At 48.1% G+C, this 1,053,924-nt stretch overlaps 20 protein-coding genes and 1 long non-coding RNA gene across 33 annotated transcripts; 8 read left to right on the forward strand and 13 right to left on the reverse strand.

Annotated features, from left to right (window-relative positions):
- Positions 1 to 8,385: 8,385 nt before the first annotated feature.
- FZD2 (frizzled class receptor 2) lies at positions 8,386 to 10,733 on the reverse strand. The gene has a single exon (XM_084301286.1). It carries the CDS (start codon positions 10,724 to 10,726, stop codon positions 9,053 to 9,055), a length of 1,674 nt encoding a protein of 557 aa, XP_084157412.1. The 5' UTR covers positions 10,727 to 10,733; the 3' UTR covers positions 8,386 to 9,052.
- Positions 10,734 to 19,741: 9,008 nt separating this feature from the next.
- On the forward strand, positions 19,742 to 75,236 carry GPATCH8 (G-patch domain containing 8). 4 transcript variants are annotated; one of them, XM_084301228.1, is made up of 9 exons: positions 34,462 to 34,535; positions 40,481 to 40,498; positions 42,614 to 42,686; positions 43,575 to 43,674; positions 54,667 to 54,734; positions 55,198 to 55,284; positions 59,233 to 59,376; positions 68,486 to 68,616; positions 68,971 to 75,236. In XM_084301228.1, exons 5-9 carry the CDS (start codon positions 54,708 to 54,710, stop codon positions 72,818 to 72,820), a joined length of 4,239 nt encoding a protein of 1,412 aa, XP_084157354.1. In that variant the 5' UTR covers positions 34,462 to 34,535; positions 40,481 to 40,498; positions 42,614 to 42,686; positions 43,575 to 43,674; positions 54,667 to 54,707; the 3' UTR covers positions 72,821 to 75,236. The 4 variants fall into 4 exon arrangements, with proteins under 4 accessions (XP_084157352.1, XP_084157354.1, XP_084157353.1 ...); XM_084301226.1 differs by lacking the exons at positions 40,481 to 40,498; positions 43,575 to 43,674 and adding an exon at positions 19,742 to 19,850 and having other exon boundaries at positions 34,461 to 34,535; XM_084301227.1 differs by lacking the exon at positions 43,575 to 43,674 and having other exon boundaries at positions 34,463 to 34,535.
- Positions 75,237 to 76,517: 1,281 nt separating this feature from the next.
- On the forward strand, positions 76,518 to 83,568 carry ITGA2B (integrin subunit alpha 2b). 2 transcript variants are annotated; one of them, XM_084301027.1, is made up of 30 exons: positions 76,518 to 76,695; positions 76,773 to 76,900; positions 76,976 to 77,073; positions 77,143 to 77,308; positions 77,373 to 77,422; positions 77,650 to 77,695; positions 77,835 to 77,963; positions 78,047 to 78,094; positions 78,251 to 78,294; positions 78,413 to 78,472; positions 78,738 to 78,790; positions 78,901 to 79,109; positions 79,345 to 79,527; positions 79,607 to 79,652; positions 79,730 to 79,834; positions 79,921 to 79,976; positions 80,055 to 80,206; positions 80,328 to 80,453; positions 80,939 to 81,009; positions 81,097 to 81,244; positions 81,354 to 81,446; positions 81,521 to 81,600; positions 81,707 to 81,781; positions 81,855 to 81,957; positions 82,030 to 82,182; positions 82,258 to 82,368; positions 82,456 to 82,569; positions 82,784 to 82,891; positions 82,974 to 83,096; positions 83,320 to 83,568. In XM_084301027.1, the coding sequence occupies exons 1-30, from the start codon at positions 76,529 to 76,531 to the stop codon at positions 83,413 to 83,415; spliced, it is 3,141 nt and encodes a 1,046-aa protein (XP_084157153.1). In that variant the 5' UTR covers positions 76,518 to 76,528; the 3' UTR covers positions 83,416 to 83,568. The 2 variants fall into 2 exon arrangements, with proteins under 2 accessions (XP_084157153.1, XP_084157154.1); XM_084301028.1 differs by having other exon boundaries at positions 82,258 to 82,335; positions 82,519 to 82,569.
- A 578-nt stretch (positions 83,569 to 84,146) lies between these two features.
- On the forward strand, positions 84,147 to 91,996 carry FAM171A2 (family with sequence similarity 171 member A2). The gene is made up of 9 exons (XM_084300992.1): positions 84,147 to 84,281; positions 86,127 to 86,354; positions 87,918 to 88,010; positions 88,479 to 88,637; positions 88,715 to 88,891; positions 89,458 to 89,574; positions 89,688 to 89,814; positions 90,086 to 91,255; positions 91,788 to 91,996. The coding sequence occupies exons 1-9, from the start codon at positions 84,197 to 84,199 to the stop codon at positions 91,840 to 91,842; spliced, it is 2,211 nt and encodes a 736-aa protein (XP_084157118.1). The 5' UTR covers positions 84,147 to 84,196; the 3' UTR covers positions 91,843 to 91,996.
- A 127-nt stretch (positions 91,997 to 92,123) lies between these two features.
- On the reverse strand, positions 92,124 to 96,877 carry GRN (granulin precursor). Its single transcript, XM_084301243.1, has 10 exons — positions 96,826 to 96,877; positions 95,505 to 95,680; positions 95,293 to 95,434; positions 94,834 to 94,943; positions 94,633 to 94,741; positions 94,450 to 94,547; positions 93,928 to 94,152; positions 93,182 to 93,406; positions 92,383 to 92,625; positions 92,124 to 92,293 (listed from the first exon to the last, which is right to left on the reverse strand). The coding sequence occupies exons 2-10, from the start codon at positions 95,664 to 95,666 to the stop codon at positions 92,168 to 92,170; spliced, it is 1,440 nt and encodes a 479-aa protein (XP_084157369.1). The 5' UTR covers positions 95,667 to 95,680; positions 96,826 to 96,877; the 3' UTR covers positions 92,124 to 92,167.
- Positions 96,878 to 97,470: 593 nt separating this feature from the next.
- TMEM98 (transmembrane protein 98) lies at positions 97,471 to 100,481 on the reverse strand. 2 transcript variants are annotated; one of them, XM_084301302.1, is made up of 8 exons: positions 100,387 to 100,426; positions 99,880 to 100,029; positions 98,764 to 98,947; positions 98,417 to 98,548; positions 98,157 to 98,190; positions 97,950 to 98,065; positions 97,809 to 97,868; positions 97,471 to 97,696 (listed from the first exon to the last, which is right to left on the reverse strand). In XM_084301302.1, exons 3-8 carry the CDS (start codon positions 98,892 to 98,894, stop codon positions 97,492 to 97,494), a joined length of 678 nt encoding a protein of 225 aa, XP_084157428.1. In that variant the 5' UTR covers positions 98,895 to 98,947; positions 99,880 to 100,029; positions 100,387 to 100,426; the 3' UTR covers positions 97,471 to 97,491. The 2 variants fall into 2 exon arrangements, with proteins under 2 accessions (XP_084157428.1, XP_084157427.1); XM_084301301.1 differs by lacking the exon at positions 99,880 to 100,029 and having other exon boundaries at positions 100,387 to 100,481.
- Positions 100,482 to 101,698: 1,217 nt separating this feature from the next.
- On the reverse strand, positions 101,699 to 111,944 carry ARHGAP27 (Rho GTPase activating protein 27; the record flags this gene model as incomplete). Its single annotated transcript, XM_084300974.1, has 15 exons — positions 101,699 to 102,039; positions 102,207 to 102,312; positions 102,401 to 102,535; positions 102,653 to 102,730; positions 102,992 to 103,090; positions 103,173 to 103,292; positions 103,418 to 103,511; positions 104,154 to 104,252; positions 104,667 to 104,771; positions 105,826 to 105,913; positions 106,021 to 106,088; positions 106,200 to 106,310; positions 106,682 to 106,897; positions 107,008 to 107,439; positions 111,372 to 111,944. The coding sequence occupies 15 exons, from the start codon at positions 111,942 to 111,944 to the stop codon at positions 101,862 to 101,864; spliced, it is 2,502 nt and encodes an 833-aa protein (XP_084157100.1). The 3' UTR covers positions 101,699 to 101,861.
- Positions 111,945 to 112,938: 994 nt separating this feature from the next.
- PLEKHM1 (pleckstrin homology and RUN domain containing M1) lies at positions 112,939 to 133,028 on the reverse strand. Of its 2 annotated transcripts, XM_084301259.1 has the most exons (13): positions 132,976 to 132,995; positions 131,815 to 131,955; positions 129,618 to 129,699; positions 127,764 to 128,011; positions 125,733 to 126,368; positions 123,791 to 124,124; positions 120,863 to 121,103; positions 119,490 to 120,386; positions 117,486 to 117,631; positions 117,162 to 117,355; positions 116,641 to 116,704; positions 115,923 to 116,080; positions 112,939 to 113,765 (listed from the first exon to the last, which is right to left on the reverse strand). In XM_084301259.1, exons 3-13 carry the CDS (start codon positions 129,657 to 129,659, stop codon positions 113,639 to 113,641), a joined length of 3,087 nt encoding a protein of 1,028 aa, XP_084157385.1. In that variant the 5' UTR covers positions 129,660 to 129,699; positions 131,815 to 131,955; positions 132,976 to 132,995; the 3' UTR covers positions 112,939 to 113,638. The 2 variants fall into 2 exon arrangements, with proteins under 2 accessions (XP_084157385.1, XP_084157386.1); XM_084301260.1 differs by lacking the exon at positions 131,815 to 131,955 and having other exon boundaries at positions 132,976 to 133,028.
- A 15,160-nt stretch (positions 133,029 to 148,188) lies between these two features.
- RDM1 (RAD52 motif containing 1) lies at positions 148,189 to 155,422 on the reverse strand. Of its 2 annotated transcripts, XM_084300893.1 has the most exons (8): positions 155,326 to 155,422; positions 154,273 to 154,452; positions 153,765 to 153,887; positions 153,093 to 153,255; positions 152,415 to 152,513; positions 150,799 to 150,887; positions 149,200 to 149,332; positions 148,189 to 148,326 (listed from the first exon to the last, which is right to left on the reverse strand). In XM_084300893.1, exons 1-7 carry the CDS (start codon positions 155,410 to 155,412, stop codon positions 149,231 to 149,233), a joined length of 843 nt encoding a protein of 280 aa, XP_084157019.1. In that variant the 5' UTR covers positions 155,413 to 155,422; the 3' UTR covers positions 148,189 to 148,326; positions 149,200 to 149,230. The 2 variants fall into 2 exon arrangements, with proteins under 2 accessions (XP_084157019.1, XP_084157018.1); XM_084300892.1 differs by lacking the exon at positions 148,189 to 148,326 and having other exon boundaries at positions 148,638 to 149,332.
- A 284-nt stretch (positions 155,423 to 155,706) lies between these two features.
- LOC311218596 (somatotropin) lies at positions 155,707 to 159,086 on the reverse strand (the record flags this gene model as incomplete). Its single annotated transcript, XM_084301329.1, has 5 exons — positions 159,037 to 159,086; positions 158,388 to 158,586; positions 157,573 to 157,686; positions 157,047 to 157,208; positions 155,707 to 155,907 (listed from the first exon to the last, which is right to left on the reverse strand). Exons 2-5 carry the CDS (start codon positions 158,469 to 158,471, stop codon positions 155,707 to 155,709), a joined length of 561 nt encoding a protein of 186 aa, XP_084157455.1. The 5' UTR covers positions 158,472 to 158,586; positions 159,037 to 159,086.
- Positions 158,489 to 162,747, forward strand: LOC311218597. The gene is made up of 3 exons (XR_014619108.1): positions 158,489 to 158,889; positions 158,981 to 159,239; positions 160,806 to 162,747. It is a non-coding gene; the product is annotated as an uncharacterized lncRNA (long non-coding RNA).
- Positions 162,748 to 164,853: 2,106 nt separating this feature from the next.
- On the reverse strand, positions 164,854 to 168,851 carry CD79B (CD79b molecule; the record flags this gene model as incomplete). The annotated part of the gene is made up of 6 exons (XM_084300906.1): positions 164,854 to 164,952; positions 165,261 to 165,302; positions 165,587 to 165,705; positions 166,198 to 166,509; positions 167,137 to 167,178; positions 168,785 to 168,851. 6 exons carry the CDS (start codon positions 168,849 to 168,851, stop codon positions 164,854 to 164,856), a joined length of 681 nt encoding a protein of 226 aa, XP_084157032.1.
- A 2,300-nt stretch (positions 168,852 to 171,151) lies between these two features.
- On the reverse strand, positions 171,152 to 217,715 carry SCN4A (sodium voltage-gated channel alpha subunit 4). 5 transcript variants are annotated; one of them, XM_084300982.1, is made up of 26 exons: positions 217,626 to 217,715; positions 205,853 to 206,295; positions 205,415 to 205,535; positions 204,507 to 204,594; positions 203,758 to 203,886; positions 203,547 to 203,638; positions 198,825 to 199,121; positions 196,630 to 196,693; positions 196,108 to 196,249; positions 194,992 to 195,204; positions 192,875 to 193,030; positions 192,449 to 192,572; positions 191,651 to 191,889; positions 189,852 to 190,025; positions 189,198 to 189,554; positions 185,944 to 186,384; positions 181,643 to 181,772; positions 181,219 to 181,373; positions 180,120 to 180,293; positions 179,470 to 179,592; positions 178,951 to 179,229; positions 177,555 to 177,608; positions 176,210 to 176,347; positions 175,571 to 175,675; positions 174,600 to 174,870; positions 171,152 to 174,164 (listed from the first exon to the last, which is right to left on the reverse strand). In XM_084300982.1, exons 2-26 carry the CDS (start codon positions 206,114 to 206,116, stop codon positions 172,972 to 172,974), a joined length of 5,523 nt encoding a protein of 1,840 aa, XP_084157108.1. In that variant the 5' UTR covers positions 206,117 to 206,295; positions 217,626 to 217,715; the 3' UTR covers positions 171,152 to 172,971. The 5 variants fall into 5 exon arrangements, with proteins under 5 accessions (XP_084157108.1, XP_084157111.1, XP_084157109.1 ...); XM_084300985.1 differs by having other exon boundaries at positions 205,853 to 206,151; positions 217,626 to 217,642; XM_084300983.1 differs by lacking the exon at positions 217,626 to 217,715 and adding an exon at positions 215,450 to 215,591 and having other exon boundaries at positions 205,853 to 206,151.
- A 2,050-nt stretch (positions 217,716 to 219,765) lies between these two features.
- Positions 219,766 to 229,018, reverse strand: LOC311218494 (vasoactive intestinal polypeptide receptor 1-like; the record flags this gene model as incomplete). Its single annotated transcript, XM_084301174.1, has 13 exons — positions 228,935 to 229,018; positions 227,010 to 227,133; positions 224,056 to 224,163; positions 223,067 to 223,176; positions 222,796 to 222,893; positions 222,464 to 222,596; positions 221,746 to 221,899; positions 221,207 to 221,267; positions 220,905 to 220,971; positions 220,714 to 220,805; positions 220,436 to 220,565; positions 220,126 to 220,167; positions 219,766 to 219,858 (listed from the first exon to the last, which is right to left on the reverse strand). Exons 1-13 carry the CDS (start codon positions 229,004 to 229,006, stop codon positions 219,766 to 219,768), a joined length of 1,284 nt encoding a protein of 427 aa, XP_084157300.1. The 5' UTR covers positions 229,007 to 229,018.
- Positions 229,019 to 234,540: 5,522 nt separating this feature from the next.
- Positions 234,541 to 238,298, forward strand: PRR29 (proline rich 29; the record flags this gene model as incomplete). Its single annotated transcript, XM_084301150.1, has 6 exons — positions 234,541 to 234,618; positions 235,015 to 235,132; positions 236,348 to 236,463; positions 237,754 to 237,917; positions 238,041 to 238,108; positions 238,267 to 238,298. The coding sequence occupies 6 exons, from the start codon at positions 234,541 to 234,543 to the stop codon at positions 238,296 to 238,298; spliced, it is 576 nt and encodes a 191-aa protein (XP_084157276.1).
- Positions 238,299 to 240,784: 2,486 nt separating this feature from the next.
- Positions 240,785 to 244,829, forward strand: LOC311218354 (1-acyl-sn-glycerol-3-phosphate acyltransferase alpha-like; the record flags this gene model as incomplete). Its single annotated transcript, XM_084301016.1, has 6 exons — positions 240,785 to 240,969; positions 243,326 to 243,459; positions 243,713 to 243,888; positions 244,047 to 244,142; positions 244,336 to 244,408; positions 244,594 to 244,829. The coding sequence occupies 6 exons, from the start codon at positions 240,785 to 240,787 to the stop codon at positions 244,827 to 244,829; spliced, it is 900 nt and encodes a 299-aa protein (XP_084157142.1).
- An 11,815-nt stretch (positions 244,830 to 256,644) lies between these two features.
- LOC311218468 (alpha-2-macroglobulin-like protein 1) lies at positions 256,645 to 267,774 on the forward strand (the record flags this gene model as incomplete). The annotated part of the gene is made up of 36 exons (XM_084301151.1): positions 256,645 to 256,718; positions 257,096 to 257,285; positions 257,437 to 257,599; positions 257,868 to 257,920; positions 258,565 to 258,585; positions 258,738 to 258,891; positions 259,036 to 259,120; positions 259,234 to 259,363; positions 259,451 to 259,565; positions 260,274 to 260,383; positions 260,474 to 260,638; positions 260,796 to 261,026; positions 261,335 to 261,392; positions 261,469 to 261,614; positions 261,841 to 261,990; positions 262,209 to 262,406; positions 262,622 to 262,727; positions 262,972 to 263,131; positions 263,276 to 263,501; positions 263,581 to 263,707; positions 263,965 to 264,086; positions 264,260 to 264,311; positions 264,529 to 264,603; positions 264,748 to 264,924; positions 265,112 to 265,193; positions 265,328 to 265,484; positions 265,588 to 265,662; positions 265,867 to 266,023; positions 266,110 to 266,324; positions 266,410 to 266,625; positions 266,699 to 266,823; positions 266,907 to 266,997; positions 267,097 to 267,165; positions 267,258 to 267,360; positions 267,509 to 267,550; positions 267,743 to 267,774. The coding sequence occupies 36 exons, from the start codon at positions 256,645 to 256,647 to the stop codon at positions 267,772 to 267,774; spliced, it is 4,452 nt and encodes a 1,483-aa protein (XP_084157277.1).
- Positions 267,775 to 268,513: 739 nt separating this feature from the next.
- FTSJ3 (FtsJ RNA 2'-O-methyltransferase 3) lies at positions 268,514 to 275,341 on the reverse strand. Its single transcript, XM_084301382.1, has 22 exons — positions 275,272 to 275,341; positions 275,041 to 275,152; positions 274,855 to 274,960; positions 274,617 to 274,663; positions 274,452 to 274,531; positions 274,121 to 274,220; positions 273,797 to 273,991; positions 273,585 to 273,700; positions 272,656 to 272,760; positions 272,379 to 272,479; positions 272,217 to 272,297; positions 271,969 to 272,127; positions 271,517 to 271,652; positions 271,204 to 271,409; positions 270,990 to 271,098; positions 270,814 to 270,907; positions 270,416 to 270,566; positions 270,239 to 270,315; positions 269,978 to 270,080; positions 269,653 to 269,836; positions 269,478 to 269,572; positions 268,514 to 269,183 (listed from the first exon to the last, which is right to left on the reverse strand). Exons 2-22 carry the CDS (start codon positions 275,105 to 275,107, stop codon positions 268,994 to 268,996), a joined length of 2,502 nt encoding a protein of 833 aa, XP_084157508.1. The 5' UTR covers positions 275,108 to 275,152; positions 275,272 to 275,341; the 3' UTR covers positions 268,514 to 268,993.
- Positions 275,342 to 275,780: 439 nt separating this feature from the next.
- On the forward strand, positions 275,781 to 279,185 carry PSMC5 (proteasome 26S subunit, ATPase 5). Of its 2 annotated transcripts, XM_084301030.1 has the most exons (12): positions 275,782 to 275,931; positions 276,101 to 276,172; positions 276,488 to 276,557; positions 276,657 to 276,754; positions 277,100 to 277,156; positions 277,286 to 277,516; positions 277,729 to 277,855; positions 278,018 to 278,208; positions 278,313 to 278,411; positions 278,549 to 278,659; positions 278,768 to 278,854; positions 279,084 to 279,185. In XM_084301030.1, exons 1-12 carry the CDS (start codon positions 275,893 to 275,895, stop codon positions 279,135 to 279,137), a joined length of 1,236 nt encoding a protein of 411 aa, XP_084157156.1. In that variant the 5' UTR covers positions 275,782 to 275,892; the 3' UTR covers positions 279,138 to 279,185. The 2 variants fall into 2 exon arrangements, with proteins under 2 accessions (XP_084157155.1, XP_084157156.1); XM_084301029.1 differs by having other exon boundaries at positions 275,781 to 275,931; positions 277,100 to 277,516.
- A 137-nt stretch (positions 279,186 to 279,322) lies between these two features.
- Positions 279,323 to 294,056, reverse strand: SMARCD2 (SWI/SNF related BAF chromatin remodeling complex subunit D2; the record flags this gene model as incomplete). The annotated part of the gene is made up of 13 exons (XM_084301308.1): positions 279,323 to 280,358; positions 280,472 to 280,573; positions 280,663 to 280,785; positions 280,949 to 281,084; positions 281,358 to 281,455; positions 281,715 to 281,876; positions 282,160 to 282,261; positions 283,244 to 283,339; positions 283,519 to 283,638; positions 283,753 to 283,875; positions 284,416 to 284,458; positions 285,996 to 286,180; positions 293,877 to 294,056. 13 exons carry the CDS (start codon positions 294,054 to 294,056, stop codon positions 280,305 to 280,307), a joined length of 1,524 nt encoding a protein of 507 aa, XP_084157434.1. The 3' UTR covers positions 279,323 to 280,304.
- Positions 294,057 to 369,579: 75,523 nt separating this feature from the next.
- Positions 369,580 to 942,183, reverse strand: ASIC2 (acid sensing ion channel subunit 2; the record flags this gene model as incomplete). The annotated part of the gene is made up of 10 exons (XM_084300938.1): positions 941,605 to 942,183; positions 412,399 to 412,549; positions 387,733 to 387,860; positions 376,463 to 376,613; positions 375,951 to 376,007; positions 375,144 to 375,297; positions 374,299 to 374,390; positions 372,686 to 372,765; positions 369,867 to 369,935; positions 369,580 to 369,681 (listed from the first exon to the last, which is right to left on the reverse strand). The coding sequence occupies exons 1-10, from the start codon at positions 942,166 to 942,168 to the stop codon at positions 369,580 to 369,582; spliced, it is 1,548 nt and encodes a 515-aa protein (XP_084157064.1). The 5' UTR covers positions 942,169 to 942,183.
- Positions 942,184 to 1,053,924: the final 111,741 nt, after the last annotated feature.

The following is a 1,053,924-nucleotide window of genomic DNA, read 5'->3' on the forward strand; positions in this document are numbered from 1 at the left end:
GGAAGGGTTTGCTGCTTCACTGCTGACATGGGAGCTCTTCGTCTGGGATCACCCTGGATTTAATTAGCGGGCGTAGCTCCCAGAAAACCCCAAACGTGGGTTTTGGGACTACAGCCGTTGCAATGAGCACCCTGCAGCCAGCCCGAGGCTGCCGGCACCAGAGGGTGGTGCAGGCAAAGGCACGGAGCTGTGAGCGCTGCGAGAGGCGACCGCAGCCCCGTGCTTCAACCTCTGTAATAACAGTAATGATATTTCTTTTTAAAAGTGCTGTTTCGGGTTCACGGCACAGTTTGTTCAACCTGAAGCACAAGGCAGCTTTAGTTTGGGTGCTTTTTGAGCAAAAGCAGTGGAAATAGAGAGGGAGAGCCATGCAGCACCCAGGGGTGAGCCCCATGGGGGTGACACCAGCCTCCAGGGTGGCTCGGGTGACATGGCTGAGGGGGGGGGACACAGAGCCATGGGGGGAATGGGGGGGGGGGCAGCACCCAGGCACCCACCCAGGTACCCACTTCCTTAGGGTGCTGCAAACGAGTGATTCGGGGTGCTGGAATCCAGGCAGGGGCCCTGCTCGTTCGCCACCCCTAACACCTTTCACCCTTAACTCCACTGTTCTTTTTACCTTTTTTTCCCCAATTTTTGTTTTTGGAAGTGCCTGCCTGAGCTCCCAGCCAGCTGCTGGCTCAAATAAATATTTAACTGCAGGGTAAACACTCGCATTTTCCTTCTCTGCTGCTCACATTCTCCCTCCTCCCTCACCAGCCCCCAGTGTGAATGCACTCTGAGAGCGTCCCATGGGTCAGTAGGGACCAGAGTGAACACAGGCCCGAGGGGGCAGTGCTGTGGGGACATCCCTGGGGACACCATCAGCATGTCCTCGTGTGTGTCCCCGCTGCTCCCTTTGTCCCCCCGCCCCTGCACCCTGGCCCCCTTGGGGTGCACCCAGGGTGAGGGTGTGTGTGAGTGCACGTGGAACACTGTGTGCACACGTGGGTGGTGTGTGCATGGTGTGTGCATGGTGTGTGCATGGTGTGTGCAGTGTGTGCATGCACACAGGTGGGCTTTGCATGTAGAGCTGGCAGTGTGCACGTGGGGGCTGTACACGTGCATGCCATGTGCAGCCCCCCACACCCATGTGTGCGTGCATGTATGCATGCACACGTGTGTGATCTGCACATGCGTGCACAGGCACACGTGCAGTGACTGTGCTGAAACATGCGGCGCACTCGCATGGATTGGTGAACAAGTGTGCACGGCGTGGTGTGCGCCTGGAGTGTCCTGACCCCAACAGACCCCTGTGGGGCTGCGGACTGGGGGCTGTGCTGGGGGGCAAAGGGAGAGGGAGGAAGGGCAGAGAGGGGAGGGAGGAGGAAAAGGAAGGAAGAAGAAAAATGAGATGGAGGAAGAGCAAAAAAAGAGGGAAGGAAGGGAAGGGAAGGGAAGGGAAGGGAAGGGAAGGGAAGGGAAGGGAAGGGAAGGGAAGGGAAGGGAAGGGAAGGGAAGGGAAGGGAAGGGAAGGGAAGGGAAGGGAAGGGAAGGGAAGGGAAGGGAAGGGAAGGGAAGGGAAGGGAAGGGAAGGGAAGGGAAGGGAAGGGAAGGGAAGGGAAGGGAAGGGAAGGGAAGGGAAGGGAAGGGAAGGGAAGGGAAGGGAGGGAAAAGGGAAAAAATGAAAAAAGAAAAAATAGAAAAAAATAGAAAAAATAGAAAAGAAAGAATAAAAAAAAAGAAAAAATAAAATTAAAAAAAAAAAGAAAAAATGGAGAAGGAAATAGAGAAAGAAACAGACAAAGACAAAGACAAGGAAAAAGAAATAAAAAGAGGAAAAAAGGGAAAGGAAAATTAAAAGGAAAAGGAATAGAAAAAGAGGAAAAGAGGAAAAAAGAAAAGCAAAAGGAAAATAAAAAAATAAAAGAAAAAAGAAAAGAAAAGAAAAAAATAGAAAAATAAAAGGAAAATGAAAGAAAAAAAAAGAAAGAAAAAGGAAAAGGAAAAGGAAAAGAAAAAGAAAAAGAAAAAGAAGAAGAGGAAAAAAGAAAAGCAAAAGGAAAAGAAAAAAAATAAAAGAAAAGGAATAAAGGAAAGGGAAAAGAAAAAAAGAAGAAAAAAAAAAGAGAAAAAGACAAAGAAAAAGAAGAAGAGGCAAAAGAGGGAAAAAAATAAAAGAAAAAAAATAAGAGGAAAAGAAAAAGAAAAAGAAAAAGAAAAAGAAAAAGAAAAAGAAAAAGAAAAAGAAAAAGAAAAAGAAAAAGAAAAAGAAAAAGAAAAAGAAAAAGAAAAAGAAAAAGAAAAAGAAAAAGAAAAAGGAAGGAGCAGGGAGCAGCCCCACAGGCCAGCACAGGCTGGGTGCAGGAGCAGCCCCAGCCTTCTTTCCCCACCCCCCCCGTCACCCCCCCCAATTTTCCTTTTGCCCAAATCCCAGCTTTCTGCCCCAAGCCTCCCAGAGCCCGCAGCTCCCCCCCTGGCCGAGCAGCTCCTGCCCCGAGGCCGGCCCGGCCCGCACAGCGCCCGGCTGCGTCTCCACGCGTCCTCTCCATCCACCTCCAGGGCCCCGGGAGGCCGCGGAGACCGCGGTGGCCTCCAGCCCAGAGCCTCCTCCCGCCGCCATCCCACCGCACCCCCCTTCTCCACCAGCCAGCCCCTTCCCAAGCCCCTCCTGGAGCAGCCCCACATCCCCATCCCCATGTCCCCACGTCCCCACGTCCCCACCCTTCACGGCCGTCCCCCAGCCCTAGGGGTGTCGGGGCGAGGGGACACCCGCGGGGCCGGGGCCGAGGCCGAGGCAGCAGGGCTCCACGGGGCCACGCCGCTGTCATTAGCTTGGCTTGGCTCGGTCCCGGCACGGCGGCTCCCCGGGTATTTTTAGCCTTGCGTCCTCCTGCTGCAGCTGGATGGGGCCGGGTGAGATCACGGCCGGCCACCGCTGCGCCAGGGCTTGACGGGCCCCGATCCCTGCCCCAAAAAGTGCTGGGGAAGCGCTGGTGTCGGGGCACCTTCACACCGGGGGGAGCTTCATCTGGGAGAAGCTCTGTCCTCAGGGAAGCCTCCATGGTGAGGAGCTTCTGCTGTGGGGAAATCTCCATCATGGGGATAAAGTGCACGGGTGGGTGAACATCCACCATGGGGGAAATTGCTACGGAGAAGCTCCGTCATCGGGGAAACCCTCATGGGGGAAACCTCCATCGTGGGGAAACCTCCACAGAGAGGGAACTTCCACCACGAGGTAAGCCTCCATCAGGGGGAAAAACTCCATCATAGGGTGAGCCTTCTTTGTGGGGGAAGCTTCATGTGGAGAGACTCTATCGTCAGAGAAACCTCCGTCATGGTGGAACCTCCATCATCAGGGAAACCTCCACCAAGGGGAGAAGCACCATTGTAGGGTGAGCCTCTGCTGTGGGGTTTTCCCCCTTCATTGCGGAGAGCCTCCCTCATCAGGGAAACCTCCATTTTAGTTAAACCTCTTCTGTGGGAAAAACCTCTGCCATAGGGGCACCTCCCGTACGGGGAACCCTCCAAAACGGGGGAGGCCTCCCTCATGGGGTGCCTCAACTGTAGGCAGACCTCTGCTGTGGGGAACCTCTGCTGTGGGGCAACCTCCGTGGTGGGGAAATCCTCCGTGATGGAGGAATGGCCACGGTCAGAGACCTCCCTCGCGGGGGGAGCCTCCCTCGTGGGGAGCCTCTGCCATGGGGGGAGCCTCCACGGTGGGGAAACCTCCATGGGGGGAGCCTCCCTCCCAGGCACAACCCCCACATGTGTACGTGTGCTTACACATGCATACGTGTGCATGCGTGCGTGTGTGCCTGTTCACATGTGTGCGGATGTGTTCGGGCATGCATGCAAGCTTGCACGCAGACATGCCTGCAGCATTGCACCATACGTGCATGTGCGTGTGCACATCTGAGCACGTGTGGGCATAAACGTGTCTGTGTGCACTCAGGGGGTGCATGTGCACAGTGTGTGCTTGTGCCTAAGTGTGCGTGTACATAATGTGCACATGTATGGGCCCTACTGGTCTGCTCACACCCCCCATGCCAGGCGCCTGCTTGGTGGTGTGCACCTCCATCTGCTCTGGTGAGCACACGTCTGCACACCCACTCACAAGCACATGCCTGTGGTGTGTGTCCCCTCCTTGCACATGTGTGTGCACGTGCTCCCCCACACACATCTGTGTGCTCACACACCCCATTTGAATGCACACAGCGCTCTGCACGCATGCAGGACGTGTTCTCCTTCAGGCACACACTCCTTGTGCCCCCTTGCACACACATGTGCTCTTCATTGCACACACACCCTTTAATGTGCATGATCCCCTTGCACACACATTCTCTTCATTGCACACACGCCCTGCTCACACATACATGCTCTTCATTGCACACACACTCTTTAACCCACATCATCCCCTTGCACACACGTGTTCTTCATTGCACACATGCCCTTTAACACACATGACCCCCTTGCACACACACATGCTCCCCTTTGCACAGACCCCATCTTGCAGCCCCAAGTGCCTTCCCATTGCGTGCACACTCCCCTTGCACATGCGCTCCCCTTTGCACACTCATCTGCACACACATGCCCGCTTTTGCACCCACCCGCGCCCCCTCACACCCCATCCTTGCACATGCTCTCCCCCTTGCACGCGCCCCCTTGCACACCCCCTCGCACACCCAAGCGCCTCCCCCCCTCGCACACCCGCCCTCCCGCGCCTCTTGAGCAATAACGCTGGGATTAATAAAGCCGCGGAGCCCTCCCCTAATCGACTCCAGCTGCAAAAACATTCCCCGCATTCAGAGGCGGCTCTGTCTCCGGAGCCGCCGCTCGCTGCCCAGGCCAGGCCGAATTCCTGCCCCGGCCCCCGCGCCCTCCTCCCCGCGGGACAGCTGCGCCGGAACAGCCCGCGCGGCCACGGCCACCCTGGGGAGCGGGAGGGGGACAGGGCAGGGACGAGGGTCCTGGAGCAGGGGGGGCAGCACGGTCCCAGTGGGCGCGGGGAGGGAGGTGGGGTGCCGTGCCACCGTCCAGCTGTCCCACGTCCGTGCACCCTATGACCTCCTGTCCCATGGACACTCATCCCATGTTCACCCACCCCTGTGCATCCATCCCACGTTCTCTAGATGGGGTTCTGGATGGAGGTGGGGTGTCATATCCACCCACCCATGTCCACCCATCCCGTGTCGTGTCTGCCCATCCCATGTCCACTCATCTGTGTCCCTCCATCCCATGTCCCTCCGTCCCACTTCCATCCATCTCCATGCCCACCCACCCCATGTCCCTCCATCCCAGTTCCATCCATCCCATGTCCACCCTTCCCTTTTCCATCCATCCCACCTTCTCCAGGAGGGCTGTTGGGATGAAGAAGGGGCACCACATCTGCTTGTCCTAAGTCCTCAAGGCAAGGCACAGAGAAGGAGACCGAGCATCACACCACCTCATCCCGGGGGCTCCAGGAGGGTGTTGGGGTGGAGGCAGCCCTGTGCCCTCCTGCCCTACACCCTCCAGGAGCCAGGGTCCTACTCCCACCGGTCCCACTTTGTTCAGGCAGGGCAGTGGGATGGGGACGGTGTCCCCTGTAGGATAGTGTCTCAACCCTCATTAGGGAGGTCCCTAATTACTAGGGGTGCATGACAGATGGACCCCCATGCCTCAACCGGACTGTCAGCTGGGGCTGAGCTGCTGGGACTGGTCGCCATGGGGCAGGGACAAGGGGTGAGGACTTCCATGGGGCAGGGGAGACATGGGCCATGACGATAGGGTTGCTAATGGGGCTGGGCATGGGACAGCCCATGGGACAGGGACAGGAGACTTCATGGCTGCGAGGCAGAGGAATCCATGGGCCAGGGGACCTCACAGGTCAGGGGGCAGCGGCCTCGAGGACATCCCTGACCTACACTTCTCCCAGTCCAACCAGTTCTTTTCCCAGTTCCTCCTTGCTGGGGCTGGGAGGATGCTGTGGGGGTCACCCCCATGTCACCAAAGACCAAAAACCTGAGCGAGGCTTTGGGGAGGTCACCAAAGCTCCGGTGTCACCTACAGACCGATGTCACCAGTGGGACGAGCGGTGGGTGCCCGGTGGGGGTGGGGGAGAGGTTAATTGACTTCTGCTGTGCTGGGACAGCTGTGAAAACAGAGCGGGGCTCATTAGCGGACATCAAAGCCCCCCCCCGGCCCAGCCTCTTTACTTTGCTTGGAAGAGGGAGAGGAGGATGGCGTCAGCACAGCTGAGCACCCCGAAATCCCAGTGGGGACCCCCAGGGTTGGCCCCCGTGGGCGCTGGCAGGGGTTGCACCCAGTGTCCCATGTCCCAACTTTGCCACCAGCTGGGGGGGCGTCTCCTGGCCCTGTGGGTGACCTATCCCAAAGGGTGACCTGGGGCAAGCTCGTCCTGTGGTGACCCAGGGTTAGGAGGGCCTGGGGTGACCCATCCCTAGGGTGACCCATCACTGGGGTCCTGAGCCCGGGGTGTCCTGGACCCGGGGTGACCCATCCGTAGGGACATCCTTTGGGTGACCTGTCCCCAAGGCTGGACCTGGGGTGACGCACCAGGGGTCAGCGAGGGGATACAGGGGGCTTTGCTCACACCCTCCAGCTCCCTCCCTGCTCCACTCACACCCCCCAAAAAACTCCCCCAAAAAGCTATCTGAAAGATCCCAGGCTCAGCCCGCAGGCAGGGCAGGATATGAACAAACTCCCCCTTTTGGTTCAAACCCCAGTGCCCACAAGAGGCTGGGAGACCCCGGGGAGAGAGGGGGGCAGGGAGCAGACCCCCCAGGGGCACCCCCGGCGTGAGCTGCGAGGTGCTGGCTGTGTTTTGCTGAGCGGGGGCACGGGAGGCTTTAAGAAAGGCCAGATCCTGCATTCCTGGCCGCAGAGTTTACATTCCCCCCGCTCTGTCCCCCTGGCGATTCGCGCACTGCAGTTTCGCCTCTGGAAAAAAAAAAAAAAAAAAAAAAAAAATCCCAAAAAGCACAAAGGGATGCGGAGCTGGGTGTGATCCGTCTTGGTCGGAGCAGGGCTCGGATGCCTTCCTCAGAGCAAGTAACAAGAACCAGCTGCTGCACCCGGGCTGGATGCGGCCCCGGGGGGGCTGGGGGGGCCCCGCTCCCATCTGGTTCCCTTTAGGAGCCCTCGCCCCGTGTTTTCCCCCCGCCTCGAGGACGCACGCGCGGGGTGTTAAAAGCCCCAAGCCCACGGGGTGTGGAGGTTCGGGGTGGCGGGATGCCCAGCCCTGCGGGGTTTTGTCCCCGGGAGCAGCCGCAGAAATAAGAACTCAGCCCCGCTTAAATTCTTATTTCCAGAAGGCCCTGGCCAGCCCAGCTTGATGCTCCAAACTGTAGAGGGGGAAAAAATAATAATAATTAAAAAAAAAAAAAAAAAAAAAGACCTGGAGACGTTTCCCCCCTGCTCTCCCCCCCAGCTCATCGCTGGAAAATTAAACCGGATCCAAAGAGTTTTTCCTTTCCAAAATGTGCACTGGAGACGCGCAAGGCGCTGCCTTAACCCTTTCAGCTCTCACCCGCAGCTGCCCCAAATCAATTTTTTAAATTCTTTTTTTTTTTAATTTTTGGGGCATGCAGGATTTGGCGTGTACAGGATTTGTGGTGTTCGGAGAGCACCTGGGCTGATGCTTTTCCGAGGAAGGGGCGAGAGAAACTTGGCTCACAAAGCTTTTCTTGGCAGACCCAGAAGTGTCCCTGAAGGCGCAGGGGGGCGAAGCTGCCTCAAGGTGCTGGGGCTGGTTTGGGGGAGACCGCAGAATGCCCCCAAACACCAAACTTTCTCCATTTGGGAAAGGTTGGGTTTGTTTTTTAATGTAAATCTGAGCTCTGTGTACCCTGCCGCCGCCAGCGATGCTGCGGGACAAGACTCCAAGTACCTCATTTTCTCTTTTTCAGCCCAAATTGCAGGGAACTGACCTGGGGCCAGCCGCAGTGCCGGGACGTGGACTTTTCCACGTGTTTTCAAGCTCCCCGTGGCACAGCCTAAAACCTAATCCTGCAGAAAATGTGAGCTATTTCCTTTAGGGGTTAGGCACCCAACCACGCTCCCAGACACCGCGCTCCCAGCCCATTGCTGCAAGCGTGCCCTGCAGCGGGGAAATCCTCTGGTTTTTGTGAAATAGTTTTTTTTTTTTTTTTTTTTTTTTTTCCTTCTGCAAGAGCTCTTTGTTTGCAGCTGGAGGGAGATGCTGCTTCACACACAGGGCACAAAAATCAACCCGGGGGGTCCCCGATCCCTTACACCCTCCTGCCACCCCTGCCAGCAGCACTCATGGGCGACCCCCCAACTGTTGATTTGGGGAATAAAAAAATAGCCTTTAGGAATAAGTCAGCAGATTGTTTTACTCGTTTGTATTTGCAAAGGACGCGGCTTTAAAAAGGAGTTGGGAAGGAAAGCGAAGCGGGGGTTGGCCGAGGGGGGGGGGGGTTGTGACAGCAAGGGGAGGTGGGGGATTAAAAAAATAACCAAAAAAAAAAAAAATCCCCAAAACTTTCTTGGTAAGTTTCCAAACAGCGATTGAAAAAAAAAAAAAAACGAGATTTTTTTTTTTTTTGTCCCCACTCCATTTTCCACGTATCCGCGACGCCCCAGCTTGCCCCGCCGGGGGAGAGCCGCCACAGATCGGGCTTTTATGGAAGTTCAACGGCAAGCGGCCGCCCCCGGCCAAGACAAACAGCAGATCCGCCGCTGCGGCTCCGCCGCCCGGCCGCTGCCAAGGCACAGAGAGGGGAGGGAAGGCAGGAAAAAAACCCAAACCCTCGGTAGCAAAAAGAAGGGGGAGATAGGGAGGACGAGGCGCCGCTCCCAGCCCAGCCTCTTCACGCTCTCGGCAGTTCAGTTGTTTGTTTTTTCCTGTTTTGTTTTTCCTCCTTTTTTCCTCTTTTTTATGTGTTTTAAATAGAAATATATAATTAAATTTACAAATGCTATTTACAGGTTTAATTACAAAAAAAAAAAAAAATCAAAGAGAGAGAGAGACACCCCTTAGACGTTAATAAATCTAAAAAATAAAAATACCCCCAAAAACACAGAGCCCCGGGTGAGCGGCGGGCCACGGTCACACCGTCGTCTCGCCCTGCTTGCTGTTGGTGAGCCGCGTGTAGAACTTCCTCCACGAGTGCAGGGTTTTGCCTGACCATATCCAAAAGCCCGAGGTGATGCCAACGATGAGAGTCATGAGGTACTTGATCATGTAGACGGTGAAGTCCGGGCTCATGCGGGGCGTGAAGTGGAGCGGGCAGGGGATGGCCAGGCTCTTGCAGTTCTGGCTGATCCAGCTGCGCTCCCAGTGCTCGCGGAACGCCTGCTCGTAGAAGTAGCAGGCAATGACGATGGTGGCCGGCACGGTGTAGAGGACGCTGAAGACGCCGATGCGCACCATCAGCCGCTCGAGCTTCTCGGTTTTGGTGCCGCCGTGCTTCATGATGGTGCGGATGCGGAAGAGGGAGACGAAGCCAGCCAGCAGGAAGGAGGTGCCGATGAAGAGGTAGACAAAGAGCGGGGCCAGCACGAAGCCCCGCAGCGGGTCGATGTTGTTGAGCCCCACGAAGCAGACGCCGCTCAGCAGGTCCCCGTCGATCTGCCCCATGGCCAGGATGGTGATGGTCTTGACGGCCGGCACGGCCCAGGCGGCCAGGTGGAAGTACTGTGAGTTGGCCTCGATGGCCTCGTGGCCCCACTTCATGCCGGCGGCCAGGAACCAGGTGAGGGAGAGGATGACCCACCAGATGGAGCTGGCCATGCTGAAGAAGTAGAGCATCATGAAGAGGATGGTGCAGCCCTCCTTCTTGGTGCCCTGCACCACTGTGCGGTAGCCGTCCTCCTGGAAGCGCTCGTTGCAAACCACCCGCTCCTCCAGCACGAAGCCAGCGATGTAGGCCACCGACACCATGGTGTAGCAGCCCGAGAGGAAGATGATGGGCCGCTCAGGGTAGCGGAAGCGCTGCATGTCCACCAGGTAGGTGGTGACGGTGAAGAAGGTGGAGGCGCAGCACAGCACGGACCAGATGAGGATCCAGATGCGGGCGAAGCGGATCTCGTCCTCGTTGAAGAACATGTGGCCGTCGGGGCGGGCGGGCTCGCAGGGCGCGGCGCAGTCCTTCTCGCCCAGGAACTTGTAGTTGAGGTAGCTGGGCACCTTCAGCGCCCGCGGGCAGTGGAAGGGGTGGTCGAGGGTGGCGTAGCGAGGGGCGCCCGGCGTGCCCTGGCCGGCCGGCGGCGTGGCGCTGGTGAGCAGCGCCGGCGAGCCGCCGTCCTCCGAGTGGTTCTGCCCCACGCAGATCTGCTCGGCCCCGTGCCGGGGGAAGTTCTCGCAGCGCAGCCGCTCCGGCCACTGGAATCCGAATTTGTTCATCAGGGCCTCGCAGCCCTGGCGGGCGCGCTCGCAGATGGAGCGGCAGGGCGGGATGGCCTGCTCCAGCACCGTGCAGACGGGCGCGTACATGGAGCAGAGGAAGAACTTGAGCTCCAGCGAGCACTGCACCTTGACCAGCGGGTAGAACTGGTGCACCTCCAGCCCCGCGTCCTCCTGGTTGGTGTGGCCCAGCAGGTTGGGCATGATGGTCTGGTTGTAGGCGATGTCGGTGCAGAGCGGGATGGAGATGGGCTGGCAGAAGCCGTGGTCGGGGATGGAGATGCCCTTCTCGCCGTGCAGCTGGCCCCGGCCGGGCGCGCTCAGCCCCAGCAGCAGCCACACCAGGGCGGGCAGCACGGGGCCGGGGGGGCCCCGCATGGTGCCGGGGAACGGAGGGCTTGGGGAGGGGGGGGGGGGGGGGTCCCGGTACTGGGGAAGGGAAGGGTAAAAGGGGAAAGGGAGGGGGGTCCGGGGCGGGGAGGGGAAAGGGGGGGCCCGCCCGGTGTGTGCTGGTCCCGGAGGGCCGGTCCCGGGACGGGGCGGGGGGGGGGGGGGGGGGCTGCCGCTGCCGGGGTCCCGGAGCCGCTCGGGGGGGGGCAGCGCAGCGCAGCGGCCGCTCCCCGCTCCCCTCCCGCCGCCTTTGTGCGGGGCAGCGCTGCGGGCCCGCCGGGAGGAGCGGCCCCCCCCCCGCCCCGCCCCCCGCCCCGCCAATCACATTCAAACGCCGCCGAAGCCCCGCCCCCCGCCCCGCCCCCTCTGACCCCCCCCCTCCACCCCCCCCCCCGGCCGGCACCGGGGGGCACCGGGCCCCTCCCCTCCCCCCCCTCCCCACCCCCCCCCGCCCAAAACTTTTCCGTGCTCCGAAACTTCCCCGCCCCCCCCCCGAGCCCTGACCCCCCTCCCGCGGGGTGTGTGGGGGGGCTGCTTTTTGGGGGGAGCACAGAGGATTTTGGGGGGCGGAATTTCCCTTCCCTGGGGGTGTCCCCTCCCTCCCCAGCCCCCCCCCAACCCGCTCGGGGCCCCCGGGGGGGGCAGCGGGGCAGGATCGGGCCCCCCGCGGAGCCCCGGGGCGGGGGGTGGGGGGGTGGAAAGGGGGGGACACCCCCAAAACGGGGCGGCGGGAGGGGGCCGGGGGCAGGCGGGGGGGGGCCCCCCCGGGTCCGGCAGGGGCCAGCGGGCGGCCTCCCAGCGCCGGCCCCGGCCCCGTCCTCCGGCGCGGGGCTCTCTCCCCCGGCTGCTCCCTCCTCCCTCCTCCCTCGCTCTCCCTTTCCTGTAACTTAAGCTTTTGTTGTGAGCAGGAGCAGCCCGGCTGCCTTGAAAAGAGGGCCCCACTGCTTTTCAGAGCGTAATTGAAACCATTGCGCGGCTCCCGGCCGAGGGGGAAGGGCGGCGGGGGGGGGGGGGGGGGGGCTCCAGAAAAAAAAGTAAAATCAAATTTAAAATAAAATGTAAAAAATCAAAGCCGTGGGGGACGCGCGCCCCAGCAGCCCTCCCGGCCCCCTGCCAATGGCTCGTCCCCGCGGGGTGTCAGGGACACCCCCCCCCGCCCTGTCCTGCCGGGGGTCCCACGTCCCCTCGGCCCCAGCCGTGGCGGTGGCACCGCGGGGACAAATGTCTCAGGGGCCTACGGCACCCGAGGGTGGCTCGGGGACCCCCGGGGAACCTCGGCACCAGGCCCCATCCCGCGGAGGCTGGCAAGGCGCCGGCTGCGGGGGCTGGAGCGGGGCCGGATCTGGGCCTCCCGCCGGGTCACTCGGTCCTGTCCCGCTGTGCGGGGTGGCCCCGGCTCCCCTCAGAGGGACGGGAATGGGGCTGGGTGGTGGCACCCCCGGCGTACCCCACTGCCACGCTTCATCCCCGCTGGGGGACGGTGGCGGCGCGGAGGTGCCTGCACAGCCACGTGGAGCCTGGCTTCCTAAAAGTTCGGGATTTTGGCTTCCTAACAGTTCGAGATTTTGGCTTCCTAAAAGTTTGGGATTTTGGCTTCCTAAAAGTTAGGGATTTTGGCTTCTGACGGGGTGTGTGGGGGAATGCTGTGCCCGGCTGGGGGCTGTCCCATGGCATCCCCCCTTCTCCCAGGTGCTGGTGGCTCAGGACAGGGGGGTCCCCAGCACCTCTGGGCCCTGGGGACACTTGGGGACACGGTGAGGGTGCTGAGCCCTCCTGGGGACACGGAGCTGGGGGGCCCAGGGAACACCGCGGGAGGTCCCTCCTGCTCGCTGCTTCCCCTTGTCCCCTCCCAGGGACTCACACTGCCCCGCTCCCCGCTCTGGCCTCGTCCCAGTGCAGTACTGGGGGTGCTGGGGGCACCCAGAGCTGCCTGCCCCTGCCCCCAGCACCCTGAGGTCCCCATGGGGAGGCCCGTGGGTGCCACCAGCTCCAGAGGGGCTGCACCCGGTGGCCCTGGTGGCCCTGCCAGAGCCTGGTACAGTCCCTGCCCCCTCCCCATCCCCAGGACTCTCCCAGCCATCGGGGTGCCGGCAGGCCCATGGATGGGGGACACAGCAGGAAGCCACCAGGGAGCTCTGGCAGCCCTACAAACAGCACCCAGCCCACGAGGGAGACCCAGTTTAGCTGTGTTCTTTTTTTGTTTTGTTTTGGATCATTTTGGTTTGGTTTGGTTTGGTTTTGGTTTGGAATCAGACCCGGCCATGCCCAGGTTCCCCCTCAAGCCCTGGGGAAAGGCATGGAGGAGGGCGATGCAGAAAGCGGGGCGCGGAGCAGCCGTGCTGGGGGACAGCGGGATGGAGACCTGCTGCGGGTGGCCCCAGGGGTCCTCGGCAGCTCAGAGGAAGCCCCCCTTACCCCCCCCCCCACCCCTCTGGCCCCTGCCCTCGGCTTTGTTTCACACTTAAGAGCCGCTAATTAAAACCAGCCACAAAAGGCCTGGCTGGCTGTGGGCTCAAGGTGCCAGCGGAGGCCGGGGGCTGTCACCAAGGGAACTGAGGGGGCCCCAGCATGGGCACCAGGGGCCGGCTGCACCCCCTGCAGGGGTGGCACGCACACACACACACACACACACACACACGTGTAGAAGCATGCACACGTGCTCACACACGCATGTACAAGCGTGCACACGTGTGATGCCCCGGTGGGAGGGGAGAGCATGTGGGAATGTGGAGGCATGACCGGGGGCTCCAGGGGAGCTGGGGGTGGGAGCGTTGGGGATGCGTGTGTGAAACAGCTGCAGGCGTGTTTGCACACATGTCTGCGTGCACATGTGTGTCTGCATGCAGAGGTGCGAACCTGTGTGTGTGTGCTTCTGTCTGTGTGTGTATGTTGGCACACACACGTCTATGTGTGCACACCCGTGTGAAGCTTTGTTGCTCCATGCTTCTGCTCTATCTTGCATGTTAGGGAGGGCAGTGGTTCTCAGGGGCTGGTTTGCACTGGTCCGTACTGGTTTGCACTGGTCTAATGCTCCGCGGTGTCTCTGTGTGCTGGTGGGGTCTGTGAGCAGCACTGGCAGAGAGCTGTGGGGTGCCCCCCTGCGAGGTGCCCCATGGCACCCCGGTGGGCGCTGGGCACCCCGTGGCCTCGGTGGGGTCCCTGGGCTGGGCTGAGGAGGCTGCCGGCTGCCCCTGGCCGTGGCTGTGCAGAGTGGGGAGGGCTGGGGCTTGGCTTCCCCCAGCCCCGCCACAGCCCCCGGCCCCGCCGTGCCCCGTCCACGGGCCGTGCTGCGCGGGGAAGCTGGCTTACACACACCTTGACCTTGCTGGCAGGGGAGGGATCCCTCGAGCTTGTCCGACACATCTCCTGCCAGCGCCCGGTATTGAAAGCGCGGCAAGCTCGCGCGCGGAGGAGCCGGCATGAAAAGGCAGCTTAGGCATCTCCTGCTGCGAGAGATGGATTAGGGGCTTCGGGGAGGGCCGGGGGGGCAGCGCGAGGCACAGCCACCGCGGCGTGCTGGGGCCGGCTCCGTGCCGGAGGACGGGCGCGTGGGGCAGAGCGGGCACGGTGCCGCGGGCCAGTGGGGAGAAGGGGGCAGCGGGCTGGGCCTGGCGGGGCAGGGTGCTCGGGGCCCCCCAAAATGGGCGCTGGGAGCATCACAAGGAGGAAGGGGGCACGTGGGCCAAGATGGGGACGTGCGGGCAGCGGCCGCCCCCAGCGGGTCCCCAAGGCATCCGCCGCCTGGTCCCGCAGCTGTCGCTGTCAGGACAGGGTATTTTTAGAGCGGCAGGTTGAGCAGTGACAATTTTTGCTCGTGAGAGTGGGCGGCACAAGGTGGGGGCTGCCGGGAGGCTTTGCAGCCCTGCCAACTCCAACGTTTCCCCTTTTTAATTTGGTTTGGGGTCAGAAATGTCCTGCTGGTCCCCAAGGAGGGAAGCCCCTGGTGCTGGCAGGGAGATGTGCTCATGGGGTGCCCATGGAGAGCCCGGGGCTGGGTCAGGATGTGTCCCCTGCGTTCCCGAGGCAGCGAGCGATGTCCCGGCTGCGTGCCCCCATGCCGTGGCCCCTTCCTGTGGGTGGCCCCAGTGGCACGTGGGGTGGGGTGCCCACTGCGGGGGTGCATGGAGGGGACGGGGCGCCCCAATGGCGTGGCCGTCCCTCCTTGTCCCGGGAACAGCTGTGCCCCTGACAGATGCCGGGGGGACCCTGCCAGCAGTGGGCATGTGACAGGAGGTGACAGCACTGGCTGCTATTTATACTCGTTCCTTGACAGAGCTACACGCTCTGTGACCCCGCGGCAGGGGCCAGGGGTGCCAGGGGCTGTAAACCCCTCCCTGGGGACAGTGGGGGAACAGGGGGCAAGCAGCCACAAGGTGCTCATGCCATGGGCGAAGGCTGTCCCGCAGGGTCCCCTGCACTGCCTGTCCCCAGCTGTGCCAGCACCACCCCAAGTCACCCCTGTAGGCTGGCCCCATGGTGTCTCGCAGCCACCCCAACTGTCTCCACCGGGTCGGGGGCGTCCCAAGGGGGGACACTGAGCTGTCCCCATGCCCAATGAAGATATTGAGCCACCCCACAGATTTGTCACCGGGGACACACACACATCCCCATGGGGCACACATCCCTGTGGGGCACACATCCCTGCTGGACACATCCCCGCTGGGCACGGGGTGTGGGGGACAGCCGGGGGGTGTGGGGCTGTTCTTCTCCAGCCCCCCCAGGCTCCGTTCCCTGCCCGGCCGGCAGCTTGGGGCCCAGCCCCGCACAAAGCTGCTTTACAAGAGCAGAGGGGGCCCAGGCGGCCTCTGCCGGGCCTCCTCCTCCAGCCCCTCGCGCCTGGCCCGGCCCTGCAGGAAGGGGCCTCCCGCGCTCCCAGGCAGCAGCTCCGGCCTCCCCCTGCTCGCACACACGCACACGGGCACTCACACGTGTAGGTGTGTGCTGCACGCACACGCTGCCACCTCCCAGGCATGCAGGCGAAGGCGCCGCTGGTGTCTTGCGTGTCCCCATGCGCTCGCACATGTGTGTGCACGGAGCACATGGGCAGGGAGCTCACCCCTGGGGACGTGAGTGCTCCCGGGGCTGGCACCCCAAGGAGGGCTTGGTCCCTGCTGCAGTTCCCTGTTGCCGCAGCTGGGCCCTGACCAAGCCTTCAGTGCTGAGGGAAACTGAGGCACGGGGCAAGGCCAGGCTGGGGAAGGACAGGAGCTACCGGTGTCCCCTGACGACCCATGTGGTGGGGGACCAGGGCCAGGCTGTGCCTGTGCATCACAGAGGGCACCCAGCTGCTTGGTGGGGGCACCCTGGGGTGCCAGATCCCCCCTCACACCAAAGTCCAAGCTGGCAGGGCCAAGTCTCTCCCCCCCCCCGACAACCTTACAAAAGCAAACATGAACCCAGCAAGACGGGGGTGCCACGTTGACAAGGGACATAAGCCACCAGCAGGGACTCAGCCCCACAGCCGTGTCCCCCGGTCCTTGGAGCCACCCTGGATTGTGGGACCCCATCTCCCCGGTGCTGCACCCTGAACTGAGGGGCTGCCGCCCATCCCTGACCCCAAAAGCGTGCGTGGGAGCTCCATCTCCCCAGCCCTCTCCTGTCCCCGACCCCAAGTGCCTGTGGGGCTGTTCCGCGTGGCCCCATCCCGCCGGGGAGCAGCCCGGGGGGCCCACGGCGAGGGTCCCACTGCCCCCGGCGCAGCCCTGCCTGGAGCAGGAGCTCCCTCTCGTGGGGGCCGAGCAGGGCGCAGGGCGCAGCCCCCGGCCCCACGGGTGGGGAGGCCGCGGGACACGCGTGTCCGAGCACAGGGCCGCTCGCTGTGGGTGCGCCAGGTCCCGAAGGGCAGGGGGAGGCAGAACCCCCCGCCCCCGAAACGCAGCCATCACGCCTGGAGGCGGGGAGGCCGGGGGAGCAGAGAGCATCTGGGAGGAATGACCCCAAAACCTAGGGAGGAATGACCCCAAAACCTAGGGAGGAATGACCCCAAGCACCAGCACGGGCTGGGGGGTGACCTGCTGGAGAGCAGCTCTGCAGAGAGGGACCTGGTGGTGCTGGCAGACAGCAGGCTGACCGGGAGGCAGCAACGTGCCCTTGTGGCCAAGAAGGCCAATGGGATGCGGGGCTGCATTCGGAAGGGTTGCCAGCAGCTCCAGGGAGGTGATGCTCCCCAGCTGCTCGGCCCTGCTGAGGCCACACCTGGAGTCCTGTGCCCAGTTCTGGGCTCCCCAGTACCAGAGGGACATGGAACTACTGGAGCGAGCCCAGAGGAGGGCTACAGAGGTGATGAGAGGACTGGAGCACCTGTTGTACAGGGACAGGCTGAGAGAACTGGGCCTGTTTAGCCTGAAAAAGAGGAGACTGAGGGGAGACCTCATCAATGTGTATAAATATCTGAGGGGAGGGTGTCGGGAGGATGGAGCCGGTCTCTTCTCAGTTGTGCCCAGCGACAGGACAAGAGGCAACGGGCACAAACTGAAGCACAGGAGGTTCTGGCTCAATATGAGGAGCACTTCTTTACTGGGAAGGTGACAGAGCACTGGGACAGGATGCCGAGGGAGGCTGTGCAGTCTCCTTCTCCAGAGATATTCAAAAGATATTATCTTTGAGATATTCAAAACGTGCCTGGATGCCATCCTGCGCAAGGTGCTCCAGGTGATCCTGCTCGGCAGGGGGTTGGACCAGGTGATCCCCAGAGGTTCCTTCCAGCCCCAGCTGTTCTGTGATGCTGTCCCCACTCAGCAGGGATGATGCTGGTGCAGGGCGCAGCTCCCCGCCCAGAAGGAGATGAGGAAGAGCCGCCTGGAGGCTCCTCTCCAAAAATCCCTGCCTGCAGGGATGGCACACAGCAGCTTCCCCAGCTCCATCTGCCCACGCTGCCACGTGCCACGGCTGCAGCAGGGATTTGCCCAGGAGGCTTCCCCGGGAAGGGGCCTGGACACAGGCAGGAGGAGAGGGGTGAGCCCTGGCACTGCGGCGTTTTGGGGAGCGGAGCGTGGAGAGGCACAGCTTCAGCTGGATTTCCACACAGCGACAAGAAGTGCCTGAGGGCAGTGCTGAGGGTCAGGCCCAGCTTTGTCAGCAGGGGTAGCAGAAAAATGGGTGTTAGAAGTCCACTCCCTGCCTTGTTAGTCTGGCCCCATTTCCGTGGCATCATTGCTGTCACTTCACACCCCAGTCCCCTCTGCCCCCCCGCAGCAGGCCGTGCAGTCACTCTGCAAGGTGCCAGCTCCGATGGGCTGTGTCCCTGCCTCTGTTTGGGGGTGATGCTTGCAGAGCACGGGTTTACTGAGGGCCACTGCTGGTCCTGACAGTGGGAAACTCACCCGAAGGTTCCCAAAGGGGTTTTGGGAGGAGGATGAGGGGGGCAAAGCTGTGCAGCAGGGCCCTGTCCTGCTTAGCACCCAGGCAGAACAAACTGGGATGGCTGGGGACAGGGTCCAAAGTTTTCTCCTGATTGGCAAAAGCCCTCACAGACACCAGGTGATGAGGAGGGCCCAGCTCTTGATGACAAGGCCTACAGACAGGGCAGCAGACTGCTTCAGCACTGCTGCCAGCAGCACAAACACGGGGCTGACCGGTCCCAGCCTCTGGCAGAAGTGGAGAGAGTCAGGAATCAGAGAATTTCCTTGGGGGGATTTCTGTAGGGTGGCTGCAGGGGGATGAGAATGGCATCCCTCCTGGCAAGGGTCTGAGGGAGCTCCAGACAGGAGTCCTGGCAGCACAGCCCACACTGAGGGGTGCTGACAGATGGAGCCAGCTCTCTCACAAGCACGGTGCAGAGCGCGTTGGAGCTTCCCATGCAGCCACCACTTCATAACCCCCTGCACCCGAGTCATCGCCAGTAGGTGAGGCCCTGCAGGACGCAGTGCATGGCGTGTCGCCATGGGCTCTTGCCTCATGGACAGGTAACGTGGCGTGGTACAGGCTGGCCAGGCCCCTTTCTGAACGGCCTTCCTCGACAACAGGAGGCTCAGGGGCGACCTTATCGCTCTCTACAGGTACCTTAAGGAGGCTGTAGCGAGGTGGGGGTTGGTCTGTTCTCCCATGTGCCTGGTGACAGGACGAGGGGGAATGGGCTGAAGTTGTGCCAGGGGAGTTTTAGGTTAGATGTTAGGAAGAACTTCTTTACCGAAAGGGTTGTTAGACATTGGAACAGGCTGCCCAGGGAAGTGGTGGAGTCACCATCCCTGGAAGTCTTCAAAAGACGTTTAGATGTAGAGCTTAGGGATATGGTTTAGTGGGGACTGTTAGCGTTAGGTCAGAGGTTGGACTCGGTGATCTTGGAGGTCTCCTCCAATCCAGAAATTCCGTGATTCTGTGACAGGGCAGCAGAGGGCAGCACGCAAGCAGGATCTGGGCAGCCGGACCCGTGGCGAGAGACGGGAACGGCACGAACGGAGACAGACGGGAGCCGCTGTGCCCGCGGCCGGGGCTGCAGAGCCGGCGGCACACGCACCGTGCCCGCAGGCAGCCGCTCGCAGCTGTGGCACGGGACAGGAAAGCTGCGAGCTGGCCGCCCCCGGCACCGCGAGACAGCCTCAGGGGTGCCCCTCGGGGCCGGCTCCCAGCAGCGTGGCGCACCGCACGCTTCGCTCTGGCTGCCCTGAGCCGCCTCGGGCCGGGCACCGCGAGCCCCCCTCAGGGCACGAAAGCAGCCCGGGAGCCACCCCCGGCCGCCCGCCGCCCCCCTGCCGCCCATCTGAGGGAACACGCGCACCCCCTCCCCAGACAACGACGCCCTCAGCAAGCGGTTAAACGAGCCCGCGCTCCTATTGGCTCTCACTGCTATCACTCAAGAGGTTGCCGCAGTCCCATTGGTCCGCGTCGCGAGGGCGGGAAGGCCCGCACGCGCGGGGCGGGAGGCTCCCTGCGGGCTTCGTCGGAGCGCCGGCGGCGCATGCGCGGCGCTGCGGGGCGGCTCCGCGAGGGGCCGCGCCGTGACGTCCTCGCCCGCCCGCAGCGGGGCGCGTGCGCGGGGCGCGGAGGGGGCGGGGCGAGGCGGGCGCCGCGGCGCTGAGGGGAGGCGGCGGCCGGGCCGGGCCGGGGCGGGCGGCGGCGGCGGCGCAAAATGGCCGACAGGTTCTCCCGCTTCAACGAGGACCGGGACTTCCAGGTAACGGCCGGGGGCGGCCCCGGGAACGGCGCCGGCGGGAGGCCCCTCGGGGCCCTGCGGCCGCCCCCCCGCCGGGGCTTTGTGCTCGCCGGGGGCCGCCCCAAGGTGACCCGGGGCCGGCGGCGGGCACAGCGCGGACCCCCGGGGCCGCCCCCGGCCCTGGCCAGGCCGCGAGGGCCCCGCTCGGGCCGGGCGGCGGCGGCCGTTGGCGATCGGGGGCGGGACGGGAACAAAAGGCAGCGGCCGGGCTGCGGCCGGGGCGGCTGCGGGCTGCCCGTGGGGCTTCCCGGCGCTGCGCTCCCCCCGGGACGGTTCCCGGGTCTCGCCGTGTAATGGCCGGTGCCTTCGCCGAACAAAGAAACGCCTCGGCGTTAATGCCGGAACGGGCCGGTTGGGCCGTGGAGCTCCCGTTTCGGGCGGTGGAGCGGGCCCGATCTGCAGTTTCCGAGTGTTTCTGGTGGCAGTTTGCTTTTGCAGGAGGGTGCCGGGGCGCCTAGCACGGGCAGGGCTCTGTAGGATGCAGCCAGGAAATGGGCAGGCTCCGGAACCCGCTGCCGCACGGCCCCTGCGCGGGGACGTTCTGCGTGTTGGTGTGTCCGTACCTCTGCGGCCAGCCTGCCTTCACCAGGAGTAATTGTAGCAGCGAAACCTGTTACTGTGTCATTGCGCTGCTCTGGTCATGCAGGGAGAACGTGCGGTGATGTCAGGGAGGAAGCAGGGCTCCATTAGTTGATGCCAAAATCTTCAAAGCTGCTGAGCATGCTCGCAAACAATAACCCGGTCCCAACCGTGTTTTCCTCTAACTTTAGGAAGGGGCACTAGTTTTAATTAGGGCTCTATCCATGCCAAATGTCAGGCTTTCAGTGCTTTTCCCGTAGGCTAAAATAAAAGGTAGGGTTTGTTTTTGTAGTGGGGTAACTTCTCTGTTCTCTCTGAAAATCTGAAAGTGAGAAGACATTTTGTGTGTTAAGGCTCCTTCCAAGGGAAAAGGGGAATCGGTCCCCTGGGAAGAAACCAAGTACAGAACAATTTGGAGTCGGTTAAGGCTTGCAGAGGACAGAATGTCAAAGTGATGAGTTATAAAAGAGCTGCTCGGATGGGAGGCTGGGGGCCCAAATACCTTGGCCAAGGTTGCGCTGGATTTGTGGGAGCTCGGGTGTCTGTGCAAGGAACTCTGATGCACGGTCAGGCTAATCATTTTTCAGAAATATGCTGGCGGAAGAAGGATTTTTGGATCTTATTTTTTTCCTCTTTGTTCTTCAAAATTGCCTTTGGAGATTACTTCTGGCTTTTTTTCTCTGTTTTTAGACCGAGGTGACTTGAGATAACATTGGTGTGGAGTAAAGGAAATAACCTGCTATGCTGCCTTTGTAGGTGATCAAAACCAGCATCCCCAATTACTGCTCCCGCAAATAAGATTCTCTGCCTGTTAGTGTGAAGTCAAGAACTTGTATGCAGCCTCCCTTTGGAGGTCGTTTTGTCGGGGTTAAGAAAGCTTTTTGTCACCCCATTTAGAGCAGTTTTAATTCTAAGCTTCAGCTGCTGAACTCTCTGTGCTGTGACAGAGCATGGCTACGAATGTGACCTCGTGTTATTGCTGGTCTGCTGGGACCGAAGCAGGCATGACAAAAGGGAGATGGTGCTCTAAAATTACCCGGCTTGGAGCTGGCATTGCTGCAGCATGGCGAGGGGGGTGGCAGCGTGGGAGGCTGCAGAGGAGTCCCTCAGATCTCGTTCTTGGGCGATCTGCTTGTGATCTTGTGATCTGGATGAAGTAAAATGCTGTGTACAGCCTCGAGAGACGAAGAGAAACAAAAGGTCGGGAGTAAAGCGTATGGGTCAAAGGAACCTTTTAACTGTTTGGAAGAAAGACAAGCGCCTTGGGATTAGCGATGTGACTGAAGGAAAAGCGCTGCTGGCTGGAACAAACAATTCTTCAGACTTCTCTTTATATGTTGTCTGCCTTCTTGCTGCAGAGAAACTAGGAAGAGTCCGGGTTTGGGAGGGTTGGCTTGGCAAGACTGTGAGTTGAGCATTGATGTGGGCAGGGGAGAGATGAGGTTAGCACTGCAGAGCTTACAGAGGTGATATTCAGGTTTCTGCACTTGTGAGATGCCCAGAGAAGTGGATTAAAGGTGAGCGAGCTGCTGATTGCTGTTCTGTCCTCCCGCGCGCCTGGCTAAAGGAAGCTCAGTGCGATTAGGGGGAAGGCAGGAATGGAAATGCACAGCACTGGGGGAAATCCCTTCAGGAGGGAAAGGGCCTGAACCAGCAGAGAAGCAGAAGGTATTAACAGGCTGAAATACACCAAGAGGGGGTGAGGGGAGCTGGGCTGCAGAGCAGAGGGCTCAGCTGAGGATTGGAGAAACAGGGAGAAGAGGGGGATTGTTCAGGAGGGGCGGCTGAAGCGATGTGGCTGTAAAGAAAGCAGCAGAGGGAATGGCTGCTCTGTCAGAAGGTTGTTAGGGACACTAGAAAAGAGTAGTGAGTACAAGGATAAGGTCAGGCAGCCTTAAGGAGGAAGGTGGTGGTACGGGGTGGGAGGAGTGTGTGCTCACAAGTTACTGAGGCCTCTCTGTGGCAGGGTGGGAGGAACGTCAGCGCTGAGAGTGGTTTGAAAGTTGAAATTGCCAAAGGAGCAGGAAAAGGCATCAGAAAATCTTGCTGCAGTGGGGTGGTTAGGAGCTTTGCTTTTTGGTATGTTTTTTTTCTTTTTTGTGGGGTTGCCTGGCAGCCAAGTCCTGCTTTTGCTGTGTTGTGTAGGTTTAGAAGCTGCATGGAGGGCACAGATCCTCTTCCCTTTTTTGCTGTGTGATCCTAGACCCTACACAAACGGAAGGGGAAGCCCCGGTGCTTTGACTGTTTTGCAGGTGCTGAACTTGAGGGCAGCTGCAGTGAAATGTGCTGAGCTTTGCTCTGTGCAGAAATACTTGATCTTTCCCTGACCAGGGCAGCACAGCAACTTGTTTGGGAGACTTCAGGCAATGAAATGATTTACTGAAGGAGGAAGGATGTTACCCATCTTCCTCCTTTCTTAACTTACCATTTCCAAGCCTAAAGAGAAGTCTGAAGGCTTACCTGAATAGATGCTGACCTTCCTCCCCGCCCTGTAACACAAAGGGTTATTTTGGGGTGGGCCACTGCGGGGCTCGGTCCCTTGGTTAGAAGGGGTGGCTGTCACTTGTCAGCTTCTGCAGGCCCCGTGATTGACTGGCTTCCCCCCGGCAGAGCCGAGCTTGTGAACCTCGGTGACTCCAGTCACTGTGAGCGATAGCTGTCGACGGTGCTAACAGGGTGTTTTAAAAAGTGTTACTGGAAGCGCTGTAAATACATGAGACAGCTGCAATAAGTAAACATATTTTTAGTGTTATTTGTGTGTAATTGCGTTTTTTTTCTTTAGATTAACTAGACTGAGCTCCAAGGCTGAATACCACGGATATCTGTGCGGCACTGAAATCCAGCGGAGCTCCCAGTTAGTCACAGATGTTGAGAAAATGTTTTGTTGCTCTCTCCTTCTCCTTTGCATTGTTGAAGCAGAAATATTACGAGCCATATGTGTATATGTGTACGATAATTTCCTCTTCCTACGTACACTGCACTTACTTGCATCATTAGCCAGACGGAACGCAGGCTGTTCTGTCTCTGGGTTTTTTCTTTTCCTTGTGCAGTCTGTGGCATGGCAGAACGCTTCCGTGAAGCAGAAAAGGCAAGTTCTCCAACCTGGCTTGAATTGTGGCCAGTCTGGACTTCGGTTCCCCTCCTCTTGCTTACGCCACGGAGATAGACAAGTTTTTTTTCCTCAAACACTCCAAGAGCTACCTGAGCCCGTGGCTGTTGGTAGCTGCTCTGTGCTTCCAGCATCCCAAGTTGGACGTGGGCTTCACGCCTTGGCGTTGGCAGCCCGGCAGGCACATGAGAAGCGGGGCTGAGCAGGCCGTGGGCTCCCCAGCATCTGGGCGGGCAGCGCAGAGTCCTGCGATCCTCCGGGCTGTCGGCAGCTTCACCTTGTACACGTTGCCTAAGGCAAACCTGCTTGGTTTTTATAGCCTGCAGCAGGCCGGGGCTGCTCGCAGGTTGTAGGACAGAGTCGGTCAGTGGGTTTTCTCTGTGCGGCAGGGAGATGAATAGGGCTGTTTTCTTTTGCCTTCTTGTGCTATCTGGGAAGAGAAAAAATGTAACGTGGGGGAACGGCGGAAAGAATAGGAGCGGAGTCACTGCAAAACATGATATCCCGAGCTGGGGCGACACAAGATTCCTGTGCCTGAATTTGCCTTAGATAAATGTAGCTGGGAGCAGGCCAAGAGGTAGCTCTCTTCCATGGCGTGCTTTCTGTCCTAAGAATTAATCTTAGTTTTTTGAAATCTGTTAGTGTTGTTTGGAGATGCTCGTCTATCGTGAGGCCGTGGTTGAATGTCTGGCGTTACAGCACAGGACGAGCTCTGTCCTTACCTCCTTGGCAGGACGCACCGACCCCTTGGGTGGGCAAAGGGGGAGCATTGGGACCACAACTGGTTTTTGTCTGTTTACGTGAACCTGGAAGGGAGGAGAAAATTGGGGTAAACGGGTTAAAAAGTAGATCAAACAGTATTGCTTTCAGTTCTAGATGACAGGAAAAGCTGAACTTGGACATGAAGGTCTGGAACTTGCAGGGTTGATGAAATCTCTGTAGACCTGCTGCTTCCTGGGTTGCACCTTTCCTTATTACATTTTTTGCCACTTCCTTTTTCTTCTCTCATGCAGTGATGTTCTGTTGCGGCCAAGGCTAACTAGGTGGGAAAGGAAACTTTTGTCCTCTGGCTGACAAACTGTGTCGAAGCCATCGCAGTTTCTTGTGAGCCCCCCTCTTCCCCTGCCCCATCCTGACTGGCCTCCAGGCTCCTGCTGCATGGGGTTGTCAGGCTTTAGGACATGACCTGATCAGGTGCACTTCTTGGCCAAGGTTTCTGTGGTTGATATGCCTCTTTCTGTTGTGCTCTTTTAAACTCAGTAGTTCTTAGTACTTTCCATCTTCAGGCAGCTCCAGGAGTAATTAATTCTTCGGAGATTTTAACCATTCAGAGTTGTAAAGCCAGAAATCAATATTAGGATGTCAGCTCTAAATATCTGGGTATTGCTTACCTTTTGATTTCCATCATATGACCCCATTTTGAGTCCAGGAATGAGTGCTTGGCTACAGTATCTCTTGAAGACAGCTGTTAGCAGCGAATGTTTTCCATTAGAGGTTCTTCCAGGAGTTTGTCCAAAGAAAGGTGTGCCTGCCTTTGTTTTTTCTTCAGATTTTTCTGTTTTCAGCTTTTATCTGCTTTTCCGTGTTAAGTCTTTCTCTACTGTGCCGAAATTTGTTCGTGCCATGCCTCTTACAAGGGCATATACAACATTGCTGTCTTAGCTCCAGGCTCTTCTGAGAGCTGTCCCAGCCAGCTCTGACTCCTGTTACTGCAGGACATCTTACTGTTCCCTCCGTGGTGTTATGGCTTCCGGCATCTTAACGCTTTCCAAAGCCTTTACTGTGTGACTGGAAGACTTGCATGGCAGAACCTAGAACACTTCCCAGCTGTATAACGCGCGGAGATAACCATATTTTTACTACTTTATTTGCCGTTCCTTTATACCTGCCCTTGGGTTGTGTTTCTTTCCTTTTGATGCTGTGCTGCGTGGAGCAGGTGCCAGCAGCGTGGGTTCCCTTTGGTCCCGGCCCTCTCACTGCAGCCCCGTGCTGGGTTTGTGCAGGCTTTGCCGCGCTGCGCACAGGTCACTGGCACACAGCTCGGGTTGCTCTGTGCAAACATGTCCGTGGTGTTGCTCGCTGCTCGGCAGGCTTCACGAGCTGTGAGTTCTGTTGATGGTTACTGTGCTTTCCCTGCTGGCTGTTGGTAGGAATGTTGAATGGCAGCAAGTCTCATGGAGGGACCTGGGAGCTTGAGTCCATCCTGCATGCTCCTGAGCGAGCTGTCCTGTGATGTTCTGGTGCAGAAACGATCCTTTAGCAAGTCAAACACCATTTATTATGTTTTAAAAGATGCCACTAGAAATACTTGCAAGCACATGGTGGTGAACAAGTTAGACCCTAGACAGTAACTGACTAGCACCCAGCGGGGTATTTTCCCTTTGTCTTGCTTGAAAGTCCTTGATGGTGATGAGGATGCGGGTGCTGGAAGCTGCAGCACCTTCTGCATCACTGTGTTGAGAAGAGGCTAAGAGAAAATTGGGTGAGTTAGACCAGTGCTGATGCTCCCCAGTACGGGTGCTGGAAGTGCTGAAGAGCTGAACAGCATTCTTCACGTGCGGGAGCAGATTTAGTGCTGGCATTCGTGGTGGCAGAAGGAATCTGAAAGACATTAAATTGTTCTTGGTTGGTGCCAAAGACTGCAAAGCACTACGAAGCAGGGACCTGCCTGTGGCTTCCACTCCTTGTACAAGCTGTTTATCTGTGAGCCGTAGGACATGAAATGGGACAGCTCTAGCGAGGTGTTTATCTGCACGTTTTCATGGTTTAAAGCTGTGACCTACCAGTAGTCCTGAATGTGCTCTGGTTGAGTGTTGTTTCAACGTTTTTAGACTTAACAGAATTTTACCATCAAAATTAATTTTTAGGTAGCTAAACAAAAGGTGCCTTCAGCATCTCAACATGTAATTACAAGGTGCTTTCAAAAGTTGCCAATTTAAATTCATATCCAAATCATAAGTGATTGCTTTTGTTGTATTGACTTGAGAGGATTTTCTTTTGAAGTACTCTCAAAATAATTGTGTGTTTGCCTAAAATATGGTTTTGCTGCTGCTTTCACAAGATGTTGACTGCAAATATTAAGCTATTTCTGAGGGTGTGAAGGTGTACGTTGTCTGTACCTACTCTTACGTTGCTTATGTACAGGAAGGGGACTAGGGAAATGCCTTACGGTGTGCCGAAGGCAGTGAAAACACGAGCTGTTGTTTGTGACTGCTTTACGTCTGTGTTGCCGGAAAAGGATCACTTCAATTTTTTTTTTCTTTTTTTTAAGTCTTTGCAGTCATTTCAGGAAACAATGGGGGAAAAGAAAATGGTTTTGTTCTGAGAAACATTAACAAAAGCTTTCCAGGTACCACGTTGGTTTTGTATCACCACTCCTTGTAATTTTATGGAACTGCTTGACTTTTAAAAGTGTCCAAGAGAGCTTCTTTATGTGAGCGAAGGTTTGGATGGAGTTGTCTTCGTAAGCATATATTGGCCTTCAGAATGCATCTTCACGGTGCATAATGAATATTCAAGAAACATTTCTAAGCTACGCTTTGCAGGAGTTGTTTTTGAGTTCTCTGGATGGATTTCTGAACATCACCACGGTTGTCTGCATCAATTACATTTTGGAGATTTTCCATCGTGTGGAGTCATTGGGTCCCGCTTAGCTTATAAGGGCAGCATAAATTACCGCCTGAGATTCGCAGTCAGCATACATGCGGCAGTATGGATCTTGCAGAGAAATTAGAAACCCATTAAGTCTTGATTGCGTGCCGTAAACAGTTGATTAGCTGTGGTGTGCCTGATTTGGCTTTCACAGCTCCCACCTCGTGTCTGCGATGGCTGGGCTCAGCGGTGGGGCTGGCCATGCTGGAGCCCTGCACAAGGGCTGAAGGGCCGTGCAGGCGGCCCTGGGCACGCGTGGCTTTTCTCCTTCCGTCTGTACCCGCAGTCAGTTTCTCCCATCCCACCGAGCTCGGGCTGTGCGAAGCCGGTGGCTCTGCACCAGGCGACCCGGCCAGGAAGGCTTTTATGAGAAAAGAGCTGGAGGCAAAGCAGAACGCCATGTGAGACCTCTGTAGGTTGTGCTTTCCTGAATACAGAGGCTGGCGGAGCCTTTGGTTTAGGTGAGAGTGCCTGGTGCTGCTCCCTCAGCTCCTCTCACGCGGCTCCACCATCCCCAGCCTTGCCGCAGTGCTGCTGGAGCAGCAGAACTTGGGCAGGCTGCTGGGCTGCAGCTGATGCTGGAAGTTGGGCTGCCCCGTCTTCTCTCAACTATTCTAACTCCTTATAAAAATTAATTAATTAATTAAATGTAATGGGATGGCTGTTCCTGGGGTCATCGAGGCTTTTTCTTTACCCAGGAAGGTACCAGCTGCGTGCAGGCAGGCAGCGAGGGCAGCGGAGAGCTGGCATTTGCCCAGACGTGTTCGGGTGCTGCTCCAGCTTGGCTGCTGAAACCTCCTGTCTGTGCTGACCTGATCCAGGATGGCTGCAGGAGGCATCAGCTGTGCTTACAGGCGGACACTGGAGAGTGGAGCAAAAACTGCTGTGACTCGTAGCTAACTAACGTGGTCTGCCCCGGCTCTAGCTGCACCACGCCATGGCCTTGTCTGTGGGTACAAGCAGCTCTTCCCAGCCATTCCTAGTGTCTCCTCTGCTATTTTAAAACAATGCCTTGAGAGCTTTCAGAAAGTGGGAGTGTGTTTGGTTAAGTACTTTAAAGTGGCATTTTTGGGTAACAACGCCCACTCTGGTGGTTTGACTTAGTATTTTGAGAATTTAAGGTTTACTGAGAAAATTCTTAGATAACTAGAATGTGCACAGGTGGTGCTAATTTGCTTTAGTGTTTTAAAATTCCATTTTCTAAAGTAAATGGACTATAAATATTGTTTTCTGAGTCTTTCTGATGTTTCACCAGTGTGAAAACTTAATTTTTGAACAGGCTGTGCTCTTTTTGAATGCAGTTAAAAATTGTGATCACGCTGTGCTCTTTTCCGGTGCATTTAAGAAATAACGAAGATGAGTATAGTGAGGCTTTTCTGCCAAGTTCTTTTCTTTAGATTATATGCACGGTCACGGGAACGTGTTGCTGTACACCCTCCTGAGTTGGAGGAAGGTAAGCGTGGAAATAGAGATCGCTTCAGCTCTGACATCTCAGTGACTGTGTCCTGTGCGTTCCCTCCTTGGTCAATGCTGATGTTAGTGCCCTTAGCACGGATCTGTGGTTGTGAGCTGGAGTCTTCACTGACGTAGCTCTGCTTGCAGTTGTCTGTGTGAGTCTGGAGCAGGCAGGATTTCCCCCAGGTGTTCACATTGTAGGCTCTTTGTCTCTGATTTCTGTTGGGTTTTGTGGCTTGCATTGTTTGCTTTTACATTAGCAATAGTGTTCTTGTAACTGAGCTCTCTTGTTGAGCAGTAACTGGAAGGGCAGCTGAACGAAAGCGTTCTGAAAGAAAGCCATCACTTTCACATCTCCATTATGCTCCTTTTTTGTTGTCGTTTGCTCTCTCCACTGGAGTGCCGCGTTGAAATGCTCAGCCTAGCTGCCGAGCTGTGGACTGCCACACTTACTAGATGGGTAACGTACAGCTGTTTGTAGAAGAAACCACTAATTCCCATCAGGAATGTGCACTGCATGGGATGCGCTCTGCAAGCTGACATCTTAATATCCTCTGTGTTTGGACAGATCGTAAAGAGCAGTCCGATAATTAATATCCAGGGAGGTTTAATAGCCTTGAAGCAGTCGAGTGACTCATCGTCCTTTCCTCATGGTGGTGATGCTGTAGGTGACTTAGAAAATGCAGTGCTTGGATGTCTGGCCTGGTTTTGGATCCACCCTTCAGGTGAGAAGGAAGGGGAGAGCATGTTTTTCTTCTGCCTTGTAGCTGTGAAGATGCTTTTAAAAGGAATTTCTTTCCTAGGAAGATCTGTGGGTCCTTAGATGTTTTGTCTTTGCCAGCCTTTGTGAGAGCCTGCCTCGTGGAGATGACCGGCTGCTGTCTTACAGGGGCCAAAGTAAATTCCGGGATCCTCAGCTTACTCTGACAAGTGGGTGTAAAACACCAAATTAATTTCACTTGTATCGAGCCGTTTAGTGGCAACAGTTCTTCACACTAAATACTTTGGGTTAGAAGTGTGATTAAATTGTTAAAATTTGAAATTATGCATGCCAGGTCTCACTGCTACAATGTTTGGGAGCTTGGAAGAAAGAAACAAGCAGCAGTGCTCTTCCCCTCAGGCTATTTCACTTGAATTGTTTCAGAAAACCCAGTGTCCATTTAGTCTTGGACAAAAAGGGACTTCCTGGGCTGGAAGGTCCACGTATTTGCTGCCCAAGTAAGGGAGTATAACAGTCCAAAATCCCACATGGAGGCAGCTTTTGCTAGTTGACTTCCAAAAGCTGTGCTCCAGACTTGCTCGTTTAGCATGCGAGGGCTCCGAGACACAGGGCTTGGCTGAGAGCTTCGTGCACGGATCCAACAGGGAGAGGAGGGGAAAGGAAAGGGCACGGGGCTGCGAGTGACCGGGCGGTGGCTGCAGAGCTGAGATGATGCAGCCAGATGAACCACAGGCTGTGGGCATCTTGGCTCCTGGAGGGGAATGCAGCGAGCCCAACAGCTGGTGTGCAGTGTGGAGCAAGTGTGTGGGCATTAAAGGCTTGCCCTTGCTCCTCATCCCAGCAGTAAGGTGTGTTGGATTTCATCAGGACTGCAGTGACGCACCCGGCTGGAGCCCTCGCTGCAGCATGGAGTGCTACAGATAGCAGTGAAGGGTGCTGGAGTGGAAGCCCATCGTCTTACGTGCCCTGCTCTTTCAGGATGGGGCTCGCAGCTGCAAGGAGGCAATGAAAGCAGTGCAGCACGTCTTGTTTGACAGCGCCCGAGCTGGGAGGCCCCGGTACAGCCCTGGGGCTGGGGGCAGAGGGTGCGAGGGATGAGGGCGCTGTGCTCAGCCCTGGGGAGTGTGCTGCTGGAGCAGGCAGGGGCCTCTTTAGCTGGCAGGGCCAGGATTTAGCATCTCTCTGGGGCAGTCACGCAGGGAAGATGATCTGGGACTAGGTTTTGAACAAGCACTGTTTTTTTTTTTTTTTTTTTTTTTTTTTTTTAATGTGGCTGTTATTTGATGATCTGGTGTCCGTTTGGTAGGGATTGAATTACCAGCTACACTTAAAGGTTTCTTCTGAAGAGAGAAGCATTGCTCAAGTCTGCAGAAGATGCAGATTAAATTCGTATTAAAACATGGTCTGTGCTTATAGTTCTCATCTGCCAGAAATGTAGTTTATTCTCAACAGATTCAACATTTAGGTTTTAATTAATTGTTAGACTTAAATGTTAAAGTATTTTGTCTTCCTCTGATTCATTGTCTTAAGACACAGCGGCACAGAAATGTGAAATGGATCCCTTCGATGTGCCAGGTTGAGGAACTGGAAAACAAAGACAACAGATTGAATTCCCCCCAGCTTGTTTCGGAGCCAGCTCCAGGGCTGAGGAAGCGAAGGGACAAACTGTGCTGCCTCAGCCCCATGGAGTCCCGGCTCCAAAAGGCCTCTGATCACGCGATGGCAGGCAGCACCGCTTTAGTGAGGCTTTATTGTGACAGCAGAAGCGAGAGCCCCTTCTCTGCTTGCTCCTTAGGCACTGCTATGATGAACACGCTCATAGATGTGACCTCGGTGTGACTGCTGGGTTACCTCCTGGCTTTTTATCCAGGGTGAGCTACTTGATGGCAGAAAGAGAAATTTTCCTTTAATTGTCTGCGTTAAGGATTGAAAAAGAACGCTCCCTGTGATGCGTGTTGCTTTTGGTTTGGTTTGGACGCTTTGTTACCCTGGTGGCTTCAATTGCCAGGCCTGGGACAGACAACTTCCTAATATAGTGAGTGCGGTGTCGGCATCCCCCGGGGCTTGGCGCAGTGTGTGCCGAGGGAATTTGTGTTACCCAGGAGTTCGGGGTGATGGCAAGCGCCCTGCCTGCTTCCACACACGAGGCGTTTGTAGTGCTGCTACTTGTAAAAGCAGGCAGCCCGGCTCCACTGCCATGACCGGCAACAAAACCCCGGAAGTATACAACTATACAAAATGAATCCTGAGGGACATAAAGGAGATAACAGTGAGATCCTGGGACTTGGAACAGCTTTGGTTGCTTTTTGGCTTCTTTGCATTTGTCTCTGGTCTGTTCAGTCCCCTGCATAGCTTCTGGGAGGAGACTTTTTTTTTTTTTTTTTAAAGCGAAGGCAAATAGAGTTGTAAAGCCTCAAATCAGCAAGGTGTGCTTTCAGAGTGGAATTGACCCTTGTCTTTTTAAAAAATAATTTCAATATGTTGGCAGGCAGTGCACAGAAGGAGACAGTGAGTAGGCAGAAATATTTTGCCAGCTCCAGGTAATTTAGTTGGCATAGTCTGAGCTATCTGCAGGCAGAGAAATCACATCGTGAAATGAGCGGGGGGAAAGCAGCCTATGACTTGGCTTTTGCTGGGAGTGTTTCAGGTGCTCGTTATCTAAATGTTTTGTGGATTTTAATGTTGTACATGAAGTTTTACTAACGTGCAGCAGCCGACAGTACGAATTCATCAGCAGTGTACATGCTCTTGACTGCTTTTGTTCTCTTGGGCACTGTTATGGGGAGGCTGGGCTTGATGACGTCACAACACAGCCGTGTACGCTGTGTACATCTGTGCTGTGCCCGGCTCCAAAAGCTACTGATTTTTGTCGTACGCAGCTCAAGGATTGCACGTGCACAGTACGTTTGCCTTTAGCTTGCTTCTTGAAGGCTGTCCGAAAAAGATTGCTGCCTGCAGATGAAATCCCGAATCTGCTCTGGGCACATGGGGAAGAAGTGCTGGGTGTAGAGCGTGGCCTGTGTGAGCGGTCTGTGCCCCGCGGGTGATGGATAGGGCAGAATTTTGGGTATTGAGGCACATTTTCTTGGCAGCAGGTTTCTGTCAGGATGCTCTCTTGCAAATTTGCATCACTGGCAGGAACTCCAGTTTCAGAAGATTTTTGGAGGCTGTTGTCTGGCTTGTAAGCTTCCAAGAGGCAGTCCATTACAGCTGTAATTTGCTCTTTCTCATGCTGGCTTTCATTAAAATTTTTGTAGAAGGAAAAATTGGTGTTGGTAGAAAGGAGGAGAGCAACAACATGTTTCTTTTGGCAGCAGTGCAAGGTGTTCCTGCTCAAAGAAATTGTGGAGCTGGAATACAAATAAAAATCCCCACGTGTTTGGTACTGGCTGAGGGTTCTGGTCTCACTGGGAAAGGGACAGTGACAGCCTCTGGTGGCTGCATGGGGCCGTGACACTGCACAGTGCCCGGGGGAGGTTGGGAAGCTGCAGAAGCAGCCCCTTCCGGGACCTGCTCCCTCCAGCAGCCACCTCTCGGCTTTGTTTTCAAGCTTGCAGTGAGCAAGTGGGACCCCGCTCCCCCTTCCCCCCCCCAGGATGTGTATTAACTGTGGTGGTTGTTAGTGATGCGTCGTAAACATAGCGAATGGCCAAAAATGGTTCACAGCGTTCGCAATTTCAGGAATTTGAGGCTTCTGAGAAGCTCCAACAGAGACATGGATTTCCTGAAATGGCCACTCGTGCTGAGGGTGTTCCAGCACCGGTGGCTGCTCTCCAGGCCGTCGGCGTCTGCTTCCCCAGCTTGGGAGCCCCCCTGCTCAGCGCCTCGGAAGGGCAGGGAGGTTCGGTTCTGCCCTGCAGTGGGTGCGTGGCGCTGGTCTCCGGCTGCCATCGTTGCTGTGCTGCGCTTCCGTGGGGCCCTGGGTGGCCCTGCTCAGACGTCAGCGATTCTGAAGCACATGTGGGGTGTGTGTGGGGGAGCTAGGTGTGGCACACAATAACAATAATCCTGCTTCCTTTTCCTATCCACGTGGCCACTCTGTAGGACTGCAGATACCTTGTGGGCTGCAGCTATCCTACGGAGTTGATCCAGGAGTGTAGAGAAGCAAGGGGATTGGATTTATGGCTATCTGTAGCCTTTTCTTTGCCCTGTCAGCATCTGCACGCTTTATTAGTGTGCTGTGCGTCTCTTGGTCCTCTTTGCTCAGACGTGTTCATCTGTTTGGCCGTTACCGCTTCTGCGTAGTGGCTTTAGGTACTGCGCCCAAAATGCTCCCTCCTGGTGCGTCCACATGTCTGCAGGCTGATCGTGGCACAGAAACTGCTGAGTTCAGGTGTTGGTGGTCACTTGGGCTCACCTGGCGTTGTGCGGCTGGGGGTGCAGGGAGGGGGCTGCTTCAGACCATGGCCGTGTGCTGAGGCACAGCGAGGGCTTCCTGCGGTACCGCTGTGGGTTTTGGTTGACTTGAGGTGCGTGAAATTACACGCATGCTGCAAGCAGTTTGGATTCCTGATGCAAGGAAAGCCTTTAAAAAACAAACAAATAAAAAACCCAAACAAGAAATAAACCAAAGAAACCAACAACACAAATAAACAAAACACAAAAAACAGCAACAACAAAATGAACCAAATAATAAACACACAAACTAAAACCAGCACCACAAAAAGCCTTCCTGGAGCTGGGGGGGGTGTCAGTTCCTTCTGATTCTTGTTCTGTGTGGTTTTGGCCAGCACTGGTGCTTGTAGTTAATGTTTCACAGACTTTAAAACAAAACAAAATGAAAATATACACACACACCCCAAGTGTTGTCATCTTAATTTTTTGATATTTTACCAACTTCTATAACTTGTGAACCTCATTGAATTGGTACAGTTGGGTTTCAGAATGACTTTTTTTTTTCCTATAGCCTACATACTGAATAGAGGCTGTATTTAATTAGTTTATATTTAGCCAGTAAAACAAATATAAAATCTAACACATGCACAAGCCTGTATCTTGAAATGACACCACGGGCAGTGTGTCCTGCTGTAGAGCTAACAGTTTCCTTTTCTTCCAGGGCAATCACTTTGATCAATATGAAGAAGGGCACCTGGAGATAGAGCAAGCATCTCTAGACAAGCCTATAGAATCGGTAAGATACATACTTATCATCATCAAGCCACCAAAAATTAGGCCGTGATCGGATGGTACTTGATGTGAATGCAGTCAAATTGGTTAGGAGTGGGCTCCTTTTTGAAAATGACAGGACGGGGTTAATTGTGGTGAAGTGCATGCCAAGATTAAGTGAGCCAGGGATTTAATCTTGAAGTAGCTCTCCTGAAATTATAGGTAACTTAAACTTTAGTTCATTGTGATATTTCAGAACTTATTTACAGTAATACATTCAGTTGTAGACACTTATTTTGTTCTTTATGTATTTTGTTGAAAAATCAGTATAATTCTTATGTGAACCTAATGGAAGACCATAGTAAAATGTATTTTGATCCTTGATAGCTTTTAATTTCGGTTTAGTACTGGTGTGTTAAAGAACAGTGTTAGGATGACATCCGGCAGTATGGAAACATGGATGTATTAGTATAGCAGCCCTTCCCCATGAATCTGAAACTGTGATGTGAGTTTCTTTAAAGTATTTTTCATTTAACAAACAAAAAACCTCTGAATTAGGTATGGAGAGTACAGCCAATAGATGGGGAAAGTTAAGTTTTGTTTAGTTTTACTTTTTTAAGCTTTTTGGAGCTTTTTAATTTTTCTCTCTGCAAAACATCTTCTGCTAGTCTTAGGCATGATATCTTGTTCAGCCTAAACTTCACCCGTGAGTTTGGCACTTAGCTTTTGCCTTTCAATTTAAATATTCATTTGCGGTTTCAGTACAAGAGGAAGAAAAGTGGTAAAGAACAAAGGAGGGTTGCCCAGCAGTGTTCTGATTAAGACTAGTTTTTTGTTAAAGTTAGAACTTCTCAAATATTTATTTTCCCAGATAATAATTTTAAAGTTTCTTCATGTTAGCGTGCACTTAGAAGAAACTTAGTGTTAGTAAAAGATGAATATATATTTTCATTCATGTGTAGGTTGGTGTTGTGTGTGTTTGTGTGCGTGTTTAGATGTTTACAAAAATTTACACAACTTGGGGTGTTCGACATTTTTCTTCCGCAGCAGTTGGCCCATATTAGCTAAGCAGCCATGATCTGGTTTGTATTGCACGGTCTGCCTTTTTTAATTTCTTCTCTAGGGTTTCCTTTCCCCCTTCTTATTTCTGTTCTTCTGGTCCAGTGAACACTGCATATAGTACCTACTGTCTTAATGTGCTGGCATGATGCTAGATTTAGGCATGGCAGTAATTGATGACGCATGAGATAATGCTGCAGAGATGGGAATTTGTATTCAATGTTTTCCTGAATACTTTAATCTTATGCTGTGACATGGGGATTTTAATTAAAATGCCAAGCTTGTTTTCTTGTGTAGATATAATGAGAAATACTCATGGGTACCCTACCTACTCTGTGCCACATTGGAAATTAGCATTTACAAAATAATTAAAATACTACCTACAGACTAGCCTGGTTATCTGCTTTCTAAATGTTTTCCAAACAGGGGAATAGAAATGGTCATAGATTGAATCTTTGTGGTATCCTGAAGGAAGTGATGCCTGCCGAGGCATGTAAAGTCTGAACGAGCACATAGACAGACAGTGCATCTTGGATCACCTGCAAATGTAATCTTTTGTTGCAGTTTGATTAATGTTGAACTGTGGCAGAAAACTGAAATTAAATTACAGCTTTAGTATCTCATTCATGCATATATCACCATCCAAATATTGTGGCATTATTACTGTTACTCCAACTTCATTGTAGGCTTTAATATAGGCAGTGTAGCCTTATGGTTAAATCTGAAAAGCATTTGATGGAGAGGAGAATGGTTTAATCCTTAAGAGAAGAAAAAGGTAAAACCTCAAGTTCTTATTTTACCCCCCCCCACACACACACCTTCTTTAATATCTATTAAGAGAAACAAGCATTTGAGGAGAAAAACCCTTAGCCTGGGACACTGAGCTCTTGCAAAAAGTCACAGAACTCATGAAATGTGTGTTCTGCACTGTCACATCCACCGTGCTCTGTGTTGGAGTGTGCTGGAGCTGGCTTCGTGTGCTAGTTCCAGAATTCAAAAGCTGCAACTGCTGCACAGTGGCTGGGTTTTTCCCTGACTTGTAGACAAGCCTGGTTTTTAAAAAGTGCCATCAGAAACAAACCAGTCGCTTTAAAAATCTTCACATTATCTTCATTAGGTACACTGTTGATTCTTGGAAAAAAAAAAAAAAAAGTGTAGCTGGGAAGCACAAATAATTCTGTCAGGTTTCCTGCCACCAATGACGATTTTGCTCCCACCCTATTAATGACCCATGCGCTTTTGAAATTGGCAAATTGCACACATTAAAAGGAGTGGTTTCCTTGTCAGAGTCTGGTGTACCTGTCCTGCGAGATTTTTCACTAGGAGCGTGGTGCTCACGCTGCTTTTTCTGGCTTCAGATATTTCATGCTGTTGGCCCACCCAAAAGTGCATAACAGGCTTGAACTGAAATTGAGAGGGAAGGAGTAAGTACAAATATATAACTTGCAAATGCCACACATCTAAATACTTGCAATATTAACATTTATTCACAAATTGTTTTGTAATCCTTACCCAGCTCACTGTTAGTAATTCAGCTGACCTTTACAAAGGAATCTGCTCTTAGCAATGAGTAAGAGCCTGTTCCACATTGTGGAACTAGTTTCGATGACAAATATCTTTGTGCAAAGGAGGGTGTTTAAAACAATAGCAGATCAAAGCACTTCCCAGGTAAAGTTTAAAGTTCAGTTACTCCACAGATCACAGTGGATCAAGTATATTCTCTTAAATGTGCTTCTTGCAGCTTCTCACGTCTCTTCAGTAATAAGAAAGCTCTCTAAAGGCAGCTTGCATTTGGAAATCCCACAGGGCAGAGGGTTTCACTGGAAGCACTTGTTTGACTATCACCGCTGAAGTGAGATCCATCTCTGCAGCATTATCTGTTGAGAGGTGCTGACTGTACTGCTACAGCATGCAACTCAAAGGTGGCTGGAAAATAGGTTTGGGAGTCTACAGATCATTACAATGTTGAAATGTGTCCTCAATTAGCGCACTAGGATTTTGTTCCTGTGGAAATCCTGCTTTGTACAGCTTGTTTAGGCCAAAGATGTCTGGACTGAAACATGCGACTATAATCAAAGTATATTTATGGAAAACAGAGCTGACACGAGCTAGTGGATGTACGTAGCCTAAGTGAGAAGCCAGCTATTTTCCATTACTAAATTGAAGAAAGTATTTCCTATCAATGAACTCTTCATAGCTGCAAAGACCAATATTTATTTTTCCCCTGCAAGTAACAATTTTTGTTGTTCTTCTGGCTTGAAAAATGCTGCATTTACACTGGCTGGTCATGTCAGTGGAACCACTGGTGTTTGGTGTCCTTGAAAATCAGAGCACTTTGCCTTTCCTTGATTCAAGAAGCTGCATGCATTTGTTTAAAAATATTTTAACTGCACTGAGTTCAGGTTTTTCAAACGGGAAGTCATAAAGTATTGCAGCTTTCATAGAATCCAGATTTTCTTCACGTTAATTTAATTCTACTTGTGTACTGAATCTTGCTGTGAATTCATGGTTTTCTTTGTCCCAGCAGTACAGATCAAGTAGGAGATAGCAATACACCCTTAGAGCCCCCCCCGGACAGCAGCTCTTTCCCCCGCAGACCACATACAGAGTGTCAGGGAGTCGAACCAAGCCGTCATCGTTGCAGGTTGGAGGCGAGGCTGCGTATCGTCCACTGATCCTGGAGCTTGGTAGCTTGTCCTTGTCATCACTAACAAACGTCCTTTCCCTCTCTCTAATTCTGCTCAGTCACACGAGGAGGTCCTTGCCCTGCACAGGGTTTCAGACTTGAGGTGCTAGGTGCTGGAAGATCCCAGGCCGTTGTAGACGTCTGCACGAGCTGAAGTTGGGTTTTGTCGCACTGTATATCTGTACGGATCTGTGGACTCCACTAGTTCCAAAGTGTAATTTGATGAGGCTGCTGATTTGACATTTAGCAGTAGCCATATGTGGACAGCGCTATAAATAATGTGCTTCTTGAAGCTGAATGGTGTAGCATTACTATTTGGCTTTTCTCTCTAGTCTTCATTGTGTCATCTGTAGTGAGCTATAGGTTTTGTTTTGGGAATCTTTTCAATCTCTTGTTTGCATGGGTTCACCCAGTAGCATCCAATCCTTGCTTATAGATTCCTCAATACACAGTCAGCACAGCTTACAACCCACTCAAGAGATGTATGGTTCCTGCCGATGCTGAGCCGATCAATGAGAATGCAGCACTCGGGGTGGCGTGGGCATCATACAGCAAATCTGTACTGGGCACAACTGGTGTTGGTTTATTCGTAACGCAGCTCGATCCACCTGTTGCAGATTCTCTCCACGTACAACATCATCAAACCCTTTCAGTTTTCGTACACATCTTTTCATCATATGCATTTTTTTTCTATTGGCCACGACCTTTTTCAGAAACCTATGCTGGGGGTATCGTGCTCAGGAATCGCTGATACCTGCGAAAAGTGAGCAAGGGCACGTGGTCAGTCAGGGCGCAGGATGGGGAACTGGGGAAGCCAGTTTGAGCTGTTTGAGAAGGTCACTTTGCAGATTTTCCAGAGCAGCTTAGCCAACTCTCCTGAGTGTCTGGTGAAGTGCAGACCTTCATGTTTCTGACATGCCTTTGAAAAAGTTGCACTAAATCTGCAATGCAAAGTTCCCCATCTGTAAATAGAAGCGATCACCTCTGCTCAAGAGCTTCAGTGTGCTGAGAGTAGTGCAGAATGGTGTAAACAGTTGCATCAGGAGCCTGCCGAGGCACTCAGCCTTACGCTGAGCATCCTGCCATCCGGGGCTAGCGGTGTGCAGTGCTGCTGCTGGAGAGCCGGGAGTAAGTCTGGAGTAAGCTTGGAGTAAGTAAGAGCTCCTTTGTTCACCCGGCTGCCACACATGAGCTCCAAAGTGAGAGTGCGGGCCCTGGGGCTGTCAGCTCTGCTCTGATTTCCTGCTGGGGCTGGGGGTGTTTTTGTAAACCACGGCAGCTTTCTGTAGGAAAACTGCTGCAGCACGAGGATAGGCTAGTCACAAGGAACAGCAGTTCTTGACAACAGCGGGAAGCTTGGTGTAAAAGATGTTTGTTTTTTTTTCCTATGGGAAAGAGTCCACACTTTTACAGAGTTTTCACTTAAAAGTGTAATTGGGGGGAAAAAAAGGCAACCAGCGGTTGCAACACTTGCTGCCCCATGTCAGAGTTTGGTCCTGGTATCCCCGGTTACTTGCCAGGCTGTCACGCTTTGCAGAACAGGTCTCACATGTGAGCCTAGCAATCCTGGCCTTCCAGAACTGAATTTTTTAGGGTAGCATTTACACTGAAGAGCGTTCCTGCCAGCCTCCCGCTGTGAGAGATCTGTGATAGTGCTTTGAAATGCAGGAAAAAGGTAGGACGTGGTTAGAAATCGTCATGAGCAGACAAGTGGCTAGGTCCCAACTTGAATGTTAATATGAAACTCTTGGGGTTGTTCTTCTGATTCAGTGAAACAAAGGCGCTCCATTTAAATTTGGTGATTTTTTTTTTTAAATTAGCAAGTTTTCACTGCTTAAGCAAACAAATGGAAGCGACTGGGGAGAAATGCCCCCTTCCTGGGAACCGAGGCACGATAATGTTCAGGCCTAATTCCAATTTTTGTCAAACAACTTGCGACCATCCTCTTGAGTGGTTTTGTAAAAGTGGTGCTAATGTGTATAACCCTTCTAAATTTTTCTTTTTTCCCTTTAACATTTGTTTACCCCTTCACTGTGTCAGTCACAACACACCGCTCTTGAATCTCCCAGCTGGTCTTGACTTGTTGAATTTATTTTATGCTTTCACTCTTCTTTAATAAATACATTACTTGCAAGCAGTGAATTGAAAACAAAGCAAAAGAAAAACTACCATTAGTGATTGGACAGTTTCTTACTTTGTGTTACATTTAACTGTTCTTTTGACAGCCCAGTTTTTAAAGCCAGGTTCGTATGGAAATGCTTTCACTCCACTTGCACTGCTTTTGGAAATAGCATACTGCTTCATCTGTCTGTTTATTTTAGTGCATTCATAACACAACACAGTCAGCACAATGTCTCATCTCCACTTAGCAAAAGATCGCAAAGTACTCCTTGTCCTTTTTTGAAAACGCAGCCATTTTTGTCAGCATCAGCTTTTAAAATCCGATTCAATAATCCTTTGTCAGATACAGTTGACGTGCTAATGGTAGAACAATTAGTGCGTTATCTGCAAGCCCCATGAACCCGGGGCCGCTTTGCATGACGGACCGCGCGGTCCTTGGGGCTGTTCGATAGCGGTCTGCAGCAGATATGGCCCAAGGTAAGTTTTCCTACACTTCCACCCCAGTAACCTCCATGGTCTTTGTGATTGGAATACGTATTTGCTCATTTTTCCTTTTATTGCATACACTGATTTAAGCTTTTACAAGCAGACGTTCTCTTACTTCTTGTTTGATTTTTTTTTTTTTCACGTAGCCCTAATTATGTCCTGGGGGAGAGCCAGGCGTGTGGGAAAGACGTACGCTGGTACCTTGGAAAACACGGCGAGACAAAATGTCTCACTTGGCTGGTGTATTGGAAAAAAAATAAATTCATACCTGATAAGATGTTTTTTGAGGAAAAATGTCTCCATGCAGCCAATATCTTTGGGAAGATCGTGTCTTTCAAGCTGACTCACCAAAGTTCTGCAAACTGTGTGGTCATTTTCTGCAGTGGGGAATGAGTGGAAGGAAACTGCTGTTCTGATTTCTGTTGATGACTTGATTATTTAATTACAGAAACATGCAGCATTTTTTGTACGGTTCCATGTACCACTCAATGTTATGGATTCACAGCCCGTTGTGATTCAGGGTATTTTTGTGATATCCTGAGTTGTGGTTTGTGTAATGGCAATTAACCAATAACCAACAAATATATCTGATTTCTTTCTTGCCTTTTTTTTTTTTTTTTTTTTTAAGATTAGAGGGTGGGCACGTTCCTACCCAAGAACCCATCTGAGGAGTTGACAGTTGGTCACTGCTAGCGAACAGCGGATTCTTCAGCTTGAGGGTCACAAGGGTGCCGTTGGCACTCTTGGATTTTGTTGTTGGGAGGAAGAAAACTTGCAAAAACAAACAAACAAACAAAAAAAACCAACAACAACAACCAAACAAAAAAGCCCTGTAATGAATGCCACTCCAAGCCCTGTCCGACCTTATTTAAAAGCTGACACTTAATTGCTGCCTCAGTACTTTTCCACTTAACTCATTCTGAAACAGCCTTTTTTTAGGAAGATGAGACATTATGCTTATTGTTTCCCCTACATGCACTAATGGTTCCTTGCTGTTAACTTATTGCTAGGCCTGTTTCATTCTAACATCTTAGTATTTTTGTTAGTTTACATGTGAAATGCATCACCCAGTCTGTGCTTGAGCTCATTTTATTTAATTGATTTAATTATTATTTTTTTTACTAACCTCACTGTTTTTTCAGTTTAATATTGGCTGCATGCTAGTTTATATATATATATATACATATATAAAAAAAACCAATCAAGTCTAGCCTGGATTTTGCTATGATTGTGTTTTGGTTTCTAGTGGTGGGGCAGTCTTGCACTTACAACTTACTCAGTATTATAAAAGCCTGACACACAAACAAAATGACTAAACACCTTGTAGATTTTCCTTACAAAAAAAAAAAAATCTTAAGTGGTGCTGTCTAGGTGATGGATATGATTGTATAAATAGCTTGATTTTATGCTTTTTACTGTCAATTTTTATTGGTACACTTTATTTTCTCCCACATTGCTTTTTTATTTATTTATTTTTTATTTTATTTTAAATGTGATGCACAAAAGTTGCCCAGCACACCATCAGAAAGTGACCGTCCCTGATACCCCGTCCCCCTGGAAAAATTCTAGCCAGCAATTTTTGACATTTGTCTTTCCCTTTTATTGGGCATATATTGCCTTTTCAGTAGCATTTTTTTGCATGCATATATATGTAGAAAATCTCTTGCTCATCACATGTTTAAATGTCAGCGGGAAGGGAAGAATATATTATTGGAATATTTTTGGTTTGTTTTCTCTGTTCTGTCTGTCAGGATAATATTGGACACCGCTTACTCCAGAAACATGGGTGGAAGCTGGGCCAGGGATTGGGAAAGTCACTGCAGGGTAAGTCCAGCAGCTTCTGTCTGAAACATTCAACACTGGCTTCAGTCTTTAACAAAATTATTTCTGCTTTTTGTTTCTAGATTAGATTTTCTTTCCATTATTAATATGTCCAAACAAATGCACTGTTGAGTTTCATGTTTAGCAGTTTGCGAGTGGAAGCTGCTGCCTCCCTGGCGGGTACAGGTTAGACGTGGCGTGTGCGTGTTGTGGCCCCGTAAGGTCGCCGCATGTGGCCCTTCTGGAGGGAGGTGACTTAACTGCCTGCTCACTAACAGGTAGTTGTGCAGCTTCTGAAACTTCGTGATACTCTGCTGGCTGGATGCTGTGATATTAAAGAGAATTAAAAGCACAAACCAGTTACAGTGATGTCAGAAGCCATTAGAAGGCAAGGCGTAGGGCCCACTGGCGGCTGAAAGTGGTGGCAGAGGCTCATGTGGATGGGAGAGGCTCATTTCTGGTCCCTCTGGAGGGCTTCCAAGGGTCTCCTTACTTCTCTTATCCTGCAGGCTCCTTGCTAGGGACTCCGCAAACCTCCCAAAGACAGCTTAGTGCTAGAGGAACCAACACACCCAGCCCTCTCTCTGCCCCGCGTCAGAACTCTTCCTGGGGAGCCAGAGATGCCCGATTTGAACTGAGCAAATAAGTCTGGTTCGTGGGGTGGGTGGGCTGCCCGCAGCTGGGTTGCCTTGAGGAAAGCCCCAGGTAGCTTCTTACCCCTGAGTAGCTGCCTGTGTGCTTGATGTCTGCCTGTGACCCCTGCAGGAAGGCGCTCGGCAATACTGCAGGTGTGGGACCGTGCACCCAGGCTGCTCCTGCCGAGACCTTGTGAAGTGTTTGAACCTCAGTGTGCCCCGAGTTCCTCAGAGTAATTTGCTCCTGTTCCCATAGCCTTAGTCTGAAGACCTGGGAGCTTGTAATTGGACTTCCCTGCCCCTACAGTGACCCCATTAGAGACATAATGTCTGTGCTGTGGAGGACTGTTGGAGAGGTAACGAGTTCTGAGCTCTGGAAATGCATATTAATCTCTTGAGCTAAGGCGCTCTAACTTCTCAGACAGGACTGCACTGGTGGTTAATGCTGCTCGCTTCCTCTAACCTGGTTTCATGTGTATTCTCCGGTTACTGCATGGCATTCTTATGGTCCTCTCTGCCCTGTGCTGGTGCCAAAGCTCAGGATGTGGTTGCAGTCATCACCTCTTAGGCTTCTGCTTTGGCATGGCATTCACTGGATGTGTAATTTGGTCTGTTTTCTCTTTTGGGTGCCCCGTATTGCTCTGTGTGTCACCAATGTGGAAACATGGAGGCTTGAAAGAACCTAAAGCCCTCTCGCAGCCCCAGCACGGCCCTGAGGACACTGTGTGAGCCCTGTCGCAGGCACTGACCTAGCGAGGGACGTAGCAGATGACTGTGCACAGGGTGAGAGGTGGTGGCACTGTGTCCTGAGGCTGAGACTCAAGACTGCCCATGGCAGGGTTCAGGCATTTGCATTTCGATATTTGTCCAGATCAAGACTTTTTCCCACTGCACGTTTCGGAGCGTTGAATCTGTGCCCTGTCTCGAGTATTATCAAAGCTTGCGCGATTTGAACTGACTGGAAGCTGCAGACAAGCTGTTGGTACAGCCCGTGAGGGGCTTTCTGCATTTCCTGCATTTTGAGAGAAACATGGGAGCAAAACCAGCCTGTCTCGCCTGACCCGAGCGTGTGCTGAGGCTTTCCTGATGGAGGCTTTGCGGAGGGCTCAGGGATTGTGCGGTGCCTTCGCCCCTGGCCAGGGCCAGGGGCGCTGGGTGGCACAGCGCTGCCAAGGGCACTCCCCTTGGCTGCCAGCAGCCAGAGCCTCTGGTGTTGCTGATGGTTGCTCTGGGAGCGCTTAATTCATTATCCAATTACCTTAATTACGTCATTGTCCCCAACCTGCTTGTTTCGAGCTGTGCTTGAGCCTCAAACTATAAACAGCCCATGGGCAATTTAATGCAGCGGAAGTAGAACCACTTCAAGTAGAGTTTTGCTGCAGATGTTATCTGGCCTCCTGTATCTAGCTGCGGAAAACCTTGAGGGCAGCAAGCCCTCAAAACTGCATTTGGTTCGCACGTATTGAATTGAGAGTACCTGCACCTTTTTTCCCCGCGCAGCTGATGTCAGTTAAGCAGGAAGTTGAGTTCAGTGTGCTTATTTTCATCATTGTGCAGATTTAAATCTAGCTGTTTGTCTGTGCTGGGGCTCCCTCCTTAGTTTCAGTGAATCTGAAAGTTAGAGGACGTTGTCCTGGGCAGCCATCCATACCTGCGAATTCTGTAAGGCCCTCAAGTTGTTCAACAAGGGCCTGGTGCCGCCAGACTGTGCCATGGCGATGGCTTCCCTTGTGCTAACTAGCCGCTGTGGATGTAATCCAGCAGTGAGGGTGCTGCTTCTCTGGGCCAGAATACCCTAAAATTCACGCTTACCAGTTGCTAGCGGTACCTCTTGCTGTTCTAGTAGCACGGTGATGCCTGGCTGATTGGCTTGTGCCCTGTGCAATGTCAGAAGCAAGCAGGGTAGTTTTGCACCTCCAGGAGAAGCACCTCAAGGCAGTGGCCCTTGCTAGCTGTGCTAGTGGTGCCTTTGTGGTGCTGGTAGAGGAGCTGAGCCTCTCGGACCAGAGTAAGAAACCCATGTCCTCGCTGGCGTAGCTGGTGTAAAAGGGGGGACTGCGATCCAGCTGGAATGTGCCAGCATGCTGCTTGGTCTTAGATTTGTATCGGGTGGAATACTGGGCAAGGGTAGTGCTGTCATCTCTGACCGCTCTAGGGGGAGAACAATGGTTTGGAGAGGCTCATCATGAATTCAGCAGTCATCCATCGGCTTATCCATTCTCCTGATGTATTTTGCATTTTTCTCCCCGCTGCAAGCAGCTGGTATTTGGAAATGGTGCTTTGACTTGCTGACGGCCAGTGAATATGAGAAAGCAGAATGGGGGCTGCCAGTTGGTAGGGATCAGTTTAAATCTGGAATGTATGGCCTGGGGAGCCGTTATTTGCCTGTGAAAAGATGTATGATGATCTTGTTCTGACATGAGAAGATGGTAATTGTAGAGTGTTTCCCATTCTTGGATGATAATCAAGAAATCTGTGGCCTGGTGAAGAAATGGTGTTAGCAGTAGGCTAAAAACAGGGCCCGACTGTCGTGTGCAGCCCCCTGCTAAATGGGCCTGCTAAATGAATCAGAAGTGACCTAAGAGTCAGAAGGACTGAGTAAGATCTTGAATTCAGGTGTTCTGATGCTTTCTCTTGGAGAAAGTACTTCATATGAGGTTGGAGCATTATGAAAAGCATTGGAGGATTGACATGCAGTAGTAGCAGAACTTTCATCGTGCCTTTGAAAATGTCTTTATAAGGTTCTCTTCACCTCTTCCCCTTGTTTCCAAGTTTTTGCTATAGTATTTAAAAAAAAGTTTTTTTGTGCTTGAAAACATCTGTGTTCTCTTGGTCATTGTGTGTTTGATAGGTGGTGACTCCTCCAGGAGGAATAGCTGCAAGAGAAGTAGTTGTTGCCTCGTTTCACTAAGGAAAATGGAGCAGATGAAAGCTCTCCTTGGGAAAGACAAAGGCCATTGTCACTTTGCTTTGCCAGGAGGGACACAAATATGCAACTATATCTGACGTGTTCAGAAAGAGGATGACGCTTCGAGTGCCCACCAAAGTGACCCAGCATTTCAGGCTGGCAGGTGTTTTAATTTGGCTCTCCTGAATCCTTCAATTAACTCCTTGGAGGAGTCACGTCTGAGGAAGTAGGTGGTCGTCTGGGATGGGGTTAGGGCTGGCAGGGTGCATGGGGGAATATCTGATAAATGCTGCCAGGATGGCTAAGAGCAAGTGGGCTGACTGTAACGGAAAGCTAATGTCCAGGTCTGGCTTCAGCGAGTTAATTCAGAGCCTCCTCCCCTTCCCATGGTTGTCCTGCAGCTGCCCCTGTCGCTGTTGGTTGTGGTGCTGTGTAAAGGGCTCGTTAACTGGGAAGGTTCATCTGGTTGGTGCTGGCTGTACAGGGGGACTCCGGCTTTGGCTGGGCACGACTGGCTCATACCCAGCTGGGTGCCTGTGAGCAGCTTCTGGGCAGCCCTCATAGTCAGGTTGTTTGTTTGTTTTTTTTTTGCCTTCTCTTAAGGGCCTTGCTCAGCCTTGCTCCAGCACCTGTACAGGACGCAGTTAAGCTAAGCATCCAGTTACCCAAACCATTTTCCTCTGCATGCAGCGTATGGTGTGCAATTAGTTTGCTTGTAATCCACGTGAGTGTTGATTTAATTCACGCTCTTACAGAGACTGGGGTTACCCTGGTCTTTTGTGGTGTCTCCGAGAGGTGAGTCAGAATTGAATATTTTGCTATGGCAACAAATAACATGTTTTTGTCGCAGCATAGCTACTCTTAAGTACTTACGTTGCTGAATCAAATCATTTGGGTGATACGGAGTTGTTCCCGTAGAACTAGAATCGAGCTGTGAAGCCTTGTTTCAGTTTGCTTCTTGGTAGTCTTTGGGGGACCAGGACAGCCCTTCCGTCACTTGCTTGTGATGAAAACACTACTCGCTGTGAACTCCGTTAAGGTGATGGTGTATGGCACAGCGTCTGGCACGCTGCCTTGCACTGGTGCCTGTCAGCTCTGTAGTCCAGAGAACAGGAGCAGCGGGTGTGTTGGGAAAAGGGAGGTCTCCCTGGGGCAGGTCTGTAGAAGGAGCAGTGACTTTACCTGTAGCCTTTGGGTGGAAAGAAATGCCTCCTGACCCCCGATTCCTATTTAGCAGTGTTTTCTTTTAAATTTGGTTATGTTTTTAGCAAAGTTTTGGCATTCTTTTGACACGACTGTTCTGAAGGGCTGCCAAAGTCCTGCTGGAGAGCAGTGATCCCCGGTGATCTCTGAAACCAAGCCTCTGTGGGGTGTCAGGGCGGTGCTGTTCCTGTCGGGCACGGTGTGCTGCAAGCTTGTGGTGTATTGTACTGGTGACGTGCAGGCAGCAGCAGTTACAAGTGTGCATAACAGAACTTTCGAGTTTGTTTTATCCTTTCGTGAGCCCATTTTCTAACAAGATCCATTAAAATACATAGCAAAGTCAGGCACAGCGGATCTGTTAGAAAATGCTAGAATTCAGTTCCCCACCTGACTGTCTTTACTGTTGCATGGCTTTCATTAAAAACAAACCACCAAGTGGATTTGTGTTCTATGACTTGCAAATTCTGTGATGATAAGTACAATCATCACCACTCCCATCAGTTATACCATAATGCAGTTCTGATTTGGCACGTTCTCCCTAAATGTGTTCAGACAAGCTCTCGTTTTCCTTCCTTTTTGTATCAAGGGTGAAAGAACAGATCTGCCTGAAAAATACTAAAAGATGTGCAGAGAGCAGGAGGAGCTTGCAGGTGAACTTGCTGTTAAGGCAGGAGTTATCCCTTTTCTGGCAGCCTCTGTGATAATGTCATGCGTGAGACCAAGCTCAATAAGAGTCACTTTTCCAACAGCGTGTTAGGTGGCTGCTGGTGAGCTGTGCTTTGGTTCTGGGTGCTGCTTTCTATAGGCATGTGGGGAGTGATAAGTGGAGCTCTGACCGCTCACGCAGCTGAGATCAGTCACAAGTGTGATGGCTTGGCAGCTGTGGCTTGAGGAAATAAGCTCAGGGCTTGAATTCCAGTGGTCTTGAATCCTGGCTCTGTTAGCAGTTCACCAAATGGCTAATATATTAATGTATTTTTCCATTTGTTAAATCCTCTGATCTCACAAAGGCAGACAGAGTAGATGTTTGTGAGGCTTTGGGAACACAGAACAATGAGCATCCGAGAAAAACAGCATGAGGAAATGAGGAATTTTGTATTTATTTCTGGGTATGGAAGCTTTGTAATGAATACAAGAGAATATGGAAGAAAAAGACAAGAACGTTTAACAGTGCCATTATTCATTTGGTATTGAATGATTTGGCAGTCTTACGCAAGAAAGATGTAAACATGGTCTTATCTTATATCTTAATGTGTCCTCACAAGGAACCTGAGTTCTGGCATAGACTAACGTTTCTGTGCTCATGTTTGCAACATAAATCATTGCAATGGTTTTAAGAGAGGAGTACTTTCATGTAAAGCTAGCTTTAAAAAAAAATAAAAAATAGTATGGGTAATGTGGCTTTGAAAGCCTGCTATCATCATACCAGTCTTCATCACCATGTGAAAATGCCCGAGACCGCAGACCTAAAGGAAGGGCTTGCAGGGCTCCCTCTCCTCCGTGCGAAGCGGTTGCCCCCATACTTGCTCTCCAACATGCAAGGTCCTTCCTTCAGTCATAGGCTGTAAGTTTTGGGTAATTTGAGCACGTGCAGTCCATGAAATCGTTATTCTGTCAATGACACAAGGTCACTGTGATGCTGAGATGTCCTTCTCTTGGCATGGTGTCAGGCTTTATTGCCCTTTGTGCAGTGTTAAAACAGTTTTAATAAAACCACGAAAGATGTGTGGGTGGGAGGCAGGTAGCCAAGGCTGTGTGCGACCTGTCCCCGCTCCTGCGGTGTGCCCTTGGGCCAGACGGGCTCCTCAGCCCTCCCCACGTACCAAGATGAGGTAAGACAGTGTCTCATACCTTGGATTTATATTCTGGGTCAATCGAGATTGATGTTCATGCTGTAACATCGTCCATCTTGTTCCTTAATACCAGTCATCAACTGGGTTAGGAAACTGGGGGTGCTTTTTGACCCGGACTCTGTCTGTCTGCCCTTACAGAAGTTCAGTGATCTCTGAAATCACTAACCCTTGGTTTTCTGCAAGGGTCACCCTTGGCTTGTGTGTCTAAGAAGTTTAGGGCTCACTTGAAGTTTATGATGTGATTGGGGTGTTTGCAACTTGGCTTTCATTTGTTTTTCTCCTGCTTAGTAAGGATGAAGTTCACAGCACAATTTTTGCATACTTGAAAACCAGTTTCTCCTCCTTGGGACTTGACCCTTGTTGCTGAGGGTGGTAGATGACTTTGCTTGAATGTCTTGGTTGTCTGTGACCCCTTCCAGAAATCTGAGACAAACAAGATGAGCTCACAGATCACATTCCCAAAGGAGACCAGTATAAAAGGTTGCTCTTGTTTGTTTGCTTCTTGCAGCAGTCGGCATAAGGCTGAGAATGTAGCTTTGTTTTTAGCCAGCAAGGAGCACCACAGAGCTTGCCAGGACTTGTTGACCAGTAAAAAATAGTGGATTTCCTCATCCCTTCCCTTTTGTTGTACTGAATGAGGAGTTTGAGCGTTTTACGTGACAGCTCTTTGATTACCTAAATGTGCAGTAGACACAGGAAAGTTTATAGTGTTTGCAAAATCTTTGTTTTAGAGAACGAACCTAATCCACAAGCAGGATGACTCCTCACTGTTTCAGATGTTCCTAGAGGCAATGTAGCTGAATGGTGATCATGTCCTGTGTCTGTGGGTGCTCTGCTGTGGGTGTTGGTGCCTGAGAACCTTAGTGGGGTTGGGCTGGATGATCTTTAGGGTCCCTTCCAACCCCAGCTGTTCTGTGATTCTACGGGCCCAGGCACCTCATCACCTTTCACAGCTCACAGTGGGGTCCGTACTGCTGGTGACCAACCAAACTAACCCATGTCCATGAGAACCAGTTGGTGTCATCCTGAAACTTCCCATGCAGTCTTCAGGCAGCCGCGCTTCTCATCGCTGCAGTAGCAGCTCTCCAAAAGGAACTAAAACCTCCTGGAAAGCTGCCTCCTACCATGGTGTGGTATGGAATTGTAACATAAAGATAGCGAATAAGTAAAAATCGTCTGTGCTCAACATGACCCCATCTCAGTGTGTCCTTCCGAGATGCTCAGTTCATGAAATTCTCCTCTGATGAAGTGTGTGATAGCAGTCAGTCTTCTAGGATTATTTCCCACAAAGCATGTACCTGGGATGAATTCCTTAATAGATGTCAAGGTAGGGAGAGGGATTAAGGCTGTTCTGTTACTTGTGGTACCTGTATGCTATGCGTAAATGATAATATGAAATATACCGGGGTAAATTACACGGATGCATAACTTTTGGGGTCCTTGTTCCTCACAGCGTTACATCGTTTATATCTGGCTTTAAACAGACCTTCAGAAAGGCCTTATATCCACTGTAGGTGCACGGGATTGCTGGAGGGAAGAATCCTTCTGCATCTAAATCATCGCTGACAACTGTTTTCTGTTTTGACTGTTTAAAAAAAGATAAACTGCACTAGCACTGAAAATGCCAATGTTTCGAGACGGGCTCAGATGGCAGGTCCATCTGGCGCAGCGTCCTGTTCGGAGGCGCGGAGCAGCATCTGCTCGCCGTGTCCAGAGAAAGGAGCAAGCAGCCTGCAGCTGGCAACTGTGAAATGCTGATCTTCAGAGCAGAGCGTGACTCGGTGGCTCGTACTCTTGCTGAAATCCTGCAGCATTAGGATTAACTCCTTCTCCGAGGCTTGTTGGTTTGTAGCTGCTGGCAAAATATTTGCTCATACCCAGTAACTTTGTGCAATCCAAGAGGAGTGGATTCGGAGGAGCCTGTCCCTGCTGCAGCTCGGCAGGGTGCTCCTGCAGTCTGCTTCCTTCACTCTGAGGTTGTTTTCTAAGGTGCAGCTCTCATGTAAGCCGCTGCTTTTTCTCAGCCTCTTGAGGTTTGTGCTTTGTCGTGTCCTGCTTTCTCCCCCCCCACCCCCCCAAGTGTTTCCCCTTTGTGGAAGCATTTACTCAGCGACCCCCTCTTTGGTGGGGTGTTGTGGCACTGTGTAATGTGACTAGTCTGTGAAGGAAAGAGCCTGTGACATAGTTCTGAAAGAAAGTAACTTTTTTGAGGCTTTTTGCGGGGTTTTAGGGGAAGGGGTGCGGACATAGCTGCATGATTTGCCACGTGGAGGGGTTCGTTGTCAGGGTAGCAGTGCTCACAGCCCTGGTTTGGTGTGAAGTGCTGCAGTTCTTGGCCTTTCCTGAAAACTCAGCTTTCCCCTTCGCAGTGCTGGTGTACCCGAAAATGGTCAGCGAGAACCCTAAAGCTGGGAGCCCTGCAACCTCCGAGAACCACGGTTATGTGCTGGTAAAGCTCACATTGTAATGTGGAGAACCTTTGGATCCTTTTCCTTGAGGGAATTCTTTAAAAGAGGAACTTAGAGTTTAACTTAAAAGCCCCATTTTCCCCTTTGGCTGTTCTCCATCTTCTGCCCAAGCCTGCTTGGCATTCAGCGGGGTTAGGGGTGGCTCTCTGGCAACCGACAGCGTTTCTTCCTGCCCGCCGCAGTGGCTGTCCTAGGGCATGACAGGAGGCTCCCCAGGCCCCCGTGACCCAGCGCCGTGCCTGGCAGCGTGTCCTGCTTCCCCGGCCTGCTGTGTGGAGCCCTTGTTTCGGTGCTGGAGACGTGCTCAGAGTGCTCGAGCTTGGCACTTGTCAGCTGGATGTCACGCTGGGCTCCGGCTGGCTGCTGTCTTATTTCATCTGCAAGGAAATAATGGTTAAGACTAAAATGGAGGCATCGCCTTTTGTGTTAAATATTCCCCTCTTAAAACAGAGCTTATTTCCCCCCCACCCCCCAAAAAAAATAATATATTGGTAATTGCCTGAAGGTCCTGATTTGGTTCTTTTTAAATTGCCTGCTTTAATGTGCCAAAGTGCATCCTTGAAATTGGGCCATCGCCAAGAGCTCAACCTCTGCCAACACCTGCAAATGTCAGGTTGCAAACGCAGCCATGAAATCGAGCAGCAACTGTTCAGATGTACCCACTCCCTGATTCCACAGGGCAAAGCATGGTGCTGGGGTGGAGGGGTGAGGAAGAAGCCTCGTATTATATTAACCCATCCTACCTGCCTACTACAAACGGCCTATTTTCTGCCCCTAATGGTTTCTGCCTAACAAATGGTGTTTCTTTTTTACAGCGTTATGATCCTGGACTTGTTGTGGTGATGGTAAACTTAGCAGTGGTAATTTTTTATTTTCAGACTGAATTACTCCTTTTGTCATCAGTGCACCAATATGTTAGGCTTACTTTCTCTGTTGTAGCCATCATCCTTCTGCTTGGTCTTTCATTTTCCTTTCCTTTCCTTTCTTTATGCACACTTGTCTGATCCTTGTTCATTAAAGGGTATTGCTAAAAAGGGATGTTTCTGTTTGTGTTAGAACTGCCAAAATCAGTTTAAACGTAAATTTCTAATACTGTCCAAACTTGATTTTCCCCAACACGATGGGCACTAGCACTTGCTACTGCAATTTACAAATAGATTTTGAAAAACTTTGACTGCCTTAGAAGGCAAAAGTACTGATGCATTGTTTGTACGCAGGGGTTTACCAAAGCAATGAGGCTGCATCGAAAGATCTCTATTGCTGGAGAAACCAAACCAAACTAAAACAAACAAAAAAAGCTTGAAAAAAAATTTCTTGGCACTTGCTGCCAGTCATTCCATTTGGGTTTACCACTTACCAGTAAATCCCTGGCTGAGACGTTATGAAAGTGATATTGCACTTAGGAAGTCATTTTTATAACCTGTCTTTAATTTGGTCCTTTTGCTAAAAATTGCAGTCACTGCTTACTTTATTATACCATTGGGCATAAGAGAAACGCTTTCATGTGGAAAACGATGTTAAAATACCCAAATGAAAGTTAAAATCAAAGTACAATTTTGGATCAACTCAACAAATGCTTTTGGAGTTGGTGAATATATGCCTGCCGTCAAGTGTATGGGCATGTAAATGAAAATAAAACTATTAAATGGACTTCTTTCTGAAAGAAAAATACATACTTCTGTGCCTCTAAGAGTTTAAAAAAAAAAAAAGTAGTCTGGACGAGGCAGGTTGCTGAGGACTCTGGAGTCCAAAATCCACGGATTGCTGCTTTGGCAGAAGTTAGAGAAAGCTAATGCTGAGAAGAGAGCAGTTGATGCGCGTACACATTTTCCGAGGCAGTTTTAAAGGCTTCAGCCTTTTGTGCATGTGGATTGCAATGTAACTTTTTTGGCATGATTAAAATCCATAGATCTTTTAGCCCAAAGGTATAATATATGTTGTATGTGTGTATAACAAAACAGTTGTTTACACCAAACCAAGAGCAATATTAAGGGAAGTAAACATTCTGTTTTTTTACTCAAGGTATGCACCAGAGAAGGTAAGTACTTTTTCAGTGGGCTTACATCACAACAAACAGCGCGAGTTGTGATGTAAAATTTCAATAAACAAATACAAATTAAAAAAGCTGTGGTAGTAAAGTGCTTGTCTGCCCCATTTTGCTTTGTTTGGCTGGTTATGAGTGGATTAAAGATATGTTTAAACAAAAAAAAAAACAACCAACAATAAATCTCCAGCATAGTTTGATTAGTTCAAAGTCAATTTTCTTCGCAACTAGTCCTTTTCACAGCTTACAGATGACACAGCGGGTGCTGGAGCATCTCTCCACAGGAGCTGGGAAGCAGGGCACTGACCACCTGGCCTGTGCTGGCAGCGCTCCTTTTGAGGGGAAGGAGTTTGGCTTACACGCCGCTCCGCCAGATGAGCATCCTTTCCTCTTGGGAAGTGCCAAAAGCTGGTGGGAGGGAGGCTTCCACGCTTTTCACAGGGAAGTTATGATCAATTCTCGATGTGGCAGTGCAACAAAACACATTTAATAGCTTTTTTGCTTGTATCAAAAGATCAGGAGCACGTATTGCCTGGTGTGGAAGCACTGAGAAAGTTCATTGCTCAAGTCCTGTTAGCATCCACGTGCTAGGACTTGCCATAGTTGAACATTAACCACGAGTACATTTTACCCAACCAGTTAATGTTCAGAGCATAGCTTTTGTCAGTACCAGAGGTGTGTTAGACTTGAGCCGGTTTGGAGCCAAGAAGCAGGTTTGGCTGTAAGCTGTGAGAATGGCTTGTGTTTGGTTCACTGTAGCTTTCTGGTCTCTGCACTCCAAGGCAAGATCTCTAACCACCCAAACCCAATGTGTCAAAGTGAGCTGTGGACACGGACCGACCGCTGACCACCTGCCTGTGTTCCTGTTACAGGGAGGACGGATCCCATCCCGATTGTTGTCAAGTACGATGTCATGGGCATGGGGCGGATGGAGATGGAGGTAAGCTTGCCTGGCTCCAGCATGACCCCTCTCACTGACTGCCTGGATCTCGGAGAGTCTGTAGGGAAGAAATTAAAAAGAATTTGTGCATCAGAGGTGAAGAAAAACTTGCTCTTAAATCAACACAATAAGAAAAGATTTCTGCTCAAAATGCACACTCTGTTTACCATGGGTTACCTGAGGTCTGGATGGCACCCTAAACTCCTCAGCTTTCTGAGTTTCACTTCTGCAAAGCTATGGCTGCTGCTGGCAGTGGATGGGCCTGCTGGGAGCCACCAGCTCGGAAGGATTAGTGAGCTGTTTTGCATGTGGGTTGCACTGTGGGATGACAAAACAAGGAAAAAGAAGTACAATATGCAAAGATTCTGTTTCGAACCTCAATTTTTAAATTACACATTCTGTCAGTCTCAGTAGTGCAAAGTATTTATGGGACAAATTACTTTTTTTTTTTTTTTTTTTAAAGCTTGACTACGCCGAAGATGCCACTGAGCGGAGGCGTGTACTGGAGGTGGAGAAAGAAGACACCGAGGAGCTGAGGCAGAAATACAAGGTACTGAAATGGGGGCACTAACATCAAAGTTCCCAGGGGCTCAACGGGAGGGGACTTGTTCTAGTAGGATATGGCTCTTACTGTTAGGCTGCAGTAATAGTGGTAGGAATTACCTATTCTTGTTTTGAGATTCTTTATATTTTAACAAATGGGTTATTCACTTCCTAGAATCAATCTTGGTCTTTGTTTCATTGGTAAAGAGCTGCAGGTTAGTAGCGAGGCTTTCTGTCAGCGTGTTGTGCTCCTGTTCTGGAAAGAACAGTTCTAGGGTAAGCAGAACATGTCCTTCCCTAGACCCAGGGCTGCCAAGCTCCCTGGTGAACATGCCACTTTGTCAGTGCAGAATCAAATTTCAGATGGACGGTTATCAACTGGAAATGATGTATCATAGAATATGAGAGTTGGGAGGGATCCACAAGGGTCTACCCAAGGTGTAGATCTGTTGTTACTGTGTAAGCAGCAAATAACATGTTATGATGTGGTTGTGGCCCCAGTTCCAAGAAACTGATAGGCTATATCTCTTTGGAAGAATTTCTCAGGCTGCATTAAAAAAAAATACACGTATATTCCATGTTTCCGCAGGATTTATGAAACCTGTAAGACTTAAGGAAACCCAAGACATCTTTTTAATGATAAAAAAAAAAAAAAAGGGGCTGTCATGTTGGCATGGAGCATGGCATGTTGGAGCATACTTGAACTAGCAGTAACTGAGTTCCCACTTGGTGCCCTGTGGAGATGTGGTCTTTGCTAGTCCTTTAATCCACTCTTCTGCTTAGCAGCCTGGAAAGTACATGAAGCCTTGAGAAAGGCTGCTCCTTTGGTTGCCCTGAGACTTTGGAAGTAGCAGGACTGAAGAAGAGCCACAGACATTACAATGAAGTGTCATTTTTGCATAAATTTTAATTCTTTGAGGAATAGTGGAAAAGTAGTTTCAGTGCCATTAAAATTATACATAACCATGGCAAATCTAAAATTTAATTTCTCTGGTTGAACAGTTAATACTGCAGGTGGTTTATTCAGCTATGAAAACTTGTATCTTCCCTTCTTGATTCTCCCCCTCCCCTTAAGTTGAGACCTTAATGTGCTTTTTACAAAGCAGAACTCCTTTACAAAGAGAGAATTGCTGGCATATTTGTTCATTTAAAAATAAAAGTCATTGTAATTACTTATAAAACTAATTATTAGTTTGGAGCTGAATGAAGTTAATGATATCTTCTGGCATGTTTTAAAAGTGCAGGCATGCTCTTAAATGGGCTTAAATAGCCTGCGCTGAACAGTTCCTCCATGGCCAGGTGCACTTTCTCCCTGAAGCTGTTCTATCTTTTGTTGTTTTCAATGCTGTCCATGCCGGGTGGCATACTGCTCGCCCACTGCAACATGAGGTTTAGTTCTGATGGAGCCGTTCCCCGGCAGCATTGGACCCAAAGCCTGCTCCCGTCCCACAGTGAGCCTCTGGCTGTGGTGCTGGGGATCTTAAGATGGCAACAGCTGCAGGGTGCAAAGTATTGCTTCATTTCGGAGGGTTATTAGGAGCTCTTGTGTGAATTGCGTGTAATGATGTTTGTCTCAAGTCTGCAATGCAATTTATGGTAAAGTTCTTTAGTTTTTGCAATTGTCTTTCCAAATGCTGTTGGATGTGCATTGCTCTCTGAGAGCATTTTCCCTTCCTGCCAGTATTCAGCACAGATCTTTTCCAGGAGCTTTATGGAGCAGCAGCAATCTCTCCCAACTTGGATGTATTTTTATTAGTGCGCTTCATCGTTAGGCTGTTGCATTTCCATATTAATCTGTGAAAATCTCTGTAAGTGTAAATTTTTCATTGCGCCACAGGAGTCCGTTATGCAATTGCCAACTGTGGCCGCATCATGATTAGCCATTCAGTGAGTCTCAAAGGAATTTCAGATAACTCTGCAACCAAGAAGCAAGAAATGTTCTTTAATTCCCTTCTCTTGTATAGGTGCTGATAATTCAAATGGCTGTTTTCATTGTTTAGCCACAGGATGCTCTCTGAAAAAAAATACACGTGGTGCAGGAAGCTTGTTTGGACATCAGAAGAACTTTAAATGGCATTGTTCTGTGAACCTCATGCTGTTCTGTTTTCCTTTCCTGTCTTCGTGGGGACCTGCCTCAGGCTCAAATCTCTAGGTGCCTTTTTCCCTTCTAAGTAAGGGCCTCCCATAATGGATGGAAGCAGGAGCTTGAAACAGATTTATATTTAAAGATTGGATAGAGCTTTAAAATGGAGATAGAAAAAAAACTTAGTAGAATTTCTCAGATTTTTTTCCCCTGGGGTGCTGATTTTTTTTTTTCTTTTTGCATGAATCTAGTATTATAGAAAACATGATTGGCAATATTGAAGTAATTTTGATGTGAGAACTGGGAGACTAACTGCATTATCTTGAACAAAATCTTATCAAATAAAAAGAGGAATGCTTTTGAAGTGTTTTCTTTTTAACGCTTACTACCTCCTTTTTCTTATGCAAGAAAGTTTTCCATAAAAAGTTGGTTTTGAAGACAAACTCTTAAACTGTTATATGCCTTTTCTCAAGTGTTAGGCTATTTTTTTTCTTGAATCGCTTCTCTTTATTCCAGTTGAAATGGGTAAGGTAACTAGCTGTGCTGGGTGTGCTGCTGTTAGCACAGTCTTTTGTAGCTTTGTGGCTACGAAAGGTTGTACACAACCTTTGGAGCTTTTTTCAGTACAGTTGGTGGTAAGTGCTTCTGACTTGTAAACCTTCCCCAGCTGCCCTGCGCGGGGTGCAGATGCTTTGTTAGCTCTGCTGGCAGGGCTGTAATGAAGCCTCAGCTGGAGGCAGCAGCCGCTCGCCCCGTGGTTTGTCTCGCCTGGCTTTGGGTGTGCTCGAGCCCCCGGCTGCTGGCCCCGGTCTGCGTCGGTGCAGCTGCCCTGTGGGGACGGGGTTGTGGAGCAGCCAGGGCTGGGTTTCAGGCAGCAGGATTGGAGCCACGGCAGCGGTGTGAGGGTTTGCCTGGGGTTTGCACCGACCGAGCAGGCGGCTGCGTGGGCGAGTCCCAGAGCTTTTTGACCCTGCCAAGCTGAAAGCTGCTACTTCTCGTTATAGCAAAAGAGGAGGATGTGACTGTTGCCAATCGAGACGCGGCACCTTTTACTCAGAGGTTTAGTTTTGTGCCTAGAAACATGTTGAATTATATAAGGAGTAAGTAGCGTGTACAGCCCTTAACAAAAGTGGGGGGGGAGAAGACCTCCCAAAATGGCAACTACCTGTGCCTGTTCCTGGTGTAATCGCTGTTTGAACTCAGCTTAATGGACAGTGTTGCTCCTGGGAAGATTTCGCTGACAGAAAAATGCCCGTAAAATTACACTGAAGCGAGTTAAGCTCAGTGGTTTCTGAGTGGTGCTTTCCCAACTGCCTATCTGTGCGCATCCTTATTGAATTACAGACGAATTGAGGTTGAGCAGACATCTGTTAGCACTCAAAATGGAGGAAGTATCGGTGGTTAAAGTTCTAAGAGTCTGTTCCAAAAGCAGCGATCTTCCATGGGTTCGATGTGTATTTTTTCATTGCCTTTTGTGAGCAGGCAGCTGCCAGTTTGTTTGTGTTAGCTTGAGGCTTTGAACCTCTTTTTTTTTCTTTTACATCTCAGACAGTCCAGCAGGCTCACTTCTTGCAGGTGGAAGAGGACTGTCTTAGTGCCGTCAGCGGTAACTCTTTTTGAGCAGTCTCTGTTTACAGATACCTGTGCTAATGATAAGATTATGTTCTGTCAGGAGACTGAATGAAGACTGGTTTGATAGCACAGCCAAGTTATTCTTCATACTTTTTAATGTGTAAAGACTGATTGGTTTAAAAAAAAGTACCTTAATCATCAGTGTATGTTAAGGTTTTCTTAAGGAATATTTTTCCTTAAAGGAATCTCCTGATTATTTTACAGGAATTTTAACAGAATTGTTTTTTCTTAATTTTGCAGGATTATGTTGATAAAGAAAAGGCAATTGCCAAGGCTTTGGAAGACCTCAGAGCAAACTTCTACTGTGAACTCTGTGACAAGCAGTATCAAAAGCATCAAGAGTTTGACAATCACATAAACTCTTACGATCATGCTCACAAGCAGGTAAATAGTTGTTGATAGTATGGCTCATTAATTTTCTGTTCATTGCAGCGGTCTTGTTTGTGGTTAATACTTTGAATTTCCCCAGTGTGCTTATTATGCTCATAGCCCCAGGAATAGGTGTTTTGTGTCATTGATTAAGATTCGTATGCCCACCATTCATAACAAAAAAACAAAAACAACACAACACTGTACAGAAAAACCATTGTTTACATCGAGAAGCCCCAGTTTTATTGACCCACAAGCAAGAATGGGCTGCTGTTAAACTGGGAAGAATACACATGGATATGGATGGCTCCCAGTTTGTATCAGCTTTTATGGTAATACAACTTCAGAGTCTGATGATATGCCATGTGGACATTTTAAAAACTTTATTCTGTGTTCTGTCAAGTTACTGAGAAGAGACTAGGAAATAATGGGCCTTGTCAAAAGAATTGTAAAAGAGGGGTGGTTTTCAAATTCTGTAATGTTCATGAGAAGATCAATTCAGAATCTGTGGAATTGGCTTTTGTCCCAAGGTAGGATGTACTGCAATAGCTATGTGATATTTTGTGTGGCATAATAAATAATAAAAGTTCATGTGTTAGCCTAATCTATTTTACCATTTAAAGCTGTTAAATGAGATGTAAATTTAAAACAGATAGCAATGTTGTGCTCATCTAGGGATAAAATTGCTCAAATGAGACTTTTTGGTATTGTTAATTATAAATTCTAACAATATGATCATTAAAACATCGATAACTTCTGGAGGATGTGCTGCGGAGTACCAGGTCTTGCAAAATGGAAGTGAAGCAAGAGCTTTTAAGATGAGAATATAACATTACAGAGTATGAATTTTTTATGTGTTGAGTACAGGATGTAATAGTTCAAAGTAAATTTGCTGAGGGAGGCTTAATAGGAAATCTCATGGTAGGGCAATTTCTGTCTGAGTCCTGTGATGAATTGTGGTTTAGCAGATTAAGAGCATGTGCTTTGTATTGGGAAAACAGGCTGTCTTGCCTGAGCTGATGGCACAGTTGTGATACCTGATAGCAGTGTACTTTGTCTAAATTTTTCCATCAACCTCTTTGTTGAAACTTGACTGCTATTACACGCATCTATTTAGGAGGTGGAAGGACCTGTTTGTGGCACATTCTTACAGTGTGGTGATAAAGTGTGATAATGGCTACTCCTGCTCAAAACAATTCGGTGGTTAATTAGGGGACTGACTCGAGGTTAGTAAGGTTCTAGCCTCTAGAGATGCTGAAGAAAGAGAAACAAACCACACCCCAAGTGGACTGTTTAAACGGTCACCAGAAGGGGTGCAAGAAGGCTGGCTGGAAAGAAAAAGTCTTGGTACAGCAGAGGGTAGCATAATGTTCTCATACATAGAAAGGACTTTGGGGGTTGGTTGTTACAGGTGGTGATTTGTAAAGCAATTGATGCTCCTGGACAATTTTTGTGTCTGCAGCAACGTCTGGCAGGCTTTGGAGAGAACAAGCCTTTAAAATCTTTAAGTCACCCAGCATTAATTTGTAGTTACACAGGGGTTTAAACAAAGAAGCAATCATGTTTATTTAGGGGGGGAAAATGCATGCTCAGCGTTATGTAGTGCTGAAATGTGTGTCACCCTGTTGGATCAGTGTTCAGTAAGTGAACTTGAAGCTACCTAGAAACAACGAAGGTAAATTTGCATAAGTAACACTATCTCACTGGTGTTGTTCGTTATCACTCAAGATAAGGCTCATTTCTAACAGTCTGTTCTGAATTGTGAGGTGGTCTCCAAAGTAACAGTTATCTTTTTACGTTGCACATTGATGTTTCATGTTTTGCCTCTTTGGACACGAGGGCAAGGTTACATAAAGGCTAACACAGTTTTCTGAGGAAAAACTGTTTTCTTAAAAGTAGGCTAATCAGTAGGTTTTCCTGGAAAGATGAGACATTACAGCATCCTAGACAATTAAGCAAACCAGTTTGGTGTGTGTTGCTTCTGCAACATTTTGTCTTCTCAGCAGTAATTCTCAAGGTGTCAGAGCTTCAGGTTTGCCTTCTCTTGTTGAAGAGATTTCCACAGGATCGTTGTTGCTTTTAAGTATTTTTAGTTGCACATACCCACGGCATTCAAGTGTCTCCTTGTTCCTTCTGTGGCTCAGTGAACATTAGATCGTCTCTGTAAATAGACATTCCATCCTCAGATCCCTTTCTTCTCCCAAGTTATAAAGACGCTGTCTTGTATTCCAGGAAGGAACTCAGGATTATTGCGAAACAGGGATGATAGGTAAGTGTATTGATCCCTACCGGATAAATTTTGGACCAACCACCAACTTATTCCCACCAAACAATTAAAGGGGAGGCTTTATTATTTTTACTTCCTGACTGCACTATTTTCATGGCATTTGGTTATGTCTGAGTTGACATCAACACCAAATTTCTATCCAAAAGGCAGTATTTCTAGATTACCTTAATTGGAAAAATTATCTTAAATTTATTATCACAAATCACTGACTTGTATTTTAAACATCATGTTGGAGGTATGTAATGTTCTTCTCTAGACTTCTTTTAATAGGTTAATTCTTGAATAGTACAAATGTTTTTAAAGAACCGTATTCACCAGTTGGCCAGCCCCTCTGAGGGGGAAGCCAGAAGACTAAAAGCAACTCAAGTTCATACAGATGGCACTGTAAGAAGAAAAAACTCAGTCCCTCTAAAGCTCATTCAGTGAGCATTTGGAAAGTGCTGTTACCATAGATGTAATAACTTCTTGTGCCCTGGAAAGCTACTGATATCTTTAATTGGTATTTTTTTTTTTTAGCTATAAGCTCTTGAACCCTGGCAGCTAGAGCTAAGTGGTAGCTTACGAAGGACCCCCGCCTCTGATGCTGCACAGTCGTGACTGCCTTTAATTAACAGATAAATGTGGGAAGAAAGCAGGTGTAGAAGGAAAACTGCAGTTAGTGAGGAACTTGGATAGTGAGGATGGAGCCGTTGTAGGTTTTGTGCTTCTTTCCTGTGGATCTGAATATGTGATGTCCAGGGGCTTGAGAGCTTCCAAAGTCCTTGAATACTCTGGACTTGGTGGGAATGCGTCTTTATGGCATTACAGGACTTGGCCCTTAATTTGGTTTTAACATCAAGAGAGAATACTTCATACCAGAGTTTGGTGGAGGAAAAAAAAGTCTCCTTATCTAGGCTTGTACCCAGGTAGTGCACGGCATTAATGAATATCAAATAAACCTCATCTGTATCACACATTGCAGAGAGCAGTTTGTTAAAGTGCTGTGCTTGGAACTGTCTGAGCACTAACTAATGTAGCATTTGCAGTCTCCTTTTACTTTTTTTAACTTCATCTGAGAACTTACATCCAGAATCTCACGTATGGTTTATACTGTAGCTATCTATTACTGCTAGAGTACCTGATGAAGGGCTGAGCTGTTCACTGAGTCACTGACCCTACAGAATAAAGACATTCACCTTTTGAATTCAGTGCAAAATACATGTTCCTGTGAACTTTTGCCAGGTTAACTGTGAGAACTCTAACCAGTATTGAAATACAGTCTTTTATGTAGCTTTAATTTTATTTTTTCTAAATGTGTGGCATTTTGGAGGTATAGATGATTAACTCTTCCTTTCATAGATTTTCTTTATAAAGGGACAAAGGGAATATATTTCCCTAAAGAGGTTCTTTGAGAAAGGGGGTGGAACTAAGAAGTGAAACTATAGATCTGTGGTTTTCTTCCTGCCCTAATTAACTGGATCCTTGTTTCTAATGCCAAGGGGGAGAGCCATGTTAAAGCACAATAAAATTACCAACACAGTCACCGCTGTGGTTGATGAGTACTCTAAAACCAAACCCTGAACTTTCTGGTTTGGGAAGAATTGTAGTTGTGCTTTCCAAAATTGTGTGTCTTTGAGCACAACATGAATGTAGAAGAGTTGAGAACGTCTCCAAGATAGTTGGTGTTATATGAGAGACTCCTCTGCTGTATACTGTAGAAATGCTTTGCTCTCAAGAAATGGGGTTGTGTACTCTAGACATAAGTGGAGAGTGTTCAATAAAATAAGTTTTCAGTGTGCAAGGCCTGAGCTTCATGGTTACAAGCACTGCTCCCCTCCTGAGGGGTGAGCAGATCTGTGTCATTGGGTTATCTGTGTTCCATTAACTTGTGGTATATTTTCATAAATGGAAAAGGAGTTGTCAGGGAAGAAATTAAAATGAAATAAAACTGCAGATGCCTGCAATTTCCCCTCTGCTCTCTTCACTTCGTTTATTATCGTGCAAAGAATGTTGATTACCAAAAGCAAGCATTGTATTATCACTTGTATGAAATGATAAAACAAAGGTTGCCATCCTTTGAGCTCATGTGGTAATGGCGTAGTTCACTCCCAGAAGCTTTTGTGGCAAAGAATCAAGCATACATCAAGAGTTCAGAAAGCCAAGAATCTGCTGGCATACAATGAAAAGTACGTTATTATTTTATCTAATAGGGATTGGCAGAGACTTGAGAACAATAGCTGGGGAGGAGTAGGCTCTGTAATGGGATTGCGCTGTCACGTGGGCTGCCTCCTGTTTCAAGCCAGTGCAGGAATCTCACTGCATGTGAATCTGGTGTGCCCCCCTCTTGCATGTAGTGTTTGTCCTGGAAGTCCCAGATCTCCAGGTCTAGTAAAGCAGTGGAGTGCTGTATTTTTCTGAGAATAACTTCATCTCTTTCTGCTCTGCAATTTTAGGCACAGAACGCCTGTTAAATAGGCCTCTGTTCAGTGAAATTGCCTGGCTTTGTCATGCAAAGAAATTAAACTGAGAAAATCCATTTGCTGTTGGCTGTGAACCTGAAAAGCAAGGCGCTTTAATTCTGTAGTGAGGAAGTCCTGCCTCAATATGATCTCACGCAAGCAAATTCTCAGGCAGGATTACCGTAGTGAATGCTAAGTTTTTACTGTCTTCCTATTTTTGCAGCAGTTTCTGAATCCTGATTTTCCCCTCTTATTTAACCACCTTCACATGTCTGTGATGCTGTCTCTCTAGAGCTTTAAATTGATGCAGGAGTGCAGCCTCTTTAAGCTCATATGAAGAGAACTGTAAGGTAATGGTGTTGTATGCCAATTTTACCCCTCCTGAGCTATGCAGTGATCAGGAGATAATCCATTACTGTAGCTGTCTGTGCTAGATTACTAAAGTAGCTGCAGATTTTATAGAAAGCCTGTTCTTTAAGAGTTTGATTGCACTCCCATTGAGACTTAGACTTCTTAGTGATTTTTGTTGGAAATGAGGCTCAAAATACCGTCCTTTGTTAGAAAGCTGGGGTGGGTGGTATCTATTAATAAAGAGCAATACCAGCCTGAAGGAGGGCTTGAGGTAGTGAAGTTCTGCTCTTCTGGCTGTGCCTGGAGTGCAGAAATTCAGATCGACTTCATTTCAGCTCCTAGTGATTTGTGTCCCTGTGTGCTGGTCGCGGGGCTTCCTGCTGGGGCCATTCTTCCAGCGGAGGCAATAAAGTCACAGAATAATACCTCCTGGCTCCGTGGTCACCATCATTTGCACTTTGGAAACGTGTTGCTGCTTAGAAAAGCATTCTGCTTCCTCGGAGAGCACACTGCCTACCAAGATAAAAATGCTTGCTAGTTTTTAAATCCTGTAGTAGTACAAAGGGATCCTTTTGGCTTGAGAGAGGCTGTGGCAGGTTGGTGGCCCTGACCCTGCTGAAGAAACCAGAATTTTGCTGAGCATGGTGGGAAGGCTTAAAAGGGCTGGTTTCACCCCAAGAAAATAGGTTCCTAGGTTCTTCCTCTTGAGTTCGTGGAGAGAAGCTCCCTGAGGGCTGGCTGAGCAGCAGTGCCATGCTCCTGTTGCTTCTCCTCCAAAAGAGCCCACGTGTTCAGGGCAGCCGAGGCTCGTGGCCCCACAGCCTTTGAGCTGCCTTTGAGGCAGCGCAAACACAACGCAGCGGTTTGGGGGGACTGATGAATGCTTGCCTAAGGATTAGGTGGGAATTTCATTAGTGTAAGTCTGGCTTAAACCTCAATTTCATTCAGATAGCTTTCTGAAAAGGCTGAGAGCTGGAGTGCGCTGAAAAGCACTGCATGGCTTCGACGTTCCCCTTGGTGCCGTGAAACTGCTCGTGAGGCTTCTCCCTGTTTCGCCCTGCCATGCCTGGGGAGGGATGGCCAGCACAGCTGTCACTTCACAGCTGGTCCTTGCACAGATACGTTGCTGCTTTCAGACCCGCATTGGGAACAATTAGTGAAGTAAGGGTTGCTGTGTGAGGTTATTTGGAACGGTTCTGGCCATTTTAATCACTGAGTGCTCGTCCGCTGCCTGTGAGCATAGACTTCTGCACGGATGCTGTCATGACCTGGTTTTGCAGGTCAGCCCTCTGGTTTTCTGTCCTCCCTTATTCCCCCGCCCCAGGTCGCTTTTCTGTAACATGTGGTCCAGCCAGAATTTGCCAGAATTTGGCTACTTGCAAACTTTGTTTCTGCTTTAGAAATGATTTCTAGTGAAAGATCCACCACTCGAGGTCAGCCAAAGATATGGAGCCTGGCGGAGCTCAGCATCTTACACGTTGCAGTCCCAGGGAGGTGGTGTGGTGCAGTCGTGGAGATCTCGTATCCTGAACTTCCCCAGCAAGATCTTTCTTCCTCATGGCCACTATGCTACACAAAGAAACTCAGCCCTGAGATCCCGTGGAAAGTCAGCTTGCTAAAACCAGACCAACTTTTTGTTCAAGCTGGGAGTAATAAATTCTCGGTGCTCTGGAAAACGTGGCTAGTTGTTGTTATCCACAGTGCATGTGTCAGTTAGCACAGCTAGTTGTTGCCACATGTTGCATATTTTGGAGCTGCAGTGCATCTGGAGTTCACTTGCTTCGTCACTTCTGATTTACAAGTGTTGCACAGTAAGAGGGTGGGAGGCTTGAGCCAGCAGAGGCACCCAGAGGTCAGCAAGTAAGGAAATGGGCATTTAATTCTGCTTTCATTTCAGTTGTCTGTTGGAATGAAGGCAGGACTGTGCTGTGGGCAGCTGCATCATTATCAATGGACTTGGAGCCTGTTTTGGTTTGCGGGGAGATGCTTAAGGCTGTGTCTGGGGGATGGAAGTGTGTTTGAGTGCTCTGTTGCACCTTCCTCTTTAAAGCAAAAGGTCACAGTTCATTTCTGTTGGAAATAGCTGGGTCATGTTTTTTCCAAATGGAAGAGTGATCCAGAGACTTGGCATCAGACCCCAGTTAAATAGTTTTGTCAGCTGTCGGTGACTCTAATTTCCTGGAGCATTTTAGATATGCTTTTTAAATTGGCATGAAAAAGCTGATAGCGTTGCTTAGTATGTTTTTTTTTTTCTTCTTCTTCTGGAAAGAAATTTCCTATTCAACGCTTAACATACACCACAAATTCCTTGAGCCCTTTACTTGTCCTGGTGAAAGTAGCTGCATTGCTCCAGGTGGGATCATTGCTGTGTGTGTGCGTGCATTCCCCCCTCTTGCTCCAGACTCCCCAAAATCAGTCCTGTAGCTTCGCTAGCTCAGCTCCTGCTCCATAGAGTAGTGGCAGACGCACTGAGAGCTGTGTAGTAATGCTTGCTTCGTATTTTTTTCTCTTCCACTCTCGTTATATTTTTACTTTCTTTTCTTCTTTGTGATGTGACATTTTCAGCTGATGTATTGCAAGCAAACCCTTCTAATTTTGGAGTCCAGATCACAAGAGTGAGTTTCTTTCTACTAGTGTCTATAGCTGTATTTTTTGTGTGTCCTCCCCTCTGATTTTGGTAAAGGCCAACCATATTTAGTAAATATGACTAGGTAAGAGAATCCTCTGTCTTGTAAAATCTTTCCCTTTTTCACAAAGCAATGTTCTCTTTACATTGGGCCAATGAAATTTCTTCAGTTTGCTCTTTGGGTTAGTTTTCAGATCTGCTCTTTTGTGTGTACCGTTATGTGACTTTGCTCCATTAAAGGGGCAGAGTCAGCAAGCCAGAAGGTGTATTCAGAATTCACCAGTGATTTGCTTACCTTACACGATGATTTTTCTGAAGCGACTACTGCTTTGAGTGCCATTAGTCTTTCAGGCCCTTCACAAAATGCCTGAAAATCATGGATCTTCTTCAAAAGCTGGATATGTGATGGTTTCTGAAATTGGGCCTCTTGAAAGAGTTTCAAATTGTGCATCAAAACAAAAAGATAAAGGTATCTGAATCCCTTAGGATGGTATAGGTCTTTCATTGCAGCTTTATTTAATTTCTGTATAGCACTCTAAAAAACGGCTTTTATGAATTTTCACATGTATTCAAAATTAAAAGAGCAGCCCCTTTTCCTAGAGCTTTTAAGACAAGGACTTTCAAAATTTTTCCAAAGACTACGATGTTGAATTGCTATTAGAATTGTATATCTAGAAATCCTCAGTGACATGATGATGTTTGAAATTCCTTGGGTTTAGGTTTGCTTCCTGATATGATAAGGTTTCTGGGGAACTTAGTGTTTCTGCCCTCAAAAGTATTAAACCCAAAAAGACCTCACTGCATTCTAGAGTGTTTTGTTTCTTGCGAGGATGTCTCAGAACTGCTGTCAGGAAAGCAAGTAACTGTTTGTGGTGTATGTTATATTATTTATTTGCTTACTGGAATCATTTGCATGGAATTTTTGGCACCTTCTCCAATGTAATTTGTACATTGCTTTTGTAAGATATAATACCCAGGTAACTCTTGCACTAGCTAATCCCTTTCTGTTCTCTCGCCTATGCTATTAAGACTTCTGTCATGCACTGTTTGTGATGTACATTTGCACCCTGCAAGAGCAGCAGAGTGAACAGTTTTTTTTCCCTTCCAGAATTTGCTTGTTGCTTTGAACTCAGCTTTACTATACATGCTAAAGAAAACCAGTAGCACTGACTGGAATTGCATACACAGACTCGAAGTCATAGCCCAAAGTGTTCAACAGTTGTCTCAATTTAGCTGCTGGGAGGATGGCAGCGTGCTCCATTTGTTTTGTTGAGCTAAAATGCTGCTACTCCATCCTAGCTCAATAAATGTTACTGGGGAGGGGCTTCACAGCATACTGCTCAGGGCTACAGCAAAGAGACTCTTTGGGACACTTACCACAACCACGTTTATCTAATCCGTCCCCACTTTCTTTTGCCTCAGAGGTTGAAAGATCTCAAGCAAAGGGAATTTGCTCGCAACGTCTCCTCAAGGTCACGTAAAGATGAAAGGAAGCAGGAGAAAGCACTCCGACGTCTTCATGAACTGGCTGAACAGAGAAGGCAGCCTGAATGGTGAGTATGGGGGATCCCTGAGCACCCCTGGAGCATGTGAGCAGGAGTGCTGCTTGGGACTGTGTGAATTTTGAGGGAAAAGCTTCATGCTTAAGTTTGGCCTCATGCTGTGTTTTGTAGGACAGGATTCACTGAACGGGTATTCCAGAGCATTCCCAAATTGCTTTATCCAGCAATAATTTTCATTCTTTGATAATGCTAAAAACTTCAAACAGGTGTAGAATACTATTTTAACGCATACCTGTGGATACAAGATAATTGAAATGGGTAAGAGATTTTAGATGAGGCATGAAACTGACTGCAGAGGTATACAAATGGCCATCAGCTGTTTTCTGTCTTACCTTGTTCATACAGCGCTCCTGGAAGCGGACCCATGTTCAGAACCACCACTGTGGCTGTGGATGAGGAAGGTGGAGATGATGACGATTCTGCAGCCAACAGCAGTTCTTTTGTGCAGACAATGTCTGGCCAAGCTTCAGAGATGACAATGGACAGAGGTTTCCTTAACACTGGACAAGTTGGTGGCACCCTTATGCCAGGCCAAATGCCCCTCCAGTCAGCACAAGCAATCAGTTTTGGCATTAAGAGCACTTTGGGAACTCCACTGCAAAAGATAGGTGTGTCATTTTCATTTGCCAAGAAGACTCCGGTGAAGCTTGAGACCATAGCTTCTGTTTTCAAGGACCACGTGGAAGAATCAAGTTCTGCAGATGGAGGAAAAGCTGATGAGAGAGGGTCCTCAGATGCAGGAAGCCTGCAGAAATCTGGTGATGGTGAAAGCACAAATAATTCTGATGGCAAGACGGAGGAAGACGACCAGCATGACAAAGATAGCGGCTCTCTGGCCACTACGTTATCTAAACTGAAAAAGATGAGACGAGAAGATGGACCAATGGCAGTTGAACCAGAATACTATCATTATATTCCCCCAGCCCACTGTAAAGTAAAGCCTAATTTTCAATTCCTGCTTTTCATGAAGTCTACAGAACAAATGGAAGCTGAAAATGTGAATAAAAAAAACACACATGAAGTCAAAAAGGGTAATTCTCCAAAACCCAAACCCAGCAAGCATGCAGAGAAGGCTGCTGAGAGCACAGTGCAGCAGAAGGAACAGAGTACTACTGAAACTACTGCTCAGCAGAGCAAAACAGAGCTAAAAGAAGTCCCAGAAAATGCAAGTATGCAGGAGGGCAAGCATCTTACAGAGAGCCATCTCCCAGAGCCAGACACTACTAAGGAAGTCAGTCAGCCTGTCCCAAGCAGTAAAGATGTCACCGAAGGACCAAAACATCCAACAGGACCTTTTTTTCCAGTTCTGAGCAAAGATGAGAGCACTACTCTCCAGTGGCCTTCAGAGCTGCTCATATTTACCAAAGCAGAACCTTCTGTTTCATACAGTTGTAATCCCCTGTATTTTGATTTCAAGCTGTCTCGCAACAAAGATGCTAAAGGCAAAGGGGCAGAGAAATCCAAGGATCCAGGAGGCCTTTGTAAAGAAAACATTCAGACTCCAGAATCTGGAGAGATGAGCAAACCCAAGGAGGCAGAAAGCATAGCTAACAGTTCTGCTGGGAAAATGGAAAGTAAATCTCTGTCTGCCTGTGGCTCCCAGAACAAGCAGGAGTCTAAATTGGCAAATGTTAGTAAGGTAGAGGGAGATGACAGTAGTAAAAATGTAACTGGTAAGAATAAATCTGGAAAATCCCATAAACATAAAAAGAAAAAAAAGCACAAAAAGTCTAGCAAACACAAACATAAACACAAGGAAGAACCTGACGAGAAGAGCCGAAAAACTGACCTGGGGGAAGAGAAACCCAAGAAACGGAAAAAACGCAGACACAAAAAACTCAAATCTTCTCTTTCTACTGAATCAGAACGGGCACTGAAAACTGAACTGTCTGAAGAGTGTAGCCATTTCCAGAAGAAAAAGCGATGCTCTCAGGAGTCGCAGAGGAAGTCTCTGTCTGCTGAAGAGGGAAGTAGCAGTAAGAAAGAGGACAGTGGTAACTCCTGCCAAGAACATGGCAGCAAGAAACACAAGGCTGACCTGCAGCAGCTGCCAGCTGCCAGGAGGCGGTGTGCTGGCCCCTCTCTGGGCAGGTCCGGCCGCAGGAGCCGGCAGAGCAGCGGGGATTATGACAGTGACGAGGGCTCCCACAGGAAGCACTCCCGGCAGAAATCTCCCTCGCAGTACAGCGATGACGACGACTCCGGCAGCGACCACTCCAGGAGCCGCTCCAGGTCAGGGCGGAGGCACTCGTCTCGACGGTCCTACTCCACCAGTTCTGATGCTTCTTCAGACCAGAGCAGGTACAGCCGCCGGAGGAGTTACTCGGATGACAGCTACAGCGACTACAGTGACCGGTCGAGGTGCCACTCAAAGAGGTCCCACGACTCGGAGGATGACTCTGACTACAACAGCTCAAATCACAGATCAAAGCGGCGCAAGTACTCCTCTTCCGAAGACGACTACAGCTCGAGTCGGAGCAGGTCAAGGAGTCGAAGCAGGAGCCGAACCCACCCTCGAGGAAGGTCAAGAAGTCGGAGTCGGGGCAGGACACGAAGCAGCAGCTGTAGCCGCAGTCGAAGCAAGAGGAGGAGCCGAAGCATGACGGGTCGCAGCTGGAAACGAAGTCGCAGCTACAGCCGGGATCGCAGCCGCAGTACGAGAAGCCACTCGCAGAGGTCGCTCTCGCGAAAGGGCTCTCGAGGCCATGAGAGCCCTGAGGAGAGGCGGTCAGGGAGAAGAGACTTCATCAGGTCCAAAATCTATCGCTCGCAGTCTCCTCACTACTTCCGAACAAGCAGAAATGAAGGAGCTTTGAAGAAGGAGGACGGCAAAGGTGAGGATCTCAAAGGGTCTGGCTCTCTCTCCCAGAACAGCAGCAGTAGCTCTGGCACCGGGAGGGCCTCGGAAGGTGACTGCAGTCCAGAAGAGAGAAACTCCGTGACTGCAAAACTTCTCCTGGAAAAGATCCAGTCCAGAAAGGTTGAGAAGAAGCCGTGTGTTACTGATGAAATGCTAGCAGGGGCAAACAAGGTGGGCATAAAGCTCAAAGACCCTCCACAAGGCTACTTTGGCCCCAAGCTTCCTCCTTCATTAGGCAACAAACCAGTTCTCCCTTTAATTGGGAAATTGCCAACCATCCGAAAACCAAACGCAAAAAGATACGAGGAGTCTGGCTTAGAGAGGGGCGAAGAACAAGAGCTATCGGACTCTGAGGACGCTTCCCAAGGCGTGGAGGAGACTCAGTTGGCCGGCCAGTCTCTCCTGGAAGAAGTGGTGATGGTTATGCAGGACAAACCTCTGGATGAGCAGAAACGCGATGAACCTGCTGTGGAGATGCCGTCCATTCCCCTCGAAGCACCGGCACTGCCCGAGTGCTTTAGTTCTGGGGACCTGGTCATGCAGCACAACTTCCTCTCGGACCCGAGCGATGGTGATGCGTTGGAACCCATGGATGGGGGCAGCCAGCCTGTCCCTGTGGAAGCCGGTATGATGCCCTTGGTCCCTGATGTGGAGCATTTTCCCGGCTATGTGCCTCAGGGCGGGGAGCCGAGCATCGAAGGAGACCGAGAAGGAGGAGAAGACTCCTCTCTGGCACCGCTCGAGAGCCAGCCCATCACTTTTACACCTGAAGAGATGGAGAAGTACAGCAAACTGCAGCAGGCTGCTCAGCAGCACATCCAGCAACAGCTCCTCGCAAAGCAGGTCAAGGCTTTTCCTGCCTCCACCGCGCTGGCGCCAGCAGCGCCTGCCCTGCAGCCCATCCACATCCAGCAGCCGGCCGCGGCATCCGCGACCTCCATCACCACTGTGCAGCACGCCATCCTGCAGCACCACGCTGCCGCGGCTGCCGCCGCCATCGGCATCCACCCCCACCCCCATCCCCAGCCTCTTGCTCAGGTTCATCATATACCCCAGCCCCACTTGACGCCCATCTCGTTATCCCACCTGACCCACTCGATTATTCCGGGGCACCCTGCCACATTTCTAGCCAGCCACCCCATCCACATCATTCCGGCATCAGCCATCCACCCGGGCCCCTTTACTTTTCACCCAGTTCCTCATGCTCTTTACCCGACCCTTCTTGCCCCGAGACCCGCTGCTGCTGCGGCCGCTACAGCGTTACATCTTCACCCCTTGCTGCACCCCATTTTCTCAGGTCAGGACTTGCAGCACCCCCCGAGTCACGGCACATGAAGGACGAGCGAAGTAACCTTGGAGGAAGGAGAATATTTTGCATTTTGGGAAGGGGTTGAAGCTGATCTAGCTGGCAGGTGAGGCCTGAGAATTTCCTTTCACTATTTAGCAGCCAAAGAAGCCAGGCGTGGCCGGAGGGCTGGGTAACAGCGTGCAGCAGGTCAGTTTGCAAGCGTTGTGTGCAGCCACTGCCAGGGGCTGTTGCAGCCCCGCTGCCACCATGTTCATAGCAGCGCTGTGCCGGAGGAGTCATCTCGAACAAAGACAGGCGAGGCACTTGGAAAGGCTTTTTTCCCTGGATTCTTACACTTAGTCATCCTCCTGCTGCTGTGTATATGACAAGTGATATTTCATGCACACTAATAGGTCTCTAAAATCCTTTTATTGAGGTCATCTAATTAAAATAGTCAGCATGATTGAATCCTGCTTGTAATCAGTGATGAAACACTCAGTAACTGACAGCTGTGGGTCCTGGCAAGGAGACTGATGGGAGGGCAGCACCCCTCTTGTTTTGTCTGGGCCAGTACCAGTTTTCAGGCATTGCAGATCTCCTGGCATCCTACTGCTGCGTACTTAGGTTTCTTTTCTCTTAATGTAAGCAGCAAAGGTGGGAATAAGATCTGATTTTGAAGCAAAGTGAACGGAGGAGCTGCATGTGTGCTCCGAGCTCTGACCCTTCTCCATCCTGCATTAACATTCTCCTGTGTGAGGACTGCACCTTGACACCTTCTGTATATTGTGAACTGGAGAGAGGTTCTCAGATTGGTAGTTTGTGATTTCAATCTAGGCTTTGACCACTCTTCTCCTAAGAAAGAAAGGAAAAAAAAAAATCTGCTCTGGCTTCCATCTTTAGAGGTGTTGCAAAAGAGGCTCTCAGCTGAGAGAGAAGAAAAATCCCTTTAGGAATTGAAGCAATACAGAGGACTGGGGAGAGTGATGGGAGTATGTAAAGTGTATTCTTTCCTCTGTAGTACTGATGGTTTCCTTATTAATTTATAGGATTTTTTTTAATGTAAAGAATTGCACTGAACTCTGTAAAGGAAGATGCTGCTTTTTGTAGCTCATATAAAAAGGTTACATTTGTAGTATACCGCAATAATATTTTTTACAGCCAGTTCTTTTAGTGGTACTTGTTCTGGTGGCTTTTGTGTAAATATGTTTGCCGTAGGTGAAATAAGACACTTGTAAAGGTTCAACTTTATAGTTTCAGCTAGATGCAAAACGAACTAAGCATGTATATTTTATCAAGCTCATGTATTTTTGAAGCTTTTATGTACTATAAGATGTAAAAAAAAAAAAAAAAAAAAAAATCCACCTTCATTTAGCGTTTTGCAGAAGAAAAACGTGCAACTCGAATACCTGAGGTGCGTGGATGACACCGGTGACTCTAACAGCTAATGAACGGCACCGCCTGGAAGGTGTTGGCTTTGGGAACGGTGTACTACGGGGTGCCGCGGGGGCTTGCTGCATGCTCCTGGTCTTTACTAAGCAGCTACTTATAGGAATTGACACTGGAGGCTGTCTCAGGAGTGTCAAGAATTTGGGTTGTCTCCCACCGAGTGCAGAATTCCTTCCCCTCCCCCCTTCCTGTCCTACCCCCTCGGTTTGTACCAGGTGTGCAATCCATTCTGCCTTCTGCTGTCAGCAGAACCTTTCAGCCACCACTGTATGCACAGGGCCAGGTGCTTTGGTTTGTAACTAATCCCTTGTGCCCACACCTCTCTGTGGTGGGGTGTGAGGGATTTCTGTTCCTTCCCACGTTGTTCCCTGGCCCTGGGTACCACCAACCACAGGGGCTTTGAGGCCAGCACCAAGAGCTGCTGGCCCCAGGACCTGGGTTGGGTATTTCGGGTTCGGGTTCTCCTGGTGTTAGTGCAGGTTTGGGGCATGCCTGTGAACCACTTCCAGGCTGCACCCCCACGCTTGGTTTTGGCGGCCCGGTTTCGGAGCAGGCGGCAGTGGCTGCCGCTCGGTGCCGTTCCTCCCTTCCCTCCTTCCTCTCCAGAAGCACAGAACTGAGACCCAGGGGCAGACTGAAAGGATCAAAAACTCTGAGCTTCCTCATTATTTAAACAAGAGCCTTTACATTTGGACAGGTCGGACTGAATCACAACGGTCACAAAAGGGACTCAATTTCTCTGTAAATAATTAACAGAATACAGTATTAATGTTTCAGTGCTGAGCTCATTAGCTTCTAGATTCAATATGCGTGTTCTGGCACCCTTCACACTGCAGTCAGGGTTGTTTTTTTGTTTTGTTTTGTTTTGTTTTTGACTTCCGGAATAGTGCTAAAAATAATTAACCTATCATTACTTAACGAGCATAAACAGACTGTATTTAACTTTGTCACATAAGATATATATAAATATATATATATGCTGTAAAATGAGGGGAAAAAACCTTTCTAATAAACCAATGATTTGTGGAAAAATGTGTGAAATGTCCTGAAGCTGCTGCTCGCAGTGTAGCACACATAAGGCTGTTGTTTTTGTGAAATGCCAGCATTAGGTGCTCGCTTCATCTTCCCCGGGAGCAAAGCTCATGCTGCTGGGACACCTTGGGCAGAATATGTTGAGCCTGGCTGCAAGCGTGTGCTCCTCCTGTGCTTGGGTTCTGTCTGCCTAGCCCTGTTCCAAGGACGTTATTTTGGATTGGAGCCCCCAAGCGCTGCACGCTCCCCTCCTCCTGTGATCCACCCTCCTGTGATCCACCCGCCTGCTCCCCACAGGGCAGGGATGGGATTGGGGTTGTGCTTTTGGGGACGGAGTGGCAGTGTGCCTTGGTGATGAGTGCCTTTGGACCCTGTCTTTGTGCTGGGGGCTCCGTGCCCTACCCACCACTCAGTGCGCTGGTGGCAGAGCGCAAAGACCAGGCCTGGGGCTTGATGCTTTAGCGGCTTTGCAAGCCCAGGTGTCAGAAACTTGCCAGGTCCTGATCTGGCTGAAGAGAAGAGAGGGGTGCTCCCCTTTGCCCTGCCCCAAGACCCCAGTGTTGCTGGTGGTTGCACCAGGGCGGCGAACTGCCCTTGCCTTGTCCCTCCTTGTTTGCCCCTGGAGCTGGGAGCCTGGGTGAATGACAGCACCCAAATGTTGCAAGAAAGGGGAAATTAAGCACTTTGGGGGAGAGAACTGCAGTTGCCTTGGAGCAATCCTGCGTGGCTTTCTCCTGGATCTGGGTGCTGACTGTGGCTGGCCTGGGCAGCAGCCCCCGTTTGGGGGCCAGGGGAGACAAGGTGGGTTAAATGGTGAAAATCCCACAGCTGCTGGCTGGAGCTGCACAGAGCCCCTGTCACGGCTCACTCTGACACCATCCCCCAGAGCCCTTACCCTGGAAAAGTCTGGGCTGCACTTCCCTGGGGGGGTGGCACAGGGACAATTTGGGTGCTGGGGAAGGGGAGACGCCTTGCTGGCATCCGTGTGCCCCGCGCCATCTCTGCTCCATCTGGCTGTGGAGGCGTTAAGTGTGGGGCTGAGGGGGCTCGGGGCCGAAGGATGTGGGCGCTGTGCTTCCTCCACAGCCACCCGAGCCCCAAGATAGCAGGGGCAGGCGGATGCTGCTGTCCTGAAGCAGGGCCGGCCCTGTCCCAACCGCCCAGCTGTGGGTTGGCCCTTCCTGCTGGGTCCCCCCAGATAAGAATAGGGATGGGGAATTCCAGATAGGGAAGCTCTGGGCTGCCCTGGGCACATTTTGGGGCGAGCCAAGGAGGTGATGGGTGCTGTGTGCTGTGCTCCTGCCCCGCTGGTGGCCCTGCTGCTGCTCTGGGGACTGTGCTGGGCCTCCGGCCCGGAGCTGCTCCACCCCCAGCCCGCGGTGTATGAGGGGCCCCCTGGCAGCTACTTCGGCTTCTCCCTGGATTTCTACGTGACCAAGAACAGGTAGGGAGGGCGTTTGGAGCTGGGCATGGACCCCGCTCATCCCCAAGCCCTGACACCCGCTCCTCTGTGTGCCCCAGGACGAGAGTGGCGGTGGGGGCTCCCCGTGCCAACACCTCGCAGCCTGGAGTGGTCGAGCCTGGCGCCGTCTTCCTTTGCTCCTGGCCTGGAAACTCCTTGTGTGACCTTGTCCCCTTTGACACTGTGGGTGCGTGCACGTTGCGGGACGATGCCAGGTGCTGCCACCAACGTGGGGCCCATCCTGGCACGCCTGTTCTTCCAGGGGATGAGATGGAGACCAGTAGCTCCATGAAGCTTCACGTCTACAAGTCCAGACAGTGGCTGGGGGCCTCCGTGACCAGCTGGCACGGCACACTGGTGGTGGGTGCACGTGTGGGCGGGCACCCGTGGGTGCTGGCGGGGCGGGCGCTCACCTGTTCCCGTCCCCAGGCCTGCGCCCCGCTGCAGCACTGGAACGCCATCCAGGACAACCTCGAGGCTTTCCGCACCCCAGTGGGTGCCTGCTTCATGGGAGCCGAGGGGCTGCACAGCTTCATCTGGTACTCGCCCTGCCGCAACACCCAAATGGCCACCGTCTACAAGGAGAACAAATACAGTGAGTGCGGGCAGGGGGCGGCGGGGGCCCCCCCGGCCGGCCTGACGCTGCCCTGTGCCCGCAGTCCTTGACCAGCGCTACTGTGAGTTGGGCTTCAGCGCGGCTGTCACCTCGGTGAGATGGGGAGCCCGGGGTGCCACGGGGATGGTACTGGGGATGCTCGTGGGGATGTCCCCAGGGATGCCCCCAGAGCTGCCCCCGAGGATGGTTCTGGGGATGGTCCTGGGGGTGCTCCTGGGGGATGATCCTGGGACACAGGGAGGTGCCCCTCTGCAGGGGGGGTGTAGAGATGCTGGGCTGGAGAGGTCCCAGGGGGATGCTGATGCTGGCTCTTCCTGCAGGAAGGCACGCTGGCACTGGGTGCCCCTGGCGGGTACTACTTCAAGGGTGAGTGCTGCCTGTCCGGGGGTGCGCCTGCCCCAGCACCCCTGGGTGGGCATGGCAGGATGGGGACTCCCCTGTAGGTGCCACCCGCTGTGCTAGGGGGGTGGGGAGCAGTGTGGCACCCCAGCACTGGTGTCCCCAGGGCTCCTCTATTTGGGCAAATTGAATACCATCTTCGCCCGTTTCCACGGCAAGTCCCTGGTTTGGATAGAGGGCCCCGGGCGCCCCACAGTAGAGCAGACATCCATGAACTATGAGGACGGGTACCGAGGTGAGCAGTGGGTGGGGACAGCCCTGCCCCGCGCCCGACTCATCCTGGAGACGGTGGGGTCACCAGTGCCCATCTCCCTGCAGGGTACTCAGTGGCCGTGGGCGAGTTTGATGACAATTCCAAAACCAAAGGTAAGGCAGGGCCATCGGAACTGGGGTTCTGTGCTCAGGGTGCCCTCTGCTGCCCTGGGACACGGGTCCAGCTCCAGAGCCCTGTCCGTCCCCATGTCCCTGCCTGTGCCAGGGGTTTCTCCATGGCGGGGGCACTCAGCGTCCTTCCCCCTGCAGAGTACGTGGTGGGGGTCCCCAACAAGAGCAACACGGCAGGCGAGGTGAGCGGTGCTGGTGCCCGGCTGCATGGGGACAGGGATGTCCTGCGGTGCGGCACTGGGCACCCAGGGGAACACTGGGGATGGGGACAGCGATGGGGCCTGACGCTGCTCTGAGCAGGTGGAGATCTTCAGCGAGGGGACGAGCCTGCGCCGGATGCAGGGCATCGCCAGCGAGCAGGTACCCCCACTGCACCACCACCCTACAGCACCCTCTGCACCCTGCTGCATGGCACCACCACCCTATAGCTGCACCCTGCTCCATCGCACCATCACCCCATCACCTGCCCTACTTGCTCCCCCCACCCCAAGGCCTCCATCTGCCCCCTGTAACACCCCTGCACCTCCCACCCCATAGCACCCCATGCTCCCCTCTCTGCCCCGCTGGTCAGGGGGCCACCTGCACCTCACAATCCAGGTACCATCCCCTCCCACCCCTTTCCCAGGTGGCTTCGTACTTCGGGCACACGGTGGCTGTGGCCGACATCAACGGGGATGGGTGAGGCCCCTATTGGCACAACACCCCCGGTGTCATCCAACCATCAGGGGTGAGATGGGGGGGGCGGACGGGACATAGGGGGCTTCATCCTGACCTGGTGCTGGGTGCAGGCGGGACGACATTCTGGTGGGTGCCCCCCTGTACATGGAGCGGCGTCCCGAGGGGAAGCTCTCCGAGGTTGGCCGCCTCTACCTGTACCTGCAGCGGGGGCAGTGGTCCTTCGCCAAGCCCCCCCAGACCCTGACGGGCACCCACCCCTATGGCCGCTTCGCCTCTGCCATCGCCAGCCTGGGGGACCTGGACAAGGACGGCTACGGCGGTAAGCACGGGGTGGTGGCAGGGGACAGGTGTGGTGAGGGGGGGACACACACGTGTGCTACCCACGGTGCCCACCTTGATGCTGAGGGCACTGAGGCAGGAGCACTGTCCCAGTGCTCCCAGTGCCTCCCCACACCCCCCTTCCAGTGCAGCCCCCTGGCCCCCACCCCACAACACCCCAGCTCTCCCTGCACCCGATGGCACCTGGTGGCCGCTCATGTCCCCTGCGTCCACAGATGTGGCGGTGGGTGCCCCGTTCGGGGGTGACAGCAGCAGCGGGCAGGTCCTCATCTTCCGTGGGCAGAGGGAAGGTCTCGAGCCAGTGCCCACCCAGCGTCTCGACAGCCCCTTCCCTGGCCCCGCTGCCTTTGGCTTCGCCCTGCGCGGTGCCACCGACTTGGATGGCAACGGCTACATGGGTACGATGTCACCGCGTGTCCTCTGCGTGCCACCATGGTGTCACCCACCCTGCCACCAACACCCCGCTTGTGCCCGCAGATCTGCTGGTTGGGGCTTTTGGGGCCGCCAAGGTGGCCGTGTACTGGTGAGTCCCCAGTGCGGGGCCAGGTGCTGCTGGCTCTGTCCCTTGACACCTGAGCTCTGCTGTCACCCGTGCCGCAGGGGACAGCCTGTGGTGGTGGCCCGGGCACAGCTGAGCATCCCCAGTGGGCTGAACCCTGAGACGATGGAGTGTGTCCTGCCCGACTCCGACACCCGCATCAGCTGGTGAGCAGCACGGTGGGGACACCGCCAGTGGGAGCACCGCCATGGGGACAAGTTTCTGAGCACCCATGGGTGCTGTCCCCTTGCAGCTTCCCCGTGGTGCTGTGTGTCAGCGTGACGGGCCAGAATATCTCCCAGAGCATCCGTAAGTGCCTGGCACAGGGCTGGCATCCCCCCAGGGGTGGCACCGGGCACCTCCGTCACCCGCTGTCACCTCTGCCAGACCTTGATGCCGAGCTGCAGCTGGACCGTCTGAAGCCGAAGCTGTCCAGGAGGGTGCTCCTGCTGCAGGGCCACCAAACATCCTGGCACCAGACGCTGGTGCTGGCCATAGGGATGTCCCCGCTCTGCCACAACCTCACTGCCTACCTGCGGGTATGGGGATGGTGCCACTGGGCTGGCACACATGGGGCAGGGGACAGCGGCGCCCTGGGCCAAGGGGGTTGGGGACCGCCTGCCCCGTGCCTGTGGTGCCATCACACGGTGGTGTCCCCAGGACAAGGCTGACTTCAAGGACAAGCTGAGCCCCATCGTCAGCAGCCTCAGCCTGGCACTGGCCTCGTCATCGGATGCCCGGGGACTGGGGCTGGTGCTGTATGGGGACACCCTGGTGCAGGCACAGGTAGGACCCAGTGGTGACACTGCTGGGGACAGCCCCCACCAGGCCCTGGGGCACCCACAGCCCCAGCATCAGGCTGTGCAATGCTCCAGTCCCACAGCCCCCACAGCCCCCTGTGTCTGTCCCTGGGACACGGCCCTGTCCTCAGCACCTCCCTGGGATGTCCCTGCTGTCACTCCTGCTGTCCCCAGTGCCTCCCCGAGGTGTCCTCCCTGTCCCCCTTGTCCGCAGTCCCTGCCCAGGATGTGCTCGCTGTCCCTCCCACTGTCCCTGCTCCACCCTCAGGTTGTCCCCCCCCCGTCCCCACCCTGTCCCCACTCCCTCCCTGGGATGCCCCCTCCTTGTCCCCCACTGTCCCCAGTCCCTTCCTAGGACATGCACTGTGCCCACCCCACCGTCCCCTCTCCCCCCCGGGCTGTCCCGCTCTGTCCCCACTCCCTCCCCACATCCCCCCGCTGCCGCCCCCACCTCCCCCTGCCCCGGCCCAGACCCACATCGTGCTGGAGGACTGCGGGGAGGACAACGTCTGCGTCCCCGACCTCCGCCTCACCGCCCACACGTGAGCACATGCGGGGGCCACGCTGGGGGGGTTCAGTCCCTGCCCCTGTTCCCCTCACCCCGGTGCTGAGCCCTGCCGGGTCCCCAGGCCAGGCACCCACCTGCTGATCGGGGCTGACAACGTGGTGTCCCTGCGCGCCCTTGCCACCAACGCGGGCGAAGGGGCCTTCGAGGCCGAGCTGCGGGTGCAGCTCCCCGAGGACACCTACTACCAGAAAGCCCTCAGTAACATCCAGGTGGGTGCGATGGGGGGGGCACAAGCCCTGCCCTTGGTGCAGGGGTGGCACCTGCAGCAGGGTCTGTGCCACGTCCCCACCGTGTTGCTCCCCCCCCGTGCCACCGCAGGGGCAGGAGAAGCTGAGCTGCATCCCCAGGAAGGAGAATGGGAGCCACGTGGTGCTCTGCGAGTTGGGCAACCCCATGAAGGCCGGCGCCCAGGTGTGGGCTGTGGGTCACCCGCTGCCACCCACTGCCACCCGCTGTCACTCACTGTCACCCTCCCTGCCCCTCAGATCACTGTGGACATGGAGTTGAGCGTGACCGGGCTGGAGGACGTGGGTGATGCCATCACCTTCCAGCTCCAGCTCAGGAGGTGACGCTGTGGCCAGGCTGCTTGTGCCCATGCTCAGTGTGTGGGTTGGTGAAGGTGGGGGGGGCAGTGTCACCCTGCCCGCTCTCACCCCCCCATGTCCCTGCAGCGAGAACAGCCCCACCAGCGCGGTGGTGACGGTGGTGGTACCCGTGGAGGCGCAGGCAGCGATGGAGCTGCGAGGGTGAGGGTCTGTGGGACATGGCAGGGGGACACCGGGGTGCCAGGGGTGACACTGACCGCACTGTTGCCACCAGGAAATCCCTGCCCACCACCATGGTGCTGCCCACGAGCTGGCACGGGGCAGAGGGCAGCCGCCGGCTGGAGGACCACGGCATCCGCGTGGAGCATGTCTACCAGGTAGGGTACAGCACCCAAGGGTGCCAGCTGAGGCCATGTGTCACCCACTGCCAACTCACTGTCCTCCCCCAGCTCCACAATAAGGGCCCGGCCACTGTCACCAATGTCACCCTGCGCCTCGATGTCCCCACTGAGATAGATGGCCGCATCCTGTTCTACCTGCTGGAGCTGGGCACCGAGGGTGGCATCAGCTGCACCCAGCCGCCTGGCCTCAATCCCAAGCAGGTGGGACACGAGGGGGGACAGCACCCATCCGGTGGGTGACGGGGGGGGGCTGAGGGTGTCCCTTTCTCCTTCCAGCTGGAAATGCCCCAACCCACAGGCGTGGGACCCCACAACAAAACCCACAGGCGGGAGCGCAGGGAGGTGGACGAGCCGGTGGCCGCAGCACTGGAGAAGCCCATCCCCGTGGTGAGTGGGTGCTCCCCGTGGGACTGCAGCCCCACAGGGGCCCTGGGGACAGGGTAGGGACCGGGGTGACACCCGCTGTGCCTGCAGGACTGTGGCAATGCCACCTGTGTGGAGGTGACGTGCTGGGTGCCCAGCTTGGCCAAGGACCAGCGGGTGCTGGTGAGCGTCCGCGCCCTGCTCTGGATGGACACCTTGCAGCAGGTAGTGGCACCCGTGGGGGACGAGGACGTGCTGGGGTGGCATCGTGTCCCCCTGGTGTCCCCATGGAGCCGTGCCACGTCCCCATACATCCCAGGGACCTGTGGAAAGCACCCACGGGGACATCAGGCGGGGGGACGCGGGTGCCCCTTTGGCTACTGACACCACTCTCCCTGTGTCCCCATGTGTCTCCGTGTGTCCCCATGCCTGTCCCCAGCGGGAGCACCTCCTGAAGCAATTCCTTGTCCAGTCACGGGGCTTCTTCAACACCTCGGCCATGCCCTACCGTGTCCAGCCCCGCGTCCTGCCCACCGGTGAGGCCGAGGTACAGCTCTCACGGTCAGGGGGGGAGTGACGGCCAGTGCCAGCGGTGGCCCCAGTGGTGGCACCCCCCTGTCCCTCTGCAGGCTGCCACCGAGGTGATGCGCGCCAGCCCCGACGGCAAGCGGGACGTGCCGGTGTGGTGGGTGGTGCTGGGCATCCTTGCAGGGATCCTGCTCCTCACGCTCCTCATCCTCCTCATGTGGAAGGTGAGGGGGGGGGGGGGACACATGACACGGCGCTGCCGGGCACCCCTGGGGACACCTGGGGAGGGCGGTAGCCCGGTGACACCCTGAGATTGCGGTGGGACCCTGATGGCAACAGAAGGGACTGGAGAAATTGGGACCCCTGGGGAGGGGGCTGTGGGCATGGGGTGGGGGCGATGCTGGGAGGGGGTCTCCGAGGGGGGTGTCACCATGTCCCCTCTTCCAGATTGGCTTCTTCAAGAGGACCCGGCCACCCGTGGAGGAGGACACGCAGGAGCTGGCACCAGGACAGGCCCAGGAGATGGGGGGCACCCAGAGCTAGGGGGGACCCCGGGGTCCCCTGCACCCTCTGCACCCCCCACCCCACAGCCCTGGCCCCGCCCCAATGCCCACCATCACCGCCCCCGCCCTGATGTCCCCAGCACCCAGGGGTGCCCGCGGTGCTTGTCACCCCCTCGCTGCCCCCGGACAATAAATCCTGGCACCCGCGGGGTGATGTGGGGGTGCCACAGCGGCGTGGGGGGGGCGCGGGACACGGGGGGTGCGCACGGGGACTGGGGGCGTGCGGCGGGTGCCGGGGTGCCCAAGGGTGGGTGGGTGGGTGTCGGAGGGTGTCGGGGTTGGGTGGGGGTGCTGGGACTGGGGGTGGCGCCGGTCCCGGGGGTCGGGGCTGGGACCCGGGGACCGGGAGTAGGGGTCGGGAACGGGACTCGGCGCCAGGACCGGGGGTCGGTGCCGGTACGGGGGGGGGGCAGTGCCGGGACCGGGGCTCGCTGCCGGTCCTGGGGGGGGTCGGTGCCAGGACGGGTGGGCCTGGGCCCCGAGGGGGGTCGGCGGCGGTCCCGGGGTGCGGGACCGGGGCTCGGGGCCGCGCCGGGGGTCGCCGCCCGCCCCTCTCCGCCCAGCCCCTCCCCACCGCCGCCCGCCGGGGCCCGGCTCCCCCTCCCCGGCTCCTCCCGGTGCGGGCGGCGCTGCCCGGCGGGGCCGGCAGGTGGAGCCCGGCCCCCGCGGCTGAGCCGAGCCGAGCCGAGCCGGGCGGGGCGGGGCGGGCCGGGCCGGGCCGTGCCGGGCCGGGCATGGCGGGGTGAGGGCGCGGAGGCACCATGCGGCCCCCCCGCCTCCTGCCGCTGCTGCTGCTGCTGCTGCTCGGCCGCGGGGCGCGGGGCGCGGCGGAGCCGGGGGCGCTCGGTGAGTGCGGCCTTTGTGTGCGCGGCGGGGCCGGGGCCAACCCCCCCCCCCGTTATCCTCCCCCCACGCCCCCCGGCATCCTCCCCCCAGCCCCGGCATCCCCCTCCTGGTCCGTCTGTCCGTCCCCCGCCGTCCGTCTGTTCTCCCCCCCTCCCCTCCATCTGTCCGCCCATCCCACCTGCGGGGGTGTCGCGGGGTGGGTTTTTTTTTTTTTGGGGGGGGGGGGCACCCCCCTCGGTGCATGGGGGGGGATGAGGGGGGGGTCGCAGTGTTGGGGTGAGGGGGCTGGTGGTCGCCGTGGGGGTGGTGGGGGTGGGGGTGGCTCTGGGCAGGGCTGGGGTGTGTGATGGTGGGGGGGGGTCCCAGGGAGAGGGTGGGGGGTCCTTTTGGTAGGGGATGGGGTGAGCCCCATAGCGGGCACCTCCGGTAGGCAGGGTGGGGCTGGGGGCGCTGGGTGCCACCCTGGGGTCCCTGCGGCTCCCCACGACCCCTCCCCGCACCCCAAACGCACCCACCGGGGTGAGGGGTGCCCGTGGGGCTGAGACGGTTGGCAAGGGTTGGGGGGGGGCAAAATGTGGTGTCCCTGACCCCCACCCAGACAGTGTCACCCGTGCCCATCCCCATGCCACCCCGGGGCATGGGGCCTGGCACCAGTGTGGGGAGAGCACTGGGGGCTGTGGGGCCGTACTGGGAGGAATGGGGGGGGGAAGGAGGGGGGCACCAGTGTGGCCGTGCCACCCAGTGGGGCCCCTTCATGGGTGGGCAATGCTGCCGTGCTGGGGGGTTCAGGCGGGCCCCCCGTTCCCGAGGACACCGTTGGTGCCAGCTGTCCCCCGGCAGCTGCGGGTGGCTGGCACGTGGCCATGGGGACATTCCTGCTGCCCCGCGGGTGCCGGCTGTCCCTGCTATTTGTGCCCCCCCCCAGGACCCCCATGCTTATTCTCCCCCCCCCCTCAGGCGCATCGCCAGAGCAGCTGCTGCGAATTCCTCCCCTCGCCCACATCTGGGCAACATCTGGGCGGGGGGCGGCTGCCCCCTGCTGCGGGGGCTTTTTGGGGGGCAGGATGCTGCCGGGGGGGGCCGTGGGGTCCCGAAAGCGCCCGGGGCGGGCGGGATGAACGAGGTCGTTGCCTGGGCGACAGCGCCCGAGCCGGGCGGGCTGCCAAGGGCTGCAGGCTCATGCGCAGGCGGCCGGCAGCATGGGGGGGGCGTGGGGAGCGGGTCCCCCCCCGGCTGTGCCCACCCTAAACGCACCCGTGCCACCTGCGGCCCCTGGAGCACGGTGGCAGGGGCGATGGGCCCCCCGCTGTCTGCATCGGGTGGGCACGGAAAGGGGCAGGGGGTGGTGGCCGTCACCCTGCGGTGGCTGGGACCTGCGGGGTGGCTGGGACCTGCCCCCTGCATGGGTGGGCCTGGGGACCTGCCGGGATGGTGGCCAGCATCTTGCTGGGCTGGTAGCCGCGGTCGCTGTGACCTTACTGGGATGGTGGCCGCCACCCTGCTGGGGAGCTGCCCGTGAACCCCCTTGGGCTGGGTCTAGCACCTGGCTGAGATGGGGCTCACCACCCTGCCAGGAGGGTTCCCATGACCTGCTGGGATGGGTCCACCAGCACCTTGCTGGGCTGAGTCCTCGCACCCTGTGGGGTGGTGTCTCGGACCCCGTGGGGTGGTGCCCATGACCCCCTGGGTGGTACCTGCGACCTTACTGGGGTGGCTTCCACCACCCCAAGCAGGATGCCGCCCACCACCCACCCGATGCCACCCCACCCCGTGCCACGCCAGCAGGGTCGTGCCCGCACCCACCACGTCCTGTCCCCGTCCCCCCCACCCCACGTGTCCCCGCAGAGGTGCTGCTGAAGGTGCAGGTGTATGAGAGCGGGGCGCTGGCCCCGCTGGCCCAGGCCACCCTGGAGGTTTTTGGCAACCGCAGCTCGCTGGCCACCGGCACCACCGACCACGAGGGCGCCGGCGTCCTGCCCCTCGCCTACCGCCTGGGCTCCTGGGTCCTCGTCACCGCCACCCGTCGCGGCTACGTCACCGCCTCCGTGCCCTGGCGCGTCACCAAGCTGCCGCGTGAGTGATGGGGACCCCAGGCCCTTGGGGAGGGGGGGCTCTGGGATCTTATGGGGGGACCCGATCGCTTAATAGGGGGCTCTGAGCATTTATAGGGGACCCCAGCCCCTTACTGAGGGGAGTCTGTCACATATAGGAGACCCTAGTCCCTTACCATGGGTCTCTGAGCCCTTTTAGGGGACCCCAATCCCTTAGTGGGGGGCTCTGGCATCTTGTGGATGGAACCTGGACCCTTACTGGGGGGTTCTGAGCCCTTGTGATGGGCCCCCAGTCCCTTAATGGGGGATCCTAATCCCTTACTGGGAGTCTCTGGGCCTTTATGGGATCCCTTACACGGGGACCCTGATGCTTTATAGGATGCCCCAGTCTCTTATAGGAGACTCAGATTCCTAGGTTGGGGGCTCAGATACCTTATAGGGGACCCCAGCCCCTTACTGGAAAACCCTGATTCCTTACTGGGGGCCTCAGAGCCCTTATGGGGGACCTTGAGTCTTCACTGTGGGAGCTGATCCCTTACTGGGAGACCTGGTTATATACTGGGGACCTCTATCGCTTATGGGGGGGAGAGGGGGGCGTAATGCCTTAATGGGGACCCTCGCTTCTCCAGTACTGGAGGGCTCCAATTCCTTACTAGGTTCCTTGCTGGGGGCCCTTGATCCTTTATTGGGACACCAGTTCCTTACTGGGACCCCAGTCCCTTACCAGGGCACCCGAAGTGTTTTAGGGGGGTGTTCTCTTAGGGAGAGGAATTTTGGGGGTCTGGCCCTTGGGGCTCAGCAGGGGTGGCTCTGATGGGTGATGTGGCACAGCGGGGGTGCGGCCGTGTCCTGGTGGCCCTGATGTCCCCCGGGGGGGGCACCCTGGGCTCAGTGCCAGCCCCTGGCCCTGGGGCTGCTGCGTTGCGGAGAGGGGACAGCGCCGGGCAGTGCCGGGCGGCGTCGATGCAGTGACCTTGCCGGGGGGCCAGGACGAGTGGGAGCGCTCAGCTGGGGGGTGTGGGGACGGGGGGGGAGGACTGGGATGAGGGGAGGGGCAAAGGGTGGGGTGTTGGGGGTGTAAAAGTTGGGGAGCACTGAGGGCTTGAGGTGTGCAAGGATCGGTGTGCCTGCAGTAGTGCCAGGACTGAGGTGTGCGAGGATCGGGGGGGGTGTGGGATGTGCAAGAATTAGGGTGCTTGGGGCGTGCGGGGCTTACGGACGTGCATGGGGTGTGCAAGGACTGGGGTGTGCCAGGATGGGGGTGTGCCAGGACTGGTGTGTGCCATGCACGTGGGGGTATCCCACGTGCATAGGGTGCCCCCCAGCCTGCCGCGTGCCACTGCCCGTCCCCGCTGTCCCTGTCCCCATGTCGCGGCAGTTGCTGCTCTATTTTTACCCCTCCCCAACTGCAGCCTATTTTGGGCTCTGCTGGAGGCCTCCAAGGGGGGGGGTGTCACCCCCCCCCGCCTGTCAGGACCGATTCTGCCCCCTCCTCCTCTTCTTCCCCAGCCCTGGCACAGGCAGGGTTCTGGGGGGAGGTGTCTGGGGGGGCTCCCCCACCCCTCACCACATCCCTCCTCCGCAGTGTACGCCTCCGTCAGCCTCTACCTGCTCCCGGAGCGCCCCGCCACCCTCATCCTCTATGAGGACCTGGTGCAAATCCTGCTGGGCTCCCCAGGTGAGTGGGCGAACTGCCTTTGGGGGGGGCACGAGCCCCAGACATCCTACAGCTGGATATGTGGGAGTTCCCAGAGATCCTATAGCTGGCTATGGGGGGGACACCAGCCCCAGACATCCTATAGCTGGATATCAGGGGCACACCAAGCCTCTCCCCAGCACCCCCAGGTGTCCTATAGCTGGTTATTGAGGGAGCCATCAACCCCCAGACATCCTAAAGCTGGCTGGGGGTGCGGGGCACCAACCACCTCTAGCACACCCAGACATGACCAGATGTCCTATAGCTGGCTATGGGGTGCCACCAACCCCCAGCACCCCTGGGTGTCCTATAGTTGGCTACGGGGGGGGCACCAACCCCCAGAACCTACAGCTGGCTATGGGGCCACCAACGCCCTGACATCCTACAGCTGGCTATGCTGTGTTTGTGGGGGGGACATCACTTTCCCGTCCCCACTTCTTAACCCCGCAGGTGCCCGGGGCCAGCCGTGGGTGCAGTTCCAGAGGCGGGCAGCGCGCCTGCCCCGCAGCTCCACGTACAGCCAGCTCTGGGCATCGCTGACGGCCGCCACCGCCCCGCGGGACCTGCGGGGCTTCCCTGCCTTCCTGGGGGCTGAGCACAACGGCAGCGGTACGGGGGGCACAGGGGGGAGCGGGGAGCCTCGGTGCCCTGTCTGCTCACCTGCCCCATCCCCTGTATCCCTGCAGCCAATGCCACCTGGCTGGAGCTGGCACCCGTGGCGGCCCTCAGCGTCCACCTCTTCACGGGGAATGGCACCGAGGTGCAGCTCTCTGGCCCCGTCCATCTGTCTGTCCCGCTGCCCCCTGACGCCGGCACCCTGGTGGCCACCAGCGTGCCCGCCTGGAGGTTTGACCCCAAGAGTGGTGAGCGCTGGGTGGGGATGCTGAGATGCAGAGGGGGGTGTCTGTGGGGGGACTGTGGTATCGATGGCCGTGAGTGGGATGGGTTTGGGTGGTGACAGCCATGGGTGAGATGAGTTTGGGTGGTATTGACCATGGCTGAGATGAGTTTGGGTGGTATCGGCCATGGGTGAGATGAATTTGGGTGATTACACCCCTTCGTGAGATGAATTTAGATGGATGAGCCATGACAAAACATGAGTTTAGGTGATGATGGCCATGGGTGTGATGAGTTTGTTTGGTAATGACCATGGGTGACACCAACCTGCTCTAGTGGGAGGTGTCCCTGTGCGTGGGTGGCATTAGGTGACCTTCAAGGTCCCTTCCAACCCTAACGATTCTGTGATTCAGCGAGTTTGGGTGGTGATGGCCATGGGTGCGATGAGTTTGGGTGGTGATCGCCATGGGTAAGATGGGTTTGGGTGGTGATGGCCATGGGTGAGATGAGTTTGTGGGTCTCAGCCTGCTGGGGGAGTCACCTGGGAATGTGGACGGAGCCGTGTGGTGATGCTGGGTGCTCATCCCTGCAGGGCTGTGGGTCCGCAATGGGACGGGGCTGATCCGCAAGGAGGGCCGGCAGCTGTACTGGACCTTTGTCTCCCCCCAGCTGGGGTACTGGGCAGCGGCTCTGCCCTCTCCTAGCACAGGTAGGAAGGAGTCCCTGCACCCCTGAGGCTGAGCACCCCATGGGGGGGGGGGAGCACCCATGGGAGACGTGGGCTGGGCCATGTCCAACCCCGGTGTCCCCCACCACCCCCAGGGCTGGTAGCGATGGCTGCGGGCATGAAGGACATCACCGCCTACCACACCATCTTCCTGCTCACCATCCTGGGTGCGCTGGCCCTGCTCGTCCTCACCCTGCTCTGCCTCCTCATCTACTACTGCAGGTCAGCACACACCGCCCCCCTGGCACCTCCACCTGCCTGGCACCCCCAGGTGCCCTACATCTGCCTATGGGGGCCACCAACCCCCAGGAGTTCCCAAATGTCCTACACCTGACTATAGGGGGCCACCAGTCCCCAGGAGTCCCACAGCTGGTGGACCCCCACCTAGCAGCCTCCAGCTGGTCAGGGAGGCTGGTGGGGTCGGGCCACAGGACCCCGGTGCCACCGTGCCATCGGGCTGCTCATCACCCTGGTGCCACTGCTGTCCCCACAGGCGGCGCTGCCTGAAGCCGCGGCAGCAGCACCGCAAGCTGCCGCTCTCGGGGACCTTGGACGCCTCCAAGCGGGACCAGGCCACCTCCATGTCGCAGCTCAACCTCATCTGCAGCAGCCACCTGGAGACGGCGTCCTCGGGGGGGGACACCGAGGCGCACACCCCCGTCCTCAAGTCCTCCTTCGCCGCCTCCCGCGACTTCGACAGCTCCCGCGAGGACTTCTTCAAGCAGGTCCCGGCTCCCCCGGCCCCCCCGGCGCCCGCCAGCACCCTGGGGCGCCGCCGCATCCCCCGGGAGGACTTCGGCCGCCCGGGCGAAGCCTTCGGGCTCGCGGCCGCCCGCTCCACGGAGGGGCTGGCGCCGCCCCCGCCGGACGAGTACCCGCGGGGCCACCCCCCGGCCCCCCGCCCCGAGCCCTTCGAGCGGCCGCCGGGGGGGGACCCGCCGCCCCCCGAGCCGCTGCCGCCGCCGCCGCCGCCGCCGCGGCCGCCGTCGCTGGGCCAGCCCGGCCAGCTCATCCTCTGCGGGCCCCTCGACGGCGGCCAGGAGGACGTGTACCGCGGCGTGGTGCCCACCCTGCTCATCCCCGCCCGCTACATGCGCCTGGACGGGGCGCCCGAGGGCCCCCCGCAGCCGGACGGGGGCGGCCCGGCGGCGGCGGCGACGGCGGCGGCGGCGGCGGCGGCCGGGCCCCCTCCCGTGGCGGCGGCGGCCCCCGGGGGGGCCTCGGTGGCCATCCCGGTGCTGCTGAACGAGTCGGCGGTGGCGCAGCTCAACGGGGAGCTGCAGGCGCTGGCCGAGCAGAAGCTGCTGGCGCCGCGCGCCTGGTTCGTGTCGCTGGACGGGCGCGCGTCCCATGTCCGCCACTCCTACATCGACCTGCAGGGAGGCGACCGGGGGGCCCTGCCCCGCGCCCGGCCCCCCCGCGCCCCCCCCTCGCCCGAGGACAGCGCCCTGGCCCCGCTGCTGGGCGGCCCCCAGGGCCGGCGGGGGGCCGGGGGCGGCGGCGGCGGCAGCACCCGCAGCAGCGCCAGCGAGCCCCCCCGGGACTCCCCCAGCAGCCCCGAGGACGAGGCGGGCGAAGGGGGCGAGGGGGGGGACGAGGCGGGCGACCGCAAGAGCCCCTGGCAGAAGAGGGAGGAGCGGCCGCTGATGGTCTTCAATGTCAAGTAAGCGCGGCCCCGGCCCCATCTCCTCCGCCACCCGTCCCATCCCTGTCCCATCCCTGTCCCATCCCCGTCCCCCATCCCCGTCCCACCTCCGGTCTTGCCCCGGGGGGGTGGGGACGCCGCAGGACCCTGCAGTGGCAGCAGGGACGTGGTGATATTGGCACGACCCAGCACTGCTTCCACTCCCACCCTGATCCCAAACTGGCCCCATCCCAGGTCCCTGACCCTGTCCCCGAGCCGCCCCCCCCGTGAGGCCACCTGTCCCCGTGGGAGCCCATCCAGACACTGTGTGCCCATGCGTGGGGCCCTGCTGCCCTGCCCCCCCCCCCCCCCCCCCCCAGGTGCCTTCCCCAGAGGGGTGCCAGGTGCCCCCCCCACGCCCACTGCCCCCCCTCTTTGCCATGACACTGCTGTGTGTACGTGGGGGTGGACGGCTGGTTAGCACCCCCCGCAGTGCATGGGGGGGACCTTGTGATGCCACCTGCATGTGCCCCCCCAGCACTGAAATGCGTCCCTCCTTGTGTCCCCACAGGGCGGGGGGGGCCGGCAGTGCCCCCCGGGCCAGCGGCACCTCAAAGCTGGCATAGGAGCGGGGGGGGGGGCGATGGTGCCCCCCCCGTTTGCCCTCCCCAGCCCTCTGCTTTGGATTTTAATCGTCTTTCTAAATGTTTTATACGGGGCAAGGCAGAAGAAGGGTGAGCGGGGCCGTGCCTGCAGCGGGGGGCGCGGGCCCCCCCCGCGTGTTCATTAGATGCCATTAATATATAAAAATAATCCCGTTGAAACACCGCAGCCTCTGCCTCTGCTTCTCCCCCCTCCCCCCCAAAAAAAAGAAAAAAAAGACAGGGGCTTTTCCTAGAAACCCTTTATTCTGCGGGGCACATCCAGCCGGTATCCCCTGCCCTGGGGAGGTCACAGCAGCGTCCTGCTGGAGATGCCCCCCCCGACGTCCCAGCGCTGGGGCCAGCACTCGCGTCCCCCCCGGGCACAGCGGTACCCAGCGGGGCAGCAGCGACGCCCGTCCTCACAGCAGGAGCCCTACGGAGAGGTGCAATTGGGGACATGGGTGGGGACACAGCCCCCCCCTCCCCGCCGTGTCCCCTACCCCCAAAATGCCACCCGCTGACCTGGGCGAAGGGGCAGCGTGCCCAGGAGCCGTCCTTGGTGCGGCAGCAGCGCTGGCCAGGGAGGCAGGCACGGGCGGTGTCAGCAGGGGTGGTGGCCACGGGGCGCGGCGGGGACAGTGGTGGCCCCGCGGGGACCGGGAAGCGCAGCGGGGTGGCCGCCAGCAGCTTCTCGCAGCTCTGGGTGGCTGCGTTGCAGGTGTAGCCTCTGGGGCAGCAGTGCTGGTGGTCCTTGCAGCAGACGGCCTTGGGGGGGGAACGGATGGACACACAACGGCTTGGTGACATCCTGCACACTCCCCCCCCCAGCACCCCGTGTCCCCCCCCAGCCCAGTGCCACACTGCTGAAGTGGTTGGTTATGGGGGGTGGGGAGGGGGAATGTGTATGGGAAGCCCCCCCCACCAAATTGGCACATCCCCATAGCAGGGTGCAGATGGAGCTGGGGGGGGGGGACAGGACACAGGGCACCCCCGCGACGTCCCCTCCACCTTGCGTGGGTGTCACATCCTGGACGTGGGGTGCTGCTGGGGGGGTTACTCAGGGCATACAGCCTCCTCCCCCCCAGAGACCCACACCCCATCCCCATTGTGCCCAAAGAGGGGGGACAGGGGCCACCTGCCATGGCCCTCCAGCATGGGAGGGGACATACGGGGAGGGGGTGGCAGCGATGGAGGCTGCGCCATGTCCCCTAACTGTCCCCAAAGAGCCACATCGCACAGTGCCACTCTGCCCCAAAGCCCCCCCAGATGCCACCCTGACCACCCCCCTGCCCCTTTACTCGCCACTCCCCGTGCCCCCCACCTGCTCCAAGGGGCAGCACCCCCAGGCACCCAAGCTCAGCTGGCAGCACGTGTTCCCGTCGGGACAGCTCGTCTTGTCATCGCATTTCACGTCCCCCCCCCGGCCCCGTGCCGGGGTCTTGCTCAGCCAGGGCAGGCGGACCCCCCCCTTCAGGCAGGTGCCCCCCTGGGGGTCGCAGGTGTAGCCCTGGGGGCAGCAGTGCACGTGGTCGGGGCAGCACACGGCCTGGGGGGACACGGGTAGCACTCAGCGTGACCCCACAGGGGCACCTGGCTGTCACCTGTGTGGGGTGGGGGTGACGTGGGGTGTCCCAGAGCATCCCGGTGGCCTCGCAGCTCTTTGTGCCCTCCTGCCACTGGAGCCCCCAGCTTGTCCCAGTGAGCAGCAGGGGACAGGGGACACGGCCCCATCACACTGGGCACAGGGGACACCCACCCTCATCCCACCCAGGACACGGGGACACCTGCCCTTATCCCATCAGGGGACAGGGAACTTCTGCCCCCATCCCTCCCCAGGCCCAGGGGACACCATCCCCACCCCTCGCCCCCACGCACACCCCCACGTCCCCAAGCCCCCCGCCCACCCATGGGATCGCTCCTGCCCACAGGGACACCCCTGGGTGCTTCCCCAAGCTCCCCCCAGGGCTGAGCCCAAGGGGGTCACCCCCCACTCCCACCCCACTGGGGACCGCAGCCTGGCCCCATCCCCCTGCAGCCCCCCGTTACCCCCTGCCCCATGCCCCCCACCTGCTCCAAGGGGCAGCACCCCCAGGCACCCGAGCTCAGCCGGCAGCACGTGTTCCCGTCGGGACAGCTCGTCTCATCATCGCATTTCACGTCCCCCGCCCGGCCCCGTGCCGGGGTCTTGCTCAGCCAGGGCAGGCGGACCCCCCCCTGCAGGCAGGTGCCCCCCTGGGGGTCGCAGGTGTAGCCCTGGGGGCAGCAGTGCACGTGGTCGGGGCAGCACACGGCCTGGGGGGACACGGGTAGCACTCAGTGTGACCCCACAGGGGCACCTGGGCACACATGGGGTGTCCCCTCCTGTCACTGGAGCCCCCAGCTTGTCCCAGTGAGCAGCGGGGGACAGGGGACACTGGGGGACAGGGGACACCCACGCTCTCCCCACCCAGGGCACGGGGACACCCCCACCCCTCCTGGGGCATGGGGAACACCTGGGAGGGGACACGGTTCCCTGGGAACATCCCTGGGGGATGCGTCCTGCCCGTTACTCCCCTGGGGACCTTTGCGTGTCCCCCCCGTGCCCCCCACCTGCTCCAAGGGGCAGCACCCCCAGGCGCCCGAGCTCAGCCGGCAGCACGTGTTCCCGTCGGGACAGCTCATCTCGTCGTCGCACTTCACGTCACCAACTGGGGACAAACGGATGGTGACAGCCAGAGTCCCCTGCGCCCCCAGGATGGCACCGGGGGGGTCCCAGCCCCACCCCAACCTTACCGCGTGCCGGCGCCCACGCCGGGTCCTGCACCGAGGTGCACATGGAGCGCTCTAGGTCGCAGGTGGTGCCTTGGGGACAGCAGTGCTGCCTGTCGCTGCAGCACACGGCCTACGGGGGGGGACAGCTGCGGGTGACAACACCGCGGGTGACAGCCTGCCGCCACCCCAGGGTGCTGTGTGGGGACATGGGGACGCACTCACGTTCTGCAGGGGACAGCAGCCGTACTGCGCCGAGGGCAGCTGGCAGCAGGTGGCACCGTCCGGGCACGCTGAGCGGCCATCAGGGCACGTCACCTGGCGCAGCGGGGCTGCTGGGGGACACGGTGTCACCGTGAGCCACCCCCCACCTCCGTGTCCCCACAGGTCACGGGGGACAGAAGGTGAGGGGTCCCCACCCTCTGGGATGATGGTGCACCTGGGGCCATGGTGCGCCGCGATGGCTTGGGGACAGCTCTGGGGCACTGAGAACAGAAATGTGCCATACCCAGGGCTGGGACATATGGGGACAGGGACATGCCATACCCAGTGCTGGGACATTGGGCATATGGGGACAGGGATGTGCCATAACCAGTGTTGGAACATATGGAGATACACGGGGACAGAGATGTGCCATACCCGGTGCTGGGACATCGGGTGTACAGGGACAGGGATGTGCCATACCCGGTGCCCGCCACTGGCTCTTCCAGGCAGGGAACTTTGTGCTCAAGGGGATGTCACCGTGGGGCGAGAGGCAGCGCCCGTGGGCCAGGTCACAGGTGGTGGCATGGGGACAGCAGTGCACCTTGTCCTCGCAGCATGATGCCTGTGGGCACCAGACCCGGTCACCACGGCGGCTGCTGCTGGCCGGTGTCCCCCCGTGCCTGTCTCCGTACCTGCGGCATGGGGCAGCACCCCCAGGCACCGTCGGGCGTCACGCAGCAGGTGGCATTGCTGGGACACTCGGACGTCCCGTCGGGACACCGCAGCGCGGACACAGCGGCGACCCCAGCCAGGGCCAGGGCCAGGGCCAGGCGCAGCGTCACCGTTGTCCTCATGGCGCAGGGGACACCTGCGGGCGGCAGCGCCCCCACCGCGCACCCGTGCCTCAGTTTCCCCCCTCACAGCGCAGGGCTGGGCTCTGCCCCTCTCCCCCGCCCCCACCTCTCGCTTCCCCTTTCTTTTTTGTGGGGGTGGTGGAAAACCCCTGGCCCCCTCCCCCCCTTACAGCAGCCTCCCCAGCACCCCACCCCATGGGTGCTGCCGCTCCTGATAAACCACAGCACAAAGTCCACAGCAGAGGTCAGGGGGCTGCGTGCCAAGGGGGACCCTAAGGGTCCGGGAGGGACCCTAAGGGCTCGGGGGGGGACCCTAAGGGCCAACACCCTCCCCCCGTGCCATCTGGGGGTGACAGGAACCAGGGGGGGCCCTGCGGTGTCCCACACAGCGCCCGCCGGCCGCAGCGTCCCGATAGCATCTCACTGCGGCGGGGGAAAGTGCACGTGGGGTGTGTGTGGGGGCAGCACCTCGTGGTGGCACCCATGGGTGCGCTGGTCCCCCCCCCCCCCCAGGTCCCAACCCCCCCTTCCTCCTCCCCCCCCCTCCACTTTCACTTCCCCTCCCTGTCGGGAACCGAGGTGCGGGTGGTAGGAGGGCAGTAGGGAGGTCACGGCGCTGCCCCCTCCCTTTGGGGTGTGTGTGGAGACCCCTGGGTCACAGCACGGCCCCCCCCCCGTGTCAGGACTGGGACAACCCTCCCAGAGCCCTCCAGGTCCCCCGGGGTCCCCCAGTGCCTCCCAGTACCCTTCAGTTCCCCCAGGTCCTTGTAGCGCCTCCCAGTTCTCCCCATTGCATCTCAGTTCCCACCAGTACTTCCCAGTTCCCTCATTCTTCCAGTTTCCCCAGTGCCCCCCAGCACCTCCCAGTTGTCCCAGTGCCCCCCAGTGCCTCCCAGTTGTCCCAGTCCCCCCCAGCTCTCCCAGTCCCATCACCTCCCAGTGCTCTCCAGTCCCTCCAGTTCTCCCCAGCGCCTCCCACTTCCTCCCAATGCTCCCAGTTCCCGCAGTGCCTCCCAGTTCCCTCAAATCCCCTCAAATCCCCTCAAATCCCCTCAGACCCCCCCAGTCCCTCCCAGTCCCCCCCAGTCTCTCCCAGTGCCTCCCAGTTCCCCGATCCCCCCCAGTCCCCCCCGACCCCTCCGCGCCCCCCGCCCCGTACCGTGCTCGTGCCCGTGCCCGTGCTCGCTCCCGACGCTCACCGCCCCCCTGCCCGGCCGGCCGCCAGCCCCGCCCCCTCCTCCCCCATTGGCCCACCGCACTGCCCTCCCTCCTCCCATTGGCTGCCGCCGCTAAGGGGGCGGGGAGAACGGCCCCCGGGCCTCAACCCCGCCCCTCCCCGTCACGTGGCGCCGGGCCACGTGACCACCCCCTGCCCCCCGGGGCAGTGCGAGGAGGCCGGGGGGAGGCAGGGAGCCCCCGAACCCCCCCCCCCGGGACCCGGCCTGGGGGGCGCAGAGACCCCCGCAGAGACCCCCGGGGCTGGGGGGGGGCCGCCCTCGGAATTGGCTGGGGGGGGTCCCTGCAGGGTCCCCCCATGGAGCTGTCCGGGGGGGGGTCCAGCAGAGCCCCCCCAGGTCCTGGTTGGGGTCGGGAGCATTCCTGCAGCCCCCCCCCGCCCCCCCCAGGCCCTGTGTGTGTGAGGAAGCAGCAGCAGCCCCTCACCCCCCCCCCCCCCCACAGCCACCCGAAAGCAGAAGTGGGAGCAGTGGGGGGCGGGGGGGGGAGCACGGACACAGGACACAGCAACCGGGGCCCCCCCACGGGGACAGGCGGCCCAGGCACAGGCAGCAGCTGCGGTGTCACGGGGTTTATTGGCGCCGCGGGCTCAGATGGCCGACTGCTCCTGCCGGAAGGGGTCGGGGGCCGGCGGGCGCTCGGGCTCGGTGGCCATGGCGGCCTGGCGCAGCGCGGCCATGTGCTCCTCCGCGGCCGCCAGCGAGCGGTCCACCCAGTCGCGGGCACCGGGCTGGTGGCAGGCGCTGCGCGTCACCAGCACCAGGTGGCTGACGGACAGCAGCAGCGCCGCGGCCCTGCGGGCGGCATGGCCGTGTCAGGGCGGCCCCGGGGGGATGCCCGCGGGGTGGCTTCGTCCCCACCCTCGTGCGTCCCCCCACGTGTCCCTCTCCCACCCGCCCGTGTCACCTGGCGTCCAGCAGCTTGGGGTCCAGCGGCGGGTACATGGATCTCACCACGTCGTCCACCCTGCCGGCACCGCGGGGACGGGGTCAGCACCGCGGGGACGCCGGGGGGGCCCTGCCTCCACACCCCCCTGGCTCCCCTCACCTGGGGCTGATGCGTTTGGCCACCACGATGATGTCACCCAGGCTGGAGGGTGACTTGACGCGGGCACCCGAGCCCATGGTCATGGCCACCAGCTTCTCCGTCAGCGTGTGGCAGATCTGCGGGGTCAGGGAGGTGGCAGGGTGGCTGCCCAGCACCCTGAGGACCGCGGGCACATCAGGGACACCAGGCGCCACCGCCCAAACTCACCTTCAGGATGGCGATGCAGTGCGAGACCAGGCCCCTGTGGACAGGAGGAGACGTGACTCTGGGCAGACCCTGTCCTCAGCCCCGTGTCCCCATCACCCACCCAGCACACGAGCCACCAACCCCACCATGGCCGCATCCGGACCCATGGGGATGTCCCCACACAGGGACATGCCTGGGGACCACCCCCTCCTGTGGGGTCTGGGGACACCCAGAGCTCTGCTCGGCAGTGGTGATTTGGGGACCAGTGGCGTGGGGCTTACGAGGCGTCCTCGATCCAGTCCTCGTTCTCCAGGATGGCCTCGATGTGTGGGTTGGTGATGACCACGTCGTCCAGCTCCAGCTCCGAGGGCTCCGACTGCGTCTCCATCGCCCCGATGAGGTCCACGATGGGCCTGGTGGAGATGCGGGTGACTCGGGATAGTGCCACCTCTCTGCCCCTCCTGGGGTTCCCCCAAGGCTTTTCCCACCCCACTGTCGCAGTGCACCACGTGTCCCCAGAGTTGTCCCCAACCCCACAGGATGTGTCCCTCCCACACCCACAGCACCCGGAGGAGACAGACCAGGGGACAGGGACAGAGCCACGCGTCGCGACAGCGGGTGCACTCACTTGGTGTCGTAGGGGTGCAGGAGGTCTTTGGGGTGGCAGTAGCGCTGCCGGCACACCACCACCAGCGCCACGAAGGACGCCAGGAAGATGGTGGCCAGCACCCCGATGGCCACGATGACGACCGTCTCCATGGCTTGTCCCCGCCTGGCTCAGGCGTGTGGCTCCATCTCGGTCCCGGCGGTGCCTGCAATGGGGGAAGCCGTGCCGCGGGGACGCAGGGGACAGTCCCCACCCCATCACCACGCCCACAGGGACATGGGGAGGTGATGGGATGGGGGTATGGGGATTGGTGAGGGCTGGTCTGCTGGGGGTAAGGGGACCCCAGAGCCTGGTCCCTATAGGGACCCCCAAATCCAGTCCCTATGAGGCTGCAGGGACCCCCGAGCCCAGTCCCTATGGGTCCCCCAGAGCTGGGTCCCTATGAGGCTGCAGGGACCCTCAAACCTTGTCTTTATGGGGACCCTCACACCCAGTCCCTATGGGACTCTGGGGACCCTGCAGATGATTCCTATGGAGATGCCCAGAGCCTGGTCCCTGTGGGGCTGCAGGGCCCCCCAAAGTCTGGTCTATATGGGGCTACAGGGAACCCCTGAGCCAAGTCCCTAAGGGGCTCTGGGGATCCCGAGACAGGTTCCTATGGGACCCCCAGAGCCTGATCCCAGTGGGGCTGCAGGGATCCCAAAGCCCAGGCACTATGGGGAACCTCAGACTCAGTCCCTCTGGGGCTGTGGGGACCACGAGGCTGGTTCCTATGAGGGCCACCCACAGCCTGGTCCTATGCAGCTGCAGAGACATCCAAAATCCCTACAGGATTATGGAGACCCCAGAGCCCGGGGCTACACAGACCCCCAAACCCATTCCCTTATAGGGCTGTGGGGATGCCCTGAGCCTGATCCCTATGGGGCTGCAGGGCCCCTCAAAGCGGGTCCCTATGGAGACCCCCAGAACCAGTCCCTATGGGGCAGCAGTGCCCCCAACACCCCATCCTGAAACCCCACGGCCGGTCCCTGTGGAGCTGCGGGGCCACCCAGCCCCTAGGGGGCTCCCCCAAACCCGCTCCCTACAGGGAACCCCCAGCGGCTCCCCCAGGCCCGGCCCAGGCCCCCCCCCCCCTACCTGTTGCCAGTCGGAGCCGCCGGGGACGGGACCGGGACCGCGATCGGGATCGGGATCGGATCCGGGATCGGGATTGGGATTGGGATTGGGACCGGGATTGGGTTCGGGCCCGGGGCCACTTCCGCAGGGCCGTGCAAACACCGCCGCGACCTTTACACCGTGACCAACACCCTGCCGCGGGGGGGCCACGCGTGTCCGGCCCCCCACGCTCCCTGCATCCCCGCCGCATCCCACAACCTTTTTTCCCTTTTTTTTCCCCAATCCCACGGAATTTTAGGCGCTTTGTCTGGGGGGCGCTGCACTTGTGCCCCCCCCGGTGACAGCGCGGGGAGGGGGCCCCACACCGGCGCCGGCCCCCCCCGGCCCCCTTTCCCACCGCGATTAGCGCCTCAAGGCGGATTTGAGGCTGGAAAGCCGCTTCTGAGCCTTTAACCCCTTGGTGTCCGGGGGGGTGCATTCCGGGGTCCCCCCCCAGGCCCCTTTCCAGCCCCCCCCCCCCCCCCGCACCTGGAGCCGCGCACAAGATGGAGCCGGGGGGCGCCGAGCGGGGCCGGCAGCGGGACGGGAGCGGGGCCGGGGCCGGGGCTGTGCGGGGCCGCCCCCACCCCCCCCGGTACCGCCCCCGGCCCCGCCCGCGGCCCTGCCAAGGGGCCCCCCGGGCGAGCCAGGGGGTCCCAAAGGGTCCCGAGGTACCCGCGCTGCACGCCCGGCCTGCCCCCTCGGGGCTCCAAACTGCCCCGAAGTTCCCCTTTGTTCCCCCCAAGTGTCCCCTCCGCAGTCCAAAGTGCCCCCGTGTGTCCCCAGACGTCCCCGCTGCAGCCCGAAGTTTCCCTGTTGCATCCCAAGCTGTCCACACTGAATCCCAAAGCACTGCCTGTGTCCCAAAGTGTCCCCCCTACACCCCCCAGGATCCTCACTGCAGCACAAAGCGACCTCTTCGTGTCCCAGAGTATCCCCACTGCACCCCAGAGCCCCTCCATTGCGCCCCAAACTGTCTCAAAGTACTGCCCTGTGTCCCCAGATGTCCTCTCTGCATCCTGGTGTCCCTTTGTGTCCCACAGCATCCCCTCCTGTCCCAAAGATGCATCGCCCTGTGCCCCAAGGTATCCCCGTTACATCCCAGTGTCCCTACTGCATCCCCAAATGCCCCTGTTGTGTCCCAGTGTGTCCCTGTCATGTCCCAGTGTCCCCTCCACATCCCAGCCATCCCCTCCATGTCCCAAACCACCCCTGCCATACGCTGACCCGTCTCTATTGCAACCCAAAGCATTGTCACCGTGTCCCAGAACATCTTCTCCATGCCATACAGTGTCCCCATTACGTCCCAAAGCATTTATGTTGTGTCCCTGCTGTGTCCCAAAACATCTCCAGCACGACCCAAAGCATCCCCAAATGTCGTACTCCAAAGCACGGGGAACATGGTCACCAGGGTGGCCTGCACTCTGACCCTTTTGGGGACACCAATTCTCCCCCCTCCTCAAGCATTTCCTTCTTCCTTATGGGGTACCAAGGGCACATGCTGTCCCCAAGGGCCACCAGCAGCAGAGCCAAGAGGCACCGAGCCCTCCTGGCCCCACTTGGGGGGACAAGAGCTTGGGACACCCCTGTGTCCCTGTGGCGGTGGCCACCTGGCCTGGGGTCCCCATGGGTGCCCAAATGTCCTCGTGGCTGAACAGGCTCTTTATTTGGGAGCACCGATGCCGGCCATCGGTCCCAGCCACGGCTCCTCCCTGCCCTCCCCATCCCAAGGGGTCCCATCCCCGGAGGGTCCGTGCCACCATCCCCAGTGGTGTCCCCATCCTTCCAACCACGTCCGGGAGGCTCGAGCCGGGCCACCGCGCACCAGCGCTGCCCATCGCCAAGGCGCCAGCCACTGTCACCCGCGCACTGTGGTGCCGGGCAGCCGAGTCCTGCCCCAAGTCCCCGCCACTTTGTGTCCCCACCGCTGGGCTTGTCCCCGTGCATGTCCCCGTGGCCAGGCATTAGCCGTCGGGGAAGATGTAGCTGTACTGGTTGAGGATGTGCTCCACCACCTGGTTCTGGAAGACCATGTGCATGGCCATGTTGCCCTCCTCGCTCGCCGGCCGCAGCAACGTGGGGCCGAAGACGATGGCGACGCTCTGCACTGACATGCGGTTCTCCTCCTTGTACTCGATCACCCTGTGGGGACAAGGGACGGTGTCACCACCAGGCCCCTGAATGTGGCCCCCCACCCATGAGGTGGCTCCCTCTGCCCTTCTGCCACCACGGTTTTGGGGAGAGCTTGTGGTGGCTGCATGGGTTTTGGACGCTGGTGGCTGGGCAGGAGCGGGGACATGCGGTGTCACCTGCAGAGGTGCCGGAAGAGGAACATCATGGTGTCGTGGTTGGCAGGCGGGAGGGAGTACACCAGGTCACGGATGCAGCGTCCCCGCCGCGCCGGCTCCTGCATCTCTGGAAGGGGACAGAACAAAAAAGGGTGATGGCTCCACCGGCTGGAGCCATCCCTTTCCCTTTCCCTGTCCCTGTCTCCGTCCCTTACTGATGGCAGCGATGAACTTGTCAAAGTGGCTGAAGGGGACAAGTGGCTCAGGCAGCTCGCGGAAGAAGAGCTTCAAGGCACCGGTGATGACGTGGATGTCCTCCCAGCGCCCATCGTCCAGGTCCAGGTGCTCATCTGTGGGGACAGGGTGGCACCTCAGGCTGGTCCTGGGGCACAGCTGGGGTGGGGACACTCGTGTGTTCCCAGCTGTGGCTTTCAGCCCAGAGGGGACACCCAGCATGGGGACCCTACCGTGGTCCACTTTGTAGCGCAGCTTCTGGATGGTGGCCAGGTTGCCACTGACCCTGTACAGCCCATCTATGTCCAGCCCTGGGGGATGCAGACAAGATCCTGGTCAGCCACAGCCACCCAGGTGGCACTGCCACCAGCTGTGGAGACAAAGTGGCACTGGTTGCCATGACTGTGCCAGCTCGCAGCCCTAATCCAGTGGTTTTCATTGAAAACCCAACTGGATTCCCCATCAAACGTGGTCTTCCCCAGCGAGGGGAGTGACGCCAGAGCTGGCACCACCCCGCCACCCTGTCCCTTTGTCCCCTGGGCTGTCCCCGTCCCCAAGCCCCATGGCGGTACCTCTCCTCTCCACGGTCTGGATGCACTGCTGGACGAAGCGGGGCACGGTGCCGCGCTCCCGCTCACACAGCACTTGCAGGGAGCAGCCGAAGACCTGGTCTGGAGAGGACACGGAGAGGTGAGCATGGGGGGGAGAGCAGGGGGACGCTCAGCGGCGGCTGTGCCTGCGGCGGGCCCCTACCCTTGATGTAGCCCCGCTCACGCAGGGACTGCAGCGTCGGCCGCCTCTGCAGGAACTTGCGGAGTTTGTTGCGCACTTTGCCCGAGTCGCTCTCGGCCGTGCCCGCAGCCTGCCCAGACGCTGGTGGGGATGGGGCAGGGGGTGAGCATCGCCCGTGGGGAGGTGACAGAGGTGATGTGGGGTGGCTCCCCACACCCCACGGATGGCTCCGACCGTGCTGTGAGACAGCAGAGCCACCAGCTCACCTGCAGCCCTCCTCTCCTCGCTGCCCCCCAGCTTCTCCCGGGACCCAAATTCCGTCCCGCTCTCGGCGTCCTCCTCGGCAGGCAGGTCAGTGCCCTAGGGAAGGGGCAGCATGGGACAGAGTCCTGGGGCCACAGCACGGCTGTGGGCAGAGGCAGCCCCGGGTCCCCCTGCTCCAGGCCCTGCTCTAGTGGTCAGGTCCCAGCGGCTTCTGGAGGTCTCCCCGGAGGAGCCCCCGCAGCCTCTCCTGTGCCAGCTCCGCCACTGCCAGGGAACAGAAGCTCTTCCCGGCGGTCAGAGGGCACCTCCCGGGCCCCGCTTCGTGCCCGGTGCCCCTGGGCCTGGCTCTGTGCTCCCCGCGGGGATTTACGGGCATGGCCGGGATCCCCGCAGCATCCAGGCTGAGCAGCCCCAGCTCCCGCAGCCTCTCCTCCAGGTGGAACTGCTCTGGTCCCCCCACCTTCGTGGCCCTCCCCTGGGCTCTCTGCAGCCTGCCTGGCCTCTCTGGTGCCGGGGGACCAATTTACTGAGGGTGGCCCCTGCCCCATCACCCAGACCACTGGTGAGGGTGCTGAGCAGGACTGGACATAGCACCGACCCCTGGGGAGCTCCCCGTTACCAGCCTCCAACCAGGCTTCGTGCCACCGACCTCCCCCCCCAGGTCCAGCCGCTCAGCCCCGTTCGGACCCATCCTGCTGCCCACCCATCCCGCCCACACGGCGCCCGCTTAGTGCTCACCAGCCGGGCGATGCTGTCTGCAATGGCCTTCTGCCAGGTGACGATGATCTGCTCCGAGTCGTGCTGGATGAGGAACTCGGAGCCCTCCCGCGTCCTCAGCTACAAGAGCAGTGGTCAGGTGAGGGCCACTGGGCTGTGGCTGAGAATGGGGCGCAACTCATTGCACCGATGGCCCCAGTTTTGGCCTTTTGCCCGTGAGCTGGGTGCTCCCCAGGCAGGAAATTTCCTCCCCATGCCAAGCTCGAGAAGAGAACCCTCCCCAACCCCTCCGAGATCATGGCAGTGTCAGCCCCCAGGGGGCAGCAGGGGTGGCCCTTGGTGACATGTGGCTCAGGAAAGGCACTGCAGCACGTCCCCAGCGTCCCCACGGTGATAAGTCACAGCAAGTGCCACTCCAGGGGAGGTTGTGGTGTTGGCAGACAGGCAGGTGGGTGCTGGCTTTGCCATACAGCCTGCAGTCCCCACTTGGTCCCCGCTGGGTGACCAAGGTCCCCACGCCACCACCGAGCTCACCTCCAGGACGTGCTTCTTGCTGGACTTGTCCTTGCTGGCCCAGGTGACAGTGGCCCCACGCAGCTCCACCGTGTGCTCCGGCATGGTCAGGTTGCCCGGGTGCCTCTGCGGGAGCAAGGGGACAGGGTGGCACAGCGGCCAGTGTCCCCATGGGGGACCGCGAGCTGGTGCTGGCCCTGCACTCTGGAGCTGCTTTTGGCTTTTCTCCACCCAAAATGCAGCCATTCCCCCCTTATGGGACTGCCATGGGACATGCCTGACCCCAAGGGCTCCCTGCTGAGTGGGGTCAGGCATTGCCCTGTGTTGAGAGCACTGCAGCCGCTGGCTGGGGGGGGTGTAAAGTCACTGTCACCCGGTGGGGACAGCCCCTGCCCTGCACCGAGTCCCAGAGGTGAGGGTCTGTTGGTGACAGCCTTGCACTGGCACGGTGTTTGCATGGGGACGGCTGAGCCCTGTCCCTTGCAGGCTGCTGGGTGCATGTCCTGTGCCCCCTGGGGACACCGCGGGGTTTTAAGGGGCACTGGCCATCTTACCTGTGTCCTGCCCTTGTGGCTGCTCTGGGCACGCGCCCCTCCAGCAGCCCCCATCCACCCACATCGCAGGGTACCGGAGCCCCCCCCGCACCACGTGTCTGCGGTGGGGACAGTGGCGTTCCCCCCGCTGTGGGGTTGGCCTGGCCCCGTCCCTTCCCTGCAGCACCGCAGGGTGTTGCAAGCCTGCGGCACCGCGGCAGCTTCTGCATTCGGTGTGGGCTGGGGGCTGGGCTGGGCCCCGCTTCCCCCAGCAGCGGGCTCGGTGTGATGGCAAAACACCGGGCACAGCCCCTGCACGGCTCGGACACACCATGGAAGTGTCCCGCTGCCACCACTGCTGTGTCCCGCAGTGTCACCGCACCCTGCCCCTGCGGACTCTGTTAGTGAAATGTGGGTGCTTGCTCTGCCCTGCTGGTGCTGGCCCTGTCCTATGAGCACTGGTCCTCTCCCATATTACAGCCCTGCGCTGCAGCTGCTGTCCCCATCACATGGGTGCTGTCCCTGTCCTGCAGGTTCTGTCCCTGTCCCATGGGTACTGGCCCCATCCTGTTGGTGCTGCCCCAATCCTGCAGGTGCTGGCCCTGTCCCACGGGTTCTGGCTCTGTGCGGGGCCCCGTGGCGCTCACCAGGGCACCAGCAGACGAGTGCTTGGAGTCCTTGAAAAAGGTCAGGATCCCACCCTCCAGCACAGTCCAGGACGAACTCCAGTTTTTCCTGGGGACGAGATGGGGGGGTCACGTTTGGGGACAGCACAGGCACAGGTGTCACCCCGGCCACCCCGGGCTCGTGTTGTGGCTGGAGGGGCGTGGGGACACGCTTACCGCAACCGCTTCCCTCTGTCCGCTGTCTTGGTCCTGTTGAGCACGCCGGCCTTGTCGAGGCTTCTGAACTGGAAATTCAGGCATGGGGTGGGGGGGGGGGGGTCAGCTTTGCTCCTCGCAGGCTGGCGCAGACCCCCCGCCCTCTGCATTCCCCAGGGTGGTGGCTCCCTGGTGCTCACCTTCTCCTCCTTCAGCCCCAGTGCCGCTGGCGTGCAGCTGGGCCAGGCGAGGAGCCCGCTGTCCTGGCTGGAGCTGCTGCTGGCGCGGTGTTGCCGGCTGCCTGCCGGGACCTGGGGGACAGCGACCAGGTGATGCTTGGCTCTGTGCCCACTGCTCCCCAGGGCTGCTCCCCCTGCTCATACTCCCCTGAGGATCTTGTGCTTTGCCAGCCGTCCCCGTCCCCGTCCCCATCCCCATCCCCATCCCCATCCCCATCCCCATCCCCATCCCCATCCCCATCCCCATCCCCATCCCCATCCCCATCCCCATCCATTCCTGTCCCCATTCTCAGCTCCATCCCAATCCTCATGCCCATCCCTGTCCCCATCATTTTTCTTGTCTCCCATTCCCATTCCCAACATCCTCCTCCTCATCATCATCTCTGTCCTGGTCTTTGTCCCCATCCCATCCCAACCCATCCCGTCCCGTCCCGTCCCCATACCGTCTCTGTGCCGAAGTGCTCGGGGTAGCCAGGTGCTCCCTCAGGGTGGCTGTGCCCATACCAGCCTGGGGATGAGCCCAGCTCCTCAGGGTACCTCGGGGGCAGATAGTGAGCAGCCCCCTGCTCATAGGAGCCCAGGGGCGAGTAGTCCTCCTCGGGGTAGCCCTCCAGCTCATCTGGAGACAGGTCAGGATAATCCGTTTCCGGAGTGGGCGGCTGGGGAATGGAGCAGGGTGAAGGTGGCGCTGGCACCAAGCGCGTCCCCACTGTGTCCCCGCCGTGTCCCCACTGCGTCCCCGTCCCCACGCGCCCCGCAGGGTGCTCACCCGCTGCTCCATGGGGCTGCACGGCGTCAGCCCAGGGTACATATCCTGGGAGCTGTCGCCCGTGTGTGGGGGGTCCCACGACGTCTCACCTGTTACCGAATTATAGAAAAAAGCCTGTCCGCTGGCTTCGTCCACGTACTGGCCCCACTCGGCAAACTGCGGGCTGTGGGCGAGCGAGGAGGCGGGTGAGGCGGCGGGACTCACTCCATCTTCTGCCTGCTCAAAGGGGCAATCCCATGTGGTCTCGCCGGTGACTGGGTTGTAATAAAACAAGTGTCCAGAGTCTGTGTCCATGTGGGTTTCCCAGTCTGTCCTGGAGCCGCAGGGCTCCTCGGGCGCTGGCGGGGCCGAGCTGCCCGTGGCAGCTTCCTCCTGCAGCTCCTGGATGTTGAGGTAGACGTGGGCAGGCGGCTCCTCCGGCTCCTTGCGCACCTGGGGGGGATGGGGACGTGTCACTTGGGTGTCCTGGCTGGTGCTGGGGTGGCGAGCGGCTTGTCCAAGCCTTGGGGACACGGCACGGACTGTCCTGTCCTGTGGGGCCGGGTCCTGCCCTGCTCTGGTAGCGGGGATGTCCTTCATGCGTGGGCACCAAGCAGTGGGACCCTCGTGTGGGGGTGAGTGACGGGAAGTGCTGGCAGCTGGGGGGGTGTCGTGGCCCCTGGAGTCATCACCTGCACCCACAGCGCCTGCACCCCGAGGTCTGAGCTAGCATTTCCTGCAGCCCCAGCACCAACACATGTATCTTCTGCATCCCCTGCCTCTTCCTCCTCACTCCTCACCAGTGTTGCAGTCACTGCCACCAGCACTCCACCCGCCTCACCAGCCCCCACTTTACTGTCATCTTTGGTGCCCCCAAAATCTGCACCCCAATAGCAGCACCTGCGTCACCAACATCCACATCACCTGCACCCCTGGCCTCTGTCCCTGCACCCACCTCATCTGCGCCCCAACCTCTGCACGCCAACTGCACCCACATCACCCGCACACATCTGCGCCCACCTCGCCACCACCCCACTCATCCCCGCCCACGCCTCCAGCACCCACAGCTGCTGAGCTGGGGCCGCCAGCCCCAAAGAGACGCCTGCTTCCAGCTGAGATGGGGCTGCTCAGAGAGGTCAGGCTCCCCTCCCTCCCCGGGTAGGACCCCTCCTCCAGTCCTACCCAAGCTCTCTGTGCCCCAGCCCTCGCCTCTTCCCCATTTTGACTTCATTGCTTGAGGTCTTACTGCATCTTCCAGCCTTCGAAACCAGCCTGCAGCTTCCTGAGCCTGCGGCGCGGAGCCAGCCCAGGCCCCACGTCCCTCTGGGTGACAGTGCCCGGTGGTGGGAACCAAGAGGGAGCCCTGTCCCCACTCCCAGTGACACCCAAGCAGGGCTCAGTCCGGATGGGGACATGTCGCCGCGGGCTTGGTGGCCAGGAGCAGGAAGAGGTTGCAAACCCGCACTCTCACCCTTTGCTCTCCCCAGTTTTACAGCCCCTGAGCCTTCCTGCAATGGCAGCAAGGACAAAGTTTCCCCACCACAGCCCTGCCTTTCACCGGGGGTGGGGGAGACAGCATTCAGCATCCCTGTGACACCCCATCACCCCCTGCAGCAGCACGCTGGGTGACCCATCACCCCCACACCAGCACCCTGGGGTGCAGGGGAAGAAACACAGAGTGAGAGGCCACCCTCATCCTGGGGACAAGAGACACAGGGCAGGGACAGGGCACCTGGTGATCCTGCTCTCCCTCCCCCCAGCCCAGAGCTCCCTGCTTGCTCACACCGTTTGTACCTTTGGTTGTTTTGCTTCCCCAGGGGGTAGGAAACCACAAGCTGGTTCCTGTCCCTGCTTGGGGACAGATATTTCTGCACCCACTGCACCCACCCGCTGCCTCCTCCGGCACCCGCAGAAAATTCAGGGAGAACCTGGGGTCACCGCACAGTGTGCCAGGGCTCCCCAGGTGCTGGAGCTCTCCCTGCACCCCACTACAGCTGGGTCCCCCTCGAACCCCTCTCTGGGTCCCTACCTTGCCCAGGTGGAGCAGCCGCGACACCCTGCTGCGGGAGCGCTGCAGCACGCTGCCGGCCCGCTCACCCATCGCGGTGGGCGCAGTGGGGCCGGGGCACTCCGACGGGCGCAGTAGGGCCGAGATGCTCTGGCACAGCAGCGCCGCCGGCCAGCCCCGCTATGGGCCCGAGCGCATCGCCCGCTTCCTGTTGGCTCGGTGGGGCGGAAGAGCGGTGGCGGCGAGCGGAGCTCCCCCAGATGCGGAATTAGCTCCTGGGGACATTTTTAGGCATTCGGCGGTGGTGGCTGCTGGGACCGTGCAGGGGGGAGCAGCTGAGATGCTGCAGCAGGGATGTGACAGGCACCATCCTGGGAAAACTTCCCCCAGCATAAAGTTTTCTCGGCTGGGATGGGTTGGGAGTGGGCACACCAAAAGCACAAGCATTCAGGAAGGTGACAAATGCACGTGAACACCCGTGTCGAGGCAGCAGCTGCGGGTTGAGGTATGGCAGCTCGTGGGCTGCAAAAGCCAGCTGCTTTGAGCAGCCGTGAGGTTTAGCAGTGCCGGTGCACGCAGGGCGGATGCAATCCACTTTGGGACCCTGCTCACCATGGGTGAGGACAGTAGGGAGACACGGTTTAACTGTCCCCAGAGCCGAGCCCACCCAGCTTTGGGGCCATGGGAGCTCAGGGCAAACAAAAGTGCCTGGTCCTTATCTCCTGCTAGCTTCGCCCTGTGGCCCAGGCCGGTATCGATGGCTTTAGATGAGCAAAGAGCACCGGGAAGCAGCTGGTGCCTGCTGGGAACACTGGGGAATGTCTCCTCTGGAGGCTGCAGAAATCCAAGCAGCCCAGGGGTGACCTGCCCCCCCCAAAAAAAACAACACACGGAGCTCTCTTCCTCGGCATGGCACAGCTGGGGTTTCAGCTCTGCTCCAACAGTGATAGATGGGGTGCAAAGCCCGGTCCCCAAAAGGAACCCCCTTTTCCCCCACCCAAACACCCCCAATATCAGCCCAAGGGAGTGGGGGACACCCCGAATGCCTGGGCTGCGGGTGCTAAGCCCATGGGTGCTGCGGGTGTGTTCGTGGGGTGACGCCCCAGGGGTGGTCCTGAGGGTGAGGGTGACACCTTGGTCCTTCCCTCCCAGTTGTCACCCACAAGCACCCTGCACCGGGAGTGACCCAGGGAGAGGTGCCGGGGCTAGGGGTGAGGGGACGTGGGACCCCTCCACCACCACCGTGCCCCAGCCGCTGTCACCACTGAGCAAGGGGCTGCGAGGCACCCCCCCCACCCTCGGGTGCCCCTTTTGCAAAATGTGTGCAGGTGGGAGCAGCACCTGTATCCAGGAGTCCCCAGGAGGGCCCCTCGCTACTTACTGGAGTGGGGTGAGAGTCGGTTTTGGGGTGCCAGGGCGCCCACCTGCCTGGCCCCAGGGTGCACCCAGCACCTCCCTCCTTGCTGGGTGCTGCCTGCAGGTGAGACACCCGCCCCATGAGGGAGGAGTTGCTGCACTTCCCTGTTAACCCCTTTCTGCCTCTTCTTGCCCCAGAACAATGCCAGGAGGATTCACAGGGATTCTGACACCCCCCCATTCTGTGCTGCCACTCTGGCTTGGCATGCTGGCTCTGCGCCCTGCTGGGACTTGTGCCCCTTCTACCTTCTAGGAGTGATAATTCAGCCCTCGGGACCCCGGCTGTGCCCCAAATCTGCTCCCACTGCCCAGCCAGGTGGGGTTGGCCCCCCACGAGCCCCTCCAGTGCCAGCGTGAATCCTCCTGTGGGTGGGTTAGGATGAGAAGCAGGAGGGGACGGTGGCAGCTGGGGGCAGCATCGCTCCCCACAGACCCGTGGCCAATACTGGGGTGAGTGGGTGGCTGCTGTGCTCTGGACCCCGTACTGCCCAGGACCCTCACAGCCGCTCTTGGCACATCCACACCACCAAAACCTCAGGGCGCACCCTGCTCCTGGCCCCATCCCCCTGCCCGTCCTGCTGGACTGTGACCCCAGGGATGGGGAAACTGAGACACTGCGCAGCAGAGGCTGGTTTTGGAAGGGACCTGGGGGGGGATTTCTCACCTCCGGTCACAGTTGTGGCCCAGAGCCGCCCTGGCGGGGCTGGGGGCTTGGCCCTGAGACACCCGGCACTTCCTGCAGATCAGGTTTGCCCCGTGGGGCCAGCTCTGCGGGGAGCCGCGCGGGGCCCCAGCAGTGGCAGCGGTGCCGGGGGGCCCCTGGGTGCCGAGCCCCATGGGGTGCAGGGAGAGGACAGCGAGGGGGAGCGCTGTGCTTAGGGGAGGGGCCCCAAGTGTCCTGCTGTCCCCCCGCCCCCTCTACACCCTACATTTGGGGACAGCACCAGAGACCTCACCGTACCTGAGCTATGTGGCCAGACCTCGGCTGCCTCGCCGTGTCCGTGTCCTTGCTGGGCACGCAGAGGGTTTCCGAGCGGCTCTTGCTGAGCGGCCGAGGGCGTGTGGGGGGGTCCCCATGGGGTCCCATGGAGGTGGCACCGTGTGGCACCGGCGTCGCCCTGGGCAGGTCATCCAGGGACTGCGTGGGCCTCATGGGCTCGGCGGGGTGGGGGCTCTGTGCTGGGGCTGCCCGGAAAGAGCTGAGAGTGTGTGGCAAATCCCCTCTGGCCGTGGGCGCCGCGCTGATGAAGCGGTACTCGTAGGCTGCCGGTGGCTCCGGCTCCGGCTCTGGCTCCTCATGGTAGAGTGGTGCCGGGGAGGCGATGGGGGGCAGCTCCTTGACGTACTGGGCCGGGATGTAGAAAGGCCGCGCGTCCCGGCTCTTCCTCACGTGCCACCAGTGGTCGTTGGTGCGCTTCAGCAGGACATAGCGCTCGTTGGGCTTGATGGAGACCAGCGTCCCGTCCTTGGCCCGGTACTCGAAGCCGTACTCCACCAGCACGTAGACCTCCTCTGGCGCCCCCGCTGACTCCATGGCGGGCCCAGCTCCTCCGCCTGCGGGAGAGGGCGCAGGGATGGGGCTGACGGCTCCTCCCCACCCGCCCCGGGGCATTTTGGCAGCCCCGAGCCCCTCTGAGGGACCCCCAGCCATGGGTCCCCACCACCCTGGACGCCCCGCGCTATCTGCGAGCGCCCAAACCCGCCCAGAACGTTCCCGGGCCCATCCCCAGCGTCCCCCAAAGCTCACCTGGGGCGGCAGCGGGGCCCGTCCCGGCTCGCCCTGCGCTGCTGCTGCACGGCCCTGAAGCGAGGGGGCGGCGGGCCTGGCAGCCCGGCCTATTTCCTCCCCGGGAGGGAGGGAAGGGGTGATGGCGGAGGGGACGCGAGGAAGCGGCTGCTCGCGGTGGTTCCTGCTGCAGGAAGGGCCCTGCCCGGAGGCTGAGCTGGATCCGGCCTCGCCGGGGCCTCGGCCTCCACGGCAGGCAATGCCGTCACCGGGCCCGGGGGTCCCCGCCGAGGGGCTTGTCTGCAACCCAGGTGTGGGGAGGATGCTGTGGGGTGGGGGTGGGTGCGCCCTGGGGAACCCCCGGTGTCAGGGAAGGGAGAGGGGCAGGGGAACGGAGGTGGCACCTCTCATGGGAGATGCTGAAGGACGGGGGAAGCAGGTGGGGAGGGATATGGGGCTGGGAATGGCAGCACAGGGACAGTGCCGCAGCCCCGAGGGTGCTGAGGGCGAGTAGAGGGATTGGATGGGGACTATCCCCCGATGGGGAAGCCGGCAGTGTGTCCCACACCGAGGGACAGGGAGGCACCCTGGGGTGCCAGGAAGAGCACCCCAACAGCCCGCACTTCAGCTGGGCACCCCGCACCCACAGCAGCCCCCAAAATTGCAGGTGGATGCGAACATGGAGGACATCAAATATGGAGGCGAGGTCACATCACTGACAGCAAACCCCTCCTGCCGAGGTACTGGCTTAGCACCCCCTGTGGAGAAGCAAACCCAGAAGATGCAAACATGGCAGATTCACTTGTTGTTAAATAAACTTTAATAATTTTTGCACCAGAGTGAGAAGAAAATAAAATGTTCTTTGTGGCCTCACAACTGGCCAAGGATTAAAATCAGCAGGCAGGGGGAGCAGCTCAGCTCTCCTCTCGGGGAAGGCCACACAGTGCCGTGGGCTCTCCCCGCAGGCGATGCTCTGCCTGCCCCACGCACTCAGATTGCTGAAGGCACAAGTGTCACTTCATCCCCCTGACCCCGTGCTGCGGCTGCCATTAGTGCCCCCACAAGCAGGCAAGCGAGTTCTGTGCAAAACCCCTACATATAAAAATAGCGGTTTTCTGTACCGAACATCCTAAAAAACTAGAGCTTTAATCAATGTCAGTTTATCCACACCCTTGATTTGAAATCCTGACGTGCACCCGGGAAAGCCGCTGCATCTCCATCGCCGGGGGAAGCGCTGCTGGGGGATTCGGCAGCAGGTGGCTGCTGGCCCCAGCCCCACACAGCACCAGCTCGCTCCCGGCCAGCTCTGGCTCCCCTGGCTCAGCCCCTGAAGGCTGCAGGGTTCCTGGGTGCAGGAGCAGCCCCCAGCCGTGGCTCATTGCTCAGCACTGGCAGCTCCTGGGGTCCATGCTTGACACCTCCAAGCATGCCAGCCCCCAACTCTCGGCTGTCTTGGAGCTCTCGGAGAGGCCAAGTGCTGTCTTCGGGCCAATCCACAGGTGCTAGAGGCTTGGCCCTGCACCATCCGCCTCCTGTTCCTGCTGGTATCGCCGGCGGCGCTCACAGCGCGGGCAGGACTGGGCACTGGCCTGGCACTCCCGGTGGAAGACGGTTTTGCAGTTACTGCACCTAGAACAAAGCAAGGAAAACCCCATCCTGTTGGCAACATCGGGCAACGACTGTGCTTCTCCCACCAAACTGGACCTGGGGATGCTTCCTTGTTTCCCTTTCCTCCAAGTAAGTGCCCAGAGAGAGACAAGCCCTGATGACTCGACACATCGGCTGGCCCTGGCAGGATCCAGCCACCTGCTGGACACAAAACGGCAAGCTTTGCTAGCAAGAGCAGTAATTCATCCACCAAAAGCCCTGCCTCCAGCAAACACAGGAGAAAAGCAGCAGCTCTGCCCGAAAGAGCAACCCCTGCACTGAGCATCAGCTGCCAGCACCTTGCTGGCTTTTTGCAGATGAAAGAGCAAGATATCAAGTGAGCTGTGAGCTTTGCACTCTGCTTTCGGAGCAGGGCAGGAGGGGGAAGAGGCTTCCAAGCAGCACAAGATCAAGTAAAACGTTGCAGGCTGAGCCCCTAAACCCTGCGAAGTCACAGGGCAGCCTGAGCCCAGCTGTACTGGCGAGGACAAGATGCGGCTCTCTGCAAGGTTTTCCCCTCTGCTCGCCACATTGGGGGCACAGCCTGGAGACCCCCACCCTGCACAAGTCAGTGTCACAGCCTGCAGAACAGCCAGGGACATTGTTTGGGGACATGAGAGCCACCCTGGGGTTGGGCAGCCTCTGAGTGCAGCGTTTGGAGCTGGCCTGCACCAGGGCGGCCGCGATGCAGCAGGAATGTAAACAGCTGTAAATTACACCTTGTGTGGGGCTGGCTTGCGGGAGACACCCATTTTGTGAGGGGCGTTCACGAGTTATCTCGAGTAAACAGCAGTCAGTGCTAAGAGGCTGGGCTCACTTTCCTCTTCTCCCTGTCATGGATCCCCACCTTTCTCACCTTGCAAGCAGCAGCAAAATGCAGCTGATCCGCATGCCGGTGGGTCAGCTAGCTGAAATGCCCTGAGTGCTGCAAATGCCTGGTGCTCAGCTGACTGCAGACGTGCCTTGTTTAATGCCGTCAACCTGGAGCTGAGCTTCCAGCGCCATGTGAGACCTGAGCTGCATTTCCCAAAGGAAGCAGGGGCTGCCAGACAGAGCAACGGCAGAGGGAGTGCAGGATGCAGAGCAATGCGCCAGGAGACCGCCAAAATACCACGGGATGAAAATTCTGGGCTCAAACCTTGCTCCCAGCAGGCGGGTGCAAACCCAGAGTTGCTTGAGATATGGAAACCGCCTGTGCACAGACAGACGGGACAGCAGGGTGCTGCCTGGTGCCCTGTGCTTTCCCAGGGGAATATTTTTCAGGTGGCTCCTCCTCCTCCTGCTGCTGCAGGGGGCGGGTTGCGAAGCGGAGGTTTTGCCCTGCGAGTTTCTGAGTGAGCCCCTCCCCAAAAGCAGCAGCTTCTGCCTCCACCTGCAGCACGGTGGCCTCAGGAAGCGGCTGCTGCAAACACAAACGTCACTCGCCCGGCTGGGTTATTGTTCGGAGGCGTTTCGGTCGCATCCTGCAGCGAGTCGCGGTGTGACCCGTGCGGCTGGCTGTCACACGCGTGGCGGAGGGGCAGGAAGCTGGGTTCAGCTCAGCGAGGATGTTATTGAGCTGCCTTCCTGCTGCAAAACCCCACTCGGCCTCCCCTGACACAAAGGAGGTCGACAACTTCAGAGCCCAGCTCCCAGCACACGCGACCTCTGTCCTGCTGCCGGCGCAGCTCAGCCCCATGTGCCAGTTCTTCCCAGTGCCCACGGGCTCTTAACAGGGAAAATCAGTTCCCTGGGGACACTGTCCTCTTAACAAGCACCGTGCTGTCCCTGCAGCAAGGAGGGATAATGAGCGATCCTGCTCAGCCACCCTGGGAATATTTGCAGAGAAAACGCACCAGGGGACCCTAGTCTTGGTGATATTTTCTGCAGCTTCTGGATGTTTTAGGAGCTGCTTTTAGGCAAAGCAAGCTCATGCAGACCACCAGCCTGTTAAGTGTCTCTTCCAGGAAAAGGTTTATAATCAGTTCTGAGCTGATCCAGTGAGACAAGAATCACCCTCCAGCTACAGCACCTACACCTTGCAACAGGCTCTATGCGGGAAGGATTTGGTCTCTTTAGAGGAGGATTTCAACAGAAAACACAAAGCCCAGCAGTAAACACACCCATCCTCAGGCACAAAGCGAGGGAGACGTCACTCACCTGGTGGTGGTGTCAAACTCGAAGGGAAAGATGATGTCGCTGCGGTTGCAGATCTGGCAGATGAAGCCTCGCTGGGTGCACAGGTCGCAGTTGTAGACGTGATGGGACGCGAACTGGATCAGAGACTGCAGGAACGTCTCGAAGATGCCATCAGCTATCTGTGGAGCACAGACATCAGGCACACGGAGCCTGCAGCTGGAGGGGTGTGCGCTGTGCAAAACGCACATTGCACTCACGCTTCGTGCTGCCTATGGAGACAAGGCTGTCCTCCCAAACCAACCCAAGATCCCACGTGCCTGCCTTGGGGTTTAGCATCTCAATGGGATGCCAAAATAAACCCACAGCAGCACCCAAAAGCTGCCAGGATGGTTCCTAGCTTTGGGGTTAATGCAAAATTCTACTGCTGTAAAGCCTACTGACCGTCTCCAGAAGTTGTGACAGATGGCAGCTGGTACGGTGATGAGCAATACTGACTTAATGGGAGGTGAAACAAGTTACCGTGTAATCTCCACAGTTCTTGGAGGATACAGGTCACTTATTTTAGCCTCCAAGCTAATGTGCAAGACTTGCAGAAGGCACGTGATAACAGAAAGCAAGGCAAAAAGGAACTGAGCAGCCTGAAATCTTCTGCTGAAGAAGTGCTGTGTTCCACGCAGTGTCTCCACAGGCAGAAATGCGGATGTTCTGTATCAGCAAAACTACAATGCAAAGCTCTCACCTGCCGCAGATCAGTGACACTGTACTTGTGGGGACACTCCAAGAGGTAGTTCCTGTGATCAAGCCTTCAAACAAGCACAGAGGGGAATGTGTTAGACACACATCTCAGACAGCCTCACAGTAAAAAGAGCCCAGGCGATGCAGACTCAATGTTACTGCAAACCTGATTTCACACCAAACAACACATCCCAAATCCTGCCATTGAAAATTGTTTGAGAGCATTTCAAAGGGGGGAAAAAACATCTATTTTCCCAGGTGTTTCCTGTCCAGCCTTGGTCAGGAAAACGATTCCTCAGTCCCATCTCCACGTGCTGCCCCACAAACAGACGGGTAACTTCTTCCAGCACATGACACAGAGGTGAAAACCAGTCCTCACCCTGATGAGACAATAAGGAGCAGGGCACAGACCCAAGGGCCAGGAGATGATCCTGTCCAGTACCCTGGGCACTCCCAGCCTATGGCAGCAACGATGACAGAGCAAGGTGAAACCCTGGAGCACGAGAGGGGACTCAGGGTGCTCACCGCTTGCTCAGCTCCTTCAGGGCCCCGCTGCGGCACATGATGAGGTAATCTCCAAGCAGCTTCAGCTGCTCCCTGCTCCGGAGGATTCGCCTCATCCTCTCCACATGGTCATAGAGGCTCTCGTTGACAAGCTTGAGGTTGATCAGTGGCTGGTTACGGATCTGGGTGAGGAACTTCAGCGCCTGCCGGCAGACCTGCAGCAGGAAGAGACTGGGTGTGAGGGGCTTGCGGGAAAGCCTGGGGAGATGTTTCCACCCCTGCTGATGGTGGGAGCGTTCAGAGGGACATCTCCTTGCGCTCAGCATGGACTCAGCCTGGGCTTACCCCTCGCTTGGTCAGGTCCCAGTTGTGGATGAGGCGTGAGGGGATCACCGTCTCGTCGTCCCGGTGGCAGCTGTCGCAGTAGTAGAGCCCAGAGAAGGCGCAGAGCTTGGGCTTCACGAAGGAGAAGCCGATCTGCCTGGAGCAGCCTTCGGGGGGCAGACAGAAGATGGTGAGAGGGGACCCGCGCTGCCCCAGGGCCCAACATGCTGCTGCTGGAGCAGGGGAGAAGCTTTTGTGGGGAGAATGGGGCAGGGAAATCTTTGAGAGGGTCAGAGACTGGCTAAAGCACGTGACAGGACGCTGGCCGGGAGCTCCCATCACCTTCCTGCACAAGGGGTTGGAATTCAGATCAGAATGGCCCAGCAGGAACATTCCTAAACAAGGCACCTCAACCCACCACATTTTTTGATCCATAAACTGGTTCAATTCAAACTGTTTTTCTCCTTCTTTTAGGAAAATTGACCTGTAAGAACATCACAGTGGGCCAGGGAAGAACCAAAATCCCACCTGCCCGTTCCACCACCGGCCCCAGCAGCTCTACCCGGTTCTGCTTTCCGCATGGCACCGCTGCAGGGAGCAGCATCAAAGCCCGGGCTCCGCACCCATGAGTGGCAATGTGGGGCTGGGAGAAGCAAAAGACCAGACCCCTCTATCACAGCAGTGTGCAACCCTGCAAGAACCTGGCTTAGGTCTCAGGGGAGGTGTGCATGGCTTTTACAGCTGCTGGAGAAGCGAGCACATCTGAGCTGGAGTCGTAAAGACAGGAAAACTCTGTGCTATTTTTACTGGGTTCACTTCTCTAAAATAACCAACAGAATCAGTGGGTCTCTGAGCTCCAGTGGGTGCAGCTGGAGGCTGTGTCTGCCCTGGGAAGAGCTGGGGCTGCTCCACCACCCTCTGCCAAGGCTTTAACGTCCAACACTTTGCACTCTGGAGTAGCTGGAGTGCAGTAAAAAGAAACAATGGAGCTCAGATGTTGCTCTCTGCATTAAACAAAAATGCTTCTATTTCTTCTGGCTTGTCCCACTCTGACATACAAAGAACCCACTCCTGTGCCAAAAGGGTGGCACAGCAGGAGAAGGGCGAGCACGGGCATCCTGAGCCACAGGTCGGCACTGGGTGGAAGGAGGCAGAGCTGCGGAGAAGGGCAGGCAGATGCCCAAGGAAACCTACACAAAGAAACTGGGAAGTGAGATCGGCCTTTTTGGCTTGCTGCTTCCATCTATTGGTAGGTGGAAGGTGCAGGACAGAGCCTGGAGGGGAAGGTAGAGACCAAATAAAAAAAAACTGAAAAATACCTTATAAAAAAAAAAAAAAGGAGATCTAGAAAAAAAACTGCTGGGGGGTACAAGAAATATAATTGAAGCAGGAAAGAAATCTGAAGTTTAATTGACTTACTGAGGTAAAGAACAAATTACACCTCCCATAGAGGTCAGAGAGCGTTATCCTACTAAGCCAGCGTCACCCAGCGTGCTGGGAGGCGTTGTGCTGAAGGTCAAACGAACATTGCACAAAATTGGCTTGTCACACCCATCGCAACGTTTGCCCCTGTGCTGCATTACTGGAAAAACAGCTCTACCCCCATGGCTCGGGTTTGCCCTTGACTACACCTTCCCCACAGGTTGGGGCCACCCAATGCCCAGAAAGGGGGTCCTGGGCCCCTCAGCTCCACCAGGTCCACCTGAGTTTGACTGAAGCCAATGTCCCTGCTGTCTACACCATAAATCTCTTAAGCAGGACCCCAGCAGCAGCCCAGTTTGACCTTGGAGGCAGTGCAGGGGTGTGATGGGGATCTGGTATTTGGGGACTCACCCCGTGCCCAGGGACTGCCAAAGACGCCACTGCTTTGGGATGTGAAGCCCAACCTAGGGGCTTTGGTGCCACCTGCTACAGGGGTTGGCAGCAGGGCTCAGAGCATTTGGTCACCTCGTTAACCTTAATGAACTTGACATTATCCTCCAAGACAGAGCTGGGATCCTTGTTTTCAAACCAGCCCCCGTATACCTGCGCAGATGAAGCTCTGAGAGTCCAGGCCCTTCTCCACGGGGATGGCCACCAGGTATTGCAGCAAGAAGCCGTTCTCCTTCACGATGCTCTTGAGGAGGACCTGGGAGTTGCCATCCAAGCTGCCACCCAGCGTCAGGGCCTCCTCCGCCGCCTCTAGGTAGGAGGCGAGCACCCCTCGGACCAGCTCCCTCCACGATGCTGCTTCTTCTGCGCTCTCAGCCTGCAGCTTCAGGACAGCTTTGGAGGTGATCACCTTGAAGAACGATGGTCCCCCGAGGCTGGTGTCTGGAAGAATGTCCTGGATCGTCTCTATGCCATAACTGTTGCTTAAGATTTTGTCGTTGTTCCTCACCTTAAAGCACTTCAAGGTTTCCAGTGACAAGGAAAAAATAAAAGGGACCCATGTTTTGTCTACGTCCACGTACAGAACAGACTCTTTGATTGCATCCAGTTCTGGTTCATGAGCTGAAGTCCAATCGAAGCTGGTCCCAGGTGCTTCGCTGTACTGGAGGACAGCAGCGGGATCGCTGCCTTCGCCACCATCTTCGGGGTACTCCAGCGTCTCCCACTCCTCCTCCTCCAGCTGAGGCCGGCACTTCTGCAGCGCCTCCCGGATCCTGTCCAGCCAGTCCTCGGCCTCGTCTCGAGAAGGAGCTCGTAGGTAGAGCTTTTTCCCCAGGAAAACCAGCTCGAAGCGTCCGTCCGAGTGCGTCAGCGCCAGCGACTCGCACCGCAGCAGCGAGTAGCTCTCGACGCAGATGCGGTCCTCGTGGTCCAGGAAGAGCCGGAGCTCCAGTGGTGACAGCTCGCAGGAAAACTCCTTCCAGATGCCCATGGCTCCTCTCCGCTCCAGGGTGCCAAGCTTCAGGAGTCCTCGGAAGGGGTTGGAAAGACCTTGGGCAAAAGCAAATGTCTCAGTATAACCAAAAGGGAAATGAGGTGGGCAGAGAAGAGCCAACAGGCAGCTCGTGGACAGCAGCCAGAGGCATTGCAGCTTTGAGTCAGTCCTGCTGGGAGGTGCAACGGGGCAGGAGTTTGCAGGACCTGCTTGCTGGGCCCCTGTAATCGTCCCCATGCATTTGGTTTTGAGGTTAAGAATGAGAGGGATGGCGTAAAAGAAATCTGTCCTGCAAGGTGGGCAGAGCCATGGGGGCAGAGGCACCCAGCGCACGTCCTCTGTCCCTAAAGGGCTTCCCACCAGAGCTACGGGGGGCTCAGCCACACTGAGGATCTCTGCCTTTTCTGGAGCTTCCAGCACCACCACCAGCTGATGGCAAGGGCTGCTCCCAGACAGGCGACCACCCAAATTCCCTGCCCAGCCCTTGAGCGCTGCCCGCAGCAGACGCGTGCTTAAAGTGGGGGTCACGCACCCATCTGCCGGCGATGCACGACGCTGAAGCCCTTTTGCTCCCGCTCGGGCGAGAGTTTGGGCTTCCCGCCCCGTGAGGAAGGCACCGACAGCCTTTCCAAGTCGAGAGCACTGATCAGCCCCGGGGCCGGGCCCTCCCCAGCACCGTCTGGCACGAAGCCGTTGATGTCAGCTGGGCTTTTGCCACTCTCTCCTGCAGAAGGCCTGTAGAAATCATCTTCCGAGATCCAACTCTTTCTTTTCTGTTAAAAAAAATATATGAAAAAAGACACCTCACCAGCAAACTCAAACCCATGCATCCACGGTGGCCCCATGCACACCCAGCACAGTGACTTTGGCCCCCCCAGCACACTCTGGCTGCACGCTGCCAGTGAGCGGCCCTATTTCGGGAAGCGTGGACGGGCTGCCAGCTGCCCCAACTGCCTGGCTAACACAACTGGGGAGCTGACGGCAGGGATGTCCACGGGTGGGTGACAGAGCAAACACCACCCTGCAGGGAGGTTGTCATTGCTCACACCGAGGAAGAAGTGCTCAATGAGCCTGAGGGTGCAGCTGGCACCACTGCGCATCACCTCGCCACGTTGGGCTGCTGCCTGGTTGTCCTCACATGTCCTGGTTTTGGCTAGGATAGAGTTAATTTTCCTCCTAGTAGCGGGTAGGGTGCTGTGTTTGGGATTTAGGGTGAGAATAATGTTGATACCACGCTGATGTTTTAATTGTAGCAGAGCAGTGCTTACACTAAGCCAAGGACTTTTCAGCTTCTCGCTCTGTCCTGCCAGTGGGCAGGCTGGGGGTGCAGCAGGAGCTGGGAGGGGACAGACCCAGGATGACTGCCCTGAACTGGCCAAAGGGGTATTCCATACCATAGGACGTGATGTGAACAATTAATGGGGGGGGCTGGCCAGGGTGGGGGGACCGGCTGCTTGGGGGTAGGCTGGGCATCGGTCAGCGGGTGGTGAGCAATTGCACAGTGCATCATTTGTTTGTACACATTATTAGTAGTAGTACTATTATCATCATTATTATTATTTTCCTTTCTTTTCTGTCCTAATAAACTGTCTTTATCTCAACCCACAGGCTTTCATTTCTTTCTAATTCTCTCCCCCATCCCACAGAGGGAGAGGGGAGGGTGAGCGAACAGCTGTGTGGTGCTGAGCTGCTGGTTGGGTTAACCCACAACATCACCAAACCGCTTTCTGACCGTAGGTTTAGTTGGGGCACAGCAAAGTGCAATGTACAGTGCCCCTTAAGCGCTGCTGCAGGGCTGAGAGCACCCCTCTGCTGAGCCACAAAGAAGCGCTGCGATTTGGAAGCCCAGAAACACAAACTGACTGATTCTCCTGCCCTGAAGTCACAGAGGGCTGGGGAAGGAGCACACTCCCTGCAACATCCACATGCAAGGCCTTTGGTTCAGCAAGCATTTCTGAGGTGAGGTGAGACACCAGCTCAGTGCAGGAGCAGGGGCCAGGAACATTATTTATTACCAGGGAGAAGCAGAGAAGACATCTAGGTCCTAGCCCTGTCTTGCAAGCGGATGCTACAAGCAACGTTCTGCTGTCTATTTGAGAAGAAAAGCAAAGCGGGGAAGGCAGAGAAAACATTTGTCTCGCTATGTCATGAGGGGCTGAGACCTGAAAGCTGAAGGACGTCTGTTAAGCTGAAAGAACACAAAGCTGTAACTTCTCCAGGAGTTTGTCTGGCTGCAAGCAGGGAGCGAGGTTGTGGGACAGGCCTCCGAACAAACACCAGGAGCAAAACACGACCCAGATCAGGCCTCCTGCAAAAGGGAGCAGCCTTGCCAGACCCAGAGCATCCCTTCCAGGGCTGTGTCCCACCAGGGCTGTGTCCCACCAGGAAGGACCCTACCTTGCTATCAAAGAGCCTTTTATTCCGACCACAAACCAAGTCACAGCGGGAGAGTCTGCGCCACCCTACAGGAGGAACACAAGGCACTATAGGAAGCCTCTGTTTACTCTGGGGCGAGGAATGCAGGTTGCTCCATGAGTCATGGGAAAGCAGGAGGGGATTTCCTGTTGACACCGTATGTTATACGCAGATTAGTCAGCCTGGCCCAGTGCCAGGAGGAAGCAGCGGAAATGGGATAACCGGGAAGGAGCCGAAAGGAGCCGGGACCCAAAAGAGAAACCGCTCGTTGGTGTGCAAAGAAGATCCTAACCTCCCTGGGGTGGAAGGATGAGTCAGGCGCGAGACAGAGTTAGGCAGGGGATGGGACTGTTCGAAGGGTTTCTTAAAAGCAAAAGCAAGTGGATCGCAGAGGACTGCAAGAGGGATGTGCACTGCTCCTGAGGCGAGCCTGAGCACCAGGGAACACCATCCTGCTTCGGGAACAGATGTGTTGGGTGAATGTTCTTCCACTGCACAACTGCAATTTGTTTCCTGCCTAGGTAGTGCTTCTCCCTCCTCTTACAAGGGTGAAGGAAAGTCCCCTGGCCCCAGCCCAGGAGAAAATCCATTCTTGAGCTGTTCTGTCAGCTCAGAGAGCTGAGGGCTAGATTTGTGCAAGAGCTCATCACCCTTCAGATATCATTAATAAAACAGAAAACTTCTCTTGTTGGGGACTGGGTGAGGGACAACCAGCTTGCCACGAGGGGTTTCAAATGCTTTGGAATCCTTTTTGCCAGGAAATATTTACTTAGGTCCAACATGCCCAGGATGGCTGCACAGCCACACCTCTGTGGGGCCCAGGAAGGTGTGCACGGAGCAGGGAGCACTCCCACCACCTCTTCCTGCTGATTCCCGCGTTATGTGTTATTTATACCAAATGTGCCACCGGTGGCCCTGAAGATGAGAGTTCAGAGAAACTGGAGCCTACCAAAGTTGTCACCACCTTCACCTTCCTTTCCCATTAGATCAGGAAGCATAAAAACAAGGATACTGGGGAGCGCAACACACGAGCTGGGACACCTACTGGGCAACCCGGCAGCGGAGAAAGGAGGTACTCGGCCGCGGGGCTGCGCACCGCGTGGCCGCCCTCGCTGCTGCCGACCACACCGTGGCCGCCTTCCTCCGCTCCATCGGTGCCGCCGGGACGCGGGGCTGGGACGCCGGCATCATCCTGGGGGACAGCACGGACACTGCCCCTCTGTCTGGTGGGAGCTGGCGGTGGGCGAGCATCCTCAGAGGGTGCCGGGGGTGCTGGGGGGCAGGCGGGCTGCGGCGGGGAGCACCCCAGCACGGCGGGGACGAGCTGGTCTGGTGGGGCATCGTGGCTCGGCTTGGCTTTGCTGAATTCAGACAGAACCCTAAGAAAGAAACAGCAGTGAGCTCGGTGCAGCTGCGCTGACCTGGACCTAGCATGCAGCTGTGCCTGGTTCTTCAGTGCCAGCCCCCAGAGCAGGGCTCAGCCCCGGCGGGCTGACAGCTCCAAGCTGCCAGGCACCAGCCCTGCCCCCAGGAAACACAAATTGTCCAGCCGCCAGCCCATCACCAGCCAAAGACCCCACAAAGGATGCTCTTCCTACTGACCTGCGTTACTGGATTTTCATTTACTTCTGACACTAAGGGGTTAATGGGCCCCCGGCCCATGGTATGACTCCTGAACACACCCCCGAATTTCAGATGTTTTTGTAACCATTAACAAGCAACTTTAAGTGGAGCTTGGCCATGCCAGATGCTGGTCCCATGCCTCTGCTGCACCAAGTCAAACTAAACCAGCCCAGCTGAAAATTCAAAACAAAGTCTTTCCATCGCGAGTTTAGTCAAATCAAGGGTGGTTCTTCCAGAATTATGATAAAATGCAAAATCCTAGAAGTAGGTAACAACGCTGTTATTGATGGGGAAGCGCAGGCAAGAGCTCTAAACCTTGGGAAATAACTGAGCAATTAACCAGCTTGCCAAAAATGTCAGCTTTAAGCACTTCAAAGCTCCTCATGAGCTTGGGCTGATGTGCACAACTCTTCTGGCCAAAAAAACATTTACAACAAAGGTAATGTTTCATTTACAAGTCTCCCGTTTCAGTTTGACCATTCCATTCAAAATTCTACTTTTGTTTTAAAATTTGCCTCCGTGTGTTTTTTTTTGCTTGTTACATGGGCATAAAGTGACCTGAAACAAGAAGGTTTTAAAGGCATTCATCCTGCTGGTCAACTGAAAGCAAAGTGTTTCTGCTTTTGTGGGAATTTCAGCACACTTGCTGTTTCAGACCAATGTGAAATGGCTGTTTGGTCGCAATCTGAGAGAGCCCTTGCCCAGCTCTGGCTCTGCCACTAAAGGTGGCCTCTTCCAAGCAAGCAGGGTGAGATGCAGCAGTTATAGCTGTGCTCACAGCCTTGCAGCCCTCTCTAAAGCCAACACCGGGCAGCGTGCAGTTGCCAAACGCCACCCCAAGGCCAGGCTCAGTCAGACAACACATCCTTCGTTTTTCAGGGCAGCGGGGAAAATATTTGCTGATTACTCAGAGCTTATACAGCCTGCTGGAGATCCTTGTGCTTGCCGTCTGAGTGTTTTGCAGAAATAAATCACGAGGATGACAAACTAACAACCTTCCTCCTTTGAAGTATCTGCAGAAGGTGCAAATTAGAACCCCTTCCTATGACCAAATTCATTTCTTCCCTGCCAAAAAGCCCCAAGCGTATGCCATGGAGATGTCACATTCCTGAAAGCAGGGAGCAGCATTTTTCTGACGTGCCTGCCCTGGCAGAGAGGACAGGCACACACTTCAGTCCTCAGGTACTCATTTGCCTTGGCAGCAGGGTCCTGGCAAGCTGTGCCAAGCATTTCATCTTTTAACCTTTCAGGCTATTTCCAGGAGGAAAAAGCAGCCTGTTAAAAAGGGGAGAAAGCCTTCCTACCTATAGAGAGAAAATAAAGGGGTTAGAAATCCCACTGAAGAGGTCTGGGGAAAGACTCACTCTTGTAGTGACTTGTCCAGGTCCTCGGCAGTGGCTGTGCCCAGGTCAGAGTCGCAGGAGAGCGGCTCCTCGCTCCGCTCGGGGCTCTGGGCGCAGTGAGGCTGGAGGGCGCTGTCGGAGCCGAGGCTGGAGGACAGCTGGGACGAGCCTGTTGTGTTGAGGCTCAGCGAGGACGATGTCAGCTTGGTTTTGACACCGGTTTTGCTGATGGGCAGGATGGAGGGCTGAATTTCAATCTCATCCGATCCCGAAGACTGGGAGATGGAACCCAGCGACGCTTTTCTCCGGGGCTCTGATGTCGAGGACGTCAGGGGCTCCAGCAGCTCCGAAACAGGACACAGCCCGGACAGGGAGAGAGGGGTGACAGTCCACTCGTTCAACACTGCCGATTTATAAGACAGCTGAAAGGTTAAGGATGTTAAGCCCTGCAGGTAGCTAAGGAGGAACTCGCACTCCTCAGCGTCCAAAAGCAGAGCCGTGGACTGGTAGTACTCAGGCAGCCGCGGCCTCTCCCGCAGCAGCAGCTTCAAGTAGCACTCCACGAGGCCATCGTTCAAAGCCAGCCTCAGCCAGGCCCGGCAGCGGCCGACGTCCGTGTTGATAAAAATGAGTTGTTCCAGCTCTGAGACAATGTTCCTGGGGCAAGAGAGAAAAAGAATCGAAGAGGAGGTGAGGGGCTGCATTTCTAGTCCATCCCGGGCTGCCAGACTGTTCTGCTATGGGAGATTAGGAGTTGGGTCAGAACAGGCAGTGGAAAATCTTTGTTCCGTGGAAAATGTGGTTTCCCACAGAGAGAAAAAAAACAACTCCTGAGTTCCTCTAAACCAAATATATTGGTGATGAGCCCAGCCATCCCTGGGGGGTGCCCCTGGGCACTGCTGCTCTGGCTGGAGACATCTCCAGTGTCTCTGTGCTTGCCCTGGACCATGGGAAGGAGACGAGGGGAAAACTCATTTGTGTCACTCATTGGTGACAACCATATGTCCAAGTTCTAGTTCCACATTTCCCACCAGCCAAAACACAGTGGAAACCGCCATGGCAAGCCAAAAAGCAAAGCACAAGGCTTGAGTGAAATTCCTCAACCAGTCTCAGCCTCCTGACTTCAGCTGTTTTTTCCCCAAATCCAACAGCGACACCATCCTTCCTAATCCCCCCTGGCCCTAGCTCATACCTCTGTAGTCGACACTTCAGATGCTACAAAAATTAGAGCAGAACTTTCTGAAGTTTTTAATCTGTCTCTCAAAGATGAAAATCTTCAAAGGGCACAAAAATATCCCCCATGCCGTGTGAATCTGCTATTTTCATCCACTCTTTCATAATTCAAGAGTCGCTGATGGCGTTGGATGAGGCTTTCAAAAATACTTCTTTGTGGGTTGTTACTTTGTGTGGAAAGACTCTGCCTAGGGAGTGGCTCAAAAACCCCAGCAAGTAATGATAGCTACACACACGAGAACTCCACAAGATTCACAGATAAGGTCAGGCCCGATTCTCCTCTTTTTGGGCATGGAGAAGAGAAGCACGATTGTCCCCAAAAGGTAAATGCCAGGAGGGAGACCAGGACCTGCGCTGTGCAGTCACGGTCCTCCGGTCCCACTGGGGACACCAAGCCCCCCTACACAGCCTGGCTCCCCAGAATTAAACAGGAGCATGCCACAAGCTGGCACAGCAGTTTAACGCCTGGTGCAGGCGAAGCTTTAAGTGGTGACATTGCCTAAGTCCCAAATGTCACCAAACCCCCAGCACATGCTTAGAGGCCGTGCTGGTACCAGCAGGTGCCCTGTGCCTAGCCCCACAGCATCACTCGGCTCCAGAAGGGTTTTGCCCTCCTCCTCCGGAGCCTGCCGTGGTCCTGGGCAGCCCCTGCCCAGCAGGACACCCTTTGAGACTATCCAACATTTTGGCTGTAGGGATGAAGGGTACAGGGAGCGGGAGCAAAGCAAACCCCTGTCCAGCCAGCTCCCCTTAAAATTTTGTGGTGTTTGCCCCTCTTGGTGCCAAAGGGAGGGCAGAAACCTGGGTGTGCAAACTCACCGGTGCGTGATGCTCTTCAGCAGGCCCCAAAAGACAGGCTGGGGAAGCGGCAGGCGGCCGCCTGCTTTCTTCCCTTTCCCCCCCGCCTCTGTCTTTATGTGCTTCGCCTTCAGCCCATGCACAAAGACGGCCTCCAGGGCGCTGCAGAGGGTGTTGGCGTTCCCATCGTCGCTGGTCACAACGGCATCTGAAGAGACGTACTGCTTCTGCAGCGCCTTGATCGCGCTCACCAGCTGCTTCTTGATCAGCTGCAACACAGGAGGTGCAGGCTTAGGTAGTAAGGATACGTGTCAGGAAAAAAGGGCAATAAAAGGGCTCCAAAACTGCAAGGCTCATCCAGAGAGGCACCATGCAATTCCTGCTTTATCCACGTGCCCCGCAGAGACCATCAGCAAGCATTACAGCTGAACCAGTCCAGCTGGGGACTCACGCTCTTGGCATCAGCGTCGATTGCCTTTTTTAAACAAGTAATTTATGCAAATAGTTCTTCCTTTAGCTCACGTTTTGGGGCCCACTGGGTTTCTGGGGTTGCCTTTAGAGCGTGCAGCACTTCCAAAGACATCACATTGCTTAAGAGGGTGGAGAAAAGAAGAAATTGGTTCTTTCTTTCCAGGCATTTGCTCAGGGAAAACACATGGATTAAATAAGCACGGGTGATAAACAAGGAACGCTAAGGAGGTAACCCCTCACAGAAATCAAAGCCATTGTGGCAAATGCTTTTGAGAGGACAGCTTGTGTTGTTTGCTGTACTCTTCTGGGAGCCGGGGTGAGCTCAGAAGCCGTAACACGGGGATTTCACATTCCAACAGTTCTGCTTTCCTCCTCCTTCCACCAGAGTCAAAAAGAAGCAAATTCAATGAATTTAACAATTTTATGCTGGTGGAAACGATTTTTTAAATGCAGCTGAGCCCAGATGTCTCAGTCAGCCTTATTTAAAATGAAAGCTGCACTTCCCAGCAGACATTTGGCAAACTCTGCCAACTTGGCTGTGAACCTAGCAAGCACTTGGCACTTGGGTGTCAATCACGCAGCCCTCCGAATTCATACCCAAAGGCACCAGCCGCTGCCACTGAGCAATGGAGGGGGCAGAGCTGGGGTTCAGATGGGCTGCTCAAGTCCCAGCTCCAGAGAGACTGTTCTCCTTGCAAGGGAGATGTTCGGTAACATTTTTTCAAATGACTTCTCCTCTCCAACCTTTCTCAGCCACAAATTTTCTCCTAACAAACTTCCAGCCCCAAATACTTTTTCAGGAGGGGAAATGCACCTAAGTAAGGTTTGTGGCAGCTGTAGTTCAGGGATATACATGCCGTATCCTTGATTATATCACCCCTTCCCAGCTGCCCCCGTATCTGCCAGCACAAGCAACCTGCCTGCGAGCAGCAACCATGGGCTAACAGGATTAAAGAGTGCAAGCGATGTTATCTGTCATGCATGAATAATTCTGCTGCAGGATGAACTAAAGACACAGACTTCACTGCCGCGTTTGAACCTTGCTCGTGAAATGTGTTCAGACTCCAAAGGCTGAGTGAAGAAAGTCCAGACACCCCAAACAGCCTCGGCAGCAATGCTCCTTCCCCGGGTAAGGGGCCAAGAACCCTCCCCAGCTCCTCAGTGCACATCCCAAGGTGGAGCCTGGTGGGGTTTAACTTGCAGCCACCCACCTCTGCTCCAACTCAGACAGCCACGCGGACCACCCGAGGATGCTCCGCCAGCACCAGCCACCCTTCTCCTGCCTGCAGTGTCCCAGCCCCGGCTGGCAGCGCAGCCGTGTCCGACCACGTCCAGCCAGGAACTGGGGCTGCACTGGGAGCAACCGGAGCAGGCTGGGGTTCAGGGCACATGTGATGTACTCACCTGTATGACTTCCTTGGGGTCATCGGCGTGGCTCGAATGCATCTCAGCTGCTGCTGCTCCCGGCACCGTGTTCACATGTCACCTTTGGGACAACGAGGAGAAGCGTGTCTGAGTGCTGGTCACCTACTGGGCTCACGGGGGACCCGCCTGCCGTGCAGAGGGCACCCGGAGTCACGCAGCAGCGAGCGCTCCCAGCCAGACTGCTGCCACATTCCAGCCGGGACCAACCCAAGACCACACGGGAACAGACAGAACAGAGCGTGGCCAACAGCGAGAGATCAAGAGTAGTAATTAGCCTCTGCAGGTTAATTACTAAACCCGGTGAGACGCCAGGCTGCACGCTGGCCAAGCCACCAGTGCCGTGCGCAGGGCCAGGGACTGCTTCTGTTCTGCTCCCCCACTACCTGCAGTGCCAACCACCAGGCACGCAGCGAGGACAGCAAAACACCTGCATTTGGCCGGGCAGCCCGAATGATGGGACACAGAAAAACAAAGATGACATCGCCACTGTGGTGGCACAGGGGGGATGTGGAGGTGACAGCAATTCTGCCTGTCACAGAGCGGTCTGAGCAGCCACTTCAGGGCTCTCCATGCGGTTCTCAGTTGCTCCATTCAGAGGCAGATGCTCCAGTGTCGCCCCTTTCCCAGCAGAACGCAGAGCAGAAGGAAAAAATCCACTGCCCTCCACTATGGGAAACCCTGGCAAAGCCAGACCGAGAACTGTCCGCTGTGCCAGAGCTGTGTGTAACAGGAAGGTGGTAGCAGAGAACAAAGAGACTTTAATTCTGGTGTCTGGCCTCCTACCCAGCTCTTAGGAGCCATCTGTCGACACCGGCGTGTACCTGGAGGCTCTGGGAGCAAAGGCGCGTGGCTGCTGGCACGTGGCCGCATCCCAGCTCCAACACAACGTGCTCTGGTGCTTAAATGAGCTTGAGAGAAGCTCCAGCAGCAGCTGCTACGAAGCTTCCCAAAGACTAGGGGTTGGAAATGTATTCCCTCGAGTTGACGCACTCGCTGTGGCTTTGCCATTGAAGCAGAGGACAGAGCCAGCAGTGGACAGCAGGGTCTGGGTATGACCACGCACTTCCACTGCAAAGGCCAGTTGTGGAGGCAAAGGTGGCCCAAATCCTGTGAATCCCAAAGCCCGAGCATCCCAAAGCCCAAGCAGCGCAGGTGGTTGGTCCGTCTTGGCACAGCCCCAGGTCAGGAGCTCTTTGGTGAGCAACTCCAGCTCCATCCCCAGCGTGGCCGGAGTTCACCAGAGTTTAATAGAAAAGGAAACTGTTTTTGCCACTGCTTGTCATAAGATTTCCTCTCCCTGGATTGCGACACAGGCCGGCGGGAGCACAGCGATTACGGGAACGTTCACCTCTGGCTCCGAGCTGCTGCCCAGCATTTTGGCAGGGGGTAGCGGGTGCGGAGAGGGTGCCAAGGTGACGGCAGCAGTGGTTGAAGACCACGGGGAGCCGTCCCCATCCCTGCCCTGTGCCGTGGAGGCTCAGCCAGTGTCAGACTCTGCCCCTTTACCTGCTGCCTTCCTGCTGATGGGTCCCACAGCTTGCCTGATGCCACCCTGAGGTTCAGCACTGCTGGAGGGACAGACACAGCAGTGGGCACGGGGTGGCACGTCTGCTGCTGCACCTGAGTGGCTCCTGCCAGAGCCAGTGCTGCCTCTGGGGCTGCCCCAGCCACCCGTGTTCCCAGCTGTCACAGCGAGGGATGATTTTGCAAACTCTTCCAGACTTGCTAAGCACAGGATGGACCCCAGCAGAGGTGTCCCCAAAACCTCTGCTCCCTTGCTGGCCTCAGCTCCTCCAGCCTCCCCGGGAGGCAGGAGGTTGAGGACGCACGCTATGACCAGTCCAACCAGTTCATCCCAGTGCCATGAATTCACCCAGCGATCTGCTGGGGCAGCACCTCCCCGAGCAGTGAGCACAACAAACATGCCGTGTTGGCGGATCTTGCCCGACATGCTCACGGAGCCCTCGGAAAGCCACCGCCAGGTTTGGTCTCCAGGCGCACCTGGCGCAGGATGGACACGCGGGCATGGACAGGAGCACGTCCACGGCACAAACCCCACGTGGCCTCCCAGCACCCGCCACCTCAAGGGCTCTGTGGGCTGAGCAAAACAGCCAAAGTAGAACAAAATAAACCAGAAAACAAGAAGGCAGAAGGCCAGCTCGTGTGGTTTACCTACCAAGGAAGGGAGCCCGCGGTGCGTGAGCAGAGCCGTCCGATTCCCAGAACGCAACAAAGCGGCCTCAAGCCCCGGAGCTGCTTGTTGAGATCGAGCCTAGGCGGTGACCCTCCGCTCCGTCCCAAAGCCCGGCGCTTCGCTCTCCCGACAAGTTATAAATAAACACCGAGTCACCACCGGCACTTTGTGCATGGAAAACAACCGCCGATGGGACGGCGTCAGCCGCTGACTCAAGGCCTGGAGACGGAGCCACTCATTTTCCAAGCACGAGCACAGGGCCGGGCCCCATCCACCCAGGGAGAACGGGAGCTGTGACGGGACGGGCAGCCCGAGCCCTGCGTCAGGACAGCTCTGTCCTGCCCTGGCTGCAGCACGAGGGAAACTTTCGGCCTTCCACGAAGGCCCCACGGACGCCCAGCCCTGCTTCAGCCACGGGGGGGCCCCGAAAGCCCCAGGTGTGGCCCTGCAGGCCCTGGAGGCCCGGTGCTCTCCAGCCGTAAGGGGACCGCAGCCTGGCAGAGGGGTGCCCGCGGCGAGCAGCGGCCGGGGGCCCACAGGGCAGCGAGGAGCCACCGCTCGCTACCGAACCCGGCCCCTCCTGCCCCGGCCCCGTGCCCCAGCCCCCGCGGGCAGCTCCGGGTGGCGGCGAAGCAGAGGCCGCGTTACCCCAGCAGCGGGGCAGAGCCGCCTCCAGCCCGCCCCGTGCCCCCCCCAGCCCGGTGCCCCCGGGCTCGTCCGCCCGAGCCGGTGCCGCCCCCGTGCGCCAGCCCCGGCCGGGTCACGGCCACCGGGCCCGCGGGGAGGGCACGGCCCGGGCGGGACACGGCGGGGGCGGCCGAGGGGAGGGCGGCGGGGGGGCCGCGAGGACCGGCGGGGGGCAGGGCAGGGCCGCGGCCCCCGGCCCCCGGCCCCGTCCGGCCTCGGGCACGGCCAGCACGGGGCAGCCGCCGGCGGCTCGCGGGAACCTCGCTACCGGAGCTCCCGAGGCACGGGCAGCCGGCGGGGGCTGCTGGCACGGAACGGGGAGGACCGGGGACAGGGCCCGGCAGCGCCCGGCCCCAGCCCCCGGCCCCTGTCCCCCCTCAGCCCCTGTCCCCCCTCAGCCCCCTCCCTCCCCAGTCCCCTCCCCGCCCCCCCCGGCCCGGCCCCGCCCCCGCTCACCGGCTGCGCGCTCCCGGCCGGCAACCCGGAAGCGGAGGCCGCTCGTCCCGCCCCGCCCCGCCCCTCCTCGCCCCCCGTGACGGCGGCGCGCAGCGGGGCGGGGCCCGAGGGCGGTGGGGCCACGCCCCCAGGGGCGGGGCTAAGGGGCGGGCGCGCGGGCGCGCGGCAGCAGCGCGGGAGCGGGCACGGGGAGGTGCGTGTGCAAGGACGGGCACACGGACACACGGACACACGCACATGTGCACACAAGTACATGCACACACGTGTACACACATCTACATGTGCACATACACGTGTACACGCACACACACGTACATGCAAAAACCACACACACGTACACACAAGCACACGTGCAAACATGCACACACGTACATGCAAACACAACACACATATACATGGACACAAGCACACGCACACGTGTACCACACACGTACATGTATATGCACACACGTACATGCATGTGCACACACACATGTACACACATAAGTACACACGTACACACATAAACACACAACACACACACACACATGTACACACGTACATGTGTACACACGTACACAGGCATACACACATGTACACACACACACACACGCACAGACACAGGCACACACACACACACGGAGCTGCGCTGTCCCCCCACGTTCCCACAAGCCCCACAGCCCCCCCTGCACACACACATGCGCAGAGGCCCAGGCACAGCTGTGGAGGCGCACGCTGCAGGGGCGGCAGGAGGTTTGTGCCTCCCCGTGGCACGTTCGTGGCCCTCCTGTCACCACTACCCACGCGTGTGCACGCAGCCCAGCCACGCGCACACAGCCACCCCCCGTCCGCTCACGCTGGGCCCAAACCCCACACGTTTCCATAACAAATCCTTTTAATTCCACCCCCCCACCCCGAGTCCTTCCTGGAACGAAGCGCCCGGCCTCTGCTGGCTGCCACAGAAGAGGCCTCGGTGGCCTCGCACCGCCTGGCAGCGGGGCCGGCTGCGTGCCCGCAGGCGGAGGGTGGCTCTCAGTGCCTGGTGCCGCAGTGCTGCCGCCACCGGAGCCCTAGGGGGGCTCCCCGTCCCTCGCAGCCCCTCTGCTCCTGTCCTGCTGGGCCAGGCTCGAGGGCACCCCTGGCACGTGTCCTCCCAGCGCGTCCTTCTGGGCGGAGAGGGGGTTTTGGGGTGCAGCAGGGTTGCGAGGTGGAGGCGTCAGGTCTCCAGGCAGCTGCATTTCCACGAGATCATGGCCCTTCTCAGGTGCTGTGGACATCCTGCTGAAATAACGGCAAGGCAGCGAAGGGAAGCGTTGCAGCTCTGCGCCAGAACAAGAAACAAACGCAGGCACCGTCCCCACTTACTCTAGCTCAGGCTTGCCAAAAATCTCCTCCTCGGAGGACTCTTCATCATACAGCTCAATTAAGGACTTCTTCAGTTGGTCATCAAGAGGTTTGTAGAGGTCTATAAGCCACTGTGGTTTGGTTTTATTCCGATCCGATCCGTGAGAGCCCTGGAAAGCACCAGGGAAGGCATCGTTTCTGTACGGTGGGCAGCCAGCAGGCAGAGGGGCACACCTCAACCAGTCTCGGCCCTTACCTGCCCTCTAATGTCATACTTGTTCTTGCGCCATCTAAGCGGCAGGAGTTTCTGAAAGAACCTGAAAAAAAAAAAAAAAAACAAAAAACAAACAAAAAAAACACAACAGGATAAAAACTGAAGGAAGCTGGTAATGGCAGCATGTAGAGTCAGGCAACTGGCATTTACAGTGCTCAAAACGTCCGGATCCAGTGCATGGAAGGAAGCGGGAGGAGAAAGGCTTGTGTGCATCATCTCTCACCTCAAGAAGTCACCTTGCCCTGCAGCCTTGCCAGGGCAGGAGCCTCTCTCCACACAGGGTGAAGTTTTGGCTGACCTTAACAGCCCCAGAAAGCACCCAGGGCTGTTCCAGTTTCGGATCTGACGGCATCTAGAGAGCACAGGAACAACTCTGCAGGGAGAGGGGCGGGGGGCAATACGGCAGCGCTGCCATCACTCAGAGCAGCGAGGTGTGATCGTGACCGGGGGGCTCAGTCGGGCTGGGGCTGGGTGAGCCACGGGGACACAGGGCCTGGCAGGAGCCCTGGGCCAAGAAACCCACACCCAGGGTGAAGCATCAGCCTGCTGCCTTGTGCTGCCTGGGTGTCTGCGGAGGTGCTGGCCCAGAGTGTACAGCTGTGCTGATTACTCACGCTTTGGGGTCCCTTTTCTGGGTCTCCTAAAAAACGGTATGTTTTAAACACCTCCACTCAGCTGGTGAGTCTTCCGTAACCAGTGCCTGCATGCTGGGGGCCCTGGGGTTAGGTGCTGTTCAGAGAAAGGACTGTTTGTGGCACAGCAGTGGCATGGAGGAGGGAGTAATTACCATCTTAGTCGTGATTTACTGGTGGTTTGCGGTTGGGAAGCAGCTGCAGGTTTTTGGGAGCAAACCTGGTCAAGGAGAGAGAGAGAGAGACTCGTAACATCAGGATTTTCTCGTCACGCTCTGCAAAACAAGGGAGGCCAAAAGGTTGTTCCTTAAACCAAGAGTGTTATATACATGTGCAAGCCTGTGCCAGCAGCCACATTTTTTAGAAAGAGCCCATCCTCCCTTCCTGCCTCCCCACTCTCTGCCTTAGGAATGACCTGAACTCCCAGAGCTCTCCTAATCTCAGAAATGTTTATGTCTGCCTTTCTTATCTGTGCAGTGCTTTACAGGGTACTCCCCTTCTGTTCAAAGCCGATCTTAAACATGTAGGTAGGCTTTTAAAGAAATAAAAGCTTTTTCCAGGGAGAAGCACCTGTGAAGGAGTCTGATACCTGTGGTCATGCTGGGCCTTCACCCCTGTCTGTCCCTGGCACTGCTCTGACCCATGCAGAGCAATTGAACCTTGCACAAGTACTTGGCTTTGGCAAGAGTGAAGGAAGCATGGGAATCATTGCGTGGATGAAAGCAATCAGCACCAGCAGGAGAGCAGGGCAGGGTCAGAAGAGCCTGGTAGGAGATTCTATAGGGCCAGGGTGGCGCAGGGCAGGGGCTGTGGCATAAAACTCAAGGAGGGACTGATGGGAGAGGCCGCGATGACAGGGAGCCCCCTCAAAGAAGCTGAGAAAGCAAAGCTCAGAGCTGAGATCTGGACAGGTCGTGAAGGATGCCAGGATGCCCCCAGAGCTGTACGGTGCGGGTAAACACCTCCTGCACCATCCAGGATGTCCACAGACACCCACATTGGCACCCTGGCTCTCACAGACTGTGCAGGGAGGCACCACCCCAGCCCACATGCTCTGACCGCAAGGCTTGACTGCCAGTTGCCCACCTCATGAGTTATCTGCTCACCTCGATGAGACAAATCACTGTGAGATTAATCGTGATGATGAGGGACACCGATATCGCCAACAGAAGCTTCTTGCCAGAGCTGTGCTCTGCTTTCCACTTGGACAAAAAGAGAGAAAATCGGGGAGGGAGAGACTGTTACTCCTTCCATTCCCACTGCCCAGAAGGATCACATCCAGCAATACCCCACATCTGCCCTACCTTCCCTGCGAGTTTCCTGCCTGCTGCACCAGCCTGGGCCACGCCGGTGGAGATGTTCCCTTGCAGGAGACACCAGCCCGTGCGAGAGGAGGCTCCCTGCCCAGCTGGCCTCTTGCTGAGCAGCTTTACGAGCAGCCCTGTCTTTGACATCATCTTCGCACAGGACAGCTGGACATCAGGCAGGCTGCAGTCCATCCTCAGGGCTCGCGCCACCTGGGCGATGAACGTCCGCAGGGCTTTGTCTGGGACCAGCAAGTGTAGGTGATGCTTGACCTTGATTTCAAAGAGGTCTCCTTGAACCAGTGTGTTGTCCGGGCTGTCTGAGCTTCTTCGTTTAATGAGGGAATCGAATCCTTCCTTTGGAAGCTTCCACTGTGTTTCTGTGGTCTGATGGGTGCCCAGGAAATTCTCACCCACAGAGGAGCCCTTGTTTTCAGCCATGTTCTTCAGCATGCTGCTTGCAGCGGGGCGACTCTTGTTAACTGACAGATTAGAGGAAAAAGGTTGTTTCGTGTTTTCTCTCTGTTCTTCTTTACTTTTTGTTGGTGTGGGCTCTTCTTCTGGATTCACATCATGAAACACATTGTAGAAAAGCTGATTATTTTTATTCAGACATGGGCTATCCTGCTGCTTGTGCTTTTTGTAAGCCCAGACATAGCCCTGCCTTGGAGATGATGTTTCCTTTACATCTTCTGCATCCTCCACATAATGAGTTTTCTTGGTCTGTTCCACAGCATAGGGGTAATTTTGTATCTCAGAAGACCCAGACAAATGAGAAGCCTCTGCTGGGGAGAGTGGAAGGGAATGTTTTGAAGGAAGTATGGATCTTTTGTGATGTCTGAGGACAGAGATGTTGTTGGTGGGGTTTAACCTCCCAGCTACTTCCTGGGGGTTTAATGGTGCATGGTTCAAATCTAAGTCATGCAGCTTTTGCACCCAGCCTGAGGCTGTCTCTTGCTCTGAGATCTCGTACATGGCAGGTGTTGGCAGGTGTGAGATGGTGTTTTCCACAGTCACGACACTTTTAACCATGTGCAACTTCTTCTTGAGCTCAGCCACTAGTGCTTTTGCTAGGAAATAGAGTTTTCTCTTATCACTTTCACTGGTCCAGTCCATGTGCTGAATGCTGTGCAGCATCAGCTCCTTACTGTTTTTGCCTTCCTGCCTGGAGAGGTGCTGAGGGGAATATGAGTTTGTTCTGGAAATGTGATCATTTGGGTTACTGAGATCACTGTCAGTGCCAGCTGGGTGCAGGACAACTGCAAGTGTTGCAGTTTCTTGGTCTTCAAATGAAGGCTCCTTGGGCTTGAGGCTTAACACCGTGCTGGTGGTTGGTTTTCTGGATTGGACTGCTTTCATTACTTCTGCTTGTGCCTCTGCCAGAGAATCTGTGTGAGCTGCTGAACACCAAGAGAGCAGATCAGTGACTCCTGAGCCACGAGAAACTTTCTGCCAAAATGCAGGGTCAAAGGTTTACCCTGAACAGCAGGAGCTTGTCTTTAAGACAAAGGAGTGTGTGAACTGAATGGTGGAAGTGTTACAGATGGGAAAAGTCTTGTTAAATCAATCAGATTATCTCATCGGGGCAGAAGAGATAGATGTTTTTTCTGGTGTCTCCCAGGGCTCTGTTTGGATCAATGTGAAACATCCTGGGGGAATGGGTTTTCTGTGGGAGAGTTTTCCATAGCTTGATACGAGTCAGCGTTGAGTTGCTAAAGTCACTGTAAATTTTTTTAACTAGGAGTGAGCCTGGAAAGCAGAATACCCAAAGACACGGTGTTTGCCCCTGCTCGGTTATCCCAACTAGCCCTTCTCCCTGCAGACAGGAAAGCCCGGGATATTTCCCGTTAAAGTGCCACCGGGTTATTGTCTAGTTCCCCAAAGCAGTGATGGGGCTGCAGTCAGAGCAAGTCCCTGACAATGGAGAGCTGATTCTCTGCAGATGGATGCAGTTCCCTTCAACCAGCCCTAGAAGAAGTGGAAGATGTGGACATTTGACCCAGAGTGATGCAAAAAGTCCAGGAGAGTGCCTGCCCTGGCATGCAAAGGGAACATGCTGAGTCTGCAGCTAGTATAAGTCTTTCCAAGAGTCCTACACTGAGGCTGCAAACACAACCTTATCTCTAAACCTGCTTTGCAGGTAGCTTAATGCTAGAGGCAGGGTGACATGGTCAAGAATATTTACAGATCACAAAGGTATTTCACCCTTTTTTCCTGTTAAACTGATAGGAAATTAAAGCATCTTTGGGTGTCAAGCCCTAAATGGATTAAGTGGCCTGTTTTCCCTAGATGTGCAATGAGGTTAGGCTCACTTGTCTACATCCAGTTAGAAAATGAGTTACCTGGGGACCTTGGAAATATTGCTGTATCTATTTGCAGAAGTCTAGCTTGTCTCTGCTTTGAATAGGATGATATTTACCCTGAGCAAAGATTGAGCAGGGCAGTGCTCACTCTGCACAGACTAGCAAGACAATGCCTGGTGTTCACATAGTGCCCTGCAAAGGAGATCAGAGTTACTGCTCCCTCTTCTACAGAGGGCAGACGTATCTAGCAATATTCTCAGGTTCTCCAAGCAGTTTTTGGAGCCTGAGTGTCCTGGCCCCCCTCTAGCACACCATGAATTACCTGAGGTTTCAGCAGAGCCTGCCTAGGGGCACCCATGCTCGGTTATGGTTCCTGGGGCTCCCAGCATGGGGGCAGGTTTGAGGTCCAGCTCAGCATGTCCCACCCAGCCAGCGTGATCTGAACTCTACAGGACCCTCTGGCCATGCCAATGCCGTGTCTGGCACTGCCGTCACTGCTGAGCTGTGACTAGCCAAGGTATGGTGCCACTGGAAAGGCTCAGGAGGTTTTCAGGGAAAACTTGGGGGGTTTATGTGTCTTCCAGTGCTTGGGAATAGTACTGGGCACACATGATTTACTTGGCTAGATGCGCTGTGTGGATTGGAAGCTCATGTGTTTGTTTAGCCTTGCAAGCTATTTCTTCTCAAGATATTATTTGACACAAAAGATATGTGTAATCGCTAGTAACTTTTCAACCCTTGTTTTTTTTCCAAGTATTGTTCTGAAAAGGGAAATTTTTGTGCCTGTGGCTGAGGAAGCACAGTCTGAGGTCTCCCAGGTCTCACCTGAGCTGCCTGCACTGGCCTGTGGGCTGATTAAAGGCCTTGCTTAGATGAAATTCCTTGAGCTGTGCTCAGTGAGCCACACAGCATCCACCCAGTTTTAGTGTCCCTGGGACTGGCCAGGAATCACCAAGCTAGGCTGCTGCCATCGGGGTGGCCAGCACAGGCTGGGAACCCACAAAATGGGGCCTTGCTACAGCATCTTCTAAAGCTAGAGCAGATTTGACAAGCCTACCTCAACAGTGGCATAAATCATGAGCAAACCTACCGCACTGGGGAGTGCTGGTGGTGCACAGATCCTCACAGTGGAACTGGACGGTCCTGCATGGGGTTTCAGTGGTGTGTTTCTCCTGGCAGAGGCAGCAGGCTGTATCACTGGGCAGTTTGCTAAAGATAAGAGGTTACTGGAGAAAACCCCAGCTTCTCAATCCATATCTATGAGTCTAGCTCAGGTAACACACAGATAGTGCTCAGTTTTGCTTGGATTTCTTCTACAGCTCTGGAAAACTTCCCCCCAAACCCCAAATCCCACTGGACAAATAAGTGCTCCAGATTTCTAAATGAGGTTTTGATAGGTTTCTCTGATCAGAATGTTCATTTTACCTTTGAAAATGGAACCATTCCCAAAATGCAATTTGAAACAGAAACACACCCCACCGTGACTTAAAATTTCCCTTTGAAAAACATGGAACATGTCACCTAAATAGTGAAATTCTGACACTTAGCAGGTGAGTTTAGGAGTTCTCAAAAGTAAACGCCAAACCTTAGGCTTGTGTGTGTATGTGTAGAAGGTGGGGGTGTTCTGATTTAGCAGTAAGCTGATTTGTCTCCCATTCAGACCCCTTATTTCAGCAATTGCAATCTGCTGGCAGCTGGGACCAAGTCTCTGCATACTCACAGCTTTTCCAAGTGGACTGTTGTCAGGAGGAGTGTGAGTAATGTCAGCTGAGTCACTTGTGTTGCACTCAGGTCTCTGAAAGGATTTGAAAAAACACATTACATTTATAAGCCACTTTATGGAAACTCTGTTCCGAGAACAAGCCCAGGTCCCTGATGACTCTGGTGTTCTCAGAGGGATCCACTTCTGCTAATCGGACAGAAGTAATTCAAAACCCCATTGCTTTTCTGCTTTGACATGCTCCTTTGACATAGGGCCTGAAGCAGGAGTGGGTCCTGCAGACTTCAGGGGAGCCTGATGTAAACAGGAAAGATTCCCCATCTCAAAGCCCTCCTACTGCTGTCCTGGGTGCAAATCCAGTCCTTCTCCCTTGCTTAAGAAATTCTTCTTGCCCAAGATGATGTTTGATCTTGCAAAGAGAGATTATACCAGTGAAAGGGGAAAATGTGCTGAGCAGATAGCTAAGGGTATCTGTGGGATACCGGGGCTGTGAACAGGAAGGACCTCTGCAAAAAGCACAGGCACTTTCCTCCCTGAAGTCATGGAAATATGAGTAAGAGCCATAGGATGGTGTGAATCATGATCAACACAGAGCATCACCTGCCCTGAGCTGTGTCAAGGCAGCAGGCTCAGGACATGGGGTGGGCAGGAGCTCAGGACTGCTGGCACGACTGTCCTGGTTACTGGGAGCCGCTCAGCACACAGGCAGGTGTGGGGGCATTCACAGAATCACAGAATCACAGAATTTCTAGGTTGGAAGAGACCTCAAGATCATCGAGTCCAACCTCTGACCTAACGCTAACAGTCCCCACTAAACCATATCCCTAAGCTCTACATCGCAGACCCTTCAGGCCACTCCACAGCCCCAGGCCTGGCTGGTGTTTTGTCTTTTCCAGTTTGTGTCCCAGCAACTTGGTTACTTTGCATCTAGGTCTGTGCTGGGGGCGGAGCAGAACTGCTTGGCCTTTGCCAGGCTCTGCTGGTGCCAGTTATTTGTGCCTCTAGCAGAGTCAGGCTGGGAGAATAGATTTTCTACCAGATCTCCACTTTCCTGACAGCAGGGCACTCCAGAGAGAAAAAGATCTATATTAATCTGATAAAAATGAGTCAATACTTACAGATATTTGACTGAAGGCAGCTGAAAGAATGACGTGTCATTGATAACAGACAGGGGGTTATGGCTTAGGATCCTGCAAAAAACAAGCCACTGTGACTGGGTGATGGGAAGGACGTGAGCTGCATGTGCAAGGGCACATGGGGAAAGCATGTCCATACGTCCACATGTCCTCTAACATACAGAGACACAGAAGTCTGTAAAACCAAGCTTGACTGTGCAGTAGGCACTGGAGAATTGGGAAATGGTTAAAACATTTACTATAGAGAAAAAATCCCAGTGGTTCCTGAACTGTATAAACACAGCTAAATCAAAGTGAGTTTCCACTAGATCATTGCAAAGCATTTCTGTGATCAGGGTATTTTTCCTTTTTGCCAGACTTCAAATTTCTGCCTTTTAAATATCAGAGAGGCCCAAAGAGAGTTGTGTGTGTTGGATCTGATGCTGAATTATACTGAAATCCCCTTTCCAGGCTCTTCTACACTGTGTGACTGGTGTAAAGAGGTTTATGGTTGATAAGGATCCAGCCCACTTTTATGGATGGCAGATGTGGATTTGGCTGAACAACTTTTACTCAAACCTCCCCAAAGAATTTCCTTTCAAGTGGAGAACAAACATAGGAAATTTCAGCCTGAAGATAAAAAATTGGCTCAGTACTACATGTGTGAGGAAGGGCCTGGGATGAAGGCAACAGACAGGAACAGATGCTGATGGTCTGATTCACACAATACAGCAGGTCCTGATTATCTCCAGCTAAAAGAGCAAAAAGGCCCAGAAGTGTTTCTTCTGGAAAATACAACATCTCTTTCTTTCCTCTTCAGCTCACGCCTTCTCTTTGCTTCCCTTAACCAGGACTTTGATGTTATTTTGGACTTTTACTTTCCATATTTTCTTACATTTCCAGTGTCCATAAACTTTTACTCTGTTACTCCACCCAGCCAGACAAAGCTGCGGCCTAGCCCTATGGGAATTGCTATTCATCATTTATTCTCCTGCCTTATTTGGTATATCACGTGAGAAGTATTGCAGTTTTCAGGAGAGCAGGGAGACTGTGGCCTTTTCTTTATGTATATGAACCCTCAGTGGTCAAAATGCCCCACCTTTCTTTGGGTCCGTATGGAAACAGTGATCATATCCTTGGAAGGGCTTCTTGATAGAACTATGGGTTAAGCCATAGTTCTTAGACACCAAAAGAACAAAAACCCCACCCCTTTTGTGGATGTTTATGATCACCTTTATTTTTAAATGCAAATACTCAAAGTGAAATTTCTGACTTGAAATCCAGGTCACATCCCAGACCCCTCATTTCCCTGCCTCTTCTCCCTTCCCACCAGCATTTCTTACTTATCCATCTCCCTGGGCTCCCTCCACAGCTGTTTGAACCCAGTGTTGGTTTGAGGAAGCCCCAGAGAAGAGGAGCAGGCCAGAAAAAGTGGCTTTCGGAATGCAGACTCCTGGTGGACCCTGGATAACATCTAAAGCAGGATTCAGCTCTTTACAGACAGCAAATCTGTTCTTTCCACTGTCACTGCAGAGACCCACTCCATCTACCTTCAGTCCTCATTATACTTACAGATTCTGTAAAAACTGCATCCCATGCCATGCCTGGAAAGTGCCATTCTGGATCTGCATGATGAGATTTCCACGGAGGTTTCTGGAGGAAAAGGAGATTGCAGAAATGAATCTGTTCTGTCCTACAGGAAGCTGGAGTGGAGTGGTATTGATTTGTAGGAAATATGCAAATCCAAGGTAGAATAGGGAGGAAACTGCCACTTTCTCATTCTTTTAACCTGTGAAGGAGAGGAAATGAACTGCACATGTGCTTAATCTATTTGTGTTCCAGGATACAGTAAACCTTCAAGAAATGGCTCCTATTATGGCTGCATTTGGACAACCACACTGATCTCTCATCCTGTTGTGGGTCATCCAGCCATCTGCATTGATCTCTCTACCTCTAGCTCATCTATTCTTTACGCAGAAGAAGTTTAGACATTATTTTAAAAATAATAGGAACATTTTCTAGCACATAAAGGGTTATAAATGCCAACAGACTTCAGCAAATACACTAGAAAGAAATTTTTACAACTCACATAAGCTGCAAGAAAGGAAGTGGCTCAAAAGCATGTTCTTCAATCGACAGGATTTTATTGCAGGATAAATCCCTGTTAAAATTAGAACATGAAATGTTGGTTACATTTTCACTGTTGTATTTACTTTCCCTTGCTATGACACTGGCAGCATATATGTCACATGGCTCTGATTTCACAGTGTTTATATCTGACACTAGCTTGCGGTGGTGTGTAACCTGTGATAACCCTCATGACTGGAGGTGGCTTTCGTCTCAGCAATTTTTTTCTAACATTGATCCCACAAGAATTATTTCAGGACTTGATTGTTCTCCAATGATAGCAGAAAATAATCTGTAGACAGGCACAATTTAGCAACTGAGGAAGCATTTGCATGGACCACAGCAACATGTGACCCTCTGGATGTGCCACAGAGATTCAGCCTGCCATCCTGGGGTGCCATCAGGGCTTTGCTTGCTGGTGACAGACAAAAGAGTGTCTGAACACTCTTCTGGGGCTCCGAGATGGCTTGGTTAAATACATGTGTGACAACAAATGGTTGCTTTTCTCTTAATCTCCTACAAGCCCTGCCCAGGCTTGTTCTGCAGTAAACAGCGAGAGAGAAATGCTTCTGGGGAGTGATTCATCCCTGCCTCAGACAGGTTCCTCAGATCATTTGGGAGAATGGGAAGTGCTTGTTCCTCTCCATGGAGAATGAGAGCCTGAACAATTAGCTTAATCCTAGGCAATTATTAAGCGTCTAAAATTAGAGGAGATGAATGCACAAGGTTTCTTCTGTAGGACATGGCCTCACTCCTGGAGAGTGTTGAGGAAGAGCATCAGCAAGCAACTGCAGCTCTCATCCATGGGACCTGGACCTCTGAGGAGGCAGCTCCAGCAAGAGCCCAGCAGTGGGGAAGGCAGAGCAGGTGGGAAGAAGGTCTTGGCACATGTGATCTCAGAAGTGTTTCAGAGAGTTCAGTTTACAGCCTTGTGGAAAGGGAATGTGGCTGGAAGCCTGTTTGTTCCCAACCTGACCGATTTAGCCTGTAAACCACATCCTGCAGAACATGCTTTCTGCTTTTAAGTTTTTGGATCCTTCTTTTCTAAGATGTGGGGCACCAGTACCTGCTAAGAACACACACGGAGGGACACTACCTAGTTTTCCACTCATTCCACAGAACTGAGACAAGGCCTACATGCAGCCCTGGGGCTGCCTCACTGCAGGAGCTGCTCCAGAAAGGCCAAGACCACCCAGTATATGCCTCTTTCCAAGCCAATGTAAGTATTAGAAAATACGAAACCTCTCTTTTTGTGGGAAAAAATGCTAGCATGTAAGGGCCACACTCTATAAATGACACTAGAAATGCAGATGACAGTGGAGCTGAGATAGTTGCAATGATCTACAGATGTGAGCAACACAGATTTTTTTTGGGACACATCCCTCATTTCAGCTATTCTAGTAATAGTCAGACAAGCAGGGTCCAAAACATGACCCTCATGAGCCAACTCCAAGCCAGGGCTTCCCTTGCTGTCAACTTTTTTACACCAGTAGTAATTTTTAATTCAAGATGAGATTTGTATTGAGAACTGAGTGAATCCACATGTCCTGTAAGGCTCAGGAAATGTGGGCTCTGGGCACTAATGCTCTGAGCCTCCATAGGTGGATTTATTTCTGGCTTTTAGCCTTTTCCAAGTAGTCTGAGAAAAGAGAGGATGACAGTGACCAAGTAAAAAGCAGAGAACAGGACAAGATTTTGCTGCTCTTATCTCACTCTTCCTTTGCATGTACCCTACAGGCAAACCCAAAATACATGTATGTAAAAATCTGAACTTTAAGAAGAACAAAACTTAGTACTCCACTGCTCCCTTCCAGACAGCGTGAGAGTACTTGTTGCAAATTCATGTGACATTGTGTGGTCTTAGATTCACATTTGTTTCTCCTCCAAGAAAAGAGGGGACTCAGCTGGATACAGCCTTGAGCAACCTTGGAGGTCAGCCCTACTGTGAGCAGGAGGCTGTAGCAGAGACCTCCCAACCTCAGTCTGTCTGGAATTTCAGCACAGGAAGGGACATAGGCAGCCAGGGGAATTTCATGAATACAGTAAGCAAACAGAGAGACCATCCCAAGAGTGACCAACAATATGGGGTTCTGTCTTCACTGCAGCAAATATCTTTCCATCCAAAGCTTAGCAGAAACAAGGCATATATGGGTTTTGCCTTGTTCTACGTGACTGTCACCCCTCAAAAAATTGGTCCTCAGATAAAAAAAGTCAGAGGCAATCTTCCAGGCTGTGGGAGGCCATGGTTACACTGAGGTTGTCTACAAGTCAACCAAAGTCCTGTGGGAAAGGGGAGCAGCCTCCTCATCTTTGTTGGGCTTGGGGAAATTAAAGCTGCACCACATCTCTATGTGCATCATCCCACTGGCCACTATTGCAGCACTGAGACACCCTGTGAATTTTGCTGTGAATGTTGCCTGAAACAGGGGAGGAGCAAAGCACACTTTTGTGGGGTGGGAAGAGCAACAGGGGCCCAATGAGAGGGTGAGCCACTGTCTCCTCCAGCAGTGTGCTGGTCAGGGCCTTTCTGCCTGCCAGGAAGAGGACAGAACTGGTACATACAGGTGCTTCAGCAGGAGCAAACCCTCCAGCGAATGCCTCTTCACTGCCCTCAGATCATTGTCCTGGAGAACTCTGGAATGAGATAAACAGACATTTACTGCTACCTCAGGAGGAAATAATATTTTCAAAGGAAAATATCCTGCAACAGCTATACTAAAAGACCTCTTTGAGTCACTATGGGGGTCATTGCCACACATCTGAGGAACACGTGCTTTTTCCTGAGCTGCTGAAGCTAACTGTAATGTGATCATTGATTAAATAGGCACAGGGATGGTCCCATAGGATGAAGGCCATTAGACTTTCCCACAAGGATCACAGCTCACAGCATTTCTTGCCATTCCAGGAAGCACAGGGGCTTCTATGCCCCTCCTTGGTGAGCAGCTCAGCTTTGAATTCACATGGAAATTGTTTGTGTGGGTGCTTGTGCTCTTCATACTCTTGGCTCAAAAAACAGACTGGCTGGCTTGAAAATATCTGAACCCCTGACATTTAAAATGCTAGAGAATACTTACAAGTACTCAGCCCATGGGTATTCTCTCCATACTTGCTTTTCAATGGAAGAAATAGAGTTGCCAGTGAAATCTCTGCAAAGAAATGGTTGGCACATCACTACCATTACTAGTGTGCTGTATATAAAAGGTCTTCAAAATGACAACTTGCAAACACACACCCTGTGCCCTGTGTCAGAGCTGCTCCTTCCCTGTAGCACAATTCTCAGGGATTTCAGTCAAGACTTTTATAACACTATCTATAAAGTCCTCTTTTTCCATTCCATAAATCTCACTGCTTCTTTGGAAGACAGAGGGGTCCTGGAAGGTTAGGTATGCAACTGGAAAACCCGCTCCCCTGCAAATTTGGCTGCTAAGGTAGGGCAGAGTTGGCCTGGAGACTCAAAACCACATAGCCCAGCTTCACCCCTTCAAATTTCCACACAAACTCTTGGAAACCACCACCACCTGCGGCTGGCCCTCTGTTGGGTGTCCCCTGTGGCGAGGCCAGTACAGGGTCTGGGTGGGTGGATTTCAGCTGGCACCCTGCCTTAGCTCACTACCAGGCAGGGGTCAGCGGGGATAAAACACCGAGGAAGGTCCAATTGAGGGGTCTGACCTGGACGTGGGGGAGCGGCGCTTCCAGCCCTGCCCCGTGGTACTCACAGGATGGAGAAGGCCCAGCGGCGGGTGGCCCAGGGCACCCCAGCCAGGGAGGCCCAGCTGCAGTTCAGCAGCCGCCGGTGGCAGTGGCAGGAGGCCGGGCAGAAGCCCCTGGGCTGCCCCTGGCCCGGGGCTGCCGCCAGCAGCAGTGCCAGGAGGAGGAGCGGGCAGTGGGGCTGGGGCAGGCCCATGGCGCTGGCGCAGGCCCAGCCGGGGTCGCCGGGCAACCAGGCCACGGGCCTGGGGCCTGTGCAGGCCTTGCCTCACCTCACTTCATGGCTCACAGTGGAGGTTTTGGTTATTTCTTTTTTTTCTTTTTTTTTTTTTTTTCTTTCTCCCTGCTGTGGGATGTCCTGCCCCTAAAAAGGAGCATGTTGAGAGATTTTACTGTGTATCTGGCATTCCCGTGAGGAAGGCTGACCCCACCACCACAGGACGCCTGCACTGGGAGGGGGCCCTTCCACCAGGCTCTCACTACTTCCACTCAAAAGATGAGTTATAAAACTTGCTGATAGGAAACAGAGCAATGGGGCTTTAATTTCACATCATCAACAAGTATTTCCAATGTGAATAAGAAAGAGGAAGCTGGGTAATTTGCAGCCAGTGTTTCATTTTATAAATATGATCTCCTGAGAACTTGCCATGATGGAGGTTTTACCACATCCCTCCGAGGTCTGCTCTCATGCTTAATTATTTCCACTTGTAAAACGTTGCATCTTACTTCCCATTTCAATTTTTCTAAATTCAGCTCCCAGCCACTGGATCTTGTTTCACCTTTGCCTTCCAGGTTAAAAAACTCAACCAGTATCGGGTGTCTTCTCCTTGCAGAGCCATGTAGTCCTGGATTAAATCACTTTTATTTATTTATTTATTTATTTATTTATTTTTGTTAAATAAATATGCCACACTCTTCTCATTTCAAGATTTGTACTCCAGACCTGCAGTCATTTTCATGGGTCTTCCCTGAGCTTTCCCATTCTTCAGTTGTCTTTTTACCAAAGACAGAAGGCAAAAAATCTGAGCAGGGGTTTGTTATCAAATACGCATTCCCTCTCCCACCACATGCCCTTGTGAGCTTGGGAGCTCAATGTACCTTCCCACTGAATATGCTGCCTCAAAAATTCATGTATCACACGAACAGAAATACAAAATAAGATTTTTCTCAATTTAATAAAAAACATGTGTTCTAAGTTAAAAAGAATCTGCTTTAAATTGTAGTAAGGTCCCAACTGCTTGGTTCAATACATCAACACAGGAGTTAGGCTTATCTCTTTAAGTGAAATTTCACCTAGAGAAGTATTTTTTTTCTGTGCCTGTGCACAGATGTGTAAGTACCAGATCTACTCCTGCTGGTAAGACATCTCTCCCTGCCTCTGACTTTCTCCTGCAGATCAGAGCTAACCTGAGCTGCAGGCTCTTGCAGCGAGGTCTTGTTCATTTTATTTTTCTGTAAGTGCTATGCACATCTGTTTTGCTGTCTAAATAATAACTGTGCAGGTAAGCTGGCTTCCAGATATAGTTGACCTGGATAAGCTGACAGGAAATCACTTCCTCTCCAGAAACAGCATACATTTTTGGGCTTAATTTTAGTAACAGTAAGTTTATTGCCCATTTCTTTTGCTGTTCTGTATTTGGAGAAAAATAAAACATTGGAGATGAGGCATACATCATTGCACAGCTTTAGACTTTCATTGCTAATCAAACGCTACAGACCTTTTGGAAATGATCTGAAGAGAGACCTGCACTAATTAGATGGCATCCCCCAGCTAGGGAACTCATCATCAAAACTCAGATCGGAAAAAACTTCTTCTTCGAGGTCAAACTGTTCCAAGGGCAATTCATTGACCTGGGGAGAGAAATCCAAGAGTAAATTTCTTTCTCTACAAATTTTTGCTTCTTATGTCTGCACCTAGAAACACAATGTATTTTTACCATGTATAAAAGATGGCCTCCATAAAATTTACAAATTCAGGAACATTTCTGTTTTGGAAATACTGAGCAGCATCACAATAAAATGAACCAAAAATGACACCCAGAAGCTCTCCTCCCTAGCAAGTCCCTCCAAATTCCTGTCTGTAAGCTAGCCTCATCAGCCTGGTAGGTGCCTTGCAGAGAGAGAGATGAATTAACTCCCCCACACCACCACCAGGAAAGTGAGGTGGCTGCAGAAGTGAGGCATGACTCTTATTCAAACAGGGGTTAGGGAAGCAGCGGGTTTTCTCTGCACACTTCTTTTATGGTCACTGCATGTTAGGACATTTCTCTGTGGGTTTAAAAGAAGTCAGATAGAAGAGGCAATACAGAGGAAAATGCAGAGAGAGAACAAAATTACAGAAATTGAATAATCTCAACTGAAAAAAACAGATGGGGTAGACATTAGTTACTTCACACACAAAAATACCTCATATTTTAGTTACTTTTCAGTAAGAAAGGAAGACAGTTCTGCCCGTGGACACTAGGTGACTCAGTGTCATCAAATGTGTCACAAGGCTAATTAGACACTTCCTTCATGCAAACTGCAGGAGGAGTTTGACACTGTGCTGTATGTGTCGCTGATGCACCACGTGAGACTGATGCTTGCTTTCAAAAGAGCACCAACTGGTAAATAGCATTTTTCAAATGAAGGGAGATAAAAATCTGCTCAGGACTGGTTGTATGAAAAAGCTAGCATTCAGAACTCATCTCACTGTGCATGATTATTAAAGTTTTACTGTTATACCTGGGTATTTTTGTTTGGTGCATGCTAACAGATCCCACAATTACCTGCAAGGATTTCACCAAAGCTTTTAGCTATCTTTCCCTGGGGTAAATATAAGTTCACAAAGGAGATTTCTAGATAGGTAGTTGTATTTATTAAAGAACTTATTAAAAAATCATTTGATCTAACCTACTGTAACTTTACTGGGATTTTCACTTTCACAGATTCTATGAAGAGCAGGCTTTGGCACTGTCATGTGTCAGACTTATTAACCTGCCCTTTAACAGTCCTGTAGCCTAACTGCTTACTTTCCCGCTCCAAGAGGGGGACTGGACTAAATGATCTTTCAAGGTCCCTCCAATCGTAAACATTCTGTGACTATATGATTCCTGTGCTAAAATATACATGCATTTCTACACAGAGTTGCCTGGGAGAGTAGGAGTTTTATAACCTTAGTGTGCTGTTATACAATTCCCAGATGTGATTACTTTCTGAAATTTGAAAGAGGTAATTGCATAAAAAGAGGATGTGAATGGTTGTAACAGTTGATAGCTGTATCTCTCTGATCTCTAGATACAGATACTATGCAAAAGCTAAACATCTGCTGGTCTTACCTGAACAAGCCCCTTCAGTTCCTCTTCTGTTAAGGAGTCTGTGGGCTCCTCTTGAGTGTGGTTGTACTCCACAGCCACTTTACCATTCTCTGAAACAAGCACACAAAATAAACAGCCAGAGATATGGTTAGTGTGCATAATGACAATAAACCTACCCTCAGCTCCAAATGGGACAATTCTACCTCATAATGCTTTCAGAGTGGTTGGCTGCTCTGAATGAGTGTGCAAGGAACAGGTCATTTTATTGTCCCTTAGCATAATGTGGGGCTCTACTTTATTTTCTTAAGTAATATAACTGTTTCACTGTAAAAAATTAATCTCTTGGTAATGGTTTAAGAAGTGCTTATGGGCTGCAGCATTACTACAGATGTGGACAGAGCTTCTGATTCCTGCTGCCATGCCTGGACTCAGAAATAAAGGGTTTGATCTTTCTACTGTCAAGCAAGCTTCTGTGTAAGCAGGATTGGGCGGTGCCACTTCCAGGAGTGCTGGAGTTCTGAGAGTTGAGGAAGGAAAGAGCTGAAGGTTTTGTCATGGTAATTATGAGGTACAGAGGAAAAGAGTGCTAGTTACTGCATTGTGTAATGCGTTGTGGATCTGCAGAACTGCTTCCTTCTCTGACTTGCCTGCCTGTCTACTCTGCAAAAAACTGAAAGGCTCTGACTAAATGGATTGGAAACTGAAAGTAAGGAAGCAGAAATCTGTGGAGAAGATGGAGCATATTAATTACCGGTCTTTGTGTATGTGATGGACCGAAAGGCAGGAAGCACTGCAAAACACCTAAATACTCACCTTTCTAAGGAATACCTTAAAGAATCCAGGGAAGGATGCTGGCAGATTATATAAATCCTGCTGAATTCAACAGAATTTAAGTTCCTGCTCAAATGGTTTGCTGTATCAGTACCACAGCATGAGATGGTGTTTACTGACAAAGTCCCTGCTCTGTGAAGTGAGGATAGTGGCACTGACCTGATTACATGAGAGTTTGTCCTGAAGTTAAATGCATTACAGACTAAAGTACTCAGATCCCACATAAACAGGTGTCATCTAAAAGCTCAGAAAGCACAAGACCTGGAACCCAGAAGAAGCAGATCTAGCAGTTTCTGTCTATACATAGAGCCAGCTTCTATGATTTAAAAAACACAAAGGAGAGAGCAGGCCCAAATATGCAGCACTGAACACAACAGTGGGGCAGGGACCATTGATAGCACCTGACTGGTTTGGAACCAGGTCACAAGTGTGCAAAGCTCTGCAATTCAGTTCACATTACCCCTGGAACTAGAAATTCTTCACATCCCCATTCAGCATGCACACATACTGTGCTAATAAGCTCTACCTTAGACCCTGGCTTAAGCATAAAGCCAGGGTTTATACTTCAAGCATTTGCATTTTTTGAAACAGTTTCAGTGTCTTTATCATAAAAAAAAATCCATCTCCTTTCACTCACATAGCTTATATGGTGAAACTACTCTTCAGCGTTACATCAGTGAAGACCACAACACAAGTTTAATTCTGAGACCCTACATACAGTGAATCCTGAGAATTCACATCAATTATCATGGAAGTCATATCATTAGTTTAAACACCCCAGTGTTTAATACAAAAATAGGCCTTACCTAAAACTACAAGGAGTATCTTCTGAAAGGCGCTAGACAAAGCTTTCCCAACTGCGAGTTTCTGAACTCTTCTTGTGGCTGTGACAAACTCAAGAGGATCTATACCAAACAAACAGCATGTTATTAAGATGAAAATCTGCATATGAAGCACACCAGCTGCATTGCACTAGCAAATGAAAGCAAACACAGCTTTATGGATCTGGTAAGAAAGCTGCTTTTATTTTGTTAGTTGTTGGCTGTGTGGCAGTACCTTCACAAAGCCTTCATGGGTCAACCCTAAGCAGCACACAGTCCTCAGCCCTGGGTCAGGATCCTGCCCAGGGCAGCTGGCAATGGGGAGCCCAGCTGACATCAGAGCTGCGTCACAGACACAAAATTTCTTTAGAATCATATAGTATGGCTACATCAGGAGTGATCATGGTGGGGAATGAATAGCCTTACAGGTGAGAGGATGAGAACCTACAGGGGAGGTAAGTGTTCCTGACATGACACTGGGAGGGAAGAGGCATCCTTGGAATCCCTTTCTGTACAGCAACACAGCAGTGCACAAGTCCCTGCACATATCCTTGTCTCCAGCTAAATTCATATACTACATCAGATCCACAAACTGTGGAAACAAGATTGAACAGTGTTTGTGAAAGGTGCTAGAAGAAACTTTTATCTGCATGCAAAATATACCTTCACTGTTTTCAATGTCTGCCTCGCCGAGGCCAACTCCCCTGGTGCATACCCCATGGTTGGGCAGTGTCACTTCCACAGCACCCAGGTATTTCACAGATCGCTTCTGTAATATCTTTCCCAGGTCCCCATTCTCATCATCAAAGCCTGATACATTCTGCAGCTGTTGGGAAGACCACAAATAATTAATTAAGATGGAATAGGAAGGGGTATTGTGACCACGTAGGCCTTTGCTTGCATAGTACAGACCTTCTCTGCAAAGTGTGTGACTCCAAGGTGGTAGGTAGCACATGGTGGAGGCAGAACAGGGATGCTTACTGTTTTGATCCTATTTTAGAAATGGCTCATAGTCCCCATCTTCTGGAGTCTCAGACAACTCACACACTTTCAGCATGCGAAGACAAGCCCTGGCACTACTTTAATTACACTCGCATGAAAACCTGATGCCCCCATTTGTATAAACAGAAGCTCAGCCAATGCCCTCACCCACAGCAATCTTTTGTCCCTAAGCTTTCATAAAAACCGCAAAACCCAAGCTGCAGCTCCTGTAGCTGTCTTCACTATTTGCTGATTTGAGGACAATTCTGTTTATTCCACCAACAGCTCTAATTCAGAATAGGGGATGGAAAGAGAAAGGGGAAAGATGGTGAATGAATATAAAGGGCCCCTTACTGTGATAATGCGACTGGACCAGCCATTAAAGCCAAGGTAGTGGTTGGCCAATTCCTGGCACTTGTTGCTGTTGAGAGCAAGGACTTGTTGCTGAAGTCCCTTCTGCTTGGTGCAAACACAAACCTGTTCAGGAAAGAAGAAATATGGTTAGCAAGGCTCTGCTTGCAAGGTTTCCACTGTGGACACACCATTGATGGCTCTGGGAGAGATATACGTACATTACCTATTTCCTAACAGCACAAGTATATCTGATATGCATGAAATATTGTTTACCCAGGAACAGGGTGCACAAACAGAGAGATGCTGGCATTTTTCTCCTTAAGTGCTACCTGGGAGCCAGTGGCAGGTGATGTCATGACTACAAGGCATGCAGCAAAAAGTCAGCCAACCTTTGATGAAAGGCACAGGGAACATCACTGAGAACAAAAAATATTTTCTGTGATTCTACCCTACTGTTGGAAGTTGCAGTACTGAGTGCTGTAAGTGGCTCACCCGTGGCCTTGCTTACCTTCAAGGGAGATTTCTGGAACAGCCTCTGCCCATTGCATGCACGCTGGGCTCTGCTGGCATCTCTGTCTGAGTAAAACTTGATGATGGCGTAATACCCAGGCCCTGCCACAGCAGCGTTTCTGTGTGCTCGCACGGAGTACAGCAGCCCAAATTTTGAAAACACTGAAAACAGGGAATGCTGAGGAAAAATGAGAAAAAAAGGGTCTTTTGAAGAACATCCACTGGTACTCCAGGGAACAAGCAACCCTGACAGAGACAGGACCTAGTTACCTAGAAAACAAGGAATATTTCATTACTGTTCCCTCTGTATAATGGCAATGAACCCTGGAATAAGCAGCAAGACTGGAGATGAGGCTTTCCCCATAAAAACAAGCTCAGCCTGATGGGACCCTGACCCCGGTGTCTCATGAACAGTATCTTCCAGCCTCTGACCCAGGAGGAGAGCAGACAGACGTGGTGTTTCCAGTCCCGTGGGTTATCCTCATCCCTGACTGCTTCTTACTCTCTTCCATCCTGCTTTATGTGGCCACGCTGTTTTGTTGAGACTTCCAGTTAAACACTAGCACAGTATTTTGCAGGCTAAAGGGATTTTGTTTCAGCTCTTGGACATTTTAGTCTCCTAGTTTTGCTTTGCAGACTACAGGGGCAGAAATCGCCCTGCGGCAGCCTGCCACCCTCCTTGCAGTTGCCCTAAGTGCCTCAAGGGAATTAAAACATGATTTAAAAAAAAAAAAAAAAGAAGGGGTGGTGGTGTTAAAAAGTGTATTAGCACACAGGGAAGATAATGGGAGAAGTGGCCAAGTGCTGATGGGGGACTGGGGCCTTAGGTCTGTGTAGGGAGAGCCCTCTACGGAGTCCGACCCCGCTCCCAAACCTCGGGGGAACCCAGGGGGTCCCGACCCCGCTCCCCAGCCCCGGGGGGAGGCCCGGGGGGTCCCGATCCTGCTCCCCAGCGCCGGGGGGACCCGTGGGGGGTCCCGGCCTCGCTCCCCAGCCCCGGGGGGACCCGCGGGGGTCCCGGTCCCGGCCCCAGCCCCAGGCCCAGCCTCACCTCCAGGCCCGGCGCCGGCTCCAGCCCCCAGACCAGCAGCGTGTGGGCGCTCCCCGCGGGCACCCTGAACGCCAGCACCTCGGCCATGGCCGGAGCCCTCCCCGCCGCCCAGGGCCCGGCCCCCGGCCCCGGCCCGCCCCGCTCCCCGCCGCCTCCTCGGCCCTGCCCGCCCAGGCCGGGTGCGCAGGCCCGGCGGGGCTGTGTATGTGTGTATGGTACGGGGGAAAAGCGCCCCAAATCCGCCCCCCGTCACCCCAGGCAGGCAGGCGGGCACAGCTCAGCGGTAGCGGGTTTATTCTCCTCGGGGCAGAGCGATTTTCGTGAGAGGGGACGGGGCAGGCCCGCGGCGAGGGGCCGGGATGGAGGGCGGCCGTCCCGGCCTCAGATGGTGCAGTTGCTCTCTCCGAAGCGGCGGCACTTCATCACCTTCAGGTAGGTCTCCACCTTGTGCAGGTCCTTCTTGAAGCAGGAGAGCAGGCCGTAGTTCTTCAGCAGGGCGTCCTCGTTGCGCAGGTGGATGTCGAACTTGTCGTAGGTGGGCTTGAGGAGCTGCGGGCCCCGCGGGCTCCGGTCCTCCAGCTCCTGCAGGAGGGAAAGGGCCGGGGCTGAGCTCGCACCAGAGGCTCTTAAAAGTGGGGCAGGGAAGCAGGGTCCGGCCGTAGCCACTGGAGAGGAGGAGGTCATGAGAGGGGTCAGTAACGCTCTCTTTCCTCACACTTTTCCAGTGACCAGAGCTTGAAGCCAGACCCGAGCCATGTGCATCTGGAGCTGCAGTCCGCCTCTCCTCCTGCCCTGCTTTGCTTGCCAGATGATTCGGACAACAAACCGTTTTTGTTCAGTAAACAGGGTGTTAAAAGGCTAAAGTGTGATCATTATCTGGTTACTGGGTACTGCTTCCCATTGCCCAAACTTACATCAAACGGAGAGCAAAACCTGGAAATGCTACAGACTACAGTCAGGACAGAAGATCTCTGTTTACTCTCTGTGCCTGACTTTTGTAGTTATTTAGGTGCTAGATGATGAAAATCATCGTCCAGACTGACATCACATGGAGACAGGTCTTGGGGCTCTAGCTGTGGTGATGCTGAGCAAATCTAAGATGGGATCCTGACAGACAATAAGTAATGTCATTTAAAATAACAAAGCCAAAAGTAATCTTTCTGAAGAACATTCTCCAGCTGTCAGTTGTCTGTGTGCTAGGTTAATTTAAATGTAATATAAGAGAGAAACATCAGAGTATAAGCTTCCATCAGTACACAGACTTATATGAGTTGTTTTTATAAAATGTCTTGAGTCTTGGAAGTCAGGATGCAGAACTCTGCAAAATTTGCTTCACTTTAAAGTGTTTTCTGGGGAGATAGGGCAAACATCAGGTTTAACAGCAAGTTTAACCAATGGAGTATTCTTTGGTGCTGGGTTTGTAAAGACTGAGTCTAGACTGTTGTGATCTTCCTGGCCTGTGCTGCTATGCAGGTTATAGCAGTGCTGTTAACATCTGGTACAAGTTTTCTCATGCTCCCAGTGATGAATTGTGTGCAGTGGAGTGTTGTGATGTGACTATGTTAAAGTAAGCAAAGTTCAAAGGATGCCAATGTTTTTTGGAGTGGAAGGTGGGGAGACTTCTCATGGTCTTTGGATCCTGTAGAAGACCCTGAGAGCTCAGTGCCCTGTGTTTAGGAGATCTCTGTTACTCCGTAATCATGCTACCTACTGCAACTTACCCTCATCAGAGCTTGGATCCCTTCTTCTAGGTCCTTTAGTTTTTCAAACACTCTGTCTGAGGTGCCAAAAACCAGATTGTTTGTAAACACCTTGCTTAGGTATTGCACTGGGGTCAACCAGGACTGGATGAGAACCAGTGAAAACCGAAGAAGCTCCATATCCTGAAATTAAAAAAGGGGGTCAAAGGTGTGCAGGTGAGGTGTTCTGTAATGTTACCTGTGTGTCTTGCTCCTTCTGAAACAGCCCAGAGGTGACCCGTTGGTGTGCCCCTGCTTCTGCACCTTTAGCAAATGTTAGAGACTGAGGAGCATCAGACAGACATACATCCTGTTCTGACAACAGTTCCTCTCTTTGGGGTGGGGGTATGATTTATAGGCTAACCCAAAGGTGTCTTTTTTTTTTGCATGCAGGTGTAAATAGTAAAAGGAGAGAGGAGTGATACCTCAGCAAGCACTGAAGTGCTCACAGATGGAAACCCTCTGTTCCTTGAAAGAATTCTGTGCTTGCCCAGGGGAGACAACTTACTGATTTCTGCTGGGCATCATCCTTCCCTGTGGGAGCTGGGATGGTTTCTGAGTAACAGAATGCCTGGGAATTCTTGTTGGTGTGTCTCTGGTCCTCCGGAATATAGCTGCGTTCCTGTGGAGACATCCCAAATACACCCAGATCTGTTGGCCATGTACTGGGAGAAGAGCGCTGACTCTTTCCTCAGGCTGTCCTGACAGGTTGCTCTTTTCAAGAAAGAAATGTGAGACATGAAGTGTATCTCTGTACAGGACTGGCAGGTAGGAAGCTGGAAATCACGTGTTGGTTGGCACAGTAGCTGCTAGACCTATAGGTCTTGCTTTCACTAAGCCAAAGTGCTGAGGTGAACACAGACCACACGGACTGCATTCTCCTGAGGGGCAGATGACTCCCTTGAACAGCTCTGGCCAAAGCAGACACCTTGTTCGAGCTCCTGGCCAAAGCAGAAGCTGGATAGTTTTAAGTCAGTGCCATAGGTTACTGTCACAGAAAGGTTGCAAAATGCCTGCTGCTCCCCACAGCTCTCAGGACTGGGTTTCTCTTTGAGGCAGCTGGCTGTGAGTGGTGGGTTTGGGTGTGGGCAGCTGTGGCCCTGAGGAGGATCAGGGGTGGAGGCAGAGAGCTGTGAGGAGGAGACAGGCTGGTAGAGGCCGGTTCTATCCCATTAAGACTCCTTTTTCCTCCTCAGGATCTGACAGGAGACACCAGTAGTTGAAATGCATCTGTTTCTAGAAAATTGGACTGGGTGGGAAGCCATGATATGGTCCTGAAAACATCAGGTTAATGAGGAGATGCCCGGAGGCTGTGACACTTACGAACTCTTTGTACGTCTCTGCGGCCAGGAGGTGGAGGTGCTGAGCCCTCAGCACAGCGTTGGCAAACAGGTTGGAAAGGGGCATGGCTGGGAAGGTGGCAGCTTCTTGTGGCCACTGCAATCCCAGGGTGATCACAGTGATGAGGAGAGGAGAAAACCACGACCCTGCAGCAAAGTGGAGAGGAGTGCTGTTAACTGTCCTTCAGTGAGGGTGGCACCTGCATATTACTTCCTGGCCTCTTCTGCCTGTGCTAACCCTAAAGAATGTCTTGTTTGTGTTCATGCACGATCTTAGCCCTCCAGTGACACCCCATCCCCTTTTACTGGATGTGCCCTCGAGGCTTGTGCTGCTCCCAGTGTTACAAACAATGCTTTTCTGCCTTAAGAATGATTGTTGCTCCATGAAAACTGCAGTGCATCTCTGTGTTGTTCCTTAACACGCTCATGTTTTTCAGTCAGTCTTGCCTTCATGAATGGAGTACGATGCATGAGCAAATGGGATGGTGAGTACCAGGGGAGGGACTGGGAATAGTTCACTGTAGCCTTGTTTTACACCATGCTGCTGACATGAAACTGTCTGTCTGCCTTCACTAGGGTGAAAAGTGATTGCATTACCTGTGTTGTAACTGAAAACTTCTGCTCTCTGGCACACACCTGTAGAATCCAGCGATCCCTGACAAGTCTAAAGGTTATTAACGCCTAGCATCTAACTCGCACAAGTGGTCTCTGTAAGTACAGATGGACACAAAGTTAATCTCAAACAAGCACCCTTCAGTGGAGGAATGCCCTGGAGCCTGTAGGACTTGGACATAGGCATTAGACATCATCCTGATCCCTGTCTTAAGCCTTGAATGTGAGTTTTAATATCCCTGCCACTATTTATGTTAGTAATAACTATTCCTGCTCTGGCTTGCATGTCTTTTCTTCTTGTTCTCCAGCCTCTCCTTGCCCCTTGCCTGTAGCATTAAATGCCCCTTGCATGTGCATTAGCATAATGAATACCTGAGTCAATCCATGGTTAAAAGTCACGCTGTTGGGAAAGCCATTCTTTTTCATTGATTTTTAAGTTGCCACGTCTTAATTTAGGGCAGGCACTGAGCATATATAGGCAACAGTACCATCCTATCATAATATCCTATCACCCAAAGCACGTAATCAGAATCATAGAATCATTCAGGTTGGAAGAGACCACTAAGACCATCTAGTCCAACCTTTAACCTGATACTGGCAAGTCCACCATGAAAACATACTACTAACTTCTACATCTACATGTTTCTTGAAGACCTCCAGGGACAGTGACTCAACCACTTCCCTGGGCAGCCTATTCCAATGCCACACAACCCCTTCAGTAAAGAAATTTCTTCTAATATCCAACCTAAACCTCCCCTGGCACAACTTGAGGCCATTTTCCCTCATCTTACCACTTAGTACTTGGGAGTAGAGCCCAATCCCCACCTTGCTACAGCCTCCTTTAAGGTAATTGTAGGGTGTGGTAAGGTCTCTCCTGAGCCACCTTTTCTCCAAGCTAAACAACCCCAGTGCCCACAGCTGCTCCTAATAAGACTTGTTCTCTAGACCCGTCACCAGCTTTATTGCCCTTCTTTGGACACAATGCTGCCTGTAGCCGCATTGGCAATCCTCGTAAACTGAAATAAAGAAGAGTACCTGGAGCCATTTCTGCCTGGAGAGTTGCTCAGATGTTGCTTGAAAGTGAATGTTTCTTCCTTTCATCTAGGCTGGTAATGGCAACTGTTGAGACACCCCTTATATAGTAGGGGGTCTGTTTAAAATGTATATATGTATTCATGATCACAACAACCTCTCTATATCTTCTCCATGCATAAATGCACACGTGTTCGCAATGGTGCTACCTAATTGTAGTCATTTATACATAGATGGAAAGGTTGGGGAGGATGTTTGCCTAGGGATGAAATTAGCACTGAATGGTTTCTCCATATTCTGCTGTTTATTGCAAATAACGGTTTTATCATCATGGAAGAGCCACCCCAAATCAGATCAGTGCTTTTACATGGTGGAATTTCCCCACATAGGTAGAAAGTGCTCCTAATTTTCCTGCCTGCTCCTGGCAGGGTCTGGCCCACAGTTAACAGGGCTGACAAGCCAGATTGGGACACCTCTGACATAAAGCAAAAGAGGTAGTTTCCCATTTATCATTAGTGGGGATAGAGCTGGGTGGATGTTGCCAGGTGAACCATATTTCTGCCACATAACTTCTGTCATGCTACCAAAATTTCAAAAATTCAAAAGGGATATTTTGAACAAGTTGATTTTTTTTAAATAACAATTTCTATTCCTTGAGGTAACGGTTTGATTCAAATTTTCAGCCAATGCATTATTTTACTTACATTTGTTCTCAGGTGCTTTTATTGTCTAATGTATTTTTTTCCTCATGCAACAGCTCAAGCATTGAACTGCAGAAGTAATTTGCAAAGCCCTGCTTTGAGAGAGGAGATACCAACCCCTTGTCGAAAAACAGTGTGGAAGTTCCCAGGCAGAGACAGAATAAGGTCGCTGGAGTTGGCTGGTTTGTCTGGCACAGGTTTGGTGAAGAGCTGTCACATGTAGGTGTGTTACAGGGTACCAACCTGCCTGCTGCAAATCCAAGTTCCAGAGCCCTGGGAGGTTTCTCACATCCTCAGCTGGGCAAAGCTGTGAGAAGATCTGGTCATCAGCCGCTTTCTGCTCTTGCCTGAGACAGGAATGAGAAATATCTCTGCATTGAGCAGAGGGCTGGTGTGGAAAGGAGGGAGAAGAAATGGGGGAGAGCAGAGGTCACAGCACACCTATCCCTGCTTTTGAGCAAGACAAGACAGAACCTGGGATGGAGAGCTGTGTGTTGTGGTGCTTAAAGGACTTTTCTTTCCCCCCAGGGCACTGGGTGCCTCAAGCCACCCTGTTTGTTCAGGGCCCTGTTTGGTCCCCAGTCAGGGGCAGTGCTCTGGCTCCCCGAGCCCCTGGGTTGGTCTGCCCCCCTGCTTTGGCTCCAGTTTCCACCAGGCAGCATCATCAGTGGAGCAAAGGGTGCGAGAGCTCTTTAATAAACACGCTGGGGAGAGCGTGATCTGTTCCGAGAAGCCCCTGGGTGTTCACTCGCATGGTGGTGTCACAGAGTAAATGTCAGTCCCTAGAGAAAAGGGAACAGTGGGTCCTGCAGCTATCAGGTATCCGGTCACCCAATAGCCAGCAACATCTGGGTGTGTTTTTCTACTACAGATTGTGTTTAAATATGTCAATATTCGTCAGAGGTGAGCAGAGCAGCAGCCCCACCAGCCAGCACAGGCTCTGCTGCCTGCTCACGATGATGCTCTACCACTGCAGCTAGATTAATACGGCACCTTGCACCAGACTGCTGCCCATCACTTGCTACCCTGCTGCCCCTCCAGCCCTGTTAGCAAAAGCACGGTGCTAAACCAGCAATTTTCATCTTAGAGCCAAGCACAGAGATGCCAGCATGTTCCAGGCTGTGCCCCCGAGGTCTGTTTTCTCCCCACTCACATAATTTCTGTGCATTAAATGAGGCAGAAGCTTTGTGGAGATGGCAGTGTATGGCTCGGATCCTGGGCTGGACGAACACACACCACTGGCACGATTACATTTGCATAAGCAGCTTGCAAATATCAGCTTGGCATTTTCCTAGCTTCCAAGTGCCCACATGCGCGACCCAAAGTAGAACATCATAAAGCAGCATGAGGCTCAGTAATTTCCAAGTTCCTTTTCTTATTTGAAAGAGAAAAAAAACTCCATTCTTTTCAGGGTGGTCCCACGTCCACCCGCCTTGCCCTGTGGACAAATGAAGCAACTTTCCTTGGAGGTATGTGTATGCCCTGGTTCCTCCTGGCCCCCCAGGAGGGGTTTTGTGCAGAGGTTCCCAGCCGGGGACCTACAAATGGTGAATCCTGACTGAGGAGCCAGATGCTGGCCCACGGCCCAGGCTCTGTAGCTCCGTCGGTAACGAGATGGATGGTAGAGGCTTTAAGTGATGGTTGACTGCCTTTGCTAGCTCACTACCCTGAAAGTAAATAGTCCTTTTCAGTTTGAATTGTGTGTTTGTGTGTGTATTTTCTGGAGCCAGGACTGCTCAATTTCACCCAGCCTATTTCTAAATGGCAGATATCATGAGGCTGAAGGAGGTCCAGGACTGCAGCCCAGTGGGACTTAAAAACAACTGTCTGCCCAGTCATACTTCAATGGTGGGGATAAGAATCAGGATACAGAGCCTGGACTGTATATATTGAAATGTATTTAATTACACTGAGTGCATTTTAAATACAAGCCTATTTCAATATAAAATTAAAACCCATCTCTGTACTCCCCAGAAACTAATCTAAGCAATTAAAGTAAAACCCTAGCAATACAGAAATACTTATTTGCTTCTGGCATTTTAAAGGAAGCTAAGGCCCTGGGCTAAGAGAGTAGCCAAGCGGCAGAGCGGAACTGGGGTCACCGAAACTGCTTTTGACATTGCTTCCTCTACAGACGGAAACAGCAAATTCTCCATGCTTCGTGTGATTCGGTTAAGTCAGTGGAGTGAGTTGTTTACACAGAGCTGAGAAACCAGTTGGGAATTGGGAAGGCCGGAAAATTTGCCTTCCTCTCCCATTTTGTAACTGAAAACAAGGCATGGAGGGATGAGCCCTGCTAGTTCTAAAATCTTGGCAAACATGGAAACCAGGAATTCACTTCCCTCACTGTGAGTACTCCTTCAGTTAATCAAATTTACAAGTAAGACGTGTTTAAATAACATTTAAATACATGTATATGTAGCCAGTTTAGGACAGCTCATTTAACTAATAAAAAACAACCTTAAAATGCTGTTTTTGTGCTATTTAGATTGAATCCCAGTTTTCCATTAAGCTGATTTACCAGTAAACAAGAACCAGCCTGTTCCCTATTTGCTCGTAATTTTACCCTAGTTTTTTTTTTCTGCTGGCTATCCATGACTTGGGGAGGTCTCATCTTTCAGCCTCACAGTTGTTGTCACCCCCCCCCCCCCCCCCCACTGCCCGTCACCCTGGTGTCCTGCCTTGTCCAGCTTCATCCTGTCAAACCCACCGTGATGGGCTCCCCACGCCTCTGGGGACCCCCCCGGCAGTGAAAGCCCCGGTGCTGTGCCCAGCCAGCCCTGAGCCCCATCACCCGCACGCCTGCTGCTGCCGCGCCAAAACAGTTTTTATTAACAGAACCAATTAGTGCCGTTCTGCTCCTCTCCAGATGTTTTCTAGCTTTTCTTGCAAGAGCACATGTATCTGGAGCAGAGCTCAGCTCTTTGTTCCTGGCATGGGGCCCTGTTCCTCCTGCTTTGGTTCCTGGCGGTGGTTTTTGTCTCGTCCCAAGCTCATCACTGACGTCTTGGGGCCGCGGTGGTCCCCCTGTGAGTGCTCAGCTGGGGCTTCCAGCAGAGCCCACAGCTGCTCTCAACTTCACATCCCTGCCTGCACTTGGGGCCCTGAAGGGGTGAAATTTGGTTTCCAGCTGCCTGAGCAGAACCCACAGAAATCTGCTCCTTGTTCCCAGACATCCCACAGACCCTGGCACCAGGGTTATAGTGGGGTGGCACCAGGATGCGGCACGAGGACACCCCTGGATCAGGCACGGCAGGACGCAGCTTGGATGTCTGGAACAGGAGGTGCAGGATGTGAATTTACCCATTACCTTTATTACGGCTTGAAAAAGCAGTCGTACATCTGTGTCCCACACTTTAAATCTTTCCCATAGGTTCTGAGGTTGCACTTGTCCCTCTCCAAGGGAACATCCTTCTGACACAGGCCAACTCTTGCCTGGTGAGGAGCAAGCCCTGTGCAAGACCCTCCAGGACTGGGCTGCCTCCCCAGCTTTTCTGTAGTCTTTGGAGAGAACGAGGCACTTTCAGAGGATCTTCCAGCTTCTACAACTTCCAGCTTGGCCTGCTGGGCACGTCTATGGCTTGAGAGCTAAACAGTGGCCCCAAATCTACTTAAAACACCCCGATAGTTCTGCTCACCTTGGCTCCACTGCCAGGATTACAGGGCCCACAGCCGGGTCTCACAGCCCACAAGGGTCCTTGCAGCACGGGGAGTGATCAAGCATGGTCCTCTCCTTCCAGGAGGTGGTGGGGACAGAGGAGCCCCAGCACCCAGCACCGTACTGCCATTGTGTTGGCCACGCAGGAGCTCAGAGCAAGATGTGGGGCTGCCTGGGGATCGGGGCTGCTGGCGACCAGGGGGCTGGGGTTGGCTCCTAATATCTACATGGGCTTTAGGGGTTCAGCAGCTGGGGCAGGACAGTCTTGGGGAGCGCAGCGAGCACCGAAGGGCAGCAAGGCTCGAGCTCTGTGCAGGGCTGCTGGAGGCAGCTGAAGGTCCGTGGTGGCAGATCGGGACCTGGGTGCCTGTCCCCACAGGGCACTGGCATGGTGCTGGCAGGGAGCGATGCCACCGGTGCTGGCCTGGTGGTGGGTGTGAGACCCCTCACTCCTCCCCTGGGTGTTCCCCGACTGTCCATTTGGCCTTCACGTCACGGAAAGGAGTGATGTCCTCGTAGGTGGCCATCTGCTCCACCTCCAGACCCTGTGCCGAGAAGAAGGAGTTTGAGACATGGGAGGGGGACCCCTAAGCGGGGACCCATCTCCAGAGTGCTCCCCCAGGGATCAGGGCAGCTTCTGGAAGGGGAGATGGAGACAGATGGGTGAATGTGCTTAGAGCTTGGCTTGGGGTCTACAAGCTGCTCTATGGCCAAGGAGCAATAAGCACTTGGGAGGAACGCAGGCCTCTGCGAGGGCTGCTGTACCTAGCGGGCACCCAGCAAGGGCATAACTGGCTGTTTCAAGGCTCAGACTGATATTACAGAGGTATTTCTATAATTAATTGAGCATTACCTCATAGGTGTGGTCCTCCTCAGGGCTCTCTTTGCCTTCACCCTATAGAGAGGAGAGTCACAGGTTGGGTGTCACCAGCACTCTCACAATAGCTGGCGCAGCCTGCGCCAGGATCCTCCACCCCACAGCCTCCACAGGCAAATCTGGACAGTTCCCCCATTCCATTTTAAATGCTTTTTTCAGGTAGCCATGTCCCCAAACCCGGTCCTTGCCCATTCCGGCCCCAGCAGTGCCCTCACTGCCCTGCCCAGGACATGGGGCACTGCTGTGAGCACTGCGGCGGTGGAGCCAGGGACGTCCCCGCTGCTGGCGATGCTGCCACTCACTTTGTCTAGGAAGAGGAGCATGGGGACGCTGATGAAGACGACCAGCAGGACGGACTGGATGATAATGATGGCATCTTTCAGGGTGTTCCTGCTCTGGATCTGCTGGATGTTGCTGTGACCTGGGAGCAGCAGCACAGAGAGAGCCCTGAGCCCTGTCTCCGTGCCAGGCTCCCAGGGAACGGGGACAAGCTCGGCACGACCACAGGTTTGTGCCAGAGCAGAGAAGGGGACTGGGGTGATGTCTCTTGGAAGGGACCAGGGCACTGCAATCCCCTGAGGCTGGCATCAGGGACCAATTCTGGAATGGGGCACCCTGGGTAAGACCCACCACTGACCAGAACTGGGAAAAATGTGATTTTTTAGGGCAATGCACTCCCTGGTATGCATTTATATGGGATGGACATGCCAAGGCAAACCTGGGGGGTTGTCCGGCATGCAAAGAAACATCTGCCATGTGGTGGAGCACCTACAGCTGTGTCTGAAGGGGTCCCACCAGCACAGGAAAGGTTGGTGCCAGGAGTGTGATGTGGGCTTCACGTGGAGGGGGGAAGGAGGAAAAGTGTGTGTAGGGCACACACCAGCGGCGGAGGTGACGGGGGGCTCCCACTCACCCATGACTCTGAGCTCCGTCCCGCACATGTGCGGCCGCTTGTTCTCCGATGTGAGGTTCTTCCTGTCGCACGCGTAGATGCCATTGTCCTCGTATCTGATCCCGAAGATAGTGAAGTTGATGAAGTTTTCTTTCCTCTCGACACTGAAGCGGGAGGTGCTCTGGTCCCTCACATAGATCTGATCGCTGCCCTCCACCGTCTTGTACCACTGCATGCTTTGGGGCTCTGGGGTGTAGCAGATGAAGCTGATGGGTGTGTTCCTCTTGGCCGCCACGTAGCGTGGGTGCTGGTGCAGCTTTCGGCACCCATTGCCTGCCAGGGGACAAGGGTGGGCACGTCAAGCTATGGTGCTTGTAGTGGAAACTCATTTTTTTTGTGGAAGTGACTTCACTGGGTCACTTTTTTGCTGCTCCCACCCATCTCTATGTACATATGCCTTCTTAGCCCCAGCTTGGCTCCCAGATTACAGTCTGCACTGGCATGCATCATGGAGCCTTTGCCAAGACCCCCAGTTGGATTCTCTCCCCATCACTTCTACTTTTTTTTTTTTTTTGTTCATTTTGCTGTATTTTGTGTTTTGCCTGTGTTCATGTCCCAGAGCTGGGACTTGTTTGGGTGGCAGAGCTCATGCTCAGCATCCTGGAGGTGGGGATGGCACAAGCCCATCACCTCTGTCACCTGGTCCCGAGCCATGGCCCGATCACCCAATGCACTCTGCAAATGCTGAGTTAAAATGCTCATGTCCTTAGGAAAGACAAAACGGATCTGGATTTGCAGAGGCAGAGCAGGGGAGGGAGATGCCCCAGAGGAGGTTGCAGCCTGGGAAGGGCTCTGGGGACATTTGTGGCTCTGCTGGGGTTGGCAGCCTCATGGTACAGCCAGAGAGTTGGGAGGGACCCTGGGGACACATGAAAGAGCCCAGCAGGTCTGAGATGTTACCTGTGCTGTTACTGGTGCTGTTCCCAACTGCTGAGATCCCACCTGCAAGACAGGAGAAGGGGTCTGAGACACTGGCCAAGGACTCCTGTAGGAGGAGCCCACTGAGGACATTCCAGATGGGACAGCATGCCCTGTGGGTCCTTCATACCCTCCCCATATGGGGCAGTGAGCTCAGGAGCATCAACCAGACCCCACTCAGAGGCCATTTGAGCACAAGCCCTCTTATTTCCACCCCACCTCCTGAATTAAGTAAGCTGCTTTCTGGTTGACAACCCAGTGAAACCTGCCTTTGCTATTAAAATGGACTGGGCCGGGGCGAGGAGCCCGGTGCCCCGCGGGTGCCCGGTTCCTCTTGCTGCAGCTGGGCAGGAAGCACCAGCCCTGTTTGCCGCGCCGCTTCAGCGCCCAGCTCCGTCTGCTCAGTGAGCATTCGCCAAGCCCTGCTGCAGGGCAGCTGGCACGGAGGTGGGGGCTGCACCACCTCCAGCGTGCTGGGGCTGCTGCAGAGCCCCCCAGAAGAAGAGAATAATAATAAGAAGAACAAGAAGCCATTTCCCCAGCCTGAGCTTTGCCCCACACTTTGCTGCCCCGCTGCAGACCTTCCCGCCCCGATGAGCAGCATGGTGAGGACTTAGCTCCAGAGACTTTCCTTGGACCAGGCTGCCCAGTTTGTCTCTAATGCCTGCCCCCCTGCAGACAAACTCTCCCTTCTGGCCTCATCTCATTTTACAATGCAGAGATGCCCCTTCTCCAGCCTGTGCGCTGGGTTTGTGTCCCTGACACCTGCAGCCGGGGCTTCGCTCTCTGAGCTCTGCTGCTGTTTCTGAATGATGACCAAGCTGGCTCCTCACCTTGCAGCCCCCAGACCCTCCAAAGGCAAGATTTCCATTGCCTCCACAAGCAGCTTGAGCTTTCCCCACCTTCTCTGAAGCCACCCTGAGAGTAAGGATGAACCCTTGCAACGTCAAATCTGCGCTGGGCTCAGGTGCCCAACAGCAACCCTTTACATGATTTTCTCCCACAGGCTGAGGTTCCTCAGCCTGAAGATGAGGGTGGGGGCTGCTTCAGGGTTTGTGGGTACCCTTGCATCAAGGAGAGGGAGGAAAGGGACAGGAGCCTTGTGCTGGGTTGAAAGGCTGCTTCTCCGTGGGGATTCAAAGGGAACATCATAGGGATGTTCACACTGACCCCCCCAGGTCAACCACAAAAGCCTTTTTCCTCCCATTTCTCCTCCTCTCTTGAACACGCAGCCCTGTGCAGCAAAGGAAGGTGGCTTGGCCCTGGCCTCAGCGATGTGCTGTCCCCAGCTTGCTCCCATCCTCCAGCCTCCATGAACAATAAATGGTGAAGAAAACTCTTCTTTCCCTCCACCACAGCCATGAAGGCTCTGCACCCGCTCGGCACCCGGCTCCCCAGCTCCCTTGGCCCCAGCTGCCCACCAGCTCCTGCGCGCCATCCCAGCCCTGCACTTTACCCATCACCCCACAGTCTGGCTTCGTGCGAAAACTCATAACTTGTAAAGTTTAATTTATTTAAAGCCAGACATGGATGGAGTCCCATAATGCACAAAGCAAGGGACGCATGCCAATGTGCATGCTTTCTTGCTCCTTCAACCCTCTACAGCACAAAGCCGGTGTTGGATGCCTACCTGCAGCCAGGGCCATCAGCCAGAGGTTTGCCTGGAGCACCCAGAGCCTCCTGCAGAAATCAGCCATTTTTTCACTGCAAACAACAGGGAAGCATCCAGTCGCTGACCCTTGCTTCTGCAAAAACACCACGGCTGCTCCAACCAGCTTGGCCTTTGCACCTAAAAATGGCAAAGCTGCTGCTATGCAAGACGGCGTCTTTCCTGCTCATGTAAATTGGCCGTGGTGGGGACTTTCCCTGGGGCTGGTTTTGAATGCAGCGCAGACGCTGGGGCCCCTGTTGTTGTGCCCGCCCTTGCCTTGTCCAGCCTCATGTCCTTGGGCCGTGCTCACCATGACAGAGTTATTTGAGGGAGAGGACTGAGGCTGGGGGCTCTGCACGCCCAGTGGAGGTGAGCCTGTCTGTGGAGCACTCGGCGACTCCACGCCTCAGCTGGCAGAGGTGCAGTGCAGGGAGGGGGTGCTGGCACCAACACGGCTCCGTGCCACAGGGCAGGGGATGGGGTTACCCCAGGCGAAGCAGGATCACACCCCAGCTCCCTAACGGCACCGACTCTGCCCTGCGGGAGATGTGGAACGCAGCCACAGGCAGTGGTGGAGGCTGGGCCAGTGGCTGCGAGGTCAGAGCAGCACATGAAGTGCGGGAAGGAGGTGGGTTTTGGGTTTCTCCTGCTTGCTGCAGGGTTCAGTGGCATTGGTGCGCAGCTCCTGTCCCCAGCACCCCAAAGAGTCCCCAGGACTGCCAATCTGGGGAAGGGCGAAGCCTAGACAGGCTGTCCAAGAAACAGAGCCCCCTGTTTGGGTGCTCACCATGCCTGGTCCTTCTCTGCAGCATGATTGCCATGACCGAGACCCTTCCTCCTGCATCCTTTGGGCACAGCCACCACAAGTGGCACCCAAGCTGTGCCCTGGCCCCATCTCTCTGGCACAGAGATGCAGTTCCCTGTCACATTGTGCCACAGCACCTCTCCAACCACTGTGCTCTGTGAACTACGGGTGAGCACTGAACTGTAACTCCATCTGAAAAACACCTTGGGGTACTTTTGCCAGCCGGGTTGGTCCCCAGAGCCCGGCTCTGTCTTCTTGGGGCCTCCCCAAACCTCCACTTTCTGCAGGTCGTTTCTTTTTTGCTGTTTCTGAGCATCCGGCAGCTGCTGGGAGCCGGCCCAAGTCTCACCTTGTGTGCAAGGGGGTGTGAGCCGAGCAAGAGCAGAAACAAGGGTTTCCAGAGAAATTGTGGCCCCAGGGAAAGAGATGCTGGGAGAGGCCTTCTTGCAGCAGAGCGGCCAGGCTGTGCAATGCATGGAGCTGTATGCTGGGGCTAAACTGTCAGCACCCTTGGTATTGCTGCTAAAACTCAGCCTGGCTGTGATGTCCTGGCAAGCCAGCAGTGACGGAGATGCTTAGGAGCTGGGACAGCACAGGAAACACAGGAGAGATTTGGTAATCAGCCCCTGGGGCTGGATATAGGAGCTGCGATGAGCATGCAAGGAAGGCCAGCAGCTGCTCCCCAGGCTGGAGGTGCCTGGGAAAGACATGATGGTCCCATGAGGAAGGTCTCGTGTCCCCACAGCGGGTGGCGGGACGAGCACAGGGCACGGCTGAGCCAGGGCCAGGCAGCTGCACCCTTCACCAGCCCATTCTTATTCATGGTGGCTTGTGTTTCACTGTTGTCCTTCCTGCCACCGCAGGGGGACAGGGACATGGGGGCTGTGCCACCTCCTCCCTCCATCCTGCTGCCTGCGTGGGTGCTGTGATGCGTCCCACTTGAATTACACCAGCCCTGGCACGAGCTGTTCTAGGGAGAGAGAAAACAACAGTGAGGCTGTGCTGTGGCCACAGGGGACATCAGCAGGTCCCGGAGGTCTCTCCCAGCTCAGCCTCTGGCCACACATCAGCACAGAAATGTTCTTCACCTGCTGCTGCCTCTTCTGCGTGATGCTCACCTGCTCCCATGCAGCCAGTGGGACAGGTTTGGCTCCACAGAGCCCAGTATTGGACACCTCCTCCAAGTCCTCCCTTCTCCTTGGCTGAAGTGACAGCAGCATCTCCCATAGCTGGGGCTTGTTGCTGGGGGAGGCAGGAGGCAGCAAGGATGCATGGGACGTATCCATGAGCAGAACAGAAGCTCTAGAGACTGGGCTGGAGGTGCTGGGGGGAGCTTTCATCTCAGGAGGTCTCTTGAGCAGAATGGGACCCCACTACTGGGGGTCCTGCAGAGGATGGTGTGGCCAGAGGCTCCCTGGAGGGAGCAGGTATTTATGACTGGGGCAGGTGATTTCCCCCTCCCAGTGGTATGGAAAACACTTTCTCCCCTAACGCACACCAACACATTTGGTATTGTAATAATCGACCATTTACGTTTTTTTTTTTTTTTTATTTTAAGAAATGTACAAAGAAAAAGGGCTTTAGCTCACACAAACTCTGCTCTTTGGCATTTTTCCATCACTGACGACACGTACGTACAAGCAGCATTGATCGTGAACCACAACCTGGGCTGGAAAGAGCTGTGCCATGGATGCTTCCCATGCAAAGGCACTTTAAAGCAGCATGCCACACCCTATGGCTCCTGTTCCAGGGAGCGTCACTCTATGCACATGGAAATGGAAGCACAACGTGGTGTGATGCAGTGGGCAGAGCGGCCCCGGCTCTGCCGCCTGGCCAAAAGCACATGGATGCAAGCGAGCTCCGCGGGGTGCCATATGGCATCTGCAACGGCTCTGAGCCAAAACCAGCCGAAGGGAGAAGAAATAATATTAATAATTAAAAACAAAACAAAACAGAAGAGAAGAAGAAAAAAAGACAGACCCCCTGGCTTCAAGCAGCAGCCCTTGTTTCAAGTGGAAGTTTTGGTTTGTGGTTGTTTCAATCTTAAGAGTGTTTTCCCTTTTGTAGAAAGAAGGCAGTCCAGATATTAACCGGGGTACTTTTGCTCATTTTACTCCATTTTCTTTCCTTTTGGCCACCTATGGGAGCAATGACAGGACTTTCCCCTGGGAGAACCCCTCTCTGTGGGATGTTTCCTGGCGAGGATCCTCCTGGCCCCAGGACTCTGCAGGCACCATGGCACCAACAGGTGCAGGGGCAGCTCCAGAGCCCTGGCAGAGGGAAGGACGCCCTGCCCGAGTATTGGGTAATTTGGAGAATTTACACCCACCTGCCACCCCTCCTGAGTGTTCCTGGGTAGGAGCATTCATTATGTTAAAGCCCTGGCGCTCGGTAGCTGATGGGGTTTATGGGATGTCATTGAGCAATCAATGATGCCATCAATGCAAAGACCACTCCTTACTCCCTGGGGATGTGTCTCATTAGCTAAGGCTAGTTTCTGCTTGCTGTGGGTCTTGAAGAAAAATGTGCAAGGTATTTTTTTGTTACAAGGAGCTCCTGGAGGAGGTTCTCCAAATGCTACCTCTGTCCATTGCTTTCCTGCCACAAAATCTGGATGGAACGGGAAAACAGAAGAGAAGCATGAATATAAACACAGCTTATATTCGTACCATGGAGACCTGAATGATTTATGGCTTCAGTGTATATTCAGAGACCTTTAAAATCTGATATTTAACCCTGAGAACATATCTGCAGATGCTTGTTTTGGCTATGCAAACAAATCCTTAAGACATAATTGCACTTTCTCTGTATATAACAAAAATCCATAAAGCTTATTAAAATATCCAAAAAAAAGGTGCTACTTTAAGACTTTGGAGATTTTTTTGTTCACAAAACCCTTCTGTAATTATTCTTAATATTATTTCACTTGGCTCATCTTTCACTGGTTACTTGGCTGCATTCTGGAAGAATAATAGGAAGAAAATATCTTCATTGTGAAATAACATTAAGAAACAATTACTTTAAGTAAAAGGACAGCCATCCTCATTTGTTAATGTCTGAAAAACATCATTACCATGATTAGATCATTTCAAAACTAAAATGTTTCTCTTTCACCAACAATAGAGAGATTTCACATTTCAATCTCATAAGAAAAATATTAAGCCCTTTGCAAGTACAGTGAGCTACAAAAACCAGGATCAGTAAGAGATCCTGCTCAGAAAATTAAGGTGTCTGCTTGAAATATCTGAAATTAGCTCAACATCTGAGATCTATTGATCTGAACATGGAAGATTTCTGAAGAGGAGATACAAATGGAGTCTTTTCAGGATGGGCGATGCCACGAGATGGAAATCGCTCCCTGTTATACAAGCGACTCCTTCACAATGCGTTTCCCATCCCACACTTTCACTTCACCAGGAGCATCTTGAGTCTCTGAGCTCGGCACAGGTGCAAGGCTAAAGGCCGGGGCTGTCTCCACGTCTGTCCCACTGTTCCCATACATCTCATGCATTTTGGTTGCGATCAGACCTTCCTTCTCAGGCGCGTCCCCTCTCAGGGCGTCTTCATCCTTACTGTGCCTGTACATGTAGGAGGCCTGCTTCACCGAGCGCCTCAGGAGGTACCTCCGGAAAGCCCTCTGGATTTTTGTAGCACACACTTCCTCGTGCTTCCTTTTCAGAGTGGTGGTGATGGGTTCATAGGAAACCTTCGAGGGGTTCGCGGCCATGAACTTCTCCTCCATGGTGGCCTTCAGGGCATCCATCTCTCCCGAGTCTCCCAGCACTTCCTTTGTCAGGGCAAAGAGAATATCCAGACAGTGGATTTTGTCCCCAGCAACCATCGGTAGATCCATGGTGATCAGCTTGATCTTGTTTGGCTTAGGAATTTTGAGTGGCTCCTGCAAGGTGTCCACAAAGTCAGACAAGGTGCTGTACGCGATGAACTGGGTGGCATCTGGGTCAAACTTCTCCCACGTTTCATAAAACATTTCAAAATCATCTTCACAGAGCGGCTCGCTGCTCTCCTCCGTGGCCACGTTGAAATTCTCCAGGATGATGGCGATGTACATGTTCACCACAATAAGAAAGGAAATGATGATGTAGCTGCAGAAGAAGAAGATGCCGATGGATGGATTGCCGCAGTTCCCTTTTACTGAACTGCCAGGGTTCTCCAGTTCAGGGTCACAGTCGGGAGGGCCACTGTTGAGGATGGGGCTGAGCAGACCATCCCATCCTGCCGATGTGGTGATCTGGAAGAGGCAGATGATGCTGTTCCCAAAAGTTTCAAAGTTGAAGATGTCATCGATCCCTGCCTCTTTCTTTACGTAGGCGAAGTTGGACATCCCAAAGATGGAGTAGATGAACATGACGAGGAACAGCAGGAGGCCGATGTTGAAGAGGGCAGGCAGGGACATCATCAGAGCAAACAGGAGAGTCCGGATACCTTTTGCTCCTCGGATCAGTCGGAGGACACGACCAATCCTTGCCAGCCTGATGACCCTGAAGAGCGTGGGTGATACGAAGTACTTCTCTATGATGTCCGAGAGGACAATACCTGCAAAGGGATGAAAAAGAAGTGAGTTTTCTGTGCTCTTCAGCTGACACAGGAGGGCAAGGTGGAGCTTCTCCATCATCTACCAGGGCTGGGATGAGGCCATCCCCAAGAGCATGCAGTTATCTCGGCTCCTCCGACGGGAAAGGGAACATATTCAAATCTCTGAGTGCAGAGCCAAAGATTAAATGCTGCTGCTCTGTTTCTGCAGTGCAGCCATGAAACATTGAGATGGAGGGTGCAGGACACATCTCCTGCTCCTCACCCTGTCTTGGTAGCACAGGGTGGCCTCACATCCTTCTTGTCCCAGGTCCCTTCACCCTGGTCAAAGGGTGGGCACAGGGGGTTGGCTGGTGATAGCTGTGATTGGACAGACAATTTCTACTCTCTGTTACCTGGTGGGAGACCTGAGGAACTGGTAGAGCCTCCAGGGCTTACCTGCAATGGAGAGGATGACCACCACAAAGTCAAATATGTTCCAGCCGATAGTGAAGTAGTAGTAGCGCAAGGCAAACATTTTTAGCACACATTCTCCAGTGAAGATGACAATGAAGACCAGGTTGATTTTGTAGAGGATGTCTGTTTTGAGCTCGCTTTGATCATCTGTTTCGACCATCATGGTCACCATGTTAAGACAAATCAGGATCATGATGGTTATGTCAAACACTTGCTTGGTAACAAAGTCAAACACCATCCCTTGAAACTTGTTCTGCCGTGGGGGCCATGTGGGTAACGATGAAGGACCAGAGGTGAGGTGGGAACACAGAACAGACCCACAGAAAACAAAGACACAACAGAAAGAGAAGAAGGAACCATATTTAACAGTGTGCAGGAAATCTCAGGGTCACAGCCCCTATGTGGGCCTCAGCCCAAGCTGCGGGAGGAAAACACCCAGCACCTTGTGGGATGAGGCCAGGCTGGTGACACTGTGGGTGAGATGTGGGCACAGGGCTGTTGTTTTCCAAGTATACCCATTGCTCATGCATCAGGGCAAAAAGGAACACACGGGAAAAAACCTCACTTGAGCTGGGCCATCAAGAAGAATCCCTAGTCACAACTGTGTATGTATTGGCTGGACCAGTTTCCCTTCTATGAGCATTGAGGTTTCCCCTACTCTAAACTATCTGTGAGAGAGGAACTAGGAGAAAAACCTGATGCCTATGAAAGGGATCCCTTTCTTGCCCTTGCCAGCATACCTAGGGCTGAAGAACAGACCCAGGCAGGAGGTGAACCTCTCCTGAAGCCCCAGCCCTTACAAAGATCCCATCTGAGGAGATAAAGGGGGAACCAGGATTTGGCTTTTTGTGCTGGCAAATACTCTTTCCCAGACCTTTCTTGTTCACTTGGGACAGTCAGTGGCTTGAGGCACTCCCTCCCCACTGTGCTCCAAGGAGCTTAACTCAACGTACCGAGGGCCTGGGGATGGGCTTCTGGGGTTTCTTGGAGCCGAGCTTCTTCATGGCATTATAGTATTTCTTCTGCTCTTCCGTCATGAAGATGTCTTTGCCTCCAAAGTATAAAGAGAATCGCCACCATTAGCCTTGGGGACTCACATCTTCCCACCAAACACCCTTGACCATGCCCTGTTCCTTCCCACCATGCATCCCCAGCTGGGCTTTGCTCACTGTGCTGAGTCAGTGAACTCTCCCCTTGCTGACAGCACCTATGGGTGCTAAACCCAGCGCTGTGGTTTCCTCCTGCTGCGGCAAGATGACAGCACTGGGGAAGCACCTGATGCAGCAAGCAGGGCACCCCGTGCCCTATTAGAGCTCACCCTAGATCCGTGTTCCCAGATCCTGTGATCTCAGAACTTGCTTGGTGCGAGCAGCACGTGCTGCATTACGCACTCTCTGCCCCCGCATTTGTCCCATGTTATTCACTTCAAAACAGCTCAGAAGTTTTCATTTTCAGAAGTTCAGTCTTTCCCCAACACATGGAAAAACGATGAGTAAAAAGTCATGGTGGGAAAAGGAAAGATGTTGCACCCCTCTGTCCTGGACCAGGGCTCCAGGAGGCAGAGATGGCTGCAGGACCCAGAAAATACTTATCTTTTTCTTCTGCTGGTTGAAATTGTCAATGATGACACCGATGAAGAGGTTCAGGGTAAAAAAGGCACCAAAGATGATGAAGATGACGAAGTAGATGTACATGTAGAGGTTGATCTCGTACGATGGCTGTTCTTCAATCTGGCCAGCAGAGATGGGAAATAAGAGATGAATACATGACACTAACTCTCGCCCAAAAGCATGTCCCCAAGCCCCTGGTCCAGGGGCCACCATATCTTGACAGAGAATGGTGTGGCTGCTGCAAAGCCTTTGGCAGATGTTGGCTGGGTTGTGTGGTCCCCAAGGGAGCAGGCGCCAGCTGGGCTGAGGACAAGGACATCCTGAACCCTGTGCTGGGGAATAGGAAGGCTGCATGGGGGCAGGGCTGATATCAATGAGCAAATTGGGCTTCTTCCCAACAGTCAGCTTTCCAAGGGCCGAAATACAGCTGAAAGGGGAAAGGAAAGGTGGTTTAATTCACACCACACCAGCACCCAGGGGAGGGTTTTCCTGAGGAGGGTTTTCCAACACTCCTCATCTCAATAGGTGTCATTTAATTCTTCTAATATTTGAGCCGAGATGTCCCTAGGTGTCACAGCTGACTTCCTCCATTTCAAGGCAAGCTCCTGGCAGAGGAGAGCACATTTTCTCCCATATCAGCTTTATGGCTGGGTGCTTGGCAGCTGCAGCCGGGACGAGCAGAGAGGCTGTTTCTGAAGCTAAAAAAAGGCAGTGAAAACAATGTGCTTGGGGTGTGGGTGTGCAGGGCTGGCCCTCAATGGGGCATGGGTGAATGCTGTGCTCCCTTAGAGAAAGGCAGGAAATCCCTCCCACCGTATCAGCCCATGGCCATGCTCCGGGGTGGTGCAGGGACACATCTGGGGATGGATCACAGCACAAACATGAAACTCTTTGAAACATCTTTTTTTTTTGGATACATGTATATGTATCACTGTCTCCAGGATGGGATAAGTTCTTTGAGCTGGAGGAGCACATGGAGGACGTCACACAGAGCTGTAGGTGCAGTGTGGAAATTTCGGACCACAAAGCTGAAGCTGGGCTCAGCCCCAGCTGCAGGGTGGGCTGGGAGCCCAGTGCAGGGACCGGGGTGCAGCTGGGATGGCGGCTGGGATGCAGGTGACAATGACACGGGTGGCAGAAGGCTCTGGAGGTACACAACTGACCGCCCTCTCTGAAGCTGCAGACCTTGGCAGGGGGACTTTTTGGGGGGGTTCTCCACTCTTTGGCCCATGACCCAGCTGAAGCCCTGGCCAGCTGGGTGGAATCAGCCCTATGGGATGGGTGACACTTGGTGCTGGCAGCGAGAAGTCCTTGTTTATCCCCTCACCTCACGTGAGTCCACAGCAGCATACATGATGTCCATCCAGCCTTTGAAGGTTGCCTGCAGGGACAGAGAGAGGAGCGGGCTCATCAGGAGGCAGCTGGGGCTATGAGGAGTGCAGAAGGCACTGAGCACACACTTGGGGCTTAGGCTGGGGTATGGCTCCATGCATGGAGCTGCCGCTGCACCACAGGATGCTCCTCAGGGAGAATGGCAGAAGGATCACGTGCTGTGTCCACAAGAAACACGCACCCATACAGAAGTACTGAGGTTGACACAGGTGTGTGCACACCTATGGGCATATAAGCTCCATTCTGTGGCTGAGGTTACCAATGACTTCCTAAAGCACCACTTCAAAAGAGGCTGGGAAAAAGCAGCTGTGGACTCTTTTCTCCCTAAAACAATGAATTGCCCCAATTTTCCTGGCTGCTTCTTTCCTTCTCCCCGGACTGGCGCCACCTCCATAACTCCTGCCTTCTGTCTTGCTGCTGCTGATGGCTGGTGGACCCCCATCCTGGTGAGGTGAAGGTACACTGTGTATTTACAGGCTTTTTCTGCTGATTTGCTAAGCAAACAGCTTGAACATCTTGTTTCCTGAATCTGATGGAACAACAAACCTTGAAGAGGAAGCTAAATTTATAGGTGGTTAATCAGTTTGGGTTATGCTTTGGTTCTGCAACCACCAGTTCCCCTGGATCCAGTGGGAGTAACCCTAGTCCACCCAATAACAGAGCCCACACCTATATTTTTATTAAAATTGTGGTGAGCAGTTCCTCTTCTGCTTGCCTTGCTCAGCTGCAGTGGGTTCAGTGGAAGCACGGCTACATTCGTCCACTGCCCTGCAGCCAACACACACATGCTCTTTTTCCAATTGTCATCTTCCTCATGCAAAACTCTTGCAGCCTGTGACTGTAACAGACCTAACTGTAGCAAGGGGAACATATCCCTGCCAGGAATCTGTAAGGCTGCAAAATTGGATTGGAGTCTGGAGTTTAGGGAGCCTGAGAGATTGGGCAGATGGGAGGCTTTGTTGGCTCCAACTCCCCTGCATTATGGCATATTCCTTTTCCAAATAATGATGCTTTAAAACTCTCTTGCTTCCTTGCTCCTGCATCCCCTGCTGTGGACGACTTTCTGCAACTCCAGGCTTGGTGCTATACTCATTCATCCACAACAGTTCCCCGGTGACAATTACCTTTTCCCCTCCTGTCTTCTATCTTCTCCCTTTCCTCCTTGACTCTGCAGGTTTTTGGGGTTAAATACCAACTCTGGAACTAAGCAGCAGCTGAGAAACCCATCCTGGGCATCAGGGGAGCACCTCATTTTAACCCTGATGCTACACACGCCGCCCTGCTAAGCCAACATGCTGCTTGGAGGGAAAGCAGTTGCTTTCTGTACGTACCACCTGCAGCAAGGACAGGTATCCCAAGCCCACGTTGTCGAAGTTGACCTTGACATTGACCCATCTGACCTCGTTGGTGTGGAGGAGAGCCATGCAGTCACTCTTATTGTTCACCACACTGATTTCAAAGAGCTCCCCCGAGGTGGTGTTTACGCATCGGTAGTACTTCCCCGCAAAGAGGTTCACCCCCATGATGCTGAATATCAGCCAGAAGATGAGGCAGACCAGCAGAACGTTCATGATGGAGGGGATGGCACCCAGCAAGGCATTCACCACCACCTGCATGGAGAGAAACAACCATGGAGGCCCTGGCCAGGGAACCTCTGTGTCCCAGCCTTATCCTCCCCAGCACTGAGCAGGCTCAGGCTCGGCCAAGGGTATTTAGCATTGACCCCACCAATCTGGAGACCTTTGGAAATCGTCTGGGATGGGTTCCCAATGTTGGTGACCAGCCAGGGCCCAGCTCTGCTGACTGGTGCTGCATCATGCAGCCGTGTTGGAGCTTGAAGAGGCACCTACCCGCATCCCTTCAAATCTGGACAGGGCGCGCAGTGGTCTCAGGGCCCTCAGTGTCCGCAGGGACTTGATGGCTCCCAGCTCGGAGTATCCCAGCCAGTTTGCTGTCAGGCTGACAATAGAAACCTGGAAGGAGCAGCCCAGGGAGTTAGCAGTGCCTCAGATGGAAACAGCGGGGAGGAACTGAATCCCATCTGTGTACCCCTGCCCTTCTCTGCCTCCCCAGCACATCCCTCAGGCCAGTGTCATCATGTTGTCTCGGGACACAGGGACTGGCACTGAGTCCCCAGGTCTCTGGTGACCAGGCCACCCCAAGGAGGTCCCTGCCTCTTGGGTGGAGGTGGTCGGGGACACAGAAATGGCCTGCTGTGTCACAGAGCTTTCAGGGGACCCTACGCCCCTTCACATCTCTGCTGGGTTCTAGTAGAGCTCTGTGAGCTTGTGCTTGGTGCGTGCATAAAAGGTTTGAAAGGGTTTCTGTAACCGGGAAAAGGAGTGGCAATTAAAAACAATGATCTAAGTCCTCATTCCACAGCCACCTCTTTGTCCTTTAAAATGCAACCACGGCTTGGTTTGACACAGCTGGCCACAAGCCCGTAGCGCTCCCAAACCACCTGGCTGAGTGCGATCCTGCAGGTGCTCGTTGCACTTACATCGACGATGAGGAAATCCAGCCAGCACCATGCGTTGGTGAAGTAAACCTTGAAGCCGTAGGCCACCCACTTGAGCAACATCTCGATGACAAAGACGTAGGAGAAGACCTTGTCGGCGTACTCCAGGATGGTGCGTATCACCCGTCGCTGTTCAATGTAGATGTCCTCAAAAGCCTGGAAGAGGTGCGGAGCTATGTGACAGTTGTTCTTCCACTAGACCCGCTGCCCAGCTCGGTGCAGCCATGGCCACAGCGCATCATCCCTACTTTCCTGGGGCAGCCCAAAGAGTTGAGAGCCTCACCACAGGTGGCATTTACAGACCAACACGGGGTCTAACTCTTGTTTGCAGGTTCTTGGTGGCTAAGTGGAGCAGGGTTTGTCCTGGAGCAAAGCTGTGCTGAAGCAAATGTCCAGCTGTACCTAATTCCCGTCAGTCTCCATGTGAATCAAAAGCCAGGACACCTACACACGCCTTTGGGAACCCAGGTAGTTTTGGAAATTCTCTTAGGAGTTTGGGTTTCTCATGTGTCCACGTGGCATGTAAAGTGTGAGCAGAGGGGCATGGTGACCAGGTGCTGCACAGCTGCTTCAGCACAACTTTCGATTCCCACACAGCTACAGCCTCAGCCGGCCCCAGACTGCACTTCAAAGTGTGGTGCGGACACGTGAAGTGTGCCTGAAGGCACGTCCAGTCCCTCTGCTCGCCTTCCCTCTCCTTACCCCCAGCCCTGCAGAGGGATTGGTCTCCCCATCAGCTCCGTGCATTTACAGGGGCAGCTGAGCTATGCCTAGCCCAAACACTCAGGGAGGACCTAAAGGCCGATGTACAGCTTTTTAGTGAGGTCGATGCAAATGGAGACCCAGGTGCTGGGAAAGCACACCCGTCAGCAGCTGAAAGTGCTGAACAGTGAAAAATTATCATCAATTATCCATAAAGCATCTCCTGGCAGCCAGAAATGGAGGCAGCAAAGTGACGAGCCATCTACATCAAGCTAAGCTGAAGGTGCAGATGGTTCGCAGCCGAGATTAAGGGTGGGAGGAGAAGCAGCGGGGAGTTGCTGCAGAGCAAAGATGGGGTGAACAGTGGGGTGGGACCTACCAGTGCCCCACTGCTGAGGAGGATCATGAAGACAATGAAGGTCTCGAACCAGTCGTGCTCAACGATGCGGAAGCAGGTTTTCCGGATGTTCCACCAGACCTTCCCTCTCTCGCTGGTGATGTCCACGTAGAGGCAGGGAAACCTCTTCACACAGGCTGGGAATGGGGACAGAGAGCCTGGGTTGCCTCTCCACCAGCGAGAAGTTTTTTGTGCTTTTACTGATGCTTTAACCCTTCCCAGGTGGAGGCTGGGGAAGGATCCTGCTGGGCATGGGGACGCCCACCCACAAGGACAGGAGAATTTGAAGCTTGGTCTGAGCTAGGCGAGCCCTAGGGCTGTAACACTGCAAGCACTGGTTTGCAACAGCCTCTCCACATCCACCACCCCCTCTCCACGGGGTGCCTGGCTCTGCTTGATCCCTCACCTTCGGTGAAGCACTCCTCAGGCTCATTGCTGTCCTCAGCCTCTTCTGCCACTGCCTCCTCCTCCGGCGGCGGTGGCTTGTAATCCACAGTGCTGCACAGGGACGAGGCATTGTCGCTGGAGAGGGGGTTCTGTAAAAAGGAGGATTTGGGCTGGGCAGTGGCACCCACGGGCTGCCTCCAGCCCCTCCAGAAGCCCGGCAGGAGCAGGGGCTGCTCCACAGGAGGTGTGTTGGGAACAGACTTGGTAGGCATGGGGGATGCCCCAGTAGGGTGCCCTCCTCCCATGGGGACAGACCCCATGTGGGACCACAAAAACACTTTCCCAATGGGACAAGCAGATGTGCTGAATCCTCTGGCATGGAAACAACCACACAGACACCGCGTGGCATTTTGTTGGCCATTGGATTTTTTTGGGGAGGGGGCACCACACTGTCAGTGCAGACCTCAGCCCTTTTCCTGCTGGGGGCAAAACATGCTGCGGCTCCCGGTGTGATGAGCAGCAACCAGAGCTCCCTGCCCCCAGAAGCAGGTGACGGCTCCTCCAAGCGTGTCCCCGGCCGCAGGGACAGGCACTGTCACAGCCGCCGCCTGCACTGGCCATGTGGAGAGAGCTAGTTCTTGCTACCACAAGTGATTAATCCCCTTTGACTCATTTTCTACAACTTTCGTCTTCATCACAGAGATGTTTCTAAAGCTTTCCAAGTTCCTGGAGCAGACTCTGCACCCCCAGCACAGTTTTGGCTGATTCCCCAAAGTGTGAGCCCCCAGCTTTTGTGAGCCCTTTGCAGTAGATTTAAACCCAACACAAAGAGAAAGGAACTATCTGACATCGGGCTTTTATGGGAATAGGATAGATTTATCCTCCTGAGTGCTGGTGTGGTGCCAGGAATCAGTGAGGGAGCCTGCCCAAGGGCTTGGGAGCCTTTTGTGGGGGCCTTTGCTCGGCGGCTGCTCCAAAGTCCCTTTCCTACGAAAACAGCCCAGAGCGGGGCTGTGGAATCAGCCAGAGCTGAGAGCCTTGGAGCATCTGTGATGTGTGAGCTTGCACGAGCTTCACTTTCATCTAGGTTCAGAGGAGTCAGAAGCCCCCTGTGCCCAGCCACCCTCGCATCACAGCCACGTCCCATCCCCTTGTGCCACCGTCTCAGGCAGCTTTCACCGCCTGCTCCCTGCGCCCCGACCCAGGGGCTCTGCCAGGCGCCCTGGTCCCAGCGGGTCCGTGGAAGCCCGGCTGGCCATCACGGCACGTCTCTCGCGTCCTGCTGGTGTGGCTCATGCCGGAGGGCTCGTAGGCTGAGGTTCACCCAAGTTCAAAGCCTGCATACCAAATAGCTCCCGCCCGCTCCATCCCGCCACACCACTCGGCTTGGCTGCCTTCCCAGACACCACTCAGCACGGCCCGGAGGGGCTGATAATGAGAGAAAACCTTGGCAAACCCCTGGAAATTTTTTACTTTTTGTTTTTCAGAGGAAACTTTGTGCAGCACGTGCAGGAGGAGCAGATTTCCAGACCTGTCCTGCCTGGGAGCAACCAGAACACAGAAGACCTTGGATGGGAATGGCACAGGGAGGAATGCAAGATGGTATTGGCTTGTGTGGAAGGAGATGATCCTTCCCTGAGGTTGCTCGTGCTTTCACTAGCACATAAAGGAGCTGCTCCCTTCTCCACCAAGCCAGGGCACACACCCAGATGATACTGGGGTAATCTGAAGCACTGTCGTTGCCAGCAGACCCAGGGGCAATGGTCACAGCTCTAGGAGCAGGCATTGCTTCGGGGAACCCTTGCAGTTGGGGCACTGCGTGCTGGGGACATGCATGGCACTGCCTCGAGGAGCAGCACAGAGCAGCAGCAGTGGCACCAGGTGGCATCTGGTGGCTCTGCGGGAGCAGAGGGCAGCTCCCTGCTGGGGCTGGGGGAGCAGAGGAGTGGCAGGGGGATTAGGAGGCCTCGGCAGGGAGCCAGGCAAGTTGTGACCCCAGGGAAGGACAGATGGAAACCATCTGCCTCCAGGGCAGACCTTGCAAGGGCATGAGGTGGGGCGGCACCAGCCCAGCAGCTCCGGAGGCTGGGGAAAGGTGCCCAAGAGGTGCCCCGCAGGCTCCTGTAACCCAGCAGCTCCGGGACCTCTGGTGCCTGGGGCAGGTCCTGTGGCAGGGACTGGGATGCCCGTGCTGCTCCCACTGCGTGGTCCCCAAACCCATCCCTTCTGACAGCCCCACTACGTGCCTGGATCAGGGCTATTTCTGTCCCACGCCCTGTACAACACCTCCAGCCCAGCATGGTGTTTCACCAGTATCCATAGCTTTCCCCATCCTTTTCCTGCACACAAGTGCTGCACACCCTGCAACCCCGCTAATTTGCGGTATTTGAGGATCCTCCTGCTCTGGCACCACAGCCCAGACCATCCCACCAGACGTCCCCCTGCCCAGAAGCATGGTGCTCCGAGGCAAAAAGCACCCAGGGAGAGCCCTGAGGTGCAGCATGGACTCTGCACAGCCCTAGCACATCGTCACTGCTGTCCCTGTCCCCTCACTGCAGACAATAAATCAGCTCAAAGAGGCGGGAGCACCCGAGGAGAGCAGCTGCCACCGCCTTGCTGCAGCTACTTCACTCTGAAAAATATCTTTGTCTCGTAGAGGAGCTGCTGTTGAAGGGAGAGCACATTTATCAGTATTTTCTGAGCACTCCCAGCTTGTCATAGTCACCAGCAGCCATGTCCCCAGCACGAGGTGGTGTGTCGGGCTTTGGCTCCATCTGGAGCTGATCAATGGCATGTGAACACAGTGAGCTTGCAGCCTTTTCCCCGAGGCCCAGAGCTCCTATCCCAGAGCTAATTAGCGCCTGATTTCTAATTACTAGGCAGTCATTTCTGGTGCTGCCTGCTAGCCTGCGTCCCCTCCTGCCTGTTGGGGCAGAGGCTGCAATGTTCGTGCATCCCCCTGGCTTGCACCCTGGTCACTGTTTGACTGAATTTCACCAAAACCAGCACAGCTGATGGGATGAGCTGGTATTTGGTGGCTGCAGGTGGTGGTTTGTCCCCTGCACACAGTGAGCAGCCCGGGGTGGCTCTCAGAACATCAGCCCTGGGATGCTGGAGCTGTGCTGGGACCCCTCTGGTAACCACACACAGGGGCTTTTCTACAGCTTCTGGGTCACACATCATGGTGATGAGGAACTGAGGTCCCTGGGGACCCCATGGGCCAGACTGGAAGCATCTCCCTGCTATTGTCAGGCTGGTGTTAACAGCATCACCTCTGTACAATGTGGCCTCATTTCTAGTGTGCTATAGCATGGCCTGTGTGTACTGCGGGGGGGGAGGGAGGGCACTTGTGCTACTAGATTGGACTTATAATAGGAAAAATGCGGGGAGAAACACCAGTTTTCAGGCCTCCTGCTACCAACATTAATGGGAATGACAAGAATGACAACAGCAGCTCCCTTGCCCAAGGAGCTCTGGCAGGTTTGTCCCTTCTGAGCGCATCAGAGCAGAACAAATTCAACAGCTCACAGCCAGCCACGGCCCTTCCTGCCGCCTTTCCCCTGCAGCCCCCCCCCAGCTGAAAACACCACCTTCTTCCCAGCTGACAACAAATTGCCAGGATTTGCCTCTTCATACAAAGCCCCCTCCCTTCCTGGGTCGATAAGGTTGCTCCTCTCCACCATGGCATCTTCACTGCCCTGAATTTCCCCATGTTTTTGGCGCAACCTCATGGCAAGCAGCGATTTCCCCTAAGAACACCATTAGTGTGCCTGCTGTTGTTTTCCTAAATTTCTTGTCTCTACTCCCTCTCACCCCCCCAGAGCAGCAAGGTGACTGGCATCCCGCAAGCCCTGACAGCCCTCGCTGTGCCTCGATGTCAGCTTTCAATGCAAAATGCATTGCTTCATGTTCACTTGTGCTAAGCTTTGTCTGGTTTTGTACCCTCCCTGATGATGTTTTCAGAAGCATTAGCAGTGGATCCAATGTTAGTGCCATCAGCAGATTTCCTGGCATCAAATTCCTCTTGGACATCTTTAACCCCAAACCGAGTGCTTTGACGTTTGCACCCATCCCATGGGGTGCAGGAGGTCCCCCTGGTGTTTGCAACAACCCCATATCCTGACTCAAACCAGCCCAAACCTCTGCTTGGACCCCCCCATCTCATGCTGGGAATTGGAGAGCTCGTTTTTGCTGAAACACTCCAGGTTTGGTCTATGCCATACCAGATGTCATGTTATGGAAAAGTGAAAAGTAACCCAAAATGGCACCACTCTGTGGACAGCACAAGGTCAGTTTTGGTGCTGGAGCCCTGCCACCCACCTTTCTCACTGTGGCATCCTCGGTATCTGACTGGGTACTTGTCTCCTCCTCGTAGAGGTCGGACTCCTCCGAGGCAATGGGAACCTGCACTGTCAGGTTGGGGTTGTTAATGAAATTCATGTGGTCCAGTTCGTCCATGAACAAATACTCTTTCCCAGTGACTCCGTCCATGTACTCCGACTTGGGCTCCTGGCCAGTGTCCACGTGGTTCAGCGCAGAATTGTCCCCCTTGCTGGGCTCCTGCTCTTCCTCTGGGGCCACCTTCTTCCCCTTCCACAGCCTGCGGAGCAGCATGAGGACAGAGCTCTTTACAAAGTCGATCCCCCTGGTGATTCTGCCAATAGCAATCTGCAAGTTGTTCATCTCGCCATCATCATCCGATGCTGCCAGGCTATCGGCACTGAAGGAACTCAGCAGCAAAGCTAAGAACAGGTTCAGGACCTGGAGGGGACAAAAGCAAACACCAGTGATGACATCCGTCCCTGCAGACTGGAGCAGCAGAGACCAGCGATGGCCACGGAGAAGCCGCCTCCACTGAGCTTCTTGCTGGGATGCTCTCCCTCTGTTGCCCACCTCTGGGGACTGTGGAGATGCTGACCCCATCTCCTGGAGAACACAGGCATGGCCCAGCTCCTGCTCGCTCCTCCCTGGGCTGCAGTGACCCCTCTGATCCATTTGCAAGCACGTCCTGTGCCTGTCACTGCTTTCGCTCTTCCCAAACGACCTCCATGCGGGTCTCCCAGGGTGTCCCTCCATCCACTCGTCTCTTCTCTGGTCACCACATGGGACCCAAGCCCATGGTGCCCACCACCAGCTGGGAAGCAGCTCAGCTCTACTCCTCTCTCCAGGGAGAAACCTCCTGCTTGTTGCCCTCCAACTGCAATTTTTTCTCTGCTTTTTGCTAGTCCAGTAGCTTGGATGCCCAGTAAGCTGCTGAGGGCCTCCAGCACCCTGAAGCCACATCCATCACCTCATCCCTTTCTATCAGCTCCCCACGGGGAGCAGCATTTCATCACCTCCCAGAAGCAATAGCAACACATGATCTCTCACCAAACCTGGGCTCCCTCCTGCTTTCCCCAGCTCTCTCCCACCACACCATGCCTGAAACGTGCTTGGACCCCAGGGCACCTCTGCGCTGATGGCATGGGCTGGCTCGCAGTGTGCCAGGCACCCAGAGCAGCACATGAGGATGGAGCAGGATGGGCTCTCTGCAGGGCCTGGGCGCATCGGCAGGACCCAGAAACACGCTTGCTGTGCAGAGCAGCCGCAGGGCCAAGCCCACAGCTGTCAGTGTTTGTGCCTTTTTGTGCCAGCAGCGTATCTGAGAAGGGAATTAGCTGCTATTCAAGGTCACTGCTGTTTTCACATGGCTCATACCATATGACTTAAACCGCATCTTTAAATAAATCCCCAGTATCCCATCAGTTTAATACTCATGTTAGGTACCAATTACAGCTAATAGTTTCTGTTGGCTCTGCCTTTTTGGACAGGAGTCTGTTACCTTGTCACCTGACGGACTTCCTCCCTTTTCCCTTAATAACTCGAAAGGAAATGCTCTAAGTGTCATTAACAGCAAAGGACGAGTGGCTGCTGCCTTATTGCTCCAGAGGGGAAAGGGGGGAAGAAACATCCCCCCCCTGCAGCCGGGATGCTGGAGAGGCTTCATGGGACAGGCTCCAGCACTTGGAAATACCTGAGACATGGCCAGGAGAGCCTGGCAGAGAGGGGGGAGCTCTGTGGGTGGCTGTGGGTTGTGCTTCTCCAGCTCGCTTTAAATGAAACCCGTGCTGCAGCCCAGAGCGGAGCTGCAAAGCTTGCCCTAAAGCTGAGGTGCGAGCTCAGGGATGACTACACCTCCCCAGTCCCATGTCTCCTCCAGGAGAGCCTCCTGGAAGGGTGCATGGGCTGCCCTGCTCCCAAATCTGCCTCCAGAATGGGAAAGGTCTCCAGGACATCCTTGGGGAGGGTCTTCAGGGAGCCTGGCTGGGATTCCCATTTTCTGCACCCCTTGTAAACTGCCCTGGAGATGCTCCTGCTGATCATGGGTGATTTTCAGCCTTGTTCAGCATTGCAACACAAATAAATGGGGTCCCCTGAGGAAGGCATGGCCATTCCCTGCTGCGGGGCCACGTGCTGCATCTACCTGGCATCACCCAGCCTAGACCCCAGCACAACCCATGCTGTTGCAGGGGCCAGCTCCAAGCCCCAAACACACTGCATGAGCCAGGGAAGCAACACAACACCCAAATCCTTTCTGTCCTCAAAAGTGGGACGCTCCATGCTGCCCTACCCTGATCCAAGCCACGGAGGAGGAAGGGGGTGGTCTGGATTTTCCCTGGAGTTGCTTTCACCCATCCAGGGCCAGAGCAGCCATGCACCGTGTGCAGGGAGGCGTCAGCAGCTCCCTGGGCAGATAGTTTTTCAAAGCAAATTCCAAAGGGCTTACACAATCCCGGCAAGTAATAGGAGCGATTCGGCAAGCCGCCGCGCTTCCCTCCCCTGCCTTGCTCCTTAAGAAGGGAGCACGGGGCCCACACAGCCTGCAAAACAAGCTTCAAAGCCGCCAGCAAGTGGGTTACCAAGTTTAGAAAGGATTTGATGCTCGCCTGGAACTTGCAGGCAGTGAGCAGCGGTGAGCAGCTCAGGTTAGCGGGGGGCACATGGGGCCCACTGGGATCTGGGAGAAGGAGTTGTGTGCTGCAGGGGGGTCGTGCGCCCCTGGGATACCACCTGGAGCACAGCAATACTGACGACCTGCTCCCAAAAGTGGCATGGAGCAAAGGGTCAGCCCTGGGGTGAGCTGGTAGCATGTGTTTATTGTTCTGCCTCTGTCCCTTGTCACCAGAGCATGGGAAGTGGGGGTGGAAACCCAAAAGACGTGTGTGGAAAAGAAAATGCAGCTTGAAGATGAGCCCTCTCAGGTCCCTGAGTTGTTCTCATATCTGCCTAAAGCCTGTCATAAAGTTTTCTGTGCCTCGGTTTCCCCTTCTGCTCCTGATCTGGTTTCAGCAGAAGGCCCTTATGGTAGAGATTGTGTCCTACTCTGCTTTGGTAAGACCTGAGCACACAGCACAGCCCCACCAGCTATACGGGAGGGAGGTCAGGCCCTTGGCCTCTGCTCCTGTACAGCTCCAACAAGACCAGACCTTCCTGGGCAGCCCTATAGAAGAGCTGAGCTGGATGGCATCATCCAGAGCACGAGGGATGGAGGTGGGGACCTGTGGCCGAGGGCCTCCCCCACCTCTGGTACTCACCACAAGGTTCCCGATGACCATGACCATCATGAAGACAATGAGGCACATGGTCTGGCCGGCCACCTCCATGCAGTCCCACATGGTCTCGATCCACTCCCCGCAGAGGATGCGGAAGACGATGAGGAAGGAGTGGAAGAAGTCATGCATGTGCCAGCGGGGCAGTGTGCAGTCCAGGGAGATCTTGCACACGCACTCCATGTAGCTCTTCCCAAAGAGCTGCATCCCCACCACGGCGAAGATGAAGACGATGATGGCCAACACCAGGGTGAGATTCCCCAGAGCACCCACTGAGTTGCCAATGATCTTGATCAGCATGTTGAGGGTGGGCCAGGACTTGGCGAGTTTGAAAACCCTCAGCTGTGAGGAGCAAGGAGACAGGGTGGTGAGTTGCCTGGGGCTTTCATTGCCACAAGGTGTCAGCAAGGCCGAGAGGCTGGGACCAGACCTCCACATAGAAGTTTTGTTAAGGCAGGAGGGATTAAACAGCCAACAGCTTTGCAAAGAGCACAGGCTACTGTGTTCCTTGATATTTGTATTGCCTTTAACCTGGGATGGGTTGGTGGCCACCACAAAGGACCTTGAACAAACCATTCTCCACCCTGGTGCTGCCTGCATCCCAAACCCCCTGGCACCGCTCAGCCCCATGGCACGTACCAAGCGGAAGGAGCGGAGCACGGAGAGCCCCTGCACGTTGGCCAGACCCAGCTCCACCAAGCTCAGGGTGACGATGATGCTGTCAAATATATTCCAGCCCTGCTGGAAATACTCATAGGGGTCCAACGCAATGAGCTTCAGGACCATTTCTGCTGTGAAGATTCCTGTAAAGACCTGTGGGGAACATCACACTGTCAGTTTGCTCAAAAGCCAGAGCGCCAAGCTTCTGTATGGAGTGGGTAGCACTTCATTTTGGAGCTATTTTTCATCCCTTTGAGTCCAGCCTCCATTGGGAACCATCTCCCAGCTGCTGCCCAGTGTGACTTGTGAGGAGCATGGGGAACGCTGGTGGCTGGGTCTGGAAAGACTTGGCCAAGGCATGTGCTGGCGGGTCGAAATTAAAAATAAGACGTTCCATTGGTAAAGGGACCCAGTACAAACACTGGCTGAATCACAGGAATTCCCAGCACCAGGAGCCGTGATGATACTGGGATGTCTTGGTGCTCCCCTGGGCCCCATGAAAGCTGACACAACTTTTACACATTGCTTTTCCTGGGGCTACAACAGCCCTGTGCATTATCACATTACTCCAGAGCAGGATCAGCAATGTGACAATTAACATCCTCGATGTAATTGCATGACATAGAATGCATAGAGGGTACCCAGTGACAAATTTTGCCCTGGATGTGCATTGTGGATTGGAAGGGGAGGCTGCAGGAAGGCTTCTGCATCAGCACCCCAGAGGTTGCTCCCTGACACATTGAAGGAGAGCTGCTCCTCCTGCTGCAGGCGACACCTGGATTCCCCAGCAAAGCCCCACGGTTGCGCTGGCTCTCCTACTGGCTCTACACACAGACAGAAACCAGTGATGGCCCCAAGGAGAAGCTGGAGCTGTTTTTTGCAGCGTGACCATGCTGCTTCAAGCAACAGCCAATTAATCCCCTTGTATTTCCTGAATGAAACCAGAGACAAAGCAGCTATGTGCTGAGCGTCATCCTGCCTGCTTGGGGCTCGGGCCCCGGCATGTGTCACCCGCGTGCTTGTGCACGGAGAGGTCCCGGCAGGTGCTGGAGCAGGGCAAGGTGGCAGGAGAGAAGATGAAGTCCTCCCTCCCCTCTCTCCCAGCCCTTGGCTGAACTTCCCAGAGCAACCAGGGGCCTCCCGGGCCTGTCCCCCCAGCAGCTTGCATCCAGCTGAAAACCCTTTACCCTGAGCTCCAGGGAGGAGCAGCCACAGCTTGGTTTTAAATGTGCCCATGAAATCAGAACAGCCCAGATTTGCAGTGATTTCACTGGGAAGTCTTAATCATTATTATTATATATTTTTAATGCTGGTAGCACCACTACCTTCTGCTCAGCAGGGACCTTTCCCTCCCAGCACGAGTGAGCCACCCAGCACCATGAGGCCACTGCAGCTCAGGCCAGGGCTGGCGGCAGCTCCTGCCTGACCTGGGCTGAGATATAGGAGCTGGCCCTACAGAACAGCCTTGGAAAGCCACATCCACATTGGGATCAACCAGGTGAGATGGGCACCTGCCCAGAAGCTGCAGCAGGAGAGCAGGGGATGATGGAGCCCCACTACCACATCACCTCCGCTGCTGCCCCTTGATCTGAAAAGTCCTGGAGCCCATCCCATCCCAGGGATGCTGTGACCAGACCTCCCGAGTACCTTCTCAGCAGCTGGGAAGGGCTTCCAGCACGCTGTTCTGGTAAGATGAGGGGAGTGGTGAGGATCATCCCACCAGGCTTTGGCTGCTATGGCTCTAAACAGGGAAGGATGGGGCACCAGGAGCTGCCTACCAGGTTCCCCACAGTCAGCACGTTCTCAAACTCCTCCGTCATGGGGTAGTGCTCCATGGCCATGAAGAGCGTGTTGAGCACGATGCAGATGGTGATGCCCAGGTCCACAAAGGGGTCCATCACCACCAGCTTGACAAACTCCTTTAGCTTCAGCCATGGAAGGCAGCAGTCCCAGATCAGGAACGTGTGAGCAAATTTGTACCACCAAGGTGGGCACTTCTGGTGAGCCTCCTCCAGCTCTGAGGGCAGGAAGGAAAAACTGAAATCAGCCTGGGCTTCTCCTGCCCTCCCCATGGTGGGCCAAGTGTGAACCCACCAGAAGAGACCTCTGCTGAGGTCCTGGATCCAGCCCTAGGCAACCTACAGGATGCATTTGTGGGCTGAGTGAAGGTTCCTGGGCACACTGGCTCTCCGGGACGGCAGGGCTCAGGAGCCTGGTACTGCTGAGCCTGTGGCACTTTTTGCTAAAATTAAGATAGGAGCTCTTGGGAAACTGCTCAACAGTTCTTGATTTACTCCAAAGACTGCTGTAATCAACTGCAATCCCATTCTTTTGCATGAGAAATTGTATGATTTCCTCTGGGCAGCACCCTTGTGAAATGGGATGAAGTACCTTGCTTGAACACCACTGCTGTATATCAACCCCACATGGAGACCCTGGGCCCAGAGCTGCCCCTTGCATGGGGCTGGAGATGTGTGACAGCCCCTGGCACATGCTGAGCACTCCCTGCCCGCCCACCCACCCTGGTCGGGCTCAAACGGCTGGTGCACGGAGTCTGCACCCGGGTGAGGACGTACCTTCCACGGCGTTGGAGAGGACGCTGATGGCACTCCCCACTCTCTTCTCAAGGCCTGGACCATCTTGGTTGCCCACAGTGAGGTGGTTGTAGTCTGATTTCTCCGTCTCATTGCCTGGGTTGAACTAGAAGAGGAGGCCACAGGGGATGACTGTGTTTTTAATGCACTTAAAGATTGAGAAGACGAAAAAAAAAAAAAAAAAGGGTGTGGGGGCATGGTCTAGACAGACCTTGGGGTGCAATGTGGGAGCTGCAGTTTGGCTGCAGAACGGCTGCTAGGACCCACTATAAAGGGGGCACTTGTAAGAGAGCTTTGGGGTTGCGTTGGGGCATGACACCCAGCACTGCAGCAGCAGTGCTGCACTCTGTGGCACAGGTTGGTTTGCACTCTGTGGTACGTCCCAGAAGGCTGGGACGGAGCACGTACTTCAATCACCGTGGCGGACCGCTCCAGCACCACCTTGGGGACCACTCGCCCATTGCAGTCCTTCGCCTTGTCCTGGTCACTGTTCAGGTCCGAGTCGCTCTTCTTCTCGGCCGTGCTGCTGCGCAGGGAGCCGCTGCTGGATCGCCTGTCCTGCAACTGCAGCCACCCACATCTCCATCACCCACACATCCACCAGCTTCCCAAAACCTCTGCGGGGCATGACGCTACGGAGGGGGATGAATTGAGTCCTAAAACTGTCCTGAGCAAGGACTTTGTGACCCCAAAGTCTGCTGCTGCAAGATCTGGGCAAAGATGAACTCACTGACAAGCTCACATCCTAACAAGCAGTGATGAGGAATGGCAACAGTTCAGCAGCACGTGCCTGATGTTGCCAGCCTTTCCTTCTCAATGCATACCCCACCATGCTAAGCCAGGGTGAATAATTCATAAGGATGAAACTATGCAAAACCTCTAATTTCTGTCTTGCGGGAAATTTTAATCTTTGAAATGTGCTGTCATCTCAAATGGAAAGAGAAGCAAACTCTTCTGGGGTCTTGGTGAAATGGGGTGTCCAAGACTTTTGGACTTGCACTGAAATTGTGAATGATTGGGTCAGAATTTCAAAACTGTTTTTCCAGAAATTGGTTTACAATTTTTTCATTTGCACATTCTGTTGTTTCATTCTGTTTTCTCTGACAGTGATATTAATATTTGAAGTTTGCAATGCCCACTGGTAGCACTAAGCATGTCATGGCAGAGCAGGAACCTCTCTCGCTCCCTGTGGCTGCAATACATTGCAATTTCCATGCTTGGTCACTGGATGTTAATGGATCCAAGTACCCATTTCTCATAGGTACTTTGTCCTCCCTCTCAGTCAGTTTCCTCCATCTTCTCCTTTATTCTAGGTGACAATCAATGAGAATCATCCCTTAATAAAGCCTTCAGGCAACTCGCTGCTTGATGTGTCCAGGGAACTAGCCAGGGCACCAGCTTCACACCCGGCCCTGGAGTCCCCATCCCTGGGGCAGGGCTTGCTCAGCCCCATCCTGTGAACAGCAGCAGCCTGATAAGAGCAAGCCACTTCCTTGGAGGATGCTGTGGCTCAGCACAGATAAGCAAAGAGAGAGAGAGAGGCTCTAGAGGAAAACACTGCTTTGTATCTCTCTCTACATGTGAGGAAGCTGTCTTTTGCCCAGACTGATTATTAGATTTACAGACATGTCTCCTGCTGATGTATGCCAAAATGATGACTAGAGATAAAAGATGTCTGGGCAGCAGTATCAAACATCAGAGAAACTCTTGCTCACATTTTTGTAGGTGTATTGTGCTGAAAAGAGAAACCCATGGACCAGAAAGGGGCTAAGATAACACCCAGAACTGCAATGGAGCAAACGGATGGACACCAGGCACCTCTAGAGACCACCTGATAATACCACCTGAAATGAATACCAGTGCATACCCTGCTGTAGATGTGCACATGTTGGGGCACAGCTGCAAGGCTGGACCCCCAAAACTGTCTCTCTGCTCCTGTAAGGACACCAGAACCTCTGTGAGCAAGATTCAGGGTCTCTTGGGTCTTCTCTTCTGTTTTCAGTGTTGGTCAAAATTATCAAACTTTGCTGCAACTGCCCTACCTCTCTTGAGTGGTTCTTTCATGCCCTGATTGTAACCTACCCCTGCAGGCTCTCTGCTAGGTTTCCTGCTCTTGATGTGCTGCAGAAGTACCTATTATTAGCTCTGGTGTCCTTCCTGCCTCGTTTCTCACCTCTTCCTTTCAAGCTGTGCTGGACCTGTGCTGCACCTCTCTGCTGCCTCCCAGTGCTCCTTTTGTTGGTCTGTGGATATGGGAATTTAATATTTTCAGCCTTTTATTCCCACCACCTTCTCTCCCCGCACCCCTCCCCCTCTCCCCCCCCCCCCCGAGAATATGTCAACTTTTGGATTCAGCTGGTGACCCCAGAATAGGTACTCAGTTCTCACCTTTGCTTGGTAGGGAGCAAGAGGGGCTTATTCTTAGATTTTACGGAAATAGGAATATGACCACACTTGTCACTGCCTCTCCTTTTCTCCCTTTATTCCTAAGGTCCCTCATCGTGGCCTCAATGCTTTCCACCAACCTGCTTCTCTTGCTCCTCCTGGTGCTTCTTCAGCTGCTCCATGAGCTGCTGAAATTCCTCCTCCTTCTGCTGCGCCTCCAGCATTGTGGCGTCGTTTTGTTCCGCATAGGCCATGGCCACCACCGCCAGGATGAGGTTGATTAGGTAGAAGGAACCCAGGAATATAACCACCACGAAGAAGATCATGTATGTTTTCCCTGCTGCACGCAGGGTCTGTGGGAAGGGGAGGAACAGGCTGCTACACCTCCTCAGCATGGTTTCCGTTTGGTAGTAATGAATGAGAATCCTTGCTCTGGGCACCCTCCCAATCACGGTAGTGATGTAAGATTTTGCTCCCATTTTCCCTGAGGGCTGCTCACTGCCCAGCTGACCTTCCTACAGTCTACAGCACTGGGTTAGGATTGGTGTGGAAAGGCTGGAGGTCTCGCCAAAGCCATCCTCACTGCCCTGTGCCCATCGGTAGCCCGGGGCAGGTGTGCATAGAGATGGGGATGACATTCACAGACCTGCACCCTGGGACAGGGGCTGATGTCCCAGAGCCCGACTGCTCAGGTCTCATTCCTGGGACAAGTTCTTCTCTAATTCTGCATCCGGGTGCCATCGCCTCCAGAGGACACAGGCACTGGCTTGCCCTTCTTATCTAATCAGTCCTGGAGCTGGGGCTGCATCCATTTGGCCAGGAGAATTTCATGGTGTCTGCAGCTTCTACCTATAGGATACCTCAGTCCAGGGGACAACCAACCTAAGAGAGAGGGTAAGATAACTATCTCAAGCTGGAGATGTACCAGATACTCCTGTAAATCCCTGATTTCCCTGATATGCTGACAGCACCCCTGAAGCACGGCTGGGCTTTGAGAGCATCCTGCACCACTGAGGGTGGGGAGCTGGACAAGACTCCTCATTAGTGCTGATCCTCATTAGTTCCCTGAACTAACGATCCCATAAATAGCCAACCAAGTGACTTTTTACCTGTCCTAGGCCAGGGGCAGCACTGAAGTGATAATATTTGCATGGAAGGTATAAATATACAAAATAAATAAATGAAATAAAAGTTGAGACCAGTGCCCAGAGGGATGGGTGACTGAAGCCATGTGCCGGGGTCCCACAAGCACCTACCAGCTGGAAGAGGTTCTCCCAGAAGTCCTGCGTCATGAGGCGGAACAGCGCCAGGAAAGCCCAGCTGAAGGTGTCGTAGCTGGTGTAGCCATAGTTGGGGTTCCTCCCTGCCTTCATGCACTCGTATCCCTCAGGGCACTTCCTGCCAAAGGTCAGCCGGCATCAGGCCCTGCCACAGCCCCATGTGCACCCTCAGCCTGCAGAGCGTTTTGGGTTCCAAGGGACCCTTAAAGACCGTCTAGATGTCTGCCACGGGCCATTTTTCCCTGGATCATGTTGATCAAAGCCCCACTGACCCAACATTGAACACTTGCAGTGACAGGGCATACACTGCTTTTCTGGGCAGCCTGTTCCAACAAGCTGATTGTTCCAGCCTGCAGGTGGGAACATGCTATGTTTTCTGCATCAGAAACATGCCCACAAGGGTGCTGTTGACATGCCCAGACTGTTCAGTGGTCCTGCAGGCTGCCTTGAACCCCTCCCCAGGGAGCCAGAGGGGCCAGCAGCATGAGCTGCACTCACCCAGCATCGCTGCTGTTCCCGCAGAGCAGGGCATCGAGCGCTCCCTCCAGAAAGTAGAAATTTGCTTCGCAGATAGGGAAAGAGCAGGACACAGGAAAACAAACAAACAAACAAAAAACAACAACAACAAGAAACACAAACATTGACTTTCAAGTTCTTGGCAGCTCCTCACTGTCAGGGAAACCATCCCAGCTCCCAGCACTGGGCTCTGGGCTGTCTCCTGCCTGCTGACTTTGCTATCTGTGCTGCACTACTTGGCGCCAGCTCAGACCTCGCAGCATTGTTTCACCTGCCCAGCTGGATGGCTCCAAGCCCACAAAGAGCTCTGGAAAACAGCCAAGTGGCAGGGCCAGGCCTCGCGGGAAGGTGGACTAGCAGATGGTCAAAGGGACGATACCAGCACAGGTGTTCACAGGGATGGATGAAAGCACTGGGAGGTGACAGGGCTCAGATGAGTGAACACTGGTACCTCTGCAGACCGTTTGCCTGGGATCCAAAAAGCCTGGGGAAATGGCCCATTGCCATTTCCACATCCTGCTGCTCCCATCCCAACAAGCCCCTCCCTGGTGGAAAACCCCACCTGTTCACAGCCATGAGACCAGAACTCCCTAAAGCTCATCCCTCAAGTTCAGGCACAGACCCACAACCACAGCAGCTGCCAAGACGTGCTACCACCAGTCACCTGCCCCCAGGGACACAGAGATGAGCCCCTCGAGACACCCACCCATGGCCGCAAGCACCACCTAGCACAGCAACAGGGACCTATAATGGGATTTCTGGAGCTTCCTAGGAGCACCCGTGGCCGTGCGTGCCTTCTTGCAACCCGGCTTTTATTTAACTTCTGTGGAAAGTGTTGTCCCATTCATGAAGCTCCAGGCAACGTGTTTTTGGCTTGGCCCCAGGAGCTGCTAACCTGAAGGCAGAGCTGCAGGGTGCTGTTGCTATTTGCACTGCGCTCATTAGATTCTATATATTGAATTTGCACCCCTGCATAGAAGCCTTCCTGTAATTAATGCCAGAGCTACTTCCACAGCTGGTCAAAACAGCTCAGCTGTGTCGTAACCCAACCTTCTGCTGAGCTTTGAGTGCCCAAAATGGGATGTGAAACCTCTCTGTTAGAGACCATCCCCAAGGCACAGATTGCTCTAGGCAAGTCTGCTTTCACTCTGTAACCCACGTGAATTTTTCCAAGTGTTTTCCAACACAGTATTGCTTTTGGATGCTGCTTCCTGATTTTTTTTTATTTTTATTTTTTTTTGTTGGGGGGGGCGGTACTGGGTCTGGCAAGTGCTCAATTTGGTTGTACAATGTGAGGTTTGGTCAGAAGTTCAAAGTCAGAGCCTTTGTTTGGGACTGGGCTTTCCCCAGGGTCTGGGAGCCAGAAGGAGTTGGGAGGAAAAAAAAAAGAAATAAAGCCACGATTAGTCAAAAGTCCATTCCATAGGAAAACAACAACTAAAGGCAAATGAAAACCTTTCTGATAGGTTTTCCAAGATCTTTACATTTTCATGGAGTGTTTTATAAAAAACAAGAGAAACTCATAACACTTTTTGGGCCAAACTCATCTCTAAGAAGTGGTAGTAATGTAGCAAACATGAAGACCTGTCCAAGGACCTGTGCTTGATCCCACCTCTCCTCCTTTCTCTCCTGTTGGCTGTCACGGTGTTGCACATCGTGCTAGCCAGAGGCAGAGTACTTGGGGAAGGACCCTGCTCTGAAGCAATAGTGAAAATGGGAAATGTCATTCCTGCATCCCTCTGGTTGTCCACCCCAAGTCCCATCTCCTCCTAGAGGGTTGCATCCCCTTGCTGCGATCAGACGGAGCAGTCATCCCTCAGAGCTCACCCTGATGAGGAAGAGTGAGACCTTGCTATCACAGGGCAGAGATGGAGATGCCGTTTTGTCCAGTTGCCTCCCTAGCCTGCAACATTTCTGGAAGAGTCTGGCATGCCAAGGGGACTGCATTTTCCCTGACAAGGAGGATTTAAGCCCATCTGTCCATTCTCTGAGTATGCACATCCATCATCTCAACCACCATCCATATCTCCTTGTAAAACCCAAACCCTGTTGAAGCACCTCAGCAGGAAGACCCATCAGAACAAACTGTCTTGGTCGGACATGGAGGAAGAGAGGGGTAAACCAAGGAGCAAGGAGTGTGATGTGCTCGATGGAGAAGGAGAGCAGCAAGCATTTACCTTCATCGTTGATGTAGGCCTCAAAATCAAATGTGCTGTTGCTGGTGAAGTTGCTGTCAATACTGTCAGTGAAGTTGCTGTAGAGCGTTGCATTGGCCAATGTGTCGTTGTCCAGCCCGAAGTCCCCCAGCAAGGTGTCATTGAGGGGGGGCCACCGCACACACTTGTGCCGGAGGTTTCCCATGAAGAGCTGGAGGCCAATGAGGGCAAAGACACTCAGGCAGAAGACAGTGAGGATCATGACATCCGAGAGTTTCTTCACTGACTGGATGAGCGCCCCAACGATCGTCTTCAGCCCTAGGAGGGAGGCGTTGCTGCTGAGCTAATTGCTGGTTTGCGGCTGGTGGAGATCACGCTATGGTGCTCCCCAGAGGGGCTGGATCTGGTGGGGATACGCAGTATCACCAGTTTCACCCCATGGACCCAGACCCACTGCCCTGCCCCACACTGCATCCTGGCTACCCCTCTGTCCCCACACATGGCTGGGCAGCATCGACCCTTCCCCAGATTTGTCCCTGTGGGAGGGGGGCGGCCAGGCCTCCCTGCACTAGCTTTGATCTCAGCATCACAACTCAAAGCCCATCCCATTTGGCTGTACACTTTTCCCAAATGCCTCAATCCTGCCATTTTTGCCCCAAACCACCAGGACAGATCACTTTGCTGTGGCACACGGGGAAGCAGTTCGCCAGCCCAGCTGGAAGATGCTCAGCACCGCTCTTGGTTCTGGCTGTACAAAAGACTCCATGGTCCAAAACCCCTGTGTATGCTGTGGCCAGGAGCCCAGCTGGTCCATTCCAGGCAGAAAAACCCTCAGACATTCGAGCAGAGGTGATGGAAATGACAGTTTGCATTAAGCACTAGGATTAACTTGCTTCCTTTGCAGATGGCAGCAGGGAGGAGGCTTGCCCGTGGATCCTCACTGGGCTTTTTATGAAGAATTGTTGTTCCTATCTGTGTGCATGATGGGTGACGCCAGGACATCCTGACATTAATCTTAAAGCAGCTCGGAGCAATGTGTATGGAGGCAGTTCTCCAAAGATGCAGGGTTCTTAGCCCTGTCATCATGCCAGTTCCCCCCTGCCCAAACTATTTAGGTAAAACCCTGATCTCCAAGGGCTTGTCTATGTTGGGAAAATGCTTAGGACAGCCGTTCAAAAACAGCTTATTTTTGAAACTGCTATTTCTGTAGAGCCTCTTGGGGGGATGTCATTCCAGAAATAAGAGCCTTGGGACCAAGAAAGAAGCTTACATTTTCCTAAAGGCAGATTTTAGCCTGTTTGATGGAGGCAAAATAAAACCTTTCAAATAGAACCCAAAAGATGTGGAAGCTACAGGAACAAAAGATGAAGCAGGATTTTTCCACGACAACAAATTATCACTCACAGCTCAATCTCACACTTCTTCTGGGGGTCTGACCTATGGTTTCTGTATGCTTCCACTGGCTGGTACTGACATGGGGCATTGAAATTGTATCAGATGCGGGAAACAGATACCAGAGTTATTTGATAACAAGCTCCTGATACCCTGGGCTGGATATTTGGGTTGATATAAAGTGCTCACTGTTTAGCACTTGCACCACAATCCACTAAATACCCCAACCCTGGCACAAGAGCAGCCAGCTGTGGGGACAAAACTAGGCTTTACGAACTAGGTAAGAAGGGGGATGGGGATGAAATAAGGCTTGTTAGAGGTGTGCCAGGGGAAACAATGTCAGGGCCAGGGAGAAGGCAATGGTCCAACTGAAGTACATCTACAGTAATGCATGCAGCATGGGCAACAAACAAGAGGTACTGGAAGCCATCGTGTAGCATGCAAGCTATGACTTGGTTGCCATCACTGAAACGTGGTGGGACCACTCCCATAACTGGAGTGCTGCAATGTCTGGCTATAAGCTCTTCAGAAGGGATAGGCAGCATGGAAGGGGTGGTGGTGTGGCTCTCTATATTAGAGAGAGTTTTGATGCTGTGAAACTCGAGACTGGGAATGATAAGGTTGAGTCCCTATGCGTTAGGATCAGTGGGAAGGCCAACAAGGCAAGCATCCTGGTGGGGGTCTGCTACAGACTGCCAAACCAGGATGAGGAGATGGATGAGAAGTTCTACAGGCAGCTAGCAGAAGTTGTGAAATCATCAGCACTTGTTCTCTTGGGCGACTTCAACTTCCCAGATATATCCTGGAAATGCACTACAGCTCAGAGGAAGCAGTCTAGAAGGTTTCTGGATAGAGTGGAAGATCAGTAAAACTGCTGTCTTGGAATTCTGGAGGGCAGACTTTGAACTGTTCAGGACACTGGTTGGCAGAGTCCCTTGGGAAGCAGTTCTGAAGGGCAGAGGAGTCCAGGAAGGCTGGGCACTCCTCAAGAAGGAAATCTTAATGGCTCAGGAGCAATCTGACTTGACATACCCAAAGACAAGCTGGCGTGGAAGAAGACTGGCCTGGCTGAACAGACAATTGTGGATAGAGCTTAGGAAAAAAAAAGAGGGTTTATGATCTTTGGAAAAGAGGGTAGGCCATTCAGATGGATTATAAGGATGTAGTAAGGATGTGTAGGGCCAAAATTAGAAAGGCCAAAGCTCATCTGGAGCTCAATCTGGCTACTGCTGTTAAAGACAACAAAAAATCTTTTTACAAATACATCAATGCAAAATGAAGGACTAAGGAGAATCTCCATCCTTTAATGGATGCAGGGGGAAACCTTGTTACAAGAGATGAGGAAAAGGTGGAGGTGCTTAATGCCTTCTTTGCCTCAGTCTTTAGCGGCAATACCGGTTGTTCTCTGGATATCCAGTACCCTGAGCTGGTGGAAGGGGATGGGGAGCAGAATGTGGCCCTCACTATCCATGAGGAAATGGTTGGCGACCTGCTACAGCCCTTAGATGTACGCAAGTTGATAGGGCTGGATGGGATCCACCCAAGGGTACTGAGAGAATTGGCAGTAGAGCTGCCCATGCCGCTTTCCATCATTTATCAGCAGTCCTGGCTATCAGGGGAGGTCCCAGTCGAGTGGTGGCTAGCAAACTTGATGCCCATTTACAAGAAGGGCCAGAGGATAGAGCCGGGAAACTATAGGCCTGTTAGTTTGACTTCAGTGCCAGGGAAGCTCATGGAGCAGATTGTCTTGAGTGTCATCACATGGCACTTGCAGGGCAAGCAGGCAATCAGGCCCAGTCAGCATGGGTTTATGAAAGGCAGGTCCTGCTTGACGAACCTGATCTCCTTCTATGACAAAGTGACACGCTTAGTGGATGAGGGAAAGGCTGTGGATGTGGTCTACCTTGACTTCAGCAAGGCTTTTGATACTGTTTCCACAGCATTCTACTCAAGAAACTGGCTACTCATGGCTTGGACTGGTTTCTGTGGGTTAAAAACTGGCTGGATAGCCAGGCCCAAAGGGTTGTGGTGAATCGAGTTAAATCCAGTTGGAGGCTGATCACTAGTGGAGTTCCTCAGGGCTCAGTACTAGAGCCAGTTCTCTTTAATATCTTTATTGATGATCTGGATGAGAGGATCTAGTGCACCCTCAGTAAGTTTGCAGATGACACCAAGTTAGGTGCGTGTGTCGATCTGCTTGAGGGTAGGATAATCTGGATAGGCTGGACTGATGGGCTGAGGCCAACTGTATGAAGTTCAACAAGGCCAAGTGCTGGGTCCTGCACTTGGGGCACAACAACCCCAAGCAGAGCTATAGGCTGGGAGATGAGTGGTTGGAAAGCTGCCTGGAAGAGAAGGACCTGGGAGTATAGTCTGCTGAAGTCTGACAGTCGGCTGAATATGAGCCAGCAGTGTGCTCAGGTGGCCAAGAAGGCCAAGAGCATCCTGGCTTGTATAGGAAACTGTGGCCAGCAGGGCTAGGGAAGTGATTGTCCCCCTGTACTTGGCTCTGGTGAGTCTGCACCTCGAGTCCTGTGTTCAGTTTTGGGCCCCTCACTCCAAGAAGGACATCAAGGTGCTCGAGTGAGTCCAGAGAAGGGCAAGGGGTCTGGTGAGGGAGTCTTATAAAGAGCAGCTGAGGAAGCTGGGTTTATTTAGCCTGGAGAAGAGGAGGCTCAGAGGCAACCTTATCACTCTCTATAGGTACCTTAAAGGATGCTGTAGCGAGGTGGGGATTCGTCTATTCTCCCACATGCCTGCTGACAGGATGAGAGGGAATGGGCTAAAGTTTTGCCAAGGGAGGTTTATGTTGGATGTTAGGAAGAACTTTACTGAAAGGGTTGTTAGGCATTGGAATGGGCTGCCCAGGGAAGTGGTGGAGTCACCATCCCTGGAGGTCTTTAAAAGACGTTTAGATGTAGAGCTTAGTGATATGGTTTAGTGGAGGAGACTTGTTAGTGTTAGGTCAGAGGTTGGACTAGGTGATCTTGGAGGTCTCTTCCAACCTAGATGATTCTGTGAAAACTGTATCAGGATCATTAATCAGGCCCATAAACCCAATGTTAGCACTTGGAACATCTCTGAGAAGCCCTAAAAACATCATGTCTGGCTTGACAGAATATTTAGTCAAACAGTGAGTGAGTGCAGCTAAATTAAAGGTGTCAAATCAGCTGGGCCTGGCCCAGATGCTTAATTACTGGGTTGAAAAAGATTTAAAAGTTTTGAATATCATGTTTTCCCCTCTTTTTTTTTTTTTTTTTTCTTTTTTTTTTTTTAGAGCTTTGAACATTGAAAACCCTGACCTCAAGGAAGGAGAAAGCATGGTGAGAAGACCCATTCTTTAAGTCCCACCTGGTATCACTGTGATGGTTTTCAAGGCACGGAGGACGCGGAAGGTCCTGAGAGCAGATATGTTCCCCAGGTCCACAAACTCAGTGATGTAGCTGCAAGATGCGAGAGGAGAAGGCATCAGGGGCTGGTCCAGGTGACCACCCCCCAAGTTCCCAGCCCTTCTCCACAGGGCCCCCCCTAAGGTCTCCTGCCCCCATCCCACCGCACTCACGCCATGGAGATGACCATGAAGTCCAGCCAATTCCATGGGTCACGCAGGAATGTAAAGTCATCAATGCAGAAGCCTCTCGACAGTATCTTGATGAGGGACTCAAAGGTGTAAATTCCAGTGAAGGTGTATCTGAAATGGGAATGGTGACCCAGGGGATGCTTATCCAGGTCCAAGGGCCAGCTCTGGAGGAAGTTTGGGCCCCAGGAGGTTTTGCTGGGCCCTGCCTCTGCCCAGTGCCGTGGGACAGTTTTTGGAAGCAAGTTCTGGAGTGTGTAGCAAGGGGCTGTTGTGTTCCTGACATGCTTCAGCACTGAGGGAGGTTCTCCCACAACCTCAGTTCACAGGGCAAACTAGGACTCCTTTGGGCATCACCCCCATGGGTGACTACCCTGCATCACCTCTGGTCCCTGTGCACGTCCCACCACCACTGCACTCTCTGCAAAACCCTGCCACAACGTGTCCATGCAGAAAAATGCTGCATTTCCCCCTTCCCACCTGGCATTCCATGCTCCTTGGCCTGGTGGATCTGCTCAGCCTCCCCACATCACCATGGTCAGCCCAACCCAACTGACAGCGGTTTCCTGTCAGGGGGCCCCCACCAGATTTTGGGCAGCTCTGAAACTCTCCTGCCCTTTGCAAGGTGCAGAGCACAGACATCCCTTTGGAGATCGAGAGGGCCACCACCATCTCCCAAGGACACCGCTTCTCTGAAGGCTGCCTGGATCCCCCTCTGACCCGCAGAGACTTACTCCACATTCTTGGACCACGCCGGTGGGTTGCTCAATGTCATAAACACGCAGTTGGTTAAAATTGTGATCATGATGAACATGCTGAATAATTTAAAACCTGGTCAAGGAGAAATGCTGGGGCTGCTGCCTAATTCCCCCTTTGCATGGGTACTAATGGGGGTAGGAAGGCAAGCACTCCTGCTCCTCTTGTTCTGGCTCCCACCTTGTCCCCGAGCTCTGACTCACTCTTCCTGCAGCTCTGTCCCATGCTCACACTTTTCCACAGTCCCCTGCTCCCATGCATGGCCCTGGCCTCGCTTTCTGCTCCCCTTCCCATCTCCTTGGTGTTCCCTCCTCTCCATCACCCCAGGATACAACTTCTCAGATCCTTCTGCCACAGTCACTGCTCCTAGTGGGGCTGCTTCCCACCTGCCCTAGGACCCCTCCTGCTCCTGAGATCCTTCCTGTTTGTCCCACTCCAGAAGTCCAATTGCTGTTCATATTGCCTCCTTTCCCATATCCCAGTGTCCTGGTTCCTCTGCCTCCCCTCTCCCAAAGAATGCCTTGAGCTCCCAAATTCAACTGCCACCCACATGGGACACGATCCTCTGCCCTGTAAACATGTTCCTTCCTTTTCAAGTCTCTCCAGACCTGGAAGACTTGGACTCCTTCCTAGGAAGCCCACCATGTAGACATCTTCCCTGCTCCAATCAAATTGATGCTTTGAGCTCTTGGTGTCGGAGTGCTGACTGACATGAGGGCATCCCAAACCCACTCCTTGGGAAGGGGCAAAAGCACTGGGATGGCTCTTGGCCATGGTGGGAACCTGCCCATGAGAACTGCATCACAAAACACCTCTCTCAGCCCTCTTGCAGAACTGTTGGCCCTTCCTGCATCAGGATTTGCCCTGGCAACAGTGAAGCAAGGATATGAATGGATGAGCACTTTGATGGCTCCTCTCCGGATGGGGTGGAAAGGACCCAGCAGGTAGAGGGCAGGAGTCGCTGAGAAGCGGAAGATGGACTTCCCTTTGTTGAGGACTATGAAAGTCTGCAGAGAAAAAAGAGGTGATGCATTAATCCTGCTGCACATCCCTAAACCCCCATGGAGGATGCAGTGCCATTAGAGGCGAGGGTTCTGTGCATATTTTCAATCTCCAAAAGCTTGAGAATTTGTAATGGAAAGGATGCTCTGCTTCAGAGGAGAAGCAACCAGAGCAATTTGGGGCTGTGGCTCTCCAAGGTGGGCTCAGAAGATATGCAGAAGCACAGGTGAAAGAAGGGGAGGTCCATTTATTTTTTTTTTTTGGGGGGGAGGGGGGGGGCAGGGTGTCTTGCTTAGCTCATGGGCTAAGCTCTGTCCCTCACCTTCTTATCCTTGTAGAAAGGGTCCAGGTCCTCCAGGGGTGTCCCGATGAGCTCCACGGGGGGGTCACCATAGATGAGGGGCAGGTTCTTGCCAGCTTCCAGGTCACTGCTGGGCTTGAGCTCCTCTTCCTCGGGCAGCTCCACCTGCTGCCGCTTTATCTTGAGCGCCTCTGCCTCGGCGATGCGCTGCTCGATGGCAGCCAGCGACTCGGGGGTGAAGGGGCGGAGGTTCTCGGGGCCCGGGATGTGCGGCAGGCCGGCCATGCTCTCATTCTGCTCGCAGGTCACCTGCGCTCTGCCTGCTGGGGAGAGGGTGGGCTGAGGGGTCGATGCTGGGTGGTGCTATGTGGAGGGCATTTAGAGACTTGGCTACTGAAGCTGGATGGTGGCAAGACCTCAGTGGGCTTCTGCAGGTGGTTTTATTTCAGCCAGCAGCTCCAGAACTGTTGTAATCATAAAAAAAGATGCATGGATTGCACGTAGATGGACACACACAGCCTGCAGGCACCCTTTCCGTTTCTTCCACACAGACCCAACCATGAGGCACCATCTCATGGGACTTTTCTCAGGGCACTGCACCAGCTGAGCAGCTGCATCGCTGGCACCAGCCAGCTCATTCGATGTGCAGCTTAAGACAAGACAGGGTTGTTCAATGAGACCAGACACCTCCAGAACCAGTAGCACCACCCCTGCTCTTTCCCCTTTGTTTTTGCTTTTATATGCAAGCAGCTTGCATGGCTCAGAGCAAGAGGGTCCCATGAGCCAGTGGCCATTCCACAGCTCCCATCCCCATGAGGACACACAAGTGATCTGTGGCTCTGTGCCCAACAGCAAGGAGTTAAGGGTTATCTCGAGCCAGAAAGCAATAGTGGCACTAGCACAGGGCCACCCTCCAAACCAGAATAGGATGAGCCATTTGGAAGTGATAAGGTGGCTCCACAGAGAAGCAGAGCAACTAAAAGCATTGCAGAGAAGGTGCAGAGCAGATGGGTGACAGCACCCAGAGGCTGTAGCACCCAGCAAGGGCTTTCTGGGCACCAGGGATGTTCTTGCTTGGTGGCATCTTGCCTCAGCTCCACCCACAAAAACCAACTTGCATCAGAGGTGAATTTTCAGGAAATTTTGCTGGTTTCATGGGGTTTCACCCAGAATCTTGAAGTTGACTAAAATTAGCTTTCTGAAAAATATCAGTGTCAGAGTCGGAGGTGGAGGGAAATGTTTTTTGTTCTGGTTTCACCATTGTTAAAAAAAGTGAAGTGCAGTGATGAAAAAAAAAATGATCTGAAAACTAAAGATTAAGATGTTTTGCTTAAAGAAAAACAAACAAACAAACAAACAAAAAAAACCATACTGAAATAGGGAAATTCAAGACTAGTGTTGCCTGTAGCAGCGCCCCAATATTTTGGGGAAGGTGAGGTGTGGAGATGCACACCCTCCCCTACACAAGCATCCCACCAACAAGCAGAGCCCTGAGCATCAACTCCTCCATGCACCAATGCTTTGCACAATACTGCTGGACAGCTGCCCCTGAAAGAGCATTAGTGTCAGTACTCCTACTCCCAACCTCAAACCATGCTTAAAGCTGGGAGACCAAAACCTCTAGCCCTTTGTAATTAATGAGAAGTGGACATTTATAGCTCTGGTGGGAAAAGCTATGCTAGGTGCCCAGCCAGTATCGACACATTCTTTTACTGATTATAAATCCCAGCAATAAATGCAAAGGCAAAGGGAGGTATTGATTTCAAGCTGTGGTGGATAACTGAATTTTAGGGACTGCCACGCTCCCTTACTAGTGCTGCTGAATTGAATCTTAGCATGCAAAATGGATTTCCTGCTGTCAAGGGCTGGTGATCCCTGCAGCGGCACAGTGCCCACCCCGAGATGCAACCAAAGGGCAGGGACCCACACCATCACTGTGCCCAAGCAGCCCCTACCCCCCACAGGGTTGCACTCCAGGGCTGCAATCAGCTTCAAAACGCAGCTGGTATAGGGATGGGATCAACTTTCTGCCTGTCAGGCAGCCTTGGGCTGCTGAAAAGGGGCAGCCTTTAGAAATCAAGAGCTCCAATTTTCAGTTTTGAACCCATTTCAATATGGGGAGAATTGTTGTCCTTGCAAAGGACAAAGGATATCCTGAGTCACACCTCTGCCAACACAGACTGGTGCTGACCACAGCCCAGTTCAGGTACCAAAGGCTTGCCACTCCAGGCCCAAAGCTAGGACCTGATGGAAGCAAGCAAAACGGAAATTTCTGCCACCAGGTCTGCCTACAGCAGCAGGACACCGCTGTTGCTTTTCACATTGATCTGTTAGAGGAAACTCACTGCTGGATTCTCCTCTCTATGACACTGGCATTTTTCCCAACTTAGACCCGTTTCAGGCTCTGTTGAGCAGCTCTGGAAACCTGCTCTCTCCATTCCCTTCAACCAGCCCAGCAGGTGCAGGGCTGCATCTGGCTCCAATCAGCCCAGGTCCCACCAGGGACACACTGGTGGGTGCTGCAGCAGGACCAACCCTTCCCTTGTCCTGGAGGCTCTGAGGACACAGCAGCTTGCTGGTGTACCCAGCCTCATTTTCCCTGGAAACTGGGTTTTGTGGAGCACTTTGAACAAGCCTACGTTACAGATCATGCCTGTGCTCTGGCTCTTTCAGCCACACACTGCCCCACAAGGCAGCAACACACCGGGTGCTGCTCCCCACCAACCCCCAGGCCCCCAGCTGGGTGCTGCCCCCCAAAACCCGCAGCAAGGCCCCAGCCCTGCTTGCTACACCCAGCCTGTGGTGTGGCGGAGGTGGCTGGGCCTCCAGCTGCCGCCAGCCATCAGGGCCGGAGTCAGGTTTCAGCAGCCCCATGACTCTGCTCATTCCTCCCTGGCAGGAGCCAGCGCAGGAGTGGAGCATGGCTGAGTGGCACAGGCTTCGCTTTTCGGCCCTGAGGACTAGGCCCGCAGCAGTGGGGACGCGCAGCTGTAGGGTGCAGGGCAAAGGGAGACACTGGGGCCACCGGCACGGCCTGGGGCTGAGCAGAAGGGGCTCTGAGGGGATACTGCTCTGGCCATGAAGATGCTGTGTGTTTGTGAGCTGCTTTTCTGTGGTGCCTGGTCCCATGCACCCACGCTGTTCCCTTTGTGGATGTCCAGAGACGCTGGGGTGACAGCAGGTGCAGGACTAGGTCTGCAGCTCCCACACAGAGCCACATCTAGTCACGGCTTTCCAAAAGAGAAGGGGCTGAACACAGGCCTGCCCCAGTGGTCCCCAACCCCACAGCAGTGTGGGGCTGACAGCAGAATCCCACCACACCAGGGACACAGCCACCCCCAGGTGCTGAAGTAACATTGGGGCTGGACTCTGCTCCCAGCCTGGTGCATCCCAGCCTGAAATGAACTGCTAGAAGAAACCAAGATCCAGCTCTTTGCATCTCCAATAGGTGGAGGTGGTTTGGGAGCAGCAACAGTCGCTGCCCAGGCATGAACTGGCCTGGGTGCTCAGCCCCAGCCCTGCCCAGGACACGGGGTCCCCAGAGAATGGAGGTGCTGGGAACAAGAGACTGCTCACCAAAACTTCCTTTCCATCTGGACAAGTTTTTTTTAAACTATATTTAAAAACCAAGCTATCAAAAAGTGCAAGTCTCTCAAACTATTTTCTATCTCTACAGCAACTAAAGCTGAGATTTAAGGAGCATGCTTTCTTTCTTTCTTTTTTTTTTTTTTCTTTTTTTTTTTTTTTAAACCAGCATGCTTTCCTTTTTTGGCACCAGCTTAGCAGGGCTGGTGGGACCCCAAAGCCTCTGTGAGCATCTACAGTGCTCCTGCAGGGATAAAAACAACCTCCTTCCACCCCCCACCCCTCCTCCCCAAGCAGCCACCATGTACACAGCTCATTGGGTGTTGTTTTTGGACACGTTGCCCATGTCCAACACCATGGGTCACCACTGAGAAGCATCTCACCTCCAGTTCAGCATCACCAAGTACCAGCAGGCAACTGGGAACAGCTTCATGCAGTCTTTGCCTTGATGGAAACTCAGTTTCTTCTGATATTTTCTGCTGTTCTGAGGCCACAAAAATAAGTCAGCCCCCAAAATAACAGGGGCGGTTTGGAAGCTACCAGAGATGCTGTGTAATTGGTCCTGGATAATCAAGGCAGACAGAAGGGTAACAGGGTGAGCAGTCAGAGTGCTTGGACAGCCACTCTGTCCAAAGCTGGCACTTCACCCCTGCACAGAAAATAGCCTTCTGGGGGCTGAGGAAGAGGGGAAGGAGTTTCTTGACCGCTATGTGGGCCTGTGCATGGACAGGTGGCTGCAGGTGACACAGAACTGCTCAGCCCATCTCCTAGGGCATTGTTTTGGGAGAGCACCTGCAATGCCAGAGCTCCCTGTACCTTAGAACCAGCCTGCTAAGCCCAGAGGGATGCACTGGTTCTCCCTCGTGCTCAGGACCGGGCACCCAAGTTAAGGCACAGAGGTAGGAGTGGGGCATCTCAAGTGGAGGCACCATTGCCATGAGGGTCCATCTCTAGGGATGTCCACAACACAGGAACCCTATGATGATCTGCTGTGCCACAGCAAAGTCATTGATTGGGGTCTGGAGAACCTGTCCTCACCTGTCCACAGGTCTGCTGTCAGTTGTCATCCTCTTTAATAAGAAGCATTCTGGAAAGACCTCAAAAGAGGCTGATAGAGCCATAAGTCCAAGATGGGAAACAACCACTCACCAACAAGTGTAAATCAGCTTCACTCACCAAGGCAATGCTCTGCCAAGTGCTCGCCGTGCATAACACTGGGAGCACACCCTGCAGCAGGGATTAACAGGAGAACAATTAGCACATGCACCAAAGCCAGGTCCAGGAGAGCTCTAACAGCCCCCCTGCTGCTACAGTAGCTGTGAGAAGTTAACACATGGGGAGATACACCAGCACCCAGCAACTCAAGGGCTGGGTGAGATTGAAAGCAGACCCCAGACCCTGCCATGCACACAACCCAAGCCCCCCATGTGCCCAACCCTGCAGCACCACCCTCCTCATTGCCTGCAACTCAGAACCTCACAGGAGACCTCACTTCCACCAGCTGAGCACCCAGCAGCTGCCTGCAAGCAGGATAAGCCAGCCCTACCCACCCCTTACTCATTTATCCCTGTGAGGAAGTTGGGGTGAGGCGGCTGATGCAGCTGGGCCCAGTTGGGAGCAATGGGCTCGGGGATGAGTCATGGCTTGGGGACAGGTTCTCAGCCACAAAATCTGCTGCAAATGGAGCTTGTAAGGCAAGGATGTGCATTGCCCACGGGCTGGAGATGGAAGGCTCCGAATCAGCAGGTGGGCATCCCGTGTGCTCAGACCCACATAGCCGCTCCCCTCTCCAACCCTGTGTGCGTTAATCCAGGGTTTAACTTTAAAAAATAAAATCCCATGGGCTGGGATACCCACTGCTGTCCCACAAAAACCTATTTGACTCAGATCAAGCCCAAGGACATGGATGCTCCATGCTGTCACAACAGCATTTATATGGCCACAGACTTTACGAGGATTAAATACCCGAGGTTTCTATGTCCTTGTCCCCTGCTGCCTTTCACACCTCATTACACCACTGTGCTCAGTGGAGGGACCATGGGGTATGGCAGAAGGGCCACATTTAAGCATTCCTAAACCCTGCTTGGTTCAGGCTGGGACGCAGGGGGAATCAGGAGCTGTGTGCAAGGGTGGCGAAGCCATCGGCTGCCGTGGGTTTTGTTTCAGCTTGGGGACATTTAAGCCTTTTTTGGGGATGTCTGAGTGCAAAGGGTGGCATGGCTCCTTGTTGCAAAGCTTGATGGTTGGAGACAAAAAAAAAAACACCTTCAGGAATGGTTTTAGGGATGTCACAGCTTGAGAAAGTCCTGCAGGGTGTTTACTTCCCACTGTATTTTCCCTGAGATTTGGAAAAAACAGTGGGTAAAATTGAGAAAAATCTGAAGTGAAATGGTTTTTCTTTGCCCAGGGATAGCACTAGGGGTGGAGAGCTTTGCTTTAAGTCACGCGCATGGATGATTTAACGCCATGCAGAGCACGGCCTGGAGCTGCATTAGTGTGTTTGAGATTATATGAGTTTCTAGCAGCAACTAGGATAAACACTGCTCAGTTGTGCCAGACGAAATTAGCCATTTTATAAACAAGTTTATGTTCCTTTCTGTAAGACGATAACATGCTATTTAAGAGTCTGATGTTTACTATCCCCAGATATATGGTCATGCCTTAATGCTTGGCTGTAACTACTTTGCAAAGCCTATCTGGAAGATATGCGAAGTCTCCAAGTTTTTCTTCTGCAAGCAAACGATTTGTCCGACCCTGCTGTGGGTCACCATGTCTCCTCTGCTGCTGTGTTTCTCAGCCCACTGTGAGCTCACAGTTCTTAGGCTGCCCTGCTTTAAAGGGAGCTGATGTTAAGGCTTAATTACAAGCAAGTAACACCAGTAAAACAAATTAAAAGAATAACACAAATCCTTTCCCCTGCTCTGCTTTCAAATGGTGGCAGGCTCGGCAGGTTTGGAGAGCAAGAAAGAAAATAATCCCTCTTTTGCCAGCATTAAACTATGCATTACTGAGGTTTTTGATGGTCCCCATGAACATCACCCTCCCAGTGCTGCTTGTTGTCCCCACCATATTTTTTTACCCTCCACTCAGTATATTTGGCAATGCAGGAATGCAGGATGCTTCCAAGCAGCATCCATCATGCTGGGGAGCTGGGTGAAGTGCTGCAGGCTGTGATTTGCCCGAAGTTGAGCAAAAGGGCTTGGTCTGTGGAAAGCTGCCCTTGGAAAACAAGCGAGGCTGGTGCTGACAAATGCCTTTGCCAAGTCAGGACAGACAGACAGCGATGCTGCAGCCAGTTTCTGCTCCTCGGCGTCACTGCGGTCCCCCAGCCTGGCGTGGACCAGCTGAGGTCTCTCACCGCCTGTTAAAGCAGTGCCGGCATTGCTGGTACAGCTGCATGCACCAAAGGCTGGATTTCCAGGTGAGATCTTTTCTTTGCTGCCTCGGGGTGCACTGCGGGACAAGAACTCCCCAGCTTTGCTTGGAGGACATGATACATTGCCCTGCATGCCACCTGCCACCTGCACATGCAGCCAGGGTGCTGCTCGCCAGCTGCTCACGAAGGGGTCCCTGTCCTCCCCAGCTGGCTTTGGGGAGCCAAAGTCGTGGTGCTCGGCATGCCACCACCAGCCCCTGGGACCACGGCTGAGCCCCTGCTCTGCCCTTCCCCACATGGGATTCACGTAGACCAACCCTATCCAGCCATTTCTCCTAACCCACCCAAAAATGGAAGAAAGCGTGGCAGATTTTTGCTTTCCTGTCTTGCTCAGGGTCTCATGCAACCCTTGCGATAGCACAGGGCACCTGCACCACTTCTCCCCTTCCATCTGCCCCCACAGAGCTGCCTCTGCTCCCACACCTGGCATCATGAGCCGCGTGGAAATTAATTTTATTATATTCACCAGTCGCTATTGACCTGGATTTACTTGAACACGGGCACTTTAATGCCTTTTTACCCCCAAGGGTACCTCGGTGTACTTGGAGGTGGGGGTGGCACACGCATAGGCTGGAAGCTGTGAAGTCCTCGGATATTCTCCTGGCCGCAGATGGAAATAGGAGGTTGCAACATCCTGCAGCAACTCGCGCTAACCCTGTCCTGCCCGGAGAGGGGAGCAGGGCTGTCACCTCATCCCAAGGGGGTCGGTGACAGGGGAGACCAGGGATGGGTGGCCGCTGGGGTTTATTTGGGGTATTTGGCCGTGGTGCAGGCTTGGGAAGGGTTAAAGCGGGGACCCTGCGCTTGCCCCCTGCCCACTGCTGGCACTCGGGTGACATCCAAGCCCTGCTCCTCCCTCCCGGCCCTGCCAGCAGCTCCCATGTCAGCCTCAGAAAAGATCTGAGCATGGCGGCAATGAAGGCAGAGAGGGGACGGTGGGGGGGAAGGGAGGGTGGAGGTGGGCTCGGGGACCCCCATCTTCACCAGGGGACCTCAGCGCCGCGCTGCTGCCTGCGGGTGTGCAGGCAGCCAAAATGCCGGGGTCACCGGTGAGTGGTGCTGGGAGCAGGTTCCCAGGCTGGTGCTCATGTGGGGTTTGCAATATTGGGGTGTCTGCAGCATCCCACAGGATGCCCATTTTCCCCCATTTTCCCCCATCAGACCCCCATACCTCCTATATATATATGTATATGTATATGTATATGTATATATATATATATATATATATATATTCCTCTTTCCTCATCTACACCAAAGGATCTCCTTCCTGTCCCCAAACAAAACAACCTCATTAGCCCAACCTGCTGAACACAGAGGCAGTGCTGCTCAGGGCATCATTCCCTGCTGCCTGTTTCTCTCCTACCCCAAATCCAGCAAAGTTTCCCCACGGGAGATGAACCCACTCCACGGGGTCCCTTTGCCCTGGGTGATGCTCACCAGACCCTTACGTACACACTGCAGCACGGAAAACAGCAAGTACTGTGCAAATATTAGCATGGCCGAGTCAAAGCAGGACACTGTGTGCTCTACCCAGTTCCCATAAACGTGCCCTGTCCCCGTGAACTGTTGCTACATCAGGCATTGTCCTAGCATGGACTGGAGAAGCTCACAGCCTTGGTCGTTCAACCTCAGGTGCAGGACCTTTCCTGTAAAGCTGAGGACTGACTGGTCATATCCTGTTGTCCCTAGGGTTTTATGCAAGTGATGCTCATCTGCCATGTCTACTATTAAATGTTTTGCAGCATGTTTTGCTCGCTGCAGCCCCTTGTGACGGGGTGGGCGGGGAGGAAATGCTTGCCTTTTCCTGCAGACCTTGCTCTGCAGATCAGCCCCAGATCCAGACAAGTGGGATGGGTGTGGGGGGACTGGGGTGACTATATGCCTCTGGATTGAACCCAAAATGAGACTGGGGTTTCAAAGTGGTCCCATGAGCAATGGGAGCCCCGTACAGTAGGGCTGCAGGGGTGCACCCCAAAACTGAGCAGAGTCGCACCTTGGTGCTGCCGGTTTGTGTGCTGATGGGGGCCATGGCCTTGCACCGTGGCGGCCCCGGTATCACAGCAGAGGAGTCCCTTTGCGTCCCGCCTCCCTGTGGGGACAGGAGCCTTCCCGAAAGGGGACACTGCGAGGCACTGCACAGACCTTTCCTGCAACCTTGGCTTGGCCAGGCCGAGGTTTATATTTAGATCTCCAGGAGAAGCCAGGAGAAAGGCGACTTGTGACTTTTCAGCCGTGCCCACTGCTTTCTTCCTCCGGCCGGCGACTCGCAAATGGGTGGCCTGTCACCTCCCCCCACCGCCCCTCTCATCCCATAAAGCTGCCAAAGCTCCGGTGGCTGCTGACACCCATGTCCCCACACCCTGCTGGCCCTTTTCTAGGGACTCTACCCCCTGCTTCTGACTGTTTTTGGCACAGGGGGATCAAAACCCCAAACCCCCAGAATACCGAGTTTCTGAAATGGTGACGACTGCGGGGGCTTCGCTGTCCCCACAGTGAAACCCCGTCACTAGCTTGCACTGCCAGAAAGAGAAACCTGGGGACATCCAAGCCCCTGCCCGGTGGCCTGGCATTGTCCCAGGGCTGGATCCGGCACTTACCGTTGGGTGAAAAGAGCAAAATCCCAAGGAGAGACCTTTCGGGGCCAGATTTTCCTTCTCCTTCGACTCCTGGAGGCTTTGGCTCCGAGAGTGCCTGTTGGCAGAGCAGCTGCTGCTGCTGTCAGATGGTCATGAGTGAAACCTGAGGACATGCAGGGTCCTTCAGGTAGCCTCCAACGTCTCAGCTGTGGCATTCGTTCCTGGCAGCGCCAATCAAGGGGGTGGCGGCGTCTGCATCGCCCGGCGGACCCCCCCTCCGTGCTCCACAGCCAGCCGGCCATGCCCTGAGCTGGGGACGTGGCCACCCAGCATGTCCCCAGCAGCGCAGCAGGATGTGCCAGATGTTGAGGTGGCCTCGGGCTTGCTCTAGCCCCAAATTGGGCATGGGGAGGTGGCGAGGGACCCCGGCCAGCACCTCCTCACCTCTCCCAAAAGTGACACGCAATTGGAAAGTGCAGCGGGACAACTGCAAGGCGAGGGGGAGGACGGGACGGGGGGACGGGACACGGTGCCAACCCCACTGCCAACATCATCTGCAGCCCTTTGGCAGCATTACTGCAGCCACACAGCACCCAGCACTGGCCTCAGCTCCTCCTCTCTGCTCTGGGGGCTCCAGCTCCTGCCCCACACGAGCCCCACAGAACCACAGCACCAGCAGCACCCCACAAACCACAGTGCCAAGTGCTCGAGGCTGGCAGGGACCTCTGGGTCCCTCTGCTCCAACCCCTGCTGCCACCCAGAGCAGGGTGCCCAGGACCATGCCCTGGACTGTGCCCAGGACCACGTCCACCCCACGATGGCTGCAGTGCTGGGCTTGCCCTGCTTCAGCACCATCACGTCTTGTGTCTCCGTGTCCCCTGCTGCATGCTGTGCCAGACCTGCAGGTCATACCCAAATCACGGACAGTGTTAAAGGGAATCTTGCTCTGCCTTGCATGATAGGGCTTTTGGGTGCTCTTTGCGTGTTTTGGGGGGATGAATGGGGGACACAGCGGGCACCCAGGGCAGGGAGGAAGGTGCAGGGGTGTCTGTGCTCATCTCACAAGGTTCATCCCTTTTGGGGTGCATCGACCACCCAGCCTGTTCCAGAGGGGACTCACCATTACCTCTCAGTTCTGTGCCACCCTTCTGATGCTCGCCTTGTCCTAAATCACCCAGCAGTGAGTTTCCCAAAATCAGTGAGCAGCCAAAGCCAGAGGAAGGAGGTGGTGAAGAGCCCTGGCTTTGCTCTGAGGAGTTTGCTACAACCAGTGCATCTGGTGGTGGAGGGCAGGGACAGGGCCATCCCCCCTCTGTGGCTCTGGGGACTTTCCGCTTGCCCTCTTGGCTGTAGCAGGGTATTTGGGGGATGCCTGGTGGTTCCGTCAGCTTCCCAGCCCTCAGCTGCCTTGAGCCCAACCTTGTCAGCACCGGGAAGCCCCTACAAGCTGCATGGGGTGTTTTGCTTTGCATACAGCCTAGAGCAAACTTGGTGGGGGGCATACAAAGGTGGAAGCTCCAGGATATGTTCTAGGAAGCTGGGGGCACCCTGGGGTGCCCAGCAGGGCACTGGGCATGCAGGAGAGCACAGCTCTGCCTGCATAGATTGGCTGCATCTCTGCAACCAGAACGGGAGCTTGAGGTGCCTGGGGTGCCTGTGACACTAATGTGGGTGCAAAACCAGCAGCAGAAGTGCCTTTGGGGTGACAGGGTGGGATAAGGGCAGTGCCTGGGTGTTTGAGGTGCTTTCGCTTGCAGCTCCCCCCAAGCAGCTGGCGCTGGGTGCATCCTGACCCTCCTGTACCACCAGATCCTTGCTGCCTCTGTGGGAATCTGCGGGGCTGAGCTTTGGCAGGATCCAACCCATGGGGAAGGGGCACTTGCAGCAGCAGAGCAAAGTCCCCACACCACAGAACTGGGCACATCCCAGAGCAGGGATGAAGAAGCGGGTGAAGCACTGGGGGCACCCTCAGCATGGGCACCTTGTGGGGCACCCTGGCATGCCCAAGCAGTGCAGCCTGGCATCCCATGGCAGATCCAGGGATGCGAGCAGGGGAAGAAGCTACAGGCAAAGGCACAGCTTCCCCCAGCCCCGTCGCTGCGAAGAGGGGTGCGCAGAAGGGTCCCAAATCTTGCTGAAGCCTTGGGACATGTGTGGGCTTGGCTGCCTGCTCCCCCGAAGCGGCGAGGCCCCTTACCTTCCTGCCTGTAGGGTCCCTTGGTGCTGGAGCCCGGGGTCCCCAGCCGAGCTTGCCAGAGGGCGGCTGCGGGGCCGCTGCTGCCTTCGGGGCTGTCCCGGGGATCCGGTGTCAGTGCCCGCGGAACGGGGCCGTAGTGCCACCCACCGGCTCCAGACAAAACACCCCCCCCCCACCCAGCACCCCCCCGGCCGCACCCCCAGGGCACGGTGGGCTACGGGTGGGCGATGGGTGGCCGCTTCCTGCGACACCCCACTCCGTGGCCCCACTGAGCCGGAGGACAGCCGCCCCAAATCCGAAGTTATAGGGCACGATGCAGGTAGAGACACAAAACCTTTGCAAACTTTTTGCAAACCTATCACAAAGTCTCTGCGGCAGGGTCACATCAGCCCCCCCTCCCCCCCCCCCCGTGCTAAGGTGGAGCCCTGCCTTTGTGGGCACCACTGTGCTCTGGGATGCCATAGATTCGATGCCCAGCAAGCCCCAGAGGGACATTTGGGGTGCAGGTTTAGCACCAAAAAGGGCCCATCCACAGCTGCAAATGCATGCAAAAGCCAGTGCTTTTCAAAGCTTTATGGCAATGGTGACATTCCCTCCGAGCATCCCCAGCCCTGGTGCAATCTGTCTCCCTCCTCTCCCTGTCCTCATCTTCCTTGCTAATGATGGAGAGGGATGTTTATTCACCTGCGGTCTCTTGGCAGCTGCAGGCAGGCATTTATTTGGCAGCTGCTGTACCCCTCAGGAGGTTTCCTGGCCGGCGAGGCAGGATGCTGCTGGCCCGTGGGGCTGGTTAACAGAGCATCCTCCATCTCACCTTAAATCAGGTCTGGGGCTCTGCTTCCTTCTCAATGCCTCTTCGTGAGAGCAGGCAGGATCTCCGCAGGCAGGATCTCTGGAGATCCGGTAGTCTGGAAAGGGGCCAGTACGTGGGTTTTATTTAAGGAAGGACATGTGGCTACGTGGAGAAATTACAACCCGGGAAGCTTGAGAGGCTCTGACGAGATCGGATGGCTCGGGTCTCAGGAAAGCAGCATGGCTGGGGGAGGTTTGGGAAAGGGCATCCGAGGCCTTTCTTGCTACTGGAGATGCCGTTTGCTAAGGCAGGAGCTTAGCGTGGGGCAAGCGAGGGTTGCTTGTGGGGCAAATGGGACAGGCTGTGGCATGGGGGTGACTCTGACTGGAGGGGACGCCGGGCAGAGCTGATGCCTGCAGGACATGGCACACTGGCACCCCCAGCCCAGCCCAGCTGCATCCCTCCTGCGGTCCTGCTGTGTCCTCTCCATCCCTTGTCCCTCGCCCAGAGCCTGGACACTTTACCAGACATACAGAAAACAGATGTTCTTTCTCCAGAGGTATTTCCAGGTGTTACCATTGATGGCAGGGTTTCCATCAGCTAGAAAGCTTGGCACTGAGTTTGTGGTCTGGGTTTGTGCAGCAAACAAGCCTCTGAAAAGCAGTGCTGGATTACAGAATAAGATTTTATCGGCAAATGCCCACCAGTTCCTGGCAAACCATCCCATCCCTCTGGTGCTGGGCACTGAGTGGCCGAAGTGACAGGCATGGGAGTAGGGGAAACATCTCAGAATTATGGGGAGAACGTGAGTAATGGGAGCATTGGGGGATTGTAGAGCTGTTGGGTTTGGTTTGTCTTTGTGTTTGCTTCTCCCACCCCCAGGATGGCTGCCAGGGGCTATGTTTAGGCATCTTCCCCTAAGGGAAATAATTTTGTAAATAAAAGAGGGAGGGGGAAAAACATTGGTAAATCCCTTCAGCACTGGGGCCACTTCAGTTTCCATTCTGGTGACAAACGAAAAATGCCAGGTGTCCTTTTTAAAATATGTGTGTTTCCTAGCCAGCCCCAGGGCAGAAAAGGAGGAGAAGCATGCTTTGCCTTGCTGAGTGAATTGCAAGTGGAGCTCTGGGTAGGTGAGACCCCAGCACGTATCAGTAAGAAGCCTCCACAGACACCAGCACCCAAGTGGGCAGAGCCTTTCCCCATGGGCTGCTCACATCAGCCTCTGAAGGCGCAAGACCCAGAACCTACAAATCCCCTTTTACTGTGGTTCTTGGGGCTGTACTCATGGAGCCGCACCACCACCACCATCCACAGGGAGAAATTTTCCCCCAGACGCCATCCTTGTCATGCTGTGAAGTCTTGGGTGGCCAGGTTGAAGACGTTGCTCTCCATGGACGACTGCCACTTGCCCCAGTTCCTCTTGATCTCAGCCTGGACCTGAAGTGACAGCGTGGACTGGTGCTGGCTCCAGGGGCACCACCATCACTCTGCAGAGGGGTGGGAGCTGCACCCCAACCAAGGGTGGAGTCGGAGTGCAAGAAAGAGGGGACCCTGTGCCTGTCTGTGTGCCCATGTGCGCACACAGGCACGGCTGCACACATGTGATGCACATTGGAGTGAGCCCCTGGGGGTGTCTGTGTGCCCACGTGCAAGTCAGTGGTGCTCAGGGGTGGGTGCTGTGCATGCCATGGGGGTGACACTCACCTCCCCGTTCAGGAAGCAGTAGAGCAGAGCGACCAGGAACCCCTGAAAAGCACAGAAAGAACATGTTCCACCCAAGAGAAGGGGCCAGACCCCTCTATGCTCATCTGCTGCCTACATTTAGCACCCACTGTGCCTCTTACTGAGGGCAGCACAGGTATGGGATTGAATGCAAGCCCCAGCAGCACATCCTGTGGGCTCCTGGTGTGATGGGATGGGATGGGATGGGATGGGATGGGATGGGATGGGATGGGATGGGATGGGATGGAATGGGTACCTTGGGATTTCACCTGCCCATCTCCCCCATCTGCACCTGGTAGGAGCCGAGGACCAGCTCAAAGTACAACCGGGCATCCACGCCAATGTGTTCGGGGAAGAGCGCGAACACCACGTAGTGCACCCCAAAGAGGGGGATCAGGAGCAGCGTGGACTTGGTCAGCCTCCTGCAGAGAGGGATGGCGTGAGTGGGGCTGAGTGTGGGTGGTCACAGCGGCCCGGGGGCCCCGGGGATGGTCCTTCCTTCGGGGAGCCCCGGGGCCTCCTGAATAGCAGGGTGAGAGGAGCTGCCCTTTGCTTGAGCTATGTACCCACATGTACTGCTGCTTATAGTTTTTGCTGATGTCTGGGGACCTTATCTTCTGTGCTAACATCCTGGTAACGTTGAGGAAGATGAGGAAGTTCACCTGCCATGGAAGCCTTGGCTCAGGATCTGCACAGAGCCCCAGCTGGGTCCCCGCATCCATCTAGGCCCCCTGGGATGCTTGCAGTGGGGACATACTCACAAATATGGCCAGGAGGATGGGAGCCTTGATCACCCACCAGAACCGGCTGGTGTAGTCATCCCAGCAGCTGTGGGAGAGGAGAACAAACCCACCCGCTCCCTTTTAGCCCAGGTCCCAGCCCCTCACCCCATTGGCATGGGTGTCTTTGTGCCCCACCAGAAAATAGAACAAGCATTAAAATAAATTGCTGCCCCAGTTCTCCCCTCCTGAGCCTCCCACACAAGAGGTTTGTCCCCTTGGACTTGCACAGGGGACACATGGTCAAGCTGGCCCAGAGGAAGAAGAGGGGTGTCTGCACTTACCCATGGTTGTCGTACTGCAGCCTGGTGGCCACCCACACGCACACCGTCAGCATGGGGACACCTGCAAGGACAGGACCCGGGCAGGGTTGTGGCATCACCCCAGGGCTCTGGGCACCTTCCTTCCATCCCTTGTCCCTCCAAACCTATGTCAGAGCCAGGCCTGAGGCCCTGGAGGTGGCAGGAGGGTTCCTTCAAGTTTTAGAATGGGATGGTGGCCACTGATGGTGCTGCACCTGTATGTGTGTGTGTCACCTCCTGGCCACCCTCCTGCCAGCTCCTACACCCAACCTGGCTCTTGGGACGGCTGTTTGCAGCCCCCAGATACAGGAGGGGAGTGGGAAGGATTTGCCTGTGCCCCATCCCGATCACATACAGGATGGGTGGGCAGCAGATGCTGTGAAGTCTCTACGTCTGGTACCAGTGGAGCCATCTGGGTGATGGCTGGGGATCAGTGATGATCTTGGGATCAGTGATTGCCTGGTTCTGCACTGCTGGGACCTCACTGGAAGGGGCAGATGTACTGGGGGGGGCACACTCACCCCAGCCGATGAGGATGTACCACCAGATGTAACTCTTGTCGGAGGTGAAGGTGAGCAGCAGGAGGGTCTGCAGGTACATGCCCTCCACCAGCAGCCAGTAGAAGTTAGCCAGGACCGAGTACTGGAAGAAGGCGATGGCTGCTTTGCAGTTCACCTGCGAGGATTGGGAGGAGAAAAGCTCAGTGGTGCTGGCTGGGAGGCAGACCCCATCCCGAGGATACAGGGGACAGCTGGCCTCCCGTCTGCCTGCTTAAGGAGACCCGTGGTGCCCTTCTAGTGCAGCCCCAGGGATGCTGCAATGCTCCAGCCTGGCACCTCGCACAGGTTGGCCCATGGACTATGCAGTTATCGTAGGACCTTTAGAAACCTGTATTTGTGGGTGTCCTTGATGTCGTATCTGTGTCCTTTCTGTTCTTATTGGCAACCCCAAACCTACACATCTGGAGCTGCAAGGTTTGTGTGCACATGAGCTCTGTTGGGGTTGTGCAGAGCTACAGCTCTGCTGGAGACCAGAGATGGCTTTGAGGGCAAGAACATGTTCTCTCACAGACAGGACCCATCCAGCTAAGCTGTTGTGAACCTCCCAGGGTCCACTGAGTCTTTTCCAGAGATCCTCACAGCCTCTGTGTCCCTCTTTGCAGTGCTAAATCTGCTGCAAATGCAGCCAGACCCTTCCAGACCAGCACACGCAGTGCCTGTGCAAGGCTCAGCACCTCACCGTTGACATTGTGCAGTGGTCAACGGACTCGTCTGAGAAGAGGACAGCATCCTTGATGAACACGGCAGCCCCACGCAGGATGAAGGAGGTGAAGAAGTGGATGTGGATGGAGTTCCTGGTGCAGTGCAGCTTCCTATGGGTGGAAGAGATGCACCGTGTCCAGGCAGGAGAAGAAAGGGCAGCCTGAGGGTTTTATGTCTGTCTGTCCCTGGTCATCCGTGGTGCAGGGATGGTGCTGGCAGCACCGGGAGGGGAGAGGTGGAGAGCAGCCATCCTCTGCTCACGGTTTGCCTCCAGGTCCAGCTCACAGAGCAGCCAGCGTCGAGCCCTACCTGAAGCAGGAGAATATGCCAATGGCCAGGAACAGGGCTGCCAGGGATGTGGAGTAGCCGCAGGTGTAAAGCACCTTCATGGTGACGAAGTAGCCTTTCTGGAAGGGAAAACACCAAACGAATGAGGTGGCACAGGCTGGGGGTCTCATCTGCCATGGGCAGGGAGATGGTGAATCCTTTGCCTTTTGCAACCATGCAGACAAGCTCTGATCCCCACAGGTGACAAGGATGAGGCCACCAAAATAACCCCAACAGCATGGGACCCACTTGCCTTGGCCTCAGTGTCGTTGCCACTCCTGATGTCCTCCAGCTCGCAGGCGTTGTAGTAGGGTGGGCTGGGGAGGCTCCATCCTGCCTCGGTGCAGTTCCTCTGGATTAGCACTGCAGTGGCAGGACAGGACCTCACAAGAGCACCATCGCCCCTCATGCCAGCCCTGGCTTCTGCACGAGCACCCCCAAAATGTCCACCCACACTTTGAACTCCGGGATGGTGCCTAAATCACTTCCCATGAGGACGTCCACCAGCATGGTGGCACTGGCAGCAGGGGGTGGTGGGCACTACAGGAGCACGAGCACATCCCATCAGTGCTGTGCTGGCAGGGCAGGGCACAAAAAACAGCGTCACTACCCACAGTGGGAGGGAAGGAAGGGCGGATGGGGACTTCTCCATTCATCAAGCTTCCCCTAAGCTTTTTTTTTCTTCATTTTTCCCCTAATGCAAGCATTCACCAACCCTCCATCACCTTTTCAATTACACCCAGCCAAGGGAGCACCTGGTTGCCATTCAGGTGCTTTCCTTTGCACTTCATTGCCTCCGAGATGGATGGAGGCAGCTGCTCCCATGGCAGCAGCGCCTGCTCTGGCCCTGAAATAATCATGATTCTGTGCTATATTTTTCACCAGTGCGGCTCGGGGCAGTACTGAGCATGTCAGGTGCATTAGTCCAGTCTGCAGATGTGGAAAGGAGTGCACCAAGCAGCTGGGGGACTGGCCCAGTGCCACACAGGCTGGAGGATAATGCCCCCCAAATGCTCTGCCCAAAAGGGAAAGTATCCATTGGGTGATGAGAGGGCTTGGGGATATCCCTGGTGTGGCAGCACCCTGTGTCTCTGCTTTCACCCACCCCCCCTCCTTGGGTTGTGTTTTGCATCGAGTTTTAGGAAGGGACAGGAGCTGTGGGACTGGAGGAAAGGGCTAGGGAGGCATCAGGATCCGTGCGAGTGGGGATGAGCATCTGGGGCTGGGTTCAGAGCCCCGCACCTTTGGACTTCTTGAAGACGTGGAGGATGTCAGGACAGGCGACGGCTTGGGATTGACCAACGGGCACAGCTGGCCAGCAGCTTACTCCATCCCACGCCGTCTGGCAGCCTGGAAAGGGACGGGACGATCAGGGGACGTGCTGGGAGGTGACAGCCCCCAGCCCCACAAAAACATGGCGTGGCTGTAATGGGAGAGCGGGGACCGGCTGGCCATCACCATGTCTTGCTGTACCTGGCAGGAACCGGGAGCATCCCAGTTCTGGGAACAACCCAAGGGGTGCAGGGAAGGGCTGGGAACTCCCTGGTGGCACCTGAAATAATGCAGGTTTCCTGAGCTGAATTTCTACTGCAAGGAGGGCGCAAAGTGCCACCCCTGTAAGTCCTGTCTGGTGAAGGGGATGTGACAGAGGAGGATTTGGAGGGTCCTGGAGGAGTCAGAAGCCTCATTTCTATATGGGATGCCCTTGGGGAGGCTCTCATCACACCAGGAGCAGCAGGGCCACCAGAAGTGCTCCTTCCTCTAAGAACTTGCAAAAAAGTTGCCAGGACAGAGGAGGGGATGAGGCAGAGAGAGGGGAGGAAGGAGAAAGAAAGGAGAAAGCACCACTAGACTTGCTGGAGGATAATTAGCTAAGCCACATTGTGCTCCCCTCTTTAGCACTAATCCAGCGTTTAAATGACTCTCAGATCACTTTGGAAAGGAGCACAGTGGAGCAGATGCAGGGCCTTGAAGAATTAGTGCTGCAGCGCTAACAGACACACAGACACACACGTCCAGGACAGCTCCCCTCCTTGCACACGTACGTGATTAACCTTGGAGATACACATTATTAACCCGGAGCCACAGCTATTCCCAGCCAGGGAACGGGGACTCAGACACATCTAATTAGTTTTCTCTGATTTCAGCGAGGTGGGCTGGGAGTATCTGGCCAGGCTTGGAGGGCTTTGCAGGGCTGGCATTACAGCACTGAGGTATGTCTTCATTTGTCATCTGCTGGGACTGTTGCTGAGAGGGGTTGCTTTGTTTTTAGGAGTTGGTGCAGAGCATCTGGATGTGTCTGCCCCACTGTATAAAGGCATCTTTTGCTGTATGCAGTGGTGAGAGCTGTGAGATGCCTGGTCAGGAACCAGAGGAGCTCTGCAGGGAATAAAGGTGCTGGGATCACGGGGAAAGGTTTAAATCCCTCTTCCCACTCTGTTTGCCTGGGCTGTTGCAGAATCCAAAACAAAACAAAACAAAACAAACAAACAAACAAAACAAAACAAGCAAGCAAACAAACAAACAAACAAAAAAAACCCACAAAATCAAAACACCGCATTTCTAAGCGCTGTGGAGAATGGGCAAAATGTTCCCATGGAGAAGAGGTGATGGAGGCAACTTCTGCAGGGACAGAGCAAAAAACTGAGCAGAAAAACCAGCAGCGAATCTCTGCAAACCTGCCTATGCCTGCAGGAGGTTGCTGTGGCTTTGGTGTCTCCACACTGTCCCCAGGAGCCACCACTTCCGCATGCTGTCCCCAGGCTGCCACCAGCCAAAGCGCACGGCTGTGGTTTGGCTTGCCCCAAAGCACCATAGTTCATCAGATTTTGAAACTTCCCTGAGCAAAACACTATCCTCATGGTGTTCTTCTTGATTTGGCAGAAAGGAGCTTTTTCCATCAAAATGCCGTTTGATGGGAAGTTGCAGCTCAGCATTTCCACTGGTTAATTGTATGCGGCTGTGCCAGGGTCGGTGCCCTATTTTGTGCTGCTCCGACTGGCATCTGGAGATCTGCAGAAGCCTTGCTGGGTGGTGGTTTCTTTCCAAATACCTCACTGCAGTGAACACCACAAGTACCACGTACGTGGAAGAAAAAGCACTGCAAAAGTGATCTCTAAGCAGGTTTCAAGCTGGGTTCCCCAGCATGATGCTGAAGCTTCAGGTCCCTGTCCTGGTCCTCGCTATATTGCTACCATGCCCAGGATAGCATCCCCCCAGCACTTTATGCCAGCTCTCAGCAGGACACTCCCCATGGTGGCACCAACAAGCAAAGGGAAGGGATAAATTCAGTTCAGGTGGGCAGTGGAGGCTGCAGCCAAGCAGGAAACTTGGTATTAAACACTGAATTTAATTAATCGTGCCTCTTGGTTATTTTCCTAGAGTGCGATTCTTTCTCCTTGGCTGGCACGATCTGGGCTGCACAATGGACCTTTTCCAATCAACTTGGCTTTTCCCTGCTAAGCAGGAGGATACGTTATATCTCTGCACAGTTACTTAAGCAATTATGCACCTTAACATGCATTTATTGAGATGCTTCATTTTTACATTTGTATTAGATGAGATCCATTGAATGACGCATTTCTTATTCACTAGGTGATAATTTTTATCCAGAATTTGAGCCAAGCTGCTCTTGGATGGAAATTGAAATGCAGTTAAAAAAAAAGTAATGTACAAAAGCAGCACTTTATTTTTTTTCCTTTTTTTCTTTCTTTTTTTTTTTCTTTCTTCAATTAGTTAATCAGTTTAAAAGTCCCGGATATGTAAAAATTAAGTTGCTCAAAACATGTTTTGCACTGAAACTAACTGAATTAGCAAGGCAAGAAGGGGCGCCGTGCTGTGCGATGCTTGTGGCAGGGACCAGGACTCTGCGGTGCCCATGCCCAATGCCTGTACTTCGGTCTGGGGCAGATCCAGGGCAGGACGATCTGTTTGGGGCAGAACTATGCCATCCTTTTATTGCATGTGCCATATGCAATGTGGGTGGCCTCAGCCCCTGTGGCTGTTTGCAGCTCCCTGCCCACCCATACCCCCCCAGGTGCCATCTCAGCCCCCATTTCCCTGCAGCAGCACATTTTGGGGTTCTCCAAGGATGCTGCAACCCCTCTACCATAGACTCTCATCCAAAGCCCCCCATAGCACATCCTCCCCTTTGTCCCTAGGAAAATGTGCTTGCGTGTGGGGAGGGCTGCGCTCACCTTGCTGCCCGTGGGCGGTGGGGGCGGCTGGATTTCGGCTTTCACTCTTGATAATCTCCAAGCACTCAGACTCTTGCTCTTGGAAATAGAGGACGACAGAGCAGTCGGGATGCGTTGCTCGCACCTTGGGGAGGGAATGCACAGACGGCAGGACGCCGGGCATTAAAAAGCCTGACTAGGAAGGAAACCAGCTGATATTCACTATTTCTACTGCAGCCAGCCCCAGGAGAGCCTATCTACGTAGCTGTGCTTTCAGACCCTGACATTTCCTTAGCTTTCTACTGTTTGACTTGTAAACATCATAAAGAACCGCCGCAATTATTTCTAATTCTCTCCAAAAGCAAGTGATGCTTAAGGGCACCGCTCTGCCCAGATGCACACGCCATGCAGAGGCTTTAAAAAGAGAGGGGCTGACCCCATCAGCAGGACAGATGCAAGAGAACCATGTAATTAAAGATTTAAAAAACCACCTATTCAGGCATGGCTAATCCTTCCCCCGCCCTCCTCCTTCAAGGTTTTGGTTTTGTTAGCAGAAGTGATGAGACAGTGAAAAGCACACCCTGTGGCTCCCAAAAATGCAGGGGATGCATGAGGATGGGCAAATGGACCAAATGGGAATTAAAGCCCTGTCCTCCCTGCCCTGTCCAGGCTGCTTCTTGCAGCCCCTTCACCTCCTCCAGGAAGTTTCGTTTCCTTTTGCTGCTGAATGCAAAATATGCAAGGAAATTCCTGGCCTGCAAAATGCATTTTGGCGGTGGCCATTGTGCAAAACACTGAGAAAGCTCACAGGACTTTGGAGCACCACAGCAGGTACGGGACTGTGCTCCCTTCAGAGCCAACCCTGCGCCGTGCCCCAGTTTCCCCATGTGAGAAATGAGCTGATGCCATCACTCTCCTAATAAAGCCCCAAAGCACCCTCTGACACCTTTCTCTTTCTTTTTCTTTTCTTTTCTTTTCTTTTCTTTTCTTTTCTTTTCTTTTCTTTTCTTTTCTTTTCTTTTCTTTTCTTTTCTTTTCTTTTCTTTTCTTTTCTTTTCTTTTCTTTTCTTTTTTCTTTTCTTTTCTTTTCTTTTCTTTCCTCCTTTCCTTTCCTTTCCTTTCCTTTCCTTTCCTTTCCTTTCCTTTCCTTTCCTTTCCTTTCCTTTCCTTTCCTTTCCTTTCCTTTCCTTTCCTTTCCTTTCCTTTCCTTTCCTTTCCTTTCCTTTCCTTTCCTTTCCTTTCCTTTCCTCTCCTTTCCTTTCCTCTCCTCTCCTTTCCTCTCCTTTCCTCTCCTTTCCTCTCCTTTCCTCTCCTTTCCTCTCCTTTCCTCTTCCACCCCTTTCGTTTCCCCTTCCTTTCCCTTTCTTTTCTCTTTCCTTTCCCTTTCTTTTCTCTTTCTTTTCCCTTTCTTTTCGCTTTCTGTTCCCTTCCTTTTTGCTTTCTTTTCCCCTCCACTGGCCCCCAAGTCACCCAAAGTCCTTGGGGAGCATGGTGTTACTGGGAGCCACCCTGCAGGACACACGGGGTTTTCCTCCTTGGGGGTGCCCTGGACCATCTCATTCCATCCTGAGCTTTGCTGGTGGACCTGGTGTCACAGCCTCAGGGTGCTGCCATTGTCACCTCCCTCCCTGCCTGTCCCTGCCCCTCCCTGCCTGTCCCTGCTGCCTTTCAGCAAATCCTCCCCCCGAAGCTCCTGTGAAAGCAGGTGCAGCTTGGTGTCCCCACTGCCAGCTGGCTGGGATGGGAACAGGTAGTGGGAGGGATGTGGATGGGGACAGGAACACGCTGGGGACACCTGACCCCGTGGAGTCACCCACCCCACCAGGACTGCGGGTGCTCCGCTCCCCCGGGCTGGTGGGCCCCGAGGTGGTCATCACAGGCAGGGGCCCGCCACTCTCACTGCCCCCCCTGACCTCCCCATCCCCGTCCTCCCTGGGGACACTTACCCAAAGCATCGGGAGTGCGAGCAGCAGGAGCAGCAGTGTGCAGGAGCCGGGGAGCTGCCACGGGCACCCCATGGCTGGAGACAGCCCCGTGCTGCCCGGTCTGTGGGTGTCCCAGCTCAGTCCCCAAGGGGCTGGGGCCAGCCCAGATCCTTCTGCATGGCCCTGAGCACTGGGGGGGACCCCAGCTCCCAGGGGTGCCCCTGCTCTTCCTGCTCCTTCCCAGCCCTGTCCTGTACCCAGGTCTCTTCAAGCCACTTTCCCTCAGGGGGTGCTTGGTCCCCGAAGGTGGCCCTGACCTGCTCCCAGTGTCCCCCCAGCTCTGCCCAGCGCCCACGGCTCCTTCTCTCTGCCGGACTGAATGTCACAGCTCCCGGGTCTGGCCGTGTGCAGGCTCCACCCTCTGCTCCCCCTCCCCACGCACAGGGCTGGCTGCCAGGAGCAGCATGGGGGGGACACCCAGCCTGGCACTGCCATGGCCCGGTCCCCTGCACCCTCTTATCTGCACCCCTTGGAGCCCTGGGACCCCCTCCAGCTGTGCCCAGGGGCATGCACTGGGGGGGCCGCGGAGTCCTCTTGCCTGCGCTTTGGATGCAGCTGAGCTGGAAACCCGATGTCCAAAGGCTTTGGGAAGTGGGGGTGCAGACAGGACTGATCCAGGGTGGGGAGCAGCGTGCTGAGGGGCACGCTGCTCCCCAGCCAGCTCTGTCTGGTGCTAGAGTAGCCCTGCGGGGATGTCGTGGTGCTGGGTTGGTGCACACTCTCATGTGCAAACACATGCCCTGACACGCTTTTGCATACCTGGATGGGTGCATGCACAGGGTGCAGGGATGCTCCTTCAAGCCCTGCGTGCATGGGAGGCTCTGTGGGCAGCTGCCCATCCTGCCTGCTCACCTGCATGGGCTGGGACACCTCCGATCCCCTTTCTAGAATGGGGAAAAGGCCGGAAAGGACTAGAAGATGGGTGTGTGGCTGGCTCTGTAGGATAAACTTAACTCTGCCCCATCCAAGCATGCTCAAAGTCCTCGGATTCCAGAAATCTGCGTGAAACCCCAGCAAAGTGCAAAACGGAGGGTTTTAATCTGCGCTGAGCTCATGATCTTGGTGCTTGGGTGCAACCAGGATGCTGGGTACAGAGCAGAGCGGGTGGCACAAAATGCCCAGCGCAGCATCCCTGCCAGCCATGCCCTGGGCACTTCTCCATGGCTGTACATGTATATCTACATCTCAGCCCCATGCTGCAAAGCACCAACCCCTTTAGCACACGGAATTTTGACCCAAACTTCACAATTCTTAGTGCTCTTAGAGCAAGGCAGGGGGCTAGGGGAGCTGTGCTGTCCTTTGTGCCGGGGAAGGACTGGGGGGAATGGCAAGCGGGTTCAGGAAAAGCTTTAGTGGAATAATTCACCTTGTCTTTCAAATAACTGCTATGTAATTTGAATACCCCTAAAATGCAAATAAAGGAAATGGGCTCTTAATATTTAAAACCACTTGTACAACATTATTAGGAGTGACCGACACTCCTCTCACAGGCACAGAGCAGCAAAGTCTGAGCCTGCAGTTATATTGACACAAAAAGCCTCCGGGACGCGGCCAGACTCATTACCTTCTAATAGTTTCCAGCAAAATGCAAACACCCAATTTTAATCATTTAATTTTCCATCAGCACGTAAACAAGCAGTGGGAGTTTGCCTTGTCAGACACTGCTTTAATCAAATAAAATTATAACTGGTGCAAATAATCCCAGGCTGTGCTGGTGGAGATGGGGGCGAGGGAGCAGGGTGAAGGCAGGCTGTGCCTGCTGGTCGTGGTGGCCCCAAGCCACGCGTGTCCCCACAAGGCTGGCTTATTTGGTGCCATCTGGTGGCAATGTCACCAGGGCTTGTCACTGGACGGGAGCAGACAAGTTTTGGAGGTGGCTGCTTTGGTCTGCAGGGCGGGAAGGAGCAGCTGAGGTTTGGGGGGGGCTGCAGAGCACCCTTGCTGCATGCTGAGGGCTGTGCATTGCCCTTCCCCTCCCCAAGCAGCCCCCTCCCCTGCCATTGCCAACAGCCTCGTGCTCATTTTGGGCTCTGGAAGGAACCAACCAGTGATGGTGCTGCGTGAGACCAGAGTGGCTGGATGGTGGCTTGGAAGAGACCTCAGAACAAGACCTCCTGGAAAGGAAAACGTTATTTTTTCGTAACTGGGATTCAAAGTGAGATCTTTCCACCCAGTCATGCTCCCGGACCTGCAGAGCAGCCCCAAGAGGTGCATGTGAGGATGTGGCACGGAGCACAGGGGACAGCCCCTGCTGAGCCCTCACTGCATGTCCTTGATTTGTCCTGATGTGCAGTGACAAACCGAGTTTTGGTCGGGTGGTTTAGATGCCCAGTGCACAGGGGAGGATGCATTGCCTCCGTCTGGCTTCCTTTGTCTTCCATGAGTCCTAGGGAAGGCTGCTGCCTGCTGTTTCCTCATGTTGGGGGATTGCCCCAGCTGCGATTTGGGCACGGAATGACGGACGAGCTGCATGCTGGCCGCCCTCCCCAGTCACCCCAGTTATTGCTGCTGGGCTGTAGGGGAGTGCAGCCCATCCAGGCACGGCACAGCACCGCTCCCAGCGTGGTGCCATCCGTCATGGCCTGGCTCTCCATGTTCCTCTGCTCAGCTGGTTCACCAAAGCTTGTTGAAGCTGTGGTGCTTTCATTGCTTGCTTTGTGAGCAAAGATTCATGCCGAGAGCATTGGGCATCCCAGAGGGGCCGGATTGCATTGCTTTTGCTCCAGATGCCTGGTGCAGCATCTTCCTCTGCTTGCATCCAGCAGCAGTGTGAGAAACAAAGTTGTGTTTTTGCAGTAGAGAATTACTTTTCTGTATACCAAGGTAGTTGTGTAGTCATAATAAGGAGAAATGCTAAGTAGATAAGTGGACAGTAGAAAGCCTCACTGTTCTAAAATAAGGTAGAAGTTTGAGAAAAACAGGATGAGCAGTGTGAGAACAGTAAAACAAAGAACACAAGTTCTCAAAACATAAGAAAGGAGAAACTAAAGGGTTGAAAAAAAATATTGTACGTATATGGTATAGAGGAGTGTCGAGTAGCTTGTGAACCTGTAGTACTCAGCCAATGAGGAAACAGGGGAGGTGATCAGGCATCGGGTAATATGGAATAAAAAGTTCGGCTTTGTTTACTAAAATGCTCTCCTGATTGACAGGACGCCCATCATTGCAATCGTGAATAAAATAGCTTCACAGAAGATCCTGTCTGAAGAAAATTATTTGAGACGTTTCTCACAGCAGGGGCACTGCTAGTGGAACCCCCCCCCCTCCGCAAGCAGGGTATGGGGTTGAAGTCCTGTCCTCGGGCTTTAATTAGGGTAAAGATTTTGGTTTGGCTTTCCAGAACAAGAAATTCAGATTCACAGTACAAGAAGGGCTTGGGAGCTGCCAGAAAGAGAGCTGCTAATAAAAACATCCACTGAGCATCCTCAAGTGTGTCTTGTGGCACACGTCTCAGCCTAGGGGTAGGCTTCATCCGGGTGGCTCTTACTGGGGACAGAGGTGTCCACCACCAGAACTTTAGAATCACGCACATGGCCATGAGCGCTCCTGCCCCAGCGCCGATCCCTGCAGCCCTAATTCTATGGTGCTGCGCTTTAAAGACACAGAGCCGGGCTGGCAGGCGTGGGTGCCTGCATCTCCTGCTGCCACCGATGCTCAGACCTCCTCTCTTCATGACAGATGTGCTGGGGGACTTAAAAAGGGACATGCTGCATGGACTGGCTGCAGACGAGCATTGGCCTACCCAGAGCCGAGCCCCAGCCTCTGCCCTGCCCTGCGGTGCTGCACGGGATGCGTCAGGGCTGGGGGTTGCACCAGACCCACACTTGTGGACAAAGAGCAGTCAATAAGACCCCCAAAGGGACTCAACCTGCCCCAGGGAGGTCTGAGAACATTCACACCACGTCCGACCACGGCAGAAATTCTTGTGCTGCAAATGGCTCAGCTCTTTGCTCCAATGCTCGAGTCCTTCCTACAGATGAGAACAATATTAGCACTGACAAGGCGGATACCCAGGCTCTGCTCAGAAAACACCAGGCTCTGCCAGAAGCAAGGGGCAATCAGCACGGTAATTAAATGTGCAAATAATGTGAATTTGGGAGCTATAGCAAAAGGCAGTGAAATAATCCAGAGGGGCCTAGAGAAATTAGCAGCATGGAGCAAAATGTAATGAAGCAGAAAATAGCCTGGCTAGAGCCAAGGGCTTGGGCTAAGGCAGTCGACCTCAGAGTGGGTGCTCCTGCCCATCTGGAGGTGTCTTGGTGCTCTTTTGGGGCAGGACAGGAGGTTTTGTTGAGATCTGTTCCTTCTTCATGAGCAGGGCTTGCTCCAGGCTGGATTCCTGGGAAATGTTCACAGACCTATATGCTAGGGACAGAGGGAACCTTGGGTTTTATATTGATGAAATAATCACCCAGAAGAGCAGTCCCAGAGCTTTTGGAGGTAGAGGAAAGATATCTGAGGACAGTTGGAGGTTGGGCCATTTGGGGAGAAAATTTCCTTGCAATGGGTTTGCATGCCAAGTCAGCATGGGGCAGGGGTATGGGGGTGTGCTGTGGCTGGTCACTGCAGAAGAGGGAAGTGGTCCATGGGGACCAGATCTGCGGTGGCACCTGACTGATGTCCCCAGCAGCACTGTGCCTTGGTCATGCATGGGGGCACACTGCGTCTGAGGACCAAGGGACATCCCATGGAGTGGAAGGACCTCCATCCACAGAGACCACACAGCTGCGGCATGCTGGCAGGGCGCTGCATCCGATGGCAGGCACTGCCGAGCCCTGCAGAGCTGAGCCTTTCCCAGGCACTGGCCAGACCCATCTCCCAGTGTTCCCATGTAGAAACCTGGCTGTGTTTGCTCCTCCAGCCTGAGTCCCTGATGCAGGCGACAACTCAGCCCTGCAGGGACACGCTGCTGCTTTGCAGCTGCCTCCAGCCCCTCCAGCTGCTTTCTGCCAGCGTTTGACAGGACCTTTCAATACGTCCCAAACAATGGGGTGGCATGCTGAGAGCAAGCCAGGCAGTCAGAGCTGCTCTGACAGGTGACTGCATCCCACCAGACTCCCCGTCTGTGTTCTCCTGTTGGCTTTTTCCTGCCTCCCACCCAGGGAGCAGACAGGAGCAGAGCCATCTCCCACCTCCCACGATGGCCGGCACTGATGGAGACCACGGGGCTGTGGGACCTGGGTTTTTAGGAAAGCTTCCAAAAGCATATGCCCGAAGCTGTGAGATGCTGCTGGTGAGAATGCAATGGGGCTGAGCAGCCCTGCCACTGGGACCAGTGCTCCCCAGCCACTAGGACCAGTATACAGAGCTTGAATGAACCCACAACCCTAGTTTGCTGCGGGGACAATTGTCCTGCAGGCCCAGAAACACCATGGGGTGTGGGGTGGGGAGCACAAAACACCTCTGTCCCACCCCTTTGGTGGTGGGGGGTGTCCAGGGGATGCACAGTGGGGAAAAGCAGTGTGGGGACGCTGCTGTGGCTGCCAAACCTGCTTGAGGCTTTGTTTGGCCCCAGCAGCTATAGCAACAAGCTGGAGCTGCTGGCTGCAGTGCTGCTTGGTTGAGCCATGGAGGTCGGCGCAGCAGGGGACCCTAAGGGGGTCTGGGGGGACCTGGCGGCCAGGACCTACATCATCCCACATGGGGTAAGCCCTGCAGAGCAGCTCTGCCTCTGGGCAAAGGGGGTAGTCAGGGTTTGCAAGGGTGTGGTGGGGAAAATGGGCTGGGGTGGGAGGAGAGGGAATGGGGTGGTGGTTTTAGGTAGGCAGTGGGGTCTGGAGCAGCAATGCTGGTTTTGTTATTTTATTTGTTTATTTATATATATATATGTGTATATATATATATATTTTTATTTATTTGTGAGATACAAATGTCCCCTCCAAAAAGCAAAGTGCTCACTGCACCACGGGGACATTTCCCCAGGGCTGGGGATGTGCCATGCTTGCAGGACTGCACCCCTGGAAAAAGGGGGGTCAGTGCAAGCCGCCCCCTCCTCCAAGACCCTCCATGCCCAGGGCTTTCTTTCCCCTTCTGCCTTTCAGCTGCCGCCTGTGCCATGTCCCCACGGTGCTGTGCCGGCGTCCCAGCAGCCGGTGGTGATCCTCCAGCAGCTTCCTGGAACTCTAGCCCTGCCCACCAGAGCCCCGCACCTGCGGGAAGGTGTGTGACCACAGGCCCATGTGACCATAGTCCCATGTTAAAACCATCTTAATTTCATCCTTTTATTTTTTTTCAGCCTCTTTAGGATGAGTGACACCTGGGGGGGCAGGGGGTAGGGCTGCAACCTCATAGGGCTGGCCACACCTTTACTTGATGGTGTCTTTGCCCTACAGGATGCAATTTTTGGTGGTTTTACCAAACTTGAAGTCAGGGCTGGCTTTGAAAACACTGGGATGTTCCTGGGGGATTTATTATTATTATTATTATTATTATTATTATTATTATTATTATTATTATTATTATTATTATTATTATTATTATTATTATTATTTTATATCAGCTCCAGAGGGATTTTTAGCTGCTGGGACAAATTATGACCAAAGACATGCTGTGGGGAGGGGAAAGGCTGAGCTGTCTAAAAATACATGGAGGAAAGGGCATGCTCCAAATTGGTGTGGGAAGCTCATGCACAAAGCAGGGTCTTGGAGATCATCCTCCAGCAGGTTTGCAGGCACCTTGCAGGGGAACTTCATGCCTGCAGCAAACGGTGATGTTTCATTGGGGATGTGTCAATGTTTTAATGGGGATGTTTTAAAGCCTCAGGCATCCAGCCAAGGGGACTCAGATGCTGACATGTATGTGCATGGCCACCTGGGTCTGAGCCCTGCTCAATAGGTACTTGCTCTGGGACTGGAGGTGGCATCAGTCCCTATGGGGACTATGAGTCCCTGGGGGTCTCTGAGCTCCAAGCCCCCACGCACTGCACCATGCCCACTGCCTGGCTCCCTGGCACTGTTGCCCCGGTGCCAAGGAAGGATTTGCCAAGTCCTGAGCACTGCCAGGACCGCAGCAATTCTCCTCCGAATGGGCGGAAAGTCTGCCGCCTCCAGCACCGCTAATCACCTTTTGTGAACAGCCTTCGTCAAGCCAGACCAGATGTTTAATCACATTTGCAAATAAGGAAAGGCTTAACTATGTCTATTTTAAAGCTTTATCCAAGCAAAATAATTTTTAAATGCCATGTAGGCCTTCCAAATTGGGGCGTGGGGCAGTCTGGCTTGGTTCCTGATACTTGGCATAGGGACAAGCTGTGGTGCCACCCCATCCCAGCAGGGACCCGTTGGGGGCTGCATCCACACCGCTCAGCCGGCGGCTGTGTTTCCCATGCCTTCGCTCTAATCCCTCTCTGACGCAGAGCCCCTTCCTCTCTGGCAGATTTAATCGAGTTGATGATGATTCAAAACTCCCAAATGCACCAGGTGCTGATGAACAGTCTGGCCGTGTCGGCATTGACGTCCTTCGGGTTCGGGCCGTCTCCAGCTGCTGCCCAGGTATGGGGCAAGGAGGATGGATAGCACCTGGGTCCCATTTCATAGCAGCATGGGACCCCTGAAGTGCAGCTGCTGGATATTCACAGCCCTCTGCAGCTCCTGGAGGGTCTGGGGCTCTTTGGGCTGGTTTGACCCCCAGCATGGATCATATCAGGCTGCTTGGAAGGGATTTAGTGCAGCTGGGAAGAACTGAGGTCTGCCAGACGTGGGCAGGGTGCAGGGCTGGGCTGAGCAGAAAGGCTGAGCACTGCTCATTAGGCAGAACAGCTCTGCAAGGGCATTCATTTAAAAGTCCATCTCGAACCAAAATTATATGAAACATTTAATCTCCGTGCGGGGAAACAAATGCTGCTTTCTTGGTGGGATGCAGGCAGCTGCCTTGCTCACTGCTAGCTGGCATCTTTCATGCACATCCTCCCAGTCCCCACCAATTCACTATACTGTGGGAGACTGGACCCTGCATGTGGCTGCTCAATGCTCAGATGCCATGGGCAGCATTTTGGGGTCCTATCTCAGGTTGCAATGCCCCTGTATTGTTTCTTCATGTGGAACCTCATGGAGATCAGGCAGGAGAATTGCTGTGGTGGCACCCCTTGGGAAACAGCTCTGCAGGAAAGGCCCTGAGAGGCCTGGGGGGCCCCAAGCTGAGCAGGATCTAGCAGTGGGCCCTACAGTGAGGAAGGCTGGTGGTGGCCCGAGCTGAACCAGGCGAGGGATTGCCTGCAGGCAGAAGGAGGGGATCCTGCCCCTCTGCTCCTCGCTGCTGGGGCTGCCCGCACAGTGCTGGGACTGCTGCTAGGCCCCTGGCACCAGAGAGGCCAGGCAGGCTGCAGAGAGCCCAGGAGAGGGCCACGAAGGTGGGGGGACCGGAGCAGCTCCTCTGGGAGGAGAGGCTGCGGGAGCTGGGGCTGCTCGGCCTGGAGGGGAGGCTGCGGGGATCCTGGCTGTGCCCGTAAATCCCTGCGGGGAGGACGGAGCCGGGCCCAGGGGCACTGGGCACGAAGCGGGGCCCGGGAGGTGCCCTCTGACCGCCGGGAAGCGCTTCTGTGCCCTGGCGGTGGTGGAGCTGGCACAGGAGAGGCTGCGGGGGCTCCTCCTGGGAGACCTCCAGAAGCCGCCGGGACCTCGCCCTGGGAACCCCAGCTGGAGCAGGGGCTGGAGAGATTGGCCTCCTGAGATCCCAATCTCAATTGCTCTGTGACTCTGATCCTGTCTTGGGGAGCCCAAGGAAGACAGCTGCTGAGATCAGCCCAGCATCTCTTTGCCTTTCGTTCCTCCCCACAGCCACTCATGGTGCCTTTGCAGACTGGAGAGGAAGAGGAGGCCGTGGTTTTCCACCACCACTATGTCCCCTACGCCGGTCCCACTTCCATCCTCACATGGCCGGTCCTGGCTGGGGCTGGGGGACCACCGGTCGTGCGCTACCAGGACACAGCAGCAGAGGATGGGGAGCCGTGAGTAGTAAGGGTGCTGCTTTGTGCGTATGTGTCCTGCAGCCCCTGGTGTGACAGCATTTCCGGCACCAGATGGGACACGGAGGGCTGGCATTTACTCCTGTTCTTTGTCCTTTTCACCAGTGCAGTGCCACCTCCTCCTCCCCCCAGCGCCACAGGGACTGTAGGAGCCAATGTCCCACCATCATCAGGTGAGGACAACTTCTCCCCATAGCACCTACCTTCAACGGGAGATGTCCCCAGGCATACATCAACCTTCCCACATGTCCCGACGAGGGCTGAGCCCTTCCTGCTCCCTCCCTCTGTGCAAGCCCTCACACGCCCTCCAGGCCCTGCTTTCTCTTTGCAGAGTACTACGACATGCTGGAGCAGCGGCAGTGAGCTCCCTGCACCCTGAGGTGGCTTCTCCTGCACGTCCCTGGCCAGAAGACCGTGTGTGTGCTGAGAGTGGGTGCCCTATGGTACTGACAGTTTTGGGGTGGCCCACGGGGAGGAGGACAACGTGCGCAGCAAAATGCATCAAAATAGTGCATTTTGCCAGGCATGTTGTCCTCCTCCCCGTGAGCCACCTCAAGGCACTGGGTGTCACGAAGCCCATCACCAAACCCAGGTGACTGCTTAAGAGGGACAAGCTCCAGTTCATCAGTGAAATCCCAATCCCAGATGGACAATGTGACCTTGCCAAGCCACGAGGGCCCTGCGGTGCTCAGCACCATGCTCTGTCCCTGTGGGACATGCTGGCATCGGTGGGGTGGGGTTGTGCCAGCCCAGGTGTCCCTTCAGCTCCCAATGCAGCACATTGCCTGTAATTAATTTGCTTTGTTAAGAAAGCTCCCTGCTGTCACTAATTAAGCATCTGTAATTACCCAGGCTGCTGGCTCTGTGCCTGAGCATAGGGCTTCCTCCAAGCAGCAGGGGTGAGGGGGGGCTGAGAGCCTCTGGCACCCAAAGGAGGGGGAATACCAGTGCCTGATGCTCCTGGCCGAGCACAGCACGGGCAGGGCTGGATATGGCCAAGTGCTGTTCCTGCAATGGGAACACACAGTTCCACAGCTCCACGCTGTTCCACACAGTGCTGGCCCAGTGCTGATCGCAGTAAGGGATCCATCCTGTAGAGGGCTCCTGTTTGAGTGACTGTGGGGTTCCCCAGGGCTCGATTCCCCCCCCCCCGTTTGGGTAAAAAGGTGAGGGGAGTGTGTTCAGGCATTTTATGGGTGCTAGGAGCTGGTCCCTGCCTCTGCCACCTCCCCAGCCCTGCTGCAGGGTTCACAGCTCTGCTCTGATGCCACCAGGGTGGGTGGGCTGGTGGGACTATGGGGTTCTGATGAGGGCTGTGGAGTTCCACGCAGCCAGAAGCATTACAGCCCGGTTATCAGGAGGCTCTGCCTTAGCTCCTATTAGGAGACGCTAGGGCTGGGAGTTACGTGGAGCTGAGAGCATGCAGAAAAATGGTGTCCAGGCAGTTGACCCTGAAATCCCCTCCTTCTGCCCCTACTGGGCAATAAGGACTGCCCTGTCTCTATTTTGGGGTCCCTATGGAAGGGAGAGCTCATGTTCCCCCTGCCCAGGACTGAGCTATGCTCTGCCACAGGTGGATCTTCCTCTGCAGCAAGGCTCGGCCTGGCTCCTGCTGAAGCTGTGGGAGATGCTAGCAAGGTTGGCCCCAGCGTGGAGTGGAGGAGCTGTGTTGGGTTGGGCATGAAGGCACATCTCCCTCGGGTGGCAGTACCCCAAGATACTACAAGACTGACTGCGTAGATCAGGAGAGAAGGAGACCGTCTTGGGGCACTTCTAGCTGACGGCACAGGGGGCATGGCACGGCCAGGAGCAGGAAGGCATCTGCTTGTTCCGATGCCACCGGAGGTGGAGAGAAGGTGTGGGTGGAAGCAGCTGCTGTGGGAGTGGAGCAGGATGGTTTTGTAGAAGGTACGTCATGTCAGAAAAGAGTTGGAGCCACTGGGTGTGACCCAGGAGATGCGGTGCTGGGGTTGTTATGGGAAGGCACGAGCAGAGCCCTCTGACCCAAGGGCTGGAGGAACCAAGGGGTGTGGGCAGCAGTGCACGGATGGAGCAGTGGGGCTGTGAGGCCCCACATAAGAGATGCTGGTGGCTGAGCTGGCTGACACCAAGCCAGTCAGTTTTGCTATGTCAGAACGCTGCTTTTGAAAAGCAAGACCAGTTTCCAGACTTCCGCAGCCCAGGAATGGGCTTGAATCTTACATGCCTGGTGTGACAGCAAGTGAGCAGGAGGAGAGGCTAATTACACTCCTGTGCACGCTGACTGCACTGCCATAAACACCTAACGCAATGCGGCCCCTGGCTGCCAGCTGGGGCGGGGGCTGGCCAGCCTGCGCGGGGAGCAGCCAGGTATGCTCCAGCGGCCTCATAATCTGCAGTGTGGGTCCTGATGGTGCTGGGGAACTGCGGCCAGCCTCGCTGGGGTGATGGGTATGGACCAGAGCTCCTCCTGCTATCAGGAGGATATCAGGGGTTCCCGTGACCCCAGGAGGTGCCCCCAGCGTAAGCACTGTAATAAGCAGCAGTGCTGATTGCATCAAGTCGGAAGCATTGCAATAGGCACATCCCAGCTGTGACTCCGTGGGTGACCCAGGGTCTATGGTGTTGACTCACCTCCGCTCTCCACCCTCGGCTGGTGAGCCTGCCTCCCACCTCTGCCAGTCCATACTCAAGCCTCTGCACAGGGCGAGCAGCACACAACTCCTTTCCCGGGACCAGCCCCACACACCCACATGCGGCTCTGTTGATACCCTAGTGTCTCCTGCTGTGCTCCTGGCAGCCCTGTCCTCCTCCCCAGCTCCTGGGGACACAGGCTAAGCTCTCCAGCACCCTTGTGCCCAGGCAGCATGATGGAGGCTGTCTTGCTCCAGGGGCTGCTGCTCCTCCTCCTGTTCGCTGCCCTGCTGCTTTACCAGCACAATGCCGCCTTCAACTACTTCTGCAAGGTGGCCTTCTTTAACTGCTGGGTTGTGGCCATGGCCACTCTCCTCTCCCCCTTGGCAGCTCTTCGGGGACGCTCCGTGGAGAATATGAAGTGAGTATGGCTTGGGGTTGTTCTTTCACCGCTGTGACATCTGGGGCTTGGCAGTGATAGAGGAGTTTGGAGGTCTTGTGGACCTGCTTTTTCCTTCCCAGGCTGTACCCAGAGCCGGGACTATGCGGCGTGTCTGTGCAGTGAGGCTGAGTCAAGCCCTGGAGCCACGGTGAGAGCTGTGGCCACATCCCTGCGGCAAGGAAGGGTGCATCTGCATCTTGTGGTGTGGTGGAGGGGTGCTGGCCAAGGCAAGGGATGGTTACACTGCAATGGGGTGGCCACCTGGCTTTGGACTAGCTGGTCCCCAGAGGATGAAATCGTTTACAAGGGATCCTTCTTGGCCGTTGCAGCATTGGGCCATCAGATGGGGAGGCTGGCAAGGGTTCGAAGTGCTGTCATTAGCAGGATACAAGCACATAGCCATGCCTGCCTCTTTGGCAGTGCAGCCACGTCGTGTTCAGGGGACTGCGCTTTGGCAGAGGGACTGTGGGATTCCTCGGTGCCATCAGCTCTGGCACAGCGCTGCCACGTGCCGGTGAGCTGTGCCGGTGCTGCCCCACAGCAGAGGGGAGGCTCGGCTGAGCTGGGGGTGGTGGCAGCTGCGATAGCATCTCTGAGCACGAGAGGAAGGTTTGTCTGCTTCCAAGGGTGTTGCAATCCTGGTGCTGGATTCCTGGGAATGATAGCATACCAGAAGGGATGTAATTGTGTCAGAGTGCAAGATGTCTGAGGCTGTGCAATCTGGCAAGCTTGAGTGTGGGTGCTGAGAGATTTGGGGCCCTTGGCAGCAGTGTGGTCAGACGTTTGATGTTATCAGTCCCCTTGTGCAGCCTCTCTCTCTCATCCTGTCTGTGCGGAAATGCTGTGCACACACGCACATGTCCTGAGGTGCTTCGAGCGCTGGGGCAAAAGCTTCTGGCTTAGAGGAACTCCCTGGTGTGATGCAGCCATGAGTCACCAGTGCCTTACCTTGTCCCACCGACACCTCACAGCCGTCCTCCACCAGAGCAGCACGCCCTGCTCTGCCTCCTCTTCAGCCTCCAAATCACAAAGCCTCCAGCTTGGAGCAGTATCCTGTCATTAATCCTGGCTTTGGGGCATTGCCACAAGTGTTTTGCTTCTCCACAGGCACAGGGATTGCCGTGCCCAGGTCTCCCAAAAGCTCAGTCCTCTGGCACAACAGCTCTACCAGGCACTGTGAATTTCCCCATGAATTTCCCCTGCCTCCTCACTCCTCCCAGATCTCTTCTCCTGCCTGCCTGGTCCCCAGCTCCTCCTGACTGCCCTGTCCCCTGTGGGTTCTCTGAGAACAGTCACTGATAGATGTGAGGTCCCTGGCATGGATGCTCTCCATGCTATGGGTTAGAAAGTGCCCCATTTCAACACTGTTGGAATGAGAGTGTACTGGGCTTTATCTTCTCCTTGGGTGTTGCAATCCCCATTGCCCCATTGTCCCTTCACTCTTCTTGTTGTTCTCATACTGACTGTCACCCTTCATCAGCATTGCCATCCTGGTGCCTTCCTGTCCAACCCTTTCTGGTGACGCTGCTCTTCCTTGTTTCCTGTCCATCCATGTGGATGAGAAACTTCCATCCCTTCCTGATGCTGCAGGACCCCTGAAGCTATTCTGAGTTGCTCTAATGAACGAAGCTGAGTTGTTTCCTGCCTTTTTTTCTCTGCTCTTGGCAAAGCCTCCTCCACCTCCACGTGTGGTGCTAGCAGTGCTGCCCAGTGGCTGTTCCCCAGCAGCAGCCCTGCCGACCTCTCTGTCCCCAGGCTGTTCCCTGCAGTGCTCCCCCAGCCATTGCTTGGCATATCTCGCTGTGACCCACCACCCACAGGAGGCAGTGGCCATGCAAGCTGTGAGCGTGGGGCTGGGGTTCCTGCCCACGGTGCACGTGCTGGAGCCTCACGGTAAGGCTCACCCAGCCAGAGGCCGTTGTCCTCACTGGGATGCGATGATTCACACTGTGGCTGCAGGCATTCCCATCCCATCCTACCCCTTCCCATCTCACTTTTTCACCTTCCCTGGACATCAGCCCTCCAAGAACCTTGTTATTTCTCCCACCTGCTCATGGTGGCAACTCTTCGTGGCTCAAAGCCACACTTCCTACCACTGAGGCAGCGACTGCTCTCACCTTGGGGATGGCTACAGATGTGTTTACAAGAGAAAACCACCACATGGGATTGCTGAGACTGGGCACAGACCCACCTTGGGACACGCTATTTGCTCGTATGGACCAGCTCTAGCTGATCCGTCTTGCACCTTGCTCTTGAGTGACTGTGAAGGGCTGGAAGAAATCCAGCAGCCCCTGTCTGTGTTGATCTGCTCCCCACATGTGTTCCTCTGCCCTAGGCTCCTGCGTGCTGCGATCCGGCCCCTCAAGCACTTGTACGGCATCAAGATGCAGGTGTGGGGCTCCGAGCATCTGAATACTGAGGAGCCCTATGTGATAGTTTGCAACCACCAAGCTTCCCTTGACCTCATGGGTAAGTGCAGGGGAGAGGAGGGACTCATCGCTGCCTGGGCAGCCTTTGGGGTTCTGCAGGGCTGGACCAGGCTTGTGCCGGGGTGTTCCAGTGAGGCCAGTACCAGAATTTGTACAGGAGGTGTGGGGTAGAGAAGCTGGTGGGGCTGGAGCTCAGGGCTGCAAGAAGGGAGGATGATGTTGGGTCACTGCTTGGTTGGACATGGGAGCTACCAGGCAGGGACTGATCGTTTCTTCTCCCATCTCTCCTCCAGGCATGGTGGAAGTGATCCCCGACCGCTGCGTGCCCATCGCCAAGAAGGAGCTCATGTACATGGGCACCGTGGGGTGGGCCTGCTGGCTCAGTGGCATCATCTTCATTGACCGCCACAAGAGGGGAGATGCCATCGGTGTCATCTCACAGACGGCCAAGACCATACGGCGTGAAAATGTGAGGGGACAGGCAGCAGGGGCAGTTGAGGAGGAGAAACACAGGGGGGTGCAGTGGGAGGCATGGGTGGGCACCAACATAGTGGGGATTGGGGTGCACCAGTCCTGGGCCAGAGGACCTCTGGGATCCATGTTCACATCCCTTCCTGTCCTGTGCAGCTCCGAGTGCTGATTTTCCCTGAAGGCACCAGGAACCAGGACAAATCCATGCTGCCCTTCAAGCGTGGGGCTTTTCACTTGGCTGTGCAGGCTCAGGTAAGGCAATCGTTCACCTCCACCCACCCGTGGCAGAGAGGGATAGGCACACACCCTGGGGCAGAAGGATGGGGGACATTAGGGTCTTCTGGGGTCTGCAGGGCCCAGGGAGGTGGCAGGGACCTGCTGAAGCCCAGGGCACAGCAGGAGCTGGAGTCTGTATGGAGGACACCCCTGACCCCGTCTCCTGCAGGTTCCCATTTTCCCCATTGTGATCTCCCCGTACTGGGACTTCTTCAGCTCCAAGGATAAGAAATTCACCTCTGGTAAGTGGAAAAGAAGAAGCCCTGCTGCTGGAGGGAAAATTTGGTGGTGGGGATGGGCCCACAGGGGATGAAGGTCTCTGGGAGACATGTGGGCAGGCAGCCAGTGGTGGAGGATGCTGGTGGGAAGACCTCGCTCCTGGGGGGTTTATCCAGCAGCCTCCTTGGCCTTTCCCCTCTCTCTCCAGGGACATGTACCATCCAAGTCCTTCCCAAGATAGAAACCCAGGGCCTGAGCCTGAAGGATGTCCCCAAGCTAACAGAGACTGTCCGCAAAGCCATGGTTGATGTCTTCTCTGAGATGGCTGCAAATCAGCGGGGGGACCAGCGCGCTGAGCACCCTCCGCTCCCATGCTGTGCTGGGGCCACCAAGGGGACTGGCAGTCCATGGCACACGGGGGACACAGCTGGGTCCAGTGATTAGGCAAAGGAACAGAACCTCTTGGGGCATCAGGAAGGTGGTGCAGTCACAGGCTGGGCCACACTGTCCCCTGTCCCCTGTAGATGTGTCTTCTGGGCTTGCAGCAGGATGGTGCCCTGGTAAAAGGGGAAGCAGAGCAGGGTGGGAGGCAGCGCTGAAAACAGAGCAAGGTGCCCCAGAACCCCCTTGCAATGACGTGTGTCTCCCCCAGACCTGGTGCTGTGCAGCTGGCCCAGCCTGTGGGCTCCATCTGGTGGGATAGATCCTGCCCATGCAAGGGGTGAAGGGCTGGGTGTGCCAGGTAGAGCTCACTGCACTGTTCTCTGTCTCTCGTGGTGTGGTTCACCTGTGGGCTTGTTCAGTTGTTTCCTGCCAGGGGAAGCTGCAAGCCATGGTCCTACTGGCAGCGCTGTCCTCGTGCAGCCACCCGTGGGGAGGGTGCAGAGCACACGGTAAGGCTGGGAGGGACGGGAGGAACGTGGGGAGGGGGATATTGCCACATGGGAAGAGCAACCTCAGTGTAGAGGATGGTGCAAGATTAAAGAATCCACAGCTGGTGTCTGTGCATGGTGCCTGAGCCTGAGGGGAGAGGGCACAGTGGGGGGGCATCCGTCTCCTTACGGCCATGCTGCACACACAGCACCCCTACAGACACCACAGCTTCTCCTGGGGATATTGCTCCGGACGGGACGAGGAGCACGTGGCAGGGTGGGAGTTACACGGGGCCTGTCCCCTGTGCCGTGGGGGTGAGCAGTACGCTCACAGGAGGGGCACCAATGAAGTTTACAAAGGAGGAAGGCCTGGACCATGCCCACCTGGAGCAGGAGGGACCTGGCACAACCACGTTCATCTGCCAGCCCTGTGGGGCTCCTGTGAGCTCCTCCTCTATCTGCTCCCTGCAGCCAGGCAGGGCTTTGGGCACCCTGTGGTCACTTCCCACCCGGGGTGACAGCAGGACAGTGTGTGGCTGCCCCCAGTGCTGGAAGTGGGGCGGGCAAGGCTCACATGACAGCAGTCCTAAAGTTCTCTAAATATGATGTGCAAACGATGGCCAAGAAAGGGAACAGTGCTTTGATTCATCATTGTTCCTGCTCTTGGGAATGGCTGGAAGAAATTCTGCAAGATCATGGAAATCTGTCCATTAGCTTCTGCTGGGCAACAATACTAGCAACTGCAAAGAAGCGTCCTGCGAACAAGAGCTCTCCGGGTCAGGAACCATCATATGGAGATGGCCAAGAGCAGCATGCCTGGGGAGGTGCTCCATTCCCAGGGAGCCCCTTCTCTCTTTTCCCTCCTGCCAGGTTTCTCCACTCGCTGTTTGCTTTGCAGCTCTGCGCTGGCTCAGTGGTGCTGCCACATGCCCACATCTGCAGGTGGGGTTTGGCTGCCTGGAGCCTTGAACCCACTGAGCCCTGGGTCGGGTGGTTAAACATTGTCCTAGCTGAATGGCCAGGCCCCCACCAGGAACCTCACTGGCTTTCGTTGTGGCCAGCGGGGAGGTGAATGTGAAAGGGAGAAGGGGAAGGTGCAGTGTGAGGGCTCAGTCCGCCTAGCTGCCGCGTTCTCCCCAAGCATGGGTTCCACAGCAGCCCTGCCCTGCCCGATGCTGCTTTGCCTCCTGCACCTCGTAGCTGGAGCATCTGCACAGCCGTAAGCCCTCTCTGTGTCCATCTGTCCATGCTTGGTAGGATGATGGTTGGTCTTAGCTTGCTGGTGATGCTCAGGGACAATCCTGGCCTTGACTGTGGTTGCTGGTTGGGGGAGAAGTGCTCGGGGTGGTGTGTTGTGTTATCCCTGTGAGTGCAGAGGACTTTGTACCTGGGGCTGGAGCCTCTGGGCTGCTTTGGTGTAGGTGCAACCTCACACACAAGCTGGGGCATGAGCAGAATCATTCCTCTCCCCCCAGACCCAACCAACAGCTGCTTCCAGAGGTGTTTATGGGCAAAGGGTGCTCTGGTCTATGGACCGGGCAGATGGGGGAAGGCTGGGTGGCACAGCCCCACGGAGAACATCCAGGGGTAGAACAAATCAGGTATCCCCTGCCTTGGGAGTCTGAATGGGAAGGGAGTGCTGGTCTTCGGTGGGGGTCCCTGCCCACTGTTGAGGAGTCCTCTCCCCAGGAGATACCTGGTGCTCTTCCCCTACGTGATCTACTACCCACACGGGGGCAAGGTGCACATCCACCTCATGGACCTGGATGGGCCCGTGCGGGTCACCCTCCACCTGGCGAGCAGCCATGGCGTCCCTAATGTCACCCTGGAGGAGACGGGCAACAAGATCCTCCAGCTGGACTGGCCCCTCTTCCCCAACGTGAGTGACTGAGGGCCCCAGGAGGGAATGTCCATCTCTTAGCCACTGCTGGAGCCAGGGGAGGGGACATGGGGGCAGTCCGAGGTGGGCAATGGAGGGCAGAGGGACACAGGGCAGACACGAAGACCTGGTGAGCTGCATCTACATTGTCTTCCCATGATACACCCAAGCCCACCGTAAAGGGTTTGCACCCATTTCTGTTGTTTCCCTGGGGGCAGATTTCTACCCCCACAGAGGAGGTGGCGTACCTGCATGTCTCCATCCAAGGAGGTTCCCTGAGGGTCTCCCAGCAGAGGGAGGTCCTGCTGAAAGCCCCAGGTCTGTGGACTGTGATACAGACAGACAAAACTACCTACAAGCCTGGGCAAACTGGTGAGGGGCAGGAGATGCTGGAAGAGCTCATGGGCTCTTGGGATGGGATGCCCAGGTTGGGTCCCAGGCTCTAGCACTCACTCCTGCTCTGGGGTTTGCTCTTTCCAGTGAAGTTTCGAATTCTCCATTTGGAGGAGGACTTCATTCCCAGTGACAGAAAGGTGAGATGGGGTCAGAGTGCAGGAGGTGTGGTGGTGACAGGGTCCTCACGTGGTGAATCTGCTGGGTCTTGGCAGCAGGGACCGCAGTGTCACAGTGAGCACAGGCAGCTGGGCAGAGGCGTGGCTGGGCAGCTCCACGCTGAGTGCTAACCCCTTCTCTCTGTTTTTGCAGCTTCCCTTGGTGACTGTGAATGTGAGTCTTCACCGTGTGCCATCCTGCCAGCTCCCTCGGGAGGCACAAAGGGGCCCAGAACACATGTGCTGCTGGGCACCAGGAGCGGGGACAGAGAGGACATCCCTGATGCAGAGACATCACAAGGAGTAGGGAGAAGGGCTTGGGTTCCTCATCCTCATTTCCAACCCCATTTGGGTCAGCTTGCCTGCATGGGGGACCTCAAGGCAATGCCACTGAGGGCCAGCTTATGTGCATGAAGACAGTGGTGACTATTGCCACAGAGATTTCAATCTGTGTAGAAAACCAGGAGCTCCCAGTGCAGACTGGAGCATCCCCCAGTGTCCTGCTGCTGGAACTCAGCCTGCAGGCTGGAGATCAGCTAACGCAGCTTCTGGGGCAAGTGTTCCACCTGGAGAGGTGATGCCCTCAGGGTCTGAGCATGGCAGCAGGGCAATCCATGGCAATCTCTGCTTCTTGCGAGGTTGAACAGAGCAATGAGTCCAAGCGGTCAACCCCACTGCTGCCACAACTCCCCAGGTGAGGGCTGACACTGTGTGCCCCCATGTGCAGGATTACACAGGGAGAACCATCGCGTCATGGCAGGATGTGAGCCTGCAGCAGGGCATTGCGGACCTGTCCCTCCCGCTGGCCCACTCATCCCTTGGCAGTTACACCATCAGGGTGGAACAGAATATTCACATCTTCTATGTGGAGATAAACAGTGAGTGGGCATGAAGGCTTTTGGGAGCCATCGTGCTGGATGGCAAGAAACGGGCAAGGAAGAAGTGGGCAGGCTCCTGATTCCCATTGTTCTCCTGCAGGGCCACCCCACTTCCAAGTGCTTCTTCAGCTGCCGTCCTTTGTGACGGTGACGGACGAGATGATCCCACTGCACATCTGCGGGTGGTGAGTTGGCGAGTGGCCACGGGGCCGATGTTCCCTGCAGCCTCCCCATCCCCTTCCTGCTCCATCCCCACAGGTACCCATCTGGGAAACCTTTTCAGGGCAGGGCTGAGGCCAGCCTGTGCCAGTGGCACAATTATTATCTGAAAGAACCTGGCAGATGTGCTACATTTGAGGCTGAGGTGAGGGCAGAAGATGGGGAATGTGGGTGGTGATCCTGGAGGTGTTTCCCCATCTCGGGGTACTGTGCCTTGGGGAAGACGGCTGGGTGCAGTGACTGGGCATCACCGGGAGATCCAGCTTTCATATCAATGTTCTGTAAAGCCAGTCATCCCAAAGAGTGTGGGGGAGTTGGGTGGGGACTCTTGGGGTGCTCCTCGGGACAGGATGGGCAGGAATGGGACAGCCACATGGCAGAGCAGCATACCAGCCCTGGGGTGGATGTTGCAGGGTTCCAGTGCTGGAGAATGGGCTGGTGGGAGGCAGCAGCACCTGAGAGCCCCAGTCCACCACTTCCCTGCAGATGACACCCAAGGGCCTGGCCATGGGCTGCTGCTAATGTGGGCAACTCTTTCCTTCAGACAGGGGGGAACGGCTGCTTCTCCACCCAGATATCCACGGCTTCTTTCAACCTGACCAGCCCCGACTATGAGAGGCGGCTCTATGCCAATGCAATTCTGACAGAGTGGAGGACCGGTAAGCGCAGTCAGGGTGCACCTGGGGTGTCCATTCTTCCCATACACACGCATCAGCTGCTCTGGCCCTTCCTTGCTTTGGTGTTTCCTCTACTCCCATCTGTGGAGCAATCCCTCAGGCCCTGAAGGCTCTTCAGGAACTTCTTCCTATTCCAGGATCCTTCCCCAGCTATTCCCCCACCATCCACCTCCCATTCTGCACTCTCTGCCTCTCTGACACAAGCTGGGATGCTTTGTCAGTGACTGGAAAGCTGTTAGGGTTATTATCTTTTTCTTGTCAGGTCTTTCTGACTTTGGTCAAGATTATAAATAGCTGTTATCTGCCTGAGTAGGGTTGTTATAAACTTCCTTAGGATCAGGTAAAGAGCCCAGTTTCAGCACAGCACAGATAGGAATGGCAGATCCTATCTGTCTGTATCAGCTAAGGGAGTAAAGATAGTTTTGATCATTTTGGAGTAAAGATGGGAACTTCGATAGCACCCAGATCCTGCCTAGTGCTGCTCATAGTTCAGCTCCTGTCACCCTGAGGACAATTTCTTGTGTTGTTGCCCATCAAATGGGCTTTTGCACTGTGCAAACTCACCCCTAAACATAGCTTGCATTGAAGACAGCTTTGTTTCTTATGGCAACATGCAAAGAAAGCAGTGGGGAGCAAACATGCAGCTCTGCATGCTCGTGACTCTGACCCATTTTCCTGCCATGCATGAGTTGAAGAGAGGGAGATAGCTTTGCATCATAAGCTCTGCCTCGTGAGCTTTGCATTGCTGCTTCTCCTGTCCTTCCTTTCGCTTTGGACTGGGCCAGAGTGGTGTCTGCATCAGCACCGGCTGGTAACACTGCTTGGGGTGGGGACTGGAGAGCAGGCACTGGGCCCAGCTCTCCTGGGGGGTTTGCCAGGACAAATTGCTGAGCGCCATCTCCAGCCTCATGCACCACCCAGCACAGCTCTGCAGCTGTGATGCTGAACGTGGGACATCAGGGGGTCAAACTTCACACCCCTATCCTGAGGACACAGAGGCATGGGTGGAGGTGACATGTGGGAGAAAGCAGGGATGGAGCCATTAACGCTGTGCCACCCAGTGCCTCTCTCGTCTCTGCCTCCTCTCTGCAGGGAATTTGCATAGACTGACTAAAAGCTGTAACATTCTGCCTGAAATGCCCACAGCTGCATTCAAGAACACCAATGGTTTCTACAAGCATGGGATGCCCCCCACTGGCACGGTAATGGAGGTTTCCTGTGCCCCACAGCCCCGCTCTCCCACCCTTACCCTTTGGCTCCAACCCAGCCTGTGCATCTCCTCTTCCTCCTGGTGCAGATGCTGCTGAAGGGAGCCGTTGGTATCCCTTCTGCCTTCACCAACCCAACAAGACCACTTGTGGGATGCTTATTCACTCTTTTTGGGGGACTGAGCATGGCTGGCTCATGTCTCCCGGTGTACTCCTCCAGGGATGTCACAGCACAGTGTGCGGTGGTCGCGGCTGCTGCAAGCCTTTCCATCCTGCTAGGCTGTCTTCACTTTTGAGACTCCTGATTTCCACCCCTCAGGGTGATCTCAAGGAGGTGTCTCTGCCCTCGAAGCATGAAAGCCGAAATGACAGTACCGTCCTGAATTCCTCCTCTTCGGACAGCCAAAGTTTCTTGAAGATCCACAGGATGAAAAGGACGCCACCCTGCAGAAAGCCCCTGCGACTCTGGGTAGATTACGTCCTCAACAAGGAGGCCCTGGGAACCGAGCTACAGAGTGTGGATGTGGTCTTCCTGGTGGGTCTTTGCCTAGGGAGGAATGGGGGACAGTGCACAAAGGACAGAACTCAAAGGAGAAGGATAAAGCTGCTGGACTGGCCAGGATGGAGCCATTTCCAGTCAGCCCTGCATGGGCACTGTTGGCTTAGGGTCTTGGGGTTGGACCCTGGAGCTGTTGGGTGTTGGGGAACCATTTCACTTCCTCCTGAAGCACCAATTTAGCCCTTCCCATCTCCTCCCTCCTCCTTTGCAGGTCATGGCCAGAGATACCATTGTCAGCGTCCTCAGGAAGGAGCTGACCTTGGAGGCAGGTAGGTCCTGCAGCAGAGACGGGTCATGCAGGGCTCTGCTGCCCATGCCTGGACCTCACCTCCCTCCCTGTCCCAGGGCTGAGAGGCTCCTTCTCCCTGGAGCTGCCTGTTGGCCCCAGGCTGGTGCCCACGGCCATGGTGCTGGGCTATGTGATGCTGCCCGGTGGCAATGTGGTGGGAGACTGGGCTGAGCTGCGCATCGCCATGTGCTTCCCCAGCCAGGTGAATGGAGGCTGCGAGCCATCTCCTGGCTTCCAGCACACCACTTGCTCTCCACCCTTTGCCATTTTTTGGGGGGATGGAGAGGAATTCCTTCCTGGGACCCTCTCCCCAGGTGAAGCTGTCCTTCCCAGAGCAGAAGGCTCTGGCAGGCTCGCAGGTCCGCCTGAAGGTGCAGGCTGCCCCAGGGTCCCTGTGTGCCATCCACATCATGGATCAGCCCACATCGTACTATGGTCTCAAGGCTGCCTACGGCTCCAAAGTGGTGAGTATGGAGCGGCCTCGGTGCTGGACTGGTGCCTTTCCATGGGGAATTTGCAGGGGACTTGCTGATGGGGCACAGGGACAGTGGGTTCTCACTGCCAGGCACATTTCAGGGGACGGCAGTGAGGACCTGGTCCCAAGAGCCCTGCCATCCACAGAGGCTGGGGCTTTGCATAGGGTCCAGGGCTCTACTGGCCAGGGCCTGAGCCACAGAATTGCCCTGCGGTGCTTCCTTGGGTGGCAATATTGAAGATAGGGTGCGAGTGGTGGGAAGCAATGCCTGCTCCTCTGGGAGAGGAGGAGATGGAGCAGCAAGGGGCCCCATCAGAGGGGTTGGGGCTGGCAGCATCACTGCCCTGCCTGGAGAAGTGCCAGGGCTATGGGATGATGCCAGGAGCAATGAGGGCTGGAGCTGGGCCAGGAGTATTTCAGGTCTTTCTCAACTAAAGCTCACGTGTTTGGCTTAGGTCTATAACTTACGCCCATCTTCTGAAGACAGCTCTTATTCTGAATATGGAGCATCCTGTGCTGCCCCTAGCGGGGCTATGCCACCAGCAGGCGCTATACCACTCAACCCATATGATATGACTTTCTTCGCATACAAACATCGGCGCGTTAGGCAGGCAGCAGAATTTCGCAGATTTCAGGACCCGTGTGACCCAGGAGTGGTAGGAGCCATCCCCCACCCCCCCACCTCCCCATCCCTGCCTTATGCTCCTCTTCCTCACAGGGAGGGCTTCTTGGGATGCAGGGGCACCCGGTCCCCCCCCGTCCCACATCCGTGCTCACAAACCGTCCTCCTACATCCCCCACGCACTGCACCCCGCTCCCAGCCTGCGGCAGGCGTGCGGATCATGCCTGTCTGTCTGGGCATGGTGGCTTACCGTGGGGACAGGGCTAAGCTCTGATCTTCCATTGTGAACCTGGACTTGAAGTGAGCAGCCAAGGAGAGGCCTCCCATCGGCAGCACTGGGCTGGGGCTGGCTGGGGACGGGGTGAGCAGAGCAGACCCAGCAGGTCACGGCCACCTGCCCCAGTGCAGCCGTGCGCCCTGGCATTCCTTTTCCCCTCCTGCACTCCTGCTGCAGTGTGAGAGGGGTCCTGATTTCTGGGAGCTCCTTTTTGGCTTGAAGCACGAGATGATTCCTCATTTCAGAAAGGGTCAGAAAGGCGTTTTGGCAATGATGGTCTTCAGCGCACTGTGGTTCCCTCTTGTGTGTCACATTTCAGCGTGCAGCTTTGAGAACTGTCACCAACACTGTCCTGAAAAGCTCTATGGCATTCCGAACAGTGGGTGAGCAGGGACGGTCTGCAAGAGCCCCCACACCAGCTGCTGAAGGGCGGAGAGGGACGTCCAGCCCGTCCTTCCTGGCAGCACATTCAAGTTGTGCCCATCAGCAGGGCTGGAGAAGTACGAACAGGAAGATGAGAGAGAGCCCCGACCCAGGCAGCGCCAAGCACTGCAGAAGGATTTTCCTGGGACGTGGCTGTGGGAGCTGGTCCCTGTGGGGTAAGTAAGGAGCCCTGGAAGACCTCAAGCCAGGGGGCAGCTTCCCCTCTGGGTGCAGCACCCAGACCACTGGGTCGGCGTCCCTGTGTCCAGGAGTGGCACTGGGACGCATCCAGATGCAAACTTAGTACCAGCCCCAGGACAGACCGTGGCAAACCAAGTCCTGCAGGCAGGGGATGCTGTAAGAGAGAACCAGGAGCACTGGTGGCACCTCTGCCCACCCCAAACATGCGATGACCACCAGTGCTTGGACCACGGGTGGTTGGCATGCTCCTTCTGCTGGCTCTGCCCGTCAGGCCTGGCCAGCAAGAGCTGTCCATCTCCCACCACCCTGCAGGGAGGAGGGCTCCGCAGAGGTGCCAGTGTCAGTACCTGACGCCATCACGGAGTGGACAGCCGGGATGTTCTGCACGGCACCCACGGGCTTGGGGCTAGCCCCTACTGTCACCCTCTTGACCTTCAAGCCCTTCTTCGTGGAGCTGGTGCTGCCCTACACTGTGACCCGGGGTGAAGCCTTCACCCTGGCCGCCACTGTCTTCAACTACCTGTGGCAGTCCCTGCGGGTGAGTGGGGGCGGGGGGCAGGGGCCAGGGGCTGTGGCCTGGTGGGGGCTGAGGGGGTCGTGGTCCTGCAGGTTCGGGTGACGCTGGCAGAGTCGGCAGAGCTGGAGGTGTCAGCAAGTGCAGATGGTGTGGAGAGCAGCTGCATCTCGGGGTTCAAGGCCAGGACCTTCCGGTGGGACGTGAAAGCCACCAGCCTGGGTATGGGTGCGGAGGAGCTGGTGAAGGGCTGGGGAAACCAGGGCTGTGTCACAGCTGCGTTCCCCATCTGCATCCCCAGGGAAGGTGAACGTCACCGTCACCGCCCAGGCGCTGCACTCTGAGGAGCTCTGCAACACGGAGGTACCCGTGGTGCCAGCGCAGGGGCATGTGGACACCGTGACGAAGCTGCTGGTGGTGGAGGTAAACGCAGAGGTTGGTGGCTGTGGCTGCTTTGGACAGGCTGCTTTGTACCGTCATGGGTACCAGCGCTGCACCCAAAGCAGCTGTCCCAAGAGCAGAACAGAACTGCTCCTGTCCCCTGGCCAGGCTGTACGGTGCCTACAGACTCCTAGATCAAGGCTCCTGCCTCCCTGCCATCCATACCATCAGTGGAGTGCCTTCCTTTTCCTTCTGGGGGTTAGATTTGTAGGTTTGAGGCTGCTGGCTGGGCAATGTTCTGTTCAATCCCCTTGTTGTGCCATGCAAGGGGCTGCTCCAGCTCGTTCCATGTGGTCCTGAACTCCCTGGCCCATTAGAATGGCCAGAGAGCATTGGGGATGGGATCCAGGTGAGGTGTGAAGGGCTCTGGCTCGGGAAGACAGTGTGTCAGAGGGAGGAGAGGAATTTCTGAGATAGAGAAGTGTAGGCTGACTGATTGTGGTCTCACACCTGTTGTATTTCAGGCTTTAAAGCACAGAAGACCGATGTGAATGGAAATTACAGCTGCCTGGCTCTTGTTCTGCTCCTGACCCCATTGTACCCACCAGGCAGCTGAGGGCTTGAGCGTCTTCCCACCCCTGCTTCATCCCCTTCACCTGAGTGCATCCTGCAGCACTGTGCTTCAGATGAGGACTCCACGACCCACCTGTGCCCCCCTCCCTCCCCAGCAGCCCTGCTGTCCCCCATGCTTCGGGGGCTGGTGAGGACCCTCTGCTGGGCTGTCCACTGGGGAGGCATGGTTTTCCATGAGCTGATTCTGGTACAATTCCTTGGAGAAGGGATCTGACAGCATGGGCAGGGGAAGGGGCTGGGCAGGGAGAGGAGGTGCCCCGGGCACAGCTCTGCCCCTGCTCCACCAGGCTGGAAAACAAAAAAACAACCAACCAAACAACAACAACAACAACAAAAAGGAAAACAGAAGCAGCAAAGTGTTTTTCTTGCAAGAAAGCTCATTTTCTTCAGGCTCTTTCCCAGCATCTCTAGCCAGAGCCAGCTTCATGTCTTAAGTGCTGGCCCTTTGCATACAGGTCTCAATGACCCTGTCTTCCTTAATGATGTGTAAAAGGGGCTGTAGCTTTATTTGCATCCAATCTTCACTTTGTTTTAACAAATAAAAAGCTGAAATGAAAACTGAAAGAATGTTTGTTGCATGGGTGGCAAGGCAGGAGGACAAGGAAGAGCAGCAGCAGAGCTGCCTGGCCAGGAGGGGCCACCTGCCTGGGCTGGGGGCAGCCCCTGCACTTGCTCCAGCTTCTGCTCCAGAGCCACCAGCAGCCCCAGGCGATGAATCCTCCCCTCAGTGTTCCCTCAGCAGGTGCAGATTGGAGAGATGGAGGTCCCTGTATTGATCTCCCCTTGGCCTCGCTGCCAATGGTCCCCTCTTCATCCCACCCCCATGTCCCAGAGGGCTTGGTGTGATGGCCCTGAGCTCTCTGTCACATTGTGCCACCCTGGGGACACCTGGTGGGACCCTGACCTGAGCCAACACCCGGGGATGGCAGGACAGGCTGGAGCCAGCATGCAGCCACATTCCCCCATCACGTCCATGAGGGCAGTGGGGACCAGGGCCAGTATGGGGACAGGTATGGGGACAGCACCCAGGGTCAGCCCAGAGTCCACGGGAAAGGGCTTGGCCCCATCTCTGGCTTCCTTTGCTCATGCCTGTTTTAGTGATATTGGAGGAAACATGGCAAAAATGCAGCTTGAGACCTGTGATCAGCCCAAGTATCTATTGTTTGGAAAAATAGGAAAGGTCTGGGAACAAACCCTACTGAGAAATCACCACCAGCTCACAGGGTGTTCTAGTAGCTTGCTGCTCGCTTTCGTTTTGGAAACATGGCCCTGCTCCCTCCTGCCAGCATTTCCCAGCAGCTGGGGGATTACAGCGAAGTGAAGAGGTGCGTAGGAGGTTCCTGCCCCCTGGTTCAGAACCTCTCCAGCCTATGGGAACATCTCAAATTGCAAAAGTCCATCACAGCCTTGAACCCAGGATGGCAAACATTGCCCTGGCTATATCTGCAGATCCACACTGGCTGATCGTCCCACACCTTGTTTGCTTACTGTGGGCAAAGCGAAGCTCTCACTGGGGAGCCTGCAGCAGTACAGACAGAGGTCTTCAGCCACCCAACACAAGGAGATTGTAGCCACCCCAAAGTCTGTTCGCAGCTGGAGGCATGGGGTCTCCAGCAGCCCTGCCCTGCCTGCTCCTTCTCGTCCTGCACCTCACAGCTGGAGGATCTGCAGCACTGTAAGCACTCTTTGCGTCCACATGTCTGTCCATACCTGGTGGGAGGGTGGTTAGTCTTGGCTCAGTGCTCAGTGGGATGTAATGGTCCCTGTGCCTGCAGTGGCTGGTGAGGGTGGCAGTGTTTGGGGTGAGCTGTCCATGAGCATCAAGGACACGGCACCTGGAAGCTTCTGGGGCTGGTGGCTTTGGTTTATTGTCGGTGCCACCCCACGCAGTGTTGGTGGGCAAGCAGAGCCTTAGCTTTACTGAACCAAGAAGCCAGGGAGAGGCCAGAAGCAGGGAGAGGAGGTGCAGTGGGGTGGCCCTGTGGTGGCTGCCCCAGGCTGTGCTCCTGGCTGCTGTCCCCATGCCCCGATGGTGGTGCTTCTCCTTGCCAGGCATTACGTGGTCACGTCCCCAGCTGTGATCTACCACCCCCATGCAGCGACGCTGTGGGTCCATCTCAGCGACCTCCCCCAGCCTGCCCAGGTGACTGTCCAGCTGCAGAGAGCAGGTGGGGCTGGCAACATCACCCTGCTGGAGAGGAAGGTGCAGGAGCCTCACGTGCATCTGAACGTCACCTTCACCGTGAGTGTCACCCCAGGATGCCTTGACTCCCCACTGCCTCCAGCTCGCCTGGGAGCTGGGCTGGTTTCCTCATCATTTTGTAGGATTTCCCTGTGCAGGCAGAAGATCTCTGCACCATGACAGCCTGTCTCCTGGCATTTCCCCCCTTTAGGCCCCAGCGCCCTCCAAGGGGAAGGAGGAAATCGTGGATCTGCACGTCTCAATCCAGGGAGATTCCCTGGATGTCTCCCAAAAGAAGAAGGTGATGCTGAGAGCCCTGGAGCCTGGGATCTTCATACAGACAGACAAGGCTGTCTACAAGCCTGGGCAGCAAGGTGAGGGGCGAGATGGGGTCTGTCTGGATGAAGGACCAGGGGACAGCAGGTTCAGCCTTGCTCCCACCCAATGTGAGCTGATAGAGAGGGGGGGCTCACCCCAGGGTGCTCTGGAACCTCCAGCCCTGACCCAGAGCAATGCCAGGACATGCTGGCTGCATTGGCTGGGGACAGTGCCCCACTACAGGGCTCAGGGTGGGCTTCTATCCACCTTCCCCATGCAGATGTGCCCACCACTCATTCCTGTGTCCCCCTTTGCTCTTTCCAGTGAAGTTTCGAATTGTCTCTTTGGATAAAGACTTCGTTGCCAGTGACAAGAAGGTGAGGACAGCGTGAGGGACAAAGGAGAGGTGACAGGGCTCATTGCGCTGCTCTCCTTCCATCTCAGCATCCGTGGCAGAGGTTGGGGGTCAGACATCACCTTTCCCCTTGGGAATGCTGCCCCAGGCAACTCTGCCTGGGCTGCCAAGCTCAGGGTGTGGTATGTCCTTCATACAGCTTTGGCAGGAAAGAACCACAGAGTTAGTTGCACATGAGACATGGGAATGCTCCCACTTAAACTTTCATTTAGGGACATAGGAACAGTGAGTGGGAAGCAGGGAAAGTGCTGCTGTTATCCATCAAATCACAAGTCACCAGAATTATAGGTTAGTTCAATCTCTGGTGCTCCCAAGCAGTCACTTGTGTGTCTGGAAGTGCAAGAGGTTCCCAGATGAAATGGATGATGACTTCTTGCAAAGGCGCTGGGAGATGCTGTCTCTCCTTGCCATGCTGGCTCACCTCAGCTTGAGTCATCCACAGGCTCAAAATCAGTCCCAAAGCAAACCAGTGGGGTGGAAGGTCACAGCATCCCATGAGCAGCCCTCGCTGTCCTTTGCCTGTGGTTCTAGAGACGTCCCCACCCTGGAGATAACCTAAGGAAAACTTTGAATTTCCCCTGTAACCATCTCCTTCTTGCCTTCCAGCTGCCCCTCGTGTTCCTGAAGGTCAGTCTGGGAGGTGCAGGGAGGCTCCTGGGTGGTGGAGGCATGGGAATGTGGCATGGCTGGGAGAGGGGGAACCTGACACGGGGGTGCTGGTTGGGCTCCCCGGGGTGCCCTGGGAAGCGAGGGCCGACACCGTGTGTCCTCGTGAGCAGGACCCGAGAGGGAACCGCATCGCGCAGTGGCGAGACGTGAGCCCACGGCAGGGCATTGTGGACCTGTCCCTCCCGCTGGCTGCGGAGCCAGCCCTGGGCACGTACACCATTGAGGTGGAGGGAAGGACTCGCTCCTTCAGCGTAGAGGAATATGGTGTGTGGGGACCAGGGCCGTGAGGAGTAGGGTGGGAGGGAGCCGTGCCTTGGCACATCCCCTGGGCAGTGTGTTGTGGCCACCCGGCCACCCATGCCCTTGTGCTGGGAGGGACAACTCCTCCTCCCTTCACTTCTCCATCAGTGCTGCCCAAGTTCGAGGTGACCATTGTCATCCCCTCCACTGTGCTGGAGAAAGACGAGAAGTTTCTGGTGGAGATTTGTGGGAGGTGAGCCCGAAACAGGCTATGCTGGGAGCACGGAGGGGATGGGGGGCACGACACGATGTGACCCACCAGGTGCTGTTGCTCCCCGCACCCCCTGCCTGCCCTCCACCCAACAGGTACACCTACGGGAAGCCCGTCCAGGGGAAGGTCCAGGCCACTGTGTGCAGGCCCTTCATGTTCAGCTGGGTGATATACGTTCCTGAGCAATCCTCACCGAGTACAAACTGTATCGAGGTTGGCGGGCAGGTGAGCAAAGCTGGAAGCATGGGGGACAGTGGGACAGCCCACCCCCAGGACTGCTCCCAGCGTGGCTGACTCCCTCCCTCCCTCCAGACGGAGAAGAACGGCTGCTTTTCGACAGAAGTTTTGATGACTTCCTTTAATCAGACCAATGGAAGGCTTCAGAAGCGTGTGCAAGTCAAGGCATCACTGGTGGAGGAGGGGACAGGTAGGGGTGGTGGTGTCCTCCTGCTCGGGAGTGGGATCCGTTGTTGCATTCACCCCTGCGTGCACCCACATGCACACAGCATGGAGGTGTCAGGCTTCCTCGGGGAAGCCCACAGGCAATGCTGTGTTTTAGAGGTGTGCGTGTATAGGAATCAGGCCCAGGTGGGGATGTGAGACAGGTCAGCAAGGCAATACTTCACATAGTGACCAGAGAAATGGTCAGGAAGATAAAATGTTTTGCAAGGATCCAACTCAGCCCTACAGCCAGCAGCCAGTATAGTCCTTGTGACGCAAAGCAGTCCCTTCACTCGGCTCCGTGACACTGCTTCCTTCCCCGGGTGGTGAGCGGGACTGTCCTCCCCACCCACCAACCCGGTCATGCCAGAAATGATCACTGATGGCTTTACTTTGGAAAAAATGTGAAGACTGGGGGTTGTTCGCAGGCCCATGGGCCCTGAGGCAGGCCCACATCATGGTGCTTCAATGCCTCTTACAAAGTCTTTGCAGTAAACAATGTCTTTGCTTCAGGTCTAGACCAAGCCACAGAAGTTTTGATCTACTTGTAGGAGGTGCAAACAGTGCTCAAAGATGCTGGCTGCAGAGGGAGAGCCTAAAATGTCCCAGGACCCTTTGTGCAGTGAGCTGGCAGCAGCTAACCTGTGCCTGGTGTCCCCAAGACACACTCAGCTCCCCTCTCCTCTCTCCACAGGGCTGGAGATGAACAACACCAAGAGCTTTGACATTTTGCCTGAAATATACAAGGTTACCTTTGAGAACACCAAAGACTTCTACAAGCGTGGGATTCCCTACACGGGGACGGTAACAGGGATTCCCCCACAGCCCTGCTCTCCCACCCCTGCCCCACAGCTCCAGCCCAACCCTCACATCTCCCCTTCCCTCCCTGTGCAGATGCGGCTGGAAGGACCTGGTGGCTCTGCCCCCAAGGAGAAGCAGCTTGTGCTCTTAGTTAACCATCAAGGACAAGCTACAAAACACAGCTTCCTGACTGACACATTGGGGAGAGCCTCCTTCAAGCTGGACACCTCTGGTTGGACTAGCACCGTCACCCTGCGTGTAAGCAAACTGTCAGCCCCTGGGGCTTCTTGCGTTGCTTTTTCCATTGGTATGGGGCTGGGCACCTTCTCCAAGCCAAGACAACAGCCCGAGTCAGTGGTGCCTGGTGCCAGGTCCTTGAGGCTGCTGAACCCTGATTTCCACCCTCATTGCTCAGGGTCAAGTCAATGAGTTGGCCAACACCCAGGAGAGCAGTGGCTCGTCACCCCACTACGAATCAGCTTTTGCGACCCTGCGCCCCTTCGTTTCGAAGAGCCAGAGCTTCCTGCAAATCCACCAACTGGAGAGCAAGCTGCCCTGCAGCCAGCCCCAGCAGCTCCAGGTGGATTACATCTTCAACAAGGAAGCCTTGGGGACTGAGCTGAAGAGCCTGGATGTGGTCTTCCTGGTGAGCATTCACCTGGGGAGGGAAGGCAGCAGGTGTAAGGGTATGAGAGTCCCTGTGTACACACACATGCACAGTTGTGTCCCCACGGACCAGACAATTAGCATTCTCTCCTGGCTGGACTGAAAGACCAAAGCCTGTTAGCAGAGGTATCTGCTCGCTCTGCTTGCCAGTGGGAGATATTGTGGGGGCTGGAGACTGGACAAGTTCAAAACCTTCCCAGCACTCGAGCCCTGGGGTCCATCCTCTGTCAGGGTATTTTAGGTATCCACAAAGCATCGGGTTTGCCATTCCCATCTCCTCCTCTGCAGGTCATGGCCAAGGGGACCATTGCCACCATCCTCAGGAAGGAGCTGCCCATGGAGGCAGGTAGGTCCCACAGCACAGATGGGCTGTGCAGGGCTCTGCTGCCCGTGCCTGGACCTCACCTCCCTCCCTGTCCCAGGGCTGAGAGGCTCCTTCTCCCTGGAGCTGCCTGTTGGCCCTGAGCTGGCGCCCACGGCCACGGTGCTGTGCTACGCGGTGCTGCCCAGTGGCGAGATGGTGGCTGACAGCACCAAGATCAGCTTGGCCAAGTGCCTCCCCAACAAGGTGAGTGGAGGCTGTTGGAGGCCAGAAAATCTTTCCCTGGCTTGTCATGGTGCTCTGTCCTGCTCCAGACACCTCACAGCATCGCAGCCACTCTAACCCATGCCCTGAACCCTTGAGCTTGATTTTATCCATCGCTGTGCTTCTCCAGAAGACCTCCACATCCGCAGCTTTGTTCTGCAACTCCGCCATCCTGCTCTCATCCCCTGACACCCCTGTCCCTCCCCAGGTGAAGCTGGCCTTTTCGGAGGAACGGGCACTGCCCGGCTCGGCGCTGAGGCTGGAGCTGGAGGCAGCCCCAAGATCCCTGTGTGCCATCCGCGCTGTGGACCGGAGCGTGCTGCTCTTGAAACCTGAGGCCGAGCTCAGCATGGAGGAGGTAGGTGGGCCAACAGGGGTTTCGCCCCCTCTTGCAGCACCATGGACCAGCCAGGATGGAGGTGGAGATGATATCAGCCTGGTGGAGACTCTGGCCTGTCCCCAGCTGGATGTTCAGCCCCTGGGACCAGGTGGTGGCCTGGTGGCTCTGGGGGCTGGAGGCAGGCTGGCAGCAGACCCCAGCTGGTTTTGTGCCTTATATGTTGTGTTTATTCCCAGATCTACAAAGTGCTACCCAATTTTGACTTCCCTGGAAGCATTCGAGACCCAGAGCCCTGTTCATCTTTCTGGAGACATCCCCCCTCATCCCGCACCCTACCCATGAGAAACAGAGATGTTTTTCTCCATGAAAGGAGATATATTTTACCTCCACCTTTCTGGGAAAATTTCCAGGTGGACGCCTACAAGTTATTTCAGGTAAAGTCTTGTGCCTCTTTGCTCCTCTTCAGGCAGGAGTCAGCAGTGGTTTGTGCCAGGTTCCCGGGCAGCACAATGCCCCCTGAAAACCATGCTTGTGGGGAAAACCTTTCCCAGACTGCTCCCCTCTGCAGCCCTGCGACCATTCACAGCTCTGATGGGAATTTTTGCCCTGCTGAGTTTTGGGGACAGCCAACCTCTTTTCATTTTTGCAGGACGCAGCACTGAAACTTCTCACCAATGCCGAGATCAGGACTGCTTGTGAAGAGTGGTTCAGCATGCCTCGTGGCATGCCTACCGTGGACTCTATGGGTCCCACAGGTCGGCGCCCTCATGAAGCACTCAGTAGAGAGGGGCTGGGCAGGGGTGTTCCCTCTCCTGGTGGGGTGGTGGGGGGGGCTGTGTCACAGCGTTTTACCTTACAGAGTCACCGGAGGTCTTCCCTGGTGGCTCAGTTCTTGGTTGAAGGGGATTTTGGCCGCTCTTGGCTGCCTTCAGCAGAGATCCAGCCCTGGGCTGATACACAGAAACCCACGGACCCTAATTTCTGCTCTGCCTCTTCTAGGTGAAGTAGTATTACTCTCTTCTGCATATCCGACGAGAAACAGGATGAGTATGCCTGCTGTCGCCACCCGTATGTTAGATGTACCTCCCAGCCAGGAGGAGCCGCCGGCTCCGCGGTCGTACTTCCCAGAGACGTGGCTGTGGGACCTGGTCCCTGTGGGGTGAGTGGGAGCAGTCCCTGCAGGGCCAGTCCCAACCCCACCTCCTCTCCTGCGTGGAAGGACCTGGGACGACCCCAAAAGGTGCCCAGATGCCAGCAGAAGACTCTTGGTGGCCTCTTGATGCTCTGTCCCACCACCCCGCAGGGAGGAGGGCTCCGCAGAGGTGCCGGTGACAGTGCCCGACACCATCACGGAGTGGACAGCTGGGATGTTCTGCACGGCACCCACGGGCTTGGGGCTGTCCCGTACCGTCACCCTCACGGCCTTCAAGCCTTTCTTCGTGGAGCTGGCGCTGCCCTACGCCGTGACCCGGGGTGAAGCCTTCACCCTGGCCGCCACCGTCTTCAACTACCTGCGGCAGTGCCTGCGGGTGAGCGGGGGGCAGGGGCCGGGGGCCAGGGGCTGGGGGCTGTGGCCTGGTGGGGGCTGAGGGGGTTGTGGTCCCGCAGGTTCGGGTGACGCTGGCAGAGTCGGCGGAGCTGGAGGTGTCAGAGACTGTGGGTGGGATGTACAGCGGCTGCGTCTGTGCGGATGAAGCCAGGACCTTCCGGTGGGACGTGAAAGCCACCGGCCTGGGTATGGGACACTGGGACCCCCCGCCCTGCTGCTTGGGGACTTCCCCTTATACAATGGCATGGGCAGGGAGGGTGGAAGCAAACATGATGCTGTCTGGGAAGCTCTTCTCTGCTCCACTTTCCGCTTCCCCTTCCAGTACTCTTCCCCTCCCTGGTGACCCCATCCCAACCCAGCCAGCCCCACACAAAACCTGATGCAAGCCCATGGGGGCTGCAGTGTGGGCTCAGTTCCCATGGAGCCCCCATTTGCATCTGCAGGGGAGGTGAACATCACCATCAGCACCGAGGCCATAAAGTCAGAGGAGCTCTGTGGTAACGAGGAGCCTGTGGTGCCAGCCCAGGGACGTGTGGACACTGTGATAAAGCCCTTGCTGGTGCAGGTCAGATGGGTTATGGAGGAGGAAGGAGGGATGGGGGCTGAGCAGCCCCAGGGGGGCAGCAGGAGGACCCCACTGCAGGATCCTGGGAGCATGGGATGCTGGCATGGCTTTGGGGACGTGGGGAGGGGGTTGGTCCCTTCTCCTGACCGACCCTATGATGCTGCTTCCCACAGCCCGGGGGCATCCTGGTGGAGAAGGCACACAGCTCCCTGCTCTGCCAGGAAGGTAGGATGTGGGGATGTGGGGCAAGGATGCTTGGCTGCTGGTCATGCAGCCATGGAGGAGCCAAGGACCTTGGAGTCTTTGAGTCTCCTGCCTGAGGTGTCCAAACCCAGCCTTGAGCCTGTGGAGGGATTGAGCACCGAGGGGTGGGCGAGGACACTGTGGGGCCAGGCCTGGAGGAGCTGGGCATCTCCACTGCCATGGCCCTCCATCCCTGCAGCTGCTGAAGAAGTCTCCCTGAAGCTTCCTGAAAACATCTTGGAGGGCTCACAGCGAGCCCACGTCACTGTGATGGGTAAGGGATGTGCCGAGGGCGCAGAGCTCTGTGACCCAAGCTCAGCTGGAGGTCGGACCCCCACTGAGCTGAGGTGGGACAGGATGCGGGGTGCCTGCTGGGGGACACAGCCGGTGATGATTCTCCTCGCCTCCCCTGGTGCAGGCGACATCATGGGCAATGCACTGCAGAACGTGGACCGCCTCCTGGCCATGCCCTATGGCTGCGGGGAGCAGAACATGGTCCGCTTCGCCCCCAACATCTACATCCAGCAGTACCTGGAGAAGAGCGGGCAGCTGACCCCCGACACCCGTGCCAAGGCGCAGAGCTTCCTGCAGAGCGGTCAGTGTCCTCGGCCCCTTCTCCCCATCCTACCCTGCCTTGCTGCCCAGGGGAACCCCGGGCCCCCCACTTCTGTCCCGTCTTCTTCCCTGAGCCCTGGGGTGGGTCTGGCACCCAGGCTGCCTCTGGGGTCTTCCAGGGTGGGCTGCAGAGCGCCGTGTGAATCGCTGTCCCCATCTCTCTGCAGGGTACCAGCGAGAGCTGCTCTACAAGCATGCTGACGGCTCTTACAGCGCTTTTGGGGAGAGCGATGACAGCGGCAACACCTGGTAAGGGACCGCATGGCACGGGGCAGTGCAGTGACATCCCTCCAGGGACCAGCCATCTCCTCCTGCCACCAAACAGACCCCCTCCCCGCTCAATCCCTGGGTCCCCACCCCTCTGACGGCTCTCTGGCTCTCAGGTTGACGGCGTTTGTCCTCAAGTCCTTCGGGCAAGCCAGAGCCTACGTGGCCATTGAGGAACAGCACATCACAGATGCCCTGCGCTGGCTGCAGACGCAGCAGCTGAAGACGGGATGCTTCCGCAGCGTGGGCAAGCTTTTCAACAATGCCCTGCAGGTGGGCACGGGGTGGTGTGGGGGGAGGTGGGGGCGGGTTGTCCCTGGCACATCCCTGTGCTGGTGGCACAGGCAAAGCCACCTCCTGCTGCCCCCTTTTGCAGGGCGGCGTATCGGATGAGCTCTCGCTGTCGGCTTATGTCACGGCTGCGCTGCTGGAGCTGGGGGTGTCCCCAACGGTGAGGACAACCCCTGGAGGGGAGCAGGCGCTGGGACAAGGGACCAGCCCAGCACCAAGGTCTGGATGTGTCAGGCCACACTGCTCTGGGCCGGACCTGGGTGTAACTGGTCTCACTGGGCAGGGGTCCTAACCTGAGTGCGGCGATGTCTGTGCCCCTGGGCTGGCTCCTGACTCTGCTCCGTGTCCCCCCTTCCCACACCAGGAACCCACGGTGAGCTTGGCCCTGCAGTGCCTGGAGGCTTCGAGCACCGATGACCTCTACACGCAGGCGCTGCTGGCCTATGTCTGCGGGCTGGCGGGGCGCGAGGAGCAGCACGAAGCCCGGCTGCAGAGCCTTGTCCAGCGCGGTGTCAGCACTGGTACCTCCTGCACCACCCCACGCCACGCGGCACCCCCCTGCCCATCTCCGGGGGCCTCCCTGCACTACCACCCTTCTCTCCCCCAGAGGGGCTGCTCTTCTGGCAGAGGAAGGGGAAGGCTCTGCCCACAGAGTCCCTCTGGGCTGCGGCCGCGCCGGCAGAGGTGGAGATGACCGCCTACGTCCTCTTGGCACACCTGACCCAGCCTCAGGTGTCCTCCGCTGACCTGTCCAGAGCCTCCCAAATTGTCCGCTGGCTCAGCAGGCAGCAAAACCCCTACGGAGGCTTTGCCTCCACACAGGTATGGGCGTCGGGATCCCAACAGGGGGCTGGGGCTGCTGCAGGCTGCAATTGGGGGTGACCATGGCTGGGTGCTTCTCCCCCAGGACACCGTGGTGGCCCTGCAAGCTTTGGCCAAGTACGCCACTCTGACATACGGCAGCAATGGGAACTCTGTGGTGACGGTGACAGCCCCGATGGGCTCCACGCAGGACTTCGTGCTGGACACGAGCAATCGGCTGGTGCTGCAGCGGGCAGCCCTGCACGAGCTGCCGGGGCTGTACACAGTGCAAGCCCGCGGGCAGGGCTGCGCCCTGGTGCAGGTGGGCACATCCTGGGGTCCCTGTCCCCATGTGTCACCCATGGGGTGTCCCTCACCTCCCCACCCCACCCCAGGTGACCCTGCGTTACAACGTGCCACCACCGCCCAATACGGGGACTTTCGAGCTCCGCGTGGAGACCGATCCCAAGACGTGTAGGGCAGAGGTCAGCGCCCGCTTCCGCCTCCTCCTCCGGGCACGGTAAGGGCAGGGGACGCCCCCTGGGTTTTGGGGGGGGCGACAGGGGCAACCCCCAGCCTCAGCACAGGGCTCTGGCCTTGCAGGTACACCGGGGAGCGCCCCACCACCAACATGGCTGTCATCGAGGCCAAGCTGCCATCTGGCTACATCCCAGACAAGGGCTCGGTGGCCGAGGTGAGGTCCCTGCTGCCCCTCCACTCTGCCTGGTGCTGGGCCCTTGGCCCACACGGGGACAGAGGGACAACGACACTCCTGCTCTCCCTCTGTCCCCAGCTGAAGAGGCAGAAGCTGGTGAAGAAGGTGGAGGTGCAGACCGACCAGGTGACAATTTACCTGGACCAGGTGAGATGGGGCAGGGCCATCACCTCCAGCTGCAAGGAAGGGGCCGAGGTGGCCGGAGGTGGCCGTACCTCACCCTTGTGCCGTCTCCCCAGCTGACAAAGGGGGAGGAGACCTTTGTCTTCACAGCCACGCAGGACTTCCCAGTGAGGAACCTCCAGCCGGCCACCGTGACACTGTATGACTACTACGAGACGGGTGAGCCCCCCTTGCAACCCCAAAGCAGACTCGCTGGGGCTCAGCTGAGCCATCCATTAGCACTGAGGAGCTTAGGCTCATTAATGGGAGCAGCCCAGGGCCACCTTGCCCTGAGACCACGTGCCAGCGATCACTGCTCTCCTCACAGGTGACCGCACGGATGCTGCCTACAGCGCTCCTTGCAGCTCAGGTAGGGGCTGAGTCCAGCAAGGCAGTGGCATCACCCTTCGGGACCCCAGCAGCCCTGGCCTCCCTCCTTTGCCCCCTGTGCAGCTCCTCTCCAGGGGTCTGGGGTCACACGGGGATGGGGTCAGGACCATGGACTGGCCGGGGGTGGCAGAGGGGCTCTTCTCTCACAGCATGCCCTTGTTCAATTTTGAAGAGGATGACAACCAGGCAAAGGAGAATTTCTAGAGGAGCCTGAGGTGTGGCAGCTGGTCCCTCTTTGCTCACCCCAATGCCCTCAGCCAAGAACCAGGACAGCCAAAGATTTCTGCTCCCCCTGGCCAAGGCCCCAAGCCCTCCACAGCGGAAGAACACGGCCCAGGCCCTCACAGCACCACCAGCAGCCAGCACAGCACAGACTCAACAGCTTCTCCCCACAGAGCAACTCCTGCCCTGCCAGACCCAGGGCAGGGATGTCTTGGGGCTCTGCACCACCCTGCCACAGACGTTTTTATGGGAACACCCTGGTGCAGCTCCCTCCACAAACAGTGCTGCCACTAAAAGGGATCTGGGGATAACTCTGCAATCTCATCACAACAGATTTAGGCACTTGTTACCTGCCCTGGGTCTACATAAATATATTTTCTTAAGTGCATCTTTTCTCTTTGTATTTCTTCTCCTAAACTTGCTGTGTCCCCCCACTTAGAGAGGGCGGTGGGGCTGACCAGAGGCTGGAGGGGGGGGTGGCTACTGTGGATGATGCTGGGCAGGGAGGGACTTCTGGGGCTGGCTGGCTGTTTGGCCCAAGCTTTTGGGCCAGAGACAAATTGAGGCGTACTGAGGTGAACAGGCTAACCCCAGTGTTAGCAAAGGGACACAGACCCTGTACAACCTAGGGTTGTTTCTGTGTCTGTCAAGCAGTGCAGGAAAGGAAGCAGCAGCTCAAATCACAGGCCCAGCACCTTGCCAAGACGCAGGACAAGTCCCAGAGACCTCAGGCTGGGGTTTATTTTTGTTGTAAATGAGGAACAGTTCTGTACAGACCACAGGCACTGTCCTGCCTCAGGGCTCAACACCCACAGCCCCATGCAGCCCTGGGACTTCAGTGACAAACGTGGCCACAACCCCTGTGGGGACAGCGAGGACTGGAAGGGTGCTCATTGCCATCTCTGCAGCACAAGGGTCCGAGCAGCATCCCAGCAGAACCAGCAAGGGTGACAGCCCTGGAGCTGCAGCCACACAGCCAGCCTGGGCAGGGGGGTCGATGCTACAGCCCTGAGCCCAAATCAACCCTCCCTGCCCCACTGCGGGACAAGAGGCAATGACATGAAGGCACTGAGTTACGGGAGCGCGTGGCTGTCCCAGCCCTGTCCCCACGATGGGGGAGCAGCAGGGCAAGGCAGAAGCTCCTGAGGCTGTGCTGGGGGGACAGGAGCCAGCCCTGTCCAGCGCCGAGCCACGTCCCATATCACTTGCGGCGTTTCTTCTTCTGGTCTTTGCGCATCTGAGCCCTTACATCCTTCTTCAGGCGGCTGTCAACGACCTTGAACTGTCCCTTGACACCAGGGGGGCGACGCACCCGGGGTCCTACACCCTTCTTAGCCACCAGGTACGTGACCTGCCGCTTCTCCTTGCCCAGCCCGGCCTTCTTGTAGATGCTGTGGGAGAAAGGGAAAGGTGAAACAGACATCCTCAGATGGAGCCTGCTCCAGAAATTTGACTTTGGCACATATCCAAAGACAAGTATCAGGCCCAATCACTCTGCTGTGCCCCAAGACAGGGCTTCCCTTGCTTACTCTGCCAACCTTCAGCCCCAGCCAGATCCTGCCCAGCCCCTCCCAGCCCTGCTGAGTTATACACAGGAACTGACCCATGCTGCGGCTGCAGGAATGGGACCTTGTAACCCAGCCCAGTGCAACATGAAGGAGCTGGGACCCAGCTTCACCACTCACCGCCGCAGCTGGGCCACCTTCTCCCGCTCTGAGATATCCACCGTGCTCACCACGGCCTCTGCTTTCTTCTTCATCTGCTCCATCTTCTTCAGCATCTGGGGGACAGCAAAGGGTCAGGGACAAGGGGATCGGCGATGGGGACAGAGCACCCATCCAGGACCACAGCCCCACTCACCCGACGCTTCTTTCGGGCCTTGGCCTCCGCCACCTTCTTGATGGGGCGGGCATTGATTTGGCGCCAGCGCTGCCGATACTCCTCAACCGTCTGCCGGTCCAGGGGTATCTGCTTGCGCCGGTGCTGCTTCTCCTCCTCCGTGAACCACTCTGGCAGTTCTCCCTCCTCCTCATTGAAGGAGTACCTGGGGGGGAAACAGGCGAGTTGTGAGTGGGACACAGGGTCCCTGCCAGGTCCTAGTCTCACACTAATACATCTGCCACCCCGTGGCCTGTCCCCTAAGAGAACGAGTAGTGCTCGCCCTGCAGCACCCGCAGCGGATCACCTGTTGAACGAGTCGTCGATCAGGTCCCGCCTGGCCTTTTTGGAGGTGGCAATGACGGAGCCAAGTGCCAGACCCTCTGCATCCAGGACACGTGCTTTCTTCACTGAAGCACAGACAGGTTAAAGCTTGGCCCACCTGCAAACAGCCTGAGACCCAGACAGCAGCGAGCAGCCCTCCCGGACCAGTACCACCTGACCCTGCCTCCTGGACTTGTGTGGCATCACCCGGCACACACAGGTGCAGACAGCAGCCCACACTCACCTGGGTCCTCAATGGGCACCACCTCAAAGCCACACGGCTCAACCCGGCCCCGCTTCCTCTCCACGGGTGTTGGTGGCCTGTGGGGAGAAGAAGGGAGCATCAGAGCTTAGGGTCTTCACCTCCCCGCTCTCCAGAGCTGCAGGAGAATATCCAGACTGCCCCTCTCTCGCCCCTCACCTCTCCTCATCACTGCTGCTGTCATCGTCATCGCTGCTCTGCTCAGCCTGTGATTCATCAGCATCAGCTGCTGTGTCTGCTGCAGGCTGAGGCTCGGCCATGGTGTCCTCCTGGGGAACCTTCTTCTTCTGCCCTTTCCTCTTTGCTTTGTCTGGGGAGAGGGAACCAGTGGGCGAGAGAAGGTTGAGGCAGATCCCATTGCAGACCCTTCCCCTAGAGGTACGGCTCATTACCACTAGACCTGTCTCATTAACTGTAATGATATAGGCTGGAAGCAACCTCTGGAGGTCTCTGCTTCTGCTCAGTACAGCACCCAAACTGCCATTTGATCCAGTGCCCCATGTGAGGCCATGGAGATGTCCCTCTGTGCTCCCCACAGCCACGCAGCCCCCACTAACCTGTCTGGGACTTGCGCTGTCTCTCAGCCAACATCTGCGACTGCCCCAGCTCCAGGTCCTCATCTGCATCATCCTCGATGCCAGCAAAGGCATCCTGCAGACATGGAGCCAGGGGTCAGGGGACGTAGGGCAGAGCTGGGGAAAAGCCCTGCCTTTTCTGACCCACTGGGACTCACTTTCCCAAACCACAGGCTGGTCTGCCGCTCCTCCAGCACTGACTTCTCCTCCAGAGGCATGAGGAGAGGATTCTCCTCTGCATCTTCTTCCTCCTGCTCAGGCTTCACCCTGTGACAGACAGTAGCAGGATCAGTGTCCCCAACCAGCACAGCCACTCTCTAGATTTGCTCTCAAGGGAGCCCCTGCCTCAGGACGGCCTCCCCCAGCTCTTACCTCTTTGCACCCTGCCCTCGTTTCTCCCGCTCCAGCTGGCGCTGCCGAGCCTCTATCTCCACCAACTCCTCTGGGTCCAGGTCACTGGCCAGGGACACATCATCAGCCTCGTCCGGATCAGAGACACAGATGTCATCATCCTCAGGTCGCATCTCCAGAAGGGCATCTGCTGATGCCATGTCTCCCCGGGCCACCTCATTCAGCAGCTGCAATGCAAGTGAGACTGGAGTCAGGAGCTTGAGTCTCAGTCACGTGCCTGCGTACGTCCCAGCCTTGGCGGCTCTGGGAGCCTGCTCGCTTCCAGCCCACACACCTGGGTCCTGTGGATAGTCTGGAGGGAGAACATGCTGGTGTCGCCATCATCAGCGATGGAGACACCAGGAAGATCCATCTTCAGCTCCACACGTTCACGCTGCTTCCGCTGTTCCTTCAAGATCTTCTTCTTTTTTCTGGAGAAGACAAAGGATTGAGGCGACGCTGCTCCCCCTCCCCATGCACACACCTCCCAGTGGCTCGTCTACTGCCACATTGACGCCTGATCTCTCACAAGATTTGGGATCCTGCAACAGTCAACCCACTGTGAGGAGTCCCCTTATTGGGCAGAGAGAGCCCATTGAAGCTTGGAACAGCTGCGTCACCAACCTGAAAAGTGGACAATCCTGAGAACCCCAGACCCCACCCCCATTTGCAGGGAGACAGACCCTGATCCCTCATGCTATGCTAGCACAATGATACCCCACCTCTCCTTTTCTGAGCTGTCTTTACCTTTTCAGCTCTGCCAGCTCCTTGGCCTTCATCTCTGCTAATGCCAGCTCTACCTCCTCCTCTTCTTCTTCTTCTTTCCCTGCCTCATCAGCTGTGGCTTTTGGTGATGTGTTCTTCTCCTTCTCCTCCCGGCCTTCCTCCTCTTCACCAGAGCTCAGGCTGCCAAAAGGAAGGAGGTCAACAAACTTCTGCTGGTGGCAGCCCCATCCCACCATGTTGGTGCCTTGAGGCAGCGCTGTTACTCCTACTTGATGTCCAGCTCCTTTGCCTGCTCTTTCAGCTTTTTAGTCAAGAAACGCCGCAATTTCGTTCTCCAGTTCAGCAGGGCTCTGTGCGGGGAGGCAGCCTGTTAGAAACATCCAGCCAGGCCCAGCACGATGCCCCGTCCCTGTCCCGGTCCCCCCCAGTACCTGAGCTCCTTGCGTCCCAGCACACGGATGTCCTTGCAGCACTGACGCAGCTCCTCTGTGGTGGAACTGTGGTTCTCCAGCTCTCCGTCCCCCAGTGTGATCTGGATGGAGCATAGGGATAGGGCTGTCAGTCCCGAGTCCCAGCTTTTGTTCTGCTTCCCTCCTGAAGGAACAGGGCCAGGGCCACTGCTGGGGCACCTGGCTGCCCTCTTTCTCCGCTCTGTGCTTGTGGGGACCTGTCTCTGGTGCTGCCAAAGTCCCCCTTGCGGGCGCTCACCTCATTGGCCTTGGAGAGGAAGTCCACAGGGTTGGGAGCCTTGAGGAAGTCCATCAGGGTGAAGCGGTGGTAAAGTGTCGTGTCACCATCTGCATAGCCTTCTGCCTGCAGGAGGACAGTGCCGTTTGAGCTACAGCACGGTAGGAAACTGCTTCGCCATCCCCAGAGCAGTAACGGTTCAGCATAGTTCGTGCCTTACTGCAGTGTCCCCCTGAAGATGCCCATAGGATTTGGGCACGGAGGCAGCCCCCACCTGCCTCCCAAGTAATGGGGCCAGCTCTAGAACGCCTCTCACAGCCCCACCCCAGACAGGAAGGTGACAGTGACAGGTTTGAGAAGCTCCATGCCTACCCAAGGCTACCTGACACAGGCTTTAACCTGTAACCTGAAGTCACCTCACAGACACACACACCCAGTGCCTAACTACTGCAGGGTGAGTTGTACTGAACCATCATCAATCTCACAATTTGTTCACTGCTTCTCCATCACTGTGACGCCTTCTCAGGCTTTATACTTCACTAACAGCAGTTATCCCAGTGCCTTGCACCCCGCATTTTACACTTCCCTAAGCATCTTTACTTACTACAATCTTTTTGGCCCCAAACCCCAGCTCGTTTCAGTCATGTTTGGCCATGCTGCCCAGCAAGGCAAACTGTCTGGCTGCTCAGCACCCTCCTCCCTCACTCCTGCAGCTTTTTGCCTGCTAATGAGCTCTCCGTAGACATCTGTCTCTGATTTCCACAGACTTACCTGCTGCCCCATGAATTTCCCCGTCCATCTGTCCCACAAGGAGTGGGTCACTTGCCAGGAGGAAAACAAGGAAAAAGCCTCCCCAGAGCCAGACCCTCTGTCAGGCTGTGCCTTTTCCCCTGGGCCAGCTCTCTGACAAGTGACACCTAGCCCACCCCAGCAGCCCTCCCTTCTCATACCTTTGGCTTCTTCTTGCTGACCAACTCACTAACAGACTTGGCCTGAACCTCGACCTCCTTGAAGGCATATTTTGGGTCAAAGAACTTGCTGTCAATTTTGTCTGGAGCCTGATAACCTAGGATGGGAGAAATCAAAGATACCAACAGTTTTTCCCCAGTCCCAACCCAGTGCCTCAGGTTGTCAGCGACTGCAGGTCCCTGCAGCTGCTCACCCTGGCACACCACGAAGATCTCAGCAGATTCATTGCGGGAGGCTTGGGGCTTGGTGGCCTGGACCTTGCGGAAGAACTGCTGGAAGATCCAGAGGAGTGGCTGGTAGTCCCGGGAGCGAAAAACCTTGGTGATGAACCAGCCACCTTTGCAGAGGAACTCGCAGGCCAGTTTCAGAGCCATGAGAGTCAGGTTGGCTGCAGAGGTGGAGAAGAACACTCAGCAGAGCTGCCGGTGTGCACATCAGGCGACTCCCCGTCCCCCAGTGCGCGCCGCTGCCACCGCAGCGTGCCAGCCTCCCCTCAGCTGCACCAGGAGGGCCCCACCTTGGGAGTAGGCATCATGCACCCAGCTGGCTCCCACATTGGGCGATCCGTCGTTCAGCACCACATCCACCTTCCACGTCTGTAGCTCCTTGCGCAGAGCCTGAGGAACAGAGACTTGTGTTAGCCTCACCTAACTCCTCTTCTTCTGCAAAAGCTGGCAGGCAGCAGCTCTGATCTACACTCAAGTCTCCCTATCCCGTTGCTCCGCTCAATCCCTTGCCCTCGTTGTACTGTTTGGCGAGCCCCAGACAGGCAGGTGGTGCCCCTCCACCCAACAGACCTGCTGAGACCCAGAGCAGTGACACTCGAGGCAGGGGATGTGGGTTCTCACCTGGCGACATTTCTCGGTTGTGATGTCCTCCTGCAGCGTCACCACATTGGGAATAGGTTTGATTGGAACCAAATCCACTCCTAGCATAAGGCAGAGATGTCAATGTTGCACCTCGACACCGTGCTCCAGCCCATCCCCGATGACTTCCTAAACCACCCTTCTCACCGATGATCAAGCTGGAAACCGGCATGAATTTGGAAGCCACCTGTAGCCTGTGAGAACAGAGAGGACCAAAGCTACAGCACGATGCCAAGAGAACCCTCAGCCTTGCACAGTGCCGTCAGAGGCTTGGGATCAGCCTTGACCTCGGTGTCGCCAACCGGGACGAGCCACCGCGGGGCAGCCGCGCGGGAGCTGCTTCACGAGGGCGTCCCGGGCCGGCGCCGGCCCCGACGCCACTCACCACCCGCCGGGGGCCGCGCACAGGTCCAGCAGAGCCCGGGCCTTCTGCAGGAACTGGAACCGCCGGTTGAGCTGCAGCAGCTTGAAGGAGGAGCGGGAGCGAAAGCCTGCGGGGCGCAGAGCCGGGCTCAGGGGCTGCGGGGAGCTGCGGGGCGCCGCCGGGAGCCCGCGGCCCGCGGCCCCTCACCCGTCTCCTTGGCCAGGTGGTAGAACTTGTCCCGCCGGCTCCTGCCCGCTTTGCTCTTCTTGCCCATGGCGGCGCGGGGAGCTCGGGCCCTGCGGCCGCCCCCGACACGGACCTGCGGGGAGGGGGCGCCGTCAGCGGGGGGCGGCGCGGCCCGGAGCGCCCCGCACGGCGCCCCCCGGCCCGGTGCCCGCCCCCCCCCCCGGCCCCTCAGGGCCCCCCCGGCCCCGTCACCCCGACACGATCTGCGGCCCCGCTCCCGGCTCCGGCCCTGCCGCGTGCCACCGCCGCCGTCCCGGCGTTCCCCGCGCTCCTCCCCCGACTTCCGCTTCCTCTCGCCCTCGCCGCCATCTTAGGAGTGGCGCCACCGCGCTGCCTTGTGGCCGTCGCCACCCGGCGGGGTAACCGGTAGAGGCTCGGGGGAGGCGGGTTCCTCTCGGGAGGGGTCGTTCTGGGCCTTTCCGTCACCCTCCGGGGGCTCGTAGCGCGGAGAAGCCGCCTCCGACCTTACCAAGATGGCGGACAAACGCCGACCCAGCCGAAAAACTACCGCGCACGCGCACTCCCCCCTCCCCCGCCTCCGCCGTACTGCGCATGCGCATGCAGATCGCTCCGCAGCGTGCCGATGGGGCGCAGAATACGCATGCGCAGCACGGCGCCGCTCTCCCCGGAACGCGCATGAGCACTCTCCTCCCCCCCCCCCTCCACTCCTCCTCTCAAGGCCGGGAGGGCGCCGGCCGTTCGAGGCGGGCGGGGAGGAAGTGACGTCAGCACGTCGTGCGCGCGGCGGGGGCAGCCGACGGAAGCGGCTCGGCGGCCATCTTTGGTGCCGGCAGGGAGCGGCGGCGGGGCCCGATGCCGGCGGAGAAGATGGCGCTGGACGGCCCCGAGCAGGTCGGGGCGGCGCCGGGGGGCGGCCGGGGGCGGCCGGGTCCCCGCGAGCGGCTTGCGGGGCGGCGCCGGGTCCCGCTCGGGTCGGGGCCCGCCGGGCGCCGTGACTCGGCGGGGAGCAGGGGGGCCGCGGGGGGCGGTGCGGCTGAGCGGCGCTGTGTCTGTCCCGCAGATGGAGATGGAGGACGGGAAGGGCGGCGCGGGGCTGCGGCAGTACTACCTGTCCAAGATCGAGGAGCTGCAGGTGAGCCGGCCCGGGGGGGGAGGAGCGCCCCGTTGGGAGCGCCCCGCGGCCCAGCCCTGGGTGCGAGGAGGGAGCGCTGCTGCGGGAGGGGTGGCTCCGAGCACGGCCCCTGGACCGCGTTTTAGGGCAGCGAGATGAGCCTCAGCCCGCAGGGGTGGCGGCGGTGCTGCCCAGCTCTCGGTGACGAGGTTCTGGCAGCCACGTCCTGCCGGGCAGGGCTGTGCTGTGCTCCCGCCCGTGCTGGAGCCTGCTTGTGGCTGGTGTGCGTGGTTGGGTGAGGATGCAGAGAGCGCAGCAAAGCTTCTTTCCCTACAGCTCATTGTGAACGAGAAGAGCCAGAACCTGCGGCGCCTGCAAGCACAGAGGAATGAGTTGAACGCTAAAGGTTTGGCTCCGCTCCCTTCATCTTTGTGTGGTGCTCCGTGACCAGCCCTGCAGGGGGCTGCCCCCAAAATCTGTGCTGATGTCCCCCCTCTCTCCATAGTGCGTCTGTTGCGGGAAGAGCTGCAACTGCTGCAGGAGCAGGGCTCCTACGTGGGGGAGGTGGTGAGAGCCATGGACAAGAAGAAAGTGCTCGTCAAGGTATGGGGCTGAGGTGCCACAGGGGCGAGCAGGGCTGGCTCCTGCCTGGGACCTGGATGGGATGGGGCAGGACAGACCCTTGCTTTGTCCCCATGAGTGCACAAGCTTTGCAGGGGGTGTAAGAGCTTAAAAAACAAGGGGTGAGAGCGCTTTTCTCCAGAGGAGCATATTGCAGCAGCTCTCCAGGGCCCAAACTGTGCACATGCAGGCAGGAGCCACCTGGGGTGCAGGGTGTTTGGTGGGGCTGGGTTCTCTGGCACCTCCCCGCTGTGGTGGGTGGGTTTGGGGCGTGTGGCTGGGAACTTTTAAGGGAAGTGACCCTCGTGGTGGCAACTGCTGTTCCAGGTGCACCCAGAAGGGAAATTCGTGGTGGACGTGGACAAGAACATCGACATTAACGACGTGAGTGTCGGGGGCTACAGGAGGGGACGCGATGGGGCTCTGCGCTGCCTGTCCCCTTCCCTGCTGTGGGGTCACGTGGAAGGGCTGTGCGATACCCACCCATTGAGCTCCCCTCCGCTCTTGCCGCAGGTGACCCCGAACTGCCGCGTGGCCCTGCGCAACGACAGCTACACGCTGCACAAGATCCTGCCCAACAAAGTGGACCCTCTGGTGTCCCTGATGATGGTGGAGAAGGTCCCAGACTCCACTTACGAGATGATTGGCGGCTTGGACAAGCAGATAAAGGAGATCAAAGAAGTAATCGAGCTGCCGGTCAAGCACCCAGAACTCTTCGAGGCTCTGGGGATTGCCCAACCCAAGGTGAGTCCCGACCACTGGGGGCCGGGGGGGTGGCACCGGCTGTGTCGCCCCTGCAGGGGTCCCCACGTGTCCTGGCGGCACTGGGGGGCTGCCTGGGCCTGGGGCTCTGTGGGAGCAGAAGCTGCCAGCAGGGCCTATGCTTCCCCGGGAGTGCCGCTGGGGGTGCTGAGCCCCCTGGCAGTGTCACTGAGATCCCCACGTGGCACTTTCAGGGTGTGCTGCTCTACGGCCCCCCTGGCACGGGCAAGACCTTGCTGGCCAGGGCTGTGGCCCACCACACTGACTGCACCTTCATCCGTGTCTCGGGCTCCGAGCTGGTGCAGAAGTTCATCGGTGAAGGTAAAATGGTGCAGGGCGAGGCCGCCCCCAGTGCCAATGTGAGCTGGAGCCCCGCTGAGGGCTCCTGCGCCTTGGTGTGGCCCGCGGTGGGACGAGCCCCTCCGGCAGGGTGACCTATGGGTGCACAATGTCAGGGCTCAGCTCCCTGTGGTCCCCCTGCAGGCGCCCGCATGGTCCGGGAGCTGTTTGTGATGGCCCGGGAGCACGCTCCCTCCATCATCTTCATGGATGAGATCGACTCCATTGGCTCCTCCCGCCTGGAGGGTGGCTCTGGTGGGGACAGCGAGGTGCAGCGCACGATGCTGGAGCTTCTCAACCAGCTCGATGGCTTTGAGGCCACCAAGAACATCAAGGTAAGAGGGCGCTGAGCTGCCTGGGGACGGGGCAGCGTCCTGCTGGCCCCGTGGCGGCAGCAGGGTGCCCGGTTGTGGTGACAGGGGCTGCACTCCTGCTGCAGGTGATCATGGCCACAAACCGGATTGACATCCTGGACTCGGCTCTGCTGCGCCCCGGCCGCATCGACAGGAAGATCGAGTTCCCCCCTCCCAACGAGGAGGTGGGTGGGGGGCCCGGGGCTTCTGTCAGTCCCCTGCAGTCCAGATCCTCTCCTTGGGGTGGAGCGTGTTGTCCTCAGCCCTGGCTGGGCATAACTCCTTTGCCTTAAGCCCTCGCCTCGCTGCTGCTGTCCTGCAGGCCCGTCTGGACATTCTCAAGATCCACTCTCGGAAAATGAACCTGACGCGGGGCATCAACCTGCGGAAGATCGCTGAGCTGATGCCGGGGGCATCGGGCGCAGAAGTGAAGGTGAGCCCGGCCTTGACACAGCCCCAGGCTGGCTGGGGGCTCTGGGCAGCCCTGCCCCTTCTCCCTCCTTACCCAGCGGGGTTGCTGGAGCGTTTCTGTCCCTTACAGGGGGTGTGCACAGAAGCTGGCATGTACGCGCTGAGGGAGAGGCGGGTGCACGTCACGCAGGAGGACTTTGAGATGGCTGTTGCCAAGGTAGGCGGTGCAGGCACAGACTGTCCCCGGCAGCATCAGCACAGCCCTGGGGCTCAACGCCAGCACTGAGGGGCAAAGGAGAGGCTGCGGGTGGGGTGGAAGGGTACGGGAGCCCCTTCCCTGTGCAGGGCTGGAGCCTGGTTTTAAGGGCGGTTTGGTGGGTGATTAGGTAGCCTTACAGGGAAAAGGGGGCTGTGTCCTGGGAACCAAGCATCTCCTTCTTGCCCAGGTGATGCAGAAGGACAGTGAGAAGAACATGTCCATCAAGAAGCTCTGGAAGTAAGGGTGAGCTTTGGGCTGTGTTATCTCTAATAAAATGCTGCTGTGGCCACATCTGTGCACTGACTTGGGGAAATGGGCTGCAGGACTCTGCTCCTCGTGAAAGAACCCCAGCACACACACACAGACTGCTGCTAACTGGTTTTATTAGAAAATACCCAAAATAGACAAAATGGTTACACAAAAGACAGAGCAGGCACCCCTGAGCCATACACCCTGGGAATATGTAAACGCCCCCCCTCTGCCTGCGACTGCCTGGAGAAGGCAGGGATGTGCCGTGAGGAGCGTGCAGGCATGGGGCCAGCGGGGTAAAGGCACTTCAGCAGGGCCAGCGGGCAGTGGCACTGTCCCCTTAGCCCCTCACCCCAGCATCTCCAGTTCTCAGAGCCCCGGGTCCCCGCTGCCCACAGGCTCTTGGGGACAGAGCTACCCCTTCTGCCCCCCTCCCCCCATACCTGTATCAGGCACAGGACAAGTCTCTAAGTCAAACAGCAGGGGGTGGAACAATCAACTGATTGTCAAAAACAACACTAAAAACTCACGTATAAAAAGAACAGCTTGGGCCAAGCCAGCCCTTTGAGAACAAGGAATCACTGCATAGTTTGAGGCAATGAGTGCAGTAAGAGGAACTCAATATATTAATCAAATACAAACCCACTGTACAAAACGCTTTTTTTTTTTTTTTTATAAAACCTGTTCACAAAAATAGTGCAAAACGTCGGGCACCAGCAGGGCTGGCGTTTGGAATGACAAACTTTGGTTGAAGAGGGGCAGGACCAGGCCTGCCCTCATGGTGCTGGGGAGGGCTGGCGGGGCAGGCAGCAAACTCCAGGAGGGCTTTGGCCAGAGGCAGGGCAAGGAGGGGAGCGAGCTGGACAAGGCGCTCACAGAGGGCTGCATTCAATGCTACAGGGAGAGGTGAACGGCAAAAGCAAGGACATGTTAATGCACCAGAGAGGCTGCAGCAGGACTCGGGGGAAGCAGGGGACCCTCTGCTGCTCTGCCTGCGGCTAGAGCTTCCTGGCTGAGGGGAGCCCAGGGGCATGAGGGGCTCCGAGCCCCTCCAGGCACGTAGGGTTTGTGCAAGTGCTGTATTCGATTCCAGTAAGAAGTACCGTCAGGCTCAGGCAGCAGGGAGAGGAGGAAGAGCTCCCGAGCCCCCACTGGCCCCTTAAGTGAGGCGGATCCCAAGCACTTGTTCCAGTTCCTGCCGACGCTGCTGGACCTAGAGGAGGCGAGGGTGGGCGGTCAGGGAAAGAGGCTTGGGACAGCCCCCCCCTCCCCTTCTGCCCCCTCATTTCAGCCCACAGGAGCACCCCAACCCGGCGCAGAGCCCACCTTGGCGAAGATGTGTCTGCCCACAGCCTCCTGAGCCCAGGGTTGCTGGTAAAACTCAGCTCGCCGCTCCTCTTCAGGGTTCCCAATCACATCCGTTATGATCTGCGCAAAGCAAAGCACGGGGGAGAGAGGGTGAGCACCGCAGGTGGCTCCCTCCTGGACTCTCAGCTGGCCCATCCCTGAAATTTTACTTTGAGGTCCCTCCTCTGGGATTTGATCCATTCCTGGATGAAGTCCTGCGGGTTGTTGCTGAAGCTCAGCATGAAATCACGCTGTGTCTTCAGCTGGTTGATGGATTCAATGGTCTCGTGGATCTAGAAAGGGCAGGAGATGAGAGACAGCTGTGGGTGACCGGGTGGGAGCTGGGGTCATGCAAAGTCCCCCTAAACATGACACAGCTCAGGGGGCAGCCCCAGGAGACCCGAGCTGCTCCCTGCCTGCAGCTGTGGGGGCTCCAGGAGAGGTGGGACCCCGCACCTTGGCATCCAGGGAGGCGATCTCCTGCTGGTTGGTGGTGGAAGCCAGGAAGTTGCTCATCTGAGCTTTCAGAGGGTCATCCACCTCCACGTCGATGTCATAGCAGGCCGTCTTCTTCTGGTCATTGGGATCCACGCTGGGAGGAGGCAGTGTGTTGGGGCGGGGGGAGGCTTCCTCAGCCTCCACCCTGCCACGGGGGGGATCCACCCCTCCATAAGGAACGCAAGTACCCCGCTGACTGTCCCAAGGAGCCCCCAGTGTTTGGCTGATCCTTCCCAAGTGCTCACTGCTGCTTGGAGCTGGAGGCTGCGTGGCACCCAGGGATGCTGTGCCCCATCAGGGAGGTACCCCCCTTCCTCCTGGCAGCCCACCCCCAGGAGTAGTGCTCGGCACCTCCCCACACCCCTACCTGATGGTGTGGTTGATGATGATGGGATCCGGGTGCTGCAGGAGCCCTGCCAGCTTCATGGGGATCTCAGAGAAGCGCATGCGGACACAGTTAAAGATCTGGAGGGGCAGAGCAGAGTGTTTAGCTTCCGATGTCAGGGGCTTCTTCTACCCAGCATGAAAAGGGCCAGGCAGGAGCAGGGACTCCCCCAGCCCCAGTTGGTGCGTGGCAAGCTGACAGATGCACACCAGAGCATGCTTTTTCCGACGTTTACAGGTGGGAAGGGTGCTCTCCTCCCAGCAACGCCCCAGGTGAGTCGTGCTGCTACAGCAGGGCAGGGGCACCCACGAGGCATGCCAAGGAGGGGTACGGACCGACCTGACGGAAGTAGCGGTTGCAGTTGATGTATTCCTTCTCGTGACTGTCCTGCAGCTTGTTGTGCTTGATGTAGAGCCAGAGTGCCTGCATGATGCTGGCACGGGTCTGGGTGTGCACCCCCAGCAGGCGAGCCAGGCGAGGGTCCAGTTTGTACTGTGGTGGCTGCAGGGACAGCACACATGGGATTAAAGAGAGGAGGGGGTGGCATGTGGAAGGGCCCTCCTTCAGGCACAGTGCCCCACACAGCCCTTGGGTCATTGCAGGCTGTGAGGGCCATGCCTGGAGCTCTCTCTGCTCCTTTTTATCTCCACTGTGCCCCACACCAAATAACCCCAGAGCATCGCAATAGCCTCATGAGGCTCTTGCCCCAGCCCAAGCTCCTCTAACTGCTCCAGATGAGCCATGCCGGGGGGGGGGCAGCTCCCACACGACCCCCAGCACCTACCTGGTGATCCAGCATGAGCAGCAGGGTGCACTTCACATTGACATCACCAGGACGCTTCACTTGGAAGCCATCAGTCTCCTGGGTCGTGGGCAGTCGGTGCCACTGTGAGAGAGCAAGGGGTGACTCTTCAAGCAAGCCAAGCACTAACAGGACCCAGGAGATGACGGAGCCAGTGCCTGGGCTCTGTGCAGGCAGGCAGACAGCCTGGACCCTCCGTGCCCCCCCCAGGCAGTCCCTGGGAGTCCAATCCATCCACCCAGGGAGCCAACTCGGTCCTGTGGACACCGGTATGCTTCAGCCCCGAGATGGCTGTAGGCAGTTCGGGTGGACTGCTTGCATAACAGCCCAAGCACTTGATACCAAAGGCTCAAACAGCTCCTGGGGTGCTGCTTCACCCACCGCAGGGGCTTGATGTCTCAGCTGCTCTCACAAGCCATCCCGCATGTGATGGGGATTTACCTTCACCAAGGGGGCACCACTGCAAAAATGGGTGCTTCCCACAGGAACAGCATGAGCTGCGTGCAGGGCAAGCCTGCATCAGGCAGAAGCACCCACAGAAGACCCGATCCCACCTACGGGGTATCATCACCTGTGTCTGGCCCCAGATTCACAAATCTCTTGGGGGCCTGGGACTGCCTGCAAGTCATACATCAGAGCCACATCCTTGCTGCAGCCTGACACCTCTCGGCTCCAGCTGTGGACTTGCAGGTGTGAGGGGGTTAAGAGCCAACCCTGGGGCAGCCAGGAGCTGCAGCCTGCTGCTGGGAGCTGTCCAGGTGAGAGGGGGAGGGCTGGCCACGCCGGGCTGCCAGCCAGCCCCGCAGAACTGAAAGCTGCAGCCTGGAAAGCGCAGCGGTGTGGTCCCCGGGGAGGGCTCAGCACTGCTCCCCTGCATACACAGCAGCACCAGAGCTGCCTCTCCACCCCAAAGAATCCAGTGAACCTTGCTGATGCTGGGCTGGGGAGCTGAGCACCTGCAAGGGAAGTGGCAGGACCATCTCCCCTCTCCCATTGCATCAACCAGTTCTCCCCATCCTGCCTAGGGCACAGAGGCAGCCCTGCAACACAGCCAGGCACAGCTCACCTCCACCAGATGGTTGTCTGGCCCGTACAGCTCTTTGTCCAGCTCGATGACGAGGCTCTTGAAAAAGGAGGAGAACTTCCTCTTCTGCTTGCTTGGCTGCAAAACAGAGCGTGAGGCTTGGCCTGACACTGCCAATCATGGAGGGCCCCAGCCCAAATCACCGCCTCCAGCACCCAGGGAGCCAAATGCATCGCAGCTTGGCTCTCAGCACAGAGCACTGTGAAACCAGCACAGCCTTCCTACCGCTCCTGGTTCATCCCTGCCCATATCCTTACGTCCTCCAGCAGTTTGCCCTCCACACGTAGCTCCCAGGAGGCCACACGCTCACCACCCTCCCCTTCTTCTTTGGCTGGGGTGAAAGTGTTGGAGATGTAAATCCTCAGCTTCCGCTTTTGCTGTGGAATAGGAAAACAAAGAGGGGGACACTTGGAGCAAGAGGGTGGCTAGCAGCACCCGTCTCCTACCTCCACCCCCCCCCAAGCTGCTCGCTGCTCTGCTCCACCACGCACCGTCAGCGGTTTCTTAATGGCCTCCTGAATCTCCATCCTCTTCCGAGCGATGGTTTGGTCCAGCTTGCGCTCAAAGGCAAGGAGGTCCATGTAGGCCTGGGATTCTGGGACCAGCTCCCGGATCTGTCAAGTGGAAGCAGTCAGTCAGGATGGTGCTGCAGCCCCCACATCCAACCCCAGCAACTCCATCAGCACCAGGTTGACATACCAAGGAGTAACCAAGTGGTAGGCCTGGCACAATTTGTCACTTCAAACAATTTGTCACTTCAAACAAAGAATACAGCCTTGCAAAGCCCTCCCCAGATCACAGAGCTGTACTGTTTGGAACTTATCCCCATGCCAGACGGCCTGCCCTGGATCACAGGCAGGTAACTAAACTCTGTGCTGTCAAAAGAGACCCCCAGGAGAGAAGCTCAGGAGTAACTTGGAGTCTCCACCCTAAGCCACTTCTGCTTCTTGCTTGCCCAAAGTCCTGCTTGTCCAACCTGTGCACACCCTGCTACACACTCCTGCTTCCGCACAGGATGAGACAGAAATCTTCCAGGCCAGTTTGGGACTGAGCAGAAGCAGTGAGCAAGCAGAACATGGCCCGGTGAGAACACGATCATCCTCCCATGGGGAACTCCTCACTCCAACATCACCTTGCACCGAGGTGACACTCACCCTCTGTGGCAGGACCTTGTCAGCCATCTTCCTCCTTTTCACCCTGCAAGACGCATGGACAGAAAAAAAAAAATAAATAACCCTATAGCAATTGCAGGACACCGTGGGTCTTGCTGCCTCGTCTTGGGGGCCACTGCCCAGAGCCCGGTGGCTCTTTTGGCCACTTCCAGGCATGATGCATGGGGATAGACTCTGGGGAGGTGTCACCATGGCAATGCCAGCTGCATGCCATGCGCACTGTTCAGTCTGAGGCAGGTTCCAGGCTCCTGATGCAGCAAACAGCACGATCTGAGGGAGTAAGTCGCCTGTCAAGGCTGCTCTAGGGGACTGTCACTTGGAGTTGCAGAAAGGGGATGAAGGAAGTCTGTAAGAGCATCTAGAGTACATGCCCTTGGAGCAAGTGGATAAGAGATTAGATCCCTGTGGGCAAGCCAAGGCAACTGCAGAGGGGGAGGTGTGGGAGCTCTATACCATCAGCAGGGAAAGAAACCCAGTCCCTGGGCCCATTTTGCTGTGCAGCTCCCAGAAACAAGGAGAAATACACAGGAAAATGCTGTCGTCTTCTGCCCCATTTCTTGCTCAGATGTGTAGAGTCCAGTATGGGGAGAGTTTCATTTCCCTTGGCAGTGTCTAAACCAACAGGGCAGGAAATGCGGCATCAATGCTGCCATCTGGAGGTGTCCCAGGATTTGGCCACTAAGGGCTGGCAGGTCCTGGCCCACCACCCCACAGCCAGCTGGGAACAAGGAAGCTTGGCTGGGCTCTGCGTACAACCCAGAGCTCCCCGGCCATGCATGGCTGATCCCACACAGCTGTGGCCTTATCCGGCTGCTGCTGTCCTCGCTCAGCAGGTGAGGATGCCTCTGCCCCTCGTCCTTAGTCCCCAAATTGCTCTGGAGCACTAAATGGATGTGCAGCCCTGTCACAGAGACTGTGACTCCCTGTGAAAGAATCAAGAAGCCCTGCTGTGCAGCAAGGGCAGGGAGCAGGACCTGCACATCTGTTAGGACAGAGGGGCCCTGAGAAACAGCCTCCAGTAACCAAGAAACCCTTGCGGAAACAGGACCAGGCAAAGCAGCCTCATAAACAAGCAAGGAGCTGCTGGCAGAGCCCCATGGCACAGAGACCAGCCCAAGCAGTCACACTGAGACCGCAGTCCCGTGGAGCATCCCTGCAACTTGCTGCCCCCATCAACTCTGCTTGGGAGCAGCCTGCCTTGTGCCAGGACTGGGAATGAGCATCCAGCTGCATCTGTGCCTGCCAGGAACAGCACGCCCTCCCTTGAGAAGGGGGAAAGACTCTGAGGAGCCGGTGCTGAAGGCAACAAGTGCAGCGAGGCTTTTTGGCTACTGGTGCTCATAGCGAGGGGAAGCCGCAGACCAAGCGATCTGTCCCCCACGCTCACCCGCCGCTACCGCTCTGCATCCCAGCACCAAGCTCTGGCAGCTCTCCTGCTGCTGGGGGTTGAGCCGTGCTGTGGGTTTTGGTGGAGCAAAGCAAGCAGGAGGCAGCGGCCGGACCCAGCAGGTCAACCCCCCTGACTCCAGCCTGGCTGCGGGTGCTCCCGCACCACCCCTTACCCTCTCCGCTGGCTGGCCATCGGCGGCTGTGACTGGGGGGCCAGCAGACGCTTCCTGAACGGGTCCATCATCGACTGCGGCAGGCCAGGTCTCAGCGGGGAGGCTGCTCCATATGGGGGTGCTCCCGGTGGGCCCACCTGCAGCCCCGCCATGGGCATCCGGCCACCTGGAGGCATCCCAGGGCGCTGGTGCGGGAGAGAGGAGAAGGGGCGTTAAACATGGGCCCTTAACCAGGGAAAGGGCATCAGGAACAGCAGCCGTAATTCCTCCAGGAAGAGGAAGAGGAAAGCAGGAGGAGGAGCTGACCACAGGGGCCTCACCCCGAGGATGGATGCAGGGCTGGGGACACCCAGTGTGCTGGCAGGTGTGGAGCCAAGCCGCTGCCGTGCTCCTCCCCACGCAGAGAGGGACATCGGACCTGTGGTGGCACAGACCTGACACCCCAGAGACTGCTGATGGCAGCATGGGTTGAGTGGTGGGTTTGTCTCTGGGGCTGGTGGATGTTCCTCCTGGTAGCACCCCTTCCTAACAGCCTGGGCATGAGGCCGATGTGCAGGGCGGAGGCTGAGCTCTGGGGATGGGGACGTCCCCTGCACACAGGGGAGGGAGGTGAGGGTTCATCCCCACCAGCACTCCAGCTCCTGCCGCATCCTTTCCCCTCCAGGCACCCAGGAGGGGCATTTACAAGCCCCAGTGTAATGCTGAACAACTTCTGCAAGGAGTCCTGACCTGGGGCAGCACCCACAGCCCCTTGGCCAGCACCAGCACTGCCAGCTTGCGGGTGCCACTGGCTCTGCACCACGCGCAGCCCCTGGGCACTTGACAAATGGTCACAGCATCCCCCTGCTGCCTGCCTCTACCTGCTCCAGCGTGCTTTGCTGGCACCCTGAGCCAAAACCCTCATGGGATCCTTTGATCCTCCAGCTCCCCATTGGTGAGGAGCTGGCGAGCCTGGGAAAGCCACGGAGCCAGCAGAACAGCATTTCTCCCCTGCCACAGGCTCCTCGACATGCCAAGACAATCCCCGTGGCTCCTCTCCCGCCTTTGCTTCTGACCTGCATCCTGAGGACAGAATTGAGGCTTCGGTGAAAAAGAGCTAACGAAGCTGCCTCGTTATCCTGAAGGGGCCAGGAGCCCGGCAAGGAGAGCTCAGCTGCAGGCAATGCTGCAGGCTGACGAGTTTATCTACGTGCAGGTATTAATTGCAGTGCAAACCCAGTGTGAGACCACCACTGGCAGCCTGCTTGGCCTCAGCAGCTTTTTCAGGCAGGCTCAGAGCCATGGCGGACGGTCAGAGCCCAAACCCACTCACCTCCTTGCTGGTGTGGCTGAACAAACAGTACATGGAAGAGCTCAAGGAGCAAGAACGGCTCTTCCTCCAGAACCACGAGCATCTCTGCAAATGCCAAACCCAGCTGGAAATCCCCAAAATACCAGCCTTAGCATCGAGAAGTGCCTCACAGCTGGAAATCCAAGCAGCAGCAGGCCAGGAAGTGGCAGGATCAGGACTCCACGCTGGGTTTCAAAAATACACACACAAAGCCTGTTGCACAACCATATACTGCTTTCACCTTTGCTCAGCTTGCCTTTGAAGCTGCACCTACAGCTCCACAGCTCACCAACCTGCCTGCGCTACAAGGCAAAAGCTTTTTCCTAACAGCCCAGATGTTTTTCTCCCTTTGATCAGCCACATTTGGGCAATGACTCGCAACGAGCAGGACTGCACAGGCGTTGTCTGTGCAGTCCTGCTCACTGCAGCTCATTGCCCGGGGCTGTTCAGCAGTGCAGCACAGCTACTGGAGGACCGTGCTCTGGGAACTGTGCTGACTTGCCTGCGAGGGCTTCTGAAGAACAAGCAAGCCAGGAAAAGGGGCTGTGAAACTTGTAATTAGATTTAAAAAAAAAAATAGGGAAACCCCCAGAAAAGGGGGCCAAGGCTATATGCAGACACTCTGCGGTCACCCGTGACACTGTGTCTAAGAGCCCCTGAGCCACCAGCAGCACGGAGAAGACAAATGGCCACCAAGGAAACACCTGGGTGTTGCTCCAGCACCAGCAGCCCATGCAGAAAACCATCTGCAGTGCCACAGTGAAACCAGGGTTTCGCAGGTTCCCTGCACGTAGCTTGACACAGCTGCAGGACAAGGACCCCTTGCGCAAGCCCATGGCTGGGGCAAACACTGCTGGCAGCCTTCTTGAGCAGCTATGAGACGACACGGCCACAAGCAGCTCCTGTTCCCTTGGCACTGACACCAGGCCCTGAGGTTCCTGTGCCACTCCCTGGGTCACGTTGCTGAATCCATCCCTGAAATGAGTGATACGGGGACTGTCTGAAATGAACTGAGGTCTTCAACAGCTCCACACAAGGGTAACATCTACTGCACGGCTCCCACGCGTCTGTCTGCTTGTGGGGAGGCCACAGACTGCTCAGAGCCAGGGAAGCTTCTGTCGGCCAGGAGAGAGGCGGCACAAGGACGAGCGGACCTGTCCTACTGCAGACATGAACATCCCTTCCACAGACGACCCAGGACCATCAGCCTCAGTGAAGCTGCCTGTGGAGTGAGCCCCTTGTGGACCTGCATTTGATCATTTTGACAAGCACCACAGGGAAGGCAGAATCCTCCGCGTATGTTTTCTTCTCTGTTTACCCGTAAGATTTGCAAGGAGCAGATGGAGAAGTCTCTCAGCAAAGCAGCGCAGCCCCTGCTGTGTCCAGCCAGCACCGTCTGGGGCCACCAGCCCCCTGGCCTAAAGGCTGCAGGCTCCTGGCACGCAAACACAGCGCAGCCTTAAAAAGCTCTGGTTAAGCTGTTAAGCAGCATTACAGCCCCAGCAGGGTGAAGCCTCCAGCACCCTTCAGAAGCCCTGGAAATTAGCAGGATGCAGGAGGGTTTAAATTCAGGAACTTTTATTAGAGCAGCTCAATTTGAGACCTTCTTCACATCCTTCCTGGCTAACGGAGCTCCGTGGAGCAGGCTCGGGGGCTCCATCCACCCCTCTTCATCTGAGCAGCGCTCTGGTCCTGCCCCTTCCAGACACCTCCTCGTCCTCCCCTCTCTGTCCCACCACCGCCTCCTCCTCCTGCCAGCAGGGCGGACAAAGGGCAAAATCTCGCAAGCTCCGCTCCAAGGAACGAGCTGGATGGCATCCAGCCCTCCCCGTGGAGAATGAGTAGAGCCATTTGGAAATGGGACAGAAAACAGCTTGTTTCTGCTCCCTGCCAAAGCTGAAAGAACGAATGGGGCTGGCTGCAGTGCCGTGGTTCATCCCAGGTCAGCGTGCAGGCCTCTTGCATTCGGGGAGCTCTGTTTAGAATCAGCTTCAATTGGATCTAGCGGGGGCTGGAATGCCTCTCGATGGACATTTGGTTGCATGGTAGGAGCCTCCCAGCTTGCCAAAAACCTCTTCTTGAGGAAGGGCAGGCCAGAAATCAGATGCTGGTAGCAGAAAGGGAAAAACAAGGGGAACAATAAATTGAAGGATGGATCTGCGAGAAGGCAGGCTTGGGAGCAAGTTGGAAGAAAAGCTGCAATTCAGAGAACAGCTCCAGAGTCTCTCTCTGTCCTCCCTCTGAGAGCACAGATCTTCCCTGCAGCCCCCCGAGGAGGGGGAAGCTCTTCCCAGGCACAGCACAAACAAAAAGGACCATCTGCATCAAAAACAAGAGCTCGCCCGTCCCACCGCGCCTCTCGTCAGGAATGTGAGTGGAGCACGCGCTCCCGAGGGCCACCACGTGAAGGACACGTGCATGCGAGAGGGCTGAGACACCCCGAGCCCCCACGGCTTCCTGCTAATTCCCCAAAACACAGTCTCGAGAAGCGCTCATAAACACGCCAGCTGACCGGCCTTTCCTGACACACATCCCGTTTTGGCTCTGCGCAGAAAGGAGCGTTCACTCTTTGCACACACTGAGGCTCAGGGAGGGAAAGCCCACGTGCATCCTCACCCGGGGCTCTGGAAGCCGAGTCTGGAGTGGCGCCAGGGGACGGCTCTTCCTGCGAGCTCCTCCAGCTTCCCATTGTGCCACAGGCAAAAAGCAAATCCTGCTCGGACAGGATCCCAGCTCTGCATCGGGCTGGGCTCACAGACAGCTCAATCGCCCCAAACCATTTCTCGGGGTGAACCATGGCCCCGCAGCATGCCTCCAAAGGCTGCTATGTCTCTGTTCATTCTTATCCATGAGCAAATCCCTCCCGGGAGGGTGCCAGGAAGAGCCTGGGTTAGCATCGGCAGCGACCTTCAGCAGCAAGGCGTTACTGCCACCGAGGTGCCGCTGCTCACTGCGAGCTCTCGCACAGCACCTTGCTCCCAGCCAGCTCCGAGCCACGGGCAGGCTGCTGCACCGAGGCAGCTCGCAATGCTTGGAAGATCGGCCGCGTTTCAGGAGTCGGAGTCTCCGCTAAAATCTGTAGGCGAGGCAGTAGTAAATGAAAGTAGGAATGGCAAAGCAACAGGCAACAAAACCGAGCAGACTGAGGACATGTGCTGGCAATGCGTCAAGCACCAGCCGAGATATTCGGGTCCTGACAAACCTGCCTGTCTGGGGCCTCATATCTGCAGCCACACATGTTCCAGGTCAGAGGCTCTGGCTGCCACGAGCCGTGCAGGCTGCGTGGCTCATGTCAGGACCCAGGCAGCAGCTCCGCTGCCCTTGGCACGAGCACACCGGGCTTGTACACTGTGACACGCGGGCTCGGGGGAAAGGCCAAGCTAGTGAAGTTTTCTCCACAGCTTCCATGCTACAGGGACTTGGCGAGCACACAGACGTGATGCGCGTGTTATGGCCTGGGACTTTCACCTCGTGCCAACATACTGCATTTGCCCTCCCTGAAGGGTAGGGCGATGAGGGCAGGACAGGGGGAGAAGGAGACCAGAAACAAAGAGCGACCTGAAGAAAAGAGACCGCAGCAGGCAGAGAAAGGGAGAAGGCAAGGGATTTAAATGATAACAGAGGTGTTAACGCAAGCAGGAACAAGGAAGAAAGGTGTTTGGTTCCCACTTGAAAGAGAAACTGCGGTAGCCTCGGTAAGGCAGCACGGAGGCACCCATGGGAAGAGCAGTGCCTGGCACAAAACACGGCTCAGATGTCCAGGGAGCGGTGCTGAGAGCCCCCGAACAGAGGAAGACAGAGCAAGGGCCTTCAGCACCGAATTCTGGAGATGCTTTCCACCCAGCAGAACCTCACCGCCATGTCTCCACAGGAGAAACAAAGGGTGCTCCGGCCTCTGTGGTTGCCCGCCTCCCTCTTGCCCCGAGAGGAGAGCATTTCTCTGCTTTGTATCATCACTTAAATTAATGGGATGCTCAGCCTCTGATGAAACCTGCCTTGGAAACCGTCTCCCCCGGGAAGGGTGGGTCACACAGCCGGGCACGAGGCTGGTCCCTGCTTTGTGTTGCAGCTCCAGCCCCAGCCATCGTGCCCGAGCTGCCTCCGAGCCAGCCCCGCTCACCCGATGAGCTGGAAGCCCACTTTCCTCCTCCCCAGCGTGGATCCAGTGGATCTGCAGACCGCAAGCCCCAAACCCTGCCCTGGCCATCCAGAGCCCCACTCCACGAGGAATCAAAGCAGCTCAGCCTCCTGGCTCCTCCGAAATCAATTTGTTAGCAGTAGTTTGGATTGCAACAGCCTTTCCGTCCCATGGAAATGGGATTCCTTCTTGTCAGCAAGTGCCAATGAAACCCTTTTAACGTGGCACTTCACTAACTCTGCTTTTTGCCACTGATTTGTGCCAGTAAAGCAAAAGCACATGCTAACTTCAAGGCCAGAGCACCATTTTGCACAACCCTTTCCCCACTGCACGACCCGTGTTAAAGAAGAGCTGTGTCACAGAGCCAAGCCTGCTCCCTACAGCAGCATCAATCTCGTATCTCGGGAGAAATCTCCTGAGCCTGAAACTTGCACCACAATAAACACAAGTAACTCCTGTTGAATTTACACAAACCTGTGTGTCGGAATGCGGGCAGCTGCCACCAAGCAGCCAATCACCCATTCCCTGAGCACGCTCCTGAAAATCCCTCTCCTTTCTGCTCTGGAAACATCAGCTCCCACTGGTGCCAGAGGGAGTTGTCCTCTTGAATTCCCTCCTTGAGCTGCTAGCGAATAACCAGACGTGCCAGGATGTCAGAGGATTAGCGTATGTTTAATAATCCACTGATTAAGAAGCCCCTAAGCACTCACTGACATACATGAGGGCTGTTGTGTTTTCTAGTGGCCAAATAATGGACAAAGTTCTTTCTCACACCAGGGCATAACAGAGCAGAAGGGGCCTGAGTCACTCGCTACCCCCTTAGAGGTCCCGCGGGCATGGCAGGGCTGACCGCTCAGCAGGGAGGAGCTGCTTTCCACCGCCTGGAAATTGCAAAACAAAGGCCAGACCGTATTGATTAGACCCGCTGTCCCCTCCCGCTGCAAGGCAACCGCCAGCAAGCAGCCAGCCAGACACAGCCCATGGCCAGGCACAGCCCACGCTGCTCGCTGCCGCCCTGTGCGATGTGGATTTCCCGAAGGCTGCAGCGCAGCGCCATATGCTCAGTCCCACCCTACCCCATCCACACGCTTCCAGCACCTGCTCTGAGCACAGCATTTTGGCTGGCACAGGGGGAAAACAAGCATATGTTCTCCCGTTTACCCGCAGTGGAGCGGCAAGCGATGCCCGGCAGGATTTTGCACCCTGCTGCAAGGCAAACCCTCGGGATCCCGCCTGGCCCTTGAGCCTTTGAGTCGAGTTACAGCCGATGCACGCCCGGATTGGTCTTGGCTGCGCCATCTCAGTTTTCACTTTTCGGCTTCCCGGGTCGTTTCCTCATTTTCTGTTAGCAAGGTTTACAAGTTGGAAATTCCCTTGGCTTCATCGATTTCTTAAGTTTTAATGCGTGCAAACAACGCGGCAGTGCTGGAGGAGGCAATCGTCAGTGGTTCAGAACACGTTGCACAACTGGGCTCCTCCATTTCCAGCCTGTCTGCAAGACTCTGCTGTGCACCAGAACCAAAATAATCGCCCCGCGTGCATGAGCGAACCAACAGGCAAGCTGCGCACGCAGGGGGAGGCTGAAAGTGAGCGTCAGACAAAATCTCTCTCTTACAAAACACTTGCAGGCAGAAGAAAGAGCAGTTTCTGTGGCTTCTCCAGGACTGCTGATCGGATTTCCCTTCCCAGCCCTTGCCTGTCCCCATTCTTTCCCCTAATATTTGCGAGCACCTGCATCACCACCACTCCAGCTTCTTCCTGAAAACACCCACCTCACGTTTGCAACGGTCGCCTCTACGTTTGCAACAGACGCAGGCAAACGGCTTTCAGGGCACGAAACGTGCAATGGGGGCACGGCCGCGAAGCCAGAGCTGCGCGCACGGCGTCCTGCAGCAGCTTGCGCCTCCCGGGGGGGTTCTCCCATCGCCAGCGGCCCCCGAGAGTGCTCGACTGGGCCCCCCCGTCCCCACACGCTGCCGCAGGGCCGATAGCTTCACCTCCCACAACTTTTTTGGGAATTGCCAAGCGCTCACGGTGCAGTACGGAGCAGCGGCGGGTGCTGCTGAGGAGCCAGGCCTGGTAAACCCGCGGCCACCCCGCAGCGCCCTGGGCTTTTTTGGGCCCGGGAGGGGTTGGGGGGGGGGCACCTGCCCTGAGCCAAGCCCGGGGGGGCCGTGCTGGGGGGCTCAGGCCGGGTCCGGGCTGGGTGCCGGGAGGGGCACACGGGGAGATGGAGCTCCAGGACTGCCCCCCCCGGCCCAGCCACAGCTCACGAGGCCTCCAAGCCCCGCAGCCCCCCCCGGCCCCAACACCCTCAGGGCTCCCCGAGCCCCCTCAGGGCCCCCCCCGGCCCCTCCCGCCCGTCCCCCGGCCCCCCTAAGGACCCCCCCCGCCCCCCTCCGGTCGCCCCCACCTGGTACTGCGCGGCCGCGGGCCCCATGGGCCGGTATCCCGGAGCCGCAGCGGTTGCCGGAGCCGGGCTGGGGCCTCTCAGGATGCCGGGCCCGGGCCCGGGCCCGGGCCCGGGGGGCGGCGGGGCGGCGGGGGCGGCGGGCGGCAGGGGGCTGAGCGGGAAGGCGCCGCGGGCGGCCATGGCGGGGCCTGAGGGGAGCGGGGAGGGGGGGGGGGCGGCCCCGCCCGCGCTGCGATCGGAAGCGGCGGCGGCGGCGGCGGCCGGGGCTGCAGGGAGCGCGCGGCGCCCGCAGGCTCCGCCCCCCGCGCAGGCTCCGCCTCCAGAGCGAGCCCCGCCCGCCCCGGTAGCCCCGCCCCAGGGCAGCCCCGCCCCGCTCATGGCCCCGCCCCCCAGGGCTGAGCGCGCAACCCGCAAGGCGGGCAACGGGAGTGGGAGTGTGTGTGTGTGTGTGTGTGTGTGTGAGTGTGTGTGTGTGTGAGTGTGTGTGTGAGTGTGTGAGTGTGTGTGTGAGTGTGTGAGGGTTTGTGAGTGTGTGAGTGTGTGAATGTGTGTGTGAGGGTGTGTGAGTGTGTGTGTGTGAGTGAGTGTGTGTGTGAGGGTGTGTGTGAGTGTGTGTGAGTGTGTGTGTGAGTGTGAGTGTGTGTGAGTGTGAGTGTGTGTGAGTGAGTGTGTGTGTGTGTGAGTGAGTGTGTGTGTGAGTGTGTGTGTGAGTGTGTGTGAGTGTGAGAGTGTGTGTGTGAGGGTGTGTGAGTGTGTGTGTGTGTGAGTGTGAGTGTGTGTGTGAGTGTGTGTGTGTGTGTGAGTGTGAGTGTGTGTGAGGGTGTGTGAGTGTGAGTGTGTGGGTGTGTGAGTGTGAGTGTGTGTGAGTGTGAGTGTGTGTGTGAGTGTGAGGGTGTGTGTGTGAGGGTGTGTGAGGGTGTGTGAGTGTGTGTGTGTGACTGTGTGAGTGTGTGAGTGTGTCTGTGAGTGCGTGTGTGTGTGAGTGTGTGTAGGTGTGTTGTGTGAATGTGTCAGTGTGTGTACATGTGTTGTTTCAGTGGCAAAGGCTGCATGTGGCAGTGGGCGCTGAGCGACCCCAGGTACAGCCATGTGGGCGAGGGCTGCGCCGCACAAGGCCTGCGGCACCAGGGCCTGCGGTGCTCCAGCCCCTCCAGCCGCCGGTGCCAGCACACGTGTGAGCGGCCCCACTGGGCCTGCTGTGTGCCAAGTATTTGGCCGCGGCCCCCGTTCCCCTCAGCCCCCCATCTGAGCCAGTGTGCACCGCACGGTGCGGAGCAGCCCTAGGTCTGCCTCCGTCTGCGTCCCCCTGTCCCGGCCCCGGGGGCTTCCCCATACCTGCTCAGGGGAGTTGCCCAACAGTCGGCTGCGGCTTGCTCCCTTCTCCTTTTCTCCTTTTTTTCCCCTTCTTTCCCTCCTTTCCATCCCCGGGGGTAGCCGTCCCCTGGTCACCATCCCTCCTGGCCCACCAGAAGCACCCCTTTTTGCCCACACGGGGTGTGGTGGGGAAGGCAGCAACCAGGCCATCCCACAGATGGGATGCGAAAGGCTTTTTATCTTCTAGCACTGGATTAGGAGTAATAAAGTGGATGTTTAACAGACCTTTCAGCTGGAACTGCAAGTGAAAATGGGCACCCTAAGGGGGACGGGGCCTTCTGGCAGCTCCGGCATGCTGTGATAGGCCTTGCTGCTCGTCACAGGGTGGCCAAAAAATCCCAGTGTTCACGTGGGGGTGTTCATTGTCGTCTCTTTTTTCTCTTTTCCATCCCATGCTGCGAGGCTGCTGCTTGTCGCTACCCTGCAGCTTGTGGGGTCAGGGCTGACCCTGAGCTGCTTTGTGGCTGTGCCATGAAGAGTCCCCGGAGCGGCTCAGATGGGGAGAAGTGGAAATGCTGCCAAGTGCCCTGCTGTGGGTCTGCTTACCCAGAAATCAGGCCCCATGAGCAGGGTGTCCCCTTTGAGCTTTCCTTCATGATCACTAGATGGAGCAAAGCACTAAAAAAGTGAGTCTGCCTGTTAAATTACATCTCCCGCATCACTGCTATTTGAGTTCGTCCTTGTGGTAGACCCCCACATCTGGAAGAAATGGGGATGAAAGGAGGTTTGGGGGCACTTTGTGCTCCCTGCTTGGGGCTGTCATTGCCTGGGTCTCACTCTGCCTCCCTGCCTGCGTGCTTCCACCACATGCACCATTATTAAAATCTGTGTCTTCCCTTTGGAAGGGCTGACACTTAATTAAGCAGAACACGAAGCCCTGCTCCAGTGGCAATTATAGAGCCGCTAATAACCCTTAATGAAATCCCATGAAAGGCTGAAATACCAATCGACACAAGCCACATTAGCTCTCTGAAACGAACCCCGTGTTTATCAGCAGTGACACGTGGAGCCAAGCCATGCTCAGGGACTGTGCTCCCTGCCTGGGAGTTCTCCCCCCATGACACCCCCTCTGGGCCAGCTTCATGACCTCAGTGCAGATTGCGTCGCTGTCTGCCATCCCACTAAGTCTGCTACCAGCCTTTGGGCAGGTTTTTCAGGATTTCAGGGCAATTCAGGTGCCATGTAGTTACGGTCATAGAATCATAGAATATCCCGAGTTGGAAAGGACCCATAAGGATCATCAAGTCCAACTCCTGGCACTGCACAGGTCTATCCAAAAATTTAGACAATGTGACTAAGTGCACAGCCCAATCGCTTCTTAAATTCAGACAGGCTTGGTGCAGTGACTACTTCCCTAGGGAACCTGTTCCAGTGTGTGACCATCCTCTCAGTGAAGAACCTCTTCCTGATGGCCAGCCTAAACTTCCCCCACCTCAGCGTAACACTGTTCCCGCAGGTCCTATCACTGGTGATTAAGGAGAATAGGTCGGTGCCTGCCCTTCCACTCCCCCTCTCGAGGAAGCTGTAGGCTGCGATGAGGTCTCCCCTCAGCCTCCTCTTTTCCAAGCTGCACAGGCCAAGTGACCTCAGCTGCTCCTCATACATCTTCCCCTCTAGGCCCTTCACCATCTTCGTCGCTCTCCTCTGGACACTCTCCAACACTTTTACATCCATTTTGTACTGTGGTGCCCAGAACTGCACACAGTCCATTTGGTGAAGGCACTGGGAGCAGCAAGAATGATAATGAGGTTCCTTTCCAGCACCTTCAGCAGTGTCCAAGCACTGTGGCATGGGCAAAACCCATCTGAAGGTGACAGCAAAGCCTCTTTATATCTCTGCTATCAGTGAAGAGCTTCCTGCCAGCACACTCCTTCATACAAATAAGTCAGCAGAGGATTCTTTCAGCCCTTTCCCTCTTCTACAGGGCTTGACCTCAGTGGGACTTTGTCACAGTCTCATTTTTGGTGGCTTCTTAGCTCAATGGGATGGCAGCAATGCTGGGTTTTGATTTTCCTATCCTGTTTCGCAATGGGCCACACTGGGCACCAGTTTCCTATCTCGTAGGAATGCCATGCTCCTGGGCTCAGAGCTGCTTTTCCTGCTCATTGGTAGGAAAGAAACCTGAGACAGAAACATCACTTTTTTTTTTTGTCTTTTTTTTTTTTTTTTTTTCCCTTTGCTGAAATGTAAGAGATGCCACTAAAACCACATAAACTCGGGAAAATAAGGTAGATAAGCAAAAAGCTTACAATGAAGAAATGCCAGCACAACAGCAATTTAATTTGTCTGCATGTACACTCTGCAATGCAGTCAGTAGGTACAAGGTGTCCTGCCGTGATGCTGCAGGGCCCTTGTACAAACTACGGGCTTGCGGGGAAAGAAGGCAAGGATTGGGAGGATTACAACTTTATTGCTTTTCCAGTGCATTTTTTTGTTTCTGTTTTTTTTACCGTGAGCACACAGAAATCCCCAGGGCTTGGAGCTGAGCACTGACAGCTGAATGACCTTCTGCAAGTTGCTCCTTTTCCCTTTTTCTCCCACCTTTTCCACACGGTTGCAGTGGTAAATGCTCCATCCCAGCCGGTCTGGTGCCCCCTATATGGGGCAGAGGCTGCTGATACATCATGGCCTTGCTAAGCAGAGCCAGGCTGCATGGGTACATCTCCTGGGGGTTTACAGGCCCATGATGGGTGCACTTTGTAATCATTTTATTGCTTGAGAGATCCTGCAGCTTGATTGCTACTTCCTTGCTTCAATTCATCTCCAGAGGGAAAATCCTGCTTTCCTTTTCCCCTTAGTGCAAGAAGTGCCAAGGGAGCTGATGGGACATGGGGTGCTTGCAGCAAGCTCTGCTCAGAGAACTGATAAGGAGCCCACTGGGCTTTGGGCAAACTCTGGTACCCTCCCAGCCCCACACCACCTCCTTTCATTACTCTGACACTAGTTTGATTTCCCCCTGTGACATTTTCTGAGGTGTGGAAGCCCCAGCACTTACTTTGCTGGAATTCCTCTTCAAATTTTGAACTTTTCCACTATCCCACCGGGTGTCAGATCATTAGCACAGGGTCAAAGCGCAGAGGATGCTGATTAAAAGACCTTCTCCTTGCTGACTAGGAGCAAATGTAATTATCCCAGCTTCTTTTCCTATCCTGTGGCACAAGCTGATGCCTAATTAGTGAGGCCCTGTTCATCAGCACAGACGAGGCTCAGTGCTGCTCTGGATAGGCTGCCTGTTAGCACAGACTGCGGGGAACTTCCTCTCTGGATGAAAAGTCGGGAGCATCCTTTGCAGATCTTTCAATTAAACCTCCCTTTCTGGAGGTCAGCAGAGTCCCTTGAGGCAGATATGATTAACATATAAATTGCAAATCCATGCCAGTGGCCAATTTGTGCCTTTGGGGATGGAATTGAGATATTTACCTTATCACTGCCACACTCTTGGGAGATGGAAAGACAGACAGGGGTGGCGGAGGAAGGCAGCAGGGAGAAATATCATTTAGTGAGCAGCTTTGGTCATGTCAAAGAAAGGCCAAGATGACTGCACAGGTCTCTAAAAATATCCAGATTTTGCAAATTCTACCAGTTTTATTTCTTGGAGGACTGAAGCAGTTTGTCTGTTACAAGCCATAGACCCACTCTGGACTGACGACAAAGGGCCCTTTGTGTGGGTATCCCCCAAGCAGGACATGAACATGAGCTCTGGCAAAGCAGCAAGGCTGTGCAGGCTGACGTCCCCAGGCTGATGTCTCCAGCAAATGGAGAACCTGCCTTTGCTTGGCCAGGAGGAAAAGGAGCCTTCCAAACCCAGCTGACTGGGTTTTTTTTTTGGCTGACTTTTTTTTTTTTTTTTTTTTTTCAGTTCAGCCCACTCTGATATTTGAGCACCTATTCTCCAACACAAGAAATAGCCCCTTCCCAGCTCATGAGGAGGTCCTACCTTTGGGGCACTTTGTGAAGACAACTTTAGACCTTCTTCTTGGCCACCTCCTGCAGGTGTAGGTCTCCCAGCTGAGAGCCTGAGGCTCTCATCTCTCCCTGGTACGGTGATTTCTGAAGTCCTAAGCTGGGTGTCACCACTCAACCTCCCTTCTCTTGCCACAGAGAAGAGCTGGAACAGCTCAGCCAGCTAAAGGGCTGACTTTGCTGAGAAGGGTCCCCTTGCTAGGACAGAGTGGCAAACCCTACTCTCAGGGCTGCAGACATTGTTTTCATACCTTTTGCTTTCTCCCAGTATTAGCAATCTTCTGCTTCATCTGATCCAGACCTGAGCTGATGACTTCCAGCCTGAGCTGAGGAGCAGGGAGCTCACTGCTTTTTCACTGATAGCTCCAGGGACTGAAGCAGAAGAGGGAGATGTGGATGGAGGAAGAATGACAACAACTAAATCATCCTTCCAAGCTGATTAGTGCAGAGCATGATGGAGTCAGGCTTGAGAGAGCTGGAAAAAATGAAGGAAAAGGTTTCCAGCTAAGGGCTTGTTTTCTTATCTTTCAGCATTGTTTTTCTCATCCTCCAGAGGTTCCCCAGCTCCCAAAACATGGCAGTGTTGGAGATGGGGCTGCAGCATTTCCCAGCCTGCGAGGATATTTGTAGAGGGAGCAGAAAGTTTTTCATGAACCTCTGGGAAGATCTTTGCTGTTTGGGTGGCATACAGGTTGCGTCTGTCAAAAAAATGACAGAAACCACAATTGGGTTGGATCCCACATCTTCCACCGCATCACCATATGCGCAAGAAGAAGCCAAAGAGAGGGGCCACAGCCCTCTCCCACCACGTGTGGGACCACGCCATCACCAGATAAGACCCTGTGGGGCTGCATCCTTAGCCTCCAGCCACGTGCATTTTGCAGGTGGCTGGGTACAAGCCTGCTCTGCTCTGCGCCCTGCCATTTGTTTGTTAGGGATGATTTCCCCTCCTGGCTGTAGGACCATGGGCTTTGTGGTGCCCCTCCACATCTCAGGGCTCCACAGCTTGAGCTGGCTGCTGCTAGAAGTCTCCCAGCCATGCAGGTGCTGTGGCAAGCAGGCTCAGGGGTCACCAACCCCCCACTCAAGCAAGTGTGCTTCTCATTTTGGAAGGAAACCTTTCTTTTTAGGTGATTCTTGAGCTGGCTGCTGCAAAACCTCCATCTAGCCATGAGCGCCTGTAAGCACATTCCTGCCCTAATCCATCCGGGCTCCATCTGGGTCCAGCCCAGAGACAGCCCTGCCCACAACACACATGACCAGGATTTGAATTATCAACCAGAGAACCAGGTTTTAAATTATTTACCTGTGCAGGGAAGGCTTCCCTGTCAGGAGGGGTTTAAACTGATGATGGGAAGATGACTCCAGTTTAACCTTCTCCAAGCTGTAATGAGATTTATTTTGTCACGTTACTGCACAGTCGTTGTTCAGTGGATGTTAGTTTTCAGGCTGACTCTGGAGCCTGTCAAACTCCATCCCTGCTAAAGGGTTTTGAGATGGGCTTGGGATGGGTCACACTGCCTGGAGGCTGGGGACAGTTGCTCTTGGTCCCCTCTGTTCCCGTGCATTGGGTGGCAAAGGCTGGGCTTGTCAGGCAGCTCAGCCACTGTGGGATGGAGCTGGCACAAATCTCTTGTTTTGCAGCACATCTCAGCCAAGAAGCTTTGAGAGTATCAGCTTAAAACCACTTGTTAATGCTGAAAATTTCAGATACCCAGAGCTGGGAAGCTGCACCCCTGCTGGCAGGTGAGATAGGTCCCCCAGCAGAGCCCCAGCATTATTTCCAGTCCCATCGCTTCCCCCTATGCCTCTCCAGCAGTGATGGGCTGCCCCACAGTGCTCCATCTGCACAGGCAGTGACCCCAAGCTACCCCCACCTTCCTAGGCAGCTGGTATTTAAACAGATTAAATCTCTCTCTTTTTCTTTCTTTCTCTCCTTTTTTTTTTTTTTTTTTTTTTTTTTTTTCCATCTTTTCATTTTTATCCCTTCATGGGATAGCATTAGGCCAGGAGCATGCTGGAGGTGCTGATCCCAGTGGAAAACCTCCTCTCCCCTCTTCCCAAAACCACCCGTTGCCACTGGAGGGACTTGGCATCAGCATCAGCCCCTCCATAAACGCTTCGTCCTTGGGCACAAGAGGGCACTGAAACACCACCACGATGGGATGGTTTATATATGCAAATGGAGCTGCCGCAGCCATAAAGACCCTTCTGCACCTTCCCTGGCTGCGCACGGGAGGGGTGAGCAGACACATCTGAAGGATGCCCCTGTCTTGCACCCTGACATGCATGCCCATGTTGCGCCCTTACCATTAAACTGCATCATTTTAGGAGCCAGCACTTCACCCTGTGTGAGCAGAGCTGTATTTCTGGGCCTCGGACATCATCGCTTCCTGGGACACCCAGCGAAGCAAGAGCAACAACATCCCTTCTGCTTCACTCTTGCTCAACTCTAACACCTGCTCTGTGCTTGCAAAACCAAAGAACACCTTCGTCTGCTGGGACTGGAGCAGGTGGAAATCACCCATCTGTGCTCTGCAAACCAAAGAGCGCTTAATTGATATTAATCTAATCAATGCAAATCATATTAGCTCTCCTGGAAACACTAGGTCTTTACCAATAGCAGCACTGACTATTCTATATAAATCAAATTTACCAGCCTATAAACATTAGTACATCCCACAGACATATTCACCCTCATAAAAACATCAATTGCTGCCTGACTATATTAGTGGAAATAAATTACAGAACTTTATCTCTCTACCATGATTATGGGCAAAACCACATAAAAGAGACACTTGGAAGATGCTTTTGTGTTGATTGTTACAGAAGCTGCTGATGCTGTTCTGCTTCTTCAAACCACTATGAATTGCATATAATTAAGGGATTTGAAAACCTTTGATGACTAAACGATAAAAATGCCCTCTCTGCAAACCCTGAAGCACCTGTGTGAGCAATTTTGTGCAGGTGAGGAGAATAAAACCAACTTATTAAGCATCTCACGTTGGAAGGGGAATATAGGATAGATTCTTTTATGTTGCTCCTCCAGTGAAGGATGAACAGGAGAAAATGTCTGATGAGGGAGGGAGGGGGGGGGGTGAAAGGAGAGAGTTTGTGCTATTCAGCTCCTCAGAAAGATGGTTGTGAGGTGACTTTATTCCAGTGTGAGCATCTCTAGAGCAGCCAGTGTCCAGTGGAAAGAGACACAAGAGGAAACTGGATGAGAAACAAGGCTTGTGCTTCAAGCAGGCAGGGAGATTAACCATGTGAGCAAAGCTCTTAGGGTGGGTTTTCCTGCAGAGACTTGAAGGTTTTTGGAGAGATGTTTCATTCCCATGTGAATTATTGGGGAACTGGAGGAGATGGAGTGGCCTTAGCTGCCAAGAAGGTTGGTCCCAATGACTGAACATCAGATGCTCATGTGAACCTGTGGCCGGAGGAACGAAGGGTTACATGGGAAATCAAAGCCTTCAAAGCCACAGGATGTGTCTGCAGGTGTCCCCATGCAAGGGACAAGCTGTACCTTCCCCAGACCCTGCAGGGTACCCATGGGTCTCAAACCACATTTCTCTCACCACCTCCTTTGTCTGATTCTTCTTTCCTCCTTGGTGCTGGTCCCCTGGTTGGTTTAATATGCTCTGCAGCAGATGAGCCTGGGGACACATTCTCCTTAAGTGCTGACCAGCTTGTCGGCTTCTCTGCTAGTTTCCTACCCCGTAGGGTGTTGCCAGCTGTCCTGTGTCTGTCTTTCCTTCCTGAGCAGGGTTTTCCATCCATTTTATCCTATATTTGGGCTGGGTGACAGTGCGGTGCTTGCTCACCAGGCGGGAGTTAGAACAAGTCTCCCATTTTTCTGCACCTCTCTGCTCTTTTTATGGAGGCCGTATCCTCCCAGTCTGTCTCAGGTATGTGGTAGTCCCGTTACCATAGTAATATCTCACCGTCGTGCAGTCTTCAGCGCTCTCATCCCGATAACGGCCCTGCACAGGAGAGCAGTGCTGCTGTCCCCCTGATGCTTGCAGTGGAGGTGGGCGCTGGGACAAAAAAAATTAAGTGAGGTGGGGACCGAGAAGCCTCTGGAAGTCCCGCAGACCTGGTGTGGTTGCCTAGGTGGTGGCCAAGTGGCCAGATCTTCTGGGGACCTTCCCTGGCTGCCCGTCTTCACCCTGACTTGGGTCTCTCAGCAGTCCCTGCTGCTTACCGCCTTGTCATTTCTCCCTGTGCTCGGTGACAAGAAGTGATTAAGGGGTTTAATAATTTGGATTTATCCCTTACTTCTGTCCAAGGCTGTTCAAAGAACAACAAAGTGACTCCAGTATGATTATGGCTCAGTACAAGCATCCAGGGACACTGCCTTTGGCAGCGCATCCCTTGCTATGCTAATAATCACAAGGACAGTGATGCCTCCCTGAGGCACATCTCTGAGTATCCAGGGTGGGCTCCTCCTGGGCATGTATAAAGGCTGCACAGCCGTTTACAGTGGATTTTTGATGTTCTTTCCTATGGGTGAATGCAAAACAGATGTGTGTGCCTGACAGCTGGGCTATAGAGCCCTTGGTGCTTTGTAGGTTATTCATTGACAGGGCCGGCATTTAATGCAGGAGCCTGGCTCCAGCCCAGCCTGCTGGGGCTTGCTATGATGTCTTAATGCTGTACCTGCCCTCTGGCAAAGAAAGCACAGAAACCTGATGCTGTAGAGCTGCTGGAGAGTCAGGGAAGCTGGCTCAGGGCTGGAGGCAACAGCCTTTGTTTGGAGTGGCTGGGAGCTTGGCTTTCCAGTAAAAGTGAGGATTTGGTGCTCAAAACCAAGGTGGGGGGGGGGGGGGAACACTCTGTGGTAATGTGATACTAGGATGAGTCTTCAACAGGTATGAGATCACAGCTCAGGGCCTCCAAGGGGGTGCAATCACCCTGTTATGGTGTCACATTACCATTGCACCAGCCTGGATTTGCCTGGATCTGCACCCAAATGTGTGGTTAGCCTGCAAAAGCTGGTTCCTCTCACCAGCTTTTCCCAGGATGAGATAACACCCCCCCCCCCCCCCCCAACATGCAGCTGGGGCAAATGCTGGCATAGATGAGCTCTGGCAGGCTCCTGTCTATGTGCAGTCCAGCAGATCCCTCCAGCCGAGACCTTCTCCATCAGTTGACGGGAATGGGATGCTGCTGGGTCTTTATCCCAATGCCAACACCCCCTTGCAGCACCCAGAACCCTGCCACATGCTTTGGTCTAACACTGACTAATTACTGGAGCAGTTTCCAGCTTCGGCAGCTAGGAACAACATAAATCCTTCTGTAGAGTCTGGACTTGATGGGCAGAATGGAAAAAGCAGGAGGCAGCCAGCCGTGGGGTCTGACCTGCCTGTCCGACTGGTACTGGTTGGACGTCCTGACAACTCTAACGGACTTACTGCTGTTTTTTGCAAATAGCCCTATTAATGACAGTTCCAAGTCCAGGGTATGCAAATTACCCGGATAATGACTTTTCCAGATGCACTGAGTTTCTTGGCTTGCTCAGAGCCAGGCGGGAAGTCAGGGAAAGCTGAAAGGTCAGGAGCAAGAGCAAGATGGGATGCCACCATCTCGCTGGCAACTGCTTGGCTTGACCTTTGTCTGGGAGGATGTCCCCTGTGTCCTGCTGTCACTGTGCCTGGTGCTGCTGCTGCTGGTTCACCCTGCCGCTCCTCCTCCTGGACGTAGGTGCAGGATGGGCTCTCCCCATGGAGCAGGAGTGAACGTGGACCTTCCTCCCAAGTGTCCATGTGCAGGGATGCTTGGGGACAAGGAGCAATGTGCAGAGGGGATGAGCCCATTCTCTGCAGTGTGACAACTGTGTGACAGCTGCAAAGCTGATGTAGAAATCAAAGAGAGGGAATCTAATCTTCACCGATTTAACTTTTTTTTTTTTTCTGTTGTTGTTTGTTTGTGTTTTTTTTTTTAAGGAGGGGACTGTGGGAAAGGGGGGTGCTTTCTGAGCCACCTGGGTTTGCTGGAGCTGAGTCCTGTCCACCTGCACTGTAGCAGCTGCTTGCGCATCCCTAGGATGAGGGATGCAAATAGCTTTGGTATGTCAGAAAAGGCTAACGACTGCTTAATTGGACTCCTCTGCATGCTACCTGCATGTTAGCAGCTGGTTTGGCTCATGATCAGGAACAAGGCAATCCAGGCTTATGGAAGCTGTTGTTCCCATGCTAGCTCTGAGTGAAAGCACTTCCCTGGCTGGCTCCGGTGCTTTGGTGGCTTGGGCTTATCTCATACCAAAATGAATCACCCTTTAGAGCAGCAGGTGATGTGATAAGCAATTAATAACTCAGCCACAGCATCTTAAAAAACACTTTCCTTGCTGGTGCGCCAGCATTTTGGCAAGCCTCAGGACATGGGGTCATGAGGACAGCAGTGTCTCATCTCTGATGGTGGGGGGGCGAGGGGATGCCTGAGCTGCCCACTACACATGGGATACCTAGGTTGAGGATTCAAGCATGTTTCTTGCTTTCTGGCTCCAGGATTTATTATTTTCTTTGAAGTCGAACAATTTTATCAGGAGCAGCACAGCAGTATTCCCTGGTTTTGTGTCTGGGGTCTTCATGAGCAATGGACTGAGAGCATCCAGGCAGAGGGAGCAATGAAAACCTCTCCCCACACACACCAACAAAGTGCCCCCACCACGGTGTGACCTGGGACCTCTTGTCACTGAACTCCATCAAACTGCAGAGCAGTCTGAGGGCTGGTGGAGGTCCTACAGCTTTTGTGGTGATTCTTGGTTGAACAGAGAAGAGCAACCCAAATTAAAGCCTTGCCCAAGAGGAAAATGGGCAGAACCTGGCCATTAGATGGGGAGTTTGGAAGCAGCCAGTCGGCCAAGGAGCAAGGTGTTGGCCTCTTCTGCAGGACATAGGGAGGAGCTGGTGTTACTGTGGGGTGCAGATTTAAGGCATTGAGCACAGCAGTACATGAGAAATCAGACCCTCTTAATTCCACAGTTCACAGTTTTTTTTTTTTCTTTTCTTTCCCCTTTGTTATAACTCTGGATTTTCTTTTTATCTTTTTATCTTTTTATCTTTTTTTTTTTTTTTTAATGGTGATCCCTTTTTAAATGCTGCCAGATGATATATGATGGCAATGAGTTCCAGAGGCCAAGTGTGTCATGCCATTACAGGTTTCTCTAGTGAATTTTATTTAGCTGTTTCAATCCTTTGCTCATGTTATGGAGCTTCAGAAGTGGTGCAGAAAGAAACCCGATGATGGAGCTGCCCACCTGGAAGTCATGCTCAGGGAGGTCCCGAGCACTTCTTCACCCACTGATATGTCTTCAGCTATATCCAACCATAGCTTTAAAGCATCCATAATTAACACCTCTGCTAAAGACAAACAGTGTTCAGGAAGATTTATCACTTCTTCTCCTGTAATTATCTGTCAAAATTAAAATAACGGTCTTTTAGAAGGGATGGAAAGTTTTTTTTCTTTAATTAAAGTATGCAGCTTGTCATGCAAAATCAAGGTCATCAAGAGAGAGATGCAGATGATTGCTCCACCGGCGCAGCTCTTCTCGCAGCCCAGCACATCCCCTTGGGGGAAGAGTGGGAAAAGCCATCTGAGGAAAGCAGAGTGCATTTACTCAAGCATCTAAGTCCTGGTGGACCTTAAGGAGCTGAAACGATATTTTATATGTGTATAGTCTCTGCACTAGAGGCCTGTGCACCCTGGACAAGGATGCTTAGAGGAATCTGTCCTAGGCCAGTCTGTGCAGGCTCAGACCAAGACATGGTTACTACCCCCAGGTGTGGCTTTGTCAGCAGAAGCATTGCAAGAGCAGGTGTCGCATCCAGCAGGCAAATCCCCCCATACAGGTGGGCAGCACTGCTTTCAGGGAGGTGTGAAACAATCTCCAGTTGCATCTACTCCCAGCTGAGCCCTGTGGGGCACAAGGGACTAGGACAGAGGCTGTCAGCATGGGAAGGATGCTGCTTTTCGATTGGGACCTCAGCATCCCTGTGCTTTAAGATGCTCTTCTCTGGGGAGCTGGTGAGCTGGTTGTGCAGGCTTATTTCCCTCTGATAACAGACTCTATTAGCATGAAGTATTGCTTTCAGTGCTCCGGTGAAAAATGTTAGCTTTCTTCGTGAGAGGTATCTATTGGGTTAGGATTACACTGCCCATAAATAATGGAGACAGGCTTGATTCCAGGCGCTTTCCCAGCCTATAATTGGAACACCATTATAAATTGTAAACATCTACTTTGTACTATAAATGCACCTTTAAATGCAGCAGAGAGGGGAATGTCACGGAGTGGCTGCCAGGACAGCATGGAGCAGCCCCCTGGAGTTGGCTCCAGGCGATGGCAAAGGAGGCTGCAGACAGCCTGTGGGGCTCTGGGAGCAGATCTTCAAAATCTGGGGGTGCCCTTGGTCTGCTTTATGGAAAAGCCAACAGAGGTAAATCCCCCCCTTTCCCCCCCCCCCCCTTTTTTTTTTTTTTTTTTTTGGGGGGGGGGGGGTTGTGTTTTCTTTGTGGAGAAGTAATCCTTCCTGCTTCTATATCTTGTCCTTGAAGCTTTGCTCTATGTTTTTTGGTTTGCCTGTGTCTCAGCATCCTCTTCCCCATCCCACATCTGAAGCCTGCAGCAAGCACCAGACTGGATGTAGAAGGCACCTGCAGAACATGTGGACTTTTAAATGGGAAAGAAAATAACCAGAACTTCCAAGGAACCAAGACCTTCTCCTGTAATGTGTTATTTTTGGCCTTTCATTTGCTGTGTGCTTTTTCATCCTGCTGAAATGTTAATTTTCCATGAAAAAAAAAAAAAATCACAGCCAAATTTATATTTTTCAGCCATCCCCACTCTTCTTTTAATCCTTTTCTGGAGGCACTTATAGGATGCAAGAAGGGTCCTGCAGTGGCAATGGGGGCAAGTGGCTCATTATTCTCCTGTCACAGTATGTGGTGACCCAATACTGACATTTATTTTTAATGTATTATGGGGCTAATGATTTTTATAAACAAGATCCTTTTAGCCATCAATGTGTTTGATTTCTCCAGAAATCAATCTCTAAAGGAGCCAGTGACTTTCTGCTGGCTGCTGCAGTTCCACTGATGTTCAAGGAGGCTTTCTGGCACAGCAGCAGCTGGAGGGACCCTCATTTCCAGGAGGCAGAGGTGCAGGAGAAGACCTGGGAGTCCAGGGTATGGGATCACATTGCCATGTGGGATATAGGACAGCAAACAGATGTACATCTCCAGGAATCTGGCTTCCATGGTGCACCTGCTAAAAGTGCTTGGGGCAAAGAGCACAGGAAGCTTGGTGCCACAGAAAAGAGGATTGGAAATAATTTGGTTGTGGTGTTGAATTACCTTCAGAGTGAAAAAAGAAGGCATCAAAGGGGGCTTTAATCTAGCAGAGAGAAGAGCAGGCAGTGCTCGTAGTCGTAACAAGAGGTCCTATCTCAGAGAGGGAGATCTGGAGGATGGGGCTATCAGATCTGATGGTGTGGGGGCACCCGGCAGCTTGGGAAGTCCCTGAACCACTGATGGCCACAAGGTGACCAATGGAGCCAGGAGGAGGCTTGCAGGGGACATCTTCTCCTTCCCCCCAGGCAACATTTGCTGCTGAGGATCAAAGGGACCTGGGCTTTCATCTGAGGCACAAAAGCATCTGTGTCATCCTGTGCCTCCTTGTCCCTTCTGGAGCATCATGCTGGAGCACCCCTGCAGCAACTGCCTGCATCAGAAGCTGGCACCCAGTCCTGCAGAACACCAGAATTAATTAGATAGCAAAGCCTGAGCACCAAGCATTGCTCATTTTCTTCTGCTTGTACTTTGGTATTGTTTATTAATTAGATAATATATACAAGTTTATGTGAATCTCATTTCAAATCCCAGCAAATTTGCTGGGCAAATATTAATCGCTATAAACACCAAGAGAATAGCAGAGCCATGAGCAGCTCAGGTTTATTAAGAACAAATCATGCTAGACAAACTTAATTACATTTTTGATGGAACTGCTAAATTAGGGGATGAAGCAAAGGAAGTAGACATCCATATATCTTGATATAGCTAAAACTGCAAAGCCTGAACATGAGTCCTGTCCACAAAAGGGAGAATGTCAGGGCTGTATTGCAGCATGGTGGAGGTTTGCATTGCCAGCTACAGCTCTCTGGAGTTTCTCTTCCTCAGGATATTAATGAGGATGATGCACCATTTTGGCAGCAGGCTTGTTTTTCTCCTCACCCTGTGCATGGGCAGCTTGCTGCAGTCAGGGTTCAACACGTAGTCAAGCCCTGCCATCAGCAAGAGAGATTTGTGCTTAATGTAGCCCCTGGGACTGCTAACACTGCTATGGGGGATAATGCTGTAATGCTAATATCAGCCTAACTCCGTAACAGCTCTACCAGCACGACTGTTACAAAGAGAATAAGAGAAACGGCAATAAACGCTTGCCCTTATTAAGCCCCTAATCCCAGCTCTTTTTTTTTTTTTTTTTTTTTTTTTTTTTTTTTCCCAGTAATCAGTTCAGATATTGATGGAATAAATTGTTGGGTTTATAAGTTGATTTTCCCTTGCTTCATCTCAGACCAGTTACGTTGGTGTGAAGCAGGGAACAGGACTCTGGGAGTGCTCATGGCACCAGGGTTGCAAAGGGAATTTGGGATGGTATCAAGAGGGTCATTCCCATTTAGATGGGGCAGTTTGGGCTCCTGCACCTCCTGTCCCCCTTCTACCTGCATTGAAGCACCCCTGATCTTGCTTGGGCTTCGTGCAGACAGGCAGAGCTGAGCATAAGGGGACAAGCCACCAAACCTGCCCCAGGCAAGAGCTTCATCTTTCAGCAGCACGTTGCTTTGGGGGTACTTCCATACCAGCAAAAACCTTGCACAAAACCATCACTTCGCATGGCCTGGATGAGCTAGAAGTGGGGAAAAACAAAACCAACCAACCAACCAACCAAAAACATTTCCCTGCAGTCTGACCATGCTTTGTGAAGATAAATGTTGCTACCAGCCTCCCTGGCAGCACGACCAAGCTCTGCTGCCATGCCTGGGTGGGTTTTCAGAGCGTGCTGACAGCAACAGCCCCTCCTCAGCTCAGCAGCTACCCCAGGATGCTGTGAGCCTGGGAACCCATCCCTGGGGCATGCAGGATGTTTCAGACCTTGCTGTTTTATCACAGCACCTTCATCAGAAGGATGCCATCTGTGTTGCCTTGTTTAGCCTGATTTGCTTTGTTCCTGGTAAGGAAAAGCATTTGATCACCTGGAGTAGCCGTTCCCTTTGTTCAGAAGACCTGTGTGCTTTTGTGGCGCTTACCTTCAAAGACAGAGGGGTTTGAGAAGGAGGGAGAGCTTTGCGCTTTTTTTGCTGCATGGGGAGGCTTTTGCTGGGATTTGTGTGCTTTTGCTGTATTACTGCAGCCATGAGCCTGGATGCCTTTGAAAAAACTTCCATTTCCACTCCAGAAATGAAAATGCAGTCATTTAATGTTTTCATTTTTATTTATTTATTTTTATTTGCTCCTATTCCCTTTTCTTTTCTCTCTCTCTTCTGTTCCTTCATCTAAGAGGGGAATAATGCTGATGCTCTGCAATGAGTGCTGTTGTTCCATTTTGGGGTGCTCCACTCCCACGGTCCCTGAGTTGATGGCCATACAGAAATCAGTAGCTTGGAGCTACATACTCAAGATGTATAAAAAGCATGAGGTTTTTAGCATCTAGCATGGGAGCAGCTGCTTGCAAAATAAATGTGTGTGAAGGGGCTTGGTAATGTGATGAGCCGGGCAGGTCTGCACCACCTGCCCATGCAGCAGTCCAGTTTTGCATCACTGCTCCTTTTTTTTTGCAGCTGAACGTAACCCAGGTAAAATTGATTCACTGCCTGGAACTTTGTAACAAAAATTAATGTCTTCAGTGCATAGCTGTTGTTTTCTGGGTGCTTACAAACCAAAATCCAAAAAGTAGTGTGGTGTAAAATCAAGGTTACCTATGCTTTGAATGTTAATTTTTTTTTTTTGCTGTTGTTATTGTTTTAATTGTTTTGATTTATGAAGTGTTTCTTTACCAAATTTTCCTGATATCCATCATGATTACTGCAACTTTACTGAGCATCTGGATGAAGTTCATCCAGCAAATGGAACATGTAGCTGGTTTTGGAGAGCTGGGCATTGCTTTTATGGACACTGGGACATTGTGGGTTGGTCAGAGCAGGGCTTTGCAGAGGTGGGATTGCAGAGGTGGGATCACAGCTCTGTCTTCTGCTGGTTTCATGCATGTTTTTGTTAGAGCTTGTTATTTCTGTCCCCAGGGACATAAGGAGGAAATTTTCTTACATTGTCTAACAGTTTATGGAGCTACCATCTGATAAAGTGGCAGGTGAAGACTATAACCTCAGTATCTTAAGTGACATCAGCCAGAGCATTACGTCTGGCCACAGCTGGAATCAAAACATCACAATTCAGGTATTCTTACTGAGGAAACATCAGCACATGTAGGCAGAGTGGTGGTGGGACAAAAATTTGAAGGCACCACCAGAGATTCCTCTACACCTGGAGGAGCATCCCCTGGCTGTTGGGAGCCCTCAGAGCACCTCCAACAGTGATGGGATTGCTTTGGGCAACCAGCTAAGGAAGGAGTTCATAAAGTGTTTTAGCACCATTACAGCTTGAAATGTGTTATACGAATGAAAATCAGACGTTAATCCCCTGAAGGCCTGCAAAAGGCTTTCCTAAATGGTGGCCTATTTGTATACATCCAGCTGAGAGGTCTAACCTCAGGAGTCAGTTTGTGCAGCAAAACTGATTAAATTATCAGCAAAACCAGTTAATTGCATGAAAACTCCCCATTGGCTGAGTACCCATCCACAATGAACTCTATTTGATAAAGATGCATAATAATGAAACTAATCTGGGACCAGAGTCAGCTCTTCTGGGGAATTTGTGCTGTGCATCAAGGGTGTGAAGATACACACTAGGATGGAAGAATAATAAAGCATGAACCAACCTTTAGCACTGAGGGCTGGTGGTGCAGGCCAAAACAACGAAGTGACAATATCTTTTAGAAGATGACAGAAAATGATTAATCTTTGGATTTACTGAAACGTGATAAAGCCAAACATGAATTGCTATAGGAGCAGAGTTTGTCCTCAAGCAGCACATCTGCAGGACCATTGCTGCTTTCTGAAGGCTTCCCTGGAGAACCTGTTGCAGCCAGTTAGGAGCCTGGTGCTGAGGTGCAATCCATGGCTAAAAAACCCAGCCATGAACTAGGACAGTCACTTGTGGTGACCAGTCCCTGGAGGTAACCTTTAGCCTCCTCTTCAAAGGGGAACAGAGCAAGCAACAACAACCAAGACTTTGCTATTGCTCTGGATGTCCTGATAGCCTTGCTGAGGACCCAGGGCATTAAAACTGCCCCTACAAGGTGGAGAGGTGCCTATATCCCCTTGGGATACCAACCAGCATGCTGGGGGTGATGCATCATCCCCCTGGTTTCCTCTCAAGAGAAGGGCTTGGAGAATCCCATGGACTCGGTAGGCTTCACTCTAAAGGTAATCATCATTAGCTCCAGAAACTATTTACTGATGGGGGATAAAGGGAGAAACCCTCTGAAACTGCCCTTCACACAGCCTTACTGAACCAACTAGGGACCAGCTCAGCAGGGACCAGCTCAACCTTCAAAGCCAGTCTGCAAACTGGGGAGTCTGGATGGGGGTGGTGTTGAGCATTTATTTCTCTACATTTATTGGGAAAGAGTTTTGCAGGGTCTCTCCTGCCCTTCACACTTCTGCAGCTGATGCCCTTTAAAGCTCTCAGGCCCCCTGTCAATGTGCCAAGATGAAAGCAGCAGGGAGAGGGGGAGGCTGAGTACATCAATATCATTACTCCGTCCCCACCATGAAGGTCAGGATGGGAGCGATGAGGATAGGGGGATACCAGTACACAGGAGCCAGCTGCTCTCCTCCTTACGAATGTCCAAAAGTCTCTGGTGGGGACCAGCACCCTGTAGGTGAAGACAGCTAAAACATCAACCACAGCCTGCTGGGAGCAGGGCAGGAGCGTGAAAAGGATACAGCAGAGAGCAGCTGTGAGTGTCCTTAAAGCCGGGGAGAGAAGGATGTGGTAACAGTGCAAGAAAATCAGGCTGAAAGGCTGCATGGCCATGGGCATCTGTGCTGCAGTTTAAGGGTGTTTGTATGAGTAAAGTAAAATCTTTCTTCTCCAAAGAAGCCATTCTCCCTGGTCACATGCATGCACACACGTATGCACATGCACATAAGAGCTGCACGCACACACACACACGTATTTCTTTCTACTTTCCTGCACTGGCCAGCCCCGCATGCTGTAGGTGAGGTTCATCTCACCTCCTTTTTGATCCCTGCGATGCTGATGCGGGGGCCGAGCTCATGCCTCTGCTCCCTCTCACAGCTAAGGCATCCGACCCACTTTAGCTTTCTGCCTCCTGGGGAAGCTGAGGTGGATGGAGCAAGGAACAAGCATAGTCTATCCTCTCTTTTCTTCCTCCTGCCTTTCTGAACCCCATTGCACAGAGCTACCAAGGCATCTCTGGCTCTCATCCAAGTCCTCATCACTTGGAAAGCCTTGGCTTCTGGCTGCTCTCCCTTTACAACTGACATAATGGATTTTACAATGATTTTTCCTTGTTCCTGGCCACAAAAATGCTGTTGTTCCTGCTGCTGAAGCATCACTGTAATTGCATTGGGACTACCCCTTGATATTCCCCTTGGCTAGGTGAGTCTTGCAGCTGATCCATATTAAATGAGTGTGTTGGACACCCTTTTCTTGATTTTTATTTATTTATTTTTTGGTAATTAAAACTAGTTCCAGGTGACTGGGTGGATGCTCTCAGAGGTTTGGGGGAAGCAGGTTGAGTAGAGGTGATGCCTTGTGGGGGCTAAGTATGGTGCAGGAAGGACAGGGCTCTACATGGACACCACAGGTGCAGAAAGACCCACAGAGACCTCCAAGCTGACATTTCCCCCTGCAGTACCCAACTGCTCACCCAGCCCAATTTGCTCCTTTTTAAAGAAATTTCTTAAGTACCTAACAGACTTGTCCAAATGCCCCCAAGCAATTCATCAGCACAGCTTGGCACTTTTTACAAGCAGAATCTTCCCTGCCAAGCTCCCATTTCCCTTCTCCTTGGGGATGGTGATGGGATGGGTCCACTTCTGCCTATGCTGTGCATCCAAGCAGCTCTTTGAGGATTTAATTATTACAGGGGTTTTAGGAGTGTGGGCTTTGCCCATCCATTGAACACCTCTGAACCACCAAGTCCCAACTTTTCAGTTCGGCCATGCCCAGCTCTTTCAGGTGAACTTCAGCAAGGTTCAGCTCCCAGTGAAGGTCACTGAAGCTTTAGGCTTCCCATGCCAACAGTGAAATACAGCTGAGGAGGTCTCTAGGAAAACTTGCTCTGGGAGCGTGGTCCACATTTCTGGTTGCAGCCCACCCACGCCTTTCAGCAAAGTGTGGCAGTGGTCCCGCTGGCTCGGCTGCAGGGGTTTCCACCACTTCAGCACCTGTCAGTGCCTTCTGGCTCTGTGTTTTGTGGATTTGAATTTTCATGGTTAAGTCGGCTGTGTTGTCCACTGTGCTGCTTCAGCCCTGCAGGCAGGTGGGATGGACGCTTCATGGGGAAACCACTTGTTTTCCTGCACTCCTTTCTTTCTATTAAAGTGACAAGTCATTAGTACCATGCCAACGGACTCCTTTTGGTTTCTCTAAACTGTCTCCTAGTTGTCTGATAAATTGCTTCGTAAAGGAGTAAATGAACCTGGCTGGTGATCAATCGCTATCTAGCATCAGTGCAGACGGTAGCAGCACTTCTCTTCCCTGGGGTTATCAGCAGGGAGGGACACTCCCAAAGGCCGTGGAAAAGCAGGGAGCAAGCATCACTGCATGGCACTAGGCTCTCATGCTCAGTCTCAGGATTCAGGTGAGTGGTGTCTGCAGGCTTGCATGTGCTGCTTTCCAGCTGAGAGCATGCTCCAAGCTGGAAGCTGGCAATGTGCTGAGAGGGTCTGGGAGGACAAGAGAATGCTACTGGGATGGTCCTATATGTGCGTTGTGCACGGCAGACCAGGCAGGATACTCCCCATCCCATGGGAAGGAGGTACAAGCTGTCGCTGACTCTCAAAAATGGGTACGTTAGTTTTGCTCTCTGCTGTAATAGAACAACAAAGTCCTCAACAGACATGAAAATTGCCTGAATCAAGCTTAAATATTACAGAGTGAGTCAGAGGCAGCCCCTGGTATCTCTGCTGGAGCATGCATTAGGTGACTTCTGCCTATTTAGCTGTGAAAGACTTTGCCTACTGCCTGCTGGCTTCCTGGGGATGGAGATTGCCATCAAGGTCGATGCTTTTGTAAGAACTGAAAATAGCTGAAAATAAGGCAGCATGTTTTATACTCTTCCTCTAGCAGTGGTGGCTCGCTCTGCAGCATGCTCCTTTATCCTGCATCTTGTGCTGCTGCACCCATGGGACACCCAATAAATGCAATGACCTGGGTCCCTTCTGCACTTTCCAAAGGACTTCAGAGATGAGTAAACCACTGATAATTAGAAAAAAAAAAAAAAAAAAAAAAACAAAAAACAAAAACCTGTAACAGAACCAGTCATCGCCTTATTCTTGCGATTGCTTTAATAGATCCTGATATATCTACATTGCTTCTCCTGTTCCTGGGGACAGACAATACCTGCATTACCCCATTGATGCCATTGACTCTTCATATCAACAGTGGGATAAATCTGCAAATTGTTTTCTTTCTGTATGTCTGTTCTCCTTCTGCTCTTTTCTCCAGACTACCAGATACCTTGATGAGAGTCTTACGCTCTGCTCATCTGTTTTTTCTCCCATCTATGTCTTGAAATCTCACCAGGTGATCGGTTCCAAGGCAGTCACATACTGCTGGTGTGCAGAGCGGGGGATTGAGGTGGGCAGGGGGGTTCCAGCATCGAGGCCACACAAGGCAGCTGAGGAAGCTGCCAGAGCCTGGCAGCCCTCACGAGGGCAGCTGATGAGGTGCGGGAGGAGCCAGCAGTGCCCTGGCCATACAAACGTGGTCCCTGGGGAACAGGAGTGACTGAGGAGGTGGAGAGATTAAGGACCATCAGGGTGTGTGAGCAAGAGTTAGACTGGTGGAGCAGCTCCCTGCCATGCCTGCGAGAAAGGCATGGGGGTGATACACCCCAAATACTCATTGATCCTCTGTCCTATTGCTGTTGGGCAGAGGGAGGGGACCTAAGAGATGGAGAGGACTGGAAACTGGTCCTGGTGCTTGAGGGATGGGTAGGTGAGGATGTGGGGGAAAGTGCACACAGGAGGTTGTCAAGGGCCAGGAGGTTGACCCCACTCCTCAAGACTGCCTCCACCAAGAAGGAAAGAAGGGTAATGGTCACAGGCAACTCCCTTCTGAGGGGAACAGAGGGCCCCATATATTGGCCAGAGTCTACCCATAGGGAAGTCTGCTGCCTCCCTGGGGCCCCGGTCAGAGACATTACCAGGAAATTCTCTGGCCTGGTTTACCCCTCCAATTATTACTTCTTACTGATAATTCAGGCTGGCAGCAATGAAATCACTGAGAGAAGCTTGAAGGCTATCTAAAGGGACTTAAGGGAACTGGGGTGGTTAGTAGACAGAGTACGAGTACAGGTGGTGTTTTCCTCTGTCCCTTCAGTGGCAGGGAGGGATACCGAGCAGACACGGAAAGCTCAGCTGACAAATACATGGCTGAGAGGCTGGTGCCATTGTAGGAATTTTGTTTTTTCTTGACCATGGGGCAATTTACTTGGCACCTGGTCTGATGGCTGCAGATGAGTCCCACCTGTCCTGAAGGGGGAAACGGATCCTAGCCCAGAAGTGGGCAGAACTCATTGAGAGGGCTTTAAACTGGGTATAAAGCGGTACGGGGTTGGGGGGAGGGGATGAGGCTCGATAGAGATGAGCCTGGGAGAGCAATGCCAGGACTGGGGGTGAGGGCAATGGCACAACTGAAGTGCATCTACACCAAGGCATACAGCATAGGCAACAAACAGGAGGAGCTGAAAGTCATTGTGCAGTAGACAAACTATGACCTAGTCGCCATCATTGACAAAACGGTGGGAGCACTCCCATGACCGGAGTGCTGCAATGGATGGCTACGAGCTCTTCAAAAGGGCTAAGGAGGGGCAGTGGTGTGGCTCTCTATATTAGAGAGTGTTTCGATGTTGTGGAGCTCGGGGCTGGGAATGATATGGTTGAGTTCCTGTGGATAAGGATCAAGGGGATGGCCCACAAGGCAGACATCCTGGTGGGGGTCTGTTATAGACCCCCAAAGCAGGATGAAGAGATGGATGAGGCATTCTATAAGCAGCTGGAAGAAGTCACTCAATCACCAGCACTTGTCCTCATGGGGCACTTTAACTTTCTGGACATATGCTGGAAATACAATTGGACTGGAAGCAGTCTAGGAGGTTCCTGGGGTGTGTGGAAGACAGCTTCCTGATGCAGCTGGTTAGTGAGCCTAGCAGAGGGGGTGCCCTGTTAGAACTGCTGTTCACAGACAGAGGACTGGAGAGAGATGTGGTAGTCGGAAGCTGCCTTGGGCAGAGGGACCACAAAATGGTAGAGGTGAAGAAGAAGATTCTTGACGAAATCAGTAGAGGGGTCAATAAAACTGTTACCTTTGACGTCCAGAGGGCAGACTTTGATTTGTTCAGGATGCTGGTAGGAAGGGTCCCTTTGGAGTCAGTCCTGAATGGCAGAGGGGTCCAGGAAGGCTGGATGCTCCTCAAGAAGTCTTCAAGGCACAGAAGCAGGCTGTCCTCATGTGCTGTAAGATGAGCTGGAGGGGAAGATTATCATGGATGAACAGGGAACTTTTGCTGAGTGTCTGGGAGAAAAAGAGTTTATGCCCAGTGGAAGAAGGTGCAGTCAACTCAGGGAGAGTACAAGGAAGTTGCCAGCATATCACAGAATCACAGAATCACAGAATTTCTAGGTTGGAAGAGACCTCAAGATCATCGAGTCCAACCTCTGACCTAACGCTAGCAGTCCCCACTAAACGATATCCCTAAGCTCTACATCTAAACGTCTTTTGAAGACTTCCAGGGATGGTGACTCCACTACTTCCCTGGGCAGCCTGCAGAGAAAAAATCAGGAAGGCCAAAGCCCAGCATGAACACAGCTTGGCCATGATCTTGAAGGTCTTTTCCAACCTTAATGATTCTATGATTCTATGAAATGTGCTTTTTGTATCCCAGTCCTTGGTGGAGCTGATGTGTCATTGATGGTAACACCAAAATCTTGGACTTTCCAGCCCTTGAATGAAAAAAGCTGCTCTCCTTCTTTAGGCTGCTGAGGAGCAGTGTCAGGTTTCCTCAGCAGGTGCCCACATCTCCTGTGAATTCAGAGAGGGTTTTGAGCTTCTCTGGGATACTGAGATATACAGCATCCAGCCGTGATTGACTCAGTAGACTGGTTCTGAGAGGAAACCTGTGAGTGTAGGGTGAAAATTGACTTTTTACTTCTTTGTGTGGCCACAAACTCTTGTGTTGCTGCTCCCCTTGGTCATTGGTGTCCATGCCTGTCCTCCTCCTACTTTTTCACAAGGCTTCTTCCCACTTCCATCAGTTCATGTCTCTACAGCTGCTTGAGGCTCTGTGGCACCAGCCAGACCACGTCTAAGCCATCACGGCACACTTTGGTTACACAATCCCTGTAGTTTCCACAAAGTCATTCCTGAACTGAGAAATAGCTCTTACACAAAAATTAATTTTAAAATATTTATTAATTTTATTAATTATTAATTTATTAATTTATTAAATTTTAATAGCTCTTACACAAATTAATTATTTGGGGCAGAAGAAAAACTTTTTGGTTTCCGTCTGGGAGTTGGGAGATGCAAGGACTTTGATAGGAGTTCAACCATGGCCGTGGTGCAAGATTTGCATGAAACTTTCCCGCCACCTGTGGACTGTGTGGTCTCAAGCAAGAGATGCTCTCAGGCTGTGTAAAAACCTACACCAATCAATCCCATTTGTTTCCAGTTAGTCCCATTCCCGCTCAGGCCCTTTTGGGCACACCCCAAAAGGTATATAAACCTTGGCTGGACCCTCTATGAGTGGTGGGTTTGGTTTTTGAGGTTGCTGAGTAGAGCTTTATTTTAAGTGGCTTGACTTGTGCTCATCTCCATCATGGGGGAGGAAGATGCTTGGATGGTGAAGTGGGTTTTGGTGTGGGGGTGTACTAATTCTGCCCTGGGTTTCCTCTTTTGTGACTGCCAAGATTCTGAATTCACAGCTAAGTATGGGTGAGCCAAAGCTCGGCTTCTCTTCGGTCCATAAGCTGTCCTTGGGTCTTTCTGTGAGGCTTTTATTTGTCTTTCTGGGATTTCTAGCCCTTGGTATGTGCATGTTACTTTTCCTTGCCCCATAACCAGCTCCCTAAGAAACTCTTTGTAGATTATGTGGTCTTCTTCAAAGAGTCTTATAAAAACATATTCACAGGGCTGGCTTAATTTTAAATCTCTTACAAACTCCCTTTCTGCTTTTCCCTCATTCTGTTCTTTGCAATAAAAACCTTCTTAGGCAACAAGCATCCTCAAATACTTCTGTTATTTCTCCAAAACTTTCTTCCCCACCAGAAGCTTTGAGTGCATCTGTTGCACTTGTGCCCAGCTTTGTCAGGTGTAGAGTGATCTCTGCACCACCCTCTGTTTCCTGCCTCCCTGGGGTTCACCCGTGGTGGCCTGCTGGATGAACCCCTCCTGGGGCTGGTGAGTGATTTATCTTCAGCTGTATCAACTCTCCCATAGTCACTTAATGTTACAGCTCTCTAAGTTCTCCAGTGCTTAGTACCTCCTGAATCTGGCATCTCTCTTAGGCAAGACAGAAGAAACCCGTTATTTAGAGCTGTAGCAGTGGATGGAAGTAAGGTAAAACATAAGTTAGCGTCAAACTGAGTGCCTGCAAAGGGGTGTGTAGGGGACTTATGAATCTCTTGGAGGAATTTTTGTGGCATGTGTTAGAGGCATCCCTTTGGGTCCTGAAGCACTCTGACAGCTTGGCCTTGGCATTAACAGTGGAAGGAGCTGGGATGCTTTGTCTTGCAGAATCTCTGACTGAAGCAGTCACTTTCTTCTTCCTCACCATAAAGACAAACCAGGGCATCTTGTTAAAAGCAGCCCTATTCTGTTTGAGTTTCTCTGTTTGGGGACAGCATTGCTCCAAGTCTCTGCACTTCTTGCTCACCCTAAGACTTTCAAGAATGATACCTACTTTTGTTGTATTAATCTTCCTTTAGTCTTGAACTAACTTATACTGGCTGAACCCAAGGCATGCTGCTGGCAGGCTTTCCAACTCTTGGGGTGAGTCTGATTAAAAATTGCACAGTGTCTTGGTAATAGCAAAAATAATACAGCTCAACTGTGTTTTTTTTTCTCCCCAGGAAATAAAAAGAAGGCAAAAGGATAAAGACATGCTCAAAGCCTTTTCTGAGTTCCTGGAGGTATGTAAAAATTCATCAGGTATTCAGTGTTTTCACCTAATGGTTGAAATAGCCTCCTTCATGGAGGAGGCTGTAATGAAATGTGTTGTTATGATATTACAGATAAAAGTCTCAGTGAATCCTTTTCAAGAGGAAGAATTTGCCTGGGTATGGGCTTTCAGTCATAACTCATGTTAACAGATTGCCTGCTTTGACAGGCACTGAACATTTCTTAATGAAAAGCCCCGATTTTTCCATTACTTTTTTGTCCTTTAGAAAATTTTTGTTTTGCTGTAATACTGAAAAGTGTCAGGCTACTAAAACCTTGAACTGGTTCCAGTCATAACTGGAGGAATAAACCCAGCTATATTTATATGACAGAGGTTGATGAGCAGTAAATTTGCCCTGTAATGTGGTTTCAGCTGTTGCACCTCAAACATTCTGAGGCTTTCTGCAGGTGCAGGTATTTCCAGCAAGGTTGGCTCAATGATGTGTTTTGGTTCTAGGCCTTTGGGAACAAGGCTTGCAGTTCAGGACATTCTTTTGTTGCAGGATGCTGACTTTATGAAAACATTCTATTTGCATGGCAGATGATGAAAGAAGGCCCAGTAAAATCAGCTTTCTGGAACAAGGGATATTTCTTTCTGAAAAGGGCTAGTATGATAGGCAGCAATTGATTATTGGTCATGGTAATAAAAGGTTAGGCAAGAAGTTATCCAGCATCTTGTTTGGCTCAGCAAGTTTACTGAGCATTTCTTGTAAAGAAAACAAGCTGTGTGGAGCTCCTGAAATTTTTCCTGGAAACTGATTTTCTGCAGGAAAGATCTTGATTTTTGGATGGAAAAAAATGTGTTGGGGAAAAAAACCACCTGGGTCTCTTAAAACACAAAGGTGCAAGAACATAACAACATCCCAAAAATGGCCATCACGCTGCACCCATACAGGGCTGGTGGACTTCCCCTGGGAGAAGCATTGTCCCAAGGGGATTTAAGTGCAACTCCAAGCCCTTGACATGGCCACAAGGAAGTATTTAATGTTCACTTCTAGTTTGGGCATGATGTCCTGTCAGGACAGGGGGCAGCAGTTAAGATGCCCTACAGGGCAAATCCTCAAGGGCTGGAGAGGTTCTGAGCAAGGCTGAGAAGGGTGCAGCCCCTTGTGCTTCCAGCTGTGCACAGAGCACCCAGCTGTTTCTCTCTCACATAGAGGTGCATCTGTCTGCAAGCACAGAAATGTGCTTAACCCATGGGTTCCATCAAAAAAACAGATGGGAGAGTGATATGGAGCACAGGATATATATATATATCTGTCAGTAAGCAGACGAAGATTAATCCAAGGCAGGGTGTGTGTGCTCCAGGCAGGGCTGGCTCTGCAACAGGGTACAAATGTAGCTGCAAATGGGATAAGAGGCTTTGTGTTGCCATAAAGCAGAGAAACACTACTGACAATGTACACAGTGCTGCTTCCTGAGGGTGGGCTTAAAGCTGAAGCTTGTGAGAAAGAGGTGAAAAAAGCAATTTATCTGTAGAGATATGGTAGGAAAAGGGTGGGATTTCTGAATTTTGGTGATGGGAGTAGGTCCAGGAGCATGTGGGCAGAAGAAAGTGGTGCCAGTCCTGAGCCTCCAAACCCCCAGGGAACCCTTCCTCTGCAGCGGTGAGTCCCTGCAGACCCCAAGAAACCTTCTACCTTCAGGAAAGCTGGGCACTTGGCTCCATCTGCAGAACCTGTGCAGAGATCTTCCTCCCCAGGACTTGGGCATCCTCCCTTTTCTGGGTGACTCCATGCTTGGCCAAGGGTGCTCAGTGAGCAGTCCTGTGGCATGTCCTCATGGGATCCAGGGGCTGCAGCAAGTGGAGCTTTTGAGGTTTGGTTTGTGAGCAGGAAAGCCTGCCTTGAAGCTGAAGTGTATCCATTGAGAAGCCAGCTCATGCAACCTGACTGTTCCTGGGACTTTTTTCTTTCTTTTCTTTCTCTTTGTTGTGGCAAAGAGAAGTGTTTTTTGTTTTTGTTTGTTTGTTTGTTTGTTTGTTTGTTTTTTCATGTCACCAGCCCTAGGTGGCATGTGGTATCTATGCAGTAATTAAGGACATTTGCTAATGGCTCTCTGCAGATATCAGATGGTCCCACCAAAAGGACAAGGCTGAGCCAACCTGTAGAAAATGCCTATGGCCATATGGGAAGAGAGGGGAAGCCCAAGTGAAGGGGTTTGGGCAGTGATGGGTCAGGATTGGGTGTGCAGTGCACTTTGTGATCTGAGAACCAGGTCATGGCAACAGGGAATGAAATTGTATTTCACCTGGATGTTTCCAGTGAGGAAACATTTGAGCTCTGGCTGCTGGGACATAGGGTTTATTTCCTATCCATCCTTTTTCTGGCTCTGCTCACGGGCCTGGGTATTTGGAACCTTGTCAAGCTGTGGCCATCAGGAACTGCTCACAGCAGCAGTGTTTTGAGTGCCTGATTCCTAGTTTCCCCCTTCCCTTTATGGAGCTCCAAAGAGATGGATGCAGGTGAGCTCCTGCAGAAATGCCAGTGACTTCTTGATTCAGACTGACCTCTCTTAGTGAGGAAAAGTTTCCCCAAAGGTGCTTCTCCAGCATTTTTACTGGCAACCAATAAGCAAAGGTGAGAGGAGTGTTTAGGGCAGTAAAAAATAAGTGGAGAAAGGGTTGTTGGGCATATCAGAGCTGAAGATGAGGCTTCATCTAAGCAAGAAAACAGGTGAAGTGACATTTAAGCTGTATTTTATGGCAAAAGCAGTAGCAAATAAACTCTGCAGAGCATCTTATTTCATTTATTGCTTCCCGGTAAACCATGGTGACTGTTGGAGTGTTGGGCAGAAGAGGGAAACCTGCAGGGCTTAATAACTTCAGGAAAAGTGGTGTGGCTTTTTTTTTTTTTTTTTCACTGGGAAAAGCAGCTCCTCTCCCCTTTGGGACACAGGGAGACCTCTTGTTGCTTATTAGCTCTTTGCAGCACCAGTCCTTCTGGCTGGCAGTCCACAGCAAAGGGTTCCCAGGCCAGCAGAGAGAATGTCCATAACATATGGTGCTAATTGCACTCTCAAACAAGAGACATTGATTTCTATCCCCACAGGAACACCGGTTTTTGAAGTCAGTGTAACACTTGGCGTTGGTTTGACAAGCAGACAGTGCAGAGGGAAGCAGATGGGGACAAAGGGAAAATGCTGCTCCTCTGTGCTTCCAGTGCAATGGAGGCAAATCACACTTTGAGTGTGATGTGGGTGAGTTGTTAATGCTAATGCCATGGATCTCCAGCCATTCTGAGCAGCACAGCATCCTCCATCATATATAGGTCCTGGCGAGCAGATGCTGTGGCATGTTAATACAACCCGCTATTGCTGCTGGGTAATGAAGTTCACCCATTATTGGCTTGTTCTGCGTTAGCCTCTTCAAACATGCAGTTATTTTGATGCTTGTAGTGTTGGACTATTTGGGGACAGGAGATTCATAGCTGTTTGTGTAGGAAATTAAGCGTTCTGTCCTTAATCAGATTCAAACAGAAGCAAGTAGCAGCTTTTCCCATCAGTTAGGAAGTGTGTGTGTGGCTTTTTCCCTGCTTATTTTTCTTGGCTGTTTCAGTGCTGGGTGGAAGAGTTGTACATAGGGTGAATCACAGATCTGCAAAGTGCAGCTGGACCCACTTGGGCATGACATAGTACATAAATGTGAGAGATTATAAGAACTGATTCCCTAGATATAGAGGGGAATGAACATCAACACTTCCCAAAGAGAAATTAATTCACTAAAAATCCCAGGTAATATGTTAGCTATGGAAAAAGAGTAGGAAATCTAAACCTATACAATGTTTAGAGCATCATATTCAAACATTTGGGGAGAAGTGATAGATCTAATTTTTTTTCCTTTGTGGAGGACCATTAGGCTTTGGGGAGGAAGAGATTTGCAGCTCTGCTGTAGCTGCAGAAGAAGTGCAGAAGCATCTGTGCTGCCTGGAATAAGTGATTTTCTTAGCAATTTCTTGGGAGCATGTCTCTGCTTGTCTCTCAGGGTCCCCCAAAGTACTAATTTGTCAAAAATCTGATTTCCTGCATATATGTGTTGTGTTTCACCCCTTGCAATCCTTATGCGGTGGTCCACTAGAGCAGCTGCTCTACATTGCACTCTCAGCTTGGTCTGGGTGTCCCCAGGGTTTTGGGGACTGGATCTTGTGAGTCCACATAGCCCAGGTGGGTGGTTGCAGCACCCTGTCACCATGCTTGGGCCCTCTTTAGGTCTGCATGGACTGAGTTCAGGGGTTTTGGGTGCTTTTGCAACACCCTGCCTGTGAGCCCTGCTCTGGGTTAGTAGGACCAAGCAGTGCTGCGGGCTCCCAAATGCTGTGTTGTTACTAGTGATTCTCCATCACTTCCTTTTGCTGTTTTCAGCCTTCTCTCTCTAATGATGAGAAATGTAGATCTCTTCCCAAAGCTGAATTTCTCACATTTACAGCAATCCAGGGGCTGAATCTTGAAGGGAAGCTTCACCCTTATTGCAAAAATCCTCCTGAAAGTGAAAAAGAAATCCTTCTAAAAGTAAAGTAGGATGGCTTTGATTTTGTTCTCTGCCTGTAATTTCTCACCATCCCCAAACCTGGCTGCCCACCCAACTGCTTTTGAGGTACAAACAGAGCAGCCTCCTTCACGCTGCTCATGACAGCACCACTCCCTCTGTTATTACATCTGTTTAAATGGCACTCCCAAATGCTGCTATTCTTCTGTTTTTAGCAAATCACCATGTAGCCACTAATATGATATGAAGAAGCATAAACACTTTTTACAGCCAGCAATAGTCATGGATAACTTCTTCATATTTAAACCTCCCAGCCCATTAGATCTTCTTAAATAATTCATGTTAAATCATCATTTAAGTATGTGTGGTATTGCTTTGAGTTGATTGTGGACTGTAATATACCTCCATTGGGAGTAGTAATGTTAACACAAGTTATCGACTTAATATAGGTGACTGCAAATGTTGTGATGCTGCCTTGGGGCTAGGGGTGATATTTATTATCCATCGCTGGGTTAGGTAGCGGAGGGGTCTGACCAAGCCATGATGCTCCAAATTGGGCACAGACTGCTGGAGAGACAGCGTTTGCAGTGTACTCCAACTGTGCATCTGCTATGGGGCTCCTAAACAAAATTCAAGAGGGTTTCTTGGTCCCAGATGTCCCACAAACCAGTTCTAGCAGGTGATGGAGGTTGACTGTCCACATGATGCTTATCTCTAATCTCTGCTCTTGGTTGGCACCCACGTTTGTTTTCCTTTACAGTTCTTGCCTGATTTGCCTTCATGTTTAATGGATAAAAGCTTTTCCCTCCTCCCCTGCTGCAGATGGCAAGTGGAGAGCTCTACTGTGGCAGTGAATTCCTCCCAAGACAGATGGAAATCTTGTTGGAGCCATAAACTTGTCTTGGCGGTGTCAAGTTGGCCATAGAAAACTAAAATATCGACCTGCTCTTTTCCCACAAAACATGACTAATTAGCTAAGCCGAGTGCAGCAATAGAGGGTGGCTGTGTTTCTGTAAAGTCTGATCTGTTGGAAAGGTATTTGCTTCCAGTTGTGATCATGATGGAGGGTGGCTTTTGGAGACTGGACCTAGCAAAGCTGTTTGAGGTTGGTTGTCCCCATGCTGGTTCCTGAAGTCACTTGGGAGACTTCTCAGAACTGAGCCCAAGAAAACAACATTCTTGTCCTCCTTGGAAATCCGGTACTTGAAGTGTCCTGTTTTAATGATTCTGCCCCAGTTCTTGAAATCCCTTCTCTGTGTAGAGAGCTCCGGGATGGCTTTGGTCATGGTAAACAGGGCACACACAGCTGTGAGTCAAGCCAAATTGAAATCTGCTTAATCCTTCTTAATCTGAGCAATAATAAAATTAATGCCTCCTGTTCAAGTGGGACCTTGGCTCTGTATATCCCAATGCTCACCCATGGGAACAGTCCCCAGCTGCTCTCCTCCCTGGAGAGGTGAGATGTGGCTGGATTCAATGCCTCATTTTAAGCCAAATCCTGCTCCACCAGTTGCAGCATCCCAGGCAAGAAACCAAGGGAGGTTTGCCTCTCAGCCAGCATGCATTGCAGTGGTATGTGCACAGCAAATGCCCCCAAACCACCACCAGCAGCTCGAGTGTGACTTACAGCTCCAATCCTTTTCATTCTGGGTAGAGATCCTGGCAGTCACAATTGGCATGCTGATTGCTGTGGACCTAGCAATTTTTCTGCTTCTATAGTTTCCTGAGTTAGTTTGGTTAGTAAACAATAATGGAGGAAAAGAGATTTCTAACTTTTTTTTTTTTTTTTTTTTTTTCTAAGTTTCAGCTAAGTCTAGCAATTGGAGCTCTGTGCCTGGGGTCAGGGAGTGGGTTCAGCTGCTCTTGCTGAGCCATTTTTCTGCCCATGCTGCACCTCCCATGGTTTCATTGGCATCCATGATCACATGGCTGCTACAGCCTCATTTAACCCCCCCAAAAAAGAGGACTTCAGCTTCCACAAGACCCACTGTCAACACTTCCTATATGAAGGTTTTCTGGGGGCTCCTGTGTAGTTATATCTCTTACAGCAGAAATCAATACCTCCAACAGGGAGCAGAAACCTCTTTGTGAAATATGTCTTGAAAAGAACACTTCTTTATTTTGCCAGGGAAAGTATTCAGCATGTGACTGGTTCAGCAGTGTTGCAGAACTTTGTGCTGTGTTTTACCAGGGATTTCCCTGAGGCATCAGCTCTCATCTCAGTGCACAACTTTTGCTCTGGCTGAGCAAGTCCTCAGGTGCTTTAATCCCAGTCACCAGCTCCAGAGACCCCAGACATATTCTGGTTGATGGCAATTCTCCCCCATCTCTTAAAGATCTAGGCAAAATCCCTCTTTAAAGATCTGGGAAAATTTCTCTCAGCCCCTGCAGCATTGTGCCTGAGCAGCATTGCCTGCTGTCCATGGGAAAGAGGGAGCAAAGTTCTTGGACAGCAGCATCTGCCCTAGCAGCTTGTATCTCAGCCTTGTTTTCCTGCAGAGCTTGGAGCCCCTCCTCCATGGAGGGACGGGGGAGAGCTAAGCTGATTAAAAGCTTTAGAGATGTTTTCCAGTGCTGCCTCTGAGACCAAAGCTCTGCTAGAGCAAATGACGAGGACGCACAGTCTGTCCTCACCCTTCCTATGCTGCACTTCTCTCCCTGACTCAGCAGTGACCTGGACTGCTAGGTCAGAGATCAACCCAAGAAATGAGATTTAATTTTAATTTCCCTTCTGTTCCATGCATAAATCTCCCCCATGCAGGGCTGTTTTCATTTGTACCATCCCTGGTGTATTCCTGAGATCTGATAAGGAACAGCATGGCTGGGGCGGGGGAGGGGGGGGGGGGGGGATGTCTCCATGTGCTATTTTGCAGCTCTCCACCAAACTCTTATTATGGAGCAAGCCTTGAATTTGTGTTAATTTGGCACTTGCACTGAGTTCGATAGCAGTGCTTAAGCAGCTCTGTTCTGCGGTGGGGATCTCTGAGATGGATCCCTGCTGAGGTGGTGTGATGTTCTTATTCTTCTTGCACTGAAGTGTTGTCCAGAGAAGCCTTGTTCTGCAGCTAGACTTGTCCAATTAAAAAGCAAAGGCAGAATTTTGCCAAGACCAGGCTGGCAGTTCTCAAAGGTCAGCATTTTCCTCCCCAGCCCCTACCCTGGGGCTTGAATGGAACATCCTTGCTGTGCATGCTCAGGGCTGTTTGCAGTGGGGAGCACCAGAATTTAGTTATCCACCAATTCTCCAGCCCTGCTCAGGCTCCAGGAGGGGCATGGAGATGCAAGGAGACAAAAATTAGGCAAAGGCTGCCGTTTCTTGTCCTGAATGTCTTTGCTGTTGAACAGAAGCTGTTCAAGTGGAGGATCTGTGGTGAATGCATCTGGCGTTCCAGGTAATGATGAGGACCAAAACCCAGTGCTCCATGCTTGGAGATCCAACCTGAGCAATGAGAACTCAAAGCCCCTCTTCTCCAGGTGCCCATCCATCATGTCCCTTCAGCTGGTCCCCATCACCCAGGACATGCTTTTATCCCATCACAGTCCTGGCTGGCCATGGCAGCATCCCCCTCTTTAATAATCTGGGAGCAAAAGCAGGGTGGTACGTGACCAATGTAGCACAGGGGAGTGGGGGAGCCCTCATGGTGCGTCTCTGCAGCATCCCCATCTCTTTCTAGAGTGGGGACCTGCCGTAGCACCGGTGCTGTGGCCCCCGGGATGCAGTGGAGGTGCCCGATTTGCTGCTCAGCTCTGGCAGGACGAAGCCTCCAGCCCGGAGGGGTTGTAGATGCTGGGTTTAGTCACTAGAGGGAGGGATGCACGCACTGGTGGGTTTCCAGGCAGAACTGGCAGCATTTTGCTGGCGTGTCAAAATCGTACCCCATTATACTTCACACATTTTGGTAATACAGCTTAAATCTTTTCTCTCTTTCCCTCCCCACAGGTGGCTGTTTGTATGTGTGGCAGCTGGTCTCTGGGAGAATAACAGCAAGGTTGAAAACACACAAATAGTGCTTGACTGGGGCTTGGCAGGGTATTGAAGTGGGACAAGGCAAAGGTTGCTGGCACTTCTTGTCTCCTTGAAAAATAAGGGATGGTGGCTCTGTGCCAAAACCCCCAAGAAACCTTCTCCATCCCTAGACCAGATGCAAATGCAGGGTCATGGGGGAGCAGACCTCAGTAATGTCTTGGGGTTAAACTTTTGAGTGCATTTTGCTAGGTACCTAAATCATAGTAATGGTACCTTGGGTCTCTGAAGAGTTTGAGTCCAGGCCAGTTAGAGGCTTCCTGGCCCACTTCTGCCCGGGTCTAACCAGTAACACAGGGTGGAAAGTTATGCCTGGTGTCCTGTGGGATTACTTCTGACCTGCAAGAACAGGATTGCACAGAAACGGTCAGTTTCTATTTGCAGCAAGTTTTAGTGAAGTAGAAACGTTTTGCAGAATGTTCTTCAGCCTTTCCTGCTGCTGTTGTATCAACTGGCATTCACATCCTGACATCTATGAATGCAGACAGTCCAGTGAAGAAAAGGATAGGACTGAAATCCCAAGGTGAAAAGTAACTACAAGCTCCTGGGCACCAGGAAGCTCCGTATCACACAAACAAGTGATTTTGCAGCTTTAGTAAAAGCCTGACTTCCTCCAAAATCATTCTGCTTTTTATTTCCGTGCAGTGGGAAAACAGCAAGATGAAGGGGGAAGTGGCCCATAGCTTTGCTTCTTGGAGAGCTAAGATTTTCCGAGGCTTGGCTGCATTGGCAAGAAAAAGATGTGGAGTTGAAGCAAATTAAGAAGTAAAGGGGAGGATGCTTCAAGGACTGCTTCAAGATTGCTCCAAGGTAACTCCCAGGGCCCGCACAGGAGCTGTGAAATAGCTGGTGACACACAATCCACATCACAGATAAATGGGGAGAAATTTCCCACCATTTTTCTCTAGAAATGGAGCACAATTTCTGCAATTTGGCCAACTCTTCTCCAATTTTCTGTTGACCTGGGATGCTGCATGTGATACTCCACCAGCCTGATGGCAGTGTGTACATCTGCACTTAATGATCTCAAATTGCATGGTGCGAGGCAGCTGCCATCCGCTACTCAGCTAAGAATGCCTCCAGAAAGCAAACAGTCCCTTCTGCCCTGAGATGCCAACTGCTGAGACCAAGCATATCCCAACAAGCCCCATTTTGTGCTGTGCTGCTCTTGACAGGTGAATTCCTTGGGGTTATTCCAAATGTCACTGCTAACTGCTACTGGGCCCAGGGGTGTTTATTTACTAATCATTGTAAGAGAAGAAGATGCACTATGGTTGATTTTAAAAGCAAGCCAAACTTTCCATGAAGCTTTAATGCTTTTTTTTTTTTCTTTTTTTTTTTTTTTTTTTTTTTTTCCCAGGGTTTTATTTATGAAAGGAGATACAGAGTACAGAGTCTGGGATGCTGGGATAAAGTCTCAGCCCAGTAGCCCCAGGAACTGGTGACTGCTCTGTGCTTACCCAGTTGGCAGAATTTCTTTGTGCATGTCCTTACAGAAATGAAAAATCACTGGAAGAGGCTTTTTTACCTTTCCTCTCTGCTTTGGCTTGTACCCATGGGGCTGGCACCTATTTGAAAGCTTTTTCTCTAGGTCTGACTTGCACCTTCATCAGCCTTCAAAGTCTCTTTCCTGAAATGAGTTTTCTGTACCCCTGCAAAAAGCTTGTTTTCAATAAATATTTCCTATAAAATCTTCAAGCAGAAGTTTTGTCCTTGGGAACCCCCTGGGCTTCAGCAGATGTTGCTTAGGGGAACAAGTAGGACTCTGCAGCCTCATTGTTACCTAGACCCAGAGCTGGCTTCTCTGGGTACCCTCTGTGGTTGAGAGGCAGAGGCGTGGTCCTGTGGCAGCTCTCATCCTACCAACGGGGCTCTGAAGGACCCAGCTGCAGGGCTGGGAGGGCAGGTTCTCTACCACAGCCCCTTCTTGTGACTGGATCGAAACACTTGAACGGGTTTTTGTGCCAGACATCCAATCTCTTGATCCTGAACTCCAGGATGGGCATCTTGACCATAGACTCACACCTATGCAAGGGCTCTGGGTGCCTCTGCCCTATGCAGGGACATTGGTGCAGCCCCAGATGGATGGAGAGATGCAGGCATGTCCCAGGTGTGAGATGGGTTCTTGCAGGGGCTGTGCTGGGCAGTGCAGGAGCAGGTGGTTTGTCTGCTTGATGGCTGAGAGTATTTTCAGGCTTTGGGAGAACTGCAGATGGGGCAATGCAGTGCTGGAAGCAGAAATCTCTTGTTCCTTCCCAGTGCAAAGCTGGGTCCAAGCAACTTCATCCTTCAGCATGATGTTCACTTCATTGATGCATAGCAAAGGCTGACCCCTGGGCTTGCTCTGGCACTGTCAATCACACAGGGGACTGGAGCTGCAAAATACAATGGTGAAGGAGAAAAAAATCCTCCTTGTGCTATTGCAGACAGCTGGCAGAGGGTCAGGCTGCTTGGAAGTCACTGCTGCCAGGAGAGGGTGCTGGGAGGAGAGGCAAAGGGCAGAGCTGGGCTCACCACATGCTCTCTTTGCAAGGTTTCTCTAGCTGGTGCTGCTGGGTGCCCAGGAAGCATTCCAAGAAGTTAATTAATTTTCTCTCATCAGCAGCCACAGCGCCAGCAAACAGTCTGGAGGAGAGCATTGCTGTTTTGCAGCAGCAGCTCCCCTCCCTCAGTTACAGTAATAGTTACTTTGTCTTGACAAAAATGAAATGTCAAGTGGTGACAGAGAAAAATATTCTTTTAATGCTGAGCAGTAACTGCGTTTCCAAAGTGTTGGGCTCTGGAGGTAATGGGGGAAGCTGAAACCGAAGCAGCTGAGACCACACAAGATTAATTCAGACTCCAAATGAGGCTTCATACATGATGTGTTGCACCATACATCACTGTCATGCAGACACTGGTGCGTGGGGCTTGGAGCTCACTTGTTTGCTCCAGGACCTGCTTCCTCCAGGCTCTGCCGGGCATGCTGATGGGGTGGGCTCATGCACATCGTGGATATTTGCTTTTATTTCACATAGGGAATTCAGGAAGCAAAGGATACAGGGAGCAAAGCAAACAAATTCTGCCCCAAAGGCCCTATGGCAGTGTGTGTTAGTAGGAGATAACCCTGGAGTCATGGGGAGCTATGCATGGACCTCTGCATGAAGGGGACCACAGCCACCATGCATTTTCCCATACTGTCCCCTCAGAGGCCACCATGTTGTCACACAGAGCCTAGTGCAGCCTCTTCCCAGCAGCTGGGGCCCGGCTTTAGTAATTTTTGGACAAATAAGGACTTTACTTCCTAGATGACTTATTTGCAAGGGCTAATTCAGACAGCAGTGGCCTTGCTGTTGTTTTCCCTTTTGAATTGTCAGGCTGGCATTGTAAGTGCCATACTTTGATTAAAGTTTAATTTCCCTGAAGACTGAAATATTAATGGGAATAGGCTTAATACTGTCAATAGGAATCAGACCCAAACAGATAATTTGCTAATATAATGACTTGGGATTTTATCTATTTCCAGATGCATGATTGCTCTTCTGCTATGATTTTGCGCAGGTAATAACCATTGTCACCTCTGTTCAATGAGAAAACTTAATGAGTTTAGAGCTAAATCACCAATTTGCGCATTCATATCCTGGCATACCCACACTACTCCCCAGTCCTCTACATGCTTCATCTTGCACCCTTGGGTGTTGGGGGTACCAGCCCTGCTCTCATCCAGGTGGGAGAGAAGCTGAAACAAAACTGGGGCTGAGACCCAGGACTTTAGGTCAATTTAAGCATCCATCCCAATGACTTTGCTTCCAATGACCAGGGTCCCCCAATACTCTTGAGGCTCTGCATTCTGGAGTTTCCCAACTTTGTGTTCATGGGTGGGTGCTCTACAGACCTCTGGGATCCCCAATCCTCTCCTCTTCCCCAGCACACTGCAATGCACCAAAGAGCATCTACTGCATTGTGCTCCACCACTTACTTTCAATCCAAATGGTGAGTTCAAAGAGCTGCCCTCTTTTATCTCAGTTGCTGAAGGAAACAAAAGGCAGTGAGTTACCTGGAGCAGTTCCTTGGCAGGTAGGATGTGATGTTGGGAAGGTACATGTACCCTACAGGAAGGTACATGTGAGAGCAAATGGGGAGAAGGGCTGCAATGTGGCCTGGGGGCAGCCCAACCTGCATGGTCTAGTGTGGGCACCTTCCCAACACCTTGGAAAGCATATGAGAATTGGGGATCAAGCTGTGATTCCTTTGTGAAATGCTTTCCCAGCCCTCAGAAGCTCGCAGTGCAGGTGCTTTTGGGGACAGACATGGTCTCTTTGCTTTAGAATTTTTTCAATATTTTTTCCTTGATTATGGCCATCACTTTTTGAAGCTACACATCTTACAACAAGGGACACTGCAGGCATAGTGTGAAAACCACATTGCTGCCCATAGAGAGCATGGCTTTTGCTAGTTCCCTTGTTTGTCACCCCCCCCCCCCTTTTTTTTTTCCTTGAGATAAACAATAAGAAATTATTTTCTGTTCCTTTTTTTTTTTTTTTTTTTTTTTCCTATGCCATTCAGTGTTTGATCTACCATATCCACTGTTCAGTAATCTTTTCATTTTGGCCTGGATTAGTCTACTCAACTGTTCCTTGTCCAGAAAGCATGCCAGGGCTTTGCTCACCCCCCATTACCATGCACTGAACCTTTTTCAGCCCTGCTGCGCTTTGTAATGGGAGACCCAAGCCATGCTCAACATTTGAAGTGTGGGCATGGATTATACATCTCTCTTCCTTATAGGGATGGATTTTATTCCCATTGGGGTAAATCCCTTCATTTCTCAGTGCAATCCTGCTGTAGCCAGGGAGGGCATTAGGGATGGACTTGGTGCCCAAAAGCTGCTCATTTTCTCAAGCTCCATCAGAAGGTCTCATGGGGAATGTTCTCCCTCCTGAACACCATGCCACCATCTCTCAGGATGTTGTTTCTCTTCTCAGCTAAAGGGAGAACTATCTCGACTGCTGGCTTACCTTCAGTCCTGATGTGCTTGCCAGCACCTGGGACATCCAACCACTCCAGTAATAATTCCAACAGCAGTGGTACCAGAGTTGTTTCCATGCCATGCTCCCCTTTGGCACTCAGGGTGAGTATTTACACCCATCTCCAACAGGTTGGTGCATTCAAAGCTCTGATTTTCCCCACAATGTAGATTTTCTGAGTAGCTTCACCCAGCTGTCCCTAGTAAATAAAATACTGTGGTTTTGGTGTTTGGAAATGAATGCAGATTGAGCTGGTTTCAGAGCTGAGCATATGGGCTGTGTTTGAGTTCTGGGAATGTGTTTGCTTGTGATTTAATAATACTGTGAGTCATGCCTGTACCTTCTTCCAATTACTACTCTTGCATCTCTTTGTTGTTGAGTGCATATTCTGGAAATTCTGTTTTCCTTGTAAAATCAATTACATTCCACCCGTTATTAGCTTCCAGGCCTCATGCTGGCCCTGCTTGCCAAGAAAACCCCCCACACTGGCCAGGGTGTGATCAGTGTCAGCGATGCTGCAGGTGGCTGGGCCAGGAGGGCGGACCTGGGGCCAGGACTGTGTTGGGCACCACGGGGCCAAGATGAGACACAAGTCCCATTGCTGCTGAGCACAGGGTAGTCAGACTCTGGTGTTGTGCATACTTCCCTGCTCCCCTGGCACGATCAAAGCCCTTCAAAGAACCACAGAATGGTTGAGAATGAAGCAGATCCAGCCCCTGCTACAGCCGGGGTGCCCAGAGCTGGGTTCCCAGGGCGAGGTCCCGGTGGCTTCTGGAGGTCTCCCAGGAGGAGCCCCCGCAGCCTCTCCTGTGCCAGCTCCGCCACTGCCAGGGAACAGAAGCTCTTCCCGGCGGTCAGAGGGCACCTCCCGGGCCCCGCTTTGTGCCCGGTGCCCCTGGGCCTGGCTCCGTCCTCCCCACGGGGATTTACGGGCATGGCCGGGATCCCCGCAGCATCCAGGCTGAGCAGCCCCAGCTCCCGCAGCCTCTCCTCCCAGTGGAGCTGCTCCGGTCCCCCACCTTCGTGGCCCTCCCCTGGGCTCTCTGCAGCCTGCCTGGCCTCTCTGGTGCCAGGGGCCTAGCAGCAGTCCCAGCACTGTGCGGGCAGCCCCAGCAGCGAGGAGCAGAGGGACAGGATCCCCTCCCTCTGCCTGCAGGCAATCCCTCGCCTGGTTCAGCTCGGGCCACCACCAGCCTTCCTCGCTGTAGGGCCCGCTGCTGGCTCCTGCTCAGCTTGGGGCGCCACAGGACCCCAGGGCCTTTCCTGCAGAACAGCTTCTCAGTCAGGTGCCCCCAGTCTGGGCTGGGCTTGGCACTTCTGCTGCCTGAGCTCCATTAGCTTCTTATCAACCTATTTCTCCAGCCTCCAGTAGAAACTGACCCTTCCCTAAGTCATCTCCACGTGGTCTTGCAAAGCTCATTCCCTATCCCCAACACAAGGTGTGCCTCTACAGGTACCTTAAAGGAGGCTGTAGCAAGGTGGGGGTCGGTCTGTTCTCCTACGTGCCTGGTGACAGGTCGAGGGGGAACGGGCTAAAGTTGCGCCAGGGTAGGTTTATGTTGGATGTTAGGAAGAACTTCTTTACTGAAGGGGTTGTGAGGCATTGGAATGGGCTGCCCAGGGAAGTGGTGTAGTCACCATCCCTGGAGGTCTTTAAAAGATGTTTAGATGTAGAGCTTAGTGATATGGTTTAGTGGAGGACTTGTTAGTGTTAGGTCAGAGGTTAGACTCGGTGATCTTGGAGGTCTTTTCCAACCTAGATGATTCTGTGTTTTCTGCACACCTCTGACCCAGACTACTGGCAAATCCTGCCTGCACATAACCGTATTAACCACAAACTCTTTATGACTGCAGAACATGATTATTTCTGAAATGAAGTCGGATCCTCTGAGACTTCAATAAACCTTTAAAGGAGTTTAATTAAAAAAGCATAAAGCCTGGGAGGATCAATGCAGTGTTAATGACCTGCAATGGGGCCATGTGCAGCTTGTTCATATTGACCTGTGAGGTAGGAAGAAACAACCATGCAACCCGAGGTCTCTCAGTCAGCCTCACTGGGGCTCTCCTGGCCCATAGGAGGAACAGAAGCTGCCTGCTCTTGTTTGCATCCAGACAACTCCCAATTGAAACTCACACAGTGCTGGAATACTGCTGGTTTTGCAGTCCACTATACGTGTGTGGCTGCCAACAAGTCACCAGCTGGCTTCTCAGCAGCCCTGCTGGGTGGAGAACTTGGAGAATGGAAGGACGCACGTGAGAAAGGGCTATGGAAAATCAACCAAGTGCAGAAAAGCATAATAACAAAAGTTTTAAGAGAGGGGAGTCTCTTTCATTTCTAAATCAAAAGGTTGTTCCCTCCCTTTCCCCCCATCTCATGCAGGAAAAACAAAGCAAAACAGTTAAAAAACTTGCAGCTACCACATGGAGATGGGCTGGAGAAGGAGATAGCTGCTGTCACCAGACATCTTGGCAAATACCCATTGTTTCTCAGGAATGTGCTTAAAAAAAGACAAGGAAGTGGAGAAGAAACAGCTCCTTTTATTTCCCTCCAAGCCCATCCCTTTGATCTTGATTTAATAGAAAACATATTTTTATGTCCTGAAAGATGCAAGAGACATTTGTGGATGTGTGCATCAGAAAAGAAGCCCTGTCTGGCTGGGAGGAGAAGGAGCTGGTGCAAACCTGGACCTTGAAGAGACAGAGGGAGACATGGACAAAGGCAGAGCTGCACAATGAATCTTTCCATGAGAGGGAAGGGAGGAACATATTCTGCCCACAGAAGTATAAGGGGAAATGAGAATGTTTTTCTCTGAGTGCACAATCAAACTTGTCAGAGAAAAGCAGATGTTTTGGGCAGAAATTTGCATGTAATCAAACCCCCTGTTTTTTGATTGAAAAAAAATTACCAGTGGCAAATTTCCAGCCCACACCCTGCAATCAAAGAAAATAAAAGCTTGTCAATGAGGAAAATGGATAAAAGAGATGCTGGGTGAGAAGTGGCCATGTCTCCCCACCCTGCCTTGCACTGGCCTCATTAACCGAGGGTTCCCTCAGTTTTCCAAGCTGAGCTTTGGGATTCCTTTTCCCACTTGGTGCTCTGGAAACCCCACGTTTGCGTTTATTGCCCCTCGAGACTTGGACAATAATGTGTTTTCCAACCCTCCAGCAACTCTGCAAGCCCTGCTGCCTGCAACAAGGCTCATACAATACTCAGGACAGCTCCTTAGGATATGGGGAGCAGGCATGCAACCTATAACCACCCAGAAAATGTGTTTTTAAAGCTGCACATTGCATTTTCTGTGTGCTTCTGCAGGTGTTTTTATGTGCCCAACCTGTTCCTTGCACCTTGCATGCTCTCGAAGAACATTACACAGGGACCAATGGGGTCCACCCTGGGGACTATGATGATGGGGTCTGGGCAGGTGCTGGATTTTGCAGAGCTCTGCACCCCTCCTGGGGAGCTTGCTTCACAACACAGGAATATTTTACTCCACAACCTGGCTCAGGGATCATGCTGCTTTCAGCTGATTTACACTGTTTTATTGGACTTGCAGCAGCCTTCGAGCCAGAGATAAAATACATCCTTCCTGTCTTAAGAGTGTAAATTATTGACATACTTAATAAGCATAACTTATCATTAGCCATAATTTATGCTGGTGACAGCAACGCAGCCATTCCTGGAAAGCAGAGTGGCATTTCATTTCAGATTTCCACAGACTGGGCTCCTGCTGCATGGCTATCCAGTGGCATGGATGTCTCTGCACTTGTCCCTTGCCACAGCAGAGGCTGTCCCAGGGCCTTGCACAGCATTCAAGCTGTCTCAAGGACTGATAGCTCAATTAAATAAGTAGCTCTTGCAGAGCTGGCAGGGAACAGGAGGTGTCCAGCTTGCAGCCAAAGGGCCACAAAACCCTGGTCGAGGACATGTTCTGCTTCTTCCCAGTGCCCAGCTGCAGCCCATTCTGCTCCTGCTGGTGATGCCAAAATCCTGGCAGGGTGATTGCAGCCAGCACGAATGCTTCCTCCTTTAATTTCTGTTCCATGTTCACTCTGGTCCCTAATGTGATCAGAGTAAGAAGGAGATGTTCTCACAACCTTCCTCGCTGGAAAACAGAGTAGCTAATCATTTGTAGGGATGGTGAAAGCCCTGGGCCACTTGCCAGAAGTGCTCAGGGCACTCTCAGAGGAAGAGGAGAGACTGTGAGGAGAGACACTCCCATGCAAGGGACATTGCCCAGGGCCTGGGCTCTTAAAAGCAACAGATGAAGTTTGATCATGAGGGTAATGGGTTAGAGGTGTAGGATGAGGTCTGGCTGTCCAGCATTCACTGCTGTTTGATGGAGGGCTCCACGCTGATCTCCCCTTTCTTGGCCCAGCAGGCTGCTCCCAGCTTCCCTCCAGCCACTGGCAGAAGGAGGGGAGATTTCTGGTCCACATCTCTCAGGTGGGACCTAAGGAGGCCACTTGAGATGTGTGCATGCTATCTGGATGCCCCACACTCATTCAACCCCTTCACCAAACTGCCTGCAGAAATTTGAGGTCTGCTCCCAGGGAGCACCTTATGGCCATGTGGGAACTCACCTCTTGCCTGTCTGGTGCCCCAGCTCAGGGCAGTGGTGGAGGTGGGGAAGGAGGGACAGCAGGAGAGAACATGTTTGGCCGCGTGTGCCCCAGGAGGTGACAACGCACCCTCTGAATAACCAGAAAATTCCCAAATTTTCAAGGTGCCTTTCAGTAAATGCAACCTTTGCTCTCTGCAACCATGAGCGCCAGCCTGGGAGTCAACCTGTTTTTTGGAAACCTCTCAGAGGCATCTTGGCCTGTTGGATGTCTGCAGATATGTGCTTGTGAATGCCTGAGAGTCAACGCTAGCTGATTCCAAATAAAAACTCTGTTGGGGAAAAATCTTTTCTTTTTCTTCTTTACTTTTTCCTCTCCTCTCCTCTCTTCGCTTCCCCTTCCCCTTCCCCTTCCCCTTCCCCTTCCCCTTCCCCTTCCCCTTCCCCTTCCCCTTCCCCTTCCCCTTCCCCTTCCCCTTCCCCTTCCCCTTCCCCTTCCCCTTCCCCTTCCCCTTCCCCTTCCCCTTCCCCTTCCCCTTCCCCTTCCCCTTCCCCTTCCCCTTCCCCTTCCTTTTTTTTTTCCCCCACACAGTTGGCAAGTGAAGGTGGCTATATCCATCAAGTGATAGCTAGCCTGTTGTGCATTTGATTTGCTGCATGGCTTGAAGACATCTGCATGTTTTCTAGTGATGCTGATTTTCATGCCATCTCTCTGGCTTGGCAGCTGTGGGAGCAGGTAACACAGAAGCAGGGCTGTCTGTGCTCACCATACACCTTGCAGCATGTATATCTCCACAGGGAGGCATGCATATTGCACACTCCCCTGACTCAGGGTGCTTCAAAGCCCATGGAGTTTTATTGGAGGCAGCAGTCAATGCAAGACATCTCTCCATCTCTTCCCATTTTTCCTTCTCCCTGGTGCAAGCACTACGTGCTGTCAGCTCTCTCAGCAAGGTGAGACTCCTGCTGGATGCCAGAAGATGTTGGGAGTTTTAAAATAGTTCATAAACCGGTCTTTACTGGAGGGGCAGCCCTGCAGCAGCTGAAGGATCTCCTGTTTTACACGGAGACACGAGAAAGGCTTTGGGGCATGTTCATGCTCTGCCCATAGCATCCATTATGCCCCTGGCCATGCAGGGACCCATGTGCCTGCAGAGCTTGTACAAAGAACTCAGCAAGCACGCTCAGGTTGAGCTGGTCCTTTGTGAGTGAAGAGCAGGCTGGTAGCACCAAGCATCCCTGTTCTTCATGATCCCACAGTCCTGGCATACCCAAACCTACCTCAAAGATGCTATGACATGCCCTGAGGTGGCTGCATCCAGATGGGCAGCACCAGCCCCAGGGGCTCCTTCCAGTGGCTTTGCAGATTATGTCCCACACTTGCTCTGCAGCAACCAGCCCTCAAACCATCTCATGTTTCCAGGGGAGGAAGTGATAAAACACAACCTGGAAAGCTGTGGAGGTGCTGAGCTGCTTGCATGGGTGTGGGGGAGCCAGAAGGTGGGATTTGCCTTGGTCCAGGGCCCAGACTGTGGGTCCTCCCCATCAACAATGCGAGGCTGGGAGCATCTCTTCTCCGAGGCCGTGATGTATCACCTTCTCTGGGGGAGAAACAAAGTAAAGATGCACTTACAGCATCTCTAATCTGCATGGCTGGTGAAGTGCCGATGCTAGAGCTCAGCGAGGAGATATTAGTCACGCCTTATTGCCTTTAAATCCTACAGTAACAGAAGTGTCTTCCATTTACTGTTTTAAATAAGAATCAGCCTGATGGAGTGTTCCCAGCACTGTGTATCGGCTTCCCCGCTACACAGCCTGCCTTTAAAGGATTAAGCTTTCATCTTGCCTCTTTCCCTGCAGTTTGTAAAGAGCAGCTCTGCCTCCTGTGTCCCCTGTTTATAAAGTGCTGTTTGCACGAAGGACTCCCTGCAGACAGGTGAATGGTGAGAGCAGGGCTTCCTCCCTCCCCGCATCCCCTATTCCTCCTCCGTGCATGAGAAATGCCCTGAGGATGGTGCAGGCTTGGTGCTGTGCCTGGAGATCTCACATCAGGTTTTGTTCTTCATCCCTTCCTCTGTCATCTTGGTCATGTGTGGGCTGGGTGATGCGCAGGCAAGGGATAGGGTTGGCAGAGGGAAAAATCTCTGCTGCCTGGCCCTGGAAGGAAGGGAGAGAAAGAAAATAAAAAAACATGACCAAGCAGGATGAGCATATGCAGGTTAAGTCTCCTGTGCAGAAAAAGCTGTCAGCCTCCAGACCTGTTCCATCCTATTTGGGACTGGGTGCTGTGGTGTCCTGTGTGCATCCTCCAGGCTCACAGGCTCCCCAGCATCCAGGAAATTTTGACTTGTGCCTTTCCACCTTTTTCAGCCTTGTCTCTGCATTACCAGCTCTTAGAAACTTCTGCATGCTTAAAAGCAGTGCTCTCATTCCTTTTTCCCTACTTAAATTATTGATGGAGATCTACAACCTCCATTCCAGCTTAACAACTTCTTTTTGCTGCGGTTTATTACCAGGATCAATCAAATCAAGCCCTGATGGCTTAAAAATGTGCTTCCTTCTCTCTCTTGTTGTTATTTGCTTGTTTATTATTAGGAAAGACATGTTTTGGCTCCAGGAGGTTTTGCTAGCAGTAAACAATGCCATTAAAAGCAAATCAGAAGTCCCTGCTTTGCACAGAGCTGACCTCTGTGGAGCGACAGGGAGCGCCCTGCACTCGGGTTCCTGCCTGCCGCTGACGTGGTGGTCAGGGCATGGGAACAGGTTCCTGGCTGAGCACGCCCAGGTGCTGTCCTACAACTGCTCCTCTCTGGTTTCATGGGATTTTGCCCAGATTTGTGTCCCCTGTTCCCATCCTCACTGACACAGCGGGACACCGCCACCCTGGCCATGGGGTGCTGCAGGGTCAGGAGGCAGCTCATGGTCTGGGGAGTTAGCTGGTGCCCAGGTCTTTGGAGGCTTTAGGGTAACCCTTTCTCCTGCTTGCACAGGGAGTGAGGTTCCCCATGTTTTGGGGATTTGGACTCTCACCTTAGGGCTTGGTCCTCATTTTCCACAAGGAGCAAGTAGGAGGCTGAGCTTAGGAGTTGGTGGGACATCACTCATTTGTGTTTACAGGGGGATTGGTCCCTTCCAGCCTGGGCTGCTCTAGGGTTCTATGATCCTATGATAAGTTTGGAAAGCACCACCTCTTCACCCCCAAGCTCCTTCCCCAACAGCCAGTCTGTCCTGCATGCTCTCATCCTGCTCCCATCCCCTGCTCCAAGTCCTATCCCTCAGGGCAGCAGAGCTGGCCATTCCTCAGCTCCTGCCAAACATCATCCAGGGGAGCTTCACCTGTCAATGAGGCTCAGTTCTTGCAGCCATTGGGTTGCACAAACACCCCCCTTCCAAAATCCCATAGCTGAAGAGAGGGGCTTCGGCATGCAGGAGAGCTGCATCCAAGGCACCAGAGAAATGCAGTGTTCTTCATAACTGCCCGCTTGGCTGACAAGAAATGAATTGAAGAGTGATGGGGAAGATAAATTGCTTGTTGTTTTTTTAATGCATGCAGTGAAGGAGTTTATTTTTAAATCCGTCTGTGAGTGATGCCTGCTTTGATCTTCTAAATGAATCTGATTTATTCTATTTGCACCAGGGCTCAGGAGAAGAGGGACTGAGCTGGATTTAATTTATGCACTTAACTTCGCCTTGGCAGGACTGTGACAACAGCAGACAAATCGAAGCTGAGAAGCTCCCTCCAGTGATCCCAATGATGCAAGTGATTTCCCTGGTTTTATCAAATGATCTCTAGTCACTGGTCCCAGGTTGACATCTGGGAAAGGTCCTGGCATGGCCCTTGGTGGAGCCAGCAGAACCAGAACTGGGCCACTTCACCAAGGGCCTGGGGGCACCCACAGAATCTTTCCATACCTGAGCTAGTGATGTGTTATCTCTTCTAATAGGATGTAATTTCCCAGCCAATTGGTGTCACTTTACCCAGCTTCACCTTGTAGTGTGTCCTACATAGGTCAGGGTAGGGCACAAGGGCTGAGTCTACTATTTCATTGGGAAGTCAATGCATGGAGGGATTCGCTGCCTTGTGAGCCATTTGCCATGTTTCTCTCCCCTCATTGGGGAGGGCTTTAGAGCTTGTCCCTAAGGCAAACAAAGGGAGACAAATTACTTCTGCAGCAGATTGATGACCTCGACAGCTCTGTGAGTGCCTCAGCTCTTTGTGGGACAGTTAGGGAAATCCTGCCGACCAGATCTCATCTCATGCAGTGGACACTGCTGTAATCCATGCTGAATGGAAACCATAAAAGTCTGAATTACTCCCCCAAAAGCCTTCCTTAAAAAGAATGTGAGCATAAAAGCGAGTCTTCAGCCAGGCGAAATAATGAAGTCACTGGCACGGAGGGGAGCAATCATTCACCACCACTAAGCTGTGCATCACCCAGGATAATTATCAATTATTGTAAACAGAGCAACTCCCCTCCAGAAGCTAATGAAATTTCACATGGAGCACACTCTGGGAGATGGATCATATTGGCCTGGACAAGATTCATCTTCTCTAATGTGCTGCTTATTCCTGTCTATGCATCTTAAAGCTTCCAGTGCAAAGCACCTTCCTGCTGGGAAGAAGAAGGAGACCTGGCGTGCTCTTGTCTGTAGGTGGCTGCTCCAACTGCCCTGCTTGCCCTTCAGCACATTAGCTCCCAGTGGATGTTGGTAGCACTGGGAAAAGGTTCCCTTCCTCTTTCCCTCTTCCTAGTCCCTGCCTTTGGGGGCTCTCTGCCTTGCCAGCCTTTGGGGATGTGTTTGGCAGAGCTGGTGGTGGGCTCTAGTCCAGCATCCGAGGTGCCTTGTCCTCCTTCCCATCCCCTCTGGGTCCCACTTCCCTCCTCCTGAGCATCACCTGCCCTAATGCCATTCTGCAATCCCACATGGGCATGCTCTGCTATAAGCCATCAAACACAGATGGAAAATAATACTTCATGTGTAGTTTAGCTCCAAGCTCGGTGCACATTCTGGGGTTTTAATGTTTTTCCTGGGTCCTGGCACAGCATTTTTAAACCTGAGTGTGAGGAAGAAGGCCAGCAGTCCTGTCCAGGCAAAAAGACACTTACTTTGCTTCTAAATATTTAATCTGTGACCCATATGACAAACTGCTGCTTGTAAATACAGCTATTATGCCTTATTTTTTTATGCATAATTGAAACACTGGGTCCTGCACTCAGCAAACAACCACAGAGTTCACAGGGATGGTTTCCTTTGGTTCCACCCAGTGCCTGCAGCAGCTCCTCTCCCCACACATGGGTAGTGGTGGGGTCCCCGTTGGGACCGCTTCCATCTCCCCAGCTGGATAAGTCCCTGTTGGGGACATCATTTGGTGTCCCTCAGGCTCTGCCCTTCTCCCAGGTTCTGCTACCACTCCTCCTGGCTTCTGCCTCCAACACCTACTCACCAAGGCCTGGAATTTCTCCTGTACTTTTATTTTTGCAAATGAGCATGACTGCACCGAGAATAGACCCTGCTCATAGCTCTGCAGCTGAGTTTGCAACCAAGGCAACCCCACCGCCCGTTGCACCTTGCATCTCAGAGCTTTGGGCTGCTGCCCCATCCCCTCCCTGTTATTTCACCACAGAAATGAACTCCATCACTGCTCCCCTCGAGTCTCCAGGAGACCTCAACACCCTTAGTGCTTGCTGAGGTTAGTGGTTGCTTTTGAGGCTGCTTCACCCACCAGCAGCCCAGCACCTTGTTTCTTAATGAGCTGGAGGGGGTGATGAGGAACGTGGCAAACTTCATAGCTGCTGTCACTGATTTAGATGAATCACAACCAAAACAGGCTCCGGGGAGGTTGGGAAGTGCCTTCCTGAGACAGGTGGATGCAAAAGGTGACAGAAAATGAAATGCTTGCCAAGTGACAATGATGTTTGTTGGAAAGAATACTTTTACTTACATTTATGGGTTATCAGGGTCTGAATTCGAAGTAGCTGGCTGGGCACTACGCTCAGGTGGGGACATCACACTCTGAATGAAGTCCCTGTGTCCTAGGGTCTCAGAGACACATCCGAGAGGGATGCAGGGCTTTGGAAGAGGGTGATGACCAGAGGTATGCAGTCTGGAGGAGGGCTTGAGAAAGGGGATGAGAGCAGGAGAATAAATGAATGAAGTGGTCCTTGGGGGCAAAATGGGCACCTCTCCCTACTTTCTTCTTGCCCAAAGACCTACTGGGCAAGACCTGTAGAGACCTACTACATCCCTGTTTCAAGCTGTGAACCAGCAGAAGATGCAGTTGTGGGGTACACAGATCAGCTATAACTGGGTCTGCACTAGATCACTTTAACGTTGCACCATTTGGAAAAGTAGTTGTGCTGCACATTGCAGGAAGTGGAGCAATAAATGTAATGTGCTTTCTGTTAGTCTCTGGCTGGAAGGTGGTGGAAACCCATTGGGCACCCAATGGCTCAGCTTGCTGGGAGAAACAAAAGCCCTTTCCATGGACCACACCATCCTGTCTCCTGTTGCACCTTGATTTTGAGGCCATCACTTTTCTCTGTGGCTGCTCCCTCTCTTCTGGACATGCCCTTGCCCTCCCCCAAGCCATGCTTACATAGCACCAGGTGTGGTTGTGATGGGGATATTTTTGTAGGGCAGTAGACCCTACTGATGTACACATGAGGAAGGCACAGCCCAGGACCCTCCTGGGCCTGAGTGCAATGAGCTAGAGTTAGATAGGATGGCCCCACTGTCTCTCCCGGGCTGGTATCAAATGTCTGAAGAAGCCAAGACCTTTGCCAGCTGGGATTGCAATGAAATTCATCCAGGGACCAACAAGGGTGGCTCATGAAAACACAGAGGAGCTTTTGGGAGACCAGTGTCCTCCATGGTCTGTGGCATCCTCAGGGCAAACAATCTGCATCTGACAAGTTCCAGCCCTGCAAATGGTTGTCAGATGAACCAAGGGAGAGAGGTCCTCAAATCAGTGCTTATACAAACCCATCATGAGAGCTCTTTTGCTTTTGCAGCTAGGAAGAGAGGAGGAGCCACGGAGCAGCTGGCATCCATGGCTGAATGGAGCAGCTCTACAGGTGGCCCCTTCCCCAAACTGCCCCCTCTCTTCCCTCCCCCCTCCCCCCCAATCCCTCCAAGCCCTGAGCATTGGTCTGCACCCACTTCATGCATGGAGCAGCCCAGACCCTGCTTCCACCAGCCTCATCCATCTCTCAGCCTTGGCTTGTTCATTTGGCTGGTTCAGGTTTTGCAGTCCGACCCTCCCTGCTACAATATGCTCCATGTCCCCTGCTTTAGCAGGCACGGGTTAGTGTCTGGCACTGGGATCTCTGCCTGCCACACTGCGTGAGCCCGTCACGTCTGAGCACATCAGATGTTACGCTTGACAGACAGACTGATAGATTCCAGCCAGGGAGGCTGCCACATAGGATCAACCTGCTCTGCCAAAAGCTGATGCAGTGATGGGTGGATGGATTTGGGCACCGTGACTGCAAACTCTGGCTGGAGCTGGTGGGCAACCATGTGCATTTGCACACTGGCCGTGTTCCAGTTTGCTCTTCTTCTGATTATTTATTTATTTATTTATTGGGGGGGGTCGGGGGGGCGGGGAGAATTTGGTAAGCAAAGAGGATTTCTGCTCCCAGAGAGCTTCTCTGTTTTGGCTGTGCTTTTCCTGCCCATTGCCTAGTCTCTGGAGGTCACTCCATAGCCACCAGCACTAGAGACCCTCCAAGGAAGGATATGGAACCTGGACCCGACTGGGCTTGCAACTGAACTGAGAAAAAGAGAAGAAACAGCACAGAGTGGAAAAACAGTTGGGCTGCTGTACATCTGTCTCAGACCTGTTCCAAACCCCCTGTCCTTCCCTGGAGGATGCCTCCACAATCGTGCATGGGAACTGAAGATGAGCAGCCTCTGTGGGTGTTTGCAGTAGGAAATCCAGTCCCCCTGCAGGACTGTATTGTGTGATGGCCATTGCTAGCTGTCCCTTTGATGGCACATGTGGAACCATCAGGGCCTGGAGAAGCCAAGTCACTGCTGTTGGGGCTCTGGAGAAGCAAAGGGAGAGAAAAAACTGTCCTGAGAGAGATCACCCTCCTGTCCTGCACCCTCAACTCCAGGACCCACCACCACCTCTTACCCCAGAGCAAACCTAGAGATTGAGGGCTCTGATGCTACGGTCCTTTAGGGACCATCAAATTACCGAGCTGCAGCAATCCCCAAATGCTTCTGCAACATTTTCCGGATGAAATAGGCTAGTTCTGGGCCATGGCAATGCAGCATGTGTGCACTGAGAATCCTGGTAGCAACTCACTGCTTCTTGGCTCAGGGAAGAGCAGGAACCCTGCAGGGTGTCAATATTATTTTTTTTTAAAGGAGGGTGAGACATATTTCTGTATTGGGAATAACAATGCAGAGGCAAGAAAACACACAGAGGAGGAGAAGGAAAATAGCAGCTTCTGACAGTGTAAACCTCAAGTCAAACATGAAACACATTAATATTCATGCACTTAGATTCAGCCAAAAAGCAACAATGCCTGCAGTTCTCCAGAAATGTTCTGAGCTCCTGGACTGCCATCAGCCTCTGTGTGGAGGAGAAGGCAATGAAACCTTCTGAAGCCACTGAACTATGGGGGAAACATCATAACAAGCAGTTCCCATAGGGCTGGAATTAGGCTTTGGCTCTTTCTGTCCAACTTAACGCAAAACAAGGACAATCATTCTGCCAAAAACATCACTCTAATTGCTCCTAATTGATCTCCTTGCTGGCAGTCTCTGGAGGGAGGCTCATGCTGAATGGACCATGGAAGTATGCTTTACAGTTTGTGATTACCAGGAGCGATAAAGCGTTGGTCCTCAGTGCATCTGATGGGAGACAGGAGCATTGTGCATGCTGAAAATCAAGGTGGTGTAGGGCAGAGGTGGGTTTCCTTCCAGCTGTGCTCGATGTGCTTAGGTGACCTTGGGCGAATGGCTGTGAAATGGAGGTGACAGTGATCTCCTCTCTGTGGGGATGCTGCACAGGCACTGCTGGCAGGCAATACTGCTGGAAGACAGCAAGGGTCTCCAAGAATATTTGCTGGATTTTTATTTATTTATTATTTTTTTTCTGCTGCTTGTGGAAATTGTTCAGGAAGCAAAACAGCTGCAATGGCTGGTCAGGGCTGTTTGCTGTGCAATAAATAAACAAAAAAATAAACAAAAAAGGTGTGCTCTCGTCTGGAGACCAAACAGCTCAGTGCAAAGCTGAGACCTCTTCTTATCCAAAAACACAGCTGCAGTTTAGAAACCACATGTTGGGGCTGGTTCTTGTCCTGCTTTTTCTCCTTAGGCATTTCTGGGCTTCCCATGGAACTTTGCTCTTTGCTCCAGCAATACCCCATCAGATATTGTTTACTGACACTGCTGCACAGCATAGGCAGATGTAAGACAGTGCCCTCTGCATTTGCCCAGTATAGCTACAAGGAGGACTGTCCCCTTGGATGCTAATTCTGGTTTTGCTTTTCAGGATGAGTTTACTGAGCTCCCGCAGGGCCAACTCCCTTGTCAGCCTCACTAAATTTCAGATTTGCCCAGCTCTCACATGGAGTTTCATCTCCCATGATGGCTGTTGAGGAGAGGAGCCTGGCACTTCTGACAACACGACCTCAGGTGTCTCAGAAGCCATTGGTTTGCAGAGCTGCTTGGCAGGGTGTCTCCACTTTGCTCTCCCTGGGGTGTATTAGAGGTAGCCTTGCAAACTAGGAGAAAAAAAAATACAGATAAAGCTTAGTGTTGAGTTTATGAGCAAAGTCTGTCACCTTCTGAAAGCTTCTTTTTGAGTGGAAACTGGACAAGCACCTCCTCATTTGGAACGCAGAGCGTAGAGCCTGCATAATTTATCAAGGACAGTGATAGACCTGGGACAGCCCAAAGTACTTGTTGCTGTTCCTTTCTCCCTCCCACAACTTCTCCTGCCCCCTCAGACATGCAATTTGGAGGAAGAAAACACATCCCTGATGCTGACTCACCTGATCTGTTAAAGATGACCTACACACTGGCAGGGCTCTGCAAGCCTTCGCTGGAGGGGCTGAAGGAAGCTGTGATTAATGCAGTGTTGAAGGATGAGAGTCCATGCTCCATCCTTCAATTTGATGTATAGACTCGCATTTTGGATAGAGTGGCTTCCTGCAGTTCACTGTATTTTGCCTTCATCACCCAGCAGTGCTCTCATGGTCAGAGTCCTGGCTTTGGGAAGATTCACTTGGATGAAACCAGGCCCAGGACATAGAGTGGGAGGCAGCAACACCATCTGCCCTGCCAGCAGATGTGGGGCTCACAGCAAGGTGCTTGCAGCCCCTTCACACCCTGTCCCTAGCCCCACTGTAGGTATCAGCCGTTGGGCCACCCCTCAGCCTCCTTGGTCCCCAGGGATGGAGTTATGAGAGCTGGGGTCCCACAATATCTGGGTTCCCATCCTTCAGCAGCAAACCTACTGTGCTGAAACGAACAACCCGCTTTATCAAAATTTCACTTAAACAAAAAATGTCTGAGCAGATCTCCTGGCTGTCCCTCTGCACGTTTCCCACTGTTTTCTCCTGCTGGAGCTGTGAAAGTGCTGACCTGGGCGCTGTGCCGGGGCCTCCTAGGGACCTGGATCAGCCTCCAGTAGGTTGAAGCCAGGCGTAGAATGTTACGAGGAGCTTGGCTAGGGCAAGGATGAAGTGACCCATGGAAGGGGTTTGTGCTGCTGTTTGGATGAAATGCTCACACAGCTCTCCTGCTTATTGACCATTGGGATCGCTGCTTTTTGGTTTGGCCGGGCACTCCTGCTGGGGTGAACTGCTAGGGCCTCTGTGCTGTAGAAGTGGTTGCCCCTCAGCAGCCTTGCTACAGAAGGTGGAATTACCTCTGTGTTTTGTGAGCTTTGGCAGGAATTCTTGCGTCAGCCACAGCTGAGCAGACCTGTGGCAAAATGCCACATACCCAGCTCCAGGCTGGGTATGAGGTGGTGGGCCATCCATTTGGTTCTGGCTGTTGGCTCAGAATTACAGCGTATTTAAAATTTTTGGCTCCAGGGCAAGCCAAGAAATTTCCATCAGTAATTACATCTGGTACAAGCCAATAATTTAATTTTCACTCAGGTCTTTCAGAGGTGCCATCCCACTTGGCTTATGAAGGGCAGTGGTGGGGAGTACAGCACTTCAGGTTGTTGGTCCAATAGCTCATTAACCACTTGTTAGAAAAATGCATCGTATTACCACTTAACCTTTGCAGAGACATTGCCAGACATCAGAACAAGACGCCTCTCAAACTAGAGGCTGGACTTCCAAACAAAGGGAATTAGGTGCAACGATTCCTTCCTTCCCTTTCTGCTTTTTGGGAGGTCGGACCTCCACTCGGAGTGCTGAGACCGTGGGTGAAAAGCGGCAGCTTCAGCCCGCTGCAGCCACCACCACCATTATCAGCAGACTCCTCAAGGCAGAAACAGCCCAAGTGCTTGGCTGGGATACCAAGAGACATGATTGCAGTTAAAACTCTCCATCAAACACGAGGATGTGCTTTTCACCTCTGTAATTAATTGTCTCCATGGGCCTGCAAGGCAGATCTGTGAAGAGAACACTGGGATCACTTGGGAAGCAATCAGAGACTGTCCTGGGGGAAGAAGGATACGGAAATTGGTAAGTGTTGATGGGACAAACGGCCATTTCCAACTCCTGATAGCCATCTTGCCAAGGCGATCAGCTCCAGGGCAGATGTGTTCTGCAGCAGAGCGGGGGATCAAGACAGGCAGGGTTTTTTTTCGGCATCGAGGCCACTCGAAGCAGCCGAGGGAGCTGCCAGGGCCTGGCAGCCCACGCGAGGGAGGCTGACAAGGCGTAGGTGGAGCCGGCAGCGCCCCCTCCCCTTCAAAAGCTGCCCCTGGGGAGCGCGAGAGACCAGAGCGGGCAAACAGGGCATGGTGCGTCAGAAGGGAGTGGGCAGCAGGGTGAGCAGGGAGGAGGGCCCCTCATCGCTCTCTTGCAGCGGTGTTTCCCTTTGGTACTGGTGCTGGTAGCCTGCTTGCGCGAAACCTGGCCATGCTATCAGCCAGGCAGAAAACCATGGCCTCTGTATCTCTTGCGGCCTCTCCAGCCGCAGTCACCGATGTGGCTACTCAGACGGAGCTCAGACGGAGGGCTCGGGGAAACACACTGCCGTCCAGGTCTTGGGCTGCAGGGTGTGCCCAAGTCTTCTGTCTGTATCTGGCAGCAGCAGCGAGGGGTATGCCTGTGGGAGGTGTGCCTAGGTTGAAGAGCTACTCAAACAGGTAGCAGAGCTTCGGGAGGAGGTGAGCAGGCTCAGGAGCATCAGGGAGTCAGAGAGGAAAATTGACTGGTGGAGGTGTACTTTACCCTCTCTGAGACAGACTCAGGAGACTGCTGCAGCAGAGGTGCCTCCTGCTACGCAGAAGACAAAAGTCCCCTCATCCCACCAAGCAGTAAGAGGGGACCTAGGCCATGGGGGGAATGGAGGCAGATTTCTGTTTGGGGTGGTAGGTGCACCCTGTCCCTGTCCACCTCACCTTCCCATCTACCCTTATGTAACAGGTACGAGGCTCTAGAACGCCATAGTCAGAACAATGAAGTAGATGAAAGCCCATACCATTTGGAGAGGGTGCCTAAGGCAAGGCAACCTACACCCTGCATTGCTACATTGTCTGTCAAGAAAGACAGAAGGGTTATTGTCATGGGGGACTCCCTTTTGAAAAGGACAGAGGGCCCGATATGCCGACCGGACCCAACCAACAGGGAAGTCTGTTGTCTTCCCAGGGCTCGGGTGAGAGACTTAGCGAAGAAAGTCAAGCACCTGGTACAGCCCACTGACTACTACCCGCTACTGGTCTTTCAGGCTGGTAATGGCAAGGTAGCAACGAGAAGTCCGAGAGCGATCAAAAAGGTCTTTGGGGCGACTACTTAAAGGATCAGGGACACAGGTTGTGTTTGCCTCTGTCCTTCTGATAGGGGGATCGATGCTGGCAAGCAGGCTTAACACATTAACACGTGGCTTTGGGACTGGTGCAACTGACAGAACTTCGGGTTTTTTGATCATGGGAAGGTCTATGTGATGCCAGGCCTGCTGTCACCAGATGGGATGTGCCTCTCTCAGAGAGGGGTAAGGATTTTGGCTCAGGAGTTGGCAGGGCTGAAAGATAGGGCTTTAAACTAGAGTTGAAGGGGGAAGGAGATAAAACCAGGCATGCCGGTGATGAGCTAAGGGATGGTATGTTAGAATCAGAGGGGCTGTGTGCCATTGAGGTCCTTCGGTCAGCTTCACAAGGTGCTGTGTGTAGGGAAGCGCATTTGAAGTGCTTCTACACAAATGCACGCAGTATGAAGAATAAAATGGAGCAGCTAGAAGTCTTGGCCCAGTCCCACAGCTATGACATCATCGGCATAAGCAAAACCTGGTGGGATGAGTCCTGTGGCTGGTGTGCTGCAATAGATGGTTACAGGCTCTTCAGGAGGGACAGGCAGGATAGGCGAGGTGGTGGGGTGGCAATGTATGTGAAGCATGAGCTGGACTGCGTGGAACTTTTAAGTTGGAGATGGCAAAGTTGAGAGCCTCTGGGTAAGGATTAAGGGACGAACAAATAAAGGGGATGTTGTGGGAATCTATTACAGATCACCTGGCCAGGACAACAATGCCGATGAGTTATTCTTCGCAGAACTAAGAGATGCCTTGAAATCAACTCCCCTTGTCCTAATGGGAGACTTCAACTTGCCAGACATCAACTGGGATCACCACACGGCTGACATGAGCAAGTCCAGGAGGTTCATAAAGCACCTAGATGATAACTTCTTGGTGCAGGTGCTAAGGGAACCGACTAGGAAAGGTGCCCTCCTTGATCTGTTGCTGGAAAACAGAAAAGGTCTTGTGGGAGACCATGGCAATTGGCAGCCGTCTCAGTCATAGTGACCATGAAGTGGCTGACATTAGAATTTCTGGTGACAGAAGGAAAACTGCCACTAAAACTTCAGCCCTGGATATGGGGAAAGCAGACTTCAGGCTGCTCAGGGAACTAGTCAGCAAGGTCCGCTGGGAAGCTGCTTTTGAAGGCGTTGGTGTCCATCGGTGCTGGTCAGTCTTTAAGCACTGCCTCCTAAAAGCACAAGATCAGGAGATTCCAAAATATCAGAAGGCAGGCAGGTGGGGCAGAAGGCCGGCCTGATTGACCAGGAATCTTATACTGGAGCTTAGATGGAAAAAGAAAGTGTATGGCTGCTGGAAGGAGGGTCAGGTGACATGGAAGGAATACAGGGATGCTGGTTGTGTTTGTAGGGAGAAAATGTGTGGGGCCAAAGCCCAACTAGAGTTGAAGCTGGCCATGTCCGTGAGAGACAATAAAAAAGGTTTTTTTAGATATGTTAACAGAAAAAGGAGAACCAAAGAAAACATAGGTCCGCTACTTGACGGGGAAGGCCTCCTCACAGACAATGACATAGGCAAAACAGAGATGTTTAATGCCTTCTTCACCTCTTTCTTCAATGCTGATGACAGGCTTTGGGACCCTGGGTACCCTGAGTGGGAGGACCATGATGGTGGGAATGACAAACTTCCAACCGACCCTGAACGTATTTGGGATTTGCTGCTCCACTTGGATCCATACAAGTCCATGGGTCTGGATGGGATCCATCCCAGGGTGCTTAAAGAGCTGGCTGATGCCATCACAGGACCTCTCTCAATTATTTTTCAATGACCTGAGGAATCTGGAGAGGTCCCAGTAGACTGGAAGCTGGCAAATGCTGTCCCGATTTTCAAGAAGGGTAAGAAAGAAGACCCTAGCAATTACAGGCCTGTCAGTCTCATGTCAGTGCCTGGTAAATTATGGAGAAGATGGTTCTTGTAATTATTGAGGCGCACCTGGGGGACTCACGGGAATGGCGTTAAGCTGAGGCAGGGAAAGTTCAGGCTGGCCATCAGGAAGAGGTTCTTCACTGAGAGGGTGGTTGCACACTGGAACAGGCTCCTCAGGGAAGTAGTCACTGCACCAAGCCTGTCTGAATTTAAGAAGCGATTGGGCTGTGCACTTAGTCACATGGTCTAAACTTCTGGGCAGACCTGTACGGTGCCAGGAGTCGGACTTGATGAACCTTATGGGTCCCTTCCAATTCGGGATATTCTATGATTCTATGATCTATTTATTTAATGTGTGAGTAAACACAGTTTTAAGGGGGATAGCATGTGTTGGAGCTGCTGCCTTTTGCAGTAAGGTGCCAGTAACGGCATTTATGGTCAGAACGTGTCTGCGTATCATTAGCAAATTAAGAAGGGGGAGCTGGGTGGTGCAAACTGCTTGTGCTGCTCTGCAGCAACATGCTGGGACCTGGCAGGGTTTTGTGTGAGCGTGGGTGGGACGACCTGGATGGACCTGGGCATATGCCACCCCCTGCCTGCTACCTGCCATCTGTGCGATGAATGGATACCAGACATAGCTCCAAGCCCCTGTGCCACCTGTCCCCACTCCTCTGGTGTGAATATAGCATAAATGTCACATGCATGAAGCCCTCCCCACCAGCCATGCAAATGAATTCTGCCCACATGAACATCTACACCAAGAAACTGTTATTTATTCGCTGAATAGGATGCTCAGGCACGGACCAGACCTGTGTGTGTTGGCTCTGCACACAGCGTGCATCATGCCCCTGCTCCTGTGCCTTTATGTGCCTGCCCATTCATCCTCATGGTGGAAAACCATTTCAGTCCATGTGAGCCTTGGGGTTTGGCTGCTGCAAGCACTCAGATCGGCTCTTCTAACACACAGACAGCAACCGTTCTGAGTCACTCATGCCTCAGTAAGCAAACACACTGCATAAAAACCCTCACCAGGGAAAACGTCAGATGTGCATTTAGCATCACGGGCTCCTGAGAAGATGGCAGTCGCCTGTCAACCCCCATGCCAAGCAGTGTTTGAAGTTAATGCCTCCCGACGCAGAAGACCTCTGAAAGCACAAATTAATAAAAGCGTTGTGTGGGGAGGAAGTGCGAGCATGGCGGTGACAAGGAAGAATCTTTTTGATGGTATCGAAGCAGAAAGAGAGACAGCAACAGCAGAGGATATTAAAAAGATGAGAGAAGAGCTGAATTTGACTGGATGGGTATGATCAGGATCAAAACGAATTAAGACTTTTTACAACAAAAAAGTGTGTGAGAAATAAGTTTCAGCAACTAAAATGAACAGGATGAAACTTTCAGCTTCCTGTAGACAAGCTGGCTTTATGAGATAGGGAGAGAATTCATCGCTCCTGGAAAATCGCGAACGGTTTTGGCGGGTATTTAAAAAGCTCCCTGACAGAAGGAAGGAACTGGAGCATCCAAAAAGCTGGCAGTTGGCAGGGGCTAGATAAAGCTATCTCCAAAGGTTTGTGCTGCAAAAAGCTCCTCTGCTGAAAAGAAAGTGCTCAGTGGGTTCTTCTTGAGGCAGGCTGGCTTAGTCACTGCAAAAAAAAGGGGGGCAGTTGGGCTGGCTGCTCTTACTGAACGGCAAGGGTAGGGCTTCAATGCAAACAGGCGTATTATCTGGAGCTGAGATTTTTATTACTGGGTAAATAAAATGGGCTGAAATCAAACAGAACGGTTTAGTTTTACCAAACTTAACTCTTTTGAACAGCCCCAGGGGCATAGAACAAGAGGGAAAAGCTGTGATTTATTTGGCTTCCCCTCCATCTCAGAAGAACAAACAAAATTTTTTTGGTGACTCCATACAACTGAGCCCATGCTTATTTGCTCTGATGCACCCAGAACATGCTGCAGAGCCTGCCAGTGCTGCCGTGAGTCAGAAATGGGAAAAACAACAAGGAATGATGAGCCTGAGCACGCCACAAGAGGTGTCCCTTCATGCTCATATGTGGTTGGAATCAGACATGGTGTGATCACAGCTCTGGCACTGAGAGCTGTCACTCGGGCATCCTGCAAAACGGTCCAGACCAGGGTGGCATCACTTTGCTATTTTGAGCTCTCATTTGCACACAAATGCTCAAGAGAAAGATTGTGACAGTCACACATGTGTGCATGTGCTTTTTAACTTTTAAGGACTTGTCAGCTTTAAAGGCAAGGTTGGGAGATGTAACAGCTTTGTCATGTTCCCTTATCAAACCCACCACAGTGACCTTCTGGGTGCTTATATCAATCACATCAGCCAGACAGCACATCTCCGTCACGTGCTGTGTCCCAGGAGGAGCTATTTTTGCCTTCATGCAGGGAGGTCACTGAGAAGGCCAACAGCATCCTGGCTTGTGTCAGGAATAGTGCTGCCAGCAGGGCCAGGGAGGTGATCGTCCCCCTGTACTCTGCTCTGGTGAGGCCACACCTCGAATGCTGGGTTCAGTTTTGGGCCCCTCACTACAAGAATGACATCGAGGCCCTGGAGCATGTCCAGAGAAGGGCTATGAAGCTGGTGAAGGGCCTGGGACACAAGTCCTGTGAGGAGCGGCTGAGGGAACTGAGGTTGTTTAGTCTGGAGAAGAGGAGGCTCAGGGAAGGCCTTATTGCTGTCTGCAACTGCCTGAAATGAAAGTGTGGGGAGCCGGGGGTCAGCCTCTTCCTGCAGATAGCTAGTGATAGGACTAGAGGGAATGGCCTCAAGTTGTGCCAGGGGAGGTTTAGTTTGGGAATTAGGAGACATTTTTTCTCAGAAAGAGCAGTCAGGCATTGGAATGGGTTGCCCAGGGAAGTGGTGGCATCACTGTCCCTGGGGGTGTTCAAGGAAAGGTTGGATGTGGTGCCTGGGGACATGGGTTAGTGGGTGACACTGGTGGTAGGGAGTGGTTGGACCAGATGATCCTGAAGGTCTTTTCTAACCTTAATGATTCTGTGATTCTAAGGTTGTGTGTTAGCAGATGAGCCGGCTGCAGGAGGAGGGGCAGTTCCCCTGGGAGGTGCCCTGGTGTCAAGATGTGCCTGTGTGTGAGAGCCAGTGCTGGGGGGCAGGAATTTGGCCAGACTAGGACTTGAAGCAGAGCCCCATCAGATCCGCTGGCATACCAGCATGTTTCCTCAGGACCATGCTAGTGAAGTAGCCAGAGCTGCACTTCACAAGTTTTTTAGTGGCAATGCTGCATATTTGGAGGGGGATTTCAGCATGCTAACGAAATCCAGAGGCCATGTGCACTCATGAGGCCAGCTGACTGCCCTCTGACCACCTTTGCCCCAGGCAGCCTCTGTGCTTTTGAGTGAGCAGCAGAGGGAAGCGGGCAGCTGGGGCATCCCATCAATATTTTATTCATGCTGCCTTGCAGCTGCAAGAGGTCCAGCTCCAGCAGTCTCATCTCTTTATATTCTGATACCCAAATTTGATGGAAGATGCTCACCTATCTGCCAGGCAGAAGGCAGCACCCAGCCAGCACCTTCACTAGCCCAGCAAAATGAACCAAATGCCAAGGCAAGGCAGCGCAGAGGATCACTGTGCTGCAAGATCATGATGGATCCTGGACACGTTATCTCTGATGGGTGTCTGTGCCTGCCTTTCTAGTGACAGATGGGTGCTACACCTCCTAAAATGTCAGTGTGGGGAAGAGATCAGCAGTGCACTTTTATCCATCTCTTGCTCTTGATGGAGGGGAAACCATGCAGGGAGGGGTTTTTGGCAGCAGCAGGATTGAATCAGCTTCTCCCACACTTATAAACAGGAATGGGAAGCCCCAGCACATCCCATTGTTTTCTGCATGTTTGCAGAGCTCAGCTGGGTGTCACTTCACTGCACCATTCCGCAGCTTATTTTCTGTACTAATCTGTTTGATTTTCAGTATTTCTTCATCTCCTATTCCCTCTTCTCCTGCAGCCATCAGGAGCTGCAGCAGCATTCTTGCTGCCAGCAAACAGCTGGATCAGAGACAGACCACAGCATCGTGGGGTGCAAGTTCCAGGCGTGAGAATGGAGCATGTGGAGACCTGCACTAATTTCTACTATCCTGATGGGAAAGGACCGATGTTGGACAGGAGGCAGAGGTGGCCACATGTGCAGAGGATGCTGGATACAAAGTGGATACAGGGCTGGGCACTTCCAGGTATCTCAAAGCACTCGCCCTGGCATTGACTGGAGGCAACTTGGTCTGAAATAAGAAATAGATATATCTGGCTGAAAAGCAGAGGTGAGAGGAGGAAGCTTTCCAAATGCAGGATGAACTGAAAGAAAAGACTTGGCAAAGAAAAGGGAAATATTTAGAAAAGCACAAATAAAAGACTATTCCTTATTTGACTTTTTCAGATTGGTACTGTTTTCCCAACATTTTGCAGCTGCCTTTTTTTTTTTTTTTTTTTTTTTTTTTTTTTTTTTTTATAGGGAGAGAGACAGTTTGTCCTGGTTTCAGTTAGGACAGAGTTAATTTTCTTCCTAATAGCTGGTAGGGTGCTATGTTTTGGATTAGAATGAGAAGAGTGCTGATAACATGCTGGTGTTTTAATTGTTGCAGAGCAGTGCTTACACCAAGCCAAGGACGTCTCAGCTTCTCGCTCTCTCCTGCCAGCGGGCAGTCTGGGGGTGCAGCAAGAGCTGGGAGGGGACAGACCCAGAACAGCTGACCCAAACTAGCCAAAGGGGTATTCCATACCACCTGGGGTCGTGCTAAACAATATATAGGGGTGGCTGGCTGGGGTGGGGGTCCAGACTGCTCAGGGCTAGGCTGGGCATCGGTCAGTGGGTGGTGAGCAATGGCATTGTACATCACTTGTTTTGTACACATTATTATTAGTAGTACTATTATCATCATTATTGTTATTATTATAATTATTTTTTTTTTCTGTCTTAATAAACTGTCTTTATCTCAACTCACAGGTTTCACTTTCCCGTTTCTCTCCCCCATCCCAGAGAGGGAGGGGGGAGGGTGAGCAAACGGCTGTGTGGTGTTTAGCTGCCGGCCGGGTTAAACCACAACACAGTTAAAAATCCACCATGAAGAAATGTGTTTTGGGCCACCTGACATGAATAATTTATTTATTTATTTTTAATTTTGTTTGCATTCTTGCAGAAACAGTGCAAAAAGCAATAAATCTTCTGCTACAGGGCAAACCACCCAGCCAGTCCCCCAGGCCCCTGACTTGCTCTAAACCCCAAGAAATGCTGTCGGAACAATAGTTCAGGATTCTTTTCTCTCTCCCTCCCTCTCCCCAGCTCCCCCTTTCCCCATCTCTTCCTCTCCCTCTCTCCCTCTCTCTCTCCCTCGCTCGCTCTCTTTCTCTCTTTCTTTCTCTTTCTTTTTTCATAATTGTTTTCCTTAGGAGCTGTTGCTGTAGCACCAGAATTCTGTGCCAATCAACCCAACTGGCTCCAGCCTTGTTTCTCACTGCCTGTGCACTTCAAGCCCCCTTCTCCAGCAGTTCCAGTCCCTGGGCATCTTGCAATACCAAACTCATCCTGGCAAGAACTGAGGCTGCCTGCAGCCTCCATGCCACTCCTTTGTTTCTGCTTCTGTAAGCCAAGAAGAAAGGTCTTTGTTTGCTTTGTGGAAACCAGCCCTTGTGAGAGTGGTTGGATGAACAAAGTTTCTCTTCTGTGCTGCAGCCTCTGGTGTCTGCCAAGGGTGCGAGCTCTGATTGCCCCAGCTGGGCCATTTGGGACATCTCTGTCTTATTCTGAATCAGGTTTGGTCGGAAACATGCCACCTCCAAGCATGGAATGCTCTGAAAACCAAGCTGTGAGTATCCAAAACACAGAGACAGGGCTTGCCTGCACTGCAGATAGCTGGGACCACGCTTTTGGCCAAGATTTCTCTCTGCATGAAGCATGAAACCTGCCAGAATATTTTCTTTTAAAGTTTTATGCCTCCTGGGCTTTGCCCACTCACTGAAATGGCTGGGATGTTGATTGGAAAATAACTCCTATCAAAGTGTGTGGTTTTTTTTTTTTTTTTGGTTGGTTTTTTGTTTGTTTGTTTGTTTGTTTGTTTTTAAAAAAAACATAATGTGGAAATGTATTTATTCTCCTTTGAAAAATGATCTTCTCACATCCAAAATTCTGGGCTGGAAAACCATCTCACAGCAGAGCATCCATTGTCAGCTGAGAACGGCCAACTGTTTTTTCCTTTCATTTGCTTTGTCCCCCAGACACTTTCATTCCGCAACAAAAGCCCCTGGCAGAGGCTGAACCTGGAGTTGCAACAGTCGTCTTCCCAAAGTGGAGATGATGGGACCACAGCCAATGGCCAGGTCACTGCTCCCATGCCCTGGGCTTTTCTGGCACCCTGGGCTCCAGCTGGAACCAAGCAACCTCCAGCTACTTCCGCCTCATAAATGTAGCAACCTTTGACTTCCTGGGCATGCAGAATGATTTATTGGTGCAATGGCTCTTACCACTGGCCTGGAGGGGCCATCCATCTTCCACAAATTTGCTGATGGAGCCATGCATGCTTTTAATGCCTCCCTAGGCAAAGTGGCCTCTTCTCCCTCAGCTTCTGCTCCTGACCTCCAGCATGGCCGTCCCCAGCCCTCCCACGGGTTTTGGCTGGGGTCTGTTTTTAGGCACTCTCTTATGCTCATCTCTGATTTCTGTGACATTTCTTCCTTTGTATATTTTAGCTTCGGCCTGTAGGATCTCATTTTTGTGGCCTTGGAAGTATGTTATTTATTTGTGTTGTCTGACTTGTGCACTGAAAATCCTGCTCTTTTCCATTCTTGTATATGATCCTACCTCTGACACTTTAGGCCTCTGTGCAATCTTGATGATCCCAGGCATTTATTCAGACTTCTATCAGATTTCAGTACGCTTTTTTTTTTTTTAAATAAATAATATATATTTTTTTTCATTTATGCATGTGGTGCCCAGTTGTCCCCGGGCTAAAGGACTTTTCCTCTAGCCAAGGAGAATTGCAGAGGAAAGAGCAGAGAAGGCCAGACTCAGTCCAGAAGTTGCAACCCACACAAAGCTCTGGGGAGCAGCAGCTACAGCAAATGGCGTCTCTGCCATGGCAGTGGTGGGAGCTCTGTGAGCTATTGCAAGTCTTCCAGATGCCTTCAAGGTAGTTTTCAGAGCCTGCTGCAGGGGCTTGTGGAGCATCTTGCAAAGCCTAAACCCAACATTTGAGGCCATTGTATGGTAGGGAGGAGTCCAAGGAGATTGGGTCTGGTTTAAATTTCCTTATCCCTGTGTCCTCCAGACATGTGTGGCCCAACCTTCTGCTGGCTGCAGTCTCTGCTTTTCTATGAAAAACCCAACAGATGAGATGATTCAATAAAAATAATACAGGTGGAATGAGCTCAGGAAGAAGCAGAGCCAGAAAATATTTCTAAATCTCCATGCTCTTAAACTGAAAACTTACCCAGGAAAAGTTTTACTGGGTCCAGGCAGCAGGAGGCTGGTGCCCACAGACTTTCCTAGTGGAGGCTTTTCTATGCTATAGCAACTATTAATAAATAATCAGGAAAGTTGTTTTTCAAGGAAAGGATAAGATTTCCAAAAAAGGCACAGCCACCTGAAATTGAAGTCTGCAGGCTGATTGTGTGCTGGTTCTGCGGGAGCTGGACCAGACCTGGTGGACCTTCTCCAGGCATGGAACAGGAGCTGTGGTGGTATGGCGGCCACACCCGGCTCTGCTCTGCAGGGTGCACAGTGTTTTGGACTGGTCAGATATGTCACAGAAACAGACTGGCAGCAATAGCACTGTGCCATGGCTTTTACATCCCCTTCTCCTGCTATTGAAATGTGCTCTGAGCCAGTGAAGGGATAATTTCACAGAATCACAGAATCACAGAATTTCTAGGTTGGAAGAGACCTCAAGATCATCGAGTCCAACCTCTGACCTAACACTAACAGTCCCCACTAAACCATATCACTAAGCTCTACATCTAAACGTAATTTGGAGCAAATAATTTATCAGCTGCTTAGAGCTGCCTTTTCTTCCCTGAAACTCCAAATAATCCTCACTGCTTTTCTTGAATTTAATCACCTGTTTGTCCTGTACAGCCAATGGGGCTCTGCATTGGCAACGCAGCCTCTCCACTGGGCTGCGGGTCCTTTTTCCAGGGATGGCCTCCAGCTGGCTCACTGAGTTGGTTTTTGTGAAGGTTTGCAGCTCTCTCCTGTTGCTGGGGAAGTGGCAGAGCTGCCACTTGGTCTCTGGACCCAAGAATGAATACACTGGCAAATGTTTGTTAACAGAAGGCTTGACTCGTCTGTCGCTTTATTTTTTCATTACTCTTTTAAGGCGGTTATAAATGATAGGAAAGGAAAAGGTGGAACCAGCTGCTGATGTAGCAGTGCTCCAAAACTCCTGGCCCCAGCTGCATGGAGTTGCACAAAGCCGCACACCCTGGCTGCTAAAAGCTGTTGCTGGGTGGAAAATTATCACTCCTTGAGCAGCAGCATGCAAGAAACCTGATGCCTTGTGGCTTCATACTCTCTATCCTCCCAAGTCCCCTTTGCCTCTAGCAATGCTTGAGCACCTGCCACATCCTAGGACAATGCTACCAGAAGGCAGCAGAGCTGGGGGCTGCTTGGAGCCATGCGTGTGGTCACCCAGCCCTGACGATGAGGCTGTGCCTGTCTGCATCCCAGCACAGCCACAGACTTGGCCTACCCTCCTCTACTCAACCAGCAGTAATCGAAATGCATGGGGTCAAAGTCATGATTTTCTGTTGCATCCTAAAGAAAAAAATAGCACAGCTATGATTCCCTTTATCACTCCATCTAGGCGCAGCACATCTGTGCCTGCCATATCTGCTTGCATATCTTACTGGGGCTGAGTTGGTAGAGAGTAAGAGGTTGGTTACTGGGCTTAGGAGCATCCTCCAGCGTGCTGTGCCCTGGGGATGTCCCTCTGGCATTTCAAAGCAGTTGGACCATGATGCCAACTCCAGTGAGCAGACCCCAGTCTCGCCAGCTCCTTGCCGTGCAGGTGGGTGGAAGCAGAAGATCGCGTGAGAATTGCAGTTTTCTTTGCACATTTCCAGGCTACCTCCTGAACATTTGAAACTGTGAAGCGAATATCACCTTCCTCGAGGTGGGAGGAACAGGAAGGAAAACCAACACCCAGTATGGAGGTGAGTTTTTTCAAAAGAAAAGTCTTGTGATTGTTGAAGACAATCTTGTGATTTTCAGGAGGTTTGCTGTTGGGGTATGGCAATAGTGAGCATGGAAATATGCCCAGCTGTTGAGTAGCTGCTGTGCAAAAATCTTGGCTTGGTATAGCTGGGAGCAGCCAGGCAATGTATCCACTGCTGAGTTGTGGAAGGACAAGGGGACAGGCAGGCCAAATCCTGCCAGACATAGCAGCACCCAAAGCAAACCATGGGGAGGGCTCTTGGCTCCTCTCTCCTTCTGAGAGCTGCTCCCAGAAGATGAAGAGCTGCTGTGTGGTGACTACAGCTCTGAAGTGTCTAAGCCCTCATGGGTTGATGCACCTTGTGCATGGAGTTTCTCTCATCTCACTTGTTTCAGGACTCCAAGGTCTGTGTGCTCCAACTATGAAGGGGGATATGAGTGAGGATATCAGGGAGAGCAGCAGGATAAAGGTGAGAGCACCAGGGTGAGAGGAGCAGGAGGTGGGGAAGAGCAGCAGGGTCAGGGTGAGAACATCAGGAGGTGGATGAGAGCACCAGGAGGTGGGTGACAACATCAGGAGATTGGTGAGAGCATCAGGGTGAAGGTGTGAGGGTCAGGAGGTGGGTGAGAGCATCATTCTCTGTCCCAACCTTCTGCAGCAGATGGACCTTCTGCAGTGTCCCGATGCAAGGGGCTTTGTGCAGCCCCTCATAGGGCTGCAAGAGCACAACATGTCTGGGAAAACTGCTTGCCCTCTGCAAGGGCTTGGACGTGGTACACGTGGGGCTCCCCCCCTTCTGCAGGAGCACATGCGTGTGATCTGCCCTCCAACCTAAGCTGTAATTCCTATAAAGTACTGCATGTCCTGGACGTGCTCCAAAAAGATGGGGTGGCTCAGCTAAGCCAGGCTGCCTGCAGGGTTGGGACCTGGCAGCATCTTCCCACCTCTGCAGAGTGGACGCCCAGGACAAGCAAGGGTGTTCCCAGCCACACCACCCTGCTTGCTGCCCAGGGCTGATTGCTCCCAGTGCTAAACAGTGATGGCTGGAGCTGAGCAACCTTTGTTGCATGTTGTCCATCTTTTACCCCTTCCCTCCGGCATCCCCAGCAATCATTGTCCTCAAGGACTGCAACTTGTGGTCCTTGGATTCAGCCCAAAGCCAATGTCTTCAGAAGTAATTTATTTTTTATTTTTATTTTTATTTTTATTTTTTTTCCCCAGCAACTGTGAAACAAAACACATTTCCCAGCCTGTGCAACGTGACCCTCATTTGTTTTTGACATCTTAAAAGGGAGAAATGCCACAAGGTTTCTGTGCAAGGTGTTCTGTAACTTCAGGCAGCTGAGATATGGGGCAGTGCTGGACGATGGGAGAGGAGATGTCAAGAGCTTTCTAAGCCAGAGGAAGGGACTTTTCTCCCAGACCTTGGCTCCGCATCTCCCCCAAGCCTGGTGGCACTGGAAGAGATGCTGGAGGGTTTGTCACCTGGGGCACATGCAGGGAAGCAGCAGGACATGTATCTCTGCCACCCACTGAGAGCAGCCCAGAGGAATGAAACAGCTCCTGAATTTCCCAACCCCCATGGGGGTATGGCAGTCCGGGCATTATCCCAGGAGAAAAGCAGGTAAAAATGGGAAAAAGTGATATGGACAGATAAGATGGGAATGGAGAGAGCACAGAGAGGGCAAAGAGTACTTCCAGCATGACACCACTGCCTAGGCTGAGGTCTTAAGGCAGGCATTTGAGTTAATTTTAACTTGGGCCGTATGCAAGCCCTGTGGGTCCTGAGTCCCACTTGAGTGCAGCTTTCCTTTTGGAGGCATCACAGGGGGGTGTTGGGTTCCTGTTTTGCAGCCTGGATGAGAGCTGCGGGTTCATGTCCATCACCTACCACCTTCCACAGGTTTTTGCAGCAATGCCAGCCTCACCCTGTGGTGCCCTCCTGCCTTCTGCCATTGAGATGCTGCTGAGCACAGCAGCCCCCAAAAGCTGAGCTCTTTATTAGTGCTTATAATAGCAGAGAGAGCGGGCAAGCATGTCCTCAGCCACCCCCAGGACGTGGCATAATGTTCCCTTTCTTCCAGTATGAATTTGGCTTTGCAGCTGATAGATAAGACTGCCGGAGTCAACACAATGTGCATTGCCTCTAATCAATTGACATGCTAGATCCTTGACAGAAAAACACTTTGTACCCAGTGGTAATTATTTGTTCCCTGCCAGTCCTGGAGATCACACCACTTTCAGAGTGATAAGCAGTTGAAATATGGACTTTTTTATAAACTACCCCTTGGCGGCTGAAAGTCAAAGACATAAAAGAGAGAAATAGCCAGGGCTGGAGGAGCAACTGCAGTGCAAAGACTTGGCCTAGCTCTGGCTGTGAATTCCCCGGGGAAGACAAAGGCTTGCAGATGTCTGACAGCAGGAGGGTTATGTACAAGTCTGGCTTGTCAGGGTGAACATGGACACCGGCTGGAAGTTCTGCGGGGCTTCCCTTCTAAGACTGTTATTGCCATCTGCAAGGTCTTCTCCATCAGCTGACCCAGATAGTGTTGCAGCGATGGGGCCGTGCTCTGGGAGAGCATCTATTGGGAAGGGATTTAAAGGCTTGAGGGGCTGTGTGACCATCCGTGCTCCCTGGCAGGCTCTTATTTGAATGCATTTATCTCTCCCTCCCCACCTCCTCAACCCCCTCCCCCACCATGACACCCTGCTGTGGCTTTGTCAGAGTAAAGAGCCCTTTATTAGAAATCTCTCCACAGAGGAATTTATAGGCAGATGAGCCACCTCTTCACCTTCCCTTTGTTAAACAGAACAACTTGAACTTCTGTCTCGCTGGCAGGCAGCTTGCCGAACCTCCTGTCTGCCCTTGCAGCTTTCGGGTGAACCCTTTGTGATTCACCAGCGTCCTCCCCATGAGCGGCTGCCTGACCGAGCCTTGGCATCGCGTGGGGTCACTGCACCCTGCAGGAACCTGCGCTGCCCTGGCACAGCACGAGGCTCTTCACCTGGGGATATATTGACCACCAACAAGAGATGCTGCGTTTGGGCTCCTACAGCCCTCCTCCTCCTCCTCCACCACCCAGCCCCTCAGCTCCCCAGTTACAGGCTCTCCAGGCAGGAGAGGGCAGGCAGCTGGTGGCAAGAGGGCTCCTGAATCAGTACATGTGCTGGGCATGCATGTGCAACATCGGGGGAGCCTTCAGGGCTTGCAGGGAGCCAGGCAGCATAGCCCATCGGCACCACTGATGGAGGAACCTCGGCAGTGGCTTGGGGCAGGGCACATGATCAGAGGTGGGAATGGGGAGAACGTCTGGGAAAGCAAAAATCCACCACTGGCAAAGCTGCTGAGCCCACTGCAGCGTGCCCCAACTTAGACGCTCCCCCCCCCGCCCCAGGATGGAAGATGGATGTCTTGAAGTTTGGCTTTTTCCACCAACCGCTGTCCTCCTGCTCAAGCATCCTGTGTTCCAAGGCACTCAGGTCCAGTATGAAGCCAGAGCAATGTGTTTGCAGACACAGCAGTCTACTAAAAGCATAATAACGCCTCTGTGCTGGATGGATCTGCATCAGAGGTGTTGCTGCACAATGAATTCACATGGTAAAAGGCCACGAGGCAGCCAGGAGCTCCACAGGCCTCCAGCACAGCTTGTTTCTTGGGCAGCTTGCTCTCAGCATGGGGCAGTGGCTAGCCTTCAACCTGCTCTGTTGTCCCAACCATCTCAATGCAATGCGAAGTTTCATGGTGATCACTAAGCTGCCTATGGGGATATTTTGGGGTTGAGATACAGACTCCACCAAAACAAATACCTCTTTCAGCAAATGGCTGCCCCAGGAATTTAACACAATAGCCCAGGAGCTGGGCTCAGCTCTCAGTTTGCCTAGTCTGGAGATATCTCCTCTGGGCTTAGCTGGAAAATTGTGCCAGCTTATCTGCTGGGGACTGCCAGCAGCATCTCACTGTTCTCCCCATACCCTCTGGGTACCCACATGCTGGCTGGGACTTGCCTTTGCATTTGGGGGCTGGATCCTGTAAATTCCCCAGTTCACCCTTGGATTCCAAGCCAGACAAAGGTGGAAGTGCCCCTGTTCCTTCAAGCACAAAGAGGTACAGTGCAAAGGGCCACCATGGGTACAATGCCAACCCTCTTCGCAGCCATTAGTGAATACAAGGGAGAGAAAGACCATTTTGCACAAGGAGCCCAGACCAGGTTGGGCTTTGATGGCTGGTTCAACCCAACAGGCACGGCTAAGAACCTGGAGATGTTGGGATGAGTCACCTCGATCCAGGTTGGCAAAAATTCCCTCCACTGGTCTGGAAGGGACCACGGGGAACGGGCTGGCACAGGGGTTTGGCATCAGGAGACAGAGCTTGGCATCACCGCAGCTTTGCTGGCATGCCGTCGATGAGCTCTTGTTACCAGCTGCTGTCTGCTGGGCATCCTGTGGATAATGAACATGTGGCCTGAGGCCAGGTCCCGGGAGATAATGAAAACTGATAAAACAAAATGAGCTCTCCAGCAAATCCCTTGGAGAGTGTGCTCTTCAGGAGCAATCAGTGATGCTGTCCCTGTGCCAGTCTGCCCACTCAAGTGTCTTTTCTCTATAGGAGGTATTAACAAAACCCCTCACAGCACCTCTGGGAACCCCTGTGGTGTCCTACCTCATCAAGCTTCAGTAAAGACTTCCAATGACTCTTTACCAAAAGCTCTTAAAAGAGATTTAATAACTTGCCAAGTGGGGAAATTTGTATGCATCAGAACGGCTCTTGGAGCCCCTGTTACCCTTAACCCTGTGGAGGGAACATCCTCTAAGCGCTTGTCTGGCAGCCTGGAGATCAGACTGAAACCTGTCAGCTGCTGCTCGATGTCTGGAAGGACTCTACCTGCCTCTTTATTTGATGAAGTTGTTTTGTGGGTGTTCAAGCCCATAAGCTGGGTAATTTGTTGGGAGCCTTATTTCTGTGTATGGGAGCAAAATACCCAGGGGCTGTAGCCCACCCTCAACTGTAGAGCAAGGCAAGATGAGGAGATGGCAGATAAATGGCATGCGGGGTGTAAAAATCTACAGAGGGTAAAATCTACACTTGTAGATTTTAGGGACAAGATGGAGTATTTTATGTCTCCTGGTACCTTGCAATGGAGATCACCACCAGGTAAGTCAGGAAAGCTGACCAGCTGTAATCCTGGCCTCTGTGCTAGAAGCTTTTTGCCTGCATATTGGACCTACAAAACCAGGACAAAACGATGGGCTTGGAAGAAAGGGACCAAAAAAATGTCCCTAATATCAGACAGTTCTCCCCCCTTAGGTCCATTACTGCAAAGGGAGACCCTGCCCTACCATAGCAGGGACTTCTGTGCAAGCACAGAGAAGCTCTTGCAGATGTAGATGGCCTAGGACAGACAGAGCAGGATTTGTCCTGAAGGAAAGTGTTTCCATGCATGAACACAAGAACTTGAGACAGACTTGGAGGACAGCTTTGCACCTCCTCCATTTGCACCACCAAACACCACAGCTCCCGTCTGCATTACTGAAGGCCCCCAAACCAGCAGGGTTTGGAGCTTCACAGAACTTGCTTTCTTTCCTTCAGGGTAGCACTGCATCATTTTGACCCAGTTCCCTTTAAACGCCTTGTCACTAATAAATGAGACTCCAAGAGACAACCATGATGCACAAATTCAGAGCTGGCCCCACCAGCATGGAGCAGATGGGGATGTAGAGGAGGATGAGAGGCTGAGCATGGCCAGGACTCACTGGAGGTGTATGAGAACAGTGGTGGAAGGGACAAGGGGGTACGAGGGGTGAGGGACCAGGGTGGGCTCGTCCTGGCACCTGCCCCTCGCCCAGGCTGTGCTGCAGGCTCCAGCCTGGGGCAGAGTGGGGGCAAGGCAGAAATGACACAGCTCGGCCATTTCCACAAGACCAGCTTTAATATCAGTCATGAGAACGAGGAGAAAGCACAGAATCCATTAATGGGAAAAAAATAAATTAAAAAAATAAAAATAATAATTTAAAAAAATGAAGAAAAAAACCACCACCCCATACCACCCACCGCAGATGGACTTTCCAGGCACTGTAGACGGAGGAGCATGATACAGCAGCTGGGGTGGGGATGATCCACCAAGAGCCACCCGGTCCGGCCCCTCTCCAGGGATGCTCACCTTGGGGTGACTGGTAGCGCTGAGGTGCCTGGCCTCGGGGACCTGGCTTAGCTTAAGATTCATCACAGACTGACACGAAGGACAAGAACGTAAGAAGAATCCAAGAGCTGCGACTTTTTGTTTCTTTATTCTAATTCAGCCTACGACGTTAGTAATGGTGATTTCAGGGGATGGCTGGGCCCGCGAGTTCCTTCTTGTTGTGAAAATCAGAGACTGTAAAGAGGAACAGAGCTTATAAAGACAGCTAGGAATATATTGCCATAAAAAGAACTGGCATGCAAGTGCTTTATACATTTTGCAGTATGTGAAATGGTGGGGCTTCGTTTGTTTTTGTGGTGGTGGTCTCTGTGTTTTGTATGGTTCAAAAATGAGCTGCTGCCTTCACATCTTGAAGACAACCCCCCCACAGGAAAGGACAACACAAGTCAAGTCCAAGACGCCTCTCGCTTGGTTTTGGCAGAGTATATATATAATATATATATATATATTTAATGCATAGCGATTTTCTTCCTTATTTTTTTTAATCTTTTTTTTTTTTTGCCCCCGTTGCAAACCTGAGCTTGGTCCCTGCTTTCCCGTGCAGTTTCCCTTCCTTAGGTGTTGGCACTGTGGAGCGGTCGGACGGTGTCAGCAGGCGATCTCCTCCAGTGTTCCCAGGGTGGCCTGCAGCGGCACATTCACAGTGTGGCTGATGGTTTCCGAATGATTTGGCATGGGGTCACAAGTGCTCTGTGGATGGAGAGATGGGACAGGGTCACTCTGGGGCTGCTCACTGCCCCCTGCGTAAGCAGCCTCTCCCCACGGCATCAACAATTGCTTCCTTTGGAAGCACGACAGCATCAGTCCTTGGGAAATGACTCTGACGGGGCTGAGCTCAGGGAAATGTGCTCCTCTCTCCCAGTGGGGTTCCTTACCATGTTTTCATCATGGCTCCCTTCCTCTTCCTCCTTTCCGAGTAGGTCTAATAATTTCTCCTTGATCAGCTGCAAAAGAGGGATGTTTGGTTAAGCTGGGCAGGAATAGGCATGGATCAAGCTACATATGGTCACCTCCAGAGCTGGAGGTGCACTGCATTCGGAGTACCCAAACTCATGGGGAAGGAGACAGTCTTCCAAAGAAAACCACCCTGTGTGTCAAAACTGATTTTTTCACATAACAAAAAAATCCAAAACCTCAATTTAAAAAGATATATTTTGGGGTTTATTGAAAATGTCAGCTATGCGAGCGCAGTTTCCCTTCACAGCCACATCTCCTTGGCAGCTGCTGCTGCTGAAAAGCAGATTGGATTTTCAAGGGAAATCCCAAAGAGGTTGAGAAGTGACTGTTTTTCTGAAAATCTTCCACTGGGAGGAAAAAAAGACACAAAAGAAGTGAGCTAAAAATGTTAACAAATGGGTCAGTTCCAAAGGAAGCACGGTTGATGCTGGCAGGCAGGAGGAGATGCTCAGTGGGGATATGGGACCAGCTGCACACTCTGCCCTGGTCCAGGACTGTGTGGAATGAATGATAAAAAAAAATCCTATCTAGGTTCCACATTTCCTTGTATTTTGGCTAAACCACCAGGTAAGAATAGGTGTATCCATTTTCTGGCAATCTCAGATAGTTTACAAATGCTTTGGTTGAAAATGCAGAGTTTAAGGTGCATGGAAACCTGCCTTGATGAAACCCTGAGCAGACCAAGATTTAGATTAGGAGTGATTTAAGATATTTTATTCCTGCTCTCTCTGCCCAGTGTGAGCCAAGTATCTGCCACAAACGACCGTGGAGGTAAATGTGCTGGTGTATCCCCAGGCATGCATCAGGAGATGAGGTGCTCTCTTAAGCCGTGTTTACCCAAAAAGAATAATAAAAAAAAAAAAATAGCAAAAGGAAACTATTTCCCAAGTTCTATCAGCAGATGTCAAACAAAGGAGAGAAAAAAAAAAAAAAAAAGAGAAGAAAAAAATCCAAACTTTGCAAGGGTTCTTATTACCTTCTTATGAGAGCACCCCAAGATAGCTGGGAGGAGGTGTTTTTAATGAAATACTGTGTGCATTCAGACTGAGATATAAACTGAGGCACTGGAATTATTTGCTCTCTGAAGCCATTATTAGCTTTGTGGTTGTAATTTTCAATATATTTTATTGCAGGATAATGCCACCAAGTGTTAACAGCAGCCCAGAAGGGACTGTGATGGGGAGTGACTGCAAAGCCAGAAGTCATACTTTAATAACATTTAAGAGGCTTTTCAGGATGCTCCAGTGAGCTCAGAAGACAGAGCATGCATGCCTGACATCCCTGTGCACCACCTGGTTGGGCAAACACTAATGCAACCGCCACAGACAACCTCTAACTATGATATCCCCTGGGATTAAAAATCCCTGGTGCCATTATGATAAGGGGCTCAGTCAGGGCTGGATGATGGAGGTCCAAGACATCACATATTTGGGTGCAAGAAGCCTAGAACCACTGCATTAAAATCCCCAGCTGAGCTGAATTAGAAGAAGCACCGTCCCACCTTGGGCTGGGAAGTGCCTCTCCACATAGGTGTTCACATCCTTCTCGAAACTATCCCATGAACTCATTCTTTTCTGCTATAAAACAGGGCACATGCTTGTGTGTTCAGGTCCCTGGGGTCATCTCATTGCAAACAGGGAGCTAAGTGCAGTCTTGGCAGTTGAGATGCTGTTCCTTGGCGGCTCACATCCAGCTGCAGCCTCACTCCCTGCCTCAGTTTCCCACTTCAGCACCAAAAATCATGAGCCTGAAACCTCACATGAAGCTTTCTGCAATACAGAGAAGACTGGGAAATGAAATCCATGGCTAGCAGAGAGGATGCTCTATGGAGGGTTTGTTTGGACCGTGACCCATTTGAAGAGAAAAATGAGGGGAAAAGTCTAAATGGCAGAGGTGGCTTTTGGACCAGGAGGATGTGGAAAGCATCTTGAATCTGCCTGTGTGCTCATGTTGGCAGTGGGATGCTCCAGGGATGAGGCTCACAGTGGGGTTTTAACAGCAAGAGAGCCTGTTTAGGACTGTCAAGGCAAATTTTGGCATCACAGCACATAAAAGCCAAAATCACCTGGGAGGTGCTGGGCTGAGACATTAGCTTTCACAGAGGAAACTGCTTAGGCAAAAAGAGATTACAAATATGCAAAGGTGATAATTGCTGATGGAGGGCAGGAGGAAGGAGGGCTGCTGGAAAGCAGCATCTCCCCAGACTGCTTATTGCAGTGATTGCCATTAAAGGGCTTGCACTTTTCCCTGGAGCAGCTGCTCTTGGCCACCAAGGAGCCCCAGAATCATGATCGAGCTCGTCTCAGCTGTTCCTGGAAAGCTCCTTGCTCCAGGGCTGCCGGCAGAGCTGCAGCCAGTGGAGAACAGGGACTGGGGTTTTCCACCGTGGGCAGCAGCGCAAAGTCCAGCCTCACTGCTTCTCCAGCCTGATGGGTCGGTAGAGCAGTCATTAATTAAAGGCATTTGCATGAAAAGATGGTAACAGATTGGCTGCATGCCAGCCCCTTGCATGAGGAGCTCCCCACTTATTTGGCACTGATGTAGGAAACCATGCTACATAGCTGAGACTGGTGCTACAGCACTATCATAGAGCATTAATTACATAGTATAACTAATTTATAATTATTACAGTATTAGTTGAGCACATTGGGCTTGGAGTGGTCTGCGACTGCCCCAGCCTAGCATAAACGCTTGCAAGCCCACACCATGCCAGACAAAGGAAGCAAAGGTGTCTTACCTCATATATATAATCAAAGAGCTCTAGTATAGTGAGGATACTAGCACCGATAAATAGCCCCATCTGGCCTCCAATGTCACCTAGGAGAGAGAACAACACACCGGTGGTTTTATCCTCGGGATGGGAGCAGAGAGGGATAACCCACTCAGCCCTGCAGCCCAAAATCCCAGCACTGAAATCAGGGACGGATGGAGGGGACCAGGTGTGTGCCAGGTCTTGGTTCAACCCATCATGAGCAAAGTTGTGCCTGTGCTGAAGGCTGATGGCTCACAAATACTTTTAGAGCATCCATGCTACCGTGGTGCAGCTGGGCAGGGCAGAGCAGATCAATGGGCATTTCTCCTTCAGCTGCAAGCCTAACGAGGACGCGATACTGCTGCATCACATGCACTGGCATTGGAGGAAGCCATCTGTCACAGTCAAACAGCAGGTTTCATCCCAGCAATCCCAAAGCCCTTCCCAAACCGGGCAGTGGAAGAAGAAGGATGCCAGAAACTAACTAGGTAATATCCCATGGAGCCCAAAAAACTCAAGCAAATCTGCCACAGAAATTTGGGAGCAGGGAGAGGCTAGCTTTATTTTGAGGCATCTCGAGATCGTTTCTGCTAGGGTCCTGTGGTGCTACAGGGCTGGAGAAGGGCTGCGAGGAAGGCACCATGGGGAGAGGACACTTCCAGGATCTGCTGGGGAAACAGCTCCCGATGTGCAGTGTTGCACTCTACCAAACCGTACATCAGGGAAGACAAACTGCCTGGGTTTTGCTGCAAAACGCCCACATTTTAACTGTGAAAAGGCACCCTTGGGTGGAGGGGTCACCAGAACTTTTGCTGTGGGTGCCCATGACACAGAGACAGAAGAAAGAGAGGGAAAAAAAGAGTGCTTTTGGGCGAAGTGCTGCTGCTAAAGGGGTTGGGTGCTGGGAGGTAAGTGCCAAGAGCCCTGGGGATGAGGGTTGTGCAAAGGGTTGCAAATGAGGAGGATGGTGTCAAAGTGGCTTCAACACCAGCCTCTTCCCCTTCCTGAACCAAGCACCTTCACCTCCCAGACCCAGTGGGTCCCAGGCACCTAAATCTTTAGCCGTCATCCACAAAGCTTGACCCAATTTGAGGCTAAGCAACCCAGCAGCCCCTCTACCTTCTCCATTGCTCCATAGGGAAGCACCCGAAAGCAAAGAACTCAGGGTCCTGGATGGCCCTGCTGGAACGGAGGATGGATTATGGATTTGGAGTATGTAAGAGGTGATGGGCAGAAGGTTTTAAGAAGTGTCCTCCTCCATACACTGCCCTTCCAACGTAGGGGGCACCACAAAGAGCATCCATCTCCTGCTCAACCGAAACATTAGTACTCTGGTAGCAAGCAAAGATGGGGCAGCTCATGTTAACCTTTCTTGGTTGACAAAAAGACTAGCAGTGGTCCCTGGGACATTTCCCAGTTTGGTGTCAGAAGGAAAATAAGAGAGGGGATTGAAAGCATGATGGGCAGTAAGGTGGCTGGACCTTGCTGTGATTTCATGGCGATGCCAGTAACCTGTGCACCCACTTGTGGCATCTGTCCATCCCATAAACACACATGGTTCACACAGACTCCAAAATGCAAACCTGACACCTCCTTACCAAGTAAGGCTGCCACTTCATAGGCTTTCTTCTGCTCAATTGTCTCATAGTTGAGTGCTTCAAAAAATATGTCCAACACAAGAATATTCTCTCTGTAGAAAGAGGACAACAGCACCAGCCCATCAGCCACCAGCAGCCTTGTGCACTTTGGGGTAAGAAAAAAAAAAAGGTCTTTGGTGCTCTATTCTCTCTGTTCTCATGGCTCTCCTTCTGGGGTTCTCAGAAACCCATAGACACTTGTCCATTGGACCTCTTGGAAACCAAGCCACAGGGCATCCTATGGCTCCCCTGGGAGCCACAGACCAAGCTGGAGGATTTCTCTCCCAAGATCTCTGCTCAGGATTTGATAACTGGATCTCACTTTAATGGTAACAGAAGAGTCAGAATGATGATTAATATGGAATAACTCTAGCTGCCTCCATAAAGTAATAACGTGCCCAGGGCTGGTAAGAGCTTGAAGTTGACGGCTGCCTGAGAACTACCACCTGAACATAGGCAGCGAGCAGATATATCTCAGAAAGAGTCAGCAAGTCTGGGCATCCCTGACAATATAAAAGGACTTTTTTTTTGGGGGGGGAGTATGGGGTATGCTCATGGAGACAGGGCCAAGGAAGAAATACAGAGTTGTCTTGAAATACCTCTACTGAACTGAAAGCAACTTACATCTCATCTCTTCGAGGGTTTCACCCGAACCCTCCCTGGAGAACATCTGCCTATTTGGTTATGGAGGTATTGGCAAGGTCTAGTCTGGTCAGGAGCTGGTTTAAATGGCCATCAGGGCTTTACAGACACTTTCTCCCCTGTTTACTAAAGCAACTAAAAGATCTGTTTTCTGCAACACTCACGAGATATATTTTTCTGACTTGTTAAACTTCTTCTCCAGGTACTTGGCCGAAGTCTTGCTGGGGATCTTGACCATGGAGAGCTCTTTGTTGTACCTGGTCAGGTTACAGGGTGTCCTGCAGATGCAGTAATTGCTGTCCTTTTCAGCAAGCAAACCTGGAGAAGGTCACAGTTAGATCTCATGAAGTCAGGGACACACAGAAGATGTGGACCAGAGGCCATGCAGCCCAGAGAGGGGCCAAGCAGTCAGATCTCAAAAGAGAAAAGCTGCAAGAAATCCCAGTCCCGGTCATTTATCTCCCACTTTATTGCATGGCCATTTGTGGCAGCTTGAAGAGAGGCCCTTTGTGTTAGGCCACGCTCAGTTACCAGCATCTGCCTGGGGACAAGCAGTGGTTGTAGCTCTGCCTTTGCTGGTAAGATGCCAACCCTTTCTCCCATGCATCTGATCCTGCAAACAGCACTCAGCCCTGGGAGTCTACTAAATCCCAGTCCAGAACGGGTTCCTTCTTCCATCCCAAATCCAGACCCAGCCCTGGACCTGGACCCGGAGGTGCTCCCCCCCTACATCTCTTGGGGTGCCCATTATCCTGGAGGCTGCTGCCCTGATGGAGCCCCGCACCCATCACAGTACTAGAGGAAACTTTATCTAAAGGAGCACCCAGACCTCCCCAGCACTTTGGTTCTCATCGGAACCCATCACTGGGCCGCAGCTGCTCTAAACCACCCTGTCCCAGGAGGAGGCAGGCCGCTGAAATCCCTCCAGCTTGGCACAGCCATGGCACCCAGGGATACCCACTGGTACTCACTGAGTGCAGGCTCTGCGCATTCCTTGTACTGCTCTGGGGTACAGAAGGGAGCATCACCTGCAGGGAAAGGACATGTGCATTGTCAGTGGGCATCAGCTACTGTTGCTTAAAGGGAGCTGGGGACTGCATGGGGACAGCAAGGAAACCACCCACTGCCTACCATTTGCAAAGGGAGCCAAGGCTGGTATGGGCAATGGAGGGATTGCAGCACCTGCCCCACCTCTGCCTGCTGTGGAGGCCTCTTCTTGAAAATTGAGGAAGGGGTCACTGGAAACTTCACCCAAGGGTGCTAACCCAGGGCTAAATAAGAGGAAATCAGGCCCATGCCCCTCTGCAACTTTCTGCCCCTATTTCAGAGTATTTTAGAAACAGTATTAACATCCTTTTCCCTTTAGGGCAAGGTATTCCTGGCTCTGTTAGTCCCAGGTCCCTTGTCACCTTCTCCAGCCAATTAACTCCTAGCAGTCCAGGCTTGGTAGTGGGAATGGTCCCTGCTCTCCCAGCACACTGACCTGGCATATGAACCATTTTGCAGTTGCAGTTTTCCACAATATACCGGGTCTCGCAGTCGATCCTGCAAGCCGTGATGCTGTAAACGGGAAAGAAGTCTAAGCCCATCTCTGACGAGCGACATTCACCCCACGGCGGAGGCAGGTACGTCAGCTGCAAGAGAGGGAGGAGTGAGGTGTCAGGGGGCGTGAGGACTGGCAGCAAGGACCAGGTGCAGCATCTCCTCCTCTTGCCAGAGAGTAACCCCCAGAGCACAATTTTAATGATGTTTTTAAGGAGAGGACCAAGGGGTGCTGTTGCAGGGAAAGGACACAGCATGACTTTTCCCAAGTGAGTGACAGGTTTTGGTGCGTGGCATTTTTTTGCCCCACTCATAGGAAATAAGGGGACCGTGGTGTTTAGGAAGGCAGCTCAGCTCTCCCAGGCATGCATACAGCCTCCAGCCCTCCAGCCCAAGCCCCAGTACTCATACAAGTCAATTCCAATGCTGAGCTCCAAAAATGACCTGGGAGAGAATAATGCCTCATGGTTAATCCTGCATCCCAATCTTGGAAATGGCATTAAGCAATTGCCTGAAGCAGCTTCCTAAACCCATCCTTTCTCTCAGGGACTCTTTTTTGCCTTAAGCAAGCCCTTCTGCTGCAGAGCTTGCCTCCAGCCCAGCATCTCCTGTAGCAGAGCCACAGCAGGATGGTGAACAGGGGATGTGCAGCACCAAAGATTCTGCAAGAGCAGTTTTAAGGAGCACTTTGCAGTTTCTCTTGCACCAGGAGAAATCCTGCCCATGCAGGGACTGATGGGGAGGCTCTGCCCAGCAAATTGGCTTCAAATTTGGTAACAGCAAATTTGGGTCATTGGCACTGGTGTGTGACAGCTCCTGGTTCAGGCTTACTCTAAGCTTGTGGGGACAACACTGACAGTGCTGGTGATGTTAAGGAACAGATAAAGGTAACAGCAAGAGCCTGACAGAAGCAATGCTCTGGCATGAACAAACCTGTGTTTCTACTGTTCCCTTCTTCAGGCGCATTTCTCATTGATACAAAATGCACCAGATGACAACCCTCAGACACAGTGGACCAGGCACTTGGGAGGCACACAGAAAGGACCAAACCCAGTTTAGCAACTAGCAACTCATAGGTACCAATGCCATAAGGCGCCACCAAACCTCCATGCTCCCCACTGATAGAAGGCTCTGCTCAGAGCCATGCTGGGCTGCAGAGTTCTATGTCGCTGCAGCCTTGAGAAGAGGGACAAGTCATTCGTGCCTTTTTCCAAGTACCTGTGGAGCTAGATAAGCTGATCCAAGTAATCTGGCACCCCATGATTATGAGGACCTGTCTTCCTCTCCAGTGTTTGCACACCATCTAGCATGAAGTCCTGGCTTGTAACCCGGTCTGCTTAGTGCCAGTGCAATGTGAACCCTTCTGCTGTAACCACTTTATTTAACACAAATGCAAAGATAAGAAAAGCAGAACCCCACAATCCACCACAGTAACCTTAATTGTGAGCCCAGAACATGCTGGAGGAAAAACAGCCACTCTGTGGCCTCTATGGACAGATCTACCTTGTTTGCCTTCTGTCTGCAGCTTGGCAGCCTTTCCCATTTCTCTTTATCTTTGCTAAATGCTCTGCAATACTTTTTTTTCTAGAAAGCAGAAAATAGCATTCCCCTAACCCCTCCTTCTTTGTGTTTTAAAGCAGCATCCAATTTGCTGTACTTTGCTCCAAACACAGAATGCTTTGTGCTGGCAAAGCACTTTGGCTGAATAGAAACATATGTTTAAAAATGTAGTAACATTAATCACATTCTAAAAAAAAATATGTAAACATATGGTAATGGACTACAAGCCCAGGACCTGGAGGCTAGGCTCTATGGTGCTTCTTTGGAGCTGTCTGTGTCTCTTCTGGAGATCTGGGGGAAAGAGAGGAGAAAAGAGAGAACCCACAAAGTGGAGGCACATTTTAGATGTGGTTGGATGAAGAATGATCCTCCGAATCCTTCAGGCATGGACCCGGGGTGATTACAACAATATTACCATGACGTGAACCATTTGGCACTCATGCTGTTGTCCAGGTATCCCCCTTGAGACCTCCTGTGAGAGCAGAGCTCCAGCTCTCCAAAGCACCTTCTGAAAAGATGTTAATTCTGTGCGCCAGCTTGCAATGCTGGGGTGCTGGTAAACCCCCCTGTGGCTTCAACGTACTAACCACTGAGTACTTGAAAACCTATAATGGACTCTAAATTGAAGCCAGGAAGAGAAAGATGAAGTGTTGTGAAGAACTCGTCTAGTGGCCAGTACAGTATGGGGCATGAAATGTGGAAACTGGGGAAAAGGCCAGGCTTTGGAGAGGGAAATCCTGCCCTGTGGCCCTGGACAAGCTCTCAACTCAGCCAAGCCAAAGTAATTCCCTCTCTATGAACAAATTTGCCATGAACAGTTCCTATCCAGGAATCCAGAGGTGCTTTGCTCATTTCAGCTCTCTGCTGGCTACGGGTTCCAATCCTGTCTGTCTCTAACAGGCTGATGCAGGCTTTACAGGACTGACTGGAACTGCAGTCAAGGCAGCCCTGCAGCACATCCATCCTCTAGTTGAGCCACAGGTCCTAGCCATGATGAGATGGTAGTTCAAGGTCTGTCCTTGCATGAGACCGGGGGTAAACCCTGGAAAAGCTCAGTCCCTGCCTGCACAAGGGTGAAGGGCTCAGTGTGATGGTGAATTCCCAAGCAGAGAATTGTCAAATCCCTTCCCCCTACTCCTGCAAGCATTAACGCTGCTTCTCCAGTGCTGATGAAAAAAAAAAAATTGCAGCATCACCAATGGGCCTTGGAGTTCTCCAGATCCACCTAAATACACATTACCACTCAGGCTGCTTTAAAGAGCAAAAGCGGTGAGAGCTGCTCAGTGCAACATGAAGCGATCTCTGCACCCAGCGAGTCCCATCTAAGATGAAGACAATTTGCATATCACGTGCCAAGATGCAGCCGGTGAAGGCAAATTCCCATCTGTGGGGACCAGCTGAGGATCTGAGAAAAAGAAGCAGCTCCCAGTCACCTCAGCATCCTCCAAGAAACAGGGCTGCCTCTGAATTGGATGCTTTTGAAAGTCAGCAAAGCAACACCTTCGAACGAAAATATCAAGAGCGTCTCTGCGACAATAGCTAAGTACTGTTTGAAGGGAATTTTTTCTCATTTGCTTTACACTTGCAATATAATGGAGTAGCAGATGCCATCATTTAGTCATCTGCAGTGGAGAAAGGGGCCCATATGTTGCACATTGAATGATAAAGGAGAATAAATAATCAGTCTCAGATGGAATCAGCTCTCTTCCAAGCAACACTACACGCATATCTTTTAATCCCTTTACATTTTATTCTGAATGTAGGTGATGGGATCAGAAAATGGTGGAGTCACCATCAGATACTTAGATCACACACTTTTTGCTCAGCCAGCACACACTTTTTGCTCAGCCAGCATCGGATTTGAGCTGTGGTGCTTATGAACCAGCACTGCCCCTGCAGGGGGAGAATGGGCAGAATGCTTAATTAAAACCTCTCTAACGCAGCAGCAGTAACAGTGTTAGGTCTTGTTTCATAGCTGGGAACACAAGCACTGACCATTCATGACCAGCTGTAGGACAGACCCCATACAGCAAAGCAAAGTTGGTTTGCTTTTCCCTAAGGCATGGCTTTCCACAGGGATTTGTTGCTTTGCCCCCTATCCCCCACTCCCTGCACACACTTGCACACCCATGCAATTCTCTCCTCTCCAGCTCCCAAACACGCTGGAATCAGTGCAGCACATTTCCCCCACCATGTGCCGTCACACATTTAATGCCCACTGAGATTTTTGCTCTGCAATGCAAGTTAGACCCTTCCTCAAGCAAGTCAATGAACTCTTTTCTCTCTGAGGAACTCATCAAAGGCTATTACCTGGAGCTTCCATTGTAATTGCAGCTTCAGAGACTCACTGCTTCCCTTCTGCCCTGTAATTTATAATCAGAAGCAAACTCTCAACTCAGCAGCAGCCAGACATTGATGCAGGACCTTTCCAGAGGAGGAAGGCCCATCATTAGGTTCTGGGCTCTGCACTTAATGGGGAAGCTGCTGTGAAGGGGCTGTGCCTGGCAGGTTGCTCCCTCCAAGACGCTCCCAGTATCCTTCAGAGAGGAGAATGCACAGCCCCAGAGCCGTGCTTTGTCTTTGCAATAGTGCACCTTGCAGTGAAAGGCTTGAACCAAGGGGTCAAATTGCAGCCCACTGTGCGTTCCCTGCACCAGAGGGCAATGGAGTAAAATCCTGAGTTTCTCCCCACATTGTGACTTCTCCCTCTACAGGATGGTTCCATGTATGCTCCCATGAGCCCTGCAAGCCCTGGGGTTAATGCAAGACCTTGAGTCAATGAAATGGTGAACTTGCCTGCAAGAGCACCCCTCCTTGCGAGCCACCTTAACCTGCTCATTGATGCCATGGGTGTTTTCTTGGGGCTGCAACCTCATGTAAAGCCTTGGTATTCAAAGCACTTGGCCCTGGGGAACTGCCTGAGCAATGCATTTTGGCCATTTGACATCTGAATCTCCTGCCCATGAAGCTAAAGAGGCTGTCACATTGGACCAGGGAATCCAGCCTGCCTCGTGAGCCAGTGAGCAGGAGCACACAACAGCGCAATCCCACAGACTGCAGTCGCACAGAAACAACTTAAGCAGGAGAGACGCTAACTGGATTTTGTTTCTGCCCCCTGCACAGCGTGTGACCATGAGGACATCTCCTCCTCCTGAAGGAATTGCTTTCCCCTCTTCCAGACAATGCTAATTTTTGCCCCATGTGCAGTGCCCAGCGGGACCTGGCACTGGACTGGAAGAGGCTGCCTTGAGCAAGCTGAGCTGCTCCCTACCACCAAAGATGCATGACTTTCCTTGGAAGCTGGAGGGAAATGACAAAAAAAAAAAAAAAAAAAAGTAGGGTCAAAAGCAGCAGGGACAGTTTCTGCCCTCAGTTCTTGCTGGAGCGTAGCTCTATTCTATAATTGTACTCCAGTTATTCAAGGGCTGCCTGCACATTGTCTGCCCTGGCACCGCAGTCTAATGCTGAAAGAAATTCAGCTTTAGCATCTAATTGAGGTCGACAAACTCGCATCCTCACACCATTCACTGTTGTTAATACTTAATTAATTAATTAAATGCTTTTTAAATGCTCTTCATTCCTGCTATTAGGAATTACAATAAGCAGTAATGAACTGGCAGGCACCAAAAGAAAAACGAACAAATTGACCTGTCTCCTTAAATGCATGATGGATCTGTTTGTCCAAAATGCAAAAAAATAAAGCTTAAAAAATAAAGCTTAAAAAATAAAGCTGCTCTCTGTGACAGAGTGGCTCTTGTATGATCGCCCATGACAGTGGCCATCCTTCCCATTTGGGCACAACCTCTCCCCAGTGCTCCCAGTGCTGCCCTTCATGTGCTGCTCTTCACTCTGGGCCTCCTGATGACTGCAAACATCTGTCTGCAGCTGTAGAGTGCTTTTTTAATTATTATTTTTATTTACCAATCTCTTATTTTTTCTGCATGTTTAGTTTTGTGCAACAGGAAAGATGTGGAAATGTGGCGGAGCTACTTCCAGCCCAGTTGGCAGCTGGGCTTGGTGAGAAATTTGGTTTTGAGGGTGCTCCGCATCGACACAGCTCAGCACCCACCTGATGCCACTGAGCTCCGGTCTGTGAGCAGCAAGGAAGGATGTCAAAAGCCCCTGCTGCCAACCTCTAGCTGAAGCTTATGGAATCTAGACAGGGTGTGTTTGCATTTGCTGCAAATGAAATAATAACCAGAAACCTACGTTCTTTAATGAGACATCAAATAGCATCAGCTTAATAGAATTTCAATCCCAGACAGCTTTAGCACTTGTAAAATGCTTAAAAAGCTCACTGTACACACAGCTTTCAGTTCTTGTCACTATCTCCCAGTTAATGATGCTGGAATTTCTCTATTTATTGTTTCCCTTTCTCCCTTCCCAGGAGGGGTGTGCTCTGTGCCATGCAGCTGTTTACCCATTTGCACCCAAAAAATGACTTGAGTAACAAGAGCTTAACCCTTCCAGCAGCTGGCAGGTCCCCCTCGGCAGTGCTCAGGGATCTGATACAGCCCATGGCTCCCCAACGTGCTGGATTTGAGCTGTCACTGGGGAAAAAGTGCATTTAGGCATGCAGTGATTCTGGAGGCCCTCCAGGCCCCTGCTTCCTTGGGAATAATTTTGCAAATCAAACAGCAAGATCAAAACGTCCTGTGGCCCTGCAGGAAGACCCTGCCAGGGAGGGCAGCCCATTCAGAGGCTCATCCCAAGTCTGGTCCCATATCCACTGCTGGGCTGCTCCCAGCATTTGCTGTGCTGCTGGCCTGCAGCTTGCTGTTGCCCCCGGCTGGATGAGCTGTGCCCTCTGCTCATGTCTTAAGCTGTGATTAACTTGGCCTCCACTCTCCTGGATACCTCCACAACCAGCAAAGTATTCCCCTGCATTCTGCTGGGCAACACTGGCTCTATTTGTTGGACTATGTTGGCCAAACTCCTATATAGGCACTACTCTGAGGGGGAGCCATGGTAGTTGGCCCTTATGAAGCTCTCCAGTCTTCAGAAGGTGGCTTTCCATCTTATAAAAGTATCTTTTTATCCATGAAGTAAGGCAAAGGCTTAACAGCAACACCCAGACCATTGCTTCATATGCATCCATGATATTGCTTTTTTCTCTTACTGACCTCCTTTCTAAAAGTGTCCTTTCCAATCTCCCCACATTCAGATGTATTGCTCCTCAATCTGATTCACTTCCACTGCTTGCTTCCACCCCTTTTCCTTTGTATTTTTTCACAAACAGGCTAATTCAGTCCAAATGTAGTTTTCCATGCACAACCACACCACTGTCCTACAAAAAAATAATTTCTGTCACTTCCTCAGATGTCCTTCAGCTTTGAATCTCCCGTGTGTTGAAATTTTTGCCACAGCTGGCCACTTCTGCCTGCTAGTCAGCTTCTTGTTTAATTAATGTAGAGTCCAATGATAGACCGGAGGAAATCAACTGGGAGAGTGTGTGGGATCGAGGGAAATGGAAAGCAACCAGAGAGTGAATGTTTCCAGGAGGAGGTGTAAGACCGTAGGTAGAAGATGCTCTGAGTGAGTGTGAACGAACTTGGGAAACACTACTTAATTGCTCCTGAATTTCAAACCCAACTGCCTACACCCTGTTTGAAAATACGAGTGATCACTGCTAGACTCCGAGTCCCATTTTCCTGACTCTGTAATTACACTTCTTGATACTGCAGTTGTTCGTAGCTGATGCTCTCTATCCCATACAATTTTATGAGGGGATGAGTCTCCAAGGCATACTAGAGCCCTATAAAACAATATTGCTCTGTCTTCGAACCTGTCGCTTAATTGAAGCCTCTTAAATTTTTATTGCCAAGTTGGCAGAAATTGCCATTTTAGTGTGCTTTTTATCTTCTCTAACGTGCCGTGCTGGTGGCGTAACAGGGAGCAGCTGAGCCGGGTAAGTAATGTTATCTGATCCCAGCACCTGTGGGCGATGCTGCAGTGCTCCTGAGCTGCAGCAAGGCCATAAAACACAGATGTGAAAACAGGATTAAAAGAAGCCAAATCCAGGAAGAATCTGTCTTTTGGAGGGGATCATCCCTCCACAAAAATGGATGCCAGCGTGGGTTGCAGTCTCCCCAAGGCCATGAGCAATGCAAGGTTCAGAGAAGCTTATGGCAGCAGCAGGCTCACCCAAAAGAAGTTGGGAAAGGGTAAAAATTGAGGAACATCCCTGCAAAGCCAGGAGCAGGGCATGTAGGGGCAGAGCCCTGTGCAGGGTGCTCCTGCCCTCCTTGGGACCAGCATGTGTGTGCCCGCAGCCAGCTCCCACAAAGCACTCGGGGTTTTGGCCATTCATGAGTAAAAAACCGTATTCATGAGACTCACCGATTGCCATGGAAACCACTCCCCTGTGCAGCCGAAGCATCTCCTGTGGCAAGATATGCGGCTGACTCTGCCCTGGCTCCTTCCCGCTCCTCTCCTCATGTAAAATCGTGTGAAAACCCCAGAAAACAGCAACCACGCTCTCACGTGTCTGTGTAAACTGTTCCAGCTCCCTTCACACTGTCACCCAGAGAGGTTTGACATCCTCCAGCAAAATACTTGTTTTAATTGCAGCCGTGCTGAGCCACCTCCAGCAGATCCTCAGATCACTTCGATCTGAGATTTTGGGCCACATGTCCACAGCAGAAAGCCAGCCTGGCCTATATAACTGCACAAACACGTTTTATGGAGAACTCCCCCCCTCACATTGCCTTTGCTTTCTTTGACACAGCAAACACAGTGGGTACACTTGCAAAGTCCTTGCTCGTGGTGCTACCTCAGTGCTTTCTCCTGACAGACACATCATACACGAGCACGATGTCGCTGCTGCATTAATGTTACCAAACTGGCAAACTGGCAAAAATTTCTTAAAAGTCACTTTCGCTGGATGGACCAGGAGTCAGAGGGCTCAGCCACTGCTGAAGAAAAGCTGATTTTTATTTTATTTTATGCTTTTTCAGATTGACAGCTCATTTTCCAGTGACATTTAATGAGATCACGCGCCATCACAGGCACAGGATTTGCCTTCGACAAGGGGCTTTTGGAAAGCTCTCAGAATAAAGGTCCAGAATTTATCACCATGAGCCATTAACTCAGGCATAAATAAATTCTCTCCACCCCAAAGCCTTTCTCAAAGATGCTGCACAGCTCCCACCACCAAGACAAGTTTGCTCAATTCCATGCCTACTTTTTTGGCGCTGAGCATGGAAAAGTGCTTATAACTAGCCGAGCCTCCTCAGAGCTGGGAGAGGCAAAACAACCTGCTCTTTTGCTGCCCATTTCTATCCCTCTCCAGCTGGAGAATCATTTAATTTGTGCTTCGTGGTAGTATAAAACACATGGTTTAGGACTGCAATAACTGGCTGGGTGATGTTTACAGGGTGAGGTGCGGTAAACATCACTCCTCTGGGTGATATTTACGGGATTTTCCTCCTTTTGCCCTGACTTATTGAAGGACAGCATGTGCGTGCCCATAGTGAAAAAGATGTAGTGTTAAAAAAAAGACTAAATCAGGACCTGAATCAAAGATGTGTGTTTGGGGTGGGAGAAACTGGGTGATGCCTGGCTGGTCCCTGCAGGGTAATTAAATGAGACAGTGGCATGCATATGCTGTAACAGTTGTAATTAGGTTAAAAAAAGACCTTATCATCTCTCAAGGGTGATGGCTTTGCAACCCGTGACCTAATTTTAAAGCTGTTACAGAACTGCTGCAACCAAACAGAAATGTGCCGTGCCCTCTCCCAGCACTGAAACTCAGGCAAAACCTGTGGAAGAGGGGACAGGCATAAGCATAGTCCCCTAAAATCTGTTTTTCTTGTCGTATTCTGTATCTTCGCCCCTAGAAGGATGGATGTGGGGAAGGAGGTGTGGTTTTGTGTTTTTTTTTTTCCCTTTCTCTGAGCTGCTTATCTTCTTAATAGGTTCTTTTGCATTAGCTTTTAAAAATGGAAATAATGAAATAATAAAGGTTGGCGATATGAAATGAATCACAAAGAATGCAGCTCCACACTGAATCTGCCAACAGAGGCTTGGGGCTTGAGGCTGACCCCATGCCACTGCCCTGGGGCTGGAGTCCCCAGACTGCTCTGTGAGATGCCCAGGCACAGGAGGGGATGGATACAGCACACGAAGCCCAGCAGTTCTGGTGCTAATTAATCAGCTTTCCATCCTTGTAGATTCCTTATCTTTCTGTATGTCCTGTACAAGTAATGCCAAATGCTGCCGGGTCCTCTAGGGCTTGCAGGAAGCAGCTGCTAATAGAGATGAGTTTGCTGAGGACACGTGGAAGGCTTAATGTCAAGAGAATGGGATGAAAGGTGCCCATGATGGGTTTCCAAGGCTCTTTCCTCCAGCAACTGCTGCACCCAGCTCCATCACATCCTCCAGCAAGGTCTGTCGAGGCCATAGAGCATCTTGAGAGGATGGGTCTGGGGAGGCTGAGCATGCACAAGGACAGGGCTAAGCCAGCCAATGGCATGCTGATGGGACAGGAGCTGCTTTGGGCTCCAGCAGCTGCTGCCTCACCCCCTTGAAGATCCCTTTGCCTTTACTATTATCAAGGTGTTAGGCTCCAATTGAGTGCTCCGCTCCAAACAACTGCTAATAAAGCTGATCATTTTCTCCAGCCCACCAGACTTCCCACAAGACACAAACTGACAACAACAAAACATTTCTCCTCCTTAATTGAGAAGTCTTCACCTGGTGCTCAGCCACCGGGAACCCACACCCTTCATTATCTCCAGGATAAGCATGCACAAGTGTGCTGTAATGAAGGGGAGAGGCTCTGCATCCAGCCTCACTGAAATGCAGCACCTTCAGCTGTGTTTTGGTACCTGTGGCCACGGAGAGATGCCTTGACCTAAAGATATATTTGGTGGTGACTTCGTCGAGTTGCTCTGAGCTGAAGTTCTACATTTTTGATTCCTGTGGAGGTTTAATCTAAGCAAATCCTCCACCAGCTCTTGTTCACTTTCCTCAATTCGATTAATTTTCCATTTGAAGGTGGATGCAAGAACAGGGAGGAAAATGAGGGAAGCAATGAAGCAGGAAGGCTAAGAGTGAAAACACTGGGGACAAGCTGGGGAAAAACTATTCTGCTGGCCTGCTTTCCAAATGCCTAACCAGGATTTGGGGCTAATGATGCCACATCATACTGCATCCATCTGCACTGCGATGATGTGCCACTGTTGGGACTCAGGGAGGGTGAGGCACCCCAGGCCCTGAGCTTCCCGCCACCAGTTATAATAAGTGACAGGAACATTTCTGTGTTACCTGAAAGGATTCACAATACTCTGCCGCATAAAATCCTCTCTTGTGAGTGTGAGAGCCTTTTGGCAAAAGACATCTTTTCTCAGCAGGTTCGATAGTACCCAACATGTTTAGCAACTGCCATGGGTGAACCATAACCATGAAAAAAATGAGCCAGGGAAATGACCAAAGCTGAAATCCTTTTTGTGGCCAAAGCTATGGGAATTGTGGGTAATGCATGGAAAGTAATGCTGAAAAAATTGTCCTCTCTCCAACCAATTTGAAGTAAGGAGTAAAAATGGCTCTTAACCATGAAAACACCTCTCCATGGGCATCAGCACATAGATGAAAACCCTCTTATGGACCCATTGGAGGGACCTTGGTTTGTAAATGAAAGCTGGGACTTACCCTTTGCTCCTGGGTGGCCACAAAGGTCTGGAAGCCAGGGGCCACCCCGAACCCGAGCTCCTGGACAAACGGTGGCTCAGACTGGCTGTGGATCTGAACCTTGACTCCAGCCTCAAATGTCGTCTCCTCTGAAAGAAGAAGGCAGGAGGTTAAGCGGGATGGGGTGGGTGGGATGGTGTCCACTGGGAAGTTATATCTGGGAAATCTGCTCAAAAGCAAGAGGTAAGCAGCGGGGAGTGCTCCACCTGGCTGATCAGGTTTCTGAGCATGGAGGAGGGAAACCCAGCACCAAGAGATGCAGCACAGCTCGCTGCTGCAGCCACCATGGCTTTTCCCCATTGGGACCAAGAGCATCTGCTGGCTCCTGGTCCTCACACTGCTGCCCCTCCCAGGGGCTTGTCTGCCCCAGATCTCAGAGATCTGTGATTTCTCCAGCCTGATCCATACTCTCTAGAGAAAACAGGAGGCTACATCTACTTTCTCAATGATATTTAGTTTTAAAAAAAATGCATTCCCATGCACTTAACTTACAGATATAAACTTCTCCTTCCCTCAGAGTTCTTTCTAATGTCTGTAAGGTCTCTGTAACCAAAAGCAGGGGTGCACCCACCTCTGCTGCCCTGCAGTCTCATCTCCGGCACTGACACAGCCCGAGGCCACCTAGGGCATAACGTGGGCAATCAAGTAATGAAGAAAGTTTAAAATCCAAAGCTGCCCATGGCTTCAGCTACTGAAATTGCTTCAAGATGGACAAAGATACTTTGCAGCTCATGGGCTCAAACAAATCACCCAGTTAGGGGCTTCCTCACTTTGGCTGATGTGATGTTCCGCATCTTGAGACTCCCTTCCACTAAAACCAACTCAAAAGAGACTTTCTGAAGCTGAATTAATGGGATGCAAACCAGACCTGAGTGTGATATATGAGGACTTGGGCTTCTCTATCACCCAGGCATCTTCATGCAAAAGGGGTGCATAACATTTCTTTCTTCAGCTTTGCTGCCACAGTCTCACATCCAAACAAACTAAAGGGAGCACATGGGATTAAAGGGTAGGGGGCTCATTTGCAAAGGAAGTTGTTAACTATGCATAGTATGGCCTCAAAACATAGCTACCCACTAATATCAATCTATGCTTAGGGGCAGCAAAATACTACCTAAAGAACTTCTGTATAAAGATGAGTCACTCTTTATTTATTTTTTTTCTTGTTATTCCTTGGTATTTTTATAGAATTTTATTATGCATTTCAAATTTTAGCAGCACTATATTCAATCCAAAACACTGGCAGAAACCCAACACCAAGGAACGACAGCCACAGAACTGTTGCCCCAGGGCTGTACAAAGACGTGCAGAAGACACCAGGCCATGGGATGACATGGGCACAGGGGAAGCAAAGGGGAAGAAAAAAGTGGTAGCAGATAGCACGAAGCTCCCAAATCTCAGGACCCCACTGCTTAAAAGGAGGCAACTCTGCTGACTCATCAGGCAGTGAAGGAATCAGCCTTCCTCTCAAATGAGGATTTTCTTGGATCCTGCTCACTCGGTACGTCCCAAGGCAAACAAAGCCAGAGACTGCACTGGTGGGAATGGGCTTTGACATGGATTTGTCAGGATTGAGAGAGCACTCACAGTGCACAGATCTACCTCTTTGATAGCTAACCATTCTTCCAGGTGTAACACTCAGCAGCATAAAGCCATAGCCAAACAGATCAAGTGTTGGTCCAAGAAGGCTGGAGACCTCCGGAGACCCCCGAGCAGATGCACAGTCCTCCCCTTCATCCCCTCCTGTGCTATCAAACCCTCCCCCCTCCAAACACAAACCAAACCACATGTTTCATTCAGTTTTTGGGAGCAAACAACATTAAAAATGCTCCACTGTGCCACTGAGGCTGCTTTACACAGTGGCTACTTGAAGCTTCATGCTCTGTGCCCACAGTGACGTGTCCTGCGGTTGCTGGCACTTTGTCCTTTACATACTGAGCAGCTGGAGCAGGCTATTTAATATTTAACCTTTTAAAGCTCTGTTTTCCTACCTCCAAAAGAATTTAGAGATAAATAGGACTTATGAAAACTGTTTCCTCCCCAAGCGTCACGTACTTCTAAATCCCTGGGGTCCAGAGCTCAGCTCCAAGCACTTGGGGTCAGACATTTAACCAGGCAGAGAGGTTTTGATTTGCAACCCGCACTCTTAAGTACATGCTCCCATTGATTGATGCCTCTGGCACTCCCTAATCCATGTGCCCAGAGCATTGGTTCTGCAACATTCTGTACAAAGTAATCACGTATTTTTTCCTTATTGAGGCAAAAGTGTTTTTGGTAGCCAAACAGTGTTACGATTCGGGCATGGTAGTGTTGCTACTGAATGTCGTGGCACGTGGTGGATGTGCAGGCTGTACGTATTTCCTCTAAATCCCAAGTTAGTGGGACAACGGCAGAGAAAGTGAAGTTTTTTAGGGTTTTCCCTGCACAGAAGTGTCCTGGAACAAGGTTAGCATTGACCACCCTTGCTCCTGGCTTCCACTTTTGCTCAAAACCCAGTGACCATGACCTGAACTGACCCCTGCCACGCTCCTGTGATGGGGGTTATTGCAAACAACACAGCCCCGTTACTGGGACCCACCACAACAAAAACCTGGCGTAAATTGCCATTGCTGTTCTTGGCCATAGTTTGGCTCCTCTCCCTCCGTGAGCCATAGGATGGATGTTGGCATGACTGAACTCTCTATCTGCTCAAGGGGTCCCTCAACCCCCCATTGAGGGTCTCATCCCCACCAACACCTCCTCAGCGAGGGCTCCCCAAATGCTCCAGTGCTGGGCGTGAAGCCAGCATTCCCACAAAGCCATTGGAAATGCTGAGCGTCCCCATCCAACCTCACTGCTGCTGAGGCGAACGCATGCCAGAACCGTGCATTTTGAACCCTTTTCTAGCACCCACCTCCTGCTCCTCCAACTTAACGCCTGATCCCGTTATTTCCACGGGACACCCACTCGTGCCGACCCCACCCAGCTCCATCACTTTGCTGGGTGTTGATCCCTTTCCAACACTTCTGAGGTGATACCATATGCTTCCTTCACTAATTTTCACTAACTTGTTGGGCAACGGGAACTGTTTTGTTGAAACACTTTGGTCCGAAATTAATCTGCCCATTTCTGCACCTGCCTCACATTTCCCTGGGTCTGCCTTGACTTAATTCCATGGATTTCCCCAAGTGTTGTGCACTGCTCTGTCTTTCTCTGTGGGTAAACCACTCTGCATTCAGAAACATAAGCAAGCAAACAAGATACAGTCTGCAAATATCTTTAAGAAACTAAAAAGTGACAGACTTTGCAATTTTACATGGAAAACCCTGGCTTGCAACCATTGTAATCATGCACAAGGAGGAGAATGGATTTTCTACATCGTAGAAGGAACTCTGGTATTAAAACACACAGTTATTAATTTTCACAAATGATAATAACAAGAAGAGCAAAATAAACAGCATTTTTAGAAAGGCTGCCAAAAGCAAGGGAGCATTCTTTGTTTCTTTCTGCAAGAAACATGTAAGGATCAAACTATAAACACAAAACCAGCTTTGAAAAACTGCCACTTCTAATAAAAATTCATTTTCTACAAAATAGCTGTTTTCCACTAAGAAAGAAAAATTAAAAGCCCAACTGTACAAAAGCCTTTATATAAAATAGCATCCTTTAATAGAAAATAGCATCCTGTTGCATGTCTTCCTCCAGTGGTACCTCCTGGAGGCATGGGGCTGAGCGCCAGGCCAGGCTGTTGCTGTTGTTTCTTTAAGCCTATTTCTTGCAGACATCCATCAAGGGAGACAAAGTAACCCTGAAAACCCCTTGACTGGCTCAGATGCCAGAAAAACTTCAAAAATAAATTCAAGGCAATTGGGGTTTGGTTTGTACCTTATGTTTTTTAGACTAATTTTGTAATTTTGGGAAGCGCAACCCCATACCTTCATTCAATTTCCAATCCCTATTTTCAGAGACCAGAAGTTATAAATTAGTTTTTCAGAGCAGCCTACATTAGGAATGGAGTAAAGCATCCTTAATGATTGCATTTCTGAAGACGTTAATATATATTACTGTATACAGCACGGTATTTCCAAACAAATCCTAAGCTGCTCTTTTTGCTGAAGGATTACTGTAGTGTTAATTAAATTGGGGATTAATTCAGCATGTGCTTCAAGCTGGCTGCAGAGTATTGTATGTTGCAGATTGCACAGCTTTCTATTCCTGGCACAGTCTTCCCAGGATTTCATCAGGACTTTCTGCTCAGAGCACCGCTTGAAAACCTCAATAAAGCTCCAGCTGACTGCAGGCTTGGGTGCAGGCTGCAAAGTTCTTCTCCTTGAACATTCAAGGAGCTGCAATTAAAATAAGAAATGCTGCCAAAGGCATGGAGCTCCCCTTCTTCCCCTGCCTTATTATGTCCAAACCAATCCATTTTTCCCTGGCAATTAATATCTGAAACTGGGCTCAACACTAATTTCTGGGAACTGAAGATGCTCACAGACCAAGTCCTGAGTCGTTTAAAGATGGAGCAGTCACTGGCAGTGCTGCGGAAGCCAGTCCTGCTCGGGGAAAAACAAAGCAGATCCCACCTGCCTCAATCTGGTACATGGTTTCTCAGCTGGTTCATGCCATGGCTCTACTAGAAGGTGGCCTGGAGGTTTAATTTGGATAATAAGCCTTCTTCTGTGCTGAGCAGAAGTAACTGCAGAGCTAGGAGGCTTGGGTTCTCCTCAGACACTCCTCGTTCTTTGCTTCAGTTTTTCCCCATCTGTAAAATGGGTTCAATGTTGCTATTGAAGGTGGTGGGCTGGAAGATTCCCCAGTGCCTCTTCTACACTCTGTAATCTCAGGCAAATGCATAATATTCTCACGTTTTTCCTAGACAAATATTTATGGATAAAAACAAAAGAAAAAACAAAAGCCATGGAAAGATACCTATAGGAAAGCTGTACTCATGAAGCTAACAGGAAAAAAATATGCAATTATATAGAAACACATTTAACTACAGTGAAACCAGTTCCAATCCCCTGTGAGTGCTCTCCTTTCTGTGGAAGTGTTGTGTTTTGCTGCAGTTAAAGTTGCTTGGTAACAGGATTAAGTGAAGCTGAAATAAGAATATTTGCATCAGGTTCAGGGGGGGATGATAACATCCGCTTGACAGGCAATTGAGTTGACACAACTTTCCCACTAAAAACAATCTCTAACAATTTGTCCTGTGTATTTTACTATTCTGGGCTCTGCTTTGGCTGCTGTCTTGGGAGAAATCAGGGACAAGGAGTTTCCACAAGGATGAAAATGAGATGTCTGACACCAGCTCTGGCAGCTGCTGAGAACAAACCCCGCATCCTGCTCGGAAGTAGGGTCCCAGTGGGGCTGGGGCTGCACAGGGCATGCACAATCCCATCCCTCCCTTAAATGCTCACCTGTATTTAAGAGGGACAGAGGAAATTTGCAGGAGCGGCACAAGATGCTATGTGAGGGTGGCAGGCAGCTTCCCTCTACAAACCATTCCCCCAGCTGGGAAATCAGACCTTGCTGCTCTGAGGCTCTCCTGAGAACCTGCAGCAGGGACCTCGCCTTCTCCTCTGTGCTGAGGGCTGCACACTGAGATAGTCTTCTTGAATTATGTGTGCTGGGATGAGCTGTGGGGAGAAGAAGCATTTCCCAATGGAAATTTCCCTGCCTTCCTCTCATGGAGATAGGAAGTGATCTCAGATCCCTCAGACCTTGCACAGGAAGTGGAGCAGAGCTGGACGACCCAGGTAGACATGGCTCAGCACATCACTGATGATCTGAACGCTACTGGAAGCTTTGATGGAGACAGAGAGCATAAGAAGAACGGCACAGAAGCACCGTGCAACACGCTTCACTATGGCAAGTCAGCAGCGCTTTGTGCAGGAGGTTAAAAACCTATTCTGGGAAAAGGAAACCAAAAGCTCTACACCTGAAAGAGCTACCAGCATGAAAAGCTGACGGCTTGCACTGAAGGCAAGCGAGACAGCAGTATTAGCTGCAGAGCTGAATCAGTCCTTTCTTTTTATCTCTTGGGATACAGATGGGATATTTCAGTTATCAGATATAAAGCATTTCTCCTTTTTCTCCTTTTTTTTTTTTTTGGTGAAAGAATATGTTCAAAAAATTCATCTCCTTGCTTTTTAAAATCTCTTGGGGCTGCGACAGGGGCATGGAGGGCTCACAGTTCTCGATGGCTTTGCAAAAGGGCCAGGAGAGTCACTGCAATCCAGACAAACAGCACCACAAGATGACACCTCTTGTTTGTTGTTTCTCTTTGTTTCAATGAGAAACAGTTAAGGCATTTGCACAAAGAGAAGCAAAAATAACAGGCAGGAGAGAAAAGAAGAAAGGAAAGAGCTTTCTGCCCATGGAGCCTGCAAGAGGGCTGGCTCTGCACCTTGCATCCGGGCATGGCACTGGCAGTGAGCAGACTCCTTCAGCAGGCACTGCAGTGGGGTTTGATCACTGCCTGATTCCTACAGTGCAAACCAGGATAGGAATGTGTGCAGGCTATACACCCCAAAACACAAACTAGCGCTCCAGGGTACAAGGCAATGCTCTACCTAGCTGGCATCCAAAGCTTTCCTACCAGCAATTTGTCACTTAACCCCCTGCCAAACATTTCTTCGGGTGTCTTCTACTTCATTTTCTGGCCATGGTGCTGGCAGAGGCAGGACACGGCACCTCTGGGACTCCGGTCTCATCGACCTCCCCCACTGCTTGGAGGCGAGCCTGCAGCTGAGACTGATCCCTGTTCAATCCAATACAAGCTCTGCAAAGCGCAGCCGCGATTCATTACTCACCAAGTAACAGAAGGTGTTATAACAAACTACATTAAGCATATCATCTATTTTTAGTTAAGCATATTGCATTTGCATACTAAATCAGAGGGGCCATATGTCTCAACGTATATTATTAAAAAGCCTCTTACATAATAAACAGGGCAAACCGAGACCAGAGATGTTAAAGCAGTCTTGGTGGACGGTGAGGAGCCAGCAATGAATATTTAAGTTCCTTGCTTCTCTCCCTGTTAGGCTTAAGACTTTATTGTTAGTGTAGAAACAGGCATCTCACAACCTGTTTTACTGGTAGGGTCATGGCAGGGCAGGGAGGGTTGGTGCTGCCAGGTTATGCTGCTTTTATTATTTTATTTCTTTTACTTTTTTTGTGGGGAAGGAACAAAGATCCCCTCCCACCTCTGCATCCTATAGAAATTGTTCGTTGCAGGGAAGGGAGATCATGGGAGGAGGACAGCTGAAAAATGGGATGGGGTTCCCCAGGAGCAGGAGCTGAGATGCTGCCAGGAACATGAAGGAAGGAGAGGAGAAAAGGAGAAATAATTCCCTCTGGTCCCCATGCTGCCACCTGCATCCCGAGCTGGGGGTGCCTGCCCCCCGGGCTGCCCATCTGCTGGCTGTGCTTTGGCAAGCTGTTCCCACTGCAGGAACAGAAACAATTTTAAAAAATAATAAAAAAATAAAAATAATAAAGGACACATTACAAAGGCACAGAAGCAGTTCTTGCACATTCCTCCATCCCCCTCCAGGAGCCTCACCGCTTCCCCCAGAACATCTTGAAATATTAAACGGTCAAAAAGCTGCTGCTAATTTCAGCTCGTATGGGAGCCAGATGGAAGCAGATTTCTATGTGCCCTCAGCTGGGTCCTGGCTCTGCTTCTACCCCTTCATGGGAACATGGATGGACTGCCACTGGGGACACCGGCACACTTTGGAGCCCGGAAAGGGGCTATCTTTAGTGAGAGCTATTGTAGGACATGGTTTATTGAGCTGGAAGTTCTAAGAGGTGCCAGGGAGATCTTCCAGCCCTGAGAATCACTGGTCCATGGGAAGTGCCACTGCATCCCAACCCAGGTGGGTGACATGGGTGACACCTCTCTGGGAGTGTGGGTTCCACAGGAGCGCATGATAGTCCCAGAGCAGGACAGAAGAAGAAATAGGGAAATTGGGGTGCGTGTGAGCAAGGCACACCCTCAGCTGCAGTGAGGACCTACAAGGTCCATGCAGGCAGGGATAGGACGGTTGTCAGACAGAGCTGTGCCAGTCCAGCTCCTCTGCAGCAATAGCGCTGAATTTTCCATCCCAGGGGATGCTGCACAGCTCGCACGGCTCTGGCACCACAAATTGCTTCTACTGGTCCTTTATCCTGCAAGGATGAGATTTTCCTCTTAAGCTGAGCATGCACCACCCCAGCACCCACCTGATTCTCTCATTTTGCAGACACTCTGAAGAGTGATAACCTCTCACAACTGTTTATTTCCTGCTGGACCCTCTCTGGGAAGCCTGCAGTAAGAAACTCCCTGCAGGCACCAGGACTCTGCTGCCACATCCCTGCTCTGGGGCCAGTTTTATTCACTTTTGCATCCTTTTGGAGAGAAGCAATTTCTCAGTGCAGAGCCAGGAAGGGTGGGAAAGCTCTGAAGTTACAGTGCAATTAAATAAAATCACTGCTGGTGCAAGGACATTTGAAGACAGGCGCAGGCAGAGAGGTTTTCACTGCTTGGAGAAACCTTGACTCTGCGCCCTGCCTGCGCACACTGACATCACTGGTTATGTCTATTTAATTTGCATTGCCTATAAATGTCAGTGTTTTGAGCGATGTAATTTCAAAGCACTTTGGTGAACTCGGCGACTAAGTAAACACTTATTTTAATGGAAAAGGATGTGTATCAGATGTGTTCTTTGATTACAAAATGCCAGGAAAGAGCTACTCCATCAGCCAGAGTGGGGAAAAAATAACTAAAGCAAAGAAGTATTTCAGTTATATCAGCGAGGGAAATGCTTCTCCTGCTCACGCACTTTTTTGTGGTTTCAAAGTGTTGGCCAGATATACACAAAATCAATAGCTGACTTTTTTTGGAGGTGGTGGTGAGGAAGGAAACATAAAAAAAGAACCCCCAAATCCCTGCTCTAACGCAGGGAGTAAGCCTTGGTCTCATATCTAAAGCAATGCCTCAACCATTGGGGTATTTTATAGAGATTTAGGATTTTGCTTTTCAACCCAAAACTTGAATCCCAGTGGCACTCATCCATACATTTCCACAAGAAGTTTTGGTTGTTCCACATTTCCTTAGAAAATTCCCCACCGTGTAATTTTTACCCCTTGCAGCCAAATGGGTATTAAATCTCAACAGAAGAAAAACTCTGGGAGCCAGAATAAATTCATATTGCCTATTTGTTAGTTAATTTATCCCATCCTATTTTATAGATAGGGGTTTGTCAGTGCTGGGGTTCCCCACTTGCAAGATTTCTAACATATACTCACCCCGTGCATCATTCAGACACCAAAACCGAACACCTTGCTGACCAGAACAGATTTTTTCCTTATTTCTGTCCAGTCCAGGTTTGCCCCATCTGCAGCCCAAAGCATCGCTGCTTCTTTGCGACACCTGCACCTGTCCCCCCCCAAACCTCCATGCCTCCCACCAGTCCCCAGCCCTCTCCTCTTGCGCTGCTGCATATGGAGGGCTGCTATATAAAAATATTTGCATTGTCTTGTAGCGTGTGGCCCACAGCAAGGCTGGCGGGGCGCAGACAGATCTCATATGGCAGCAGGCAGGCTAATATTTTCCTCTGATAAAAATAACCTGTGAAAACTACATCTTGTACAGCTTAGGGGGACAGCCTACAGAGCTGCAAGGAATTTTGCTGGAAGGGGTGGAAAAAGATAAAATCAGTCAGTGCCGACCTGGAGATTTAAGAAGACTAACGGTGTGTTGATGTCAGAGTTTTTTTCTGAGCTTTTGCAAGGCAAGGTGAGAAAGAAGCAGCACAAGAGAGGGCAGGACGTGAAATAGAGCAGCTGGAGGGAGCACAAGACATAGCTGGACTGGCTGAGATTTTGGGGAGGGAGGTGAGTTTTGCAAGGCAGACAGAGCAAAGGGAATGCTCAGCTCCCTGCTTTTTGGCCACTTCAGAGTAGACCATGGTCACTAGGGTCCCTCCGCAGCCCCTGCGTTATTTTCCACCCCAGCTTTTGGCAGCTGCTTGACTTCTTTAGGTGAGAAATCTCTTTTTGATGGGTAACAGAGGGTTACTCCAGCTGCCAGAGCTTGGTCATGCTGTTCTTCACCCAAACCCACCTTCTCAGGTGCCAACACACACAAAGAAATGACATTTAAAAGCAAAGGTCTTGGTTGGTTAGGGTGATGGTTAGACTTGGGCAATGGTCTCAAAGCTCTTTTCCAGCCTAAATGATTCTGTGATTCTAAGAGAAGCTCGGTAGTGAAACCACATCAGAAATACCACCTTTGGTTCTGGTTGCAGAAGCCAGACCGATGGAGACGGGGAGAGGAGACACCAAAGCTGCTGGGCTGGGCTGAGGAGCGGGGAGCCCAGGAGCTGGGAGGAGGCCAACACAGCTTGGGCTGTGCATCGTCTGGCAAGACAGAGCCTAAACACGGATGTGAATCCTCTCTATAAATACAACACAGGCAAACACCAGAAGGGAGCAGAGCATTTCCATTGACAGGAAAATATTTGAAAAAAAAAAAATCCAAGCTGGATCAACTGACAGTGAATGCGTTTGATCTGGAAATCAAAAGAGCCAACTGGGCTCTGCAGCTCTGCAGAAGCAGCTCCTGCCTGCCTCAGGTTTTCAGGTGGTTTGCACCAATCCTGCTGGAGGTTTCATAACAAGTGGGTTGCCAAACTGTGGTCACTTGCAGATCAGCTCGGCAAAGCACCCTAAAAGCAGACAAAGAGCACCATGCCTCACAAAGGGCTTTCAGACTGTGGATCCATGGGCAGCTTCTTGTGGTGCATGTGTCCCTGTCCCTGCTTTGCTTGCAGGCTGATGGGCACCTCCCAGCTCCTTCCTCTCCATCACCCACAACCAGCATCTGCCTTGCACCGGTTTTTGGAAACCTCAGGCTGCTCCAAGAAGCTTTGGTTTGCCTTCAGTTGCCTACAAACCTCCCTGCACAACAGCCAAGGAGAAGCACCAGTGCCTTCAAACACTGCAGCTCCAAACAAGGCTGACTCTGTTACAGGGTCTGGAGGTAACATGCCCCCTTTGGAAGGTAATGACACCAGTAAATGATTCCTGCTTGCTGAAAACATCTCTGGACTGGAAGCAGACAACTCCCTGATGATGTTTAATGGTTAAAGGCTGGAGTTCTCCATCACCCTGACATGCACAACCGTTGCATAACCGTGCATCGCATGCAAGCCGTGCACAACCGTTTGCCCTCTGCACCCTCTTTCTCACCCAGAAAGCAAAACCAGAGGTAGCTGGGTGGTAGGAAAGACCATTGGATTTATGAAGATACAAAGAGGCTGCCTCCCATGCCCTCCTGTCATACCCGACCCCCAAATCTGCATCATAATGCCTTAGAGACCCCACCTCCAACCCCAAAGGGAAGATTTTGCCTCTGGAAACTTCAATTCTTGCCCCATAACGGGGTGCAGAAAGAGGGTCCCTGCACTCATGGGACCTGCTTGCCACCCTTACAGCACCAGCCCTGGGCTTGCATGGGCTACTGTGTGTCGACATCCCACCCTGAGGCAGCAAAATGGCCAAATCCAGCCCCCAGCACCTTGCTCTGCTCCGGTGCAACACCAAACCCATCTCCCTTGGCCGCAGTGGCATGGGTTGGAGCCAAGAGCTGGAGATGTGACAGATCCTGCTCTGACAACTTTGTGGCTTTCCTGAGTTCAGTACTAACTTGTATTGCTGTAGTAATACTTAATTATTGTTTTTACTATTGCAGTATTCATGGCAGCCCACAGAACATCCATACAGACAATCCTGTGAGGCCATTACTATCATTATAGAAATAAATATCTGTACTGAAGGCATTAAGATTAGACACTGAAGATAAATTGTTTCTGGCTCCTGGGACGGGGTATAACAAACCGCTGTGTATCGTCAAAATGTGTCAATTTTTCCCATGGGAACATGCTCAGATAAGAACTTGCAGCATGATAAATGCATCTCCATTGGGGTATCGCTGAAATAAACAGGATTTTTGCCATTTTTTCCCACAATTGCCTCCAATATTCCTCGTGCCAGGGTTACAGTGCAGAGCTGGTTTAGCTCTATATGCAAATTAGATTGAAGGAAGACCTGTGTGACCTGACTGCCTTGAAGGAAGAGGCTGCTGAAGTGATGGAGAAAGGTCTCCAGCTCCAGTGAAGCTAGAGATTACAGGGAGCAAACTGGGAGGATCTTCTGCCTACCTGTGGGGATCAACAGCCTGAGCTGAACTGGGACTTCATACATGTGCTGAAGCATCCCCACATAAATTAGCCTGGGGAGGATGCATAAGTAAAAGGCCAGCACATTGCACACAGCCCTGCGGGGCTCAGGACTACTAGAAAATTTGTTTCTTACCTGAAAGTGAGCTTTTGAAACAATGTGAGCAGTGCTGGTCCTTTCTCCTGGAACAAAGGGAACCAGATCACATGGAATAATGAAGCTGGTTCAGAACCCTTTTTCTCCAGGCTCCTGTGTGAATACATTGCCTTTCCTTTGCATTCCTGAGTGAATACGTTGCCTTTTTTCTTTTGCCTTTCCCAACGAAGAAATGCACTTCTGCCTTCAGCTAACCTGGGTACCTTTCAGGATCTATGCAGGGCTGTTTCACAGCAGAAACAGCTTTTCCATACATGCTTCCAAAGATGCCTTGTTTTGGTGTTGGAAAATCAATGAGAATTGCAGCCTGGCTTTGGGGCTCTTGCTAAAATGACTTACGTCTCGCATAAGCCACAGCAGCGCGATGCTCAGGGACAAGCGACACCATGAAATGCTCTGCATGTTTACCCAGCAAGCACATGGCACATGGCCGTTCCTGGGGGAATTGTTGCCTGGCTTTTCTCATGCTGACCTTGCACTGGAAGGAGACTTTTCCTTTCCTACATGTGCATTTGACAGAAGGCAATGGCAATTGCTTCCCTTCTCCGCTGTTCACACTCTCCAAAATATTTGAGTAACGACATCATGTAGTATAATTTGTCACTTGGCCAAACTCCACAGATGGCATTTCCCTTTCTAATCTTTATAAGCTTCTCCTTAAATAGTAGTAGTGGAAGTAATAACTACAACAAAAATATTAAACCTGATAAAACACAGTTGCAGCCCTCTTTCATAGAGCTTCCCAGTTTCTCAGCATGTTTGGTAGCAAAATATACATTGGTGGTGGCAGCATGCCAAAACCAACCCTAGATAGACCCAAAATACTTTTGTTGTTGTTGTTCAACCCCTCCCCCCTCACCCCCCCACCGCTAATGATGCCTCTGCATTTCACACTGCTCAATAACAGCTCATTTTTATCGCCGCATGGCTTTGCAATCTCATTCTGGTGTCCACTGAGCAGGAAAGCCATCCAGCCCCATCAACAGCCCTGTCTTGGCACGTCATCTTGCCAAAAGAGGAGAGCAGCCTTCAAAGCATTAGAAACATGTCCTGATAAGACAGCAGGAAGATGCCAACATGCCAGCAGCCCTCCACTACCATACCGCATGCATCGCCCTGCCCGGGGAGGCCACCAAACCCAATGTCCTGCCCCAGGACTGCACCACGCCAGTTCCAAACTCCTCCGCCAGGTTGTCATCTAACCTATCGCTAAGCCACCAGTGAAGACAGGGCTCCCTCACTCCTTCACCAGCACAAGGGGCAGCAGGAGAAGGCACCTTCCAAGGCTGCACCCAGCATCCTTCCCCCCCAGTCATGGTCCCATGTCCTTCACTTCTGAACCACAGCCTGTCCCTCTCTCCTCACCTTAGTCCTTCCCATACCTGAGAACAGGGTTTCCCTTTTGTCCTCTCTAAACCAGACAGTGCCAGATCCTTCCCTGTTTCAACCATCACTAGTGAAGCCCAGCACCGCTGCAGGTAAGTCTGGGCAGCAGCACACCTTGTGGGGCAGCAAATGCCAAGACCCAACAGCAAGGTCCCCTCAGAGACCCAGCAGAGCTAACCAAGCCCTTGAAACACTTGAGCTTCTTTATTCCTCTTCGTCTTCCCTCTGCACATTCAACCATTACGGATCTATGAACACAGAGGTGGAAACGACTCCTTGCCAGCTGATTGATGAGCTTTGACTTTCTGCCCTCCTTTTGACCTCTATAAAAGCTGAATAATTAATCACACTTACTTTTTTTCCCCTCTGCTCCTCTGTTCTGCTCGGTCAGTCTTTGCCCACACTCCAGCTATCCAGGAGCACACTCTGGATGCTCTTTGCCATCTGTGATTCCTTCAAGCACTTTGCATTCTTGCAATGAGACACAGCGTGACCAGAGACAGCTGTGCTCTTAGACACAGAGCCAGGGGTCTGCCTTGAGCATATTTAATCTAATAAATGTGCAAGGAGAGAGCTGTAACTGAAAGGACAGTGAAAACTTGGTGATGCTGCCAGATGACAAAAGGAGGAGATGAAGAAAGGAGCAGCCACCAAAACTGGCAGGAAAACCTGCTGGGCAAGTGAAATGCTTCTAGAGCAGCTAAAGGAGGTGAAAAACCCTCCCACTACCATCTCAGCACAGATTTACAGCACACGGGGACTACAACAGTTTGCCTTAGGAAGTGCCTGAGGTCTCCAATGTCAACCAGAGCCCCTGTCGCTCAGGCTGGACAAAGTCAGAGCAAGAGGATGATCCCAGCACCAAAGAGATTATTGAAATTAAATGTAATTAGCACTTGCAAGAGACTTTTATCTTCAAAGAGCCTTATAGCTACGAAATCTCCTGGTACCTCCCTGGGATGGATTAATATGTGCTAAGCTCTTCATTTTCCAGGAGGGAAACAGAGTTGAATGGTCTTGACTTGAATGGTCAAGACCAGAGAGGATGGTAATGATTACCCTCCTCTAAAACTGGTGCATGCCACAGTGTCCCCAAACCTCACCAGCATCACTGATATCTCACTGCCATTGCACAGAAAAACTAATAATAATAATAATAATAAACGGATGTTTGTAGGTACCTCTGCAGCTCCTGGGACAGCAAAGGCTTAACCTGCAGACAGCAGTCCCTGAACCTTGCTGCCTTGGTGTGAGCCACCCAGGCACCATCCCATAGCCACAACATCACACATGCCCAGCCTCTTCTGTCTCCTCGACCCCAATGAATTCTCGCTATTTTGAGTGCTCATCTCAGCTAAGGATGCTTAACTTCACATGCCAGCCAGAAAGACTCGAATGAAAGCTGCAGCCTGAAATGCATACTTAATTGTGATGCTGCATGGCATTGCTCTGTAACACAGATCTGTCAGTTTTAGGTGTCTTATCTCTGCTTTATCAGATCTTCCAAAGTTAGTTTCTAATTTTCGTTCCTTTAGTTTTGCCTTAAATGAAGACTTCCAGACTTTCGGTGGTTGATTTTATTTTTATTTTTTTTCCATTTAGGAGAAGCTTTTTAAGTGTCTAAATCCCTTAAAGGTTTCGCTAAGTCACTAATACATATTTACAATCTTCAGTTCAATAACATTATGTGACTGGGGACATCTGACTGTGCTTGCTAATGCCAACCCTATGGAGGATAAACTCTTTTCTTTTTAAGCAGAAGCATAATAATAGCAGCAGCTTTCCCAGCCACATCTCAACTTCCAAGCACATATGTGTCCATGCAGGGGTCTTGGTGCTGGGAAAGGAAGGTATGCAATACCTGCAGCAGATAGGCACTATGCCTTGCGCTGTGATTTTATTTTTGTAAGTCTGGGTCTCTCAGGGTAACCCTAACTGCCAAGTCAGCACAGGTTGGACCTAGAGAACACTGCTTGTTGCACTGGGATGGGTCAAAATTCACTCCTTAGATGAGACCATGAGCCAGGACTTCAGCATCAAGCTCACGTCAGGGACCAAGGGGACAGACGGACAAAGTATGGGGATGCTACAGACTTGTCTGTGCGGGTACACAGACAAGTCTGTAGCATCCCCATACTTTGTCCATCTGTCAGGAAACTTATACTTTGTCCATCGGTAAGGAAATCCTTTGCAAACAGCCCACACATTTCAGTCTCGTGCTTGCTCACTGGCAGCCAAAGCTGCTGAGATTGTAATGGCTGCAAAGCATTGTTTTTGGCTCCAAAACCCTAAAGACTGGCTAACAATCAACAATTCCCACAATTATTAGAGCAAACAACCATTGGATTTTAATCCCAAGATGAAATCTCTCTTCCCCCAGACTGTTGCCTCTCATCCCACAAGGCATGTTAGACAGCCAACATTAATCCTTGGGGCAAACTGAGCGTACATCAGCCCCTAGACAATCTGCTGGGCACATGGAAATAGCAGTACCTGCTGCACTGCAGAAGAGAAAAATAGCTTTTCCAACAGCTGTGACCACTCTCTCCAGCACCACGATAACATCGAGAGGCCCCGAAGAGCAATTCAACACAAGCTGGAGCATATTGGTTATATGACAACCTTAATGACACCGTCCAGATGTAAGAACCTGAGTAACCTTTGAGCTGCCTCTCTGCTTCAGCGCTATTCATGAATGTGCTCAGGCAAACATAATTAATTTTTAGTGGCAGCCTAATTTTGTGGATGCTCTGGTTGTCAGGAGCTGGCAAAGCTGGAAATAATGCTGACCTTTTCTCCATGGGAAACCTAGCTAATTGAACAAATTCTTGCTCTCATTAGGAAAAGTTCCCAAGATCAAGCAAAGCACAGAACATTTTACACCTCCCTTTAGGTGACACCAACCTGCGTCCTAAAGGTCAAGCTGCCTCTTCATGAGTTGATGAGAGATTGGATCTGAGCTCGTTTCCTATTGCAAAAAAAGCAGCAAGTTCTGGCCCAAACCCTTCTCAGAGTTATTTATACTCAAGGCCACTGCTACTTTATAGGTACTGTTTATCTCCTTGGACATCTGAGACTTCAGCAGGATGAATCAACCCTGTGTCACTGGGGCTTCTTCTACTGCCTTGGCTACATATTGCTGCCTGGCAATGCCAAATCATACACATCACTTCAAATAAAGCAGCGTCCTCCCTTTGCAGTACCAACTGCAGGTCAGCAGAAGTAGCTTTATGGTAGCATTTAATAGATTATGTTTAGCAAGATGGGATTTGTGCACAGGAAGCTCTACTTCATTTAGCAGAAAGGATCGTAAGCAGCGAGGACAATTTGACTCTGTAAGGATGGGTTTGGTGTCACACAACAAATTACTCTCCTAGCACTGTTACGAGAAGTGCCCTTGCTCAATCTTCTCTGTTGCTTTTACAGGCTTTCACTGCAGGTCATAATCTGAAGTACTTCTGGCACTGAGACATGTCTGTGCAGGTTCTGAACACACCTATTAGGACCAGTCAATCTTGCAGTTTAATAAGGAACACAAGCTTCTCCCTTGGTGATGGGCAGGTATCTAGTTCACAGCATGTGAGTCCATTCATGGCTGTCTTGACTTACTTGGATTTCGATTTTGTGCCGTTCTTGGGCTCTATGCTCTTGCAAAAGCTGCAATCCAATGTTAGCCATAAAGCACAGGAACAAACAGGCAGCAAGCTCAGCGCACAGCCCTCTCTGCTGCCCCTTGCCAGTACGCAGAAGGAAAGACAGAGCAACACTGTGAGCTCAGAGAGCACTTCTGGGCTGCTCCAGGCTCTTGGTGGCACAGAGGAACCCCCCCTGAGCACACACCAGTGTGACAGAGCCAGGCACAGCTGCACTGGACAACACACCATGAAAAAATCCCAATGGGTTCAGACTTTGGGTTAGGAGAGGTAGCTTTGCAGCCCTGTGCCCAGCTGAGAGCAAGGCAGCATGCTGCCTTGTATTGTGAATTTTAAATGTCTTTTTGGTCTTTCCTCCTTCCAGAGGGAGCGGCATTTTGTCTGCCTGTGCAGAACGGTTATGGGCGCACACACACACAGTTTGTTAAGCAGATAGAGAAATTGCCCTGGGATGAAAAGAGCTGAAGGAATGCAAGTTACTCCTGTACACACCTTGTCTTCCTTCCTTTTCTTTTCCCTTTTTTTTTCCCCTTCCTTTTCTTTTTTTCTGCTCCTCCCTCCCTTTTTTTTTTTCTCTAATTGATAATCAAATTCTATTGAGAACCTACCCTTACAAAGCAAAGGTTCACCTGCAAAAAAGCTGCCTAAGGCAGCCACGGCTGCGTGCAGGAGGCAACTGCTGGCAGTAGCCCTGTAATGAAAAGGAAAGGGCAAAAGCTCTGAGAAATCCTGCTGTCAGCACTAGCCACAGACCTTTAGCAAGTGTATTCCCATTTGAAAATGTGCTTGGGATTTTGCATGCATGTGCCTGCTCAATATCCCAGTACAGCCTAATGGCTGCCCACGCATTACCGATCCAGTGCCATAGCACACCTTCCTCCCATGGTGCAAGCCTGCTGCTACCCATCACTTCTTCCATTTCCAGGTCATTTTCTACCTATTTTGCATGTACAGATCAGCTCCTTATGGGTAATAATTACTCCACTTCAAACTACACAAGCTGTGAATGAAGCTGACGCACAAACCCTTGTCTTTTTCCTTCTCCCCAAGCCTCACGGTGAGAGCTGGTGGCTCAAAGCCTGCAGACGATTCCCCATGGTGTAAATCCAACATAGCCCCGCGGTCTGCAATTGTGACCAGTGGAGGACGGGCTGCCTCCTCCTGCAGCCGCCTCATGCTTGACTTCAGATGCTGGCTAAGCAAGGAGGCCTGAATTTATGATGAACCGCCACTAATCATATTAATATACACAAGTAAATTACAGAGACTGCTTTGTGCCTCTCCACAGCTGGCAAATCCAGTGCTGCAGGGCTCAGGCTTATTAATGTGCCATGCACAGAGGTTGCACAGCAGGAGACCAAGGTGCTGGGGGTTAGGAGGCTTTGGGGAAAGGGGAGAGACATCCGACCCCTGAGGTGCATTGTCAACTTTCCCTCCCTGCTGTAAAAAACTTTGCAGTGCAGCAGAAACAAGGTTCCACAAGGCCCCTCTCTGCAGCACGGAGCTGCTACTTAAATTTGTTGTGCCTGGCACGAAATCTAGAGGGCAGGGAAATCAAAGAAACCATGGAAACGCTCTCCAATTGCGCCAGACTCAGTAAACTTTGCAAAATGAATTTTCGGGGTTGGCAGCAGTGGCCTCCAGCCACCTGGGGCTTCCCTCACCCATTCCAAGTCCTCTCTGCAGCAGGAGGATCCAGAAGGGATCTGGGCTTTTGTGAGCAAGGAGGAGAACAGCCCCGGCTTGAGCCAAAAGCATCGCCATGGTGCTGCTTGCAAGGAGTGAATGCGGATGATTTGTGATGCACATCCCTTTGACAGATGCCCAGAGCAACCCAAACCACTGGAGATGCTGCCTGGGAGGCACCCATCCCACTACAGACCTCAAAACCCAGAGCAGGCAGCAGATCCCCCAACACATCCTTGCTAACCTATTCTACAACAGAAAAAAATCCACCAGAGAGACACCTTATCTAAAACGTGAGCTGCACATGGAGTGGGGAAGCAAGGCTTGTGCTCGTGTTGGCACAATGTCCCAGAGCACATCTGCTCTGCATACATCCCACCCTGAGCCGATCCCCAGGGAGATGCAGCCGGAGGAAGGTGGGATGGCTCCACCACTGTATTTACCCCCCTCTAGAGACTCCATGAGGACCAAAAGAGCTCTTCCCAGAACAACCAGTGGCAGAAAATGTGTCTGAGCTACCTTCTGAAGCATTAGGGCTTGTGTGAAGACCCCGATTCAAAATGAAAGCCATGCTAATTCAATTTATTGAAATTCAATTTGGGAGAGGAAAGAGATCTGCTGAATTAAGGTGGCTTTAATGAGGAAGAAAGCAGTGGCATGGAAATTTGATGCCACTGAAACTACCTGCACCTCTGGGTAATTTGGATGAATGTTGCAGACGTGCAGCTCCCCCCAGCACAGAGGGCGAGCATCCGATGCCTCGGGCATGGCGCAGGCTGGTACCCGAGCCTCCATCCATCATTTAGTGTCAGGGGTTGGAAGCCAGGCATCCACTGGGCCATAACAACGTTACAAGACCCCATTGGGAAGCAAAAAATGCATTGCAACACTGCCAGATGTGCAGGGAAACAGGCTTGAGATTTTTCCTCTGCATGACCTAGATGAAAAGTCTTGCTTGTAGCCTGTGTTTTTCTGAGTTAAATAACAGCAGCCTATAACACTACATGATCATTTCCTAAGTGGATTGAAGCCTCAAGCTTTATAGATTTCATGCTTCTTTTTAGTGCCATTTTATACTGCATTTCTCATCCTTTTTTTTTTTTTTTTTTTTTTTTTATTCAGCATGTTACTTGATTAATAAGTATGAAATGTTCATCGTTATCCGACAATTCCTGAAACACAAATGCAGAACTCTTTGATTGTATTTCTTATTTACAGCCCTGTAGCCTGAGTGATTTCCAATTTACTGTACTGCTATATTAGGTCAATATATAATACCTTGGGCCACTCCAGAAAGATTAACCACAAGTGAATTCCCTTTCCAATCAAATAGTCACTGTTATAAATTAGAATTTCTTTTACTGTGTTTGATTGCATTTCTGCCACTTTCCCTACAAAGCACAATAAAACAAACACCTTCTGCATCCTCACCAGTCCCTGGCACCTACTCCAGCAGGATCAAGATGTGCAGCCACGGTATTTGGGAGACTTGGTGCCATATGAATGACTGGCTGCAACTTCCACCTACACCACCCAGAGCCTGTGGCTTGCTGTATCCCCATCAGTTACTGGAAAGAGTTTTCTCTGATATACTTTTTTCCATCTTATATTTTACATTCATGCAGGGTTTTTCTTGTTTGCATCATAATTCCCATGGGATAGCATGATACCTGGAATACTTAAGGTTTTCTGCAAAACACACAAGTGATGTGAAGACTTCAGCCACAAATTATTTTCCCACTCTTTTCCTTTCTAGTAACTTCACAATTACAGTAAAATGCTAGAAAATATAATTCCTAGAAGTGCAAAATTCAGAAGACAATGATTTCTAGCTCTTTTTATCTTCTTTTTTTTTTCCATGTACCTCATGATTTTGACATTTATGACACAATATTTTTGCACACCCAAAGATGGCAATGCTGCTTGATGCCATGACATCCAGACAGTCAAAATACCCTTTCTTTGCTCTGGAAAATAAAGACTGAAGCAGTCTGTGTGCACTCGCTATTCCAAAATTAGACTGCACATAAATCTAACATGTTCAAATAATGGGCTTGCAAATGCACACAGTCAAGCAAATGGTGTATTTTTCTAATAAGAGCAACTTGTTAGACAAGTTATTTCAGCTTCCCAAGATATTAATGGATACTCAGTAAAGGTCTTTTTAGAATGATAATACACTTCATTTTGTTTGCCAAGTTGGTAACAATTAAATCACTTTTTGGATTACAAAGCATATGCCAATGTGACATGGTGGCAGTAGCTCCTGGAGCAGCCCTATCCCAAGCTATGAACCAATATTTTCTGTCTTAGTTTCTTATTTGAATTGCAAAGAACAGTCTAAAGAAGAAAGCAGAGATCCTGAGGCATGCAGCCAGAAGCAAAATGAGGATTTTTGAGTCCACACATGGGCTATTTTCCTAAGGGGTTGTGATGAAGAAGGCTTTTTTACGGTATCTCCACACCCAGACCAAAAAGCGAAGCGGCTATGGGACCAAATCCAGACACCACTGATTGAACTTTGCATTAAGAAAAATCAGCCCAGCACCCAAAAGAACCACTACTGCTCTGTGACAATGAGGTTAAGAGGAACCCAAGGTGCAGAGGAAAGGTCCTGCGGGGTGCCCTGGCCATGGTTTGGATGGAGAGGCAGTGAACCGGGGCCTGGAGAGCCCTTCGAGTGTGGCTGTTTTCTATGGGGCAGACCCTCAGGGGATGCACAAGTCAAGGCCACCACGACGGGTCAGGGAAACACATTTTTTTCCACGTGAAGGTCTCCCTGAGGTGACAGAAACTGGCCAGCCTTCCACATCCCTGAAGCCCTTCATGAAGAGCCAATGCCATAAACGGGACTTGGAGCAGCTCGCTGGGCTGCAGGTGCTGATGACTCAGGGAAAACTCAGATCAAAGTGGTATGGCCAGCTGGGGGAGGAAATAGTCTCAGCAGCCCTATTTGATGGATGCTACAAAAGTTGCAATCTGGAGATAAAAGGTTGAGTAACTCAACCTCACTGTCAAAGAGGAAACTAAAGAGCACCTGCTGGGCACGGGATAGCTACAGGGGAGACAGCAACAAAACCAGTCTGTAGAAATATCTGAAGAGCTAAACATAAGGACTGTGCAGACAGTTTAGGTTATAATGGAGATATTAACTCACTGGGAAGAAGAAACTCAACTCCTTCCATCCTGGTGATATCCCCATGCCTACCCACAGCCTTGGCACTGCAACACGCAGGTCTCCCCCTGCGTCTGACCCCATACCTCTCCATAGCACGAGCTGACACTCCCCACTACGTGCTGTGTTCTAGACAAAGCTTTTCACTGGAGAGCCAAGTTTGTACAGTCCCAGTGGTGGCAGCTGAGGAGATTTAATTCCAAATACATTTACATTATTATGCAAATATTTGGAAATCATCAACTCCTTCACTTACCTGCTAAGAGCTGAGTTAAGAGTTTCCATGGGAACAGTAACTATTAACCACTATAGTTAATATTTTTATTCTGGTAGTGTCCAGAGAGCCCAACAAAGGCTGAAGACAGCTTGTACAAGATGCTGTATGAATGTGGAGGATGAGAAAGTCTCTTGTTGGAAGGCAAAGATTAATGTTTTATGAGCTTCAATGACAAGTATCAGTTCTACCTGGACCTGTAAAAACACAGCCAAATCTGCTTACAACAAGTCCAGGAGCTTCACCTACACCACTTAACTAAATTGAGAGCCCTATTCATATTGTTTTGACTTGAATCCTATTGCACTTCATGGTCAAGTATTGACCTTAATAGATAACCTAGCTCAATCCAGAGCTTGTAACATCAGCCCAGTTCCAAGGACATGACAATCTTCTGCATGCTTCTGGTCTTCAACTGAGTACAACTTTAAGTTAAATACATGTGAAATCAGCAGCGGTGAGGTCATGAAGGTGAAGGACATCATCAGGGGTGTTTTGAAAATCAATAGGGTATATTGATTTTCACACGCTCTGGCCAGCACGTGATCAAAATTCAAGTATGTACTCAAGAAACCATAAAGTCTACAAGATTTTTTTTGGGGGGAAAAAAAAATATATATATATATATATGTAATTGTGAGGTGTTTTTTTTTCCCCTTCAGGTTTCAAGTCTGCAACCACAGCCATGTTTCAAGCACCTCTGCATGAAATTTGCCTGAAAAGAACAATCAGAAGCTGCTGTCCCACCTAGCCTCTGTATAATGGATATGCTCATGGATGTGGAGGTACCAGGCTGGAAACCTCCTCCCCACCACCATAGGCAATGCTGCCTGGCTTCCCTGCCAGGTGGGAAGAGCAAGACCCTCCCTCCTCTCTCATCCTCCCAGTTTATTTTTCCACATACTCTTATCTTTCTTTTTTATAATGAGAGTCTGGTTTACCCAGCTGCGACTAATCCACCTTTCCCAGCACTGCAGTGATAGAAAAGCACAGCTCTAAAAGTAGCGCGTTTCTGCATGGGCTCCTCCTGAGAAGTCCAAAATGCAGCTACAAAAAACGACCCTAAAGTGAGGATGGGGTAACACAAGGTCTGTGTCACCATGAGAACTTCAGAGGGATCCTAAACTCAATAAGGCTCATGGTGTGGTTGTCTGAGCCTGTTAGATCCGGAAGCCATTGATGTGGTTGTCTCCTCTCCCCAAGGGCTGCCCAAGGCAGTCTGTAGGCGATAAAACATCGGAGGTGGAAGATGTACTTCATCTTCTCACTATAGCTGTGAACCCATTTTGCCTTTAAGAGGACAAGACTTCAAACACATGCAACAAGTCAGAAATTATTATCTCAAATCACTATCTCCACCCTCTCACCCAAGCCAGATCAGGCTGACTTTGAGTATGAGCTACAAAGCGGAAGGCAAAGCTCTTGTTATATGAAGCTGTGCAGTTGTAAGTGATTGATAGGACTGTGGGAATCTGTTTAAATCCTAAGAATTAAACACCACACAAATACATTTTAAGTTTTGAATGAATGCAGCCAACTCTCCTCTTTGCTACTTAACAGAAGATTAAAAGGTGCTTGAAGGGGCTCACAGGAGACCTGTCAGTGAGCACAGCCCCCTGGTCCACCCACACAGCTGCAACCCAGGCAGACAGAAATTAGGGCAATGACCTTCCCTAAATTTCAAGGAGAAAAACACAAAACCTAGAGGTCGACCTTGAATGTGGCCTTCCAAAACGCCTTTCTAGGGAAGAGGAATGTACTGGAGTATCTGAAGCAGACACTACGCCTCTCATCAGCCATAAGCAACTTAACCTGCCCCAGGACAGGTGATGGGGCTTCCCAAAAGACAAGACCCCTCTTTGGTGCCAAGACACCCAAGTTCAATGCTTATGACCTGAGCTATGGAAATGCTGGTCCCTACCACCAGACACAGACATTGAGAAGAAAAGCAACTCAGTTCTGTACAGCCTGGTGGCCTCTTCCTTTGAAGAGTTATTTGGTTTAGACACTGACTTTGAAGGCTGGGGTGGGAAAATCTTTCCCCACAAAAAAAAAAAAAATACATTTGTATTTGCAGAAAAAGAAACTCATACCTGTTTCTCCCCATATTGGCAAATATTCATCCTGCTGTATGTCTAGCATGATTTCCAGTCCATTGCCTGTCCCACCCTTGACCGTGGTAAGAAGAGGCCGTCCTTCTTCTCCTGAGTTAAACATGTAGCATTTCCCGTATTTTGTAAACACCTGCAAGGAGGAAAAAAGACAAAGACCCATATAATAAATGCCTCTTTCCATCCAAAGGTGGGCAGGACAATGAGGAACATCCATGTGCTGTGGCTCAAAGGGAAATATCTTCTGATAAATCTACCCCAGTTTAATAATGTAGCATATTGTGTCCTCTTTACAGAAAATAAAGGATGGAGAAAAGAAAAAGACGCTTTAGAGCAGTGAACACATGACTTCATCTGGTTGCCCAATCCTCATCATGTTTCCTCTCCAAGAAACACAGGCACAGGATGTATTTGAGCTTGTACTAAAATACAGCACAATTCCCCCATTTTGTGCTCCACCCACCCCGACTGTATGCTCATCACTGCAGGGGTAGAACCTTTCTCCCCAGTCCCCAGGGGATGCATGGGCTGTCTCCGAAGCCCACCCTGACTCCAAGAAGATCCAGCAGTCCCTGTGCTGATGTCCCTGCTGACCCCTGGCAAGTTAGAGACAAGCAGCACAGAAGCTCTGTGAGATGAGTGGATCGGGAGAGGTAGGAGCTTGCAGGACTGTCTGGGTAGACACTTGCTATGGAGTCATCTCACTTGCACCAAATATCAAACCCGGTAGGCACGGGTCATGCCCACTGCTTGGTACCCAGGGGAAAATGGGAATGATTCCTGCAATCTCCAGACACCAGAAAAATGCAATATCCTGTTTATCTTCACTCCACCACTCCCCAGGCAATCCCTTGATGGGGATTCAGCTGGCCCCATGCTTGGGTTCAGCAACATTCAGCAATTCCCCCCCACCGCACATCACAGCTCTCAGCACTGGCCTGAGACAGGGACCACGAGGCACCTTCGAGTCGCCCCTCGCAGTCTTGGAAAGTCTGTCTTGGCAATCAGTAAGCAACCGGCAAACGTCGCTAATGAATACTCAGACTAAAGGGAGCACAAGAGCAAGCGGCACACTGGCAGTAGTCCCATCTGTCTCGGCAGAAATCATCAGTTGCTAATGCATTTGCTGAGATCACACGACCCCAGGATGATTCATAAAGCTACACAGAAGCTGGAGTCATCATCAATTTATTCCTATCAAATATTGACATATGCCTTATAAAGCGCAGCATCAGGGAAGCAGGTGAAAAGAAAATGAGGCTATGGTGGAGCATGAAATCATACTCAAGTTAAAAAACTCCAATTGGAGCAAAAGGGACACAGAGAATACAAAGCGCTTGCAGGAAAAAACATGCCCTTTTAAAAAGATTTTACCCAAGTGAAAATCTCTTTTTAATACTTGACTGACCTATTAAACCATTCAAGCTGGAAACATAATCTGAACAATAGTAAGCCTGTGTTAGTAGCCAGTGCCTGTAGATGGGTTTTCCCAGATAGGCTGTGAAGGCAGAAGTCACAAATTTCTAATTAGGATAGCTTAAAATACAGGAAGAAGAAAACCTACATTAGTGAAAATCATGGGAAAACAAGCAAGCTTATATATAAAGCAAAGCGCACTGTAAATGCTGAATAAGGATTTAGATTCTGATGCACCCAGAGCAGCCTTTAGCCAAATAAATCCAGGCAATTTTATAGGGCTTTTTATATTGCCCTTTGCAGCTGTAAAATTCTAAGTATAAAACTTCCATTTAGGGCATTTTCATCCAACAAAAAGCGACAGGGGTCCACGACTCACTTTGGCTGCACTTCTGCAAGCCCCGCCACAGAAAAATAAATCAAACTGAGCTGAAAAGGAAGGGGCTTTTCCCATCCCCTCCACCTTCAGGAAGCAACCATCAAAGGTAACAGCGAGTCCCCGGGACAACCTGAGACACAGCTTAAATCCAGCATTGACATCACTCCCAGGACTACAAGGAAATGTTTCCAAGGAAGTCCGGTCATTTTCTGCTGCTTATTAGGGCTGTCATTAAGCACCAATCCTCACAAAGGCTCCTGACGCATATCTGCCCTTTCAGCTCTGCAGTACCTGTGGTTTTGTACAACCAAATAGTGCACCAGAGTCACGACTATGATACAGAGAACAGTCCTAACAAGGAATTGGGTATCTTTGCTGAAGTACCTACAACATGAAAACTTTGGGGTCACCACCAGGCTTAGCAGCTAAGCAAAGAAGTGGTGCTTCAGAGGAGACCAACAAGGGACACATCAGTAAACAGCAAGGACCAGGAAGGATGTATAGAGCAAAACAGCCAGGGAGGAGGACCCGCTGTCCTACATGATGCTAAGATTTGTTTCAGGGCTTTTCACTCCTTTGGACCAACTTGAGCTTGGTCCCATGTCCACAGGTGCCACATCTTCCCACTAAGTTTCCTCCATAGGGAGTTGAGCCCAAGATGGCTACTCAATGCAAAGCAAATCACAGTAAGTGGAAATGGTTGGGAGATTTGCTCCCAAAGCTCACTCCTGATCTGACTAAATCCCACGCAGATGCCTCCAGTGAGGATGTGAGCTGGCTGCATGCTGCTCCCACCACTCGCAAACAGTAGCTCTCACAGGGAGAGCACTACCAGGCCTGAAAAGCACTGAGAAGTGAAAATGAAAGAATAAACTGAGGTTGAGGAATAAGAGCCTTTCCCTGCAGGATAAGGTTCTCAGGGAACTTAGGGGAAAGGCAGCCCTACAGCACGTATGGCAATGCTGGTGCTGAAACAGCAACCAGGGGATGCCTTCAGGCAGTCTTCTGCTAGACTTGGCCCTGCAAAAAGCCCAGGCACAAAGGAGCCATAAATTCATCTATCAACCAAGGAAACAAGCAAAGACCAGAAGATGGGACAGGAAGAAGAAAAAGGAAAGAAAGCAACACTGCAGCACTGCACCAGGATACCCTGCCCTGCCTATGTAGGAGCACCTCTTGCTAACTCCTGCACCCAAAATACAGCTGCAGCAGCCAACACCACTGCACACAGCAGGACACGCCCACACCAGGAGCTTCACCCCCGCATGCAAACTTCATGCAAACCTCTTTGTGTCCCAGGAAGCACACTCCACCCACCCTGCTCTCCCACGATGCTGCATGGAGCATGGGTCAGCAGCACTGCTTGGGGGGGAACTGTGGAGAGTAGCAGGCATTAAATAGAGCTTCAGAGGGTTTATTTTTCCTCTGTGGTACATATCTCATGTGGTGTCCGTACCCCACTGCTGGCTGCCTTCTGCCTCAAGCCCCATGTGAGCTCTTTCCACCACCCATACCTCTCTTGAGAGCCTCAACCACAAGACTTTCCACCTCTCCCTAAGCAACTATAAAAGTCTATTTATATCAACATTTAAAAAAAGCATTGCCAAGTTCAAAAATCCATACACATTCATTTCACTTCATATTCAACAGGGCTGTGCTGTTCCTGACCTTCTCACCCTTGCTATAAAAGATTGCTTAGGAAGATAAAGCTTTTTCAGTAGATTCTCTTGATTTCAGGATCTTTTTGGCTCCCTGATAACAGGGCACGGATTTGGAAGGATTCAGACCATTATCGAATCACCTAGATAAAAGGATAGAGATGTTTGGAAAGGGTAACATCACAGTTAGTAGCTGTTGTAGTACACCCGAGACAGTAAACATGAGCCAAACAAGAATGATTTAACCTCAGTGCATTTGTCTTAGGGGAAAACAGCGCTTCATGTTGTTATTAATGTTTTAACTCAAAATGGAAAAGAGACCCAGCACAAGCCAGAAAAAAAATACAGACATGTGCCTTGAGAATTGTCTAAAAAAATATCATTTTTTTCCTTTGATGAGTCTCTGGCTGTTTTTGACAGTTCCTCTGCACCCATTTAAGTGCAAAGGTAAATAAACATGGTCAAAACGTGTGAAACAGTATTTGAGTGACACAATGATCCCTTCTTTGTGCTGACACACAAAGGAATAAAGTGTGTATCCTGGGGAATTAAAAAGCTGAGCATGGGTATCCCATACACACTCCATGTACAAAGAAGAAGACAATAACTTCAAGAGCTCAGAGGAACAGATAGATCTCCTGCTGCATGTCAAACAAATAGGCCAACAAGGACTGATATTCAAAACACAAGCAAGCCTGACTGGAGTAATAGAGAAAAAGGTATGTCACAGTTTACAACCAGCATACACAGGACAAGCGTATCTGCTTATAAATTATCCTTTCAATATGGAGCAAAATGATGGTAAAAGCAAGCAATTTGAAGTCTGTAAATTGCTTTTCTAAATCCAGACAAAGATGCAGGCTAGAGCTCGCTGAGAAGGTAAGACATTATTTGTTAGATTAAGGTACTAACCATTCAAAAGAGGGTAAATTAGCTTCCTTCACAACCTTTTTCTCTGCAATTGTGGGACACAAAGATTCAGAGATGCATCTTATCACGTCATGCCCAACAGCATCATGGACAACAGAATGGAGAGAAAAACGAGGGGACTTTCCTGAGCAAGACAGGCCCAGGAGAACAGGAACATGGTGCTGAGGAGCATGGAGATGGGTTTGGGCAGGAACCTACAAGAGATGATGGGAAAAGATCCTTATCAGGAGGAAAGAAGACCTTATTTCTGAGCTTTTGACACCTGCACACAGCGCCGCTCTCCTGTGGCCTTCACTGAGGCAACAGTGGCACCGAGTCATGACGTTATTTCACTTGAGGTGTGAGGAACAGCACAGTTCAGTTCGCTCTCTGCATGTGTATCATAATGGTTCGTTTGTTCACACTCTGGCAGGAGGTAGCAGTACATTATTTAAAACAAAATGACGGCTGCGAAGAGCAAATTGCAATGGATGCCTACAATAAACAGATTCCTGAAGCATCAAATCCCAAGGGGATCTCTTTCCAAAGGAGAACTAGACAGCAGTGACAGCTTGGTATGGAGGTAACTCACACCTAGTGGTCAGAAAAGACTTCACCTCCCTTCCAAACCTAAGTGCAGATGGACCGAAGGAATCAAATCCCTATCCCAGGGAGAGACAAGATTTTTGCTAGGAAAAAAAATAAAAAATTAGATCAGGTCCTTAAAATTGCACTAAATTTCTCTTGGAAGGTTTCCAATAAAACATAACCAAACTTGATAGACAGATGTGAAGCAGGCAGGTGAAACGGAACATTTGAAAGGAACTCTGGAAGTCACTTGTCCAACACTCCTGCTCAAGCAGGGTCACCTATAGCAGATTGCTCACAGCCACATCCAGGTGGTTTTTGAATCTCTCCAGGGATGGCGATTCAAGGAGGGAATCCCAGTACTGAGGAGCGGAAGAAACATAGCACTATGTCTACCTGGCCAAAAGGGCAGAGTCCATCCCAGAATGGTGGGGATGGCAATAACATTCCCACCCAAGCCTCCTGATCTCAAGTGCTGGCATGGATATGCTTTTGGGCACCTTGAGCTCCTCCACATTCCCACTACCCTAGCGGCATCTTCAGGGAGGTGCCTTGGGGCACCTCAAACCACAGAAGCAAAAAGCACTGTCTCCAGAGCTGGACACAGCACTGAGGACACAAGCTAACAGCATCTCAGCCCCCCAGCGCATTGTGCTGTAAAATCGGGTTTTACAGCAACATCTCAAGCTAGGTCTCAAAGCCCTGCAGAGTAGGGCGGGGAACGACAAGAGCCTCACCAGCCTTAGGGGCATCCTCTTTGCTGGGGAGGACGATATAGCTCAGACTGACAAAACCACCAAGGGAATATGAAAAACCCACAGGCCCATGTATTCAAAAGGCAATTTGCTTGGTCAACCTCTTGGTGCAGCTCTTTCAAATGTTAATGTAAACCAGTAGGGAAAACACACATAGATGAAATGTTTGGGCATCTTCTCCCCTTCAAAGAGCAGCCGTGGATTTGTGTTTAAATCTGTGCTTGTTTTGTGTTATCAGAAACCTGGCACAGAAGTATATCAGACAAGGAAAATATCACCCATCCTTTGTGGTGTCAGGTTTAATCTCACAATGGAGAAAAGTGATGGAGATGGAGCTCTGGAAAGCAGAGCCATAGAAGTTGTCAGAGATGTGTTTACAAAGACAGGGTTTTCCTTTTGGCCTCCAAAACTCAGACATACCAGTGGGGCTGTCAAGCACCTCTGCAAGGCAAGACAAGGAGACGTTTTGCTGAAATCGGTTCGATGTCTGCCCACACGCCTCTGGGTGCTGTTCCTGTACAACTGCATGGGAGCAGCAGGATGCCAGCTCCTCTGTTATACAAGTCTGCTGTTTTTAAATAAGAAGTTATTGAAGTCCTAGATACTGCCTGAGGCCAAGATGGTCTTGTGCTAGCATTATTTATTTTATTTTATTTTATTTTATTTTATTTTATTTTATTTTATTTTATTTTATTTTATTTTACTTTATTTTATTTATTTTTATTTTATTTTATTTTTTACAAACTAGGAGGCAGCATCCCAACTGTAAGTCTGCCATTGCTGACAAGCTGCTATATAATGTATAACACACCTTATACATTGACCTCTGCCTTCAAAACCAGTTTTTGCCACTGGTTTGGTTTTTAATTTGTTTATTTTTTAGGATGGCATTAAATGTTGCCCAGTAGATGATGGCTCATACCCTTGCATTCTACCTTTCATGTGCAGTTAAGCTCTAGCAGCACAAACACAGAAGCGCGACAGGCTGGCACATTTAATTCACCATGAGATATTGCCCTTTCCTTCATATTTGTGCAATAAGCCACTCCTTGTAATGGCATATTGGTGCAAGCATTTGTTTGAATGGTGAGTACTTATGGAGGGTCCTTACAGCTGGCATAAATCACCTCCACAGCGATCATTGCAATTTAGCACTAGTTGAGTGGATATTTAAAAAGAAATATAGCACTAGGATTCTGGCAGCAAATGAATAAACTATAATGGTGAAGCTCCAAATATTTGAGAATTATGCTGAGCCATAAACTGAGGGAACTGCTCCCCTCTCTCTGATCCCCATCAGGCCCTAATTACTTCCACCCATGACAAACCGATGCACAACAGCAGTGGTGTCCCACCTGACCATAATTCGTCAGTAGCAGGGACAACATCTGCCTGCTCTCACAAAGGTTCATGTCCCACAGGAATACCAATTAACCTGTGAATCAATCGTAAACTCGGTATCTCAAGTCTTGGTCTGCAGAAAAGCATCCACTGGTCCTCCAAGAACCTGCTGCACACCATAACACCAACACTCCCTTGGTCTTCAGCGAAACATGTGACATGCAACATATGAAAGAACTTCTTCACAGTGAGGGTGACAGAGCACTGAAACAGGCTACCCAGGGAGGTTGTGGAGTCTCCTTCTCTGGAGATATTTAAGGCCTGTCTGGACGCTTACCTGGGCAGCCTACTCTAAGGAACCTGCTTTGGCAGGGGGATTGGACCCGATGATCTTTCGAGGTCCCTTCCAACCCCTTCAATTCTGTGATTCTGTGATTCAGCTCTCTTTAAAAGACCACATTAATGTTTTATTTCTACTATTTATTTATTTATTTATTTTACAAAAGCTTTCACATCTTATGAAAATCAATGCCCCAGCACAACTGTAAGGCCACTCGGCATGTAGGAACATGTGTATGTGGGTAAAAAGAGGTCAGCAGTCTGAGACATGTCAGGCTGGGGATGCGATATTGCCAGACTTGGGTTGAATGAGGTCAGAGAAGCTGACAAATCTGGACGATGCCCTCAGGAAACAGCAGATGGCATGGAAAGAGAAGCAAAGCGGGTGACTCAGTGTGCTCAGTCCTCCTTCGTGACCATTATGGCTCAGCTTGGCGGTCCGTTGTCTGTCCCTCTACCAGGAGCTCCACACATCCCAGTGGTGGGAGCCCTGGAGTCTTTTAACAGGTGCCAGCTTATGTTGTGAAGGCCAGGATTCATTTGGATAATAATTACAATCTGTCTTCCTAACCTCTCCCCACTGATTCATTTAATGAACTGTTCTTCATTACCCTTGTTGAACTCCTTACTGAATGGCAGCACGACTCAGAAGTAGCTGCAGCTTTGGGACTGAAGTGTACCACATCACCAATGGCAACGTTGCTCCTTGGCCCTGCCAAAAATACCTTGAGAGCACATAACGGGTGCCCATGGATCCCCTCAGCACCCATCCACATCAAGATACATATGTGAGCAGTGTGGAGCTTTAGCAAAGGGAGTAGACAAAACATTTGGACTTGAGATGTCAGCATCTACCCCAAAACCCTGCAGATAAGAAAGGAGGTTATGTACCTAAATGAGGTCTGAAAATGCTGATGACCCATCTCCAGACCTCCAAGCACCTTAAAACCAGCAATCAGCACCCCAAAGCCAAAGCAGAGATAGGGAATTGCTCATAGGCTTGTCCATCATGGTCACCCATACATAGTGAGATAGGCTTCAGACTCCCTACCAGTGGCCTTCAGCCCCTCTGCAACCCTTCTGAGACACTGAGAAGCCACATGATAGTTCCCCCTAGCCAGCACTGGGAACATCTGCTCCTCACCCTCACTCCAGCCTCATGTCTGGCACTTTTCAGGCCATTCCCTGTATGAAGGCCCAGCCTTCCTGCAGAGCCCGCGCGAAAGGACACGTCAGCGTCATGAGAAGAACACAAAGTTCCAAATACTCCCAGCAGAACAACTTCATCTCATGCCTTTTCCTAAGAAAAAACAGCAACTGCTCCTTCATCATTACTCAGAGGAGATGAGAACTAAATGTTGAACAGAAAACAGCATTTCTCTGTACTCAGTGAATCCTAAAACCCCAGGAGACTTTTACCACTTCCAGCCCTGAGTGTTTATAGCTTCTGTCTGAAGTGAAATATCTGGGGCATGAGAAAAAGCAAAGCCTGAACCCACCAAGAGTGTGGGGTGGCGTTAAGGACCAGCCTGGCCACCACGGCCGGTGTGAATGGCCACGGCCACATGGTCGGGTGTTGGTTTTATGACCTGTGTCTCTTGATGCACGTGCACTGAGGGCTTTGCACTGCAGGTTCTTGCTGGCATATAATCAAGCCATAATTCAGTGCAGCACCATTTAGGCTGTCAAGTTTCCTCCACAGTCAGTCGAGGAAAGATGTTTCCGTAATGCAATTCCAAGTACTTTAGTTAGAGATGCTCAAAAGTTAGCACAAGTGCTCTTTTTGGCTCTCTTGTGATGGCTACGTTATTTGGAAGAGCAAACTTCAGAGTAACCGCATACATGGTGTGTTATTGCACCCACCGGCTGCATGTAGACCTCCTGGCAATGCCCCAGTGTTGTCCAGTGCAGAAAATCACAGCAAGCAAAGCCATTCCCCACCACTCGTGCATATAAAGCAAAACAACTCCACATCACTCGTGCATGCAAAGAACTCCCCATTGCTCATGCATGGAAAGCAAAGCAAGAGCAACTCCCCATCATGCATACATGCCAAGTCATTCCCCATCATTTGTGCATGCAAAGCCATTCCCCATCATTCATGCATATGCCACCTGCAAGATGGTGAGCCAGACAGGCGGTCCTCACGTCTCACCTCCCATGGAAAATGCAGTATGTAGACAGATAAAATAGGGCTATTGGCAGTGTCTTGTTCCACAGGAGCATGTGAGGACACCTGCATTCCTTCCTGCCTGTGAGGTGCTCAGAAATTATGGTAACATGAGGAGCACAGCTTTCATAGTCATGTTCATATCATCCTGCTCTGAAGGCAGACAGTGGGAGTTTTGCTGAGTTGGATCAGGCTTGCAATTAGGTGAAATGCTATAGCTTTCAACATACAACCAATGCAACTGCTACCTCATAGGGTGTGATTCTCTCCAAGCTTTGGCTACTGCACTCATGGAGCATGCAGTGTTCCAGAGCCACCTCCGTGTGCTGGCTCCTGGGATGGAGCATGGCGATCCCATCATGCTTCGCCTCTCTGCTCCCTGCTGCATGCCAAAATGCGAAGGCCCCTTGAAGCTCTCCAGAACCCTGCCATGTCTTTTCCCACCTGGTACTAAATCGTTCCTGGTGACAGCTGCAAAACAAATGATCCCCTCATGGCAGGGAAAATATGAAAATAATAGCTAAAGTGGATTTTATCCCACCTAGCTTTAGGTCCCTATAGTAAAACCTGGAGTAAAACTCTACTACCAAGCCCCATGCAATCAGTAGGGAAAGGCAAGAACATAGCAGGAAGGGAGATATGTATATTGGTAAAGACAGATCTAGGGATGGATCCATATGTCTAAACCACATGGGTCAATGCAGAGAGGCACAGCACTGCATGGCCACTTGCTTACAGAAAGGTATACAAAATGTCATGCCCAAAATTCAGAGTGAATTTTATTACAAAAAGAGAATTTGTAACCATAGTCCCAACTTGCTGTCCATAGGAAGTCAAATGTTTCTGCTCTGAACTTCTGTAAGTTTGGCAGAGCAAGCACAGCCTGGGATGTGGCTGAATTTTGGGGTTACTTTCATTGCTGAGGACACAACAAACTTAACTCTGTGATTCCAGGGTAAACTGGTACAGACAGGCAGGGGGAAAAAAATATCATGCTTGTAAAGGGAATGGATTAAATCTCAAAATCACTGAGTGGCAGTAAAGCAGGCACAAGATGCTGGTATTTTTAGTCACTTTTGAGAGCAGAACCATGCTGGAGAACAGGGGATCTGATATCGCAGCCCAGTGTGGGCTGCACCCGAGCATTGTGGTCCCTCTGTGTTTCCACCAGAGGCTGGTCACAGCAAGATCTGAGACCATGACAGCAGTCGGGCAATGATGAGGCTCTCAGCAACTGCCCTTGACTCCCGTTGGGTTAATATACATCATTCCCAATGACTTTTTATGGTGGATTGAATTAGATTTGGGCTGTTTGGACTACTTACTAGCACAAGGCAAGCAGCTGCAGCCACACAAGGCAAGCCAGCACAGACACTCTGTGAGCTTCCTTTGGCTCAAGGATTAACCTCATTTAGCTTTTTAATTTAAATTACTGCTGAAATAGCTAATTCAGCAAGAGGTTTTATAGCTGCTATTTATTATTTGTACAGCCACAGCACCAAGCAGCACATTGCCCTTTCAGAAACACAGCGGGGCCACACGACTGCTAGTAATCATATCCAAATGACTCGATCGAAGCTCCAGGATAGTGCACACAGCAAAACCCCAGCTCTTACAGTGTGTTGAAGGAAAAGCAATGCCATTGAAGGGAACAGTGGCAAAAAGAAAACGTAAGTGCAAAATGCAAATAAATGCAAAGGAAAAAGAAAAAGAAAAAGAAAAAGAAAAAGAAAAAGAAAAAGAAAAAGAAAAAGAAAAAGAAAAAGAAAAAGAAAAAGAAAAAGAAAAAGAAAAAGAAAAAAAAAGAAAAAGAAAAAGAAAAATCAAACAACAAAGTGCATCAAACCGTGTGAAATCAAACCTGCACCCCTCCCCTCCAGGGCTATCCTGCTTCATTGCTGGTGATGGGTGAAAGTCAGCCTGACCCCAATTAGTTGAAAGGCAAAATTTTTCTCCTTTTAACTCTTTATTCCACTCAAAACCTTTCTGAGAGATGCTGATAAACATGGATTTTTGGTTTAAATATATCAATGGTCACCATCCTGCCTGCAGCAGCACTGCCCGAAGGTCTCCCCAAGCCCTGGGACATTTTGCTTCATAAATTCATGAAACGCAGCAAAAAGAGAGAGACAGGGAGATGGCTCCATTACAGTGAATGTGATGTGGAACAGGACACAAAGAAGACAGGAGCTCACTCTGCATCTGTCCTTAAACATAACACAGATATTTACAGCAGAGCCCTCAGAAAAGTCTATTCATGGTCACTTGCTACCAAAAGGCTTAGGTGCCCAGCACCTACTTCTTTATGTTTTTACAGCAAATTTGACACTCGAGGGGGACTCAAAGCTCTTTATGGCAAACAGTTTCCCTGCCTCAGAGATGTGAGCAGCAGCACCAAAATACACATATACTTTGTCTGCCCTAAGGAGCCTGCACTGGTTATCACGCACAAAAACTCCCCTCAATTCAGTGTGCTGGACTTTTTAATTACAGCTTGCTGATTTGATGCTGCTTCTGCACTGGGCAGCCTTTTCCCTTCCTCGGCGCACCCAGCCTTTGCGTCCTGGCAGCCAGGGAAGTTGGAAGTAGCTACTTGCCTCTTGGTAACGGCTACAAAAGGAGTGGGAAATGCAAGACAAAACATGCTGGCTCCCAACAGCTCTCCTTGGATGGGAGGAGCCAGGTTGGGCTGGGGTCTCACCTCCCTGGGCATCACCAGCCCTACATGGGGTCAAACAGACAGATATTTGCACCAGGCTGTATATATTTTTGTCCTCATGTCTTTGCTTCTGGCTCTTTTTCAATTATTTCCAAGATGATGGATGAGATGACCTTTACATTTAAAAGATGGGCTTTTAGTTATTTATTTATTAAAACACCCTTTCCAGTTATGCACTGCCAGCTCCCTGGGGCATTTCAGACACAGAGCTGACTGCCTGGATGGGAGACAGCCCGCACTCGTGCGGGGAAGAGCACAGGCAGACAGACGCTTGCTGTCACTGCCTCTCGGGCTCTGGAGCATCTTTGAGCTGGAGTCCTGGAAACTGGAGCTGAGTGCAAGTAACAACAAAGCCAGCGTGGCTCGTTTCAATGCTTTTAGTTCCTTTGAGTTTGTAATAACCTTGGGGAACAGGCTAAAGTTGCGCCAGGGGTGTTTTAGGTTGGATATTAGGAAGAATTTCTTTACTGAGAGGGTTGTTAGGCATTGGAACAGGCTGCCCAGGGAAGTGGTGGAGTCACCATCCCTGGAGGTCTTTAAAAGACGTTTAGATGTTGAACTTAGCGATATGGTTTAGTGAAGGACTTGTTAGTCAGACGTTGGACTCGATGATCTTGAGGTCTCTCTCAACCTAGACAATTCTGTGATTCTGTGTGATTCTGTGATATACAGAATTACTCCCCCTGGGCAAGCCTGCACTGGGCAGGAGCAGCATCTCCTCGCACCCAGTCTCATCTTGTGCAAACGGCAGTGCCACACATACCTGCACCCACTGCTGACCGTAAAATTAATCCAGATCCTTTAAAAACACACAGTCAACCTGCTGTGGCAGTGAATTTTAGAGGCTGACTACAGATTGTATGAAAGTATGGCTTTTTATTTGTGCTAAATTCACCAGTCATTAATTTCATCAAGTGATGCAGTGCCACGCATGGGGCAGGTACTAGTTGGAGAGAAGCTACCGCCCAGGTGTAAAGCCCAAGGACTGCTGCTACAGAGGCAGCAGATTGCAATAATGCACAATTTTGAGCACCTGCACCCAAAACATTGGTATTTTTATTTTCAAGCACTCCCTGGGGTGCCCACCAACAGCACTGCTTTGGCCTCGCTCTGATTTACTGCAGCATCAGTCCCCAGTGCAGCAACCAAAGGGGTTCTGAAGGAGGGCAGCCGCCACCGTAAGTGACTGGAGCATCCTCTGATCCAAACATAAATGACCCCAAAAGCCCAGAACAAAGGCTTCCAAAGGCAACTCCATGAAATACTGTCTACACATACACACTCTCTTTGCCTTTTATTTTAATCTTTATGCAAGCAACATGCACTGGCTCCTACCCTACTAAAGCATGAGAGAAAAGTCTCACAAGGAGAAAATACCTACTATGGAGAAAAAAAAAAAAAAAAAAAGGAACAACCCTTTGAACGTGCAGAACAGTCAATGCCTGAAATTACAGATATCATGACTCCCTTACCAACTTTCCCCTGGTCTTATTTTATGTTTCGCTTCACAAGAGTAAGCCTACAGTAATCAGGAACAAAATTCAACTCTAAAAATGTAAAATCCAACTGTTCAGAAATGTAAAGGCTTTATTTTGTAATTAATTTGACACTAACTACAGAAAGGCTTGGATCTTTAGCAATCACGGAATAAAGATTTTCATTCTCTCCATTTCGAGGAATTTATTTGAAGCGTTTTATACTCCCAACGATATCCTGCACATCCAGCCCATAAATGCACACAGGTCTATTTCCTTAGTGGCATCAATAAGAAAGGCTATTTCACTAGCTTTGGTGGACTTTCAAGGTAGTTTTACAACAAACCTGCCTAAAAAGGGGATAGGAGATTGAGCTGCTTGATGCCTGCAGAGGAAACCTGAGAGCCAACAAAAGCAGTAGCAGCATCCTGCGAGTGGCCAGGGAAGGAGGCAGTGCTCAGGAGCAGGAAGGGGGTGAGGACTACAAGGAGCTGCCTTTTCAGATGCTGCACAGGGGTGGAAACGCTGCTGTGGGTCAGCACAGGGCCTGCAGAGATGTTGCAGCAAGGTATTTCCTGCTGAATGATGTAAAGCAGGGAGCAATGTTTGGTCACATCAGAAATGCTTTTTGCAGCAGAAACAGGCTGAAACAAGGGCTCCAAAGGATGTTTCACTTGGAAGGAAAGAGCTACCATGCAACCCACATGCCAGACAGATTAACAAAGCTACATCGTTGGAGAATTATCTCTGGGTAAGCAATGGGAAACTTCAGCAACTTCAAGATCAAACCTTTTATACATATTGCACCATTGGTGAAGTAAATCCCAGCAAGCCTTTGGGGGCATGCGGTCTGTCCCAAAAGACCAGGAAAAATGGGAGAAATGACAAGCATTGCTAAAGTGGCTAAAGCTACACAGACCCTCTTTTGGGTGCTTGGCAGAGGGGGGATGCGGCATTTCTCACTGAAACTGGTGAAGCCACAAATGACATTTTGGTTTTGTATCCAGAACCACTCATTGCTGTAGCTCCATCTATTTGCAACTAACTGCAGAGCCTCCCTACATCCCATCAGAGTTGTACCAGAAGAGCTAGGAAGCAGCAGAACAACACTGAGGAATGTGACAGCTTCATCAGGGCGATGCAGTTTGAATCTGGGCGGTTTTCCTATGTTTTTTCCCCCCAGATTTGCTGCCCTATAGCTGCACCAAGCAGTCCCTCGGCCATGGCCTTGCCGCAGCAAAATCAGAAACACAGAAAACAAGGCTGAGCACCGCCGGAAGCTTTCTGCACTTTGATGTCTCCCTGGTGGCTTTTTAAAAGCATTGCTGGATCCTGGAAAGCTGCACGCATTCTGTCGAGGACTTTTACAGATGTTTGTTCCCAACCAAGTCAGCTATTGAGTCAGCTTTGCAGATCATCGTCATCTGAACTAATGCAGCCTGAGCTGGCCTGGTCACAGCAGCTTTCACAGCTGACCTGTCCCTGTCCATATAGAAAGAGGGAAGGGAGGTAGTGGAGGAAAAGTCAAGTAACGTAGGAGGATAGAGAGAGGAGGGGAGGGAGGGTTTCACTGCATGGAGGTGGTCCTGCTCTCTTTACTGTCTTAGCTTTGGCTGTCAGAAAACCAAAAGGCAGCTCACCCTGGAAGACAGTTGTGTGATATTCTCCCCATGGTCACTTGTCCTACTTCTGCCTTCACCCCTACTGAGGGTAATTCCTTTCTCCATGCTTACATCTGCAGCAGCAAGAAATAAAGGCTTGAAACGACACTGCTGTGGGCCTGATGCTCCCATGAGAGCCAGCTGCAACCTCCTGGGGCAGGGATAGTCCCCTTGTGCCACTGCTCCAGCACCGTGGTCCAAGGCTGGGTTTGGAGCCATAGTTTCACAAAGCAAAATGATCACAACCTGCAGCCTCAGGCATGACCACAGCAGTGTCTTCCATCATGGCTAATCCTCGCTTCCCAGCCTTTAAGGTTTCAACAAGAAGGGATGTATCAAACATGGTATGTGCTGCGCGACGCTTTGTGCAATAACAAACAGCTGAGCATCTCGGGGCAAGACGTGCTCCTCGCTCCCCTTAGTCTTCCTGGAGCTTAGCGACTCAGTGGGTCTTGGTCAGCGTGTCCTGCTCCTTCCCAGAAGGGCTTAGCTCCTCCACTAGAGAGGTGCTGTGAGGAGACAAGCTGCCCTGTATGCAGCAAAGGCAGACACACATCTCAAGCACAACATGCAGTTACAGGAACCATTTACCAAGGAGGTCTGGAAGAACAACAAGGAGGGAAAGGACCAGTGTCAAGGGACAGAAGCGTTTTGCTCAACAGCACCATGAACCCAACGCAAATCAGGAAAGAGGGATTATCAGAGATGAAACCAAGAGGGGATCTCCCCTGACTACTCAACCAGTGAGGAAATGTTCCATGTACCTACCCACAGCCATCTTCAGGGATTAGTAATTATTAGTCAATTAAAAGCAAAGCAGCTTTAGGTTAGAGCAACCGCAGCTGTCTGAAATGCTAAAAGCTTCTGCAAAGCAATGTGATAACTTGGGTCATTATTCCCTCCACACCTTATTACTTTAGTTAGTCATTGCATCAGGTTACTTCCCTTTGCTCCTGGACTGTGTGGCTGCTCTGCAAGGCTGCCTTATTTGCAGCATATTTTATTATCACCAAAGCAGGGGCTGACAGCTTGAAAGCTTATTGTTGTTAACGTAATAACAGAGCTGGCGCAGAACCAAATTACAAATTGCAGAGGCAACCAGCCGACCCCACACAAGCAAACCTGAACTGGAAAACCAGCAGAATAGAAAAACTCCCTACAACCTTTCCCTTCTGTCACACATTGGGACAAAGGGTTGCGATTGCAATTAAAGCAGGAAGGTGAAGCATGGATTTCTCTCCTTAAGTCTAAGTCTCCCAAGGAGATACGTGTATTAAGGCAAGCATCCATGGGAAAGAGAAAAAAAAATCAAAACAGCAGAGACGTATCAGGTTTTGCTAGAAGCCATGGAGAAATAAAAGCTCAAGAAGCAAATGCAAACTTTTTTTTCTCCCTAAGTTTCTACACCATCAAAAGCAGCAGGGGTGCAGAACCACTGTGGGCAAATCCATACCTCAGGGACATGATGCACATCTGCTTCAAATCCATCTCAATTAAGCAGCCAAACTGACCTATGCTTAGAAATCAAGCATGCAATTTACATTAACACAGGACATTAACGTAGACCTTGCTCAAATGATGTTTGCTTCTCCACATTTTTTTTTATTTTTTTTTATGAAAACCACTCTTTAAGTAAAGAAAGGTAAACAGTAAAGAAAGGAAAATATGAAGGGCAACATAGGGACCTCAGCTCAGGAGAACTCAGGCTCTCAATTCCTGCCACGATGTCATGAGGTATAAGCTAAACAAGCAGGGAACAATGCCTGGAGCTTAATATGGAGACAATAAAATGGACAAAAACCATCAGTGTTTGCAAAGCAGGTGGGGATGTCAGAGGGGGCCATGGGACACTGGCCTCTCTGGTGCAGGATACAGAGATGGTGGCAGTCAGCCATGCAGAAAATTGCAGGATGCCATAAAAGCAATTTGATTTCTGAAGCCATACAAGCAACGTGTTTTCTGAAGCTTTGCTTTCCAGCAGCCCGTAGGGCTGTGCAATTTGGTTTTGAGCTGCATTTTATACATCTGCCTTGTCAGCTAGGGCTGCAACATCGTGGTTTAGCTTGTCTCTAAAATGCTCCCATCTCAATTGCTGTGAGTTACAGCTGGGTCCAACAGTTGTCCGTGGCCAACTGCTTTGCAGGAGGCTGCAGGATGCATGGCCTAGGCTGCAATGTCCCCCCCACCCCAGGGAAGCTTGTGAGAAAACAGATGAGCTGGCTTGGAGTTACCTGGAGCAGCCTCTGCAGCTGAGACCTGGTTTACAAAGACTCCAGCTGAAGAAATCTCTGCTTTTGCATGGGCTTTTGGTGTCTTTTTTTTTTTTTTTTTTCTTGTGTGGAAGTCTCATGAGACTTCAAGCAAGCACAGAAGGTGTGAAATCCTGCACCTTCATCTTATGCCAAGTTCTGCAATCAGTGCCGCTCTGTGCTGCATCATCTCTGAAAAAGAATGCCAAGTTGTAGGGAAAGGATATATTTCAATACACAATGAGAGAATGGAGGCCTAGCAGTGATAATAACATTTATTTTTTAGTCTGCCCTCCCCACAATTTGTGTTTCAGGTCAGGGATGTGCAAACCTCCATGAGGGGCAAGCTCTTTTTGTTAAACTGAAAGCTCTTTGGGGAAAAAAAAAAACAAAACAAACAACTGGAGGCTGATGTCCTTAGGACACTGACCACAAAACATCCTGCCTACAGCTGGCACCATGAAAGGATCCTCACAACCATATAAAACCCCAAAACCATACAAAACCCCAAAACCATGGCTCTCCTGCAGGGCTGGGATTAGACACCGTGACATTTATAGTACTTGTAATTATTTTAAATGCTATTTGCTCCGCTTTATGGAAGAAATAATCCTTTACAGCTTGGTGCCATGCCATTGAGAAACCACTCACAATTCATTAAAGTTATGTTTTAAATACCAATGTGTGACCCTGCCACCTTTTGAGCTCTGAGTAGTGCAAGAACATTGAAAATTCTCATTTCCAATGGTGTTGCTTGTCAACCCTCAAACATCACAGCAAGCTCTTTGCTTCTAAGTGACCAAACATCATAAAATAAGATTTTCTTAATAAACCTCCATTAGCATTTCACCTTGAATTCAATTCACAACTGCTGCCTTATTGGAAAAAAATCTGCCAGAATGCAGAAAGAAGCATGGCCACAGTGCTGCCAGGCATCAGACACCATGGAGGGCAAATTAGGGGTAACCTATTTTAGGTTAGATGTTAGGAAGAACTTCTTTACTGAAAGGGTTGTTAGGCATTGGAACAGGCTGCCCAGGGAAGTGGTGGAGTCACCATCCCTGGAAGTCTTCAAAAGACGTTTAGATGTAGAGCTTAGGGATATGGTTTAGTGGGGACTGCTAGCGTTAGGTCAGAGGTTGGACTCGATGATCTTGAGGTCTCTTCCAACCTAGAAATTCTGTGATTCTGTGATTCAATGTGAGTGGTTGGGGTGCAAATAAAATGTTTCTGCTCCTTTACTCACCAGGGAGAGCAGCATTCACTTGGCTCCATGGGTCAACGCAAAACCATGTCTCGTGCAGCACCTGGGGGCCACTTTTGTTTGACATTTTTGTCAATGGGTGGCCTCCAGATATGCAGGAATTGTGGCACATCCCTTCCCCAGTCTCTGGGTGATGCCTTAGAAAAGCCAATTTGCCCACAAATACAGCAAGTCCCATCCAACCCCCAGCATGCATCAGCTCCGTACTTGGAGATTTAGGGGTGTGTGTGTGTGATTTTGTTTGTTTGTTTTTCCTCTCAACACAAACCAACTGCTCCTGTGGTTATTGAACCACAAAGAAAAGGAAGATTTTTTAACACACTCTTTGTTCCCCAATTATTTGCACTTCATAATTTTATCAGTAACCTGTTGATTAAGGAAAGAAAGAATTATAAAAAAATAAGGTTACTAATGTGGGGATTTTCTGTCCAGAAAGTTTTATTTAATCTTTTAATTTTAATAACCGGAGCACTTGCTGCCAAATGGTTGCTGTAGTGGTAGCACTGCCAGCTCGACTTCCCCAAGCAGTGTGCCCTCCCTGCACTTGGTTATCACATTACCCGTAGTTTCATGACTTTTATGAGCTCAGACAGACCCCTTTAGCTAATCAGTGTTAATGGCTACCTGCTCCATCTTATCCAGGTCAGTGCATTTTCAGGAAAGCATGTCTAAGGACCTATGGGTCTAATAAGTCTTTTAATAATCCTCATGTGCATGCACTGGGCATGCATGTGCTAGATAAAACGCTATGTTTTGTTAGGACCACAAGCAGTTGCCTTCAGAGCTCATCTCCCCAAGTCTCCCCTTATCCCCATAGTGTGCAGGTCTCCCATTGCCACTGCTCTACCCTGTAGCTGGTGGACACATGAAACAAATCTGTTAATCCAGGAACAAGCAAGAAGAATCACAGTATACCCCCCCATGGCAATGTTTCTATGTGCTTTTGAAGAGTGGTGGGGGTTAGACAGCAAGAATGTAATTAATCTCAGTTCATGTTACCTATCAGCAATGTGCCAGGTACACAACCAGGGATGCTGCAAGGACACAAGTCACCCATTCCCTTCCATGTGCACCTTTGGATAAGACAAACTGTACCTGAGCGGGTCTAACTCACTTTGCTATGGGGGAAATCTGTGGTTCAGATATTCTCACCCTGCATGCTGCTGACACCCTGGGAGCATCACTTCATTTTTATCAGATTTTATGCAAAACTCCCAAATCTGCTCTTGACATTAAAATCTTCCCCAAGGAAGCATCAGGCAGCTGGGGCTCCCGCTGTGGTGCTGCCTTCGGCACAGAGCAATGCTCTGCACCTACTCCCACCACCCTGGTCTTGAATTGAGCCCTGGCACTGAGCCACAGGTGGGTGCCATGGGGCCAGACACTCTGCCATAGCAATGTCCATCTTTTTTCCACTGGCTTCTTTCTAGAGAGCACCATGAGTGAGTCACCTGCTTCATAACTTGTTGTTCAGATCTCAACTCCTGCACTAACCCTAACCAGCCTCTGCCCACACACAAAGCATGATCAAAGTTGATTCAGAAAGATAATGGCTCCCAGCCTCCCATATGGAGTTGTCGTTATTTACTTATGAAGTGATTTTTCAAATTGTGACCGTGCAAGCAGCAGTAGCCAGGCATGGTACACATGGCCAGGCTGTTTTGCTTCAGAGCACAGGGAACATATTCTACGTGCAAGGAAGCATCATAGCTGGGGTGCAATCGTGCTCCAAAATTCATTGCATCTGGGGCTTTTTGGGATGCAGAAAAGCCCAGATGCTTCAAGGCTGCTCTGTGCCCTGTCCCTCTTACCAGCACCTGTTAATCCATCATTATCCCCATTTTGGAATAGTAGCAATGGGTGTTGGATTAAAGCACCCTGCCTAAACCACCATTGCTTTTCTGGGGGACAAGGGACCCCAAAAGGGCACTGAAGGCACTGTCCCCACAGGTCTCAAGAGCAACCCAAGTTAAAGAACTGCATTGCCATCCCACAGGTAAGCAGATGGGGCCTCTCCACATTCTGCTCAGCCCACTGATAAATTGGTCCTCCTGGCACAGCTGTGATTAATGCCCAAGATGAGTAGTTTTCTTGCTTTTCCCCCATTCCTCATCTGAGATTTTTTAAGTAAGGTGACAGGCAATGCTGCCAATGTTTAATACATATACTTGCTGTAAAACACTCCCAAAATTAAGTCTTAAAGCCTCAGGAAGACAGGCACATGACAGCCTTCCTGCTGTCCCCACCATCCATACATGTGCGGGAGCTTTTCAAAAGCTCTCTGGTCCCCAAGCAGGTCTGCTTGGGGAAGCATTAATTTCCTTGCCAAAATCTGGGACGCTGGTTTCAGCCCCTCAAACAGACTCAAGCCCTGTTTTTCTTTCCTATTAGGCAAAAAGAATCACAGAGTGGTTTGGGGTGGAAGGCACCTTAAAGCTCATCCAGTTCCACCCCCTGCCATGGGCACAGCTCCCTGCCTCCAGCCCCATCCAGCCTGGCCTTGGGCACCTCCAGGGATGGGGCACCCATAGCTCCTCTGGGCAGCCTGGGCCAGGGCCTCACTGCCATCAGAGGGAAGAGTTTCTCCCGGATATCTCATCTCAATCTCCCCTCCTTCAGTTTAAAGCTGTTCCCCCTTGTTCTGTCACCACACTCCTCACAAATAGTCCCTTCCCAGCTGTCCTGCAGCCCCCTTGAGGCACTGGAAGGCTGCTGTAAGCTCTCCCTTCTCCAGGCCGAACACACCCAGCTCTCTTAGCTTTTCTTCACAGGCGAGCTGCTCCAGCCCCTGAGCATCCTTGTTGCCTCCTCTGGCAACAAGCTGTTCCCACAGCTCCACATCCTTTCTGTGCTGAGGCCCCCAGACCTGGATGCAGTACTGGGAAAAAAAAAAAAGCCATGAGACTGTCACCTGTCTCCATGTTTGCTACTGACTTTCCACATGGCCTCAGCCACGTCATCTTACATGACCCCATCCACACCAGTGACCTGCTGCACTCCTGCTGTAACTCCGTCATCCTATCTGCTATTGCCTGGACGCCTGCAGAACGAGGCTCCTAATCTCAAATCCCTTTTCAATGTATGCTAAAGCTACAAGCACAAGCACAAAACTACAACTACAAGCACTAACCAAATTTGTTTACCCATGCCAGTTACATTCCTGGCAGTGCAAGGGATGCTCTCAGTGAGGCAGTACCTATTTAGTGCTGGGGAGGTACCATCACCCCAGAACCGAGCAAACTATGTAGATAATAAATCCATCCCTCTCCTCCACGAAGGGAAGGGACGTTGTGGTTGTAGGTGCAAGAACTCAGATGGGACTGGTGGTAGCTTGCAAGGATGCAGGGATTATTACTGTTCTCCAGCAAGGTCCTCCAGCCCTTAGGAGGCTGGAGGACCTTTTAAACAAGGTCCTTTTAAACAAGGACCTTTTAAACAAGGTCCCCCTTGTTTAAAAGGGTCTTAGTTCAAGACAGGTTTGCTAGGTGCTACAGCAACAATAAGGAGAAGCTCCAACTCCCTGAAGCCAAAATTGAGCTGATATAAGCACGAAATAAGTGACAGAGCTCAAGACATTACCTGGGGGTGGAGAGTTAGGCTTTAAAGAGTCTGTAAGGAAGGAGGCAGGTACACCATGGCTAATCTCCTCCAACCAGCAATTAATCCCATCCCTGCATCAGCAGCCATCACTCACATTGCTCCCAGGGCAGAAAGACAGTGGTAATATAGCACAGCACATCTGGAGAAAAAAACAACTTTATGGTCAACTGTTCCAAAAACTGTCCAAAACCTACCAAACTTTGCAACAAGCACCATGGCACACAGAGGCTTGCAGAAGGAGCGGGATGGCTTCATTGTGCACCTCAGCACAGAATTCTCTGGATAAGCATGCTTTATCAGCCAGTGAAACAGTGAAGGGAACTGGTAAATTGATAAAGAGCATTAACCTCAGAATGAACTATCACTTCCAGTCCTGCAGTGGCCATACTTGGCTTTGAATTTTAACTAAACAAGGTTAAAGCCTCTAATTCCGGAAAACCATCTTGCGGAGAGCTTTAATGCGTTCTGATGAGCTTCTCTGAATCCTAACATAATTCTCCACTTGCAGCATAAACTACAACACTGAAATCATAATAAAGCATGAAATTGCCCTGTGGACGTGAGAGAATATGGTACAAAAATGAAGCTTATTATTATCTTGAGCTGTCAACAGTCCCTGCAAAACACCTGCTGGAAGGGGCCAAAGTGCACATCCTGGGCTGAGCATGTGTCTGAGGTCCCTTCCTGGCATCAGGTCAGTGCAAAGTGCAGGCTCTGTGACATCTCTGCCTTTAATCTGCAGTTTAAAAGCACAAGGAGGGCAAGAGGCTGAGTAAATGCATTTCTCTGCATGAGATGTGAATCCATGAAGTCTGCCGTGCAGAAATATTAATACTGTCTGTGCCACAGATTGTCTTTGGGAGATTGAAAACAGCTCAACAAGCAGGTGTGGAAAAAAAGGCGACAGATTTTTGCATGAGTAAGGCAAGATAGATGTGTTTGGGAGAAAAGGAAAAAGAGAAAAAAAAAAAAAAACACCAAAATCCACCAAGAAAGCAACAGCCTCCCACATGAGAGGGTAAGAAGAGGAGAAGTGGGAGCACCTGGGGATAAGCGGCTTTCCTCCCCAGCATCTCAGCACCAAGGGATGCTGACACAGTGAACTGGAGCAGAAGCCCCCTTTGCCCCCAGCATCAGGTTCCCTGTGGCTAAATGAAAGGATTAATTTTCCTGCCTGAGAAGAGGTTTGGGCCCTACTTCTCTTAAAGGCCAGGGAGACTTCCTTGCTTCACAGTTGTCTGCAGCAAGGCGGTGAAGTGGGTGTGAACATCAACGATTTCCCTCTGGTGGTTTGTTCTCCAAGGAGAGACCTACAGAGTGGTCTGATACCCATCACCACAACATGCCCAGCAGCCCCTCAGCTCTGTCTGTGTCGGGCTGCGAAATCCCCTGGATGCCAGCAGCTCCCTGAATCCCTTCCCGAAGCCAAGCCTGTCTCCCAGGGCAAGGACAGATCAAGAAATGTCACACCAACCAAACGCCCGCTACTCCTACCCATGTGCTGACACCAACTGCATGATAATGGATGTGGCTTTATTTCAAGACTCCACACTTCAAGACTCAGGACTTAAAAAACAACTTGAACAAGGTGAGGATAGGGCCCATGAAGCACGTCTCCACGCACAGCTGTTGTTTGATCTCTGCCCCCTGGCTCCTCCTTGCCATCACTTTGTTGCAATCATTTCAGATGCTTTCCTTAGCTGCTGCCCGGGTCATGCTGTAAATCTCCTCTCCCGCTGCCTAATTGCTCAAAGTATTAAAAACATATTCATAAAACTGAATATTGCAATATCTAGCCATGCTTCACCTCTTCTCCTTGCTCTTTGTCCTGACATCAAGATAGTTGATAATCCCCTCCCTCTGCTCAGGCACTTCTCCTGACCCTGCTTCAGTCTCTTGAGCTCTCTGCTTTCCAGATGCTTTAAATTTAGCTCTCAAAATGTTTTAATAGAGGCAGTATTTTGTGAAAAACTACTGTTTCATTATTTCAATATATTTTAAAGGTTTCACTTTGTTAAGGAGAAGGGTAATGGCAGAGACATGGACCCCAAGATCTGCAGGAAGGTTTTTATCCTGGTCTTTCCCAGCTTTGCATACAGCCCTCCCAAAACACCTGGGATGTGCTGCAGAAGTTCCTCCACTTGATCCCAGCCAAAACCATTGCAAACTACTCCAAACCACTGCATTTCAACATCCTGGACCCAAGTCACCTTTAATTTCCCAAACAGACTTTGCCAGCCCTGTGCAGCAGCAACAGGTTAGAAGCAGGTTTGGGATGGTCTGAGATTTTGTCTGGAATTTCTCAAGAAATGTTTTAACATGGTTTACTGAGGCATTGGGATGCCTCCCACTAGTGAAAGCTTGGTACCCTGAAAAGAAGCTAAATAAACAAATAAATAGTCACCTTTTCATGACTCAAGCCTGCTTCCGCTCTATATTCAGTATTGTATCTGCTTATTCCCTCAATTTACACACTGAGTTTAAATAAGAATTAAAAGGAGAACACACGGGGTTATTAAAGTGTTGGTTTTCAACAACAACCTAAGTCTCCCAGGCTGAGGAAGGGCTCCTGCAATGCACAGGAGCATCCCAGGGGCATGCAGGGAGCCACTGCATGACACCTGGCACGTGTGGGTTTGTGCATCCTCCCTTCTGAAAGTCAGAAACCTTTCCCCAGCATTGGTAGAAAATTAGTTTTTTGTTTTTGTTTTGTTTTGTTTTTCCTGTCAAATCATGCACTTCCAGTATCTGCTGGATTCATACTTTCTCAATGTTCTTTTGTGTTCCTTGCCCCCGCCCCTCCCCCCCGGGGAAAAGCATTTTCCAGGGAAAAGCACTTTGCCTTCTGATGGCACAGAGGGACGTGGGGTGCCTCCTGCCCACACTGGGGAAGCCTGGGGCACACAGAAAAGCAGCTCACAGCATCGATGGCATTTCAGACCCTTTTGTTTTGTGGTCCAAATCCCCTGTGTGCGTTAACACCTGGAAAAGGGGGCTAAAGATCACGCTTTCCTGGGCAAAGTCATCACAAACATGAGACATCCTTCCCTGGGCATCCCACCCCACTCGGAAAGATCCGCAAACAGCTGGGGGGCTGGGAGGGTTATACAGAGAATGCAGTGTGCTGGGCAGGGAGCTACAAAACAAGGGACAAATCCTCCTGAAGACTGACTCCTGTACAGAGGCAGTGGTGGAGGGCAGGTGGAGCATCACAGCAGCTGCAAGACCTTTAAGGAGCGGTGGCTGTCCCCTTCTTGTCACCAATGTGTCCAGACAGTTTTCTCAGCAAGGGTGCACTGCATTTGCCGCGCAGGCCTTGGACTCCTGTTCCCTTTCCTAGCCTCTTTGTAATTTAATTTACTTTCTGGAAGGTTGGTTTTAAAGAACAGCACAAGGAGATACCTGAAAACATTAATTTAGAGAGCAACATGTTTTCAGCTCCTCTAAATAGAACTAAAGCAAGTTGAAGGCAGGAACAAGCCAGTGCCACCAAGCAAATCTCAGGATGCCTTAAAAGAAAAGCAACCTTACAGCTTGAATAAGTATTCTGCACAAGAGTACAAAGATGTATGAGGTTTATTTCGCTTTGCTCCATGACTGCTATAAAGTGCCAAGATCTGTGCAAGCTGCCACTGAACCAATGTTTTGTAAAGAGGTACAGAAACGCTGAATGAGGGTGAACTTGTTCAGCACCCTCCCTGGAGCTGTGCTTATTTGATTTATGTCCTGGCTCAAACTTCACGCAAGCCTTGGGAGAGCCATCCAACCTGGCTATGCACTTCAGCAATACTGTAAAAGCAGAAGGAAAAACATTTATTGTCTCCACAAACCACTGCAGAAGCTCAGTCCTCCCCTGCAGAATGTTTCCAGCTACAGAGCAAAGGTTATATCTAGTTCTGCTGTGGCCCCCCAAAGGGAGCCTCACAAATCCCTGATGTGAAATTATGAAGTGTCCAAACAGGGCTTTTCTCAAACTTCCCAGTTCTTTCTAATTGTGAGGCTGGAGTGCCAATGCAGCCCTGACGTTTGGACAAAATTCAAATAGGTGGTGACTCAGGGAGCAATGAGTGAGTGGTTGTTTTTTTTTCCCAGTAATATTCAATGCAACTGAAAGGTAGTGGTTGCAGCCCAAAAATCTCTGCACGAGTTATCTGGATATCCAGTAAGGCATAAACTGGATGCTGAACAGGTGTTTTGGAGCCCTGAGCAAATGAGAGCATCCTGGACTGTGGGTGCTCCAAATCCTTGCAAACCTGAATGTCTCCAGGCAGTTGCACAAGTGGGGAGCAGAAGGACACATTTCCTTCTGACATTCCTGACATTATAATTTGCCTATCCTGACACTATAATTTGCCATCTTATCAAGTTCATCCAACATCTCATTTAACAAATGTGTGTTGGCCCTTTGTGCTCTGACTGTTCACGTGACTCTGCAATGGTCCTCCTCATTTCAGAGCCCGTATCCACCTTGCACATCTTGCATTTCATTTGGAACACATATATCCTGCTAGTGACATTTATGGGTACGCCACAGCTCCCGTAACACGAGGACACACTAAAACACTTGAGACCAACACATTTCTTTGTGCCTTCTGAGCTAAGCTAGAAATCCTCGCACAGCAAAAGGTAAATAACACGCTTTCACAGGTTTTGTGGGCAAGCAAACAAATCATCTGATGAAACACCACTTCTATTTTTGGGCTCTGGTCCTGGAAAAGCACCATGTTCCTTGCAGGCTCTGAGAGGCGAGCATTTCCAGCGCTCTCATTAATCAGTTTTTAATGGAAAGCAGACAAAAAAAATGCACCTAATGAGGAGGCCAGGAAGATGATTACCCCCCAGGAACAGGAAGGTTGTATTTCATTTTGAAAAGCAACCAGGATACTCTGTCAGCTCAGTCTGATAGCCTCTGCTGCTGCCCTTGTCATGGATTTAAACGGAGTCACCCTCGTGGTTTGCTATGCAAAGGATTCACCCTCGTAGCGTTAATGCTTTGGGCTTTGGTGGCCATCCCCAAACACAACAAGACATCATGCACATTGCACAGCCACCAAAATCAGCATGGCAAGCAAGAAATTCAAATGCAAAGAGATGCAGAGCAAGGAAAAAGTTTTCCTGCAGCTCCATAAAGCCTACTACTGCCCTGGGCTAAGCACACACATGCTTCCGAGACATGATGCCCTGCAGTACTTGTTTTAATAACCCTGCATACACCTGGAAAGCCACTGCATGCAGTGGATAGCTTTATGTGCACTGCCTTCAAAGGCTGGCAGCATTTTGGAGGGAGCCAGGGCTTTGTTTTTGCCACACAGAACAGCATCTCCTTATTGTGGAACATTATGGTAATTTCTGCAGCAAAACCTCGTATATCTCATGCAAGCACAAGCAACACCTCTGCCCAAGCAGGTCAAATTCCCACTTTTTAATTGTAATAATGTCTCTGTTTCCACTGTCTCCCACAATTTGAGGCAGAGTCACTCTTATTTGCCACACACCTTTTCATTTCCTGAAAGAGGAGGGAAAAAGGCTGCAGGAGAGGGAGAATTCACCCTGCTCCCCAAGATCTGTCGGTCCACATAGAGACACAGCACACATACACACATACTTATAGGCACAAGAGTGCACACATTAACAGCGTGTTAACAATTTTACACCCTGCAATGCAGGTGGTACCTGTGCTCGCACCTCCCCTTACAACCATGGCCATAAAACGCAACGCACCAAACTTTCAACATGAAACTTGTGCACTATGTGGGGGGTATTGGAGCCTGCATTGACCATGAACTCTTTTTTTTTTTTTCTTTTTTTCTTTTTTTTTTCTTTTTTTTTTTTTTTTAATAAAAAGGAAGAAAATGTAAATTTGCACATCACTCACCTCTAACTGTGGTGTTCTTTAATTAAAATGCCATTGGAGCAGGCAATGTTGGTTTTAGCTCTCAAGGTTTTCAGTGCTATTGCTAAACCCTCTAAGATGCTGTTGGCAAAATGCTTCATAGTCTCCATTTCACCCCGGTCAGTGTGAGCCCAAGTGGATGCCAGGTATTTCATGTGGTCGTTTTCCTTGGCAAGTAATAAAACCTGGCAGGGAAGAAGCTCCTTCTCTTCATCTCAGCGTAAAAGCAATGTTTCCACACCACATAGGGTTTTTTGGGGGAGAAATTTGGCATTTTTCTTCCTCTTCACTGTTTCCCTTTGCAAAGAGAATTTTTAAAGGATGTAACCACAATGTTAATGGTTAATCCTGAACCATACAGTGACCCCAAAATGCAACATAATTTTGCCATGCTGGTTTTCATGCTGAAGAAAGTTTTGCTTATTGTTTATTTTTTACTTAAGTGCAAAGCATAAACGCATTTGGAAGCTCTTGCAATCTAGAGAATTTTGCTATCTGCAGCTCAAAACATGAGCAGCAGTCTTTCCCCCCACTGCATCCCTGCTGTGAGTACCAGTCACTGTATCGCCTGAGATGAGTCTGGGGAAACATCAGATCAGATGCTACACCAGATCTGTGCTGCAAATCAGCTCCACTGAATAACTTACAGCCACTTAATGCCACAAAAACTAAGGGGTGACAATATCTTAATGCCAGCTTTTGCACCATGCCATAAAGCTGTCTTCCACAGCAAAATAACTCTCTCAAGCTCCTGAGGCGTGAAGATGCTAAATGATGCATAGGGTACAGCATGAAGGTTGGTACTGAGATGGTTCACAAAGCCTCGGTTTGGGGGTTCCATCCCCCAAAATGCTCAAGGGTGTTAAGTTTTGTTCAGGGGTTGCATTAATGTCTTTGGAACAGCACCTGCCAGCTTTAGTGGTGACCTGACACTGATATCATGAAGGCTAATGAGCCATATTAGCATCATTAGGACATGATATGCTCCATTCAACCCAATCACCTTCTTCAAACAGTCTCCATCTGAAAATTGCTTCTAAATAGATGCATTTTTTAATGCAGGTGAAGAAAGCCATGTTGGTAAACCACAGCTAGGGAGGCTGGACAGGAAACCCATGATTAATTGAATCATTTAGAACAGAAAACAAAAACATGGACGTGGCTAGAGTGCTCATGATTATATGATGTACAAGCAAATGAAAATTAATAAGTATACCCTAACATACACAGACACTGAAAAAAAAGATGGAACAGAGTTGCAACCTTTCTGATATGACAAAGTTCCTTAAATATAAAATAGAGCTGTTTTTTTTTTTTAATATCATTCAACATGATTAGGTAGGAAATTACAACTTTGGTAAAGGTCAATAAAGCTCAAAGCAGCATCGTTTTCTCCTGCTGCACTGAAATCCCCACAAGCACGCTGCTGGGCCAGGCTGCTCCTTATCGCCCAGCCCCAGCATCACCGTGGGTTGAGCACTTTTGCAGAACATTAAACAATTACCAACGTTTCCATGAGAGCTATGATTAATGTGTAAATGGCACAGAAGCAGCAGCTCAGCTTGCCCTGGGTAGGAAATGATGCTGTAAAAGCAAATGTAGCTCAACACACCCATGTTGCCACCCAGCCCAGCAGCAACTTGAAAGGAAGGAATGAAAGGCAAGGAAAAAAAAAAAAAAAAGAAAAAAAAGAATAAACAAAAGCACATGTATTTAGCATAAAGCCCTGAAAGTATTTAGGATAATGCCCTGAAATCACTTTGCATATAGGATAATGCCCTGATGGATCTGAGCCCAGCCCAGCAGAGAACTGCTTTGTAGGGTTGGACGGAGTAGTAGTGGGTTTGGCCACACAGCTCTTGAGCTGTGTGAGGGTGGGTTCATGATATTCCCATGCCCAGCAGCATCTTGGCTCTGCTGTCAAAATAAAACCACCTTGTATGTTCCCCTCAGCATCCCATAGCTCCAGTGTGAAGTGCTCAGACCCTCTCAAGAGCCCTAACTCCCCCTTCCCATGCCCCACCAACCCCTTTCACTTGGTCTGCAATTACTGAAGTCTTCTCTGTGCTTAACCCACAATTTTTCTCCACTTTGCCCTCTCCCCATTATGTTCTGCCCTGCATGAATGCAAATCCCCTCCATCTTCACCCCAGGGATTTGCATCCCCTGTTCTCCTGGACCTCATGCCCAGCCTGAGAGCTGCGTGCTCCTTCCCTGTTACTCCGGCCCCAAGAGCATCTCTGCATCCCGACAACAATATCCAAAAATGGAAATGACTTTCCAGAAGAGCCAGAAGTGCCGGGAATTAATTTGCCTCTAATCTTCCAGCACGTGGTTTCTGTACAAGGATGCCAATTCACAGTCTGCTCAGGCACCCACCTGGCAGGGTTAAATTCACTTGCTGAATGGGCAGAAAAAAAACAAGGAAATGTAAAACCATTTGAAAAGCCAGTGATGAGCGTCTGAACCAAAGCCCTGTGGCAGGCAGAGGAGATGGAGCTAGGACTTGCTCAAAAAAAAAAAAAAAAAAAAAAAAAAGCAAATAAATGCTGGGAGGAATATCCTCCTTTACCACTCTTTACCACCATGGCACAATGTTAAAATAAGTTTGACTGTGATGCAATCACAACTTACAGGAGATTTTTGATATCTGTGGGGAGTGATAAAGATTTGGGTTGTTATTTTTACTTTAATAACAGCAAAAATAATTTAAGGAAAGTATGCAAAACCCCTTTGGCAGCTGGGGCCAGGGACACCCTTCTGTCTAGGAACATCTCCCTTGCTGCTCCTCGCAAATCAAAGCTCGTGGCCCCCTGAAGCATCAGCAGGGCTGGGCTGGGGGCATGGCAAGGGGAAGGGGCCCTCGCTGCACTGCAGAGCATCAGCCAGAGCATCACACGGAGGAAGGGACGTGATCTGCTGCGTCTGCAATCTGATCTTGTCACAGCAAGATCATTAATGACAGCCCTGGTGTGCACACAAAGCTGCGTTCAGCAAAGCAGCCTGCAGCCAGATTGTGCACACCAATGGGATGGGCTGCCACTGATATGCAGCTGGAAAAAGTCAAAGTGGATCTAATGGTTTTCCCACTGTGACAGCAAGGAAGCCATGAGCTCAGCCCATCAGGCAGGATCTGGCCCTGATGCTACATTTCCCCACTGGCTAGTAGGTGGCACAGACAACTGGGCGTCCAGGTAGAGCTGGCATTAAAGCACAGGATAAGGCAGCCGCTCAGATCCATAGTTCCATGACTCCGAAGCACACTTGCTGCTGTGCTTCTTCATCAGCCAAATATATTGCACCAATACCTTACAGTACATGGCAGTAGGAAACAAGAGATCCTGCTGCAGGTGTCAGAAGGGGTCAGCTGGCAACGCTTCACTTGTCCCTTACCCTGTCCTCATGCCACTTGCCTCCAGCCACTGCCACCCATCACCCCAGCAGGCTCCCAGACAAATTGAGGGAAGCAGCCTGCAGGGTGCCTTGCTGCTGCCAGAAACTCACGTCAAAGCAGCACCTCCATCCCACCAGCAAGGGCAAGGAAAGGCTTTGGAGACTTGAAGCTGTGTTTCAGCTCGCTGGGTTGTATTAAATGCAGCCGTTTCCCCAGCCTTCCTCCTGCTGCACGCAGCACAGGGTGAACTCACGGAGGCATAAAATAACTGCACAGGTGAGCTATTAGCAAACGCGTCAAAACCTTCCTTCCAAATCCATTACTCTGGTAACTCAAAAAAGTACCATTACATCTGGGGCTTATCACAAACACACACAAAAAATAGGTCAGGAGAAAACGTGGCTGAACAGCATAAACAGGAACTGGAAGTTGAGAGGGCTGCAGCAAAGCCTGGTCCCTTTTAGGGAGGTAGCTTGCATCCTCACTGTACAAGACTGAAATAATGCCACTATTTATAAATGGCCCTTTAAAAATAGAAATGTCACTCTTCCTTGCTAGGAAATTGTCAGATTTTTTTTTTTTTTCTCAAATATGGGAGAGAGGGGAAAGAAATAATAATAATAGTAATACCAATAAAGGTGTATTATATGCATTATACAGGGAAAGATGCATTTTTTATTATCCTTCTTACAGCCACATCACTGCATCATTGCAGGGTGATGAAGTAATGGTGTAACACCTCTGGACCGCTCAGCGCTTGCGGCTCTGCAGCACCAGCAGCCTCTGCCAAACCCCAGTGCTCAGGGCCCCTCCAGCAGCAGAGGGATGCGGAGAGGGGATGGGGACATCGTCCCCATGCTCTGTGTGCCAAAGGCACGCCAAAAGCCATGTGAGAGGAGCCCACAGGAGCTGGTCTGGGGCACTGGCATTGGCGAGAGACAATGGGTGAGATGACACATGTAGGATTTTTTTGGGGAATGTGGGAAGTTGTGTACCACTGTGTCGACAGGGAAATTGTGGCTGACCTCACAGTACTGGGGGACCAGACTTAAAGAGGCGTTGATTGCTTCTAGACTAAATCCCTGATCACTTTGGTACAAGGCAGCTGTGTAAGATGTGTGGAAGGCCAGGTTGCAACAACATCCCAGCAAAGCAGAATAACTATGTATACCAGAGGGATAGTATAAGGGACTGAAGGAAGTCAATGTGTGAAATAAATGAAAAAGCAGATAAAACGGCACATTTAAGTGGAAGAACCCAGAGCTGTTTCCCCAGAGATGGTATTTTCTGCTCCCGTTAGTCATGAAGCACAAAAGGGGCAGCAGCCCATGACCGGTTTTCTGCCAAGAGCCTTGGCTTTGATTGCAGCGGCTCAGAGAAATCCTTCACATCTCCTTTGGCGTAAACATCCCGATTGCCCCCCAGAACATCTCTGTGGCCCTTCAAAGAATCCAGCAGTAAACAAAGAAGCCAGCAACCTTGTCTTTCCTTAAAAAATGGCTTTCAGCCAAAAGATCCGAAGTGGCAGCAGCCTCTGTCACACACCCACAGCACCTCCACACGCCTGCAGCTTGGGCTCCACATTGCTCCTGCCTTCTTCTGCCAGCAGAGCCCAACCCTCATCAACCCTCATCCGTGGCTCACTGAGGGAGAGCAGCCTGCAGGAAAATACATCTCTGGTCCAAATGCACCACTTCTGTTACACGCATCGAGCAAATCTCAGTGGGTTTCTTACTGCTAAATAAACAGACTAAGTCCTCCTGTGCATGTGGACTTGGTTGTCAATACAAGCCTCCAGCTTCATTTAGTGCCTATTAGCCTCCAAGGAAAGAAAACAGCTATTCCTCTCTGCAAACAGTGAGGATGGTGCATGTGTGTGGCACTTGCAAAGCCTTGGTGGATGCTACTGGTCCCCTTGAAGACCCACGCTCTCCACTAGGAATTTGGCAATGAACCCGGGGGCAAAGTGCTGCACAGTTGCACTGAGCACGCTGTGGTCACCACCAGGAGAGCCAAAGGCCAGATGCATGGTAAAACTGCTGGGTCTTGCTGCTAGAGATGCCAAATGCTCTGAAATGCCAAATGCAAGCCTGGATGGAGGAAGGACTCAGGAAGCGAGCTGTCTACAAGGGCTGGAGTTGAGAGCTCACCACCTTCCTCCACAGCAAGCATGAGCTTTGCAGGCAGAGGCAGGGCAGTTTGCAAAAACAAGCTGAATTTCATCCTCAATTTGTTCTTTCCTTAGGACATTCCCAAAAGCCAACTGCCTTTTTTTTTGTTGTTGTTCACTTGTGGGCCCTTCCGAGGATTAATTAGTTTGGAGTATTTGAGTCATTACAGCTTGGTGATTTTTGGAAAGGAAGAATGAAACACAGGCAGGGAAATAAGTAACAGAAACTGTGCAAAAGAACCAGAGCCTTCTCTACTTTTTCTTCACTTTTTTTTTTTTTTTTTTAAACAGAAGGGTCCCTTTATAGAAAGGTTCCCATCTCAGCTTTGAAGCATGCAGTTTGCTCCTGTAATAGCATTTTTAAACACATATTTCCAGGGTTGCTTGGCAAGAAATTGGGTCTGCTTTAGCTGAGTTGTGAGGGTTCAAATTTTGAGTACAAGGTGGCCCCGCAGCTCTGGTTATTAATCATGTGAGGAACAATGGAGCAGGAAGCCCCATCTCTGGGACACCAGCACAAACCTGCAAGGAATAGCTCAGCAACCTCTCCTGCACAACACATTCAAGAAGAGCAATAAAAAAGTATGGCAAATCATCTGCAAGTTAGAAAATCATGTGCATGAACTCTGAGACCCTACATCAGCCCTTCAACTCATCAGCAGCTCCAGGGCTCAGACCCTACCTGTGAGAAACCAGCAGAAAGCTGCAGTCTACAGATTCGTCTCCACCCATGAGGCTAGCAAAAATCCATGCTCTGAGTCAACAACTGGGAAAAGCACCTTGCCATAACAACCTTCCTGCTCCTCCAGAAAGCATCCACATCTTTGCCAACCCAAAAGGCCACCTGAAGCCTCTGCACAGCCCATTCTCCCCAGGATGTGCTGTGTCATCCACATTTCCTTGCTGAGGAGGGTAGGTGTGAGCGAGGAAAAAAAAAGGGGGGTTGTTTAGAGAGACTTAAGTTATCCAATTAATTCCCTGGCTCACCTATTAGAAGAAAAGGGAAAATTTCCAGCCTAGAATTTAAAAAAAAAAATCTCCCTACTTTCTATTATATATACATATATATATAATATATATATTATATATTATATATATATTATTATATATTTCTGTTCAACCTCTTCACTGACAACCTTGACGAGGGAATAGTGTCTGCCCTCAGCAAGTACGCTGATGATACAAAGCTGGGAGGAGTGGCCAACACACCAGAAGGCTGTGCTGCCATTCAGTGAGACCTGGACAGGCTAGAGAGATGGGTAGGAAGAAACCAAATGAGGTTTAATAAGAGCAAGTGCAGAGTCCTGCACCTGGGAAGGACCAACCGCATGTATCAGTACAGGCTGGGGGATGACCTGCTGGAGAGGACCTCTGCAGAGGAGGACCTGGGGATCCTGGTGGACGACAGGTTGTCCATGAGCCAGCAGTGTGCCCTTGTGGCCAAGAAGGCCAATGGGATCCTGGTGTGCATAAAAAGGACTGTGGCCAGCAGGTCAAGGGAGGTGATCCTCCCCCTCTACTCTGCCCTGGTCAGGCCACACATGGAGTACTGTGTCCAGTTCTGGCCCCACCAGTACAAAAAAAGATGGGGATCTCCTGGAAAGAGTCCAGCGGAGGGCCATAAAGACGACACGGGGCCTGGAACATCTTCCCTATGAGAACAGGCTGAGAGAGCTGGGTCTGTTCAGCCTGGAGAAGACTGACAGGGCATCTTATTAATGTTTACAAATACCTGAAGTGTGGGAAACTGAGGGATTTGGCCAAACTCTTTTCAGTGGTTTGTGGGGACAGAACAAGGGGCAATGGCCACAAAATGGAGCACTGGAAGTTCTGCACCAATATGAGAAAGAACTTCATGGTGAGTGTGACAGAGCACTGGGACAGGCTGCCCAGGGAGGTTGTGGAGTTTCCTTCTCTAGAGATATTCAAGGCCTGTCTGGACGCCTACCTGGGCAGCCTGCTCTAAGGAACCTGCTTTGGCAGGGGGTTGGACCCGATGATCTCTCAAGGTCCCTTCCAACCCCTACAATTCTATGATTCTGTGATCGATTCTGTGATATACACATGTGCACATATATCATAAAAATGATCTCAAAGTCATCCATATTATTCACAAAAGGACAAGAAAAATCACACCAATCAGAGCTGCTTGCACCGATGCACTTAGCCCATCAGTCGTGAAACCACTTATTCTAGTTCCCTTCTCCACCCAGTTCCCATTAAAAATCCACTTTTCAGATGCTGAGCTCATTGTATTACCGCTCCACACCACAGCAGCCTGTTCTAATAGCAACTAATTGCTAACAAGCTCATTAGAAGACGAAAGCAGCAGGAGTGTAATGCTGGAATTTTTTTGCCTGTCTGCAACATGAACAGCTGGCCACCAAACCTAGAGGACTAATCTAATTAAACGCTAACAAAAATACCTACATCAGTGGTGAAAAACTACCTTTTCATGCAGGCATAAATGCTCCCTCCTCAAAGTTCATTAGAACTTTGTCAATTCCAAAGATGTTTCCAACCGCTGTGCTCAGGGGGAGATGGAGGATGCGTGATCTGAGCCCAGCTGAATGCTGCGAACATGCAGGCTGGCATCTGGGAGCACAGGTAAGGAAGGGAAAGCAGATGTTGGCAAGGGCACTTTGCTGTAAGAACAAGGGGACATGGGGATTGGTGGAAAGCTGCTGCCTTGGATGCAGGTTGTATGAGTCTGGCTCGCTCCAGAGCTACTCCAGTTTGGCCAGAAAATAGAGGAATTGCTTGATCCTGGCTGGTGTTTGACACATAGTTCCTTCAGCTTGAAGTCTTTGCATTTCTTTGCTGATTGCTTCGCTCTGAGTCATGCTGGACATCAGCTCCCCTCTCTCCCCCTCCCCTCCCCCCCCAAGCACCCTATACTATGGCCAGTAGCAGGAGGGCCGTGAGGTAGCAGCCACCCAAGCACTGGGTGGTCCCCACTTGGGGTAAGCGTGCATGTGGGTACTGTGTAAGGACCTTGGGGTCCCTTTCCACCCTTCTTCCTGCAGCTTGGCACTGCAGCATGGTCCCATGGGAGCTGGGCTTCAAGCCCACGCTCAGGTGCAGGATGCAAGTAGGGCAAGACAGAGCCCCACAGCAGCTCCTCCCTCTCCAGGTACTAAAGAAATCCAGGACAGAGAAAACAATAGAAAACTGTGAATAAATCTACAACTCATCACCCCAAGCCAGAGCTAAAGTCCTCCTGCAAACCCTGCTGCCTGCACCACATGGGAAAGAGACTCCAAAGCCTTTCCTGATCCATCGTTAAAGTTCATGAGCAGCTAAATATTCACTTGCTTTATCACATCATAAGCAATTTGTTTTGCAAAGTTTATGACTGTTCCCTCAAGGACTTGGTTTTACAACATTTGTTTAACCAGGAATTTGCAAGCCCGCAATGGAACCAGCTTGTTGCTCACTTCAAGTTTGGTTTTGCTCGGCTTTTGCACCTCTCAGCTCTCTCCAGTCCATGCAACAAGGACTGCAAAATATGCTGCTTCAAGGACTTCCACACCAGTGCTGGTGCAACACTAAATACAGCCATTTTTAAAGCACTGTAGATACACTAATTCTACATTGCTGACATCCAGAGCTTCTGAACAACTTTCTCAAGAGGCAGTGCAAAGCTAACCCATGGCGCATCGCAGCCTGCTGCTGATTTTCTTTCAAAATAGCAGCATGTTTTCATCATGATGAGCTTTAGCCTTATTGTGTATGAGCTTTTCTTCCATCCATTATTCAGTTGCTGCTGCTTTCTACATTTAAAATATAAGCAATTAGCAAGTGAGCTCCATGCATAATGCAATCAACTTGCAACAGGCGGGCTGCATCCCTGGCTCCAGCCGGGGTGCCCAAATCTGTGCACAGGAACCTATTTCCTCGATGTCTAACATCAAAAAGGGCATGACATTTACAAACCCAAAGAAGAGCAAGATGAAAACTGAGCAAGTGTCAGACTCATACTAACAAGCCCTGATGTCTCAGAAAGCACTTCTAAAACAAACAGGTTGCCAGATATCAAGTATTTTTTCTTCCTCTGCTGTTTAGTTGCTGGGAAACCACCTTTTTTGAGGCATCTCACACCCATTTGCAATTGTTACTTGTTCCCTGACAGAGGTCAAACCTTTGTGTTTGACTCCATCCAGCAGCGAAGCAAATAGAGACAGTGATACTTCAGATGGGAAAATTAGGAGTGGAGATCTGAGCACCCCTCTAGGTGCTGGGCTTTTTAAGACGTAAAGTCAGCAGTCCCACTCATAACCTGTCTTAGCACAGCGTAAGGGCTCACGTGGTTGGCACCAATGGTTCAGTCATCCCTTCATCTCCACTGGGTGCCCATCTTTAACAAGAGAGGCAGGCAACGGAGGACAAAGAAGCAAAACCACTTCAAAAAAGTGGAGGTAAACCAAAACAAAATGCAGGATTTGCCATGGGAAGTTGCTTGGGCTTGTGTGCCTGGCTGTACAGAAGAAAACTGCACCTGCTCTAGAAGGATGATTCCTCCAGAGTCACCTATAGGGAATTTCTGGTTTATTTATTCGTGTTTTTTTTTGTTTTGTTTTGTTTTGTTTTGTTTGTTTTTTCTTTTTTTTTTTTTTTGTTTGTTTGTTTTTCTCCATTTATTCATTTAACCCTTCTGGTAGCTTCATCCATCCTCCTGGAGAGCATCCCCATCCAGCCCTCACCACATAGCATCCCTCACAATAGTGCTGCAGCCAGGGTTGCTGCCACTAATAATGGATTTAAGAGAACAAAGATCTGTTCTAGTGCTTTTTGTTTCACCTTCTTACAATCGTCTTTGTAGAAATGACATATTAACCATTTGGGGTTAGTAGACTACAAAAATTGCCAAGCGCAGCGACTGTAGAGATGGAAGCCCTCTCGAACTCATTCCCCTTCACCTTGCACAACCTGTGCAGTCACTCCAGGGCACTTCTATGTTGCAAAGCTGCTATTATGTTTTCTTTCTCTTTTTCTCCCCCCTAAATGCCCCTTTTTCCCAAATCCACCCCCTTTTCACACTGCCCTGGGATACGCAGATCACGGCTGAGATCTCTATCAGCCGCAGGTGGTGAGCATCTCCAAGAAGTCAATGGCACCCTTGGTCCTGCCCTTCTGCCTTCCAAGCAGGACTTTTGGTGACTCACTCATTTGCACTAACCCTACGCACCACCAGCTACGCACCCAGCTCCAGAAGAACCAATATTCGCATCCTTACTCTAGGCTGCAGCCGGAACCGTCTGTGTGCACCTCTGGTTTTATGTAAAGAGCTGAAACATGGAAGGGGAAGCAAAAGCTCACAGAATCATCTAGGTTGGAAGAGACCTCCAAGATCACCTAGTCCAACCTCTGACCTAACACTAACAAGTCCTTCACTAAACCATATCACTAAGCTCTATATCTAAACATCTTTTAAAGACCTCCAGGGATAGTGACTCAACCACTTCCCTGGGCAGCCGTTCCAATGCCCAACAACCCTTTCGGTAAAGAAGTTTCTCCTAATACCCAACCTAAACCTCCCCTGATGCAACTTTAGCCGATTCCCCCTTGTCCTATCACCAGGCATGTGGGAGAACAGACCAAAATGGATAGCCAAGAAGTGACAGTGGAAAAGGATGGGGTTCATGATAGCAAGTTGAACATGAGCTAGCAGTGTGCCCTGACAGCCAGGAGGGCCAACCGTACCCTGGGGTGCATCAAGCATGGCTTCCCTAGTCAGTTGAGGGAAGTGATTGTCCCTCTCTGCTCTGTACTGGTGCGGCCTCACCTCAAGCACTGTGTGCAGTTCTGGGCACCACAGTACAAAATGGATGTGAAACTGTTGGAGAGTGTCCAAAGAAGGGCTGCAAAGATGGTGAAGGGCCTAGAGGGAAAGATGTACGAGGAGCGGCTGAGGTCACTTGGCCTGTTCAGCCTGGAAAAGAGGAGGCTGAAGGGAGACCTCTCTGCGGCCTACAGCTTCCTCACAAGGGGGAGTGGAGGGGCCAGTACCAATCTATTCTCTTTAGTAACCAGTGATAGGACCTGCGGGAATGGTGTCAAGCTGCAGCAGGGGAGGTTCAGGCTGGATATCAGGAAGAGGTTCTTCACTGGGAGGGTGGTTGCGTAATGGAACAGGCTCCCTAGCGAAGTAGTCACTGCACCAAGCCTGTTGGAGTTTAAGAAGTGTTTGGACTGCGCTCTTAGTCATATGGTCTGAATTTTTGGGTAGACTTGTGTGGTGCCAGGAGTTGGGCTCAATGATCCTTGTGGGTCCCTTCCAACTCGGGATATTCTATGGTTCTATGAGAGCTCAGTCAAATTCCAACTGCCCTTGCAGAGATGCAGGCAAGGAAGAGCCCCAGTCCCCTTCAGGAGGTTACAGAAAGCCCCCAGCTCCCCTTGTCCTTGCACTTATTTACGATGGGATGAAAGACCCTGTAGGGGCTTCTCTGTTTCTTTCCCTACGTATCACACAAAGTTGAATTACCTTTTTGAGGCAAGGGATCTTTTCCATTTCCCCTTAATATATTAACTGTTATGATGTGTAACGGCACCATGCAGAAAAGCCTTCCCTTTTCTGAGCCTCCTCTCCACCACTGGATCCAGGAACATGGGGACTCAGGCACGTCCCACCAGCACCTTCCCCACATCACAACTGTCACCCAAAACAGGAAAACAAGCCAACGAGGAAGATCCCCAAAACAGCAGTGCCCGAGATGCTAATAAAAAGGCAGACTGACGACTCAGCCAGGCTAAGAAATGCAAAGAGGAGTGTATCGTGCACTATTTTTAACATTTGGATAGCACAAGTCCCACCACCCACCTTGCCTTGGGCACCGCACCTACCACAAACTCAAAACTCTTCCCCAGCCCTTGGCATCTTTCTGCACTTCTTGTCTGCCTGTCTGCAAACCTCTCCAGACATTTCCAGCAGCAGAAGAGTTGTTGTAACAGATCAGCTTATCAAATGCACACACACACAAAAAAAAAAAACACCTTGGCAGATCCTACTGGGACATTAAAAAGAAAAAAAATATTTCCTACTAACTCCTACACTTCTCATCTCCAGCCCTGAAACCAGTGTTGTTTACCACACCATTAACAGTGCATTCAGAGATCATAAAATCACCCAAAGCCACTCTCCTGGAATGAGTAATCTCACAGTACTTGGTGTTTAAAGGCAAGCACTCAGGGTGCCTATGAAAACCTCTGTTTTGGGATTCTTTTAAATCAAAGTGCCTAATCCTCACAATCAGAAAGGAAAGCTTGGAAAACTCATCTCCAGCACTGCCCAAGCCAGAAGGCAAAACACAAGAATTCAAAAGAGCCTTTAACCTTCTGAAAATGATATTTTTTCCTAATCTTCAGCTAAATATCAGGATTCTTTTCTGCAAAACCATTTGGTGTGTTTTCACATGTAACGACACCTGTTGTTGTGCCAATATGCAACAACTGGACCTGAGTTGCTTCTATGCGGTGTGCCAGCCTGTGTAACACCCCCAAACCTGCAATTTCTGTGGTTATGCCTTATTCCCAGATCTGCTTTATCTTCCCCAAGAAGTGCGAGATCTCAAATCCAGGAGTTGCTCCAAATTCACCTCCTCAGCCTTGGGAAGGGTGAGGTGTGGGGAAGACGGACCCGTTACTCCACCGCACGGCCAACACAACAGCCTTATAATGAAGGATAAGTTTAGAGGGATTAAACCTCCCATAGCACAAGGCATTGCCATCACCCTTAATTTACACATAGCAAGAGAAGGGCCTTGCGTGAGGTTCGTGAACCTTGACTCACAGGTTAATGCCACCTCCAGAACATTATGAGCTACAGATGCTTTAATTTAGCACAAAAATATGCAGGCAGGTTGACTAGGAAGATAGGTGAATCAACACAGGTGCTGGTGAACTGCCCATTGTTTGGGAAATAAAAGGCAAAGGACTTCCTAGAGCATAGCAGCACTCAGTCAAAAAGGTCTGTGTTCAGTACCGTGCTGCAAATCCTGCTCAGGCAGCAGAGCAGTGTGGGTTGAACACAGGCAGTGCAGGAGGATGCCCAAGAACTGAGGGGAAAACTGGGGGCATCAACAGGAACAGGACAAAAGGCAACAAAGGCAGCAAGAACAGAAGGGAAGGGAAGAAAAGAAGAGGAGCCAGGGAAAGGCACCTGCAGTGATGCAGAGCAGTAAGGGGGGGATCTTCTCCAAGTCAGAGGTGCAGGAGCAGGCCAGGAGCTTGTGAGGGAGGAAGGTGCCTGCCAAGCAAGGCAGGAGCATCCATCTGCCCGTCTCTCTCCTTGCTCTGCTTGCCTGGCAATAAAGGCATGACAAAGACTCTGCCCTCCAGCACCATGAAAACACATGATTTTAGAGTCAGGAAGATCATACTTTTAAAGACTGGAAATTGTGTTTTAATTATTTAATGAGAGAGGAGCAAGCAGAAAGCATGACACGTAAATGGCCTCCTACAAAGCCACCCCTGTGAAGCAAGGGGCCATTATCTCATTAAAAGGTTGGGAACATTTGTGTGCTCAACCCCAGCACAGAGGGAGAAAGAGGGGTCTGAGAGCAGAAAGGGCAGGAACAACATATAATTAATGCTTCTGACCACATCTGGAAATTGATAATCCTGGATGCAGGGAGAACATAAGAGAAAGCAGAATTACGTTCAGCACAGGGAGAGAAGAGGAAGCAAAACTTGCAAAGAAAAAACAACTATTTTTTTCAGAAGAAAACCATCAGCTTTGCATGCATGGCTCACCTCAGCCTAACTCTCCCTCCATGGCTGCTTACTCAATTGAAATACGTTGCTGGATGCATGACAGCAAGTGGTGCTGCTGTTAATAAAACTCATGGCACCTCACCCGGATGCAGCCCTGGCTGCAATAAGTCATCGGAGACCTGTAGGAGGCTTTGACAGAGGGAGTATATGGATGCAGACATTATTAGAAACAGAATGACTGATGTGCTTGATATTATGGAGTGTGTTGATTCTGTGGTGGTTTAGGTATCTGGCATTATGTGCATACAATGTCTGGATCTGTCACCGTATGCAGTAAATATTTTAAGTATTGTTTCGCAATGAATACCTCAAGGCAGGGTGATACCTTATGTTGAAAATATATTCCTGGAAGAAATGATTTTCTGTGTTTTTATATCACTGATGCATTCAGCTGAGCAGAAACTGGTTTAAGAGCCCGGTAGATGCTTGATCACCGCTCATGGCTATGGGCATCAGGGTAGCACAAGCTGAGCACTGCCAAGGCTACCCTGAACCGCATACATACATCCACACCTCATGCCAGGAGGTGGGAGCACAGGGAACAGAGACCATTTAATCCCTTAGAAAAGTCACACTGCAACTACAAAACTCTTGTAAGAAAGCTGTGGCCACCTGGGGGATATCCCCTGATGTCTTCTAGGGAGCCTTCCAGGCTGCTTTCCTGCTGCAGTACAGCAACACCACTGGGCTGTCTGCCTGGTTTTCCATTGCTTTTGGAGGCACATGGCTGTTTCCACTAAATTTAGCAGGGAGCTACAAAGCCCCACGACATGGTAGAGGTGTCCTTGCCCTTTCCCACAGGGCATCTCCCTGCCTCCCAGCTGCAAGAAGGGGACCCCCTTTTCCCTCAGCTCTTGAAATGGGGGCGCTTCCCAAAGTGAGGTGCAAACCAAGGCAGCCCACCACAAGCCCAGGCACAGGGCATGCAGGGAAGATAAAGCAGCCATGAGCTTTAAATATCCCAAGGGATAGAGCCCTTCTTGGAAGAGCCACTATGTGCCAGGTGAGCCAGTACTGACATACCACAAGAGAAGATCAGGTTTTACGTTGCACCCTTTCACCGCCAGCCCCAACACATTTTCATAGATAAGGAAAAGTGGAGTTTTGCATAAATCAACTTCGTTCAACTTTGTTCTTCCCCAAAAATGTTCCCTCTGAGGTTCTGCTAAGAAAATAAACAGAGCCCCAACAGTGTGTGTGTTGGGTCTGTCTGAGCTGGAGTTACCTTTTCCCTGCAGCAGCCCACACAGTGCTGTGCTCTGCACTTGTAGCTAGAACAGCACTGATATCACTCCAGTGTTGTGTCTATTGCTGCGTAGTGCTGGCACAGCATCAGGACTCCTTCTGAGCCCCCAAGAGCCAGCAGGGGGTGGGCAAGTGATGGGGAGGGGACATTGCCAGGGCAGCTGACCTAAACCAACCAAAGGGATATTCCATAACACCTGATGTCACACTCAGCAATAAAAAGGGGGGCTCTCATGGGGGAGGGGGCTGTTCCTCCTGAACAACCACTGCGTGTTTTGAGGCCCTGCTTCCCAGGACATGGCCGAACATCGCTCATTGATGGGAAGTAGAGAATAATTTTTTCCATCTCTCTATGAAAGAGAGAGAGAGTGGTTGTGGTGGAGCTCGGCTGCCCACCTGAGTAAAACCACCACAGTCCTATATGGCCAGTGCGAAAGTCCAATGGCGAATGGAGGCTAACAGTGGACTATCGGGGCCTGAATGACGTCACACCACCACTAAGTGCAGCAGTTCCAGACATGCTAGAACTCCAGTACAAACTAGAGTCAAAGGCATCAGAAGTGGAAAGCTGCTGTGTGGAGTCCCACACGACAAGTTGTGGAGGCCATGGAAGGGGAAGGTGAGTCGAGTCAGTATACAAAAGTGAAAGCTATACAACTGGCCCTAGAAATTGCTGAAAGAGAAAAGTGGCCGGTACTGTATCTCTACACTGACTCACGGATGGTGGCAAATACACTGTGGGGGTGGCTGCAACAATGGAAACAGAACAACTGGCAGCGCAGAGGTAAACCTATCTGGGCTGCTACCCTGTAGTAAGACATTGCTGCCCGGGTAGAAAACCTGGCTGTAAAGGTACATCATGTAGATGCCCATATGCCTAAGAATCGTGCTACCGAAGAACATCTGAACAACAAAGAAGTAGATCGAGCTTCAAAAATTGAAGTAGCTCAGGTGGACCTGGACTGGGGACGTAAGGGTGAGCTGTTTGCAGCTTGATGGGCCCATGAAGTATCAGGACATCTGGGGAGGGATGCCACATACAGATGGGCTCATGATCGAGGGGTGGACCTAACCATTGAAGCCATTACACAGGTTACCCATCAGTGTGAGACCTGTGCTGCAATCAAACGAGCCATGAGGGTAAAGTCTCCCTGGAATAGGGGGAGATGGCTTGGATTTCGATATGGTGAGGTCTGGCAGATTGACTACATTTGAAGGCACATACATCAGTGCTTTGGCTGTCTGCACATCCTGAACACTTATATCTTGCTTATTTCGTACTTGTCCTCGTGACCAGGCAGGCTTATCCTCTGCATAAGCAGTTTCTTTCCTCCCACCACCTTAAGAAAGTGCTGGTGGGAGAAGTTCACTCAAATTTCACTTGTAATTTTGCAAGTGATTGCAGACCTGTTTTCCTGGGTATTTGGGTCACTGCATTGGCCCTTGGGCAGAGTTCAATTTAACTCCATCTCTTCCCACTGCCTGGTTACAGAACAGTGTGAGGGTTTCTCCTCACACACAGAAGGAAGTTTTCAAATGTCTCATTTTCAAACAAGAGATGAGAAACACTAACAACCTATTCAAAGTAGTTCTCAGCGACATTGCCAACCTGGATGGAGAAAGATAAGACTTTTTGGTGGAGTAAGACTTTAAAAAGCAAAAGTTCTGATCAGAACCCAAAGGACCTCATGTTCCATGTGACATTGGATGAAACCTGAAGCATCCTCCACAAGGAACACAGTGTAGGATTCACAGCTACAAGCAGCAAGACCTCTAAGAGACCACAGAAACCAAACCCAGAGCAGGCTGCCAGCCCTGCCCAGGGAGATGCTTCCAATGAGCCTGCTCAAGCTAGAGGGAGATGCTGCTCAGTCTCCCTGTTTCTCCAAATGATGGCAAAAACAAACTCTGAAATCTATGCAGTCTTTAAAGTGGTTTGTAGCTAAAGGAGTAGCTCTAAGGTCCAGTTGCTCTTGCTTTTGCTCCTGCCCAGTGCTCAGACAGATTGGGGTCCTTCCGCAAGAGTGGATTGGGAAGCACTGATGCGTTAAGTTTAATAAAGCCACAGGATGAGGTTATTTATTTCTGTCAGTAACATATGTTGGGAGCATATGAAAATTTACATGCCCACAATGAGACACTTTTACTCATTACATAAATATTACAAAATCCATAGTGAATTCCCTATCATGGATTCTCCTTCATTCCAGCTGCTGAGACGCTTTAAAAGGCAAAAAGAAAAACAAAAAAAAAAAACAAACCACAAAGGTTTCAATCTTTTCCAGTCATACTATGCAACTTTTCTCCCACACTGGCAACAGTAATCCCTGCTTGTGAATCACAGCTAATTATATTATAATAGGCCATTCTTCTTGATTTAATATACCATATGAAAATCAGTATGTGAATGAGTGTGGTCATAAGATTAGTAACAGCTCTAGTTCTTAATTTATGTTCACACTTTATTATTGAAAAAAATTAAAGCTCAAGGGTGTTGAGGAGGATGCTTTACTTAAGTTTGTTTTATTTAGAAGTAAATTACAAAACTGGGGAGAGGGGTGTGGAACAATCAAAAAACAAATTACAAATACCTGTTCCCACTGCATGAAATTACAGCGCTCGGGGTAATGACAAAACACAGGGAAGAATTCCCAGAACTGCCTAAGAGAGAAATGAATCAGCTGCAATAGCACCAAGTTTTGCAACAATAGGGTTCCTGATATTTCAAAAAAGAAAGAAGAAAAGTGTGAAGACATACTCCCAGCCACAGCAGATTCACGGGTTGCAAAATAGCATACAAAGAGAGAGAGAGAATGAGGGAGAAAAGGAAATTAGAAAAAGGATAAACAAGTGATAAAAACTGCAAAAAGGGAAACAGAGAAGAAATGCAAGAAAAAAAATAAAGGAATTGCTGTCACACAAATAGGCAGAGGTAAGCAAAGCATGAAGAAGCATCCCCCTTGCTAAGCCCTGGAAAAGCCTGATTGTGTGTTTTTAGGCTTTTTGAGGCCAGCAGTTAGCTTTTTTTTTTTTTTTTTTTAAGATTAGTTTTTAGATTTAGTTAGATTCTTTTCAGTTAGCTTTTTTTTTTTTTTTATAAAGCATGTGCAATCCATTAAAGGTGGGATTTCCATGGCCCCACCTGTGCCCATGGCAATCTCCATCCCTGCAATAAGAAACAAAGCACAGGGGGTTCAGGATAAATGGCTTTACCCTCAGCTGCACCCAGAGGCAAGGAAGAACCATGGTAGCTCTTGGGGGGTAACAGTCTCCCTGTGGCCCTTTTCATTAAGGAAACTCAGCATCTCCCAAAGGCATGGGGGCAGCAGGGAGCCCGTGTCTGACTTGTTCCCTTCCTGTGACCCTGGATTTCCACTGTATTTAACTTCCCCACACCATTTTGCTTCCATGCCTACATAACACAAGAATTACTCTTCTTTGCATTCTTTACATAATAGTAGATGGTCAGAGGATCCTGAAGCAATTTGCAAATATTAATTAAGCCTTAGCAGAATCCCTGAGTGGTAGGTAACTGCAATTATGCACCTAATTATATTAATTCTGCCGTAGGGCAGTAAGCAATTATTTGGAAACTATTATATAACTAAACCAAACCTATGTTGCTGATTACATGTTTAGCATGCAACTAACAGGTATTTCATTTCCTGACTGATGGCTTTGGCATAAACAAAACAAAAAAAAGCATCTGGGAAGAAAAAAAAAAGGCACAGAAAAGCCCTGCCAAAACTCCTCCTTTGTTTCTGCAGTCTGATTCCCCTCTTCAAATGCACTTGTCTCTCACGTCAACAAACACCATGTCTATGCATCCAAACCACAGGGTTTTGGTCCTGCACTCCAGCCAGGGACAAAATAGGACCAGAAACTGGAAGAAGCTCAGAAGGTACATGCTGGTAGTGGGAAGACCTTAGCTGAAGCATCTCCCCACTGAGCAGGTCTGTTTCCTTCCTGCCTGAAATAAGTCCCCATAGTTTCACCCCCAAGCACTTGCCCAGGCCATATTAAAACCTATCAGTGCCCAAAGCTTAAGCAGTTGCTTGCACCTGGAGCCACATCAAGAAGCCTGGAGGCACAGCTGGCAAAGCATTCAGAAGGATATCACAGAATCATCTAGGTTGGAAGAGACCTCCAAGATCTAACCTAGTCTAACCTTTGACCTAACACTAACAAGTCCTATACTAAACCATATCACTAAGCTCTACATCTAAACATCTTTTAAAGACCTCCAGCGATGGTGACTCCACCACTTCCCTGGGCAGCCCATTCAACCTAGCAACCCTTTCAGTAAAGAAGTTTATCCTAACATCCAGCATAAACTTCCCCTGGCACAACTTTAGTCCATTCCCCTCGACCTGTCACCAGGCATGTCGGAGAACAGATGAATCCCCACCTCGCTACAGCCTCCCTTGAGGTACCTATAGAGAGCGATAAGGTTGTCCCTGAGCCTCCTCTTCTCCAGGCTGAACAAACCCAGCTCCCTCAGCCGCTCCTCATAGGACTTGTTCTCCAGGCCCCTCACCAGCTTTGTCGCCCTTCTCTGCACCCGCTCAAGCACCTCGATGTCATTCTTGTAGCGAGGGGCCCAAAACTGAACACAGTACTCGAGGTGCGGCCTCACCAGAGCTGAGTACAGGGGGACGATCACCTCCCTAGCCCTGCTGGCCACACTGTTTCTTATACGAGCCAGGATGCTGTTGGCCTTCTTGGCCACCTGAGCACACTGCTGGCTCATATTCAGCTGACTATCCACCAACACTCCCAGATCCTTCCCTGCCAGGCAGTTTTCCAACCACTCATCTCCCAGCCTGTAGCTCTGCTTGGGGTCATTGCACCCCAGGTGCAGGACCCGGCACTTGGCCTTGTTGAACTTCATGCAGTTGGCCTCAGCCCATCGGTCCAGCCTATCCAGATCCTCCAGCAGAGCCTTCCTACCCTTGAGCAGATTGACACATGCACCTAACTTGGTGTCATCTATGATATGGCAGCAAAAACACTGCCTTTGCTTCCCAAATTCAATACATTCAAAATAAAGTCAAGATATCCCCAAAGTAGCCAAAAGGCTCCTTCCCAGCGCTCAGCCCACAGCACATCTGTGCTGACCACCTACAAGAAGCCCCAACACTAAGGTGTCCTTCTGCTGCAGACCAGAGCTTCTGGCCTCAGACCAAGAGAAAAAGTGACTGAAACGCAGTCGCCACACCAGAATGGCATTTAACCTTAAAGACATCCTCCACAGCAAGTTCTTGAGATACAGCACTACCCAGAGAAAAACACTGAGGGGCTGTGAAGCCACAGAATATCACAAACCTCCCATTTTCTCCTAAATTAGCCAGGCAGAGCAGGTCTCCCAGCTGCCCCAAGCAGCCTCACCCTGCCCAGCTGAAGAGCTCAGACAGGAGCCCAGGCAGCGCACTTCCATGTCTGCCTGACAAATTCCACTGTGGCGTATTGATGGAGCTCAAGGACATTAGTGCTTACCCAGCAATGAGGCATATTCTTCAAATCAGTTTTATGCCAGCCTTTAAAACCCAATGTCATTTTTCAAATAAAAAAATAAATAGGCGAGAGTCAGAGAAGCTTTACTAGGCCAAATTGATTATCTGCAAGACAGTAAAGGATTGTTCCCGCAGTCTGTTCTTGATAGCCTGTCTCTGGCAGAAGACCCATTAGGCAAGTTTCTATATACCCTCACCCTTGAATCTTCTCTTCAGCTCAGTGTTTCTCTGCTCCATCCCAAACACATCCTCATTAGAGGCAAGAGGCACATTCAGCTATCACAGCCATTCTTGGCTTGGACAACTTACCCAGCTCCATCTTTCCTCGTAAATCACACCCTGCAGTCATACCTCTTTTATTGCTGCTGTCCTGCGTGCTCTCCTCAATCTGTATTTTTCCCTTTCAAGGAGATGCTCCAAAGATAGATGGTGAGCAAAATGCAACGGTGCTGCAATTGCATATTATCGTCCTCAACACTGTAAGGATGTTGTTGTGCGCGGTGTGGAAAGCTGCTGGTAACATCTCTATCTGAAACATGGTTTGGTAAAAAAATCTAAAAACATTCCAAGAGAAGAGCTTTCAAAGAATCTGCACTTTCCAATGGGAATGTACTGTGGGAAATTATCAAAGAGTTCTGCTTTGACTACACGGTCTACACCTAAGGAAAAGATTAAAAGCCAAGAAAATGACACCAAAAAGAAACCTTTTCTGAGTGTTCCGTGTCATGAAAAGTTCTAATATAATACCTTTAAAAGAAACTCAAACCAAATGCCCTGGGAGATGGGAGGTCCGACTTTCAGCTTTATTTAACCTACATCCTCCTGAAAGCTGGAATGGGGAAGGAGGGCCAACTCTGGCCGGAACAAAATGAGCACCTTCCCCAAGCTGCATGCCAAGAAGCACAAGGCGCTTTGGCAGCCATGCTGATGAAGATTAGCACATCAAACGGCTAATTTCAACTCCAGGAACTGCAAATAGCAAGGAAAATGGGAACTCCTTTGCACCAACATGTGACACTGCAGAGCCAAGCTCCACTTGTTCTACCATGCTCTGGCAGATTGCTCCCCACACCAACGGCTGAACATCTTAACTCCTTTGTGAACTCCTCTGTTCACATCCTCCTTTCTGCTGCATCTCTCACTCAACCCATTGTCATCCCTCCACCCAGCAGCAGGGAAAAAAGCCTGTACAAACTCAGTTGCAGCACTAAGGTGACATTTGTCATCTGCTGTAGTATATTAATCCAAGGAGACAAGATAAATTAGGCAATCCGCTGAAGAAAGAGAAACCAAAAAAAAACCACAGAAACCACCAAAACAATAATAAAAAGGACCTGGGTACCCACATTCCAGCCACACCCCATTTCAGAGTCCTACATTTGTGATAATAAAATACTTTGCAGAGCTGCTGGCTACCTCTGAAGGAGCTGGTTCTCCACAAGCACCAAGCTCCTGATGAAAGCTCCCAAATGAAATAAGATGAGAAAACAAACCCAGAGCCCAGGTCATGCATGCTGCCCAACTCTTCTCACTCTGTGGATTTATTCAGGAGCTCTTAAAGTGCCCAGAGCACACCCACTCTCAAAGTGCTCACCCTGCACAGCACAGCACCAAACAGGTGATGCTCTTTGGTCTCTTCCCCTCTATTTCAGCAGCTCAGCTCCCATCTCCCAGCCAGTACCCAGGAACTGGGAGGCAACCTCCAAGCATGTGGGAGATAAGAGCCTAGCAGGGAAGCACTTGCAGGGAGCAGAGGTTCACCTCCTCCTTGCAGAGACCAGCACCAAAACGCACATCCCATTCCCCAATTGACCATTCTGCCGAGCCAGCTCATTTCAATTTTTATTCCCCAGTCCAATCACAGTCCTAAGTCTCAGCTCAACAACCAACTCCGCAGAAAAGCGGGAATATCTGACTCTTGTGCAGGGAAAAGCAGACCCAAAATTACACTAAATCTCCTCAAATCTCTCTTAGGAGCCATCCCATCTTTCACACAAGCATCATTGCTTGCTGTACTTGGGCAGCACCTAGCACAGCTCAGCCCTAAAATTTCTCTTTGGATCCTTTCATGCTAACTAACACAAAGCTAGTAATATTACTTAATGTCACTGCAGTCTGGTGAGGAGGGAGAGCATGGACTTGGCACTGCTACTTTAATGAGCAAGACTGAATCCAACTGGCTCCACACGTTGTCCCTTCAATGGCATCCATACAAATCAGGAACATACTTAAAGCTTCAGCCCCACATCAGCACAATTAAACACAGCCTGCTTCCCTTCCAAAAGTAACAGCAAGCCAGATTTAAGTTATGTTTGGAACTGGCATGAAAAAAAAAAATAAAACCTAGCAGAATAGCAGTCTAAAAGGGACTGGGTAAAACAGTTTGTAGTACAGTGAGCAAAACCCCCAGGCGAAGCAAACCACATACACTTGCTAAAGTTACTGTGCCACTGGCTACAGCAGGGTGAGCCCCAGGGCTGGCAGATGCTCCGAGCCTGCAGTGGTGACATGCCAGTAACCACATGCAGCCACACCACGGCCCGATACAAACCCAGCACTGCAGCCTCATTTAGTTTGATGAACATCAGCTTCACATTGGACACAGCTGATCATCTGGTGGGAAAACATCAAAACAGAAGGCCATACCACAGCATTCTTTGGGCAGAGGAGTACTTTTAAAAATGTGCAGACCTGCAAGAAAGCAGCACCCTGGGCTCCATACAATGACTATCCCATGAAATCCCTATTCTTGGAATAAACAAAAGCAATTCAAAACTAAACAGCAAGCAAATAAAAACCACTGATGGGTACTGACCGCAAAACCTTCAAAGCTGCCCCAAAAAATCAGAGCCTTCACAGAGCTGCAGGCAGAGCCGAGAGAAGTCAGCCGCCCTCTGCGCAGACCACACCACCTCCCTTTGCAATGGGCAGGCAAGGTGACAAGTTTTATCCTGGAAGTTCTTAAATTGGGATGAGGTAATTAGTGCATAAATCTCAGCCCACGGGGTGTGTGAGAAACACTCTGTAGCCAATCACTTAGGCTCAGGCGAGGATCTCAGTGAAGTAGTAATTTATTCGTGATTGCAATGGCAGGCGCCCCAAGCAGGAGAGCGCCCCTACTAATTCCAAAACACAGTTTATATACTTTTTGATGACAGGACACTTCCCTGTTTCCCCACTGAGTGTGTAATCCAGGTTCACAATCTGTCTGATGCTTCACAAACAATGCATGGCCTTCAGTTGCCAGCCTTTTAAATTTCAAATTTCTTTTGACATTTTTACTGCTTGAAGTGGTAATGTTTCTTCACTTATCTGACTTGACTTAACACAGTGATTTTCATCTAATTGTCCTAAGGAGTCTGATTGTCTGCATTTTACAAGGTTGCCTGCTAAGCTTTCTTATCACTCTAAGCATATCTCAGTACCACATTCCTTCCCTCCAAACAGTGCAACTCTGCAGAAACAACATTTCTATTCCCACAGGTGTGCTAGAAACTTTCCCACAAAAAAAAAAAAAAAAAAAAAAAAAAAAAAAAAAAAAAACAGAAAAAGAAATCAATACATACAGGACAGGACAACCAAGATAAATATTTTGGAAACAAAAGAAAGCTCAGCAATAGAAATCAACACCCAAATTCGAATGATGCAGAGCCAAGCTTTTGTCCACTTAATCCTGATACCCAGTTACAGACAGATAAGGCCATTCCTGCACAGGAAAGCAAACACCATCTTTAATCATTAAGTCCTCCAGTCCTGACAGTTTTATATTACAAATTGGAATAAATTTCTGAAGGATGCTAACTACTCAACAGCTGCTTCCCTTAAAGCCTCTTAGGGTGGGAGCTGAGCACTTGTGTGCCCATTTACACATGTAACAGCCAATTTTGTAACTCCAGGTGTGGAAACAGGAGACCCCCTCACTGATCAAGGGGCACAAGACCTCATCTCCCTCCTACACAACTGGCCTCATCCTCTCACCCTGACTGCCAAATGTTGCACGTGGCCAAAACAAGCCAGCTTGCACAGGCAGGAGAATAAGTCAGAAGCGAGTGCTCGTAACTAAGCTAAATGAGACTAATTTTTACCATCTGTCCTGCAGCAACAAGCTCCACAAATCAGTGCAACCCCACCCCCCCAAGCCACATATATTGGGGAAAAGCAACAAATCAACCCTGATACATTGTTTTTGCTGTGTTTATTTTCATGTAACCTTTTTGTTTTTTAGAAGCACAGTTGCCACCCTAGCCTGATGATACACAAAGCAAGCTTGAAAGGAGAGGTAATCTCTTGCATGAGATGCACTAAGGGAGTTGCAAAGGGAAAAAAAAGGACCAGCTCTCATGCAGAGCCTTTTTTCTGCTTCAGATCTAAGGGAGAACTTGTCTCTTCCAAAAACACATCTGTTTTGGTCTTTTGCTTTTTACCCAATGGAAGTCACAACCCTACAAGCATTATCTCACCTTCTTTTTGAGGCAGAAAACCTCTTCGGGGCATCCAAGCAGGTGTAAGAACTGCAAAATACCCTTCACACTATCATTTATTCAGTTTGCATTTAATCTTTTTCACCTGCTTTCTTCTCATCTGTACCCAAGCCAAACAGTTTTCCTGTCCCTCCTAGGTGTTTTTTTTCTCCTAGTTCAGGAGAAGCAGAAGCTCAGGTAACCCAGACCCCAAGGGATGCTTGGGGCTGCTAAGCTCTTGATCCTTGCAGCAAACCCCAAACCCCAGGTTTCAGTTGCAGACAATGTGCACTGGGCAGTGAGTTCTCTGGACACCCTGAGCTCACAAAAGCTGTTTTAGCATCTCCCCAAGACACATTTCTCTCTGCTTGGGATCCACGGGTGGAGAAGCTCCTCAGCCTTCGTTCAAGGACAATGCAGAGGTCACTACTCTTTGCTCTAAAGCCCTGAGGAGAGAGGACATGTTGCAAAGCAAGGAGGTGGCACTAATCCCTGCCTTTCCCTCCCAGCCTCCAGAGGCAGCTTTTTCAACCTGTGCAGGATGGTGAGCAATCACAGTGCTCAGCAATCCTCCTGCAGAGCATTTAGCAAACAGCTACATCAAACAGAGCCTGCGTTCAGCAGGTGCCTCACTGTCCCTTCACCCATGCCAAGCCAACACAGCACTCCAGGCTTCACATTTCTTGGGCTACAGGATTCAACGTCACCCTTCCATGCTCACTACAACTTGGAACATGAGTTCATTAAAACCTGCAGCCAGGGCCCTGTCACACCAGACAAACATCAGCACACTTGCAAAAGGGGGAACTGAAAAGGAAAGGCAGCCTTCCAATAAGGCCTATATCTGCCTATTCCCAAATTTCCTTCTGCCACTGAACTGCTTTGCAGACTAGTCCCACTAGGAAGATTCTCTCAATGTTTTTATTTATTTATTTTTAGTTTTAAAAAGTATGCTATTTCTGCTCATCTTTTCAGCAACATATGCTAATTCAACAGTCCCAAGAAGCTAAGATCATCCCACAAGGATTTTCTCTCTCCGTCCCTTCACAGTCTAGCAGCTGGTGAGGCTGATGTGACAAGTCCAAAGGGAAGACAACAACTGGTTTTAGGTATGCATCTCAGGCAGCACTTACAGAGCAGGGAATTTCAACTCCTCTCCTGCGTGTGGAGCAGCAACAGCTCAAAACTAGTTCTCTCACTCCAGACACCAGCAAGGGTATTTAATCACAACTCTCTCTCTCTCCTGGCTATCCGCAGAAATAAGAAGAGCAGAATATTCCAGCACAATGAACACCCAGCTGCTATCAACAAACTTTAAAAAGGTCATTAAAAGAGTCCAGTTTGAGCTCTCATTTAGAGCTCTTGCAACTTGCAAACAGCCCTGCAGGAATCTTTTAGGCAGATTATACTGGTGGTGGCTCACAAAGCATTTCAGGGGTTTGATCTTACAGTAGCGCACCCATGCATTCTCCTGCCTTATGCACAAGGGCCTGGGGGCTTTCTGGACAGTAAAGGCAACAGCTCCAATTAGTAGCTCATCATTTGCCAAACAAATCACACCACACAACTCCACACAGCTGCACAGAGAGACTCAGAAGAAATTCACTGGGCAGCAAAGAAGCAGGCACCAAGTGAGCATGGGCTGCCCCAGGACAGGCCCAGGTGCCAGTCCCACTCCCCCCTTCTCCCTCCCCCCACAACATAACAGAGCTGACCTAAGTCTCAGCCTGCATCTGCAGACAAAGTTCACCTGAGGAAACCTTGCTTCCCAGCTGGGGATGAAAAAAGTTGAGATACAACTATGCTGAGATACAACAGGGGAAATGTCACTGAAGTATCTAAGAGGGTTGCAGCATGCTTTTTCTTTTCCAAAAGAAAAAGAGCAGTAGTGAGACCCCACTTTCCACTGCTGATGGCCTGAGTTAGCCTTTAAAACAGAAAGCATCAGCTTTGCTCCAGAGGGGAAATAAACATTCAGGGAGCTTCCCGGGCAGAGAGCTGCCACAGAGCCAGAGCAGTTCTGACTGGGGTTTGCAATGAGAACTCCACCGCTGCCACTCATTGCCCTGTTCGGGGAGGATGTGCAGGGAACCGGTGTCCCACCTGTGTCGCTGCCAAAGCCACAAACATCCTCCCTCCGCGCAGCCCCACGGAACGGTGCAATTGAGGGCGTGGGAGAAGAGTGCGCAGCCCCGCGGGTGTAAGGAAAAAGCGCACCGAGGAGAGCCCCGGAGGGGCGAGGGGAGCCGGGGGGTCCCGGGGAGCACTCACCGCGGAGAAGTTGTGGGGCCCGCAGAGCTCGCCGCGGTACTTGCAGGACAGCAGCATGTCCTCCAGCTGGTGGCCCAGGCGGTCCATGAAGTCGGCGCTGATGCCCTCGTAGTGGCGGGGCGGCAGGAAGAGGCGAAAGTCGGCCAGCTTGGCGAACCACCGCAACCTCGCCTCGTCGCCCCGCAGGAGCTCGGTGAGCAGCGGCCGGGCCGTGCGGTTGGGCAGCAGCAAGCCCAACCAGTGCCCCGCGTAGTACAGGTCCCCCTTGGAGAGGCGGGGGAAGCGGAGCGGGTTGTTGTTGCACAGAGTGACGGCGGGGAAGAGCAGCTGGCGGCTCCACTCGCTTCGCACCTGGGTGTGCGACGGGAAGGAGAGCCAGTGCAGGAGGCGGTTGGAGGACCAGGAGAGGAGCAACCCCAGCGCCGTGCAGAAGGCGAGCACCCACAGCGCCCGCCGCGGCAGCGCCGCCCGCCGCGAGCACATGTGCCGCAGCCCGTGCAGCCGGCTGCGCAACGGCGGCGCCCGGCGCCCCCTCGCCATCGGCGCTCCCCGCCGCCTCCCCCGCCGCCGCCGCCGCCGCCCGGGGCTCAGGGCGAGCAGCCCCGCTCCATCCCCGCTCCCCTCGCCGCGGCCGGCAGCGGCCCCGAGCGGCGGGGGGAGCCGCAGCGGGCAAGCCGCCGCGCCGGCCCCGAGCTCAGCGGCGGGCAGCAGTTCCGGCAGCGCGGCATGCCGGGCCCCGCTGCCGCTGTCGTCGCTGTCGCCGCTGTCGCCGCTGTCGCCCCCCCCCCGCACTGCCGCCGCACCCCGCGGGGGGCAGCCCGGCCGGCCGCCGCTCCCCGGAGCGGGGGGGGCGTCGGCGCTCCCCGGTACCTCCGAGCTCCGGTGGGGCTCCGGGAGCAACCGGCGCCCCCCTCCGCGAGCCGCGGGACCTCCCCGCGCCTCCGGCGAACCCCGCTCCGCCGCTCAGCGCCGAACCCCGGCCGCGCTCCGCCGCTCCCCGTTGGCGCTCATGCCGCCCCGGCCGGGCTCCCGCTGGGAAAAGCCCTTCGCGGCGAGGAGGAAGAAGAGGGGGCGATGCTTCCCCCGGAGCAAATCCCGCTTCCCAGGCGACTGCGGCGGCCAGCCCCGCCGCTCGGCGCCAGGCGCGCTCGGGAGGCGGAGGAAGGATGCTCGGCCCCGCTTCGCCAGAGGAGCCCCCTCCTCCTCACCCTATTTATCCCCCTCAGAGCAGGGGGGAGAGCGGCCCCGCTCGCAGCCCCCGAGCGCCGCCGGCTTCAGCCGGGCTTCGGAGGGGTTCCTCCTTCCCTGCTCCTCCTCCTCCTCCTCTTCCACCACCTCCTCGTCCTCCACCCGCCACAGTTTGTTTTTCCGATTTTCAGCAGCCCCGGGGGAAAACATGAGATCACGGGCTGAATCAAAGCCTCTAGAAATACAGGCGAGGTTTGCTGCTTGCACCGGCCAGCTGCTGGGGGAAAGGGGCCAGTTGCTCGGGGGCTGCTTTTTGCTTCCCGTAGAAAAGCAACTGCACGTTCCCCCAGTGCACGGGGAAATGCATCTCGGGGTCCCCCTTCCTCAGTCCCCACTCCCCACTTGCCCGTGTCCTACTGAAGCTAGCACAGGTCGGGCACAGAGCTTGTTTTGCCCTGCATGGGACACAGGTGCACACAAAAGCCCTGTCCCCGATGCCCTGGGGAGACAGCAGGCACTTGGGTTGTATTTTGGCATCTAGCTCGGGTTGCTTCGTTCTGATCTCTTCAAAGCCACTCGCTGTTACCTTCATTTTGATTTAGAATAGTACTAAGCAGCATTCCTATAATTGTACCCAATTAAGCTCTAAGTGGCTATAACTGCTTCGAATCCCTTCTGATATTTTCTCTCTGAATTCATTTTCCATTGCATTTTGATCTGCTGCGTATTTTTACCCAATAGATGGAGCCTTCACAGCCTGGTCAGCCCCAGCCTCTTTTGCAGAGTTTCCTTCCACTGTGGCAAGAGCTGAAAACGTTCAGCTCTCGCACCTTGGTGTGGGGCCTTCCCAGAAAACCTACTCCTGGCCCTGGGGCCATAGGAAAATGTTCGAGGGGCCTCATGCTGGGGCTGCTGGAGCAGGGATTTTCACAAGCACGTGGACATGGGCTCAGCTTTCCTCCCTCAACAACCTGGACAATTTTCAGTGCCTCTGCTCTTCATGTGCTTGTGTCCATTTTCTGCACAAGTCTTACTTTTTTTTTTTTTTTTTTTTTTTTTTTTTTTTTTTTTTTTCCCATAAGTCCAAAATCCCTTTCAGATCTGGAAGGATGACCATGACTTTCTTAAACTGAAATGGTATGAAAAAGGGACAGAAGTGATTGTGTTTGTTACGACGTGACTTTGAGTAGCTTCCATAAGTATCACAGCCTTTTCCTCCTGCTAGTTGAAAGAAGTGGAAGCTTTTCCCTTTGGCTCACCCACAGGAAAATAAACATTCAAATACCTTTGCCACGAGGCAGTCTGAGGTTGTTTTACCCACGATACAATGACACAAACCTGAGGTTTGTGTTGGACTCTAAACATCCTCAGATAAGCCCTTCTCCAGCAGCATTACCACTACCCTGCAGCACAGAGGGATTTAAACAGTGCCAGGTGCTCTGGCAGTGCCTGGGCTGTTGGTTTTGCCTGCCTGGAGAAACATGACACAGCCCTGGACCTGGTCCACTTGCTTATTTTCCTTTTGTACCTGTTTGTATCTGTTCTTTTGGTGGGGCTAGCTTAGCAAAAAGGGATGTACAGGACATAACAGTTGGATGGTGTGGAAAAACTGCTTTCTTCCCTCATATGTGCCCACTCCAAATATCCACTCAAATTCCCAGCTTTATTTATCAGAAGGAAGGAATTGTATTTTATTTATTTATTTATTTAAACAAGAGAAAGCCGATGGTAGATAGGAGTTGGATGGACAAGACCAACCTCACCCTGAGCTAAAATTCAAACACTCCCCACAGAAGTTCTCTGAAGACAAAACCTGACCACAAAAAGCAAAGCCTGCACCGGCTGGCCTGGTGTGCCCAGCCCAGCTACACATCCTTCAGAAACCATTTCCATTTCTTTTTCCCATTACCAATTCACCCTCGTGTGAGTCTCAATTGCTTCTTTACCCAGACATAGCAGTTTACAAAGCCTATTGGACTCAATGCATGGAAGGAATACTACAGCTGGAGCCTATATATGTTGCTTACTAGTCAAAGGGTCGCTTTTTAAATTATCCTTTTTTGGGAGAGTGGGATTGCTACTTCTGCTGAAAACCACAGTTTCATTGTAGACAAAACTACACAGGAGAAATTCAGAGAACCATTTCAGGTGAATCCCGCTGTTCTCCCCCAAGATGTAACATGCATGCCCTCAAAAGATACAGAAAAGACAAATAATCTGAAGTTTTTCTAAACCAAAAGCATTGCCCTCTTTTGAAACTTCATTTTCACTTCAAACATTGACTCAGGTTAAGGCAAAAAGGATTAAATAAAAGCTTTGAAAGCCCTGTAAAGTAAATTATAATGCTTTCTTCCACCTGCACCCTTTGAGTGTTATTTAATTTATCTCAGAAGGAAGCAGAAGAAGGCAAGGTTCAGCCCCAAATGCTTTCCCCTGGCAATCTAAGAAACCCACAAAACCATGCCCAGAGCCCTGCAGCCCCCAGGGAGAGTAAGATGCTGAGTTCAGCACTGGAGTCTGCAAATGTGAACTTGGCTGCAGAGTTCCTGAATCGTCTGGGCTGGGCTTGAAGGGCTGTGGTTTCATTCACCTGTGTGAACCCCAGGTGATTTATGGGATTTAGCCCATTACTCAGCTCTGTGTGCAGTTCCTGGTGTGCAAGTGGGCAGTGGTTTTATCAGCAGAAGTTGTGCTTCCATCTTCCTGCAGTGGTTACAGGGGATTAGTCCCTAAAACCAGGCAGCAAGATTATGGGAATGGGATGATGGTGCAGGACTGTCCAGCATCTCGCAGCATTGTTTTTCCCACTAGTGAACCCTGTGGAAAAGGAAGGGCTTCATTTTAGCTCTCGGGAGCTTAAACCCAGGAGAACAACTAAACAGGAGACTCCCTGTTTCTAAACAAGAGGCTCCCTGTTTCAAGGCCGGTTGTTCCCAAGCAGGGTCTTCAAGTCACCTTGAAGGGATCCTTTTTCCCCTGCAGGAGCATCCCTGGTTTCACTGGAGAAGGGGCTGCAGCACACAGAGGCCCTGAGGCAGATGTGATGGAGCAGACTGGTGTATCAAAGACAAACGTGCTCCTCTTTCATGTTCTGTAAACAGCAGTCTTTCCAGAATAATGCGCTGCTTTGCCTAACTGCTGAAAAAAAGAAAAAGAAAAAAAAAAAAAAAGTCCTGCTGAAGCCACCATGTTATGAGAAAGTCATAAAGCACTTGGAAATAGGGGTTTCCATGGAAGCTGCCATCTCTGAGTTAATTCTATTACTGCTGCCTCAAATCTCATAGTAAGCAACAGAACTACTCTGGTGCAATATGAGACCAGCACAGCTCTGGGGAACCTGCAGAGTTCTGCCACCCCACAAACACTGCCTTTATTCCGAAGTGGTTTTATTTTCTTTGTTTTGTTGGTTTGATTTTTTTTTTTTTTTATTGCAAGCAAATTATTGAGCTTCCAGTTGTGAAATTCTCCAAGGTAATTGAGTATTCTCAGAACAGAACCCTCTGAGGTACAGTCCTGCACTACATCTGTTATAGGGATTTTCTGAGTCTGCAGTGTTTTGGGGCTGCATGTGTTTTTAACATGGACAGATGAAATATTTGATCCATGAAAAATATGGAAGGCACATAAATAAGATGTCAGTAGCCTATTTCTTACTCTTCTGCGTGCATTATGGTGTAGGTAGAATAGGTAAGCCAGCTGAATTTTACAACTCTGTTTTCAGATTCAGAAATATGGAAACTTCTGATACCTCATTTTCTGTGCCTTGTGTGTGTATTAAGAGAGCGAGAGAGGGGGGAAAAAAAAAGAGAGAGAAAAAAAAAATGCCTAAGTGAGCAAAGATGCTGTTGTTCTTTCAGGGTTTATGCTGACACTCACCAAAAAGCGAATAAAAGTGGGGTTTTCTAGGTGACAGCAAGCTGCTAAGGACTGATTAGGAAGATTTTAGGAGGTGGCACATCTCATCTGGGGGTTTGGCTGAGGCTGCTCCAAGAAGGTGACATCACCTTTACAGCAGCTGGGATGCCTAGGTTTGAAAGGATTCCCAAAGCAGGTCAAGCTCCTTCTCCCCACTTGTTTGGAGGGCACAGCATTATCAGCATTATTCATGAACTTTAATTGAAAGAGCAGAATGGTAATATATATCTGTATATACATATATTTGTCTGTATAAATACATACAGATTTCTTCTGCAGGTAGAGAGGAGGAATGATTTTCATCTATTTTAAACTTCTCAGCTGGCACTCTCTCAATTATCTCACTTTTTTTTTTTTTTTTTTTTTTCTTTCTGTTTTCCATTTTAACACTGAAGAAAAGAGGAGAGGGAGTGAAACAAATGAAAATACCTCTGGCTTTATTAAGAACTAATTTTAACATGAATCCTGAGCAAATTAAAAATCCAAGATCTCCCAGCCTTTTAACATCAGTAAGCTCTTTTTTTTGGTTATTAAACTCAAGAAATCTGTCAACTAGCGTGGGGCATCCCATAGTGACCTGGTCAGAAGGGAACACAGAGACGAGCCATCTCCTGCTGCACAAGGTATCCCTGTGGCCACCTTCCTGCTGTCCAGAGCTGCCAGGGATGAGTAGAAGCCTCCCCTCCGGTGCTGGGTTGCAAAGTGTGAGCCCAGATGTGGTAAAATATTGAGAGAGAGACAGAAAAGGAGGCTGGCACCTGACAGCTGATCTCTTGGTACACTGGTACATTTCAGCCGTGTTCACCGGTCCTGTCGGAGTTACCCTGCATCCTTCCAGCACTGAGATGAGAAGGAGAAAGCAACACCTTGAAAAAGAAGCTAGCAAGACTGCAGGGAGAGGAGGGTTCCCGAGACACAGCCAGAGGCTGGACAAGGCTGGACAAATTATTCCATCTCATCCTCAGGCAGACAGAAAAGAAAATTGAACATTATCGCTGTTTTGAAGAGAGAGCTTGCACTCCTGAACTTTGAGCCTTGAGGATGCTTTTCACACAGTGGTTCTGCAACTGTTTTTTTTTTTTTTTTGTGTGTGTGTGTGTGTGTGTGTATTGTAATTTCTTTTCTTTTTCCTGTATTTAAGGGGATGAAGTTTGCTTGGAATTGCCCAGTGTTTTGCTGGGTGACCTCCTGCTATTTTAGCATGCCTTTGTTTCTGAGGGGCTGAACAGCACAGGAGCATGTTCCCTCTCCTTCATCAGGAGCGATGCTGCTGCTGCTTCACTTGGGTGTTTAATCATGCTCCAGAGCTTTTTACCGCTTTGTGTACACTGCCACATGAGATGTTCTGGCTTAATTAAAAAAGAATCAAGGAAAAAAAAAAAAGAAAAAAAAAAGACTACACTAAGCTCACGTTGCTACTCAGATCTGTGTAATTCAGGGCTTTAGTCTGGGGCTATGAGCAGTGAGCAGGTGGGAGAGATGATCCATGGGGGCTTTACCCCTCACCTGCACCTTCAAATGTGGGAGTGGGATGCTGTAGGCAGAGCAAAACTGAGGCCAATTCTGTGGGAGGAAGATGTCAGCTCCCGTGCCTTGGGATGGTAACGCTGGGTGCTCCCTGGACACAAGCCTGGAGTGTGCAAAATGACTGATGGGTCTCTTCTGAACTTTGTCTCAATGCACTCAAATGTCACATCCTAAGAAGCAACAGCACCTTAGGAAAATGGGACCCTCAATCTTCCCAGTGGAAACTGGGGCCAGAACGTGGCAGCAGCCCTTGTGGTCATGTCAGAGCCAGTGTAGGGACAGGACTCACTGGAGGAATCATGGTGAATATTTCATGTCACCTCTTCTTTCTGGAGAGAATATTCACCTGCTGTCTTAATTACAGCCTTCTTGCCTCTGCTGAACCCTTATTTCTCTGGCTAAATTTACTGGACCTAGCAAATACAGATGAAAGCTGCTCTGTGTTTAGATGCTGAAGTGGCCTGAAAATTATATCTCTCACAGGGAATTTTGCTTCTAAATCAAGTTAAAGGAGCAATTTCTTAAGTTAATATTTATTCTTTGTCTTTCTGAGGAATTTGAAGACCCTTCTGGGAGCCAGGTGGGGAACAGCTCTTTCTCCTCTTAAGCCTGTTGCTATTATTTCAGATACAAATGAAGGCAAAGAGGATGTCACAGCCCTGTTCTTTGTAGCATCAAGGATGGAAGCAAGAAAAGTAATTCTTCAAACACTGCAACACGAGCTCAACTTGGAGCCCAGCTTTGATGGGATATGAGGGGACAGTCACCTCTTGCATGAAGCCTTTAATCCTGCACTTTGGCACCTGCTTTATTTGCTGCATGAGGGTCTTCTGCTGGAAAGCAAGTCTGTAACCAGCTGGGCCAGATCAGGGTCTCCCCACAATGGCTTTGGTGACAGTTTTTAGGACTGAGCAGCCTTGGACCAGTCCCACAGCCAGGATCTGACTCAAGTGTCCCCAAATCTCTTTGTTACTGGAAACAATTTGTAGCATAAAGCATTGCAAAATGATTTGTTGCTGCTAAATTTCTGCTTTAGGGTTGTTATTTTCTTCTTTGTTAATGAGTAAGTGGCTCTGAATGGAAAGCAGAAATAGCCAGGGCAAGAGTCAGAGGTTGCAGCATGAGCAGTCACCTGGAGAAAGACGTCTTGAGGACTGGCAGAGAGGAACGCACACGGGCTGGTGTTTGTAGGGTGTGCGTGCACGCAAACTCTCCTCCTGACTCACCCACCAGCATGCTCTAGCTGAGCACAGAGGTCACATTGCAAGAAATCAATAAATACAATTATTATAAAAACTGCCAGTCTACCTGAGGGATGCATCTGGAGGCAGCAGAAGGCAGAGCTCCAGCATGCTCAGCTTTGACCTAACTCTGCTCCTGTCATGTTCACCCTGTGACAATCAACTCCCAGGGTGCACAAGCTGGCAAGGCAGAAGAGCCATCCAGCTGTTTGCAGATATCTGGGGATATTTCCCCAGGAAAATCACCCCTTTCTGAAGAATAAAAACAATCCCTCATTTTGTCAAAAACAAACAAACAAACAAACAAACAAACAACAAAAAAATTGAATTCCCATTAAAAAAAAAAAAATAAATCAGATGAAGCATTTTGACAGCCCTGCAGTTACAGAACTGCTCCAATTCCTTGCAATTTAAATGGGAATTTTAGCACAGCTATTCTCATCAGAGAAAATCACCGGCACCTGAAAACTCTCCTGACACCAGCAGCTCCTGCAGCAGGAGAGTTGGGGGAGGCTTATACTTTTCACCAACTGGCTATGCTTTGGCCAGGACTGTCCTAACCAATATTCCACCCATCCTTGCCAGGGGATGCCAGGCAGGATGTGAGCTGAGGCAGGTGAGTGCTACCTGCAGGGCTGCCAAGCAGTAAGGAGCCATCTAATGCTTCTCTGGCAGGCTAATGGGTGACAGCAGTTGTGTGGGAAGACTAATGGAGAAAAGGTTTAATAGAATAGAAGCGCCATCCCTAAGTTGTTTTTTTTTCCTGATGCTTTTTTTGCAGTTACATAATTTTGAAATGACACTGATTTTAAAAAAGGAAGGAAGGAAGGAAGAAAGAAAGAAGGAAAGAAAAAGAAAGAAGGGAGGAAAGAAAGAAAGAAGGAAAGAGAAAGAAAGAAGGGAGGAAAGAAAGAAAGAAGGAAAGAGAAAGAAAGAAAAAGAAGGAAAGAGAAAGAAAGAGAAAGAAGGAAAGAAAGAAGGGAGGAAAGAAAGGAGGAAAGAAAGAAAGAAGGGAGGAAAGAAGGGAGGAAAGAAGGAAGGAAAGAGAAAGAAGGGAGAAAAGAAAGAAGGAAGGAAAGAGGGAAAGAAAGGAAGAAGGAAAGGAAGAAGGAAAGGAAGAAGGAAAGGAAGAAGGAAAGGAAGAAGGAAAGAAGGAAAGAAAGAAGGAAAAAGAAAAGAAAAACCGCCACTGGGAAACTTTGAACACTTAGGGTTGAATTCTGCCCTCGTTGGCAGAATTTTGGATGTCCTCCTCCATGAACTTAAGGGAAGAGGGCATCTCATAAGAGAGGCTGAGCCCTTGCATCCCAGATGTGTCAGCAGTTATATGTTTCTGGTGCTCAGACCCTCACAGATGCCTCATGCTTACTTGTGCAAAGCCACCTCTGTGCTTCCTGTGCTGTGTTGGAGGATGCCTGGGGGTTTTAGCTCCCGCCTGTTGTAGGGGATCCAGCCTTGGGGTTTGCTTGTAAGGGATGGAGGGAAAAGATGAGGGTGATGGTGTGTGAAGGAGCAGCACTGGTGAGTGGTTGGAAGCTGTGAGCTGAGGGTGAGAACCTCATCCCTGGTTCCCCAGCACCAGAATGGGCTCAAGGCTGGGTGGCAGCCAGAGAAACTCCCCTAAAACCCCACTGGGATCGCTGGACTCCCAAAAACTTCCATTGAGTTTTGAGCTGCCCCCAGGGCACAAGGGGAAGCCATGGGTGGTGTCATGCCTGCACTGAGATGCGAAGCCAGACACCTTGCTCTGTGCATCAGTTTCCCTGCCCAGCTCTGCTGTTCAGAGCTGCAGGTTTCCAGGCAGAGGCTGGCAGAGCTGGAAGCACAGTGGGACCTGGCTGAGGTCAGCTCTGGCCAGGATCCAGCCCCTGACACACCATCCCTTATCACATCCTAGCTGGTGGAGACTTTATTAATGCTTCACTGTCGGCTTCAGTGTTCATTTCATCTGAAGGTGGACTTCTTTTTGTGCTATTAAAAATACATGTTTTCTTCATTAATATAACCCTATGGGAAGCCAAAATGAACGAAGCCCTAAGGTGGGAAAAGCCCCAAAGAAATAAAACCACAGCAGAAAGAAGGCTCCTCCAGGGAGGAGCCTTCCCTTCCCTTCCCTTCCCTTCCCTTCCCTTCCCTTCCCTTCCCTTCCCTTCCCTTCCCTTCCCTTCCCTTCCCTTCCCTTCCCTTCCCTTCCCTTCCCTTCCCTTCCCTTCCCTTCCCTTCCCTTCCCTTCCCTTCCCTTCCCTTCCCTTCCCTTCCCTTCCCTTCCCTTCCCTTCCCTTCCCCCCCCCTTTCTGGTAGTCCCCATAAATACTGTTTACTTTCATGTTCATAACTCCTTCCCACTCTCTCCTGCTCCTAAAGCCATTGGATGTGAGTGCAAGGTGAGGGCACGTGGCCGTTTGGTGCTTCTCTGAGCAGTGGTTAATGGACTGGAGAATCCTCTGGGATGACATGTCAATGCTTTTTGTCTTGTTAAGGCTTTTTGTGTTTAAAGCCTCCTTGGAGAACTGAGAAAAGTTGATTGGAAACAAATCCAGTAAATGCTTCCAAAAACAAAGCGCAGAGCTGCTGTGTGCCCTCTCTTGAGCAGTCCCCTCCATGTTCTCCAGCAAGAAATTCCTCCTGCTTCACATGATCTGTTTTAATTTTGTCATTAATCTTGTAAACAAGATGCTCCTAGGATACAATTTTTATTTTGCCAACATACTGGGCTTTAAAATCTGGGGAATTAACAGGTCCCATCTTCTTGACCCCCCTTTGCCAGGACCAATTTTTTTGGTGCAAGGAAAGGTGATGGCAGCCGAAGATCTTCAAATAAGGGGGAATCAGGAGCTGGAAATCTGCCAGCTGGCAGAGCGTGCTCCTAAAAGCCTCCTGAAACCTTCTGGAGGAAAAGCAGGACTGTTTGTTTTCCTTCATGGTGCTCCTAAATATTAGTGCAGCATCCTCCCATGTTCCCCATTTAGCCCCTGGAGATAGTGATGTGCAAGGTTTTATCACATCTCTGACAGCAACAGGAAGGGACTGAGATGAGACATTTTCACGTGGACACAAAAAATCCTTGACTGTGTTCCTCACGGTGGGTGTTTTTCATGACAATAGGATTTTTTTCTCACATTCATTGACATTGCATTATGCAGTAAGTCCCCAGGGAACTGTTCCCAGAATAATTGCACAAGACAAATAATCAGTATTTCCAATTTATTTTCTTCTGCTCTTCCGGATGGAGCAATGTGGTGCTTCTTTGTGATAATTGGAAACACCTGATGCTGACCTCAGGAAAAGAAGGAAGAATTCAAAATACTGAATTTAGAGCCAGCATTTAGGGAGACTTGGCATCCTGTGCTTGGAAAGCTTAGCCTGGGACAGCTTGGATCACTCTCCCCAGGCTCCCTGCATTCTTGTGAAGAGACCCAGCTTTTGGGTAGAAACTCAGTGCTGGGCTGCAGGCCATTTTGGGGGAGGTGTCAGCAAGGACCAGCCACCATCTCAGCTGCAGGTCTGGGGGATACAAGCTTTCTGCCTGTCCTGCCCAGTTAATCCTTCCTTCACTTCTCCAGGGAAGCTTCTGTTACCGAGACGTTGTTGTTGCTCCTTGGTGCTCAGCAAAAGGTGGTTTGGGATACCAGTATCACCTGTGCTAGGATCAACCCTCTGGCCAACACAAACCAGCGTCCTCCTGCGAGCACCCAGAGCCTGGGTTGCACCCAGAAATATTGACTAAAATTAGCAGACAGAGATCAAAGCAAGCTGAAAAGCACTGTGCTCTCCAGCAGGTAGCATGAAAAATCATTATTAATACCAGATACCACCTCTGGCTTCAATGGACCAACCACAGGCTGATAGAAATTAGCAGAGTACTTGGGGGAAGGGGTGTTACATGCTATCCTTTTTGTTATCCCATTCAGGCTGCAGCACAGCATGCACCAATGTACGCTTCTCAGTCACCTCTTGTGAGCAGCAGAGGTTGGCACAGCAGTCTGTGTGTTTGTGATGAATTTTACACAGTGCACTCATGAATGGAGAGTTCATGAATAACCCAGTGTCAATTACATTGTGCAAGCATTATAAAGATCTGTATTTTTAATTTGATATTATATAAAGACAAAGAATAATGAAGTTTTACAAAATGCCAAGGAGAGGCTGCTTGCTATCTGCTTCTAATCCAGCCAGAGCAATCAGCCACTGCAGCCCAGTGAAAGCTTTCTGCTTTACTGGATTTACTGTACTAAGGAGGTGGAGGAACAGCGCAGCTTCACCGAAAGTACACCAGGCACAGCGCCAAGCACAGGGGACAGCAGTCATAAATTGCTGTTGTGGGCAACAGCTGTGTTCATGCAATCTTCCCAGCATGATTGGTGCCACAAGGAGGCTGGACCACAGCCGCAGCAGTGGCAGGGAGCCCACCCTTGACTCCTCGAGGGTCTGCATCTGCTCAGCTTCAGGATGTGGGAAGTGGCAGCACAGAAATGAAGCAGGATGCTGTGCTCAGCTGTGTCTAGCAGGGCCAGATCTCCTCAGATGGGTCCTCTGTGCAATATAGAAGAGACTTTAAAGGTAATGCATGCCTAAAGATGTGTGAATTGGCCTCAGTGCGACCCAGGATCATCTTATCTCTTGCGGGTTGCTCTCCCTGAGGACCAGATTTCCTTCCCACTTCCACTGGTGTAAACCTGATGCACCCACACTGAGTTTCAGTGGGGAAATTCAGACTGGCACATGGCCTGGAGCTACTATCATGAGTAACAGCTTTGTGTATCTTCACTGAATCAGCTACCAGAATAACTTAGGGTTTCTATATCCAGTAGCTGCCCCAGATTCATCAACACTTCCTGAGAGTTAGGGTTGTGTACACATGCTGTGCTTGCTTTTATAATTGTAATCTCTTGGTTGTTTTACAAAGATTAGTCGCTGTTATATATGGAGTGGTAATTCGTGTCGAGAAAATGGTTGATATTAATAAAGAAGGGGGAGATTTGGGAATGTGGCCATGGGGGTTGGAAAACCCCGTGACTGAGATGTGACTGAGATACTCTTAACGACGAGGCCATCTTGAATACAAAAGAGTTTAGAGGGAACAAAGAACGGCGATTCAGGCTACTCCATGCGCTCTCAGGTTGCTTATTCTCCAGCCATTAAGGCATGGAAGTTTCTGGGTGTTTGCTGTTGCCGGGCAAGGTTGTTTGACCAATGAGTTGTTTTGAAAAGGACTGCTGTGGGGTGAAAGGTATAAGAGGGGAGCCTGTCCTCGAGATTAAAAAAAACAAACAAACAAACAAACAAAAAAAAAAGACAACACTATATAATGAAAAAGGCATGAATAGGGACAGGCTAGCAGAACGGAGACCAGGACAGGAACAGGCACATTGATCACCTCATGAAGATAGGTTCGGCCAAACTCAGCAAACTGCTCAGAGAAGTTCGTACAGCAATTCCCTGGAAATAGGCGCACTGGAGCTGGAGAGAAGCTCAAGCCGAGAGAAGTGGACCCATGCACACAACTGCCCCTCGTCGGTAAGCAGTTGCGCATTACGGGGAATCATATGTCCTTAGAAACAAAGACTGTCCTGGTAACCTTACAGCTTATTTTCCTTATTAACAATTGGACAGTTTATGATCCTGAAATATGGGACCCAATTGAGGTCAAGGTGTGGGACTCTGCAGCTAAAAACGACAAGGTTGCGCTGGGATTGCTCGGCACCTGGCGAGCAGTCTCTGAGGCCTTAAAGAGCCATGTGGGACCACAGTCAGAAACGTGTGGTTTGCCAGATAGTGAGGGAGCTGCAGGCTCCTTTACTGATCTGACTGCTACGCCATTGCCCCTCTGTTGCTACAGCCATCAAAGGCTTTTGCTGTTACACCTCCTGCTGACCTGCACGTGCCTTTCGACCCAGGCCTATTGGCCTTGAAAAGGAGCTGGATATGCTTTTCTTCGATCCAGGAAGAATAGGATATATAAGGCCCGAAGGCCGAGTTGCTTAACAAATTAGAGCGAGACATATTGTTCCCAGGACTAGCCCTGGAATTCTCCTGTGTTTGTAATCAAGAAAATGAATAGAAAATTGAGACCGTTAAGTCATGGAAGATATGGGAGCACTTCAACCAGGATTACCAACTCCAACTATGCTCCCCCAGACATGGGCATTAAGAGTAACAGACTTAAAGGATTGTTTGATCTGATTGTACGTATGTATAGGCATACTTGGGTTTAATATGTAAAAGCAATGTTCTATATATTTCGAAAGTTTGATGTTCGTGTGTGTGTGTTGGTAGATCATAGATTCCCTGCATACCCAGCGCTGTTTACTTGCCTTTTATAAGTATTACTAAATTCAGATTGAGTTGTGTCTTAATTTATAACAAAATGCTTCTCATTTGGCTGTGGGATTGGTGTGCTTGCATGCACCCTCACATGGACACGTGTGCTGCTTTGGATGTTTGTGCAGCCCAGGTCTGAGACTTGCACACCTTTACGTGATCATGGTCACAGCAACTCTGGGATGCAACTGTTGCTGCCTCTCTGACCTACAAGTGCTCCTGCCACGCATCACCAGCTGCAGCGCCAGCTGCCTGTCACTGCAGGGCTTGCTGCAGCCCCTGCATGGGATGGGCCCTCCATCCCCGATCGCATGACTGCTCAAGGGAGCAGCTTTTAATTACTCTTTGCCTTGCATCACAAGGAGCACCAGAAGGCACTGGCTGTGGGCAAACCCATTGCTATGTCCCAGCCCACCCACAGAGGAGAAGCAATGGCTCAGGGCAGGGAGGCAGTGCATGGGGCCGGAGTCCAGGATCCATCCTTCTGTCAGGGCTCCCATGCACGGCACATCTCCCTGAGCCACTTCCTGCATTGAGACACATGCAATTGGCAGAACAGCTTCCAGGAGCAGCTTGCTGCTCAGCACCAGTATGCTGGAGGTGGGAGTGGGATGGATGGAAATCAAAGATTTCTTCTGCTTTCGGATGCTTTGTCATTTTCTTGTTTGCCTGATGTTTTCTGTGTGTTTGGTTAGAGCCCCTCAGTACTTGAAGAAGGTTTGACACATGGTCATAAATAATCATTATCTTCCCAAGTACTTCCTATTTGATACATTTTAAATAAATAGATGTAAGTCTCCTAAAATGTGAGCTTTCATAAAACTGTATTACATTTGCATGCATGCTGCTTTCAGTGAGAAACCCCTGCTGAGAAACATGACTGGCATGGGCTAGATCAGTATTTCCTGATCCACAATGGGAAGAGAGGTTGCTCTGTTGCCGGGAAATAAAATGGTAAGATCAAACACTGGAATATTTTGTTTTCTTGAAAGTGAGTTGCTTCACACCATGCACTGAGTTTTCTGCTTATGAAATTGGCTATGGATTCAGAGTCATGTAATTTCAGATGAGGTCGTGCTGTCAAAGAAACATCTGGTTCTGGCAGTGGGATTGAATGGGGAGGGGGTGCAGGGTTAGGGTTAGGGCTGCCTTGCTTACTTAATGGAGAGCATCATTCTCTTGTGATAAGCATTTTGAACCTGCCTCCCTGTTGTTTCAAACTCTATGGGTGACTTGGGGCACCAATGTGTGCATTCACCAAGGCCCAGGTTTCCAGATGGGGATGGTGAAGGAAAGACAGTGGTGACAGACGTTTTCTGCTGTGGGCACAGCCCAAGCAGGACCCACTTGCAGCTTTGCTAGTGCTGGCAGAGGGAGAAACTGTAGCTGGGAAAGCTGAGTGTCCTGGCCCTGATCCTGCTGGGACTGTCCAAGCCAGAGCATGGACCACTGATGGCTTTACAAACCGACACAAGGCACTTTGCTAATCCAGCTACACTGGGGTGAGAAGCTCAGAGGTGCTGAGGCCAAATTGTTTGCTCCACGAACAGCAAAGTGCCGCAGCCAACTTCCTCTGCAGTGTGGCCGGGCATGAGCTCAGCACGATGTCAGAGCAGACCCAATTAGCCAAGAGAAGCACACACAATTAGGAGGGCACTGCTGGGTCGTTCTGCTTGAGCTGTTTAACAACCACAGCAGAGAGCTCTGACAAGGCAGCAAGGTTAAAGCTGGTGTAAAAAAAAGGATGCTCACATGACATATAGAAAATGCCAGAGTGAACCAGAAAATACTCATGAAGAAAAGTGGCTTGTGGTGATGCAGTGATGGTGGAAATCAGGCAAAGCCCAGACTGTGCATGTTGGGCTCTCAGATGCCACCCGTGTCCCCAGACATCTTTGCTATGAGCTTCTTCAGACACCAGCAAAGAACAGTAGCTAGGGGGATGCAGGCAGAAAAACAGCTCTCTGCATGCATGCTCAAGGCTGTGGCACATAGGAGGGGTTAGGAACCAGCTGAGGGTAGTAGATCAGTGTCTCTCAGCACTTTATGGTAAAGTAAAACCAGGGAATTCTAGCAAGAATAATAGTAGTTGTAATAAAAAGATGAAGATGTCCTGCAGAGGTGTGCCCATAGCTGGCCTCCGCACTATGAGCCCCAACCCCCGTATGGTTGGGAAACAAGACAAATGCCACTGAAATAAGTAGCAGACAGGCTCAGAAGGAGTTTTCTGTATGCGCCCCATGTTTTATCATAATGCCGAGAGATTTTAGAGGAGATCATGGAAACAGCCCTTTATTTCATCCCCTGTCCCTGCAGGACTTGATGAAGTGTGGGAGACAAAGGGATGTGGCCAAACTTTGTTCAGTGGTTTGTGGGGACAGGACAAGGGGCAGAGGCCACAAAATGGAGCACTGGAAGTTCTTCACCAATATGAGAAAGAACTTCACAGTAAGAGCGATGGAGCACTGGAGCAGGCTGCCCAGAGAGGTTGTGGAGTCTCCTTCTCTGGATATATTCAAGGACCATTTGGACACCTACCTGTGCAACCTGTTCTAGGAAACCTGCTTTGGCAGGGGGGTTGGACCCGGTGATCTCTTGAGGTCCCTTCCAACTCCGACAATTCTGTGATTCTGTGACCCCCAGAGCAAAGCACTGCAAAAGGCACTGGCAGAGTACATATTGGCACAATAAAAACATTGCTGGCCTAAAGAAAGAAGTGACAAAGCAATCTCAGCAGGAGATGGAGCTCAGCCTCCCAGAAACTTTGGTAAAGGCTTGTTCAATTTAGTGCACGGTGGCCAAGTTAAATATTTCTTGGGCTTATTACAATAAGGATTTACTTCCATTCATGGGGTTGCACAATAAGTACCAGCCAGTCAGAGCTTAATTAGCAAGGAATTACTTACAGAGATGAGAAACTGCTACTAAAGCCAAGTAAAGCAAAGAGTTGCCTGTGCTGTCCTGGAGTGGCCAGGCAGTGGGGCTGCTACGTGGCACAACCCATCGGGGCAACATCCCTGTGAGAGAGTAATGCCACTTGCAAGGGAAGGCATGGGAGTAGCACATAGAAACAACAAACATGCAAACTGTCAGCATGATTCACTGTGTAATTATAGAATAATACAGTGTAAACTATTAGGATATAGTAACAATAAGTCAGGATTGATTCATCTTGTTTAAAACTTCAGGCTACCTCCTAAGTGTTTGTTACCTTTTGGAGCCTGCTGCACACAGGAGAGGGAAGCTGAAGGGTTCTGCTGTGCGGGAGCTGGCACCAGAGCCTTCTGCTTCTGACAGCACCAAACTTGCAAAGGTAGAGCCCATAAATCAGCAGGGCTGATGCCTCTGCTAAAGGCAGATGTCTGCTGGAGGCACACAGCTGAAACCATTGCAGCAAAGATGGGGGCACAGGTGGCATCTGCTGGGACAGGGAGGGAACAAGGGTTATCGGTTCTCCTGCTTTGGGACAGATGAAGCTGGGGGTCAGGTGGATTTCACTGGACCTTTTTTACAAAGGTGCAATATTCCCAGAACTCTAGTATTTGTTAAGGTTTGCCCAAGCTGAACCATTTTTAATAAAAGCAAAGTCAGAAACCAGCTAAAGAGGAAGCTGACCTCAGCTCCAGACAACTGATTACATTAACATATTGGGTTTCAATTGAAATTTAACCATTTTCCTTCCCAGTCACTGGGTTCCTTTAAAATAAAATAAAAATCACTTAACCATTTCTAACTGAAACTTTCCACTCCAAATATGGCAAAAGGAGCACTGAACAAACTGTGAGCCCTGCTGCCTCTGCTCTCTCTCCAGCAGCTCTTTGGGGCTGGATGGATGTCAGCTCCAGCCTTTCATTGCAAGCCACTTCAGTGAGGTGAATGACATTTTTACTGAAAATTTTCAATCCCCAAATCCTCAGTTGGCAGGTCTTAGTATTGCATTGCTGACTGATCTCACTTACTATAGGCAATCCTGTGCTCCAGAAATGCTTGTACAATGGCCACTTACACAGCCTGCTACCTTTACAGTGAGGGTGACATGTGGATATCACCCTGTTTGTAAGTGCAGATTTGCACCCATGTACAGGCAGCGTGCATGTGCACACAAGTGTAGAGCCAGATGCTTCTTCAGGGTGCAAGCCCAGGCAGGCTGGGGAGTCTCAGGGACCAGCAGGCTCATTTTGCCTACCAGCACCAGCAGAAACACTCATTCATGGCATAGGATGACAGGGCTCTGGAACGGGACAGCATAATTTAACTCTGTTGCAAGAAATAGCTGAGATCTTTAATTGCTTGGTAAATCTGGCCACAATAAGCCACTTGTTTGGGTCTGCTGAGGAAAAAAAGAATAGCAGGCAGCTTAAGGAGATATCCTCTAACATCTCCAAGCCATGTCAGCGGGGCAATGGTGGTGAACAGGACCAACATTTTGCTGACTAACAGCCTTAGAGGATGCTCAGCAGGTTGTGCATGGACACAGCGTGTACCACCATCTCCTAAGGCAGGGGCTCAGCTGGCAAAACCCTTGAGCTGGCACAGGAAACCTCCCTGGCACACAGTGTTGCTGTGTCAGGAGCCCTGCGCCAGCACACAGTCCCTGAGGTGTTTTTCTTTATCAGGGCATGAGACCCAGTGGCAGGAGTCACCATGCTGCAGCATTGATCAAAAGGCAGCACAGCAGGAGCAGCTGTCCATCAGCTTGAGGCTCAGTTATCCAGGCTGCGGCCCTTCTCCACAGAGGTGTAATCAGCTCCTCGTATATCATGTCATGCTTCCACTTGCCAGTTATCATCTTTTGTGTGCACTTCCTAGACAGTTCATCACTTGTGCATACACTAAGCGGATATCCTTCCCCCTGGTGGGACCTGCCTTGCTCCTGTTTGATGCCAAACCTTTTTCCCATGTGGAGGAAAAAGGTTTGTCCTTTTTCCCTATGGACAGCTGGCAGTGCTGTGTGCAAGGACCTGGAATGAAGGTGGCAACATGCCCCTAGGAGAAATCCTGCAACCCTTGTGACCTCTGCTTATAAAAGCCCGTGGGGTCTGTGACCAAGACCATGAGGCTGTGCTCTGCACTTAGCAGTGGTTCTGAAACTGAGGAAAACTTGGCATGGCCTGTCCATTTTTTTCACTCTAATGAAATTTCCAGAAGTATAACTCCAGGCATGTTTGCAGCTTGTATTCACAGTTGAATTCTTTGGTGGCAATAGCAACGAGCAATTATTTTTGTCCTCTGGGTTTCAATACTCATAACATTTCAATTTTTCAGCATTTGATTATGTATTAGACATTTAAGATGCATTTATAATATTAACCTCTCAGAAGAGGCCACTCCTAAAACAGCTCTGTTTGCTTAGTTAAAATGTGACTCTTGCTGTTGTCTGTACTTGAAGTGGTCTGAGTCAATGAATCAAAGATCTGAAATGCTAAAACAATATATATATATTATATATATATAAAATACAGGGGGGAGGAGAAACCTCCTTTCGTAACAAACGACCTGTGCTGTAACATCAGCCACTTACTCATTTGTCAGAGCAGTGCGGTTCTGCTCAGCAGCACCACGAGTTGCAATTTATAAATCTGAATCCCATTTGATGCTCTGCCACCTCGTGATGCTGTGGGAGGCGGAAAGGAGCAGTGGCTCTGGACCACACGCCCTGCGCTGCCTTCCCCATCCTTCCCAGTGGCTGTGACAGGGTGGAGCTGCCAGAAGGGCAGGGTGATACACCCAGCAGTCCAGTTTCTGGGGCTAAGGGAGGATTTTGCAAACACTAAGCAGGTTTTTCTGCAACTGGAAGGTGTCAAAAGAGTTGAAAGGGATCCCAGTGCAAGTCCAACCTGATACAGAGCCTGGAGCAGCACTAGGGGTTCCACCTCCCCATCCCGTGGGTGAGCAATTTGATCACCCTCACCCTCCCCATCCTTCTGGTTTGGTTTGGACCCTCATTAATTGCTCAGACTTTCTAAGTCGTCCTTCTGTTTGTGTTGTAGAAGTAGCACTAGATGCTCAAGACCGATGGACACAGACCTCTCTGCTGGGTGCTGCCCAAACATGCCACAAGAAGGGAGTTCTGACAGCACAAGTATCCAAATGAGGCTGCAACAAACACAAGGGAGAGTGACTATCCATCACACAATACAACACAGAACTACCCCCAAACCAAAAGTTTGTAATGTCAGGTTGCTCCAAGCTGCTCCTTCTCTTCTCTTTCTCTTCTCTTCTCCTCTCCTCTCTTCTACTGTCCTACAGGGATACAGACATCACCTTACCTTGTTGCACAGTGTTTCCTCACGTTTGTGAAATGCTGGATATAATACTGGGGAGAACTGTAGGAATCATTTGGAAAATAACGATAACTTTCTCTTCTCTGCCCCACCAGAAGCACTTGAGTACTGAAGACCAACACTGAGTGTAATGGCAGAGACAAGGTAATAAAAATTCTCCCTTCAAACAAGCTCCATCCATCCTTGTGTGGTGCAGGTGGGAGTCTTCCTGAACACAGTGTGAAATTGTGAAAATAAAGACAGCATCATCACTCACAGGAGAAGTGAAGAGTAGAAATGATGAATGAAGAGTGTTGAGCCAAAGCATGTCTTGTGTTCCCCATACCCAGAAAATTTTCACTTTGCAGCTTTTAATGAAATCCTTTTTTTTTTTTTTTTTTTTTGTACTACGGATGCGTACCACACTCTGCTCTCTATTTAACACCACAAATAGTAACCGTGCTCAGACGCACAAGCCATGTGACTGCAGCATTGATGCCAGAGGAACTCCAGGTTGTTCATACCCCGCTGTTTGTGCTGGTACACACAGGTTGGAGGCAGTGTAGCTCAACACACACGTGTTATTTTGCTAGGCAGTGTGGGATCTGAATGTATGTACACTATAATTACTTTTAGTTTCTCCCTTCTCTTTTGTTGTAATTTGCTTGCTAATTATTGTTAAAGAATCTTAACTCAGTTGTTCCCATTAATCTTAAATTAATTATAAGGTAGTCCCTATTAATTTAACACCGGGGTGTTTTTTCTTTTAATCACATATTTTTAGGCTTGTTGCTAATGTGCTAAAACAGTCAGATTGGAAGAGCTGCTCTGTCCTGAAAAGTGATGTTGCAGAGAAGACTACTGCAACTCCAGGGGCTTTCTGCTTCTGTTTCAAGGATTTGAGACTAACGAGGCTTCCTCTGACATGAGAAAAGGGAACTGTCTACAACATGGACAAAATACTCTATTTTCCCAGAGCTTCAGTCCTGCTCCCTGTCACCTCCAGGTATTTGGAGCCTGTTTGGAATAAACCACTGCAATAAGTTTACTGAAAACACTGATGACATTAATAGGGGTCTGCAAAACTCTTGCTTCAGAGCACCCACATTTGCCTTTGCAACACAGCTGTGTCAGATAATCACAGAATCACAGAATTTCCAGGTTGGAAGAGACCTCAAGATCATCGAGTCCAACCTCTGACCTAACACTAACAGTCCCCACTAAACCATATCACTAAGCTCTACATCTAAACGTCTCTTAAAGACCTCCAGGGATGGTGACTCCACCACTTCCCTGGGCAGCCTGTTCCAGTGCCTAACAACCCTTTCGGTAAAGAAGTTCTTCCTAATGTCCAACCTAAACCTCCCCTGGCGCAACTTAAGCCCATTCCCCCTCGTTCTGTCACCAGGCACGTGGGAGAACAGGCCAACCCCCACCTCGCTACAGCCTCCCCTGAGGTACCTATAGAGAGCGATAAGGTCGCCCCTGAGCCTCCTCTTCTCCAGGCTGAACAAGCCCAGCTCCCTCAGCCGCTCCTTGTAGGACTTGTTCTCCAGGCCCCTCACCAACTTCGTCACCCTTCTCTGGACCCGCTCAAGCACCTCGATGTCCTTCTTGTAGCGAGGGGCCCAAAACTGAACACAGTACTTGAGGTGCGGCCTCACCAGAGCTGAGTACAGGGGGACGATCACCTCCCTAGCCCTGCTGGTCACACTGCTTTCTGATACAAGCCAGGATGCTGTTGGCCTTCTTGGCCACCTGAGCACACTGCTGGCTCATATTCAGCTGACTATCCACCATCACTCCACTCCCAGGTCCTTCTCTGCCTGGCAGCTCTCCAACCACTCATCTCCCAGCCTGTAGCTCTGCTTGGGGTTATTGCGCCCCAGGTGCAGGACCTGGCACTTGGCCTTGTTAAACTTCATGCAGTTGACCTCATCCCATCGGTCCAGCCTATCCAGATCCTCCTGCAGAGCTTTCCTACCCTCAAGCAGATCGACACACGCACCTAGCTTGGTGTCATCTGCAAATTTACTGAGGGTGCACTCAATGCTCTCATCCAGATCATTGATGAAGATATTAAAGAGGTCCGGCCCCAGCACCGAGCCCTGGGGAACGCCACTAGTGACTGGCCTCCAAATGGACTTGACTCCATTCACCACAACTCTTTGGGCCTGGCTATCCAGCCAGTTTCTAACCCAACGAAGCGTGCGCCAGTCCAAGCCAAGAGCAGCCAGTTTCTTGAGGAGAATGCTGTGGGAGACTGTGTCAAAAGCCTTGCTGAAGTCAAGGTAGACCACAGCCACAGCCTTTCCCTCATCCACTAAGCATGTCACTTTGTCATAGAAGGAGATCAGGTTCGTCAAGCAGGACCTGCCTTTCATAAACCCATGCTGACTGGGCCTGATTGTCTGTTTGCCCTGCAAGTGCCGCGTGATGACTCTCAAGAGAATCTGCTCCATGAGCTTCCCTGGCACTGAGGTCAAACTGACAGGCCTGTAGTTTCCCGGGTCTGCCCTCCGGTCCTTCTTGTAGATGGGCATCACATTTGCTAGCCGTCAGTCAACTGGGACCTCCCCCGATAGCCAGGACTACTGATAAATGATGGTAAGCAGCTTGGCCAGCTCCTCTGCCAGTTCTCTCAGTACCTTTGGGTGGATCCCATCTGGCCCCATCGACTTGTGCACATCCAAGTGCCGTACCAGGTCACCCACCAGTTCTTTGTGGATAGTGAGGGCCACATTCTGCTCCCCATCCCCTTCCACCAGCTCAGGGTACTGAGTATCCAGAGAACAACCGGTATTGCCACTAAAGACTGAGGCAAAGAAGGCATTAAGCACCTCCGCCTTTTCCTCATCTCTTGTAACTAAGTTTCCCCCCGCATCCAGTAAAGGATGGAGATTCTCCTTAGTCCTCCTTTTTGTGCTGATGTATTTATAGAAACGTTTTTTGTTATCTTTAACGGCAGTAGCCAGATTGAGCTCCAGATGAGCTTTGGCCTTTCTAATTTTGTCCCTGCACAGCCTCGCAACATCCTTATAGTCCTCCTTAGTGGCCTGCCCACTTTTCCAAAGATTATAAACCCTCTTTTTTCTCCTAAGCTCAAGCCACAATTCTCTGTTGAGCCAGGCTGGTCTTCTTCCCCGCCAGCTCGTCTTTGGGCACGTGGGGACAGACCGTTCCTGCGCCATTAAGATTTCCCTCTTGAAGAGTGCCCAGCCTTCCTGGACTCCTCTGCCCTTCAGAACTGCCTCCCGAGGGACTCTACCAACCAGTGTCCTAAACAGCTCAAAGTCAGCCCTCCAGAAGTTCAATACAGCAGTTTTACTGGTCCCCTTCCTGGCCTCGCCAAGAATAGAGAACTCTACCATTTCGTGGTGGACAAATTGCAGAAGAGGAAACAACATATATCGTCAGCTATATTTTTTTCCCTGTTCCCTCACATCCTTAGCATGTCCCTGTACCTTTGGGGCCACAGGGAACTTGCTGTTGTCAGTAATTTCTCAGCATCCTCCACTGAAGCGCCCCCTTGCTGGGTGGCTTGAGATGGGACACAAGAGGGTTTGATTCAAAGCCCAGCTTTTAAAAATACTCACATGCGCTCCATGGGGAGATGGCCTTGCTCTGCGTTAATGCTTGCCTATAAATGCCAGGATAGTCGCCCTTCTCCTTAGCAGGCCCAGCTGGGCTCTAGCTAGCACTTCACTTAGAAGAATTGGGGGCTTGTGGCAACATTGCTTGAAAGGAACAAAGCGATACCTTGTGCCATGCCAAGCAGATGCTGCAAGTGTCCCAGCTACCAAGCTCCTTCAGTGGAGGCAAAGTGTGAGCAGGGGTTGCAAGCCCCAGCAGGTTCATAAGCACCAAGAGCAGCTCATAAAATCTCCCTTACTTTCCCCAGCTGTCAACACACAGGACAGAAACCAACCCAGCTGTTAACACCATGGCAAAAATTCAGGCTGAAGGCTCAATTTGCCTTATGCCACTTACTGATAGATAAAATGACTCTCAGGAAGCTCTTAATTAGCCTCATGTCTTTGAGCCTTTGCTTGATGCAGTCCTTGTTAAAGGACACTACCACAGCACTGTGATTTTGGATGTTTAGAGAAAAATAAAAGGTAAATAATAAAAACAAGCCTGTTTGCTAAATTGTGCTGATGGGGGGAAGGAGAGAGGCAGGGGAGGGTTGGGAACTCCTTGCTTGGCATCCCCAGCACATTACCTCCTTTGCGTTTCTTTCCAGAAATCCTCCTCTGGGCTAAAACCTCACTCTGGAGCTGATTCCAAGGGCCCACAACTTTTGCATTAGAAACTGCAGGGGATTCAATAGCAAACAACCAAGGGTTTTCAGAGCACTGGTTTTGAGTTCAGAATCTGACCGACCCTCATGCCACCATTTCATCACCCATTTCAGTCCTCTCTCTTCATTCCCACCATTACCCATGTTTATCTTTTCATCACTAGGAGTACTCTGCATGCTTTCTTTTGTGCCCATCTCTGTGTTGTGCTGTGGTGTGTGGGGGCGGATTTGACTCAGGCAGTGTCTCTGGATACTATTCTAAAGCAAGCAATAATAAATAAGCCTACACCACACTGTGCTAATTAGGGAGCATGGCTGACAGCAGATTGGACGTCCTCATTTCAAGACAGCCTGAGATGAGGGCCTTCCATAGCTCACGTCTATAATGGGAATCCACCAGGCCATGAGTCTGGGCTAAAAATAGCCACCATAATCAGAAACAGAATTCAAGGCACAAAGTGGAGGTATCACAGGCAGATGTATCTCCTTGTAAATGCAATATTTAACCACCTAATAAGCATTCAGTGTATCACCAAGAGAAAAAGAAGTTAGGAGAAGGCCAGACCTTCTATTAGTCATGCAAAGAAACTGAGCATATTTGATTTGCTCGATATATGTCAGACCTCTAATGGGACTTTCATTTACCTGTAATATTTATCATGACCTGCTTTGTAAGAAAAAGGCTGTCTGGAGGGGCCTGGCAACGTGCCTGCAGCAGAAATGCCCCTGTGCTCTTTGAGGTGCTCCTTGGAGGAGCTCTGCCTGAAGGACAGCAGGGAGGCCAGAGGCCAAGTGTGCACAGACCAAGGGACCAAGGATGGTCCACAAGCAGGTAGCCACAAGCGTGCATGCTCTAGCCAGCAAGGAAGGCTATCACCACCTGCAGCCACATGCTGCAAAGATGTATATCCTGGCCTCAGTTCTGCTCAGGCTGCACTGAATGGGAAGTCACTTTTACTATGAAACTGAAATTCCAGCTGCTGCACAAAGTCCTCCCTGTGGGGACATGCTGCAAGGTGTTTGGGGACAGGAATCACCTTTATCTTCTGTTCAGCTCTTTGAGGAATTGGAGCTGTCTGGATCTATGTCAGTCTTTGCTTACCCTCGTGTACACCGACATTACAGAACTTACCTGAGTGCAGTCAGCAATCCCCCACAGAGCTAAACTGTGCCACTATCATTACCTGGATGGGCAGAGGATGATCAGCCACCTCCAATCCAGGGTGGCAAATTTCACACCATGTACTTGGAGACCTCTCTTCTCCATCTTCCACTTTCTGGCCCGTAAATTCTTCTGGATAAGACCTTGAGCATTTTTAACAACTTTCTCCCTTCCCAGCACTGCACAGACCTGGGCTGTGGGCAGCAGAGCAGCTCTGCCACCTTCCTTGCTGTGATCCCAGCAGCACGAGAAGCACATTGAGGTTCTCCTGTGAGCTCAGCTGGGGCAGAAAAATCTTTGCAAAAAGAGCCTTCCCCCCCCCCGTTGATATGCTGCTATACAAGCGTCCCTCTCTCCATTTTTAACTAGGGACTAGAAAAAAGTGCAGACTGCAGGTCCAAAAGGCAAATCCTCCTCACTGCCTGCCCAGAGCCCTGCAAGTATGAAGCTGGCTTGCTCACGAGGCAGCCTGGCGCAGTGTTGAGACCACAAGTCTGGAAGTCTGGAAATGATGAGTATCAACTTGGGAGAAATCCAGGAGCAGAAAGACTTCTAGTAAATGTTACCCTGGACCTCAGCACTTGGCTCTGTTTTCATGTCTTGTCCTTGGTGTACAAGCCTAGGGCATTGTGCCTGGTGGATGCACTGGATCAGTTCCAGACTGTAGCTGTTTCATCTCTTGGGGGAGCAAGCTGCAGAATTGGGGTGCAACAGCTGAAGACAGGGCAAGGGGATGCTTTGCTTTCCTGTTTACCCTTATTTCTCTGCTGATCCTCTCAGTTTGGGCTCCCCAGCTCTGTTATTAGTCATTAATAATTTGCTTGGGGTGTATTTGGGTCTCACTTAAGACTGATGAGAGAGGGGAGGATCCACTGAGTTATGCCATGAAAAGCACCGCCGAGCTGCCAATGGCAGCCCGCTGTGCCCATGGTTACACGTCTTCATCGAAGTGACATTTCTCACCACTTGTGGAGGAAATGGCTATTATCTTGCTGTCTGCTGCTAATGAACTTCACCGCAGTGAGCAAAGTCCTTTGGTGGGCATGACTAGCACTGCTCATTCCAATTAAAAACACACAATTTACATCTTGTGTCATCCGGTCTGACAGAATGACTGTCAGAAAACACCTGGCATACAGTTTGTCGTGGGATGGCCCTCCCATTGTCACTTGTCCCCATGCCTGGCAATTAGCTCTGGGGATATTTTTTCTGAGAGCAGTGACGACTTCCCCAAAACCATAGGGAGAAATTACTGGGAGCCACTGCTGTGCTGAACAGTAACAGGTCAGGGGGACACCAGCAATGTTTAGTAGATCTTGTAATCAGCACTGTCCAGAGATGGTTTCATCCTCAGAGGATTTGTCCTTTTCTCTTTTTTTGTTCCCATCTGGAAAGAAGAATTGATATTCTGTCATTTCATCTGCATGTTTTCATATCCTGACAAGGACTGGGAAGGCTTGCTAAGAAATAACAACTGCTGTGTTTTTTCCAGCTGGACTGAGCTCTGTCCTTGCTTGAGCATCAGTAGGTTTACGTGTCTGTGTGTTTCAGTTGCTCAACATGGTGCCTAGTGACGCTTGGCATACATGGGCAGGCAGGAACTGCCCAATTGCACGAAACCTACAGACATTGGAGACTGGGGGGGGCGGGGGGAGGAGGGTCTGAAGTGGACCCTGGACATCAGAAATGGCATCAAATACCTACGTGGAGGTTACCAAATCCCACACAGCTGATAAAGGAGCATGAAGAACTCCCAAGAATGATACAGGATAAGGAAATCTCCAAATCTCCAACAGATGCACTACAAGAATTGTTATTTTCCCTTTAATCTCTCTCTCATTCCTAAAGAAATGCAACTTCCAAACTGACCTCAGAAGGGGATGATGATGAGGAGGAAGGCAGCCGCTCACAGATGCGATCAGACTTATTGCTGAACGCTCAGAACTAAAGAACTTCTAAGAACCAGACCCAGAAGGGCTGATGAATAAATAATATATCAAGAGATAAAGAGGGGATGTGGACTCTGGTACACAGGTAACACAAACTCATACCCCGCATACACAAGGAAGAGGGAACAAAGGTTCAGAAACCAGAGTCCTTGAGAAATGTATTTTCTCAGTAAAACCAGGTATGGGAGATTGCTGCTGCTGTTTCACCCTCTATAACCCGAAATAAAATGAGATGCTCTGTGTCTCCTTAAATATAAACATCTGCGGATGTGTGCGTTTCTGTCTGCCCTGAGAGGCAGAACTAGAATATAATCATTACCAGGGTGGGGAGAAGCAAGCAATGAATTTTCTGCAAATGCTCATTCATCTTCTCAGATGAATTTGCTTTGTCTGGGTGAGGGTCCATTTTGGATGTACATTTACTAGCTATTCTAACAAAGGAATTTTAACAGACCAACGACTCTTTATAAGGAGTGGATAGATATGTAAAATTCATGCAAGGACTCTGTGATGCATTCAGTTAGTTTATCTTGCAGATACAACTCAGTGCACATTCATAGGCAGGACTGCAGTTGTTAAACGCTGCATCCCCAGAGCCTTCTCCAGCCACCACTTGACTCTTCAGGCAGGGTCTCTGCAGTCTGTCTGGGCACATTTCTAGCCCAGAGCTGAGAACACTGACAGACGCGAAGCCAATGTGCTGTTGAAATACTTAATTTGAAGCATCCTAGCTAAAATTCACTCTAATCAAGCAAGTTGCTACCAACAGCATTTGTCTGATCTGACTCATAGTGGGGGGAATGAGATTCTCAAAGCCCCTTGGTTTTTATGCAGAGAAAGCTCTGCAGGTCTGACACACCTCTCTCTTAAAGGCTTACAAAAACAGGGAAGTCTTTGAAATTGATGAAAATCCCAAACTCAAGAGCAACTGCATCATCAGGGTTTATGCAGCCCTAAACACAGGAGCTAGACACAGCCCTTGCAGCCAGTGGTGAGAAAGCTGGGGCAGATTTTACTTCTCGTAGCCACAATGCAGCCAAAGCAAGCCCTGACCGCACACAGGTGAAGGGATCACCTTTCCATTTCCTGCTAGGAGCCTGGAGGTGCAGCTGCAGCTCTTCTCCTCTGATATCTTAAGGCAGACTTTTTAAGTTCAAAGGAAGAAATGGGGAAAAAGGAATATTTCCTTGGGAACTGCTGTATAGTATCACGTACCATTCCCTAAGGGCTGGAAACAGAAAGCACTGCTTCATCAGGAGAACTGAAGCATGCAAGACCTTCACAGTGGTTCCCTTTGTTTCTTCACGCTTGGCCCCAGCAAAGCACAGGGAGTACTACACAGAAGGAGCTCCCTTCTCTGATTCACCCCTCAGTTGTCCCGGTGCATGCACACATATACACCTTTCTTCCATCCCTTACAGGTGGCCCATGATTTATTCACTCACAAACACTCACGTGGGATGTTTAAGTGAAAGATTCAGTTCTGTGCTTTAGGAGCTCTAACAGAAAGGTAAATTTATTTATGCTGATAAACCACAATGAACCATTCTCCTGGGGCTCTAGGTCCCTCGACATAACTTAGTGTCTTTAAGAAAAAGGTGCTGAGGAAGCCCCCAAGGAAAGGTTGCTTCATGCTGAGCAAAGTTACGTGGCTCAGCATTAGGCAAACATTGCACCAGCACATCAGGTTCCTGCTGCCCACCCACCAGGGAGACAACTGAGGTCCTTGGCACACCAAAGAAGCCCCTGGGAGTGCACAGCTGGGAGGTTCAGGGTTCAGTGAACACATAATGGTGGATACCAAGGCTATGTCTATCCGTACACAGTTCTATGCGTACCACCATAGACTTTCAGACACCGATGTTATGAACCTCTCTGCACCCGAGGACAGCAATGCTTCAAAATACATGGCCAGGTCTCATTGTAGCCCCACTGTCATCCCCGCAGGTGAAGGGAAATGGAGAATTAGGTTCACAGGATGTCTCCAATCACCCCCTTATCTTTTCCAAGGGGACAAAATCCACTTGCCATTCTTTACTCCTACCAAGAGGTGGCAATAAGCAATTCTGTATTTACCTCAGCAAGTAAGGAACCCTGAATTTTAATTTCCACCAGTCAGAGACACTTGTAGTCTCTCCACTGGGCATAGTGTGAGTTCTCCTGGACTTGGAGGGAAAGAAGGAGGGGTGCTGCAATAAAAGCAAAAAAGGACACTTGCAAAGCAAAAATGACATTGATTTTAAAGTGCAAGAGCAAAACTGCCATTTGCAAAGAGCAAAGCATCTCCAGGGAAAACTAGGGAACATTGTCAATAGACAGATAATTTGGAAGGAACACAAAATAGAAGATTGCTTAATAATGAAGCAAGGAGTCCTCAATTAGAAGATTCTAAAAGCCTCCCATAAGCAATTGCAGATGATCCAGGCATGGTAAAGCCAAACACAAGAGTTAGAAGCTGGTGAGTCTGCTACCTTTGTCCCTTGTGTATTGATACTGGACAAACATTACAATACTATCATCAGATGCGTGTGCAGATATCCAAACATTCACTTTTTTTCATCTAGCTTCTAAGCCTCAGAGAATGCACAGAGGTCACATTTGCACAATACAGAGGATCAGGAGCTTAATAGGGCAGAAAAGAGAAAATCAAGCAGTCCTGTCCCACCATGTGGCTCCAGCAGACAGGGTTGGATAGAGCTAGCACACCCTGGTGAGTGAGCAGGAAGCACTAGAGTACTTGCAGATGTCCCCATTGCTTTGCCTGCTCAGTCTCTGTTCTCTCCAGTCAGCTGTGGCCATTTCTATTTTGTGGTAGTGATCTTCTCCAACCTGATACCATCCTGCTGTGGTCCCCAGAGCAGCAGCACTCATCTCCATGGAGACAGCCAATGGCTGGTCTACGAGGATGCTGAGTGACTCTTGTTTGGATACACAGATGCTGGATGCTCAAGTCAAGATGCTTAAACCCTGCCAATGTCTCTGTGTTTTCTGTCAGCCTAGTGGGTGTCTCAGAGGAGCGGGGTCTCGCCCTTTCCACTATTGACCCTTCACTCTGCAGCTTCACCTTTTGACAAAGACCCCATTTCTCCAGCTGACATACTAAGTAGTTTTATGAGGTGAGTAATCCATTCACCATCCCAGTGCAGAAACTGCTTTCACACTGTGGACTCTACCCAGCAATCACACTTCTGTGCTGACCTTTAAATCACATCAGCTTTCCCTGGAGAGCCCTGAGCAGAGGTCACAGCCGCACCACATGTATGGACTGAGGTGCCTGAAATTTTGAGAGGAAATATAAAGGTGATTTCAACCTTCTTGTAGCTCCAAGGCACTACTGAATTATTTCAATATGACATAAAACAACATCTCTTCAAGGTCCGACTGCAGCTGCTGGTAATAGAAGTATGGGAGAGAGACTGTTCCAAGAGATAGCCCAGGACCTTTGGCTTGGTAAGCCCAATCTCAACAAACCCATCCCCTTGAGCAGAGGCCTTTTTGACCTGCAGACAGCAGAGACATGGGATGGATGCAGGATGCTACAGCCAGTGGCATGGACCTGTCTGTTCACCAAATGTGGCCTGTGCCTGAGCCTGATGTTGGAGGAGACTACCAGGCCAGACTCCTTTAGGAGGGTCAGCTCATTGGATTTCATAGTCATTAAGGTTGGAAAAGACCTCCAAGATCATCTGGTTCAACATACCACCAGTATCACCCACTAAACTGTGTCCCTAAGCACCACATCCAACCTTTCCTTAAACACCCCCAGGGATGGTGACTCCTCAGTTTAGCTGCTGTTTCATCCCAATGTTTCACTGGATTACAGTTCAGGAAAGGAATCTCCCTTCCACTCTGAGCTGCCCAAGCAGCATCCCAGCTGCAGATGTGGCTGGCTTTAGGGAAATCTACATTTCTGAGCTGTTTGCAAATGGGAAATCACAGATATGAACTGTGGGCCTAAGAGCTGAGTCAAAATCACCTCAGGGACATGATGCTGTAATGTAGAGCTTGGATCAGTTGTGAGATGGCAGAGATCTTGGGCACTCTGTTTTGACAAAAGGTGTTTTTCCTGCCTAAAATCCGGAATCTCCTCTTTTCTGATTTATATTCACAATGCTGATAATCCCTAAAGCACTCAAAAGTGAGGAGCTAACCACAGACAAATTCAGATTAGGAAATCAAAGAGGACTTGTTTGGCTTTCAGGCTACAGGTGTCCTCAGTGGGCAACTGCATTTTCTTCACCACATGGGGCTCATTTGAGAGAAGCAGCAGCTTCAGCTGTTCATTACAAGATCACAGAATGGCTTTGGGTGGAAGGGACCTTATAGCTCACCAAGTTCCACCCCCTGCCATGGGCAGGGCCCCCTACCCCAGCCCAGGATGCCCCCAACCCCATCCAGCCTGGCCTTGGGCACCACCTGGGATGGGATACCCATAGCTCCTCTGGGCAGCCTTAGCCAGAGCCTCACTGCCCTCAGAAGGGCAGAATTTCTCTCTTATATCTCATCTCAATCTCCCCTCTTTCAGTTTAAAGCCATTCCTCTTTGTCCTGTCACCACACCCCTGATAAACAGACCCTCCGCAGCTTTCCTGCAGCCCCCTTTAGGGGGGGGAAACCTCCACCCAAGCTGCTCTACACAAATGAGGACTTTTTTGTGTGTCCTAACCATCTGCATAGACACCACCTTTGCTATCAGGGAATAAGGCATAGGTTTATGCTCTGGCACACTGAGCTGATATAAAATGACTGTCCAAGGTTGCTTTTCACTACTCTCAGTTATAGAAAACCACATACCCTGATGAATGAAGTGTGTGAATTTTCCCAATGTGTTTCAGAACAGAATCAAGCAGATTAATTAAATCTCTGCTGAAGGTAATCAAAGCTAGCCTGCTTTATTTTGCACTGACCTCCACAACCTCCATCACCTTTGGCTCAGAAAGTCTTTGAGCTGCCCAGGGAGGGAAGATATTAGCATTTTTGTACACCTGACCTCTACTTACACAATTCCCTTACGCATCCTCTACTAGCCAGTGCTGGAGATGGAGTCCAGGTTTTCAATATACAAAGCTCATTATAATTCTGACTGAATCTGGTTTGTAATTATTTGTATTTGAGCTGGCAACCAAGGGAGTTACAGGGCCACAAGCATGGGATGCTAACTTCCAGATGAAGTCTCATCCTGAACAACTGTGACTTCTCACTTCTTCAATCCCATCAGCAAGCCCCACCATAACACACCCTTTGGAGCAGGCTTTTGAGTTCCCCGGCAGTAGCTAGTCAAGCAAATTGTATATTACATGCTTTAGGTAAGTACATCCTAGGTAGAACAGTGTAAATAATTGATTTTTTGCTTCACTGGCAATTTCAAACAAACAAACAAATAAAAACTTACTTTGGGTCAACCTGAAATTTTAATCCTTGAAATTTTTTAGTCAATCAGAAAAGTTGGAAAAAATAAACTTTAGGCTAAGCAGAACATTTTGCTTGGCCTAATATAAAAGGTTTCATTTTGAAGTCAAGCGTTTTCTTCAATCCCTCACTAAATACACCCTAAGGAGGCTTCAAACCAGAGAGTTTATTACACTTTGACTTTTTCTGGTGTTCTGCATATGTCTCACAGGCAATTCTGCAAGGCTGAAATTCATCCAAGGAATAGCTTGCTGCTGATGAATCACTATTCTTGAGACAGAAAGATTTGGCAAACTATTTCACCCAGGTGAAGCTGTAGCTCTTTAAGAACTTATGTTCTTAAATCACTTTTTACCCCTTTTACTTGGGACATATTAAAATGTTTGCTTTACCTGTGTTCAAAGTAGGTGAAGTCTGCCCTGGGCAGGAAGCCAGCACAGGAGCTATATGTGGATAAGCTGGGGCAGAAGTAATGGGAAGCTTCATTTTCCTCTTGTAGTAAAGACCTTAGAGTGCAATATGGAGATTTTGAGCAGTTTTAGCTTCACATAAAGGACTCTTGAAGGACCTAAAGTAAATGATTTACTTCAACAACACTGAAAAACTGAAGATAATACCCAGTTCGTTATGATCTGTTTGGTATCTGTAATCTCTGCAGCTCCATTTTTGCAGTAGAAAGCATGCCCTATGCAATGATCCTGCCAATAATGCTCATGCTGGGTTCCCTGGAGGTCATGCCAAGAGCCACTGGTGGGGTTGATAACTAAATCCAAGAGTCCTGACTGGCTTCATTTTTCTCAGAAATAGTGCTCCCCTTTTTACTGCGATATCTGAGTGCCATTACACCAGCCTTTGTTTCTAAGCACTAGATATAAATCTTCTCCACATGGAAAAATAGCAGAGACTAGAAGAAACAGAAAATTCAGATGTAAGGGAGCAGCTGACACTTTCAAATTAACTGAATTCCTATTTTTGTCCTTTTTGTATCAATCCAACTGGCATCTATGTAAGCCCAAAATGAGAAGATCCTATCAAAACATTCAGAGATACCTCATCCAATGCCACATGAACAGCAAAGTCACCACCCAACAAAATCACTTTTGAACTCTGTGTGGCAGCAGCCTGACTAATTGCATCTCAGATTAATGAGTCTTTCACTAAAGTTCTAATTGCATAATGAGAACCTTATAGCTCACTTTTAACTACTGAACTGTTTCCAAATTAACCAGGCTATGCACACGCACACAATGCAACCTGTAGTTTGGCTCATTTGCATATGATAATTACAAGCATTTCACTTTATAAGTGGCTCTCTGCTTCCTCTTGACGAGTGTTTGTTTCTGCTCCAGCAAATTGTGTTCTTGGACATGCGTATTATGTTTGAGTCGTGAGTGGCAAAAAGACTGTTAATGTTGTTTTGAACTACCTCTGAGCTGGAGCACACAGATATAATTGTGCTGTAATTGTTCTCTGCCAGCTGTCTCTGTGGGATGGGGATGAGACCATGCTCTCTGCTTGCTTATTTAAAGGCTGCAAGTCCCATTCTGCAGACTGGAAAAGCTTCTGCTTCACCCCTTGGTCCCATTCAGCTCCCCTAAGGTTTAATGATTATGCCTCATCTTGCCATTCCAGATCACATCCAAGCTCTTGGGCTCATTTGTGAAATCAGGTCAGTGAAAGCCTGCTTGCCAGGGGAAGGAGTATGCAAACAATGGTGTGTGTGTGTGTGTGTGTACATCACACCAACCCTTTTCTCATGTGATAATTAGGGAGAGAGCCAGAGAAAGAGGATGTGGCATCTCTCTCCTCCCCTTCATCTAGCTCCGGCCACCTCTCTTCCCAGTTTAGTGGGAAAAAGCAGAGGGCATATGGTATTTGTTTTCTAAGTACAGCAAAATAAGCATTTTGGTTCAAGATTTATTTTTAAATCAGTTTGTTTAAATGATACATTGGCAAAATTCTCATGATGGCAACAGCATTTCCCTAGAAAACCTAGGCATTCAAGGTTGGAAAAGACATGTTTCTAAAGGAGAATATTTCAAGAATTCTGCATTTTGCTGTGCTAGTAAACATTTATGGAGCACATTGTCTACTATCTTTATCCTCTCCAACCCAGACAGCCTGCTACAAACTCCAGACAGCATCTGCCAGCCCTTCTGCAAAGTGGGCCATGAGCTGAGGTCCACCATAAAACCTTCAAGTTCTCTACCACCAGTAGCAGAGCAATGAATTTCTCTGCACCACTGCACTTGCTCTTTCTTCATTCACTAGAAAGTCCTGAAGCAAAAGAAGAACCTAAGCCTTTTTCCTGGAGCCACCACTGAGCTTGCATTTCCTCCACAGGCATGACCTAGCTGATGAGCAAAGCCAGACCATCATAGTCCCTTTGCTTTCTCCATAGTGAAGCCCAGCTGGCAGCTAAGCAAGTTTTCTCTCAGTCTTGTTCTTCAATATCTAGGCCCCTTCCTCATTCCAGAATAACTATTTTGGCTTGTCCCACCTGCTCCTCTCTACTGCTGGGTTGATTGTTGTTTTTTTTTCTTGGTCTGAATTCATGTCTTGTCAATCTGGGGAGGTCATTTTATGTCAAAGGTAAAGAGCTCCAGTTTGTTCCCTATATAGTTATCTAGGCTATAGCATGAAGAACTCCATGCTTTAAGAGGAAAGCAACTATAAATCTTATTATAGACATTGCAACTACACCTGGTCCTGCGCTGTGACCTCTTCAGCTCCTGCTTGTGCAGCACCAGCACCTCCTCATGCACCAGGCTCTCATCATGTTCCTCTAATAGTTTCTCATCTGAATACGTTTTCCTGCCTTCCTCCAAATGCACTAGAGATCAGCCTGAAAAGGCTGCCTTGAATCTCCTTTTGTCATTATCTCATTCCCTTTCTTTTCCCCACCATGTTGCTAGCTCAGTTTAAGCAAGTGACCTTGTGTCCTGGATGTCTGAAGCCAACCTGGAGGGGTCCTGTGTCCTGTCCCCATGTCCTCTCCATCCTGGCCTGTCCAATGGGCAGGTCCAAACCACCCCAGTTCAGTCTCCTTTTGGAAAGGACTAAGAGTTTTTGAGGATATAGCTTTCTCCTCAGAAAAGAGGGGACACCTACCAGCACAAAAACAAATGGACCTGTCATAACATACTCCTAATAACAAAAACAAAAATAACAAAATGATGTATGAATACAAGGAATGATGCTAGAGAGAGGTGGATTTTATTATCAATAACTTTACTGTTGAAGAGTGATGTTCCTGGATAATAGCAGATTATAGCACAATTTTTCCTGGCCAGGAAGCAGATTGCCTTCCACATCCATATTGTATAGACAGGACAAAGTCTCTTGTTCCTATTCAGTACAAAGAAAATAAAATCTGTTTCCCATGGCCAGACATTTAATTGAGCTTTCTTTCTACTGTTTGGGATTGCAGAAATTCTTTGTTTCTCATTAGCATTAAATGTTGCCTGCACAGCATATGACACAAACACACGCTCACAAACAGTGGAACACATAGCAGACTGTGCTGCTTCAGAGGTTAAAAAAAAAAAAAAATCTCAAAAGCTGCAAATAAGAATCCTATTTCCAGTATTCAGGCTTTGTTTTGTATTCAGTAATGATGGGCTTTGCCTTATGTAGGGCTTTGCCTTTGTTATTTTCTTTCCTCAACAAGACAATGATGGTAAATAATCTTATACCTGGTATGCAAAGCACATTTTTGCAAAGGGACAAAAGACTTGCTTGATTAGACACATGCATTTTTTCTCTCCTGTGGTGGTACAGATATTCCTTCCCCACTTGCTGCTATTAGGGATGAAGATAGATTGTGTGGTAACAAAGACAAAGAAACTTAAATCTGTTTACCATTTTTCCAAGTTGGGGCTTATATACATATATATATATATATAAAATAGCAAGATATGTATGCATATATACATATACTTTTGTATGTACTTAGGTGTATGTACATAGACATATTCGGATGCCTGTATTTGTGCATGATCACTATTGTACATGCTTAGAGGACTCTCATTAGATTTTACAGCTCAGCCTAACCAAGATGAACCTCCCCCAGCTGAGCAGTAGCCAGTGAGGAGGAAAAAAAGGAAAAGCTACTCAGAGCTTTGAGGTGACCAAAATGCTCAGGTGATTTATTGCCCCTCAGCAGTCTGTCCCTTCCTTTGGAGATGTGGTGGATGCTAATGATGCTTTGGCTTAAATATAGCTGCTGTGGGTTTGCAGGAAGAGTGTTTTGTGATCAAGGTTAAATTACTCAGCTTTACAGAGGGATTTTGGCATGCAGGAATCCAAACAACTCTGCAAGTGCTTTTTGTTACTTCTCTCATTCTGTCCCCAAGGGGAATTCCCCCTCCTCCTATGCAAGCTCCTGCAATATTGCAGAGAATAAAAACTCTCATTTATTCTTCACAGACACAGCTTGGTGCTCATTTCCCACAGGAAGCATACTTGGCTTTGTATACATTGAGACAATTCAAACACTTTTTGATTTTAGTCAGTTGAAAATCTGCATTTTGTTTGCTTTGTGAGAATAACTATCAGGATTAAATTCCTCTCCCCTCAAGAAGGGCTTTACAGCATGACAGTCTTGCTAGTGAAGAATATATCTATCCTGTAGCGAGCATTCGAACTCACAAACCCCATCAAACACTTGTGGAGTCTTTTTCAGTTCTGTCTAATGGCAACATTTCCCAGCAGGCTGAGGAAACTGAGTCACTGCACTGCAGAGGGACATAGCCAAGAGAAGAGGACAGACGGATAGCCTGCCCAAGGGATGGCAAGGGGAACGTGTGCTGTTCAGACACCAGCCCCAGCCAGGCAGCATCACCCCTTTTTGAAGGAAATTACCTTATCCTCAGTCTGTAATACTCTAGGTTTGATATTTTGTCCCAGGTTCATTGAATTATACTTTTTGCAACAAATTTGAAGAAAATCTCATGTTTTTTTCCTAGTTTTAACATAGACCAGTCATCTTCAGAGCCTCAGCAGCTTTCATTGCAGTTGAAGAAAAACAACTATGAGGCAAAAGAATAAAACCCAGATTTCTGCAAGAGCAAGCACAGCACTTCTGAAGCAACAGCTGCCCCTCAGACACCAGAGTGGCTTTGGAAATGTAATATATGAACTGCAAAAACTGAAGCAAATTTCATAGCTATTTTCTTTACGGAGCCTAGGGTGCATTTTGGGGACACTGCTCTAGCTCATTGACTGTTACCTTGCTCAAAACATTTGCTGCCGCAGGTGCCACCAAGAAGTTGACCATCACACCTTGCCTTACATCTCCCACCTGGCTTTCATTTGGGGAAGGTGGTGTTCCCAAGTAGATGCCCCTGACAGAGCCACCATCAAAAAGGTTCTTCCAGAAAGACAGAAAAGCTGCTAAGAGCCAGCAAGGAGACTGGTGGCATCAAGTCACATCAAATTAGCTGCAAATTGGCCTGAGCAATGCTTTGCTTAGTGCCAGTCCTCACCCGAAGCTGAATTTGGGGTACAACAGTGTGCTCCCAGAGGGTTCTCCAGCTTCTGAGCCCACCTGTCCCTTCACTGTGCCATTTACCACCTCCTGTCCCCAGTTCAGCACTCCCTGAAGGGACTGGACAGCCTGGCTAAGCCTCTGCCCCACAAATTGACCTCTCCTACATCCTGCAGGAAGCTTCTGAAGGAAAACAAGCAGCTCTCATCTCTGCATGTGTCTCACTATCACTGTATTTACCTTACTTGTGCAGAACAAGTCGTGTTTCAGATTATCTCCCCCATTCCAACACCCAGCCCACACAGGGTGACCCTCAGCCCTTCCCACACTGCAGATACAGCCCAGAGCCACGACCTGGGACAGGGCTAACCTCAAGTAGCAGACCTGAGGAACTGCTGGGGAAGATGCAGGACTGGGCCAGTCCACAAGCACCTTGACAAATACACCAGGTGCTCCCCCAGATTCCCAGACAAAGGAGCAGCAAATCCCTTTTGTGCCAGCAAAGTCTACAGCTGGTAAAAACTGTGTGGCAACAAGAGAAGAGTCTCAAATTCATCTCCCATGCATGACTGAAACCCGTTAGACTGGGCTCTTAAACACATTTCTTCTCTCTTGTTCAGCACTATGACCCTTCCTTTCATTGTGGGTTTGCTGTGGCTTGTGCACTGCTGAGAAAAGCAGATACATCTCATGGAAGTGGCTTTGTCCCATTTTTACATCCTCCTCAGGCATTTGAGACATTGCCTTCTGCATCACATTGTCCTAGCGCCCGCCTAGCCAGTTTGTTAATGCCGTCAATGTTCCCTACATTTAATTGCATTGCTTTTTGTCCATGCTTTATAATTAGAAGCTTTGAAAATATAAGCGTGAACAGTACTGTGCTTACCTTTAGCATTTCAAAGATATCTGAGCAAATAATTGACTACACAGATGTCCTTCTAAAAAGATTTCATAGAATCGTAGAATATCCTGAACTGGAAGGGACCCACAAAAATCATCAAGTCCAACTCCTGACCACACAGGTCTACCCAAAAATTCAGACCATATGACTAAGAGCACAGTCCAAACACTTCTTAAACTCCAACAGGCTTGGTGCAGTGACTACTTCGCTAGGGAGCCTGTTCCAGTGCACGACCACCCATTCACTGAAGAACCTCTTCCTGATGTCTAGCCTAAACCTCCCCTATCACAGCTTGACACCATTCCTACAGGTCCTATCACTGATCACTAAAGAGAATAGATTGGCGCCTGCTCCTCCACTCCCCCTCGTGAGGAAACTGTAGACAACAATGAGGTCTCCCTTCAGCCTCCTCTTTTCCAGGAGGAACAGGCCAAGTGACCTCAGCCACTCCTCGTACATCTTTCCCTCTAGGCCCTTCACCATCTTTGTAGCCCTTCTCTGGACACTCTCCAACAGTTTCACATCCATTTTGTACTGTGGTGCCCAGAACTGCACACAGTGCTTGAGGTAAAGCCGCACCAGTGCAGAGTAGAGCGGGAAAATCACTTCCCTTGACTGACTAGCGAAGCCATGCTTGATGCACCCCAGGATACGGTTGGCCCTCCTGGCTGCCAGGACACACTGCTGGCTCATATTCAGCTTGCTATCAACCACAACCCCCAGAAGAACTGGAAGCATACAGGCATTTCTAAGATTGTTCTAAGGACAATCTATAGCTCATGAGTGAGTTTTCCTAGAAAAGTTAGAACACCCCCAGGATGCTCACCATGCCCATAAATTATCTGTACTTTACCTGCACAAATCCCAGCACTCACTGCCCATTTGTGAAGCTAGCCTTCACACCGTGGTGTGCACACAGTTTGTGTTAGCTACACCATGCTAGGGCAAGGATTTTGGAACAAATATTTTAGGGAAAAATATTGCTGTGTATAGACAGTAATAGCATAGCTCTAAGAAGTGCAGCAGTGAGGAAAACAAACACTAATAATTTTGCAATTATCTTAGAAATCAGCGTACCAGCATGTACCTAATGGTCTGTTCCCCTTAAACTGCGATGAGTTGGCAACATGCAATAAAAACATGGTTTAGTCTTTACTTTGTAGATATATGGTTGCTGTAGAACATTATGGAGGAACAGAGTCAGCACATGGGATTGGTTGGTGATGTATCCATTTTTGAAGCTCTACAAAATGTTGCAGTGGAATTGGGGAAAAAATATTCTGCAGCTGTTGCTAGCCTGCTTGGCAGAAAACATGACACAAACTTTTCCTTGTACTAAAGTTTGTAAAGTTTCCTTGTTGGAGGATACCTTAGCAGCAGCTCTTGAAGTTAGAAGCATTGCTTCCAGCACAATCAGTCTTGTTTTTAACAGCCACAGGTGATGGCATTTTTTTTTTTATAGCCTACTGGAGCCCCATCATAGACTAAGATCTCATTGTAAAAGGTACCATGCAAGTGCCAGGCAAAAGACAACTACAAGAAAGATGAAGTCCTGTAAGTAACCTGTGCTTAAATCAAGCCATTACTCAGTGCTAAGTGATTTAGCATTTCTTTAAAAAGACTCTTGGGGGTGGGAGTTCTTTCCTCTCCACTGAATTTCAGAAAGCCTCAGATCAGAGGAGGCAAACCAGGGTAATCTCTCTAATCCACATATCGATCAGTCCTTCAGTGGAAATTGGAAGCAAAATGCAGTTCAAAGCTGCCTCATCCCTGTGGCCGCTCAGCCCAGCAGCAATGCTTCAAGTGTACCAGACCCATCCAGGGCCAACTGCTGCACAAATCCTTGTTTTAGCTTCATCCCAAACAGGAGTTGTTCTGAGCAATGGAAAACAGGGTAAATCTAAGATGGTTGCAGACTCCTGGGACAGATTAATGCTTGAATCATGATCTAAGCAAAAACATAGCAGCACAAGCTGAAAGACCTCTGAGCGACTCAGCCCCCACTTCCCCAGGGCAGTTCAGTGACCACTGAGCACCAAAGGAGGTTTATCCCAGACACCAGGGCACTGAGCAGTCAGAGCTCTCACCGCAGGCAGGGCTGCTTTGAGACAGTCCAAGAACAAAGGAAAGAGGACTCAAGTCACATTTAATCCTGGGAACAGCATTTGTCTCTGAGTTACTGGGAGCCCCATGCAGCCTGTTGTCCATGTGCGTGCAGTAACAGATTTCTCCCATGTGAGTTCTGGTTCAGATTCCTACAGGTGTGCTTGTTTTTTGTCCTCCTCTCCTTGCAGGCTACTTGCTGCAACAGGCAGGATGTGATCATCTCACCCCAGGAAACTGGTTCACATTACAGTTTCTCATCCTTTCCACTGTCTGGATGAGAAGATGATATTTGCATTTCCCTTTCAGAGAGCAGAAACCCAAAAGAGGACAAACTGAAAATCCATCCGCCCTCCCCTTCCTCCAGAGCATGCCATGTGATACTTTGGCTATTTGGAAACATGAGAAGTTTTCTCTCTGGTGATCCAAAAACTCAATACTCCAAACTCCTACAGGCAGGACTTCCTATCCAGAAAACATTTAGCTGGAGATCACTCAGCTCTCTAGTAAATACAAGAGAGTAAATCTGCTACTAAATTTGTAGCAGATCACTAAAAGTTCATTGAATATGATTGCCTGAAACATCCACATATTCACATGACTCTAGGAAGCAGGGATATAAGGTGGAACAAAACTTGCCACAACACAATCCAGTCCTAAGAAACACAACTCATACTGCAAATATTTAGCTTCTGGGCAGCTATGAAGAACTGAAAACAATAACACTTCTTTCTCTGCTCACCCACATTTACCATATGGTGCTTTCCCTCCTCCATACTTCCTGCTCTCAGCTTGCCACCATCTGTTCTGTCCATGTCTTCCCCATGAGCACCCTACCACCCTCCTTTGCCTGGCAACCACCCTGCCATCGCCTTCAACCAGGTTTCCTCCAACAGCAGATGCTTTCCTGGACTCTGGTCTGGTTTTGCTCCTTCCTCCCTGGCATTTGTGTCACTTGAGCTGGGATGGAAGGGACACATCCCCTCCTTGCACATCTGGTCACCTCTTGCTCTCCCACAAGATATCAGAAAGGAAATATGAAGGGAAGGAAATAACTTATGTTCCTTAAGCCCCAGCCAGCTCAGCCTGCATGCCCTGCAGAGCAGGATGATGAGTGGGGTGCCCTGCAAGGTTCAGGATGGATGATGTTACTGAACTTCTTGGTGGAAGCTGCAAAGACCTCAGCAAAATCCACTACAATATCCTGCAGGCTGCTGCTGGCCTGGGCCCCTGCTGGCAGCCCAGAGTTCCAGAGGTAGAGACCAGGGCAGGTCTGAGAAGTCTCAGCTATGGATTTCCATCCCATCTCCTCACAGCTCCTCAATGAGTCAGTGCCTTGCAATTATCTTGACAGGGAAAAAAAATTAAGACTCAAATGATTGCAATTTCCACCAGGTATAACTGAAGCTTCCTCCCTGTCCTCTTTGGTCACCCAGGCTTTTGGGAGCATTTCAAAGCACATTAACACCCCAAGCATCTTCATGCTGCACTAGACAGTAGTGGAATAGGAAGTAAGAATCACATCTCTGCTATGGAAAAGTGAGTTCTTCATATTCATTCCCTCTCTTTACTTTGACAGGAGCTTCAACTTACAAAATGAGAAAAGGGCACAGAAATAGGAATTTTTTAATCCATCTTTTCATGTATTCTTTGTTCTGCCTTTAAGAGAAAGACCAGGAGGGAAAAACCCAAGGTAGGCAAGCAGGACCTTGGGAGAGCCCACAAGCCACACCACTGCCTTCCTTCTTTCATCACACACTTTTTCTTGTTTTCTTCACTAATTAAACTCATCTTTTCTCTTTGAGGGGAGGAAGCACCTGAAAAAGTGAGCAGCTCTGGTTCGTATCTGATGTCCATCTCTGGCCTCTCTGCACATCAGTCCCACACAGAGCATAGGCTGGCTGTGGGTTGCTAACCCCAATTGGGCACCATTGTGGGTGTTTACCATATGGCCAAGCCAGTGATCCTAAATCTATGGGGTGGATGCTCTAAGTCACTGAAAGGCAACAGTTCCTTTGGAAATAGGCAGTAGCTCCTTAAAGATGTCAGAATGCATGTAAAAAAAAAGGTTGGGAATTAGACATTTTTCAACATACTGAATTTTGTATTGGAAGCTATTTTCCTTTTCATGCTGTTTGCCTATTATTCTGTGTTACCAGAAGCACTACTAGCAGAAAACCAGGATACAGCCCAACAAAGGGACCATAGCCAGGGTTGTAACACAGCAGGGGACTGAGGCATTGCAATGCCTCCTTCCTGCCACAGAACAAACCTCTGCCAGCATCCTAGCTGTGGCATTGCACATGCAAGGTGTTGCCTGGAACCAAGTAGAACGCAGAGCCTGTCTTTCACTATCTCGATGCAACTAAGCAAGGGCTGAGAGTTGTGAAATCACAGCCCATGGCTAACGTGGACAGCCATAGTTCTGCAGGATCCCCATTTGGGTCCCATCAGCAGCCAAGGGATACTCCGCACACAAACACTTCTGAGATATCCTAATGGGAGGAGGCTCTGGCTGCATTAATCATAATTTTCCAAGAGGACAGTTTTCCACCACAGCATACGCTCTGCTATATTAGGAATATCATCTATTGAAATGATAAACTTCTATCAGCAACAGCAGAATTAGTGGGTTTTAAGAGACGAGAAATGAAAGAGCTTCATCAAAGGCCGAGAGCAAACTTCTATACCACCCTTAATGTCTAGACACTATAGGCTTCGGTTTAATGGGGAAAAGGAACATTTTAAGTGGCATCTAAATAATTCAGAATTATTTTTTTCCTCATGGTGTTAACAGAAAATCCTGAATTCAGGCTGCTACTCCAAGTGAGACCAAAGGTTGAATTACATATTACCAGCATAAGATCTAAACACAGAATTTCTGCTCTGAGATTTTTCTCACCAAGTCGCATGCAGGACTTGAGCGTCTTTTTTTTTTTTTTTTAAACAAAACAAAAAACAAACAAAAAAAGCAAAAACAAAACAAAAAAATAAAACAGCAGAGCTCTGCCTTTGGCAGATGACCATTTCCCAATGAAACAAATATTGCCAAAATCCTCCCCAGGCAGCAGTGACCAGGGAAGGGGCTGCAGAAGTCAGAAGCGTGCTCAGCACAGGGCAGCATGCATGGCCTCAGCTTATTCTCAGAAACTCAAGTAATGGAGTTTTTATGGTTTCCCATGAGAAATTAATTTATGGAAATATAGTTCACTGTCAAGCAATTCTTCCTGGCGCTCAGTGTAAATGCTTCTTTTCTTAACATTAATACATTATCCCTAGTTAGAGCTGCTGGAATTAGCTTTCCTTTCCCTCCGTGCAGCACATACATTTTGCATATTTATTAAAAAAAATAGTATTGTAATTTAGTCATAACCGAACACGTACCTTAAGCATCAGACTTTATTTCTTTCCCCTTTCTTCTCCTTTTCCCTCCTGCACCACCACCCCTCCCCAGTTAATCACCACTTACTGTGGTGCCTAGGACTGTAAACACAAAGTTACCCAGAACCTCACTGGTATTGCAAACAGTATTATTGCAGGGATATTTCAGAGGTCAATTCTAATTACTTCTGTTGCCCTGGCATAATGTCATGTAATCCCAAAGGAAAAAGGATTGTCCAAAACTGTTTAACTTTATGCAGAAGTTATCAACCACCTGCTGCTACACTGACACCGCAAGTACCAACATCACTTCTCTTATAGCCTCCTTTAAGATCTCACCTCCCCTAAAAATAAACAGCTGAAGCTTACATTATACCTATTGCCATTTAAAAATATTCTAAAGTATAATCCAATGCCAAAACAATCCTACTTAGACAAAAGAGTAATTACTACAGCTCTGAGCTTTTCAGGGTTGAACGTGTCACATTTCAGAGCTGTTACCCATTCAAACCCTCAGAAACATTGGAAATAGTGGAAACACCCAGAGGGGAAACCAGTCTGTTGTGCACATACTATTTAAACATATTTTTATAAGAGCAGATTGTGGTTTTGTTTATTTCTCTTTGCATATGCTTTACTATTTTGGGTTAGCCAATGAAACATTACTGCCTCTAGACTTTGGCTACTGTATCAGTTACCTACACTGCGTGCTGTGCTTCAGGAGCACAAGGAAAGAGCAGCTCAGCTAGTTTAAGAGGCAGAAGAGACGTTAGCCCCATTTTTCAGAGCCAAAGCAGTGGAAGGGCCTATCAACATCCCCAGGTCTAATTTCCCATATTTCAGGCACAGGTGCAGCAGAGATTTAACTCAAAGCCAATCAGCCACAAGAACTTTTTGGGGCTTTCTAACAGCCTCAAAGCCTCAAATGGAAGAGCAAGAGACAGACAAAACGCCACCTCAGGAGAGAGATGAGCTATAGTGCCTTTGAAGCAAGTAGTTTACTAGGAAAAGTGGTGCTATTTAGAATTTTTTTTTTTTTTTTTTTTTTTTTTTTTTTTTTTTTACAACCAGTTCAGGACATCAATGAAACAGATGTCTCAAATCTGAGTGAATGACCATCCACCAGCAAGGTTCACAGCAAAGCAACATTTCTCTGGCTGGAGAATTACTGATGGTGAGCACCATACCACAAGCTACACTAGACACTACTTGAGGACAGGTTTGTTAGAATGAGGAGGAAGTTTTAGCTGAAAGAAACCAACCTCAGATAGTCACATGAGAGATGATTTCTAGGACAAGCTTTGGTAAACTCATCTATGGCAGGCATGTGGAGGAACAACAGCAGGGACATCAGAATGCGAAGGACTGGAAAATCTGTTCTTGCTGGGCAAAGGTGCTTGGGAGTATTCCTGACCCTGGTTCAGGACCTGTCTAAAAGTATCTGCTTTTAGAAAAAAAGCCAATTTTGCAAAAAGCAGGTCTTTGCAAAGGAGTCCAATTCTGCTCCAGCTTACTTGGCTCAAAGGTAGTTCCACAGAAGGAACGAAATGACTCTGATACTAAAGTGATGATAAAATGATAGTCAATCTCCGGGGGCTTTTTAGAAACAGATATTCCAAAAAACAACAACAACAACAACAAAAAAAAAAAAAAAATGAATTGTTTTATAGAAGGATGGAAGACGATGAATTAAAGGAAGAAAACAAGTTTAAAAATAAACACAAGTTGGTGCTTGGCTCCAAAACTTTGCCAAAGTAAATCCTAATTAAATCAAATGTGTGGATGTGCCTGTATCTAAAACAAAACTCTTCCTATTACACAGCTATCTATATAATGAATAATGTTATAAACCCCTTTGCTTGCATAACACTTGAAAAACCTTCAAAACTGAGAACTGATTTAAAGCAAACAACAAAACCCACCAAGCAAGTCCATCCCCAGCATATGACAGTAATCATTCCCATCCAGTAACAAAGCACTTGCCTCTGAATGATCAACGCAAGCGGCTGCTGCTAACTCACCTAATTACCACTTTCAAAAATGATATATTATTTTTAATGAGAATTTGTTTCTCCCTTCTTGCCTGCTTGTTTGCAAAAGGTCAGAATGCTTTCATGTTCAGGCTGCTTCTACCTAGAGAAGCTGATGCTGCCTTAAAAAAAAAGGCCAAAATAACCTCCTTGGAAATTGCTTCAGACATTCATGGGGCTCAGAAGCTGTTTGTGCAGTTATTCCTGAAGATTTCTTAGATGTAGCTGTCATTGAATTCCACAGAGAGAAATTAAAATTAACTTAAAAAATTTGGATTTGGAGACTAATTCTCCTTTCTCAGTCTTGCAGTGCAATGGGCATCAGCAACCTTGGCCTGCAAACTTCTCAGCTCTGTTAAAAACACACAGATTTTTAGCTGTACATATCTCACGTTTTTAATCTCACATTCAGAGTGGCTTTAAGTGGTTGCTTCTTCAAGTGATGAACTTGGGGTTGTTCCAGTGTTTCTTCAGCACCCATTGGCTGAGAGGGAATCGAGACTGAAGCTCCAGGGGATGCTAAGGAGCTCACAGGGCCACCCTTGGTGACAGTGACCCATTCCTCACCCTTTTCTTCCATCCCACTAGACAGCTCAAAGGACGAGCACACGTCCACCTGCACTGTGCCCGAGGAGCACTGAGGGCATGCGGCTCCAGCAAAGAGTTCCTCACATTAAAGCTTGGAATGGAAGAGATTTACTGCTCAGAGAGGATTAATTTTATGAGTCATCAAAATCTCAATTGAGATGCAGGGAAAAGGATTGAATACAACATTGCAGTGAATGAGATTATAAGTAGGGGAATCTATCACAGACTCCCTTGAAGGTAGGTAGCATGCTTAATTCTTACTTAACAGCCCCATTCCTCGTGTCAATAACTCAATTAAGGATAAACCAGAAGCCTTGTCCATCTGCACACTGAAATGGAAACTGGAAATTGCAGTCTGTTACCCTAAATGATCCTTTGCTTAATTTCACCAGCAGCAACTGCAGAAAGAGAAACCATGTCCTACTCTTAGAAAAAACTCTGAAGGTAACTACTCACTGTCTGCAAACTAACCCAACCCCACTTTGCTGGGAACAGGGAAAACCTTCTGAAGCAGGTATGCTTTCTCCAAAGCATGAAATGCCTCAGAAACGGAAAAAAAAAAAAAAAAACAACAACAAAAAACCAAAAAACTCATCCACCATGTCACACCAGGCTTGAATCACAGCAAGTGTTCCCATTTTTCAAGTCAAATGCCCTTAAAAGTGTTAGATTTCCTGACAAATGAAGCTCAGGGTCTCTCAGCATGAACTTCAGAGCTGCTTGATTTAAGCTTTCCTGGAGCAGACTACCCATGAAAGACACTTCCATCACCATGTCATGAAGCTGGTTTTCCAATTTGCCTGCACTGAAGTCTTCACTTCTGTTTCTACATGTTTTACCATATCCCTTTGCTCTCTGCTAATTCCAATTATTCAAAGCCCTCTGGTACCAGACTGTGCTTTGAACCTGTGCCTGTCTATAAGCTTAGGGACACAGAAGGAGACACAAGGGAAAAGTTCCTCCATTCTCAAGTAAGGTCACCTTGATGTCCTTCCATAACTACTTCAGAAGCCTCGATGCCGATACCCTTGGGAAAGGACCCCAGAGCACCCCATTGCACAGGAGCAGAGGAGATTTGTGGACACATGGCAGCAAGGAGCTCAGTGCTCCAGCTCCTGTGCAACCATCCAGTGTGGACAAACTCGGGTGCAAAGTTTTGCTAAATCAAAACATAAATGTTGGTAGTGGAAAGGACATCAAAAGACTAGTCTGCACTTCACCACATTGACAAGATCCATTTTCCCACCTGATTTCAATATCTTTCAAGCCCCCAGGCTCCTGCCCACGTTCTTCAGAGATACTTTCAGCCTGGGAGCTTTTTCTGCTGGATGGAATGTACTCTGGGATTTTTACAGCTTGAGCTTGGCAAGTTGGGAGCGCGCAAGATCTATTGCTGAAGTCAGTGGACGCTCAAAAGCTCCAGAAAGAGTTACTTTCTGAACTGGCACTTAAGGACATCCTGAAGAGGGTGACACTGGGGCAGAGATGTCATCTCTATGGTGCTTGTGATAAATCCTTTCCCACAACTAGACAAATACTGGAATTAGGCAAGAAATACACAGGCTGATTGTTTATTGAAAAATGAAGTTCACTGAAATGCTTTGGGGAAAAGGCATAATTACATACTAAATGTTGGGGTTTTCTAAGGGAGGAAGGTGAAGCACTCTGATGATGTTGAAACATTATGACAGTATCATAATGGAACATTTCAATTTCTCAATTTGAAATTATTTTTTGCTAAACCATTTTACAAATATGTACCAGTAAAAGAACTATTAACAGTAAATATCAGCATCAGCAAGCAATTTTTAGGTTTTATAAAAATGAACTGTTTAGAACAATCCGAATACAAAGCTATTTTCAAAATGGGCATTTTCTGAAAATGGTCTTTGTTTTGCAGTTTTTCTAAATTTGGATACTATTCTTAGGTTGTTTTGTTGCATGCTTTTATGAAATGAAACTGCCTTGACTTTGTCCTGCACTGAGTGCTTTGTCACATGAAGACTTCCTTTGACTCCCCCATTTTGGTTCCAAATCTCCCATCCCTGCTGCTGTTTGTACCTTGCAGATGCCCTCACTGAGGGTATTAATGCAGGCATCCCTGAACTGCTGGCCTTTGTGGCATCTCTCTGCCTTTGGGCAGCCAGGTCTGAGTCTCACCAGGATGCAGCAGCCACTTGTCATCAGCTGCCTGTCCAAGCACTGGCAATACAAAGTCCCTGCAGAATTCATAACCGTTAGCCAGCAGCTGGAAATTAGCAGTAATTTCCTTAATGTGGACTATGTAAAAGACAATGAAAATGAACACTTCTGCTGATTGCTGTGAAGCTAAGCAGAACCTGCCCATCTTTCTGGCCCTCCCATTCCCTAGCCCCTCACTGCCTGCTCAGCTGCAGCAGGGCTGCAATTGCCAGCTCAAAGCCAGCACTGGTCTTTTAGCACAAGAATTTTCAGAAGAGCAGCAATGGGCCAGCAGCATTTTGTAACAGTGATTATCAAATACACATGAAGGACTCATGTCTGGGCTGTGTCCATTTTGAATGCAGACCCCCAGCAAGGAATACAATTTTGGACATTCTGGACACACCAAACTCAGCAGTTAGGGGACAACTGCAGCTTTGGGTACATCCAGCTGTGGGGATGAGGCCAAGTCAAAGAGCTGCTGCCCATCCCCATTCCTTCTCAAGACACTCATTCATCTACATCATGCAGAACACCAGCCTCTTCCCACTTGTCTGGATGCCTGTTTTTGTGCAGCTGTGGTGTAAATCACATTAACCTGCTCCATGTTCACACAATGCACTGCATCAATATTTAACAGTACTCACAACTAACACCACAAGAGTATTCAGCTCATGAAATGCAGAACCACAAGCAAGGTCCAGAAATTGGGAGCTACCTGCATGGAGTCAGGACAGTCAGTGTTGTTTCCATGACCAGGCCTATTATGCAGGTGATTCACAAGGAAGGGATGCTATCCAAAGGAACCTGTACAAGCTGCAGAAGTGGTAATACATGAACTTAATGAGGTTCAATGAGTACAAGTGCAAGGTGCTGCACCTAGCTGAGGGCAATCCCAGGCAAGACCCCCAACTGGGAGAAAAATTCATTGACAGCAGTCCTGCAGAGAAGGACTCGGGGGTTCTGGCAGATGAAAAGCTCGACATGAGCCAGCAGTGCATGCTTACAGCCCAGAAGGATGTCTGCACCCTGGGCCGTGTCAAAAGAGTGGGCAGCAGGGGACAGAGGGGATTGTGCCCCTCTGCTCTGCCCCTGTGAGACCCCACCTGGAGTCCTGCATCCAGGTCTGGGGTTCCCAGCACAAGAAGGATGCGGGGCTGTTGGAGCAAGCCCAGAGGAGGCCACGAAGATGCTCAGGGGCTGGAGCACCTCTCCTGTGAAGATGGAGCTGGGAGTGTTTGACCTGGAGAAGAGAAGGCTCTGGGAAGACCTCATTGCAACCTTTCAATACTTAAACGGGGCTTATAAAAAGATGAGCAGTGACTTATTGCTCAAGCAGATGGCAGTAGGAAAAGGGGGAATGGCTTTAAACTAAAAGAGAAGAGATTTAGATAAGTGGTTAGGAGCAAATTCTTCACTCAGAGGGTGATGAGGCACTGGAACAGGTTGCCCAGAGAGGTTGTGGATTCCCCATCCCTGGAATCATTCAAAGCCAGGCTGGACAAGGCCCTTGGCAACCTGATCTAACAGGTGGTGTCCCTGTCCATGGCAGGGGTTTGGAACTGGGTGGTTGTTAAGGTCCCTTGCAACCTGAGACATTCTAGGACTATTATACAACTGAATAACAACTTCAGAAAAAAGTCCTGCCTCAGCCAGTGCCCAGGAAGAATTTCTTTTAGGGAAGCAGTTATGGGTTCTAGTAAATTTTTTGTTTTAAATGATTGGAGGGAGTCAGATCTTGCTCTGCTGGGACACCCATGTACATACAAAAATGCAACCCTTTATTTGCTGTTAAGATAGAGAACCTGTATTCTCTCTCCTCTTGCATTCTTCCTGAATATTTTCCTACCAGTCCAGGCTTTCTGCAAGAAGCTGGTTAGTGCTGTGCCTCATTTCTACACTGTCATAGGGTCCTGATTTCTGAAATCCTCATCACACACTTGATTAAAGGGTATCTAAAATGCAAGAAACATTTTGATTATCAGAGATCACTAGAGTGCATGTAGCCATTGAGGGCACTTCTTTCTGGAGCAGAATCACTGAAGTGAACAGCTTGGATATTTGTACTTCTCATATGCTGCTATTCTCAGTGATTTAATCTTCGGCTTGTCACAAGAATTGCCGGTTTGTCCCTCTGCAGAGGTGTCAGAGTTTCTCATAGGCCATGCTCTGTTCTCACTTGATGGATGTGAAATATAAAACCAAAAACTTCAGTATGGGAGCTGAGCTCTTGTGCATTTGCACCTTGGGATGAAATTAGACATTTCAGTATTGGACTCTGTCCCAAATAGTGTGATGGGGAATTGAAACTGCAGTGTTTTATATTTCATGGAACAGAGTATCAAAATTATTTCAATTTGGAAATGTCAAATGTCACTTGTCTGGCAAAATATTTTACCACTTCTGAAGCCAACAAGGAGGGATCTTTGGTTTGAGCTTGTATAATTTAACTGGCCATTCCTTCCTTCTCAAAGAGTGCCTGGTCCCTGGAGCATGTGGGATGTCATGCTTACTGGCCCAGAAGCTTTGCCTGACTCCTGCAGGGTAATGCCCATGCTGCCCAGAGCAGTGGGGAAAGGCAGAGCCACTTGGCTGAGCCAGCATCAGGCAGCAGTAACCCTAAGATGCTTCAGCTCAGGCCAAGTGGAAGAGTGTTAAGTACTCATATGGGATTTTTGGCACATCCTGCTGCAGAGAAAGCCTCCAGGTGTTTCTAAGCACCCCTAAATAAGCTTTTTTTCCTATTTCTGCTTTTCAGAGAACCTAAAATAGACAAATACAAAGATGCAACACTTTTCCAGTTGCAATCCCAAAGACCACTGTCTTCCGCTCACAGATGTCCCCCCTTCTCCACCTGCACACTCCCAGGCGAGGGCACGTCTGCAGTGAGGTGGTCTGCTCTTGGGATCCATGGGTAACTCAGCACAAGCCATCCAAGCAATGCACCTCCCTGGCAACATCCTGTCAAGTGGACAGTGTTCTCCCCAAGGAGCTGGACACTTCATCCTACTAGGCAAAGAAAATCTTTGTGCTAGTGGTAGCCTGGATTTGCAGATTTTGCTTCCAATAATCTGATAAAATAACTCAAATCCACATAGCAGGCTTTTAGGCAGTAGAACTGCATGAGGGGCTGATGACACCTTTTATGTTCAGGAACATTTGAATCTCACTCGTATTATCTGGAAGGAAATGTAATGACAATTACAGTCTTAGATGGGGGAAGCACAAAGTGATCTTAAAGCACAAATTGTAGCAGGACACAGGACAATATCAATAATTGCATTTTCCCTTTCTAATGTGTTTTTCACCAAAAGCTCTCACATCTCTTTATAGTCTTTAAATAAGCAAATCTCCAAGCCCCCCTGCAAAAGGAGACATACTATTTCGCTTTTTAGTACTGTGAAAAAGGGCTCAAGAAGAATATGAATTGGCCACCCTGAGCTTAAAGACAAGGTTAGCATGAAATGACCATGGAACACATGTAAGGAAACATAGTCCTGCACTTCTCTCTCAACAAATCCAGTAATTTTTCACTGCTTCTTAGACAGATCCTTTGTCTAGCAATGTCTTGACCAGAGTTTAGCCTTCATCATGCCAAAATTACTGCCGTGGAAGAACCTTTTACTTGTCAGAGCCCTTCTAGTGGCTCTCTTAACTGACTCTTACAGGTAATTTGCAGGCTGAGCATTTTTCCTTGCCAGAAGAGTCCTGAGGCCCCCTGCAAAGAACATTCACAGTGCAACAATGACACCAGACAGGCCATCACAACTACCTCCTACATGCCAGCATCACGTTGGGATGCTCTTCAGGTGCCCATGGCAGCTATGATATCAGAGTCTTGGAGCATCTGGCTACAGCTATCTACTTGTAGCACTGAGCTGCCAGTCAACATCCAACCAGTTCCTCAGCTGCTTAAGGTTCCCAGGGAGGAAAAATACAACAGAAAGAGGGTAGAGGAAAAAAAAAAAAAAAGAGGAATCAGGAAGGAAGATGACTACTAAGTGAAGAACAGTCTTGCTGTCCCCAATGGGATTCAGCCTAGCCTCTCTGGTTTTCCAGGAGTGATTTTAATTAAAGTCCTGACTGAGGCTGCTTACAGCAGGGGGGTATTTTGCTCTTCACAGTACAGCTATCAGCCTTTTCAACATTTTAACACCAAATGGTTGACCTTAGTAGCGACTCAACTTTAAATTCAAGCCTGAGTGAAACAGCTATTTCCTAAAGCCAAACTGCTCAAGGTAACCTTGCTGTGCTCAGCGATGGGGATCTGTAGGGCATGGGGGACAGAAGGGTAGTTGGGTGGAAGAGTTGATTTTATAACTATAGAATTGACCTTAGAGAACTAGCTCCGTGCTGGGAGGCTTTGGTGGGCACAAGACTTTGGGGGTAGTCTACATGTCAATAATCACAGTAGAAAAAAAGTCTGGAAAGAAGATCATTAAGCTAAATTTTGTCTTTTTAAACAACCCTATCCTCCCCTGGGTGCTGAGAGTCTGTGTGCCCACAAATATGCCCGCTTCCATGGGTGTCTGTCAGCTCCAGCCCAACCTAACTTATTTTTGTATTTGTACAAAAAAAATTAGAGGCAAGACCAAACTCTACAGAAGAATCCAACCTCATGATTTGCTTCCCACCCTCATTAAGCTTAATGATTTTTGCCTTGTAAATGCCAAAACTGGGCAAGAATCTATGAATCTTGTTAATAATACTAAGTATGCCAGAGGTAAATTTTAAAATCCTAAGCAAAAATTAAATGACCATAAAATATGCATTCGCTTCCCAAGAGACAGTTCAGTTTCAACAAGACAGCTTAATTGAAAGCTCAGTAAATTGGTCACAACATCTTTAATAAACAGTCTTTGTAGACAGGATGCAGGAGAGATGGTGCTTGATATGCAGCAGAAATAAACGAAGTGACCGGAGTTCTCCATCCCTCTGTGACCCCTGAAGTAGCTGAAGTCAGCTTGGACCACTGTTGGAGGAAGCTGAAGCAGGCAAAGAACATAAATGTGGCCCCAGCATTTGCTCAGTGCAAATTCACATCACGCAGATTTAACTACAAAGGTACTTAGTGAAAAGTCTTTGAAGTTGGTGCAGGGCATGTTGCCTGCTCCAGACATTCATGAGAAGCTCCAATTTGCCACATTGGGAATATTCACGCTTTGTCCCTGTGGGAAGGTCACCTGAAGACTTGGTAACTGACCTTCCTCATTCCCAGGTGAGGAAAACCACCTGCTGGTGAGGTCAGGCAGGTGGGCTGCAGGGTCACGAACACCCTTTGGTAGGGATTGTTGCACCTCAAGGAGCTTCTCAGTCATTCCCACTAACCTCAAGTCCCTTTTCAGCTTCAGCATGTGAAAAAAGTTGGTTTCAAAATCACTTGTTTTTATCTATTTTGAAACAAAATACCCCTTGGCCACTCAAATGAAATGTTTTCATTTCAGGAGAAATGCAACACTTCGTTCAACCTGAAATGACTTTTTCTTTTCCATCCAGAAGAACCAGTGAACCAAAAAACCGGTAATTCCCTCACCTCTACTTGTTCCCCATCTCCTAAGCCAGATGGCCCTGTTTTAATTTGATCTGAAAAATACATCCCACCCCTTTTCTCATGCATTTAGCTTGCACTCACCTGCACAGTCAGCTCACACTCTGATTGCATCACACGAGCCACTTCGCATTCCATCTCTGCCATAGCACTGAACCTTCTTCCAATTATTTATCTGATGTTTCCTTCCCCTTAGTTTAGGGGTTGTAGCAGGAGACCAGGGAGCTCAGAGCTGCCTCTGGGCTGCTCCTTCCTCGAAACATTAAGGGACTCGCTGCAGCCCTTTGCCCAAATCCCAGCTCAAAGTTGCACAAGGTAAGTGCAGGGGCAGTGCCCATGAAGCAGGGCTGTCCTCTCTGAACACATCTGGAAATGCGCTGGAAAACCCCGCTAAGATATTCACTGTGAGCTGAAGTCAGCTCACAGCAGTCACTTGCCTTTGATTCATCTCTTCTCTGCCTCTTCTTTTACAAGCAATCCTTAGACCCTCAAAAAATGAAAGCCAAACATTTTTTCCAATCTCTTCTATAAGATGTGTCACTCTTCATAACGCCCTGGTGAGAAATCAAACTAAGAAGCTGATAGCTATCAAGCCTCCTGCCCCCTCCCCCCCCCCAAAAAAAAAAATGTAGCAACTAAATTTTCCATGCAGTTTAATTTCATTCAGACCAAAATTTGTAAATTTTAGCATTTTCCACCTATTTACACCTTAGTCTAATACAAACATATTGTCACACTGGACATAAACCAACCAGCCATGTTGTTTGAAATCTGATGTTTTACCCACAGGAGAAGGCACCTTTATGGCTAATTCACAAAGATCTCACTCACTGATGATTAAAAATTCAAATCAAACATCACACAACTGAAGCGTCTTTGGGGGATGACCCTATGAAATTCTTGTCAATACCCTCCAAAGCACTCCAGCACCAGTTGCACCTCCATCCACTCTTGTAGGATTCAGATCCATCTGGTGGTGCACAAGCAAAAAGAATTCACCCACCACACTCAATATCACTAGAAGGCAGAAAATGTTTTCTTCATAACATATTCAAGTACAGTGCTATGGATCAGGAAATGGTCATGGATTCACATACTGAATCCAGGCTAACAGTCACCCTGGATCTTCAGTACAGCCTCCCATACAATTCATGTTAGGGAATGGTTTCCGATAGTGAGTCCACCAATCTGTAAACATGAAGTTTCTTGCAAAAGCTGACTACCTGGAAAGAAGCTATTCAGCTAAGATTTATGAATCGTATACAAAGCTATCAGGATTGTCTTGCAAATGATTTACTAAACAGAAATGGGGCTGAGTTCATAATGGATGTAACTCAAAACAGGAATTTTGACTGGTGCTATATATTTCATCCATTGGACATAAAAGGTATTTGCTGTAATAAAAGGAACTATAAATGTTAAATATACCTTTTTCTTTTTTTCCCCACATGCACTTGTACTTAAGAATTCTTCTCAGCTGCTGGGAGTAAGACTGATAACAGCCTTGCTGACAGCTTCACTAACACCAACTCAGTGTTGGGCAAATTTGCTTTGAAGTACACTCATCTTGAACAAATATAGTTTTGGGTCCATTAAAAGTCTGTGATTCTGGGTTCAAAGCCTTCAGTAATTTCAGAAACCCCAGGACTTTGGGAAAATTGATTGTGCTGGTTCACAGCTCCTAAAGCACTGACTGCTTGGATCTGGCAGGGGATAACCGGGAAAAGGATTTTACCCTGCTGGTGGCCAGTGCTGGAGACAGAATCTTGAGACTGCATAGCTGGTCCTACAGTTTATTCCCTAGATCAAAGAGACTAGACTTTGCCTGTGCAGAAACACAATTCTGCAAAATGCTGGTAGCATCTTGGTCTTACTCCCTTCCCCAGCACAAGCGTCTCACTACTCAAACACAACCCCACCCTCAAACCCAGTTCTAGCAAAAGCTTAGATAGCAAGATATTGCCATCCTGTATCGGCTGAAAGCCTTCACTTGGGTTGTCCCGCCCGTTGCCACTGATGTGCTGACTCCTTCCAGCGTACGATCTCTCAGCTGTGCCTCCTAGTGGCCAGCAACCCCTTTTCTCTTTCCCTGTGCCACTCTTACATCCTTGTGGGCATATCAGAAACCACCCCACTGTTGTGGTTTTAAATATTTTGTCAGAGATTTTTTTTTTTTTTTTGGTAGTAAGCTCCATATTTCTGACAGTCTCAGCCTCCTGGGGATTATGAAAAGGAATTCAGTGCCTTTGATGCTGTGGACACAACTGTATTATTTATCACTTTGGTACCAACAGGTCTGTACCAGGAATGCTACCTGCTGCATAAGTGATGCCTGAAGCAGCCATGCACCCACAGGGGAAGCCTGCTCAGAAAACCCTGACCCAGCTGACATTTGATGTTATTTCACAAAAGGAAACAATGCTTTCTACATGCCATGCATATTATCACATCTCCAGGTTTGGCCCCCAACCTCTGAAATCAAAAAGGCAGGCAGTTCAGAATGAGAATGAGATACTAATTAGCTAATAACCTCCAATCACCAAAGGAAAGCAAATATGAGTAGCTGTCATTAAGTTGGTTTTGAAAGCCCTTCTTTGGTGTATAAAGCACATTAAGAATGATTTCATGATCCATCATGCCATACAGTTTCTATGGCATGAAAGAGGAATTATCAGCAATCATAAAGCACACAATGACCATCATTTAGCCTTGTCATTAACTGCAACAGTGATTCGAACAGCAGCTGCAAATAAAGAACAACCTGTTTTTATTTTTAGTCCCCAGTGGTTTGCTTTGTCCAGCCAGCAGCACCACACTTCACAGCAACCTTCTTTGACAGGTGAACAGGTCTCCCTCCTACCAAGGGCTGCCTTTCCACTTTCTGGGACAGCTGTGAAGTGCCCCAAGGCTGTTGGGCTCTGCCCACAGCCTGCTGCCCATCCATACAAGCAGAGGGCTGCACCATTGGATTAAACCTAAACATTCACAAATCTCTTCTGCTGAAGGACAGACAGCTTCTTCCTTGCAAAGGAAGCAATCTGTGTCTTTCAGTTTAGCCTCATTCTGTCTCCAGCCTCTCTCAGTGCTGTTCCTGCCAGACAGCTACAACATGGGTTACCCAAGCCAGCTTGCATCCAAACTCACAAAGCAATTGATGGCATGTCAAGCTTTGGAGCATACCGTTTTTGATAACGCAACACAAAGAACAGTCAATGGAAGCATTTCAGTTTGAACTATGAATACAAAAAAAAGAAAAAAAGAAAGAAAAAAGCCCCAGTGCAATGGGGCTTTTTGCAATGGGCAATAAACAAAGGATAAACAAAGAAGAAATAAGAAAAAAAGAAGAAAGGTCAACGCTCCCACAGAAAGCCTTCAGGTGACACAAGTCCCCTCTGCTTTCTGACACCATCTGTAAGCTGACATTCTGGAGTCTCCAAGCAGCATGGAAAGAGCCTTCTACAAAGAGTGGTCAGCTTAAATGCATGAAGGCTTCCAACTAAACCAGGACACAAGCAAAGCCAGAGATCAGCCCCACCTTCTGCTGACAGCCAAGCACCCAAAACCAAACAAGGTGGGGGCTCCGACAGCTGCTTTTGCAGCTGAAGCAAGTTACAAATTCATCCTAGTGACTCAAGTGCCTGGTCCTGAAAGACTTTATTCTTCCTGCAGCAGAAGCAAAGGGCTACCACTGATTGTTGGTAGAGCTGTTGACTCTCTTAAATTGCTCAATGATAAATGTTGCTCAGCTCTCAGCAGGGGCACAGCCCTAGTGTCCCTGCAGATGAGCTGCAGGAGCCCCACACCATGCCCAGCTCCGGCAGCAGGGCTGTAAGCCATATGTACAACCCCATCCCAGCACAGCTGAGGGCAGCTCTCCTGTGTGCTTATACTGGGATGGAAAGGCTGGTTCCCACATCCATGCTGGTTGCAGACACAGAACTTTTTTTTTTTTAATCTCCAAGATTTCCCTAGAAAGCCAGCTGGGATGGATTACAGGTGCTTGGCATAAGTCCTTTCTCAAACAGTCACCTTCCAGAGGTTGATTTAATAATAAATCTTGAATCAGAAATAAATGCTCATTAGTATTAGCTCACGGAAAAACCCACGTGCTGCCCCAGCCAATCCTCCAGTAAAGTTATGCAGCTGATAGACCTGAGAGTAGTACTGCAAGTATCTCAAGGTCAGAAATGCTTTTCTGCAGTCCTATTTTCTTTTATTGGGTCTTTTGCCCCTATTAAGGTGTACTAGAAGGCTTTTAGGAAGGAACTAGCAAAGTTTTAAGTTCAGTTCTTTTCTATTACTGCACCTCTAATGACTACTCTAGAGTTATCACTAAGTAGAAAGAAGGTTACCCTCCTGCTCCCTTACAAACAAGATAAACCCCAAAGTCATCATTATGCAAATCAAAGAAGAAAAGAGTAAATTGCCTGTGTTAAAGAGAGGACAGTCTTACAACATGAATCTTAGAGGATGAGCCAGGAGCTGGAGAAGCAGTATCTTGCAGTACATTGCTGACAAATAGCCCTGGGCTGCTTTGGGTCCCATTAAATAGGGAGGGACTGCATCTGGGGGGCAATCATGGGCTGTGGCTCAGGTGCTGGCTCCAGCTGGCAGAGGAGGAGGCAGATCTGTAACACGTGACTTAGTTACCTCTCCGAGGAGGCACTTGGGTTGGGCAGGGTTTCACATTGCACCTCCATGGAAGAAACTTGCTTTTTGGGTCTTGCAGTTGCAAAATTAAGGTGTTTCCACAGATCAGTTCACAGGTCTGTGTAAATGCTTCTCTGCATCCTCTCCTCCTTTTCTCTGCAGGCCCACAAGTACAAGGAAATCCCCCATCCCAGCCAAATGCATTTATCTGCATTAACCATTTAGATAAATTCTTCAGCACAGAGCCTACCATTGTCCCACATGGAGCTGCTAAGGGTGAATTTTCATAAGATTGCAGAATGGTTTAGGTTGAAAGGGACCTCTGGAGATCATTGTTTTGGGTCCTGGGAACATGCAGAACCTGCAGGGATGCTTGAAACAAAACCTCTGCTAATGAGCAGAGGTTTGTGTTTCTAGCAGAGTATTCTGTGGCAGGAGAGGACAACTGCAGCTGAACAGGTCCCATGAGTGGAAGGGGCTGGGTACCCGGTTGTAGAGGTGATGATAAGCAGGAGGCAGAGGCTGGAAAGGGAGGCTTCGATGGCAGTCTCAGGTCCATGCGAGAGATGATGTCCAAGCACTTCACCTGTAATAAAGAGGAAAGGAGTGAGGTTGGCACCCACTCTGGTATCTGCTAGGGGCATTGCCCTGGGTCTTTTTAATTGCCTTTTGAGCTGTTTCTGGAGGACATATTTTCCTTTCCAAATGTTAAAAAACATTCAGAGATGTTCTGGCTCCACAATGACTTTGAAGAGCTGGCCCAGAGACTTCGTTCAGAGCAAGAAAGAAAAAACATGTTCTTTCTGCAAGGAAGAAAAAAAAAATCACCTTGTGTTTGCTCCACTCCTCTGGGCAAATGAACTGCTGAGTCCTGGAGAGGAAGCGTGGAAGGAGGCAGAGCTGGGCTGGGCACTGGGAGTGGGGGGGGAGGAGCGGGCTGTCATGGGAAGGTTACAGATCTGATGGTGCTGGCAGCACACCCCCAGCCCAGCTCTGACACATGAAAGAGGATTTTATCCAACTGGAACACATTGCCTGAAGGCTTGGTGCAGATCACACGGATTAATGGCTTGAAATTAAACCTCTGGTTATGCAAAAGAGCAGCGTGAGTTTCCAGAGGAACATTTCTCTCCTGGCAGGAGAAAACAACTGCCATGTGGCATTTGCACAGGGCACTACCGGTGGGCAGGCATCCACAGAAGAGCAGCTAAATCATTCCTTTCCCAGCTGCAGTAATGTTTCTCCCCACTGCCTGTTATATCTGAACTCCTCCAACACTCACTAGAACAGCTGAAACTGAATAAAGACGAACAAACCACAAAGTGCCTACTCCATGCTGTCACCTGGATGCCAGATCATCTCATGATTAGAAAAGGGGAATCTTCAAAGACTGTTTCTAGATACCAAGATGCCCAAGTTTCTCCTCTTTCTGCTGTTCTCTGAGATGCTCATGCCTCCTGAAGCAGTGTGGGGACAGAAGGATTGCTTTATATGACATACAGCAATGATCTGTCTTGAGCTGGAGAAACACAGTTGTGTCTTCCTGCTTGCACATCTCCCAGCTTCTTTCCCCTGGTATCTAAAGCAAAAGGTGCCTACAACACTCTGACTGCATCAAAGGTTGGAAGGGTGACAGCTCAGCAAGCTCCGCAGAAATGGCTCAGGGGTGCTTTTCTGCCATGGCTCCATTTCCAGGGGACAGAGTGCTTCTTGCGGCAGCATCTCCCATCTGCACCAAACTTCGCACCATCTCAGCCCGCAGCAACCATGAGCCAGGGAGAAGAGCCAGGCGAGATTTGTATTTTTGAGCCCAGAGAGATTCTGGGTGGAGGTCGTACCTGGAAATATGTTTTCATCTTTACTGGACCCCAAAAGAGTCCCCAGGAACCAAAGACTCTTGCAAAACTCTTCTCAGTTATTCTGTGGTAAGAACAGAGGGTGAGGAATAGCAAAGAGAGAAGAAGGTGCTAACCCAACCCAACCGAAGCTGCTGCATGGACCTTTCCAGGTACTACTTATCCCAGAGGGGCTGCCCTCACTACCAGAAAAATCTTATGATCCTTCTTAGCTCATCTAAAGTAGCCCAAAAGCTCAGCAATGTGCATGAACTGTCACACAGAGACCCGAGTACTGGAAGCAGGAGCTCAATTTCTCTTTCACTTGCATTAAGGCAAAAATCCCTCCCCACAAGCCCATGATGGGGAGCTAGACTCAGCCCCTCCTGACGTGTCCAGGCCACAGACCAAGCCTGGCTGGGCTATATAAAAAAACCTGCAGGGTACTTAGAAACTACTTTCAGTTAATAAATTATGAGGTGGGAGTGCCTGCGACCAGAACTCACTGCAGAACAAACCAGAAGTTTGTTGTTCAGAAGCTGGATCCCAAAGGCAAAAAGCAACGATGGGCTGTAGGTACTGGGAGGAAATGTCTAATAAGGAAGAACAAGCATTATCATTTGGATGCAGTTAAAAGCGTTCTAACAGATTTTCACAAAACATGATTTTTGCACAAGGCTGACAGATTTTCTTTTCTTGTCAGCCACAGGAACAACAAAGCCGTGCAAGAAAGAGGAGCCTGCAGCTCCATGACCTGCAGACGTGACTCCCCTCTGGCTCACACCAGTGACAGCCAGCAGTAGCTCTGCTTTTTCTGGCTCAGGGATTATGCTAGTGGGTTATTTTTGCCTTTTAATGGAAGAAGAATATTTATATTTCTGCCTAACAGCTTATACTTTCTGTTAGCTGTACCATCCTAGGTGCCTGTCCAGGAGAGCACCACATAGCCAGTGCAGCTCTGCCAGCACCAGTGTAGGTTCCCCGTTCCCTCTTCCTTTCCACTGGCTGGGATGCAATCTGCTGCAATTTTGTTATGATTACTTTAATTTTGCTTTCATCGAAAACAGATGAAAACCCTTCCCCTGAGGCTATTGGCAAGGACAGAAATGGGAAATGCAGACGAGTGGTATCTCCTAATAATGACATAGCATTTCCCAGCTAGTGGCTCTCAGTTGCACCACGGAGCTGTGCCGCCAACCAGATTAGTGCTCGGGATGATGCCTGGGCTGGGCAGCTGCCATCTGATGCTTGGCTTTCTTCTCTCTGCTTGCAGTGGTTTGTTTGGGTGTTTTGATTATTCATTGGGTTTGAACACCAGGGATGAGCTGGGGTTTTTCATTTGTTTGTGCTGGGGGGGTTCTTTTTTCTTGCAGATTTCATCTCCTGGACTTAGTGTTTTCTCAAATGACAAGTCTCCTGAACATCAAAAGAGATTTTTGTTGTAAAAAGTCTCCACTCCACCGCTGAGAATTTATATCCACTCAATCTAGTGACTCAATACCAATACTCAAAATCAGACCAAAGAGGTCATCGTAAATATTTGTATCACCTTTTCTTCTTGCTGAGTGCTGGCGAATGAAATAGCAATCAAATATTTAATTTAAAACCCTGAGATCTAACACAGGTGCCTCTGGTTTACCAGGGGCTTTCCAAACCCTTCTAAATAAACTCCCAGTCATTTTATTTTATTCTATTTTTTTCCCCTGTATTTGGAAAAACATGGGCATATGCAGTCCTTCTACCACTGGCACTTCTCAAGCTGTTTCTGACTGTTTACTCTCCCCATAAAGTTTTTTAGCAATGACGACATTATAAAACCTCCCTCCATCACCTCCTTCTCTTCCTTACCTTCTCCTCTTCCTTTCTTCCTCCCCTTATTCCACCTTCTCTTCACTTGCAGATGCCTCTGAACAAACCATTTATCATGTGCTTAGCAGTGCTGGGCTGTTAAAACCCAGATCTGGTATTAGTGCTGTGGAAAGGGAGAACTTTCATCGCTGCTCCAGAATGGGTTTTTAGGGGTAATTGATGGGAGGCTTGTTGACAGTGCAGAGAGATGAAGCAGTCACTGTGCAGGGGAAGCCTGGCCATTGTATCCGCCCTGCTTCAGTGGCCAATCTCTAAAGGCATGATTGATGCTCATAAATACATCATTTTTCTCCAAATCATTATGCACTTCCTGCAGCATGGTCTGCATGCAGGGCCTGATCCAACACCCACGAAGCCCACAAGAGCTGTTTGTGCCAATCTGGCACAGATGCACAGAACACTTAGAGTCAGAATTACTGAAGAATGTAGGTTCCTGGGGAGCTCGGTGAAATTTAGACCTTCAAATACAAAACTGCATTCCAAAATGCCAGGTGTTCATCTTAATCCTCACTGTAATGGTCCATGGCATTCCCTGGGTATCCAGTGTTGTACTTCTGTGCTCCCAACCCTAGTTTTGTTGTGGTTTAACCCAGCTGGCAGCCAAGCACCACACTTCACTCACCCTTCCTAAACCTTTTCTGGGATGGGGGAAAGAATCAGAAAAAAATGAAAGCCTGTGGTTTGAGATAAAGACAGTTTCTTAGGACAGAAAAGAAAGAATGATGATGATGATGATTGATGATGATGATGATGATGATAATAGTGTGTACACAACAAGTGATGCACAATGCAATTGCTCACCACCCGCTGACTGATGCCCAACCTATCCCTGAGCAACTGGTCCCCCCACCCCGGCCAGGCCCCCCACATTAATTGTTCACATCACGTCAGATGGTATGGAATACTCCTTTGGCCAGTTTGGGTCACCTGTCCTGGGTCTGTCTCCTCCCAGCTCCTGCTGCACCCCCAGCCTGCCTGCTGGCAGGACAGAGCAAGAAGCTGAAAAGTCCTTGGCTTGGTGCAACAATTCTGCAACAATTAAAACATCAGTGTGGTATCAACATTATCATCCTAAATCCAAAACACAGCACCCTACAAGCTACTAGGAGGAAAATTAACTCTACCCTAGCCAAAACCAGGACAAGTTTCAAGCTCACTTCAGCCCCTCCTTAGCCTAGGTAGGAAAACAAAGTTGGAGGGACAGTTGCCTTCTTTTTTTCAGGGTCCCCTACTGCCACGAACACCTGAAGAACCAAATCCAAAACTGTCTCCTGTTTGGTGGAAGTCATACTGTATTTCCTACCATCACCAGCAAAGCAGAGGATGTTTTTTCCACCTGCCCTTTTGCCGAAGGCATGCCACTGTCCGGAAATGCCTTCAATATGATCACACCAGAGGAAGACTGAGCAGAAGAAGCAGGGCTCTGGTGCTGGGTGACTGGGGCATGCAGGAGAGCAACCCTATTCCACTCAGTGTATGTTGGCTTAGCAACTGTTGCTCATTTAAAGTCACATTAAAATCCAAATAAATAAATTAAAAAAAAAACAAAACCATACAACAGGTAAAAATGAAGACTTTCAAGTGCCAGAGCAGATTTGAAGGGAAGCTGGATCATAAAAGCTCTGCAGTATTTGGTGCATGACTTATCTCTGTGTGTGGGAGTCACTGAGGACTTACAGAAGAGAAAGGACCTGGTAGAAGTTCAATAAATGAAAGAGACAAAGTCAGACTCTACTATCCATTCTTGTCCTCTGATAAATATTGCCCTTGAATTTCTTGCTATGCACTCTGCCAGAAAGAACTTAATGATCCAAGATGTAAACATTTTATTCCTGTCTCCAAAGCTGAACATAACTTTTAACCCTTGCCTACCAAGCTTCAGCAGCTGTCAAGAAAGCTTTTATGGGCTTCCAGGGCAAGATCCTGGCCCTATTGAATCCCCAATGGGACTTTTGTCATTGCCTTGGGATATTTTGAGGGAAAAGGAAAGAGGAAACCCCCAAGGACAGAACCATAACTGTTATTAGATATTCTCACCACAGCAGATGCAGGCTGGCTGCAAGCAGGGACCCCACAAGTTTGATGATGCCTGAGACACCCAACTTGCAGTTACATCAAGACACAGCATCCAGACTGGAGTAACTTATTTATCAGCCAGTATGGTTAATGAGGTCTTGCGCACTTCATAGCCTAAAGTAGATTCCTTCAGTTGGCCAGATTTGCACCCTAACTCTACTGGCTACAAAGGCAGCAGAGGGTGAGCAGCTGAAATAGCCTTATGCATCTCTAATGGAGAGATTTCAACATGAGGAGAACCTGGCCCCTTATGTGGGAAGACAAAAAATTAACCCTGTGTTCAATAGTGAACTTATAACTAATTAGTCACATCTTTTTTTTTTTTTTTTTTTTTTCTCCTCTGTAATTAGATGAACTGCCTATGTGCCACTGAGCATGTCACCAACCACAAGGAAAAACATTCCCTGGGCTTGGGCAGGAGCCACAGCATTTAGTTTGGTGCCAAATTCTAAATGATGCTGTTGCTTTCACCTTTTCCAGGCTTTCGAGGATTTTCTGCACATTGGAGATTTCAGCAGCTTGCCTGCATACACATTATGGCCATCTTCCCTCCGTCTGCCGTTGTCTTCTCAGAAAAGTCTGAGAGCACAGAGGATGAAAAATGAGCATCTAAGCCACTTAATTCAGTCCCAATCATCACTCATAAAAGAAAGTGGGGAAATGCATTTGTATAATTTAAGCAACTGTTTGCTTAATGTCTCTGGTCATGTTCTGAAAGCATACGGTTGATTATTCTTAATGAGTGCAGGATTATTTTTGACCTGAAGGATTTCTTTCTTATTGTGCAACCTCTGTCTGAAGCACTGCGTCCTTCTCTGCCCATCTTATCTGTGTTCCTTTAAGAGAGGAAGCCCAAGTCATGATTGAGCAGCAATTTGTTTTTGTTTACTTGGCCAATTAAGGTCAAGTTAATGAAGCATTGGGTGGAAAATAGCAGTTCTTGTTACGTTGCCACAGCAGCAATTACAGTTCTCTTGAAAGAAGGTTAAGGAATTAATTGCAGTGGTTCTTTAGATATACGAAATGAGCAGAGGTTCTGTCTAAGCCTGTTTGAGGAACTCACTAACCCATCTGTTTTTGTGGGCAACATTTACTGACAGCAGAATAAGTTTATTCCTGATTCAGACCTTGCTGATGTTTGCAGGAAGATCCGTGCTGGAAAAGCAGCAGTGCTCAGAAAGACAACTTTCACAGCACAGGTAAAGTGATGGACGTGCTTTGTGGAACTGCTGGCCCTTGGCTGCCCAAATCTTAACCAGGTCAATGGCCTGCTGACTAAGAAATGCCTTGAGAGCAAACTGAACCTTTCCACACCCAGAATGATTCAGTCCTTCAGTGACGTTCAACTGCCCATCCAGAGCAAATGCAGGTAGAGCAACCTGGAGACCTCAGCTCCATACTCTCTCTAACCCCCTCCAGAGATCCAGGCTACTTCAGCAACCCCACTAGTGTTAAAGCAGCACAGTCTGGACCCTCCCCACTTAAAAATGCATTTGAACTGGTGCAGGTGGCTGGTGGCAGAGGTGCAGCCCTGCCTGGCCAACAGCTGCTACGCTGCTGCTGCCAATAAGCACAGACCTCTCTTGTTTCACTGCCCGAACAAAATGCACTGTTACACTGGAAGCTGAGCCAAGAGTTCATGCCACAGACTTCCCAGTGAAGCAAACTTTTGAGATCTTTTAAATTACTGAAAAAAATGGTACATCCTGGTAACCCAAGAAATACAAAAGGAAGAGAAAAGGCACCCTTTGCAGAGGTTGAAGTAACTGAGGTGTTAGGCCAAAGAACACGGGTGGTATCCTGGCATGCTGGGTTGTGATGCCTTGAGGAAGGAGACCGGTTGTGCCATGGGGGTTTTCCTACAAGCTGGTGAAAGCACAATAATTATGTGGGGCAAGTTTTTCCCCGGACCATCAGACTTACCCACACATCTGTTGATGCAGTGCTTGCTGAGCTTCTCTATCCTGGCAAGTTTTTGCAGCCAGCAATGAAAAGTCTTTAGGAGCATCCCCCAAAATGCTGAGTGAGACAGTGAGCGGATCAAGCCATTGCATTTCAAACATTAGAAGTGCTTTGCCTAACCTGGACAATTTGCAAAACTCTTTGTAGTGATTGGCACCAGAAAATGTTAGCCTGTAGGTAGCTTTAGAAAGATGAAAAAGCTATACTGTCAGCCAAAAATGATGTTTTTCCATCAGCAAAACCCCACCACTGCAGTTTCCCAGGGTCACTTAAAGCAAGCCGGACATTTTCCTCCCAGAAAACTTGACAGAAGTGACCTGTTTTGATTTTGGATTGCTTTGCTCTGGATGAATCCAACACAAGAAAGGTGGAAAGGGTATTTCTATGTAGAAAACAAAGAGGATTTACCACGCAGGCTTTTAAAATGTATTGTTAGGTAGATGCCCCAAACTGCTAAATTGCACACTGCTTAATAAAAACCAACATTGTTGCTAGTGCTGAGCTGCAATCCAAAACCCTTGAAATTCCTGCCCAAGCCACTGCAGCTACAGAGATGAGATTGTCCCTTGTCTCACTGCAGCAGCCTGCTACAGGCTCAAGGACCGCTACCAAGTCCCCGACTACCGGCCCCTCTGCCCAATGGGCAGCACAAGCAGGGAAGTGGAGGCAGCCTGTACTTCCCCCCATCACATGATCAGCATTTAAAACAAGACAGGCTCACCGAAGCAAATGAGCAAATGAAGAGCCATTGGCTTCAGTGACTTCATCCAAGGCCCCCTGTACCTATTCCGGAAGACAGTCATTAATTTTATCATCATCTGCTATTTTTTCCTCACGTTCTCTGACTCAGAGCACAAATGAGCCTGCCCTGGGCAGTGATGGAGGTTGCTGCCTGCAGGATTCTCAAAAGGAAGGAAGGAAGGAAGGAAGGAAAGAAAGAAGGAAGGAAGGGAGGGAGGGAGGGAGGGAGGGAGGAAGGAAGGAAGGAAGGAAGGAAGGAAGGAAGGAAGGAAGGAAGGAAGGAAGGAAGGAAGGAAGGAAGGAAGGAAGGAAGGAAGGAAGGAAGGAAGGAAGGAAGGAAGGAAGGAAGGAAGGAAGGAAGAAAGAGTGTTTGAAATGGAGGAGACATTTTTGAATAAGCACAGACAATGTTCTCCCCTGTTTCCTCCTGCCACTCAGTACTTTATAAATGTGCTTCCTCTGCCGAATGGACGGTGAAAGCAGAATGAACCCTACTGAAACTAATGGCCTGTGTGTTTTATCTGACAGATTTTGGTTTTCAGACAGGGGTGGAAAGCAATTTATTTTCATATTAAATAGATAAAAGACATCACTGATTCAGGATCAAATGCTGTGAAAAGGAAGAGGTGCATAGTGTGGCCACAGAGATGACCTTTGTCATTTCTTACGCCTACTCTATTTGCTGCTTGTACTGGGTCTGGCTGGAATGTTAACTTTCCCGGCAGCAGCCCATTCAGTGCCGTACTCTGTACTTGTAGCTGGAACAGCAGTGTTATCACACCAGTGTTGTGTCTACTGCTGAGCAGCAGTGGCACAGCATTGGGCCTTTCTCTAACCCTCCTAGGGGGTGGGCAAAAAAGTGAGGAGAGAAACATCGCTAGGGCAGCTGACCTAAACCAATCAAAGGGATATTCCATACCATGTGGTGTCACACTCAGCAATAAAAGGTGGAAACAGGAAGAAGAGGGGAGGGGTGGGCTCTCGTTGAGAAGACGTCGGTCCTCCTCTCGAACACCGGCTGCGTGCGTTGAGGCCTTGCTTCAAGGACGTGGTCAATCATCGCTCATTTGTGGGAAGTAGAGAGTAATTTCTTTCCTCTGCACTTCCATATCGCTTTCATTTATTTTGTTTGTTTGTTTTCCTCCCTTTTCCCCTTTCCCTTTTATTTCCCCTTAGTTAAATTGTTTAGTTCATGGTAGTCTTTATTTAATTATTATAATTATTTCCCTTTAATTAAATTATCCTTATCTCAACCCGTGAGTTGTTCTTTGCTTTACTTCTCCCCCTCCTTATCTAAGGGAGGGGGAGTGAGAGAGCGGTTGTGGGGTTTAGCTGCCCAGCACAGTAAAACCACTACAGTCCTTTTTGGCGCCCAACGTGGGGCTCGAAGGGTTGAGATAACAATAGAATTGATTAAACGCATACAACTAACACACTTGCTTGCTAGTAACCATGTTCCTTGCCCTGTTAATAATAATGGCTTTGTTCATATGTCATGCAATTCGTGTCATATTCTCCTTTCTCCTATATATCCGATCCGACAAAGTGCTACAATCTGTGTTCACTTTTTTTAATTCGTTGTGCTGCCAAGCACTGACCTTGGTTTTACTCTGGAATTCAGGCTCCGCGCTGTTATCATTTGGGTCCCATGGAAACTATCTTTCAGAGAATATTCAGAACTACACTGCCTTCCTTTTCTCATCTGGACACCAGTTTATTAATAATATCAGGAATGGTACCTTTCCCTTCTTTCACAGTGGGCTAATTACAACAGTTTGGGAGTATTTTGAAGATCCATCTGTAACCCATGTATTGCTATTTCTAATTCTGAATAACAGGTTTCATTTTCTCTCTAAGATTAGTCGATTGTTTAGAAACCTTATTTGGGAATCTGTCCCGAAACAGTCTCGTGGTGAGTGGCACGGTGTGTGGGATGATGTTAGCAGATACCTGTCACGAGTGTCTCCTCCAATAGTTTTGAACTTCACCCCTGAGCAAGTGCTAAATCCTAAAAACTTGGTAGAATGTTTGAGAGTTGTATGTCCTGATCCTGATAATGCCGGAGAACAACAGCTTGCAGCATTGTGCTGGGTCCTGGTTTATTCCTATCAAACACTGTTTAACATCATCCAGCAACTTGAAGAGAGGGAGGAAGTCTCTGAATCTGATGACCAAGTAACACATGCTGTGGCTGACCCAGAGGACCAACCAACTATGGTATCAGTCGCCCCCATAGTCAAGTCAAAACAATGGAAACGGAGGTCAGCTCGTTTAGTAAGGGAAGAAGGCTCTCCTAAGAAGGAGGGAGAAGGGGAATTGGCAGGCACCTCTAAAGCAGAGCCATCACAAAAACAGCAGGAAGACGAGACGGAAATCATAAAGGAATCAGAAATCACTCGATCCTTATCCCTGAGTGAGATGCGAGAAATACGAAAGGATTATGGTCGACGCCCAGGTGAACACATCCTCACTTGGCTGCTCCGATGCTGGGATGCTGGGGCCAGTAGCCTACAATTAGAAGGCAATGAAGCCAAGCAGCTGGGATCCCTCTCTAGAGAAAGGGTAATCGACAAAGTAATCGGGAGAGGAGCACAGGCCCTCAGCCTCTGGAGACGACTCCTGGCAGCTATCAAAGAAAGATATCCCCATAAGGAAGATATTGTATATCACATAGGCAAGTGGACCACTGTGGATAAAGGTCTCCAACATCTGCGGGAATTAGCTGTGCGGGAGATGATTTATAGTGATTTGGACAATGCCCAGACACCTCAAGACCCCGATGAAGTCCAGTGCACAACATCCATGTGGCGTAAATTTGTGCGGAGTGCACCAGCAGCACATGCCAGTACCCTGGCAGCAATTCACTGGGATGAGGGGATGGGACCAACAATGTATGATGTCTCCTGCCAACTTCAAAAATATGAAGACAATCTCTCTGCTCCACTACAGTCCTGTGTCTCAGCTGTGGAGAAATTGTCTAAAGGACTTGACAAGCTTGTGGAGAAAGTATATTCCCCCTCATCTAGACAGAGTGATACTTCAGCCACTAAGAATCAGCATTCGCCTGCTCAAGAGAGAGAGTACCCAAGACGTACACCACGTGGCACCTTGTGGTTTTATCTGCGTGACCATGGGGAAGATATGAGGAAATGGGATGGTGTACCTACTTCAACCCTAGCTGCTCGGGTACGTGAACTGAAAGGAAATACAGCAGCAAGAAGAGGGGCTCCTAAGAGAAATGCTGCTCCAGTTTCTATTGGGCAGTACCCCAGAGGCAGTAGAAGAGCTGATGTTATTCTTGACCACGATGAAGGGACCTCTACCTCTCATTTGCCAGAATTTGTGCATTTGCAAGAATTAAGTGGCAGACGCTCCAGCCAGGACTAGAGGGGCCCTGCCTCTGGCCAGGTAGAGGAGAGGGATAACCGGATTTATTGGACTGTGTGGATCCGATGGCCTGGAACATCAGAACCACAGGAATACAAAGCTTTAGTGGACACTGGCGCACAATGTACCATAATGCCATCAGGCTACCAAGGGACAGAACTCACTTGTATCTCTGGAGTGACAGGGGGATCCCAACAACTATCTGTACTGGAAGCTGAAGTGAGTCTAACTGGGAATGAGTGGCAAAAGCATCCCATTGTGACTGGCCCAGAGGCTCCGTGCATCCTTGGCATAGACTATCTCAAGAGAGGGTACTTCAAGGATCCAAAAGGATACCGGTGGGCTTTTGGCATAGCTGCTTTGAGCACAGAGAAGATTAGGCAGCTGTCTACCCTGCCTGGCCTTTCAGAAGACCCTTCTGTTGTAGGATTGCTGAAGGTTGAAGAACAACAGGTACCAATTGCTACCACGACGGTGCACCGACGGCAATATCGCACCAACCGAGACTCCCTGATTCCCATCCATGAGTTGGTTCACCGACTGGAGAGTCAGGGAGTAATCAGCAAGACTCGCTCACCCTTTAATAGTCCTATATGGCCAGTACGAAAGTCTAATGGCGAGTGGAGGCTAACAGTGGACTATCGAGGCCTGAATGAAGTCACGCCACCACTGAGTGCTGCAGTGCCAGACATGCTAGAGCTTCAGTACGAACTAGAGTCAAAGGCAGCCAAGTGGTATGCCACAATTGATATTGCTAATGCATTTTTCTCCATCCCTTTAGCAGCAGCATGCAGGCCGCAGTTTGCTTTCACTTGGAGGGGCATCCAATACACCTGGAATCGGCTGCCCCAGGGGTGGAAACACAGCCCTACCATTTGCCATGGACTGATCCAGTCTGCACTGGAGCAAGGGGGAGCTCCTGAGCATCTTCAGTACATTGACGACATCCTCGTGTGGGGCATCACAGCAGAAGAAGTTTTTGAGAAAGGGAAGAAAATAATCCAAATTCTCCTGAAAGCTGGTTTTGCCATTAAAAAGAGCAAGGTCAAGGGGCCTACACAGGAAATCCAGTTCTTGGGGGTAAAATGGCAGGATGGACGTCGCCATATTCCAATGGATGTGATCAATAAAATAACAGCAATGTCTCCGCCAACTAGCAAAAAGGAAACGCAAGCTTTCCTAGGCCTCGTGGGATTCTGGAGAATGCATGTGCCAGGCTATAGTCAGCTTGTGAGTCCTCTATATCGAGTGACTCGAAAGAGAAACTATTTTGAGTGGGGCCCTGAGCAACAACAGGCATTTGAACAAATCAAACAAGAAATAGCTCGTGCAGTAGCCCTTGGGCCTGTCCGTACTGGACCAGCTGTGCAAAATATACTGTACACTGCAGCTGGGGAGCATGGGCTCACCTGGAGCCTTTGGCAGAAAACCCCAGAAGAAACTCGAGGTCGACCTCTGGGCTTCTGGAGTCGGGGCTATCGAGGATCAGAAGCCAATTACACCCCAACTGAAAAGGAAATACTCACAGCATATGAGGGTGTTCGAGCTGCTTCAGAAGTTGTGGGTACAGAGGCACAGCTCCTCTTGGCACCGCGGCTACCTGTGTTACATTGGATGTTCAAAGAGAAAATTCCCACTACACACCATGCAACTGATGCTACATGGAGTAAGTGGATAGCGTTAATTACACAGCGGGCTCGAATGGGAAAACCCAATCGCCCAGGAATCCTGGAAGAGATTATGGACTGGCCGGAAGGCAGAGATTTCGGAGTGCCAACAGAAGAGGTAACCCGTGCTGAAGAGGCACCACCATACAATGAGTTGCCAGAAGACAGAAAGCAGTATGCGTTGTTTACTGACGGATCCTGCCGTGTGATAGGGAGCCATCGGAAATGGAAAGCTGCTGTGTGGAATCCCATACGACGAGTTGTGGAAGCCATGGAAGGGGAAGGTGAGTCGAGTCAGTATGCAGAAGTAAAAGCCATACAACTAGCCCTAGATATCGCCGAAAGAGAAAATTGGCCAGTATTGTATCTTTATACTGACTCATGGATGGTGGCAAATGCTCTGTGGGGGTGGCTGCAGCAATGGAAAGAGAGCAACTGGCAGCGCAGAGGTAAGCCTATCTGGGCTGCTACCCTGTGGCAAGATATTGCTGCCCGGGTAGAAAACCTGGATGTTAAAGTACGTCATGTAGATGCCCACATGCCCAAGAGTCGCACTACTGAAGAACATCAGAACAACAAAGAAGTGGATCGAGCTTCGAAAATTGAGGTGGCTCAGGTGGACCTAGACTGGGAACGTAAGGGTGAGCTGTTTGTAGCTCGATGGGCCCATGAAACATCAGGACATCTGGGGAGAGATGCCACTTACAGATGGGCTCGTGATCGAGGGGTGGACTTGACCATTGAGGCCATCACACAGGTTACCCATGAGTGTGAGACCTGTGCTGCAATCAAGAAAGCCATGAAGGTAAAATCTCCCTGGAACAGGGGGAGATGGTTAGGGTTTCAATATGGTGAGGCCTGGCAAATTGACTATATCGGACCACTCCCAAAAACTCGCCAAGGCAAACGGTACATACTCACCATGGTAGAAGCAACTACTGGGTGGCTGGAAACATACCCTGTAAACCATGCCACAGCCCGAAACACTATCTTGGGCCTGGAAAGACAAGTATTGTGGCGTCATGGTACACCAGAGAGAATTGAGTCTGACAATGGGAGTCATTTCCGAAACAATCTTGTTACCTCCTGGGCAAAGAGGCATGGTATTGAGTGGGTGTACCACATCCCTTACCACCCACAAGCCTCTGGGAAGGTTGAGAGGTACAATGGACTGTTAAAGACTATGTTACGAGCATTAGGTGCTGGGACGTGGAAACAATGGGACACAAATCTACCAGAAGCCACTTGGCTAGTTAACAATAGGGGGTCTGACAGCCGTGCTGGTCCTGCCGAAACAAAACCCCTACACACTGTGAAAGGAGCTAAGGTTCCCGTAGTGCATATAGGAAGGTGGATGGGGAAGGCAGTGTGGGTTGCTCCTGCCTCGGGAAAAGGCAAACCCACTCGTGGGATTGTCTTCGCCCAAGGACCAGGGTATACCTGGTGGGTCATGCAAAAGAATGGGGATATCAAGTGTGTGCCTCAAGGAGATTTGACATTGAGAGAAAACTAATCTATAATCTAAGTTATATGTTGTAGGAAGATGCTGTAGGATCAACGACAGGTCAACTTTGCAAGGAGCCGGGCAGTGCAACAAGGACTTGAGCTAAGCTGGTGCTGGTGTCCAGACATCCAACTCCGCCTGCCTTGAGTGGCCACTTTGGCAGATGAAGACCTAATCATCAACAGTTCTTATGAACATTTTCCAAGAAAGACCTATGGAATGAAAAGATACATCTGCCTATTAATCCTGTCCTGTTAAATCCTTGTCCTGTTAAAGGACAAGGGATAATGATGAGAATGCTTGTATGCTAAAGTATGGGGATCTGAGTGTGACACAAATGTTATGGAATAAGGGGTGGAGGTTGTACTGGGTCTGGCTGGAATGTTAACTTTCCCGGCAGCAGCCCATTCAGTGCCGTACTCTGTACTTGTAGCTGGAACAGCAGTGTTATCACACCAGTGTTGTGTCTACTGCTGAGCAGCAGTGGCACAGCATTGGGCCTTTCTCTAACCCTCCTAGGGGGTGGGCAAAAAAGTGAGGAGAGAAACATCGCTAGGGCAGCTGACCTAAACCAATCAAAGGGATATTCCATACCATGTGGTGTCACACTCAGCAATAAAAGGTGGAAACAGGAAGAAGAGGGGAGGGGTGGGCTCTCGTTGAGAAGACGTCGGTCCTCCTCTCGAACACCGGCTGCGTGCGTTGAGGCCTTGCTTCAAGGACGTGGTCAATCATCGCTCATTTGTGGGAAGTAGAGAGTAATTTCTTTCCTCTGCACTTCCATATCGCTTTCATTTATTTTGTTTGTTTGTTTTCCTCCCTTTTCCCCTTTCCCTTTTATTTCCCCTTAGTTAAATTGTTTAGTTCATGGTAGTCTTTATTTAATTATTATAATTATTTCCCTTTAATTAAATTATCCTTATCTCAACCCGTGAGTTGTTCTTTGCTTTACTTCTCCCCCTCCTTATCTAAGGGAGGGGGAGTGAGAGAGCGGTTGTGGGGTTTAGCTGCCCAGCACGGTAAAACCACCACACTGCTGATCTGACTTTGCAGTGTGTTAAACATCCCTAGGAATGTCCGCAGCAACCTTCATGGCCTAAGCTGTATCAGTCATCTGAGACAGGGACTAATGCTTGCATGCCACAGAGGTGAATCCCTACTTTCAGCATTCCTCTGCTCTCCCCAAGGAATAAATCTTGTGGGTAATTTTCATAATCATTACATTCTGCTGGAAAATATTATGTAAATAACATTTCCACATGCTTCACAAAGCATTGATTTATGTTGACGAATTTCTTGGGGAGTGTAATACTTGTTAAACTGAATCTACATTTTTTTGTTTCTGTTGTTCATTTTCATTCTGATACTGAAGGAAAACCTTCCTCAGGATGGAAACTCAGAAGTTTAGGCCAGCTCCATGTGCAGACCCTGCTTCCTTCTCTGAATCCCATTTCCCATGAAAGTGTCCCCCAGCAGCCAGCCTCTCCATCTCCCCAGCCTGACTTCACTGGCTCCAGTCTGAATCTCTCCTGGACTATGGCTTGATTCCACAGCTGCAGGGGGAGCTGCATCCCTCTAGCATGCAGGGAAGCCTCGCAGATGCTGAGGCCCTGGACTGGTGGAGTTCAGGACTTGGGAGCTTATACAGGGGGCTCAGATCCCCCCAGGGACACAGCAGGACTGAGAGAGAAGGGGGTAATGCATGGCAGAGGAACGTGGGGAACACAGTCTTGTAAATCCAGATTCAGAGAGTATTATTTATAAATCACTCCCTGAGCTGTGAATGCAGCAGATGTGGAGAGGCTAAATCTCTCCTTAGCCCTGTGCTGAGCTCTGAGGTGGAGTTCGAGGCCTTGAGCCAGGAGCAGAAGGGTTGGCTGGTGCTCTAAGCTCTGCACAGTGTGCAGCAAATGGCTACCTGGGACTTGGATACTTCATCCCAAAGTATCTATCTCCCAGGCCTCTCCAGAAAGGAGCCCAGAGCACCGAGTGCCTCCGCTGTCCCAGAGCTCTCACCTTTTTACCACTGCAAATCCCATTGCTCCAAGCTGGCATCTGCATCTGTGCTCCCTCAGCACCACTGAGAGCCTCCATCAGTTTGAAACGCACTGGATGTCTCCTTCTAGAGTGCTCTGAGCATCCCTGAAATGAGATTTCTCTCCTGCTGGATTTTATTTCTTTGTCAGAAATCAATCCGTTTTCTCCTCGCCCTCACTGTTCCTAACAGAGCTTGAAATTGGTGTGTGCCTTCCCCTCCCCGCTCCACAGCAACCACAACTGAATCTCCCCTGGTTCTTCAGGGTGGCCAGCACAGGACTTTCCATGCTCTGGATTCTCTGTTATCCAGGGAAGTGTCCAGCTCCTGGGGACACCTCCCCCCTGCCCAACAATGACATGGCCCCAGGTCTCTTCTATGGCCTCAAGGTGCTCCCATCTAGATGGAGAAATGTCTTCGGATGCTGCCAAGAAGAGTCCAGGTGTGCAGCAAAGCCATCTGTGCACCCAGGGACACGCGCTGGGTGCAGATCAGAATAATCACACAAAATGCAATTTTCCCAGCAGGAATGACTCCCTGTGCAGTCCACAGGAACATTTGTGTGCCAAAACACACCCTGGTGCATAGTTCACAGTGCAGCAGTCAGAGAGAAGGCAGTAGTGTCTTTATGGGTTGCATAGCTAGGAATATACCAGCTTCCTTTGGCCTTTCGAAAACAAAAAAGATCTAGTAAGAGGGGAAGAAAAAAAAAGAAAAAAAAAAAAAAAAAGATTTCCTTTCATTAGGAATCATTCCACACTGCCTTTCAGCACTTCACAGTGACCAGTTCTGTAAGCGGGGTGTCAGGGCACATGGGAGATGCAGCCAGAGGCAGGGCTGCAGTGGCGTGGGAGCTGGTGAAAAGAATAAGAATGCATTTTCCATTCCGTTCCGTTCCGTTCCGTTCCGTTCCATTCCATTCCATTCCATTCCATTCCATTCCATTCTAAATTTCTACTCCATTCTAGAATTTCTATTCCAAAGGAACAGAAATAGGAAACAACCCAGTCTAACTCCTGTGTGACACAGCAGCCTGTTAAGCATGCTTGGACTGGTGAGGTTTAACATTTCAGTTCAGGGTTTGGTGTCCCAGGACTCCCATCACTTTCTGCAGCCTGGGGAGCAGAGGCCAGGTTGGGCAGGGAGCATCCTTTCCTTCCTCCTTCAGCCCTGGAGGTTGTCTTACCTTCTTGCCATACTCCCATGCCTCTTGCAGGGGCACTGGTCACAGACTTATGGTAGACGGGCCCTTTGCTACTTCTGTGTTGCATTTTTTCCCTTGCAATTCATTTCCCTTTGCTAGGCTGCAGCCAAGAATTTAACACATTGACATTTTTTTCTGTTTGAGTTTACTGTTCCAATCTGTTTGCATTTCTTATTGAACATAATGACATGAGATATTAGGAGTTAATCAGACCTAGGTCCCCCCAAAATCTGCTGAAATGCTCCAGTGAGTTAGGTGCATTTGAAGTATGGATTTGAAAGGACCATGCCAAGCTGTTTGCTTGAAATGTGTTTGTGATGCTGAGTTTACTTCAAAGCAGGCACATCTGAAATTGCTGGATGCACTTAGCAGGGGACATGTGAAGCCAGTGGGGAACTGATGATCAACAGAGCCTACCTCCAAAGTATCAGTGGGGTAGGTGGGCAGGTTCAGACATCTTCATCAAAATATAGAACAGACGTAAGGTTATAAAAGTGAGCTTTGAGGCAGTGGGGAACTGAGAAGAGGGGAGAAGTTATAACTGTGACAGCATCATGTTACCTGGGAAGTGTAACACACTGTATGATCTTAACTTGGAGGATGTATGAAAAAGCAGCAAAATAATTAAAATTTCTCCCCCCATCCCTCACATTAGTCTAAATGTAAAAAAACACCAACTTTCACAATGTCCTCTGAAGTAAGCAGCTTCCACTAGGAGAAAGCCTGCCACTTGGAGACTTCAAGTGATGCATGTCACCCCCACGCCAATTTGCTTTATCTAAAAATGACTGTTTGTTTTATATACTTCTCATGCAGACCTTTCTCTTGGCTTCAAGATGCATGCTACAGCAGCAAGTTGAAAAGCAAGCATTCACAAACTCATCACTTCCTCAAACAGACAGACAGTAGCTGGAGATGGCCAAAAAGCAGACTTGTAAGAATTTTTTTTATTATTATTATTATTTTTTTTTTTTTTTTAATATAGAACCAAGTAAAACCTCCCACAGTTTTGCAGCTGCTCCTGTGGAACCACTGTCCCCATTGGCCTCACTGTGGATGGAAGTGGGGAAGGAAGTGAACAGCACTGGCTAGGGCAGAGCTCCTCAGATCCCTGGCCCAGCTGCAGACCCAACTGGCTGGGGGCCACCAGCCTGCAGCTCCCTCTATTCCTGGCCCTTGAGCTAACCAGAAAGAAATTTCACAGAACCTGGCCTTGGGCTTGGCCAAACCAATTTGAAGCTCAGAGGTGGTAAGTGAGATAATTAATGCTGTATGAAATGGGGCTTTTCATGAGGATGCTTTGTTTTGTTGGAGAGATTTTGACTGGCCCTACTGCAAGCCCTGTCATGGACAGCTGTGATGAGACCAAGCTGGGCTTTTAAAAGCTGCTTAAAGCAGCTTGTTACCAGAAAGAATTGAGTGAGATCAGAAAAAAGGGAAGGAAAAAATAATGAAAGCATTAGTGGGAGTAAGTTAGGAGGGAAGATTAAAACGGTAGAATACCTATATCATGGCTGAGCAACAAGTAGTGTGGAAAGGTGAGAAGGGGGACATCTCTATGTGGGTTTGAAGGCTGCAAGTCCTCAAGGAAAGATTTATTTGGGGTGGAGGAGCAGATGGAGGAGGAATCATGGGATGTCAGTTGCAACAGGGCTGTCCTTGCTGACATTTGTCCTCTACAGGTCAAATGACAGTATACTCTCCAGTGAGAGACCATGATACTCGCTGACTTCTGCTGGGGTCTGGAGGATGCTCCATATCCCAAGGGTATCTGGGAGGAAGCATATGTAGAAATGAGGGGACAGAGGGTCAACCAACAAGTGGCTCTAGAAAGAACAGACACTATCTCTCTGCTTCTGTCCAGATAGGAGAGCACCTAGGCAGAATTCACTCACCACTTGCACCCTGTCGGCTGCAGGAGGCCCGGCCCCCATTTATCTTTTCTGGGCCTACATAAAGCAAAGCACCACTGCTTTCCAGTTGTCCATAATAATTTCCTGTTATTTCCTAGTTAAATGTCAAGCTTGACTCTCAATGTGATGGCAGTACATGTCCCTCAGGTAACTTGCACATTAATAGAGTCAGAGGTGGCCAGCACAAGCACCCCTTTAGGGCAGGAGTGCCAGAGAAGCCACATCCCCTGCTCATCCTCCCATCACTGCTGCAGCTCCTTTGCTCATTAAAGTGCAATAGATCCTAACACAAAGAGAGTGTGTGCATCATTAGAGCTAAGTATGTTTTCTTCTTTGGTTTTGTTTTCTAAGGGAAATGTCTGGGGACTTGGATAATAAGGTGCTTGTTGGCAGAGCAGCTAGAAAGCTAAAGGCAATGAGGCAAAGAGATATAAAATGAGAATGTACAAGCAACAACCTTGCTGTACAGGAACGTAGTGATGTTCTCTCACACCTATACGCATAACAACGACTGGCACAGGAGGTCACATCAATCTTTTGTGCCTAACTGGCCCCATTACCACGGTGCCCAAGCACCTCCTGATCCCTAACGTGCTCATCCCGGGGCCTTGGGGTAGGGCAGTGTTATTAACCTGAGCTGAAGGAGAAACAGAGCTTTGTCCCAGGAGGGTCTCTGGAACAGCAGAACATTTTTCTGTCTTGACAATGGCAAAAAATGGCTGTGAATTAAATAAAATCAAGGTGACACCTCCTCCTGTGGTGTGGCAGGAGGGATTCAAGCAAGAGTAAATCAAAATGCTGTGGATCGTTTTGGTTTCAATTGCTTAACTTATTCTGTCTAGTCTAAATAAATTAAAATAGTAGACCGGAAAGCCCCCAGTGTAACTCCCAGAGACTCTTCATTTACAAAATCAAATGATTAAATGCTTGGTCTGTGTCAGCATTTTTCTCCAAACAAATTTCAAGTCACACAAGGCTTCAGATCTACCTTTCTTGGGTGTCAAAAACTGGCATTTTTCAGTGTTGACCAAACCGAAAAAGGAAAGTTCATTGGAAAATTCCTGGTGGCCACAGCCTTTGTTTCCAGACAGTGACTACTGAATGTGCCACAGCTCTGCAGGGAGTGTGCTGCAGTGCAAACTCAGAAGCTCTGGCACTTAAATGACTAAAGAAATGCTAAACATATATAAAAATGCCTTAAAAACTGCCTATCTTTCTCTTTTCCTCTAATAATCTGCTTCATGCTGGGGAGCTAGTAGATGCTTTTGGTCATTCATAACTAAAACTCCAATTTGGAAAAATGGAAGCTGGTACGTGACAATGGGGAGCAATGTCAGCAGTTCCTGTGAGCCGAGGTTTACACCAGGTGCAAGTGGAAGTGTGCAGAACAAGCAGTGGTAACAAAAAATTGGATTGAGGCATCACACAGTAAAACTTAATCTCCCATATAGAGACTTAGTCTATCATAAAAGAAACAGTGCTGCAGGATGTAAGAAAACACGAGACCCTTGGGATGATTTAATGTCCTAAAGACATAAAGACATAAGCCACAGAAATGCAGAAATGAGCTCAGTAACACAGAGGCTATTACATTTCAAATGGTTATGTGTACTGTACATAAAACACAATCAAAACACTTGTTTTTAAAGGATGCAAATGCCTTTTTCAGGCTGAGCAGGAGCACTGTTACTGAAGTGGAATCTTAAATATCATTTTAGGCTTTAAACTTGAGTGATGCTTCTCCATTCGGCCCAACTGCCCAGGGAAGACAGAAAGGACCGCTCACACTTTGATTTGGCAGTGTTATTGTGAGACCTGGTAGCCAAGTCAGGAAAACTAGGGTCATTTTCTGCTTTGCAGAAATTTGCAAAACTTCTTTTTTTTCTTTCTTTGGTCATTTACAGAATTTGCCCCTTTGTTTCATTTTTTGTGTACCCTTTTTTTTCAAACAGCAGTGCGGGGTTTCTGTTCTGGTTTTCTTTTCTTTTTTTTTTTTCTTTTTTTTAATTATTATTTTTGTTTTGTTTTGTTTGTTTGTTTGGTGTTTTTTTTTGGTCTTCTCAAGAAAGATGGGTGGTGAGGGGGCCTCCTGTCAAGGAGTTTAGACCGAAAAATTGTCACAATTAGAAATGCATAAAGTCTTTCCCTTCTTCTCCTCCTGTCTTTGATCATCTAGTAGCTAAAACTGGAAAATCAAGCCTCCCATCCTAGGTGGATGTTTCTAAGACCTCTTTCTGGAAGCACTGAGAAGAACTGTGCCAATTGCTACACCCTGGGAGGGATGTGTAATGAAACAGTATTTCAGGAAAAGAAACTTCTTTTTCAAAAATGATGATTTGGGAATGAGAATGAGCCACCCTTAGAAATGGAAATAATCTAAGTCAAAATGAGACACTTAATTTCCAGTTTCTTGTTTGATTTAACTCTGGTTTTACTCTATTGTTTTAAAGTAACACAGTGAGGTGTAATAAGAATTTAAATAATATAGAATGCGATAAATATTTTATAGGTATTTAATATTTATATATTGCATTTGCTTTTTCAAATCATCCTGTATTAACAGAATGAAGCACTTCCAGAAGAGGTTCTGACATTTCCAAAATGTAATTTCCGCTTGGGCTTGGCAAAATATTTCTAAATTCTGTTTTTCATTCAGATGTGAAGGGAAAATGAATTTCAAAGTACTGAACCTCCCCCATGACAGGATGATGATCTTGCCTCTCATTTTGTAACACTGGCCTTTTCCAGCAGGCTTTGAGGGAGGCTGTTCTCTGTACAGTCAGGACTTCATTAACATTTTCGGAGGGCTAAGCTAGAGCCACAAAAGATATTTAGCTATTTAATTGCTGTAGACATCAGGTCTATATTTTAGCTCCTCTACTTTTCTATTTGAATAGGCTCAGCAACACTGTGGGCACTGTTAGCACAGAACAGAAAAGCCACGCTGATTATATCTGCCTCCAGTGCAGGGTTTCTGATCTGTGGCTGTGGGCATGCAGGATGTTTTTGCAACCTCTGGCTGCTCAGAACAGAGCTCTGCCACCCTCTGCCGGGGACCAGGTCACAGCTGGGACCTGGCCATCCCAGGGCCAGCAGCCCTTTGAGCTGAGCAGTGCATCACCCTGTTTTGCAGCAGCTGTGAATGAGCTGGTGTCATCAAGGCCAAATCCTCCACATGTGCTGCTTTCTGGTTGCCTGCGTCTGCTCTGCATGGCCAGACTTGGTCTGGCCTTACCTCCCTGGTGTGGGTTTGGGGTTTGGAGTTGGTTCATGCTGCAGCTGCAGAGAGGAAGGGCAATCCTGCACCACCAGTCACTGTGCCCAAGCAGCCTGACTGCCCCAGCTTTGGAATTCACTGCTCGGGGAAACGCGGGTGCTGCGAATTCCCACCTGTAAGCAAGCAGGTATGTGAAGCTGCCCGCCGCAGAGTGCATCCAAATACCCTTAACTTTGTCTCACAGGAGCACTGTCTCCCTCACGCCTCCTCTACTTTGATGCCCCTTCCAAGCAGCTCCCGCTGTCTATCCCTGGGCTCACCATCATTGCCATGGCTGTTCCTGGTCCCTGAGACATGATGAAAAGTAGTGCAAATGCTTCCCTGTGGTAGGTTAATTATAACCTATGGATAGGAATAAATAAAGGAATACCTTTATTTTTCCCCAGTGGGGTTTATTTAATCTTCTGGTGCTGGCTTTGGTCAGAGGAAAATGGAAGGAGATGGGCTTGAGGGGCTGAGCAGCACTGTGTGTCCTTAAAGCAGTGCTTAGTGCCTAGTTCCAGCAGCTCAGCATCCACCTCTAACTGCTACTCTGAAATGTAAGGGAAAGACGGAGAACATCACAGAATCACAGAACTGAAGGGGTTGGAAGGGACCTTGAAAGATCATCAGGTCCAACCCTCCTTGCCAAAGCAGGTTCCTTAGAGTAGGCTTAGAACATAGTGATTAAGAAGGAAAGCTGGAAGAAATGAGAATAATTAAAGAGCTAGGAAATGCTTTCAGTGCTACAGACTAGGACAGGAACCAGCTGCCAATCCTGGCCACACCACTGGAGCTCCACGCACATGGAGCAGGTGGTGATTCATGTCTGAAGAGGGGAAAAACCTGCAGCTGCAGATTTCTGCTTGAAGACTACTTCTTCCCCTCAGATCTCTGCCTTCTGGAGGATTTTGTTTTCAAATCAAAATGCAATGAGCTTAGGCTGAAAAATTAGCAGGGCTCTGGCTCAACCAACGAGGGATTGCTGGCACCCTGGGAAGTTCCTGGGGTATGGAATTGCAGCAAACCCTCTGCTTTTGTCTGCTCCGGGACCAAGATTTTGGTCACAGCGTGTCACATCCATTACACCTCTCACCTTCCATCCTTTTTATTATCATGGCTTCCTGCACAACAAACACTTCTGGGTGCTTGTTCTGAAGACACCACAAGCTCCAGGAAGGTTGAGATCCTTTCCAGCCATGGCCTCAAAGGATGCCTCTAAGCAGCTAGTCAAAGTAGATTTATTTGTGCAGCAAAAAGAAAAATTAACAGTATGGAGGTGTCTAGGTTGTACCATAGGATACTTTCAGAATGCTTTACAATTCCTCATGAACAAATGGGTGATCTGAATGAGGGGTTAATTCCCTGACTGAAATTACACAGCATTTGCAGGAACTGCTCTCTCTGCTCTGCCATACCCAGCTCATGGTCTCTGGAAGTAGGCGCTCTTTGTAAATTGCTCTTTTATCCTGATTTATGTCAGGCAAATATTTGATTTCATTCTTTGCAGAAGTAACAAAATGCATTAGCACATGTGGGAGAAGATACAGGATGACAACAATAGAGCAGTAAATAGATGTGTACACTCAGAGAATGGGAGCAACAAAACTTCATTTAGGAGCTAATACAGTCATGCTAGAACAGAGCTCACTTGTGTTTATCTATTTTTTTGGATGTTTTGTGGAATTTTGGAGAGTTTAATATTTATGGATTTCCCTTTGTGTTCCAAACCCCGGAAGGCAAATGAGAAATATGAAGAAAGGGAGAACAATGTCAACCATGAATTTGAGATTTCAGCTTCTCATACCCTGAAGGGCAGAAATCAATCCTTCCCTTTTCAAGCCTGAGGACAGTCTCTGCTTTCCCATGTTTTGTCCTGATAGATAAAAGGACATTTCAGCATTTCTGAGCCAAAGAATCAGCTGGTGAATATAGTCAGCTCATGGCTGTCTGCCTACAGCTAGCCACAGTCTGCACCCTGATTGCCTTAGAGCACCAAAGACTTTTTCATTTCTATGCTTTGACTTATTTATTTATTTTTTCCCCCAGAGGAAAGCAACAGAAGGATTTTGTTATCTTGTTATTAATCGTGTTTAACACAAGAATGCCTAAGGATCAGCCAGGATTAAGTCCCTGTTGTGTTCGGTGCTGCAAAGCACAGAGCTGTATGCAAAGGTGCTGCACAAAGAGCTGCTTTTCCTGGGTCTGCAGAGTCCCTGTGGCTGCAGCTGTATAAATGAGCTTTGAAGTAGGGCAAGGAGTGGTTGGGTTTAATTTCTAACAAGGGGCGTTTGGGTTAGACACTGGGGACAATGGTTTTGTGATGAGGCTAATTAAATACCGAGCGTTATCTCCTCCTCGCAAAGGTACAGTACTGCCATTACTGGGGTGGGAATGGGCCAGACATGCACACAGCCTGGATACTCCACCATTTGACAAGGCAATGACTACATGAAGTCCCTTCAACCATGGCTTTCTCTGAGTTCTATGACTGCTATGATCAACCAATGCTTCTACCCTATATCCTTCATCTTGCCCTTGACTTCCCAACATTGAGAAACCAGTCTTGTTGAGCCAGGCTTAGCAGGGGGTCTTCTAGCCTCCAGGTCCTCCAGCCTTCTCTGGGGGTCTCCCCACAGCAATGCAGCGCAAGCCGCACATTTTTGCTGTCTGTGGAATTTGTTAAGCATATCCTGGCATATGCTCATGTCCTCCTTCCTTATGCCTGGGTTCCAGGTCATGCTGGAGAAAAAGCTGAGCCCCAAACCCTTCACTGGATGTTTATGGACAAAACCAGAAATATTGATGTGCAAAAAGCTGTCACCATAACACACATCTCTGCCTTTCTGGAAAAATAATCAGTCTTGTCATCTCTTGTTTGTGTTCCTGTACTGGAATGCTCCATTATCTTCAGCACAACTATAGGAAGGGTATTAACACTCCAGAATTTCAGTAAGGAGCAGGGTGGCTTTAAAATGCTTGTTTCTGATCTTGGGTCAGAGAAATAGGGTTGTAGAAGAGATTACCAGGTCAGAATTTATGACAGTTAATGGACTGATGTATTTGCAGGGTTTCTGAACATCTGGATTCAACCATTGCCTAATGCCAAGCAACTAAAAATAATCCCTGAGGAGTATGAACCTGCAGACCACAATGCCAGCATGCCCATTTGAAGGCACTGATCTTGCCTTTTTCATAGCATACAAGAGAGCAATTTTTGTGCCAGTGGCTGTGCAAAATTGCGTAGAAAGAACACACAGGGATCCTACTTGTGAACACAACTGGTCACATTTGGAGAGCTAAATGCTCTGGGCCAAGCCAGTGTGTCTTGCAGACAGCCACAGGAACTGTGCATGCCAGGTAGGCTTAGCTGTTTGCAGCATTTTGTTCAAAGAAATAAGCAGGTGGAAAACGTGTCTCTGCCAAAACTGCTGTTCTGCTGAGAGGCTGTTATTGAAATTCAGAAGATAAAACTGTATTTCAGGCCCGAGATGCAAAATGCTAAGAAGTGAGTGGCCTCCACTGGCTCAGCTCTCAAAACCTCATCTCTGCTGGACATGGAGAAACACTTTATCTAAAAGACCAAAAAAATCACTTTCAAAGTAATCTCATCACATGTAATAATCTATTTTAGGATGAGATGACTTGTACGCACATCACACTGATAAACTAAAGGATGGAGGTGGACTGAGGACAAAAAGTCATGGTAGAAATCAGATGGAGATGTCATGTGAGATCTGAGGGAGAATGAGACCTTTGGATGCAGTCAGACACTGGATAGTCAGACACTGCTTGTGAAGTGGATTCTCACCCTTCAAAACTCTTCAAGACTCCTAAAATGTTCTTCATAACAAACCCACAAATTTTAAGATTTTTTAAGTGAAAATAAAAGAAGAAAAAAAACAAGAGGTCAAAATACAGCATTCCCTCACACTATGCCTTACTAAATAGCTAAATAGCACTTCTTAACCTTCATTCAAATTCTGCTGTTACTTAGATCTTAACTGCACACCTCTATTAGTAAATTTGAACCTTTCTAGGGTCTGCAAAACTACCCAAGCCTCTCCCAAGAAATCAGAGGCATGGCTCAGCAGATGAGACAGCCCAGGGATGCTGCTCCATGAAGTCTTCTGGCATATCAACTTCACAACCACCAGCCTCAATGCTGGAGATTATTCCAGGCATGTCAAATGTACCAGCACGGGCAGAGCCTGTGTCTGCCCAGGGGAAAGGAAAGCCTCTAAGAAATGTCAGTCTAGTTAGGAAAAGTGGTTACTTACAATTTGAAGGAGAAAAAAATAAGTGATTTACAAGAACGCTTTTGAATGGAAAACCTTTTTCTTTTTTCAAAAATGCTCATCTTAATTTTCTGGTCTTGCCAGCTGCGCCAAAGGGTGCCCTCCAGACAACAAGCAAGGACGTGGCTTTTCAGAAGGACATCTCATTCTCAATAGAAATTTCAGGAGAGTGTGTTGCAATTCAATCTAAGCTTCTGAGCTGGCTGAATGCAAGCAGACATGCAGGGTAGTGCTGCAGATGTGTCTGATGCTCTCTGGGCAAGCCCCAAGCACCATGTTTTCTGAGTGCAGCTCTTGTGCAACAAGAAATCTTGTTGGCTTGGGTTTAATTACATGTGTACGCATGAAGATTTGCAGGAGGAGAAAGGAGAAAACTGCTTTCTCCTTCACTACTTGATATAATTTTTTTCTTATTCTTTCACCTGCAATTAAAAATCCACTGAAGCTAGGGTAGTTCAATTACTTCTCTTTCCAGCATCTCAGGTAGGGAAATGCACGTGTCCAAATGACTGCCAGTCATGGAAAAAATCAGCTAGCTAGTTATTGCCTTTTAATATTTCCCCTGCATTGTCAGTGTTGTGATACATCACACAGCTGATACAGCATTTCTTTTTTAAACCCTTGTTGTCACTTGCTTAGAACAGTCATACCAGAAATACCTTTATTGGCTTGACATTTCTCAGATGTTTTCTGCATTTCAGAAGAACTCAATCATCTCTTCTTGAGTTATGTGACTATAAAAAATATCTCCAGCTCTTACATGTAATTCTTTTTCACATCCCTCTTGTGATCAAGTAACTAAAAAACCATTTGTTTTGACTAGAGCTGCTTGTAAAATGTTCCCTCTTACCCCTTGTTCACTGCAGAATTTTGCCTTTTTGCTAAGAGGTGTCTGGGTTTTGTCTTCAGGGCTTTCTGATGAATACTGAATATCATAAGAGAAGCAGGTGCTTTTTCCAGAAATATACAGAAAAATCCAAAACCTGATTTTCCATTTAAAATTTTTTAGGTTTGGTTGAGATTTCTTTTCATCTGTCTTGGTTTTGAACTCAAACTCACTTTTTCAGTCTCAAGACATAAATTGTTTCTAAACGCCTGTTTCTTCCCAACAAACTGAAACAAAGCCTCTCTCCTTCCACAGTCCATGTGCACATGGAGCCATTTGAAATTAGACCTTTGTATGCAGCATGTTGTGCAAATGGACTCATAGCCTGAAAACAGGGTAGACTTTCTACAAGGAGGACTATCTCAAGAGTACGTGCTCTTGTCCCACTAAAGACGGTGCCATATCACCAAGACTGCCATGCTGTGACTTTACGTGTATGGGACATAAGCCTGGTGCCACCTCTGCACCTGTGGGGACCAGGGCAAGTCTCCTTCTCACCCCGGAGAGCTGGCTGCCAAACCAATGCTCCTAATGCCACTTCTACAGCAGATGCCTGACTCACGCTCAGTCTCAGCTGTGCTCAAGACTTGGGCAGGGTGCTGTGCCAGGGAGCATGCCAGCAATACCACTGTAAAGGATGAGCATGGTTTGGTACCCAAGAACATTCCCTGGCATGGTGTTATTTACCAATAAAGATTTAGCCAAAGAAACTGCATGGCTTCCTATAAATTCCCTTAGTTACTATGGCTACGAGGACGTTTTAAGTACACCACAGAGAGAAAGATTCAGTTGCCTCAGTAGAAAGCCTACAAGACAATCACTGTGAGTCTTGCTTTAATTTAAAATTACTTTATCTGTTGTAGCAGGAGGTCTGTAGGGCAGACCTCAGCAAGCTGCTTGGAGGCCTGAGTCTGAAGCAAGCAGCTGCACTGCGGTCCCAGCAGATAAGCTGAGTCCAGTGCTGGGGCAGACTCTCCCATAGCAGCCCTGGCTCTGTGGGTCTCCCCAGGAGAAACAATACATGCTCTTGCTGGTGAAATCAAGGAGCTTTGATTTGGTTGTAGCCTCCAGGAATGAGAAGGAACGATGGGGACAGAGCAGAGCAGCTGGCGATGGTTGCTCCACGGCAAAGCCCTACTGTACCCACAACCTGCCACTAAACGTCAGTTGAGTACCATCACAATGGACATGAAAAATGGCTCTTTCTAAGAAAAGGAAAAAAGGTGAGGAAAGAAAAAGAAAAAAAAAAAAGAAAATAAAAAAGAAAATAAAGTGCTCAGCATTCCCTGCCAGGAGTTGCAGAGCAGTTATATGCTGTATGGAGACTTTCATGATCAAAGAGTCCATCCCAGCCTCTTTCTTCTGCCGTCACAAAGTCAAGCTCTTTTACAAGACTAACAATATGCAGACAACTGTGATACAAAGGAAACAGCAAGAATTATGCATTTGATTAATCTTTGCATTAGAAACCTAAAGGGTAGGCTATGCTGTTTCTCCCTGTCTGGAAAGCCCTGGCTACCATGGTCCCTGAAAAATACAGATTTTTCCTACTTGTTCAATTCCCATTAATGAGAAAGTACAACGGGCTCTGCAAAGATCTCTGCTTTTTTATGCTCTCAGTCTTCTTCTGTGATTGCTCTGAAATCCCTTGATCTTTGGTAGTGCTACTCGAAGGCGCTGTCTGTACCAAATGGAAGACCAAGCTCAGACCAAGAAAGAGACTGCTAGGTTTCCAACGACCTTTTACTATCTTTATTAAAAGTATGCTGGTCATGTAAAACCAGCTTACTGGCAAACAAAAACAGCATATAGAATAACCCTGGATCCAGTTTCTCATTCCAGGGCTTCTCAGCACACAAGTCTCCCTGCGTGACAGCTGCAGATTATAAATGCACTGACTCAGACCAAGCTCAGCTGTACTGAACCAGCCTGGTCTCATTTAATCCACTCCCATTAGGACAGGCTAAAGTCAAGCTTAAAACTAAACTGAAGAAAAGATCTTAACAACCTAAACATGAACCCCATCTTGTGGAATACTTATCTCAAAGCTAGCAGAAATAGGCTCACATTTTTTGCTGACTTAGCAAGTCCGGTTTTGGTTTAATTTTTTTTTAGGGTAGAGTTTCAAAAACAAGGTCCTGTCTACCTTGCCAGCCCCTTGGGAAAGCTGTATGGCCAGGTGATATGAACAAAAAGTTTTACTTCCCCCATCCTGTCCAAACTCCCTTTTGGTCTTCTTCAAGCAATATTCACAAGCATTGCTATCCCCTCAAGGAGCAGTTGCATCTCAGGTTCACCAGCTGGGCTTTGCAGAATTACTGAGTCAGGATCCTCATATTTGAGCCCATACAAATACACAATATTAATACAGCTCTCTGAAAATTTCCACCCAACTGTTCTGAGCCATCATCGTTAATCACAGTGATTTTTACTGCTTTGGAGGAGCTCAGATTTCTGCAAGGGTCCACCTCTGGTGACCTCTGTTAAACCACGGCTCCTGCCCATGATGAAGCCAGACCATCTGTTTGCCTCCAAAAAGACAGCACAGCTCCTACCTCCCCTCTAGTCCCTGTTTTTTTTTTTTTTTTTTTTTTTTTTTTTTTTTTTAATGGCTTATTTTTCTGCCCATTTGCCCATTTGGGGAGCTGAGTCAAACACCCAAAGCATAAGGGTTTGTGGGAATAGGACTGCTTCTTTGTGCAGCAACAAGATGGTGGGCTTTTTCAGCCTAAATCAGGTAATCTCACATTTTATTTTTTCTACGGTAGAGATGGTCAAAGAATACTCAGTGGCAAACCTCTATTTTCCATATAATGAGCTTAACTGTACCAATCTATTGAAATAATTTGGGGAGGAGTGGGAGAGTGTTGCTGAAAAAACACCTCACAGGATGTCCAATAAAATCTTTGCAAATAATGGCTCCTGTCTTAGTCTCATCCATCATCTGTCCCTCCCATGGTCCACTCATGATTCAGTATCTTACACTTTTTAATAGGAGGTAAGAAATAACAAAGACAAGATATTTCCAATTCCTCCTCAAATATATAACCCATGCACACCCAAAACTTAGCTGCATTTATTTATATCGATCATGAAGGTATTTACTTCGAGCACTGAACAAACGTTTCTGCAAACATCAATATTCGTATTAGATTCATAAATGTCATCTATATTTCATAATGCAAGAAGCAATAACTTTTGGGAACACTCAGGCCCTTCATTCATTATATCTTATTTATTTTTTCCTCCTTTTTGTGGAAGGAGGCTGCAGGGCTGAGATATATGTAGTTCCACGCTTCACAGTTTGCTTCTATGGCTGCCAGTGAATATAGATTTAGCCAGTTGGCTCAACCTAAGCAGAATCTGTCTCAGGAAATGGATAGTGATCTCAAAGGTTTCAATGCAGTTTCACCTGGCATTAGGTACGTAATCCACAGAGGAGTTGCAATAGCAGTCTTGATAAGGGGTTCTTCCTAACCTTCGGCTTTATGATGAAGCCCAGGCATCTTTGCTCCAGCACCCCAAAGCAAGGGGCAAACAAGAGCTCGTACAAGTTTTGTAGTTTACAAAGGAAATGGAGGCTCTAAAATACAGGTAGCTGAATTTATGGTCAATAAATTAAATAGGAACATCAGTAGCAGTTCTAATTGCAACAGCTTCCCTCTTCAGAGCAGTTTATCTCAAGGACTCCATTAATTTTTCCCCAGTTCCTTTCTAATTTACTAAATCACCCCTTAGCTTGCAGCCTGCCTTAAAGCCTCAGATCTGAGGAGATCCTGATGCAGCTGAGGTGAGGCCTGGGCAGAGTCTAACCAGAAGACACAAACACTGTGGTCCTCAAAGCTGATCCAGGGGCTCTGTTCATCAGGGTGCCACAAGCTCTTTTGGCCCACCTAGCCACTGCTGCTCCTCCTTCATCACTTGAGAAAAACAGACAGATTACCATTGCTTTTTAAACTTTTAATCTGGTGTTTTAAGAGCTGGATAAGTCTAGTAATCCTAAAAGTCCACTTCTAAAGCTGCCACTGCCTTTGTCCCAGCCTTGTTTTTGAGTTAAATTGCCTGAAGCAGCTCAGGGAAATGCTTGGGAGCACAGAACTGGAGCCCTGCCTCAGCCTGTGCTTTCGCATGCCAGTCAGGCATCGCTTATCAAAGTGCTGGAGCTGAAAGGAAGAGCTCCCCTGCATGTTTCGGAAGCTGACAGCCAGAAATGAAGAAGTGCATTATATTTTTTTTTGGCCACAAACCCGTCTTTGAGGCCATGAAAGGAAACAAATATGTTAATTCAAGAGAAAAAAAAAAAGAAAAAAAAAAAGAAAAAAAAAAGGAAGGAGGATGCTGATTTATTTCTTGCACTGCCTCGAGAGAGAAATGCCATCTCTCATCTTATTTATCTCTTTCTTTCCTTGGTATTTCCTTGCCCTCCTTTTCTCTGAGTTTCTCAAGAACTAGAAAGAGTGATGCTAGTACCAGCCTGGCTGTGATGTGTCCCAGGGGAAAGGAAACGGCATGCGGACACTGAGGCCTGAGCCACAGAGGCTGTGTCAGGCCATGAGCAGGGATAATCTGCTCCGCATCCATCGAGAACACTCGAGATGACCACTACGGCTGCTGTTATGCTTCACCCAGGCACTGAGGGCCTGTGCACTGACTTATCCAGGCTCATACAGGACTCAGCTCTGGCAAAAAAAAAAAAAAAAAAAAAAAAAAAAAAAAAAAAAAAAAGGTTTATTTGGTTTCAAAACTCCAAGCAGCAAGAGAGGGAAACTAGGCAGGTGTTTCCCCACCAGAAGGCCCCTGCAGGGCTGCCCGGTGTTGTGGACGTACTTCTAGACAGGTCACTGCCTCCCCAGGGCCTGGCTCTTTTCTTCCTGAGTAGTTACCAGCTGCAGGGTGGGCTTGTAAGGTCTGTTTGATGTCCGCAAAGTGCTTTGAAATCCTCAGATGAAAGGAGTTTGGGAAGTGTAAAGTATTATTTTGAGGAAGCATTTCAACAACAAGCACCAAGCATGAGAATCGGACGGGCACTGTCGCATGCACATCCCCCACTGCGACTTGGGCATCCCCCACTGCCTTCTGACCTGTGCCCAAAGGGCTCAGGACTCTGGGCTGTCTGTGTCCATGGAAGAGAGAGCAAGGTCATGGGAAAACATGGGAAGCCAGGTGCTTCACTTTCCCTCATGTAAAATGAAAATGATACCATCTTGCTGGGTAACCTACTAGATATTCGAGCCCAGAATTTTTTAAGCCTTGTGACTACCTTGTCTCTTCTCATCTTTTCAGTTTTCTATATGACCGTACTGGGAAACAGCTTGTTGTATATTCCTCACACTCAGAGCTGGAGAATGACAGCTTTCCAAGACAATGCTACAGTCCTTATACTCCTCGCACTCTTTAAATTCCATATAAAAGGAGCAGATTAAATGATCAACAAACAGAACTCATTATTATTTAATAGAATTGCACCTGGTATCCACAGAAATGCCAAACTGGCAGAAATGTAACATTTAAGGATTTAGGAGAAGGCTTCCTAAGTTTATTCATACAGTCAGAGATTATCTTTACATGTTTCACTGGGAGTTGTGGAATAGCTGTGTTTTTATTAAAGTTTCAAGACTCAAAGGCATGTGATGAGATCCAGCTTTCAGTTCAGTAACTTCCAGCACCGCTGATAAAAAACAGCAGCTTAAAAATAACACTTCCCTTCCAGCTTCAAATATCACAAAATAAGTTACAAAATGAGAATCTGACAAAATTTTCCATTGAAAAAGTCACATGCTTCAAAGGACAACTTCCAGATGTTTTTTTGGACAGTGATGTCTGAAGTTCTGGAGGCTTCAGCGCTGCACAGGTGGCTCCCAGAAGAGTGACTGCAGTCCCCTTGTCCTCAGGGAAGCCGGTGCCGGGGCAGGGTGCTACTGTAAGGTGATGCTCCTGGGAAATGGGTGCGAGATGCGGGGTGATCTGACTGAGGATTTCAGGATGTGTGGACTTCATAATACTGAAGAAAAAGTGGCATTATCCCACCCCAACTTGCTTCCTTCAGCTTGGGCAGGCCTTCCTCACTCCCTTGTGTTTCAACAGCAGTTCTCCTCCCTGTTGCTGGAGGATGGAGGCAGCCAAACTCCCTAGAAGATCACAAGGATACCTGAGAAGATCTCAGGTCCAGCTCTGTATCTCCAACACATCAGAAAGCTGGGAAAGCTCCTGAAGGAAACAGTTCCTCCAGCTGTGCACACAAGCTTGGAGAAAAAGACATCCTCACTTCTCAGTGCCATGAAAATTCAAGCCTTCAGAGCCTCCCTTTGGAGCACACACAGTGGTAGTCCTCAAACAACAACCCGTCATGCTGTGGGACTCGGGAGTTTCCTGGCCAGGGAGTTTTACCTATGGGAGCCTGCCCCTGAACATAGGCGTACGTTCAGTGTCAGGGAGAATGATCTGCATGTTGCCGCCATATGAGCAGATCTCAGTATTGCAGCTCAGGGAGGGCAAAGGGACAAACCAGAGCTCCTCTCTCTTGAGAGAAGAGCATGCTTTGTCTTAAGTAGAGATGAGAAATGCTCAGCACTTAGCAAATAAAACGGAATGGAAAACCCAAAGCTCTGCACATCATTAGGCTGTGATTCAAAATCCAAACAAAAATAAAACAATTTCCCTGTTAACTGAAGCTTGCAGAATGAGAGTCCCGGAAAGGTTTACGTACGCTGTGGCTTCAAATGACAAAAGAAAAAAAAATTCTCATTCAAAATGGGTGAAGCAATTTTTCTTTGTAATTTCTGTAATTTACATAGCAACTGAATGTGCAGAGAGGTCAGCATAAACTGCAGTACAAAGAGCAAGACTGGTTACATGAGGGCATCTCAAGGCCCAGAAGATATTTTTTAGCCTTGCAAATGACCCCAAGTGCCCTTTCTGGTCAGACCGTGTCCCTGTGTGGAATGCAGGCCAGGGAGGCTGCTGAGAAGCTCCTCAAGGAGATGTCCCCAGCAAACACTGCTGGCATCAGGAGCTGGGACAGGGACCTGCAGCCCCCACCCCAAATTCAGAATAAATTCATCGAATTACCTACAGGTGCACAAGCATTTGGTGTAAAAATCCCTACTCCAACAACTACAATATTTGGTTGTTTTCTAAAGAATAACTGCAACAATTATAACCTAATGATCACTCATAACTACAGATGTCCAACCTTTCTTCTAAATAAAATAATATCGATATCCAATTGCTATAGCTAATGACACATATACATGCAAAGCACTGACAAACAATTAACAAAATCTGTAGGTTATTAATGTCTCATCTTCAGTAATGTTATTATCATGCAAAGAACATCTCAGAAACACTCCTTTTTGAGAATGGCTCAGGAAATTTTGGAGAATTTAGTTTGTTTCAAGCTGAAAAAAAATGACTATTCCTACTTCCAGATTTCTGGATTTTTGAGAAAACTCAAAAAGTATCTTTTTTTTTTTTTTTTTTTTTTTTTTTTTTTCTGAGGCAAAATCTTTCAGGGTTGTTCAGGCTCTGATTCTGCAGGGTCTCACATCAGCTTCTAAACACAATTGGGGGATCTCTGCCTCATGCAGGAAAAAGGTCAACCGTTTGGCTGAAAAATCCATTTGTTCTGACTGGAAAGCAATATATGGAAATCAATACGATTTGGTGAAACTTGTCAGGTTTAATGAAAACTTTTAAAATTAAAATTAAATCCTTCCTGATCAGTTGCAGCAGACCGGGAGGCTGGAAAATGCCAGCTGCGAGAAGCATGCCTGTGCTGCATGGCTCAAGAAGGGCAGGGGAGGAAGGGGCAGGGCTAGGGCATGATGTTCTCTGCTGTTATCTGATGGGCATAGGCTGAACTGGCTGCTCTGACACAGGACAGCCTGTGGCCCTCTGCACACATGGCTGTGGCAGGTGCAGGGCATGAGGCTGAGCTCTGTTCCTCCATGCTTCAGTGAGGCTCCGAGCCCAGTGTGCAGTGGCAGAGCATCCCTAAAAGACTTCAACAGACTGAGCCAAGCTGGCACCGGAGCCACATGTTGAAGCCACACTCACAGCCCAGTGAACCCTTTCAGGTAGCTCCTGCAACCCATTCCCATTCAAGGAACAGGACTGCTCTCCTTCGACTACCCAGATGAGTCCTTTTTCTGAAACATCTTTAAGTGTGCTTGTCATTGAAGAAAAAAGGTTGTGGTGCCTGCTCTGAACTATTAAACCATCTAGCTTCTGATCACTTAACTTGTGGGGAAAAAAAAAAAGAAGGAAAGGAAAGGAAAGGAAAGGAAAGGAAAGGAAAGGAAAGGAAAGGAAAGGAAAGGAAAGGAAAGGAAAGGAAAGGAAAGGAAAGGAAAGGAAAGGAAAGGAAAGGAAAGGAAAGGAAAGGAAAGGAAAGGAAAGGAAAGGAAAAAGAAAAGAAGAAAAGAAAAAGAGCTTATCAAGCATGATGTACCTGTACAAATACAGGAGCTGGAATACATAAACAAGGCATGATGGAGAATCAAATTCCTGGACACCAGGAGGCTTTCAGTCAATGCAACAGAGGAGACGGAGGAGAAAGCTGCTAAGTTAAATTGTCAACCACAAGTAGTTGGTGCAACTCTGCTCCTTTTTGCAGTACATATTGATCTCCTTTTCCATTCACACATGCAGCTTAAAAATAGCAGAGTGTGTCCCTGATAAAGAGGTGTCACCCTTGGGTGCTAGATTCATTCAGAGAGCGCAGTCTCTTCCCATGGCAAAGTCCTTCTGGTGTGTTTGGAAATGATGGACTCTTCCAAGGAGCCTCTCTGAACTAGAGGATCCTCCAGGGAGGCTCCATGCCACTGCCTGGTTCCAGAGTTCCCTTGGGAAGTCACCTGACTCCTCCTGTCTTGCTCAGCTCCATGGTTCTTTCTTGCCCATGAAAGGCTCTGCTCTCTGCTACCACACCTGCTGCTTGAGGCAGAAGGAAAGGGATCAACATTTGCCTATTACCAGGAAAATCCACCTGCAGATCAAGTGTTTGAACCTTTTCTCTGTTTTCCATAGGGGCTTGAAACACTATCAGCTCACCAAAGCAGCTTTAGGTGCTTGCAGACACCCTTCTGTTGCTGGCACCAACTCTCCCATCCTGGGGGGCTGTGTGCTCCTTTCTGTCACTGCCCCATGGTGGATAGCCCTGTGAAAGCCCTGGGGCTGATTTGATCCCAAAGGCATCTTTTGGGCAGTGTTGGGGCCAGGACAGCAGCAGCTGGGAGGCAGAGAGCTCCTGCAATGTGCAATTGCAGTGCGACGAAAAGTGAAACATGAAGGTGGCAGGCAGGGCTGCTGGATTCTGGTGCTCCTGTCTAGTGGCAGAGCTGCTGGCCAAGGATGAGAAAGGTGTAAAAGCACCTGGAGGTGTCAAGCAATAAGCAGCTCAGCACTCTGCAGGAGAGCTTGGCTGGCTGTAAGAGGAGAACTAGATGAGAAGAATGGAAAAAAGAAAAAAAAATAATATCAGGTTTTGCTGCAGGTTAATCACTGGGAGGTCATCAGTACCTTGGCTGAGCTGTTTTCAATGGCTCATTAAGAGGTTTTTGACAAATTGATTCTTTCTTTGTCCTTTTCTCAGAACAGGAGCAAACATCCCTTGTCTGGGTAGGAGAGATGCGCCTGAGGTCTGGCCAGCTCCCAGCCATGCCCCGTGCTGTCCCAAAGGGCCCAGCAAGATCAGGCGAGCTGTGTACAGCAAGCCTGCTCCAGCAGCTGTGATGGGAAGAAAGCTCTGATGAACATAAATGGATTCTTCATTAGCAGCTCTGCTTGATGGAGAGAAGAGGGTGGGACCCACCAGCCCAATGCGCACCACCAGCCCTGTGCCTCTCCCAGCCTCTTCCTGCAACTTTTTCTCCAGGTTCCAGCTCTCAGGCTGGCTGCAGCAGGATGAACTGGGTGCTGAAGTCAGCTGAGCTTGGCTCTTTTCCCCTCTGGGCTTGACCGGCCCTGATCTTTGCTTTCTATTCACCGCTGAAGCTAAAGTTCATACCATGGTCTTCCTCATCTGGAGGAATCCCGACTTCGGCATTCCCTGTTCACGTTTGTTGATGCAACCCTACTCAGATGGCTTCCCAGGCACAATGCCAGCTGGCTTACTTTATGTATCATTTGATGAGCAGTTATGAGGGTTTTTTCCTTTAGTCTCTGTAATTAAGGCCCCCAGCTGCCACAGCTGTAGAAGTGACACAAGTAACAGCAATCCAGTAATGTTCCCTAATTCATGCCCAGCCACCTCCTTCCATTCTCCCTGCCTATCTCCCTTTGCCTATGTAATGCTACATCTGGGTGGTGGGGCGTGGGAGGGAAACAGCAGGCCTTTTTGTGGCATGGCCAAATCTAGGGAAGTCCCTGATACACTGGAGATACCTGCTCAGCCCCAGGAGAGGACATCTAAGGCAGAGTAATTTCTTTTTCATGGCTAATGAATTAATTTGTGCCAGGATACATCATATTACCAACAGTAAAAATCCCTTCTTTCCTCAAACCTCATCAATGGCTACAGATCAAACAATACAGTGAGAAGTGATGAAGAACCAGAGCCATATTGACACAGGAGACAGCAATTTAATGAAATTGGCTCATGTAGCTTTGGAGCCTTAAAATTCTGCTGGCTGAAACAAGTCACTCACTGGCTTGTCCTTTAAATTCCCTTTTCATTGAGCTCAGTGTCAAAAATAGCTGGTGCAAGTCGAGCACCACCTCCAGGGTTCAAGTAATACACCTCGCTCAGTGTACAGAAGTTACCTGACCGCCAGATCTCCAGCATAGAAAACACAAGGAAGCCTAAACTCTTTGCAGGAATTCAGGGGGGTGAAAGGCACACTAATTTAACCCTGACTTGATGATGCTCCTTTGCTCTGTCGGCACAGAGAGACACAGCATTCGCTTTCCAGGCAGATGAAGGTTGCGCAGAGCTTGAAGCTATGTCCCTGCAGTCCGGGAGAGGAGAGGGCAGCATTACAGCACGTGATGCCATGGCAGGGTCTGGAGGCATACAAGATTGTTAGACAACATTGCTCAGCAGTGTCAGCACCCTCCTGCAACAGGCACAACAGCACGGCTGAGCCTGCCTGCTTCACGCCTGTCCCAGGATGGGTGGCATTTTGCAGAGCCCTACAGCATGTCTCTGTTAGAGGATGCACGGCTGAAAGCATGACAGACACCAGTAGAGTCAGATCATGCTCCATTTTATTGCCCGAATAGCCTAACTTTTATAGTGAACTTAACAGGGGCGGATAGTGTTTCACACAAGATTATTGGTCAAAAGCACTCAGACAAACAACTACAAGAAAACAACCCCACCTGCAAGAAAACAACCCCCTTGTGATTAGCAGTCACACAGACCTTGTCCTTGAAGCCAGCTGCTGGTAACAATATTTTTCTGAATTCCTCAATTGGGCGATGTGGGAATCATTGTTGTGGGAGCTTCTCATAGTTACCCTGGTAGCTTGGTTTGCTCAGCTACAGCAGGCCATGAGATTTTCTAAGGCCTACTCCTGGTTGCTTAAGGCAAGCTCAGATTGAACAATTGTTCCATGGACTCATGTCCACGCCCTTTGTGCCAATTCCCAACATGTCTCAATGCAGGGCTGCTATCTGATTTCTTTTCCCCCATTATAAATTCATGAACTTCCTAACTTCGTGCAGCCTGCAGCTCCCTAAAGGCATTTTCCCTCTGCTGTGAGATGTGACATTTATCTTCTGTTTTTCTCATAAGGAGAGAAGGAGCAGAAAATCTCCCAGTCAGAGTGAGGAGTCCTGCAGGGGCTGGGGTATGCAATGGCCAGCAGCAGAAAATTGTCATATTTTTTTCTTCTTTCAAAAGTTTAAAGGAGTGTTTTTTGTACATGTAATTCACCCCCCTCTTCCTCCATTCACCCCCCCCCCCCTCCATTAGCCTTCACCCCCCTCTCCCTCCATTAGCCTTGAATCAACCTTAAAACTCTTAAATATTTGGAATATTTCTTCCTCCTGATCAGCTCCAAACATTTCTGGTAAAGTCTACTTCACTCTGAAACCATCAACACCGAAAGAAGTTTTTCCTCATGTCATTTTTCATCTCTGCTTATTGTTTCCATTTTCTTCCCATCTTTTTATTACAACATATGGCTCTACAGATTACACAAGGACATGCTAGGAAATGTGGCACAAGGGAGATGAATGTTTTTCTTTCATCCAGGAGCAGCTCAGCTAGTAGCAAGTGGATGGTAATATTGGCTGCTAGAAGAAACCTTAGTGTTTTTCCTTCCTGTAGAAGTATCACTGCAATTATCAGTAGGTTTGACACAAATACACCATGTCACATGCATGACTGGCTGAAGTCCTGCAGCTTTATTTAGAGAAATGATCTTATTTCAAGCTCAGACAGGGTTTCCTTTGGGGGGGAAAAAAAAGAAAAAGAAAAATAAATGTTTGTATTTTTTATCTACAACAGCCACCAAATAAATAAGTAAATTACTGAGTTTTCAATCCAGCCTCTTATTTAAAGAAAATCAAGGTTTAGAATTTTCAGCTTCAAACCTTTCAAAGCATTTCTTAAATTTGCACTAGCTTAAACTTTCAGTTCCTTGTGGGCACTATAATTTTGTATTTCTAAATGTGATCATTTTCAGAAAGGCAGCAACACTTTCCTCTCTGGTAGTGTTTTTTAATTTAAGTAACATAATTTCCAACTGATTTAATTGAATGTGTAGCGAGCAAAATAATCATGCGAAACTATGCACACTAGTGGTAAGCTATACATGCATCATATGACATTTCCAAATATTTCCCAAGCCCTTTAAAAGCACCATCAGCCACCAGCATTCAGAACATGCCTGCTTGGACCTATTGAGACACAGCTGAGAACATGGTAGGCATGGGAGAAGGCAGGGTGGCCCTCGGGCAGCGGAGACACACAACACAGCCAGTGCAGACCTGCTGGGGACGGGGCCAGGCTGCGATGCTGCAGCAGGTCAGGGGGCTCGGGACAGAAGTGCATCGACCAACGGTGGCTGCTGGGACAGGAAAAGCTCCCCTGAACTCTGGGAACAGATGGAGGCATGTCCCCTCTCAGCCTTAACACACAAGATTTTTGTCCATTGCCAGCTGCAGATTTGGCTTCCTCCACTGGCCCTTTCTCTCCACTTGAGTCATCCTTTGGGAACTTCTCCTACCACCCCAAACTCCAGACCTCCTACAGACACCTGCACTACCCAAGCCACAGAGAAGGAATAATACCGATACCTTAGTCTCCATACACAGCACAGAAATGCTTAAAAAGAGCCAGAATAAGTGCAAAGAGCATGCAATGCACCCAGTGTTCTCCCCCAGTGTATTAGGTCTTGCATTTATTTTTCAATAAAAGTTTCCATGAACTGCAAAAATCTTTACATGCAAGCATGTCTTTACAGCACCAAAAACTAGTGAAATGCAGTGAGGGGAAAACAAACAAACAAACAAGCAAACCCTCACTTAGATATACCTTTCTATAAATCAGTGCTATCTTTACCTATAATATATATACCTATATATATTATATACCTATATATAGGTGTATATATATATATACATACATACACCTATATATAGGTGTGTATATATATATATATATATACATATATATATACCTATACCTATAATCCTTACATGTATACATATATCTTAATTTGCTGTCACTAAAAGCCTTATAGAAAATAAAAGTCATTCCATCCCCTTTGCTTATTTTTGATAGCTGCTTGAGTAATATACGTTAGCAGAATTACCGAGAAAAAAAAAAAAACAACAAAACAAAACAAAATGAAAAACAAACAAACAAAAACACTTTAAAATTGTTTTAATTAAAATGTGATTGTACAATTGGTTAAAGAGATAAAAATAATTCATTCATTTTGATTAGTCTTCATCTTGCATACCTAGAACATCTTATGTGTTTGGTCCTCAAGCATCCCCCTAGCTCCTCCTGTCCCCATGGCTGCTCTTGTTGCCTCTCTGCAAGAGATATGAATGGGAATGTGGTGCATGGAAAATACAAGCACAGAAACAGAAGAATTATGCTGCGGAATAAAACTGCTCAGCCTCTCTGCCATGCTTACTATTGCACACAGCTGGCTCCAGGCATGTGCACTGCAACAAAGAAAACAAGAAAATGGGAGATGCACATCTGGATAAGAACGCTTGTGCTGCTCTTGGGAGATCAAAAAGCTGAGCAAATCCACACTGGTTGTAGGCAAGCACTTTGCATTTGGTCAAGGGAGTTGTTTTTTTTTTTTTAGAAAAGGCTGCTTTGTAGAAACTGAACCTTTAGCCAGAGTCTTGCTGAGGCCAGGCTTGGGGGTTCTCTCTCAGAAATGGGATATCTGTAAAGGAAAAGGCGTTGTGCCTTGGGGCAGAAGGGAGTACCAGAGGGGAGCAAGCTATGCAGCTCTGCTGGGATTCAGGAACTCCCGTGACATGGGCTGAAGGCTCTGGAACACCCCAGCACCTCTGTGGATGCCTGGGGCTGTTCTAGCTTCCAGACTTCTACCTCTGAGCTGCAGCAGGGCGCCTGGCTGAGAAGCCCAACCCTAACAGGCTGGGAAGCTCTGGGTACACTGCACTGAGAGGCAAAATCCACTGTCACAAACCACAATTTTTAACAAAACCACAGCAGATGACAATCATGCACAAGCATAAAGAAGAGCATAAGGGCTCCATTATGACCAATAACCCTTAATGCCTCTCCCTTTCACAACAGTTTTTAAGAAAAAAACATTCAGGTTTGTCAGTCTGTTAGCTGAGATGAGGAATTACTCCTCTTTTTGCTGGACAAAACAAGATAGCTGAGATAACTGTAAGGCTTGCCATCTGCTCTCATTAAAATCACAGAAAACACCATGGGGAGAGGAAAACCTTTACTGAAATGGGCAACGCAGCACAGCTGGAGTGGGACAGACAAGCACCCTTCCTAACAGATCGCTCCCATGCTCAAGGCAAGTTGGACACATAGGAAGCAGCAGAGCTAAGCTCTCTGCTTGTCTCTCTTTCCGTATGATTTTTGGACCACAAGAATCTAGGAATTACCACTACAGTGTTCAGCTCCTAAATCCCATGGGGGCAGTTAGATATTAAAAGTAATGCCTTCCCAGTTTCCCCTCAGTACAGCAGGGACCTGTGTATGGGTGATTTTGTAGTTCCCGTTCCCTTTTCCCAGTGGCAATGTTCCAAGCTGTGCAGCAACTGATGAAGCAATCACCTCTTCTCGAGGCACATTCCTCCCGCGGCATTCTCATTTCTCCTGTTCAGAGCATGGCTTCCTCTGTGCAACACTAAATACTGATGGACTTCCTAATTCCAGGAAAACAGCAGTATGCAGAGTCCTCCTCCTCCAACTTAATTTCTCAAATCATTCTCTCCATTGAAAATATTTTCTGGTTTGTAACAGCTGAGGTTTGAAAACAATGCTATGTGCATAGCTTTAATTTCTTTCTTTTGTTTGCTTTTATTCCACTGGAGAAAATAGAACAGATTCATTTATACACTGCATATAAATTAACCAACTGTTTATTTATTTATTTATTTTTTAATTATTGTGTCATAAACAACTCACAATTTGATTTTTACAAGTTTACTCATTACTTGTTAACCAGACTACATGAACACTCAACTCCTATCCACTCACTAATCATCAATCTTCTCTGCAATTTGTCATCCATTTCCTCTGGTATTATTTCTGCTTCTCTATTTGATTTCTTAAACTTTCCTTTACCAGGAGAAGGACAGATCATTAGTAGTAAATAATAAACAATTTAAGATAATTGTCCTCATTTTTCCAAGTGACTCCTGGTTTGCCAGAGCCTTTACCTAGCTCTGCTTTATGCCAGTGGAGCTGTTCCCTCGGCAGAGGCTCACTGGGTTCTGCACTCAGCTCCTTCCCATGTCATTTGCAATGCCAGCCTTGAGCCTGTGGCCCCTCTGCAGATATTCACCTCACACCACCGTTTTCCATCAGAGTACCTCTATTTTTTCCTCTGAAAGCCACAACCCTGCACTCGCCCTACCCTGCTCCAAACAAAGCAAGGCAGCCTGCGACCAGCCCCTGCATGGGAAGCCCCTTGAACCCACAGCTGTGGGGAATGGCTCAGATAGTTGGAGTCCTGCATCCAGGTCTGTGGCCCCCAGCACAAGAAGGGTGTGCGGCTGTTGGAACAGGTCCAGAGGAGGCCAGGAGGATGCTCAGAAGGTGGAGCACCTCCCCTAGAAAGTAAGACAGAGAGCTGGGGGTTTTCAGCATAAAGAAGAGAAGGCTCCAGGAAGAGCTTATTTCAGCTTTTCAGTACTTAAAGAGGGCTTATAGAAAAGATGGAGAGCTACTGTTTGCTCGGTCAGATAATGACAGGACATGGGGGGAGGGTTTTAAACTAAAAGAGGGGAGATTTAACTGGGTTGGAACTGGGTGGTCTTTAACTTCCCTTCCAACTTGAGCCATTCTATGATTCTACGAAACAAGAATTGCCATTGCACAGTACTGCGAGGAGTTACCCTTCCTTGTTCACTCCCCGCTGATGTGAAAGCGAGACCCTTCAAAACTTCCATCGTAGAGCCACAAAGGAAGAAGCTGTTGACCAGGCACACAGGTCCTTACCCTGGCTCTGCAGCTGCATGTCTTTACACAAGCACCCCGGGCAGCTGCTCGCTCCATCTCTTGACCACCCCAGCCATCTGCCCACTGGTTTCATCCAATCTTGTGGTGGTTTTACTCTTGTGTGCAGCCGAGTCCCACCACAGCCACTCTCTCACTCCCCCTCCTCAAAGATAAAGGGGGAGAAAATATGACAAACACCTCAAGGTTTGAGATAAAGATGATTTAATTACAAAGGAAAAGGAGAGGGAAAAAAATAAGAAAAAACAATAAGAATAAAAATAAGCAAAGGCTGCACAGAAAAAAAAATAAGCCAAAAAAAAAAAAAACACGAAAAAAAATAAACAAAGGCTGCACTGAAGCACACAGAGAGAGAAGCAGTTACTCTCCACTTCCTATCATTTTATTGCTGAGTGCGACATCATATGGCACGGAATATCCCTTTGGTTGGTTTAGGTCAGCTGCCCTGGTGATGTTGCCTCCGCATCACTTGCCTACCCCCAGCCTGCTTTCTCTGGGGGGCTTGGAGGGAGTCTTGATGCTGTGCCAGCATTGCTCAGCAGCAAACGCTGGTGTGACACCAGTGCTCTTCTAGCTACAAATGCAGAGCACAGCATTGTATAGGCTGCTGCAGGGAAAGTTAACTCCATCCCAGCCAGACCCAGTACAAATCCCCCAAGTTTTACTGAAAGACTTGCTTTTGTTTTTGGTTTCTGAAAGATTGCCAGCAAACCTGAGGAGGAATTGCTGGGGAAGCCTCTGCCAGGCTGACCTGGCAGGGAATGTACTCTGCCAGCATTAGGGAACACTCTGCCTGGACTGGGGTAAGGTGGGAAATAATCTCATCCTTTAAACCCAACAGGCTGGAAGAGCAGCCGGAGCTGTGGTAGAAAATCAGTGTAGCAGAGGGAAACCAGCAACAGTTGGCCCCAAGTTGTGCAGCATAGAGAACGTCCTGCTGGAGCAGTTCTCCAGGAGATGGCTGAGATGGTAAGAGATGGATCTCTGGAGGCAGCTGAGGAGGGTAAGTGTCTCTTCTCTCTTTTTCCATAACCCTTCTACATCAAAGGTAAGTGGGGCCCCTCATATGGGGTGTGCAGGCAGCAGTGAGTCCTTTACCCATTGGACAGCCCAGGATTTGTGGGTATTTGCAACATGGGTTGGCTAGACAATCCAAATGCCTCCTACCATGGACCCCTGTCACAATCCTTTTCTGCTTGTGCTTCACATGTCAGGGATCAGCACAAGCCTCTTGCACAAGGTAACACCATGAGATTGTCACTGAATAAGGAAAATAACCCTTGGGTTCCACATCCCCGAGAAGAGCCACACCCCCAAGCTGTTCATCTAAGGCTGTGGGCAGTCCAGAGAATATATCCAGAGAAGCAAAATGTGCAATTTCACTGAGAAACCTCATCTGTTTTGGGAGATGACAGTTCTCTCCTCCTCAGTGGTGAGGAGCATTCAGAAACACCCCAGGGTAGTAATTTCCTAGATGACCCTGCATTTAAGTGTCTTCATTGCTCACAGTCCTCCAGCACAATTATCACCACCCATCTGCAGACACTGGAGGCACTCTGGGCTGTAGGTTTTCATCACTGCATTGAAAGCAGAGAGAGATCAGCCCTGCTGTCACCCTCTGTGCAGGAGTAATGAGAAGGGAGAGCCATCCCTGGGCATCTCCCTGCTGTGCTGGGATCATTAGTGGGCCCTTCCTTACCAGCTAGACCACCACATTAACCTTCCTAAAAAGCACAGATGTATTACTGTGGCATATACAGAAAATAAGTGACTGGCTGATGGCTATAACAGAGATTATTCCACAGTGTTTTGAAGTTCCCATCTCTCCAGGGACAATGGCTGTGACCAGCCCCACCTCTGACAGCAGCCAGGAAGAAGCCCTGAAAATCTCCCCGGTGCACTGCATTAAGCACAAGGCAAGGAAAATATCAGTTAGTATTTTTGGGGTTGCAGTATGTAGCTGCTGAGAACAAAGTAAGTCACTTCTGGCTTTTATCAGTGAGGCTGGGAGCTGTGCTGGGTTTGCACAGGACAAAGAAAATTTTCACGCATGAGGCTTTTGCTGTCTGATTCCCACCGTGATGGGGAAACTGCCACAGCTGGCTGGTGAAACTACAGCCAGGGCTGGGAGCCTGCGTGCAGCAGGAGCTTGCTTTGCAGCGGTGGCTGTGCCTGGCCTGGCAGACCACCCCTTGAGCCCCTCAGACTATGCACCACAAAGGCCACCTTGCCATCACGGACAAGGCCCCTGCACAATGGGTGACAAAGAGCACGGCACTGCCCCCATCTCTCAGTGGGGCTGGGTGTGGCTGAGAAGCTGGCCAAACAGACCTCCCCCCTTCAGCCACCAAGCGAGGACAAATTCAAGAGATTACAACACACCCAAAGACCATGGAGCAAGGCAGAGAAAGCCTTGAGACAGCACATTTCCTAATTACATTAATAAGAACACGTGAAGAAAGAACAAGTCTCACATCATGAAGCCGATGTTTGCTTTCAATACATTGGAAGGCGACATCTGAAAGAAATGAAGTTCCCATGTCCCATCACACTGACTTCCCCACCTTTGCCATGGAGTCAGACTTCAATCACACTTTCTGGACACAGGCTGGCAGCTGCTCCCGGAGCAGACCTGGATGTTTCTCACAGCACTGGAGGAGCTCATGCTGCTCATTGTCACCTCTTCTTCATCTCTACTTCCGTGCTGGACAGCCCACAGCCACTGGACCTAGAGCCGGGGGAGATGCAAGCTGGTAGATCTGGCCAGACCACAGAAATACCAGCATGAGGGAATCTGGTTTGCACTGACAACCAGACCAGGGCAAGACAGTTGGGATGAAAACAAATGGCTCAGGAAAAAGCAGAAGGCAGAACCAAGGCATTTTTTCCTTTTGCTTCACTGCATCCCTTGGCTAGGGCTGCCTTTTTCCCCAACCTGGGAAAGGCAGCCACCATGGCCTGAAGGGGCCAGACCAGGATCAGCTAAAAATGTCAGCTGAAGAAAAAAATAAAAGCAGAAAGGGAAATCTGTTCTGCTGTTTCAGTTAAGGAAATTCTCCAGGGTTTGTTTTTCATCCAATATGAAGTTCAAGCAACAAAACAGAATATAACTTAAATTGCCTCTGTTCAGGGGGCATTTTAATTCTGTGCCTAGCACAGTGCTTCTGAGAATTGATGGGTAAAGGAAACACAGTAGGAAAGAAACCTGCCTTAATTAGAGAACCAAGAGTGTCACATGAAAAAGGAGCTGAAGAGCCTTTGTCTCATTTATCTGCCCTATGGAATCAGATTTATAGGGATGGGACAGGACAACTGTTGAGAACTGGTGGAAGCTGGAGGATTTGACTGCTGGTCTAGGCACAGATGTATTTAACTGACATGTTAAATACAAAGCTGTGAATTACTCCTTAATACATTCAGAGGGAAATAGGAGCAGAGCAACAAGGGCAGAAAGGTAGAAAGGGGACAAATCACATCTTTTCCCAAGCTCCCTTTCAGTTTGCAATGAAGTTCTAAGACATACAGTTTCCCAGGGAAATGTCTATCCTGTCCAAAGACTTTTGAAGGGAAAAAATATTCAAAGGCAGACTTCCAGAAGAGTTTTATTACTGGATACTGAGACTGTCTTAATAAGGGGATGTAAGGGCAGGATTTGTTTGGAACATACGTAACAGGAAGTCCTTTTCTGTCCTGCTTGGGAAGGATATCTGCAACGGAATGAGCAGCTCCTTCCCTCCCTGTCCCCAAGGTAGGCTGCATACCTCTATGCAGAACACACAGTGCATGGCTTTGCCTCGCTGGAAAACTCCAGCTTGCCATCAATGCAAAAATTGATAACGACAGATGAAAGGGAGTAGGAGATGGGGCAGAGGATTCCTGCAAATGTAATTAAATTACTGTAGGGCTGGGAAAATCTTCCCCAGTCTGTGCAAAACACAAGGCTCCAGCAGATAAGCAGTCAGCCCTGGTATTTTTGATACATAGAGAATTTGATCTGGAAAGTTAAACACAAAGATAGCAACCACCACCCCCCAGCTAGCCATGAGGTAAACTGAGGCAAGTGTTAGAGGCGGACCCAAAGTTTTACAGGGAGTCAGGGTCAGACCCTCCAACTCCACAGGGATTTTGGACATGTGAGCAGGTATTCCCAGCCACATGCCAGCCACAAGGAACTTTATTAAACCCAAGAGGTTTATCTCCATCACCATTTAGCTGGTGATGGCTAAAGCCATCACCAGCATGGAGGTGCACAGTGTGTTTAGGGAAGCAGCACAAGTGCCAATCACCTCTCCTGTTGGAACACGCATTGAAACATTTCTCCAGTCTGTCAAATTATTCAGTGCTTGTTAATTATACATGCTCAAGCCTTCTCTCCATCATACGCTCAGCCCACTGAGCTGAGAAGGAAGACTTGGCCCTGCCAGGGTCTGGACTAATGAAGCCTTAAAAATCCTGTCTGCCTACATCTTTTGTCAGCAAATAATTCACCTTCATATTTTGACTAATTGCAGTAGTTCAGAATGGCTGGACTGGCTCAGATCCAGAGCCTCTCCACAAAGCCAGTCCCCTCCCAGTGCTGGGCAGTGACTGCAACTTCAGAGAAGGGACCCAAGAAGACATCCAGCTGCCCTGGGGTGAGACCCTCAGAACAGAGAGCTGCTTTGAGGTTGGTGCTGCGTCCCTGACACCAGGCAGATCTTCAAGGTTGCATTCTGTCCAGAAGTAACTTAAATAATCACATAATACCTTACGGAATGGGCTCAATTTCATCTAGTTTACAGGTCAACAGGTCCTAGCTGTGCTGCTGGGATGGTGAGAGCCACAACACATCCACCCATGCCTCCAAGGGTAGGAACTGGAATCAGAACAAGGTTTTGTAAAATGTATAAGTCCAGTACATCAGCTAATAGCTCCAGTGATGCAAGCAGCACATTATATGTATAGTAACAGCGTGGATGTAGCCAGAGTCTTAGTGGGAAAGTGTGCTTGGTTCTTGAACTGCCTTCTCACCCCTTTCTAGGATTTACAGACTGACAGCAAGTACACATGCACACTAGCAATTTTCAACTCAAAAAGGGAAAATAAAGAGCAGGCAGCTTGAAATAAACATCCACCTTAAATTACAAATTCCTTAAATACAAAAAATCATGACTCAAATCAAAATCACTGTTATTACCTATCTCAGTAACTAGCCAACTCAGCTCCACAATCTATATATTCCTGCATAGGAGCTTGCCAGCCACTGGGGAGAAACAATGTCACATCAGTTTGAGAGATCAATCACACCTTAGAGAAATGAACAGAGAGAACTGGAAGTCACCAGAAAGAAGCTGCAAGCAAATGCACAAACTGAAATGCACTCCATCAGCCACATTTCAAAATAACAGCTATCTGTGAACATGCAGTGAAAGGAGAAGTCATTTGCCATGTTCAGAGAAAGTGGTAGAGAGGACTCAATAAATGCTTTGCTTCAGAGAGCTCATCTCACTCTATTAAAGAGAGAAAACAATTTATAGTATCACTTTCACCCCCAGCCTCCTGTTTGAAGCCTGAATGTTCCCTTCAGGTAGGAAGAAGCAGCTGGGCTGCCCCATGTATGAGACCCTCACAACTGAGTAAGGGCTATGATCCAGGCAGCTCTGTTGTGTGCAACCAGACAGAGAAACCTCCAACTACTGCAAAGCCTCCCTAAGAGCCACATCTTCCACGTTGGGGCCTCTGCTGCAGCAGGTGTAATAGGGTTGTGAGCGAGCCACTTAAGGAGTTACTGCTTACAGCTGAGCTGCAGTAGTCATTCATGGGACTGTTTTCCTTTGAAATGCAAGCAAAGCCTTTAGCCAGTCTGCAGGGATGCAAGCTGATGGCTTCTGTTTTGAGAGCAAGTTGTCAGAAAATGTGGTCAAGGCGTCTGACTTTTCTGTTGTTGAGGGATTTATGCATTAAACTCAGCCATATGCATTTCAGCATTTCAACTTGTTGAATCTTCCACAAGGTTGAGCTGGGTGATGAGCAGTGCTCTCCCAAACCCTTTCCAGCCAGTGACTTACCAGGCTAGTGGTACAGCTGCGAGTTCCAATCAAATAACTTTCCTGTTTCCACAAACAAGATGAGCTACCCAGCTGTTGTTTGGTATTGTTGGATGTTTGGTAAATGCTGCAAGCCTGGCTTAGCATACAGGTGAGGTGAAGAGCAGCAAGTGCCCTTCTGCTGCATGGAGCACTTCTCTATTTCCTTGCCAAAGGCTGCAGACCTGTGTGCACGTCTCACTCCTGACATCCCTGGGTAATTTGAGCTTTGATGGACAGCTATGGGGACATGGTGACCTCTGCCCATGTCTGCCCGGACAACGCAGCCCCCTTAGTCTTGCGAGAGAGAAGGTGCTTTGTTTAGCAAACAGCCATGATAAATGACCCTGTCTAGGTGGCTTGATTATCCCAGCGGTAATGATTTGTCATCACAGGATGTGGTGAATCTCTGTGCTGGCAAATGAAAGCAATCATGCCTCTGAAGGGACAGTGAGAGCAGAGCTTGCTCCCCCTGTCCCTTCCCCAGCACACGCGCTGCCATCACCAAAGTATACGCGTCTTCGTGGGTGATGAGAAGATGCTGCCTGCTTCATGGAAAGCTTATTGTACAACTGGAAAGGGAAGAAAAAAGAAAAAAAAAGCCTTAATAAAGCCTTTTCTTGTGATTGCTGCAGTGGGTCAAAGCAGAGGAAAGACCTGCCCTCAGGGCCTCAGTTTCCCAACTTGAAAGGCTGCGTGCTTGGGCTGGCAGGAGGTGAGAGCCTTCTGCTGCTGGAGACCTCAGTGAGAAGCAGGGCAGGATCAGCACATAGCATCAGAGCACTATTAGTGATTCTAGTCCCACTTCCCTGTATACCTGCAAGATTTTAAACACATCCCTCCGTACCTCAATTTCCCCATTTGTAAACCAAGTCTTGGTGACATTTTGTCCCCTCTTCCCCTGGGACAAGGGCAAGGTGTCATCTGAAAGGCCACCAGGAGCTGAGAAAAAATGCATGCTGAGAAAAGTGCATCTCAGTACGGAATTGCTCCTGCTTTGCTTGGGGGCTGCAACTCTCAGCAGCAGGGGCCAGATCGGCTGGAAAGCAGCATGCGTGAACGGCACACTTCAAATTGTTACAGGCAAATATTCGTGCTGGAAATGGATAATGTGCACTCCCAGGAATGGATCAGAAATGATACCTCAGTCTTATCAAAGCAATCGTAGCTCAGCAGCAAAGCTCAGGGTTTGAATACTGCAGACTACAAACATGATTCAAACATAAGGAAGGAACGAGCTGGAAGAAACTGGAGTCCAGAGCAAATTTTAGCTACCAGAGAAATTACTGCTGTGAATTATGCACCATCCCTGTGGCTGACAGATCTACAAAGCTCTGAGTGGTCCGTGCTCGCTGGGGAGAAAGTACCCAAGCACTATTTCTCCTCTGCATTCAGAACATTTGGCTTTCCCTTCCTGTTTTTGTCACCTGCCAGTTGAATTATTGCAAGAACATGTTTTCATGTTTTACTTGAGGGTTCCAGACCTCTTGAAATATATGGAGTAGTGATGCAGCTGCAAACATCTGTACCCCAAGAGCCCAGGAGCACAGACAGCACCAATCCCTCCTTGTCACTCTGGTAAACCCTTCTCTACCTTGCCCCTCACGCCTGAAGAATTCAGCTGCCACTGCAATAAGAAACATGTTTTAGCACAACACAAGAGATTGTTTCAGTTGATTTGTGTTTGGTTTTTTTTTTTTTTTTTTTTTTTTTTATATATATATATATATAATTAAAGAAAAAGATATATATGTTTTGACAGAGTGCATTCATCTTCTTCCAAATCAGCGGGAATTTCTTCCTGTTGGAAAACGGACTTCTCCACTCCCACGTTTCTTCAAAATCATTCATTTTTGATATTTTTCATTCCAACCCATATCTGTTGTGTGTGTGGGGAGTGGGGGGGGGAGGGAGGGTTTGGGGGTGAAACAGACTGGGTTGCAGTAAAAATTCACCTGCAAATGCCCAAGGGAATATTAAGCACAGGGATTGGGGAAGATCTCTGGGGCTTGTTTAGCAAAGAAGCAAGAAATATTTCCAGCATTTTGCAAAACTTGGGCACACTCAAACCTCCCCTGGCTCTGAAGGTGCTCCTTAATGCAATTCAAAGTGCCAGCATCCACCTCGGCATAGAATGAAGGGGACTGGCCTCAATTCAGAAAGTTCTCATCCTCTTCTGTCATCAACATATTGATTTTCCTGGCTTGACAGCATAGGTGAAATTCTCTGATGAACCGAGGTCCCTGTACTTTACCCATGTATTTAGTCTCAAGCAAGTCCTTTCCTCTGACAGTTTCTAGATTCACACTCTGCTGGGAAATTTTACTTGAATAAAGTCTTTGGCTTTGGAATCCACAGCACCTTGGAGCATTTGTTACCTCCGCAGGTCTCTAGAAAGGTCATCACTCCCCCCACACACCACTCAGCCTCTCTGTGCCTGTTGCTGAGGATGAGGCTCCCACTACAAGCCATGGTACCTTACAGCAAGCAAGGCGTGATGATGAATTTGCAGGGACCTGGCTCGAAGACCAAGAAGAGAGAGGGAGGAGAGGTGGGGTGGACTGCAGGTATGGTTCTGAGGATTGCTTTGCTGCTGGACAGAGGTAGCCAGCACGCTGCATTTTCTGCAGACAATGGGCAGTGGTAAGCCATTTTGCTGTGAGCTTTTTTGGTGGTGCCTTCCTCTACCACCTGGGGCCTGTTTCCTTGCCTCCTGGCTCCTTCCTCTTTCCTTTGTTGACATTGCCCTCCTTGCACGCTGCTGCTTTCCATGCGCCACATCTGTAACGGCCGTAAACAGCCAGGCTGAGCTTTCCCAAACTTCATCAGCTCCTCAGCTTTGTCCCATCAAAAGGGCCAGACATATTTTCTTATCTGCAAACATTGCCTCTATGTGGATGATTTCCCATCTCTTAACAGCTCCACAATACATCAATAATGAGATCTAGATGAATAAACCTGGAGCACATGCCAATAATTATCCTGTTTTCACAGCCATACATGGCCTCAATCACACTTTGCTTCTGTAAGTGTGACATACAAGACACTGCACATTGTATCCTATGAGATGAAAGGGTTGTCAGGCTTAACCTAGTGCACTTTAAAAATTGCACTGAATTAATTTCCCATAGGTTGGCTCGGTGCATTATGAGCCTGTCTAGAATGCAAAGCAACCAGGAGTTTTGCACAGAACTATGAAATATGGCAGAAAGTGATGATCAATTGAATTTTCTCCTAAATCAGATTGAAAAAAATATTATGCACTGCAGAGTGATCATTAGCTTGAGTGATCAGGGACAGCAGTGCAAGCAGCCAATTTTCCATGCCCAAGCCACACTGTTATGCTAAGCTTTCCCTGGAAAAAACAAACAAACAAACAAACAAACAAAAAAAACCACAACAGTGGGCACAGTGAGTGTATCAAGTACGGAGAGACACTGAAGTCAAAGACTGCAGTTTGGCTCCTTTTCCAGAGCCCAAGCTGCCTACTTGTTCTGAAGAAATAACACAAAAGCCCGCTTGAGCCTTATGTTACACATCTGCCCTTGTGCTCAGCCACCAGCAGCCTTCAGACACTTTTCCTCTGCTTTCCCTCAAACAGGCTACAAAAAGTCCTGCTTTCCTCGTCCTGGGAGGTAACTCTCCAGTGGCCCTCGTCTGCAATAGATGAGGGGCATTATTCAGCCCTGCTTAGTGACATGTTTAAGATCCCATTATTATTATTTATTACTGGATCTTGCAAACATTCCCCACACACATCCAGTGCTTTATGTGCCTGGGATTGGGGGTGAGTACTCCCTTTCCAATGGTGCTTGCAAACTACATCCAAATCTTGCAGAATATGAGATACTGGACCTGAGAATTGCATTATAATGTGACAGCGACCTTAGATCACTTTTAATTTCCAGCATTTATTATGTCCAATTTTTCCTCTCCTCTCCAGACCCACTGAGTTGCACTCAGCTCTGGGAGCCCTTGCTTAGCTTGCAGGAAGGAAAAATGTAGTCCTATGAAAAATGCTATACCCCAAATTCCCAACGACCCTACAACATTTGATGCATTCCCTATGCTATTTCTGGAAAGTATGTGATGTCAATAAGTTATGAGCCTGGGACGAGTCTATTACCCTTGAGTGGAAAATGATCTTATAGCGAGCTCTACTGTGGCGTTAGCTGCCGTGAAGAGGAAGAGATCCCACCGCAAGTGAGCGAACCATCCCAGCCACAGCTGCATCCACATCTACACATCCCCTCAGCACATCTCCATTGCCCTGGGAAGTTGTAGGAAGCCAGAGGGGGACTGATCCCTACATGAACAGTGAGAATATCCAGAACTGTAACAGCTAACAGCAAGTAAGACATCAGAAGTCAGTGTAAGCCATGTACTCCACATTGTGAGTCCATTGTCAGTTATAAAGGATTAAGAAAGTGGAAAACAGATTTTTTCCCACCTGTTTGTTGAGGGTGAGGTGTAGCCTCTCTGAGATGCAGAAATAGTCTAGATGGATCTTAGGCCTAACCTAACTTAACAGTTCTTATGTTCTCAAGTGAAACCTCTGGAAAGTTTGGAAAAATATGCCCTTACACCTTGTGAATTTTACCACTGTGTCCTTCTCTGGCTGGGGAAGATTGCTGCTTCCCTTAGGTCCTGGGCAATTGCTTGGAGTCACAGCGTACAAGTATTCAATATGACTTTGCCATCTTCTTTAACCCTTGTTAGATTGCGATGGAAGTTCCTCATCTGTGCCCTGCTCTCCAGTAAGTGGGTCACTAAGCAGCTAATAAACTGCTTCTAAGCCTAAGTAATGATAGGTTTAGATGCTCCTTTCTCTGCCTCTTTTTTTTTTTTTTTTTTTCCCTTGCTGGACCCAGAAGAAACACTTGTTTGCATGAGTTTTTAAAATACTTTCTTCTACTACAGCTTCACCTTCTTCTTTTTAAACTGGTATGGCATGGAGGCAGGAACACATACATTATTAAAACAAACTATTCATTAGAGCCATGTTTAAAAGCTCTGCATTATACTCATGAATCATGGGAGTTCCTAGGATATTTGGTGCGGAAGGGAGAGGCAGAGATGGCCACCATAACAGGGAGTCAGCTTGAAGCCTCAATACCCCTACCTGGAACCCCTGTTCTAGCAATAGCTTGCTGGAGGGATCTGGGTGAGGTGCACCTGTTTCCCCATTTGTTTAAACTCATTAGTTTAGCATTCCCTTAATTCTAAACTTATAAGAGTAGGTTCACAATTAGGACTTTTGCTAAATCCATGAACAGCAATTTGCAGGTGTTGACCTGTGGCATGAAGAGTTCCACAGAACTGCAATGTAACCCAGCAGTTCCTGTTGTTACGGAGAACAAAATCAAGCTAGACTCAGAAAGAAGTGGTAGCTAAACACTGAATGTCTAAGCAATAGAAAAGGAATACTGTGCAAAAATGAGCATAATTATCAGATAGCAAACAGTATGTTGTTTATTAAAACACACTATTGCTCTAAGTTCTGCACCTAAGAAACATGGGCAAGAAGATTTGATGTTGGGATTTCAAAAAGAAATCAACAAAGGTATTACCTCAAACGGTTCGTTTTCTTCTGTTATGAATAAGTCAGTGACATAATGTACAACTTGATTTCCCCAGAGAGAAAGGAAAAAAAAAGTCTTAGAAACACTTCTGTTCTTAAGCTTTCAAATAAAAACCTGATCCTGTTTGAACTGCTCTTTGTTTTATGGCTTCCCATCATAGTCAAAAACATCTGTGCAGTCTCCAGCTATAGCACTTGCTACTTAAACCCTGCCCTTCAGAAAATCAGCATCCCTATTACGTGTCTGTGTTTGCTGTAACTCACCACTGCGCAATTTAAAAACTGATTAACTGACTTTCTTCCAATGGGATCTATTGAATGCTCTAATTAAAAAAGGAATTGCTACCTCAGGAGCTCCCTCTCAATCAATTGCCCTTGGTAATGTTCGTTACTATTCCACTGGCCAAAACTAAAAGAGAAAAAGACCAACAGGAAAAAAATCTAATTATTGTAAGATAAATACAGGCAGCTGGGAAATGCAAAAAGTTCAGCTGAACTTTTGTAAGAAGAGATTAAAAGAGCCAGGAGAGTGTGTGAGGTAGTGAGAGCAATACCCCAGCTGCCTGATGTGAGAGTTGTGCATCTTCTGCCGACACACCTCTCTGCTGTCAGGGTCTCTCAGCTTTGTATGGGTCTGCACCCAAACTTTAACATAGATAAATACTCGGTTGCAGCATTTACATGCTAACTTAGTGCAAATCCTATGCGCAGGTGTGTGATTCCCCTGGGCTATGGTTTAGGCATCCACCCATGCATCTCCAGGGAGTCTAAAGGGCATCTGGCTCACGTCTAGACACCCTCATGCCTTCAGCTGGCACCGAATGCCCTTGAGGTACAGATTTCCTCTGCTGTGTGCACAGACTTGCAGAAGGCCAAAAGCTACAGCCTCAAATATGCCTCAAATACAATACAGTTCTGAGCTCTTAGCACAGAGCAGAAGCCAAGTGCAATGTCCATCCAGGCTGGAAAGGTGACAGGGTGGCCCAAAGGCTTTGTAATTCATCGACTTATCTTTTCTCTTGCACCCGCACTAGAGTCAGTAACGGTATATGGGGGCATCCAATTTTACCCCATGTTTCAAGCCCCATGTTTCCACAAGGTCACCAGAGGATGCAGGCAATAGCTCAGGGGAGGAACGCTGTGCTAGCGCAGGGTGCGGTTGATGCACTGGAACCAGGCACTGCCAAGCTCGTTCAAGTTCCTTTGAAGGGCATCATGCTTATCCTCCTATAATCCCTTGCAAAGAACTTCTTTGCTTTGGGATTTTTGCTGAAATCCGTTAATTTGGGCTTTTGTGTGCTTTTCTGTGGTCAAGGCTATTTGGAAAGGCTACATCCAGACTGGATGTGGCTCTGGGCAGCCTGCTGTAGTGGTTGGCAACCCTGCCCAGAGCAGGGGATTGAAACTAGATGATCTTTAAGGTCCTTTTCAACCCAGGCCATTCTATGATTCAATGAAAAGCCAGGAGGGGATGAATGTGCTTTGCAGGAAGTGGGCAGACCAGGGAACATTGGCACATAGCAGCTCCACCTGTGAGCATCAGCTCGCAGTAGTTGTTCCTACACTGCATGGGGAGGGGGAGAAAACCTCTGTGCTTCTTCAAGAGTTGCTGCATAGCAACTGACACAAAGACATCAGAAGCTGCATCTCGTGCTCTGAGGTTGTCAAAGTTGTGAGCAAAGTGACCCTGCAAAGTCCCTCCAGGCTAAGGTGGGCAGAACTAAGAGGAGAACCCCAATTCCAGCTTCACCACCACCGCAGCTTTTTTAATTATCATCGTGAATTATACTCAGGCCTTGGCATTCTTTGTTGGATGAGACAAAGCACTGAACCTCATGGTCTTTCTCTACAGATGCAGTGTGAAGACAGTTATTTCTTTACATCACGCTGCAATGCTCAAAGGAAGATGCATGTTAAGACATGGCATCATCTCCAGGCCTGTGGCCCTAAGGTCCTGATTGATTTTCCCATGTCTCTAATCCCAGCGCCGTCACTGCTGATTTATATGAAAGGCAGGTCATGCCTGACGAACCTGATCTCCTTCTATGACAGAGTGACGCGCTGGGTAGATGAGGGAAAGGCTGTGGATGTGGTCTACCTTGACTTCAGCAAGGCTTTTGACACCGTCTCCCACAGCATTCTCCTCAAGAAACTGGCTGCTCTTGGCTTGGACTGGCGCACGCTTCGCTGGGTTAGAAACTGGCTGGATAGCCGGGCCCAAAGAGTCGTGGTGAATGGAGCCAAGTCCAGTTGGAGGCCAGTCACTAGTGGCGTCCCCCAGGGCTCGGTGCTGGGGCCGGTCCTCTTTAATATCTTCATTGATGATCTGGACGAGGGCATTGAGTGCACCCTCAGTAAGTTCGCAGATGACACCAAGTTAGGTGCGTGTGTCGATCTGCTCGAGGGTAGGAAAGCTCTGCAGGAGGATCTGGATAGGCTGCACCGATGGGCTGAGGTCAACTGCATGAAGTTCAACAAAGCCAAGTGCCGGGTCCTGCACCTGGGGCGCAATAACCCCAAGCAGAGCTACAGACTGGGAGAGGAATGGTTGGAGAGCTGCCAGGCAGAGAAGGACCTGGGAGTGATGGTGGATAGTCAGCTGAATATGAGCCAGCAGTGTGCTCAGGTGGCCAAGAAGGCCAACGGCATCCTGGCTTGTATCAGGAACAGCGTGACCAGCAGGGCGAGGGAGGTGATCGTCCCCCTGTACTCAGCTCTGGTGAGGCCGCACCTCGAGTACTGTGTTCAGTTTTGGGCCCCTCGCTACAAGAAGGACATCGAGGTGCTTGAGCGGGTGCAGAGAAGGGCGACGAAGCTGGTGAGGGGCCTGGAGAACAAGTCCTACGAGGAGCGGCTGAGGGAGCTGGGCTTGTTCAGCCTGGAGAAGAGGAGGCTCAGGGGTGACCTTATCGCTCTCTATAGGTACCTCAAGGGAGGCTGTAGCGAGGTGGGGGTTGGCCTGTTCTCCCACGTGCCTGGTGACAGGACGAGGGGGAATGGGCTTAAGTTGAGCCAGGGGAGTTTTAGGTTAGATGTTAGGAAGAATTTCTTCACTGAAAGGGTTGTTAGACATTGGAACAGGCTGCCCAGGGAAGTGGTGGAGTCACCATCCCTGGAAGTCTTCAAAAGACGTTTAGATGTAGAGCTTAGGGATATGGTTTAGTGGAGGGCTGTTAGCGTTAGGTTGGAGGTTGGACTCGATGACCTTGAGGTCTCTTCCAACCTAGAAATTCTGTGATTCTGTGATATGACCAGGAATTGAAGAAGCCTCATGCTTAAGATCCAGTAAGCATTAATGTCTCTGGAAAAACCGAGGACCAATTAATTCTTGGAAGCAAAGTCTGTTTTGGAAATAAACCTAACAGCTGCTAGTTGAGAGGAACAGTTTTTGAAAAGATCTCTCTTAATTTTTGCTCAAGCATCCAGGGAATTAGACAGAGCTTCCAATACAACACTCTCCAGAGTATTCAGCCCCTCAATCAATTCAGAATTCACCATCCTAAGTGCTATTTAGACTTAATTAAATTGTGCTGCTTTCTGAATAAGAGAGAATTGACTGCTCATTGTGCTTCCCTGATTCATTTCTTTCTAGAGTCATCAGGCAACAAATATATAGAGTGCTCACCCCTTCCTTCTTCATTAGCAGAGTTACTAGGAATCTCCCCACATCCTCCTGGGTCGTTCAGCAGTGGAAATTAAGAAGCTGCGAGCAAATGCAGAAGTTCCTGACCTGCATGGCTCCGGAACTGCTCTGGGAGCAGCCTGCATCTCACTAGCAAGCTCACGAGCAAGCTTTTATCAAGCAAGACTGCTTCTGTATAAATTCCCAGCTTACTGAAAGTTGTGCAAACCAGGAACATTTCTGCTTCTGTTGAAAGCTTCTTACAACCATGAAGTGCCCTTTGTCATGGGGAGAGACATAGCATCAAATACTCCAGGATTTTTACTTAAAAAGGAAACAAAGGAAAAGGCTACGATCTGGCCCAATAATAGAAAAGAGGATTTTTGAAGAGCAATTAGGCTTCTCAGGCCGCCTCTGTCCTGCCGTGGGACCCAGATGCCTGGTCAGCGCCACAGCGTGGTCCCAGCTGGGAGCAGCCAGGCAGTGGCCAGAAGGGCAAAGCAGGGGGTGAGCAGAGAAACCTCAGCCTCCAGCAGACCTTTACAATTGTGGTGCACCCCGACCCATTGCTATCGAACAAGAAAATGCTTCTGGATCCCCTGATTTAGGCGGTCTCAAAAGGCTGCCTTGCATCAGGTTCTTTGGGTCGCATACTTCACACCTTCACTACAAGCAGGTGCTTCACTACAAGAAGGTGCATTCACACCTTCACTACAAGCAGAAAGCTAGATCGTGTAAACAGGACATAAGCCATTTGGGGAAACTTCCTCTTGTCCTATTCTTTTCTTGCCTTGGAAACTGGATCTTTCTCTGGCCCACGTTCAGATCAAAGCCAACCATTATTATTATTATTATTATTATTATTATTATTATTATTATTATTATATGGCAAGAGAGGGTCAAATTCATCCTAAAAAGACTATGGCCCCCACTGTGGGAAAACTCAGTTACTAGCAGAGTGCAATCCTTCCAGAATCAGGCCAATGGTGTAGCACGGGCTGAGAATTTTCCCCTGGATGGTGTTGCTAGAGGAAAATGCCCCTTTCAGGCAATCCACATGTTTCATGGATGTTTCTCAGAGGAGTTTTCAAGGAAATGTTAGCCTGGGGAAAATTTCTGGAAAACAGAAGAATATTGCTTCTGAGCTAGAAGAAGAAAAAACAGGAAAACAAAACAAAACAAACAAACAAACAAACAAAAACAACAGAATTTCAAAGTAGCTTAATTTTTAATGATCTCCTTCCTCAAGGACACATTAATAAATTTTCCTCATGTGCTACAGAAACATGCTGAGTAAAACTCACAGTCCAGTCTTATTTCCAAGACAAAGTAAGAGGAGACAGAAAGGCATCTGAAAGATTTGATTTGGAAAAAATAAAATTAAAAAAAAATCCAAATTTAGCTGTTTGGTGCCAGCTGCAAGACTGCAATGAGAAAAATTCCAAGCCAGGATCTGTGCCCCTGGTCTGAAGCCTTGGCAGGAGCTCATCCCCCAGGAGCCGTATCGCTCTGCAGAAGTAGTAGCAGTAGAGCAGATGTAGTAGCCCTCCAGAAATCCATCCCTCCTCCTTCCCCTAGCCACTGCCAGCCAGTCTCTTCTGCTTTACCCCAAAACAGCTTTTAAACCCCGAACCAGGGCACTAGATAACTCCTCTTGTATAAAAAGATTTTGTTCCCTGGTGTTTCATCATTCTGTTGAAGACTTCCAGTTTATTTGCTTGTCCTTGCAAACTCAGAGAACAGCCATTCAAGCCAGAAACTTTGCTTGCTTTTGAGGGGGAGGAAGGGGGTGTCAGCATTAGCCACAGAATTAAAACATAAAACTGGCACCGGGCACATGTTCTCCTGCAAAACAGGTGGTGGTATTTCTAGGCTGCAAAGGAACATCATCTGATGAAGGAGCTTTAACCACATGCTGAAACACCAAGAAAGCCACTGCTGCCACTTGGGATCCAGTCACACAGGAAATTGGACCATGGATTATTTAAATTTGCTCTGGAAGCAGTCACGACCTCAGAAGCATATTGCAGTCCTATCACATTCTCATGGCAGGCTTGTTATGCTAAGAGCCAGGGCCTGTGAAAGAAAACCTCCCAGAACCTTAAAGGAAAAGCTAAGAAACGTATTTCCCCATTATAAATAAATAAATAAACAAATAAATAAATAAATAAAACACATCAAAATGAAAGAAATCGACAAAAACCTCTGCTTGTTAAAAGTCTCCTACAGAATCACAGAACCACAGAATCACAGAATTAAAGGGGTTGGAAAGTACCTCAAGAGATCACTGGGTCCAACCCTCCAGCCAAAGCAGGTTTCCTAGAGCAGGCTGCCCAGGTAGGCGTCCAGACAGGCCTTAAATATCTCCAGAGAAGGAGACTCCACAACCTCCCTGGGCAGCCTGTCCCAGTGCTCCGTCACCCTCACCGGGAAGAAGTTATTTTGCATATTAGTGTGGAACTTCCTGTGATCAGTTTTGTGGCCATTGCCCCTTGTCCTGTCCCCACAAACCTCTGAAAAGAGGTTGGCCAATGCCCTCTGTCACCCACACTTAAGATACTTGTAAACATTAATAAGATGTTTTCTCTTCTCAAGGCTGAACAGACCCAGGTCTCTCAGCCTTTCTTCATAGGGAAGATGCTCCAGGCCCTGTATCATCTTTGTGGCCCTCCACTGGACTCTTTCCAGGAGATCCCTGTCTTTTTTTGTACCAGGGAATCCAGAACTATACACAGTACTCCAGAGGAGGCCTGACCAGGACAGAGTAGAGGGGTAGGATCACCTCCCTTGACCCGCTGGCTACGCTCCTTTTTATGCACACCAGGATCCCATTGGCTTTCTTGGCCACAGGGGCACACTGCTGGCTCACGGCCAACCTGTCGTCCACCAGGATCCCCAGGTCCTCCTCCGCAGAGCTCCTCTCTAGCAGGTGTGCTTAAAGAGCTGGCTGACATTATCGCGGGATCTCTCTCAATTATTTTTCAACAATCTTGGGAATCTGGAGGGGTCCCAGTGGACTGGAAGCTGGCAAATGCTGTCCCAATTTTCAAGAAGGGTAAGAAAGAAGACCCTAGCAATTACAGGCCTGTCAGTTTCACGTCAGTGCCTGGTAAAATTATGGAGAAAATGATCCTTGAAGTTATTGAAGCACACCTCGTGGACAATGCAGTCATTGGTCCCAGCCAACATGGGTTTATGAGGGGTAGGTCCTGCCTAACAAATCTAATTTCCTTTTATGATAAGATCACCCATCTAGTCGATCAAGGGAAACCAGCTGATGTAATCTTTTTGGATTTCAGCAAGGCTTTTGACACGTTTTCCCATAGGATCCTACTGGACAAAATGTCCAGCATACAGCTAAACAAAAACATCATACGATGGGTGAGCAATTGGCTGACAGGCAAGGCTCAAAGGGTTGTGGTAAATGGGGCCACATCTGGCTGGTAGATGGTCACTTATGGGGTCCCTCAAGGCTCCGTTTTAGGGCCAGTCCTCTTCAATGTCTTTATAAATGATTTGGAAGTAGGACTAGAAGGTGTTTTGAGCAAATTTGCTGACGACACCAAACTTGGAGGGGCTGTGGAGTCAGATGAGGGTGGGAAGGTCTCTGCTCTACTCTGTGCTGGTGCTGCCTCACCTCTAGTGCTGTATGCGGTTCTGGGCACCACAGCACAAAAAGGATACATTAAACTGTTGGAGAGTTGTCACTCCAGAAGAGGGCGACAAAGATGGTGAAAGGCCTAGAGGGGAAGACATGAGGAGCTGTTGAGGTCACTGGGCCTGTTCAGCCTGGAGAAGTGGAGGCTGAGGGGGGACTTCATCGCAGTCTACAACTTCCTTGCAAGGGGGAGTGGAGAGGCAGGTGAGCTATTCTCCATAAACACCAGTGATAGGACCTGCGGGAACGGTGTTAAGCTGAGTCAGGGGAAGTTCAGGCTGGACATCAGGAAGAGGTTCTTCACTGAGAGGATGGTTGCACACTGGAACAGGCTCCCCAGGAAAGTAGTCACTGCACCAAGCCTGTCTGAATTTAAAAAGCGATTGGGCACTTAGTCACATGGTCTAAACTTTTGGGTAGAATTGTGTGGTGCCAGGAGTTGGACTTGATAATCCTTATGGGTCCCTTCCAACTCAGGATATTCTATGATTCTATGATTCTAGGTCATCCCCCAGCCTGTACTGATACATGCAGTTGTTCCTTCCCAGGTGCAGGACTCTACACTTGCTCTTGGTAAACTTCATTTGGTTTCTTCCTGCCCAGCTCTCCAGCCTGTCCAGGTCTTGTTGAATGGCAGCACAGCCTTCTGCTGTGTTGGCCACTCCTCTCAGCTTTGTACTGAGGGCAGACACTAGTCCCTCATAAAGGTCGTCGATGAAGATGTTGAACAAGACTGGACCCAGCACCGACCCCCGAGGAGCACCGCTAGTCACAGGTCTCCAGCCGGACTCTGTGCTGCTGATCACCACCCTCTGAGCTCAGCCAGTCATCCAGTTCATCTCAACCCACCTTACTGTCCACTTGTCTATCCCACACTTTCTCAGCTTTGCTATCAGGATGTCATGGGAGACAGTATCAAAACCCTTACTAAAGTCAAGGTAGATGACATCCACTGCTCTCCCCTCATCTACCCAGCTGGTGATGCTATCATAGAAGGCTACAAGGTTGCTACTGTTGAAAAAGTTGTGAAAAACAGAAATAAAGGTCCTTTGATGCATGCTATCTGAGAACTGCCACTTCCACACATTAAAATCAACATTTGGTTCTTTGGATGCTAAACAAAAGGGAGTATTTTTGAGTTCCAGGAAAAGTGGCATTTTGGACCAGAGGCTGTTTGTGTGAGAAGCCTCCTTGATTCTGTGTTACTTTATGGGGACAGTGTGATCCCAAAGCCCCTCAGACTTCGTAAGCATTTGCACTGCTGGAGAGTGTTGGGCTCAAAAGAAATCTTCCTAGGGCAGGTGTGGAGGGCAACCCTCCCTGCCTATAAACACAGCTTTTATTCTTTGTTTAGACTCATGCCACTGGTATTCGGGAACAGCACTTGTAAGGTTTCAGTCAAAGAGGGAATTAGGTCTGGCTGAACGAACATCTCTGTTGCACCCAAATCACCCATGGAAACAGTGATTTTCCTTGCAAGCTTTTAGGTCCAGAAACATCTCTTATGTTACACTTCTAAAGGGTCTGCTACAATGAGAACCAAGCTTGATTAGTACGTCTTTAGCAGAATTGATTATGATTATTACCCATTTTTCACAGTGACATTTTCCCCACTATTATGTCACTTATGATATTTACTTTGCTTAGAGAAAATTAATGATGTATGAGGTCTTGACAACAGAATATGACCAACATATTTCAAATTGCTTCCTGGTATAGAACATGCTGTCACAGTCTTTTTTGCAACCAGTCTCCCCTCCCAGCAATACAACTGCCTTTTTCTACAAAGGGAACTCATGTGATTTCCCTAAGATAGCTTCAGCAGAAACTTAAAAAATCTAGATTAAACTTTTCTGGCTTCTCTTAATGACCAGGAGTTACAGGAGTGATATCATGTGTCCAGACAGCCTTACAACAATTGTTGAAGACCTCTGGATGCAATATCATTCATTACATGGGGATGGCAGTTTTATGCACATCCTGCATATCTTTCCTGGCCCAAAGATGCTCTTTTGGTCAGGTCAAGAGGCGAAGCTATTTTCTGGACAAGGGAGACTGATTTTACTGTGGTATAAGTATAGCTATCAACATTGCTACATCTCATTACACAGTCTTCAGGCTACCATTTTTGACATCTCTGGCACCATTTGTTTGCTGACTTCCCATGCATGACTCATGAGAAGGATGAAACATTGCTTCTGACAGTGTCCAAAGGGCTAAAGGAGGAGTCTTAAATTCAGAGCCTGTGCTGTTGGGGGCAAGATGTTTAGGACCCAGTGCTACACAGAAGTTGTACTCGTGAAATGTCCTGCAGCGAGCACCGGCTCCTACTTGATTCTCTGGGCACAAATTCTGTACTAACCCCCTGTAGCTCTGTTGCCATGCCACCTTCATTGCTGAGTCCAAGCACTCCCACACTGCTGCCTTCAGGAACACAACCAACTAACCCTATCTGCCCAGGAACTGACACTTGGCCTTAACGAGCTCTGCTTTGGTGAATACCAAGTACCTCCCACTCTTGCCAGTTGGGAAGTCAGGGAAAAAGAAGCTGAGTTTAACACTTACTCTTAAAGCCTGAAAATCTGAGCACAACCAATGGGTTGGAAGGAGTTTGCCGCATTCATGCTCTGGAAAGCATCCCCTAAGGGGCTTCCCCCTTCAGGTAAGAGAACAACCCTGACTCACCCCGCTCAGCCCAGAGCAGTGCATTGGCTTATGCTCATTGCTAATTGAGTATTTTCTAAAGATTTATTTATTTATTTATTGGCAGAAAATTGTGATCATGATTAAATAATATTTAGGGAGGAGAGAGCAGTTTCTCCAGAAAACACAGTTTATTCTTTGTTGCAGAACAACACTATGCCAGCAATAAAAGCTGTTTCAGCAGACACCAGTGTGGACCAGCATGAAAAGACATGGCCAGAGTGCAGGGAAGCAGCAGCCCATGCACCAGCCTTTCCTGAGGGGGGATTCCCTACCCACATCATGTTTGCTGCGATGCAGCAAGACCAAGACATCCCATGATCTCCCTCCTTTTGCCATGCAGAAGGCATCCCTGAGTGGTGCAGGATGTAGAGGCAAAGGGGTGAATGTAGCATCATAACTGTCATTCAGGAAATCTGGCAGGAAGATTTCCAGAAAGGGGCCATTGCTGCATGCCAGGATAATCCTGGCCCCTCAGTAACTGGCTGCCCTTCAGATGGCTCCTTATGCTTTCTCCCTCTGACCCAGACCCAGCTAGGTGGTGCTGCCAGTTTCCTTCCCATCCCCAGCAACAGAGCTGCCCATGCCAGTTGAACCTTCTCACTCTTCTCCAAGTCCCCAGACACTCTAACTAGTTAGTGTGCTAACTATCACGCCCTCTAATAGAGGGCATGATAGCACAACAGTGAAGAAAGACAGCTGGCTGTCTGCAGAAACACGTCTGATAAAGCCTAGTCCTGCTGGAGTTGGTGATTGATCCTGGGACCGACGGTAGTATGTATCATCAGGAAGACGCAGACTATGAGATGACTGATGCTGCTCTGTGCTGTAAATCTCCTAGATATATTTCATCCAGAGCCAGGCCTGCTGTTGTCAACGTAACCTGTTGCAATTTCCCTGATAGACAGCGAGGCCATACAGTGAACGGCTACAATCCTTCCGCCAAAGAGACGAACGCTAATTAATGCTACTTCTCAAGAGCTCAGCAGCCCAGACCTGGAGGGAACCTCGTGCAAGGAGCGCTTTCAGCCACAGGTGCTCATCAAAGGCTCCAAAGCTGGGGAAAATGCTTGGATTTATTTATGTGTCCACCATGCTAGAGCCACACTGCAGAGAGATCTTTAAGTAGGCCTGCTATGGGATGTTTTAACCAATGTAATTAAGAGGTACTCATTTTGCAGAAGACAATGTCTAGAAGGCTAATTAAAATATTGCTGGTCCCTACTTAACTTGCTCAGCCATCTTTCAAGAGCCATCTCAGCCATTTTTTAAGAGCTAATGAAATGCAAATTATTTTTGCAAAGGTACATTACTGTACCTTTCTGAACTGGCATAAGCCAAGTGTTCAGAGAGACAATAAATTGAATGTCAGTAGTTGAAGACCAACATTTTTTGGCTGCAATTTGATATTGGAAATGAATTCCTAAAGAAATGGAAAAATGGGAGGTCCATATGTAAAAAGAAAATATTGTGGCTTTGGTTTATGAGTAAAAAATATACATTTTGAGTCCTCACTCAAATTTTATCTAAGAAACTAAGATAAGTTTCATGAAAAAAATCTTTAGCCGGCCCTTCAACTGGTACTTTGGGTGGAGAAAACCCTGAAAGAAGATTTTCTTTGTTATTTTTCAGCTTTTGATTTGAGGATACATAACATCACACACTGCAGGAGGGAATGCTCACTGTGCAGAACAGTTAATTCTTACACTAAAAATATAACCTCTTAATATAAGCAGGTAATTTTTTTATTTTTTTTTTTGCTGTGCCAGGGGTTTCTAGGAAGATGCTCTACTCTTCAAGCCTTGCACTGCAATCCATATTTGAAAGTGGGTCTTGCTTTTGATTCAAAAGCAAGGAGCTCTTAGAACAGCAGAATAAATGGGTTTTGAAAGCTGTTTCTAGTGTGGGCTCTCTGATGTCTACGAGGAGGTGAGCTTAGGATATTTTTCTTCCACGACTGCAGGAACTGGCCTGTCTTCTTGCAGAATGTTTCCATTACCCACAGTGGCTCCGAATCCTCAATCAAAATTTCTGGAAATTGGACAATGCATTCGACGTGAGGAAGGAGGACAGGTGGATGCAAGGACACACATATTGCATGCACCCAAAGCACTGGAAGTCAGGCTGCAAAACCACCCCCTACTAAAACCCAGCCATGCTCAAATGGTGGAGAAACTTCCTGAAACTGGCAAAAGAGTCCAAAAAAGCTCTCTCTATTCAAGTTGACATCTGTAAAAGTCTAGGTCTCTCATGTTTAGTGAAAGATGTATGTGTTAATATATGCACAGGCAGTATACATGTGCACGCCTCTGCTGTGCCACTTCTTGGCACAAACAAAGATACTTTGTGCTTATTAGCAACATCTTATACCACATTCTGAGCTTCTGTTGCAGTTTTAAGCTTTTTTTTTTTTTTTTTTTTTTCCTTCATTATTTTCTCTATAAGGCCACAATCTGCAATTGATAGCACAGATTTTTGCAATGATTCCAATCAATGACAAACTGAAGCAGCCAAACAGCTCCCAACCAGCTTTGGAGTCTGTAAATTAAGCTTTTTCCTGGGGAAAGTGGCCATGAAAAAAAATGCTAACATTTCTAAATTTGTTGCTCAAAACCAGTGTTGCTCAACAAATATTTCAGTTTAATCATAACTCTTGAACTGGGCACCATGAGTTCTCTAAATTTATAAGACAGTATGTCTCCACAGTCATCTGCTGTTATTTTTCTCTCTTATTGTGTTGTCTCGCCAGACTTCAAAATATATGGAAATACGAATGTGATTGCACTAAAGGAACAAATATGGAAAGTCTAGAGACTGTCAGATTTGCAAGGGCAGGAAAGGTTGGAGTTCTTAAATTTTATTCCCATACTTTCAGATTCTTAGCTTTCGTGTAAATCTAACCAAACTCTGAATTTTCTGGAGTATTACATGTTAGCTCAATTCATTCTTGCAGTATTCTCCCCAAACACTTTTTGACTAGGTTATTGCATTTTGCATTCAACCTTACCTCCAATTCAATAATTTTATTCTTGTTTTCGATGGGGATCTCAAAAGATTTTCAACCTAATTTTATTTCCAGCTAAAACAAATCTCATTTTGTGATTAAATGAAGCTTATCTCACAGGCTATAGGTCACATCCTGCAAAAACCACCAACTAGAAAAAGCATCCACTGCAGCCAGTGCTTCTGCAAAACTGAATTAAAAAAAAATGCAAAAGTAGTTAAGAAAAACATAGCCCAGGATTCACCACAGTATTTACAAATCACTTTTCTCACTGTGCTGAAAATGTTAACTTGCATAAGTAATTTATGCGGTCAGTTCAATCTTCAGATCTCTCCTGCAAGCCTAATTACCCCCTAGTGCCTGTCTGCATTCAGCTTTTCTTACCCACTTAATGTCCTAGGAAACTGAGGCACAGCTCTCAGGAGTGTGTAACAGGCTGGAGCTACAAAGCTTCTTGATCTCCGGAGAGCCTTTTAGAAAATAATTCCTGGCTAATGGCATTTAATAGTTTTCTTCTGACAAGCAACAGGCTGGAGGCCACTTGGCAGTCTTGGGCATGCCTTCATGTTCCTGCTCCCCTTGACTCCTTGTGTGCCTCAACAACAAGCTCTTCTGCACAGAAGAGGCACTGGCAGGTGCTGGCATCTTTTGATTCAGAGAGGAGGAGAAAACATTTTGGAGCCAGGAGGAGTCAGGGAGCTAAGGATCCCTCTGCCTCTTCCTCTGGGAGGTGATGCTGTAGATATTCAGTCCTATTCAGGCTAGGCGAGCAGAATTAGGTTTTCTGATAAATCACATGTGACGCTACTGATTTTGACTGAAATACTTCAGTTTACACACATATCAACTTCAGTTAGGGCAAATTCTGAAGACAGATAATTTATGTGCCAAAACAATACCCGTGGAATTTGAGATGGACTGGAAATAGTTGTCTATTTCTGCTGACCCCAGGAAAACCTTTTAGAAAACCAAGAAAAGCGGGGAAGAGGAAAAGCTTGGGGCTGGAAGGTGGGACTAAACTGGGAGCTCAGGCTGGGGACCATTAGATTGCATACCAGGTTGGGACGAGGTGGGAGGAGAGCAGTGAGGAACAACAATGACAGAGCCTGGAAACTGGTAGGGTCCTACCAGGAGAAGCCTACATGATGCTGTCTCTGTGCTCACCAGCTGAACAGCTTGTCACGTGCAAGATACTTCATCACTTCCTCAGAGACAGAAGAAGCCCTTGTTAGCTACAAAACACTCCTCATCCTTTGGCAACAGCTGAACTCACTCAGCATTATGCAGAACTGCAGTTTCGGCCCATGTCTCCCCAGCTGAGGGTAAAGATCCATAATGGGGTCAAGACCAATTATCTCATCTGTTGCTTCTTGGTGGAGGACCACTGATGGGATTCAGTTGCTGCAGAAAGGGAGGAGACAGGCATATCTCAAGACTAAATGCTTCTGGGAGGTGATTAACCCTGTGCAGGAGGGTGATCCAAGTGAGAAAGCTCCCAGCAGAACCCTCTGCAAGGTCTGGGCTAAATGATGCCCTGCAACCTGGTGTCTGGGGCTTCACAAAGGTGTTGCAAAAGGCCAAGTCTGGATGGAAATGAGCCTGGTTTGGCACTTGTGTCATTTGGGAAACTTGCTAGCTTTTCACCAACACCTCTGTCTCTCAGTGGGATGAAAAACACACTGCAACAGCCTATGGTGAGTTGCAAAGGTGATCCCTGCAGCTGGGGCTAGCTCACCGGGACTCACCAAGGCTGTTTCTCTTCTCCTAGTGAGCTGGCAAGAGCCAGTGAATTATGAACAAGGACAATTATTTAGCCAGACTGCCATTTACTCTGCATCCCTGTTCTCTTGTATGTATCTCTCTCTGCCAAGCACAGCTGGGCTCATGAAAGCAAATGAAAAGACGATGAGACTAAGTTCCCCTGATGGATTCTTCATCCTTTCTCCAAATGCTACCCGAGTCATTTTTCAGCCATCGGAAGGGATCGTGATGACATCTCCCTTAAATCACCAGTACTAATGATTTCTAGCCTGAATGGGAAACTTGTAATTGTTGGCAAGGAAAGACAGATAGAAGGAACAAACTCTTCTGAGAAATGTCCTAGTGCAGGACTCTGAAATGTCTTGTTTTACCATGGAGTGCAGTAGGCATTAAAGTCTTTCAACACAACTCTGTAGTTCCATTTTCCCTGCCTGTCTGAGCAGGAAACCTCTAAGCATGTGAAGTTCTTTGGAGCAAGAAACAAGGCTGCTCCCTACCTGCTTTTTTGTTGGCATGTAGTGAGAGAGGAACTGTTTCAATGACTGCCAGTGGTCTTCCACATACTTGTGGAGCTTTCGTGCTGGCAGAGGTCTGTTCTTCTTCCCGGGGTATTTTCTGAAGTCTAGTTTGTTCCTTCAGCCATATGGTGATCAAGCATTCTCAGTGCCTGCAGTGCTTTCAAGAGCTTGGCTTTGTTCTGTGACTGGTTTTGGCCAGCTTTCTCCAAAAACATTCTCCACAGGTGCCCAGCTGGATGCCTGCAGAAGGTGCAACAACGTCTGGCTAATGAGGCCGCAGCATGGAACCAGCCCCTGGCCCCGGCCAGGTACCAGACTGGTACCAGCCCCTCAGAGCCCATCCTGACACTGTGTTCCTGCACATGCTCCCTCCCAGGTGACTTTGTGCCACAGCACAGTGTCGTTGTGGAAAAACACCACTTTTTAAGGTTGAGTCTGATATTTCCTTGCCTCTCAGGTACTTCCAAGCTTTTATCCTCAGCTCTGATTATTCCTCTAGCAGTTCCCATTTCCAGAGATGTTCAATCTCACTCTCGCTCTTCAGCTCAGCTGTCATTGCTGTCAGCTCATCTCCAATCTACTTGCTTTTGCTTTCAGCAGAAACAACCCTCTGGAATCACACAGTGAACAAGAACCCTTTTTCCCCTGGGAGGCCCGACAGCAGCAGCAGAACAGGAGAGCATCAGTCACGCACCACCGTGCCAGGAGGAGGAAGGGGGGGGGGGCTTTGCCTTGTACCACTGGCTGCCAGTGCCTTCCATCTATTTATTTTTGATGAAGGGTTCTAGTTCCTGCAGGACAGCGTGGGACAGTGCCTGGTGGGGCAGAGGGTTGGGTCCTTGATCACATTGCCCTCACATGTTGTCTGCCTGTGTTGCAGGGGTGGCTGAAATCAGCCTGGTTCTCAAGCACCACAGCATCCACTCATGAGGACTAGGAGAGGATGTAACTTCTCATCAGACTGGCCTCTGTATGTCAGAAGCTCTTGTGCTGCTCTCTAGACAGAGCTTTCCAGCTGTGTAACCTGACATCCATGTGCACCTCTATCCCACTCCAGAAGCCAAAGGAAGAAGCAGAGAGTGAGCTACACAGCCCTGGAAAGAGGATGTGAGAAAATGGCCAACAGGTCAACTGTGTTGTACTGCTGATCCAAGGTTGGCTTGTAAGGTGTAGGTCCTCACCCTTGCTCCAAATTACTGCTGCCCACTCTTGGGGCAGTGCCTAAAGCAGTCAGATCATTGCTCTGATCTCATGTTCCCTCTGGTCCACAACTGTGGCAACATCAGAGTAAAACCATACCTCTATATGGACCTGCACACTGGCAAAGCACAGGGGAAACAGAGGGATATAATATATATATGTTATTTTCAGAGAGCTATGTACACCACTGGGGCTTGCTGACCCAACCTTCTCCTGAAATCATTCTAGAGGACCATTTATTTGTCCATGCGTATGTATATATATAGACTTAGGCCTATTTGGGGGTGTGAATACATGTGTATGGGATGGGAAATGAAGAAGCATATTGAATAATGCATGAGAGAAATGGCAGATTACAATGCTTTTTCTAAAATAACTAATAGCAGCAATAAAGCAAAAGCCTGAGAGGGCTGTCATCCCATTTGTCAGCCTTGAGACAGATTTTTCAGGCCTGTACCTAAAGCTCCTTCTTTGCAGCCCACAAGTCACAGAATCACAGAATGGTAGGGACTGGAAGGGACCTGGAAAGATCTTCTAGTCCAATTCCCCTGTTGGAGCAGAGGAATGATCAGGTCACAGATCAGGTCACACAGGAACATGTCCAGGTGGGTTTTGAATGCCTCCAGAGAAGGAGACTCCACAGTCCCCCTGGGCAGCCTGTTCCAGTGTTCTGTCACCCTCACCATGAAAAAAATTCATTTCATGTTTAACTGGAGCCTCCTATGTTCCATCTTGCACCCACTGCCCCTTGTCCTATCACTGGGTGTCACTGTGAAGAGCCTGGCTCCATCCTCCTGACACTCCCCATTTACGTATTATAAACATTAATAAAGTCACCCCTCAGCCTCCTCTTCTCCAAGCTAAAGAGACCCATCTCCCTCAGCCTCTCCTCTTAACAGAGATGCTTCACTCCCTTAATCATCCTTGTGGCTCTGCGCTGGACTGTCTCAAGCAGTTCCTTGTCCTTGAACTGAGGGGCCCAGAACTGGATGCAATATTCCAGATGAGGTCTCACCAGGGCAGAGTAGAGGGGGAGGAGAACCTCTCTTGGCCTACTAACCACAGCCCTTCTGATACACCTTAGGATGCCATTGGCCTTCTTGGCCCTAAGGGCACTGTGTTTGCTCATCGTCATCCAGCTGTCCACTAGGAACCCCAGGTCCTTTGCTGCTCTCTAGCAGGGCAGTCCCCAACTGATACCGGTACCTGGAGCTGGTCTTGCCCAGATGCAGGACTCTACACTTGCCCTTGTTATATTTCATTCAATTTCTCCCTGCCTAATTCTCCAGCCTGTCTAGGTCCCAGTGGATCTTGACACTGCCTCATCTCCCCGCCTAGGCCCGCTCTGCTGGTGGCCTGCAGTCCTGCTCTCCTGCTTCAGCCAGATTGGTCCTGGGTATACAGAGAAACACTTCTGTCCACATCTTTGCTATGAGAAGGGAATTTGGATATAACACTAATTTCTCCTGCAGTGAGCTTGCTTGCCCTGCACTTTGTACCAGAAACCCATGCTCTGCTCAGAGACCTACAAAAAAAAAAAAAAAAAAACAAAAAAAAAACAGCAGCTCGTGCAAATATATGGGAGTAATCAGAAACCTGAGGTGGTGAGTTTAAACACACTGTTAGAAGGAAAAGAAATAAATCTCTTGACTGTGCTAAAATGCAGGCAGAAGCATAGAGAGACTCTAACAAGCCAATGCAAACAGGAGAGCTGGTCTGATGAAGACTGAAGAGTGATAAAAGGCAGATTCGAGAGATGTAGCCAGCAATACAGAAATCCTTCAAAATTTAAAAAATTCAGCCCAATAAATGGGCATGTAAACTCTTGTGCTGGTAGCTAGCTGGGCAGCATCACTCTGCTGGATTTATCAGTCTTTGCCTATAGAAGAGGACTGGAGAAATGCAGAGGATTCAGAGAAGAGAGGGGAAAAGGATGCAGGGTCTGGAGGGCTGCTAACAGGAAGAAAGACAGCAGTGAGCGGAGAGGTGTGTGTCTTCTCTGCACACCTCTAGAAGGGGAATTCAGGCAGACATTCCCTTGGCTCAGCACGCAGACCTGGCCAAACATTCAGAATCCACCAAAGCCCTGCTGGAGGTCAGCCTCTCCTCCGTTTGGGGTGTTTCCTGCAGCCTCAGTGGAGAGGCTCTGAACACCTTGGCCTCCTTCAGGGCCTGCACACCAGCATGTCCAGCAGTCTGAGGGGCAGACACCAAGCAGAATGGGAAAAGCCAAGGGCTCCAAGGGTACATGTATGTGGAAAGCTAAGAGGGCAGACTAGTAGATGGAGAGATGAGCATTGTCTCAGAGTATAAATTAGGATGCTGCTCATGCACATTTTACTAAAAAAAAAATAATTACTGATTAATGGATAAAGCAACAGTCAGTGAAATTTAGGAGGAAATGTGTCAGTAATGCATTAATGTCAACAGATGGAGCCTGGGAGAGTGAGAAGAAAATGTGCTCTAGCGCACAGACAGAGGCACATCGGTGCCCCTGGGACTCTACATCAGCATGGGGAGATGCATGGGGTGCACCATACCATTAAGAGAATTTAGTGACCTAATGATAAGAGGTAACAATATAAATGGCATTAACCCAGTGCTTCCTGCCCAGATGGATGAAGGATTCATAGCAAAGACCGCACCACCATCCTCTTTGGTCAGCTGCCCTTTCTATTATTCCACCTAACAGATCAGCCATGCAAGGTTGTTTGTAAAACTTCTGGTCTGGCTTTCTCGCTAGTAAAATTTCTCTTCCTCAGACAATGCCAATTTCTTGAAGCCAAAAACATCAGTGAGAAAGGCTCAATTTGATGAATCTCCTGCTGGAGGAAAAACAATTTTTGAAATACTGTTGAAAGCCCATTTTGTCATCTTCAACAAAAATGGTATTTTTTGTTTGGAATAACTTCTACCTTAGAAATGTAACTTGGTTTACATTACAAAAGTTTTTAAAGGTCAAATGGAAACTAATAGCTTGAAGACCCATTGTTTTGACTGGTTCGAATTCTTCATTCCTTAGTTAGTGATAAAGAAATTGAGATTTTTGATTCTTGCTTCTGGGGAAAGCATGTGTCCCAGGAACTGGGCTCCACTTCCTCTAATTCCTCATCTTACCATGTGCGTGTACATGTTTCACACTGGTATGTATGTGTTTCGTCTGCGTATGAGCTTTTTTTTTTAAACTATCTTCAGGTCAGGGTTTTCCTCCTGGATGCTTCCCACAGGCCATGGCATATGCAGGACTGAACAGTGGATAGTGCATCATTCTTGGGACAGTCAGAGTCACAGAGATGTTTTCTGAGTACCCAGGATCAGCTCTGCTTTCCTGTTCTCATGCTCTGGGCTTCTTTGTTCCAAGCAAGGCACAGGCTTCTCTCCTCCAAACAGCATTGCCTGGGAGACATCATTTTTACAAAGCATGTTTCCTTTTTCCAAAGAGCATTGCTACGGAGACGCAGCCTTTCCAGAGGAATATGTCAAGCACCGTCTGGAGAACAAGAGTCTTTCCAATCCGTGGGGTGGGCATGGGGCAGGTGGGACATTTTCCAAGCCCTAGGAGAGAACAAGGCCTCTTAGAAACTGCAGTTTCCTCTCTGCAGCCCACATACAGGCATGCATACATGTATCCTGAATAGGCAGCTGAAAGACTGGGGAAAAAACACCACGCATGAGAGAAGTATTTCCAGGGCTTCCAGGTTTTTGCTCAATTGACATTGGCACTAGGAACAAGACAAGCAGCCACAACCTGAAATTGTCCTTGCCCATGTTGCCTGGAGCCTTCAACAGTGGAGGCATTTTGCCTAACAATGTCTTCCTAAACAGTATCTGTTGTTTCCTTTTTTCCCTTTCAGTCAGCCCATTCTTCCACAAGTCTTCCACATAGGCAATTATTTCTCCCCTCAAAGAAGAGAGAATTCAACCTGATCTCTGAGAGCAGTCCCTATATGATGGCAAAAAGCCATATAGAGAATAGAAGGTACTTTAAATATTTACAATGAGAAAACAAATGGAGATTCATTAAACAATGTCACTATCACAGCAAAGCCTTGGCTCCAAAGCTCTGCAATAATTAGATGTCAGGAGACAGAAATACTGTTGTATTAGGATTTGTCCTCATCACTTACACACCACTTCTCTTCCCGATGTATTCCAAGCTCCCAGTCCCCTCTGCTTCCTCAAGCAGGGGGATTTGTCCCACCTGTCTGACACACTTGGTTGGTGATGTTTCACCCTGAGCAGGCTGCTATGCTCAGCAGTCCCAAGGCCCTTCATCACCAGCAGGACAGAGAAGCTTTGTGCAGATCTTTCAGGGGCAGCAGTGCTTGCCCCTGCAAAGCCTCGAAGTTACTCTTGTTTCTGTAAAGTCACTGCTCTGCTTCAGCTGCAGGAGGCTCTTAGTGCCCCTGGCCCTGAACAGTAAGCAACCCAGAGGAGTTTCCTTCAACACTGCCTGGAACAGGAGAAAATGCTTTACTGGCTTAGCCTGCTGCTGCATCTTTCCTTTTGGGAACATTAAAATCGTTGCCAGGCTGCCTATAAAAGTCAAAAAAGCAGCAGGAAGGAGCCTTTTTCCCTTGAGGGAGTTTGGTGGCTTTACCATGCTGAGAAGGAAACCGTTGAATGGTCAATGAGAACTCACAGGGGTGCCACTGAACTCCGTGTGTAAAATGTCATTTTATGTGTTTTTTCTCTTCAGAAATAGGGATTTTTTGACATTCCAGTGGACAGAAATGTATTTTTTTGACAGCTGACAATGGAAAAAATGCAGCAGAGGGTAAAACTGCAGAGGTTCAGTTTTAGTCATTTGAAACCTATACCTTTGCCTGGGCAAGAAAGGAACATTTTCAACCTGGATTTCAGTGGAAACATTTCATCAGAAAACTGCTGCACAGAAAATTCTGCTTTCTGTTGAAATGTCCTCACAAGTGGCGAAAAAAAATGAACTTCATTGTGATGAAAGACAAGCTGTGGGCATAAGGGAATTACAGTTTGAGGGCTTTACAGCATGAGGTTGGCAAAGGATCACAGGATCTCCCTCTCTTCGTTACAGTAGGATTTGTGTTGAAGTTTCTCTTCCAGATCAACCTAGACTTTGGTCTTGCATCAGTCAGTAGAACTGGGAGGCTGTGACTGCTCTAGCCATTTCAGTTCACTTTACAGGTAATTGGAGGAAAGAAAGCATCTTCCTCTACCCTCCATGACTCTGTTTCCCAAACTGGAGAGTTTTCCTTAGTATCTGTGTCACTTCTCTGACTAATGTAGACAAGTTTTAGCAACCACAAAAGGACAAAACCACAAAATGAAACCACAGACTACTACATACAAAACGAATCCAGGACTTTTGTTTGTTAAAGAAGCACAAAAGATTCACAGTTTTGTTTTCTTGCTACAAAACAACAGAGAAAGACCTTTGCCCAGATATACTCTATCTGCTGTTGGGCTCTGTGATTTTGATAGAGTATCTAATTTGTTTGTTTGCCTGGAGAGAAATCCAATAGAGAAGAGCCTTGTAATCAATACCTGAGCAGGCATTGGACCAGCACGCCACAGACAGTCTATTCTCAAAAAGAGTGAAGCCCAAAGCAGTGGGACTCCAAGCTTCCACAGAGCCAGAAAAAAACCAGCTTGTAGCTAGGAGCTGTAGTTATAGCTCTTAGTTATTTATATGATCAAGACCTATGCCAGGTGTGGTACAAAACACAGAACAAGGATGAAAGGATGGGGCTTTGCACCAAGACCAACAGCTGGCTATGGCGAGGGGAGAACAGCAAGCATGCACCACAGCAGAACTGTGAAGCAGGGCAGCAACTGCTCTCTGCTGATCAGTAACTGCTGTGGAGTCATTTCACAGACGCCAGGAGAAGGATTTCAGGAGAGGAAGGTTTTGGGGAGGCTCTTGTGGTACTGCAGAGTTCCTATGCAGCATAAGGAGCAGCATGGGAGGCAGCAAAACCACCTGTGGCTGGAAAGCTGATGGATGGGTGATGTGGCATTGTGGACAGATCTCCAGAGGGCACTGACATCTGCAGGGAATGAGAGATGATGTGAAGGAGTGTGTGGGGGGGTGTGTCTCAGAGGCTGACAGACCCAAACAAACAATCTGTGCTTGAGACAAACAAGGAGAGAGCACATACCGAGGTGGGGGCGAAAAGCATCCAAGCCAGCCTAGCCCTGCAAAGCAAGCGCAAAACCCCCATTTACTTCATTATCCGTGCCACAAATGCCTCCCTGGTCACATGAGAGACCATCAATTGCAACAGAGTCAATGTTTTCTTCCTCAGCCTAGCACAGATTAGACTGGGTTTTGAATTTAAGTACCCAGCTCCCAAATGTGTTTGCAATGACAAAGCAACCACAGACACAAGCCATCAGTTTAAAGCCAGCTGAGCCTCAGACAGAGACACCTTTGCCTGAAATCATGCCATCACAGAAAACAGCTCAAGCACCAACAGAAGCTTGCAGGAAAGTCTTCCTGAGGAAAAGATATCATAATCTTTTTTAGGAGGGAATGACTGAATAAACCTGGAAAACAGTTTTTCTAAAAGTCAGCAGCAAAATCACAGCAAGATGCTCTGTTTTCTCTCTATACCAACTCTCCTACTTGCCTCTCCTATGCTGCTTTTGTTTGTAGATGATTTTTTTTCATCTACAGCTGAAAACCTATGGGTATGTCTGTCTTTCAGTACATATTTATCAGTACATAAATATCCCCAGGAATTTTTTGTTTAAATCTAAGAAATCTCTCTCCCTCCCTCCCAAAGCCTTCAAGTTCAGTACAGACAGAAAAATAAATAAATAAATAAATAAAAGCACAAGAGAAAATCTATACAGCCTTCAAAGAAATCACTTTGCTCATACACAGAGCGGAAGACAACAAATAAATAAATTCTAGGCATACACAAGCAGATTTTATAGAAATACTGGTAGCAAAGTCTGAGATTAATAAACAGCCTGGTAATACTTGTAAATACAGGATAGTGCGGTTGTCAGTCTGTGTCAGCAACCTCTGTGAGTATGGAAGTACCTGTTTGGGTGAGAGAATCAAGCTGCATTCACGGGAGAATTCCTCATGTCCTAAGGTCAATGTTTTAAGGTCATCTTCATCAGAAGGTGCTGGGCTTTGGGGGCTCCTCACATAACCCCATGCCTAGAGTTGGACTTGGTTGGACTTGATGATCCATGTGGGTCCCTTCCAACTTGGGATACTCTGTGATTCTGTGATTTCCAGCGAGTCCAGAAGCAGAACTGAGACAAACTTGCCCATCCCATGCACCATAAGGCTGGTAACTGGAGTGATGACTGGAGCAAGCTGTGAGCTTTCTCCAAAGCTCTTGATTTATTTTCATTCCTTTGCTTTCTCTTGCTTCCAGGAGAACTCAGCTACACTTTTCAGAAAGGGAAGGAGGGAGATGACTTGTGTTAAGTAGCATGAAAATACCATCTGTGCTGCCTTTCATATATATATGCAACATCAGTATAGATGAACCTATAACCTGCTTTCTGCAGCAATTTGCAAGATACTGAGAACACTTCACAGGAACCTTTCCTGGGAAGAGGAGAGTGAGCAGAGTTTGTGTGCAAGGAGCAGGGGTGGCTCCATGCCCCCTGCATCCGTGTATGGCCACTTTTCTTGGACTGCAGTCAGTACTCTTCTTTCATATTAGGTGGGGAAGCCCTGCTATGCTGCCAGCCCAACCGCCTGCTCTTGCCTCTCACCTCCCCTATGTAAGTTGAAAGCTGATTTCATTTGTAATACTTGCAAAGCAAAATCTTGAGGAATTTAAGAGCATATTAAAAACTGATCTCTAGGCATGCTCTCTAAAGGAGTCATTACAAAAACCAATAAACACACTCAAAAATAGTCTTTGGAAAATGACCTAGAAAAGACAGAATCCCACAGAACAAAAAGATAGTGCAGGAGCCTCTAGCATAACCTGACTTTTAGTCCTCGTGCACCTGCTCTGTTGCTATTTTGCCATATTAGCAGACCTGATGTGGAACAGTAAACAAGCTTCTCTGGACCCAACATTTTACAACTCTGTGCTTCAGTTCCTGCAGTTGTATAGCTGGGTATGAAACTACGGGCACATCTGCCATCTTTATTTTATTTCTTACTTTTCCCAGTGTTAAATAGCAACCAAGGTCCTGCAGGGAGCTTTGGGCAAAATTACACTGAAAAATATTCACCTATTCCTTCCAGTTCTCTTCCTCCTGATTGCTGTTCTTCTTGCTAGCCATATTTGCGTGAAAATAAGGTCTTTATTGCTTATGTTCCTGGTGTGATATTGCATTTAGAAGCTACAAAGATTATAAAAACTGCAGGTGATGAATATGCCTCTGGAACAGATGTCCATAGTAATTAAAAATACCAAATATTATCATCTGTTAAATGTAGTGCAGTGGACATTGTTTCCAAGCAGAACCCTTCCTGTGAGCTGCTCACAGCTATCACATGCCTCATAAGGCTGTCATTTCTCATGGAAGTAAAACCAGCTTTAAGATGGCAGAGATGGATTCTCTAATTTCAGACCCTGTTGTCATGTATCAGCTTCTCAGGAGCTCAGTAGCTGTTTCTGGGTAAACATCTTTAGTGTTTAATAAAGCAAGTATGGAGACGTGTGTACAAGTGCTGGGCACGAGCTCTCATTTTAAGCACCACGGCCTGGGTCTAGCTTCAGCTCCTTCTCTGTGTTCCCCCTGCTCATCACCACCCTCCTCCTTCACCCCTTTCCTGGCAGCATCCATCCTCGTTGCAGCTCCCTGCACTCGCTCTTTTCATGTCCCCTACTGTACCTCTGTGCTAAGCACCAGGCTGGGAAGGCCTCAGCTGTTAAATCCTAGTGCCTAAAATCAAAGGGCTTGTGATCTTGCCTGTAAAACATGTACTTGGTCTCTAAAATGTTTCACAAGCTCTGTGTCTTTCTGCATATGAATACCGTGCCTAGGGAGGAGGGGATTGACTAAGCCCTTAGGCAGAGCCACGTGTGATTAATGACACTTGCTCTGCCTTTCTCTGCTGGTGATGAGCATATTGGAAATGCCTCGATCAATATAGATTACAGGATCAAGTCTTCATCTCCATTTAAATCTGGTCTATAATGTGTTTCCCCTACTTTTTTTTTTTTCTTTTTTTTTTTTGAGCCTTTAAATGCCTGCCTTTTCCCTTCTGCTTTAGTTATTTATCACGTTAACATCATTAGCTCCCAAGTATGTTTTGGATGGCATTTGTGTTGCAAGGTGCAGGTGACACCAGCATTGCTTCTGAATGCTTCCTCCTCACTTGGAAGTAACTGCAGGCAAGTTAGATTAAAAGTTACGGAATTGGACTCTGAGTTCTGCACACAGACAGCTCTTCTGTCTTTCATTACTGATGCTTTTGGTGGAAGGGGAATTGGCACATGAAACTTCTGTCCCAATTCTCCACTTGAGGCCTTTTATATGCTTCACTTTTGAGACAAATCTGAGACAGGCATTGGCTACAGGACTTATTAGCACTAATTGCCTCCCAGGGTAAAATCAAGCATCCAGATCACTAAAATGTCCTGCTCTGTTTTCATAATAGCCATTTAATTCAATGGGCAGAAGTGCGGGGAACTTTTCCAGGGAAAGGTAATACTTGTAAATTGAAAATGTAATGGGATATTGGGACCCATTATATCCAGCAGGTCTGTCAGCTGTGATTAAATTCAGTTCCTTTACAAAAGGATAATAGGGCTCATTGTAGCTCAGCAAAATAAAAGCCTCAATTGTTCTTATGTTAACACTGAACAATCCACATGATGATACTGTCCAAAACAAAATGAACTTTGTTCATTTCCTGTTTCTAGAGTGGGAAGATCCAATGCTTGTTGTTTTAGACAATGCCACAGAATGTGATTGTTTTCATTTCCAATGGTTCGTCCTGTTTGAAAGTCTTTTTTTTTGTTTGTTTGCTTGTTCATTTGTTTTGTTTTATTCCTGATATCTGATAACTGCCATCTAAAATGCATCGCTTACATTGGCTCTAACCACTCAGGAAACTTCTGGACAAGTGCTGGATTGGAGCTACGCTGGATCTAGACCATCACATAGCTAGAAAATGTTAAACTCTATAGAGAGACAAGGAAGGTGTAATGGCCCCTTGGGGGTGACATTCACAGCACCGAGCACCTTTTCCTTCCATCTCCCCCTATTTCCCATTAGCTCAACATTACCAAATTTTATACTATGGATACATGTATGAGTGTGTTCAGGTGGCCAAGAAGGCCAACAGCATCCTGGCTTGCATAAGAAACAGTGTGGCAAGCAGGGCTAGGGAGGTGATCGTCCCCCTGTACTCGACTCTGGTGAGGCCGCACCTCGAGTACTGTGTTCAATTCTGGGCCCCTTGCTACAAGAAGGACATCGAGGTGCTTGAGCGGGTCCAGAGAAGGACGACGAAGCTAGTGAGGGGCCTGGAGAACAAGTCCTACAAGGAGCGGCTGAGGGAGCTGGGCTTGTTCAGCCTGGAGAAAAGAAGGCTCAGGGGCGACCTTATTGCTCTCTACAGATACCTTAATGGAGGCTGTAGAGAGGTGGGGGTTGGTCTGTTCTCCCACGTGCCTGGTGACAGGACGAGGGGGAATGGGCTTAAGTTGCACCAGGGGAGTTTTAGGTTGGATTTTAGGAAGAACTTCTTTACCGAAAGGGTTGTTAGGCATTGGAATGGGCTGCCCAGGGAAGTGGTGGAGTCACCATCCCTGAAAGTCTTTAAAAGATGTTTAGATGTAGAGCTTAGGGATATGGTTTAGTGGGGACTGTTAGTGTTAGGTCAGAGGTTGGACTCGATGATCTTGAGGTCTCTTCCAACCTAGAAATTCTGTGATTCTGTGATTAAATACAGCTGGATTCAGTCCTGCTGCTGAAACCAATGTTTCCCATTTGGCTGCTTTTAAACCTTCCACTAAGCACAACACACAAATAATAAAACCAGAAACATCACTAGAAGAATCTCAGAGCCCCTGTGGACCAATTTCCTCCTGGTTTGTTTCCTTTGCACAGTCTGATTAGGGTAATCAAACAATCTGGGGCTTGCTAATGACCCAACCTAATCACTCTTACCAATGCTGCAGGCATAAAATACCACATTCTCCTGAATCAGGCTAAATCTTCTTAGCTTCTTAGCTTTATCCTCCCTTCTCCAGGCTGAATGCAAAGCCAGCACAGGGGCAGCAGGACATCAGTTGTGAGATCCAGACCTCCGCAGTCCTAGCAGATTTCCACATGAAGCTCCAGCTGGACAGCCCCCCAGAAGGATTAATCCTGCAAGATGCTCTCACAGCCTCTTTCAGCACAGGCCTAAAGGAAACACAAGCTACTCTGCAAATGCTCTAGCCTTTGCTCATCACTCCCAACATCTCTCAGCAGTGTATTAAACAGCATGATTACCATTTATCATGTGACATTTTTCCTGTAGCTGGAGGGAAAAGTTGTATCTGCCAGAAAATGTCCTTTTGCTAAGTGGTATTTTTCTTCTCAATATATAGCAACATCCCTTGCAGTTTGAACAGTAGACAGGAAAGCTTGTGATGGTCCTTAGCTGCTTGAGGCCAAGATTACGTTGATATTGCTGATAAGGAGGGAGCATAGGAGTGGCTGTCAGCTCAGTGTGTTCCCTGATGGGTCCATCTCCTTTGCCAGGGGCCTAGCAGACACCTCTGGGCATGCTGGCACAATGCTGGAGGGCAGCCTGCCTGGCTTGGCTGTCTCTTGGAGCTGAACTTCACTGCAGAACAGTGGAGTTTGCTGCTGGGAGTGGGCGGACACCCTGAGCACCACATGCTCCCGACAGTGTCCCCAGCTGTGGCTCTGCCCATGCTTGCAGCTGTAACCCAGGCAGCCAGACAACCTGCATTGCTGTCACAGGAAGCTCACAAAAACAATCTGAGTATACAGACTGAGACCCTTTTTGCACTTAAGGCCCAGCCCATGTTTTTGAGCCTCATGCTCAGGACTGAGACTTCACAAGTCAAGATCCTAGTGTGGTGGAAGCAGAGGGATTTGGGGGAAACCTTTGGTTTGTTGGTCACTCGGGGATGGCAGCAGAACACTAAGGAGAAGTATGTGTGTTCTGTGCCCTAAAGCTATCACTTTGTTACTCCAAGCAGAGGAAAAAGTTCTTGGGAGAAAGGAATAGCGATTCGAGGTTAAAGCTGACCTTCAGGCTAGGTTCGTTTGTCACATCTGCCATTCCGTTTTCAAAGCAAGGCTCCCAAGGAGAGCTAATATCCTTTATCAGACCAGCAACTCTCTGTTCAGCCTTGGACAATGGCACCAATGTTGTGCCTCAGGCACACCTCCCCCCTCTACCTCTAACTTCTTTCTAATGTGGCTTCACTGGCACAAGTGCCTTGGCACAGGCAGAAGAAAAGAGAAAGAGGAAACAAGATAAACCATATAACCCCTCTTCAAAGACTCGTTGAGGCAGGCTGCTCTGGATGGGGAGAGCAGCCTGTAGAGATGCCCTGTGGCTGTCAGGAGGGTGTGATGCTGACTGTTCACTGACGCTGCGTGTGTCTGTCCGTGTGTCATGGGCAGGGCAGGGAGCAGAGGCTGCCGTGTGCCTTCTTTTCCAAGTCCAATCCTGATGCCATCATGCTTATTGAATTCTTCTTTTCTCATCTGCATATTAAGGACACGATTTTTAGCTGTCTGCTGAAAGCAGCATCCTATCTCTGGCCTATGACCTGGGAATTGATGGGGTTATAAAACAAGAATTCATGTGTAGCAGCAGAGCTGGCAGCTTCCTAGATGACCTCCCCGTCACATTCATGGGCAAGTAGGAGCTAGGGCATGGCAGGGTCTGGGGCTTGGAGACAACTCAAGTCTATGATAGACTTTGGCTTCATTTCCCCAGTTCTCAGTTTCTTTATCTATAAGATGGCAATAGTGTTCCACTTCATTCTGAGAGCTAGAAGTGAGGAAGTCTAGGTAGGAATGAACAGTTTTTCCGAATATGATGTTGCTAAAAGCTTTTGAAGAGACTTAGAAAAAGATTTATATTTCAGTGTTTGATAAACAGAAGAAAGGATGTCTGCTTGAACTGTGCTTCTGTCACACTTTCACTTAAGCTGTAAGAAAAATAAATGGTGCTTTCTCAAGATCCTGAAGAAAAAAAAAGTAGCCAAAGAAGGAGGTGAGGCACAACAAGCTTGATGTCACCAGTGAGAATGGTCAAGGTTCATCCATCTTTTTTTTTTTTTTTCTTTTCACACAATCAGGGTTTTTTATGTTAAAAAATGTTCACAAAACACCAATTCTCCCAAGCAAAGGTTTTGTCTGAAAATGAGAAGTCATTTCTTGCCTAAAAAGTGGTTTCAGGGCCCCGAAGCTGTTTGTTTTTTGATATTGAATAAACATTTTCAGTAAATAAACCATACCACCACCACCAACAAAAAAACATTACCAACGTGTAACATAGAAAGAAGAGGCAGGGAGCAAAACCCAAAGAAAACACAGATATCCTCAAATTCAAGATTCACTCCATTCACAAAGAGCCAATTTGCCAGAAAGCAGCAATATAAACCAAGCTGCAAGAAGGCAGAAGGATGGCCTTCATTCCCCTGCCCTCCTCTCCATGATCCCCTCTCTCCTCGGTGACTATAGCATTTTCTGAATCTTTTGCAAACCACGCAGAGCATCTACATGGGAAGGATACCCTGCCTTATCACCACACTCTCTGCGTAGGGACAGAGGTGCCAAGAGAATCTTGGTGAAGAGGTTCTTCACCAAGAGGGTGATCACACACTGGAACAGGCTCCCCAGGGACATAGTTATGGCACCAAGCCAGTCAGAGTTTAAGAAGTGATTGGACTTAGCACTTAGTCACATGGTCTAAATCTTTGGGCAGACCTGTGCGGTGCCAGGAGTTGGACTTGATGCTCCTTATGGGTCCCTTCCAACTTGGGATATTCTGATTCTATGATTCTATGACAATCTGACATTCCCCTTGCTTTGGCGAGGGCCAGAATCCAGCTCCTCACCTCCCCACTTCACAGACAAAGCTGAGCTCTGCAGCAGAGGTGGAGGGCTGGCTTTCAGTGTCATTTCATGGTGAGAGGACTATCACCAGGAGCTATTTTGCATCCTCTTCCATTGCTACCTTGTGCAAAGCTGTGCTATGTCTGATGTGTCACTTTCTCTCCTGTGATGCAAAGCTGAAATGGCCTAAAGGAAATTCTGCTGGATATGATGGAATTCTCTAGCCTTGCTAATCAGGACAGCAGTGACATCAAGCAGGAACCACAATACAGCAAGTGAAATACTAATGTACACGGCACCCCAACAGCTATCGGGGAGGCAGTCAAGGTTGCTTGCTATTAATGTTCTCTTGTATTGCAGCACCACCTACATGTCCCTGAAAGAGCACAACTCCATGGCATCAGGCCCTGCATGAAGCACAAAACAAAGGGCAGTTGGGGTGTCTTTCAGTTTAAGATTGAATCACTTGAACACAGCTGCCTGCAAGTGAGCTAGGGGGTTGGCTGAATTGCTGAAACTGAGCATCCTGCCATGGGAAATGATCGGGATCCCCTCTGGCTTCCAACATTGGCCTCCCTGAAGCCTTGGGACCCCACTGGCAGCCTCGTGCATGTCTTGGTCTTAAAGGGCACTGGCAGGGCACCACCATCAAGCACTGCGTTTTCTTTGGCTGCAGTGAGCTTAGACACCACATACATGTATTCCTCTTGATTCTTACATATGGTCAGTGTATGATTGAGTGTCCTCTTTTTGGGGGCTGAGCCCACCTCTTCTAAAAGGAAACCCAGAAGCAGACACGTGAAGGACCAATACTCCTTATTCATACTTGGGGACGGGGATCATCTGAATGAATGCAAGACACATGGTGGAGTGCATTTCATCTCTTTCTAAAAATGACCCTTACATTTAGACAAACAGACCACATTCTCTTCTCCATTTCTTGAATTCAGTGACTTCCAGGTAACTCAGAACAACCCCTTTGGTTGGGCATACGCTGTAAACAGTTCCTAAAATGAATCCCATCCTTTGCTGATTCACATAGAGAGAAGCAAAAGGATCAAGGCCACATGAAATCATACTGGTCAGCTTAGTTTAAGCAGTCTCGGCCTTACCACATTTCTTTTTTTTCATTCAGATTTTCTAACTGCCCTGGTGAAGACAAGTTTTTCAGAAAGGAGCTGGACATATCTATCAACCTAAAAGATCTGGATTAATCCATTAAAGAGAGAAGAAAAAGAGTCAGCTCAGTCCATTCTCCATAAGGGAGAGGAAACTTTGAAAATAAAGTATTAGCATTAATCATGATGTTCTAAGCCTTATGCTGGAGATGCTATTAATTGTAATTCAATTGCTCTAGCATTGGGTGGCAGCCAATGCTGCAATGGATTTTAAAGACAAAGTAGCTGCTATTTGTGTAAAGCAACGCTGGTGATGCAAATTGCCCTAATGACATAGTGCTTAAGTGGGATGCTGGAAACCTCAAAGAATGATTTTACCCTTATGGGGAGTTTTAACATTAAAGAAGCAGTTTAGAAAGTAGCTGCACTGGGAAGAAAATGCCTCAATTGAGACAGATTAGAAAGGTCAGTAAAGCAAAGGTACTCATGAAAGATGAAGGGAGAGGAACACGTTATTCATGCTGTTTAACATGAATAACAAGGCAGAGTACCAAAGATGCATCCAAGCACATGGACAACAGTTTGCATAGAGTTCTTCCAGTTCACCAGTTTTCCCATTCAGGAAAAGGAGCAGCACAACCATCTTCCATGGTCAATCTGTTTGTTGCTGGCCTGTCAGAGGGGCAGGGGGGCACTAGAGGTACTGCCTCTGAACAGCCCTCAGAGCTCAACTGCGGAATGGCTTGGAGGCATGGCACAGAGGGATGGATCTTCAGCCCCATTTCCAGGTGTCCAAGGCTGGGAGGGGTCAAAGAATGCCCTGAAACTGAGAGACATGCCAGCATTAGGGAGGAGACACCTGCAAGAGTGTGGAGAAAGTGCTGATACTGTTCCATGTAAATAAAAAGATATTTTGAGATGCATAAGGCATCTATCATTGCTTCATAGCAGCTGCTCTCTCATTCTTTGGGAAAGAAAGCCCTTAACGGGTGACTGGAGCAACCTGTGCTCAGGGGGAAAATAGTGTGATATGCAAGCCAGATTGTGTCTCAAACTAGAAGCTTCTACCCACATCTGGGAAGCACTTGGCTTTAGCTAATGAGCTATTTGCAAAATACCAGAAACAAAGGCAAACAAATGCAAACAATGGCCTCAAGCTACAGCTTGTAGTGAGACATTTTGTATCTGCACTCTCAGACTATGCAAGATAGATCTAAGGCTGTAACAAGATCAAAATAAACTTAAACTTAGTCCCAAAGTTAAGATTTGTCTTCTCTTTATACAACTTGCCAGTTAAAAGCTTTTTTTTTTACAGGTTCTGCTTGATTTGCACCTCAGCTGTGCTCTGAGTTTTTTTCATGACTTGGGATTACTCATTAAATTCTTTGTGTGAGTAAAATTCCAACTGGAACTGAACCTTGATTCTCTGACTGCAGGGTACAGTGCTTGCTTATAAATTGTAAAAGTAGGCACAGTGAAGAAACTACCATAATTCTGAAATTCTAAGAATGGGAAGGAGGAACTCTGAGCAGAGCAGACCTATGATTCAAAGATCAAAGCCAAAATTTCCTTAAGTTGTATATTCTTTATTGCAGTGCTGGATGCACGGGGGATCTCTCCACCTATCGTGCATGTTCGAAGTAACAAACTATCTCATATTTATACAGCAAAACAATGAATATTCTATTAATGCCTATACATATTCATTACCTAAACCCGCCTACTCTCACTTCGTATGCTAATTAGCTTATCAGTCCTTGCGCTTGTGCAAAGCCTTCCGAGAATTGTGGGCCAGGGTCTTTGGGACGTGGGCAGTGGTCTTCTTCATGATGCACTTTTCACCTTTTGCTTAAAAGAATGCCAGGTTGGCTGACTCAGTTGTTTCCCAAGCTGCAGAAATGCTGAGTTGGATCAAGTTATCTCAAGTTTCAGCCTAACTGAGGGTCAGCAGATAACGGGATGTTTCAGTTAACAAGATGGTGAAAGGCCTGGAGGGGAAGACGTACGAAGAACGGCTGAGGTCACTGGGCCTGTTCAGCCTGGAGAAGAGGAGGCTGAGGGGAGACCTCATCACAGTGTACAACTTCCTCGTAAGGGGGTGTCGAGAGGCAGGAGACCTTTTCTCCATTAACACCAGTGACAGGACCCGCGGGAACGGGGTTAAGCTGAGGCAGGGGAAATTTAGGCTGGACGTCAGGAGGGGGTTCTTCACAGAGAGGGTGGTTGCACACTGGAACAGGCTCCCCAGGGAAGTGGTCACTGCACCGAGCCTGTCTGAATTTAAGAAGAGATTGGACTGTGCACTTAGTCACATGGTCTGAACTTTTGGGTAGAACAGTGCGGTGTCAAGGGTTGGACTTGATGATCCTTAAGGGTCCCTTCCAACTCAGGATATTCTATGATTCTATGCTTCAACATAACAGAAGGTTGACAGATAACAAGATGGCATCCATTTTGTTCTCACTAATTTTTAACCACAAGATTTATTCTATCCTAAAGTGAGTTTATACAATATCACCTATGACATGTGACAATTTTTTCCTCAAGGCTGTTCTGGTAGCTCCATGAATAGAGCATAGGACTGGGACATCGAAGCCCTAATTCAAGTTGTTGCTCTGTTCTGGGAAGAAAAAGGACCTGAACTAAACTCTTTGTCATTTCAGGTGAATGGTAAATCACTGAAAAATTATCTCACTGTTCTGGAACAGCAGACAGGTGTTTCTCCAAGCAAAAATCCATCCAGAACCCCAGAATATGAAACACCAAGGTCATTACTTTCAAACTTTATATCATATGCTCCCATAAAAGCCATGAGGATTCTCATTCAAAGCCTCCTCCCAGATTCCCTACAACTGATTTTATTTCCACTTCGACCATGACCTAAGAAGAACCCGTATTTTTCACTGAGTGTAGACTAGCCTGTAGTGCTATTCCCTCCACATTTTCCAGAGGATGTGATTTCTCCCTGTGCTCTCTGGCACAAGGGTCTGACCTGGTAAAGTTCCCTAATTATTATCCACAGGAGCATGGTAAGGTCAAAGATGGCTGTCACGTGTGTAAGGTTAGAACTGGGGAAGTGTTATAAATGAGGTCTCAACTCAATCTGAATTTTGTAATATTTATAAAACAAATATTTCTAAAAGTATAAAAGGCAAGTAAACAGCGCTGGGTGTGCGGGGAGTCTACGCTCCACCAACACGCACACACAAACATCAAACATTCTAAATATACAGAACATTGCTTTACATTCTAAGCACAAGTATGCCTATACATACGTATAATCAGGAAAGGTAACAAACAATCCTTTAAGTTCCATGACTTAACAGTCTCCATTTTCCATTCCTTTTCTTGATTACTAACAAGTCTCCATTTTTCATTCCTTTTGAACAATATGTCTCGCTTTAAGTTGTCAAGCAACTTGGTCTTTGGGCCTTATGTATCCCGTTCTTCCCAGATTGAAGAAAAGCATATCCATCTCCTTTTCAAGGCCAATAGGCCTGGGTCAAAAGGCACGTGCAGGTCAGCAGGAGGTGTAACAGCAAAAGCCTTTGATGGCTGTAGCAACAGAGGGGCAATGGCGTAGCAGTCAGATCAGTAAAGGAGCCTGCAGCTCCCTCACTATCTGGCAAACCACACATTTGTGATTGTGGCTCCACATGGCTCTTTAAGGCCTCAGAGATTGCTCGCCAGGTGCCAAGCAATCCCACTGCAACCTTGTCGTTTTTAATTGCAGAGTCCCACACCTTGACCTCAGTTTGGTCCCATATTTCAGGCTCATAATCTGTCCGATTGTTATTAAGGAGAATAAGCCGTAAGGTTACCAGGACAGTCTTTGTTCCTAAGGACGCATGATTCCCCATAATGCGCAACTGCTTACCGGTGAGAGGCAGTTGTGTGCAAAGGTCCGCTTCTCTCAGCTTGAGCTTCTCTCCAGCTCCAGTGCACCTATTTCCAGTGACTTTCTGTACAAGCTTCTCTGAGCGGTTTGCTGAGTCTGGCTGAACCTATCTTCATGAGGCAATCAATGTGCCTACTCCCGTCCTGGTCGCCGTTCTGCTAGCCTGTTCCTCTTCACTCCTTTTTCCTGCTCCATTATTGATCATAGCTTCATCACATCATGTTGCCTTCCTTTTCTTTTTTTTTTTTTTTTTCTTTTTTTTTTCTCTCTCTCTTTTTCTTAAGGGCAGGCTCCCCTCTTATACCCTTCTCTCCACAGCAGTTCTTTTCAAAACAACTTTTCATTGGTCAAACAACTTTGAATGTAACAACAACAGCAAACACCCAGAAATATCCATGCCTTAACAGCTGGAGAACAAGAGAACCATCTGGAGAACAAGAAACCGGAGGCTGCATGGAGTCTCCTGAATCACCCTTCTTTGTTCCCTCTAAACTCTTTTATATTCCTGATGGCCTCATCATTAAGAGTCTAATGTTATCTCAACCATGGGGCTTTCCAACCCCCATGGCCACATTCCCAAATCTCCCCCTTCTTTATTAATATCAACCATTTTCTCCACACGAATTACCACTCCATATATAACAGGAGGACAAAACAAAACTGCTCACTCCTCCTGATGAAGTTTTGTCAAGATTGCAGTGACATCAGCTGAGCCACCAAGTCCCACGGTGTGTCCCAGCCAGAATTACTGGGCTTACCTCTGCCTAGCAATAATAGGGCTGCTGTCACACCAAAGACCTGTCCTTCTGTATAACAGCTCAGAGCACCTCGAAGGTGGCTAACGTATTTGTTTAGCAGACAGTTCTGTCTCAATAGTCTGTGCCATGTTAGTGCTGAGTGACAGCTATTTCTGTGTGGGAGAAGAGCTGTGAGGAAGTAGGCCTTTAGGAGCTGCTAGGGGCACTTGGCACCAATCGCTTTGTCATCCAGGGACTCCTTTGTGCTCTCCTGCTCAGTCAGAGCTCAGGTACTGATGATTGGGACTTCGGAGCAACAGCTGAACCTCACAGGAGACTAGAAGGTAGTAAGAAGGATGAGGGGTGGGGCCAAGGATGCTTCTGGAGGACTCTTCCTATCATAGAAGTTACTATGGTTTGTCAAGCAGCTGAGTTTTCAGGGTCAGATCAGGATTTTGGATTAGCAGCCACAGCACAAACCTACCAGAGCCTTAATTCTCTCCTAGTAGGAAAACTGGCCTTCTCTTTGCACTGTTCCTCCAGCAGCTGTCTCCACCTCACTTTGCTGTGTATTGCTGTGGGAAATGAAGTGCCTTTGAAAGTGGAGATGAAGAGCTCAGGTTATTTTGTAGTCTCTGTGTCATGTAGAATGGTTGAGCTGCCTTAAAAACATAACCTGGGTAATAGCCCAAACTGTGATTTATGACAGCTTTGTCAGTATGAGGTTGGTTTGAATGACATTACACAGTGTTGAATGTGCTATCTGTACAGAATTTATTCAACTAAAATGTTGCAGCATCTGTAGGACTATGTATTTATCTCATAAAACACCCAGCAAAGAACCATCATAACTCACAAAACTCATGGTTTTTAGCAATGGAAGGAAAGGCTTTGCAACAGGAAAGGGACAAAGAATATGACTTAGAAACAATTGTAGAAATATGTCTCTTTAAAGGAGTTGACAGTAATATGGGTTTGATTATTTCTGAAGGAGCTTAACTGACCTTTATATCCAGATTCCATTAAAAATGGATAATTTTCCATTTAAAAACATATTCATCCCCACCCCCTCACCCCCTGCCCTCCCCACCCCCATCCAGTGAATAGGAAATGAAACTAGGTGACTTTGTATCCTTAAAAAATGTATTATCCAGATTATCTTTGGGGAGATTTAAAGAAAGAAACCAATCTCTGAGGCAGTGAAATTTCAAAGCCTACTAACTTTACTGGAATGCTTTAAAATAAAGAGCCAATTTAGCTCTTCTGATATAGCAGTGTTGTTTGGTCCTTGCTTCACTTCAGGTGCTTCTGAAAGGCACTGGAAGATAATAATCACGTTCCCTTCTAGACACGTATATCAGACTCTCTTCAGCAACATAATTTTAGATTACAAACATAAAAGTTGAGGAGGAATTTCATCTCTATTCTCTCACTTGAGCTGTTTGCAGTGAAGGTCTCCCTCAAGTGACGTCTTACCCATGATTATGTTTGCAGATTCTTCCCCAAACCTGTGTCTTTTGGGCCCTACTTTGGGCCAAAGAACTTTAAATGCCAACTGGTTGTAAACCAATATAGGAGGAAGGATTTATCCGCAGGGCCAAGTAAAGAAAACCATCTCTTTCTAATCTGGAATCCTTCGGGGTTACTAGTGTTGTATATGGAGTGGTAATTCGTGTTGAGAAAATGGTTGATATTAATATAGAAGCTCTGACTGAGCAGGAGAGCACAAAGGAGTCCCTGGATGACAAAGCGATTGGTGCCAAGTGCCCCTAGCAGCTCCTAAAGGCCTACTTCCTCACAGCTCTTCTCCCACACAGAAATAGCTGTCACTCAGCACTAACATGGCACAGACTATTGAGACAGAACTGTCTGCTAAACAAATACGTTAGCCACCTTCGAGGTGCTCTGAGCTGTTATACAGAAGGACAGGTCTTTGGTGTGACAGCAGCCCTATTATTGCTAGGCAGAGGTAAGCCCAGTAATTCTGGCTGGGACACACCGTGGGACTTGGTGGCTCAGCTGATGTCACTGCAATCTTGACAAAACTTCATCAGGAGGAGTGAGCAGTTTTGTTTTGTCCTCCTGTTATATATGGAGTGGTAATTCGTGTGGAGAAAATGGTTGATATTAATAAAGAAGGGGGAGATTTGGGAATGTGGCCATGGGGGTTGGAAAGCCCCATGGTTGAGATAACATTAGACTCTTAATGATGAGGCCATCAGGAATATAAAAGAGTTTAGAGGGAACAAAGAAGGGTGATTCAGGAGACTCCATGCAGCCTCCGGTTTCTTGTTCTCCAGATGGTTCTCTTGTTCTCCAGCTGTTAAGGCATGGATATTTCTGGGTGTTTGCTGTTGTTGTTACATTCAAAGTTGTTTGACCAATGAAAAGTTGTTTTGAAAAGAACTGCTGTGGAGAGAAGGGTATAAGAGGGGAGCCTGCCCTTAAGAAAAAGAGAGAGAGAAAAAAAAAAGAAAAAAAAAAAAAAAGAAAAGGAAGGCAACATGATGTGATGAAGCTATGATCAATAATGGAGCAGGAAAAAGGAGTGAAGAGGAACAGGCTAGCAGAACGGCGACCAGGACGGGAGTAGGCACATTGATTGCCTCATGAAGATAGGTTCAGCCAGACTCAGCAAACCGCTCAGAGAAGCTTGTACAGAAAGTCACTGGAAATAGGTGCACTGGAGCTGGAGAGAAGCTCAAGCTGAGAGAAGCGGACCTTTGCACACAACTGCCTCTCACCGGTAAGCAGTTGCGCATTATGGGGAATCATGCGTCCTTAGGAACAAAGACTGTCCTGGTAACCTTACGGCTTATTCTCCTTAATAACAATCGGACAGATTATGAGCCTGAAATATGGGACCAAACTGAGGTCAAGGTGTGGGACTCTGCAATTAAAAACGACAAGGTTGCAGTGGGATTGCTTGGCACCTGGCGAGCAATCTCTGAGGCCTTAAAGAGCCATGTGGAGCCACAATCACAAATGTGTGGTTTGCCAGATAGTGAGGGAGCTGCAGGCTCCTTTACTGATCTGACTGCTACGCCATTGCCCCTCTGTTGCTACAGCCATCAAAGGCTTTTGCTGTTACACCTCCTGCTGACCTGCACGTGCCTTTTGACCCAGGCCTATTGGCCTTGAAAAGGAGATGGATATGCTTTTCTTCAATCTGGGAAGAACGGGATACATAAGGCCCAAAGACCAAGTTGCTTGACAACTTAAAGCGAGACATATTGTTCAAAAGGAATGAAAAATGGAGACTTGTTAGTAATCAAGAAAAGGAATGGAAAATGGAGACTGTTAAGTCATGGAACTTAAAGGATTGTTTGTTACCTTTCCTGATTATACGTATGTATAGGCATACTTGTGCTTAGTATGTAAAGCAATGTTCTGTATATTTAGAATGTTTGATGTTTGTGTGTGCGTGTTGGTGGAGCGTAGACTCCCCGCACACCCAGCGCTGTTTACTTGTCTTTTATACTTTTTAGATGTATTTGTTTTCAGATTGAGTTGAGACATCATTTATTACACTCCTCACCTCCTTTGCTGGAGCTACAGAGATCCTCTTCTACCCTGGAGGAAGCATCCCTCAGGTGCCTCTCTAATCTTATCTTTTCAAGATAATATCCCTGCTGCTTGAGAGCATTCTTTTCCCGGAAGAATGGGAAATTTACTTACATGCTCCAGATCAGTCTCATTCCATGCCATTTCTTTTAACAGGGAGCACGGTCAATGGTAAGTGAAGGTAAACTCACTTGGTCTGCTCTGCCTTGGACAAAATGAGGACAGTCATCCACCTAAGGCTGGGTATCTACAATGTAAGTATCCGCACTGGAGCCAGCCCTGTGACAAGTGCCACATAGTCAGCAGAGCACTTGCAGCACTGAAGTCAGATAACACTGTGCACTGATCAGGGACTCAAGCCTTTAAAATTGCAAGGGTGGTTCTCCAGCTTCATAGCTTGACGATTTTGTTCCCACTTTTCCCCTACATTTTTTTTTTTTTTTTTTTTTTTTTTACTCTGAGCCATATATTTCATTCTACCTAGAGTGCAAAATTCCTGAAATTTCTTTACTGCAGTTTCACTATTAATTCTCCTGCTTGAGACAGTAGAAAGCTATTGCAGTCAGAAAGTGCTTCAAAATGATCTGGAATAAGAAAAAAGCTTCCTCCTACCCTCTTCTTTCCCAAGAGAGCACAAATACTGCAGGCATTTTTAAGGACGAGGGAGAGATCTCACCCTCCACACTGTCAATGCATAGTGGCTATGGAGGGAAGATCTTCTTGATTAGCAAATTACACCAGCTCCTAGGCCCTACAGCTCCAGTTGAGGTGGTACAAGCTGGGCCAGCACCCCACAGTTCCCTAAAGCCATACTGGGACACTGCTGACCTTCTACCACTCCGCTGAGTTACACCAGCTGCCACTTGGCATGGCATTTGCTGGGACAAGGAACAGGAAGAAAGAAAGCAATTTTGCTCTGCTTCCTGAATTGATCCAATTACAGCCTGATCTGGATGCCTTTATTCTGTGTTAAATACACCCTGAGGCACTGCTCAGAAGCAGTAATGCCTTCCACAGGACACATACCACCTGAATGGTAAAAGAGCTGAGATGGTTTCTAATCAGTGACCATTGCACTGCCTTGATTACCTATGGATAAGCCCCACTCAGCTCAGTCCCTGGCCGTCAAACTGAAAGAAAAGGCAGAGATGACCTTTAAAAGCTGAACCAAGATTACAGTAATTGAGCAATAATATGAAGCAGCAAATATGTCAAAATGATCCCTTTGACTTCAGTGAGAGGAGCAGCTAATGCATTCATGAGTGTACTCATTTCCACTTGGCATCAAGATTTTAACCACATCTGCTCAACATGTTAGGCTGCTAAGTGGATCACTTCTTCATATAAGGGACTAACATCATCTGTGAAAAAGAGTGTGATTGAGGCAACCAGATGTCTGTAGTTCTGTGATTAGAACTGCATAAATAACTGAAGTTTCAGTTCACTGACCAAAACTCCCCAAATGGGAAATAAATATTCATATTTTTTTCCTTTCCTTTTTTTTTTTTTTTTTTTTTGTAGGATGATAAGATCTTCCACAAACTTTTTTTTTTTTTTTTTTTTGAGTCAAATAAAATGTTCTGCATTGTCTTCTACAAATTACTTCACCTGGCTTTCAAACTGTAGTTTCATTGTTTGCTTTTTGTCTTCTCATGTATGAATGAGAGCACCTTAGACCCACCCACTCCAAATGCTGTTTGAAAAGGAAGAACTGAAAAGCTTCTGCTTTTAAGTTTGTTTTTCACTGAGATAGTCTTAATGAATTTAGCATAAACATACAAATATATTTAATCACTCCAACTCCTGAACTGTTAACATATAAAACACTTTAGCCAAGTATTTAGCTTTGTTTTCTGCCTTCATTTTTATCTGATTTCTGCTAAATTTCCAAATTATTTATATTTCTAGATGAAGGATTTCACCTCAGGTCATGTTGCCATGCTGAACATCCGGAAGGACTGATACAAACCAGATGAACATCAGGTTCCCATCGCATGGGGTTTGGAATCCAGACCTCTTTCCTTCATCTCTGCCTGTCCTACTGCATAATCCCACTGAAACAGACCCTTATAAGAATCTCTTTCTAGAGTCTCTTTCATGCAGAGACACAATGGCATTTGTGAAATACACAATAAGCACTGGCAGTAACAGCTTCAGGCCCTGTCTCACTGAGGAGCATTCAGGGTTGAAAATATTTATGACCATGTATGTACAAATACATAACCTAATCCCATCATATACCTTTAGTTTCCAGTAAATGTATCTCTTAGGTTCTTAGCAGGTAGACAGTGTAACTGGAAGTGTTGCAAAGTTTCCCGTTTTAGGACTGAATTGATATTGTTCCAGTCAAGGACCACCGTGTTTTATTACCATGAAGGCTCCTGGTTCATTGGGTGACCTTAAACAAATCATTTAACTTCTTATGTCTTTGTGAACCCAGCTGGAAAACTTTGTGCAAAACCATCCAGCAGGCAACTTATAGCAAACCACATGCCGTGTCTGTATTTGAGCTTTCCTCAGGGAAATAAAGTGCAAATGAAAATTGCAAACCATCATCAACCCATAATAAATGTTTAAACCACATGCTGGAGCCAAGAGAAAAAGACTGAAATTTAAACATGAAGCAAGCCAGACTATCAGTTATGTTTTTAAATGTTTTTTGTTTGTTTGTTTCTTTTAATTTAGTCCTACTTAACTCTTCTTAAATCTCAGTTTCTGCAAGCATGCTACTTATTTCCTCTAACATGACCACACCGGTTGCATGAATTAACTGATGAGCTGACAGCAACCTGCACTGTGTTCCCCATATTAATGATTTTACTTGGATCTGTCACCTTGAGACTTAGCCAAAACAACCCGGTCCTTGATTTTTGGAGACAGCAGAGAAGTGCACACACCTCTGCACTTGCTGACCTGCATCCAGTCCTGGTGCTGCTGCACGGACCCAGCAGGCTGGGTATATTAACTTTGTTTGGCTTGATGTTTTAGTGGCTCCATGAATTATGTCAGCCTGGAATATACAACGTAGATGTGAACATAAAAGAGGGCAGTTGTTCCCCAAGCACTACTACTTTGAAGAAATGTAAGGATATCCCATCCTGTCTGACCACATTCAATCTTTAGCATTTAATTATATGGCAGAATTCAAGACAACAGTAGAGTAGGCAGTTGAATTGATTCCACAGGGTGAGATGGGACCAAAGAACCACATAAGGATGGGTAAGAACAATTTGATAGTAGTGAAATGCCACAGAGCTGGAAGTTAGCCCAGCACTTGGCATTCCCCATCAACTGCTTCAGTGGGCATTTGATGCATGTGATAGTTGCACACTGGTGTCTGACCCTGAGGATTCATAGCCATGCTACAGTTCTTTGAAAGTTTGTGAGGAAAAAGATAGAAAGAGATGGAGAGGAAGAAAAATAGGCCTTTGTGATCAGAGATGAAGTTAAACACCAGAAACAGTTTGAAAATAAATGTTAAAGGATGTCAAGCTGGGGAAAGTGCTCTTAAGGTAATGAAAAAAATTGAGCACAAAATGAAAACTAATAATGAGGTATTTTCCCCAGAACCCACTCCGAAGAGCTGGGGAAGTGGACCTGTACTCCATGTTCCAGAGGCAAGCCCAGAATCAGATTTCGGGTTCAGGGCAGATCAAAGGGTAAAAGAGAGGAATTCATCAGGAAGCTGAGCTCCCAGGGAGGCAGATTATCTACTGAAGAGGCAATGGAAGAGCAATAAGAGAACAAAAGGTGAGGCAACTTGCAAAAAAAAATCAGGCAGAAAATGATGAATAAGAAAACATTAGCAAAATACATGCCATTCTCATTAGTTGCCAGGCAGGAGGGAAAACAGTAACCTAGGAATCACTTTTAATTCAGCAAAAGATATCAAACTGTGCTAAAAAAGGTATCATATTTCTTTCATTTTTTACAGCAAACCCAGAAGCTTTGTGCAAAATGTAAAAAAGAAAACCTAACATGAAGCAAACAGCTAATGGACTGCAAGTGCTGCGCCTTATTCAAACAAAAATCCTTTCAGATATGAGAGGCTTACTTCAAATGTACCTGAGGTCCTTCCCACTCATGGGATTCAGTGGATTTGAACTCATAATTTGGAGCTGGGCTCATCTCAGACGTGAGATCCTAGGGAAACATGTCACGCAGCCATCATGAGTGCAGTAGCATGCGTGAACGCTAACCTGGCAGGTCTTGTTGAAGAGTGCAGAGTGAATCCTTTTTCTTTCTTTCTTTCTTTCTTTCTTTCTTTCTTTCTTTCTTTCTTTCTTTCTTTCTTTCTTTCTTTCTTTCTTTCTTTCTTTCTTTCTTTCTTTCTTTCTTTCTTTCTTTCTTTTTCTTTCTTTCTTTCTTTCTTTCTTTCTTTAATTGAAAACTGGATTTTTGGTGATGTGTGTAAAATGCCTCCTCCCTATAAAGAAAAATTTTATCCATAATTATACGATGGCAAACAGACGTTTATTTTTTTCTTACTGAGGAATATTAATGACAATCATTGTGTGATAGTTTGAACAGAACATTTGGGAATTCTTATGAAACATTTTGGAAGATTCAAGGATATGTCACTCTTTTCCACAGACAGTCCATCAGTTCCTGCTCTGTTCTGCAGTACATATTCCCAAAATAAGCACTGCTGAGATGCAGGCAGTGGGAAGATTATTGTCTTCACTGGCAAGCTGATAAATGAAGAGGCGAGGTTGTGAAACTGCATGGATAAAACAGTATTTACGGCAGCATGCAGACAATGGTGAAACATTTCCTGCAAAGCAGCAACATGACATAAAACAGGACACTAGAACATGAATTAAACAAGTAATACACTGTAAAGAAACTGGGTTTCCCCTTTCTCTGGAGCATTCAAAGAACAGGAAATCAAGTTCACAGCCCCTACCAGCAGCAGAAAATCTGACTACACATGGATCAGATGTAAATACTGATTTGTAGAAAGACAGTCCTCACCAGAAACTTTCCTGTGTTACTTGGGCTATAAGCTATCTCCATGCTTCTCCCAGGATCTAGGCATGCTATCACCTCCCTCCTCACAACTAACTGTTGCTCTACTGCATATATATCACTTACTTTTTCTTTTAGAGATGAATAAACTGATACATGTCTAATTAAACTGAGCAATCTTCCTCGACTTTTATTTAGCTTTCAAGTCTGATACTTCTATTTCAGAGCTGAAGAATGGTAAGTGTTCCTGAAAACTTCTCTGCTTTTTCCAACTATACTCGATCTAATAAAAGATAATACTTCCACCTAAAAGCTGGTCTCTCACCAGAAGATCAGACCCTTCATAAAAAGCATTGTATTATTTAGCTAGTATGCTTGTACGTATTAAATTCCATGCAGCAATGGGACAGCTCTTGTGTGGCCACTGAAGACATAAATGGGGAGGAGAGGGGCAACATTTCATGCTCTGGGCTCTAAGGAGTTAACAGGCATTGTTTCCCCAGGGGATTTTATCAAAGCCATCAGATCTCAGGGAGAACCTGACATCAACGACTGGCTCTGGTTAGATGACACTAATCTATTCTTGGCCATGCACGTACTCAGAAGCACCTGAATTCTGCTGTCCAGTGATGCCTCAGCTGTGTTTGTCTCAGGAAATCCTGCAGACAAGAACTAGTCAGAGCTGCCTGGGTTTCTGACCATGTCCAGGGTGAAACAGTCTCACAACTGCTCTGAGCAAAGCTGATGGGGATAGTCAGGTGACTAATTTAGAGGCTCCTGTGCATCACTTCACATCCCTCTCTGCCATACAGTGCCTGAGAAGGGTTGTTTGTAAGCACATTGGAGACCACGGAGTGGCAGGTACTACTCACATACCTGGCACTAACTGAACTGCAGCCAAAGGGGTGCAGATCTAAAATGCAGAATAGGCTGCAGAAACAGTGATGGAGAAGATGGAGTCAGGAAAGTCTTGGGAAAAAGCTCTCAGCAAAGGCAGGCAGAGGACTTCTAACTGGCCATTGTTCATGGGGCCTTTCTTTCTCACTGTGGCGAAATGTTCTTATCCCAGTCTTGGTGCTGTGCAAGTGTATAGAAGAGCATAAACAGGCTGGAAAGACCTGATTTAGGAAGCTCATGCCCCTGTTCTCTGCCTCATGGCACACTTAAAGCCCTCAGAACACTGCACCCCTGAGGAACCAGCATCACTCCAGCTCCACAGACAAGGAGACCCCAGAAGGACACAGCTCTGCTTGCCTCATCGGGACTTGTTATGACTGCCACATGGCAAACTAACCCCTGCTCCCCACACACACAGCTGCATCCACCCTTTGACACCCTGTCTTAATTACTATGATGGATTCCATGCCTGGGCAATGCAACAGTGGAATCCATTTTGTAAATTAGCTCGATTAATGGGCTGCTGATCAGGGCTCCATCCTACTGGGCTGTTGGCAATTTTTTTTTTTTCCTGCTGCTTCCTCTGTATGGATGGCAACACAGACAGTCCTCACATCAACTGCTGCAAGATCACTCCATGTGCCTTGTTCTCCAGAGCTCTGAGTCCAACTCAGAGCAGTAGAATTCCTGCCTTTTCTCTGTTAGACTAACACACAGCGTAAGGGCTCTCCCAGTGAAGCTATTTCCCTTGCAATTATACTCCACAAAGTTTCTCCTGTTAGTCTTTCTGTCTCACTTCAATCAGCGACTCCTCCACCTCTCTGTACTCAGTGCATAACTGCTTGAATATAAGGGATGCCCTGTGAAACATAATGAGACTGTTATTCCCACGCACTCCATAGCAGGTCTATCAGCTTCATTCAAACTCTATTAGCCACTTAAAATTGCTCTCAGAAGATTTTCTGTAATGAATTCACCCACCTATTGAGAAAGATTTTGCAGAATTCAATTTCCTTTTGCATACCTTTCTGTGAATTCCTTCTCCCTGCCCATTTTGGCGCTGCCTCATACATTTCCACAGCACAGCGATAGGGAACCCTGCAACTAAACTCCTGGTAGGTGCATGGGCTAAAGGATTTGCAGCCCTTTCTAGGGCTCAGCTCACTAGTGAAGGATTCTCACTGACTCCACCGAGTCCCAGATCTCCGTGGCTGCCTGCTCAGTACCACCCCATGCACTCACAGCTTCCAGCACCCTCCAGCAGTGCTGTCAGCGGATGGAGACTCCTCCAGAAACCTGTCCAAGCACTGCAAGGACATTGGGATCTGGCAGGCATGGGAGAGGAGCTTGTTCTCCAGGGTTAATCATTCCTTGTCCTCTCTGCTGTGCCTCTTAACAAGGCTTAGTGAGGGGGCTGCTCCTCTGATTCAGCTCATCAGGAACTATGGTAGGGCTGCTGCTCTCTCCAGCTGGCTCCCCAGAGCAGACATCAGATAGGAATAACTAACAGCCATTTATCACAGCAAGTCACCTTCAAACCATTGAGCTGAAGAAAAGCCCTCCCCAACCAATACATTTGTCCTGAGCCTTCCAGGCTCTGCTGATTGTATTAATTTCCTTTAGAAATACAGTAATGTCACCTGACATCTTTTAGGGTAAACAGTGGGAAACAATTTGAAGTTTTGCTCCTAATGAGAAGCAAATTGCTGTCTCCAGCCTGTGTTCTGGACTAATGATACAATCACATCAGGCACGATTCAGAATTTGAGGGAGGAACAGGCAGCTATAGAAAGAGCCACCGAGAAGCCAAGCATGGTGAACTGTACCTCACTGCACCCATTACTGGGTGCAACTGGAGGCAGTGCATGTAAATCACAATGTCAGCTCCTTCTGACAAATGAAGAATGCAATTATCCCTTCACCAAAATTATACAATTTATTCAGCGTGGATTTAACTCCCTTTTTTCAATTTAAAACTAATTTATTTGAATTGATTTGATTACAGACAGAAAGATTAGGGCACAGATGTAGAGAAGCAGCTGCTCCAGGTGAATACTTCCACACAAGAAGGGGAATTTGGACCCCACACTGCCAGGTCCCCAAAGCCCAGCAGGGTCTTCCAGGCTTCCCAGGCAGCAAAACCTAACCCCGTTCTACTGGGCACTGGTTCTTGCCAACCCTCAGCTCCTGGTGCTGTTTTCAAGGCAAATGTGTAGCCGTGTCTCCTTTCCTAAGAGTGGGAAAGTCAGGCATACAGCAGAGGACTTGCCTACGGCAAGGATCAGTGATGGACTAGCAAAAGAAGCCGGTACCTGGAATTTAACTGTTGGAAATTGCTTTCTTGTTACTAATGTTTCTGATTAATTGCATGGTACCACGGAAGAAGGGGAGGGGGCTCATCCTAGATGCCTGCATCGGTTTATGTACTGAAGCATGAGACTTGATTGTCTCTAGCTCAGCTACCAATTCTAGTAATGAGAAAATCCAAGGGCTATATTTAACACACTGCCTCCAGTGAAATTTGTCACGGCTTCTTCCTTTTTGCTGCATTCCTTTTTTTCTTGACTCTCATGTTCAGTGTTACTCTTTAGATTAGGTCTCTCCATTTCCATGGTGCCTCTGCTCTCTGCCTGCCCTCTCCCTGCTCCAGATATACCCCAGCTCTATCTTTATTCTAAGGACTCACCTTCCCGGTCATATTGCCTGGGCCAAGCAATTGACCACGAATCACCACTATCACTCTGAAGTAAATGTACTCTGAAAAATGGTGTGCTTGGAGCAAGAGGATGCCTACAGAATTAAGAAAGAGAAGTTTGCTTAATGTGTTGCAAGGAAAATTCAGAATCCACCTGAATCTTGGGAGTATCCCAAGAAAATGTTTTACGAGCAATTTTACATTTTAATAGGGCCAAGGGGCAGAGATTGTTGAAAGAGTAGAAGCTGCTCTCTGTGAGGTCAGGTCCATGCTTCCTTACACAGAAGCATGGAAGAAGAAGAGCTCTCAGGAGAGAAAGGCATCTGAAGTCCATACAGTTCTTTACGAGCACAATTATTTTATGATTGCTTCCAAATGTTTCCTCATGTATCACCATTACCAGCAATGAAGCTTTGGGCAGACCCTTTGGGAAAACACCGCGTTCTATTCCTCTGATGCCACTTTGCTGTTAGGGTACTTTGCTATAAGACACATCCATGCCTGCTCCATACCAGAAAAGTAAGCAAACATCAAGGGCATGTGCTGCAGGAGGAGTATGCAGGTGAGGGTGGCAGGAAGGGAAGACCAGATGCACTGCCAGGCATTCACGTCTTCCCTCCTGAACCCACACTGGCCTAAGAACTGCTCTCTACCTGAAAAGAGCAGCACCAGGCAAAGGAGGTTTGATGGCAAATATAAACCCCTCCCAGACCAAGAAGCCCTACTCTTAGACACTGGAGGAACTACAGAAATGAAGAAGCACTCCCTTAAAATCACACCACTGTCTGTTCCAAGATGCAGGGATGCAGGGAGTGGTTCCTGTCCATCAGCTCATGGTCTCCTTCATTTTCATTACCCTACCTTATTTATTTTGCTTCAGCCACCATAGCCACTAAGTAAACCATTAAAGCAAGTGGAGCTGAACAACCAATTAAAATGGCTGCTCCAAGCCACAAGCAGCTTCCCAATTACTTGTTTGCTTATACACCTCACTCTCGATCCTCTGATATTGCTTTATAATGGATAATTTGGTGAAAACAACCTCCCAGACTTCAAATCCTTAAGAGCAAGTAAGCTGGAAAAGAGGAATTTCCCAGCAGCTGCTGTATCCACCACGACTGCTGTGAGACCTGTGCTGGTGGATTGGATCTGGGGACACTGTAAAGCTCAAGGACCTGGGGAGCTGGTGGAGGCCATTCCCTGACAGAAGTATTTGTTTTGCCTCTGTTTAATGAGTGTTAAAACCAGTATCCCTGCTTCATCTTCTGGGTGAACTGGGACCATTCACGTGGGACATCTGCCAGACTGTTCAGTTGCTGTACTGCCCGCTACAGGTACCATCTGCAGGACGATGGTGACATTTAGGCTGTCATAAGAAGATGGTTTCTGTATTTTGACATTTGGACCAACTCAATAATATTTACTTTTTGTCTTATTTTACTGGCAAGCTCAAAAACTTCTGTGCTAACCTCTCTGTGGTGGTTATTAGACAAAATTCCAGCAGTTGCAGCCCAATAAAACCTCAGAGCTGCCCAAAGCCATGTTTTTGGGGGACAGATGGCTTACAGGCCACTTCAGAGATCCCATGAAGATCCAGCAAAGGTGTGTGTATATCACTTCAGTGATGAGATAACACAAATTATGGCATCTCTTCAAAAATCACAACCCATAGCCAAGCCAGGACACCACACGGGGTCAAAGGGAACCCACCTGCCCACCAGCACCCACACAAGGGGCAAGGCATGCAGAGCTGTGTTTAGAGCAGGCCTGGGAATAGATCCATCTAGGGAGGGAAGGCAGAGAGAGAGAGAAAGAGCAGGGATATTTTAAGTTGCATGTTGTGACCATACAACCATGGCTTTATAGCCCCAGAAAGCCCAGGAAAGCCAAGGCACAGCTGCAGATTACTGACTGCCTGTAGCCCAGTATGATTGGTCATTCAGGGAATTAGAGGGAAAAGCTGTCTAAATCCGAAATACAATTTAAATTACTAGGAGTTTAAATGTTACCCTGTTGAGTGCTGAATGGTAGCAGAATGTGATTGTGCATTCTGGATACTATGATCAATTGGCCAGTACTTCAATTTTTAAATCATTTCTTCTGTTAAGTTAATTTAGTGCCAACACTTTTATGAACCAGTGGTTGGCTAGGAAGCTCTCCTCTGAGCAAAGCGGTGACTCCAAACTTAGCTCAGTGACACTCCACATGCAATGAAAGCTGCCTTTTTTGTTTGATTTTCTTTTGAGGCTTTAATCTGCTTGTTCAAATTAAAAAAAAAAAAAAAAAAAAAAAAAAAAAAAAAAAAGAACTAGTCCTATCTGAAGAGATTGCAGGACCACAGATTTAAGCTGCTTTTTCATAATATCTCAAGATTCTTCCACGGATTTGCAGTTGTAACAAGCTAGTTATTGCCAGGGACTTTGGCAGAAATGTCCACTTCAGGTTTCAGGAGCCTCTGTTATTCCATTAATGGCTTTCTTTTATAGGGCATTAACTAATTTGGAATATTGTACAAGGTAAAAAATAAAAATGAAAAAGAAGCAGCAGCTTCATTTCAACTTCTGCATCATAAACTGATTTGATCATTATTTCTGTTTAAAGTTATAGCCCAAGCACTTCAGAAATTACTCATGAAATACCATTTCTCACTTCATCTATTTCTAAATTCTCTCCAGATGTAAACCCATTGACTTCAAATCACTTTCACTAACAATGAATTTGGCCATGCAATGAACTGATGAAAATCAAAAACAAAAACAAAACGATAATGTCATTTCATTCTATTATTTGACCTTTGGGGATCATGTCTCTTGCATATAGCAGGCCTTTGGTGCTGCAAAACCCTGAACAGAGAAGTTTTCCCAAAATTAATTTCTGAAATTCCTTCCCACATCCCATAAGCAAACTACAGAAAATGGCATAGGACAAATTAGAGGGGTGAAAACATAACTAGACGCATACTTAAGATACAGTTTTCAATCGCTAACCATCCAGATGGAAAGCTGCACTGATTTAGTTGCCACAGGGGTCTGTGCTGGGCACTGTGTTGAGCATTTGTCATATAACCAGATGACAGAGCATTAAAGAGGCTTGTGAAACTGAAAATGGGATGAGAAACAAAAGGAGATGCCTCCTCCTCTAACATGTGGCACACCTCTGAAGCTTCTTGCCTAGACACAAATCACAAGAGGCTGAGGAGATGCTTGAGCAGCCAAGGTCTGGGAAAGCACCTGTGGAAAGCATCCCACGCATATTCTTCCTGTTCTCACACCTCCCCAGCATGTGGCTGCTTCAAGAGACAGGATCCTGGGCTGGAGTGACCCCAAGTCTGAACCAGTTGAGCATTTCTGAGATCTTAGGGGAGTGGAGGCACTCTAGAAAGATGTGTATGAAAAAATGGAGAAATTAACTTTAAGAAATCAGGATGGCATTCAGTAAGAAGTTGTCCTAGCTACTTTCTGCTTATTCTGGAATATCAACTGCATAAATACGTGTTAGATAAAACTTGTCAGGCAGCAGTTCTGCACATAAGAATCTGAACACTTTAGTGCGTCCCAAGGGGACCATAAATGAGCAATGCTATGCTGTTGTATGAAAGGCAAAATTGCTCCTTGGAGGCACCAACAAGAGAGCAATGCAAAGAGAAATCCATCTGTCCTTCTGCATCAGCACCAGAGTCTGAACTGGAGTCCCACCTAGGTGTGGTACTGGACTCTACCCCCATGAAAGCTGTGGACTGGCTGGAGAGGATCCAGAAGAGCACTGCATGAATTATCAGAACTCTACAAACCAGACTACAATAATAATGATAATGATGATATTGATGATGATGTTGATGATAATAATAATAATAAGAAGAAGAAGAAGAAGATGGCTTAACATAACAAAAAGAGAAGGGCAGAGGTAATAACTCTTGACAAATATACAGGGAGCTGCTGCAGAGAGGACAGGAACAAGCTGTACTATGTGGCCAGTGAACAGGACAAAAAGTTGCAGGTAGAAATATTAGTTTAAACATCTGGAAAGCATCAAATAATTTTATCAGTAAGCACTGGAATAGACTGCCTGGGGAGATAGTCTCGATCGTCAGAGGCATAAGCATAGAGCAGACAACCACATAATGATTCATCACAGTCAATCCTGCCTTAAGGTAGGAGAAAGAACTATACAACCTCTGAGGGTTCCTGCAAACCTTTGGCTGAATGCTGGCTAGTTTCCAAAGCCTCGTGCTGACCCTGTCTCCATGACACTCTCCATGCTCTATAACCTGCCACTTGCATGGGCAGGTATCTCCTAGCCTGGCATATTCAGGGGTCTCTGGAGAAAAAACTTGATTCAGTCAAGCCACAATTAGTTCAGGTAATAAAGGGTGGGTTAAGACACCCAAAGCAAAATATTTATGCTATGCAAAACATACGCAAATTAGGCAACAGCAACATATTGAGCACATTCACCTTTGAAAAAACTTCTAAAGTCACTAACAAGGCAAGCAGGAACCACTTTAAACACCAGCCAGCAGACCAAGAGCTGGCATAAATTAACTGTGCTCTGCATCACAGCTGTTTGAAGCTATCCTGTAACCATGAGTGCAGGAGGAAAACAGGGCACAGAGAAACCACCATGTGGATACTCCACCTAAGGCTGAAGGATATTTTGACCTAGATGCATCCCACAGAATAGCAGACCCTTAACTGAAAGGTTTTAATTAGGAGCTTTGTTCAGACTTGGAGTCTGAGCTCTGTCTAGGCAGAGAGGGAGGTCCTTCCACAGTGATTTCAGTCTAGACGATGAGAGCCATACTCTGTCCCCAGATTATACAGCGACTGTTGCTCCTTGCCTTTACCAGGCTCCTCACTCAGGTGCTTCAGTTACAAGCATTCATTGGGTGGGATGTGTCCAAAGCTTTGGGACTTCTCCTTAGCTCAGAGCCTAGCATTTTCAAGACTATGACATTATCCCAGCACAATAAAAAATAATAACTAAACCACCTGTTCTAGGGATCATCTGTCTCAGGGAAGTAGTATCAAATATGATTAATGTAGAACTCGAAAGGACATTCCAGCTGACTGCACCCTGAGAACCATTAACACCATTCTATGAGCTGCTCAAAATTCATTTAAAAATTATATTATTTCTTAATCTCTGCTGCCTTGGTCAGGTTCCACAACCTCATTCCCATTTTCTAGTCTGTTTGTTTGTCTGTCCTGTCAGTACAGGAGCTTCTCTCCTTCCCTGGGGCCTGCCCTACTGTGTGCTTATGGAGTTGATCTTCTCTTCCTCAGCTGAAAATAGCTGGACTCACACTTGTTTCTTCTTGCCAAGAGTTCTAAGAGAGAAGCCAGATGATGGACAGGCTGTAGGTCTTTATCTCTACCCACTTCACCTCTCCAGATGCCCTTATGCAATAGGGGTGAGGCCCTGGAACTGGAGGGATGGATAGATGAGTATGTGGGGGAAGGTCCACACAGGAGGTTGTCAAGGGCAAGAAAGTCAACTCCACACCTTAAGAATTCCTCCACCAAGAAGGAAAGAAGGGTAATGGTCATAGGCAACACCCTTCTGAGGGGAACAGAGGGTCCCATATGTCAGCCAGACCCTACAAGTCTGCTGCCTCCCTGGGGCCCCCGGTCAGGGACATTACCAGGAAACTTCTTGACCTTGGTTGCCCTTCTGATTATTACCCCTTAGTGATAATTCAGGCTGGCAGTGGTGAAGTTGCTGAGAGAAGCCTGAAGGCTATCAAAAAGGACCTCAGGGGATTGGGGCAGTTAGTGGACAGAGTGGGTGCACAGGTGGTGTTTTCCTCTATCCCTTCAGTGGTGGGGAGGGATATTGAGCAGACATGGAATGCACAACTGATCAATTCATGGCTGAGAGGCTGGTGCCATCACAGGATTTATTTATTTATTTTTAATCAATGGGGAGGTTTACCTGGCAGCTGGCCTGATGGCTGCTGATGGGTCTCACCTGTCCTAAAGGGAGAAATGGACTCTAGCCCTGGAACTGGTGGGGCTCATCAAGAGAGCTTAAACTAGGTATGAAGGGGGAATAGTGGGTGGGGCAATGAGGCTCAATGGAGATGAGCCTTGGAGAACAATGTCAAGGTTGAGGGCAATGGCATGACTTAAGTGCATCTACACCGGCATGGGCAACAAACAGGAGGAGCTGGAAGCCACTGTGCTGTAGAAAAACTATGACCTAGTCACCATCACTGACAAAACGGTGGAAGCACTCCCATGACTGGAGTGCTGCAACGGATGGCTATGAACTCTTCAGAAGGGACAGGAAGCTAAGGAGGGGCGGTGATGTGGCTCTCTATATTAGAGAGTGTTTTGATGTTGTTGAGCTCAAGGCTGGAAATGATAAGGTTGAGTTCCTATGGATAAGGATCAAGGGGATGGCCCACAAGGCAAACATTCTGGTGGGGGTTTGTTATAGACCCCCAAACCAGGATGAAGAGATGGATTAGGTGTTCTGTAAGAAGCTGGAAGAAATCACTCAATCACCAGCACTTATTCTCATGGGGGATTTTAACTTCCCGGACATATGCTGGAAATACAATTGGACTGGTAGCAGTCTAGGAGGTTCCTGGGGTGTGTGGAACACAGCTTTCTGACGCAGCTGGTTAGTGAGCCTAGCAGAGGGGATGCCCTACTAGACCTGCCATTCACAAACATAGAAGGACTGTGGAAGATGTGGTGGTTGGGAGTTGTCTTGGGCAGAGTGACCACAAAATGGTAGAGGCATCTATTCTTGGTGAAGTCATGAGGGAGGTCAGTACAACTGCTGGCTTGGACTTCCAGAGGGCAGACTTTGATTTGTTCAGGATGCTGGTAGGGAGGGTCCCTTTGGAGTCAGTCCTGAAGGGCAGAGGGGTCCAGGAAAGCTTGACGCTCCTCAAGAAGGAATTCTTCAAGGCACAGGAGCAGGCTGTCCCCATGTGCTGTAAGATGAGCCAGAGGGGAAGAAGACCAGCATGGCTGAACAGGGAATATTTGCTGAGTGTCTGGAGGAAAAAGAGAGTTTATGTCCAGTGGACATAGGGCAGAAGGGGCAGGTAACTCAGGGAGAGTACAAGAAAGTTGCCAGCATATGCAGAGAAAAAATCAGGAAGGCCAAAGCCCAGCACGAGCACAACCTGGCCACTATGGTTAAGGATAACAAAAAATGTTTTTATAAATATATTAATGGCAAGAGGAGAGCCAAAGAGAATCTCCATTCTTTACTGGACACATTGGGGAACGTGACTACTGAGGATAAGGAAAAGACTGAGGTTCTCAATGCCTTCTTTGCATCTGTCTTTACTAGTCAGACCACTTATCTTTGGGTACTCAGCCTCTCAGCCTGGAAATCTGGGACAAAGAGCAGAAGAACCCCCCACACTTCAGGCGGAAACAGAGACCTGCTGCTCCACCTGGACTGTCAAAAGTCCATGGGGCCAGATGGGATCCACCTGAGGGAGTTGGCAGATGGGATTGCTGGGCCACTTTCTTTCATTTATCAGCAGTCTTGGTCACCCGGAGAGGTACCTGAAGACTTGCTAATGTGGCACCCATCTATAAGAAGGGTTGTAAGGAGGACCCAGGGAACTACAGGCCTGTCAGCCTGATCTCAGTGCCAGGAAAGGTGGTTGAACAGGTCATCCTGAATACAATGACACAATGTATGCAGGACAACCAGGGGATCAGGCCCTGTCAGCATGGGTTCATGAAAGGCAAGTCCTGCCTGACCAACCTCAATGCGTTTTATGACTGGGTGACCCACATAATGGATGAGAGAAAGGCTGTTGACATAATCTACCTAGACTTCAGCAAGGCCTTTGACACAGTCCCCCACAGTATTCTCCTGGAGAAGTTGGCACCACATGACTTGGACAGGTACACTGTTCTGGGTTACAAATTTGCTGGATGGCCGGGCCCAGAGAGTGGTGGTGAACAGAGTGAAATCCATCTGGTGACTGGTCATGAGTAGTGTTCCCCAGGGGTCATTGATGGAGCCTATCCCCTTTAATATATTTATTGATGATTTGGATGAGGGAATTGAGTGCACCCTCAGTAAGTTGCAGATGACACCAAGTTGGGGGAGAAGTGTCATTCTGCCAAAGAGTAAGAAGGCCCTGCAGGAGAACCTGGACAAGATGGGCAGAGGCCAATGGGATGAGGTTCAACATGGCTAAGTGCCAGGTCCTGCACTTTGGCCACAACAACCCCATGCAGTGCTACAGGCTTGGAGCAGTGGCTCAAAAGCTGTGCAGAGGAAAAGGATCATGGGGTGCTGATTGATGCTCACCTGCACATGAGCCGGCAGTGAGCCCAGGTGGCGAAGAAGGCCAACAGCATCCTGGCTTGTGTTGGGAATAGTGCTGCCAGCAGGGCCAGGGAGGTGATTGTCCCCCTGTATTCTGCTCTGGGGAGGACACACCTCAAGTGCTGTGTTCAGCTTTGGGCCCCTCACCACAAGAAGGACATCGAGACCCCGAAGCATGTCCAGAGAAGGGCTACAAAGCTGGTGAAGGGCCTGTAACACAAGTCCTGTAAGGAGTGGCTGAGGGAATTGGGGTTGTTTAGTCTGGAGAAGAGGAGGCTCAGGGAAGACCTTATTGCTCTCTGAAACTACTTGAAAGAAAGGTGTGGGAAGCCGGGGGTCAGCCTCTTTCTGCAGATAACTAGTGATAGGACTAGAGGGAATGGCCTCAAGTTGTGCCAGGGGAGGTTTAGGTTGGAAATTAGGAGTCATTTCTTCTCAGAAAGAGTAGTTAGGCATTGGAATGGGTTGCCCAGGGAAGTGGTGGCGTCACCATCCCTGGGGGTGCTCAAGAAAGTGTTGGACATAGTGCCTGTGGATATGGTTTAGTGGGTGACATTGGTGGTAGTGTGATGGTTGGACCAGATGATCTTAGAGGTCTTTTCCAACCTTAATGATTCTGATTCTATGATCTCTTGGTCTTAATCATGTCACCTTGTGGCCAAATTGTGGTGAGAGCTGGAGGTGATATGGCACCCAACGCCCCGCAGGCAGTAGCCCTGACTCACTCAATGATGTTCAGCACCCCACAGCATGGACATTGCAAGCTGGGCTGTGAGATGAATCATGCAGCTGAACTGACAGACAAAAAAAAACAACCAACCAAACAAACAAAAAACAACAGAAAAGCAAGATAAATATTTCACAGGCTGGTCTGCAGTGGCTGGATGAGTGGGGCACAGAGGATGAAGGAGTGTTGAACAGGTCAGGAGGCTCAGAGCTGAGGGGAACAGTCCCAAACTGACAAGGGGTTGAATTCCTGAGAGTGAAACCATAGCCTGAGGTGTGTCAGTGGCTCCATGACCCTGACTCCATAGTGCTTTGCATCTCAATCCATGCAGCAGGAGCCAACGTGAAAGCAAATTATAAACAGACCAACAAAGAGATTAAGATTAAAGACACTTGTATATCCATCCAGTTAACGGCTTGGAAATAGAAGTTTAGAGACGTATCAACAGTTTTCTGTGTGAAAACAGTGCTGAATTTAATACCAGAATCCTGGAGATGACATGTGGTCATGACGACATTGAGCAAATGTGAAGTCCTGCACTTGGGAAGGAATAACCGCAAGTATCAGTACAGGCTGGGGGATGACCTGCTGGAGAGGAGCTCTGTGGAGGAAGACCTGGGGATCCTGGTGGATGACAGGTTGGCTATGAGCCAGCAGTGTGCCCTTGTGGCCAAGAAGGCCAATGGGATCCTGGCGTGCATAAAAAGGAGCGTGGCCAGCAGGTCAAGGGAGGTGATCCTCCCCCTCTACTCTGCCCTTGTCAGGCCACACATGGAGTACTGTGTCCAGTTCTGGCCCCACCAGTACAAAAAAAGATGGGGATCTCCTGGAAAGAGTCCAGTGGAGGGCCACAAAGACGATACAGGGCCTGGAGCATCTTCCTTATGAAGAAAGGCTGAGAGACCTGGGTCTGTTCAGCCTTGAGAAGAGAAAACATCTTATTAATGTTTACAAGTATCTTAAGTGTGGGAGACAGAGGGCATTGGCCAATCTCTTTTCAATGTTTTGTGGGAACAGGACAAGGGGCAATGGCCACAAAATGGAGCCCAAGATGTTCTGGACCAACATGCAAAAGAACTTCACAGTAAGGGTGATGGAGCGTTGGAATAGGCTGCCCAGGGAGGTTGTGGAGTCTCCTTCTCTGGAGATATTCAAGGCCTGTCTGGACGCCTACCTGGGCAGCCTGCTCTGAGGAACCTGCTTTGGCAGGAGGGTTGGACCCGATGATCTCTTGAGGTCCCTTCCAACCCCTACAATTCTGTGATTCTGTGATGAGGTCTTTAGCAAAAGGCCTTTCTGCAGGGAAGGTAACTGCTGGTGACAGGGAGCAGTGCTCTGAGCCTGCCCTGGGCCATGTGGTGACACAGGCACTACAGGGCCCCCACGACTGTTCCTGTTTGCTTCCAAAGATGGTCCTGCTCCCAATCCAGACTTTGTGCTGGGCCTGGGGCCATGCCCTAGCAGCAGTCCTGTCTCACCGTCTGGCCATTCCTGCCTTCCCTTCAGTCCTTCTGGAAAAAGAACTGCTGAGTGGGGACTGTGCTCAGTCCTTGCAGGAGCTGCAGGTAAAATGTGGGAGAGAACCAAGGAAGGAAACAAGGAGCGGGGTGAGGGCTCGAGGTGAGGTGCATGTTCCCATCCAAAATCTTTCTGGGTTCACGCTGTGGCAACACAGGAGGGGAGCCAAGGTGCTCTGTCTTAACTGCAGAACCAGTAGGTCTCCTCCAAGGCCTCTGTGCCCTGTGGCCATCTCTCTGAGACTGGCAGAAGTTCTCCCCAGCGCAAGGAAACTTCAGGCTAGTTCTGATCAAAGGCAGCAGACTAGGCCAAGCTGCCTCAGTGCTGGCAGCAGGAGTAGAGCTCTGCAGCTCACCAGAGGGCCAGGACGACTTGATGTCAGGATGGGACCCGTGGCTTGGACTCTAGGCCCTCGTTTGACAATCTGGCTCATCTCTTGCATGTGCAGTTCCCTTCATGGGCGGGGGATTGCCAACCTTCTCCAAGGAAGAAATTTTGGAAAGAAAGGCCCTTGTGTACCATTGTCTATTCCCTCAGCCACACAGTGGAGTTTATTCTTCCTTAGTTGTTCCCGCTTCTGAAGGAGCAGAGCTGAAGCCAGCTCCCTGGCTCCCTCTCACAAGCCTTGTGTCACAGGTGCCCCTTTGCTCTCGTGTGCTTCTGCCATCACATGATCAGTTCACTAAACCTAGGTTTCCAGCTGGTAGAAAAAATCACACTTTTTGTCTGATGGCTGATCTTCTCCTTTTGTTGTATATGGTTAATATTGCAAAGCAAAGCACAGCAGCATGAGGCCCTGACTTCTTGGTGGAGCACTGGGCTCACCAGGATCATGAAGCACTTTCCAGCACTGAGTCTGACAGGCAATTTATTTTGTCTCTACGAAAGGAGCCTCTATTAAATGCAGAAGTTAGCCAGTGTAAGGCCACACCATACAGTAAAGGCTTTATTTATTTTTTATTTTTTTTAATTTTATTTTATTTTTCTGCTTGATATTTTTCTAACCTGCCATTAACTAATTGCCAATTAACTTGCAAACCTGGTCACTCCCCATAGTACATTAATAACAGAATATAAATGCACACACTTTACCCTACACTGAGACACAAATTTTCCCTGCCTGGAACAAAAGTTAGAGGGAGGGCTGTGTTCAAACTAACCTCTACAAATCTGTTAATAGCCATCTCCAGTTAATTGGTTACAAATTAACTCACGGCCAAAACCTTCTACATGAAAGGTTTAAGACAATGTTTTTGAACATTATTCTCAATGGAGGTGAAGAAAGATAAAAAAAGCAATGCTTACTCCCTTCTGTTCTGCAGTGTGGCTGGTTGGCACAGGGATAAGACAATGCTCCGTCTATCCAGACAGCCTTGGGATCCTGCTCCTGCACCTTCTCTGCAGGACGTAACCAAATGCCTGTGCCCTCTTTTGCCACGTCCCTCATCCACACGCATGGTTTACATGGGCAGCAGGCAGCTGCACCACGAGGGCACTGGGCAGACTTGAAGAAAGCAAAGAATCTGTGGGCTTCAGAAATATCAAACAGGAAGAGCAGCTTCCTGAGTTGGGAGCGTGGGTGTGCTGTGAGTTTTTGCCTTCTCATAATGGAAACGCTGTGAAGAAATTATGTGGGCAAAGGTGGGATGGCAGTAATAAATAGCACTACTATGCCTGCAGGGCCTGCCCAGCTTCATACACACATAGATGTGCACAGGTTGCCTTTTTGGCCTACTTTTGTATTTACATACACTCACTTTGCTTCTGAATCCTGGAGTGCCATAAGCACCACTGGAAAGCTCATTAACTTCTTAGGAAACCATGTATCAGTAAGCATGCAATTAATGTACTTCCATACACAACCAAAGCAAGTAAGAGGGAGGCCTCTTCATGATGTCTTCAGGAGAGTGCCTTGTACTATTTCCTGACTGCTGGCCAGACTCCTCAGCACGGTGCCTTCAGGAACATCCAGCTACTCACAGCAACTTCTCCAGATACTCACTGGACAGCTCTGGCCTAAGAACCATTGCTCTGGAGGCATCTTCAACCTCCCCTAACCCAGGGTCACAGCACAACTGAGCAGCACATGTGGCTTGGAAGGAGCAGAAGAGAAAGATCAATGTCATGCTATAGTCCCCACAGAGCCTGAGAGCTGTCCAGAACTCCTCCTTGTGCGTTCTGTAAAATTATGGCTGTTCCGAGGAAGATAAATAGAATACAAAAGTGAACTTTCAGAGGACTGCATGACCAAAAAGACCATGTTCCCAAGCATGTGGCAGCCTGGCTTCAGTGAGGCCTGGTTTTCTGAGGTCGCTCCAGTCCTTGCGGTCCTTAGGGAAGAGAACCAGCAGCACTTTAGAAGCCAGTAGATTGGACCGCTTGTACTTCATGTGCTGGGGTACTATTTATCCATTCCTGAGATCAACTTACTTGCCTTGCCAAGCTGATAACAACCAGTGTGACACAAGAATGAATAAAGTTTCCTTCCATCACCAGCAACGTCACAGGTGGAGGAACAAGAAAAGAACAGATTCGTGTGTAACATATTTGGCAAGCAAAAGATACATGCCTTGGCTAAGTTAAACACTGGCTGTTATTTGACCACCGCTAGGACTGAAAACAACTTTAATGTTACTGTCTTCGCACAAAAATGTCTAAGTGGTTCCAATAACCCATCTAAGAGATAACAGAAAGGGGGCCAAGTCTTCGCAGGAGAGACAACAGTGCTCTGCAGAAAACTAAATCAGACAAAATGAGCTGCTAGCATAATGGGAAACAAACTGCCATCCAGCCTTTCTATTGCTTACCACTGTTGTAAACCATGGCTAGGAGAACCACAGCTGGACCAGAACTCCCTGCACTAGATGAAGGGAAGGAACTGCTGCCCTCCCTTGGTGACCCCAAATAGGCGCCGGCAGCTATCAGCAAGGGGTTACCACCCTGCATCTTCCTACTCCGCACCACCACACTGACCCAGGTAGAAGAGGCAGGGATTCTCTGGGATAACCACTCCCCTGCCAGTGAGCAGGTCCCCTCCACATTACAACTGGTGGCCCCCCAGGGCTGCCATTTCCCTGCTGCTCCCCCTAAGGCTGTGCCCTCCCCCCCTCCCCCTGTTTTCATAAAACCTCCAGAGGAACAGAGGCATCTTGATGTAACATGCTGCTCCATCATGGTGGCTCCTATTTGCTGCCAGCTGCAGGAGATACAAGGCTACCAGGGACAATGAGGAGGGCAGGGAAAAAAGGAGGCTCGACTAAAGGGACATGTACCTGCATGATCCCTGACTGTTTTGCTGATGGCTTATTCCACGAGGGGAGCTATTCTTGTAAAGGGATTGTTGAATTTGCAGATGCAACGTATTTTGAAGAACCTATTGGGTCAAGATTTTTAAGCAAACAAAGCCAGATTAACCCTTGTTTTGTTTTGGGTTGTTTTTTTCCCACAAGAAAAGCAGACATAAAATTGTTGGTCGTGGGTGGGGGACACAATTTTCAATTGGAACTATTTTCACCAGTTCCTGGGAAATCCAATATAGAAAATAAAAATAAAAAAAAAAAAAAGCAAAAAAAATAAAAATAAAATAGAAGCATTCAATTTCACATAGTCCAAAATGAAATGTTTCATTTGGAGTTTCAGCTTTTCTCTCTCTCTATATATATTTTATATATATATATATATATTTCTTTTCTCCTGCAAATTCAGAGTCGAGTTTGAATAGAAATGGAAAAATTTAATCTTCTTGTTTTGCAAATGTCAACAGAAAATACTGTAACTTTTAAAAGCCTTTGTATTTCATTGTTGGGGATTTTTTTTAACCAGATGATTCATTACTGACTTTTTCATTGACAGTATTTCTTATAATGCTTTTCTTAACCTAAATATGAGCCTCACAGTGGAAAAAGAAATCTAAAAATACCACCAGTCTAAAAATAAAGCCAGGTCTCATTCTTCCCTCTGCAAAATGTGCTTCAGTCTCCCACCACCATGTGCAGTCACGCTCCAGGCCCACCCAGACAGAACCCAAACACCCCTGACTTAATGGGGTGCCAAAACCCAAGGTCCCCAGCCCTGCATGAGGAGCCTGAGAGTGCTGTTGCTTGAGTCGCTTCACATGAGGCACTCACAGAGCAGATGTCACTCCCAATTCTTTTTGTGCCCAGGAGAAACAGGCAAAATTCATCTGAGTTTTGTACAGAGGGCTACCTCAAGATGAAGTACCTGTATCCAAATGTCTGCATGGACTGTACCGTGCCAACCATCCTACATCAGCCAGGGTCCCTTTGCTCACTCATTGAGCTGGCTTGTCTTTGAGGCCAGCTTCCATAGAGAAGCCCTATATATGTGTAATTGCAGCAAGCTGGTAACTCCTGGTGCAGTGCAGACCTGATACCCTGAGCACTGACAGCCACTTGGCTTTCACATCACAGCATCCACACATCACGAGCTTGTCCCCACCTAACCACACTGATGTGGCAGAGATCCACCTGAAAACCTTGTGGTACTAAGTACTACATGGTGAAAAAGCTCCATATCCCTTAAATAAACAAACAAACAAAAAAATCTTTAAAACTCCAGCTCCCACCTCTTTCTCCTTAAATAATAAACATAATAAATTGCCATCTCCAGAGGATGTGGAGTTAAAGATCTCAGAGAACAGTAATTTTGGCATACAGTGAATGTTAATCTATTCCTTTTCTAACACACCAGTGTCCGTGAATTTAAAATTAATTATATTAAATATTGGTTTCCTATAGCTCTAATTGTGCCTGAAGGTGAATATGTCCCAAGGTGATTCAAGAATATGACAGCATGTTTCACAGATGCCCCTTCCCCACACTCATGATGCCTTCTTTCTATCAGGTGTAGGGGAGAAGAGCATGGTACAACAGCCAGAGGGTACCCTATGGAAGTCAAAGTGCCCTGGATTCTTACCCATAATTGCCACCACCTTCAACAGTTCAACTCACTTATCTGTTTCACAAACTATTTCCTTCCATACAATGGAAACAGAAATAATCAATTAGACAGAGCTTCAGTTTGCAGAGCTGCTAGTCTCAACAGCAAAGGCTGCTTAACATTATTCCATTATATTTCTCATTGTGAGCAGAATAATTTGTCTAGAATAAAGTCCTGAACAGTCTATCTGTAGGCAGAGAATCTATTGTAGGCCATCCTCTGTCAGACCCACGCTGCTCAAATGCCCCATACGGACTATAAGGATCCAGTACCCCAGGCTGCCTATACACAGGCAGTGTACATGTTATATCCTGAGAAGTTAGTCTTAAAGTGTATCAAATCTAATTAAACTGGAGGCAAGATGAGACCTTTATTTATTGAATAATTTCAGACTCTTTCTGAAATCATTACCTGAACAGTTCCTTCCTTTAAATCGATTGAATGAGCTCTCTCATTGCAAACTGGAACTGATGTAATTCACTTTTCCTACTCATCTAGTTTTCAAGCTGCTTCTTCCTTCTCCCCCCCCCTCCCGCAAAAAAAAGAAGAAAAAAAAAAGAACAAAGAAAAAAAAAAGAAAATATGTGAAAAAGGGAAAATGTGGCAAGGGATTTATCTGTGGAAATAATCTACATTTGGTTTAACCTTTGAAAGGCACCCTGCTGTGTGCAGAGATGGCAGTTGTCAGTAGCTCATGCAACAGCTCCTGCAAGCAGGCGACGTGCAAGCAGTGCACTTCCAAGAGCAGTGACTTGCAGCTCACCAGTGTACGAAGGGCCAGGAGAGCTGCTTTAGCTGGAAAGCCACTTTCCACTTGTTCTTCCCTGCATGAAAGCTACATTGAAAATGATGTCTTAAGAAGAAGTTCTGCTGCTGAAAGGTTATTGTCACCTTCAGAGGGAGAAGGGAGGAACTGAAAAGTGTGACACGTCTCTGGCTCAGGATATGAGTTTTCCTATTATGAAATACAGCCCAAGTTTTGTGAGTCTCACATTATCAGTGAAAGCAAAAATGGCACTTGTTGTGTGGGAATGGAAGCAGGATTATTTCTTAAGGAGCCTTATACAATTCTGCTTAATGCAATGTGAGCAACAGGGATTCCTTACCCACAGTCCTTGTACTGAATTCACCTAGATCTGTGGTCACCATGGAAGGTGACCATCACTAGAGGCAGGACTGAGAAAATAAGTTTTTCATTGTCTTTCCTTCTGCAACGTGCTGGGCCCATCCTGCTTATTTCCCACTGTGGGCATCCACTAGGATTTTAGGATGAATGGGAGTCTCTGGTGAAACACCTAACTTTCTCACCATGACTTTGCATCCCCTTGAATATACATCTAGAAATTTTCAGATCTGCTCATCAGCTTCATGCTGCTCTCAATTTTCTGCTTTCAACAGGATTTTAAGCCCTGCTAAATTGCACAGCCAGCTCCTGGGACAAAGACTGAGGTCACTGACTTACATAAATACTGGTGTCTGATCCTTATGACAGAGAAAGGAGCTGCCGTGCAGAGTACGTACAGCTTTGTCAGGTGGCTTTTGCCAGATTTACAGCAGTGTGTGCTGTGCTTTCCTTGGGCCTGCAGCACGGAGTGCCTCCCTTCGGTGCAGAAAACACCTTTGTTGTAAAAACGAGGGGAAAACGTTTAAGCCCATGGACATAGTGAAATACAGCACAATTTCCCACACCTTCTTCCAGGAATCAACATGGGGCATGATGTAGCTCCCAACAAATTTCATTCAGAGTATTCTGAAGAATGCTGACAGGTAAGCTGACAGATAAGCTTATCAGGCTCCATGTGAGATGAGATACTGCAATCAGCACATAAAAACCCAACAAGGCACGAGCAGAGCCGAGCTCCTCTGTACCTCAGCACACACAGGCTGGAGCCACAGACAGAACTTGTGCTCCATGGAGCACCTGGGCACCAGAGAAGCTGCTCACTTTAGTCCATACCATGATGCTGGTTTTTGAACAAATACAGCTCTGAAAAACACTTTTCCATCTCTCTCTTTCTAGTGTACCTGTCAATTAGCTCAAATTTCCATACAAACTTGAGACAAGCCTCTTCATACATTATCTTCTCCCTGTCAGAACTGGAGAGGCAGAGTTGGAAGTGAAGCATCAAAGATGGTGTTTGCTTCCCATTCATTCAGTATGATACAAACTAAAAACAATGCATGTCTTCTTTTTTTTTTTAAAAAAAAAAAGCACAACAAAACACAAAGTGAATTATTCTGAATTTTTATTTAAAACCAGTTTTCAGGTTGTCTCTAAAGCAAATCACGCGCTTGTTCCTGGCAGAATGCCAAGGCTGAATTAGCTTGATACATTTAGTGCAATTGCAAGCTAATAGGCAGTGTGGTCTTCTGTTGAACCTATACAATCTTTTAAATGTTTAATCAAGAAGCAAAATCAAGACTTAAAAATCCATTGCTTCCAGCATTGTTATTCTTTTAAGTAAGCAAGCAAAATTTTAACAACACCCCTCCCCCCTCTCCTCTGCTAGGGCAGCACTTTCTGTGATGCCAAAAGCATCCTTCTTTGGTCGACAGGGCTCCAGTGCTGGAGGATCAAACACTGAGACCGAGGGGCAGAGCTTTGCTGGCAGCTGGGGATAAGAAAGCCTTGTCCCCAAGCCAGATCTTGTGAGAAGGACTGACCAAAATTCCATATTGGGGATGAAAGATCTGGGAGAATATGGTGGCAAAGAACATGAAAAACCTGCTGGATATCTGTGCACACACAAAAACACACACACGTGCAGCTTTGTACACCCTGCTGATCACAGCCCCTTCAGTTCACAGCCCAACCCTGCCCAAAGGCGCTTCATGCCTTGGGATCCAAGCACTGGCATCCCTGCATCCTGCCCTGCAGAGGTGCTGGGTTCACCCCACCTGCTGCAGTTATCATACAGCTCCAGCATGAGGCTGGGTTAAAACGACAGAGATCTCAGAGCCTACACACACTGCCACACCTTTCTGCTCTGGCCCCATGTCTCTCTGTGGCATGGACAGGGCAGGGATTTTTCCACGTTGCTTAAGAGGCTGGTTACATTCCTGTATTTTCTTTCTTTTCCTTTTCACACATCACAACAAGAGCCATGCCTCCTTCAGCAGCAGTTTAACAAAGCAGTAACATAGCTAATATTACACTCCCAATCTTCCTCCACCTCACTTCAAATGTTTGCAGAAGCTTTCTCTTTTCACATATTAACTACATGGGAACCTGGGCACATCCCACCTGGAGCCCCAAAAGAGGAGCATAAACACCTCTCATACATCTTTCAAAGAGAAAACATGGCGGTATCTCCTAGTAAGACCAGAAGGGCAGTAGCAACGTATATGCAGTAAACTGTATTTGGACTACTGTGGCTAATATTTGAACTGGAGTCAGCAGGCAAGAAGCCTACAGGGGCTCAGGCTGCCTTTCCTGCTTTGTTGTTATACTAACAGTGTGTCAGCCTCTCCGCTAGGCTCTCCACACACCCATGAACCAATTACTTTCTGCTTTTGTTCAGGGATGGGGATGCCCATCTTTACAACATGCTGTGCAGTCTCTGTCACCTGAAGCTCTCAGAGCACTAGAGGCAAAGCAGCATCTCCACCCCTCGCAGTGCTTCAGTAACCTGCCAGCGAAAAGGTTGGGCTAACACTGCGAGCAGCCTGGAGGTTAAGACATGGTGAGTGCTTGGTGCAGCTCACAAAGCACTCTTAGTTTAGAGCCAGAGCTTTCAAGTTTACAGCTGGCAAACACAACACAGAAGACACCCGTGCTCAAAGCAGCAGGGTGGTTTTTGCAGTGCTGGCACCCCACTTCCCCATCATTGCTCCCTGGCTGCAGAGCTGCTGTGTAGCTATTGCTTGGGATCTCTCTCTCCTCTCCCCCCACCCCCCCATTAAAGCTGCAACCCACACACAAGAGCATACAGCGGGGATGGTTTCACTAAAACTGTGCTGTGAGCAAGTCCTGGGAGGCCCCGACACAGAAGGAGGCTATCTCCTGAGATCTGCTACAAGCAGGATGCTGGGCAGCCTGCAGGAAGTAGATGATCTTGTTATAAATGAAGTCTCAACTTAATCTGAATTTAGTAATATTTGTAAAACAAATATTTCTAAAAGGTATAAAAGGCAAGTAAACAGCGCTGGGTGTGCGGGGAGCCTACGCTCCACCAACACGCACACACGAACATCAAACATTCCAAATATACAGAACTTCGCTTTACATACTAAACCCGAGTATGCCTATACATACGTACAATCAGGAAAGGTAACAAACAATCCTTTAAGTTCCATAATTTACTAAAATCGAGTACGCCTATACATACGTAAAATCAGAAAAAGTAACAAACAATCCATCTCCTTTTCAAGGCCAATGAGGCCTGGGTCAAAAGGCACGTGCAGGTCAGCAGGGGGCATAACAGCAAAAGCCTTTGATGGCGGTAGCAGCAGAGGGGCCCATGGCGTAGCAGTCGAATTAGTAAAGGAGCCCGCAGCTCCCTCACTATCTGGCAAACCACACATTTGTGATTGAGGCTCCACATGGCTCTTTAAGGCCTCAGAGTTTGCTCTCCAGCTGCTGAGCAATTCCACTGCAACCTTGTCGTTTTTAGTTGCAGAGTCCTGTTATATATGGAGTGGTAATTCATGTCGAGAAAATGGTTGATATTAATAAAGAACGGGGAGATTTGGGAATGTGGCCATGGGGGTTGGAAAGCCCCGTGGTTAACGATAACATTAGACTCTTAACAATGAGGCCATCAGGAATGTAAAAGAGTTTAGAGGGAACAAAGTAGGGCGATTCAGGAGACTCCATGCAGTCTAGGGTTGCTTGTTCTCCAGCCATTGACGTTTCTGGGTGTTTGCTGTTGTTGTTATATGCAAAGTTGTTTGACCAATTAAAGTTGTTTTGAAAAGAACTGCTGTGGGGAAAAGGGTATAAGAGGGGAGCCTGCCCTGAAGATAAAAAAAGAGGCAACAGGATGAAGTTATGTCACCAATAAAGAAGTAGAAAGAAGGAATGAAAAGGAACAGGCTAGCAGAATGGAGACCAGGACAGGAACAGGCACATTGATCGCCTCATGAAGATAGGTTCAGCCAGATTCAGTAAACCGCTCAGAGAAGCTTGTACAGAAAGTCGCTGGAAATAGGTGCACTGGAGCTGGAGCGAAGCTCGAGCTGAGAGAAGTGGACCTGTACACACAACTGCCCCTCGCTGGTAAGCAGTTGCGCATTATGGGGAATCGTACGTCCTTAGGACCAAAGACTGTCCTGGTAACCTTACGGCTTATTCTCCTTATTAACAATCGGACAGATTATGAGCCTGAAACATGGAACCAAACTGAGGTCAAGGTGTGGGACTGTTATAAATTATACCCTTCTATCCACAGCAGTTCTTTTCAAAACAACTTTTCATTGGTCAAAGAACTTCGAATGTAACAACAACAGCAAACACCCAGAAATATCCATGCCTTAACAGCTGGAGAACAAGAGAACCATCTGGAGAAGAAGCAGCCCTAGACTGCATGGAGTCTCCTGAATCACCCTTCTTTTTTCCCTCTGATTCCTGATGGCCTCATCGTTAATAGTCTAATGTTATCTCAACCATGGGGCTTTCCAACCCCCATGGCCACATTCCCAAATCTCCCCCTTCTTTATTAATATCAACCATTTTCTCCACACGAATTACCACTCCATATATAACAATTATTATGTATTGTCAGAACAGCACCTGCAAAAGTTGTATTATGGCTTAATTTCTAGGGAAAATGCAGCTACCAATCAAAGGCATTGTTGCATGCCAGAAGGCAAATGAATTTGCAGAGTCTTCCAGCAATTCTCCGTAGTTCAGAGCAGTTTGTTTTAGAAAGCAATCCTATTTGAAGAGTAAGTCAAAAAGGGCCTGGACAACTTTGCTTTTTTTCAGGTTTTCTGTGATTTCACTTAGGCACTGGATGTTTCAAAAGCTTTCTGAGCTAAATGCAGTTCCTGCCTCACGACTTACAGTTCCCACTGACTGTAGCAGAATTTCTCCTCCTCCAGGAAGCTGAAGAGCTGGTTCACAGGATCTCGAGATGCTGTGTTTGACACTGGGGCAGGTGGAGGATGGTGCAGAAACAGGTCATGCAGAGACATTTTGGGGATTTGTTCCAGAGCCTTGGGGCCTGAAAGTTCCACCTTCAACTAAAATATTCACCTGAAAGCCTTGGCTCAGTCCCTGCTTCCAAACAAGGACCATACAAGACATGCCAGTTTTAAAGAATATTCATAAAAAATTGAGAGAGGAGAGTTTATTCCTGTCTCTTTTGTAGATGACACGCAGACACCCAAAGAGAGGGATTCACTTCCCTTAGCTTTACATATCTAATTGTTAAATGCCTGCATCGATGCAAACCAGTCCCCCTCCACCACACATGCAGACACACACCTCTAGGTCTGTATGGAGATGGGGAGCACCAGGTGGCAATATGGGGAGCACCAGATGGCAATTCATCTCCAGGCATCTCAGATGTCTGTCTTGCAATGGGCAGTGCCACCCCTTGAGCATGCTTGTCTCTCTTGACTAGAAAGGAGCTGAAATTAATGCCTTAGACATCCTCCCAGCACCTAGATCTAAGGTAACTCTGGCCTGGAGCAACTTGCTCCTGGGCCTTTTGGAAGCCATCACAGGAGATAAGGTTTGAAGTGTCCCTGCAGCACACTGTGCCTTCAACACAAGAGCATCTGTCCGCAGGCTGGGAGATCAACCCATTCACTGCTGGATCTCTGTGACTTGGTGGTGGGGAAGTGCCAAACCATCGTTAAAGGTCAGTAAGTTCCTCTGCCAAGGCTGAAAACAGCAGCTTGGCCCTTTCGTCTGTCAGGTCAGTTTTGTATCAGTTGTCAGTTGCTGGCATCCCATCCCAAAATAACTCACTTCACCTCTGTTTCCAGCCTCACAGCCCATCAGGCTGTTCCTGCCCTGTCAACTCCTATTCCCCCATGTCACATCATGGGATTGGTATGACGTGACAGGCTGAGATGCACTGAGCCAGGGAAGCTGTAATCTTGGTTGAACAGAGAGAAGGAGAGAGAACAGGATGGGTCAGAAGTGCAATTAAACAGACTGCATTTGATCAGTACTCTAAACCCGCAATAAATGTGCTTCCTTCCAGCCCTGGGCAAAGTATTTTACATTATTTTATCTCTGAACCATGTTAGTTTCTTACAAGTCTCAAAGGCACCTTGTTCTACTCTTACATTTGCCTTAAAAAGTCAGAGAGAACAGATTCCCTCAGCTAGTCCATGTGGGCAGACCTGCAAGGAACAGGATCCCTCTTGGCCCTCCAGTATGTTTGCATCACCAGGGGACTTCAAGAATGAACAGTCTTTATTCTGTTTTGTAACATCTTTATTCTGTAATGACTTTTTTTTTTTTTTTTTTTTTTTTTTGGTGCCTGTTCACAATAGTGGAGCTGCCTGAACAGCCACCTCAGCGTCACAAGAAAAGACAGGGAACAGTGGAGGCATATTAAAGCTTAACCCCTTCCATAAGAAGAGAAAGCCAATGGGGTAGGGGCGCAAAGAGGTGGTGAACTCCTGTACAGATATGCCCTGCTTCATTGCAGGCTGAAAGGGGCAGTTTCCATGTCTTGGGCCAATCAGAAGCCTTCAGGTTTGATGCTGAATAATGCCGTGGCCAGAGCCAAAAGCTACAGAACTTCCCCTCCCTCCAGAGGCACACTGTTAGCCTTCATTGCAGAGTGCTATTAATAATTAGTAGCTATGGCAATATGAAATGTGTGTAGAATTCCAACAGCTCATAAATCTTGTGAAGAGCTCTAAAATGGTACATGAAAGTATTGGATGCATTTGTGCAGTATCATTTTTACATTGACACAAAGAACCTGAAAGAGAAGTGTCTGTTACTTACTTTGCAGACATGTTACACAGGGCTGTACACCCACAAGGTCCATGCTCAGTACATGTCAGGAGGCAGCTGCCTGAAAGGCAGATGATTATCTACCATTCAGGGTCCAGAGGAAGAATATATCGTGGCCTTTGTTTGGAAATGCCAGGTGTAGAGGGAAAAGAACAAATAGGTGTGCACCTACGGTTTCTGTGAGGGCAGATGCCTTTGTGTTGCTGAAAGACTGGCCCTCTTCTTTATCTTCCCAATCTTACTTTTTAAAATACCCCACCTTTGGCCACAGGTGAGACTCACTGGACTACCAGAGGAAGCAGTGGTGCCCCCAGCACAGTGCTTGCTTCACAGGACAGAAAGGAACATAAGGGAGTACTGCCCCCTCCTCATGGTACACGGCATTCCCCTGCAGAGCGCAGCCTTCTTCGGGCAGGTGGTACCCAGGTAACCATGTCCACAGGTGCCAGAGCTGACCCTCATTTATGGATGCGACCTCAGCCTTCAGCCTCAGCCCAGCAATCAGTCTCTTTCAGGGTGGAGGTCCCATCACAACGTGGCACACAAGAGGCTTTCCCACCACTCCCACTTCAGCTCCAGGATCCCCACCATGGTGTGCCTCTCCTTCTGTATTGTACATTCAGCCACAGCAGGGAGAAAAGGTGTCTGAAGGTATGCAGGTGCTTTGTATGCCTGCTGTGATGGGGGACTGACAGCACTGCTCAGCTTCACAGAGCTGTTTCAAGTTCAGCATTAAAGAGATGAAAGTGATGGAGGCCTTACATGCATCACAGGTAGGCAAGGATGCTCTCCTTCAAGCCTGCTGCTACTGAAGTAACCGGTTTAATGCTGTGCAGCATTGCTTCCCCTTCTGCATGATTAGAGACTACACCCAGGACAAGTCTGTGTCTCTTGTCATCTGTTGTGATAGGCTTCAGCAGGAAGAGAACATCAGTGTGTTTATTCAGGTTAATGGCTCTGCCTTCTCTACCTTATCAGGTGTCTTCTATCTACCTTGAATGGATGATGGACTTCTGGCCAGTCTTCACATGCTAATGAGAACAAAGACTGAATGAAAGCATGCATATCACTGTATGCAGCCTCCTGCCCCCACAGTATCAGCCCATTTATCAAACCCAGGCGTAAATGTTTGGTTTCCAGATTTGCTCCTGCTGGGCCAAGAACCATACCCTGCTGTCCATCAGGGGATGCTCTGAGTCATTTTTGAAAGGACACAGATTTCACAGCTGTGGCTGCCTGTGAGCCACAACAGTCCTATGCCAAGCCTTGCTGGTTCATGTTCAATTTGCGGTCTGCCGGATCTGCAGAAGCCTCCCCACCAAGCTCTTGGGCAAACGCCCCATACCAGTGGCTCAGAAATACACCTTCGATGCCACTTCCACTTTTACACTTGAAAAAATACAAATTCAGCACAGTACAAAAGGGTATAATTACCATTTCAGAAAACATAAATGTTAATTTGATGTTGAATATTATGGCTCTGACAGCTCCCAGGCTCTTGTGATACGGCGTCAAAGAGGCATTACAAGCAAATGCAAAGTGTTCAAAGTGTTTGTTTTTCCTCTTCTTATACTGAATAGAAGGATAGGGACCAAACTGAAGCAATGAGTAGAAAAATCATCTGTTAAAGGAGAAGGCAATGTCATTACAATAGAGTTTGTGATTTTCAGGGCAGGGAGGTATGGAAACATCTCTTGCTTTGCAGGCAAAATGGGAGCTAAAGCCCTTGCAGAACTGAAGTGATCACACCTGCACAGAGATTACGCTCACAGGCAGCAGCTGGGTTCCTCATTTGCTCCTTAAAACCTTCTCATATGAACAAGCTAAGGCCACTCTCAGAAATAACTCTCTGCTCTTTCTGTCTCCCATTGTTTTGATGGGAGTGACATGCTTGGTATCCCTGAACAGCACAAAGATAAAAATGTATCCTGGGGTATCCTGTCCTGTTCAAAGGGCATCCTTTGTGTCTGTTTACAAGAGAAAACTTCAAATTCTTTTTAGAAAAATCTAAGAATTCCCCCCCTCCCCCTTCAGGAGCTGCACACTTTATATGAATGCACAAAGAGTACAATTTCCATCGCTGGAGGGTTTGCTGAAGCTAGACTGGCACCATCAGGAGTGACACAGATGGGGTGCTTTCTTGTCAAGAGACAAACCCAGGTCTAAAGCCTGGGAGGTTTGTTTATTAATTTCTTGCACAAAAACTCCTTGAGTTTATTTTTCACTTCCCATCTATCCATCTACCCCCAAAAATAAGGTTAGGAATCAACACTAAAATGATAAAAAAATGCCCATAAATCCTTAGGTTTTCACAATCAGATCTTCCCAGGGAAATAAGTACATGGTATACAAAAAAAGCACATTTGCTTTGCTGCTGACAGCACACTGAATTGTGCCTAAACATTTCAGTTGGAATCAGTTCCAATGGGTCCAATACTAGACAGGATGGAAAATGAGCCTTGCAACACAGAGTAAGCAGAAGTAGTCAATAAATATTTCAGTTTTGCATTTGGAAAGAATTTGGATGATGTATTCATATCCTACAATGATAATGAAATACTTCACTTTCCAATGGCCCTAAGCAATGTTTGATTGCACAGAAAGAATTCAGTATAATTAAAGAGGATGTTAAACAACAGCTATTCAAGTCAAACATTTAAAAACCTGTATCTCCAGATCATTTACATACAGGACTATTAAGAGCAGCATTTCAGGAACATTCCAGAACTTGTTACAATTTTTGAGAAATCATATATGCAAGATATCTGATTCAGGCAGAAGATGCATTTAAATCTGGATTTTAAGACTTCTAAGGGAATGCCCTAATCAGCAAATGCTTGCCTCTCTTGGTGTGATGCTGATGCTTGGTTCTCCTGGTGTGATGATGATGCAGCCTTTCTGCCTGGCATCACTCTTTTTCTGTTTCTCCCCTCCTTTCCTCCAATACCCTAACAGATTTCTAAAGGATTTGGCTCTGTCTCAGACAGGAGAGATACCAGCTACCAAAACCTGCCTCTTTTCTTCACTGGCCATGTTCTTGCACTGACCTGGCATCCTACAGGGCAGAGCCAGGGATGCTGCGGACAGAAGCAGCACAGCCACTCCAAGAGCAAGGGTAGGAGAAAACCTGCACAGGCAGGACTGGGGTGAGCTGTGTCTTCTCACCTTGTACCTGAAGGAGGATGCTGGAAGGGCTGAATGTACAACATGCCCAGGCCCAGTACCTGAATCCTGCTGAGAAAACCAACGACAGGTTGTTTCTGGAGGAAGGCATGTCCAGATGGGGAAGCATAGAGCAGCATTGCTTTTTCCCTTCCTAGCCCAGGAGAGGCAAGGTCTCTTTCTCAAGACTACAGAGACACTTGGCTCATCCAGACATTCGTCCAGATTAATGAACATTCCCTCTTTGCTCTTCTGAAGTTTTGCATTTGCAGATGACATCTGTCTTGCTGGCAGAGGGCAGTGACTGGAGTACGCTGACCCAGAATACATCAGCCTCAGCATTTACAGCTGAAAGCTTAGGTCTTCTGCCAAAAGCCATTAAGAACCCAAAGTGCCAGTGTGTACACATGTTTCACTGACGCCCCCACTTTTAAAACCCAAGACGAAACCAACATCTACCAGCCACACTTCTTATTAGGCCTATTTCAACAAATATTCATGGACATTCATAAGGTTCTCACCCCTCCCTGCTTGAGGGCTCATCTCAGGAGCTGGGCTGGTGTGCTGACCCGTGTGCTGGTGTATCTGTTATCTGTAGGATAACAGGAGATTCCCCAGACACTCCTGCCCTGTATCTGACCTCGAGTCCCCACTATCCTGCCCCACCTCTGTGGTGTCCCCAGGCCACTTGTTAGCTGTTGCATGGACTCTTCTCATGCTTGGATACCAGCCAGCCACCAGCATGTTTAAATAATTTTCCACCTTTGCTCAATTCAGCCCCTCAGTGAGTAATTTACTAAACAATTGAAAGAGAGTTTTGGTGATCTAGATGAACTTCATTAACATACTACTAATAATTTAATATTTCTAACAAAAGAAATGGGCTTTGGAAACTCTCATCTTAATTCATAACCAGTTCTGGTCTATTTGCCCCATGGGGGTCACATGATGACCTTTCTAGGGGCTTTGTAGTCATGGTTGAGATGGGTCAGATTTCTTCTGAGGCTGAGGAAAGATGGATGTGTGGTCACCCCTCCACATGGCTCGGCCCCAGCTGCTGAACAGAGGCACAGCCTGGTTGGTGAGGCTTGATGACATGCCATGTGTGCTCACACCTGGCCGGTGAGTGGCTTGGACATCCCAGCAAGGGGAAAAGGCTGGCAGGAGGTTTGTTGCCTTCTCAATCCCAATATAATAAACACCAAGAGTCCCAGAACTCATGGTTGTTGGCTGCTAAAGAGGACTCTTCCCTTTAATGCCATAGGGCACAGACTGGGTGGAAGCCTTGGGGGAAGGGCACTCAAAGGACAGAGCCCCCTAGAGTTTCCAAAAGCCTCCCCCCAGCCCACCTTAGGCAAGATGTAATGAGGCATTTGGCATAGGCTTGTGACTCCTATGCCCACATCAAGCTCAGAGCAGGCTCTTTGGGGAGTTTACTCTTGAAGTTTGATTTAAATATGCAACTGGAATAAAGCAATGCTTTACATAAAACTGGATTATCCCATTCTGCATCCACCAAATGAGCCCCACCAGCACTAGCAATCTTACAAAGCAAGTAGCAAAATGTTGGTAATTTTGATGGCACTGCTGCTTTACTCCTGGAGGGAAGAACCTAAGGAAGGTCGTGTTGCGGAGCATCTAGCAAGCTGGTGTCAGCCAGACAGCCCAGGGATAAGAAATACAAGGGGCCACAGCATTACAGATGGATGCTGGCACTGATGAATGAGCCCACGATGACAGAGAGACTCCGATCCAGTGCACCAGCAGCCAATCAGTAAGTAGTTAGAATGATTCAGTAAATTTAATACACAAAGCAATAGATAAAATGAATATATATATATATATAATCCACAGGACAAGTTAATTAGTGTTGGCTCCCATACTCCCAAACTGCTTGTTTTTTTCACACATTTATAGAATTTTATGGTTCATCTCCTTCTATGACAAAGTGACATGCCTGGTGGATGAGGGAAAGGCTGTGGATGTGGTCTACCTTAATTTCAGCAAGGCTTTTAACACCTTTTCCCACAGCATTCTCCTCAAGAAACTGGCTGCTTGTGGCTTGGACTGACATACACTTCGTTGGGTTAGAAACTGGCTGGATAGCCGGGCCCAAAGAGTCGTGGTGAATGGAGTCAAATCCAGCTGGAGGCTGATCACTAGTGGCGTTCCTCAGGGCTCGGTATTGGGACCGGTCATCTTTAATATCTTCATCGATGATCTGGATGAGGGGATCGAGTGCACCCTCAGTAAATTCGCAGATGACACTAAGTTAGGTATGTGTGTAGGGTAGGAAGGTTCTGCAGGAGGATCTGGATAGGCTGGACTGATGGGCTGAGGTCAACTGTATGAAGTTCAACAAGGCCAAGTGCCGGGTCCTCCACCTGTGGTGCAATAACCCCAAGCAGAGCTACAGGCTGGGAGATGAGTGGTTGGAAAGCTGCCTGGCGGAGAAGGACATGGGAGTATTGGTGGATAGTCAGCTGAATATGAGCCAGCAGTGTGCTCAGGTGGCCAAGAAGGCCAACAGCATCCTGGCTTGCATATGAAGCAGTGTGGCCAGCAGGGCTAGGGAGGTGATCGTCCCCCTGTACTTGGCTCTGGTGAGGCCGTACCTCGAGTACTGTGTTCAGTTTTGGGCCCCTCGCTACAAGAAGGACATCGAGGTGCTTGAGCGGGTGCAGAGAAGGGCGACGAAGCTAGTGAGGGGTCTGGAGAACAAGTCCTACAAGGAGCGGCTGAGGGAGCTGGGCTTGTTCAGCCTGGAGAAGAGGAGGCTCAGGGGCGACCTTATCGCTCCTTATAAGTACCTTAAAGGAGGCTGTATCGAGGTGGGAGTTGGTCTATTCTCTCACGTGCCTGGTGACAGGACAAGGGGGAATGAGCTAAGGTTGCGCCATGGGTGTTTTATGTTGGATATTAGGAAGAACTTCTTTACCGAAAGGGTTGTTAGGCATTGGAATAGGCTGTCCAGGGAAGTGGTGGAGTCACCATCCCTGGAGGTCTTTAAAAGACGTTTAGATGTAGAGCTTAGGGATATGGTTTAGTGGGGACTGTTAGTGTTAGGTCAGAGGTTAGACTTGATGATCTTGAGGTCTCTTCCAACCTAGAAATTCTGTGATTCTGTGATTTTAGGTTTTCAAAAGGGGTGACACCCAGCTGTCCCAGACAGTGAAAGCACAGTTAATCCTTTCTCAGAGCAGGTTGCCCAGATAACATCTTTGGTGTCCTCTTAGCTTTTTGCTTTTGTGATTCCGGCCACCTTAGGTCTCTCTCATCTCCAAGGAGCTCTTTTGCTAAAAGCTTTGCAGATTCCTGGGTTGAAGCTGTTCCACAATCCATTATTTAGAGCAGACAATTCAAGGTGTATGGGCCATTTAGTGCCTTAAGTCTTCAGATGATCAGGCACCTCTCTGTTTTACTGCACTTTGTGTAAAGTGTTAACTATTCCTTGGGGTAGGCAGTGTAACTTCTGTCAGGATGTGAAAAACACTTCTCACCCGATTCCGTAAAGTCTTTATCCAAAGCTCACACAAGGTGACTCTAAAAACTACAGCAATAACCCCGAAGTTTAGGCTCAGATCAACCAGAAAGGTGAAGGTCTCCATGTTTTTTTGTTTGTTTTCGTCCTGGTTTCAGTTAGAACAGAATTAATTTTCTTCCTAGTAGCTGGTGGAATGCTGTGTTTTGGCTTAGGATGAGAAGAGTGCTGATAACACCCCGATGTTTTAATTGTTGCAGAGCAGTGCTTACACCAAGCCAAGGACATCTCAGCCTTTTGCTCTGTCCTGCCAACAGGCAGGCTGGGGGTGCAGTAAGAGCTGGGAGGGGACAGACCCAGGACAGGTGACCCAAACTAGCCAAAGGGGTATTCCATACCATCTGACGTCATGCTAAACAATTGTCGTGGTTCCGCTCGAGTGGGCAGCCGAGCTCCACCACAGCCGCTCTCTCACTCCCCCTCCTCAAAGAGGAATGGGGAGAAAATATGTGAAAAGGGCTCAAGGATTGAGATAAGGACGAGAAAATCACGCAATAATTATTGTAACGGGCAAAACAGACTCGGCATAAGGAGATAGTAAGATTTATTGCCTACAACTAACAAGCAAGAGAAGTGAGAAAACAAAGGAAAAAAAAACAAAAGCACCTTCCCCCCATCCACCCTCTTCCACCTCCTCCCCCCGAGCGGCGCAGGGGAACGGGGAATGGGGGTTATGGTCAGTCTACAGCACTTCTTCTCTGCCGCTCCTTCTCGGTCACTCTCGTCCCCTGTGCTGTGGGGTCCCACCCACGGGATGCAGTCCTTGATGAACTGATCCGGCGTGGGCTTCCCACAGGCAGCAGCTCTTCCAGAACTGCTCCAGATATGGGTCCGTACCACGGGGTCCATCCCTCAGGAGAAAACTGCTCCAACCTGGCTCCCCTACGGGCAGCAGCTCCTGCCAGATCACCTGCTCCTGCGTGGGCTCCTCTCCACGGGCTACAGGTCCGGCCCAGAATCTGCTCCGGCAGGGGTCTTCCACAGGCGGCAGCCTCCATCGGTGCAGGGCCACCTGCTCCACCGTGGTCTCCTCCACGGGCTGCAGCGTGGAACCCTGCTCCACCGTGGTACTCCATGGGCTGCAGGGGGACATCCTGCTTCACCATGGTCCTCACCACAGGCCGCAGGGGACTTCTGCTCCGGCGCCTGGAGCACCTCTCCCCCTCCTTCTACACTGACCTTGGCGCAAGGCTGTTCCTCACTCCTCTCACTCTCCCGGCTGCTGTGTGGCGCAGCGTTTTTTCCCTGTCTTAAATATGCTCTCACAGAGGCGAAAAACAACATCGCTTATTGGCTCGGATCTGGAAAACAATGGGGCCCTTCCCAAACATGGGGCAGCTTCTAGATCTTTCTCACAGAAACCACCCCTATGGCTCCCTGCTACCAAAACCTTGCCACGTAAACCCACTACAACAATATATAGGGGTGGCTAGCTGGGGGGAGGGGGCCGGACTGCTCGGGGTTAAGCTGGGCATCGGTCAGCCGGTGGTGAGCAATTGCATTGTGCATCACTTGTTTGTACATATTATTAGTAGTAGTACTATTATCATCATTGTATTATTATTATTATTATTATTATTATTATTATTATTATTATTATTATTATTATTATTTTCCTGTCTTATTAAACTGTCTTTATCTCAACTCACGGGCTTCACTTTCCATTTCTCTCCCCCGTCCCAGAGAGGGAGGGGGGAGGGTGAGCGAACGGCTGCGTGGTGTTTAGCTGCCAGCCAGGTTAAACAACGACAGTTTTGTTTTGTTTTGTTTTGTTTTGTTTTGTTTTGAATGGATTCTGTCTCAGATGCAGAGGTTCTTCATTGTCTTGAACTCCAAGCAAAACCCAGGAAGCTTGTAAACTACACAAATTAATTCTCCATAACATTTCCCTTTGTGGGAAGGCTGGAATGTAAGCAGAAATATGTTAATGTGCCATTTGCTAATTTCACTCTTACTCCATCTGGGGACAGTAAGATCTTCTCCTCTGATATATTTTCACTGTATTTGTCAGAATTACTAGATCTTGAAGAAGAAATGAAGTTTCCTGCTTTTTGCAAGTATTTTTCATTCTTCTCCCTAAATTCTCATATGAGGCAAATCAAGATAAACTGTTTTTTCCCCAGTTAAGCCAAGACTATTTTGGTTGCTGTTTGTGCTCTATCTTCTTTGAGGTATCTGGAGTGATTTTTTATTGCTATTTTTTTTTCCCAAGATTTTTTCTTGATCATAATTGAATTCTAAAATTAGCCTGAGAGGCACAAATTCAAGTTCGTGACATTAAAGATTGGTCTTTCTAGCCAGAAGGAGCCTAACTGCTGCTCAGAGGAAAGTGTCAGGCCGTTACCCTAACAAGAAAGAAATTGAGGGGTGAAAGATACTGCTCTGCATCCGCTCAGCCCCTTCTACTGCTCAGATGCACAGAAGCAAATTGTAACTTAGGATGGATTCAGATTTTGCAGCCTGCCAAGTCTACATAAACAGAGGCTCCTACCTAAAAACCAAGCCCCTGGTCTCCTGGATGGCTGCTGCTCATCCTCTCTGAAGCCCTGGCAGGGTGTTCAGCCTGCCTGCCCTGGCTCATGTAGGTGCTCAGCCTTTCCCTGACTCCTCCTGCAGTCATGGATGAGAGCCTGGCTTACCCAGACCAGGATTTGGAGGAGGCTGTCTCTCTTCACCGACTACACACGAAGACAGCAAGAGAAGTCAGCTGGCAAAGCATCTAAAGCTTCCCACGCTTCTTCAGTATCAGCTAGTACTCAACCAGTACTCGCAATCTGAGATTGTCAATGTCCCAAAATTTGGGCTGCATGTCTGTCACAATGTTTTCAGAAATTTACATACGCCTCTGGCTCCTGTCCTCTAGGCAACCAGATTACTTTGATAAATTCACAGATATTAATTCATGGCCCAGATCATGTTTCCCTTCACCAACAAGATGGAGCAGCTAATCAACTGCTCCACTAAATCAATTGAGATCTCCTTGGCTGCAGAGAAGAAGGCAATTGTGGCATGCTTCTGATTATCTTTTTTCCCTTTTTCTCTGACAATTAGATATGCAGTAGCTTGCTACCCCTTCCTAACCTGCTTTGGTAACTTCTCTAGGAGTCTGAAGCGTGCACACATGCAGGCAATACTGTCTGGGGACTGGGGTAGTAGTAGATGAGGGCTCAGCAGTCACTTCAGCCACTAACCTCCCACATGACTTTGGGAAAACCATAATGCACTTCTGTTCCTCATCTCTAAACCAGGGATGATGCTATCAGCCTCCTTTCAAAATCCCCGTTAGCTACAAATGCAAGAGTTTAGTGTTCCTCTTATTTTAATACTTCAGAATTTGTTTAGTTTTCTATTTCTGTTCTGTTCACGATACATTTTAGAGCTCACTATCAGCAGAGATATACAGTCTTTACTATTAGAGGGAATTGATACTGATGGAAGCCTTGTTACAATTTGTTAGGTTTTATGTTCCACTAAAAAAAAAAAAAGATTGATGTGTTCAGAATCGGTGAAGTTATTTCTTGAGGGTTTAGTGGAGCTTAAATTATGCTTTGCCCTTGTTCTTCTCAGGGGTAGATTTCACCCAGGGTGAAACAGAATGGTCTGGTTAGTGAGGATATAGATTTCAAATAGTAACTCCTACTGTTTAATGATCACTTAAACTTGTGCTATCATAATACATAATGGCTATTTCCCTTGAAGGTTTCCAGCACAGGATTCAGATTACCCATTACAGAACTGGGAGTGAGCACAGACAATGAGGTGCCTAAAGGTAGAGAGGAAAGAGCAGCTCATGTTGCATATCACAACACAGGGACAACCCTCACACACTCGCATGTTACACTCACATATTAGCAGTTGCTTTGATTGTGAAATGATCTAGGGAGCATGTCCAACCACAAGCTGTTGTTGTGTTGATTGCTGCCTTGTCAGAAGGACTAATTAGAGCCATGGGCTTTGCTTTGTCCGATGTTATTCTTCTCTGTAGACAAAAGAGGTTTCTCTCATCTCACTGACTTACAGAATTAGAATCAGCTGGGAGGAGAAAACTGGCTTTTTGACAAGACACTTTGAAGGGAGTGAAATTGTGCCTCCTTTTTCCCTCCAAATCACAACAATTTCAATTTCAACCTTTTTAATAGACCACCTTTTTAATTGATCACCTTCCCATCCACTAAACTCCCTGTTCTTTTACATCTTTATGTGATCCACTCTATTGTTTAAGAGGAGAGAAGGAGGGGGGCATAAATAAAGCATAAATAAAGCCAGAATAAAGAGAACAGCCTTATTTTGGCAGAAATCAAAACATATTTTTTTCATTTTGAATATCAAATCAATAACCATGAGCAATGTGAAATCTCTTCAAAGAAACTTTTGTTGGCAGATAGGTCTTGCCACCTCTCTTGCCACCAGTGCCACAGGGCAAACAGCATTCTTGGAAGGGAGGCTGGCAGACAAGCTCATTTGTATCAGTCTTTCTGTCCTTCCTGTCTTTAGTCTCCATCAGATTTAATGGAGTAACTTACTTGTGCAGTTTCCCTGAGTGACTGCAGAGAGCTGCTCTATCTGGCACACCTGATAGCACAACTGAAAAACAGGGGTTCCTGGTTTTCCATTGCCCAAGTGCAGTACTGGGGACAGACTGTGCATGCTCGAGTGAAAATGGTTTTTAGCTAGGTTCAGTCTGGAAGAGGCCAATAAGCACACTTCAGCACTCACAGTGACTGTGACAATAACCAGACTCCTCTTAAGGAAGCTCTTCTGCAAGCAAGAGGCCAGAGATGTTCAGGCAAATCTGCTCTGAAGTGGAGCCACAGGACTCACCAGGGAGGAGCTGGAAAAGCAGCAGCACAGATTTCCAAGGTATTTTTATGTGGTGTCGAAGAAGGAACAGTCCCCAGAGTTGTTGATCTGGAGTAGTGATTTCTGATTCCTGTTGATTCACATCATGAAGAATGTGTATTTGGGGACTGGAAAAATCTTTCTTTTGGTTTTGAGGCAGTTCTATTTTTTCCCATCTTATTTTTGGTTGTCCCTGGAAATATTTTCTTGGAAGTGCTCAAAGAAGATCTTTACAAAATGTGTCTGCTTCCCACATATGTTTTTGCTATGTTTTCTCCTCCTGCCCTTTGCTGCCAAAAAACAATTCTCAGCACAGATATGCATTGTCTGAAAATTAAAAAAATAGAATATTTCTAATGAAAATGCATGCCATATACTTCCTTCTTGCCACAGGAAAGGTGTACCTCAAGTGTGAGTTTAAACTTCATTTATTTTTTGAGTGGACTCTCTGGCCAAACATCTCTCCCCTGATACCAGACCCACAGACCTTTCTGTTGTACACTACCTTCCCACTCAGACAGGAGGAAGCTGCTTACCATGGTGAGCATTGGCCCAAGGCCCAGCTTCTATTTGTTGAAAGTTTTATTTGAAAACCAGCTCCTGTTGTCAAAGTAGCTGCAGCCATTTGAAGAATGCAGCCCACCCGACAGCATGGTGACACCTCAGGAACAGAGAGCCGCTGGTGACTCAGCTTGCAGTGCAGCTCTACCCCGCAATGGGGTCTTAATTCTCAGCATCAGTTTCTGCAGTGTATTTGATGTTTTGAATTTGTTGGTTAAACTTCCCATTCCAATCAATATAAATACATCTGAAGAGCCAGGCAACCTGCAGGGAGTTGGAGATAATGTTATTCAGATGGGAAGAGAAGAACAATTTCTGCCTCCCCTGTGTCTCTGCAGGGTGTCCTGATGGTCATTGGAGAAGGAGGAGGAAAAAGATACTTCAAATGCTGCTTCATGCTCCTCCAGGATAGAAAGGATCAATAGAAACCATCGAGGACAAAAGAACTAAAGAGGGGAGGGAAGCTGAGATGAAAAGGTAAGAGGCTCATTTTGATTCTTTAACTGAATAAATGGCACACTTGGCTGCTGCTCCCAAATGCTTTAAACAATATGCTCCACACTTCTTATTCTGTTTCCTCAGAATACAAAGACTTGTTTAAATAAAGCCTCACTTGTATTAAATCATCATTTGTTTTGAATTTCAGCCTTCAAAGGAGGGCACACCAGCTCTGTGCTTCATGCTTGCACCTTGTCAAGAAGCTCCACCAGGTGAGTCCACATCTGCCTACCTCCATGATAAAACAGAGACTCACAGAGCTGCAAGGAGCCTGTGAGGATGCATGCCAGAACAAACAAGAAGCACCAGGTCTCCTTCCTGTTGCCAGTGCCCTTACAGATGAGTAGTAATGGGCCAAGCATCAGCTCACCGCACAGGGCAACATCTCACGCCAAGCTGTTTGCTTCACCAGAGTGAGTCAGAGCCCTGATGTAATGCTGAAATGGACTTTCAGCAATTTACAGCATCACCCTTGAGAAAGGACTTCCACCCTCCAAAGATTATTAGGATGACAACCAAGCAGCTGTTGTCAATATCTGTATTTGCTTGGCTAAAGTGTCTTTAAAGGGAAGTAACATTTCCTAAGACCTCTCTTTCTTGCTCCTTTCTCCCTCCTGCCAATGCTTGAGTTAAATCATACATCTAATTTTCAGCCATTTAAAATCATTCAAAATCACTACAAGAAGCTAAAATTTCGGACAGAACACTTTCAACACGAGAATCCAAAAATCTTATTGCAAAAACATCAAAACAAAATCATTTCAGCTTCTCAAAAAGAATCCAATTCCCACTCCTGTATGTATCAATAGTGGTCAGAAATATTTACCTAGTTGGAGGTGTATTCTTCATGAATGCCAGGCAAATACAGAGGAAGGTGCTTGCCTCTAAATGCAAATTGGCAGATAAACTGCTTTATCCAAGCCCTGTTGCAGGTCCCTTTAACCCTACAGGCCCTTCAGAGAGACCTACCTGTGCCCCATCCCCAGGCGGACAGAGGTGGATGCAGATCTAGCCTTGGTCTGCAACTCTTAACACCAGGGCTGTTCATCTTGGTACCCTGCACCCAGAAGGAAAGGCCATGAACTTTGAAAGACTGTATATTAAGGAGGAGAAGACATAGGAAATATCTGTCCTCCCCACAAACTGAATCAAACCTACACTCAGTACCCTGACCACCACCCTTCACAAGGAGCACAGTCACCTTGCAAGAGGAAGAAGAGCAACCACACGATCTGAAGGCAAGAGTTTGTACAAGAAGAAGAACCCACTGCCCTTACTGCCCCCAGAGTTATTCTCCTATTCCATCCCTTCTGTCTGAGTTCGTTGCCTCCTGAAACAGAAGGATAGTGTAGCACTCCTGGCTTAAGACACGTACAACTGGCAATGATGTTTTCTCTGCGAGTTTATTTTGTTTCTTTTAACAGAGAGATGCTCAGATACTACACTAGAGAAATGTTTAAGTGCAAATAGACATATATAGAAAAACAGAATGAGATAGATAGAAGGATAGATAGATAGATGCTAATTTATAAAATAAAAAAGGATGTAGAGCCATATTAACCAAGAGAAGAAATAAAGGCAGGTTTGTCCTATGACAGCAACAACGAGCCTCCAACAAGGAGTTGCAAGGTCAAATCAATAAATATAAGAGACAATAATAAGTGAACAGAGAAGGAAGACGGAGATTAAAAGAAACATTTCTTTTTTTCCAGATCACAAGATCAAGCTCTCAGAAGGAGTGTGGGTGACTAAAAAAAATCCCAAGTTACAGGCAGCCATGTGTTCAGGCACCCCTTCTCTTTGCAGGAGGTTTCTGTGGCTGACCCACTGCTGTTGCTGATGAAAGCCTGGAGGAAGGCAGTGAGGCCACTTACATATATTTTTTCCCTATTAAAAAATCCTATTTAGGTAATAGGTTCCAGAAAGGGGAAAAATGTCCCATTAATGGGGAACCAATAGAGACTTTTCAAAGCACCTGACAGGGCTAAGGTCATAAATTCTCTGAATTAACTGGAGTTGTGTTATGGATACAAGTAGGAACTCAGCCAGGAACAAATTAGAAGAATTCAGCTTCAAATTCATCAATGTCCTGGTTAATATTTTAGCCTCTCAGTGGTCCAGAAATGATGAGAGAGAGAACAGAATTGACAGTAATAACAAGGCTGTTGAACACTCTTTTTGAGCCTTATTGGCAAGGAGATCAGCGAGAAGCATAATAGCTCCCCAAGTGCCGTTGCTCTACCCAGGAACCTGTGGTCGCTGCCTGCAAACTTCTGTCTGTCCTCCAGCAAGCACTGCTCTCTGTCATCCCTTGGTCTTTTTTGAAGGAGAAGAGTCGTGGGGCTGTTTTGCTCTGAGTCCCTGGGAGAAATACAACAGCCAAGGAAAATGTGCATGTATTGGACTGCTCCAAAAGCTGTTCTTCTAACATTTGTTTTTATCCACAGGAGAACAGGAGGAGACAGATGCAATGCAGTGAAAAAGATATTACAAACCTGACTATTAAGGGAAAGGAAAATATTTTGCCATGAAAGTTGGAAGCTTTTTTGTTTACAACCCAAGTCACTCATCCCAGCTCATAAGTGTTTGACATTATCAGTGAAATCGTGGACTGAAATGTTTCATTTTTATATTCCATCATGACAAATGACCCTCCATCATTGTCTCTTATATTTAATTTAAATACAGGCACATGGTTACGCATCCAGGGTTCAACAATATTTTAACCAGTCCTTGTTAAAGATGCATGGCATAATTTATATATTTATTCATATAGCTTAGGGAAAAAAAATCAAACCATGTATGAAAAAATTAAGATTATGGAATTTTCTTACAACCAGTTCAAGTGGGAGCCTTCACTCCTTAGTGTGGTAAATCCAAAAATGTAAATGTTCTCTACTGAACTAATTATCTGTGCTCCCTTGGAAGAGACAGGCAGCTCTAAAACATGATTTACTTCACACTTACAGAGGCTGACCCCAAGAGAAGAAAGAAGACATGCCTATTTCTCTCTTTCAGCTTTCAAATAAGTCCAGACAATTGCTGCAGACTGAACTCCCACACTAGAGACATCTAAACTTAGATTCAATGACACCCCTCTCTTGAGACTGTTGCAGATCTTTGCAGGTTACAGGGCTCCAGGCACAGAAGAAAAGCAAACTCATTGCTTTCCATTCACACACATTTTCTCAACTATGTCACTGGACAATTCAACCAGCCCTAATGAACACTTACCTGTTTGTCTCAAAGAAAGCATGCTGAGAAGTAACATGCAGCTCAGTAAATTCACTCAAAGCATTTGAAAGAATCTTTTCTCTCTCTCTCTTTTTTTTTTTTTTTTCCAAAGTATTAATAACAGGCTCATCTACTTTGAAAGCAAACCTGAAATTAAGGGCAGCGAGAGTAGAGGTAGAGGGGAGAGATCAGCTACTGCCCTTACTTTTGTTACAAAGAAGTTGTCTTAATTAAAGGTGTAGCTGCTCAGTGTCCCCGCAACAATTCTGCTCATGTCTTGCTGACTCCTGGCCACGGTAGAGCAATCCATCAATCCTCTGCCATTGCCATTCACTAGTCTCAGGAGCAAAAAGCCTGGAAGGGATATCTGCATGCTCCCAGAAGGCTCTACACCCTAGGCTTGGTGCAGTTTCCAGGTTTCCATCTGCACTACAAATACCAACATTTTTCAGATGAATCTAACTTTTAAAGAGCTTAAATTAGCTGTTGAAAATTCCCATTTCCTTTCCAATTTTGCATTTCACCCAGCATGCCGAACTGGAGCCACAACCTGACTGTCACTGACAGGTTTAGGTACCAAGAAGGGAACCCCTGACCCTCCTGAACGAGCCTGAAGAGACAGCAAGGAGACACCTGCAGGCAGTGCTTGCCAAAGGTCAGCTGTGCTGTCCCTTCTTCTACACAACACGTCAGTTTACATCTCATTTCCATCAGGGAAGGGTTCTTGGTGCCTTTCAATTGGATTCACAGTACACACACGTGCACACTTGTGTCAGTGGGGATGCAGGCATGGCTCATCTCACCAAATTTCACTGTGTAGCTGTGGCTGAGAGACCTATGGCTTTGGCTCATTGGCTTTGTTTTCCAGTGGTTGTGAAGGAATCTTGACTTTGATGTGGATGCTTCCTTTTCAGACAGTGTGGTGAGACAAATCACACACCTTTGTCTCATAGGTTCTTTGCATATCAAGGCGGTCGTCTTACCAAGCCCCATGTGCCTCCCTCTCCCATTACCCCGCCTGGCGTATTCTCAGTGAAAGACATCCGAGGAGGTGAACAGGCTCAGGAGCATCAGGGAATCAGAGATGGAAATTGACTGGTGGAGGTGCACTCTACCCTCTCTGAGGCAGGCTCACAAGCCTGCCACAGCACAGGCGTCTCCTGTTATGCAGAAGACGGAGGTTCCCTCCTCCTGCCAGGCAGCGGGAGGAGACCTAGAGGCGTCTCCTTTTAAGGGGGGGAATGGAGGCAAGTGCCTATTCGGGGTGGTAGGCGAGCCCTCTCTCTGCCCACCTCACCTTCTCATCTACCCTTAAATAATCGATATGAAGGACTAGAACAAGACAATCTGAATGACAAAGTAGATAAAAACCCGTCCCAGTTGGAGGGGGCGCCTAAGACAAGGCGACCTGCACATCGCATTGCCACATCATCCTTCAAAAAAGAAAGAAGGGCTATTGTTATGGGGGGCTCCCTTCTGAAAGGGACAGAGGGACCGATATGCCGACCGGACCCAACCCGCAGAGAAGTCTGTTGCCTCCCTGGGGCTCAGGTGAGAGACTTTGCCAAGAAAGTCAAGCGCCTGGTACGTCCCACTGACTACTACCCGCTACTGGTCTTTCAGGCTGGTAGCGATGAAGTAGCAACGAGAAGTCCGAAGGTGATCAAAAGAGACTTTAGGGATTTGGGGCGACTACTTAGAGGATTGGGGCGCAGGTTGTGTTTGCCTCTGTCCTTCTGATAGGGGGGATCGAAGCTGAAAGGCGTGCTGTTCACATAAACTCGTGGCTTCGAGACTGGTGTGACCGGCAGAACTTTGGGTTCTTTGATCACGGGAAGGTCTATGCTACACCGGGCCTGATGGCACCGGATGGGATGCGCCTCTCTCGAAGAGGGGTAAGGATCTTTGGTCAGGAGTTGGCAGGGCTGATAGATAGGGCTTTAAACTAGAGTCAAAGGGGGAAGGGGCTAAAACCAGGCATGCCGGTGAAGACCTAAGGGATGGTATGCTAGAATCAGAGGGGCTGTGTGCCAGTGAGATCCTTCAGTCAGATCCACAAGGTGCTGAGTATAAGGAGACACACCTGAAGTGCTTCTACACGAACGCACGCAGTATGAAGAATAAAATGGATGAGCTAGAAGTCCTGGCCCAGTCCCGCAACTACGACATCATCAGCATAAGCGAAACCTGGTGGGATGAGTCCTGTGACTGGGGTGTTGCGATAGATGGTTACAGGCTCTTCAGGAGGGACAGACAGGGTAGGCGAGGTGGTGGGGTGGCGATGTATGTGAAGCAGGGGCTGGACTGTGTGGAACTTCAGGTCAGCGATGGCAAAGTTGAGAGCCTCTGGGTAAGGATCAAGGGACAAACAAATAAAGGGGATGTCGTTGTGGGAGTCTATTACAGACCGCCTGGCCAGGACGATAGTGCCGATAAATTATTCTTTACAGAACTAAGAGAGGCCTCGAGATTAACTTCCCTTGTCCTTATGGGGGACTTCAACTTGCCAGACGTTAACTGGGAGTGCCACACGGCTGGCACGAGCAAGTCCAGGAGGTTCATGAAGCACCTAGATGATAACTTCTTGGTGCAGGTGCTAACAGAGCCAACTAGGAAAGGTGCCCTCCTAGACCTGTTGCTAGAAAACAGAGAGGGTCTGGTGGGAGATGTGGTGATTGGTGGCCGCCTTGGTCATAGCGACCATGAAGTGGTTGAGTTCAAAATTTACGGTGACAGAAGGAAAAGTGCCACCAAAACCTCATCCCTAGATATGGGAAAGCGGACTTCAGGCTGCTCAGGGAACTAGTCAGCAAGGTCCCCTGGGAAACTGCTCTTGAAGGCCTCGATGTCCACCAGTGCCGGTCATTCTTTAAGCGATGCCTCCTAGAAGCACAAGATCAGGCAATTCCTAAATATCACAAGTCAGGGAGGCGGGGCAGGAGGCTGGCGTGGCTGACCAGGAACATTCTAATGGAGATTAGGCGGAAACAGAGAGTGCCTCGCTACTGGAAGGAGGGCCAGGCGTCATGGAAAGAATACAGGGATGCTGTTTGTGTTTGTAGGGAGAAAATTCATGTGGCCAAAGCACACCTAGAGTTGAAGCTGGCTGTGTCTGTGAGAGAAAATAAAAAGTTTTTTTTTAGATATGTGAATGGAAAAAGGAGAACTAAAGAATACATAGGGCCGCTCCTTGATAGGGAAGGTCTCCTCACAGACAATGACATAGGCAAAGCAGAGACGCTTAACGCCTTCTTTGCCTCTGTCTTCAATGCCGATGATGGGCTTTGGGACCCAGGGTGCCCTGAGCTGGAGGACCGGGACGGTGGGGATGACAAACTCCCAACCGACCCTGAACGTGTGCGGGATTTGCTACTCCACCTGGATCCCTACAAGTCCATGGGTCCGGATGGGATTCATCCCCGGGTGCTGAAAGAGCTGGCGGACGTCATCGCGGAACCTCTCTCAATTATTTTTCAACGATCCTGGGAATTTGGAGAGGTCCCGGTAGACTGGAAGCTGGCAAATGTTGTGCCGATTTTCAAGAAGGGTCAGAAAGAAGACCCTAGCAATTACAGGCCTGTCAGTCTCACGTCAGTGACTGGTAAAATCATGGAGAAGATGGTTCTCGAACTTATTGAGGCGCACCTGGGGGACAAAGCAGTCATTGGTCCCAGCCAGCATAGGTTTGTGAAGGGTAGGTCCTGCCTAACTAACCTGATTTCCTTTTATGATAAGATCACCCGTATGGTGGACCAAGGGAAACCAGCTGATGTGATTTTTTTGGACTTCAGCAAGGCTTTTGACACGGTTTCCCCTAGGATCCTACTGGACAAAATGTCCACCATACAGCTAAATAAAAACATCATACGATGGGTGAGCAATTGGCTAACGGGCAGGGCCCAAAGGGTTATGGTAAATGGGGCTGCGTCAGGCTGGCGGGCGGTCACCAGTGGGGTCCCTCAAGGCTCCATTTTAGGGCCGGTACTTTTCAATATTTTTATAAACGGTCTGGATGTAGGAATAGAGGGTATTTTGAGCAAGTTTGCTGATGACACCAAACTTGGAGGAGTTGTGGACTCGAATGAGGGTGGAAAGGCCTTGCAGAGGGATCTGGACAGGTTGGAGAGCTGGGCGATCACCAACCGCATGAAGTTCAATAAGAGCAAGTGCCGGGTCCTGCACCTGGAACGGGGAAACCCTGGCTGCACGTACAGACTGGGCGATGAGACGCTGGAGAGCAGCCTAGAAGAGAGGGATCTGGGGGTCGTGGTAGACAGCAAGTTGAATATGAGCCAGCAGTGTGCCCTGGCAGCCAGGAGGGCCAACCGTGTCCTGGGGTGCATCAAGCACAGCATCGCTAGTAGGTCAAGGGAGGTGATTGTCCCGCTCTACTCTGCGCTGGTGCAGCCTCACCTCGAGTACTGTGTGCAGTTCTGGGCACCACAGTATAAAAAGGACATGAAACTGTTGGAAAGTGTCCAGAGGAGGGCTACGAAGATGGTGAAAGGCCTGGAGGGGAAGATGTACGAAGAACGGCTGAGGTCACTGGGCCTGTTCAGCCTGGAGAAGAGGAGGCTGAGGGGAGACCTCATCACAGTCTACAACTTCCTCGTAAGGGGGTGTCGAGAGGCAGGAGACCTTTTCTCCATTAACACCAGTGACAGGACCCGCAGGAACGAGGTTAAGCTGAGGCAGGGGAAATTTAGGCTTGACATCAGGAGGGGGTTCTTCACAGAGAGGGTGGTTGCACACTGGAACAGGCTCCCCAGGGAAGTGGTCACTGCACCGAGCCTGTCTGAATTTAAGAAGAGATTGGACTGTGCACTTAGGCACATGGTCTGAACTTTTGGGTAGACCTGTGCGGTGTCAAGAGTTGGATTTGATGATCCTTAAGGGTCCCTTCCAACTCAGGATATTCTATGATTCTATGATTCTATGATTCTATTTTAGGTGGGTTTGAATGCTGAGGGCATCCTCAGTGAATATATTCACCCTTGTGCAAGAAGCAAGTGCTCTGTGCAAAGGGGGTGTTGTGGTTTAACCCGGCTGGCAGCTAAACACCACGCAGCCGTTCACTCCCCCTCCCCCTCCCTCTCTGGGACGGGGGAAAGAAATGGAAAGTGAAGCCCGTGAGTTGAGATAAAGACAGTTTGATAAGACAGGAAAATAATAATAACAATAACAATAACAACAACAGTAATAATAATAATAATAATAATAATAATACAATGGTGATAATAGTACTACTAATAATAATATGTACAAACAAGTGATGCACAATGCAATTGCTCACCACCGGCTGACTGATGCCCAGCCTAATCCCGAGCAGTCCGGCCCCCTCCCCCAGCTAGCCACCGCTATATATTGTTTAGCATGACGTCAGATGGTATGGAATACCCCTTTGGCTAGTTTGGGTCACCTGTCCTGGGTCTGTCCCCTCCCAGCTCTTACTGCACCCCCAGCCTGCCTGTTGGCAGGACAGAGCAAAAGGCTGAGATGTCCTTGGCTTGGTGTAAGCACTGCTCTGCAACAATTAAAACATCGGGGTGTTATCAGCACTCTTCTCATCCCAAGCCAAAACACAGCATTCCACCAGCTACTAGGAAGAAAATTCTGTTCTAACTGAAACCAGGACAGGGGGACACTCCCTTTCTGGGAAATCAGCTTTGCACCAAGAGTTACAGGCTCTGGCCTATGCCAGGACCCCCGCAGATTTCCAGGGCACCCAGCTCTGCTTCACTGGAGTGGTCACATGAGCAGCTCTCCACTCATTCCCACAGACCATTCTTAAGGCTGGCACAGCAGTTTCCATTTGTATATGTACATACATACATACATACATACATACATACATACATATATATATATTTGTCATTCTAATCAATCCTTCAGATTTCATATCCAGGACCCTAGAGCTGATGGCTGTCTGATAGGTCTAACACCATAAAGATAAGGCAATGTTGATGTCAGCAGTGATGGATCATGTTAGATCTTCTGCTCCAGGATCTGCCTTTTTCTACCTGCTTTCCTGTTCCAAAGAATTATATATCTAACATCCTCAAATGTGTTTTGCTTTGTGTCTGCTCTTGATAATGCTGACAATGACAGACAATGTAATTTGCTTCTGCAGGCTTCAAATACAGACTTAGCAGACCTGGCACCAGGCATCTGCCCAAGCATATGACTTGTCAGAGCTTCGCTGCAGGAACAACAAATTGTTTCTCATTGATTTCAGCTCCATCCCCAGCTGGGGATTTGAAATTGTAGGAGGCTACAGCTAGAAAACACTTCTCAGACTCCAGAGGACAACTACCACTTGGTGACCATATCCTGAGGAGCAAATACCCACAGATACTTCAAAAGTAAGAGACAAGTACCTGGAGACATGGATTAGATTATGCTAGAAATTGTTATTAGAGATGGGTTTAAGAACTACTATTGTCAAACAGAATCCCACAGAACCATACTCCAGGTCCCTAGCCCTTTTCCAGCAATCAGGATATTGCCTGAAAGATAATGAGGATTTAGGGAATTTTTAATAATGTATTTTAGGCTCCACTCATTTGGAATTTGGCTTCTGGCCATTTAGAGGGTATGAATTGAATGTTGTCAAGGTTTTCTGCACCATCACATCGAAATGTATGGAAGGGGAGACTCTCTCTGAACGCAGGAACAAAAGGGTATGGGTTTCAAAACCAAAGCAAAGCAAACCAAAGCAAACCAAAGCAAACCAAAGCAAACCAAACCATTCACTATCATAAGATTGGTAAAAATAATAAATTTGTAAATTGGCAACTCTATAGAACTGATGTAAAACTTCTCCATTAAATTTAAGCTCTATGAAGACTTAAAAAAAAAAAAAAAAAAGGTTTAAATAACATGTTATTTTCCTCGAGAAAATACATATTACAAATATGTCTGTTGAATTTCTTCCCTAACCTGAAACAAGGGCAAGTTTAAGCTGGTCCGTGCAAGTTTTGGGGTTCTTTTAGCTGCTTTATCTATCCTTAGTCAAAGCAACAAAATGGTGAGGATGGCTGCTGCAGGGAGGACAAGCTGACAACAATGAATCATGCAAGTACAATAATAACAAGAATTATAAAATCTCCATTAATTTGGGGGAGGAAGAGAGGAAGAGAAAAGCGAAGGGAGCTAGTTAGGAACCAAAATCCATATTTAGGCAGATATGTCATTAGTTGTCCAGATATGGATTTTAGTTACTTGATGACAGTCTTCCAAGTCTGAACAGGTGGCCCTACAGCTTTTTAATTTAAGTTTAAGCCAGCTCAGTGAGATTATATTTACACATATACAGACGCACTGGGGGTCTTTCACAGAGAGGGATTTTTCTTTCCCTTCTTTCTTTCATTCCTTTTTTATTATTTCTTTAAAAAAAAAATACATCAGTGGCTCAAATCTAAAGGAATGTCAAGAGTCATAAAAACTTAAAAAACTTAAACTCTGCCTATTTCTCCAGGGAATGTGTCTAATCCTGGCTTGATGACCTCCCTGTGCATGATACCAAGAGAAATGCTACCAGCTTACTCTTCTAAGCATTCATTTCATAATAATCTTGCACAAAGGATCAAAGAGAGAGCATTCCAGATAGACTGAAAAGCCAAAAGACACAGGAAAATTGCTACAGTACAGTTCTCTGTCTTGCACTGAATCCCTAATAGAAAAAAAAAAAAATCTTACTATTACATTTTTATCCACCAAGCAACTTCTTGGTGATTGATGTTGCTGGCAGTCCTGGGGACAAGAGCTCCCTCTTCTCCTGCAGCAAAACCAAGAAAAATAGGTATTTCACTGTTTTTTGTTTGCTTGTTTGTTTGTTTGTTTGTTTTTAGTCAGACTCTTCTGAAAAACTAGGTAAACCATTCATTCACTTTATGTTACTTGGGAATAAAATACTCAGGCAAAGAGGAGGGGACAGCCAGGCAAGCTGGCATCTTTCTCTGAGCCAAATCCCTCCAGCTCCAAATTCTGCATCTGCTGAGTACTTTGGCCTTGCAGGAACTCAAGGTGCCACCTTGCTATGAGGCTTCCTTGTTACTAACAGAAGGGCTAGAATAGACCCTTGGGACTAGATCCTGAGCTGTCTAGAAAATGTCACTGAACGTAACAGCATTGCTTTACAAGCCAGTGGTCATGAGACTGTCCCTCATCCTCTGGAAGGGGAAGAGGGCCGAAATGCTTTGGGGATGCAGCAGTATCCTACTCTGAATGTATTGGATTTGGCTTGAGTAAATGGGGGAGAGAGGGGCATTACTAACCTTCAGGGCAATTCCAAGCCTGTGTCTCCACACCAGCAGCAGCCAGATTCCTCCCTCTTCTCCACTTCCAAACCAAAACATGCAAACATACATTCATGTAGATGTATTTGTACGACAGCTCAGGGGCGCAGCTCAGCTCTGCTAACAAAAGCACATTTTGTGCACCCTTAAGTCACAAGAAGCAGCCACGTAAGAATGCTAAAGAGAAGAATCATGTTTACACTTGCTTGTCCATTCCCACTACTGCAGCTTGTCCTCTGGAGCACCACCATAGCAGTGCTGATCTTGCAGTGCAATCATCTGGGGACCAATCCAGTTTAATCAATCATTTCATTTTGCACTGGGTGTTAGCTTGAATGTGCTCCTTGTGCAGCCTCGTTGCCACCAAACAGAGGGCTATACCTGTGGCAGGCACCTCTGTGATGGCAACAGGGGGTAGGAACAAGCTGTTGGGGCTGGCTGCATCTCCTGGTGCCAGAAATTGAGCTGTGAGAATGACCTGAGTCTTAATAAACAGATCCCAAGCACTGCAATGCTTGTCTGGAGATCTGTGCTTAAAACCTACAATTGTTCATCTCTACCATTGCACTAAGATTTAAATTATACTAGAAAGCCTTTCTTGGTACACATACTCTCACCCAGAATAAGACACACTGTCTGTTTGATATATACACTAACACCCAAGAACACAGCACATGTACTCTTGCAGACAGTCTTTCGTGTTCCCTTCTTTCCTTACCTTTTTAGGTTAAGGTGCTAATTTTCTGTAACTAATATGGATGCTCACAGAGCAAACAGGCTGTCTCTCTCCTACAGATTACAAAGAAACTAACAATACATGCTTGTATTTTTAGAGGTGTGGTGGGTTTAAAGATAGCTTTTTTTTTTTTTTTTTTTTTTTTTTTTTTTTTTTTTTTTCCCCATTGCTGGTTTTGCTGCTGAACTGTGAAATTTCTGCGTATGTCCATTTTACACTCTGTCATGCATGCAGGAGTTGTTTCTTTTCACAGCCATTCACCTCTGCACCATGCCTGTCTATCATGGCACCTCCTTTTTAATTAACACAACATCTCTCAGTTTGCTTTCTAAACATTGAAACTCCAGCTTAGCTCTTTGAATGTGCTTTGGGTTGCTTGGCAAAGGAGAGGGGGACTTGCAGAGACTTGATTTTCTCCTTTACCGGACCTGTAGAATGGACTCTCAGACCTCAGAATAATTGTTGAGGCAAAGGAAAGTCCTGGCATGTCCACACTCAAGGTCTGTTCACCTGCATGTGGCTATCCCGCAGTCTGAACTGTCTGGGCAGCACAAAGCAGCTGAAATCAAAGCCCTGAACTTAGATATTTTTATCTGAATTAATGGCCATGATAACTTCTCCCTGGCTCATCTGTGATCCAACAGTAGGACCCTGGGAAACATTTCTTTAGACCACCTAACAGACTACAATTAAAAAGCAAGACACTTTCTGGGGTGTCTAAACTCCATGAGAGGAAAGGTTTTCCCATCCAAGCGATCTGCCTGAAGTTGGTTTTGTACTATTGACCTCCTTAGAGACACACGGTGGCCAAGCCAATGTGGTGAAGTACCAGAAACTCAGCTGTGTGCCTAAAGAAAGGGAGCTTCTCCAGTGCATACCTGCCCTACCAGCCTCCAAGGTCTCCCGGATGGCCTCACCTGACAGCCTGTGGTTCTGTCCCTGAGAACTGAGCTCCATCAGGCTCTGATTCTGCTCCCAGGTTCCTCATGACTGCTGTATGAAACTTCCCAAGGTCTTTTCGTTCCTAAACCATATAAAGGTGCTTCCCAAGAGCCTTCAGATGGAGGCCTTCAGGGGAGGGTGAGGAGGGCTTGAGGGAAATAAAGGCTCTTTCAGTGCCCCTGAAATCTTTGTGCCAGGAGAATTTTCCAGTGAGCTGCAGGAGCTCAGCCCCTTTTGCGTCTGGCAGGTCCCCTGCAGATGCCCGTCCCAGTGCACTCTGAGAGCCCCAGTGCTCCGGCAGAGCAGGAAGGAGGGAAGATTGTGTCTCTGAGCTGTGTCTCGGGATACATAGCCTTCCTCTCAGTCTCACTGGCTTTTGCCTGATAAGTAGGACACAGTCTGTCAACCAGCAGCAATCAGATGGTTATTTCCCAGCACAAGAGCCAGCTGGGTGTCCAGCCAGAAGCCCAGGAGGAGTCATAGGCTACAACCAGCTTAATCACCAAATGACTGAGGCCCCCAGTACATGCTATAAATTCCCATCTTCACAAGCAATTTGCACTCATCATCAGGTACTGAATTCAGCACAGGAATGCACTAGATGTTTGACACAAGAGATGTGAAGTAGCATCTTATATATATACTGGAAATTAGCACTGGCAACATTTTCAATGGAAGGAAATGGAATTATCTCACCTCATATTTCCTTTTGCTCTTTTAGTAGTTTACAATTAAACATTTCATTTAAAGTCTCCCTCTTTTTCCTCTCTTCATTTGCTTTCCTTCTAACTGCCTCCTTTTCACCTTTTATTTCCACTTTTGTTAAGAAAAATGATTAAGTGAGAGAAATCAGAGCTGAGAGCTAACCCCACACCTTTACACTGAGTCAGAGGGCACAGTTTATTTTTGTCCTTGCTCAGATCATCTATTTTCCTTTTTCTGGATCTGCCCCCAGCATGTTCAGCTCTGAAATGTTTCAGAGAAAGAACTAAGACTTTTCAGTCTCTATAAACAGGGCTTCAGAGAAAGAGGAGCTCTTTTGGGAGACTTCTGGGGAAAGGAACTCATCTGTTTTCCAGCTGTTCCCTCAGTTCTGTCCATCTGTGACTACAAGACCTTGTGAAAAATAAACACCCATTTTTCTCCAGAGGCCTGAGGGAATTGCCCATATCCACAGCAACAGTAGGGTTCCTGCCAAAGCACCCAGGAGTCCCAAGGGATGTGGTACCTGCTAGCAAACAACTGAAACTCCAATTCTGCATTTATTTAACAAACGCTTCACAAATGAGCTAGCTGGGCAATTAGGTACTCAACAGCTGCCTTCTGATGTGGCCTGGAGACTAGTGCATGCCCAGCAGCTGACAATTTTGCCAAGTATTCACCTTCTCTGCCAGAATGATGAATGAAACAATGAAACTTCTGTGCTCCTGCCAAATGACCTGGTGTGCTTTGGAGGTGAAATGCATGTGAAAGACGAAGGCATCCTGCTGTGAATGGCCCACACATGTCCACAGGGAATTAAAACAATCTCCCTTTGTTCTTTTATGAGGGATAGTAGAACAAAGAGTTTTTCCTCGCCTGAGCTCACTCAGAGGCATGGGCAATTGATGTTTCACAGTGCCAGCAGGATGCACGGAAGCCCTAGCTCCTGAGTTGGTCAAAGGAATTCAGTGTAAAGAGTAGACAACTGATCTTCCAGGGGGTTTAAAACTGAGGGCAAAACTCACATTTGCACTGAGATCATCCTCTGGGGCTGGGCACTCCTGGAGTCCATCAAACACCCTCTACACTACAAAATCATTCAACTTTGGTGAGCACAAGACCAATCAGTGTCGACTTCCACGGGATCAACACATGTTCTTACTTCTGCCATTCTTAGCTGCTCAGCTATTATACTGATAGTTCAGGGTTGGGGGAAGGAGGGGGTTGGGGGAAGTTTTTGGGCTGAATTCTCTTTCAGTACCTTCGTACCATCTAGTGGGAGATTTGGGTAAGACATGCCAGCAAAAGAATGCCTACAAAACACCTGATGGTGATAGATCTTACTAACATTTGTGCACCTCCAATTAAATGGAATGATGATGAAGATGATGAGTAAAAAGCTCTCCAGTCATACAAACAGATAATCACATTGGTCTGGAGATGAACACTGAAGGGAAAGCCAAAATATCTGGGTTTGTTCTTGATTTGCAATAGGAAAAGCAGAAATATGCCATGCAAAATGAAATAAAGATCAAAACAAAAATATGAGGATGAAAGTGATTTTAAAAGTGAGTGGATAACTTTGGTCTAGAAATCACGTGAAAAACACAGTCCTTATTGCAAAGTCTGTACTCTGTGAGAGACAATGGATATCTTCATAAATCTTCACTGTAGATGGAGAGGAAAGGTCCTGTATCAATGGCAGACAGGGAAGCTGAGGCATGACAAGAATAGCCAGAAAACTATTTTCACATGGAAATCAATCCAAGGGTAGAATATGGAACCTTTGAGTGCTGCTTTTACACCACATTCAATTTTTCTTTTATTTTCTGCCCTTTGAATGGCTTGAATAGCAATCAGATCTGGAATTTGCATGGCTACATTAAGAACACTATTTCTGTCCAGGACTGCCAGAGAAGCCATGCCTTTTCTGCAGATTTTCATGAACTTGTGGTGGTTTGAATGCTGCTCTCCACAGGGGACTGCTTAGCTATGAACGACACAGGGAAAGATGTAGATGTGATAGAAATCTTTTGGCAAGTTTACATGACAAAACATAATATATTGTCAAAACGGCTATTTCCTATGAGAAAACTCGAAACTAAAGCTTCTGAATAAACATTTTGAAATTTCAGTCTGTCAGATATGACATTTCTCTTAGACTAGGTAACTATTTTGCTCTAAACAGACATTTTTCAGGTTGATGTTTCCAAACCAATATTTTCCCGAATGCCAGTAAATGTTGATATTTTAGCTTTTCATCCAGTTAGCAGACAGAAATGAATGCCAAAATAATGGAATTCCTAGTCAGATAAAATCTATAAAATCTCCTGCTTTCATTCTAGATAGTGAAGGAAGGAGTTGCCAGCCTGAGAACAAACTTTCCATGGGGTGGTCAGTGCAGGGCAGGTCTGACTAGCTGAAGGGTGGAGAAGTAAACCAGAATGAAAGTCTGGGTTAAAGAAAATTATGCTGGAAATTATTCTGGGAATGACAACGTCGAGTCCCTTTGGATTAGGATCGCTGGGGCCAACAAGGCTAGTGTCCTAGTCGGGGTCTGTTATAGACCGCCGAACCAGGATGAGGAGATGGATGAGGAGTTCTACAGGCAGCTGACAGAAGCTGCGAAATCTTCAGCGCTTGTTCTCGTGGGGGACTCCAACTTCCCTGACATATCCTGGAAGCACAACACAACCCTGAGAAAGCAGTCTAGGAGGTTTCTGGAGAGCGTGGAAGATAGCTTCCTGACGCAACTGGTTAGTGAGCCTACCAGGGGTGGCGCCCCGCTAGACCTTCTCTTCACAAACAGAGAAGGACCGGTGGAGGATGTGATTGTCGGGAGCTGTCTTGGGCAGAGTGACCATGAAAAGGTGGAGTTCACTATTCTTGGCAAGGCCAGGAAGGGGACCAGTAAAACTGTTGTATTTGACTTCCGGAGGGCTGACTTTGAGCTGCTCAGGACACTAGTTGGTAGAGTCCCCTGGGAGACGGTTCTGAAGGGCAGAGGAGTCCAGGAAGGCTGGGCACTCTTCAAGAGGGAAATCTTAATGGCGCAGGAACGGTCTGTCCCCACGTGCCCAAAGACGAGCTGGCGGGGAAGAAGACCGGCCTGGCTCAACAGAGAATTGCAGCTTGATCTTAGGAGAAAAAAGAGGGTTTATAATCTTTGGAAAAGTGGGCAGGACAAAAAGGAGGACTAAGGAGAATCTCCATCCTTTACTGGATGCGGGGGGAAACTTAGTTACAAGAGATGAGGAAAAGGCGGAGATGCTTAATGCCTTCTTCACCTCAGTCTTTAGTAGCAATACCGGTTGTTCTCTGGATACCCAGTACCCTGAGCTGGTGGAAGGGGATGGGGAGCAGGATGTGGCCCTCACTATCCATGAAGAACTGGTGGGTGACCTGGTACGGCACTTGGATGTGCACAAGTCGATGGGGCCAGATGGGATCCATCCAAGGGTACTGAGAGAACTGGCAGAGGAGCTGGCCAAGCCACTTACCATCATTTATCAACAGTCCTGGCTATCGGGGGAGGTCCCAGTTGACTGACGGCTAGCAAACTTGACGCCCATTTACAAGAAGGGCCGGAGGACTGACCTGGAAAACTACAGGCCTGTCAGTTTGACCTCAGTGCCAGGGAAGCTCATGGAGCAGATTATCTTGAGAGTCATCACGCAGCACTTGCAGGGGAAGCAGGCGATCAGGGCCAGTCAGCATGGGTTTATGAAAGGCAGATCCTGCTTGACGAACCTGATCTCCTTCTATGACAAAGTGATGTGCTTGGTGGATGAGGGAAAGGCTGTGGATGTGGTCTACCTTGACTTCAGCAAGGCCTTTGACACCCTTTCCCACAGCATTCTCCTCAAGAAACTGGCTGCTCTTGGCTTGGACTGGCGCACGCTTCGTTGGGTTAGAAACTGGCTGGATAGCCGGGCCCAAAGAGTCGTGGTGAATGGAGTCAAGTCCAGTTGGAGGCCAGTCACTAGTGGCGTTCCCCAGGGCTCGGTGCTGGGGCCGGTCCTCTTTAATATCTTCATCGATGATCTGGATGAGGGCATTGAGTGCACCCTCAGTAAGTTTGCAGATGACACCAAGCTAGGTGCGTGTGTCGATCTGCTTGAGGGTAGGAAGGCTCTGCAGGAGGATCTGGATAGGCTGCACCGATGGGCTGAGGTCAACTGCTTGAAGTTTAACAAGGCCAAGTGCCGGGTCCTCCACCTGGGGTGCAATAACCCCAAGCAGAGCTACAGGCTGGGAGATGAGTGGTTGGAGAGCTGTCAGGCAGAGAAAGACCTGGGAGTGATGGTGGATAGTCAGCTGAATATGAGCCAGCAGTGTGCTCAGGTGGCCAAGAAGGCCAACAGCATCCTGGCTTGCATAAGAAACAGTGTGACCAGCAGGGCTAGGGAGGCGATCGTCCCCCCTGTGCTCTGGTGAGGCTGCACCTCGAGTACTGTGTTCAGTTTTGGGCCCCTCGCTACAAGAAGGACATCGAGGTGCTTGAGTGGGTGCAGAGAAGGGCGACAAAGCTGGTGAGGGGCCTGGAGAACAAGTCCTACGAGGAGCGGCTGAGGGAGCTGGGCTTGTTCAGCCTGGAGAAGAGGAGGCTCAGGGGCAACCTTATCGCTCTCTATAGGTACCTCAAGGGAGGCTGTAGCGAGGTGGGGCTTGGCCTGTTCTCCCACGTGCCTGGTGACAGGACGAGGGGGAATGGGCTTAAGTTGAGCAAGGGGAGTTTTAGGTTAGATGTTAGGAAGAACTTCTTCACTGAAAGGGTTGTGAGGCACTGGAACAGGCTGCCCAGGGAAGTGGTGGAGTCACCATCCCTGGAGGTCTTTAAAAAATGTTTAGATGTAGAACTTAGGGATATGGTTTAGTGGGGACTGTTAGTGTTAGGTCAGAGGTTGGACTCGATGATCTTGAGGTCTCTTCCAACCTAGAAATTCTGTGATTCTGTGATTCTGTGAAATCTCTTTGTCTAAAAGTGTTGGAGAAAAACTGCATTTCTGCTATTAGAGGAACAATTCATGCCCTGGCTAATGAGTGCTTTATTTTAGATGGAAGGAATTAAAAAATAATAAAATAAACCAAAAGGCAAGGGAGAGGCTACTGTGTTGGAGGCAATGTATCCCCCCATAGTGGCACCACATGCTATGAGACATGCTAACCCCGCTGAGATTTCATGTTCCAGAAATGTCAAAGGCTGTGGACAACAGCAAATTTCGATCCATCATTACACGTTGTCCACCCACCAATCTGAGAATGCTGGATGCTTCCTTTCCCTGTGCTTGAAGGGATCAGGAGCTGACAGCATCGTCACTATGTCACATCATAGTGTGATCATAGTCACACAGCTAAACACAAGGGCTGGAACCAGAGACCTCCACAGAGAAATTTGTCCAGAGCAGACCTGTCACCTTAATTTCTGAAACTCCATTACTTTTTTACATCTCTAAGAACTTCATAAAAGCAGCCACTGGCCCCGTTTCTGACCTGCACACCAGGAGTCCTGTTCAGCCCTCGCAGAGAGAGTTGCCCAGCTTGTTACCACAACTGCTCCCCATTGCATTACTGAGCTCGTGACCTCAGGTGTCATCAGTGCCTGTGGCAGCTGGGTTTGTTCTCCTAGAAAAGGTGGTCAGGGCTCAGCTCTGAGGTGCCTACATGAGCTGGCTGATAAGCTCTGGGAGCTCTAGTCACAGTCATTTTTTCTTTTCTCCCACCCCACAGCAGAGCTGACAGCAGGGAGTACATCTGTGCACTACAGGCCTTGCTGTTCTCAACCCAATGTGTTAGCTTAAACTGCTGAAGGATGTGAGTTTACGCAAATATTTCAGACAGAACTAAAGAAGTGTCATTTCTGCCAGTTCTGTGATGAAGGTAAGGAAAGAGTAATAATTTCAGAGTAATAATTTCAGACTTGGATGTAGAACAGACAGACAGAATAATCTTAAAAACACTCCATCTGATCGCTTCAGGGCATGTGAATCAGTGACACCCAGCCTGAAGCCATTACATGAGAACCTCAAGACACCAAGTCACCCTGGAAATGAAGCTTAGAATGCTACGTCAGCATTGGGGATTTACTCCATGCCTCAACCCCTTCAGAATGTCTCAAAACAGATACAATTTACTTTATTTATTACTGGAGCACGGTGTCCTGTGGCTCTTTTCCCGTCAGACTAGCCCAGCAGAGTGGCAAGCACCAGTAGATATTGGAACAGGGACAAACCACAGCCACTGAGAACTCTCTCGTCTGTTTTGGGGTCTAGAGCAGTTAAGTGCATGCTAGCCGTATGCTGACCCATTTCTCAGGAGACTGAGAGAGCTGTCTGAAGATAAATTGCATATCAAGAGCAATCACAGTCTTATGAAACAGGTTTTGAAAAGATCTCTAAGAAGTGCTTTGTAAATCTTAACTCACTGAGCCCACATAGGCATGCTAGAGGTTTTGCAATGCTGGGAATAGCAGAAATACTCTTTAAAGGAAAAAATCTTTCTTGCGAAGTCTGGTACTAAAATGTTCTCATTGGCCCACTTCAGATCTAAACAGAATGTTGTAAAAACAACATTCATGTGAGCTGACCAAAGCAAGGCATGAGTGTGGGGCACCTTAATGTTTCCATGAGCATCCTTAAGCTTTGATATGTGGAATCAGTTCTGTTTAATGGCTTTTCAAATGCATCCTGACATTTATGTGTTGTGTCCTGGAAATGAAGAGATTTATTCAGTGTCTTAAGAAGTGCTATATTGGAGCTGCATTTTAATACGGCTTTCTGCATGACAAGCGCACAGATCCTGAATCATCATTATTCAGCCCTCATACGTTTCCAGGCTAGGCAAAGGAAGTGTGTTTTTCAACATAATAAATGCAGAGATCTGTGCTGGCTCATAGCAGGGATACAGGGCATCGAGGTGTCACTGGAGAGGGAACAATTCAGTGCAGCGAGAGAGATGCTCAGTTTTCATGTACAGGATACAAGGACAAGCACTTCTAGAGCACTTCATCTCTTCTCCAATCATGGTTCCAGCAGAGCTACACTACCACTAAGCATCCCTCAATGAAATACTGGTGAGCTGTTGGATGTAGCTCAGATGCACATTGAAGGAACACAGGCCAACCAATCTACTATTTCCTTTTCCACTACAATCCTGTATTTACCTAATCTAGAATGCCATAATGCCATCCCTAGCTGTGGTCAGGACCAGACACTTGAAAAAGATGCAATGAAGTTCTTCAGAGACACCCTTCACTAAACAAACAAACAACAACAACAACAAAACAACACAAATTATTATTAATAATAATAAAAAGCCATCATGTCAGTTGTTATTGTCTATCTGCTATTTCACTTATGTGTTCAAAGACTCCTGTTTGATCAGGACATGTTTTTGCTTTGCAACCATACTCTTATCACAGTCCGTTTCCCTTATATGATTCAGAAGCTAGTTTTAACTAGAGATTCCTGCAGATACATATACAACTCTAGGTTTTGTTGTTCATTTACTTAATTTAATCTTAATTTGATGAATAATTGCTTATTTGGGTAGGAACTCTGGCACTTGAATCTTAAGATCCATCAGTGTTATTATTCACTGATCCAGTATCTGACAGAGTTAATAGAAGTCTTTTCACTAGAGACTTAGTAACATATTACAGTCTAGATAGCATCTCAATTTCTCTCCATGCTGCTGAAAATATAGCTGAGCTTATTGATCTCAATACAGACGGGGATTAGTCAGTTTTGACTATCTATATCTGCTACAGTTCCTGCACTTTTACTAGTTCCCTTCCATGGGTTGCACAGGACATGGGGTTTTGTTTTTAAATGTTTCTTCATGAGAAAGTTTCAGGATATTGAAATAAAAGCTTTTCTTCAGTGACATCCCTTGGATCCAAAGGGAATTCCTCATCAACAACAGGAGGCAGAGACAGTGTGAATCAGCCATTACAAGCTGCACTTCTGCCCAGACCTTTTTCCTCCTGAGATTTCCCATTTCCTGGTACTGTAACTGGCCACAGTATGTGATGGCAAATGAGCCCAGCTAAGGGCTTGGCAGCACACAAGTGTGGGTGTTCAGGACATACAGATAACAGTTCACTTAAACCCAGTGATACAAATATTAATTTCTATGATGTGCAGTGTTCAAATGATTTTATTATTATTATTATTCTATGGCAAAGAGACACTCATTACTTTAACCCAAATTTCCATTTTATGCCAAAAAGCAGTTGAGGGAGTATATTTACTCAGCTCAAGTGCAAAATTGATGACAGAGAGCCATGAATCACTCCTAGCATAAGCAGTAATTATAGCTGCTTAAGATATGGATAAATGAACCTCTGGGCACACCATTAGCCTTTTCTCTAGGCAAATGTAGATAAACACTTAGGAGGTCTGCATCATGGCAAATCACTCAGGAAAGTGTTAGAGATTTTTTTTCCTGACTGCACAGCACAAAGAAGAGAAACACAGCAATGCAAAGAAGCTGAATTCCCCATTTTCAGTTCTCTACTGCGAGCAAAATAAAAGGCATACTGGGAACTTGTCCCAGTCCTGCTGGGGCACAGAGAAGCCAGCTCCCCCCAGCAAGCTCTGCAGTCACAGAAGGAAATGAGCCCCAGAGGCCCCTGGATGGTGCTGTTGTTTCACAGCTGGGTTTGCTGCTGGACGAGTGCAGATTCAGACCGAATCTGGAGAGTGCAGGTTCAGACTGCACTCTCACAGTTCTGGTGTGAAAAAAAAAATATATATATATATATATATATATATAAAAAATAAAAACGAATAGAACTTGAAAAGCATCAGAGCAGGAGAGCCTGGAAGATAGCAAGGAACAATCTGTTTTGGTGCTGAGATTTATGGATCAGCCAGCTCAGCACCTGAAATCTGTGATCTGAAATCACCTTGGGGATTTCATGCTGCTAGAAATAGGAATAGCTGAGTCACTAGGCAGGATGAGCTAACAGCTGAGAGTTGAAGACTTTAAGTGTGACACTGTGTTGTCAAAAAGTAGTTACCCAAGTTAAAGATGAGGAACTTGCAAGGAGGTCTTTCCTCACTTTCCTAGGACAGAAGCAGTAAGTGGAGCTGTGCAAGAAATGGAGTTCTCACTCTGGTTGAAGATGTAGAAGATTGAAACAAAACCCTCCACCAAAACTGAATTAGACATCAGAATGAACCAGACTTGGAGACATTTTCCTGCAAAAGAAAACAAAACCCAGCAAACAGAAAACAGATGTTTGGTAAACACAAATGGTCAGTCCTCCTCCCAAAGAAGTGACCACCTTGCTTCAAATATGGCCTAATTCAGGAAAATAGAAAATCAGGCTTATGCATTGTAAGCTCTGTAATGGAGTAAAGCAACAGTTTCACTGGTGGAAAGTCAGGGAGTCAGCACATGCCCGACATTTTTGCAGAAGGGAGCCAATCTCCCCGAACTGTGCTAAGTCTGGCCAGGCACATGGAAATGCCTGTTTCCTTGCCAGAGGCAAATCTTGCAGGACACTGTTCCTGATCTGAGAGTACTACAGAGGGAGAACACCATCAATTTTGAAGCAGTCAAGTCACTGGGAGGGGAAAATGACTGTAGCCTGACTGAAATTGATTTAAGTGAGAAATCAGATTCCTTGCCCAGTAAAATACATTAGTATTTTCAGGTAGCCCAACAAAGAATAAGAAAAGAAAGCTGAGAAGTCAGGGAGGAACAGGCAGGGTTGGAGTTCTGCTGGCTGTAATGCAGCACAGAGCACCTGCCTTAGCAGTCGCACACCAGCCATAAAATATAGAAGGAGCTGAAAGTACAGGAAAAGGAATGAGAAATAGATAAAACCTAAGCAAAATTGCCTTTAAATATTAAAGCTGTCACTTAGGGGGATATAGAATGCTAATCATAAAAGGTAACATGAACAGCAAGAGAGACTTCAAATTACAAAGATGTTAACATGGAGGAGCAGAACAATTGCTGGGAGACCTCTGGCAGGGAGCTCCAGAGGGATCACACTCCTTCCTGCCTTTACACTGCATCACACCAAAGGACAAGACAGTGCACCTGGGGAGAATGGGGAGCAAGGCCATGCAAGAAAAGCAGATGGTCCTAAAGCAGTGATGACCCCACAGCCCAGTGAACAATTAATCCACTTCAGTTTTGCCTACAAAAAAATGCTCAATGTAACCACACAGCCAAGGTAGAAGACATGGGCCCTATGTTCATGCTGGAGGCGTTCTCCTAGTAGTGCACCACAGCACCAATCCTGTATTCCCCACAGCTTTGCATTACCTGGCATGTTTCATTTTCCTGTAGAGGACCCAAAGTATCATCTGCCCCTGGGTTCTCTCCTTGGCTCAGTGTTCCCCAGGCAGGAGACTGTGGACAGAGAGCCATAGCATGCAGGCTGGTACAGCAGCCTCTAAGCCTGCAACACCTTTGAAATTTAGCTAAGAGCAGCTGCTTAGCAGCAACCTTCAAATAAAGCTCTTTCCCCCATTCTTCACCCAAAAGGAAAGGGAAAGGGAGACAGGACAAAGATGACTTCAAACCCATCCCACTGCTTGGATAATATCTGTCAGCTCTACTTGGCCCCAGGTTTGTATCTCCTCATGGGACGGATGTTTTAATGCAAGTTATGTAATAATTTTTCTTGCTGCAAATAACCTATATTCAAACCCGTCTTTACAAAAAGGGAAAAAAAAAGTTACAGATAAAAGACTTCTGCAGATGAAAGGTATCTGGTATAGGCACAGAGAAGCAGACCAAAGGGAGATTGCTTTGCCACATGCCCTGCAGTGCCACTGTCAGCTCCAATGGCAGCTCTCCACCCAGAGATGTCAGACTCCCTCTACAAACAAAGTCCCTTTCTCCTCTCTCCCATGTTCAACCAGTCTTGCCAAGCTGGTAGAAAACTGTGAAACAGGAAATAAGAGATGAGTTACATTCATTTCATGCAAGAGACAACATATCCAATAAAGGCGGCCAAGCTCATGCTCCACTAGCTAGTGAATATGGCTTATTTATTGTCTAGTCTGCAGCATCTCAGGATAGACCTGTCCCCTCAGTTTCACACCATAGGGCTTCTCCAAAACAGGGCCTTTGCTTAGGCTCCTTGGAGGGTTCCATCTCCTGGGCAGGCTCCCCGTCTGGGGCATGTACATTGGGCACAGAAACCTGGGAGGCTGGTTAGGTACCCATGGGGTGAGGGATTCCTGAGTTAAAGAACCAGCATTTTAGCCCCAACCCAGGATGCGCAGCCAGAAACAACATTCTGCATTGGTAGCTTGGTGAGGAGGTATGTCCAATACAGGGCAATTTCTTTTGGCAGAACCACAAAGTCTTTTCTGTGTCTGCTCTGTATTAAAGGCTATGTACCCGCCACACAGTAACAGCTGAATTTCCGAACCCCAAGGGCTGCTGGAAGAGTAAACACTGTTTTGAAAGCACCATGCTGTGCAGGTGCAAGGCAATGCTACTTGTTGGGACTGTAGGGTTGTTTTGTGCAAAACAGATTGTTGGGCTCCACTACTCCAGTGGGAGAAGTAGGCTTTGACTCTGGAACTTCTGGGTTTAGTTTGAGTTCAGAGACATGCCTGTTCCTGGCTCCTCATTACCAAAATTCAGAAAACTTTTTTTTTTTTTTCTTTCAGGGCTATAACATGACAGAGACTGGGACAGTCTGATCAAGTGTCTCTGCTATCTCCATGTGACGATTACAGATGGTCAGATATTGTTCATTTGATTTTCCACTTTTCCCCTGGAAGACGCTACCTTTGAACTCCAACCCCACTGATATTTTCCACTTTTCATCACAAAATGCCATGCTTACAAGCAGAATGAAATTTCCTAATTTTGTGAAAAAATCAGCTTTTCAGTGCAAAATATTTAGCTGAAAAAAAAAAATGTCATGCAGTGCAGCCTGGTTTCCTCTGCTGTGTGGTCCTTTGAGCTTTTATCAAACAGCAGAGAGCTTGATGAGAGACATGACTGATACTCTCTCCCCTGTGCTCTGCACCAATGAGGGGTTAGATTGTCCATTCACACAGGAAATAAGCGCAGTGGTTCTTCCCCCAGGTGCAGCATGTACAATGTCTTTGCCACCTGTTCAACCACTTATGTCCACAGTTGCAGGAACATCATTGTCTTTATGCCTCTGTTCTGCAGCCATATTCACCTGGAATTGCTCAATTTGTTGCAAAGGTGGCAGATAGGAGAGAGCAGAAGTGAAGGCAGAAAAAAAACAAACAAAAACAAACAAACAAACAAACAAACAAAAACAACAGACAGACAAATATCCCTAAAATGCAGCCCTGCCTGTACATCTCCATCCTGCTGATGAACAGCCACAGTTGTTGCACTTATGCTCCGGGGTCCCCAGAACACCACCAGTCGAGCTCTCAGCCTCATCAGTTACTGCAGCCCTCCTGTGATTAGTGTCTGTGTGTCAGATGCTAATCAGTTGTCAGCAGTTATGCACAGCAAGAGAGAGAGAAAGATAGGTCCATGCTGCTGAGCTTATTACATTCTTAGATCACAGCTGATTAACTTAGCGTGGGGGTCTTAATTTGGGTATAATGAATAACTTACATGAGATTGAAAGGAGAGAATGAAGACCCGGACTGCTCATAATTTTTTCAAATAACCAGCTCTGGGGTTCCTTAGTTCATTGCTGCTCCTGCATGTTCAGCAGCTGATGAGAGGAAAGCCACCTGGGTGCATTTGTCATTCCTCACTTTCTCCATCCACGTACCCACTTACTTCAGCCTTCTTAAGGAGGCCAGCAGCCCTGCTCTTGTAACAGGGAGGCAGCTGAAGGGACCCCTCCAGGCTGAGCCCAGCCCAGGAGAGGCTCTAAAAACGTCTTCGAGAGCTCTGCAACAAATAGGCGCTGTCTTGCTCTTCTGTGGCATTTTCACAGGGAACTGCATAACAGGGATCACATGGATTCAGACGAATGAGCCTGCTGGCACAGCCAAGGACAAACATGTCCTTGGACAAACATGTCCTGAGCTGGTGGAAGGGGATGGGGAGCAGGATGTGGCCCTCATTATCCATGAAGAACTGGTTGGTGACCTGCTACGGCACTTAGATGTGCACAAGTTGATGGGGCCGGATGGGATCCACCCAAGGGTACTGAGGGAACTGGCAGAGGAGCTGGCCAAGCCACTGTCCATCATTTATCAGCAGTCCTGGCTATCGGGGGAGGTCCCAATTGACTGGCGGCTAGCAAACGTGACGCCCATCTACAAGAAGGGCCGGAGGGCAGACCCGGGAAACTACAGGCCTGTCAGTTTGACCTCAGTGCCAGGAAAGCTCATGGAGCAGATCCTCCTGAGAGTCATCATGCAGCACTTGCAGGGGAAGCAGGCGATCAGGCCCAGTCAGCATGGCTTTATGAAAGGCAGGTCATGCCTGACGAACCTGATCTCCTTCTATGACAGAGTGACACGCTGGGTGGATGAGGGAAAGGCTGTGGATGTGGTCTACCTTGACTTCAGCAAGGCTTTTGACACCGTCTCCCACAGCATTCTCCTCAAGAAACTGGCTGCTCTTGGCTTGGACTGGCGCACGCTTCGTTGGGTTAGAAACTGGCTGGATAGCCGGGCCCAAAGAGTCGTGGTGAATGGAGCCAAGTCCAGTTGGAGGCCAGTCACTAGTGGCGTCCCCCAGGGCTCAGTGCTGGGGCCGGTCCTCTTTAATATCTTCATCGATGATCTGGATGAGGGCATCGAGTGCACCCTCAGTAAGTTCGCAGATGACACCAAGTTAGGTGCGTGTGTCGATCTGCTTGAGGGTAGGAAGGCTCTGCAGGAGGATCTGGATAGGCTGCACCGATGGGCTGAGGTCAACTGCATGAAGTTCAACAAGGCCAAGTGCCGGGTCCTGCACCTGGGGCGCAATAACCCCAAGCAGAGCTACAGGCTGGGAGAGGAATGGTTGGAGAGCTGCCAGGCAGAGAAGGACCTGGGAGTGATGGTGGATAGTCGGCTGAATATGAGCCAGCGGTGTGCTCAGGTAGCCAAGAAGGCCAACGGCATCCTGGCTTGTATCAGGAACAGCGTGACCAGCAGGGCTAGGGAGGTGATCGTCCCCCTGTACTCAGCTCTGGTGAGGCCGCACCTCGAGTACTGTGTTCAGTTTTGGGCCCCTCGCTACAAGAAGGACATCGAGGTGCTTGAGCGGGTGCAGAGAAGGGCGACGAAGCTGGTGAGGGGCCTGGAGAACAAGTCCTACGAGGAGCGGCTGAGGGAGCTGGGTTTGTTCAGCCTGGAGAAGAAGAGGCTCAGGGGTGACCTTATCGCTCTTTTTAGGTACCTCAAGGGAGGCTGTAGCGAGGTGGGGGTTGGCCTGTTCTCCCACGTGCCTGGTGACAGGATGAGGGGGAATGGGCTTAAGTTGAGCCAGGGGAGTTTTAGGTTAGATGTTAGGAAGAACTTCTTCACTGAAAGGGTTGTGAGGCACTGGAACAGGCTGCCCAGGGAAGTGGTGGAGTCACCATCCCTGGAAGTCTTCAAAAGACGTTTAGATGTAGAGCTTAGGGATATGGTTTAGTGGAGGGCTGTTAGCTTTAGGTTGGAGGTTGGACTCGATGACCTTGAGGTCTCTTCCAACCTAGAAAATTCTGTGAAAATTCTGTGAAATGTCCTATTTACCTGGCTCTGTCCTCTTCTTCCAGGCAGCTGCTTCACAGGTTTGGGCTGTATTTTCCTGGCCTTCTGCTCCATTGCCCTTCTGCCCAGATTTATTAGGAAATTTGCATGGCAGATGTTGCAGGGATCTGGCTCCACCAGATCCAACTGATAACTTGGTAACGTTGGTTATCTACCAGTGCCATTTTGTTAGGTTTAACAAAATGGTCTGCTATGGGGAAGTGTTACAAGCCATAGTAAAGCAAGGAGATTCACCTTGCCTGACTTGATCTGAGAGACAAAAGCACTGCAGGTATTTACAGTCAGCAAGTCTAATCTCAGAGTCAATGGAGGGAGACAAGACAGAAAATTTGCTTAATTCAGACATTTTGGTATGAAGTAAAACTTGCCAACACCAGGGATCTAGGAGGTGCAGCTTCTTAGTTCCTACTAACAGAGTGACATAAAAGTTTCATCAATACAAAAAAAAAAAAAAAAAAAAAAAAGGAAACGTGGGCTGAAGCGATGTGTCTCATTTGGTGTCTGAATCCTCTCCTATGTAGTTCAACCCCAGCCCTGTGACCTCAATGCACTCAGTGCTGTTTGGCTCCCATTTCTCTCTGGCTCACACTGAGGAAGGATGGGATGTATCTGAAGTATCTCAGTGAGAATTGGTGTCTGCCAGCTCAGTGTAGATCAGTTCTCATCAACTTTGCCTGCAGATGAAACAGCCTGCCAGCACAACAGGGGATGCTCCAACTGGAGATCGTGCTGGTTAAACAAAAAAATCTCATTCAAACATGAACACCAAGGAGAGTGCCTCTCATCAAGCACCTGCAGATTCATTCCCTGTCTCTTGCTGCAGTGTATAAAGAGAAGAGGAGGAAGGTAAAGCTGAGCATGCTCCCAATGGAGATGTTGATGTTCCATGACATGCCTGGCAGTGCACACGAGGGATTGCTGATGTGGGTAAACCAGTGCCTCGAAAGGAATGTGCTGGATTACGAAGCCTAAAGGATAAGGAGAAACTGCAGAGGCAGTGCTGTATGGTTATGCAGTGCTTTAGGTATTACAGATTGCAGACACAGTCCTGTGACACTCTGGTTCCCAGTTTGCCCTGGCATTCACAGCTACTTGTCCCTGAATCTCCACGTGCTTTAAACTCCAGTCCTCTAGTCTCTGACATCTTACCAGGCAGGTTTCCTGCATCTGCTTTCCTTTTGTCTCTTTGGAAATAAGCTGTAGGGGAACACAGAGGTGCAATTCTCTTGCTAACCGTAGATGATGCAATTTAGTTAGAAAGCCTCAAAAGAAGAAGAAACACTGCTTACTAAAATTAAAAAAAGGTTTCTTTACAAGTCAGGAAGGACACGTGAGGAGGTGACAGCAAAAATATAGTTGACACTAGGTCCATGAAGTCATGGTAAGATCAGCAGATTTGGCAGCATGTTCAACTCTTGATTGCCTTACTGTGCTTGCTCTCTCTCCTGGGTCAGCATTGGATGCTGACAGTGGCATTTGGGGAGCTGGTAGCAATGTATGGCAGCTGAGGATCTGACCCTCGATCTAGGGAACAGTCTGTACAGCTCAGCTTTTTCCCTCTGATTTGATATGGGATGGAAATCCCTGTGCTGGCCAAGGACTAAATTTAAGGATTGAAAAGGCCTTCATGCTCCAAAAGGTATTGCTCATTAGGAGTTTATCTTGTGCCAGGATGAATTCTTAAATAAATAAATAAAAATACCTTGTGTGTGCTTAAAGCACACTCTAAGCATAGCAAAGAGAAAGAAGAACACAAGCATTATAAGAAGCCGAAATTACATGTCCAAGAAGCTTTTAATCGCCTCAGAGTATCTCTAAAGCCCTAGCTCTGAGACCTCTTGTGTGTTTATTATGCTTATTTTCTGACTACAAACCACGGAGAGATACAGACAAAATGAATTAATTCCCCTTCCCAGTGGAAACAGAGCTGGGAAGTCAAACCCTTCCTCTAGCTCAGCTTCTTTGAATTCCTTGGGGAATATGTTTGCAGCATGCCAGCAGGGAACTGGTGCTATTGCCATCACCTGTCTGGTAATTCAGATGACCATTGCATCTTGACTCTAACATCATTTAACTAGCTAAATATAAACTAAAATCCTTAACTGCTTCTCTAAATCCTGTCTTGGGAGAACTGCATGCTTATTTTCCACTTTTATCCACAACCACCACCCTCCAAAAAGCCACAGTGAGAGATCTGGTGACTACTGCCCAGCCCCTCCTAGCAAGCACCAAACCCTGCACCTGTGTCAGCTACAAACAGGACTTGAATTTGTCAAAGAACTTTGAAAAGATTTTACAGAATCTCTTGTGCTCTCTTCCCAAGAGTTTGCAAGGACTGACTGAGGTCTGGAGTAAGGAGGTTTGGCTTCAACACTGAACCAAACTTTCAACCCAGTTCTAAGGATAGGGCAGCACCAGCATACGATGCTCAGGGAGGCTGTGGAATCAATACCGCTAGAGTTTAATGATATAGCCATGTTTTGGGTAGAGATAATACACATTTAGAGAAAAATAGATTAAATGACCTTGAGACCTCTTCCATCTTCTTTCAAATATTAAATGAATGAAAACAACCACCTTACTTTCTGAATTTAATTCATGGGTATAAACCTGCTTTGGACCTACCAGAGACAGAATCTGATGGAAAGTTTGAAAAATGTCACTACTTCTAGGTTTTCCTAAAATGCGGATACCCCAGCACCTCATAGCTTTATGACAGATACCAGCATGGCTTGGTGAGGATCTGTGACCATAAACAGTAGGTTTCACCCTAACCAAAGCCACCAGATTCTAACAAGTTGCAGAGATGGGGTATGAACTGCCAGCACAGAGAACTCATGCTCCTTTTTTTCCATCAGATTCTGGCTTATCACAGCCTCAGTGTACAGTACAGGATAACTGTAAGAACATTGGGCAGGCTCTCAGATACAAAAGCACTTAATGCTTCTAAAAATTTACCATTGTAAATAATGTAATAATAATAAATAAATAGTTAATTACCCAGAGCTTTTTAAAATCACTTTTCTTAAGATGAGATATGATATTTTATACAGACAGGAATGCATCATTTTAAATGCTTATTAAAAGCCCATTTCAAGCTACTTGTAAAATGGAATGCATAATATTAATGTATTTCTATAAACATTTTGCCATTCTTCACTCATTCATACACTCAAATTGCTGTCATATCAAAGTCACTAAAATTAATATCAAAATAAAACACAACTTTGCATTATTATTAGCATAATTGCTCCACTATACAAAAACTAGACCCTCTTAGTATGAATGGCTGTTTCAAAAATAGATGGAAACAAGTAACAAAAGTAGTCTCCAGTAGAGAGAGCAATGTATGTTTATGACTTCTGACAGCCTGCACTAAACCAAACTGGAAGCCAGCTGCCGTCTCTGCAGAAAGACGTTAAGGGCAAAACCAATTTGCCATTCTAATGATGAGAAAATTTGTCAAGTAATCCGGTTCAGTGCATCACTACTCCTAGCATTAGAAAGATCTCACTAGTGTCTCAGCTGAATCTTGATGCAATTTCATTTCATTACTATTTATCCTATGTACCAGGAGCCTGGAAAAGAGACTTTCATAGAAGACCACATGAAGACTATAAAAATATTTTTAGACTGGTTAGGCCAGAATATATACCTAAAACTATATATAAGGAACATGAAACAAGGAAGGTAATTTATGCAAGAAGCTGTTTGAAGCTGAACTTTGATCTCCATTAACTGCAGGACATACAATCAGGTGGCTTGAAAGCGGTAAAGCTGGTGCCCAGTACAGTACTGAAGTTGATATATTATTTGCTAACCTGGCATTTCTGCAGCTGTAATCAGCAGTCAGATTGCATTAGTCTCTGTTCCAAGATGCTGTTCCTTTGATGGACAGTTTCTCTTGATCTGGGGTCTCTCTCACAGGTGAAGGAAGACTCTTGCCTCTTTGTAACTAACCCCACAGTGCTTGGTTTGGGTACAGCCCCAGCACCTGCCCCAGCTCTTGCCACTGCTTACAAACCCGGGGAGTTCACCCTCTTTCTTGACATTGGGCTCACTTACAACTGCTGGGCCACAGGTATGCACATTATTCCCATTGCAGTATTCCTCTTTGCTGTGTTCTTGTTTAAGATTTTCCTTCCTTCCTTCCTTCCTTCCTTCCTTCCTTCCTTCCTTCCTTCCTTCCTTCCTTCCTTCCTTCCTTCCTTCCTTCCTTCCTTCCTTCCTTCCTTCCTTCCTTCCTTCCTTCCTTCCCTTCCCTTCCCTTCCCTTCCCTTCCCTTCCCTTCCCTTCCCTTCCCTTCCCTTCCCTTCCCTTCCCTTCCCTTCCCTTCCCTTCCCTTCCCTTCCCTTCCCTTCCCTTCCCTTCCCTTCCCTTCCCTTCCCTTCCCTTCCCTTCCCTTCCCTTCCCTTCCCTTCCCTTCCCTTCCCTTCCCTTCCCTTCCCTTCCCTTCCCTTCCCTTCCCTTCCCTTCCCTTCCCTTCCCTTCCCTTCCCTTCCCTTCCCTTCCCTTCCCTTCTATTTGTTTATTTATTTATTTATTCTTCAGCTTGTACCTCTGAAATGGGTGATTCTTTCGGGGTTCCTTGAACTCCTCTCAATTTGGAAATGCATCTTTGGTGGTGGGGAGAACCCCACTGAATCAATTTTTCACATACCTGAAGGGCTGCCATATGTCTCTCATGAGCTTTTCTAATCACAGAGTAACCATAACCCTTTCCATCCTCCCTTCTCAGCTGAAGTTTCTAGATAGCTGATCATTCCCTCTGCTCACTTTGGACTTGTCCCCAGCTGGTCCATGCTGTTTCAGATGAGCCCAGCGAAGAGAAGCATTGCATCACAGTCTAGCAGATAGGAATCTTGCTCAGACATCCCAAAACAACCTCACCAACCTGTTTCCCTTGTGCTCCACCGTAACCATAAGACCCATTTCCCAAATATTGGCTCTAAACTCACCCTTCCTTTGTATTTGTGCACCTGATGACTGCTGGCTATTTTGCTTAGCAGTAGGTTGCTGTAAATTTGTATTCTGATGAAAACTTTCCCCAGCAAACTATTTGTCAAGATCATACACAGTGTTCCTCACAGCTTTCTGAAAACATAATAAATGCATCAGGTATGGCATGGTTCAAATGGTTAATGAAAGTACTGAGCAGAACTGGACACAGGACAATTCCTAATGAAACTTGACTCATTTAATTCTTCCAGCCTCCTCTGGCCCACCCTATTATAGCTTTATGTATCACAGAATCACGGAATCACAGAATTTCTAGGTTGGAAGAGACCTCAAGATCATCGAGTCCAACCTCTGACCTAACGCTAGCAGTCCCCACTAAACCATATCCCTAAGCTCTACATCTAAACGTCTTTTGAAGACTTCCAGGGATGGTGACTCCACCACTTCCCTGGGCAGCCTGTTCCAATGCCTAACAACCCTTTCGGTAAAGAAGTTCTTCCTAACATCTAACCTAAAACTCCCCTGGCTCAACTTAAGCCCATTCCCCCTCGTCCTGTCACCAGGCACGTGGGAGAACAGGCCAAGCCCCACCTCGCTACAGCCTCCCCTGAGGTACCTATAGAGAGCGATAAGGTCGCCCCTGAGCCTCCTCTTCTCCAGGCTGAACAAGCCCAGCTCCCTCAGCCGCTCCTCGTAGGACTTGTTCTCCAGGCCCCTCACCAGCTTCGTCGCCCTTCTCTGCACCCGCTCAAGCACCTCGATGTCCTTCGTGTAGCGAGGACCCAAAACTGAACACAGTACTTGAGGTACGGCCTCACCAGAGCCGAGTACAGGGGGACAATCACCTCCCTAGCCCTGCTGGTCACACTGTTTCTTATGCAAGCCAGGATGCTGTTGGCCTTCTTGGTCACCTGAGCACACTGCTGGCTCATATTCAGCCGACTATCCACCATCACTCCCAGGTCCTTCTCTGCCTGGCAGCTCTCCAACCACTCATCTCCCAGCCTGTAGCTCTGCTTGGGGTTATTGCACCCCAGGTGGAGGACCCGGCACTTGGCCTTGTTGAACTTCATGCAGTTGACCTCAGCACATTGGTGCAGCCTATCCAGATCCTCCTGCAGAGCCTTCCTACCCTCAAGCAGATCAACACACGCACCTAGCTTGGTGTCATCTGCGAACTTACTGAGGGTGCACTCAATGCCCTCATCCAGATCATCGATGAAGATATTAAAGAGGACCGGCCCCAGCACCGAGCCCTGGGGAACGCCACTAGTGACTGGCCTCCAACTGGACTTGACTCCATTTACCACGACTCTTTGGGCCCGGCTATCCAGCCAGTTTCTAACCCAACGAAGCGTGCACCAGTCCAAGCCAAGAGCAGCCAGTTTCTTGAGGAGAAAGTAGACAAGATTTCTACAACATGCTTATGAAAATGCCATATTTCTTGCACTTAAGTATAGTGCCTCCCATGCCATATGCTTTTCTACTACCTAAAAGGCCTTTCTCTGTTTTTGAAGTAAATTCAATTTATTTGACATGACTTATACTTTACTAATCCCGGTTGGCTGCAACTCATCTCCTTGCTATCTTTCATATGCTCAACAAACGGGGCTACTTATTCAGTATTTTCCAGATATTGAGGTCAAGTTGAAATGCATGTTTCCTCTTTGAAAACAAAAGTCTTTTAAAAGGAAGGTACCTCAGGTTCAGCTAGTTTCTCCCCACAGCTCATTTCTGCTCCCTTTTCCCCTCTGAATTTTGTGCTCTAGCCCTTCACACAATGCAGTTTACCCCTATAAACTGGATCAATGAACAGGGTTTGGCTTTGTCCTGGTTTCAGTTAGGACAGTTAATTTTCCTCCTAGTAGCTGGTATGGTGCCATGTTTTGGCTTAGGATGAGTAGAGTGCTGATAACATGCTGATGTTTTAATTGCTGCAGAGCAGTGCTTACACCAAGCCAAGGACGTTTCAGCTTCTCACTCTGTCCTGCCAATGGGCAGGCTGGGGGTGCAGCAGGAGCTGGAAGGGGACAGACCCAGAACAGCTGACCCAAACTGGCCAAAGGGGTATTCCATACCATCTGACATCATGTTAAACAATATATGGGGTGGCTAGCTGGGGGAAGGGCGGCCGGACTGCTCGGGGTTAGGCTGGGAATTGGTCAGCGGGTGGTGAGCAATTGCATTGTGCATCACTTGTTTTGTACATATTATTATTAGTAGTACTATTATCATAATTATTGTTATTATTATTATTGTTATTATTATTTTTCTATCTTAATAAACTGTCTTTATCTCAACTCACAGGCTTCACTTTCCCGTTTCTCTCCCCCATCCCAGAGGGGGAGGGTGAAGGGTGAGCAAACCGCTGTGTGGTGCTTAGCTGCCAGCCGGGTTAAACCACAACAGGCTTCAATAAGAATCTGTCAGAATTTCAGTGCTAACCAGTGTATTAGGACAGCTGAACAAAGAAAGAACCTCAGTGGAGAAGTACAGATACTGAGCCAGGCTGGGGGACTCTTAACCTGTTTTTCTCCATGCAGCAAAAGTCAAGCTGTATGGGTCCTTTTGAGTTCTCTGGCCTGTTTTCAACCCCAGGGAATTAAATCCCTCCTCCTCAGACTGTGATGAATTCCTTTAGGAGCAGTTGGTTTGACCTAAATTGTTACTCCTCTGATCTCTCCTTGCTGTGGGCTTTGCTGCAGCATGAGTGACACCAACCTCTTTCACACAGACTGTATTTTAGTAAGGGCCTCCAACATTTGGGGGTTCATCTGGGGAAGATTTTTCATCTTCATTAGGCAGCAGAACAGCACTTGCCATGGCCTCTCATAGTATTCACTGTACAATTTGATTTAACCTGGGATTTCTCTCATCTCCTTTATCTCATTTAATGCCACCTCTTCTGACTGCGGCCCTCCACACATTGACTACCCTTAGCATCTAGCTTTTCTGATCTAACCTACTTTCTGTTTTCTGCACACACAATAAGGAAATAAGAATTCAATAGAAAGCTTGTATTTTGTCAAGTTGACTCTAACTGAATTTTCTATTCTTCTTCTAAATTGAGACAATTTGTGCTCACAGTCCTGCTATAAAATTTAATATTCCTACTCCTCTCCTTAGTCTCTTTCCCTTTCTATCTGCCTTCTGTAAGATCTCATCTACTGGTTCCACATTATTGAAAGCTGTCACCATTCCACTGTTACTCCTTCTTCCCATTACAAGAAATGTGGTCATTCTCACCCCAAGCTGTCCTCTGTCTTCACCATCACCAGTTCCTTCATCTGTCAGTGAGAATCCAGCTTTCTCTTGGGTTGCTTCTGCCTTTCTGTCCCTGAAAGCATTTTCATTGCTATGTTCCAGGAACCTAGTCTTGCAGCAGTTTTCTGCTCTCTTCCTTTCCTGTTCATGTAGCTAAAATCTCATTTCTATCCTCCTTATCCATCCTGTCTTTCTACTAGGGGAAAGTAAGAGGGGGAATCAGAAGGCAAGAATGGCTTGTGTGGCCCTTAGGGCAGTGACATTAATTGAGTATTTCTGTGCACCAGATTGAAGCTGCTCATGGAGAGTGGCAGCGACCTCCAATGTGCGATCAGCCTGCCACAGTGCCGTGCTTTATTGGTATGGTTCACAGAAAAGTGAGTGCACATTCATTTTTCAAGCTAACCCAAATATTTCAAATAAGTGCTGCTTCCATTCTCTATTCAACATTTTTCTTTTGTGGTTTAAGTAAACACTTCCAAAAAAAGAAAAGTAGCAGCAACAACAAGAAAACCAGGAAAAAAAATCAGAAACCAAATGATCAGATAAGACAAATACAACTGGATAAGACATAAGGGTCCTAAATTACAATCAGGGGAGCGAAGGGAACAATGAAAAGCTCTGGCTTCTTCCCCATGGCACATGGGCTCTGTGCATGCTGCCCAAGGGCTTGTCTGCAGCACCCAAATGACTGCAGTGAATGGGGCCGAGCTACAGGGGCTACCAGCACAGCCCTGGAAGCTCTTTTCCGTGTGGGGAGCCATGCTCAGGTGTCTTGTCTGCAAACTGAGTCCTCCCCTTGCATAACCTTTGCCTTTCCCTACCTGAGAATCTCTTATGGGACTGCCAGGTAACCATGAGGATGGCTGGGGAAGCACTGACAAGTCACAAAATGACATTTCTGTTTACAAATAGTCTTCAGGTTTTTGTACATGCATTAACTGTTATCTTCCAGCTATGAGTTTAAATATGCTACAGCATACTGCACTCCAATATATCAACATAATATATAATCTAATCTTTTAATTAAACTATGCAGGAAGAAGCTCTTAATGGGGTTGTTTCATCCCAGGCAAAAGATTTATTCCCATTTTTGACTCTTACATCAGGATTAGTTAAAAACATACCCAGTTCCAGACCTATTTTGGAACTTACAACACGTATAAAGTCAGAACTGAAATATATGCTCCTTGTGTTCTTATCTGAAGGAAAATGGATAAGGAAGACCTTTAAATGCTTGTGTATAAGAAAATTACATTTCTCAGAAATGAGGTGTTAAAAAGTTGACATAAATCATGCATTTTTTCAACTGGAAATTTATTTTTTTTTTAGGTTATAAAGACTGCCTTTTCAACACTTAGGGTCAAATATTTCCTATCAGATTTTTCTTATTTTCAGAAGAAACATAGACTTGACTCCCTTGGATGATTTGGTTTACATTCCTTATGAAATTCTGACCTTTAGGATAATTTGATTGCAGTTTTTTACTTGAAATTAAGTTTTAGAAGTTTTAAATAATGAACTTTTTGAAACAGGCAAACATCAGTGTATTCCTTGATAAAGTGAAGTGTTTTCATTTTGTTGAAATAACATATTATTAAAACTGATAGCTTGAGTTTCCCAGACTGAAAACTTATGATCAAAACATGCCAAGTCAGTCGTATCTATATTTCCAGGCTCTGAAAAAAACACTGCAACACAGCTTGTTGCGTCATAAAATATATTCAATGTTTGTGATTTGCAAGGTCTTATAAAGCCAATAAAAGTTTTCATGCTATAGGATGAAGTCATAAAGTTACTTCAACATACTTCCTAAGCCAAAGAATAAACCTGAAGAGGGAAATACCCACATTGAAGGATATTTTTATATTTGTGTGAATCATTCCCAGGCAAATTAGCGTTGTTTTATATATATTCTCACAGACAAGGAAAGGTTGAAGCAGCCATACAATGTCTTCTTCCTTAGGTAACAGGGAGGGAGGGAATGTTGTCCTACAGAAGTGCTCTTAATATCTATTTGCACACAGCAGCATTCAGACAACCCCCAGGTGTAATTGGAGCAGCCAGTGGGCAAAAAAGGGTCAGGTAAAGATGATATTCTTCAAGAGATAACATGCCACTAGGTGAGTTCCTTTAAGGCATCCTTCACTGAAAGGGATGAGAGGAATTCTTGACGAGGACTTGGAAGAGGCTGCAGGTAGGTTATACCCAAAGTTCTTCCTACTTATATTTCCTCTGCAACTTATTAACGGAGAATACAATCCTTAATTCTGCTAGAGAAGATCTATTGTTTAATTTTCTTCTCAAATAAATTCCAAACTGCAGAGTACTTGGTCTTCAGGACTGACAAACTGCTTTACTCGCAAGCACTTGGTTTAGGATGTACTTGTCACTGAATTTCAAATCTCAAGTCTTGGGATGAAATTTCTGAATCAACAGCCAGTAGTGAGATAACTAACAGCTCTAGCTAAGTGCATGTTATCAGAGAAACATTTGTTTGTGGTGGTTTTACCCTGTTAGGCTGCTGAACTCCACCACAACTGCTCTCTCACTCCCCCTCCTTGGAAGAGGAGGGGAAGAAGAAAAGGAAAAGAACAACTCACTGTTGGGAATTGGCACAAAGGGCGTGGACATGACTCCGTGGAACAATTGTTCAATCTGAGCTTGCCTTAAGCAACCAGGAGTAGGCCTTAGAAAATCTCATGGCCTGCTGTAGCTGAGCAAACCAAGCTACCAGAGTAAGTATGAGAAGCTCCCACGACAATGATTCCCACATCGCCCAATTGAGGAAATCAGAAAAATATTGTTACCAGCAGCTGGCTTCAAGGACAAGGTCTATGTGACTGCTAATCACAAGGGGGTTGTTTTCTGGCAGGTGGCGTTGTTTTCTTGTAGTTGTTTGTCTGAGTGCTTTTGACCAATAATCTTGTGTGAAACACTATCCGCCCCTGTTAAGTTCACTATAAAAGTTAGGCTATTTGGGCAATAAGATGGAGCATGATCTGACTCTACTGGTGTCTGTTGTGCTTTTGGCCGTGCTTCCTGCAACGTGCTCTAACAACTCACAGGTTGAGATAAGGATAATTTAATTAAAGGAAAAAACAATTATTTAGGAAAATTTATTATTAATTACACAATTTAACTGAAGGGAAAAAAGGGAAAGTGGAAAAGGGAAAAAAAAAAAAAAAAAAAACAACAAGCAAAGGTTGTGTGGAAGCACAGAGGAAAGGAATCACTCTCTACTTCCCACAAATGAGCGATGATTGACCACGTCCTTGAAGCAGGGCCTCAATGCACGTAGCCGTTGTTCAGGAGCACAGATGTTTTCACAACAAGAGCCTACCCCTCCCCTCTTCTTCCTTTTTCCACCTTTTATTGCTAAGTGTGACATGATATGGAATATCCCTTCGGTCAGTTTAGGTCAACTGCCCTGGTGATGTCCCCTCCCCATCACTTGTCCACTGCCAGCTCTGGGGGGGTTGGAGGAAGTCCTGATGCTGTGCCAGTATTGCTCAGCAGCAGACACAACACTGGGGTCACACCAGCGCTGTTCTAGCTACAAGTGCAGAGCACAGCACTGTATGGGCTGCTGCAGGGAAAGTTAACATCTCAGCCAGACCCAGTAGGTTGATTCAAGTATTAAACTAAACCCAAAGGAGCAGTCAAATTAATGTAGCAGGTATTAAGAAATATGATAGCTGTTTATACTTGTAGCAAGTAAAGTCTTGTCATTGCAAATGTTGCAAATTTTATTTCCAGACAGAATTTTTTGGTAAAGTATATCCAGCTGGTTCCAATGAGGATGAAAACCCAAGAGCTGAGGCAGCCACCTGGGCAGAGCTGCAGTGCTCCAGCGCACTGGCACCATTTGTGTTTTGGGGATAGGAGGACAATGAATTTAAGAATGAATACACCTTCATGGACATACCCTAAATGAATGGAAATGCCATACCTCTAAAAAAGATACTTAGCATTTGCAGCTCTACTTTTGGGAAAAAAATGCAAATGGGTTGGTGTAGCTAAAACACCAATAAGTTTAAATAAAAGAGCTTCCATTACAAGTCCTTTATTTAAATGCAAGAGACTCCAATCCCAGCAGCTGCCCAAGTGAACATCACAGAAGCAATGAAATGCCATCTTTTGAGCAAGAAGGCAAATTAATCACTGTAACAGTCTGACTTGCACTTCAAGTGAAACTATGGGGTCATTACCTCTGGTTCAGCTGATAAGCAGAAGTAATTTAATCGTTTGCCATTGCATATCTGTACTTAGAGTCTGATTAGAAGCCCCAAACCAGTGGCTGAAACGTAATCATCTTCCAGTGGGACTGTGTGCACAATCCATATTTAGGTTAGGTAGTGCCAAGACTATGGTGAGCCAGGAACGAAGCTTACTTTTATCCAGCACCAAAGATGCATTTACATTTACATTTATCCATCCATCACACTTACATTTATTCATCCAAAGATGCACAAGGTACGGTGCATCTGGGGCAGTGCCACTTTCTATACGCCTCCTCCTGGAGTGTAAATTAGCAGCCAGGGCACAGCAGTGCCCAGTCAGAAAATTTTCTTCAATGCATTACACTGCATGTGCCTGGCCAAGTTGCTTATCCAACAGATGTCTGGAAAATTGAAGTCCTCCATGAGAACCAGCACCCGTGATTGTGAGGTTACTACCAGCTGCTTGTAGAAGGCCTCATCAACCTCCTCTTCCTACTGATCTGGTGACCTGTAGTATACCCCCACATATGTCCTCCATACTAGCCCACCCCTTAATTCTCACCCACAAGCTCTCCCCTCATCTGTCACCCTCCCTCAGGTGGAGCTGGGTACAGTCTAATTGCTCCCTCACATAAAGGGCAACCCCACCCCCTCACTTCCCCAGCCTGTCTTTCTTAAAAAGGACATAGACCTCCATGACAGTGTTCCAGTTGTGCGAGCTGTCCCACCATGTCTCTTTGATTGCAACGAGATTGTGGCCTCGCGACTGAACACAGATCTCAAGCTCATCCTGTTTATTTCCCATGCTCTGCACATTGGTATACAGGCACATTAGGGAAGCAGCAGGCACGGTTACCCCTGAAGGGATTCAAGAAGAAGAAAATTCCGGATGGGGTATCAGGATCATTACCTTCTCTGAGGAGCCCTCGGATGATCCTATGTGACAACTCCTGCCTAACTTCCTGCCTAACTAACCTGATTTCCTGCCTAACTAACCTGATTAACTAACCTGATTTCCTTTTATGATAAGATCACCCGTATGGTGGACCAAGGGAAACCAGCTGATGTGATTTTTTTGGACTTCAGCAAGGCTTTTGACACGGTTTCCCCTAGGATCCTACTGGACAAAATGTCCACCATACAGCTAAATAAAAACATCATACGATGGGTGAGCAATTGGCTAACGGGCAGGGCCCAAAGGGTTATGGTAAATGGGGCTGCGTCAGGCTGGCGGGCGGTCACCAGTGGGGTCCCTCAAGGCTCCATTTTAGGGCCGGTACTTTTCAATATTTTTATAAACGATCTGGATGTAGGAATAGAGGGTATTTTGAGCAAGTTTGCTGATGACACCAAACTTGGAGGAGTTGTGGACTCGAATGAGGGTGGAAAGGCCTTACAGAGGGATCTGGACAGGTTGGAGAGCTGGGCGATCACCAACCGCATGAAGTTCAATAAGAGCAAGTGCCGGGTCCTGCACCTGGGACGGGGAAACCCTGGCTGCACGTATAGACTGGGCGATGAGACGCTGGAGAGCAGCCTAGAAGAGAGGGATCTGGGGGTCGTGGTAGACAGCAAGTTGAATATGAGCCAGCAGTGTGCCCTGGCAGCCAGGAGGGCCAACCGTGTCCTGGGGTGCATCAAGCACGGCATCACTAGTAGGTCAAGGGAGGTGATTGTCCCGCTCTACTCTGCGCTGGTGCGGCCTCACCTCGAGTACTGTGTGCAGTTCTGGGCACCACAGTATAAAAAGGACATGAAACTGTTGGAAAGTGTCCAGAGGAGGGCTACGAAGATGGTGAAAGGCCTTGAGGGGAAGACGTACGAGGAACGGCTGAGGTCACTGGGCCTGTTCAGCCTGGAGAAGAGGAGGCTGAGGGGAGACCTCATCACAGTGTACAACTTCCTCGTAAGGGGGTGTCGAGAGGCAGGAGACCTTTTCTCCATTAACACTAGTGACAGGACCCGCGGGAACGGGGTTAAGCTGAGGCAGGGGAAATTTAGGCTGGACGTCAGGAGGGGGTTCTTCACAGAGAGGGTGGTTGCACACTGGAACAGGCTCCCCAGGGAAGTGGTCACTGCACCGAGCCTGTCTGAATTTAAGAAGAGATTGGACTGTGCACTTAGTCACATGGTCTGAACTTTTGGGTAGACCTGTGCGGTGTCAAGAGTTGGACTTGATGATCCTTAAGGGTCCCTTCCAACTCAGGATATTCTATGATTCTATGATTCTATGAACTCAGAGGTTTTTCCCTACTATCTTCAACAGTAACAGCAGTGACAACATAACCCAGCCCTTCTCTGTCACTTTTAGCTCTCCTCCCTTCCCCCGTCAAACCTAGTTTAAAGCCCTGGTAATTAGCCCAGAGAGCTTGCTCCCCAAAGAGTCTAGAGCATAGACCCCCCATGCACCCAGCGCTGTTTACTTGCCTTTTATAAATATTACTAAATTCAGATAGAGTTGTATCTTCATTTATAACAGCACTAATGTCCCTGCGCTGGGCAATCCTCAGGAAACCTGTGATTTTACCTGGGAAGCCTGGCTCATGGAGAGTGACAGGAGTCTAAGACAGTAGTTGCAGTTCCCACAAGGCACACTGAGCTTCAGCTGACTGCCAAAGCAAGACAGAACACAACATTTCAGAAATAGACCACTCCTTTCCACAGAAAATACAGTTTTGCTATGTCTAAATGTTCAATGAAAACAGCTAAAATAGCACTTTTCTATGAGTTTGTCATTTTAAAATGCAACCAGATTTCTCCTTACACATCTCAGTTCACCAGCATCAAACATTTTATACCCAGCTTGTTCTAAACAACTACTGCAAAGCAGTAGAGAACAAATAAAATCCCTGAAAGTACTCAAGGTCAGGTTGGACAGGGCTTTGAGCAACCAGGTCTAGTAGGAGGTGTCCCTGCTCATGGCACAGGGGAGACATAAGGTGACCTTTAAGGGCCCATCCAGCCCAAACATTTCTGTGATTCTATGAACTATACTTCTTGCCCAGTTTTACCTCTTGCCCAGTCAGTTTACTGATGCTGAAGCAGTGCCACTGGTGCAGCTGCACCACACCAAGACACATCACTGACTTCTTTCTGCATCCACTTGCTGGACCATGACCTAGCCCAGACAGGACTGGCCCCATCTTCTCCCCAAGGGACCTGAGGAAACATCTCCACCAACGCCCCCTTCCTCATGCCAGTTCTAGCATGGACTAGGTTAAGTGGGACAAGAGAGCCAAAGGAGTAGGAAGGCAGTGAGAGATCCAGCTTAATGCAGCAGTGCAAGCTCAAGCCCATCACACCACAACAGTGAAACCCACCTCTGCCTTCCTCCCCACCTAAAAAGGGTTGTGTTTTGAGAGGTACTACACTATTGATATTGTAGAGTGGGAAACGGAACATCCCACACACAACTCTCTAAAAAGCATCACATCACAGATGGTTGTAAAGGGTTTATCCACAGTAACTGGAGACAGGACAGCTTCTTTAGGTGACTTTTTATCCCAGCCTAAGATTGGAACCTAAATCTGATGAAAATTTCTCCTTGATGGTGCTTCTCTCTCCAATTGCCCTCAGGTGTTTACAGTTAAAAGAGATGAATTCCAACCCAAGTAGCAGATATTTCTCCAACTGAAAGCAAGATCATACCCATAAAAGAAAAGAGGAATTGAATTAAAAGATGTATGACTGCAATGCGAGAGAAAGGAGGAAAATGAGAGATCAAATACAAATAACCCCTAAACTCCTGGCTCTAAATTATTCAAACTTCTCTCAGCTAAAACCTAAGCAGAAAAAAAGCAAGCTTTGTAGTAAAGCCACTGAAATGACCAATTGCTGTGTGAGTCAAATCCCTCAAGGCAAACAGCCTCCCTTCTCTCACTGCAGCCACAGGAAGGTGTATTTGGGGTATTTGCTGCTTGCACCAGGGCTGCGCCCAAGAGTTACTTTCTGCACAGGCTGCAGCAGCTGGTTATGAAGCGGCACAAAGACGTGGGCAGCTGCATTAGTGGGCCCTGATTTCATGAAAGCTGACAGCCATCACACAAGACAGCATGGCTGGATGAGCTCTTGGGCCTGTCAGTGTTTGCTTCTCACTTGTAACGCAGAATCAGCAGGCAGCTCCTTTCACAGCCTCAGATTTAGGGAACAGCAGTTTTTCAAGTAATGCCCAGCCCTCCTGATTACAGAGCACACCTCAGGGGTGCTGGGGATAAAAAAACACCTTTGACCTCCTCAGGGTCCTTGAGGCTCCAGTGAATGCCACTGTCACGTACCACTGCCATAAAGCCAGGACACGGGAGCCCCCATGCAAACACTCTCATTATGAGACACCCTCTTCTATCTGCCAAGGCCTTAAATCCCCTTCAAAGTAGGACAGAGCTGATGGGACTGGCCAGGAACATGAACAACTATCTAGGTCCTTGCCTTGCTAGGCAGTCCCAGTGTCCTGGCTTCTCTCCCACATTTGCTTCTTTCCCTGTCTCACTTTTTTTTTCTCTAGGCTTCCTGCCATCTTCCTCTTTCTGTCCCATGCCAATCTCCTCTCCACAGCTGTTATCCTTCTCCACAGTAGGAGAAAAACCTCACAGTACCATTCCTGGGTCTCTCCTTTGCACTATGTCACTGCCTCCTTTTGCTTGCTTACCTTACTGCTTCTTGTCATTTGCTCTAATTCAACAGCTAAAGACCTACCAAGGGTGGAGTGCACAGACGTGAACAAAGGCTTTTCCTTAGACACAGGAGGCTCCTGTGTTCACAGGGAAAATGAAGTGGATGGAGCAAGAGGCATGTTTCCCTCCCTAGGAGGCTGCTGCTGCTGTTTACCAAGAGGTGAAAGATTTGAGTACCAATAGCTCAATTGGCTCCCAGGCAAATGAACACTGGGCATGAGATGTATTTAACAGCCAATCAATGTGAAACGGCCTCTAAGTGTGCTTCAGAAGCCTTATTCAGCTCTAGTAAGTCTTCCCTTGAGCTGTCAATGTCTCATATCTATCTCTTGACTTCTAAAAGCTCCCTTCTTGCAGAATTCACACCTAGGGCACACCTGGCCAGCTGTCCCCAGAAATATCCTCTTTCACCAGCTAGAAATTTTATGCAAGTGGATTCTGTGGGTGTTGTGCATTTGGATGAGATGAAGGGCTGAAGTGGCCCTTCAAAACCACGTAATGGGTGTGGATTTTCTCCCCTGATCAGCAGCTTCCAGGGGTCATGACAATAGCCCAGCAAACAATAAACCAGCCAAGAGTGTTGTGATGATGGAGAACGCTTGATTGAGTCTGTGGGCTGGAGCCAACGCAGTGGAAGTGCAGTTCAAGATGGGTTGGCTGAACTACGCACTGCTTGTGTGCTACAGCTTGTGTCAGCAAAGAGTTAAACTGGAGATCTCCAGAGCTGAAAATGTGCAGCTTGCATAAAAAACTCTAAAACTCCATGTCTGCAATTACTAACTGATATCCCTGTGGGTTGGCTTGTAGTGCAGACACGATGGTGGGAGCTGTGAGCCCTACCACAAGCTGGTTACACAGACAAGTAAGTGACATGATCCTGTTCTTAGGCACCATAAATCTCCTGACAGGTTTTCCCATGATGGGTTGCAGACATTTGAAGAGCTTGGGAAATCCCCAGGAGTTTTATTTTGTTGTTGTCTTAAGTTATACCTCTCTACCACCCAGAGAAATCCCCAATCCCTCAGCTCTGGTACAAACCTACTCTCTAACAAGTCCTTACCGCAGCAGGTTTCTTGCCCTGCCCAGATCCTTCTGGTGCTCCATCCCCTTGCTGGCCCATTGTCGTGGTTTAACCCGGCTGGCAGCTAAACACCACGCAGCCGTTCGCTCACCCTCCCCCTCCCTCTCTGGGACGGGGGAGAGAAATGGAAAGTGAAGCCCGTGAGTTGAGATAAAGACAGTTTAATAGGACAGGAAAATAATAATAACAAAAATAATAATAACAATAATAATAAGAAGAATACAATGGTGATAATAGGAAAGTAATAATAATGTGTACAAGCAAGTGATGCACAATGCAATTGCTCACCACCCGCTGACCGATGCCCAGCCTAACCCCAAGCAGTTCGGCCCCCTCCCCCCGGCTAGCCACCCCTATATATTGTTTAGCATGACGTCAGATGGTATGGAATACCCCTTTGGCTAGTTTGGGTCACCTGTCCTGGGTCTGTCCCCTCCCAGCTCTTACTGCACCCCCAGCCTGCCTGTTGGCAGGACAGAGCAAAAGGCTGAGATGTCCTTGGCTTGGTGTAAGCACTGCTCTGCAACAATTAAAACATCGGGGTGTTATCAGCACTCTTCTCATCCTAAGCCAAAACACAGCATTCCACCAGCTACTAGGAAGAAAATTAATTCTGTTCTAACTGAAACCAGGACACCCATGCTCTGCTGCTCACCAGGGTCACCAGCTGTGTTCTGGCAGCTCTGCCCACACCCTTCATGCTGCCAGCGTCACCAAGTCTCTGGACAGCAGAAAGCACCTCTCTTGCAACCTGCAGACTGCCTCCGGGCTGCGGTCTGGCAGGGTTGCTTGTGCAGATGAAACAGCCAGGGCTCAAAACAGAGAATCAGATACTGCCACAACACGAGAGTTAGACCTTGTCAGCAGGAGGAGAGAGAGAAGAGAAATGCTGGGCTTACAGCTCCACCTGGCAGATCCCCTGCTCCAGCCTTGCCTCCACAGCCACCTTGCCCTCTCTTGCTTTCTGGTCTCACTGAAGGTTTTTCTCTGTTCAAGCTCTATATAGCTCAGAAGACCTTTTGCTTATGCACAGACAAAGAGGGCATATCAGAGTAGAGGTATATGAATAAAGGCAATTTTGGTTCATTAACCATATCAAAAATGAATACACAGAGAGAGGGAGAGAGTAAGGATAAAGCTGTTTGCTTTTTTTGTTTGTTTGTTTGTTTTTTGTTTCCTGCTTAACCTCAAAAGAAGCAGTTAGGCTATTTTGTTTATTTTTACAAATTGGAAATAAAAATAAATTATTTTCAGGTTCTACAAAAACTTTGCATTCACTTGAAAATGCTTTTTTTTTTAACCTTATTATTTGCCAATTAGACTGCAATAATTTTAGAGGGAAAAGCTCTTTTGTACTGAAATAATGAGAAAGGCCAGCTCATGAATATCTAAAGGAGACATTCCCATGTTTCGGAATTCTTCAGTCTCACATTTAACCCAAATTTCAGTTAACACCTCGGTCAGCGTCCCCCTCTCACCGAGCTGGGCTGCAAAGTCTATAAGAATCTATACAGATCTTCTGATGCTTGGAAACTTTACCAATGGGTTTATCCAAGAATTTACCTCTACAAAAACATCTCTGACTACTGTTGCAACAAGACAGACACAGTCTGTCAGACCAGGGAGGCTCTGGCATGTTTCCATGCAGTTTGCAGGTCTCCAGGAAGGGCAGCTCCTTTGCAGAATCCTCTTTTATTCCACCAGTCCAGACTTGGGTCCCTTGAACTACTGCCATGTGAGCAGCTGGACAGAGGGGTGGGATGTCTCTGCTCTCCCACTCTGATCCTTATAAAATGCAGGTTTTGTTCTTAGCTTCAAACCTTTTAAGCACAACAGGTGGGAAACCACCCTTTTTCCCCCAGTAAAATATGATTTCCTCCATTCCCCCCCCCCCTTTTTTCTTGCGCCAATTAAAAATTCAGCTAGCATGCAGCTACAAACCCACAGCTAAATCCCTGAGAGCACATTATAATAATTACTTTAAGCAGTATTTCTCTTTTTCAACATTGTTCATTCATATTGAAAGACATCAAGGGAGCATTTAAACTGAGCAGTATGAGCACACAGGTAGCAGTCTTGGCCAGCCAGATGTGCTATCTTTTCACAAAGGTGAAGTCTTCACTGCAGTCCTGCAGTCCACAGAGCTACAGCTCCTGTAAAGAGCCTGAAAATTACAACTGGAGTGTATATGTGGGTATGTTTTTCCCTTTACCAGTTCCAGCAAGAGCCTGTTCCAGCAAAAACTGGAAACTGCCTAAAATGCCAACTGTTAAAAAACACAAAGATGACACAGCAAATGGCTAAATTCTGCTCCAGGTTGTAAGGAATGCACCCAGAATCACAGTTAAAGCCCCCCCTTTTTTTTTTTTTTTTTTTTTTTTTTCTTGCTTACCCCAACACCACGGGCTTTGACTAGGATTCCTGCTTCCTACAGATACATGCCACTGTGGCATAACAGCACCCTACCCTCCAGCACACTTCAACTGCACCATTCTAGAAAAGACAGGCTGTGCACATATCTGACCATATCTGCTAACATTATGATCCATTTTTACCCATCAGCACCATAAAGGCAGCACAGCTCTGAGCCACAGAGCCCTCTGCTGCTGGCACCCACAGCACAACATGTCAGCAAGTTTCTCCCAAGTTTGCTCCCAAGTCTGTAGGCAGTTAAAAAACTTGTCTGCAAGCAATTTATCCCTCCCCAAATCTGTGCTAAGCCAGGGACCCCATCCCTCTCTGTATATTCCTGGTTGCCCTTCCCCACCCCTGTCCCATGCAGGTGTACAAATGTAGGTACCAACTCCTTACACATCTGCCTGCAGCAGACCTACACACCAAAGCATTCTAAAGGGACAATTCAGCACAGTCACAGCTTTGCCTCCCCAGGCTGTCAGTCATTCTGGCTCCTGGTGGCTGAGCTATTTCACTGCTTCTCATCTGTTCTATCTCAGGGCCTGGTATAGAAAAATTGCAAAGGTCCTTCCTAGAGGACGCATCACCATGCATGTCTGTATTGCCACTACCACAGTGACAGAGCCAGTCTAAACGTAACACAAGGGAAATGAAATGTCACTGAGTAGGCACCGGTACCCCCACTGAGGCATTGCGGTGAGCTGCTGAGCAGTGCGAGGCCTCCTGGGACAGCCAGCCGCATCCTTCCACATAGTATGAAGGTGACAAATGGAGGAGAAAGGGATCTCTGTCCCCCCATCACCAGTCCTGAAGGCTCACAAGTCCTTTGTCCAAAAGACTAAGCAGAATTGAAAAACCTGGTAGCATCAACAAAATATAAGTAGTTGTGACTCAGAGTGCATGTGCTGCTCTGACTTTCCAGGGCTGGGTGCACGAGTCAATGGCAAACTTGGGCACAGGGTCACCATTTCACATCCGTCTCCTTCAATAAGCGTCCTGCCCACAGAGTTCAGAGGCAGGTCTGTACACCCCTGATGCTTTGTGGGGACCTGGGCTTCCTTTAGGTTTCCTTTTCTTCACACAAAGCTCTCATCCGGGTCCCAGAACAGGACGGTGAATCTACGAGGCAGCCACCAGCACTGTCCAGTTAATGGTAAATCCAGACTCTCAAGGATTGTCTGCTGAATTATGATTCAGTGCTTGAATTTACGTAAAGTTAAAAGGAACAGAGCCAAACACCCTTGTATGCTAAAATGCTTCAAGTTAATTTGATCAGACTTTTGGGTATAGAGTCACAATCGACTGGCACAGATTGACTATAGCTCATTTATATTCCTGTAGTCCTGTAGATGGAAACAAAAGGAAAATAGTAGTTAGGTCCAGTCAGAGTTGCTTTTGAGCTCTTTCCTGGGACCAACACTGTACTGGGTCTGAATATTTGAAATAGCTCCTGCATCTCACTAATAGCCTGCTGAGCCCTGCAATGAGGCTCCAGGCTGCTGACATCAGTCTGGTTACAAGCTAGCTGGTCCCTGAAGCTGTTCCTACAAAGATGGGAGGCTGCAGCCCCCACATAGCTGTTACTCATTTGCTTTCACCTGCCACAAACCAATTTTGGCAGCTAAAGCTAAGAAAGCCTTTGTGAATCTTGGCAGGAGTTTTCCTTTCTTTGGAAAGATACCATCCTCCTAGCTTCAACATGCTCCATAGAGTCAACCAAAAGGCAGAATTTGCCTATTTCTTAATAGCTCTTTTTCTTGCTGTTGTATTCTGTCAATCATGAGCCTGTTGTGGATTAAACTCAATCTCTTCTAACTTTCTGTTTTGAAAAGGAACTGGCTTTAACACCCAGCATTATCATTACTGCTTTGCTTTAGTGGATGATTGCCAAGTGATATTTTCCTGTGAGACATCAAAGGCCTTGAAAGAACATCCCACAAATGACATCATTTGCTCCTTTGCAGGAAGCATATGGCTGGAAAGGAGATGCCCTGACACTGCACATGATTATATCCTCTTGTATTTGCATTATGCCATCTTGGAGGTTTTCAAGATCCAACTGTAATTAAGCCCTATGAAATCTGGTCTTAATTCAATGCTGAGCCTGTGTTGAGCAAGAGGATGGACCAGACAATTTCCTGAGGTCCCTTCTACTTCTCCTTCCCACCTGTGCCACTCCACTGATGTCACACTCTCACGAGATGCTAATGAGACAGTGCAGAGTTTTTATCTGGATTTTCTTTCCAGAGATTTAGGGAGAGCTATCCTGTGAAATTTTGTAGTAGCCTTTAATGCTCCTCACCTTTCAGAGTTTGTCAGTTTGACAGGGAACATCCAAGAGGCTGGCCTTTGTGACAGTTGAAGTTTTAGTTCCAAAAAGTACTTCTTTTCCTCCTCACACTTGCAGCCAATAAGCATGATGATGCCAATCTCTGTGCAGAGATGTAACCTGCTTGTCCTGCTAACTAGGAGTCAGTTGTGACACTGGTCGTTGTTCTCAAAGAAAACAGTAAAGAAAAGAAGAAAAACGTAGTTGTTTTGCCTTGAGTTGCCACAAAAATACTTGAAGTTTTCCTGGCAGAATATCTGGTGTTAAGATGTATGTGAAATATTTAGTTTTCAGGAGTTCAAGCTTTCAATAATTGTTTGTTTGTTTGTTTGTTTGTTTATTTGAGGGGGAAGCAGCCACTTTTTCCTCAAAGGAATCTGCTCAGCCACAAATCCCTCAGTGTGTCAAAAAGCCATTTCAGTGAAGTAGCTTCAACAAGTCCTTCTTACTCGCCTATTCTAGTAATTGATTGCATACCTCTGTGAAGCAGCTTCTTTTCTAACACTGCAAGCATTTATATTTTTCCTGTCAGTGCCCACAACTCAGATACTACTTACATTTCTCTCCAGATCACTGCTCTGTTTCTTGAATCTGCTTTTGCCTTTCTTTCCTGTCTGAATCAGATCATCCATCATTTTTGTTCCTCTCAGGTTTGGGGCTCTTTATTTCTTTGCTCTTTGCAACAGTAGTTACTGACAGAATGACCACAATCCCCTTTTCAGCCCGTAGCACTGATTTTCACCTAAGACTGATGTTTTTTGGGGAGTTTTTATATGCACCTCCTTAGCAACACACTGGTGAGGCCAACAGCCCCCAGATAGTTCCAGGGAAGACCTGCCTAAGCTGGAGAGGGAACACACTCTCTGATGGATTTCAGTGCCCAAACAGAGACATGTTTACAATGCCTGAACTGTAACTTCTCTGAAAAACTCATTTTAGTGTTAAGTTTATGCACAGCCTAGCTACATATGGGTCTGTGATTTCCAGGTTGTGTGATGAGATGTAGCAAATATCAAATTCCCATGGATTATGTCTCTTTTCAATCTTCCCCCCAAATATTTGATATTAAGTACAAATCTGACTCTCTTCTCCTCCTCAGGACACATTCAGGACATTTTCCAACTCTGCTATTCCTAATCTGGGCACATTTTACCCTTTATTCTGGTCCTTGCAACCTGCCGTATGTTACATCTTCACTTACTCTCCATGAGTAACTCCCATTACAGTGTAAGCAGACAGCACCACAAAAGCCCTCCTGCAATCACATCCCCCTTTCCTGTTAAGGACAAATTCCCTTCCAATGGGTCTAACTGCAAGGGCAGTAAGAACCAGCTGATCCGTCCTTCTGTCATCAACATGTTTGGATGCAGACAGCTCACAGCAGGATTTTCTTCATGCACTGGTATTACCGCAGATGAGATTCAAAACGCCTCAGCAATGTTGTACCATGGTCAGCACTGCTCAGCACAGCTGAGAAATGCAGAAGAAAGAGCCTAGAACCTGTGTATAAGACTCTCCCCATGATTATACTGTGAATATTGACTCGACTTGAAGAAACACAAATCATTTTTTTCCCAGAAATGGACTTTGATATTCCCGACTTTTTCACACTGTAACTTAGCAAATATTTATTTATTTATTTATTTAAATCAGAGAAGGAACTGTTTTCAAATATATTCTGAAATGCAAGAGTCCATAGAGGTTTTGTGTTTCCTTGCAAGAAGTGCATGGCGGACAGACAGATGCATCATTGCTATAGATTATGATTCCTTCCACCAAAGCTGAAGAGAGCTCAATTACTTCCAAACCATTTTGCCTTTTCCTAACTGCCATTGTTGCTCAATCGATGGTGTATGTGTAATGAGGTAGAAAAACAGAAAAGAGTAAAGGCTTCATTTAATAGAGGAATATGTCACATTCAGCAGTGTCTGAGAGGGGAGGAGATTAATTTTACCTGGAGCCAGGACTGTGAAAATCCTCACCCTGTACAGCACCTGAGGTGGACCCAGGCTCCCTCCAGAAAATGTAAGCCAGAACTCCACATTAGTGTAAAAGGGCTCTTATTTAGAAGAGGAAACATCTGAAGATATGTATTTATATGTATTATTTATTTATTATTATTATTATTATTTATTTTATTTATTTATTATTATTTATTTATTATTTTATTTATTTATTTATTATTTATTATTATTATTATTTATTTACATGTATTTATAACTTGTCACTTTCCACAAAGCACCTTCACCACAGAGCAGCCTGAATGGCATGACGGTATAAAGATCCTCCATTAGCCCACAGAGAGTATCCCAATCTCCTCCCTTACTCCTTACTCTTTACCTCCCAGAAGTTGTGACTTCAATGGGGCTACTTCTCCTCCTGTCACAGCCCACACTAAGCTCGTTCTGCATAGGCCAGGGATGCTGGGCATCAGGTGCTGCAGGTGAGCTCAGTTTTGAGGGGACTGCAGGGTGTGCAGGGAGTTATGCCACAGTGCAGCATTTTGGTGGAGGGAGAGAACACACAAAGGGAAGGAAACACCTGAAAGTTGTAGGTTTCAGAGCATAACACAGAGGATGGGAAGGGACTACAAATCCTGGAGCATCCCACTGCCCAACAAGACACACAAGGCCCAACTACCTTATTTCATTTCCTTCTAAGGAAGGGATTCAAGATCCTTTACTGCTTTCTTCCTTCAGTGAGGAACACAGGACATATCTTTGCTGGAATCTGAGGGAAGGTTTTTGGCGAGAGTGCCAAGGAAAACTAAAATTTTCTGTACATGCTTCTTCTCCTCCTCTTGAAATCTCCAGATATCTCTGCTTGCAATGGTGAGTCCTACTGTGGACTGGGCTTGTAATTATTGTACGAAATGCAGGCTAATGACTGCTATAAATTTATTCAATGTTATTAAAGAACAGCAGATGTAGTTAGGAGGATACTGAGAACATCAGGAAGAAATCTCCCCTGAAGGCAGCAGTGAATAATAACCATAATAGTGTATACTATTATATAGTAATAAATAGCATACAGTTTACACAAGAAAGATGTGACACTAGAGAAATTTTCCTTACTAGACAGATGGATAACAATATAATGAAATAATTTATCAGTGAGTTCTGATGAGCTGCAGTGTATTCTTCATCACTTACAACCTGAAAATAAAGCTGGGAAGTTTCTCTGCTGACCCTGCCCTAATTCAAACAGGGGTTAGTTCAAGGAGATCTCATGGTTTCTGTTAGACTAGATGGGCAGCATGACTCCAAAGCTCATAAGTGTTTCCAGGATTCTTGGCCAGCCTTGGCTTGCAGTGAGCTGATGGCAACTGGCCAGTAAAGGAAGAGCCGTCCTATGTGGAAAGAAAACAGAATCAGCCCTAACTTCCCAGCTCTCCAGTGCTCCCAGAACCAACTTACAATCTCTCAAGGATGCCAGGGTGGCTTCAGCTGATTTTATAAGGAAGTTTCCATTAGTCTCTGCCTTTCAAAATTCCAGCCCTTCAGTGTTGTTGAGAATCACATGAACAATGTGACGAAGATGTCCAGACCACCAGAAAAGTGCCCTGTTCTGATTAGCTTAAGTCTAAACAAAATAGATTGCAAGAGTTGTGACCTGGGTCCAGACGGTAATTCACAGGCAGCAGCCATTGCCTCCAGTAAACATGCAGGGATAGCAATCAGTTGGTATTTAATTAAACCACAATTTGACCTCATTAGCTCTAAACAGGGTTCTTATTATGGAACCTTCCTTTGATCCCTGACACAAACTTCCCCAGAAGGCTTTGTTTTGTTTTGTATTAGGTGAAGGGGGGCATATGAATCAGAGTTTGGGCTGATGGAAACAACCTCTGGAAATGCTCAGCTGCCACAACCATGCTTCTGTTTGCAGCATCAGTATGAGATCTGTTTTGAATATCTCCACAGATCATGTGTGTGCCATCAGCAGAAACATCTAAAGCATGCTTAGCGTCACCGGCCCTTTGTTTCTTGAGCAGTCATAGGGGAGAGAGGGGGATTTATTTTTTATTTTTTTTTATTACTGCTATTGTCATGTTCCAACTACTCCATCTATTGTCATGTTCCAACTACTCCATCCCTAGAAAGACCAAGCCAATGGGATTTAATTTAAACCTGATACATTGAGAAGGTTGTTTCTCTTACACATAAGAAAACTATTAGTGTCAGTCAACTGACAGTGTAGCCACTAGCTTTTCTTTTGTCTTTTTTATTTTTTATTTTTCTTTAAAGCTTTATCATGTAAATTACTTTGTGTTTGTAATTTACATTTTTTCCCTTTCTTTTTCCTCTATATTAAAAATAAAACCAACAGCCTTCATAAATCATACAAGATGGTAACAAATCCAACATCTGCCTATGGAAATAAAAGAAAAAAAAAAAAAAAAGGAAGGCTGGCAGGTTTGATGCACCTAGGAAAGCATTTAACTAGCTGCTAACTCTCAGTACACAACAAGAAACCCATGAGCAGGAAACCCATGAGTCCACTGACTGGGATACTGATTGCCAGCAGGAAAAAGCCACAGATAAATACCATCACTAACTGTTTGGAGTGGATTAGTTCTAGCAGGCAAGAAGGTGAAATCATTGCAAAATAACCAGCATGTAAGCTGTTTAGATACTTCATCCAAAGATATTTCTGAGGTTCAACAGTCTACAATCTGAGTGTTGGGCAAGTTTGGTCTCAATACCCTTACCTAAAAAACAGAACAGGCTGCATTCTCCCTGACTAACAGGCAAACACTTCTTTTAATTAGTAGTCTTTCACTAAAACTGGTATCCTTCTGGGAAAAGTTCATCTTGGACAACTCCAGATTTCACTGAAAAATCTTAAACCTCTCTGGAGCTGAGACCTGTACAAGATTACTTCTACTGAGAATCACAGCTTGTGATATGGTCCTTCATAGGATATGGTCCTTCATGGTTTCATAGCTCCTTGAGATATGAAATCAATGAAGTCTTCAGCAGTCCAACTTAAGTGCTTGATTTTTAGACATGATTAAAAAAAAAAAAAAGTGACTCTTAAAGGCTCTTCAATCAAATAAAAGAATGATTCCAATAGCTTTTCTTTTAAAATATTTCTTGATTGTTCAATCCACGTCTTCAATGGTAGGGAAGTGCAAACTCATGATTTCTGAATGACTGAGTCTGGCAAGTCTCAAACAACACAAGAAGAAACCATTCCTGAGACAAAGCCAAAGCTGTAATTTGTTATTTCAGAAGTTCATAAAGAACAAAGGCCCCAGTTCAGCACTTTACATATGGTTATGTCTTTCTTAAAAGACATGTGTAGTAAATTCCCTTGAAATCCCTGGAACTACTCATATACTAAAAACTACTCACAAGCTTAGATATCTTGCCGAGCTGGTGCCTAAGGATCATAAGCTTAATAAGCACTCATCTTAACCACTGTGAAAATGTAAGCTGTGAAATTCTCATCAAAATTAAGAGGCCTCAAGACATCCAGAGATGAATCATGAAAAAAGAATTGGCAAGCCTCTTGTTAAAGCAAGAGAAAACACAACATCATGCAATCAGAGCAGTAAAGAATCTCCGACTTTACATCAGCCAGAATAATCGAATCAAAGCGACACTAAAAACAAAACAAACAAACAAACAAACAAAAAATAATGGCAGGCAATGAAAACCAAAGGAGCACAGCACTTAATGACTCTTGCTTGGAACAGTGTGCATTGCATCTGTTTTGGAAACAAATTCTGCCCCAACTCATTAGAAAAAAATAAAACGTGCTCACCATAATACAGGAATGACAATATGCAAAGGAGCTGTACACATCTTAAAACCATGCTGGTCTCTCTGGTGGCCTGCTCAAGCAGGACAGGGCTCCATTTCCATCAACAACAAATCTCCAAGACTTTGATCTAGAACATGAATGAACAAGGGGGTTGCATCTCTCTGAATTAGACAGAAAACAAAAAATTTTCATGAGTAAAATCAATTATCCAAGGGCTTCCAGGTTATGTTCCTAGGCTGAAGTGTTAGAGGAGATTGCTCATTTCAAATGGAGCCAAGATCATCTGAGTAACACTGGAGAAATTTGTCAAGTTCACCATTATGTGCTTTACTAAGTAGTTCAAAGTAAAAAAGTAATGTTCCTTAGAACTGAGGCTGTCTGCAGGAAAATTGGTCATGCTGTAGCTGTACCTGAAGTTGGAGAGATGGAGATTTTGATTTAAAACCCAACATAAAAAAAAAATCACAGCTCTGCGGGAGTGGCTGGTAATGCAGTGGTGGAGGATTAAAAAGTGGAGAGCCTTGGCTAAGAAGGGTACGTTGCAGCACAGCTCACTGAATGATGAGTGTATTTCATGAAAGGGAATCTGTCAGCTTAGCACTTCTCTGCAAGATCATGCAGTGAGGTTCAGTAGCTCCTATAATCCAATTGCTCTCTCCAAAAGGCTAATTCAGAAAGCAATTACACACCATTAGCAATGTACTTCAAAGGCCTCAGCTCACCAAAGAGAGCAGACCACACTGCTTGACTAAGCTGCTGTTCTGTGCCGCTTACACCTGTTGTTTCTGAGCCAGATATTACTGAGAACTCATCTCTGATGCTTTTTACACAGGGAGGTTCATGAGATAAGAAAAAGCAATAAAATGGCTGCACAGGCAAACCCTGGCAGGTTAAGTGTATCACTTAGAGGCCTTTGCAAAGCCAGTTTTAGTCCATCTACACCTGAGACACTAGTTATATTCATTAAGCACACTTTTAAACGGTATTAAAGCTCTTTTAAAAGAAATTGGAAATAAAGGAGTTCACACATGGCTTGTCTGAAATAGCTGACCAGGAACAGTATTACATGCTGATGAGACTCGTGCAGCTAAAAGCTTGAGTATAGTCACCTAAACTCAAAGTAGATTGTATCCAGATGCCTTGGCTAGCCTTCCCAATTGAGGGCCTGGTGGCAAGGTTTTCATCCTAGACTGCATAATTTAATTGCAAACACAAAGGGATACTGGGGCAAGCTTATGCTATCCACAGGGAAGGCTGTGCCTGCTGCTCTGTGCTCTAATTGCCCATCTCGGCATGCAAAAGCTAGCAAGCCTGGGGCCCTCCATTGTGCAATCACTTCTCTTGCAGCCACTTCTACCTGCAGACACAGTTCGTGCCTGCAGCTCAGACTAACCATGAAATTTAACTGGGATCAGGGAACCCCTTGCCACATCCAGCTACAACCCCTCCACACAGACAAGAGGTTTGTCCCATGAAGAGTGACGGCTCAGGGAGGTTATCCACTGCGGTGCTCCCCCATTCGTAACTCAGACCATTTGTATAAATGGCTGCCAGCTCCTATTAAAGGTTTATTAAACCTGCTTCTAGCTAACATGAGATAAGAAGTACCTTTCAACCTGTTCTGCACTTTGCCACACAATCATATACACTGAGTAACAATACACACATTTATATTTGACTTATTTCTTCCTGCTTACTTTCGGACCTATGAACTCTAAGAAAACGATAGGAAGGGTAAACACCTGTTCTTTACTTAGACTCATTCTTCATCAGAGTTCTATGAAAATTAAAAAGTTACTGTGAGGTATATTATACACTCCCATGGTTCAAAATTTCAAAATACCTAGTTTGTACGAAGTTTCTCAACCAATCCATGCATTTAGAAGTTTCTAAGCTCACTATCTCTCTCTCTCTCTCTTTCTTGACAGAAACAGTTTGAGGGATAAGGGCCAAGGATCTCTTTCCAACAGAATGCTTTTCCTGTCTTGAACTACTCTGCTTGTACTCCCAGCCTATGGGAATTTCTATATGCATCAGTAAACACTATCTGCTGCATCGGTACTTCACAATATTTCTCATATATCTTCCTCTATTGGTTGAACTACACTGCATTATGGTATTACTAGAGGAACTCACTGGAAGATTAACATAGCGAACATTTTGGAAGCACAGCCTGACTTCATTAACATCTTAACAGGACACGAGACACCAGACCATTGCTATCACCCATGCTACAAATCATTCGACCCCATGAAGAAATGTGCTATGACGGCAAGTGCTTTGATAGGAAGAACCACCCGACTTCTGTTACTGCAAACCGTTAATGATTTACTACAGCTGTTTATCTAAAGGTGCAAATTCTCTCACTTCCTTCGCAGAATTTACACAAACTGCTAGGGAGGGATCTATGTTTTTTCTCTTTCTATGCCCATTACAACAAAGAATAAAATATCTTGCTGTCTTTAGCAAAGTGCCACAAAACAGTGACACTGTGATGGTATTTATGTCAGTGTTCCTGTTGTTGTGGATGTTTTCTTAGCAGACTACCTGAGAAAGCCTCTCCTCTGAAGACAGCAAGTAAAATCCGACAGACTGACAGGACAAAACAGGTTTTAGGGGAGTTTTCTGTGGCTCAGCTATTGAGAACCCTGTGTCAGTTCAGAAAATGCTGGAGAGCAGGGGGGAAAAATAACATAAATTCTCACTTCCTCTAATAAATGTACCCAAACATCAAGCAGTAAAAGAACAGTACTTGTCCAGAGCCTATGTTTTTTTTCCCCTCTTTTTTAATGCTTTGTTCTGCCTTGTTCAGAGGCATGTGGCTTTAAAAGCATCCGGAAGCCAGGATACTGACTCACGGGAGGTGGTGGATTCACCTGGGGTGCTGACACTGTTACATTATTGTGTTCCCGAGAAGATAATTATCCTCACAGAGTTTACTGAGATAAGGTAAGAGCAGGAAGGAGACAGGAAGCTTACCTTCCAGAACTGCCTGCCCTTGAGCATTCTTTAACTAGAGGCCTAAATGGGATTTAACTCTACAACAGTTTCCTAAATCATTCTGTGTTAACCCCTTCCTCACAGACAAAAGTAGCCTTTCCTGGTGGAAAAAATATGAGTTTATTCCTTCCTGCACTTTCCCCAGCCTCCTGAGACCATCTCTCAGGTCTTATTCCGATGTCCCCTGGAGTCAGGTGGCAATGTGATCTCCTTTCTTGATGCTCTCTTTACCTTTAACAAGTTTCTTAAAGAATAATTAAAGAAACCTTTCATTATCATGAAGATGAGACTCTTCAAGTTCCTGGATTTCCCTCCTGTCATGAAATCCATAAAAGAATAAAAAGCCCAAGTGGCAGAGCATTAAGGATTTTGGTATTTGAACCTTAGCAAGGTATTCCTTGGAGTATGAGCACAGCCCACCTGTGCTATTATGGGTCAGAGCAATACTAAAATGCTTTGCTGACAGGCTTGCAGAAGAAACAAAAATTTGGTTTGGGTACAAAAACAAACACAGGAGCCAACCTCCTAAATAATTTGTGGCTCCCGGATGAGTTTTTTGCACCAAAAAGGCAGAAAAATTCAGGGAGAGACAAAAGTATAACCCCAATCTCCTTCTGCTGAAGAGAGATTGATACTTCAATTATTTATGCAGGTTTGAAATGTTTAGCTCAGCATTTACACCCTTAAGGGAACTATAGTTACCACTTCATCATTACATGGAGCCTATCATTTTTTAATGGAATCAATAGGAACACAAAGCAGCCGTAATGCTTCATTCCTTTGCATGCACCAAAAGAGTCAGGTCATACAGAATCTCTGTCCTTCTGGAGGGAGCAATCTGATTTTTGTGGTCAACACAGTTGCCCACAAGATGATTCATGGCAATGTGTGTGATATTAAAAAAGGTAAGTCCAGAAAATGGGCAACAATCCCAACAGGAGGTTAATACCATGCAAGTATTGCAGAGTGCTCAAGTGTGTGCATGACAGAAAAATGGAGAAAAGGTCACATGTCTGCAGTGAGTGCAATAACTGAAATCCCTGAAGATTTTTGATGGACTACTGTGCTTTTACTGACAGGTGATGGTAGAGATGCTGACTTGTCCTGGTTTCAGTTAGGACAGAGTTAATTTTCCTCCTAGTAGCTGGTAGAATGCTATGTTTTGTTTTAGGATGAGAAGAGTGCTGATAACATGCTGATGTTTTAATTGCTGCAGAGCAGTGCTTACACCAAGCCAAGGACATCTCAGCCTTTTGCTCTGTCCTGCCAATGGGCAGGCTGAGGGTGCAGCAGGAGCTGGGAGGGGACAGACCCAGAACAGCTGACCCAAACTGGCCAAAGGGGTATTCCATACCATCTGACATCATGTTAAACAATATATGGGGTGGCTAGCTGGGGGAAGGGCGGCCAGACTACTTGGGGTTAGGCTGGGAATTGGTCAACGGTTGGTGAGCAATTGCATTGTGCATCACTTGTTTGTACACGTTATTAATAGGATCACAGAATCACACAATCACAGAATTTCTAGGTTGGAAGAGACCTCAAGATCATCGACTCCAACCTCTGACCTAACGCTAGCAGTCCCCACTAAACCATATCCCTAAGTTCAACATCTAAACGTCTTTTAAAGACCTCCAGGGATGGTGACTCCACCACTTCCCTGGACAGCCCGTTCCAATATCTAACAACCCTTTCAGTAAAGAAGTTCTTCCTAAGATCCAACCTAAAACTCCCCTGGCGCAACTTAAGCCTGTTCCCCCTCATCCTGTCACCAGGCACGTGGGAGAACAGACCAACCCCCACCTCTCTACAGTCTCCTTTAATGTACTTATAAAGAGCAATAAGGTCGCCCTGAGCCTCCTTTTCTCCAGGCTGAACAAACCCAGCTCCCTCAGCCGCTCCTCATAGGACTTGTTCTCCAGGCCCCTCACCAGCTTCGTTGCCCTTCTCTGGACTCGCTCGAGGACCTCGATGTCCTTCTTGTAGCGAGGGGCCCAAAACTGAACACAGTACTCGAGGTGCGGCCTCACCAGAGCCAAGTACAGGGGGACAATCACTTCCCTAGCCCTGCTGGCCACACTGTTTCTTATACAAGCCAGGATGCTGTTGGCCTTCTTGGCCACCTGAGCACACTGCTGGCTCATATTCAGCTGACTATCCACCAATACTCCCAGGTCCTTCTCCGCCAGGCAGATTTCCAACTATTCCTCTCCCAGCCTATAGCTCTGCTTGGAGTTATTGCACCCCAGGTGCAGGACCCGGCACTTGGCCTTGTTGAACTTCATGTAGTACTTCATGTTGAACTTCATGTTGAACTTCAATAGTAGTACTATCATCATCATTATTGTTATTATTATTATTGTTATTATTATTATTGTTATTATTATTTTCTTGTCTTAATAAACACTTGTCTTTATTTCAACTCACAGGCTTCACTTTCCAGTTTCTCTCCCCCATCCCAGAGAGTGAATGGGGAGGGTGAGAAAACCGCTGTGTGGTGTTTAGCTGCTGGCCGGGTTAAACCACAACAGGCTTCAATAAGAATCTGTCAGGACTGTGATCAAATTTCTAGCAGCAGGAACTAAACCTGGGAGCTTATAAACTGAAATCAGAAATATTTATGTCTTCCCTAAGAATCTTGCTTTTAGCAATGCCCAAAGCAGACCTGTAGAGAGTGTTGTGTGGCTCAGTCACTCCTAAATGAAAATAATGCCTTGCAGTACTTTCCCTGTTCAACAGCATGATTTTGCTTTGCCCTAGGTGACCTCATTTCATTGTAGGGTAGGAATGTTTAGTTTCCTTTGGCATCCATTGGGGAAGTTACCAACAGGTAGATGTTGCTTGGTTTTAAGAAGTCATTCTTTTTAAAAACAAAAATAAATAAAATTGGAAAAACACTTCAAGGAAGCTGGCATGCTAATTCATTTTCCTACGACTGCATCATCATACAAACAGAGCGGAAAGCATCCTTCCAAAGCATGATAATACAGTATGGTGTTAATCCAATGTTATTATCTTTAAAAGCCCCTTATGTCTCTCAAATTTCTGTTATAAACAATGGATAAGGTTGCGATGAATTCATTCTACACCAATCACACTTGTTCCAGGTTCAGCTGAATACAGAACAGCCAAACAAAGATGTAGGCTCAGGTTTTTATAATCTTGATAACTGTGCTTCAGAAGCTCTATATGCCCAGTCTCTTAAGAACGCTATACCACTAGCTACTCTACTGGCCCAAACATACTTACAAAAAAACTTATACCGACTTAATATTGTTAGAACAAACCAGCATATTGGTTATTCCAGCCCTGACAAACAGATTGCTATCCCTGAGCTGCATTGTCTGAGACCTCTGTTACTCCTCACCTCCCCTAGCTCTGCCACCCGTGCCTGCAGCATCTGCAGCCCCTTGGTTCCAGGTCCTCTTGTCTTCAAGATAACCAGCAATAAATACCCTGTTGCAAATGTTTAGGCACATTTACTTTCTACCATCATTTATCGTATATCATATCTATCTTCTGGTAGTCATACAAATAGAATCTGACAAGCGGTAACATCTGCATTACATTTAACTTGCATTATTTTATTTTGAAACACTACCTGCTTCAGGACTCAGATTGCTCTATGCCCCATTATAAACTAGACAGAAATATAATGGAAATTAATCATACTTAGGATGAATCTCAGCAGATTCTAAGACTACCAATGGAGCTCTTATGGAGAAATAATATTCTTTTGACAATAAAGGGCAGCTGGATTCATAACATGAATAATAACTGCATCAATTCTCATCATAAAGAACTTCTTCATTTTGTAACATGGATGGGGACAGTGATTTTTGGTATTTTTGATACTGGTATCTTGCCTCTTAAAAAAGACGTTTTCCATTTGATGGGAGTTATGTATATTTTTAAATGTGTCTGGCACTTAGGAACACAGTGATTCTTCTACCTGTTTCACTTTTAACCTCCCCTTTGAGAAGAGAACTATTTGTTTGCAATCCACTGATTGATTTATTTTTAGGTACCATGTTAACCAATAATCCTCGCTGTGGCTGCAGTCACACTCCTGAAATGTTGATTCATGGAGGCTGTGCAAATTCCCAAAGAACTGTTCTCTCTACTCAATTACATTACAGAGATCACAGAATCACAGAATCACAGAATTTTCTAGGTTGGAAGAGACCTCAAGGTCATCGAGTCCAACCTCTGACCTAACGCTAACAGTCCCCACTAAACCATTTCCCTAAGCTCTACATCTAAACGTCTTTTAAAGACCTCCAGGGATGGTGACTCCACCACTTCCCTGGGCAGCCTGTTCCAGTGCCTCACAACCCTTTCAGTGAAGAAGTTCTTCCTAACATCTAACCTAAAACTCCCCTGGCTCAACTTAAGCCCATTCCCCCTCGTCCTGTCACCAGGCACGTGGGAGAACAGGCCAACCCCCACCTCGCTACAGCCTCCCTTGAGGTACCTATAGAGAGCGATAAGGTCGCCCCTGAGGCTCCTCTTCTCCAGGCTGAACAAGCCCAGCTCCCTCAGCCGCTCCTCGTAGGACTTGTTCTCCAGGCCCCTCACCAGCTTCGTCGCCCTTCTCTGCACCCGCTCAAGCACCTCCATGTCCTTCTTGTAGTGAGGGCCCAAAACTGAACACAGTACTCGAGGTGCGGCCTCACCAGAGCTGAGTACAGGGGGACGATCACCTCCCTAGCCCTGCTGGTCACACCGTTCCTGATACAAGCCAGGATGCCATTGGCCTTCTTGAACAGATGCACAGTGATGAACGTGGAACGCCCCCACAGGGCTCACAGCCCAGACACCAGAAGAGGAAGGTTCCCAACTCCTTGCTGTTTTGCAGGACAAGCACAGAATTCCCTCTTCCCTCTTCTCTGTTCATCAGAGTCACCAGCCAGACACAGCAGAGCTGGTGCTATGGGAGTGCTTCACACTGTCACCGTGTACTGTCCTGCCATTATCTAGAAAGTTTGAATGAAACCTAAGGGGCAAGAAGGCAAACGGGAGCATCTGTTACTAACTGCTAGCACACCCCTTCAACAACACAGCTTTTGCCCTTCCTGAGTCTCCGCAGAGCTTTCAACACAGCCGGTTCCTCCTTCCCTCTCGTAATATTTTGCACATCAGTAAGACCTTAGGTAAGGATGACAGAAAGGAACAAAGCCAACAAGAGGCCCACAACAAGTCTGCTGGTCATCTGCTTACAGTCAGCCCACCATGATCCTGGGCACCAGAGCACAGCTGGCCTGACCTGGCTTCATCACCAGCAGTGACTTTGGTCTTGGTCTTGTCAAGCAAATGTATGTTTATTTTTCTTTTCCAAGGTAAAAACCTGGCAGGAAATGATGACAAAGGTAATAAACCTACGTTTCTATAGAGGTTGTTGAATGGTGATGACACAACTCACTATTAGTACCAGTACAAACCCAGTATGATGCACAAGCCAACTGATTTAAAATCCAGTCGCTGAACTCTGAAGCCTACGGGTTTATGAGAAACCAAAATCTTGAACATTTCTAATCCCCCCCCTCACATCCCATACCCCCTCATGCACTTGTTTGTCAAACGTAAGTCAATAGTTCTATCAGTGACTCAGAGGTAAGTCTCAAATAATTGCTCATTTGGCAAAAAATGCAGCAGTTTATGAAGTGGTAAATATTGATGGTGCCAACTTTCCAATACAGGGCAAACTGAAATGCTTCACCAAGCATGAAGACTAATTCAACTTCATTTTAGAGAAGAAAGAAAGGTCATATATCAAAAGATAAAGGCAGCAAAAATACACCCAATGCTTGCTGAGGTCATCAAAAACTGTTCCTATTATGGAATCGGGATTTACAATCCACTACTGAATTCTCAAGAAATGAAAAAATAATCAGGGTCATTAATCCCTTAAGCTTTGGTTCTTTGTGCAAATTCTGGACATACAAGCTGGAAACTTAGTGGCATAAGGAATAATTCCCAGCTTTTCTTGTTGGCTTGTTACTCTATCCCATCTACAGCAGAAAATTCAGTAAGAAAATACCACCAGGAAGTGAGAAAGCTTGACAAAACCAAATCAAAACAGCTACAATCTGAGAAACAACATTGCCTTCCTGTAGAAAGAACAGTGGTATTTTAACATTTTAGAATGTGAGATCTCCTGGCATGGTGAGAAGCTTGAAATGAGAATTTCTGTTCAGGGATATGGTATCAGCTTATTGTGTATATTGTATCAGCTTTAGTGTCTCTTCCTTTTCCCTTGCCGAACACAGCAGCAGAACCACTTACACTTTGTAATATTCATCATGATGCTTTCTGGTGACTAAATTGCATCATGGACATCTGATGACCACAGTGTAGTGCAGAAGATTGTTTTGGGCAGCAGTGTTTTACACAAAACATGATTTTTTTTTTAAAAAAAGAGGACACAAATGACAAAACCCCAAATTCTCTCATGCACTTCTGAGACAATTTACATTCAGACTGATATTGAAATCAACACAATACAATATCAAATCTGGTTTAGTTTTTCAGTGCACAGGGTTCCATTAACCCCCCTGCCAAAGTGGGTGGAGGGTTAAGACAGAGGATGGAGGGAGGGGGAAAATGGGCATTTCCAGTGATTTCCCCTTGACCTTCTTCCTTTTGCTTACAGCTGATCTAGGAATTAAATTCCTGAAATCCTGGTACTTGAAGTATATCCCCATGAGCTTGGTATGTTCCTTCAAATTTCCTTCTCAAATATGAACCTCTCTGTCAGTGAAAAGAACACCCAGTGTACATGACCGCCAGCAGGCATCACCTTTAAAAAAAAAAAGCTATAAAAATGGCATTGGTTGCGAGAGCTGGCGTCATCCTTTCTTTCCTCTAAGGGAAATGTCTGCTTGCTGCATTACCAGGCTGTATTCTTGCAAGAGAATAATTACTTCAATATTCCTTAGTAAGACATGCACGCTGTCACTGTAAATTTGACAAAGATTAATATTAAACTGGATTTAAGATGCTGTTTTTACATAATGTGCTTGTAATTACCTGGCTAATAGCAATGACTGTGATAGAGCAGTATTTCTAGTTGCTCCGGGAAAAAAAAATCAAATCCCAATTTGACATTCATTGAGAGCCCATCAAGGAAATTCAGATGGGTTCACTGGAAGGATTTCCTTTCTACTGCCAGCGAATGAATGGATAGTACCTGCCCTCAGCTACTGACCTACAATACCAGCGTGCATGAGCCTGAATAACATCCATGAAACCTTCTGGTGCTACAGAGCAGGTGACTGCTGCCCACAGGGCCAGGCTGGGTCTTCCCTACAGCAGGGACAACGATGTGCTGCCATGAGTAGTGACCCAGGGTGAGCAGAAAGGGGCAGCAGTACCTATGGGAAAGCTGTCTCAGTGGACTTCTGTATCTTGCCAAAAAGGAAACAAAGACATATTCAGAAATAAGAGCAATGATTTGAGGAAAAGGGTCTTCATCTGGCTTGGAACAATTAACATTATTTCTGAGCAGAAAAGTGCCACAAGGATGCTAAGAGAGTTGGGGATGTCAGGGAATGTAGTGACAGGACAAGGGGGAACAGCTTTACAATGAAAGAGGGTAGGTTTAGATTAGATTTAGATTAGGAAGAAATTCTTTATTATAAGGGTGATGAGGCCCTGGCCCAGAGGAGCTGTAGCTGGGGGCAGCCTGGGCTGCTGGGGGAGGTCCCTGCCCATGGAAGGGGGTGAAACCAGACAAGCTTTAAGGTCCCTTCCAACTCAAACCATTCTGTGGTTCTATGACAACTATTTAAGAAATCAGGCTCAGATTGTTTCTCAGGTTTCTAGAAATCACTGGCAGCTTTTTACAGTTATAGCTTGCATTAATATATATATAGATACACAAAACAAATTTCATCTTCATTGAAGCCCAGCATAAACTGCTGCAAAATTAGCTTGCAATATTGTCACTGCCACTGTTTACCTCTTTATCATGTCACTTGTAACTTTCTACAAATTATCCCTTCACATAAAAGAAGAAAAGAGAATTACTGTCATCAGGAGAGCACACAAACAGAAAGGTTGGTCGCAATTCAAATAAGAGTCCCAAGATTTGAATCTCATTAACGTTCCCTTCTAGAAAACTTCAAAAAAGTTTGTTACTTTCTTGGTATGGTCATAGCAAAGCCAGTTGGGGTAGCAGCTGAGATGCTAACTTGCTGGTGTGACCTACCTTGTGCTGACTACACAGTTCGTACCAATCATCTGGTGAGCAGATCCTCTCTGGGTTTTCACTCTCAAGCTCCAGCAACACAACCTTGAGCTCAGCATGGGAAATCTGCCCAGCTGTTTTCCCCACACAGCATGTGCACACCTTGCAGACATGTCCAGGGAGGAGAGACTGCATTTAAACCCTTCACAATAACCATAGTAAAGCCCAAATCTTAAGTCCTTCAGCTTTTTCCATGGTTACAGTGGGCTTCTGGAATGAGAGGCATCCTGTGCCTTCCCCTGTACATCTACTCAGCAATGCCAAATCATTACAGAACGGGCTGCAGGCATGGGAGTGCAGTCTGAAACTCTGTCCAGTTGTATCCTTGAGCTTCATTCGGTGGGGGAAAAAAAGGTGTTAAGGATTTAACATAACTCAATATCAATATTCCACAGCAAAAAGCTGCAGCAAACACAGGTGCGCTCAGACATCTGCTTCTGCCTTAACTATTCTCACGCCAGTCTCACAGACATTTCTAGCCCAAATTATACCCAAGTAATTATGTTAACTAAGGACTGCTGCTGAATACGGTGGTTCTGCCTTACACTTGTACTCCTACCACATCCCCAAAGATTTTATACCTTACTTAGTTTACTCCAAGCTATAGAAAGTGGGTGGAGTTTTACCTGTATACAGGGGATTTGGCAGGGACGTCAAATGTGAAGTTGGATGGCCAGATTTACAAACCATACTTTTCTCTGTCCCACAGCCAGCAGCATCCTGCTACTGATAGTCAGCCCTTATGCATATGCTGAGAGCACTTTCAATATCCTTGGCCCAGAAAACAAAGGTGAGCCATGGAGCCAAGTGCACTTCTACGTCAGGCCACTGTTTTACTGGGAAATTAATGATCATCAAGCTGCAGTGTTACGCAGTCAAGAACAGAACTTCCTCTCCCATATCTAGTCATACAAAGAAGGATGCAAGGCCAGTGGTCTTGCAGGGTATCAAAATACCCTATAGTATCAGAAGGGCTTTCCTTAAAGCATTATGCTTTGAATAATCAGCTGGTTTCAGCAGACAAAAGAATCTATTGCTTTCCATTAGTGCACTTACCACCCACCATTTTAGGAAGCCATACAGTCTTCAATAAGCTAAATCAGCTTTCTCAGAACTATCAGGTATTGGCTACAGCTGAGGATGGATATTAGATTTGCTGAGCCAGGTCACCAGTTGAGAAAAACAATTGGATTCTGCATTCTTGCAAAAAACTGAAATGTAAGTGCACAGCCATAAATACTTCTTTCTTTCAGAAATGATGTATGATATTCATAATGGCTCAAATATTCAAACAAATCTCAACTGTGATGTTATGGCTTGCACAGCAATTAGCCACCAGGGAAAAGTGCTTTCAATTAATGAATGTAAACATGCCACCATCTAGTTATGCACAGAATCACACAGAATCACAGAATTTTCCAGGTTGGAAGAGACCTCAAGATCATCGAGTCCAACCTCTGACCTAACGCTAACAGTCCCCACTAAACCATTTCCCTAAGCTCTACATCTAAACGTCTTTTGAAGACTTCCAGGGATGGTGACTCCACCACTTCCCTGGGCAGCCTGTTCCAGTGCCTCACAACCCTTTCAGTGAAGAAGTTCTTCCTAACATCTAACCTAAAACTCCCCTGGCTCAACTTAAGCCCATTCCCCCTCGTCCTGTCACCAGGCACGTGGGAGAACAGGCCAACCCCCACCTCGCTACAGCCTCCCTTGAGGTACCCATAGAGAGCGATAAGGTCGCCCCTGAGGCTCCTTTTCTCCAGGCTGAACAAGCCCAGCTCCCTCAGCCGCTCCTTGTAGGACTTGTTCTCCAGGCCCCTCACCAGCTTCGTTGCCCTTCTCTGTACCCGCTCAAGCACCTCCATGTCCTTGTAGCGAGGGGCCCAAAACTGAACACAGTACTCGAGGTGCGGCCTCACCAGAGCTGAGTACAGGGGGACGATCACCTCCCTAGCCCTGCTGGTCACACTGTTCCTGATACAAGCCAGGATGCTGTTGGCCTTCTTGGCCACCTGAGCACACTGCTGGCTCATATTCAGCCGACTATCCACCATCACTCCCAGGTCCTTCTCTGCCTGGCAGCTCTCCAACCACTCATCTCCCAGCCTGTAGCTCTGCTTGGGGTTATTGCGCCCCAGGTGCAGGACCCGGCACTTGGCCTTGTTGAACTTCATGCAGTTGACCTCAGCCCATCGGTGCAGCCTATCCAGATCATGCCATTACATGTTCTGCTCAATTTCAAGACTAAGAGACGGAAGTTATAGCATCGGGCCAAAATCCAGATCAGCCTATCCAGAACATGCCATTACATGTTCTGCTCAATTTCAAGACTAAGAGACGGAAGTTATAGCATCGGGCCAAAACTCATGACACAAACGAAAAGCATGGCTGGGACTTGAAATCAACACTTTTCTCCTCTGCATGCCACTGCCTAACACTCCCTCATGTCTCCTGCTACCATGGCGAGGAAGGACATGATGCAGTTCATGACTTTGTTGACCTGTGCCAAGCCACTGACCTCCTGACTGCTAAGACAAAATTCTCTGCTGGATGACCTTGCTTTTGACTAGATCTTAGCAAGCATACAGCACAAAGAAAACCTGCAAGTTTATACTTGGGGCATGCAAGGGGAGTATTAGGGCCATGAAGCACAGGAAGACTTCACTGCTTTATGTTCTTGTTCTATTTATCCTCACTAGTTGGCAAAGCAAACTACTAAGCATGGGTCTCTTTCAGCCAATGCCATCTTAGAATACATGGTGTCATTCTTCTTAGAAGCAACCAAACCCGCAGTGAACATACAGCAGGTGTAGGCTGCTTCTGAAACACAACCCAAGGCTGGCAGAAATTGAATCTGACCTTAGAAATTGAATACTGACTCCAGCAGGCCGTGGAAGCAGGAGCCCCTGTGGTGCCTGAGAGCCAGCTAAGATGGGTCATGTTCCTAGCAAGGTGCACTGTTTTGCCCCTCACCTGAATTTTGCTGGTTCACTGCTTTTGTACACTGCTTTTCCAGCACATAACACAGGCGGCTCAGAATGGGGTGGGGGCTGACAGAGGGACTGTGAGCACAGAGTTCGTGGGGCATGAGGGCAATAGATACATGTCTGTAATTGCTCTTATCTGGGAGAGAGGAGGAAAGGTTTGCTCCTTAAGCAGTGGTCCAGGGCCACTGCAGGATGCCAGTTAATTTGGGTTTATTGCAAATTATGCCTTTTTAAAAAGCTTAATTTAGGAGCCAAAAAAGGTTGGGGGTGGGGAGGGGGGTGACCAGTGCAATAGCCATCCTTGCACTTGCTTCACTCCCAAGACAGGTCTGTGTCTTATGCTCAGGATGCCTGGGACTGCAGGCTGCAAAGGCCAAATCTGTGACATTTTCCCCAGGCAATTCATTTCTGGTTCTACAACTGAGCTAAAAAGGCAGACTTGACAGCTTCCTGGAGCTACAGGAAAGTGCAAGACATACACATTGCTGAATATCTTGGAGAAAGGTACATTAGAATCCCAACTGGGACAATTTACACACAGCAATAACAGCCTGAAATCTCTGAATAAATTGCTGATTTTGAAATAGTGAATGACACGTTAGCAATAATGCACACTGAACAACGTGTGAGAATAAAAGAATAGGTTTCATAGCTCTTTCTATCCTCTCATCATGTATATTTGTGTGAGAATTCTTGCTGCCAGAGAGCCAGTGTACCTAAAAGCGTCTTGAAGACTCTTTGACAAGCAGTTCTAGTTTATAGATGGAAAGTTTTGATGGCTTTTTTCCTTTACCCAGAAAATATGTAAGTTACATTTTCTACATTTTTAAGCTTTATTTTCTACCCATCTTTGATTTCTCCCCTCTAGCAAAATTAATTGTCTAGAAAGAGTAAAAAGATTAGGCCTAATAAACAACAGATGTTCAGATCCAGTAAAAAATTTTTCAGTAACAGTTTTATTGTTTTGTTTTGTTTTTTGGGGAAAAAAAAAAAAAAAAAAAAAAAAAAGGACCCGAGGAACCAGAAGTTGACTACACAAACAACAAAAACAACAAAATAACACACACACACTATACACCTCACTGAGAAAAGTCTCCATTCAGAATTAAAAGGGTTCATATTCTGCACAGTGATCTTTTTTGAAAATAACTCATTTCTTGTGGAATGCCCTCACTTTTCATCAAAATATTTAGATACTACCTTAACAAAGTTTCTATGGAAACCTGTCAGCTCCTCAGTACTCCTGGTTATTATCAGCCCAGTGCTGGCTGTGGCAACTGGTACTCAGGACAGCCAGTCCCTTCTCTCCCCCACCTCCCCGCTGCTGGTTTCCCCAGTCACTGCAGCTCCCTCTGTCACCCTACTGCCTGGAGGGCCACGCTCCATGACGCACACTGCTGCCCTGCGGCCAGCGTTTGTCACCTGAGCTGTTGTTGCAGACAACAATTGTAAAGCAAGGTGATTCATTTGGCCAAGCTCACCTGCAGCAAAGCTTTCCTCCTAAATCTTCATGTTGCAGCCTCCAGCTCAAAGCAGCTTTGCAACTGCATTTCATGTTCCATTAATACATCAATACCTTGCAATGAGAGTCTCATGCATGAAATGCCCCAAACCTGCCCATCATCCACTCCCTCCTTCCCAGTTCCTAGTCTCCTGAAAGCCAAGGACATCTTGTGAAATAGGTGCATGCCTTTCTGGAGTGGTCTGCCGTGCAGGTGAAAACAAGCAAAACTACAGCAGAAAGACGGGAAGCAGCAGGAGAAATTTACCACAGGTCTAGTCCATTCTCACCCTGGTTGAGCCGATGGATAACCAGAGTATTCTGTCTTCAGCTCAGAACAAACTTGGTAGAAGTATACTTTGTTAGATCAGCTGGAACAGATGCTGCTGCTATGGTCCATATCAGCCAGAAAATGTCAGGCAGCAGCAGTAGCAGAATCGTTACTTTCATTAAAATGATAGAAGCCTAAACAGGAAGATATTACTAGAGGAAATCCACTGGTATGCACTCCAAGCCCCCAGAGCTCTGTGTTAGAGCCCCAGTGGGTCAAAAATCTCTCTGTCACCACCAATTTTCAGCCCTAAAGGACTTGGTTTGTGGGTCAACATAGCAAGTGTCTCAAAAGCAAGCTGCTGTGCATGGACAGATCACTGCTGAAAATGGCAATCTCACAATTTGTGACCCAGTTATGGATTTCCTGGATGTTCTGGACAGACATGCCTTAAAAATATATATTTATCTCCAGGCCAAAGAAACGGCACTCCTCCCAAAAGAAAAATTCCCAAAGGCAACACTTTCTTTTTTCCCCAGTTTCTCTAACCTTAGCTTCTTCTGTTTTGTATTCAGTGAATAGCATTTCTCTAGTTTAAAGATTTCTAACTAGAAAAAACTACTTTCAACTCTAATCTTTAGTAATCACCTGACCTTTAGATTTCATTTTCAATGATGAAAATCAGAATACAGGCTTTGTTTTCATCTGTTTTTCTCCCTTGACAAAAAGCAAACAGCTGCAATTTCCTAATTTTTCTTTAAACAAAACTGAGTCGACAGCATGTTCATAGCTCTGCCATTTCCCAGTACTCTCAATATGCCAAGGCCAGTTTAGGTTGAGGCATAAACCATCTATATGAAGCGTTTAAAGGACTGAATCTATCACTCTCTATGTAACATTGTAGGAGTGGATATTTAGAATTAGAGCTCAGTGACTTGTTCATATTTGAACTGAAATATTTAGTTCTGCTTCTCATGGAAGCTTTGTAACTTAAAATAACCTGATATTCTGAAAGAACTATCCCCAAAGTTTACTTCAAATATTGGGTAACAAAGACAAAATGTAGACAGCTAATGTGAAGATGATACTCTCAAAGGAACTGCTTGACATAACAAAGATAAAAGGCAAGTAATAGGGACATCAGTTTAAAGATGAGCTCTGATTTTCATTCAGAAATCAACCTCATCATACAGGAAGTTTCAAAAGTCTTCACAGACTACTTTTGGCAAGTATGACACTTTTTCTGATGCCCATCTTCACACACACACATCTAGCTATGCAAAACAGACCCCTACCAAAACTGCAGGGCCATCTGCCATGCCAAAGCAGCCACAAAGTCCAGGTGAACCAGCGCTCATTCTTCAGCTGTGATTTACATCCTTTTTGTGTGGCAGGCCTTCATTGCTTCAAGGCACTCTCCTCTCAGCCACTATTCATCAGCCCTGCCTGACCGTTCATTCATCTTGGAATCTAAAGTGTGTTCCCCAAAGTTTTCTTCAGTAGGTATACTTCGCAAGCATCAACATTCAAAGCAGCAACCCTACTGTCTTCCTTTCAAAAGAAGCAAATGGCCCTGTTGGAGAAATCAAATACTCGATTCTAGTGAAGCACCTATTTTTTGTTTCATTACAATGTCCATACTTGACAGATTGATTTCAGTGTAGTTCCCCAGAACTATTTTATCCCAGTAACAGACAATTGAAAACATTCTTGGTTTCTCACTCTTGCCTGCTCCCACTGACCTTTTCCTTGAATCAGTCTTGCTACACAGAGGATGGGAAATTAGTTTCCTAGATTTGTGATCTGTTTGAAGTACACAGTAGCAGATCTAGCTGTGTCACTGACATCTATCATCTGGTAAGTGGTATTATCAAAGGAGTTAAGTTTCCTAGTCATGTTCTGCTTTTGCTGAATATAAAGCAATGAATACAAAAAGATGGACTCTTTCCTGGCCCCTTTCCTGGCCTCTTTCAGCATAAATTGGAACCTAAACACCTGGTATGAAGCACTATATCTCCTCCACTGAAGTTCTTGTTTGAATCCCTAGAATCACAGAATCTCAGAATTTCTAGGTTGGAAGAGACCTCAAGATCATCGACTCCAACCTCTGACCTAACACTAACAAGTCCTCCACTAAACCATATCATTAAGTTCAACATCTAAAAGTCTTTTAAAGACCTCCAGGGATGGTGACTCCACCACTTCCCTGGACAGCCTGTTCCAATATCTGACAACCCTTTCAGTAAAGAAGTTCTTCCTAATATCCAATATAAAACACCCCTGGCGCAACTTAAGCCTGTTCCCCCTCGTCCTGTCACCAGGCACGTGAGAGAACAGACCAACCCCCACCTCTCTACAGCCTCCTTTAATGTACTTATAAAGAGCATAATGTACTTATAATGTACTTATAAAGGTCGCCCTGAGGCTCCTTTTCTCCAGGCTGAACAAACCCAGCTCCCTCAGCCGCTCCTCATAGGACTTGTTCTCCAGACCCCTCACCAGCTTCATTGCCCTTCTCTGGACTCACTCGAGCACCTTGATGTCCTTGTAGCGAGGGGCCCAAAACTGAACACAATACTCGAGGAGTGGCCGCACCAGAGCTGAGTACAGGGGAACAATCACTTCCCATGACCTGCTGGCCACACTGTTTCTTATACAAGCCAGGATGCTGTTGGCCTTCTTGGCCACCTGAGCACACTGCTGGCTCATATTCAGCCAACTATCAACCATCACTCCCAGGTCTTTCTCTGCCTGGCAGCTCTCCAACCACTCATCTCCCAGCCTGTAGCTCTGCTTGGGGTTATTGCACCCCAGGTGGAGGACCCGGCACTTGGCCTTGTTGAACTTCATGCAGTTGACCTCAGCCCATTGGTGCAGCCTATCCAGATCCTCCTGCAGAGCCTTCCTACCCTCAAGCAGATCAACACACGCACCTAGCTTGGTGTCATCTGCAAACTTACTGAGGGTGCACTCAATGCCCTCATCCAGATCATCGATAAAGATATTAAAAAGGACTGGCCCCAGTACTGAGCCCTGGGGAACACCACTAATGACTGGCCTCCAACTAGTTTTGACTCCATTTACCACGACTCTTTGGGCCCGGCTATCCAGCCAGTTTTTAACCCAATGAAGCGTATGCCAACCCGAGCCACGAGCAGCCAGTTTCTTGAGGAGAATGCTGTGGGAAAGGGTGTCAAAGGCCTTACTGAAGTCAAGGTAGACCACATCCACAGCCTTTCCCTCATCCACCAAGCATGTCACTTTGTCATAGAAGGAGATCAGGTTCATCAAACAGGACCCGCTTTTCATAGACACATGCTGATTGGGCCTGATCGCCTGGTTGCCCTGTAAGTGCCACATGATAACACTCAAGATAATCTGCTCCATGAGCTTCCCTGGCACTGAGGTCAAACTGACAGGCCTATATTTCCTGAGGTCTACCCTCTGGCCCTTCTTGTAGATGGGCGTCACGTTTGCTAGCCGCCAGTCAACTGGGACTTTCCCCCGATAGCCAGGACTGTTGATAAATGATGGAAAGTGGCTTGGCCAGCTCCTGCGCCAGTTCTCTCAGTATCCTCGGATGGATCCCTTCTGGCCCCATTGACTTGAGTACATCCAAGTGCCGTAGCAGGTCGCCAACCGTTTCCTCATGGACAGTGAGGGCCACATTCTGCTACCCATCCCCTTCCACCAGTTCAGGGTATTGGGTAACCAGAGAGCAACTAGTTTTGCCACTAAAGGTTGAGGCAAAGAAGGCATTAAGCACCTCCACCTTTTCCTCATCTTTTGTAACAAGGTTTCCCCTCGCATCCAGTAAAGGATGGAGATTCTCCTTAGTCCTCCTTTTTGTGTTGATGTATTTGTAAAAACATTTTTGTTGTTGTTGTCTTTAATGGTAGTAGCCAGATTGAGCTCCAGATGAGCTTTGGCCTTTCTAATTTTGTCCCTGCACTGCCTTGCAACATCCTTATAGTCCTCCCTAGTGGCCTGCCCTCTTTTCCAAAGATTATAACCCCTCTTTTTTCTCCTAAGATCAAGCCACAATTCTCTGTTCAGCCAGGCCGATCTTCTTCCAAGCCAGCTTGTCTTTGGGCACGTGGGGACAGACCACTCCTGCACCATTAAGATTTCCCTCTTGAAGAGCGCCCAGCCTTCCTGGACTCCTCTGCCCTTCAGAACTGCCTCCCAAGGGACTCTGTCAACCAGTGTCCTGAACAGTTCAAAGTATGCCCTCTGGAAGTCCAATACAGCGGTTTTACTGGTCCCCTTCCTGGCTCCTTTGAGAATGGAGAACTCTACCATTTCATGGTCACTCTGCCCAAGACAGTTTCCAACCACCACATCTCTCACCAGTCCTTCTATGTTTGTGAACAGAAGGCCTAGTGGGGCACCTCCCCTGGTAGTCTCACTAACCAGCTGCATCAGGAAGCTATCTTCCATGCTCTCCAGAAACCTCCTAGACTGCTTTCTCAGGGCTGTGTTGTGCCTCCAGGATATATCTGGGAAGTTGAAGTCGCCCAAGAGAACAAGTGCTGACGATTTCACAACTTTTGTCAGCTGCCCGTAGAACTCATCAGTCTCCTCATCCTGATTCAGTGGTCTATATAACAGACCCCGACCAGGATGCTTGCCTTGTTGGCCTTCCCACTGATCCTAACCCATAGGGACTCAACCTTATCATTCCCAGCCTCAAGTTTCACGACATCAAAACTCTCTCTGATATAGAGAGCCACACCACCACCCCTTCCATGCTGCCTATCCCTTCTGAAGAGCTTATAGCCAGACATTGCAGCACTCCAGTCATGAGAGTGGTCCCACCACATTTCCTTGATGGCAACCAAGTCATAGCCTGCCTGCCACATGATGGCTTCCAGCTCCTCCTGTTTGTTACCCATGCTGCGTGCATTACTGTAGATGCTCTTCAGTTGGGCCATTGCCTTCTCTCCCAGCCTTGCCATTGTTACCCCTAGCACAGTTCTAACAAGTCTTGTTTCAGCCCCATCCCCTTCTTACCTAGTTTAAAGCCATCTCAATGAGCCCTGCCATCTCCTGGCCTAGGATCTGTTTTCCCCTTAGAGATAGGGACCCATCTGTGGCCATCAGGCCAAGTGACAAGTAAAGTGCCCCATTGTCAAAAAAAAAAATTTACTGTGTTGGCACCAGCCTCTGAGCCACATGTTTTCTGTGGGCTTTCTGTGAATGTGCTCTTTTCTTTCATTCATTACCTAGTAACCTATTCTGCTCAGGCGCTGCCTTCATTTCATTTCTCTCAGAGCCAAGTAAATCTTTGGCACTCAAAACAGTAATAAATATTTTCTGTTCATTTTGACATTTTTATAATACAAAAAATTCAATTGCCTGGCATCCACCAGTACCACAAATACCATGAAAGAAGTATAATTGACCTCAGGATTTAACTTTCCACACCAAGGAGGGATGTGTCAACAACAATTTGTTTAAATGTTTCATAAAACACAGCTTAAGTTCCTTCCCATCAACGAGGTAAAAATAGCCCTTCAGGAAGCACAATCTTCCTGAACAAGGCATCTGCTTTTGCTGAACATTTGCCTTTAGAGTAACTCTAAAACTAGCTGAGCAGTTAGAAACCCAAACAGCTTGATGTAAAAATAATTTGTGAAGAGCATGGCAAGTGCTTCCTGGAATATATTCTACGTGGATATTAACCATGTATACATTTTCAAGTGATCTCACGATAGCTTTTGGAAGTAAGAGTAACACATTTCACAAGTCTCAGCATGAGTTTTTATTTCTTTAGTTAGTTAGTTAGAACCAGTGTTTTTTAAAGCAGTTTATTCATTTTCAGGTGCCTCCCTTTGAGAAGAGAAGCAATACATGACTTCAGTAACGGTACATGGACATCCATGTAGAAGGAATGGTCAGGTAGGTTGTATGGATACAAGAAACTGCATTTCAAAAGACATAGGGGAAATACAAGCTATATATCATTAATTTGAGGTCTTTGTTGGCCTAATAATACATTTCATTTATACTGTGCTGCTGAAACTACATCACACATCTTCCCACTGGGAAGACACTTGGGAGACACTTTCCTGGGTGATTCCTCCAGACTGCACACTTACTGGTTGGAAATGATCTGTGCCAGCAGATCCCATACAGGTTCAACATGGCTGTTCTGAATCTCATCTGACAGTGGTTCCAGGCTTTGCTGCTGCCTCTGTCACCACATACATTTCAAAACATCATTCATTTTAACTACAACCCCCTGATGTCATTGACAGTCAGAGGAAAAGACTGATGACAGACTAGATGGAGACTAGAGTATGAGGTAAAACCAAACTCTGCTGTCCAAGAATAAGAAATATTTATGAAGCAAACTGCCAATTCCCTCAATCATGACCAAAGGTCCCTTTGAACCCATCCTGCTATGTTTGCAGGAGAGAATCACATGCCTAAAAATGCTACATATGCTGCATCTCTTTATACCTTTCAAATATAATCTCTCCCTCTGGCACCTAGCACACTTCAGAAACCTACTGAGGACATCACCACTGTTCTGGCAATATTTGCACCCTCAAAGAGAATATTTATTCCATCTTCCCTGGGCACATAAGATAGTTAATACAGTGTAAAAATGTTAAGGAAGCAATACAAAAATGAGGGCAGTAGGATATCTGTTATCATAATTCTTCACTTCTCTATGTAAAAACACCAATGTCTTCCTTCTGTGGGATTTCATTCAGGACTGTTCCATTTAATTTGGTGTTCCTGCAACCATCTTAATCTCTCTGCAAAGAACATATCCCTGGCAAGATTATGGTTTCAAATAAGTGCACTGTAATGCTAATATCTACATCTGCCAGGCACTTTATTTCCACGGCATGCATCTCTTTAAAGGCAGAAAGAAGCAGGGTCCCAGAGGATGAGATTTTCCACATGGTGTTTCTAATGATACTACTGGAGTCACTCAGCAGTGAGCAGAATTAGAACCATGGTTACAAATTGCTCCTGGGGATCGGAGAGAACACACATGATGCCAGGTAATGATTGCTTGCTACCCTTAGGGCAAGAGGTGATCTCACATATTTTATATATCCACAGTGATTCTCAGTCAGTGAAGGGAAACACACTTGTAGGTGCAGTTCAGCTTAGGCTGCAACAGGTCACCTGAGATGCAAACTAATGTACCTTCCATGGCAATTAAGACATTCTAAGAGTGAGTGAAAAAAAATGCTCCCATGACAACTCCGACACCTAAACTTGGGTTATTTCTCTCCTACTCAAGTCCAGCAAAGGAGATAAAGACTTATTGTAAGTCTGCCAGTTCTCAGTCTTCCTGAACAGCAAGTCCAGAATGCTGCCAAAACATCATTGCTTAGATTTGGTTTTCCAACCCTAACCCTATCAGTTTGCTGGCCATTTGGGATTCCAGCTGTGCAGGAACCCACCCACTCTGCAATGAGATAGGTCACCTATACTGCCCAGGGGACAGATGCTCAGGTCTTACAGCACAACAAGCAAAAGAAGACAGCAGAAGGGCACAGCTGGTACAAGGATGCTAAGCGTTGTCACAGTTCTCTTAAGATGAGTCTATTCAGATTCTCTCCATATTGTGGGGACCTGCCTTCCAAGCTGCCACTTGTTGGAAGAAGCGTCCAGGAAATTTTGCCCAGAACCTGTACTATTCCAATAGTGTTTCAGTGGGGAGAGAGAGCAATTGATTGTCTACTTATGGGTTTTTAAAGAATGGGCACATTTATTAGCATGAGGAGGACAGCCTGTTGGCAGCTTCCAACCAACAAAATCTGCTGTCATAGCAGAATATCAGGTCTGCCAAGCAAACATGCCACAAAATGTGCAGGGAGTGCACTGGAAGCTAACTGTGGCATCTCTGGGTGTGAAATAATCCAGCACCGGGAAGACAAATCTGGAGGAGCATCTCTGGACCATCACAAGTCTCTGTGAAATTCCAGTGTTGGCTCCAGGACTAAGCCAGGCTCTGCCTCATCCCGAACTCTGTAGAAGTCTTCATGAGGCCAACAGGTCAAATTGCTATTCCAAAGTCAGCTGTTCAGATACGAGTCTAAGCTACTTACAGAAGCACTATTTGCAGTCAGCGAAGAGAAACAGGGATTCCAGGGCAGGTAATAATCTTGTCACCACATCTAGATTGAAGACCAGGAAGGTGTGGTATCTGACAGAGGAAGCCACCAGCACAGTGCTTACCTCCCAACCCCTCACAGCCACCTGTTTACATGCCTCTGCAGCAAACCCACAGATCCATCCCCAGTTCCTCACCAGAAACCGCAGAAATGTTCTGATTTATAGGGCAATGTCTGAAAGAACTAAACCAATTTCCTATTAACAACAGATATACAGTACTTAAGCTTTACATCATCTGAACAAACAGTAGGAAATTCCCCTCCATATAATGAGGATTACAGGCCAGTAAGTGACTTGTTCACTGTCAGACCAAAGGTATTGCACAGTGAGGAGCTGAGCCTAGCCTCTTGAACTGCATTCACTAACAGCTTGACCTCTTCCTCTCCCACTGCTGTGATCTGTTGCTTCCAAACTTCTGCATAAGTGAAACGAAAATCTGGCACTTTAATTAAGGCCAGCGTTTACCCAGGAAATTTCTTCTTTTAGCTCCACAGCTTTTGTGGATACACGGAATAAGAAGCACATGGAGTGCTGGAATTAAGAAGATGTAAAAATAATCCATACAGAAAAGCACAGCAAGGAACACCTTGAGAATCCATCAGTCTGAAATGCATCTGGATACCCTCTGCACAGACGGCAAAGAAAGATGAATTTGACAGAGCAATACTTAAAAATCAGTTTTCATCCAAAGAGCAAAGCACTTAACAAAATAATTAGGCTTAACATCCGTGTTGAGAGCTCAGCACTGTTATAATCATCACAGGAGAAAGGCTGGATTATGACTGGCTGAAAGAAGCACAACGCATCCTTAACAGGCTATTCACTACTCCTCAGAAACCAGTAAGACAGAAAAATGGCAGCCCTCACAATTTTGATACAAAAGGATGGAATTGTGTTGCTTTTTATGCAAATTTTGAACCCACCCACAGTTCATGTTCTATCCCTGAGAAATAATACACCTTACCTAGGCAGAAAAGTGACAGTCTGTGCTATTGCTACATTTTTTCTGGGTTACTTATCAAAATACAATATCCTAGGAACAAGAGACCTTTTAAAAGAATTGTTTTCTGTTTGTTTTTAGCTACACCAATAATTGATCCCAACCTGCTACCACACGCTCCAAGAAACTCAGTTGTTCTCCTGACCTCCCTCACCATCTGCCTTTCTTTTCTCTCCTCCCCTGACAGATGACTGTGGGAATTTGTGCAGTTAGACAGAAATCCCCAATCCATGCATTGTCGGCATTAATGTAACACCAAGAAGCTGGAACAGTAGGATTCTGATCCAGTGAAGTACAAGATTTATCGCCCCTATGAAGACATACAGACTCTGCCTTTGGTCAGTCAATAAATTGTTAGTAGTCAAAACACCCCTTACAACCTGCCAATCTCCCACTTATCTTCCTATATCCAGTCCCAGAAGAACTGAGCTACTCTTTTTTTTTTTTTTTCCTGGATCACAGAAAGAATAGAATATCCTTCCACATAAAATAATCATTGCAGAGGTGGGAAGAGCACCCAATTTGTGCAAACCCTAAAATATATAACCATTTATTTGAGTAAGTTTCCCTACTTAATGTTTACTGTCACGCTGTATGCATCCAGGCAAAGAGTATTTTTGATATGTTCTGCAAAGCATTCAGTATACTAAACAGTGCATTAAAGGACCATTTATATTCCAAAACAGCATGCTGGAAGTTGAGAAGTGCCAGCAGTAAGGTCACTGCAGCCGCCCTTTCCTCTCCAGCTACCTAATGATACGTTTTCTCTCTGTCTCATTCTCAGAAATGACTGAAACTGTTCAAAATAGCTCAGATGGAAACAGGCACATACAAAATTTTAACCCCAAAGTGCTTGGCAGAATGATAACTGGAACTCTAAGAAGTGTAAATCAAATGTCACTGTGTAGTGCAAATTGTATTGCTAGTTTCCACAGATTCCATCTACAGCAACTAATTAATACAGGGGTCACTGACTCTCCATTGGGTAAATAAATAAATAAATAAATAAATAAATAAATAAAGCTCAGAGCATTTAAACAATTTTCCTTTTGTGACACACATAGCAAAGGGAAAGCACAGTAATCCTGAGTCACAATCCTATACAAACACACTGAGTCCATCTTCATTTTGTGGAAATCTTAGAAAGGCAAGTTCCTGAAATGGGAAAGGGATTTCTATGGAGCAATCAAAAAAAGAAAGGGAAAGAAATACCAGATATTAGAAAAGTTCCCCAACAATAGGCTCCTTTTCCTAAAGAGCATGATCCAAGAGCATGCTAAGCATCTCCCAAGAACAAGGAACTGTTAACTGGAAGAATAAGCTGAGCATCTGGGTGGGGAGGTCACCATCACCTCCAGGTCTGCATCTATTTTCTCCTGCTTTCTACGAGGAATGTGTGTGGCCATGAGAAGGAAAGAAAGATCTGTCCTCGAGGTCACTGCCATATGCAGTCCTGAAATTGCAGATGTGAAAGCACACAAAGTTAAGAGGGTACTTCACATCAAGCCAAACATTCAAGGTCAAAGTGTTCTTCCTCTCTGCTTCTTGAAACCAATAGTGCCCCAATGTACTTTCTGCTTCCCACTGCATATAGGATGTGAAAATCTGCATTCTCCACATCATTGCCAAAGAAGCCAACTGCATACATGTACGAGCAATAACAAGCAGAGTCTCAGGGATGTTTGGAGATGTTTATGATAAACACCACAAAGTCCCATTCTGGTCTGAGAGAAGACAGCAGCTCATCTTTGAGCTGTGATTTCAGGCAGTTGCAAAAGATTCATAAAGAATTATTCAGCAGACATGTAATCTCCCATGATAAGAAATACCAACTATTTGGAACAGGATTTCTCTGTGTAAATTGAAATCAGCTCTGTGTAAAGCTGAATTAAACCTTTGTCACAAAACTGCAGACCTGTCAGTTATATTTTTTCCAGGTTAAGATGGCAAAATCCATTGAGAACACAGCCTTCAAACAGAACTTTTTACTGCAATAGTTGCTTTTAGAATAACAGCAATAAGATGATCCATTCTTCAAACTCATTAAACCAGATTGCTTTACAGCACAAAATCATGAACTGCACCATGCTCTACTTAGATAACTATTTCATGAGCAATACTGATTTTCTTCAGTAAAGCTGCTTTATTTCCATAATTATCCCTCTTGAGAGATTTTGTTAATTGTTCCTCCCTCTTCCCCTAGCTTTAATTCCAATTTTCCCTCTCCAGCCTAAGGGAATAGAACCAAACGGTTTTCATCTGGAGTTTGGAAAGCTGGTCAGCTTTCATTATGGTCTCAGTCACTTTTAATCAGCTGCCCTAAAGAACAACTGGAAATAATTAACTGAGCTTCTCCTGGGCTTTCAGGTTCAATAGAAAGGCAATCAACTGAAGATAGACAAAAGGACAACACTCTTATGAAAGTCTGGGAACTTCCCAAGAACTCATGGATGTAAGATCAAGCACAGGGATGTCTGTCAGTGCCAGTTAAGAACCTAGGCAAAAAGTCCTGCAAGATTAGTATGTAATTTACAAGTGCATTTTATGCTGCCCATTTCTCTGGCTTTGTCCTGGATATTATTTCTCCAACATTGTGGATAATGTCAGCCAAGTGCTCTTGCATAAATACAGACATGACCTACATTTCAAATCTCCCCAGTACATAGAGCAATCATTTACCTGCTGCAGGAAACAGATAGTCATGAACCAAAGTGTTTGAAATAGTATGACATAGACGGTGGCTGTTCTGCATGGAGCAGCATGCAGGAGAGCTAGCAGAGAAGTCCAGAAGCAGAACAGTCACCGTTTCTAATAGTAGCAGGGAAAAATATAGCATTGCAGTACTTAGCTTAAAAGCTTTGAGAATTTCAGCTTCACCAGATGGGACTGAGCTGCTCTAACAGCTCCCAACGACTGCTTCTGCTTCCCTTTGCTCGTAGATCTCGCCTCTTTCCCTCACCTCAAGCCAGCTCTGAGCCTAGTAGAGTCCTTCCCTGAGCAGATTCACCCCACCAACAAGAAGCTGCTTTTCAGGCAGGTGAATTGACTCATCAGACAATGAGCTCAGCCAGAACTAGCACAAACAAAGGATGAGCATAAGAGAACTTCCATTCAGCAGTAATGAATCATGAGTTCAGTCCAGGTGATCATGAAAGATGTTCCTCCTGCTGCAGAGACCAGATGGTGATGAGGTGAAGAATGCACAGAGAGACAGATCACCTGCGGAAGCCTACTTTGAAGCTACTGCTCAACATTATCAAAAACAATATAACCATTCAAAACTTACTTTTATGTTTATGGAGACAAGACTAAATCATCACCTCTAGCAGATATCTCTGTGCTGCAGATAATTGGTTCCAGTAAGCCTTTTTCTATTTGGAAGTAGGATCTTTGTAGCTAGGCTGTGCAAAAGGCAGAGGCCAGCAGGACTGCTGTTACTCAAGGGAAACAACAGTCCTTGTAGCTAAAGTGCAGTGCTGTTTTTTTGCCTTTTTAGAGAGTCAGTTTTGGGGGGGTGGGGAAATACTCATAGAAAAAATGAAGCAGCCTTATTACATATTTGTATCATGTCCTTATCTGAATGGAGCTGTACTCTAATATCAAGCTCCTGTAAAATGGACTTCACAAATGAGTAAGTGTGGTCAAGGTAAGTGAGATCGCCCAGAAGAATTAGATCAGGACACAAAGCTCTTCAGATCACCCACATACTATACAGCCGTTGCTCAGCAGTTTAAGTTTCCTCATAGAATTCCCTCCCAGCAGAAATAAGTGCTGAAAAAAATCCCTATTCCCTCTTAATTTCTGTCTGCTTCACCATAAAATCACTTTTTACAGCAAAGAACAATTACTCAGAAGCTCTTGACTGCTGCAGTACAGGAACAAGAGGGGCCCAGAGGAAAACAGGACACTGAGGGCATCTGTGTCATGTTGCCAGCCAGCACTGGCTCCCCAGGGCAGAGCACTGTGAGGACTGTCCGTTGCCCTCCCTCTAAGCAGGTTGCACACACATACAGGAAAAGCCATCTCAATAGACTGAGGGCCTGGATTACCAACAATTAAACTGCAGATCAAAGGGAACATAAATGGGGATGTTGCTTTGCTTATTAGTATCAGCTCTGTCCTTCGTTACCTGAAGGCCTTTCCAACAATGTTGACTTTAATTACTTTAATGAGAGAGAAAATGATCTGAAGAATGTCAGCTCAATGGGGCAAGGTCCTGATAAAAATGTTAGGTCTAGGATCATTAGTTTAGCAGTTAATAGTACATTATTTTATGTTATTGAAGCTAAATGTAAACAACTCCTAAAGCCTAGCTGCTCTCAGGATTGAAGCTGGGGAAACAAATGAGAAGGAGTTTTGAAATAAATTTTTATTGGTTTTGTCACCCACTTTCAACAGATTGCTCTTTGTTGATCCATTACCAAAATAAAACAAAATAAAATAAAATATCGTAGAGAGTAAAGCAAAGCAAATTTAATACACTGTGGGCTTGTCTTCAACAAAACACTCATGACAATTATTTAAAACAAACTTTTTGAAGTGAGGGAGTTTATCCAAAGCAGATTAAGATAAAGCAAATCAAGGACACTTCAATTCTTAAGGGAAGCCCTAGCTGCTAAGCAAGAGACCATACACCCGCTAGCGGGCCTTGGTGACTTCTCTCAAGCCACAGAAAAGCAAGATGGAGTAATTTAGCTTCATTTGTAATGAAAAGGGATTAAATTGTATTGCATGACCTGGTGGCTGCTGCAGGTGAAAACCATTCACAGCTACCACAATTCAGCTGACACACAATTAATTTTGAACTGGGTAATGTGATTATGATTTTGAGCCATGAGTATTTGATACAAGGATATAATATTGTTAGAAATGGCTCAGGATTCAAATTAGGATTAAATAAAAAATAGGATTTATTAAAAGAATATAAAGGAATAGAGGAAAGCAAACAGCGCTGGGTGCACCGGGAGTCTCCGCTCCACCAGGACGCACACCAGTTACATCAAGTAGCTGATTTTTATGCTCCTAGACTAATACATATTCATTACTACTTCTAAAAAAAAATCAGGTTATTATAATTAGCTTCCGGGGTCCAGTCCCTCCTACTGGAGCATGCACATCAGTCTCCGGTGGTCCCTCTGGGGGTCTCTAGGGGTCTTTCATGCTGAAGGCTCATAGTCTTCCTCTCCAAGTTTTTTTCTCGTCCTTCCCCTTTGTACTCACTCGGCACCATACCAAGTTTATAGAACATTTTCTGCAGGTCTTGTCTCCCAGACGTCCTTCAGCTTCTTTTTCCTTCCTCTTAATCTCTCGGCCTCCTAGCCAGATACCAAAGATCCGCATAGTATCCCATAACAGTCACTAGTTGTTATCAGTTGTTCTGAAACCCCCAGACATCAAAGACTTCATACAAACACAAATACCTTTCTTATTGGCACTTCACCAGTAATTAAAACATTCTTCCCCAGCCATTCACAGGGACAGTCACACCTATAGCAGTGTTAATTTAATCTCGAAGAAGACAAAAAAAAGGCTGTAACTGTTAGAAATAGAAGTCTGGAATAACAAAAGCAAACAGGTTCATAAATTTGAGGAATATTTTCTGAAGACTTGATAAATTGACTAGAATGAGGGGGAGACTGGGACACACTGCATCTGTGGTTCAGGAATTAAATTGCTAGTGCAGGGCCCAGGGGTAGACAGGACTGTTCTTTATGGACACGAATTGTTAAAACATTCCTAACAATATCATAGAATCATAGAATCATAGAATATCCTGAGTTGGAAGGGACCCTTAAGGATCATCAAGTCCAACTCTTGACACCGCACAGGTCTACCCAAAAGTTCAGACCATGTGCCTAAGTGCACAGTCCAATCTCTTCTTAAATTCAGACAGGCTCGGTGCAGTGACCACTTCCCTGGGGAGCCTGTTCCAGTGTGCAACCACCCTCTCTGTGAAGAACCCCCTCCTGATGTCAAGCCTAAATTTCCCCTGCCTCAGCTTAACCCCGTTCCCGCGGGTCCTGTCACTAGTGTTAATGGAGAAAAGGTCTCCTGCCTCTCGACACCCCCTTACGAGGAAGTTGTAGACTGTGATGAGGTCTCCCCTCAGCCTCCTCTTCTCCAGGCTGAACAGGCCCAGTGACCTCAGCCGTTCCTCGTACATCTTCCCCTCCAGGCCTTTCACCATCTTCGTAGCCCTCCTCTGGACACTCTCCAACATTTTCATGTCCTTTTTATACTGTGGTGCCCAGAACTGCACACAGTACTCGAGGTGAGGCCGCACCAGCGCAGAGTAGAGCGGGACAATCACCTCCCTTGACCTACTAGCGATGCTGTGCTTGATGCACCCCAGGACACGGTTGGCCCTCCTGGCTGCCAGGGCACACTGCTGGCTCATATTCAACTTGCTGTCTACCACGACCCCCAGATCCCTCTCTTCTAGGCTGCTCTCCAGCGTCTCATCGCCCAGTCTGTACGTGCAGCCAGGGTTTCCCCGTCCCAGGTGCAGGACCCGGCACTTGCTTTTATTGAACTTCATGCGGTTGGTGATCGCCCAGCTCTCCAACCTATCCAGATCCCTCTGCAAGGCCTTTCCACCCTCATTCGAGTCCACAACTCCTCCAAGTTTGGTGTCATCAGCAAACTTGCTCAAAATACCCTCTATTCCTACATCCAGACCGTTTATAAAAATATTGAAAAGTACCGGCCCTAAAATGGAGCCTTGAGGGACCCCACTGGTGACCGCCCGCCAGCCTGACGCAGCCCCATTTACCATAACCCTTTGGGCCCTGCCCGTTAGCCAATTGCTCACCCATCGTATGATGTTTTTATTTAGCTGTATGGTGGACATATTGTCCAGTAGCATCCTATGGGAAACCATGTCAAAAGCCTTGCTGAAGTCCAAAAAAATCACATCAGCTGGTTTCCCTTGGTTCACCATATGGGTGATCTTATCATAAAAGGAAATCAGGTTAGTTAGGCAGGACCTACCCTTCACAAACCTATGCTGGCTGGGACCAATGACTGCTTTGTCCCCCAGGTGCACCTCAATAAGTTCAAGAACCATCTTCTCCATGATTTTACCAGGCACTGACGTGAGACTGACAGGCCTGTAATTGCTAGGGTCTTCTTTCTGACCCTTCTTGAAAATCGGCACAACATTTGCCAGCTTCCAGTCTACCGGGACCTCTCCAAATTCCCAGGATCGTTGAAAAATAATTGAGAGAGGTTCCGCGATGACGTCCACCAGCTCTTTCAGCACCCGGGGATGAATCCCATCCGGACCCATGGACTTGTAGGGATCCAGGTGGAGTAGCAAATCCCGCACACGTTCAGGGTCAGTTGGGAGTTTGTCATCCCCACCGTCCCGGTCCTCCAGCTCAGGGCACCCTGGGTCCCAAAGCCCATCATCGGCATTGAACACAGAGGCAAAGAAGGCGTTAAGCATCTCTGCTTTGCCTATGTCATTGTCTGTGAGGAGACCTTCCCTATCAAGGAGCGGCCCTATGTATTCTTTAGTTCTCCTTTTTCCATTCACATATCTAAAAAAAACCTTTTTATTTTCTCTCACAGACACAGCCAGCTTCAACTCTAGGTGTGCTTTGGCCACACGAATTTTCTCCCTACAAACACAAACAGCATCCCTGTATTCTTTCCATGACACCTGGCCCTCCTTCCAGTAGCGAGGCACTCTCTGTTTCCGCCTAATCTCCATTAGAATGTTCCCGGTCAGCCACGCCGGCCTTCTGCCCCACCTGCCTGACTTGTGATATTTAGGAATTGCCTGATCTTGTGCTTCTAGGAGGCATCACTTAAAGAATGACCAGCAATGGTGGACATCGAGGTCTTCAAGAGCAGTTTCCCAGGGGACCTTGCTGACTAGTTCCCTGAGCAGCCTGAAGTCCGCTTTCCCCATATCTAGGGATGAGGTTTTGGTGGCACTTTTCCTTCTGTCACCGTAAATTTTGAACTCAACCACTTCATGGTCGCTATGACCAAGGCGGCCACCAATCACCACATCTCCCACCAGACCCTCTCTGTTTTCTAGCAACAGGTCTAGGAGGGCACCTTTCCTTGTTGGCTCCGTTAGCACCTGCACCAAGAAGTTATCATCTAGGTGCTTCATGAACCTCCTGGACTTGCTCGTGTCAGCCGTGTGGCACTCCCAGTTAACGTCTGGCAAGTTGAAGTCCCCCATAAGGACAAGGGGAGTTAATCTCGAGGCCTCTCTTAGTTCTGTAAAGAATAATTTATCTGCACTATCGTCCTGGCCAGGCTGTCTGTAATAAACTCCCACAACGACATCCCCTTTATTCGTTCATCCCTTGATCCTTACCCAGAGACTCTCAACTTTGCCATTGCCGACCTGAAGTTCCACACAGTCCAGCCCCTGCTTCACATACATCGCCACCCCACCACCTCGCCTACCCTGCCTGTCCCTCCTGAAGAGCCTGTAACCATCTATCGCAACACCCCAGTCACAGGACTCATCCCACCAGGTTTCGCTTATGCCGATGATGTCGTAGTTGCGTAGTAACTTATGTCGATGATGTCGTAGTTGCGTAGTAACAATATGGTTAAATAAATCCCATTTAAATTTGTACTAGATGGGGGTAGTGCCTGCAACTGTATATATAGCTCCTCATTGTGTTCCCAGTGTGGAGGATTAGAGTTGCTGGTTGCTTTGGCTTGGAATTAGAAAGGAAACTGCATGAAATTAAATAGAATTAAGGATTTTACTTACCAAAGAAAAATCCTCTCCTGAACTTTCCTCTGATAGTGTATTCTTACGTATAAGCTAGGCACAGTAGGCTTCAAAGATAACTGAAACTATCCTTGGAGATTCCAACAGATTGCTATTTCAGGCTTCATTTTTTCTCTGTCTTAGAAGCAATTTTTTTTTTATTTTTTTTAACAAGTCCTTTGAACAACTTTACTAGTTTGTCTTGTGGAAGCAAGCTGAATCTTTTTAACAGCCTCGGAATCCTCATCTATTGTGAAAGCCTCCTTAGAGAGCAACCCCCAAACACTTAAGTAATGTCTGAGAAACACAGCCAAGTGGGTCATTATGGAGAATAAAGATTCTTCTGCAGGTAAATGAATGTGGACATAGGCCAGGGCTATTGTGCTCTTTCTCAATATAGGGGAGATCAGTCTTTGAAGGATGGATGTGACAAGCTAACCTCTGAGCCTTGTATTCGATACTTTTCTTTCAACAGGGGTTGTAATTACCCTTTAGCATACAGTGGAAATTCAAGGGGGAAGTATGGGCCTGCTGACATCAGAGGAAACTCTCAGTTCTTGCTTTGAAAACAGCTGATAATTATTTCTGTCTCTGGGGCAGGCTCACAAGGAAAACAACAGCATTTGAGGCTGAGCTGCCTCATCCATGTCTGGGAGAATGGGGCTCCATAAACAACTGGCTGCTCCCTAGGATTGTCCAGCTTTCTCTGCTTATTCCAGACAGCACCTTTTCTACAGTTTTACCTGCTTTTATATTCACTGAAAGGAATGGCAGTATTTAATTTCATTTAACAGGCCAGAAAAGGAGGTGTGGATGGTCTGACAGAAAGCACAGGAAGCTGAACACCTGAGAGCTAACGAGAGCAGTTACCTGCAGTGTATGGCTGTGTTACCCCTGAAAGGCAACTGAAACAAGTTATATCAGCTGTCCCTGTGGCTGCTGTGCAGAAATTTCTCTTGTCCTCATGCAGGCCCCAGCAGAGACCAAGGAAGCTGCTGCAGCCAAGCTCTGGAGCTCAGCAACAGACTAATTCTACCAGCTCCAGACTGCATAAGGCTTGCACTCCTGCTGCTGCCTGTGCCTTGCTCCCACATGGTGCTGTGGATGCTCTGTGTGGTAATGACAGCATTCCAGAAAAAGGTACTTCAAAAGCCTACTGGATCTCTGAAATTACGCTCTTAAGATTATTTTTGTTTTTGCCATTTCTATCCACCTAAAAATCCAAGAGCCTGAGTTACCACCAGGAAGGCTATACCAGGTTCACAGGGAGCTATAAAAACCTCTTCAAATGGCACATTGCAGCTTTGCTGATTGGAACAATGGTGTGATTTTACAGCTGGATAGCTCAAGACCTTCCAGAAGGCAAGGAAGCAAGTGTCCATGCACCTCATTAGGAAGTCAGCAACTGTATCATTTCAATGAGCTTAAATACCAATTAGTATCTCCATTTGCCAGTGAGATACGAGCCCTCTGTATCTTTGTGCTGTCTCTGCTGGACCTCAAGATGGATTCAGGACAACAGAGGACTGCTAGGCAGAAATGAGGGAAGGGGACTCTTCTGCAGATTGATCCCTGTGACGGATCAATCAAAAAAATCAAAGTGACGGTTGGAAGTTTCTGAGTGCTTTTGGCATGTAAACAGCAAAGGAGACAGAGGAGATGGATGAGCAGGCAGAGTGCTGGTGACAAGGTCAAAGTATACTATAAACATCTTGTCCAGAGTGCTGGTGCCTCTCTATCGCCCAATACCTTTGGCCATCATCAATCCTTGAGCACCCTCTTACTGTTCTAAAAGGAAAAGCCAAAGCTGAATGCTGGCTTTTACAGTCTTGAGAGGTTTACACTGCAGCTCTGGAACTCTAGACTCTGTCATAGCCTGTGTGTGTGTGTTATTTTGGCAGTACCTGTTGCCTTATCCATGAAGCATAAATGTTACTGTGACAAAACACAGTTTACCTCTCAGAGTATTGTATTGAAGCTCCATTTTAAAGGCGTAATACAAGACAGAAGACAATTTCCTTGGTGAACGAGATTTATTTTCTTTTTGTGGTCATCTCTTGTCCTCTGTTGTAATAAGTACTCTGGCTGGTAATAGCATGTATCTTTACTAAGAGCATCACAGGAAGGTACATGTTGAGGCTAAATGATAGGAAGGAACCATATGTGTTTGCAGCAAGTTTAATGAGAAAGTAACACGTGGCTATAGGAAGATATTTTGAGAAGGACACACGTGTGCTTCTTGTGATTTCTGAGCTTGAGAGAAGGAAAGAGGAAAGGAGAAACAGACAGTGGAACTGACTCCAAAGGATGCTTCTTTGTGGAGCCAAGGTAGCAGAAATGGAGAGCAGAACATGGTTGTTGAGTGTTTTAATTCCTGACCTGGAGTTTACCTGTGACTGCAGCCAGCATGAACAATCTTTGGTCCAGCCTGGCTCTTACCCACAATTCCTAGAGATGCTTTAATATCTCTCTGTGCTGCAGTCACCACAGTGTGTTGCATGCTACGCACCACTCTCCTTACCCAAGTAATAGAAAGAAGGGCCAGATGAGTGCACTACCCCCCCCCCCACACACACACACCTTCCCCCACCTTGCACTGTGAGTGGAAAGAGTTGGAATGGAGCTAGGGAACAGGCACACAGCACAGCCTGCAGCTTCTGTTACAAACACAATTTTATTTAACAAAGGAGATCAGACACTTTCCAGCCTGTCCCTTTAAGACCATGTTCACCAAGAGAAAGACAAACATACAGTTAACCAGAAACAACAGACATTGAAACCTTGTGATCTGAAACTTGACCCTGATTCAACAGCCAGGAAATCCTGGGAAACCTCCAGAGGCAGCAAACAATCCCTTGCCCTGGGGTGGAAGAGAAGGAAACAATCAACATATTTGTGGAGACTCAGAAAGGATCAGCCATTTACAGAAAACAAGCAGAGCATGTACAGGAGTTAGGATCATCATTACTAAGACACCCATTTTTTCTGCTCCAAGGCATAAGCTGATCAGCAGATGGCATCCAAAGGAGCTCTCCCATTCTGGTAGGATACAGAGCATAATTAGTGAGGGCATGGAAAGCCTCTGACATAAGCTTTACAGGCAGAACAGCCCTAGTAACAACAAATGACATTTTCTGCTGCCAAAAGCCTGACTGTAAGAGAAAACAGTACAAATACCACCCTGCTTGAATGTAGAGCAACAAGGGGCTGATGACCCAGCCATTTATTCCTGCCCAGGTGGACTGGAAAAAAAAAAATCAAATCATGTGTTGGACTGTGAGCCACCTCAAAGCAATCTGCTTTACCCATAGCAAAATGGGTGTTCATGAACACACAGCCCAAGGGAGAGCTGCACCTGGAATATCAGGTACGAGAAATCATGGGGCTTACTGAATATGAGGAATGTTTTAACAATTCGTGTCCATAAAGAACAACTCTGAATCCTGTCTGCCTCTGGGCTCTGCACTGGCAATTTAATTCTTGAACCACAGATGCAGTGTGTCCCAGTCTCCCCCTTATTCTAGTCAATTTATCAAGTCTTCAGAAAACACTCCTTAAATTTGTGAACCTGTTTGCTTTTGTTATTCCAGACTTCTATTTCTAACAGTTACAGCCTTTTTTCCTGTCTTCTTCGAGATTAACTTAACACTGCTATAGATGTGTCTGTGAATGGCTGGGGAAGAATGTTTTAATTACTCGTAAAGCGTCAAATAAGAAAGCTGTTTGTGTTTGATGTCTGGGAGTTTCAGAACAACTGATAACAACTAGTGACTGTTATGGGATACTATGCGGATCTTTGGTATCTGGCTAGGAGGCCGAGAGATTAAGAGGAAGGAAAAAGAAGCTGAAGGACGTCTGGGAGACAAGACCTGCAGAAAATGTTCTATAAACTTGGTATGGTGCCGAGTGAGTACAAAGGGGAGAGGAAGACTACGAGCCTTCAGCATGAAAGACCCCTAGAGACCCCCAGAGGAGACTGATGTGCATGCTCCAGTAGGAGGGACTGGACCCCGGAAGCTAATTATAATAATCTATTTTTTTTAGAAGTAGTAATGAATATGTATTAGTCTAGGAGCATAAAAATCAGCTACTTGATGTAACTGGTGTGCATCCTGGTGGAGCGGAGACTCCCGGTGCACCCAGCGCTGTTTGCTTACCTCTATTCCTTTATATTCTTTTAATAAATCCTATTTTTTTATTTAATCCTAATTTGAATCCTGAGCCATTTATAACAATTTGGGGGCTTGTCCGGGATGGCTATAGTTCCTGAATTCTGATTTAATCTAGGAGAGGCGCCCCACCATTTGGTGGCTCCTGTTTGAGTCGGATCGGGACTAATGCCATCCTGAACCTGAATAAAGGTAAGCAAAGAATTTGTTTTTTTTTTTTGAGCTCCCTTGCTGGCTGTTTTTTGCCCGTAATTCTGCGCGAGAAGATCCGGACGAAGATGACAGGGTTGTTTGGATACTGTTTGGTTGGATTCCGGTGTCCGGAATTGAACCGGACGAAGACGACAGTCGTTTGGATACCGTCTGGTTCGATCCCAGATGAAGACAGCGGAGACGCTTGTGGATACCGTCCGGTTGGATTCTGGACGAAGACGACCGATTTGTAAGATACCGTCTGGTTGGGTAAAGGTGCGGTTGCCAGTGTTTGTGTGTGAGAGTGTAACTGAGATTTCTAAAGTCCGCGTGGAGGTCTTTTTGTTTTCTCACTGGTTCTAATCTCCTGTCGGGGGGGCTGGGCTGGTGAAGAGAGGGATACGTGGGTGGGTGATAGGTCTTAAACCCCCTGCAAGACACTCTCACTAGGGGCAACCAAGGGCTGTGGGAATTGCCACTAGTAAAATTCCCGGATGGGTCAGATAAAATCGAAGACCAAGGACCAGAAAGGGAGCAAATTACCAGATATATGACCAAAAAGTCCATTATGAATAATGATTAGAAATTGGAACAATAGGGGCCCCAGAAAATTAAAGAATAAATTGAAAATGATCCAGTATTATATGATAGAATGACCAAAAGAACCCTTAAGACCCCATGTATTTTGATCCACGGAGGACGGGGTCTGTCAGGCTTTGAACATTAATAGTAGAATACCCGTGGATCCAGAAAAGAGCAAGCTGAAACACTGGAATTACAAATTAGAGAGCAATTGATTAAGAATGAATATGTGCTACATTTGTGCCTGTGCTGCACTTATACCACCAGATAACAGGACCCCGAGAACCAGATCAAAAACAACCTCACGGTTCGGACTTTAATCAATGGGTCTGAGATAAGGAGGACTGTTCACAAAGGGACAGGTTAGGAATATGTATATGTATAGGAATGTTCATGTATATGTAACTCTTTACTAGAGCAATTTGCCACGTTAGGCATGCACGACTTTGGTGGGACTACCTGCCCCGTGCTGCACGGAACTGAGTAAACATACCTACTTTACAATCTTACTGATTGTGGAGTCAGCTTTCTGTGAGTCATTTTGGTGAGCCAGGCAGGAGACACTCTGCTCGGCTGTGGGATCGGCTGCGGCGTGGACGCCCCTAGGTGCACCCTGAGCGTTTTTGCTCGGAGGGGACTCCACTCTCAGCTGCTCACCGCAGGAGCAAAGATCTCCTGAAACTGCAGACAAATGGTATGTTTTCAGCTGCTGGAGGGATACTAACTGGAGTGTTAATAATTGTATGTGTTTTTATGTATGTATTTTGTGTTGAAAGTATTTGTGTAAATGTAAGGGTTTGAAACAAATTGTTACAAGTCACTTCACGAAGAACACAGTCAGAGACAATACTTGTTTGGTTGGTTATCATTGTAAATTATATTCATGTGGTATGAATGAGATGTGCTAGAGGCCTCTGTGTGTGATTGTGCTGTGTGAGTGAGATGCAGCGTCACTGCAAAGCGAGTGCAGAGTTCCAATCCGTTGTTCCGTACTCTCCGCAAGGGGAGTGGGTGGAGATGAATGAAGTGCTTGACAGACTGAAAAGAAGTGCTGTTTTATCCAAGTTATGAGTGGTAGTGCCTAATATATGGGCCCAGTGTATCTTGTGTATCTTGTGTATCCTATTTTTGCTCTTAAATGTTTTGACTGTGACAAGAAAAGGGCAGGAGCATGATCTGACTCTACTGGTGCTTTCGGCTATGCTTCCTGTAACATATGAGACCCAAACAGGCTGAGGCCCACACAGGCCGAGACCTGGACTCGCTGAGACCTGAACAGGCTGGGAGCCCGGAGCGGCACCGAGAGATCGAGTTGCTACAGGAGACCAGATGCGTCAGTGGACAACGGCAGCTGACCCTCACTGTGTGGCGAGTCGGCACAGAGCAGAGGGGCGGACATCAGGACCCTGCAGCTTGTCTGACATAACCGTGGAGGCAGTGGCAGCAGCAGCTGTGCTGCTTCACTCTAGCATTCTTTTTATAAAAGGTTTATCTTGCAATGCAAAAAAGACTATTAGTCCCCAGATCGGTGTTATAACTATTACTAATGACGACTTAGCTCTATTGCAGGGCAGGAGTGCAAAGACGCAGATTACACTGCCAAATGACCACCGGCAGGCTCTTTCACAAACCTAAGGTTGCAGCTGGCACTGCCTGCAGCCGTATAGCAGACATTACACTCTCTTTCCTAACTAATAATCATGTGTCTTATCCATTTGTGGTGAATGGCCAGTGGCAAAAAGAAAAGGGGGGAGACAAAGACAGAAACGGTACAAGGAGGATGCCACTGACACTAACAGCATGGGTAATAGGAGTAGTATAAGTGACACAGGTGACGGTGCAGGGCACTCTGCCTGCTGCTTGCCCTCGCCTGATTGTGCACTGCTGCCAACGGTGCTAGAGCAAAATGTGAAGACTGCTCAGATGGCAGTGATGAGAGTGCTTGTGTGAAGAAGATGTGTGAAGAAGATGTGTGCTGAATCTGACTTTGTGTGCAACAGTGGTCAGTGTGTGCCAAACAGATGGCAGTGTGATGGGGATCCGGATTGTGAAGATGGGTCTGACGAAAGTGCTGAGCTGTGTCATATGAGAACAGTGTCATGGAAATGTGATGGTGAAAAAGACTGTGACAGTGGAGAAGATGAAGAGAATTGTGGCAATGTGACTTGTAGTGCAGCAGAGTTCACATGCAGTAGTGGACAATGTATTTCCAAAAGCTTTGTCTGCAATGGTCAAGGTGACTGCTCCGACCAGTCGGATGAATCTTTGGAGCAGTGTGGCCGCCAGCCTGCACCTCCGGTGAAGTGTTCTGTGAGTGAGGTGCAGTGCTCAGGTGAATGTATCTACAAGAAGCGGTGATGTGATGGAGATCCTGATTGCAAGGATGGAAGTGATGAAATTAACTGCCCTTCTTGGACCTGTGGACCAGATCAGTTCAGATGTGAAGATGGGAACGGTGTCCGTAGGAGTAGGCAGTGCAGTGGTGTGAGAGACTGTCTGGATGGCACTGATGAAGCAAACTATAACAATGTTATTCAGTGCTCTGGACCTGGCAAATTCAAGTGCAGAAGTGGAGAATGCATAGATATCAATAAAGTGTGTAACCAGCAGAGAGACTGCAAGGACTGGGGTGATGAGCCCCTGAAGGAATGCATAAATGAATGTGACTGTCCAGCTGAGTTTGAATTTGTAGACAAGAGAAACTGTGGAGGTATTGATGAATGCCAAAACCCTGGTATCTGTAGTCAAATCTATATCAACCTGAAAGGTGGCTACAAATGTGAATGTAGCCGTGGCTATCAGATGAATCCTGCTACAGGAACCTGGAAAGGGCCTTGTCAGAAGATAAAAAATAATGTTTCAACAAGCAGCCACGAGAGGAAAGAATCACTGAACCCCCGATGTGAGGGACTGTACCTTGTTTTACTGACTACCGAAACAACTGTGAGAACCGCAGAAAGGGACCCACGCATCCAGAATAAAAGGACCAGTAACTACTGAAACTTGGAGGGTTGAGTCCGCTCCTGGGAAACTGAAACTCAAGCTAAGGAAGAACTAATATTCTGGCAACGAGGCTCTGCATGAACTAAGGATGCCAAATAAAGGGGACAAGCCTGAAGGGAGGAAAGGGAGAAGGCAAGACCGGGGCAGGATCCTCCACTGCGGTGTGTATGGTCTACCAAGGGAGGCAACCCCTATGGGTATTGACTGCCGAGTGAGAGGGCCTTGACCGGACTTCTCCCACACTAAGATCAGGTTGTCCTGAGAAAATAACATAAGAACCTTTTTAAACCTATATAAAATTGTGATTCGTTTTACAGGAGCTGGATCGCCCTGACAGACCAAATGGTAACACAAGCCTGAATCGACCCTGAAAGCAGGCCCAACCCCTTGACTGAAGGTGTTTGCCTATTATGATCCAGCTACGTGGGCAGAAGACAGATCCTGGGACTATAGGACCCCAGCATATATACTTAATAGAATAATTAGGTTATTAGCTGTAATAGAAATAGTTATAAATGATGAGAACTGCTTTGTATCAAAATTGCCTAGCTTTGGATTATTTACTAGCACAAGAAGGAGAAGTCTGTGGAAAATTTAGCTTTAGTAATTCAAATCCTAATTTGAATCCTGAGCCATTTATAACACTGAAGCAAGACTATAGAGAAAAGTTAATTTTTGAGAGGCTGAGAGGATTAGGTACAGTGTTGCCCAACTTCAGTGGTAGCTGTTCCTTACTTGGAAATTGCAGACAATAAAACTGAAAGGGATAAAAAATGTGTGTTTTTTTTTTGTTTTGTTTTGTTTTGTTTTGTTTTTTTCTCTAAGTCCTCACAGAGATCTGAATGCAAATACTGCTGTGCTTACCACTGTACTTGCTGTACATGCAAGGCAGCACTCTCTGCAGGATATAGAGAGGATTCCAGATGCCCAAAAGGTGCTTTGTAGTGGGTACACCATTGCCCCTGTCCTCTTTGATAAGGGATATAACCTGGCCCTTTGCAAGGTGTCCAGAGATCTGAAATGTTTTATGTCAAAGAAGTGCTGAGCAGTCTTAGATTGTCTGGACTTCCGATCACAATCTCTGGGTGCCGCAGACATCCCTAGATGTTCCCCTCTCAGGCTCTATCCTTCAACTATCAGAAACCAAGTTTCCATTTTGCAGAAAATATAAGCCCTTTAAACCCTACTTCCATTTCAGACCCATGGAAAAAAAGAGCATTTTGTAATGAAGAAAATGAATGGCTTGTTTTCTTCCACATGGAGCTATCAAGACATTTCATATGCATGGTGCTGGCACTTTCAGGCACATATTCCAGCACAATTTTAATCTGAATGCTACCCAAGACTTATTATATTTATTTTGTTGGGATCAAATAGAATACTAAACGTAACAGGACTACTCAACAATGACTGCTATTGCAATGTTCTCTAAACCAGCTTTTTACTTCTACAAAATGGCAGCTCCTAATGAAAAAACCTACTATTGATAGTTTGCTGCCTGGCCCCTCTGTCATTATCTATAGCTGTGCCAGCCCTGTATTTGAATCAGCATTTGAACGAACAAATAGGAAAAGACTATACCGGCTTAACCTGTCTGCAGTCCTTGTGAGTTGGTTCCCTTTCGCGCTCACCTTTATGGTTTTTCCTACCATTTAGTAGAGTCTCAATTGGCATGCCAGGGCTGTACATGCTTGGGCTCCTACAGTGTGCTTTAGGGCAAGCAAAACATGCTTCACAAAAGTTTTTGCCGGTATTTATACCTTTGGTTCCAGCTGCAGGTTCTGCCTTGCTAGTACTTAAGAAGTCTTGTCATACTAAACTTAGGACACGAACCGTGGGGGTTTCTTATCTCAGTTTTATTACCTCCTTGATTGAAATAAACATTGTATCAAGTGGGTGAAGGGAGGTCATGGTTGGAATGATCTCCTCATATATAGATTAAAAGCATAACCTCCTTTATCTACCATTGGCTTCTAATGAGGAATTTCAGGTTCGCTAACTTCACAGTATCACAGAATCACAGAATTGTCTAGGTTAGAAGAGACCTCAAGATCATCGAGTCCAACCTCTGACCTAACACTAACAGTCCCCACTAAACCATATCCCTAAGCTCTACATCTACACATCTTTTAAAGACCTCCAGGGATGATGACTCCACCACTTCCCTGGGCAGCCCATTCCAATGCCTCACAACACTCTCAGTAAAGAAGTTCTTCCTAATATCCAACATAAACCTCCCATGGTGCAACTTAAGCTCATTTCCCCCTCATCCTTTCACCAGGCACATGAGAGAACAGACCTCACCTCGCTACAGTCTCATTTAAGGTAGCTGTAGAGAGCAATAAGGTCACCCCTGAGCCTCCTTTTCTCCAGGCTGAACAAACCAAACTCTCTCAACTGCTCCTCATAAGACTTGTTCTCTAGACCCCTCACCAGCTTTGTTGCATTTCTCTGGATTCGCTCAAGCACCTCAATGTCCTTCTTGTAGCAAGGGGACCAAAACTGAACACAGTATTCGAGGTGTGGCCTCACCAGAGGGTACAGGGGGACAATCACTTCCCGTGACCTGCTGGTCACACTGCTTCTTATGCAAGCCAGGATGCTGTTGGCCTTCTTGGCCACCTGAGCACATGCTGGCTCATATTCAGCTGACTATCCACCAATACTCCCAGGTCCTTCTCTGCCTGGCAGCTCTCCAACCACTCATCTCCCAGCCTATAGCTCTGCTTGGGGTTATTGCACCCCAGGTGCAGGACCCGACACTTGGCCTTCTTCTTAACATCAGATCCAGTCCTACCTGAGCAAAGGGTAAGTGGAGAGAAAATATAGTAAGAAATGATGAAAAAAAAAAAAAAAAAAGAAAAAAAAAGAATAAAATAAAAATGAAGGGAAGAATTTCAGCTTCAGAAGTTCATTGAATCTGAAAAGGTTCAGTTCAAATCTCTGGTGGTCTTGGCAGATCAGCCCAAGGGCCGGAGACTGGGAAATAAGGCCTTAGTCCACTAGCTGTTGTGCCAAAAGCTGAAATTTTAGAAGATGTAATTCATCAGCCCTGGGGACAGACATCCTGGAAGATAATGGTCTTGAACTGCAAAGTAAGTGCAAATTTGTGTTGAGCACTCTGCCTACTTACAAAGTGCCCTTCAAGAACACTCATCTTTAAAAAAACAGTGGAAGATTGTCTGACAAAACTTGCCCCTTGGTTCTCATCTTTAAACTTTTTGAACCAGGTCCTTCAGAGCTATAAAACTTATTGCAGAAAAATCAACCCTTGAGTGCCTGAGGCTGGATATCTAGTAACTGAAGGCACTTTAAAAAGTGCCTAAAAGCAGGAATTTAATAACTCAGGTCTGGTTTTGATCATAACTCTGGAGTGTAGGTACTTTAATGATCAAATTGTTCTATAAGAGACATCCTGGAGGATGGTATATTCTTTTTCAGAAGTTTATCAAGCATTTAATGAACCAGAATTCCACTGCACAAATACCTCAACTTCCTTCCCTTCTCACTCTGACACATTGCAGCCAGTTTTCACCTATGATGCAGCAGTCCTCAAAAGTAAAAAGCTAATTCCACTGACCTTTAAAGAAGAATTCAGCTCTTCCATGTGGATGTCTTGTTCTATATCCAGCCCCTCCCTCGTGATTGCCTTTTTCTGCCAGTCCCATTTTTGAGCAAAAAAGCACAGTTGAATGTTATAAGTTAGACCACACAATTTACTGGTCTATTGAAATTATTTTATTAATCAAGTAAGCAGACACAAGCAAAACAGCGCTGGGCGGCTGGGGAGTCTCCGCTCCACCACGGCATGCAACTTCCCCTTTCCAGTGTCGCTGTTTTATAGCATTGAAGTTCCAGCTTGTCGAGACTTGTCGACTTGTCGAGACGAGACTTGTCCTGAGACTGTGCAGCCTTTTGTTGGGGGTCGTTATTCTTCCTCCAGTGATCATGCATTGTGCTTGTGTTCAGGTGGGGGCAAAACAGGATGTCTTGCTTTATCCCCATGTTACAATGCCGTGAGTTGTGAAATCTTATCTCCTCAGTAGATTCTTTAAATTCTCAAGGACAATGAACAAACCCCTACTAATTTATCACACTGAACATAAGCACTTCAGCCCAGCCTTTTAACATCTTACACAGATTCCTTTCAGCTTTAAATCCACTGCACTTCGCTGTACCACTGAGTACACCCTCTCCCTTCTCCATACTACTCTCTGTGAACAGGGCCAGAGACAACCTTTCTGCCCCAAGAAGGCAGAGGAGACAAATTCTGCACAAAGACAAGTTATTGCAAAGCAGGCTGTGAAGACAGAGCTGCAAACCCAGTCCAGAGCGAGCCTGAATTTTCCCAGATTGTTTTTCTTCTCCCTCCAAACACAGCTCCCCGACAGTCCCCCTCAAGGAGGGTGTCTGCTAATGCCTAACACATCTGCTTACCTCCATGCCACGTTTGCTTGAAAGAGAACCAGCTGCCACCAGAAACACAGACAGCTACTAGATGCTGTGGGCAGTTATCACATTTGCTGTTCTGGGTTCAGCTGAGGTACATTAAGAGCTTACCAGCCTCTGACATCAGCTGGCATAACTGATCAGATACTTGCTGTCTAACCTGATTCTGTCAAAATGGGTTTAAAAATTTCAACAAACAAAAAACTACTATTAGCAGTATTTTATGCTAATCTAGATCGTTTTGATAGAACTGGGCTAGTGAACAATTCTAGCAGCCAGACCAGATGTACCTACCTCTGGCAAGCCACACAGCAGTGAGCAGGTGGAGAAGGGCAGAGATCTGTAACTCCACACACAGCAGCACTGAAGAGCACACTGACAGACTAGGCAGCTCAGACAGCCTGTCCTCAAATCCTGGGCTGCCCAGTTTGCTGCAAAGCCTCTTCCACAAAGAGTGTCACATCTAGACTCTATCTAAATTAAGTGTAAAACTGGACAGACAAACCTGATGGAGTCAACATAGAACATCCACCTTTTTTATCCCTCAAGCCAGGTGTCCTTAGCCAGCCTTTCCCATCACCATGACTAATAAGGAGCTTGGCTATGTGGAAATAGAAATGTTGTTTTTGCAGATTTACGTTGTTCAGAGGAAAGGAATGTGGTACTGAGATATGCTTACACTGATAAGAAAGCTTAAGTAGGCGACCTTGTAAAATGCAGACCACCAGACTCCTTAGGACAATTAGGTGAAAATCACAATGTTAAGTCAAGACAGATAAGTGAAGAAACATTACCACTTCAAACAGTAAAAATGTCAAAAGAAATTTGAAATTTAACAGGCCGGCGACTGAAAGCCATACACTGTTTGTGAAGCATCAGATAGATTGTGAACCTGGATTACCCACTCAGTGGGGAAACAGGGGAGGGACCTGTCATCAAAAAGCATATAAACTCTGTTTTGGAACTAGTAGGGGCGCTCTCCTGCTTGTGGGGTACCTGCCATTGCAATCGCGAATAAATTGAATAAATTACTACTTCACTGAGATCCTTGCCTGAGCCTAAGTTATTGGCTATGGAGTGTTTCTCACACCTTGCTTACCATGACACCACAATATGCCCTCATTCTGTAACTGCTGACTTGGGTAACACTCAAGTAAGTTCCAGCCTTGTCTCCCCTCTTCATAGCATTTCAGTTCTCATTTCAGGATAGTTTCCAATGATGCTAGTACTTCCCATGTTTTTGACTCAAGCACTAAACTCAGAATACTATAGTATTTAGATTTAAAATCCTAAAGTGGATTTTAAGTATCAGTGCATGAAAATGTCAGTCTCCTCTCAAAGCTCACTGTCCAGAACACAGTTCCAAGCAAACATGTTAGCTCTGATAGGGAACAGCAGACAATATTTACCTGCCTTGCAGGAGCAGCTTAATAGCAAGCAACATTTATCTGTGAATAATTTACAAAGTGATGCAAAAGCTTTGTTCCCAGTCTTTCTCACGCACTACCCAAACACCTCCTGAGCAATTCAGTATGAATTCTTGCCATTTCATGGCCTCCTCCTCTTCACATGAACAGAGATGATGTAGTACAGATACTGAGCAGTCTTCAGCTATCTACAAAGGATTTTGTTATCAGGTAATTCACTCATAAAAATGCAGTCACCTCCAGGAAATGTGAAAGACTATTTTATTTCAGCCCCCCTCTTTTCAGTTCCTCTAATACTACATTTTTATAGATAAGATATTACAGAATCACAGAATCACAGAATTTCTAGGTTGGAAGAGACCTCAAGATCATCGAGTCCAACCTCTGACCTAACGCTAGCAGTCCCCACTAAACCATATCCCTAAGCTCTACATCTAAACGTCTTTTGAAGACTTCCAGGGATGGTGTGAGAAACACTCCGTAGCCAATAACTTAGGCTCAGGCGAGGATCCCAGTGAAGTAGTAATTTATTCGCGATTGCAATGGCGGGCGCCCCACAAGCAGGAGAGAGCGCATCTACTAGTTCCAAAACACAGTTTATATACCTTTTGATGGCAGGACCCTCCCCTGTTTCCCCACTGAGTGGGTAATCCAGGTTCACAATCTATCTGATGCTTCACAAACAATGCATGGCTTTCAGTCGCCGGCCTGTTAAATTTCAAATTTCTTTTGACATTTTTACTGTTTGAAGTGGTAATGTTTCTTCACTTATCTGACTTGACTTGACACCGTGATTTTCACCTAATTGTCCTAAGGAGTCTGGTGGTCTGCATTTTACAAGGTCGCCTGCTAAACTTTCTTATCACTGTAAGCATATCTCAGTACCACATTCCCTCCTTCTAAACAATGTAACTCTGCAAAAACAACATTTCTATTCCCACAATGGTGACTCCACCACTTCCCTGGGCAGGCTTCCAGTGCCTCACAACCCTTTCAGTGAAGAAGTTCTTCCTAACATCTAACCTAAAACTCCCCTTGCTCAACTTAAGCCCATTCCCCCTCGTCCTGTCACCAGGCACGTGGGAGAACAAACCAACCCCCACCTCGCTACAGCCTCCCTTGAGGTACCTATAGAGAGCGAAATTTATATAGAGAGTGATATTTATATATTTGTTTATTTGGTAGCAACATTTTTAATAACAAGGTCTTTATCTCTTTCTCTGCACTTGTAAGAAAACAGCTCTGAGCAAAATACTAGTGAGGTGGGGAGAAGCCACATGTTCTTGGTGAACTAGCAAAAGGTCTCAAAAGGACTCTACAATTGCACTTTTTCAATTTCTTATCACCTCACTCCCCTGTCCATTTTGGTCCTTATCTCACACTTGCTGTCTAGTGCCAAGGCTGTTATATCTTCAAAACAGAGATCAAACTGTGGTGATACCACTTGAATAAAGGCATGATAGTGGGTCCCACTGAAGTCTAGTCTGGAAGTCAAAGATACACTGAATCAAGATGAAAGCCTGACAAATTGAGACATGAAAGAAGTCCCATTCATTAATAATGAACTGGGCAGAAGAAGTGATTGACAATGCTGGTGCATTCATGTTTTATGATGCCTCCAGATTAAGACGTGGAAGCTTCCCAGCTGGGACATTTTAGCCCAATACTCATCCCCTGAGGAACCATACAGATTTCTAGTTTACATTTTACAGGAATCAGGTGGGGCTATGAAAGATTATGGAGCCAGGAAAGCTCCATCAAAACCTTCAAGCCTCTTCTAAATACCACACCTTGGTGACTCCTATGTTATAAATGACGTCTCAACTCAATTTGAATTTTGTAATATTTATAAAACAAATATTTCTAAAAGGTATAAAAGGCAAGTAAACAGCGCTGGGTATGCACGGAATGTACGCTCCACCAACATGCACACACAAACATCAAACATTCTAAATATACAGAACATTACTCTACATACTAAACACAAGTATGCCTATACATATGTACAATCAGGAAAGGTAACAAACAATCCTTTAAGTTCCATGCCTTAACAGTCTCCATTTTCCGTTCCTTTTGAACAATATGTCTCACTTTAAGCTGTCAAGCAACTTGGTCTTCAGGCCTTATGTATCCCGTTCTTCCCAGATTGAAGAAAAGCATATTCATCTCCTTTTCAAGGCCAATAGGCCTGGGTCAAAAGGCACGTTCAAGTCAACTGGGGGTGTAACAGCAGAAGCCTTCCATGTCTGTAGTAGCAGAGGGGCCCATGGCGTAGTAGACGGATCAGTAAAGGAGCCCGCAGCTCCCTCACTATCTGGCAAACCACGCATTTGTGATTGTGGCTCCACATGGCTCTTTAAGGCCTCAGAGGTTGCTCGCCAGGTGCCGAGCAATCCCACTGCAACCTTGTCATTTTTAGTTGCAGAGTCCCACACCTTGACCTCAATTTGGTCCCATATTTCAGGCTCATAATCTGTCCGCTTGTTAATAAGGAAAATAAGCAGTAAGGTTACCAGGACAGTCTTTGTTCCTAAGGACGTATGATTCCCCATATTGCTCAACTGCTTACCAGCGAGAGGCAGTTGCGTGCACAGGTCCGCTTCTCTCAGCTTGAGCTTCTCTCCAGCTCCAGTGCACCCATTTCCAGCAACTTTCTGTACGCGTTTCTCTGAGCACTTTGATGAGTTTGGCCAAACCTATCTTCATGAAGCAATCAAAGTGCCTATGTATAGGCATACTTGGGTTTAGTATGTAGAGCAAAGTTCTGTATATTTAGAATGTTTGATGTTTGTGTGTGCATGTTGGTGGAAAGTAGACTCCACACACACCCAGCGCTTTTTACTTGCCTTTTATACCTTTTATACCTTTTATACTTTTTAGACCTTTTATAAGTATAAATATTACTAAATTCAGATTGATTTGAGGCTTCATTTATAACAGAGGGAACAAAGAACAGTGATTCAGGATATGCCATGTCGTCTGGGGTTTCTTGTTCTCCAGCCATTAAGGCATGGAAGTTGTTGGGTGATCTTGAGGTCTCTTCCAACCTAGAAATTCTGTGTGTGATTCTGTGTGTGTGTGTGTTTGCTGTTGCTGGGCAAAGTTGTTTGACCAATGAGAAGTTGTTTTGAAAAGGACTGCTGTGGGGAGAAGGGTATAAGAGGGGAGCCTGTCCTCAAGTTAAAAAGGCAACACGATATAATGAAGTTATGTCATCAATAAAGATGTAAAAAAAAGGCATGAATAGGGATCAGCTAGCAGAACGGAGACCAGAATGAGAACAGGCACATTGATAGCTTCATGAAGATAGGCTCGGCCAAACTCAGCAAACCACTCAAAGAAGCTCGTATAGAAAGTATCTGGAAATAGGCACACCGGAGCTGGAAAGAAGCTCAAGCTGAGAGAAGTGGACCCGCGCACACAACTGCTCCTCCCTGGTAAGCAGTTGTGCATTATGGGGAATTATACGTCCTTAGAAACAAAGACTGTCCTGGTAACCTTACAGCTTATTCTCTTTATTAACAATCAGACAGTTTATGATCCTGAAATATGGGACCAGATTGAGGTCAAGGTGTGGGACTCTGCAGCTAAAAACGACAAGGTTGCAGTGGAATTGCTCGGTGCCTGGCAGGCAGTCTCTGAGGCCTTAAAGAGCCATGTGGGACCACAGTCAGAAACGTGTGGTTTGCCAGATAGTGAGGGAGCTGCGGGTTCATCCATCGATCCTCTACACCATTGGCCCCCGCCCATACTGCCATCGCAGGCCTTCGCTGTTACTCCCCCTGGTGACCTGAACATGACTTTTGATCCAGGCCCTATTGGCCTTGAAAAGGAGACAGAAATGTTTCCCTTCTATCTGTGAAGATTAGGATACAGAAGGCCCGAAGGCCAAGGCCGAGTTGCTTAACAACTTAAAGCGAGACATATTTTTTCCAGGACTAGCCCTGGAATTCTCCGGTGTTTGTAATCAAGAAAAGGGACGGAAAATGGAGACTGTTAAGTCATGGAAGATATGGGAGCACTTCAACCAGGATTACCAACTCCAACTATGCTTCCCCAGACATGGGCATTAATAGTAATAGACTTAAAGGATTGTTTGTTACCTTTTCTGATTGTACTGATATTCTGTACTGTTCTGATATAGGCATACTTGGGTTTAATATGTAAAAACAATGTTGTGTATATTTAGAAAGTTTGATGTTTGTGTGTGCGTGTTGGTAGAGCATAGACTCCCTGCGCACCCAGCGCTGTTTACTTGCCTTTTATAAATATTACAAAATTCAGATTGAATTGTATCTTCATTTATAACATGATTTTCTGTTGATTTTTTTTGTTGATCCTGTTGATTTTTTTACTGTTGTTTATTGCCTGCCCCCCCCCTTTTTCTTTTTATTTATTTATTTATTTATCTTAGGACATTCTTTACCAGTGATCTAATCCTTGCTGGAGAGAAGGTTCATTTCACTGCAATTTGGATGAAAATAACTCGAGCAGTAGCTGCTTCATTGTTTTGAATTATTGTTGTTAATTGAAATGGTGTGTTTCATTTTCTGAAAGGCAATGATCAATTATGTAACTTGCTCTGCAGCTAATTAGTGGCATTTATGATTACTGTGAGTTTCAAGTGGCACTAACCGTTTGCAAACAGATTCTCAAGTGATTTTGTGGAGCATCGCGGGAGGAGACATCAGGGAAAAGCAGAAGGACATCCAAGTGATGGAAAATGATACAAAGAGAGTGGCTGAGCTTCACAGGAAGAAAAATTATCACAACTAAGAGTATGTGAGCTGCTCATTTCTCAGGAAAGGAGGAAGAATTGTGAGCTGTAGTGCTCACTGGTAGAGCTGTAGATGTGAGGTAAAGTTTAGCCCTTTCTAAGCACCATGCCATTATGTTTGGGAGTGGAGATATTTTTTCTCATTCCAGCATTCATATTTATATTTCTGTGCATCTGAATTGGTTCTTTCCCATAATCCAAGAGAAAAGGTTTGGCTCAGTATTGAGCAGACTTTGCATTAGTGGAAGTGGAGGTATGTAGGAGTTTTGAAAGCCAGACAACCAGGATGGAACAAGGCCAGCTTTACCCTTTAAGGAAATCAGCACAAGAATCGGTAGGAAGAAAAAAAGACACATCCTTTTTTTAAGATGCTGAATTTTCCTTCTGCTAACAACAGCTGCTGCCTCTATGTGTGCTTTTAAAATACCTGGTCAAGAATACGTAGTGCTTGCTCCTGTCATAAACAGGATGTCAGCCACGTATCCTAGGCTACTGCAGGGCCCTGGGGTTAAACTCAGCACTGGTAAACTTTGACAGTTCATGAGTATTTTTAGGGTGTTTTATTACTGCTCTAGCTTCTAGGGTCACCTGAGCAAATGAGAACTAAACTTTGACAAACTAATGCATAAATGACTGAAATAGGTACATCATTTCCTCAGCATTGACTTGAAGACTGTGTTTCAGATGTCTCAGAGCTGTTTTTTCAGGCTGTCTGCAGATTCAGGAAGACAGAACTGACTGCATAGCTTTCAGTAAGGACAAAAAACAAGGCAGGAGAAGAGAGCAAACATTTGAAGGGAAGATTTACTTTTCCAAACATTTAATTAAGTGTTTGGATTTGAAACAGCAGAAGACAAATCCTGAGTTAGCTCTGAGAAGAAACATCTTCTACTCTGTTGAACTGAAGAAGTCTGAATTTCATTTCTGTGTGCTCTAGATAAGCCAGCAGTGGGGAGCAGCCACTGCTGACTGTTCCACAACAAACCCCTCCACTGGCAGAGATGTTCTATACCAAGTGCCATACCTGGCCTGTGGGAATAGGCCGCTTTCACCACAGTGCCCAGTTCTAGAAGTAAAATAGAGCCTCTGGATGAGTGTTGTATTTTTTTCCACACCCTTGCTTTTGCCTCCAATAATGCAATCCCGAAGATTGGCTTTTATTGCAGCCAAGATTCAACATCCTTTGAAGTACTAAGGCAATAAGAAAAGAAAAAGCAGTGTGACAAATGCTAACTCCTAAATCATTACCAAGCAGGATAGGAAGTACAAAGTAGAGCCACTGTTTGTTGATATTTCAGTGGGAACTTCTTCACAGAAAACAAGCTAGCTGCCTTTGCATCCTGATCTTTCAAACCTTCAGTTTTCATCTGTTGGGATGCCACTGTTTTTTGCAAATGACCTAGCAATATCTCGTCTTCATTCTACCCTCAAGTTGTTGGCTGCATTTGCCAATTAAAGATAGGAAAAAAATGGTGGGTGGGAGGGAGGGAGACTGAAGGAGCAAAAGGTAAATAAAAGTTACTGAAAGCCTTTGCCAGGTTAAAAACAACATCTTGCCAGGATGCTTGGCTCACAGAATCCAAAGAAATCACAGAGATCTACAAGAAGCAGGGATAAGGTAGTTAATATGCCTCAGTTTGCTGAAAACATATGAAATGGCTACTTTAGAAGCAGATGTAAACTAGCTGGTTAAAACAGCAAGTCTGAGAAACAGTTTGTTCCCAAGATAAGACCTTTGACACTTCTTCATCCTCTACTTCTGCTAGGTTAAGTAGGTTCAGAGTACAAGAAGAGTAAAGAAAGACCAGAGAGGCTCTGCTTTGTTAAATTTTCTTAAATCCAGTGAGAAAAGAGAGTGACTTGGCCTCGTAACTTCCGATAAATCAAAGTTGGGACTAGGATAATTTGAACATGATTCACTTTGAAAGACAACAAGCTGTTACTCTGAAGCAAAGACAAACTGTGTTAATTGACCCTTGCCCCTTTTCACTCCACTCTGACAGTCTGCCCTTCACAAGTTTCCTCCTTTGTGTGATCACTTGAGTCTTGCCACTTGGTGAGAGCACAGAAAGAATACGCAGATGAAGCATTCAGCATGCCACATAGTGAGCAGACATACATGTACAATACACAGCTGTAACTGGGAGTGTGCTGTACATGTGGGACTCCAGGATTTATTTATCTGATGCCACGCTGCAGCTCTGCAGCCTTTTACGTAGGTTGCACCCAACTAAATGGTCAGAGAACCACAAATCTCTCTGAATGTTGCGCAGAGAAGTCACAAAGCTTTGTCTTCAGTGCTTAAGCTCCAATTACAATTTATGCAGAGATTTCAGCAGACTGATGCTCAATGAGTGAGACTTAACAAATCCTTGTATTGCAGTAACAGCGGCACTTCCCCAGCTCTCCTCAGAATAGCACTGTGCCAGGCACTGCCTATACAGCTCCTACTCCCCCTGTAGTGGTGAAGTCATTAGTATTTAAGATCTGATTGTTTTGCCTAGGAAGTTTATAAAGGAACATTCTTTTCAACTAAAAGCTAGCAGTCGATGACTGTTTCCAACCCCCTCTTCTGAGCTAAAATAATAGTGGATGTGCCACTCCTTCATGCTCCAGCAAGAGCCAGCTCTTCACATACTCACTGTTGATTCCTTCTTAGAATTGTTGTGGCCTGCAAGGTACTCATCCCACCCAGGGAAGGGTACCTGGCCTTGTTAACATATACATGACTGCTTGGAGTCCATCCCTTCCAAGGAAGGATACCTGGCTTTTTTAACATTGAAACAATTGTTTTTCCTTTCTTCCAAAACAATTCACAAAGCCAGATCTCTGAAATCACTTGGCAGAGAACAGAGGAACAGAGGGAGACAGAGTGTCTGAATGTTCTCTCTCTGATCATAGTTAATAAAACTTCTGTCTGACCTGTAATAAATTGTTCTTGGATTATTATACACTTTGAGTCCCTTTAGCAACACCCCCAAAGACAAACAGCCTAAGCTGCAGTGATTGGAAAACAACAGAAAGTAATTTTCTCTGCAATATTAGTTGTTTTGCAATTCACTAGCTAGCACTACTCTAAGCTTCATCTCAGATGATTATGAAGAATGGAATTCACATAAAAAAAAGCCAAATGTGTAACAGAAAAGTCCTCAGGGTCATATTATTCAGAACAGGAGTTGCCTGACTCTTATCACTGAAGAATCTCTTATGGGAAAGAAAACATAATCACTGAAGTATTGAATTTCACTGAAAGATTTATAATCTAATTTAAAGGTATGGGAATTTTGTTGTTGTTGTTGTTAATTATAATAAACAGCAAGTTCATTACACTCCAATTTCCAAAGAAATAGCATATTGTAGACAGGGGGATGTATTACTTTCATTCACTCACAAGGCAGAAGTTAACCAGAGAGATGCCCAGAGCTGAGAACAAAAACACTGACAATTGTCTTACAATGTGAACAAAACTCACATGAAGAGAGGCTCTTCCTTTGAGTAAAAGAAATACCCATTTCCTAAATGGCACTTCTCCATCTTGAAGCACCATGCAAAGGAGGTAGCTATGTCTTTCTCCTTTGTACAGAGAGATGGAGGCACAGAAAAGACTAAAATCAAAATCCTCCAGGTTTTTGCCAAGAGTCTGAGGTATCCATAAGGACCTGGCCTGAGTTGAGCAGGGTGTCCAGTCCAGAGGATGGCATTTTGCCCGCCCCACATCATCTTCAGCCGTAGCATCACATCTCCGTGCCTATGAACTCATCCAGGTGTGAGTCCTGCACACTCCATTTCACCAGGTTAGGAGGAAGGCTTTACTGATGGCTCTACATGACTGATGCTCGTACCTCAAAACAGACACAAAGGCCAGAGCAAGGTCAGGGCTGAGCCACCTGTTGCCCAAAATCGCCAAGGAGCTAGTCAAGCTAGTCCTGGGGAGGACTAGATCTAGGCCTGAGCATTCCAAGCAATTTGTTCTGTGTGAATATGACCAAACTTTTGTAAGGAAACAGATCTATTTCTGTGACATCTTTTCTGAAGAACAGCATCCTGGGAAGTCTTCCCAACTAATTTGGCCGCCTCCATGTTGCATCCTTGTCATGATTTTGGCTGGGATTGAGATAATTCTCTTCATAGAGGCTTACATGATGCTGTGTTTTGGATTTATGATGAAAATAACAGTGATAACAGACTAATAGTTTAAGTTGTTGCAGAGCAGTGCAAGGAGGCTGGGGGTGCACAAACTGGGAGGGGATGCAGCCAGGACAGCTGACCCCAACCCACTGGAATATCCCATACCATATGACATCATGCTCAAATATAGGAGCTGAGGGAAAGGAAGATGAAGGGGAGCATTGAGAGTGATGGCATCTGTCATCTCATGAAACCGTTGCGCACGATGAACCCTGCTTTCCTGGAAGCAGATGAACATCTACTTGTCGATGGAGAGCAGCAAACACATCCCTTGGTTTGCTTTACCTAGTGAACTGTCTTGATCTCAACCCATGAGTTGTCACATTTTTAACTTTCCAGTTCTCTTCCCTATCCCACCTGGGGAGTAAGCAAGCAGCAGCATGGTGCTGAGACGCCTGCTGGGGTTAGACCACAACACTACCATTGCCTTTGTCAGCAACCAAATTGCTTCATGTATATGAACCCTTCCTTGCAGTGCAGAGTTAGCCTCCTGGATTTAATATCTTCATTTACCTGCTTTTATGCATATATACTTTGATGTTGCCTGTTAACAGCATGTTTTCCTCTAACTATGAATATTCAGTGGAAAATGGCATTGGCCTCTTACTACAGTGTGAATGCATATCTTTGCAAGCTAGTTCATTCAAGAGCTTGCATGTTCCAGCATCTGGATGCTTGGCAGTGATTCATTATTAAAGGAACCTGCAATTTGTCACGGGCTTTTGTTGTCAACTTATACAATTTGCTGATTATATTTGCAAATCACAATTTAAAGTTTAATCTGATCAATGAGTTTGCTTTATATGACACGCTGTGGTGAAAATCAAGGAAGCCTTTGAAGTAATTTGGTAGAAAAATAAAGAAAAATAAGAGATCTATCAGATGCTAAAAAAAATAAAACCTCTCTTAAACATTGCAATACTGCTTATCAAAATTAATTCAATCCCTTTATGAAACGGCAGAACATTGTACCTGGAACACAGGTAGTCAGATTACTGTTGGGTTGAAGATTGAGGGTGTTTCTCCCCCGCCTCTGGACTTCTTAGAGGGAAATTTAATTTTCCCACTGGGAAATATCCCACTTGAAATGCCAAACTACAGAAAATATATACTTTTCCCACAGATTTTTCTGGCGACTTTTTTTTTCCTTTTTTTTTTTTTTGCCAGTTGGAACACAACACTGAATAGTAACAGCTGGTTGCTTAACTTGCTTTCAGGTCACCAATTTCAGCTGGTCTTCCACTCAGCAAAAGCAAGACATCAGCAAGAGAGGAGTGTACATTTTATAGACTTCAATGCTTCAACACAGATGTGGACTTGTCAGAAGTGCTGTGGGCCCCTTGTCTCCCTATTTCCTCTTTTCTCCCGTCTCCTATTCTTCTCGTCACTGGCACCATTCCCAGGACCATGAACCATACCAGGTGCATGGCATGGCAACAAGCAATGGGATAAGTGGTGAGGGTAGTAGCCTTCCCTTTCTCTGCAGCAAGGGAGAATTTATTTCCCTTTTGCCTTATTAGTCATATCAAATCTGCATCTGCCCTGAGCTGGAAAACACTCAACAGCAGTTGCAAGCGTTACTTCTCACACTTTCACCACTCAATACCAGTCAGACTTTGCAGTTTACGAAGTGACAGTATTGTTTCTTAAAAAAGAAAGCAATATCCTACATCTTCAAAAATAATGTTAACCCAGCTTTCCTAAGAAGATGAAAAATGAATGACATCTTCTTTCCCTGGGAGATAAAATTCCTGTCTTTCTTCCCAGTATTTTTACTTGATGTCAGAATTTTGCACAAAACATTTTCCAAATATTTTTATTCTGTTTTCAGTAAAACTCAATTTTTTAAATTAGCACTGTCAAAGAAACAGGCTCTCACTAGTGAATATCGAGGGGGGGATCTGTCTTCTGGACAACAGTCCCAGTATCCACAGAAAACAAGGAAAATAACCTGGTATCATCATTCTTTGAAGTATCATTTTTCTTTTGCAACCTTACATCTTACTTCAGTTGATTTCTGAATAGATGGAGGGATTTCTCATGATGAATACTCAGGTGCTGTAACTCTGCACTGGGTTTTTTACAGGCACCCATGGGAAGATGATGGGGTACACGAAGAGTTTTGCTTTAAAAGCCAGCTTCTGCAGAGATGTGTACAATGATGCTGCTTAGGGCTCAATGAGCCTGTCCCTCATTTCTGCTTGTCTATAGGCAACTTCGTCGATTGTATTACTGTGCTTCGTTTAATTGTCTGAAGTACAAAGTCAGCTCAGGCAATACTAGGAATGGAGTTTAAATGTATTAAACTTCTACCTTTGCAGGATCTATTTTCCATTACAGTTTCTACCTATTCAAAGCATTTTCAGCTCTTTGACACTACATTAGGTAGGGCTAAGCCAGATTTGGAAGAAGCCATTCTAGCTGCCACAGAATGGACAGGAACATGGAAGCAGATAATCTTTTTTTTTTTTTTTTTTTTTTTTCTGAATCAAAACTGGACTAACACTATGCCATGGAGCTAGCAGGTCCTATGCTATTACAGATGCTGCAGCTCAGACAACACATAAAAGCAAGGACTGCTTTGTTTTCATTCATTATAGCACATGGCAGCACCTCCATGAACTCTGGTATTAAGCATGCCCAAGTTCTGTCATAGACGGTCATTAATCTGTCCATCACAACAGAGAAAACAGGATGTAAAAGTAATAAATGGTAGGCAGGGTGTTACAGAGGCTGCTGGACTGAGACACATCGTCAGGCTTTCTAGCTGAATATCACTGCCATGAAGCACCATTCCTCCAGATCCTCAGCCATATTAGACTGGGGAGAAGATACTGAATAAGACAGCCAGCATATAACTGACCATATGATTAAGAGGAAGTACCTCAGGACATTTACATACCATAATCAAGTCACCCCTTTTACAGTATATCACAAGTAAACTGTTCAGACCTTCAGCTGAAGAGAGTAAATCAAGAAAAGTGTTCTGCTAGGAAAGCAAAAATGCAAAAACATTGAGCTTGAGCTTAGGAGAAAAAAGAGGGTTCATAATCTTTGGAAAAGTGGGCAGGCCACTAGGGAGGACTATAAGGATGTTGCGAGGCAGTGCAGAGACAAAATTAGAAAGGCCAAAGCTCATCTGGAGCTCAGTCTGGCTACTGCCGTTAAAGATAACAAAAAATGTTTTTATAAATACATCAACACAAAAAGGAGGACTAAGGAGAATCTCCATCCTTTACTGGATGCAGGGAGAAACTTAGTTACAAGAGATGAGGAAAAGGTGGAGGTGCTTAATGCCTTCTTCGCCTCAGTCTTTAGTGGCAATACCGGTTGTTCTCTGGATACCCAGTACCCTGAACTGGTGGAAGGGGATGGGGAGCAGAATGTGGCCTTCACTATCCATGAAGAAATAGTTGGTGACCTGGTACAGCACTTGGATGTGCACAAGTCGATGGGGCCACCCATGGGTACTGAGAGAACTGGCAGAGGAGCTGGCCAAGCTGCTTACCATCATTTATCAACAGTCCCGGCTATCAGGGGGATGTCCCACTTGGCTGGCGGCTAGCAAAAGTGACGCCCATCTACAAGAAGGGCCGGAGGGCAGACCCAGGGAACTATAGGCCTGTCAGTTTGACCTCAGTGCCAGGGAAGCTCATGGAGCAGATTATCTTGAGAGTCATCACGTGGCACTTGCAGGGCAAGCAGACGATCAGGCCCAGTCAGCATGGGTTTATGAAAGGCAGGTCCTGCTTGACGAACTTGATCTCCTTCTATGACAAAGCGACACGCTTAGTGGATGAGGGAAAGGCTGTGGCTGTGGTCTGCCTTGACTTCAGCAAGGCTTTTGACATCCTTTCCCACAGCATTCTCCTCAAGAAACTGGCTGCTCGTGGCTTGGATTGACACACACTTCTTTGGGTAGAAACTGGCTGGATACCCAGGCCCAAAGAGTCGTGGTAAATGGAGTCAAATCCAGTTGGAGGCCAGTCACTAGTGGCGTTCCCCAGGGCTCTGTGCTGGGGCCGGTCCTCTTTAATACCTTCATCGATGATCTGGATGAGGGCATTGAGTGCACCCTTAGTAAGTTTGCAGATGACACCAAGTTAGGTGTGTATGTCGATCTGCTTGAGGGTAGGAAGGCTCTGCAGGAGGATCTGGATAGGTTGCACTGATGGGCTGAGGTCAACTGTACGAAGTTCAGTAAGGCCAAGTGCCGGGTCCTCCACCTGGGGTGGAGCAGAGCTACAGGCTGGGAGATGAGTGGTTGGAGAGCTGCCAGGCAGAGAAGGACATGGGAGTATTGGTGGATAGTCAGCTGAATATGAGCCAGCAGTGTGCTCAGGTGGCCAAGAAGGCCAACAGCATCCTGGCTTGCATAAGAAACAGCGTGACCAGCAGGGCTAGGGAGGTGATCATCCCCCTGTACTTGGCTCTGGTGAGGCCGCACCTCGAGTACTGTGTTCAGTTCTGGGCCCCTCACTCCAAGAAGGACATCGAGGTGCTTGAGCGGGTGCAGAGAAGGGCGACGAAGCTGGTGAGGGGCCTGGAGAACAAGCGCTGAGGGAGCTGGGCTTGTTCAGCCTGGAGAAGAGGAGGCTCAGGGGCGACCTTATTGCTCTCTACAGATACCTTAAAGGAGGCTGTAGCGAGGTGGGGGTTGGTCTGTTCTCCATGTGCCTGGTGACAGGACGAGGGGGAATGGGCTTAAGTTGCACCAGGGGAGTTTTAGGTTGGATCTTAGGAAGAACTTCTTTACTGAAAAGGTTGTTAGGCATTGGAATGGGCTGCCCAGGGAAGTGGAGTCACCATCCCTGGAGGTCTTTAAAAGACGTTTAGACGTAGAGCTTAGGGATATGGTTTAGTGGGGACTGTTAGTGTTAGGTCAGAGGTTGGACTCGATGATCTTGAGGTCTCTTCCAACCTAGAAATTCTGTGATTCTGTGATTCTGTGAACATTTAGAGAGAAAGTGATTTCTGCTTTTGGATCAAAAATATCTTCAGTAAAGCCTGTGGGTAAAAAAATCTTGGGATTTGTATCAAAGAAGTTAGGAGCTAAGAAAACTATTTCCACCAAGAAACAAATTCGACAACTAATTAAACTATTCTATAAAGCATTTCTGTAGGACTTAAAGCCAATTAAAATTATGTTGGAAAATCCTGCTTCAACAATCCTACTTATACAGCCCTCCTGTGCCATTCTACTCTGGAGAAGCAGTGCTGGTATGCAAAACAAAATGCCCACAGTTCACAATGGGTGAGCAGCAGTTGCCCAAGCATAGTTGTCCATATAACTTTGCATAACCTTTAAAATATTAAGTTACTTCAGAGGTCTGCTTAACTTGCTCTTTATCCATGATTGCTTCACCTGCAAATAGAGTCTGTAAGGAGTTTGTTAAGTGGGCTAAGAGGACATTTCATATTTCACTGTGGGTCCCATATGTGACACTCTCCCTTCTGTTGAACAGCTGCTTCACAACCGTTAAGAATTCATTGTGCTAAAAGACTGCATAAGTCAGTCTCACTGTCTAGCTCTCCAGGAATCAACAGAAAGTTTGGCACAGAGCTATGTGGGGACTATCTACTGGCAAAGGAGAAGGTTCACCTGAAGGTTGCACACATGGGGCAGGAGACGGCCCTCCAGGACAAACCATTTACAGGAGGCTGAGGGTGAAACCACTCAATGTCAAAAGAAAAAGCTTAGGGAACTCTACCCCAGGACTGTCCCATTAAACCAGGCAACTGGAAGAGCCAGCCAAGAGGAAAACTCCCTTTTAGCAAGGGTGCTGGGACGGAGAAAACCCTTAAAGTCTCAAAGCTTGCATGCAGGAGTGGGAAAGGGATTACATGTTTGAGTGGTTTTCCCAACACTAAGGTAGAATAGCTATGACTCTGGACCTTAGTTTCTGGAACCTCTGTGCACATATGTCTTGTACAAGTCATATTTCTATAGAAGGCTCAGCAAATGACAAAGCTACTTATGATTAATGTTCATTATGAGAGCTGAAGGGTGATGGAGACTCTACAGCCATGTTTCTCATGGTTCTCTCTGGGTTCCCATATTAATTTTTGGAGAAAAAGACTGCTAAGGTACAGGGGGCCAGGAAGGACCAGGAGCCTTGCACCTTTTAAGCCAAAGTATGCGAGTGCAGTACCCAAAAAGAGTAAGGGTGGTGGTGGGTAACAGACTCATTTGCATTAAGTTTGAAGGAGAGCATAATTCCTGCTATGTGTAGCACGTCCTAGTTGTGTTTTCATTTTCCTTAGTGTAAGACAGAAGCATTTGTTGAATGGATGAAGATAATACAATTATAAAACCGACTCATACATTGAAGCACACTACAGCGTTCACAGAGACATTGGCATTACTGCCACTCAAGGAAAAGAGTTATAACTGCAGATGCAGCCCCTTCTACAAGATAGCACATGGGAAATAAGTAAACACACCTCTTTTTTTTTTTTTTTTTTAATAGAAATTGTACCTGATTGAAAACAACCCAGAGAAGCTGTGGTAACACCTGTCTAAAGCCAAATGTACTCCTCAAAGCAGCCAGGCCACCCTGGTTTGTAAACCACAGATGAACTTAATCCTTACAATATATAATATCAGACACTGTCTAAAACACAGATCAGGATTAGGCCCTGATTTGGGGAACTACTTCTCCCCTCCCACGGGCCATAAAAAACAGCCATTCTGGGGTTCCACACTGCTAGGCCATTCAAGTCTCTTTTGGGAGCAACTGGGCAGGACTGCCCTCTGCTCAAGAAGAAACAGAGGTGTTTGCTCTTTTATTTCCTCTCTTCCAGACTACAAAAAAAGCCTCAGAACATAGATAGATAGATAGATAGATAGATAGATAGATAGATAGATAGATAGATACATGTATATATATATATATATATTTTTTTTTTTTTAACTGGTCACTATCACACTTCAGGTCAGAGCTGATGAATAGATAAGTTCAAGAGTTTCTTTGGAAACCAGGTGGAAAATGTCACTGAGCATAACACCATCTGTACTACAGATGCAGGAGCTGACCTAGCAGAGTGGAAAGGTAGTTTAATGAGACATACCTTGAAACAGAATGTAGCTCAGTTTTCAGATGTCTGCTGGACAAAGGGGAGCCAAGGTCAGTGTTTCCTTGGATCAGAACTTTGTTATCAGACAAAAGCCCTTTGGTGTAATTACAAACTGATGTGAAAGCCAGAAAATATGAATTCAAAACAAAACCATTTAGCTTCTAGACAAGATTTCCTGCCACTGAGCCACACAGAAAACAGGACATTTCCTTTGTTTCAGTCTGGGCAATGACATGGGCTGTGCATTGCCTTCTTAAAAATTGCTCACTTCATCTGTTTGCTTCTTTATACACAACCTATGCCTTACCTGGACTTGTACAATGCATTTGACGTTGTCCTGCATAACACCCTCAGCTCTTCATTGGAGAGGCACAGATTTGACCAATGGACGACCTGGTAGGTAAAGAATTGGCTGGATGGTCACACTTGATGAGTTGTGGTCAACAGCCCGATGTCCAGGTAGAGACCAGTGCCTAGTGGTGATCCTCAGGGATCAGTACCAGGACCAGCGTTGTTTAACATCTTTATCACTGACATGGACAGTGGGACTGAGGGCACCCTCTGCAAGTTTGCAGAGGTCACTGACAAATGGTGCAGTCAACTCATCTGAGGGAAGAAAGGTGAGACAGAGGGACTTGGGCTGGCTTGAAAGGTGGGCCTCGGCAAGCCTTAGCAAGTTGAACAAGGCCAAGTGCAAGGTCTGGCAGCCAGGGCAGGACAATCCTAGGCTGGGTGACAAGTGTTTCAAGAGCAGCCCTGTGGAAAAAACTTTGGGTTACAGGTAGATGAAAAAATCAGCCAGCAAAATGCAGTTGCAGCCCACAAAGACAACCACATCCCAGGCTGCACCACAGTAAGTACAGCTAGCAAGCTGAGGGAGGTTATTCCCCTCTACCTGTGAGACCTAACCTGGAGAACTGTGTTCATCTCTGGGACCCCAGCACAAGAAGGACATGGACCTGTTGGAGCGGGACCATGGGAGGCCACAAAGATGATCAGAGGCTGAAGCACCTGTTACAGACAAAGGCTGAGAGAGCTGAGGATGTTTAGCCTAGAGACAGAAAGGCCAAGGAGACCTTACAGCAGCCTTCCAGTACCTAGAGGGGTTTACAAGAAAGCATTAGAGGGGCTTTTAGGGAATGTGGTGACACGACAAGTGGGAACAGCTTTAAACCAGAAGAGGGGAGATTGAGATGAGATATTAGGAGGAAATTCTTTAGTATGAGGGTGGTGAGGCCATGTCCCATGTTGCCCAGAGGAACTGTAGGTGCACCATCCCTGGCAGTGCCCAAGGCCAGGTTGGGAGGGGCTGGGGACAGCCTGGGGGGTCCCTGCCCATGGCAGGGGGTTGGAACAAGATGAGCTTTAAGGTCCCTTCCATCTCAAACGGTTCTCTGATTCTGTGAAAATATGTTTTGCTGTTTTTCAGGGTTTCTTATTCTCTCAGCACTTGCTTAAGATATGCTTCTCCATGGTTTCCAGCTGCTAACAGCCCTGAAGACAGCAGCAGGCAAAAGCAAGCAAAAAGCAAAGGTCAGGTCTGTCCTGAAAATCCATCATACACAAGTTCATGCATAGAGAAACAATCAAAGCCTTCTTTCCTATCCCATTTCTAAGTTTTCTTAGAAATAATAAACTTCACCAGAGGGGCTTTAAGAAAGTCATTCAGCAGAGAAGTTTCATGAGAAATCACTGCCTTGGGATGATCTACTTTTTCTGTCATGAAAAAAAACACCAAATTATATTTGAGAACACCCACAAATCACTCAGCATTAGGAGCTGGATAAAAACAGTGAGTACAGAAATTTTGGAAAGACCCACATGCTTATACCCATAGTGAATATTTACTGACAGAGAGACTTTTCTTAAGCCCCTCAGCATGCAAACAAAGGCACAATCCACATGGAACCAAGAGGTCTCATTAGCCAGAGGTTTCAGATCATTCAGGTTAGATTTTTTGTTTTCAAAGAGAAACTGTATAAAACAACAAATCTGTCCCCTTCCTTTCCTCACATATATCAACGTGTTAGACTTGCAGACACTGTGGATTTTGCTCTCTAAGAAAAGAAAACAGACAAGAAAGGACAAAGATCTCCATGGACAGTGAAGTTTGCTATTTCAGAAAGGTGCTGATCTGATCACAGATTCATTACCTATTTCTCTGGACATTTGGTTAAGACTGATGCAGTTCTCCAGCTAACTACACCAAGCTTGGCCAACACTTCTAATTGCACAGTCCAGCTTCATATGTTCAAGTGTTCACAGCCCCTTTGCTCCATCTTCACCTGGACTGCTCAAGGCATTGTGTTTTCTTCCTTGCCAGTTGCTCTCTGCCCAGCAACCTGCTCCTCACTTACACTTGAGGAAAGCAGCAATTCTTTCTCATGGAGCTCTTGACTGTACAAGGCAGTTCTGCTGCTCTCAGAACTGGTGCCCAGCAGCTGATAAGACATTTGCAGGAAAAGTCTCCTTCAACACCTGGGTGCAGGCATACCACACATTCTATCTATGCACAAGGCATGCCCTTCACACTGCCTTACCACCAGCCTCAAAGCTGTTGTGTTACAGGAAAATTGCAAGCAACCTTAAAAAAAAGGATATAACTAACTCAGTGCCAGACCCACCTCAGATCTGCCAGCAGCAACTTTTCAGAGATAATTTAAACTTTTCTTGATAATTTAAAAAGATAAAAATAACAATCAATCAGAAGTTTCATTGGCTTTTTGAACTTTAACATGTTCCCTTGCCTCTCCTCTGTCACTTTTTTTATACTTGCACACCTTAAAGATGTGCTAATGTGGCACTACTTAAAAATTCTAATGACATTTTTCTGGGTTAAGCTGTCTGGTTACTTCTTGTATTTTAGCCAGCTCAGATGAGAAAATGGACTCTTTCCATGCCATATTTACAGTCTATTTCACCATAGCATCAGCAGGTTCTTAACAGGGCTTTCTTTTACATAGTTTTCACAGAAGCAAATGAGACTTTACATATTTCAGATGTATTTTTCTTGAGCAGCAGAAAACCACTATTTTTTTTTCTCAAGTCTTAATGCTTTGATTAGCAAAGCTGTACAAAACCAAACAGAAAGACATCATTTTACCCTGAGGATCTCAAACCTTGCAGTACTTACTTTTTTTTTTTTTTTTTTTTTCTGGGGGGGTGACTTTTTAATTTTCAGGAAAACAAAACTTTGTGTTTAAGTGTAAATTAGTTGGCAGGACTCCTTTCAACACTCTCCAGCTCTTCATCCTTCAGACTTCTATACTGCCTTTAATCTGAAAACCTCAAAGCACTTTGCAAAGGACTAATTAATAAGTTTCAGCATAACTCTCAGTGTGGCAGGTAAACTTGACAAGTGTTAACATTCTTGCAAGAACCAACACACATAAACCCCCTAGACATTTCAGCCAATTGTTCAACCCATGAGAGTTTTTGTGCTCTTTGGTTTAACACTGTACATTTGACCTTCCTCTGTGGAATATAGCGCAAGGGCAGCCTGTCTCAACACACAGGTCTTTGCAGTTGGTTTTGTCTCTGAAAAGTCTGCATTAAACTCTGTATTGAGTGATTCCCAAGAAACGAGACACTAACTGAACAGGTACACAATATACATAATTCTCTAAAGCCAAACAAAAATCTTCCAGTTACCGGAAAAAATGTGAAGACTGACCCCAGAACAGATTTTCTTGGACTTCTGCAGAACTTCCAGCAAAGATCCTCACATGCTTTTTTGCTGATGGGTCTTTTCCCTACCACACATTGTTTTACCTCACATAACACTGCTAATAGGAAACTCAAAATAACAAGAAAAAAAAAAAAAAACAAACAAAAACATGCATTGTTCAAATACATGTGAGTTTGATCAGTAAGGTGGGATTCAAACAGGGTTGACTGTAATGTGACTCACCAAATGCAGGTATCTACTCTGAGAATGTTTCCTACTCTGAGCTGCGCCAACTGCACAAGGATTGGATTGTCACACAAAATCCCCCTTAGTACATGTCAAATTAAAGTAAAGCTTTACAAAATTTAAAAAATCTCTATACAAATATAGTTTTAAGTGTCAGAAAGAACAGGCTCTAGCAAGCAATCATCTTATATCTGTGCATTGAGAATACATATCCAAGTGGCTTCTCTTCCTCATTACCCAGCCACTTGGATATTTATCTAACCTGTAGTTACCATTACAGTTGTTATACAAGCCCACATTCTTGGGTGGCATCCCCAGAGGAGGACCTAAGCTTTGACCAGGCACCAAGCTGGTCTGAATTTAAAAAGTGATTGGACTGTGCACTTAGTCACATGGTCTAAACTTTTGGATAGACCTGTGCAGTGCCAGGAGTTGGACTTGTTGATTTTTATGGGTCCCTTCCAACTTGGGATGTTCTATGATTCTATGATTCCCTGGGGAACCTGTTCCAGTGTGCAACCACCCTCTCAGTGAAGAAACTCTTCCTGATGTCCATCCTAAACCTCCCCTGCCTCAGCTTAACACCGTTCCTGCAGGTCCTATCACTGGTCACTAAAGCGAATAGATTGGCGCCTGCCTCTCCACTCCCCCTTGCAAGGAAGCTGTAGACCACGATGAGGTCTCCCCTCAGCCTTCTCTTCTCCAGGCAGAACAGGCCAAGTGACTGCAGCTGCTCCTCATACCTCTTCCCCTCTCAGCCCTTCACCATCTTCGTCACTCTCCTCTGGACACTCTCCAACAGTTTTACATCCTTTTTGTACTGTGGTGCCCAGGTACTAGTATGTTGCACTACATGCTTTGTGGCTACAAACAGCCTTTAACCATAGAGGAAGCAGAGTACAATCTCTTAGGGCTTTTTCACCAAGACTTCCAGTCAGTACCTCAATAGCACAACCATCATCCACAGCTCCAAGTGAGTCTGTCTCCTGACCAGCAGTTCACTCTGGTTTTGGCTTATAAGCCTCCCTCACCCCCTTCACACCTGCAGAGCATTTGCAGAACCTCACTTCCATTGTGCCCTTTGCACTGGTTGCAGTTTGTGTTTTCACTGAAATCAGTTCATCAGAGCTCTCACTAGTTTAAACTAAATGGAGAGTGACAGCTCAGAGTCTGTTGAGGAAGCAAGGTTGTCATCTCCAAACAGTTTAGCGCCACGGGCTAGAAGACTCCTGTCACTTCGAATTACCATCATCCATGATCCATGGATGCAGAAGCTACTCACAAGAGATGACCCATGTGTCAGGAGACCTTCCTCCAGTTGTTGAATTCGTGAAGTCGCTTTTGAGAAGCAGCAAAACAAAGAACAAGATAGCTTCATACACATATACCCAGTTCCCAAACACACACCCATGTCCTCAGACATGAACAAGCAACACAGCTCCACCCATTTTGACCAGCCACCTGCCTCCCGGCTTGCTGCCTCCCCTTTAAAAACAGATGCTTGCCCTGAAGGTTTGCTACAAATCACACTAATGCCTTCTTCCTGAAGGGAGTGCATATAGGAAATGCACGCTATTACCCATCATTTAAAGAATAGCTGTTGTTTGTAGGTTGATCCAATGTTCTGATATATGCCCTGACGTTTGTATTGCAGTGGATGGAGATCTGTAGTATTCCACTGTGTGATTCATTCTTGACTGTCTCTGCCCACAGCTGGAGGGGATCCTGTGCCTGTCTCATTGGATCCTACAGCCAGACTGGCAGAACTGTTGGTTTGAAAGTAAATCTCTTGGAAAGGTTGGATATCTCTCCTGAAATGTGGAAAAAGCTTTCCACATTTACTTTAATCCCAGTGCAAGAGCAGTTCTATGCAAATGTTCTGAATTTTGCATAATTTGATTCCTCCTCTGCAGCGAATGCAGACACTATATGATAAAACTAAAAGATGTTCTCATGATTGCCCAAAGCTAACAAATGTCAACATCATGTCATGGAAGTGTTTTTTTCTTAGAGAATTGCCCCAGTTCAATATTTTTACACATCTTTTAAACTTTTCTGCTAGGCAACCTGAGAAAAGTGAAACCTTTGGTCCCTAGAGCTGCAGTGTCTCCCTTGAATAAGCAGTTCTACTGAAGTCAAGAGAGTTTTTAATATGAACAACTTCCTCTGAATGAACAGGAGGCTGCCAATACTAGGTGTTGTGTTTTGCATTCAACCAAAAGGAGTTAAGCTTTTTCTCATTAACATTTGTAGGAGTCCAAAAACAAACAAACACACAAACAAACAACAACAACAACAACAACAACAAAACAAATCTCATGCTTGGCTTCAGATTTAAAGCTGTTCTTTGGATCCATGGGCAGCTTTTGCTGAGATGTGCTGGAAGATGGCTCCAGGTAACTTGAAACCACAAGGAAAAAAGGTGTCAGTCTACAGATAACCTGAGCATTTATTACTCGAGGCACAGAATATTTCATAGGATGTGCCAAGACCTGGAAATTTCCATTTTGTTTTTTGTCACTTCCTCAATTATACAACCAAAATGTTAGAAAAAATTGTTGGATTTTGAAGTCTTTCCACTAATTCTCAAGACAGCACCTGAGGTAGTTGCCTTACTAAAGAGATAAGCTGAATTCCTTTCCCATATTTAAATTCCAGCATGAAACAATTTCACAAGCAAAGGAATAATTTAAGCCTGACTCACTATGAAGGCATGTCAGTGCCTTCCTAGTGGAGCTTACGAGTGGAGCTTCCTAGCAATCACGGAGCATACCTTGATGCAAGCTTTTTCCTCTACAGTATACTCATGTCTAATGAGTAACTTCACAATATTGCCATCTCCTCAGTGGAGAGGCTCATGGAATCTCTTGCCTTTATCTGGCTTCTGCTTTTCACAAAACTCATGGGACCTTTATTCTGTCTGAGACCTCTAATTTCTCACCAATTTCACTCAAACATGACTAATAAGTTCAAAACACTGATTGAAAGCTGGGCATGTGAGGAGGCAGCCCAAACACACCAGCCTCATTTTCTTAGAAGACTAGGTTAGAGAATATGAAGTCTTAAGTTCATAATCCCTTTTTCCCCAGAAATTAACAGTTGAAAATTCATTTAAGATATACTTCAAAGAAATTTTTTATGATAGCTTTCTAGAAATATTCTAATTTTAGAATAGTAATTATGTTCTAGTTTATATTATTTTTTATAATTTCTCCATAATTTCATGAAACACACTGCTCCTACTGGCATAGGTAATATGACATCATGTAAGAGTTAATGTAGTCTTTTTTTTTTTTTTTTTTTTTTTTTTTTTTTTTTTTTACATCGTGTGGCTGCTATTCAGCACTGATTGAAATGTAATCTCTTTCTAGATGAAAAAGTCTGACTTTTGGTGTAATCAAACAGTTTGACACTTCACAGTATAAACAGGAGATATCTAAATGTAGAAGATTTCAATCAGTGCTAAGTAACTGCTGCATTTATAATCTGACGTATTACACACTTTAAATAGTTATATTACATATTCATTAATAGTAGCGGCTGTTAAGATCTGTTATTGACAAACAATGAAATGCAAAATAATATAAACAGAAAAATGCACAATATAAATGCTAAAAAAGTGAAACGGTCAGCACTATATAAACCTATATATTCATTATATATTTTGTCATCGGAATTTTTCCTCCAGATCAAAATGAGCTTATTACATCAGGGAAAAAGCACTCAGCTAGCTACTGCTGCATGAGACAACATTGTGCTCTGACCTGGACAACTGTATCAGAAACTACTCAGCTATTTGACCTCAGCTCTTTCTGCACTCAGGGAAAGCCCCCAAACTGTCTGGAACTTGGGCTCCACTGACTACAGAGGAAGCCGACAGGAACAGAAGATCAAGGAAATATTTAAATCAGACATTTAAACCAGGAGCGACCCTCAGAGAGAGTACCCATCAGTGTACCACCTCTAATTCAGTGCCAGGACATTTCTCAGTAACCGTTCAACTATTAAATAAACTACCTGTTTGAAAGATTCATTTGTGCCTGATGAATGTAAGGAGCCTTACAGAATCACAGAATCACAGAATTTCTAGGTTGGAAGAGGCCTCAAGATCATCGAGTCCAACCTCTGACCTAACGCTAGCAGTCCCCACTAAACCATATCTCTAAGCTCTACATCTAAACGTCTTTTGAAGACTTCCAGGGATGGTGACTCCACCACTTCCCTGGGCAGCCTGTTCCAATGCCTCACAACCCTTTCAGTAAAGAAGTTCTTCCTAACATCTAGCCTAAAACTCCCCTGGCTCAACTTAAGCTTACAAGGAACCTCACAAAGAATCTGCCAACATATGGGCTGTATAAATAACTACAGGTTCAGATCGGCCCTTTCTGATGTACCCAAACTGTTACAATAGATTGTAACGCACGAACCCTTCTTGCTGGGTAACTGGTAGAGATCCCAGACTACTGCAGCACCATATAACCAGACATCAAGAGTGAAGAAACACTTGCGAGGAGGAAGGGCATTTCATTCAGGCAGGGAGGGTTTTTTTTACAAAGAGACAGTGGAATTTAAAAGAGCTCTTAATCACCTGCAGCAGGTAGAACAGTCAGCACAAAGGCAGCTCTAGGACTCTTGCAGAGGCAAGAGTAGCTGTCGGAAGGAACTGTTTGTTACCCAAAAAGGATGAGAACATCTCAGCGTACACACAGTAGTAAAATCAAACAGGTGTGCATAATAGGATCAGCCTTCTTGCAGCACTGAGGAACATGTCAGTAGAGTCCCATATCACTCAGAAGGATGTTGTGTGTAGGTGGAGTCTCTGGGTCAAACATTTGGGAACAAGCAAGGTGCAGGTCTGGAGCTCAACAAGAAAGGAAAGACTTCTGAAAAATGGCAGCCAGGAAGAATCAATGATTGGGCAAACCTAGTAAGAACCAAACCCAGATGAGCAACCTTTATGCAGCCACTATGGAAACCAGCAGGCCAGACCAGTTGAGAAGATGAATATTCAGGATGCTAAATCCCTCTTAGCTTCACCTATGTGTCTGAGCCTACCTGTGCCTGAGTCATACTTGCATACTGTAACACACATCACCTGGAAGCAGGGGCATACATTTTTTGAAACAGCAAAAATCCCATGGCTTGCTGTAGCTGAGCAAACCAAGCTACCAGGGCAACTATGAGAAGTTCCCATGACAGTGTTCCCACATTGCCGAACTGAGGAATTCAGAAAAATATTGTTACCAGTAGCTGGCTTCAAGGACAAGGTCTATGTGACTGCTAATCACAAGGGGGTTGTTTTCTTGCAGGTGGCATTGTTTTCTTGTAGTTGTTTGTCTGAGTGCTTTTGACCAATAATCTTGTGTGAAACACTGTCCGCCCCTGTTAAGTTCCTTATAAAAGTTAGGCTATTCGGGCAATAAATTGGAGCATGATCTGACTCTACTGGTGTCTGTCGTGCTTTCGGCCATGCTTCTTGCAACAATTCAGGTGAAGGATGAGACAGTGTGCCAGTGAACTTTGTAGATACTGCTCTTTCAGAAACGCACAAATTATAGACCGATCTTAGCTGCCTCCCATAGCAAAAAGCAGCTTGTCCTGGGCCTCCTCCCAAGAAGACCTCACATTTCAGACTGTTCACCTGGATCGCACCAGCCCTTAAATGCTGCTATTGGGTCCCCTCACCCTACAACATTACCCAACAGGTCTTCCACAAATGCAGCCCTTCATACAGCCAGAGGGAAAAGCAATCATCTTTGCATACTTCAAATGATGGTGCCAACTAAATGCAGTTAATTAGAGAAGAAATATTAATGGCAATTCTGATAAAGAAAAAAAAGGCACTATTCCCGTAGGAAACAAAAGCAAAACTTTTCAGTATTTTTGAAACTGAATTAAAATCTTAAGTCATACATGATGATTTTATATTTCTCACTCTTTCATTAACTTACAATTTTAGCATCTCTTTAAACAAGGATTTAGAAAAATTAAACTCAAAAACTTTGGAATTAATATGCAAGTTAAAATATCAAAACATTTAGGTTAAACATTTTACTGTTCAATATTTCAGTTTACAGTATACACGTACTCCTCCCCTCCAAACATATTTCAAGTGAAAAGCAAAAACAAAAAACCGATTCAAAGAAGGCTAAGTTCATATTAATGAAAAGAGGTCTCAATTTATCACTTAGAAAAGTCACCATCTTTGCTGAAAAGATTCACACTCATGAGTTAGCGGTTTCTGGCTCAAGCGTTCAACCCACTCTTTGCACAGGCTGTAACAGAGCTTTCCAGGGTGCACAGAACCCAAGCACTGTGAGTTGCTCCAAATCACTTTTTAAAGGCTGACGAGCAACATTACTCCCATTCCACAGGCAGAGTATGTCTGTTAAAATGCATCTCAGGGAGAGAGCACATCATCCATGATGAATACAGAAGAGTCAGGAGCACTTGACAGAAGAGAGGCATCTTTGGGGGTGCAAAGTTCACCATCCATTTGCTTTGCCAATAATGCACCTACCATGTATGTAATTGGAGTAAGAGGGTTAATGTATTTTCTGACTGTATCAGGCATTTCATAAAAGTGCAAACTGAACTCCAATAATGGCAGGTTCAAGATGGCACAGTATTTAACAAAACCCTGCTTATTTTGGAACACATGTTGATACAGAACAAAAACCTCATCAACAATGAGTTAATCGAGGTAAGAGCTGCTCCCTGACTCTTGTAACAAGCCAAGGAGTTATGGATTCTCACTTTTGAGCTTGTGGGAATATCTTAAGCAGAGTTCAACAAAATACAGATAGACATCACTCAAAACATCATTCTAGAGGACAAGGGCCTGTGACTAAAAATACTGCCATCGGTGAGTTCACCTAAAGCTAAATAAAATACAAGTACTCAAAAATTCAGACACCTGAAGATTTGTTTTAATCCCAGAACCGAAGTTTCGTGCATTTGTGTATCTACAGACTAAAAAGGACATTTCAAGCATGTTGTCTTAACATGTCGTGGCCTAAATGGGGCCAACAGTGATCTTCCTGAAAAGTTATTGCTATGGGACACTGTTCAAAAGCCAGATGTCTTGATTCTCCCAAAAAGATTTTCTTCTCACTAGACAAAAGTCCCTAAATGCACAGACTGCATGATAAGCTGGAAAAGGGACTTTTAGAGGAAAGCTCATACAAAACAGAATTTCTGTAGGTAACTAGCAAATCTCAACAGGAGATAAATAATTCAAAATACAAATCACATAGGTAACAGCTGACAGGGAAACATTTAAGGTTGTGTTCAGGCAAGTCACAGACTTCAGGGAAAAAAGGAATCTGTAAGAACACCAGATCTGATTTTCTGCACAGTACAATTATATACTTTATGATTGTTAATTTTATGACTTTTCATATTAACTTACAAATTTTGTATTTGAACTGGAAAATATCTTCATGGGAAAAAGTAATTTTTTACTTAAAAACTGCAAGTGATTGAAAATCCAATGCTGCCTCTTAGTGAATTGTTCCAAAGTCTGATGAACATGATAAACATTTGTGTTTTACTATGCTTATTATGTTTTTCATCTAAATTTGTCTAGTTTAACTTTCACATGCCAAGTCTCCTTATAACTCTGCCTGGGAGGCTGATGTGTACATCAAAGTTTTATTCCCCATGCATTTAAATTTCAGCAAATATTTGAAGCATCTGAATATTATAGTCCTGGTTCCTCTCTGCAAATAGAAAGTAGTGCAAATAGGTTTGAACTTGAGGTTAAGAAGGTGCAGCTTCCTCCTGCAATGGAAGCAAAAGCACACTCCTCTACCTTGGTTTCCAAATAATTTTCTCTATCTGATTACATGTGGAGCAATAAGGACAGTGCTCTAAAACCAAGTAAGTTCCATCACATAAATCCCCAGAGTATAGTCACCAGTCTCTCTCCCTAAATTACAGTGCACTAGGAAAGCAAAATACTGACCCTTGACTGTGCAAGTCGAGTCTGATCTTAGAAAGCTGAAGTCAGTGTCAAGTAATGTAATCAAAACCATTTTTGAGACAAGTCACAGAATCAAAGAATCATTTTGGTTGGAAAAGACCTTTATGATCATCAAATGCAACCTAACATTATCAAGTCCACAGCTAAACCATGTCCCTAAGCCTACATCCACACATCTTTTAAATACTTCCATGGATAGAAACACCATCACTTCCTTGGGCAGCCTGTTGCAGTGCCCAACCACCTCTTCCATGAAGAAACTCTTCCTGAGACCCAGTCTAAGCCTCCCCGACACAACTGGAGGCCACTGATGCTCAGGTCACAAGTAATAGGATGCAAGGCATCACTAACTGTAAAAGTTAGAAATACAAAATAACAAGTCTTACAAAAGAAAAAAGGAGAAACCAGGAAAAGTTGAGACACTCACTCTGAAATGTAATAAAATGTTACAGTGAATAAAATGTAAACATATTGCACATCAGCTACTTCTGTGTACAATGAGTTGCAATTAAGAGGTATGTACTCAGTGATCTGGAGGAGGTTTGTGAAGAAATTCCTCCTGAATTCAGAATACAGAAACCCTCTATCTTAGAAGGATGCTTTGAAAATGCATCCTCCTAAATGTCTCAAAGTCTGCTTCTGAATTAACAAGACCCTAATTGCCTTATTATTGATTATCTCTTTGAAGTACAGTAATCATGATATTGTAGCAAATGTGCCATCTGCCTGTCTTGTTAACAACCCAGCTATTTTCACCACGAGCTGTTGTACCAATGGAAAACACATATGCTTTCACTGCAGTGCTTGTCCTTAGAAGGGCTGCAAACACAGATGGCTTTGGAGAACACAACAGGGGTAATAGCTCAAGTTTGTCACTCTCCCGGGACTGTTGTGATCAGCTGCCTCCTATCAGTGAGACTCTGTCCTCCTCTTGTGGTACCTGGGATGTCTGCTGAGGTTGCTAAGCATTCAGGCTACATCACCAAGAATAGAGGCTTTGTGGCTTCAACCCTCTTTCTCATAGATCACAGACATGTTCAGAGACCCCCACGTGAGCCAGACACTCGGAAAAATTATGATTTCCCTATCACCAGTCTTTGGCATGGGAACCATGGTCCTACTTTGTTGACAAGTATCTCAGCTGAAAGGGCATATATCCAGTAAACCTTATTTCTATTTCTAGAAGCTCCTCCCACTTAAAAGGCTTTTGTACCAATAGAGCTGTCTTCATGCTGAGGCCAAGATTTCCCTCTGTTAGGTTTAGATACCTACAATATAACCAGCAGCTCGCAGACAACTTCTCATTCTAAAGTAGACTCAAATCTAAGTTCAGTAGGGTGCTTAGATGTCCCAAAGAGCTTCAGAAAATGTCCTGTCCTCTCATTTGACTGTGAAGTGTGGCTAGGTGACTAGCTCAGTCTTTCCCATTCCAATGCAGTGCCTCCATTCCCAGTGCCTTGATTTTTATTCCAGGTCCACTACAAAGCTTACCAAGGAAGGATCCGCTCAAGGCACTTTTTTCAATTACTGTACTCCTTGCAGTTTTTCCCTGCTCTGAGAACATTTTTGGAAAGATTAGTTCCACCTCTAGCTTACTGTTCAGAGCCAGCTAGTTCTGAAATGTGTGCAGGAAAGATTAGCTTGCTCTGGCACTGAGCACTCTAATGAGAGTAGCTGCCCCTGACCTTTTGTGATGTACAGGAACAAGCAAAAGATGCCAAACCAAGGATTTTCTTTTTATTGCAGTTTTATCCAAATGCCAAATAAAGCCTTGTAACTTAACAGCTCTGAAATGTAAGTTGACAGGAAAGTAGTATGCAAAGGCAGAAATTGGTGGATGGTGAGGTTAGCAGGGCTCATTTCAGTGATCTACAGAATGTAAACTAAATGACTGCCTATACATGAGAAATTTCTCTATAAATTAGCGCATAACATTAGGAAAAAAAAAAAAAAAGATTACCCCAAGTTGATAGCCATGCCTATAACGGTAGTGTTCTGCAAAGCAGGCATCAAACCTGCAAGCGAGGAAGTTATGCGGCTGGGATGATGTTTTCATGGAAGTCCTAAAAATTCACAGCTGAATATTAGGCTATGTCCTTCCTAGATAAAATTCCCATCCACAGAATACATTATTCACTAAGCTGATTAAATTAGCCTCAGTTCATCTCAGTCCCCTTTTTTTTTTTTTTCCTCCCTTGTCTGCAAATTCAAAGACACCTTAAAACTACTTTAGAGAGCCTTGCCTGGGTTCTTGCAATACCAGTAGCAACAGGAATTCAGAACTACAGTAGTTTTGAGAGCTAGCATCACTTGAACAGTGCACTTTTGAAAATGTTACTTCAACTGAACCCCCAAGGTCACTCAAAGTCCAGGACGTGGCATTAAATCCAAGCACACAGACATCACCGATGGTACAAGAGGACACTGGTACTCTGCTGTTTTCTTACAAGATGAACAAAGTTGAGTTCCTTCTAGAGCAAAACTTAGTGTCTGATCCCAGAACAGTTTCGGATGACTAGAAAAATCACCTGCAAAAGATGGGGGTCCATGGATGAGGTTGTCCTTCCCTTTGGCTTTCCATCTGCAGCAGGGTTTGGAGCACATTTCCTTTTTTTTCCATCATTACACCCCCTAGCACAGACTGGTCTCAAACTGCTGAAAGCCATTATGAGTCTTGCAGGAGGCAAAAGCCCTACCACCACTACTCTCCAGCCCAGCCTAGCTCCTGTTCCTGCAGACATGACCTGCTACCAACCTATTCCAGCAAGATTATGAGCTAAACTGCCCATAGGCTAGTCCAGCATTGCAACTCCAGCAATCCAGCAACTCCTGCCACTCCAGAATGAAAGCTGAGATTTAAAAAACCAAGCTGTATATGCTATTTCAAATAGCCAACACTGGTAATCTTTCTGCAGGCAACACAGAGCTTTGTTGTTGTGCAGCCCTACGGAGAGTATTTTTAAATTAAATATTGAAGAAGCTTTGCATCTGGGACTTGTAATATGTGAAATTTAATTTCTGTTGCTTTGTTTCAAATAAAAAAAAGCTGAGAAAATATTAGCACTGATATTTCTTTTCTTAAAACTGCAAGCTAGAGATCATCTTGCTGCAAAAATTTTTGAACGAAAGAGTGTGCAATACAAATTCAGGCTTAGCCAAGAAAGGTCTCTTTCCTTACCTGCTTTACCTGCTTTCAGAATACAATTAGACTTCCTTGAAGAACTACCTAGAATTATACTGAAGTCCCTTTAAAGTAGTGCATATGACCAGCACATGCAACAAGAACTGCAGAGCACAGAAAAATTGAAGCATACCTAGCACTCATGCTTCTAGTACCCTTCAAAAACCATTCTGAATCAATAAGAGCTACTTAGTACTGACCAGCCAGTCAAGGTCTCCTTATTTGAGCTCACTCTTGTAACCAGGAAAGCCCAATCCTCTTGCTGTGAGAAGCACTTCCAATTACAGGCACTATCATAGTGATGGAGTTTGAGACATTATGGACACCAACCAATTTCCTTCCTCTCCTTCCAAAACACTTCTCCATCTCCCTTTTGTCACGCTCCTCCTCCTTGATCCCTGCACATGTTCCTCTCACATCCAGAGTCAGCCTGCACCAGCCAGTACAGTGTCAGTGTGACTGCACCTAGAGAAAACTCTCCCAGCAGCAGTGGGAGCGCAAAAAGTCACTTGTCTTGACAGAGGGACAATAGAGGCAGATTCCTCTGTTCAGGCACTGCCAAGGTCAGCATTCGTAATGTCTTAAAAGAGTTCCTTGGAATCAGCTGCTCATCTTCCATGCTTCAGACACACAAGAGCAAGCACAGGATATGATCTTCTGAGAAGAACAGGCAGCACCTCTAGGTGTCCTACCCAAAGCCTGAAGCCATGACACTGAAGTTCCAGATCATGATGGCAGTCATTTTTTGTGAGCTGGGAGAGAATCAGCTAAGGGACACACTTTTACATGATACATCAGTAGACAAAACTACGTATTTCAAGCCCTTCAGCGTTGAAGTTTTAAGACCCCAGAGTCTGGAAAAAGGAAGATATGGCTGTGGAGCCAGACTTGAAATAGCATCACAGCTCTTTTCTGCAGGTATGAGCAATAGGGAAGATATGAATCAGCCATTCAAGCACTATGACACCACACCATGCCACTAATGCTTTGCTCCAAGTAAAAGCTCTTGGAAGTGCTCTTGTTATTTGGTGACAATAGCATATTGCTGTTGGCAATGTTGGAAGGAACTAGAACCCTTCCTAGTACCTGTATTGTGTATCCACTCTTCCTATGCGATTACAGTTGAGGTTAACTCCGACAGATAACTGGCACTTGGGATCCCAAGTTATTTATCAAAGGTCACATAAACTGGTCAGAGACGCATACTGTGATCTAATCACCAAGTCCATCAGTACTTTATTCTCAAGACTCTTCTCCTTTAGACCATCCCCCCGCCCACTGCTCAGTTATCCAACTTGCCCATCTGGTACTTTCTATCAGTAATTACCATTGGGGAAAAAGTTGTCAGACTTTGAATGGATTTTCATTGTCTGAATAAACTCAACTAAGCAACTGTACTGTTTGGAAAGCTCTTAAATGTTTAACATAATTGCCTCGTTGAATAACAATTTCTCAAGCCCCAAAATGAACCTCCAACTTGCAATGGAAATACCCAGATGTATGTGCAAACTGGAACAGCACAATCCCAACACCAATGCTTGCAAACTATACTCTGGTACACAAAGTTTACAACAGAAGAGAACCATACCCAGGACTATTCATTCACTCCACCCTTCCACTCCACACTCCAATACTATCCAGTAATCCAGTCATCCTCCTGTATCAGCTCCCCACCCCTCCATGAACAGCCAGTGGCTGGGTGAATTTGTTACTACCTGCAACTTCAGCTGTTCCTGAGGCTCCTTCTGCAGCTGAAAACCTTCAGAAATAGGCTTCTTGCTCTTTACATGAAATGAGCTCTGGATGAGACTTGAAACACCAGCATATTGCTCCATTTAGCCTTCAGAGATGTGTCGAGTAATTGCTGCCCTCTTAAATCATTGCTGAGCACTTTACATACACAGGAGATCGGCTTACACATTCGAGACATGAATTTTAGAGGATGTTGTAGAAAAAGCCCATAATTCAGTCTGTCTTGTTAAACAGATAGTGTTAGTAAAAGTGAACCAAAAGGCCATGATTCTTGAAAAAGACAGCATGAAGAACACATCCCAAATGTTCCAAATGAGTTGCTCCAACTTTGAGCCTGCAAACAACTCTGTGTGAGAAGATGGCTGTTTCTCCTGCAGATCTCTGAGTATCCAGAACACATCTCTAGTGCAGAATTCAGTGGGGATACCCAAGCTTGCTGTAATTTTGAACCAGTTCATGGAGCATGGGATGGTTTTCTCTGGAGTCTTCTATGCAGTTGTTTTCAGTTCAGAAGCTGCATACTAGTAAAGGCGTAGCCTGGGGCTTGCTCCTTCTTCCTATTGCTTGCATGCTGTCAGTCCTTAAGGCATTTACATTAAAACTGCCCCATATGGTTCCACAACACCAAGTCTCCAGCAATGTTATAAAGTTCACTTGAATACTTGGACCTTCAAGCACTTTCTGATCTAAACACAACTTATATCAGGTTTCCTATGACTTCTAGCCACTGTGCCATGAGTGTAAAGTTAAAAACTTAGAAGATAAGTCAGACCAAGGCTCATTACACGTTGTTAGCTTTTGTGGAGAGCCAAAGCAAAGGACTTGGCGCCATGGAACTTCAGGCACTGGCATGTCTTTGCAAGGTGGCTCCTTCAGCTGCCCTCAGCTAGCTGCTTTTCCACATGGCCAATAACTAGGGTCTTTACACAGAAGAAACACTCAAAATAAATGCTGGGAACCCTCCGTCCATTGTGAAGCTAGAAAGAAAATAATTATTCTTCAAGGGAGTACATTTGGTGGAAGGCAGGTGATGCTGAGCAAAGATGAATGTCCTTCAGGTGACAGCAGCTCCTGAAAAAAAACTTTTTTAAGGACAACTGGAGCACCTCACAGGAGACTGGAAGAACCGAAGCAAGTTTTTCAAGTTTTACAGTACAAGGGGCAAGGGTCACAAAACGGAACACAGGAAGTTCCACACCTGCAAGCTGTGTTGGCTACTGATGGGAATGCTGCCTCCACATATTTCCTGGCACTAAGTTCAGCCAGAAACCAAAGCTAGCTTTGGCCCTTTTTATTTAATTAGTCTTAGGTGACTTAAGGTTATACCTCCAATGAATCACTACACAGCATGGAAATGGCAATTCATGGGGCAGTGCACTCACACCCCCTATCATGAGTGTGCTGCTTTGAACAGACACCACTTCTGTGGGTGGATTTTCAGAGGGTCAAATTCATAATGCTCTTGCTGCCTTGTGCTACTCCAGTAGCAGCAGAGGAAACCAGAGACTGAATTATCCATGGCCTCAAAGCATGCTGTGCTAAAGCTGAATAATCCATTCATAGGGAACGTGCTGTGTGGCTGTAACTAAGAGTAGATGCTTGAAGATCAGAACAGCCCAAGGAAGGACATAATGGCTAGTATGCAACACATTCTCTCTGGCATAACCACACTGATGCTCATCATGTAGATTCAGTGTATGGCTGTTGCCAGCTTCATTATAAATGCCTCCAGGTGCCATGACTTGAGCTGATAAAAGTAGTCTGTTGCCAGTGCAGCAACACCCATACTGGGAATTTTGCTGGCATCAGCAGGCTGTTTTTTGTATTTTCACACTTAACACAGTATAATTATGCCAGCCAAATTCTGCTGTATGTATCAATTCCTGTCATGAGGAAAGAGGTAATTGGTGGATCCAAGCATATCTGGGTCAGAAACCCATCCCTAGGAGTTGCTCGGAGTTGATACTGAGCTACAAGAAGCAATTTGTAGTGGAAATAATGTTTTCAGTTCTTTAAAGTTCCAAGGACAGCTCCAATGTGTATTCACTATGTAAACAAAGAGAAGAAAAATCTCTTAGGATCTGACCCAACTCCGTCAATTGTTTTGTGTTTCATGGCAATCTAAAACTAAAGACTGAACAATAACGTTTTTTGAAGTTTCCCTTCTGGTCATCCCTGTTCTATATGCTGTGCTAAAAAGTAAGAGAACCCAGGTGTTGTATTTCACTTTAGTGAGAAGGAAGATGGGGGGCAGTTTGTGTATGCAATTAAATCAGGCAGCAAAAAGCTGAAAATCAGCACGTGTGAAGAGAATTTGAAACAGTAAGTGTGGTTCTATATTTAGTGGAAACTTTCTTTTCCTTTTGCAGCTTTTGCATAAAGCCTGGAGGAACTAAGAGAATAGATCTGTCTATAGCAATCTGTAGCTCAAAGTGTCAGAAATCCACAGTAAATATGTAATGCCAACAAAGGAGGTTTTTAAAAGATGAGTGCCCCAAAGGCTCTGAATTAAAAGAAATTAAATCTTTGTAATGCACAATACCACATGTGTACAACCTAGGGTAATGTTGCCTAAAATAAGTATGTGTATATGACTTACTAACTCCCTCCTACTTACGCTAATGGGTTACCCATGCATACACTGCATGAGTTACATCTCCACAGATAATCAGATACTCCAGGAGCATGTAGCATAAACTTAGATTCAGACATAGACAGTGGCTTTAATCCTGGGTCATTTCTTCTGTTGTTTGAGAACACAGCCCCAAGGCCACTGTAACGGTCTTTATATAGAGTTATTGTATGAATTTTCTTGCAGGTTTGCATTCAATGGATTTCTGTAGAAACCACAAAATAAACTGCAATGTTAAGATTCTTTTGTCTATTTTAAGCAATGTATCAGGTTATCTTATTGTCTGGTCAAAAATAATTGGCCCCCAGGTTAATGATACAGTGTGAAAAGAGGAATTTGAGAGTAAAAGAAAATCAAACTATAACAGTTTCCGGTATTCTTGCTAAAAGACTATCAAATACAGGTGATGCCATGTTTGATTGATCTTAAACACTCAGAAATTACTCAAGGCCTGGGAGGCTCACTATTTCATGTATCCTTTCAGCCTTGCAGCACTGCAATGTTATTTCCCACCACTTTACAGGGAGACAGTCATAAGGAAACCTCCTATTATGATGCCTAAGGCTGATACAGAGTGGTAATGATCTTTCTTGATTTTAGCTCTCTAAAAGGTAGGAGTCTAGGTTAGTCTAAGCTAGCTAGGTGTGTTACTTTGGAGAGAAAGGTCCAGAGGCTATTCCATCATGTTATGCCTAACAAGTAGAATGTGTGAGGTTGGAAACAGGGAGCTTTGCTGTACCAGGATGTTCTAAGCACTTCTGAGCCTGTGAGAAGGGCCCATGGCCATATTCACTCTTGGATGGCCAGACCTCAGGCCCCTTCCTGGATCCCCATCTTCTAGAATCTCCTCTGAGATTTGCTGTAAAAGTGACTGGGGATCCTTTACCCTGTAAGGTGCAGTATGATGGCAATGCCCCATGAAAACCTATCATGGAAATGTATGCAGTAATAAGACCCAAATTCAAAGGTTACCCTGTGTCTGACATTCTGTGCACCCTGAAGCATGAAGGCAGTCAGGGAAGGCTGCAGGTTCAGTTGGTAGGTGTAGGGATTTTCAACCGTGAACACAAGGCAAGTGATTTTATGGGCATCTTTTCAAGACCACTTCCTGAGCAATGTTTGAAGCAGGGGCTGGCCTGGTCAGAAATACTCCTGTAAACCATCCAGATTCCTCCCTGAAAAAAACTTTGAGCTTCTGTTCCTCTGGGAACAGAAAGACATTCTGCCTCCCAATCTGCAGCTTTAAATGCCTCAGGTCTGCCCTGAAAGTTTGCTCCATAGCCAGTCTGATACCTCTGATATGACAGGACTCTGGGAAACTGAGCACCGTCAGTGGCTTCCAGACATTGCAGGGCATCATTTAAAATGCAATTAACAGGTTCTGCAGCTCTCCATAGAGAGAGAGGAAAGGCTGCTGACCTGGTGCCTGAAGTTGAGTAGAAGCAAGTGCTGGAAGAAAAACTTTTGTCTGAACTTTCTCTGACTGGGGGAAAGGAAGAATAACAAAACAATTTTATGAAATCCTGTTCTTTCAATGAGAAATTCATAGGAAAAACTCCTTGGATATGGTGTGATTGATCCTCTGAGCAGGAAAAAGAGCATATCTTGAGAAGGGGAGTATGAAAAGTTGGTGGGATCGTTGTGACAAGGCACAAGCCTGTCTTTCAGAGCCAAAATGAAATAGACAAGGCTTTATTGCAAACTTTTCACCACTGTAGCTATTCTACTAATTATGACTCCCATTACCCAGGTCTGTCAGGCTAGTTCTTTCTGATGGCAGAGGAATAGGGAGAGGAAGCTTAAAAAAAAAGAAAACAAAACTGCACACTGGACACCATTAGCTGGGCAAACTGCAGCATCCATCTCCAACTGCTTCATTAGCTGTGAGGATGGCATTAGCAATGGACACTGTTCAGACCTTTTACTGCCTGATTACATATTTACTCGTGCAGATCAGAAGACTACAGTTCAATAGGTACAATTAAAGAAAAAAAATATTTGAGAAGATCCTTCTTTCCTTCTCATTGGCCACCATTCCACTCTAAGTTTTCTTCCTTTATTTTTTGAAATAAGACCGAAATTTGTAGTATAGATACTTGCCTGGTTACAGTCACAAATTACTACAATGAAAAAATTAATTAAATGGAAGACTTTCAAATCACCTTCTAAGGAAGAGTTTATAACACAGTTCTAGCTAGCAGTTCTTTTCCTCCTGAGACTGTCTGAATGCTGTGTCCGGCTGCAAAAAGATAAAGGTCCCCTCTCCCTCTTATGTTTTAGAAAGAGTTCCTGTCATACCATCTGGAAGAACTCCTGCATGGAGCAGTGTGTGAATCAGCAGGCTGCTGCCACTTGGAAAAACAGCTTGAGAAGCACAATAGGAATTTGAAGAAGAGGGGAGGAGGGCAAGGGCCTTGAGCAGAGAGAAAAAAAGATAGAGAAGGCAAAAAATCTGGAAAGGAATCAGTAGTTATGTGATCAGACTGGGAGCTGAGCACCCCAGCAGGATGCCACAAGAGGATTAGGAAAACAAACAGGAACTCCTCTCTCAGTTCTAACTCACTAGGGGAATGTGTTTGCCTACATCCATCAGCTGAGCTGCTCTGGTGTCATCTCTGACTGCCGGCAGATAAAGTATATTGTCATTTTGTAGAAGCTGAAAAATACCTTAATACTCTATCATCCTAAATTCGTACAGGATAAGTTTGGTACCTAGCTCTGTTTATCCCTCATGCTCTGATTTGGGGTCATCTGTTATTTCCAGACCTTTATCATAAAAGCACTCTCCCTGCAGGAGCCCTGTTTGGAGATCTAAGGGATTAAATATCACCAGTGAGTTATTTAACAGTAAAGTTTGGAGCTATACCTGCTGCATTTCTGGTGTTTGCCAGTGAGCAGGGCTGCCTAACTAGAGTCTGTACCCAGAGTCTTCCAAGAGTAATTTTTTCAGAAAGCTCCAGATTTTGGAACTCATGTGGCCATGGAAAACTTGTGAATGAAAAAAAAAATTAAATTAAAAATTAAAATGAAAATTTTACTGTTTAAACTGAACATTTTGATATGGTAAAATCAATCAGACAATGTGGAATTATTTATACTAGTTTATCTTCTAACAAATGGTTGTCCAAAAAATGAGTTCCTATGAAGTACTTTGATTTCAAATGAATATATTTTCTAACAGAAAACCTTTTTGTCATTGTGTTTTCCAGCACCTCTGATAATAATTAATGCAGAGGGCTGAAGAGAGGGTTCTTATGACTGAACTCTACTGTGGGCTGATCTTTGTGTGTATAGAATAAATGATATAAATGTATAGAATAAAGAGGCGCAACATCTTCATGTTGCTTCAACTTGCATTGTGCAAAGATTGTGTGGCCAGACTATGAACAACACAAAACAACAGTCACTATTTTCTACTTCTGGGACTATTTTATTGCAGCCCATCCACAGGGGAAATTAGAAACAGTGGCAAATTCTAACCCATTTTAAACTCACAGCAGTGACACTTTGTTCCTCCTTCCACCTAAAATCCTGCTTGAAAATCTAGGGCCAGACCTCAAAAAGTCAACACTGAGCCATTCAACCTGAAATCAGACCATCACAGTGCTAGTGCTAAATCCTCACAGGAGCAACTGAACACCCCCAAAAGGGTTGAACGCTGCGTTTAAGACCACTTTTGCTAAGGTCCTGATAGTATTAGTTAATTGGTATAGACTTGAGCCCATTTTCTAAGTGCTGTAAGTTTTATTCATGGTGAATGATGAGGATAAAATCAACCACAACTGTAAACAGAACTGCAATTGTTGCCCAGGCATGTAAGAAGTATTAGAAATAGCAATGCTTTTTATTTTATCTGAAAAAAAAATAGTCTGAATGGTTTGCTTATGGTTATGGTATAATAAGACACTTTTTCTGTGAGGAAGATTTGTCAGACCAGCAAGAAATCATAGTGTAAAGATGGCCATCTTTATAAGGCCAATGGACATTTCTCTTTCTACATATTGTAGCACTCTGTGCAGCACAGCGGACCATCTCTTGATGTCTGTGCGTGCTCTCTTCTCTGTGATTCATATAATTTCTTCCAGCAATGTTTTTCTGAATTTATGCCGCAAAGGTACCTGTGCTACACGGGTAGTCACTTGCATTTTCTGGCCAGGCATGAGTTTGGCCACAGTATCTGGAAATGCCCACGATGGTCTGGGCTTCCTGCATTCCACAGTCTCAAAACCTGCCTTGACCATGGTGAAATGACAGCTTGTGGCCCAAAGGGCTCAAATGCTGACAGACACCATCCTGCTCTGTTCTCATCAGCAGTGTACTTACCAAATCCTGGCCTCCCTAAAGCCCTCCCCCTACAGGGAAATCATGTTTGATCTTCTTATTACACACCAAAAGACACACTGGGAAGGGAAGGCTGGTGTCAATGAAACTCTGAGGGTTGCTATAACCACCATCAAGCTCTTTTTTCAGTTAGAAATGATTTTCTTGGGCTCAAGGAAAAACACCATAATACGTTTGACTACTATCTTCATCTGTGAGAGAATTGTATTATCAGCAGTGCAGAGAACTGGGCTGTCACTTCTTGAAATGCTCTGAAATACAGGAGCATGTGTGAATTTTTCAGGAGATGAGGGGCTGCTTTGTTGGGGGGAATGGAGTGGGAATCCACATCGTTGCATAACCGTGCCAGTATTTTCACCAGATTAGAACATGCATTTTTGCCTATTCTTGACATCTGAATCCATTAGGAATTAGCAATTCTAATTTGAAACAGCCGCACTAATAGTGGTGTTTTTTTTTTTTGTGTGTGTGTGTGTGTGTTTTTTTTTTTTAAATTGGCTGCACTATTGATTTTATCAGATATGTGATGGTCTTCTACCTGTGTGTGAGGCTCCTGTTGGGAGCTGCTAATGGGAAAAAAAGAACAACACCTCAATTAGCAAGAATTCCCTCTGAAATCATTGAAAATCCAATATTGATGATTAGTTTATTACCAAAAAAAAAAAAAAAAAGTTATTAAAAAAATGCTCGGTGACTTCTGTAATAATATCAAGAGGCAGATCCCCATGCTGGGCTCCCTAGAAGACTAATCTCTCCATCTCTCCCTCTCCTTTTTCCTTCCCTGCCTTGAGCAAGGTTCAGAATTTGTAGCATGCAGGATTTGGTTTCCCAGCCCCTCCCAAGTGAGCTGTGGAGGAGGAGAATTGTGCTTCCTGTTCTAGCTCCATGCAGGAAATGTATCTGTGTAAAGAAATGAATTATGTTAACCCAGATTCAAGGAGAGTGGTGGAAAGTAGCAGAAAAAAAAAAGTCCCTTTCATCACTTTAGCACTTCATTGGGCAAATTAGCTGTATCCCTTACTTATCCCTTTCCCACTTCAGCCTTGAATTGATATTAGCTTGGATATCTCATCCTGACAAGTGGAAAAGGTATGGGGTTTGTGCAGCTTACCCATCTCTTACCCATCATCTTAACACAAAACATGGCTGAATCTCTAAATAATAAGGCTGTTTGTTTTTGGCACACAAGCTAGCATTCACTGAAAGCCTGTTAATGATCTCTTTTCCTCTCCCAGTCAACTTCCTTTGCTTTAACAAGTGTCCATGAGATTAGGTAACAAACAAATTAATACAATGCAGAATTAAGGGAATGTATGCATCTGCACACAGTTTAGCATATTGCTTTATTTTCAGATAATCATTGTCATTTCTGTGAGCAAGACAGGCTATTTATTTTCTAATATAGAGACTTTTAATGCCCTTGGCTATATTTTGGCTATATCAACATTAAAGAGACAAACTCGGAAAAATGTGGGAGGGGGCACAATGAGCACCTTCCCTTTTGACTGCTCATGACTGCAAACAGAGCTCTGCAAGAGAGGTTTACCTTCATGGTGGTGCTCCCTATAGCTCTATAATGTCATTTGAACAAGTCTGCATTGGTGCCCCTCTCAAGACAGGGGAGATGGCATAATCTGCATCTGCATTGCTAGATGAGGGAGAACTCAAGCTGCTAGTACTTTAAAAAGCAGCTAATTGCTGCAAGGAATGAGATGGTTCTTGCTGTAACCCATTGCCAGATGTAATGTTATGTTTAAGTCTCCTTGCCTGGGTGAAGAGGAAGAACAGTTTTGTCCAAAAATTATAAGTCATGAAACATAATGAAGTTGGGCCAGAATTAATAGTTAATTAATACTCTTTTTTTCCCTTCCTTTCTCTTTTATTTTCTTTCTTTTTGAACCCATGAATGAGAGAGCACAAAAACTCCTTCCTATCTTAGTTGAAATATCAATAGCATACAGATTTTCATATGCTGAAGACTCATGTTCAAGTCCAAAGAGATCTGAAACAATACCTGGTAAGGTGACACACTGTTCTAGTGTAACACCTGGTAAGGTGATACACTAGCTGCATTCTTCAGCTACAGAGTTTGGCTGGAACATTTTAACAAAGTTTTTACAAAGCTACATATTGTAAAAACAACCCAGAGTTTTGGGAAGAACTCCCTGACTAACTCTAAATTTAAAAAACAAACAAATAAGATGCCTGTTCCAGTTGTGAGTTGTTTTGTTCATTTTGTTTTAGAAACAATGTAGGCAGGGTGAAAATGAAAATGGTACATCAACAACTGGTTAGAAAGCAATAAGATTGAACACAAAGGAGCCCCAGTACTACCTTCTTAACTTTTTCAAGAAGTTTGTCCCTTCTTGAGATGTTGCTCTCCCCATTACCTAATGGTGAAGGAGGACAATGCCACAGAGCAGTTCAGAGCAGGATTTTACTTTCAGTCTTTCCCTTCTCATGTTACCCATCTTGAAAAACTACTAGCACTGGCCGAAAATGTCTATGTGGTGGAGTAACGGCTCTGCAGAGGGCAAATAGGAGCCGCCATGGTAAGGAGGCTGTTTTCTTCCTCAGACGTTCCCTTCCCTGCTTCTTTGGGCCATCCACACTCTCATTCAGCACATGCTAATTTTGACATTTCCATAATGTGTGCTTGTCATCACCAACTCTTAATTTAACCTCACTGCAGAAATGCCTCCTGCATTTCAACCAGACAGGCTGGAGTTTAATTACACGGTCAGGCAGCTGGACCGTGTTGCAGCATATCCAGCCAGTCTCTGGTTTCATGTGTGTAATTGCTGAAATACTCATTTTTCACCTTCCTCTTCACCCCCACTCAATCTACTTTCTCATTTAGTCACCTGTCACTTGAAAATATTTTGCTAACAAAACAAATTGCTGCTGAGTTAAAGCAGGGTTTCTTTTCCCATTGGATTTCTGTATCATCCTGTTGAAGTCACTGAGTTGATGAGGCCCAGAATCTTGTTTTTCCTCATACCCAGCTGATGCCATGCCTCAGCACGGGATGCTGTTTGTCTCTTGCATCTCTATTACTCCTTGACACAAGACAGAGCAATACTGAATTCCTCCTTCTGAGATGAGTGGGCACTTGTGTTGCTGCACTCTTTTTGTAAATTCTGAAGACTCCTCTGCCTCTTGAGAGCTTCATTTTTCTTTCAGTCCCTGACTCAGTGCCCAAGAGATACAGCAGACTGCAGAACTGAGCAGTCCCACAGCCCCAGAAAAACAGGCTGCTAAACAGCCAGAGGCCCAGGTAAGAGCAATGCCAGTGCTGCCAGGGTTACCCAAGGACTTCAGCAGCAAAACTTCTGTGTGATGCATTTTCATTTTGCCACATTAGGCAGTCCCAAACACCCAACACTGTTCTAGGAAAAACAAAACAACAACAAACAACAACAACAACAACAAACAGTAAACAGTGACAGTTCAGCAGAACAAACATCTAGCTTTTACTGAAAGGCGGCAGCAATCTAGGCTGTCTCTTGAGCCTTTGCAAATACCATCACTACCCCAGATAGCTAAGCTTACATCTTTCACTGGGCAAAAATCCATTCATAATTCTGGCTCTGAATTCATAGCTGCTCTTTCTAAACAGTCCAGCACATTAAAAAGTACTGAGCCAAATGTCATGGTGTTCAGTGCCTCACAATATCAACTGCCCTTGCAACAACAGTAACAGTTCCCAAGGGAAGAGAAAAACTAAATTGACAGCAGGGCCATATTTCTCTGAAATCATGCTTCAGAACCCATACTGAGGACCTATTAAATACTTAACAATGCTCTTGGGACCTGACCTTATCAATGTGCAGGACCTGTGTTACCTGTGTACCACAGTCACTGCTGGTGCAGAGTATGGAGAGAACATATCAGTGAGGCTTGAAAGTTATAGGACAAGGAAATGGTGAAATATACTGTTCAGGGATAAAGTCGTTAAGTGTGTCTAACTGACCTGGTGTGTGGAAGTAGTTACTTCTGCACTAACCCTTCATATCCTGTTCTAGATCACCTGTGTGTGACACAGTACAGCCAGCCAGGACAACCAGGAGGCTATAGTAAAGTGAAAGCAACAAATAGGGTTATCTGTTGTAAATAGGAGATTTCTGTATTATTATTCAAATCAGCCTCAATCAGCTACTGCCCTTCCTTTGATCTACTGTGCTAAACAACAGCTAATGTCATTAAGACATTCAGACTCCTTAGGATCCACAGCTAAAAGTAATGGCAACTGGAATCAAACTTCTTAGGCAAAGAGGAGGGAGGAAAAAGACAGCAAATGGAAAAATGCAATTTTCCAAGTGAGCCATACCACAGAAATACCTGACTTCCCACTGCTCTTCTAGGTAGAGAGGAACTGAAAAGGGAATTAAGCTGTCTTGTGTCATAATCTTAACTGTGCATAGTAAGATGGAGTGACTATGTCTCTACTTTAAGTTTTTAGTCTTTAATCCTGGAATTTGACTCATTTCTTCTCACTGCCCGTGATGAGCAGGAATGCCCCTTAGTGATACAATTGCTTTGGGCTTGACTTTAAAGATGTCTAGATTCCCAAGACACTCCTGTGAACATGTGACTACCTCCAAAGAGCCTCAGAAATGTATCAAGGACAGCAAGACTTTTGTCAGGTAGGCTTAAGTTTGCTTTCTGGGAATTCTTTCTGCTGCACGGACCAGTAGGCATTTTCCCATGGCAAAGGAATTCCTTGAATTAATTTCTGTTTAAACTAGAGCACAGATTTTCAGAGCCAGTGTCAGCCACTCCCTCTTGGTCTTGCAGCTTGTTACTGTACGAAATCTTGAAATCAAGATTAAATGTCTTCCTAAAAGATCTTTGTCCTAGAAGAGGAGCAATGGATTGGCATTTGTTGTTATTCAGTATTCCTCAGATGTTTTTTGCTAGCTTGGAAATATGTAATTCTGTGAAATTGACTTTCTCCACATTACACAGGGAGGAAGTTCTTAGAGAAAAGATGTCTTTGCTTCATGCGCTCTGCAGCTTTATGTAGATGATAGAATTGTAAATCATAGAATCATAAAATGGCTCAGGTTGGAAGGAACCACTCAGTTCCAACCCCCCTGCCATGGGCAGGGATGCCACCCAGTAGATCAGGTTGCCCAGGGCCTCCACCAACCTGGTCTTGAGCACCTTCGGGGATGGGACATCTACAACGTCTCTAGGCAGCCTGGGCAAGGGCCTCATGGCCCCCTAAGTGAAGAATTTTCCCCTAACACCGAAACACAGAATCATCTAGGTTGAAAGAGAACCTAGTCCAACCTCTGACCTAACACTAACCAGTCCTCCAATAAACCACATCACTAAGCTCTACATCTAAACGTCTTTTGAAGACTTCCAGGGATGGTGACTCCACCACTTCCCTGGGCAGCCCATTCCAATGCCTAACAACCTTTTCAGTAAAGAAGTTCTTCCTAAGATCCAACCTAAACCTCCCTTGGCGTAACTTTAGCCCATTCCCCCTCAACCTGTCACCAGGCAAGTGGGAGAATAGACCAACCCCCACCTCGCTACAGCCTCCTTTAAGGTATCTGTAGAGAGCAATAAGGTCGCCCCTGAGCCTCCTTTTCTCCAGGCTGAACAAGCCCAGCTCCCTCAGCCGCTCCTCGTAGGACTTGTTCTCCAGGCCCCTCACCAGCTTCGTCGCCCTTCTCTGGACTCGCTCAAGCACCTCGATGTCCTTCTTGGAGTGAGGGGCCCAAAACTGAACACAATACTCAAGGTGTGTCCTCACCAGAGCCAAGTACAGGGGGACAATCACTGCTCTAGCCCTGCTGGCCACACTGTTTCTTATACGAGCCAGGATGCTGTTGGCTTTCTTGGCCACCGGAGCACACCGCTGGTTAATATTCAGCCGACTATCAACCAATACTCCCAGGTCCTTCTCTGCCAAGCAGCTTTCTAACCACTCGTCTCCCAACCTATAGCTCTGCTTGGGGTTGTTGTGCCCCAACTGCAGGACCCGGCACTTGGCCTTGCTGAACTTCATTCAGTTGGCCTCAGCCCATCAGTGCAGCCTATCCAGATCCTCCTGCAGAGCCTTCCTACCCCCGAGCAGATCGACACACACACATACCTAACTTGGTGTCATCTGCAGACTTACTGAAGGTGCACTCAATCCCCTCATCCATCTTGAGGGTCATCATGCGGCACTTGCAGGGCAACCAGGGGATCAGGCCCAGTCAGCATGGCTTTATGAAAGGCAGGTCCTGCTTGACAAACCTGATCTCATTCTATGACAAAATGACATGCTTAGCGGATGAGGGAGAGGCTGTGGATGTGGTCTGCCTTGACTTCAGCAAGGCTTTTTACACCGTTTCCCACAGCATTCTCCTCAAGAAAATGGTTGTTATTGGCTTGGATTGACGTATGCTTCATTTGGTTAGAAACTGGCTGGTTAGCCGGGCCCAAAGAGTTGTGGTGAATGGAGTTAAATCCAGTTGGAGGCTGGTCACTAGTGGAGTCCCCCAGGGCTCAGTACTAGGGCCAGTTCTCTTTCTAAATCTCCCCTCTTTTAGTTTAAAACCATTCCCCCTTGTCCTGTCATTTTCTGATTAAGCAAAAAGTTGTTCTCTGTCTTTTTATAAATCCCCTTTAAGTATTGTAAAGCTGCAATGAGGTCACCCTGGAGCCTTCTCTTTACACTGAACACCCCCAGCTCTCTCAGCCTTTCTTCCTAGGAGAGTTGTTCCAGAGACATCTGCTTTCACTCGCTTGTTTGTAGGAGTTCTCAGTAAAATCCCTAAAGACTTCAGTAGAGAAATAATAGTGTTTGTAATTGTCCTGCAGAATCCTGGAAAATGTCTTATTTCCATTTTCCTTTGCTGGTATTAAATTTTAATTCAGGAGTGTCCATTGATATTCATTATTCATCTGCCCTTAAATTTTTAACCAACATGTGCTAGAGATTATTTCAGAAATTCTGTATTTATAGAGAGCTGGAAGTGAACAGCTATTCAGCTGGGCTGATAACTGCTGTCACACTTCAGTATCCATTTTCAATGAAAATAGGTGGCTAATAGTCATAAACAGAAAAATGGTTAAATTGCACAAACGAAAGGATGCCAGGAGTTGTCTGCTCAGTAAGAGGGAAATCCATCTCTTCCGGGAATCTGACTCAGGAGCTGTGTGATCACTAACACCCCCACTGTGAATACACTGTGATACATACATGTAGGCCTTGTACTGACTTTCAGCATGCTGATGAATTTGCTAAGAGCGAAGTTACATGATTTGTTACAGAGTATTTTTTTCTCAAATGTAATTTTTTTCTTTGTTGTTTTCCTCAGTGGTAATCCAATGTGCAAACTTTCCCTTTCTTTTAGAGCATTTGGGTTTCACTTTTATTTTCTCTATCATTTTTTCACTCTATAAATAGTTTGCAAATCAGTATTCAAATTTTAGTTGTGTTGACTTGATGTCTCTAGCACTCTTCAGATTTAAATAAGAATCCTGATGCTTAGTGCAGTTTGGTGTTTTTTTGTTTTTGTTTTTGTTTTTTTTTTTTTCCAGCCTTTTCAGCCACCACTCTTGGAATCACATAACTGTGTGAGAATCTCAATTTGCACTTAGAAGGGTATTTGTAGCTTTGTATTGCAAAGGAAGTAGGAAAATATCCCAGAAATGTGCTGAGAAGGACTGACAACTGGCAAGTAAATAGAAGAACTTTACATTTATTCTCCAAATAAAATCTGTACAACTCCCCCTGACACATATCTTTTCTCCTTTTTATAGTTTTGTAGGAGAAGGAATTAGAAAATATGTCTCTCCTGAAAGCACTTAAGATGGAATTTTTTTTTTCTGGAGCTGCCTGTTGCCTTCCTCTGCCTATGCAAAACGGCTAAAATGTGGGATTGAATTTACACAGCCAAGATACAGAAACCTTTCGATAGTTACAGAGGAACTAAGCTGGTTCTGGGTCTTGTCCACTATGCATCTGTTGTCTTTGTTAAAAGAAATCTGCTCCCCACTGTAGTTAGTAGAGTTTTAATGAAGACAAAGTGCCCTAGGGGCACATTTTGTTACCTGCTTTAATTGACTGAGAATGTGATCTCTAGGAGAATGATATCTAGGAGAGCAGACCTGTGGCAGAGATTAGAAGGAAGCTGACAGGTAAAGTCATGTTGGGTTTCCAGTAAGATGATTTCTAATGCTTCAGCTCCTGATAGTTTCCTGTCATACTCCTACAGTCAGAGGAGTAATTTTAGACTGGGACACAGCCACCAGATCATTCTGTTTACAAACAACAGTGCTTTCTCAGATTCCCTCTGGCTTTAGTTCTATCTAGAGATCCTTCTGAGATCTGTGACTACTGTGAAAATGCAGGAAAAGCAGAACACCTTGCCCTAAACAAGGAACTGAGGGAACCTCACAGAGGTTTACAGCTCTGCTGCCAAAAGAATACTGCCCAGATCTCTCTATCCACTGGGAGTTTGTTCCCAGCCCATCCCTGTGCACGTGTATGTGGGATGGGTGAAGTCTGGGAATGTGTGGCTAGGAACCAAGAGGTCAGGCTTCCATCTCCTTTGGTAGTATTATTGTTAAATGACACTTTCAGTGCTTTGACTAATGCTAACTGTAACCCTGCCTCCATGAGCAAGCACTGCTGATCCCCCCAGGCTGATATTGGGGTTTGCTAGCACAGAAGCCATGATCCCGCACCTTACTCTAGTTTTCTTGCTGCTGGAGGACAGTACATAAGGCAGCAGGCTGGAGAAACAGGGTCCATAACTGCAAGCCCCAGTCTCATCATCAGAGATGTTGGGGCCAGACACCCCACCCTTGCAGGGAGAGCCCCTTGTAGTAAACAGTCACTGGCCACATTAATCCTTTCTTCACCACAGCTTTCTCCTTGTTCCATGGACAACTTGCAGTCTTGGGTTTGGTTTGTTCAGCTCTTAGCATGGCAGGAACTGTATGTTCCGATTGCTCTTTCTCAGTGTGCTATAAACCACTGTCACCCTCAGCTGTCCCCATCACATTCTCAGTCTCTCTCCTTCCAAATCCTCTTTTCCCAGCTTCTTTAGTCCAGTTCCAGCTCATTGTTTTCCTCTTCCTGCTACCCTGGACCTCCAGACCATTTTTCACTGCAGCAGTAGTCACTGTGCTTGGGCATACGCAATGAGGACAGGTGACTTTCCCACATATTCCTGGCCTTTTAGTATATTGCTTCTCCCATGAAATATCAGTCAGTATTCTATTGTAATGACCCTTGTCAAGCCCCAATTACTTAGACCTAGATCCAAACCAAGAATTTATCTAAGTCATACTCAAAGACAATTACTCATTTAAGTACCTTCAGAGCTGGTCTTATGTGGTGACAGCTATTGAGAAATATTTGTTTTTTAATGAAAATCTACTTTTTCTATAACAATGGCAATAAGATGATGGATTGCATCTTCAGTTTTCAGTTTTCTTTCTTAATTATTATTATTTCCCTGGAGTCAGAAACTGAAATACAGTTTTGAGTAAGGAAAGTCTTTTCCAGAAAAAGTTAGGTATATTTAAGCTGAGTGGAGCTTGGAAGAGTCATTCACAAATATTGTGAATCTCTGAGAAGTGACTGTGTCATATCTGACCAGAATGAAGCCAGTACCAAAAATTGGATCTAAAAGAATATTGAATATATGTTGCATATATTTAGTAACATAAGCGGTATATTTTTTGAATCAACATTTCATTCTGGGATTTTATTTTATTTCTGGTGTTTTGTACAATATAAATGCACTATGTTTGCACTAAACTTTAATCCAGAGATCCCCAAGTATTTTACAAGATAAATGTGATCCAGCAGAAGTTCATTTTGTGAAAAAAGCCTTTATATAGCATTTTCTAACATTGCCTAAACACAATGTTTGGTGTTTCTTGGTGGAAAAATACTGTATAGATCACACTGAAAGAAAAGAAAAACCATGAGGTAGACATCTAGCATGAAAAATCATTGCTGAAATGTAGAGTCAGTCACATTCCCAAGCAGCTAAAGGCTGGGTATTATAATTAAGAGCATCAGGAAATACCAATATCATTACCAGAAGAGCATACAAGAGACAGACTATATCTGTAAATATGGAACAGATTTGTTCCGGAGACTGTTCCATGAGTTTAGTAACAATGAGTCTTATTCCTATGAGTCACGAATGTGCTAGTATGGATATCTCCCTGTTTTCTCAGACAATGGCTTTTATTGCCCCTAGAAACCTCACATGAAAATGAGTGAAAATGGGTCATTCTATTCACCTTGACTTGTACACTCATTTGAAAAGCATGACCATTCCTATTTCACTGACTATCAGACTTGAAGTCAAACAAGACAGACACAGTGTCTTCGCGAGCCTTGAGAGAAAATATGCATCTGACAGCAAGGTGGGACCACAGTGAAACAAGACAACAGATGTAAGAAAACATTTTTCAATGGATCACAGCTACTTCAAACATGAAGCGCTTTTCCTTGGTCCAACAAAATTCACTTCCTTGATGCCTGAATAATGTTAAAAGTGTCAAGTAAGTATCAAGGTCCTTTTGCAAAGTTGTCTGAGATTTTCAAGAACAATCAGAAAAATGCACAACAGAATTCAACTGTCTTGAATCTCTTCTGAGTTTTATCACTTCTGCAATTGAAAACAAGCATTTAAAGTTGGTCTGTAGGAAAAGTCTGGGCTAACCCTGTAAAAATTGTATATACCTCTTGTATGTACTCATGTGAGAATACTGCATTCCTAATCATGTTGTTCTTTGGTACAGTCCAAACAAACATCAGAACATTCTAAATACATTATTTTCTGAGCTTGGCTAAACAAGCAAAAGATAAATCTACTGGTAATGCAATTAAGCCATAATTATACAGAAATACATATGCAATTACTTTCCCATCCTCATTAAAATTGAATGAATGCTTAGGGGTTTAACTATCTTTTAACTACAGAGCAAAAGAAATGAAATTAGATACTTGCAAAATTTTACATTTTAAGTTTTCATAGTAGAAGTGTGACAATAACTCTTTGAAAAAGCTGGCTCTGGTTCTTGGTGAGAAAAGAATAGCTAAAGATTTTGCACAAAGAAATTAAAAATGCAAGCAAAGACTATTAATAAAAATCAATTTTACACTTATCGCTTGTGCAATTTTCAACTAATTGCATTGCAGCAAGATTTCTGTCTTGGGTAGGCACTACATTTCCACTAGAAAAAAACAGCTCAAGATAATATTTAATGAAGTTTTTGTAAAAGAGTGCTACAAAAGAGATAAAGCCTTGTTAAGGGCATACCAGATGAGGAGTTTCTGAGTATCATGTGGGAAAGGACCCTGAAGATCAGAAGTGTGTATATGCGGAAGTGCTTCTTGAGTTAAATTCACTTGTGCAGACACAGACACTCATACAAGTGCCATTAATAGTTTTTTTTTTCCCAATTTACTTGTCTACAACTGTGGAAGGAAAGCATTGCCCACTGCCAGGCGGTGCAGACGAGAGCAAATTCTGGTAACATCCCCAAATGACACCCTAGAGTTAGGGTTTTCCACTTGGTATTTCAGCATAGTTCATAGTTATCATGACAATTCTAAGTTTGCATGTTTGTGGTGGCTATCCCCTGCATACAGGTGGTAGGTGATTGGGATGATAGTTAATAGCTCACAGTACATGCAAACAGATGTAGAACAGAGGCATGCTTCAGCACCTGCTCCACAGTGAAGAACAGATTCAGAGTTTCACAGGAATGAAGTAAAATTTCCTCTTAAATCCCATGTTAGAATAGCAGGAGCTATAGGGCCTGTAGCAGGTAAGTTGAGGCTTGTTGACTCATGGCTCTTCTTTGGAAAGACAATCTGCTGAACAAGCTAAGCTAAAATCAAGGAAAATTATCTTCAGTGATCCTCAGTTCAAGGGCTCTTGAAGATATGAAAATACTGGTCTTGGTATGAGAAACTTTGCAGAATAGCTGATTAAGTATCTGTTGAAGACTGGCATGATGGACTGGGCAAGGAAAAGACTAATTTTAAGCACCTGACAAGGCTGGCCAAGACACTGCAGGAGCCTTCCCCGGAGGGAACACTGTAATTAACATCTCTTAGAGACACAGTTCATCACAGAATTGTCTTTCCTTAAGGCACAAAAATGCAGTACTTTATTATTCTTTCTTCCCTTCTGAGATGGTTAGTTAACTAATGAAATAACATGATAGATACGTCTCTCACAGACTAATCAAAAGTCTGGCTAGATGAACTCAGTTAACATTCAGTTTTCTTTGGTGTCTTATGGGTAATGCACTTCAGTGGGCCTTGCCTATATTAAAAAAAAAAAAAATGCAAAAGGAATAGTGTCACCTTTGCTTTCTGCCAGTTACCATCCTGTGCAATGGTGAGAACTCTGCTCACCTCTAAACCCACCTGAGATGCAGAGAGCAGGCACCCCTCTGTTGTTGCCGTGCTAGTGAGCGGTATTGCTCACTGGGTGTGCACTCTCAGTACTAGGCTACTGCTAGAGTAGCAGTTTTCAGTCCACTTGACTTGCTTTCTGAGAATTGTATTGCACACCAGTAGGCACTGAAACAATAGTCTCGCAGTGATGCAGCTGGGATAAGTATCTCGTACTTAGGTCCTGTTCTTTCTCTCCTCCTCTGTCAAGTTCTCAGCCATCACCCCAGTCATCCAAGGTACAGGGTAGCAGTTGTCTGCCTGGCCTGTGTTCATTTTGCCATGTCCTTTCACAGGAAAAGATAACTTTCAAGTCAATCCAGAGAGGCAAGAAAAACAAACAAACAAAAAAACAAACAGCTCTTTGGAAAGGCTCTGCTGGGAGAAACGGCAAGCAATTTGGGAGTTCCCTGTGTTAAATGATCCTCTGTGCCTTGATCAGGTGACTGGCTGCACACAGGCATGAGCAGAAAGCTGTCACGTTGTTTTACTGGGATGACAGGTCATAGAATATCCCGAGTGGGAAGGGATCCACAAGGATCATTGAGTCCAGCTCCTGGCTCCACACAAAAATTCAGACCATATGACTAAGAGCACAGCCCAAACTCTGACAGGCTTGGTGCCGTGACTATGTCCCTGAGGAGCCTGTTCCAGTGCATGACCACCCTCTCAGTGAAGAGCCTCTTCCTGATATCCTCAACCTCCCCTGTCATATCTTGACACCTTCCCTTGGGTCCTATCACTGAACACTAAAGAGAACAGATCGGCGCCTGCCCCTCCACTCCCCCTCATGAGGAAGCTGTAGACCACAATGAGGTCTCCCTTCAGCCTCCTCTTTTCCAGGCTGAACAGGCCAAGAGACCTCAGCTGCTCCTCGTACGTCTTCCCTTCTAGGCCCTTCACCATCTTTGTAGTCTTTCTTTGGACACTCCTATAGTTTTGTGTTGTTTTTGTACTGTGGTGCCCAGAACTGCACACAGTACTCGAGGTGAGGCGAAGGAGATGAGTCAGCCAAGCAGAGATGTATGTTCCCTGATGGCATCTGAAGTGTGGGTCTTTCTAGAGCAAAGAAGCAAGGCAAGCTTTTTTCTTCCTTGCCAAATTCCCTCACGAAAAGGTATCAGGCAGCCTGTCCCCCAAGCCTAGCATCAGTAAACAGCCTGCTGAGCAGTTCAAGGTTGGAGCAGGAGATGGCCGTGATGGTGACAGATGGTGGATGGACTTACAAAGGTATAGCATCCTTAATCTCCAGTTCTTCTCTCCCCCAAGTAGCTTGGGCTTATCTTCTGAGGAGAGAAGATCGCCGACCAAGAACACCAATCACTTTTGGTGACAATGAAAGTAAGCCCAGAGGTATCCACATTGCTTTCTACAGTCTAAGTCTTAATTAAAGAAATGGAGAAAAAGCAGGGAGAGGCATTGAATTGCCACTGGAGTAAGGGCAATCAGCAGCTTACTATGAGTCCTTCTGTCCCTGGGGGGTCTCCAGGACCATGACATACGAGCTGTTCACTGGTCACAACTGCAGGAAAAAGAGTAAAACATTAGCTTTGGCAGGATTGTACTGTGATGATTGGCATTTCTGGGAGAAAAACAAACAAACAAACAACAACAAAAAAAAACAAACAAAACACAAACAGAAACAAACAAACACACACACACACCAAAAAAAAATAAAAAAGAATTAAAAAAAAGAGAGAGAGAGAGACCCAATTAGTGAGACAGACATCGTTTAGCTAGATAATGCACATGTACAGTCTTGCTCTCAGAGCCTCTCTCACTTCCAGCACACTGCAGCCACAAAGTCTTGACCAAAGCAAGTTTTAGTCATGGAAAGAGCTGCTAACAAGAAGGTTCAGCATCACAACAACAGGCTGAATACTGGCCATGAGAAAAATGCACTCTATCAGCTGTTCATTCCTGTTGCTGGAAATTTATCGCTGAGAAATCATTCATGGCAAAGCTTTTGTAAGTGTTTGCGGGAGGTGATGATTACGGTAAGGCTGCAACTTTGGTGCCATGGCTATAATTCTAGGGAAAAAGGAAAATAACATAGAAGTCTGAATGTATTAACATGGTGGAGTAAGAAATGGTATACATGAAGCCTCCAGACAGAGTGGGATTTAAATGAAACTGCAGGAATGGATATCACGGTGAAAGTAACAAGGCCTGCCTATGTATATCTGGATAGTATCAAGAGTCAGGTAGATATTCATCCTTTTAGTTCTGTTGGATTTTTTTTTTTCTTTCATTTTTTTTTTACCCTTAAACACCTCAACCCCTCAGAACAAAAGGTTAAAAAAATGCACTTGCTGAACATCTTTTTGAATTTCATAGTGATCCTTTGAATGGAATGCCTTCCTTCTCCATCTGGTAGCACAAAACTTAAATAAGAAAGGCTATTCTAACTACTTTACACAGGCTTTATTTCATGCACTCCTTTATTTTGTTTTCTTCTAAAGCTCACAATTTCAGCCTTTCAAGCTTTCATCATTTCTACTGCTAGCCCTCAGCTTAGGCGACTTGATTTTGGACCAGAACTGCCTGGCAGAGTGAAACTAGTCTTTTGTTGGAGACAAAGAGCTAAACTGATTTGAGGAAAAGTAGATGACAGAAAGTAGTTCAGTACATGTTTCTTTTGATTTTCTCTGGAAGTACCTTAGATGTTTTGATAGGTAGGGGTAAAAGTCCTCAATGATCGATATTTTGATGTGCATCTTTCATCAGTCGCTTGTATTACTGAAAGCCACAATACTGCTATACTTTTATTAAAGTGAGTGAAAGCAAACACGGAAAATAAATACCTTACTCTAACTCTTATCCACTCTGATCCTCCAGAAAATGGCTGTTACCTTTCAGAAGATTTTCTGAGGCCAGGTACAGTAAGTTCAAAGGCTAAAAGCCAACCAGCTGCTGGGCCACAGATAGATTATAGTAATGTGCCTTGTTAAACCATAAGCCTTGCTACAAACTGAATTTTATATACTGCCAAAAGCCATTTTTTATTTGCCCTCCTACTTCTCACATGCAAGTAGATATCTATTAGTAGTCGCTGGTAACTGTGAGTTTCAGTGGCCCATACTAAAATAGATCACACTGTTACCAGCTTGCTTTATTCTAATACAATAACACATTTCTGGGCTGCTGGAAGTGTTTTATCAACACTGACCTGCTCCCAGCAGCTTGGTATTCCCACCACCACTTACTGGTGGTACTTATTGACATCGCTGCCAGGGCACTTACAGTTACAGGAGTGGTTCCTGTGTATGTTCACTGAGGTATCAAAGGATAGATGTGTTCATTCCTACATCATTTAGGTTCAGTATTATAACCACTTTATAGGAAGTCAAGGGATTGGTGTACGTCTTCACTGAAGCTGTTAACCACTCCACATCCACCCCAAAAGTGGTGTTATCTATCCTCTCACTAGTATACACAGCAAGAGAGATAAGAGAGATTGAGGACAAATACATCTAACTACATGTCTGCAATACGGACATCTACAGCCCTGCTGAGAGTCACCTGAGACTCTTGTTACAGCAACTGTATAAGGAGGCTCTCTCCAGTCTAGGGCCTGGGGTGATAGGAGGAATTTTTCCTCTCCTGTTACCGTTAATATTCTGCTTAAAGCCAGATGGATTTGCTTTCCAGGACTTCCAGTCTAGTACTTAGACATAGATGGGGACTGTGTGTCAGGATGTAGTTGAATTTCAGAGAAAAAAGGTTGTCTGAAAATCTAGCTTTGCTCCATTTTCAATTTTCAACATTTTTCCAGGGGAACTTTTGCATTTTCCATTTTGATTGGGAAAGATGAAGCAAAACTATTTAGAGATGGGGCTCTTGGGCTGACTCTGAGTCCATCAGATATCTTACACACATTTTCAAACTATGTGCTTCTCTGCTTTCTGTACCGTGGCAGTACAGGACTGATGCATCAGTCCAAAGAAGACCATGAGTTCAAGGCAGGAATGTGTGACAACAAGGTGCAGAATATCAGTTCTAGAAGAAAACACAAAAAATTAAACTGACTAGTAAGCAAAGAGGAAGTGTCAAAAAGGTCTTTTTATCACAGAATCACAGAATCACAGAATTTCTAGGTTGGAAGAGACCTCCAAGATCATCGAGTCCAACCTCTGACCTAACACTAACAGTCCCCACTAAACCATATCCCTAAGCTCTATATCTAAACATCTTTTAAAGACTTCCAGGGGTGGTGACTCCACCACTTCCCTGGACAGCCTGTTCCAATGTCTAACAAGCCTTTCGGTAAAGAAGTTCTTCCTAAGATCCAACCTAAAACTCCCCTGGTGCAACTTAAGCCCATTCCCCCTCGTCCTGTCACCAGGCACATGGGAGAACAGACCAACCCCCACCTCTCCACAGCCTCCTTTAAGGTGTCTGTAAAGAGCAATAAGGTCGCCCCTGAGCCTCCTCTTCTCCAGGCTGAACAAGCCCAGCTCCCTCAGCTGCTCCTCATAGGACTTGTTCTCCAGGCCCCTCACCAGCTTCGTTGCCTTTCTCTGTACCCGCTCAAGCACCTCGATGTCCTTCTTGTAGCAGGGGGCCCAGAACTGAACACAGTACTTGAGGTGCGGCCTCACCAGAGCCGAGTACAGGGGGACAATCACTGCTCTAGCCCTGCTGGTCACACTGTTTCTTATGCAAGCCAGGATGCTGTTGGCCTTCTTGGCCACCTGAGCACACTGCTAGCTCATATTCAGCCGACTATCCACCATCACTCCCATGTCCTTCTCTGCCTGGCAGCTCTCCAACCACTCATCTCCCAGCCTGTAGCTCTGCTTGGGGTTATTGCACCCCAGGTGGAGGACCTGGCACTTGGCCTTGTTAAACTTCATGCAGTTGACCTCAGCCTATTGGTGCAGCCTATCCAGATCCTCCTGCAGAGCCTTCCTACCCTCAAGAGAGCCTGCAGAGCCTTCCTACCCTCTTTAAAAGAGAGTCTTTTGACATTTTCCATTTGTATCCTTCTGCCAGAAACAAGAAAAAATATTGGTGCTTCTGGTGTGAGGAAATTTCCAAATTTCAGCCAGCTGCTTCTGCTGCCTTTTAGTCATGCTCTAAGAGACTCCTGGGTTGCCACTTTCCCTTGCTGGATGAGATGTTTTGGTTGTTCACATTCCGGTGGATTAATTTGTTGCCTTTGAACTGTAATGAATAATTTGACTTACAATTAACAAATCTAAATGCAGAGTCAGCACCTGGCAAAAACAATACTAGAAAGGGCTGTGTAGGTGAGATGTGATGAAAATATTAAAACAGGGAGAACATCTGGGTGCTAGGCATGCTTCCCAAAGGATATAGTGAAGGCAACATCACAAGGAGTTGTGATGGGCTAGTGTGAATGATTGAGAGCAGAGCTTTAAGTCCTGTATGTTATAACTCACAAATGGGACATGTTTTTAATTAAGCCAGTTAGTTTGTCCATCTCCCTACCTACCCACTCTGAGTGTAGTCACTTCTAAGTGTCTATTAAAGGGAGAATGCTCAGTGTTCCATTTCGGGGACAACTTGAGGAGGATGACTGGGATTTCACAGGACTGCCTGTCACTGAATGTTCCTCAGACTCATGGCTTCCCTCACTGGGCAGCCTATGTAGCAGCTCTGGCAGCTGACTGTAAAACCAGCTGTCATTTGTTTCCCTCCAACAGCCTGGAGCCGTGATGAACAGAGTTAGCCCAGTGAGTGTTCATCATCAGATGAACAAGAAGGAGTGACAATGACATGGTTTTCAGACAAGAGACCCACCTTTCATCCCTCTCAAGGGAATCCTTGGTGCACACTGATATCTGCAGAAACATGCCACAATCAGTACCTTTTGAATACTGTCACCAAGAAAGCTAGGCCAATAAGTGCCCAGGCACATCACTACTACCAGATGGGATGCTCTGAGACTGGACTGGTACTTAAAGTTGCCAGTGGACCTTGGGGCCTAGAGGAGGAGGAAAGAAAAATGGAGATAGGGAAAGAAAAGTAGAACCGTGTCCATACTGATTTTGTCCATGGCAAAAACAAATATAAAAGACGTACCGATATCCACTGGAAAAACCTGCAGGTCTTCTCTGAACAGCATCTCTCCACTCCCCAGTTTGTCTGGGCTTGTTTTTCTCCACTAGGTGTTTGGTGTCTATGTAGTTCAAAGTTATAAAAAGAAATCACAACCAAGGCAATTTCAGGATCTCCTTTCCTGGAAATGCTGTAGTTCAGTGTTTTCCTTTTGTAATACGCTGTATCTAAAGATAATCAAAGAAGCTAAATTTCATTTTAAATAATATTTTCAAGCAAGCGAAAAATGAAGTTGCCCATAATGTTCTTTTCATTATGCCACTCTTCATACAACATTGTGATATGATTCCCAAGAAAGCAACCTCTGCAAACACCCTACTTAAATCTCTCATTCACAGTAGCTCTTGAACCTGTGAATGAACTCCAGAAGAACTATGAAATTCCCCAGTGCAAGCAGATTCTCCAGTACAGGACTGAATCAGAAACTTTGTTTATTTATTGTATGTTCTGCTTTCAGCCTTAAATTCTGAGTCTGTTGTACAACAAAGAAGACACTGAATCAGGCAAAGAAAATTCTGTCTGTATTTGGGGACAGAATTTCACACATTTTGGTGCATAAGCCTTCAAAAAAGGTTACTGAAAGTGTTAAATTCAGTTCAGTATGCTGCAAAAGATGTGTATGTATGGCTGCCTAATTATAATTATAATCACAGAGGGTATTTTTTGTTTTATTTCTTATTTTTTTATTTTTTTTTTTAATCTCTTTATTATAAGAATGTAATTGTCTTTATTAATTGCCATGAAGTTACAGATCTTTCTCTTAGTTGTGGTCTAAGTTGTGCTTGTCATTACTTCAAAAAAAAAGTCATTGTACTCCAGAAGCTTTCTTTAGACAATGGGTCAATACAGTATTTTTAATACATTTCACAGTGACTACACATTAAAAAAAAAAAAAAAAAAAAAGTCAAGATTATCAAGTACGCAAAATAATAACGTTACTGAGAGTTTTCTGTACTGTGGTGCCTTGCCTGAAAAGAGGTGTAGTTTGGAAGACAGATTCCCCATTTTCCCATAAGCCAGATTCCCTGACTGGCATAGTCCTTCATGGTCTTGGGTGATCTCCCCAAGCAGCAGAGTACATCTTGAGAATTTCTTCATAATTATGGTTTACATGAGTGTAATGAAAAGCTCACAGCAATAATTTTTTTTTTTTTTTTGTCTGGTTTTTAATTAACTGATTTTTAGACACAAAGCATGTTTCACTCTGTTTTCTCCTGAAAACACACCCTGCCTGATGGGCAGAGTCTGGTTTTGACCAAGGAACTTTCTGGTAGCTTCGTCTGAACCATTCAGGTCTAATCCAAACCACACTTGCTTCTTTGGCAACGCCTCCAGCACCAGCTCAGATGTCCCTGCCTGCCTCAGTTCAGCACCTTTCCCTGCCATGCTTCGTTGCATGGCCTCCACATTGGTGCTCTCTAATCTAGGGGCACTGATTGTTTTCCCTAATAAGCAAACCTGACTGCAGACCAGGGTGCTCAAAATGGATGCAACTCATATGGCCCTTGGTCCAGGAACATCAACGCACATGCCTGAGCACTGGTGTGAAAGCTGTACATACACAGGTTATGGCATAAAGACCTCATCAGAACCCAAATAAGCTCTTATCTATCCTTAATGGCTCTGTGAGATGCAAATGCACACCTGGAGATTTTAATCACCTAAATCCTATTTATTTAGTTTAGCACTTTAACATAAAATAGGACAGAAGACACCTAGAAATTAGTTCAACCTGAACTGGAAAAAAAAGAAGATTCTCTTCACAGAGGAGAGCAGACGTGGTGTGTCCTGCCACTGCCATGAAAACCTTCAATTCAAAGCAGCATTTAACATACCACTATGCCAAAGGCAACCTGAAGATGTTCTGTCATATCTCATTTATGCTCCAATGCTTCAATAAAAAGGCAGAATTCCTTGTCAGCACAACAGTCCTTCTTTTTCAAAGACTAAACAGAAATCACTGAGGAATTGAAGTCATTGATGAAGACATTATGTGAAATTGCCTTCTTTCTGTCCCTGTGGAAAATGTCTTTCTTCAGACAGAAAAAGTAATAACAGAAATTGTCAGGTTTTGCTACTGATATGAGTAAATTCCTTGCCATGGGAAATGGCTAGCTTGCTGATTTGCTTTCCATTAGCAGGATAGGGGGACCCAGTCTCATGAATGCTGACAAATTAGGCTCAACATACAGTTGCACCTCCCCACCATACACTTGCGCTACTCTCAGAACTGCTGGAGCAGAAGAGGTGCACGGAGAGCTGACCTCCACTTCAAAGTCATTAATATAACCTAACGGTATGAGGGGAGGCTGTGAACTACAGGAGTTCTGCAACACTTTGATTAACAGATCCACCACCCCTGGAGGGGAAAGTCAACTGCCCAGAGATGGATGAGACAGGCAGCCAGCGATGCCACTCCCTCCAGCTGATTTTTACCTGCCCATCCCTACTAAAAAAATCATCATCCTGAGAAGAATGTGCAATTTGCCATGGTCAGCTGCCATTTCATTCCTAATCACTGCATTTTCTTCTTGTAGTAGAGGCATATTGTGGCACAATTGTCTCTAAATGGTGTTTCAGTATTAAGGAAGTATTAAGTATAAAGTATTGATGAGCTGCTGTCCACTTCATTTCCCTTACACCACTGGCCAGGATTTGGCTGAAAAAAATGAACACATTGAATATGTGACAATGGAAATGCTAAGCTGAACCAAATTCTTCAGTGTTTGTATAGCTGGGGCACCTGCCCTGGCTATTGGATGGAACAGTTATGTTATTCTGCTAGGAAATATTTTGTATTGAAAATTACTCAAATGCTGCTGTGTTATCTATCAGGAGTAAATCTGCACTGACAATGTAGATTTCTCCTTCATCTAAATCCTGCTGTTTGATGCATCAAGAAAATGTGTACATGCATTAAGCTGCCAAGAATACTTGTTTCAAATGAGCAAGCAGAGTTAGTGTTTCCTCAGCATGTTTGTTGTCTGTCAGGGGAAAACACCTTTGAAAGGCTTCAGGAACAAAGAATTGGATAGCCTGCTAACATTTTTAAGATAGGAGAGGAGAGATTATTGAAGACAAGACCTGAATAAACATTCTGGAGTTTTGCTCAGATATATTTTTTCTAAGAAAACACAACCATATCTTTTCTTGTCAATGCACTTATTTTTTAGCCTCCTTTTTTAAAATAAAATTGAGACTCTTTCAAAACAATCTTGCCAATAATTTGGATCCTTCATTTCTTTGTAACAGTTAAGAACTGATGACAAGGATTATGAGAAATATCCCAAAGCAATCTCTTCAATGTAAGCTTCACAAGAGTTTGGAGTTTTTAAGGTGGCTAAGGATGGTCTGGCTCATTCTATCAACCTTTCAAAATTTTCTGACACTGGTAATGTCTCTTAGAGTTTTGTGCTGGAAATGCAGATAGGGAGAATTCATCCTGGCCTTGAATGCAAATTCACTAACTAGGAATCAGAATCCAGAAATTTATCACCCAAAGTGTCACATCAGATGCTTGATCTCTGCCTGTTATCAGAGCTGGAACAAGATGGATTTGAGTCGTCTTCTTCTCTAGGCTTAGTAGTATGGCAATGCTTCAGACATCCTCAGTTCCTATCTTGATTCCTTACTTCTAACGGTGTCAAAATCAGGTTTGCATGATGTCATGGCTAAAAAGGACATTTAGAAATCCCACTAGACTGCAATCAAAACATCCTGATTACATTCAGATGTATTCTGCATTAATTATATTATAGCGGCAACTAACTTCCTATTCGCTGCTTTAGTTCTTCCTTAAAAAATAATCATCATAACCTCCAGCAATAATAATGCAACAATCTTAAAGCAATCCAATGGTCATTTCAGAGTCTGCATAGCAGACAGGATAATCACAATTGTTTTAATACACACATTTTAAGTCTGAAGAACAGATCTGAAATTCTCCTCAAATTAAAGTAAGTGGGAAAAAAATCTCTGAGTATGATTAAATGTCCAAAAAGTCTCCATGAGAATTGGAGCTAATACCATTAATCATGTGAAATCCTAGCACAATTGCCATCCCATTTTTTTCCTGATTATTCCCTTCCACACAGCATCAGTGCTGCACAGTAAGTTTGTCATTTCTTAAAAAGCACACTCAAATCTCCCCTTTTCTTTTCTTTTCTTTTCTTTTCTTTTCTTTTCTTTTCTTTTCTTTTCTTTTCTTTTCTTTTCTTTTCTTTTCTTTTCTTTTCTTTTCTTTTCTTTTCTTTTCTTTTCTTTTCTTTTCTTTTTTCTTTTCTTTTCTTTTCCTTTCTTTTCCTTTCTTTTCCTTTCTTTTCTTTTCCTTTCTTTTCCTTTCTTCTCTTCTCTTCTCTTCTCTTCTCTTCTCTTCTCTTCTCTTCTCTTCTCTTCTCTTCTCTTCTCTTCTCTTCTCTTCTCTTCTCTTCTCTCTTCTCTTCTCTTCTCTTCTCTTCTCTTCTCTTCTCTTCTCTTCTCTTCTCTCTTTTCTTTTCTTTTCTTTTCTTTTCTTTTCTTTTCTTTTCTTTTCTTTTCTTTTCTTTTCTTTTCTTTTCTTTTCTTTTCTTTTCTTTTCTTTTCTTTTCTTTTCTTTTCTTTTCTTTTCTTTTCTTTTCTTTTCTTTTCTTTTCTATACCTAAGTTCAAAAATGTCCATTTTTAATCCTGAATGTTTCTGAAGAAGAACTAACCTATTGTCACAGAAGTGCTGGTCCTAGTCTTCTCAACAGAAGGCACCATAAATCCCTTTGACGTGTTTTTCTCATGAGATTTCCTAGTAGAGAATCTTGGAGAACTGATCTAAAACCTGTTGTCTACCTTAACAATCAGTTTTTTCCCCATCGCTCACACCTGACACACTGAGAGCATCTGACGGTACCTGCAGATTTACACACATGGTTGAAGAGATACCCTGTCTTTCATGACAAGATAAGGCTCTTTAACCTTTCAAATCCCGTCTCCATTCAATTAGATCTCATGTCATAGGAAGGACAGTTCTGAGACTCCGCATGATCACAGAAGAGACAGAAGAGATCATGTGACACAGATAATGTACGATCTGAAAAAAATAAGACCATTTAAATATTCCAGGAGAAGCAGAAACATATTGAAATGTGTTTGCAAAGTAGCTATTTATGCTTGGTATACAGATAATCTAAAATTGCAGTAGCTGGTGAATTACTTTCATTCCTTTTCCTTAATATTGTTCCTCTAAGCAGTAAATTTGTATCTGTTGAAGTTGTCTCTTCCATTAGACAACTACTTCAATAGTCTGACTAATGTCATCAGATATATTCAGAGAACTACAGAATGTAAAGGCACTGCCATTACAGCCAAGCCTGTGGATGTATTTCTGCAAATTATATAGCAAAACCAAGCAGCAAATCAGTGTCTGATTAGCTCTGGGATTTGAGGAGGTTCTCATTTGAAAACTGATGAGAAAATTCCCCTCTGGAATGATAAATGGGCTAACTTGTAAGGTCTTTGTTAGTTTTCAGGAAAGCAGACTGTATTAAGTATCTTCTCAAAACCACAGTAATCACAGCTGTCCCATGGCAGTGGTTAGGGGCTTGAAGATCTGTCATGTTTTAACACGGGGTGGACAGTGGGACTATATGATACACTTACGTCAGTACTGCAAGCATGGACTACATGAGGCAGGGCCTAACATAGCATCCTTCCTGTATCACACTGAACCAGACTCCGCTCAGAGGGCCTGTGGATGTGCCCTTGCCTGAGCTTTGACTGGCACTGAATGCATCAGGGCTCATCATTCTGGTGTTCCAGATGTCCTGGGTCTGAGCTCAGCCTTTGCAGCCCACCTGCTTCCTGCCTGGTACTCAGACAGAAAACTCATATGACCTGACACATTATTTGTTTTGTGTTTATCCAGCATCTAAATACAGTGGAATGCTGCTCCAGTACTGTAACACTGCTATTAATAAAAATAAAATACGCAAATTACTCCATGGATTTCCTCAAAGCTTCCCTGATCACCTCACCTATCACAACTAAGAGATGATTCACTGCCATCCTTTAAAGATCACATGCCAGTCTGGATTTCAGTCACTGACATTTTACCCTATCAATATTTTCTGATGAGTCCTCCCTGTTTTGGTGTCCATGGTGACAAGTGCTTTTGTTCTGCAGCCAGAATCCTGGTCCCAGCGTGGGAGTGCTGATGAGGTCCCCTCCAACTTCGCAGTCATTCACACTTACTAACAGGGGCTGCTCTTCCCCACTGCTCAGCACCTGGAGAACCATGCCAGATCAGGGGAAGCAAGGAGCAGGCAGGCCCCTGTTAGCTGCATCTATTCATTTATCCAGCCATGCTCAGCATTAACACTTCAGAGCACATCCAACAGCCTCAAGCATGTTTTGGAAAAGCAGGGGAGACAAACAGCGTGTGTTCACTCTTATCTGCTGTCTGCTGTCTGCTGTTAAATAGTTGATAGAAAGAAGGAAGAGGAGGAAGAAGTCAAATACATGCATTTTATGGTGCCTGCTTTAGTTAATTGGACTGACTTACACTGGACCTTAATTAATGACAGTGGGTCAGTTAATGTATCTTTTCAGCCATCTTTTCTGTATTTTGTTTAGTTATTTAGTGTACCTCAGATGCTTGCCAATTGAAAACAAAACAAAATCAACTTTGAAAAAAACTAATATGTCTTGCAATTTAAAGAAAGAAAGAAAGAAAGAAAGAAAGAAAGAAAGAAAGAAAGAAAGAAAGAAAGAAAGAAAGAAAGAAAGAAAGAAAGAAAGAAAGAAAGAAAGAAAGAAAGAAAATAAAGGCAGAATTGATTTGGTCAAGTCTGCAGGATTTTGGCCAACCTAAAGAAAAATGAAAAACACCACTACCATTTCTAGCTGTACTGGACGGCATAATCAAGATGTCCCAATGCATTGAATACATTAATGTTCAGATGAGTAAACTGAGGCATGAGGGAACTGAAGATTGATTATTAAGTGAAGAACACAACCCAAAATGTGCAGTTCCCAGTGTCATGGTGTTGCCTCAGACTATTTTCCTGTTAAGCCAGACATTCTTAGAGGATTTCAGAGGTGCCAAGAACACAACAGTCATCACATATTAACAAAAAAGACTTAAAGCAGTAAAGTCAATGATTGCTGTTCTGTACAGGTGCTCTTTGAGCTGGAGATATAACTCTAGCAAATGTGTGATGATTTTACAAAGACTTGTTAGTATGTCAGTAGCCAATAAATAGTAATAACCTGGGAGAGAGAACATGAGCCATGCCCAAGTCACTATCAGCCCAACTTTCAGGCCGTCTTCATGGATTCTCCTACATGCAAAAGAAAGCAGGCAGTTCCTTTTGTAAGGCATTAACACCTGTCTTGCTTCCTGGAACAGCTAGCAATGTTTTAAGTGTCTGAAAAGAATTGCTGCTAAGCATTAAAGGAAAATTAAAATATAAAGAGACATTTGTAAGAACAGAGAGAAGGGAAGTAAATAGTATCTTTTCTCTCTCTAATATACCCTTCAATTGAATTTTGGATTAAAGCAATGAATTTATAACTGCAACAGACAGCAGCCAGATTGGAACCAAACACAATTGCAGAGGTTGGTAGCACGTGTAGTTACCCATCCCCAGGCCTGGACAGCATGGGCATGCAGCATGGAGAATGTTCAGGAGGAATTGGAAGTCTGTAACAGGTCACAGAGCTACAACCTCACTGGGATAACAGAGGGGATGCACAACAAGTGAGCTGTAGGGCATGGTTACACCTCCCTTCATCCATCTGATAAACCTGTCCCAGCATGGCAGTCTAAGGTGACCACCTTTCATTTTGTTACTCAGTTTAATGGTACAGCACCTTATCAGCACAAGACATGTCAGTCACTGCCTCCTTTTGCCTATGTGCCTTTGCTCAGCTGCAATTGCAGAAGGAGCAGAAATCTCACCTTTAAAGTCTATTGAGACTAAAGTAACAAGGGTAGACTGAAGTCCAAACAGAGTTTTTGTCACCATCCTCCTGTGCAAATCACAGGTCTTATTCCTGCATGAATCAACACCAACTTGGAAGAAATTAGAATAAACTGAAATATACTGAGGGAGGGGACTAGCAAAGACAAGACCCATGAAAGTATCTGGGAACATAAGTTCCACTGAAATCTCTTGTGTATCAGGGTCCCTGCTCCTGTTCTTGCTCATGATGTTATAATATGTGATGTTATTTTCAGGTTGATTTGATTTACCAAAGCATGTCCAGTATTTCATAGCCCTCCAAGTCCTTTAATTCCACAGCAAAGGTTGTGAGCACTATAATCACTAATCTGACTAGATAATTATATTTACAGGAGATAAAACAACAGTTTTTATATTTATGTGTCGTGCCCAACACAAGCAAAGAGCTTGGTTGGCTTCCAAATCCTCATCTGGTACTGAACCAGGGACTCTACACAATTGTTTAATTATTCAAAGAGCTAAATGAGGCAATCAATTAACTGAGTTCTGCCAACTGCAGAGTCCTCATATGCCCGGCCGTGTAAATCCAGAGAGTGATACTGGAATGGTAGCACTAACGGTGCTACTGGAAGTTTGAGAAATCAACAAGTTGCCTGGGTTTGGATACCACCAGGTATTGACAGAAAATGAAAAAATGGGAAAAAAAATCTAGTAGATAGCAGCATGAGAAAATATAGGAAGGTTTGTTATTTAAGGGAAGATAACAAGGATGGCCAGAAACAATAGCATTTTCAGAGGTAATTGATATTTGTTCCAACTTGGGATGAAAACAAGGTTCAAAAAGTCAGTATTTCTCATTTGCTGTGTAACAGGTGTGAACTACATAAATATATGTTTCTTTTCAAACTTTGTGTAAATAGGAAAGCTTTACGGCAACATTTACATATCAGAGTACTGCTTTGCATTATAAATGCTCATCAGGACTATGCAAATTCATCATCAACAGTAACAGGTTCCAACAGAATGCAAGTGATTTTATCAAAAGAAAAAAAAAAGCCTTTAAGTTTGTTGCAATGGAACAATATCAAGGAGGAAACCAAAAGGTTAGAGTGGACATTTCAGTGTGCTGCAAACAGTCAAAATGTAAATATCATAACAAAATGTTAATATTGTGAAAATTTTTATGGAAATTGATTGCAGGGATTTGAGATGGAAAACAAAGCAAAATAAAACAACACAGTTTTCCATCTTAAATAGACTCCTGGTGAGTTAACATTATCCTAAGTCTTCTAGTGCTAGTCTCAATCTGTGAGTACAAAGCAGCTGAGTGAGAGCTGTCAGTCTCCTAGAAGGATATAAGGAGCACAGTGAAATCTTAACTCTTATCCAGATCCATAATTTTCCATAGCTGACGTATTTAGGGGCAGTCAGACCCCATCACAGAATCACAGAATCACAGAATCACAGAATTTCTAGGTTGGAAGAGACCTCAAGATCATCGAGTCCAACCTCTGACCTAACGCTAACAATCCCCACTAAACCATATCCCTAAGCTCTATATCTAAACATCTTTTAAAGACTTCCAGGGGTGGTGACTCCACCACTTCCCTGGACAGCCTGTTCCAATGTCTAACAAGCCTTTCGGTAAAGAAGTTCTTCCTAAGATCCAACCTAAAACTCCCCTGGTGCAACTTAAGCCCATTCCCCCTCGTCCTGTCACCAGGCACATGGGAGAACAGACCAACCCCCACCTCTCCACAGCCTCCCTTGAGGTACCTATAGAGAGCGATAAGGTCGCCCCTGAGCCTCCTCTTCTCCAGGCTGAACAAGCCCAGCTCCCTCAGCCGCTCCTCATAGGACTTGTTCTCCAGACCCCTCACCAGCTTCGTTGCCTTTCTCTGTACCCGCTCAAGCACCTCGATGTCCTTCTTGTAGCAGGGGGCCCAAAACTGAACACAGTACTTGAGGTGCGGCCTCACCAGAGCCGAGTACAGGGGGACAATCACTGCTCTAGCCCTGTTGGTCACACTGTTTCTGATACAAGCCAGGACGCCATTGGCCTTCTTGGCCACCTGAGCACACTGCTGGCTCATATTCAGCCAACTATCAACCATCACTCCCATGTCCTTCTCTGCCTGGCAGCTCTCCAATCATTCCTCTCCCAGCCTGTAGCTCTGCTTGGGGTTATTGCACCCCAGGTGGAGGACCCGTCACTTGGCCTTGTTAAACTTCATGCAGTTGACCTCAGCACATTGGTGCAGCCTATCCAGATCCTCCTGCAGAGCTTTCCTACCCTCAAGCAGATCGACACACGCACCTAACTTGGTGTCATCTGCAAACTTACTGAGGGTGCATTCAATGCCCTCGTCCAGATCATCGGTGAAGATATTAAAGAGGACCAGCCCCAGCACCAAGCCCTGGGGGATGCCACTAGTAACTGGCCTCCAACTGGACTTGTCTCCATTTACCATGACTCTTTGGGCCCAGCTATCCAGCCAGTTTCTAACCCAACGAAGCGTGCGCCAGTCCAAGCCAAGAGCAGCCAGTTTCTTGAGGAGAATGCTCATGCTAGGTCTTGCAAACCTCTGCTCTTGTCTGTGTGAAGTCAATATTGGTGTAAGACATTTTTGAAATCAGGTAGAAATGCAACACCTAGAAGTTCCTCCAGTGCCATGCTCTATCCTCAATAGCAGCATCATTAGGAAGTGGACAAAAGCAATAAATAAACATTGATGCCAATCCATCACATTCCACTATTATAACTAATTCAGTCCTTTGATGTTTATGTTGTTGCTGAAATTAACTTAATGAGTGTTCACTTCAGTAGATGTGTAATCAAATATTAACAGCTGAATGGGATGAAACTCCCTGGCAGATCTTGCCATAAAAAAAGAAATGGGTCTGAAAGCAAGAAGGAATAGCTGAATGTCAGTGCGTGGGCAAAGATGACTAAGTGAGGCCACGAGGAGCTTGCATTGGCTGGAGTTGGTGGTTTCCCTGCAAGGGAAGCTTTTTGCTGTTTATCCCCACAGTGCAGCCCAGTGGCTATTTTGAAGCAGGAGGGGTGTTCCCCACAGAGGGCAGCTGACTAATGAAATCTGAAGGATGGGAGGACCAGGCAGTGTTTTTTCTCCTCTCTCTTGGCTGTCCAGTGAATCTGGTGTTCGTGGCACAGAGTAGACTGGATGAAAAAATCCTCACCCCTTATCAGCTCATGTGCTTGCTAAGCCTGACTTCTGCCTTTGTTTCTATTTCTATGTTATCTTGCTGTTTTTCTGAAGCTTGGCTGTAAAGGTGGGAATTTTTGCTTCATCTGGAGTAATATCCTTTCATTATTTTTACCTACAGAGAATAAAACATGATCTGCTGAAGACAACGTGATTTAATACATAACAGAGGGAGAGAAAAAACTCATTAAATAAGCAAAGGTGCATCTCAACTTTTGCTAGAAGGATGGAGTGTGAAAAAACAGGACTATTTACTCGCTGTGCAAGTTAAATAGAGGTGCTTGCTCTTGCAATACAGGAATACAACCACATTAAAACAAACAAACAAACAAATAAAAAACAAACAGAAACTTCTATTTCAGTCTCAGCATCCTTTCCTCATTTGGGAATGAAATAACTGTAATGTACCGGCATCCTTCTGTTTCTTGGTAACCACAAAGCCAGGCTAATGCATTTAATTCTTATTATGTCCACTATATTTCTACACCCATTAGACAAAGACCACAGCTGTATTAGTAACACAAATACACATGCAGCACTTCAGTTTCTGTGAGGATGTTTTATCTGGTCTTGTAATAATGTCAAATGTGGAAGGATCTCTTTGTTCATGGAACAGTTTGTTAATTGAACATGTATGTAAGCCTTTTATGAAGCAGGATGGAATGACAGACTGAACATCATGTCCAACTGTGAATGGAGACACCTCCTTGTTTCAAATGCCACATCTGCAACCTTTCAGGAACAAGGTTGCAAAAAGCATAAGACTGCAAAAACTTGGGAAAGCTGACATTCTTAAGCATCACAGGATAAGGGTTCGTCCACCAGGAACCATTAAGCAGGACCTAACCAGAAGCAGCAGCAAAATGGTTGGGTCAGAGGCACAGTCTTTGCACTACTTTTCCTTTATCCCTGGAGAGTATAGGAGAAGATTGGAAATGTACAGATCCAAAGGAAGCAAGAAACAAATCCCTCGTAAGAAAAGATTAATGACAAACTCAAAGAATCTGGCATGGTTGGAAAAGATTAATTGTGAAACTCTTCGAGGTTTGCACATTTGTTTTCATTTTGCATCAGAACAGTCAGAGTTTTGAAAAGAACATCTTAATCTTTGATTAAGAACAGCTAAAGACCAATCCATCCTAGAATGATGAACAGCCTGCATCCTAGCTCACTCAGGTGGGGTATGGGAGACTCTGCCTCAAACCCTTGCTCTGGATACCTCAAGAAAACAGTCCTTGGACTACTGAGTGTTTAGTGTGTAATGCCATGCCTTCACAGCTTCAAGCTGAAATATTAGTTATGCACATGTGGGAATCTTTCATCATTTTGACCAAAGACTACTTCTAAGGATAGATTCAGTGAAAATAAATGATGCAAATAAGTTTTTCATTTCAAATAACAGAGCTTTCTCTACAGTTCATGCAAGATCCAGGCTTCTAGTTAATTTATCTCTTTTCAGCTTACATTTGCCTTTATATTAATCCCCACACATTCTTCTTATTTGCTTCCAACAAAGAAATCTCAATTTTCTGATCCTTACATAAATGTGAAACCTGTACTGAGCTGTTTTTTTTTTTTTTTCCTCCTTTTTCTAAAAACACTCTTAAAAAGAGTTTTTCATGTCACAAGATCTATAAGATACATGGATTTTTATCTGATTCTGTGCCTTTCTATGAATATTAACAGAGAATTTAGAGATAACCTTAACCTGTTTTGGAGAATCTAACTTACATGAGTAAATGAGTCTCTGTGAATTTTCCCAACAATCTGTGGCAGAAAATTGAAAACTCCATAAATAGCGTGAGAGAAGTAAATCAGAACTGAGTGATTCAGGCCAGAGTTCATCTGCACAAGTCAGACACCCCAGGCACCAGGACTCCCAAATACCCATTTTTATGACAAGACTTGACCTGACCTTCGGCAAAGTAGGCAGCTGCCTGGAGGGGCAAAGGCAGTCCCCCAGGACCCCAGCCCTTATCTTTGTTATGACTAATAAAGTGGCGGCCAGATCTTCATGCCTAACAACTGATTTATGCATTTCACATCAGAACAAAACACAGACATACAGCTCTCTGATAACTGCTACCACCAAGGCAAAGGCTGGGTGCAAGGCATGGAAACATGGTGTTTTTCCCAGCAGCTCCACTTCTCCTGCTTCTCTGCTGTCAGCAAAAAAAAAAAAAAAAAAAAAAAAAAAAAAAAAAAAAAAAAAAATCTCTACAGCTTATCCTGCTGTGTTGTCCCAGAATTCTGTTTTCCTGTGTGCAGATCCAAATTTAATTTTGCCTTCAGAGTTTAAAATCTTTTTACCATCTATCTATAAGCACAGGCTTTGTCTTTCTTAAGGTTATGAAATGCAAATTCAGACCCCTGCGTGGACTTTTAGACTTCCCAAGCCTTACATTTATCCTGAGATTAATAGGGCTCATTTAGACGTCCTGACCTCTTGCCTCCCCTCCTATTACAATCAGTGACTGATGAATCTCAAAGGAACCTCTGTGTATATGGGGAGGGCAAAGCATGGCTCTGCCAGCTATATAATATTTCAGTTAAAATGTAACGTCTGATGCTGTCCTCCCTGCATGTATTATAAAATACATAATAATAAAATATAAAATACATAATATAAAATACACAATAATACCTCCCTGCATGATTTATAAAACTATTGAAAGGAAAAACAAACTTTCTGAGAGTAAATGAAATATTTTGACTACTACAAACCACATAAGTTTCTTGGACCTTTTTTATTGGTGAGGGGAAAGTCACACATCTCACTGGTCCATCAGGACCAATTTTCAGGGAGCGGCTTCTGAATCACTGATGCAAGGAAATCAAGCAGGAAATCAAGATGGGTGGCAACTGACTGCTGCTCTTATTTTAAGATTTTTCTTGGTCTTCTCACCTTTTGCAAACTGCAAACAGAGGAGGTCAGAGAACAGCTTGGCTGTCACATGTACTTTTTTTTTTTTTTTTTTTTTTTTTTACCCCAGTGCTTTTTAATCTTAGAACCACTACAGTTGTTATCACTAGCAGCTACAGAGCCAGGAGTCTTTGAGGCAGATTAAAGCATCCTGCAAGTAGCCATTTCCATGATAGTTATCCAAGCAGAGAGCTGCCAGCCAGTGTTAATGGTTGTGTAATGCAGGTCCTTCCTTCTGAGCTGGTCACCCTGGGCTCTGTGGAGGGTCAGCAAACAGAAATGGGTAATTCAGCTTATTTTACCAGTGATTATTGAGAGCTTGAGGAATTTTACTAGGGCTATAAAGGAAGCAAAAATTGCTAGCCAGGATGGGAGGATTGTTTCTGATAGTAAGCACCAAAGGTCAGGAAGAGTCATAATTTTGTACTGGAGAATATGAAAGGCACAGGAAAAGATAAGGCTAAAATAGGTGCTATGAGACCAAGTTTCACTATTGGTACAATAGAAAACGAGGCATATATAGTAAGATGGATATTGCCATTTCTGAAGTGTCACTTGTTAGTGACCTAGAAACACTAAGAACTTCCAACAGATAACAATTAAAAATAAAAAATCAGTATTCTATCACTACCACCTCCTTCTACCAGTGAGAAAGCAGCCACAAAATGTGTACATGTGAAGACATAAGTTCTTCAGTCCAGGTAGAAGAGGCTTTGTCAAAAGCACACTTGCAGCAAGAGATTTTGCTGTACATACGCCCTTTTTTGAGTCCTTTCTGCAGGAGGTTAGATTAGATGGATCTCCAAAGTGGCCTTCCAATCTTTCTTTGATTTTAAGGTAATTGCAGGTAGTGAAACAACAGACAGCACTCTAGAATAGATCATAAAGCTTGAGGGTTTTTAGCAGACAGACCTGTACAATCTGTTTCTATTACTTCTCAACAAAGCTTCAGCCAAAAGAGCTCTAAAGACTGTCAATGGAGCAAGCTCAAGGGTAAGCCAGATTCTCCAGGGCATAAACATAGTGTTTAGCCACACCAAAACACACAAGTAAAAAACCAAAAAAACGAACCAAACCAAACCAAACCAAAACCAAAACCAAAACCAAAAACAAACAACCCCCCCCCCAAAAAAAAACAAACAAAAAAACACAAAAGCAAACAACAAACAAAACAAACAAAAAATAAGAAAAAAAAAAAAAAACACACAGAAAAAAGAAGTGACTAGAAATAAATTATTATGTGAAATGCAAGAGGAATTCTAACCTCACCTTCGGTGGCATCAATGAGTTTTGAAATCTGTGGATTAACAATACTGTATAACAGCTTGATATTATTATATTACCAATCTCCTAAAACTTTGTCTCCTTTTAGAAAGAAATACCGATTCAATTCTCCATGGTGTTACAATAACATAAATTTGTTATAAGAGGAAAATCAGGCTTGTTTTCTTATCAGGCTCATTTTATTTAAAAAACAGTGTCTTGCATGTACTTTCAAATCACATTCTTTGCCGAAGTCTAAGCATGTGAAACAGGAGACCATGTTTACTTCACCAATTACAGTTACAAGTGATGTTCAACTGGGGCTACATGCTACTCTCTTTCATAGCAACCTAGAATTATTCAGTTATTTAAGTCATTAAGCCATTAAACATTTTTGCCAGGGGTCAGACGGCCTGCTCCAGATTCCTTACCAGATGGAGATTGTTGCTAAGGTAACAGCCAACATCAGCTCCCTCTGTATCCATGGTGCCGCCCCTCCCAGCAACATACTTGGAAACTTATTTCTTTCTGACTGAGCTATTTGCATGTTTGGAGAGATGAATGCCCAATGTGAGTGATCTATTTGCTGGTTAGCTTTTGTGGCAGTACATCAGAGTAAAAAAAGGGGGTGGATTTTGGTCTTACCATTGCTGGAATCTAGGGAAATTCATTCACCAGGTTCAGAAGGACCAGACTCAGGTTATTTTTTTCCCCTAAATTATCACCATTGCAAAGCAGAGCTGGACAAAATCCTGATAAATATGTCACCACAGACCTGGTCTCAGCCATGCATCTGCATGAGGTACTTCAGTTAAATCCCACCCTGATTCATCTGCAAAATATGTATTGACATCTCAGCTAGCCACGCTCATTTCTTTTATAGCTAAAGGACAAATGAGTCATCCACTGTTACTGACATCTGAGGAAGAGTTGTCTCTGTTGAGGAGGAAAAAATTCTAGATGCCTTGGCTCAGCTGTTCACATCCACACTTTGGACACATGAGGCATGATGAGATGAATCTCACCCCTTAGACCCTCAGGACTAATACTTTTTATCCAAATGTATGTGTCCTCAATGTTGACATCTCCATATGAACAAGTTATCTGGACTCCCTTGACAGTTAATGGAGAAAAACCAGCACCAGAGGACACCATACTATGTCAATTTCATCATATTGCAAGGGAAATGCGTAAAAATAGGTTAGACCAGGCAAGAAATTTTTGCCTTTTTCCATATAGCATAGAGTCTAGACAGATCTCTCCAATGGAGGCATCTGCATCACAGATGCCTGAAGTTAATGGAGATAAATTTCATTCTGTGCCTCATTTTCCTATCTTTAAAATAAGGATCTGTAATAAAAAATCTGTATCTCCTAATGCTTATATAGGAGACAAAGACAGGAGAGTGATAGGAGCCAAACCCAGTTTCTGTTGGTGTCCTTCTGTCACTCATTACAGTTTGGATAGAAAACTCTCCAAAGTAGTGTAGTGTATTGGAGGAAGGTCTGGAGGAAGAGTATTTCCAGTAGAACTTAGCCATTGTACAAGTCACAGACAGGGAGGCTATTGGTCCACCTGTAAGGGAAGAGACATGTTTGCCCTCATTACAACAGCTTCCACAGACATTCAAGGATCTTTCCTACAACTCTAGGTGACCAAACATTGGAAGTGATAACAGAGAAAAAGTAAAGGCCTCTGCCAACTCACTTTTCATTCCCTGTGGGTTTGGTCTCCAATGGCAGGAGGTTGAGGACACAGAAAAAACAAAGTCCCGTTACAGTTAGTTGTATCAGATTTTTCAAATGTGTTTCTCTGGGAGGTGAAAGAAGATCAAATTGTTTTCCACAAAAAGACTCTTCGAAAGTTTTTAAAACTTGAGTGAGAGGCAATCAAAGGGTCTGTTGCCAGCAAAAGATGATGGAAATTGAAATGAAAATGTCAGTAAGGTTTGTATAGTGGCACTTGGCCAGAGCTGCACTGAATTAACTGAGCCAGGATAACACTAAACATGAGGTACTAATAGGTCTTAGAGTATATTTCAGACAGATGAAAGCACTTTTCCCTTGACCTTCTGCACCACAATTCATCTATGGCATTTACAATAGCCTACTAATATACGTTTGGGAGAAAGATTGCTGCTACCTTGGCAAAACAACTTTACTCCATCCAGAGCTCTTTACAAACTCAACACAATTGACTACTCCTGATAAGCCCTGGGTAAAGCTTCTCTGTGCCAAAGAAAACACACTCCATGTGAGCCATCTAAACAACAGGCATCCTGCTATCTCAATAGGCTCTTTTCACAGTCTGCAGAGGAAAATCAGATGAATTCTGCACATCTGTCTGGTCTGTCCCCTAAAGGTTAACTGCTGAATGCAATGCAGAAGAGATACAACCAGAGAAGAAGTAAATCTTAGATTGTTTTTCTATTTATGCAAATCCCAGACCTACCCTTCAAGGCCTGCATGCAGTAAAATGTTTCAGCTAATATTTAATCAACTGCTCACAGATCAGTGCCGTTTCTCCATTGCTTCTAGGGAACTATCAGTGATTTATTTCCAGGTCTCCTCTGGTGACGAAAGCCCACTCCAGAATCACTTGTGAAGATGTGAGACAGAACTTCTTTGAAGCACACATGAAAAAAACACACTACACACTACATTTATTTACTTCCTTTTGTGGTGGTTGTTATTTTGACATTATCCATTGGAGCACAATTATAGTTAATATTAACAGAGTGGATCTGGAGTGGACACAAAAGTGGTTATAGACATGATATATTTTTACAGTGAGGACTTTAAGAAACTCAAATACAGTCTGTAATAGGTTCAAGTTTGAAAAAAATAGTGTCTTCCTATTTATCCTAATGGTGAAGCAGTCTTCACACATACAGCTACACATTCAGTCTCAAGTCCAGTTACAGGAGTTTACTCAGGAGACACTCTGTGAGCTCAGGAATCACTCTGACAAAGACACAGGGCTGTGCCTCTTTCTCAGCACAGTCCCTCCTTGGCTTTTAACCCTCTACAGCTCCATTAACATCTAGCAAACTTTGACCAACAAAGACTGAGTCCAGAGAGAATAACAGCAGTGAAAAGCTATTACCATGAGCCACTTCTGCAAGCCTGGAAGCTGTCTGCTTTATAAATTCAGTGCTGGGACAGTGCAAAAAGGTGGAAGCTCTCCCTCAGGTGCTACCCTGAGCTAACATGTAATTGCAGAAGACTCTTCTGACTCATCATAGCATGTCCCTGCTGCGAGTGGAATCAGAGCTACTGGCATGATTAAACTGAGACAAATTTACTGTTGCCTGCCAGCCTCCAATGGTCAGCACAGCCCATGGAGAAGGACCTCACTGGAATTTCAGAGGTACTGAAAGCAATACCCTAAGATACTTGAAGTTTGAAAGAAGACTTATAAGTAGGGTTGATGAGATACTGCAGGTACCTTAGCTCTTTTACTGCTTGGTCAATAAACCTGTTACAGCACAAGGCTCCTGTCTTTCCCCAAGAGTCTCCAAATGTATCATTTGTCTCTGTAACTATTTTTTTAATTTATTTTTTATTTATTTATTTTTTTTTACCTTGAATAATATTGTAACATGCAAGTCTCAGTGAGAAAATAAGCCCAGAGGGGTATAATGGTAGTTGCCATTTCTCGTCAGCTCCTGCTAGCCTTGAAATTGATTTAATGATGGCAACATTGGGAATAAAAATAATAACTCTAATAATCAGGTATTCTATAAGAACTCTTCGGTTAAAGGGACCTATAGAGCTGACTTATTCAAGCAGTAGGAAAAAAAAAGGCACTATTACAGAAATCATACAAAAACAGCCAGCGGCAAACCTTACCGACTTCAAACTTTGCTTACACAGGTCTAGCAAATGGTTCATCAGTCATTTCAATGGTAGGTCCCAGAAAATCTAGGTAATTACACCCAAATCTCTGTGAGAAAGGGTACATCAGAGATCCTATGTCAGTTCATTAACTGAGCAACTCATGCTCACAGAGCACATTGAGGTGTTTTTCCACCACTGGAGAACTCAGCATAACCTGTTCTTTGTGTATAGCTTTAGCATCTCTCTGTGCATCCCAGATCCAACAGGGAACATGCACATGCTCTGCTTTGCATATGCAGATGTGCCCTGTGCTAAGTGGACCTCAAGTATTCTGCAAGGATTAAGTTTGCTGATATCCCTCGAAGCACAGATCAGCCAGAGAAGAAGCTTGTACAAATTTATTTTGCTAGGAGAGCTTTTCTTGGCTGTGTTTTCAGACGGTTCAAATCCTGGGACCAGGAAGCTAACAGACTCCCAGCCTAATCTATGGCTGAACATCAATTCTCATGTAACACTTTTCATGACTACACCTCCCGGAAAGTTGAAGAGGAATGTAACACTTATCTCCATTTTGCAGATGTAGCAGTAGAGGCATCAGATCAAGCCATCCAGTTCAGCACATGGCAGCTTTAGGAACAGAAGCTGCATCAGTGGCTGCTCGCCCTGTCTTACTTCGTGCATCAACAGATGCACACAAACTCACACAAAGCAATTATTCAGCTGAAGGGAAGCACAGAGGAGAACAACTTTCTGTGCTGCTCTGGCAGGATGACCCAGACACGTACTGGCTCAGTCTGAGCACAATGCAGTACTCCATCAAGCGACCATCATCCTGCAGTGGTCCATGGCTCATAGGTGCTGGCAAAGCCATCACATCCACTAACAGACCATCCACTAACAGAAGGTGGCAGGGAACAGCTGAGGTCATAAAAAAAACTGGGGACCAGTCTAAGTCTACCTACCATTTGAGTCCTTTTGTCCAGGAGAGTTCCTTGATGCTGTAACTCTGTAGTTCAGATATTGGAACTGCCATAGAAAAAAGTGCAGAAAAGCCCTTGTATGGGTAGTTAGAGCAGGAGTCCTTCTTGCCAGCTTGCCCATGTTGCCAGTGCTGGGCAGATGATGATGAATGAGGAATTTACAGCCCAGATCCATTTTGCGTCCTTGTATACACGAGTTGTTTATTATGGTGGCTTGACTTTTTCTTCTTCCTGCTTTTTGCTGCCTTCTCTCTCTCCTGGGTGATGTCTCCCAGCACTGCCCATCACTGTCAGGGTGTCTACGGTTAATAAACTGAGTGTTTGTTTGCTTTTGAGACGACATGGAAAGTGATAGGCTGGAGTTTACTGGCTTTGCAGTCAGTGCTAGCTGTCTCTGCTCTGCAGCTCCCACACTGAGGGCAGCTCAGGGCTAAAGCACCAATTAAATTCCACTTAATGCCTCTAATAATGATAAGAAAAAAATAATAGTGTCACCTTTGCACCATGAGCCACACTGGGGTGATTTAAGTCTTGTCCTTCATGCTCCACAGCCCTCTATCACTGTGCTCCCACACCCACCTTTCAGTCTTTGCACGAAATCCAGCTCTACCTCTTCTGGTGTTGTTTGCCTGGACCAGCCCCACCAATTAAGAAATGAAATCACTGGAGCAACCACTCTGCCATGCTCACGCCTCAGACTGAGCCCAGATGCATGATGAGCCTCTTCTGCCCACTGGGCAAGCTTTTTCCCACGTACAGACCACTGACAGCTGCAGAGCATTTTCCCTCTCTGGCAAGAGGAAAATAACTCTGGGGCTCAGAATTAGGAAAAAATAAAATAAATAAATAAAGAGACACAAGTCAGAACAAATGAGCTGAGAGCTGGCACATGCACATAGACTGTGCAGCACCTGCTTCCACCCACAGCTGCAGACAAATTACTGTGTGTGCAGCATTTGAATTTCCATCACAGTATGGTCTTACATTCATGGATGCATTAAATAGATGCAGATAGACTCTGAAGCAAGTGCAGAACAGCCAAAAACAAACCCCAGTGTCTATGTAAAGACATACAAATCTCCCTGCATCCAATATTTAAGCTTTGCATTTATTCCGTATTGTTTTGGTACATGGAGTCATTCACAACCCTCCAAGATCCTCTCTACAGATTCTGGACCATTGCATAAAATGTTGTCCCTCATGTCATTCAACAGAGACTGCATCTCCCTGTGCAAAATGATATTGGATTTATGTAAGTTTTATTAGATTGAGCAAAGCATGCTTTTTCTCCTACTAAAAAAATATTTCGGGCAAGATACTTTGTGTGGGACATTCTGGAAGTTTAGTGCATGTGAACACCAGCACTAACCTCTCACTTAGGTGTTATTTATATTCAGACATTTCACCTGCTGCACCATTAATAAAATTTCATGCTTCTTTCCTGAAAAGAAATGTAAGTTTTCTCCATATAGTGTTTTTCCCATATATATTTTAATTTCTATGAAATGACCCATAAACTTCTCTATGTTCTGCCCAGCACACATGAAAGGAGATTAACTCTTCCATGAGAGAAGCTGCACCAACTCAAGTCCTCCCTGGCAATTCCACCCTGACCTGCATGAGACTGCCAAAATGTGTGAAAGCTTTGACCTTCCCAAGTAGTTCTGGCAAGTCAAACACTGGCACTTGGATCACTTGGAAGAAAACAAATATCTTTTTGCCAAACTGCATTATTTTTTTCCTGCAGAGAGCAGTAATCATATTTCTCATCTGAATTTCCCCTAAACAGGAGTTATTGCCCATATGTTTGATTTGTGAGGCAGTTAAGTAGGTTGGGATTTTCTTCTCATGCTTTTCCCATTTGCAGTCTTAACTGCTGACTCCAGTAGATGCAGCTTATTTGTTCTTGCAGATAATGTCATTTATACTGCTAAAAAAATAATTTCTGAACACATGGATTCAATGGCCCATAAGCTCTGATTTTATTTTCACAGGTGCATTTTTTAAGGCCAGAAGGAAATATGATTACCACCATCTAGCCTGACCTCCAGCATAACACGGGATGTAGAAATTCACCTGTGACGTCTGTGCTGCACCTTGTAATTTCTGCTTCAGCTAGAGACATGAAAAAACATCCATGCTTTCCTTCATTTTTTGCAGTAAGCATCTATCATGTCACTAAACAAGGTAATTCAACCACTTTGATATTGAAAGAATTTGATTGACATATGTGAGTATATTTATATCAGATATATTACCTCAAACTTTCTTTGACATGTATGGTGCTTTTCTTTGACTGATGAAGACACGATATATATATATATATATATATATATGTATACTCTCAAGCAAATTTATTACTCTTTAAATTACTAGAGCTGGTTAGAGCTGGTAAGATAACAGTTGCATTTGTTTTGTAGGCATGATGGCTTGTTCTGCTGCTTATAACTAAAAAAAAGTCTGCTCATGAAATCAAGTTCAACATTCTTCATTTCTCCTGTTAGAACTTTCCAATCAATATAAAATGAGAAATTTTATGTAACAAGGATTTTTCTTCTGGTGTGACATTTTGATTTGTAACTGACAACATTTGAATGTGTTTATTCTCACCTTTAAAACAGGGAGAAGGAAGTTTACACCAACAAAAGACATTTCCCTCTCTGTCTGACTGGGTCGCACTAAGCCCAACAGATGTGCTTAGCAGGCTCAGTATTTCTGGCAAAAGATGTTGCTGAGCATTTTGCTTTAAGGTAAAATGGTGTAGCAATTCCGAAAGCTGCAGATAGGAATATGCTAATACACACAGGATTTAAATTTGGTAGGATTATTTTCTTTTCCTAAACACTATTTTAATTACACTGTAGCTGTAATTATTAGAGTTAAAATGGGATTTATAATGCACTTAAAAGGTCTTTTCCTGACTTCTCACATTCACCTAGACTTCTCAGGTGCTTGAAAAACAAATCAAAAATCAAGGCAACTTAATACGTGTGTACACTTAATGAAGTCAGCACAGCTACATGAGCAACACTGTGAGGTCTTGATCTGTTGCATCTTAGCTACATAGTAATGTGGTTAGAAAAAAGATCCATAGGAGTCAGTTAAAAGTCTGATGTACAAGGCATTTTATAGCTCTTACATGGATTCCAATTCATTTCAGCCTGAAAAGCTCTTGAGATTGTATCAGAGGTGGAGAAGGAAGCTTTTTAAATTAACAGCAATTTAACAATGGAAGTCAATGACAGGATATATGGCATACCAAGGCAGAAAAGACCATACTCATAATACTGTACTGAGCTAACAGAAGGCTACTAAGGCACCATAATGTAATCAACATCCTTTTCTTGCAAATAAAGTGTGTGGGATTGTCTCAGGGACTTTTCCATATCCAGCTACTGGGAGCTTCCAAATATTTGATCTCTGGTGTCTATATCTCAACTCACCAGCTGTGTTATGGAAGCACAAATGCACACCAAAACTTCAATCAGCATTGTTTTAAGAATGGGCACCTCCTGCAGCACTAAGACTTACAGGACCTTGCAATGCCAAGATTTGGAAACATCATACAGCACAAGAAGGCAGACATTCCAACACCATATTTAGATTTCAAAGGTTATCCTTTCCCAACAACTGCCAGCATCTTTGTCCCAAGAATCTGCCTAGATGAAAGGTATTGTTTTTTTGCCAAAAGTCACCATGTGGACAAGAGTGATTCTCATGATCAGAAGCAACAAGAGCCTGGGAAACCTAGAGGTTCCTTCAGTCCTTCAGAGACTTAGTACTCTACTATGGACACTGAGAAACTGGAACAACTGGAGAGAACTCCTGAGACATTTCCTTTTTTTTTTAGCACTTGGGCACAGAGAGCTTGTCTGAATTTCACTTAGCAAGTATATAAACAACAGTCTCCAGTCTCCACCAGCTACTTAATCAGGATGGCTCAGGTCCTGGTTATTTCTATCCTTTCCTCCCTAGCCCCTTTAGGAAGAAACTAATCTCTGTAGTTAGGGAGGGATCCCAAAGCAGCCACTGCTCACTGCAATGACAATCATCAAAATGTGCCTTATTGACTCAGCACAGCTGCAGCTGCAGAGCATGGACCTCTCCATAGTGTTAATTTATGGCACTGAACCTTTACATGAATGCAAAGCACACAGGAGCATGCTCCAGCAGCAGACATGGCCAATGTCCCCATGCCGTCATAGGATGGCATGAAGAGCCCTAAACCTTACTATAAGAAGCTGCAGACAATTGCAACCCCTGCAACTGGGTTGAAAAACAAAAGCATATCATACAACAGGATAGTGTCTCTGACTGATTTGTGGAACTTGTTCAGTAGTCTTTGTTCTTCATTGTTTTAGAGAAACTGGTGGAGGTTTTAACTGCTGCTGCAATGGCAATTATAACAATGATCTGTCACTTTTAGATTTACTGGTTAAGACCATGCTAGCTGACACTGGCAATTTCTCGTGCAATAAATTCTAAAAAAGCATCTAAGACAAACTTCTAATTATGTTCTTCTTTGGCATTGATTATAATTCCCAGTCCTGCAGAGCAGGGTGTAATTATTATTTTCTCGTATGTTGACAGGGCAATAAAGTATTAGAAATGTTGAATACATTCTTGTTTAACAGAAAGGAAAAATGATGCAAACCCTCAGTACCAAGAACATGTCTATGTTTGCAGGATACTGAGATTTACAATAATAGACCTCACTTAAGACAATACTGCCGGGAGGCAAAAGATTGCACTGGTAGCCATACATGTATGTAGTTATATCCAGAAAATGGCTACTGAGAAGAAGAGGAAGTGAAACTGATATATTGAGTTTAAGTTTTCTTTCAAATACAAAATGCAAAGGTAAGATCATATATTTTCCTCAGGTTTGCCACAGGGACACAAAAAAATTCCAAAAACTGCTAGAAAAAAAATCAGTCTACCTAAGGGAAGTTTTTAGATCAAAAGTAATCTTGGAAATTATGGGTATGTCGAAAGAACAACCCATATGCTCTGAATCCCTGTCACAGGCCAATTCTGTGCTGGTTCTTAGACTAAACTTTTGTTACAGAATTAGCTCTGTTCCTGGCTCCCTGCTATTATATCCCAAATGGATCAGTGGAAATTCTGCATCAGAAATAGCATGACCAGCAGGACTAGGGAAGTAATGGTCCCCCTGTACTTGGCTCTGGTGAGGCCACACCTCAAGTGCTGTGTTTACTCTTGGGCTCCGCACTACAAGAAGGTGCTGAAGCATGTCCAGAGAAGGGCAACAAAGCTAGCGAAGGGTCTAGAGAATAAGTCTTATGAGGAGTGGCTGAGGGAACTGGGTTATTTAACCTAGAGAAAAGAAGGCTCAGGGGAAACCTTATCACTCTCTACAAATACATGAAAGGAGGTTGTAGCAGGGCGGGGATTGGTCTCTTCTCCCAAGCAACAAGTGAAAGGACGAAACAGTCTCAAGTTGTGTCAGGGGAGGTTTAGTTTGTATGTTAGGAAAATATTAGTGTGGATAATACTAGTAGATATTATTGTTTCTGGCAAGGTTTCGTGAGTTCCCAATGAAAAAAAAAATAATCAGAAAACCCTCAGTTTGTGCTGGATTTTTAAATTGAAAAACATGACAGAAATGCCCAGCCCTGGTATAATCCAACCAAAACACTTTCAACAGGGATGCGTTTTCACTTCTTCAGTACCTTGTTTAGCACAAAAGTGTGCAGAGTCCTAACTGAAAATAAAGCCTTTGTTGGCTCTGGCTCTGTAAAAATCAATTGATTTTCCTCCCTAGCCAAGTAAAATCACAAAATCCACAGATCTTTGCGTTATTCAATGTTTTCTGTCTTCAGAATGCAATCACTTATCTCTGCTATTCTAACAAGCATTAGAGAGCCCTCATCCTTTGGAGTGGAAAGCTGAAATACTAAGCTATGTATGAAGATGATTTATTGACCAAAAATATCTAACAACATTACCAGGTTTAGATTTTGCTCATTTATTTTTTGCTTACTACTTCAAAGAGAAAATTCAGACAAATTATTATTTGTAAAAACAGTAAACTAGGCCATTGCAAATGTCATCAAGGAAGCATTACAGCAAAATATCCACCATCAAGCTGCCAGAATGAATTATTTAGGATAACTTAAGACTTTTAAGTGGAGTGGAGTGTACTTTTAAACTGGACCTCTGGGAATTCACCTAGTATATTTTTAGCCCCTTTTACTCAGTGTAATGCATATGTTTGGGGCTTTTTTGTTTAATTATACAGGTGTGGGCATTCATCTGCTCTGACTGAGCCAAGCAAAAAGCCTCTAGGTCTGAGTGGCCACCTTTGCAGTTAGCAGTGAGAGGAAGGCAGACCTAAAGGATAAGAGATGCCTCTCTTGGGAAGTGGATGTAGGGTAGGGTAGATGATACTCCAGGAGTATCTCTTTTATTAACTACAAAATGAGCCCAGAATGACTCATGCATCTTCATCTAGATGAGACAAATTTTACAAATTTTGTACTCAATATTTTTATTATTATTTTTTTAGAGAGAGAAAGCAAAGTTGTATCAAAACAAGAAGGCAAGTGCATGACTGGATAGCCCGCTTCAAAGTGACAGTGAGCCACTGCAAAAGAAGAAAACACCAGCAGTGGGAAAAATTTTGAGTAGTGGAAGCTGGCCTTGGTTTTTGGGTGTGCTTTTTGGTTGGGATAAAAGAGAAGTTCTCACTTAACAAACAGTGTGTATATTGAAGAGACAAAGCCTTAACAGTTATCAGCTTTGAAGCTTCTCAGGGCATGAACAAGCTCATTTTGAGGTGGGGAGGAGACGTGTGAAATCCAGGGTAGCAAAAAGCTGTGAAAGGATTAAACAGAGGTCCCTCTAAATAAGACTAGATGGGAGATACATAGGAGAGATGGATATAAATAGAATATTGTAAAAGAGAACATTGCAAAAGACTTATTTTACAAAAGGTACATAAAGATCACTTCTGCTCCTTTCAGACAAAAAATAAGAGATGAAGCTTGACCACACTGTGGATGGAAAGACATAGTCAGAAAGAAAATGTGCTTGACACTGTAGGACTACATGTAGAAAAATAGATATGCCCTTTGTAAATGGGTAGACCAAGGGACAGTGAGTTAAATAGACAGAGAGTTGACTTACAAGCAGAAAGGCCATGGGACAGATCTTTAACACTCATGACATTTCATAGTAACCACCACTGCAAGTGACGATGACACTAATTGAAAAAAGACCCAGCTGTAGTGGGGGAAACGGTCACCTGTCACACCCAAGGGCACCCTTCATCAGGCTCAATGTGACAGTTAATAAAATCTTAGAGCACAAAATCAACAACAGCACTTTTACAAACTTTTCTCGCAGTCTCTGAAAGAGGGTGTTAAATCTGAAGGAGAATTTTTTGCAACGAACAGCTTGAGCACATCCTTCAATTACATTATGCCCCACCAGCCTTGCAGCCCTCAGCTGTGCTTCCCTTCCAAAAAAAATCCCCTTGTGAGAGCTATATTTTATGTTTAATCTACAGATGATTCAGGAATCTTTTCAGTTAACCAAAAATCTCCAACTGTAATTTTTATTCATGAAAATGGAGACTTAACTTTCAGGTGCCTGCATTGTCTTGACAAAGTTCCAGTCATAAAAATCTCTTGTGCAGCTTGGGTGCTGATGAATTGGAAGCCATAAATCTTACTGTTATTAGAGCCACAGTTCTCCACACTCATTGCAACAAGTATTCACCAGCCATAAATCACTGTCTCCTTTCTTAAAAGAGCCCATTTCAAATGCTTCACTGAGATCTAGATTATTCATTAGCTATTTGAGTGCTTCTTAAAAAAGACATTAGAGGTGGTCTCAGAAAGAAAACAAGTCTCCTGGTGAAGCTTCCAAAGGAATCCCAACATTTAGGGATATGGTTTAGTGAGGACTGTTAGTTTTAGGTCAGAGGTTGGACTCGATGATCTTGAGGTCTCTTCCAACCTAGAAATTCTGTGATTCTGTAATTCTGTGATTAACACAAACACTGTTCCTGAAGCCACAAGAGAAGCAGACAAAGAATTTTCTTCTTTAAAGTTTCTGCCTTTTTGTCTAAATAACAGTTGAACAGAACTGGAGACCAGACACTTGGAGATTGATTGCTCATTTTCCAATGAAGTCATACAGAAATAATAAATAAATAAGCAAAATTTGACTAGATGTAGTCTGATACTTAGATGTGGAAATGAAAAAGTGAGATTGCCTTCAGATCAGGATAGAAATACAGACTTGAAGGAATTTTCAAATCCTAAAGCATTCTGTGAAAAAGAATAAAACAACACTAAAGCAGCTTTTTTTTTAAAAAAAAAAAAAAAAGAAAAGCAACTCCTTTTTTTAAAGCAGCTCCTTGTCTTTTGCAGATGGTACCAGAATGATAACCTATTGCTCCATAAATACAGAAGTAGCAATTTATTCTTCCCAGCATCAGTATAAAACGAGTTAATCCAGTTTATGAATTGAGAAGTGTATTATCAGCTTTGAATTCTCTCTTGTTACACTAAGCAAAAAAAGTCTTTAAACCTTTAGAGTCTGAGTGATGCTTGCTTCCAGCTCCACGTCCATAACAAGATACAACATATCCAAGGGTGCTTCCAAGGCCAAAGCTCCGAAAAAAAAAACTGTGAGTAAACCAGCATTCAAGACAGATGGCAGAAATGGAAGGTATGAGCAGCAGTAGCACTGTTATTGAGCTGCGTGTTCAAGTATGCTCCTTAAAGATCTCAATCAGACCTTCAACATAACCAAGAAGCACTCTGTCAAGACAAATGGTAATGGGAGACTTCCATCTCCTACGTGTATTCATGCAGCTGTAAATGTATGAACATGAACATATAGGTACATGTCACAGAGGTATATTCACACACTATACACTCTGAGACAACATCAGAAAGCTCAGAGACAGAGACATATTGAACCTTAAATTGAACCTTTTCAATTCATTCAAAGGCATTGTCAACACATTACCGTGTTAGATGGGGATCAAGAGCGTTTGCCAGTTCCTGGATATGGTTGAGTCCTTGTCAAGAATTCTGGGATCTCAGCTCTGGTGGGCACATGCCCATATTGCAGATAGAAGCATGGTAATCTCTTAACATTTTCAGTCAGAGACTCACTGGAGATACCAAGAGCAAGGTCACCTTATGTCCGAGCAGGCCAGGGTTGGTACATGGCAAAAAGGTCAGAAGAAGGACAGCAATTAGGGATTTACTTACCTTCTGCCTCAAGGACACAGTTACGGGGAAGATTACAACCACTCACCAACTCACTCTGAACATTTCAAGTATGATTTAATTGGAAATGTTAATATCTCTAAACTCAAAGTTGTTTTTTTTTTTTTCTTTTTCCTTTTTTTTTTTCAGAAAAACAGACATACACACAAAATAGCCATTACAAGTATTTTCCTCCTACTCAGCAGGAAAAGGCACTAGGGATAATTTAATGGCTTGAGTCATTAGTGTCATATTGATGATAAGGGATGAAGCCAAATACTGAAACTTGGCAAAGAGATGGAGACCACATTATGGTTTATATTACATTTGCAAGACCAGAATGTGAAAGCTCCTTACTATAACATTAAAAGAGGTTTCTGTTTCCTCCACTGAAAGCTCTTATTGATCAAAATAACATCTTCAGCTAATGTATTCCTTTTTTGTAGGAAGGAATTCAAGTAACAGGCTGTGTACAACCTCCTGTTGCACATCTTATAGCAAACCCAGTAAGCCTCTTACACTGAGCAAGGGGCAGCTCAGCCTCTGCCCTTCTGCACCGCATGCAGTCAGCATATCTCTTCCTCGTTCCCAAGGCTCTGGGCCACAGGACAGAGGTAGACAGAGCACGGCCCTATGGAAAGCAACAGTTGTGTCCCTAGAACACAAGACTGTTGAATGAGTTTTGATTTCTCTTTTTTGCTGGTGCTTGAACTTTCAGGTCATACTTGGGTCACAGTTTCAAGCTCTCCCAGAAACCATAGCAGTGAAAAACTCACTGCTGGACAAAAACAAAGCAAAGCAAAGCAAAAGCAAAGCAAAACAACACAAAACAGAATCACAGAATTTTCACAGAATTTTCTAGGTTGGAAGAGACCTCAAGGTCATCGAGTCCAACCTCTGACCTAACGCTAACAGTCCCCACTAAACCATTTCCCTAAGCTCTACATCTAAACGTCTTTTGAAGACTTCCAGGGATGGTGACTCCACCACTTCCCTGGGCAGCCTGTTCCAGTGCCTCACAACCCTTTCAGTGAAGAAGTTCTTCCTAACATCTAACCTAAAACTCCCCTGGCTCAACTTAAGCCCATTCCCCCTCGTCCTGTCACCAGGCACGTGGGAGAACAGGCCAAGCCCCACCTCGCTACAGCCTCCCTTGAGGTACCTATAGAGAGCGATAAGGTCACCCCTGAGCCTCCTCTTCTCCAGGCTGAACAAGCCCAGCTCCCTCAGCCGCTCCTCATAGGACTTGTTCTCCAGGCCCCTCACCAGCTTCGTCGCCCTTCTCTGAACCCGCTCAAGCATCTCCATGTCCTTCTTGTAGCGAGGGGCCCAAAACTGAACACAGTACTCGAGGTGCGGCCTCACCAGAGCTGAGTACAGGGGGACGATCACCTCCCTAGCCCTGCTGGTCACACTGTTCCTGATACAAGCCAGGATGCCGTTGGCCTTCTTGGCCACCTGAGCACACTGCTGGCTCATATTCAGCCGACTATCCACCATCACTCCCAGGTCCTTCTCTGCCTGGCAGCTCTCCAACCATTCCTCTCCCAGCCTGTAGCTCTGCTTGGGGTTACTGCGCCCCAGGTGGAGGACCCGGCACTTGGCCTTGTTGAACTTCATGCAGTTGACCTCAGCCCATTGGTGCAGCCTATCCAGATCCTCCTGCAGAGCCTTCCTACCCTCAAGCAGATCGATACACGCACCTAACTTGGTGTCATCTGCAAACTTACTGAGGGTGCACTCGATGCCCTCGTCCAGATCATCGATGAAGATATTAAAGAGGACTGGCCCCAGCACCGAGCCCTGGGGGACGCCACTAGTGACTGGCCTCCAACTGGACTTGACTCCATTCACCACGACTCTTTGGGCCCGGCTATCCAGCCAGTTTCTAACTCAACGAAGCGTGCGCCAGTCCAAGCCAAGAGCAGCCAGTTTCTTGAGGAGAATGCTGTGGGAGACGGTGTCAAAAGCCTTGCTGAAGTCAAGGTAGACCACAGCCACAGCCTTTCCCTCGCCCACCCAGCGCGTCACTTTGTCATAGAAGGAGATCAGGTTCGTCAGGCATGACCTGCCTTTCATAAAGCCATGCTGACTGGGCCTGATCGCCTGCTTCCCCTGCAAGTGCTGCATGATGACTCTCAGGAGGATCTGCTCCATGAGCTTTCCTGGCACTGAGGTCAAACTGACAGGCCTGTAGTTTCCCGGGTCTGCCCTCCCGCCCTTCTTGTAGATGGGCGTCACGTTTGCTAGCCGCCAGTCAATTGGGACCTCCCCCGATAGCCAGGACTGCTGATAAATGATGGATAGTGGCTTGGCCAGCTCCTCTGCCAGTTCCCTCAGTACCCTTGGGTGGATCCCATCCGGCCCCATCGACTTGTGCACATCTAAGTGCCGTAGCAGGTCACCAACCAGTTCTTCATGGATAATGAGGGCCACATCCTGCTCCCCATCCCCTTCCACCAGCTCAGGGTACTGAGTATCCAGAGAACATCCGGTATTGCCGCTAAAGACTGAGGCAAAGAAGGCATTGAGCACCTCCGCCTTTTCCTCATCTCTTGTAACTAAGTTTCCCCCCGCATCCAGTAAAGGATGGAGATTCTCCTTAGTCCTCCTTTTTGTGTTGATGTATTTATAGAAACATTTTTTGTTATCTTTAAGGGCAGTAGCCAGATTGAGCTCCAGATGAGCTTTGGCCTTCCTAATTTTGTCCCTGCACAGCCTCGCTACTTCTTTAAAGTCCTCCTTAGTGGCCTGCCCACTTTTCCAAAGATTATAAACCCTCTTTTTCCTCCTAAGATCAAGCCACAATTCTCTGTTGAGCCAGGCCGGTCTTCTTCCCCGCCAGCTTGTCTTTGGGCACATGGGGACAGACCGTTCCTGCGCCATTAAGACTTCCCTCTTGAAGAGCGCCCAGCCTTCCTGGACTCCTCTGCCTTTCAGAACTGCCTCCCAAGGGACTCCACCAACTAGTGTCCTGAGCAGCTCAAAGTCAGCCCTCCGAAAGTCCAATACAACGGTTTTACTGGTCCCCTTCCTGGCCTCGCCAAGAATAGTGAACTCCACCATTGCGTGGTCACTCTGCCCAAGACAGCTCCCGACAATCACGTCCTCCACCAGTCCTTCTCTGTTTGTGAAGAGAAGGTCTAGCGGGGCACCACCCCTTGTAGGTTCACTAACCAGCTGCGTCAGGAAACTATCTTCCGTGCTCTCCAGAAACCTCCTAGACTGCTTTCTCAGGGCTGTGTTGTGCTTCCAGGATATGTCAGGGAAGTTGAAGTCCCCCACGAGTACAAGAGCTGATGATTTTGCAACCTCTGTCAGCTGCCTGTAGAATTCCTCATCCGTCTCCTCATCCTGGTTCGGCGGTCTATAGCAGACCCCGACCAGGACACTAGCCTTGTTGTCCCTGCCGATCCTAACCCAAAGGGACTCGACCTTGTCATTCCCAACCTCGAGTTCTACAACCTCGAAAGACTCTCTAATATAGAGAGCCACACCACCACCCCTTCTATGCTGCCTGTCCCTTCTATAGAGCTTATAGCCAGGCATTGCAGCACTCCAGTCATGAGAGTGGTCCCACCACGTCTCCGTGATGGCAACCAAGTCGTAGCCTGCCTGCCGCACGATGGCTTCCAGCTCCTCCTGTTTGTTACCCATGCTGCGTGCATTGGTGTAGATGCACTTCAGCTGGGCCATTGCCTTATCCTCCGGCCTTGCCATCGTTCCCCCTGGCACAGCCCCAACAATCCTAGCCTCAGCCCCATCCCCCTTCCTACCTAGTTTAAAGCCCTCTCAATGAGCCCTGCCAGCTCCTGGCCCAGGATCCTTTTTCCCCTAAAAGATAGGGACCCGTCTGCGGCCATCAGGCCAGGTGCTGAGTAAAGTGCCCCATGATCCAAAAAAACAAGATTTCTGCGTTGGCACCAGCCACGGAGCCACGTGTTTAACAGGTGGGCTTTCTGTGTTCTCTCTGAACCCCTCCCTGCCACCGTAGGGATGGATGAAAACACCACCTGCACTCCCGCTCCATCCACTAACCAACCCAGTCCCCTAAAGTCTCTTTTGATAGCCTTGAGGCTTCTCTCTTCGATGTTATCACTGCCCACCAGGACTATCAAAAGGGGGTAATAGTCAGAGGGGCGTACCAGGTTAGGAAGCTTCCTGGCAACGTCCCTGATCCTGGCCCCAGGGAGACAGCAGACTTCCCTACGGGTAGGGTCAGGCCGACAAATAGGGCCCTCTGTTCCCCTAAGAATCGAGTCTCCAACAACAATAACCCTCCTGTCTTTCTTGGTGGAGGCAGTCCTGAGGCGCGGAGTTGACCTCCTCGCCTTAGGCATCCTCCTGGGAACATTTGCTACCTCTTCCTCACACACTGGCCTCTCAATCTCTAGGGCCTCAAACCTGTTGCGTAAGGGCACCTGGGAAGGTGGGGCCGGAAGGGGAGGGCATCGCCTGCGATGTCGAGCAGGGACCTGTTTCCATTCCTCCTCAGCTCCCAGATCCCCTCCCTCTGCCCGACGGGGACAGGGCAGGGGGTCCGCCCCCATTTGAGGAGTCTCACCTCGGCACCTCCCCTTGAGGCCCTGCAGGGAGTTACTCCAGAAGTCTATCTCCCGCTCACACTCCCTGATGGCCCTCAACCTCTCCACCTCCTCCTTGAGCTCCGCCACCATGCGGACCAGATCATCCACCTGCTCGCACCTCACGCACGCAGTTTCTCTGCCTCCCGCCGATGGCAGCAACAGGCTCAGACACTCCTTGCATCCGGTGACCTGAACTGCGGCATTTTTTAACGGGTAGTCGGTCTGGGTGTGTACCGACTTTCTGGAGAGCGCGCCGTGCCTGGTGGCGACCATTATCACCTAGTTACAGCTGTTGTTAAGGAGGTGTTGTTTGTGTGTAGGGGGAGCGCTCTGCCCTTCCTGCGCGCCCTGCCTGCGCGAACTGCCGCGCGAACTGCCGCGCTAACTAACTGCCGCGCTAACTGCCGCGCCACTCCCTTCTGACGCGCCACGCCCTGTTTGCCCGCCCTGTTCGCCGCGCTCCCTAGGGGCAGCTTTTGAACGGCTGGGGAGGGGGCGCTGCTGGCTCCGCCTTCGCCTCGTCAGCCTCCCTCACGAGGGCTGCCGGGTCCTGGCGGCTCCCTCAAGTAGGCTCGATGCCGGAAAAAATTAGCCCTGCCTGGCCCGATCCCCCGCTCCGCTGCAGAACGCGTCTGCCCCAGAGCCAATCGCCTTAATATTTCTCACCAATTCACAAAAGTATTCAGAAAATCACCGATTACCACATGGCTGTAGGGCATTGCCTTGAAGACATTGCTGGGGATTATTTTCAATGACCAAGAGTTTTCTCCTGTATCAAAAGAAAGCCCTTCATCCAAGCCATATCAAATTGATGACCATGTTACAAACTGAGCCCTTATTCATTGATAAACACAGATAACCAAGCAGGTGGTAACCACGGAAGAAAATTGTCTTTTGGTAACATGTGGAACTGCCTGCGACCCCAGCCATATTGAGAAGAAAGCAGATTTTCTCTCCAGATGGTAAGCTTTACTTATTCTAATTACAGATATATCCCCAAACACCTGAACACTCTCCATATGCACACTGAAACACCACTTCACAGGCTGATGAGTTGAAGTAAAATTGATTTAGTTATTTAGCAATTTTTTAGAACAAAAATTTCAGCTCAGTTTTCTTTGCTGCCTGCTGTCTTTCTTCAAACAGCCTTTTGCAGTCAGCTTGTACAGATCTCCTTGGCTTCAGAGTAAGGCATCTCTGGGATAAAAACTTTCAGAAAAAGGAAAATAAGCTTTAAAATTAATCTTGGGATTAATTAGGAGGGAAATAGAAGTGTAAAGTTCCAAACTGCCTTACTTCCTAATTAAAGACTGTTCAGTGCACAGCTTCATGATCCTGAAACAGTAAAGAAGATAGGGCTAGCTATTTAGCAGTACAAGTCGATATATCCCCATTGACTTTGCAAAGTCAATTTATGCCTCTTCTACCCAAGCTGACATACTCAGAAATCACTGATAAGACTTTCAATGACTTCCATGCCACTCTGGGTCAGGCCAATATAAACAATCCATACTTATTCATTCTTTTTGGCTGGTCATTAGATTTTCCTCGCACTTCTCCCCCTTCCACAGCACTGTACTGTTCAAAACAACATTTAATTTTAATTTATTCCACTGTTTGACAGGACAAGCCAATATAAAGCCTTATTTCTCTGACAGATAACTACTTTACTTAATTTGCAGCAAGAGCCCAAGGTTTGCTGAAAAATAGAGTGATCATCTCAGGCCACGTGGTATCTGATAGAGATGCGCAGAAGGGAAGGAAATACCTTACCTGTTCAAAAGGATACTTGAGATGTCACAGAACTTTTTTTCCTCATTTTTACAAAGTAGAAAATAAACTTGGAAATATTAAAAACTGTTATGAAACCAATCAACCCCAAAATTATCCAGGGCATGGTGCCTTGGGTTGTGAATTTAAAAATGTGAGTTTTACATAAGTTATTGGTTGTGAGTTTAAACTGAGGTAATTTTTTTTTGTTTTAATCAAGACAATGATGATTTCGTTACAACTCTAGAGATGCTCTCTGTTGCATTTTCCAGAGGTGATGACAAGTGCAATTTATCAGCCACAGTTCCCAACCATGCTGACAGCTGTGAACACAAAAAGACACAAAAAGACAATACCCAAAATGTATCCAAACTAGATTAGAAAAAAAAAAAAAAAGGATTTTTGTCATATCCTTGTACATATCCCTCTGTATGTCCAGCAGCAATTTTACTGAATGAACATATGCCAGAAAATCATTTTGCAAACATCAATGGTCTTGAAAGACAAAATGAAAAATTAATCTAAGGAAAGAGACAAATGAGCTTTAACTCATTTCTTCTTCCAGAGTTAACAAGTGTTTAAAAGATTTTATTCACCATATGCCAGTGTTAAATCTGGGCAATGTGCTGTAATGCAATTGTACTTTCGCAGTAAAGCCATTTTACAATTATGGGACCTGTCCAGGAGTTTAATGAAATGCTCAGTCAGAAAGTGATCAAGTGCAGAACTCAAACAACTTTTATGCACAAAGCAGTTATGGTGAAAACAGAGTGGGGACGCAGAAACTACTGAAACGGAACATTTGCAACATTCCTTTTAAATTGAAATATTTCATTTCAGACTTAAAAGGACTTTTCTATGAAGCATTTTGACAATATAATTTCAAACCAAGATTGGTTCCCAGGTATGTGAACCAAATCCTTACATCTCCCTTTTCTTTTCACCTTGAAAATGAAAGCTTCACAGTGATGTAAATAAAAAGTTTAATTGTGGGTGGAGAGAAATTTCATTTCATGAAGAATGCTGACTTCCATGTTTTCTGGTCTGCTCTAAGTGGGAAAAGTATTTGAAACTAAAAAGAAATTGAAGAGAAACTGTTCCTACAACAAGAAAAGGTCTCAGGTACAACACACTTATGCTCTATCATCAGTCATGTAAAGCCAATGGGTTTTTCCTTTTCTGGGCAGTTCCACTTTACATATTTAGTCCTGACCTCCTAGACCAAGGTAACTTGACTATAATTATTTTTCAAAATATTCCTCTTGTACTTCACTAAGGCAGAAAACTGAATTATTAGGTTCAAGTACAGCACAGTGCATTATCAATCTCTGCCCTGCTCTTGCCTTCGTGATGCTAAAGAGTAACAGCAAAAATGGATTGGTCTTGCAACAGATTTAAAGCAATAAAGATTATGCTAATTTTAGGGCTGATGATATTTTCCACTACAGCCTGAAAGGACTGCCAGACCTGACTGGAAACAGCACTATTAGCAAACAGTAGAAGCATGAGGAGTGCTTTGTCTGATTCTAGAAGAAATACGAATTTTCCATATTATCACAGAATCACAGAATTTTCTAGGTTGGAAGAGACCTCAAGGTCTTCACCAGTTAGGTTTGCCTGCAGGCTAGTTATTTACATCTAAGCATCAGCTGAAGCATTTCTAGGAACTTGGGAATTACCTAACCTTGACAAATATTGCTATTCCAATCCCTTATTGCTGGACTGTTGGGCTGAGGCCAACTGTATGAAGCTCAACAAGGCCAGGTGCCAGGTACACAAGTACCTGGGGCACAACAACCCCAAGCAGTGCTACAGGATGGGTGAAGTGTAGTTAGAAAGCTGCCTGACAGAGAAGGACATGGGAGTATTGGTTGATAGTCGGCTGAATATGAGCCAGCAGTGTGCTCAGGTGGCCAAGAAGGCCAACAGCATCCTGGCTCATATAAGAAACAGTGTGGCTGGCAGGGCTAGAGAAGTGATTGTCCACCTGTACTCGACTCTGGTGAGGCTGCACCTCAAGTACTGTGTTCAGTTTTGGGCCCCTCACTCCAAGAAGGACATCGAGGTCCTTGAGCGAGTCCAGAGAAAGGCAAGGAAGCTGGTGAGGGGTCTGGAGAACGAGTCCTACGAGGAGCGGCTGAGGGAGCTGTGTTTGTTTAGCCTGGAGAAAAGGAGGCTCAGGGGCGACCTTATCACTCTCTACAGATACCTTAAAGGAGGCTGTAGCGAGGTGGGGGTTGGTCTGTTCTCCCATGTGCCCGGTGATAGGATGAGGGGGAATGGGCTAAAGGTGCACCATGGGAGGTTTAGGTTGGATATTAGGAAGAACTTCTTTACCAAAAGGGTTGTGAGGAATTGGAATAGGCTGCCCAGGGAAGTGGTTGAGTCACCATCCCCAGAGGTCTTTAAAAGACGTTTAGATGTAGAGCTTAGCGTTATGGTCGACATCACAGGCGATGCCCTCCCCTTCCGGCCCCGCCTTCCCAGGTGCCCTTACGCAACAGGTTTGAGGCCCTGGATCTTGAGAGACCGGTGGGTGAGGATGAGGTAGGAAGCCTACCCAGGAGGATGCCTATGGCGAGGAAGATGACTCCACGCCTCAGGACTGCCTCCACCAAGAAAGAAAGAAGAGTGATTGTTATGGGAGACTCTCTTCTCAGGGGAACAGAGGGCCCTCTTTGTCGGCCTGACCCCACCCGTAGGGAAGTCTGCTGCCTCCCTGGGGCCAGGGTCAGGGACATTGCCAGGAAGCTTCCAAACGTGGTTCGCCCCTCTGACTATTATCCTCTTTTGATAGTCCTGGTGGGCAGTGATGACATTGAAGAGAGAAGCCTCAAGGCTATCAAACGGGACTTTAGGGGACTGGGGCGATTAGTGGAGGGAGCGGGAGTACAGGTGGTGTTTTCGTCCATCCCTATGGTGGCAGGGATGGGTACTGAGAGGACATGAAAAGCCCACCTGATAAACACAGGGCTCAGAGGCTGGTGCCAACACAGAAATCTTGTTTTTTTTTGACCATGGGACACTTCACTCGGCACCTGGCCTGATGGCCGCAGACAGGTCCCTATCTCTAAGGGGAAAATGGATCCTGGGCCAGAAGCTGGCGGGGCTCATTGAGATGGCTTTAAACTAGGTAAGAAGGGGATGGGGCTGAAACAAGGCTTGTTGGAGCTGTGCCAGGGGGAACAATGGCAAGGCCGGGGGATAAGGCAATGGCCCAGCTGAAGTGCATCTACACCAATGCACGCAGCATGGGTAACAAACAGGAGGAGCTGGAAGCCATCGTGCAGCAGGCAGGCTACGACTTGGTTGCCATCACGGAGACGTGGTGGGACCACTCTCATGACTGGAGTGCTGCAATGTCTGGCTATAAGCTCTTCAGAAGGGACAGGCAGCACAGAAGGGGTGGTGGTGTGGCTCTCTATATTAGAGAATCTTTCCATGTGGAACTCGAGGCTGGGAATGACAAGGTTGAACCCCTTTGGATTAGGATCAGTGGGAAGGCCAACAAGGCTAGCATCCTGGTAGGGGTCTATTATAGACTGCCAAACCAGGATGAGGAAACGGGTGAGGAGTTCTACAGGCAGCTGACAGAAGTTGCAAAATCATTGGTGCTTGTTCTCATGGGGACTTCTACTTCCCTGACATATCCTGGAAGCACAACACAGCCCAGAGAAAGAAGTCTAGGAGGTTTCTGGAGAGCACGGAAGATAGTTTCCTGATGCAGCTGGTTAGTGAGCCTACCAGGGGTGGTGCCCCGCTAGACCTTCTCTTCACAAACAGAGAAGGACTGGTGGGAGATGTGGTTGGAAGCTGTCTTGGGCAGAGTGACCATGAAATGGTGGAGTTCTCTATTCTTGGCGAGGCCAGGAAGGGGACCAGTAAAACCGTTGTATTGGACTTCCAGAGGGCTGACTTTGAGCTACTCAGGACACTGGTTGGTAGAGTCCCTTGGGAGGTGGTTCTGAAGAGCAGAGGGGTCCAGGAAGGCTGGGCGCTCTTCAAGAAGGAAATCTTAATGGCGCAGGAGTGGTCTGTCCCCATGCACCCAAAGACAAGCCGGCGTGGAAGAAGATCAGCCTGGCTCAACAGAGAGTTGCAGCTTGATCTTAGGAGAAAAAAGAGGGTATATAATCTTTGGAAAAAAGGGCAGGCCACTAGGGAGGACTATAAGGATGTTGCGAGGCAGTGCAGGGACAAAATTAGAAAGGCCAAAGCTCGTCTGGAGCTCAGTCTGGCTACTGCCGTTAAAGATAACAAAAAATCTTTTTAAAAATACATCAACACAAAATGGAGGACTAAGGAGAATCTCGACCCTTTACTGGATGTGAGGGGAAACCTTGTTACAAAAGATGAGGAAAAGGTGGAGGTGCTTAATGCCGTCTTCGCCTCAGTCTTTAGCAGCAATACCGGTTGTTCTCTGGATACCCAGTACCCTGAACTGGTGGAAGGGGATGGGGAGCAGGATGTGGCCCTCACTATCCATGAAGAACTCGTTGGTGACCTGCTACAGCACTTGGATGTGCGCAAGTCGATGGGGCCGGATGGGATCCACCCGAGGGTACTGAGAGAACTGGCAGAGGAGCTGGCCAAGCCGCTTACCATAATTTATCAGCAATCCTGGCGATCGGGGGAGGTCCCAGTTGGCTGGCGGCTAGCAAACGTGACGCCCATCTACAAGAAGGGCGGGAGGGCAGACCCTGGAAACTACAGGCCTGTCAGTTTGAACCTCAGTACCAGGGAAGTTCATGGAGCAGATCCTCATCACACAGCACTTGCAGGGCAAGCAGGCGATCAGGCCCAGTCAGCATGGGTTCATGAAAGACAGGTACTGCTTGAGAAACCTGGTCTCCTTCTATGACAAAGTGATGCGCTTGGTGGATGAGGGAAAGGCTGTGGATGTGGTCTACCTTGACTTCAGCAAGGCCTTTGACACCCTTTCCCACAGCATTCTCCTCAAGAAACTGGCTGCTCTTGGCTTGGACTGGCGCACGCTTCGTTGGGTTAGAAACTGGCTGGATAGCCGGGCCCAAAGAGTCGTGGTGAATGGAGTCAAGTCCAGTTGGAGGCCAGTCACTAGTGGCGTCCCCCAGGGCTCGGTGCTGGGGCCAGTCCTCTTTAATATCTTCATCGATGATCTGGACGAGGGCATTGAGTGCACCCTTAGTAAGTTTGCAGATGACACCAAGCTAGGTGCGTGTGTCGATCTGCTTGAGGGTAGGAAGGCTCTGCAGGAGGATCTGGATAGGCTGCACCAATGGGCTGAGGTCAACTGCATGAAGTTCAACAAGGCCAAGTGCCGGGTCCTCCACCTGGGGCGCAATAACCCCAAGCAGAGCTACAGATTGGTTGGAAAGCCGCCTGGCGGAGAAGGACATGGGAGTGATGGTGGATAGTCGGCTGAATATGAGCCAGCAGTGTGCTCAGGTGGCCAAGAAGGCCAACAGCATCCTGGCTTGTATAAGAAGCAGTGTGGCCAGCAGGGCTAGGGAGGTGATTGTCCCCCTGTACTCGCCTCTGGTGAGGCCGCACCTCAAGTACTGTGTTCAGTTTTGGGCCCCTCGCTACAAGAAGGACATCGAGGTGCTTGAGCAGGTGCAGAGAAGGGTGACGAAGCTGGTGAGGGGCCTGGAGAACAAGTCCTATGAGGAGCGGTTGAGGGAGCTGTGTTTGTTTAGCCTGGAGAAAAGGAGCCTCAGGGGCGACCTTATCGCTCTCTATAGGTACCTTAAAGGAGGCTGTAGCAAGGTGGGGGTTGGTCTGTTCTCCCACATGCCTGGTGACAGGACAAGGGGGAACGGGCTTAAGTTGTGCCAGGGTAGGTTTAGGTTGGATATTAGGAAGAACTTTACCAGAAGGGTTGTTAGGCATTGGAACAGCTTGCCCAGGGAAGTGGTGGAGTCACCATCCCTAGAGGTCTTTAAAAGACATTCAGATGTAGAGCTTAGTGATATGGTTTAGTGGAGGTCTGTTAGTGTTAGGTCAGAGGTTGGACTCAGTGATCTTGAGGTCTTTTCCAACCTAGAAATTCTGTGATTCTGTGATTCTGTGATGGTTTAGTGGAGGACTGGTTAGTGTTAGGTCAGAGGTTGGACTAGGTGATCTTTAAGGTCTCTTCCAACCTAGATGATTCTGTGATTTTGTAATTCTGTGATCGCTGATCCTAGAATACATTTGTTCTTCAGAAGTCACAACAGTATGCATATCTGTTCTTAATTGTCTTTCTTTGATTCTAGAAAGACTCCTTATTCTTGTGGTTTAACTAAGGGAGAGCAGTTCTTTCCTAAGGCTGCAGCACACATTTGCAGACCTATAGAGGAACTATATGCACATTTAACAACTCTATTGGGACTTAAAATCGTTGGTTAGCTAATAGATACCAGGGGTTTCAAGGCACCCAGGCAAGTTTTTTTTTGTTGCTGTTGTTAGGTAGGGGCTTTTTGATCTCTCTTGACCTAATGAGATCACCAGGAACGTTCTAATGGAGATTAGGCGGAAACAGAGAGTGTTTCGCTACTGGAAGGAGGGCCAGGCGTCATGGAAAGAATACAGGGATGCTGTTCATGTTTGTAGGGAGAAAGTTCGTATGGCCAAAGCACAGCTAGAGTTGAAGCTGGCTGTGTCTGTGAGAGAAAATAAAAAGTTTTTTTTTAGATATGTGAATGGAAAAAGGAGAACTAAAGAATACATAGGGCCGCTCCTTGATAGGGAAGGTCTCCTCACAGACGATGACATAGGCAAAGCAGAGACGCTTAACGCCTTCTTTGCCTCTGTCTTCAATGCCGATGATGGGCTTCGGGACCCAGGGTGCCCTGAGCTGGAGGACCGGGACGGTGGGGATGACAAACTCCCAACTGACCCTGAACGTGTGCGGGATTTGCTACTCCACCTGGATCCCTACAAGTCCATGGGTCCGGATGGGATTCATCCCCGGGTGCTGAAAGAGCTGGTGGACGTCATCGCGGAACCTCTCTCAATTATTTTTCAACGATCCTGGGAATTTGGAGAGGTCCCGGTAGACTGGAAGCTGGCAAATGTTGTGCCGATTTTCAAGAAGGGTCAGAAAGAAGACCCTAGCAATTACAGGCCTGTCAGTCTCACGTCAGTGCCTGGTAAAATCATGGAGAAGATGGTTCTCGAACTTATTGAGGCGCACCTGGGGGACAAAGCAGTCATTGGTCCCATCCAGCATAGGTTTGTGAAGGGTAGGTCCTGCCTAACTAACCTGATTTCCTTTTATGATAAGATCACCCGTATGGTGGACCAAGGGAAACCAGCTGATGTGATTTTTTTTGGACTTCAGCAAGGCTTTTGACACGGTTTCCCCTAGGATCCTACTGGACAAAATGTCCACCATACAGCTAAATAAAAACATCATACGATGGGTGAGAATTTGGCTAACGGGCAGGGCCCAAAGGGTTATGGTAAATGGGGCTGCGTCAGGCTGGCGGGCGGTCACCAGTGGGGTCCCTCAAGGCTCCATTTTAGGGCCGGTACTTTTCAATATTTTTATAAACGGTCTGGATGTAGGAATAGAGGGTATTTTGAGCAAGTTTGCTGATGACACCAAACTTGGAGGAGTTGTGGACTCAAATGAGGGTGTAAAGGCCTTACAGAGGGATCTGGATAGGTTGGAGAGCTGGGCGATCACCAACCGCATAAAGTTCAATAAGAGCAAGTGCCGGGTCCTGCACCTGGGACGGGGAAACCCTGGCTGCATGTACAGACTGGACGATGAGACGCTGGAGAGCAGCCTAGAAGAGAGGGATCTGGGGGTCGTGGTAGACAGCAAGTTGAATATGAGCCAGCAGTGTGCCCTGGCAGCCAGGAGGGCCAATCGTGTCCTGGGGTGCATCGCTAGTAGGTCAAGGGAGGTGATTGTCCCGCTCTACTCTGCGCTGGTGCGGCCTCACCTTGAGTACTGTGTGCAGTTCTGGGCACCACAGTATAAAAAGGACATGAAACTGTTGGAAAGTGTCCAGAGGAGGGCTACGAAGATGGTGAAAGGCCTTGAGGGGAAGACGTACGAGGAACGGCTGAGGTCACTGGGCCTGTTCAGCCTGGAGAAGAGGAGGCTGAGGGGAGACCTCATCACAGTCTACAACTTCCTCGTAAGGGGGTGTCGAGAGGCAGGAGACCTTTTCTCCATTAACACTAGTGACAGGACCCGCGGGAACGGGGTTAAGCTGAGGCAGGGGAAATTTAGGCTGGACGTCAGGAGGGGGTTCTTCACAGAGAGGGTGGTTGCACACTGGAACAGGCTCCCCAGGGAAGTGGTCACTGCACCGAGCCTGTCTGAATTTAAGAAGAGATTGGACTGTGCACTTAGGCACATGGTCTGAACTTTTGGGTAGACCTGTGCGGTGTCAAGAGTTGGACTTGATGATCCTTAAGGGTCCCTTCCAACTCAGGATATTCTATGATTCTATTATTCTATGATAATGAAACTACAAAGACTAGTAAAAGCACAAAGATAGCCTTCGGTAACCTCATCTCTTAAACACAGGAGAAACACCAAGATGCAAAGACTCCTGGCAATCTTCAGATTATTGTTCTGGCAATGGAGACCAAATATTTCTACTGCTCCTATCAGGAGTGAAGGTTTTTGCCATCAGGGAAGATACATTCATTTCTGCAATCAACACTTTCCTAGGCAGTTTGTCAGTTTGGATATTTCATTTAATGTAGTATGGGGAAAAGGCTACAGTGACTCTTGTAGAATATTTCACTAAGATAAATATTCTGCATCAATTTTACCCCAAACTGGAATGTTCTTTTATTATGTCATAAATTGCATTAAAAAAAAAAAAAAAAGAAAAAAAGAAAAAAGAAGCATTAAAAACAAAACAAAACCTTTAAATAGTGTACTTCCAAAATACTTTCTTGAATACAGTAATCTTACTGAGTTTTGAGATTTTTAAGCTTGAAATCATGGAATTGCTGAAACTTCCTTCAATTCTACTTGCCAAAGTCAGCTTGAAAAAGTTGTGAGGGGCATAGAATCAGTGGACAAATATCTAAGAGAAATTATCATTAAATACCATCTAGATCTCCCTTACTGGGCAGCCAAACTTAAGACCCATCCCCTCTGTGCACCATCCTCATATCCTTTCATCTCTGATAATGAAGTTTCCCAGACGTGTTTGGAAATCAGCTCCCCTCCATGCAGCTGGGGTTGGTGGAAAACACTGAGCTTCCTTCTCTGTAATTATGGCTCTCAGCCTGGCTGAGCAAATGCTTTGATTTACATTCCTGGATGTGCTAAGCATCAAAATTTTCTGGTAATCGCAGCTTAAAATGCTTAGAACTGGAGATGAAAGCAGAGCATGCTCTCTTGCAAAAGCACAGTGTGCCCTGGAAAGTTTATGGTTGTGCTCATTGAAGCCTGGGGCTGGCTGTCAGTGCAGGAAAATGTGGAGGTGAACTTCAGCAAATTCTTTGTTGGAAATGATCAACAGTCTGGTGATAGCTCAACCACGAGCTGGTGGGTTAGTGGGTGACAGGCCAGGGCGTGAGTGTATGATCACCTACTTCTTGTGCTCTACCTCAAAAAGCCCATTGCTTGCAACTGTACAGGTGCTGCCCATGCTGGTGACCTAACAAATACAGGTGACAGTGGCTGGAAAAGGAAATGTGTATCAGAATTAATGGGTCAAAAACACAAACGGGAGGACTAGAACTTGTCAGTGACAGACGATCTAGGTAGTGCCAAGATCTGATCCTGCACAGACATCCTGATGTGCTCAGGGGCAAGTAAGTGAGTAGTGGTTCTCCACATCTTGGGAGCTAACAGACCTGGAAACTTTCACCCAGCAGCTGTAGGATGTTTCCTGACTCTACCCAGTTCCGAGAATGAGTGAAGGAGGATTGCATAGACTGAACTCACTTTTGCCCACAAAATAGCACTAGGACACCATGCAAGGCACAACATCACCTGGAGCATGCTGCATGGAGGAAAACCCTTCAGCTCTGCATATCTTCTGGGCTGTCAGAGCTCTCTAATGGTCTGCTTGCTCCCTCCCCATCCCACCTTTCCCATCTACTTAGCCAGCTGAGTATGCAGAGCTGCTCACTGCTTTCCAGGAACATATCTGAAACATCACTGCAGTTACAATGGGTTAAACTGCGGCAGGAATAAGCAGGTGACCTGAGGAGGTGACAAGGGACCACCTACCCTAACCTGGGCTGCAGGCTGGACTCCCATGTGCAGATGGGCTCTTTCACCAGGCACAGCAGAGCATATGTGGATTATTTGTTTTTGGGAAGGGAACTGGACAATGAAACCATCTAAAACCCTCAAATAAAAATGCAACAATTTGAATGCAGCAGCAAAAGGATAAATAAAAGAAAAGCACCCCCAGCCACCCATGCACACACACACAATCCCAGATCATCTGTGCTTTGGGGGTTTTGCATCACCTTCGGCATTTAACTTCTTGGCAGCCATTTGGATGGAATAAAATCCCACCCTTCCCCCATATGATTACAGGACCATTTCCTGGGGTTTCTATGGAAACCCAGCTGCTTTTAAAAATATCTACTCTTCCTTTCAGTGGAAGAGACTCAAACAGCTAATTGCCTCCTGACAAATTCTCCCCTTTGGATAATCTTTTTGTTTATTCACCCACCAGATTAGGGGCTCTCCCCTTCTCCAGCTTGGAATTTGCTTTGCAACAGGTTAAAGCGGCAGCTAAATACAAAAATCTATCACAGGACACAAGTGCTGGAAGCTTGGACTGCAAAGAGTCCCCAGCTCCAAGAGGCAGAACCCAGGACCCACTTCCATGGTTCTCCAGCTCTTGATCTAGCCACTGGTTGAAGATCCCTCCCCTCAGCCAGTCCTATACCTATGCAGGCAGCTCAACTTCACTTGCCGTTCAGTCCGATCACTGGGGAAAGTCTGAAGGATTTGGGGCCTGGCCTGAGTGCATTATTGTGCCTCTTTTGCATGGAAGTCTTCAAGAAAATACCCTGATGTATCCCTACCTGGGGTACCATATTTGGATTCAGATGAGGAAAGCAACATCCCTCCCACATACTGCCTTTCCCACAGCCTTGGACCCCACTGAATTTGGTATCGGGAAAGGACCCCCCCAAACCCACTGGTTCCCAACACTCATCACTTCTGACAGGCACCACTGGCTGCCCGTACTTGCCATAACAACAGTTTCCAGGCAGTCATGCATCCTGGAAGCCCAAGTTCTGGCACTTTAAATCAGTCTAAATAGTTTCACAGACAAAACATCTTGTCAGCATCTACACAATCTCTCCTGATTGAACCAGTGATCGATGTGACACATCAAAAACACAGCACTTACACATTTTTGCTGCTTGCTAAGGCTCACTCAGAGGGGCTGAGGAGGCAGCTTAGGGAAGGATAGGGCAGGGGAGCCTCGCTTTGCTGACATACAAGGCACATTCAGATGACATCCAGTGATTACTACTCTGTATTAAAGCACAAATTGTTACTTATCCTCCCATCTCACACAGTCCTCAAAGTTTCCCTAAATAGCATCACGGATGATTGAGAGAGGGCTGCAGTGCTTTAGAAGAGGTTGGATGTAGTGGGGTTTGCAGGTGTCTGCATTTTATTTCACTAAATAGCTGCTCTGTCTGGCTCTTCACATTTGTGATACAGAGTGAAAAGAGAGCCCTGAGAAAGTAACATGTGTAAGGATGAACATCAGCTTTTGCATCATTTAAAGATTATGACATCCAGAGCCAAACATTGCAATGAGGCTTTTGCTTGGAGAACTGATGTCAGCTCTGCAGAGACTCATCAAGCATTTTGCAAGGTGCAGAAAGAAGAGAAGTTCTCACGTGAAGGCTGAAGAACCAGCAGAGGATTTGACATGTTCTGAGGATGTTGTGGTAAAGCAGCCTGCTAGCCCTACCCATCTCCTGTTAATAGCTCAATATGTTCAAACATTTGTAGGTGCACATGAACAAATGTATGTCTGCACATATCTAGGTAGGTACCAAGCTCTCTGTCCCTCCAGAGGCCGTGCCTTAACCAAGCTAGTTACTTATCCACAAAATAATGAGGTTTTGCTTTAAAGTAAGGAGATTTAAATGAAAGAACATGAGTACCTTTCATTTACTGGCTGGCTTTTCAGCCTTTTCAGACACACTTGCAACCTTTCCTCTACAACTCAGAGCCCAGAGCCATCCTTTGTAATAACATCAGAGCTCAAGTTCACATTTAATCAGAAGAGCTGAAGCTTTAAGCAAAACATTAAGTTTTGCAAGATACATAATAAAATCATTGGAGCTGGCAACCATATAATCTGAAGTGTAAATTTCCAGCCTTTTTTGCTGGCAAAGATAGCTGTCATGCTGATAACTCACCACCAAAGCTGAAGTTTGTCCATATTATTTAGCAAATATACACGAGTACTCCAGAAGAGAATCTGCAAACAAGGCACTAATCCAAAAAAAGCTGAAATCAGAGGATGAACACAAGTTTGCTATTCCTGGCATGCTTAGGGCATATAGATAAGAGTAATTCTGGCAGTGGGATTAAACAGAATTTATGCTTTCAATATGATACAAAGTGTGTTAGACCTATAAGCCAAGCCACTATCCATCCTTTATCAGCAGTCCTGGCTATCTGGGGAGGTCCCAGTTGACTGGCGGCTAGCAAACGTGACGCCCATCTACAAGAAGGGCGGGAGGGCAGACCCGGGAAACTACAGGCCTGTCAGTTTGACCTCAGTACCAGGGAAGCTCATGGAGCAGATCCTCTTGAGAGTCATCATGCAGCACTTGCAGGGCAAGCAGGCGATCAGGCCCAGTCAGCATGGGTTTATGAAAGGCAGGTCCTGCTTGACGAACCTGATCTCCTTCTATGACAAAGTGGTGCGCTGGGTGGATGAGGGAAAGGCTGTGGATGTGGTCTACCTTGACTTCAGCAAGGCTTTTGACACCGTCTCCCACAGCATTCTCCTCAAGAAACTGGATGCTCTTGACTTGGACTGGCGCATGCTTCGTTGGGTTAGAAACTGGCTGGATAGCCAGGCCCAAAGAGTCATGGTGAATGGAGTCAAATCCAGTTGGAGGCCAGTCACTAGTGGTGCTCCCCAGGGCTCGGTGCTGGGGCCAGTCCTCTTTAATATCTTCATCGATGATCTGGACGAGGGCATTGAGTGCACCCTTAGTAAGTTTGCAGATGACACCAAGCTAGGTGCGTGTGTCGATCTGCTTGAGGGTAGGAAGGCTCTGCAGGAGGATCTGGATAGGCTGCACCAATGGGCTGAGGTCAACTGCATGAAGTTCAACAAGGCCAAGTGCCGGGTCCTGCACCTGGGGCACAATAACCCCAAGCAGAGCTACAGGCTGGGAGATGAGTGGTTGGAGAGCTGCCTGGCGGAGAAGGACATGGGAGTGATGGTTGATAGTCGGCTGAATACGAGCCAGCAGTGTGCTCAGGTGGCCAAGAAGGCCAACAGCATCCTGGCTTGTATAAGAAACAGTGTGGCCAGCAGGGCTAGGGAGGTGATCGTCCCCCTGTACTCGGCTCTGGTGAGGCCGCACCTCGAGTACTGTGTTCAGTTTTGGGCCCCTCACTCCAAGAAGGACATCGAGGCGCTTGAGCCAGTCCAGAGAAGGGCAATGAAGCTGGTGAGGGGTCTGGAGAACAAGTCCTGTGAGGAGCGGCTGAGGGAGCTGGGCTTGTTCAGCCCGGAGAAAAGGAGGCTCAGGGGCGACCTTATTGCTCTTTACAGATACCTTAAAGGAGGCTGTAGAGAGGTGGGGGTTGGTCTGTTCTCCCATGTGTCTGGTGATAGGACGAGGGGGAATGGGCTTAAGTTGTGCCAGGGTAGGTTTAGGCTGGATGTTAGGAAGAACTTCTTTACCGAAAGGGTTGTTAGGCATTGGAACAGGCTGCCCAGGGAAGTGGTAGAGTCACCATCCCTGGAGGTCTTTAAAAGACGTTTAGATGTAGAGCTTAGGGAAATGGTTTAGTGGGGACTGTTAGCGTTAGGTCAGAGGTTGGACTCGACGATCTTGAGGTCTCTTCCAACCTAGAAATTCTGTGATTCTGAAATTCTGTGATTTTATAAGTACAGTGACAGGACTGAGGTTTTTTGTTTGTTTGTATGTTTTCCATTTTAATAGAATGGGACTTTCATCTCCTGATGTTTTACCCCCAGTCTTTTAGTGTAGGGCAGCCTTTCTGCCAACCCTTTGTACCACAGCAACATTGCACATACCCAATGGGGGAAAAAATAACTACTTGCATAATAGGAGATGCTGTTTTAAATAAGTTCTGATGAGCTGAATCACAGGGGAGCCCTGGTAGTGTGGCTGAAGCAGCACACCTGTTGCATGACTCATTATATATTGCTTTAGTATGCCATTAATAGGCACCTCCAAGGCATTCCTGCATTTTCCCATGAAAGATTAAAGAGAAGTCAATTTCTACTAATCACACATTTTCTACATTGCTGTCTCACATTTTGCAGATGGGGAAAGCAAGGACTGCCTCTTCTCTCTTCAAACATCCAGAGAATGGGGTTTATTTCCCACCGCAAACACCCTGCAGCACCCTTCCAGCAACACACCGAGGGAGCAACCCTGCTGCCTCCAGGATGGCAGGTGCTTGCTGCCACAGTCTCCAGGCAGCCCTGCTGCTTCTGCCTGCTTTTTCAAGTCTTCCCACTTCAGGGCCCCCCAAGTAGCATATCTGGGGTGGGAAGTCCTCCTTAAGCCTGCTGATACAGTACTGAGCCTCCCTGATGTAGTTCTTGGTGAGGTTACTCGGGACCTCGTAGCAGAAGGAATAAAGGCAGTAAAACCAACTTTTTGGCTTTTGACATGTTAAAAGCTGGTGCATGGACTACACAAAATGCTACCTGAGGACAGGAATCCCAAAGCACCCATGTACAATCAACTCTAAGTGCAAGAAGGCTAATGCAGCTTTCACCTCTGCTGGCATCATGAGGTCAAAAACACCTCTGACAGATGCAGCACTTCCTGCCCTAACGGGGCAAAGCTGTGAGAGGGAAGGCTGATGGCCAGCACTCCTGGGACCTTGGACTCCTTCTACCAAGTATAAAACAAACCCACGGAGTGACAAGGGCTTGTTGAAGGGAAGTAAAATGCAGTGAAGTTCTTTTGACAACACATTTTTTTTTTCCATTTAAAAAAAAAATAATCAAGTCATCAATGACAAGCTTTTTTCTTTCTTTCTTTCTTTCTTTCTTTCTTTCTTTCTTTCTTTCTTTCTTTCTTTCTTTCTTTCTTTCTTTCTTTCTTTCTTTCTTTTTTTTTTTTTTTTTATATCATAAAAATAGCATCTGATGCACAAGGGAGGATTTCTCTTAAATTGAAAACAATTCGAGATCTATAAACAAAAACATTTTTTTCATCATGAATCAAAGTGACATTTTATTTAGCAGAAGTGAATGATTACATCAAAGATGTAATAATGGCACTTGCAATCCCAACCCAGCCAACTACACAAAAATCTGCAAAGAACTCTCATGCCCATACCCTGAGACAGGCTGTCTCTGCAATCTCATGCTCATGACTAGGATCAGTCTTTTCTGCTACATTGTTTGGTAGAAATAAACACCTCAGACAAGGAGGTTTTTGCATACATTTCCTTTCCACAATGAGCTCTGAGCAGGAGATGCTTCCCTGCAAAAGCCCTGTCTCACCCAGCATGCAGCCAAAGGAGGGAAGCCTTTATCTCCAATGAACCCCATCCCCAGTGAGATGGAGAATGCCAACAGGAGATTTGCTGGCTCTGAAGTGCAGAGGAAATAAGAGCCCATCATGCATGATTAGATGCGCATCTGTAGAAGAGAGATTCCCTTAGCAGCTTCCTCTGGCTCCTCTGTCCCTCATACATCCTTCTTTGCTTCTGCCATCACCTTGCTTAGGTTAATACCAAGTGTGGTTCTGTTTTCACACATCCCTGAGCTTTAGGACCTTAGTGCAGAGATTTGTCTGTGTTTTCAGAGAGCAAGGGAAAACAGAGGTGTGATGGGTGCTCTCATTTTGTCCATCTTTCTTGTTACCTAAAATGTCACCTAGTACTGCAAGTTTTGTGCCTTGTCATAATTCAAGATAAAAGGCAAACTGTCTACTTTAAAACATTAAGTACTCTGCTATTTGAGATGCTCAGCCAAGTCTCACCCTAGTCCAGTTTCATAACAGCTTCCCAAACTTAGTATTTAATATTTCCCTGATTCAGGATGACAAGATTGCTTCATGGGCTGCAAGTCTGGGCTGTAATAATGCAAAAACTCTCCTTGCAGGGCAGAATGGAATTTCCTAGTGAATAAAGTAATGGCAATAATTGACAGCAGCATGGAGCTCCACTGCTGCTGATGCAAGTAGTACACTACTTCCTAAATTGAAGTTATTAGCATATATACATATTCATTAGCATATACATTCATTTTGATATCTAAATTATATATATATTATATAGATAGATAGATAGATTATCTCTACATGAACTCAGCAATTACTACCTTGCAAAGTAGACAGATTTTCTGTTTCTACAAAACTGAGCAAGATGTTTGGTACAGTATAATCTACTCCTAGAAAAATACTGCAGTTAGATTTTCAGGAGCTTGTCATGCTCCCATGCAGGCAAAGCCCCAGGGTCTTCCAGAGGTCCAAACAGGAAAGTGTCTACTAGCTTGGAGTTGCTTATTGTTTTTCTAACCTTTATCTCACTCTAAGACAGTTCCTGATTGGAAAGAACATGATATCAAGTGGTCAGAGAGAGCAATCCACTTAAGCCATCCTGCTGGTTTCTCCTCTAGGCCATACCACAGACTCACAGTACAGCCTCACAACTTGTCTGAACTCCCCTTGTCTCCATTCTCCTTCTGTAGCACATGGCTGGTCGCAGTTAATTGGTCCCCATCTTTTCCTTGCCTCCTTTCCTTAGCCTGTAAAATGTTGGGCAAGAGACTGCTGTGGTCCATGTTTACTACAGCTGTGTTCTGTCCTTCTCGAGGGCTTCAAAGCACTTTAATGCAGAAATCAGGGAACCTATAATTAGATCTGCAATCAATCCTAATAATCCTAATCAATCCTAATAGCTTGTAAAGATTTTTTTTGTGTTTCCATCACTTTTGTTGCAGTGCTTAGCAGCTGACTAAAAGGAATGGGTGCAGTATATAACAAAGCATCTCACTGCCAGTCAGAGGTGAGAAAGAAAACAGTTTAATTATGTTTTTATTTCTCCTGCAGTCTACCTGCTCTTATGTATTAACATGAGCAGCTATAATCTGAGTACATTGCTACAACATTTTTTCTTTATGATGGCTACAGGTGTAAATCAGCGAAGTATGACACACTAAGGAGCTTAAACACTTGCAAGTTCAGTCACATTCACACAATCCTCAGCTCCTTTCAAAAGCAGGCAATTGCTCTCAAGCACTTAAGAACCCCAAAACCACTGCCCAGGACTGAGAGTAACCTTTGGAACAAGCAGCAGACTCACTGCAGAAGGAATAGAAAGCACATGCTCTCAGGTGAGCTATAAATACTGGCTCTGCTTTTTAGGTTAAAGGATTTTTTAATTTTTTTTTTTTTTTTTAGAAAGGCAGAAAAGTTAAATGCGGCTTGTATCAGACAGCAGAGGTCCCTACTTCAGTATCCATCTCCTTTACCACTGTTGCAGCCATTAAATAGAAACATGCAACCCCTAGCAGTTTGGCTGAGAAGGAAGCCCAGAAGTAGTAGTTACAGGTACGTGCAATGATCACCTTAAGTAGAGGTAGGTAGCACTAAAAAATTGAAGTTTACTTTGAGAATGAGCTTACATATAAGCATTTATAGCTGGATTCATAGATACAAGAGGCAGAACAGAAAAATAAGAACCTGCAGCTGAAACCCTGAGTCCCAGGAGGGAATGTGCCCTGCCAGCACCCTCCCCCCCCCCCCCCCCCCCCCAGTCCTGAGCCCCCTAAACTTGTCCCCCAAAAAATGAAGCTTGCTCCTGTTCCAGATTTGTATACCCAGGGACCATGAGTGTGCCCCTCCAGGAAAATGTTGAAGGAAAAGCAGGCAGGGCTAAGTTTAATTGCATAAAGGAAATTCCTAGGATTAGTAGAACTTTTACCTACTGAATAGCTTTTCTTTTCAATTACAGGGAATATACATGTATCTACCTGCTCAGATAAGGTGTTTGCTAGTGGGATGCTCATTAATCTAATGTATTTGCTTTGGTAGATTTGGCTGATATTTAGTCTTTCCTTCTGTTTCCCTTGGGAGCAAAAGGGTCTTAATGTCTCTGTATTGTTCAGTCATGAATAATCCTTCAGGCAGCAGGCTTGCCAGGGAGAATTTACCCATAAGAGGCAAACTGCCTTCCTGCCCATAGCCTGGCCCAAGACCTGCCCTGAGCAGTGCTCCTCCAAGCTGAGAGCCAACAGTGCAGCTGGAACAAGCCTGCTCTGCCCAGTTCTAGATGCTCTGCATACAGAGGGCATCCTTCCGTTCAGGGATGCTTGGAAGGGGAGATTTGAGGTTCTGACTTGATGAGTTTACAGCTTCCTCTTGCAAGAACTGCACATAGAGAGGCTCCGGAAAGCAGTGATTGCTTTCTGAGGGCTCCAAGGGGTGCAGCCATCATAGAATCATAAAGGTTGGAAGAGACTTTCAAGATCATCTGGTCCAACCATCCCCCTACCACGAATGTCACCCACTAAACCATGTTCGTAAGCACCACATCCAACCTTTCCTCGAACACCCCTAGGGACAGTGATGCCACCATTTCCCTAGGCAACCCGTTCCAATGCCTGACTACTCTTTCTGAGAAGAAATGCCTCATAATTTCCAGCCTAAACCTCCTCTGGCACAACTTGAGGCCATTCCCTCTAGACCTATCACTAGCCATCTGCAAGAAGAAGCTGACCCCCAGCTCCCCACAACTGTGAAATGGTGGAGGAGCTGTGGGATTGGGGCTTTCCTACCATATTTGGGCCTCCATGAAACACAGTTCTCTATTTACAGGTGAGACTGTTCTGCACTTAACTGCAATAAGAGCTGCAGTTGGGCTTTGCTGCACTAGCTCAACACCTTCTTGCCACAGCTGTTGCAAGGCTAGCATGGCAGCATCCCATTCCAGGGATTCCAATCCCCTAAGGCATAGCTGTGCAAATTTGTACAGCTAAGGGTGGTTACATTGCTTGTGGAAAGATTAACTAAGCTTAAAAGTGGACCTGAGATAGGAATGAGACCCCGTAAAGTTCTGCCAAGCTCTGTTGGGTCTGATTTCCCCAGCTGCAAATGGGGAGCAGGTGGTAGTGGGGTTAAATCTATTAAAGGCTGCAAACAGGTTTCATTTCTGCTCTGGATTAATAGCTAATGCAGGTGTAGAGAGAGCCTGAGGGTGCGACTGGAGTCAGTTTCCCCTTCCTGCATCCCTGGAGGTGCTTGCTTGTACTGTTTTCCTGGTAAGCCTTACAAAGGTTATATTCACTAATTCTTTGTCTGGTAGGCCCCTTCTCACTGAGATGATTGAGCAATTCTCTCCCGTAACCCTGAGGCACCAAGCTTTCCGTTTCCCAGGACAATCTTTTTTTTCCTCTGTTTTCCAAAAGCACCAGGGAGCCCAGCAGTACCTCTGCCTGCTTTTTGCTGCAAAAAGAGAGTGATCAGAGCCACAGTTTTCTTACATATTTGCTCAAAACTGGCATTCTTGCCTGCATGTTTCTTTCCAGTTTGAGGACTAAGGCTGAGAAAGGCACTTTGAGTACAATTTTAGCTAAATAGTTTTTGTGCTAACCTATGACTTTGTGGTGGTTTTACTGTGCTGGGCAGCTAAACCCCACAACCGCTCTCTCACTCCCCCTCCTTTAGATAAGGAGGGGGAGAAGTAAAGCAAAGAACAACTCACGGGTTGAGATAAGGATAATTTAATTAAAGGGAAATAATTACAATAATTAAATAAAGACTACCATGAACTAAACAATTTAACTAAGGGGAAATAAAAGGGAAAGGGGAAAAAGGGAGGAAAACAAACAAACAAAATAAATGAAAGCGATATGGAAGTGCAGAGGAAAGAAATTACTCTCTACTTCCCACAAATGAGCGATGATTGACCACGTCCTTGAAGCAAGGCCTCAACGCACGCAGCCGGTGTTCGAGAGGAGGACCGACGTCTTCTCAACGAGAGCCCACCCCTCCCCTCTTCTTCCTGTTTCCACCTTTTATTGCTGAGTGTGACACCACATGGTATGGAATATCCCTTTGATTGGTTTAGGTCAGCTGCCCTAGTGATGTTTCTCTCCTCACTTTTTTGCCCACCCCCTAGGAGGGTTAGAGAAAGGCCCAATGCTGTGCCACTGCTGCTCAGCAGTAGACACAACACTGGTGTGATAACACTGCTGTTCCAGCTACAAGTACAGAGTACGGCACTGAATGGGCTGCTGCCGGGAAAGTTAACATTCCAGCCAGACCCAGTACAACCTCCACCCCTTATTCCATAACATTTGTGTCACACTCAGATCCCCATACTTTAGCATACAAGCATTCTCATCATTATCCCTTGTCCTTTAACAGGACAAGGATTTAACAGGACAGGATTAATAGGCAGATGTATCTTTTCATTCCATAGGTCTTTCTTGGAAAATGTTCATAAGAACTGTTAATGATTAGGTCTTCATCTGCCAAAGTGGCCACTCAAGGCAGGCGGAGTTGGATGTCTGGACACCAGCACCAGCTTAGCTCAAGTCCTTGTTGCACTGCCCGGCTCCTTGCAAAGTTGACCTGTCGTTGATCCTACAGCATCTTCCTACAACATATAACTTAGATTATAGATTAGTTTTCTCTCAATGTCAAATCTCCTTGAGGCACACACTTGATATCCCCATTCTTTTGCATGACCCACCAGGTATACCCTGGTCCTTGGGCGAAGACAATCCCACGAGTGGGTTTGCCTTTTCCCGAGGCAGGAGCAACCCACACTGCCTTCCCCATCCACCTTCCTATATGCACTACGGGAACCTTAGCTCCTTTCACAGTGTGTAGGGGTTTTGTTTCGGCAGGACCAGCACGGCTGTCAGACCCCCTATTGTTAACTAGCCAAGTGGCTTCTGGTAGATTTGTGTCCCATTGTTTCCACGTCCCAGCACCTAATGCTCGTAACATAGTCTTTAACAGTCCATTGTACCTCTCAACCTTCCCAGAGGCTTGTGGGTGGTAAGGGATGTGGTACACCCACTCAATACCATGCCTCTTTGCCCAGGAGGTAACAAGATTGTTTCGGAAATGACTCCCATTGTCAGACTCAATTCTCTCTGGTGTACCATGACGCCACAATACTTGTCTTTCCAGGCCCAAGATAGTGTTTCGGGCTGTGGCATGGTTTACAGGGTATGTTTCCAGCCACCCAGTAGTTGCTTCTACCATGGTGAGTATGTACCGTTTGCCTTGGCGAGTTTTTGGGAGTGGTCCGATATAGTCAATTTGCCAGGCCTCACCATATTGAAACCCTAACCATCTCCCCCTGTTCCAGGGAGATTTTACCTTCATGGCTTTCTTGATTGCAGCACAGGTCTCACACTCATGGGTAACCTGTGTGATGGCCTCAATGGTCAAGTCCACCCCTCGATCACGAGCCCATCTGTAAGTGGCATCTCTCCCCAGATGTCCTGATGTTTCATGGGCCCATCGAGCTACAAACAGCTCACCCTTACGTTCCCAGTCTAGGTCCACCTGAGCCACTTCAATTTTCGAAGCTCGATCCACTTCTTTGTTGTTCTGATGTTCTTCAGTAGTGCGACTCTTGGGCATGTGGGCATCTACATGACGTACTTTAACATCCAGGTTTTCTACCCGGGCAGCAATATCTTGCCACAGGGTAGCAGCCCAGATAGGCTTACCTCTGCACTGCCAGTTGCTCTCTTTCCATTGCTGCAGCCACCCCCACAGAGCATTTGCCACCATCCATGAGTCAGTATAAAGATACAATACTGGCCAATTTTCTCTTTCGGCGATATCTAGGGCTAGTTGTATGGCTTTTACTTCTGCATACTGACTCGACTCACCTTCCCCTTCCATGGCTTCCACAACTCGTCGTATGGGATTCCACACAGCAGCTTTCCATTTCCGATGGCTCCCTATCACACGGCAGGATCCGTCAGTAAACAACGCATACTGCTTTCTGTCTTCTGGCAACTCATTGTATGGTGGTGCCTCTTCAGCACGGGTTACCTCTTCTGTTGGCACTCCGAAATCTCTGCCTTCCGGCCAGTCCATAATCTCTTCCAGGATTCCTGGGCGATTGGGTTTTCCCATTCGAGCCCGCTGTGTAATTAACGCTATCCACTTACTCCATGTAGCATCAGTTGCATGGTGTGTAGTGGGAATTTTCTCTTTGAACATCCAATGTAACACAGGTAGCCGCGGTGCCAAGAGGAGCTGTGCCTCTGTACCCACAACTTCTGAAGCAGCTCGAACACCCTCATATGCTGTGAGTATTTCCTTTTCAGTTGGGGTGTAATTGGCTTCTGATCCTCGATAGCCCCGACTCCAGAAGCCCAGAGGTCGACCTCGAGTTTCTTCTGGGGTTTTCTGCCAAAGGCTCCAGGTGAGCCCATGCTCCCCAGCTGCAGTGTACAGTATATTTTGCACAGCTGGTCCAGTACGGACAGGCCCAAGGGCTACTGCACGAGCTATTTCTTGTTTGATTTGTTCAAATGCCTGTTGTTGCTCAGGGCCCCACTCAAAATAGTTTCTCTTTCGAGTCACTCGATATAGAGGACTCACAAGCTGACTATAGCCTGGCACATGCATTCTCCAGAATCCCACGAGGCCTAGGAAAGCTTGCGTTTCCTTTTTGCTAGTTGGCGGAGACATTGCTGTTATTTTATTGATCACATCCATTGGAATATGGCGACGTCCATCCTGCCATTTTACCCCCAAGAACTGGATTTCCTGTGTAGGCCCCTTGACCTTGCTCTTTTTAATGGCAAAACCAGCTTTCAGGAGAATTTGGATTATTTTCTTCCCTTTCTCAAAAACTTCTTCTGCTGTGTTGCCCCACACGAGGATGTCGTCAATGTACTGAAGATGCTCAGGAGCTCCCCCTTGCTCCAGTGCAGACTGGATCAGTCCATGGCAAATGGTAGGGCTGTGTTTCCACCCCTGGGGCAGCCGATTCCAGGTGTATTGGATGCCCCTCCAAGTGAAAGCAAACTGCGGCCTGCATGCTGCTGCTAAAGGGATGGAGAAAAATGCATTAGCAATATCAATTGTGGCATACCACTTGGCTGCCTTTGACTCTAGTTCGTACTGAAGTTCTAGCATGTCTGGCACTGCAGCACTCAGTGGTGGCGTGACTTCATTCAGGCCTCGATAGTCCACTGTTAGCCTCCACTCGCCATTAGACTTTCGTACTGGCCATATAGGACTATTAAAGGGTGAGCGAGTCTTGCTGATTACTCCCTGACTCTCCAGTCAGTGAACCAACTCATGGATGGGAATCAGGGAGTCTCGGTTGGTGCGATATTGCCGTCGGTGCACCGTTGTGGTAGCAATTGGTACCTGTTGTTCTTCAACCTTCAGCAATCCTACAACAGAAGGGTCTTCTGAAAGGCCAGGCAGGGTAGACAGCTGCCTAATCTTCTCTGTGCTCAAAGCAGCTATGCCAAAAGCCCACCGGTATCCTTTTGGATCCTTGAAGTACCCTCTCTTGAGATAGTCTATGCCAAGGATGCACGGAGCCTCTGGGCCAGTCACAATGGGATGCTTTTGCCACTCATTCCCAGTTAGACTCACTTCAGCTTCCAGTACAGATAGTTGTTGGGATCCCCCTGTCACTCCAGAGATACAAGTGAGTTCTGTCCCTTGGTAGCCTGATGGCATTATGGTACATTGTGCGCCAGTGTCCACTAAAGCTTTGTATTCCTGTGGTTCTGATGTTCCAGGCCATCGGATCCACACAGTCCAATAAATCCGGTTATCCCCCTCCTCTACCTGGCCAGAGGCAGGGCCCCTCTAGTCCTGGCTGGAGCATCTGCCACTTAATTCTTGCAAATGCACAAATTCTGGCAAATGAGAGGTAGAGGTCCCTTCATCGTGGTCAAGAATAACATCAGCTCTTCTACTGCCTCTGGGGTACTGCCCAATAGAAACTGGAGCAGCATTTCTCTTAGGAGCCCCTCTTCTTGCTGCTGTATTTCCTTTCAGTTCACGTACCCGAGCAGCTAGGGTTGAAGTAGGTACACCATCCCATTTCCTCATATCTTCCCCATGGTCACGCAGATAAAACCACAAGGTGCCACGTGGTGTACGTCTTGGGTACTCTCTCTCTTGAGCAGGCGAATGCTGATTCTTAGTGGCTGAAGTATCACTCTGTCTAGATGAGGGGGAATATACTTTCTCCACAAGCTTGTCAAGTCCTTTAGACAATTTCTCCACAGCTGAGACACAGGACTGTAGTGGAGCAGAGAGATTGTCTTCATATTTTTGAAGTTGGCAGGAGACATCATACATTGTTGGTCCCATCCCCTCATCCCAGTGAATTGCTGCCAGGGTACTGGCATGTGCTGCTGGTGCACTCCGCACAAATTTACGCCACATGGATGTTGTGCACTGGACTTCATCGGGGTCTTGAGGTGTCTGGTCATTGTCCAAATCACTATAAATCATCTCCCGCACAGCTAATTCCCGCAGATGTTGGAGACCTTTATCCACAGTGGTCCACTTGCCTATGTGATATACAATATCTTCCTTATGGGGATATCTTTCTTTGATAGCTGCCAGGAGTCGTCTCCAGAGGCTGAGGGCCTGTGCTCCTCTCCCGATTACTTTGTCGATTACCCTTTCTCTAGAGAGGGATCCCAGCTGCTTGGCTTCATTGCCTTCTAATTGTAGGCTACTGGCCCCAGCATCCCAGCATCGGAGCAGCCAAGTGAGGATGTGTTCACCTGGGCGTCGACCATAATCCTTTCGTATTTCTCGCATCTCACTCAGGGATAAGGATCGAGTGATTTCTGATTCCTTTATGATTTCCGTCTCGTCTTCCTGCTGTTTTTGTGATGGCTCTGCTTTAGAGGTGCCTGCCAATTCCCCTTCTCCCTCCTTCTTAGGAGAGCCTTCTTCCCTTACTAAACGAGCTGACCTCCGTTTCCATTGTTTTGACTTGACTATGGGGGCGACTGATACCATAGTTGGTTGGTCCTCTGGGTCAGCCACAGCATGTGTTACTTGGTCATCAGATTCAGAGACTTCCTCCCTCTCTTCAAGTTGCTGGATGATGTTAAACAGTGTTTGATAGGAATAAACCAGGACCCAGCACAATGCTGCAAGCTGTTGTTCTCCGGCATTATCAGGATCAGGACATACAACTCTCAAACATTCCACCAAGTTTTTAGGATTTAGCACTTGCTCAGGGGTGAAGTTCAAAACTATTGGAGGAGACACTCGTGACAGGTATCTGCTAACATCATCCCACACACCGTGCCACTCACCACGAGACTGTTTCGGGACAGATTCCCAAATAAGTTTTCTAAACAATCGACTAATCTTAGAGAGAAAATGAAACCTGTTATTCAGAATTAGAAATAGCAATACATGGGTTACAGATGGATCTTCAAAATACTCCCAAACTGTTGTAATTAGCCCACTGTGAAAGAAGGGAAAGGTACCATTCCTGATATTATTAATAAACTGGTGTCCAGATGAGAAAAGGAAGGCAGTGTAGTTCTGAATATTCTCTGAAAGATAGTTTCCATGGGACCCAAATGATAACAGCGCAGAGCCTGAATTCCAGAGTAAAACCAAGGTCAGTGCTTGGCAGCACAACGAATTAAAAAAAGTGAACACAGATTGTAGCACTTTGTCGGATCGGATATATAGGAGAAAGGAGAATATGACACGAATTGCATGACATATGAACAAAGCCATTATTATTAACAGGGCAAGGAACATGGTTACTAGCAAGCAAGTGTGTTAGTTGTATGCGTTTAATCAATTCTATTGTTATCTCAACCCTTCGAGCCCCACGTTGGGCGCCAAAAAGGACTGTAGTGGTTTTACTGTGCTGGGCAGCTAAACCCCACAACCGCTCTCTCACTCCCCCTCCTTTAGATAAGGAGGGGGAGAAGTAAAGCAAAGAACAACTCACGGGTTGAGATAAGGATAATTTAATTAAAGGGAAATAATTACAATAATTAAATAAAGACTACCATGAACTAAACAATTTAACTAAGGGGAAATAAAAGGGAAAGGGGAAAAAGGGAGGAAAACAAACAAACAAAATAAATGAAAGCGATATGGAAGTGCAGAGGAAAGAAATTACTCTCTACTTCCCACAAATGAGCGATGATTGACCACGTCCTTGAAGCAAGGCCTCAACGCACGCAGCCGGTGTTCGAGAGGAGGACCGACGTCTTCTCAACGAGAGCCCACCCCTCCCCTCTTCTTCCTGTTTCCACCTTTTATTGCTGAGTGTGACACCACATGGTATGGAATATCCCTTTGATTGGTTTAGGTCAGCTGCCCTAGTGATGTTTCTCTCCTCACTTTTTTGCCCACCCCCTAGGAGGGTTAGAGAAAGGCCCAATGCTGTGCCACTGCTGCTCAGCAGTAGACACAACACTGGTGTGATAACACTGCTGTTCCAGCTACAAGTACAGAGTACGGCACTGAATGGGCTGCTGCCGGGAAAGTTAACATTCCAGCCAGACCCAGTACAGACTTATGCGTGAGATTAATCCTTACCTCTCAAATTTTCTCATGTTAAGGAATAAATGTTCTGCCAGTGTCCAATAAATGATCCCAGAGACAAGCCCTCCACTGGAGGGAGACAGAAATAAAATGCAGCAGCCTGGGATTTAAGTATCAAACACTTAACTCCTTCAGAGCTGGCCTGCTCAACCGACAACAAAGGTATTCCTTGCTTACACCCAGAGTAACTCGCAACCTCCAAATACCATCTTGCAGACAGCACAGGCCTTTTGGCAGGGCAGAGCATCTCGAGAAGTGGAAGTGCTTCAGAGAAGGGTCTCTGTCAGTTGATAAATAAACAAGCTGTCTTTAGCTGATGAGCACCTTCAGCCAGATGCTGAAATCTGGTAAAGCCAGCTCTGAGCTTTCCAGAAAGTCCAGATCCCGTGGGGATATGTCAGTGCACAGATGTGCTTGTTGTAATGCCCGCATTACAACATTACAAGGCTTGCAGAGCAGCTGGGTGCTTCTGCAGGATGCTGTTGTGTGTGTACTTGCTGTGGCTCAAATTCTATGTGAAAGGTTGCTCTATATCTGCGCACAGGTGCTGCAGCCTCTGCAGAGCAGTGGGTTAACCCTTTCACAGAATCACAGAATTGTATTGGTACTCACTACTTTTTCGCCTCCATTTTCACTGCTAAGGCTTGCTCTTGAGCCTCACCAGCTCCCTAGGCTCCTAGCAGATCGTGGAGTAAAGAAACAACCACGAAAAGAACTTGTGGGTTACTTAATCAATTTAAAGAAGAGGACAGGACAGGATGTACCTACAGGCCAATTGCTAGCCAACGGCACAGCGCTGCCCCCTCCTCCCCCAAACCCCTCAGGCGCCCCGGGGCTGCCTCACTCCCCAAAGGAAACACTGCATGAGTAGGCCCCAACCCCAGCCGTTTAAATTGCTCTACCAGTCCCTGTTCAGAGTCGTGTGACTGTCACGCAGCTGTTGCTTGGCCTGAGGCGGTGGAGCTGAGGAGGCATCTGGGGGGCAGGAGCTGAGGAGGAAAAAGAGGTGGTGTGAGCCCGAGCCTGGCCCCTCTGCCTCAGTGCTAAGAAGTCCTGAGCCCTCTGTGATTCCCAGCACCACCAGTCTCCTCGGAGTTTTCGCTACTGTCTTCCATATAACATATTAGGACACATATTTGGACACATATTTGGCCAACCTGTTTTCAATGGTTTGTGGGGACAGGACAAGGGGCAATGGCCACAAAATAGAGCAGCGGAAGTTCTGCACCAACATGCAAAAGAACTTTTTCATGGTGAGTGTGACAGAGAACTGGAACAGGCTGCCCAGGGAAGTTGTGGAGTCTCCTTCTCTGAAGGTATTCAAGGCCCGTTTGGATGTCTACCTGTGCAACCTGCTCTAGGGAACCTACTTTGGCAGGGGGGTTGGACCCGATGATCTTTCAAGGTCCCTTCCAACCCCTGCAATTCTGTGATTCTGTGATTCCCAGATCTTTTTTCTTGCCCTTTTTGAAGACCAGGGTCACATTGGCTATCCTCCAGTCTTCAGGCACCTCTCCCATTCTCCAAGACCTGTCAAAGATGATAGAGAGCAGTTCGGCAATCATCTCTGCAGCTACCTCAGCCCACGTGGATGCATCCCATCAGGGCCCATGGATTTGTGTGCGATGATCCCACACAGACACTCTGGGACCACCCCCTCCTCAATCAGAGGGGAGCTCTGTATTTCCCAGACTCTATCTCCTCCTTCCAGGGTCCAGGAGTCCCAGGGAGGAGTCTTTGAAGCAAAGACTGAAGCAAAGAAAACATTCAGTATCTCTGCCTTCTCAGCAACCCCTGTTACCAGGACACCCCCCTCGTTCAGCAGGGGACCCACATTATCCCTAGTCTTCCTTTTACATTTATATACTCAAAAAAACCCACCTTCTTATTATTCTTTATCTCCTTTGCCAGCTTGATCTCCAGCTGGGCTTTAGCCTTCCTCATCGCATCACTGCAGGCCCTGACAACACTCCTATACTCCTCCAAAGAGGACAGGCTCTTTTTCCACATTTCATAGACCTTCTTCTTCCTTTTGATCTTGTTGATGAGTTCTTTGCTCATCCACACAGGTCTCCTGCCTCCCTTCCCTGATTTCCTACTTTTAGGGATGCACAGATCCTGAGCTTGGAAGAAATGCAGTTTAAATGTTGCCCAGCTCTCACAAGCACCCTTGTCTTCTAGCAATCTACCCATGAGATACCCCCCAGTAGGTCCTGGAAGAGGTCAAAGTTGACTCTCTGAAAGTCCAGGGTAGCAATCCTACTTTTAGCCTTACTTCTTCCACCAAGTTCCATCTTGAACTCCACCATCTCATGGTCACTGCATCCCAAGCAACCCCCAACCATCACATCCCTGACAAGCCCATCCTTGTTGGTAAGAACAAGGTCCAGAAGCACCCAGTGCCTCGTTGGCTCCTCCACCACTTTCTTTATAAAGACACCTGTCTTCTCTGTATTTTAACACATTCTTCATCCAAAACCGGGGAAAAAGAGGATAGCTTTCACCCAATAAACCTCCTAGCTGGAGCCTTGCTTGAAACTGTACCCAGGGCTGAACCAGGGGAGCCAGAAACTTGTTAGCTGTGGCGAAAAACCTGCCCCTGCCCTCTTCCACTGCCAGTGATCCTCAGACTCCAGTGACATTTAGCCCGGCTCCCTTTAAATGCCAGGGCAGGTGTTGCTGCTTGGCAAGGAGGGCAGCAAGCTCTGGATAGGCAGCCTCTGGGGCTACTTCTCTGCTTTTTTCCCCACAAGTGTTCAGGGCTGCAGGGTTTGAAGCACAACCCCCTGCTGCCCTCCCAGCACTGCTAGAGTACCATGGGTCTGGCTAGTGAATGCTCCTCAATGTTTCCCTCCTTCCTTGCTGTGTCTTAGGCTCTCTGTAGCATATCTGAGCAATCAGTATGAAGTCTGATCTGTCTTTTCAGACCAGCAATCTCTCTATGTATGTCTGTGCTGATCCCAGTTTCTGGGCTGCAGTTGTTCTCAGACACCTGCTGTTTCTGAAGGGATCTAATGCCAACACCTCCAGGAATCCAGAGGACAACAGACTTAAAGGATTTGAAAAATTGATCTCCACACAAGCAAGCTCTTGGAGTGATAAGGCATGGCCACACAAATATCCACCTCTGTTCCACACCCAGACCATGAGTGCATTTTGTGTAAGTCCCATTGAGGTCCCACATGTGCCAACCCCTGTGCTCCTACATGATTTCCCATCTCTGGTCTCTCCTAAAGTAGCCACAGGGCTTTGAGAAGGTGGAGTTGGCCCCCTCCCACCAACCGAAACAGCCCTTTGCCTTAAAAATACATTAAGCATCTCCTGCAAAAGAGAATCTGCCTTCTTCCTACCTGAGCATTTATTATGGTCAACAAACACTCTCTTTAGATTATGCCTTATCCTCAGCTGGATTTTGCCTAGTTCTTCCCTGTCTCTCTTCTTCTTTTGACACAATGCCTTCAGAGCAGGGATGAAGGAGCATCTGCAATTTCTCTACAATACCACTTATTTCTAATGCCTGCTTGTTCTTGGTTTGTTTTTTATTGTTTGTTTGTTTGTTTGTTTTTGTTTGTTTTGTGAAAGAGTGGGGAGAGGCATAGGAAGAAGGCACTAAAGTGAAACTTCGTCCCTGGCTATTTCAAAGCAATGCTCAGTGAAGGCACTTACCAGATGCCCGTTACCAAGTCCCTCAGTCTTCCAAACATGAAAAGGAAAGCAGAACCCAGAGGATTTGTGAGGTCACCCAGGCAATCCCCCCCCCCCTCCACACACACACATACCTCTTTCCCTCCCCACCAGCAGCAGCTCTTCCCAAAAACACTTCAGATGTTTGTTCAACATGTTGTTAAAAACCTGCAGTGATGGAGACTCCACTTCTGAGGCAACGTATTGCAGGGTTGCGTTCTCTCTCCATTAGGAAGTTTTTTTTAATGTCTAACCTCAATCTTTCTTCCTATGTTTTAAACCCATTATTTCTCATGTTATCCCCATGGACAAGGAGACCACTTTACTGCCTTTCTCTTTGCAATTCTCTCTCATGTACTTGAAGGATACATTTATTTTTACAACCTTGCTTGAAAATAGAACATTGCCATTATCTCTAGCAAACAGATGGGAGCAGAGCAACTAAGGTTGGGGTTTCTTGCTTAATTTTTGATGCCTGAAAGTTACAAGTCTAAATTAGTTGTATGGTGTTCACTGTGGTATTGAGCACAGATTTCTGCAGCTGGCATCCCTCAATCTTGCTTTAGTGCTCTGTGATGTTTTGCTTCCCCATCACAAAATTTTTGTTTCAGGATAAAATGAGGTTAAGGATAAGGATAAGGTGCTGCTCTCCAAAATGTATCTGAATCTCTAATCCCAAAGCACTCATCACCACTAATAAGGGTGGTGAAGGGGCTGTACCAAGGGATGCATGCACAGCGGTGCTGTGACAGCGAGCATCATAGGATGCACAGCATCTGGAAGAGACATCCTTGGGTGAAATATCAATTTTGGATGCTTCTCAGGAAAAAGTGTTACTTTCAAGTTTACTTATAATACTGTCTTTCAAGTGCAAAGTGACTGCCTCATTTACTCAGAGCAAACAGCACATATTGGTTGCTTCTTCCTTTTATTTTTTAACACTAAGTTTGTGTTATGTTTGAGTTTTGGCAGGGGCATAAAATTGTAACAAGTAGGAGATAAAGCTCAATTAGTTTGGAGAAGGGGAGATATATATTTTTTTCCAATTGGGAAAAAAAAAGTTTGATTCTAATACATATTGTAAATTCAAGGTGTTAATTGGAAAAAAATGAGAACACAAATATTTCAGTCTTTAATGTTTGTGTTAACCTGGCACTTTGAGAAGAAACAAGCTTCAATTATCTTTTTTTTTCATTTGAAGTGATATTTCATTTCAAAACTTCCTTCAATTAGACTTTTATTAACAGAAAATCGGTCAAGAAATGCCAGAATTGTATAAGACATACTCAGTTCATTTCTAAACCACTTTTTATTATTATTATTTCTTTCAATTTATTTATACTTTGGCCAGTTTTTCTCTTCTTCCCACAGAATCATCAGTCTACCAGGCAATTGCTTCTGTGCCCAGCTCATTACAGGTGTGTGCTGGATCCTGTTGCAAAGGGAATTTTAGCCCTTGACAAAGGGGAGCAGGAAAGTACAGGGCTGACATGTTGCCCAAGCTTCCAGAGAACTGCCCTATTTGGGCTGATAAAACCTTACAACTGCCTCTTTCAAAAATCCCAGCGTGTCACCAGTTGCTCTTTCCTGAACCTGAACAAAGTAAAACCAAAGCCTAAAACAAGCAAACAAACAAACAAACAAACAAATAAATAAGAAGGAAGAGATGCAAAGAGGGGGAGAAAAAGCATCCTTTGAGATGGAATAGTTTGTTTTGAGATTCTTTATTTTGAGTAGGGCTTTTCTTTAAAAACAAGTATAATTTTTTTTTAAAATAGGGAAAGCCCATTTAGCATCAAAGTAAATGAAAATCTCCAAGGTTGTGCTGTACCAGTGGCAAATAGAATATTCCTACTCAAACAAAACTTATTTTCTTTTCTCTTCTCAAGCAACAACTCATTGCAGGTTAGCTCAAAGTCTCAATAAAACAGACAAAAAATAATTGAGCTGGAAAAATCTGAGCCAGCTCTGCTTGTGAACTGGAGGACCCTTGCCAACGAAACTGTGCAGGATGACAGCTCTAGAATTCAAATACCTCATCCGTTTTTCTCTATTGGTGCATGACAATCTCCTCTGAATCCTGGGACCACTACTTTTCACTGTGGGACTTTAATTTGGGTCTGAGAGCAGTGGTGAATCCCTTCTCCAGAACCTTGCCAGGGTTGCCTATCCTGTGTTGTCTCTGGCAAGCTGCCATGGGAAGAGATAGGTGTGCATTTGTTGGCGCCTGCCTCCATCTGCTATCATGACACGCTGCCTCACTCCAAGTCTCCTGACTGTTGTACACAAAGCTGCATGATGCTTTGTGTACCAAGCAAATCTGGTTTAGCAGGGCAGCTTGCAAACTCAATGGGCTCTTGTTACCCAGCCAACCTGCTGCACTGGGAACATTGCCAATGAAGTGGGATCAAGGTAGCACATTTTGATGACTGAGTGACAGCTCAGCATCCCACCAACCATAACAATTTGTGGTGTAGACATCTGACTGCACTGGATGTGAGTACTGAAGAACCAGGACTTGGTAGCAAGAACTTGTGTCTCATTTTGGGTAACTTTCCAGATCCAACATGGCTAACATGGAGTCCATTGCCATGGCAGGACATCTCTTTTGATGTGATTCTATGCAGTTACCAAAATAATTGGGATGTAAAGCAGAGCAGTATCTTTCTTTTCCAGAATAAGGTCCAGAGTGCTTGGATAATACTTTCCTTCCTCTGGGAATGAGAATTGTCTCCAGCACCTTCAAGCAAGCGTAGTACTTGGCCCCTTGCAGAGTTTTACATGGCTGTTTAGATCCATATGAAATAACTCTTGAAGGCAACCAGCCCCTGAGATTTGTGTCTTCTGGGAGGGATTGTGATGAGCCTGAATCATCTCTTCCATTACCACACTGACAAGAAGCTGTCCTTGTGTTCTCTGCAACAGAATCCTTCCAGATGATCGTGAACAGAACCATGTGCCTGATTTCCACAGCTTCTTGAAATTGTACATGGTAGTGACAAATATCCTTATTTTTTCCCATCTTAGTATCAAAGATGTATCCTCTTTTGGTTCTGTGTTTGGCAGTTGGAGTAAAGTTCTGGAAGACACATGAAGGCTTGATGTTACACCTCATGTCCAAAAAGGTACCACACTACCTGTTTTCAAGTGTTGCTGCAAATGACAACAGACTGTCGGAAGCAATTCATTGCTCACAAGGAAAAGAGCTCACATGTAGTGAGAAGAAACACAGACATCATCCAGGAGAGTGAAGTCCTCTGTAGTTGTCATCAGTGCTCAATCAAAGCAAGTATCATTTGTAAATCTATAAATATTCTTTGTATTCAACCCATTCTATACTAAAGTGGGAGAAACTAATTTGACCAATTTTAACACATACCACAGGTATCTGAGCAGAAATGAAAAGCAGATTGCACCCTAACATCTCTAAAGAGAAGTCAGTCACCTTTACTAGCAAATTCTTCAGGCTACATGCTCAACCCAGACAGGAACATGGTGCTACAAAATAAGAGGACAGTCTGAACTGGAAAACCCAAATGAGAACCAGATATGCCTTCACCTGTCAGTCAAATCTTGCAATCTTCAATCAAATATCACAACCTGGGATTGACACAGGAAACACCATGAGAGACCAGTTTCTCCTATGGACACTACACCTGAAATATATATGCTATGACCCCATCAACACCATGTATAATAACCACGCAAGAGATCCTATGACAACCATTGAAATGAGGAACAGAGGGATGCATTCCCACAATATTTCAGTGTCTGCAATTTGGTCACCACATAGGCCAGAAATATGATACTTGGGAGGTGTGTTTGTCTGCCTACCTAACACCTTGGGAAGGTTTACAAATGAAGATTTAAATCTCTTATGCAGCATCTTGGTCTTCTGGAAGCAGGTGAAAGGTTTGCTTTTGACATTGTACTTTTTAAGTACTATTTAAACCTAAGATGACAACTTTTTCAGAGAATATGGAAAGGTAACATCCAAAGGCTGTCTGAAATCCAAAATTGGATCTAAAGTTCTCTTCTTAAAACACAGACTGTGAAATGATCCTTGACAGGACCATGAAGTACTTGGTGTTGTGGCTGCTCTCCTCCTCTCGCAGTCATTCCTCCTGAACCACTGTCCTCTTCTTATGGGCATTAACTGAGATGGTGGCACCTCCTGGGCATTGCTTGTGGTACAGACACCCATAGTGACATCCCTCTTTGGGATGGCTGGTCCAAGCTTGGGATGGTAACAAGTTATTGGGTTCAATGCTTCTTCTCCCTGCATGGCCACACCACTTAGCTGTGGTGTTTGGTGATTCATGTTACTCCCATCCAGTGGCAGCTGTGGAGAAAGGAAACATGTGACACTGACATGATACTTGCTCCTCCCATGACAACATTCCATTCTGTCTGGCTTTGGGGGAGGAGGGGGTGAAAGGGGTAATCCACAGTTAAAAGGTTGTGATCTCCTTTTCCTCGGGAAGAAGAACTTTAGCACTCTTCCCTTTCATCTTTTCAACATCACCACCCCCTTTCCCTCTGGAGGAAACAACATTCAAAAGATTCAGTCTGATCTTATTAATGCTTTGATACTACCACAACATTCCAGGCTAACGCATCATGGACATACTTCAACCGTGTCCCTGAGATGCTCTGTTGAGAAAGCATCAAGCACATCAAGACTTAACTCCTCCTAGGATATACATTACCACACGCACTCTGCCTTTCACCTCCTCAGTGGGCGTCAGGACCTCACTTATGGACCTCAAGCTGCAGAATAGCTGAACCTTCAGAAGGAAGTGGAGAGATGGACTGCCTACTGGCTCTAGCATTTTCTGGGGGAGTGTCTGGCTGTTCTTGCCAGAAGCAAAAGATACTCTGCATGGACCTGTTAAAAAAGAGCAAGTCTGGCTGTAAATATGCATTTCACCATGGCCACACTGCTTACAAATGTCATTGAGGAATAGTGACTTCTCACAAACATGCATACAGAAAGAAGAGAACTCTCCTGATATAAACCAAAAATGGATAAAACTTATCCCCAACCAATTATTTCCCCAGAATCAACATGACAAGAATTTGAAGCTGTAATTGTGTGTACCACATTGAGAACAATCCAAACCAGTATTACTTCCATGAGGAGGTCCTGCCAACGCAGCTCAGAGAAGAACCTCCCAGATACCATTGAGGAAAGGGGCTGTAGCCTCCACTGTTGCAATTACTTTAACAAGGTTGAGAAAGAGCTATTGTGACACTCCTTGAAAGGTTCCTACCACCTGTCATTGTGATTCCTATGGTATAAGAGGGGAGCAGAGCAGTATGAACTCTCCTGGGTCATCAGCCAAGATCAGTGTTGGTGGCCAACAGAAAGAAGTCTGAAGGGCAAGTGTGTTTTTTCTATAGCTTATTAGCTTCAGAAGAGGTGAAGCTGCCTTCCTGCTCTTCCTGGCAGGTTGCTGACATCATCCAGTTTGTTGTTATGTGGCAGAGGTCCCAAAGAGTATAAAAGAATCCAGAATGTGCCCAGAGCCCTAAGGCATCATTCTCTGCTGGAGATCAAGTAATCCAGATGTTGATATGGCCATCAGCAGTAAGATGGAGGAGATGGGAGGCCATTCAAGATGCTAGTAGCTATTACTGCTGTGAAGAGAGTTTTTCCTCAAGAACATAATGACCCATCTCTCACCTCACCTGGAAAACATGACAGTGATTGCAAGCCAGATCCCAAGCCAAAGAGATGGAAATAAATTATTTGACCAAGCTGAAAGGACTGGTCATGGAATAAGTTATAAAAGTTGGCTTTCATGTGGTGTGTTTGTTACCTTCCCTTCCCTTTACAAATCCAGTCAGGTAGGAATCCCTTTCTCTTGACCAGACTACCTCACTTCAGGCAGGCTTGTTATGTACTTAACCTAAAACAAAACTTCCCTGAGTTTGGTCATAGCAAGTGACATAGGTGAGCAGTTTTAATATCTGCTGGTGTTCAACCTATAGATAGTGGTCTTGATGACTGGTCACCAGCACTAAGACAAGATGTCCATGGCCCACCCAGCTCAAACAACTGTGGCTACTGTACAGCTTCCCAGTCTGTGACAGTATAGGGAGCCTGCCCAAGTTTTTGACTGGAATCAAAACCATGTTGCATAGTTCCTCTGACACTCAGATGAATCAGGAGGAATAGAGGTGGTAGCTAAAGTTTTTCTGTCCCCATGGGACAAAGAGGTCATGTGCGTCTTGCCTAACATTATGCTCTGATGTTCAATTTGTCCTCTCTAATCTCACATGTGATATCCGTAAGCTCTGGGCCAACAATGTTCTTCGTTCTACTCCAAAGTAGCTGTTGCTACTCATTGTTTCTGTCATTGATGCCTGTTGGTCATGTACAACTAACCATATGAAATATTTTCGCATGGAATGCCTAATTGTATGCTGAATATGAAAGAAACAGTTCTATTTTCAGCTTTGAAACACTGGCAAGAAATGCAGTATATGTTATCTGCATTACAAATAGGTAACAGAACAGCCCCTAATCCTGGACCTCCTTTTCAGTCTACATATATAAAGGATTGAAAACTTTAGTGCTTAATCTAGTATCCTAGTCACCTGTCAGCCACTCTCCCAAATGCAAATAAGATGGAACGATAGAGAAGCTTTTTCATGAGAAAGCTTTATGTAGGCTGGATTCAGTAACATCTATGTTTAAAGTCTGGAGTACTTATTCTATCAATTCTCTTCTTTCTCCCCTTCTGAATTTTATTTTCAAACAGGGAGAAATCTTTTTCAAGGTCATGGAGAGGTTATGTTTTAAAATGTTTCCAGTGCATCACTTCAGGCTAAGTTAAAATTCCCTTAATGATCATAGTCTTGTCTTTACTGGGATTCATTTCTTCTGTTATCTTTATCTTATACCTTTCTGAATTCTATTAGAGCTCTGATGCTGCTCATGTGGCATGATACCAAGGACAGAAGACACTTTTCTCCCTCTTTTTTTTAAAAAACAAAAACAAGAACACAAACACACCTGTAACAGTTGTTGTCTCTTTTCATCCTTTTCTCTTTGCTTTCTCATGGCTTCTAACTGACAGAAATGAGTCTCATGGCTTCTAGCTGACAGAAATGAGCTGCTTGACTTTCTGATCAGGATACTGGCAAAAAAAAAAAACACACACAAAAAACAAACAGCAATTCTCTGTATTCTGTAGGAAGCTACGTATGTTTGTGTGTACTAGGAAACAGTTCTTTTTCCAGTACTATGGATTCCTTTAGTTTCCATATGTCATCTTTCAAGTTTTAACTGTAGAATGGGGCTAAAGCACCACACCACCCCCTTCACAGGATGCAAACCCAAAGACTTGACTACATTCAACAATTAAGGGCCTGTGGCACTATGCTGTGGGAAGATGATTAACTGTAAATGAGGAGCAAATACATTGAGCCTTCCTCCATGGTGTCTACTGTTCCAATCTAACTTTCCTCTCTCATCACAAAATGCTTTGATTACAGAACCACAGTCTGTCTGGCTGGTGAAATGCCTTTGGAGAGGAGAAAGATGATGTGCACTAGTAAATAATGATGAGAGATGAGTGTACCTGAGGGCTAGCCAGGATGCAAAACTACAAATTAATTGAACAGGTGGAATTTGCATCCCCGGAGACATGTACATGAAACATCCTACAACAAAATTAATTACTACTGAAAGGCCAGGGACACCCCTTGGATAACCTGGGATATGTTTCGGCTTTCCTCTGGATTTAAGGCCTTCACTGAAGAGACCCTGACTCCACTCTCATGCTTATAACAGGGGTTGATGACATTCTATTTATAAGGACAGAATATAACACAGATAAATTGTCTCTGTATTAGCTAAGGTTGTGAAGCAAAGTCACTGGATGACAGGTTGTAATGACTATATATTACATAGGACAGTTGCCAGGGCCCTGCTTGAGGTCCCTCAAGCACTGTCACTTCAGGACCTGTATGAGCTGCCATCCAGCCCAGCATGGAGCAGACCCAACCAGAAATGTCTTGTGAGCACTGCTGAGAGCTCCCCAAAAAGGCTCTTGTTGCTCCCACAGCAACTCCAAACCATTTGTCCATCTTCCCACTCTGCCCATGCTTAAGACAATCCTCTGCTGGGATTGTTCCCTTCTTGGACTTTGGGTCCCTTCCAAGCTGTGGTGAGCATCAGGGGCATCCATCTAATGTGTCTCTTTAGTAGCTCTCCCAGCTTTCCAGCATTCACCTTCTCCATGAGCTTTCATTCCACTAGCTTTGATGGGACACAAATGCAAGTTAGTTATATGCTCAAAGGCTCTCCTGACTTTTCTATTTAAGATCATGTTCCCCTCCCATCCAAAGTTTGGCTTTGGCCAGTTTGTCCCAGCAGTGACCAGAAGAAGCACTGGGTCAGTAACTACCTATTCATGGTGAATCCATCCCCACCAGGAAAAGTCAGTGGTTGTATTGCTCACTGGTCTGGAGTTGCAATTGCTAAAAGTTTGCTGCTACTGCCAGGGCAGTGTGTTTAGGGTATTGCCAGACATACTCAATAGGAGCAGTCTTCTTGCATCACTCATTAAAAAAATGATGTGGGAATGGAGGAAACTTCACGTCTAAAACCCTGCAAGCACATGATAGAAACTTCTCATTTAGAATCATAGAATCTTCTAAGTTGGAAGGGACCCATAAGGATTATCGACTCCAGTTTCTGACTCCACACAGATCTACCCAAAAATTCAGACCATATGACTAAGAGCACAGTCTAAACACTTCTTAAACTCCAACAGGCTTGGTGCCATGACTACGTCCCTGGGGAGCCTGTTCCAGTGTGCTACAACCCTCTCAGTGAAGAACCTCTGGGTGGAAGTTAGCACAGCTCTAATGAGAAGGAATGCAAAGTGATTTTTAACCAGTTTTCTGTTTCAGTAAGTTCTATTAACATTGCTTCTGCGGGTGTTTATCTCCCCTTGTCTTAAGGGCTACTGATGATGGACCATTTCCAAGCTCCCAAACACCTTACTCAAGTGCTTCATTAACGCATCTCCAATGCTTTTTTTACACAGTCAGAATCTTCTATCATTGCAGTTATGGAGTATGTCATCCCTGTCCTCTCTCCAGAGTCTTCCTGATGTATTTTTAGACCCTTCTGCTCTTCTCTTAATTCTTTTTTTCTGTAAATTTAGGAGGTCAAAGGAAATCCATTTCTTTTATGATTTCTTCTTCATGTGACCAGAATTTCTCTGCATACAAATGCATTAATGTTCTTCTATCCCTATCTTAAATGCTTTACCTTGATCTGCCTTTGCCCTTATCCTGGTTCAATCACAAGCAGTGTCCTACACTTGTCCCCAGGCCAATTGTCCCCAGAAGCAACTCCTGTTGCTTCTTTTCTAAATAATGTTCTCTCATCACATAGCAGAAATAACATAAGCACAAGTATAGTCACAAAATACAAATGAAGAAGATAATGCAATTTCTAAATTTAGTGATAGTCATCAAGACTATATTGGTAATATTATGGTGTTCTATATCTCAGTTATTATGTAGCTACCATTACCACTGGTGCGGAATATTAACCTGCTCCTGTAATACATGAGAGAATTTATACCTAGAACTATGCTAACATATCTACTTATGATGTGTATGTAGCCTGCCTTTTCTGTTATTTGCACTCTGCATCCTCTAGTAAACTCAGTGAGTGAATAAAAAACAGAAAAACAAGGAACCTGATAACCTTACATGATGCTGTGCTCCAAAGTAAAGCAGAAAGTAACCATGTTAATCTTAACTTTTCTGTTAAGATTATTAAAACATAAAGACAGATTGCCTGTCCTTTGACATGCTTACAGTTCTATTATGCTCCTTATGCCTTGCTGAGGCTAGAAGCAAAACTGTAACCAGCTCGTGGTGCGTCACTGACACCAGTAACACCAACAAAAGAGCCTGAAGACAGAGAAGAAAAGCAGAGCAAACATCATTATATTTTGAGATGGGCAGCTATGCAATGGTCTGTAGAAGCTGGCAAATGTAAATTCCCAGGGCCAAGGAGAGGAAATTATCTGCACTGTTAAATAGGCATATTATAACCTGTTAACTACAGGACAGCATCCAAATTATGTCAAGACAAGGATATTAGCCAGTTAAATGCCAGTATCAGGAACAGAGATTGCATGAAGACAGAGAAAGAGTTAGACATGCCATTAAATCTCTCTAAAATAGAGTTAACAATTACAGAACCACAGTACCAATGAGATTTGTGTATACTTTAAACAAAGAAGTGCAGTGTGGGCAACTTGGTTGCTGACTGTCGTCCTCAATATTAAGCAAGAAATGTGTCTCAGGTACTGAGGGTCATCTGCAGCATAGCCCTTTTGGACAGGCTGTGCTTCAGTGCAGAAACAGATTCAGAGTCACAAGTCACAGGACAAGTGGTCTGCATCCTCCAGGTTTCCCAGCTTTGAGAACAGTGAACTTAAGCATGACTGAGACAGACACACAGACATGCTTCCTGAACCTTCTCCGTGGGATATAGCCACTAAGGGTACATAAGAAAAAGAAAATTTATACAGGAGACTTACATGGAAAAGGAGGAACAGTCCACTTGTGCAAAAGTAAATTAGGAAAAATTACATGATGATGAGGAAAAATTAGAATAGTAGCCAGTAAGGATGACTTGTCTTAATCATCCCATATTAGCTCAGTGAATCAGAAAATCATGGAAAGTCTGCCAAAGAATATACTGCCCAAACCTCATATCAACTGCTGTGCTACATAATATTTAGCTGCTTGGACAGTAAAATGCATTGCTTCACATAAACCATGCCTCCCAGAAAATTACAATCTTTTATTTGTCATTCCAAGGTGGGTGTGTGGGGGAGAGGATTGGAAATAAATGCTTCAAACGCTCTCTATTGCAAGCAGGGCATTAGTTTCTCACTACATAAATCCCACAACTGTGAATGGAAAGAAGGATTATTTACAGTGCCTCTTCCTTGATGAACACCTCCTAGAAGGGGTGGGGAAGGTGTTTCTTCTTCATCACGTCTGACCCTTGCCTTGTGTGCATATGGTAGGAATGAAAACTGGGAGATCCTTGAAAGAAGAGGAAAAAATATGTTTTCCTTTGAGATGTCTTTCCAGGGCCATGCTGACAAATCTTCAGTGCTTTTCTTATGAGCTCTCATTGAGCCCTTAACAAATGCACCTAGGAAAATGAATTCCTCCATAGGTTCAAAGCCACAGGGGTACCTGTGTTTGAGAAGCCCCCACTGACTAGTGGTCAGGCACTGGAATGGCCTGCCCAGGGAGGTGCTGGAGTCACCATCCCTCGTGGTGTTCGAGAAGTGCCTGGACGAGGTGCTATGAGATATGATTTAATTGCTTAGTGGGTAGTATTGGTGATAGGAGGATGGTTGGACTAGGTGATCTTGTAGGTCCTTTCCAACCTTGTGTTTCTATGTTTCTATGATTCTATGATTCTAATTCAGGAAAGGAGCTTTCCAGGTGCTTGGACTGAGCTCTGACACCTGCCTATCCTCCCCTGTATGCCACTATATACAGCTGAGCCCAGTATTTATCTCTGTATTATAAGCACTTCCTTGAAGCACTCATAACCACTGGTGTAAAATTGCTTGTCTTGTCTGCTCTCAAAAATGCTTGTCACCAGAGGAGCCAACCATGGAGCCTGAATTTCCTAAACCTCATTGCTTGTAACTTCCAGAGGTACTCAACATGGAGAATTGGTCTGTGAGCACGATAAATAGTGCTGGTGTAGAAGAAAAAGGAAGCTCTTGGCAATTGCTCTTGCCTTTTTGAATGTTCCTACTTGGGCTTCCTGCCCGGGCATCTTCAAGAGTGTTCACAGTTCCCCCTTGCAACATGTGTGTATGTGATTGCAGGGAGAATTGCTGCAAAACTAATTGAAGTATCCCAGGTGTCCAACTAATTGAAATATGAGAGATCCCATGTGCTCAAAGGCTCATGAGCCTTGCCAGCTCCATATAGTGCCTTCCATTCATGAGCAACCTCACCCAGCCTGTGTGCACGTGTAGCTGGGATTAGGATCTGTTCAGCTGAAAAATTTGCATTTTAGAGAAAAAGGCCATTTCCAGCACAGGGATATGATCTGAAAGGGAATCCCTCATGGCACAGAGTCCATGTGTATGTTTGGGTATTTTATAGCATGGTTTTGACCACTTGTACCCATGAAGGCTGTGTTCCAGGAGGCTTGTGTGGATTCCTGCTAGCGTAGTGTTGTTCAGGATGTTTGTATGGTGGGGATCCCTGCTGTACATACATGAGCACTGGAGAATGTTAATCGCACTGAAAGCCCAAGAGATTAGGACCACGCTAGAGGCAGAGGAATAAACCCACACTTGGTTTACCACCAAAGTGGTACTGCGTTTTCCTCTGCAATCACTCCAAAACCTTGCCCCCGTGGCTTCTGCTCTCCCACCAGCCTACCAGAGCCCCTGTGGCCAAGCCCTGAAGGCTGCTTCTTCCTACGCTTAGCATGGGACAGGCATGGAGGGGAAAAATGATTAGAAAATGTTTAAGAGGAAAATGTGTTTTCTTCCCTTTTCTTCTCTTTCCCTTCAAACCAAAGTTTCAATTTGAGTGAGTGTAATCCACTTCATGACAAAAGTCTAAATGAATTACATGGACTTCCTAGCTTAGTTTTAACAATGCTAACATATTTTTTTTTTAGGTAGGTAAAACAGACCATTCACACTTATTGCTTTAATCCATTTTATTTTCAGCATGTTGCTGTACGTATTTGTACAGCATATGTACATATCTGATGGCATTTTATAATTACAGAAGCATCTAATATATACTAAATATCCACTTAATAAATGTACATAATAAAGTCATTTAATACTGTATTTAATATAAACTTTTAATAATATACAAAGTATAGTATGACACAATATAAAAACTTGTTATATTAAAATATAGGTTCATATTTTAGGTTAATACAGAAGTAAAATTCAAATAAGCCCATATCAGTATCTGAAATGTACTTTACAGTTGCTACCTTCATATTGCTCTGGTTTTTGTTCTAATTTATTTTACTGCGGACCAGGAAGAGACAGTTCCAGATTCCTCAGCAGGGATCTGTCTGTCCATCCTGAGCCATAGGGAGGTTTTGCCTGGCTCAGCCTCTTCCTGCTTTTTGGTGAGGTGGAGTAAGACCTCAGACCCATGGGAGATGCAGGAAGGAGTGAAGCAGGTACCAAAGTTGGCTATAGGCCTCATGTTGTACCTTGTACAAGAAGCTGGTTTGCATCAAGGAGCAAAAACCCATGAGTTGGGCTTGGCATACTTCAACAAGCAGGTCTTACTGGGCTGTACTCCAGCAGGACAAGAACCCATCACAGAGCAGCCTCATTTCCAAGGGAAACCCTCAGGCAAGCCTGTGCAATCAACGTCCCCCAGCTGGAAGATCTCAACTCAGAAGCACCATTTTCAAGGCCCGTCTAGACAGGAGAATGCAAAGCTAATTACTGCCTGGCTCAGCATTGATCTGCTGGCTTTGATAGAACCGATGAAGGTGCCATGTGCTCTGTAGGCTTGAGTTTGCATCCTGCAGACAGGTGGTCTGACAAATCCTTTTGGCTGCTCTTACCTGGGGAGATGAAGTGAACACAGTGACACCTCCATGTTCTACAGTCTCAGCTGAGTAGATAAGAGGGATTTGGGTTTAAACAGAATTGTCTGTTAAAAGCATTTCTCTGAACAAGAGAACTTGCTCATCCAGTGAGGGATAGCGAACAGCACTGAGAGACATAAATAATGCATAGATTCCTCACATGGAGTTTGGCTCTGACGTGCATTCCTCTGAGAGTCAGTAAATGTTATTTTTCTATTCTCTTTTGTGTTTCTGTTGAATGGTAGGAGGCTCTGGGAGAAGAAAATGTTGCTCAGAAGTGCTCTGCTGATCTGCTTTCACATCCTCCTCCTCCTCTCCACTCCACTGCCTTCCCAAAAAGTCTGTGTGCTCAAGCAGTGCCCATGAGTGGTATTGGCTCAGCAGTGCTGCCAAGATCCCCTGGAGGGTTATAGTTGCAGCTGGGTTTAGGAAATGGATTGACTTAATGTGTTAAACTAAATGATTTCACAGTGTATTTTGAACAGGGCAAACTGCAGCTCAGCAGCTGCAGTGCCTGGGACTGCCACCTCCCATGAAAATGAAGCAGAAACATTCAACTGCTGTGGAATGACAGGATACAAAATGTGAATTTTTCTCCAGGCCAATGGAAACACTTCCCTGGAAGCAGGTTTTAAACTCCCTGGAAATGCTAACAGGATACAAAACTCACAGGTGCTGAGTAAGCACCTGAAATCCTGATTCATTGGTGTGGCCTTCCTGAGTCCCAAAATGCTAATGAGCAGGTCAAAATGCTAAACTGTGAATTCAGCATGTGAGACCTAAAAGGAGTGTCCGTGATGCCCTCATGCTATTAAAATAGTTCAGACTGAATTGCTAACAGAGTACCCCCAAAAACCTGGGATTATGTTATGAAACACTTGAATCTGAGTGTATACATCAGTTTTTGAGAGACCCCAAATCCACTTAAAAGGTGCTTGGGATGCTAGTATTTCTCCACATTTTTTTTTTGTTGTTTTTGTTGAAAGCACCTTGAAATATTGGACTCTGCTCCCATATTTCTCTTGTGTTGTCTTCATCTCTGTTCTAGTCCTTCCCTTCATCTGGGATTTATGACCCATGTGTTGTGCTATCTGGATGCAGCATTTCTTCTATGTTACAGCCACTGTCTGAATCATGTGGATCAGTAAATGGAGAGCAACTCTGTTAAATGCCGTTGTACAGAGTGGTGTCACACTGACATGAATTTCTTCCTCTGTGAAGCATCCTTAGATGACTTCAATTCTAGAGAGTCTGACCTACTTTAAATTCAAGTTGATTTTGTCCAAGCAGGGCATTTGAGGGCAATGAGATGGAAGTAAAAGATTTTTGCCACCTGAGCCCAGTTTCCTGGTCTCAGGCTCATGTCCCCAACAGGATTCAGAGCCACCTGATGCTGGTGTCCACTCTTCTGTCTACTCCTTGGCATTCCTGATACATCCTCCCCAAGCTGCAGCCTTGGCTTTCACAGCAAAGAAAGGAAAGCAGTCTCTGTTAGTCATTGCATCATTTGCAAAGATGTCAAATGGTAGAAGTAATTAACTTCAACATGTTTATTGACAGTAATTATGAATTTACCTTGCTCTGCATCAATGAAGTGGATTGGGCTCCCACTACTCACTGAAGAATTCACATAGCCTATGAGTTCGCTTTTGCCACAAATCCTGGATCTTTAGAAGTATCACAGTCAGTCTTGGATCTGTCTTTCTGTCTTGGCTTTGTCCTTTCTGTCTCGCAATACTTCCCAAAGATCTGGGGCTCCTGGGAATATTTTTGTGATGCCAAACACTTCTGAATTAGGTAGTGAGGCCTCACAGGACATCAAGAGTAGCCTTTGAATTGGTACTTTACTTGTGTGTGGTGGTGCTTTGACACCATGTGGAGCCAGTATAGCACCCTTTGTCCCAGAGGGTTGCTGAAGCTTGGTGGGGCCACCTTTCTGAGCTTGCTGTGTGGGCAGACAAGAAATCTTTTCTCAAGGGCCACTCATCACCACGCAATCAATAGACATTGGTTTGCTTCCATTCTCCATCTCACTGATGGGAATAGCATCCCAGATAATGTCCTTGTGGTAGGAATGGAAGATGGTGAGATGATTCAGTGCAGTGGTGTCTGAGATTGTATTTGGATTTTAAAGCTGTCTCAGCTGGCCATGATTCTCCCTGGAAGTTTCCACTGCATTGGCAATAATTATTCAATCCACATGGCTGTTAGGACTTTCTTGCAAGGCTCCCATTCACAGAGTCCCTTTCTGTCTGACACCACAGGAGGCAGATGCCACATAATATATTTTTGAGTTGTTTCTGAGCTTGTTTCTTCACCTTAAATTGTGTTGGAGGCTGATGGGATGTGGGTTGGCTCTCTGCACCATGCAAACTCCCTGGAAAATGCTCCAGTGAACAAACATTCATTAAAAAGCAACAAATGTGAATTGTAACTGACTGTGTAGAGGTGCTGGTGAATTGACAGCATATGCACACAGTCAAAACAAACGATCTGGAACAGAGCAGAGAGAGATGGAAAGCTCTCACATCCCAGTCTGACACACATCTCATGGGTGATGCTGGAGTAGATCCCTCATACTTCCCTCCTGCTGCATTTTCAGCTGCATAAGCCTTTTCCTGCTAACCAGGAGAGATGCTTTCAGCATCCCAATGAGCTCTAGCAAAGTCTCCCCACCTATATGAATAGCTTTATTGGACTATGTACTGAGCAACCAGTAGGGATTTACTTTTTAGTCTCTCTCCTAAGTGGCTTCATTGGTTAAGCAAAGCATCCCTCCATTTGCAGCAGTATCAGCCTAGATCTCATTGGCCTGATCCTTAACACCTCCTTTACATCGAACAAAGCATCAAAGGCTTTCAGTTGTACTAGGTCTGACTGCAGCACCAAGTGGTATTAGCAGGGTCATTGCCGTCCTTTTTTTTTTTTAAGTGGAGCTTTTGAGCACAACATCTAGAATTTAAATGGGAACAAAATAGACTCAGTGCAAAATCTCAGTGTGGGCACTAAAATCAAGAAGAAAGGAGGTTGAACTGCACATTCAGCAGTCCTGGAGTTTTTAGATAATATCCCCCAAGTCAACTGAAAGTGAGTCTTAATTAGTCCACATCTGGGACTTGGTTTGCCCTAAATATATTCCCACAGCATTTGATGCCAGAGCTCTAGCTCACTCACCCACTCCCTTCAGGCATCTCAGTGCTTTTTTCACCAGTGTTGATTTGCAATTTAAGCTTGTAACACAAACCTGAGAGGCATGTTTGACGTGGCTTGAGGTTTGCCTGTGAATGTTTCCATACAGCTCTAATTAATAGTAACAACAATCACATTTTTAGCTGTGGAAGAGAACCCCAGTGGGCAGAGCAAGAATTTCTCTAACTGCTACTACAGCCCTGTCTCTCCAGGAAACCTTAGGGCAAATTTCCAACTTTCATTCCTGTATTGCAGCATATTCCAATACACACAGCAGCCCTGCAGGGAAGCCGTGCAGTGTAATGAAAACACAGTGCATTTGCTCTCACTTATTTATGGGATAATAGACCAGGTGCTCTGCTTCACAAGACAATAATCAGAGTTCCCAGGTGGAAAAATCAAGATCAACTAACTAATTTCTATGGCTGGGCTGTATTATTGTCCTATCAGATAAAGACAACTCTATCTCTATTATATTATGAATGGTAGAAAGCTATATGGGTTAGAATCAGTCTACCAATGTTTTCCCCCTATTTTTTTCCCCTTGCTACTCAGATTCCCCTTAAATCAGAGAGAATATTATCTTATCTCTAAGCAACAGAGAACAGAGATCATCATTCCAACAATTTTTATACCAACTCTAACACAACAGCATTCCAGGGGCTCACAGACAAACTATCAATACAGCTGATAAACAAAAATTCTACAACTGCTGCCCTGATCTGAGCTAGATTGTACACAGGCAAAGCTCCCAGGAAGTTCTTGCCACCCTTTGAAGGTGAAAACACTGACAAATATTTAGGGATATCCTTAGCATGGCATTAGCACATAAGTAAGCAACACTCACAAAAGATGGTCTACAGTTCAGGTTTCTCACACTCATACTTTAGGTAGATGCAACATGGACACCGTCATCTACAGAAGCTGCTTCAGCCTCCACATGGGAGCCTCATGGACAAAAAGAGTGGACTTGCACTCCGGTGGACTAAATAATAATGTCTCCATTCAGACGCAGGTGGGGAGTGAGTTAATCAAATTTCCCAATCTGACAAGCTGTGCATTAAAATCTTCCTATGGTCAAGAAGCATAGGATTCACACTGTGGGAATAGAAATGTTGTTTTTGCAGAGTTACATTGTTTAGAAGGAGGGAATGTGGTACTGAGATATGCTTACAGTGATAAGAAAGTTTAGCAGGCAACCTTGTAAAATGCAGACAATCAGACTCCTTAGGACAATTAGGTGAAAATCATGGTGTCAAGTCAAGTCAGATAAGTGAAGAAACATTACCACTTCAAGCAGTAAAAATGTCAAAAGAAATTTGAAATTTAACAGGCCGGCGACTGAAAGCCATGCATTGTTTGTGAAGCATCAGATAGATTGTGAACCTGGATTACCCACTCAGTGGGGAAACAGGGGAGGGTCCTGCCATCAAAAGGTGTATAAACTGTGTTTTGGAACTAGTAGATGCACTCTCTCCTGCTTGTGGGGCGCCCGCCATTGCAATCGCGAATAAATTACTACTTCACTGAGATCCCCGCCTGAGCCTAAGTTATTGGCTACGGAGTGTTTCTCACAATTTGGGGGCTCGTCCGGGATCCAGTCACCTACTGGGGAACCCCACCGCCGCAGCAGCAGGAAGGCATGCCCCGCTGATTTCAGCGGTCCTGTGCATCGACGGTGGTGGTTCTGCGGAAAGCTGACAGAGGGCCCGAGACTGGTTAAAGAGGCAGGATCCGTGAAGTAGTGGGGAAAGAAAGAAGGTAGGCACTCCGGGTTTTTTTTAAGAATTGATCCAGTAACTCTGTGCATAGACCAAGGTAAGAAATATTAAGTATTGCCTTGGGGGTCGAGTGATCTGGTGTATGGTAAGCCTTTGCACGGGGAAGTGCTGGCACTACACCAGGGGAATCTGGTGTACGGTAATCCTTGCACGGGGAAGTGCTTGGAAGTACACCAGGGAATCTGGTAAACTCAGGTGTGCGTTAACGCTGGCACGGGGAAGTGCTTGGCGGTACACCCCCACCTTTCAGTACGTTGGTGTGTGGTACACTGCAGAAGGGAAAATTCTGTAGCACCTACTGGTGAGGGTTAGGAAAAATGGGAAAATATGAGTTCCAGGGGACAGGGAGATATCCCTGGGGGAGTGCCTACTAATAGTTCTTCCTGAAGAATGATAAGAAATTGGAAACATAATCCCAAAATTAGAGGGATTGTAAAAGAAAAGTAATTAAAAAAAAAAAAAAAAGGTTAAATATTGTGTATCAGTCTGGACAAAAGAACCAATTAAGTAAACAGCAGTATTTTGGCCAAAATACGGGTCTGATGAAAATTCAGGCTTTAAATTTATGTGTAAACAATAAGATTCCTTTTTCAGAGAAGGAGCCAAGTTATGCTCCCTACAATCTTAATATTGAACTGGTGGCAGCAGCAGTCACTCCAGGAAGGGAGACAGGGACTGGAATTAACACTGTCCCTAAAGAAGGATCATACTCTAGGCTCTGGCAAGAATTAGAACAAGGTAGAAGATATATTGAGAATTTTGCCTTCCCTGATACTAACAGTACTAACACTAACTGTGTACCCTCTTAGGTGAACTACCCCTCCTCCTTACCAGCAGAGAGGTTAGGACTTTTAAGAAGGAGAGGAAGTCTTTATTCGAGGACCCCAACAGCCTAGTTGAACAATTAGACCAGTTCCTACGACCTGATTTATACTCTTGGGGGAGGGAATTATGTCTATAAGTATGTTGTTTACAGGGAAAGAAATGGGAATGATCAGGAGGAGAGCTGCTATACAAGAATGGGAAAGAGCTCATCCTCCAGGACCAGGGGTAATACCAGCAGGGCAGAAATACCCACTTGCCAATCCTGGCTGGAATAATAATAGTGTGCAACACAGAAATCATATGAGAGACTTGGGGTCAGAATGAGAAAGTACTTGGGGATGAGACCTGAGGACCCAGTATCCCAAGGGCTCTTGAAAGTTCATTGTGTGATTAAAGCCTGGCAAAATACGCAGAAAATGCTTCAGAAGATGGGGGAATGTAGTGAACAGTCACTGGGGGACCCTCCTGCGGGAGGCCCTGGAGGTGTGTGTCCGGAGGGGAGATGAGAAGGAAAAGCAGAGAGCGAAACTAATGGTACTGACAGTGCAGCGGGTAGTGAGGCAGAGGGTTGGAGAAAGATGAAGAAAATCTTCAGGGGGAGTCAGGGCCAGGATGGAAAGGAGAGGAAGAGAGATGAAGGAATGGCAGGCAAAGAAGGCTGCCTGTGTTGTGGCCCGAGTCCTAGCAGAGACAGGCTTTGATAAGATGTTTTAAGTGTGGCCAGGCTGGCCACTTCGAATAGGAATATCTGGAGTGGAAGAAGGAGGACAGAAGGAAAATGGGATGAAATATGCTATATTGATATGTTGTTTCAGTATCTGGGAGGGAAAAGGTATGGAATTAAGTTGGACTCAGAATGAGCCTTTGGTGCTGGTATTAGAAAAGTACGGGCTGGAGAAAGATAAAGGAAGTGTTAAAAGGGTTGCTGAAGGTGTTAAAGGTGTGGCATGTAATATTTAACAGAGCTGTTTGAAGTTGAATGAGCAGGGAAAGGAGATGTAGGCATTATCTAAGTAACAGTCTAGAAGTTTTGGTATATTTGCATATTTGCTGTGGTGTTTGTTCAGTTTCCCAAGCATCGGGGAGGGGGGAACAGCCTGCTCCACCAGGGGCCTCTCCAGCGGCTGCAGGGGGGCTTCGGCTCCAGCACCTGGAGCGCCTCCTCCCCCTCCTTCTGCACTGACTTTGGTGTCTGCGGGGGGGGGGGGGGTTTCTCGCTCTCCCAACTGCTGTTGAGCAGCAGGTTTTTGTTTGTTTCTTTGTTTGTTTGTTTTCGTGGATGTGCTCTCACAGAGGCACGGACTGTGTTGCTCATGGCTTGGCTCTGGGCAGCAGTGGGCCCCCCTTTGGGGCCAGATGAAATTGTCCTTTATCTGCCACGGGGAGGTTTCTGGGTTTTTCTTACGGGGGCTGCCACTGCAGTTTCCCACCCCCCTACTCACAGCCCCCGAACCTTGCCATCAAACCCAATACACTGGGGAACAGCTAAGTCATTACTGACTTGTAAAGTATCAGGGATTAAATTAACTAATGAAACCCTAAAAAGTGATGGGGGTAGAAGGTACTGGGATAACAGTGCTACTCTGGGGGGGATACCAAGCTGAGACTAGGGGATAAAATGATCACTGGGTAATTATTGTATGTACCCAAGGCAAGGACTAATTTGATGGGAAGGGATTTGATGATTAAATTGGGCATTCAAATAGTAAATTGTTAGACTGGAATAACAGTGTTATTAATGGAGTGCTCTCTGGCCCTGAGAGCAAACGTATATTCACCTCTGACTGGAAAGACCCTGAAATGGGGGCGGAAGCAACAATATAGGTGGACAATTTTACCTCAGGGGTTTACAGGGCCACCTATCTATTTGGGTAAGTTCTAAAAAAAAAAAAAAAAAAAAAAAAAAAAAAAAAATTTGGAGCAATTACAACCTCCCAAGGAGGCAAGGAGGTATTAATGTTAACAAATATGTGGATCGTTTTCTATTGTCAGGACAGGAGAAAAGAGTTGTGAAGAAAGCTACTAACAAGCTGTTCAACTTTCTGGGAAAGCAGGGCTTGGGAGTATTAAAATAAATAAATAAATAAAAAATTACAATATGGAGAAAGAGAAGTCAGGTATTTAAGGCATCTAATGTCTGAGGGAAAATGAAGAATAAATCCAGAGAGAGTTCAGGGAATTATTGAAAGTTAAGAAAGAACTAAAAAGCTTTAAAACAATGATTTTTTTTAAGGAATCAGGAGCCATGAAGTCTGAAGGAAAACGGATACTCCCTGATGGGAGAGAAATGCTGAATAAAGTGATAATGAGGCAAATATTAACTGTTTTACATCAAAAGAGTCATTGGGAGGTGCAAGCAATGTGTGACGTTGTACTAAGAAAGTATGTCTGTGTAGGAATATACACTTTAGGGAAGCACATATGTAGAGGATGTACCATATGTCAAAAGCTAAAATAAAAGGTCTTCTGTAACCCATCTAGAAGGGGACGGGAGCCAGGGCTTTGACCTTTCCAAAGTATACAGGTAGACTTTACTGAGTTACTTGTTTGTCCTAATTGACCACGTGACTAGATGGGTGTAAGTTTTACTGCAAGGGTTAAAGCAGGCCTTAAAGATTGAGTGGGATTTTCACAGCCCCTGGCACCTCTCCTCTTCTGGGAAGGTGGAGCGAATGAATCAGACGTTAAAGAAGCAATTAACTAAACTAGTGTTAGAAACCCAACTTCCTTGGGTAAAATGCTTACTCCTACAGGTTTAAACAGCACCAAGAAAGGATATAGGAATTTCACCATATGAGACGCTGTTCAGATTGCCCTATCTGGGCAGAAGGGATGAGATACCACAATTCAAAACAAGATTGTTTTCTTAAGAACTGTGTTCTGGGGTTGTCCTCTTCTTTGTCATCTCTCAGGACCTGTGGGTTGTTGGCTCAAACCCCACCTTTGGAATTCCCCATTCACCACCATCACCCAGGAAACTGGGTCCTGATTCGGACCTGGAAAGAGTCAACTCCAGCCTGAATGGGAAGGACAATTACTGACCACTGAAACAGCCATAAGAACTGCGGAAAAAGGTTGGACTCACGACACTCGAGTGAAGGCATCTGTCGACGCTAGTACCTGGGAAGCTGTTCCTACAAAAGACTTGTTGGAAGTTGAAATTGAAAAGAAAAATCTCATAGTGGACTCTGAGCAGGATAAGAGCTTACAATTGTAAACTAACCTTTTATTTTCACAGGTAACTAATGAGTGTGACTTGTGATTGAGAGAAAGGACAGACCTATAGTGAACTGCAGTGCTCCCGAGGGGGGGGTTGTTATAGTAGTAGTGTACATCTTATTTTTGTATTGATAATTATTTGGAAACCTAAGGTTTAAAAATAATGACGGGGAAAAAATGATTACTAATTTTGTTTTTAGTGATTTAAGGCCTCAGAGAAGGCCTCGGTCAATTGGTAACTTGGAAAAGGCATAACCAGATAATAGCAAAAACGGGATACCGCATCAAAATATGGGTGACTGTGACAGAGGGTTATGTACCACAAGCCGTCACGTTTGATGCTTGTGAGGTGTTAGCTTGTGGAGATTTAAATGCCCAATGACAATTGAGCAGAAGGAACAAATAACTGGGAGAGACACAACAGCCAGATTGAGAATAGCTGTATGGAAACAATCCTCTATTGCCATCAGAGAAAGGGAGAAACTCAAGGAGAAAACAGGAGAGTAAACAGGAGGCCCTCTGAAATGTGGCAGTTCAAACATTTGAGATTCAAACAGGGTATGGGGATGTGAATGTCTGGATAGAATGGGTCAAATATACTGTCCAGAGTCTCAACCGTAGCTACTGCTATGCTTGTGCCTCAGGATGACCGATTGCCCAGATAGTGCCCTTTCCATGGGGGTGGACCAAAGACTCCCAAGGGATGCGATGTATGATTGCATTGTACCAAGAAAAGACTGCCTGGGGAAATGAGGCCTGTAAGCCTCTCTTTGCTGTTTCTTGCATGATAACAATATCACGGTTCCCCCTGCATTCTCTACAGCTATAGGTAACCATACAGCTTGCCTCTCACGGCAGGGTGTGAGTGCTACCTGGCATCTGGGAGAATTTGCCTTGTGCTACCAAGGACTTGATGGGAAACTGCTCAAGACTAGAGATCCCCAGGGCAGATCTCTGGTGGTACGGTGGAGGGAAGATCTTACGGTCCACCTTACCATCTAATTGGGAAGGCACTTGTGCACTTGTTCAATCAGCTATACCCTTCACCCTGGCATTTGAAAGAGAAACATCACAAATACCCAGAAGAAGTAAAAGAGGCTTAGGAATATCATTTGATGATAGGGTATACATAGATTCTATTGGGGTACCTAGAGGAGTTCCGGATGAACATAAAGCCAGAAATTAAATTGCTGCAGGGTTTGAGTTACTGTTCTGGTGGGTAACAATCAATAAAAATGTGGATTGGATTAATTATTTCTATTATAATCAGCAGAGATTCATTAATTATACCAAGGATGCGATGAGAAGAATTGCTGAACAACTAGATGCCATCAGCAAAATGGCTTGAGAAAACAGGATAGCATTAGATATGATGCTCGTGGAGAAGGGTGTTGTATGCGTGATGCTGGGCAAACGTACTTTTATCCCTAACAATACTGCCCCGGATGGCACCGTAACAAGAGCATTGCAAGGGCTTACCACCCTTGCCAATGAATTGGCAGAAAATTCGGGAGCAGACACTTCCATCACAGGATGGTTGAAATCTTGGTTTGGTAAATGGAAAGGGATGGTAATGTCCATATTTACATCCTTGATTATAGTAGCAGGAGTTTTGACAGCTATTGGCTGTTGCATTATCACCTGTGTAAGGGGACTTGTCCAGCGGTTAACTGAAACCACATTATTGAAACAAATGACCATAGATCCACCACCCTACTCAGATAAAATGATATTAGAGGAAATGGAGAGCAAAGAAAGTGAAGAACAGGAATATATTTACCAAATTACACTTAAAATAAATAAATAAATAAAAATAAAAAGAGTTTTTGCAAAAATCAACAGTTTATAAAAAAAGAAAAGGGGGGAATTGTGGGAATAGAAATGTTGTTTTTGCAGAGTTACATTGTTTAGAAGGAGGGAATGTGGTACTGAGATATGCTTACAGTGATAAGAAAGTTTAGCAGGCAACCTTGTAAAATGCAGACAATCAGACTCCTTAGGACAATTAGGTGAAAATCATGGTGTCAAGTCAAGTCAGATAAGTGAAGAAACATTACCACTTCAAGCAGTAAAAATGTCAAAAGAAATTTGAAATTTAACAGGCCGGCGACTGAAAGCCATGCGTTGTTTGTGAAGCATCAGATAGATTGTGAACCTGGATTACCCACTCAGTGGGGAAACAGGGGAGGGTCCTGCCATCAAAAGGTGTATAAACTGTGTTTTGGAACTAGTAGATGCGCTCTCTCCTGCTTGTGGGGCGCCCGCCATTGCAATCGCGAATAAATTACTACTTCACTGAGATCCTCACCTGAGCCTAAGTTATTGGCTACGGAGTGTTTCTCACAACACTATGTGCCTCCCAGAGCTGAGGTGAAAGATCCTGTCCAGGAGGTGACCACAGATACCTGGGTTTCACAGGCATCCTCCCACCTCTTTGAACCCACATCAGATATGCCTAACAACCCATGATCCAGGTGTACAACCAATCCATTCCTTCAGTAAAGGAAAATTTTGAAGTGCATTGAACTGGTACTTGAGCTCAGCTTCCTGTTACCAGCATCTTAATCATATAATCACATCCACAAGTGATGATACTGTTTTAAAACTTGCCAGTTTCTCCCCTTTCCACCTCTTCTTCCCTCCTTCCCTGCCCCCCCCCCCCCCCCCCCCCCCCAATTGATTCTATGGAGCAGTTACTTCAAGATTTCATTCCTTCAAGCATTAAAAAATCAAGCACCTCTAACTTCCAGCATGACCAATAGATATCATTTGCTCCAAAGCCAGCATCACCATTTAGCTGAAATGGCTCCATTTCCCTCTCAGTGCTTATTCCCTTGACATATTTTCTACAAAGTAATTGCATATCTTCACACAGCCTTTGCCTTGCTAGCTTAAACAATCTAAATTCTCATAATCTTCCATTCTAGAACAGGTGCTTTTCTTTAATCCTCCCAGTATTCTTTTTCTATTCCTGATCCAGTCAGTTCAGATGCATTTGAATGCCTGTTACTGTTCACCCTGCAGTAGCATTTGCTACTGCTTTCTCCAATAGACAGTAACAAATCCTGATGGCTATAAGAAATAAATTTGTAAAGATTCTTGTCAACACACACAAAGTTAAAACAGCCACATAACATAAAAAATAGTTAGGGCTTCAGCATTAAGAATCTGGTGGTTATTTGTTCAAAAATTATCAGGTATGGACTACTCTGAGCCACTGCCTAGAGTCAATGGGAGCAAGACAAATAGGTAAGAATGAAGCAGCAAGGAGGTCTTTGCTCCATAAAGTTTGAGATCTATTATACTTCAGAAGCTTTTTATTTTAATGTTCCATGATGGTGTGATCTCTCCCCACACTGCAGAGTGCCATGCCCCTGCTGAAGATTTACTCAACCCTCCTCTTGAGTTACTTTGCTGCCTGGAAGCCTAATGCTGCTGGAGGATGCCACGTGAATGTCTCAGTTTGGTATATTTTCACTGCCACCTTGCACAGGTGCAAATGGATTGAGATGGTGTGAAAATTGGTGGAGGAGCAAGGAATGAGCAAGGAATTGATATTTGTATATGGTGTGGAATTTGGGACTGTGATCCCAGTGGGAAGAATGCTGGAGGAATGACAGGTAGGATCAATAATAGAAAAGTGTAGCTGACTAAGTGTAGCTGACTGGTTGCCGTAGAAGCAGGTGATAGTTCTCTGAAGGTAGGTCTGACCTGCTCAAAACTAGCTCCTCACTATCAGCTCCAAAATGATGCACACCAGAGACAACAAAAGCCTCAATGGAGCTGAGCCCGAGCCACTCCACACAGCTCATGCAGGGGTGTTTGGTTACTGAAGAGGAAGCTGTTTTGCATTGCTCTCTGAGGTCTTAAATATTATTTCCCACTGAATGTGGGTTAAGGGAGGAAAATTGTGGTACTCCTCTCTTTGACTATTACAGCTCTCATGAAGTTATATAAAAACAATAATGAGCCACTCCAGCACCTTAAGTAGTCAGGTAATGATGAATGAGACCCAGTAACACTTCTGTCTTTGCCAAGGGCACTCTGAATTATGCTTGAACCTTAGCACTTAACCTCCTTTTCACAAATTTGCCATTGCATGGTAACAGTTGTAACAAAGCTCAAAATAACTAGGCAAAGGAATGGTTCCCTGCCAGGAAAGGAGTATTTGCTTCATAGCTGGGGCTGGATTTTAAGAAGTATAAATTATCTACCTGCTAAACCCCAGAATTTCAAAGAAACAGGGAGATAATTCTAATTTCTGAATAAGGGAGGGAGGAAATTTAGTATGGAAATGTATTGTTATGATAGTTTGGCACAAAAATTATGGGCAAAGAGTATTGCTAAGCAGTATTTCAAGCAACTGGAGGTTCAGACCTTCAAGGTGTGAAGTGTCCCTAATTCCCTTGAAGTCAAATCTTTTCTGGCAGTTAAGATCACACAGGTAGGACAGAAGGCAGCTGATCTCAGAGTTGGTAGAATAATGCCATCAGCTGTAACTATTAGATATGTTTCTCTTCTTGTTTTTACATAAAATGCAATGCAATGCACAATGCAATGCAGTTTGCGGATACCCCAGAATGAACTGGTATGGAAGGAGATGAGCCTGCATTCCCAAAGCAATCTAGGCACATTTATGTGATGCTGCATTGTGGGAATTGTGGGAAGGATTGTGGGAATTGTGGGAAGGATTAGAAAAACGCAAAAGAGAAAATGAGGCTCGTCAGAATTGGTATGAATCCTGGTTTAATTACTCACCTTGGCTTACTACCCCACTATCAACCATAGCGGGGCCCTTGTTGTTACTTATATTAGCAGTGACTTTTGGACCATGTATATTCAATCGAGTAATTACAATTGTAAAAAGCTGATTAGAGGCAGCTCATCTTATGCTTGTGCGTGCTAAGTACGAATCTCTTGAGCAGGAGAAGGACGACGCAGAAACTTTGATGCTCAGCAAGCAAATATTGCAAAAAATCAATGAACAAAATATGTTAGAAAAAGAAAAAGGGGGGATTGTGATAAATTAGTGGGGGTTTGTTCATTGTCTTTGAGGAATTTGGAAAATCTGTTGGGGAGAGAAGGTTGTAAAATTTAATGGCCTTGATAAGGGAGGAAGCAGGAGGGGGTGTTGGGTGAACATCCTTGAGTTAAACCAGACTCTGAAATTCCTTACCACAAGACATCCTTTTTGCTGCTTCACTACTCCCACCTGAACACGAAGCAGAGGAATAACGACCCCCCCCTCTCAACAATAGACTGCGCAGCCTCAGCCAGTTCAACACGTCCTGATAAGCCGGAATTCAACTGCTATAAAACAGCAAAACTGGAAAGGGAAGTTGCGTGCTGTTGCAGAGCGGAGACTCCCCAGCCACCCAGTGCTGTTTTGCTTGTGTCTGCTTACTTGATTAATAAAATAATTTCAATAGACTACTAAATTTTGTGGTCAAATTTATAACGCTGCATTTGGTAACATTCCTGCATCCTGGGAAAGTGTGGCAATTCAAGAAAATGCTTGAGATGGTGCTCCTACACCATGATTTGTTTTTACTGAGTGCAGCAGAGGAACACCCATGTTCTTTTCATCGTTGGAGTCAGCCCAAGACCTGCACATCACTGCCACCAGAAGATCCCCCCACGTCACAGCCACCAGCACGTACTTCATATCTAGAGCAAATTGGTCCAGTTGCAAGTGGGACCATGAAATACTGCAGTGAGATGGGGCTGTTTGGGCATACAGCTTTGGGGTGGGGGGCAGACTGAAGTTTTTCTTAGCAAAGAAGCTGTATTCCACTTTCTGGTTTTATTTTTTAGTGAAACTGGTGTGTATGAATCTTTTTGAAAGACGTGTGTTTACAAGAACATACCTGACTCATACACTTATTTCTCCTCTTATTGCAGAAAAGCATGGAAGACCAGACTACACACGTTAAAAGGACTAACAATAACAGTGTTAACAATTCGTTGACACCTCTTTCCCAGCTTCCTGGATTACATTGCAAATGTGTATATACCTATCTGATTTGCAACAAAATAAATGCACAATGCATTTCCCTATCCCTGGTAACTAAATTGTCCTTGCTTGATCTCTAGAAATAGTTCACAAAAATTTACCTGTAGTAGCTGTGCTGTACTTTAACCCCCTGCAAGGGGTACTATTATAGGTTGTTTTGAAACATGGGAGGAAAATATGCTGCAATTAATTGTACCAATAAACAGCCAATGGCACACAAAATGGACAAGTAATTTTAGGCTTAGAAACACCCTTCACATTTAACAGTGTTCCAAAATGGAAGGGAGGCAGGAGCTTTGTTTAGGGATGCTGTTTAGCCTGTAGGCACTTGCAGAAGTTATCTGGGGTATGCAAAGCTGGGAATAGCTGTGGATGCTCAGGTACACTGCATACATGAATTGCAAATATAGGAAGGAAGGCCATAAAAATGGTTTCTGAGCAAAAACTTTTGCAGAAAAATGCGTGGTTTTAATTCCTTCCAAAGAAGAACATTAGATATTCTTCTGTTTCTGCACAAAATCACAACCTGTGTCATTCTCCAAGGCAAGCTAAAACAAATTCCCTCCCTTATTTAAATTTTAATCAATTTTAGAAATAAATGTTTAATAATAAATGTAAGCCAGGAAGACAGTCCTTGCCCCAGGGAGCTGACAAACATTATCATCAATCCAAACAGAGGTGTGTGAATTCTGTGTTATGGAAGTACAGAGCTGGGCTGTTCTTATACATCCTACCTGTGGTGACATTCTTATCCCTGGGATAAGCTGTGCAAGGCAGCTCCCATCCATCCCATCTGTCCTGAGTTTTCCATTGGGAAACTCATCAATGCCCCTGTTTCATATCCTTTGTTGCTGGCTCACTTCAGGTTGGAGCCCAAGAGCAAACCATCATGGATGCAATGGGAGCAAATGGGTAACCAGGGTTTTAAAGAGAAATGGCAATATTTCTGCTCGCAGCCTTCTGTGCATGGGGTGGAGCAGAAGGCATAGCAGAGGGCATAGTAGGAACAAGGCTGGAGGGCTCCATGCAGCAACTCTTTGCCTTTTCCCACCTCTTTTGGAGAGCCATGGGACACAGAGTGCAAAAGAAGTCACACTAGGATGGTCAAGAACAAATCAAAATTGCAGAGCCCTGCAAGAAAAGGTATTAAAATGGTTTAAACTCAATCTTTTCATGCGCTTTTCCAAGCTCAGGGGGGAGGAATCAGATTCATGCCTTTTATTTTGGGCTTTAGCTTAAAAATAAAATGATGTTTCTGCTCTCCCAGTCCTTCTTCAACATTCTCACCTTCTTTCTGAGAAATGGGGTGTGGGCATTTATTGCATAAAGCAGTCTACACCATGAGGCTCTGGTCTCCCCCAAGTCTTCTCTCTCTCAATAGCTCATGTTGTATATATAGCACTATAAATCTTATAAAGAGATGCTACAATATTAAACCAAAACAGGCTCCTCTCACTGTCTGGACAGCATAGTGGTTAAAAAATCAGCATGCAGGATCTGTGCTCTCAGCAGGAAGAGCGGCAGCCCAGCAGGTCAATACACATGTATATAGGTAGATGCTTGCGTGCATGTTCAGTTACTCACATACTCAGCAGAAGAGAGACTCTTTGGCAAGCAAGCAGCTGCTGGTCTTCTCTGCCTTTGTAACACACACAGGGCTTTGTGCAAAAGCAGATTCTGAACCCACTAAATCTTATCCATGTGGTGCTGGGATGAGCAGCTGGGATGGATGTTCAGAAGATGCTGGACTTTATGATTTTTTTCTGTGATTCTTTTTGTAAGTGAAAAAAAAAAAAAAAAAGTTGCTCTTGAAACAGAAGAATTAATGAAGCTTGCTCTCCAAAGGCTGCTGATATTTCATCTTCTAACCTCTCCTTGCTCTGCTTGAAGTCCCTGAGGATTCCCACCAAAAAACAAACAAACAAACAACAACAAAGTAATCCAGGAGCAGCTATCATCCACATCCATGTACCTATCTGCATGTGCACACGTCTGTCTACCTCTGGGTTGTTTCTTCATGTCCCATGGGTAGCACAGCCCTATGCATACTAATTTTTCAGTTTGTTATACTGTCCATGCTGTCAGAAGAGTGTAAGCTGTCTTGCCATCGCCAGGCTGATTTTGGAGAAAGTGGGGCACATATGTTTGTTGGACAGCTGTTTGCTGTCAGACAAAATACATAATGTCATTGTCCCTGCTTTTCCTTGGTGGACATGAGTTTGGGTATCTCTCAGCTGCCAGTTTTCATGATACTTTTAGAAACCTAATATCTTTGAGACTTCTCCTGGTCTTTCAAACTGAGGCAAAATTATCCAATTTTTAAATTTCTGAAACCTTGTATTATCAGGAAAAAAGGCTAAAGATTAACAATCTCCAGAAAGCTCAGAGGATAGTCTGTCAGAAGGCATCTTGTCCCGTCAAAGAGGAGGTGAAGGGGGGAGATAATCTGAAAGCAGTATATGAAATCCCCTTCTTCAGGGAATAGCAAATAGGAGCATATAACTCAGGACTCACCTTTGATAATATATAATACCAGGTTTTGCCCTAAATTATTTAAAATAGACTCAGGTGTGCACATGGTCTACAAGTGTAAGATGTAGAGACTCCAAGTGGTGGCAAATCCCCCAGCTCTGGGTGACTTTTTCCATTATTTAGTCAGAAATAGCTGAAAATCAAAATATCCATTTAACAAAACATCCCAGCCTTCCAAGATTTGGTTTTGCTCTAAGATTTTTTTTTTTTTTAATTTAAAATAATTTCATGGAAAAAATAAATGCTTTAAGATAAAAAGCCTCCATTTTTCTTATGGGAAATCTCATCCCAGTCAGTGTAACTTTAGGAAAGAAGTTTTTTTTTTTTCATTCAGAATGCATTTTCTAGAGAGAAGTTTTCAATAGAAATATACAAACCAATTCCAGGCTCATCAACCCATTTTTCAAAAACCTGTGCTGGCTTCTAAACTGAATTTGTTTTTCTTTGAGCCAACCTCAGGGTTTTTTCCTTTATGACATAAGCAGTCTTCACCCATTTCCGTCTTACCTTCTCCTCTCTCTTCCTTTATTTCTTTTCCCCCTTCCTCTTTTTTTCCCCTCATTTAACCTGCAGACTATGAAGAGCACCTCAAGATACGCAACACAGATGGTGAGCAAGTAACGAGCAGCCACAGCTCAACCTGACACAACACACAGAAGCAGATATGTAACACAAGTTTCTGAACACTAACACAACCCACAGAAAAATGATTTGTAGAGTTCTATATGCACCAATACCAAGAGTATTGTGTATTTTTCTAGTATTGTGCATGAACAACACCAAAAAAACCTTTCCCTCCTTGCCCCAGTTTCCCTTGGAATGATGCTCACACACAGAGATGTCATCATAGTCCTAACCTCCTCTAAGGGTCTTTTGTTCTACTAAGTGAGAGAATGATTTTTCCAGGGATAGACACAATTGTGGGGGCTAACAGCCTGATTTCACTCTCACTAATGTCTTTAGGAAGCAAACTCCACTGGGGTTCAATAGAAATAGGACTGGTTTGTCAGCCTGGGATTTGCTTTCTTCCACAGCTTATGTTTAATGGCTGTCTATAGTGCTACATCTTCACACTGATGGCATCCCTCTGCTGTCATGTTGTTTATGTTCCTTAATTACATGCACCCCACAAGGAACTTGTTGCAGTTGGTGTAGAGCAGTAAATGACACTCGTGTTAATTCAACTGCAATCCATTGTCATTGTCTTGACAGGAATGAATTTATTTATTATTCACGTGGGTGTCACATGTATTCCAGGAGACGTTCCATCATAATTTAACGTTAGTTAATGGCCACTTACAGTGTTCCTGGAGCATCTGTAGAAGGGATGGTAGCTGTGGGATTCATTACCAGGGTGGAGTACAAAAAAAATGCTGTTCAATCAACAAGTATGAGGGTTAACATCTGGCAAAAAAACTCCTTCGAATGAGGACATGATATCAACACTCTGTCTGGCCATTCCACTGACTCAATTTTTTATGTAAAATTTGGTTTAGATGGGAGCAATGTTTAAGAAGCAATCACAGTGGCAGTTTTCACAAAAGCTTTTGGGGGAAGATTCTGTGTCTTTTAATTATAAAAAGGAAAAATCCCCAAATATGAGGTGCTTCAAAGAAAAAAAATGTATATAACAGGACCGTGCAACTGCTGTAACCAGCCATCACCTCTGTAGCAAAAGAGGACACTGTGTTATATTCTGAGAGATAAAATCTAACCAGTGTGTTCAACAAGCCTAAGGAAAATAGGAATACAATGAAAAAAAAAAAAAAAAAAGCAAGTTCTCCCAAAACATAATGTTATCAAACATTTGAGGTTGATCTGAAGCCTGATATTCTTGTTCAGCTGTCTCCATCACTGGAAAATTGCTGATGAGTTAACAGTGCTGCTAACACTGCTGTTTCATGCATAGTAGGCAAAGATGGAACCATCACACATGCTGCTTTTCCAAAGCATAGCAGGTGGCAGTAGAAGAAATACAGAGGCTCTAAAGGACTGCTCTATATATCCCATTCATTTTTGTACCAGGGAGCAGTAGAGTGTGATCTTGAAAAATTAGTGACTCAAGGGTTAAGCTTACATTAATTCTTCTCACTGTTTACTCTCCTCTGCAATCAGTTCAGTGGATTTACCCCTTACAGTCCAGCTGATTACATACTGTGAAGATATTTTCTTGCCTGATATTGAGTGATCCCACATGACAATTATGCACTCCTCTGCTGTACCAGGGCTTCAGCTCATCATTTACTACTTTAGCTGGGGGACGTATGTCACCCTGCATTGTGGCAGAGATTTGAGCCCTTAAAATATGTTGCTCACAGTACATGCAGTTAAATCACCAGAGAACATTTGCTTGGATTTATTTATTCTCATCTCCTGGCCTGAGATTAATTTCTCTTAAACGTTCAGGTGAACAGTTTGAATCACTGTCATGGGATTCAGCTGTCTTGTGAAGTCCTTGCATGACTGTCCTCCACCATGGGAGCATGGGATTTCAGAAGGCTTGGAAACATGAAAAAAAAAAAAAAGAAAATGTTTAAATGAATTGTTTTGATTTTCTTCCCCTAATAATCTAAAAAGCTTTGAAAAGACAAACATTTTAAATTCATTTAATTTCATGCCTATCTTTATATTGCTTTCATTTATATTGCCAAGCGTTTAATATATTTGAAAAAAGCACCATGAAAATTCAGATTTTTAAAACTGACTAAAACTTCATCTCAATAAAATTTTTGGCCTTCAACCTGGTTTGTTTTCTTGTTGTTGGTTTGGTTGTTTGTTTGCCTGTTTTCCAGATATGCAATAAAGACAGACTCTGAGCTGCCAGTTTCCCTCAGGACAAATTCCATTTTCTAAAAAACCCATGCTGGAAGTAAGATCTGAGCAACCTTCTGGCTAAGAGGAAATTGCACAGGCTTGGCATGAAGCTCACCCTGCTTGGGCAGAACCTGGAATCACCTTCTCACGTGCAGGTCAAGCTGATCTGAAGAAACACCTGGTGAGTCAATTGAATTTGGCTCAGTCTTTTTTATTTCTGATTTTCTTTTCAAATTCCAGTCCCTAAGGAGCTAGTACAGTGGAAAAGGAAGGAAATCTCCATGAAGAACTGTCTCATCCACAGGAGTCATCAACGAAGCAACTTCTGTTCTACATGAAAATACCTGGATGGGCCAAGTCCCTTTCAGGTTGTGTTCATCCCGCAATAAAGAGAATATCCCTCAATAAAGAGAATACATTTAAAATTTTTTAAATAATAATTAAAATAAACCTCTCAGCAGATGCAGGTGGCAAAATAGCTGACAATTTTTGCAACCTGTAAATATAGCCACTGTTCATGTTTTTCTCCTTCTGAATCTATGGGAGGACCTTCATTCCTTCATTCTCACCATTACACAGCTCTCTCATAGCTCTGTTTGTCTTTCAGGCAAGGAGTTCTCATGGATGTGGTTTTCCAAAGAGCTCTTGCTATGGAAATCCACACAAAATGTCACAGCAATCTTAAAAGAAAGATCAATGAAACTAGGCAAAATACTTGCTATCTCTTTTGAAAACTATATACAATTGGTAGAGCTGTGACATCCACCTGACAATCTGCTTGGTCCCACGTTATAACAGCAGCTGAGCATTTTATTGCCTACACACTGACTGTGTGTCCCCATTACAGCCAATTCATGCATAATGCTGCTGTGACAACCAAGCCTGGTCTGGCTTGCACTCCAGATATAAATTCCTTTAAAAAATGTTTTTTTCAAAGGCACAGAACGGACTAGCCGTGCAGAGCTTCTGGACACCAGGTTCTGCCAAAGGAGATGGAGATACCTCTGTGCCCTCTGTTCCTGCTGTCCTGCAACTGGCTGCACTCCTGGAGACCTGTCAGGCATGCTTTTTCTGCAAAGAGGAGCTGAACAATGCACTTGAGGTATTTTTTTCAGGGTATCTCCGCTGTCTCCTTTCAAACTGCATGGTAATGGTTCCAGAAGATGGAGAAGGACGGACACCAGCCCAGAGAGACTGTGAGGGGTTTATTATGGTATCAGAGTTGTGAATGCCTCAGATGCTCAATGCAGAGAGTCATCAACAACTGTGCATTTAATGCCATATTTTTTTCCTCAGGTCAAACATAAACTCAAACTTTTATGCAAGGCTCACAACAGGGACAGTAACCATCTCTCAAAATTATTTTTCATGCTCACAGTAAAGATTGAGTGAATTAAGCATGACAAGTAGCAACATGGGACAAAACCCAGTAGGTATGTACCCACTTTTTATTATGGAAATATATGATATACTTTATAATTTATATAGATATATGTATACATTAAATAATTCAGTTTGGAAGGGACCTCAAGAAGCCACTCAGGCCAATACTGAAGTCAGACCTGCTTTCTCTTTTATTAAGAACTTCTCCTGCCTCTGTTTACAATCACCAGTTTTATTTGTGCCCATTGCCTTCCATTGGGATCACAGACACTGACCTGTAATGGCCAGTGCTTTGCTAGGAGCACTTAGAGTAAATATACAACATGGTTTCACAGCAGTCACATCATGGTTTTTAGCATGCACTTGGTCAAATAAGCACAAAATTCCACAAAAGTGAATATCTGGGAGGTTATATATTATTTCTCAAGAAGTCTCAATGGAGAACTTGCATGAGGTATATGGAGGAAGGTCAGGACAAGTTGTGTTGCTCCAGTTTATCTCTCCAGATAGAAACCATGTTGTTGATTTTTTAATATGTCCCTGTTTTTTCCTAGTCTTCACTTACAGTTTTAGGCATGACTAGATTTAAATGTGGTTCATGTAGAAAGAGCACAGGTACATTTGACTGCTTCAGGTCATTTAACACTTTGTCCACTGCAGACAGCAAGGAAACAATAGAACACTGTGGCTTAAAGACACAACCTTGAGCTCTGAGTTTTACTTCCTTGCCTCTTCACAGCTTTCCAGCATCTTACTTGTCAGTGTCTCTCCATGGGTAAAAGTAATTTCCTCCCATTTTTCAGATAGGAGAGCTGATGTGCAGAAAGTCAGACTCAGAGATATTTCCAATGCATGGGAAAACCTCATGCAATTTCCATTAAAAAAAAAAAAAAAAAAAAGGTGAAGCTCTGCAGCCCTCAAATGTCTCCATCCTTGCAACTCTGATGAAATCCTTCTTGTTGAGTATTTCCTCCTCATCTGACAACATTATTCTCTGCTCACAGCAGTGTTTTCATTTTGCTTCAGCTCCAGATGCCATCTTATGTGCAAAGCCCTTAGCAGGTGTGTTGTGGATGGGGGACAGAGGGATCCACACTCACTTGGCCTCCTGACAAATAATTGTGATGAATAGACATCACTTAACAGACGAGAGTGGCTCTTCCTCTTCATCAAATGAAGTGGATGGGTGCATCATATAAACCAAGGCCATAGGCAAGGGAATGCTGAGCTCACATCTGGCTCTTAGGCACAGAAGTGCTTTGTCCTTCTTGCTCTGGTGTCTTGTATCCCTTTGCACTCACAGCCCACTGATCTGCAGATGTTTTTCATACTTCAGATGTGCTCTTTTCTGTGACATCAGATCTTTAGTTTTTGTTCCCAAAACTCCTAATGAGAAGAGGAGTGTTCCCAGTCAAGAAACAGCTTAAATCAGAACAAACCACAGACTTTTAAAAAGAAAATTAAGGACGAGTTAATCACTGAGCTGATCAGGTCTTGAGTCAAAGCAGTCTCTCAGACACAGATGACCCACATCTCAAGTAAATAACTTACACCTCTGTTTTTTTGGTCTTATGTGAGTTGTTTCGTCCAGTGTAAATGCTTTCTGTATTAAATGACTTATAATTGGATTTGCCACAAAAAGACCCTACTGAGAGGTTCCACAGGCTTATCCTCTTTATTTTTTAACCTCAATATCCATTCAAGTTACCCAGGAAACTTTTATATTTGTGAACAGATACTCATCACAACAGGTATCCTCCCAGGAATCTTTCTGGTGAATTTCAAATCATTATCCCAATATTCTGTAATAAATTAAGGAAGTACAAAGCCCATCAGCTCCACGGACAAGACCTACCATAATCATTTTACAACTAGATGTCTGAGGGGCAGAAAAATTTAGACAAGGCTAATGTTGGGTAGAATAAAGGTCTACATTTCTCAAGGATGAGGTTTGTACATAAGCCAGATATATGACCCAGATACAATCCATCTACTTTTAGACACCGAACTCAGGCACCTACAACAGGAACACAATAACCCTGCATTCCCTCCCGTGCCTAAGACCAGGCACCAATATTCAGCAGCATGTGCAAACACAAGGTGTTTAAGCACAGACTCAGAAAGATGCAGAAATATTTGCTCTTCTAGTGCAAGAACCGTTTATTTGTGTAAAAGTTAGCAGAAAATGGCAGATCCCATTTTGGCATCTTTAGCGGACTCAGGCACACTTTGGAAAAAGTCATGATTTTCAGAAAAATTATTAAATATAAAGTGGTCATGTTTTTCTGAATCAAGCAGACAGCATCATGATTTCTATTTATTTATTTATTTTTGAGGAAAGTGGAAGTTGTATAATAGAAGATGAGAATGGACTAATCAGCCTAAAAAGCATAAGCTATTTACTAAATAGTGGCCTCATGTACTCTAGAAAGAATGGCAGAAAATATATGCATAGAGAGTGACTGATAGATTGACATAAACTTGTGTCTCAGAATAGAAATATTCACATCAAATGCTCTCCATTATGTGGACACTGTCTATCAGCAAGAATGTGTATTGAAAACAAATGAGTTGTACGCTTCGATTGTCACAGACATGGAAAATAAATAGACACCCGGCAACAAAAGCATAGCAGGCACAAGCTAAGTTCTTGTGTTACCTCTGAAACGAGATGGACGTGTGGGGAAGCACATGCTACAATTTCTATTTATCAAATGACATGACAGAAAAACCTTAACGTAGTGGGTTTACATGGCAAGGTTTTGGTAGCAGGAGGCCATACTGGTGGCTTCTCTGAGAAGAATCTAGAAGCTGCCCCATGTTAGGTAAGGGCCCTGCTGCTGACTAGAGTTGAACCAGTAAGTGACGTTGTTTACACCTCTGTGAGAGAAAGGGGAAAACAAACAAACAAACAAAAACAAACAAAAAAACACAAACAAAACAAACAAAAAAAAAAAACAAAAAACACAGCCAACCAATCAAACAAACAAACATGGCTATACAGCAGCTGGGAGAGAGAGAGGAGTAAGAAACAGTATTTTCTCCCCCTTTCTCTTTGAGGAGGGGGAGTGAGAGAGTGAGTGTGGTGGAGCTCAACTACCCACCTGAGTAAAACCACCACACTTGCTCACATACCAAAATGCGCAGTCACTGCTGTATCTTGAATCATTCAGGCAGGGCTTGGCTGCTGGGGCTAATTTTCTCAGCAAGTTGGGACTGAGATATCCTATTCCCCATGCTCCTCATATTCTAGATATCTGCAACCCCACCACGCCATCTGTCATTCTCCCTTTTCCCCATGGGGTGAAACAGTTTTCATAGATTTTTCTCCCCTGTTACTCCATGTGTTTGCTGTGCCACCCACAGAAATTCTCCTGCAAGGTCCCCTTGCCACTGCTCAGTTCATCCCATATTGGATTGGCAAAGGACCACAAGCCATGACTGCAGACCCAGGAAGGAGGCTTTGGTCCAGCACACTCATAGAGATAACCAGAAAACCACAGCTGTGTGTCTAGGGCTGACGAGTCACAGCTTTATCACTCTCAGCAGCAGTAGGTTGGGAAGACTTTAATGTCATGTTGAGCAGCATGAGCACAGCTCCTCCAGAAAGATGCCATCTGTGAGGTCATTTTCAATTGAGACCTCCTGGAAGGAGCAATGTACAAAAAAAAAAAAAAAAAAAAAAAAAAAAAAAAAAAGAGGGAATTTCCTCAGCTGCTGCTGTTGTTATCAGGTTTTCCTCCTCCAAATACAATAAAGGAATAGGTTTGCTGAAGCTCGTTCTGCCAATTTCTTGTTCTTTATTACCTTGCCTACAGCATTATCTTATCTGCTGCTCAGTACATTGCCATGCCAGTTCAGGAATCAGCACATGTTCTGCTAAGTCCTTGCTGTTCCCTTTGGATGTATCTCTGCAGAAAAGCTTAAAGGACTCATGCCTCTGAGCAGGCCATAATATGGGGACCTGTTGTCTGAAAAGCATTAGACATCATCTGGGGAGAAGGAACATTGAGTGCAAGGAGAGCACAGCTCAAATCCTGTTAAAAAATCTGCAGTGGAGAACTGGAACACGGAAGTGGAGGAGGGAAAGTAAATTCAAGTTTTCAGTGTGCCAGGGCACTGCCATGTTTTCATGGGCATCTGCTTTCCCATGCAACATTGCATACAACACACATAGGTACATACTCTGAGTGGGACAGGTGACCAGCTGGCACTACTGCACTAACTTCCTCAGGAGCATCTTATTGCAGAGTTTTCTGCTTTGATGCAGCTTCCTACTGCAAAACTCCTACTTCTTCTCCCAGCTGCATGAATTTGGGGAGTATGGAAAGAGAGAGCTGAAGTTCTTCATCAGGATGACGTATTACAAAACTGTTCTGGGATTTACACTCTCTGCTTCCTGAGAGGAAAGAAATCAGCCTTCAGTGATGATGCTTCCCTCTTTCCAACTGGCAATGCAGCAGAATGGATAAGCTGCCACACAGTCTGTACACAAAGTTGCAACAGGTTGTTGATGATTAAACACAAAATTCCTCCAGAACTGGAGGTTCTGATTCAGCACAGAGGCAGTTCAAAGACCTTAACAGCATGCTCCCTCCAGAAAGATCTATTTAGCATTTAAGCAGGCTTTTTTTGCTGTCTTTTGTCTCTTAGAAGTACAGTCTAGAAGGAAAACAAGGCTGTTGAGTCCCTTTTGAGCACAGCTCCCTGGATTTCCCTAACCTAAGGGAGTGCCTCAAGTCAGTGAGACTGGAAAACCTAATTGTGCTTTCAGCATCTCCTTTAACATATTTCTCTGTGTTAGAAAGGTGTAGAAGACAATGTCTTCTGTATCATCTAGGATCTGCTTTGCATAACAGACTAAAGTGTTTCACTGCCCTGTTTCTGAATCTCTGCAGTGCTTTGACAAGGACAAGAGCTGTTGGCCCATATGTTTCTAGCTAGCCCTAACCTGATTTAGGAGAACAGGGATTTATTTAGCAGCCAGGGAGAGTTTAACCTTTCTGGAAACTGCTGTGGAAATAAAAAACATTGTTTCAGAAGCAGCTACCTCAAAAACTAAGTGGCCATGGAGATTACAGTTCTTGTTTCCTAGGGAAGCTAGCAAGAGCTCCTGTCTCATCTGAGAATGAGACCTACCACCCTACCTCTGCTCAGATCTGCCCAAGAAGCAGAAGAAAAGGAGCAGTTTGCCTGTATATCCAGTCCAAAATGGGTATGGCATCAGGGTTATGCACAGGCAACAACTGAGACATCAGACAAAACATTCCTGCTCAGACATTGAAAGAGAGCACAGTCCAGGTAATAGCAGTGACTCTGGAGCATGAATCAGTTGGACTCATTTGCTGGGGGATCCAAAAGCATCAGAGACACAAAATACTCTCTTCTCCTAAAACCAGACCAAAATCCTACTGGCAAACATTACGAAACCTGTTACAGCCCCTGCCTATCTGCAGGACATGGAGCAGAAAAAACAGCATCGCTCCCAGAGAAACAGTGGGCTGAGATCTGTCGGCATTGCTGACTCCAGGGTCACCAAGCCCCCAGCCAGGGCATGCCAGGGAGAATCAGTGAGAAGGAGCCAGCCAGCTTGGGCTAAGAGCAAAGTACAACTTAGCCTCATCCCATCCCTCATGCCTGCAGCTCTGCTGAGGCAGGATTCAAGACACCGGTTTGGGGGGAGCAGCCCCTTCTGCAGCCCCTCTCTCAACCAGCAGTGCATGGGTGGGATCGCCTCTTCCAAGCAACCTACTTTTTCTTCCTATTTCACTCTGACAATGCCTGCCAGCTGAGATGCCCATGCCAGCCTGCACTGCTTTCAGGGTCTCACCCAGAAGCCATAAGCTGAGCAGTGTCTGCTGCCTTCAGGATCCTCAGGCTACCCAGCACTCTCCACCTTCCTGCCAGCCTGAGAGCAGGCTGGCATAAGAGCAGAACCTGATTTCTTTTCTTCTTTATTTTTTTCCCTTTTTCTAAAACAACACCAAGAAGGGACCTGGTTGCTGGCCACACTGCAGCAAACTAGGATTTATGAGCCACAGCCACAATGAACAAGCAGAAAAATTCCCCTTCCAGTTAGATCAGAAGCCACAATTTCAGCAAGGGTGCAAACACCCAAGGAAATACAGTTGGCTTATGGATGTTGCTCAGACCATCCTCAAATGCCTTCCAGTCTCTCTGGCCTCTTTCCAGCCCTCTCACTGACCATAGCAAGAGACCTCACAAGCCCCCTTAGTTGCTCAGCAGGACCCATCTGATGCCCCAGCTTGCCCACACCAAGCCCCCTGGGAGCTGTGTGTCTCCTGAAAGATGGATGGTGGACCTGCTGCAGATCCCTTGCTTGCCCCCACATCACCCCATGCCATGCTTGGAAGAAGCAGAGGAAGGACTCCAGCAAATAAACTTCAACTCAACAGGATACCTCATTCTCCTCTGCCATGCCAGAGCCTGACAGACACTATCTGCTCATTGCACCATGCTGACGCAGGTTGGTCAGTGACATCCTAGCTGTCCTGGTCCTGCACCAGCACCATCCACACACCCAGAGTAGAGAAAAGCAGAACGTCTGCTCATACTCACAGTTTTGAAGTCCTCATGGTTGCACTCTTGGCCTTTGAATTTGCAGTACAGCATCATATCCTTCAGATCATGGCCAACCCGTGCCAGGAACTCCTGCATGTTGAAAACTTTTGGTTTATACTGCTTAAAGTTGGCCTTTTCTTGAAGGATGGCCAAGACGGCCGGGTCAGCCAGGTGAGGGTTGGGGATCTGCAGGTTTACATCGAGCAGGGCCAGAAGCTCTCCAGCATGGTACAGGTCATTGGTGGTGAGCCGGGAAAAGCGAAACTCATTGAGGTTACAGATGGTGACAGCGGGGAAGACCAGGCTGTTAGTCATTACCTCATCCACTTTGGTCACATGCTGGTAGGAGAAGTAGAAAGCCACTCGATCTGAGCTCTCAACCAGGAGGAGCCCCAGTGAGCCCACAAAGGCCAAGGTCCAGAGCAGGCGTCGGATGGTCATTGGCCCGTAGACAAAGACATGACGGATCCCATGGAGCGTGGAGGTGTTGGCAAAAATCTGGATACTGGAAGGCTGCATGCTCCCCATGCTGCCCTCGCTGGTGCTGTCCTTCAGATCCATGAAGAGTAGCTAGTGAAATCCTGGCACTGCTTTTTGGGTCAATCTGTAGCTGGAATTGGGATCCGTATCTCTCCCCTCCCCTCTGGAAAGTAATCAAACCCTTTTAGGGGAGAGAGAGAGGAGACAAGTCTCAGGCCAGCTGCTCTGAGTTTATCCCACCAGCTCAGCAGTACCTTTGTAGGAGTAAATATTTATACAAAAATCCATTCAAACTCTATCTCTTGATTTCCTCGGTGCGATAAGAAGGGCTGGTTTTATTTAGGGAGACACCAAGGTGATGTGGAAGAGATGTGGGTGGGAAGTGAAAGCCGAGCCAATAGAAATAAAGTCCTCCCCCCCCCCCCCCCCCGCCACACACACACATGCACGCACGCATGCACACACACACGCACCCGAGCAGAGATGAGATTAAGCAAGAGGGAGAGTTTAAAACAAGCAGAGGCAGCTCAAAGCCTGTTAACTAGTGCGTAAAGCCCAAGGATGTCTCTACCCGGAGCTGATGGCTTGCAGCGCGGCAGGGCTTTCAGACCAATCGCACCATCCTTCCTGTGCTCTGACAATGCTGCTGGATTTGAGCATCTTTTTTCCTCCCCACCCTTCTGGCTTGGGCAGGGCTCCAAGAAATACGCCTCCTCCCCAGAAAGCCACCCTGTGCTGCTGCCAGTGTTATTTCCAAGTGTTTCTCTCAGGGAAAGCTGGGCAGCTAATTCAGTGGGACAATGCAAGAGGAGTAAGAGAGGAAAAAGAGAGGGAGGGGAAAGGTTAAAAAAAAAAAAAAAAAAAGCGGGAGGGGGGAGGGGAGGCAAAGCTGCTCAGTTTCATGCACGCACATCCACATGCAGAGCAGAGAAGGGTGGATAGCATGAAGCCTTTCCTCTGCTGTGCAGCAGCTCAGAGAAAAAGAAAAATAAATCAGAAGAGGATGGAAAGGGGAGAGGTGGAAGGGGAGAGGAGCTGCAACACCTCCCCTCTGTCTTAGAGCTTCCCTGCACTTCAGAACTCCTGGCAGGCGAAGTGTGAGAGCTGTGAGTCATGCATCAATCGGAGCCCCGCATCAATTGAAGCCCCGCGGCAGGGTGAGATCCCAAGGAGGCCAGGGCTCAAGGGACTGCAATCGTACTCCCCCTGGCTCCTGCCCACTGGTGGGTTCATCAGTGTCCACATCTTGGTAGGACCAGGGCTGCTGTTCCAAGCAGCACCTGTGGACCCTGAGCTCAGGATTTGGAAGACAGTCAGACAGCAGCATCCAGATTTTTTTTTTCTTGCCTCTGGAAGGCAGTTATGATGGATGCATTCAGGAAGCTGCTCCTAGATATGGGTTCAGATGGTAGGTTTGGAGGAACAGGGATGTTGGGGGGTGGGGGCAAATTGGGAAAAGTTTCCTACCTAAGAGATACTGCAAAATCCTGCAACAATGCCTCCAGCCATGATAGCAGCCTTACTGCACACTGTAGGAGATAGGAATGAGCAGGGTTCAGCCCTGCGGCTGAGCAGGGTCTGGGGTAGTTCCATTCCGCATTTGCTCTGTGCACAGCCTGTTTTTTTTTCCTGTTTTTTGCCTGTTTTTTTGTTTTTTTGTTTTTTTTTTTTTTTTTTTTCAGAGATCCAGAAGAGAAAAACTGTCTCTCCATACAGCATCCAGCAGTATGGCAGGTGAGCATCTCGGAGGCTGTGGTGGCACTCAGGAAGTGACATTCCCAGCTCAGATGAGGTGGGAACAGAGGGTGAAAGCACAGACAGAGCCTGCCACAGTCTGTGGTGTGACACCCAGTGACTCTCAGCCACCTGTGAAGATATCTCAAGGGCAGACTCAAAGATTATCCAGGGTAAAATGAGCCCAGTTTTGGTCCTGTTATCATCAGAGTAGACTCTGAAAGAGCCCCACATTTTACATTTGGCCCATCAGCTGCTTTATCTCCACCAGTGGACACCTGAGTCCCTTCAGGGACATCAGCCAACATTACCATGAGCTGCCCTGTCCTCCCTTGATGCTTTTCACCTTGAGATAACACCAAAATGAGGCAGTTTCTGCTTTTGCTACAAACAAAACCACATCTGGCCCTGGCAGCCAAATCCCAGCTGTGTCATCTCCCAGCCTAAAGCATCCTGTTGGAGCATTTCTCAGCCTGAGCTACGCAACTTGACACAGGCAGTGCAAGTCTGTCCACTTTACACCAGGGAAACTGAGGCAAAGAGATGCCAAAGGACTTGTGAACAGTCACCCAGAAAGCCCTTTCTGTGGCTATGAGCTGAATGTACTGCTAGGTCTTTCAGAGTATCATAATGGTTCTCTGAAACCTTAGGAGCCTCCTGTATCTTGCCCTGTACAGTCCAGGAGGGGTGGAGAAGACACCACAGAGCAGATCCAAGCAAGGTGTGAACCAGAAGTAAGACAGCTCAGGGCAGAGGGGCTGTAGCACCAGAACTGCCTCCCATCCCTCTCACTATCTCTCCAGGGCAGAGACAAGATCATTTTCCCCCTAAAAATCCCCTGTCAGGAACAGGCTTCCTTTCCCCTGCATTGCCATCCCAGCTACAAATCTCTCTCTTCTCCTACCATCTGCGTTATTTGGCCTGATGTATTAATGCTTTCATTTATTCACCATGCACACTGCCTTTAAAATCCTGTTGTCTGTAATTGATACCGTATATCCATGTGCTGCCTTTTATTATTTAACTACACAGAGTTCTTTGGGTGCAGTCTGGAGGAACAACCACTGTGCCTAGAGTTGCTGCATGGTTGTAGCACAGACTCACGGCTCTTCTGCATCACTGGTGGGGCTGGGGCTGGACCACAGGGCCCCGGTGCCCTGCTGACAGCCTGGGTCTGGTTGTCCCCAGGGGCTGGCATTGGCCAGGGTGTCCCTAGAGCTGAGGAAGGTAGCTCTGGTCATGCCTGGGGCTGTGTTTTGTGGGGTGACACTGGTGAGGATGTGTGGCACAGGCTGCAAGTGATGGTTGGGGTGTTGGCACCTCTTGCCAACCATATCAGTGGCCTCTCTGCGTGCAATGTAAAGACAAAGCATCCTGGCCGGTCCCACAAAAATCTTCAGGATGTCAGACCCCAGCTAAAGATACCTGTGCTACCCTCCTTTGGGCAGCTGGGGCAGGGTGCTACATCCGTTGAGGCTCACAGCCCAAGCTCAACCCCAGAATATCTCTTGAAAATCTTGCTGCTTCAAACGGGTTCTGAAAACAAGGGATAGGCAGAGCCAGAAGGCAGGAGCCTTAGAAAAAGCCCCTTTTCCACCCCTTAATAGCAGGGAGGTAGGAGTGCAGTGATGGAAGGGGATGGCAGGGCTAGGGTGGCCGAGGGACACGGGGAGAAAAGCCTGATCCTGTTTCATTGCACAGCCTGCGCCTGCCCTCTTGTGTCTCAAGCACATCCTGCAGTGCTCAGCGTGAAGGCTGCCAGTGCTGAAACATGGGAAATGGGTTTATTGGGGAGGGAGAAGAGACTCCAGCATCACCTGAGCCCTCCTAGAAGCATGTCCCAAGTGAATGGTTTACATTGGGAAAGCCAGGAGGGGTCTTGAACACAGATCAATAGCTTGTTTTTAAAATAAAAGGTGGTTCCTTGCTCCCCTGCATGGTTCAGCACACCCTGGGCAAGACCCCTCCTTTTAGCACCAGAGTTTGCTGTCAAAAATTGGTTTTATGGTTCCCTCTGGACTCGATGGGTAAAATACTAAAGAAAGAAAGAAAAGCAAAGAGCACTTCAGTCCAGCAAAGCAGTTCACCTTCCCTGGCCCAGCTGCAGATCCAGATATCCTGATTGCACAGGAATGGTTGCATCGGGCAAGGGGAAAATGTTCCCATCAGTGTTTCAGCTTCATGGGAAGCTGCTTTCACCACATCTTCATTGGCTCAAGATGACTGTAGTTCTGTAAGTCTCACTTCATTTCTCAGCCTTTACTCCAACCGTTTTGGAGCCTCTTGTCACCTAACTGTTTGTTGCCAACAGCTTCAAGCTACTGGGGACCCATAGCTCCATTTAGCAGAGAGTATTTGGCTACTTGAATGAGTCTTCCTTTCCAAATGGGAACATAATGTGGAATGTTGATGTTTCCCCTGAAATTAAATCTGATCCCTTCCAAGGTAGCTTTGGCTCAACTAAATAGCTGTTACTATGTATTAAAAAATCAAAAAATTGTTTGGGTTTCAATGTATTAAATATTAGGCTTGGATTTACAATAGGGTATAAAATGAAAGCCATTAAAAAGAATATAAACTCTCCTTGAAAGAAAACCAAAAGCATTTAAATGGCTGCATATGTCAAACACCTTCTAAAGGAAGGTGTTCAGAAACAACAAAATTCTTATTTATTTTTTTTTACCACTGCCCCAGAAAAGATGCTGATAAAAATATAATATTCACATAGATGCTGTTGAATCAGTGTTTTCCAGTGGAAGAACTCTTTTGAGGGAAGATTTCTCCACCAGACATGTCTGGTATCCTCATGCAGATATGACCTTCTGGGATGTCTTCCTCCTCCTCCTGCAGAAATGCTAAAGCACCTGCACCTAACAGCTCATCACTATTGATGCTATCAGCCTCCAGACCTCACTGGTGACAGGGGAAGAGGCTTCCCCTGCGCACAGAGATCACTCCAAGCCCAAACCAGCCCAGAGTTTGCAAACCAACTGAATTACATCTGCAGATTTTATTACAGAAATGGAATATTGGATTTGAAGCAGTGTTTTTCAGTAGTCAGAGCCTGTCCCACTTGCTCTGACATTCCCAGCACCTCTGCAATAACTTGGATTTATTAGCTCTCTCTGGGGCCATATTTATCTACTGGGCCTCCAGCTCCATCCTCACATGCCATTGCCATGCTGAGGGATGCTGAGCAAGCCAAGATGTTTTTACATTACAAAATGAAGGCAATGCTGCTTCTAGCCTGTGTCTTGTGCTTGGATATTTGGGAATGAAAAATGCAATGTATGAAAATTTTCCTCTGGCATCTCCCCTTTTAAATGACCCCTGGAATCAAATACTCATTCCCTGTTAAGCTTTACATGATTTTGTTTTGACTTGTAGGTGTTGGTTCTGCTTGTTCTTTGAAAAGCCTATGAAAGCACCTTGAATTACTCAGAAATAATTCAAGTTTAGGGGCCATTCCAGGTGCTTCTGTCTGGATAACACCAGGCATTTACACTTTTTGGCACATGAAATAGGCAAGGAAAACTCACTGAAATATATAATATAGTTATAATATAATTATAATAAATATAAATCCGTAAATATCTTCATCACCTTTTTTCTATTTTTAAATTCTCCTTCAGTGCTGGCATGGCTCCCAACTCAAACTCTCCAAAGAAGGCAATTTTCACAGGACTACGATTCAGAATAATTAAGACAAAGAATCCCACAAACTAAGAACCCAGCTTTTTATTACTATGGCAACGTTGTTTGTCTTTCCTCAAGTGACTGAACTGAGAAAAAAAAAAAAAAAAAAAAAGAAAAAGAAAATCAATTTAAAAAGCAATTGTTTTTCCTGTTGCCAAAGGAGCAAAGCTGGGATGTGAGTTGGGGGTCCCAGCTCCCAGCAGACACCACAGAGGCCCTAGTAAGGATCTGCTTTAGGATGAGCTGATTTGTTCCCTGGGTCTGGTTGGGTCAAAAAAATCTCCAGGGTATTCAAAGGGAGTGGAGAGAGCAATGCACAAGGAGACCCCCACAGAGGGTCCTGAAGGGGGATATTCCCCATCAGGATATCAACACATCCCCCATGCTGATGTAACATTTGCTTTGGGAAGTGCTTTGTATAGGAAACTCAAAACATCTGAGCAATTTACTCTAGTGACGTGTTCTTGTCAGAGGAAAAGAGAAGCTGATGTTGATACAAAAGCTTCAATCATTTGAGCAGAGAGAGAGGGACTTGGCTCTGCTCCCGGCATGTCACTGTCATGAGCAGCTTTCAGATCCAGCTTCAAGCTCCTGCTGAGCACCACAAGGACATGTCAAGATTTCCCAGCCCTAAATGACTTTGTTCAGCCAGCAGGTAGAAAACTTTTGCTTGTATCAAGAGCAAATCCCAGCTTGAATCATTAGAGTGAATTAATAAGGCTGCTCAGGGCTGTTATAACGGAGGTGTGATTCTCACTGCTGTTCTCCCATTCACTTCCTCTCACTGGTGCTGGTGGCCCTGGGATGTGACACTGGCAATGCCAGCAGCATGGTGGTGGTGCTTGGTCCCAACCAATGCAGAGCCAGGAGCTGTGCCATGATTATGGCATGAATTGCGCTCAGCCTCTGCCTTTCCAGAGGCTTCTGGAGCTTGGGTTAGGTCTCTGGTGATGCACTGGAGGACAATATGAATGCAAGACAATGTCAGTCTTGGGAGGTTTACTTTAAGCCTGTTTCAACTTCATTTGGCAAAAATTGTTCCATTTCCATAAGTCAGTGGCGGTCCTCATTATGGGGTTCTGGAGGGCAGCTGGACTTAAAAAAGACTCCCCAAACCTCTATGTATTGTGGGGACCAATTTACATGTCTAGCTGAGTCCCCGACACCATTAAACATCTTGTTATGGAATGAGAGATAGATAAGGAAGGGGAGAAGAAGTCTACTCACAGTGTCTGCTTCCCAGGTCTTATGCTACTGCCTGCACATATATCAATTTGTTTTTGCTTCCCGGTGTGCTGCAGGGGCCTAATCCCTTCCCTTCCTTGGGGGTGTTGGATGACTTAGTTGATGTTTATTCAATGGTCTGTGAAGCAGCTGTGGACAGGGACTGTACCAGATTATGGTATTTACTCTTCAGCAAGATTATTTCCATGCCAGAGAGGAGCTGTTCCTGAACTGAAAATATAAATGTCATCCTAAATCTTTGTCATTTCTGAAAGGGAAGAATAGATTAAATTTCTGTATTCCTTTTGGATATAATTTCAGTCAGAGCAAAGTGATACAGCAATAACTGCATAGAGCAGAGTTTTCCCTTTGCAGAACTGAGCTGTACAGGCTTTACTGCTCAGTGGAGCTGCCCAGACTCCCTTCATGTTGCCCAGTATGTGACAGGAGAGGGCCTTACCGTATGCCTTTTGCTCTTTTGGAGCAACATCATGCCAGGCAACTTTCCAGTGTACTCATTTCTGTACAGTTCTTGCAAAAAATCCTTGTACCTGTGATACTTCTTGGGGTGCCACAAGTCCCAATACCTGGTTCTACCAAACCACAAGGCAAGCTGATCTTAGTGTAGAGCACTTTAAATTAGCTTGAGCTTTCATAAAATGGGGCTGTAATCCAGCCCACCAAGAGAGGCATGTTGGCTCAGTAATTATCATAGGTATTCATCCAAGGTTGGTAGAGAGACACATGTAGATTGCATGATTCTTTGTGTGGGCTGGGGAGGACATGGGAGAAGCCCATGGTACAAAGACCTGCTGATGGTTACACAGAAACCATCCCAGGAATCTTCTAAGTGGAAATGTTGTGGGTGTCTGGGGAGTAGAGGAAAATCATATACACTTGCCCTGTTCATCACCTGTAGGCATCATCATATGGCAGCACAGGAGAGGGCTGGATCCTTGATGAGCACATTGAGATCATTCATGTTCTGGCCTCCAGGAGCTGAGTGAGGAGCTGCTCAAACATTTGCTGTGCTTGTCTTTCTCCATTAGTGGGAGAAGCAGGAAGACAGGGAGTTTCACTGAGGTCCTACGTAACCTTAAGAGAGAAGAAAGGCTCAGAAAAACTGAAGCAGAGATTTGCCTATTTTCAATGTGGAAAAATGCAAACTGGGCTCAATAGATTTTTTTTCAAGATTTTCATGTCAAATACTGTGTCCAAATTTACAACACCAAAAGAAAACATCACAAATTAAAACCAAAAGGAGAAGGACCTAAGACCTAAATTGAAATGATCTGTTCCATCTGCAGTTGACTTTTCCTGCTTGATATTTCAGACATCCCAAAGAAATGAAAAACAACTCCCTCTGGTGTCAGTTATTAATAAATCTACTTGTGCAGTCTGGGCTTCCTGACCCAGCAGTAAAAGGTTTTGCAAGTTTACACTGACCTGACCAGACAGCATCACTCTCTTTCTCCTTGATGTCCATTGCTGGCATTCCATGCTAACTTCATGCCATGGTGATTGTTCCCCTCTGTCTACCCTCTGGCTCCAGCCCTGCTGTCTTTGCTGGTCTCCTCTCTATAGGAGGAACAGAAAGCTCACTCCAGAAGATGGAGGAGCAATTGCTTTTCCCTGGTTAATGGCATCAGGAAAACAAACAAACAAACAAACAAACAAAAACAAACAAACACAAGCTGCTGAGCCTGTGGGTGTGAGCTGTGCTGGCCTGGCTCGTGAAGCAGGCTGGTCCTGGGTTTGCAGAGACATGAGTGACTCCTTTGAAAGAGCATTTAAGATGAATTACCAATCAGTGGAAATGTATTTTCAGGTCAGCCAGAGCTATTTGAATGATACATGGGCAAAGAAGTCTGCCAGAAAAATCAAATGAAAACAAAACAAAATAAAACAGGGCGTGGCGCGTCGAAGGGCGTGGTGCAGCAGTTCGCGCGGGCAGGGCGAGTGGGGGGCCCATCGTCGCTCTGTTGCAGCTGCCTCTCCCTTCAGTGCTTGTAACCTGCTTGCGTAGAACCTGACCATGGTATCAACCAGGCAGAAAACCGTGGCCTCCGCATCTCGTGCGGCATCTCCAGCCACGGTCACCAGTGTGTCTACTCAGACGGAGAGCTCGCGGAAACACGCAGCCGTCCAGGTCCTGGGCTGCAGAGTGTGCCCCAGCCTTCTGTCGGTCTCCGACAGCAGTGGTGGGTATGCCTGTGGGAGGTGTGCCCAGGTTGAAGAACTGCTCAGCCAGGTAGCGGAGCTCCGGGAGGAGGTGAACAAGCTCAGGAGCATCAGGGAATCAGAGATGGAAATTGACTGGTGGAGGTGCACTCTACCCTCTCTGAGGCAGGCTCACGAGCCTGCCACAACACAGGCGTCTACTGTTATGCAGAAGACGGAGGTTCCCTCCTCCTGCCAGGCAGCGGGAGGAGACCTAGAGGCGTCTCCTTTCAAGGGGGGGAATGGAGGCAAGTGCCTATTCGGGGTGGCAGGCGAGCCCTCTCTCTGCCCACCTCACCTTCTCATCTACCCTTAAATAATCGATATGAAGGACTAGAACAAGACAATCTGAATGACAAAGTAGATAAAAACCCATCCCAGTTGGAGGGGGCGCCTAAGACAAGGTGACCTACACATCGCATTGCCACATCATCCTTCAAAAAAGAAAGAAGGGCTATTGTTATGGGGGGCTCCCTTCTGAAAGGGACAGAGGGACCGATATGCCGACCGGACCCAACCCGCAGAGAAGTCTGTTGCCTCCCTGGGGCTCGGGTGAGAGACTTTGCCAAGAAAGTCAAGCGCCTGGTACGTCCCACTGACTACTACCCGCTACTGGTCTTTCAGGCTGGTAGCGATGAAGTAGCAACGAGAAGTCGGAAGGTGATCAAAAGAGACTTTAGGGATTTGGGGCGACTACTTAGAGGATCAGGAGCGCAGGTTGTGTTTGCCTCTGTCCTTCCGATAGGGGGGATCGAAGCTGAAAGGTGTGCTGTTCACATAAACTCGTGGCTTCAAGACTGGTGTGACCGGCAGAACTTTGGGTTCTTTGATCACGGGAAGGTCTATGCTACACCGGGCCTGATGGCACCGGATGGGATGCGCCTCTCTCGGAGAGGGGTAAAGATCTTTGGTCAGGAGTTGGCAGGGCTGATAGATAGGGCTTTAAACTAGAGTCAAAGGGGGAAGGGGCTAAAACCAGGCACGCCGGTGAAGACCTAAGGGATGGTATGCTAGAATCAGAGGGGCTGTGTGCCAGTGAGGTCCTTCAGTCAGATCCACAAGGTGCTGAGTGTAAGGAGATGAACCTGAAGTGCTTCTACACGAACGCACGCAGTATGAGGAATCAAATGGATGAGCTAGAAGTCCTGGCCCAGTCCTGCAACTACGACATCATTGGCATAAGCGAAACCTGGTGGGATGAGTCCTGTGACTGGGGTGTTGCGATAGATGGTTACAGGCTCTTCAGGAGGGACAGGCAGGGTAGGCGAGGTGGTGGGGTGGCGATGTATGTGAAGCAGGGGCTGGACTGTGTGGAACTTCAGGTCGGCAATGGCAAAGTTGAGAGCCTCTGGGTAAGGATCAAGGGACGAACAAATAAAGGGGATGTCATTGTGGGAGTCTATTACAGACCGCCTGGCCAGGACGATAGTGCCGATAAATTATTCTTTACAGAACTAAGAGAGGCCTCGAGATTAACTCCCCTTGTCCTTATGGGGGACTTCAACTTGCCAGACGTTAACTGGGAGTGCCACACGGCTGACACGAGCAAGTCCAGGAGGTTCATGAAGCACCTAGATGATAACTTCTTGGTGCAGGTGCTAACGGAGCCAACTAGGAAAGGTGCCCTCCTAGACCTGTTGCTAGAAAACAGAGAGGGTCTGGTGGGAGATGTGGTGATTGGTGGCCGCCTTGGTCATAGTGACCATGAAGTGGTTGAGTTCAAAATTTACAGTGACAGAAGGAAAAGTGCCACCAAAACCTCATCCCTAGATATGGGGAAAGCGGACTTCAGGCTGCTCAGGGAACTAGTCAGCAAGGTCCCCTGGGAAACTGCTCTTGAAGGCCTCGATGTCCACCAGTGCCGGTCATTCTTTAAGCGATGCCTCCTAGAAGCAAAAGATCAGGCAATTCCTAAATATCACAAGTCAGGCAGGCGGGGCAGGAGGCCGGCGTGGCTGACCAGGAACATTCTAATGGAGATTAGGCGGAAACAGAGAGTGTTTCGCTACTGGAAGGAGGGCCAGGTGTCATGGAAAGAATACAGGGATGCTGTTTGTGTTTGTAGGGAGAAAGTTCGTGTGGCCAAAGCACAGCTAGAGTTGAAGCTGGCTGTGTCTGTGAGAGAAAATAAAAAGGGTTTTTTTAGATATGTGAATGGAAAAAGGAGAACTAAAGAATACATAGGGCCGCTCCTTGATAGGGAAGGTCTCCTCACAGACGATGACATAGGCAAAGCAGAGACGCTTAACACCTTCTTTGCCTCTGTCTTCAATGCCGATGATGGGCTTCGGGACCCAGGGTGCCCTGAGCTGGAGGACCGGGATGGTGGGGATGACAAACTCCCAACTGACCCTGAACGTGTGCGGGATTTGCTACTCCACCTGGATCCCTACAAGTCCATGGGTCCGGATGGGATTCATCCCCGGGTGCTGAAAGAGCTGGCGGACGTCATCGTGGAACCTCTCTCAATTATTTTTCAACGATCCTGGGAATTTGGAGAGGTCCTGGTAGACTGGAAGCTGGCAAATGTTGTGCCGATTTTCAAGAAGGGTCAGAAAGAAGACCCTAGCAATTACAGGCCTGTCAGTCTCACGTCAGTGCCTGGTAAAATCATGGAGAAGATGGTTCTTGAACTTATTGAGGTGCACCTGGGGGACAAAGCAGTCATTGGTCCCATCCAGCATGGGTTTGTGAAGGGTAGGTCCTGCCTAACTAACCTGATTTCCTTTTATGATAAGATCACCCGTATGGTGAACCAAGGGAAACCAGCTGATGTGATTTTTTTGGACTTCAGCAAGGCTTTTGACATGGTTTCCCATAGGATGCTACTGGACAATATGTCCACCATACAGCTAAATAAAAACATCATACGATGGGTGAGCAATTGGCTAATGGGCAGGGCCCAAAGGGGCTGCGTCAGGCTGGCGGGCGGTCACCAGTGGGGTCCCTCAAGGCTCCATTTTAGGGCCGGTACTTTTCAATATTTTTATAAACGCTCTGGATGTAGGAATAGAAGGTATTTTGAGCAAGTTTGCTGATGACACCAAACTTGGAGGAGTTGTGGACTCGAATGAGGGTGGAAAGGCCTTGCAGAGGGATCTGGATAGGTTGGAGAGCTGGGCGATCACCAACCGCATGAAGTTCAATAAGAGCAAGTGCCGGGTCCTGCACCTGGGACGGGGAAACCCTGGCTGCACGTATAGACTGGGCGATGAGACGCTGGAGAGCAGCCTAGAAGAGAGGGATCTGGGGGTCGTGGTAGACAGCAAGTTGAATATGAGCCAGCAGTGTGCCCTGGCAGCCAGGAGGGCCAACCGTGTCCTGGGGTGCATCAAGCACAGCATCGCTAGTAGGTCAAGGGAGGTGATTGTCCCGCTCTACTCTGCGCTGGTGCGGCCTCACCTCGAGTACTGTGTGCAGTTCTGGGCACCACAGTATAAAAAGGACATGAAAATGTTGGAGAGTGTCCAGAGGAGGGCTACGAAGATGGTGAAAGGCCTGGAGGGGAAGACGTACGAGGAACGGCTGAGGTCACTGGGCCTGTTCAGCCTGGAGAAGAGGAGGCTGAGGGGAGACCTCATCACAGTCTACAACTTTCTCGTAAGGGGGTGTCGAGAGGCAGGAGACCTTTTCTCCATTAACACCAGTGACAGGACCCGCGGGAACGGGGTTAAGCTGAGGCAGGGGAAATTTAGGCTTGACATCAGGAGGGGGTTCTTCACAGAGAGGGTGGTTGCACACTGGAACAGGCTCCCCAGGGAAGTGGTCACTGCACCGAGCCTGTCTGAATTTAAGAAGAGATTGGACTGTGCACTTAGTCACATGGTCTGAACTTTTGGGTAGACCTGTGCGGTGTCAAGAGTTGGACATGATGATCCTTAAGGGTCCCTTCCAACTCAGGATATTCTATGATTCTATGATTCTATGATTCTATGTTGATGAAGGAGAATATGAAGACGAAGGAGATGATGACGACGAAGGAGAATAGAAGATGACGATGAAGGAGTAGATGACGACGAAGGAGAAGATGACGACGAAGGAGAAGAAGATGATGAAGGAGAAGGAGAAGACGATGGAGAATATGACGACAAAGGAGAAGGTGATGACGAAGGAGAAGATGACGACAAAGGAGAAGGAGAAGATGACGACGAAGGAGAAGATGACGACAAAGGAAAAGTAGAAGATGAAGAATAAGGAGAAGATGACGACGAAGGAGGAGGAGAAGATAACGAAGGAGAAGAAGAATTTGACGATAAAGGAGAAGGAGAAGATGAAGATGAAGAATAAGGAGAAGATGACAATGAAGAAGAAGATGACGACAAAGGAGAAGATGAAGATGAAGGAAAAGGAGAAGACGAAGGAGAAGATGACGGCGAAGGTGAAGGAGAAGACGAAGGAGAAGATGACAACGAAGGAGAAGGAGAAGATGACGACGAAGGAGAAGGAGAAGATGACGACGAAGGAGAACATGACGACGAAGGAGAAGGAGAAGATGAAGACGAAGAAGAAGGAGAAGATGACGACGAAGGAGAAGATGACGATGAAGGAGAAGGAGAAGACGAAGGAGAATGTGACGCTGAATGAGAAGGAGAAGATGAGGACGAAGGAGAAAGAGAAGATGACGACGAAGGAGAAGATGACGAGGAAGGAGAAGGAGAAGATGATGAGTAAGGTGAAGGAGAAAATGTCGACGAAGGAGGAGGAGAAGATGACGACGAAGGAGAAGATGGCAACGACGGAGAATGAGAAGATGACGACGAAGGAGAAGATGACGACGAAGGAGAAGGAGAAGATGACGACGAAGGAGAAGGTGAAGATGACGACGAAGGAGAAGGAGAAGACGAAGGAGGATATGATGATGAAGGAGAAGGAGAAGACGAAGGAGAAGATGACGACGAAGGAGAAGGAGAAGATGACAACAAAGGAGAAGAAGAGAAAGGAGAAGATGACGATGAAGGAGAAGGAGAAGATGACGAAAAGGAGAAGAAGAAGATGACGACGAAGGAGAAGAGAAGAATACGCCAAAGGAGAAGATGACGTCAAAGGAGAAGGAGAAGATGACAACGAAGGAGAAGGAGAAGACAAAGGAGATATGACGACAAAGGTGCAGGAGAAGACAAAGGAGAAGATGACAACGAAGGAGGAGAATATGATGACGAAGGAGAAGGAGAAGATGACGATGAAGGAGGAGATGACGACGAAGGAGAAGGAGAAGATGACGACGAAGCAGAAAATGATGACGAAGTAGAAGGTGAAGATGACGACGGAGAAAATGACGATGAAGGAGAAGGAGAAGATGACGACAACGGAGAAGGAGAAGAGGAAGGAGAAGATGACGATGAAGGAGAAGGAGAAGACAAAGGACAAGATGACGACGAAGGAGAAGGAGAAGATGCGGACCAAAGAGTATATGACGACGAAGGAGAAGGAGAAGATGAAGGAGAAGATAACGCTTAAGGAGAAGGAAGAGACGAAGGAGAAGATGACGACGAAGGAGAAGGAGAAGATGACGATGAACGTGAAAAGAAGATGATGACGAAGGAGAAGATGATGATGAAGGAGAAGGAGGAGGCGAAGGAGAAGGTTTTGCCGAGGCGATCGGCTCCCAGGCAGACGCGTTCTGCAGCAGAGCGGGGGATCGGGCCAGGCAGGGCTAATTTTTCCGGCATCGAGCCTACTTGAGGGAGCCGCCAGGACCCGGCAGCCCTCGTGAGGGAGGCTGACGAGGCGAAGGCGGAGCCAGCAGTGCCCCCTCCCCAGCCATTCAAAAGCTGCCCCTAGGGAGCACGAGCAACCAGGAGCTCGGCGAACAGGGTGGGCAAACAGGGCGTGGCGCGTCAGAAGGGAGTGGCGCAGCAGTTAGCGCGGCAGTCCGCGCAGGCAGGGCGCGCAGGAAGGGCAGAGCGCTCCCCCTACACACAAACAACACCTCCTTAACAACAGCCGTAGCTAGGTGATAATGGTCTCCACCAGGCACGGTGCGCTCTCCAGGAAGTCGGTACACACCCAGACTGACTACCCGTTAAAAAATGCCGCAGTTCAGGTCACCGGATGCAAGGAGTGTCTGAGCCTGTTGCTGCCATCGGCGGGAGGCAGAGAAACTGCGTGCGTGAGGTGCGAGCAGGTGGATGATCTGGTCCGCATGGTGGCGGAGCTCAAGGAGGAGGTGGAGAGGTTGAGGGCCATCAGGGAGTGTGAGCGAGAGATAGACTTCTGGAGTAACTCCCTGCAGGGCCTCAAGGGGAGGTACCGAGGTGAGACTCCTCAAATGGGGGTGGACCCCCTGCCCTGTAGCCGTCGGGCAGAGGGAGGGGATCTGGGAGCTGAGGAGGAATGGAAACAGGTCCCTGCTCGACATCGCAGGCGACACCCCTCCCTTCCGGCCCCGCATTCCCAGGTGCCCTTACACAACAGGTTTGAGGCTCTGGAGCTCGACAGACCAGTAGCTGAGGAAGAGGTAGCAAGTGTTCCCAGGAGGATGCCTAGGGCGAGGAGGTCAACTCCGCGCCTCAGGACTGCCTCCACCAAGAAAGACAGGAGGGTTATTGTTGTTGGAGACTCGATTCTTAGGGGAACAGAGGGCCCTATTTGTCGGCCTGACCCTACCCATAGGGAAGTCTGCTGTCTCCCTGGGGCCAGGGTCAGGGACGTTGCCAGGAAGCTTCCCAACCTGGTACGCCTCTCTGACTATTACCCTCTTATGATAGTCCAGGCGGGCAGTGACAACATCGAAGAGAGAAGCCTCAAGGCTATCAAAAGAGACTTTAGGGGACTGGGTCGGTTAGTGGATGGAGCGGGAGTGCAGGTGGTGTTTTCATCCATCCCTACGGTGGCAGGGAGGGGTTCAGAGAGAACACAGAAAGCCCACCTGTTAAACACGTGGCTCCGTGGCTGGTGCCAACGCAGAAATCTTGTTTTTTTGGATCATGGGGCACTTTACTCAGCACCTGGCCTGATGGCCGCAGACAGGTCCCTATCTTTTAGGGGAAAAAGGATCCTGGGCCAGGAGCTGGCAGGGCTCATTGAGAGGGCTTTAAACTGGGTAGGAAGGGGGATGGGGCTGAGGCTAGGATTGTTGGGGCTGTGCCAGGGGGAACGATGGCAAGGCCGGAGGATAAGGCAATGGCCCAGCTGAAGTGCATCTACACCAATGCACGCAGCATGGGTAACAAACAGGAGGAGCTGGAAACCATCGTGCAGCAGGCAGGCTACGACTTGGTTGCCATCACGGAGACGTGGTGGGACCACTCTCATGACTGGAGTGCTGCAATGCCTGGCTATAAGCTCTTTAGAAGGGACAGGCAGCACAGAAGGGGTGGTGGTGTGGCTCTCTATATTAGAGAGTCTTTCAAGGTTGTAGAACTCGAGGTTGGGAATGACAAGGTCGAGTCCCTTTGGGTTAGGATCGGCAGGGACAACAAGGCTAGTGTCCTGGTCGGGGTCTGCTATAGACCGCCGAACCAGGATGAGGAGACAGATGAGGAACTCTACAGGCAGCTGACAGAAGTTGCAAAATCATCAGCTCTTGTACTCGTGGGGGACTTCAACTTCCCTGACATATCCTGGAAGCAAAACACAGCCCTGAGAAAGCAGTCTAGGAGGTTTCTGGAGAGCGTGGAAGATAGCTTCCTGACGCAGCTGGTTAGTGAACCTACCAGGGGTGGTGCCCCGCTAGACCTTCTCTTCACAAACAGAGAAGGACTGGTGGAGGATGTGATTGTCGGGAGCTGTCTTGGGCAGAGTGACCACGCAATGGTGGAGTTCACTATTCTTGGCGAGGCCAGGAAGGGGACCAGTAAAACCGCTGTATTGGACTTTCGGAGGGCTGACTTTGAGCTGCTCAGGACACTAGTTGGTGGAGTCTCTTGGGAGGCGGTTCTGAAGGGCAGAGGGGTCCAGGAAGGCTGGGCGCTCTTCAAGAGGGAAGTCTTAATGGCGCAGGAATGGTCTGTCCCCACGTGCCCAAAGACGAGTTGGCGGGGAAGCAGACCAGCCTGGCTCAACAGAGAATTGCGGCTTGATCTTAGGAGAAAAAAGAGGGTTTATAATCTTTGGAAAAGTGGGCAGGCCACTAGGGAGGACTTTAAAGAAGTAGCGAGGCTGTGCAGGGACAAAATTAGGAAGGCCAAAGCTCATCTGGAGCTCAATCTGGCTACTGCCCTTAAAGATAACAAAAAACGTTTCTATAAATACATCAACACAAAAAGAAGGACTAAGGAGAATCTCCATCCTTTACTGGATGCGGGGGGAAACTTAGTTACAAGAGATGAGGAAAAGGCGGAGGTGCTCAATGCCTTCTTTGCCTCAGTCTTCAGCGGCAATACCGGTTGTTCTCTGGATACTCAGTACCCTGAGCTGGTGGAAGGGGATGGGGAGCAGGATGTAGCCCTCACTATCCATGAAGAACTCGTTGGTGACCTGCTACGGCACTTAGATGTGCACAAGTCGATGGGGCCGGATGGGATCCACCCAAAGGTACTGAGAGAACTGGCAGAGGAGCTGGCCAAGCCACTGTCCATCATTTATCAGCAGTCCTGGCGATCGGGGGAGGTCCCAGTTGACTGGCGGCTAGCAAATGTGACGCCCATCTACAAGACGGGCCGGAGGGCAGACCCGGGAAACTACAGGCCTGTCAGTTTGACCTCAGTGCCAGGAAAGCTCATGGAGCAGATCCTCTTGAGAGTCATCACGCAGCACTTGCAGGACAAGCAGGCGATCAGGCCCAGTCAGCATGGCTTTATGAAAGGCAGGTCCTGCTTGACGAACCTGATCTCCTTCTATGACAAAGTGACGCACTGGGTGGATGAGGGAAAGGCTGTGGCTGTGGTCTACCTTGACTTCAGCAAGGCTTTTGACACTGTCTCCCACAGCATTCTCCTCGAGAAACTGGCTGCTCTTGGCTTGGACTGGCGCACGCTTCATTGGGTTAGAAACTGGCTGGATAGCTGGGCCCAAAGAGTCGTGGTGAATGGAGCCAAGTCCAGTTGGAGGTCAGTCACTAGTGGCGTCCCCCAGGGCTCGGTGCTGGGGCCGGTCCTCTTTAATATCTTCATCGATGATCTGGACGAGGGCATCGAGTGCACCCTCAGTAAGTTCGCAGATGACACCAAGTTAGGTGCGTGTGTCGATCTGCTTGAGGGTAGGAAAGCTCTGCAGGAGGATCTGGATAGGCTGCACCGATGGGCTGAGGTCGACTGCATGAAGTTCAACAAGGCCAAGTGCCGGGTCCTGCACCTGGGGCGCAATAACCCCAAGCAGAGCTACAGGCTGGGAGAGGAATGGTTGGAGAGCTGCCAGGCAGAGAAGGACCTGGGAGTGATGGTGGATAGTCGGCTGAATATGAGCCAGCAGTGTGCTCAGGTGGCCAAGAAGGCCAACGGCATCCTGGCTTGTATCAGGAACAGCGTGACCAGCAGGGCTAGGGAGGTGATCGTCCCCCTGTACTCAGCTCTGGTGAGGCCGCACCTCGAGTACTGTGTTCAGTTTTGGGCCCCTCGCTACAAGAAGGACATCGAGGTGCTTGAGTGGGTGCAGAGAAGGGCGACAAAGCTGGTGAGGGGCCTGGAGAACAAGTCCTACGAGGAGCGGCTGAGGGAGCTGGGCTTGTTCAGCCTGGAGAAGAGGAGGCTCAGGGGCAACCTTATCGCTCTCTATAGGTACCTCAAGGGAGGCTGTAGCGAGGTGGGGCTTGGCCTGTTCTCCCACGTGCCTGGTGACAGGACGAGGGGGAATGGGCTTAAGTTGAGCCAGGGGAGTTTTAGGTTAGATGTTAGGAAGAACTTCTTCACTGAAAGGGTTGTGAGGCATTGGAACAGGCTGCCCAGGAAAGTGGTGGAGTCACCATCCCTGGAAGTCTTCAAAAGACGTTTAGATGTAGAGCTTAGGGATATGGTTTAGTGGGGACTGTTAGCGTTAGGTCAGAGGTTGGACTCAATGATCTTGAGGTCTCTTCCAACCTAGAAAGAAATTAGAAATTCTGTGATGACAAAGGAGAAGATGACCAGAAGAAGATGACAACGAAGGAGAAGGAGAAGATGCTGACGAAGGAAAAGTAGAAGATGACGATGAAGGAGAAGGTGACGACGAAGGAGAAGATGACGACAAAGGAGAAGATTACGACGAAGGAGTATGTGACAACGAAGAAAGAGGAGAATATGACGACGAAGGAGAAGATGACAACGAAGTACAAGATGACAACGAACTAGAAGATGACGACGAAGGAGAAGGAGAAGACGAAGGAGGATATGACGGAGAAGGACAAGGAGAAGATTAAGTAGAAGCTGACGACGAAGGAGAAGGAAAAGATGACTATAAAGGAGAAGGAGAAGTTGACGACTAAGGAAAAGGAGAAGACAAAGGAGAAGATGACGATGAAGGAGGGGGTGAAGAAGAAAGCGAAGCAGAAGGAGAAGACGAAGGAGATGACCACGAAGGAAAAGGAGAAGATTACGATGAAGGAGAAGATGACGACGAAGGAGACGGATAAGATTACGATGAAGGAGAAGGTGATGACGAAGGAGAAGAAGATGACGACCAAAGAAAAGGAGAAGACGAAGGAGAAGAAGATGATGAAGGAGAAGGAGAAGAAGAAAGAGAAGATGATGACAAAGGAGAAGGAAAAAATGACGACGAAGGAGAAGATGAAGATGATGACGAAGGAGAAGATGACGACAAAGAAGAAGTAGAAGATGACGACGAAGGAGATGATGACAACGAAGGAGAAGATGACGATGAAGGAAAAGGAGAAGATGACGACCAAGGAGAAGATGACGGCGAAGGAGAAGATGATGACAAACTAGAAGATGACGACGAAGGAGAAGGAGAAGATGTCGATGAAGGAGGAGGAGAAGATGAAGGAGAAGGAGAAGAAGACGACGAAGGAGAAGATGACGACGACGGAGAAGGAGAAGACGAAGGAGAAGATGACGATGAAGGAGAAGGAGAAGACAAAGGACAAGATGACGACGAAGGAGAAGGAGAAGATGCGGACCAAAGAGTATATGACGACGAAGGAGAAGGAGATTATGACGAAGCAGAAGATGACGGCGAAGGACAAGATTATGATGAAAGAGAAGGTGACTACGAAGGAGAAGGAGAAGATTACGACGACGGAGAAGATGACGACGAAGAGAAGGAGAAGATGAGGACAAAGGAGAAGAACAAGATAAAGACAAAGGAGAAGATGACGAAGAAGAAGAAGGGGAGGATGACGACGAAGTAGAAGGAGAAGATGACGACGAACGTGAAGAGAAGATGACGACGAAGGAGAAGATGACGACGAAGGAGAAGGAGAAGATGACGACGAACGTGAAGAGAAGATGACGACAAAGGAGAAGATGACGACGAAGGAGAAGGAGAAGATGACGACGAAGGAAAAGATGACGACAAAGGAGAAGGAGAAGATGACTACGAAGAAGATGAAGATGACGACGAAGGAGAAGGAGAAGACGAAGTAGAAGATGACGATGAAGGTGAAGGAGAAGACGAAGGAGAAGAAAAGGATGAAGGAGAAGGAGAAGATGAGGACGATGTAGAAGGACAAGATGACGATGAAGGAGAAGATGACGATGAAGAAGAAGGGGAGGATGACGACGTAGGAGAAGGAGGAGATGACAACGAAGGTGAAGAGAAGATGACGACGAAGGAGAAGATGACGACAAAGGAGAAGATGAAGATGACGACGAAGGAGAAGATGACGATGAAGTAGAAGTAGAAGATGACGACGAAGGAGAAGATGACAATGAAGGAGAAGGAGAAGGTGACTACAAAGGAGAAGGAGAAGTTGACGATGAAGGAGAAGATGACGACGAAGTAGGGGGAGAAAATGACAACGAATCAGAATGAAAAGGAGAAGACGAAGGAGAATACCACGAAAGAGAAGGAGAAGATGACGATGAAGGAGAAGGTGATGACGAAGGAGAAGGAGAAGATAACGACGAAGAGAAGGAGAAGATGACGAGGAAGGAGAAGGAGAAGATGACGACGAAGGAGAAGATGATGACGAAGGAGAAGGAGAAGATGACGATGAAGGAGAAGATGATGACGAAGAAAAGGAGAAGATGACGACGAAGGAGAAGTTGATGACGAAGGAGAAGGAGAAGACGAAGGAGAAGATGACGATGAAGGAGAAGGAGAAGAAGAAGGAGAAGATGATGACGAAGTAGAAGGAGAAGATGAGGACGACGGAGAAGGAGAAGGTGATGACGAATGAGAAGATGACGACGAAGAAGAAGAGGAGTGTGATGACAAAGGACTAGGAGAAGATGACGACGTAGGAGATGGAGAAGATGACATGGCAACACAAATCATGGTTGTCATGGGAACAGAACCGTATGGTTGCCATGGCAACATAACCACATTGCTGCCAGGGCATCACAAAGACATGATTGACATGGCAACACAACCTCATGGTTACTATGGAAACAAAAACACATGGTTGCCATGGAAAAATATAAACATGGTTGCCATGGCAACACAACCACATGGCTACAATGGCAGCAAAACACCTTGTTCCCATGGTAACACACACCCATGGTTGCCATGGCAACAAAACCCCATGGTTACCGTGGAAACACAACCCAATACTTGCCATGGCAACACAAAGCCATGGTTGGCATGTGAACACAAAACCATGGTTACCATGGCAACAAAACAACATGGTTGCCATGGCAACACAAAACCATGGTTACCATGGAAATTAAAACACCATGGTTGCCACACCAACACAACTCCATGGTAACCATGGCAACACAACCCCATTATTGCCATGGCAACACAACCGCATGGTTGCCATTGCAACACAGCCCCACGGTTACCAAGAGAACAATCTTACACTTCCTATAGTAACATGGCCTTGGGTTGCCTATGGTACTATGGTGTCCCCACCCCATGAGAAAAGAAACCCATGGTTGCCATGGCAACACAAAAACATGGTTACCATGGCAGCAGAACCCCACGGTTGCCGTGGAAACACAACACAATAATTGCCACGGCAACACAAATACATGGTTGCCATGGCAACAGAACACCATGGTTGCCATGGTAACACAACCCCATGGTTAAAATGGCAACAAAACCCCATGGTTAAAATGGCAACACAACCCCATGGTTGCCATTGCAACACAAAAACCTGGTTGCCATGGCAACACAAAACCATGGTTAGCATGGCAACAGAACCCCATGTTTGCCATGGCAACACAAAAACATGGGTACCATGGGAATAAAACCCCATGTTTGCCATGGCAACAGAACCGCATGGTTGCCTAAGCAACACAACCCCATAGTTACCATGGCAACCCAACCCCATGGTTGCCATGGCAACAGAGAAATATGGTTGCCATGGCAACACAAAAACATGGTTACCATGGCAACATAAAAACATGGTTGCCATGGCAACACAACCCCAAAGTTTCCATGGCAACATAACCCAATGGTTACAATGGCAACACAACCCCATGGGTGCCATGGAAACACAACCCCATAGTTACCATGGCAACACAACCCCATGGTTGCCATTGCATCACAACACCATTGTTGCCATGGCAACACAACCCCATGGTTGCCATGGCAACAGAACCCCATGGGTGCCATGGGAACAAAACCCCATGTTTGCCATGGCAACAGAACCCCATGGTTGCCTAAGCAACACAACCCCATGGTTTCCATGGCAACACAACCATATGGTACCATGGCAACAGAACCCCATGGTTGCCATGGCCACAATCTTACAGTTCATATAGTAACATGGCCTTGTATTGCATATGGCACTACGGTGTCACCACCCCATGGCAACACCCCATGATTGCCATGGCAACACAAGCCTATGGTTGCCATTGCAACACAACCCCATGTTTACCATGGCAACACAACCCCATTATTGCCATGGCAACAAAATCCAATGGTTCCCATAGCAACACAACCCCATTGTTACCTTGGCAACACAACCCCATGCTTGCCATAGCAAAACAAACCCATAGTTGCCCTAGCAACAGAACCTCATGGTTACAATGGCAACACAACCGCATGCTTGCCTTGGCAACACAACCCCATGGTTCCAATGGCAACAAGCTTACACTTCCTATAGTAACATGGCCTTTTGTTGCCTATGGCGCTATAGTGTCACCACCTCATGGCAACACCCCATGGTTGCCATGGCAAAACAACCCCAATGGTTGCCATGGCAACACGAACCCCATGGTTGCATTGGCAACATAACCCCATGGTTGCAATGGCAACACAAGTCCATTGGTGCGATGGCAACACAACGCCATGGTTGCCATGGCAATACAAAATCGTGGTTGCCATGGCAAAAGAACCCCATGGTTGCCATGGCAACACGAACCCCATGGTTGCGTTGGCAACATAACCCCATGGTTGCCATGCCAACAAAAGACCATTGGTGCCATGGCAACACAACCCCAAAGTTGCCATGGCAACACAACCCAATGGTTACCATGGCAACACAACCCCAGGGTTGCCATGGCAACAGAAAAACATGGTTGCCATGGCAACACAAAAACATGGTTACCATGGCAACACAAAAACATTGTTGCCATTGCAACACAACCCCATGCTTGCCATGGCAACAAAACACAATGCTTGCCATGGCAACACAAAAACATGGTTGCCATAGCAACAGAACCTCATGGTTACCATGGCAACACAAAAACATGGTTACCATGGCAGAAGAACCCCATGGTTGCCATGGAAACACAACCCAAAAATTGCCAAGGCAACACAAATACATGGTTGCCATGGCAGCAGAACATCATGGTTGCCATGGTAACACAACCCCATGGTTAAAATGGCAACACAACCCCATGGTTGCCATGGCAACAGAAAAACATGTTTGCAATGGCAACACAAAAACATGGTTACCATGGAAACATAAAAACATGGTTGCCATGGCAAAACAACCCCTAAGAAGCCATGGCAACATAACCCAATAGTTACAATGGCAATACAACGCAATGGTTGCCATGGTAACAGAACCCCATGTATGCCATGGCAACACAACCCCATGGTTGCCATTGCATCACAACACCATGGTTGCCATGGGAAAACAACCCCATGGTTACCATGGCAACACAACCCCATGGTTGCCATGGAAACATAAAAACATGGTTACCATGGCAACACAAAAACATTGTTGCCATTGCAATACAACCCCATGGCTGCCATGGCAACACAAAAACATGGTTACCATGGCAACAGAACCCCAAGGTTACCATGGCCACACAACCCTATGGTTGCCATGGCAACAATCTTACACTTCCTATAGTAACATGGCCTTGTGTTGCATATGACACTACGGTGTCACCAATGCATGGCAACACCCCATGGTAGCCATGGCAACACAACCCCATGGTTAACATGGCACCTCGACCCCATGGTTGCCATGGAAACACAACCCCATACTTGCCATGGCAACCGAACCCCATGGTGGCCATGGTAACAAAACCCAATCGCTACCGTGGCAACACAATACCATCGTTACCATGGCAACACAATACCATGATTGCCATGAAAACAACAATACCATGGTTGCCATGGCAAAACCACCACATGGTTACCATGGAACACAACACCATGGTAACCATGAAACACAACCACATGTTTGCTATTGCAACAAAACCCCATGGTTGCCATGGCAACAAAACCCCATGCTTACCATGGCAACACAACCCCATCGTTACCATGCCAACCCAACCCCATGGTTGCCATGGAAACACACAATCACGGTTACCATGGCAACACAAAACCATGGTTACCATGGAAAGTAAAACACCATGGTTGCCACGGCAACACAACTCCATGGTAACCATGGCAACACAACTTCATTCTTACTATGGCACCACAACCACATGGTTGCCATGGCAACACAACCCCATGGTTTTCATGGCAACGCAACCCCATGGTTGCCATGGCAAAACAACCCCAATGGTTGCCATAGCAACACAAGACCATTGGTGCCATTGCAACACAACCCCAAAGTTGCCATGGCAACAAAACCCCAAGGTTACCATGGCCACACAACCCTATGGTTGCCATGGCAACAATCTTACACTTCCTATAGAAACATGGCCTTGTGTTGCATATGACACTACGGTGTCACCAATGCATGGCAACACCCCATGGTAGCCATGGCAATACAACCCCATGGTTGCCATGGAAACACAAAAATGTGGTTGCCATGGCAACACAAAAACGTGGTTACCATGGCAATAGGACCCCATGGTTGCCATGGTAACACAACCCCATGGTTAAAATGGCAACACAACCCCATGGTTCCCATGGCAACAGAAAAACATGGTTGCCATGGCAACACTACCCCAAAGTTGCCATGGAAACATAACCCAATGGTTACGATGGCAACACAACGCAACTGTTGCCATGGCAACACAACCGCATGGTTACCATGGCAACACAACCCCATGGTTTTCATGGCAACGCAACCCCATGGTTGCCATGGCAAGAAAACCCCATGGATACCATGGCAACAAAATCCCATGGTTACCATGGTAACTCAACCAATGGTTACCATGGCAACAAAACCCCACGTTTGCCATGGCAACACAACCCCATGGTTGCCATGACAACAAAATAACATGGTTGCCATGTCAACAGAACCCCATGTTTTCCATGACAAAAACACCCCATGGTTGCCATGGAAAAACAACCCCATGGTTGACATAGCAACAATCTTATACTTCCTATAGTAACATGGCCTTGTGCCAATATGATGTCACCACCCATGGCAACACCCCATGGTTGCCATGGCAACACAAACCCATGCTTCCGTGGGCAACACAACCCGATTGTTGCGATGGGAACACAAAAAACATGGTTGCCATGGAAATTAAAACACCATGGTTGCCACGGCAACACAACTCCATGGTAACCATGGCAACACAACCCCATGCTTACCATGGCAACACAACCCAATGGTTAGCATGGCAACACAATACCATCGTTACCATGGCAACACAACACCATGATTACCATGAAAACAACAATATCATGGTTGCCATGGCAACACAACCCCATGGTTACCATGGCAACCCAACCAAATGTTTGCCAAGCCACAAAACCCCACGGTTGCCATGGCAACTCAAAGCCATGTTTGGCATGTCAACACAAAACCATGGTTACCATGGCAACAAAACGACATGGTTGCCATGGCAACACAACCCCATCGTTACCATGCCAACCCAACCCCATGGTTCCCATAGAAACACACAACCACGGTTACCATGGCAACACAAAACCATGGTTACCATGGAAATTAAAACACCATGGTTGCCACGGCAACACAACTCCATGGTAACCATGGAACACAAACCCATTCTTACCATGGCAACACAACCGCATGGTTGCCATGGCAACACAACCCCATGGTTTCCATGGCAACGCAACCCCATGGTTACCATGGCAAGAAAACTCCATGGATACAATGGCAAAAAAATCCCATGATTACCATGGCAACACAACAAATGGTTAACATGGAACACAACCCCATGGTTGCCATGGCAACACAACCCCATTGTTTCCATGGCAACCCAACCCCATGGTTGCCATGGTAACACAAAAACGTGGTTACCATGGCAATAGGACCCCATGGTTGCCATGGCAACAAAACCCCATGGTTGCGTTGGCAACATAATCCCATGGTTGCCATGGCAACACAATCCCATGGTTGCCATGGAGCACAACCCCATGGTTGCCATGGTAACACAACACCATGTTTGCCTTGACAACACAAAAACAAGGTTTCCATTGCAACAGAACGCCATGTTTGCCATGGCAACACCACCCCATGGTTGCCATGGCAACACAAGACCATTGGTGCAATGGCAACACTACCCCATGGTTTCCATGGCAACACAACCACATGGATGCCATGAAAACACAAAAACATGGTTGAGTTGGAAAAACAAAATGCTGGTTGCCATGGCAACAGAACCCCATGGTTACCAAGGACACAACACCATGGTTACCACGGTAACACAACCCCATATTTGCCATGGCAACAATCCTGCTCTTCTTATAGTAACATAGCCTTGTGTTTCCTATGGCACTACAGTGTCACCACCACATGGTAACACCCCATGGTTGCCATGGCAACACAACCCCATGGTTGCCATGGAACACAACCCCATGGTTGCCACGGTAACACAACCCCATGGTTGTGTTGACAACACAAAAACATGGTTTCCATGGCAACAGAACCCCATGTTTGCCATGGCAACACCACCCCATAGTTACCATGGCAACAAAACCCCATGGTTGCCATGGCAACACAAATACATGGTTGCCATGGCAGCAGAACACCATGGTTGCCATGGTAACACCACCCCATGTTTGCCATGGAAAAATAACCCCATGGTTAACATGGCAACAATCTTACACTTCCTATAGTAACATGGCCTTGTGTTGCCTGTGCCACTATGATGTCACCACCCCATGGCAACACCCCATGGTTGCCATGGCAACACAACCCCAATGTTTGCTATGGCAACACAACCCCATGGTTGCCATGGCAACACAACCCCATGTTTGCCAAGCAACACAACCCCATGGTTGCCATGGCAACACAAGACCATTGGTGCGACGGCAACACAACTCCATCGTTACCATGGCAACACAAATCCATGGTTGCCATGGAAACACAACCCCATGGTTACCATGGCAACCCTACCCCTTGGTTGTAATGGCAACAAAACACCATGGTTATCATGGAACACATCCCCATTGTTACCATGGAAAGTGAAAACCATGGTTGCCATGGGAACCCTTCTCCATCATTACCATGGAAACACAATGCCATGGTTTCCATTGCAAAACAACCCCATGGTTACCATGAAAACCACAACACCATGGTTGGCGTGGCAACACAACCCCATGGTTACCATGGCAACATAACTCTATGGTTGCCATGAAAACACAACCCCATGGTTTCCATGGTAACAGAAGCCCATGGTTACCATATCAACACAACCACATGTTTGCCATGGCAACCCATCCCCATGCTTACCTTTGTAACAAAAACCCAATGGTTGCCATGGCAACACAACCCCATGATTGCCATGGGAAAACAACCCAAAGGTTACCATAAAAACCACAACCCCATGTATGCCATGGCAACGCTACCCCATGGTTACCTTGGCAACATAACCCTATGGTTTACATGGTAACAAAACCCCATGTTTGTCATGGCAACCCATCCCAAGGTTGCCATGGGAATAAAACAACATGGTTACCATGGAACACAACCCCACTGTTGCCATGGCAACACAAGCCCATGGTTGACATGGCAACCATCCCCAGGATTACCATGGAAACACAACGCCATTTTTGCCATAGCAACATAACCCCATGCTTGCCATGGCAACCCATCACCATGGTTACCATGGTAACATAACCCCATGCTTTCCATGGTAAGTCAACCCCATGGTTGCCGTGGCAACAGAACCACATGTTACCATGGCAACACAACCCCATGGTTGCCATGGCAACACAAAATCACATGGTTGCCATGGCAACACAACCCCATGGTTGCAATGGGAAAACAACCCAATGGTTATCATGGTACCACAACCCCATGATTATCATGGAAACTCAAACCCATGGTTACCATAGGAACACAACCCAGTCGTTACCATGGCAACACACCCGTATTGTTACCATGGGAACACAACCCCATGGTTGCCATGGAAACACAACACCAAGGTTGTCATGGAACACAACACCGTATGGTTACCATGGCAACACAACACCATGGTTGCCATGGAAACCCATCCCCATGGTTCCCATTGCAACACAAACCCATGGTTGCACTTGTAACAAAACACAATAGTTGCCATTGCAACACAACCTCATGGTTGCCATGGAAAAACAACCCCATTGTTTCCATGGAACACCACACAATCTTTGCCATGGAAACATGACAGCATGGTTGCCATGGCAACACGACCCCATGGTTACCATGGCAACACAACCACATGGTTGCCATGGAAACATGACAGCATGGTTGCCATGGAAACACGACCCCGTGGTTGCCATGGCAACACAAAACCATTGTTACCATGGCAACACAACCCCATGGTTGCCATGGCAACGGAACCCAATAGTTGTCATGCCAACAGAATCCTATGGTTGGCATGGAAACAGAACCCCATGGTTGCCATGGCAAGACATCCCCATGGTTAACATGGCAACATAAGCCCATGCTTACCATGGCAACACAACCCCATGATTACCATGGCAACAAAACTTCACGTGTACCATGGAAACACAATCCCATGTTTGCCATGGCAACACCACTGCATGGTTACCATGCTATCCACAACACCATGGTTACCATGGCAACACAACCCCATGGTATCTATGGCAACCCAACCCCATGGTTACCATGACAACACCACCCCATGGTTGACATGGCAACACCTCCCCATGGTTGACATGGCAACACAACACCATGGTTACCATGGCAACAAAACCGCATGTTTACTATGGCAACAGAAATCCATGGTTGCCATGGCAACACCACCCGATGGTTGCCATGGCAATGCAACCCCACGGTTTCCATGGAAACCCAACCCCATGGTTACCATGGCTACACAACCCCATGGTTGCCATGGCAACACCACCCCATGGTTACCAAGGCAACACAACCCCATGGTTGCCATGGCAACCCAACCCAACGGTTACCATGGCAAAAGCTCCCCATGGTTGCCATGGGAAAACAACCCCATGTTTACCATTGCTACAGAAAACCGTGGTTGCCCTGGCAACACAACCCCATGGTTACAATGGCAACACAACCCCATGGTTGCCATGGCAACAGAACTCCATTGTTAAAATGGCAATACAACTGCATGGTTACCATGGCAACAGAAAACCATGGTTACCATGGCAACACCACACGAAGGTTGCCATGGAAACCCAGCCTATGTTTGCCACGTCAACACAACCAAAATGTTACCATGGCAACCCAAACCCATGTTTACCATGGTAACACAACCCCATGGTTGCTATGGCAACACAACACGATGGTTGCCATGGCAACACAACCCCATGGTTGCCATAGCAACCGAAGCCCATGTTTACCATGGCAACACCAACCCATGGTTAGCATGGCAACAGAAACCCATGGTTGCCATGGCAACACAACCCCATGGTTCCATGGCAACACAAAACCATGGTTGCCATGGCAACACAACCCCATGGTTGCAATGGCAACCCAACCCCATGGTTACCATGGCAACATGACCCCATGTTGCCATGGCAACACAACACCATGGTTACCACGGAAACACAACCCCATGGTTGCCATGACAACACAACCCCATGGTTATCATGGCAACAGAACCCCATGGTTTGCACGGCAAAAAAAAAACCATGGTTGCCATGGCAACACAACCAAATGGTTACCATGGCAACACAATCCCATGGTTGACATGGAAACACAACCCCATGGATGCCATGGCAACCAAAGTCGATGTTTACCATGACAACAACAACCCATGGTTATCATGGCAACAAAATACCATAGTTTCCATGGCAAACCAACCCCGTGCTTGCCATGGCAACACAACTAAATGTTTACCATGGTAACACAACCCCATGGTTACCATGGCAAAACAACCCCATGTTTGCCATGGCAACACAACCCTATGGTTGCCATGGCAACACAACCCTACGGTTACAATGTCAACAAAACCCCATGTTTGCCATGGCAACACAACCCCATGGTTGCCATGGCAACACAACCCCATGGTTGACATGGCAACCCAAACCCATGGTTGACATGGCAACCCAAACCCATGGATACAATGGCAACACCTCCGCATGGTTCTCATGCCAAAACAACCCCATAGTTACCATGGCAACAGAAAACCGTGGCTGCCATGTCAACACCACCCCATGGTTTCCATGTCAACACAACCCCATGTTTGCCATGGCAACAGAAATCTATGTGTTCCATGGCAACACCACCCAATGGTTACCATGGCAAGCCAAACCCATGGTTTACCATGGCAACACAAACCCATGGTTAGCATGGCAACAGAAACCCCATGGTTGCCATGGCAACACAACCTTATGGTTACTATGGCAACACACCCCTATGGTTGCCATGGAAACACAACCCCATGGTTACCATGGTAACACAACCCCCTGATTGCCATGGCAAAAAAAACCAACAATGTTGCCATGCAATCCAACCCAATGGTTACCATGCCAACATGACACCATGGTTGCCATGGCAACACAACCGCATGTTTACCATGGCAACAGAAAACTATGTTTGCCATGGCAACACCACCCCATGGTTGCCATGACAACCCAACCTCATGGTTACCATGGCAAGAGAAAACTACGGTTGCCATGGCAACATGGAACCATGGTTACCATGGCAACACCAGCCCATGGTTAGCATGGAAACACCTCTCCATGGTTGCAATGGCAAAAAAACACCATGGTTACCATAGCAACAGAGAACCATGGTTGGCATGGCAACACAACCCCATGGTTAACATGGCAACACAACCCCACGGATGCCATGGCAACACAAAAACATGGTTGCCATGGATACACAACCAAATGGTTACAATGGCAACCCAACCCCATGGTTAACATGGCAACACAAACCCACGGCTGTCATGGCAATACAACCCCATTGTTCCGATGGCAACACAACCGCATGGTTGCCATGGCAACCTAACCCCATTGTTAACATGGCAACGCAAACCTTGGTTACCATGACAACACAACCCCATGGTTCCCATGGCAACATAACCCCATGATTGCCATTGCAAGAAAAACCCATGGTTGCCATGGCAACACAACACCATCGTTAACATGGGAACACAACTGCATGGTTACCATGGCAACAGAAAACCATAGTTGCCATGGCAACACCACCCGATAGTTGCCATGGAAACCCACCACATGGTTGCCGCGGCAAAACAACCCCATGGTTGCCATGACAACCAAAGCTGATGTTTACCATGGCAACACCAACCCATGGTTAATATGACAACACAACCACATGGTGGCCATGGCAACAGAAAACCATGGTTGCCATGGCAACACCACCCGATGGTTGCCATGGAAACCCACCACATGGTTGCCACGGCAACACAACGAAATCGTTACCATGGCAATCCAACCCCTTGCTTGCCATGGCTATACAACCCCATGCTTACCATGACAATACGACCCCATGGTTGACATGGCAACACAACCTCAGGGTTACCATGGCAACACAATCACATGGTTACCAAGGCAACAGAAAACCATGGTAGCCATGTCACTCGAACACCATGGTTATCATGGCAACACAACCCCATGGTTGCCATGGCAACACAACCCCATGGTTGCCATGGAAACACATCACTATGGTTACCATAGCAACACAACCCCAAGGTTGCCATAGCAACCCAAACCCAAGTTTACCATGGCAACACCAAACCATGGCTAGCATGGCAACACAACACCATTGTTGCCATGGCAACACAACCCCATAGTTGCCATGGCAACCCAACCCCATGGTTACAATGGCAACACCACCCCACGGTTGCCATGGCAACATAACACCACGGTTACCATGGCAACACAACCACATGTTTATCATGGCAACAGTAAAACATGGTTGCCATGGCAACACAACCCCATGATTACCATGGCAACACAAGCCCATGGTTGCCATTGGAACACAACACGATGGTTACCATGGCAACACAACCCCACGTTTGCCATGGTCACACAACCCCATGGTTACCATGGCAACAAAAAACCTTGGTGGCTGTAGCAACACAACCCCATGGTTACCATGGCAACAGAAAACTATGGTTGCCATGGAAACCCAACCCCATGGTTACGATGGCAACACAACCCCGTAGTTGCCATAGAAACCCAAACCAATAGTTACCATGGCAACACAACCGCATGTTTATCATGGCAACAGAAAACCATGGTTGCCATGGCAACACAACCCCATGATTACCATGGCAACACAACCCCATGGTTGCCATGGGAACACGACACGATGGTTACCATGGAAACACAACCCCATGTTTGCCATGGTCACACAACCCCGTGGTTACCATGGCAACAAAAACCCTTGGTGGCCGTAGAAACACAACCCCATGGTTACCATGGCAACAGAAAACTATGGTTGCAATGGCAACCCAACCCCATGCTTTCCATTGCAACAAAACGAAATGTTTTACATGGCAACATAAACCCATGCTTACCATGGCAACAGAACCACATGATTGCCATGGCAACACAACACCATGGTTACCATGGCAACAAAATCCCATGGTTGCCATGGCAACACAACCCCATGATTGCCATGGCAAGAAAACCCCATGGATGCCATGGCAACCCAACCCCATGGTAACCATTGCAACATGACCCCATGGTTACTATGGCAACACAACCCCTTGGTTAACATGGCAACGCAACCACATGATTACCATGGCAACAGAAAACCATGCTTGCCACGGCAACACAACCAAATCATTACCATGGCAACTCAACCCCTTTCTTGCCATGGCAATACAACCCCATGGTTACCATGACAATACAACCCCATGGTTGCCATGGCAACACAACCGCATGGTTGCCATGGCAACACAACACAATGGTTACCATGGCAACACCACCCCATGGTTGCCATGGCAACACAACCCCATCGTTACCATGGTAACACAACCCCAAGGTTGCCATGGCAACACCACCCGATGGTTGCCATGGCAACCGAACCCCATGGTTGCCATGGAAACACGACCAAATGGTTACCACAGCGACCCAACCCCATGGTTTTCATTGCAATACAACCCCATGGTTGCCATAGCAACCCAACCCCATGGTTTCCATGGCAACACCACTCCATGGTTACCATGACAACGCAACCCCATGGTGTCCATGGCATCACAAACCCATGGTTACCATGGCAACACAACCCCAAGGTTGCCATGGCAACACCACCGATGGTTGCCGTGGCAACCCAACCCCATGGTTACCATGGAAACACAACACCATGGTTGCCATAGCAACCCAAGCCCATGTCTACCATGGCAACACCAAGACATGGTTAGCATGGCAACAAAACCCCATGGTTGCCATGGCAACACAACCCCATGTTTACCATGGGCACAGAAAACCATGGTTGCCATGGTAACACCACCCCATGGTTACCATGGCAACTCAACCCCAAAGTTGCGATGGCAACCCAACCTAATGGTTACCATGGCAACACCTCCCCATGGTTGCCATGGCAAAACAACCCCATGGTTACCATGGCAACATGAAACCATGGTTGCCATGGCAACCCAACCCCATGGTTACCATGGCAATAGAACCCCATGGTTCCATGGCAACACAACCCCATGGTTACCATGGCAACACAACCTCATGGTTAGCATGGGAACTGAAAACCATCGTTGCCATGGCAACCCAACACCATGGTTACCATGGCAACACAACCCCATGTTTGCCATGGCAACACAACCCCATAGTTACCATGGAAACACAACCGCCGTGTTACCATGGCAACAGAAAAAAATGGTTGCCATGGCAACACCACCCGATGGTTTCCATGGCAACACAACCCCATAGTTACCATGGAAACACTACCGCATGGTTACCATGGCAACAGAAAAAAATGGTTATCATGGCAACACCTCCCGATGGTTGCCATGGCAACACAACACCATGGTTACCATGGAAACACAACCGCATGGTTGCCATGACAACACAACCCCATGGTTACCATGGCAATATAAACCCATGGTTGCCATGGCAACACAAAACCATGGTTGCCATGGCATCCCAACCCCATGGTTACCACGGCAACACCAACCCATGGTTGCCATGGCAACACCATTCGATGGCTGCCATGGAAACCCAATACCATGGTTGCCAAGGCAACACAACCAAATGTTTACCATGGCAACCATAACACATGGTTTCCATGAAACACAACCCCATGGTTGCCATGGCAACACAACACCATGGTTACAATGACAACACAACCGCATATTTACCATGGCTACACAACCGCATGATTACCATGGCAACAGAAAACCATGGTTTCCATGTCAACACCATCCCATAGTTGCCATGGCAACATAACCCCATGTTTGCCATGGCAACACAACCCCATGTTTGCCATGGCAACAGAATACCATGGTTGCCATGGCAACACAACCCTATGGTTACCATGGCAACACAACCCCACGGTTACAATGGCAACACAACCCCATGGTTGCCATGGCAACAAAACTTCATGGTTGCCATGGCAAAAAAAAACCCTATAGTTGCCATGGCAACACAACCCCATGGTTGCCATGGCAACACAACCCCAAGTTACCGTGGCTACACAACCGGATGGTTACCATGGCAACAGAAAAACATGTTTCCATGGCAACACCACCAGATGGTTGCCATGGCAACCCAACCCAATGGTTACCATTGCAACATGACCCCATGGTTGCCATGGCAACACCACCCCATGGTTGCCATGGCAACACAACCCCATCGTTACCATGGCAACACAACCCCAAGGTTGCCATGGCAACACCACCGATGGTTTCCGTGGCAACCCAACCCCATGGTTACCATGGAAACACAACACCATGGTTGCCATGGCAGCACAACCCCATGGTTCCCATGGCAACAATCTTACACTTCCTATAGTAACATGGCCTTGCGTTCCCTATGGCACTTCGGTGTCACCACCCCATGGCAACATCCCATGGTTGCCATGGCAGCAGAAGGCCACATTGCGATAGGGACCATTACAGTGTTGCCATGGCAACCATGTGGTTGTATTGCCATGGCAACCGTGGGGTTGTGTTGCCATTGTAACCATGGCGTTTTGTTGCCCACCATCCCAGAGACTTCTTCCATTTTTTGTGGAAGCCTTATGTCTTCCCACTACCAAGCTGAGACAAATCCTCATGGATAATTGGTTGTGCTTTTGCAACTAGGTTTTTTTTTTGAAAAAAACTAGAGCATGTGACTGAGCCATCGTTTGGGTCTCTGCTGGTCCAGGATGGAAATAACTAAGCTAATGCAGGATTTGGGAAGGCATAAAGACCCGTGAGATTTCTCACCCAACCTTTGATCTCATTTTATGTCTGTGTTCTCCTGCAGAGCCGTTGCTGATTGATTCTGGAGTGTCAAATCCTTCTAGTTTGATTTTTCAAAATTCAGGAGCTCCGCAATTGTTTTTAATGATGCTCTGTGGCATACACTTTTACACGAAGGGAAAGTGCCATAGGCAGCATCACACAACCTGGGTTGTCTAGTACCTGTACAGTGTTTTGTACATAAATAGAAGAGTTTGCAGGGATTTTTGTATCCTTCTTTTCTATTTCTTTTCTACAGTTTTTCAAATACTGTATGCAAACTGTGTTTACAAATTGGTTTTGCTGTCAGTATTGTAGATTATCGCATGTCCATTTTGGTGTTTTGTATGGGCTTGTGAGTCCTTGTGTGTTACAGGTTGTCCTTCGTTCTTAAAAACAATCGCATACGCTTCCATCCAACATGTCCTGTGGCCTTCTTAAATATATCCCATTTCCCATGTTCCAGTGTGAGCTGTAGCTTGTAGAATGCATGAGAAAACACTGCACATATATTAATATAAATATGATATGCTCAATCCTGATGTAGTTATTAATGTAGGTTTTAGGGGGGTTGTACTTGTTCTCTGGAAACTACAGTTTAGACTGAACTAAATTGCCTAGTATCTGTAATTTACAGACACTCATATTTTCATATAATATTTTCTATATGACCATATAAGATAGGGGGATAGGCCTTTAGAGGTGATCTGTACCTTAGAACAAAACCAGTTCTCTCATAGCATTTAGGATCAATGAAATGTTTCTGTGTTATGTTTAGTGATGAATTATAAACAAAGCACAAAATGCAAGAAGCAAATAGGAATTTCAAGATGTCCTTAAATGCTGCAGTTCATTATAGAACAATGTTATAATAACCTGAACAATCTTCTAGATTGACTGTCTTGGGCAATTGCCCCTCATTTTTGTCATTTTTCCTGGTATTACCTTTGCCAAACCTTGCAGTTCTTTCTTACGACCTGATCATGTGTAATTGACTCACTCAGACTGCTGATGAAAGAAAATTGCAGATCTGGGTAGGCATAAGATAGGTTGTCAGTTACCTAGTCCATCTTGCTATAATGTAATGTACTTGAGTTTAGCCTGCAGAAGCACTTCATGACTTGGCCAGCCAGCTTTGCCTTCTTGAAAGGGGTCCAGCAGAACCAGCATGGGACCACTGCAATTGGGTAGCATCTGTACAAATACATCCTGCATTCTTATGTATTTTAAAGAGATCAAACACTATTTTTTTGACCAGGACAAGTAAAGGTTGCTTCTCTTTTATGGTCACCTGTTCCCATTAGGCAAATACCTGTTGGCATTAAGGCCATGGCTACAATAATTTTATTTAATGAACAAAGTACTGTTTGGAGAGGAATAAACATGACTTAATATAAATATTAATAACACTTACATCACAGAAGGTTTCCCTTATGGTCAAGTTCCTTGATCATGATTAAAAACGAAGAAAATATTGAACAGCAAATATTGCTATCCCAGTGTGACTGATAACTGGGCATCTCTTCATCTATTCAGAAATCTGTGGGGTGTGTTATTCTGCTGAGGTTTTGGAGACTAAATTTCTGGTAGATATACATGTAGGAAGTGTGTTGATGTACCCTTGCATTTTAATCTCTTTCTTGTATTTTAAATCAGTTTTACCAGATATTATCTTAATAGGAACTTTTGTTGAAGCATGATGTCCAGTGCCTCTCTGCACTTTGTGTAGACAATGTAGCTATCAATGTGTAATTTCAGTGAAATGGTGTGTACACTATGGGTAGCGGTGCTTTAATTTGATTTTACTCGTTGGTGTGTATTGAACCATAGCATCAAATTAGGCCATCTTTTAAAATTCTGTTCTACTTTTTGTTTTTGTTCTTTTGTCTGAGTTTGTTTTCCTTCTGGCCATTCAACTGAGTCAATTACATAGTTTAGTAACTGCTTTATCTTTCAATTATTGGCTATCTTGTTCTGATAACATTCAGAATAATGTATTCAGTCTAGCCAGCATGGTACGTCCTAGTACCTGCATGGGTGTGCGTCCCTGGCAGTGAGCGAAAGTGATGCCAGCATAGATGTGTTCCTCATGAGTACATCTGTTATGACACTAAAAATTAATGCACGCACAGAATGATTAGTTTATGTTTTGTTTTATTCTTGTTTGTCTGATGCGTTGGGACTCTACCACCAGAAGTTCAGTAAGTCACTGCTTAAATTAGCACAATGAGCAAGGGGGAAATCAATCTAGCTGCCTTATGCTGGATACCCTGTCTGCTACTTGCGCAGCGTGCTGCATGCTGCGGGCAGCAAGGGTCTGCCTGTCCTCTCTGGAGCACCAGCCCCTGCTGTGTCCCCTTGGTAGGAACAGACTGTAAGGAAAATGCACAGACTCATGGGCAAGGATCCACTGCTTCTGACATTGTTAGAAGAGGCTATTGATAGGTACTGAAAATTAAGTGTAAAGCTAAGTGCTTCTCAAGCTACTGTAGTTGATGTCCAGGATGCCTGTTATATACAAGAAGTATGTCTTATCATAAAATAGATAATAAAACAGGCATAAGTATTCAGTGGCAAAATTATTCTGAAATCAGGGCTATAATCTGTAAGAAAATTACTTTTTTTTTTTTTTTTTTTTTTTTTTGTGGGCAAAAACTGAAGGTGGTTCTGAAAGATTTTGAGACAGCAAGAAAAAAAAAATCTGGATCATGCCCAGGGAACCTGAGCCTGGTTCTCATAAATATATATGTTCATCCCCTGTAAGTGGAAAAAGATCAAAATTAGGCGCTAAAGCATGGAAAGTATCCTTCTCGGTGAGTCCTCCTACAATATTTCAGTGTGACGATGTTTCAGTGTGAGTCACATGCTGTGGGACTGTGCACTGCCTGCTCCTGCTCCTGATACTCCTTCCCCCTCTTAAAAGTGACCAATTGTAAGATGGAATATTTTCAGATGCTTCACCTGAAAATAATAAAAAGCAAGAGGGGTCAGGTTGGTCTTTTCCTTACACTCAAAAAGTTCCCCAGGTTTTGAAATGACTTACTGTACAGTATCTATAGCACACTTTGTAAACTAAAGAATACAGATAAAATTTCTCACAACTTGAGGCTCTGTTCTTGTATATTGTAGCTGGAATGCCTTATAGACTAAGTCTATTTTTGTAGTTCAGATCCTTCTACTTATCTGTAGTCATTTGCTTTTAATGCTTTCTTATGGGAAACACAACTTTTTAATGCTTTCTGACACAGGCTGCCAGAGGCAGGATATTACTGCGTTCAGGCCTGGCCTTGTTCATGAATCAGCTCTGCTGCCTTAAGCCTCCTTGTCTCTTCAGAGCTCCAGATTCCCCATTGTAATACACAATAAATGTTTGTTCATTGTCTTTTGTATTATAAAAACAAGGAGTTCTGTTTGAGGAACGGGAGTTGTGAAAACTCCCTGCTGAAGTAAGGAGCTGTATAATGCTTTGCTAGACGCTATGAAAATTCTTTTGCTTAATGTAACAAAATCGAGAACCCCCTCCCCTTCTCTCCTTCTGCATCTCAGTAGCCTCTTTTGTTAAAAAACCACTGCTGCAAAGCTCATGTAACCATCTCCTGATAAGTTGTTAAACTAGTGTATCAACATCCTGCCTTCCTGTCTCACGCTGGGCCAACATGACCAAATAAAGAAAGAAGTTGAACCACAACGCGGAGGAAGACTACGGCCTTCATCTTCACGACCACCAGAGGGACAGAGACGACCCCCTAGCAACAGTGCGCGCAGTCGCAGAATACACCAGGATGTGCTGCGTAATCCCAGAATTACCAAGATATAAAAAGGGACCCTGGCGGGGGTGAGGTGCGCGCCGTTGGCGGAGCCGAGACTCCCCGGCCGCCCAGCGCTGTTTTGCTTGCTGTTGCTTACTCAATAAATTCCTTTCTATTATTAATGCAATGCTCTCTGAAAATTAATTAAGGGGGCAACTTATAACAAATTTGGTGCCGTGACTCGGATGAAGGCGATCTGATTGAAAGGCCTTCGGAGGGGGCGCCCCGCTGATTTCAGCGGCCTTCGCTAGGACTGCTTTCATTCAAATCCTTCACCGACGAACCCTAAATTCGGCAGCAAGCAAATAAAGCCGGCAACCCCTAGTAATCTTTGTGCACGAAGACCGAACGAAGACTCAGGAGTGAGTAAGTATAGGCCGGTGATCCGTTTGGTTGGGGTTGGGTATCCTGGAGCGTGTCGCTGTGAGACGTCGAATTGCGGACGAAGCGAGTGCGGACCCCTCAGTAGTGCGGTTCCCACATCCCGCGAGGGACTGGGCCACGAAAAGGGGGAAGCGATTCGTGCGTGTGTGTGTGAAGGCGCTCCGGAAGATGGGACAGAAGAAGAGTAAGCCCTCTGGTCCCATAGGTGGGGTAACGTCTGATGTTAGGTTACCCCGGGATTAATGATTAAAAATTGGCAGGATTCCCCTTTTAGGCGGGGAAGGAATAAAGTAAAAATGATACATTATTGTGTTGAAGTTTGGGGTGGTAAACAGATTTGAGGAGACCACCTTTACTGGCCTGTATTTGGGTCCTTTGAAGATTGGGTTTGCCAGGCCCTAAATATTTATGTAAACTCAAAAGAACCTTTTAGTTTGGAAGAAAGTGAATATGCACATTTGTGGATCAGCTCAGAAACTCGAGCCAATTTATATCCTCTAAAAGAAAAAGGAGGGGATGGGAGGCACAAGATAAACCGAGAATTAGAGATTCCAGCCCCACTGCCTCCCTATATTCCACCACCCCCACCTGCAGCCCCTCCGACTCCCGGGCTTCCTAATCTGCAACCCCGGGGAGACTCTGATAGCAACTCTGATTCTAGCACTCAGGGACCAGTGACTAGGAATATGTGGCAGTCCCCATTAACTCCAGGGACGTCTGAGATTTTAAGAAAGAGACAGGAGGAGGGTAAGCGAGCTTTAATGGCAACTGGCATAATGTTTGCAGCTGCTGAGGAATAATTCTAACTGGAATAATAACTGTACATTGTATATTGTATATATAAAAGCCCGGGCATTTTTTTTAAAGTGTTCTTTTATACATATGTTAATATGTTAATATGTAAATATAAGAACTGCCATTGAGGTGTATGTCTAAGGGAACAAAATTTGCCCAGGCATATTATCGGCTCATCAGGTTTAAATGTCCCCAGTGTAATTGTCTACAGGCAGTTAATTTACAGTGGTCTGTTTTTACTTGTGTATCTGTATATTGTGGATTTTGGAGGGATTGGGATTGACTAGTAAAGAGCTTCTAGGAAAACGGTGGAATATTAACCACTGTAGATTACAATAGGAAAAGTTCAAAGCAAAGAAATCCCGAGGAAAAGCCTCCTAGGATGTATACTAACACATTGGAGGGATATAGTGGGGTGAGAGGGTACAGAAAGTAAAAGAACTCTTATCAAATATTGTAATCAGTGGTGGCCACTTTATAAACTAGAGGATGGAGCGAAGTGGCCCCTAAATGGAACTATTAATTATAACACCATATTACAGTCAATGTTTTTGTGGAGAGAAGGAAAACAGGATGAAATGTTGTATATTGATGTTGTTTCAGTATCTGGGAGGGAAAAGGTATGGAATTAAGTTGGCCCCTGACTGAGCCTTTGATGTCGGCATTAGAAAAGGCTAGAGAAAGATAAAGGAAGTGTTAAAAGGTTTGTTGAAAGTGGTAAAGGTATTCGAAGTTGAATGAGCAGGGAAAGGTGATGTAGGCATTATCTAAGTAACAGTCTAGAAGTTTTGGTATATTTGCATATTTGCTGTGGTGTTTGTTCAGTTTCCCAAGCATCGGGGAGGGGGGAACAGCCTGCTCCACCAGGGGCCTCTCCAGCGGCCGCAGGGGGGCTTCGGCTCCAGCACCTGGAGCGCCTCCTCCCCCTCCTTCTGCACTGACTTTGGTGTCTGCGGGGGAGTTTCTCGCTCTCCTAGCCGCTGTTGAGCAGCAGGTTTTTGTTTGTTTCTTTGTTTGTTCGTTTTCGTGGATGTGCTCTCACTGAGGCACGGACTGTGTTGCTATGGCTTGGCTCTGGGCAGCAGTGGGCCCCTTTAGGGCCAGATGAAATTGTCCCTTATCTGCCACGGGGAGGTTTCTGTTTTTGTTTTGTTTTGCTTTGTTTTGTTTTTTTCACGGGGGCTGCCACTGCAGTTTCGCACCCCCACACCCCTCACACCCCCCAAACCTTGCCATCAAACCCAATACACTGGGGCAGCTAAGTCATTACTGACTTGTAAAGTATCAGGGATTAAATTAACTAATGAAACCCTAAATGTGATGGGGGTAGAAGGGACTGGGATAATAGTGCCACTTTTGGGGGATACCAAGCTGAGACTAGGGGATAAAATGATCACGGGGCAATTATTGTATGTACCCAAGGCAGAGACTAACTTGTTGGGAAGGGATTTGATGATTAAATTGGGCATTCAAATAGTAAATTGTTAGACTGGAATAACAGTGTTATTAATGGAGTGCTCTCAGGCCCTGAGAGCAAACGTACATGTATATTCACCTCTGACTGGAAAGACCCCGAAATGGGGGCGGAAGCAACAATATAGGTGGACAATTTTACCTCAGGGGTTTACAGGGCCACCTATCTATTTGGGTAAATTCTAAAAAGATTTTGGAGTAATTACAACCTCCCAAGGAGGTATTAATGTTATAAATACGTGGATCATTTTAAGGAAAATCGATACTCCCTGATGGGAGAGAAATGCTGAATAAAGTGATAATGAGGCAAATATTAACTGTTTTACATCAGAAGAATCATTGGGAGGTGCAAGCAATGTGTGATGTTGTTCTAAGAAAGTATGTCTGTGTAGGAATATATACTTTAGGGAAGCACACATGCAGAGGATGTACTACTATATGTCAAAGGGTAAATAAAAAGGTCTTCTGTAACCTATCTGGAGGGGGACGGGAGCCAGGGCTTTGACCTTTCCAAAGTATACAGGTAGACTTTACTGAGTTACTTGTTTGTCCTAATTGACCACGTGACTGAATGGGTGTAAAGTTTTACTGCAAGGATTAAAGCAGGACTTAGAGACTGAGTGGGATTTTCACAGCCCCTGGCACCCCTCCTCTTCTGGAAAGGTAGAGCGAATGAATGGTGAAATTAAGAAACGACTAACAAAACTTGTGCTGGAAACTAAGGCTTTTTGGGTAAAATGCTTACCCCTTGCACTGTTAAACATATGGATGCAGCCCAGAACTGATGTAGGAATTTCTCCTTTTGAAATGCTATATGGTATGCCCTATGACTCGGAATTGCCACTTGATCACCCTCAATTCTAATTAAGACTTGGAAAGAGACTTTTTTAACACCACTATGGGGAAGGCCCCTCTGTTGTTTTGCTTACCACAGAAACGGCTATTCGAACTGCGCAGAAAGGATGGACGCATGCCAGCCATGTGAAAGGACCAGTCCGGGAAGGTAAATGGGAGGCAGCTCCAGGCCCTGACGACTTGAAGCTGACACTAAGACGGACTCGATAAGTATTGTGTATTATCTGTGTATCGTGGGAAGGGGAGGAGGCCCTGTTTCAAAGGCTCCCTAGTAGGTTCCCCTGAAGAACACTGCTGCTGCCAAGAAGAACCAATACCTTGTAGTTCGCTGCAACCGAACTGACAAGCGAGGCAGAGAAGTGAAAACGGTGGGGGACGGAGGGGCCGACAATTTAGATGGGCTCCGACCACCTCCTACGATACATGGGAGTCAGTATCATCGTTTTGGTCAGCTATGGGTCTGCGCATCCCCACCAGCCTTTTAAATGGAGCTTAATCAGATGGGAGGATCAATTCATCATCCAGCAAACAACGACAGCGGGTGCTCCCAGTTTCCGCATCACATTATGTGACCTGGCGTCAGTGCAGCCATGCTTTAACCGATCAGGATTTTATTTCTGCCCAAGTTCTAACCCAGGAAAGGTGTACTGTAATTATCCAAACGCATATTATTGTGCATACTGGGGGTGTGAAACCATTGCTACGGACTGGACACTCGGGGCTGGTCGGAATAAATTCTTACAAGTGGGATACGGGCCGCAAGGTTGTAACTGACAAGTGGATCCCCGTTACAGGTGGCAAGGGCATGGTATAGGGTATACAGGAACCTTCCACGGAAATGAAGAAATTTGCAAGGTTCTATATATAAATATAACAAACTTGGATGATACTAGCTGGGTACTAGGAAAAATGTCAGATTTTACGAACACGGAACAGATAGGGGAGGACTCATACTAATAAAAAGAAGGATGCTGATAGGCTCAGGCAGTAGGACCAAATGAGGTATTGTCAGAAAGTGTCCAGGGAATCCAGCCTGCGGAAAATACTACAGTGGCAACCCTCAGCAGCCCCATGAGCTCAGGTAAAGCCAAGAATGATAACATAGCTGAGAATAACATATGGGGGGGGTCATGAATGCTAGCTACCAATTATTAAACAAAACAAACCCAAATGTAACAAAACACTGTTGATTATGCTCTAGTATAAGGCCTTCATATTATGATGCTATTGGGGATCCTGGGGAGCCCACCCACACAAACAAGAACAGCCCTCTACATTGCAGTTGGGGAAAAGACATAAGGGTAACACTAACACAAGTCACTGGAGGTGGTAGGTGTGTGGGCATGGTTCCTAGTGGGAAGTGTCACCTATGTAATACCATGGAGAATGGAAAACGATCAACCGAGTGGCTAATCCCAGCCAACAACGCTAGGTGGGTTTGTTCGTGAGTGGGCGTAACTCCTTGTCTATCACTAAAACTCTAATGCGTCTCGTGATTTTTGTATACAGGTGATAATTATACCAAGGATTCTATACCACCCTGAGGATTGTATGTGTACCCAGCACACAGTGGCAAGTTATCATCTGGAAAGACGGGAACCATTCACGGCTCTAACTTTGGCCACCCTAATAATCCTGGGAGGAGCTGGAGTGGGGACCAGGGTAGCCTCATTGGTTAAACAAAATCAAGAATTTACTTCCTTACGCATTGCTGTGGACGAGGACCTGACCCAAATTGAACAATCCATCTCGGCCCTGGAAAATCTATCAGGTCACTTTCAGAGGTAGTGTTACAAAATCGTAGGGGATTAGATTTGGTATTTTTCAACAGGATGGGCTGTTTGCAGCCCTGAAAGAGGAATGCTGTGTATGCTGATCACACTGGAGTGGTAAGAGATACAATGGCAAGACCCAGGGAAGGGTTGGAAAAAAGGAAACGGGAGAATGAAGCCCGACAGAGCTGGTACGAATCTTGGTTTAATTATTCACCTTAGCTTACTACTTTATTATCAAAAATAGCAGGACCTTTGTTGTTATTAATAATAGCACTAACTTTTGGACCATGTATTTTTAATAAATTGATTGCGATTGTAAAGGGATGTTTAGAAGTGGCACATCTAATGCTCATACATGCCAAATACGAGCCAATAAGTACCAACAAAGGAATCAAGGAAACATTAGTTCTTAGTAGCCAGGCATTGCAGAGATTCAATGAACAAAATGAGTAACTAAAAGAAAAAGGAGGGATTGTAATACACAATAAATGTTTGTTCATTGTCTTTTGTATTATAAAAACAAGGAGTTCTGTTTGAGGAACGGGAGTTGTGAAAACTCCCTGCTGAAGTAAGGAGCTGTATAATGCTTTGCTAGACGCTATGAAAATTCTTTTGCTTAATGTAACAAAATCGAGAACCCCCTCCCCTTCTCTCCTTCTGCATCTCAGTAGCCTCTTTTGTTAAAAAACCACTGCTGCAAAGCTCATGTAACCATCTCCTGATAAGTTGTTAAACTAGTGTATCAACATCCTGCCTTCCTGTCTCACGCTGGGCCAACATGACCAAATAAAGAAAGAAGTTGAACCACAACGCGGAGGAAGACTACGGCCTTCATCTTCACGACCACCAGAGGGACAGAGACGACCCCCTAGCAACAGTGCGCGCAGTCGCAGAATACACCAGGATGTGCTGCGTAATCCCAGAATTACCAAGATATAAAAAGGGACCCTGGCGGGGGTGAGGTGCGCGCCGTTGGCGGAGCCGAGACTCCCCGGCCGCCCAGCGCTGTTTTGCTTGCTGTTGCTTACTCAATAAATTCCTTTCTATTATTAATGCAATGCTCTCTGAAAATTAATTAAGGGGGCAACTTATAACACCCATCACTGGCATACTCACGAAGCATTGACCACACTGAGAGCCATTCCTCTATCCCTTCCCAGGCATGAAAGAGAAAGAGAGAAGACTTCAGGGCTGCCAAACCTCCACCAGTCTCCTCCCTTGTATCGGTGCATGAAAACAGGACAAGGATATGAAAGAAACAGGTGGCCCCAACAGGCTGCGGCGTAGGAGGGGAGCAGCGTAAAAAACAACCAGCTGGCAGGCTGGAAGGCACCCCTGCAGCACGCACACACATGGCCAGCAAGGACTGGCACCCCGGCCAGGTTTGGGGCAGAGCTCCAGGGGTGCAAGGGTGGTTGCATGGGGCCTGTGCTGGCCCCATGTAAGCAGGCAGCCATGGCTCCCCTTTGCTGCAGGGGATGCAGGAAGGAAATGACTGTGCATGCTATGCTGGGCCTTGTGGTCACGGCGGCTTTACCGCGGCAGGCAGGTTCTGCAGTGATAAGCAAAATGCGTCAGCGGAGACAGATAAACAACAAAGCTGGTGGCTGCCCACTGAAACCCACGGGGAGGGGCAGCAGAGGAACTGGGCCTCTCACAGTATAAGGCACTTCCTCAGGACAAGTGCCTAAGAAAGTAGCCTAGGGCCTGTCCTTCACAGGGGTAGAGCAGTGGTAGTCGTTCATGGTTCATAGCACTTCTCACACTCATTTGGTAAAACTGATCCTCACGGTGCCCAGGGGCCTTCCTGGCTCATGTTCCCATGGCCTGAATCACCTGAGAGGTTCTGCTGTGGAGATGCCCCAGAAAGAGAAGATTGGCTCCAAAATCTGTGAAAGCTTAGGAACAGAGACAAGCCTAGGAAATACATCTAAAAATTCACTGCAGGGTTTCACCCAAGTTGCCAGGACTACCTAAATTGCTAGCATTAAATAGTTATCTTGCCTTTTACCAAGAATTTTTGAAAGCACTATTCTGTATGAGTGGGGGTTATTATGGAGAAGATTTTTCTGGGAGTTATTGAAAAATTCCTGAAAGATAACGCAGTCATTGGTCTCAGACAAAGTGGGTTCACGAGGGGGGAGTCCAGACTAAACAATTGTGTACCCCCTGCTCTGCACTGGTGTGGCCTCACCTCAAGCACTGTGCGTAGTTTTGGGCACCACAATGTAAGGAGAACATAAAAATCTTAAAGAATGACCAAAGGAAGTGAAAGGTCTAGATGGGAAGATGTATGAGGTCACGTTGTTCAGCCCTGAGCAGAGCAGGCTGAGGGGAGGCCTCATGGTGGCCTGAGGGGAGCGGAGGGGCAGGTGCAGAGTTCTGCTCTCTGGGGACAGCGACAGGACCTGAGGGAATGGCATGGAGCTGGGACAGGGGAGGGTCAGGCTGGATGTTAGGGAAAGGTTCTGCACCCAGAGGGTGGTTGGGCACTGAGACAGGCTCCCCAGGGATGTGGTCATGGCACTGAGCCTACCAGAGTTCGGGAAGTGCTTGGACAACATTCTCATACATATGTTTTTTTCTCAGCTATGATCAGAGGTCTGATTTTTGGGTGTACCTGTGTGGAGCCAGGAGTTGGACCCAGTGATCCTTGTGGGACCCTTACAACAGGCTATTCTATGATTTTGTGATTCTGTGAGGTTCCTCTAAAAAGGCTCAGTGCATAAGACCCACAACTTTGCAGAAAGCCAACACAAAGCTGACCCTCTCAGCTGTACCTGGGCTCAATTTCTGCCACACAAATGGCATGTAACCCACATGAAGGCTTTGAGTCTGCTCTCTGTGTGGGGAACTTCATCCTTCATGAACACCAGAAAACTCTGTTGTGTCTCTAGCTCAAAAAAACAAGTATATTTACCTAGAGTTCATTTCAAACTTTCTCTTGACGAGTGAAAGAAACTAGAAAATGAGCCACAAAAGAAATGCAGGGAAGTTCCAAATAACTGTCAACATAACGTGGCCCCACCCACTGGTGAATCTGATGTCCTGCTGCTGCAAAACGAAACATGCCTAATGGTGGTGATGACTGCTAAACTGTCCTTGCTCAGGAGCTGAGGAGCTGTGCTGCAGCCAGCCGAGACTGAGTAGTGGGCACTGGGCACAGCTTCGATGAATTCATCTTAGAGAAACTCATCCTCCAGGCTCAGGCTGAAATCTGCTGGAGGCTGTGTCTCTAAGCTGGCTAAGGAGGAGGTGTTGACAGCAAACATCAGCAGCAGCCCAAAAACAGATGCATGTTATTAAAAAGAACAGGCTGATAAAAAGTGGTGAAAATAACCGCAGACTTAGTTTCCAATCATGAGTCAAAACATACCCAGTTTATTACTGCTTGTTCTGGGTAAAATGAAAGTGTGGAGTCTTGATTCATGAGAAAAAAATGTGGATGCTGAAAATGATCTAAGATGATCTCAGCCCCTTGGCTGTGTTCCTGGCAGCAGCTTTGGAAGAGGTGTCTGGGCTTCTGGGTTTGCCCTGAGCAAGGCTCTCTTGTTACTGTGGTGCTATCAGGGAGGCCAGCTGTGACCCAGGGCTGCACTGTACTTGCTGCTTCCTGCAGCCACAGGGATGCCACTGTAGAGACAACAGGACTGTCACCAAGGTACACGAGATCTGATGGCTTATCCAAATAAAAGAGAAAAGAAAAAAAATGTGGAGACCAAAAGAGAGTAGCACTGAAAAGGCCACGTTCTGCTGCTGGCCATGGCCCTGGCTCCAGGGAAGCAGCAGCCCTGACCCAACCTCCATGTGACAACAGGGCTCCTGGTCCAGAGCCCCTCCTGAATGCTGGGGCTGCTCCCCCAGCTCCAGAGGAGATGGGAAGAGATGGTAACTGATAACAATGTGGTTCTGATGTTTGTTTTTGGTTTAGTTTTTCTTTTTCTGTGTGTTTCTCTACATGGTAAGCCTGCTTCTTTAGGTAATTAGAAGATTGGGTATTTTAAATGAAAAAAAAATCAGGTAGCAGGTTAAGGATAACATTATTTAAATCAAAAGAAATAATTTGAAGAAAATATTTTAGAGAAATGGAACAATTATTTTTCCTTTGCAGTTCCTGAAATATTCAGGGAACTCACAGTCATTTTTGATTCCAAAAAAGCAGGTTTCCAAAGAGTTTCCTTACTGCATCCTTGAGCTCCTGGTTCCTCATGCTGTAGATGAGGGCGTTCACTACTGGAGGTACCACTGAATACAGAACTGCCACAACAAGATCCATGGATGGGAATGAGATGGAGGGGGGCTTCAGGTAGGCAAATATGCCAGTGCTGATAAACAGAGACCACAGCCTACAGGGTTAGGGTTAGGGTTCGGGTTAGGGTTTGGTTTAGGGTTAGGGTTAGGGTTCGGGTTAGGGTTAGGGTTAGGGTTAGGATTAGGGTTAGGGTTGGTTTAGGGTTAGGGTTGGGTTAGTGTTAGGATTTGGGTTAGGTTAAGGGTTAGGTTACGGTTAGGATTAGGGTTAGGGTTGGTTTAGGGTTAGGGTTGGGTTAGTGTTAGGGTTAGGGTTAGGTTTAGGGTTAGGGTTACGGTCTTAGGGTTAGGGTCTTAGGGTTAGGGTTAGGGTTCGGGTTAGGGTTAGGGTTAGGGTTCGGATTCGGGTTCAGTTTAGGGTTAGGGTTAGGGTTCGGATTCGGGTTCAGGTTAGGGTTGGTTTAGGGTTAGGGTGAGGGTTCGGATTCAGGTTCAGGTTAGGGTTAGGGTTGGTTTAGGGTTAGGGTTAGTTTTAGGGTCAGTTAAGGGTTAGGGTTAGGGTTAGGGTTCGGATTCGGGTTCAGGTTAGGGTTAGGGTTAGTTTTAGGGTCAGTTAAGGGTTAGGGTTAGGGTTTGGATTCGGGTTCAGGTTAGGGTTCGGATTCGGGTTCAGGTTAGGGTTAGGGTTAGGGTGAGGGTTCGGATTCGGGTTCAGTCTATGGTTAGGTTTAGGGTTAGGGTTTGGGTTCGGGTTAGGGTTAGGGTTAGGGTTAGGGTTAGGGTTAGGGTTAGGGTTAGGGTTAGGGTTAGGATTAGGGTTCGGATTCGGGTTCGGGTTAGGGTTAGGGTTCGGGTTAGGGTTCAGGTTTGGGTTCAGGTTAGGGTTATGGTTAGGGATAGGGTTAGTGTTCGGGTTCGGGTTAGGGTTAGGGTAAGGGTTAGGGTTAGGGTTAGGGGTTAGGGTTAGGGTTAGGGTTAGGGTTAGGGGTTAGGGTTAGGGTTCGGGTTAGGTTTAGGGTTTGGGTTCGGGTTAGGGTTAGGGTTAGTTTCTGAGTACAGAAACTGTAACAACCAATAAAAATCATCCTTATTGGCTTTAGGAGCAAATCAATAGCTTCTATATAATCAATTTATTGTACTTTAGGGTTAGGGTTAGGGTTAGGGTTAGGGTTAGGGTTAGGGTTAGGGTAAGTGTTGGGGTAATGTTTAGGGTTAATTTTAGGATTACGGTGAGGGAAATGTAAGGGTAAGTATTAGGTTAAGGTTAAGGGTAAGGTTAAGGTTAAGAGTAAGTGTAAGGTTTAGGGTAAGAGTAAGGGTTAATGTAACGGTCAGGGTAAGGGTTCAGGTAAGGTTTAGGGTTAGGGTTAGGTTAAGGGTAAGGGTGAGGGAAAGGGTAAGTTGTATATATAAGGATAAGTGTAAGGGATAGGGTAAGGGTAAGAGTGAGGGTATGGGTAATGGTAAGGTTGAGGGTTAGGGTATGGGTAAGTGTAAGGTTTAGATTTAGGCTAAGGGTAAGTGTAGCAGAAAGGGTAAGGGTTACGAAAAGGGTAAGTGTTATGATAAGAGTAAGGTTGACGGTTAGGTTAAGGGTAAGGGTAATGGTTTGCTAAGGGTAAGGGCAAGGGTAATTATACGTGTTGTTCTATGGCTTATGGTAAGGGTAAGGTTAAGAGTAAGGTTTATGTTAAGGGTAAGTGTAAGAGTAACAGATAGAGTAAGGGTAACAATAAGGTTAAGGGTATAAGTATGTGTTAGGGTATGGGCTATGGTAAGGGTAAGGATAGGGTAAGAGTAAGAGTAAGGATATGTGTAAGGGTACGGGTCATTGTAAGGGTTATAGTAAGGGTTAGGGTAAGGGTAAGTGTAAGGGTAATGGTTAGGGTTAATTTTAAGGTTAGGGTGAGGGAAACGTAAGGGTAAGTGTTAGGGTAATGGTTAAGGGTAAGGTTAAGGTTAAGAGTAAGTGTAAGTTTTAGGGTAAGGGTTAGGGTTCATGTAAGGGTCTGGGTAAGGGCTGGGGTAAGATTTAAGGTTAGGGTTAGGTTAAGGGTAAGGATTAGGGTAAGGGTAAGGGTATGGAGTAGTATAAGTGTAAGTGTTAGGGTAAAGGTAATGTTAAAGGTAACAGTAAGTGTAAGGAGAAGGGTTAGGGTAAGGGTAAGGGTATTGGTAATGGTAAGGGTGAGGGTTACAGTAGGGGTAAGTGTAAGGTTTAGACTTAGGATAGGGGTAAGTGTAGCAGAAAGGGTAAGGTTTACTGTAAGGTTTAATGTTTAGGCTTAGGTTAAGGGTAAGGGTAAGGTTAATTGTACGAGTAATTGCTAGGGTAAGTGCAAGCATAAGTGTACATGTAAGTGTTGTTGTATGGCTTATGGTAAGGGTAAGGTCAAGGGTAAGGTTTATGTTAAGGGTAAGCGTAAGGGTAACGGATAGAGTAAGGGTAAGTGTAAGGGTAAGGGTAAGGTTAAGGGTAACGGTAAGGTTAAGGGTACAAATATGTGTTAGGGTATGGGTTATGGTATGGGTAAGAATTAGGGTAAGTATAAGGGTAAGGGTAAGTGTAAGGGTACAGGTCAGGGTAAGTGTTAGAGTAAGGGTTAGGGTTAGGGTAAGGGTAAGGGTAAGGGTGAGGTTTAGGGTAAGGTTTAGAATTAGGCAAAGGGTAAGTGTAGCAGAAAGGGTAAGGATTAGGTAAGGGTAAGTGTTAGGATAAGGGTACGGTTGAGGGTTAGGTTAAGGGTAAGGGTAATGGTTTGGTAAGGGTAAGGGTAAGGTTAATTGTACGAGTAGTTGCTAGGGTAAGTGGAAACATAAGTGAACATGCAAGTGTTGTTCTATGGCTTACGGTAAGGGTAAGGTTAAGAGTAAGTTTTATGTTAAGGATAAGTGTAAGAGTAACAGTTAGAGGAAGGGTAAGGGTAACAGTAAGGTTAAAAGTAGAACTATGTGTTAGGGTATGAGCTATGGTAAGGGGTAGGGTAAGGGTAAGAGTAAGGGTAAGGGTATGTGTAAGTGTTTGGGTCATTGTAAGGGTTAGAGTAAGGGTTAGGGTAGGGGTAAGTGTTAGGGTAATGGTTAGGGTTAATTTTAGGGTTATGGTGAGGGAAACATAAGGGTAAGTATTAGGTTACAGCTAAGGTTAACGTTAAGAGTAAGTGTAAGGTTTAGGGTTAGGGTTAGGGTTAATGTAAGGTTCATGGTAAGTGCTGGTGTAAGGTTTAGGTAAAGGGTAAAAGTAAGTATAATGGTAAGGGTGAGGGTGAGGGTAATGGTTAGGTTTAGGTAAGGGTGAGGGTTAGGGTAAGGTTTAGAATTAGGCTAAGGGTAAGTGTAGCAGAAAGGGTAAGGTTTAGGATAAGGGTAAGTGTTAGGATAAGGGTAAGGTTTAGGATTAGCTTAATAGTAAGGTTAAGGGTAATTGTACGAGTAATTGCTAGGGTAAGTGCAAGCGTAAGTGTACATGTAAGTGTTGTTGTGTGGCTTATGATAAGGGTAAGGTTAAGGTTAAGTTTTATGTTAAGTGTAAGTGTAAGGGTAACGGAGACAGTAAAGGTAAGGGTAAGGGGAACGGTAAGGTTAAGGCTACAAGTACGTGTTAGGGTATGGGTTATGGTAAGGGTAAGGGTAAGGGTTAGGGTAAGGGTAAGTGTTAGGGTAATGGTTAGGGTCAATTTTAGGGTTAGGGTGAGGGAAAGGTAAGGGTAAGTGTTAGGGTAATGGTTAAGGGTAAGGTTAAGGTTAAGAGTAAGTGTAAGTTTTAGGGTAAGGGTTAGGGTTAATGTAAGGGTCAGGGTAAGGGCTGGGGTAAGGTTTAGGGTTAGGGTTAGGTTAAGGGTAAGGATTAGGGTAAGGGTAAGGGTATGGATAAGGATAAGTGTAAGTGTTAGGGTAAAGGTAATGTTAAAGGTAACAGTAAGTGTAAGGAGAAGGGTTAGGGTACGGGTAAGAGTAAGGGTATTGGTAATGATAAGGGTGAGGGTTACAGTAGGGGTAAGTGTAAGGTTTAGATTTAGGCTAAGGGTAAGTGTAGCAGAAAGGGTAAGGTTTACTGTAAGGTTTAATGTTTAGGCTTAGGTTAAGGGTAAGGTTAATTGTATGAGTAATTGCTAGGGTAAGTGCAAGCATAAGTGTACATGTAAGTGTTGTTGTATGGCTTATGGTAAGGGTAAGGTCAAGGGTAAGGGTTAGAGTTACGGTTAGGGTTAGGGTTAGGGTTAGGGTTAGGGTTAGGGTAAGGGTAAGTGTTAGGGTAATGGTTAGGGTTAATTTTAGGGTTAGGGTGAGGGATACATAAGGGTAAGTGTTAGGGTAATGGTTAAGGGTAAGGTTAAGGTTAAGAGTAAGTGTAAGGTTAAGGGTTAGGTTAGGGTTAATGTAAGGGTCAGGGTAAGGGTTGGGGTAAGGTTTAGGGTAAGGGTTAGGTTAAGGATAAGTGTTAGGGTAAGGGTAAGGTTAATGGTAACCGTAAGTGTAAAGGTAAGGGTTACGGTAAGGGTAAGAATAAGGGTATGGGTAATGGTAAGGGCGAGGGTTAGGCTAAGGGTAAGTGTAAGGTTTAGATTTAGGCTAAGGGTAAGTGTAGCAGAAAGGTCAAGGTTTACGGTAAGGGTAAGTGTTAGGATAAGGGTAAGTTTTAGGGTTAGGTTAAGGGTAAGTGATAGGGATAAGGTAAGGGTAAGGGTAAGGGATAGGGTAAGGGTAAGGGTACGGGTAGAAGTATGTGTTAGAGTATGGGTTATTGTAAGGGTAAGGGTTAGAGTAAGGGTTAGGGTAAGGGTAAGTGTTGCGGTAATGGTTAGGGTTAATTTTAGGGTTAGGGTGAGGGAAAAGTAAGGGTAAGTATTAGGTTAAGGTAAAGGGTAAGTTTTAGGGTAAGGGTTAATGTAAGGGTCAGGGTAAGGGTTCAGGTAAGGTTTAGGGTTAGGGATAGGTTAAGGTTAATTATTAGGGTAAGCATAAGTTGTATGGATAAGGATAAGTGTAAGAGATAGGGTAAGGGTGTTAGGGTAAGGGTAAGGTTAATGGAAACCGTAAGTGTAAGGGTAAGGGTTAGGGTAAGGGTAAGAGTAAGGGGAAGCGGAAGGGGAACTCTAAGGGTCTGGGTCAGGGTAACAGTTACAGTAAGGGTAAGGGTATGGATAAGGATATTTGTAAGTGTTAGGGTAAAGGTAATGTTAAAGGTAACAGTAAGTGTAAAGAGAAGGGTTAGGGTAAGGGTAAGAGTAAGGGTATTGGTAATGATAAGGGTGAGGGTTACAGTAGGGGTAAGTGTAAGGTTTAGATTTAGGCTAAGGGTAAGTGTAGCAGAAAGGTCAAGGTTTACGGTAAGGGTAAGTGTTACGGTAAGGGTAAGTTTTAGGGTTAGGTTAAGGGTAAGTGATAGGGGTGGGGATAGGGATAGGGATAGGGATAGGGATAGGGATAGGGATAGGGATAGGGATAGGGATAGGGATAGGGATAGGGATAGGGATAGGGATAGGGATAGGGATAGGGATAGGGATAGAGATGGTAAGGGTAAGGGTAAGGGTAAGGGTAAGGGTAAGGGTAAGGGTAAGGGTAAGGATTACGGTAAGGGTAAGTGTAGGGGTAGAAGTATGTGTTAGAGTATGGGTTATGGTAAGGGTAAGGGTTAGAGTAAGGGTTTGGGTAAGGGTAAGGTTAATGGTAACCCTAAGTGTAAGGGTAAGGGTTAGGGTAAGGGGAAGAGTAAGGGTAAGGGGAAGGGGAAGTCTAAGGGTACGGTTCAGGGTAAAAGTTAGAGTAACGGTTAGGGTTAGGGTTCGGTAAGGATAAGTGTTATGGTAATGGTTACGGTTAATTTTAGGGTTATGGTGAGGGAAACGTAAGGGTATGTATTAGTTTAAGGGTAAGGTTAAAGTTAAGATTAGGTGTAAGGTTTAGGTTAAGCGTTAGGATTAGAGTTAGGGTTAGGGTAAGGGTTAGGGTTAATGTAAGGGTCAGGGTAAGGGCTGGGGTAAGGTTTAGGGTTAGGGTTAGGTTAAGGGTAAGGATTAGGGTAAGGGTAAGTGTATGGATAAGGATAAGTGTAAGTGTAAGGGATGGGTAATGTTAAAGGTAACAGTAAGTGTAAGGAGAAGGGTTAGGGTACGGTAAGAGTAAGGGTATTGAAAATGGTAAGGGTGAGGGTTACAGTAAGGGTAAGTGTAAGGTTTAGATTTAGGCTAAGGGTAAGTGTAGCAGAAAGGGTAAGGTTTACTGTAAGGTTTAAGGTTTCGGCTTAGGTTAAGGGTAAGGGTAAGGGTAATTGTACGAGTAATTGCTAGGGTAAGTGCAAGCATAAGTGTACATGTAAGTGTTGTTGTATGGCTTATGGTAAGGGTAAGGTCAAGGGTAAGGTTTATGTTAAGGGTAAGCGTAAGGGTAACGGATAGAGTAAGGGTAAGTGTAAGGGTAAGGGTAAGGTTAAGGGTAACGGTAAGGTTAAGGGTACAAATATGTGTTAGGGTATGGGTTATGGTATGGGTAAGAATTAGGGTAAGTATAAGGGTAAGGGTAAGTGTAAGGGTACAGGTCAGGGTAAGTGTTAGAGTAAGGGTTAGGGTTAGGGTAAGGGTAAGGGTGAGGTTTAGGGTAAGGTTTAGAATTAGGCAAAGGGTAAGTGTAGCAGAAAGGGTAAGGATTAGGTAAGGGTAAGTGTTAGGATAAGGGTACGGTTGAGGGTTAGGTTAAGGGTAAGGGTAATGGTTTGGTAAGGGTAAGGGTAAGGTTAATTGTACGAGTAGTTGCTAGGGTAAGTGGAAACATAAGTGAACATGCAAGTGTTGTTCTATGGCTTACGGTAAGGGTAAGGTTAAGAGTAAGTTTTATGTTAAGGATAAGTGTAAGAGTAACAGTTAGAGGAAGGGTAAGGGTAACAGTAAGGTTAAAAGTAGAACTATGTGTTAGGGTATGAGCTATGGTAAGGGGTAGGGTAAGGGTAAGAGTAAGGGTAAGGGTATGTGTAAGTGTTTGGGTCATTGTAAGGGTTAGAGTAAGGGTTAGGGTAGGGGTAAGTGTTAGGGTAATGGTTAGGGTTAATTTTAGGGTTATGGTGAGGGAAACATAAGGGTAAGTATTAGGTTACAGCTAAGGTTAACGTTCAGAGTAAGTGTAAGGTTTAGGGTTAGGGTTAGGGTTAATGTAAGGTTCATGGTAAGTGCTGGTGTAAGGTTTAGGTAAAGGGTAAAAGTAAGTATAATGGTAAGGGTGAGGGTGAGGGTAATGGTTAGGTTTAGGTAAGGGTGAGGGTTAGGGTAAGGTTTAGAATTAGGCTAAGGGTAAGTGTAGCAGAAAGGGTAAGGTTTAGGATAAGGGTAAGTGTTAGGATAAGGGTAAGGTTTAGGATTAGCTTAATAGTAAGGTTAAGGGTAATTGTACGAGTAATTGCTAGGGTAAGTGCAAGCGTGAAGTGTATATGTAAGTGTTGTTGTGTGGCTTATGATAAGGGTAAGGTTAAGGTTAAGTTTTATGTTAAGTGTAAGTGTAAGGGTAACGGAGACAGTAAAGGTAAGGGTAAGGGGAACGGTAAGGTTAAGGCTACAAGTACGTGTTAGGGTATGGGTTATGGTAAGGGTAAGGGTAAGGGTTAGGGTAAGGGTAAGTGTTAGGGTAATGGTTAGGGTCAATTTTAGGGTTAGGGTGAGGGAAAGGTAAGGGTAAGTGTTAGGGTAATGGTTAAGGGTAAGGTTAAGGTTAAGAGTAAGTGTAAGTTTTAGGGTAAGGGTTAGGGTTCATGTAAGGGTCAGGGTAAGGGCTGGGGTAAGGTTTAGGGTTAGGGTTAGGTTAAGGGTAAGGATTAGGGTAAGGGTAAGGGTATGGATAAGGATAAGTGTAAGTGTTAGGGTAAAGGTAATGTTAAAGGTAACAGTAAGTGTAAGGAGAAGGGTTAGGGTACGGGTAAGAGTAAGGGTATTGGTAATGATAAGGGTGAGGGTTACAGTAGGGGTAAGTGTAAGGTTTAGATTTAGGCTAAGGGTAAGTGTAGCAGAAAGGGTAAGGTTTACTGTAAGGTTTAATGTTTAGGCTTAGGTTAAGGGTAAGGTTAATTGTATGAGTAATTGCTAGGGTAAGTGCAAGCATAAGTGTACATGTAAGTGTTGTTGTATGGCTTATGGTAAGGGTAAGGTCAAGGGTAAGGTTTATGTTAAGGGTAAGCGTAAGGGTAACGGATAGAGTAAGGGTAAGTGTAAGGGTAAGGGTAAGGTTAAGGGTAACGGTAAGGTTAAGGGTACAAATATGTGTTAGGGTATGGGTTATGGTATGGGTAAGAATTAGGGTAAGTATAAGGGTAAGGGTAAGTGTAAGGGTACAGGTCAGGGTAAGGGTTAGAGTAAGGGTTAGGGTTAGGGTTAGGGTAAGGTTAAGGGTTAGGGTAATGGTTAGGGTTAGTTTTAGGGTTAAAGTCAGGAAAACGTATGCGTAAGTATTAGTTGAATGTTAAGGGTAAGGTTAAGGTTAAGAGTAAGTGTAAGGTTAAGGGTTAGGTTAGGGTTAATGTAAGGGTCAGGGTAAGGGTTGGGGTAAGGTTTAGGGTAAGGGTTAGGTTAAGGATAAGTGTTAGGGTAAGGGTAAGGTTAATGGTAACCGTAAGTGTAAAGGTAAGGGTTACGGTAAGGGTAAGAATAAGGGTATGGGTAATGGTAAGGGCGAGGGTTAGGCTAAGGGTAAGTGTAAGGTTTAGATTTAGGCTAAGGGTAAGTGTAGCAGAAAGGTCAAGGTTTACGGTAAGGGTAAGTGTTAGGATAAGGGTAAGTTTTAGGGTTAGGTTAAGGGTAAGTGATAGGGATAAGGTAAGGGTAAGGGTAAGGGATAGGGTAAGGGTAAGGGTAAGGGTAAGGGTAAGGGTAAGGGTAAGGGTAAGGGTTACGTTAAGGATAAGGGTACGGGTAGAAGTATGTGTTAGAGTATGGGTTATGGTAAGGGTAAGGGTTAGAGTAAGGGTTAGGGTAAGGGTAAGTGTTGCGGTAATGGTTAGGGTTAATTTTAGGGTGAGGGTGAGGGAAAAGTAAGGGTAAGTATTAGGTTAAGGTAAAGGGTAAGTTTTAGGGTAAGGGTTAATGTAAGGGTCAGGGTAAGGGTTCAGGTAAGGTTTAGGGTTAGGGTTAGGTTAAGGTTAATTATTAGGGTAAGCGTAAATTGTATGGATAAGGATAAGTGTAAGGGATAGGGTAAGGGTGTTAGGGTAAGGGTAAGGTTAATGGAAACCGTAAGTGTAAGGGTAAGGATTAGGGTAAGGGTAAGGGTATGGATAAGGATAAGTGTAAGTGTTAGGGTAAAGGTAATGTTAAAGGTAACAGTAAGTGTAAAGAGAAGGGTTAGGGTAAGGGTAAGAGTAAGGGTATTGGTAATGATAAGGGTGAGGGTTACAGTAGGGGTAAGTGTAAGGTTTAGATTTAGGCTAAGGGTAAGTGTAGCAGAAAGGGTAAGGTTTACTGTAAGGTTTAATGTTTAGGCTTAGGTTAAGGGTAAGGGTTAGGGTAAGGGTAAGAATAAGGGTATAGGTAATGGTAAGGGTGAGAGTTAGGCTAAGGGTAAGTGTAAGGTTTAGATTTAGGCTAAGGGTAAGTGTAGCAGAAAGGTCAAGGTTTACGGTAAGGGTAAGTGTTAGGGTAAGGGTAAGTTTTAGGGTTAGGTTAAGTGTAAGTGATAGGGATAGGGATAGGGATAGGGATAGGGTAAGGGTAAGGGTAAGGGTAAGGGTAAGGGTAAGGGTAAGAGTAAGGGTAAGGGTAAGGGTAAGGGTAAGGGTAAGGGTAAGGGTAAGGGTAAGAGTAAGGGTAAGGGTAAGGGTAAGGGTAAGGGTAAGGGTAAGGGTAAGGGTAAGGGTAAGGGTAAGGGTAAGGGTAAGGGTAAGGGTAAGGGTAAGGGTAAGGGTAAGGGTAAGGGTAAGGGTACGGGTCAGGGTAAGGGTTAGAGTAAGGGTTAGAGTTACGGTTAGGGTTAGGGTTAGGGTTAGGGTTAGGGTAAGGGTTAGGGTTAGGGTTAGGGTTAGGGTTAGGGTTAGGGTTAGGGTAAGTGTTAGGGTAATGGTTAGGGTTAATTTTAGGGTTAAAGACAGGAAAACGTATGCGTAAGTATTAGTTGAATGTTAAGGGTAAGGTTAAGGTTAAGAGTAAGTGTAAGGTTTAGGGTAAGGGTTAGGGTTAATGTCAAGGGTCAGGGTAAGGGTTGGGGTAAGGTTTAGGGTAAGGGTTAGGTTAAGGATAAGTGTTAGGGTAAGGGTAAGGTTAATGGTAACCGTAAGTGTAAAGGTAAGGGTTAGGGTAAGGGTAAGAATAAGGGTACGGGTCAGGGTAAGGGTTAGAGTAAGGGTTAGAGTTACGGTTAGGGTTAGGGTTAGGGTTAGGGTAATGGTTAGGGTTAATTTTAGGGTTAGGGTGAGGGAAAAGTAAGGGTAAGTGTTAGGGTAATGGTTAAGGGTAAGGTTAAGGTTAAGAGTAAGTGTAAGTTTTAGGGTAAGGGTTAGGGTTAATGTAAGGGTCAGGGTAAGGGCTAGGGTAAGGTTTAGGGTTAGGGTTAGGTTAAGGGTAAGGATTAGGGTAAGGGTAAGGGTATGGATAAGGATATTTGTAATTGTTAGGGTAAAGGTAATGTTAAAGGTAACAGTAAGTGTAAGGAGAAGGGTTAGGGTAAGGGTAAGAGTAAGGGTATTGGTAATGATAAGGGTGAGGTTTACAGTAGGGGTAAGTGTAAGGTTTAGATTTAGGCTAAGGGTAAGTGTAGCAGAAAGGGTAAGGTTTACTGTAAGGTTTAAGGTTTAGGCTTAGGTTAAGGGTAAGGGTAAGGTTAATTGTATGAGTAATTGCTAGGGTAAGTGCAAGCATAAGTGTACATGTAAGTGTTGTTGTATGGCTTATGGTAAGGGTAAGGTCAAGGGTAAGGTTTATGTTAAGGGTAAGCGTAAGGGTAACGGATAGAGTAAGGGTAAGTGTAAGGGTAAGGGTAAGGTTAAGGGTAACGGTAAGGTTAAGGGTACAAATATGTGTTAGGGTATGGGTTATGGTATGGGTAAGAATTAGGGTAAGTATAAGGGTAAGGGTAAGTGTAAGGGTACAGGTCAGGGTAAGGGTTAGAGTAAGGGTTAGGGTTAGGGTTAGGGTAAGGTTAAGGGTTAGGGTAATGGTTAGGGTTAGTTTTAGGGTTAAAGTCAGGAAAACGTATGCGTAAGTATTAGTTGAATGTTAAGGGTAAGGTTAAGGTTAAGAGTAAGTGTAAGGTTAAGGGTTAGGTTAGGGTTAATGTAAGGGTCAGGGTAAGGGTTGGGGTAAGGTTTAGGGTAAGGGTTAGGTTAAGGATAAGTGTTAGGGTAAGGGTAAGGTTAATGGTAACCGTAAGTGTAAAGGTAAGGGTTACGGTAAGGGTAAGAATAAGGGTATGGGTAATGGTAAGGGCGAGGGTTAGGCTAAGGGTAAGTGTAAGGTTTAGATTTAGGCTAAGGGTAAGTGTAGCAGAAAGGTCAAGGTTTACGGTAAGGGTAAGTGTTAGGATAAGGGTAAGTTTTAGGGTTAGGTTAAGGGTAAGTGATAGGGATAAGGTAAGGGTAAGGGTAAGGGATAGGGTAAGGGTAAGGGTAAGGGTAAGGGTAAGGGTAAGGGTAAGGGTAAGGGAAAGGGTAAGGGTTACGTTAAGGATAAGGGTACGGGTAGAAGTATGTGTTAGAGTATGGGTTATGGTAAGGGTAAGGGTTAGAGTAAGGGTTAGGGTAAGGGTAAGTGTTGCGGTAATGGTTAGGGTTAATTTTAGGGTGAGGGTGAGGGAAAAGTAAGGGTAAGTATTAGGTTAAGGTAAAGGGTAAGTTTTAGGGTAAGGGTTAATGTAAGGGTCAGGGTAAGGGTTCAGGTAAGGTTTAGGGTTAGGGTTAGGTTAAGGTTAATTATTAGGGTAAGCGTAAATTGTATGGATAAGGATAAGTGTAAGGGATAGGGTAAGGGTGTTAGGGTAAGGGTAAGGTTAATGGAAACCGTAAGTGTAAGGGTAAGGATTAGGGTAAGGGTAAGGGTATGGATAAGGATAAGTGTAAGTGTTAGGGTAAAGGTAATGTTAAAGGTAACAGTAAGTGTAAAGAGAAGGGTTAGGGTAAGGGTAAGAGTAAGGGTATTGGTAATGATAAGGGTGAGGGTTACAGTAGGGGTAAGTGTAAGGTTTAGATTTAGGCTAAGGGTAAGTGTAGCAGAAAGGGTAAGGTTTACTGTAAGGTTTAATGTTTAGGCTTAGGTTAAGGGTAAGGGTTAGGGTAAGGGTAAGAACAAGGGTATAGGTAATGGTAAGGGTGAGAGTTAGGCTAAGGGTAAGTGTAAGGTTTAGATTTAGGCTAAGGGTAAGTGTAGCAGAAAGGTCAAGGTTTACGGTAAGGGTAAGTGTTAGGGTAAGGGTAAGTTTTAGGGTTAGGTTAAGTGTAAGTGATAGGGATAGGGATAGGGATAGGGATAGGGATAGGGTAAGGGTAAGGGTAAGGGTAAGGGTAAGGGTAAGGGTAAGGGTAAGGGTAAGGGTAAGGGTAAGAGTAAGGGTAAGGGTAAGGGTAAGGGTAAGGGTAAGGGTAAAGGTAAGGGTAAGGGTAAGGGTAAGGGTAAGGGTAAGGGTAAGGGTAAGGGTAAGGGTAAGGGTAAGGGTAAGGGTAAGGGTAAGGGTAAGGGTAAGGGTAAGGGTAAGGGTAAGAGTAAGGGTAAGGGTAAGGGTAAGGGTAAGGGTAAGGGTAAAGGTAAGGGTAAGGGTAAGGGTAAGGGTAAGGGTAAGGGTAAGGGTAAGGGTAAGGGTAAGGGTAAGGGTAAGGGTAAGGGTAAGGGTAAGGGTAAGGGTAAGGGTCAGGGTAAGGGTTAGAGTAAGGGTTAGAGTTACGGTTAGGGTTAGGGTTAGGGTTAGGGTTAGGGTAAGGGTTAGGGTTAGGGTTAGGGTTAGGGTTAGGGTTAGGGTTAGGGTAAGTGTTAGGGTAATGGTTAGGGTTAATTTTAGGGTTAAAGTCAGGAAAACGTATGCGTAAGTATTAGTTGAATGTTAAGGGTAAGGTTAAGGTTAAGAGTAAGTGTAAGGTTTAGGGTAAGGGTTAGGGTTAATGTCAAGGGTCAGGGTAAGGGTTGGGGTAAGGTTTAGGGTAAGGGTTAGGTTAAGGATAAGTGTTAGGGTAAGGGTAAGGTTAATGGTAACCGTAAGTGTAAAGGTAAGGGTTAGGGTAAGGGTAAGAATAAGGGTACGGGTCAGGGTAAGGGTTAGAGTAAGGGTTAGAGTTACGGTTAGGGTTAGGGTTAGGGTTAGGGTAATGGTTAGGGTTAATTTTAGGGTTAGGGTGAGGGAAAAGTAAGGGTAAGTGTTAGGGTAATGGTTAAGGGTAAGGTTAAGGTTAAGAGTAAGTGTAAGTTTTAGGGTAAGGGTTAGGGTTAATGTAAGGGTCAGGGTAAGGGCTAGGGTAAGGTTTAGGGTTAGGGTTAGGTTAAGGGTAAGGATTAGGGTAAGGGTATGGATAAGGATATTTGTAATTGTTAGGGTAAAGGTAATGTTAAAGGTAACAGTAAGTGTAAGGAGAAGGGTTAGGGTAAGGGTAAGAGTAAGGGTATTGGTAATGATAAGGGTGAGGGTTACAGTAGGGGTAAGTGTAAGGTTTAGATTTAGGCTAAGGGTAAGTGTAGCAGTAAGGGTAAGATTTACATTAAGGTTTAACCTTTAGTTTTAGTTTAAAGTTAAGGGTAAGGGTGCTGGTCAGGGTAAGGGTTAGAGTAAGGGTTTGTGTAAGGGTAAGGGTTAGGATAAGTGTAAGGGTGCAAGCAAGGATTAGGGCAAGAGTAATTGTAAGGGTAATAGTAAGGGTTAGGGTAAGTGTAAGGGTATGGGAAAGTGTTAGGATATGGTTTAGGGGAAGCGGAAGGGTAAGGGTTAGGTTAAGTGTAGGAGGAAGGGGAAGGAAAGGGGAAGGGTTGGAGTAAGGATTAGGGTAAGGGTAAGGTTATGGTTAAAGGAAAGAGTAAGAGTAAGGAAAAAGTAAAGGTAAGGATTTGGGTAATGGTAAGGGTGAGAAGGGTTAGGGTAAGGGTTACGGTAAGGGTTAGGTAACGCAGTGTACAACCTGGGACGTCACACGCAGAGCTGCCTCTGGCAAGGTGAGTGAGGAACAGATGTAGCAGTTGTTGTGTTGTAGGTCTCACTGTTCCTCTAAGCATCCCCTCTTTGTCTTTTAGAGGTGTTGTAGCTGTTTGAAGAGGGTTGATTGAAGCATCTGCCTCGGGGGCTGGTAAGCGGCAGAGGTAAGGGAGCAGATGAGAGTAACTTACCTAGTTGTGCTGTGTCTTTGGATGCTGCATCGGCCTATGCGTTTCTTTTTCTTTCACAGGTGTCTCGCACAGGCTCAAAGGAGCAAACTGCACTCTGAAGAGCTGTGTAAGAAGAGGGGCTGGTCATGAGCTGGGTTGGAGCAGAACGACCAAGAAGCACAAGGTGACTATGAAAGGTGTCCGTCTTGCTTTGCAGGTGCCGTGGCAGGCTCTCCACAGAAGTGGATAAGGATATGAGATAAGGCCAGAGAGCGACAAGGAGCGGCATGTGCAGGGATGGTTTTGAAGCGCTGCGGTGGCTTACTCTTCTGTTCATCAGGTGCCACAGGCAAGGTGGGTTGTAACATCAGTCGTTATATTTGCATGAAAGCAGTTCGCTTGAATGCCACAGTGCATCTGAGTAGGGTGTTCTAGCAGAACAAGCTTGTCTGGCACAGCGGTGCCTGATGGCAGTGTGTTTCCTCAGGTGAAGAGGTGCCTGAAGCCCCATCCTATCTAGCCTGCACACAATTATCTGAGAATGAAAGCTGCTTTCCAGTAATTCAGAAAGCCAAGTTACGTCTCAGCCTTGAGCATCTCGGGCTTTTGGGCCTGTCTGTAACATTTGGCACCAGCACTAATACTTTTTTTGGCATGTGTTTAGCGTTTGGGGCCTGTGTCTGGGATTTGGGCCCTGTCTCGAACCACTGGGGCTTTGTCCTGGGTTTTGGAGCCTGCCTCTAGAGTTCAGGGCCTGTGATTAGGCTTTTGGGGTCTGTGTCTGGGGGCCGGTATCTGGGGGTAAGGGGGGAGCTGCTTGTAGACCCTTGGGGCCAGCATTGAGGGGGTTGGGAGCTGACTCTACACCTTTGGGGCCTGCTTCTGGGGGCGGGTTGAGACCAGCATCTGGGGGAGGGGTGGGAGCTCTTTGTATTCCTTTGGAGCCTGTGTCGGGGGGGGGAGGGGGGTGGGGGAAGGGGAGGGTTGGTTGGGAGCTGCTTGTACACTGTTGGAGCCTGGGTTAAGGGAGGAGGTTTGGAGCTGCTTCTACACCTTTGGGCCTGGCATCGGGGGTAGGGGGTTGGGTGCTGGTTGTAGGGGCCTGTGTTTGGGGGGGGAGCTACTTGTACACTTTTGGGGTCTGTATTTGAGGGGGGTTGGGAGCTGCTTGTGCACTTTTGGACCTATGTTTAGAGGGGTTGGGAGCTGCTCATGCATTCTAGGTGCCTCCCTTTTGAGAAGTTTTGGGGCCTGCATCTCTGGGTGGTTGGGAGCTGCTTGTACACTATAGGGGACATGGTCTTGGAGGGGGGTCTGGGCTGTTTATACACCTTTGTGGCCTGTGTTTGGGGTGGGGGGGGTGGGCCTGTGCCTGGGGGAGTTGGGAGGTGCTTGTTCACTCTAGGAGCCTCCATCTGGGGGTCTTTGGGGCCTCCCTTTGAGGGGGAGGGAGTTAGGAGTTGGTTGTACACCTCCGCATCCCATGTCTTGGGGGGGGGTGGGGGGAGTGGGACTGGTCTCTGAAGGGGCGGGTTGTGAGCTGCTTGTACACCTGTGTCGGGGGGAGGGTAGGGGGGTTGGCGGGGGGCGGGCCCGGGTCTTGGGCCAGTGTCTGGGTGGAGTCCAGTTCTTGGGAGGGGGTGGTGGGGTAGGAGCTGCTTGTGGGCAGTTGTGGTCTGCATCTGGGTGTGGTTGGTGCCTGCTTCTGTTGGCAGTTTGGGGCCTGCTTGTAGACTTGTGCAGCCTGGGTTTGGGGGCTTTTCTGTAACGTTTGGGGTCTGCATTTTTGCTTTGGGATGCATCTTGAGCTTTTGAGGCCTAGCAGTAGCATTTGGGGCCTGCATCTGGGGCTTTTCTGTAGCATTTTGGTTGCGTATTTGTGATTTGGGGCCTGTATCCAGGGTTTTGCCTTTTTTGTAGTTTCCACCTTTGTGTGTGTGTGCTTCGTGTTTGGTTGTCTGGGGTTAGGGGCAGTTTGGGGTTTGGATTAAGGTCAGTGTCATTAGCGTTAGGGGGTTGATAATAAGGGTTAGGGTTGTGGTTAGAGTTGTTAGGTTTAAGGGGAATAAGGACTTCAGGGTAAGGGGATCAAGGTTGTGGGAATAAAAATGTTGTTTTTGCGCAGTTACATCCTGTAGAGGGAAGGAAGGTGGTATTGAGATATGCTTGCAGTGATAAGACAGCTTAACAGTGTGAAATGAGTTCATCTGATTCGTGTCAATATGGAACAATGCTAGGGCCGCATGATATGATGAAAAGTCTGAGAAAACCAGAGTGGTTAATATATATAGTTCTTGTATCTTGCAAAGGAATGGTCCAGCAATTCGGGTCAATAGGGGATAAGAGAACAAAGGGGTTTCAGAATAACTGCTAACTATTACAACTGTTGCATGGGACACTATGCAAGTGTCTGCCATCCAGCCAAGATGGACAAAGGAGAAGGACAAGAGAAAAGCCTGGGAGGAAGACTACGAGCCTTCAGTACGAGCGGCCCCCAGAGGGACCACCGGAGACTGATAACGCCTGCACCAGTGGGAGGGTTTGGATTCTGGGAACTAATTAGAATAACCCTGCCTTTTGTAGAAGTAGTAATGAATATGTATTAGCCTAGCAGCATAAAAACCAGCCGCGTGATGTAACTTGTGTGCGTCTTGGTGGAGCAGAGACTCCTGGCGTACCCAGCGCTGCTTGCTTACCTCTATTCATTTAATAAATTGTAAATTTCAATTGCAATCCTATTTGGGACCCAGTCATTTATTACAAGTGGGGGCTCGTCCGGGAGGGCTTTGGTTCCTGATTTCTGGTTTGATCTAGGAGAGGCACCCCCACCATTTGGTGGCTGCTCTTTGAGTCAGGTCGGAACTAATGGCATCTTGAACCTGAATAAAGGTAAGCAAAGTTTCTGATTCTTTTTTTCAGCTCCCTAGCCAGCTGCAGCACTATATTTTGCCCGTAATTGTGTGTGTGAAGATCCGAACAAAGATGACGGAGTCGTAAGCATTTAAAGCGTATACCGTTCGGTTGGGTGGGGTTCGGTTGCCTGTGTGTGTAAGAGTGTGACTGAGATGGAACTTAGTTCCGAAGCGATTGTGGAGGTCTTCTAACCGCGGTTCCAATCTCCCGCGAGGGACTTGGCCGGTGAAGGACCGAAGGGATTCCTATAGGATTTGTGGGTGTGTGATAGGTCCTCGACCCCCTGCAAGACACTCTTACTAAGGTAACCAAGGGCTGTGGGAATTGCCATAGTAAAATTCCTAGATGGGTCAGACAAAATCGAAGACCAGAGACCAGAAGAAAGGGAGCAAATTACCAGTCATACCACCAGAAAGTCCATTAGGAATAACGATTAGAAATTGGAATGATAGGGACCCCAGAAAAGGAAAAAGTAAATTAAAAATGGTCCAGTATTGTGTGACAGAATGGCCAAAGGAGCCTTTAAGACTACATGTCTTTTGGCCTGTTTTTGGATCCTTCAAAGACTAGATTTGCCAGGCCTTAAATATCCATGTTAATTCAAAGGAACCTTTTAGCCAGGAAGAAAGTGATTATGCAGGATTATGGATCAGGAGGACTTCAGGTCCTTTTCCAGCCTCAATATTTACACTAAAAGCAGGTAAGAAATTTGAAGAACAAGAAGAACATGAAAAAGAAAAAGAAGATAAACGTGAGCCGTTGGATAAGCTACCACCTCCATATCCTAACAATCCACCCCCGGCGGCTCCCCCTCCGGTGGCTGTGGTATCGCCACCAGTACCACCGTTGCCCCAGCTTCCACCACCAACAGCACCAGAATTAGACCGACCTCCGGCCGCATGCACGAGAAGTAGGACTGACGTATCTGAGAGAGCTTCTCTATATCCCTTAAGGGAGGTAACTGGTGTATAACTGGTGCGCGTCTTGGTGGAGCAGAGACTCCCAGCGTACCCAGCACTGTTTGCTTACCTCTATTCATTCAGTGAATTGTAAACTTTGATTGTAATCCTATTTGGGACTTTTATTTATTATAACAGACAACCTTGTAAAACGCAGACAACCAGAATCCTTACAGCAATTAGGTGGAAATCACGGCGTAAGAAACATTATCACCTCAAAGAGTAAAAACCTCAAAAGAAATGTGACTTGTAAGAGGCCAGCAGCTGTGTATTTTCTGTGAAGCACCAGCTAGATTATGAACCTTGAATAGCACAGTTAAAGGGGAAACAGGGGAGGGTCCCGGTCCTCGGCAGAAAAAAAAAGTGTATAAACTGTGTATGGAATTAGTAGGCACCCTCCTGCTTGTGGGACACCCGCCATTGTAATCTCGAATAATAATGCTACTGTACTGAGATCCTCGACTCAGCCTATGCTATTTGCTACAGATTGATTCAGGGTTTTAAGGTTTCAGGGATTGGGCACTAGGGTTGGGTTTCAGGGTAAGGGGTTTCAGGGTTTATGTTTAGGATTTTAAGGTTTTTAGGGTTGGAGTTTTAACGGTTAGGATTTTAAGGATTTGAGGGTTAGGGTTTTAAGGGTTTCAGGGTTATCGTGTTAGGGTATTAGAGTTTTTTGGGTTGTAGTGTTGATATGTTTTTTAGGGTTAGAGTCTTAAGGTTTTATTTTTGGTCAGTTATTTACGGTTAGGGTTTTAAGATCTTTTTTTTTTTTTTTTTTTTTTTTTTTTTTTCTGGTTAGGTTCTCTAGGTCCAGGGTTTTGAGTATCCTAATTTTGGGGGTTAGGCTTTTGTGTGCCCTAATTTTTTGGGATCGGCTTTCAAGCATCCTAAGTAGTTGGGTTAGGGTTTTGAGCATCTTAATGTTTCCAGGATAGGGTTTGGAGCATCCTAATGCTTTGGGTTGGGGCTTTGAGCGTCCTAATGTTTTTGGGTTAGGGCTTTGAGCGTCCTGTTTTCGGGATAGGGTTTGGAGCGTCCTAGTGTTTTCGGGATAGGGTTTTGAGCGTCCAAAGTTTTTGGGTTTGGGTTTTGAGCGTCCAAAGTGTTATAAGTTGCCCCCTTAATTAATTTTCAGAGAGCATTGTATTAATCATAGAAAGGAATTTATTGAGTAAGCAAACATCAAGCAAAACAGCACTGGGCAGCCGGGGAGTCTCAGCTCCGCCAACGGCACACACCTCACCCCTGCCAGGGTCCCTTTTTATTTATATTTTGCTAATTCCGGGATTACGCAGCAAATCCTGGTATATTCTGCGACTGCGCGCACTGTTGCGCGCAAAAGAATTTTTAAGAATTTAAATCTCTTTAAAAAGAAAATTAAGCAAAAGAATTTTCATAGTGTCTAGGCAAGCATTATGCAGCTCCTTACTTCAGCAGGGAGCTTTCGCAACTCCCGCTCCTCAAACAGAAGTCCTTGTTTTTATAATACAAAAGACAATGAACAAACATTTATGGTGTATTACCCTAAGTTTTTGGGTTAGGGTTTTTTGCGTCTTAATGTTTTGGGGTTAGGGTTTGGAGCGCCCTAAGTTTTTGGGCTAGGGCTTTGAGCATTCCTAACATTTTGGGTTGGGTTTGGGTTTTGAGCATCCTAAGATTTTGGGTTAGGGGTTTTAGGCATAGGTCTTCAGGGGTTTAGTGTGGTAAATAGTTTGGGTTAGGTCTGTAGGGGTTTCGAGGTTTTTTGGATGTTAGGGCTTGAGGCTCTTTTTGTAAGGGCGGTGAGGGTTCCAGTGAGTGCTGGCAAATGCAGTTCTCGAGCACTCGGCCTGTGATTGGCCATGCTGGCTGTCCGGGGAATGCTGGTAGGTGTAGTTTTCCGGCACTGGGAGGCCATGTTGTGTGCCCAGAGCATGCCGGGAGATGTAGTTCTCGGGACTCCGGACTTCCGGGAGGCCATGTTGCGTACCCATGGTATGCCGGGAAATGTAGTTGTCGGATTCGGGACTTCCGGGAGGCCATGTTGAATGCCCAGAGCATACCGGGAGATGTAGTTCTCGGGAACTAGGGTTAGGGTTAGGGGCTAGGGCTGGGGCTAGAGTTAGGGTTTCGGGTGAGGGTTGGGGTTGGGGGTTATTGTTAGGGTTAGGGGCTAGGGCTGGGGCTAGAGTTAGGGTTTCGGGTGAGGGTTGGGGTTGGGGGTTATTGTTAGGGTTAGTGGTTTAGGGTTAGGCTTAGAGGGTTATGGTTAGGGATAGGTTAGGGGTAGGTTTAGAGGGTTAGGGTAAGGGTTAGGGGTTAGGGGTTGGGGGTTGTGGTTAGGCTTAGGGTAAGGTTTAGGGTGAGAGTATTAGGGTTAGGGTTCGGGTTCAGATTAGGGTAAGGGTAAGGGTTAGGGCAAAGGTAAGTGTTAGGGTAAGGCTAAGGGTAAGGCTTAGGGTGAGGATAAGGTTTAGGGAAAGGGTTAGGTTTAGGGTAAGGGTTGGGGTAAGGGTTAGGGTAAGGGTAAGAGTTAGGGTAAAGGATAGAGTAATGGTAAGTATAAGGGTAGGGTAAGGATTAGGGTTAGGTTTAGGTTAAGAATAAGGGTAAGCTAATGGTTAGGATAAGGGTAAGGGTCAGGGTAAAGGTTTTCATTTGTTAAAGCTGAAACGCAGTATGCAATCTGGGACGTCACAGCCAGAGCTGCCTATGGCAAGGTGAGAGAGGAAAAGATGGAGCAGATGTTCTACTCCTATTTTTTTTACCTAAGGGTAAGGGTTAGGGTAAGGCTGAGGGTGAGGATAAGGTTTAGGTTTAGGTAAAGGGTTAGGTTTATGGTAAGGGTTAGGGTAAGCGTTAGGGTTAGGGTTAGAGGGTTAGGGTTAGGGTTAGGGTTAGGGTTAGGGTTAGGGTTAGGGTTAGGGTTAGGGTTAGGGTTAGGGGTTAGGGTTAGGGTCTTAGGGTTAGGGTTAGGGTTAGGGTTAGGGATACCGTTAGGGTTAGGGTTAGGGTTCAAATTCTGTTAGGGTTAGGGTTAGGGTTAGGGTTAGGGTTAGGGTTAGGGTTAGGGTTAGGGTTAGGGTTAGGGCTAGGGTTAGGGGTTAGGGTTAGGGTTAGGGTTAGAGGGTTAGGGTTAGGGTTAGGGGTTAGGGTTAGGGCTATGGTTAGGGGTTAGGGTTAGAGGGTTAGGGTTGTTAGGGTTAGGGTTAGGGTTAGGGTTAGGGTTAGGGTTAGGGTTGTTAGTGTTAGGGTTAGGGTTAGGGTTAGGGTTAGGGTTAGGGTTAGGGTTAGGGTTCGAATTCTGTTAGGATTAGGGTTAGGGTTAGGGTTAGGGTTAGGGTTAGGGCTAGGGTTAGGGGTTAGGGTTAGGGTTAGGGTTAGGGGTTAGGGTTAGGGCTATGGTTAGGGGTTAGGGTTAGAGGGTTAGGGTTGTTAGGGTTAGGGTTAGGGTTAGGGTTAGGGTTAGGGTTAGGGATACCGTTAGGGTTAGGGTTAGGGTTCGAATTCTGTTAGGATTAGGGTTAGGGTTAGCGTTAGGGTTAGGGTTAGGGTTAGGGTTAGGGTTAGGGGTAGGGTTAGGGTTAGGGCTAGGGTTAGGGTTAGGGTTGTTAGGGTTAGGGTTAGGGTTAGGGTTAGGGTTATGGTTAGGGTTAGGGTTAGGGTTAGGTCCGCCATTATGGTTAGGGTTAGGGTTGTTAGGGTTAGGGTTAGGGTTAGGGTTAGGGTTAGGGTTAGGGTTAGGGTTAGGGTTAGGGTTAGGGTTAGGGTTAGGGTTAGGGTTAGGGTTAGGGTTAGGGTTAGGGTTAGGGTTAGGGTTAGGGTTAGGGTTAGGGTTAGGTCCGCCATTAGGGTTAGTTTTAGGGTTAGGGTTAGGGTTAGTGTTAGGGTTAGGATTAGGTTTAGGGTTAGGGTTAGGGTTAGTGTTAGGTTAGGGTTAGGGTTAGGGTTAGGGTTAGGGTTAGGGTTAGGGTTAGGGTTAGGGTTAGGGTTAGGGTTAGGGTTAGGGTTAGGGTTAGGGTTAGGGTTAGGGTTAGGGTTGGGGTTAGGATTAGGGTTAGGGTTAGGTTAGGGTTATGGTTAGGGTTAGGGTTAGGGTTAGGTCCTCCATTAGGGTTAGGGTTAGGGTTAGGATTAGGATTAGGGTTAGGGTTAGGGTTAGGGTTAGGGTTAGGGTTAGGGTTAGGGTTAGGTTAGGTTTAGGTTTAGGGTTTCGGTTAGCGTTCGGGTTAGGCTTAGGCTTAGGCTTAGGCTTAGGTTTAGGCTTAGGTTTAGGTTTAGGGTTATGTTAGGGTTAGGTTTAGGGTTAGGGTAAGGTTTAGGGTTCTGTTTGGGTTAGGGTTAGGGTTAGTGTTAGCATTAGGTTTAGGGTTAGGGTTAGGGTTGGGGTTACGTTAGGGTTAGGTTTAGGGTAATGGTTAGGGTTAGGTTTAGCTTTAGTATTCGGGTGAGGGTTAAGGTTAGGGTTAGGATTAGGGTTTGAGCGTTGGGTTTAGGTCTGCGGGCAGCCGTTAGGGTTAGGGTTAGGTTTAGGGTTGGGTTAGTGTTAGGGTTAGGTTAGGGTTAGGTTTAGTTTCTGACTACAGTAACTCGACCATCCAATAAAAATCATCCTTATTGTCTTTAGCAAAGCAATGGCTTCTATATCATCAATTAATTGTACATGCCCTTGGTAAAAGCCAAGGCAATACCTCCCTTGCTTGGAGCTGTATCCAAACGCAGTAATGTATACAATCTGTAGCAGCAGCTATTATTAGAGACAGGGAAGGAGGAACTTTGCCCTCTGAAATTCGAAAATTGATTTGGGATACTGCTTCAGAATTTGAAAAAGATTTTCAAGCATGGTGGCAATTAGTCAACTTTACCCTTTATGCAGAAAATGATCAAATTGTTGCCTTTATACTTACCATAAGTAATGCCACCGTATACAATGTATAGCCAATCATTGCATTAGGACTCAATCATAATGGAACTATACTTTAGCCTAAAGGGCATAAAGTATGGGCCCATCAAAAGGGAGGAAAGTGGCAAACAATTGATGTAAATGCATGCATTGTGCGTGAACAAAAAGGTTTCATCTGTGAAAGTAACACGCTGGAATCCCAAGACATTTGTCTTGACACTGAGCAAAATATTTGCCACGTTGAGATACATCCTAATGAAACCTTTGATACTGTACTTGTATATATTGGGAAAGGTTGTGTTTGCATGAGAAGTCATTGTGATTCTATAGTCGTAGACAATGCTGTGGTAGATACCAGTAATCACTTTAATGTTTGTGTTTGCAATTTTACCAAAATCTCAACCATATCACACTATCAGGTAGACCTGTGCAACAGGTATAAGGCCCTGGAGGCCGAAAGGCAATCGATGGATGGAAAAGGCTATAATCCCTCTCCACCAGAGATATTGGCAGGGTTGGAAAAGCCAACCCCCCCCGTATAGTGACCACAGGCAGCAGGAAGAAAAGGTGAGTTTTAGTTGTGGGTGATTTATCAATCAGCGGAACAGAGGGTCCAATATGTAGAAGGGACCCTCCTGTAAGGGAAATCTGCTGCCTTCCTAGGGCCTGGGTTAGGACATCACAAGGAGGCTTCCCAGCTTGGTTCAACCGTCAGACTCTTACCGATTGCTCGTCCTATATCTGGGAGGAGAAGGAGTGGCAACGCATAGCCTGTGAGCAATCAAAAGGGACTTCAAGGATTTGTCAATTTGTCAAAACTCAACGAAACGCAACGGAAACCACAAAACACGTCAAAAACACCCCAAAAGCGAACCGAATCAGAAGAAAAAACGTGATTTAACAACCCAAAAAACCCTTAAACCTACCTGATGTTCTCCTAAATGTACAATCCACTCCCAACCACCAGAAAACCCAATGGAAACCCAACGAAACCCAATGAAGACCCCAAAACACTTCAAAACCACACCAAAATCAACCCAGATCGTAAAAAAAAACAAAATGCATGATTTCACCCCCCAAAAAAATTAAACCTACCTAATGTTATCCAAAACCAACAATCCAATCCTATTCAACATAAAGACCAACAAGAACACAACAAAACCCAATGGAGAACCCACAACACGTCAAAAACACCCCAAAAAAGAACTGTATAAGAAGAAAAAAACCCAAAACTATGAATTTCCCCCCCAAAACACCCTAAACTCACCTGATCTTCTCCAAAACCAACAATGCACTCCCATTTACCTTAACGACCAACAAGAACCCAACGAAACCCAACAGAGACCCCAAAACACGTCAAAAACACCCCCAAAAAGAACGGGATCACCCCCAAAACTGGAAGAAAATTCCCAAAAAGCACGGATCCAATCCCCAAACCCCCCTAAACCTACCTGAAGTTCTCCAAAACCCACAATTTACCCTTTTCCACCATGATGCCAAGAGAAAACCCAACAAAACCCAACAGAGGCATCAAAACACATCAAAAACACGTCAGAAAAGAACGGGATCACCCCCAAAACTGGAAGAAAATCCCCAAAAAGCACGGATCAATCCCAAAACCACCCTAAACCTACCTGATCTTCTCAAAATCCCAAAGTCCACTCCCAACCACCATAAAACCCATTAGGAACTCAACAAAATGCAACAGAAACCCCAAACACATCAAAAAAACCCCAGAAGGAAACCGGATCAGAAGAAAAACCGTGATTTAACACCAAAAAAACCCTTACACCTACCTGATGTTCTCCTAAATGTACAATCCAATCCCAACCACCATAAAACCCAATGGAAACCCAACAAAATCCAAGGGACACCCCAAAACACGTCAAAAACACCCCAAAAAAGAACTAGACGTGAAGAAAAAAAAAAAACAAACAAAACCCATGAATTTCCCCCCAAAACCACCCTAAACTCACCTGATCTTCTCCAAATCCCACATTTCACTCCCATTCACCATCACGACCAACAAGAACCCAAAGAAAACCAATGAAGGACCAAAAACACCGTAAAACCACCCCAAAATAAACCAAGATCCTAAAAAAAAAAAAAACAAAATGCCATGATTTCACCCCAAAAAACCCTTAAACCTACCTGATGTTCCCCAAAACACACAATCCACTTCTATTTAACATAATGACCAACAAGAACCCAACAAAACCCAACGGAGACACAAAAACACGTCAAAAACCCGCCCCCAAAAAAACGGGATCACTACAAAAACAGAAGAAAACCCAAAAACCAGAAGAAACCTCCAAAAACCACAGATTCACCCCAAAAAAAGAACAGGATCACCCCCAAAAATGAAAGAAAACCCCAAACACCTTAGATCCACCCCAAAACAACCCTAAACCTACCTGATGTTCCACAAAACCCACAATTTACACTTTTCCACCACCATGACCACGGAAAACCCAAGGAAAACCAACGGAGACCCCAAAACACGTCAAAAAGAAAAACAAAAAACAAAAAACAAAGGGATCACCCCAAAAATTGAAAGAAAATCCTTCAAAATCATAGATCCACCCCAAAACAACCCTAAAGCTATCTGATGTTCTCCAAAACCCACAATTTACACTTTTCCACTATTATGACCACGGAAAACCCAACGAAACCTAACGGAGACCCCTAAACATGTAAAAAACACCAAAAAAAGAACGGGATCACCCCCAAAACAGGAAGAAAATCCCCCAAAACCATAGAATTTACCATTTTCCACCACAATGACCAATGAGTACCCAACAAAACCCAATGGAGACCCCCAAACACCTCAAAAATTTCCCAAAAAAGAACGGCACCACCCCAAGAAACAGAAGAAAACACCAAAAAACATGACTCTGCCCCAAAAGTCCCCCTAAACCTACCTGATGTTCTCCAAAACCCACAATTTACACTTTTCCACCATGATAACCAACAAGAACCCAACTAAAACCCAACGGAGACCCCAAAACACGTCAAAAACACCCCAAAAAAGAAAAGGATCACCCCAAAAAACAGAAGAAAACCCCAAATACCATGAATCCACCCCAAAAGTCCCCTAAACCTACCTGAAGTTCTCTAAAACCCACAATTTACACTTTTCCACCACCATGACCACAGAAAACCCAAGGAAAACCAACGGAGACCCCAAAACATGCCAAAAACACGTCAAAAAAGAACGGGATCACCCCCAAAAACGAAAGAAAACTCCCAAAACCATAGATCCAATCCCAAAACCACCCTAAACCTACCTGATGTTCTCCAAAAGCCACAATTTACACTTTTCCACCATGATGACCACGGAAAACGCAACGAAACCCAGTGGAAACCACAAAACACCTCAAAAACAGCCCAAAAAAGAACAGGATAAACCCAAAAAAAAACAGAAGAAAACCCCAAAACCATAGATCCACACCAAAACCACCCTAAACCTACCTGATGTTCTCCAAAAGCCACAATTTACACTTTTCCACCATGATGACCACGGAAAACGCAACGAAACCCAGTGGAAACCACAAAACACGTCAAAAACAGCCCAAAAAAGAACAGGATAAACCCAAAAAAAAACAGAAGAAAACCCCAAATACCATGAATCCACCCCAAAAGTCCCCCTAAACCTACCTGATGTTCTCCAAAACCCACAATCTACACTTTTCCACCACGAGGACAACGGAAAACCAAACAAAACCCAACGGAGACCCCAAAACATGTCAAAAACACCCCAAACAAGAACAGGATCACCCCAAAAAAACAGAAGAAATCCCCAAATACAATAGATCCACCCCAAAACCACCCTAAACCTACCTGATCTTCTCCAAATCCCAAAGTCCACTCCCAACCACCATAAAACCCATTAGGAACTCAACGAAACGCAACGGGAACCCCAAAACACGTCAAAAACACCTCAGAAGCAAACCGGATCAGAAGAAAAAGCGTGATATAACCCCCAAAAAACCCTTAAACCTACCTGATGTTCTCCTAAATGTACAATCCACTCCAAACCACCAGAAAACCCAATGAAAACCCAACAAAATGCAACGGAAAACCCAAAACACGTCAAAAACACCCCAAAAAAGAACTGGATCAGAAAGAAAAAGAAAAAAAAAAAAAACCAACAAAAAAACTAGGAATTTCCCCCCAAAACCACCCTAAACTCACCTGATCTTCTCCAAATCCCACATTTCACTCCCATTCAACATCATGACCAACAAGAACCCAACGAAAACAAATGAAGAACCCAAAATACCTCAAAAATACACCACAATCAAAACAAAACGCAACGGAGAACCCAAAACACGTCAAAAACACCCCAAAAAGGAACTGGATCAGAAGAAAAAACACCAAAACCTATGAATATACCCCCAAAACCACACTAAACTCACCTGATCTTCTCCAAAACCAACAATCCACACCCATTTACCTTAACGACCAACGAGAACCCAACAAAACCCAACGGAGACTCCAAAACAAGTCAAAAACACCCCAAAAAAGAACACGATCACCCCCAAAAATGAAAGAAAACCCCAAAAGCCATAGATCCACACCAAAACCACCCTAAACCTACCTGAAGTTCTCCAAAACCCACAATTTACACTTTTCCACCATGATGACCAACGAGAAACCAACAAAACCCAACGGACAACCCCAAAACACGTCAAAAACACCCCCAAAAGAACAGGATCATCCCAAAAACCAGAAGAAAACCCCAAATACCATGAATCCACACCAAAAGTCCCCCTAAACCTACCTGATGTTCTCCAAAACCCACAATTTACCCTTTTCCACCATGATGCCAACAGAAAACCCAACAAAACACAACAGAGGCATCAAAACACATCAAAAACATGTCAAAAAAGAACGGGATCACCCCCAAAACTGGAAGAAAATCCCCAAAAAGCACGGATCAATCCCAAAACCACCGTAAACCTACCTGATCTTCTCCAAATCCCAAAGTCCACTCCCAACCACCATAAAACCTATTAGGAACTCAACGAAACGCAACGGAAACCCCAAAATACATCAAAAACACCCCAAAAAAGAACTGGATCAGAAGAAAAAAAACCCAAAACTATGCATTTCCCTCCCAAATCACCCTAAACTCACCTGATCTTCTTCAAAACCCACAATCCACTCCCATTTACCTTAACGACCAACGAGAACCCAACAAAACCCAACGGAGACCACAAAAACGTCAAAAACACCCCAAAAAAGAACTGGTTCAACTCTATCAACGAAAGAAAACCCCAAAAGCCATAGATCCACACCAAAAATCCCCCTAAACCTACCTGAAGTTCTCCAAAACCCACAATTTACACTTTTCCACCATGATGACCAACAGGAACCAAACGAAAACCCAAAGGAGACCCCAAAACACGTCAAAAACACCCCAGAAAAGAACGGGATCACCCCCAAAACTGGAAGAAAATCCCCAAAAAGCACGGATCAATCCCAAAACCACCGTAAACCTACCTGATCTTCTCCAAATCCCAAAGTCCACTCCCAACCACCATAAAACCCATTAGGAACTCAACGAAACGCAACGGAAACCCCAAAACACATCAAAAACACCCCAAAAAAGAACTGGATAAGAAGAAAAAAAAACCCAAACCTATGCATTTCCCCCCCAAAACACCCTAAACTCACCTGATCTTCTCCAAAACCCACAATCCACTCCCATTTACCTTAACGACCAACGAGAACCCAACAAAACCCAATGGAGACCCCAAAACACGTCAAAAACACACCAAAAATGAACTGGTTCAACCCCAACAACGAAAGAACACCCCAAAAGCCATAGATCCACACCAAAAATCCCCCTAAACCTACCTGAAGTTCTCCAAAACCCACAATTTAAACTTTTCCACCATAATGACCACGGAAAACCCAACGAAACCCAGCGGAGACCCCAAAACACGTCAAAAACACCACAAAAAAGAATGGGATCACTCCCAAAACAGGAAGAAAATCCACCAAAACCATAGATCCACCCCAAAAACACCCTAAACCTACCTGATCTTCTCCAAAACCCACGAATTACCCTTTTTCACCATAATGACCACAGAAAACGAACGAAACACAACGCAGACCCAAAAACAGTCAAAAACACCCCAAACAAGAACGGGATCACCCCCAAAACAGAAGAAAATCCACCAAAACCATAGATCGACCCCAAAAGTACTCCTAAACCTACCTGATGTTCTCCAAAACCCACAATTTACACTTTTCCACTATTATGACCATGGAAAACCCAATGAAACCCAACGGAGACCACAAAACACCTAAATAACACCCCAAAAAAAGAACGGCATCACCCCTAAAACTGGAAGAAAATCCCCAAAAAGCAAGGATCCAATCCCAAAACCACCCTAAACCTACCTGATCTTCTCCAAATCCCAAAGTCCACTCCCAACCACCATAAAACCCAATGGAAATACAACAAAAGCCAACTGAGACCCCCAAAACGTCAAAAACACCCCAAAAAAGAACTGGTTCAACCCCAACAACGAAAGAACACCCCAAAAGCCATAGATCCACACCAAAAATCCCCCTAAACCTACCTGAAGTTCTCCAAAACCCACAATTTAAACTTTACCACACTGATGACCACGGAAAACCCAACGAAACCCAGCGGAGACCCCAAAACACGTCAAAAACACACCCAAAAAGAACGGGATCACTCCCAACACTGGAAGAAAATCCCCCCAAACCATAGATGCACTCCAAAACCACCCTAAACCGACCTGATGTTCTATAAAAACCCACAATCTACCATTTTCCACCATGATGACAACGGAAAACCCAACGAAACCCAACGGAGACACCAAAACACCTCAAAAACACGCCAAAAAAGAACTGGATAAGAAGGAAAAAAAACAAAAACAAAAACCATGAATTTCCCCACAAAACCACCCTAAACTCACCTGATCTTCTCCAATACCCACATTTCACTCCCATTCACCAAGATGAAAAACAAGAACCCAACAAAACCCAACCGAGACCACAAAACACGACAAAACCACCACAAAAAAAAACAGGATCACCCCAGAAAACACAAGAAAAGCCCAAAAGCCATAGATCCACCCCAAAAGTCCCCCTAAACCTACCTGATGTTCTCCAAATCCCAAAGTCCACTCCCAACCACCATAAAACCCATTAGGAACCCAAGAAAAACAACGGAGACCCCAAAACTCGTCATAAACACCCCAAACAAGAAGAAGATCACCCCCCAAAACGAAAGAAAACCCCAAAAGCCATAGATCCACCCCAAAAGTCCCCCCTAAACCTACCTGAAGTTCTCCAAAACCCACAATTTACCATTTTCCACCATGATGACCACGGAACACACAACGAAACCCAACGGAGACCTCAAAACACGTCAAAAACACCCCAAAAAAGAACACGATCACCCCCAAAAATGAAAGAAAACACCCAGAACCATAGATCCATCCCCAAACCACCCTAAACCTATCTGATGTTCTCCAATACCCGCAATTTACCCTTTTCCACCATGATGACCGAGAACCCAACAAAACCCAACAGACAACCCCAAACACCTCAAAAACTTCCCAAAAAAAGTATGGGACCAGCCCAAGAAAAACAGAAGAAAACCCCCAAAACCATGAATCTACCCCAAAAGTCCCCCTAAACCTACCTGATGTTCTCCAAAACCCACAATTTACCATTTTCCACCACGATGACAAAGGAAAACGCAACGAAACAAAACGGAGACCCCAAAACACGTCAAAAACACCCCAAAAAAGAACAGGATCACCCCCAAAAATATAGAAGAAAATCCCAAACACCATGAATCCACCTGAAAAGTCCCGCTAAACCTACCTGAAGTTCTCCAAAACCCACAATTTACCATTTTCCACACTGATGACCACGGAAAACACAACGAAACCAAACGGAGACCCCAAAACACGTCAAAAACACCCCCAAAAAGAATAGGATCAACCCAAAAAAACAGAAGAAAACCCCAAAACCATAGATCCACACCAAAACCACCCTAAACCTACCTGATGTTCTTCAAAACCACAATTTACCCTTTTCCACACTGATGACAACGGAAAACCCAACGAAACCCAACGGAGACGCCAAAACACCTCAAAAACACGCCAAAAAAGAACTGGATAAGAAGAAAAAAAAAAAACAACAAAAACCATGAATTTCCCCACAAAACCACCCTAAACTCACCTGATCTTCTCCAATACCCAAAGTCCACTCCCATTGAACATAACGACGAACGAGAACCCAACGAAACCCAACGGAGACCGCAAAACACGTCAAAAACACCCTAAACAAGAACAGGATCACCCCAGAAAACACAAGAAAAGCCCAAAAGCCATAGATCCACCCCAAAAGTCCCCCTAAACCTACCTGATGTTCTCCAAATCCCAAAGTCCACTCCCACTAAACCTACCTGATGTTCTCCAAATCCCAAAGTCCACTCCCAACCACCATAAAACCCATTAGGAAGCCAACAAAACCCAACGGAGACCCCAAAACTCGTCATAAACACCCCAAACAAGAACAGGATCACCCCCAAAAACGAAAGAAAACCCCAAAAGCCATAGATCCACCCCTAAAGTCCCCCTAAACCTACCTGAAATTCTCCAAAACCCACAATTTAACATTTTCCACCATGATGACAACGGAAAAACCAACGAAACCCAACGGAGACCCCAAAACACTTCATAAACACCCCAAACAAGAACAGGATCACCCCCCAAAACGAAAGAAAAACCCAAAAGCCATAGATCCACCCCAAAAGTCCCCCCTAAACCTACCTGAAGTTCTCCAAAACCCACAATTTACCATTTTCCACGGAAAACACAACGAAACCCAACGGAGACCTCAAAACACCTCAAAAACACCCCAAAAAGAACAGGATCACCCCAAAAATATAGAAGAAAATGCCAAACACCATGAATCCACCCGAAAAGTCCAGCTAAACCTACCTGAAGTTCTCCAAAACCCACAATTTACCATTTTCCACACTGATGACGACGGATAACCCAACGAAACCCAACGGAGACACCAAAACACCTTAAAAACATGCCAAAAAAGAACTGGATAAGAAGAAAAAAACAAAAACAAAAACCATGAATTTCCCCACAAAACCACCCTAAACTCACCTGATCTTCTCCAATACCCACAATCTACTACTATTGAACTTAACGACGAACGAGAACCCAACGAAACCCAACGGAGACCGCAAAACACGTCAAAACCACCACAAAAAAGAACAGGATCACCCCAGAAAACACAAGAAAAACCCCAAAAGCCATAGATCCACCCCAAAAGTCCCCCTAAACCTACCTGATGTTCTCCAAATCCCAAAGTCCACTCCCAACCACCATAAAACCCATTAGGAAGCCAACAAAACCCAACGGAGACCCCAAAACTCGTCATAAACACCCCAAACAAGAACAGGATCACCCCCAAAAACGAAAGAAAACCCCAAAAGCCATAGATCCACCCCTAAAGTCCCCCCTAAACCTACCTGAAATTCTCCAAAACCCACAATTTAACATTTTCCACCATGATGACAACGGAAAAACCAACGAAACCCAACAGAGACCCCAAAACAGGTCAGACACCCCAAAAAAGAACACGATCACCCCCAAAATGAAAGAAAACACCCAGAACCATAGATCCGTCCCCAAACCACCCTAAACCTACCTGATGTTCTCCAATACCCGCAATTTACCCTTTTCCACCACGATGACAACGGAAAACCCTACGAAACACCCCAAAAAAGAATGGGACCACCCCAAAAACAGAAGAAAACCCTATATAAAAAAAAAAAAAAAAAACAGAAGAAATCCCCCAAAACCATAGATTCACCCCCCAAAAATCCTTAAACTCACCTGATGTTCTCCAAAACCCACAATTTACCATTTTCCACCACGATGACAAAGGAAAACACAACGAAACCAAACGGAGACCACAAAACACGTCAAAACACCCTAAACAAGAACAGGATCACCCCAGAAAACACAAGAAAAGCCCAAAAGCCATAGATCCACCCCAAAAGTCCCCCTAAACCTACCTGATGTTCTCCAAATCCCAAAGTCCACTCCCAACCACCATAAAACCCATTAGGAAGCCAACAAAACCCAACGGAGACCCCAAAAACACTTCATAAACACCCCAAACAAGAACAGGATCACCCCCCAAAACGAAAGAAAAACCCAAAAGCCATAGATCCACCCCAAAAGTCCCCCCTAAACCTACCTGAAGTTCTCCAAAACCCACAATTTACCATTTTCCACGGAAAACACAACGAAACCCAACGGAGACCTCAAAACACCTCAAAAACACCCCAAAAAAGAACAGGATCACCCCAAAAATATAGAAGAAAATGCCAAACACCATGAATCCACCCGAAAAGTCCCGCTAAACCTACCTGAAGTTCTCCAAAACCCACAATTTACCATTTTCCACACTGATGACGACGGATAACCCAACGAAACCCAACGGAGACACCAAAACACCTTAAAAACATGCCAAAAAAGAACTGGATAAGAAGAAAAAAACAAAAACAAAAACCATGAATTTCCCCACAAAACCACCCTAAACTCACCTGATCTTCTCCAATACCCACAATCTACTACTATTGAACTTAACGACGAACGAGAACCCAACGAAACCCAACGGAGACCGCAAAACACGTCAAAACCACCACAAAAAAAGAACAGGATCACCCCAGAAAACACAAGAAAAACCCCAAAAGCCATAGATCCACCCCAAAAGTCCCCCTAAACCTACCTGATGTTCTCCAAATCCCAAAGTCCACTCCCAACCACCATAAAACCCATTAGGAAGCCAACAAAACCCAACGGAGACCCCAAAACTCGTCATAAACACCCCAAACAAGAACAGGATCACCCCCAAAAACGAAAGAAAACCCCAAAAGCCATAGATCCACCCCTAAAGTCCCCCCTAAACCTACCTGAAATTCTCCAAAACCCACAATTTAACATTTTCCACCATGATGACAACGGAAAAACCAACGAAACCCAACAGAGACCCCAAAACAGGTCAGACACCCCAAAAAAGAACACGATCACCCCCAAAAATGAAAGAAAACACCCAGAACCATAGATCCATCCCCAAACCACCCTAAACCTACCTGATGTTCTCCAATACCCGCAATTTACCCTTTTCCACCACGATGACAACGGAAAACCCTATGAAACACCCCAAAAAAGAATGGGACCACCCCAAAAACAGAAGAAAACCCTATATAAAAAAAAAAAAAAAAAACAGAAGAAATCCCCCAAAACCATAGATTCACCCCCCAAAAATCCTTAAACTCACCTGATGTTCTCCAAAACCCACAATTTACCATTTTCCACCATGAAGACCACGGAAAACACAACGAAACCAAACGGAGACCCCAAAACACGTCAAAAACACCCCCAAAAAGAACACGATCACCCCCCAAAACGAAAGAAAATCACAAAAGCCATAGATCCACCCCAAAAGTCCCCATAAACTCACCTAATGTTCTCCAAAACCCACAATTTACAATTTTCCACCATGATGACCAATAAGAAGACAACTAAAACCCAACGGAGACCCCAAAACACCTCAAAAACACCCCAAAAAGGAACAGGATCACCCCCAAAAAACAGAAGAAAATCCCAAATACCATGAATCCACCCGAAAAGTCCCGCTAAACCTACCTGAAGTTCTCCAAAACCCACAATTTACCATTTTCCACACTCATGACCACAGAAAACACAACGAAACCAAACGGAGACCCCAAAACACGTCAAAAACACCCCCAAAAAGAATAGGATCAACCCCAAAAAACAGAAGAAAACCCCAAAACCATAGATCCACCCCAAAACCACCCTAAACCTACCTGATGTTCTTCAAAACCCACAATTTATCCTTTTCCACACTGATGACGACGGAAAACCCAACGAAAACCAACAGAGACACCAAAACACCTCAAAAACACGCCAAAAAAGAACTGGATAAGAAGAAAAGAACAAAACAAAACAAAACAAAACAAAAAAAAAGTATGAATTTCCCCACAAAACCACCCTAAACTCACCTGATCTTCTCCAAAACCCACAATCCACTCCCATTTACCATAACGACCAACGAGAACCCAACAAAACCCAACAGAGACCCCAAAACACGTCAAAAACACCCCAAAAAAGAGAAAACGATCACCCCCAAAAAACAGAAGAAAACCCCAAAAGCCATAGATCCACACCAAAACCACCCTAAACCTACCTGATGTTCTTCAAAACCACAATTTACCCTTTTCCACACTGATGACGACGGAAAACCCAATGAAACCCAACGGAGACACCAAAACACCTTAAAAACATGCCAAAAAAGAATGAATAAGAAGAAAAAAAAAAAAAAAACACCAAAAAAAAACATGAATTTCCCCACAAAACCACCCTAAACTCACCTGATCTTCTCCAAATCCCACATTTCACTCCCATTCACCATGATGACCAACAAGAACCCACCAAAACCGAACGGAGACCACAAAACATGACAAAACCACCACAAAAAAAAAAACAGGATCACCCCAGAAAACACAAGAAAACCCCAAAAGCCATAGATCCACCCCAAAAGTCCCCCTAAACCTACCTGATGTTCTCCAAATCCCAAAGTCCACTCCCAACCACCATAAAACCCATTAGGAACCCAACAAAACCCAACGGAGACCACAAAACTCGTCATAAACACCCCAAACAAGAAGATCACCCCCCAAAACGAAAGAAAACCCCAAAAGCCATAGATCCACCCCAAAAGTCCCCCCTAAACCTACCTGAAGTTCTCCAAAACCCACAATTTACCATTTTCCACCATGATGACCACGGAAAACACAACGAAACCCAACGGAGACCTCAAAACACGTCAAAAACACCCCAAAAAAGAACAGGATCACCCCCAAAAATATAGAAGAAAATCCCAAACACCATGAATCCACCTGAAAAGTCCCGCTAAACCTACCTGAAGTTCTCCAAAACCCACAATTTACCATTTTCCACACTGATGACCACGGAAAACACAACGAAACCAAACGGAGACCCCAAAACACGTCAAAAACACCCCCAAAAAGAATAGGATCAACCCAAAAAAACAGAAGAAAACCCCAAAACCATAGATCCACCCCAAAACCACCCTAAACCTACCTGATGTTCTTCAAAACCCACAATTTATCCTTTTCCACACTGATGACGACGGAAAACCCAACGAAAACCAACAGAGACACCAAAACACCTCAAAAACACGCCAAAAAAGAACTGGATAAGAAGAAAAGAACAAAACAAAACAAAACAAAACAAAAAAAAAGTATGAATTTCCCCACAAAACCACCCTAAACTCACCTGATCTTCTCCAAAACCCACAATCCACTCCCATTTACCTTAACGACCAACGAGAACCCAACAAAACCCAACAGAGACCCCAAAACACGTCAAAAACACCCCAAAAAAGAAAACGATCACCCCCAAAAAAACAGAAGAAAACCCCAAAAGCCATAGATCCACACCAAAACCACCCTAAACCTACCTGATGTTCTTCAAAACCACAATTTACCCTTTTCCACACTGATGACGACGGAAAACCCAATGAAACCCAACGGAGACACCAAAACACCTTAAAAACATGCCAAAAAAGAATGAATAAGAAGAAAAAAAAAAAAAAAAACACCAAAAAAAACATGAATTTCCCCACAAAACCACCCTAAACTCACCTGATCTTCTCCAAATCCCACATTTCACTCCCATTCACCATGATGACCAACAAGAACCCACCAAAACCGAACGGAGACCACAAAACATGACAAAACCACCACAAAAAAAAAAACAGGATCACCCCAGAAAACACAAGAAAACCCCAAAAGCCATAGATCCACCCCAAAAGTCCCCCTAAACCTACCTGATGTTCTCCAAATCCCAAAGTCCACTCCCAACCACCATAAAACCCATTAGGAACCCAACAAAACCCAACGGAGACCACAAAACTCGTCATAAACACCCCAAACAAGAAGATCACCCCCCAAAACGAAAGAAAACCCCAAAAGCCATAGATCCACCCCAAAAGTCCCCCCTAAACCTACCTGAAGTTCTCCAAAACCCACAATTTACCATTTTCCACCATGATGACCACGGAAAACACAACGAAACCCAACGGAGACCTCAAAACACGTCAAAAACACCCCAAAAAAGAACAGGATCACCCCCAAAAATATAGAAGAAAATCCCAAACACCATGAATCCACCTGAAAAGTCCCGCTAAACCTACCTGAAGTTCTCCAAAACCCACAATTTACCATTTTCCACACTGATGACCACGGAAAACACAACGAAACCAAACGGAGACCCCAAAACACGTCAAAAACACCCCCAAAAAGAATAGGATCAACCCAAAAAAACAGAAGAAAACCCCAAAACCATAGATCCACCCCAAAACCACCCTAAACCTACCTGATGTTCTTCAAAACCCACAATTTATCCTTTTCCACACTGATGACGACGGAAAACCCAACGAAAACCAACAGAGACACCAAAACACCTCAAAAACACGCCAAAAAAGAACTGGATAAGAAGAAAAGAACAAAACAAAACAAAACAAAACAAAAAAAAGTATGAATTTCCCCACAAAACCACCCTAAACTCACCTGATCTTCTCCAAAACCACAATCCACTCCCATTTACCTTAACGACCAACGAGAACCCAACAAAACCCAAAAGAGACCCCAAAACACGTCAAAAACACCCCAAAAAAGAAAACGATCACCCCCCAAAAAACAGAAGAAAACCCCAAAAGCCATAGATCCACACCAAAACCACCCTAAACCTACCTGATGTTCTTCAAAACCACAATTTACCCTTTTCCACACTGATGACGACGGAAAACCCAATGAAACCCAACGGAGACACCAAAACACCTTAAAAACATGCCAAAAAAGAATGAATAAGAAGAAAAAAAAAAAAAAAAAAACACCAAAAAAAAACATGAATTTCCCCACAAAACCACCCTAAACTCACCTGATCTTCTCCAAATCCCACATTTCACTCCCATTCACCATGATGACCAACAAGAACCCACCAAAACCGAACGGAGACCACAAAACATGACAAAACCACCACAAAAAAAAAAACAGGATCACCCCAGAAAACACAAGAAAACCCCAAAAGCCATAGATCCACCCCAAAAGTCCCCCTAAACCTACCTGATGTTCTCCAAATCCCAAAGTCCACTCCCAACCACCATAAAACCCATTAGGAACCCAACAAAACCCAACGGAGACCACAAAACTCGTCATAAACACCCCAAACAAGAAGATCACCCCCCAAAACGAAAGAAAACCCCAAAAGCCATAGATCCACCCCAAAAGTCCCCCCTAAACCTACCTGAAGTTCTCCAAAACCCACAATTTACCATTTTCCACCATGATGACCACGGAAAACACAACGAAACCCAACGGAGACCTCAAAACACGTCAAAAACACCCCAAAAAAGAACAGGATCACCCCAAAAATATAGAAGAAAATCCCAAACACCATGAATCCACCTGAAAAGTCCCGCTAAACCTACCTGAAGTTCTCCAAAACCCACAATTTACCATTTTCCACACTGATGACCACGGAAAACACAACGAAACCAAACGGAGACCCCAAAACACGTCAAAAACACCCCCAAAAAGAATAGGATCAACCCAAAAAAACAGAAGAAAACCCCAAAACCATAGATCCACACCAAAACCACCCTAAACCTACCTGATGTTCTTCAAAACCACAATTTACCCTTTTCCACACTGATGACGACGGAAAACCCAACGAAACTCAACGGAGACGCCAAAACACCTCAAAAACACGCCAAAAAAGAACTGGATAAGAAGAAAAAAACAAAACAAAAACCATGAATTTCCCCACAAAACCACCCTAAACTCACCTGATCTTCTCCAATACCCACAATCTACTACTATTGAACTTAACGACGAACGAGAACCCAACGAAACCCAACGGAGACCGCAAAACACGTCAAAACCACCACAAAAAAAGAACAGGATCACCCCAGAAAACACAAGAAAAACCCCAAAAGCCATAGATCCACCCCAAAAGTCCCCCTAAACCTACCTGATGTTCTCCAAATCCCAAAGTCCACTCCCAACCACCATAAAACCCATTAGGAAGCCAACAAAACCCAACGGAGACCCCAAAACTCGTCATAAACACCCCAAACAAGAACAGGATCACCCCCAAAAACGAAAGAAAACCCCAAAAGCCATAGATCCACCCCTAAAGTCCCCCCTAAACCTACCTGAAATTCTCCAAAACCCACAATTTAACATTTTCCACCATGATGACAACGGAAAAACCAACGAAACCCAACAGAGACCCCAAAACAGGTCAGACACCCCAAAAAAGAACACGATCACCCCCAAAAATGAAAGAAAACACCCAGAACCATAGATCCATCCCCAAACCACCCTAAACCTACCTGATGTTCTCCAATACCCGCAATTTACCCTTTTCCACCACGATGACAACGGAAAACCCTATGAAACACCCCAAAAAAGAATGGGACCACCCCAAAAACAGAAGAAAACCCTATATAAAAAAAAAAAAAAAAACAGAAGAAATCCCCCAAAACCATAGATTCACCCCCCAAAAATCCTTAAACTCACCTGATGTTCTCCAAACCCACAATTTACCATTTTCCACCATGAAGACCACGGAAAACACAACGAAACCAAACGGAGACCCCAAAACACGTCAAAAACACCCCCAAAAAGAACACGATCACCCCCCAAAACGAAAGAAAATCACAAAAGCCATAGATCCACCCCAAAAGTCCCCATAAACTCACCTAATGTTCTCCAAAACCCACAATTTACAATTTTCCACCATGATGACCAATAAGAAGACAACTAAAACCCAACGGAGACCCCAAAACACCTCAAAAACACCCCAAAAAGGAACAGGATCACCCCCAAAAAACAGAAGAAAATCCCAAATACCATGAATCCACCCGAAAAGTCCCGCTAAACCTACCTGAAGTTCTCCAAAACCCACAATTTACCATTTTCCACACTCATGACCACAGAAAACACAACGAAACCAAACGGAGACCCCAAAACACGTCAAAAACACCCCCAAAAAGAATAGGATCAACCCCAAAAAACAGAAGAAAACCCCAAAACCATAGATCCACCCCAAAACCACCCTAAACCTACCTGATGTTCTTCAAAACCCACAATTTATCCTTTTCCACACTGATGACGACGGAAAACCCAACGAAAACCAACAGAGACACCAAAACACCTCAAAAACACGCCAAAAAAGAACTGGATAAGAAGAAAAGAACAAAACAAAACAAAACAAAACAAAAAAAAAGTATGAATTTCCCCACAAAACCACCCTAAACTCACCTGATCTTCTCCAAAACCCACAATCCACTCCCATTTACCTTAACGACCAACGAGAACCCAACAAAACCCAACAGAGACCCCAAAACACGTCAAAAACACCCCAAAAAAGAAAACGATCACCCCCAAAAAAACAGAAGAAAACCCCAAAAGCCATAGATCCACACCAAAACCACCCTAAACCTACCTGATGTTCTTCAAAACCACAATTTACCCTTTTCCACACTGATGACGACGGAAAACCCAATGAAACCCAACGGAGACACCAAAACACCTTAAAAACATGCCAAAAAAGAATGAATAAGAAGAAAAAAAAAAAAAAAAACACCAAAAAAAAACATGAATTTCCCCACAAAACCACCCTAAACTCACCTGATCTTCTCCAAATCCCACATTTCACTCCCATTCACCATGATGACCAACAAGAACCCACCAAAACCGAACGGAGACCACAAAACATGACAAAACCACCACAAAAAAAAAACAGGATCACCCCAGAAAACACAAGAAAACCCCAAAAGCCATAGATCCACCCCAAAAGTCCCCCTAAACCTACCTGATGTTCTCCAAATCCCAAAGTCCACTCCCAACCACCATAAAACCCATTAGGAACCCAACAAAACCCAACGGAGACCACAAAACTCGTCATAAACACCCCAAACAAGAAGATCACCCCCCAAAACGAAAGAAAACCCCAAAAGCCATAGATCCACCCCAAAAGTCCCCCCTAAACCTACCTGAAGTTCTCCAAAACCCACAATTTACCATTTTCCACCATGATGACCACGGAAAACACAACGAAACCCAACGGAGACCTCAAAACACGTCAAAAACACCCCAAAAAAGAACAGGATCACCCCCAAAAATATAGAAGAAAATCCCAAACACCATGAATCCACCTGAAAAGTCCCGCTAAACCTACCTGAAGTTCTCCAAAACCCACAATTTACCATTTTCCACACTGATGACCACGGAAAACACAACGAAACCAAACGGAGACCCCAAAACACGTCAAAAACACCCCCAAAAAGAATAGGATCAACCCAAAAAAACAGAAGAAAACCCCAAAACCATAGATCCACCCCAAAACCACCCTAAACCTACCTGATGTTCTTCAAAACCCACAATTTATCCTTTTCCACACTGATGACGACGGAAAACCCAACGAAAACCAACAGAGACACCAAAACACCTCAAAAACACGCCAAAAAAGAACTGGATAAGAAGAAAAGAACAAAACAAAACAAAACAAAACAAAAAAAAAGTATGAATTTCCCACAAAACCACCCTAAACTCACCTGATCTTCTCCAAAACCCACAATCTCCACTCCCATTTACCTTAACGACCAACGAGAACCCAACAAAACCCAACAGAGACCCCAAAACACGTCAAAAACACCCCAAAAAAGAAAACGATCACCCCCAAAAAAACAGAAGAAAACCCCAAAAGCCATAGATCCACACCAAAACCACCCTAAACCTACCTGATGTTCTTCAAAACCACAATTTACCCTTTTCCACACTGATGACGACGGAAAACCCAATGAAACCCAACGGAGACACCAAAACACCTTAAAAACATGCCAAAAAAGAATGAATAAGAAGAAAAAAAAAAAAAAAAAACACCAAAAAAAAACATGAATTTCCCCACAAAACCACCCTAAACTCACCTGATCTTCTCCAAATCCCACATTTCACTCCCATTCACCATGATGACCAACAAGAACCCACCAAAACCGAACGGAGACCACAAAACACGACAAAACCACCACAAAAAAGAACAGGATCACCCCAGAAAACACAAGAAAACCCCAAAAGCCATAGATCCACCCCTAAAGTCCCCCCTAAACCTACCTGAAATTCTCCAAAACCCACAATTTAACATTTTCCACCATGATGACAACGGAAAAACCAACGAAACCCAACAGAGACCCCAAAACAGGTCAAAGACACCCCAAAAAAGAACACGATCACCCCCAAAAACGAAAGAAAACACCCAGAACCATAGATCCATCCCCAAACCACCCTAAACCTACCTGATGTTCTCCAATACCCGCAATTTACCCTTTTCCACCACGATGACAACGGAAAACCCTACGAAACACCCCAAAAAAGAACGGGACCACCCCAAAAACAGAAGAAAACCCTAAAAAAAAAACAGAAGAAATCCCCCAAAACCATAGATTCACCCCCCAAAAATCCTTAAACTCACCTGATGTTCTCCAAAACCCACAATTTACCCTTTTCCACCATGATGACCGAGAACCCAACAAAACCCAACGGACAACCCCAAACACCTCAAGAACTTCCCAAAAAAAGTATGGGACCAGCCCAAGAAAAACAGAAGAAACCCCCCAAAACCATGAATCTACCCCAAATGTCCCGCTAAACCTACCTGATGTTCTCCAAAACCCACAATTTAACATTTTCCACCATGAAGACCACGGAAAACACAACGAAACCAAACGGAGACCCCAAAACACGTCAAAAACACCCCAAAAAAGAACACGATCACCCCCCAAAACGAAAGAAAATCCCAAAAGCCATAGATCCACCCCAAAAGTCCCCGTAAACTCACCTAATGTTCTCCAAAACACACAATTTACCATTTTCCGCCATGATGACCAATAAGAAGACAACTAAAACCCAACGGAGACCCCAAAACACCTCAAAAACACCCCAAAAAGGAACAGGATCACCCCCAAAAAACAGAAGAAAATCCCAAATACCATGAATCCACCCGAAAAGTCCCGCTAAACCTACCTGAAGTTCTCCAAAACCCACAATTTACCATTTTCCACACTGATGACCACGGAAAACACAACGAAATCAAATGGAGACCCCAAAACACGTCAAAAACACCCCCAAAAAGAATAGGATCAACCCCAAAAAACAGAAGAAAACCCCAAAACCATAGACCATACCAAAACCACCCTAAACCTACCTGATGTTCTTCAAAACCACAATTTACCCTTTTCCACACTGATGACGACGGAAAACCCAATGAAACCCAACGGAGACACCAAAACACCTCAAAAACACGCCAAAAAAGAACTGGATAAGAAGAAAAAAAAAAAAAACAAAAAACAAAAAACATGAATTTCCCCACAAAACCACCCTAAACTCACCTGATCTTCTCCAAATCCCACATTTCACTCCCATTCACCATGATGACCAACAAGAACCCACCAAAACCGAACGGAGACTACAAAACACGTCAAAACCACCCCAAAATAGAACAGGATCACCCCAGAAAACACAAGAAAAGCCCAAAAGCCATAGATCCACCCCTAAAGTCCCCCTAAACCTACCTGATGTTGGCATGGCACCCGATCGCTGCCATGGCAACAGATGCCATGGTTACCTTGGCAACATAACTGACTTGTTGCCATGGCAACACAACCCTATGATTACCATGGCAACACAAACCCATGGTTGCTATGGTAACAGAAAACCGTGGTTATCCTGGCAACACAACCACGTGGTTACAATGGCAACACAGCCGCATGGTTGCCATAGCAACACAAACCCATGGTTACCCTGGGAACACAACCACATGGTTACAATGGCAACAGAAAACCATGGTTACCATGACAAGGGAAGACCATGGTTACCATGGCTCACAAGCCCATGGTTGCCATGGCAACACAACCCCATGATTACAGAGGCAACACAACCCCATGGTTGCTATGGCAACGAAAAACCATGGTTGCCATGGCAACACAACCCCATGGTTGCTATGGCAACACAACCCCATGGTTACCATGACAACACAACCCTACGGTTACCGTGGAAACACAACCCCATGGTTGCCATAGCAACACAACCCCATGGTTACCATGGCAACAGAACCCCATTGTTTCCATGGCAACCCAACCCCATGGTTACCATGGCAACAGAACCCCATGGTTGCCATGGCAACTCGACCCCATAGTTACCATGGGAACAAAATGCCATGGTTGCCATGGCAACACAACCCCATGGTTACCATGGCAACCCAACCCCATGGTTTCCATGTCAACCCAACCCCATGGTTGCCATTGAAACACAACCCCGTGGTTGCCATGGTAACAAAACCACATGGTTACCATGGAAACCCAAACCCATGGTTACCATGGAAACACAATCCCATGGTTGCCATGGCAACAAAAACATATGGTTGCCATGGCAACCCAACCCTATGGTTACCATGGCAACAGAACCCCATGGTTGCCATGGCAGCAGAAAACCATGGTTGCCATGGCAACACAAGGCCACGTTTTTATAGGGACCATTACAGTGTTGCCATGGCAACCATAGGGTTGTCTTGCCATGGTAACCATGGGGTTGTGTTACCCACCATCCCAGAGACTTCTTCCATGTTTGGGGGAATCCTGGTGGCTTCCCACTACCAAGCTGATACAAATCCTCATGGATAAGGTGGTTGTGCTTTTGCAGCTAGGTTTTTTTTTGAAAACAACCTAGAGCATATGAGTGAGCCATCGAATGGGTCTCTGCTGGGCCAGGATGGAAATAACTAAACTAAGGCAGGATTTGGGAAGGCATAAAGACCCGTGACATTTCTCAACCAACCTTTGATCCCGTTTTATGTCTGTGTTCTGCGGCAGAGCCAATGCTGATTGATGCTGGAGTGTCGAATCCTTCTAGTTTGATTTTTCAAAATTTAGGAGCCCCGCAATTGTTTTTAATGATGCTCTGTGGCATACACCTTTACACGAAGGAAAAGTGCCATAGGCAGCATCACACAACCTGGGTTGTCTAGTACCTGTACAGTGCTTTGTACATAAACAGAAGAGTTGGCAGGGATTTTTGTATTGTTCTTTTCTATTTCTTTTCTACAGTTTTTCAAAGACTGTATGCAAACTGTGTTTACAAATTGGTTTTGCTGTCAGTATTGTAGATTATCGCATGTCCATTTTGCTGTTTTCTATTGTCTTGTGAGTCCTTGTGTGTTATGTGTTGTCCTTCCTTCTTAAAAAGAATTCATACGCTTCCATTCAACATATCCTGTGGCCTTCTTTTCCCATGGTCCAGTGTGAGCTGTAGCTTGTAGAACGCATGACAAAACATCGCACATATATTAATATAAATATGATGTGCTCAATACTGATGTAGTTATTAATATAGGTTTTAGGGGGTTGTACTTGTTCTCTGGAAACTACAGTTTAGACTGAACTAAATTGCCTAGTATCTGTAATTTACAGACACTCATATTTTCATATAATATTTTCTATATGACCATATAAGATAGGGGGATAGGCCTTTAAAGGTGATCTGTACCTTAGAACAAAACCAGTTTTCTCATAGCATTTAGGATCAATGAAATGTTTCTGTGTTATGTTTAGTGATGAATTATAAACAAAGCACAAAATGCAAGAAGCAAGTAGGAATTTCAAGATGTCCTTAAATGCCGCAGTTCATTATAGAACAATGTTATAATAACCTGAACAATCTTCTAGATTGACTGTCTTGGGCAATTGCCCCTCATTTTTGTCATTTTTTCCTGGTATTACCTTTGCCAAATCTTGCAGTTCTTTCTTACGACCTGATCATGTGTAATTGACTCACTCAGACTTCTGATGAAAGAAAATTGTAGATCTGGGTAGGCAAAAGATAGGTTGTCAGTTACCTAGTCCATCTTGCTATAATGTAATGTACTTGAATTTAGCCTGCAGAAAGACTTCATGACTTGGCCACCAAGCTTTGCCTTCTTGAAAGGGGACCAACAGAACCAGCATGGGACCACTGCAATTGGGTAGCATCTGTACAAATACCTCCTGCATTCTTATGTATTTTAAAGAGCTCAAAGACTATTTTTTTGACCAGGACAAGTAAAGGTTGCTTCTCTTTTATGGTCGACTGTTCCCATTAGGCAAATACCTATTGGCATTAAGGCCATGGCTACAATGATTTTATTTAATGAACAAAGGACGGTTTGGAGAGGAATAAACATGATTTAATATAAATATTAATAACACTTACATCACAGAAGGTTTCCCTTATGGTCAACAAGTTCCTTGATTGTGATTAAAACAAAGAAAATATTGAACAGCAAATATTGCTATCCCAGTGTGACTGATAACTGGGCATCTCTTCACCTATTCAGAAACCTGTGGGGTGTGCTATTGTGCTGAGGTTTTGGAGACTAAATTTCTCGTAGATATACATGTAGGAAGTGTGTTGATGTACTCTTGTATTTTAATCTCTTGTATTTTAAATCAGTTTTACCAGGTATTATCTTAATAGGAACTGCAGGTAGAATAGAGCTAAGTGAGTCACTAATAGCTGTAAAACCTTATTGATACCAGTTTTGACATTTTGTTGAAGCATGATGTCCAGTGCCTCTCTGCACTTAGTGTAGATAATGTAGCTATCAATGTGTAATTTCAGTGAAATGGTGTATACAGTATGGGTAGCGGTGCTTTAATTTAATTTTACTCGTTGGTGTGTATTGAACCATAGCATAAAATTAGGCCATCTTTTAAAATTCTGTTCTACTTTTGGATTTTGTTCTTTTGTCTGAGTTTGTTTTCCTTCTGGCCATTCAACTGAGTCAATTACGTAGTTTAGTAACTGCTTTATCTTTCTATTATGGGCTATCCTGTTCTGATAACATTCAGAATAATGTATTCAGTCAAGTTACTGTAAATACATTGGTTTTACTTTTCAGGTCTCTAACCAGCATGGTACGTGCTAGTACCTGCATGGGTGTGCGTCCCTGGCAGTGAGCGAAAGTGATGCCAGCATAGATGTGTTCCTCATGAGTACATTTGTTATGACACTAAAAATTAATGCACGCATAGAATGATTAGTTTATGTTTTGTTTTATGTCTTGTTTGTCTGATGCGTTGGGACTCTACCACCAGAAGTTCAGTAAGTCACTGCTTAAATTAGCACAATGAGCAAGGGGGAAATCAATCTAGCTGCCTTATGCTGGATACCCTGTCTGCTACTTGCGCAGCGTGCTGCATGCTGCGGGCAGCAAGGGTCTGCCTGTCCTCTCTGGAGCACCAGCCCCTGCTGTGTCCCCTTGGTAGGAACAGACTGTAAGGTAAATTCACAGACTCATGGGCAAGGATCCACTGCTTCTGACATTGTTAGACGAGGATATTGATAGCTACTGGAAATTAAGTGTAAAGCTAAGTGCTTCTCAAGCTACTGTAGTTGATGTCCAGGATGCCTGTTATATACAAGAAGTATGTCTTTTCATAAAATAGATAATAAAACAGACATACGTATTCAGTGGAAAATTATTCTGAAATCAGGGCTATAATCTGTAAGAAAATTACTTTTTTTTGTGGACAAAAACTGAAAGTGGTTCTTAAAGATTTTGAGACAGCAAGAAAAAAAAAGTCTGGATCATGCCCAGGGTACCTGAGCCTGCTTCTCATAAATATATATGTTCATTCCCCGTGTTGATCCCTGCCCAGTGATGGGCAGGGCCATGGGGTGTCTCTGAGGGCACAAAGGGCAGGCGAATGCTGCACCAGACCTCGCCTAGGAGGCTATAGGGACGGTCTCCACTGTTATTTTGCAGTCTTATGGGCCTTCACCTGCAGGCTCTTCACTGTCTCTCTTGTCATTGCAGAGACCTGTTTAGAACAAAGACTCCTCAGATTCAATTTTCCCTCTAAAAAATACACCTAAAGATTCTTCTTCGGATGGTCACTCATTTTACGACGTCCTAGTCACTACCCACTGAGCACGTTGTTCCTGTAGATCCCCTGACATCTCCCGACAGCTCCAAATTCCTCTGCAGGCTTTCATCGGCCATCAGCCCCACTGCAGGAGGTGCAGTCCCATCGAGATCAATCCACTCATCTACTTAGGCAAGTGCCACCATAAAGAGAGCTCTTGGTGCAGCCCTTGATCCCTCACAGAACACTCTGGGACTTTTTAAGGCTGAACTCCACAAAGATGCCCAGAAAAGAGAAGAGCAGAGAGCAACCCCTTGGCTGTGTTTCTGGCAGCAGCTTTGGAAGAGGCATCTGGGCTTCCGTGTTTGTCCTGAGCAAGACCCTCTTGTTACTGTGGTCCTAGCAGGGAGGCCAGCTGTGACCCAGGGCTGCACTGTACTTGCTGCTTCCTGCAGCCACAGAGATGCCACTGTAGGGACAATAGGACTGTCACAAAGGTACACGAGATCTGATGGCTTATCCAAAAGAGAAAAGGAAAAAATGTGGAGACCAAAAGAGAGTAGCACTGAAGAGAGAGCACACTTTCTGCTGCTGGCCATGGCCCTGGCTCCAGGGAAGCAGCAGCCCTGACCCAACCTCCATGTGACAACAGGGCTCCTGGTCCAGAGCCCCTCCTGCATGCTGGGGCTGCTCCCCCAGCTCCAGAGGAGATGGGAAGAGATGGTAACTGATAACAATGTGGTTCTGATGTTTGTTTTTGTTTTAGTTCTTCTTTTTGGATGTGTTTCTCTACATGGTAATCCTGCTTCTTTAGGTAATCAGAAGATTGGGTTTTTTAAATGAAAAAAAATCAGGTAGCAGGTTAAGGATAACATTATTTAAATCAAAAGAAATAATTTGAAGAAAATATTCTAGAGAAATGGAATAATTATTTTTTTTTGCAGTTCCTGAAATAAGAACTCACCGTCAGTTTTGATTCCAAAAAAGCAGGTTTCCAAAGAGTTTCCTTACTGCATCCTTGAGCTCCTGGTTCCTCATGCTGTAGATGAGGGCGTTCACAACTGGAGGTACCACTGAGTACAGAACTGCCACAACAAGATCCATGGATGGGAAGGAGATGGAGGGGGGCTTCAGGTAGGCAAACATGGCAGTGCTGATAAACAGAGACCACAGCCTACAGGGTTAGGGTTAGGGTTGGGGTTGGCTTAGGGTTAGGGTTGGGTTAGGGTTAGGCTTAGTTTCTGACTACAGTAACTCGACCATCCAATAAAAATCATCCTTGTTGGCTTTACGAGCAAATCAATGGCTTCTATATCATCAATTAATTGTACATGCCCTTGGAAAAAGCCAAGGCAATACCTCCCTTGCTTGGAGCTGTATCCAAACGCAGTAATGTATACAATCTGTAGCAGCAGCTATTATTAGAGACAGGGAAGGAGGAACTTTGCCCTCTGAAATTCGAAAATTGATTTGGGATACTGCTTCAGAATTTGAAAAAGATTTTCAAGCATGGTGGCAATTAGTCAACTTTACCCTTTATGCAGAAAATGATCAAATTGTTGCCTTTATACTTACCATAAGTAATGCCACCGTATACAATGTATAGCCAATCATTGCATTAGGACTCAATCATAATGGAACTATACTTTAGCCTAAAGGGCATAAAGTATGGGCCCATCAAAAGGGAGGAAAGTGGCAAACAATTGATGTAAATGCATGCATTGTGCGTGAACAAAAAGGTTTCATCTGTGAAAGTAACACGCTGGAATCCCAAGACATTTGTCTTGACACTGAGCAAAATATTTGCCACGTTGAGATACATCCTAATGAAACCCTTGAAACTGTACTTGTATACAAGTATCTCCATCTCCTCCCCATCCCTGGACGTGTTGGTGGCAGTTCTGAACTCAGTGTTGCCGCCAGCAGAGCACTTCCCCATCTGTACCTTAATGATCCAAGAGCTCAAGCATGCCTTTTAGAAATTGATGATTAGATGTGTATTGGATGCAAGAAATTTCTGATCTGCTTCTGTAAATGACTTGGAATATCAATAATTGGAGGAAGAGTCAGTATACCTGTTTGTGTTTTATTTGTGTTTTTTTTTTTTTTTTTTTGTTTGTGGTTGTGTTTGTGCATGTTCTTATTACATTAATTCAGCTAATAAACACCCATTAACATGATATGGATGTACCTGCTGAACATATCTCATAGGCTCTGTGCATGTGAAGCCATGCTCTATGTGAATTTAACCTTAAGGAAGTTAAGATTTAACTGCCTTTTTTGTCTGACATCCTTCCTCTGAGACCTGGTCTGGCTCTGCAGGGGCAGTGCCCGTGTGCAGGGGTGCAGAGGAAAAGAGTCCCATCCCAGCAGCACGGCCAGGGAGCACCAGCGCTTGGGGCATGCAGCGCTGCTCTCTTGCCACTGCCGCCCTGTCCTGCTGAGCCCTGCTGGTGGGGTCAGGCCTGGCTCCTCCTGGAACTTGGTGGCAGTGCGCTGTGGGGTTGTGCTGGGAGTGCAGGCAGGAACAGGCAGTGGGCAAGGCAGTGGCACAGAGCACCCCAAGGCAGCAGGGATGGCACTGGCGAGGCGAGTGGCAGAGCCCAGCCAGAGGCTGGCTGGGGAACCCCTCTGCTGCAGCCGCCTGACGGAGCGTGGCAGGAGGAGGGCAGGCAGGGCTTGTGGCAAACACACTCACGGTTGCCTTGCCACAGGCTGCTGCAGAGCTCAGGGCATGGCCACCGCAGCCCCAGCCCCTCACAAGGCGCCGCAGCTGCTGGGACAAAAGCTACTCAGCCTCCCCAGCGGCCCCAGGTCCAGGGTCAGCCACGGCACCAGGAAATGCAGGTCTGTGAGATGCCGGCACCCCTGCTGCCGGGTCCAACAGAGCCCTAGCACACAGCGCTAGGGCTGGGTTTCGTTGGGTTCTTGTTGGTCATCATGGTGGAAAAGTGTAAATTGTGGGTTTTGGAGAACATCACATAAATTTAGGGGGACTTTTGGGGCAGATTCATGGTTTTGGGGGTTTTCTTCTGTTTTTTTGGGGTTGTCCCGTTCTTTTTTGGGAAGGTTTTGAGGTGTTTGGGGGTCTCCGTTGGGTTTTGTTTGGTTCTCGTTGGTCATCATTGTGGATAAGGGTAAATCATAATTTACCCTTATGTAGGGTAAATTATGGGTTTTGGAGAACATCAGGTAGGTTTAGGGTGGTTTTGGTGTGGATCTATGGTTTTGGGGGATTTCTTCTGTCTTTTTTTTAATTTTTTTTTCTGTTTTTATGGTGGTCCTGTTCTTTTTTGGGGTGTTTTTGAGGTGTTTTGGAGTCTCCGTTGGGTTTCGTTGGGTTCTCGTTGGTCGTTAAGGTAAATGGGAGTGGATTGTGGGTTTTGGAGAAGATCAGGTGAGTTTAGGGTGGTTTTGGGGGGAAATTCATAGTTTTTGTTTTTTTTTTTTCTTCTGGTCCAGTTCTTTTTTGGGAAGTTTTTGAGGTGTTTGGGGGTCTCCGTTGGGTTTTGTTTGGTTCTCGTTGGTCATCGTTTTGGAAAAGGGTAAATTATGGGTTTTGGAGAACATCAGGTGAGTTTAAGGTTTTTATGGGGTTGAATCTATGGTTTTGGGGGATTTCTTCTGTTTTTTAGGGTTTTCTTCTGTTTTTGGAGTGGTCCCGATCTTTTTTGGGGTGTTTTTGACGTGTTTTGGGGTCTCCGTTGGGTTTGGTTGGGTTCTTGTTGGTCATTAAGTTAAATAGGAGTGGATTGTGGGTTTTGGAGAACTTCAGGTAGGTTTAAGGGTTTTTTGGGGTGAAATCATGTTTTTTTTTTTTTTTTTTTTTAGGATCTGGGTTGATTCTGGGGTGGTTTTGAGGTGTTTTTGGGTCTTAATGGGGTTTCGTTGGGTTCTTGTTGGTCATTATGCTGAATGGGTGTGAAATGTGGGATTTGGCAAATGGCTCTAAAACGTTGCCACCGTTTTAGAGCCATTTGCTGAGGCGATCGGCTCCAGGGCAGATGTGTTCTGCAGCGGAGCAGGGGACTGAGGCGGGCAGGGCTTTTTGTCCGGCATCGAGGCCACTCGGGGGAGCCGCCGGGACCCGGCTGTCCTCGCGAGGGAGGCTGACGAGGCGAGGGCAGAGCCAGCAGCGCCCCCTCCCAGGCTGTTTAAAAGTTGCCCCTAGGGAGCGCGAGCGACCAGGAGCGCGGCGACCAGGACGGGCAAACAGGGCGTGGCACGTCGAAGGGCGTGGCAGTTTGCGCGGCAGTTGGCGTGGGCAGGGCGAGCGGGGGGCCCATTGTCGCTCTGTTGCAGCTGCCTCTCCCTTCGGTGCTTGTAACCTGCTTGCGTAGAACCTGACCATGGTATCGACCAGGCAGAAAACCGTGGCCTCCGCATCTCATGCGGCATCTCCAGCCACGGTCGCCAGTGTGGCTACTCAGACGGAGGGCTCGGGGAAACACGCAGCCGTCCAGGTCCTGGGCTGCAGAGTGTGCCCCAGCCTTCTGTCGGTCTCCGACAGCAGTGGTGGGTATGCCTGTGGGAGGTGTGCCCAGGTTGAAGAACTGCTCAGCCAGGTAGCGGAGCTCCGGGAGGAGGTGAACAGGCTCAGGAGCATCAGGGAATCAGAGAGGGAAATTGACTGGTGGAGGTGCGCTCTACCCTCTCTGAGGCAGGCTCACGAGACTGCCACAGCACAGGTGTCTCCTGTTACGCAGAAGACGGAGGTTCCCTCCTCCTGCCAGGCAGCGGGAGGAGACCTAGATCAAGGGGGGGAATGGAGGCAGGTGCCTATTCGGGGTGGTAGGCGAGCCCTCTCTCTGCCCACCTAACCTTCTCATCTACCCTTAAATAATCGATATGAAGGACTAGAGCAAGACAATCTAAATGACAAAGTAGACAAAAACCCGTCCCAGTTGGAGGGGGCGCCTAAGACAATGCGACCTACACGTCGCATTGCCACATCATCCTTCAAAAAAGAAAGAAGGGCTATTGTTATGGGGGGCTCCCTCCTGAAAGGGACAGAGGGACCGATATGCCGACCGGACCCAACCCGCAGAGAAGTCTGTTGCCTCCCTGGGGCTCGGGTGAGAGACTTTGCCAAGAAAGTCAAGCGCCTGGTACGGCCCACTGACTACTACCCGCTACTGGTCTTTCAGGCTGGTAGCGATGAAGTAGCAACGAGAAGTCCGAAGGCGATCAAAAGAGACTTTAGGGATTTGGGGCAACTACTTAGAGGATCAGAGGCGCAGGTGGTGTTTGCCTCTGTCCTTCCGATAGGGGGGATCGAAGCTGAAAGGCGTGCTCTTCACATAAACTCGTGGCTTCGAGACTGGTGTGACCGGCAGAATTTCTGTTTCTTTGATCACGGGAAGGTCTATGCTACACCGGGCCTGATGGCACCGGATGGGATGTGCCTCTCTCGGAGAGGGGTAAGGATCTTTGGTCAGGAGTTGGCAGGGCTGATAGATAGGGCTTTAAACTAGAGTCGAAGGGGGACGGGGCTAAAACCAGGCACACCGGTGAAGACCTAAGGGATGGTACGCTAGAATCAGAGGGGCTGTGTGCCAGTGAGGTCCTTCGGTCAGATCCACAAGGTGCTGAGTGTAAGGAGATGCACTTGAAATGCTTTTACACAAACGCACGCAGTATGAGGAATAAAATGGATGAGCTAGAAGTCCTGGCCCAGTCCCGCAACTACGACATCATCGGCATAAGCGAAACCTGGTGGGATGAGTCCTGTGACTGGGGTGTTGCGATAGATGGTTACAGGCTCTTCAGGAGGGACAGGCAGGGTAGGCGAGGTGGTGGGGTGGCGATGTATGTGAAGCAGGGGCTGGACTGTGTGGAACTTCAGGTCGGCGATGGCAAAGTTGAGAGCCTCTGGGTAAGGATCAAGGGACGAACAAATAAAGGGGATGTCGTTGTGGGAGTCTATTACAGACCGCCTGGCCAGGACGATAGCGCCGATAAATTATTCTTTACAGAACTAAGAGAGGCCTCGAGATTAACTCCCCTTGTCCTTATGGAGGACTTCAACTTGCCGGACGTTAACTGGGAGTGCCACACGGCTGACACGAGCAAGTCCAGGAGGTTCATGAAGCACCTAGATGATAACTTCTTGGTGCAGGTGCTAACGGAGCCAACTAGGAAAGGTGCCCTCCTAGACCTGTTGCTAGAAAACAGAGAGGGTCTGGTGGGAGATGTGGTGATTGGTGGCCGCCTCGGTCATAGCGACCATGAAGTGGTTGAGTTCAAAATTCATGGTGACAGAAGGAAAAGTGCCACCAAAACCTCATCCCTAGATATGGGGAAAGCGGACTTCAGGCTGCTCAGGGAACTAGTCAGCAAGGTCCCCTGGGAAACTGCTCTTGAAGGCCTCGATGTCCACCAGTGCTGGTCACTCTTTAAGCGATGCCTCCTAGAAGCACAAGATCAGGCAATTCCTAAATATCGCAAGTCAGGCAGGCGGGGCAGGAGGCCGGCGTGGCTGACCAGGAACGTTCTAATGGAGATTAGGCGGAAACAGAGAGTGTTTCGCTACTGGAAGGAGGGCCAGGCGTCATGGAAAGAATACAGGGATGCTGTTCGTGTTTGTAGGGAGAAAGTTCGTGTGGCCAAAGCACAGCTAGAGTTGAAGCTGGCTGTGTCTGTGAGAGAAAATAAAAAGGGTTTTTTTAGATATGTGAATGGAAAAAGGAGAACTAAAGAATACATAGGGCCGCTCCTTGATAGGGAAGGTCTCCTCACAGACGATGACATAGGCAAAGCAGAGACGCTTAACGCCTTCTTTGCCTCTGTCTTCAATGCCGATGGTGGGCTTCGGGACCCAGGGTGCCCTGAGCTGGAGGACCGGGACGGTGGGGATGACAAACTCCCAACTGACCCTGAACGTGTGCGGGATTTGCTACTCCACCTGGATCCCTACAAGTCCATGGGTCCGGATGGGATTCATCCCCGGGTGCTGAAAGAGCTGGCGGACGTCATCGCGGAACCTCTTTCAATTATTTTTCAACGATCCTGGGAATTTGGAGAGGTCCCGGTAGACTGGAAGCTGGCAAATGTTGTGCCGATTTTCAAGAAGGGTCAGAAAGAAGACCCTAGCAATTACAGGCCTGTCAGTCTCACGTCAGTGCCTGGTAAAATCATGGAGAAGTTGGTTCTCGAACTTATTGAGGCGCACCTGGGGGACAAAGCAGTCATTGGTCCCAGCCAGCATGGGTTTGTGAAGGGTAGGTCCTGCCTAACTAACCTGATTTCCTTTTATGATAAGATCACCCGTATGGTGGACCAAGGGAAACCAGCTGATGTGATTTTTTTTGGACTTCAGCAAGGCTTTTGACACGGTTTCCCATAGGATCCTACTGGACAAAATGTCCACCATACAGCTAAATAAAAACATCATACGATGGGTGAGCAATTGGCTAACGGGCAGGGCCCAAAGGGTTATGGTAAATGGGGCTGTGTCAGGCTGGCGGGCGGTCACCAGTGGGGTCCCTCAAGGCTCCATTTTAGGGCCGGTACTTTTCAATATTTTTATAAACGATCTGGATGTAGGAATAGAGAGTATTTTGAGCAAGTTTGCTGATGACACCAAACTTGGAGGAGTTGTGGACTCAAATGAGGGCGTAAAGGCCTTACAGAGGGATCTGGACAGGTTGGAGAGCTGGGCGATCACCAACCGCATGAAGTTCAATAAGAGCAAGTGCCAGGTCCTCCACCTGGGACGGGGAAACCCTGGCTGCATGTACAGACTGGGCGATGAGACGCTGGAGAGCAGCCTAGAAGAGAGGGATCTGGGGGTCGTGGTAGACAGCAAGTTGAATATGAGCCAGCAGTGTGCCCTGGCAGCCAGGAGGGCCAATCGTGTCCTGGGGTGCATCAAGCACGGCATCGCTAGTAGGTCGAGGGGGGTGATTGTCCCGCTCTACTCTGCGCTGGTGCGGCCTCACCTCGAGTACTGTGTGCAGTTCTGGGCACCACAGTATAAAAAGGACATGAAACTGTTGGAAAGTGTCCAGAGGAGGGCTACGAAGATGGTGAAAGGCCTTGAGGGGAGGACGTACGAGGAACAGCTGAGGTCACTGGGCCTGTTCAGCCTGGAGAAGAGGAGGCTGAGGGGAGACCTCATCACAGTCTACAACTTCCTCGTAAGGGGGTGTCGAGAGGCAGGAGACCTTTTCTCCATTAACACTAGTGACAGGACCCGCGGGAACGGGGTTAAGTTGAGGCAGGGGAAATTTAGGCTGGACGTCAGGAGGGGGTTCTTCACAGAGAGGGTGGTTGCACACTGGAACAGGCTCCCCAGGGAAGTGGTCACTGCACCGAGCCTGTCTGAATTTAAGAAGAGATTGGACTGTGCACTTAGTCACATGGTCTGAACTTTTGGGTAGACCTGTGCGGTGTCAAGAGTTGGACTTGATGATCCTTAAGGGTCCCTTCCAACTCAGAATATTCTATGATTCTATGATTTGGAGAAGATCAGATGAGTTTAGGCTGGTTTTGGGGGGAAATTCATGTTTTTTTTTGTTTTTTTTTTGTTTTTTTTCTTTACGTCTAGTTCTTTTTTTGGGGTGTTTTTGAGGTGTTTTGTGGTCTATGTTGTGTTTTGTTGGGTTTCCATTGGGTTTTATGGTGGTTGGGAGTGGATTGTACATTTAGGAGAACATCAGGTAGGTTTATGGTTTTTTTTTTGGGTTAAATCACGTTTTTTCTTCTGATCCGTTTCGCTTTTGGGGTGTTTTTTTTGACGTGTTTTGGGATTTCCGTTGTGTTTCGTTGAGTTCCAAATGGGTTTTATGGTGGTTGGGAGTGGACTTTGGGATTTGGAGAACATCAGGTAGGTTTAGGGTGATTTAGGGGTGGATCTATGGTTTTGGGGGGTTTTCTTCCAGTTTTGGGGGTGATCCCTTTCTTTTTGGGGGTGTTTTTGAGGTGTTTTGGGGTCTCCGTTGGGTTTTAGTTGGGTTCATGTTGGTTTATTATGTTAAATAGGAGTGGATTGTGGGATTTGGAGAACATCAGGGAGGTTTAAGGGTTTTTTTTGGGAGAAATCATGGCCTTTTTAGTTTTTTTTAGGATCTGGGTTGATTTTGGGGTGATTTTAGGTGTTTTGGGGTCTCCGTTGGGTTTCGTTGGCTTTCATTGAGTTCCTCGTTGGTCGTTAAGGTAAATGGGAGTGGATTGTGGGGTTTTGGAGAACATCAGGTGAGTTTAAGGTGGTTTTGGGGGGGAATTCAAAGTTTTGGGGGCTTTTTTCTTCTGATCCAGTTCTTTTTTGGCGTGTTTTTGATGCGTTTTCAGGTCTCCGTTGGCTTTCGTTTGGTTTTCCGTGGTCATCATGGTGGAAAAGGGGAAATTGTGGGTTTTGGAGAACATCAGGTAGGTTTAGGGGGACTTTTGGGGCAGATTCATTGTTTTTGGGGTTTTCTTCCATTTTTAGGGTTAGTCCCGTTCTTTTTTGGGAAGTTTTTGAGGTGTTTGGGGGTGTCCGTTGGGTTTTGTTTGGTTCTCGTTGGTCATCATGGTGCAAAAGGGTAAATTATAGGTTTTGGAGAACATCAGGTGAGTTTCAGGTTTTTTTGGAGGTGAATCTATGGTTTTGGGGGATTTCTTCGTTTTTTTTTTTTTTTTTTAGGGTTTTCTTCTGTTTTTGGGGTGGTCCCGTTCTTTTTTTTGGGGCGTTTTTGACGTGTTTTGGGGCCTCCGTTGGGTTTTGTTGGGGTTCCATTGGGTTTTCTGGTGATTGGGAGTAGATTGTACATTTAGGAGAACATCAGGTAGGTTTAAGGTTTTTTTTTGGGTTAAATCACCTTTTTTCTTCTGATCCGGTTCGCTATTGGGGTGTTTTTGACGTGTTTTGGGTTTTCCGTTGCGTTTTGTTGAGTTCCTAATGGGTTTTATGATGGTTGGGAGTGGACTTTGGGTTTTGGAGAACATCAGGTAGGCTTAGGGGGATTTTTGGGGTGGATTCATGGTGTTTGGGGTTTTCTTCTGTTTTTTTGGGGTGATCCAGTTCTTTTTTGGGGTGTTTTTGATGTGTTTTGTGGTCTCCGATACCTTTCGTGGGGTTTTCCATGGTCATCGTGGTGGGAAAAGGGTAAATTGTGGGTTTTGGAGAACATCAGGTATTTTTAGGGTGGTTTTGGGGTGGATCTATGGTATTTGGGGGATTTTCTTCCAGTTTTGGGGGTGATCCCGTTCTTGTTTGGTGTGTTTTGAGGTGTTTTGGGGTCTCCGTTGGGTTTTGTTGGGTTTTCCGTGATCACCATGGTGGAAAAGGGTAAATTGTGGATTTTGGAGTACATCAGGTGGGTTTAGGGTGGTTTTGGGGTGGATCTATGGGTTTTGGGGTTTTCTTCTGTTTTTTGGGGTTGATCCCGTTCTTGTTTGGTGTGTTTTTGAGGTGTTTTGGGGTCTCCGTTGGGTTTTGTTGGGTTTTCCGTGGCCATCATGGTGGAAAAGGGTAAATTGTGGGTTTTGGAGAACATCAGGTAGGTTTAGGGGGATTTTTGGGGTGGATTCACGGTATTTGGGGATTGTCTTCTGGTTTTTGGTGCTGATCCAGTTCTTTTTTGGGGTGTTTTTGAAATGTTTTGGGGGTCTCCCTTGGGTTTCGTTTGATTCTCGTTGATTGTTAATGTAAATGGGAGTGGATTGTGGGTTTTGGAGAAGATCAGGTGATTTTAGGGTGGTTTTGAGGGGAAATTCATATTTTTTTTTTTTTTTCTTATCCAGTTCATTTTTGGCCTGTTTTTGACGTGTTTTGTGGTCTCCGTTGGGTTTCGTTAGGTTCTTGTTGGTCATCATGGTTGAAAAGCGTAAATTGTGGGTTTTGGAGAACATCACATAAATTTAGGGGGGACGTTTCGTGCAGATTCAAAGTTTTTGGGGTTTTCTTCTTTTTTTGGCGGTGATCCCGTTCTTTTTTGGGAAGTTTTTAAGTTGTATCAGGGTCTCCGTTAGGTTTTGTTGGCTTCTCGTTGGTCATCATGTTGGAAAGTGTAAACTGTGGGTTTTGGAGAATATCAGGTAGGTTTAGGGGGTCTTTTAAGGTGGATCTATGGCCGTTGGTGTTTTCTTTCGTTTTGGGGAATTATCCTGTTCCTGTTTTGGGTGTTTTTGACGTGTTTTGCGGTCTCTGTTGGGTTTCGTTAGGTTCTCGTTGGTCGTTAAGGTAAATGGGAGTGGATTGTGGGTTTTGGAGAACATCAGGTAGGTTTAGGGTGGTTTTGGGGTGGATCTTTGGTTTTGGGGGGATTTTCTTCCAGTTTTGGGGGTGATCCTGTTCTTTTTTGGGTGTTTTTGACGTGTTTTGGGGTCTCCGTTGAGTTTCGCTGGGTTCTTGTTGTTCGTTAAGGTAAATGGGTGTGGATTGTGGGTTTTGGAGAAGATCAGGTGAGTTTAGGGTGGTTTTTGGGGGAAATTCATAGTTTTTGGTGTTTTTTTCTGCTGATCCCGTTCTTTTTTGGGGTGTTTTTGACGTGTTTTGGGGTCACCGTTGGGTTTCGCTGGGTTCTCATTGGTCGTTAATTTAAATGGGAGTGGATTGTGGGTTTTAAAGAAGATCAGGTAAGTTTAGGGTGGTTTTGAGATTGGATCCGTGCTTTTGGGGAATTTTCTTTTAGTTTTGGGGGTGATCCCGTTCTTTTTTGGGGTGTTTTTGACGTGTTTTGGGGTCTCCGTTAGGTTTCGTTGGGTTTTGCGTGGTCATCATGGTGGAAAAGCGTAAATTGTGTGTTTTGGAGAACATCAGGTAGGTTTAGTGTGGTTTTGGGGAGGATCTATGGTATTTGGGCTTTTCGTCTATTTTTTGGGTTGATCATGTTCTTTTTTGGGGTGTTTTTGACGTGTTTTGTGGTCTCTGTTGTGTTTCGTTAGGTTCTCGTTGGTCGTTAAGTTCAATGGGAGTGGATTGTGGGTTTTGGAGAAGATCAGGTGAGTTTAGGGTGGTTTTGGAAGGAAATTCATAGTTTTTGGTGTTTTTTTCTTCTGATCCTGTTCTTTTTTGGGGTGTTTTTGACGTGTTTTGCCGTCTCCGTTGGCTTTCATTGGGTTCTCGTTGTTCGTTAAGGTAAATGGGAGTGAATTGTGGGTTTTGGAGAAGATCAGGAGAGTTTAGGATATTTTCGGGGGTAAATTCATAGTTTTGGGATTTTTTTCTTCTGATCCCGTTCTTTTTTCGGGTTTTTTTGATGTGTTCTTATGTCTCCGTTGGGTTTCTTTTGGTTTTCCGTGGTCATCATATTGGAAAAGAGTAAGTTGTGGGTTTTGGAGAACATCAGGTAGGTTTAGGGTAGTTTTGGGGAGGATCTGTGGTATTTGGGGTTTTCTTCTTTTTTTTGGGTTGATCCTGTTCTTTTTTGGGTGTTTTTGACGTGTTTTGCTGTTTCTGTTGGGTTTCGTTAGGTTCTCGTTGGTCGTTAAGGTAAATGGGAGTGGATTGTGGGTTTTGGAGAAGATCAGGTAGGTTTAGGGTGGTTTTGGGGTGGATCTATTGTATTTGGGGTTTTCTTCCGTTTTTAGGGGTGATCACGTTCTTGTTTGCGGTGATTTTGATGTGTTTTGGGGTCTCCGTTGGGTTTCGTTGGGTTTTGCGTGGTCATCGTGGTGGAAAAGGGTAAGTTGTGGGTTTTGGAGAACATCAGGTAGGTTTGGGGGGACTTTTGGTGTGTATTCTTGGTATTTGGGTTTTTCTTCTGTTTATTAGGTTTATCCTATTCTTTTTTTTTTTTTTTTTTTTTTTTTTTTTTTTTTGATGTGTTTTGCCATCTCCGTTGGCTTTCATTCGGTTCTCGTTGTTCGTTAAGGTAAATGGGAGTGGATTGCAGTTTTTGGAGAAGATCAGGAGAGTTTAGGTTGTTTTCGGGGGTAAATTCATAGTTTTTGTTGTTTTTTCTTCTGATCCCGATCTTTTTCGGGGTGTTTTTGACGTGTTTTGGGGTCTCCGTTGTGTTTTGTTTGTTTTTCTGTGTTCATCGTGGTGGAAAAGTGTAAATTGTGGGTTTTGGAGAACATCAGGTAGGTTTAGGGTGGTTTTGGCATGGATCTATGGTTTTGGGGGATTCTCTTCCGTTTCTGGGGGTGATCCTGTTCTTGGTTGGGTGTTCTTGAATTGTTTTGTGGTCTCCGTTGGGTTTCGCTTGGTTCTCGTTGGTCGTTAAGTTAAATGGGAGTGGTTTGTGGGTTTTGGAGAAGATCAAGTGAGTTTAGGGTGGTTTTGAGATTGGATCCGTGCTTTTGGGGAATTTTCTTTTAGTTTTGGGGGTGATCCCATTCTTTTTTGTTTTTTTTTTTGGGCATGTTTTGGGGTCTCCGTTGGGTTTCGTTGTGTTTTGAGTGGTCATCATGGTGGAAAAGTGTAAATTGTGGGTTTTGGAGAACATCCGGTAGGTTTAGGGTGGTTTGGGGATTGGATCCGTGCTTTTGGGGAATTTTCTCTTAGTTTTGGGGGTGATCCCGTTCTTTTTTGGGGTGTTTTAGACGTGTTTTGAAGTCTCCGTTGGGTTTCGTTAGGTTTTCCGTGGTCATCGTGGTGGAAAAGTGTAAATTGCGTGTTTTGGAGAACATCAGGTAGGTTTAGGGTGGTTTTGGGATGGATCTATGGTTTTGGGGGATTTTCTTCCGTTTTTGGGAGTGATCCCGTTCTTTTTTGGGGTGTTTTTGACGTGTTTTGGGGTCTCCGTTGGGTTTCGTTTGGTTTTCCGTGCTCATCGTGTTGGAAATGCATAAATTGTGGGTTTTGGAGAACATCAGGTAGGTTTGGGATGGTTTTGGGGTGGATCTTTGGTTTTGTGGGGTTTTCTTCCAGTTTTGGGAGTGATCCCGTTCTTGTTCGGGGTGTTTTTGACGTGTTTTGGGGTCTCCGTTGGGTTTCGTTGGGTTTTGCGATGTTATCGTGGTGGAAAATGTTACATTGTGGGTTTTGGGAGAACATCAGGTAGGTTTAGGGTGGTTTTGGCGTGGATCTATTGTATTTGGGGTTTTCTTCCTTTTTTGGGGGTGATACTGTTCTTGTTTGCACTGATTTTGATGTGTTTTGGGGTCTCCGTTGGGTTTCGTTGGGTTTTCCAGGGTCATCGTGGTGGAAAAGGGTAAGTTGCGGGTTTTGGAGAACATCAGGTAGGTTTGGGGGGACTTTTGGTGTGTATTCTTGGTATTTGGGTTTTTCTTCTGTTTTTTAAGGTGATCCTGTTTTTTTGGGGGCTGTTTTTACGTGTTTTTCCGTCTCCGTTGGGTTTCATTGGGTTCTCGTTGGTCGTTAAGGTAAATGGGAGTGGATTGTGGGTTTTGGAGAAGATCAGGAGAGTTTAGAGTGTTTTTGGTGGTAAATTCATAGGTTTTGGTGTTTTTTTCTTCTGATCCCGTTCTTTTTTGGGGTGTTTTTGGCGTGTTTTGGGGTCTC

This window comes from Netta rufina (assembly GCF_964035555.1).
Source record: "Netta rufina genome assembly, chromosome: 24".
Lineage (NCBI taxonomy): Eukaryota > Metazoa > Chordata > Aves > Anseriformes > Anatidae > Netta > Netta rufina.

What these genes read in the sequence shown, in the direction of transcription:
- FAM171A2 (XM_084300992.1), top strand. Translation starts at nt 84,197, where the DNA reads ATGCGGCCCCCCCGCCTCCTGCCGCTGCTGCTGCTGCTGCTGCTCGGC. An exon ending in AATCCTGCTGGGCTCCCCAG is followed by an intron (nt 88,011 to 88,478) that starts GTGAGTGGGCGA and finishes TTAACCCCGCAG; the next exon opens with GTGCCCGGGGCCAGCCGTGG. An exon ending in TCTGCCCTCTCCTAGCACAG is followed by an intron (nt 89,575 to 89,687) that starts GTAGGAAGGAGT and finishes CACCACCCCCAG; the next exon opens with GGCTGGTAGCGATGGCTGCG.
- PLEKHM1 (XM_084301260.1), bottom strand. Translation starts at nt 129,659, where the DNA reads ATGCATTCGAGCCACGCCGATGACCCCAAGGAAGTCATACAG. An exon ending in CTGGACAAGTCACTACAAGA is followed by an intron (nt 124,125 to 125,732) that starts GTGAGTCTTTCC and finishes TTTCTTTCTTAG; the next exon opens with GGTTCTGTCTGAATTCAGCA. An exon ending in TCAGAGCTTCATCTGCGCAG is followed by an intron (nt 117,632 to 119,489) that starts GTATACGGGGGC and finishes TGCCCCCCGAAG; the next exon opens with GCTGCTCCAGGCAGATCGGC.
- GPATCH8 (XM_084301226.1), top strand. Translation starts at nt 19,806, where the DNA reads ATGGCCGACAGGTTCTCCCGCTTCAACGAGGACCGGGACTTCCAG. An exon ending in ACGAGGACCGGGACTTCCAG is followed by an intron (nt 19,851 to 34,460) that starts GTAACGGCCGGG and finishes CTTTTCTTCCAG; the next exon opens with GGCAATCACTTTGATCAATA. An exon ending in ATTGGGAAAGTCACTGCAGG is followed by an intron (nt 42,687 to 54,666) that starts GTAAGTCCAGCA and finishes TTCCTGTTACAG; the next exon opens with GGAGGACGGATCCCATCCCG.
- TMEM98 (XM_084301301.1), bottom strand. Translation starts at nt 98,894, where the DNA reads ATGGAGACGGTCGTCATCGTGGCCATCGGGGTGCTGGCCACCATCTTC. An exon ending in GACTGGATCGAGGACGCCTC is followed by an intron (nt 98,191 to 98,416) that starts GTAAGCCCCACG and finishes TCCTGTCCACAG; the next exon opens with GGGCCTGGTCTCGCACTGCA. An exon ending in ACTGCATCGCCATCCTGAAG is followed by an intron (nt 98,066 to 98,156) that starts GTGAGTTTGGGC and finishes CTGACCCCGCAG; the next exon opens with ATCTGCCACACGCTGACGGA.
- RDM1 (XM_084300893.1), bottom strand. Translation starts at nt 155,412, where the DNA reads ATGGCCGAGGTGCTGGCGTTCAGGGTGCCCGCGGGGAGCGCCCACACG. An exon ending in AGACATTGAAAACAGTGAAG is followed by an intron (nt 152,514 to 153,092) that starts GTATATTTTGCA and finishes TGTTTGGTATAG; the next exon opens with ATCCTCTTGAGTTTGTCACA. An exon ending in GATACTCCTTGTAGTTTTAG is followed by an intron (nt 150,888 to 152,414) that starts GTAAGGCCTATT and finishes TGCTTGTTTCAG; the next exon opens with AGAATGGTAAAGTGGCTGTG.
- PSMC5 (XM_084301029.1), top strand. Translation starts at nt 275,893, where the DNA reads ATGCCGGCGGAGAAGATGGCGCTGGACGGCCCCGAGCAG. An exon ending in TGGGGATTGCCCAACCCAAG is followed by an intron (nt 277,517 to 277,728) that starts GTGAGTCCCGAC and finishes TGGCACTTTCAG; the next exon opens with GGTGTGCTGCTCTACGGCCC. An exon ending in AGGCCACCAAGAACATCAAG is followed by an intron (nt 278,209 to 278,312) that starts GTAAGAGGGCGC and finishes CTCCTGCTGCAG; the next exon opens with GTGATCATGGCCACAAACCG.
- SCN4A (XM_084300982.1), bottom strand. Translation starts at nt 206,116, where the DNA reads ATGGCCGGCCTGCCGCACATCCCGGGCCCCGAGAACCTCCGCCCCTTC. An exon ending in CAAAGTGCTCATCCATTCAT is followed by an intron (nt 204,595 to 205,414) that starts ATCCTTGCTTCA and finishes CAGGTTTTAAAT; the next exon opens with TATTCAGCATGTTCATCATG. An exon ending in GCGTGGTCCAAGAATGTGGA is followed by an intron (nt 203,887 to 204,506) that starts GTAAGTCTCTGC and finishes TTCCCATTTCAG; the next exon opens with ATACACCTTCACTGGAATTT.
- GRN (XM_084301243.1), bottom strand. Translation starts at nt 95,666, where the DNA reads ATGAGGACAACGGTGACGCTGCGCCTGGCCCTGGCCCTGGCCCTGGCT. An exon ending in GGTGCTGCCCCATGCCGCAG is followed by an intron (nt 95,435 to 95,504) that starts GTACGGAGACAG and finishes TGGTGCCCACAG; the next exon opens with GCATCATGCTGCGAGGACAA. An exon ending in GGCGTGGGCGCCGGCACGCG is followed by an intron (nt 94,548 to 94,632) that starts GTAAGGTTGGGG and finishes GTTTGTCCCCAG; the next exon opens with TTGGTGACGTGAAGTGCGAC.
- FZD2 (XM_084301286.1), bottom strand. Translation starts at nt 10,726, where the DNA reads ATGCGGGGCCCCCCCGGCCCCGTGCTGCCCGCCCTGGTGTGGCTGCTG.
- FTSJ3 (XM_084301382.1), bottom strand. Translation starts at nt 275,107, where the DNA reads ATGGGCAAGAAGAGCAAAGCGGGCAGGAGCCGGCGGGACAAGTTCTAC. An exon ending in CAACCGAGAAATGTCGCCAG is followed by an intron (nt 274,221 to 274,451) that starts GTGAGAACCCAC and finishes TCTGTTCCTCAG; the next exon opens with GCTCTGCGCAAGGAGCTACA. An exon ending in AGGCCCGAAAGAAGCGTCGG is followed by an intron (nt 269,573 to 269,652) that starts GTGAGTGGGGCT and finishes GCTGTCCCCCAG; the next exon opens with ATGCTGAAGAAGATGGAGCA.
- ITGA2B (XM_084301027.1), top strand. Translation starts at nt 76,529, where the DNA reads ATGGGTGCTGTGTGCTGTGCTCCTGCCCCGCTGGTGGCCCTGCTGCTG. An exon ending in GCTGGCACGGCACACTGGTG is followed by an intron (nt 77,074 to 77,142) that starts GTGGGTGCACGT and finishes TCCCGTCCCCAG; the next exon opens with GCCTGCGCCCCGCTGCAGCA. An exon ending in GCAGCGATGGAGCTGCGAGG is followed by an intron (nt 81,782 to 81,854) that starts GTGAGGGTCTGT and finishes TGTTGCCACCAG; the next exon opens with GAAATCCCTGCCCACCACCA.